Source organism: Ambystoma mexicanum, chromosome 3q (assembly GCF_040938575.1).
Source record: "Ambystoma mexicanum isolate Mex_15411 chromosome 3q, UKY_AmexF1_1, whole genome shotgun sequence".
Taxonomy (NCBI): domain Eukaryota; kingdom Metazoa; phylum Chordata; class Amphibia; order Caudata; family Ambystomatidae; genus Ambystoma; species Ambystoma mexicanum.
In genome coordinates this window covers 1,125,949,928-1,127,103,360 of record NC_090926.1, presented here as the reverse complement: position 1 = coordinate 1,127,103,360, position 1,153,433 = coordinate 1,125,949,928, and the positions used below count along the sequence as shown (strand labels likewise).

The 1,153,433-nt window shown below is 47.5% G+C and overlaps 2 protein-coding genes across 2 annotated transcripts; both read left to right on the top strand.

The window, feature by feature from the left end:
- The first annotated feature begins 288,857 nt into the window (after positions 1-288,857).
- Positions 288,858-380,780, top strand: PGLYRP2 (peptidoglycan recognition protein 2). Its single transcript, XM_069603918.1, has 5 exons — positions 288,858-289,142; positions 297,074-298,045; positions 301,146-301,356; positions 306,388-306,682; positions 380,500-380,780. The coding sequence occupies exons 1-5, from the start codon at positions 289,064-289,066 to the stop codon at positions 380,506-380,508; spliced, it is 1,566 nt and encodes a 521-aa protein (XP_069460019.1). The 5' UTR covers positions 288,858-289,063; the 3' UTR covers positions 380,509-380,780.
- A 103,055-nt stretch (positions 380,781-483,835) lies between these two features.
- RASAL3 (RAS protein activator like 3) lies at positions 483,836-1,040,632 on the top strand. The gene is made up of 18 exons (XM_069603917.1): positions 483,836-484,403; positions 658,065-658,183; positions 690,239-690,320; positions 727,947-728,044; positions 797,158-797,240; positions 825,791-825,929; positions 826,279-826,377; positions 830,431-830,988; positions 850,315-850,459; positions 851,705-851,849; positions 863,405-863,641; positions 884,972-885,173; positions 886,226-886,329; positions 929,690-930,017; positions 937,938-938,063; positions 988,839-989,032; positions 1,017,186-1,017,270; positions 1,039,795-1,040,632. The coding sequence occupies exons 1-18, from the start codon at positions 483,932-483,934 to the stop codon at positions 1,039,942-1,039,944; spliced, it is 3,366 nt and encodes a 1,121-aa protein (XP_069460018.1). The 5' UTR covers positions 483,836-483,931; the 3' UTR covers positions 1,039,945-1,040,632.
- The last annotated feature ends 112,801 nt before the right edge of the window (positions 1,040,633-1,153,433 follow it).

Sequence of the window (1,153,433 nt, the reverse complement as noted above, 5' to 3'; positions counted from 1 at the left end):
ATATATATATATATATATATATATATATATATATATATATATATATATATATATACATATATATATATATATATATATATATATATATATATATATATATATATATATATATATATATATATATATGTATGTTCATGTTGGCACCTGCCACAATCGATTCACTATTTAGCTAGCCTTTAAGCATACTAAATCTGCTTGCATTTCTTTGCATGTGTATACGTGGGAAATAGCTTGATCTCTTCATTATGTCTGCAGCATAAGTTTCCTCATCTATATGCCAAGATGTCATTTATCTCGATCGTTTCTTGATACCTTATAGAATTGTCTACATCTCTGAATCTCTTCTCTTACGTCAGCCTTTCTCTGCAAGACGTTGATGGTGATGTTGTTTAGCACTGAAATTGACAACAGTGCCTTTAATGACATATTAATTATGATCTTTCTACTTCTGTGAAGAAAGGATGTATCTACCTAATACTATCCAATAGACCAAAGGGTTACCTTGATTCATACAGGTCCTTTTGTCATATCTCTAACGTCTGTTTTGCACTGTACTGTTGATATACACTTTATAACTTTGCACTTTAGGCAATACTTTACCTTTAGTAGGCGATAGTCTACTATGAGGTCATTTTTAGCATTTTAGAATTTGCACTTTGGGGTATTGTGGTTTTATAATGTATTCAGTGTTTTATGACTGTACACACTTATGAAATACACTTTGTATGTTTTAGGATTATGTGTTTACATGCTGTTTTTATATGTGATGATTGAATTTTATTTGTTTAAATAAAATTGCATGTATTAATATCTTCCATTGAAAGGTACGTTATTTACTCAGTACCTATTTGGTACATGGGCTGAGTAGTCCTGTCAACAGGTGGAGGTTTAGAAGGGACATATGGGTTATTTAGTTTTTTGATTGTCCATCATGTGTTTTAGGGCTGAACCCCTGTGTCCTTAAATTGCCCTTGTCTCTTTTTGTATTATTGGGTGATGGTGATGATGTCACCATTCTTCTTCATCATTCCGGAACTTCATTCAGACAACCATCATATTGTCTTGTATGCAGGTATGGTTTCTTCAATGGGAACCTTGCCTCCCAGATTCTCCTTGATATCGGTATTTTCACTAGTACTGCACGTGTTTCACACTCCAGCATCCAACATACAGGTGCTGTGGGCGAGATGGTTGAGGTGGGGGTACTTAGCTCCTTCTCTACAAAGGCTTGACCCAGAGTATGGGTGCTCACCTTGAATGGTGTCTCCTCCTCCCCCGCCTCTACTTCCTGCTCCTCCTGCCTCTGCAGCTCAATGCGGACCAGGAGCAGCTGCATGCCCATGTGCACAGGAGCCAGTGGCAACATGATGGTATTGGAAAGTTTGTTTGGGGAAGGTGTGGGCCTAATGGAACCCTTCTTGCGTGGATTGGGTGCACCTGTGGCTCACTTTACAACACCTGTATGCATTTACCTCCACCTTCTAGGTGGAGGTAAATGCACTGTGATTAGGCTGTATTACTACCCAATTTCAATGGTATTACCACCATTTTCCAACTTGTAATACCATTATGTGATTTCAGTGGTAATAATGCCAACATTACATCTATTGGCATTAATTCTGCCAACTGCCAACGGTAGTACTGTTGGTGGGTACCGCCGGCGGTAATACCGTTGCCTCCTAATTTGGCAGGGCCTGATCACGAGTTGGGTGCTAGCCCTTAAATGCTGCGCTAACAGTGTTACTGACGCTTTTAAGGGTGGCCTATTACTAGTCTGGTGTGCAGAGAAAATACCAATTTTCAGCGCAATTACCGCCGGCAGTTTTATCATGCAGTAATTGCACCGAAAATTCCCCATTGGGTCCAATGGACCCAATGGAGAATGGGGACTTACAGTTAGCGCCCAAACCGTGATCCGGTGGTAATACAACCAGACAGGTGGGCGCTAATGCAAATAAAGTTGGGCGGTATCCCAGCAGGGATACCGCCCAACTCGTGATCAGGACCGCAGAACGGTAAAGTTGGCGGTAATACTGTTACCAGCACTTTCAGCTTATACTTCCAGAGTCCTAATGAGTGCCAAAGAATCATTCATGACCCATTCAGCACTGGCATTGGGCCCAACTGGCTCACAGTGAAAGTAAACCGGTAATTCGAGTTTGGCTGCAAATCAGTAAATAGCTAAGACCTTTTGGAATCATCATAATAATTGTTGCACAATATGGAACGCAGACAATACCACGGAAATGATGGCTGCCTGAGAACTGAGACTGCTCCTAAAGAGTACTGTAGCTCTCTCCGAAGAGCTCCAGCTAAGTGGATTCGATCTTTCTCATAGGATCACAATTTATTGGTGAAGGTAACTGAATTTTCATCATTCGCAATAGTGCCGAACTCATAAGGGCCGATATAGATCCCCCTTTTCCTTGATGTGCCTATAGGAAAACTGCATAGTCGCACCTGACAGGAGCGAGAGACACTGTGCACGAGGGTACACTACTGGAGATTTAATAGATTAGGAACTGATTGCTTAAGGCAATGAACCTCCACATGAATGATACGGTACACCACAGGGAATGTAGACATATAAGCTGCATTTGACTCTTGTCAAACACCTTTCCTTCATTGATAATTGTTTTTTCACGGGCCCTCACTCAATCATCTCCTGATGGTGCTTAAGTTAAGCAAGGTGGGAGGCAACGTAGGAAGCAAGCTGCTTTAGCCTGACAGACAGGAAATACAATTGAAACCCCTAACAAACAGCACCTTGTGATGGAATTTCCAAAGAGCCCTGGTCCAGCAGGCCGCTCAATCAAACACCCCAGTGCTCCTAGTTTCCAGGACTGGATCGACATTGTGCGGTGCCCAGAGGGCCTTTCCCTCCCAACCGAGAGGTCCTCTAGTAGCTTCTCCAATCCTGTTGGCTTACACTCTGATGTGTGAAAACGGCTTCAATAGGCAGCAGGAGGCAGGCTCGCTTAGAGGAAACATCTCCCTCCACGCCTTCTCTCCTCATCTCTGCACCAGTGGAGAGATGTTCTGGTTCCGCTCACACCTCTCTCGGCATACTGGTCCCTGGGTGTATGGCCTTGGCAGACGGCTAGATATTTTCCAAAGGGAGGCCAAAAACAGCAAAGGGCCATGAGAAGAGGTCTCTGGAACCACTCTGGAAACAATAATTTTATTGTGTAAGGCTCATTGCTTAGAGCTCTAGGAGGCAGTTTCTAAGCTATTCATGCCACTTGATAGTGCGCTCAACCTTGCTTGATGGTGCTCACTGCCTAGGGATAGCCAACAGGCTCCCCTCAGAGCATCCCAGTAATGGGCACATGTTGCATTGTGGTGGGGAAGTAGTGATTGGATATGGAACAGCCTCCACAACTCGCTTGTCTCCCACTGCCTGGTAAAGCATCACTCTTAACACTAGATGCCCACCCCCACAGAGCTCCCCAGTGATGTCAGTGTTTTTTGTTTGATAAGAAACACCTTTGTTGCCGGAGGATAGCTCAGGGGTAACGTGCTCGCCTTGAAAGCAAAACGACACAGAGCAACACAGGTTCAATCCCCGGGTGCGGGATTAGAAACCTCTGGCTATTAAGTGCGTTATAAATAACCAATCATACAATAACCAATCATACCTGCCACAAATCACTGAGGGGGTTCCTGCATCCAAGCATCTGCCATATTCCACTTTGCAAAGTCTGTTAGGCTCAAGCCCACATCCCAGAGACAGAATGCTAATGACAGAAGGGCTTGGAAGATGTAGCATACAGTGCATCTTGAGGGATGGCGGCAGGGGTGGAAGCGGATAAATACAGTGGCAGCTGCGAGTTACTTTAACAAAATAAAGGCATCCAGATATACCAAAGTGGCTGATGTTGGCAAACCCTGGGCTCCGGTGCTCGCAAGCGTAGGATCCCGTTTCTAGGATCAATGACACAACCACAGATAACCGTGATTTGTCAAAGTTGGTCATGGCGGCCCATGGCCTATCCATGAGGTATGTTAAGGTTTTCCTCAGAGGAGGCCTGTGATCTTGCTTGTGTATTGTATTCTGATAGGGCCCCCTTTCCCTTTGCTCATACTCTGTAAATTAAGTGCTGTCTGAGCATGCTCGAGTGTGGAGAGACTATTGTTTCATGGGGCTCAAGAAATAAAGCATGAGGCATTAAGTACATGGTTAATTTATTTAAAATTACTTTGTACATAAAATACTTCTAAATGCTTTGGCTTGCTCTTGATCTGAAAACTTTCACTGACACGCTAGAGGCTGCCCTATACAAACTCTACCCTTGTTGATGATTACTATAATCAACGGCCCTTCTGTGTGACCACATATGGTTATCATGTGGTAACACAATAGTTAGGTATATAAACAGGTTCATGGTACCTGGTGACTGCCTGTGCTTTAAAAAAAATATATCTAAGGACCCATACAGACGTTTGAAAATGATTCCAGATCCGAGGTGGTTTATGTTTGTAGTGTTGGCTACTTTTTGTGGACAGTCATGTTAGATGAATGCTTCAAGCCAGGGGTGCCTGGGGTTGCAAGTGAACATTAGATTAACAGCCAGTCTGCCTTACTGCTGGAAACCTACCACAGGTAAAGGATCTTTTCTGTAACCTCAGCGGTTAAAGATTTCTATTGTTGTGTTCTTTTTCAAAACAGGGGTTCTTTGCTGTGCTTGTTGTGGGAGCATCATTTAGCACTTGTATGGCTTTCACTCTATACTATGTATATAGCTGAAACAGGAAATATCAAAGCAGCCAGTTTATTACAGGCAGACTAGTACACCAATTTCAGTTAGGGATGAAATGGTCAGGCTCAAGCATATGAAAGGATCATAACTGTTTAGATGAGGGAATAACAAATAAGCAACAGTATTGACTGCCAAGTTGTGATTAATGGGCTGGCTTGGGCCTTCCACTGTCACCTTTGTACGCTGTATGTGGATGAAAGCCAACAGGATGAGAACGTTGCCCCTTAGCAAAATGCATGGTACTTTCCCCCTGCCATTTGGCACTCGTTTGGGAATTATTATTTCTTCTGCTTGTTTTGATAACTTCATCCATGGATCCACTCGATACCAATGAGTCGGTATGATGGACAAGACGGCTTGCTATTGTTGTTGGCCACCACAAGATGACGTATGTGTGTTTGTTTCAGAACTGGTACAAGTATTTCCGGACGTCTTTCCAGTAAAACAGTGGTCCATTGTCAGTTTTAAGCAGTGTAGGAATTTCCGTGGATCACCAGTGCCATAAACACTCATTACTCAGACTCCACTTCTTCTATTTCTACATATTGGGCATAATCATCTACCAATAGCAGGAGGTGGGCACCGTCCTGGGAGGGAGCAGAAGACTGTGCTGACCTTCTCTCAAAGGCGTTTCCCTCTATATTGATTGGAGATAAGGGGAAATGATCCATGACACCAGTTGCGGGACTGTCAGCTAGTCGTGTCCTCTTAACCACACCTTTTCCTGTTTCAGTTTGGTCTTAGCCACACCTTGGTGTCCCTCAAGGAAACAGAGTGACTGTGGTGGTGAGTTTAGGCGAGGATTACGATCACCAGGCCTTGCAGCAGTAGGCCCTCGACATCTCTTCAGGAATAGTGGTCATGGCAGCAATGGCTACCTTGATTTGCTATTTCCAATGGTGTTGCTGATGTGGTAAGGGCTTGGTTGTTCTGAATAGAGTTTGGCTTTGATGGTCTGGATGCCCTCCTCACATTCTCTTCGTTTGGCTACCTCGTCCAGCTTCAACGCTCTTCACGGGTCAATCTCTGTTGCAATAGGGAAAGTTCTTTATTGTCTTCAGCTGCTTGTGCTTCTTGGACGTGGCCAACCTTTAAAGATGGAACAAGATGTCTGCTAGGGTATCAACACGTGAGTGGCATGCCAGTTGAAATCTGGAGCCTTCAAACAGTAATATACATTTCTTGTTTTTTTGCAGTTTGACAGGAGGTTGTGCATTCTAATATTGGAATGTGCGGCTTATGATTCATGGTTTTGAAGGGTTAACTGTAGGTGTATAGGTGGTAGTGTTTAATTTCCCCCAGATCATTTTTTTCACTCGTCTTCTGATCTAGAAATACAGAAATGCTGTTCTGGGGGCCGGAGTGCCCGACTAGGGGATATGAGTGTACTGTTCTGGCCATGCTAGTAACTTTAATTTAGGATCACCTCTAGACAGCACTGGCCGGCATGAACGACAATCTTAGTGTCTTTGTGGACTTTGTGGTTTAGTCATGAGGGGATCCATGGTCATTTGGAATGGTGAGGTCTCAAAGTGGGTCTTTTAGTGTGTGCTGCATGGGGATGAACAGCCCACATAGACTTGCAAGGCTGTGATGCTGTGCACTTCCCGAACCGATTTCCATGATATATTTGACCTCCTTGGGATCTGTCGTAATAACTTCTCAGCTAAATACGTTGTCGAAATTATCTGATCAATTCTTGGGGCATTCACACTTCTCTTTCTGCTGGATTAGTCCTATTCCAACATTCACTGGCGCACGGCTCATAGCGTTGCCAGATGGCCTTCTGTTCTGCACGAATGCTCCAGAATGTTGTTACTATGCTGTGACTCCCCAGATGGAGGGAAGCACCTGTGTTCTAGAACCTATGCTGTGACTCCCCAGATGAAGGGAAGCACCTGTGTTCTAGAACCTATGCTGTGACTCCCCAGATGAAGGGAAGCACCTGTGTTCTAGAACCTATTCAATGACTCCCTAGAAGAAGGGAAGCACCTGACTCCCCAGATGGAGGGAAGCACCTGTGTTCTAGAACCTATGCTGTGACTCCCAGATGGAGGAAGGCACATGCGTTCTAGAACCTATCTGCGGAGGATGAAAGGACAAAGTTGAACTGATAACTTTGGAGGCATACCATACATGTGTGGAAAATGATCTAATTGAACAGGACTCTTTCTCTCCGTTTTAGCTGGTCAGGACCAGTTTTTAGAAGCCTGGAGCTCCCGTCATGTCATCGACAGTAACCAGGGTCTTTTCTCTCTCTCTGGATGACTTGGTTTAGAAGGTGCATGTCTAAACAAATGCAGAACTGGCCTGGTTGCTTCGCATCCTTTATGAGTACCATTGAGAACGTTTCATGTTGGGTCTTTTCCCCTTGATATAGGCCTTTAGCACTGCTAGTTCCTCCTCCACATTTTAATGTATGTGCAAGAGCCCGCTCTAAGGCTTGGTCAGTGTTGTTGATGATGCGCTTGACTGCACTTTTGTGCATGCAGCCGATGCTTGACCGTGGCCTGGAACAGCAGATCTTTTAAAGCAGCTGCATGGATACTAAACACGAACCTAAGGAGGTCCAGTGGTTCAGCTGGTTTTGGCCAGAATCATTCTTTTATGTGTTGTGTTTTCCTTATATGGGATAGTGGTAATGAAGATGCCTCATAGAGGAATTAAAAAAGTGCTGGGAAATGCAAAGATTGACAGTTTTGTGGCTGAAAAAGGGGTGCAGGTTACTATTCTAGGATCTTCCATTTGGGGAGCATGTTTACAGACGCACCTGTGTTGATAAGTGCTTGCATCCATATGCCATCAATCAAAATTCTTCATCTCTGTGAAAAATTCAGGGGTGTGTTGGAGGACTCTTTGGCAACCTAAAGATAGAAATCGTCTTTGTCAGTAGTGGGCACACCGGTACAGTCATTGCAGAATCGGCCTTTCTAGGTCCAACGTATGCAATGCCAGTTCTTTTGGTATTGTCTCTTGTTCGGCATATTTTGGCATAATGGATGAGCTTACTTCAACTTCTACAGGTATGACCTTGTGTGTGACACACCTGTAGCAGATGGAAATGGTGAACCTATTTGGTGCATGACAGAACGGGTTCTGCAGGAGGCACACTTATTGCTCATTTTGCTGCATTTGTCAACATAGAGACTTTGAGGCATTGCTTGTTGAAAGTGTGGGCATCTTCATGGGAAGACCATTTTAGGGCCAGTTTCATGGCTGTGGCGTGTCTGCCAACTGGTAGGTTTGTGCCATGTTATGTATTTTCAGAGAAGGCAGTCTGTGTTGTCATACAATGCTTTTCCTGAGAAATGTCAATCTGTGCACAAGAATTACCTGGGTGTTTGGCAGCTCACATGATCTTGCAAGGTGATCCTCTGCATTTATCTATTGATTTTGGCATTTGTAGAGAGCTACGAACCCAAAGGCAGCTGTGCGCTGATTAAATTCAGGTCATGGTAACACACCATACGGTAAAGTAAAATTACTCATATATCTGGGTGCTAATTAGAGACCAAATATATGGTGCTATCGCTTACAAACATGCAAGTTTGGCTTAAGGTAGAGCATATTGACATCCAGTGCTTTACAGATCTTGCGTGACTAACCATGTTTTGAGGCTTTTGCGGAAGGACCAGAAGGATGACTCTGATCCTAGTGGTGGCGGGAGTGTGCATTCAAATTGCATAAAAATTGTCCATCAGCGAACCCAGGGCCTGCTTAGCCTTACACCCGAAGAAAAGCTCAATGTAGGGGTTTATCATTGTGCAGTGAGGACTGTGGGCCTTTGTAGTAAGAGAATGGATTGTTTCACCCCAGGGTGAGGCTCGCTTATGGTGCGGATGTCTTTGGAGGCAATCCTGCCACATGGCCCAGCACAGCCTACCAATGTTGCTCCATCCTGCTTCTTGTTTGAGCTGTGAAGATGTGTCATTTTGTGCAATTTCTCAACAGGTAGGATGACAGCTAACAAGATGGGCCCTGGATCACCTTTGGCCATTCTTTCCTAGCCTTTAGGTGCTGAATGCAAGAAGTGCAGACAGTCTTTGCCTTCTTTCACCAGTAGTTTTCCATCATAAGCGCTGCAAGAAAACTTGGGAGATAGTCTTCTCTTCTTTATTTCTCATGTATTTATGTATTTATTAAATGTGCAGCCCACTTGGCAGGGCTTTCCATCTTGCTACCAGTTGTATCTCCATGTTGCAAATCAAAGGTGCTCATTTTGCGGGTGTAAATGTTAAAGTGTATTATATTCTTTGTTTGGTGAGAAGAAGGCTGCAAAAAGTAAGGTAATGATAGAAGACTTTATTAGTTGTCAAGGGGTGGCAGAGAGAACGCCCTCGACCACCATCAAATGCTTGTCATCTTTCCACGCAAGAGGAATACAGCCAAACACCACCAAGTACATCACATCATCTTTGAGTCCTATGGGGGGACCCCTCATAAATGGTCTGTGGTGGGACCTGCATGGTAAAACAGATACCTCATGGCCAGCTCCCTCTGCCATCCCAGGGCTACATGCAATAGGGGTACTGCTTTGTTGAACACGATTGACTCCCTCAACCTGACACCACAGGCACCCTGAACCCATTGCAAAACGGTGGGAGCTACAATAGCAGACAATGGGCCATGAAGGTCATGCAGTGGGGACGGACTGGAAAGGGGCAAGGTACCATATGTCTGATATTACACCTGTCACCATTTTCCGAAAGAATACAATTGCCTCTATGTTACTTTACTCTCATTGAGCTGGAATAGCACACTTTGCCCTTGGGGACCCTTTCTGGTATGCCTATACCAACCCACTCTCCCATATTCACACTTGAATGCTTGGCTCCCCGTTTGTGATGCTTGTACTCCTTCCTGGTAGCCTTCCTGGTAGCTAGTTTATCCAGTAACCTCTTCTAAAGCACCCTCACCATGTCTGTGACACACCTGAAAGCACATGTCAGTGGAAAGTAAACAGCCTTGAATCAGTTCAAATGGTGTCACTGCAGTGTATTGTAATAGGACAAAATAAAATGTAGACACTTCTTCAACTGCTGACCGTTCTGCATGCACATCTACAGTGGCCCCTTGAGATCCTTATTAAACTGCTGTACCAGCAGGTTTGACTGGGGATGGTATAGTGAGGTGCACGCATGTTTAAAAGTGATTCAATTATGGAATGCGCTCTACTCTTGTGAGGAGAACTGAACCCCATTGTCTGAGACAATAACCTCTGATATTTCCTCACTGACCAATCCCTTTTACAGGACAGACCATCTTCATCTCCATCATCCATCATGGGTTGGCCAAGCGGCCACCTAGAATTAAAATGTAACATACACACAAGATATCTAGAGTCTTCAGGAAATGGACCTAAAAATGGTATCACTACCCTCTGACATGGTCTAGAAGGCAACTGAACTGGAATGAGTGGGCACGATAGAGGAGTGGCAGCCGTGCTGCTGTATTGACAGGATCCACATGGTCAGGGCTTTCTTTACACCTCATTGTCCATACCCGACCACCAAATGTCTTCCCTCAACTTCCTCTATGTGATGACCCAAGCCAGGATCACAAGCCTGGTCCTGAATTTAGAGACCACTTTCTCCTCCTGCATATGCAGTCCCTCTGCTCATTTAGTTCTGATGAGACCTTGCTAAATGTTTTAAAGTAAAGCCCCCGCCCCCCTTGTGATTTCGCTCTGGTTGTCTGCTTTCAAGACTAAAATGCTTTTTATTACTCATCCACCTTGTGGGCCAATTGACTAGCAGAAATGTCAGTATTTCAACATGCCAAACATTTCAGGGGAAATCCTGCACCAATTTCCACCCATGCCGCATCACACTTTGACTCTGTGGCATCTTCTCTTCCACAGACAGACTAGATTTGCAATCAGGCTCCACAATGTCCTTCCATAGGTTGAGTTCCATTCTGCATCTATACTGCTGTAGATTAGTCACTATCCTAAGTAACCTACAAGGAAGTTCTTCTGACCCCCTCCCGGGGACAATATATGCACAAGAGATTTATTATCAGTCCTCCTTATCAGTGTCACTTACTTCACAGTTACCATGTGGGGAACACTTTTTAAAGAACTTTAATGTCAAACTTTCAAGGGTATAGCAAAACACAAGTGATGATAGTTGGAAAGTTTAGAATTAATCGTAACCTCTAGCATTGCTCTGGGCAGCCCTCCAGACCATCGTTCTTCACCTGCCAAGCCATTACCGACTCTCACCTTTCTGCTACCACTACTATCTCTCAATGCTGCTGCTGTCTTCTCTGGCGACTACCACTCACTAACACTTTTTACCATCCGTTACCACTAACTACCACTGCCTGCTCCCACTCTACTACTCCCACAACTACTACCGCTTCCTCTACCACCCTGCTACTCATACTCTATCTCTACTCCTCGAACTCTCCACTCTCACACGCAAATACTCCACAGACTTCCTCTCTCCAATAGCCTCCATATTCAAGTTGCTCTCTCCTCCTTTGTTCTCTCGGACGTCCTTCATCAACTCCTGTCCTCACCCAACTATTCCACACCAAACCTTTCACACACGCTCACTTAAATACTCCACCCCCTTCCAGGATTGGCCACTTGCCTTATCTGGTAGCTTCCCTTCTGGAGTGGTGTGGTGTAGTGTGGTCGGGAGGGGTTTCCGGAAACTTCATATGGGCTAGTAAGCCCTTCCCCCCTTCTTTCTGTATTCCTCGCCTGGAGCTAACAGTGGCTCCAAGGAGTCCAGTATTTATTCAGCCTCCATGGGGGCCTTTGTCTTTTAAAGGTTTCCCTGGAGGCTTAGACGGGTTTGCGACGCCTTTGTGTAGGCATTGGTTTAGTAAATGTAATCCCTGGGGGGCTAATGGTGATTCCCTTTCCATGTGCCCCAACTGGTTTTCTCCCTCTGCGTCAGCTGATGTTGTGGCGCTTAAAGCATCCCACGGCATAGCATAGACCACTGATGCGTTGCTCCGGTGTCCTTCTGCTGGACCTGCGTTGGCTCTTCAATTATAGTGTTCTTCTGTGGTGGGGTGCCATCACTTTACCAGGTCAAGAGGGTCTGGGAGGGGGTCCAGGCTGACACCAACAGGACAGTAGTCTCTAGGCCCTGAAGACACGGGACCCATGTCTGGTCATACCCGTCCCACTGGTGGTGACTAAGCCAAAGAGTTGATGGCGGTAAGGTTTAGAATCAATCTTAACCTCTGGCATTGCTCTGGGCAACCCTCCAGACAATCATATTTTCTCCACCTATCGACCCAAGCTACTACTCACTGATGATGCCCAATGAGGCTGAAACATGTCTTTGGATGCTTTTGATCTTGTGCAGAAGGGATGTGACCAAGCAATTCAGGCTGGACTGCCCCATTCAGGGTGGGACCAAGCCTGATTTCCATATGGTCTTTCCCCTTTTGTAATGGCTTGGCAGGCAAAGAACGATTGTTTGGAGGGTTGGCCAGAGCAATGCCAGAGGTTAAAATGTATTCTAAACCTTCCAGCCATCACCTCTTTTGTTTTGCTGTAGTCACCCCGAGTGGGACGAGTATGCCGAGACGCGGTTCCCGAACCTGCTGGGCCTAGAGACCCAAGCTACTCCTCACTGATGACGCCCAACAAGGCCAAAACATGTCTAGAGATGCTTGTGGCATCGTGCAGAAGGGATCTGACCTTGAAATCCAAGCTGGACTGCCCCTTTTGGGGTCAGACCAAGCCTGATTTGCATAAAGACTTTCCCTTTTGTAACGGCATAGCAGGCTGAAAAAGGATAGTCTGGGAGGTTCCCCAGAGCTGTGGCCGTGGTTGTAATTAATTCAAAACATTCCAGCCATCAACTTTTTGTTTCGCTTAATTTTTTTCTTTCTACCCAGCTTCCAAGATAAGCGCTGTGCTGCCTGTGGCCCCACTTGGCTAATTTAACTGGAAAAGCCTCTCTTGTAGCCCACAGCCCCCTCGTGTGCCAGCATCCCGGGAATCAATTCCCTTCCTGTTTTTCCCCAACCTCCCGCCTCTCTGCCCGCCCATCAGCTGTTATTGGCTGCCCAGCCGTGCAGCACAGAGCCCAGCGACCCGCTTTCCGCTGCGTGCAGACCATTTCTACCCAGCTTCCAAGGTAAGCGTGGTGCTGCCCGTGGCCTCACTTGGCTAATTTAACTGGAAAAAGCCTCTCTTGTAGCCCCCAGGCGCCTCGTGTGCCCGCATCCCGGGAATCAATTCCCTTCCTGTTTTCCCCAACCTCCCGCCTCCCTGCCCGCCCATCAGCTGTGATTGGCTGCCCAGCCGTGCAGCAGGGAGCCCAGCGACCCGCTTTCCACCGCGTGCAGGCCATTTCTACCCAGCTTCCAAGGTAAGCGCTGCGCTGCCCGTGGCCCCACTTGGCTAATTTAACTGGAAAAGCCTCTCTTGTAGCCCCCAAACCCTTCGTGTGCCTGCATCCCGCGAATCAATTCCCTTCCTGTGTTTCCCCAACATCCCGCCTCCCTGCCCGCCCATTTGCCTCCCATTGGCAGACTCACCAGGTCATAACTGACCCCCCAGTGCAGTCCTCTGCCCGGCAGCCCCTGCGGCTAAGGGCCTCAAGGCAAAGGGCGGCTCCTACAGAGGCGACTACAGGAAGTGTCAGCAGGTGTTCGCAGGGGAAGCCAGTGGCCAGCAGTCAACCAGCAACTACTAGGACCAGCACGGTAGGAGTGGCCCGGGTGGGGTGTAGAGAAATCACTCTAACCCGGAAGCCTAACCACTTAGCAAACCTATCTAAAACACTAAGATTATGTCCCACAGCCTGTCCTTAGTATTGTACAATTCTCCCAGCTTTGTTTAGGATTATATTCAATTGATCTGTTAGGCGTAGGCCGTTCTCCCACTATACAGGACCCTCAAATCTAGCTGTGCTTAGAATTCTGTTCAACTGCTCTGTTAGGCGTAGGCCTTTCTCCCACTATACAGGACTCTCAAATCTAGCTGTGCTTACCTCTGTGCCCACTGTTCGACTGATCCTCAAATCTAGCTGTGTTTAGGATTGTGTGCAACTGCTCTCTTAGGCGTAGGCCTTTCTCCCGCTATACAGGACCCTCAAATCTAGCTGTGCTTTGGATTGTGTACAACTTCTCTGTTGGGCGTGGGCCTTTCTCCCACTGTACAGGACCCTCAAATCTAGCTGTGCTTAGGATTGTGTTCAAGTGTTGTGTTAGGTGTAGGCCTCTCTCCCACTATACAGGATCCTCAAATCTAGCTGTGTTTCGAATCATTTTCAATTGATCTGTTGGGCGTAGGCCTTTCTCCCACTGTACAGGACTCTCAAAACTAGCCGTGCTTAGCTCTGTGCCCACTGTTCGACTGACCCTCAAATCTAGCTGTGTTTAGGATTGTGTACAACTGCTCTGTTGGCCATGGGCCTTTCTCCCACTATTCAGGACCTTCAAATCTAGCTGTGCTTAGGATTATGTTCAACTGCTCTGTTGGGCGTAGGCCTTTCTCCCACTGTACAGGACTCTCAAAACTAGCCGTGCTTAGCTCTGTGCCCACTGTTCGACTGACCCTCAAATCTAGCTGTGTGTAGGATTGTATAAAACTGCTCTGTTAGGCGTAGGCCTTTCTCCCACTATACAGGACCCTCAAATCTAGCTGTGCTTAGGATTGTGTTCAACTGCTCTGTTAGGCGTAGGCCTTTCTCCCACTCTACAGGACTCTCAAATCTAGCTGTGCTTAGCTCTGTGCCCACTGTTCGACTGACCCTCAAATCTAGCTGTGTTTAGGATTGTGTACAACTGCTCTGTTAGGCGTAGGCCTTTCTCCCACTATACAGGACCCTCAAATCTAGCTGTGCTGAGGCCACCAGGGTGCGCAGGCGTGATGGCCGCCTGATCGTTCGGCTCCCCTGAAGCCCCGAGAGATTTGTGCAGTAAACTGGGATAAAAGGAACGTTATCCTCCTATAAAGGCTGAATCCAGGTGGGGGAACTTCTGGGGACTCCGGAGATACCTTCCCGAGTCGTGGGGGTGCCCGGGTTCCCGAGATATTTGACTTGGAGGACCCGCGCTTCCCCTCCCCCCTCCGGGCCCGTGCCACGCACGAGGTGAAGCTGCGCGGCTGGGCTCCTCCTCTCCGCGGATGAGCGTCTTGCCGGGATCAATCTGAGGAATCGACACCCTGCACCTCTGAAGGCAGCACTGGAAGCCCGTGGGAGTCCCTCTGAAACCGGGGCCCTTGCCCGTGGGGGCCTCCTCAGACGAACCCACCCTCTGCTCCCGCTGCGGCGGCTCTGGACGTTAATACGCTTTGGGCCTCCGCGGCCGGACCCCGGCCTGCCGCACACGCATCTGTGTATCTCGACCCGGGCCGTCGCTGGAGCGCGCGGGCTCCTTCCTCTCTTCACCCCCCAGGCGTTGGGGAACATCTTCGTAACAATAACCATAAGGACTCCCCCAGCTACTGCTGCAACACAACTCTTAGAGGCCTACACCGAACAGGCCCGGGCCGACGCGGGAGCGCGCCTGGGCCCATCTGCGACCTTTGAAAGCACCCACCGGCCCCACGTCGGAGAAACCGTGTGTAGTGGCCGCCGGGGGGTTGGGGCACGACCCGTCCGTCTTAACCACCACACCTCATCTGAGTTGGCGCGGATCGAGGGGACCGTCTCACCGAGCCCCAGGGGGAGATCTCGAGGAACTCCGAAGACCTAGAGGGGGAGACACCCCATGAGTTGGAAAGGAACCCAGGCAAGATACCAATTCATCCCCCGAAAACAAGAGATGGAGACCAACCCGCCGCCCACGCCGACCCCCGACATGAACACCATGCAGAGCAATATCCAGACAATCCTAGACGAAATCAGGGGGATGAGAACGGACATGGGTGCCAAGCTGGCCGACCTCACCGCCAAGGTCTCCACGTTGGAGGATAGAATGGAGGGGGTGGAGAACAACCAGGCATCCACCGTTTTCCTGGAGGCTCAGATGGAGGCGAGGTTCAAGGAGATGTAGCAGCGTGAGGGAGAGCTCCGCTTCAAAGTGGACGATATGGAAAATCGTGAACGGAGATGCAACCTGCGATTCTTCGGCCTGTCGGAGGTGGAGGGGGAGACCCAGACCGGCCTGGAGGGCAAAGTGCAGGAGATCATTAGGATTGTCCTGGGAACCGACTCCGGAGAAACCATCCTGATCGACAGGGTTCATCGAGCTGGCGGAGGCGGTAGGGGCCCACGCTCCATGCTTGCGAAGTCCCACTATTACAGGGACAAACAAAAATACTTGAAAGAGCTAGAACCCTAAGAGAGATACAATTCGACAACTCCAGGGTAGCAATATACCAGGACCTGTCCGCCCTCACGCTACAAATGAGGAACAAATGTGGCCCGATCACCAGGTGGCTCCAGGAGAAGGGGGTCCGGTACCGCTGGGGACACCCATTCTACCAATCCTTTGAGTGGCAAGGGGAAAACTTTCAGTTTGTTACAGAAGAAGACATCCAAAGAGGCATCGACGAACTGATCAGGGTCCCTCCGGGGCCCTCGGGGGAGAGCGGTGGACCCGACAGAGACCCGAGTTGGGCCCCACGGGCCCTGACCACAGCCAGGGGAAATACAAAGTGAAGGGCACCTGGAAATTCAGGAAAACCAGACACCCCTCGGAGGGACGTGGAGGACCCGCATGATTACGGGATAGAAGAAATGGAACGCAGCGCTGATCGGTTGTGGTTCACTCGCTCGCTCGCCCCGGTAAATTGAGCAGAAGCATTTGTCCACTTCTGCAGATGCCAAAGCACGCGCGGTGGATCCGAGTGACTGAGAGGGAAGGGGAGAAAGTTAAGAAATGTGGTGTTGTTATGTTGTTGTGTTGTATTGCATCTGACCGCAGGGTCCTCACGGGCCCCCTCATGTTTGGGGGCGATTTATGTTACGTTGTGATGTTGCCACGGTTGGCGAGGCTTAGGCCAAAATTGAGGGCTGAAGGTTTCGGGTCCCACCTGTTTGAAACACGGAGTGGGGTTGTTCTCGGTCGTCGGAGGGTGGCCAGCTGCATCCCCCTGAGGCCTTCAAAGATCCCTACAACTCACATTGGAAGCTAGTTCACGGTTGGACCCAGTTCCTATGAGACACGTGGCAGGAGTAGAGGGGACTGGGGTAGGGGAGGTCTTGTTGAGGGACTGGACCACGACTAAAGCTGTTGAATGTTCCTAAGGGTAAAAGTTGGAGGGTACGCTCCACACTATTTATCTCTCGGGGCCCAGGCAGCGGCCCTGGTGGTTCGTTGACTAAACCCGATGTCTGTCGGGCGATGGAGACGGACGCCTACCAAAATGGGTAAGGGAAATGGGGAACCGGGGGGGGAGGGGAGGGGGTTCAGGGAAAGAAATAGGGAACGCCACGCCATGGTTCTGGGGTTCAAGCCAACAGATGATAACAGGGGCACTCACTGAGGTTTCACAGGGCAAGGATAGCGACGACCATGGTTGAAGGTTGGATCGGTACGCTCAACGTTAAGGGTCTCAACTCGCAGAACAAGCGGTCTCTCACGAGTAACTTATTCCGCAAACAGAAATTACTGGCCCTCTTCCTACAAAAAAACCCACTATAGAAGGGGGGCCGAGTCAACGATTAAGGGAAAGGAGCTAGGCAGAAACCTCTTGGCCTCGCACAAATCCTCTAAGAAGGAGGGAGTGGGTATCCTCTTGGGTAAATCGCTGCACCTCACCGATGTAGAGACAAAAGAGGGGCTTTGGAGGCAGATTTCTGGCGATCAAGGGGTTAGCCCAGGGTGCACGAATCACACTAGCCACAATATACGCACCCAACGCCGGCCAAGTCAAGTTTATTCGCAGGGTCTTTGGGGTCATGGACGGGTGGGCCGAGGGAGCCACAATCCTGGGCGGAGACTTCAATCTCATTACAGACCCCCATCTGGACTGGTGGTCAGCCAAAGGGACGGGACCAAGAGCCCCCACAAAAGACAATCTCGCCTTGAGGGACCTCCTACAAGAATACTACTGGGTTGATGTATGGCGCAACTGCTGGCAGACCCCTGGGGGTTACACGTTCTTCTCCCCTCCCCACCAAACTTACACTAGAATTGACTTACTGCTGGTCTTGGAGGAGAGGTTGGGGACCCTACGGTTGAGTCTGTGACCTGGTCAGATCATGAGCTCCTCGTTATGGAATGGCGGTTGCAAGCCACCGTGAAATCACGTAGGTGGCGCTGTAACGATACCCTCATGAGGGACCAGGTGTTTAGGGAATTCCTTAGGAACGAAATGAAGGCCTTCTTCGTATCGAACGACACAGGGGAGGTCCCAATGGTCTCAGTCTGGGAGGCAGTGAAGGCCACCTTCAGGGGTCTCCTCATTGCAGAGGGTGCAAGCAAGAAGCGAGAGAGGGCCCTGATAGAATCCAGACTCCGGGAAGACCTGCGGGCCATGAGGGCACAGCTCACCAAGGGAAATATAGACCGCAAAAACCTCCTGAATGAAATGAGAGAGAAGAGACAGGCTCTGCATACAATCCTGATTGGAGAGGTAGTTAAAAAAATGAGATACACGAAGCAGAGATACTACGAGAGGGGCGAAAGGGTTGGGAGTCTTCTGGCACACAGGCTGAGGGGAAATAGGGCGGACAGACACATAGAAAAGGTCAAGGACGGGGCGGGTAACACCCAGATAAAAACTGAACATATAGCAGAATCATTTGCGGCCTTTTATAGCGCACTCTATATCAAACAAGAGGGTGAATCACTGGATGAAATTCGAAAATATCTTGATGACCACCCCTACCCAAGCTCACAGACCTAGAGAGAGAGAGACACTGGACAAGGAGATAACGGAGGAGGAGGTGGAGGAGGCCATCAAAAAGCTTAAAATAGGCAAGACCCCGGGGGAAGACGGGTACACAGCGGATTTCCATAAACAATTCCAGTCCGAACTAACCCAACCGCTGACCAAATTATTTAACCACATCAAGACCTTAAAAACCATTCCACCGACATTCCTGCAGGCTATAATCACAGTTAACCCTAAGCCGGGCAGAGATCCAGCGGAGTGTGGCTCATATAGGCCCATCTCTCTCCTGAACACAGACGCCAAGATCTTCACCAGGATCCTGGCGACACGTCTAGATCGGTGTCTCCCCCGGCTGATCCACCCCGATCAGGTAGGTTTCGTAGTAAATAGACAAGGAGCGGATAATATGCGCAAAACCCTGCACATATTGAGCTCAAACGGAGTGAAATCCGATGGTGCCCTTCTCCTGTCTCTAGACGCGGAGAAGGCGTTCGACAGGGTGAGCTGGGCCTTCATGGAGGGGGTTCTATCGTCCTTGGGGATGGGACCGAGGTGGCGGGGATGGATGACGGCCCTCTACTCCCGCCCTTCTGCTAAAGTGGTGGTCATTGGAAGAGAGTCAGAGTCCTTTCCTTTAGAGAGAGGCACAAGACAAGAATGCCAATTGTCCCCCCTCATATACTCCCTGGTGATGGAACCTTGGGCTATAGCAATCAGGACTAACGATCAGATCCAGGGTGTTAAGATGGGGGGAACTGATTACAAAATAACCCTGTTTGCCGACGATGTCCTCATGTACCTCTCTAAACCATCCCAATCTGTCCCAGAGGTGTTGACTAGTCTGGAGCGATATGGTTCCCTGGCAGGCTACAGGGTCAATGTAGATAAATCCCGCCCCTATGGAGGTCGATCAAACACGACCTGGGACGTTGGTCGAAATCCGGCCTCTCATGGATGGCTCGCCTCAACTCCATCAAAATGGTAATCCTCCCCAAATTCTTGTACCTGTTTCAAATGCTGCCAACCCAGATACCAAACCCATTCCTCCTGGAGATTAAACGGGCCCTTCTCCGTTATCTATGGGCCGGTAAATCCCATAGAATTGCCTACGACACTCTCACAAGACCCAAAGATGAGGGTGGAGTGGGTTTTCCCGATCTTGACACCTACTATAAGGCGTCACAATTGCGCGTCCTTGTTGACCACTTGATGACTGGCCCAAAGAAACAATGGGTAACGTTAGACAACACACTCTTCTCGCCGGTCACATTGGACGAATGGCTATGGGTCCCCAAGACATCTATTCCAAGAAGGGTTCTGAAACACCCAGTGTTGGGAGTGCTGTGGTCTATTTGGAAGGAAGGGGGTTACCTGAGATGGCTCACAACGTGGCCCTCACCTTTGAGCTGCATCTGGGCCCCACCACTTTGGGAAGGGATCAACGAACCACTAGCAATGGTGTGAGATAGGTCTTTGTAGGGCCGGACAGCTCTGGGTGGATGGGGTGTTTATTTCTCTAGGTGACTTGAAGGACGCCCTAGGCCTCCCTGAACTCTCCCCCTTTCGATATCTACAGCTCAAGGGTGCCCTTACCGAGAGCAGATGGGGAGACACACTTAGGCGGGACCTAACCTATTTTGAGAAATTCCTCATAACGCACAAAGGTACCAAGGGGGTGATATCGCGGCTTTATAGCTTCTTGCTGTTCTCTACCCCACGGGACCCCCCATCTTCCCAAGTACAATGGGGGAAGGACCTGGGCACCCCTATAACGGAAAAGAGATGGACCACGATCTGTAGGCAGGCACACCGCTCCACAACTGCACCCCAATACCGCCACCAGGACCTGATGTTGATACACAGATGGCACTACCCCCCACAAAGGAGAGACAGAATGAGAAAAGGCTATGACCCCCATTGCTGGAAATGCCATGTTGAAAAGGGAGACTATGTCCATATGTGGTGGAAGTGCCAGGTGGCACAAACCTATTGGAGTGAGGTCCTGTCATGGATAAGGGGAGTGGACGGATTGGTGAGATTCTGTCCCCCTGGCTGGTGTTGTTCGGTATTGAGGTTGAGGGGGGCCCCAAGGTGAAACACGACCACATGTGCAGGTCATGCTAGTCGCGGCTAGATGCTGCTGGGCCCAGAAATGGAAATCACCCCGACCTCCGGGGGAGGGGGAGTGGGTAGCGAAAACATGAGCAATCTACGATATGGAGTATTTGACCCACCTGATCGATGAATCCAAATCTAACATCGAGGCCCTATGGCTGCCATTTTTTGACAAATACGGGAAAACAGCCTGAGGCACGAGTAACCATCTCAGATGGTTCTCTTGATGGGAACAACACGATTGGGGCAACCCCTTTGGAGTGGGAGGAAATCGATTGTTACAAGACATGTGACTCTTATATGTTGGACCTTATTTTTTTAGCACCGTTTCTCTCTCGGAAGCAACCCTATGCTCGCATTGTATCCTCAGATGATGTGCTGGACCCTGTTGTTGTTACCTACCATTAAACCATGGTGTGGGATAGGGGGGGGCGGTTGTGGGAGGTGGAGGGGGGAGGGGAAAGTTGTGACCTCGCCTTGATATATATGGATGTTTGCATTATTTTTTGAATTATGTCATAACTGTAAAATTCCAATAAAACCAAATTTTCAACAAAAAAAATCTAGCTGTGCTTAGGATTGTGTACAACTTCTCTGTTGGGCGTGGGCCTTTCTCCCACTGTACAGGACCCTCAAATCTAGCTGTGCTTAGGATTGTGTTCAAGTATTGTGTTAGGCGTAGGCCTTTCTCCCACTATATAGGATCCTCAAATCTAGCTGTGTTTAGGATCGTTTTCAATTGATCTGTTGGGCGTAGGCCATTCTCCCACTATACAGGACTCTCAAAACTAACCGTGCTTAGCTCTGTGCCCACTGTTCGACTGACCCTCAAATCTAGCTGTGTTTAGGATTGTGTACAACTGCTCTGTTGAGCATGGGCCTTTCTCCCACTGTGCAGGACTCTCATATCATGCTGTGTTTAGGATTGATCTGTTGGGCATAGGCCGTTCTCCCACTGTGCGGGCCTTTGAATTTAGCTGTGCTTAGGATCGTGTTCAACTGCTCTGTTAGGCGTAGGCCTTTCTCCCACTATACAGGACTCGCAAATCTAGCTGTGCTTAGCTCTGTGCCCACTGTTCGACTGACCCTCAAATTTAGCTGTGTTTAGGATTGTGTACAACTGCTCTGTTAGGCGTAGGCCTTTCTCCCACTATACAGGACCCTCAAATGTAGCTGTGCTTAGGATTGTGTACAACTTCTCTGTTGGGCGTGGGCCTTTCTCCCACTGTACAGGACCCTCAAATCTAGCTGTGCTTAGGATTCTGTTCAAGTATTGTGTTAGGCATAGGCCTTTCTCCCACTATACAGGATCCTCAAATCTAGCTGTGTTTAGGATCGTTTGCAATTGATCTGTTGTGCATAGGCCTTTCTCCCACTATACAGGACTCTCAAAACTAGCCGTGCTTAGCTCTGTGCCCACTGTTCGACTGACCCTCAAATCTAGCTGTGTTTAGGATTGTGTATAACTGCTCTGTTGACCATGGGCCTTTCTCCCACTGTGCAGGACTCTCAGATCTAGCTGTGTTTAGGATTGTGTTCAATTGATCTGTTGGGCATAGGCCTTTCTCCCACTGTGCGGGCCCTCGAATCTAGCTGTGCTTAGGATTGTGTTCAACTGCTCTGTTAGGCCTAGGCCTTTCTCCCACTGTACAGGACCCTCAAATCTAGCTGTGTTTACGATTGTGTTCAACTGCTCCCCTAGGCGTGGACCTCTACACCACTGTGCGGGACTCTCGGGTCCAGCTGGATTCAGGACTGTAACCAATCTTTCTGCTGGGCGTGGGCCCGCTCCCACTGTGTGGCACTCTCTTACCCAGCTGTGCGCAATCACTACCTGAAGCCAGGCCTTTTCCACTATGATGATACTCAGACCTGAATAATCAGCCCCAGACCTAGACCCTCTCTAGCTACCCAGGGGTCACGAATCCAGCTACTTGAACGAGCACACTAGATCACCAGAACTGGGCTGCAACTGCCCATACCCAATTTAGGCACTAAACACCACCCCTCCTGATCACCTGCACCAGTGAAACTAGCCCCAACTTCTTGCCACTAACCATAGACCTATCACCGCTCACCCAACTGAGTCCAAATCCACCTCACAGCCGAGCGCCCACCCAAAACCCCCTGACAGGCCACCCATTGGATACACACCTGACCCACCGACAGAAAGACAGGATGAACCAGAGAACATTCTAGATTACCAAGACCAAAGAAACATAAATATTGCACCTGCACAATACATCAGAGAGGACCACCAACCCTATCACCTCTGCACTGTGAACCAAGATGCCGGGTCCCAGAAGAGGAAGACGAGAAAGAGAGCAATAACTTGCAACAATGGCAGCCACAGACATACAAAACCAACAGTACACAGCAGAAGCAGCCTCTACTCCAGGAAACACCCCGCCTAACACGGTCATCGATAGAACAAACCCAGTAAGAGACAAATCCTTGTATCTTACACCTTACCTCACAACAACCAGAGCGCCGACACCCCAGCACTGAATCCTCCGAAACAACCGGAAAAAATAAGTGATCACCCAGTAAGAGAGTGGGATGGCTCCAACCCCCTTACCCCATCCATCACAAAAACAGAGGGGCAACATTGATACCCACAACATACCAGACAAGATGACAAAGCCCTCATAACCAACAACCCTACCATTAACCTAACTGAGCAATTTAATGAAGAGGAAACTACCGCTGATCTTCACTCAATCGGCATCATTGGAGAAACACCACAACTAAAAAGTCATGATATCAGCCTAATGGACCGCTTCAATGAAGAAGCATCCTTCGCTGTTCTTCATCCAATCAACACCAATATAGAAACACCAGAACAGAACAACAACAAACCTGAACCAGGAACAACCAATATACAAAACCATACAAAGAAAATCCACTGTAATTTAATAAACGCAAGGTCAATGTCCAAACACTCAACCGAAATATACGACCTCCTATCAGACGGGGGTATCAACATCCTTTTTGTTACGGAAACATAGCTAGACGACAACTACAAGATCACCCTCAACAGCTGCCTGCCTGAAAACCTCAAATGCATCCAAGCAAACAGGAAAACTAAAAGAGGAGGGGGACTGGAAATCATCCACAAGGAACACCTCGCCATCAAACAGGTAGAGCCACTAAACATAGACAAATGCGAATCCTTAATACTACACCTATCAGTAAACCCCAAAACAAACCTGAAATTCATATTGCTATACAGACCACCAACCTACGATGCTTACTTCGTGGACGCCTTCACGGAAGCAATCACCACCCTAGCCATCAATCACAATCATCTGATCATCCTCGGAGACTTCAACATCTGGTTCGACGAAGAAACGACAACTACACAAAAATCTCTAACTGCCCAATTAGCAGCAATGAATCTGCAACAACTAGTCAAAGGAGCAACACACTCGGCAGGACACACACTTGATGCAATCTTTGCAAATATAGACCTCATTACCATGGCACCTCCTATTCAAATACTCTGGAGCGACCACCTCATCAATCCATTCGTAATCACAATGACCGCCCCAATAAATAAGCAACAAGACAAATCGCTGACCACCATGAAAAGAAACTGGAGAACCATCAAAAACTTCAACCTAACCGAACTGCTGGAGCTCAACAAACCACATGCAACAACTATGGAAGAAGTGGACCTGGACAAAAAAGTAGCTCTACTCCACACCGGGATCGTAACTACCCTAGACGCCATCGCCAAAGAAAAGCCCTTAACTCCCTCGTGGAAAAAAACTATGGCAAAATGGTTCACCCCACGACTCAGCGCAAGGAAAAGAGAAAACAGAAAACTGGAATCAGTATGGAGGATCAACAATAACAATGCAAACAAACTGAAATTTCAATAACAAATCCGCTCATACAAAAAGGAAATACAAAAAGCGAAGCAGAAACACTACGATAACCGAATCTCCAAAGCACCAAACACCCAAAAGGAACTCTTCAAAATCAAAAATGAAATAAAAAACCCACCAGGATGCAACAACACACCAACTCCATCGATGAAACTATGCAATGACCTAGGAGACCACTTCAAAAATAAAATCCTCGCCATCCAACAAACCATACAAAGCAGACCACAAGATCACACTACAGCCCCCAACTATCCTCAGGAGGAACATCCAAACAAATTACGAAGCTTCCCCGAAATATCAGTGGAGACATATGTCAAACTGGTAAATCAAAGCAACAAATCAGGCTCTCCAGAAGACCCCTAGCCCCGGACATATACAAATCTATTCTCATACAAGGAACTCCCATGGAATACCATAGGAATCGCCTCAACCTTTCGATCACTACTGGTAAAGTACCACAGGCCTTCAAATCGGCCTACCTCAGGCCGCTACTCAAAGACACAGCAGGAAACGTAGAGGACTTATCCAACTACAGACCCATCTCCAATATCCCGTACATAGCCAAACTGCTAGAAACACACGTCTACAAAACAACTCAAGGATTCATAGAGGAGCACTGCCTATTAGACAAGGCACAAGTTGGCTTCAGACCAATGAGAGGAACGGAATCAGCCCTCCTCTCAATATGGGATGACCTAAAAGCAAACGCAGACTCAGACAACAGCACTGCCTTGATACTTCTAGACCTATCCGCAGCATTCGACACAGTCAACCACGACATCTTGATAACGAGATTAGAAGGACTGGGAATAAAAGACACCGCCCTACTATGGATCAAATCCTTCCTAACAAACAGAACGGAAACTGTATGGATGAAACCTTTCAAGGCCAACCCAAGAGACTCAAGATGCAGAGTACCACAAGGATCATCTTTCTCCCCACTCCTATTCAACATTTACCTACACCTATTAAACAAAATAATCAAAAGGCACGGCCTCACCTGCTACAACTAAGGCAAGGACACACAGATAATCTTCAAAATACAAGACACCCGAGAAGAAAACACTACATTAGAGAACTGCCTTTGGGATATATCCAACTGGATGAACCTGAACCACCTCAAAATTAACCCAGGCAAAACAGAGATAATGATCATCACAAAAACCGGAGGAGACATCGACTACATCCTCTGGCTCACTGAACTCGGTACGACCCCCAGCGCCATTGTGGATTGTAAAAAACCAGGGGTCCTGATGGACGACAATCTCTCTCTAGAGCCACAAGTAAACGCCCTACTCAAAAAATGCTTCTTTCTGCTGAGAGCGGCAAAAAGAATCCTACCGTTCCAGTCATTCGCCAACAAAACACTTACCATCATCACCCTAGTCATGTCTAGAGTAGATTATGCCAACAGCCTATACCTGGGCAAGCCTGAGACACTCCTGAAAAAACTACACTGCATACAAAATGCAGCAGCAGACTACTTCTAAATCTACCCCGAAGACAGCACATCACACCCGCGCTAAAAATACTACACAGGCTACCAATAACACAACAAATAAAATTCAAATCAATGTGTATCACGCACAGAGCAATAAACAACCAAAGGGCAGAATTCCTAAGAGGCAAGTTACATCTACACCTCCCAACAAGAACGCTGAGATCAAGCATCAATATCCGTCTGGAACCGAAACCCTACAACAGAAGAAAACACGGAGGATCCTCTTTCTCTCACCAGGCACCAACAACCTGGAATGACCTACCAAAGAATATACGGAACATTAGAAACCACCTAGTATTCAGGAAATTTCTCAAATCCTGGCTCTTCACGGCATAACTAGAAGTCCACCAACAAGAATGCCCAATCAGCCAAAACAACAATGAAGAAAGATGAATGAACAACCAAACAAAACAGAATCCAAGGACACAGTCACCACACCACATTATAAGACACAATGAGAGGCCGACACAAGAAGAGGACACGAAATACTGAACACAGGCAGACACAAGATGAGGACGCCAAATACTGAACGTGCAGATAAACCAATACAGAAGCACTGAGACAAGTCTTCCACTAAAACCCGGCCCACACTGTTAGGGAGAATTCTCTGTGTAGGCTGAATTTCCTAACCTAGTGTGTCCCCCAGCAGCTTTGCTGGATTTCTGGAGTTCGTTTTTTTCTCCTGCCAAGAGTGAGACTCTTTTCCTCCCACTCTTGGACATGATTTATGGTGTTCCTTTGAATGTTAATTTGTTTCATGGGCTATGGCGTCTTTTACTCCATAGGGTCTCATATGTTTGTTTTATGTGTGTTACACAGCACCCTCCGTGCAGTAACACAGGGGTGTCATAGTGACCCCCCACCATAGACTCCATACCCTGGGACTGACTACTGTCTCCCAGGGCATGTCAAGTCACCATTGGCTTTACTAGTCCCAAATTACTAACAGAACCAGTACAAACCATCATATTGTGGATGTACTGGTAGGGGCAATTTGATTGCCCCTGGGTCTGTTATTTGAGGGGGCACTGTCCCGTCCCCCCTCGTCGAGTTTTGGCTGGTGCCAATGGATACTACTTTTTATATTCAACCGCAAATATATCTCTATGGGATTTTCCCATTGTTCGAGGCTAATACTTTTTAACATAGCCTCTAACATACCGCCAGTTTATTTAATTAATATTAATTCACCGGTTGGTATTTTCTGCCAGAACTCGGTTTTAAAATGGCGTTTGTGTTCGCCTCTGTAACTCCAAACCAAAGGTCGAGCCCTTTGTTCCACTTTTTGGCGGGCTTCTCCACAGAAGCCTCCAAAAGTGGTGCCACTCTGTCTGGGTACCACAGGGGGTGCGGGAGGGGGTTTAGGCACCCTGGACTGAGTTACCTTGGTAACTCAAGTCGCACTCTGGTGTGATTGGCCAAAGTGGTGAGCCGGCCGGCTCACCACTTAGCATGTTTGATTGACAGTTAGGCTGAGTGAATGGGGGTGTGCTGCAGAAAAGCAGGGCTTTTGGGACTGGAACTTCAGAAGTCGCCACAGGACCTGAAAATCCGACGAGGGAGAAGCTGAGCCGACCTGCTACAACAACACCACCGGTGGAGCCCTGCTGAGCCGACTCACCACTTCCCAACGACAGAGAAGATCTCCCGCCTGGAGAGTCTTCTTCCCCTGACTGGTGGGCACAACCAGTTTACCTTGTTTTTCTCGCATGCCAGGACGTCTTGTGGTTGAATTGCCCGTGCCAAGCACCCCGGCAACCGGATAGCCATTTACCACTGGACCGCGAATAAAAGGACCGCTCCTTTTAATTGAGAACTCCACGGCTGGTTTCTTCGTTGGCAGTGCAACGGACTCCTGCTTTCCTCCCCGACGAGATCCTCTCTTCCCCCGGACGAAGCACCGACTTGCACCCGCTGCCAGGAACAACTGCCCCCGCTGGAGCGTTCTCACCATTTTAAGGTACCGTGTCCGCCAGGCCTCCCTTTCTAAAGATTGCTACAAGGTAACAGTAATCCCTTAACCTTCTGGACTGGGCTGGCCGCCTTGACCATCTAACTGGTCCCTTTCTTTTTGGTCCAACTCTTTCTGAACTTATTGCGAGACTTTTGGGCACTTTGAACCGTGTGACCTTGGACACATTTCGATCGGAGCCTGTTAAAGTGGGTCCGGCCTTGTTAACTTTGACTTTACGGGTTTAACCTGCCTTCTTCTCCTACTGTGTTCTTCCGAAAGTGTTGGGATCTGTTTCTATCTTTGCTCTGCCTTTCTCTCCCTTTTAAACCGATTGATTAGAGTGCCATCTTCGTTAAGCGCTCACCGCTGTCTGAAAATAAGTGTTGCTTTACTTAAGACTTGTCTAACTAATCGTTGAAGGGAGTGTATATCTTTTAGTGACCATGTTTTTGAACTGCTTGATATTAGTGCCAGTGTGTTTAACTAGATGTGTTTTTAAATAAATAATTATATCTCTTTTACACCAAGCTCTGGTCAGTGTTTGCTTGTTCTACTGTGTTCTTTTGACCTATTGTGAATACTCTGTATACTGCCTAACTCTTCTTGAGAGAAGTCTGACTGCTCAGCCACAGCTACCAGGTAAATCTGGGTGGTACAAACTGCTAACAATTGGGTTTACTGCCAACCACCTGTAGTCTTAAATCTTTTGCAGTGGTCCCAGAGGGAACTGCACAGGTTTCTGCCTAACTCGCACCACACCCGAAGTTCCAGGACACATAACCATAACCCCCAACTCTTGAAGCTGTTGCCACACCATGCAGGATTCCCAAAATTCAGGTATGTAGCCATACTGTGAAGATCGGATGCAAAGCCTATAACCTACTAACCAAAAAAGCTAAAACTTTCTGCATACGTAGACCACTCAAAATCTCACACAACCACCTCTCGCACCGCAAGCCGCATGCACTTCACCACACTGCAACAACACATAAACCACCCCCACAGCACACAAGGCCAACTTCGATCCGATACTTGCACCAAAGCTCATTGCATGGTGTATACCGAGATGAAGCTGCCCACAGAAAACCAACTCTCTCACTATCCTACTCCCTCTACACCACATTAACCTACCCCGCCATTGTTTTTCCTTTCCAGACCCTCCAGAGCGCCTGTGGACCAACTCCGGTGGTGACGGTGCGCGGTACAAATACCTTTAACATTTAACATTTAATTCTCCACGAGTGGAACGGTTGTGCCCATCGTGGGTCCTGAGCCTGCTGGGCCTGTAGACTGGAGCTACTTCTCACTGAGGATGCCCATCAATGCTGAAAGATGTCTGGGGATGCTGGTGGTCTTGTGCAGAAGAGATGTGGCCTTGCAGTTCGGGCCGCACTGCCCCTTTTGGTGTGGGAACAAACATGATATTCATGTAGTCTTTCCCCTTTTGTAATGGCTTGGCAGTGTGAAAAACGATGGTCCTGAGGGTTGCCCAGAACTGTGCCCGTGGTTATGATTAATTCAAAACCTTCCAGGCATCACCTTTTTGTTTTGCCCGAGCCCTCTGCCATTCCCTGGACCTGCTCTGGCCATGGTGGCTGTACCCCCTCGAGTGAAAGTGCTCTTTTGCACATGGTTCCTGAGGCCTCACCATCCGCCACAACCCTGCACTAACCTGAAGAGGCCAGTCGAGTGATGTGTGCTTAAGAGGGCTTGGGATAGAGAATGCAGGTGGGCCACTATGCCACTGCTGCCCCGCAATGGGGGTAACTGACTCCATCCTAGATCAGAGCCAGTAAAAACAGATGGGTAAAGTGAGTGTGGCTCTCTCTCTTGTACCTATGTGTCATAAGGAAACAAGATCAAAGGGAGACAGAAAGGGGAAGTGTGCCATGAGATCACAACGGGTTTAGGGACTAAGGTAACCAGAATTCTTATCCTTGACACTACAACCAGAAGCGATTTGGAGGATAGTGAGCCGGTTCGCTCTGAGAACAAACCACAAAACAAGCAAGAACCTAGCAAACCCATCCATGTTTAGTTTCTGAATCTTGGCTTGCAGTCTGCACAAGCATGTTAAGGCTGGACTACAACCTGAATTGGGGGAAGTATCAGGATAGAGCACAGAACCAGTGGCGGAGCCAGGAGGGCGAATGAGGGTATCACCCTTCTGGTGCCCCTTTGGTGCCCGGTGTGCCCCCCCTGCCTCCCACTGGGTCGCGGGCCACCCGGGGCTGGCTGCCATAAGTTATTTATCAATGTACAGGACGTGCGACCCATGCGGGCTGGCCGCACACTGCCGCATGTGCAGCAGCAACTGCTGGTTGTGGCCGGCAGTTCTGCTAGCTAACTTCAGCCAGAAATCTGAGTGGGTGTCTGAAAAGCAAACAATTGTGTTGTTACAAAAATGTAACATGCCAGCCTTGAGTGTCATTGTGTATAAGACAACGAGTTCAGATAGATCTCAGACTGGCCCAGTGCTTGCATGCCATGCCTGCCAGAGGCGAGCGAGCCTGCCGGCAGGGCAGCATCCAGCCTGCCAAGTCCCAGGCCCAGCCTGGAAATTCTTCTTCTGTTCCCTCTTCCTTTCCGTTTGCAAAACGGTCGGAAATTGGATCGGATTCGGATGTAGACAAGTGAAATGTCACATGCATGCGCTACCAAGGCCAAGCAATGATGTTCAAATTGAATTAGAGGTGTGGGCGAGTGGAGATGGCTGAGCCGGTGCACCAACTGTCAGTGCGACAGTGCCACATTGCCTGCAGGCTGCAGCCAGCCCCCTCATTGGCACATTGCTTGTGCTCTGCAAATGCAATGGATTGGATTTTGCTAGCAAGCATTGCCTGCAGGCTCTCGCCTCTCTCCCTGCTGGCGTGCTTTAGTCTTGTGCAAAAATCGCACTATGGTGCGATAATAATCATAAACACTCACTCACTCAACATTTGATATAAATGTAGCAATCCAGCCAGCCAGCCCAGAGAAACAACAAGTGCCTTCCTGGGACCCCAGACCACCACAACGACATCACGTGCAAGTACAGTAGCACGTACTGAGTGAGAGAGTGACTGAGGCTTGTCTTGCAGCTTGAGCCCCATCCTAGCCTGCCCCTGGCAGCACCAGCAGCCACGCCACTGCTCACAGCCTTGCTCCGCTGTAGCCTTGAGCACCTTCTGCCCACTGCTGCTGCACTGAGCACTCTCCGCAGCCTACCTGCGGCCTGCCACAAGAGTGCTGCTGGCTACCCCAGGCCGCCTGGACGGTTGACACCCGGGCCCTCTGCCAGCGTGCCTACATCTGATAACAGAGATACCAGAAGTAACTGGTATCATAGGTAATGTATGGAAATAATGTGTTAATTTGTGCGTTGTGCGCACTGCACAGTTTGGAACTTTGGGTGTGAGTAGTGGTGGCCAGTGGTCACGGCCACCCTTGACGACAGCGGCTCGGCTGGCCTGGCCTGGCTAGAACAGAGCAATGAATGAATGCTCCTTTAGATGTCTGCAATTTATTTTCATACAGCAATTGGATAATCTTGCATAAACTCCACTTTGTGTTTGTAGTGTTTCGTTGCTTTTAACTCTTTGTGAGACCAGCCGTTCTGCAAGACACATTGCCGCAGTCCAAGCCAAGTGTCCTCCTAACTCTCACTACACAAGGGCTAACCTGCTTCACTGCTACAACTACCTACCCTCCCCCGACTCTTGGTTGGTCCTGTGGCTGTGGTAGAAAGGAAACAAATGAAGTAGTTACTTTCTTTGGTCACAATACCGACATAAAAACTAAAACACTGAAGGCACTCTGACTTTCCCTTCATCCCCAAACTGCCAATTCCTTTGGCAGTGTGTTGCCTGTTTGAACAGCGGTTCAGGGAAACAAGAAGCGTTCTTTTCCTGCCCAACACACACTAAATAAGCATGCTTTTATGCACAGATTATATAATAATATTACCTTCAGTTCAGCTGTAGACAAGCAGTATCCTCGCTAAAGCTGCACCTGCCCACAAAAGCATTGGGGGAGGGAAGAGACCACTATTGGTCCGAAAGTCCACTTGTGTGCATGCTTAGTTGCTTTCTGCATACTTAAAAGTAGGCTATGAAGCCAGGCACACATTGCTGAAAGCATACCTGAAGGAAAAGTTGGCGCTCAAGTGTGAGATTTCTATTTCCACCTGTCTATTTTCAAGTGTATGCGTGCTGCTCAGTCAATTGGTGAGTTCTTGCCTGTGTGTCAGTGACCTTAATTCCTTTGAAAACTTGTTATAGTGCTAGCAGCAGCCTAGCACCATCTATTACCTTTTCGGTGACTGCAAATGGCAAAAGAATGACGGCACATGTCACACTGTGAGGCCTGCCGGTGCTGCTGCATGCCGCTGGCGACCCGCACCCACGGTTGCTCGTGTGGCAGATAGTTAGAGCCTGCTTGCATGGCTGGCGGTCGGTCCGTCAGCAAGGGTCTCTCACCACACCGGTCCCGGTGGCAGTATGAGTGTGTGGCACGACTGCAGCACGTCACATGCCTGGCCAGGCCAGGCCTGCCCATGCATGCATAGACCAGCTGTTCTGTGGCATGCAATGTACATGCCATGCATGCCGTGTCACCAAGTTGTACCAGACCAGTACCACCACTACCTCCCAGTACCGAACTGAATATGTTTGCGAGGCAGCTAGTGAGTGGGTGGCGGGTAATAGGCATATGATGGTGCAGTGAGGTCACCGTGCCATTAATGCCGTGCAGCCGTGCCCCATATGACAGGTCATGTGGGGCAGGTGCACTGGTGTCTTGTCACACTCTGGTTTTATGCCTTCTCTCTGTTGGTGGATGGCTATATTGTCTTGACGTTCAAGTGGAACTTGTAGTAACCGGGGGAGCACACTGACTGCATACAGTGTTTGAATTGAGTGTTTCACGCTTACTGTACAGATTGATGCACATCACTTGCTCATGGTTGGTATGGCGATGTATTTGCAATGTATTGCAAATGGCAATTCATCCCTTTTGTAAAAGACTGTTGGAGTAGTACCAGTTCCCGTTAGGGAGAGGTTTATTTGATGAGATGTGATGCAAATTGTATAGTCTAAAGAATTTGTATTCAGAAATACTGGTCAAAACTACTAGCCACATGGTGAAGTAATTTGTCAAACTGGCCCACACACAAGTGCCCCACTTTCACCACAAAAACTGTCCCACACTGGCAGCCTTATACTGCGATCCAGCCCATTTACCTGGAAGGTCTTGAGGGAAGTGTGAAATACTTGAGGGTATCGCACCTAGCAAACCTCAAGAGTCCTGTATTCAAGTGGCCAAGAAAGGGATGACATTCTCTTATTCCGACCCAAAAGGCTGTCGAGCGGGAAAAGATCACATGTGTAGGGGAGCCCGGGGTTATGCTCAGGAGAATGCCCAAAGGAAGACGCAGTATCTTGCCGGGGAAGGTGAGGAGGGAGAGATATCCGAGGCTTTCATGGGCTGTATTGCATCTGCTTCTCCTCCTCCCCTTAGAACTCTCCTGCCCCGATCCAGCATCCCCTTTGTACGTAATCAATCCTCTAAGGTTCCAAACCCGGCCATACCCAAAAAGAATAACTCCCCACCCTTCTTCTTCCTGTCCCTCTGATTATCATTTCCCACATTCCCAACCTGCTTTGACAACTCACTACCATTCCCACAATCCCCTCTGTTCTGTTCTACATCCTGGTCATTCTCATCTATTCTGCAAACCTCCCCATCATGTTCCGTAGGATACTCTGACACTGCAACCTCTTCCCTTTCCAATGTAAAGACTATAATTTCTGATACCCACACTTGTTCCCGATATAGTCAACCACAGACATGCAATAAACCTGTTTACCTGACATGTCCCGCCGCAAGGGTGAGGCAAAGTCAGACAATTAACTTGAATCACGCACACCTGATGACCTTTCCTTTCCCCCACAGGGATAAAAGGTGGAGTGAGAGAGCACACTATGAGCATGGCAGACAGCACGATGAGATGGCTCCCCAAGGGTGGCGAGGAGAGAAGTGACCTATCCCTTTTCCTCCCAGATCAGCAGAACCTGGGGTGGAGGAGTACCTAAGACCGCGGATAATAGCACAAGTGCCTTACAACAGATGTCAACAGTACACAAAGCATGTCGACGCTGATAAGCGGGAGCAAGGGAAACTCCTGCTACCGTGGTACCGGCCTTGACTTCAATAAAGCAGAAAGCCAAGTGGTTCATCACAGCCGGGGGGGGGGACCGATAAAAGCCAGGCTGTGTTGAATGAGGAACGCAAAGTGGCAAGTTTCAACTGCACTGAACTATGAAAGAACTGTAAAACTGCTGAGGGGAGACCAGCTGCAGAGGGAACCGGCACCACGTGGGTGTCGCTCCAACTCTGGTCGATCCCCGTTTGAAGAAAACTACAGAAACCAGAAGGCCATAGGAGAGCCACCAGAAGTGGTCAACATGCTCATACTGGAGGTCTAGTAAAATCCTTGTACAATCAAAAGACTTTGATCCATAAACTTGAGAAAAAGGAAGTGAATCCCACATGGTGAAAGTAAAAGGGGAAGTGAATCCCGTAAACATTACAAGTGAAAGTGAATGTGAAGTTGGCAAGAGTAAACCCAGAAGAGGGGTGCTAATAACAAGGGAAAAGTCTAAAGTCCAGGGAAACAGTGGGCCTCATTTCGAGGTGGGCGGTAAGGGATTACTGGCACCGGTAAGGGCACTACGAGTTCCCTTTGCGGGTCTTTCCTTAACGCCTGGTTTTTTCAGGCGTTAAGGATGGGACCTGCAATTTGCGGTACCGTTATTAGCGCCTTTCCCATTCCCATTGAGCCCTACAGGGGCTCAATGGGAATGGGGAATGGCCCTGGTGAATGGGGAATTACCGGTCCTGCCAACCTTGGAATGGACCGGTAATTGCTCCATTCACCAGGGCGGAGTCGGAACGAGTTTGGGGGCAGCCATGGCGCTAATAGTGTTGAGAGAAGTGTTTAGTCCAGATAGCTTCTGAGACTGAGTTGATCATTTGGCTGTTGGGGTGTTTGTTTGATTTGTTGATGAGTGACCATAATTCCCGGGATTTTTTGTTGGTTAGTGCCTTAAGCATGTCTTCTGCGTCGGTCTGGTAAAGGGCGAGTCTAGTGTTTCTGAGCCACTGTTTGTATTTTCTCATCTCTGAGTGGAGAGATTCCCACAGCGTTGGTGTGTTCTGGGTAACTGCTTTAGTTTCCTTAGAAGTCTTCCTTTAGTTACCAATTTCATGTTGTACGTGTGATTGTGATTAGAAGTAGGATTGTGGGGATTTCTCCTAGGCTTTTTGAAGGCGAGGAGCAGGGGAATATAGCTAGCCCTGAAAGTTGCATCTTGAGCTTCAGTGTCAGACGTTAAGCTTTTGTATCTGTCTAACAGCTTTCGGATGTCTGTGATGGTCATACGCAGAAGGGTTTGTTGGGAGTTGGTCTCAATGGATGCTTTGTAGGTTTGATGAAATCGGGAGCTAGTGCTGCAGGTAACTATCTTTTTTGCTTTGCATGTTGGCCATTTGCCGCAAAAAAGAAGAGGTTTGGTCTGGTCCTAGCTGTGGTTTTTCCAATTTTAAAAAAGGAACTGAAAAAAATGATAATGCATGAACTTTCCAAGATACACTGTGAAGCTGAAAAACAGCCACACATAACCTGTCATGATCTTTGTCAGATAGATCCCCCTACTCCTCACCTGAACTGCCAGAACTGATAGTGGGAGTCTTCTTCCTGCGGAAATCAGTCTTCTTGTGCAGGTATGGTCTACCACCGGAGGCCGCCACTGTGCTTACTTAATGGACAAGTAGCACAGTGGACCAGCCCCTGGGGTAGCCTAGTAGGGGAAAAAGCCGGAATGGCACAAAAAACCCCTTGGATGGACTGAATGGATTCTTGTTGTTTCCCAGGTTACTTTGTAGGCAGCTTGGTCCTCCACAGGCAATCACGAATGTAGGTTGGATCAGTAAAAGGAGGCAGATGGAATCTTTCCCCAGGTTAGTATGTACGTAGCTTGAAAGTCCACAGGTAACCTCGAAAGCACGCTGGGTAACAAGGGAAGGCAGTCCCAAGGAATGCAGGGCAGGTAAGTCAATACAAGAAATGAGGGGGAAAGGAGTAAAGAAAGCGAAAGGAATGAGAGGGAGAAGGAAAGCAGACTGTGTGCTTCCAAAGACAGGAACCACGGGAGCGGAGCGCCGAGGCAGGAAGACGGCGAAAAGACAGGGGATGCGGGTAAGAGGCAGCAGGGTTAACGAGCCGCAGAAAGCAGCTGAGCAGGGGGAAGGCAAAAGAAGGAGGGACGGAGTGCCGCTGGGACGCGGAAAGAAAGCAAGGGCTGGGCTCAACAGAGCCAAGGAGAAAAAACAGCGTAGTAACGCAAAGGCAAGCAATGCTACCAGGTTGAAACGCGCCGACCGCCGGGGTGAGCAACGTTAAATGCAGCCCGGCGGCGGCCATGTTGAAAATACACTAGACCACGGCAAGAGAGCCGAGGAATAGCGTAGTGGCACAGTTCAATGGTGCCTCGCGCTCCACCGGTCCCACAGTCTCCAGGACTGTGAGCGCATGACATAACCACATTTAGAATTAGCCAAGATAGAACTATTGTTTCTGAGATAATAAAAGCTGAAAGGGAACAGATAGAGAAAAACTGTGGTATTCTAAGGCGACTGCTTGATACTATATTGTATCTCGCCAAGCAAGGGCTGCCTCTCTGTGGACACAGAGAACATGCAGGATTGGGAAGTACGCCCAATAAAGGACATTTTCTGGAGTTACTAAAGATGATGTCCAAGTATGACAATGTTTTAGCACAGCATATTGCTCATGCTAAGCAGAATGAAACCTACTTGAGGCAGGACATCGAGAATGATTTCATTAGTGCACTAGTGAAAGAGACAATGCACCCTATCCTTGAAGAAGGTACAATGGCCAAATTATATAGTGCCATTGTTGACTCTATAATAGATATCAGCAGAGATGATCAATTTTCTTTATCTCTTAGATATGTTACATCATCTGGTCATGCAGCGGAACATTTAGTAACATTTGCTGAACTCCATGGAACAGGATCGGCAGACTTTACTAAACTATTGACATCGACTTGAGAGTCCCTGAAACTTGATATTTCCTTAATCCGTGGACAGGGGTATGATGGTGCAAGCACTATGTCCGGATGTATTGCTGGACTGCAAGCACTTGTGAAAGAAGTTGGGCCCAGAGCTATATATGTTCACAGTTGTGCGCAATTTAAACCTTGTGCTGATTGATGCTGCACAGTCATGTGTAAAAGAAAAATAAAAATTGGTACACTTGAGGCACTGTATACTTTCCTTACTGGCAGCCTATTTCGCTTGAAAGTTCTGCAGGAAGAGCAACCGGAGCATGACCTACAGGAAACAGTCTTGACATTTAAAAAAGCTATCTTGACATTAGATGGGCTAGTTGTGAAAGGGCAGTAGATTCTGTGAAACAGAACATAGTACCAATTAGCACAGCATTGCACCAAATATCCACAGGATGCATCCCAAATGTAAACGGAAAAGCACTTTGGGATGCAGAGGGGCTCTGGAACACAATTGAAACTTTAGAGTTTAAATTCCTAATATGTCTCTGGTACAAAGTACGGAAACTGTGCATACACTGTCTAGTAACTGCAGAACACGTGGTTGTGACATGCTGTAAGGAACTAGAGAAGCTTCGGTCAGATGATATATTTGATCGGTTTGAAACAGATGCTAGAAACATGGCTGAAGAGTGTGGGACATCAACACACTTTCAAGAAAAAAGGAAGAGGGCAAAGACAAGCTTTCATGATGAAGCAACTGATGATAATCCTTTGGAGAATGGGAGTAAGGCATTCAAAGTAGAAACCTTCTATGTTCTTGTTGATTCATTCGTTGCTCAGATGACAATGAGGTTTCAAGATTTTAGAAATACTGTGCATAAATTCTCAGCACCGGATTCTAAACATTTTACAAGCTCAGATAATTCTGACACATTGAAAGAGTTAGCTAAATTGTAAGCGGGTGATGTCTCATTGCCAGATGTTGTGGAAAAGTATTCTTCTTTTTGTGCACTGTATGGGGAAATATTCTCTGACAACAAGCAGTTAATAAGAAACAATGTGTGCTGCCTTTCTTGATAGCCAATGATATGCAGGGTGTTTAACCAAACCTTTCTAATTTGCACATACTTTTTCTCACTTTGCCTGTAAGTAGTGCCACCCCATTACAAAGTTTTAGCAGGCTGAAGTTGATCAAAAGTTACTTACGGTCAACAATGGGTGATGAGAGACTTTCAAATGTAGCATTCTGTGAGAGACAGGCATGGTATCAAGAGAGACACATACTCAAATGTATTCCTTTAAAAATCTATATGTACTAAGGTTCCTGGGTTGCTGTAATGCCTTACTGGCCCTAACTCTAAAGGGGTGGTTCTTAACTGATGTTTCTAAAGGCTGTCATTGTCTAACATTCCACAATAAAAGTCTGTCTGTCTAAACATATGCTTGACCTCACTCGTTGAGAAAAATGTGATAGGAAGACTTTTGAAAAGGAAAAATAGTGGTTCAACAAAAATGGGAAACCAAAGTTGGTTACAGGTGGTTTTCTCACCAGGTACAGTTTGGTCAATGTCACAAAGATGGGTTCAAACAATAGGGCTTTTCGTAAAACCTTCTCTACTGTGCCCTTACAGTGGTTTCAAATACCTTCCGTGCCTTTGAGTTCCTTGGGGAACCCTTCCATAAGCTTCAACATACTCAAGTTTCAAACGCCACAAAAGAAATGTAACAGTTCCTCTTGAAGTCCCTCAGGGGTCCCTTCCCCACGCATCATTTCTTTCAACAGTAAAAAGAAAACCAATAAGTCTCCAACTTGGTTGGGTCTCTTAAGGTTCCCTTCCCAAGTGCAGGCCCCTTCCAGCTTTCAAAACACAAAGTATATTTTATCAGGATGCACTTTACTTTCCCCAATAGTCTTCTCAGGGATCCCTTACCCAAGCTCAGGCCTCTTCCAGCTTTCAACACAAAACAAACAATCCTATCATGGGGTAGAATCAGAGGCTTTTGAAAAGCTAGGCTCTGCTTTTCCTCAGCACGACCTCTCTAATACTTTGCCCCCTCTTTGTTTCTTACTCTTGCTTTCCTTTGCACTTTTTATCTTCAGGTGCTTCCTGCACCATTTTCATATATTCCTTTCCCTTTGTCATGCACACTTGTACTGTCCTTTATTCCTTCTCTCCATTGTGCCTCTTGCAAGCTTCTTTCACTTACTGTGCACCCCTGCAATGGTCTCCTTCTTTCTGGGTTGCTCGCACCCTTTTTACACTGTCATTTCCTATCGTGCCTCTTGCACACTTCTTTCACACTGTCCACCTATTTTAGGTCACACAACCAAGTGTCCTGGGCTTAGCTTTGCCCCTTTATGACAATTCAATCTTCATCAGATTAATCCTTGTTCATTAAAACACCTTAGTGCTTCACTTTTTCTCTCTTCCTTTAATTTAAAGTTCACCTCTTTAACATTTTTCACAGACTTCCGGCCTTCTTTTCACTCGTATATGAAAGGCTGTCTGGGTCCTGGGACCATGCTATGTGCAACTTTCTCTTACTAAATACTCTCCCTCTAGACCTCTGCGGTCCTCTGGCACTAACTCTCTGCAGCTTGCACCCCTCCTATGGAACAGCCTCCCCCTTACTCTCCGTCTTGAGCAGGACTTCCTCAAACTGCGGAATCTCCTCAAGACTTTCCTCTTCACCTCCTCCTTTCCTTCCTCCCTCCACTGATAATCTCACAGTCGCTGTGATTGGTGGCCAGGGCCCTTACATATCCTTAGGGGACTTGGCTTCCCGTATCCAATCGCCCCAGCCTCTGCCTACCTCGCAGCACTTGCCTTGACACCCACCAGCCTCAATCCTGTAGGCTTGCACTTTCTACCCATTGTGGCTCCAGGCCGCAAAGCACTTACCATACTATGCACTTCATCTGCTGCTCATCCACGAGCACGGACATTCCAACACTTATGGCAGCTTGCGCCGTCGTCTCCCTCACCAAGAGCAGAATAATGGCAGAATGACCTGTAAATTGCGCTGTAATTTGGATCCGCATTTTGTCCTACAGGACACACAGCTCTTTTCCACGCTGCACAGCAGTAATCGCGTTAAGCTAAAAACGCCACACGGCTGTTACCCAGACAACACTCCAAGCATACTTCACATGTTGTTTCGACGAGCAGTCAAAGACTCAGATTCTGCATTACTTAATATTACTGAAGGTAGTCTTTTTCATATTCAGTGTTTCTGTCATGTAATGGACAGCCCTACACCTATACTCAATGACACTTACCAGGATGTGCTTCTTGTGCCACAGGACACAGTGAGCAACTACACATTCTGCTTAACCACCCGATGACTCTATTATATTCTCACACTCATCAGCAAGCTGTTCTTTAACTTGACCGATCAAGAGTGCACTGGTGAGTTTATTTTTGCACATAAAGGAAAAAATAAAAATGGGAGATGAAAAATACCCAAAATGCAATATTTACATGTTTTATGAAAAATGTTTTGTAATGAATATATGTTTTATGTTTTTATGTCTTTTAAGTAATTGGAATAAATTTTAGAATGACTGAAATGTTCAATTGATTAAATAGAGTATGTATGTTTGTAAAGGTTCATGTATGAACCACATATGAATAAACACATTTAAAAAAAATGCAATTACCCATGCCACAGTCAACACATTTACTTGATGGCCTTGTCATGGGACCCAGCGCTAATCCATAGCGACTGATCCCGGGCCTGGCCATCCAACATTTAGTTAACCACTTTTACATGTGATTTTTATTTCCCTTCCAGGAAACCCTGTACTGGCTATTGAACATTTCTACTGGATGATTAATGTTCATTGAAAACTTTCCACCCTGGAATAGATGCCGAACACAAAGGTGAGCCTACTATTAGTTATATGCTACACTAGTTAATTGTACATTACATACTTAAACATTCCTTACTTAATCTTTATTTATTTATCTTGCAGAGATGTCTCTACTTCTCATACCTGATGAAGGACCTGTTTGTCGAAATGCGTAGTATATAAACGAAGAGCCGTACTGAACCACACAGACCCATTTCAGTACTTTATGCTCTGTGAAGGAGACAGTGGTATTATGTAGTTACTTATCGATTAATAGATTACCACATGTATAAAGGACTCTTTTGATTTGTAATTGCCATATGATTTATGTACTGATAGACATTTGCCTATGTTGTACTCATTTTTTTGTTGAGATTACCAAATGTATCATTCATTTAGTTATGATTGATCTACATCTTTTGATAACAATGTTTTATTAAATTCATGTACTTGAGTGAAACACATAATTTTCTTTAAATTCAGGTGCATTGTCAGCCTATAGTGTGCCCTGTTGTCACCTGAGTTCTCCATTGACAGACACCTCACCTTCTAGGATCACAAAGCAAGGAAGACACAGCTTGGAACCAAATGTTCCTCCTGTGCAAATTTAAGCCCTTCTTCCCAGCAAACAGATCTACTGTCCAAACCTTGGTCCTCTCCCACGTGGCTGGTGGCCTTTCTGGATGGCCTTTCCGGTGACCACCCTGGCACCCCTACCATGTGTCCTACATGGAGCAGCATGACTTATCAAAGGACTCAAGAAATGTGACCACATCACCCCGACCCTCTAAGAACCTCTGTGTCCCGCTGCAGGCACTTATCACCTCCAAATCCCGTTGCATCACCTACAAGGCCACTGCCCAAAACACCCAAGCTACTTTGCTGAGAATCTCAGCATCTCCAGAGGTAATCCACCAGAGGTAAAGAAACATGTGCAGACTTGATCTCTGCTGGTGTAAGATGGAATATAACAGAAGACAGGCCTTCTCTGTCTATTCCCCCAAGATCTGGAACATCCTCCTTGCCTACTTGAGATTTGCCCTGTCGCTTCTAAATGTCATAAAGGAGATCAAGACCCTCCTCTTCAAGGAATCCCTTCTTCCTAAAATCTAGGTGCATATACCCTCCACTCCCCACCTAGCCTGCGACTGGGCTTCAGCTTCTCACAGTTTCCTTCCTTGGTTGCTTGCAGATCCATTGATGCCAAATAGTCTGCCCTCCCCATCCCCTGTTAGCTTCCTGCTTTCTTGTATCACTGCTTTCCTCTCTGTGTACTTCCCCTTACTACTTGTAAAGTGCTCTGTGTACTTCCCAAAGTTAAGTCTGCACTCAATAAATAAATACATAATAATCTTAATTAATATTAATTATTATTATTATAATAATTTCAGTCTGGAATGCACCCAATGAGGTGGAATTACTGTTGGTAATCATTGTGGGTAGCCTGTAAGGCAACATGCAGTTATTAGGACTTTTAGGTAGGTGTAGTCTGTGTCTACAATACGGGAGCCTAGGAAGGTGACTTTTGGCGAGAAAGTCATAATATCTGAGCCAAGAAGCAACACCAGGAGGATACAAAAACCAAGGTGCTAACCAAAAAGAAAGCTAAGTTAATGGGCTTGAGTGCTATAAACATGATGTTGCTGTGAATGATTTGAAAATAGTCAGGAGTGGGCTATAGAACTGTAACTGGGGATTTGTGTAGAATAGGGAATTGTACTTTTTGGATTAGGTTCTTAGACACTCTTAAACTTGGCATGACATATTTTGGTTGGCTCTCCATCTTGGCACCGTTAGAGTTCCTTCCCTCTTGAGTTTAGTTGAAACCCCTATCCCACAGGTGTTCACAGAACCCTTATTGGGATCATATTAAAGAAAGTGAAATACATTGTCTGTGTGTTGTGTGTTCTATAGATCCCTCTCAGTGCACAGTGATTTTCTTTTTATTTATTTTTTTTATTATTTTTACTGGCATAAAATGCTTTTAAAAAAGGAGAGCAAATATTACACTACAGTTTATTCACTCTTCTCTCCTTAACTGGCCAGGTAGCTCTCGTCTGTTGACACCTTAACATCATGAGTTTGTAAGTCGCATTCGATCCTTCGCTAGTTGAGAGCCTCTTTAATGCGATCTCACAGTTTTGCCCTTGTTTTAGGTGTTATATCAGTAGTTTTTTCAACAGGCTCAGAAAGCGAATTAACGCGTAATTCAGATGTTTCTCCCGACTGTCGAACAGAGCTTGCCACCAGTCGTCCGCACTTGGCGTTTGAAATTTCGTTAATTGAGGCCCTAATGTCAGTGTTCTCTCCCGATGTAGGCTTTTGCAATGGAGTGTTAGATGTTTTAAAGTTTCTTCCTTCTGATTGCAAAATCTACAGGCTGCATTGAGTTCTTCTGTTTTGTGTTGCTCTCTAGACCACTCTCTTGTTTTAAATGCTTTTAGTCTGAAGTGTAGAAACAAGGCTCTGCTGCCGTTGTCTGGGAACAGATTGATATAAGGTTGTAGGGTGTTTAGATTTCTTGCTTCACACGGCACCTCCTTCATTAAGTTGTTAGCTGATCTTAAGTTCCCAGTCACGATCCAGTCCAATCGCCAGACCTTAATTTTTGCAGCATCCGGATTGTCGTGTAGGGTTTTTAGATCGATGTCATAAAAAGCCAAAATTTCCTCGCAGCGTTTATACCACATTGATAACAGACAGTTGGGATTTCCTTTGCTAGGATTTTGTAGTATTTCAAATTGCATGGCCACTTTCTTCATGGTCATCTTTCTGAAGAGGCTCAGCAGGTTCCAACTAACTCGTGCATTAGTTGATGTTAAGTTTAGCTCGTATCTGATACATGCAGTTGATGTACCCTTTGGTAGTTGCAGAACTCTTACCCAGAAGATGTTTTCTAGGGTAGACCAGACATCCGCAGAGCATCCGAGGGCATTTTCAGCACCAAAGATCAGGGCCGGCACTACCTTTTGGCAGTAAAAGTTCCTTACCGGTTTTATTGAAAATTTTCCGTATTTCTTGTGTAATACGCTAGCTTGGCATGCAAATTGCCGGCATTTGGATTTGGCTACCTGTTCCCATTGACTGTCGTTCAGGCTTGAATTAATTTGCATGCCTAAGTATCTTGTGTTTGTTGTGTTGTTTAGCCACTCTTTTCCCAAGTGCCATTTAGGTTTTTTGTGCTTTGTTGTTTTCAAGTTTTGCAGTGTTAGCACCTCACACTTTTTTTTGTTGATTTGTAAGCCATTAGCTCTCACATATAGGTCTACTGCATCGATCTTTCGCTGTAGGCCTATAGGTGTTACATCTAGCAATATTAAGTCATCGGCATATAGCATCCAGCTTAATGGGGCTCCGTGTATTTTTGGAGAGAAGGAGCGTGCGCTGTCAATTGCTCCTCCAATGTCCGATAAAAATAAATTGAATATTATAGCAGCCAGTGGGCAACCCTGTTTAACCCCGCAAAAGGTGTTTATCGCTTTGGACAGGGTGCCTTTTTGGTCCAGGCGGATTTTGATGCTTGTGCCAGTGTGTAGCTCTTTGATGGCCGCTATCAGATCTTCCGGACATTCCCACGTCTTCATTTTCTCCCATAGTAGCTCTCTATCTATGCTGTCGAAGGCATGTGAGAAGTCTATCAGTGCGAAGTACACCTGGGTTTTTGTTCTTATGGCTTCCATTTTAAGGAGGTTGATTAAGAGAAGATTCAAGGAGCAGCCTACACCCTTGACAAAGCCAGTCTGACGTGGGTCCAGATGTTTTGAATCAGCTGCCCATTTCACAAGTTGTTGTTGTAAGAGAGTCGCGTACACTTTGCCTAACACATCTAGCAGCGCAATGGGTCGGTAGTTTGTTGGATCAGATCGATTCCCTTTCTTGAAAATAGGAATGATTATTGCGCATTTCCATGAATCCGGACTTTTGCAATTAGCTAATATTCTTTTGAACATCATGTGGCATAGCTCTGCCCACAGCTCTGGACTTTCTTTGATTGTGTGGTTTGTTAGACCGTCCGGGCCTGGTGCTCTAGAGGAGCTAGCTCTTTTTATTATCTCCTCAATGTCGTTTTTATCAAATTCTAACTTCCATTTTTCTAAGGTAGATGATGGTGTCTCTGCTACGGTTGTTCTTTTGCTGTATAGCTTCGAGAAATGTTGTATCCACTCAGCTTCAGAAATTGCGTTTGTCAGTAATGCCATTTGCGGGGCTCCTTCGTTGTTGATTATCTTCCAGAAAGCAGAGGAGTTTTTGTTTTGCAGTTTTTCCATTATTAGTTCTGAATCGTTCTGCATCATATCTGCTTTGTGTGATCGTAACCAGTTTTTGTACTTTTGTTTGCAATTTCTTTTTGCAGTTAAGTAACTATTGGAGTCAGTTTTCGGTAGATGTCTTATTTGCGCTCTTAATTCTCTCTTTCTTTTTCTCAGCACTAGATCAAATTTATGTCTTGCAGCAAAGCCACGAGCTTTGGATCCTTGATGTTTTTCTTTGTAGTCGTCTAAGAGATGGATGTATTCAGTCTCATTTTGCTCATCTACATATGTGGTTAGTATGTTTTTAACCTCTGTTTTCTTTAATTTCAATCTCACCCTGTTGGATTCAATCATTACCGGGAATTTCCATGTTGTGGGTTTGACTCCATTAGCTGTGATGCATGACAGAATGACTAAATCATGATCACTATTGGCCATAGGGTGCACCGTGAGTGATATTGCATGTTGATGTATTTTCTCACTGACATAAAAGTAGTCAAGCGTCGATCGTTGGGTGCCTCTAGACCAGGTTGGTTGAGCTGGGATATCACCTGCTGTGTTTCCGTTCATCAGCATGAGGTTTCTTAGCTCCATCTCTGTCGCTCATTGACTGGCGAGATGTTTTTTGTTGAGATTTTTTGGATTCGATTCATTGTTTGCTGTTAGGCAGTTCATATTCAAGTCTCCACAGATCACAGTATCAGCACCAACGTCTGCTTCGAACCAATCATCTATGACAGTTGTAACTTGATCTATATATCCATTGCCACTTATAATCTTGTGGTTCCAGTATAGATTCAGGATGTGGATTTTCTTGTTTCCTACGTTGCTTTGAGCAATTGTCGTTGCCTGAATGTATGGAGTCACGTTTTCAGTATTGAGGATTTGATATCCAGAGCTTTTGTTGATCATGGTAATAAGGCCTGCCATGGGCCTACCCATCAGTTGTTTGATGGCTGGATTAAAAGCGATCTCGTATTCTCCGGAGATGGGGCAGTTATCCAGCCACGTTTCTTGAAGGCACACGACATCCAACCCTGGGAAGCAGCTCTCTTGGTATAAATGCGCAAATCCTCTGGTGTTCCAAGAGCCAAACTTGACTGTCGGGGGCGAGTTTTCTAGTTGGCGTTAGCTTTGAGTTGTTTTGTTCAGGGCTTTTGCGAGCCACCCCCAGTTATCCGATGATTCGTTTTCGTTGTTTTCCAGTTCCACTGTGCAGTTTTTCTTGTTGAAAGCTTGGGTGCCAGCGACTGTGATTTGGATTTGTTCCACCGAGTCGTTTTGGACGTGTTCCACTTTTCTCAGGCCACAGTCACTGTTGATGCACTGATTTCTATTGTGTTGGCCAACCTCTTGCGTTTTCTCAGGGCTCTTCGCTTCGTTACTTTTCTTCCAGAAGGATGAGACTAGCTGTAGTTCTGTAATTTTATTGGAGTGGCTTTTGTGGTTATCTTCGTTGGTTAGTTCCAGAATGTCGAATCCGAGCGACATCAGCTCTGGCGTTGCATCCAAGATACTGTTGGTTATCATTTTTGATTTCAGATGTAGTAGAACAAGGTCGTTTTGGCCTTCCTGTGGGAATTCCACTGTTTTGATGTCATACGATTGTATCGTTCTCAGACGCGGGACGCAGTGGAGTAGTCGTAGAACATTATTACGGTTCATGATCACGTCGTCTTGGCTTTCTAATCTTTCAATCTTTATTTTATGAGTGGATATGGCAGTTTTATTGCCTAGCTGTTCATTTTGGTGAGGGGCACTTCCTTTATATTCGCCAGGCGCTTGTTTTATTGCGTGAGCTTTGATCGACGAAGGTCGTTTCCCATAGCACTTGTTTGGTGCAAACTTTGGAAGATCAGCATAAGGCTCTCGATTTTCGTTCCTGCATTCTGGTTCGGGCAGGCTTTTGAGAATTTTTGTCTTTTGACAGTCTCTATCCTCGTTTTTCTTGAGCAGCCTTTCCCGTCTTTCTGTCAGAGTGAGGAAGATAGAACTAGTCTCCACCGGTGGGGCTTTTTCGATTTGCAATCTTGGGGATCATTGTACAAGTTCTTTGTAGCATTGAAACATGTGAGGACAACAATGTAGATGTTGATTTTTGTTCTGTATTCCTATTTGCTGTGTCTCGTGAAGGGTCATTAGGACTTGAAGGTGACCCAATTGAAGTCTTAGGGTCGATTGGCTCCAATTCGTCAGTGTCCTCGTAAGTTGACATATTTATCAGCTCGTTCATTTGTTCAGCTTCCTTATCAGGTTCCTCGCTTTTTTGATTTGAGAGCTCGCCTATTACCTCCTTTTCTGTGCTCTTTTTGTTCAGTGTTGGATCCACGGATTTTATGTTCTGATTTACAGTTACATTTACTGTTTTTATGTTACGTAAGAACTTTCTGGAGTTGTTTCCACGTCGAGAGTTCTTAGTGCGTTGATTTTTTGTTTTTTTAATTTGAGGTTCCTTTCTAGTTTGGTTTAGATGTGTCCCCGTGATCTGATTAGTGTTTTGCTTGAAGATCGCAAAGATGCCATTATTTCTTTCGGTTTCTTTCGGTTTCAGTGTCAAGATGCCCAGAGGCGCAGTCTTGTAGTCTGGCGCATTTCTCGATGTCAGTTGAGGTAGTTGGTGTTTGTGGATCGAGGGAGGCTGGATTCAGTGTCGATCTTGTTTTATCTAAGATTGTTTGAAAGCAAGGCTTGTTAAGTTGATCCTGTGGGTGCATGTTAGATGGAATAACTTTTATTGCGTTATCATGTACTTCGGGATTTCTTGTCTCCTCCGATCTTGTGTCATCATATAAACTTTTCTGCTGTGTGGCGTCATCTTTGGTTAGATCTATAGGTGGAGGCAGGGGGCTAGTCACCCCTTGGCTTTCGATTGTTGTGCTCTCGAATTGTTGCAATGGAGAAACTCGTTTATTCAAATTGGGCTCCCGGTTGGTGCTCGCCTGGGGACTTGTTTTGTTGTTCATACAAGTCAACTCTTGAGAATCCGGACGGATACTAATGCGTTCATCATTGGTAGACTGCGTTGGAATTTTCCTTGTTTTTAAGAGGTTGAGTGCTTCTTTAGCGATTTCTGCCAGTAACTTGTTTTTCCGATCCGTTAGATTTCCTTTGGTCCAGGAGAGTATTCAAGTGAGCCTCAATTCTTTTGTTGGATTCTCGTTGCACTTGATTTGTTGATGTAATTTCCATGTCCAGACCTACCAGTTTTGAATTAATCATTGCAACTAGTGTGGACAGGTCTCTGAGGTTCCCATCTACTTGCTCATATAGTTTTAAAAACGGAGCTATAGATATTGCAAGAGAGGACATTACAAGCGGTTGAATCTCTTTCATTATGCAACCGACTATTTCAGAAGAGAACTCCTCATACTTATTTTGTGGGAGTTGGTGCGTTCGAGGTTTGGGGCAGCTTGGTTTGTTGTACTGTGACTCTGAGTAAGAAGAGTCAGACGATGATGACGAAAGGGGGGCGGGCGATTGTGTCGTCTCAGGGAGGCCTCCGTGCATAGATGGGGGTGTTGATGGTCTCATTAAAGTTTGTGAAGGGATCTTTGTGCCTTTTCTCTGTGAACACGGTAGGGTAGGAGATAGGCTGTGGTCGATGCGCCTGCGTTTCCCATGGGCGTTTTTCCATTGTGATAGGGACGGAGCTCCCAAGGTCTCCTTCATTACATCTACAATATCTTCAATGGCCTCGGTGACACTGGGCTCTTTGATCGAACTGACCAGTCTGTCTTTTGCTGTGGCGCCTCGTGCTTTATTTATTAGTGTGATGTCGTTTAGTATCTTGTTAACGACCTCCAATGAGTTTCTCCTGTTGGATCCCGTAGCGATTGGCTCATTGATGCTAAGGGTCTCAGTTGTGTCGTGATGTGCTTGGTGGAAGACCTCATCGTCATTTGAAGCACCGACCCAATCGTCCATATGTCCCGTTTTTTGCTTTAAATGCAGATGGTCTTCTCCATTTGCTGGTAAGCTCTTCGGGGAGGTTGTGGAGGAGTCGTGTCTATTTATGTATGGGCTTTCCTTCGTCGCTTCCATCTCAGTGTCCTGTGGTAGGATGCTACATTCGTCGTGGATCGAGACCTGGCTCCTATCGCTTTGTAGAGGTAATTTACGAGGAGAACCATTCGTGCCTGACTCAGCGTCACAGATATCATTGCTCAGGGGCACGCTTGAGGGATCACTTTCTGGGACTCCTTTTGTGTTAGTGAGAGCGAGACCTATCGCAGCTGGGCAACTTGCTATCCGGTTTTGACCCGCGTTCTGCAGACTTATAGTATGTCGCGGGTTATTGGTCATATCATCAGGAATTTTCAGTAGTTCTTCTCTTGTTTGTATCTGATCTAAGTCTTGGTCTAGACCTTGTCTATTTTCGGGGTCAGATGCTGATGATAAACGGTTTGTCTCCCCCGTGCAGTCACCGTCACAGTCTGACTTGCATTCGGGTTTGCGATAGAGCTTGGTCGACTGCCGCCATAGGGGTTTACATGAGGTAGCCAGCGAGTTCCATCTTCGTAACTGTGATCTTGTGTGTGGGTGTGTCAAGCTTTCCGCGTGTATGCGGCCAGCAGACAGCGTTTTAGTCGGTACTGATAGGTCCGCATTAAGTTTTCCAATATGCCCTTGTGTATCAGCCATTCTCTTTTTGGTGTGAGTGCTCGAGACTCTACAGATGTGTGGTTAGCTCAGCTCAGTTTTAAATTGTTCTCTGAACTGTGGGGGATTAGGGATCGAAAGGATCAGGCCCCCCGCAGACTCCCGGCACCACCCCACCCAGGTGGTAAACTATTTGGATCTGGCGTTGTACGCTTATTGATTGGCGTTCAGAGATAGATAGAATTGAATATCTACTAAGGGTGCGGGATTAGCTCACCTTGTTTGTCCGGTGCAGTGAGTTCAGCCGGTCTCCGATCTCAGCTCTGGGTAAGATTACCCAGGTGTTGTTTATCCGTCAATCTGCTAACATTATCTTGTGCGCCTCCAGCGCCGAACAGCCGCACAACAGCCAGCGCCCTTTACCCCGCCGGGCTTATCGCCGCTCGCCTGGATTGGGCTGTGTTTTATGGCGAGAAAAAGGTCACGTGACAGCCACCGTGCTCCGCCTCCTCCTGGAAGCGAGCGTGTGACGTAGCGCGAGTTGTTGTTGACTCCCAGCGCAGGACAGCAGGACACAGCAGCAGGCAGCAGCAGGCAAGAAAAGCGTTCGTTTTTTCCTTCAGAGGTTGCAAAACACGCGCCGCTCGCCTGGATTGGGCTGTGTTTTATGGCGAGAAAAAGGTCACGTGACTGTTCACGTGACAGCCACGGTGCTCCGCCTCCTCCTGGAAGCGAGCGTGTGACTTAGCGCGAGTTGTTGTTGACTCCCAGCGCAGGACAGCAGGACACAGCAGCAGGCAGCAGAAGGCAAGAAAAGCGTTCGTTTTTTCCTTCAGAGGTTGCAAAACACGCGCCGCTCGCCTGGATTGGGCTGTGTTTTATGGCGAGAAAAAGGTCACGTGACTGTTCACGTGACAGCCACGGTGCTCCGCCTCCTCCTGGAAGCGAGCGTGTGACTTAGCGCGAGTTGTTGTTGACTCCCAGCGCAGGACACAGCAGCAGGCAGCAGCAGGCAAGAAAAGCGTTCGTTTTTTCCTTCAGAGGTTGCAAAACACGCACAGTGATTTTAGATTGGCAGCAAACCGACTCAAGCTTCTTAGTTCTCTTTGAGGCTTAGCACTTGCTGGGCAGTTTCAGAGTGATGACTCCCATCTGGCACGTAACATGTGGTCAGCGTGTCACACTGTGCTTTGCATACTTTTCTCAGCAGGTCAGCATACCATTTGCTGTTCTCCCAATTCTCTTTGAGGCTTAGTGTTCATTGTGGAGAGACCAATATCATAACTCCGATCTGGCTGTCATATGTGGTCAGCATACCCCTCTCTTTTGCATACTTCTCTGAGCTTGGCAGCTTACCACTCGCTATTCTCCAGATTCTCTTTGAGGACTAGCGATTGTTGGGGAGTAACAGAACCACGATTCCTATTTGGCTGGTCCCTGGTTCTCAGCATCACCTGTCGGTATGTATGTGGTCCATGGCTGGTAAGTTCTTCTCTGCTGGAGTCCTCATGTCATGTAGGGCTCTTAGGCTAATTTACAGGCTCTCCCTCCTCTGCTTTTCTGCAATCTTCTCGGTGCAAGATAGCGGCTTCTTATTTGGAATGTTTCTTGATCACAGCGTATAGAAATTCAATAAGATGGTATACTAACTACCAGGCCTTTGCCTTTGGCACCACCAGGCTTTCTCAGCATGTCGTCTGGCTTCCTATTGCCTCACAGCTCTCATCTTTTAGGCGGACCACCTTTAAATCTCTGTGGAACCACATCACGAATCACATGATTGGGAAGAAGTATTTAAAAGACTACACTGGTGGCCGTTGTGTCCGTATTGATAAAATCCCATATATACTCTCTCCTAACAATACGCATTGTAAGGAACACATGGTGACAACAGTAAAGACAGACACAAGTGTCACAGTTCAAGAGTGTTTATTAAACTGTAAGTGCAGGGTTGAAAAATACCTAATCTAAATCTAAGATGGGAGCAAGCGTCGACCATCAAAGGAAAAATAAGGCAGTCCTTGTGGCGGGCTTGTCTAAGTAAAAAGCCTATACTAAGAAAAGCCTATTGCCAATTCCTTACAACTAATTACAGAAAGAGTGTGGGAAAGGGTATTCAAAATAAGGAAGAAAGTGTTCACAAAGAATAAGTCAGGATATGATTGCATCGAGGTCTCCCTTCCCCACATTTTAGCACGGCACAAGGTGGGACTTTGGAGCACAGCACACGCTCGAGCCTTCTCAGCACAAGCTAACAGTTCCGTATCAACTATCAGGTTCTTCGATGGTTAAGTCTCTTTATGATGAAAAGTCTCTTGCCTTCGAAGCCTGATGCTCTCAACAAACAAACACAAAGTTTTGTTTTACGAACACTTTGGGTGATGGCTACACCCCTGGGCCCTCCTCTTCTGGGTGCTGATCCCTCAGACGTATTGAACAAATTGCCAATACAGTTCCTTTCTCAGTGAACTTTGTGTGATAATCTTCCACCCCTGGATCTCCCTCGGGTGGGCTCAGCCCCCAGAAGACAAGGGGTACACTTCTCTTCCCCTTGTCTTGCAATGGTCACGGTTTCACAAATCCTAATGTCTTTTTAAACAGGTTTTCGGACTTTGCCCCTGGTGGTCGGCTACCCTCTGCCGGGTTCACTCTCGTCGACTTTTGATTGTCGGTTTCCCTCTACCGGGTTCACACTCGTCGACTTTTATAACACACTGTTCATGTACACCCCTTTGTCGGGTTAACTTTCACAATTCTTTTTGGGTTGTTGGCTTCCCTCTGCCGGGCTCACTCTTGCCAGCCTTTACCAACCATTCCTCATGGGACTTATGGGACTTTTAGACTCTGCCCCTTTCATTTAACATCCCTTGTTCATCACTCTTGCTAATCTTCACGAAACACAGTTCATGTGCTAATTTTCACCATGCTGGATTCACCTCCCTTAGCTTTCACAGTTGTCGGTCAGTCAAAGGCATTCGACGGTACAGAGAATTTTCCGAGAACCCTGTATGACCACTTTGACTGTTCTTCGCCTCTTCCCCAAGGCCTTCTTGTTACGGTAGTCTTTACTATTGGGTAATCGCCCAGAGTTTCCTCATTAGCACCCCCGTGGTGCCGGACTCCTCTGTATCTGGTTTTACCCCTCTTTCTTTAATCGCATCTTTTTTGCTTTTCAAAGTTCAATTTAGCCTTTGGCTGCTTTTCATTCAACACAGTTCAGTTTCTTATCGACACTCCCCTCTACTCACCTGCTGTGATGAACTGCTTGGCTTTCTGATGTCTTGGAGTCATTGTTTGTACCACAGAGACCAGCGTCTCTCCCCGGCTTGGTAATCAGCGGAGGAGGGTCTCGCGTACCAGGCAAATCTGTTGCAATACACGTTGGCTACTGTTCGCTGACTTATCGTTCCCTCTGTGGAGGTTCCACAGGCCTTGGTCGAAAAGGACAAGGTCGACTCTCTCCTTGTCTCCCTTCTGGTCCGTGCCGTCTTTCTCCTCCTCTTAAACTGCCGTGTTGAGTTGGCTCTTACGTCGTGCCGTCTGCCTTGCTCCTCCTGTGCTCTTGTGCTCCACCTTTTTTCCCCTTGGGGAAGAGAAAGGGCCATCAGGTGTGTGTGATTCTGGTCAATTGCCTGATATTGGGACACGCCAGGTAAACGGCTCTGGTGTTAGTCCATTGTCTTTTGTGTTGTGCAAAAGTGTTTGTGTGGAAAAAGGGGGGAGTTAGAGTGCCAGAGTTTTTACGGGATATAGAGAGGAAGAGGAAAAGGTGTTATATGGGAATATAACTCTCACACTAGAGGGGTTTGTGGTGATGTCGGAAGTATGGTTTTAGTAGGGTTTGTGAAATGAGTAAGAGGGTTTTTGGGAACTAGTCGTTGGTCAAATTCAACGGGTCATTCAGAAAATGACAATCAGAGGGATGGGATGGATAGGGTTTATGAAGCAAACAGGGATGTGAACTGAAAAGAGGGGATTGTGGAAACTGTAGTGTTTTGTCAAAGTAGATTGGGTGTTCGGGAAAGAATAATCATAGGGATGTGAAGAAGAATGGTTGGGATTATCTGGCGGGGACTAGGAAAATAGGGAGTCTGGGAGAGATCGTTTCTGGGAACAACAGTGTTTGGGACTCTAAAGCATTGGTTATGTACAGAGGTGTGATGGGACTTGGTCAAGAGAGATTCAATTGGAGGAAGGGATGCAGATGTAGTACAGCCTACAAAGGCCTCATGGATCTTGTCCTCCTCTCCTTCTTCCCCGGTATAATATTGCATCTAACCTTGGATATTCCCCCAATCATAAGCCTGGGCTCCCCTACGCAGGTGATCCTCCCTCGCTTGTCCACCCCCAGGACTAGGATCTGAGAGTGCCAGCCCGTCCCTGGCCACCTGAATAAGGGATTCCTGAGGTCTACTTGGGAGAATACCCTCAGGTTTCTCACAGCATAAACTTGAGAAATAGAGTCTAATGAAGTATTGTAATGGATCTAGTAGTTTACATAGATTAAGATTCGGAATGTGCAAACTACTTATGGCTGCCAATTATAGCTGATCTAGTTGCCAGGGGAAACGCCAACCCAGATTGTCAAAACCACTGGATGTTTTCACTGAACCCTGGCATAATATTTCCACTTATTTTATTGTGGAATTGCCCTTGTCAGAGGTGTGGCTCAATTATGGTTACTGCAGATACATTTGCGGGCACATTCTAAACCATTGTAAGAGTTTGCCTATGGCAACTGAGATATTTTCAATGGGTTTGTCTGCCTGCTTTGTTTGCTGAATAACATTGAAATGTTTGGGGGAGTAGTTTACAAAGCTCTAAGTGTAAGTAGATGAGAGGAGTTCTAGTTTGGCAGAGATGCGGTAGATACAAACGGGAGAAAAGGGTTATATGAGCTAAGCCCAAACTTGTACCACAACGTGGCTCAGAGATGTTTCAGTCATAAAGGTAAACAGAGAAAGGTATATAGGATACCTCCTTCATCTTTGGTAGCATGGGCCAAGCGCCGGGTTCAATCTCCATAGATGTCGAGCAGCTGCAGAAACTTCCAAATAACACAGTACTGCAACTATCAAAATAAAAGTAATGACCAATCAAGGATCTATAAAAATATAGTCTGTATTAAAAAACACAACACATATTTTAAATACCAAATAACCACCCAGGTAGGGGAAAGCATCCAGGCAATACAGGCTGTATACCTATACTGATGTGAGGAGTACATTCCCTGGGATTTCTACTGCAAGGAGGAAAAAAAAGGCAAAACTTTTAAAAATGGGAAGTCACAAAGATAGTCTTTTAATGTCTTTGGATACAGTAGCCGAAACAGAAATCTAACCAGCGTCAGAGTCCAATGTACTGCTTTGGAGTCAGGGTGTCTAGAATCCTGGGAATGACACCTAGGCCAGATGTTCTGTGCCAGAGTGGTTTGTAGAAACCTAAGTGCTTTTTTCAGGTTTGAGCTGTGGTTCAAAGGTTGGGAAATCTGAATGCTCAGGCTAGATGTCTCGAAGTTGGCATGAAGATGTTCAATCACAGCATGGTTAGCTTCAAACCAGGTAACCTAACTTGCTTTCTCAGGCAGCTTCAAATGTGCTGCAGCAGTTCAAACTCAAAGCAGCAATGTGCATTAAGAAGTCTTTTGGTTCAAACCAGGCTTGAAGTTATTTTCTTTGTTTGACGAGCATCAGTGCGAGAAGTATAACCTTTGGGCTTTAAAGTTCTCTGGGCCCTATGTGGAGAAAAACAGTGAGCTGAAGCTCTCTTCTGCAACTTCATCTCAGGATCAAATGTTCCAGCACACACTCTCCCTCTGGGTCCCTATGTATCCTAGGCTGTTGGTCCTCTGCTGCATGTAAACTCCACATTTCTTCCATCAAATGTCAGTTAAGCACCCCAAGAATGTTAGGGGAAGGGTCTCTTTCCCTCCTTCCATTAAGTGCATTTAGCCCGATGGAGGAGACTTTGAACTGTCAACATCTCCATGAAATAACAAACAGAATGGGGGTGGGCCTCGGGCTTCATTTGTAGCTGAATACTAGAAAGCCAGGGATTGATTTTATATTAGCAGGAAGCTTGGAAGCTAGCAAGACATTTCCTAAGAGGAGTGGCCACTCAATTTAGCACCAATCCCCAAAGTGAATCAATTACAGATGACCTTAAGAACAACAATGAGTCGAGTGATGGTTCAAGGGTTTTTATTTTACAGTGATCAATTTGAGCAGTGATAATTACAATGCCTGAAAATCATGACGCACTAATGCCCGTCCCTCTCTCGTTGTCACGCCGTCCCAGTTGTGAGCGCAGGGTTTGCTCACCTCCCACGGCTCTGCTTACCGCCCCGTTAACAGGCATGACCCCGCAGTGTCTGTCCCAGCCGCACATCAGGTGGGGGGGGGGCATTGTCCTCGGCCACAGAGACCAAGGTCCTTGCGGCATTCGCCACGGTCTCGCAGGCAATTGCAGGAGCAACCTGTATAAAAAAAAACAGGACGCTATGCGCGCCGCTTCTCAGCTGTGTCAGTGGGCCAGTTAGTGCAGTGTTCTGTTTTTGCTCATTCTTGTTTGCTCTTTGGATTTCCTGGTGTTTATTGACCCCGTGGCCCCGTTTTGCTGGACTGTTTTTTGGATCACCCTTGGATTGTTTGTCTCTGGAATTCTTTCGGTGCTCAACCCCGGACTGTTTACAGACTGCTCCTGGATTGCCTTTTTGTACCATATGTTTCTTGGTATTTTTCTGCGCTACTCCTTGCTACAGGAACACCTTGTCTTGGATCATCACGCCCAGACCTCTGTTGGGGCTGCCTTGCACTGAACCCTTCCTGGGTTTTCACAGGTCTCTGGAACTCTATTACTTCCCGCAGCGCTGAGGGTGGAGAAGCACCTGCGGTCCTTCTGGAGATTGGTATCCTTCTCCGCTTCCACACTTATCCCAGGTCTACTCTGGGTAGGTCAGAGCTTGATTGTCCGCTTGTGTTCCATTCCCTTCTGTATTGTTCCTTACCTGTTCTGTTTTCCTTTTCAGCCACCTGGAGTCCCAGCGCTGCCGTGCCAGTTTCCTGCAGCCTCAATGACCGGCCAGTGAGTGATTTCTCTCTCTCTGGCTGGTGCTTGTGGACAGAGGTTTTTCTATCCACACGACATCCACGATTCTTGACACTCGTCTCCCATGGGCTTGCAACCTCCTTGGCCTAAGTTTCTTTATCAACAATGGAGGCAGCTAGATATCAGTAACCCCTGCTGTCTATGGTGCTTATTATGATGAGGTCCTGACGGCCCCAGACCTATCTCTTCACTCCCTCCGTAATTTTTCTTGTGGATCCTAGTCTGACTTCCCACAAATGGATGATCTTCACAACCTCTCAAGTCCCACTCGGTCTTGCATTTCTAACGGTTGTGTATTCCAGACCGGCTCTCCTTTCCTTCCTTCTACTCCCTCTCCTCCTCCTCTCAATTTCTACTCTCTCTTTTTTCTGTACCTCTGATTTGATCACATACCTGTCCTATTCTTCTCGCCTACTCTCCCTCTTCTCTTTACTATGATCCACTCCTCTCTACTATTCTCTACTGCTCCTTCTTTTGCACTCAACCTCCTTTCACTCTCCCATTCATCCTTCTCACTCTCTCTCACTTACTCCCCTGTTCTTGTACTAAGCCTCAGTCACACACCTAACTAACCATACAAGCACTATCATGCGCAAGTACCACTTACTTTCACCAACCAATAGCTCACCTTTAACACTGTTAGTCACTTCCACGCTCTGCTCCAACATCCTTAAACTGCATGATCTCTTGCTCCACCCTCCCCATCCTTTGGCCTCACCAAAACAAAGTCCTTTTTGCCCCATCCTGTTTTCCCACCAAAGGCCGCCGCCATCTCTTGCTGGCGGTTCAGAATAGGCATGATGGCCTGCTGTGTTCGCCTTCTGCAACAGGAAAGCTTCTCCATTTTCCCAAACTTCGGGTTGTTTCGCTGTGTCTGGATCTTGGTTCTCCTTTTCGCCAGTTGCCGCTCTGAATACTGTATCTCTTAGTCCAGGAAGAAAAAGAGAGACCACAGGCCAGCAGAATGCAAGGCAGACGACATGGGGTGATCTTCCCACTTGCAACCAGGCATATGTGAAGGGCATTGAAAGACAGAGGAGCTGAACACTGACCAATGGCAGGCAAAGTATCCATAAGCAGTGATGAATAGAGACACACACCTACAATGGACACTTCTGAGATGTAGAGCTACCTGAATACTAGAGGGTGAGGTGTGACCTAGAGACCACTCAGTGCTTTCAGAAAAATCTGTGAAATATGGGTGGGAGGTTTGAGCGAGAGCTGAGAAGCAGTGAGAATAAGGTTAGGGCAGCCATAAGTGTGGACTTTGTACTGGATCCAGGAGTGGCTTCTAACTGGTGCAAAGGCCATGAGTCAGGAGTGTGCATCTCGGACCGAATACATAAGAGGAAGACAGCTAATAATATGATAGGAGAGTGGAAACGACAAGATAGAGGCCAAACTCTGGGGCTCGCAACATCAGGAGACGCTCTCAAGCAAGAATTTAGTGGCTCACTCTGAGTAGATTGACCAGACAACCATTTCACGGTAGGAATTTAAATAGCGGTTCCCAGATACATTTGATAAAAAGACTTAAGAGAACCATTGCATGCTAGGATTGAAGTCCTAGTTCCCACTTAAAGAGAATCATTGCTTAGTTTGCTTTGAAGTAAAGGTTCCTACCTATCTCTGATCATCTAGAGACTGAGAGAAATGTGGATATCGACCATGACAAAATTGAGAGTTTCCGCCCACCTGCCAAACTTCCTCTTAGTCAAATATTTGCATGCTTCCTTTGATCCAACAGCCTCATTTTAATGAACCACCACACAAAGATTCTGCCACAGGTTCAGTATCCCAAACGTCATCTGCCCTGGTGGGCTTACGTTTTAGTCCAATATGACTTCACTATTGCATACATTCCTAGGCCCAAATATGTCAAGACAGAGCCTTGTCAAACCAACATATTGAGTTACATCATGTGAATTTTCTGCATTCAACCCCAGACTCCACAGCAAGTTGTTGTTCGGTCCTTTTCTTGGGTTCATGAAAGCAAATGGCATTCAGTTCTTTTCTGCCTAATAATAGGATTATGAAGAAGGATGGTCTCTTATTTTTTAGGCATGCATTGTTTGTGCCCAGTTCGGAGCTTCAAGAGGAAGTGTTGTCAATGTCCCATGAAACAGTTGCTGCTTCTTCTTTTTGCTAACCCTCTGCATTCACTGATGTCCACCCGTGTGGGTATACTTGCTCACTTGGTGTTCCCACCAATTGTTAGCAGATTTGATAAAACCTTTGGAAGTGACTCCAGATTCTTAGCCCATTTTCACCTGTTTTATTGTGGAGATACTGTTGCCGAAGGGTGGCAGAGAGTTCCCTTTTACTGTGAAGGTTTTTTTCATATAGGAAAGCGTATAGACTGTTGCTGAGCTGTCACAGATTGTTTGATGTCCCAAGTCAGCTTCTAAAGAAACCTAAAACATGGATGTTTATTTGTGCCTGGAGAGTTTTTCTGGAAAAAGATTTCATGCCTCTGCCAAATGCACATCATTCTGGGTTTAATACAGAGGTGGTGCAGATGTGGCAGAGAAGGGACAACCAAATATTCACATCAGAATCCAACACTTCCTCTTACTATTCAGGTATTTAAAATGTCTTGACTCTCAAAACCAGGGACCCATCTAAAATCTTAGGCTCACAGGGTAATCTAAAACAAGAAGAGACTTGTGGGGCAGGTGGCATTTGAATAAGAAGGTATTTGATACAAATATAGGTTTTAGCTAACAGAACCATTTTCTGTTCCGATTTTGTATTTTCCTCCATTTCTTTCAACAAACTAGCAGATCTGAATTTCTAAAAATATATACAAGAAGGTGACAGAAGTATGGTTTGTCTTTTGCATGATTTGTATGTTAAGTAATATCACTGTCCCTCTTAGTGTGGGGGCCGGGTCAGGGTGATCTGTCATTTTTAGGTTTATGTATTTTTGAAGGTTTTGACAGGGTTCATGAGTTTTTGTATATTTTTTTTTCTAGTACACAAGTGACTTACGTATAATCGAAATTGACTCAATCATTTTGGTCATTGTGGCTCTGGCAAAGATGGAACAGGCGGAGCATCAGTACTGACCAGAACTCTAGTTTCCATTGAAATACCGGTTGGCTTGTCTACAAGACCATCATCTGCCTTAATTTAACAGTTGTGTTGATTGTTTGCAATTCAATTCTGATTATGTTACTAATTAAGACTACCAACTGCCTGAACTATAATGCTGAGTTAAAAAATGTTCATGTATGACTTTTGGATAAATAAACATTTGTTGTTCTCGATTTTCACAACATTTTGTCATCTCCATTCATTTGTATAGATTCAATATTAGTACTTTAGTTGAAAAGAATTCGTTGCTTTGGATACTCATATTTGACTATTGCTTTCACCATTGTTGGATGTCAAGTAAAAAACATGAAAATATGGTGAAACCTTGCCCGAAAATGGCAGCACACGTCTTGTCCCCAAATCTGATTAAATGGAGTTGGTCTTTTTCTAGCATTGGCAGCTTATGTTCATCTTGAGCTTTCCACAGGTGTTAAATGCCTGTATTTGTCCAACATGCATGTGTACAGCATCTTGAGTCATTGGTATAACATTTACTGAAATAGTTTCATGAGGTTAGTGTGGATGGTGCGTCTGCAAGGAGTGTCAAAACTCCAAAACATGTACTTGGACTATAATTATAAGCATACTCCTACGTCCCGTCCCCTTTCCTCCATACTTGTGGGACATCTCTCCGTCCTGTGGGACGGGACCGGAGCACTTTGTAAAAAGCATCCAAATTTTTCCAAAAATGTGTCCTTCCTCTCTTTCCTGCACGGGGCCCGGCGCGTGGCCGTAACCCCGCCCACCTTGGCTCCGCCCCGTGCATCGCCCCTCAGTCCTTTTCTCCACTCGATCGGGGCCGGACGCACTTGCATCCTTGGAAGATTTTTTTCCCTGTTTTCCTCTCTGGCTCTCGCTAGCGTTCGTCTTCTAGTCTGTCTATGTCTTTTAAATTAGTCTTTCCAGACTGCTCTTCGTGTCATCGTCGCTTCGCGAGGGCGGATCCCCATCCTCTTTGTTTAGAGTGTTTGGGTCTGGAACACTGCTGGGACTCCTGTTTTTACTGTGACTCCCTTTCGGTTCGGGCTCTTCAACGTCAGTTGGAACGGTGGGAGGAGGTGTTCCGACGCGCTCCTCCATCTCATTTTCAGGCGTTCATCGACGAGAAGAAGAAACGCCCGGTAAGTTCTTTAGTTTTCAGAGCACCCCGGCCGGGGGATACCTTCCCGGGTTCCTCTCGAGCCGGGAGGGGCGTTGATCGCTCTGTCACCAGGGTTCGCCCTGAGGTGCCTGTCGGGTCTAATAATTCTACCGGAGTTTTCTCCGAGGGTCTCCATAAGGGGCCTGTGTACACCGGAGTAACTTCCGAGGCCCCTCCTGTGGGGGCTGTGTGGAGACCCAATACTGCTGAGTCACAGGGTACCGGAGCTTGCTCTGAGGCCTCTCTTTCGGCTTCCCTTAAAAACAAAACCGGGGTGCGCCCCGAGGCCTTGGCTGGGCTTGTGTTTACCGAATGGATGTTCGAGGCCCGTGCCGATAAGGCTATTACCGGGCCTAGGCCCGAGGTCCCTCGTACAGAGGCTAAGGCTACCAGCAGTTCTGAGGGGCCAGGCAGGGCCCTGTCGGTGAAAGCGGTTTCTCACCATTCCCGCTCTTGTGGTGATACCAGATCTGTTGAGGGGGCAAAGAAGCAAGGTTCTTCTTTTACCGGCAGTGCCGAGGTCCTTCCTTCGAAGGCTCAGTTGGCGGTTGGTATGTCGCAGAAACATTCCAGGCCTCATAGTACCGGCTCTGCCGAGGTTCCTTATGTTAAGGCTAAAATTAAGACCCCTGATCCATCGACAGGGACCCCTGCCTCACCTCCTCACGTGCCGCAGTTCCCCTCAGATGAAGACAAAATGGCGGCCATTCCCGCCACGACCACAGCGGCCATTTTAGGTACTACCCCTACAACTACGCCATCGGCCCCTGGTGTAGGGTTCGGTCCCTTGGGTGAACATAAGGTCACTTGTGCGTATCCTTACCGGCCCGTTTATGATTGGAACGCCCGGATGCCTCTTCCGCACAATGTTTCGTTGCCTGCAGAGGCAGCCCCTTTTATTTATGTGGATACTTCGGCGGAGGGCCCGGCGTGGCACCCTTCTCCGTTACGTCCCTGTATTTGTCCACCTCATGAGAGGCCTCCTCAGGTTCCGAAGCAATCTCCTGAGGACGCTTTTTTCTGTAAATTTCAAGCGCTTATGCGCACCGACCCCATGAGGGAGTATTTCAAAGGGCTTTTTAAGGAAATGTGTCCACCAGCGCCTCCGGCTCCACCCGTTCCTCTGGTGGTTCTGCCGATGCCTCCTTTGCCCGTGGTGCCTGCCCCAGCTCTTCCGCCTTTGCCACCGGTGTCCCCAGTGGACAAGGCAGTGCCTGACATGGTTCAGCAGGATCCTGACCTGTCAGATGACCCTCAAGGCAAGCAGGACAACGAGGACGTTCCCCGCTCTCTTAGAGCTTTTCATGACCGGGTACTGGACATGATGAATTTCTTAGATGTCCCCACGTGATTTCTGGGGTGTTCACCCTGTCTCCTTTGGAGCGTACCGGCCTTTTCCTGCAGAAGGATGTTTTGGCTGAGGTCCGAAGAGTCTGGGAGAAGCCACACTCAGGACTTTTCATCAATAAAAAGATTGACGCGAGGTACAGGCTGCACTCTTCAGAGGAAGTGGCCTTGTCGTCTAGTCCGCCTCCCTTCTCCACAGTGGTGGCTGCGGCCACGTTGCAGTCCAGACCTGCAGCATCCTCTTCCGCGACGCTACTCAGGTCTTGGGAAAGGAGGACAAGCTCCTGGACTCCCTAGGGAGGAAAATATTTGCCAATTCGGCCTTGCAGCTCAGGTAGGCCAATGCCGAATTGATTTTGGCGGGAGCTAACATGCGGATGTGGAAAGGTCTGTCGGAGTTTGAAGAGCACATTCCGGTCGAGAAGTTGGAAGATTTCAGAGGTGGCTTTTCCGATGCCAGGGTCTTGGCCCAGGATCTCCTGGAGGCTGCGGCTCATCACGTAGACACCTCGGCTCGGGGCATGATGCTCGGGGTTGATACCTCGAGGCAAGCGTGGTTGCATGCCACTAAGTTTTCGAAGGAAGTGCAAGACAAGGTTTTGGACCTTCCATTCGATGGTAAGGAGCTTTTTCATTCTTCTACTGATGTAGAGCTCACCAAAACCAAGGATAGCACTCAGACGGCTAAATCATTGTCTGTTCTGGTTAAAGCTCCTTTCAAACCTCAAAGACCGTTATCGCAGAGTCGACCTTCTTCTGGTTTCAGGGGCTTCCTCGACCGCAAATCGTGCAGAGTGGACACTCCTGCGGTAAATAACCGCCGTAGACAACAGCGTACGCAGTATTTCTACCGCTCCTCAGCCTCCTCATCAGGTTCAGGTGGCACCGCCACTGATAAACCTGCCAAATGAGGTTTTTCCATGCTCGCACGAGACCCCAGTGGGAGGACGCATCGCGTCTCATTGGGAGGCGTGGCAGACCATCACAGAAGACAGATGGGTCTTGTCAGTCGCTGGAGCGGGCTTCCGCTTACCTTTACCCCCTACCCCACCCCTGAACCCTCCTTTTCAGCTGTCAGGATCACCCTCCCTCAAGGCCGAGGTTCAGAAACTTCTGCTCCTCAGAGCTGTGGAACCCGTTCCCCTTGGGGAGCGAGGGGAGGGCTTCTACTCCCGGCTGTTTACGGTGCCCAAACCCAACCAGGCTGGCCTACGCACCATCCTAGTCCTTTCCCAGTTCAATCTTTCCTTACCCCAAGAGAAATTCAAGATGATCACGCCCGGCCAGATTCGCTCCTCATTGCAGGCGGGCGATTGGCTCAGCGTGGTGGACCTTCAGGATGCGTACATGCATATCCTGGTTTGGGCTCCACACAGGAGGTACCTCCGTTTCTCTTTGGGAGAGGAGCACTTCCATTTTCGGTTGCTTCCTTTTGGCCTCAGCTCGGCGCCGCGTGTCTTCACGAAGATGATGTCGGTGATTGCGGCCTATCTTCGTCTTCAGGGTATCCATGTGTATCCTTATTTGGACAATTGGCTTCTACGCAGCCCTTGTCCGCTGGCGGCAGCGGGCAACCTCCAGTCTCTCCTTTAGCTCCTGTTCCATCTTGGGCTGTCGGTGAACTGGCGGAAATCCTCCATGACGGTCTCTCAGGACCTGATTTTTCTGGGTTTTCGTTGGAACACGATCGACTGCAGAGTATACCTGACCGGTGACAGAATGGCGGATCTGTTGGCCACGTGTCAGATGTTTGCGCAGTTGGAGAGTATGTCGGCCTGGTGGTTCCAGAGGCTTCTGGGCCTCATGGCCTCGTGTGTGCTGGCTCTTCCTCGTGCTCGTCTCAAAATGAGATGGACCCAGATGGCCCTTCGGAATTCATGGCGTCAGGCAGTGGACCCAGACTCCATGCGAATAATGATTCCAGATTCCATGAGAGTAGACCTGGACTGGTGGTCATCTCTCAGCAATCTGTCTGGGGGCGCGGTTTTCAGGACCCGGTCCCTATGGTGACGATCACGACGGACTCCTCCCTCCTAGGGTGGGGTGCGACGTTAGATCTCCTTCAGGTCTCGGACCTCTGGTCGCCTCAGGACAAACTCCTGCACTTAAACCATTTGGAGCTTCTGGCGATTTTCTTGGCGCTCAAGTCGTTCAGACCGGTCATTGTCAAAAAAGTGGTCCGCATAAGAAGAACGGACAATGTGGTGTCAATGTATTACATCAACAAGCAGGGGGGAACAAAGTCTCCCCCCCTCGTGGACCTGTCCATCCAGATTTGGGAGTGGGCCGTGCTTCATGGTGTCTGGCTGCTTGCAGTGCACATCCCGGGACAGCTGAATGTCACAGCAGATGCCCTCAGCCGGCAGACAGTGGTCAGCTACGAGTGGGAGTTGAAGGCGGAGGTCCTCTCAGGGATTTTCTCGCGCTGGGGCACACCGCAGGTGGACCTCTTCGCGACGGTGGTGAACAAGAAGCTTCCTCTGTATGCCTCCAGAGGGGGGCTGGGAGCCTCCTCTCTGGGGGATGCTCTAGAGATTCCATGGCACAACATGAGAGCTTACGCCTTCCCGCCTCTGCCTCTAGTTCACCGGGCAATTTGGAAGTTGAAGAACTCGGTGAACTGTTCTCTTCTACTGATAGCCCCGTGGTGGCCGGCCAGGTTTTGGTTCTCAGAACTCCAACACCTGTCGGTTTATCCGCCGATCAGGTTACCGGTAACTCCCGATATTCTCCACCAGGGGGAGCAGCATCTGTGGCACCCCTGCCCACAATCGCTCAGCTTGGCGGCTTGGTGCCTGAGTTCAGGTCTTTAGAGCATCTGAATTTGTCTGCGGATAACATGCGTATTATCCAGGCAGCCAGAAAACCTTCGACCAGATCTCAGTACAAGAGTAAATGGCTCAGGTTCTGTCATTGGTGTCCAGAGAAGAAATTGGATCCAAGGAGGGCCACGGTTGACACAGTGTTGTCCTTCGTGTCCTCCCTAGCAGAGTCAGTGGTTCATGTTCTGTCATGCAGGACTTACCTGTCAGCGGTCTCTGCTTATCACTCTACGGATCAGTGTTCGTACTCTCTGGCTAACCCAGTGGTAAAGAGGCATTTCGCTGGTTTAACACGCCTTTACCCTCCAGTTCGTAATCCGCACCCGCCATGGGACCTGAATGTTGTCCTGACGGCGCTGTGCCATAAACCCTTTGAGCCGATGGCTACTGTGGACCTCAAGTACTTGTCTTGGAAAGTGTCCTTTTTGGTCGCCGTCACATCGGCAAGGAGAGTGAGTGAGCTCCAGGCATTGTCGGTGGAGCATCCTTTCTTGGTTTTTCACAAGGACAAGGTAGTCCTTCGAACTAATCAGGCTTTTCTGCCGAAGGTGGTGACCGAATTCCATTTGAATCAATCGATTTCCCTACCAGTCTTTTTTCCGAACCCCGCCTCTGAGGTGGAGAGGGTTCTACACTGTCTTGATGTCCGAAGAGCTCTTAAGTTCTACCTGGATAGAACTTCCGAGCTTAGAAGTTCTTCTCAACTTTTTGTGACTTTCGGCAACCCTCAAGGCAAACAGCCGTCTAAGGCAACTATTTCTAGGTGGATTGCTGCCTGTATCACAGAGTCTTTCACTGTCCAAAAGCTGAAACCTCCTAAAGGTATTCATGCACACCTGGTGCGGGGCAAGGCAGCTGCGGTTGCTTTTCAGAAGTATGTTCCCTGGGAATCCATCGCTAGGGCAGCTACTTGGGCCTCTCCATCTGCTTTCTGTAAGCATTACTGCCTCGATATGAGTTCTAGAGCTGATGCTCAGTTTGGTCAGGCTGTGCTGAAGAACCTTTTTCAGTAAGGGGTATTTCCATCCACCCGTAGTTCCTGTAAGGAGTGCTTGGGAATCTCCCACAAGTATGGAGGAAAGGGGACGGGACGTAGGAGTATTACCAAGTTACTCACCGTAGTGACCACCTTACTCCTAGTCAATTATACAACAAAGAGTATGTATTGTAATTCAGTAACCATACTTGTCTATTATATTAAGGATGAAAGCTGATGTAAAAGAAAGTACAATCTACAATAATTTAATAATTGCTCTTCAAAATGTCAACTTTGGCCCATGATCATTTATATCTTTTTTGTGACAGATTCAGTATGTCATATTCAGTTCTTATTGATTGTAATGAAAGAATTTGTGCATTGTATATGTGTTTATTGTTTGTCACACAGAGATCTCAGCGTGGGGAGCCTAACTCCCTGATAAATCTTGATGACTGCAGAAGTAATATATAACCTATCAGTTTTTTGTAATAAGGTCACTATCATTGCTTATAATAATACTGCAATAAAATGGAGCATCTTAAAAAACACATCTACCACTACCATAGTAAATGTATTGTTCTCTGAATTTGGAAAATCATAATGGAATGCCAGGTATCCTCTATGAAGTAGGAAATGGCAACAGCACATCACACATCTTGGGAGTTAGCTTGCAACCCACCCCCTGCAACATTTTACATAGTTAATTAGTAATTCCCTTATTCATTGATGGTCACCAGAACCACCAATTATTCTGGCTCAACCTCTTCTGCCAGCCAAGGTGCACACGTCTGCAGCACTGTGGCCAAAGCATCTTTGGGCTAAGGGTATCCAAAAGATGCCCTTTCCCGACCACATCATGCTTGAGGCCAAATCTAAGCATTTGAGCCTTTCCACAATGCACATGTACCGCTGTTTAATTTCCCTGTGTCTACACATCCGCCACGCCAACAGCTCCCCAATCCCTTACTGGCTCTATGGGTAGAGGCTCTGGGGTAGAATTGGCACCAGTTTCTGGATCTGAATGAGGGTCTGCTTTGGGATGTTTGCGTTGATGTCTAAACGTGATGGCACAATAAACAGGGTAATTCATAGATTTCAGCACAGAGGCAGCGCACGCGAGCAGTGCAGAGAGGTAGCGTACGCCAGCGTGCGCCAGCCATGTGCGCTAAACAGCATTCTGGCGCACCGCGTATTCATGGAACATCAAAGTCATTTTGAGCGCTGGCACAGAGAACATCCCGCAGCGCCAGTTACGCCCCCAAGAACACCCCTTGCGCAAGGATAAGGCATTGAAAGCCCCAATTCAGCGCAAAAGGCCATGCTAACCCTCCACCAGTTCACAGGGCCGGGACAGTGCATTTAGGGGGTGCGCGGGAAGTTTCACACGCGATAGGGCTTGAGCGAGCGGGGTACGTGTATTCTGAGGGGTGCGCGGGGAGTATCACATGCGATAGGGCTTGTGCGAGCAGTGTACATGTATTCTGAGGGGTGCGCGGGGAGTATCACAAACGATAGGGCTTGTGCGAGTGGGGTACGTGTATTCTGAGGGGTGCTCGGGGAGTAGCACACGCGATAGGGCTTGTGCGAGCAGGGTACGTGTATTCTGAGGGGTTCCCGGGGAGTATCACACGCGATTTCGCTGGGCGAGCGGGGTACGTGTATTCTGAAGTGTGCGCGTGCAGTTTTACAAAATTTAGCTGGGCGAGCGGGGTACATGTATTCTGAGGAGTGCGCGTGCAGTTTCACACGCGATTTAGCTGGGCGAGCGGAGTACATGTATTCGGAGGGGTGCGCGGGGAGAATCACATGCGATAGGCCTTGGGCGAGCGGGGTACTTGTATCTTGGGGGTGTGCAGGAAGTATCACATGCGAATTGGCAGTGTGGGACCTCCCAGGTGTGCCCTCTCCCCCCTCCCCAGGTCCTGCAGGCTTCCCACACCACAGGGAACTACCCTGCACCCCCGACTCATGTCCCTCTACACCCCCACCCACCTGGCAGTGAGGGGCACCTGCCAGCAGGCCCCGACTCATGTCCCCCTAAACCCCCACCCACCCGGCAGTGAGGGGCATCTTCCAGCAGGCCCCGACTCATGTCCCCCTGCACCCCCACCCACCTGGCAGTGAGGGACACCTGCTAGCAGGCCCCGACTCATGTCCCCCTGCACCACCAACCACCTGGCAGTGAGGGGCACCTGCCAGCAGGCCCCGACTCATGTCCCCCTGCACCCTCACCCACCCGGCAGTGACAGGCACCTGCCAGCAGGCCCCGACTCATGTCCCTCTGCACCCCCACCCACCTGGCCGTGAGGGGCACCTGCCAGCAGGCCCCGACTCATGTCCCCCTGCCCCCCCACGCACCCAGCAGTGAGGGGCACCTGCCAGCAGGCCCCGACTCATGTCCCCCTGCACCCCCACCAACCCAGCAGTGACAGGCACCTGCCAGCAGGCCCCGACTCATGTCCCTCTGCACCCCCACCCACCTGGCAGTGAGGGGCACCTGCCAGCAGGCCCCGACTCATGTCCCCCTGCCAACCCAGCAGTGACAGGCACCTGCCAGCAGGCCCCGACTCATGTCCCCCTGCCCCCCCACGCACCCAGCAGTGAGGGGAACCTGCCAGCAGGCCCCGACTCATGTCCCCCTGCACCCCCACCAACCCAGCAGTGACAGGCACCTGCCAGCAGGCCCCGACTCATGTCCCTCTGCACCCCCACCCACCTGGCAGTGAGGGGCACCTGCCAGCAGGCCCCGACTCATGTCCCCCTGCACCCTCACCAACCCAGCAGTGACAGGCACCTGCCAGCAGGCCCCGACTCATGTCCCTCTGCACCCCCACCTACCCGGCAGTGAGGGGTACCTGCCAGCAGGCCCCGACTCATGTCCCCCTGCATCCCCACCCACCCGGCAGTGAGGGGCACCTGCCAGCAGGCCCTGACTCATGTCCCCCTGCACCCCCACCCACCCGGCAGTGACAGGCACCTGCCAGCAGGCCCTGACTCATGTCCCCCTGCACCCCCACCCACCTGGCAGTGAGGGGCACCTGCCAGCAGGCCCCGACTCATGTCTCCCTGCACCCCCACCCACCTGGCGGTGAGGGGCACCTGCCAGCAGGCCCCGACTCATGTCCCCCTGCACCCTCACCCACCTGGCAGTGAGGGGCACCTGCCAGCAGGCCCCAACTCATGTCCCCCCCAACACGTCATCATGATCCACAATTATGGCCCTCATGACCACCAAAATCCCAACCCACGCCACCTCTGCCCAAATAACCAACCAAGTATTACATCCACCCCACATTGAAATGCCCATTACATGAAACAACCGAAATGGCATGTATTGTCATGCCTGCGCCATGGGCGCATCCATTTGCGCTCAATATGGACTATTTGTTTATCATTTATTTACAACAGACTCTTGGATCCATCTATATTTACTTTGGGGACTTTATTTCCCATTTGCGAGACTTTGGTGCTTTATTATTTTTTCCAACAAACTACGCATACCATAATGCACTTGGCTACAAGCATCGATTCCTGGCTGTTCCTATTGGTCATCAAAGGAACTACACCCCCCAGAAGCCCTAGGGATTTGCTCTGCTTCCACCAGCCCAGGAACAGAAAGGGTGGTGGCCGATTGCCTGCAGGTGTGCTTTGCCAAGTGCAACCAATTAGCCTGCCTCTGTGCTGGGCTAGGCAGTATATAAGGCTGCTGCCTGCAGTGGCTCAGCCTCTTGCATTGAGAGTCCTTCCTCTACCTTTCGCGTCTTCCTACGGATCTTGTATGCTGTTTACCTTCACTCCTGCTTGGACCCTGCCTTGTTGCTTGCTCCACCCTGCTGCCTCCAGCCATAGCCTTCCAGGCTCCCTGCCTCACAGCCCTGCTCCTCTGGGCTCTCCACACTGCAGCTGATCACGCTCTGCTGCCTTCCAGCCTCCGCCCTTGCCCTGCCGGGCTCTCCACATTGCAGCCGATCACGCTCTGCTGCCTTCCAGCCTCCGCCCTTGCCCTGCCGGGCTCTCCACATTGCAGCCGATCACGCTCTGCTGCCTTCCAGCCTCCGCCCTTGCCCTGCCGGGCTCTCCACATTGCAGCCAATCACGTCTGCTGCCTTCCAGCCTCCGCTCTTGCCCTGCGGGCTCTCTACATTGCAGCTGATCACGCTCTGCTGCTTTCCAGCCTCAGCTCTTGTCCTCTGGGCTCCCTTCTCTGCAGCCTGCCTCACTCCGGCTGCCTTCAGCCCTTGTCCTCTGGGCTCCCTGCTCTGCAGCCTGCCTCACTCCGGCTGCCTTAGCCCTTGTCCTCTGGGCTCCCTGCTCTGCAGCCTACCTCACTCCGGCTACCTACAGCCCTTGTCCTCTGGGCCTTCCTACTTTGCAGCTTATCAAGCTCCGCTGCCTACTACCTACCTTTTCCGCTGGGTTCTCGGCCTAGCAGCCCTCTACAGTCCTCTGCTACCTTCTACGTTCAGCGGCCCTGCCCCTCAGGGTTCACTCCTTACTGCCCGGCCCTTCTGGGATCCTTGCCGTGCAGTCTACTTTACTCTGCTGCCCTAAGCCCTTTTCCTCTGGGCTCTCTACCTTACAGTCCTACTCCTGTGGGCTTACTCATTGCTTTCCTGCTCCTCTGAGCTCTCAACCTTGTTCCCTACTGTCCTCTGCTATCCTATCCTGTTACACGACTTTCCCTTCATTTCCTTCTGCTAGTTTGCTATCACCTCCTTTCCTGGATTTGTCTGTAGTATCTTCTCTTGTACTGTCAACCTCTGCCCCTTCCCTTGTCTCGTTTCTACATTACAGACACCCATAGCTGCTGTTCCAAGTCATGAGCAAACAGCGTGGGCCTCTGTTATAGCAAACTGTGCAGAAGGCTAGAGTATTTCCAAGGTTCGTGGAATACTCTTTTCCTATATCTGCATACACCCCAAGAGAGTATTCATTCTGTATCTTTTCCCTTGCTACTCTTGCCTACTCTTCGTTCTCTTTCCTTTCCGCTGTGTGTGTTCTTATCTGTCCACTTTATTTGGCACAACCACCCAAACCCTTTCTGGGTGTCCTGTGCCACGCTTAATAGAGTGCCATCCCTGACATGTATGTACATCAACACATGTCCGTCACACACAGACAATGGGTGCCAGTGAATGAGAAAACCCACATTGTGACATGCATGAAACCAATGAGAGAATACCTCACATTGAAGTATGAAACAAAAATGTATTCAACACAAAATGAAGTGAATGAAATGAAATCACACAATAATGGAAATAATAAATAAAATTCAGCATGTTCCAAAATGAAAAAAATATGAAATCAGCAAATCCATTGCTCCATGGTGAAAAATGAAATAAAAATGACAAGAAATCCACTGTTCAACTATATACAAATAACAAATCCAGGGTCCATGAGCCCAACCATTGAAATGAAACCTACAAAAAATACTACCTAATGAAAAACTATCTACAAAAAGGTGGTGCATAGTCCAAGCGCCCCAAATGAAAGGAAAACATAAATGAAACCTAACACTAACTAACTATATACAATGGCGGCGGGCAAGTCCTACGGCTCACTTGCCGATTTCCCTGGCCAGGGCATCATCGAACTCCTGTTCTATGTCCTGGAGGCGGGCCTGTTTCATGGCCCCGAGGTTTCGCAGGGATGACACCATGTCCAACTCCAACTCCCTCTGAATCGCCTCGAGGCACTCGGCCTGCCTCAGCGCCCTGCACATGGAGTTCTCCGCCCTGACCAAAGTGAGCCGTGCCTCTTCCGCCCGCCGCCGCTCCGCATCTATGTGCTGGCCCAACCGCTGGCACACAGAAGACACTCCCAATCCAGGGTCCTCCTGCCCTCCGGCCGATGCCTGCCCCTCTGATGTTGATGGCCCCGAGCCATCATCGCTCCCACCTTGAGCCTGCTGCTGCTATGCCTGTGCCCTGGCTCTTGAGGCCTGCACGTCCTCCTCCTGCTGGGGTGCAGTTGTTGGTGTGGCCACCCCTGCTGGACCTCTGACTCCCGACTGTGGCAGGGATGTGTCCTCCACCAGCCTGGCCGCTGGGTCAGAGGCAGCTCCACAGGGTACCCAGTTGATACATGGGCCGGAAGATGGCACAGAGTACGACTGGCGCATAGGGGATTCAGGTGAGGAGGGGGTCGGAAGAAGGTCCAGCAGACGGAGGAATCCAGTCCTGGTGACCCGTCCCAGTAGGTCGACGCGGTCAAAGAGGCATCCAAGATGACGTGCAGTGTCTTCATGAAAACACTGCAGGTCACCTCGCATGCCCCGTTGACGCAACGCCATCCCAGCCAGGACAGGCTCAACCCGGTCCCGGATTGCCACGTCCGCAGGGAGAGGAAGGCCAGTTGTTGTGTGCTCATCCCCTCCCTGAAAACGGGTCTGGACATCCCTGCTGGTGCGGAATGATGCAGTCACAGGATCGGGGACAGGATTACACACAGGCACCTCCACGGCGGCCTGTGCTGCCTCCTGTCCCTGCCCCTGGACTGCACCACTAGCGCCAGTGGAATCCCCCCCTCCAGACCCTGTGTGTGTCCCTTCCACGGCCTCCTCCTCAACCAAACCCCCCACCAACCGGGATGACTCTTCCATCTTCCTCCATCGGCCCCTTCTGCTGCCGAGGAGTCCACCTCCAACCTCCGCCTCTTAGACCTACCCTCGGCAGCTGCGGCCACGGATGCGGCACCAGACTCTTCACTCCCCGATGAGATGACAACCTGGGAGGGGAGCTGGGCCTTGCGTTTCCGGCTGGCGGTGCGATCCCTGCCGCTTTGCTCCACAGCACCGTCTCCACCCTCTTCATCAGTTGACGCTGCAGACAAGGAGAGATAGAACACAGGCATCAGGGCACTGTACAATGGTCTGATACACACATTACAGTTGTACATGAGTGGCAGTGTCAAACTTCAAACATGGCATCACACTCCCCAACACACATGTCATTTCAACTCACACACATGAACACATCAACAGGAATGTTGCACCAGGCAGCACCATCCATACACAAACAACAGCATGAGCTGCCGAAGATGAGCCTGACGTCACATGCAACACGGGGAGTGCAGAACACATGCACACACCCCACCAGACATACATGCATCTGTACATCTCCACCACCTGTCGCTGTGATAACATCCCCATCCATGTCACATCTGAAAATCAGCCTCCTACATGTCAGTGTCACATGCATCCATGGTGTATCACAGTTGCACACTTGTCAAATACACACACATGCAAATTTACATAGTGCAGATACATGCAGGTGGAAGCAGCATCCATGTGTGACACCACAACCATGCCACAGTACATACACAGGATTTAAAAAATGTGTGCACCCACACCTGCATTTGCCAAGCATTCTTACCAAGACATACACCATAGATGTGTCTCACACATGAGAGGACTCACATGCGGCAGACTCATTTCCCTGTACATACACATGCATACATGGCCCTACACAGACATATGTACAACCTGCACACTCCTGCCACACCTCAACATGCACAGCGTCCAATCAGTACACATGTACACTTACCGCTCGACTCCAGACGGGTCTGCCTCTCAAGGACCTGGAGGTGGAGCGCTGGGCGTATACGGTCCAGGACCCTCATTTGGTTGTTGGTTAGGCAGACCCGGCAACCCTTGGCATCCGCTGCCTTCAAGAGGCACCGGGCCTTGTTGAGGGTCCTGGACCTGAAGTCCTTCCAGCGCTTCCGGACATTTTGAATGTCGTGGACTGCCACCCCCTCCTCGTATCCTCTTCCGTCCTTCATTGTTGGCGCGCAAACTTGCAAAGAGGGCATCATACTGCCCCAGGACCTGGTCCACCAGGATACCAACTTCACTGGCACTGAAGCTGGTAGCCCTCTGCCTCTCTGGCTGGGGGTTGCCAGTGGTGCCAGATGGTGTTGTGTCTGACATGGCAACTCCAGAGGCAGGTGTGGGTGGGCAACTGGGTCCTGGGGCTGGGCTGTGGAGCGATGGTATTCCAGTCGGGAGTCTTCAGTTCCAGCAGGGGTGGTCACAGCAACTGCACCCCTGCAGATGGCTGACGTGTAAGAGCGTGGTCTTCCGTGTGTTGTTGCGTGGCCAGCTTGATACGGAGTGATTTGGCACGTGAAAAAACTGCACGTCAGTGTGTAATTCGAGGAAAGGCCCTTATTGCGTAAGCGTGTCTGTGACATGACACGCAAGGGCGTTTCCCTCAACACAGGTGCATGCTGATTGTACACGTGCAAAAACTGCATGTCCGGGTGTGACTGCGTGCAATTGGAGGAAAGGGCCTTAGCGCGTAGGCGCGTAAGTGACGTTGCACATGTGGGCTGGCTTAAAAGGTACGCCATTTTCTTGTACGTACTTTTTGTGGAGAGCGAGCGGGTGATTCTTGTACTTCTTGTCAGTTCACACACGATAACTTCACAACGGTTCCAGTTCATACTCCCTGTTTACTCAGACAGCGTTCAATTCTTCTTTTGGTGGGGTGTTGCCAACGTGCACACGCACGTCTTTTTCATGTTCTTTTTCCAGGCAGTCGGTGAGTCGCGCACGTATTTTCCAACTGTGGTTGCCCCCGTGTGTCGCGTACCCGTTCAGAGGTCATTGTAGGCTGCGTGTACCACGCGTACGCTTATTTTTGTGTTTCTGGGTGCCACAGCGTAGTGCGGTTTAAGTTTTCCATGCACGTGCTCTACCAGGGGTTGCGTGCACGTTAAATATTGTTTTCTGGGTGCCTCTGCGTTGCGTGACCCGTCATCTTCCCCCAGGGGACACAGACAGCATTGCTAGAGCACTAGGGTACGAATTCCATCTAGTACCCTACCCCTTTCACCCCAATTGCCCAGGACAATTGTTTACTACAACTCCCATATGCACAACATCAGTGCCATGGTTGGGCGGAGACCAAACAGTAAGGGAGGCAAAGGTGGATGAGCTCAAAGCAGTGAGTGCGGTAGGGGATGTGGCCAGGATGTGCAGGGTGGCCCAAGAGGCCAGTGTGTGGAGGACCAATCAGGGACACCTATGCCCCGATCACCCGCCAAATGGTTGGGGAAAATGTAGCTGACACCATCCCAGCTCAGCCCTTGTTAAACCGGCCCATATTGTCAACAGAACCGGCACAGGGTGACTCCCAGGCTAACTTCCGTGTCACCAAGTCTAAGCCACGTGTGGCGGTGAAAGTTACTGTCACCAGGCCACGTGGATCTGGGGCAGCAATGTCATCTGCTGCCCCAAGTAGCCAGGGTGAGGAGGCTGCAGGGTCAGCTGCAGCTCAATCCACCCCAGCTCCGAGTCTCTCAGCCGGGACAGTGTCGGTCCAAGTCCATCACATCGAGGTTGGTCCTGCCAACATCACCCTGCAGCCAATGCCTGCAGTGAGACCTTTGGTCATTGTGCCTTTGGAAACTTCCAGTGCCCAGTCCACCTGCGCTTCTGCTCCTACCAACCAGAGCGGCGTGAGCCACTCAGGGTCCGCACCACCTCTCAAGAAGAAGAAGGGTGTTCTTGCGGTACAGACTGGGACCCCAGCCACGGCTACCCACTCTAGCACGTCAAGGAAGCCTAGTTTCAGTGATGCAGAACTAGATGCACTTGTGGGCTACGTGTCGGCCCATGGCCGCGAAATGGTAGTGACTGCAGGGTGCAAGACTATGCCTGCTCAACGTAGAGCCCACTGGCAGACCATCGCGGACCACATTAGTGCCCTTGGATTTGTGAGGCGCACAGCTGATGATTGATCTAAGCGGTGGAATGACCTGAAACGCAGAGCAAAGAACAAGCTGGCTTCCAATCATGCCTCTACTCTGGTGACTGGCGGTGGGTCTCCACCAGAGGACGACCAACTCACTGAACATGAGTCTGTCGCTGGAGCCTTCATCACAGAGGATCAGATCAGAGGCGTGGGGGACCTACCAGATCTTGAAGCATTGTCCGGTGAGTGCCCATGCATGTTTGTGCAATCCGTGTGTATGTTGTTTGGGTGATGTGTTCTGATTGAGTGCCAGGTGAGGCTGTGTAGTCATGACTGATATGGGTCACCCATGTGGTCCCTCCAAACCATTCCCCGGCCTTGGGTTTGGGTATGATAGTATCCCTTCTGACCACAGTTGCCAATTTGCACCTGATTACTGCAGTTGATGGAAGTCCCTGCGCGTGTTTTCCTCGGGATGTGCGCCAAACCCATGCGTGGCGAACACGGGCGCACACGTCATAGCAACATCCCGAACGCTGTGTGCGACGCGCACAGGGAAAGTGCACAACGTCCGCGCACACACCAAAAAGGGGGCGGAACACGCTGAATGATGAACAATGCGTTAAAAGGAAGGCGTAACTGGGGAAGTACTGCAGGGAAATACACGGAACGCCCACAGGCATGCGAACAACCCGTATTCATGGATTCAAATACGGGAAACCCGTGCACGGCAAAAGACACGCATAGGCGTCAACACGTCCGCCACACAAAGGCAGGCGGAAGCGTCCCCGCGCACAGTATAAAAGTGCGCGCAAACAACAAACACATATATACAGCTACGATGAATGCCCCATTTGTCGCAGCACTGATTGTGGGACACCGTAGGAGGAGGAGAATAGCCAGGGCCCGCATTTTTTTTCCCCGGACCAGACTTTTTGGGATGCCTGACGACCACGTCTATGGCAGGTATAGGTTTCCACCTCATATCATCCTAGACCTCGTCAGGGAGTGGGAAGATGACATTACATCCCCCCCCCCCTGTGCTCCCAAGCATTGAGCCCCTTGGAGAAGATGCTCAATGTCCTGCATTTTTTGGCCACTGGGTCATTTCAGCGGACAACTGCCATAGTGGGGGGGTCTCAAAGGCCATGCAGTCACGTTGCCTACACCAGGTGTTGGCAATCATCACTGCACGCCCCTCAGTCCGCAGGCACATATACATGCCCAGAACACCCGCAGAAAGGCAGGCCGTGGTCCAGGACTTTTACAGGGTGGCACACTTCCCCAAAGTGCACAGTGCCATAGATTGCACCCATGTGGCCCTACGTCCACCTAGGGCCACTGAGCACATCTATCGAAACCGCAAGCACTGGCGTTCCATCAACGTGCAGGTTGTATGTGATGCTAAAGGAATCATCACCTCTGTCTATGCAAACTACCCTGGCTCCACCCATGACAGTTTCATATACAGAATGTCCGCCCCGAGCCGGGCCCTAGAAGCTGGGCAGCATGGTGACACATGGCTCCTAGGTGAGTACAAATGCCTGTGCACATGCATGCATGTCACACACAGACAAATACCCAAACCCTAATAATCACAACTATTATCACCTCCCCAGGGGACAGTGCCTACCCTCTGAGTAACCACATGATGCCGCCAATCCGGAGCCCCACAACACCACCCCAGGTAAGATACAATGATGCCTATATTGCAACCAGGGACATAGTGGAGCGCACATTCGCAGTGCTCCAAGTCACGCTTCCGCTCCCTTGACCGCTCTGGTGGCCAGCTACTATATGCACCCCCAGTAGTGTGCAGGATCATTGTGGCAGCATGTGTCCTGCACAATGTTGCAACACGGCGGGAGGTACCGGTGGACATGGTGGTGCCCCCACATCCCCAACCACAGGCAAACAGGCAAAGTCACTGCCCATGGGAGGGGACAGGTCTTGTGGCTAGGCAGCCCGGACCCAGCTTGTGGCCACATTCTTCACCTAAACTCCCACCCCTGCGGAGTGCAAACAGGCCTGGCACATACCAGGTGACAATCGATGATGACAAAGAGACAGTTAACTGTCACACCCTTACCACCCTGAGAATGTTGCCACGGAAGTGCTACATTGTGTGCATCCCTAGCTACTTAAACATAACCAATCCTGTGTGACCAAAAGGAACACATGCAAGGTGTGTATCACACACCCCTACAAAACAGGCCATCACAATCCCTGGTATGTCACCCAAACCCTCCCAAACCACATCACCCTTGTCTGCCACGACTTGCCATGACTTGGCATGCAATAGCAAAAGGCCAACACATGACCAATAAGATACGAAGTGACATGTCATAAATGAAAACTGGCACGATACAATGATGCCTGACATGGAATCAGATGAAATGACTGACCAACAACCTCCCACACATACACAGTCAGACACAAATGCTTTCCACCAGTCGTAGCATGAACACAACACTGAATGCCCGTTCACATGCACATTGGGCATGGCAAAATCCAGACTCCCAAACCAGTGTTCTGTGTGTGTCTCCTGCAACACACTGTTCAGCACACAGCACTTTGAGCAGCCATTGCGTTGCAGATACACCCTGAGCATCACATGAAAATGACTAACCAAATGACGCATGTACAGGATACCCAAATGGTAATAGATCATGTGCTGCAGGGACACAGCGGGCCTGAGAATGCAATCTGTGTGCACCTGTGACCATGGAAGGGTGGTTGTACGTGTGGTGGATCATTGTGCAACTGTGTTTGTCATTAGGGACATGCACTCAATATATGCATGTGAAATCAAGTGACCCTCAGTGTCCTGTACACATCACATGAGAACATTGCCCATGTGAACACCCCAGCATGTCAAACCACACCAATCCCCTGACACCTGAAAAGTAAACACAACACAGGAACAGGCATTGACCAGCACAACACATCATGTACATAGTACCCCACAATTACAATGTCAGAGTGCCCAAAACACTGTAGCCCAAGCCAACTGTCCAACAACAAAAGGCCCTCCCTCATATACACATCACCATGACCTTCTGAACAACTGTCTCTGGGGTATGTAGCCTTCTTCCTTCACATCTACCTGTCTACAGGATCACCCTACCCCTTGGTCTGCATGTTCCAGCTTGCGTGTAAATAGGGTCCAGCCCCCTCAGAGGCCACCTTGACTGGTAAAAAAACCAAATCGCAGAGAACTCCAAGGAGCCAAACCCACAAACCTGGGAAAAGGCCTGTAGGCACCAAAAAACCCTGGAAGAGTCTCCAGTAGATGACTTGAAGTAGCAGGAAATTTCAAAGCACATGTACAAGCACAATGATAGAACAACCAAGGTAGCACAGTTGAACAATGGTCCAACAGGATGGGTACCATTTACGGTACATAACATACAATGAGGATGCAACAACTGATGGGTATTGTCACAGCTCCGGTGTCCAGGCGCAGGAGTGGCACAAACCAACCACCCCCTCCGTGGTCTGGGCGCCTGCAAGGTCAAACTTACACAGGCCTCTAAGACCCCGGCGGGGAAGGAGGATCAGGGATATGTGGTTTGGACAGGCATTGGTATTCAGGATAACCGGAAAGAGGGGCAGGAGAGGGGGGGTGGATTTGCAAGTGAAAGTAGGCAAAATACAACTATTCACAAAAACACATACTCAATTTGAGAAAACATGTTCATCATGCACATTGTACCAAATGAGTCAAATGCAAGCTAAAGAGAGACTTACCTCTGGGGTAAGTGCTGGCCTCCTGCCTTCGCACTCTCAGGTCAGGTAACAGGAGCAGTTCAATGCTGCAAGGAGAGCGTGAGTTACTAATCTGAATGTCTGTTTACAACACACACACATAAAACCATCCATGCCCCAAAGTAAGTGACTCCTCCACAAACAAACACCCCTGCCTGCTGCTTTGTACCCATACGTTAGCTTGGCCCACTGATGGTTCATACACTGTCAATGCAGTAAGGCAGGCACATGTGGCCGCACGGGAAATGGAAGAACAATGCGTCAAGAATCACACATGATATGATATGATATGATATGGTATTTGTAACGCGCCTATACACAAGTGTTTCAAGGCGCGACGAGGCAGGGAGGGAGGGAAACAAGGGGAAGAACAGACAAACGATCCTACTAGGCCAGGTGTCATTCAGATCGCGCAAGTGCAGAGGTAAGGGGAAAAGGAGAAAGTGCAGGGGGAGGAGGTGGGGGGGAAGTGCAGTACAAGGTAAGTAGCGTAATAAAATAATAAATAAAAAGGGCCAGCTGGTGGCAAGTGCAAGGTAAGTGCAGAGCAAGTGCTGAGAAGTGCTGGGAAGGGGGGCTGTAGGGATACAGTGACAGTCCCACAGTGCAGGGGGAGCCAGGGAGGCAGTGCAAGTGGAGAGTGGCTGGGCCCTGGACCGAGGTCGCTGAGAGTGGCCCAGATGCAGGTTTAGTGCAGAACTCAGTGGGGAGTAAGCAGGTTTAGCAGGGGAGAGGGAGAGAGAAGGCAGAAGCGAAGAGGAAGGTTTTGAGGTACTTCCGGAACCGGAGATGGTTCTCCTCAAGTTTCAGGGAGGCAGGAAGGCTGTTCCAGAGGGAGGCCCCTGCTGCGGAGAGAGATCTACCCCCAGCTCGTTGCTTCGAGAAGCGGCTGACCATGAGGGAGTTGGAGACGGATGAGCGAAGGGCTCGTGAAGGAAGATATTTAGGAAGAGAGAGTTGAAGGTATTTAGGCCCCAGGCCCCAGAAGGCCTTGTGGACAATGCAGAGGGTTTTGAACTTAATCCTCGCAGCCACTGGGAGCCAGTGAAGAGATTTCAGTCCTGGAGAGATACGGTCCCTGGGCTTGAGGCCAAGGACAAGTCTCGCAGTTCTGTTCTGGATAAGTTGCAGAGGGCGGAGAGTGGAGGCAGGCAGATTAAGATAGAGGCTGTTACAGTAGTCCAGCCTTGAGAGAACCAGGGCTCGGGAGACAGTGAGCTTCTGGGGGAAGGAGAGGAAGGGAAGAATACCTCTGAGGAGGTGCAGCTGGTAGTGTGACTTCTTAGAGACGTCAGATATATGAGGAGAGAAGGAGAGTGTGGAGTCGAAGATGACCCCGAGGTTTTTAGCCTTGCAGGTAGGGGCGGGAAGGGGGCCAAGGGAGGCCGGCCAGAGAGCTGCAGGGAAGGAGGGAGTGGGTGTGCCGATGAGTAGAATCTCAGTCTTACTGGCGTTAAGGCAGAGGTCATTGGCAGCACACCATTCCTGGATAGCAGACAGACAGTCGGAGATGAGGGAAGGAGAGGAGGAGGCCGAGGGTAGCCTGAAAATGAGCTGGGTATCGTCCGCATAGCACTGGAAGTGGGGGCAGAGAGCGGCGATGCGGTGGGCAAGGAGTGCCAGATACTGGTTGAAAAGCCAGGGAGAGAGGTTGGATCCCTGGGGGACACCACAGGTGGAGAAAAAGATGTCAGAGAGGAAGGAGCCCATTTGGACCTGGGAGGGTCGACCGGAAAGGAAAGAGGTCAGCCAAGCCAGAGCCTGACCAGTGATACCCAGGTTATCACGGAGACGGTTGAGCAGGATGGCATGGTTGACAGTGTCAAAGGCAGAGGAGAGATCGAGCAGAATGAGAACACAGGGAGTGTTGGAATCGAGGTTAAGGAGCAGGTCCTCACGGATGTTCAGGAGAGCAGTTTCCGTGCTTCTGGCCGCTCTGAAGCCGGATTGATGGTCATGAAGATTACCAACAGATTCAGCATGGAGGTTAAGCTGGGAGATGGCCAGTTTCTCCAGGAGTTTGCCCAGGAAGGGAGTAATGGAGATTGGGCGATAGTTGGCCGGGCAGGAGGGGTCGGAAGAGGGTTTCTTGAGGAGGGGGTGCACAAGGGAGTGCTTGAGGGGGGATGGGAAGACTCCAGAGGCGAATGAGTGGTTGCAAAAGTCAGCCAGGGCAGGAGCCAGGGAGTCGATGTGGTCCTTGATGGTTTTGGAGGAACAGGGGTGAACCTGTTTAGACGAGGCTTTCATAGATCGGACTTGTCTGGAAACCTCATCAGCAGAAAAAGGTGGAAAAGCAGAGAAGGAGGGCGGAGGGGCGGCTGCAAGAGAGCAAGAGGAAGAGCCGGGAAGAGAGGGAGGGAGGAGAGCGGAGGAGAGCGAGGACAGGATGTCCTGAGTTTTTGAGATGAAGTGCGAGGCCAGTGCAGTGCAGAGGGCCTGGGAAGGGACAGGAGAGGTAGAGACTGCAGCAGGGTTGGCCAGCTCCTTGCAGATTTTAAAGAGTTCGGCCGAGTTATTAGATGCCTCAGAGATGCGGGCTTGGATAAGGGCTCTCTTCTTGGTGAGAACGGAGAGCCGGTATTGCCTTTGGAGCAGGCGGCAGGCCAGTTTGTCAGAGGATGAACATGAAGCACGCCATTTCCTCTCTGCCACCCTGCACTTGCGTTTTAGGGTGACGAGATCCGAGTCATACCAGGAGTTACATTTGGCTTTGGGCTTCAGGCGGATTCTCATGACGGGGGCAAGGATATCGAGAGTATCAGATATAGAGGAATAGAGCATGGAGAGGGCTGTGTCAGGGTGGGAGTCAGCCGGGGGGGGGGGAGGGGGCGAGAAGGTAGCAGCGAAAGCCTCAACTGACACGCGCTTCATGGGCCGGATGACCGAGAAGGTGGGTGGCAGTGAAGAGGGTGGCTTTGCCTGTGGGGTAGGGAGGGAGAGGTGGGAGGATAGGAGAAAGTGATCACTCCAGGAGAGAGGAGTGGAGAGAGGGAGGGAGAGGGGAAGGTCAGAAGAGATCAGAGCATCAAGAGTGTGCCCTGCAGAGTGAGTAGGCCCAGACGGGAGAATAGAGAGTGAGAGAGAGTTGCAGAGTTCGCGAAAGAGACCAGTGGGGGGACAGGAGGCATCGAGGTGGATGTTGAAGTCACCGAGAAAGAGGAGTTGGGTGGTTGAGGACAGGAGTGAGGAGGAGAGGTCAGCCCACTCAGAGAGGAAGGAGGAAATTTGACCAGGTGGCCGATAGATAGTAGCCACGGTAAGGGAATGGCTAGGAGAGAGAGAGAGTCGGCAGACAAGACATTCAAAAGAGGAGTAGGTCTGCGTAGGAGTGACAGTGGCAGGAATCCACTCAGGGAAGATAAGGGCAACACCACCCCCTGAACGGTTGGGCCTGGGCACGGAGAGGATCTTGTAGCCGTCAGGTAGGAGTGTGTCGAAGCTGGGGGCAGAGCTGGCAGTGAACCAAGTCTCAGTGAGACCGAGGACGTCGAGGTCCAGTTCCTCAAGAAGGCGACAGATATCAGAGGAGTGCTTGATGGCAGAGCGAGAATTTAGAGTGGCAATGTGGAGAAGGTTGCCACCCTTGAAAAACTTCCGGGGAGGGGTACAGATCAGAGGTACGCCCTGCGGAGGTGTTAGAGAAGGAGTTGAAGAGGGAGCAAGAGAAGGGGCAGGGAGGGAGGGGAGAGGCAAGGTAGCCGAGGACAGAGGAGGGGGGACAGCGGGAGCGGAGAGGAAGTTGATGAGGCATGGGAAGCGTCTATCAAAGAGGTGAAGGTTGGCTTGAGGGCCTTGGACCAAGACGGTCCCGTTAGCATAGACATTAATGATGGCTTTAGAGGAGTGGAAAGGGGCCAAGAGGACATCCCAACGGGTGCCACCATTAATGGGAGAGGTGGAGAAAGGAGAGAGCACAGCGACCATGTGAGGGGTCCATAGGTCAGGTGAAGGCACGAAAAAGAGAATGTCAGTGAGAGTTTCCTTGGAGCAGGCGCTCGTGTAGGTGTCAGCGATAGGGAGGCCTGGGTTGGAGACCAGGATGTCCTTTTTAAACTTTTTCCTACCGGATTTAGTGAGGAGAGCAGGATAGTCAATGGAGAAGCAGTTAGAGTAGATAGGCGAGATAGAGAGCACCATGGAGTAGGAGGGGAAGCGGACGCCACGAGTATGCAGACAGGAAGTGAGTGGAGGGCACTAGTTTACCACAATGCAGAGCAAACAGTAATGCGTAGTAGGTCAGGGCCACCTAAGTTTGAGAATCCTGCGAGGGGGGAAAAAGCACCCTAGTTTATCAAAATAATGGAATAGGGGGGGCGAGGCATCATGCGGATGAGGTGAGCAAGGTGAGGAGGGGTGGGCCGGAGAGCGGAGGAGCTGGCGCCTGGCGTCCCCTGCGGACACCTGCAGACACACAGGGAGCCGCACTGTAGTAGTCGCCCTTGGCCTGGGGCCCTTAGCCGCGGGGGCTGCCGGGCAGAGGGCTGCCCAGGAGGGGGGAGGTTATAGGCAGAGGGAGAGGAAGGGGGGGGGGTGTGGGCGGGCAGGGAGGTGGGGAGGGAGGGGAAGACCAGGAAGTGGGAGGGGGGAGCAGGAGCAGGCCAAACACCGCGCTGGGAGCGCGTGCAAACAATTCACTTTCTTTTTCCTGCACAAAGAACACAAAACTCACGGAGGCCCAGGCAGGGCTTTCCAGGCCTGCTGATCCCCTCAGGCCACCGGCGACCGCTCTCCACGCTCAGCTGGAGAAAAGAAAGATACAATGATACAATGGTCCCTGGGTGAGCTGCTAGACACGCATAGCAAGGTGCAACTTCAGTACAAGTTGGGATCTGGCAGCCGCAGATTTCAATAGGTAGTGCACGTGGCAATTTGCACATGCAAATGACATGCACTGGCCACGAGTCTGTGCCTTTCTGGGTGTCCTTGTGCGCTGTATCAGTTTCTGGCTAGGAACGCTACTACCCTAATAACTCTACTTCAATGGAGCAGGGGGTACTTGAGGATATGTTTGATGGCCCCTGCGTGTGCACCTGACAACTTGTAAAGCTACTTGGCATTTGGCCCTCAACGCATGTCAGCTGTACTGTGTGCTTCTCCAACAATGCCTGGCAAAGCTCCCCAGCAGTGGTGCTACTTAGCATGCATGTGCAAGTGGCCTGGTGGAAGGTTGGCTGCGGTGTGTGGGCCCTTGTGCTGCTCACCTTGCCTGGAGCTCCTAGAAACACGTCTGCTTCTGTCGGACGTCAGAGCACAGGCCCTGTGCTTCTGCTTGCGCACACATCCACACGTCTGCACCACCGATCGTGGCCAGTTTTCTGGATTACTCGTCCCTGTGTCTGCTGGCAAAGGTAGTCAGGAGGCTCATCTTCCTGTAGAAAGGGCATAAAATAAATTATTAAGGCTGGAAAGTTCCCTGTGTGTGTGTCTTCATGCTGGTTGTCACTGGTCCAGGTCACAGACCTACATCCAAACTCCTCCCACCATCAGTGTCACTTTGACAGGCCAAGGGTGCAGGCTACTGTCTACAGCATGAAGTGCATCAAGCACATATACAGGCAAGAAAATCACATACATCACTATCCACATCAATTAATGGAGACATCAATCACATACTCACCCAAATTGATCACAGACATGGAGTGGATAAAATGCAACCAATCCCCACTAGGGGTGTTAACACAAGTAGTACAACAGCAGACAGCCCACAGTTATGAAGAAAGTCCAAAGCCCTTGTGTAATATTTTGTTACACCGAACCATCCTAGCGAGCCCATGGATAAGGGAAGCAGGAGTGGCCTATGTGAGTCAGGACCCCAAGCTACAAACACATACACGAGACAAGCTTGAAGGGCCCAGCTTGAACAGACAGTGGATGCTTTCAAAAGCCACAAAGCACCACGCCGTCACATGAATGCACAATAGACAAACAATATTAAACTATATTAACTAATTAAAATAACAATGAACAACCTACATAACCTAATTAAAATAACTATCAAATAGTCAATATAAACTAACTAAAATAAAAGCAAAAATCAAAAAACAGACCCTGGACCCAGCCATTCCTACTAATTATAGGCCTATCACCACCGTTCCCTTCCTGCTAAAAATCCTGGATAGAGTTGCCTACCTGCAAATCCAGAATTATCTAGAATCCAACCAATTACTAGGACTGCGTCAATCTGGCTTTCGACCTCAGCATGGAACAGAAACTGCCCTTGTTGATCTCAAAAGTCAGATCAACGACATTAAAGACAATGGTAAGGCTGCTATCCTACTCCTCCTAGACCTCTCAGCAGCTTTCGACTTGGTCGACCATAAAATACTCTGTAACCACCTCTCCTCTGCTGCTCATTTCTCCCCTTCTGCTGTCACATGGATACAGTCCTTCCTGGCCAACAGAACCATGAGGGTCTTTTCCCCTGTGGCAGCAGCAGACCCCGTCCCCATTACTTGTGGTGTCCCACAAGGCTCATGCGTTTCCCCCACTCTTTATAATATTTTTACAAAGCCTCTCTTTGATAAATTGGATCGCCTGGGTGTCACCTATACAAACTATGCGGATGACACCCAGATACTCCTCACCATATCTGGCAATTACAATACTGATGTCACCAGGATCAATTAAATTTTCTCTGTCATTCAGGCATGGATGGCCACACATGGCCTCTGCTTGAACGACGAGAAGACCGAACTGCTCTTTGTTGGTTCACCTAACAACCTAAAAAAACTGAGCCCCAACTATTCTAAAATCATCATCGATGACAAAACCATCCCTGTCGCCAAAACGTGAAAACTCCTGGTTTCTATCTTGATGCCAATATCAATCTCACCAAGCAAGTCAACTCTACCACTTCCTCCACCGCCTACACAGGTAAACTAATTCGGGCCTGTAGACCTTTTCTCTCTACTAATAGCTGCCTTACTCTAGCGAGAGCCCTTATACAGTCCAAGTTAGATTACTGCAACAGCCTCTACCTAGGCGCCAACCAAGCTATAATTAGTAAACTCCAAGTCATTCAAAATAACGTGTTACGAGCAGCACTAAATATTCCTGGGCGAGAGCATATCTCCAACTCTAGAATCACATGCAAATGGCTCACCATCCAACAAAAAATTGACCTCAAAACTCTCTGCCTCACATACAAAGCTCTCAACCACTTAGCCCCCCCCTATCTTACCAATAAATTCACCTGGAAGCAGTCCAACAGAATTACTAGATCTTCCAACACCCTAGGTCTCATGGTGCCCAGATTTAACTCTAAAAGAGCCGGAGGCTCTAGCTTCACTGTCCTCGCATCCCAACGTTGGAACTCCCTGCCACTAAACATTAAGTCAGCCAGTTCCTTCCAGTCCTTCAGGAAACTTGCCATTGGGTGGCTATTGGCACAAAGTCAATTAGTATGCTAGACACAGTTACTATCTGTATATATTGTACATGTACCAGTTATGTCTTAATTGGCCATGGCCTGTACTCTCTGTATATAACTTTTTGCTAAAAACATCACTGTTAATTACCATGTATTGTGCTTTGTAACATGTACCAGCGCCAATTTACTCCCGGGTCCGGAGCGCTTTATAAATAAATAAACAAACAAACAAACAAACACCACGACCTGTGTGGGAGATATGTCGTCGTCCGAGTCTGCCTCATCCTGAAAAGGAGGACATGGGCCAGGAGCCTGACCATGCCTAGGCGCAGCTTGCCCCTCGCCGGCAGCAAGTCTGCCGGACGGGTGAGCCTGGTTCTGTGCGGCAATGACACGCAGGTCTGCATGCAGAACCTCCCGTGATACACGTGCTTCCTCTTGCAAGGTAACACGTGTAACACAGAGTTCTTCCTGCATGGTCTGGCTGGACAGCTGATGCATCTCCCGGCAAGCACGTAGCTCAGCCAAGATGGTATGCTGAAGCTGCTCAAACCTCTCCTCTGACCGCACCCTCTAGGACATCAAGAGGACACCCAGAGTGGATCTGAGGGAAGCATACTCACCCTCCATGGCCTTCATGTGTGCCTCTGCGTGAGCAGCAATTGCTTGACGCAGAGACAACATTTCACCCTGGCGTGCCCTGTCTGAGGCCGCCATGCCCAGCCTGAGCAAGCGGGCCGTGGACTGCGCCGCCTGCCGCTGGAGAAGCACCTGCCTAGCAGGGGGGAGCACGGATTGGGCCACACGTTCCATGTTCACAGTGATGTTATCAAGTGGTGCCCCCTGCCGTTCTGAATTGGCAATCATGTCTTGCTCCCACTCAGTATACATCGGTGGCGCGCGGCCACCTCATTGCTGGGCTTGACACCTGCGGGACCCGTATACCGGCCGTCCTCGTTGGGTTGGCACCGCCTGCGGCTGCACGACTACATGCCCCCGTCTACGTGATGCCCCAGGCACATCAGCGACTGGTGTGGAGGGTGACCCTGTGTCCCGATCCACCACAGGCGGAGGTCGCACCACTGTCTGGCCCCTCAGTGCAGGTGTCGCAGACAGAGGAGTGTCCACATCAGAATCACTCACCCCTGACGTATGGACCTGATGCACATCCAAGTCGACATGGCTGTCAGAGTGGTCATCTGGGCTGGACTCATTGCCAGCCAAAGACAAGATGGTCTGTAGCACATGTGGGTTCTCGTGGTCTACCACCCCACGACCCCCACTTGTGCCGGGTTGTGGTTGTGATAACAACCCTGTACCTGGTTTGACAACACCATCCTCTGGCTCCATTGCGTCATCATCTGAAAAGTGGAGAGAAAAAAACATTAGTACACAATTTAGAAGCACAAAACACACACACACATTGACATCACACAGACAGCCAACACATGAAGCAGACATGTCACACACAAAAGAGAACCTGCCATGCATGCCTGTTCAATTTGACATTGCATCAATGAGTAGGCATGTAGAACGGTGTTACACGCTCAGAAATGGGTTGATGCAGTGCAGAACCTGTACGTTACTCACTATCTACATGAACAAGTACTTCATGATGTGTATCAAAAAACGTGAAGGCAGTGAAAGGGCAAGTTCAGGCATCACATGCAATGTGCATGCAATGGGTTGCATGTCTACAAGCAAACCCCCTCCCCTGAGTGAAAATGCAGGGATGCCTTGCATGGTAGCAAAAGGGTGACCAGAGACCTGTGTATTGGCAGACAGTGTTGACTAGCATCAATGGCATCATCTGAGCCAACTGACAACACAGCAGATGATGATGGGAGAGTAAGCAGGACACATGACGAACCCTTAGTAGTACACCCATGTGTGCAAAAGCAACTACACCAGTTGAACAGAGTCAGTGGGCCTGAAACTGGGGGAGGACTGTGCCCCACACAGACTGTGACACCCTAAACATGTGTGTGATGCAGGACTGGGCCAGAGTGGGCATGGGATGGCTGAAGATATGTCATGAAATGTTGCTCATCCAAGACACGTACTACAATCATCATTCAGTCAAGGACACATAGGTGCATGCATGGAATGCACATGGAGCATGAATGGGCACTCATGTCCCTGCGGCGCATCTGCCATCTGCACAGTCCAAGTGAGACACCCTGCATGAAGGGCAGAGGATGTACCCCACTGCATGTGTCTGGCAGGTTGGCAGGTGGAAGTTAGCATGTACACAGGAGGCTTGAACAGGCCAATGCAGTACGCCAAAATGATGCACACCAGTGCAATGGTGTAATTGGGGTACAGGGGGGTGGAGGGCCAAGGGGGCATGCCTACGTGGAGTACCCGCATGCAGGCAGGGGACACATGCACGTCAGTCATGCAATGACATAGTCCCAATGCTGAGGGGAAAGACACCCCTGGCTACATGCAGAAGGGCCAGTGAGCTGGAACATGGACCGGAGGGGCATCTGGGTGACTAGCATGTGAGTAGGGTGCAAGTGTGGTGATGAGGACAGTCCCCGTCTGCTGTACATGTCCACCATCCTGCACAGCAAGCACGCACCAGTGAAGCATTGCATGACTAGCACATGAGAACCATGTACACATAGCATGTAGTGGCAGTCAAGCACAACACATCACTCAGGCAAACCACACATGGGCTGGACGTACACGCAACAACACTCACTGGACGGGGCATCAAAGTCCTGCATCTCTCCCACTCCTTCGACTGATTCTGCTGGTATGAACTCTGCAACGAGTGACTCGTGCGGATTGAGGTCATCCTCCTCAGGTGGTGGCCCACCGCCAGTCACCAGAGTCATGCTGTAATTAGAGGCACGCTTGGCCTTAGCGCTGCGTTTGAGGTCATCCCAACGCTTCTTGCACTCGGCACCTGTGCACACCTCATGGCCGAATGCACTCACATTATCCGCGATATGCTTCCAGTGGGTATTCCGATGAGCAGCCGTAGTTTGACAATTCGGCCCCACTAGCATGTCACGTCTGTGGCCCCGCACGTAGTCCACAAGGGAGTCCAGTTCCTGCGCACAGAAAGGCTTCTTCCTTGACGTGCAGGAGGCCGTGGCTGTGTCTGGGGTCCCAGCCTGTGCTTCAGATGCAACCTTCCTGCTCTTGCATAGTGGTGCGGACCCTGGCTGATGAATGCCACCCTGATCAGTATGGCCAGTGGCACCGGTGGATTGAACCAAGGGAGTGGCAGGGGGAAGGATGACCGAAGTCTGACTTGCGTCAGTGGCTGCTGGGTGCCCTGGAATGGACCCTGCGCAGCAACATCCGCTGTGCCAGGGTCATTGACCGCGACTGTCCTGGTTGGTAGACTCCCAACCGGGGTGTTGTTGGCTACATCTCCCCCTGCATTTGCCAACACCCGGCTGGTCGGGGCAGCAGATGACATTACTGCCCCAGGGACACGTGTCTTGGTCAGGGCAGCCCTGCGTGCACCTACGGTGTTCCTCCTGACCTGCTGGAAATCTTTCATGGACTCTTCAAGTGCCAACGCAGTCTGCGCTGGCAGACCCTGAGCCTGGGAGGTGGTGTCCACAGCTGCACCTGCAGCTACCACTATGGATGAAACGGACTGCTGAGTCACACGGGCGCCAGTGCCAGATGTAAAAACTGCATCTCCTGGAACAGCAGGGGGTGGTGACATGACTGCACCAACATGTGGCACAACATCATCCTGATCTGGCGCACCCCTGCCTCTTCCCACTCTGCAGCCACCCTGGACACCCTGGAGTCCCCCTACTCCCCGGTCACCCCGGCCACGTCCCTGACCACACCCGCCATGAGGAGTACGCCCAGCTGAGGCGCCCCTCACCTTTGGTGGCCTCCCAACCATGGCACAGATGGAGTAGTGCCGGCACAGATGGAGAAGGGCCAATGGGAGGTGTACACGACAATTGTCCTGGGCAATTGGGGTGAAGAGGGTGGGATACAAGATGTTATAAGCAACCCTGCACCTGCAAGGCTGTATGTGACCCCGGTGATGAAGTGACGGGTCACGCAAGGCTCAGGCACCCCAAAACTGCAGTAAAACCGTGCATGCACCCCGGTAGCCCACGTGTGTGGAATTAACCTCCCGCAGTACGCGGTGGCACCCAGGGACACCAAAAACACGTATGCGTGGGACACGCAGGCTACTATGACCTCAAAATCGGGTACGCGATACACAGGGGCACCCGCAGTGGGAAGAATAGCGTGCGCGACTCACCGTCAGACTAGCGTGATAATGAAAAACACACGTAGCCAATACCCCCACCAAAAGAAGAGATACGTCCTTGATCCGCAGTGAAGTAGTGATGGTGCGCGAAACAACACGCAGTAGCAACACACATGTCGGTCTCCATGAAAGGCACGTACCAGGACCTCCAGGGACCTGCTCAACTTTAACCCGTGCTCAGGGAAATGCCCGCGAGCGTCACGTCACTTAAGCGCGTAGGCCCTTCTCTCGGATTACACACATTAACACGCGGACGTGCTGTTTTTTCACATGCTGAATCACTATGCACCCGTCACGAGGGAAACACATGCACGCGTAACATCACAGACGGGCATACGCGCTAAGGGCCTTTCCTCGAATTACACGCTGACGTACAATTCTTTCACGTGCCAAATCACACCGTATCAAACTGGCTACGTGACAACACACGGAAGACCACGCTCCTGCCCCCCAGATCCCCAAGCACCCTCCCACCTGCCATCTGCTTCTGCCTGCCTGCCTGCAAAATACCTGCCCTGCTCTTTGGTGCCTGCACGTCAGCCATCTGCAGGGTTCCAGTTGCTGTGACCACCCCTGCTGGAACAGAAGACTCCCGACTGGGATACCATCGCTCCACAGCCCAGCCCCAGGACCCAGTTGCCCACCCACACCTGCCTCGGGGGTTGCCATGTCGGACACAACACCATCTGGCACCAGTGTCAACCCCCCAGCAGGGAGGCAGAGGGCTACCAACTTCAGTGCCAATGAAGTTGGTATCCTGGTGTTGCAAGTCCTGGGGCAGTATGATGCCCTCTTTGGAAGTTTGCGCGCTGACTATGAAGGACGGAAGAGGATCTGGATGGACATCGTGGCTGCCATCAACGTGGAGGAGGTGGCAGCCCACAACATCAAACACGTCTGGAAGCGCTGGGAGGACTTCGGGTCCAGGACCCTCAACAAGGCCCGGTGCCTCTTGAAGGCAACGGATGCTGAGGGGTGCTGGGTCCGCCTAAACAACAACCAAATGAGGGTCCTGGAACGTATACGCCCAGGGCTCCACGTCCAGGTCCTTGAGAGGCAAACCCGTCTGGAGTCGAGCGGTAAGTGTACATGCGTACTGATTGGACGCTGTGCATGTTGAGGTGTGGCAGGAATGTGCAGGTTGCACATTTGTCTTTGTAGGGCCATGTATGGATGTGTATGTACAGGGACGTGAGCTTGCCACATGTGAGTCCTCTCATGTGTGAGACACATCAATGGTGTATGTGTTGGTAAGCATGCTGGCCAAATGCAGAGGTGGGTGCACACATTTTAGAATTTCTGTGTATGTACTGTGGCATGGTTGTGGTGTCACACATGGATGCTGGTTCCACCTGCATGCATCTGCACTATGTACATGTGCATGTGTGTGTATTTGACAAGTGTGCAACTGTGATACTACATGGATGCATGTGGCACTGACATGTAGGAGGCTCTGATTGCCAGATGTGACATGGATGGGGATGTTATCACTGCGACAGGTGGTGGAGACGTACAGATGCATGTATGTCTGGTGGCGTGTGTGCATGTGTTCTACACTCCCCGTGTTGCATTTGATGTCAGGCTCACCTTCGGCTACTCATGCTATTGTTAGTGTATGGATGGTGCTGCCTGGTGCAACATTCCTGTTGATTTTCTCATTTGTGTGAGTTCAAATGACATGTGTGTTGGGGAGTGTGATGCCATGTCTAAAGTTTGAGACTGCCACTCATGTGCAACTGTCATGTGTGTATCAAACCATTGTACATTGCCCTGATGCCTGTGTTCTGTCTCTCCCTGTCTGCAGCATCAACTGATGAAGAGGGCGGAGACAGTCTATGGAGCACAGCGGCAGGGATCCCACCATCAGCCGGAGTCGCAAGGCCCAGCTCCCCTCCCAGGTTGACATCTCTTCGGGGAGTGAGGAGTCTGGTGCCACGTCTGTGGCCGCAGCTGCCGGGGGTAGGTCCAAGAAGCTGAGGTCGGAGGTGGTCTCCTCGGCAGCAGAAGGGTCAGCTGAGACCCCACAGTGGCCTATGGAGGAAGATGACACGGAGTCATCCAGGTTGGTGGGGGGTTTGGTTGAGGAAGAGGTCGTGGAAGTCACACGCACGGGGCCTGGAGGGGAGATTCCACTGGTTCCAGTGGTGCAGTCCAGGGGCAGGGACAGGAGGCAGCACAGGCCGCCGTGGAGGTGCCTGTGTGTAATCCTGTCCCCGATCCTGTGACTGCATCATCCGGCGTCAGCAGGGATGCCTTCGTCCAGACCCATTTTCAGGGAGGGGATAGCCGCACAACAACTGGCCTTCCTCTCCCAGCAGATGTGGCAATCCGGGACCGTGTTCAGCCTGTCCTGGCTGGGGTGGCGTTTTGGGTTCGTGACATTTGGGGTGAGGTGCAGGGTTCTCGTGAGGACAATGCACATCATTTTGAATGCCTCGAAGACCGTGTCGACCGGCTAGGAGGGATCACCGGTGCTGGGTTCCTCCGTGTGCTGGAGCTTCTTCCGACCCCCCTCCTCAACTGAACCCCCTATGCGCCAGTCGTCCTCTGTGGAATCTTCCTGCCCAGGTGCCACCCAGGCACCCTGTGGAGCTGGCCCTGACCCTGCGGCCAGGCTGGTGGAGGACACATCCCTGCCACAGTCGGGAGTCGGAGGTCCAGCAGGGGGGGCCACACCAACAACTGCACCCCAGCAGGCGGAGGACGTGCAGGAATCAAGAGCCAGGGCACAGGCACAGCAGCAGCAGGCTCAAGGTGGGAGCAATGATGGCTCAGGGCCATCAACATCAGAGGGGCAGGCATCGGCCAGAGGGCAGGAGGACCCTGGATTGGGAGTGTCTTCCGTGTGGCAGTGGTTGGGCCCGCACATAGATGCAGAGCGGCGGCGGGCGGAAGAGGCATGGCTCACTATGCTCAGGGCGGAGAACTCCATGTGCAGGGCGCTGAGGCGGGCCGAGTGCCTCGAGGCAATTTACAGGGAGTTGGAGTTGGACATGGCATTATCGCTGCGAAACCTCGGGGCCATGGAACAGGGCCGCCTCCAGGACATAGAACAGGAGTTCGATGATGCCCTGGCCCGGGAAATCGGAAAGTGAGCCGTAGGACTTGCCCACCGCCATTGTATATAGTTAGTTAGTGTTAGGTTTCATTTATGTCTTTGTTTCATTTGGGGCGCTTAGTCTATGCCCCACCGTTTTGTAAAAAGTTCTTTATTAGGTAGTTTTTTTTGTGGGTTTGATTTCAATGGTTGGGCTCATGGACCCTGGATTTGTTATTTGTATATAGTTGAACAGTGGATTCATCGTCATTTTCATTTTTTGTTCACCATAGAGCAATGGATTTTACTTATTTCTTTCCCTTTTGATTTGCTTTGTTGGACGGAGACTTTGGACACATTTTCATTTGGATTTTTTTGGATTCTGATTTCATATTTTTTCTCATTTTGGAACATGCAGCATTTTATTTCTTATTGCCATTATTGTGTGTTTTCATTTGATTCACGGCATTTTGTGTTGAATACATTTTTGTTTCATACTTCAATGTGTGGTATTCTCTCATTGGTTTCATGCATGTCACGATGTGGGTTTTCACATTCACTGACACCCAATGTGTGTGTGTGACGGACATGTGTTGATGTACATACATGCCATTTGGGTTGTTTCATGTAATGGCCATTTCAATGTGGGGTGTATGTAATACTTGGCAGGGGTGGCGTGCGGTGGGATTTGGGTGGCCATGAGGGCCATGATTGTGGATCATGATGATGTGTTGGGGGGGACATGAGTCGGGGCCTGCAGGCAGGTGCCCATCACTGCTGGGTGGGTGGGGGTGCAGGGGGACATGAGTCGGGGCCTGCTGGCAGGTGCCCATCACTGCTGGGTGGGTGGGGGTTACATGAGTCGCGGCCTGCTGGCAGGTGCCCGTCACTGCTGGGTGGGTGGGGAGGACATGAGTCGGGGCCTGCTGACAGGTGCCCGTCCCTGCTGGGTGGGTGGGGGGACATGAGTCACGGCCTGCTGGCAGGTGCCCGTCACTGCTGGGTGGGTGGAGGTGCAGGGGGACATGAGTCGGGGCCTGCTGGCAGGTGCCCATCACTGCTGGGTGGGTGAGTGGGTGGGGGAACATGAGTCGGGGCCTGCTGGCAGGTGCCCGTCACTGCTGGGTGGGTGAGTGGGTGGGGGAGACATGAGTCGGGGCGAGCTGGCAGGTGCCTGTCACTGCTGGGTGGGTGGGGGTGTAGGGGGACATGTGTCGGTGCTCACTTGTGCATGGTGACATCTGGCTGGGGGGCATGGCCAGGGTGGATGGGCTGCCTGCGGGACATGGCCAGGGGTGCAGGGTAGTCCCCTGTGGTTTCGGCTGCCTGCAAGCCCTGGGGAGAGGAGAGAGGGCTCACCTGGGAGGTCACACACTGCCAATTCGCATTGGGGCACCCCAGGAATACACGTACCCCGCTCGCCCAGGGAAATCGCGTGTGGAACTCCACGCACACCCCTCACTATACACGTACCCCGCTGCCCAAGGCCTATAGCGTGTATGAATTCCCGCGCTCCTCCAGGACACATGTACCCTGCTCGCACAGAGCCTATTGTGTGTGAAACTCCCTGCGTACCCCACAAATACACATACCCTGCTTGCACAGGGCCTATCGCGTATGAAACTCCCCGCATACCCCCCAAATACACGTACCCTGCTCGCGCTAGGCTTATCGCGTGTGAAACTCCCCGCATACACCCCAAATACACGTATCCTGCTCGCACAGGGCCTATCGCGTGTGAGACGCCCCGCGTACCCCCCAAATACACGTACCCTGCTTGCACAGGTCCTATTGCATGTGAAACTCCCTGCGTACCCCACAAATACACGTACCCTGCACGCCCAGTTCCTATGGCGTGTGAAACTCCCCGCGTACCCCCCAAATACACGTACCCTGCTCGCACAGGGCCTATCGCGTGTGAAACTCCCCACGTACCCCCCAAATACACGTACCCTGCTCCCGCTAGGCCTATCGCGTGTGAAACTCCCCGCGTACTCCCCAAATACATGTACCCTGCTCGCGCTAGGCCTATCGCGTGTGAAACTCCCTGTGTACACCCCAAATACACGTACCCTGCTCGCCCAGGGCCTATCGCATGTGAAACTCCCCACGTACCCCCCAAATACACGTACCCTGCTTGCTCTAGGCCTATCGTGTGTAAAACTCCCAGCGTACCCCCCAAATACACGTACCCTGCTCGCACAATGTCTATCACGTGTGACACTTCCCGCGCACCCCCGAAATTCGCCCAGTCTGTCCATCCACCCTACCCATGCCCCACCTGCCCATGCCCCACAGGCAGCCCATCCACCCTCCCCATGCCCCGCAGGCACCACATCCACCCTCCCCATGCCCCACAGGCAGCCCACACCACAGGGGGGACTTTTTCCATGCAAATTACCTGGCGTGAGCGGGGTACGTATATTCCGAGGGATGCGTGTGGAGTTTTACACGCTGTTGGCCTTGCGCGAGCGGGGGACGTGTATTCTGAGGGGTGCGCGTGGAGTTTTACACGCTATTGGCATAGCGCAAGCGGGGTACGTGTATTCTGGGGTGTGCGCGGGGAGTTTTGCACGCGTTTTCGTGGTTGGGGGGGCTGTATGCTGGTCCACTGGCCTTTGCGCCTTGTACTGAATTTGTGCGATTTCTTTGGCGCAAGGGGCAGGGTTGGTGGCGTAACTGGTGCTGCTGCAGGGTCGCTGCGCCACTCTGCACCACGGCTGGTTATGGATGTGTGATTCCATGAATTCGCTGTGCGCCTAAATGGATTTTGGCGCAGGCGGCTGGCGCAGAATGCTGCACGTGCACGCTGTGCGCCAGCCCCGTGCGCCACTTGTGCGCCGAATTCTATGAATTACCCCCTTAGTGTTGAGTTTGTGTGTTTTGACGATCTCTTCCCTCGCAAATATTAGAGTAATTTATGTGCCCCAGTGGCATATCAACCCTGAATATTTGTCATGTAGTAAGTCAGAAGGCTCACTGTATTCCATTAGTTGAGTGGTAACACATTTCGCCAGGATTTTGGCTATGTATTTATATTTGAGATTGGGCAGTAGTTGTTGGGGTGCTGACCATCTCGGATGGGTTTTGTGGTTTCCATGAGGGATTGAGCCTGTCACAAATGAAGCATTTCAGACATGGAACATGGTGGTGGATAGTAAATTGATAGTGTTCTTCACAATGGATGAAGGACAAGAGGGAGAAGTGCTGCCCTGATGCCTTCATGCCTTTCACTAGCTTGGCAATGCAGCAGGGGAGGTGGGTTTAAATGATAGCAGCGAAGGAGTATTCTTAGTGCCTATACTAGGTGCAGTAAGAAGGTATTTATTTTCTGTGCTGACAGTGGATTGGATTTTGTGGATAATGTCAAAAAACTCTAAGGACAATAGGTCTGCTAGCTCCTACAAGGGAGAGGGACCAGCTGTTATTTGTGAGAGTGCATTCAGTTATTAAATGCTCCTGCAGAGCGGTTTGTAGCTAACTCTTCCTTTACCTTTCAATCAATATCCTCTACCCTGGATAAGAAAGGCTAATTTATCATCAGAGTTGAGAGAGTATTAGGAATGGTATTCCTATTATATGTTTATTTCCCTGCTTTATCCCACTCCCTGAATGCTTGCTGTGTCTCTGTAGGTGTGAGGTCATGATTGGAATGCCTGGAGGGTGACTGACTGGAATGCTGTGTGTATAGGATTCGACCCAGGGCAGTTGGTAATGATGTAGCCTGGGTGGTGGGAGCCAGTGGGCTTCCCTAGCACTATACTTCCTAATCTCCTTGTGATGTAACCTGATTAAAGTAACCTGAAAATCCCAGCTGGTTACCTGAGTATTCTTTATAATGACCCTGACTACTGGTCTTAATAATTGGCTATGAGGATGGTCTTGGTGAAGACCTTGGAGAACCCTGGAGAAGACAGGTACCTGTGTGAATGAAAGCCAGGGAGAGGAGAAAGGAGACTGCTGTGGGGATGGGGTGGAGGCAGGGGGGTTGCAGAGCAGGAAGCAGAGAGACCAAATGAAAGGAGAGTGAGCCCACTGTCCCCCATGATGAGTCCCACCACCCAGGGGGAAATAATAGACTGTTTGGAAGGCACGCAGGTAAAGTAAGAGTGCCAAAGACTGATGTAGCAGAACCAGTGACTGTTGTGGTTGGTCCTGGGGAAGCAGACATACCAACGACTGTTTGTCTTTCAGCACCTCAACAGAACCCCCAGTAGACTTGATACCATGAGTGACTGAGCTGTTGGGTTCAGGGTAGAAGTGGTGACGTCAGCGGGTGCGCTGATGGAGCTGTGACAGCACCAGAACCTTGGATGCATCACTGTTCAGGGCTCTGGAGATCGTTGGTACGAGGCAGAGCATCAAGGATAAGTTTGAGTAAAGCACCTTTCACTGTGCTCTAACATGACTAGGAAGCAAGTCTGATCGCAGACATTGAAGAGGTTATGAGGGACATATCCCGTTGTGCCTGTGAGACGCTTCGAGTGTTACGTGAGACGAAACTACAGACTATTTAGCATTGAGGCGTTTTGTGTGTTACGGGACACGGCGCATTGATCTGTTTGGAGAAAGGACTGCCTCATGAAAGAACGACTGCCGCAGGTTTGAGAAAAGGAATTTCAATAAAAAATAAAAAAAGGAGAGTAAATGCTGGCTGGAGGTTCTGCGTGTACTGCCAAAGGACATATAAAGAACAACCTTCTTAGTAGTGCAGTGTTATTGTCTGCAGGTATCTCAGATACCAGGAAGTTTGGCCTATGGTGACGTGAGGCTGTGTCTATATGTAATTGGAGAATTTGGTTTAAGTGATGTTGGATCAATGTTACAGATGTAACTATTTTGAGGAATTTCAGGAGCAACTAGTATGTGCAACAAGGTGATGTCAGTGGTGTGTTTGCGTGTGACACCACGTTGGTGTGTTAACAACAGTTTATTGGCAAGCACAGTGTGTGAAATGTTAACCACGATTACATCTTTACTAGAATTACTCTTTTGAGGTTTTTTCAGGATAGCAGCTTGCACCCTTGCAAAATGGACTTTCAGCAGTATAATTATTGTTGGGTGAGGGTGTGTCCATTTTGAGGGGATGCTGTCTATGTGCTGGTTTAACATCCTTGGAGGATTTGCTGGATGATAGGTTGCATCTCGGAAATATACAACATGGACTTTTAGATGATGACAAGGGCCCTCATTACGACCCTGGCGGAAATCGAAAAACGATGGCGGAAATGCAATACCGCCATCGAATAGCGCTCGGTGCGACTATGACCCGTCACCGCAAAGTACGATGCCATTAGCGACACCGTAGTGAACGCCAACGCTAACTGCACCAAGCACGCGCGCGCGCGCCATGCCAAACCGCAAACACCACCATGGTGCAACGGTACGCCAATTCCGACCCTAGCGGACATGTACCTAACGCCATCAGGCATGGCGGAATGGACCATACCGCCATGGCGAGAAGTACGGCATCGCGAATCAACCGTAAACGGCCCCACTGAGTGCCTGTACACCGCTCCCTGCCCACAAAGTACAACTCCCCGTAGGTGCAATGAAGCCACAATGCAACCATTGAAATGTACAAGTCACCCATGCATGCCAACGAACAAAAGAAACACAACAGGGGCCAATGGGAGCTGCAGGGCACAGATGGCACGAATACACAAGCCATCCCAATGGACATGACCACAGTCCCCCACCAAGAAACGCACGCAAACACAGGCACCTGTGACCAGCAATATACCGAAAAACACATCATCCAACCAGTCCACCTGGCTGACCGGCATCTGTTACACAAAACCCAATCCCCCGCCCCTGAGCATGACAACATTCAAACTGGCATATTGGCAGCCCCCATCCCTGACCTCACTGGGCTTCGTAGGCAAACGCGCACAGCACAGTACCACGCAACTAAACCCCGAAGCTGGAACCCAATGCAGATCTCCTCACAATACATCGCCCCCCAAATAGGCATATGCCACATCACTTGCAAAGAAAAACGCTACACGGGCCAAATCAGAATAGACATTTATGCACATCAAAATCACCAAGCACATACAGCCATCAGGCCACGAAATCCAAAACACCAACCGCCATTGTGGGCTGCTTCCGCAAGAAACGACCAGCCACTACCTGTGTGTCGCCCTGTTCCCCCATGGTACACAGAGCCACATTCACGTACGAAAAGGCAACATGGAAGCGCACACAACCGCAGGGCCGTCCCAATGGGGAGGCACTAGTCCAGCTGAAAGGCCGAAATGTTGCTCCGAGCCACCAGTACTGCGTAAGGGCATGTGGGCCATTGGCGATCGTCCCATAAGATCGTAATGCTGCTCCACTGATTAACACGAAGCAGCAGGTGTCGGGAGTAAAATCCATCTGCAGGAGTGGCATACAGATGGCAGTGGCAAAAGGGGAGGAGATACCTGTCAACAAAAAGAAAAGAAAAAGAACAGAATGGCCATCAGAACTACATAACAACAACTCACTTCAATGATCACACGAAATCCACAGCCATATGCATGCTAGCCCACTCCAAAGGAACATCACCACCCCAAAACCACCTGCGACTCACAACCATCTATATCGAGGTGCAAACACCATCACAAACGAGTGTCTGAGGGCGCCTCGAGACAGGGAGGGCTCAACAAGGCCAGATGGACGATGGTCCCACTATGGCAGCCCTGCATCACATAGCGTAGGGGAGGCGGATAGGTCCCAAGAAGCCATGTACATGGCAAACTCTGTACCAAATCACCTGCCCATGCATCCATCCATCATTCCCTCATCCCGGGATCAAAATGCCTGAATAATTACTCACATGACATTAGAAACATCCATTGAGTCTGTGCGTTATGCAGCCTGCTAAATCCACAGTGCCCCAGCCCGTAATTCCAGTGTTGTGAAGTAACATGTATTTGGGAACGGACGGCCTCATCGCCCACGTAGCTATTGCGCATCCCAAACTATTCATATCAATCATTGCTCCCTCGCCATGGGCCCTGTCTCAAGGACATAGAACAATAGAACGTTACATTTGCAGTCAGACCTGTGGGCATCTCCTCGCCGCTAGCTGGAAACCGAAAGCGCCGCCCTTCGAATTCCTCATTTGCAACATCACGTCGAAAAGGCATCTGTGGCCGTTTGAAATCACTAATTATCCCATCGAGTGCGGCTGTGTGTGAAAATGGCAACTGCCTTCACCCACGAATGGGACGCCCCGCCCGTCGTTGCAACTCGGTACAGTGATGCATGAGGGCCCACCGTTAACCGAGTACTACGTCCCACTGACCCCTCACAAGTCTGTTCGCGACTGCACAGATAGTACGTGAAACAATGGGACCACAGCAGAATGAACATATCAACCAATCTTACACGGCCATCGGGTACAAATACATGATTGCAATAGCAAGATGCCATTCCCCGAATTGCAGCGTTGTGCGCGGGACGTGCTCGGCCAAAGGGGAGAGCAGTTTGCACAGGTGGAATTAATCACCACAGGTGGAGGCCATACAGCCTGAAAACACATAAATTGCACAGCCAGTCCCCTCCCACAACCACACCGAAATGCTACCGGCAGGACTCGCGATGTTGGCCCTGGGGGACCTGATAGCACTGCAAGTGCTCCGACTCCAAGAAGTAGACGAACACCAACTACAACCAGCCGCACGGAGGAGACGCAGGAGGAGGAGGAGGCCAAGGCAGGGCCAGCAAGGCCCACCAGCACAGCCACTACCACCACGCAGGCAGCCCGCAATCCCACGCCTCCGAGCACATCCGTTCAACCTCACTGATGAGCAGATCCACACCCTCTACCGTCTGGACCGGGACACCATAGCCGCCATTGTGGACATGACACACGCTGACCTTGTCAGCATGATAGATAGCCCAACCGCCATCCCACCCCTACTGAAGGTGGTGTCTGTACTCCACTTCCTGGCCACAGGCACCTACCAGCACACAGTCGGACAGTTGCATGGCATTTCTCAGCCACTGTTCTCACGGACACTATTGCTAGTGCTCGATGCCCTCCTGAAGCACGCAGACGACTACATCTCTCTACCACGCTCGGAGCTGGAAATAACCAACACAAAAGTGGGATTCCATGCACTTGCCGGCATACCGGGTTGCATTGGTGCCATCGACTGCACCCATGTTGAATTGGTCGTCCCACATGCCATGGAGGCCCAGTACCGCAACCGAAAACAATTTCATTCCCTGAATGTACAGATGGTGTGTGACTCCAACAGGATCATTACACATTGTTGTGCCCGATTCCCTGGATCAACCCATGATTCTATGGTCTTGAGGAACTCGACAATACCACGCTACATGGAACGACACGCAGGGAACAGATCCTGGCTACTCGGTGAGTCTCATTACATGCATGATGATGTGGGGTATGTGATTTGTCAATGACCTGCCAGGAAGGGGGGGGGGGTGTGCGTACGTATCAATGGCATTCCACATCATACGTTTCTCGTCCACATACAGGTGATGCTGGATATCCACTGAAGAGATGGCTCCTCACACCAGTCCGGAACCCACGGGACCAGCATGAGGAGGACTACAACCATGCCCACTCACGTACCCGTGTAGTCATTGAACAGGCATTCGGCCTACTGAAGGGTCGTTTCCGCTGCCTCAGCAGGTCTGGCGGGGCACTCCTGTACCGCCATGAGAAGGTTGCAAAGATGGTGATGGCATGTGTCATGCTCCACAACATGTGCGTACGTAGAAATGTGCCCATGCCCCCTGACGCAGAACTGCAAGCACCTGAAGATGGTCATGATGAGGGTGGGGATGTGGCAGCACCTCATGGAGTCTGCGAGGCACCGGAGGGCCGTGACATTCGTCAGCATCTCATTGATGTATGCTTCTAGCACTCACGCCTGGTGGCTGATGCATGGACACGGGACTCGTGGCACTGCGTGTGTCTGGGACATGCACAATATGGACTGTACGCCTATGATGGCCTAGTACACAAAGATCAATGTCCACACTTCTCATTGGTTGATCGTGCACTTTTTATGGCATATGTGATATCATGTTGAACACCCTATCGACCCGCCACCCAAGTGAGCCCAACACACCCCCTCCACCCTCCTATCTCCCCCCCGAACACCAGTGTCCAAAGATGCTCATTGTCAGTGGGCTGTCGCTATTGCATGCCCCCTCTGCGGGTATCAGGGGCACCCCTGCCTGTGGAGCGCAGGTTCCTTCCAGATCTACGTTGGGGGCTGCCCTGGACGGAACTTGCAACGGATGATGTGTCTGCCTGCTCACGTCCATGCATGTCCCTAAGGGTTTGCGAGAGCTCAGTGAGCACACGGCGCACTGCGGCAAGTTCGGCACATACGTCTTTGGACGTCGCATGCAGTTCCCCCCTCAGGCTCTCGGTGCTACTCTCCATTTGGACTCTCAGGCTCTCGGTGCTACTCTCCATTTGGACTCTCAGGCTCTCGGTGCTACTCTCAATTTGTGCCCTTAGCGTCTCTGTACCTCTCTCCATTTCTGCCCTAAGTGTCTCTGTTGATGTTTCTATGTCTGCCTTGGTGCCCCCACATTCATCGGCATGGCCCTTGAGGAGTGTGGCCATTTGCTGCTGTTGGACGATTAACTTGTCGAGGGACTGTTGCCTCTGCTGGGCCATGGCCATTTGCGGTGGTGTCACAGAGGGGCTGTTGTCCTCATGTTGCCTTGCCACAGGGCTTGTGGGGGATGGCCAGTCGTCGTCTTGTGGGTGCCCCTGCGTGGTATCCTCATGTTGTACGGGAGGGGACAGACAGGGGGATTGGGACAGGTCATGGATGGATCTGACCTCGACATCCCCGTCTTCTGTGTCGGAGCATGCTGCCATCAATGGGGTGTCACCTATGGTGCTGCTGCCACCAGAGGCAGTGCCTTCTGTGGCATCCGTTGGGGGGACCTGTGGTGGTGGTGTTGTGGGCATGCTGGCTGCTGGGGTGCCTGTTGATGTTCCCTCCTCTGTGCTGCCACCTGATTTGTGCTGCTGCCGTGTCTTGATGCGTGCAGCTGAGGTGGAGGGTCTCTGGCCGTTGGTCTTGGCCCTCTTTGCAGGTGTGCTGGTAGGGGTGTCCTGTAGCTCGTCGTTTGGATCGGACCCTGTGGTGGAGTAAAGGAGGGCGAGGGTTATTGATGGGTCAGTGGGAATTGGAATGGCATTGTATCACATGCATTGGGGTGGTGCCTGAGGGTGATTTGGGTCGGGGTCTTGGGGGTGGTTTCATTTGTGTGTGGAGTGAGGGTGCAGTTGTTTGGCAGCCTGCAGTTAGGGTGGGCCTGCTGCACGTGTAGTGCGTGTTTTAGGGGTTTTTAATTAATTATGTATTTATTGTGGGTTTTAACGTGCGCTATCAGGCCGATGTGTGTGGACGTTCTCCTGGACATGTGTTTCTGTTGCACTATGTGGACACATGGTACTTCACATGGATGGACTTTGTGGATTTGGCATTGTTTTATCTGGGCCACCTACCTGAATCTTCGGATGTCTGCACTCCTTTCTCCATCCCTCCGACTCCCTCTATGCTCTCCATTCCGATGGTGGAGGCACAGATTTCTTCCCAGGGGGTCAACTTGATGGGTGATTCAGGACCTCCCCCGGTGGCTGTGGCAATGTTGCGGTTGGCAGAGAGTATGCTGCGGACGCGTATCCGCAGGTCGTCCCATCGCTTGCGGCATTGCTGTGGGGTGCGGGGTGCGGTCCCCACCGCACTTACCCGCTGTGCCACCAGAGCCCATATGGCCTTCTTGTTTGCAAGTGCCGTCCTGGTCATTTGCGTGGAGAAGACGACGGCAGCATTCTCCTGGAGGGTCTCTGTTAGCACGGTGAGTTCCTCACGGGAGAAGTGGACCTGCCGCTTGCGGTCGCACGCTTTCTTCGCTGCTTTTCCCATTATTCTTGGTTTCGCTAGGGTGGTTGGCGGGTTGGGGTGTGTTTCGGGGTAGTGATTTTAGTGGTTGTGTGGTTTTAGTGTATTTATAGGTGTACGCCGGGATGTTTCCCGTTCCGGGCCCATGTTTTAGCTTCCGTTTCCGTATATTTCCGGCCACCGTACTTTCCGGTAGGCGCACACTGCGGTGACCGCTAAGAGGGGTGGCGGTATTGCACCTAGGGCGCCGTACGGCGGCGGTGTGGGCCGTTTCGGGGTCATTTCCGCCATCGCGGACTTTGCACTTCCGCCATGCCGTGGTGCTCGTGCCCGATGGGTCGGAATGGGCCGCACTTTGCTCCTTCGTGCAATGGCGGAAACGCTATTTACGCTGTGGCGCTCCGGTCAGTCGCTTTCCGCCAGGGTCGTAATGAGGGCCAAGATCAGTCAGTGCACTGTTATGAAATGTTTTAGAAGTACTGCAGCTCATTTAGTATGTCATGCTGGGGCATTATGTCTTAGGCTATTGTTGATACATATCATTTTAGTGTGGGTGAGTGTCCCATTGAGTTTGTCTAGAGCTGAGTGGTATGCTCTTGCCATGGTGCTATGTGTGAGAATGGTGCGACCCGTTGTTGTTGGATTTTATTTTATTTTTGAATTTGTAGAGCGCACTACAGCCCTCCAGGGGAACGAGGCAGTACAAGTAAACTTAAGGAGGCTTGCTTGTGGGTTACAAAAAGCGGCCTATGTGTGAAGCTTAAAACATACAGTTACTTACAGGGTTATGTTACGGAGTACAATGTTCTACATTACAGAGTATGTTGAATTCACTGTTATAGCATAAGTAGAGAAATTACACATGAAGATAGACCCTTTAGACAAAGAGCCTTGTTTTTAGGGCCTTGTGGAAGGCTGCATGGGACTCGATAGATCTAATCTGGTCTGGGAGTTTGGTCCAGAGAGTGGCGCCCATAGTTGGGAAGCTAGATCCTCCAGCACGCACTTTGCGTGTATGAGGGACTGTGATGCGGTTGGCATAAGCAGATCTGGCATGTCTGGAGGCTGTTTGTCTGGAGATCCTTTGCATTAGGTATCTGGGGGCGAGGCCATGAATACATTTGTGGGTTAGGGCTAGCATTTTGAAGACAACCCTTTCCTTGATAGGTAGCCCTGTATGGTGGATATATTGTGTTTGACTATAGGTAAGTAGAGTATCCCACTGATGTTGGGTAGCAGTGAGTTGAATGTTTTTGAGGTTCCAGTGTGGGTGAGTGTGACTACCCATTTACGTTGTGAAGCATTGAGCTGCATGATTTTGAAGTTCCAGTATGGGTGAGAGTGACTTCCCATTGAAGTTAATAGTATGGATGAGAAGAGTAACCCATTTATGTTGTTGGGTAGGTTTAACAGGTGTGGGGCAGTGCACTGTCTGCACGCGGTCTGTAGTACTGGTGTGGTTGGGACGCCTTGACATCCAGTTGTCATCCAGTTGTCAGTTGTTTAGTGCTTTACAGTGTCCAGTGGGGTGACCGTAAGGTTTAGCTGGATGGGAGTGTTCCCACTCCCAAGTGAGGTAAGCTTTGAGACCCAGAGGTATGTGGTCTTGATGGAGTAGTTTTATGGGGGGAAGAGTTGGCCCCGCCATCTCCATGTAGGATTTCCTTATTATATATTTTTTCTATTTGTTCCCACAGTGAATGCCAATACATTTTTCAGCAGGTCGCCGATAGCCCCTTCTGGTGTGTAGTAATGTAGGATTTGGTTGAGATCCTAGGTGTTTTATGGCTCAGTTTGTGTGGCCAGCAAACTGGGGTTCATAGGGTTTCTTTTGTTTGGGATTCGACTGTGCTTGTTTGTTACCGAGGTGCATGTGTAGTATGTTTGGGTCTGTGCATGCATGCTGAGTGTGTGTGGGTCTGTGCCCCAGTTGTTCTTGGTTAGATCTGCTAGGATTTGTTGTATCCGGAAGTTAGTTGGATTTCTCGTTTTGGTGCAGTGGGACTACGTGCCAGTCCATTTATGGACTGTTTGTGCTTGGGGGTGGCAGCTCCAAGATCTATCAGTGGCAGTGGTAGATAGAAGGTGGTTAGGTTTGTCGGAAGGTTTTCTGGATGTGTGTTTGGTCGGCCAGAGGGGCAGGCATGTGCTAGAATGTGGCGGGTTTGATGCTCGCCAGTGGTAGCGGTAAGTGGAAGGAGTTTTGTCTTGTTTTGTTGGTTTGGGATGGTAGTTGTGTTGGTGTGGTCCTTCTGCCAGTGGGTTCGTTACGCCTGTTTGTGTAACCTCACTTTTGCATTTGGAATTGGGTTGAGCGCATGTTTGAGGTATGTGTTCGTTGGTGTGGAAGAAATGGAGGTGTGTTGTGTGTCTGGTTAGGTGGAAGGAAGGGAGGCTCTCTGAAACACTTGTGTATGAGCGCGATAGAAATAAAATATCAATATCAATGGTATTCCTATTATATGTTTATTTCCCTGCTTTATCCTGCCCCCTAAATGCTTGCTGTGTCTCTGTAGGTGTGAGGTAATGAATGGAATGCCTGGAGGGTGACTGACTGGAATGCAGAGTGTATGTGATTCCACCCAGGGCAGTTGGTAATGATTTAGCCCGGGTGGTGGGAGCCAGTGGGCTTCCCTAGTAGTATACTTCCTAATCTCCTTGTGAAGTAACCTGATTAAAGTAACCTGAAGATCACAGCTGGCTACCAGAGTATCCTTTATAATGACCCTGACTACTGGTCCTAACAGAGAGTTTCTCCACTAGTGGTCAAGTGTCCTGCATGGGTGTTGAGTTGGTTGTTCAACAATTTAATTGCTTGTTTGGGGGCGGACGGGGATTGGTCTTTTTAAGACTAGTTCTGCTAGAATGCCCAGCATTCTCCTAATTTCGAGGCAATGGTTGTTTTTGACGGCTCCAATTATTCATGATGAACTGGTGGCCAGACCGTAGGACTTGTGTGTAGGATGTCACCCTAAAGAGATAGTTGTATGGGCATCATGATGTCTTGTCTATTTCCATTAATGTGTGTGCCCGAGTTAACCCAGGTTGCCAGGGTGTGGATTTCCATTTTGGATTTCCATTTGCTGGCTAGTTTATCTAGAAGAGAATCAAGACAAAAAAGAATCTCCCAAAATATCAGGATCTTCTCAGACATGGCCAACGTGTTGTTGATAAGGTCAGCCCACAACCGAATAAAGGCAGAGTAAAAGCCAGGTGGGTGGTAAGCCACTCTGCATGAGATGGAGGTATTGTGATCCATTTAGCATATACACGTTAAGTATTCTAGTGTCGTGTTTTTGAGTCAAGACCAGGAACTTGTCTGGGTAGATCAGGAACATGCCACATCCTGGTGTGATCCTGGTCTGATCTATTGTTGGTGAGGATATATGTGTCCGGGGTGTTCACATAATTCTCTTTGAGCCATGTCTCTGTAATGCCCAATATGTCAATCTGCTGGTCCTCGATAGTGACTGGAAGGGTGGCATAATTCTTCAGGACTGATGTTGCGTTTAAAAAACCCACTATGTGGAAGTTGTTGGGCTTGTTCTCTCTTGGGAGGAGAAGGGGAGGGTTTTTGAGTCTGTGGTGTATGAGTCAGATTTATTTTAGCGTACAGATTTTGTAGCATTTTACCCCATAATGTTGGTAAATCCTACTCTCGGAGGCTGGGCTTTTGCCAAGTGGAGGACAAGGAGGAATTAGCTGGGAACTTAATGAGTATAGGCAAGATTATGGAAAGTGGCTGCCGGTTTTTGCGTTTGTCCTGGACAAAATGTTTCCATTGTTGTACTTATTGACAGTGATTTTATGGGGGGGGCATTGCGGTGGTGGTTACCAGACTGAGCCCACCATTATTGGCTATTGGGTCTGTGGCGGGAAATGCAGCACAGATAGTTTTCTTAAAGTGAATTGACAACAGATTTTTTTTTTGAAAGAGCGAGACAGTCGGCATTCATAAAATGATTTCATCTTTTGGATTGTGCATCTTACTCATTGCCATGTTGGAAAAGTGTGCTCCGTCAAATTGGAATAGCTGAGCCCTTTAAATATAATTGAATCTATTGACTGTCCTCTGTATATGTTTAGGAGTATGTTCACCCCTCCCTTCTAGATCATGGGACTAATGGAAGTCATACAAGATGAGGGGATGAGATTATAAAATATCTTGCTCACAGAGAGATAGGATTAACAATGGGAAATAAATATTGTAGCATATTACTGGATACAAGTGGAAGTAGGTAGCTGGTTAGCAGAGCTGAAACCATCTGAATGACTGGTTCCCAAGCAGGCTGGAGACAGACGCACTTTCAGAGAGTGATGATCATCCCACATTGGAGATTGGGCCCCAGACAGCCAGGCACCTTGCTGAGGCAATAATTTCAGAGAAAGGGGGCCGCAGCTGGTTCTCCAAAAATAAGAAGCCACATTTAAAATGTAAGTATAAAAACCCAATATATAACTCCAAATTGTCCAGAGTGTTGTCCATGGTAAAATCCCAGGAATAAAAGGGGCTGGGAGCCAAGCGAATTATGATCTGACATGGACACAGGTGCAGTATTTAAGAAAATGTCCTGTGTCTTCTATTTGAAACTGAATGCAAATGAAATTTCATTTCCAAAAAGCCCAATGCATTTTTGTATTGAGAGGTGCAATTTAAAACGGAAAGCATTTTGTATGAATTGTATGTAGATTATTTTTATCGAATTATACCAAACTAATATAGAATCCTTGTTTCATGCAGGCATAGACTCACACAGGCCCTAGTGTATTCATGAAATACTATTACCTAACCTGATATCCTGCAAATGTGTGGCCAGAGTAGAGCCTAGTCATAAATTAGATGTTTATACAACAGAAGTTAGCACCAAAAATGCATCTTTTTTTTAAACAAGTTTTCTTAATTTTATACACTATAACGTACATACTTAGCAAACATCATCCGATGATACATCACATTATTTGTCTGTTCAACTCTCCCAGCTCCCCCGTACCCCTGCTCCCCAGCCTATTCCACCTGCTACGTCTACCTGTGATCTTTGTTTTTTTTTATTCGATTATTTTTTATTGTGTTATAGCCAAAACAAAACAAAATCTTGACTTTTTACACATCCATTTTTTTAAGAAGCTTAAAAAAAAGAAAAAGCAAAACAAGAAGGAAGAAAAATCTAAAATCTTAACACAATTAAAACAACAGAACTATAAAAAGAGGAAACTAGAAGAAAAATACCACACATGACACCAGGCATGTACATTCCTAAGATAGACCATACATGAGAGATAAACAAGCAAACATCAAGGATAGAAGCATTAACATTCAGCTCCATGAAATCAAAATATCAATGAAAGATAATAAATAAAAAATAATCACTGAGTTACATACATAAAACCAATACATCGATTGAAAAACAAAAGTGGAAACACTTTTCTTTCTTTCCATCCTCTAACAAATTAAATTCCTGTTAGTGAGATATAAGACATTCAGGATCTTTACCACTTCGGTTGTCAAAAACAATTCATTTACTGAGGACATTCTTTCCCAAAACATGAAAGAATCCAGAGACTCAGCATTATGAACAAATCTTTTCAGTCTGAAAAGCCTTAGGTTCCGTGTACCTGGGCAGGTAATTAGTAGGTGTTGGGTGGTATGCTTTAAATTCAGCTCAGACTCCTGACAAATATCACTTTGAAAAGCTCCCTTATCTCTAATATGTAAGACTTCTAAACTAGGTAGAATATTTAATCTAAATCTTAGGAAGTCAGCCCTAGTTCTTGGATCCGGAGACTTCCTTAGATAGGTAGGCAAAAAGGATCTAGGATTATCACATATTGAAAATGATGATAATTTAGCTGCTCTTATCTAGTGAGGTTACCGCCATGGGCTGGGTACTGTCTTGGTTATGGTCTATGACATGGTGCAATCATCTTAGATTACATGTGATATTTCTATGAGGGACATATCCCGACTGATCTGAGTGCACAAGTTTGTGTTTACTGGTTTCAACCTGTTAGCCGTCCGTATTTTCCCATCCTGATTAAGCAGCGAGAGGGGTTTGTAAGAGCCGCATTCAGTACCAGGTTTGTTAGGCTTCAGCAATGGAACTATAATGGACTCTCGTAATGACTGCTGCGAAATGCCTTTATCTAGGATATTCGTTCAGCATTGCCAATAGTGGGGGCGTAATTTCTGCCATGAATTCTTTGTAGAACTCACTTGGGGTGTCCGTCCGCCCCTGGAGCTCTGCCTGACGGTCACCCTTGTATGGTATGTTCCAACTCTTCTTTAGTTATGGGGGCTTCCAGCTAGTCTGCTTCTTCTGCATCTAGCTTTGGAAGGTCTATCTGCTCTAAAGCATTTTCAACCTCTGACTCTTGTGTTTCTGATGTCTCCTCATATAACATCTTATGGAACTCACAGAAATAGTTGTTCATGTCATGTTGCGTCTCGCAAAGCTCCCCATTCTTTGCCATGATTGCTCGAATCATGCTATGCTCCGTCTCGCCCTTGAACAACCAGGCTAGCAAGTGCCCAGGTTTATCTCCCTCAGCATGCTGTTGTTCCAAATATTTCCTATAACTCAGTTTACCTACTCTATCCCAGTGCGCCAAACACTCCTGCTGCAGGGCAACCACCTCTCGGGCGCTCCTGTTAGGGAGGTCGCTCTAACCATTTATGGCTTCCAATTTAGTTTCCGCATTGCGTAAGTTTTTCTCTATTGCTGCCTGAACCCCTTTCGCCTTAGCAATTACCGTCCCTCTGATCACCACCTTGAAAGCCTTCCATAACGTGTCCGCTGACACCACACTTCCCGTATTATGCGTAAAGTAATCTTGCACCCCTATTTTTAAATGTTCCCAGAATGCCTCATCTTTAAGGGACTTGCTCCGAAACTCTGTGTCGGGATACGCACTCTTGGGGGGAAAACCTGCGTCGTGACCACCAGAGGAGCATGATCTGACAACACTTGTGCTTTATATTCCACCCCCATGAATTCACTCAGGAGATCCTTGCCTGTAAAAATATAATCTAATCTAGTGTACAGGTCTTGGGGGGCTGCGTAATGTGAATAACCGCGGGCCTGCGGGTGCAGAGTCGGCCAGATGTTCACGAGCTGAAATGATTGTCACAATGTGCGTAGTGATTTGGCAGACATGGGAAGGGTGCATTAATTTATGATTCGACCTGTCCAGTGTAGTGTTAAGCGTACAAAATAAAGTCCTCGCCCCATATCAGTATACCGTCTATGTGCGGACTTATTAATGGATACAACGTGCAATGGTAATCTAAAGTCTCTTGGTTTGGTGTATATGTGTTGATTATACAGAATTCCCTGTGTTCCACCCGACCTCACAACAAACATCCTGCCCTCTTTATCTTGAAAGGTCTTATGCACCTTTAAAGGTATCGACAGTGCCACCCATATTAATAAACCCCTAGCATAAGCAGAGTATGGCGAGCCCAACCTCGTACCTCTCAATTTCTTGGCCAGTGCAGTCTGTATCTCTTTCGTAAGATGAGTCTCCTGTAGGAGTGCAATGTCAATTTTCTGATGCCTCAAGTAGGTCATGATTCTATTCTGTCTCATATAACTGTTAAGGCCCCTGACATTCCAGGACACAATCTTAAGTTCCCCCATTACACTTGAAAATTCTGATACATTTCGGCAGCCTGCGTTCAAGTCCAAGTTCAGTATATACATTGTGGATTCATAGGCAAACACCCAACTAACTACCCCATCTCCCTTATTCTCCCCCTCCCAACAATTGCCCAGCTCAATACCTTGTGCTCAGGCATCCCCACTTCTCGCCGTCGCCCCAGGGAAATCTCCTGGTGCGTGGGTGCATTAGGCGGATACATAACCGCTAGTATCCAAACAAACAAATCCAACCTTGGGGGTAGGCGCTCCCGCGTGGTGTGCTCTTAAATAAGCACCACATCGTGGGCTCCTGCATTAGTTATCATATCCTCTTGTAGCTTCCATTTGAGAGGGTTTACCCTTTTCATTGTTATATGTTTGCCGACTCCTATCCCCAGCAATTAACCTAGTCTTCTGCATATGCCTACTCGTCTTTACTCAGACCGGCCTCTGTTCCAGTTGGCAAATTCTGCGTGTCCATCCATTTGCGTGCATCTTCCGGGTTCTCAAAGAAGATAGCTCAACCTTAATGTATCACTTTCAGTCTGGAAGGATACAACAAACTTCAGGTTCGACACTCGTAATCTCCTTTTAGCCGTTATATAGTTCATCCATTGCACTTGAAGTGTGTAATCCGGATAAGCTGTTGTGGCTGATGCTCGTTGGATCGTCCCACCTTTGCGGACGTACTCAGGGATCTTCTCCCTATCTCAGTAGTTTTGTATCTGGGCTATTATTGCCCTCGGTGGAGCTGCAGGTGGTGGTTTCCTCGCCCGTGATCGTTGCGAGTGATCGATGCGCTCTTTCAACTATAATCTTTGCATGAGGGCGCCGGGGTCGATTTCCTACTGTAAAAGTGACTCAATGTATTCCGTCGGGTTCCCACTTTCTTCTCCTTCCGGGAGCCCAGTAATTTGTACGTTATTGGGCCAAGCCCTTGTGGGGTACATTGACCCACTCAGCAGAATTCCCATCCATGATCAAGCTGCACTTCAGGAGTTAACAGCAAAATGGCTGTGCTGGCTCCTTGAAGCACCATTTCCCGCAACAAAACTGTCAAATGTGTTTTTACAAATAATAAAAATGCCTGCTTTAAAGGTACAGTGTTGAATGAAGACTTGTGCTTGCCTAGAAATGTAGGGGGGTTTGGGTAGAACTATAACATAATGTTTGATTTCAGTAGCTTGGCTTTCTGATTCAGGAAAACTAAATAAATAAATAACTAAGTAAAGGCATTGGCTGCATTGTGGAACTAGCCAAGCAGGTTTTCTGCTTGGGGGGTTACTGATAACAGGAGTTCCCTAACCCCAAGAGAAGCCACAGCCGATTCTGGGACACCTCTGTGATAATTATGCCCTTGGAAACTTTGAATGGACCAGAAGGCAAAACATCCCATGCCCATCAGACTTGTGTCTGGGCAGAGGCCTCTTACAATAGGGATTCTGGGACACATGCGTGTGAAATAGGAAATCACACGTCCTTGCAACTTTCACTGGGAGCTTCAAAGCCAACTCAAGAGCAGCCTTGTGAGGTAGGCCCTTATTTGGGAGATAATGATGACCATTTGTTTCAAAAGACTATCTTATTAATACACTTTTAAGACTTTTATCTCTGCAACAGGACTTTGCAGGAATGTAAAAAAGTTAACTGTTTAAATGTAATTTTTGTGCCTTTTAAACAAGATGTGGAAGCCTTCGCTGCCATACATGATGCCACTTTGAAATGCAATACTTGCATGCCTTATGATAATCTATACCCATGTATAAAGTTATAGAATTTTAGGTTGGATATTTATCACTGAAAATTATGAAAAATGATTAGCCGGACGAAAACAAAGTCTCACAAACTAGAGAGTTGGACTGTCATGCTCTGCGTGAAATATGTAATCTGCCTAGATAATTTGTAAAAATGCCACAATTGGGTAAATGTGTGATTTATGTGACAAATGATTTTAGCTAAAGTAACTGTGGGATGAACCTTTGCATTGTAAAGCCACATCATAAAGCTGATGTCATGTCCCTAAAAAAATCAAACCAGCAGAGAGCAAGGCGGTAACAATCACCCCTGACCAATCCAGTTGTATAGAGGCGTGCCCAGCTAAGCCTGCTCTACCATATAATCCTATGATGTCACCATGCCTCATAAATAAGGGAGGCTAACATAACACTCTCTTCTGAATTTTCCAGCGCCTTCGTATCACGATATTTCACCTTCACTCTGCAAGATTCCAAACCCCACTGCCAGAAAAGTGATAGTTGATCCAGGCCTTCCTATGCAGGCAGAAACAACCTCCAGCACTAAAACCCCATAACAAAATCCCACTAACTCCAGGGAGAAACGAGAAAGGTGGCTGAGCCGACTTTGGGACTCCCCAGTGCCGCCTTGTTAGGGAAATTTCTGGTGGTTGGCAGAGCTGTACCCGGGGTCTGCGGACCTCCAGCTCTCGGAAGGCCCTAACTCCTTCCGCGTCACAAAGAAGTAGAGGGGCCCCACAAGAGCAATCAGTTACTGTAATTTATTACAGGAAAACAGACAGGGACAGATACGTGGAGCGTAGGTTCCAGGCCACTTCTCATCCTAGATGGGCTCGCAGGCCCATTTTGTACCTGAGTGACGTAACATTGTGCGTCACTTGCGAAAGCTCGTACCCGAACCTAAGTGATGTTGGATCAATGTTACAGATGTAACTATTTTGAGGAATTTCAGTAGTATGTGCAACAAGGTGATGTCAGTGGTGTGTTTGTGTGTGACTCCACGTTGGTGTGTTAACAACAGTTTATTGGTGAGCACTACAAGCGCAGTGTGTGAATGTTAACCGCGATTACTACTAGAATTACTCTTTTGAGGTTTTTTCAGGATAGTAGCTTTCACCCTTGCAAAATGGACTTTCAGCAGTAAAAGTATTGTTGGGCGAGGGTGTGTCCATTTTGAGGGGATGCTGTCTATGTTCTGGTTTAACATCCTTGGAGGATTTGCTGGATGATAGGTTGCATCTCGGAAATATGCAACATGGACTTTTAGATGATGACAAGATCAGTCAGTGCACTGTTATGAAATGTTTTAGAAGTACTGCAGCTCATTTAGTATGTCATGCTGGGGCATTATGTCTTAGGCTATTGTTGATACATATCATTTTAGTGTGGGTGAGTGTCCCATTGAGTTTGTGTAGAGCTGAGTTGTATGCTCTTGCCATGGTGGTATGTGTGAGAATGGTGCGACCCGTTGTTGTTGTATTTTATTTTATTTTTGAATTTGTAGAGCGCACTACAGCCCTCCAGAGGAACGAGGCAGTACAAGTAAACTTAAGGAGGCTTACTTGTGGGTTACAAAAAGCGGCCTATGTGTGAAGCTTAAAACATACAGTTACTTACAGGGTTATGTTACGGAGTACAATGTTCTACATTACAGAGTATGTTGAATTCACTGTTATAGCATAAGTAGAGAAATTACACATGAAGATAGACCCTTTAGACAAAGAGCCTTGTTTTTAGGGCCTTGTGGAAGGCTGCATGGGACTCGATAGATCTAATCTGGTCTGGGAGTTTGGTCCAGAGAGTGGCGGCCATAGTTGGGAAGCTAGATCCTCCAGCACGCACTCTGCGTGTATGAGGGACGGTGATGCGGTTGGCATAAGCAGATCTGGCAGGTCTGGAGGCTGTTTGTCTGGAGATCCTTTGCATTAGGGATCTGGGGGCGAGGCCATGAATACATTTGTGGGTTAGGGCTATCATTTTGAAGACAACCCTTTCCTTGATAGGTAGCCCTGTATGGTGGATATATTGTGTTTGACTATAGGTAAGTAGAGTATCCCATTGATGTTGGGTAGCAGTGAGTTGAATGTTTTTGAGGTTCCAGTATGGGTGAGTGTGACTACCCATTTATGTTGTGAAGCATTGAGCTGCATGTTTTTGAAGTTCCAGTATGGGTGAGAGTGACTTCCCATTGAAGTTACTAGTATAGATAGGAAGAGTAACCCATTTATGTTGTTGGGTAGGTTTAACAGGTGTGGGGCAGTGCACTGTCTGCATGCTGTCTGTAGTACTGGTGTGGTTGGGACGCCTTCACATCCAGTTGTCAGTTGTTTAGTGCTTTACAGTGTCCAGTGGGGTGACCGTTAGGTATAGCTGGATGGGAGTGTTCCCACTCCCAGGTGAGGTAAGCTTTGAGACCCAGCCAGAGGTATGTGGTCTGGATGGAGTAGTTTTATGGGGGGAAGAGTTGGCCCCGCCATCTCCATGTAGGATTTCCTTATTATATATTCTTTCTATTTGTTCCCACAGTGAATGCCAATACATTTTTCAGCAGGTCGCCGATAGCCCCTTCTGGTGTGTAGTAATGTAGGATTCGGTTGAGATCCTAGGTGTTTTATGGCTCAGTTTGTGTGGCCAGCAAACTGGGGTTCATAGGGTTTATTTTGTTTGGGATCCCACTGTGCTTGTTTGTTACCGAGGTGCGTGTGTAGTATGTTTGGGTCTGTGCATGCATGCTGAGTGTGTGTGTGCCCCAGTTGTTCTTGGTTAGATCTGCTAGGATTTGTTGTATCCGGAAGTTAGTTGGATTTCTCGGTTTGGTGCAGTGGGACTACGTGCCAGTCCATTTATGGACTGTTTGTGCTTGGGGGTGGCAGCTCCAAGATCTATCAGTGGCAGTGGTAGAAAGAAGGTGGTTAGGTTTGTCGGAAGGTTTTCTGGATGTGTGTTTGGTCGGCCAAAGGGGCAGGCATGTGCTAGAATGTGACGGGTTTGATGCTCGCCAGTGGTAGTGGTAAGTGAAAGGAGTTTTGTCTTGTTTTGTTGGTTTGAGATGGTAGTTGTGTTGGTGTGGTCCTTCTGCCAGTGGGTTCGTTACGCCTGTTTGTGTAACCTCTCTTTTGCATTTGGAATTGGGTTGAGCGCATGTTTGAGGTATGTGTTCGTTGGTGTGGAAGAAAGGGAGGTGTGTTGTGTGTCTGGTTAGGTGGAAGGAAGGGAGGCTCTCTGAAACACTTGTGTATGAGCGCGATAGAAATAAAATATCAATATCAATATCAATGGTATTCCTATTATATGTTTAGTTCCCTGCTTTATCCTGCTCCCTAAATGCTTGCTGTGTCTCTGTAGGTGTGAGGTAATGAATGGAATGCCTGGAGGGTGACTGACTGGAATGCAGAGTGTATGTGATTCCACCCAGGGCAGTTGGTAATGATTTAGCCCGGGTGGTGGGAGCCAGTGGGCTTCCCTAGTTCTATACTTCCTAATCTCCTTGTAAAGTAACCTGATTAAAGTAACCTGAAGATCACAGCTAGCTACCAGAGTATCCTTTATAATGACCCTGACTACTGGTCCTAACAGAGAGTTTCTCCACTAGTGGTCAAGTGTCCTGCATGGGTGTTGAGTTTGTTGTTCAACAATTTAATTGCTTGTTTGGGGGCGGGCGGGGATTGGTCTTTTTAAGACTAGTTCTGCTAGAATGCCCAGCATTCTCCTAATTTCGAGGTAATGGTTGTTTTTGACGGCTCCAATTATTGACGATGAACTGGTGGCCAGACCGTAGCACTTGTGTGTAGGATGTCACCCTAAAGAGATAGTTGTATGGGCATCATGATGTCTTGTCTATTTCCATTAATGTGTGTGCCCGAGTTAACCCAGGTTGCCAGGGTGTGGATTTCCATTTTGGATTTCCATTTGCTGACTAGTTTATCTAGAAGAGAATCAAGACAAAAAAGAATCTCCCATTATATCAGGATCTTCTCAGACATGGCCAACGTGTTGTTGATAAGGTCAGCCCACAACCGAATAAAGGCTGAGTAAAAGCCAGGTGGGTGGTAAGCCACTCTGCATGAGATGGATGTATTGTGATCCATTTAGCATATACACGTTAAGTATTCTAGTGTGGTGTTTTTGAGTCAAGACCAGGAACTTGTCTGGGTAGATCAGGAACATGCCACATCCTGGTGTGATCCTGGTCTGATCTATTGTTGGTGAGGATATATGTGTCCGGGGTGTTCACATAATTCTCTTTGAGCCATGTCTCTGTAATGCCCAATATGTCAATCTGCTGGTCCTCGATAGTGACTGGAAGGGTGGCATAATTCTTCAGGACTGATGTTGCGTTTAAAAAACCCACTATGTGGAAGTTGTTGGGCTTGTTCTCTCTTTGGAGGAGAAGGGGAGGGTTTGTGTCTGTGGTGTATGAGTCAGATTTATTTTAGCGTACAGATTTTGTAGCATTTTACCCCATTATGTTGGTAGATCCTACTCCCGGAGGCTGGGCTTTTGCCAAGTGGAGGACAAGGAGGAATTAGCTGGCAACTTAATGAGTATAGGCAAGATTATGGAAAGTGGCTGCCGGTTTTGTCCTGGACAAAATGTTTCCATTGTTGTACTTATTGACAGTGATTTTATGGGGGGGGGGCATTGTTTGCAGTGGTGGTTACCAGACTGAACCCACCATTATTGGCTATTGGGTCTGTGGCGGGAAATGCAGCACAGATAGTTTTCTTAAAGTGAATTGACAACAGAATTTTTTTTTTGAAAGAGCGAGACAGTCGGCATTCATAAAATGATTTCTTCTTTTGGATTGTGCATCTTACTAATTGCCATGTTGTAAAAGTGTGCTACGTCAAATTGGAATAGCTGAGCCCTTTAAATATAATTGAATCTAGAGACTGTCCTCTTTATATGTTTAGGAGTACGTTCACCCCTCCCTTCTAGATCATGGAACTAATGGAAGTCATACAAGATGAGGGGATGAGATTATAAAATATCTTGCTCACAGAGAGATAGGATTAACAATGGGAAATAAATATTGTAGCATATTACTGGATACAAGTGGAAGTAGGTAGCTGGTTAGCAGAGCTGAAACCATCTGAATGACTGGTTCCCAAGCAGGCTGGAGACAGACGCACTTTCAGAGAGTGATGATCATCCCACATTGGAGATTGGGCCCCAGACCGCCAGGCACCTTGCTGAGGCAATAATTTCAGAGAAAGGGGGCCGCAGCTGGTTCTCCAAAAATAAGAAGCCACATTTAAAATGTAAGTATAAAAACCCAATATATAACTCCAAATTGTCCAGAGTGTTGTCCATGGTAAAATCCCAGGAATAAAAGGGGCTGGGAGCCAAGCAAATTATGATCTGCCATGGACACAGGTGCAGTATTTAAGAACATGTCCTGTGTCTTCTATTTGAAACTGAATGCAAATGAAATTTCATTTCCAAAAAGCCAAATGCATTTTTGTATGGAGAGGTGCAATTTAAAACGGAGAGCATTTCGTATGAATTGTATGTAGATTATTTTTATCGAATTATACCAAACTAATATAGAATCCTTGTTTCATGCAGGCATAGACTCACACAGTCACTAGTGTATTCATGAAATACTATTACCTAACCTGATATCCTGCAAATGTGTGGCCAGAGGAGAGCCTACTGCAGACGAAAGGGGTGGACTCTGGCTGCCTCTTCCTCTGAGACACTAACAGGTGTCGCATTGGCATACATGAAACCAAGTCTACACTGGTAGGACTTGTATTTTTTATAGTAGAACCCAACAAGACTTTTTCAAAGGTGCTAAAACTTCTTTATTTAACACACAACAAGTTTTCCTTTTTTATAATAGATATACAAACTAAAAGTCCACTTTCACAAGTTGCATTTCCATTATATTGATTCGGCATATAATGTCAACAACACATGATTGTTAGTACAACATAGTTATCAAGTGCAATGTTACTGCGCATGCACTGAAAAAGAGTCGACACTCAAATGTGTTTCCAGCTATGTAACAACACAGGTGTTGATGGTGGGTCGTTCTATAGCTTTCCTCAGGACTGTAACATGAGAAGGAATCGAGTAGTCTTTCGTATGTTGCTCAGAAAAAACTGTGGATAAGGAACAAGAGAAGGAACGTGTGTTGTTTAAAAGGTTCTACTAGATAAGTAACTAAAAAACATGATGCAGTGCTCAGACATACCTGTCTTCAACAGTATTTTGTCTCAGGGCAAAATGACGCGTGGGGAATGGCGGATCCAAGGGAATGGCGGATCCAAGTGTGCCAGACCAAGGAGAGATTGTTCTCTTGAGTTGCAGAAGAGGCTTCCACTACAACATATAGGTCACAGCATGTTTTAAAGAAATGTGTCCTACTTGTGTCATGTATTTGACAACAAAGTGCATGTGAAAAATAAGTGCTGGTGACTTATTATTGACCGGTGTAAAAATCGTGAGACAGTGTGGCTAACTGTGCAAGGACGAGTGTCCTATTCGGTAATCTCTATTCATTATATGAGAAACGAAAAAATGTTTTTATATGGGGCCTGACAGTTAAATGTAAACGTCCCTATGGTGCCAGTACTTGTAATATCCCGAAGGAGAGAGCGGTATGCTTACCTTCTCGTACTGGGAAGAGCTCCCGAAGTGAGCTGTGTATTCCGTTCGTCGCTGGATGTGCTCCGCGCATGCGTTGTGTCGTGCCGGGGATACGAGCGATCAGAAAAAGACGAGAACGAGCGATTTGCGTATGTGCGTGCGACTAGTGGTGGAACTGCCGCGCGTGCGTGAGAGGCGAATGCGAGAGCCTACGTGTGTTTATGGCTTAGTTACTGTTGTTATGTCGCGTCAGAGGAAGGCGTAGTCTGTGTGTGCGGGGAACTAGCCCCGTAATTGTTATGTATGTAGGGAGTCTGTGTAGTCCGGGTACTCATTTTGAAAACAACAAAAACACAACACAGTATACATTATGAGCTTGAATCTCAAAAATAGAACTGAACATGTATATTCGTTCATAGAGACATGTTCATGTTTAGATAAACAGACTTTTGATAGTTTGAAAAACATTTTTGAACATATTTTTAACGCTAAGCCCGAAGTGGTTTTAAATGGTTTTTGAAAAACCAGGCGTGCTTCTCCTTACTGTAACGTCATTGTCCCACTTTCTGCATCTTGATTGGTTAATGGTGGGAGGGGCAAGGTTGGGAAGTACAGTGCTGGAAAATAATTGTATGGAGGTGTACATCGGTTGGTGGAGTATTAGAAGAAGAGGTTCCACTCTATACAGATGTTTAATACATTTTTCACTGTGTCCAATCTGTGGATCCATTTCTGTTCCAATTTCCTCAGGGCTAGGTCTCTGTCACCTCCTCGTTCTTTTTCATCTATGGTTTGGATGACCGCCCACTGGAAGTCTGTATATTTATGTTTGAGTTTGCTGAAGTGGGCAACCAATGGTTTATCTTCAACCGCATTTTTTAGACATGATCTGTGTTCACAGATACGCTGCCTCACCTCTCTTTTACTCTTGCCGATATAAAGTAAGTCACAGGGGCACCGTATGACGTATATACTCCACTTTGTACGGCAGTTGGAGAAGGTTTTATACTTCCATTCTAGGCCATTTAGCGAAATGGTTTTTTAAGAGAGACATGGACACCTTTTTCAAAACCAAAAATCACAAAAGGGATAATCTTACTAAACAGGAAAGACTGGCACTACAACATCTGGAAAACCAAAAAACATTCTGCATCATACCAGCAGACAAAGGAGGGGGTATTGTGCTCTGGGGCAACAACCTCTACGAAAATGAACTACAAAAACACCTTCAAGACAGACGGTCCTAAAAAAAATTGGACCATAATCCAACAACGGATGAAATCAAAAGTCTCATGCTTTTTGCGGAATCTCAGGGTTGGAAAAACGTTTTTCTCACAACAGAACACCCAATTACCCCTTTTACTGTATTCCCAAGATACACAAGAACACCACAGAACCACTGGGGAGACCGATAGTGTCTGGAATAGGTTCACTTTTAGAGCCGTTATCCATATACACAGATATCTTCTTAAGACCTTTTGTCCAAAAAATGAAATCATATACGCAAGATACTACATCCATGATACATCACCTCGCCAGCATCAGAACAGAACAAAATGACATCCTGGTCACCTTTGACGTAGAAGCCCTATACACCAGCATTCCACAGAGCGAATGCCTGGGAATACTCAAGATCTATCTGGACAACAGACGGGACCAATCAAACTATCAAAAGTCTGTTTATCTAAACATGAACATGTCTCTATGAATGTTCAGTTCTATTTTTGAGATTCAAGCTCATAATGTATACTGTGTTGTGTTTTTGTTGTTTTCAAAATGAGTACCCGGACTACACAGACTCCCTACATACATAACAATTACGGGACTAGTTCCCCGCACACACAGACTACGCCTTCCTCTGACGCGACATAACAACAGTAACTAAGCCATAAACACACGTAGGCTCTCGCATTCTCCTCTCACGCACGCGCGGCAGTTCCACCACTAGTCGCACGCACATGCGCAAATCGCTCGCTCTCGTCTTTTTCTGATCGCTCGTATCCCTGGCACGACACAACGCATGCGCGGAGCACGTCCAGCGACGAACGGAATACACAGCTCACTTCGGGAGCTCTTCCCAGTACGAGAAGGTAAGCATACCGCTCTCTCCTTTGGGATATTACAAGTACTGGCACCATAGGGACGTTTACATTTAACTGTCAGGCCCCATATAAAAACATTTTTTCGTTTCTCATATAATGAATAGAGATTACCGAATAGGACAATCGTCCTTGCACAGTTAGCCACACTGTCTCACGATTTTTACACCGGTCAATAATAAGTCACCAGCACTTATTTTTCATGTGCACTTTGTTGTCAAATACATGACACAAGTAGGACACATTTCTTTAAAACATGCTGTGTCCTATATGTTGTAGTGGAAGCCTCTTCTGCAACTCAAGAGAACGATCTCTCCTTGGTCTGGCACACTTGGATCCGCCATTCCCCACTCGTCATTTTGCCCTGAGACAAAATACTGTTGAAGGCAGGTATGTCTGAGCACTGCATCATGTTTTTTAGTTACTTATCTAGTAGAACCTTTTAAACAACACACGTTCCTTCTCTTGTTCCTTATCCACAGTTTTTTCTGAGCAACATACGAAAGACTACTCGATTCCTTCTCATGTTACAGTCCTGTGGAAAGCTATAGAACGACCCACCATCAACACCTGTGTTGTTACATAGCTGGAAACACATTTGAGTGTCGACTCTTTTTCAGTGCATGCGCAGTAACATTGCACTTGATAACTATGTTGTACTAACAATCATGTGTTGTTGACATTATATGCCGATACAATATAATGGAAATGCAATTTGTGAAAGTGGACTTTTAGTTTGTATATCTATTATAAAAAAGGAAAACTTGTTGTGTGTTAAATAAAGAAGTTTTAGCACCTTTGAAAAAGTCTTGTTGGGTTCTACTATAAAAAATACAAGTCCTACCAGTGTAGACTTGGTTTCATGTATGCTAATGCAACACCTGTTAGTGTCTCAGAGGAAGAGGCAGCCAGAGTCCACCCCTTTTGTCTGCAGTGTAAATTTGTCCTCCAGAGTCAAGCCCCTCTATAAAACACAAAGAGGACCCCCCTTTTCCCTTTCCTAAAAACCACCAGAGGAGAGCCTAGTCATAAATTAGATGTTTATACAACAGAAGTTAGCACCAAAAATGCATCCTTTTTTTAAACAAGTTTTCTTAATTTTACACACTATAACGTAAACACTTAGCAAACATCATCCGATGATACATCACATTATTTGTCTGTTCAACTCTCCCAGCTCCCCCTACCCCTGCTCCCCAGCCTATTCCACCTGCTATATCTACCTGTGATCTTTGTTATAGCCAAAACAAAACAAAATCTTGACTTTTTACACATCCATTTTTTTAAGAAGCTTCAAAAAAAAGAAAAAGCAAAACAAGAAGGAAGAAAAATCTAAAATCTTAACAAAATTAAAACAACAGAACTATAAAAAGAGGAAACTAGAAGAAAAATACCACACATGACACCAGGCATATACATTCCTAAGATAGACCATACATGAGAGATAAATAAGCAAACATCAAGGATACAAGTATTAACATTCAGCTCCATGAAATCAAAATATCAATTAAAGATAATAAATAAAAAATAATTGCTGAATTACATACATAAAACCAATACATCGATTGAAAAACAAAAGTGGAAACACTTTTCTTTCTTTTCATCCTCTAACAAATTATATTCCTGTTAGTGAGATTTAAGACATTCAGGATCTTTACCACTTCGGCTGTCAAAAACAATTCATTTCCTGAGGACATTCTTTCCCAAAACATGAAAGAATCCAGAGACTCAGCATTATGAACAAATCTTTTCAGTCTGCTGCAGAGTCTTTTGGTTGCGGTTGTGAGAGGACTCTACAGCGTTTGCTCCTGTACCTGTGAGGAACTGTGACCTGCTTCTAGTCCTCTTTTTGTTTCAACTGGTGCTTCCTTCAAAACACCCAGAAAGCCGTGGAGCGGCCGCGGAGTCTGCTGCAGAGTCTTTTGGTTGCGGTTGTGAGAAGACTCTACAGTGTTTGCTCCTGTACCTGTGAGGAACTGTGACCTGCTTCTAGTCCTCTTTTTGTTTCAACTGGTGCTTCCTTCAAAACACCCAGAAAGCCGCGGAGCGGCCGCAGAGTCTGCTGCAGAGTCTTTTGGTCTTTAGGCTCTGCAGGCTCCGCGGCGCCCGCCAAACCCTGCCTCCGGGCTCGCTGGAAACCCGTGCAGATTGACTGCCTTTTACTGCTGGATGCAACGCCTTGACTGCCTTCCCGGTGAGACACACTCCTCCTCCCCCCATCAGGGGCGATATTCCCCTCCTCATCCCACCCCCCAATTCCTATTCTCCTTTCTACCATTCACTCCTTTCCCCCCTTTCTTCCCTCCTCTCCCGCGCTCCCACGCTTTCCCACCTTCCCATCTGTTTAGTTCAACTCCTTGTTCCCCCTTCCTTCCTTCCACCCTTCCTCTACGCTACTCCACCCGGACCTGGACCCTCTCCTTTCGCCCTTCTTTTTCGGCTTTCAACCCTCCGGAGGTTACTTTCTGCTCCGACTTCAGCAGAGACCGCCCCCTCTACCCTCCCCACTGTTTGTGCTCCCTGCGGGCCCCTTGGATTCCACTCTCCCCCTCTCTGCACTGCTTCACAGACCCACAGACTTCACAGACCCCTGCGGTCTTACCTGCTCGTCTCCAGCGCCCGCGGCTTCGCTGTTCTCCAGCGTACGACTGCCACCTGATCGACTGCAGAGCGGACGGCGGGCCCGCGCTCGTACCGCTCTACCTCAGCAAACTCCACCTGCTTATCTCCTACGCCCACAGCTTCGCTGTTCTCCAGCATCCGACTGCCTCCTGCTCGACTACAGAGCGGTCGGCGGGCCCGCGCTTGCACTGCTTCGGCTCACCGCTCTTTATTGTTGATCCTCGGCGACTACGGCCTCGCCGCCTTGCAACGTTTGTTCGCCACAGTGCTGCCCTGCCTCAACATCTCTGCCTGTCGACCTCTGACGTCCACAGCCTTGCTGTATTCCTGCTGTATTCCCGCGTCTGCCTTCCTGCTGAGCGGGCGCCTGGCGGACGGCAAGCTCGCGCGGCCACTTCACCTCCACAGATTGGGATTCGCCTTTTCACCTAGATTGACATTCAGCGCCTTCTTAAAAACGTTTTAAGAAAAATAACAAAAAAAAATAAATTAAAAAAATTTGGAATAGAAGGAAAGAATCAATGAAAGACGTCCGCCCCTAAAGAACTCACTGGCCCAGTCTCCCATTGTGCCCATAAAACATCGAACTTCCAACATCTGCCTCCCTGTTGACATCTACCCCGAAACAAAAGCCATCTCTAACATCATACTTTCAAATTGAAGAAAGCGTCGGTCAGTGCGAAATACAAACAGGAGACCGAAAGAGTTTACCCCTTGGATCCTGCACCACTGACCATCCCTAATATAAAAGCGAAACCAGTAGAAGATCCTAAAGCTTCATCTTACCGAGCTGAAATAACGAAAACCTACATCTACGCGCCAACACCGGCCAGGAGACCGAAAGGGTTCGTCCCTTGTATCCTGAATACCACAACATCTATACTATACCTTCAATTACTACTACGAAAGGAACACAGCCTTGGTTCATGCCGCTGTCCAGGAGACCGAAAGGGTTCGTCCGTTGGATCCTGAACGCGACACCATCTAAATTCTACCCTCAACTACTGCTGGGAGACCGAAAGGAATCACATCCTTGGATCCCAACACACTCTGATCCTACCATTGCTCAGAGGACTGAAAGGGCTCACCCCCTGAACCTGAATTCTACATCAATAAAACCCTATCTGCAAAAACTTTTGGGAGACCGAAAAGGACTATTTCCTTGGATCCCAATTGAATACATAGTGACCCAACGATGATGACGACAACTCGACTCGACCCACCAAGCAACATCCCATCCAACGTCCAAAAACAAGACAAACAACCAAACTAGCAACAGCTAGCACTACGGAGCAAGATCTATTACAGCTAACAATGGAACAATCTTTTAACAAAGCAACCCTCAAGGAACCCAAAAACCTCTGCTATTAAACCCTCAACCCACACAAGAATCTCAGTTCATCACAGAAATTGATGCAGAAAAAGACAACTTTATCCAGGAAATTCCCCAACCTCCGCCTGAGACACAAATTACTGTAGACACCCAACAACTCAACTCAACAGAGCTGCTACCTCTGGAAATCAAAGCACAAGTTCACAATCCGTGCTCTGAATTTCAACAAGACACTTCACCCGCTGCACCCTCGTGCACTTCGCGACCCCAATCTGAAAGGCCTGAAAACGATCCTTCTGTCAGCCTTAGCAGAAAAGAGCAACCTACAAATCACAATTCCCTTAGTAACAAGACACATGAACATACTCGAAATCTTCCAACCAACATTGAAGAGCATACAAAAACGGCATCTGAACAAATCCAAGCAAGTGCAACAAACAGCCAAAATTCTGAAACTAGTGTCACATCATACGAAATGAGCACCAAACAAAAAGTAAAAGATATCCCCAATCACCCTGTTGGTAAAGACACTGCACAACACCAGTCAACTGAACTTCGAGAAGACACAAATACCCAACACTCAGCACTGATAACATCTCAACAGATGAAGAAAGAAAAAGCAAGACTTGTAAGACTTGCGTGGCTTCATACCCACAACTCTATCAAATCCACACTTTCAGTGGATTCTACAATCCCTAAACCAAGAACCAAAGTGGCAAGATTATCAATGGACATTACAGAAATCGAGTCAATAATGACAACCATAGAAAAAAAAAAAAAATTTTTGGAAATATAACAGAACCAAATCAAATTCAATTAACATCGACACCGTGCATATTGCACGGCACTCAAAAGGCACTCAAAACAAACCGGTGAAAAAGAACTGCAATCTGATCTCGCTGAAGGAAAAACAACTCCTACACGCTTCAACTATGACTCAGATGACTCTTATTACACCCCAGATCCCATAACTAAGAACTCAAAATCAAGCAATCCCCAACAAAAGAATGTCAACGCCACGCAAAATCATGATCCTTCTGAAGAAAACATAAACCTGAGGATTCCTACAACAATGCTAGATCTGCAAAATATGCTCATCGCAACACTCTCCCAAGCGATGATCCCTTTCTTGAAATTACACGAAGATATGAAAGACACTATGAAGGATCAAGCAACTCTCCTAGCTTTAATTAATTCAAAACAGATTCACATGGAACACTTTGTTTCAACAGTTGAAACCCGCCTGTCAGTCGAATCAGACGAAACACATCGATGGCAACAAAGACTGGCTGAAATAGCGAGAGATGACCGGCAAGAAAAAACAAAGCTCACAGCAGAATTACTACAGATGCTTAAAGTACATCACCAGCAACAATTGAACATACCAAATGACCAAGGAACCACGAGCCTCCTTCATCCAAACCCAGCACAATATCCAACGGAAACAAGTGCGTAAGTCAAACAACAGGCACCAAATGAACCAGACAAAACTACCACCACTCAAAAGCCAGAGGCAACCAACTTAAATAAAACAACTAAGAAACCAACAGAAGCCTACCACATCTTCGCAAAGGAAAAAACAATAAATGAGGCAAAACCCACACAGCAGAAAAATACCAAAAAACGACAAACGGGATCGCAAGCATTTCTAAGAACCGTGAATCAGAATACTCAACCTCCACAACCACCAAAGCAAAAAACCACAACCCGTACAATACTACTACCTACCAGTACACAGAGAGATCAAGAGCCCACAATTCAGATACACTCTCAAGTATCGCAACTGATCCCACCGCAATCATCCATTGACGAAGAACTGCTCAACTTATCCACTCATGAAGTCATGAAGAACAAGCATTAGAAAACAACCCATATTCCTTTCAACCAATAAAGCAGGCGGGCTTTATAATAATTGATGAATACTCTTCAGCTTACGAACAACAGCCAAATAAAAATCAAGACAAAAGTAGAGACCTCTCATTAGAAGAAATCTCAGACATTTCGATGGAAAATCGGGCTCGCTTACGAGAACACTGCAAGATTCTACTGAGCATAACCAAATCCTCCCATTATTCGTCAATCCACTACGACAGAATGAAATATGCGAAATCTACATTGAAAATGAAATCAAAAGACTGGAACCAATAATCTTAAATAGAACCAATTTACTTTGTCGCTTTGGCGCAATACCTCACGTGAATAAACTAACAACAAAAGACATCGATCTCATAACCTTCAAAGACGACTCAAATTTAGATAAAATTGTTATAGAGATACCTGAACGTGACAATCAATACCTCATTCTATCAATGCGAGCCCAATTACAAAAACTTGGTTTCACATGTTGGGCTACAACATATACAAGACTACCCAATAAACCGAAGAACTAAGAAACCACAAGGAGCGAGAAAAAGAACTACTACCAAACAAAATCAGATACGGTAGGTCAGTTACCCGAACATAACAGACTTGACAGATGCCTAAGTAACCCGCCACAAACACGTCAATCACGCAGAAATGATCTACTGAGTAGAAGAAACTACGATTCTGACACCTCTTTCACAGACATTGTATCTATGGAAGACTTAATACGAACACGTCAACCTCTCAAGCGATCAGAAGAACCTATGACTCTGAAACTTCGTTCACAGATACTGCATTTACAAACGACTCTACAATGTCCAATTCATAACAACTAATCAAGCTCGGGTTCACATGGTCCCTCTGTTCGTGGAACACTAGAGGGAACCTACACCTTTTTACGAACCCATCTACTGAACTTGATCAATACCAAATCATATGCCTTCAGGAAACCTGGCTCAGTGACCCACCAGCATGCGACGGTTTTATCACATTTCTCAATCCGGCTATTGTGCAAAAACAAGGAAGACCTGCATCTGGACTCCTCACCTTAATCAAGATAAACCCCTACAGCACAGTAATGACCTCTGAAAACATAAATCCTTGGACTCAACTCACTACACTGACCTGTACAAAGATTGATCAAAACGGAGAAAGTAAAAATGACTCAATACTTTTAATCCTAAACCTATACTGGAACCCAGCAGCAATAACAAAGGATGCTTTCCTAGATGGAGTGTCCCTGACAATTGACAAAGCTACAACAAAACATCAAATACTGGAAATAATAATCTGCGGCGACTTGAACATCAAGCTGCACAACAAGAATGGCTGCCTGCTAACCCTCTCAGAACTCTCCCCAAAAGCAAGGAGATGGATTAAAGAAATCACGACACGAAATGTGACTCTCTTGAACCATGCAACTACCTCTACACCCTACACCCCAACATGGACCAGAGGATCATCTCATGCAATTATCGATTATATATTTCTATCGGAGAGCCTACAGCAATCAGTCACAAAAGTACAAACGGTACCCACCGACAAAAGCGATCATAATCAACTCACTGTTCACTCTCAACCTTTCACCCAAATAAGTGAACCAGCAATATCACCGTTGCTTGAGCTAAATGGTACAATATCAAGACTAAGGATTCCAAAACCAACTCTAGCAACTCTGCCAAAAAATTTCAAGATGCCAACTTGACAGATCATGAAAAACTCAACTATGAATGGATATTACTTCCTTTCCGACAAACCATCAAAAACCATCTTCATAAAGACCACCGTCATACATACAATCGAGAAATTGCTGAAAGAAAATAATGTCTAAACCGAACAATACGACAGCTAAAGAAAACCTCATCTGCACAGAATAGGAACCAGATTAAATCCTTGAAACAGAACCATTCCAATTGGATCAAATCCCAAAAAATCGTCATCCAACAAGCAGACGCAGAAAACATACTCAAACTCCATAAGACTCACAATACCAGAGAGCTCTGGAACTTGCTCAATGACAACCATCAAAAACAACACAAACTTACAGCTAACGTACCACAAGAAACTTGGATAACCCATTTTGCGAACATTTATGCATCACGAAGAACAGACCCTCAGAACACAATGTCTGTAATAGAACCAACATGGAAAGTACATGTGGAATTCGAAGACTTCATGCAATTGATCAAAAATTTGAACACCTCCAGAGCACCGGGCCCTGACGGCCTATCCAATGCTGTCATTAAACAAGACCCAACTGCCTGGGCGAACTTCTTGTGCCACATTACAATTTTGATCAACAGACTTCACTGAATACCCAACTCTTGGAGGTCGGCAATAATTGTACCAATTCACAAGCAAGGACCAAGGGAAGATCCTCAAAATTTCCGTCCGATTGCCCTCCTCGATCCGTTAGGGAAACTATTTGCAGCAGTACTCTTAAAACAACTAACCACATGGGCTACAAAAAACAACAAATTCTCAACTAGGCAAACAGGATTCACGGCCAACGTTGGAACAAATCTCAATTTGATATTATTACAACTAATCAAACATGAAGCCATCAATTCTAACACCAAAATATACGCAGCATTCATTGACCTAAAGATGGCCTTTGATGCAATCTCACGTGAAAAACTATGGGCGAAACTTAGAACATGGAAATGCCCGCCGAATATCCTTGAACCGATCATCCTATTGTACTCAGAAACATCCATAAAGGTAATTTTAACGAAACAAGGAGCCACAACTTCTGCTATACCAACAGCAAAGGGACTAAAACAAGGATGCCCTCTGGCAGCAACACTCTACAACCTGTACACTGCTGACATTGAAGAACATCTAACATCCAACAAAACCAACCCTCCAAAAATCAACTTGATACCAGTTCCGGCAATGGCATATGCAGACGATATTGTTCTGCTAGACAAAACACCAACTGGACTACAAGCCTCTCTGACAGTCTTGAGTCAATACATGGAAACTAACGAATTAACAATCAACACTGGGAAAACCAAGACAATTAGGGGCCAATTCATAGAATTCGGCGCACAAGTGGCGCACGCGGCTGGCGCACAGTGTGCGCGTGCGGTAGTCTGCACCAGCCGCGTGCGCCGAAACACATTCAGGCGCACAGCGTATTCATGGATTCCAACATCCACAATCAGCCGTGGCGCAGAGTGGCGCAGCGACCCTGCAGCAGCGTCAGTTACGCCCCCAAGAACGCCCCTCGCGCAGGGAAAAGCCATCAAAATGCCCAATCCAGCGCAAAGGGCGGCAGCAGCAAACGCAGAGCGGGGAGCGTGTATTTCAGGGGTGTGCGGGTGTCCCCACACGCGATAGGCCTGGGTACGTGTATTACAGGGGTGCGCGAGAAAATCTACACGCGATTGGCCTGGGTACGTGGATTTCTGGGGTGCGCGAGAAATTCTACACGCGATTGGCCTGGGTACGTGGATTACAGGGGTGCGCGAGAAATTCTACACGCGATTGGCCTGGGTACGTGTATTACAGGGGTGCGCGAGAAAATTTACACGCGATTGGCCTGGGTACGTGGATTTCAGGGGTGCGCGAGAAAATCTACACGCGATTGGCCTGGGTACGTGTAGTACAGGGGTGCGCGAGAAAATCTACACGCGATTGGCCTGGGTACGTGGATTTCAGGGGTGCGCGAGAAATTCTACACGCGATTGGCCTGGGTACGTGTATTACAGGGGTGCGCGAGAAAATCTACACACGATTGGGCAGGGTACGTGGATTTCAGGGTGCGCGAGAAATTCTACACGCGTTTGGCCTGGGTACGTGGATTTCAGGGGTGCGCGAGAAAATCTACACGCGATTGGGCTGGGTACGTGGATTTCAGGGGTGCGCGAGAAATTCTACACGCGATTGGCCTGGGTACGTGGATTTCAGGGGTGCGCGAGAAAATCTACACGCGATTGGCCTGGGTACGTGGATTTCAGGGGTGCGCGAGAAATTCTACACGCGATTGGCCTGGGTACGTGGATTTCAGGGGTGCGCGAGAAAATCTACACGCGATTGGCCTGGGTACGTGTATTACAGGGGTGCGCGAGAAATCCTACACGCGATTGGGCCTGTGCGAGTGGGGCAGTGTATTACGTGGGTGTGCGGGAAGTTGAAGAGGTGAATTGCCAGTGTGGGTCCTCCCAGGTCTCCCCTCTACCCCCTCCACGACCTCTGCAGGCAGCCCACACCACAGGGGACTACCCTGCACCCCTGGTCATGTCCCGCAGGCAGCCCATCCACCATGGGCATGCCCCCCAGCCAAGCCACATGTCCCCTTGCACCCCCACCCCCCAGTCACCAGGGGCAGCCTCCACAAGGCCCCCACCCATGTCTCACACCACCCCCACCCCCCAGTCACCAGGGGCAGCCTCTTCAAGGCCCCCACCCATGTCTCACACCACCCCCACCCCTCCAGCCACCAGGGGCAGCCTCCACAAGGCCCCCACCCATGTCTCCCACCACCCCCACCACCCAGTCACCAGGGGCAGCCTCCACAAGGCCCCCACCCATGTCTCCCACCACCCCCACCCCTCCAGTCACCAGGGGCAGCCTCCACCAGGCCCCCAACCATGTCTCCCACCACCACCACCCCTCCAGTCACCAGGGGCAGCCTCCACCAGGCCCCCACCCATGTCTCCCACCACCCCCACCCCTCCAGTCACCAGGGGCAGCCTCCACCAGGCCCCCACCCATGTCTCCCACCACCCCCACCCCTCCAGTCACCAGGGGCAGCCTCCACCAGGCCCCCACCCATGTCTCCCACCACCCCCACCCCTCCAGTCACCAGGGGCAGCCTCCACCAGGCCCCCACCCATGTCTCCCACCACCCCCACCCCTCCAGTCACCAGGGGCAGCCTCCACAAGGCCCCGACCCATGTCTCCCACCACCCCCACCCCTCCAGTCACCAGGGGCAGCCTCCACAAGGCCCCCACCCATGTCTCCCACCACCCCCACCACCCAGTCACCAGGGGCAGCCTCCACAAGGCCCCCACCCATGTCTCACACCACCCCCACCCCTCCAGTCACCAGGGGCAGCCTCCACCAGGCCCCCACCCATGTCTCCCACCACCCCCACCCCTCCAGTCACCAGGGACAGCCTCCACCAGGCCCCCACCCATGTCTCCCACCACCCCCACCCCTCCAGTCACCAGGGGCAGCCTCCACCAGGCCCCCACCCATGTCTCCCACCACCACCATCTCTCCAGTCACCAGGGGCAGCCTCCACAAGGCCCCCACCCATGTCTCCCACCACCCCCACCACCCAGTCACCAGGGGCAGCCTCCACAAGGCCCCCACCCATGTCTCCCACCACCCCCACCACCCAGTCACCAGGGGCAGCCTCCACAAGGCCCCCACCCATGTCTCACACCACCCCCACCCCTCCAGTCACCAGGGGCAGCCTCCACCAGGCCCCCACCCATGTCTCCCACCACCCCCACCCCTCCAGTCACCAGGGGCAGCCTCCACAAGGCCCCCACCCATGTCTCCCACCACCCCCACCCCTCCAGTCACCAGGGGCAGCCTCCACAAGGCCCCCACCCATGTCTCCCACCACCCCCACCCCTCCAGTCACCAGGGGCAGCCTCCACCAGGCCCCCACCCATGTCTCCCACCACCCCCACCCCTCCAGTCACCAGGGGCAGCCTCCACCAGGCCCCCACCCATGTCTCCCACCACCCCCACCCCTCCAGTCACCAGGGACAGCCTCCACAAGGCCCCCACCCATGTCTCCCACCACCCCCACCCCTCCAGTCACCAGGGGCAGCCTCCACCAGGCCCCCACCCATGTCTAACACCACCCCCACCCCCCAGCAGGCCCCCACTCATGTTCCCTTGCACCCCCACCCCCCAGCAGGCCCCCACTCATGTCCCCTTGCACCCCACCCCCCAGCACTGTGGGGCACCTGCCAGCAGGCCCCCAACCATGTCCCCTTGCACCCCCACCCCCCAGCACTGTGGGGCACCTGCCAGCAGGCCCACAACCATGTCCCCTTGCACCCCCACCCCCCAGCAGGCCCCCACTCATGTCCCCTTGCACCCCCACCCCCCAGCAGGCCCCCACTCATGTCCCCTTGCACCCCCACCCCCCAGCACTGTGGGGCACCTGCCAGCAGGCCCCCAACCATGTCCCCTTGCACCCCCATCCCCCAGCAGGCCCCCACTCATGTCCCCTTGCACCCCCACCCCCCAGCAGGCCCCCACTCATGTCCCCCTGCACCCCCACCCCCCAGCACTGTGGGGCACCTGCCACCAGGCCCCCAACCATGTCTCCCACCACCCCCACCCCCCAGCAGGCCCCCACTCATGTCCCCTTGCACCCCCACCCCCCTGCAGGCCCCCACTCATGTCCCCCTGCCCCCAGGTCCTGACGAAACGCAATCATGGCAGTAATGGGCAGCATACCCAGCACAAACACCCAGCCAAGGATTGCATCCACCCACATAGTAGATGCAATTACATGATACAACCCCAATGGCAAGTATGTAAATGAACCCATGTCCGTCACACACACATACACAATGGGTGCAAATGAATGTCAAAACCCATATCATGACATGCATGAAACCAATGAGAAAATACCACAAATGTAAGTAATAAATATATGTATTAAAGATGAAAATGAAGTAAAGAAATAAAACACACAACAATGGGGATGACAAAACAAATGGTCCATGTCCGAGAACTAATAGAAAAAATCAAAAAACAAAGGAATCCAAAAACTAATGTAGTCCAAAGCAAAATAATGGGGGGAAAAAATAAGGAAAAACCATTGCCTCATGGTGAACACAAATATAAATCCAACAAATGTTTTCCAAACATCAAACTATGTACAAGAATAACCCAGGGTCCATGAGCCCAACACCATAAATGAAACCTACTACTACTAACTAATAAAAAATATATATACAGAAAAGTGGCCATTGTCCGAGCGGTCCAAAAAAAACTTAAAAAATAAAGGAAACCTAACACTAACTAACTAAAGAACTATATACAATGGCAGCGGGCAAGTCCTGCGGCTCACTCTGTGATGTTGCCGGCCAGGGCATCATCGAACTCCATGTCGATGTCCCGGAGGTGGGACTCTGTCCTGGCCCCGAGGTCTCGCAGGGACAACCCCGTGTCCACCTCAAACTCCCTGCGAGCTTCCTCGAGGCACTCAGCCCGCCTCAACGCCCGACGCATGGAGAACTCCGCCCTGACCATGGTGAGCCGCTCCTCTTCCGCCCGCTGCCGCTCCGCACCTATCCGCTGGACCAACTGCTCCCACACGGAAGACACTGCCATCCCAGGGTTCTCCTGCCCTCCGGCCGATGCCTGCCCCTCTGATCTTGATGGCCCCGAGCCATGATGCCTCCCACGTCGAGCCTGCTGCTGCCTCCGACGCCACTGCCTCTGCCAGCACGACGGCATCCAGGCTGATGGAATCCACCGATGCCGTCGTGCACGTGCCCTGCCAGATGATGCCGGCACATCCTCCATCTGCAGGGGGACAGTTGCTGGTGTGTCCACCCCTGCTGGACCTTCGACTCCCGACTGTGGCAGGGATGGGGTCCACACCGAGCTGGCTGCGTTGGTCGGGGCAGGTCCACAGGGGGCCCTGGTGGCATCTGGCCCGGAAGACGGCATGGAGCACGACTGGCGCATAGCCTCCACAGAGGAGGAGAGGGTCGCCAGAAGGCCACACACATGTAGGAAACCCCCGACCATGGCGGCTCCCAAATGGTTCACGTACGCACGGTGCTCTTCGTGATGATGTGCATGCTCCTCCCGGGAAGCATGCACCTCATCACGAATGCCAGCCGTGCGCAACGCGACACCAATCAGGACCCTCTCCACACGGCCAGGGGTCCCCTCGTCCGCAGGTAGAGGAGTGTCAGATGACATGGACATCTCCCCTACCTGCGGACGGGCCTGGGATGGGGCATCCCTGCTGGTGCATGGTGGTGCAGTCACAGTGTCAGGGACAGTGACATGCACAGGCACCTCCACGGTGACCTGTGCTGCCTCCTGCCCCTGGCCCTGGACTGCACCACTTGCACCAGCGGGGATGCCCCCACCAGGCCCCATGTGTGGCTCAGTAGCGGCCTCCTCCCCCTCTGTGGAAACCACCAACCTGGATGTCTCCACGCCGTCTTCCGCCGGTGCAAGCCCCTGTGGGGGCTCACCCACCCCTTCCGCTGCAGCCGTGGCGGCATCCCCGCCGCTCTGCTCCACAGCGCCTTCTCCGCCCTCTTCTTCACTTGCCACTGTGTAGAGGGAGACATAGAACACAAGCATCAGGGTACTGTACAATGGTCCCCTAGACAGGAAGCAACAGTAGATGCGTGGCACTGTCATACATCACTTCCATCATGTCCCTCCACAACACATGGGTCAGTGCAGGCAAAACACATACAGTAACAGGCATGGCGCATGCCATGGACATTGGCATACATGACCAAGGGACTCATGATTCATGCAATGTTGGTTTTAAACTCACATGCATCATGGGTCTTGCCATCACATGCACACACCTCACTGTAGTACCATCCATCTGGCCTCGTACACCACAGACGCAGTGGATACAAGGATGACTAGGCTGCATCAGTGAATCTGAACATTGTCACAGACATGTGTCATGCATCCATGGCAGTTACAAGTCACAGACACGCAGGTCAGACACACACACATGGACACCATACGTGTACATGGGACCAGCACCCATCCCTCACCCCCACCCATGTCCAGGAACAGACACTGCCATGCTTCCATATGTCCATTCCGCACAGAGCCCCCCATGTTGCAATAGAACACATGCACCAACCATGTGGTTCACACATCACTGTACTCACATGCCTGACCATGATGTCCCTGCACACACACATACGTACATGGCCTATGTCACACATACAGGCAGGTATCAGACAACCAGCACACTGCAACATGCCCTGTCTCACACAGTAATGCTTGGCCACTTACCGGCCAACTCCAGATGGGTCTGCCTCCGAAGGATCTGGGCGTGGAGCGCTGGGTCTACGCGTTCCAGGACCCTCATCTGGATGTCACTCAGGCGTGCCCGGCCCCCCTCCGCGAGGCGCCGGGCCTTATTGAGGGTCCTGGACCTCAAGTCCTCCCAGCGCTTCTTGATGTGCTTGATGTCGCGGGTTGCCACCCCCTCCGCGTTGATGGCAACCACTACATCGTCCCAGATCCTCTCCCGTCCTTCCTTGTTGGCGCGTGGTCTTCCGAAGAGGGCATCATAATGCCCCAGGACATGCTCCACCAGGACACCAACTTCCTTCTCACTGAAGCTGGTGGCCCTCTGCCTCTCTGGCTGGGGGTCGCCACTGGTCTCAGATGGTGCTTGCCCCGACATGGCGACCCCCGAGGCAGGCGTGGGTGGGCAACTGGGTCCTGGGGCTGGGCTGTGGAGCGATGGTATCCCAGTCGGGAGTCTACTGTTCCAGCAGGGGTGGACACAGCAACTGGACCCCTGCAGATGGCTGATGTGCAGGCACCAAATGGCAGGGCACGGTGGCAGCAGGCAGGCAGGCAGGCAGCAGCAGATGGCACGTGGGAGGCTGCTCGGGGCACTGGGGGGCAGTGATTCGGCCTTCTGGGCAGGAGCGTGGTCTTCCGTGTGTATTCGCGTGGCCAGCTTGATACGGAGTGATTTGGCACGTGAAAAATCTGCACGTCAGCGTGTAATTCGAGGAAAGGCCCTTAGCGCGTAAGCGCGTCTGCACGCATACGCATTTTCATTGGACCAAAGGCCCACAGCGCGTGAGCGCGTCTGTGACGTGTCGTGCAAGGGTGTATCCCTCATTGCACGTGATGACAGAACACACGTGGATTTCAACCAATCGCGTGTGAAAGTTCACGGCACCCCGGAACACACGTACCCAGGCCAATCGCGTGTAGATTTTCTCGCGCACCCCTGAAATCCACGTACCCAGGCCAATCGCGTGTAGCATTTCTCGCGCACCCCTGTAATACACGTACCCAGGCCAATCGCGTGTAGATTTTCTCGCGCACCCCTGTAATACACGTACCCAGGCCAATCGCGTGTGGAACTACCCGCGCACCCGGAAACACACGTACCCAGGCTAATTGCATGTGGAAAACTGCACGTCCGCGTGTAATGCGCGTAATCGCGCGTGAAAAACTGCACGTCCGCGTGTAATGCGCGTAATCGCGCGTGAAAAACTGCACGTCCGCATGTGACGTGACGCGCGCGTGCGTTTCCCTCAGCACGGGTTAAAGGTGAGCGGGCCCAGCAGTTCGCTGTACGTGCCTTCCGTGGAGACCGACGTGTGTTGCTGCTTCCAGTTGTTTCGCGCGCCATCTACTTCACAGCTCTCAAGGACGTATCTCTTCTTTTGGTGGGGGTATTGGCTACGCGTGTTTTGCTGCATCGCGCTAGTCAGACGGTGAGTCGCAAACGCTCCTTTTCCCACTGCGGGTGCCCCTGTGTATTGCACCCATTTTCGATGTCATCGTAGCCTGCGTGTCCCACGCGTACGCGTTATTCGTGTTACTGGGTGCCACCGCGTACTGCGGGAGGTTAAATCCACGCACGTAGGCTGCAGGGTTGCGTGCACGGTTTTACTGCAGTTTTGGGGTGCCTGAGCGTTGCGTGACCCGTCACCACATCACCGGGGTCACATACAGCCTTGCAGGTGCAGGGGGGCTGTTAACATCTTGCTTCCCACCCCCTTCACCCCAATTGCCCAGGTCAATTGTGCTGTACACCGCCCATTGGCACCACTCCATCTGTGCCAGCACTATTACATCTGTGCCATGGTTGGGAGGCCACCAAAGGTGAGGGGCGCCTCAGCTGCGTGTACTCCTCGTGGCGGGCGTGGTCGGGGACGTGGCCGTGGTGACCAGGGAGTAGGGGGACTCCAGGGTGTCCAGGGCAGCCACAGAGGGGGAAGAGGCAGGGGTGCGCCACTTGAGCACAATGTTGTGCCATGTGTTGGTGCAGCCATGCCACCACCCCCTGTGGTTCCGGGGGATGCAGCTCCTGCATCTGGCACTGGCACCCTTATGACCCGGCAGTCCGTTCCATCGACAGCCACGGGCCCAAGGGTAGCGGTAGCTGCAGGTGCAGCTGTGGACACCGCCACCCAGGCTCAGGGTCTGCCAGCGCAGGCTGCGTTGGCACTTGAAGAGCCCTTGGTAGATCTCCAACAGGCCAGGGGGGAAACCATAGGGGCACGCCGGGCTGCTCAGACCAAGACACGTGTCCCTGGGGCAGTCATGTCATCTGCTGCCCCGAACAGCCGGGTGTTGGCAAGTGCAGGGGCAGATGCACCCAACAGCAGCCCGGTTGTGAGTCTGCCAACCAGGACAGTTGCGGTCAATGACCCTGCCACAGCTGATGTTGCTGCGCAGGGTCGATTAGTGGGCACCCAGCTGCCACTGACACAAGTCAGGCCTTTGGTCATCCCTCCACCTGCCACTCCCTCGGCTCAATCCACCGAACCCACTGGCCATACTGGTCACGGCGGCATTAGCCAGCCAGGGTCTGCGCCACAGTCCAAGAGGAGGAAGTTTGCACCTGCAGCACAGGCTGGGACCCCACACACAGCCACGACCTCCTGCACGTCGAGGAAGAAGCCTTTCTGTAAGCAGGAACTGGACTTCCTCGTGGACTACGTGCGGGGACACAGCCGTGACATGCTAGTGGGTGCCAATAGTCAGACTACGGCTGCCCAACGTGACACCCACTGGAAGCATGTTGCGGAACATGTCAGTTCATTCGGCCATGAGGTGCGCACGGCGCAGGAGTGCAAAAAGCGCTGGAATGACATCAAGCGCAGCACTAAGGCTAAGCGTGCCTCAAATTACAACTTGACTCTGGTGACTGGCGGTGGGCCTGCACCAGAGGAGGAAGAACTCACTCCGCATGAGGCTCTCGTTGCGGAGTTCATACCACCAGAATTGGTCGAAGGTGTGGGAGAGATGCTGGACTTTGATGCCCAGCCCAGTGAGTGTTGATGCGTACTTGTTGAGGACGTGTGTGTTTCACTTGTGGGATGTGTTGTGCATGATTGCTGCTACATGTGACGTGTACATGGTTCTGATGTGTAAGTAATGCAATGCTACCGTCATGCATGTCTCCTCTGCCTGCATGCGGGACTCCATGTGGGCATGCTCCCTTGCCCCTCCTCCGCCACTCTGCACCCCAGTTCCACCTTTGCACTGGTCTGCTACATTCTTGCCAATGTGTAGTTTCTTGTTCATGTGTCCTGTGTAGATGCTAACTTCCAGCTTAGAAACTGCCAGACATATGCCGTGTGGTACAGCCTTAGTACTCGATGCAGGGTATCCCACTTGTACTGTGCATGGGTCAGATGTCCCGCAGGGACATGAGTGCCCATTCATGCTCCATGTGCATTGCACGCATGCCCCTATGTGTCCTTGACTGGATGATCACTGTAATATGAGTCCTTGGTTACATACATTGCCTGCCATATTATCGGCCTCCCCATGTCAACTGTGGCTCAGTCCTGCGTTGCACACATGTTTAGGCTCTGACAATCTGTGTGGCTCACAGGCCTCAGCTTGTTCAATGGCCAATGACTCTGTCCAACTCTTGTTGTGTCTTCTTCACAGGTGGCTGGCCTCCGGATCTTCCATCATATGTCCTGCCCACTGTCCCAGCATCATTTGCAGTGTTGTAATTTGAATCACATTAAGCTGTTGATGCCAGTCAACACTGCTTGTCAATACACAGGTGTATGGGCAGCCTTTTGATACCATGCTAGGCATCCCTGCTTTGGTACTGGGGTGGAGGGGTGCTTGGCTGCTAGACATGGTACACATAGAATACACAATGCACGTGATGTCTGAATTTGACATTGCACTGCCTTCACATTTCCTGGCACACACCATGGAGTGCTTGTATATGTAGGTAGTGAGTGGCGTACACATTTTCAGCACTGCATAGACCCACTTCCATGCAAACTGCCACCTTTCAACAGGTCTGATCACAGTAGCTATTCAAAGTAGACCCAGCATGCATGCCAGGTCATATGTTGTGTGTCACATGTCTGCCGGATGCCTTTGCTGTCGGTGTGTGTGTGTGTTGTGTGCTTCTGACATGTGTAGTGACCTTTTCCTCTCTATTTTTCAGGTGATGACGCAATGGATGCAGAGGATGGTGTTGTCATGCCAGACACAGGGTTGGTAAGACCACATCAACCCGGCACTAGTGGGGGTCGTGGGGTGGTAGGCCACGAAAACCCCCAAGTGCTGCAGTCCATCCTGTCTCTGGCTGCCTATGAGTCCAGCCTTGATGACGACTCTGACGTCCATGTTGAGTTGGATGAGCATCAAGTCCATGTGTCAGGGGTGAGTGATTCTGATGTGGACACTCCTCTGTCTGCGACACCTGCACTGAGGGATCAGACAGTCTTGGTTCCTCCGCCCGTGGTGGATCGGGACGCAGGGTCACCCTCCACACCAGTCACTGATGTGCCTGGGACATCACGTCGACGGGGGCATGTAGTCGTGCAGCCGCAGGCGGTGCCAACGTCCTTGGGTCCCGCAGGGGTCAAGCCCGGCAACGCGGTCGCCGCGTGCAACCGCTGTATACTGAGTGGGAGCAGGACATGACTGCCAATTCCGAACGGCAGGGGGCAGCAATGGAGAACATCGCTGACAGCATGGAGCGTGTGGCCCGATCTGTGCTCCCCCCTGCTAGGCAGGTGCTTCTCCAGCAGCAGGCGGCACGGTCCACGGCCCGCTCGCTCAGGCTGGGCATGGCGGCCTCAGACAGGGCACGCCAGGCTGAAATGTCGTCTCTGCGTCAAGCAATTGCTGCTCACGCAGAGGCGCACATGGATGCCCTGAGGGAGGAGTATGCCTCCCTCAGATCCACTCTGGGTGTCCTTATGATGTCCCAGAGGCAGCAGGCAGAGGAGAGGTTTGCACAGCTTGAGCGCACCATCTCGGCTGAGCTACAGGCTTGCCGGGAGGTGCAGCGGTTGTCCAGCCAGGCCTTGCAGGAGGAACTCCGTGTTACACGTGCTACCTTGCTAGAGGAAGCACGTGTATCACGTGAGGTTCTGCATGCATACCTATGTAACATCGCCACACAGAACCAGGCTCACCTGTCCGGCAGACTTGCTGCCGACGAGGGGCAAGCTGCGGCTAGGCGTGGCCAGGCTACTGTGCCACGTCCTCCTTTCCCGGATGAGCCAGACTCGGACGACCATCTATCTCCCACATAGGTCGTGCTGTGCAGGCGTTGAGCCCATGGAGGTATTTTTTTTTGGCTCAGCATCATCGCATGTGGATGTTGAGCAGCACCCTGTACCTCCCCCCTCCTGGGTGCTTCCCCTCACCCCCGGGTCATATGTGGCCATTTTTGATTTTTCGTTTAGTTTAGTTAGTTAAGTTTCTGTTTGATAGTTAGTTTAAATAGGTAATGTAGGTTTTCCATAGTTAGTGTAATTAGTTAATAGTTGAGTTAGTTTAAAATTTGTAGTCTATTGTGCTTTCATGTGACAGTGCGGTGCCTTGTGGTTTTTGAAGGCATCCACTGTATGTTCCAGCTGGGCCCTTCATGGTTGTCTTGTGTATGTGTTTGCTGCTTGGGTTCCTTGACTCACATATGCCACTCCTGCCTCCCTTATCCATGGGCTTGCAAGGATGGTTCGGTGTTACAGAATTTTACACAAGGGCTTTGGACTGTCATATCTGTGGCATGTCTGGTGCTTTGTGACTTGTGTTGACACCCCTAGTGGGGATGATTTAGGTGTAATTGTCCACTGTTCAGCTTTTGCTAGATGGGGTGTGTCATGATTAATGTGGACATTGATTGCTATGCATTGTGTATTATGGCTCATTTCTTTCCTGTACACGTGCCTGTTGCAATTCATGCTGTAGATAGTGTTCCACACTTTGGAAGTCAAAGACGGACTGATGGTGTGATTTGTGATGTGACTCTCTGACATGGTCAAGTAATGAGATGCCTGATGAGACACACACAGATCACTTTGATGCATTAATCATTTGTTTCATGCACTTTCTGCAGGGGGATGAGGCACCAGAGCACCTTTGCCAGCAGACATGGCCCATTGGACGACGGAATTCCTGACCCGTTTGTTGGTGCCCACATGCACATGTGTGCACGAGCAGAGCCACAGTGATTGCAGACCCACATCCTAGAACTGCTGACATGTTCCAAGGAACTCCAGGCAAGGTGAGCATCACAGGGGGGCCACGACACAGCAAAGCTTGCACCAGGCGAGTTGCACATGCAGGCTTAGTCACAGCACTGAGGGTGAGCTTAGACGAATATTGGTGTTGAAGCACACAATGCAGCTCAGGTGTGTTTGTGGACTGATGGCTGTTGATAGTAGGGTTGTCTGGGACACATGCAGGGGCAGTGGCACATACCCTGCGGTACACCAAGGTTCATTGAGGCACTTGTATCAACCATGTAGCCTTCCGAGACATGGAAAGGGGCAGCTCACAGGGACATACAGCAAGGGACATACTTGGGTGCAGTGCATGTCTATTCCACGTACTTCATGATAAATGCACTGCCAACTTTGTTTTGGTCATGGTGGTACGCAACTTGCTCTGTAGTCATGGCTTGCCATATGGGTCTGTCTGCTTACCCAGGGAACATTGCATGTTGTGTGAATTGTGACACATTGGTGTTCCATTTGCCACGCACCCACCAGCGCCTGACTTACTGCATTGACTGTGTATGACCCGTCACAGGGGTGATGTTATATATTGGTACGAAGCATCGAGCACTGATTGTCTGTTTGTAGAGTAGTTTGTTGCTATGGGGCATGTTTTGTGTTGTGTTTTCGTGTAATTGGCACATACAGGTTGTTGACTGTGTCTCTCTTTGCAGCATTGGATGCTCCTGTAACCGGCCCTGAGAGTGCGCAGGCAGGAGGCCAGCACTCAAAACCAGAGCTAAGTGTCTTGTTGTTTTCCTTACAAACTGCCCTGCATAGGCTTGCTGGGGAGTGTACTGATGCATGGATGTATGTGTGGTCCTATTTGGTATGTTTTTTTCCCTAATCACCCGTGATCCTATGCAATTATGAAACCTGTACCCTCTACCCGGTGTTCCTGCTTCCCGTGCCTATCCAAGCAACGTTCCCTGACCCTCTTTCCCCACTGGGGTTGCGGATGCCTGTGTAAGCCCCGAACTTGCAGGCGCCAAAACCCTAGAGGGGGTGGTTGGTTCGTACCACTCCTGAGCCTGGACTACAGAAGGCCATGACAATGATGTCCAAGTTTGTTTGGATTGTGTATGTGTTCATGCAGGTTGTACATTTTCGTGCATTCCCTAGTTTCATGTGTCATTCCTCCTCCCCTCACCTGCCACTCATTCCAGTCATCCAGTGTGTCTACACCTGTCCCGACTGCATATCCCTGAACCTCATTCCCCACCATGATCTCAGGGGCCTGTGTGAGTTTGACCTTGCAGGCACCCGGGACATGGTGTGGGTGGTTGTTTCATGAGACTCCCGCGCCTGTACAGGGGACCTGTGACAGTACACATCCATTCATGGTGCATCATCCTATGTCATGTACCACACATGTCTCACATCCTGTCGTGACATTGTTCTGCTGTGCTACCTTGGTTGTTGCATCATTGTGGTAGTACTTGGCGTTTGTGAGGTACTGCTACGTCAAGTCATCTATTGGAGGGTGTTTGGGTTCGTTTTCATGCCTTGGATTTTGTGATTTTGGAAATGAGTGTGGATTCTGAGGGTTCAGGCATCTTTTTACACACAAGGTGGGAGATGGACACGAAGGGTAAAGGTGATCCTGTGGCCAGGTGGAAATGAGGGTTGGAGGCTCCATGACCCAGGTGCAGTTGTTCAGTGGGTCATGGTCATTTGTGCGGGGGGGGGGTTGTTGTTGATAGTTGCATTGCCCTGCAGTGTGATGGGAACTCTGACATTGTAATGTTGTTGTCCTATGTACATGTTGTGTTCTGCTGATCAATGCCTGTTCATGTGTTGTGTTTTCCTTTCAGGTGCGAGGGGATAGTTGTGGTTTGACATGCTGGGGTGTACACATGGTGGATGTTCACATGTGATGTGTAGGGAACACTAATGGTCACTTGAGTGCACATGCATATGTGGAGTGCATGTCCCTGCAGAACCACACACTTGCACTCGGATGCACTCCATGTACTCCCACCCTTGCATATCCACATGTACACTGTTTGCCTTCTGGTGCCCACTGTGTCCCGGCAGCACATGTTCTGTGACCGATTATGGTTCCAGTACATGCCAAATTTGATGTTTGATGTAGTCTGTCACTTAGATGTGATGCTCAGGGTGTGCATCACACGCAATGGCTGTTCACTGTGCTGTGCGCTGAGCAGTGTGATGCAGGAGTGGGACACTGCACACATGAGCTGCAGTGTTGATTTTGCAATGCATAATGTGCATATAGACAGGCATTCATTGTGATGTTACGTCTACGACTGTTGCAATGCATTTGGAAACGACTTATTTTGGGTGGGACATTTTGTTGGTCTGTCATTTCATCTGATTCCGGGTCAGGCATCATTGTCCGATGCCACTGTACATTTAGGACATGGCAATGTGTACCTTATTGTTACTGCGTCAGTGTATGGGTATTGCTTGCCATGTCATGTTGATGTTTGGGAGGGTTTGACTGACATGACAGTGATGGCCATGGCCTGTTTTGCAGGTGTGTGTGATGCACACCTTGCATGTCCAGGTCATCCGCTTCTCCGAGCAACTAGCTGGGGGTAGGTTTCTCTCCGCAGCAGGGCCCTCCCCCTGGAACAGACTTCCTGCCTGACTTGAACTTGAGGGGAACCATCTCCAGTTCTGGAAGCACCTCAAGACCTTCCTCTTTGCTTCTGCTTACTCTCTGCCTCTCCCTTGCAGAATTCTTCACTGGAACTGCACAGGAGCTGCTACTGGGACACTCTCACCAACCTCGGTCCCTGGCCCAGCCACTGTCCACTTGCACTGCCACCCTGGCAACCCCTGCACTGCAGTACTGTCTCTCTATCCCTACAGCCCTCCCTTCCCAGCACTTGTCTGCACTTACCTTTGCAGTTGCCACCAGGCGACCTATGTATTATTCTTTTGGCCTACTTCCCCTGTACTGGACTCCCCCCACCCTTCCCCTTTTCCCTTCCCCCTACCCCTGCACTTGCACAATCTCAATGACACCTGGCCTAGTAGTACCGTTCTCTGTGTTCCCTTATTCCCCCCCCCTGCCTCATTGCGCCTTGGAATACTTGTGTATGGCCCATGTCATGTCACATGTCATATGTGTGCATTTTGGTTGCACAGGATAGCTTGTGTTTAAGTAGCTAGGGATGCAGACGAGGTGGCACTTCCATGGCAACTATCTCAGGGTGGTAGGGTTGTGACAGTTGACTGTCACTTTGTCATCATCGATTGTCACCTGGTATGTGCCAGGCCTGTGTGCACTCCGCAGGGGTGGGAGTTTAGGTGAAAAATGTGGCCACAAGCTGGGTCCGGGCTTCCTCGCCACGTGCCCTGTCCCCTCCCATGGGCAGCGCCTGTGCCTGTGGTTGGGGATGTGGGGGCACCACCATGTCCACCGGGACGCCCTGCCGTGTTGCAACATTGTGCAGGACACATGCTGCCACAATGATCCTGCACACTACTGGTGGTGCATAGAGTAGTTGCCCACCAGAGCGGTCAAGGGAGTGGAAACGTGACTTGAGCACTCCGAATGTGCGCTCCACTATGCCCCTGGTTGCAATATGGGCAGCGTTGTATCTTACCTGGGGTGGTGTGGTGGGGTTCCGGATTGGCGTCATCATGTGGTTGCTCAGAGGGTAGGCACTGTCCCCTGGGGAGGCGATAATAATTGAGATTATTAGGGTTGGGATGTTTGTCTGTGTGTGACTTGCATGCATGTGCAAGGGCATTTGTACTGACCTAGGAGCCATGTGTCGCCATGCTGCCCAGCTTCCAGGGCCCGGCTCAGGGCGGACATTCTGTATATGAAACTGTCATGGGTGGAGCCAGGGTAGTTTGCATAGACAGAGGTGATGATTCCCTTTGCATCGCATACCACCTGTACATTGATGGAATGCCAGTGCTTGCGGTTTCGGTAGATGTGCTCAGTGGCCCTAGGTGGACGTAGGGCCACATGGGTGCAATCTATGGCACCGAGCACTTTGGGGAAGTGTGCCACCCTGAAAAAATCCAGGACAACGGCCTGCCTTTCCGCGGGTGTTCTGGGCATGTATATGTGCCTGCGGACTGAGGGGCGCGCTGTCATGATTGCCAGTACCTGGTGTAGGCAGCGTGACTGCGTGGCCTGTGAGACCCCCCCCACTATGGCAGTGGTCCGCTGAAACGACCCAGTGGCCAAAAAATGCAAGACATTGAGCAGCTTCTCCAAGGGGCTCAATGCTTGGGAGCAAAGGGTGGGGGATGTGAGGTCATCTTCCCACTCCCTGACCAGGTCTAGGATGATATGGGGTGGAAACCTATACCTGCCGTAGACCTGGTCGTCAGGCATCCCAAAAAGGCTTGTCCGTGGTGCAAAAATGCGTGCCCTGGCTATTCTCCTCCTCCTGCGGTGTCCCACGATCAGTGCAGCAACAAATGGGGCATTCATCGTCGCTGTATATACGCGTTTGTTGTTTGCGCGCACTTTTATGCTGTCCGCGCTCCGTGTGGGCGGACTCGTTGACGCCTGTGCACGTCTTTTGCCGTGCACGTGTTTCCCGTATTCGGGTGTCATCGCGTGTGATCGGAGGGGAGCGAGCGTACACGCGATTGGCCTGGGTACGTGTGTTTCCGGGTGCGCGGGTAGTTCCACACGCGATTGGCCTGGGTACGTGTATTACAGGGGTGCACGAGAAAATCTACACGCGATTGGCCTGGGTACGTGTATTACAGGGGTGCGCGAGAAATGCTACACGCAATTGGCCTGGGTACGTGGATTTCAGGGGTGCGCGAGAAAATCTACACGCGATTGGCCTGGGTACGTGTGTTCCGGGGTGCCGTGAACTTTCACACGCGATTGGTTGAAATCTACGTGTGTTCTGTCATCACGTGCAATGAGGGATACACCCTCGCACGACACGTCACAGACGCGCTCACGCGCTGAGGGCCTTTGGTCCAATGAAAATGCGTATGCGTGCAGACGCGCTTACGCGCTAAGGGCCTTTCCTCGAATTACACGCTGACGTGCAGATTTTTCACGTGCCAAATCACTCCGTATCAAGCTGGCCACGCGAATACACACGGAAGACCACGCTCCTGCCCAGAAGGCCGAATCACTGCCGCCCAGTGCCCCGAGCAGCCTCCCACGTGCCATCTGCTCCTGCCTGCCTGCCTGCCTGCCTGCCTGCTGCCACCGTGCCCTGCCATTTGGTGCCTGCACATCAGCCATCTGCAGGGGTCCAGTTGCTGTGTCCACCCCTGCTGGAACAGTAGACTCCCGACTGGGATACCATCGCTCCACAGCCCAGCCCCAGGACCCAGTTGCCCACCCACGCCTGCCTCGGGGGTCGCCATGTCGGGGCAAGCACCATCTGAGACCAGTGGCGACCCCCAGCCAGAGAGGCAGAGGGCCACCAGCTTCAGTGAGAAGGAAGTTGGTGTCCTGGTGGAGCATGTCCTGGGGCATTATGATGCCCTCTTCGGAAGACCACGCGCCAACAAGGAAGGACGGGAGAGGATCTGGGACGATGTAGTGGTTGCCATCAACGCAGAGGGGGTGGCAACCCGCGACATCAAGCACATCAAGAAGCGCTGGGAGGACTTGAGGTCCAGGACCCTCAATAAGGCCCGGCGCCTCGCGGAGGGGGGCCGGGCACGCCTGAGTGACATCCAGATGAGGGTCCTGGAACGCGTAGACCCAGCGCTCCACGCCCAGATCCTTCGGAGGCAGACCCATCTGGAGTTGGCCGGTAAGTGGCCAAGCATTACTGTGTGAGACAGGGCATGTTGCAGTGTGCTGGTTGTCTGATACCTGCCTGTATGTGTGACATAGGCAATGTACGTATGTGTGTGTGCAGGGACATCATGGTCAGGCATGTGAGTACAGTGATGTGTGAACCACATGGTTGGTGCATGTGTTCTATTGCAACATGGGGGGCTCTGTGCGGAATGGACACATGGAAGCATGGCAGTCTCTGTTCCTGGACATGGGTGGGGGTGAGGGATGGGTGCTGGTCCCATGTACACGTATGGTGTCCATGTGTGTGTGTCTGACCTGCGTGTCTGTGACTTGTAACTGCCATGGATGCATGACACATGTCTGTGACAATGTTCAGATTCACTGATGCAGCCTAGTCATCCTTGTATCCACTGCGTCTGTGGTGTACGAGGCCAGATGGATGGTACTACAGTGAGGTGTGTGCATGTGATGGCAAGACCCATGATGCATGTGAGTTTAAAACCAACATTGCATGAATCATGAGTCCCTTGGTCATGTATGCCAATGTCCATGGCATGCGCCATGCCTGTTACTGTATGTGTTTTGCCTGCACTGACCCATGTGTTGTGGAGGGACATGATGGAAGTGATGTATGACAGTGCCACTCATCTACTGTTGCTTCCTATCTAGGGGACCATTGTACAGTACCCTGATGCTTGTGTTCTATGTCTCCCTCTACACAGTGGCAAGTGAAGAAGAGGGCCGAGAAGGCGCTGTGGAGCAGAGCGGCGGGGATGCCGCCACGGCTGCAGCGGAAGGGGTGGGTGAGCCCCCACAGGGGCTTGCACCGGCGGAAGACGGCGTGGAGACATCCAGGTTGGTGGTTTCCACAGAGGGGGAGGAGGCCGCTACTGAGCCACACATGGGGCCTGGTGGGGGCATCCCCGCTGGTGCAAGTGGTGCAGTCCAGGGCCAGGGGCAGGAGGCAGCACAGGTCGCCGTGGAGGTGCCTGTGCATGTCACTGTCCCTAACACTGTGACTGCACCACCATGCACCAGCAGGGATGCCCCATCCCAGGCCCGTCCGCAGGTAGGGGAGATGTCCATGTCATCTGACACTCCTCTACCTGCGGACGAGGGGACCCCTGGCCGTGTGGCGAGGGTCCTGATTGGTGTCGCGTTGCGCACGGCTGGCATTCGTGATGAGGTGCATGCTTCCCGGGAGGAGCATGCACATCATCACGAAGAGCACCGTGCGTACGTGAACCATTTGGGAGCCGCCATGGTCGGGGGTTTCCTACATGTGTGTGGCCTTCTGGCGACTCTCTCCTCCTCTGTGGAGGCTATGCGCCAGTCGTGCTCCATGCCGTCTTCCGGCCCAGATGCCACCAGGGCCCCCTGTGGACCTGGCCCGACCAACGCAGCCAGCTCGGTGGGGACCCCATCCCTGCCACAGTCGGGAGTCGAAGGTCCAGCAGGGGTGGACACACCAGCAACTGTCCCCCTGCACATGGAGGATGTGCCGGCATCATCTGGCAGGGCACGTGCACGACGGCATCGGTGGATTCCATCAGCCTGGATGCCGTCGTGCTGGCAGAGGCAGTGGCGTCGAAGGCAGCAGCAGGCTCGACGTGGGAGGCATCATGGCTCGGGGCCATCAAGATCAGAGGGGCAGGCATCGGCCGGAGGGCAGGAGAACCCTGGGATGGCAGTGTCTTCCGTGTGGGAGCAGTTGGTCCAGCGGATAGGTGCGGAGCGGCAGCGGGCGGAAGAGGAGCGGCTCACCATGGTCAGGGCGGAGTTCTCCATGCGTCGGGCGTTGAGGCGGGCTGAGTGCCTCGAGGAAGCTCGCAGGGAGTTTGAGGTGGACACGGGGTTGTCCCTGCGAGACCTCGGGGCCAGGACAGAGTCCCGCCTCCGGGACATCGACATGGAGTTCGATGATGCCCTGGCCGGCAACATCACAGAGTGAGCCGCAGGACTTGCCCGCTGCCATTGTATATAGTTCTTTAGTTAGTTAGTGTTAGGTTTCCTTTATTTTTTAAGTTTTTTTTGGACCGCTCGGACAATGGCCACTTTTCTGTATATATATTTTTTATTAGTTAGTAGTAGTAGGTTTCATTTATGGTGTTGGGCTCATGGACCCTGGGATATTCTTGTACATAGTTTGATGTTTGGAAAACATTTGTTGGATTTATATTTGTGTTCACCATGAGGCAATGGTTTTTCCTTATTTTTTCCACCCATTATTTTGCTTTGGACTACATTAGTTTTTGGATTCCTTTGTTTTTTGATTTTTTCTATTAGTTCTCGGACATGGACCATTTGTTTTGTCATCCCCATTGTTGTGTGTTTTATTTCTTTACTTCATTTTCATCTTTAATACATATATTTATTACTTACATTTGTGGTATTTTCTCATTGGTTTCATGCATGTCATGATATGGGTTTTGACATTCACTTGCACCCATTGTGTATGTGTGTGTGACGGACATGGGTTCATTTACATACTTGCCATTGGGGTTGTATCATGTAATTGCATCTACTATGTGGGTGGATGCAATCCTTGGCTGGGTGTTTGTGCTGGGTATACTGCCCATTACTGCCATGATTGCGTTTCGTCAGGACCTGAGGGCAGGGGGACATGAGTGGGGGCCTGCAGGGGGGTGGGGGTGCAAGGGGACATGAGTGGGGGCCTGCTGGCAGGTGCCCCACAGTGCTGGGGGGTGGGGGTGCAAGGGGACATGGTTGGGGGCCTGCTGGGGGGTGGGGGTGCAAGGGGACATGGTTGGGGGCCTGCTGGCAGGTGCCCCACAGTGCTGGGGGGTGGGGGTGCAGGGGGACATGAGTGGGGGCCTGCTGGGGGGTGGAGGTGCAAGGGGACATGGTTGGGGGCCTGCTGGCAGGTGCCCCACAGTGCTGGGGGGTGGGGGTGCAGGGGGACATGAGTGGGGGCCTGCTGGGGGGTGGGGGTGCAAGGGGACATGGTTGGGGGCCTGCTGGCAGGTGCCCCACAGTGCTGGGTGGTGGGGGTGCAAGGGGACATGAGTGGGACATGGTTGGGGGCCTGCTGGCAGGTGCCCCACAGTGCCGGGGGGTGGGGGTGCAAGGGGACATGAGTGGGGGCCTGCTGGGGGGTGGGGGTGCAAGGGGACATGAGTGGGACATGGTTGGGGGCCTGCTGGCAGGTGCCCCACAGTGCTGGGGGGTGGGGGTGCAAGGGGACATGAGTGGGGGCCTGCTGGGGGGTGGGGGTGCAAGGGGACATGAGTGGGGGCCTGCTGGGGGGTGGGGGTGGTGGGAGACAAGGTTGGGGGCCTTGTGGAGGCTGCCCCTGGTGACTGGAGGGGTGGGGGTGGTGGGAGACATGGGTGGGGGCCTGGTGGAGGCTGCCCCTGGTGACTGGGGGTGGGGGTGCAAGGGGACATGAGTGGGGGCCTGCTGGGGGGTGGGGGTGGTGGGAGACATGGTTGGGGGCCTGGTGGAGGCTGCCCCTGGTGACTGGAGGGACGGGGTGGTGGGAGACATGGTTGGGGGCCTGGTGGAGGCTGCCCCTGGTGACTGGGTGGTGGGGGTGGTGGGAGACATGGGTGGGGGCCTTGTGGAGGCTGCCCCTGGTGACTGGAGGGGTGGGGGTGGTGGGAGACATGGGTGGGGGCCTGGTGGAGGCTGCCCCTGGTGACTGGAGGGGTGGGGGTGGTGTGAGACATGGGTGGGGGCCTTGTGGAGGCTGCCCCTGGTGACTGGAGGGGTGGGGGTGGTGGGAGACATGGGTGGGGGCCTGGTGGAGGCGGCCCCTGGGGGTGGGGGTGCAAGGGGACATGAGTGGGGGCCTGCTGGGGGGTGGGGGTGGTGGGAGACATGGTTGGGGGCCTGGTGGAGGCTGCCCCTGGTGACTGGGGGGTGGGGGTTGTGTGAGACATGGGTGGGGGCCTTGTGGAGGCTGCCCCTGGTGGCTGTGGGGTGGGGGTGGTGGGAGACATGGGTGGGGGCCTTGTGGAGGCTGCCCCTGGTGACTGGAGTGGTGGGGGTGGTGGGAGACATGGTTGGGGGCCTGCTGGGGGGTGGGGGTGCAAGGGGACATGGTTGGGGGCCTGCTGGGGGGTGGGGGTGCAAGGGGACATGGTTGGGGGCCTGCTGGCAGGTGCCCCACAGTGCTGGGGGGTGGGGTTGCAGGGGGGCATGGGTGGGGGCCTTGTGGAGGCTGCCCCTGGTGACTGGGGGGTGGGGGTGGTGGGAGACATGGGTGGGGGCCTTGTGGAGGCTGCCCCTGGTGACTGGAGGGGTGGGGGTGGTGGGAGACATGGGTGGGGGCCTGGTGGAGGCTGCCCCTGGTGACTGGAGGGGTGGGGGTGGTGGGAGACATGGGTGGGGGCCTGGTGGAGGCTGCCCCCGGTGACTGGAGGGGTGGGGGTGGTGTGAGACATGGGTGGGGGCATTGTGGAGGCTGCCCCTGGTGACTGGGGGGTGGCGGTGGTGGGAGACTTGGGTGGGGGCCTTGTGGAGGCTGCCCCTGGTGATTGGAGGGGTGGGGATGGTGGGAGACATGGGTGGGGGCCTGGTGGAGGCTGCCCCTGGTGACTGGGGGTGGGGGTGCAAGGGGACATGAGTGGGGGCCTGCTGGGGGGTGGGGGTGGTGGGAGACATGGTTGGGGGCCTGGTGGAGGCTGCCCCTGGTGACTGGAGGGGTGGGGATGGTGGGAGACATGGTTGGGGGCCTGGTGGAGGCTGCCCCTGGTGAATGGGTGGTGGGGGTGGTGGGAGACATGGGTGGGGGCCTTGTGGAGGCTGCCCCTGGTGACTGGAGGGGTGGGGGTGGTGGGAGACATGGGTGGGGGCCTGGTGGAGGCTGCCCCTGGTAACTGGAGGGGTGGGGGTGGTGTGAGACATGGGTGGGGGCCTGGTGGAGGCTGCCCCTGGTGACTGGAGGGGTGGGGGTGCAAGGGGACATGAGTGGGGGCCTGCTGGGGGGTGGGGGTGGTGATAGACATGGTTGGGGGCCTGGTGGAGGCTGCCCCTGGTGACTGGGGGGTGGGGGTGGTGTGAGACATGGGTGGGGGCCTTGTGGAGGCTGCCCCTGGTGACTGGGGGGTGGGGGTGGTGGGAGACATGGGTGGGGGCCTTGTGGAGGCTGCCCCTGGTGACTGGAGGGGTGGGGGTGGTGGGAGACATGGTTGGGGGCCTGCTGGGGGGTGGGGGTGCAAGGGGACATGGTTGGGGGCCTGCTGGGGGGTGGGGGTGCAAGGGGACATGGTTGGGGGCCTGCTGGCAGGTGCCCCACAGTGCTGGGGGGTGGGGGTGCAGGGGGACATGGGTGGGGGCCTTGTGGAGGCTGCCCCTGGTGACTGGGGGGGTGGGGGTGGTGGGAGACATGGGTGGGGGCCTTGTGGAGGCTGCCCCTGGTGACTGGAGGGGTGGGGGTGGTGGGAGACATGGGTGGGGGCCTGGTGGAGGCTGCCCCTGGTGACTGGAGGGGTGGGGGTGGTGGGAGACATGGTTGGGGGCCTGGTGGAGGCTGCCCCTGGTGACTGGGTGGTGGGGGTGGTGGGAGACATGGGTGGGGGCCTTGTGGAGGCTGCCCCTGGTGACTGGAGGGGTGGGGGTGGTGGGAGACATGGTTGGGGGCCTGCTGGGGGGTGGGGGTGCAAGGGGACATGGTTGGGGGCCTGCTGGGGGGTGGGGGTGCAAGGGGACATGGTTGGGGGCCTGCTGGGGGGTGGGGGTGCAAGGGGACATGGTTGGGGGCCTGCTGGCAGGTGCCCCACAGTGCTGGGGGGTGGGGGTGCAGGGGGACATGAGTGGGGGCCTGCTGGGGGGTGGGGGTGCAAGGGGACATGGTTGGGGGCCTGCTGGCAGGTGCCCCACAGTGCTGGGGGGTGGGGGTGCAGGGGGACATGAGTGGGGGCCTGCTGGGGGGTGGGGGTGCAAGGGGACATGGTTGGTGGCCTGCTGGCAGGTGCCCCACAGTGCTGGGGGGTGGGGGTGCAAGGGGACATGAGTGGGGCATGGTTGGGGGCCTGCTGGCAGGTGCCCCACAGTGCTGGGGGGTGGGGGTGCAAGGGGACATGAGTGGGGGCCTGCTGGGGGGTGGGGGTGCAAGGGGACATGAGTGGGACATGGTTGGGGGCCTGCTGGCAGGTGCCCCACAGTGCTGGGGGGTGGGGGTGCAAGGGGACATGAGTGGGGGCCTGCTGGGGGGTGGGGGTGCAAGGGGACATGGTTGGGGGCCTGCTGGCAGGTGCCCCACAGTGCTGGGGGGTGGGGGTGCAGGGGGACATGAGTGGGGGCCTGCTGGGGGGTGCAAGGGGACATGAGTGGGACATGGTTGGGGGCCTGCTGGCAGGTGCCCCACAGTGCTGGGGGGTGGGGGTGCAAGGGGACATGAGTGGGGGCCTGCTGGGGGGTGGGGGTGCAAGGGGACATGAGTGGGACATGGTTGGGGGCCTGCTGGCAGGTGCCCCACAGTGCTGGGGGGTGGGGGTGCAAGGGGACATGAGTGGGGGCCTGCTGGGGGGTGGGGGTGCAAGGGGACATGAGTGGGACATGGTTGGGGGCCTGCTGGCAGGTGCCCCACAGTGCTGGGGGGTGGGGGTGCAAGGGGACATGAGTGGGGGCCTGCTGGGGGGTGGGGGTGCAAGGGGACATGAGTGGGGGCCTGCTGGGGGGTGGGGGTGGTGGGAGACATGGTTGGGGGCCTGGTGGAGGCTGCCCCTGGTGACTGGAGGGGTGGGGGTGGTGGGAGACATGGTTGGGGGCCTGGTGGAGGCTGCCCCTGGTGACTGGGTGGTGGGGGTGGTGGGAGACATGGGTGGGGGCCTTGTGGAGGCTGCCCCTGGTGACTGGAGGGGTGGGGGTGGTGGGAGACATGGGTGGGGGCCTGGTGGAGGCTGCCCCTGGTGACTGGAGGGGTGGGGGTGGTGTGAGACATGGGTGGGGGCCTGGTGGAGGCTGCCCCTGGTGACTGGAGGGGTGGGGGTGCAAGGGGACATGAGTGGGGGCCTGCTGGGGGGTGGGGGTGCAAGGGGACATGAGTGGCACATGGTTGGGGGCCTGCTGGCAGGTGCCCCACAGTGCTGGGGGGTGGGGGTGCAAGGGGACATGAGTGGGGGCCTGCTGGGGGGTGGGGGTGCAAGGGGACATGAGTGGGACATGGTTGGGGGCCTGCTGGCAGGTGCCCCACAGTGCTGGGGGGTGGGGGTGCAAGGGGACATGAGTGGGGGCCTGCTGGGGGGTGGGGGTGCAAGGGGACATGAGTGGGGGCCTGCTGGGGGGTGGGGGTGGTGGGAGACATGGTTGGGGGCCTGGTGGAGGCTGCCCCTGGTGACTGGGGGGTGGCGGTGGTGTGAGACATGGGTGGGGGCCTTGTGGAGGCTGCCCCTGGTGACTGGGGGGTGGGGGTGGTGGGAGACATGGGTGGGGGCCTTGTGGAGGCTGCCCCTGGTGACTGGAGGGGTGGGGGTGGTGGGAGACATGGTTGGGGGCCTGCTGGGGGGTGGGGGTGCAAGGGGACATGGTTGGGGGCCTGCTGGCAGGTGCCCCACAGTGCTGGGGGGGGGTGCAGGGGGACATGGGTGGGGGCCTTGTGGAGGCTGCCCCTGGTGACTGGGGGGGTAGGGGTGGTGGGAGACATGGGTGGGGGCCTTGTGGAGGCTGCCCCTGGTGACTGGAGGGGTGGGGGTGGTGGGAGACATGGGTGGGGGCCTGGTGGAGGCTGCCCCTGGTGACTGGAGGGGTGGGGGTGGTGGGAGACATGGTTGGGGGCCTGGTGGAGGCTGCCCCTGGTGACTGGGTGGTGGGGGTGGTGGGAGACATGGGTGGGGGCCTTGTGGAGGCTGCCCCTGGTGACTGGAGGGGTGGGGGTGGTGGGAGACATGGTTGGGGGCCTGCTGGGGGGTGGGGGTGCAAGGGGACATGGTTGGGGGCCTGCTGGGGGGTGGGGGTGCAAGGGGACATGGTTGGGGGCCTGCTGGGGGGTGGGGGTGCAAGGGGACATGGTTGGGGGCCTGCTGGCAGGTGCCCCACAGTGCTGGGGGGTGGGGGTGCAGGGGGACATGAGTGGGGGCCTGCTGGGGGGTGGGGGTGCAAGGGGACATGGTTGGGGGCCTGCTGGCAGGTGCCCCACAGTGCTGGGGGGTGGGGGTGCAGGGGGACATGAGTGGGGGCCTGCTGGGGGGGTGGGGGTGCAAGGGGACATGGTTGGGGGCCTGCTGGCAGGTGCCCCACAGTGCTGGGGGGTGGGGGTGCAAGGGGACATGAGTGGGACATGGTTGGGGGCCTGCTGGCAGGTGCCCCACAGTGCTGGGGGGTGGGGGTGCAAGGGGACATGAGTGGGGGCCTGCTGGGGGGTGGGGGTGCAAGGGGACATGAGTGGGACATGGTTGGGGGCCTGCTGGCAGGTGCCCCACAGTGCTGGGGGGTGGGGGTGCAAGGGGACATGAGTGGGGGCCTGCTGGGGGGTGGGGGTGCAAGGGGACATGGTTGGGGGCCTGCTGGCAGGTGCCCCACAGTGCTGGGGGGTGGGGGTGCAGGGGGACATGAGTGGGGGCCTGCTGGGGGGTGGGGGTGCAAGGGGACATGGTTGGGGGCCTGCTGGCAGGTGCCCCACAGTGCTGGGGGGTGGGGGTGCAAGGGGACATGAGTGGGACATGGTTGGGGGCCTGCTGGCAGGTGCCCCACAGTGCTGGGGGGTGGGGGTGCAAGGGGACATGAGTGGGGGCCTGCTGGGGGGTGGGGGTGCAAGGGGACATGAGTGGGACATGGTTGGGGGCCTGCTGGCAGGTGCCCCACAGTGCTGGGGGGTGGGGGTGCAAGGGGACATGAGTGGGGGCCTGCTGGGGGGTGGGGGTGCAAGGGGACATGAGTGGGGGCCTGCTGGGGGGTGGGGTGGTGGGAGACATGGTTGGGGGCCTGGTGGAGGCTGCCCCTGGTGACTGGAGGGGTGGGGGTGGTGGGAGACATGGGTGGGGGCCTGGTGGAGGCTGCCCCTGGTGACTGGAGGGGTGGGGGTGGTGGGAGACATGGTCGGGGGCCTGCTGGCAGGTGCCCCACAGTGCTGGGGGGTGGGGGTGGAGGGGGACATGAGTGGGGGCCTGCTGGGGGGTGGGGGTGCAAGGGGACATGGTTGGGGGCCTGCTGGCAGGTGCCCCACAGTGCTGGGGGGTGGGGGTGCAGGGGGACATGAGTGGGGGCCTGGTGGAGGCTGCCCCTGGTGACTGGAGGGGTGGGGGTGGTGGGAGACATGGGTGGGGGCCTGGTGGAGGCTGCCCCTGGTGACTGGAGGGGTGGGGGTGGTGGGAGACATGGTCTGGGGCCTGGTGGAGGCTGCCCCTGGTGACTGGGTGGTGGGGGTGGTGGGAGACATGGGTGGGGGCCTTGTGGAGGCTGCCCCTGGTGACTGGAGGGGTGGGGGTGGTGGGAGACATGGGTGGGGGCCTGGTGGAGGCTGCCCCTGGTGACTGGAGGGGTGGGGGTGGTGTGAGACATGGGTGGGGGCCTTGTGGAGGCTGCCCCTGGTGACTGGAGGGGTCGGGGTGGTGGGAGACATGGTTGGGGGCCTGCTGGCAGGTGCCCCACAGTGCTGGGGGGTGGGGGTGCAGGGGGACATGAGTGGGGGCCTGCTGGGGGGTGGGGGTGCAAGGGGACATGGTTGGGGGCCTGCTGGAAGGTGCCCCACAGTGCTGGGGGGTGGGGGTGCAGGGGGACATTAGTGGGGGCCTGGTGGAGGCTGCCCCTGGTGACTGGAGGGGTGGGGGTGGTGGGAGACATGGGTGGGGGCCTGGTGGAGGCTGCCCCTGGTGACTGGGGGGTGGGGGTGCAAGGGGACATGAGTGGGACATGGTTGGGGGCCTGCTGGCAGGTGCCCCACGGTGCTGGGGGGTGGGGGTGCAAGGGGACATGTGGCTTGGCTGGGGGGCATGCCCATGGTGGATGGGCTGCCTGTGGGACATGACCAGGGGTGCAGGGTAGTCCCCTGTGGTGTGGGCTGCCTGCAGAGGTCGTGGAGGGGGTAGAGGGGAGACCTGGGAGGACCCACACTGGCAATTCACCTCTTCAACTTCCCGCACACCCACGTAATACACTGCCCCACTCGCACAGGCCCAATCGTGTGCAGGATTTCTCGCGCACCCCTTTAATACACGTACCCAGGCCAATCGCGTGTAGATTTTCTCGCGCACCCCTGAAATCCACGTACCCAGGCCAATCGCGTGTAGCATTTCTCGCGCACCCCTGAAATCCACGTACCAAGGCCAATCGCGTGTAGATTTTCTCGCGCATCCCTGTAATACACGTACCCAGGCCAATCGCGTGTAGATTTTCTCGCGCACCCCTGAAATCCTCGTACCCAGGCCAATCGCGTGTAGATTTTCTCGCGCACCCCTGAAATCCACGTACCCAGGCCAATCGCGTGTAGATTTTCTCGCGCACCCCTGTAATACACGTACCCAGGCCAATCGTGTGTAGAATTTCTCGCGCACCCCTGAAATCCACGTACCCCGCTCAATCGCGTATTTAACTTCCCGCGCGCCACTTTTTTGATGCGCTGGGACTCTACCGCCTGCCTTCGTGTGGCGGCCGTGTTTCAGCTTGTGCGTGTCTTTGGCTGTGCGTGGCTTTGCCCTATTCGATTCCATGAATACGTGTGGTTCGAGTGCGTGTGGGCGTTCCGTCTGCTTCCCTGCAGTACATCCCCAGTTACGCCCTTATTTTCGCGTGTTGTTCCCCATTCCGCGCGTTACGCCCCATGTCCCGCCCACTTTCTGGTGTGTGCGCTGAGGTTGTGCGCTTTCACTGTGCGCGTCGCGCACGCCTTTCGCGATGTTGCAGTGACGTGTGCGCCATGCACGGGTTTGGCGCACATCCCGAGGAAGACACGCGCAGGGACTTCCATGAATCGCACGCCTCTTTTTTTCCGCTTGCACCTGCTTGCGCCTGCTTGCACGTAGATTTTCAGGGCACGTTTGTTCCATGAATCGGCCCCTTATTCTCACGAAACCATCCACAAAAAAATCATACCAACCGACTTTTACCATTAACGACTCCAAAATTGGAACTGTGACATCCTTTAAATACCTAGGCATTCCAATAAATCAATCGAAATCAGAAGACCAATGGATAGACAAAATTGATCAAACAGCGCAAATCCTATCAAGACAAGGATGTATACTTCATAGAAAATATGGCAAGTTTTCTTTCAATCCCATCATCACCTATTACAGACAGAAGTACATACCGATATTAACATACGGAACAAAATACGAATCAATATTTTGGCGAAAAATCCTTCGGCTTCCACAAACATACCCAATGCCAAGAATACGCTACGAACTGGCAACCCAGTCAATCGACTCCTTTGTACAATGGAAAAGATTAGACATTTACCACAAAATACTTACAGATGAAAAAACACCAGCTATCCAAATTCTACGAGCAAAAGAAAACACCTTTAACACTACAATACTACAAAATGGAAAGCCTCAATGAGAACTGAAATGGAAAACGAAGATATATCAGAAGAATTCCTCACGCTTCGCCCACAACATGCAAAAATAAAACTCTTGCATAACAACTGGATAAAGACGATTAAAAAAAAGAATACCTACAAACAGAATCTTCAGTGCACAAAAGACAATAGAAAAATTCATGAACCACCAGCCTACTTGCAAATCTTCCCAGACCAAACCATTCGTACAATGTTTCTAAAAGTACGTCTGAACATTCTTCCCACAAATTCATACTTATCTATAACAAGACAGATCGATGCTGTAAACAACTACTGCCGGTTCTGCAAAGACAAAGAAATAGCTGAAACTATTTTCCACTTGGTCATGGAATGCAAAGAACTCTCCCCTCAACGTAAACAATTTGGAACGTTCTTTCAACTGTCAGCCAAACAAATGACCACTCAAGAACGGTGGGCCACACTGCTCAGCGGTAATAATAAAAAATACATCTACACAATTGTTCTTTTTCTAAGCTCTATACTCGAACTAAACAAAAAAAAATAAAAAAATAAATACACAACAATAATTGCATTTTAAAGCACTAAGCTTAGATACGAACAAAATCTGGGAAATGATGAAAAAGTTTACAAATAAACTATATCATCAAAAAAAAAGCCTTAGGTTCCGTGTCCCTGGGCAGGTCATTAGTAGGTGTTGGGTGGTATGCTTTAAATTCAGCTCAGACTCCTGACAAATATTACTTGGGAAAGCTCCCTTATCTCTAATATTTAAGATTTCTAAGATAGGTAGAATATTTAATCTAAATCTTAGGAAGTCAGCCCTAGTTCTTCGATCCGGAGACTTCCTTAGATAGGTAGGCAAAAAGGATCTAGGATTATCACATATTGAAAATGATGATAATTTAGCTGCTCTCATCTAGTGAGGTTACCACCATGGGCTGGGTGCTGTCTTGGTTATGGTCTATGACGTGGTGCAATCGTCTTAGATTACATGGGATATTTCTATGAGGGACATATCCCGACTGATCTGAGTGCACAAGTTTGTGTTTACTGGTTTCAACCTGTTAGCCGTCCATATTTTCCCATCCTGATTAAGCAGCGAGAGGGGTTTGTAAGAGCCGCATTCAGTACCAGGTTTGTTAGGCTTCGGCAATGGAACTATAATGGACTCTCGTAATGACTTCTGCAAAATGCCTTTATCTAGGGACTCGTTCAGCATTGCCAATAGGGGGGGCGTAGTTTCTGCCATGAATTCTTTATAGAACTCACTTGGGGTGTCCGTCCGCCCCTGGAGCTCTGCCTGAAGGCAACCCTTGTATGGTGTGTTCCAACTCTTCTTTAGTTATGGGGGCTTCCAGCTTGTCTGCTTCTTCTGCATCTAGCTTTGGAAGGTCTATCTGCTCTAAAGCCTTTTCAATCTCTGACTCTCGGGTTTCTGATGTCTCTTCATATAACGTCTTATGGAACGCACAGAAATAGTTGTTCATGTCATGTTGCCTCTCGCAAAGCTCCCCATTCTTTGCCATGATTGCTCGAATCATGCTATGCTCCGTCTCGCCCTTGTACAACCAGGCTAGCAAGTGCCCAGGTTTATCTCCCTCAGCATGCTGTCGTTCCACATATTTCCTATAACTCAGTTTACCTACTCTATCCCAGTGCACCAAACACTCCTGCTGCAGGGCAACCGCCTCTCGGGCGCTCCAATTAGGGAGGTTGCTCTAACCATTATGGCTTCCAATTTAGTTTCCGCCTTGCGTAAGTTGTTCTCTATTGCTGCCTGAACCCCTTTCGCCTTAGCAATTGCCGTCCCTCTGATCACCACCTTGAAAGCCTTCCATAACGTGCCTGCTGACACCACACTTCCCGTATTATGCGTAAAGTAATCTTGCACCCCTATTTTTAAAGGTTCCCAGAATGCCTCATCTTTAAGGGACTTGCTCCGAAACTCTGTGTCGGGATACGCACTCTTGGGGGGAAAACCTGCGTCGTGACCACCAGAGGAGCATGATCTGACAACACTTGTGCTTTATATTCCACCCCCATGAATTCACTCAGGAGATCCTTGCCTGTAAAAATATAATCTAATCTAGTGTACAGGTCTTGGGGGGCTGCGTAATGTGAATAACCACGGGCCTGCGGGTGCAGAGTCGGCCAGATGTTCACAAGCTGAAATGATTGCAACAATGTGCGTAGGGATTTGGCAGACATGGGAAGGGTGCATTAATTTATGATTCGACCTGTCCAGTGTAGTGTTAAGCGTACAAATTAAAGTCCTCGCCCCATATCAGTGTACCGCCTATGTGCGGACTTATTAATGGATACAACATGCAATGGTAATCTGAAGTCTCTTGGTTTGGTGTATATGTGTTGATTATACAGAATTCCCTGTGTTCCACCCGACCTCACAACAAACATCCTGCCCTCTTTATCTTGAAAGGTCTTATGCACCTTTAAAGGTATCGACAGTGCCACCCATATTAATAAACCCCTAGCATAAGCAGAGTATGGCGAGCCCAAGGTCGTACCTCTCCATTTCTTGGCCAGTGCAGTCTGTATCTCTTTTGTAAGATGAGTCTCCTGTAGGAGTGCAATGTCAGTTTTCTGATGCCTCAAGTAGGTCATGATTCTATTCTGTCTCATATAACTGTTAAGGCCCCTGACATTCCAGGACACAATCTTAAGTTCCCCCATCACACTTGAAAATTCTGATACATTTCGGCAGCCTGCGTTCAAGTCCATGTTCAGTATATACAGTGTGGATTCATAGGCAAACACCCAACTAACTACCCCATCTCCCTTATTCTCCCCCTCCCAACAATTGCCCAGCTCAATACCTTGTGCTCAGGCATCCCCACTTCTCGCTGTCGCTCCAGGGAAATCGCCTGGTGCGTGGGTGCATTAGGCGGATACATAACCGCTAGTATCCAAACAAACAAATCCAACCTTGCGGGTAGGCGCTCCCGTGTCGTGTGCTCTTAAATAAGCACCACATCGTGGGCTCCTGCATTAGTTATCATATCCTCTTGTAGCTTCCATCTGAGAGGGTTTACCCTTTTCATTGTTATATGTTTGCCGACTTCTATCCCCAGCAATGAACCTAATCTTCTGCATATGCCTACTCGTCTTTACTCGGACCGGCCTCTGTTCCAGTTGGCAAATTCTGCGTGTCCATCAATTTGTGTGCATCTTCAGGGTTCTCAAAGAAGATGGCTCGATTTTAATGTATCACTTTCAGTCTGGCAGGATACAACAAACTTCAGGTTCGACACTCGTAATCTCCTTTAAGCCGTTATATAGTTCATCCATTGCACTTGAAGTGTGTAATCCGGATAAACTGTTGTGGCTGATGCTCGTTGGATCGTCCCACCTTTGCGGAAGTACTCAGGGATCTTCTCCCTATCTCAGTAGTTTTGTATCTGGGCTATTATTGCCCTCGGTGGAGCTGCAGGTGGTGGTTTCCTCGCCAGTGATCGATGCGCTCTTTCAACTATAATCTTTGCATGAGGGCGCCGGGGCCGATTTCCTGCTGTAGCAGTGACTCAATGTATTCCGTCGGGTTCCCACCTTCTTCTCCTTCCGGGAGCCCAGTAATTTGTACGTTATTGCGCCAAGCCCTTGTGGGGTACATTGACCCACTCAGCAGAATTCCCATCCCTGATCAAGCTGCACTTCAGGAGTTAACAGCAAAATGGCTGCGCTGGCTCCTTGGAGCACCATTGCCCCGCAACAGAACTGTCAAATGTGTTTTTACAAATAATAAAAATGCCTGCTTTAAAAGTACAGTGTTGAATGAAAACGTGTGCTTGCCTAGAAATGTAGGGGGGTTTGGGTAGAACTATAACATAATGTTTGATTTCAGCAGCTTGGCTTTCTGATTCAGGAAAACTAAATAAATAAATAACTAAGTAAAGGCATTGGCTGCATTGTGGAACTAGCCAAGCAGGTTTTCTGCTTGGGGTTTTACTGACAACAGAAGTTCCCTAACCCCAAGAGAAGCCACAGCCGATTCTGGGACACCTCTGTGATAATTATGCCCTTGGAAACTTTGAATGGACCAGAAGGCAAAACATCCCATGCCCATCAGACTTTTGTCTGGGCAGAGGCCTCTTACAATAGGGATTCTGGGACACATGCGTGTGAAATAGGAAATCACACGTCCTTGCAACTTTCACTGGGAGCTTCAAAGCCAACTCAAGAGTAGCCTTGTAAGGTAGGCCCTTATTTGGAAGATATTGATGACCATTTGTTTCAAAAGACTATCTTATTTATAAACTTTTAAGACTTTTATCTCTGCCACAGGACTTTGCAGGAATGTAATAAAGTTAACTGTTTAAATGTAATTTTTGTGGCTTTTAAACAAGATGTGGAAGCCTTCACTGCCATACATGATGCCACTTTGAAATTCAATACTTGCATGCCTTATGATAATCTATACCCATGTATAAAGTTATAGAATTTTAGGTTGAATATGTATCACTGAAAATGATGAAAAATGATTAGCCGGACGAAAACAAAGTCTCACAAACTAGAGAGTTGGACTGTCATGCTCTGCGTGAAATATGTAATCTGCCTAGATAATTTGTAAAAATGCCACAATTGGGTAAATGTGTGATTTATGTGACGAATGATTTTAGCTAAAGTAACTGTGGGATGAACCTTTGCATTGTAAAGCCACATCATAAAGCTGATGTCATGTCCCTAAAAAAATCAAACCAGCAGACAGCAAGGCGGTAACAATCACCCCTGACCAATCCAGTTGTTTAGAGGCGTGCCCAGCTAAGCATGCTCCACCATATAATCCTATGATGTCACCATGCCTTATAAATAAGGGAGGCTGACAGAACACTCTCTTCTGAATTTTCCAGCGCCTTCGTATCCCGATATTTCACCTCCACTCTGCAAGATTCCAAACCCCACTGCCAGAAAAGGGATAGTTGATCCAGGCTTTCCTATGCAGGCAGAAACAATCTTGAGCACTAAAACCCCATAACAAAATCCCACTAACTCCAGGGAGAAACGAGAAAGGTGGCTGAGCCGACTTTGGGACTCCCCAGTGCCGCCTTGTTAGGGAAATTTCTGGTGGTAGGCAGCGCTTTACCTGGGGTCTGCGGACCTCCAGCTCTCGGAAGGCCCTAACTCCTTCCGTGTCGCAAAGAAGTAGAGGGGACCCACAAGAGCAATCAGTTATTGTCATTTATTACAGGAAAACAGACAGGGACAGATACGTGGAGCGTAGGTTCCAGGCCACTTCTCATCCTAGATGGGCTCGCAGGCCCATTTTGTACCTGAGTGACATAACATTGTGCGTCACTTGCGAAAGCTCGTACCCGAACCTACCGCCACTCCGGGTTGGTTCCCCGAGTGATAGGTTCAGTAGAGGACCATATAGTGAAAGGTGTTATTGGTGGAGTAGAGGTCAGGTGGTACGCTTGGTTCGTCCCTAAAAATTGTTAATAAAAAAATGATACATGATGAGAGTTAGGGATTGGTGGTGAGGTATTGTCGTCAGTGGTTAGCCCCCGGTCCCTGATTGGTCCATCAGCGAGCCCCCAAGCCTGGGACCATCGTTGTTCCCAGCCCATGATGTACCTGGTGCTGGCAACAATGTATGACTATGTGTATGTGGAAGACAATGGACAGATCATACTACTGCCATAAGAGCGCTCCTTTCCCATTGCCGCCTGTGCCTGAGTTGTTACAACTTTGTTGCAAGAAGGGTCCCAGACGCGGGACACCAGTGCTTCTTCAGTCTTTGGGAATTGGCATCGTAACAGGTCGGCCTGGTCACATGTTGAGAGACCGTAGATGAGGCAGAATTACGGGGATTTGATTTGTATTTTGCTTTGGGTAGTCGCAGCAGTGGCAGGTGTCACCTTGGCTTGGAGAGCACGGAATGTGGATTGCAACATCATGACCTTGGCTGCAGTGGCTCCAGCCAGGGGCTGTTCTGCATGCTCAGCACCTTGTAGCTCTGTATGAGCTGCTCTAGGCCTGTCGACTCTGGTCTGTGGCCTACTTCGGCTTGGTTGCATGTTGTGGCATAAGGTCCATAAGGCGAGGGGGCCTGGGGTGTGGTGTGGTTCCGTGTACATTGGCCCATTTGTAGGGTGCTGTCTCCAGGGTTAGTAGCATGAAGCCTCTGCAAGCATATACACGAACTGTCCGGCGTCTTGCGTTTCTGTGAAGTGGTTGCTGGCCTATGAGAAAAATAATAACGATGTATGTCTGTGAGTGTACACGGTCCACTAAGTCATAGCACTGAGCTTGTTCTTCGTGTGTGACTGATCCAAGTGCGTGGCAGCACATATTTCTGTCTGTTGTGGCTATGTCGTCATGTCATCTCTAATGATGGCAATTTAGGTTGTGAGTCGTTTAGTCAAGCTGGTCCATGCGATCGGCCCCAGCTCCGTTTTGATTCCCACCTCGTGCTTTGGGCGGGATGCGGCCTGGTTTCGCAGGTGGAAAGTGGTCATTGTGTACATTGTCATCCGGGGAAGTGGACAGAGGTGTGAACTCATGTGGCTGGGGGTTCTTTGGTCGTGACATCGTCGGCCATAGTTTGTACATGGGTCGGGGGAAGGGACTGTCCCATTTTCTTTCTTCAGTACCCCTCCGGTCGACTTGTTGACCACAAATTTGTCCACTCATTTGTCGTCCTGTAAGTCTGCTTCCACTATCTGATGGTGCAGCCGCTCACGTTCCTTGAGGACGATGTCTGTGCGCAGTTCGTTTTCTGCAGGCATAAGGATATGCATACCGATAATTACTTCTGCTGTTCATTTTGATCTTGCATTCATAACTTTATTCTCATCAGTGATGCCAGTACCAGTATTTTACAACCTGCTAACACCTTGAGGCCATCCGCTAGCCATGATGGCATCCATGACCAGAGGTACCAGAACCAGCTTCCTTCCTTTTTTGTTCCCTTAGCTTCTTCTTCCAACTTCGCATGCATCTTTGCCAATTGTGATACTGCTTCAGATAGTGTGCCATTATCTTCATCATTCGCGGGAATTAATTTGCAGCAGGAACTTCCAATTTTTGCTGAAACTCCTCCTTCCATTGCAGTGAGGAGGTCCAACATGTCTCTGTTCTGTAGGGCCACCATTCGGATTGTTCTCAATTCTTCTTTAATGGCGTTGAATCCGTTCACTGTGGAGTTTATTGTCATCATCAGCTCCCACCTGGTTATCTGCAGCCACTTCGCATTTGCATATGCTTGTACCCCCGGATGTATTATTGATGAAAAGAACATGACTAATCTACTGAACAGTCTGTGAGTGTCATACCTGCCAAACCTGGCCTCTCCCCTACGCCTACTCGCACAGCCCAGTGGACAGCAAGGCCGCTGGCGTCTCTTAGGCAAACTTTCTGGCAAACGATCCCATTAACATTTTCAGGCTTTTCTCTTACGCTTTAAGGGACTGTGTATTCTTCATCCCTATTGCATAGAACGTCCATTCTGCGGATGCGTAATGCCGATCATGATCTGATCTACGGCATATGCGAGTGTCAGCTGATGTAACGTCATCACGCGCTACACGCAAACATCAGCTGACATGTATTTGAATCAGGAGCTTCCGGGGTTCGACGCTTCTGATCGTTATTCATTTTCGCTATGTTCCGGAGCTGCTGTTCTTTAAGAACTCCTTACCGCACTTCCTAGCGGAGCTTTCTGTCAGCTGTTCAGTCTCCGAGCAGTTGTATCCCGACCGCATTACCTTGCGGCACGTATTCAGCAGTGGAGAAAGCCGTTCTCCCAGAGCTGTCTCCTACGTCGCCGGATTGCTGTGTTTCCCGGTGGTGCCTTCTCTTGTCGGCAGCCGCTCTTGTTCCGCTTCCCTCAGCGGAGTATTGGAGACACCCGACCGCATTACCTTGCGGCACCTATTCACCAGCGGAGAAAAGCCGTTCTCCTTGGCTTTCAGAGCTGCCTCCTACATCGCCGCATTGCTGTGTTACCCGGCGGCATCTTCTCCTGCCTGCAACCGCTCCTGTTCCACTTTCCTCAGCGGAGTGTTTGAGCCACAGCCATCCACCGACTTGCACCTGCTCCTGACAACCTGTATCGAAAGAGGAGAGTTGTATACAACGGATTAAGGTGAGAGCAGAGACCTTCTGCATTTATTCTACTCCTTGTCAATTACCCAATCCAGTTCCCATTTCATCTAAAGGACCAGTATCTGCTTTATTCTGAACTCTTTGATCCACATACTTCTCCAGGATACTCTGTTCTGCACCTCAACTCTTTCACTCCAAGGCTACAGGATTCAGTGCACTGGACTTTATGGACGCTACCCTGTGTGCACCATCCCGGATCTAGTGTGGCCTTTGTTCCGTTCGGGTTAGTTTCCTGACTAACTTCCCTTTCTTTTTCATTGGTTCATGTTTATTTTGTGTGGAGTTCCCTGAGTGACTTTCCTATTCCGCAGGTGAGTGTAATTCATTCAGCTTCATATTGACTCCAATCAATTCTGATCAGTTCCTAAAACTCCTTCTTGTGTTTCCTTCAGCAGGTTGGTGGTTTCTTTTCAAATACACGCTCTTTCCACTGATTCCTCTCTTTTGACTGTTACTTACCTAGTCGAAGAGTGACATCAGTTGGAAGGTCTGAATTCAACAGACTACGCGGTACTCCGAGTCATCTTCGGAAGACTCTATGTGTATCCTTTGCATAGACTTCGTGTATCCTTTGAATACTCTGGTATCCTTTATTGGTGTTGGTATTCGTGAAAGCCTGACAGAATCAGAAGCCTCATTATGGAGGGTGCTGACCCTTTAACTGTACTCACTCAGCTAGTGGCTGACCTGAGGCAGGAAATGATAACGGCTCAGGATACACTGCGCCATCGCATGGATGTGCTGCAGGCCGCCATGCACGCAATCCTCCAGGGGGCGATGGGAACAGAACCAACAGCTTCTGGTTTAGGTCTCTTTGGCCCACAAAAGGAAGCTGTACAGATACTCATGCCAACTCAGTTCCCCTTGGCTCCACCTGACAGGTTCATGGGTGATCCCAAGAGCTATCGTACCTTCGTAAACCAATGTCGCCTTCATTTTCTATGTAGACCTAGCTCATTCCCAGACTTGACCACAAAAGCGGCATTTGTATTGTCGCATCTGGGCGTTACAGCTGCAGCATGGGCTAACCCTTTACTTGAATCAAACAGTCCATTATTGTATGATTGTGACGCTCTATTATCTGCAACGAGCAAGGTTTTCGATATGCGATATGCTACCCAGGCCACGGATTTAGAACTGTTGAATTTGCAGCAAGGCAATCAGACGTTGTTGGCATACCTCGCTCACTTTAATCAGCTCACAGCTGAAACCCAATGGCCAGAAGACAAGAAGACAGCAGTCTTTTATAAAGGACTGTCAGAAGAATTAAAAGACGCCTTGTCAACAGTCCCTGTGGTTCCTGCAGGGTTTTCGGACCTTTTAGACCTGATCCTCCAGATAGATGCACGACGATCCGCTAGAAAAGGGGAAAAGAAAACCTTTATGTCAGCACCTGGTGGTTCTGATGCGTCTCAGTCCACCTTCAGTGAACCCGAACCCATGCAGATAGGCGCTGTACGTGTCCGCTTGTTGGTTGCTGAACGCGACAATCACCGAAAAAACAATTTAAGTATGTACTGTGGTTCAGCAGAACATCAGTTGGTTTCGTGCCCCAAGAAACCGGTTAGGAAGGCGGGAAACGCCAAAGCTCGGCAATAACAGGGGTCCCTCTGTCGAGTACCAAAACTGACTCCCCTCAGTACATGGCGTACTCCATAGCGGTAGCAGTATCGTTGGAACTCAACGGGAACATTATCCACTCCAAGGCGATGTTGGATTCAGGCGCATCCAATAGTTACTTCAACATAACCCTTGCTGCCCAATCAGCTATACCTAAGGTTATCAAACCGATTCCAGAAGCAGTTAGTACCATTGATGGTTCGGCCTTGTCTTCTGGGTTGGTAACGGAAGAGACCATACCACTCAAGGTATCTCTACCCGATGGTCATACAGAATTTCTGGTTTTTGACATAATTGCCGCTCCTCAATACCCATTGATTTTGGGTTTATCCTGGCTCAAATTGCATAATCCCGTCATAGACTGGGTCACCGGTCACATCCAATACCCCTCGGATTATTACAATGAGAAATGATTACTAGAATCAAAAGTAGTACACACACCTATACTGGATTTCCTTGACAGGGCTCATAGTATTGCCGCGCTTGGTTTCAATTCTGTCTTGGTGCCTAAGGAGTATGATGCCTAATCCGACGTGTTTGACAAGGGCAAAGATGATTTGTTACCACCACATAGGCCATATGATTGTCTTATTGAGCTAATTGCGGGTGCCAAGATACCAACAGGGCGTGTGTATTCACTCACCCAACGGGAGGATGAAGTCCTGAAAGATTCCATTGACAAAGCCCTCAAGAACGGGTTAATTCGCCCTTCACAATCGCCGGAACCCTCTCCTTTGTTTTTCGTCCCAAAAAAGGAGGGGGACCTACGACCGTGCATTGACTATATGGCTCTCAATGCAAGAACTGTAAAAAACCAGTACCCTCTACCCTTAATCAATGTCCTGCTGGATCAGCTGGGTACTTCTGTCGTTTTCACGAAATTGGACTTGCGGGGAGCGTACAATCTTGTGCGCATTCGACAAGGCGACGAGTGGAAGACCGCTTTTAAAACCCGGTACGGTCTCTTCGAATATCTCATCATGCCATTTGGATTGTGCAACGCCCCCGCAACGTTACAATATTTTATGAACGACATTTTCAGTGACTATATTGATCAATTTATGGTCATCTACCTCGATGACATACTGATTTATTCAACCTCTGTGGAAGACCATATTACACATGTCACCAAAGTCCTCCAAAGGCTAAGAGAAAATCATCTGTTCGTAAAAGCCGAAAAGTGTGTCTTCTACACCCAAGAGGTGGAGTTCTTGGGTTATGACATCACCAGTCAGGGGGTGAGAATGAGCCGTTCCAAAGTCAAAGCCATCCTGGACTGGCCTGTACCTACCTCCGTCAAATCCTTGCAATCTTTTCTGTGTTTTGCGAACTTTTATAGGAGATGTATTCACTCTTTCTCTAAAATAGTAGCACCTCTCACAGCCTTGACAAGTCCTAAGAATCCATATCATTGGACAATAGAGGCTCAAAAGGCCTTTGATATGTTGAAAGAGGTCTTTACCTCAGCCCCGGTCTTACAACATCCAGACCCAAATACGCCCTTTATAGTAGAGGCGGACGCTTCCAATGTGGCTATTTGTTCTGACTTGAGTGTCGTGTAGACCGTTGAAACCTCCGTCCTCAAGTGACGCACAGGGGAACTAAAAGAAACCCGCTGTGCGACCTTTGGGGCCACAGGTGGGAGATGTTACTTCCCGGATCCACGGAACCTCTGGAACACTGATGCTGCTGTCAAAAAGGAACGAGGTTAAGTACCAGGCAATTACAATATATCACGTTACCCAAAGGATCTGAATAGTCTTACCTATCTGGTGTTAGGAAAACCCAGGAAACCTAGGAGGGAGGTTCGAGACTCAGATGAGGCGGTCCCTAGAACAGTAGAACCGCAGAATAGCGTGGATGCAGGATAAGCCACCTGTAGGACTGAAGGCGTGACTTGAATCCCAAGAGGGAAATGGCGTAGGAGTTCAGCAAGGTACCAAGGGATGATCCAAAGGCAAATCAGGGTCGTGTCCAAAATCCAGCAACAGGTAAACAGTTCCAAGCAAAGGTACAAAGGAGTATCCGAAGGAGTCCAAGATAGAGTTCCGAGATCAAGGTAAACAGTAGAGCAAAACGTAACGCCAAACAGGGTCTGAAGACAGCTGAGAAGCAATGAGTGTTCCGTGTCTCAAGCCTTATATACTGTGCGTTTCTGGGCCATGTGACGTTTCTGGGTCATGTGACGTCCACCAAGGTCACGTGAGGAACGCCACTCTGGATCACGTGATCGGCGTGGAGATGTAATGCCGCCCCTTCTGCTGTATGTTCTCCATGGCAACTGCCAGTGCAGGAAGGGTTGCAATCGAGCCTGTACACCATACCTGGTACAGAACTTTCGGTCCTTTGGGTTAACCGAATCACATGAGCCTCGAACCCTGCAGGGAGGTGTTGGGGAAATGTGAGCAGTGTTCTGGTGTGCAGTGGATCGGTGTGCAGAGGATCGCCTAACATAGCCCCCTCCTAACGGCCCACGACCCCGTGGGCAGGACGGGTGATCCCTATGGAAGCGAGCTACCAACCGAGGGGCGTCAAGATCCAAGGCGGAAACCCAAGAACGTTCCTCCGGTCCGTAACCCTTCCAATCCACTAAATACTGGAGCCTACCCCTAAACCAACGGGAACCCAAAATGGCCGACACTTCAAAAACATCAGGAGAGTCCAGGGACACGGGAGCAACAGGGGCTCGGAGGCGGGAAGAATCAGGACAAGGCTTGAGGAGAGAGACATGAAATACAGGATGGATACGCCAAGAACTTGGGAGAACTAGATGAAAAGCCACCGGATTCACAACCTGAGAGATCACATACGGGCCAACGAAACGAGGTAGCAGTTTCCGGCAACCCACTAGGGGAAGGTGACGTGAAGACAACCACACCCTAGAACCCACCACCAGGGGAGGAGCAGCCAGACGCTTGCCGTCAACACTGGCCTTCATAGAAGCCTTTGCTTCAGTGAGATGGACCACAGTACTAGCATGAACAGCAGACAGATCCCTAAGACAAGCCGTGGCTGCAGGATTCGAAGAAACAGAAGCATCAGGGACAGGCAATACCTTGGGGTGTTGACCGTAGAGGGCGTAGAATGGAGAAAAACCTGTAGCAGAATGAGCCGCGTTATTGTATGCGAACTCAGCAAGCCGTAAAACGGTCAACCAGGAGGTCTGTTGTTGCAATATAAGACACCGAAGATACTGCTCCATAGATTGATTCGTCCTTTCGGTCTGCCCATCAGTCTCAGGATGATAGGCCGAAGAATACCTGGTATTGATGCCCAGTAATTTAGTCAATGACCTCCAAAAACGAGAGGTGAACTGTGACCCTCGATCGGATACAATGACCGAAGGGAGTCCAAATAACACGAACACATGCTCCAAAAACAAGTCTGCCAAGACCGGGGCCGAAGGAATACCCTTACAAGGAACAAAACGAACCATTTTTGTGAACGTGTCCACCACCACCCAGATGGTGTCAAAACCTTGTAACTTGGGGAGATCGGTTACGAAATCCATTGTCAGTGTATGCCAAGGTCTTGGAGGTACCGGAAGCAGCAGCCCAACCGGTCGTCCTCTTCGATGTTTAGCCTGAGCACAAACAGCGCATGAATTGACATAGCATTCCACATCGCGCTTCATAGAGGGCCACCAACACCAGCGCTTTAGGAGATCCAAAGTGTGCTCTTGACCGGGATGGGCATTGAAGGGAGCATCATGAGACCACTCAAGGGCCAAATTACGAGTGTCAGGTGTGGGAAGAAACAGACGTTCATGCACAAAAGGCAAACCATCAGAATACACAGGGTCCCAATCTCGCAATTGGTCGAAATGATTGCTAGTCCAAGATCGTACAGAATCTAACAATGTCAAAGAGGGAGTGCAGAGACAAATCACATGACTCTTTCCGAGAACAGTGTCAGGGAAGGTTGGCAACTCGACCCCACCCGGGGAACGTGACAAGGCGTCCGTTTTCCATGTGAGGTCCCAGGACGATGCATAATATGGAAATCAAAAGAGGAAAAGAAAAGATGCCACCGGACCTGTCTGCTATTAATGCACTTCAATGAGGCCAGATCCTGTAGATTTCGATGATCTGAGTATACAGTGATTGGATGCTTAGCCCCCAGAAGATGATGGCGCCAGACACGAAAGGCGTCCATGACAGCCAGGAGTTCCTTCTCCGTTACGGTATAATGTGTCTCAGTATTGGAGAACTTACGGGAATGGTATGCCACCGGGTGCAATTTGCCTGTTGTAGGACATGTCTGCGACAATACCGCACCAAAGGCAAAAGAAGAGGTATCCGCCTCAACTATGAACGGAAGATCGGGATTGGGGTGCTGGAGCACCGGTGCAGTAGTGAAAGCGGTTTTCAAAGCCTCAAAAGATTCCTGATGTTCCCTCTGCCATCGATAGGGTACCTGAGGGCTGGTCAGGGCCGTGAGCGGGGCAACAATTGTGGAAAAGGAGGAAATAAAACGCCTATAAAAGTTGGAGAAGCCCAAAAAGGCCTGCAAGGGTTTGAGTGTTTGAGGAACTGGCCAATCTAGGACTGCTTTAACCTTGGATTCGTTCATAGATAACGCCCCAGGGGTAATGTGGAATCCCAGAAACTCAACAGACGTTTTATGGAACTGACATTTCTCGGGTTTGGCGAATAGGGAATGTTCGCTCAGACGGGATAATACTTCTCGGACATGCTTTACATAGTCATCAAGATTACGTGAAAAGATCAAGATGTCGTCTAAATACACAACCATGTATACATCCAGAATGTCCCTGAATATGTCATTCATAAAACGCTGGAATGTTGCCGGGCATTACATAGGCCGAAGGGCATGACTAGGTATTCATACAAGCCGTAACGGGTACAAAAAGCAGTTTTCCACTCATCGCCTTCGCGAACGCGCACTAGATTGTATGCGCCGCGAAGATCCAGCTTGGTGAAAACAGAAGCATGAGATAAGTGGTCCAGAAGGGGTGTGATTAACGGAATTGGATATCTATCCTTTTTCGTGATAGCATTAAGACGCCGATAATCCACACAAGGACGTAAATCCCCCTCTTTCTTAGGTACAAAAAATATAGGACTTGCAGCTGGTGAAGTAGAGGGGCAGATGTGTCCTAATCGTAGGGCGTTCTGTACATATTGTTTCAATGCTTGTTCTTCCGAGGGAGACAAGGAATAAATCCTGCCCGAAGGAATGGTGGAATCAGGGATTAATTCAATTGGGCAGTCATATGGTCTGTGTGGAGGAAGTACCTCGGAAGAACCACGATCGAAAACTGATTCAAATGCTTTATACTCAGATGGAATCCCTGACACCACCCCCCCAACGGTATGGGAATTCACAACCTCTGATCCATCATCATTCAGCATGAGTTGAGCTAAGGCTCCCAAGGCCCGAGAAGGAGTATCGGTTGCTTGATGGGTTGGGAGACAATAGTTCTGACAAATCTCAGACTCGAAGAGCACCGTGCCTGATTGCCAATTAATCAGAGGATTGTGTTCACGTAACCATGGTATTCCTAATATGATACCGAATTGAGGTGTGGTAATCAAGTCAAAACTTAACGTCTCTGTGTGAATGTCTTGTATGGTCAACAATAGAGGTGCAGTTTGGTGTCTAACAGGATCAGAGACTAGTGCAGTGCCATCTACGGCCTGAACAGGTTCAGGTCGGGTTTTTACCACTAAAGGTAGATTGAGGGAATGGGCTAACGCAATGTCTATGTAGTTCCCAGTAGCACCTGAGTCAATGATGATCGTGACTGCATGAGAAATACCTGTAGAGGGATAAAGAGTGGCCTTTACAAAGATGGGTTGAACACGAGCAGAGGCAAGAGGGGTACCCGGAGATGAAGACTGAACACTCGACCTGATCTCCGGATCTAAGGTTGAGCTGTCCGAAAAACCTGACTCTTCTTGGGACGTCGAGGACATTCCTTCACATAATGTCCCGTGGTGCCACAATAAAAGCATGCATTATCCACCCTTCTACGTTCTCTCTCAGATGTTGTAATAGGGCTACGTAAACCCCCTACTTGCATAGGTTCTTCCGTACTAGAAGCAGGGGTACTGACGACTGTAGGGTGGGAAGAAACCCCCAACTCAGCTCTAAGCTCTGATCGCCGTGCATCTACCTGCAGAGCAAGATCCACTAGTTCCTGATACTGAGTGGGCATGGAAGGTATCACTGCTAAAGCATCTTTCATTACGTTACTCAACCCCATATAAAAGATAACTGCCCGCTTGCTTTCTGGCCATGATGTCTCGGCAACCAATTGATTGAACCGGGTGATGTAATCTATCAAAGTCCCTCTGCCCTGAGTTAGTTCTAACAACTCCAAATCCCTAGACTGTGCCTTGTGTCTAGTATCAAAGACTCGAGACATTTCTAGAACTAACAAATCAAAATTTATTTAGTAATATCCGCACCGCTCCAGCGTTGCCCAGTGCGGCCTTTCCTGCCAGGATCTGCCCCATTAATGCACTCAAAGTGCATCCAGCCACCAATCGAAGCCCCGAGGTCCACACCATTTAAAGATGGCTGTCCGCCGCATCTTTAGCCCTCCATCCGGCCCCGCAACCCTGCAAACATCGTGATTGGCCCCTCTCCTCTATTGGGAGCCAACCACAAGCCAGCAGGTTCCGAACCGGCCCACCTCGAAGGCACTGTGCACTGTGCCTATCTCTAGCCTGTATACGCCACCGAGCATAGGGCTAGATCCCCTGCCCATCTCCTCTGGGGTAAACATACCGCCCCTTACAGCAACCTTTTTTCAACTGTTCCAGCCAGCAACCTGAACTGTTTCAAGCCTTCACTGAACCCTGTTCTCGCAGTACGGTATAACACAGACTACTGCTCACATTGTGTAGTGCCTTATGGTCGCTTAGAGACCACTGTGACCACTTGTGTTGTGCCTTATGGTCGCCTAGAGACTACTGTGACATTGTGTAGTGCCTTAGGGTCGCTTAGAGACTACTGTGACATTGTGTAGTGCCTTATGGTCGCTTAGAGACCACTGTAACATTGTGTAGTGCCTTATGGTCGCTTAGAGACCACTGTAACATTGTGTAGTGCCTTATGGTCGCGTAGAGACCACTGTGACCACTTGTGTTGTGCCTTATGGTCGCTTAGAGACCACTGTAACATTGTGTAGTGCCTTATGGTCGCTTAGAGACTACTGTGACATTGTGTAGTGCCTTATGGTCGCTTAGAGACTACTGTGACATTGTGTAGTGCCTTATGGTCGCTTAGAGACCACTGTAACATTGTGTAGTGCCTTATGGTCGCTTAGAGACCACTGTAACATTGTGTAGTGCCTTATGGTCGCGTAGAGACCACTGTGACCACTTGTGTTGTGCCTTATGGTCGCTTAGAGACCACTGTAACATTGTGTAGTGCCTTATGGTCGCTTAGAGACTACTGTGACATTGTGTAGTGCCTTATGGTCGCTTAGAGACTACTGTGACATTGTGTAGTGCCTTATGGTCGCTTAGAGTACACTGTGTATTAGCACTGGGTATCAGCACTGTGCACTAGCATTTCTCCGATTCTCTGCGTTAGTACCCTCACTGCAGCACCATTGTGTACTAACATTGCGCACTAGCTTCTCTCTGACGATTTTGTGCGTCAGTTCCCTCTAAATTCAGACATGATAACCTGGACCTTCCTCATTATGTTCCCATTCTGCCTGGTCCCCCATGACACCCCTTGTACAGGGCCACACTTTCGCTTACACCCCAACGGCCTCAGCAGACTAGCCTGCCCCAGACATTATCCCATACCCTGCCCCACCCCCTTCCTACCCAACATCAACCCCTTCCAGCCTACCTCCTCCATTGACTCTCATCGCATAGCAGACACCCCCAGGCCCCAAGAAGCATCACAAACTACTCCCATCGGCCAACCCACTATCACGAACCTCACTACCAGCAGATCCTATCCCTGCTCAGGATTATCGAGATTCACCCGACTCAGATCCAGAACACACACACCCGCATCCTTCCCCAATCTAGGCAACAAACAAAACATAACCTTAACCAAATCTGCCCCTCACTGCACACGCCCTACACTTCCGACAGACCAGATATCACACGGCCTGATCGCACCCGCACCCACACCAAAAAATCATGCATCACCACCGAAACCATTAAAGGTGCACTCATCAATGCGAGATCTGTAGTCACCCATGCCTTAGACATTGCCGACATTATTACCGTCAATGATCTCGACTTCATAGCTATTACAGAGACCTGGCTCCACCCAGCATCTGGCCCCTCTCTATCACTTGCCATACCCAATGACTATACCATCTACCGTGCAGACAGACAAACAGCTAAAGGTGGTGGAGTAGCCGTTATTGCAAAAAGTTCCATCAACATTAGACACATACAAAACCAATCACTGACATCAGCGGAATTACTCACCCTCAAACTATCCACAACGCACACAAGCACTATCACCATCCACCTCATTTACAGACCGCCAGGCCCCATACTATCCTTTAATGACGACATAGCCCTTCTACTCTCTAACAATATCAAACCTAACTCTCGACTACTCATCCTAGGAGACTTTAATCTAGGTCTCAATGATGAGAAAGATGACAAAGCTCACACTATCGCCAACACTATTTCAGAATTAGGACTCACCCACCATATCGCACAACCCACACACAACAAAGGCCGCATCCTTGACTGGATAGCTGACCTCAATTGCAACACTACCATCCTCTCCAACACTCCATGCGCCTGGACCGATCACCACCTTATTACCTTCACCATCAACAAAGGCACTCAAACACCAGTGCCCTCCTCCAATGCCCCACCCACACTCACAAGAAACAACAAAAATATCACACTAGAGAAACTCCTCCCGCTACTCCAACCCATCATCGACTTCTCACCCACCATGACCAACCCTACTGAATTAGTAGAGTTATACAACACAACTATCCTTAAGGCCATAAACACCATAGCACCACTCAAGCTTCGGAAAGCCAAACCACGAGCACACCTCAATTCCTGGTTCACCCCCAAACTAAAAACACTCCGCAAATCCAAAAGACAAGCTGAATTAGCATGGAAACAGTCACCATCCACTATTAATAAGACATCCTACGCACTGGCATCGAACATCTATAAATCAGCCATCATCCAGTCTAAAAAAAACATGTACAATGAAAGAATCAGCAACGCCAAATCTAATACCAAAGAGCTCTTCAATATCCTGAGAGAACTCGAATCACCCTCCCCCATTCCAGACACTTGCAACAAAGACATCCACTGGTGCACGAACATCCAGGAAGCACTCCTAGGAAAAATTGCCACGCTACAAGCCAAAATCCTGACAAAGAAAGAAAGCCTCACCCTCTCCGATAACATCACCCCCTCTACACACACCCACACCACCCCCCAAAATGATGACAATAACCTCTTTGAGTTTTCCACCATAACCATTAAAGAGGTTGAAGAAATAATCTACTCTCTTAAACCGTCCAAATGCCAAGGCGACACTTGCCCAGCCCCTATCATTAAAGATGCAGCCAAACAACTTGCTCCCTTCATCACCTCCCTCATCAACGCATCTTTCACCTCCATCATAGTGCCCAACAACCTCAAGGACTCCTGGGTTCTTCCTTTACTTAAGAAGCCCACCCTTGACCCTAATGTCCCCACCAACTACAGACCCATAACGACTGTACCCTTCCTACTAAAAATCCTCGACAGAGCTGCCTATCTCCAGATACAGAACCACCTTGAGAAAAATAACTTACTAGGACTCAGACAATCAGGATTCCGCCCCAAACACGGCACTGAGACCGCCCTGATTGACCTTAAGACACAGATGGACAACATTAAAGACAATGGTAAACTAGCTCTCCTTCTCCTCCTTGACTTATCGGCCGCCTTCGACCTGGTCAACCACGACATCCTCTGCAAACATCTATCCTCAGCAGCCAAATTTTCAGATAACGCCAACGCATGGATCCATTCCTTCCTTAACAACAGATCCATGAGAGTCTTCGCACCCACAGCCTCTGCCATCCCAGCCCCAGTCACTTGCGGTGTCCCCCAGGGCTCCTGCGTCTCCCCCACTCTATACAATGTATTCACGAAACCCCTCTTTGACATACTGGACCGCTTGGGTGTCATCTACACCAACTACGCAGATGACACCCAAATACTGATCCCTTTAACAGGCGACTACTCCACCGACCTCACTGCTCTCAACAACATTTATTCCATTATCCAAGAATGGATGGCCAAGCATGGCCTATGCCTTAATGACGACAAGACCGAGCTTCTTCTCCTAGGTTCCCAACCCAGACTTAATAAACTCGACAAACTCTATCAAGCATTCACTATAGACGGCAATAACATCATCGTCTCTAACAGCGTCAAAACCCTAGGAATCTACCTCGACTCCTCCCTCACACTGACAAGACAGATCAATTCCATCTCATCAGCCACTGCTTACACTTGTAAACTCATCAATGCCAGCAGACCTTACCTCTCACCATCCAACTGCATCACCTTAGCCAGAGCGCTAGTCCTTTCCAAAGTTGACTACTGCAATGCGCTATACTTGGGAACCAGTCAGAAAAACATCAACAAACTACAAGTCATACAAAACAACGCCTTGCGAGCAGCCCTGAACATACCCAAACATGAACACATCTCGGACGCCAGACGCACCTGCCATTGGCTATCCATACCACAAAGAATTGAATATAAAACCATCTCACTCACACACAAATGCCTAGCTAACCAAGCACCCAGATACCTATCCGACAACCTCAAGCACCACACCCCAGCGCGCCCTACCAGATCAGCTCAAACACACTGCTTAAATATCCCAAGATTTAAGCTCCAAAAAGCAGGTGGCTACAGCTTCCCCGTGCTTGCCTCCAAACTTTGGAATTCACTTCCACTCGAGCTGAGATCAGAACCGTCCTTTCACAGATTTAGACACAACACCAAAACTTGGCTTCTATCCAAAGAAACTGCCTAGCCCTACCTCACTAGCATGCACCAAGACTGTAAATGTGTAAATATGTAATCGATTTGTACATTTCTGCTGCATTATTCTTGTTGTATTCATTATTCTTGTTGTATTCATCGTAAGCGCCTGGATGCCCTAGGGCCAGGCGGCGCTATACAAATAATAAACTAAACTAAACTAAACTAAAATCATAAAGAACCGGGCTATTATTCTCCAATAAAGGATTAGCCCAAGTGGCAGCAGTCCCGGCCAAATGGGAAAGGGCAAAGGCGGCTTTAGCAGTGGAATTAGGAAAGGCCAGAGGTCTGCACAAGAAATGTAATTTGCACTGATTGATGAAGGTCCTGAATTTCTTGTGGTCACCTTGATAACGTTCAGGAGCGGCCAGGGGGGAAGGGGTTGGGAGGACCACCGGAGTTGGAGCTGGGGTATTTGCCAAGGGAGGAGGTGTGGTTGAAGTGCTAGCATCTCCGAATTCAGGGTCTGCAGGAAGAGAATGCTGAACACTCTGTATGGAATCTAATCTTTGGTGAATCACCGTATTCGCGGCGGCCATATCTGCCCTTAATAATGTAATCGCCTGGACTAAAGCAGCTATGGGTTCTTCCGTGGATCCCTGCATTGTCTAACACGACTATACGGCTTCTCAGTCTGTTCTAACTTGAGTGTCGTGTAGACCGTTGAAACCTCCGTCCTCAAGTGACGCACAGGGGAACTAAAAGAAACCCGCTGTGCGACCTTTGGGGCCACAGGTGGGAGATGTTACTTCCAGGATCCACGGAACCTCTGGAACATCGATGCTGCTGTCAAAAAGGAAGGAGGTTAAGTACCAGGCAATTACAATATATCACGTTACCCAAAGGATCTGAATAGTCTTACCTATCTGGTATTAGGAAAACCCAGGAAACCTAGGAGGGAGGTCCGAGACTCAGATGAGGCGGTCCCTAGAACAGTAGAACCGCAGAATAGCGTGGATGCAGGATAAGCCACCTGTAGGACTGAAGGCATGACTTGAATCCCAAGAGGGAAATGGCGTAGGAGTTCAGCAAGGTACCAAGGGATGATCCAAAGGCAAATCAGGGTCGTGTCCAAAATCCAGCAACAGGTAAACAGTTCCAAGCAAAGGTACAAAGGAGTATCCGAAGGAGTCCAAGATAGAGTTCCGAGATCAAGGTAAACAGTAGAGCAAAACGTAACGCCAAACAGGGTCTGAAGACAGCTGAGAAGCAATGAGTGTTCCGTGTCTCAAGCCTTATATACTGTGCGTTTCTGGGTCATGTGACGTTTCTGGGTCATGTGACGTCCACCAAGGTCACGTGAGGAATGCCACTCTGGATCACGTGATCGGCGTGGAGATGTAACGCCGCCCCTTCTGCTGTATGTTCTCCATGGCAACTGCCAGTGCAGGAAGGGTTGCAATCGAGCCCGTACACCATACCTGGTACAGAGCTTTCGGTCCTTTGGGTTAACCGAATCACATGAGCCTCGAACCCTGGAGGGAGGTGTTGGGGAAATGTGAGCAGTGTTCTGGTGTGCAGTGGATCGGTGTGCAGAGGATCGCCTAACACTATTGGTGCTATCCTTTCTCAGGAATGTGCATACACTGGGATGGAACATCCTGTGGCATTTTTCTCTCGTAAATTAGTCCCATACAAGAGGAACTACACAGTCACAGAGAAGGAACTGTTGGAGGTTAAAGGCGCGTTCCTGACCTGGCGTCACTATCTCCTTGGAGCAAAGCATACAGTGTGTGTCTATTCAGATCATCGCAACCTTCAGGCCATCAAAACAATTAAATGCATTCTTTGCCCAATTTGATTTCTGTATCACGTATCGCCTGGCCAAAGACCACACCAAAGCAGACGCATTATCCCGTTTCCATATTGGTAACTTCGACGACGACATAAAGAACCCAACTCTATTGGCAGAGAAGTGATCTGTAGCTGCTCTATTCAACCCTCTTTGAAACAAGATATAGCAGATTGGGCTTCTCAGAATCCCCAAGAAGTGGTAAAACTGAATCTGAACATCAACGGTGGACTTCCATACTAGAATGGCCTTTTGTATCTACCTACAGAAAAGACCCGTTCCAAAGCGTTAAAATGGGGTCATGATTCTTTTGTGGCGGCCCATCCTGGTCAAAAGAAAACACTGGAACTGATCCAGAGATGGTGTTGGTGGCCTGGCATGTCAAAAGACATAATAGATTACGTTTCCTCCTGTGCTCTATGTGCTCAATGCAAAGGGTCACCAGGTAAACCTATGGGATTGTTACATCCATTACCAGTACCTCACAAACCCTGGTTCATAGTATCCATGGATTTCATGGTCGAATTACCCCCTGTCCAGGTATACGATACAGTGCGGGTTGTGGTGGATTATTTCACCAAAATGGCACTATCCCTACCTTGTCTGGGTATTCCCACTGCCAGTGTCTTACCTGATCTCTTTCTGAAACATGTATTCCGGTTTTTCGGATTGCCATCTGTGGTGATCACTGACAGGGGGTCGCAGTTTGCATCCCGTTTTTGGAAGGCATTGACATCGGCCCTTCTGATGGACGAGCACCTATCCAGTTCTTATCACCCTCAGACTGATGGGCAAACGGAACGGGTTAATGGTACTATGGAATAGTATCTTCAGTGTTTATTGCTACAATACCAGACCACTTGGCTTGCACTCTTGCCCGCAGCCGAGTTTGCGTATAACAATTCTGTGCATTCCTCTACCAGAGTTTCTCAGTTTTACGCACTATATGGTCAGCATCCACGGTCCATTCCAGTGGACCTGCAGCCTCCCGGTACACCGTCCCTGGAGCAGCCAACAAGCTAAAAGCAATTACTACCTTGCATACCAGAATTAAAAGGAACCTGGAAGAAGCACAAGCTTGCTCGAAAGAGCATGCAGATAGGCACAGACGTGTTGCTCCGCCCTACAAGATCGGTATGTCAGTCTGGTTGTCCACCAAAAACCTGAAGATACCAGGCAAAAGGAAACTGCTACCTCGTTTTGTGGGGCTGTATAAGATCATCAAAGTGCTTAATTCTGTGGCTGTGCGTTTGGAATTACCTTCACATTGGAGAGTACACCCGGTTTTTCATGTTTCATTGGTGAAACCATTCAGGGATGGAACTCGGTTGCCTGTGCGGCCTTTGGCTGTATCTGTAAAGGGCTCTGATGAGTACGAGGTAAAGGCGATATTGGACATGAAAATGCATGATGGGTTCCCTCACTACCTTATCGACTGGAAGGGATACGGCCCCGAAGATCGCTCCTGGGAACCGTTGGCTAACATCTATGCACCCTCGCTGTTGCTCCGGTTTCACGCTTCCAGAGGGGTGGGACGCCCTTTGGGGGATGGCACTGTCATACCTGCCAAACCTGGCCTCTCCCCTATTCCTACTCGCACAGCCCAGAGGACAGCCAGGCCGTTTTTTTACACGCTGGCATCTCTTAGGCAAACTTCCTGGCAAACGATTCCATTAACATTTTCAGGCTTTTCTCTTACGCTTTAAGGGACTGTGCATTCTTCATCCCTATTGCATAGAACATCCATTCTGCCGATGCGTAATGCCGATCATGATCTGATCTACGGCATATGCGAGTGTCAGCTGATGTAATGTCATCACGCGCTACACGCAAACATCAGCTGACATGTATTTAAATCAGGAGCTTCTGGGGTTGGGCGCTTCTGATCTTTGTTCGTTTTCGCTACGTTCCGGAGCTGCTGTTCTTTAAGAACTCCTTACCGCACTTCCTAGTGGCGCTTTCTGTCAGCTGTTCAGTCTCCGAACAGTTGTATCCCGACCGCATTACCTTGCGGCACCTATTCACCATTGGAGAAAGCCGTTCTCCCAGAGCTGTCTCCTATGTCGCCGGATTGCTGTGTTTCCTGGCGGTGCCTTCTCTTGTCGGCAGCTGCTCTTGTTCCGCTTCTCTCAGCGGAGTATTGGAGACACCCGACCGCATTACCTTGCAGCACCTATTCACCAGCGGAGAAAAGCTGTTCTCCTTGGCTTTCAGAGCTGCCTCCTACGTCGCCGCATTGCTGTGTTACCCGGCGGCGTCTTCTCCTGCCTGCAGCCGCTCCTGTTCCGCTTTCATCAGCGGAGTGTTTGAGCCACAGCCATCCAACTACTTGCACCTGCTACTGACCACCTGTATCCAAAGAGGAGAGTTGTATACAACGGATTAAGGTCAGAGCAGGGACCTTCTGCATTTATTCTACTCCTTGTCAATTACCCAATCCAGTTCCCATTTCATCTAAAGGACTCTACCAGTCTCTGCTTTATTCTGAACTCTTTGATCCACATACTTCTCCAGGATACTCTGTTCTGCACCTCCACTCTTTCAGTCCAAGGCTACAGGATTCAGTGCACTGGATTTTATGGACGCTACCCTGTGTGCACCATCCCGGATCTAGTGTGACCCTCGTTCCGTTCGGGTTAGTTTCCTGACTAACTTCCCTTTCCTTTTCGTTGGTTCATGTTTATTTTATGTGGAGTTTCCTGAGTGACTTTCCTATTCCGCAGGTTAGTGTAATTTATTCAGCTTTATATTGACTCCAATCAATTCGGATCAGTTCCTAAAACTCCTTCTTGTGTTTCCTTCAGCAGGCTGGTGGTTCCTTTTCAAATACAAGCCCTTTCCACTGATTCCTCTCTTTTGACTGTTACTTACATAGTCGAAGAGTGACATCAGTTGGAAGGTCTGAATTCAACGGACTCCGCGGTACTCCGAGTCATCTTCAGAAGACTCTATGTGTATCGTTTGCATAGACTTCGTGTATCCTTTGAATACTCTGGTATCCTTTATTGGTGTTTGTATTCTTGAAAGCCTGACAGTGAGGTGTTGGGATGTCGCTGAGGGCTGTTTATGATTTACCCCAGAGGTAATTTCCTGTGAGAGGTTCACTTCGTCTTTTTATTCTTGTTAGTGTCTTGCCTGGTGGGGTGCCCCCTGCAATGTGCTACCAATTTGTTCCAGAGACCTTCTCCTTCTGGTTCCTTCATCCATTTTTGGGACGTCTTCCATTTTGATGGGGTTCTGTGGCACTACTAGGGATGGTACATTGACGTGTACCAAGCTACACACTCCACCCCATGATTGAGGTAGGCTGTGGTATGCGTTTGCCCAGCAGGCCCAATAGTGGCCCATTAGTACTGCTGTTCCAGAGCCCCCCTCAGGAAGCTTTACTATTCTTTTACATCCTTTGTTCACTCCTACAGCAACTTCTCCATCATGCTGGTAACATAGCGTGGGGGATGCAACGGGAATTATTGTTAATGGCTCCTCCTCCTTATCCATCCATGTGAGCAGCCCCGCACTCTTTGCCCACTCCTTGTAGCATTTGTCGTTTTCTTCTTGTACTGTTACTACTGGAGATTTCGCCAATGTCAATATCTTTGTTCCCCCTACTCCGTCCACCCATCCGTTCTTTGTGTACACCTTGCCATAGATCAGTATCTTTACCAATTTTGAACATGTGTTTATACCACATGTTGTTAGAGACGTGTGCGGATTCTGTTAGATATGTGTCGACCCCCTGTACATCAAGGGAAACACTACGTTTTCCTCTTCTTACCTTTTGTCCCGTACTACTCGTACCACCTGACACAGTGCTCCTTGCAGCTGAAGTAAGGGAAATGTTAGTATTGGGTGTTGCGGGTGCATGCAAAGCATAGTAGGCCTGCCAGACAGCGGCAGTTATCAGTCCAGTGGTTAAAAATACCCCCAACACTTTAATTACAATTGTTTGCGACCACTGGCATGTTGATCTTACAGTCGCTGCCGTCCTGCAGCTATTGAGTTGAGATGATATAGGTGCCCGCCTGAAATTTTCTAAAATTTTGAGTTGTTACTGTTAGTATTTGTTACTCAAGCCCTGCGGATCAAATAATCATTCAATGCCCATGCGAAAAGCTCCCCCCACATTCTCCTAACTGCCCTGTCTCTCAGGGCGGCTAAGGCTACATAGAGGTGTGGGTCTGACCGCACAATGAATTGAATAAAAGCGTTGTAATAAACACATGGCCATCTGGGTCTTGAATGAGTTGGCCTTGTCAGCCCGTGTATGAATTGGTGTGACAGCGCTTCTGGATGGTCAATGGGAGGCAACATTTAAGCCTGGGCACCGATCAGTATGTTTTTATCATATATTCATATATACCATTAAAATTCGCAAGACCTGCATGTGCGAGACAAAAGGAGAAGAGAACATGCACCTGTTACACAGTGTGGTACATATCGTCGATACCCCTGTTGATGTTTATTGTTTAGTAACTGCTGTTGTTCATTTATTTTATTACATTCTTTATTACTCTTCAGGGGTAAATTAATTGTTCAACGGGGGCTTCATATATCTATTAATTGTTCAGTAGGGGCATTTTGTGTCTATGATCTCCTAAGCATAGGGTGGGCTGCGGGCTGGAACTCGAGCTGGGACTCATTAGTGTCCTTAGGGGCATTTGATGATTGTGGTGTGTCTTTTCCGTCGGCTGTCGTTGCGGGTGCTGATGCGTTGGCCCTGTTGTTGCTGTGGTGCGACGAGGTCGGTGCTTTGTAGGGCTTGATGTCATGCAGATGACTCCAAACAGCTTTTCCCTCTAGCTTTACTGCCCTTTGTGCCACTCTTTCAACGATATGTGGCCCTGTAAACCGGGGGGAATTCCACTTTCTGTTATAGTTCTTGATCAGTACTCTGTCCCCCTCTTTTACCATCCACTGACCTGTTTGGTCCTCGTCGTAAGCTGTTTCATGGTGATGGTTCTCTGACCTCCCCTGTGTCCGTCGAATCTGTTGAGAGATAAAAGAAGCACTAGTAACCAGAGAAGTAACATAGTCATACCTTTCCTGTCCAAACACATTGTTTGTTCCTTCAGTCATACATGGCTCTTGTGGGTGGCGTTAATGGGAGGTGCATTTGGCGCCCGGTCATCAACTCGTGGGGCGTGAGGTGGTGGTCCAAGCTAGGCTTATTTCGCAGCTCAAACAGGGCCAGGGGAAGGCAGTAGAGCCAACTCTTCTTAGTCGCCTGTTTTCGCAATGGATTCTTTTAATAGGCCATTGATGGAGCTAGTGTCTTAGGCTTTGGAAAGAAAATTCCGGTGGTGCAGAAGCCCGTGACCACTGTGGCTCTTTCCGTGCAAAGGTTAAGCCCTGCCCTGCAGGAGTGAAGGGCGTCGTAATTCATCTGTTTGTTGCCCTTTGGCCGGGAGGCTGGAATACAGCCCACTACCAGCTACTCCCAGCTGACATATTTACCTCCAGGAGTACGGACATTTCCCCCTTGTCACAGCAGAGATAAGGATTGCATGTACTTCTGGTGAGTGGGAAACTGAAGACTACATTCTGCTGCTGGCTGGTAAAACTTTATTTTCTAACAGCCATAGGGGCAATGAAGTACTAGCTGACTCGTGGCGTGTGTCTATTACAAGAGGATTTATAGCCCTGAGGACCTTTTATTCTGTGATTGAAGTCCGACTGTGTTTTCTCTACCAGCGGTCACACATGTTAATGTGCTGGATTTGTTTTGAAGTGTGAAACGGATTGTGTGATCAAAGCCTTGGATCTGACTCACAGGTAATGGCTGAAGTACATTTTCAATTGTAGGTGGTCTGTTGGCAGTGTTTATTTTGCAGTGACTGCAGAGCTTTGCTCTTTGCGTCGCTGAAACAGATTTATTACTTCTTGGTAATGCCGACCATATTATTTTCTTTTCGCATCTATGAGTGGTAACTGCGGAGCCTAGCTCTTTGAGCCACTGATGCTGATTTACTGCTAATTGCTATTATTTGCCAGTCTTCTCTCTTTGCGTCTGTGAGCGGTGACTGTGGAGTTTTTACTCTTTGAGCCGTGGACGCTGACCCTTTACCTTTTGCAACAAGTGTGTGTGCCATCTCTTTAGGTACAGTCTGTCTAAGTAAAGGAGGTGTCCACTATTGTCATACTCATTCTTCTGTTATTATAACAGCGTCTTACTGTGCCAATAACCATGAAGTTGCGCAGCAAACTTAAAGCTGGGAAGAAAAATGGCAAAAACGGTGCTCTAAGAAATACTGGTGATGTAAGCACACAGACTGTTGTACTGAAGGAAAATAAGATAACTGACTTTTTCCAAGGCCAAGCTACAGTGGCAGACATTCACGAGGAACCTCTATCTGTGGTGGGTGCTTTGGCAGAAGCGGTTTCAATACCTGCCGATTTTGCCAATAATAATTCACTGCTAAACCTGTGCTACAGTCTGGAGAGTCAGATTGCAAATATGGAATGCAATAAACCTATGACCAATGCACAGGTGGATGTAGAGGCTGGGTTGAGGGAAAATGATGATCCGGATGCAATTGTTGAAAATGTTCCGCCTCCCATTTTCTTACCTCTGCCATCTCTACCTCCTCCACCCCCCCCTCCTTCCTCCAATCTTGACAGACTCTTTTGTATCCCTCGATTAAGTGGCCTGGCTGACAGGTCTATAGAGCCTAGCACTGGCACTAGAGAACAGTCTGTGTTGTCGGTTGATGGAACCTTGGCAAACTGTAGCTTTAAGCAAAAAAGTTAAGGATATTGAGGCTCACAATATTGCCACTAGCTTTGCGCTTAAAATACTACTGAAATTGTGCCATTATATACTATGTTTAGCTGAAAAGAATACGAATATCCTAAACCATGTGGTGATGGGTAAAGGTGGCGTTGTCAGTTTAGACAACCATCTATCCCCATCAGCCACGAGGATGCCGGATATACAAGGTGTTGCTATCTCAGCTACGGCTAATTTGGAATCAACGTTGGTGGAGATTTTGGTGGGTGATGAGTCCGAGGAAAATGAAAACTGACAATTATCTAAAAGAGAAATTTGCAGGACAAAAAAGGGGAATATGGCTCTTAATAGTAAATCTCTGGCACCTGAGGTGGTTGAGGTAATGCAAGCTCCCCCCCCCCATTCCAAAGCTCCCTAAGCGTAATCCGACCAAAAGGGCGAGAAAGAGGTTGGCCAGGAAAGCTAAATAACTGGCACTTAAATCTGGGAACCTCACATCCTGGCTGGTTGGAGCAACAAACCCTAATGATAAGAAACCGGAGAAGGGTAGTTCGGAATCTAGCTCAAGCAATTTAGAATCCGAAGAGATGGACTCCACCAATGATATTAGCATAGTCTCCTCTGAAGCTTCTAATCCTGAATTTTTGGATGTTAGAAGCAGCCCTCCTGTCCATCCTCTAATGACTAAAAAGTTAGGAGGAGACAAATCCAATGGAAAAAATGTGAAACTGCCCAAAAAATCGTTTACCATCTCTGCTGGATAGAAAAGATTAAAGAAGCCCATAAACAGAAGTCTACTACTTGAGATTCTTTACTCCCAACTTTCGCTGAGATTGATGAAAAGTAGTGACTTCAAGTTTGTGGAGCCTCTTTCAATGACCTTGACTAAAGTGCACTGTTACTCTGAGGCAGTAGTTTCCCTTACTAGGATTGCGAAATCTGACCTGAAAAAATATGGCTATGAAATAGATGCTGCCCCTGCCTCTAAGAAGCAGACTAAATTCCAAGAACCTCATAATGTGAAATCAGGGAAGGCCCCCAAGGGGAAAAAAGATGTTAATATGGATGTAGTTACTAAATCATATTGGGAATGGCTGTGCTCCTTTCTGCCAACCATGAATAACCAAGGATGAACTAAATTAGCTATATCTTCTTGGAATACTCGTGGCCATAGCCATCTTCTTAGTTGTTACGAGTCGCGCAGCACCGCCCACCTCCCAGCGCCGCGCAACACCGCCCACCTCCCAGAGACACCTTACCTGCGGCAGTGGCCTTTACCGGGCGCTCCCCTTCAGAGGCCATGGTGCCGGGCTCCCCGTAAGAGGGAGGCGGCGCACGACAGCATGGAGACTGTGGCCGCGATGGCGCTGGGGTGGATTGAGCCTCACCACCCCGGCGTCCTGGTTACGTAGGCAACGCCCACGTGTTGCCGTAGGAGCGGCCCGCTCAACCAATCATGTTGCCACTTCCCGGTTGCGAGGGTCACGTGAAACGCGAAGCCACTCTCGTGACCCAGTGAAGAAGCGATCACGTGACCCAAACACCGGTTTAAAAGAACACTGAAGCTGATTTTCCGCGCTTCTCAGCTGTTCTCAGCAATTCGAGTGGCGTTGTGTTTTCCTGGATCTTGACCCTCCGGCTTTTGAACCCTGGCTTCTGATATTTCTGGACTGTTTTGCCTGCTCCTTGGATTTGGTTGCCTGAACTATTGTCTAGCGGATTTTGGGACTCTCTGGCTTGCATCATTGGACCTGCATCTTACGGATTACGGACTTGGCTTTTTGAACTTTCAAGTGTTACCTTCCTCGGATCTTGGACCCTTTGGCTTTGGACATTTCTTGGAACTGCTTCTGGAACTCCCTGGCGCAAGGTTGTTTGGTTTGGACTTCGGCTCAGCACCACGTCCAGCCCCTACGTGAGGGGGTCCTGAACCCCAACTTCCCCGGCTGTCTTCCCGTCCTGGTTGTCCTCCCTGTTAGGTAGGTCCCACTCCATTATCTTGAGTATTGATCATTCCCAAGTTACTGCCTTGTACTCACACTCACCTGCTTTTCCTTTGCAGCACCTGGTACCCGTGTTCCCGACCCTTTTTCACCTGAGGCCTCAATAACTGGTGAGGGAGTATATTATTCTCTCCTTCACTGGTGCTTGGGGACGGAGGTACCCATAGGCATCGCAGAGGTTCGTTGTGACATTAGTAGTAATGGATTTTACCACCTATTGAGGGACTCTGAAATAATTTTTCTACAAGAGACATGGCTTTTATTTCAACCAGTCTTTGATGGTTACACCACATATTTTAGGAAGGCCAGAAGGGGCTCTTCGGGCCGACCTTTTGGCGATTTGGCAATATTGTTGTGCAATAGTATACCCTCATTGGAACTCAGCTATGTGGATAGCTGCCCCTATACATTAATGGTTGAGATGCAAATAGAGGGGGGTCAAAAATAACCCTGTGAAATACATATGATCCCCCTGGGGATAGTCATACATTGGATATACAACTCAACATTTTTCAGTGTCTTGCCGAAAATCAGGATGAGGATGATGCTGAGATTAATGTTATATTAGGTGGAGACCTGAATGCCAACAATGTATATGATTGCTCTAATATGGAAGAACATGAGAAAGGCAAAGATTCCAATCTTAAATCTGATAGGTGGAGGATCTTTATTGCTGATGTCGATTTGTATCTGGCAAATGGCGCTAATAGAGGAAAGCTTGGACTAGAAACAACATGGTCTAATGGGCATCAAAACTCTACCATTAATTGTATTCTCCTTAATGCCTCACTTTTTGAACATGTGTCACAATTTATAGTTCAACCGACCTCTTTTAGTGATCATGCTATACTATCTTGGATGTTGAAGGTAAAGTCCTCAGGGATAAATCTGGCAGACAAGGTTGGGGAAGTTGAGGTATTGGGCAATGGAAATAGATTGGGTTGGTCTGACCATAACCTTAAAAAAGCTAATAGTTGGTGCCAATGCCTGTTGCTCAAAGATATGACTAAGATGACTGCAGATGAGGCCGTTGATTGGATTGCGACCTGTAAGCATGCTATGATGCCTATGGGAAATTTCCCATTTTGCCCCCTATGACAAGATAATTAATGCAGAAAAGAAAAAGATGCGTAATGCGATCAAAGCTATTGGATATACTAATTCCTAGCTGGCTTGCTACACCCTGGAAAGGTGGAAAATAAGGAACAAATATAGGAACGAGCTATCCAGATATAGAGCCTCTACTGATAACATCTGCTGGCAAGCTATGGTTAAAATTCTCTTGACAGGTGATACGAAAAAACTCTGGGCAAACTTCAGAACACTATCTGGGAAAATTAATCAAGACTTAGCCTGCTGTATAGACAGCAAAACTTGGGTTCAACATCTTGAGGAGAAATTTAAGGGTGAATTTTCTGTGTTGGTTAAAAAACCTATTAAAAACCTTCTGCTGAAACGTGATGATGTTATTGACATAATTAAGAAATTCAAATCATCTCGAGCCCCTGGACCGGATGGTCTATGCAATATCATCATCAAGCAGAATCCTGACAGCTGGGCTGATACCTTGCTTATTATCTTTCGTAAAATACTTGATACTGGTGTTCTACCTAAATCCTGGAACACATCCATTACAATTCCTATCTTTAAGAGTGCAAACTACCGATTACTTGCACTTATGGATGTACCCAGCAAAATATTTTGTACATTAGTTCTTCATGAAATAAATCTATGGATAGCAAATAATAACATCCTTGATAAGGCCCAAACTGGGTTCCGCAAGGGCTATTCTATGATTGATAATATTTTGCTGGTAAATACATTAGTAGAGCAGGCTCATATTAAATCGGAATTACCTCTTTATATTCTGTATGTTGATTTCTCCTCAGCCTTTGATATGGTAATAAGAAGCCGGCTATGGGAGAAACTAGAGGCGATGGGTATGCCGGGCCATCTATTATACATATGCAAACTGATGTATTAAAATAATACCACCAGAGTAAGAGTGAACAATATGGGACTAATGTCTGACTTAATCTCTATTAAGCGGGGTGTTCGACAAGGATGTGCATTGGTGCCAATATTCTTCAATCTATTCATGGCTGATTTCTGCAAGATATGGAAAAAATGAATGCTTTCCCTAGGATTGGAAACACCAAATTGGGCTGGATCTTCCATGCAGACGACATTGTTATCTTTGACAACACTTATGTCGGGATAGTGCTAGGGCTTTCTGCTGTCTGCTGTTATGCGGATAAGAATGGTCTTAAAATGAACATTGGGACTGGGCGAAGTAATAGAACGACTATTTCTTGTAATATTGGGCTCATTAAAAGAGTTAATGCATATAAATATCTGGGCTATGAGGTAGTGTCTGGAAAAAGTGGGATGAATAACAATGTTCAGGAAAACAAGAGGGCTAAGGTTCTTTCTACTCTAGGAGCAGTACTGACATTCTCAAAAAAAACTGCGGGATACAGCCTATGTGGAATCAGTACCATCTATAGACAGAAATTGGTGTCTGCCTTTCTCTATGGTCTTGAGGCTTCATACTGCGATTGGTCTAAGTGGGCGAAAAAATTGAAGGACTGATATGGCGCAAAATTATGGGGCTAAGCAATTACACTCCTATTGAGGCAATTAGGCTAAAGATGGGTCTTACTTCCCTCTCTACCCTGATTAACCTGAATAGAGCAAAGCTCTATATTAAGATTATGTTTTCTTTGCCAGACTCTTTCCTTACGATCCTTCGTTCCCCGTTGGAGACTAGCACCAATGTGGTAATGACTAAATTCAAAACAATGAATGAGAACTTCTTTAGGAAGCTATGTTGGACATCGAGGTGGCAAGGCGGTGAAGGTTCAATTCTTAAATCCTTGAAAAATGCAGCTGAGAAGCAGGACTGGGTAAACAGCCACGAAAAAGTTGCTAGTATGAAATCTTTAAGCTACTTTTCTAGGATGTATTTTAACTATAAGGAGCCACAAGAATATCTAATGCTCCTCCCATCCTTTTTTCATAAAATACTTTTTATTGTTTTATAGGTACAAACAAAACACAACCAAAATACATAATTCACCCTTAGTCATTATGGTTAAACACACATGTATACATTTCTTCCCGGCATCTGGCCTGTCTTTGCGTACATTATGCAGTTATCATGAGTTCGTTTCGATCACTTATCTAAGTTCATTGCTTAGCATTCAGTGTTTTATGGCTTCTTTATCAGCCTTCAGTTGTCCTGCCATCTTTGCCATATCTTGGTCGCTTTTTCTGGGCATCCCCTCGTAGTATACACTCTTATTTCCATTGGCACACATCCATCTACATCCGTTATCCATTTTTCGTACCTGGCCGGAGTGGGTGAGCCCCATAGTTGAGCAATGTTCCTTTTGGCAAGACTTGTGGTTGTTGCGAACATGAGTTTTTCAAATCTTGATAGTTCTATCTCCGCATCTATCCCCAGTATTAGGAGTTTGGGGTCTATTGGAATTTTGCGGCCAAGCACTGTTGATAGTCTATCGCAGCATCGTTGCCAAAAGTCTTGTATCTGCGAACATTCCCATAAAGTGTGAAAGAAGGTTCCTCTCTGGTGATGGCACCTTAGACAGTTGGGGTCCGTCGCCCTCCCCCATTGGTACAGGTCGTCCCTGGGGTAGTATATCCTATGTAGAATTTTTAGCTGAATCAGCCTAATTCTGGTTGAGATTGCTGATTCTCGGGGGTACATAAGAGCCACTGTCCAGTCTTCTGGTTGTATTTGACCTACGTCTCTTTCCCATTTCTCTTTGAGTCTTGTGAGCTCCTTTGTGGCAAACGAATTGATGGCGTTATACATTGTGGATGTTACTTTGTGTTCGATTCGATCCATCACGATGTTTCTCTCAATCGGGGTGCATTCTGGCACATTTGGGATGTCTATTTTGCTCGCCGTGAGAGCATGTCTCATCTGCAGGTAGTGGAAGTGTTCTGTGATGGGGAGATCAAATTCATCTCTCAGGACTTGAAAGGTCTTAATTTCTCCATCCCGTATCATGTGTTCCAGTGTCTCAATCCCCGTCTCCTCCCAGGTTACCCACTTGGGAATTTCTTTAAGTTCTGAAAGATTTTTATTATGCCACAGTGGTTGTTTTAATGTGACTTTCCCTTCCCATCCCAGGTGTTTATGTGTGTCTGTCCATATCTGTGTTCTTTGAGCAGTCATTGTAGGTGTGACTTGTCTTGTTGTCTTTTGATAGAGGCTTTCTAGTGGGGTGATCCCATGGTTTGCCTGGGTGTCTACTCTATTATGTGGTAGCATTGGATCGACATGTAGTATGTCATTCACCACTGACATTTGGGCTGCCCAGTAATACGTTTGCAGGTGTGGGAGACCGATTCCCCCTTCCCATATCGAGCGGTGTAGTGTTTTTAGCGCAATTCGGGGATGCCCTCCTCCCCATAGCAGTGTCCTAAGTGATTCCTCTATTTTGCGAAATTCTATTTTAGGTATGTATAGTGGTGCGTTCTGCAAGACGTATAGGAATCGGGGGAGGGCCAACATCTTGAATAGGACAGCTCTCCCTAGCAGGGTGAGCGGAAGGTTCATCCAGTGTCTTACGTCATTTACGAACCTATCCCTCACTGGATGCAGATTTTTCTCTATGTATTGTGTTAGGTCTGTGGTGATTTGTATCCCTAGGTATTGGAACTGCTCTTTCTCCGTCTTAAATAGGCAAGTATCTAAGGTTGCTGCATCCAGTCCTTTAATCGGAAACAGCAGGGATTTGTCATAGTTTACTTTTAACCCACTGAAGTTTCCATAAGTGTTTAGTATATTCATAACGATGGGACAGGAGGCCACTGGGTCACTTAGGTAGATGAGGAGGTCATCTGCATATAAGGATACCTTGTCCTCCCAGTTTTGTGCCCAGTGGAACCCCTTCCAATTTGGGGAGTCCCTTAGCATTATTGCTAGTGGTTCTATTGCGAGTGCAAATAACATCGCAGAGAGGGGACATCCCTGTCTAGTACCCTTCCCAAGTGCTATGGTGCGTGAGGACCAGCCTTTGACTCTAATTTCTGCCTTCGGCGCATTGTATAAGAGTTTAACCCAGTTTGTGAAGTGCTCTCCAAATCCCATTCTGTCCATAATGAGCTATAGGCCCTGCCAGTGGATCGAATCAAAGGCCTTCTCAAAATCGATAGTGAGCAAGGCAAGTGGGTCCTGTAGGGTGGGGGATTTTTCAATGGCAGCGTGGAGTCTATGAATGTTCATCCGTGTGGATCTTTGTGGCATGAAGCCGCATTGGTCCAGATGGACCAAGGAAGTTATTACTTTCTGTAATCTGTTGGCCAGTATTTTTGCCAGAATTTTAGCTTCAGTGTTAATTAGAGAGATTGGTCGGTACGAGCTGCAAGCATCTGGGGGTTTGCCCTCCTTGTGTATCACTACTATGTTAGCTTTCCTTAGGTCCGGTGGTAGTATGCCTTTCTCTTTCGCCTGTAGGAACATTTTGAGCATGTGTGGTGCCACTTCTGTGCCGATTTTTTTCCATGTTTCCACTGGTAGGCCGTTAGGCCCCGGGGTTTTCCCATTTTGTAGTTGGGAGATGGCAGTCGTTAATTCTTCCTCCGTTATTTCAGCCTCAAGATTCATCTTCTGGGTTTCGTTTAATGCTGGGATGGTCATTGCGGCCAACATGTTGGGGTCTATTGGGTTCGTCGGTGGGGTATATAGCTTTTCATAGTAGGTTGCAAAGGCCTCTGCGATGCCCGCGTCTGTTGAGGCCCATTCAGTGTCCGTGATTCTTATTCGACGTACCTGTGGGTGGCTCTCCTCTCTCTTTTCTAACCATGCTAGCATTTTGCTGGCTTTGTCTCCTGTTTCATATATTTTTGCACGCATAGTTCTGTGTGCTTGTTTCGCGCATGTTAGCGCAACATTGTGTAGCTTCTTTTGTGCCCCTTGTAGGGCTAAGTTGTCTTCCTCCGCACCAGAGCTTATAAAGTTCTCCTCTGCTCGCTTCACCTCCACTTCTGCTTCTGTTACTTCTCGTTGGTGTGCTTTTTTATGTGCTGTAGTCCAGCTCAGAATTTCACCTCTTAGGGTCGCCTTGTATGCTTCCCATACTATTCCAGAATCATCCACGGAATCTTGGTTTAATTCAAAGTACATTTTAGTTGCTTCTTGAATTTTCTCTGTAAGTTCCGGGAATCCTAGATAGAATGCATTCAGTCGCCATTTCGGTGGAGGACGGGGTCTTTCTGTCTCAAGCATTATCGTGAGTGGGGAGTGATCCGATATTCCTCAAGGCTGCAGAGTTGCCTCAGTTACTTTATGCACATTCTCTCCAGGGAGGAGAAAGTAGTCTATCCTGGACATCGATCCGTGTGCACCCGAGTGGAAAGAGAATTGTCTCTCTTCTGGATGAAGGTCCCTCCATGCGTCTTTCAGGCCCAGTGCTGATGCAAAGTTCGCCAGTTTGGTCGGCAGTGTCGGATTTCTCCCCCTTTGATGTGTGCGGTCCTTAACAGTGCTCATCACTTCATTGAAGTCTCCGCCCACCACCAGTATATCCTCTGGATTGTTTGTTATTATGGGCGTGATTTCCTCCATTAGAGGGGCCATTAGTGCTGGGGGTGAGTAGATTGCCATTGTCGCTATGGTTTGGTTCCATAGTGTGCCTTGCACAAACACAAATCTGCCCCCGGGTCTTGAATTATTTTTGTTACATCTATCGGAGTTCTTTTATGTATCAGGATTAACACTCCTCTCGAGCCCATGGAGAAACCCGCGTGGACTGCTGTTTTATATTTCGTTCTCTTGAAGAATTGGCAGTTCGTGCCCGCCAGGTGTGTTTCAGTCAGCATCACTATATCCGGATCGTGTCGGTTTATATATTGTGTTACTAGTCTTCTCTTTATACTGTTTCCCAGACCATTCACATTCCATGTCATGAAGGCGAGTTTTTTCTCCCTATGTGCGTCTGTAGCCATTATTCACTGAGTTTCTTGGTGTATGCAGATGATTGACATTTGTGATCTTCATATATTTCATGTACGGAGTGGCCTTGATAGGCCAGGCGTCATTTGAATACCTGTGTGACTCTCGATTCCCCCTCCCCATACTCCTTCCCCAACTGAAGCATCTGTCGCCCATTAAACAGAACATTTAACTTATCTAACTATTTTTCTAGTGCTTAGGTCTCTGTAGCTCAAGAGTACCTCCGTATGCACTTCCTGCTGTGGGGGTTTGTGCCGTGTTGGTCTTCGGGCCGCCAGCTTTATTGCCAGGTGCTGCTTGTGTTGGGCAGATTACGTTTCATGCTTGTCATGTGTTTTGCCATTTTACATCTTCTGCTGCAGTTATTCATCACCTCTTTGGGGCATCGCTTCCTGTTCTTGGTAGTCCGGTCTATCCGGTGGTTCATTCCGGCGTGGTCTGTTCCTTCTCGTTTCTTGTCTTCTGTGTGGGTTCCATTCCCCCTTCAGATTCTTTTTGGTCCAGGTCCATGCCTCTTTGGGATCAGTAAAATGTATTGTGGTGCCATTATGATATATCTTCAATTGTGCAGGGAACAGGAGGCCATATTTTACATTTAGTGTCTGAAGTCGCCTTTTGAGGGGGTCAAAGGATTGTCTCATCTTTTGCACTTCCCTAGTGAAATCTGGAAAGAAGCCGATCCTGGAGCCATTGTATATTATCTCTCTTTTTGTCCTGGCCATCTGCAGCACTGCGTCTCGATCTCTGTAGTTAAGGATCTTCGCTACAACAGTTCTCGGCTGCTTACCAGGGATCGGGTCGCCTGTTGGGATTCAATGTGCCCTTTCTATTGAGAATAATGTCGAGAGGGTCTTGGGCGCAAACAGATCGACAAGCCATTTTTCTAGGAAGAGTTCCATGCTCTCTCCTTCAGTTTTTTCGGGCAGTCCAAGAATGCGGATGTTATTTCTTCTTGACCTGCCCTCTCCCTCCTCCACCCTGCTCTCCAGTATTTTAATTCGTTCTAGCGCTCTGTTCATTTGTTGGCCCATGCCTCTCAGCTCATCTTCCGCAGCCGATATGCGGGTTTCGGCCTCTCCAGTGCGGGATGATAGTTTCTGAAGGTCATGCCGCAACAGGGAAACTTCTGTTGAAATGCCATCCATTTTAACTTCCATGGATGCCCGTGAATTGGCAATGGCGGTCATCACATCCCTTAGGGAGAGGGTTTCTTCCGGGTTCTGCCTATCTTCCGGGCCATTTGGTTCTGTTGGTAGCGGCAGGGTGGGAGTTGTGAATTGCTCCATAGTGCTCTGGTTGCCCACTTTTTTTGTTGTTAGTTTATCCTTGCCCATTGTGGCAACTGTTTGTCTGTTTATTGTTGCGTGGGATGTAATCTTTAGCGTGCCTTCCCTGTCTCATGAATTTGTGCTTACAGTGCTGATATTCTATGCAGGAGATTGTTGTCTCTGATGGGTGGTGCACTGTGTGACTACCTGTATGCTGTGTATTAAGGCCGCAGCACCAGCGGGTGTCTTCAGTTGTTGTGCTGGTTATGGATTCCCAGCTCCCTTCTTCCCCTGTGTTGTGATCACATGTGTAGCTTGGAACTGTCGTTCAAACTGAGCGTGGGGCCTACTCCCTTCCCGTTAGGCCAGTTTCTGAGTCTATTTAGCTTCCCTCGTCTCGGTCTTTGGATTCCGCCTCTCTCAGGGCGCCGTTTGCATTCAATTAGTATATTGGTTGCCTTCTATTTCAGGATTTCTGCTCCCTTTGCCATTCTGGCAGTCTATTTTGTGTTTAGGTCGCTCTAAATGCAGAATCTCAAATGCAGGGCTATGCCTCCACCGCCCCTCTCCTTACCGGCGTGGCCTACGGGTTTCTTGCGCTGTGTCGCTTTCAGGGCTGTAGCTTCATGGGTTCTCTCCGCTCCTGGTCTCCTGTTCTAGCCGGGTGGGGCCCGTATGTTCAGGACGGCAGACGGTGGGGGCCGGGTTCCAGATCTCTCTCTCGCCCGGTCTGCGATCTGTCCTCAGTGACCAGCTCGGGCACTCCGCTTTCCCCTCACCTCGCCGGTCACCGCCGCTGTCAATTGTTGTGTTACAACGAGCGCTCGATGATAAATGGAGTGCTCGCGAATGTCCGTGATCGACCAGAGCAGATGGCCCGCGTCCGGTGTACCTCCAGGGGTCGCCTTAATTCTTCCGGAGTCTCTCCTCAAATGCGTCGCGAGGAGCCAGACGTGCTCCGGTTCTCTGGTTGGGCACTGGTGCTTGTTCCCGCCTAGCAATGGCAGAGCGCGAGGCAGAGGATCCACCTCCGTCACACGTTGCCCCCTTCTGCAGGAGCAGCGCGAGGCGCAGCGGGAAGGACAGCGCCACACCTTTCACGCCACCGCAGCGTCCGTTTCCCCGCGGCGCCGTCCGTCCCCAGAGGCAGCCTCTCCTTCTCAGGTCCCGGCGGCCATCTTGGATATGCTTCGGCGCCGGTTCCCTTATCTTCTTTAGCGATTTCCTCTGCTACTAACCGCCGATTCACCAGTCGCGCAGGTTATGGCAGTAGCTGTGTTCTTCGATTCAATTCGAGTGTACGCTGGTTTCTTTTCGATTTTCTCCAGGATTTTGCAGGATTCTGCTGGCGGCCCGGGAGCTCGCAGAGATCACGTCTCCATGCTGAGCCCGTTGGCCACGCCCCAACTCCTCCCATCCTTGATAACGCGGAGGCTGTTTATGAACATCCGCTTAAACCGTCTTGATTTCTTAGGAGTTAAAGGGGCATGGAGTGGAATGCCAGCCCAGGAAAGAACTTGCAGACTGTGCTGTAATAAGCTAGAAACAGAGACGGCAAGACATGTGCTTACAAACTGTTCAATGATGAAATCCATCTATGCTCATTACTACCTTAAATTTGTAAAAGATCTGGATGACATAACCCATGAATATTTCTGGTTAAACTGCTTGTCTGGATATAGTCGTAGTAGGATCATCGCTATAACACAAGTATGGAAATGTGTAAATAAGCAACTACGGAAATTTGAAAGCGATGTGAAATTATTGGAGGAATTGAGTAAAAGCCTTTGTTCCTAACCCTGAGTATACCTTATATGCTGTGCAATGAACCTAGGATCCATTTATGTCTGTATTGCTCCTTGGGATATGATTGATAACTAATTAATTTTTTTATTTTTTTATCATTACAAATGGATCGTGTTAGATGAATTGTCATGTACTGGTATTTTTACTAAGGATATGTAAATGTGCTCTATTTTGTAGCCTGATATCCTTTTTTTATATAATTTTATATCATTTTGGTATCGGTTAAATATGTGGAAATAATGTTTCCACTTTTAGAAATTCTTTTCTTCTTTTTTGTTGTATTTCTATCTAAGAATGTGTTAAAGTTTGTTTATTAAACTATATACACAATAAAAAAAATTAAACAATAGGCTGCTGCGGCGTTCACAGACGCCATTGGCTTTCGGGTGATACGCACAGGCAAATTTATGTTTGATCCCAAGTAAAGTGGTGATGTGCTGGAATAGTTCATTCGCGAAATGTAGACCATTGTTTGACCTCAATACTTCGCACACCCCCCACCTCGGGAACACCTTCCTCACTGGAAATGTTGCTGCCTGGAGTGCGTTGGCATGGGAGCACGGGCCAGCATCAATCCACCTTGAGAAGGGGCATACTACCACAATCATGTATCGGTAGCCTTGGCATACATTGATCATATCGACGTAGTTGATGTGCAGGTGTTGGAAGGGTCCTTCAGGCCATGGTATTGTACCTTTGATCACTTGTAATGTGTGACCGGCCGTAAACCGTTGGCAGGTAAGACAATTGCTGATGAAGTTTGCAACGTGCGCATTTAATTCAGGGCAGAACCATGACTCTTTTATTCGTGCTGCAATGACCTCTTTTCCTGTATGGGTGGGGTGGTGCAGTTGTGCCAGGGCGGTTTTTACTAGGGCCATGGGCGAAACTACTTTTCCTGTGTTGTTTTGTCTCCATAGTGCATCTGTTGGGGACATTGTGCATCCTCTTTTTACCCACAATTCTTTTTCTGTCATTGGGGCTGCTGCCTGTAATTCCATGATCTGTGTTTCGGGGAGGTGTGTGTAGTCTTCTTTCATTATCATCTGTCTTGCCTCCCCCTCTCTTTGTTTTTCTTGGAGGTCCCACATCTCGCCAAAATATGCAGCATGCTTTGCATGGGAGTCTGCTGCTTCATTACCTCTAGATATTTGATCTTCACCATTTATATGTGCCTGACATTTCACCAGAGCCAGCTCATGCGGGTATGTTATCACTTCTATTAGTTCACCCAGTAGAAGTGCATGTTGTAGATGTGACGTAGGCACTGTCAGAATATATCATTACTCTTTTGCCATTACTTTCTTCTAGGGCCAATATGAGGGCCACCAGTTATGCTGCTTGTGCTGAACATTGTGGGGGCAATTTGACACTTTTCACTGGCTTGCTTGTCCAATCCTGCCTTAATCGCACTACGGCTGTACCTGTACTTCTTATGCCATCACTTTGATCAATGGTTCTAGACCGTCTTCCTCTACCTTACGAGTGGATGAGTAATATTCAATAGCATATGTGCAATCTTGTGCGTGTTCGCCTTCAGTAACCTCTTCTGCTATGAATTGTGCAGGGTTAACATTTTTGCACCTCACTATTTACAATTCTGGTCTTGATAGTATGATCTCATAACCCATTGCTTTCTGTATAGTGAGTGTGCTTTTTGGTTTGTGCAGAATGTCAAAGAGGGCATGCTCCACATACAGTGTTGTAGAGCATCCAATCGTTATGGATGATGACTTTTCTACTGTGAATGCTGCAGCAGCCAAGTGTTCTTCGCACGGAAAGTGTCCCATCATTACTGGGTCCAGGTGTCCGCTGTAAAATGCAAGAGGTTTGTGTCCCATGCTCGGTTTTTGGTTGAGCGCTGCTTTCATTACTACACCATCGCAATGTGAAAAGATATAGAATTCTCTTTTGTAATTGGGAGTACCCAGGACTGGTGCTGTTGATATGGCCTCCTTTAATTCATTGAATGCACCAGTCATCTCTCTCGTCCACCCCAACTTTCTCCCCCTCTCTGCGCTTCCCTGAGGGCTGTCAGTAGGGGTCCTGTGTAGGTGCTGTACTCAAATACCCATGCTCTGCAGTAATTGCACAGGCCTAGAAATTGCTATAACTCTCGCACTGTTTGTGGTTGTGGTGTATTCATTATTGTCTGAGCTCTTTGTGGTGCAATGTTTCGCCCCTTTTGGGATATGATCTGGCCTATGTATAGAACCTGTTCCTGGCAGTACTGCAACTTTTCTTTGTCAACCTTGTATCCTTTCTCAGCCAGCACTGTGAGCAATCTCACAGAGTCCCTCCTGCACTCCTCTTCGGTGGTGCTGCAGATGAGAATGTCATCTACATATTGCAACACTGTGCTCTCAAGCTCAACGTTCCTCAGGTCCATCTGTATGACCCTGTTAAAAATAGATGGTGACTCACAGTATCCCTGGGGTAACCTTTTGTGTTTCCAATTTGTGTTGCTGTATGTGAAACTTGTCAGGTCTTGTGAGTCTGGGTGCAGTGCTAGTGAAAAGAAGGCATTTTTAAGGTCTATTACAGTGAATCGTGATGGCTCTGCTGGTATCCCGCACAATTTCGTGGCAGGGTTAGCTGCCACCGGGTACTCTGCCTCTACAATGTAGTTAAGAGGTCTCAAATCTTGTATGAAACGCCACAACCCTCCCTTGGCCTTGTGCATAGGGTACACTGTGGTGTTGCAGGGTGATTCTGATGGTACCAATATACCCCTCTCTATTAGTGCGCTTATTGTCTCATACATTTCTTTATTTTTGACAGTGGGTGTTGTCTGACTCTGGGCAGTATTGCTCCCAATTTCAATTTTATCTTCACCCCTCCAATGCTCTTTATGCAACCTACATCATAGGGACTAGTCGTCCATAATGAGGCAGGTACAGTAGCCAAGTCTTCCTCGCAAAAATCAGGTGGTGCTGGGAGGGGTGCCTCTAGTGCCATTGCCATTTTTTGTGCTACCTCCTTGTATGTCACTTTTAACCAGACGTAAACACTCATCTGGAACACCATCTTGCAATCACCTTCTTCATCTGAGAACAGTTTCTCATCTGACACCTGCGTTAACCTACACCTTTCTGCCAGTGCTATTACTGCTCTCCATACCTTTACTTCCTCATCCTGAGCGTGAACAGCAATCCAGTCCTTCCTAGCTACTTTTCCTTCGATGTCCACTGATATTATTGCTCCTTCTCCCTCACCTGCGGGCGTCTCTGGCCCGAAAAGGTAGGCGTCTGGTCTTCTCCATACTTTACCCTCAATGTCTGGTAGCCATTCTATTGCCATGTCTGTCCAGTATTGGAAGATCTCGGCGTCCACTGGTTCTGCCCTCGCAACTGTCTTACCACAATAAGCCTGAAGTATGTGCCTCGCGGTGAGCATGTGTATGCCTGGTGTGGAGGATATTATGCCTTTGTCAGTGAAGGAGATGGTCATGTTCAACCTGCTCATGATATCATGCTCGAGTATATTCAATGGCGCTTGTTTTGAGTATTGTTAGGGAGAATTCTCATTGATGGCTAATTTCCCTCACCTAGTGAGTCCCCCAGCAGCTCTGCTGGACTTCTGGAGTTTATTTTTTTTCCACCTGGTAAGAGTGTGAGCTTTTGCCCCACTCTCACCGTGTTTTGCCATGCATATTTCTCTGTTTTTGTGATTGTGGACTCTGGAGTACACCACTTCAATAGCCCCCTTCTTTTGTGTGTCACACGCACCTTCAGTGCCGTGGCACAGGGTTGTCTTTGAGACTTCCCCCGACTCCATTTCTGAGGCTGACTACAGTCCCCCAGAAAAGGGTAAAGTTACCATTAACTTTACCTAGTCAATCTACCACAGATCCAGTACACCCCATCTCACATGGAGTACTGGAAAGGGTTACTTTGTATCCCTTTTTATCTGTACCTCCTAGAGCATTGTTTCGCTCTTTTAACATTTAGACTTGGCTGGTGGCAGTGGTATCTACCCTAACTTTTCTACTGCGATTATATTACATAAACGTGGTATTGTTTTAGGTTATTATATTAGCCTCGAACATAAACCCGCTTGACCAAATTGTCTTTCTTTTGGCTCCGGTTGGGTTTATTCGCCATTTAATTTTGTTAAAGTCCTTCTTGTGTTTTACTTTGCGCGGCAAACTAAGTTCGCCTTCTTTGTTCACTGTCTTTTGGCGGGCTTCTGCCCAGAAGCCCTCCACCAGGCACCTGGGTGTCTAGGTGGGCTGAATGTGAGGGAGGGGTGTAGTCACCCCCTGCACAGGGTATCCTAGGAAACCCAAGTCGCACTTTGCCATGATTGGCTGAGGTGGTTGTCCCGGCTGGACAACCCCCCTGCTGGGTGATTGACAGCCAGGCTGTGTGAATGGGGGTTTTGCGCATAAAAGGCAGGTCTCTTGGGCTAGAAGTCAGAGTCGCCACTGGAACTACAAGAAACCCGAAGAGAAGCGGAGAGAATGACGACTGCTGCAACTATCCTGTCCCGGTGAAGCCCTGCTGCAGTCCTGAGCTATCTACCCTTCGACGACTAGAGAAGATCCAGTCCGGAGTCTTCTTCCCTTGAGCCTGGTGGGGATAACCAGCTCATCTTCTTCAGCCAGAGGTTGCCTTCATGGTCGAAATCGCTGCACACAGCTGTAGTGGTCCGGATAGCCACCTGAAGAACCTCTCCTGTTTTTAAGGAGCACACCTTTGATTCATTGTAGCTGCTGCCGGCTTAATCCCTGTGTGGTGCAGACCCCCGTCAGACGTCCTCCTTCACCTCGTAGCTCCAGGAAGCGTGGGTCTGCGGGACACCAACAGGAACAACTGCCATGGCACCAGTTGCACCATTGGAATAAGGTACTGTGTTCTGCTTGAGGAAACAGGGTGAACCCCTTTTCTTCCCTCCTTCTTATAACTTTTGCTTCCGAACATTGACAATATCGAAGTACTCTTGGCTACGTTGAATCATGAACTGTCTGACTGTGTGATTTTCGGCAACAGGTCCCCGGTGTCACTTGACCCTGGCTCCGGCTCTCTGACTCTTGAACTCCTGTCTCTAAGTGTTTCTCGATTCTGTCTGCCTAACCAAAATATTGCCTTTGATTTTTGCCTCCATCTCCTTCTGGGTATCTCAGGTGCTAAGTGTGTTTTTGTCCCGGTAGCATTTCATGTCACATATATGCAAAAAGTGATCGCATTTGTATTTGCGGTAACATGTTTTGTTCGTAACACCGGTCCATTCAAACACAGGGTACTTACCTTGCGACTTACTGTACAAAGTGAATTGGTTAGTTGTAGTATACTTTTTGTGTGGTTTTAATTTAATAGAAGTGTTGTGTTTACAACAAATGGTTCAAAAATAAATGTACTTATATTTTTCGACCTGAAACCTTGAGTCAGTGTTTGGTTGAGTCACAGTAATTGTGGTCCCTTTGTGTAATCTCTGCTACTGCTCATATACTGTTGAGATAAGCCTGGCTGCTCCGCCACTGCTACCACTATGACATAGTAGTACAGGCTTGTACCAAAGGTAAAACTTGTATTGCCACCTGTATTCTTAATTGTGTGTAGTGGTCCCTAAGGGCACTGCACAGGATTCTGCCTAACAAGTATAACAAGGGCAGAGATATGTCAGGATCTCTGACAGATAAGGAGATAGTATCAGAAAATTGAACCACCCCTCGAGCCCCAGAAAATCCTTGAGTGTGCAAGGCATCGCCTGACAATTTGAACTTCCTCTCCCTGTTCATCCTTATGTTCCATCTTCGCCCTGACCCTGCGTAGTTCCTTCATTATGGCGTCACTCACCTCGCCCAGGGCCTTCTCGTTCCTATCTTTGGTACTCACTTCCCCAATACCCCTTGCTAGTATGCTTTCTAGTATCCCACCCTCTTCGTACTTACGTGTGCTTTCTGATAGAATCTTTTTCTTCCAGAGTGTCATTTCCTGGTCGGTCTCTTCCCTTTCCTCCTCTCTTCTCCTATTCTCCCGCTGTTCCATACGCCCTACCCTTTCTGCGATACCCCATATGCGTGCCTCGTCCCGTTCCTTTACTTCTTCCCCTTGCTTCTCAAGTTCCATCCTCACTCCTTTTTCCCCCCCCCAGCTGCATCTGTCTCTCCAGTTCCTTTAGCTCAAGTTGCTTAGCGAGTATGCCTTGTGTTCTCTTTATTTCGGTTATCTTTTCCTCCAGTTCTGCTTCTTCCTCTTTTGTGGAGTTCCCTTCTTCCCTGTTACTTACCTCTCCCTCCCTCTGCATTCGTCCTGCTTCCACTCCGTCTATTTCCTTTATCGCCTCCTCTTCTTTCCCTGTGATCGTCCCCTGTAGCTTTAACAGCACCTGTGCTGCTATCCCTTCGTCTTCGTCCTATACCTGCTCATTCAAGCTGTGCTTTCTTTATGGCATCAACAGCCACCTGTATTCCTTCTGTACATACCATGTCTCTCTTTAGTAACGTTTTTTGGTAGGGCTCCTCCGGAGCATACGGTGGTGGGTTGTATTTAGGGTTCGAGTATCCCTCTGCTGCTGTCAGCTCTCGGGGCTTGGCTGCTTCCTTCAATTTTCTTATTGGGTATAACCCTTCAGTCTCTTCCTCACTCCCCTCAGCACTGTCTGCGACACCGCTGGGGGGGGTCTGGGGCAGAGCGCTCCCCTCTCCCTAGTTCTCCTTCTTCCTTTACTTCTTGCATGCTTAGCATCCCTGGGCCATATCCCTGAAACATCCTCCAAAGCTCAAAAATCTCTAAATTGTTTGTCAGTTTCTTCCCCTGTATGTGTTGTGTAAATACGCTAACAATGAATGTTGAGTTTCCTTGCAGAAGCTGCCATTAGGCGGCCAAGCTATCCTTATTTTTTGGTCTGCACCTTTAGTCCATTCTATACTGAACTTTACTAGCTTGTCTCTGTATGGCAGCAGTGTTGTACATATGTATTGGAGTGGTGTTGTTAACATGTGGTACCCATGGTGGGTCCCTATCCCATAGACATCTTTTTTTCGTAAAGATATACCACCATTACCTGGCCCCTAGTTGGGGACTTCCGACTCTCTGCCGTCAACAGGAAGGAAAAATAAAAATGTGCATTGAAATTCTCTTAATCACTTCACCTCTTATTTCTGTGTTTGTCTTGCACCTGGCTGCTGTCTTTCAATGCCCCACAGTGCTTCTAGGGCCCCCTTTGACCTGTGGCGTCCGAAGCCCCCTACGGCCTCATACCCTGCACGGCGTGCTCTTGGCCACCCTGCCTTTTTGGGATTGCCGCTGCTCGGCGTGTCCGTGTTGTTGGTCGAGCCCCTCCTCTCCTCTATTGCCTCACAGCCTGTGCTGCGTATGCTCGTACCGTCCCGCCCACACGGGTGGTGGCGCTGCTCGACACCCCCTCCTCGAGGACGTGCCGGCGTTCTCCGTGCACAGCAGCCTGCTTACCTTTACCCCTCCTTAGCCGCTGGCTGCGGCTCCAATCTTCATTAAAAAAACGCAATGTTCTATGCAAATTCTATAGGTGACGTCACCAGCTAACACAACATACTACGTACACACTGTTGACATGTAATGCGTGCCACTTTTCACATAATAAAACCCGATAATCCCCACAGCTGTCTTCCCACTACGCCTGGAGTGGAGTATCAGTCAATCTATTTCTTAATATAGTTAGTCTGCACTCGCCACGTCGCCTCACGTGTGATACGCTCCCTCACCAGGGGACCTTAACCAGCCGACTATCTTCTGCAATCTGAGAGAGAGACTCTAGCTACCTCCTGCAGGAATACGTCATCTATTCACCGAGCTAAAACACTCAATTAATAGGAATCCTCATCTACTCATAGAACTACAATGCCGACTCATAGGAATACCACACCCCCATACATGTATTTGCCATTTAGACCAATCAGCGCGGCACTCCGTCCAACACGTGGGGACTCGTCGCCCCACCCAATATGCTCATCAACTCAAGAAGGGACTCCCTCTGCTCCGTTCCCTACTACGACTCACATGCCGATCACCACCGATAGACCACATTTTGCGACAACGTAAAACCATCCGCCACCCTATTTACAATTCCTCCCCCCGCCCGCACAACACAATATTGCTTGTTGTGTTGACCATACTCACTTTAGGCTCACGTCTGCCGGTGACGCTCGGCTGCGGGCAAACCTGCCAATTAGCTCGCCACCTCCCCTCGTCTGGACCGCGTCTGGACACTCGCCAACCGTGGCCGGTACATTTTTTAAGTCGGCCCCTGACGGCCAATCTCCGGATTGCGCAGTCCGGTCATCTCGCAGTTCCGCGATAGTCTTGCAGTCCTCCAAGGGGGCAACGGTAGAGGGGGCTGCGTTGCTGGGCCATCTTATCACTGACGATCTCACCGGACCCTCCAATGTGTTAGGGACATATCTGGTGATCGGCAGAGCCGTACCACTCCGGGGTTGTTCCCTGAGTGGTAGGTTCAGTATAGGACCATATAAGTGAAAGGGGTTATTGGTGGAATAGAGGTCAGGTGGTACAATTGGTTTGTCCCTAAAAATTGTTACTACGAAAATGATAAATGGAGAGAGTTAGTGATTGGTTGTGAGGGACCATCGTTGTTCGCAGCCCGCGATGTACCTGGTTCTGGCAACAATGTATGACTATGTGTCTGTGGAAGACAATGGACAGGTCCTGCTACCGCCATAGAGTGCTCCTTTCCCATCACTGCCTGTGCCTGAGTTGTTACGACTTTGTTGCAAGAGGGGTCCCAGACGTGGGCCACCAGTGCTTCTTCAGTCTTTGGGAATAGGCATTGTATCAGGTCGGTCTGGTCACGTGTTGAGAGGCTGTGGCTGAGGCAGACTTACGGGGATTTGATTTGTATTTTGATTCTGGTAGTTGCAGCAGTGGTAGGTGTCACCTTGGCTTGGAGAGCACGGAATGTGGATTTCAACATCGCGACCTTGGCTGCGGTGGCTCCAGCCATGGGCTGTTCTGCATGCTCAACACCTTGTAGCTCTGTATGAGCTGCTCTGGGCCTGTCGACTCTGGTCTGAGGCCTACTTCGGTTTGGTTGCATGTTGTGACATAAGGTTCATAAGACGAGGGGGCCTGGGGTGCTGTGTGGTTCCGTGTACATCGGTCCATTTGTAGGGTTCGGTCTCCAGGGTTAGTAGCATGAAGCCACTGCAAGCATATACACAACCTCTTTCGGCGTCTTGCGTTTCTGCGGCCCGGTTGCTGGCCTATGTGAAAAATAATAACGATGTACGTCTGTGAGTGTACACGGTCCGCTAAGTCATAACACTTAGTGTGTTCTTCGTGTGGGATGGTGTGTGACTGATCCAGGTGTGTGGCAGCACATGTATTTCTGTCTGTTGTGGCTATGTCGTCGTGTCATCTCTAATGATGGAAACTTAGGTTGTGAGTCTTTATTCAAGCTGGTCCATGCGATCGGTCCCAGCTCCGTCTTGATTCCCACCTCGTGATTTGGGTCGGATGCGGCCTGGTTTCGCAGGTGGAGCATGGTCACGGTGTACATTGTCATCTGGGGCAGTGGACAGAGGTGTGAACTTGTGTGGCTGGGGGTTCTTTAGTCGTGACGTCGTCGCCCATAGTTTGTACGTGCGTCAGGGAAGGGACTGTCCTATTTTCCCTCTTCAGCCTGCTTGCCCTGCTTACCCGCTCCATCCAGCTGAGGCGTCGCTGTGCCGTGACCAGACCTTTGCCCAGCTGTTTTTTTCCAGGAGATTCCGCTGTGCAGTGACCAGAGCCTTTGAGCCCAGAACCCAGTTGGCTGTCCCAAAATCCCAAACTTAAGCGCTGATTGTAAGTATTTCCCCATCCCATAGCAACACATAGCATACCCCGTCTTGACCCCTTTGTATTTGCCCTATTCTCTAAGTAATCCTATCCATACCCTGATAACTTGTCTAAACTGTTTAATTATTTGTGCATCTTGTCCTTGATTTCCTAGTGTTAGCGCCATTCTTTCATTCACCCCATCTTGAAACTCCTTAGCAATATTTTGATTAAATAAATTAATGTTTCCATAAAGAAAAGGGGTACACTGTGTGAAGGGTTACAACTACAGCGTAACTATTATATTCACAGGTGGTGTTCTTCTTTTCTAGCCATTAAATCTAGTGTAAGTGAAACTTGTCTTTTTCTTTAAAATCCAGTTCTTCAGCTATAGTCATTCTTTCACATTCATATTGTCCCTGTGATGTGCATCTGTCACCCTGCCTAAAAACCACATTCCGATTTTGGATATTTCACCTGTTTAAAAAAAAAAACGTTTTGACATTTAAAAATGAAAAAAAACGTGTAAATGCAACTTTTCCACGTGTGATTTCCACTGCACTGGGTTTTCACTTTCACATTGCTTTTGAACTTGATGCCTTTTGTGATACTTTGCCTTATGGTTACTAGTGATATAACATCCCTGATACTGTGACAAAACATATGTACATCATTATTTAACCACACATATAATTAATTATTTGTTAAAATCCGAGTGTCATTTTAGGCCATTGCAAAGGGTTTTTGCCTCTTATTTTGTGAGGGTAGGTCGGATTTTGATTCTGTTTGCTGCCTCATATCCCCGACTACGCGCTACTTCTTTCTATCCACTCACAACTCGAGTAATTGTGGATTGAGGGAACATTGCAAGGGGAATCCTTAACTTGGGTGCTATCTATCCTAACTGAAAAAGTGCTCCTATACATTTTGTGCTTTGGATATGTCCTTGTAGGAGGTTACCCAAGTGTATTTCACTCGTTTTCATTGTTATTATCACCCCATTGGTGGTTGCTGCCCATATAAAAATTGGGTGACTTTCTTTTAAATTAAAATAAATAAATATTGTATTCCCACCAACCAGCCTGGTTCATGGTCCATTGTGACCCGGGGTATCTGTAAAAGGGGGTGTGAGATGGGTCGGGTATCGGCTCAATTTGAATTTGTTGAAAATAAACAAAAAGTATTCTAATTGAGCGCTACATCCTAGGCTAAGGGCAAGTGTCCTGATCCAGTGTATGACGCCCAGTTAGAATCCTTCACAAATTGGGGGCTCGTAGTCAGGGATTGGGTTTGTTTATTCACCCGTGATAGCTTAACACAGCAGACTAACCTTCAAGGTAGTGATACTTTGTGTGGTTGCAACACTGTGTTACGCTGTAGAAGCGCCTCCCCAAAACAAAAATCCTAAGTACCAGGCCTGTGTATGAAATTGAAGCTAAATCAACCCCAAATATAGACAAAAAAGCAACAGAATACAGATTACACTTGCATAAATAAAGTAATAAAGAAAGAACACTTTTCAAAATGGCCATAGTAGAGATCAATATAGCTACGGAGCACCTTCTGCACACATTATTTGTCAGGGGGAAATGGCCAGAACAAGATGAAAAAGTCTGGCTAGAAGAAATGGTGCAACAGGTCACCGCCCTGGACATGGACAAGTGACAGGATGGTGGCCTATTACATCAAGCTTTGAGCGAGTTGTACATGACTCTGAAATGAGGAGCAGGTTAAAATTGTCAGAATCATGGCCTACATGTATCTCCATATGGGGGTGATGCGGGAAAAGCATGAAAAGTATACAACTCAAAAAATCAATCTGAACTCTTAACTAAAATCCAGACTCAACTAAAATCAGTGGAACAAAAATTCCAAAAGAGCCAAGATTCTGAGGCAGAATCTGGAAACTATATCAGACAGTTAAGAGAGGACTTGGCGCTACAATAGCAAAATAATACAGATCAAGAGGCCCAATTAGAGTCATTGAAAGAGGAGTGTAGGGAAAAGGTTGACTCGCTGAGTCAACAAATAACATATGACAGGGCCTGCTCAGAACAAATAACTATGCTGCAAGATCAGATAAAAAAATTGGAAGAGGAAAATAATAAATTATGAGAGACCTCCAGTCTCAATCAGAATTTGATGAAGAGCGCCAGAAATGAGGTTCCATAACTGTCACGATTCATGCCCCTGGTCATCATGCCAAACCAGCCTTTCAGTTGGGGCCAGGTTACAGGCTTCCATTGCGGCCTCAAGGGCCACAAAACACCATCAGGGATTCTCTTGGAGATACTGTTATGTGAAGGACAACATTTGGATTGGGACTTCAGTTAACATGGAGGCACTCACATAGCTCAGTTCGAAAGAACTGAGCTATGCGGTCTAGTGTTTCGGGTGTGGCTGGGCCTGGGACTACTTTATCTGGAACTTTACTTGGGCTATATAAGCCACACCCAAACAGCAGCACATGCTTCGCGTTATTCTGCAGTTAGCAGCGTAACGCTCACCGTGTCCAGTTCTGATCTCCAGTGTTTCTTGCATCCTGCCACGTGCTGAATACTGTATCTGGAAGAAGAAGAACACCATTATTCAGAGCTTACCAGTAAGTAGCAGGTTGGCTTTTGTCTTGAATCTTCCATCTTCAAACTACCACCAGCTGCTCACCTGAATACACGCGATCCGGGGATTCTTCATCACAACGCTGCATCCATCTTCGGAACGCTACAGCAACCTGAAAAAGACAAAAAGGACATTATTAGTGGGCGCTCGCTCACGGCCACACAAGGACAATGAAAACCACTTACCAGGTGTAGTCTCTCCTTGATTTTGGAACATCACAGTGGCCCAGAATATCATAACGGCCTGCAAAGGAAGTGGCTCAGGTACAGCTCAGCAAAAAGAAAAGGCAAGAAAGCGCTGCGCACCGCGCATTCACTTACCTTGCTGCAATTCTCATCCTATACAGCATGGCAATGCCAAAACTCACCAACTCATCTGAGGGACAGAAACTAGAGACATTAATAACAGCAAAAAGGCAAAAGAGGAAAAGTGCAATATAAAAGACTGTAAAACAGTAGTACCTACCTCATCAAGCAAATTGGAGTCACAGCAGGCCTGGACCCGAACACGGGGCAATGCACCAGGGAAGCAACTAGGTCGCAGAACGCCCACACCTCCAACGCGCCCCTGCACAGAGACGCAGGATGGAGAGCACACCATACCTAATATTAAGGTGAGGAGAGAGATTAGACTTAAGGGAGGAATTTGAGGCTGAGGGAGGTGGGAACCAATCCAAGAGAGACATTTAAGCCTTATATCCAGCTCTGCTGTATTGAAGGCGCTATCCACGTCCAACACACTATCAAGGGAGAGAGCTCGAGAGTGCTAATCTTCCAGCCAGTGCTGAGTGGCGTCCCCGTGGAAATCAGGTGAGCGTAACAGAACGCAAAGCCTTATATAACTATCCACCTGGACCTCATGGAAACCTCAGAAATGGACCATTTAGCCCAGTTATTGGGGCAGCTATGTGCCGAAGTACATTCAGCCAGGCAGGAAACCAACACCATTAGGAGAGAAATGATAGTTACTAAAGATTGTACTGAGGAATTGAGCAGACAATTACTCCATTCACAGGCAGGACAGCCCCCTTACCTGGAAGCGTTCTGCAAGTGACAACACCAGCCAGTCCGGTAAAAGTAACTCTTCCTGGGACAAGTTTTTAGCTCCACCAGAACGGTTTGCGGGGGATCCAAAGAAGTACGCAACGTTCATGAACCAATGTAGTCTTCATTTCCTTTGTAGACTCGGGGCTTTTCCTAATGACCAGTCACTGGTTGCCTTTGTTTTATGTTTGTTTGTTTGTTTAATATTTATTATGCGCACCAGACCCAAGGGTATCAGGGCGCAAGCAATAAGAAGTCATGAAGCTTGGTAACAGGTTACATTAATTACAATGGTATCAAGAGGAAAGGAAGAAAAGAATCATCTAAGCTAACAGGTATTTTATATAAGTTACATACAGTACATAATGTTAAGGAATAACCAGATAGTTCTATATACAGTCAGATTCCCAGTTATTTACAGGTGATGTCAAGTTCTGTAGGTTCATTTATCATCATTCTCTAGGTGCCATGTAATCAAGTTTTGCCTAAATTTGGCGAAGGTTTGGTCCATTCTGAGTGTGGGAGGTAATGAGTTCCACAGTTGAGCTGCTTTGACTGGGAAGCTGGTGCCCCAATGGTAGATAGTTTAAATCGAGGCACCTGCAGGCAGTTGGAATTGGCTAGTCTCATGGGTCTAGTGGATGTTTTTCTAGAGAACCTTTCTATTACATATCGTGGCACTTTATTGTTTAAGCATTTGTGGATGATGGATGCTGTTTTTAGTTGGATTTTCTCGTGTGTGGATAGCCACTTGTGCTTCTTTCTTGTTTCGGAAATATTTTCTTTCCTAGAGATACTGAGGGCAGCTCTAAGGGCATTGTTTTGGAGTATCTGTAATTTGTTAATAATGTATTTATTGGCTCCGATATATAGGGCGTTACAGTAGTCTAATTTGGATAGGATAAGGGCTCTGGCTAGGATCATGCAACTATTGGAAGAGAGGAATTGTTTGCCTGCTCTAATTAATTAGCATGTGTATGATGTTGAAGAGGCTAGAGTGTTTACCTGTTTAGTGAATGTTAGGGTGGAGTCTAAGTGAAAACCTAGAGTTTTTACTTCATTGGCAACCTTAATAGAATTTCCATGTATGATGAAAGATGAGTAGTCCGTGCTAAGTCTGGAGAAAAGGGATGCTGGTCCTAGGATGAGAACATCAGTTTTAGCATCGTTCAGGCAGAGGCCGTGAGTGGCCATCCATGCCTGAACGATGCTGTAAATTCTATTCACCAGTGCTAAATCCATGCAAATATATTAAGGGTTGGAGAGACACATGAACCCTGGGTTACCCCGCAAGTGATGGGGATAGGGTTTGCAGCTGCAGATGGCGAGAAGACCCTCATAGTTCGGTCGCTCACACTTTGCATTACCTGTGATTTTGTTCCATCAACAACAATCATCGCGGATGCATACCGTAGAAGCATACATAGACAGCGGGGCAGTTGGAAACTACATAGATCAAGATCTGGCAGCTTAGATAGGGCTTCCCCTATGCAAAAAGCCGACTACTGAACTCTTGATGGTACTGAAACAGCTTCTGGTCCAGTATTGATATTGATATTGATATTTTATTTCTATTGTGCTCATACACAAGTGTTTCAGAGCGCGACAAGGCAATGGAGGGGAACAGGGAGAGTGGGAGGGGAAAAATGCATGGAAGGGGGGGAAGTGGAAAGTGCGAAGCAGAGGAGAAACAGATAAATAACAATAAATAAATAATAAAGGCAACAAACAGTTTAATTGCAGCCAGCCATTTGCAAGTGCTAGGTTTAAGGCAGCAGACAGGGTAGGTCTGATAAGTGCAGGAAGAAAAAGGGGGGGCTGTATGGGTACAGATACAGACCCCAGTGCAAGGGGTGGCCCGGAGGCAGTGCGGAAGGGTGTCAGGGTAAGCAGGTACCTGGGCCCAGAGGACAGAGGGTGGCCAGGTGCACGGTGCAAATAGAGGACAGATCAGCAGGGGAGAGGGGGAGCGAAGGCAGATGAAAAGAGGATGGTCTTGAGGTGCTCCAGGAACCGGAGATGGTTCTCCTCAAGTTTTAGAGTGGCAGGGAGGTGGTTCCAGAGTGAGGCCCCAGCTGAAGACAGAGATCTACCCCAAGCTCATTTCTTTGAAAAACGACTGACTCTGAGGGAGTTGGAGTAGAGGATCGAAGAGCTCGAGAGGGGAGGTATTTGCGGATGGATAGTTGAAGGTATTTTGGACCACAAGGCCCCAGAAAGCCTTGTGGACAATGCAGAGGGTTTTGAATTTAATCCTTGCATCCACTGGGAGCCAATGGAGAGATTTCAAAGCTGGAGAGATACGATCCAGGGCTTGAGGCCAAGGACAATCTCGCAGTTCTGTTTTGGATTAGTTGCAGAGGGCAGAGAGTAGAGGTAGGTAAATTTAGAAAGAGGCTGTTACAATAGTCCAAGCTAGAGAGAACCAGAGCTTGGGATACCATGAGCTTCTGGGGGAAGGAGACGAAAGGCAGAGTACCTCTGAGGAGGTGCAGTCGGAAATGTGACTTTTTAGAGACCTCAGAGATGTGGGCGGAGAAGGAAAGGGTAGAGTCAAAGATGACCCTGAGGTTCTTAGCCTCGCAGGTGGGGGTAGGAGGAGGGCCAAGTGAGGCTGGCCAGAGAGTGAGGGGAAAGGATAGTGAAGGTGTGCCGATGAGGAGGATCTCCGTCTTGCTGGCATTCAGACAAAGATCATTGGCGGCACATCAATCTTGAATGGCAGTTAGGCAATCAGAGATGAGAGAGGGAGAGGAGGTGGCAGAGGACAGCCTGAAAATGAGTTGAGTGTCGTCAGCGTAGCACTGGAAATTTGAGCAGAAAGTGGCAATGCAGTGGGCGAGAGTTGCCAGGTATTGGTTGAAAAAAGCCAGGGAGAGAGGTTAGACCCCTGGGGAACACCACAGGTAGAGAGGAAGATAGATGAAAGGAAGGACCCAAGTTGGACCTGGGAGGGTCAATCTGAGAGGAAAGATGTCAGCCAGGCCAGAGCCTGATCAGTGATACCCAGGTTTTCAAGGAGACGGTTGAGCAGAATGGTATGGTTGACCGTGTCGAAAGCAGAAGAGAGATCGAGGAGGATGAGGACAGAGGGAATGTTAGAGTCAAGGTTGGAGAGCAGATCTTCCACGGATGTACAGGAGAGCAGTTTCCATGCTTCTGGAAGCCCTTAAGGGCAGCCCTTAAGCCAGACTGGTGGTCATGGAGACAGCCAACAGAATTGGAATGAAGGTTAAGCTGAGAGATGGCCAACTTTTCCAGGAGTTTGCCAAGAAAGGGAGTCATGGAAATTGGGTGATAGTTAGCTGGACAAGAAGAATCAGCTGTGGGTTTCTTGAGAAGAGAATGCGCAAAGGAGTGCTTCAGAGAGGAGGGGAAGGATCCCAAGGTAAAGGAGTGGTTGCAAAAATCAGCAAGTGCCGGAGCGAGGGTGTCAATGTAACCCAACGTACAGCAATATCAAGGCTCCTCAGTTCCGGTTGATTTTAGGGATGCCATGGTTAGTAGCTCACAATCCTCAAATAGACTGGCGTGCCAAGAAGTTGGCCTTTTCCGACGACTGTGCTCTCACTTGCTACCACAGAGAAAAGCAGAAAACGGATTCACAGACAGCTGTTCGGGGAATAGCAACAGAAGAACTGGGGGTTATAGCTACTCTACCAAGCGAATACCAAGATTTTCAAGACGTTTTTCAAAAAGAACAAACCAATACCACATAGGCCTTATGATTGCCAGATCAATCTCATACCCGGTGCACAAGTCCCTTGTGGTTGAATCTATGCACTCATAGAACCAGAAAACCTCCATTTGAAATCTTATCTAGATCAGTACCTGGCTAATGGGTTTATCCGCCTGTCTAAACCACTGGCAGCCAGTCCCTTATTCTTCGTACCAAAGAAGGAAGGGGACTTGAGAACTTGCATCGACTATCACGCACTGAACCAAATCACCGTAATAAATCACTATCCACTGTCTCTAATTCCGGAACTGCTAGGTCAAGTTAAGGATGCCCAGATGTACACTAAATTGGACCTTAGGGGAGCATACCATCTCGTTCGTGTTAAGGAAGGAGATGAATGGAAAACTGCCTTTCGTACCAAGTATGGCCTGTACGAATATCATGTAATGCCCTTTGGACTTTGCAATGCTCCCGCTTCATTTGAGTATTTTATGAATGATGTCTTACGGGAACTAATCGACGTGTGCGCTTTGGTTTATATTGATGACATTTTAGTATACTCCTCTTCTAAACAAGATCATGTCAAACATGTTCGTTCAGTTCTGGCAAAACTCTGTCAACATCAACTGTATGCTAAACTTGAAAAATGTTAATTTCTTGTTACCGAAGTTGAATTCCTCGGTTTTATCCTTACTCCAAAAGGGATCAGGATGGATATGCACAAAGTAGATGCTATTCTTAATTGGCTGTCGCCAACTTCGTTCAAGGGAGTCCAGAGCATGCAGGGCTTTGCAAACTTTAATCACCGATTCATCCCAGGCTTTTCTCAGATAGTGCACCCGATCACATCATTATTATGAAAAAACAATAAGACATTCCAATGGACAGAATAAGCAGAAAGGGCTTTTCTAGAACTCAAGAAAAGATTTACTTCCGCCCCAATTCTTCAACACCCTTGCCCAGATCTCCCTTATGTGGTGAAAACAGATGCCTCTAGCATGGCAATGGGAGCAAAGAAAACGGACGCCTCTAGCATGGCAATGGGAGCAGTTGTTTCACAAAGGGATCCCGATACCAGCCAGCTTCACCGTGTGGCCTTCTGGTCATGCAAATTCACACCTCCAGAACTCAATTATGCTATCACAGACAAAGAACTTCTAGCTATCAAATCAGCTTTCAAGGCTTGGCAACATTATCTCCTAGGTGCCAGACATACCAACACTGTGATTCTCCAGCATGGGGTCTGGCATGGATTCACATGCTCATGAATATTCCCCGTCGTCAGGCTGGGAATCCTCGGTAAAGAAAAAACCAGTATCAGTTTCGTTTCTGATCTGTCTTTCGTAGTAATAACCAATCACTGGTCTCTGCGTCATACTGACCACAGCCAATGACTGCCCTCTACCTAAGCACCGCCTCTGGCAGCCATCTTCAGATTTTTACCGCACGTTCATGTGTTGGGATCCTCGTGCTATTGCTCTCGAGCGTTAGTGCTATTTTTCGCGCTTTTTTCACAAAAAACTTCGATTCTTTCGGTCAAATGAGCCTCAAGCTCCACCGATCCTACATCCGATCAACGGGGACCCGTGTCGGATTCATCTGTGCCCCTCAAGGGTGAAGATTTCGTCGAGCTACACTTCGGAGGAATCCAGAAGCTTCTCAGGCCGGTCTCGGAGATGGCCCAGGAGAAGGGAAGCTCGACGCCCGGAAAGCTGTTCAGGGTCTGCCCTGGATGCCAGCTGCAGAACGTCTTCAAGGAGGACGAACACTCTTTCTGCCTTTACTGCCTTCATGAGGACAAGACGCACGTGGAGAAGGACTGTGCGTTTTGCGGCAACATGTCGGAACGGACCATGAAGGACCGCCATCAACGTCTCGCCAACTGGCTGGAGGGTAAGAGCCCGTCTGGCGAGAAGAAGAAGAAATCCGAGCGGTCTTCTAAGACCTTTGAGGGCGCCCCGGCGACGGGGGCCCAACATAAGGCCAAGCACCGCGAGTCCGCTGGCACCGGGAGCGCCGAACGGTCGGGCTCTACGGGCGCCAGGCAGGGCGCACCCTCCCCGGCACCATCAACCACGAGCCAACGCTCTGGGTCGGGTAAGAGGAAGGCCGAGCACCCGGCGAAGCTCCTGGAGAGGCCCCGGTCGAGCTCTAAGGCAGAGGAGGAGCGTGGCAGTGCCCCCTCCCTCAAGGATAAGGCGGTGAGCGCACCTAAGGTGGTGAAGGCCTTGATCCATCCGACCAAGCCCTCTATCGAAACGGTCGCGGCGGCCCTGGCTCAGCCTGTGGTGGCTGCACCAGTGGTGGCGACCTCAGGGCCCAGAATCTCCCTGCCTCCTCGGAGGGAGTCTTCCTTTGTGCCCATCGATAGGACCCCCGTGAAACCCTCCCGAGGGGATGATACGGGGACTGACACGGCAGCGACGGGTACGGACGACGAGACATACGACGAGGATTTTCCGTCGTCGCCTCCCACCAGGGCTTCTCCGCCCGACGAGATCGGATCTTTCCACTCCATGATCTCCAGGGCTTCCGAGCTTTTCCAACTCTGCCCTGAGGAGAAGAAAAAGGAAGGCTTCCTTTATCAGCGGCGCGAGGCCAAGAGGAAGACGGTCCTCGCAGTGCCTCTGTTGGACGACATTTGGGATGAGGGCCTTTCCCTCCTCAAGAACCCTTCCACGACGCCAGCTAGAAGAGACCGGTACGAGAAAAAGTACCGGGTCCCGGACACGGCCCCCCTATGCCTCCGGGCGCAGCCTACCCCGGACTCTGTCGTCTCCGCGGCAGCCAGGAAGAAAGCGGGGGGGGGTGCGGCCTCCACATCGACTTCCCCGCCGGACGGCGAGGGAAAGAAATTGGATGCTATGGGACGTAGAGTCATCTCGTCGGCAGCGACGACGATTAAAGCGGCCAACGCCTTGGCTATCGTGGCCCGCTACGACAGGGAGCTCTGGTACAAGATAGCTCCCCTGCTGGATTTTCTGCCGGACGACAAGAGGGCGGAGGCCCTTGAGATCCTGCAGGAAGGTGAGGTGGCCTCGGACCACGCCATCACCGTGGCGACGGACATCGCCGACACCGGGTTCCGCCAGCTGGGCAACGGCGTTTGCCTTCGACGTCGTGGATGGCTCAAAGCTACGGACTTCCGGCAGGACGTCCAGACCAGAGTCCTGGACATGCCCTTCGACGGGAACAACCTGTTTGGGAAGACAGTGGACGATTCCCTTCAGGCCATCAAGGCGGATACTGAGACGGCCCGGGCCCTTGGAGTCCTGCAACGACGGACGCCCTTTCGGAGCGGCGGAGGCAAGGGCGCCTCCAAAGGTTCCGGCGGCGGTTTCGCTTCCTACCGTCAAGCGGCCCGCTCGTCGTCGCAAGAGGCCTACAGAGGACGAGGCAAGTCTAGCGGACCCCGCCGTCGTCGCCAAGGAGGTCAAGGCGGCAAGGCCGCGTCCAAGCAGGATTGAACCGGCCGTGGGGTCGGGCCCCCACCGAAGCACCCCGGTGGGAGGCCGGCTGGCGGGCTTCGTCAGCGTGTGGGAGTCCATCTCCACCGACCGTTGGGTGCTGGACGCCCTGGCCCGGGGCCACGCGCTCGAGTTTCAAAGAATGTGCCCGCGCGTCCCCCCCGTGGCCAGGAAAGAACTTCACGTCCCTCAACTTCTCCTGGAGGTAAAGGCGATGCTCAGAAAGGGCGCCATCGAACTCGTCCCAAAGAGGCTTCGGGGCTCCGGAGTCTACTCGAGATACTTCCTCGTGAAGAAGAAGACGGGAGGATGGCGCCCCATCCTAGACCTGCGACGTCTGAACAAGTTCATCAAGGCGCAGAAGTTCCGGATGGTCACCCTCCAGCACGTCCTGGGTCAGCTGGAGGAAGGAGACTTCCTATCGTCGTTGGATTTGGAGGATGCCTACTTCCACATTCCCATCCTAAAGGGGCACCGCAAATTCCTCAGATTCGTGGTCCAAGGGCGTCATTACCAGTTCAAAGCCCTTCCCTTCGGACTACGGTCGGCACCCAGGGTATTCACCAAGTGCCTCGCACCGGTGGCGGCGCAGCTGCGCCGCGAGGGGATTCACGTCTACCCCTACCTGGACGACTGGCTCATCCGCGCCAAGACGAGGGAGCTCGCCGTGGTCCACACGGCAAGGACCGTCCAACTCCTCACGGACCTGGGATTCTCCGTGAACTACGCCAAATCCCACCTGGTGCCCGCGCAAGTCGCACTGTTTCTGGGAGCCAGGCTCGACACAGTGTCCCTTCTGGCCTCCCCGTCGGAGGAGAGGACCAGGACCATCTTGGGCAAGGTGCAACGGATGTTGGTGGCCGACGCGGCCAAAGTGAGGTCCATCAAGTCCCTCCTCGGGATGATGTCTTCCTGCATCTACCTCATTCCCATGTGCAGGCTCCGGATGCGCCCGTTGCAAGAATTCCTGGATGCGCGCTGGATCCAGACGACGGGCAGCTTCGAGGAAAGGATGAAGCTCGACGAGAGTTTCCGACGAGCGATACGGTGGTGGGGCACCCGCGCGCATCTGACGGCGGGCATGGACTTCCAGACCCCAGCCCACCAGGAGACTGTGACCACGGATGCCTCCCTGGAAGGGTGGGGAGCGCACACCGAAAATCTGCACGCAAGGGGACTCTGGCTCCCGACGGAGAAGTCCCTGCATATCAACGTCCTGGAGCTCCGTGCAGTGTTTTGGGCCCTCAGGTCCTTCCTTCCGTCCCTCAAGGGCAAGGTGGTGAGGATCTTCACCGACAACACCACCACCATGTTTTACATCAGGAAACAGGGCGGAACCAGGTCCCCAGCGCTGTCCAAGGAGGCGCAGGACCTGTGGCATTGGGCCGTTGCCCAAGGGATTTTTCTGGTGCCGTTTCATCTGGCAGGGATAAAAAACACCATCGCCGACTCACTCAGCAGGGAGCTGCGCTCGTGCCACGAGTGGGAACTACGGCAGGATCTGGTGGATCGCCTCTTCCGACGGTGGGGCACACCCCAGATCGACCTGTTCGCGACGGCGACGAACACCAAGTGCCGGAGGTTCGCCAGCAGGTTTCCCCAGACGAGGAGCATGGGCGATGCTTTCTCGTTCCCCTGGGAGGGCCTGTTCCTCTACGCGTTCCCTCCCTTGCCTCTGCTAATCCGGCTCGTCAACCAGCTCAAGAGGTCACGGTGCAGGATGATCCTCGTCGCACCTGCGTGGCCGAGGCAGATATGGTTCCCGGACCTTCTGGACTTGTCAGCGTCCCCGCCGATCAAGCTGCCGGCGGACGCGGATCTACTCTCCAGGGAAGGAGGCGCCATCCTCCACCACGACCCGAAGTCGCTGAACTTGCAGGCCTGGCTCCTGCAGCGCTAGAGTTTGGAGGATACGACATACCGGCCGATTGCAGAGAGGTTCTTGCAAAGGCCAGGGCGTCCTCGACTCTTAAATGCTACGGACACAAATGGAAGAGGTTCTCTGTCTGGTGCCACGCACAGAAGATTAACCCTCTACGGATTACGGCCCCCCAAGTACTGCCGTACCTGCTGACGCTGGCCAAAGCTGGTCTGGCACACGCGTCCATCAAGATTCATCTTGCTGCGATCTCCCGATACACCAGAACCACGGGGCGGACGTCCTTGTGGTCTCATCGTCTGGTGAAAGAGTTCATGAAGGGACTGTTCAGATCGTTCCCGCCGGTGAAGGCTCCGGCCCCGGCGTGGGAGCTCAACGTGGTGCTGACCAAGCTCATGGGACCTCCGTTCGAGCCTCTGCACTCGGCCCCTTTGAAGTTTCTATCGTGGAAAACAGCTTTTCTTGTGGCCATCACCTCCGCACGACGAGTGGGAGCGATCCAGGCCCTTTCTTGCAAGGCCCCGTACTTGACTTTCCACGACACGAGGGTAGTGCTCAGGACGCACCCCTCCTTCATGCCCAAGGTACCGTCGGACTTCCATCTCAACGAACCCTTGGTGTTACCTGTGTTCTTCCCGTCGCCTTCGTCGCCGGCTGAGAGGACTTTGCACTCGCTGGATGTAGCTAGAGCGCTGAAGTTCTACGTGGACCGCACGAAGGGTTTTCGGAAGACGTCACAACTCTTTGTGAACTTTGGACCTGTCAATCAGGGGAAGGCTCTCTCGAAGGCTTCCATCTCCAGATGGCTCTCCGGCTGTATCATGTGCTGTCACCGGTTGGCAAACCGACCGCTGCCTGGCCGTCCGAGAGCCCATTCCACCAGAGCGATCGCAGCTACCACGGCGTTCCTATCTGGTGTGCCCCTGCTGGACATATGCAGGGCTGCTACGTGGAGGTCGACGCACACCTTCACGAAATTCTACTGCGTCGACCGGGATTCCAGGGAGGAGTCCAGGGTCGGCCAAGCAGTGCTGCGCAACCTGTTCGCCTGAGGTGAGCCTGGTGAGGAGGTAAGATGCTTAATGTTGAGTTGATGTGATGCTTAATGTTGAGCCTTTGCCACCTCCCGTGGTTGTGCATGTGTGTACTGCTATGTATTCTTTATTCATGAGCATGTGAATCCATGCCAGACCCCATGCTGGAGAAGGAACAAGTTACTTACCTGTAACTGTTGTTCTCCAGCATGGGTCTGGCATGGATTCACATGCGAACCCTCCCGCCTACCCCTCTGCGGCTCTTCACTTGGTCATACTGCCACTTCACGTGCTTCCAAATCTGAAGATGGCTGCCAGAGGCGGTGCTTAGGTAGAGGGCAGTCATTGGCTGTGGTCAGTATGACGCAGAGACCAGTGATTGGTTATTACTACGAAAGACAGATCAGAAACGAAACTGATACTGGTTTTTTCTTTACCGAGGATTCCCAGCCTGACGACGGGGAATATTCATGAGCATGTGAATCCATGCCAGACCCATGCTGGAGAACAACAGTTACAGGTAAGTAACTTGTTCCTTACAGATCATCGAAAAATCTTCAATACTTAAAAACTTCAAAAGCTCAATCTTCATGTCAGCTGCGATGGGCACTTTTCTTTGCAGAATATGACTACGTGATCACATATCTACCGGGAGTCCGAAACGGAAAAGCTGATGCTTTATCCCGCATGGGTATTGATGAGAAAGTATACACAACCCCAGATCCAGTAGCTATCATTCCGAATGACAAATTATTAGGCCTGACAACAACACTAACCCAAAGTGAGCTCCATAACAAGATCCAGCTCTTAATGAATCCTGAGACCTTACAAAAATGGAGTACTCAAAACGAACATCACATAATTAAGGATCAATGACCATATTTCAAGGATCGTTTATATCTGCCAAGTAAAGAAGTACAAGAGCAAGTCATCTCCGGTTATCATGACTCTTTGATGGAAGGTCCTCCAGGAATTGCCAAAACCTTAGCCAAAGTGAAAAGAAACTATTGGTGGCCAACATGATGCAAATACATTATTCACTTTATCCTTACCTGTGGTGTGTGCGCACAAAATAAATCTCAAAAGCAAAAACCAGCTGGTTTCCTACAACCCTTGGAAATTCCACCCGCACCTTGGCATACACTTTCTCTCGATTTCATTACGGATTTACCTCCCAGTCAAGGATTCAACACCATCCTAGTGGTTGTAGATTTATTTTCTAAGATGGCACACTTCATTCCATTTAAAGGTCTTCCAAATGCATCCAATCTGGCGAAGGTGTTTCTGGAACATATAGTACGAATACACGGTTTTCCTTCTGTCCTGATTTCAGATTGAGGTAGTCAATTTGTATCTAGCTTCTGGAAGAAGTGCTGTTCAATTGCCCAAATCGATATTCGATTATCCACCAGCCATCATCCCCAAACGGATGGCCAAACGGAAAGGACAAACCAGACACTCGAACAATACCTTCGTTGTATGTTCCAGCTACAAACCAGAATCCGGCGGAATCGCATCCTAGGAGAAATCCAGGTAAGAGAAATCTGGGAACAATCTGCCTCAGTGACCATTCTCTTATTTTCAGCACGTATAGGTTTGGAAATAATCAGGATGGTTTACCCCAATCCTTTGATAAATACAGTTTCTCTCTCTAAACTAAATAGGGACTGCCCTGTACTACAAAAGAAGTAGAAACTTCAGCAAAAAAAACAAATCTACGGATGCTCAGGCATTTACCATTCTAATTACAACCTACAAGTCATAAGAAAACATTAACCAGTAAGACACATTTTTGTTATATATTCTCTCTTGTTTCCGTATCCATTCCTTTGGCAAATTATGTTTATGAATGTGAAATTCACTTGTAAAACTTTGGTTCAATCTTGGTTAATCAGATGCAAAATGTTTAAGGCGCCTGGTATGTTCCTAATATTAAGGAACTTCTAGACATTTTTGATCATATTAACTGAACAGTCTATCAATATATCGATTATTTTTGTAAAAAATTGTAAAGAAAATTATTTTTCCCCTTTTCTTTATTCTTGTTCACAAAAGCTATATATGTACATTTACCTCCTGAAGAACCACTGAAAGTAAAGTGGGGAAACACGTGTTGAGGGAAAAAAAAACAAAAATGATTCCTTCTAATTCTGTATAAACAGTACAGACATTTTTCTACAACGAAAGACTAATAAAACATTCAGGTTGCAGCACCTGTCAAACAGTGTTTGAATTCTTTCTTCGTTGTATGTTACACCAAGTTGAAGAAGGTTGGAAGGATTTACTATTGATAGCAGAATATGCCTATACTAATTCCCTGCATACCAGCACGGAACAAACTCCTTTCTATACCCTATATGGTAGGCATCCACACACCTCTGAATTAGATGCTGTCAGGGCTCTGGAGATGCCAGCGGTGAAAACCTTACATGCAACCATTACTCAAGCCTTCAAAGAGGCAACTGGACATTTACTTCAAGCTAAAGAAAGACAAAAGAAATTCTCTGATCAACATCGCAGAAAGGCTTCTGATTACCGAGTTGGAGACGAAGTCTGTTAGAGTCAAAACATGTGCCAATAAAAGGAACCCGGACCTTTCGTCCACGATATCTAGGACCTTTCACCATTGAGTTTATAATAAACCCAATAGCTGTTAAACTAACACTGCCACCAAACATGAAGATCCATCCTGTATTCCATGTATCACTCCTAAAACCTGTGCAACCTGGAACTCGAGTTACAACACCACCAAAACCAGTACAACGCCACCAAAACCAGTACTGGTAGATGGAAAACCGGAGTTTGAAGTTAAAGACATCCTGGATTCAAAATACACTAGATCTAAACTATATTATTTAGTAGATTGGAAAGGATATGGTCCTCAGGACAGAACATGGGAACCAAGTCAGAACATCCACGCACCATGCTTGGTAAAAGGTTTCCATCAAAATCATCCAACTAAACCAGGGCCAGGCAGAACAACTACCGTGAGAGGGGCCTTGGGGGGGGAGTGCTGTCACCCATGCACCTGGTTATCATGGCCAAACCAGCCTTTCGGTTGGGGCCAGGTTACAGGCTTCCATTGTGGCCTCAAGGGCCACAAAACACCATCAGGGACTCTCTTGGAGCCAGGCTCATACTGTTATGTGAAGGACAACATTTAGATTGGGACTTCAGTTAACATGGAGGCCCTCACATAGCTCAGTTCAAAAGAACTGAGCTATGCGGTCTAGTGTTTCGGGCGTGGCTGGGCCTGGGACTACTTTACCTGGAACTTTACTTGGGCTATATAAGCCACACCCAAACAGCAGCACATGCTTCGCGTTATTCTGCAGTTAGCAGCGTAACGCTCACTGTGTCCAGTTCTGATCTCCAGTTTTCTTGCATCCTGCCACGTGCTGAATCCTGTATCTGGAAGAAGAAGACCACCATTATTCAGCGCTTACCTGTAAGTAGCAGGTTGGCTTTTGTCTTGAATCTTCCATCTTCAAACTACCACCAGCTGCTCACCTGAATACACGCGATCCGGGGATTCTTCATCACGACGCCGCATCCATCTTCAGAACGCTACAGCAACCTGAAAAAGACAAAAAGGACATTATTAGTGAGCGCTCGCTCACGGCCACGCAAGGACAACGAAAACCACTTACCAGGTGTAGTCTCTCCTTGATTTCGGAACATCACAGTGGCCCAGAACATCATAACGGCCTGCAAAGTAAGTGGCGCAGGTACAGCTGAGCAAAAAGAAAAGGCAAGAAAGCGCTGCGCACTGTGCATTCACTTACCTTGCTGCAATTCTCATCCTATACAGCACGGCAATGCCAAAACTCACCAACTCATCTGAGGGAAAGAAACTAGAGACATTAATAACAACAAAAAGGCAAAAGAAGAAAAGGGCAAGATAAAAGACTGTAAAACAGTAGTACCTACCTCATCAAGCAAATCGGAGTCACAGCAGGCCTGGACCCGAACACTGGGCAACGCACCATTGAAGCAACTAGGTTGCAGAACGCCCACACCTCCAATGCACCCTAGCACAGAGACGCAGGACGGAGAGCACACCATACCTAATATTAAGGTGAGGAGAGAGATTAGATTTAAGGGAGGAATTCGAGGCTGAGGGAGGTGGGAATCAATCCAAGAGAGACATTTAAGCCTTATATCCAGTTCTCCTGTATTGCAGGCGCTATCCACGTCCAACACACTATCAAGGGAGAGGGTTCGAGAGTGGCGCCCTGGTGGATATCAGGTGAGCGTAACAATAACACAACAAAGAGATGACCTGGCTGAACAAAGGGGTGTCCAGTATCAGGAGAAAGAGGCCCTATACCAGGAAATGAGCAGTTTAAAAACCAATCTGCAGAGAAAGGAGTCAGACCTTCAGGTACTGACTGGCATAAAAGAAGAATGCAATAAATGAATGGGACATAGGAGACAAATGTAACTCGAGTTAGAGCAGGCTATAGAGGCTCTAAATGTGTAGAAAAAGGAGGTTTACCTCCTGCAACAGAAATTGTCTCATTGTTCCCAAACCATATAGGCAGAGCAAAGAGACGATGAGGCCCTCTGTGAGGAGAAAGAGGGGCTCCACCAGCAGGTGGTAGCTCAAGACCGGGTCATAGAGGCCAGTAAAGCCCTGATTGTTGAACAAAAGGCTCAGATCTTTGCCTATTATCAAGACATAGGGACTGAGAAGGAGAAACTAGTGAGGTTGTGTAAGGACTGGAGGGGGTGTCTGTACTCCTGCTCTCTATATGGTAGAGGAGAGGCACAGCAGACCCCAGTCAAGATTCTCTATTGTTGGTAGCAATGGACGAGCAATCAAGGCCTAGCTTCTCAGGAGGTGATGCGGACTGGTTCTTAAGTACAGTGTAGTCCCCAAGCACCCACAAAAGAATGTCCGCACACTGTATTAGATACAACACAGTCTTTATATAATTAAGGTTCAAGGTTATATACACAATCACAATAACTCACTTTGTGCTCAGTTAATCTACAATGGCAAATATATCCAGTCCTAAGTGGTACCACAAATTATTATCAGATTTCATTAAAGTGCATGAACTGTACTCTGGTAAAATGTCACCCAAATCAATTAATAAAGGTGACCAACAATAGACATAGGGGGAAAGCAGTTGGTTAGAACAATTGGCAGGATACTGGCCCCTACCACCAGACACAGTTCTGTGTGGAGATCCCCCCACCTGGGAAACTTGTAAAATGAAGAAATTGTCAAAACTTGTAAAGGGATGAAAGGGTACCGACCCCCTCTCCCGAACCACTGAAGCAGAATAGATTGACCCTCCCACCGTGGTTGGCACGGGCGCCTGATAGTAATTACACAGGTAACCACGTGGCAGCCAATGGGGGGAAGACGGAGTTAGGGAAAGGGGGTGGACAGACAAAGGTAAGGTGGGGTAGAGAAAACATACATATCTATACTTATAGCACAATACATTCCTACTGAAAAGCCTATACTCCTGATCCTAACCTCTGCACTTGATGCTGGCTACTCATTCAGAACATCTGCCTAAACACCTATTACCTGCATCCTCCACTTGCATACCCATGAAGGAAACTTGATTTCACATAACATAAAACATGGATTGGCAGGAGACAAACATTAAGTGTACATGGACTCCACTGCCAGACATGTGGTTAGCAACAAGCTGTATGGCACAAACAAGGGCATGAAGAAACAAGATACATGGCCCCATGGGCTAGCAACAGCAACAAAAGCAACAAACAGCATTTACATGGAGAAGGGCTTCTTTTGTCATCTTAGCTGGGAAGGAACCACTTCTATCAGACATGTAAACTTCTGATGAACTTGACCTAAGTGCCCTGCATTAACACCAGTCATAGTATGCACCTATTCGCAGGATATCAGGTTTTGCAACAGGTATTACTTCATACACCATAACTGAGAGTTCCTAACATAGCTCCTTGCTGTAGGGCACACAATAATCATAATAGGCACTGAACACTTAACTCTGTGCTCTTTTAGTAGTTCGTAGTTCCAACGATTAATGATCAATCATACTCAAATGTAAACAAACATATCTCTGTGAACTCTGCCCCCAATGCCATGAGGAAATGTGAAGGCACTTATCTGTGTGTCCGGGTGGCTCGTGAGCTCACCCGGACTTCATGAGATGACACCGTACTACCGCCGGAGCCCCCTCTGCTCACCGCCGCAGCCCGGCTCTAGAGACAGCTTAGTAGGGAACAATGTGAACCCACCCGGGTCGAAGCTGCTCTCCGCCACAGCCGAGTATGGTGATCAGCATACCATTATTCTCTTTGCGTGCTCGCTCTACTCCTTCACGACCGCTCTGACCGCCCGGCGGTAGCCCCTAATTACTTACAGCTGGCTTGCTGCGCAAAGTCACTACAACTACACACGGTCCCACCTACGCCGTTTCTTGCCCCAAACCCAATTCCTGACAGATATGCTACAAGCCCAGTCCATATATTGTTCAAAGAGTCTTATTTCCTTCTAAAGTGTTTCTACCACCCCAATGTACCTGGAATAGCAGAGTTCCTCGAGGGGGCGTCGATGGATCCTTCTTGAGTGACTCCCTTTAAAGCAGGAGCCACGGATCGTCGATGGGCCTCGAAGAAGGTGAACTTGGCAGCAAGGCAGCAGCTTCGGTCCTGATGGTGCTCGCCAACTATGAGTCGAAGACGTCCTGCAAGGATGAGGCGTGCGGGGCACCTCGATGTCGATAGTTCAGGGCCGCAAAGAGTTTGTGAAGAACTGTGGCCCAGCAAGGGGGTCGAGTCGTCCGGCGACTCTACGGTCTTTGGGTGGTGGGAAAACCACCGGCGGATGCTCCTTGGTGCGTTGACGGCCTGGCCTTCTCCGGCAGGATAAGGCAGTCGGCGATGCGGATGAGTGCGTCTGGGAATAAAATGTCTTAATCAATGGAGCAATGCGGCTCCAGTCGTCGACGGAACAGCGTCCAGCAGTCCCTGCTTCTGGGCAACTAACTTCGATGGGCCTCCAGCGGTTATAGCAAACCTTCAAACCCTGGTCGACGACGGTGGACGGAATGTCTGGTGCTTCTCTTCGTTTCTCATCGCCGGTCCCCATCTCCGGCTGACAGTCTTTCGTAGATTGACTTCCAGGGAGCTTCGGCGAAGGTTAGCAGTACACGATGGTCCCTCGTAGCTCGGGAAGAGGGCGCCTAACCAGGTCCTCTCTGGATCAGTTCTTTAAGACACAGCAGCTTTCAGATCAACGAAGTAGAACAACAGCAGTACTTCTCTTCCAGCAGGGCTTCAAGGTTAAGCTTCAATTTCAATGTCAGTTTCAACTCCAGCTTCTGAACAATTTCTAGCAATGAGAGGCCCCCAGGTATACTGTTGATCTCCCATTCATTCTGCTAGGTCACACTCAGGCAACCAATCACTGAGAGGGCATTCAGGCAGTCAGTCAGCCAATCAGACGCACAGTGTATTCAGGCCATTCTTCTCCATCCAGACACTCACAACACAGAATGTGGATTCAGACAGGTACCACACCATTCAACACTACACACTGCATTCATACCAGTTTCGGGTAGGGCTGTCTCAGTCATTGTGTCAACTACCAGATACTAGACATCCACAACACAGAAGGCGTATTCGTCACACACTCCATTCACCCAGGTCCCACCCACAGGCGTACCCACAACATACGGTCATTGGGAAGACCCCAGCCCGTCTGGTCAATACTTCCCCACACTACCATATATGGAACTTCCACCCAGCAGCGAGTCAGGGGGAAGTGACAGAGTCTGGGCTTCCCGGGACTTCAGTAAATCTAAGGTAACAGGCGATGGAAGGCAAGAAGCCACGGGGGCCATCTTGTTTCCATCAGGAATCTACTAATTCCAATGACAGGGCCTGGGCATCCCAAAATGGAGGACGCTCAGGGCACCTGTCAATTCAGCATGGAGCTGCCACCAGCCCGTACCCTGCTCTGTGGGCCACACACAGGTGCCCAAAAGCATGCACTAGGGGCACAGGGTTGTACCCCACCCATGGGTTCCATAAGGGTATCCCATGGGTCTGTACACCAAACCAAAAGAGAGCTGCACTGCCAGGAGTCCCACATGAACTCCTACCAAGAAAACACGACAGAACACATGATAAAAATCAGTAAATGACAAAGATATGGAGGCCCTGTCCCTCTGATGCATTTCGAGCATCACAGTCGCCCCCTCAGACTGAGGTTAGGGTGCCTAATCTCCCACGAGATAGACACCCTCATCCAGACGGTCAACATACCTTCTGGAAAGGCCATCTGCATTATCGTGACTCTTCCCTGGTCTATGCTCTATGGTGAAGTCTAGCCCTTGCAGGCTAATGGACCACCTGAGCAGTTTCGGGTTCTCCACCTTCATCTGCATAAGCCACTTCAGGGGCTTATGATCTGTTTGGACCTTGAGGTAAGGTCGCGCCCAAAATGCCTAAGGCTCCAAACTATGTTAAAACATTCCTTTTCAACAGTAGCCCACCTAAGTTCTCTACCCTTGAGTTGTCTACTGATGAATATGATCGGATGTTCCCTCCCTGTCATCTTTTACTTTACTTTATTGCATTTATATTGCGCAGCCAATAACCCGGAGGCTTGAGGGCGCGTACAGTACAACCAACATAAATACAAACAAGGTAACATTTAACAAAAAATTATCAACCAGGGTCACTGAAAAACAATCATAAAAGATAAACAGGGATCTGATAACGGCTGTTTAAGGATGGAGAAAAAAAAATCTAAGGGATTACTCCCTAAAGCAGTAAAAACTCAGAGAATCAAGTTGCAATTCGAGTACCCTCTGGGGAGATATTTCCATCTTCTTAGGAAAGCAGGTAAAGTGCTGACCCCACAACCAACCAGAACACAGTCACTATTTGGTTGTGTGCACCAGCCGCTCAAGTCTATCCTACGAAGGATTTTTAAATCAGACAATTTGACCACCCCAGGTCCTGTTCTCTGACGTAGCCATGCAAGAATCTTGTTCCTCAGTGCTTCTCTAGTCTCTTAATCTTCAGTTTTCCAAACATTAGTAATAATTAAATTTCTCTGGTCCATAACAAAATCATGGGTATCAGTGTCATTCATTTTTGGCATCTGTAACTTTTTTAGTTGTAAATTCCGCGAGAGAAACATCTTAGATTTGGCCTTCTCCGCTGTAATATTAGTAACCTCTTTGGGGCCAGATTTAAGGTCAATTACCAGAGGGGGTAAAGGTGCTTCATGTATTATACCTTTAAGATCTGCATTAGGAGTATGAGCCCTCTCATTGCTAGTCAATGTTGGCCCAATAACCACCAAAGGCTCCTCACTGCCAGAGAGGGTTTGTAGAGCTTTGTCTATCATCACCTTTTGAATATTGAATTGACAGGCGTTATGTACCTGTAACTGGTCTGCTGAGTTATAAGGCCCATCTGTCTGTGATGCAACATCCACTCTATGGGGACATGAGTCTGACGCCCAATCATTTAATGAATTCGTAAAAATAAACCAAGGTCAAAGCGGCTATTGCAAATAAGTAACTCTTTAGCAATACTAGCCATAAGAGCGGGCCATTGACAGTTATCAGTAGCCTAACCCACCCTTGTAGAGCAGGGGGTGTTGGAATTGAGAGGGCCAAGTTCCTCCCTGCAAATTTCTCAAACCCATCCAGGAAAGAGGAAACAGCTGGGACGGGACTGGCACTGTGGAGTCAATAATACTAGAACTTTGTATATTATCCAGAACTGCAGGTCCTGTAACACCAGTCTGCCCAATTCCTGAGTTAAACATTTGCAAGGAGAGGCAGGATGCACAACTTTGTCCATGTCCGAGACAAATTGGCTAATTTTCAGGCTGCACTTCAGTCGCAGTCTTCTGCGGGAGCTGAGTGCCAAAATGTAACGCTCACCTGGTATCCACGGGGATGTCACTCACCTCTTACGACCTCAAACCCTTCCCTGGAGTCTACTCGACTGGAGACTGGGTCTGAAACACAGGATTGGTAGAGTTTAACTCCCTATTGTCTCTGTGTGCTTGAACCCCTTCTTCCCCGGGGTCCAACCCTTCCCTTTGATCCACAGCTCACCTTGTTTTCTTGGAAAGTGTGCTCTCCATCCTGCTTTCAGCACAGGGGCGCGTTGATTGATGCGGGCTCGTTGCTGCCTAGTTACTTCACTGGCAAGAGTCCAACAGATAAGTATAATGAGTCTTTTGAACAGTTCTCTAACTTCGTTCCTTTCCTTCCTTAGATGATGGCCGGCGTCCGGGGATGGCGACGTGCTGCTGAGATGAGTAGCGCTGAAGGTGAGTGAGAGTGCGATGCGCGATGCAACCCTTTCGTATTTGTATTCAACTGAGTTCTTTTTCTGTGTCTTTTAGGTGCCGCAACATTTTCGGCGTGGATGCCGGTTATGAAGAAGAAATGCGGTGAGTAAGCGCGGTATGCGGCGCCTCTAGATGTTTCCACGCTAACCTGCAGTGTCTTTTCCCTCTTGCAGATGGATGAGAAGTTCCGGAGACAGAGTTCCCCCAGAGCGAGTGGGATTCAGGTAAGCGTTTGAAGCTCGTACAGTCTTTAAAAATAAGCAAACATTTGCTGAATGCTTACTAATGCCTTTTTTCTGTTCTTTTCCCTTTTCCTTCGGAAGCGGCGTGCCGGGATGGGAATGACCCTGCCGAAGATGCCCGCAGAACAGAAGGAGCGATGAATGATGGGCAGAAGCGCCACAAGGTAAGGCTGTTCCTAATGGTGTTCTTGTTCTTGCAGGAGCTGAGAGCAGAAGAAAGATGCAGGCCTACTGGAGACCGATCCGAACACAGTGAGTGTCACGCTGCAGGTGCAGAAAACACAAAGCATGTTTCTCAGCCTGGGCATGGCTTAAATAGTCTCTGGGTATCCCAGGTGTCTCTGGGCTGAACCACACCCAAAAGACTAGACTGCACATGCAGTTCTGGGAACCGAAATATGTGGGGGCATCCACCTTGTCCCCATGAATGCACTACAAGTCCAATCCCCAATGTTATCCTATGGGAGTGAGTGAGTCTGGTGCCACAAGCACCAAGTCTGACTCCAAGTGGGTCTTTGGAGGGATGGAGAGGCCCTTGAGGGCCATGTAGGTGATCGTGGCCTGGCTCCAGTCTGACATCTTGGAGGGCTGGGGACATGAGGGGCAGGAATCATGGCACAAAACCTCAGAGACATGATCTCTGTTAGTCAGGGCAGAGGATGCCACTAAGCCCTCTAAGCCCACATCCGCCAGTCCTGCAAGCAACTTGACACCGACCTTCTTCTTAGTGGCCATATTATCAGCCAGGGAGACTCAAGACTGGGAAATAAACAATATACGCCAATAAGCTGCATCTCCCCTGCTAGGATGGGCTATCAGCTATCGGCTGCCGGTACCTGCAATCAGGAGAAGCGCTTAACACATCAAAGCACGCCGCGTTGTGCTATTCTTTATAGCGGACAGCCAAATAAACCAGCCGGGGTACCTTACGATCGCCCAAGCCAGCTATAAAGTAGCGAGAGTGCCCAAAAATGCAGTGGGGTCCGGCACAGGAGCTCCACACGATCAGTGCTTCCCTACTCGTAACCCAGGAAGCCGATGGACCGTTATCGCTGCCTACGCCAGAACGCCTGCACATGCAGGAACGATTAGAGGAAGGAACCTACGTGAGCGTCAAGCCGCATGGCAACCTAGAGTTACCGCCACCTCCGATGCTCCATCGTCTAACTCCTGGCTGTATGTCGTATTCCTGGCGGGCTTGTCTAACTGGGACAAGACAGCTCCAATTCCGGTGTCACAGGCATCCGTCTGGACGATAAAGGGTCAGCTGTAGTCAGGCGCACACAACACAGGTGCCTTACACAGACTTTCTTTCAAGCCATCGAAGGCCCGCTGACAGTCTTCAGTCCAATTAACCTTCCTAGGTTGTTTGGGTGAAGTCAGAGCTGTCAGAGGTGCAGCTATGGTTCCATAGGCCGCCAGGAAATTGCGATAATACCCATTGAGGCCCAAAAAGGCTCTCACCTGGGTTTGAGTAGTGGGAGTCTCCCAGTCATGTACATCCTGTACTTTACTGCTGAAAGGTTGGCTTTGACCCCCTCCTACCTCATGACCAAGATACGTGGCCTTCCCCTGAGCTATCTGGCACTTGATGGCCTTGATAGTGAGGTTAGCCCTTTTCAAGGCCTGTAACACCTTATCCAGATGTGTCAAATGCACTACCCAGGTGGAACTGTAGAAGGCAATGTCGTCTAGGTAGGCCACACAGAAGACCGTCAGCCCACTGAGTGCATGATTGACCAATCTCTGGAAGGTGGCAGGGGCATTCTTCACCCCAAAAGGCATGATCCTAAACTGGTAGAGTCGCTCCGGTGTTGAGAATGCTGTCTTTTACCTGGCATGGTCTGTCAGAGCTATTTACCAATAGCCTGGGGTAAGGTCAAAGGTGCTCACAAATTTGGCAGCACCTATGGTGGCCAGGAGCTCATGAGCCCTGGGCAATGGGTGCGTGTCAGTTTTGGTGACGGTGTTGACTCCTTGGTAGTCCCCACAGAACCTCCAATCCTTGGTACCTGCCTAGGAACAAGGGCCACTGGACTGGACTGGACCAGGGACTGGTTGAGGGTTCAATAACACCCAGATCCAACATCTTGGCGACCTCGACCTGGATGTGGTTCTTAACGGTAGCACCTGCTTTTGACAGGCACACTGTCACCAGTGTCAATTTAGTGCTTACACCATGGTGTAAGGCCTGGTGTCAGTGAGAACAGAGAGGCATACTGCTGGAGCAAAGCCCTGCAGGCCCTCTGCTGCTCTGTTGTCAGATCTGGAGAGAGATGTACTTCCTCCACTGAGCCATCCTGAGGGTTGCTATGCAGCAAATCAGGAAGGACCTCACTCTCATCCTCTTCTTGCTCTGAAGATAGCAAGAGACATGAGACCTCCGCTCGGCTATGGAAAAGCTTGAGCCTGTTGATGTGGAACACTTGAAGGGGTACCCCAGAGACTCCCATGTCAACCAGATAATTGACTTTGCCCATCTTGGAGATTATCCTGAAGGATCCAGTCCATTTGTCTGCCAAAGCTTGAGGCTTGGCTCCATCACAAGGATCTCCGGGCCTGGAGTCCAATTCACTTGCGAGTCTTTAAGGTCATGCCAGTACTTATTCAATTCATGGCTGGCCTTGAGATTCGCTGTCGCCTGACCCATCATCTGTGTCATCCTCCGTCTGAGGCCTAACACATAGTCCCCACCTTGCTTGGCAGGACCTGGAGGGGTGGCTTCCAAGCCTTCTCTGATCAAGGCTATAGGCCCCCTCACGGGATTTCCAAAGAATAACTCAAAGGGGCTGAAACCAATACCCTCTTGAGGTACCTCTCTGTAAGCGAACAGCAGGCATGGCAGGAGGAGATCCCATTTCCTCCTTAGGTGCTCTTCCAAAGCTCCTGGCATGCCCTTGAGAGTTTTATTAAATCTCTCAACCAGACCATTGGTCTGGTAATGGTAAGAGGTGGAGAAATTGTAGTTTACCCCGCACTCTTTCCACATGCTTTTCATGTAACTAGACATGAAGTTGGATCTTCTGTCAGAGACAACCTCCTTAGGCAATCCAACACAGGTGAAAAGGCCCATGAGAGCCCTGGCAACCACCTTGGCAGTAACAGTCCCAAGGGGTATAGCCTCAGGGTACCTGGTGGCATGATCAACCAAGACCAGGATGAACCGATGTCCACCTGAAGTGGGAGGGTCAAAGGGACCGACAATGTCGATGCCCACCCTCTCAAACGGTGTGCCAACCACTGGCAACGGCTGCAGTGGGGCAATGACACTGCCTCCAGTCTTGCCAGACAACTGAGAAGTTGGGCAGGTCCTGCAGTGGGTCTCCACTTCTACTCCATCTGGGGCTAGTAGAAATGGCCAGAGAGCCTCTGCTTAGTCTTCTTAGTACCAAGATGACCAGCTAAGGGCACCTCATGCCCCAACTGCATCAGGAAGGGCCCGTAAACCTGGGGTACCATCAACCTCCTGAGGGCACAGGTCCAGGCTTAGTGGGCTCACTAACAAGGAGCTCACCCTCCCAATAGATCCCGAATGTCCTAGGCACTTCTCCTTGTGCCTGGGACAGAGCCTGTTTTCTCAGACCCTTGAGAGAGTGGCACTCTCTTTGTCCCTTACAGAAGTCCGCCCGGGAGGGTCCCCCTTCAGCCAACAGGCATTGAAGGTCGGGGTGGTCCTCCGGGTTGAGCACCTCTCCCGCAGGAGGCTCTTCTGCCTCTTCTCCCTCAGTTTGGGTTTTCCACTGGACCCAGCCCGTCCGGAGCATGGATCCCAATGGGTGCTGTAGGAACAGCAGGAAGAGAAGGAGCCCCCTTCACAGAGGTGCTTCTTGTTCTTCCGTCTTCTTGCCTTAGGCCTCGCCTTTGGCTCGGGTACCTGACTCACAGCCAGACCCTGTGTCACCTGTGACCTAGTGACTGCCGCAGCTGTCATGGGGAGACCATCAGAGATCAACCCCAACTCTACAAGATCATTTCCTAACAGAATGTTAGCAGGGACATTGTCCTGAACCAGGACAGGAAGCTTTGCTGTCTTGTCTCCAATCATGAGTGTGACTAAGGCTACAGATGATAATTTGGGAGGCACACCAGCTAACCTGGTGGTTCTCAGAGGAGCACCTATATAGTCCTCTGGCTTGAGCAGGGTCCTGTCCACTACTGTCATGCTTGCCCCAGGGTCTCTGAAACAAGTAGAAGGCTGGCAATTCAAGAGGACACTTCTCTAGGTTTTCTGTGGGATTGTCGCCAGTACTTCTGCGTACTGGTCCCAGGCCCCAAGGGACACTTGGGAAATCTCTATGGGAGCACCAAATGTGATCCCTGTAGAGGAGGGGAGGACAGTGGCCTCCACCTCAGACATGGGGTAAGGGTAGCTCAGGCTGACAGCCTGGACTCCAAGTGCCTTACATTTACACTCAGGGTCACCCTTCTTGTGATCCAGAGCCCCACATTACCATCAGTGCCAGGAGTGTGAGGTACGGTACTGGAACCACTATGAGCCTGCTTTGCAGCAGGTGGACCGCTACTCTTATTCCCACCCACAGAGGACTTATCCCCACTAGATATTTGGGTCTTAGGAGAGGAAGGTTTTGGTTTACCCAACTGTGATTGTTTTTGGGACTCCTCAGCTTTCTGAGAGGTCCCCTTTTCTTTGTCCTTGTCCTTCCCACTGGAGTTCTTAGCGGACACCCGGTGGGAGACCCACTTGTCAGCCAGCCTGGCTGCTTAAAGGGATCCAAAATGTTCTGGTCAGCAACATACTGACGCAGCTCTGGTGAACAGGCTTCAGAAAAATGCTCAGAAAACAACAGGTGGGACAATTCAAATGTTTTCCCCTTGTATCCATCAATCCATCCCATCACGCTCATATGTGCAGCACTCAACCAGTCAACCCAAGACACATTCTCTCTTTTCTTAAAATCCCTGAGCCTTTTAAGGTATTGGTTATGTGTCTTGCCAAACTTGGCAATCAAAGCAGACTTCATGCACTCATACTGACCCCTTTCTTCCACACTCAGTTTCAGAATACAGTCATACCCAGTCTGTGGCACTCTGCTTAACAAACACTTAGCCCAATCTCTCTTATCAACATCATGAATTACACAAGCCATTTCAAACGCTTCAATCCATTGAAGGATATCAGAACCCTCCACATACACACCAACCAAATCTTTCATAAACTTGGTGGCTGGGGACCTGACACTCTCAGCTGGTTTCGCTGAAGTCTCCACTATAGCTCTCTCCAGCTGAATTTACTGGTGCTCATTGTCCCTATCCTTGAGTAGCACTTGCTGTGCCAACTTCTCTTTCTTTGACTCAGCTTCTGTTTCCAACGTTTCGTATTGAAAGGCTAACTGTTCCCGTTGTAGCTCCAATTTTAAAAGTTGAATCTTCAGGGCCTCCCACTGAAGAGCAGTGCTGGGGTTCAGAATAGAGGCAGCAGGAATGGTGGCATTCCCAGAATCAGATTCAGCAACAACCCCAGGGGTAGAGTACTCATTGGTTACATCCTCCCCTTCAAGAGTTTCACAATCAGTTTGATAGTCCACCAGAGTAGCTATCAGCTCAGCACTAGACTTATCCTCAAAATCTAATTCCCTGGCTTCGCAAGCATTCTGGAGAGCCTCTAAGCTCATCCGAGTCAATTTACCATTCGCAATAGATTCCATTGTTTGTAAAGCAGTTATCTTATACACAACTAAACTTCAATTTAACAAAGTGCAGATATTTTGTAAGTGGCACGGTTATACACTGATTCTTAAAACCATAAGCATCCCACCGCTACCACCTGTGTAAAGACTGGAGTGGGGTGTCTGTACTCCTGCTCTGTATATGGTAGCGGAGAGGCACAGCGGACCGCAGCCAAGATTATCTATTGTTGGTAGCAATGGACGAGCAATCAAGGCCTAGCTTCTCAGGAGGTGATGCGGGCTGGTTCTTAAGTACAGTGTAGTCCCCAAGCACCCACAAAGGAATATCCACACACTGTATTAGTTACAACACAGTCTTTATATAATTAAGGTTCAAGCTTATATACACAATCACAATAACTCACTTTGTGCTCAGTTAATCTACAATGGCAAATTTATCCAGTCCTAAGTGGTACCACAATTATTATCAGATTTCATTAAAGTGCATCAACTGTACTCTAGTCAAATGTCACCCAAATCAATTAATAAAGGTAACCAACAATAGACATAGGAGGAAAGCAGTTGGCTAGTACAATTGGCAGAATACTGGCCCCTACCACTAGACACAATTCTGTGTGGAGATCCCCCCACCTGGGCAACCTGTAAAATAAAGATATGCTACAAGCCCGGGTCATATATTGTTCAATGAGTCTTATTTCCTTTGAAAGTGTTTCTACCACCGCAATGTATCTGGAATAGCAGAGTTCCTCGAGGAGGAGTCAATGGATCCTTCTTGAGTGACTCCCTTTAAAACAGGAACCACGGATCATCGATGGACCGCAAAGAGTTTGTGAAGAACTGTGGCCCAGCAAGGGCGTTGAGTCGTCTGGCGTCTCTACAGTCTTTGGGTGGCGGGAAACCCACCGGCGGATGCTCCTCAGTGCGTTGACGGCCTGGCCTTCTTCCGGCGGGATAAGGCAGTCAGCGAAGTGGACGAGCGCGCCCGGGAATCAAATGTCTTAATCAATGGAGCTTTGCGGATCCAGTTATCGACGGCAGGGCGTCCATCAGTCCCTGCTTCTGGGCAACTAACTTCGACGGGCCTCCAGCAGTTATAGCAAACCTGCGAACCCTGGTCGACGACGGTGAATGGAATGTCCAGTGTTTCTCTTCGTTTCTCGTCAGCGGTCCCCGTCTCCAGCTGACAGTCTTTCGTAGGCTGACTTCCAGGTTGCTTTGGCGAAGGCTAGCAGTGCACGGTGGTCCCTCGTAGCTGGGGAAGAGGGTGCCTAACCAGGTCCTCTCTGGATCAGTTCTTGAAGACACAGCAGCTTTCAGATCAACGAAGTAGAGCAACAGCAGTACTTCTATTCCAACATTGCTTCAAGGTTAAGCTTCAGTTTCAATGTCAGTTTCAACTCCAGCTTCGGAATGATTTCTAGCAGTGAGAGGCCACCAGATATACTGTTTCCATACCATTCATTCTGCTGGGTCACACTCAGGCAGCCCATCACTCAGAAGGGCATTCAGGCAGTCAGTCAGCCAATCAGGCACACAGTGCATTCAGGCCATTCTTCTCCATCCAGACACACACAACACAGAATGTGGATTCAGACAGGTACCACACCATTCAACGCTACACACTGCATTCATACCAGTTACGGGCAGGCTGTCTCAGTCATTGTGCCAACCACCAGATACTAGACATCCACAGCACAGAATGCGTATTCGTCACACACTCAATTCATCCAGGTTCCACTCAAAGGTGTACGCACAACATACGGTCGTTGGGAAGGCTCCAGCCAGTCTGGTCAATACTTCCCCACACTACCATATATGGAACTTCCACCCAACAGCCAGTCAGGGGGAAGGGGCAGAGTCAGGGTTTCCCGGGACTTCGGCAAAACCAAGGTAATAGGCGATGGAAGGCAAGAGGCCACGGGGGCCATCTAGTTTCCATCAGGAATCTACTGATTCCAATGACAGGGCCTGGGCATCTCAAAATGGAGGACGCTCAGGGCACCTGTCAATTCAGCACAGAGCTGCCACCAGCCCGTACCCTGCTCTGTGGGCCATACACAGGTGCACAAAAATATACACTAGGGGCACAGGGTTGTAACCCCACCCATGGGTGCCATAAGGGTATCCCATGGGTCTGTACACCAAACCAAAAGAGAGAGCTGCACCGCCAGGAGTCCCACATGAACTCCTGTGCGGAAAACACGACAGAACACACGATAAAAAGCAGTAAAGGACAAGGATACGGAGGCCCTGTCTCTCCGATGCATTTCCAGCATCACATGTTGGAGAAAGAGTATACTAGATCCAACCCAAATCGGAGGGACCTCGAACAGGTAGCGAGGGACAGGGCAATCCCTGATCATACTATGATGGCCTCTGTACTAGGTGACTCAAACCCATTTAATACTTTGTGCACTGCTGACTTCATGGCTACTGGTTCACATGAGCCAGAAACCATGAGACCATCAGAATTAAGTAGGACTAGCATGATGGAGCTGACAGGTCAGCGCCCCCCAAAAATTGATAGACCGGTCTCCCTTTATAGATGCAAAAATATGATGGGTGATGTCTCTGACCAGGAAACCTCTTATGAGTAGAAAGTCAGGGAATTAGATCTGCAGAATCAGTACCTCTAAAGGGACCAATTGGTTCGATTTGCACAAGAACAACAAGAGGCCCCAAAAGAGCATCCTGAAGACCTCCACCCAATCAGGGCAGTAGGGGATACTCTGCCAACCATGGAAGCAGAGAGGAGTCAGAAGACTATTCTCCTGTGCGCCACAGGGCAGAAGAAACTAGGCCCCACCATTCTGCAAGCCCCTCTCAAGCTCACAGAATCAGGGAGCGCCTAGATGATCTTGAGGGGGCCTCAAACAGTATCGCCTCTGAGTCTGAGGGCAAATGGACTCAGGTGGCGAGGCCAAAGAAGGCAGATAAACTAAAAAGAGTTCTGGTGAAAGGCCCCACTAGGCAGATCAAGGCCATCAGGAATTTAATGGCACTGTACCATACAAACGCAAAATATTCTGTCTGGGAGCCTGTTACGCTCACCTGGTATCCACAGGGACGCCACCCAGCCGGGTTACTCGCTGGTATGCTTCTCAGCTTTGCCCCGATGTGGTCTGCAGGGAAGGTTCTGCCTTGTGGTAAATTAGATGTGCTCTCCGTCCTGCCTTCTTTGCAGGGGCGTGTTGTCTTTCTTGGGCGAGTGCGGTCCAGTTATTTCACTGACGCCGGCCCGTTTGATATTGTTCAGGTAGGTCTTATTGCTGTTCTTTAGTTTTGTTGCTATCCTGCATGCCTTTCTTTGTTTAAAATGTCTCTTTTTTCTCCCTTAGGTATGCAGAGCTTCAGCGCGGCAAAATGGCTTGGTTGAGCCCCGTTGGTAAATGATGGAGCATTAAAAGCGCTATGATGCGGTAAGTAATCGCTATGCACAGCGCTGCGAAGTCTTGCCTTTGCTAACCTGTGTTTTCCTTCCTTGTAGGTCACGGTGTTCTTCAGCGAGAGTGGAATGTCCGGAGTGGTGCCAGCGAGAGGCGACCAGCCAGGTAAGCCTTTTGAGCAGTTCGTAATTTGTAAATGTCTCTACTGCTTTCTTTAATGTTGCCTCTATCTTCCTGTTTCAGGTCGTTCTGTCTGGGAGGCGTGCAGATTCGAGGAAGCTGTTCTCAGTAGCTGCGAGTGTTTAAAGATGAAGACTGCAGGTAAGATGCTGCTGCTAATGATGTTCCTTTTGACTCCTTGCAGGTTCTGTTTATCCGAGGTTCGAGGGAATAGCTGGGCACGGTGAGCATCACGTTGCAAGCTGCGGTTTAAATAGCCCCAACAAAATAGTCCAGGTAAAGTAGTCCCTAGGCTACCACACCCAAAACACTAGACCGCATAGCTTGGTTCTTAAGAACCAAGCTATGTGGATGCCTCCATGTTGGCTGACAATACAATAAAGTAGTTCCCAAGCACATTGTTTTTCATGGTGTATAAGCCTGGTGCCATAGGCGCCAGGACTGGCCCCATGAGGGCTTTTGAAGAGGATGCCAGGCTCTAGAGGCCCGAGTCCTGACTCCACCTAGCCAATGGGTTTGCCAGAGGGGGATTTGGGTGAGGGTCGTGACAGCACTCCCCCCTAAGGCCCCTCCCATGGTGTTCCACTGTCTGACCCGATGGAATTTCCTGATTAGACGTGGTGCATGGATATTCTCACTGGGCTCCCAGGATCTATCTTGTGGTCCAAATCCTTTCCAATCGACGAGATGATATAGCTTGGTCCTAGAGTATTTAGAGTCCAAGATATCTTTGACTTCGAATTCTGGTTCTCCGTCAACAAGTATGGGCTTAGGTGGTGTCCCAATCCGTGTGTCGGGTTGCATTGGTTTCTGGAGGGACACATGGAATATCGGGTGGATGTGTAGATTAGGTGGTAAATCCAGTTTCACGGCTGCTGGGTTGATAATTCCCTTGATGGGTACAAATTTAGCGGCTAACCAAACTTTGTCTCCTACTTGATAATCAGGGGCCTTTTTCCGGTGTTGGTTGGCGAATCTCTTTTGTTTTTCTTTGGCATGAATAAGGTGTTCCTATGCCCTTTTGAAAGCCTGAGTAATGGTTGTGTGTAGAGTCTTTACCGCTGGCATTTCCAAGCTGGCTGGAAGGTCTAGTTCAGAGGTACGTGGATGTCTGTCATAAAGGGTATAGAAGGGCATTTGTCCCGTGCTTGAATGCAAAGAATTGTTATATGCATATTCGGCTATCCATAGTAGGTCTTTCCAATTCCTTTGTTCGTTGTGCAGCATGCACCGTAAATATTGCTCGAGTGTCTGATTGGTTCTCTCGGTTTGGCCGTCCATTTGGGGATGGTGACTGGTAGATAGCCGAACGTCGATCTGCGCCATTGCACAACATTCTTTCCAGATGTTTGACACAAACTGGCTGCCTCGATCAGAGACCAGAACCGAAGGGAAGCCATGTAGCTTAACCACGCCCTCCAGGAACACTTTTGCTAAAGTGGTTGAGTCTGGGAGGCCTTTGAGAGGAATAAAATGTGCCATCTTCAAGAATAAGTTCCACAACTACAAGGATGGTGTTGAACCCTTGGCTTTGAGGTTGATCATTGATGAAGTCAAGGTAAAGAGTGTGCCATGGAACTGGAGGAATGTCCAATGGTTGTCGGAGACCAGATGGTTTTTGTTTCTGTGATTTATTTTGTGCGCAGACACCGCAGGACTGAATATACTGAATGATGTCCTTACACCAGGTAGGCCACCAAAAGTTCTCTTTCACCTTAGCTAGGGTTTTGGTGATCCCAGGATGCCCTTCGATCAATGAATCGTGATAGTTTGAAATAATATGCTGTTGTAATTCCTTCTTGGGTACATATAGGCGATCCCTAAAAAAGGGTAAATGGTCCTTGATGGTATATTGTTCTCCTTGAGTTTGCCATGCGAGGTAGGCATCAGGATTCATTGCTCATTGGATTTCTTTTCGTAGTTCTGCTTGTGTTAAGGCTATCGTGATACCCAAGAGTTTGTCTTCAGATATAATAGGTTCTGGGTCTGGAGTTGTATATACTATTTCATCTATGCCCATGCGAGATAAGGCATCCGCCTTTCCGTTTCCGACTCCTGGTCGAAATGTGATTACATAATCATATTCGGCGAAGAAAAGGGCCCACCGTAATTGGCACGAGGACTGGGCCTTGGCTGTTTTGAGATATTGCAGGTTTTGGTGGTCAGTGATGACTGTAATGGTGTGTCTGGCCCCCAGAAGGTAGTGCCTCCAGGCTTTAATGGTGGATTTGATAGCCAGGAGTTCCTTGCCCGTGATGGCATAATTAATCTCTGGAGGTGATAACTTTTTCGACCAGAAGGCCACAGGATGTAGCTGGCCGGTTTCCGGGTCTCTCTGTGAAAGGACAGCCCCCATTGCGAGATTGGATGCATCAGTTTCAACTACATAAGGGAGGTCTGGACGAGGATGTTGCAGGATTGGAGCGGAGGTAAACCTTTGTTTAAGTTCCTGGAAGGCTTCTTCTGCTTCTTCGGTCCAAGCAAACTTTTTATAGTTTTTTCGTAATAGTACTGTGTTTGGGTGCACAACCTGAGAGAAGTCTGGGATGAACCGGCGGTAGAAGTTTGCAAAGCCCAGCATGCTCTGTACCCCTTTTAGAGACGTCAGTGAAGGCCATTTCAGAATGGCATCTACCTTGTGCACGTCCATTCTGATGCCTCCTGGTGTAAGGATAAAACCAAGAAATTCTACTTCGGTGACGTGAAAAAAGCATTTTTCAAGCTTTGCAAACAAGCGATGTTGACGGAGCTTGGTGAGGACTGAACGAACGTGCCTGACATGATCTTGTTCCTAGGCTGAGTATACTAAGATGTCGTCTATGTACACTACGGCGCACACATCAATTAACTCGCTTAAGACGTCATTCATGAAATACTGGAATGCCGCAGGAGCGTTGGCAGGGCATTACTTGATATTCAAACAAGCCGTACTTAGTACGGAAGGCGGTTTTCCATTCATCTCTTTTTCTGACTCGGCCCAGGTGGTACGCTCCTCGAAGTTCCAATTTGGTATAAATCTGGGCATCTTTAACTTGATCTAGCATCTCAGGGATAAGTGGCAAGGGGTAGCAGTTCTTCACAGTGATCTGGTTCAATGCGCAGTAGTCAATACAGGTTCTCAAGTCTCCTTCCTTTTTCGGTACGAAGAACAAAGGACTGGCTGCGGGGGACTTCGAAGGACGGATAAATCCGTTTGCAAGGTACTGGTCTAAATAGTATTTCAAATGAAGGTTTTCTGGTTCTGTGAGAGCGTAGATCCTGCCGCAAGGGATTTGTGCACCAGGAACAAGGTCGATCTGACAGTCATAGGGCCTGTGCAGCGGCAATGTATTGGCTTGGTCCTTTCGGAAAACATCCTGGAAATCATGGTATTCACTTGGCAAGGTATTAGTTGCTCCCAGGGTTGATACTGTCGCTCCGGGTCGTCATGGGGATACAGACGTCGGGTTTCTCCTCTTGGTAATAGCAGGCAGGGGAGCAGTCACAGAGGAAGGTTAATTTTCGTGCCCGTTAGTCTATCAAAGGATTGTGAGCAACCAACCATGGCATCCCTAGTATTAGCCTGAACTGAGGTGCCTTGATGAGATCGAATGAAATAGACTCCCAATGTCTGTCCTGGCACAGCAAGGTTACCCTGGCTGTGCACTCAGTTACTGGTCCGGAAGCGATTTCTGTCCCATCCACGGTGGTTACCTTGTCCAAAGTTGGCTTGGAACACAAAGGAAGCCCCATCTCTGCTGCCAGTTCTTGATCAATATAATTTCCAACAGCTCCGCTATCGATGTATGCTTCAACGGCATGCATTCTTGACGACTGTTGGTGGTTAATTAAGATCACTGGTATTGCAAGGTGCAAGGTCAGCAACTCTTTCTTCTCACTCGACAAACTGACCTCTACGTTTTCCGATTCCTTAGCTTCATCCTTCTCTATGGCCCGACTGTTCTTCTTGGGGGTTTTACTGGACAGTCCTTCAGGAAATGTTCTGGTTTCCCACAATACAAACAAAGCTGTTGTTTTCTTCTTTCGTCCTGCTATTGTTTTGTTAATGGAGGACGTATCCCTCCAATCTGCATGGGTTCTACAGCATTTTCAGGTACACGGGGTGTGTTTTCCCTTGGTCGAACATACATGGTCCGAGGGTCCAACTTAGACCAGTCTGCCTTTCGGTCCTGCAACCGGTGGTCTAGCTGCACGACCAGATTTATGAATTTCGCACAGTCTCTGGGTGGATCAACCACCTGGGCTAAGACGTCCTTTAATTCGCCTCGTAAGCCTCGATGGAATAACGTGGTTCTTTTGTTTTCTGGCCACCGAGCTTCGGCAACCAGTCTGTTGAAGGTGGCAATGTACGTTAACAAGTCCTGATTCCCCTGTCGGAGGGACAATAGTTCATTGTCTACTGCTTGTTCCTGGGTATGGCTAGCAAAACATTTTTCCATTTCTCTCTGGAAAGTCATGTAATAGAGGATCGTCATGGGTTACCAACGGAACCGACCAATCTGCTGCACTACCACTCAGGTATGATAAGACGAAAGCTACCCGAGCTTGGTCGTTTGGAAATGCTCCAGGCCTACATAGAAAATAAATGCGGCATTGATTGATGAATGCCGCATACTTCCGTGGGTCGCCTGAGAACCTTTCTGGTGGTGTCATGGGCACTGTTCCAGGTAACGTGATCTGTACAGGAGTGGGTGGTATGGCAGGGTTTTGCATTGTTGTATTGCTTCCAGGTAGAGGTGTCTGTCCTGCCTGTGATTGCAAATATTGCCTGCTAATCTCTTCAGTGCATTCTTTGGTCACTATTAGGTCTCTCTGCAGGGCATTAGTCTCTTGTCGGGCAGAATGAACCTCAGCACGAAGCTCTCCTAGTAATTGGGCCAATTGGTCCATTTCTGATGTCATATCAAAAAAAGGGCTCTTGGTGGATACAACCCTATTCTGCCCAGGAAGGCTTCAGTTGCTAGAACAAAAATGAATGGGTTGGAAAAACAATCTTACTAGGAAAAACCTCCTCCCTTCTGTTTCATCCCAAAGCTTACAGCACGTACATGTGTAAAAAATCACATGGGAAATTTCGAAAAGTTTTATATTTAGATATAGTTTTAAGTTTCTATGTTACACATTTCCTATATTATACATTTTGAACAAAATGTGAAAGAACACACACATGAGCAAACACAAATTGCATTGTCAGAACAAAGCAGAAACAAGATACTGTTCTTGCATACTGGTATGGTTGAACAAAAGTAATGCAATCACTACTGTCACTGTTATAAGCAGATGACAGGCGTCATACACAAAGTGAACAAATAGACAAAACAAGTCAGTAGTGCATATCTACAAGGGAACAAACAGTTAACATTGGTAATGTTGTGAATTGGTGAAAAGCGTCTACACCAGGTGTTTCAGCCCTATAATCAAGCTTAATGAGCCATTTCTTCCTAGGGCCTTCATCAGGACGAAGGGAAGATGGTGTGTTCAGGATGTTCAAGGGGTGATGAAACGGGAATGAAGGACATTGATAAGGGGAGGTTCAATATAAATTAGTTAACGTGAGTGAGATAAATCACTAAGTGTATATCGAAGAATTGAATCGACATAGCTTACCTGTGGGGACGCGAGTCAAACCACAGGTGGAGGTGAGTTACCTACAGGGGAAATGAACAATGCCATGTGACTGAAACTGGTATTAGAGGCTCAAGGTTAAAAAAAGATAGAAAAGATTTATGGGTCTACATAACTATTCTGAGAATCTTACCTATACAGGGTAGCCAGGTATCCAAAATCAATGTAATAGGACAACTGAATCTTCACATTTGAGTGCTGTAGTTAAAAACAAAAGACATAAGGCTCTAATCACTTTCAGGATGTGGATGTTGCATGTGATGTGCACTTAGGTTTACAGAAAGCCGCTTACCTAGTAGGGCGAAGTCTCTAAATGGCTTCAAAGTGCACCCAAAAATGTGTCCATCTGACTGTAATCAGGGAAAGGATCTAAAATGTGAACATAAAAGAATTGTCACATCTCTCGCCATACCGTGCGAGGAATGGTATGAACTAATGTGGGAGGTGAAAGAGTACGAGGTTACCTGTGTCTGCGAGCGCTGATAGCTGCTGTAACACAGTCCACTGTAGAGCGAGCGCGCCAAGGACGCATAGAATGTTAGGCTCTGCCTGCGGCGGAGGTCTCACAGGTATAACCTCTGTCGCGTCTATCCGATTCTGAAAGAGACGCGCATACGGCGAAGACGCCGTTGCTAGGAGCCGCGTACTGATATAGCGGACGTCATTTTGAATTGGGGAAACACAATTAACTGTGAGGGAACCCGAATGTACATGATACCCACAGTCTTGGCACGTGTTATTAACGGGGCTGTTGAAGTGTAATGTCCCCAGAAAATAGATAATTGAAAAACAATATGTTGGTGCGCCGTTGCCATGGCAACCGAATCGTATTGTGGAGAAATTTTATAACTGTACGGCCAGTGAGCCGGCAGGTTCTTAGTGTGTTAGAACCAACCTCTGGCTAAAGTGACCACTTCTGGCTGGATAGGTATAGATAGAGGACGAGGGGTGGCCAGATAGGCATGAAGCTCAAACTGGAGACGGATATCTTAATAGGACGCAAAGAGAGCGAGCGTCCAGATACATATGTCTCGGATGGTTCCCTAATATAGCATGCCAGGATCGTCATAGGGCATGTATAACATGTGAAAGAAAGCATGACACCGGGTCATATAACCTGCTAGTGTGTGTGCAGTACCATGGTAAGTTAGTATCATGAAAAAGACATGTTGATTTATCAAAGCATGATGATACATAACAAGCACATTTGTAATAGCCGCCTAAAAAACGTGAGTGAAAGGAAAAGAACAACAATTATGATCAAACAGTTTTGCTTGTTACTTCGTTGTCAATGGAGGTGTCTGAATGAATGTGGTAAGATATATCAGTCCATTCTACGGAAATGTTTAGACCTGTTTTAACTGTATCAAGTCTATGACCCAACGTTGTTCCAATTGGGTGAGGGCTCTGTTGAGATCTCCTCCTCTCACAGTTGGTTCAAGTTTTTGGATAATGTACCATCTCAGGTCCACGTCCTTATGTTTGCAGAGGTAAAAGTAGCCTACAAGCGGTTTATCCGGGACTTTGTTCCGGATACAGGAATGATGTTCAGAGATACGCATTTTTATGGGGCGCATAGTCTTGCCCACATATAGAAGGCCACACGGACACTCGATGATGTAAATGACTCCTTTTGAGTTACAATTCGTGTGTGTTTTCAGTGTCCATTTCACATTCTTATGCTCGAAGACTTTTTTCTGTAGAGTCAAAGGGCATGCCACACAGTGGCCACATTTGTAGTGTCCCATTATAGCCGGTAAATTCCACAGTGTGTTTTCAGTTGGTCGTGTTGGTTCGACAAAAGTGTGGACAAGGGTGTCCCTCAAATTCTTATTCTTTTTGTATGCAAAATAGGGGACTTTGTTGAACGTACCTTCTTGTTTGACTAGATGCCAGTTTTTCTTGACTGCTTTTTGGATAATGTCACTCAACGGGCTGAATGTGGTAACACAAATCAGTCTGTCTAGTTCTTTTTTAGGTTTGGTCTCGAGGCAGACTTCCCTGGGGGTGTATGTGGCTCTCTTTTTGGCATCCCTGATGGCTTTACGGGGGTACCCTCTTTCAGTCAGTCTTTCATGTAAATCTTCTGCATGTTTTCTGAACTTATCAACCTCAGTACAGTTCCTTCGAATTCTCAAAAATTGTCCATAGGGCAAGTTGTATTTGAGGCCATGTGGGTGGTAGCTGTGAAAGTGGAGTAAACTATTCCGATCTGTCGGCTTGCGGAAAAGTTCCGTTTTATGTTGGTCTCCAGTTCGGTAAATGTGTAAATCTAAAAAATCGATCTGGCGCCCTTTCTCAGGTCTTGTAGCATTGGTTAAAAACAACCTGGAATGGAAGATTCTTTCCTCCAAAAACACGAATATGTTTGTACAAGCCACAACGATCCAAAAGAGTCAGTCCATAAGCACACATGATCAAGTGTTATTGATAATTAACTTGTATTGGAACCCGGCAATGATTTCACAAAGTGCTTTCATTGCGGCGGTTATGGCCGCAGTTGACGAGTGTCTATTGTCCTTTAGTAACCTGACAATTTTGATATGTGGAGACTTCAATTACGCTTGGCTTAACAAGAAATTGATAAAGAGTAAAACATCTGATTGTAATTCAGGAACTATATCAATAGACTGTGGTACCCGATGGACAAACGATATTTCCCGGAGTGGTTGCTCAATGTTGAATGGATGCACAGGAGGCGACATCCCTCCAGGGTTTACCTGGAAACGGGGAACGAGTAAGAAGACACTTGATTATATCTGGGCGTCCAGAAACTTTCTAGATCTCATCATAAGTCTAAAAATACTAGAAACTGACAATAGTGATCATGATGCACTGGTGTTGTCTTGGTTAAAGGAACCAAAAAATCAAAATCTTAAGTATAGTGCCAACATCACAGTAAATAATCGAACTAATCGACTACGAATGAATGCTCCTCAGTTGGCCCAGATGACACCGACTTTTCTACAGTCAAATTCGTCCCTCTCAAGGATAAACTATCCAATTTTGCTGCATCAATATAAGGTGATGACTAAAATCCACAATGGTAATGTGACAGAATTGAACCACCCTTGTAGTGCGGCAATAGGGAGAGCAAAGAAAGAACTACGAGAGGATCTACGTAACCTGAAGCAATCCAGCCCCAGTAACATCCTGGACTTACTTAAATCTCGGCGTCAGCAATACCGTAATTGGATAAAATCTTTCAAAACGATCAGAATTCAATACCAAGCGGAACAAATGTTAAAGCTAATCTTACAAAAAGATAGTAGACACATCTGGGAGATTATCAATACTGGTGGCGTAAAACATTCATACGCAATGTCAAATGGTGTGAACGGAGATACATGGGTGGAACACTTCTCTAGGGTATTTGACGACCACAATTGCATTGAGGTTCCAAATTTGATCTTGAATACATCGAGGTGGAACGTGGCCGACTCTGAAGAGGATATTGAATGGGCAATCCAAAGACTAAAGTCATCACGAGCAGTTGGTCCTGATGGCGTCTCTAATGTGATACTAAAAACCCACAGTGCCTTGTGGGCAAATTTCATGGCCATCCTCTTTGAACGTATTGCTGACGAGAAAGTGCTGCCTGAGTCTTGGCTGAAAGCGGTTGTGGTGCCCATTTTTAAAAAGGGCAATCGGGACGATCCTAACAACTATCGCCCGATTGCCCTTTTGAACACAATCGGTAATGTTTTTTCATCTTTCCTTCAGAAACGGCTTGCGACATGGGCCAATGATGTGGGATCGGTTGACGTACGTCAAACAGGATTTATGAGAGGAGTGAGTGTAGAGCTCAATTTGGTCCTCTTGAACAGTCTGAAGCTTGACTCCTTGATGCGAAAAAGAAGCTTGTTCTTCGCCTTCATAGATCTGAGTCAGGCGTTTGACAGCATAAACCGTAATCTACTATGGAGGAAATTATACGACTGGAAATGCCCTAGTGAGTTGTTGTCTCCACTGATTGCGCTCCACACAAAGACCTCAATTAGAGTACGGCTAAATGAGCAAGGTGACTTATCTGATGAAATCTTTACTAAAAGAGGAGTGAAACAAGGCTGTCCTCTGGCGGCACAACTATTCAAGTTATTCATCTCTAACCTGTCGTTGTCCTTAAATGGTCAAAGGGTGTTTCCACCGTTAGTAAATGGGCATCAATTAAGTTGGGCCATTTACGCAGATGACATTGTGCTAATAGACTCTACCCCAATTGGACTGCAGCGTTTGCTTAATGCATTTCAAGAATATTGTATACATAATGATTTACGGATCAACACAAAAAAGTCAAAGATCATTGTGATGGGTAATTGCAGCTCAAAGAAATCTAATAATTTCTCTTGGAGAATAGCAGATGAACTTCTTGAGGTGTCAAATAACATTCGGTATCTAGGGGTACTGTTCAACACTTCGATACGGGAATGGGATTGGACCCAAGATCTGCTGGCCCGTATGCAGATGTTTGCGTTGCAGGGAGTAAAATTGCACGTAGAGTTTGGGAAATGTACCCTTGGGCCAGTGTTATCATTTTACCTTCAAAAAGTGGTGCCAGCAATAACATTCGGTAGTGAATCCTGTTGGAACATCTCCCATGAATTGTGGGATAGGTTAGAAGGTAAATTCTGGCGCAAGGTTTTAATATTACCAAAAAACGTGTCAATTTCTGAAATACGGTATGAGCTAGGTATTGAATCACTTTATGGGGTTGTTCAGTTGAAATCTGTTTCCATTCTAAGAAAAATTCGGTTGAATCCAGTTGCTAAACCTTATGACATCTTACATACAGTTTCAACGCACCCCTCGGCTTGTCTGTTGAATGAGTGGAAGGCAAGACTGATGTATGCTTTGGATAAAGCAGATGTCTCCATAGAATCAGTGCTGTTAAGACCGCAAGAAGCAAAAAGGAAACTGCGGTTGGGAAACTGGATAGCAAATGAAGAAAGGCGGATGAAGCTCGCAACATCACTCGATTTGGGTAGTGTCTTGAACCAACTTGATGTGCTCCCGAAAGATCTGAAGCAATTTCCATCTAGGTATCATCGAGATATGTTCCTTCGGTTACGTCTTAATCTCTATTACACCAAAGATATCCAAATGTTGAAACGAGACCCGAGTGTACATGACTCATGGTGCCGGTTTTGCAAACAGGAAGTAGAATCTGTGAGACATTTAATCACCGAATGCGTGTCAATCACAAGTCAGCGCTCCTTGCATTTAGTTCAATTTGCACCTCTATCTGGTAACATGGATGCATGGTGGAGCTATTTGATTGGAGGAGGTAATACTCAGCTAATATGCGCCACAATAAACTTTCTGGATGCCCTGATGTTAAATAATAAGGAGCAGTAAAGTTTCAATTTTAGGGAAGTAAAAGGACAATCAAAATAGGTGTAAAGTCTTGAAAGAATTAATTAGAAGATATTGTTTTGTTTTATGGGTGGATGAACTGTAACTTAAAAGTTTTTCTTTTTGTATTAAAACTAATGTTACAATAAAAACAATTTTAAAAAAAGCTCAACTGTGGAGGAACATATAGCGGAAATCTGTTATGTTCTCACCCAGTTGAGGGTTGCCGGAGCAAATTTGTCCTTCCAAAAGGCACAGTGGTGCAGGACCCATGTCAACTTCTTGGGGCATGAGATAACTCCTAAGGGTCTCTGTCCCCAGGAAAGGAAAGTTGAAGCACTCCTAAAACTAAAAGACCCTACAACTCTGCGTGAGCTAAGAAGCCTCCTTGCACTGACTAATTACAGTAGAAAGTTCATTAAAGATTACTTAGTCGTCACAAGACCCTTGATCCATCTGTTGAAGGGGGGGTCAAGTGGGAGTGGAGTCCAGAACACGCAGAGGCAGTAAAGCAACTCAAAAGAAGCCTTTCACAAGCACTTTGTCTAGCTTACCCTGTCAAAAACAAGGAGTTCTTCTTGGAGACAGGGTTCTCAAATACATGCTTAACAGCAGTATTATATCAAAATCACGACAAGGTCAATAAATTCATCTCCTATGCAAGCAAGACTTTACCCATGGTGGAGGAAAAATTCAACAATTGTGGGAAGGCACTCCTGTCAACGGTGTGGGCATTGAAAAATTACTGCCCGTTCATCCAGTGGGAACACATCATAGTGGAGACTCCACACCAGCCTCTGCAATACTTCCAAAGTGACAGAATCCGGGCCGGAAATGTGAGTTATTCCAGAATTACTTCCTGGATCCTGTCAATGCAAGGCTTTCCTGTGGAGGTCAGATATGGCCAAAACTAGAAGAGTCCCCTCGCGCAAGGCCTGGCTGACTTGCATGATTGTGCCAGAGAAAACTTTCTCGAGGACGAAAGTTTTAAAACCCAGGACAACATGGAGGCGAACCTGAATTCTCCGTACAAAGTCTATGAAGAAGACAAGTGCGAGGGAATGCCCACAGTTTATTTGGACGGGTGCTCCTACCATGTTGACAACAACGGGGAAAAGGAACTGGTGGCCGGCTTTGGGAATGCCTGGGTGAATGATGCCCCGGAACCCTCAGCTGGGTCCAAAATCGCCCCCCCCCCAGTAGTCAGGTGACTGAGTTGATGGCAGTACATCAGGCTCTCCTCACTGCCGTCCAACACCGACTCCAGAAACTGGTCACTATCACCGACTTAGATTATGTCCGGAATGGGTTCGTGGAGCACCTGGTTAATTGGAAAACCAGAGGCATGCTATGTGCTAATAACAAACCACTTACACATGGCAAGCTAATCCAAAATATTGATGATCTGGTCACCTGTAGTGGGATGACCATCTATTGGAAGAAGATCAAGGGTCATTCCAGGATAGAAGGGCCAGACAAAACTGAAAACAACCTAGCTGATCAGCTGGCCAAAACCAGAGCCATCCAGGGGGATCTCTTTGAGACTGAGTCCCTGTTGGGGGAAATCCAAGTCACTGATATCACTTGGTCCCAGACAAATGCTCACAATGAACTTGCAACTGCCCAGTAGAGTAAGGAGACCCCAGATGCTGATTTAATCACGGCACAAAAAGCGGATCTGGTTATTAAATGTTATCAACACATTGAGGACCCTGAGAACTTTCCCCTGGCGGATACCGATTACATTGGGAAAGAGGCCCTCAGAGTGTTGATGAAGTGTCCAGAAATGTTCCGAATCCAATACGGTTTGTTGGTAAGGAGATCCATCACTGGCTGTGACCAGTGGGTGGTACCTACCTCATTCCGAAGCCTGATGCTTAGTCATGCCCATGATGCGGCCACAGCCGGCCACCGGGGGTTTCACACTAATTTAGAAATCGTGCGGGAGGTTGCATACTGCCCACACATTGGGTAGGACCTCAACCAATATTTGAAGGGGTGTCTTGTGCGTGCACAATTTCAGCCAACTTCACTCACACACCGAGCTCCCCTCTAGAAGAGGGGGATGACACCGCCTTGGTCCGATTTACATGTAGATTTCATCGGGCCTGTGATTCGCTCCTCTAGGGGGAACAAGTACATGTTAACAGTAACATGCTTGTTTACCAAATGGGTGGAATGTCTCCCGGCCCCAAATCGCAAGGCAGAAACAGCAGCTGCCTTGATGAGCAACCCCATCTTCTCACGTTTTGGCCTACCCCAAAGGATTGAGTCAGACCGAGGTAGTCACTTCACCAGCGAAGTGGTGACAAAGATGTGGGCGATACTTGAGGTAAAAAGGAAACTTCACATTGCATACCGCCTGTCCTCTAGTGGGGAAGTTGAGAGGTACAATAAAACCATTGTGAGCATTCTAAAAAAGTTTGTGGCAAACTCTGGGCCAAGTTAGGACATCAGATTACTGCTTGTCCTGATGGCCATCAGATCTACACTTTCTTCTGCGACCAAGATGTCTTCATTTGAGCTAATGACTGCATGAAGATGGTGCTACCTCATCTTTTGCTCTATAGAACACAAGAGCAGACACTGATAAACGCCTCCACAACTCATGAGTATGTTGAGAATCTAAGAAAACACCTTCAACATGCTTTTGCGTACGCTCAGTGGAATTTGGAAAAATCTGCAGAGGTGATGAAGACTCAATATGACTTAAAAACAACCAAAAAGGAATACCAAGTAGGAGACAGGGTCTACTTGTACAATTTCCAAAAGAACCAGACGAAGGAGCAGAACTTTTTACCGAGATGGCGCGGTCCTTTTGAAATTGTAGATAAAATTTCCCCTGTCGCCTATGGAATCCGCATCCCCAAAGGAGAGCTGACAGAAGAGAAATGGGTCCATATTAATAAGCTAAAGAGTTGTCACCCTAGCACACATTGCAGCTAATCGAGGAGCCCAGATTAAATCAAATAGAGGAAACATATGGGGAATGAGGACCAGAAAAAGAAGAGCCAGAAGGGAACAGGTAGGGTTAGAGGTATCATTATTTAACAGGGAGTATTTTCTTCATTGTCAGGATGAAAGGGATTCCAAAAAAAAAGATTCTAGTCAAATCAATAATTATCTGTGTCTTGTGAGTGATCACTTGTCTTTATTATCAAAGCACTGTAATAATTGAATGCATGTGTGTCCCACTGCTGTCAACTTTCATGGAAGGTAGTCAGTGGGAAAATGTAGTAACTGGTTCTTATTTATTCAATAGATTTGTACTGGCTGTGCCTTTATAGACCAAGGAGAAACTCCCCGGGCCTGGAAATGAGAGATCGAAGAAAATCTGGGGGTGTCACTGCACACCACAAAGATAGACCTAAGGGAAAGCTGTGGGTGTCACTCCACACTCCCTTGAAAGACAACGGGAGGATCGTGGTGCACCGCTCCCTGATGGAAGGACTCCACCTAATGAACCCCGCTTTGGCCTACTAATGAACCCTGCTTTACCCTACTCTCCCTCAACAAAACGTTTCAGAAGAGTTTAGGGGGAATTTTTGGCGTACATTTACCCACTCAGCAGAATTCCCATCCATGATCAAGCTGCACTTCAGCAGTTAACAGCAAAATGGCTACGCTGGCTCCTTGGAGCACCATTGCCCTGCATCAAAACTCCATTTTGCAGCTACAAAATGATGACTGCACCATCTTGCCAAACAACTATTGGGAAAGTTGGAACAGAGAGCACACAGAGAAAGGCCGCGAGTATGTGTTCTTGTGTGCACCAAAAGAAGTGAATTCAAAAGCAGCGCTGCTCTGCTGCTTGCAAAAAGTTCCCATTGAAAAGGGAATATTTTACATTGAAGAGGATGCTGCCCTGAGGCTATTTTCATCTGTTCAACACCATATTGCTTTTATCAATGAGGCCCTGCCATGCCCATCCATATCCAGATTGTGCCAGCAAAAGAAAGCATTATCCTTGAATGACAGGCTGTGTCAGGCCTGATCTGGGAGTCACCAGAAACTTTACTTTCAGCTGCACAGAAAAGCGCTTGACTTTTTGCTACAAAGTGTCAAAAATAAACCCTGCAAAAGAAATCATAGCTCTGTGCATATGTCAATTTCAAGGGACCTTGTGCCTTATAAAGACTGTGGTGTAAGAGAAACTGACTGGGGCTATAAACAGTGTTTGGAATCCAGATGGGAGAGAAAAAACGAATTTGAAAGGGACATCCAGCAGCATTCATCACGTGCCAAATGTGCTTTTACAAATAAGAAAAATGCCTGTTTTAAAAGTACAATGTTGAATAAAAAACTTGTCCTTGCCTGGAAATGTAAGGGGGTTTGGGTAGAACTATAACATAATGTTTGATTTCAGCAGCCTGGCTTTCTGATTCAGGAAAACTAAATAAATAAATAAGTAAAGGCATTGGCTGCATTGTGGAACTAGCCAAGCAGGTTTTCTGCTTGGGGGTGGGGATTGCTGACAACAGGAGTTGCCTACCCCAAAGAGAAGCCACAGCAGATTCTGCGACACCTCTGTGATAATTATGGCCTTGGAAACTTTGAATGGACCATGAGGCAAAACATCCCATGCCCATCAGACTTTTGTCTGGGCAAGGCCTCTTACAATAGAGATTCTGGGACACATGCGTGTGCAATACGAAATCACATGTCCTCGCAACTTTCACTGGGAGCTTCAAAGCCAACTCAAGAGCAGCCTTGTAAGGTAGGCCCTTATTTGCGAGACAATGATTACCATTTGTTTCAAATGACTATTTTAATAATACACTTTTAAGACTTTTATCTCTGTAACAGGGCTGGAATGTAAAAAAGTTAACAGTTTAAATGTAATTTTTGTGGCTTTTAAACAAGATCTGGAAGCCTTCACTGCCATATTGGGAACAGAAACGGCAGAGAAGGGAATATTCTGAGTAATGTGTACATGATGCCACTTTGAAATTCAATACTTACATGCCTTATGATAATCTACACCCATTTATAAAGTTATAGAATTTTAGCTTGAATATTTATCACTGAAAATGACGACAAATTATTAGAAAGACGAAACAAAGTCTCATAAACTAGAGAGTTGGACTGTCATGATCTGTGTGAAATATGTAATCTGCCTAGATAATTTGTAAAAAAATTCCACAATTTCGCAAATGTGTGATTTATGTGAAGTATGATTTTAGCTAAAGTTTGCATTGTAAAGCCACATCATAAAGCTGATGTCATGTCCCTAAGAAAATCCAACCAGGTGACAGCAAGGCCGTAACAATCACCCCTGACCAATCCAGTTGTTTAGAGGCCTGCCCAGCTAAGTCAGCCCCACCATATAATCCTATGATGTCACCATGCCTTATAAATAAGGAAAGCTGATAGAACGCTAGGACACTCTCTTCTGAATTGTCCAGCGCCTGCGTATCCAGATATTCCAACGTCACTCTGCAAGATTCCAGACCCTAATGCCAGAAAAGGGATAGTGGATCCAGGCTTTCCTATCCAGGCAGAGCCACTCTTCAGAACTAAAACCCCATAACAAAATCCCTCTAACTTCAGGCAGAAAGGGGAAAGGTGGCTGAGCCCTCTTTGGGATTCTCCAGTGCCACCTGCTTGCCCTGCTTACTCGCTCCATCCAGCTGAGGCATCGCTGTGCCGTGACCAGACCTTTGCTCATCTGTCTTTTGCCAGGAGAGTCTGCCGTACAGTGACCAGAGCCTTTGAGCCCAGAACCCGGTTGGCTGTCCCAAATCCCAAACTTAAGCACTGATTGTGAGTATTTCCCCATCCCATAGCAACACATAGCATACCCCATCTTGACCCCTTTGTCTTTGCCCTATTTTCTTAGTAATGCTATCCATACCCTGATAACTTGTCTAAACTGTTCTAATTCTCTGTGCATCTTGTCCTTGATTTCCTAGTGTTAGCGCCATTCTTTCATTCACCCCATCTTGTAACTCCTTAGCAGTATTTTTATTAAATAAATGTATTTTTCCATAAAGAAAAGGGGTACACTGCGTGAAGGGTTACAACTGCAGTGTAATTTAGATATTCACGGGTGGCGTTCCTCTTTTCTAGCCATTAAATCTAGTGTAAGTGAAACTTGTCTTTTTCTTTAAAACCAATTTTCTCTTCTTAATTGCTTAATTTTACCAAAATTGAACCTCCTTTCACCTTGTAAATCTCATCTAGTTCTTCAGCTATAGTCACTCTTTCACATTCATATTGTCCCTGTGATATGCATCTATCACCCTGCCTAAAAACCGCATTCTGATTTTGTATATTTCACCTATTGGTAAAAAAATAAACGTTTTGACATTTAAAACTGAAAAAAAAGTGTAAATGCAACTTTCCATGTGTGATTTCGACTGCACTGGGTTCTCAATTTCGCATTGCTTTTGAACGGTATGCCTTTTGTGATACCTTGCCTTATGGTTGCTAGTAATATAACATCCCTGATACTGCGACAAAACATATGTACATCATTATATAATCACACATATAATTAATTATTTGTAAGAATACGAGCGTCATTTTAGGCCTGCTTCTTTCTATCCACTTATAACTCGAGTAATTGTGGGTTGAGGGAACATTGCAAGGGGATACCTTAACTTGGGTGCTATCTATCCTAATTGAAAAAGTGCTCCTATTAAATTGTGCTTTGGATATGTTCTTGTAGAAGGTTACCCAAGTGTTTTTCAGTAGTTTTCATTGTTATTAGCAACCCATTGATGGTTGCTGCCCATATAAAAATTGTGTGACTTTCTTTGAAATTAACATAAATAAATATTGTTTTCCGAGGGTGGCACTGTGCAGCACCCCAAGATGGCTGCCTAGCTTTTTAGCTCTGTGCGGCCCAGGCATAGATCCGACTACATCTGCGGTCTCCTACGCTATCTAGCATCACTGCTTGGCTGAGCTACTGCCTACACTGTGGGGCGTGTGTTGTGCAAGTTTGGGCCCGATACGACTTTCAAGGGCCTAGATGTGACATCCTTGGCGACTGCTGACCGTGTGCGCACCGGGGCCTGGCGCTCGCCTGACGTCTGACTTCCCTCGCTGGCTCCCTCCCCAGAGGCGATGCCACAACAACTGCAGAGGTGGCCCCGGGTCCCCTCCCTCAGTGGTATCGGCGAGGCGAGGGCGGTGGGCCCCGAGTGTGCTGTGGAGACCCGACATTGTCTACTGCGGGGGCCCGCGTGGAGTGAGCGGCGCGGCTGGGGCCGGCGCTGGAGCACGGCCCGCCTCCCCCTGTACTTGGAGGCCGTGCCCTTTGCTGCGACTGACACCATACTAGCGGCTAGGGACTGGCTGCCGCCCAGTTGGGAGGACTCTAGGGCTCGCACACGGTCCAGGTGAGGAGCGGAGGGAGGTGCGTACAGTGTTTCCCCCGCTGTGGCCCAACATGGCGGACCAGACGCAAGAAATCTAAGCGCGCGAAGGGACATCATGCCGTAGCCATCACGGCCTCGCCGCTTAGCGGTATTCCTCAATCCCCAGCCGTCACTTCATACTGCAGCCTCGCCGTAACTTACTGCCTCCGCTACGGCCTGCGCACCCTGCTGACGCAGAGACACTAGCAGGAGGCCTCCAGCCCCGCTGAGGCCAATACCCTCAACAACACCATCTTCTCCGCCGGTGAGCCTGCACCATACCCTAGCTTCTTTCTGCCGCAATGCCTAGGAGATCCAAGGGTGCTGCCCAAGGGGGTACCATGGACAAGTTTACTAAATCGGTTCCGCGGACTGAGCCGGGCCACACGTCATCTTCACAGTAGGAATCCGACCCGGACACTCGCCATGGGGTTGTAGCACCAGATCTCACCACGCTGATGGAATCTATGGCCAAAAATTTCGCCTCCTTTCATGAAAAGCTAGACGACATTAACGCAAATGTTGCCTCACTAAAAACTCAGGTGGACAAGGCGGGTTCTAGGATCACTGAGGCCGAAAATAGAATCTCCGCCAATGAGGACGGAATACACACGCTCCAAGACACTGTGGCCTCCCTGTCACGTGACATGAAGAGTGTTAAGGCGAAATGTGATGACTTGGAGTCTCGCTCCCGCAGAAACAACCTGCGCATTATCGGAGTTCCCGAGAATGCCCTCAAGGGGTGGATGGAAGATGCAGTGGAAAAACTACTGAAAGACCTGCTGGATAATCCGGACCTCTCACTATATTTTACAGTAGAGCGAGCTCAACGGGCCTTATCACCACGCCCTACGCCGGGCGACAGCCCCAGGCCCATCATTGCTAAGATACTCAATTACCGCGACAGAGACCTCATTCTTCGCCTGTCGCACGAGAAGGGAGACCTACGGTTTTAGGCCCACACTATTAGAATCTTCCCAGACTTCTCAGTGGCGGTACAGCAGGAGAGGCGTCAATTCCTTGGCGTTAAGAAACTGCTCAGGGAGTGCATCATCCCATATGCCATTGTGTTCCCGGCGGGACCCAAAATCACCCACAATGGCAAACCGTATTTCTTCACTGTCCCAGACGAAGCGGTGAAATTTATCGAGTTGCAAATACCACTTCACGGCCCAAGAGACGACTGCGCCAACGACAGCTAATCAGGAGCAGTGTGGCTCATGGAGACTTATCACACCCACTGATCCTTGTCTTATGATGTGTTGATGGCAACCTGACTTTGTCTACTCAGTAAACATGGCTCCCTATCACATGCATTTGGGTCGCAGGCTGGCTCCTGGATGGTGTACACTGGCCATTCTCCCCTCTTGATTCCAGGAGCTAGCCTTGTGTCCTACCCTCTCCTGCGGATTTGCCCAGCTCGAGAGTGCTCTCTAGCTCTAGGGGCTGATTGCAAAATCCGTCTACCGCAGTAACATATCCGGGACAGCACTGCTGCCCTACATCATGCTTAAAATGCCGGCCGCACGGCATCAGTGCTCCCCGCTACAGTTGCAATGTTTAATTTCATTTGGTTATTGCTAATGTTTGGCTCCTGTTGGGCTGGGATGAGGGCATATCCACGTTGGATCCGGCCCTCCGACCTTCACCTCCTGGTGCAAGTCGGTTCAACTGTTGGCACCTTTGTTTTGGGGGTTGGGGGTGCACTGCATATTGGGGTTGGGCAGTGAGGGTGTGTCACGGCTCGCTCCCTTCGCTCCCGTTCCCGCCACTTGGGGGCATGTTTTGGGGTTTATTCCCTACTGAACATTTCCTCCGAACCTTATGTTACAGTGTTGTGATGAATTGGGAGCGCTAAAACCTTATTTTCCAAGTTACTTTCCTTCCGGATCCATTCCAGGTTTTTGGCAGCCAGCATGCTACTTTAATCAAATGACTATGCTTCCCAGAATGCCTGGCTCACTGCTTCACCTCCTCCCTTGCAGGACAAGGTTGGGTGGAGGATAGGCAACACCTGTGGCTGCAGGTGCAGCAGGCGGCACACCTGAGGGGTGTGCTCGTTAAGCAGCTTTAAAAGCCTCAGTTTGCTTCAGTCCAGCGCTGGTCATTGTTGCAGTGTTCCTGTTGTTGATTGGTCCCTTGTTCCTTGTTCCTAGCTTTCTTGCCTAGTTCCTAGTTCCTGTTTCTTGTTCCTCTGCCCTGGATTTCGGATTCATGTGCTTAATTGATTTCTGCTTTCTGGATTTCCCTTTCTGTCTTCCTCTGTCTGCAGGCAGCCTTTCTCTGTGCTTTAGCCTTTGATGCAGCCCAGTGTGCCTGTGTTCTCTGTTTCTTTGATGCTGTCCTTTGCTACTAAAAAACTTGATGCTTTAGTCTTTCCCTTTATAGATTTAGCTTCCTGCCTTTTCTCCTTGGATGGGTGGGAAAGGTTTCCTTTTGTGATATCATTTTCCCTGCTCCTGATCCTTACTTCCTATTGGGATCCATTCCATGTTTTCCATTGCACTTCTGCATTTATTTCCCATTTGATTATTAGGTGTGGGGTGCTGTTGTAACTAGTCCCTGTGTGAATGCCTTTTGTTTTCCTCTCTATTCTACAATCACAATTCCTACTTGCCCCTTGACTTGGGTCTTATTAATTTCGTTATCCTCCACCCATTGCTGTTATAGCCTTCTGGGTCCCTGTTTGATCTACTGGGTTTGTGAATTTACTGACATTCAAGTGGTCTTTCCGGTCCTCGTGAGTACTGTTTCTAAAGTTCCTTATTCAGTATTATCCAGAGTGTCAGCTCACAGATCCTGTCCTTGCTTGCCCTCTACGTGGGCTTAGCGCTGTCAGTATCTGTAATAGCATAGTGGGTAAGGAGTTTGCCGACTTTCCTTTCAGTCATAAGGAGGTTCTAAGTGCTTACCCCACATCCCTTTTCAAATATTGGTATTATTGTTTCACTCTATTTGCACTCCTGGGTTTTAGTATACACGAGTCTTGGGTATTGTATGCACGTTGTTAGATTCAAAGTTGTTCACTGTGCGATTCCGTGCACCTTTCCCTTGCCATATTCATTGCCTTCTTCCTTTCTTAACAGGGTGGGGGGTGGCACTGTTGGGGTTGGATTAAAGGAAAATGGCATGGCAGGGAGGTACATGACTCCAGCGCAGTGTACCTGTAAAGCATGTGAATGCAAGCTATGAAATGGTAAAGAATACTACTGCAAGGATGTCCCATAATGCGACACTATGTCACTTAATTTCATGACATGGAATATTCGTGGACTGAGTAACTTTACCAAAGCCCGCAGGAGAACTGCCTAGGCCCAGAGACATGGAATTAAGATACTCTTCCTCCAAGAAACTCATGCCCTGGGGCGCCTAGAGACATACCTCGCCCCGACCTGGGGCAAAAATAGATACTATACGAAATATTCGACCCAGTCCAGGGGGGTACTCACTCTAATACACAAATCAGTCCAGTTCTCATTGCGCACCAGTCACATTGACCCCGAGGGCAGATATGTAATCCTTCACTGCTCACTTGCTAATATGGAATGCCTCCTAGTGAACACATATGCCCCTAATTTCGACGCTCCCGATTTCTTTGACGCAATCATCACCACGCTCTTGAAGTATATTGGTGTTCCCATCATATGGGAGAGGGACATGAACTTAATTCTGGAAAATGAGCTGGACAGATCCGGGACTGCCCGTAGAGCCACATCACGTGCGGCCCATAGATTACATGCACACATGAACACACTTGGCCTTAAAGACGTATGGCGAGTTCTCAACCAGCAGGCGCGAGAGTATACCTTTTACTCATCGGTACATGATAGCCTATCCAGGATAGACCTGTTTCTCATGTCAGACGGCATAGTGGGCAGGGCCACAGAGACTCAGATATTACCGCGCACACTTTCAGATCACTCACCAGTAACACTGCGCATTACCCTAGGACAGGACCAGCCCCCCCCGCTCCTCCTGGAGATTCAAATCAGAGGCCCTCCAAGATATAGTTTTTAAAGCTGATATTTTGGCTGACATTAACACCTTCTTCAACTGCAACAACAGACAAGATACATCTGACGGGGTATGCTGGGAGGCATTCAAGGTCTTCATCAGGGGGATGTACATCTCTAGAGAAGCTGGGGTCCTCAAAGTCATTAGAAATAGCTTGCAGAGATCGGAAGTGAAGCTAAAAGAACTTGAGAGGGAGTATACCTCCGTCCCTTCCCCGACCATGCTGGCACAGATTAGAGCGGAACTGGAAACATTTGAGACCCATGCCCGGAGGGAGATACAACACCACGCCCGTCCCGTAGCAGCCAGGAAATACGGGGAGGGGGACAGACCGGGGAGGACACTATCCAGACTAGTCCGTGCAGAGGGTGGCAGGACACGCATTGACTGCGTCAAGGATGCAGGGGGCGCCCTCTGCTGGTCCGACCAAGGCATCCTCGAGACATTCACCGTGTTCTACACAACCCTATACGGCCCCCAGCAAGAGCACAGCCCACAAGACACAGACGTTCTACTAGACCGAATTCCCATGACCCTCCTCTCCCGCGTGACCTGCGACCAGCTTGATGCTCCATTCACCCTCGATGAAATAACCACAGCCAGCGCCGTAGCGGTCAACCTCAATGCCCAGAAGGCATTTGACATGGTGTTGGGCAATATATGTGGGCTGTACTTCACAAAATGGGAATCGGCCCACGCATGATCTCACATATCAAGTTGCTCTACACAAATCCCGTGGCCAGTGTCCTTGTCAATTCCAGGGTCTCCGCCCCCTTCGCCCTCCATAGGGGCACGCGCCAAGGCTGTCCGTTCTCCCCAATACTTTTCGCACTTGCTATTGAACTCATGGCGGACAGTGTCAGAGACAAACACATACGTAAAGGTATACGTCTGCGTGACAACCCAGAGATCATCCCACTTTACGCAGATGATGTACTCCTCTATATCAGAGACCCGGCTGTCCACTTGGACCCGATTATACGGGACATAACAAAAATCGGCACATTTTCGGGCTTCACCATAAATTATACCAAATCTGAAATCTTCCTGCTCACGCCGACCACTTCTCAACCAGCATGTGAATTCCCCCTCTGCTGGTCACCAAAGGGCATCAGATATCTCGGAGTCCAGGTATCCCTCACTAAATCTTCACTATTGGCCGACAACTACGTGGCTGCGGCGTAGCTTTCAGAGACCCCAATGGCGAAATGGCACAACCTCCCGCTCTCCTTATCGGGCAGACTGTCCCTAATCAAAATGATAATTGTCCCAAGGCTGCTCTACGTTTTTGTTAATGTGCCGGTCTGGCCCGGGAAACGATACTTCAAGGACCTACACACTACATGAGTCCAATTTTTGTGGCACTCAGGCGCGGTTCTTAAGAAGTGGCAGCATATGACTCTTCCATACGAGAATGGGGGCGCTCCATTAGAATACTTTTTGTTTATTTTCAACAAAATCAAATTGAGCCGATAACCGACCCGTCTCACACCCCCTTTTACAGATACCCCGGGTCACAATGGACAATGAACCAGGCCGGTTGGTGGGAATACAATATATATATATTTTTTAAACTTTTCTTTATTGACATGATGAGAGAACAGACAATCAACACAGTGCACGAGATATACACAGATGCAGTTACATGGATGGTTATTTGGTGCATTGGGAATACAAATGGAGGTAGACTTTCAGTTTTTACAGTTCAGTGAGTCACAGCAATGGTCTTGTTTACTTCCTCAGGAGGGGGGGGATGACAGTAGTTCTAGGTCCTCCTTGATGTTCAGATAGCTACAAAATTCAGTCCATACATTCTTGGGGCGAGAGGGCAGCGGGAGGGTATTGATGTAATCCTCCTCACACGTTTGAGTCCAGGTAAGGGCCCTCAGCCACATCTCGAATTAAGGGGGGGAGCGGCGCTTCCAACATTGTAATATGCATTTTTTGGCCACCATGGTGGCAACATTCAAAAACCTGGACACTTTTCTTAATTTGGGCTCGTCCCCAGACTTCGCTAAATACTGGACCGCTGCGCATGCCCAACACGCTACACACTGGTACACATTCACCGATCCTCCCCCACAGGTGAAACTCGAAAAACTAGCAAGTGAAGGGATTAACACCCTCTCTCTCATACTCCATCATACATTTCCCCAGCTGACCCCGTAGCGGCAAAAACCATGGCTTGGAAACGAATACTACATACACAACCTGGCCACCAACCGTACTACAAATGGCTGCCCATCTGCAGTTCCCAGGCCTCAGCCCCACACACGACAAACTCCTAATGAAACACTGGTATGACTTGGGATACCGAGCCCTGACCGATTTATACCCTGAAGGGAAGTTTATCACACCGCAGACATATCGTCCCGGTCACTCTGGCTCTGCGCTGGAACTATTACAATACTTCAGGTTGAGAGCAGTAGTCCGTGCCTGGTGGCCCTCATACCCCGACGAACCCCCAGATTCACCTGAGATCCACTATATAACCAACTCGGCCGGGGCCAGAGGGATAATATCCTCGCTGTACAAAATGCTGATGGCCAACCCTAAAGATGTGCCACAGACGGCACGCGACATGTGGAGCGGTGAGCTAGGCCTGCCCATCACTGATGCAATGTGGAGGAAAATGTGCATACACACTCGCACTACCTCCTTAAACGCCAGATATAGATGTATACAATACAAGCTCCTGAATCGATTATATTACACACCACACAGATTGGACAGATTCTCACACAACCAGGCTCACACGTGTCCCAGATGCAAATCTACAGATGCAGATCACATACATATGTTTTGGGCTTGCGACACACTAGGCCCGTACTGGAAAGCCATAATAGACGCTCTCTCTGAAATAACAGCGCCCCACAACCCTCCTGAGCCATTAGCTGTACTGTTCGGCCTGTGGGACGAGCCCAAATTAAGAAAAGTGTCCAGGTTTTTGAATGTTGCCACCATGGTGGCCAAAAAATGCATATTACAATGTTGGAAGTGCCGCTCCCCCCCTTAATTCGAGATGTGGCAGAGGGCCCTCACCTGGACTCAAACGTGTGAGGAGGATTACATCAATACCCTCCCGCTGCCCTCTCGCCCCAAGAATGTATGGACTGAATTTTGTAGCTATCTGAACATCAAGGAGGACCTAGAACTACTGTCACCCCCCCCCCCTCCTGAGGAAGTAAACAAGACCATTGCTGTGACTCACTGAACTGTAAAAACTGAAAGTCTACCTCCATTTGTATTCCCAATGCACCAAATAACCATCCATGTAACAGCATCTGTGCATATCTCGTGCACTGTGTTGATTGTCTGTTCTCTCATCATGTCAATAAAGAAAAGTTTAAAAAATATATATATATTGTATTCCCACCAACCGGCCTGGTTCATTGTCCATTGTGACCCGGGGTATCTGTAAAAGGGGGTGTGAGACGGGTCGGTTATCGGCTCAATTTGATTTTGTTGAAAATAAACAAAAAGTATTCTAATGGAGCGCTACATCCTAGGCTAAAGGCAAGAGTCCTGATCCAGTGTGTGACGCCCGGTTAGAATCCTTCACACTCTGCCTTCTGCATCTTCAGCTCTGTCTTCCAGATTACGCACTTGTTGCAGTACCCCGACTTCTTCACAAGTGTCTTTGAGGTCACTTGTATTTTCTGCGACTGTCTTTTCCAGTGTACCTGTGCATCCAGCAAGCGCCCTCACATCTTGTCTCAACAGGTTCACGTCTATACTGATGGCATCAATTTTAGCCTCGAGAGATTCCTTCAAGGATGCTATGGCATCTAGGATCTGTTGATCCCCTCTGACGAGTGTCAGCTCTGCTTGGGGTGACTGTCACACTCACCTGGTATCCACGGGGACGCCACCCAGCCCTGGTTGGATGATTTGCACTCTCGAACCCTCTCCCGGTCCCTTGGTAAGGCCACTGGTTAAAGATGGGTCTGCAATATAGCAGAGCTGGATTCAATACCAGATTGTCTTTATGTTTTCCCACCTCCCTTGCCCTCAACTCCTTCCTCCCCCTTGGGCCTTCTCCTCACCTTAATATTGTAAATGGTGGATTCTACGTTCTGCTCCTCTTGGTAGGGGGGCGTAGATGTGGGGGGCGAGCAGCGACCAAGTTACTTCACTGGTGCAAGCCCCCCTGTGGGAACCCAGGCCTGCTGCGACTACGTAGGTTTGCTGCTTTACAGTCTTTATATGCAGTTCTTATGTTCCTCTTAGTTCGGATAATAATGTCTTGCGTCTTTCCTTTTAGGTATGGAAAGGTATTTTGGTGTTGTCCTGCAGTTTGAAGATGAGCATGGGCCGGTAGGCAAAAACATGGTGTGCGCGATGCTGTCTGGTGAGTAATGCGCGATGCGCGGCGCTGTTTCGCCTTTTATATTGCTAACCTGTGTCTTTTCTCTCCTTGCAGGTTGCGATGTTGCTGCTGAGCGCCGTAATGTTCCAGCAATGATACTGACCAGGAGATGACTACCCAGGTAAGAATTGTGTGGCTTTCTTCATTCGGGAGGAAATGTGAGTAAACGCTTACTAATGCCGTCTTTCTTTCTCCTCTTTCCAGGTTATGGTATTCCAGGATGCATTCAGTGCCGGATGATGGAGTTTGTACCTTCAGGTGAGTGGAACTGAAGTCAGCGATGGATTGAAGACAGGATACTGTTCCAGGTAAGTTTCGTAGTGTTCATTCTCTCTCTGCAGGTCCTTGGTTTCAGATAAGCTGACATCAAAGAACTGGACACGGTGAGTGTTACGCTGCCCACAGCAGAATAACGCAAAGCATGTTCTGCTGTTTGGTGTGGTTTAAATAGTCTCAGGTAAAGTAGTCCAGGTAAAATAGTCCCAGGCCTGTCACACCCAAAGTAATCCAGGTAAAGTAGTCCCAGGCCTGCCACACCCCAAAAGACTAGACCACACAGCTCAGTTCCTTGTAACTGAGCTATGTGTGTGCCTCCATGTTGGCTGAACCCCCCCAAGTTAAATAGTCCCAAGTAAATAGTCCCATTCTAATGTTGGTCTTCATGATGGTTATGAGCCTGGCACCAAAGGCGCCAGGACTGATTCCAAAAGAGTCTTGGATGAGGTATTAAGGCTTTTGACGTGGCCCTAACTGGAAGGCTGACTTGCCAGTGAGGGCAAGGGTCATGACAGCACTCCCCCCAAGGCCCCTCTCACGGTGGCACTTCTGCCTGGTCCTGGTTTGGCTGGGTAATTCTGACGGAACTTTTTAATTAAGCTAGGTGCATGGATGTATTCACTAGGTTCCCATGATCTGTATTGAGGGCCGTATCCCTTCCAATCAACTAAGTAGTATAGTTTGGATCTGGTGTATTTTGAGTCTAGGATATCCTTTACTTCAAACTCTGGTTCTCCGTCAACTAATACTGGTTTTGGTGGTGTTGTAACCCGAGTACCGGGTTGTACCGGTTTCAGGAGTGATACGTGAAACACATGATGAATCTGCATAGTGGGTGGTAGGGCTAATTTAACTGCCACTGGATTTATTATGGATTCAATAGAATAAGGTATCAGATATCGGGGACGAAAGGTCTGAGTCCCTTTTATGGGCACATATTTTGATGCTAACCAGACCTTGTCTCCAATTTGATAGTCGGGGGCTTTACTATGATGTTGGTCAGCGAATTTCTTTTGTCTGTTCTTGGCTTGGAGTAAATGTTCTGCTGCTTCTTTGAAGGCCTGGGAAATAGTAGTATGTAGGGTTTTAACCATTGGCATTTCCAAAGGGGTTGGGAGATCCAATTCTGAAGTACGCGGATGTCTACCATATATAGTGTAAAAAGGGGTCTGTCCAGTGCTGGTGTGTAATGAATTATTATAGGCATATTCAGCTATCCATAACAAGTCCTTCCAATTTCTTTCCACTTGATGTAACATGCAAAGTATTGCTCGAGGGTTTGGTTTGTTCTTTCTGTTTGGCCATCTGTTTGAGGATGGTGACTTGTGGATAGTCGAATATCAATTTGGGCCATTGAACAGCATTTCCTCCCGAAGTTGGATACGAACTGACTACCCCGATCTGAGATCAAGACCGAAGGAAAGCCATGTAGCCGTATGATTTCCTCCAGGAATACTTTTGCTAAATTGGATGCATTTGGAAGACCCTTAAAAGGAATAAAGTGTGCCATTTTAGAGAACAAGTCTACAACTACTAAGATGGTGTTGAATCCTTGACTGGGAGGTAGATCTGTAATGAAATCAAGGGACAGTGTGTGCCATGGTGCGGGAGGAATTTCCAATGGTTGGAGAAGACCAGCTGGTTTCTGCTTTTGGGACTTGTTTTGTGCACACACACTGCAAGATTGGATACATTGTATGATGTCTTTATGCCATGTGGGCCACCAATAGTTTCATTTTACTTTAGCTAGAGTTTTGGCAATTCTAGGATGACCTTCAATCAGGGAGTCGTGATCACCCGAAATAACCTGCTCTTGTAAATCTTTACTTGGCAAGTATAGACGGTTCCTAAAATATGGTAACTGGTCTTTAATGGTGTAATGTTCTCCTTGAGTGCACCACTCTTGTGAGATGGGATCCATTAAGAGTTGGATCTTGATTTGGAGTTCACCCTGTGTCAATGTATTCGTAAGACCCAGGAGTTTGTCTTCTGGAATGATGGCTACTGGATCGGGAGTTATGTATACCTTTTCATCAACACCCATGCGGGACAAAGCGTCAGCCTTTCTGTTTCGGACTCCTGGCTGGTAGGTGATCACATAGTCATATTCAGCGAAGAAAAGAGCCCACCGCAGTTGACGGGATGATGGAGCCTTTGATTTTTTTTAGGTATTGCAGGTTTCGATGATCAGTTATGACCATGACAGTATGTCTAGCACCAAGGAGATAGTGTCGCCATGCCTTGAAAGCTGATTTTATAGCCAAGAGTTTTTGTCTGTGATAGCATAGTTGAGTTCGGGAGGTGAGAATTTTTGTGACCAGAAGGCCACAGGGTGTAACTGGCCAGTTCCTGGGTCCATTTGTGAGAGAACAGCTCCCATAGCTATGCTAGTGGCATATGTTTCATCCATATAAGGGAGGTCTGGGTGAGGATGCCGTAGAACTGGAGCAGAAGTGAATTTTTTCTTAAGTTCTTGAAAGGCCTTTTCTGCTTCTTCGGTCCAATGGAACTTTTTATTGTTTTTTCTCAATAATGATGTAATTGGATGCACTATTTGGGAAAAATCTGGGATTAATCGGCGGTAAAAGTTTGCAAAGCCCAACATACTCTGGATTCCATTAAAGGAAGATGGTGACGGCCAGTTAAGAATGGCATCTACCTTGTGCCTTTCCATTCTGATACCTTTTGGTGTGAGGTAAAACTGAGGAACTCCACTTCAGTGACATGAAAAGAGCATTTTTCGAGTTTAGCATACAGTTTATGTTGGCGGAGTTTAGTAAGGACGGAGCGGACATGCCTGACATGGTCTGCTTTTGTAGCAGAATACACTAAGATGTCATCAATGTAAACCAGGGCGCAAACATCGATTAACTCCTGCAAAACATCATTCATTAAGTACTGGAATGCAGCAGGAGCGTTGCAAAGTCCAAAAGGCATTGCCTGGTATTCATACAAGCCGTACTTGGTACGAAAGGTGGTTTTCCATTTGTCTCCTTTCTTCACTTGAACAAGATGTTACGCCCACCTAAGGTCTAGTTTGGTATTGATTTGGGCGTATTTGACTTGATCCAATAATTCGGGAATAAGGGGCAGTGGATAACGTTTTTTTACTGTGATCTGGTTTAATATGCGATAGTCGATGCAAGTCCTCAAATCTCCTTCCTTCTTTGGGATGAAGAATAAGGGACTGGCTGCCAGTGAGTTAGATGGCCGGATAAATACATTTGCCAGGTACTGATCAAGATAAGATTTCAAATGGCGGTTTTCTGGTTCAGTAAGTGCATAGATTCGACCACAAGGAATTTGCGCTCCAGGTATGAGGTTGTAGGGCCTGTGCGGTGGTAGAGTATTGGCTTGTTCTTTCTGTAACACGTCTTGAAAATCTTGGTATTCATTTGGTAGAGTACTAGTCACACCTAGTACAATCGCCGCCGTACTGGGAGTAGCAGATGTACTTAAGTCTGTTTTCTCCATTTCTTGGTAATATCAGGTGCAAGCACAATCATCGGAAAAGGCCAAATTCTTGGCACGCCAATCTATTAGAGGGTTGTGAGCTACCAACCATGGCATCCCTAAGATTAGTCGAAACTGAGGAGCTTTGAGGAGATCGAATGCAATAGATTCTCGGTGTCCATCCTGGCACAGTAGGGTTAGTGCTGCTGTACATTGGGTTGCTGGTCCGGAAGCTATTTCGTCCCATCAACAGTAGTAACTTTTTCATTAGTCGATTTAGAACATAAGGGAAGCCCCATCTATGCTGCCAGATCTTGGTCTACATAATTCCCAACTGCTCTGCTGTCTATGTATGCTTCGACAGCATGCACCCGAGATGGTTGTTGGTGATTGACCAGAATTATTGGTAATGCAATGCGTGAGGTCTGTGGCTCATCCTTCTCGCTCGACAAGCGGACCTCTACACTTGCTGGGCTTGGTAGTTTTCCGACTCCTTGTTATTATCTTCCTTCTCTGTGACTCCAACAGTTCTCCTTGGTGGTTTCACTGGACATTCTTTGAGGAAGTGGCCTGATTTTCCGCAATATAAGCATAATTGCTGTTGCCTTCTCTTGTCTCTTTCAGTTTTAGTGAAAGGGGGCCGTACACCTCTGATTTGTATGGGTTCTACCGCGTTTTCCAATATACGTGGAACATTATCCTTTGACCGGACATACACAGCTCGAGTGTCTAACCTTATCCGGTCTGCTTTTCGTTCTTGTAATCTGTGATCTAATTGCACCACAAGGTTGATGAATTCTCCACAGTCTTTAGGTGGGTTAACCACTTGAGCAAGGACATCCTTTAGTTCCGCTCGTAGACCCCGATAAAATAGTGTGGTCCTTTTTTCCTCAGGCCCACCAGCTTCAACGACTAGTCTGTTAAATGTTGCTATATATGTAAGCAAGTCTTGACTTCCTTGACGGAGTGACAAAAGTTTGTTGTCTGATGCTTGGCCTTGGGTATGACGAGCAAAGAGTTTTTCCATTTCCATCTGGAAACCACCAAAGTCATGTAACAACGTGTTATCCTGACTTACTAATGGTACCGACCAATCCGCAGCACTGCCACCCAGATATGACAAGACAAAAGCAACCCACGCTTGGTCGTTAGGAAAAGCCCCAGGTCTGCAAAGGAAATGAAAACGACACTGGATCATGACCGTTGCGTACTTCTTGGGGTCCCCTGTAAATCGTTCAGGTGGAGCTAAAGGAACTGCCCCAGGAAGGGTTATTTGTACTGGATTGGTGGAAAAGTTGGTACAGGTGCTGGCGGAATGTTACCAGGCAATGGGGTCTGTCCTGCCTGTGATTGGAGCAATTGTCTACTTATTTCGTCGGTACGATCCTTAGTAACAATCAAATCTCTCCTAAGAGCGTTGGTATCTTGCCTGGCTGAATGTACTTCAGCGCGTAATTGTCCCAACAACTGAACTAACTGGTCAGTCTCTGAAGTCTCCATGACACCCAGGTGGATAATATTATTGAGGCTTTGTGTTCTGTTACGCTCACCTGGTATCCACGGGGATGCCACCCAGCCCTGGTTGGATGATTTGCACTCTCAAACCCTCTCCTGGTCCCTTGGTAAGGCTTCCGGTTAAAGATGGGTCTGCAATATAGGAGAGCTGGATTCAATACCAGATTGTCTTTATGTTTTCCAACCTCCCTTGGCCTCAACTCCTTCCTCCCCCTTGGGCCTTCTCCTCACCTTAATATTGTAAAAGGTGGATTCTTCGTCCTGCTCCTCGTGGCAAGGGCGCATAGATGTGGGGGGCGAGCAGTGACCAAGTTACTTCACTGGTGCAGGCCCCCCTTTGGAAATCCAGGCCTGCTGCGGCTCCGTAGGTTTGCTGCTTTACAGTCTTTATATGCAGTTCTTATGTTCCTATTAGTTCGAATAATAATGTCTTGCTTCTTTCCTTTTAGGTATGGAAAGGTATTTTGGTGTTGTCATGCAGTTTGAAGATGAGCATGGGCCGGTAGGCGAAAGCGCGGTGTGCGCGATGCTGTCCAGTGAGTAATGCGCAATGCGCTGCGCTGTTTCGCCTTTTATATTGCTAACCTGTGTCTTTTCTCTCCTTGCAGGTTGCGATGTTCCTCGCTGAGCGCCGTAATGTTCCAGCAATGATACTGACCAGGAGATGACCACCCAGGTAAGAATTGTGCGGCTTTCTTCATTCGGGGGGAAACGTGAGTAAACACTTACTAATTCCGTCTTTCTTTCTCCTCTTTCCAGGTTATGGTATTTCAGGATGCATGCAGTGCCGGATGATGGAGTTCATACCTTCAGGTGAGTGGAACTGAAGTCAGCGATGGATTGAAGACAGGATACTGCTCAATGTAAGTTTCGTAGTGTTCTTTCTCTCTCTGCAGGTCCTTGGTTTCAGGTAAGCTGGCATCAAAGAACTGGACACGGTGGGCGTTACGCTGCCCACAGCAGAATAACGCAAAGCATGTTCTGCTGTTTGGGTGTGGTTTAAATAGTCTCAGGTAAAGTAGTCCAGCTAAAAATATCCCAGGCCTGCCACACCCAAAGTAGTCCAGGTAAAGTAGTCCCAGGCCTGCCACACCCAAAAGACTAGACCGCATAGCTCAGTTCCTTGTAACTGAGCTATGTGTGTGCCTCCATGTTGGCTGAACCCCCCCCCAAGTTAAATAGTCCCAAGTAAATAGTCCCATTCTAATGTTGGTCTTCATGATGGTTAAGAGAGTCTTGGATGAGGTTTTAAGGCCTTTGACCTGGTCCTAACTGGAAGGCTGACTTGCCAGTGAGGGCCAGGGGCAAGGGTCATGACAGTGACCTTGCACCAGCGGTTTCGGCCGTCGTAGTGGGCTTGGTATAAGTATCCAGCGTTGGTTGCTTAGCCTTGCTTTTCTGTGGTTTGGAAGCCAAGGCCACACTTCTACGTCAAGGTCCAGTGCTTCACAATGCCCACTGACCAGTCCTCCGCTACGACCAGACAGCACTCCAGTAAATGAGCCCTCATTCCCCCTGGTGTTGTGCCTCTTTGGTTGCTTACTCCTTTATACTAGTCATAGGGCAGCGTCCAGGTCTCACGACCCTGCGTGCCAAGTCGGCTTTCGTGCTTGAGCATTGCTTCAGGTATGCCTCCTGCTCTTGCCCCCAGTGAGGACGTATGACTGCTTGGGGCACCTCGTTGCTCTTTGATGACCCTGTATGGGTCGTAAGGCGTTGACTTCTGGGGTGCGAGTTTGTACCAGGATCAGCACCCGTCCGCCAGCCTGTGCCTAAGTCCACCGGGGAAAACCTGCGGTGTTCACCCACCAATGCGTAGCCCCAGTTATGTCGGGTGACGCTCAACTATTACTCACGTTGGTCAGCTCATCCAGTCCCCACCAGGCTTGTGATCCTAGCAGCCTTATTTCAGTGCAATCAAACCTGCAGGCAGTACTTGAATTATGATCCTCCGCTCCAGCTCCAAGAGGCGCCCTTATATCCCACCACCCCCTAGAGGCCCTACTCACGATATTATTATCTCTATTTCCTTTTATTTATTCCGTTTTTTTAAAACTTCTTTTTTATTGTTTTAATTGCATGAAAACAGACAAAACTCGCAGAACTTAACCCCCTCCCCCCACCCCTTCCTCCCCCAACTTTTGTCATAGCACCAGCTGCCCCCCCTGGCCACCCTTTTCCCTTCCGGAGAGTCAGCCATGAAGGTCCAACAGTTTGAGTCTCTGTGGTCGCCATTGCTCCCTGAAATCCCCTTTTAAGTAGGCCAAGGTCTCTCCCCATTCCGATGAAAAGCTCCCCAGATTGTTGTTGACCGCATAAGTAGCCCATTCCATCAATACTATCTCCCACATTTTCCTCAGCCAGTCTTGCTCCGTTGGAATCATGGGCCTCTTCCACCTCTGGGCAATGAGGGCCATCGCGGCTAATGTGAAGATGAATTTTGCCTTGATTTGCCCTTGTCTCCCTCCTCCCATCCTCCGCCTCTTGCCGCCTTCCCATTACGATCTCCCAGGGGTCTTGACTTGCACCCTCCCCAAACGCCTGGTCTTGTGCCCGTGAGATGTCCCTCTAGAAGGGTCTGATGTTGGGGCATTCCCATCAGATGTGTGCCTCTGTACCCTCCTCGCCACAGCCCCTCCAGCATACCCCAGGAGTTGCTGGATATATCGCATGCAGGCGGGCCGGAGTGTAGTTTCAACGATATACGTACTTGTACCAGGCCTCCTGTAGTTGAACAGCCCTTGCCACCTTCGGGATCAACCTCCACAGCCACTCCCACTCCCTTTCTATTCTAGCCCCCAAGATCCGCTCCCATCAGCCCATATACGCCCAATTCGTTTTCGGGCCTGCGCTCTCCAAGAACCTATATAGATCCGAATCAGCCCTCTGCACCCTTCATGCGTCAGGAGATACCGTTCAAACTGCGTCATATCGCGAGTGGCTGCCCTTCGTACATCCGTGGACATCACCCAATGTCTGATCTGAAAATATCTGTGCCGTTCCCCTTCGCCCACCCCAAACTCCTGCTTGCACTCTTCAAACGTTTTCACATTCTGACCACAAAACATATCTTTGATAGTCCTACAACCGTCTCTCTCCCACTTCAGGAATGCCCCCTTTTCCATCCCCGGGGTGAAGTCCCCATTGTTGAAAATGGGGGTGAATGGTGATGGGAAAGTCGTGATCCCCAGCTTCTCCATGGTCCCATCCCAGATTTCAATCAACCCCTTTGTAATGGCGCTCACATACAGGTGAGGCGGCCGCAACATAAGCGGGAGCCACAGCACCTCCCCTAGGTGATGCCGAGCCACCGACTCTATCCATTTTAACCCACTGTTTGTCATATTCCTCCGAGAACCATTCCCTGATTACCATGAGCTGCACGGCTACATAATACCGGCGAAAGTTTGGTAGGGCCAAGCCCCCTTCTCCCTGAGATGCTGACATTAGCTATCTGGCCAAGCGCGGCCTCTTGTCTTCCCAAATGAAGTCCTTGACTGCCCTATCTAGTTCCTTGAAGAAGCTCGATGGGATGGGCAATGGGACAGCCTGAAATAGGTAAAGCAACCGTGGGAGAACCACCATTTTGAGTGCCGATCCTCTTCCCAGCCAGGATATCCTTAGAGTGCTCCACTTCCTGAGGTCTTTTTTAATGGCCCTCAGCACGGGGGCATAATTTGCCCCGTACCAACCTGCCAGATGGGGTTGACCCTGATCCCTAGATATCGTATCTCGCCCGGACTCCACTTAAATGGGGAAACTGCCTTTAAAACCCTTGTCTCACTATGCCTCAGCGACAGGTTCATTATTTCCGACTTTTGCAAGTTCACTCGCAAGCCTGAAATTTCCCCGAAGTTGGACAATAGCTCCATGCTTGTCTTTATTGACCCCACTGGGTTCGTCAAAGTAAGCAGCATGTCATCGGCGAACGCCGCCACCTTATGCTGATATCCACCAAATGGAATGCCCTGAATCGTATCACCAAGAGTAAAGGCTCCAGGTATATAGCGTACAACAACAGGGAGAGGGGGCACCCCTGCTTCGTTCCACATCTTAATTTAATTGGTAGTGACATTGCACCATTCAATAGGATGCACGAGGTGGGGTCTCTATAGTTTGCCTGTACCATGCTGATAAACTCTGCGCCCAAGCCCATTCTTTCCATAACTAGAAACAGAAACAACCACTCCACCCGATCAAACGCCTTCTCGGCGTCCAAGGCTAGGAGAATCGCCAGAGTAGGCATCATCTGCGTTTTCTCAACCAAATAGGCCACCTGCCTGATGTTATCGGTCGTCTGTCTTCCTAGAATGAACCTGTCTGATCTTGATGGATCAGTGTAGGGAGGTGCCCCTTATTACAGGGAAGTGATGTTATAACAGCTCTCACCTCGTCTTCCGTGATAGCCCATCCCAGTTCCTCCCCGGTTTCCCTGGCGAGTCGGGGGAGGGGCAAGACTCCCAAGAAGTCCCTCTGAGGCTGGGGCGTTGGATCTTGTGATGTATACAGGGTTTCGTAAAATCTGGCTAAATGCTCCTTTATCTCATCAGTTCGGGTGAGCGTCTCCCCTCTTTCATCCTTCATGGCCGTGATCACATTCTGTTCCCTGTTACTCCTTAGTAAGCACACTAAAAGTGAGTCTGCTTTATTGGCCTTTGCATAAAAGTTTTGCCTGACCTTTAGCATTGCCCCTTCTGCCTTTTTGGTCCTTAAAATCCCCAGTTGACCCTCCGCTAACATATATTCCCTATAAACTTTCCTTGTGGGGGCCTCCCTCAGCCTCACCCTTACGGCCTCCACCTCTCCTTCCAACTGGGTTTCCAGCAGCCTCATATGTTTATTCCTCTCCGCCTTCAGAGCAATGAGTTCCCCCCTCAGAGTGGCCTTGAACGCATCCCACCTTGTGCTAAGGCTCGTTTCTGTGCCATTATTCCTTTCAAAAAATGTCTTAATGTTGCTCCCTATCTCCTCCCGGATCACCTGATCCCTCATGAGTTCCTCTGGGAAATTCCAATTCCAGACCCCTGGCCTTCGCCTCCCCAGCTGCATCTTCATCTGCACTACCCTGTGATCAGCAATCCCCATGGGGCCGGCCTCGACCCGCTCCACCCTGCCCACCAGGCTCGCAGAGACCAAGATGTAATCAATTCTTGATTGGGTTCTATGGACATCGGAAAGAAACGTGTATCCCTTTTGCTCCCCCGCAATGCTCTCCACACATCCCTTAATCCTGCCACCTCAACCCGCTCCTTAAGCTGTGGGAAGGCCACAGCCCCCCCTCTGCCCGCATGCTGTGTCTGATCTAGCCGCTTATCCCAGGCCAAGTTAAGATCCCCCATCAAGATGATTTGCCCCCTCGCAAAACCCTCCAAAGCACCCAGGGTCTCACTCACGAACCTACCCTGTCCCACATTTGGAGCATATACCGAGGCTATAGTATAAGGTGTACCCATGTGGCCCCCCCTCACCATGAGCCACGCTCCACACCGCCAGCCGGACCGCAGTGGGAACTGCAACTGCATATACTCCTTGGCAAAGCTTTGCCCCGCCTCCTGGGCCTCACCACGCTGGAGCCCTTCTGCCGTTTATTTCGTTCTGTCCCCCGGCAGAACTGATTGCTGCATGTCAGACCCAAGTGGAAACCGCCAATAATTATAAGAACGCGCTTTGCCGCTAATGCGTCCTGATCACGCCGGACCACAGTGTCAGCTGCATGGTATACAAAGGGCATGCTTCTCTGAGTTATCCTGTTGCATTCGCCGTTTTGTCACGGCTCCAAGACCGATTGTTATTACGGATTCTGTCTTTCCATAGATGTCACTCAATTGTTTGTTTGTTTATTAATTTGTAGGGCGCACCGAACCCACAGGTAACACGGCGCAACGAGTACAAGGATACTTAAAGCTTGGGTTACATAGTATGATAGGTTACATAGAGCAAGGAGGGCAGCAGAAATTATTCCAGAGGAATACATCAAAATTATACAGTAGGTGACATGTATCAAGGTGAGAGAAAAGCAGGTAGAGGTACAGTGAATTATTCAGGAGGAATACATTAGAATAATACAGTAGGTGGCGCCTATCAGGTGAGTAAAGGAATAAAGATTTTCCATAATAACTTACTAGAACGTCTTGATTCTATTAAAGACACGGAGGCAAGCATTATGCTTCTCTTTCTTTATTTTAACACGTAAAGAAAAGCTCAGCAGCAAGATATTTTTGGTGCACCTGAGTGCAATAGATAATATGCATAGGAAAAAGGTGCACGAAAAAATATATAACAAATATATAACAAAATATGTACAATAAAGGTAGTAACACAATATAGTATGTCCATATGTCCCTGAGAAAAATAACAAACTCCATTTCCCAGAAGACTCCCTGAAAGTTCATCCAGAGGCCGCCAACATGTGACCTGAGTCTCCAATGGGTATCTGGATCCCCTCATAAACAGTCTTGAACATGATGTAACTTCCTCTTTCTTTGCTGCTCACAGCAAGAGATAAGTACATCATGTTCTAAGACTGTATTCATAGTCTATTTTTGTGTATTTTTATTTACTCTCTTCATTCCTTGTAGATTAACAGCCGCGCGCTTTCTAATGTGTCAATTGCTTTGTTGATTATATTTGTCTGAGGAACGCATTACGCGTCCTCTCGGCTTCCGTGGCCTCTCTCTCTCCGAAGCCAGCTGCTTCCTACTGGCGTCGGAGTATAGTGCGCACTAACGTTGTTCTTTTTGCTTCGTTTGTCAAAGCGTAGGCGTTCAATGCGAGGCCCCGCTTCTGTGAACCCTCGTGTGTGTCACCCGCTTGCTTCCGTGGTCCAGAACGAGTCTCTGGAGCTCCGGGGAAGCAGCACGGACTCCCGTGTGACCACGGCACAGCCCGCGGTCTCCAGAGGGAGCCCTTGCATTCCAGGTCCTTTTCTGAGAATTCTGGTGCTCGCGAGCGCATTTCCGTTACGTTTTCATAACGGAATTTTGCGATTGTGAGTATCAGAAGCTGAAATAACACTGCATTTCATTTTGGAAAATATATTTTTTTTTAAAGAAAAAACAAAAGAAAAAAAGAAAAAGAAGACAGATGATTGCGCCAAGGGTTATATTGAAGGTCTTCATATCTGCACAGTGGGCTTGAGAGAAGGCGTTCTGTGCTCACAGGAAAAATATATATATATAATACAACATATGTAAAAAAAAAAAAAAAAAGCAGAGGTAGGAAAGGTAAAATATATTTGTAAAAATGCCAGCCCAGTACTCCCTTCATGAAGGCCAGGATTGGTCTGAATATGAGGAGGATACTTATTGAATAGATGAAGTGGCAATGGCAAACAGCCTGTAAAAGGTGCTGGGTTCTTCAGTGGAAACCAGCATCAAAAGAGCTGTATTGGAAATGCTCCTGCCTATTCAGCAGCGCCTGGACGACATGGAGGAGCACCTACAAGAGAACTCCCTACCAAGAAAAAAAGACACAAAAGAGAAAGCACCTTTCAGATGGGGGATGTATCCTGGCTTGCTTGAGTAAAAACTCTCCGACCCCCCCCCGCGCCAGCCAGAACCAGCCACTGCTGCCCTATCAGACGTCTTCTCCAGGCTGAAAAAGTCCTTTTTGGATAGGAAGGTAACCCCCTCTGCTGATGGACCCTTTTACCCGAGGAAGAAAACAGGCGTACTAGACCCTCAAGCCTGGAGGGATACCAACAGGCCACTGACCAAGAGGGATATAATTTTGGATTTTGGCAATCTCCAACCTCTTCAGATGAGGATGCGCAAACAATAGGGTCACGACCCTCAACTTCAGGGATTGCGGCAGCCCCCATCCCCTAGAAACCACCCAAGGAACATTCTCCTTTTAAGGGGATGTTTACTCCGGAAGACTTAGTAAATCCCAGATCTACTGACTGGGAACCATCTCCGAGAACAACAGAGTACATCAAGGCCAGGCTATGCAAGCCCCTGGACAAGGAGGTTAGAGCGAGACTCAGGGCAGAATGCCCACGTCCAGAAATGTTCTCTTCCTAAATTTTCTCCAGTGTTGGACGAGGAAGAGGTCGCTCCTCCGGCTGATACTTTTTTGATCGAAGACCTCAACAGTGCAGACCTCATGCCATGATATGGCATTTATAATGGCATTTATAACGCGCCTATACACATAAGTGTTTCAAGTGTGCTAACAATTCCTGGGATATTGATGAGATATTGATATTGATGGTGAAGCAGTGATTAAAGGTGGCAGAGCTGCTTATGGCCATTCAGAGGGGGTGGTTAGACCAAGTGGGGCCAGATAAATTGTCCCATTTTTTCTAAATGCACATGAAGGCAAAGCGGTATGGGTAAGATTACAAGGTGCATCTGGCATGGAAGCTTAAGCATCTTAAATAGAATCACTTTTAAATAGGGTTTGAGAGTATATGGAAGGCGAGCCTTAGGGGTTAGGGTTATTAATATTGCACATGAGAAATTGAGAATATATTAAATGCATGCCCTACACGCTATGATCATATGTGTTAAACATGCAAACATATGCAATGCAGCCCTTAGGGGCAAGGACTCTATTACTCATATTTTGCACTGAAATATATATTTTTTTTTAATTATGTTTTTTGTTATTTATTGATGCAGGGAGGAACACTAATAATACAGGGATTCGTAAACAGCAAGCAGCTAAAATGTGATGGCCGGTTGGGGGTAGGGATCAGGAGCAAGCACACTACATTAACACTGTTGACAATGTAGTGCTCAGGGAGCCAGTCATGTGGCCAGTGAAAGGCAGAAGGACCTATTGGCCTGTTCAGTGGGCAGCAGGCAGTATGGTCCTAGGCTCTACTCGTTTTTTTAAAGACAAAATTACATTTTATCAGACCACAATACAACATCATCCCATTTCATTTCAGCATAAACATGTATAAAAAAACATCGTGATTCAAGACAATTGGCAAACATGCCATTACCATTCAACAAGTTTTCTGTTTCCATCCACAACTTGGTGATGGCAATGATTAGGGAGGGACATTCGGTTCCCAGCTAAACAGTGGGCCCAAAAGCTCTCTTTTAATAGAATCCAACTGTGTACAAATATCACGAAGAACCCGGATGTCTTCCAAACTTTTGCAAATGGTCAAAACATGTGGCTCTTCTTCAGGCATGTATTTTAATGTACAGACCATGCAATATCTATATTTATTCTCAATACCATACCAACAGCCCCACCCCGCACGAGTGGGTAACACATTCATCCTCAGTAAACGAAAAATACACCAGCATCTAGGCAAAAAAAATTAACCCAGACCTCTCTGGGGTTCAAGGTAAGTAAAATCAAACCTAGGATAGTCACATAGGGATTTGAAGCATGTTACGTATTTGTGTTTTTTACACCAATCCCATGTCTTCACTTTATCTGCGAGTTGTTGCTTTAATATGACAACGCTTTTGTTCCATTCAGGAACCTATCCAAATTCAGCAAAGAAATGTTCTTTATGGCTCTTAGGATTTCCTGGTCCTGAGCAGACAGCGCCCTTAGGCTGGAGGTCCTTTGGTTCGGACACGTGGGGTGGTAGTTTTGAAGGATTGCATGGCAGGAACATTTGCCGCCATCATAAATTATCCACATTTTTTGCTACAGCAGTAACAAATGAAACAATCCCTATGGGGCACACTATACAATGAACTGGTTATGGCAACACTGATAAACTCTGTGATACTCATTTTATCAAATTTAGGATAAAAGGCTGACTGGAGCTCTTGCTGAACCCCCCTCTCCTACCCCCTTTCCTCTCCTCCTCCCTTATCCTCTCCCAACCCCCTCCTTCCATCCTCCTCCTACCTTCCCTCCCTCTTCTTCCTAGCCCTCCCCCTCCTCTGACCTCCCCCCTCTTAATAATTGCTCTACATTCTGTTTTTGGTGACTGTTTCATGTTTGTAATTGCTTCCGTTGTTACAATTTTTGTTATGTTAAATGTACCCTGTTGTTGTAACTGTACAGCGCTTTGGTATAAAGCGCTATATAAGATTAATAAATACAAATACAAAAACTGCCTTTTAAGGTAGCCTGGGCGCTGGAGGACTAGCTTATTCTGATGGTATCTGCCCGCTCAGTATAAATGCCCTGCCCACAGCCTACATGCCAACCCTCCCGATTTAGGCGGGAGACTCCCAATTTTTCGTGAAAAAATATTGCTATTTGTCATGTTCTCCCGCCTAAAATACTTATAGCCCCAATGCATCACTATGGGAAAATGTGCGACTCCCGATTTCTCTGATGAAATCTCCCGCCCAGGTGAGTGGGAATGTTGGCATGTCTGCCACAGGCCTGGAGGGCTAGCTTATTCTGATGTCATCTGCCTGCTCAGGGGTGGTGGTCCCATATTACACATTTTCAGCAAGCCCAACCCTTTTCCTATGAGAACATGTGGAAAAGAGACCAAGGGCGCAGAGGCCTACTGGGAAATCCTGTAGGCCTGTACCCCCTTGCCGCTCAGTCTATATGCCCTGCCCACAGGCACTGAAGTCTAGCTTATTCTGATGCCATCTGCCCGCTCAGTCTACGTGCCCTGCCCACAGGCGCTGGAGGGCTAGCTTATTCAGATAGCATCTGCCCGCTCAGTCTACGTGCCCTGCCCAGCGGCGCTGTAGGGATTATCCCTAGGCCAAGGTCTCCAGTGTCCGTGTCTTTCTGGTAGCTCCCAGGCCTACGCCTTGCGGTAGAACCTGTACCTGAACACGGGCAGTGAGTCATCACTGCCTCCCCCACGCCTCCTGGAAAGACACCGCTCGCTTCCTCGGCTGGCAGGCAGGCAGGCAAGGAAGGGGTGCGATAAAAGCAGCCTCCACGCCTGTATTGATTTGTGCGTCTTTTATCTCCGACCTTGAGCGGGTGGAGGCAGCTGCTATATACCTGGGCACTCCCCGGAGGCCCTCTGTCAGAGGAGAACGTTCCCCTTGCGCGATGGCGTCCGTGGTGGCCGCTGCCGCCCTGCTGTGCAGCCTGCTCTGCTGCCCGGGCCTGCGGGCGGAAGCCAGCGACGGTAGGAACCAGTGAGCCTGGGCCAGGGCGGTGTTGGGGGGCTCGGAATTCCCCTCTAGGAGATGGTGGGATGGAGCTATCGAACGAAGTCTCCGTAGTTTCTAAATGCCAATTTAACTATAAATGTGTTGGGGCTTAATGTAAATGCGTAATGTCTGGACGTTTCTATTGAATTAGGCCACCATACCTTTCCCTTCTGACTCAGAGAAGAAAGCATCATAAGTTTTCTTAAATGGTCATATAAGGTCTCATCTCCCCTACTGGCTACCTTTCTTTCTTTTATTTATTTAATGTTTTCATTTGTACAGTGCCTAAAACCCTGAGGCGCCAGGGCGTGATGCGAACACGTTACACGATACATAAGCTTCATTAGCGCTGTGCGTCCTCCTGCCCTAGACATATAGACACAGCAACGGAAGCCAAGAACCTGTCCATTGATAATCTTCAGCTATTAATCCACTTGCAGGCTCCAATGGTGTACCTTGGATTTTACCTGGGAGTGAGGCGGGGCTGAAGGTAGGCGCACATTTCATAAGGAAGCATCAGTCTCATAAGTAACCGCTGTCTGGTGCTCTCGGTATTCTCAGGGACTTACTTGAGAATGCCTTCCAGTCCTGTTTTTTTACCCATTGGATTCTGGGACTGGCATTTTTTCATTCCCTTTTGAAAATTAGGAAAACTACAAGCCGTATAGTTCCAATCAAAAGTAAGGCTTAATGGTTTCTTCACGAATGAGAGCTCTGAAAGTTGTGCCACTTTAAATGTGCATTTGGTGGCCAATGACAGATGTATGCAGAACGTGTTCAATAATCACAGACATTTGTAACCCTGCTTTCAGTTCTTTGGTGTGTGGTAGCGAATATGCTTAGAGATTAATGAGCTTCAAAGTGGCTTATGGTATTTAACCCTAATGAGAAAACACGAGAAATCACCCATTGTAATTTGTATTAAAAAAATATTCTGTATTATTTATTTTTTATTTTGTTGAGCATTTATAATTTATCACCACACATCTGCCTAACAAAAGAAATAATTTTGCACTAAATTAAGTCTTCCCATTCAGGAATTTGAAATTACTGCGTCATTAGATGTTTGCTACAGGGATACAAAAGTGCATCAAATGAAACGGCTTGTGTAAAAAAGAAATCCCCTTGTTTAAACTATCCCTTGCAAATGAAAGCTTAAAACACACCTGATCAACGCATGTTTGTTGTTAACATGTGCCAGCGGGTTAGGCAAGGCCTCCACATAACATCTGGTAAAGAGATGGTGGCACTAAATCATACAGATAGAATAATATTAAGGGAGACATTCTGTAAATGGGGGGCAAATGCTAGAGGCGGAAGGCGGATGCTTTGAAAACTGATCCGGCCAAAGTTAATGGCCGATTCATCAGTTAGTCACCATATGATATGATATGGCATTTGTAACGCGCCTATACATGAGTATTTCAAGGCGCGACGAGGCAAGGAAGGAGGAACGGAGGGAGGACAGACAACGATCTTTTAGGCCAAGTGACATTGAGATTGCGCAAGTGCAGGGGACGAGGGAGGGGAAAAGTGCCAGGGGAAAGGGGAGGGGCAGTGCTGTACATGGGATCAAAACAATAACAGGAAGTGCGGCCAGCAGGTGCAAGGGTAAGTACAGACAGCAGGTGTCCAAAAGTGCAGGTAGGGGGACTGCAGGGTTACATATACAGACCCAAGAGCAAGGGTTGCCGGGAGGCAGTGCAGGTGTGCAACTGGGCAAGGGTTGCCGGGAGGCAGTGCAGGTGTGCAACTGGGCAGGCAGGGATCTGGGCCCAAAATCAGAAGGTAGCCAGGTGACCAGTGCAGTATCAGAGTGGAAATCGGCAGGAGAGAGGAAGAGAGAAGGCAGAAGCAAAGAGGAAGGTCTTGAGGTGCTTCCGGAACCATAGATGGAGCTCCTCGAGTTTCAGAGAGACAGGGAGGCTGTTCCAGAGGGAGACCCCAGATGAAGAAAGAGATCTACCGTTTACTTTTACCGGAGTCAGAGGTCTTACGTAACGCATGCTGGGTGTGAGTAGCTTGTCTAGTCCAGCTGATACTTGTGGTCTGTATATGCACTAGGTGGCGCCAAAATGAAAGCGCAGCGTTTTCATGTTTCCCGTGGCAGAGCAGGACATTTCTGCATGGCCGGTTCGGGATGATTTGGCGCGGCCGGTTCGGCGCAGGAGCCAGTTCGGCGCGGCCGGTTCGGCCAAGGAGCCGGTTTGGTGCGGCAGCCCGCGCCGAACTGGCCACACATAAATGCCCTGCGAGTTCCTCAAGCAGGCATCACAGCCACGCAGACTACACAGCCGGGCCCGCGAAGATGGGGGCTGTGCTGCTCGGAGCAGTCTGCTCCAAGCAGCACAGCCCCCACCCCCGTGAGCCCGGCAGATCTAATCTGCCCTTTGCGCCGCACCCAGTGCACATCGCCTGCTGTTTGGGGAAACGTTCAGTGCACGAGTTTCAACTTCATCCCACACTATTTTAAAATGAAACCGCTCTAGAACAGTTTCATTTTAAAATAGTGTGGGATGAGGTTGAAACTCGCACTTTCAGTGCACTGCACTGAACGTTTCCCTAAACAGCAGGCGATGTGCAGTGGTGTGCAGCGCGGCAAAACATCCCAGCGCCAAAACATCCCGTCGCCGAACCGGCGGTGCCGAAACGGGGTGTACCGTCCCGTGGCCATGCCCGAGACAGTGGTCCTGTGTTGTTGGTTGGAATTCTGGGAATGGTACTTTTTCTAACACTTGAAGGTGGGAATAACTACAAGCCTGAGAACTCTAGGGGGGAAAAACAAGAGGACTGGACAGCCTTCTCACATATGCTCACAGGAATCTTGAGAGCCCTGCAGTACCAGAATGGGAGTCTAAAACCAGGACTTGATGTGCTCCTCCGACGTCACATGGGATGGCTTGCAGTGACTGCCTTAAAGTTCCTCATCATGGTTTGGACTCTCTTAAAGCATGAGGGGGTGAGTTTTGGAAATAGTGACCAGTCCATATTAAGGGGTTGGTGCACTCACATCAGCACACACACACACCCTCTCTGCCCGCTTTTCTGTAGTGTACCAGAGGCAGAGAGGCTCTTCACCAGCTCGGGTTGTGTGTGTAAGGCAGTTCAGGTGCTTCGTTTCTATTGTACATCCGCCCTTAAGGTTACCAGAAGACTCCATGTCACTGGGGACACCTTATTACAGTCAAGGGCTTTGCTTTTACCTGTAGTCCAATGTATTTGACGTGACCCAAAACTACAACAGCCATAGCATAGTAGTCGATGAGAAATGTACTCCCAAGACGTGGGCATGGTATCACATGGGAGCAATCAAGAAACCTTTTTAGCCACCATTGTATACATTGTATCTTGAGCTATAAGCTAGGACTGCTGGGGTTTGTAGTCCAAAACATCGGGAGAGCCAAAGATTGCATAGCCCTGCTATAACAGCAGTACCGATGTAAAGGTTGTACAGGTCAGAGTAGGTGTACATGAACAATATCAGGCCGCCTTATGCTGCCGAGGAGCACCATGACAGCAGAACCTCTGAATATCGAGGCCAGGACCTGTTAGTAGTCCAAGGATGCAAACACATTTATATTATTTCATTTTATATGAGGCTTTTGTATAGTACTTAAAGACACCACCAGAGCGCTATGGATACACCAGGAACGATAAGAAGGAAAGAGGAGGGGTCGGAGGAGTGAGTAAAGAGAACAAAGTCTATTTTTATTTTTGGGATTTGTAGAGCGCACTACAGCCCACAGGCATCGAGGCGCTATTACAGGAGCGTAGGTAGGCTTAATTCAGGGTTACAAGGAATACGGCCCAACAACAAATATACTTGGTACAGGTTACTTGGTTACATATACACAGATACATACAGGTAGTTAGGAGGATAACAGCAGCACGTTTGATCCAGAGAAAATGAAGCAGAGGGGAGGGTACAGGTGCAGTGTCATACAAAGAGTCTAGTTTTGATGGCTATACAGAAAGCTGCATGAGAGTCAATTAGCCTGATATGAGAAGGGAGGGAGTTCCAGTAGGTGGCGCCATGGCTGGGAAACTGGTACCGCCCGCACAAACTCTGCGGGTCTTGGGTACGGTGATCCTGTTGGAATATGCCGTTTGTGTTGGCCTAGCTGGGGTGGGTTTGGGGATCCTTTGGACCGGGTAGGGGGTTGCCAAGTCATGGACACACTTATGTGTCAGGGCGAGGGTTTTTAAAACAATCCCTTCCTTAACGGTAAGCCAGTGGACCTGCCTCCTAACCTCAGAGATGTGGTGCCTTCGTGAGATGCCTGTGGCAGCCATAAGGGCATTAATTTCTACTAGCTGTAGTTTAGTAATATTCTTGCAGGAGGTCCCCACAAAGAGGACATTACAGTAGTCCAGTCTTGACCCAATTATTGCCCTAGCAATGGTGAGGCAGTTTTGTTGGGATAAGAAAGGTCTGGCTGCATTAAGCAATTTGGAATGGTAAGCTGAGGAGGAGGCAATAGCATTGACCTGCCTATTCATCGGCTCGTTAGATTACACGTATACGCCCAAGGTCTTAACAGACTGCGAGACAGCGATGGGAATGTAATCAATGGTGAAGGAGCTATATTGCTTATCCAATTTACTCAAGGTGTCCGGGGATCCAATTAACAGAAGTTTGGTTTTGTCGCTGTTGAGGCATAACCAGTTATCTGCCATCCAGGATTGGATCGTTGAGTAAATGGAGTTGAGGGTGTTCAGGTCAGACAAATAATCACCCGAGAGAGGGATGAGCGCCTGGGTGTCATCAGCATAGTTTGTGTATGAGATATGTTTTCTTGTGTTTTTTAAATAGTGGAGTGGTGCGTATTTTATAGGGTATAACCCCAGAAATCACGGAGCTACCTTTTGGGACGCTTTTCGTGAGACCTTATTTTCTCTAAAAAGCATATTTATCCCCATGATAGAATACTGAGTAGTCTTCCCAAATGTTTTTACATACCATCAGCCAAAACGTGTATACCCAAAGCCAGGTCTTTGCTCCAGCATCTCTCGCCAAAGCTTCTGTCAGTGAAACCGAAAAAACACCTAAAAAGTATCTGCTTTTATTAATACTTCGGGGCCCCCCCTTTATTGCTTTCTTTATTTTGTTAAATACAGTTTTAGAGGAAAGTCATACATCCCAGCACACTCTCTCGAAATTCAAACAAAACACCACCCTCATTTTAATTAGAAATAACGTAATGTAGGGAAGTACTTCATTTGTACTTTGTAATTGTATTCTGATGAGGTCATCTGTTTCTCACTGTTGGAGGATGACTACAGAACTCTGTAGGGCCAAGAGAACGACGTTTGCAGGCAGTACAGAGATGGCCCCACAGAGTTCCTGTATACCTTGCCTGATTGGTTAAGGGACACAGGTTAGAGTAAAAATACCTCAGGCCAGTCAAGGGGAAATGTGCGTCATGGTTCGATAGAGCAAGGCTCAAACCTAAGTCCCAGAGTCATCCCTATATTACCAGGTAGAACATCCATAATAACCATTTTACAGCTTTGGTAAGTGATTTTGCCCATTAATCGGCAAATGACGGGAAGCCCTTGCTCGGAGAAGTGGTGGACGCTCAACACATTCTTGGTGCTCAAACTCTGGCATGGACCTAAAGCCAAACAGAAATGGTATGGCAGGCATCAAAATCACACACGATGAATGCTCACGCTTCATGCAGCGCCACTGGCAGGGAGGAGAGAAGCTATCTGGGAAACCGCTAGAGCTCCATATCTGCAAGCCGCCATGGTAATACTGCTCCATTCCAACATGGCATACAGGGTATTTGTGATCCTGAGCCATGGAGGCCCTCAGGGGCGCTGCTAGGGGGGGGGGGCTGAGGCGGCTGTTGCCCCTGACCTTTTGGTTGTAGCCCCGGATAGAATCTCAGGAGCTACAGCCAAAAGACTAGCTAGCCCCCAGTCCCAACGGTTCCGACATCAGCTTAGCCCCGGGTCTTTTCCAGACCTAGCAACTCCCCTGGAGGCCCTTATGATTCCAATCACTCTACCAGCACATGTATCAAAAAAGGCACACACTTCCTTACCTTGTGGGTGATAGCTGGGCATCATGTGAGTGTGGCTACAGTGAGGAGAGTTGGAGAGGTGGGAACAGGGAGGGAGATCTGGTGTTGGCCAAGCCAAGGTGGCCAGGTAGTGGGAGAAAGACAAGGAGGAAGAGAGCTACGAGGGCAGAACCTGTGTCGGCCAATCCAAGACAGTAAAGTCGAATTATGGAATGAGAAAGAGGGTTTGCTGAGACAGTTTAGCCGGGGCTTGGGAGAAGCCATGTTGAGGTGGCAGTCTATACTGAGTGGACTGCTGAGCACCTATGCCTAGGGACTAACAAGAGCCACAAATTAATATCCTTGCGCAGTGAGAGTGAAGCCAGCTGGGCACTATAGGAGCTGGCAGGCCACCAGTCCAAACAAAGAAGCCTTTCCAACCTTTGAGAGGCCAGGTTAGAAGGAGGGGCGGGGGAATCCTAGCCAGCAGTAACAGTTAAGGGGGGAAATACCAGGCCACTTTATTCACAGAGAAACCCCCCGGGCACACAGTCTAGCTTTTCAGAGGTCACCACTTCATCCTACAATCCAGGACCAAGACACAGATCAAGACAACCAGAGCCATGACAAATGCCATTAACCGTAACGAAGCTGAAGGCCTTAAGAGAGAAGTGGGCTTTGGCAAAAAGCCCCAGTGATTTTGAGGAACTTGAAGGACAATGCCCTGGGCGGAGACCTTGAAACTCAGTTGGGGATTGTACTTGGGTCCTTTAGATTAGGCACTTTCAATGAAGTTACATTAATCCTCCTTTCCTCCACTGGTTTGTTTTGAGATTCCTCCTTTAAATTTCCATACCTGCCCAGAGGCCATACTACAACCTTACCCAAGAACTTGACAGCCGATAGCCAGAGCTGAGAGAAGAATTGACCTGGAAGGCACACTCCTACTTCTCCCGGGAAATACCATAGTGTGTCCATAGTGTGTCCAGTTGTGAGTTCTGTACGGTGAAGAGGTTTGGGAGCAAATAAAGGACGGGCTGAGTGGCACTATACTTTTTGTGTTGATCATCATTTTCCCCTTCCCCTCTCTACTCCAGAATATAAGTTATTTAGATCACATTTATACTTGTCCAAGTGCCCTATTCCTCAGGATTGATGACAGGGCCTTAACATAGGAATTCCCAACCTTTGAAGTCTTTGCCCACTTGTAGGTAGAAACCGTGACTCTTTTTTTCCCCACTGATAAACTAATCATATTATTGGAGCCAGACGACAAACCGAATGGCCCCTTGGCGCGCATAACAATTGTTCACAATGCCTGATTCAATAGCAGTCATGCTGTGCCATCAAATTCAACCCGTTCCTCAGTGGTGACACTTTTATCTCATAGACCATTATATTTGCAAATGTATTCATGTTTGTCAGTTAAACTTGAGTATCTATAATCTTTATTCATTTTCTGTATGTCTATGATTAATTAAATGCATTCAAACTTTTTAACAAAACATAAAATATACCTCTGTATTGGATTTTTTAATAACACTTGGAGAGTGTGTCTGCCTTGACCCTGCTGGCCTTTCTGAGGGTGCAGCCCATTGGGAAATGGACCAGTTTCTCCAGAGACTGGTCAGTGGCATCATTGTGGCTCTCCTAATTGGCCACTGATATCTGTCGTTCACCCATGTCTGTCTGCCTCCCCTCTGCCTTGGCACTGCAATACTCAGAAATCAAATCCCCGCCAGCTCAATCAAAGGCTTTTTATTCCACCTTAAATCCTCAGCAATATATAGCTATCTGTAACCATCTGCTCTGAACGACCGTTTCGCCAACACTGATGTGGTTGCTTCCTCGATGTGTTACTTTCCTACTAAATATATGTTGCTGTTCTCTTCTTCTAGCGTCACACGCATTCTCAATGAAAAATGTCATCCAAGTGATAGAAGATCTCGAGGTGAAGCACCCAGGTGCTTCCGCCCGCCAGTTGATTGATCAACTTCGGAAAAAAGCCAGCGAAAGCAGTCAAGAACCTGGAAATCGCCAGTCCATAAAGGAAGCTGATGTACAATTGATCAGCTATATTATGACATACGATTTCAAAGCTCAAATCGAGTATGGCGTGGTCTTGGCGCCTGATGGTACAACGGTAGCTTTCGCACCACTTTTGGCAGGAATTGAGACTGGTCTGAAGAAGAGAGAAGAAATGACTGTTTCTTCTCAGAACAAAGGTCCTGTCCCAGGGGGGCAGGGAGCAGAGAAGATCCACCACCCAGAGCAACTCTTGTCCTCTCCCAAGGAAGTAGAAGTTGCAGTAGGAACCGAAGAAGTCCTATCGATGAAATCTCCAACATCCTTATCCAAAAGGAGTCAAGAGTTGTTGGTCAACGCAGACCCTCTTGATGCTTCCATGCTAACTCATGTCCTGGCAATTGCCTACCTGCAGTTCCATCTTCATGAGAGTAATGCCCCAATAGGACCAGACGGGTGCTGGGACAGTGTATCACAGCCACAGATATTTACCCTGGCTGGGCCACCTTCAGGACTCACCAACTCCTTCCTCAATGGCGCTCTCGATGGATTCATTCTGGGGAATGACATAGTCCAGGATAAGGCTTCAGCAGTCAAGCTTAGCCTCTTGCTGAAGAAGTATTACATCAGTCCGGGAGCAGCTGCAGAGTCGGCAATCGAGAGCAGCTTCCGACGCCAACGTTTTTTGGCCACCTCTGACATTGGAAGATTAGAAGAGCAGGTGAAAAATGTGCTGCTCATGTACAAGGAGGCAGAGGGACAGATTTTGGGACGGGGTCCAGAAGACAGCCACTTGATACTTTCTATCGCCCGGAAAGCAGCAGAGACCTTTCATCAATACTTAGGTATGTGGTATGATCCCTTATGCTTCCCAGCCGTCCTTAAGCAATTTTAGTATTTATTGCAACATTTAATTTCTTCCATTGCTGGTGTTTGTGCACTTTACAAAACAATGATAGATAGAGCATGAACAGTTATGACTCCGACACACTGGACCTAAGGGTATAAGTCATCTAACAAGATAGGTATTGAGAAACTGGTATTGAGTAAACATTTAGATGCATCCTTACCTCAAGGACTCATGTGTATCACCGCCAGCTGTTCTTTACCTACTAGTCGCGCTAAGCCTCGGTTCAGACAAATTCTGCAGCACTGCCAAGTCTCTTCTAATGGGGAGTCTTTATGGTGTTTTAATTTGCATAACGTGACTCCCATTTCATAAAGGAATGGAAGCAAACGTTTGCTTGTGACCAGCTGGTACTAAGTATCAGGCAGATATTTAGGTTGGAGGGTCCATTTTGATTTTGCCGTACACCAAGAGAGAAATGTGCCATGTATTGGTCAGCACCTCCCATAAACCGATGACTACATAAGTTGCAGCAAGCAGCCAGCAGTCGCCAGACCTTCATTTATAATAATTCCCCCTTTGAGAACAGGTACAAAGCACAGTGCATGTCAGGGTCCCATCGTGACGATGAAAGTGCCACAAATCTGAAAATACATTGACAAGTGATGAGGCAGGTGTTCTTCTTAACCATCAGATAGTTCCTTCTTACGTTTCTTGAGCCGACAGGAAATGCATGACAGCAAGGGAGGGTCATCACTGGTAGGGAACTTTATTGTTGGCTGGGGAGGGCTACACTTGATTTCTGGGTGGGATGTAGAGAAGTAAAGCTGAGGTATTCATAGGAACATGGTGGTATTTCCCTGGACAAGGACATCCACCTGTTAGCAGGAGGCACAGAAATCTGTGACCAGGGCTGCTTCAAGGCAGGGACTTCAGGGGGGACATCAGGCTCTGTTAGGCTGCTGTTCACCTTTACACATGTGGCCATGGTGAGCAGGACGACATGTATCAATGAAGTCAGGGAACAACCGGGGACATGATAAGAGAATACTGCTGTGCTCGTCTAGCTGCGCTTTCTGCCTCCATCCCAAAATAACTTTTGTCTACCGCATTAACCCTGTATGGAGTGCCCCTTAAAGGGTAGATAAGGAGTCTGAGGATGTTGCGAACAGCACCCAAGTAGGTACAAATGTGTCATGAGGTCATGTCAAGGTTACACATGTTTATATAGCTCACAACTGTTACTGGTTGACTTTACAGCCCTGCAGCCTTGATTAAAAGACTCCGTGGAGCTCAGGTGTCCAACATGCCAGAATCTGGTGTCTAGAAAGATGGTGACTTGGATACGTTTGATTTTGAAGGAAGGATAGCTCAGGGGCAACACATTTGTCTTGGAAGCAAGGAAACGCAGCACAACACAGGTTTCGAATTCCGATCCCATGCTCATGAACAACTCGCTGGTATTAAGCGTGTTCTAAATTAACAACAAAATAAATATGTGGTGACTAGGAGGTGAAAGGGGTCTGTGGGATACTCCAACCCCATGCTAAGCTTATCACTGCTACTAGATCATGTTAAATTAGTCATCTGGTTGTTGTGTATTGCTTGCTTTGACAAGTGCAGTGAGGGCCACAACTCTCATACGTGTTTAGGTCTGGGGCAACACACCCCTATGCCCATCACAGTTATCTCCAGTTTGCAGGCTTCTTGCCCAGGTTCCTTGGGCACTTTAACATTCTCAGCCCGGCTGCTTCTGTTCTCAGAGCGCACAGGCTAGAAAAAGCAGGCATTGCAAGGTTTACTGGGCGCAGAACCTGCTGATAACGATCTTGAGTGGGCAGAGAATAAGAGCAATGATACACGTGGATATATAAGAAAGTAATGGATTGCCTCTTGCAGGGCGTGCCATAATAATATATGTTGGGACGGTCTTGTGTAGATGGCTTTCAAGCTATTGCACTTCTGCCATTAAAGTGCATGTCTACATAGACCGTATTGTGGTATTGGTCCAATAGGTTGTTTGACACTTTAGAGATGCCACTGTGTGCCTGATTGTTCAGTGAATGGAGGCATGAGAAATCTACACTCGCATCAGGCAGAGAGGCAGTTGACGCTGCTCACAGGTTAGGCATGTAGACTTTGGCCAGTGCGCTGTACCTACTGCAGTTGCAGGCTGCATTGGCAGAGGGATTAAAGGACAGGCAATTATACATGAGATTAGCTGTATTGGTGATGTTGGTATTTGAGCAGCGTAGTGTCATGTCCATAGGAAATCTGCCGGACCGTTTCCCTAGAAAGATGCAAGAACTAAACCATCTTGATCCAGCACGTGTGCACTGGACAATGTGCTAAAGCCGATGCCAGAACTAGACCTTCGTGGTCTAGCACATGTGCACTGGACCATGTCCCGAGGAAGATGCCAGAAGTAGGCCTTCTTGATCCAGCACATGTGCACTAGACCATGTCCCAAGGAAGATGCCAGAAGTAGACCTTCAGAGTCTAGCACATGTGCACTAGACCATGTCCCAAGGAAGATGCCAGAAGTAGACCTTCAGAGTCTAGCACATGTGCACTAGACCATGTCCCAAGGAAGATGCCAGAACTAGATCTTCAGGGTCTAGCTCATAGGAACTAGCCCATCCAGTACTAGACCTTCTTGGTCTAGCACATGTGCACTTGAAGGTCATTGGTAATCCACTATTTCTGAGGCTGGTTTCCTTGCCTGCACTTGTAAGACTCCTCTCTATTCATCAAGGCTTGATCATAGATGGAACATTAACCTTAGAAGTTAAATGATGTAAGAAGATAGGGCGAGGATAGTGTAAAACTGAGCAAGGCATGGATCCATAGCGAGTGGTCAGTATACTGTGGCATTGTAGAGTCTTTAATTTTTTCATCGCAATGGTTTAATCATGGATGCACCTCTGATTTATGAAGAGAAGGATCTACTGAGAGAAGTGGAGACATTGTACACAATGCAGATATTCCACAGAAACTACTTAAGTTACATCGGATAAGTAGATCTCACGAAATGACCTTTGCCATCCTATTGCGAACTGTGCTGTGTCTTAACAGATATATCATTGTTGCTTTTTTAGCCTGCCCCGCCATCATACCCCGATGTATGTGGGAGGCGAAGCCATACAGAGGGACTCCTACTCTCCTCAACACGCCGCTGGCCTATGTATATATACATCACACCTACGAGCCCGGCCAGCCATGCAGAACCTTTGGTGAATGTGCAGCAGACATGCGCAGCATGCAGAGATTCCATCAAGAAGATCGTGGCTGGGACGATATTGGCTACAAGTGAGAGCGGTATTTGACACCTGTGGGCTAAAGGGTTGCATTGGTGGGTTGGTGATGTGAGAGAATATGGGAAGATATTTGTCTCCGGCAAAGAGGTGGGAGGAGGCAGTAGGACGATAGGGTGGGAGAAAGATGCAGGAAGGTAGAAGAGACAGGGGAAGAAAGACAGGAGAGAGGTGGGAAGGCCAGGAAATAAAATCAAAAAGAGGCTAGAAGCAGAAGAGAGACAAGGAAAGGGGACAGAGGGCCAGCAATAGAGTGAAGAGCGAGTGGAAAACGAGCCAAGGAAGAGGAAGGAGAGAGAGGGAAAAGATAGGCAAGAGAGTGGGGGTCTCGAAGCAGGAAATATGGAAAAAAGAAAAGCAAGGTAGGAGTGAAGGGAACAGAGAGCAAAGAGGCACAAGAAAAGAGGCATGTAAGTTGAAGACATTAGTTGTGGGAGGGGGAGGATGTATGGGAGAAAGAGGGAAACTGGAGAGAAAGGGGGAGTAAGACACGAGATATCAAGTGTCAGGATCCTACCAACCTGCCACCCAACAAAGCTACATACGCGCAATGAGAGACTCTTTTTGTGGCATAATTCTGTAGTTAAAACCTGCAAACTGCCTTTGCATTCATTTACTTGGTTTACCGCTGCAGTTTGAGACCAATCTAATTTTATGTTCCATTTCCGGGTTTTGGGTTAAATCAGCAGATGCATTCTGGTACATGTATGCTGTCCAAGAGGCAGAGGACTGGAGGAAGCATACTAAGTACATTGGTTTGCAGCAAGCAACTAAGAGCTGGAGTGGCCCTGATTGCGTTCACCTGTTCCAAGCTACTGCAGGCTAGGCTGCTAATTACGATCCACTGCTACAGGCTACTGAGGCCAGAGCTGGGCTTAATTGAACACAGCTGCCTGCGCCTGCTATCGACTCCACCTTGTTGGCTGGGAGGGCCTTTACAAGCTCACTTTGAACAGAAGCAGTTATTCAGTCAACTGCTTCCACGGGGGGTTTGTGCTTTTGAACTTTTCCTGAATAGCCTGATTTTGGCTTTTGAATCCTGTTGCTTGTTGCTGCTTTGTAGCACCTTTGCAGTCTACTTTTGCAGTATGCCTGTTTTTGAACCTTTTTAATGATTTCCAGCTTTTGACGTCTGAAATCTTGCCCTGTTTTGCTGTTAAAGACATTCAGTTCTTTGCTGATATCTGTTCTGACTTTTTGTCAAACCTGTTTTCTGTAAGCATTTCTGCTTCACAGACGTGTCCTTTGTCTGCCTAGCTTTTCTCTCTTTTTCTCTCTGCAATCCCAGTCTCTTGATGTTTTCCTGTTTGTTTCTTGCCTGCGATATGACCAGACTTCAGACCACAGTTCTAGTGCCTATTCTTAAGTACTCTGAGTTTCCTGAACCCCTCGTAGTCGCTATGTTGGAAGCGACCTATCTTATCTGAGTCCTTTGCCTTGTGTATTCTGATATTCCAGTGTCTGCTTTGTACTTTGTTTCTCTATCCTGTTCTGTGGCTGATTACTTCTTTCAACACTGCTTTCTGCCTGTATTACATCTTGGTCCACTGCTCTGCCTCTGCTCTGTATCCTTTTACAGTGTGACCCATGGGTTGGTCTCTGTTCAGATCAGATAAGGGAAATGCTTCTGTTGCCTTCGTCTAGTCCATTGGAGTCTTACCTGCCTCAGTATATGGTCTCGGGCAGTTTTACCCTTACACTGAGTTCAACAGTCTCTTCGGCACGCCAAACTCATGACGCTGCTGTATGACAAGTGTTAAGAGTAATCTGCTAGTACCGATCCCAAGGGCTTTCCCTAATCCATGGAGACCCCTTATCATATTTTAGTACACCCTTTAATATTATCAGTCCGTGTTGCCCAGTATATTTGCTTGTCTTTGCTTTCTCTCTGTCTCTTTACTTACAGCCAGCTACTGCCCATGCAGTCCCTGTGAATACCTGTCTCAATTCAGATCAGCTTGGTATGTACCCTGCTTCTGTTATATGTTAGCATTGCCTTGGGAATCTACCCTAATCTACAAGGCATACAGTGAGATATAGCGTTTTGCCCTGTGCCTTCCGGTCAGACTCCTGACAGCAAGAACGATGCAGGTGATGAGGAAATGGAGGCAGGAGTGGAAGGCAGGTTGGTGATGTGGTGTCTTGTCAATGGGAGTGGGACACTTTCTTTACCTGCACTAGAGTCCATGGACACTTTGCTATGCCACTGAGGTGGACTTTAACACTACCTGTTTGCTGCAGAATGGGATCAAATCTTCATCACCAAAGTTTCTTTCATAAGAATCTGCCAGATGCAAACCATGAGATCTTGTGTAAATTACGTGCTATTGGATGCCTGAGAAGGGTAGAGGAATATCCATGTTTTAACCCCCATTAAACATGTTTCAATAATTTCATAGATGAAAGGTTAACTGTCTCAGATTCAGGACATTTGTTGGCAGGTTACTGTGTTTACACATCACCTTTTCCATGTTTTTTATCCCCATTAAGTCCAATGCTCTCCCCTTTCTATAATATATTACTCAATACTCTGAATGCAGCATTAGGTGCTGGGAAGAGACTAAGGGTCCTATGCCACATGGAATTACAAGGCCCTTGGATGTACTACAAGGCCCTTGGATGTACTTGGCAGAGATGTTCTCCGAGGAGGAAGTTCAGTAACTATCTCAGAGCACAACATTATGGCGAAGAATTGCCCAGAAACATCTGCAGGCCTTTCATGAGTATAAAGTCCAGGGCTAAAGTCAATACATGTCAGGGATCGAAATATAGGTTTGATGAGCGGGAGCGTAAGGCAGCTCCAGGCTGTTCGGCAACATCCAGTATGCAGGAGCTCCTCTGGGAAAGGACAAGTTAGTGCATAGCATGCTACACATTTGAGGTGCAACTATAACATCTGCCCATAAGACCGATTGGGCTTTAAATGTCTTGTAGATGTGTCCTCAAGCCCCTTCAAAGTGTCAGAGAAAAGGGAGAGTTTTGGAAAATAACACCTTGTTTATTTGTTATTCGAATACCTCACTATACCTCACTGAAGCTATTCATGATTGACCATGTTGAGTAAACCGTAGCATTCCCTATGTGAGCATGTGCAAACATGTATGAAACATCGTCATATGTGCTGTATTTTGCATGTAAGGCATGTAAGGCATGCGCACTATTGCACTTTGTATAATTATATGTATTGTGAGTCATTTTATTAGATGAGTTGGGTAAAGACAAGATGTTTAAATCTCAGAAAAAGAATCCCTTTTGAATTTGTATAGGTTGGAGCCCCATGTGCAGTGATTGAGTATTCGTCTGCTGTTCATTGAAATAACTGAAGAAATGTGGTCGTTTGTGGCGTTTGTTGTATTATGATATATGTAATCCTTGTTCTGCCACAAGCTCCCCGAAAACTAAAACAAAAACATAAGGGGATAGACCTGTTGTTGTAATTAATGCCCCTTCATACATGTTCCCAAACACACAGAGCTTATATCTCATGGTATGTTCATATTACACAAGTTGGCCTTGGGAGTCAAACGTAGATTCTGGTTTCTATTCATATCAGGCCAACCAGGAACTTCTAAGCTGCCAGGAGATAAATAGTTATCAGCTCCCCTCAATTGCGATCCCTGAATGTATACCCCAATTCAGGAGGTAGCGAAACACAGCATTCCTGGAACACACAGTGGAAAAAGCCAGGCATTGCAGCGACACTGCAAGGGGGTAGTCTGTCAGGCAAGCAGGCCAACAGTCAAGGCTAGACCAGTTCTGGGTGCAGTTAGAGTCACAGGGTAATGGGATACAAGGCGGGTTGCAGAGAGAACTCCGGGTTGCAAAATGTGGAGAAATAGAATTACGTTGACTTGCCAGGTCTGCTGAGTAGTGGAGAAGCATGAGCGCAAAACCCCATGTTAACATTACCAGAGAAATAATTCTAATCAGCACCATCCCGCCCATCAGCACCCTTCTCGCCTGCCACTGTGCAGCCCGAGTCAGTCCCTGCATACTTGCTTCTTTGTCATCCCAGTCAGTCCCTGTGCACTTGCTACTCCCCACTCTGTGCCACGTCCGGCATATCTCCTACAATGCAGTCATATTGTCCATGCAATCCTGCTCACTTGCTTCTGTGAAGTCCCAGTCTCTCCATTCTACGCTTCTGTCCCAGTCAGTCTCTTCATACCTGCTACTCTGCATTCCCAGCCTGTTCTTGCTTATTTACTATACTGCACTCATAGACAGCCCCTGCATACCTACTACTCTGTCCACCCATTCAGACCCCATGAGCCTGCTGCTCTCCAGTGTCCGTCCACCTCTGCATAGTTTCCAATTAGTTATTTCTCTATTGTCTAGTTCAATGTATGCTATCTACCAGGCTGCGGTTACTTTCCCTCCCTGCTAGCCAGCTGTTCTTGCTTCTCAGCAGTCCTGGTCAGTGCCTGAAAATCTGCTACTCTGTAGTGCCACTGAGTCCTTCCTTACCTGCCACCCCTTAATAACGGTCAGTTCCCACTTACCAGCTGTACTGGCTGCTCACTATTCCCATTCAGTCCCTGCTACCCGGCTTACAAGTTATTCTGCAATCCGAGTGAGTATCTGCAAACATGCATACACCATCTCAACTCCCCTGCAACCCTTGTTAGTCTCATCAGCACTGCTTACACTTAAGCTATCTGTAAGTCTACTTAGGTCAGGTGCATTTATACTAATCTGCAATGCTACTCCGTTCCAGTGTACCCATCTGCAATCAGTCAGCTCTGCATCTACCACTCTGCAGTCCTAGTTAGTTTCTGCATATACTGCTCACATGCAACCTTTGCCATCTTGTTAAGGGAAGATTATTCTGCAGAGAGCGATCGATGGTTGAATGGACATGGAGCACAGACTTCCCTTTTACACAACAAATGATATCTCTATACCCTTCCTTAGTGGAGTGGTGTATGTGTATAATTGTTAAACCTTTTGTTTCTTGCACCAGTATGGATGCACCAATAACGAAAAAGACTTTTGAATATCCATACGGCAATATTTCTCTCTGCAGCTTTGTTGCAGGAGCCGATGGGTACCTGTATGAGGGCCGTGGCTGGACATGGCAGGGAGCCCATACTAAGGGCTACAACTCCAAGGGCTACGGCGTCAGTTTCATCGGGGACTACACCTCACAGCTTCCACCGGATCATGCCTTAACACTAGTGAAGGACAACTTCCTACAGTGCGCAGTGAGTGGCGGATATCTGATCCCGGGATACACCATCCATGGACACCGCCAGATGGGGCAGACAACGTGCCCAGGGGATGCTCTCTTCAGCAAGATCCAAACCTGGAGTGGTTTCAAGGTCAGTCCACCTGCTTACGGTTGAATAATATCTTGTTGACTATTCTTTTTTTATAGTGAATTTGATGAATAGCTGTAGAACCTTCTATGATTCTGACACAGCTTTTTGCAGTTTCTTGTAGCCATTGTCTTTCAAAGGCTGGGCCAGCCTAGAGTAGATGGACAGCCCTTAACTCCAGCAAGGAACTTCACAGGATCATTGTAGAATTCAAGGCCCCTCTCTGCTTCCCCCTCCCCCACTCCCAGGCACTCTTTAATGCCCTGTCAGATCACTGCTACATCGCTATAGAAAGAAACCACACCATTGCCACCAAATTAACACCTATCGCCCCTCTCTTGTCTCCTCCTTCTCCTGACTCTTTGCCCCTCCCCCCGCAGATCCCTTCTTCTCCTTCTTAGCCATCTCCCATACAGAATTCCTGAAGCTACTTCCCATTAGCTGCCCTTCTTGATCTCCTGAAGACCCTTGTCTCCCCCCGCCCCACCCTCCTAAAGAACATACTCTCCTCAGGCAGAGTTTCAAGTTCGATAATTAACCATTCACTGACATCAGGCATATTCCCTGCTGCTTTGTACACCTCTGACATCAAATCCTTACTCAAAATGCCCTCCCATGACCGCCTCCTTCCATTCAACTACTGGCCAATCTCAAACAGTTTCATGGCCAAACTCTTGGACCACACGTCATTCGCCCAGTACTGCCTCTTCACAGAATCCAATTGCCTACTCGACCCTGGCCAATCCAGATTCAGGCCCCTCAGAGGAACTGAAACACCCCTCCTCTCTATCTGGGATGACATGAAAAGAATGGCAGGCTCAGGAGGATGTGCTGGACTAATCTTCCTTGACCTTTCAACAACCTTTAACACTATCAGCCACAACATCCTCATGGACAGACACTACTCTCTAGGCATCAGGGACAATGCTTGAAGATGGATCTCCTCTTTCCTTGCAAAGCGTTCAAAACTCACCCTCCTTCCACCCTTCTCTTGTCCCCAGCCCTGTCTCCAATGTGGTCCTACAGGTGGCTTCTCCCCACCTCCTCTTCAACCTCTACTCAAGCTCCCTCCCCGAGCTCATCCACTCACATGACCTAACCTGCTACAACTATGCCGATGACACACAAATATATATATTTTTTAAGATACCCAAAAACCCAGCCTCGCCCTATCCTGACCGTGCTTCCTACCTTACAGAAATTACCCCATCAGATGACTGCTAACCACCTCCTCCTTCATCCTGGTAAAACTGAAATCCTGATCTGTGGTAAGACCTCACTCTTCGCTCAACCCACCCCCTGGCCATGCTCCCTAGACTGCCTGCCCCGCAGCATCCAGCTAAGTAAAGAAACTGGGATGCACCTTGGATCTAACTCTCTCTCACCACATGAAAGCCATATCTAGATCATGTCACGTTCACCTCTGCATCTTCAGACAAATCATTGTCCCCTATCTCTCCTACTGTAAGGAAGGCATGGTATTAAAGCAAGACAGACACAAGTGATGACAGTTCAAGGGTGTTTATTAAACTGCAAAAATGGGTGAGATAAACACCTACTGTAAACCTAAATCTGAGGTGGTCCAGGATGTTATGGATGTTATGGCCGGGGTCTCCCTTCCCCACGTTTGAAGCACGGGACAAGGCGGGACTCTTGAGCATATCAGATTTCTGGGCTTCTCTAGCCAGAGTTTACAGTTCATTTTCAAATATCAGGGCCTTCTGTGCCCAAGTCTCCATTCTCTTGCTTCAGAGGGCCTGATATATCACAAACAACAAACAAAAGTTCCTTCTATTAATCTTCACGTCGGGTGATTACTCTTCACCTGAGGATCCCCCTTACAATGTTAGCCTCCCTCAATTGGGCTCAGACCAACCACTCACTGTGGACATCCCTCAGTCGGGTTCACGTTTGTCACCACAATGCAGTTCAATTAGCTTTTCAATCACATCATCATCATCTTGTAATATTCAGGAATCTTAATGTCTTTTTAAACAATCCTCTCGGTTACCTTCTCCACTTTACTAAGGTCCCCCTCGTTCGAGCTCAGACCTTCCTACACCTGCCTCCAAAAGCACTCGCCAATTCACACAGACCTCTGAAGGGTGGTTACGTCTTACTGGGTCACTGTGTTTCTATGGCAAGTGCAGGTTTCACGCTATCACAATTATCACAGCGTTCCCCTCAGTAACACAGTTCACTTCACTTTCACAACATGTCAAAAACTTACAACTATATAAGGGGTTTAGTTTGACCCTTGTAAGACCACTTTGATATCTCACGCCGGCCTCCCCTGGGGCCTCTTGGTTTCTGTAGTTTTTCTCAATTCAATATCCTCCTTGTTCAGGAGTGGGGCATTCGTTAAAGTCTTTCGAATGAGGGCTCACGTGGCACCACTCTAATCCTAATACCTTTGTTGTTCACAAAAGACCTTTGCCGATTATCTTCTTTTCTTTACGCAAATGTTGCCACTGCAACTTTGAGCTTAACACAGTCCGTCCAATATCAGTTTCTTCCGACTCACCGGCTGTGCTGAACTCGTTGGCTTTTCTTCCACTGGTGTCAAGGACGGTACCACAGCGGCAAGCTCTTTTCCCCACCCTGGCTATCAGTGCGGGAGGGCCATGTGTACCTTTGACATCTGTCACAACAATCGCCAGCTGCAATTCCCGTTCTTACTGTTCTTTTATTGAAGGCTTTGTGGCTCTGGGTTGAAAAGGGAAAGGGCAGCTCCCTCCTTGTCGTCCTTTCGGTTTCCACTGCCGTTTGAATTGCCGTCCCGGGACAGTTGCTTCCTCATGCATTCGGCCCTGCTCAAAGTGTGCCCTCATGCTCCACCTTTTATCCCTGTGGGGAAGGGAAAGGGCCGTCGGTGTGTGTAGTTATCGGCAATTGACTGACTCTGCCTGACCCTTGTATTGGGACATGTCAGGTAAACGGCTCTGGTGTTAGTCTGTTGTCTTTCACGGTGTGAGAAAGTGTTTGTGTAGAAAAGGAGCTGGGGTAGAATTTCTAAATATCCTCCCGGGTAGGATGGGGAAAAGGTGTCACAGGGAAGGGGATACCGCGTCTCACTCTTTGGCGTTCCACTTCCACTCCCTGAAGAACCCCACCCAGGTGATCCTTCCGCACTGGTCCACCCCCAGGAACTGAATCCAATAGCGATAGCCGTGTCCTCACCACCTGGATGACCGATCCCCGGGGACTAGCACGTGAGACAACTTCAGGTTTCTCACACTACCCTCCCAAAGACACAGCAGTTTTGGCTATCATTCTCTCCCACCTAGACTACGCCAATTCCCTCTATCTGGGCACCCCTGCCTATCAGCTCTGAAAGCTCCAATGAATACAAAACTCTTCAGCTAGACTTCTCCCCACCCTCTCCCTCAGAGAGCACATTACTCCAGCCCTCTGGGTGCTCCAATGGCTTCCTATCGGCCATCGGGCCACTTTCAAGGCCATGTGCATTACCCACTGTGTCCTCCACAAGACAGGCCCTGAATTCCTCCAACACAAATGTACACGCTACCAATCCAACTGAAACCTTATATCTGGCTCTGCACTCTTCCATTTGATCCCGACTTTCAATTCCATTAGAATAGCAGACTCTCCTTTCTCCATCCAAGCTCTCACACTCTAGAATCCCTTCCACTCAGCATCAGCTGTGTAGAGGACCACCTCTCCTTGAGGAAGGCCCTCGAAACCAGTCTCTTCCCTCCTGCAACCTGACAAACCCATCCCCACTTCTCGTCTGACTGAGGCTGTGACATTATTTGCCTCCACAGGATATCTCTGGAGCAAGTTAGTGTCTAACTCAGAGCAGAACCAATGAACAGATTCACTGCCCACACCGCAAGCAAAGAACCAACTAGGGTCTCAAGGATATATATTGCATACCACTTCATTGGACTCTAGCCGCAGGCACGGCCACCCACCTGCACACATTTGCCTCCGTACACCAGTCAAAAACACAACGCACAGCATCTCTCCCATCATAATACAGCGATGTCCCATGACAAAAATTCAGTGTAGCTGGACACAAAATGAGTCTCATGCACTCTCCTGACCACCTCACAGCACCCATCCACATGCCTGATCATCATGGGTATCTAACTGGGGCCCGGCCATCCCACCCAACTTCCTTTTGGCCAAATGCACACACGCATTATAACTTTTCTGGAATTTTTCCCAAACCTTGAACTTTGGTCCCCGAGAGGTGTTCAACCTCACCCTCAAGCTCTTTGAGGCCATACCAATGAGGAAAAGGCACCCTACTCTATAAATGACAAACTACTACTACTACAATCACTTCAGTGGTAGTTAATGTTGGCTGGTAGGGGGCCCGCCAGCACAAGGTAACCTGCAAGACCATTATTAAGGGCAGCCATGCCGTGAACAGTATGGTCCACCACTCGGGTGATCATCACCATTATCACCTAAGCACAATGTCCGGGATGCTAATGGTCCTTTTTTGTAGTGCAAAATGTTTTGCGCATGGTACGCAAACATTTTACCCTACCTCCAGAAAATACTGCAAAGGGAAATTAACTCGACACAGAGGCCCTTTTCTCGTTTCATGCAGGCTGATAAGGCAATCCAAAGGCTCAAATGGGAGTGGAGGGTTGGCTTAAAGAAGGATGGAGATGTGTAGACATTTTCTAATTTGAATTATTTTTAGAAATATTGGGGGTGAGTTGTTGTGGGGATGGCAATCGCTTTCAACTAGCCCACATCCTGCGGGTGTGACCTAACATTGAAAGGTGATTCACCGTGCAAAGGCTGCCCTTAAAACGGCAATGCAGGACCCCTTCCTCACTGATGTAAATCCACTCTTAAAGTATTATCTGAAGGCCTCACTTTGGCTGATTGTTTCTAAAATAAACATTACAAATGCTCCTACTATGAGCCTACATCGGCAGGGCACACACAGCAAAAGGACAAGGACATTAAAGCAGTGCAGATTTAAGTGGAAAGTATTGTAAGTATTGTGAAATTGGCATCATGGAAGGAGACACGGACAACAGATTCAATGTATAACGAAAGCCTTTTTTAACGAAAATGTCAGGATGGACTAAGGCCTAACTTGCCCTATGCTAAGGTGGGATTTCCCTACCTAGAGAAACTAAGGAACGGCTTCCAGCTCAGGCTTACTCTTCAGCTTCTTTTCCCCAAATGTCAACACGTTCATTACAATGTTCCATTTACCTTCTTTCGGACTTGAAGCAATGAAGTTCCACACTTTATACAGGTCTGGATGCCTGTTAAGATTGATGTCCAGGCATGAGTAAGTTCATAAGTCTTTAATAAGTAGAAGATACAAGGACAGCAGGCACCCCCTTTAGAGGCAGGCTCCAACTGACCACACTGGAATGTAACGTAGAATCAAAACACTCTAAACAGAATTGCATGACATCACAATATCTCTACTCTGCTAACTCTTAGTCTAATGCATGTATGACTGATTAATGAAGTATACAAGAAAATACACCAGAACACATCTCTTCCCTTTAATTTGTGGCAGATTTAACCCAGGTAATAATCATTCAACCTGACAGGTTTGCTCCTGACCCTGTTTGCATTGAAGCTGCTGTTGTGACCGAAAGCTGTACTCACCTTCGGTTCAAACATATGTTCATCCTCTGCATGCTCAACAAGAACCTGCTCTTCTCTCGCTCCATCACCGACATCATTGTCAAACTTATTGCACTTAACCAGTTTGGCCATTGACCAACATTCTCCACCCTCCATGATGACAACATTTCCCCTGATCACAGCAATTTTCTTAGGTCCAATGAATTTACTCGCAATACATTTGGAAGAAAACCTGGGATTCTTAACATAAACCCAATCCCCCACTGACCATGGCGTCACCTTGACACCCCTTTTTGTATCAAATTTCTCTTTGTACTCATCTTGAGCCTCTCTAATGAGATCCATGAGCCTTTCCCTGTTAACATGTACACTCCTCGCTAAATCCAACCAGCCCAGACATAACTTTGTCCCGGGTTGTCTACCCTTGGGAAACGTGAAAGGTGAAATGCCGGTAACAGTGTGTGGGGTCACGCAATAGTTCCAGACCATCTCCCTGAGAACTGTCTGCCACCTTAGACCTGAAGCCATGGCTAACTGTAATCCTCCCTTTAGGAATCTGTTGGCTCTCTCAACAAGACCATTCGCTCTAGGCTGGTAAAGTGCTGTCCTGTAGTGTTTGATACCAAACCTATTAAGAAACTCCACCATCCTGTCCGAACAGAATTGTACCCCATTATCTGAAACGAGCTCTGAAGGGAATCCCTCCCTGTAAAACACCTCCTCAAAAAAATGTATCAATTGTGAAGTGGTTGCTTCTCTAATGGCTTTCCACTCAACCCATTTTGAGTGATAATCCACCAGGACGATCAAGTATTTAAAATCCTCTCCCAGTTCCTGTATGGGCCCTATTAAATCCACTGCTAATTTCCTCCATGGCTCTCTTGGGACACTGACAGGACTTAAGGGAGCCTCCTTAACAATCTTGCTCTTGTCGCTTCTCTCATATTCTTTACAACTCCTCACACACCTCTCTACCTGACTGTCAATTCCTGGCCACCAAAATGATTGTCTGATATGCCTTTTGGTACCCCCCATACCTAGATGACCTTGGTGGGCTATGTCCACTAATTTGGGCCTGATATCACAGGGAGGTACTATCTTCATTCCTTTTCTGAGCTGAGATCCATCCTCTGATATGCTCAACTCCTCTTTAATGCAATAAAAAACATCAAATTTCTTCTCAATGAGGTCTTTCCTAGGCCAACCTGTTTTGGTCCACAATTTGACTTGCCCCAGGGCCTCATCCTTAACATCAGCAGATTGCCATTCCTCCTTGCTTATGGCATTGTGTACAAGTTCGCATACTTGGGGTTAGAAATAACCACTCAGGAGCCTTGTTAGGTTTAGGTATTTTTAGTAAGTTCGTAGGAACACAGGTAAGTACATTAGGAATAATACAGGATAGGTTCATAGGATAGAAGCATCCACCGGTCCCCCCTGTGCCTAGTTCATTTTCCAACTGACACAGAAGGAACCTTGGCACTCACACCAAAACATTCAAGATGGAATTCTTTAATACAAACATTCCATACACAGGCTCACACATACTTAGGAACAGCTAATGAACTAGGATGGATGGGACATAACACATCTCCCCCCTTACATAAACATGCAATCAAATGAAGAAACAGAAGGAACAATCATTACTAACATATATATCAAAGAAAAACTTTCCTTCTAGATACCCATCCAGCAAACTGCTCCTAGCATAAAGCTATCCCCTACTAAATCTTTACAGTGGCTACAAATAGCTAACCCACTTCCAAAACAATCACCAGAACCATAACAGGCCTTTTATGGAACTCGCTACAAGGGAACCAGCCCCACAATCTCATGCACAACCATTTCCATTAACATCACAACAATAACCCTGCATCATCATTCACCAACAACAAATTGTGCTAACACAATCTACAGTGTTAAATCCCACTATCTGCCTAAAGCGTACTCATCTCCACTCCACTGTGGGTGTCCTCAAAACACCCTCTAAAGAAACCAAATGCTCGCAACTGAGCACAATACCATTTCCTCCACTCCACCACTCCAGGCACCATGCCTGAGCTACTGAATGCTCACCATTGAGCATCCCATGCTCACCATAGAGCAACCAAAACACGCACTACTATTTCCACCACTCCAGGCACCATGCGTGAGCAAATAAATGCTCACAATTGAGCATCCCATGCTCACCATAGAGCAACCAAAACTCACACTGCTCCACCACTCCAGGCGCATGCCTGAGCTAATAAATGCTCACCATTGAACATCCCATGCTCACCATAGAGCAACCAATAACCTCTACTCCACCACTCCAGGCACCATGCCTGAGCTAATAAAAGCTCACCATTGAACATCCCATGCTGACCATAGAGCAACCAATAAAAAAGTGGCAAGGAGGTTGCCCACCAGGAAGAAAGGAGGTTGCCCACCAGGAAGAAGCAAGAACCACAGAGGCATCCACTGCCCCCCCAGCCGCAAGGTAAGCATACCCTTGCCCAGTGTGACTGTGAGAGTAAGGACACCTGGAGGTGTTTTGGGGTAGCGCTGTACATCTGGTTCTGCTTTCGCCTCAGACAGCCCATGTAAAGTATGGGAGCAGGGGCCGTGTTGCTCCTACACATCGTTGGGCTAAAGAGCAGCAACTTAAATTTGGCGGAAGCTAGGGGGCCGGGGGAAACAAACTGTGGAAGTGGCTCCTGATAGAGAGTGCAATAAAGGGGCTACTATCAGTGTTATTAAATGCATTGAGAGGAGCGGCTGCAGCGTTTACAGGCAGAAGCAATACTGATGACAGTACCTGTGTGCAGTCTTAGCATGGCATGGACCCCATCGATCTAATTGCAGGACTTTGGTGACATTTCAGCTATGGATGCACCTGTGACGGTTGGCTGAGGGAGCTCCATACAGCTCAGCTCTCCGGACAATAATGGTGACGTCACTACCTGGCACTGGGTGTTGGCGATAGCTGCTGTGGCGGAGAATCCTGTGTGAACGTTCTGGTTGCGTTACTTGATATGTACTGCAATGGATGTGCCGAGTAAGGGACCTTTCAAAACGTGCTTCTACGTGCTTGAAGCATCTTCTGGGTCAGCTGGCTTTGCGCAAACCAGTTCAGCGAGGAGTTCAACTGAAGGTGTATTGGATTTGTTTTCAACGACAGTCTTCAATGATGGGTGGCGGCTTTGTAATGCACATCAATCTCACCATCGGATGCAACAATGGGTAAAAGGAGTCCGAAGAGTTTCGCATCTGTTGTTCTGTTGTAAATTACGTCCACTACGCAGCATAACTTTGGATTTAGTTACATCTGCTGGGGCTCGACAATTGGACTGTGTCGTGGCAAAGAGGAGTGTGAGCGCTTTCTTCACAAGGAGTTTCTACGACAGGTTTAGTAGCAGTGAAATGAAGCAGTCACACCTTTTGAGAAAATATACAATGTGATCCCAAGTTCTGCAAGAACATTTTTGATTTTGATGTAGTACAATGGTTGAAACGTATTGCGACAAAGTTTTCAGTAATGTTCCTGAGAAATGCGCTAATTGTCACATTCTATAGTGCATAATATCCTCGTCGCCAATGTTAAGATTGATGTCCAGGCATGAGTAAGTTCATAAGTCTTTAATAAGTAGAAGATACAAGGACAGCAGGCACCCCCTTTAGAGGCAGGCTCCAACTGACCACACTGGAATGTAACGTAGAATCAAAACACTCTAAATAGAATTGCATGACATCACAATATCTCTACTCTGCTAACTCTTAGTCTAATGCATGTATGACCGATTAATGAAGTATACAAGAAAATACACCAGAACAATGCCCTTCCCCTAGTTCAATACAGTTTCAGGGCAGCAGGTCTCAGGGTTTCCATCCCAAGATCAATATCAAAAGATGACCTAAAAATAAGTATCTTGGAGCTTTGATTTTGTATTACAACAATTCTTTACAACTCAGGGTTCCCTTCCCCAAGTCTGGTATACACCAATGGTTGTTTTCCTTCTTCCACAACAGCAAACTTCCTTGTTAGCATAGCAGGGTTCTTTGGTCTAGGCGCAGTTTTAGACCACAAGGTCCACCCATTACAGGTCACACAATCACGAACCTTGGATTCACTTTCCACAGTTCTTTATTCAACAGACAGTAGTTTTCTGGTCTTGGCAAAGATTTAGACCACATGGTCCACCCATTACAGGTCGCACAACTAGGAACTTCCAGGTCTCCTTGAGTAGTTCAACATTCAATCAAACAAGTAGTTTCTCCAATGGAGCTCCACAACTTTAATGTATAAGTGGTTTCTCAATCTTGACAGAGCCTTTCATTCAACTTAGTTTCTTAATTGCTTTCAGTACATAGTTCAGTATTTAGCAAGTGTGTTCTTCTCTTTCATTCAGTATCCAATATATGTAGGTTCTGCTTATTTCACTCAGCCGAGTACTCAATAAATGCAGTTTAACTTATTTCATTCAGTTCAATAAGTGCAGCTTTGTATGTTTCATTCAATTCGATAATCAATAAATGTAACTCTGCTTCTCTCATTCAATTCTGTATTCAGTAAAGGCAACTTTGCATGTTTCGTTTGATTCAGTATTGATTAAAGGCAACTTTACTTGTTGCCGTGGACCGCTATTCCATTTACAGTCTCTTGAGCGCCCAGGTTATTGCAGTGTCCTCGACACTTAACCGGACCTGGCAGCTATGCTCCTGTTAACAGCTTCTCCCTGATCAGGAAAGCCTGTTGGCCGGGTGCTTCGCTCAGCTCTCTCCGGGTCCCATGCGCAGCTCTGCTTCTGCTTCTCGGCAGCACCTGCTGTCCTCCTTCCCTTCTGTAGGACCTCCGCCCTGCACAATTACACCAGCAGGACTCTCAGGGTTTGGGTTGGCTTTTCTGTGTCTCTGCTTTGCTTGCTCCCGCACGGCTCCTTCTGCTTACACTTTCTATTTCCCTGCTTCTCTGTTGGGATTCAGCCTTCCAGCTTTTATACACCTGTGGTCCCTCAATGGGCTGCAGATGTATACCAATAACCACTACTGCCCGGCCATGTTCACATGGACATGCCTTACGTTAATGCTTCTTCCTTCTCTCATTACCAGATTGGGGAAAGTATGTACTATTACTAACTCTTAGTTGTTTCTTCCTCGTCTCAGTACTGTTAGGTACCCCGAGAGGGGAATAAAGGGGACCTACCATATAATGGCCTAAAAAAGTTGAAAACGGGACAGGCTGATTATCATCAAGACAAAGGGGATACTGTGTTTTGGCTCAAGGTACCTCATTCCCAGTCTATTTCTGTCTCTGTCTATCATGTCAAGGATGATAGTATCTCCTGCTGTTCTTGGTGCACAATATAACATAACCACTTCAGGTATATGGTTCCTTCCCGAAAGGAGAATGTGCAATACTGTGTCCTATCTAAGGGTATTCCACCTCCAATCCCCAAGAACCCTCTATCCAGGTGATCCTCCCTCGCTTGTCCGCCCCCAGCGTTAGGATCCAAAAGCGATGGCCTTTCCCTGGCCTCCTGCAGAGAGGATCCAGGGGGAGTAGTCGTGAGAATATCCTCAGGTTTCTCACATACCATTCCCCAATACGGGTTGGACCGTTCCGGAAACCGGGAGAGAAATTCTTTATTATATTGTTCTTGACATCTCTGGGTTTCCACTGTGGAGCAATTTAGAGTATGGTCCAAGACATCCCGCATACCCCTTAAGTTGGTTTTCTTCGGTTGAGGTATGAGGTATGAGGATTTCTTCACCACTAACATTCGCCTTAATTCTGGGGAATTGTAATTTCCTGGAAGAAAAATGTTTCAGCTCCAACAGTATTAGATCTTGAGAGATATCCTGGAAACCCATTGATCAAACTGGGGTAACTCTGTTCCTAAACCAATGGAGTTGATAAGTTAGGAATTCCGGCCACGACCAGCTGTTTCACTTTACCTAAAATAGAAATGGGTATTTCAACTTTTGAGTAGGTTACAACAAGCCCATGAACACAGCCTACTCTCTCACCTTTTTTTTCTCCATTTCTGGGGAAGTAATTCTGCTTGTAATGCATATTTCTTACTCCCACTATCTAGTTGAGCACAACAGGTTTTCCCTTCCAATATTGCAGGGATTTGATATTAGGTTTTATTTCCTGTACATAAGAATATCTCTGGTTTCTTTTCTCCCTTCTGTTTATAATGTCCTTCTTTTGGGGTGGTTTTCAAGATACCAGGTCAACTGTGTAATTCCTCGTCTAACGGTACAATGTTCTTATCTCTTTGAATTTGTATATTTCTTTATTTATATATATATAGTTAGATTGGTTAGATTCATTCCCTGGTAGTGAGTGGGAAAGGTCCCTTTCATTCAATGGACAATGTCTTACCACGTGAACTCGGACCTGGAGGGGCAGAGGTTCAGAAGGCCAGCCTAGTTTCTTGGAACAGGGTAACCTCTGGACAAGTCAGGCCAATCAGGGTAGCGATGGCGGCGGTCAAGACTAAGTCTCAAGAGGGGTGAGAGTGACTGAAAGACCTCAATGAGCACACAAAGTAAGGACACTTACAAATTACTCCAGACAGATGTTATATTAAAAATATAGACACATTTATTACAAGGCCTTTGTAACATCGACCATAGCAAAGAATAACTATAATACTAAAGTAAACTAACACATCACAATCAATACAATATATATACAAGACCGAGGGGTCTAAGGAGTTATGAGCACGTAATATGTAGACCATCTAGATGGGGAGGAAAAAAGGCAGTGCAAGTAATCATTAGTCCCAGTTCGACATCAGAAATACACCTAACTAGGAGGGAGTCCGAGCCCTACGAAGATAGGTGCCTTATGCTCAAAAGTACCTGCACGCGCTTGTGCCAATGGACAAAATAGGGTCTCTTCAAGGATCTCAGGCAGTTCAGGAAGGTGAATGAAGCGATGAAGAACAAGACCCAACTACTCATGCAAGGCTTCCACTTGTGGGCAGAGGCAGGGTGAGAGTAAGGGATAGAGTCGCTATTTCGCAACAGCGGTAGAAAAGAAACGGGCTCCTGCGCGAGGGGCCACCGGTTGGGGTATGGACTACTCACCGCTCCCCGACGCAGGCAGACTCCAGTTCAGTTCACGTTGCTGGCAGGTTCAGCTGTGATGATCAGGACGTCTCGACACTGTGTAGATTCTGTGTAGCAGGATGCATGGTCGAGGGTGTCCCAAATGCAGCGGACGTGCACAGGTTGTTACCGCAGCAGGGCAACACGGCAACCGCGTTTTCTCTGGTCCGGGCGCACTCGTCTCACTTCAGACCTGGGAATGCCAAGTGTTTGAATTTCGGTGTGAGGGTGCCGTGGATGCAGAGCAAGCAGTAGACCAAGTTTCGAGGGCTTCCCCGAAACGGCGGCGGTGACAGAGCAAAGCGTCCTGCGTAAACTGGTCAGCCCACTGGTTGGCCCAGGGACACTTCCGAAGAGGCTTACTTGCAGGGTTTGATGAAGGTGCCGGGAATAGTTGATCCAACTATTCCAATGGGTCGAAGCGCCTTCGCAGACCTTCTAGGACGATCAGATGCAGAGGGGTCACGCAGGACGACAGCGGCTCAGGGTGCCAAACCTTCAGCGGGTCACCAGCGGTTCATCGACTCAGCTTATCGTTGCAGGATACTTGGCTCCTTATCCCTTGTTCAGTGTGAACTCAGGAGATCGAGATGGTAGTGGTGGTTTCAGCCTCCTCTTATCCAAAGTTCCCTTTGTACCAAATCACGGACCACGGTGGTCCCAGGCATTCAGGGCACTCCAGACTCTCTGGCACCCAGGATGTGTATTGGGAACAGACATCCCAGCCCACATCCTGGAGGCACACACAAGGCATGCGGAAGCCTGCGAAAGCGTTGGGTTTCGCGGGAAAGTGCATGACCAAATAAGGACGGACCCGGGTCGGCTCGACCTGGGGAAGGTGAAGGGGCAAGACGGTCAGAGGACAGGACAAAGAACCTCGTGGCATGGCCATTTTGGAGCCAGGCCACTCATTTGTGCCAAATGCGGTAAGCGTGGATAACATGGCGAAAAAGGCTTCAAAACACAAGAGAAACGATAGCTTCCACCAGTCCTGTCCGTGACACACTTGCACAGTTCATAATAAGTCTAGTGAGAGTTTCTAGGGACTTTCGAATGACTAGAGACCCAAGAGCGCGGTAAAGTAAGTTACAGTGCACTCTTGTTTCATGTTGCACAAAAGCTGCAACATGAGGAAAGGACTAAGGGAAACAAAGTCTCCCAGTACTGACTGTCTTAAGGGCATGTCAGTTTCCCCATAAGAATTGAGTGAAAGCCCAGAGGAGTGCGGCGGAAGGCTACACTTCTCTGGCAAAGTCTAGATCAGGGTGTAAAACAGCAGCAAAAAGTTTGGGGGTTGACACATGGAGGGAAAATTACATACAATAATGAAATCTTTCCTAACACCTAAGGGTATTCCACCTCCAATCCCCAAGAACCCTCTATCTAGGGGGATCCTCCCTCGCTTGTCCGCCCCCAGGGTTAGGATCCAAAAGCGATGGCCTTTTCCTGGCCTCCTGCAGAGAGGATCCAGGGGGAGTAGTTGTGAGAATATCCTCAGGTTTCTCACATACCATTTCCCAATGCGGTTTGGACCATTCCGGAAACCGGGAGAGAAATTCTTTATTATATTGTTGTTGACATCTCCGGGTTTCCACTGTGGAGCAATTTAGAGTACGGTCCAAGACATTCCGCATACCCCTTAAGTTGGTTTTCTTCGGTTGAGGCATGAGGTATGAGGACTTCTTCACCACTAACATTCGCCTTAATTCTGGGGAATTTTAATTTCCCGGAGGAAAAATGTTTCAGCTCCAACAGTATTAGATCTTTAAAGATATCCTGGAAACACATTGATCAAACTGGGGTAACTCTGTTCCTAAGACAAATGGAGTTGTTAAGTTAGGAATTCCGGCCACTACCAGCTGTTTCACTTTACCTAAAATAGAAATGGGTATTTCAACTTTTGAGTAGGTTACAACAAGCCCATGAATACTGCCTACTCTCTCTTCACCTTTTTTTCTCCATTTCTGGGGAAGTAATTCTGCTTGTAATGCATATTTCTTACTCCCACTATCTAGTTGAGCACAACAGGTTTTCCTTTCCAGGATTGCAGGGATTTGATATTAGGTTTTATTTCCTGTACATAAGAATATCTCTGGTTTCTTTTCTCCCTTCTGTTTATTATGTCCTTCTTTTGGGGTGGTTTTGAAGATACCAGGTCAACTGTGTAATTCCTCGTCTAACGGTACAATGTTCTTATCTCTTTGAATTTGTATATTTCTTTATTTATATATATAGTTAGATTGGTTAGATTAATTCCCTGGTAGTGAGTGGGAAAGGTCCCTTTCATTCAATGGACAATGTCTTACCACGTGTCCATACCCCTTACAAGAATAACATTGTTTGTAAGGTTCACAAAGGGGGTTAATTATTAAAGGATATCCTCTTCCTTTTTCTTGTTCCCTAGAGAGTTATCTTCCTGTTCCATTGATGTTGTGATTAAGGGAAGATGGATAGATAGTTCTTTCGGATTAGATGTCAATTTGTTAGAACTGCTTGAAATATTTCTACCCTTCTCCTCCTGAGAGGTTTCTCTCACAAGAGAACGCGCCTTGAAACACTTGTGTATAGGCGCCTTACAAATGCCATATCATATCATATCAAGTCCCATGGGTAGCAGGTTCCCCCAAGTTTTCGTACCTTAGACCGTCTACCGAGTTGGCTCTGTTCTATTTCCATTGGGTCATCTGAAAAAATTAACTTCAACTCACCTCAGCAGGAGAGGACAAGAGAGATCTGTAATTCTTTCTCTTCAAGAGGTATGACAAATACACATATACCTGGTGGAAAACTGATTTGTAATCCAAAAGAACATTCTGGCAACATCAGCATGTGCAGTACATTATAATAGTAAGCATAGTAATAGTAAGCATCGTCACTGGTGACGTCATTACATACAGTGGAAACTTGCGCTGCTGGTTGGCGAGATCCTACACATAGGGTATGCCAGGCCATTGGTCTCAGCCTCGTCCGTCCATCTTCATCCACGTGGGTGATGTTGCAGTTGTTACTGTTCAGCCGATGATCATGTAACAATTGTAATAGTAACTAAGAAAACACATCTATCTCTATGTAATAGGGGCACCTGGCACAAAGCAGACAGAGGCTCTGGGGGTGGGGAGGTGGCGAGGTCACACTAACTCACACACACTTCACTCGCTCACATACATGCCGGCATTCCTCCGAGGTCTCCCACCCTCATTGTGACGGCAGAAGGGTCTTGCTTTCTGATCTTTTGACCGATCAGGGATCCAGCAGGTTTTATGGTAAGAGGTTATCTTGTACACTGGAATTCAGGGGTCTTGAAAGCAAAGCAGTTGGGGGCAATCATTTAAGATTAAGGATGTTGGGGGTTGGAGGCCTGTACCCTCCTTCACATGGGATTGCACTGTTCACAGTGTGAAAAACCAGCCTAGTCCCCAGGGAATCCTGTACTCAGGTGGCCAGGAAAAGGCCATCGCTTTTGCATCCTGACCCTGGGGGTGGACAAGCAAGGGAGGATCACCAGGGTAAGGGGTCCTCAGGTAGTGGGGGAGAAACACCTGATGGCGAGACGTGGTATCCCCCTATTTCCACAATCCATCTAACCCCTATCCCTGCTTATTTTATGGGAAACTACAGCTCCCATAATTCATCCCAACGTTACATTGCCAACAGTACTGAGCCGAGGAAGATGAGGAACAAGGTCAGGCAGATTACCACCACTGACTTACAATGGCTCTGTCCCTGTAATGAGGCTGGGCAGAGTCAGGCACGTAATCCTAACTATATACACCTGCCACTTGTTAACACTCCTATTCAGATGAATAAAAGGTGGCGCGCACAGGCATACTGTGAGCGAGGTTGGATACCAGAAGGAAAAAGCTCTCTTGGGCTGATGCAAACAAGGCAATGGAAGTCGGAAGGCCAAGGGGCTGATCTGCAGTTACGAAGCTTGAGAGAGAGCCAGGCGAGAATCCCACACTTTTGGGAAGCCATAAGCGTTCCAAGACTGAAACCGAGTGAGCAGAAGAAAGAAACCTTCAAGGTACTTGAAAGCAGCCCGCCACCCTCCTAGGTGAACGACGGAGTTGGGGAGGAGCAGAGAAGGAGTTGAAAACGGTCTTCACTTCTGCATGAAGAGCGTTAATGAAAGAATGCTGATTAACACAACTGGTGAGTTATCTAAAGCAACACAAGTTCAGTTTGTGTTTAAAGTAAAAGTAACTCAAAAGGTGAAGGTTGCGCGTATGCCGATAAAACGCTTAATGGAAAGGACAATTGCTGAATTATAAAAGGAATGGATACTGCGAGGCGAAATCGCACATTCAAAAGTCTCTGTGAAATGTTCTGAGTTAATTGGGAATCAAAGGCAAGAAAGCAATCATAATCCCAAAAGAAAGTTGAATGAGTGAAAAGCAAAGTATGTGAACTTTGAAAGAGGCCAAGAAGGCAAACTAAAGAGAATAAGAAACTACAAGTACCAAGCGGCATTGCTGTTGTAAGAGGAGGAAGATTGTGGATTGTAGAATTACTGAAAGAGAGGTCAAAGTGGTCATGCAGAGGTCTATTTAAAATCCTTGCAGTTTGAAAAGTCTTCGACAGTGAAAAGACACTTGAGACAAAACGTGGGGAAGGGAAACCCCCCATGAAGAGAAAGAAAGGCTCGAGCCCGGCAGAGAGAAGCCTGTGCAGAACTGTGTGATAAATTCAAAGGTGAAAGACAGGCTCGACTCCAACAGAAGGAAGACTTTACAGTAAAGGTCAAAAGTGGAACTGTATATTTATGACAAGGCATACGAAGCCTAGGGAAGTGATTGAACCATCAGAAACTTGAAGCCCAAACCTGAATTGCGCCAGTAAGCAAGACTGAAAGAACTGTGCCATCTACCGATACTTTTTAGGAAACTATCTAGACTCTGTGGTGATGAACGTGGGTAAGGGAGTTGTTATGTAAAGCCATTCTGACATTTCCTTTGAGGCAATGTTTTCTTTTTGCATTCCCCTAACACATTTGTCATTTTGAGAAGAGGGCAAGGTTAGGTTTTCTTAGAATAGGCTTTTTTATTTTGACTTATACTGACTGGGACTGGTTGTCATTTATTTAATAGTTGAGATTACTCCCATTCTAGAGATATGACCAGTTAGGAAATCTACCAACCCAACCAAATGACCAAATAAAGGTTTTCGAAACTTGTATCCATTGTGTCTGTGTCTACTACTGATAATAATAATAATAATAATAATTTTGCATTTATATAGCGCTACAAACCCTCAGGTATCTGAGCGCTGCTTATTATTACCCATGGTGTGTGGTGCTCATTTATTGACCTCGGAAGGATGAAAGGCTGAGTTTGGCCCTGCTGGGATTTGAACCTGCGTCAGCAGGCTCTGTACAGATGTCAAAGCAAGCAGTGTACTCACTGTGCTATTGGACCGGCATGATACCATGCCTTCCTTACACAGGCCCCCAGCCCTCCTCCAGTTTTCTTGCAGGGCACATTCTTCCCAGGGTGCAAAGGTTGGCAACATTTTAGGACAGTTAAGGGTTTTATGGATCTGTTTAGCCCTGGGCTTGCTCATCAGTGATTGAGATACAACATATTCCGGGGCTCGTGTTCGCTGGTCTCGGCCTGGGGTGCTCTCTGCCGCGCCACGTTTAAGCTGTGTGCTACACTATGGCTGCTAATATCTAAGATGGCGGCTCTTCCCCCATACATACTACACCTACAGAATGCACAATATTGTAATTGTGTGAACGCCAATAAGGGCACCCCTCTCCCCTATGGTCTCTTACATTACTGATAATGGCCTTTGCCTTATTTTCTAGTGCCTGGGGGTGTGGGAAGAATATGTCCCCTTCCCAACAAAAGCTCTAAAACACGTCTTCAAAATCAGCCACATTTTGCATGCAACAGCGACGACCCCTTTCACAATAAAATACAGCAATATACAACTCTTCGAAAAAAAACTCAGCTTGGCCTCAGACTTTCCATACCTCTGTAAGATCTTTCTTTACAAGTGCAGTACTAATAGACCCCCAAAGCCATATAGACCAGCATCATCAATTTCAAACCTACTGGTCAGTGTTTCCTCGCCCTGCAGCACAGAAAGTAACATTCCAGCAGGTTGCTGACACCTTCCACATCACAGGCAGAGGAGGTCCATGCCTGCTAGTCTTTCTAGTTTTAGATGCCATCGACCACTGGGCCTTCTTCAGAGCCTCTAGTTATACAATGGTTGGGCTTTTGATTATGCAACCCTAAAATGGTTCACTTTTTTTCTGACAAACTGCTGACAATTGTTTCCAATTGCAACCTTCACATTTTCTACACGTTCTCAAGTCCACCTTCTCACCAATTCCTACCCTACAAATAGTGCCAGGAGTCTCGAATCTCTAACCTGGGAAACATCATCCACGAATATTTCATCAATAGCCAAATTTATCTAAGCATGTTGTTGGTGAATGATAATCAACAGTTACAAGCATTAAAGCTGGATCTCTTGCATCTATGTCAAAAATATGTAATGTTTCCAAACCCAGTAAGTAGATGAAACATCTCCAGAAATGAGAAGCCTGAACCACTCTCGGTGGAGTAAAAGATTTCACATTCATTCAATTTTTATATTTAAATCCTGATGCTATTCGAATAAGTATACATGATTCATGCTTTCAAACACTTTATTATTAGTGTCATTGCTGTGAAAAATTAAATGAGCATCAAGCCCAATAGTGATTCAAGCATACACCCATTTGATCAAACACAGTTGTTAAATGCAAAGATTTATAGCCATTCATATATCCCTAAAATGCTCCTTGGTTTTATGCAAAGCATCAGGAATCCTCATTGTTGCTATTTGTCCCTGTCCCCTTTCTCATAGGGGTATTTCGAAAGAGTACAATAGGAGTATACCAGACTGTCCAACTTGGAATGATAACCATCTATCAGAAAATTGTTAAGTGTATCCCCTCACCCTGCATCCCCCCACCCTCTTTAGACATATTTGTTTTTTTTCCTTTTCGCTCCGCTTTCAGCAGTAGCTGTGGTGGTTATGGCAAAACAGACATGACAACGCGACTCTCTCCCACAGAGAACAGGAGAGAGACATAGACATAGAGAGGGATAGTGAGAGAGGATAGAGATGGCACAAGAGTGCAGAGGGTGAGAGAGAGAGAGAGAGAGAGCGAGCACACTAGATCTGCGCATGATAAACCATGAACATCTAGTGGAGTAAGTACTCCTTACTCCTCTGTACTCCCTAAAGCCTGATAACCAATCCTTGCTCTAGATTATGGTGTTGGATGGATTCTCTCAGACCCTCCTCGGTCAAGCTGTGTCCCACGGCTACTACATTCACTTCCAGGTCACCATCAAAGACCACGTCAGCAAAAAGTATCAGAAAATAGCTTATAACCTGCTTAGATTATTTTGTAAGATACAGCAATACATAAGAACAGATCAGCATCCACACATGCCCTTATTCTCTAGCATGTATCCATAGGCAGCACTCATCTTCTCACAGGGCTCTATGATCTCACTGTAGCCTCCTAAATATGGTCTTCTACACAGCAATGTGCCTGATTAAAGGAACCATATGTTTTCATTTGTCAAACTACACAGACTCCCCCTGCTAGCACACATGCAATTTAAGGTCTGTTGTATGATCCTTTGGGCTATTGCACAAAGAAACGAAACTATTAAAAAACGGACAGTTGCTCAATGCTGACCCATCATGAGCAAACCATGACAAGAGTTGAGATCCACACATGTAATGAACCAGGGGGTGTGGACGAGTGGAGGACTGATATAGTTGCACTCCTCCGCGCCTCCAAGGACCTGGTCCAGTTTGGCGCCCATACCCCATCGTGTAGCTCCCCCCACCAGTTTAAGACTCTCAGCTCAGCAGTGGGAAGAAATGCTTGATGGTCTGTGTAACCCATTTTTGTGACGTTGAGCTCTCCTGCCGAAGTTAGCAACAGCAGAGTTGGGAAGCTCCAAGGAGAAAAGGACAGATGGTGCTTGCCAGCAGAGTCCTATCGGAGTGCCTGCCTGACTCCCACAGCGACCGTTATCCACTGACCCATGGCCTGCCGTTTCACCTCAGTGATCGACCCGGAGGCTGGGGCTGGGCCGTGGAGGGACCCTGATCCCTTGCCTCTAAATCCGAATCAGGAGTAGCACAGCTGCTCAGAGAGAATAGGGCTGCCTCTGCTCACCCCTGACCCCCTCACCATGGGGGAGAATGGACACACGCAGTTGTAGGGCCTGTAGGTGTAAGGATAGCAGTGGCGGGCCTGTGGAGCACTGTGAGGCCCAGGGGTGCTGACTAAGCGCAAGGTGCGAGAAGCCATCAGGGACAGAACAGAGAGTGAGGGAGAAACGGACCCCCACACAGTGGGTTCACCCTGAATTATGGGGAGCGGATCCTTCCACAAAGAAAACAGCAAAGAAAGGACCTGCAAAAATCAGTGAGGCCTCTCCCCTAGGACCACAGTGTGTCAAGAGGGCGCACACTCTGTCCCAATGGTGGAACATACACCCAAGGGAAAGCCATATTGGCAGGATACATCAAATCATGACTCCATACGCAAAAGGCCCCGGAAGAGAAGCAGATCCAGATTACAGCCTAGGTCCATGAACAACTGCCAACAGAGGAGGCAGGGGATGGCCTAGCCACTATGCAGGAGCTATACCGTCTCTTAGTAGAAGTGAAGGCCAATTACACAAGCAGGGGAGTAAACCCTCTCAATTTAAGAAAAGAAACTGCATGCAAAGAGCAGAGCACAGATTAAATGACCTGGAAGATGTATGGGGGAACAGAACCATGAGCACTCCCCCCTTGAAGCCAGTGTCTCTGGACTGGAAACCGTACTACAACTGTCTGTAGATAGGCAAGATGATGCCGAAAACAGGTCACAAAGGAATAACATCCGCCTTTGTGGGATCCCAACAGCGATCTCGGACGCTGACTTAGAGGTTTATGTTAAGGACCTGTTTTCTACACTGCTAGGAGATGAGAGACCTCCACTTGGACAGAACCCACAGAACCTATAACACATTTCAGCAGAGGAAGAACCTGATGCCTGATGTCATGACACGTGTATTTCTTTTGCACAGAGGAGAGACTGATGGTTACCTCACAGAGGAGTCTCCATATACTATTCAGGGAATGCTCAGATCTCCCTATCCTAGTGGTCTTCAAACTTTTAGGCCTGGGCCCACCGAGCAAAATGTGGGCAGACCGCCCCTCCCCCCAAAATACCAAATGGACAGTAAGTCCAAATGGCTATGAACGATTGAGCGCCACCACCGCAGCTACTCCCAGTATAGTCCCTGGGCTCCCCCACCTACTCCCATCACAGTCCTTGGACTCCCTCATCTGACTATTAGCCCAGTCCCTGTGCTCTCTCCACCCCTCCTTGCTCTGAGCACAGCCCCTGTGCCAGTGGTGGCTGGTGAATTTTTTTAAGTGTAGGGGCATAAATATTTCCACCAGATATGCCAGAGTGACCGAGCGCACACCTTGAAGAAAAAAAGGGTAAAAAGCCAAACAGTTTGTAATTGGCGCTGGAGGCCCATGCGGCAGGCATGATATTTTTTTACTGGACATCTATAACAGATTACCAGTAAAAAGATACCATCCCTGTCCCCTGGGCCCCACAGTGCCTAACACAATCAACATGATTATGTGTGTATGCAAGGTGCTGAGAGCCAAGGAGGTAAGCATGGTATTTTTGACTGCACATCTATGATAGATATCCAGTAAAAAAAATACCATCCCTGTACCCTGGGCTCTACAGCGCCTCAGAAGGAGAACTGATTTTGGCAGGTGGGTTGGGGTATTGTGCAACAAAGGAATTTTTAAAATGCCTTTGTTGTACAACCCTCCTACCCCCCCTGTACCTTCCACTCTCCAAAATCAGCTCACTGGACCAAAACAAACACATGCGCGCACACACACATTCACACAGCACTATCATTCACACAAGCACCTATCACCATACACTCACTCAAAAAAAAAAAAGAATATATGCATTTTAATAAAAAATTAAATAAACATAGACATTCGTTCTGCAGGGGACTGCATGTGGGTGCTGAAACACCCCGCTCCAGGCTTCTCTGTCCGTATCTGCGAGGAGGGCGCAGGAGCTCCCTCTAGCACATACAGACATGCAGTGCCCCAGCCAGCATTTCTAATGAGCTTTGCAAGGCTGGCAAAGCAAAACACCCCCAGCATTGCATAGCTCAGTGAGCATGTGCAGCTGGAGAACTGACCTGAACTGTCAAATGGAAACAGTGTTTCCCTTTGACAGTTCAGCCAGCCCAGGAGCACTCCCACATCTGGAAAAAAGCAGCTGAGGGAGTACTCAGTGTTTCACTGGGCTGGCTCTTCGGCTCCTCCATAATGGGTGATGGGGCCACTGGGCGGACGCCCCCTCGCCCTTTATGGATGAGTCTCCTGGCTTGGACTGGCCTATAGGGAAAAAGGGCAATGCCCGTACCAAAAATACAAAATGCTAGTGTGGGCCAGTCAAAATGGGCCACTTTTTTAACCAATGTGGGCCAGTTTGATGAGGTACTTTACTATGCAGCTAGTAGTTTTGACAATTGTTGCTGAATAAATATTCTTTATCACAATTTGAAAACACCCCCTTGGGTACTATTCAAACTAAAGGAATGAATATCCATTTGCAACTGCGGGCCACTTTTTCATTGGTGCTTGATATAGTTTTATGCTCCAGTCCGACCTTGTGAATCGCTCCTGCCCATTTCCTCTAATCGAAAAAGAAAGAAAAAAAATCCTTTTTTTGTACATTTCTTGCTGGGCTCTCGCACCCCTCCGATGATGCAGCTGCATCCCCTTGGGGGGCGCCCCACAGTTTGAAGACCTCTGTCCTATATTAAGATCTCTCAACAATGACCCCCTTCGGAAAAGGAAAGACCTACAGTGAGTGACGGAATGGCTCTGAGGCAAAGGAACAAAGTCCCGCTGGGGTTTCCCGTGCAAAATCATCTTTGAAAAGGATGGCTCCACTAAATCAATCACATCACTGGAGGAGGCCCAAGAGCTGTGGGGAATTGCACCATCTGGAAATGTGGGTGAAGAAGACTGATGTTTGCAGAAGCCGGAATCTCGTCTAGGGGCAAGAAAGAGGCGCCTGGCCCAACGGGGACGTGCGCAGCCTCACCGGATCCCCAATGAGCAGACGCTTGGTGTATCACTTAGCGGTTCTGACCGAACAAAGAGGCGATGAAGAATACGAACTGGGTTTTAATACGAAAGGGGTTTTTACCATGAGGGAACGCTCTCGCATGACTCGGCTTCCTAAGGAAGAAACATGTTCAAGGAGGTTGTTTGGCTGGTAAAAGGGACCCGGGTTTGCTCTGGGGGGTGCCGACTATGTTGATGTCAATCTTTCTGTTTTCAAATGGCCCCACAGGTCATTAAGTGATGTTGCAGGGTATGGGGTGCTGTGGGGACCGAGGCCCTCGAAAATAAGCCTGTTTCAAAACACAAGACTTTTTATGCTAGAGGTTTACTATGGTGAAATCATGTTTATAGTTAATACTGCTTATGTTTATTGCTTTCAATTGTTTTGACCGGGATGCATATCAATTCCATGATACAGAATGGGGAGGTTGACTCAGCTGAAAGTAAACAGCCATATTGATAGTTCGATGCTAGTTATATCCCTAAATGGACAGGGCCTAAACTCCCGTTTAAAGAGGAGGTCAATAGGGGGGAGACTTGGGGAACGTAACCCAGCCATGATATTACTCCAAGAAACGTATTTGAGAGGAATAGATGAATAGCATTTTGCACCCAGAAATTATGTGGTCTGGGGGGGAAGAAAAGAGAGGTAGTAGTGTTAATCAGCCAAAGGCTAAACTTCACAATAATCAAATAAGACCTTGAGGGCCAATATATCATGGCAAAAGGAAGATGGGAGGTCACATTAACGACACTAATCAAACTATACGCTCCTAATGGGGCACAAGATATATTTTTTTAAGCCTCGCTCCCAATAGGGGAATTCACAGAGGGTGTCATTATAATTGGATGGGATTTCAATGGTGTATTGGACCCACACTAGACAAAACTTTGTTACCACATGCGGGGACAGATGCAATGTCATGGAGTTGGCCCAATTGTAAGAGTGTTCTCTCTGATTGAGTTATGGAGTTTCTTCCATCTGGCAGAATGGGATTATTCTCACTATTCCTTTGCACACGAAATCTTTAGAAGAAAAGACATACTTGTAGCTTCTTCACAGCGTATTCCATTTATTGACAGTGTGGAGCTAGGGGAAGCTTCTTATTGGACCATGCCCAAGTGGAGCTGGTCATAGTTTGTGCCGCAATGACATCCCCTGTGGCTCGGTCCTGCCGGCCGAATGACCTCTCCTTAGCGATCAACAAGTGCACACTCATATAGAATAAATGCTACAGCACTACTTTGTGGCAAAGATGGAGGTCAGCCTAAACATGGTGTGACATGGTAAGAAAACAGTGGTCAGGGGAGGAATCATAAAACTCATAGCAGCCTATGTTAGAGCCCAGTAATCACAATGGACTCTCCTAGAATGTCAGTTAAAAGAACAAGAAAGGACCCACAAACGGACACCGGTCAGCCTAGACCTGAAGGTACCCAACAACAATTGGAATGCTTATATGCTACTATATCAGCACAAGACATGTTGCAACTTAAACAGTCATACCAAAAAGCAGGATATAAAAGAAAATGATTTCTCAATGCAAAGTTGAAGAGATTGAAAATGCAAAATTGGATAGCCTGTATTAAGGACAACCTGGGGAAGGATCGATACGTAAAGGGCGAAATTAAAAATCATGGAAGGGTATTTCAAGGCACGCCGGAAGACGAAAAGACTCAACTTAGATACCTTCAAGACCTGCGGCTGCCGCAGATTACGGGCCAAGAGAGACTATGGTTGGGATCCCTAATAACGACCCAGAAAGTTGAACAGGTGATTAACAGCTTACCTGTAATCAAAACCCTAGGCCCAAACAGGTTCACGAACAGAAACTATAAAGTTTTCCAACAACACCTAGTTCCCCTGATGAGTAAACTATTTAACTTATTTCTGGATCCTGGTACGACAACTGCCACAATGTTAGACTCTCTCACAACAGTGATAGCAAAACCCAACAAGAATCCTAATGACAAATGCACACACTTCAAGATATGCCTCCTAAATGGAGACCCCAAGATATATCAGAAAATCGTAGCAAACTGATTGGTACAATTCCTGCCGAGAATCGTGAACCCAGACCAAACGGTTTATATTGAATATAGGAACACAAGATAATATTCGACGAGTAGTGAACATCATCGATTGGGGAAGTAAACCGGGCCAAAGATTCTGCATAACTGCCCTGGACGCGCACAAGGCGTTTAACACTATCGAATGGAATTTCTTGACACTCACCCTAAAAGCCTTTGGGTCCGGCCCGAACTTTACTAAATGGATTCTGACTAATCACCAGACGTCCTTGACCAAACTTGGAGCCAATGGTAGAATCTCTGACGCTATACCCATTAGAAGAGATTCAAGACAAGGATACCCATTGTCCCCTTTAAAAGTTGCACTAGGGTAGGACCTCTTGCGATTGCCATTAGAAACAATGAAGCAATTGAAGGGGTGTACAATGGTGATACATACCATAAATTACTTAAAATATGCAAAAAAACAAGGTTTTTTGTTGTTGCATGATTTAAGTAGCTTTGGATCTCACCCTAAGTTACTAGGGGAATCCAGACGTGGACCCCTTGCTCTCTATTCTTAGAGAGGCACAGCTCCACCATACTGATGAGGTCCAACCAGACCAAAACACTCGTCTGGGTTTACTGTTGGTACTCTTGTTCACAGGAGAATTGCCTAGCATTTCGGTGCTGGACTGCCACAGGGCAGGAAAAAGACTGATCATTTTTGGATATTTCTCCTCTGTGAAAGATAGTGAGCTAAAGAATCTGGGTAAGGCGCTCATAACCGGGATGAATGTCTGGCAGAGGGACTCCCAGGACCCCCTTTGTTTGTTGCATCTTGGTGCATATACATTCTGACACCAAGCTTAGGGTCAGGCTTGACACACAGGGTTCTGTCTCCAAGGCAATCCCGACTGCTAGGGGTCTTAGCCAGGGGTGCCCATTGCCCCCCCACCTTTTTAATTTGTATGTGTTGGACTTTGCTGAATTTTGTGGACCCTGTTTCTTTTGTACCACCGAAGATAGGTAATGATCTGGCTCAGTTATGCTGATGATGTACTTCTCATGGATCGAGTTCGAGTGGAGCCTCAACTCCTTTTAACATGTTTTTATGATTACACTTGTCAGAATAAGCTAAAAGCAAATCCTACTAAGACTAGCGTGTTTGTGTTTTAATGGCGTTGTGCAGAGATACCCTGGATGCACTGGGTCTCTTGGTGGAAAAAAATGTATCAATTGTTCAGTCTATTAAGTACCTGCTTTTTTTCTAGCGAGAGTGTTCTATCGTGCTATAGAACATGATAAACTAATGGGCAAGGGGTGACAATTTGGGTTACAGGTGCCTATCATAGCTTTTAAATATTGCCGTTTTACGCTGATCCCACTAATTACTTAGTATAATCTTACTGCTTCCTGATCTCCTTTACGGCATTGAAAGAAGCTCATTTTCAGAAGAGTTCCATTTTGGAATATTCTAGGGGATAGTATGACGTAAAGTTTTGAATCTGCCTTATTGTGTTCCCATAGTGTTTATAAAATATGAGTTGGGATTAATGTCTATGTACTGCATAGCAATGTGAAAAGCTATCTCTCTGTGTAGGAAATACATTATCAGAGCTTCTAAATCTTTGTATCAATTACTTGCTACTCAGATGGAGTATCCTAACTCGGGTTGTCTGACTAATTTTAAAGGTAAATGCTTGGAGGCACATGTAAAATGGAATATTAGCCTAGAACATCTTATTGCAATTTCCAAATCCAGATGATGTAAAAAAGCAAATGTATGATGCAGACTGGGTTAAAACAAACATGTGACGAAAGAAATTTCTACAAAGTGCTTCGTGATTTGAGCCTTGAGAATAAACAGAGGGGATACTTCCCCCAGTACATTACTGAATGCCCTGATGCACATGTAATGAGGACCCTTTTAAGATTAAGACTAAACATGATCCACATACAAGAAATATTGATTAGGAGTCTGTGTTTGGATAATATTTGTAGGTTTTTTCACCATGCAGTTGCGTCTTTAAAGCATATTTGTATTCATTGCCCTTTCCACCTGGCAAAACGAGAATTGTTTTTAACTCAATTTGTGCATGATGTGGCCTATTTAAATGACATTTCTTTTTGGTATCTGATTTTAGGCGCTTATTCTACATCTTTAGTAATTGCTATTGTTTCTTTTTTAACTTCCCTGAAATTGACTGATGAATATTGAAACATATAAATCAATTATGTCCAATATATATAACTGTTTAAAAATTACGGAATTTATGATGAATTCGATGGTGTCATCACTCCTTTTTCAGTGGTGACCTCTTCCCCATGTGGCCAGGGGACGGCAGCCGTTACCTGATCCTGTCTCTGGAGGCGGCTATATGAGGGAGGATCACATGGGGGAGGCAACTCTCAAGATAGAGACATAGGGGGTCATCCCGACCCTGGCGGTAAGGGGTTAACGGCACCGGTAAAGTAGCCAGAGCCGTCAACCCCTTGACGCCTCATTACGAGTACTGCTCGTGGGACCCGCTAAGGACGCCTGGTTTTACCAGGCGTCCTTAGCGGGTCCCGCGAGAAACCAGGCGTCCTTAGCGGGACCCGCGCGCATGCTACCCATTCCCATTGAGCCCTATGGGGGCTTGAATGGGAATGGGGATGTTCAGGTCTGGGTTCCTTGAATGAGGAATTACCGGGCCCTTCAAAGTCGGAATGGCCCGTTAATTCCTCATTCAAGGAACCCGGACCCGGTACCCGGTAAGGGGGTTGCCATACCACTAATAGCGGCATAGTTACCTCCTACCTCATAATGACCCCCATAGTATCACACTTTTCATTTTAGGGATACCCCCTCCATTCCCATGCCTAATGGCATATTGCCATAACTCCCTTCATCCACCCACGTGCGCTACTAAAAATACCTTCCCATGCTCTGCCTATAAGTCACCAAGAACTGACTTCTCTTTCTGTCAAGGTAAAAGTATTGTGATGACACAGCTGAGTGGAGTAGTGAAGATCGATAAAGACCAGAGCACAAGCTGCGCTCTAGTGCTTGCGAGCGCATAACTGGTGCCGGGACATTTAAAACAATGAAGCAGCTGACAGGAAGGAGATGCAGGCTGGAAGAATCCCATGCTCCCGGTACTGACCGAGGGACCACTGTGCTGCGGGAAAGAAGGTGGGGCCAACTGGCTCATAGAGAAGGAAAAGGAAATAAGACTGCAGGAGCCAGTCCGATGCATGGACGCCATGAGAGGAAGAGAAGGGAAGACTTCCTGGCGTTCGTGGGTTCCCGGAGAGCAGCATCCATGCCGCTTGACTACAGAGAAGTGGATAGCGGGCAAATGGGAGACACGATGAACCCGGAAGCCACAAAGCGAGGTTGGCGAACCCGGGAGAAGGAACAGGACGCCAAAGAGCCTCTGAATGCTTACAGCAGGAGAACTAAAGCACGCCATAGAGAAACAGTGAGTCCATAAGAGGGAAGCTGGGTCACCGGGGTGCTTCGGCAACCCTATCGAAGGCAAATGAGAATATATGAAGCATATGAGACAACTTCTTAGACTCGATATTTCCAAAAGAGAAATAACAGAATTAATATATTGGGCCTCATTATAAGTGAGCCAGTCCTGAAATAAGGGTATGATGATATGTCATTTATAACGTGCCTGTACACAAGTGTTTCTAGGAGCGACAAGACAAAGGAGGGAAGACAGAGTGGGGACAAGACAAACCATTTTACTAGGCCTTGTGACATTCAGATCGTGCAAGTGCGACAACGCAAAGTGCATGGGGAAGGGAGAGGGGGAAGTGCTAGGGAGAGGGTGGGGGAAGTGCAATCAGGGCAGCATTGCACCTTTTCCAGACCAGCTCACTTCAAGTCTGCCGGTAGGGGAGCTGAACAACCGGCATGTCTTACCTGCTGGTTGTTCAGGCACCAACCGGCAGGTTTTTCGCTGAAGTACCCTCATCGTTGCTACTGGTGAGGGTGCCTCAGGGTTTCCATTCCCATGGAGTCAGATGGGACTGGGACTCCATGGGAATGGGAACTTACTGTACCGCCACCACCTGCGTTATTCCGGTAGTACCGAGATGTCAGGCAGCGCTAACAGTATTACAAGGTTGAGGGTAACCACATAATGAGGGCCATTGTTAAGTTTGCAAGTGTGTCAAGGGAGGCATATGAGAAAGCCCGGGCAGGAGAGTATACCAAGAAGATTTAAGTTTTCAAGTGTGTCAAGTGAAGCATATTAGAACACCCTGGCAGGAGAGTATAGTGTGCTGACATTATTTTAAAGAGGAGAAGAAACCTGGCAAGGGAATACAGCAGGTATCCCACAAAATTGAGACGAACAGCCATGTTGTTTAATATACAAACTATTTTCCTAAATAGAAAAGTCTAAGGAAAGCTGCTGTGCTTAGGAGCTTGGACAGCTATAAGAGGAAAACCTGGTGTAAGGAATAATCCGCTGGAACTGTGAAATCCATCCAATTGGGAACTTTTTGTGTTAGAATTACCTCCTTTCCTTTTGAACTTGAATATTTTCGTACACTCTTTAAGGGCGAGACATTGCCCTTTTCACCTTAGAGATTATTTTTAAAATGTGAGGACCAGAAAAGAACTTTGGACACAGGACATTCTTGCTTTAGACATTTTGACATTGGACAGACCCTTTGTTTTGGTTTACGTAGGGACAGAAGGAATTTTCCGAACCCCTTTCTGTTTGAAATTAAAGTCTATTGCTAAAACTATGACCTCTCTGTGTCTGTGTCACATTCCTGGCACCTCACAAATTGTATTGGTGATTGCACGAAGTTTTAATAGTGTTTTGTGTCTGTTCTTTCTATAAGATTTTAATAAACCTGTACATATATATATATATATATATATATATATATATATATATATATATCCCTCTTCAAAGCACCGATGACATCAGGCAGGGTGAGTAGCACTCTTCACATCACAAGATTTGCGGAGTCCGGACACCAACGTTCGAGAATAGTAATCTTTATTAATGCCTTACAAAGTGGCACAAAAATTAAAAAGCCATCAAAATTTGGCTCTCCCAAAGTGTCCGTGCGCGTTGGGAATGTTAACGCGTTTCGCGGCTTGCCTCGCCGCTTGAGCCCAATGTAAAATAGAAACACTGTGTCTGCAAAGGCAAGAAGACAAATTACTTTTAAAGTGGTTTTTGAGCCCGCATTCTGAACCCAGCATTTATATTTCCGTTATTTATTGTTTTGAATGGCTAACATTTAAATTGTTATACAGGAATATATATTCAAAGTTTGTTTTACGTTAGTATTTTGGGCTTTCCAAAACACATGCCGTTAATTCTTTATTTCTCACAATTAAAGCCTAGCTTGTGCAGCAGGTGGACACTTCTCTTTCTCAAGTGTACATGGTGTTTGGATGCCTGAGGTAAGATGACAAAGTGTGTGAAAAACATATGGCATTATTTGCTCGGGATCCCTGCCCAGAGTCTAGCGATAAGCCGAAGTTCATGTGTTTCTCCATTGCTTTTCCGTATTCTTCCATAAATGTAATACCATGGAAGGCCACTACCTTTCAGTTCAAAGACAGGTGCCTTCTCCCCGCCCTTAGACTTGGAATACCCACTGCAATTCCAGTGATTTTAGGGACAACATATTTTCTCACACATTCCCATTAACCAATTGCTCTAAAATCATCTGAGAATAAAGAGGTCACCCACAATGTCCAAATGGAGCTTGGATAGAGAAAGGCCAGCAGTGAAGGCCTCAGAGCAACAGTGGTTTCAGCACATGCCGTGTTTCTTCATTCAGTTACATTAAGTATTAGTTTGAAATGCCTTATGCATGTGTGGACATCAAAAAACAATAGCCACAACTCGGCTCAAACCAACAGTGGGTGACCGATGCAGAGAACTTCTTTGCAGCTGCAGAGAAATGTTACAGAGAAACTGGCAGAGTAGCCCCATCCCAAAATGGCATTCCCACATACAGATCCAGTGACTTTGTATAGGGGTTCAGACAATGAATATCATACATTAATGGGAAACATTCCGTTAGTTCCACTTGAACATCACGCGTCCTAATGGATTATCCTTTATCTTTGAGCACTACATCAGAGGACCCACAACTCCCCCTTACACATCTCCCTTTCCTAACCACATGACATATTCTTCTTCCTCCAGTTGGATCACGTTAACTACCCAGTAAGCACCAAACCACGTGACATTGCTGCCATGCTTAGAGCGAGACTGAGACTCGTTCTGATGCTTGATGTTCCGATTTCCCTTTATGGGTCATAGCCTCTTTCTGAACATGGTCTCTCTTAGTGGCAGAGGCTCATGGTCTGTGCTTTTTCTGTGCCAACCAATCATAGCTTAGGGTTTTGCAGCTCCGCCGCCTTATGTAGCAATAGTCGTGGATGAAATGAAGTCTGTGTATTATTTTATTTTAAAAAAACTGTGCAATTCCAGATGATCATAATCTAAAAACTTTATTCATCCTAGTATTATTAAAAGAATATGCACATATTAGGAAAAATATATATCCTATTCACAGAAATGTTGTTATAATAACACCATATGTGCTGTAAAAAACAAACACAGAAACTTAATTTCCAACCTTTCACTCTCACTTTTGCATCCCATTCATGCAAAGCAATTATATTACACAGTCGGTTTTGTTTCTCCCAAAAAATCTTTATTTAGCGTACTGTGGGTACAGAAAGGAATATACATGATGGGCACAGTTCAGACCATTCCCTGGCGACGGAGGACTACATGGTGCAAACATAGAGCAATACAACACAAGCCCCAACTTCCAGAAAACTCCCCGCCCCCCGCAAAGAGTGTCAAACCGTACATCACTGCAAAGGTCATGTAGTACTACAATAACGGAAAGTGCCGCAACAGAGGAGGCTTGGTAACAATCGCGGGATCATTCTCTGCAAAATCAATAAATGGGCTCCACACAGAAATATATTTGGCATACCACCCTTTACACAATGCTGTACTTTTGTCAGCACCCAGAATGTCCCATATCCTTACCCACCACATCTGGACCACCGAGCCATCAACAGACTTCCAGTTTCGGGCAATGGTCAGTTTCGCTGCCAAGAGTAAATACGCAATTGGCGTGGCCATTGGGCCAGTAAAAGGGAACAGTCCAAAACCTGTGTCACCCAGGACTACCACCCCTGGATCCATGTGGGGTGACAGCCCTGTAGCACACATCCCCACAATGTGAAAAAGAGAACCCACAGCATCGCAACCCTGCCAACATGTCACAGAATAATCTCCAACGAGGTGGTGCAACCTTTCCGGAGTGAGATACTATCTGTAAAATAATTTGTATGAACATTCCCTGTCCGTGACACATCTGCAAGACTTAGGCATCCTACTCCATATACTCAGCCACGCCTCATCCTCAACGTGCCCACTGAAGTCAGCTTTTGATTTAGCCATTTACGGTAGGCGCACAACAGGGTCCCCTTTGTCCAATAGCTTGTATAGCTTTGAGATCCGACCCTGTGACAAACCCTCCTATAGTGTTAGCTCAAGGGCAGACAGTGGCCTAATAGCCCCCTGTTTTGTGAGTCGGTGAGAAGCCCAATGCTGCATCTGCGCATAGCAGGACCGTTCAGTTTACGGCAGTGTAAAGGTACGTTTACATTCATCGAATGTTATTGGGCGGTTAGCTTTATAAAGCTGATGCAATTTCGACAATCCACCTGCTATCCACTTCCCAAAGTTCACCCGATCGCAGCCAGCCTGGAATCCCGGATTGTCCCATACAGGTGTAAAGGGGCCCTATCCCCATAGACACACTCCACCTGCGAAGAGCCCTCCCCATTAAATAAAGTGTGTATTTAGTTGTTGTTAGCAGAGTGAAACCCCACTCCTGCACCAGATATTTCTTATCCATGTAAGGCAGCTGAGTCAGGCTGAACGCCGACTGTTCTTGCTCAATTAATTTCCACTTTGGTTGTAAATTGGCCTCATCCCAGGTAAAGACATGAGACAGCTGCTCGGCTAGGTTATAGCAGAAGACATCAGGAACCCCCAAGCTGCCCACCACCATTGGCCTCGACAGCACCTTCCTAGATATCATGGCATGCTTGTTCCCCCAGATAATTTGAAAATGTTCCGCTGAAGTGTGCAAAGATCCGAGTCAGGGATCCTCACCGGCAATGCCGAACACAGGTAAAGCAGGCACAGGATCAGGTTCATTTTGAGCGCCGCAATATGACCAAACCAAGATACCTCCTGGCGTCGCCACCTAATTAAGTCTTCGGCCAGTTCCTGAAATAGCAGTGGTTAGTTAGCCCGAAAAAGACCTCCAAAGTCCTTCTAGGGATGCACACCCCTAGATAGGGGATAGTCTCCTGGGTCCATTGTATTGGAGCAAGAGCACCAATCATGCTCCTTAAATTGGATCTCAGATAAACATCCAGCCCGTGCGACGTATCATAGTTTACCCTGAACCTAGAGACCTGGCCAAAAAACACCCAATTCCTGCAGCACATCCGCTAGAAAAGAATGGGAATTACTCAGGGTAAGCAAAACATCCTCTGCGTAAAGGGACACCTTATAGTCCGTCTCCCCAACCCGAATACTCTCTATTGCCCCATTGGCTCTAATTCGGCCTGCAAAAGGCTCCAAACAAGGCGAAAATCAATGGCGATAGAGGGCAGCCCAGCCTCGTACCCTTGGTAATTGGCAGCCTGGATGGCAGCGCCCCATTAACCCTAAGGCATGTAGATCAGTGTTGATAGATTGGCATTACCCAACTGGTAAACCTTGGGCCTAACCCAAACTGCTCTAAAAAAAACAGGCAATACCCCCAGTCCACCCTATGCAAAGCCTTATGGACGTCCAGCGCATTAATTCCTAAATCTAGCTCTGAACACCTCCACACTCCCAATAGACTCAGGACTCGCCCCACATTATAAATCCTGTCTAATCACTGTCTATGAGTCCCGGAAGGAGCCCAACATATGACGGGCCAACATTTTGGAAAAAAGCTTTGAGTGCATGTTATTGAGTGTAATTGGACGATACAAGTCATAACGCAGGGAATCCTTTCCTGGCTTGGGAATCAGTACAGTTGCAGAAACCCCCATTGAGGGGGCAACCTTTCCAGAGGACATAAAGGAATTAAAGAGATCTACCGGGTGGGTCCAGGAGGTCACAACATTTCTTATAAAAGGAAGCTGTAAATCCATCGGGACCCGGAGCCTTGTTCTTCAGGGTCTTCATTGCCCATTCCACTTCCCTTTGTAAAATCGGCAGCTCCAGAGATTCCCTATCCTCACAAGATAGACTGGGCATGTGCACATCTCCCAAATACGGTGTCTGGGCAGTGGTCGAAGTGTACGAAAAGAAGTAGTGGAACTATGTTCCCTGCCGGCCTGCACCCACTCCCACAAACTCCATCACCACGCCCCCTCCCACACAAAATACACACTCCAAACACTTGCACCTGCTGTTTAAGGGAACGTTCAATCAGTGCAGGGCACTGAAAGTGCAAGTTTCAACTTCTTCCTACACTTCTATTTTAAAACGAAACCATTCTGGAACACTTTCTTTTTACAATAATAGTATAGGAGCTATAAAAGGTCATCCCGTCTGCTCCCGCTCACTTCGACCACTGGGTCTGGGCCTCTGCCAGGGCAAGCTCACCACTGAATACTGATTTTAAAATGAGCCAATTTATCTGCCTCAACCCGCTGCACTAACGCCTTGCTCATCCTGTACTAATACTGAGTTCTGGTTTTGGAGTTTACGCTGCTTGGCTACCAGAAAGTGATTGGCTTCATTTCCATTTGCGTAATGATACTGATGATACTGCTTCAGTTTCAGCATTGACTGAGCCGTCATGTCAGCCAGGTGCGCCTCCATTTTCTTACGTGCCATCCTGAGTTCATGCAAGGCCCTACGAGAGCCCAACATCTTGTGCTCCATTTCAGCCCCAGCAACCTCCCCTTCCAACCCCACTCTAACCAGCTGCCATTCTCTAGTGTAAGCCGCAGATTTGCTGATGAGCTCCCCCCTTTCTACGGCTTTCATAGCGTCCCACACAATGTCCCGTGAGGGGCCAGAGTTACTGTTTTACCTAAAGTAATTGGAAATTACCTCCCCCCAACTCTCGAGACACCGCAGGGTCTCTAAGCATCAGGTCATATAACTTCCATAGGCGTCTGGGCCTCTCGGGCCTATCCACCCTTGCCAAGAACACTGTCACAGGGGCGTGGTCAGACAGGGTGCGTGTACTTATTTCCACCCCTTGGACACACAGGTACAATGCACTAGGAATAAATATGAGATCTAGCCTCAATGAACATGTCAGAGCAATCCCTGTCATCCACATGAGCCAGTCTCCATGCGTCAACTAACCCCAACTCCCGAAGGAATAGCGCAAAAGCAGTAGAATGTTTTAAAATCTAACTTAGTATTAGGGAGAGTCTTGTCCACCAAGGGGGTTGGGCACCAGGTTGAAATCCCCGCCTAATATGACCTGTCCCTCAGTGAAAGGGAGCACCTTGAGTAGAAAGCTTTCCAAAAATACATCTTGGGCAACATTAGGGACATACAGGGACCCCAGCGTAAACATCCGCTCCCACAACATGCCTTTAACGCAGACATAGCACCCCTACGTATCCCGAAGGACCTTAATTTACGAGATCCAGATCTGTTCGCCCACCAAAATGGCCACCCCTCCCTGCTTTTTCTCATCCCCAGAGGCAAAAAACTGGCTTGGGAAAGACCTGTTTTCATAGGCTTCTCATCCTGCTTGGGTCTCCTATAAGAACACAATGGAGAGAGACATATCCCTTAGCTTGCCTAAGACAGACTTCCTTTTATTTGGGGAATTCAAACCATGTACATTCTATGTGCCCATCGGCATTAGGTCCTCCCCCTCAGCATCAACTGCTCCATTAGGCAACATTATCCCACAAATTAGGTTGCCCTCCCCCTCACCATAATCTGAACTGCCCACACACTAGTTTCACAGATTGAATGTCCGACCCACCGCCAACATTTATGAATCAACCACCCCCTCTTACCCCAACCACAAACCATGCTCAAACATGAGCAACTTCCAGACATTTGCAAACTCCGCCGGGTACCCAACTTGGAGGGCGGAAAACAGACGTAAACCCGGAGACTCTCCCTGCCAGCTCAAACCCTGCAATTAACTACAGACCAACTCTACGGAACATTGCAGCCCAAACCCCAAAACCACCCCATCAGGTGTAGGTTTATAGGAGATATCACCACAGATATCACTACAGTAGACAAACGCCCTCTCAAAACCCCTGGTTATTCAAACCTTTCTGACTGGCCACTTCACCCGCCTCCCCCTGCCCACCTTAAACCATCTCTGCGATGGTGTCGGTCAACACCCTGACTCAAACCCTGTTCACCCTCTGGGTCACCCCCATCCGCACCCTCTGGATTCAGCAAGTTCTCCACCGCCTTTAGTGTTCAGACCACCCGGCGCCTCCCTTGATGAGTGAAATAGAGTGCAGTAAGAAAGCTTAATCTATAAGGCACTTCCCTTGTATGTAGCCCTTCGGTCAGCGGGCGCAGTGTCTTCCGCTTTGCAAAGATCGTCAATGCCAAATCTTGATACAGTGAGAGTGGCATGTTGCGAAATGTGATGGACAGCAGGGGTCTAGCTGCATCCATTATACGTTCTTAGGTTTAAAGAAGTGAACCCAGTACAGCACGTCGGCAGGCCTGTCCTAGGTAAAGGCAGCAAGAGACCTGGCCCGGTGAGTTCTATCAAGTTCAATATCCTAGTCCACTGTCAGTTCAAGAATGGAGCGAACGCGATCAGCCACAAAATTGGATAGGTCGATTTTTCCCGTCTTCCTGCTTGTCTTCCAAGGCCTCGCAACGGGATTCCAAGGCCTCAAGTCGGTAGGAGCACTAACCCACATCATAGGAATGCTCACAAACGGTATCCTCCACCTCAGACACCCTGTGCTCGGCATCTGAATCTCTTATCTACTGCCAGTATCTTGTGGGAAAGTTCCTCCATGCTTTTGTGGATTTTCTTGCGAATTTCGGCCAACTGATCTTGCAGGTCAGATTGAGTAGACCTCTGTGTAAGCATAGCTGGGAGGGGGTCGACCCCATGTACCTGGGCCATCACAACCTTGATACGCTTGCTCCTATACGTGGACTGCAGCATCCTGGAGATATCCCCCTGCTTCCCCATCTTGGGCGTTTTAGCAATGTCAAAACTAGGAGGCAGCAGCCGGTCAAATCCAACTGCATTGTACTGCTCACACCACCAGAAGATCAAAGATATGCTTCAACATCCACGCCCAGCAAAGCCATTGCTATGTCAGATTATCCGAGTCTAAGGGATGTGAACATGAGCGTGGCTCGTCCAACCAGGCAGTCAGATCCGGGTACCGGTACACCCAAGCCAAGAACTCACTCGCGAACGCAGAGACGACCAGAGGGGCACCTAGGCCAAGAATACTGGTAGCAGTGGCACCCCCTCGGCCCGAACCTCACTAGCTAAGGGATATGTGGCAATGCGCTTTAGGAGGTTGCAGACAGGATATGGGAACCTCATCAAACAGGGAGACCAGCAAACCTGGAGCTGACCTGTGGGATGTTTTTATCCATGCATCCAAGCCCTACATCAAAACTGTGCAGTACTGACATGGAAAACATCATGATGGCCAGAGCTTCCCAGAAAATGCACAGGGAAATGCATGAAGAATAGACTGCCACTCATTTTTGCCGATGTTATGGGCACAGAAGGGCACTGCCTAAAACCACCATTGGACTACCCACACAGTAGTCTGAAACCATTGGGAATGGCAATGCTGATTGCCAAAAGCAACCTAGAATTGTGGGGAATTCATTTTTCTTAAATCCCAAAAAGGGGTGCAGTACCAGTACTCACCACTATCAGAAAGCCGGCGTTTTAAAACCACCAGATTTTGTTTAAAACTGAATAAATGAACCCAAGGCAAGCCAAAGAAAGACTTACTGAGAGGTGGATACAATCTAAAGTTATATTCTGAAGTGACTTGAAGGTTTATAACAAGACTGGCTGAGTTGTGGATTTCAGCAGTTTAAGTAAATTTGGACTGAAAGACACTAAAAACCTAAATTTTTAAAAGAAATGAGTGACCTACTTTTGAGTGTCACATAGGTTGCAATTGTTTAAATGTCATAGTCTTAAACTTAGAATCAGCACCCTAGCTGCATATGTAAAAAAATTGTCTTGACTTAAGCTGGGGAGCAAAGGTGACATTAGCTGGGGCCTGGCTTAAGGAACTGAATTCTGCCCACCAGCTACCCCCGACAGGAGTTGAGACTTGCACAACAGCTGTGTTCCCAGGCCTATCTGCCTTTTGCTGCTCCCACCAAAAGGGATATGACACTTCCCTGATTGAATTACCTGGGCTCTGCAGGAAATTGAACAAAGCCCTGTCCTGACTCAGGCAAATGTTTTATTATGGGGACCGTAAAAAGTGGCTTCCTCCTGGAAGCAAAGGGGAGGAGCACTGCCTGTGAGAGCAAGCTGGCTTGGCAGAACTGGAAAAACCAGAAATTCAACCTTGTGCTGGGGGGAAACCACACCCCTGTAGCCAGAATATGGTTTTAGAAAAAGATGAATAACTCATAGTACGGACTTGTCATCATTATTTAAATGATACCATAATTCTTGTGATTTTTCTGCCCACATTTTAAGAGGTTTTTAGAACCGTGGCATGATCTGGGGGCAAGCTAGCAGTTAAGAGGGTATTACTTAAAATGTATGCATGTTAAAAATCTGACACTTCATCAATTAATGTCCATACTCCTTGCGCACATGTGTGTAAATTTGGGTTAATGTCCGATATTGTGAAACCAGTTAAAAAGTGCAAATGCCGCCATTTCTGAATGCAAGCTCCCAGGAAGAGCAGATTTGGACAGGGTATACCTCCTGTGATATGTGATGGGTGCATGTAATTTTAAACAAATGTGTACCTGTGCAAATATGTCTTTTGGGTCAAAATATATATTGTGTGTAATTTGACAGGGGTGGGTTCTCTGTATCATAAACAGACCTCATCATGATGACACTTCATTTCATTCCCCCAATCAAGTGGAAGAGGATGAAGTGGCCAATGACAAGTGGAGAGGGGTAGAGCCTAGTGATGCTGCACACACACCCATTTTCAAAACACATAAAAGCAGACAGTCAGGACAGATAGGGACCTTCAATTCCATTTGCTGCAACGCACTCTGCCGGACCATACCACATCCAGAGATCCAGACTTCAAATCCATCAATCTCCAGAATCCAGAGAGAGAGCAGAGCTGACCCAGACCACTGTTAGCAGAACCAGAGAGCTGACCCAGATCACTGTGAAGTGCAGAGACCAGACCAGAGTCCAGTCTAAAACCTGACCAGATCCGTGGCGAGGCCCATTTAATTCAAGAATATAGTGTGAGTACCTAGCAAGACTGTGCAGAACCAATCTCTTAGTTAAAATAATATAATTCAATCTATTTTAATCTAAGTAGAACTGCCTCCTAACTGTCACCTGTCATTTGTAAAGCTGTCACCTGTCATTTTCTAGTTGCTAGCTGTCACTTGTCACTTTGAATTTTAACATTCCAAATCCGAAAAACTACCTTTATTTAATCGTTCATATCTCCGTAACCGTTCGTCCTAGAGACTTGGTTTAACTTACCTCTGAAAGCTGGGAATCGTGACTTTTCTACGAACCTAGAACCGCATTCCTATACCCTATAGTTTTGCCGCAATCGCGAAAAACGCACTCGCGAATTTACCGCGATTTGCACATTTCTCAACGTGTGAAAACAGCAGTTTTCTTGCTTTCAGTTGCCAAAAATTCGTTTAACCTGCTAGTTACTCCTAGATCCTTGCTAAAGTGAGCCTGGACTAATATTAACTTGATACCACTCACCCTGAACCTCTAGAGGGAATTAAACGCATTTTAGCGTATTTTTCACTTCATTGCCAGCACATATAAAAGCATTTTGGGCCTGTGTTGTAAACTTCTGTAGTCTAAGCTGCTGGGGTGAACTGAATTACATTTGATTGCATTTCTGAGAACTGTGTGCTTTCCTTCCATTTCCTTGCATTGCATAAAGGGGGGAGGGGATTGCCAGAGAAAAGTGATTACATTGTTTTGTTGAACGCATATTGAGTATTTTCTGTACTGCATTTTCATTCCACCTTGCATCCATTTGAAACCATAAAGTATTGTTGCTATCTTATCCATCCTATAACCACTCATCATTGATTATAAAGAAGTGTGCTAGTGCCAGACTATCCATTATTGATTACTGCTCAGATTCAGTGTGATATTCAATTATTAAATTATTATAAAGTGTGATATATATATATATATTGTTTAAATTATCAAATAAACCTTTTAACTTGCAAAACAGAACTACTTCTTGGCTCAGTGGGGTCAGGGGGATTCCCAGGGAGGGGTGTTATATAGGGGTAGTCATCCAGAACGCATGAACTGGACATAAGGATATATCAATAAGGGTTTCCATTCAGTATCCCAGACTAGGCATTGACTTAGCTGTAGTGTTGAATTGAATCCTCTTACAAATTGGGGGCTCGTGCCGGACGTTTGGATTAGATTTATCACTTGTGCAGATTAATACAGCGTGCCAGCTGACCAGATACATATATCCGGTCGGATCACACGCTGTGTTACGCTGTAAAGCACTCCTCAAAGGAACGCTCTAAGGAAAAGGTCTGTTTTGCAAAAAAAAATAAAATAAATAAAATACAAACTTCTGTAAGTCAGGACAGAGACCAATCTCTAGAATGACGACCTTAGTAGACATGAAAATAGCCAGAGAGCACTTCTTACATAAGTTATTTGTGAGAGGTGAGTGGACTCACCAGGACCGCATGGTCTGGTTGCAGGCCATCACGCAACAGGTCACAGAAACAGGGTCAGATATATGGAGAGATCAGGGTCCCTTACATGTGGCCCTGAGTGAACTATACATGGCTCCTAAAGCTAAGGATGAACAAGACAAGATGGTTAGGATAGCGGCATACCTGTACCTATATATGGGAGACATGCAGGATAAATGTACTGAAAGCCAAGATCTGGCGAATAAGCGACAGATGGCGTTAGAGAAGTTCCAATCTGACCTGGTCTCTTCTGAGCAGAGGCTGCAGGGGAGCCAGGAGTCAGAAAATGAGAGTAGACAGCACATCATTAAAATAAAGAGGGATATGGACATCCTGCAACAGGAAAAGGCTGACCAGGGTACCAGATTTCTGGCCTTGCAGAAGGAGTACCAAGAAGGTTTGGACTCCCTACTGCAGAGCCAGAAAAAGCTGGAGCAACAGTTAGACTTCAATAGGGCATGTGCTGAGCAGGTAGTCACCCTGGAAAGCCACCTAGATAGGGAGAAGGCAGAGAACAATAAAGTGGTTCTGAAAGACCTGGATACCCAGGCAGAGTTTGATCAGGAGCGCCAGAAAGCTGGTGCCTTCCAAAGGCAAAGGGACGACCTGGTGGCACAGATGCAGGCTCTTAGTCAGGAAAGGGATACCTTAGGCCAGGAAGTCTGCCACTTAAAAAGGAAAAGGGAAGAAAATCACCTGGCCCTCCAGGGACTGGGTGACCTCCAAAAAGAACACCAGAACGTGTTAGAGCACACCAGGAAGGTGGAGGAGGCTCTGGCAAGACAGGAGCAGGCCAATAGGGACACAGCTCAGGAGGTAACCCTCCTGCAGCAAAGACTGGCCCAGTGCTCCAGGACCAATCAGGAAACGCAGAGAGTGAATGAGGCTCTCTGCCAGCACAATGATAGACTCCAACAACAGGTAGCGATGCAGGAGAGACTGATAGAGTCTAGTAAGGCCTTAACTGAGGAACTGAAGGCGCAGGCTCTTGCATTGCAACAGGGAGCAGGGGCGGATAGAGATGAGGTTCGCTGGGAAAGAGAAACTCCTGAGCATAACCCCAGGAGCCCTAGTACCAGAGGCCTTTATTTCTCTCAGTCCCTGGACTCTGCCGCCCCATGTCCCCTGGCGCACATGAGCACAGGGCCACAGGGATGGCAGATTACTATCCAGCCAGAAGCATGGGGCTCATAGGCCAGTACCACCCAGGAATGGAGGGGCGGGCATCCGGGTATGGGCACCCAAGCACAGTGCAATTTGATGGGGAACCCCAGGAGAGTAGGCCCATTAAGGGCATCCTGAAAACCTCTGCCCAGTTAGGTCAGTGGGGGGGGTACCCATCAAATCCTGGCAGCAAGGAGGGATCTGAAGACTCCTCTGAGCGGTACAGGACACAGGAGACCAGGTCCCCACATTCTGCCAGCCATTCCCAGGCTCGCAGAATCCGGGAAAACCTGGAAGAACAGACGGGAACCTCTGGGAGCAGTGCCTCTGAGTCAGAAGATGAATGGACCAGGGTTACCCGGACCAAAAGGGCCAATAAGACAAAAAGGGCCTTGCTTAAGGACCCCTTAAAGCAGATTAAGGCAATCTGGAGCGTCATCACGCCGTATCATAAGAATGCCAAGTATTCTGTTTGGGAGCACTTAGAGTTGTTTGAGCAAATGATGGAGACTTTCCATTTGAAGGACAGCCAAAGCTGTATCCAATATGTAAAGTGGACATTCTCCCCAGAGTACTCCAGTTTCTTTGCAGGGCTGGAGGACCAAAATCATTCCAGGTGGTCCACCTATAGGGCGGCCATATTAAAACATTTTTCTGTTCACAGAAATCCCCAAGAGGCTCGCAAGGCAGTCTACAATTTGCTGTGTGGGGAGGATCAGGCCCCACAAGAGTTTGTGCAAGAACTGAAACGTGCCTTTGCGCAGACCACCAGAAGGGTGCGCACAGACAGCAGAGAATTCGTCAATACATTTTTCCATGCCTTGCCCAAATATATAATGACCCAGCTCGTGAGAGATTTTCATGAGAAAAGATCTTTAGACTGGGTCATTGAACAGGCTACCCGGATCTATGAGGTGCAGAAGCCCATAGAAAATAAAAGCAATACCCAGAAAAATCCCAAAACCAACAGCACCCCTGCTGCTGCCAAGGAGGCAGAGGTAAAGGTCACCCCCGTTTTGGATTTGGAGATAGGGGGGCCTAAAAACCTACCTGCACCTAATAATGCTAGGCCCAGAAGGTCCTCGGGCCAGTCACAGACAGGGAGCCAGGGAGGCAGCCCCACAAATGGGGTCCCTCGCTCTCCTGATTATGTAAGCCCCCGTTACAAGGGAAATAGACCCATCCTGGGTTATGTGTGGACTCCTCCAGCCCAAGGGGGGGGGATCCAGCCAAGCACCTAACCCAGGGAACTTCCCTCCCAACTTCCCACAGGAGGGCAGAAATTCTCCAAATCCTGGGCAGAACTTTTTCCCCAGGTATCCACCCAATTTCCAGCCCCAAAATCCTCCACCCTTCTTTCCCCAATTCCCTGAGCCCAGACAACCGAATCCGGGAGAGGGGAGGCCAAGGGTGGAGGGGTATCCAAATCTTCCCAACCAGGGGTACTACCAAAGAAGGGATAGCTACCCTTCCCGGGATCAGCCCAGGGGAGAAAACAGGGCCCCGTATCAGCCTGAGCGGGTTTCCCAGTTAGAGCGCCAGGTTCAAAACATGGCGCGGGATCTGGGTCACATACTGAGGGCTCAGCAGAACCCTCAGATCGGCATGCCGGCACAGAACGCACCCAACTCTGGACCTGGTGCCCCAGAACAATGACGGGGGCAGCACCCCGATAACTCACCGGTTCCCAGGGAGGAGGCACAAAGGGAAGGGGGATGTAAAGCCTTGGAGGAAGCTTCCTTCCTCACTTGTAAACAGCCCCTGGAAACCCAGGAACCGGAAACAAAATCTCTTGCCCCTGAAAGTCTGCCTCCTAAGGAACAGAGGGGGGGTAGGTGAAACAAAAGACCCAAACAGACACAGTTTGAGGAGGAGGCACAGATCTTCCAATTTGAGGGAGAGGGATCCTCAGAGGATCCTGGGAAAAGGATCTTCTCCTTCAGAGAGGGGGGAACTCCTCCCAAAGAAAAATGGGTCCCTAGGGATGCAAATCCAGAATAGGGAGATGTGGAGACTGAGCTACCGCCGCCCACCATCTCATCCCAGAACCAACAGCAAGAAAATCCCCTGGTTCAAACCCATCCTGGTGACTGCCTCCAAAAAGGGGGGGGCGGCCCGGAACCGGAGCCAGGGGAACAGGGGAACCCACAATGGCTCTGATCTCCAGTTGCCAAATTTTTCTTTCAGATTCCCAAGGCTCTCCACAGAATTCTGCCCAAATCTCTTCGCTAGCGATGTCCAAAACTAGAAAGTTAGCCCACCAGTTGTCCAAAAATGTGCATTATCTGTGCCCCCTTGAGGAGAAGGAGGGAAGATACTATGCCCCGGTACAAGTACAGGGGCAGGGTACAATTTTGGCACTGGTGGACACGGGATCTCAAGCTACCCTTCTGTCCAGAAGGGCCTTTGATGAACTGAATGCAGGAAGGGGAGAGAATTACCAAATTCCTCTCACCTCTCTTCCTGGACAACTGCAGAACTTTGACGGGAAGGAAATTCCCGTTGAGGGGACTGCAGACTTGGACATTAAGATCGGGCGACACCAGGTGAAACACCCGGTCATAGTAGTGACTCCAGAGGGCACCCCTTGTTTACTGGGGAATGACCTCCTGAGAAGGTTGTTACCTCTAATAGATTGCGTAAACAAGGTCCTCTGGACCCAGACTAGCCGACCAATAAAATTAAAACAGAGTGTCAACCATGTTAGTTTAAACGGCACCTGCCACATGGTTGAACAAAAATCTGACCAAGTAGAATTTCACTTCCAGAATAGCCAAATTCCAGACGTGACAGTAATAGCAGCAGGACAACAGACTGGTGATGGGGGGTCCTCTCTATTTCTGAAAATCAACCTTCCTTCCAGTTTAAGGTGGTATTCCACACTGGAAGGAAACACCCTGAAATTCTTTACTAATCCACAATCAGAAACTCCCACTCCTATAGTCCAGAAAGATGTGAAATCAGCTCAGAGCCTGGCTGATATTCAGCAAATTGGAGAGCAGTTGTTCATCCCTGTTCAGTTAAATGATGGGAAGGACTCTGTTCTCGCTCGAGTGTGCGTGAACAACGGTAAGAGCTTCATCAGCGAAGCCATGTTCCGCCAACTCCCAAAAGATCCAGCCATTCCCACATTCAAACTGATAGACAAATGGGAAATGGACCTGGAAGCGCCTAATTCCAAACATCTCCTGCCAAGCAGGTGTATGCTCAAAATCTCCATTGGCAACAAGAGCATAGTCCATAATTGTTGGGTCGTGCGAGACGTCACTGCCGCCTTTTACTTAGGCAGTGACATTCTCAATCGCTTTGCCATTAGTTTGGACCTAATAAACTTCAAAGCTTGGTCCTGATTAGCGGATAATCCCATGGGCTTTGATGATCCAGAAAAAGCATTTAGGTCAGCTCAATTGCTACCTTATGCAGTTGAAATTCAGATCAAAGAGGAAGTCACCATCCCAGAAAGGACCCGACAATTCTCCCTGGAAGTGAAAGCTAAAAGAGGACAATATCTGCAAAACCCTGATGCTTACATACATCTAAACGCTTCTCTCCAACAGCAAGGGTTGGGGGTAAACCCAACTCCATTAGTCAACATAGAACATGACACCATTCTAATAGAGGTGGATAACAGCGACTTAAAGAGTATTACTCTAGCCGCAGGCACCATTATTGGAATGGCGGTTGATGACCGACATTTTTCCATAGATTTAGGTAATGAACTGTTAGGGCCAATCCCCAAGGACTGCTTTGACAGTGACAGTGATGACAATACAACACCAGACAGGATTTTTACCCGGCATGGGGGGAACTTCCTGGTGTACACTTCCTGCCCCTATGGTAAGGAAGATGTGACTTGTGACTTCAGGAGGGATGAGGTGATTTTCCAGGTCCATGAGGGCTGCCTTTCCCACCTGAAGCCTCCAGCCAAATCAGCACTCTGACCAGGGACTTCTCCACCCAGTTGGAGGAGGCCGCTGAGATAGCCAAACCAGAAGTCTTTCCAGGCTTCAGGCAGATGGTGGAAGAGAGAGTCAACCTAGCTGATGCCTGTGTGACTCTGGAACAAAAGCAAAAGTTGAAACAAGTTTTCTTGGATTTCCAAGATCTCTTTGCGGTAGACTCATATGACTGTGGTCGCACTGACATCCACACAACAACAATCCCCAAGGACCCTGGCATGACTCCAGTGTTTGTGAAGCAATATCGCTTGCCTCTCGCATCAATGGAGTCCCTTACTGAAATAATTAAGAACCTTGAGTCCCGGGGAATAATCCGTCCAGTCCACAGCACCTTCAATAATCCGGTGCTGGGAATATTGAAGCCAAACGGCCAGTGGAGACTCTGCGCCGACCTCAGGGAGCTCAACAAACGGGTCCATACTTCGCGATGGCCTCTGCCCTACATTGACCAAGGGCTGGCCCAGATCTAGGGGTCACAGGTATTCACTGCAATAGACCTGACCAATGGATACTGGACCGTGCCGGTCAGTAGGGAGGACCAATACTAGCTGGCTTTTACCTTTGGGGGCCAGCAGTATACATGGACCCGGACTCCCTTCGGATACCTTAACTCCGGTAATGAGTTCAATATTTTCCTACATAAGGCCATGCCCGACCTGGGTGCGAGGGGTAACCTGGCTTATGTAGATGATATCCTCATCAAAAGTTCATCTGTGGAGGAACACATAGCGGAGATCCGTTATGTTCTGACGCAGTTGAGGGCCGCCGGAGCAAAACTTTCCTTTCAGAAAGCACAGTGGTGTAGAACCCGTGTTAATTTCTTGGGGCATGAGATTACTCCTCAGGGTCTCTGTCCCCAGGAAAAGAAAGTGGAAGCACTTCAGAAACTGAAAGACCCCACAACTCTGCGGGAACTAAGGAGCCTCCTTGGACTGACTAATTACAGCCGAAAGTTCATTGAGGGCTACGCAGAGATCACCAGACCCCTGATTCATCTCCTGAAGGGGGGGGTCAAGTGGGAATGGGGTCCAGAACAAGCCGAGGCAGTAAGACAACTCAAAAGAAGCCTCTCACAAGCGCCCTGCCTAGCTTACCCTGTCAGAAACAAGGAGTTCTTCCTGGAGACGGGGTTCTCTAATACGTGCTTGACGGCAGTATTATACCAAAAGCATGACAAGGTCAATAAAGTAATCTCCTATGCGAGCAAAACTTTATCCTCTGTGGAGGAAAAATTCAACGATTGTGAGAAGGCACTCCTGGCAACGGTGTGGGCATTGAAGAATTACCGCCCGTTTATCCAGGGGGAACACATCATAGTGGAGACTCCACACCAGCCTCTGCAATATCTCCAAAGTGACAGATTCCGAGCCGGGAATGTGAGTAATTCCCGAATTACTTCCTGGATTCTGTCAATGCAAGGCTTTCCTGTGGAGGTCAGATACGGCCAAAACAAGAAGAGTCCCCTCGCGCAAGGTCTGGCTGACTTGCATGATTGTGCCAGAGAAAACTGTCTCGAGGACGAAAGTCTAAAAATCAAAGACAACATGGAGGCATACCGTAATTCCCCACACAAAGTCTTTGAAGAGGACAAGTGTGAGGGAATGCCCACTGTGTATGTGGATGGATGCTCTTACCATGTTGACAACGACGGGGAGAAAGAACTGGTGGCCGGCGTAGGGAATGCATGGGTGAATGAGTCCCCAGAACCCTCCGCTGGATACAAAATTGGTCCCCGAAGTAGTCAGGTGGCAGAATTGATGGCTGTGCATCAGGCCATCCTCACTGCTGTCCAGCATGAACTCCGCGAACTGGTCATAATCACAGATTCGGATTATGTACGGAATGGGTTCGTGGAGCACCTGGTTAATTGGAAAACCAGAGGCATGTTATGTGCTAACAACAAACCCTTGAAACATGGGAAGTTGATCCAAAACATTGATGATCTGGTCACCTCGAATGAGATGACCATCTATTGGAAAAAGATCAAGGGTCATTCCAAAGTAGAGGGACCAGACAAAACTGGAAATGACTTAGCTGATCAGCTGGCCAAAACCGGGGCCATCCAAGGGGATCTAATTGAGATTGAGTCCCTGTTGGGGGAAATCCAGGTCACTGCTATCACTAGGTCCCAGACAAATGCTCACAACGACCTTTCAATTGCACAATGGAGTAAGGAGACCCCTGATGCTGATTTGATTACCGCTCAGAAGGGGGATCCAATTATTGGCAAGTTTTACCAACACCTTGAGGACCCTGAGAACTTTCCCCTGACGGATAACGATTATATTGGGAAAGAGGACCTAAGGGTGTTGATGAAATGTCCAAAGATGTTCCGGATCCAAGACGGTTTGCTGGTAAGGAAATCCAAAGCTGGCCACGATCAGTGGGTGGTTCCTACCTCATTCCGAAGCCTGATGTTAAGTCACGCCCATGATGCGGCCACCGCCGGTCATAGGGGGTTTCACACAACACTGGAAATCTTAAGAGAGGTTGCATACTGGCCACACATGGGGCAGGACCTCGACCAATACTTGAAGGGGTGTCTTGTGTGTGCACAATTTCAGCCATCATCCCTCACGCACCGTGCGCCTCTCCAAAAGAGGGGGATGACACTGCCATGGTCAGATTTACAAATCGACTTTGTAGGCCCCGTGATTCGCTCTGCTAGGGGGAATAAGTACATGTTGACTGTGACATGCTTGTTTACCAAGTGGGTGGAATGTCTCCCAGCCCCAAATTGCAAGGCAGAAACCGCAGCTGCCCTGATGATTAACCACATCTTTTCCCGTTTCGGTCTACCTCAAAGGATTGAGTCAGACAGGGGTAGCCACTTCACCAGTGAAGTAATAACAAAGATGTGGGAGATACTGGGGGTCAAAAGGAAGTTACATATTGCTTACAGGCCAGCTTCTTCTGGGGCAGTAGAGAGATATAACCGAACCATTGTGGGCATATTAAAGAAGTTTGTGGCAGATTCTGGGCCAAGTTGGGATATCTGATTACCTCTGGTCCTAATGGCCATCAGATCTACCCCTTCATCTGCAACCAAAATGTCACCATTTGAGTTGATGACTGGACGCAAGATGGTGCTTCCTCAGCATTTGCTCTACAGGACCCAAGAGCAGACACTGATAAATGCCTCCACAACTCATGAGTATGTGGAGAATTTAAGGAAACACCTTCAACATGCTTTTGCCTATGCTCAGCGGAATCTAGAAAGATCAGCTGATAGCATGAAGACCCACTATGACCTGAAGACTTCCAGGAAGGAATATCAGGTGGGGGACCGGGTCTATCTATACAATTTCCAAAGGAACCAGGCCAAACAGCGAAAATGTTTGCCTACATGGAAAGGACCCTTTGAGATTATAGACAAAATCTCTCCTGTGGCCTACAAGATCCGCATCCCCAAAGGCGGTTTGGCAGAGGGGGAAGACAAGTGGGTGCACATTAACCAGTTGAAGTGTTGCCATCCCAGGCACACTCTGCAACAACTGGAGGAATCCTCCTGAATCCTAGAGGGTACTGTCTCAGATTAATTCAGTTCTAACTTAAAATATCCTACATATCGCCTATCAAATTCTGAGTTTCTCAATGTGGGTGTTTTTGTTTTTGAATGCAAAAAGAAATGTGCATGTTCATCTGTTTTGACTATAAATTTATATGCCACCCCATTATATCAATGGTGGGGGAAAAATGTCTATGAATAGGTATTGCCGCTCTTCCTTTGTCGTCCTAGGAGAAAGAAAACCTGGAGACGGGCCAAGGAGGACGATCCGGAGACCGGGAGCAGAGACGCGGGGGGCCCAGTGTACCGCCCAATATTCCCATCAGGACCGGCGAGGAGAACCGATCGATCAGTACCGGATGGAGGAAAAGATGCTGAACTGTGCCGTCTATTGGAAGAAGATGAGGAAACATCCCAGGTCTTGCGAGTCCCATCAGTGAAACAGAATGGCCATCGCAAGAGGGGGGCTTGTGGGATGTTTTTATCCATGCATCCAAGCCCTACCTCAAAACTGTGCAGTACTGACATGGAAAACATCATGATGGCCAGAGCTTCCCAGAAAATGCACAGGGAAATGCATGAAGAATAGGCTGCCACTCATTTTTGCCAATGTTATGGGCACAGAAGGGCACTGCCTAAAACCACCATTGGACTACCCACACAGTAGTCTGAAACCATTGGGAATGGCAATGCTGATTGCCAAAAGCAACCTAGAATTGTGGGGAATTCATTTTCTTAAATCCCAAAAAGGAGTGCAGTACCAGTACTCACCACTATCAGAAAGCCGGCGTTTTAAAACCACCAGATTTTGTTTAAAACTGAATAAATGAACCCAAGGCAAGCCAAAGAAAGACTTACTGAGAGGTGGATACAATCTAAAGTTATATTCTGAAGTGACTTGAAGGTTTATAACAAGACTGGCTGAGTTGTGGATTTCAGCAGTTTAAGTAAATTTGGACTGAAAGACACTAAAAACCTAAATGTTTAAAAGAAATGAGTGACCTTCTTTTGATTGTCACATAGGTTGCAATTGTTTAAATGTCATAGTCTTAAACTTAGAATCAGCATCCTAGCTGCATATGTAAAAAAATTGTATTGACTTAAACTGGGGAGCAAAGGTGACATTAGCTGGGGCCTGGCTTAAGGAACTGAATTCTGCCCACCAGCTACCCCCGACAGGAGTTAAGACTTGCACAACAGCTGTGTTCCCAGGCCTATCTGCCTTTTGCTGCTCCCACCAAAAGGGATATGACACTTCCCTGATTGAATTACCTGGGCTCTGCAGGAAATTGAACAAAGCCCTGTCCTGACTCAGGCAAATGTTTTATTATGGGGACCGTAAAAAGTGGCTTCCTCCTGGAAGCAAAGGGGAGGAGCACTGCCTGTGAGAGCAAGCTGGCTTGGCAGAACTGGAAAAACCAGAAATTCAACCTTGTGCTGGGGGGAAACCACACCCCTGTAGCCAGAATATGGTTTTAGAAAAAGATGAATAACTCATAGTACGGACTTGTCATAATTATTTAAATGATACCATAATTCTTGTGATTTTTCTGCCCACATTTTAAGAGGTTTTTAGAACCGGTGGCATGATCTGGGGGCAAGCTAGCAGTTAAGAGGGTATTACTTAAAATGTATGCATGTTAAAAATCTGACACTTCATCAATTAATGTCCATACTCCTTGCGCACATGTGTGTAAATTTGGGTTAATGTCCGATATTGCGAAACCAGTTAAAAAGTGCAAATGTCGCCATTTCTGAATGCAAGCTCCCAGGAAGAGCAGATTTGGACAGGGTATACCTCCTGTGATATGTGATGGGTGCATGTAATTTTAAACAAATGTGTACCTGTGCAAATATGTCTTTTGGGTCAAAATATAGATTGTGTGTAATTTGACAGGGGTGGGTTCTCTGTATCATAAACAGACCTCATCATGATGACACTTCATTTCATTCCCCCAATCAAGTGGAAGAGGATGAAGTGGCCAATGACAAGTGGAGAGGGGTAGAGCCTAGTGATGCTGCACACACACCCATTTTCAAAACACATAAAAGCAGACAGTCAGGACAGATAGGGACCTTCAATTCCATTTGCTGCAACGCACTCTGCCGGACCATACCACATCCAGAGATCCAGACTTCAAATCCATCAATCTCCAGAATCCAGAGAGAGAGCAGAGCTGACCCAGACCACTGTTAGCAGAACCAGAGAGCTGACCCAGATCACTGTGAAGTGCAGAGACCAGACCAGAGTCCAGTCTAAAACCTGACCAGATCCGTGGCGAGGCCCATTTAATTCAAGAATATAGTGTGAGTACCTATCAAGACTGTGCAGAACCAATCTCTTAGTTAAAATAATATAATTCAATCTATTTTAATCTAAGTAGAACTGCCTCCTAACTGTCACCTGTCATTTGTAAAGCTGTCACCTGTCATTTTCTAGTTGCTAGCTGTCACTTGTCACTTTGAATTTTAACATTCCAAATCCGAAAACTACCTTTATTTAATCGCTCATATCTCCGTAACCGTTTGTCCTAGAGACTTGGTTTAACTTTCCTCTGAAAGCTGGGAATCGTGGCTTTTCTACGAACCTAGAACCGCATCCCTACCCCCTTTACCGCGAATTTACAGCGATTTGCAAATTTCTCAATGTGTGAAAACAGCAGTTTTCTTGCTTTCAGTTGCCAAAAATTCGTTTAACCTGCTAGTTACTCCTAGATCCTTGCTAAAGTGAGCCTGGACTAATATTAACTTGATACCACTCACCCTGAACCTCTAGAGGGAATTAAAAGCATTTTAGCGTATTTTTCACTTCATTGCCAGCACATATAAAAGCATTTTGGGCCTGTGTTGTAAACTTCTGTAGTCTAAGCTGCTGGGGTGAACTGAATTACATTTGATTGCATTTCTGAGAACTGTGTGCTTTCCTTCCATTTCCTTGCATTGCATAAAGGGGGGAGGGGATTGCCAGAGAAAAGTGATTACATTGTTTTGTTGAACGCATATTGAGTATTTTCTGTACTGCATTTTCATTCCACCTTGCATCCATTTGAAACCATAAAGTATTGTTGCTATCTTATCCATCCTATCACCACTCATCATTGATTATAAAGAAGTGTGCTAGTGCCAGACTATCCATTATTGATTACTGCTCAGATTCAGTGTGATATTAAATTATTAAATTATTATAAAATGTGATATATATATCTATTGTTTAAATTATCAAATAAACCTTTTAACTTGCAAAACAGAACTACTTCTTGGCTCAGTGGGGTCAGGGGGATTCCCAGGGAGGGGTGTTATATAGGGGTAGTCATCCAGACCGCATGAACTGGACATAAGGATATATCAATAAGGGTTTCCATTCAATATCCCAGACTAGGCATTGACTTAGCTGTAGTGTTGAATTGAATCCTCTTACAGACCCCTTTGTCGAAACATCATGAGCACAACATGGGTATAGCAAGCGATGTTCCAAGAGGACCAGTCAAGCAGCAGGGACAGCAAGCCGTAAGACAATGGGGGTCATTCTGACCCTGGCAGTAGGGGATTAACGGGGCCGGTAGAGCGGCCAGTCCCGTTAACCCCCTACCGCCGCATTACGTCCTTAGCAGGTCCCGCGAGCAGACCAGCATGCTAACAACGGGCCCGTCATTAACGGGCCCGTTGTTAGCATGCTCCCCATTCCCATTGAGACCTATGGGGGCTCGAATGGGAATGGGGATGCGTTCCTGGAATGGGGAAATACCGGGCCCTCCAAGGTCAGAATGGCCCGGTATTTCTCCGTTCCAGGAACCCGGACCCGGTACACGGAATGGGGGTAGCCATGCCGTAAATAGCGGCCTGGCTACCTCCAGGGTCGTAATGACCCCCACTATCTCACCCATCAAACTGGGCATGAGGAACCCAATGTAGCAATCTGCTGATCTGTACCACGCCAAATATTCTGGGCCCCATGCAGTCTAGGAGCAAAGTGTTGGTAGAGACTCATAGCATGATGCAGAGGGAGCAGTGAATCTAGAAATTATACTGCAGCAGTGGGTGCCTTTCCATACCTCCAGGAGCCCCTACCTTGCAGAGCCTTAATAGTAATTTCTCCATGTATGCTCTCCCTCGGTCTTCCATTGGCTGCTGCAGGAGATGGTGCACAACTGGAGTACAGCACTCAGGAGCCGGCGTGACGACGAGCGGCTGGTGCGTTCGCAGTGCCCGCCAGGCCACCACAGTAACATGGGTGCATCCAGCCAGAGACGTGTTTATGGGAGGGTAAAAGGGGCACTTGCCCAGGGCCACCACCTTGGAGTGGGCCCCACAGGGCTGCCTAATCAGATGAAGTAAGATTTGATTGTTCACCAGTCTTAAATAGCACACGTCAGCCTTGATCAATTCATCATGTTTTGTTTTCTGTGTTCACTGCGGTGTACATAGTTTGTGTGTTCCTTATGGCACAACTCTGTAGCATTCTTTCCTTCCTGTGGGAATTATGTTGATCATATGCAACAGGCAACGGTGAAATGCATATTGATAAATTGAGTGCCACAATGGTTCAGAAGTTAGCTCAGTGTGTGAAGCACCCATTGCAGAGATATGTGTTCATACGCAAAATTAGAACATCACATTGCAGCAAGGCTGGCTGAGCCTTTCCTATGTCTGATAAACCTGCCTGCATATGTACTTGGTTTTGCAGAACAACATCTGCTATTATCAGCAATGTACCTGTACCAGATAGGGGTCTCTATAAAAACTAACATATCATCCGTATTGTGAAGGTCTAGAAATTGGTTTGTTCAGATGGGGTGTTGTAAAACCTAGGGCAATCGCCTCCAAGGATGGCATAAACTGTTAGTCCTAGAGGTGAATAAGTATCCAAATTAAGGACTATGGAACAAAAGCGTTCATGGTTGTATCCTGGATTTGCCAACAGACGATACATTGATCCTGGTCAAAGCATCTAATATATCTTACATTACTGTGTTGTCTTCTGTGAAGTTTGCGTTTTTGCATGCTACTGGTATCGTTTAGCCCATTACTTGATATTTCTTCTTATGTAGGCCATTTGGATGGAAGGGTTGGTAGGCAGAAGAGAGCGGACCAGATGTTGCAGGCCTTAGGCAAGCATATTTTAAGGTCTGCTTGTTTGACACAAAAAACCGTTTGCTTTTTAATAAAAGTCACAGGTTTTTATGCACGTTCATAAATGAAAATGTCACAAGCCATTGTTTTGGAAGTATTTAAAGCTTTAAAATACAAATGACAAACCGAGATTAAATTTGTTAAATCGCTTCGATTGTTATGCTGGTAACTATATACTTCCCTTGATGATGGAGAGACTGAAGCTAGAATCATTCCCATTTTGCATAACACCCATCTATAATATTTTGTTAACAAGTGGTCATGTTTTGTAATATGATTGTGTACTTTCCAAGTCTGTTTTTATACAATTAGATTGTTTTAGTGGAAGGTAAGAACCGGAAAAGAAAGTGTTCAAATGCAGAAATTGCAGAGTTGTCACAAATCCCAGCTTCACCCCTTAACCAATGTGTAATCCTGGGCATCTCGTTTAATCTTGTATTGCCTAACCTCTAAATATTGCCAGTCCCTAAACCTTTCAAAATTGTCAGCCCTTCAGAGTGATTTCCTTCTCATTGTATGATCTTCATAAAAGTCTTATTCATGGTTTCACTGGCTAAAGCATTGCTTCACTTTAATAGTGACCATATTTATATCGCACACCACAGGCATTTGTTCCTTTGATATCTAATGGCAACACTATTTGAAAACCATATCCCACTTCTAATCTCATTCTCTCTGGATAAAGACGCCTTCCTGGTAGCTTCTAATCTGCATCCACTATGCATGCTATGGTATGTGTAGCTTTCTCCTTCCTTCCAATTGGTCTGCTCTATCCATGCATGTGCACTTTTGCATTCTGTGAGGCAGCTAATGTGATTCTCTGTCTATTATGGGTTACATGTACCTTTTACATACGGTACTGCATTAATACTACAGGCTGCATACCTTCCTGGATGCTATTGATAAAAAGTATACTGTATGTACTAGAACAGTAACCTTTTCCTAGACGGCTAATGTTTGTCTTCAAATGCTAATTGTTTATCATTCTGATTAGAGCAAGAATGAAGAGGGTAAGGAGACATAAAGGGAGTAAACGTGCTTATTATGCTACGAGACAGCACATCAACCTATAGGTTGTGAGCGTGACGGGTGGGAGGCACAACAAGAATTCTTGATTCCTTTGGTTTGGTGGAGAGGGGCCCCAAAGATGTCTGTGCCCAGGGCTCCAAAATTGCTTAAGATGGCCCTGCATCCAGCGCAGTACATGAGGGGAATAAAGGCTTGTTATCCTGTGCCCCATGACCTCCAGTAATATCGCCGCCGGTTGAGTGCCCCGGGGTCCACAGTCTGCTACTAACTCACTGCTCTTGCTTCAGATCATGGCCGCAACGGCCCGGGCGCACAACAAACGAACGTGCTGGTCGCCACGCTCACTCCCACAGCATGGACAGCCCTGCAGAGCAGCAATGGTGTTTCTGAGCATTACTTACCGTGCAGCAGGGCAAACCGAAGGAGGCTCCGACACGGATCACCAGTCAGAGCTGTAAGCAGGCACGCCACATCCTTCACATCTTCACTCTAGGCCACCAGCACCCCATCGGGGGCATTCCTCAGGACACCGGCACCCGCAGGCCTCCAGATTTCACCCAACAACAGCCACAGGACACTGAGTATTTACCTGAATTACTAAATTGAACAAGAGATTTACTTATGTAATTCATATATACAATCAGCCCGTTTATTAGCCAGCTTCAGTTGTCTGGAGTTGTACGGCTGCAAGATTTAAGTGTGCAAAGGATTGGTTTTAATGATTTAGGTTAGGGAATTCCCCATCATATGGTACCCATGTCCTCCTATGGAGTAAACAGGAAAGGTCTTGCATTCATATAATCTCACCTCTTCGTCGCAAGCAAACTATCTGGCACATGTTATTGATTTTCCCTACAAGAGGGCAAACCTGAAAGTTTTTACACCAGTCAGCGCTTTAGTACACCCCTTGCACGCCTGAAGTTAGTTAAATATGCTTGGCTGCAAGTTATAAGCGGGCAGGTGATTTATGTTTCTAGTTAAATTCATGAATACTCTCATAACCATGTCATCTTATCCTGTATCCTTATCTTGCGCAAGGGCTCAGAGAAATCGACTTACTTGGGACTTTTCCAATTCGATCCCTTTTGTTGCACTTTATGCTATTATGACCTCTTGAAATAATTTTCTGCACTCTTCTCCTGTCCTTCGTTGACGGCAGGCTCTCAGTTCTAAAACAAATTAGAACACACATGCTCCCATGCAAGCTCTTTTTATCAGAGCGGCAGGCTACATGTTGCAAGTCATTTCTGCACCCACTTACTTGAAATGGGCCTTCTGTAAGGCCCTTCTCGCCTTCTATCCTCTTTTAAGAGGAGCGCTCAACTCTCAATGCTCCCCTATGGGTCTTCTGGTTACACACCAAATTCTGTGTAGAAAACGGAGAGGTAGGTACTTACATCTAACATACATATGCCTTTAAGTTTAACATACTGTACTGGACTAAATAGGTTCCCATATTTAACCTGCACACAATTTTACAACTTGTGTGCGAAGCTGCATTGATTTCCACTGTTAATTTCCCTCGACTAGCGTTTAGAAACACTTCATCAGTGTCTGAGCTAATGTCCTGGTCCTTAATAACTGATGTGCCTAGTGCAGTGAGAAATAATGGAGTATTTAGGGGATACTTCCTATTGAAACAACTGATGCAGCCATAGATGCCTCGTTGATGGGTTTCTCACACTTTACTGTATAAAAAGTGTGCCGTCCTGTGCCTCTTCTTCGTGGACATCACACAGTTATGTTGACATCACATGTGCTTGTGGACACGAATAACTTTGCCATACATTTTTGTCTCGTCTTTCCACTCTAAACAAAAAGATCCTGACAACTAAATGTTCTTACTTACCTTGCATCTGTGGCCGCGTCGCTCATGCAGTGTCTACTCACCTTCTGCTGAGCTCAGGTTGCCGTCAGTTTTGCCAGGTCGGAAGGAAGAAATAAGCTGAATGCACTTCCAAAACAAGCCCAAAACAAGCTGAGTCCCATCCAAATACGCTGAAAAAACAAGCGTGCACCTAAAAAGTTGTGGAAAGGTCTCAAAACTAAGAAACATAACACAACAAGAAAAACATACATAAACAGAACACTGACATAGTGTGTTAGAACAATATTTTATTGCATGGTGACTAGAAGTTCCAGATTGAAAAATAATACGCACCTGAAATATATTTTCTTTTTACACTACTGTGCACTACTGTATTTTATTCACTTTGCTATTGGTTAATAAACGTTGTGTAGCAACATAATTTGGCAAAGGATGGGTATCATAAACAAATAATAAAAATGTTGTATATAGATTCCAATAATCCTCTAACCCAGTCTTGCAAAAAAAGTTTTAAAAAATAAATAGAGGATTTTAGTGGATAATGCGTCAGCACTAGGGTTATCATCAGGATAATATTGCTATAGAGTTTGTTATGTTCTGGCTCCGCACGGAGGCAGAACGTTGAAGGCCTCTGAGGTAGGCCGCAGTGGGACAGCTCCGGCCGGAGCGAAATGAAAAACACCACACGTTGTTAGAGTCTGTGCCCGGAACTGCCTCCCTTGCGCGGGGGGGTGGGCTTTTATTCAGACGCCCTGCGTCACCACGTTGCGGGGCGCTGGGCGGATATAACATTCCTCCTTTATTATAAATAAACTTAACAACTAAACACACCCACATGAATATGCCCATGTTTATGAACACAACAATACAGGCACTTTTCACTTTCAAGGTTCTCGTGGTGCAAACTACCACACATAGTCCTTGCGCCTAGCTGGCGGCTGGGTGGCGGTTCTTAGTCCATACCTCCCACCCCAGGAGCTGTGTGCCGCCGTCTCATCTGATCTCTCACCTTCCACCTGCGGCTCAACCAGATCTGTTCACTCCACTGCTCCCACGTTCTGTCACCTGCGTTGTCCTCGCCCTGAAGATTGGCAGGTTCGTCTTCAATCAGCAGGGAGTCCTCATCTTCTTGGGCACAGTCCCCATCAGTCCAAAGGTTGCGCGGCACTGCCTTGAACCACGACGCATTGCGCGTCACCTGACGGTGCCCACTTTGCACGGTTATCACGGTCCCTTGTGTCTCGCGGACGGTCCATGGAAGAGTCTCATAGCGGGAGTCCATCTTGGACTTTGTCGGGTTCCGTAATATGACCACCTGGTCGCCCACCTCGTGGTTGGAGGTTTTCGACCTCCTCTTGGCACTCATGTGGGCATTGGCATCTGTTCTTCTTCTTTCGGTGCGCTCATTGTCGAGCTTGTCCGGTCTTCTGCTGGGGTGATATGGAATGGACGACTTTATGACGGTGCCGAACATGAGATCAACTGGGGGGACACCCGTTGTGCAGTTCGGGGTGACCCTGTAGTTTCTCAGGAAACAATAGAGGTCGACATTCCACGGACTGGCATTTGCTTTTGATAACCTCAGCACTTTGTTGATTGTTCTCATGAACCGTTCCACATCTCCATTCGCCTGGGGCCACCTTGGCATGATGTGGTGATACTGGATGTTCAGATCTTTCAGGTAGTGTTTGAACTCCTCCCCTTGGAAGGGTGCGTCGTTGTCACTTTTGATCGTGGTGGGTAGTCCATGTGTCACGAACATCTTCTCGATGGCCGGGATGACCACTTCCGCCACCGTGGTTTCAACCACCTCGACTTCAGGGTATCAGGAGTGATCATCGGTGGCCATCAGGAGTTACAGCCCCTCTCGTAGTTTGCAGAAGTCAATGCTTATTGCGTCCCACCTGCCAGAGCCTCATTCCGCCGACTGGATAGGTTCTGGATCAGGTGGAGCTCCGGTTATCAGGCACGGTAGACAGGTATTGACTAGTTTCTCCACTTTTTCATCTATCTGTGGAAACCACACTCGGTGTCGAATTCGGGCCTTCGTTCGAGCCATCCCTTGGTGGCCCTCATGGGCGAGGGCCACTATTCAGTCGTGCAGGCCTGGCGGGATGCCGATGCAATTTCCGCAGAGCAGCAGGCCTTGATGTGTTATCGACAGATCCTGGCGGACGGTGAACATCCCTGTGAGGATCGCTTTTGCTTCTTCCGTCCTGTTGTGAGTGTTTTTCATGAAGGACCTCCAGTCCCCTGAACTGATGGCATCCTTTACCAAATCGCAACAGGGGTCATTGCATGTTTCTTCTGCGATGTCATCAATGCTGACAGCATTTTCGTATCCACGGAAAGCGACTCTTTGATATTTTCAAAAAGCTTCCTGGCATGATTTCCCCCATTCCCACTTCGCGTTAAGCTTGGTAAGTTCTCAAAGGGGTTCCGACAGAGTGGCCAGGTTCCGGATGAATCTCCCACAGTACGTGGCCATTCCCAGGAAACTGCGGACGTCGGTGGGTGTCATGGGCGGGCTCGCGGCCTGTATGTCAGCAACCTTCTGGGAGTCTGGTGAGATTCCAGTGCTGCTAAACTTGTAGCTAAAAAACGATAATTCTGTCTTGAAAAACTCACATTTTTCCTTGTGGATGGTTAGGCCCGCATCTTCTAATTGGCCCAGAAGCATCTGTAGTCTTCTCGAGTGTTCAACTTTGTCCTGGGCATGGATCAGGATGTTGTCACTCACATTTAGGACACCTGGTATGCCCCGGATGGCTTCTTGAATGGTCTGTTGGAAGACTTCGGCCGCCGAAGATATCCCAAAGCTTAGCCGCTTGTATCTTCGCAGACCCAAATGTGTAGAAAATGTGGTTATGTACCGAGAGTCCCTGTGTAGCTTCAGCTGGTGGTATCCTGCTTTCAAGTCAACCTTCGAGAAGACTCTCGATCCCGTGAGGTCAGCCACAATTTCGTCGAGGGTTGGCGTGATGTGGCGCTCCCTCTTGATGGCGGTGTTCGGGAGGCGCATGTCTATGCAAATGCAGACCTTTCCCGGCTGTTTAGGTTTCTTTGTGACCACCATTGGGGACACCCATGGTGTCGGCCCCGTCACCTCTTCTATAATGCCAACTTCTTCCAACGCTTTAAGTTCTATCTCCACCTGTTCGCGCATGTGGAATGGGGTCCTCCGGTGTCTGACGGCCTTTGGCTGGACCGACTTATCAATATGGAGCTTGATCGTCTTTCCTTTCAGGCACCCAATCCCGTTTTGCAGGTTGGGATACTGTGCAAGGATGTTCTCGACCTCTTGGGCTTCCTTGACTTGACTGATGAACTGTACCAGCCCTAGATCCTCAGCCGCATCGCCACTCAGAAGGCATTCAATCCCTGCATTCACTACGTACATTGTGGATGGTATCCTGTTTTCACCATGGCTGACGGTGGTGTGGAATCTGCCAACCACCGGTAACGGCTTTCTGCAGCCATATGCAAACAGGAGAGTGTCTGTGTTCTTGAGGGCTGATCGTGGTCGCAGTGTTTGGAAGGTGCTTGTGGGCATGACGTTCACCGAGGCTCCCGTGTCTATGGTCATCCATACCTGCTGGTTTTGGAGGGTGACCTGGCATTTGCGGCTCCGGAGCCCTTTCTTCTGCGAAGCGTGCCCACGATCCAGGGCTGACACCAGGTAGACTTTCCTCCCTTTGGTCCGCTGCTCTCTACCGGGGTCCTGTTGAGTCCCTGTGATGTCATCCCCTTCTTCCTTGGTCGACGAGTTGGTCGTTTCAACTCACCTCGTGATTGCCTGCTTCTTTTTCTTTGTTCCACTCTTGTCCTGGGGGTTCTGCGGAGGCGGTAGTGGAGTGCTCGATGATCGGCACACCTTGGCATAGTGGTCCTTCCTGCCACATGCCCCACACGTTGTGCCTTGCGCCGGGCAATTTCGCCGTCCATGATGCGATTCACCACACCATCCACACTCCGTGGGTCCCGGGTCTGTGGGTGCCATCTGGCCGGTGAGTAGTTGCCGCCAGATTCATCTCTAGTGGACTGTCTATTGGTGACATGGGCCACCATGGATGACACGAGGGCAGGTTGTAGTTTTTGCAGAGTCATGCCCATGTTGGCGGCCCTTGCATGTGCCAGCTCCCTTTGACGACCCAGCTCCAGAATGCGTGTTAGGGAGATGCCCCTCTCACCCAGCACCATCCTTCTTAGTTTCTCCGATTGGATGCCGTTAATGAGTTGTCTCCGGATTTCTTTCTCGACATCCGTGAACTCACACGACATCGCCAGCTTCCTGAGCCGGGTGTGGTAGGCATCCAAGGTCTCCCGTTCTGCCTGAAACGTGGTGCAGAATATGAAACTTTCATAATCGGGGTTGAGTTGCGGGAGAAAATGAGCCGTCAAAGCGTCTTTCGAAAGTTGGTAAATGTCCTGGCCATCCGCAATGGTTAGCGAGTTGAAGATTCGTAGCACCTCGTCCTCCACATTCAATAATAGGTGCGATCTCATTTTCCTGGAGGAAGTTACGTCTTTGCACTCCATTGCCATCTCGAATTTTTGGAGCCAGAGCTGCCACCGGGGGCTAACCGAAGACGGATCCATGAATGGGTTAAATGGTTGAATCATAGTGGAGGAGCTGCTTTATAGGCGAGCTGGCGGTGACGACACCGACAGATTCGCCGCGAGTCTAAAGGGCGTGCCGGGCCCGGGGGTGGACGTGCCAGCCGCCATGGTGGGGTGTCGTCATCACTTGATGGTCCCTTTTGAGGCCGACCTGTGAAGTGTTGGCGGATGGGGCCGCTGCCTCTCTCCAGGTGCCTGCTGCCGTGTTCGCACGTGCGCACTGCATGTGCGGTGGGCTCACACGTCAAAGAGCGGTGCCAGTGGCCCCTGGATGCCGGTCGGTCGTGCGTTGCAAGAGGAATGAGATGGCAGGGCACCGAGCATGTGTGCTGGGTCCCGTTTCCTTTGTCGCCAGTGTTATGTTCTGGCTCCGCGTGGAGGCAGAACGTTGAAGGCCTCTGAGGTAGGCCGCAGTGGCGCAGCTCCGGCCGGAGCAAAATGAAACACGCCACACGTTGTTAGAGTCTGTGCCCGGAACTGCCTCCCTTGCGCGGGGTCGGGGCTTTTATTCAGACGCCCTGCGTCACCGCGTTGCGGGGCGCCGGGCGGATATAACAGAGTGACACTTGCTAAACTAAAACAGTCCCCTTTGCATGTCAGTGTGTCTGTCTGCATGACAAAACTTTTAAAGTGCGCTTTCTTTTTGCATATGTTTAGGCATTTGGCATTGATGGGCCACCTGGTGGGCAAGTAACGATCCCATCAGTGCCAAACATTTAAGCATATGCAAAATACAGGGCGCACCCGGGAGCAAGACAAAGGAGCAATTGCCATCAAGTGCTGCGAGCAGCCCAGTGCAGGACACACTGTGCGATGTGTAATGGGCTTAACTGCAATATAAACAAGCCCAATTACACGCGCACAGACGGTCCAACAAGTGGACAAAATCCGCGACAAGTGACCTCCAAATATTATAAGCGTCTTTGGGCAAAAACAACCCGGAAGTCGCTTATAATAAGCGGACCTGGCAACACTGGTTGCCGACGGGTGCATAGCAACGGTTCATGGAACGCGTTCCCTTCCCAAGAGTAACGCCACACACTAGACAGCTGTGATCAAAACTCTGCTGTATCCCAGTACCAGCTCCATTTTGAAAATGCGGCAGGATGTCTAGTTCTCTCCTCTAGACTCTGCCGGATGCGCAATCCAATTTAACTGCCCTTTTTTCCTCATAAGTGTTTATGTACAAATGTTAATTTACGTCTCTGTATGCGAATTCTTCCCCCTATCCTCCATGTGTAGAGTTTTGTCTTTACATGGATGGGTTCTGTCTGATTCGTGATTGTGTCCCTTCTGACCCCTCTTTTTTGACATCGTCTGTGTTTCTATTAGGGAGACAGCTCTCTCCTCCATCAAAGCTCCACGCCTCTTCCCGTCTGGTCTAGGTCCTTCAGATCACCCTGCTACAAGTGTGTGCCTTATTGTGTGCACTCAATGCACACAATAAGGCCCTTTTTTACAGTATCACATTTTTGTATCAATCTCTTGGCTCCATTCTATGGAGCTTTTCATCTCGGTTTCCTGTAGAATTCAAATTTACTTGCCACACAATAAACCATAGCATGTCTTCTAGCGTATGCTTTTTTTTTTTAAACAAAATGTTCAACTAATGGTTTGTCTTGCACCTTATTTCTGATACACGATTTGTGCTCACAAATCCTCTGTCGTGTTTTCCCTCGGTAAAATAGATTGCCCAGTCATTTAATTCCAAAAATTGCACTTAGTCTTGCAATTACTGAAATGTTTAAATTGCCATACTATCCCATTGATCTAGGGTTACCAGACGTCCCAGTTTCCGGTTTTGCCTGGACTGTCCTGGTTTTTTGTGCTCTGTCCCCCTTTCTCAATATTACGTTTCCATTGGAAACTGCAGTGGTCCCCGTTTTTGGTAGTCGCTCTTTATAGCTGACAGGCATGAATGCACAAGAAATGCTGCATTTTACAACTTAAGATAGTGTTAGTTTGTGATAAATGAATTACAATATGTGTTTATTTCAACAGTAACACTTAAACCCCCTGCTCCTCCAAACGCTACTGAAGTGTAGTGCCTTGACAGCCACTTTCAAGAGTTAGTCTTACTTTTATGTTAGTTGCCATGTCCCGGTTTTTTACTTTTTAAATCTGGTCACCCTACATTGATCTCAATCTCCTTCGTATTCTTTGTGAGATTGCATACTGGGCACGTGCCACAATTGAAGTGTCCAACTACTGGGGCAAACCCCAGGGTGTTTGTTCCCCTTGGTTCTGGCTCTGTCTATCATGTTTTGCTCTTAGAAGTTGTTTTAACATTTTTCAAAAGCAAACATTGTTTTTTTAAGTTTGAAGTCTGCTGTCTGCAGAACGTGCCAATTTTTTCGCACTTCTTTTCTGACGAAGTTACTCAACGGACTGAAAGTCGTGACACACACTATTTTATCCCGTTTGGTCCTTTATTTTAATTCCAGGCAATCTCTCCTGTTTATGTTTAGTGCTCTCTTCCGACACTGTTTTAAGATTTTGTTCGGGTAACTTTGTGCAAGTAAATTGGACTCGGAGGATAACTCAGGGGAATGTGCTCGCCTTGGAAGCAAGACAACACGGAGCAACACAGGTTCGATCCCCGGTCCGCGCTTAGAAACCTCTGGCATTATCAATAACTTATCATATCATAGTCATTTCGCAGTTTACAGTTTATTCTAAAACGGAGGAATTGTCGAAAAGGAAAATTTTCTTTGAGGGTCTGCAGGTGGAAAGTTTCAAAATGTAAAGCACTGTTCCTATTTTTCGGCTTTATGTACAGAGTAGTGAATAGTTTACCTTGTTGCAAAAGAAATTGCTGTTTTGTGAATTATTTTTACACATTGTCTTCTGTTTATAGTGTATTTTTTAGTACTGTGAATGATATGATTGGTTATTTATAACGTGCTTAACCAGAGATTTCTAAGCGTGGAACCGAGGATCGAACCTGTGTTGTTCCATGTCCTCTTGCTTCGAAGGCAAGCACGTTGCCCCTGAGCTATCCTCCTGAGGCTAATATGTACGAGATTAATATGGTTTCACGCATGATTTTGACAAAATAATTTTTAAAAAGTATTGTAATATATTAAAATATTGTATGAATCCAAAAGGCTCAATGAGGCTCCTACAGTGATGTGATGGTTTGAGAATGGTGATGAGTGAATGAAAGGCACATTTACGAAGAAACAAGTGTCTCTTTAAGGTGCTGTGTTATGTATGTTAAATATCTGGTTAAAAAAGAGGCATAGATCCGTACACCCTCTTTATTGAGATACTTCTAGTACAGGCCATTGCATGTCTACAGCTGTAGAATTATGCTCCATGGAATGTAATACAATTGGTGATGTGTTAACCTCATTTTAGATCTTTGCTCTTTGATCCGCTTGTTTACTCTTTTGGTAGTCATGCCAATTAAAGGTTTCTTACTTGGGCAGTACAGTTAAAACCTTTGGGGCTTTGCAGTTAGTTGATATCTGCATGGGGTATCGTTTTATTGCATTTTCTAAATATCCGCATTTTTGGGTCAAAGGCCAGGCTATACATTTGCCACATGGGATGGTGTGCACTAGTAGTTTCTGGTAGTCTCTACCAGGTTGCAATCCTGGATGTCCCTGGAGTTGATCACTGAACTGAACTAACCAACAGATCTTTTAGAGTTTCACCTTTTTCCTTAGATCAAACAATGGCAATTATTTAACATGTCATGGCAGTGAATCAAATGACAATGTTGTAGGCTACTCCTCCTCGGTTCTGTACTATATTTGGTAAATGTTGTCACGCATATAGTTCTAGTCAAATAACTTTGTAATGGTTTAGGCTGTAGACCGTGTTTTCTATCATAGTGTTTGCTCTGTGCTCTGCATGCTGGGAAAAATCCTTGTTCCATGCAGAGGGGGGCACCAGGAATATAAAATGGCAGAAAATGCCATCCAAGAAGGAATTTGGACGAATGACCAGCCCGGAACCAGACTGCACACACCTGCATACAATGGGCCTGAGACCAACCCTGGAGGTGGCGCTGGGGAGTATAAAACGTACACAGAGAAACCTGGCAGCATGGGAGTTTGGTGCAAGAAGAGAGAAGGATAAGGATCTCATTGGAGTAAAAGAAGAGAACGTTTTGGAGGTGGCTGGAGGAGAGGACAGTAGTTGACAGAGAGAGGAAAGGAGGAGGAAAGCTGTGGTAAAGGAAATGTTGTTACTGGGAGTCTTGAGAAGATGGGGGATGGAGGAAAACAGTAGGCAGTTTGAGAGTAGAAAGGAGGGGGAATGAGCATCTACGGAATGTGGATGAGAGTGATACCCCAAACGTGGGAATGAGGTTAATCCCTAAGAATGGGGAGTGAGATGTCCCAAGCAATGGAAAGTGACATACCCCATGGGTTGGGGAGAGAGCTCTTACTCAAGGATTGGGGAAAGAGACAGCCCAGTGGTTGGCGTGACGGCTCCCCTGTTGGGTTTAAAGAGAGATATTTTGTCAGCGATGGGCATTTCCTTATCTGGATGCGGTTAACTCAGGTAAGGCCTGCCCTCCCAGAAGACACTCTGACCAGTGTGAACGTGAAGCACTCCTGGCAGAGTTTCCTCCACAGAGGTAGAACAAAACTCCCAAGGAAGCTGATTGGACGAAAGAAAAAAGGTGGCAGGAATCTCCCCAGCAGTAGGAGGAATAGAATGGAATGCTTAAGAAGTGAATGCACAGGGAGTATCCACTTAGCAAAATGCAGTCTGGCCAGGAGGAAAACCAAGACACAGGTCAGGTTCCTATGGATAAGGATCTGAGAATGGAGAAATGGAACCAGAGAAGAGGTGGACTTAGGGGCAGGCGAGAAAAAGAAGGAAGGCAATGGGGACCAGGAAAAAGCATCCGCTCTACGGGCGTACAGCTTTGAGACATGATGCTCGGATCCACTGATGAATACTTCCAAGTTCTGAATAAGCAATAAAATTGCATCCCTATGACCTTTGACATAGGTGTACATGTCAGCCATCTTAGGATGAGACGTGTATGTTTCCAACATTGCTAGAGCCTCCATGACCGAGGCACACACCTAACAGACCTATTACCTGACATGGAAAGTGGCAAGCGGGTACAGCACACAAGACAAGTGTCTGTCTGGCTGGAAGAAGTGGTTTTTGAAAAGTACATTAATAAAATAAAAGATAAATGTGGTTTGGGGGTGAGAGTGGTGTAAGGAATACAAGTGCTATGGTGCTGTGAAATAATTCAGGAGGCTTCCATCCAGCAGAAGGGTCAGTGTTCTTCCAGACCTTCCAAGCTCTTTTCCCAAGTAGGTAAAAAGGGATCTTAAATCCTTTGGGTCATAGTCTCTCTGACATAGTCCAAAAATGAAGGTTTGCAGTGTCCAAATCAGATTGTGAACAAGAAATGAAAGGAAACTCGTACTTATTAAATTCTTGGTTTGGGCTCTCAATCGCTCTAGCCCATTGTCCATTAAACACCCCAGTCTTTGGGTTGCTGGTTTACAGGATTCTCAAATAGTCTTCTATTGGATCTGCGGGACAGTCCATCCACAGGTAGGCCAGCCCAGGTGCTACCCATTCTCTAGGGTTCTTCTGTTGATTGATTCAATGTGGGTCTTTCCCAGCAGGTTGAGGTAACACTGGATTTTCCTATAGATGGTGTTGCTCTCCCAGGGTTTGCGTAATAGGATCCAGGATCAGCTCTCACCTGACTAACTCCCTGTACTAGGATCCTTGTCCCAAGGACACTGCTCTCCTGATGGTCCTCGTCATATGTTTTATGCCTCTCAGTGAAGTTGCGCTGTCTCATACTTCTTCTCACCACTGAAGTCTGCCCTGGACTGAGCTGGTCCTCCAATACCGCCCTACTCGCTTTCTCTCTGGGGGTCAACGTGCTTGCCAGTTCCCCGAGTGCCGGGTCAATCCTGACCATGGCACCTTTCATGCATTCTGAGGGTATGCTGTAATAGGCAAATGGCCCTCTTAACCCCAACCCTCCTGGATCTGCAGGTTAATCTGTTCCTTGGACGCTCGGTCTAGAGGTCTAGCATGGAGAACAATTGTGTCTATTAGATTGTTCTAGCACAATTTCGATGACCTGCCCTTGCTCTTTTGGAGTTCCCACCCCATATCCAGTGCCAGTGTACTTTCCCGCCACCTGCTGGTCTGAGGCATTCAGCATTCCTGTGATTCCACACCGCTGGTGTGTAGCCTTCAAGCCACATTCTGTGCATGTTTAAGAGGGCCTTGGGTAGTGTATTTCACCAGGATCAAACATTGACTGGAACTCAACGTCTATGATCTGTGATCCCCTTGGTAGGGCCAATGGTAATAGCTCTAAAGAGTGTGCCATCTTTTGTGTCCAATCTCCCAGCGGGTTTCCTAGTAAGAATCCATTGTGTGCAGTGGCCACAGGGGAGTGGCCTTTCATGGGGATACCTCAGTGACTCCCGTCCTTTTTTCTACCTACCAGAGACGGGGTACCCTTTCATGGGGTACACCCAGACCTGTTTCCGGGGCCGGGGAGCAGAACTAATGAGCTCATGGGGGAGGGGGGGTGCAGATGGGTCCCACCCAGACAGTTGCCTCTGAGCTCGCTGCAGAGACAAATTTCTGCAGGCGCAGGTTATCTCTTTGGTATTAGCATACTTGATCGAAAAACATTTCACCTTTTCGATTTGAAATCATTTTTGTTGATAGTTTTTTTGGGTCAAATTAAATATATGGGGAGGGGTAAGGCAATAGGGTAAGGTGAGGGGAGAGTTTGCAGATTTTTTACCAAAAAAACAACCGAAAAAATTAGGTCAAATTGGAAAAGGTCAAATATTTTCGACCAAGAAGACCTAAACCGTGTCACCAGAGCTGTACAGAATGTGCATTCCTTTGTAGCAAAGGAGGGGGGGCTGTGTGCGGCTTCCATGCTAAGCTCGCGTGAGGCCACAGTGTAGCCTCCCAACCTCCTGTGGCTCTCAAGAGACCAACACCCACTCCCAGCGGCCCATCAGATGCTGCCGGCCCCTGAACGACTACTTATTACTTACTTTCTTTCTTCAACCAGAGCATTTAAAGTGGGGGCGGTTTACAAGTGATAGCTGTTTTAAGAGACCATTGTTTTGGATGAGATGTTTGTAACGTTTCTGTGTTAAAAAATGCAAATAGGCATTTTCATTCTGAAAGCACACACAAAGCACCAGTTAGCTGCCTAAATCTACGCTCTCCTCCAGGTTAATGACAATATATCACACAACACAGTTTTAAATTTGCTACATTGTTTTCAGATGTTCATATTTAATGCACCAAAAAGGGTTAGTATTGGTAGAATGTGATATTTTCATCACATCATATATGAACCCTGCATTTGTCAAACACTAACACAAACAGGTAACCTTTTCTCACATTGCATGTCATGAAAATACAAAGGCAATTTTTTGCCTTTTGCTGAATTGCATTCTGGCATTTGTAGTCTCCCAGGCAAAATGAGGGGATAATGCCACAACTGGTCACTTTTTGCTTAACGCATTTCCGTCATGATTGTTCTATTTGAGTGAGTACCTTACTATGGTATGTGCACTTTTTAAGTCATTGCCATAAAGCAGAGTATTGTTGAAAGCCAGGTATGGGGTTGAGGAAGGGAAATGATGAGAGGGCAAGTGAGTCCTGAATATTTGCCCAGGATGTGGCAAAAGAGGTTGCAATCCCAGAGACTGGTGCAGTTGTTTTTCCCTGATGGTGGCCATGTGCTGTTTTTCAAGGCACAAGTAAAGGATACATGTGCGTGGACAGTGAAACATTTTCCAGGTGGCGGACACAACCACCCTTGGGTGTTTTTGAAGTCAGCAAGCTTCCTCAAGCACTTGGCTACCAGAATGTCACCCAGGTTGTCATGTTTCCAGTGCACACACATACAATCATCATATTGGGATTTTGTTTTACGGGAAATATTTCACTACATATGGCTGGGTTCAAAAGGGTTTAAAAGGTTTTTTATAATTTGTTATCATATTTATTGGAAGATGTCCTCTCTCAGGTAATTTTTTCGTTGTTGATTGATTTTTTTGAAAGGCCAATGCTCTTCTGTCTAGTGCACATCACTGTATTTGTCTACTACCTTACGCATGGCAACATGTTTCTAATTTAACTTCACATGATACCTTTGCGTACTAAATACTCATTCTGCAATATCACTGATGTTACTATTTATGCAAATCAGGGGGCCCACACATCTTTTGCCGCCCACGGCACTGCAGACCCAATGGCCAGCACTAACTTTGACCCAAACCTAGAATAGCAGACCTCTCTGCTTAGTGGGGCTTACCGTGCATTACTGCGGCTCAGAGCACTGTCTCTCCTGAGGCACTGAGCATATGAATGAGGACTGGACATGCGCTGGAGGTGCAGGCCACCGGGTGACGTCAGTACCCCTGTCAGCGGCTCTTAGCTGAAAAATGTCCATCCCGGCAGAGAATCCTTGAGTTTGCCACGGGTGCGCAGCTGAATTTTCAGGCCTGGGATAGCAAAAGAACACTAACACTGTCCTGTCTTGAGACATGTTGCACTCTGAAAGTTAATTTGCACAATGGAGGGCAGGGAGAAACGGGGCAATTAAAAAGCACCATCAGGCTATGACTACGATCAGCCACTCGGTTCTTTCTCCCAAGCACAACAAACGGTTCAACGCGCTAGGTCAGGTTAGCAAATCCGCCTTCTCTTGCTACACCAGCGCAAATAGAGTAATACAAAAACAATCCAAACAAAGCACATTAAAGTGGAGTATAATATATTTGTATTCCTTAGATTTATGGGAAATGTTGTTTTTGAATAACACATATTCACCGCTATTGAAAGGGAATACTGCTGTCTTGATATACTCTTGCTGTAGTGTGCTTGAACAAATGATAGGAAGAAATACAAGAACTGTGAACGCGAGCAAGTGATATCAAATTTAAGTCAATAATGGAAGGATGGTGCGATCTGGTGGGGAAAACCATACAAGACATTTATTTTGACTTTCGTAAAGAATATGGGGTGAGGAGGATTGTAAGTGGAAATTGATGTTTTAAAAAATGAATCAAAAGCATTTTTAAGAGCCTGAGCACCCTTGAGAATGCTTATCCAGATTAACTCCCAGAATAGCTCCGACTCCGCTCAAGAGGAATCCTGCTTCCCACACCACTATAACCATCCCCAGGAAGTTCCTAGAAGGACTCAGGAGCTCCCAGGAGGGGCCACAGTTCAAAGCCCATCCTCGTTTAAAAGTGCCCATAGTGCTTACCAGCTTTCCTGACTATAGAACCTATTAATGTGTGGCCGTTAAGGGCCTAAGACGCAAGTAAGGAGCAATTTTGCTCTCCTTTTCCATTGTGCATGGTATCACCACACCGAAGCTCACAAGTACACCTTGGTGTAGATACTGACCTCCCCTGAGCCAAAGACATACACACATTATTAATACATTTCGCACAGAAGGGTGTCTGGCAGTGCATGTATGTATTCCTGTACTTTGATAGGCTTCTCCCAGGTAAGGCATAGATAAACTCTAGCATGACATGACACAGAGCAAACCCATAATGATATCCTTTTTGCCATCAAGGTGCTGAGCTTTTTCAATGTTGCCATGCTAGTTTTACCACTCCATTTGAGAAGAAGCAGAGGAAACTGACCCAACCAGGGTGAACAAGAGTACCCCTGAGGCCCACCTAAACCTAAAAGGTGGGAGAGCTGACCTGCCTGAGAAGCCTGGGAAGAGGCTAAGGCACCCTTTCCATAACACCCTGGTGAGAGTGCTGGACAGAAGCAAGGCCCCTGAAAACAGGGGGTTGGGGGGGGGCAAAAGCCAAGTCCCCTGAAAAGGAGAAGGGCAAATCCTTCGATAAAATCCTGGAGACCAAGGCAGAAGCATGTCCCCGGAAGAGAAGCAGGGCAAAAGCAAAGTCACCTGCAGAGGAGAGGGTAAAAGCAAAGAGAAAAAGAAAAGGGCAACCAAGTAAGAGGTGAGAATACCCCAAAGAGGGAGTAAGAGAGAGAAATTCAGAATCCTAGCTGGAGGTTGGGGCAACATACTACGCAACAAAGAGAGAGTGAGAGATTGTTTGAGGGATGAATCAATCAAGGGATTAAGATTAAGAACCGAAGCACAGGACCTATCTGATCCGTCGCCTAAGAGGCCCTGCATCGGGAAGGCAACTACAGGTCCCAGTTTGGTTTTTCACAGAAGCAGTCTTGTTGCTTGTCTACCTGAGGAGGCCAGAGAGAAGGCCTCCCTGAATTGATGGACTTTTTTTTATTTTAGGGAACAACTTGAAGTTATTCTCATTTCACCATTTGATTGAACTATTTTAGCAATTCACAGATTTTTTTAAAAATATTTGCTTCAGGAAACCTTTATATTAAGTTGTGGTTTAGTTGTGATAGGCACATTTAGTTTAGGGTTTTTGTACGTGGGCACCGTTTTGACGCCATAGGTGAAGTGTACCTTACATTTGCGCTATTGACACCGGGACAGACTTCTAAATCGTTTGGTTTGGAACGCTTTGCTTTATTGCTCCAACCCTGTTTTGTCTTACACTTGTTTAACAAAGAGTTTTCTTGAAAAAGACTCACAGTCTGAGACCACTCTGTTTGCCATGTCGTCGAAGATAGCTCTGTTGTACACTATACCAATTTGTCTTTCAGGTACATAGTAAACGCAACTGCAATTCAAATAAATTTAACTCAGTCTGAGTTTAAGCTGCAACACATTTAGAGATGTGCTTTGGGTATTTCTCTGCTAATGTTTGCTTTTGTTTCTGCCATAGGAGGTTTGAGGAATGCAGAGAAATGGCTATAAGATTCAAAGCAATCTCATGGACCATGACGCACTTCCAGAAATATCCAGAAACGGAAATTGACAGAAGTAAAAATCAATAGAAAATGAAATTTCGAATCTTTGATTATTGGTTCATTTTTGATTTTGATAACTTTTCAAGAAATCGTTTTCTGCTTCCAAGTATGGCATTTATTACTCTGTAGGCTGTGATCATTAATTCTTTAACAAATAATAAAATAATGCTGATTGTTTATTGGCTTTGAAACTTTATGCCTGTCCAATACTTGATCTCTATTGATTGATTCTATCACGCAGTCATGGTGGAAACTGTCAATGTCCATATGTCTCTTTCCTCTGTCCGAATTGATAGCACAGACGATGAAGAAAGCTGGTGCGTTTTCATGCCTATTACACCTTGGCCTCTCCCCCTGCAGGAAGCAGGAGGTAGGTGTAAGAAATCTGAGCAGAGTCCAGTGTTGCCTTCATGTACAGCTATGTCTGCATGTGCAGTCATTGGCATGTAGAACACGAGTTAGTTGAGCAGATCTTCAGAGAGCAGTATATGTAGGGATATGTGTGATCGCAAAGTGCCCTCTATCTGAGAATGCTCCTGAACTTCCTTCATGAGGGTTTTGAACCACTCCTGCATTGCTATAGAGGCTGTCGTGACTTTCCAATATTGGTTCAAACGTGAGCCACACTGCCATGGATCATTTCAATCATTATCAAACATTGGGGATTCAGACTGGACCAGCTATGGACTAATGATGGACTCCTGGGTGCCCAACTCTGTGCATTCGCTGCGTTCCCCCCACTGGATATTCATTCTCTTTAGCTCTGACCTTTCTGCTGGACACGCTTTTGGCCATGATTCTTACCCGCATGAAGTAAGTCTCCTGTGCTATTTCACAGGCAATTCCTAGTCGTCGAACCATGTAATGGCTTACCTTAACCTTGCTAGTAAGACTAGAGTCAAGCGGATGGGGGGGTCAGAGATGTGAATTAATTTTCCACACCAATAAGAATGGAGTGAAGGGATTTGAATCCCATCCGGGCCAAATCCTTCTTTCATACTTCAAATATGTAATAAAATGAGTACCATTGAGTAAGGTAATGACATCTGCTCCTTGCGAGTGCTATGTAAATGATCAATATTTATATTGGTTTCATATTAACATATTACTAAATAAAAGAAGATTAACACTATAACGCTAACATATTGAACTAAAAATGTTAAGTGCACAAATGCCAACCTTAAATGAACTACATTACACACAAAATACAAATATTGATGTATTGTCCATTGTAAAAATAGAGCCCTGCATTTGTTCGGTTCGTAGTTACATACTAGAGGACCTGAAGACCCCCCATGGCCAGAGTCTGCACGGTATGGAAGAAGGCTCTAGCTCCCTCCAAGCAGTTGCAAATAAATAGCTGCCAACTGATTCAAAGTCGTGCTTAACAAAGGGAAGGAATGCCTACATGCACCTCCTGCCCTGATTGCAACTTAAACGAATTGTCCCCCTGTTCCTACTCACTCTGGGAGAATGCAAAGTTACCATTTCTCCTCGATGAAAGCATTCTAATACAAATTAAAAGCTTCCCTTGCTTACCCTTTTAGCCCACATGACCACAGACACGTGGCCCAATAAAATGTCAGTCCAGCTTACACTTCAAGGTGAAATCCTTTTCCCAGAGCACCACTTAAGGGGACGAGCACACGCCCTTTAAAACTAAGCCAGCCCAATCAATGGGAGTCATTCCCTGAGGACTAGCAGGAGAAGCAGGTCATCCCTTGGGAAACCACGTTCCTGGAGACCTCGAGTGCAGAGTACTGACAGAAGGAAATGTTGGTGAGTTTGGAGGCTGGAGAAGTGTGGCATTTTGGGGAGGGCGATATGGTATTTGTAGAGTGAGGGGTGTTACCCTGGTGAGTCTTTTTTGGCTTGACGGAGAGAGATCCTGTAGTGGAAGGAAGCAAATCAGATATTTAGCTGATTATGATTAGTCTGGAGGAAAAAAGAGGAGACTCAAGACAAGGAAGGAGAGGATTGTTTTGGAGGAGGAGACTGAGATCTGCGAGAGAGTTGTGTTGAGAAGATTGGACACCCCCATAGGGGGGAGAGTTGTTGGCAGTTGGAGGAAAGAGATATCATCAGCTAGACACCAGGTATTGTTTGGCTAGAATGGGGGATAGAGCTACATAGTCCTGAGAAGTCAAGAGGAGGAGCCACCAGCCACTTGGAGAAACCCGGGAGGTTATGCAGGGCCACATTGGTCCAGTGAAGATTGTAGAGGAACTTGATGGTGCCACTACATTGATATTGATATTGATATTTTATTTCTATCGCGCTCATACACAAGTGTTTCAGAGAGCGACAAGGCAAGGGAAGGGGAACAGGGGAGAACAAAAACAACGATCTTACTAGGCCCAGTGACATTGAGAACGTGCAAGTGCAGGGTAGAGGGGGAGGGGGAGAAGTGCATGGAAGGGGGAACAAAAGGAGAGTGCGGAGCGAGGAGGAAAAAACTAAAATAATAATAAATTAATAAATAAAAAAGGCAACAAACAATGGGAGTGCAGCCAGCAAGTGGCAAGTGCTGGGTTTAAGGCAGCAGGCCGGGTAGGTCTTAAAGTGCAGGAAGAAAAGCGGAGGTCTGTATGGGTAGAGATACAGACCCCAGTGCAAGAAGTGGCCCGGAGGCAGTGCGTGAGGGTGGCAAGATGAGCAGGTACCTGGGCCCGGAGGACAGGCGGTGGCCAGGTGCATGGTGCCGAGGGAGAGTAGAATGAGCAGGGGAGAGGAGGGGAGAAGCCAGAAGTAAAGAGAAAGGTCTTGAGGTGCTTCCGGAACCGGAGATGGTTCTCCTCAAGTTTTAGAGTGCCAGGGAGGCTGTTCCAGAGGGAGGCCGAAGACAGAGATCTACCCCCAGCTCATTTCTTTGAGAAACGACTGACCCTGAGGGAGTTAGAGGTAGAGGAGTGGAGTGCTGGAGATGGGAGGTATTTGCAGAGGGATAGCTGAAGGTATGTTGGACCCAGGCCCCAGAAAGCCTTGTGGACAATGCAGAGGGTTTTGAATTTAATCCTTGGAGGAGAAGGGAGGTTATGATGGGTGTACACCGGTGGAGAAGGACCTCAGAGAAACCATTGAGAGGAAAGGTGGGTGAAAGGCCGCAGTAGGGCCATGCTTCTCTGCCAAACCCTCCCGGGTGCAGCCGACCATCTTGGAGTTATCAACCTTGGGCTCAATCTGGTAGAAATCCCCTGCATCTCTGCAAATAGAGGGTCCTGAGTAAACCTCCATACGGGGCACCGGACAAGAGACCCCTACAAACACCTAGCTTCCTGTGAGCCATGGGTCAGAGTCTGAAGAACCTCTGCTGCTCAAGAAGCATAGGACAAGAAGACCACTTTCTGACAGAGGCTATAAGGAGCAGCGACACCCCCCTTGAAGAGGGGAGACTTCTTTTTTGCACCTTTGGGTTTTGTTGAGACTTTGGAAACTTTGCACCAATTGCCTTGAGTTCGATTCCTTTGATCTTTGGGACTCTGAACACCCTATGGTTGGCGAACCCCTTTTAAGCAAGAAGGGGAGTCCCTATTTCTGTTGACCCTTTCTTGATAACGAAATGGCCTTCCCTTAACATTAGACCCTGGTGCTTTGAGATATCATTCTGGCACCTTATTGTTGAGAATTAGCATAATCCTGACAACTATTTTATTGATTATTGCAGGGATGCTGATCCTTTAGGCTTTACTTTGTGGCGTGTAGTTAATAAAAACCCTTGAACTGTACTTTTGTGTCTCTTCTCAGTTCTGAATCACGGACAATGGCTTGTAACAGCATATAAATAAAAACAAATGTAAATTACTGACCTCCTGCTATCTCCACAAACGGGACGGAACATGTAATGGTAAAGGGGGTGGGCAGTCTATTTCCCCAGTGCATCGTTTTGATTTTTCTCTTTATTTGTGCACTCTCTATGTTGAACTCAGTATTTTCTCTGGTCATTCGTTCTATCTCTTCTGGATCAGGGATTATGGGTTAAGAATGGGTGCTCACCAGCACGTCTTGTTAAAAAGCCGAGGGCTGCGGCTTTCAGATTAAATACCAGTGATCACTATTTCTGTGTGGTTGTGCAGATATCACTCTGCCAACACTGGGGAATCATTGACACCGGTGGCGGCTCCTTTCTACAATTGTCAGACCACCGCAAAGGGCCTTAAACAAGCATCGTCCCGCCTGTACCCTAGGCAGGCTAAGTGTCAGGGAGTCACGTGCCATGTCATAGTTGGATCCTGGGACGAGAAACGTATTGGTAAGGATGGGCTGCTTAGACCGGAAAGGTCAGGGCATCCCAACAGAACATGAGTTTCTCAGTAAGTCACTAGGCGGGAATACAAGATCTTCTGATGAAATGCCTGTGGACAGCGACCTTGCTGACGGTGCTGAAGAAGTGACCAGTTGTGGTGTGGCAGATATGTGAAGAGCACTGTAAGGAGGAGACTCATTAAGTAGGAAGCACATGAACGAATAGGAGGTGAAGACCAGCGGGGCAGAAGCAAATGAAATCCAGAAGTCAGGAAAAAGAGCAAGGAGGAAATGGCAAAATTTAACTATTTGGCAACAGTAAAAACAAGGCAAGGCTGAACGCTCTGTGGGCAATCTCTGCGTTGCATGCCCTCCCTTTTAAATTGTTTGAAAGAGCATCAAGCCGTAAGAACCAGAAAAGCTGGCACCAACATCTTGGGTGAGAATAACAATTGGGGTCTAGAGACGGCAGACATCTTGATGATCAGTGTGCTGCTCCATATTACAGAGACCCAGCTGCAGACTGCAGAGGTGGCCCCTATCTTCTCAAAAGTGTTGTGATCCCCACCACCAACCTAACTCCAGCACTGGTGCCAGAGACACTATTTAGGCCCCTGGAACACTAAGGTGGCACAGTGCGTGGGCACCCAGCGGCAAAAACACTGCGCATTGTCAACTCAAAGCTGGCGTGGACCATGACCAGTGTATCACCTGTCTGTCTTTTTGGGAAGAAGGCTATGTGTTAAAATGGCCATAGTGTTCCACAGTTGGTGGGGGGGGGGTGGGGTGCATTTGTTAGATTGCATTTGTTAATGTGGGGATCTCCTCTCTTTGAACACTTGCATTCCTGCACGGTGCCACCTGTACAGGCTGTTTTCCGTTCTGAGATATTCACAAGAGAATGTACATGAACCTTGTAGAACCTGAACCTCTCATTGCCTGGTTCTAGCTCGGGTGCATGGGGCTGGCAGTTGAGGCAAGTGGTGGGATCCCGCCTGACGGACACTCCCTACCAAGATGTTCTAGATCATTACAATGCCTGCATTTGCATTTCACCATCGCTTTGGTTATGGAATGTTCTAGAATGAAGGGAGAACTTCAGTGTGAAACTGGAAAAACAGTTAGGCAAGATGGCCAATTGGTGGGCCCACAGCTACTACTGGTTTTAATAAACTACTGCTTTTTCCACCTGCGTCTTTGGCTTACATGATGACCTTAGTTTTCAACTGCAAGCAAATATTTTCCACCTTCCCGCTACATTGTCACTACACTTCCTGGCAGTCTTGTATGTCACGCATACCTTGTCCCACCTATTTCCTTTCCCGGGATCTTTCCATATTTGCTTCTCCGTGAGTCTCCTGGTTGCCTCTGTGGCTGTGTCCTGGGATTCAGTGTGGACTGTTTGTTGCCCTGTTTTGCATATTCTTCAGCACACTCTTTGCTGCCTTGAGACACTGAGCTGCTCCCCATCTCTTTCCTGATCTGCTTGCGGCCTCTATGTGGTCCTCCGGCTCCTGCTGCCCCTGTGATACCAGACCCTTTTCCTCCTCCGTGACTGCCTCCACGGCTGTCTGGCTTGGTTTCCTTATGATGGCCACAGCCTCCTTATAAGCCACGCTGTCCTTTTCCATCAGCCGTACTCGCTGCACATCAGGTGGTGGCTACTTCCAGCCCCTTATTGTACTGTTAAGGATCATACACTGTATTTAGCAAGGTACAGGCACAATCCTTTGCACTTCTTCAAGACTACTATTGCCCTATAGACTTTATTTCGGGGGACAAGGTCTCCAGTGTGTGCATATACACTGTACCCCAAACAACAACTGTAATACTCTGCAGCTTCCACTATGCCAGGAACCAGGAACGCCAAATAGTAGTGGTGGCTTGACACGTTGTGATGCAATTTAGGCTTTCTGACAATATATCCCTCAAGTGTACATAAGGACAGTTTGAGGTCAGTACTGCCCGAAATAAGGTACACCATGGTACTCCAACAGCTGGCTGCAAGAAAATTAATCAGGCATTAACATGAGGCTAAATGCAATGGAACTCCAAAGCAAGATACTGAACTGATACTCACAAACAAGAAAATCAGACTGGGACCGAATGTTCCAAGTTAGATCAATGAGTACCCTGAAAGCAAAAAGGAACTATTACCAAGAGTGCAGGAATAACAAGGAAGAAGTAACTAATGGTCTTTTGCTTACCAAATGAGTGTCTTGGATAGTCGCTGCAGAAATGTGGAAAATGAGTTGGCAGTCCCGGAAAACAATGTCTTTGGTTTTCCTATACCCGCCGGCACGAGGACGCCTAAAAGTTAATTGATCCTGGCGCCGTTGCGCTGCTGTTCTTGAAATCCTGCGCAGATGCGCCATTGTCCTTGGTCCTTGCGCCGATGCGCGGTATTCCTGAATGTCCAAAAAAGTCTTTTGACAGTTCCAGAAAGAAGGTTTGACACAGGTAAGACTTGTGGGATGAAGAGGTTGTACTCGGTGACGTTCTGATTTTGGTAAGAGCAGGTAAGACTTGGATTTATTAGACGAATGCAGTCCGTGGCCATTCCAGGTCAGGTCTGAGCAGGTAAGACTGGAGGATTTAGATGAGTGCAGTCCGTGGCCGTTCCGGGTCTGGTATGAGCAGGTGTAACACTCACCTGATTCCCACGGAGGCGCTGACCCCAACTGGACTGCTACAGTTGCTTCTATGACTATGATGAGGCGTAGAACTCGGAAGACGCTCTGGGCAGGACCTCCGAATATTGACTGTCTGGCTTGTAAGGTGAGTTTTCTGCAGGTGGAAGAAAAAGGGGTAATTACAAGCTGGTTGGATAAGTTCTCCCACCAATCTTCTGCTTTTCCCACTTCTTGGTTCTCGACTGGTCTCCACGAACTCTCACCTTTGGTTTAGTAAAGCCGAGCTCTCCATCCTGCTTCTAGTGCAGGGGCGCGTGGAATCTAGTTACGTCACTGGATGATTTCAGTGTTTAGGCTCAGTGTCCTTTTGTGGCTGGTAATAGTCCTTCAGGTGCCGAGGAGCTGTTGGCGACACCACCACTGCTGTGCAAGAAGAGGCTCGTGAGTATAGAAGATCTGAGGCCGCTTCTGAAGTAGCACCCTTGTATAATGTCCCTTTCTGTCTTTCAGGTGCCGAGATGCTGTGGGCGATGCCGCCGCTGTTGCACGTGCGGTGGCACGTAAGTATAACTGAATTGTGGCCGTTTCCAAATGGGCACCTCTGATAATGTCTTTTCCTTCCTTTCAGGTGCCGAAATGCTGAGGGCGATGCTGCCGCTGCTGCGCGTGAAGAAGCGCGTAAGTATAACTGAGTTGCGAAACCTTCGGCTCGGACACCACTAACAATGTCTTTTGTCTTCCAGGTGCTGGGATGCTGCCGAAGCGAAGGCCGCGGTGAACTCCGGTGTGATCACGGATGGATAAGGTAAGCGAGCGCAGCTGCGAGCGTGTTGCCCGTTTTCTAACCTTATGTCTTTATTTGCAGGTTGTCGGAGACTGGACTCTTGTGGCTGAATTCTGGTGAGTAGATGTTCCTGTGCCTTTTCTTCATCCACAGGTTGCTGCTCGAGAAGCTGAGGGTGTGTCTGGACCTGGAATGCAGGAGCCGACTCGGTGAGCGTCCTGCTGCTCTTGCAGAATAACGCGAAGCACGTGAATTCTATCGGGCGTGGTTTAAATAGTGGAGAAGTGCTTTGGTGCGTATTCTTCCTCCAGCCCCACCCAGGTAAGAAAAGAGTTCCTGTAACAGAGGATTGGTCCCTCCCAGCCAGTGGCTGGGACTTCACCCAGCTTGGATTGTTCTAGGTGAGTATGCAGCATGGTCTGCCACAGGTAAGTCCACCCAATCACTACTGCACACTTTAAGAATATGAGCCCGGCGCCCATGGCGCCGGGACTGTGGTTCCTTATGAGCCTGGCGCCAAAGGCGCCAGGACATGGTCCAAAGGGCCCCTGTAGGGGTCTGCTGGAACCGGGGGTGTGGATGATGAGCCTGCTTCCGGGGACGCTGGGCCAGTCTTGGCTCCTCGGGAGTAGCGCTCATGACAGCACCCCCCCTCAAGGCCCCTCCCAAACTTGTCCTCCCCGGGGGTTTTGGTTTATCGGGAAAGGTTCAGTGGAATTTCCTGCCTAGACGAGGAGCATGGACGTAGTCATAGGGTTCCCAGGATCTTTCCTGGGGTCCGTAGCCTTTCCAGTCGATTAGGTAGAATAGTTTTGATGATCTTGGAGTCCAAAATGTTTTTAACTTCAAATTCGGGCTCTCCATTCACCTGAATGGGTTCTGGAGGTCTGGTCAGTCTGGTTCCAGGTTGCATGGGTTTCAAAAGAGATACGTGAAACACAGGATGTATTCTCATATGGGTTGGCAAATCTAATTTAACGGCCACTGGATTAATTATGGCCGTAATTGAATATGGTCCCAGGTATTTGGGGTTGAAGGTGCAAAGGTCCTTTTAGCGATAAATGTTTGGTGGACAACCAGACTTGATCCCCAACCTGGTATTGAGGGGCATCGCTTCGGTGTTGGTCTGCTCCTTTTTTGTACCTTTCTTTAGCTTGTTGTAGATGTGCAGTCGCTTCCTTGAAAGCTTGGGTAATAACAGAGTGCAACTGATCTACGGCGGGTGTTCCAAGATCTTGAGGTGGGCCGAGGTTGGAGGTTCGAGGATGAATTCCATACAAGATGTAGAAGGGACTCTTCCCGGTTCCCGAATGAACTGAATTGTTGTATGCATATTCAGCTATCCAAAGGATGTCCTTCCAGTTGCTTTCAGACTGTTGTAGCATGCATCGTAAATATTGTTTGAGAGTCTGGTTTGTTCTCTCAGTTTGCCCGTCGGTCTGGGGGTGATGGCTGGTTGAAAGTCTTACATCGATTTGAGCTGACCGACACCAACTACGCCAAAAGTGAGAAATAAACTGGCTTCTTCTATCAGAGATTAGTACCGACGGGAAGCCGTGTAACCGGACAATGTTTTCAAGGAATTCTCTGGCTAGTACTGAAGCTGAAGGTAAGCCTTTTAGCGGAATGAAGTGGGCCATTTTAGAAAACAAATCCACAATAACGAGAATAGTGTTGTACCCGGAACAAGAGGGTAAGTCTGTGATGAAGTCATGGAAAGGGTACGCCAGGGACACGCTGGAATGTCTAATGGTTGCAGAAGACCAGCCGGCCTTTTCTTTTGACCCTTGTTTTGAGCGCACACACCACAGGACATCACAAATTCTTTTATGTCTTTTCTCCATGAAGGCCACCAGAAGTGTCTCTTCACTTTTTCTGTGGTTTTGCCGATGCCAGGGTGACCCTCCGTTAATGAATCATGATAACAGGAGATTACCTGTTTTTGTAAATCGGCGTGTGGTAGGAATAATCGTCCTTGGAAATAAGGCAAGTCATTGTTTACGGTGAAGTTCTCTCCTCTTTGTAACCAGCTCTGTAAGTCTGATGGGGTCACAAGTTGTTTAGTTTTTGCCTCAATATCCTCGATGGATTGCGAAGAAATCAGACCCAAGATCCTTTGTTCAGGAATTATTGGTACGGGTTCGGGATTGACAACGTTATCTCCCATTCCAATTCGGGAAAGAGCATCCGCTTTGCCGTTCTTGCTGCCCGGGCGGTAAGTGATCACAAAGTCAAATTCAGCAAAGAATAGAGCCCAGCGAAGCTGTCTGGAGGATTGAGCTTTGGCGGTTTTCAGATACTGTAGATTTTCGATGATCGGTGATCACCGTAACTGTGTGTTTGGCCCCGAGGAGATAATGCTGCCAGGCCTTAAAGGCGGATTTAATAGCTAAAAGCTCTTTGTCCGTGATGGTGTAATTAATCTCAGGCGCCGAGAACTTTCGAGACCAAAACGCCACAGGATGCAGTTGGTTAGTCTCTGGATCCCTTTGTGATAGAACTGCTCCCATTGCTAAGCTGGAGGCGTCGGTTTCAACGATGTAAGGGAGATCCGGGCGTGGGTGTTTCAGTATTGGCGCCGAGGTGAACTTGGCCTTTAGCTCTCGGAAGGCTTGTTCAGCTTCTGCAGACCATTCAAAGCGCTTATTTTTTCTTAAGAGGGATGTGATGGGTTGTACCACTCGTGAAAACTCTGGAATAAATCTGCGGTAAAAATTGGCAAAGCCTAGCATGCTTTGAACGCCTTTCACGGAAGTAGGAGATGGCCATTTGAGGATTGCGTCAACTTTTCTCGAGTCCAAGTGGACTCCTTTGGGTGTCAGAATAAATCCCAGAAATTCGACCTCGGTGACATGAAAGGCACATTTCTCGAGCTTGGCAAAGAGTTTATGTTGGCGAAGTTTTTCAAGGACCGCCCTAACATGATTTCGATGATCAGCTTCCGAAGATGAGTACACAAGAATGTCGTCTATGTAGACGACAACACAGACATCAATGAGCTCTCTGAGGACGTCATTCATGAAATATTGGAAGGCGGCCGGCGCATTGCATAGTCCGAAGGGCATCACTTGGTATTCAAATAGCCCATACTTAGTGCAAAATGCCGTCTTCCATTCATCACCTTCCTTGATCTGTACCAAATGATAAGCTCCCCGGAGATCAAGCTTGGTATAAATACAGGCGTTTTTCACCTGGTCGAGGAGTTCCGGGATCAGAGGTAATGGGTATCTGTTTTTTACTGTTATCTGATTCAGAACACAGTAATCAATACAGGTTCTGAGGTCACCTTCTTTTTTTGGTACGAAGAACAGAGCCGAGGATGCAGGAGACTTTGACGGACGGATAAAGCCATTGGCTAGATACTGGTCTAAATACTGTCGCAGATGAAGGTTCTCAGGCTCGGTGAGGGCGTAAATCCTACTGCAAGGGGGAGTTGCACCGGGTAGCAGATCTATCTGACAATCGTATGATCTGTGAGGTGGCAAGGTGTTAGCCTGTTCCTTTTGAAAAACATCTTGGAACTCTCGATACTCTTGAGGTAATTGTGGACCGTCAGTCGTTGCTGACGCTAGGCCAATGCTGGGTCGTGGATAGCAGGTTGGTGCACACTCAGAGAACATTATCGTCTTTGCTCGCCAATCAATCTGAGGGTTGTGTTTCTCCAACCAAGGGATTCCTAGGATTACTTGGAATTGAGGAGCCTTGATCACGTCGAACACAATTACCTCCCGATGCCCGTCTTGGCCTATTAATGTCACTTCAGCAGTGGTATGGGTTACCGGTCCGGAGGCGATTTCGGTCCCATCCACCGTGGTAATGACGTCTTTAACCGCCTTTGGACAAAGAGGTAGGTTCATCCTGGAAGCCAATTTGCGGTCCACGTAATTTCCTATTGCTCCACTATCAATGTATGCCTTAATAGCATGCAAACGTTCTGGTTGCTTTGGGTTTATGAGGACCATAGGCATTATGAAGTGCGAGGTCAAAGAACTGGTTTTTAAGCTTGGCAAGCGGACCTCTAGTCGTTTCCCGGCTCAGGCTTTTCAGAGTTCTTGTCAGAAGCTCCTACTGTCTTCTTAGGTGGTTTTACCGGGCAATCTCGACGAAAATGTCCAGAGTTTCCACAATAGAGGCACAATTGCATTTGTCGTCTTCTGTCACGCTCTTTCTGGGTTAAGGGACCCTTTACGGCCCCAATCTGCATAGGTCCAACGGTGTCGACCCCTTTGGCGTTGCTTTGTGTTTTCGTGAATACTCGGGTTTCAAACATGGATCGGTCCGCCTTTCTGTTTTGGAGCCTATGATCCAATTGGACCACCAAATCAATATATTCCGAACAGTCCTGAGGAGGATTCACGACCTGGGCAAGGACGTCTTTAAGTTCACCACGCAGACCTCTGTGAAATAGCGTGATCCTTTTATCCTCGGGCCATCTAGTTTCCACGATTAACCTATTAAAAGATGCAATGTAGGCTAAGAGGTCCTGGTTGCCCTGTCGCAGGGAGAGGAGTTCGTTGTCCAGGGCCTGCCCTTGGGAATGTCTTGCAAAAAGTCTCTCCATACTCACCTGGAAGGCTGAGAAGTTCCGAAGAATTGGGTCATCCTGTGTAACCAGAGGGATCGACCAATCAGCGGCGCTGCCGCTAAGATACGAAAGTACAAAGGCTACCTTGGTCTGGTCAGTTGGAAAGGCTGCGGGTCTACAAAGAAAGTGCAGTCGGCATTGATTTATAAACACTGCAAATCTTTTAGGGTCACCAGAAAAGCGTTCAGGTGGTGCCAATGGCACATTTCCAGGTAGGTTGATTTGAACGGGATTGGTTGAAGTAACTGGGGTATAATTCCCCCCTGAGTTAGATAGAGGAGTTTGCCCCGCTTGACTCTGTAATAACTGTCTGGCGAGATCGTCAGTTCGTTCTTTTGACATTATCAATTCCCTCTTAAGGGCGTTCGTTTCCTGGCGAGCAGCATGGACTTCAGCTCTTAATTCCCCCAACAACTGGGCCAATTGGTCTGTGTCGGAAGTTTCCATAGCACCTGGGTAGGAGATTATGGGTAGGCTTCGCGTTCTGTAACGCTCACCTGATTCCCACGGAGGCGCTGACCCCAACTGGACTGCTACAGTTGCTTCTATGACTATGATGAGGCGTAGAACTCGGAAGACGCTCTGGGCAGGACCTCCGAATATTGACTGTCTGGCTTGTAAGGTGAGTTTTCTGCAGGTGGAAGAAAAAGGGGTAATTACAAGCTGGTTGGATAAGTTCTCCCACCAATCTTCTGCTTTTCCCACTTCTTGGTTCTCGACTGGTCTCCACGAACTCTCACCTTTGGTTTAGTAAAGCCGAGCTCTCCATCCTGCTTCTGGTGCAGGGGCGCGTGGAATCCAGTTACGTCACTGGATGATTTCAGTGTTTAGGCTCAGTGTCCTTTTGTGGCTGGTAATAGTCCTTCAGGTGCCGAGGAGCTGTTGGCGACACCACCACTGCTGTGCAAGAAGAGGCTCGTGAGTATAGAAGATCTGAGGCCGCTTCTGAAGGAGCACCCTTTTATAATGTCCCTTTCTGTCTTTCAGGTGCCGAGATGCTGTGGGCGATGCCGCCGCTGTTGCACGTGCGGTGGCACGTAAGTATAACTGAATTGTGGCCGTTTCCAAATGGGCGCCTCTGATAATGGGCCTCATTACGACCCAGGCGGTAAGTTACCGCCTGGGTCGTGACTTTACCACCATGGCGTAAACTACGTTTACGCCATGGTGGTTGGCGGACTTACCGCCCCATTCCGAGGTTGGCGGGGGCGGTAAGTCCCCAATCCCCATTTACCCTTCCCCATTCCCATTTTTGCCCCATAGGGCATAATGGGAGTGGGGAAGGCGTTAATTACGCCACCGTAAATTACGGTGGCATAATTAACTCCATGGTCCCTTAGCGCCATGGATTTTAACACCTGCTAAAAGCAGGTGTTAAAAGCGCCATGGCGCTAAGGGACCTCGTAATTGGCGGTAAGGGGTCGGCGCAGCTAACGCTGGCATAAACCCCTTACCGCCAGGGTCGTAATGAGGCCCAATGTCTTTTCCTTCCTTTCAGGTGCTGAAATGCTGAGGGCGATGCTGCCGCTGCTGCGCGTGAAGAAGCGCGTAAGTATAACTGAGTTGCGAACCCTTCGGCTCGGACACCACTAACAATGTTTTTTGTCTTCCAGGTGCTGGGATGCTGCCGAAGCGAAGGCCGTGGTGAACTCCGGTGTGATCACGGATGGATAAGGTAAGCGAGCGCAGCTGCGAGCGTGTTGCCCGTTTTCTAACCTTATGTCTTTATTTGCAGGTTGTCGGAGACTGGACTCTTGTGGCTGAATTCTGGTGAGTAGATGTTCCTGTGCCTTTTCTTCATCCACAGGTTGCTGCTCGAGAAGCTGAGGGTGTGTCTGGACCTGGAATGCAGGAGCCGACTCGGTGGGCGTCCTGCTGCTGTTTCAGAATAACGCGAAGCACGTGAATTCTATCGGGCGTGGTTTAAATAGTGGAGAAGTGCATTGGTGCGTATTCTTCCTCCAGCCTCACCCAGGTAAGAAAAGAGTTCCAGTGTCAGAGGATTAGCATCAGCCCCACCCAGGTAAGAAAAGAGTTCCTGTAACAGAGGATTGGTCCCTCCCAGCCAGTGGCTGGGACTTCACCCAGCTTGGATTGTTCTAGGTGAGTATGCAGCATGGTCTGCCACAGGTAAGTCCACCCAATCACTACTGCACAATTTAAGAATATGAGCCCGGCGCCCATGGCGCCGGGACTGTGGTTCCTTATGAGCCTGGCGCCCGCGGCGCCAGGACATGGTCCAAAGGGCCCCTGTAGGGGTCTGCTGGAACCGGGGGTGTGGATGATGAGCCTGCTTCCGGGGACGCTGGGCCAGTCTTGGCTCCTCAGGAGTAGCGCTCATGACAGCAGGTAAGACTTGAGGATTTCGACGAGTGCAGTCCGTGGCTGTTCCGGGTCTGGTATAAGCAGGTAAGACTTGAGGATTTCGACGAGTGCAGTCCGTGGCCTTCTGGGTCTGGTATGAGTAGATAAGACTTGAGGATTTTGACGAGTGCAGTCCGTGGCCGTTCCGGGTCTGGTATGAGCAGCTAAGGCTTGAAGATTTAGACGAGTGCTGTCCGTGGCCGTTCCGGGTCTGGTAAGAGCAGGTAAGACTTGAGGATTCAGACAAGTGCAGTCCGTTTCCTTTCCGGGTCGAGTATAAGCAGGTAAGACTTGGTAGCAATGACAAGGAGGGAGTAATACAGGTAACAAGAAGGGCAGGGGATACAAGAAGCCAAGAAAGCAAGATACGAGGTAAGGAGCTTTGGATTTAGACAAATTCAGAAGCACTGCAGTGCGCAGAGGCGCAGCTTAAATACAAGTCACCTGACCTTGCGCAGGGGACGGCGCCGTAGCCCTGAGCGTCTACGCGTATACCATGGCAGCCAGCATTTCCACGGTAACCCATAGCGTTCTGCAAAAGGATTGTGCAAGAAACAAGGGAAAACGGTTCTGAGTCACCGCAGACCCTCTCACTTTGGACCCTAAAATGTTATTTTCCCATGGGTTTACTAGACAGTTTGTTATTACGTGAACTCCTCCTCTGATTACCCGACGGGACATACAATGGAACCCTGACACACTAGATGTTGGCCTATGCACAGCATGTGAATCTAAGCAGATACAAGCCTCAGAAATACGATTACCGTGAGTAATGTATCCCATTTATTACTTCAACAAATGACAGTCAGGAAAGGTATCATCTGCCCTTGTTTCCATCCTTCTAGCTCATGTCTGTGATGCCCACCTATACACAAAACTGAATTTCCTTGTGTCCAGTAGGGCCTCTAGGAATACCACGATATCGGTAATGCCTCAGCAACCTTCCAACACTTTCTCAATGATGTCTTTCAGGGTGCCTTAGACTTGTATGCAGTAATGTATCGGGACGATATCCTCATATACTCACCTTCTGTGTCACCAAACATGTTACATGGGTACTTCAGAAACTGCGCCTGTACTTCGTACTTGAAACATGTGCTTTCCATGTGACATTGGTGGAGGTTTGGCTCTTTATCTTGGCTCCAGAAGAGTTCCAGAGGGACCCTTCTTTACCTTGGCTCCAGAAGAGGTCTAGAGGGACCCCAGTAAGGAACGCCCTGTTTCATGAAGGCCTGTAGCTGGCTCTCTGATGCTGCTGCAAGGGCTCCATTCTTTTGCTGATTTTCAAAGGTGTTTTGTTCAAGGGTTCTTTAGAGTTGTTCAGAAGTCATGCAGAGCACCGTTGACTGTGTTGATCCTGCAGGATTCTGATCATGCATGGATGTTAGAAGCCACCGCTATTGCTCTGTCTGCTGTACTGTCTCAGCGCTGTACGCCATCTAAGCAGTCACATCTGGTCGCATATACTACCCGGAAGCTAACATTCACCAAACAGAATGATGCCATCTCATCTCTCAAGGAAGGCATCATCTGAAAGAGGTTACAAATCAAGTAGCATTGTACTCTGGTCAGAAGAACCTCTTACCAGTGCGCTGAGCATGTTTCATCAATCCTAAGCAAGTGTGTTGCCACCTATCTCCTAGTCTGTGCACACCAAGGCAGATGCCGCCTCACATCTTCATGGCTCCAATAAGAACAAAGTTCTCAAGGATCCTGCTATTGTGGGTTCAGAACATAGCATGCGTTTCTGTGCCACACACGCCACCTTCATACAGTGCATCGGAAAGCAGACCCTCCATCAAGCATCAGAAACTGTGTGGCAAAATCAAGTGTACAGAGACAGATTACCCTGTGGTGTGTCACCCCTCCTGGTAGCATGGTATCTCCCAGGGCTCGTGCTGTCCGTGACCACGTGACCAAACAAAAGGATTCCCGCTCGTCAGTCTTGGAAGTAACTGACTCTAGTGTGGTGTGTCCTTTATTACCAGCGCCATGCTGGTGCTGCATATGTGGCTGCATGTCCCTCCACCTAGACAGTGCCCCTGCTGGGCAATGATGTACATGACGGTCTGTCCCTAAGTCTGCAGAACCCCTACTGGGCAACTCTACTTATGTGATGCTGCAGAGCCCCTGCTGGGCAACCCTGCAGAGAGGTGCCAGTGCCCCTGCTGGGCAACTCCGGTGCCATCTTCTGGTGTTGGCCTGGGTGCCCCAGGCCATGGAGGAGCCTGTGTGCTCATGGGCTGACCGGGTGCCCCCGGTCCGGAGATGTCCGCTGGGGTACCCCAGCGTTGGTGCCATGTCGGGTGATCACGACATAGGCAGGGTGACCCCTGCCTCGAATCCTGCTGCGGGACCACAGTCTTTGTGTCTACTGGGTGCCCACCAGCCTTGGTCCGACTGACATTACATACCTTATTACTACAGTGACTTGCACCTGCTTGAAGAGAGCTTTGGTACTAAAACATGGCCTTTCATGTTCTCAAAGTAGTGGGTCATCCTTACAATTAGAAAACCACCCCCCTGTTACCAAAGTAGTGTTTGTGGCCATGCACGCAGAATTATGTCATCAGATATATCCAGACATGTGTTGTCTGTACACAAGTCACCTACTAGCAAAATCATTGGTCTTTTGCATCCTTTTGCCCATCCCACCAGGCCCTGGTACACAGTCAGAATTTTATAATGGAGATTTCAAAAGGTCATGATTGAGCCACAATTTTGATGGTCGTGGTTTTGGTTCAATGAACTGGAACATTTTGTTCCCTGCACAGTTTCTTTTCCTTAACTCTTTCACTGCCAGAAATTGAAGTGCTTTCCTATGAAAATGTACATATTAACGTCCTAACGCAGTCAAAGGGTTAATGCTACATCATGTTTTCCGGCTCCAAGAGCTGTCTTTGGTTCTGCTAACTAATAGAAGCAACTAATTTACCTCCCATTTCTGGGTGACCTTCACATCCCTTTTGAGAATCTATTTATAGCTGCCCTTTGTATAACATCCACAAACAGATGGGCAGACTAAGGGGTTATATCAAACCGTTGGACTGTACCTTACACCGCTACTTCTTGAAACATTTAGGGCCTCATTACAAGAATGGAGGTAATGAAAAAAGGAAGGCAGAATGGTAATAGCGGCATCGTTAACAGGTCTGGGGCATTCCGACCCGACAACCCGCCAATACTGGCACCGCCCGTACTGTGCCCCCTCATACTGGCATGGGCGCGTACACGCGCCACTTCGGGGAGTAAATACCGGCATGCCGGTAATAGGAGGACATCACAACCCACGCGGGCATGCAAATACCGGCATCCCAAGGCCGGTAATCAGGGCCTGCACGATGGCGGCCATACAGGCATTGCGGACCACCCGTAAATAGCAATCAGCAATCAAGCCAACTGCCACAGGTGCACACAATCACCACAGGTGGATTCAATGGAGTCGGGCCCAGTATAAAAGGAGTACACCCACACACCACACCCCTTCCTACACCAAAATGCTACCACTAGCTGTTGCAATCATGGCGCTGGGGGACATGCCTATACTGCTACAACTACAGCTACAACAGCAACTACAACAACAACTACAGCAGCAACAACAGGCAGCACAGAGGAGACACAGGAGGAGAAGGATGGTGAGACAGTCCCAGCAATTACCACCAGTGCAGCCAGTAGTACCTCGCAGGCAGCCACCAATCCCTCACATCAGACCCAGCCCATTCAATCTAACCCCTGACCAGATCCACACCCTGTACCAGTTGGACTGGGACACCATCACCACCATAGTGGACATGATAGGCAACGACATTGCCAGCCTCATAGAAATACGCACTTCCACCCCCCCGCTACTTAAGGTGGTGTCTGTGCTCCACTTCCTGGCCACAGGCACCTACCAGCACACAGTGGGCCAGCTGCATAGCATTTCACAACCACTATTTTCACGCATGCTGACCCAAGTGCTGGATGCCCTCCTGAAGCACGCTATAACCCACATATCCCTACCACGGACTGCCCAGGAGATAGCCGACACCAAAGTAGGCTTCCATGCACTGGCAGGCATGCCCAATTGTGTTGGTGCCCTGGACTGCACCCATGTAGAATATGTAGTCCCCCATGCCGTAGAGGCGGTGTACCGCAATCACAAGCAATACCGCTCCATCAATGTGCAGATGGTATGTGACTCCAGCAAGATCATAACACATTGCTGCGCCCTCGATTTCCCGTATCAACACATGATGCCATGGTGCTGTGTAACTCCACGCTACCCTGTCACATGGTGCGACATGCTGGACCACGTGCCTGGCTGCTTGGTGAGTTGCCTGACTGGCCCATGGCAGTGCATCGGGGTAGTGATGTGTTTGGATGCATACTCCACCTGGGTGGGAATGGGGGGTTGATGCATACTCCACCTGGGTGGGAATGGGGGGGGGATGCATACTCCACCTGGGTGGGAATGGAGGGGGATGCATACTCCACCTGGGTGGGAATGGGTGGGATGCATACTCCACCTGGGTGGGAATGGACGGTGAGTGGAGAATGCACACAGAGCTAATGACTCCTGACCTGAACCCCCCAAACCCAACATGACACATCATTGGCACACATCTGACCATTAATGTATATAAATGACCATATGTAAGACGCACAACCTGGCCACCATGTGTATGTCAAGCAATGCATGACTAAACAGAATCGCAACTGTGCCAATGTGGCTAGTGTGACCATGCACAGTGTAGTGTACACAGCAAAAATGGGAGGTGAAACACTGTCGTACAACCACAGTACATCCACCTCAGCATGCATTATTTCACCCTGCATCATCTATTCAACGCCATCCAGACTACCACACCTCATAGCAGTATAGAATGCATCTAGATAATATTTGTGCATACGTACAGGGACAAGTGCATGTCCACACCAAATGGCTGCGGGAATGACTGTGAATCCTGAAGGTGGCAGCTCAGAGTGATACACACCTATTTGTATTTGCCTGCAGGTGATGGAGGATATCCCTTGAAGCCGTGACTACTTACCCCTCTGCGGAACCCGCGGAACAGCCATGAAGAGGAGTACAATCGGGTTCACACCCGTACCCGTGTTGTGATTGAGCAGACCTTTGGCCTGTTGAAGGCGCAGTTCCGCTGCCTAACCAGGTCTGGTGGAGCACTCCTTTATAGGCCTGAGAAGGTGACAAAGATCACCATGGCCTGTGTCATGCTGCACAACATGTGTGTCCGGAGAAATGTACCACTGCCACCTGACATTGACATGAATGCACTGGGTGAGGATGATGAGGATGGAGACGGAGGTGAAGCAGCACCCCTGCCAGTACGTGATGCACAGGATGGCCATGCAGTACGCCAATCACTGATTCACGAATACTTCGGAACCACAGGGACTTTGATAGATATGAGTCAGTGACACACTGGGTTCATGTGGACATGCACACAGGGAATGTTGGGAGTTGGGCACTGAACACTGCCATACATTAAATGGATATACACAAAATGAACAATGACAAGGCATTGAATGTTTTTTCACACAACGGGTGTATTGATTCAAACTGCAAAAATGTGACAACCCCCCCAAACCCCCAGTGAACACCCAAACCCCCCCCAGTAAACTCCCAAAAACCCCCAGTGAACCCCCAAACCCCCCCAGTAAACTCCCAAAACTCCCCATTGAACTCCCAACCCCCCCAGTGAACTCCCAAAACCACCCTGTGAACTCCCAAACCCCCCCAGTGAACTCCCCCTAATGCTGCCATTCACCCCCAACACCATCTGAGCCACTCCCATAGTTCTCCCACACTATTTGCGGGACTTCTTGCTGTTCGGGGCAGCATTTCAGTGTGCCTCACACTCCTTCTTGTAGGACGCACAGGGCTGGGGGGGTCCAGAGTGGGGACAGAGGAAGCAGGTGTGGTGGCTGGTGAGGAGTCGGTGGGGATTTCCACGCCTGCTGCAAGTCGTGGCTGCTGCATGTGCAGCAGGATGGATGTCAGGACCTGTGTGATGGCCCCCAGAAAGTCTCTCATCAGCACTGCCGAGGCATTGACTGCAGCTGTGTTGGCCGTTATGGCGGCTGTGGTCCCCGCTATGGCTGTGGCTATCTCCCGCCTGATGTCCTCGCCCTCCGCAATGTATTGGCGCAGCAGGTCCAACATCGACACCTGTCTGGCCTCCACCCTCGACAGCCGTACCTCAAGGCTGTTGGTGGGTGCAGCAGTGGTCGAGGGTGCTGTCACGAGGCCTGCATTATCAGTGATGTCCTCGTGGATGGGCTCAGGTCGGAATCGTGCAGGCAGGGATCGGCACTGCTGTAAGTGGGTGAGGGCAGAGTTTGGGGCGGGGGGGTGGAAACGGGGCTTGGGGAGTGTGGACATCCCACATGCGTGACTCCTTCCTGGTCCACATACTCCTCCACGTCACCTTCGGTGGTGGCCAGTGGTTCTAGGGCCTCGCCTTCCACTGGTGTAGGTGTGGGCAGCTGGGTGTCCACAGTGTCAGGCGCACTGGGTGTAGGTGTGGCCAGCTGGGTGTCCACAGTGTCAGGCGTACTGGGTGTAGGTGTGGGCTGCGAGGCTGCCCCGGAGGTGGTGGTGTCAGTTGCCGTTTTCTGTGGCCGGGATGTGGATGCCCTTGGCGTGGTATCCTGGCTGGCATCTTCTCCATCGGTGCCTGGGGGGGGTAGAAGAGATGCAGGGCATCAGTGATGGTGTTACATGCCAGATGCATTCTATGGTGCTGTGGAGTATCTCATTAATCGTGCATTCATGTCTTACAGGTGTGTTACACAGGGTAGTATGAGGGGGCCTTTTGGCATTTGCTGCATGTCAGGTGGCATGACGTTGTATTGGGGTTTGTCTGATGTATTACATGGGCAAGGTCCGTGTGTTTTGGCTGTGTGTTGGTAATGGGATTGGGACTCAGCATGCATTTCAGTGTGGCAGGGTTTGGCCCTCCATCTGGACAAGAATATGTTCATGTGTGTGTTGGGACATGCATTGCCTTGCCTAGACTCTCTTCCACATCACTTGTGCGACGTCATGGTTTCCCCTACATGGATCTGCAGGGTCACTCACCTCCATCTGCTGATGTTGCCGCACCCATCTCCATCTCCCCAAATCCCTCGATGGACTCCAGATTGATGAAGGTGCTTGCCGTCTCCTCCCAGGTGGTGAGTTTGGCAGGAGAGTGGGGACTCCCGCCTGTAGCCATGGCCTCCCTCCTGTTGCTTGCAAAGATATTGCAGACCCTGAGGCGGAGGTCATCCCACATCTTCTTGCAATCCATAACTGTCCGTGGGGTGGTTCCAACAGCGGAGACCTTGCGGGCTACCTCCTGCCAGATCTCCTTCTTGCGCTGCTGCACCTCACGCTTCAGGTTCTGGTCTTTTATCACATCAGCATGTGTGGCAAGGGTGTCTGCAAGCATGTCCAATTCTGCTTCAGAAAAGCGTTTATTCCACAGGCGGGGGGTAGTCTTCCGGGTTGCCTTCGACATGGTGTATGTATTGCCACTGGTCTCTCCTGTAAACAACTGGTGGGTTGGGAGGATTGCAATGGATTGTGTTTTTAAAGATGGCCGCCGGCGCATTTCCCGTTCTGACGCAATGATGTTACTTCCGGGTCCGGTATTACGAGCCCGGTATTAGCATGTTGTTATTACCGGGTCCGTATTAGGCGGACGTGGTTTCGGCGGGTCCCGTGATGGCGCTATTGGGGTGTTTGAGGGCCTTTAGCAGCATGCCAGTATGGCCATTACCGGCATTGGGGATCACGCGTGCTCGCGCACCCGTAATCACCCGCTATTATGGCGTCATACGAGCATTGACCTGCTCTTACCTCCATGCCGGTAATGACCCCGTTTTTACCGCGCTACTCGTAATGAGGCCCTTAGAAACTTAATTCATTTGGTTGCCCACTGCAGAATTTGCGTACAACACGTCCCATGCATCTAGGGTTAAATCACAGGCTGCATCCCTATAGGTGTAGGCTACCTATACAAATATCTGCCTTCTTCGGTTTTATCCTAGCTAAGCATGGCCAGACCAGCCAGATGCATGAAAGAGATTAGCTAGCAAAACCTCAACTTCATACAATACTTAGTCGATAAATAACTATCTCCTGGCCCGGCCTGTGTCACAAGCAACCTGTTCTGGCTATTAACCCATTACCTGCTCACTCTAGGAACATAAATTGCTTCCTCATTTTATAGGGCCATACACGATAATGAGTAGTCGATCCAGTTGTGTCCCCCTTGTGATTCGCCCCTAAAAGGCTCATGCACCCGGTGTTCTCTGATTCCTTGCTGCAGCCCTACATAAATGCACACATGCTCCCGCTCACCCTCCACCAATAGATGTGCAAGGCCCGCTAGAATACTAAGTTGTAAGGAACATAGTCCCATAGGTGTACCACAAAAATCTGCAATACCTAGTCAGTTGGAAGGGATCACTTGTAGGGACCTTCATCTGACATTTATGGCATGGCGTGGCATGGCGTGGTGTGGCGTGATTTCATCTCCAGTTACCTCATCATCACCCTCGCCTATTAGTTACAGGCTGCACAGACTTTTAGTAGACACAAACCCTTGTACACGAGAGTTGCAGTTGAGGCAGGCTTTCATATGGGGAATGTCTTTCAACTAACTGCATTAGTGGACCCACAGCTCTAGGCAGTCCTCCATGCTGTGCAGAGGCCTTACCGCTTATTTCCCTGCTAGTATCCTTCAATCTTCGCTCCTCGAATCTCCTGCTTTGGCCCATGGCTTTGTCTTGGAATCCCATGGCGAGGGATTGGTGCACTGTTTTGGTTCCTCCTGTCAGTGCTCACTGCCCTGCATTTGTGCACCAATCAACTTGTCCGCCTGAACAGTATGCTTGCCCTGCTTATTGTTTTCTCTTCTTGGAAACCTGCCTGCATATCCAGACTGCCTCTGTCTTGTGCTCTGGCTCCGTTTGTTCCTGTGATATCTGGAAGTTTTGGTTCCTTGTGCTGGCTACAGCCTCCTTACAATATACCCAACTGACACCCTGTCGCAATTTGCACCAGTGTTGTTCTTTCTGCCATCTCCCCTACCCATGATAAGCTCTCCACTCAATCTGGCCTGCTCGGGTGTAGATCTCCTCCCATCTCTTCTCCCCCTAATGCCGGATGTTTGTGTGATCCTGTTCTGTTGCTTGGACTTATCCTGTTGACCTTCTTGAAACTCTCCCCAAATCACGTTAGACTATTCCTCTGGAGAAACTGGACTGCTCAGCCCTTACTGCGCCTGCGTGCTGTAGTGATCTAGCTGCCAGGACAACCTGGACCTGTTCAGACCTGATTGTGTCTGCGTGCTGTAGTGATCTAGTTGCCAGGACAACCTGGACCTGCTCAGACCTTAATGCGTCTGCGTGCTGTAGTGATCTAGTTGCCAGGACAACCTGGACTTGCTCAGATGTTTCATGCGTGCTGTAGTGATCTAGCTGCCAGGATAACCTCGACCTGCTCAGACCATACTGCCCCTACGTGCTGTAGTGATCTAGTTGCCAGAACAACCTGGACCTGCTCAGACCTTACTGCGTCTGCGTGCTGTAGTGATCTAGCTGCCAGGACAACCTGGACCTGCTCAGAACTTTCATGCGTGCTGTAGTGATCTAGCTGCCAGGACAACCTGGACCTGCTCAGACCTTATTGCATCTGCGTGCTGTAGTGATCTAGTTGCCAGGACAACCTGGACCTGCTCAGACCTTACTGCGTCTGCGTGCTATAGTGATCTAGTTGCCAGGACAACCTGGACCTGCTGTGACCCTACTGTGTCTGCGTGCTGTAGTGATCTAGTTGCCAGGACAACCTGGACCTGCTCAGACCTTACTGCGTCTGCGTGCTGTAGTGATCTAGTTGCCAGGACAACCTGGACCTGCTCAGACCTTACTGCGTCTGCGTGCTGTAGTGATCTAGTTGCCAGGACAACCTGTACCTGCTGTGACCCTACTGCGTCTGCGTGCTGTAGTGATCTAGTTGCCAGGGCAACCTGGACCTGCTCAGACCTTACTGCGCCTGTGTGCTATAGTGATCTAGCTGCTGGACTCCGCTGTTCTGCTCCCACTCTTGTGACTGTGGCTTTAGGTTTTCCATCTCATTTGACTTTCTACATGTATTCAAATTTTTGGCTGCACGTTATTGTTCTGCTTTTTGTTTTGCTTGGCATTTCCATGCTATGATATGATAGTTTTGAAGCGCAAACCAATAGCCCACACTGCCCCCATGGCACTAGCTGGGGCTGAGCAAAGGTTAATTTGTTTCATGGAGTCATTTTTAATGTCTTAAGGGACGTATTTACAAGGCTAACTCAGCCTCTCATCCTTCCGAGGTCTTGAATCCCGGCAAGGCTAACTCAGCCTCGCATCCTTCCGAGGTCTTGAATCCCGGCAAGGCTAACTCAGCCTCTCATCCTTCCGAGGTCTTGAATCCCGGCAAGGCTAACTCAGCCTCTCATCCTTCCGAGGTCGATAAATGAGTACCAATTGCGGTTGGGATGATAAATGTATGTAAATATGTTCTATGTACAGCGCGTTGGCGAAAGCGCTATATAAATAACAAATCATTATATATAGTGCCTCTGTCTTCAGGTAACGGGTCCCGGGTCTGCCTTCTTCAACTATAAATGTGCAAACCGCCGCACCTCTCACCCATTCTTTTATTTTACCACAGCAGCGATTTTTAGAGAACAGGAATGGTGGTAGACTTTGATTTTTTTAAAATTAGTAATTTGGTTTTTTACTGACCTTTTACTTGCTTAAGTTTTTCTCACATTTTAAAGAGTCAGTCAGTTTTCATGCAGAAGTTCTTTAAAGTAGTTAACTCTAACCAAAATCGGACAATCCTAAAAATATATGATTTTTGTTCGCCCACTAGCAGCAGCGTCCAGCGTTCCTCTGGATTCAGAGTTGCTTCTCTTTGTGGGGAATCCTCACGGTGTTTCCGTCTGATTTGGGTTAGCGCAACACAGTCCATCAAGACATGGCAGATCGTTTCTTGTTGATTGCTGTCCAGACAGAACCGACAGAACATTGGGTTCCCGTTCAATTGTTTCCTTTGGGCGAGTACTTCTCTGGTTGTAAACAGATTCAGCCTCAGCCTGAGAAACACATCTCTGACTTTTGGACACGGAAATCTGTGAAGATATGAAGACAGTTGATTTATTGCTCTTACATTAGCAGAGCAGCTCATTGAAAGTTTGTATTTTGCTTTGGCCTGCTGTGTCTCTATCCAATGGTTCCGTGTTATTGTTTTTCTCACCGCTGCTGAATTAGTTATTAAAGTTTCTTCAGTGGCATCCAGAGCTTCCAACCACATGGCCATCCAGAGCTTCCAACCACATGGTCATCCAGAGCTTCCAACCACATGGCGCATTCAAAGCTTCCAACCACATAGTGCATCCAGAGCTTCCAACCACAGAGCCATTTAGAGCTTCCAACCACAAGGTGCATCCAGAGCTTCCAACCACATGGCCATCCAGAGCTTCCAACCACATGGCGCATCCAGAGCTTCCAACCACATGGCCATCCAGAGCTTCCAACCACATGGCACATCCAGAGCTTCCAACCACATGGCGCATCCAAAGCTTCCAACCACATAGCCATCTAGAGCTTCCAACCACATGGCCATCCAAAGCTTTCAACCACAAGGTGCATCCAGAGCTTCCAACCACATGGCCATCCAGAGCTTCCAACCACATGGCGCATCCAGAGCTTCCAACCACATGGCCATCCAGAGCTTTCAACCACAAGGTGCATCCAGAGCTTCCAACCACATGGCCATCCAGAGCTTCCAACCACATGGCGCATCCAGAGCTTCCAACCACATGGCCATCCAGAGCTTCCAACCACATGGCGCATCCAGAGCTTCCAACCACATGGCGCATCCAGAGCTTCCAACCACATGGCGCATCCAGAACTTCCAACCACATGGCCATCCAGAGCTTCCAACCACATGGCCATCCAGAGCGAGCTTCCAACCACATGGTGCATCCAGAGCTTCCAACCACATGGCCATCCAGAGCTTCCAACCACATGGTGCATCCAGAGCTTCCAACCACATGGCTATCCAGAGCTTCCAAACACATGGCCATCCAGAGCTTCCAACCACATTGCCATACAGAGCCTCCAACCACATGGCCATCCAGAGCTTCCAACCACATTGCCATCCAGAGCTTCCAACCACATGGCACATCCAGAGCTTCCAACCACATGGAACCTCTGATTTCCCAGAGGTAAAGTAGGTTATTTTGTTGTGTACTCTCAGTTGTCCTGAGGATATTTAATGGTTGAACATCATCTCTGGTGAGTAGTTTTCGATACAGATCAATTGGTTTCCATAGGATTATTGAGTGCATTGATGTAATTGCAATTTCTAAACGTATCCTGGGTACTGGAAGCATTGTGGGTAGGCAGAGCACTTTCCTCTAGAATATCCCTTCTAGGTAGTTCAAGGCAGCTTCTGCACCAAATGCAAGGATCGGGATTACTTATTACCAATAGAAGAGTATTAATGGTCGGAAGGAACATTTCTCAAATTTTCTGTGCAGCATCAGAGCTTGGCGTGCTAGCGACCGAGCCTTTGTGCATAAGGCTTCCCTTCATTCATGTTCATCTATCAATGAGTTGATCCAAACTACTAAGTATTTTATTGTCAGCCTGGTGGATCCTAGCCATAAAGTATATTTTCCATAAATGGTGTCGGTTGGAGAAAGCTAATATTTGGGTCTTCACAGAATTGATAGATAAGCCATTTTCTTGGAAGTATGCCGTGAGGGCGTTTTACCTCTGTTGTAGGCCAATCAGCGTTTATTCCGGGAAGACAAGTTCATCTGCATAGACCATCCAGGTGGATATGTTCTTAGTTCAATATTTAATTCCAAAATATATATATTAAAGAGGGTAGCCGCAAGTTGGCATCCCTGCTTTAAGCGATTCCACGTTACAATTTTATTAGATAAGGCTCCTCGGTTTGATAGTCGAACTTGGATAGACGTGTCTGTATATAGTGCTTGAATAGCAGCTATAAGGTCTGGGGGGCAGTTCCATTTCCACAGTTCCCTTCAGAGTTTTCACCGGTCAACGCTATCGAAAGCTTGTTTAATGTCTATAAATACTGCATAGACCTTTCTGTTTGCTTTTAGAGCTTCCAGCTTTACTAAGGTGAGGAGCATTATGTTGATGTTTGTGCCTGCTCCTTTAACGAAGCCGGTCTGCCTGTCCTTTTTCCCCACAGAGATAGCTGACGAAGGAGTTGTGCAGCAAAGATTTCCCCTAAAGGGTCTAGTAATGCAATAGGGCGGTAGTTGGCCGGCAAGGGTCTTTCACCCTGTTTGAATATCGGGATCAGCACAGCATTTTTCCATGATAGTGGCATCCGATTTGTTTCCATTATTGTCGCAAATAGCGAGGCACCGAAGTCCGCCCAAGCTTCCGGATGTAGTTGCTGGATACTGTTGGAGAGGCCGTCGGGACCAGGCGCCCGAGACGTATTAAGATGTTTTATCAGTATCAGAATATCGTCTCTGTCCCAGGTGATGTTCCATTTGCTGCTCATTTTTTCTTGTTGCCGCTCTTCTTCATTGAGTTTCTTGGCATAAAGTGTAGAGATATGAGCAATCCATAAAGGTTCTGGGACTACCGCTGTTAAGGCTAGGGATATTCTTTGATTATCATTCAGCAAAGGCCAAAGTTCACGGGTGTTATTATTGCCCAACGTTTTGAGCATCATCTCAGCATCGAGTTGTAATCGATGTGCCTTAGACATCAACAACCAATTTTTGTATCTCTGTTTTCTTTTCCGAATAAGGTTACTACGTTCCTTTGCATCACTTGCCTTCAATTTTCTCATATCTGATCTATATTTTTTCTTTTGTTCGACCAGTTCAGCGTTATACATGTAGAATCCTTTATAAGCCATTCTGGAATGTTTTGATGTGTTCGTTTTATACGGTATCAGCATCCATTCATATTCCAAACCCTCTGCTCCTCTGTTTTGCTGATTTAAGAATGTTTCCGTCATGATTGGTACATCGGAGGCTAGTATTCGAAGTCTGTTCTACCCATTATTGAGCTGCGGAGTAGGCAGGTTGTGGAGGGTCAAACCTGTAGGGTTGTGTTTCCAGGCTAAAGCCAATAGGCGATGGTCACTTTTCGTAGTTAGCACAACTTTCAAGGACTGGAGCTTGCAAATCATTTTCATTGGGGCAAAGATATAATCCAGGTATGTCAAAGAACTCCCCATCTGCCAGGTCGGGATAGGGGGGGTATGTTGCAGTAATTGTCCATTGAGCAGAAAAATTGACCGTGCTTCAAGCTCCTTGACCCATATATGTGCCTTCTTGGACAGTCTTTGGTTGGGTATCAGAGCTCCAGTGTTGTCAAAGAGATGTTATTAAAGAACTTGGTCCAGTCCAATGGAGCTCCCGATGAACCAGACTTAGGGTCTCTTTACGGGTTTGGCGGAATTTCTGTGTAAAATACCACCAAACTCATTTACCGTTACTGCCACTCGCTCTGCTGGACTCCATGAAGGATTTTAACTCCACTCTGCTGGCAACCAGTGGAACTGAGCCAATCCTGGTGATATACAAGAACTTTTTGGGATCTTTTTAAAAATCCTGGGTTCTGTACCCTCTGCAACTTATTCAAATGTGGAGAGACCTGAGTAGACTGAATTTCAGAATTCTAATATGTTAGATACAAAGGGGATTTAAAGATAGAAAATGCAACATCATGCACAGTAGCCAAAACTACTGCTCAAAGCATTTATGTGTGGTGTTTGAAAAATCTGAGATGACATCAAGTTATTAGTTGGGCTTCAAACTGAAGATATTAGAATTTTAAAAGGACCGTGAATGAGTGGCCGCATGGAATAGTCCCCGATAGTCTTGGGATTGCAGCAGATCAGGATTTCTGTTTCTGAGGCATCAATTGTGAAGCGGTGCAGCAATAAAGTGGCAGTTATGGGATCGCTGCCCATTTTACTGCACTGTCAAATCAAAGTTTCAGTACTGAAAAGTATGCCTGTCGCCTGGTTTTGTGTGGAGGAAATGTTATTGTCTTCAGGGTTTTTTGAAGACTTCCCTTTTTGCCCTAATCTATCAATTGTATGCCTTAAGACTAGTAAATATTTTGAGAACCAAGTTTCTTTCTTTTTTTTATTTTTGAGAGTATTTGTTTAAATGGTTCTGCATTGTGGAATATATTAGCTAATGCAGAGCTTAGTTGATTGCAGTCCAGACAGAACCGACAGAACATTGGGTTCCCGTTCAATTGTTTCCTTTGGGCGAGTACTTCTCTGGTTGGAAACAGATTCACTCTCAGCCTGAAAAACACATCTCTGTCTTTTGGACATGGAAATCTGTGAAGATATGAAGACAGTTGATTTATTGCTCTTACATCAGCAGAGCAGTTAATTGAAAGTTTGTATTTTGCTTTGGCCTGCTGTGTCTCTATCCAATGGTTCCGTGTTATTATTTTTCTCACCGCTGCTGAGTGAGTTAATATGGTTTCTTCAGTGGAATCCAGAGCTTCCAACCACATGGCCATCCAGAGCTTCCAACCACATAGTCATCCAGAGCTTCCAACCACATAGTGCATCCAGAGCTTCCAACCACATAGCCATCTAGAGCTTCCAACCACATGGCCACCCAGAGCTTCCAACCACATGACCATCCAGAGCTTCCAACCACATGACCATCCAGAGCTTCCAACCACATGCCCATCCAGAGCTTCCAACCACATGGCGCATCCAAAGCTTCCAACCACATAGTGCATCGAGAGCTTCCAACCACATGGCCACCCAGAGCTTCCATCCACATGACCATCCAGAGCTTCCAACCACATGGCCATCCAGCGCTTCCAACCACATGGCGCATCCAAAGCTTACAACCACATAGTGCATCGAGAGCTTCCAACTACATGGTGCATCCAGAGCTTCCAACCACATGGTGCATCCAGAGCTTCCAACCACATAGCCATCCAGAGCTTCCAACCACATGGCTCATCTGATTTCCCAGAGGTTCAGTAGGTAGTTTTGTCATTTACTCTCAGTTGTCCTGAGGATATTTAATGGTTGAACATCATCTCCGGTAAGACGTTTTCATTAGAGATCAATTGATTTCCATAGAATTATTGAGTGCACCGATTGAATTGCAATTTCTAAACGTATCCTGGGTACTGCAAACGTTTTGGGTAGGCAGAGCAGTTTCCTCTATAATATCCCTTCTAGGTAGTCCCAAGTCTTCCATGATAAATTCAGGGCAGCTTCCGCACCAAAAAGCAATGACCGGGATTACTTTTTGCCGATAGATGAGTATTACTGCTCGTAAGGAGAATTTCCCACATTTTCTGTGCAGCATCAGCACTTGGCGTGCTGGCGACCGAGCCTTTGTGCATAAGGATTCCCTCCATTCATGTTCATCTATCAATGAGTTGATCCAAACTCCTAAGTATTTTAGTGTTTTTACTTGTGCCAACTTGGTGGATCCCAGCCATAAGATTCATTTTCCATTCTTTTGATGGTGTCAGTTGGAGAAAGCTAACATTTGGGTCTTTGCAGAATTGATAGATAGGCCATTTTCTTGGAAGTATGCTGTGAGGGTGTTTAAACTCAGTTGTAGGCCAATCAGCGTTTCTTTCAGGAAGACAAGGTCATCTGCATAGACCATCCAGGTGGATATGTTCTTATGTCTCTTAGTACAAAATTTTATTCCGAGACATATAGATTAAAGAGGGTAGCTGCAAGTTGCCATCCCTGCTTTAAGCTATTCCACGTTACAATTTTATTAGATAAGGCTCCTTGGTTAGATAGTTGAACTTGGATAGACGTGTCTGTATATAGTGCTTGATTAGCAGCTATAAGGTCTGGGGGGCGGTTGCATTTCCATATTTCTCCCAGAGTTTTCACCGGTCAGCGCTATCAAAAGCTTGTTTAATGTTTATAAATACTGCATAGATCTTTCTGTTTGCTATTTAGATAATATCATTATCAAGAAACTGTTAATATGCTCCTTGTTTACCAGCTCAGGTGTTATATGTTCCTATTTACGATTGGTTGTTGGTTAAAGATATTGGTATTAGATTGGCAGGAGATATGTCTAGGTACTGCATAGTGATCAGTCCAGCTCAGAAGTTGAGGACTTCTTGTTGCAATAGAGTTTATCTAGCGTATGGTGATATTAATCTGATTTAGGTTTCATGAGTTCTTGGTGTCCAGTAACTATTTTACTTTCAATTGTTCGAGTCCTCGAGACACATTCTGTAGTCTCTGATAACACATGATTGGGCGATGCCTAAGAAAATTGGAACAAAAGTATCAGCTGTAATAATTTTTAGATGGGCAGTAAATAATATTAGCACATGCAGATCGTTATTGACCTTTCAGCCAATCAGAATGTGTATAATGCAGTCAATAACTTCTGGTATTGACTGCCTTTTTAACATTCTGTCTTCAGAAGTAGACAGGGAAACAACAATGCAATTTCCAGGTAAGATTCTCTTTCAACAAGACACTTCCTCTCTGGCAGTAGTTTTTTTGTTTTGTTTGCTGCGACATGTCATTTAAAACACAAAGGGGAAAGATAAAACATTGGAAAATGCTTTCGCTTTCTTATAAGGAAACTGTTTAATTTTAAAGGACACCTAATGCATGCTCATGTTAAACGTGTTCCAAGTTGCAATTAAAATGCTTAACTTATGAAATACACTACAAAAATCAAACCACATTCAATTTACTAGCTCAGTTTGTCTGTCTACTGTATTCACTCCCCTTAAGTGCCAAGGCCGAAGTATCTCGTCCTTGGGATTACCTCCCTGTTGCCAAGGACAAGATACCTCGACCTTGCCACTTAAGGGGTTAATGACACAGAAAATGTTAGAAGGCATTGAATGGTGAAATACCAAAATCATCAAAAAAGGCCTCGGCACTGGGAGGGGAGGGGGGAATTTTGTTACTTCACCACAAACACTCTGAAACATGTATTGCTTCTACCACCATGCGCTAATAGCCTTATAGACCATGGGAAGAGTCGTTCTAGCATGGTAAAATGACCCATCCTCAACGTATTACAGAGAAGGGTGACAGGTCATTATCCCATGATAATGGCCCCTCTCTCAGTCTATAAGATAGATCATAAATCTTCATTCTGTGTTTTGGGGCAGAGCTATATTAATGAAGATGCCAAAACCACCAGTGTAAGGGCCACGGCAGTGGGTTGTACCGGTCAATAACACAGAGTCTCCACAAGATAACAGGACTGAGGTAAGGGTGGGACTTTAATGAGTGATGTCAGCGGCAATGCTGCATGGTATTTATGTATTTAATTAAAAGGACACACCTGAATGTAGTCATGTGCGAAAAGAAAGGCAGTCCTATTTAAGATACCCTGTTCCTTTTTCACCTGTGCATTTGTATCACGCACCATGATCAACAATTTTGAGTGTAATTATTTAGCAATGTAGGAGCGACAGGTGGGAGTGGCATGGAACAACATCGCAGACGGAAGGAGGCAGGTAATTCACATCGTAGAGTAAAAGGAGCGCTGAAGCATCATGCCAGAGAGGGGGCAGCTGCAAGGTGAGTTCAACAATATGGCCCAGGGAAAGCCATGGCAGTTGGACTGCATAGAACGTGGAGTTCTTCCGTAACACACTCCCTGAGATATCACTGCTTGATCCTGCTATTCCTAACTTACTGCTGCTCTGATTACTCACTGGTAATTTTCATTACTCCTAGTCCTACTCTTCCTTGCCCCAGAAATCAGAAGTTGTGTTAAAAAAGGCAGAGTTGTGATCACTTTTTCTCTAATCCTTTATCATGGTCTTTGGTTTTAGAATTTTATAAGGTGTATATTGAAGCAAAGTGTTCAATATTGCACTCAAGTCTTATCATGCATAGAGACATTGCCTACTGTTGGCACAATTCTTGAAATTGTCACCAGTAACACCCTGTTGGGACTGTGCGGGCCACGGAAATAAGGACGCACACCAAGAGAGAACAGGATACGTCTTTCTTTAATCATCACAAACTGGAAAGTGAAAGTGAATTCCCTTTTCCGTTCCTCCTCCCCGCTCCCGCATAATTACCAACGTGACCCTGTCTCTATTTTAAGGAGACAGGGCATGCTAACAACACCCCCGGATAAATGTCCTTGCTCCCCTCTAACATTCTTCGACCAGGCGAAGCGACTTCCTGAAGTTCCGTTGCGGCCGGGTAATGATGCCACCGCTCGAGGCCAACCCAGGACTGCCTGATGGCTCAGACGTGTGCTGACGAGACGTTCCTGGAGGGATCCACAGATCATCCATTGCTTCACGTGGCTCCGGGTCAGGATCAGGAGGCGGGGGCCGTTCATCTTCTCTCTTAACAACATGCTTGAACAATGAACTGTTCCTTGTCATTTCCTTTTCGGAATTCACAGCTGTCACCATAGTCCCCTTTACAGCAGTGACCTGAAAAGAGTTCAGATAAACCGGGAGTCCGTCTTTCTGGACATAGCTTGCTGCATCAACACTTCATCCCCCACATGGAACTCCTTTGGCCTGGCTCCTCTCCTTTCGTCGGTTTCCACCCGAGCTTGTTCCTTCTGATCAGCATCTCTCCTGATGACTTCGGGGTCTGCTTCCGGCTGCCCGATGGGGTGCCTCACAATACGGGTGCGAACTTGATACTTCCCCATTGTGATGCTGGAAATGCATCGGAGGGACAGGGCCTCCGTAACTTTGTCCTTTACTGCCTTTTTATCGTGGGTTCTGTCGTATTTTCCGCGCAGGAGTTCATGTGGGACTCCTGGCGGTGCAGCTCTCTCTCTTTTGGTTTGGTGAACTGATCCATGGGATACCCTTACGGCACCCATTGGTAGGCGTATAACCCTGTGCCCCTAGTGTATGTTTTTGGGCAACTGTGTGTGACCCACAGAGCAGGGTACGGGCTGGTGGCAGCTCCGTGCTGAAATGACTGGTGCCTGAGCGTCCTCCATTTTGGGATGCCCAGGCCCTGTCATTGGAATCAGTAGATTCCTGATGGAGACAAAATGGCCCCCATGGCCTCTTGCCTTCCATCACCTGTTACCTTGATCTTCCCGAAGTCCCGGGAAGCCCTGCCTCTGTCCCTTCCCCCTGACGGGCTGTTGGGTGGAAGTTCTGTATATGGTAGTGTGGGGAAGTGCCGACCAGACTGGCTGGAGCCTTCTCAATGACCGTATGTTGTGGGTACGCCAGTGGGTGGGACCTGGGTGAATGGAGTGACACAATGGTTGACAGCCCTGCCCGAAACCGGCATGAATGCAGCTTGGAGTGTTGAATGGCTCGGTACTTGTACCAATACACATAATTTGTTGTGAGTGTCTGGAGAGAAGTGAATGGCCTGAATACCTTGTGTGCCTGATTGGCTGCCTGCCTGCATGAATGCCCTTAGTCATGATTGGATGCTTGAGTGTGACCCAGCGGAATGAATGGGAGATCAACAGTATATCTGGGGGCCTCTCACTGCTAGGAATCGTGTTCAGAAGCTGACGTCCACTACGACGAGTAACTGGAGTAACTGAAGCTTAATCCTGAAGCCCTGCTGGACCAGAAGAATTGCTGTTGCTCTCCTTTGCAATCTGAAAGCTGCTGTGCTTCAAGAACTGACCCAGAGTGGACCTGGTAAGGCGCCCTCTTCCCGAGCTATGAGGGACCATCGTGCACAGCTGATCTTTGCCTAAGCTCCCTGGTAGACAGACCTTCGAGAGGGGACTGCTGCGGAACTCCAAGGAGAAGTGTCCGGACTGTTGTCCGCCACTGTCGACGACCGCCATCGCCGACTGGAGCCGCCGTGCTCCCGTTGCCTAAGAACTTCATTGATCCAAGGACGCTCTCGTCTGCATCGTCGCCGCCATATCCTGCTGGAGAAGATCTGACCGTCGACGCGCCGAGCAGCATCCACCGGTGTGTTTCCCGCCACCCAATGACCACAGAGACGCCGACGAATCAACGCCCTTGCTGGGCCACAGTTCTTCAACTCTTTGCGGTCCAGAACTATCGACACCGAGGTGCCCCGCATGCCTCTTCCTGGCAGGACGTTTACGTTTCCCCGTCAACGAGCACCACTAGGAACGACGCAGGCACTTCACCGTCGTAGCTTGACCTGTTCTCCGTTGGACGTTCGACGACCCGTGACTCCTGCCTGAAAGGGAGGACACTCAAGAAGGGTTGTCGATTTCCCTGATGAGGAACGCTACAACGCCAGGTACTTTGGGGTTGCAGAACTATTGGAAAGTCTAAGTGTGAACAATATATGGGCTGGGCTTGTATCTTTCTTCTACAGGTTGCCCAGGTGGGGGAATCTCCACACAGAACTGTGTCTAGGTAGTGGGACCAGTATTATGCCTATTGCTCAACCATCTTGCTTTCCTTCCTCTCTCTACTGCTGGTTTCCTCTTTATTTTGATCTGTGTGTCATTCTGACCGTATGCACTTTAAGGAGATCTAATAACGTTAGTGGTACCACTTTAAAATTGTACATATTTACCATTGTTGATTTTCGGAGTACAATGTGAGTTATCGTGATTGTGTATATGACCTTAAATATTAATTATATAAAGACTGTGTTTTAACCGATACAGTGTGTGGACATTCCTTCGTGGGTGCTGGGGGACTACGCTGTACTTAAGAACCAGCTTGCATCACCTGCTGAGAAGCTAGGCCCTGATTGCTCGACCACGTACCAATACTAAAGAATCTTGGCAGGGGTCGCTGTGCCTCCCCTCTACCATATAGAGAGCGGAAGTGCAGACCCCCCTCCGGTCATTACACCCATCAACTCCGCAGGGGTTTTATTGGTGGCCTCATGGGGTGTATTGCGGTAGTCCCGCAGCTGTCGACATAGCGCTTGGTGGGTGTGAGCGCCCTCACTTGTCGATACTGAGTGTCAGCCCTGCTCCTTGGACAGCGGCACAAGTCGCAAGCAGGGCAGTGTCATTCTCCTCCCGAAACCTCACTAAGACGAGGATATCGTCACTGTAGTTAAGGGCCCCCAGCACCGGCCTGATCACCTGTCTGATGGCTGCCTGGAAGATCTCGGCCACCGATGAAATGCCGAAGTTAAGGCATTTGTAGCGGGAGAGGCCATCATGGGTTGCAAAAGCGGTGATGCCCCTTGATTCTGGATGAAGCTCCATCTGATGGTATCCCTGGTTAAGATCAAGCTTGGAAAAGTGAACGGTCTTGTTCAACTGAACGATCATGTCCTCTATGCGTGGTCCTGGGTGCCGTTCCTTCTGGATGGCAGTGTTGGCCATACTCATGTCCACACAGAGTCTCAGGCATCCCCCTTTCCTTCCTATCACCAGCGGCGAGACCAATGGGGTCGGGCCCATAGCTGGTTCGATGATGCCGTCATCCAGTAGCTGGTTGAGTTCGCTCGACGCAGCAGCTTGCAGGTGAAAACCCCCTCTCCTTGGGTGTTGGGGGACAGTCTGATCAATGTGTCAATATGTAGTCTCAAGGGGGGACCCTTCATCTTGCCTAGCCCTTTACATAGGAGCAGGAACTTTTCCAGGATAATGTATTTCGTGATGGGGCATCTGGGTGGTTGACCATCCCCTATGGTGCAGACCTAGTCCTTTGCGCCCCCAGCAGGAGCAGTCAACCGGATGGTGTTGCCTTCATGGACATGAATGTCAATGAGGGCCAGGCAAGATGCCGTGCGGTAGCTAAGAATGCATCTCCCTTTGGTCAGGCTCCGGATCACATGGATGATCGTGGTGGTGGACAGTCCTCTGTGGAAGAGCCAGCGCCTGAAATATCGAATGTAGGGGAGGTCGGCTCCCCACTGGAAAATGTTTGACCTGGCTTGGGCCAACTCCGGCCTGTCAGGCATTTGGAGAAATGTTCTCTCCCCCATGATGTTCACGGTGGCTCCTAAGTCGACCAGGAAGCAGAAATGCCACCCGCATATCTCCACCGGTATCCTCTGTGCTTCTCTTGCTTCTCTCACATTCATGATAAGGTTTAAATATTTGTCTTCGACGTACTGGTCGTACTGGTCATTCGCGTACTCCGGTCCTTTGGGTGCTGCCAGGTATTGATATTGGCATGGTTGTGGTGGTCCGTCGTATTCATCCCTGACCCTTGGGTTCTGTTCATAGGTATCGACTTCTTGAGCGTCGTCTTCAAGGTAGTGGTCCTCTACCACCCTCACAAATCATCTCTGCCCTTGCTGGTACAGGCGTATCTGGTATGCCGGGTTCTGCGGGGTCCGATTGTACACTCTGTACTGTGGAGAGGGTGTCATGCACGGGGTGGGAAAGGACCTGCCTTCCCTGCAGACTGATTGAAAGTAGCCTTTTCTGCCACAGTTTTCACACCTATGGGTGAGTGCGGGGGATGTCCCTGAGTGGGGAAACGCCATCCCACAGCGGTAACATTGCCTCTGCATTCTGGGGCCCATCTTATCACCAGGTCTTGGGTTGCTTGGCTGGACCACTGCAATAAGCTCACTCTTATCTTGCTTGGACGTGGTGCTTCGGGATATCTGGGTAGCCTCTACGTCCACTCTCTCGAAGATTCTGGCCATTTCGCTGACTTCATCAATTGAGAGTGGTTTCTTGAGCAGTTGTTTCTTGAGCGTTTCAGATAGGCACCCCTCAATTACCGTCAGGCAAATGGCTTCATCCAGCAAAAAGGCGTGGAACTGGCATTGCACCCCTTTAATCCTCAGCCGAGTGATGAACTCCTCAACTGTCTCTTCACCTCTCTAGGTACACTGATTGAACATGTCCCTCTCGTAGTCTCTATTGGGCTCAATCACAAGTCTTCTGTTGAGGGCCGTGATCAGTGCCGCGAAGTCGGGCTGCTCAGCGGTGGGGATTGTCTTTATGAGTGTCTTGACTTCACTGCGGCTATGTTGAGGAACATGCTGCGTAACTTCAGGGAGTTTTCTTCACCCGCCGCCGTGATAAAGTTATTGAAGTCTTCCAGCCATTCCACCCACCTCGGGACTTTGTCCTGCGTGGTCATGGAGAACTGAGGTGGCATGCGCCACGCAGTAGCTTTCGAGCTCATAGGTGGGCCCTGCGTGTCCTGCGGTTGCAGGGCAGGACCTGGTGGTGAGCTCATGGTGGCAGGCGGAAGACTCGGGTTCTTGCGCCACTAAAAACAACAAGTGAATGGCAGCAGTAGCAGCACCGCCCTCTAGTGGTGGCCAGTGGGTGGCTGGCACGCAAGAGCAAATGTTCAAAAGTACATGTAGAGATGGTAGCTCCCCCAGGAGTGCATAGCTCTCAACTCACACGCTTTTGGCGGGTGTCACCCGCCTTGTTAACAGCTGTCTCACCCGCCAAGCCTCATGCACGCCCATTCGTTTCAATGGACCTCTCACCCGCCAAAAATAAAATCGGGTGTTTTCACCCGCCTTTGCGACATAAATGGTTGAGAGCTATGGGAGTGTGCGTGCGTCGTCATGCGCCTACACACTCTGGATCTGATGGTGTATGCCCAGGGAGGTCAGAAGGTGGAGCCAGTCCTAGCCACAAGGCACTTGGAGGAGGAGGCTGGCCCAGACCGCCTCAGAAGGACAGGCAGCGGAAGCGCAGCATGTGTCCATGGAGCCTCGTGATGACTCCCAGGCTTTGTGGGACACGGAGGGTGAAAAGGACCACCCACCTGTGGTTGCATGTGCTCCAGGACGTGTGAATGTCCCAGCTTCTGGAGGATTGGCACGCGGCGATGGAGATGGCGCTTTGATCCTTCTGTGTCACTCTCACAGGAAAACATATGCCACTTGCACTGTGAGGAAGGGGGCCCGGGATCGAGTCACCCCATGTCGTAAAGGTTGTAGGAGCGACTCATTGGCGGCCGCTGAAACAAGCACCAGCGGGATCGCTTGCGCCCGGGGAGGAGGACCTTGGCATGCGACGGAGTCTGCCTCATCGCCAGTTGTTGGGGCTGTGCGGCCCACGGAAATAAGGCCACCAAGGAAGAACAGGATACATCTTTCTTTAATCATAACAAACTGGAAAGTGAATTCCCTTTTCCGTTCCTCCTCCCCTCTCCCTCATCATTACCCACGTGACCCTGTCTCTGTTTTAAGGAGACAGGGCATGCTAACACACCCGTAAAAGGTCAGTAGCTAACCATTTTACTGTAACATTCAGTCACCACACAGGCAAAAAGCAAACAAAAATCTATGACCGTGTATATAGAAAGGTACTTCTAAATATTTGTCCACCAGGTGGCAGTACTTCCCAACATATCACTAAAGGAATACCATCTGCCGGATTAGGACATTAAGGTGTCAGCCCTTTAGCGCCGCGATTTCGGCGCGTTTTTTTCTAAGAAAGTGCATGCTCAGAGCATAATGCGGAATTTTCAACTAAAGATGAGTCCAAGTACAGTTTCATTTTCTGAGCGCACTATGCCGAGGATGACACTTTATTTGATACAGTGTGCGGCGTGCACTGTACTCCTTAAATATATTGGCATCATGACCACTGATCGGACCCGGTGCCATGCTGGTCGGCCCCAACTGGTAATCGTCATTACTCCGAATCCTACTCTTCCTCGTCTCTGTACCACCCTGTCTCTCTCTCTCTCTCTCTCTCTCTCTCTCACACCCTCTCCCACTAACTCCTGTTCCGGGAATCCCATGTAATCCACGGCCTCGCCCAGAGCTGGTGCCACCACTTCTTTATCCAGATGCTTCCCTTTATGATCTTTCTCCTCCGGGTCAGAATCTGAAGAGGATGAGAACGATGAGGATGTAGAAGAGGTAGAAGAAAGGGAGTCCTTCCTCTTCCTTTTACCTTCATGCAAGGCTTTCTTGAAAATCTTAACTATCCTTAACTGCGAAAACTCATTAGGGGATTATCTCTTTTTAACATGCCTTCTCCTGTCAGGAGAAATTGAGGTGGAAGAGGAAGAAGCTTCCATATGTCTGCGTTTCTCCTGCCGCTTGCTACTAATCCTGATAGAGTAACAGGATACAAAAGCTTGTTCATGTATCAGCACAGACTCCGCACTGGGACTGCAAGAAGTTACCAGCCCCGGCGTTTGTCATTTAGGGACACCAGGGGGCGCGCATCTTCACACATGTATACAGCCCTCCCTCAGCAACACATCCAATCACACGCCGGCACCACAGCTCCGGCGTGGTATCCAGGCAACCAGCCGGCGTGCTCTAACCAGGCGCCACAGCGTATTTTCAAATGCAAGATGGCCGCCTCTGTAGCCATTTCTTCTTACCTGAAATGCCCAGATGCACCGATTCCGTGCCCAGGGCCAGAAAAAAAGAGGCCACTCTATGCCACAGCCTGTACCCCGTAATAGCATTCTCAGCCCTGTCGCCCTCAGCTCAGCAGGGATCCATCAGTCATCTCCACTGTAAAGAGTCGCGCCCGGCAGGGAGCAGGGACTGTAGACTTTGCCGCTCCTCTCAACCAGTGCCCCTCTCCCAGCAGGGGCCCCGGGAGCCACTCGACCCCAAATCCAGCCTGCCAACCCTGCAATCGATATTCCTTAGCGGAGCCAGGAACTTTGTCCCTCTTATGCCAGAGAAAGGATTGAGCAAGGTATACAGCAAAGCCACTACCCAATGTTTTAAAAATGAAGGCATGCCAGGGTAGGGGCGGGCTATATTCCCAGATATAGATGAGGGGTCTGAAGCAAGCAAAAATATAAGGGTTCCTGTCGTTGAGGTGCACTGCACGAGGAAGAGGGATGTGGAGTTAATGTGGCAAGCGGCGCCAAAACGGCTGGCGCCAAAAGGCGCGCCAAAGAGGGTGCACTGACCCCACCTCTTCTGCGCAGGATCAGAGACAAAATAAGAACATCAACATTTTTATTTGAATACTAGAGAGATATAAAGCGCAACAAAAATATGAAAAGTTTGCAATATAGGTCAATCTAATTTAGTCTCACGAAAATTCTGTGAAGAAACCAGTTTTCTTTTGGAAATTTGGACTAAGTGTGTCCCCTTCTGAAAGAATTATACAAGGTGACAAAATGCAAACAGTTTTTTACTTGCGTGATTCTAAGCAATGCACAGGTGCCATAAATAACAGGGGTGGCCTGGCCATGTGCCCAGCAAATGAGAGCCACCCCCTTAACATACATTAGTGTCAGGATTGCAATCCCCACACTAATGTATGATAGGCTCACAGCAGCCACGTGAGTGCTGGAGCATATTTCATAGTGGAGGGCCTTTAATGGGCTGGTCACTGTACAAATAAGACATTTCTCTCCCTTTTTGAGGGATAGAAATGCAAGTGGGCCACACCAGTTCATACTGCTGCTGTTCCACCTAAACTAAAAAATGCGCAAAAGTGTCAAAAATAAACCTCTTAATCAGTGCACATCTCCTTGCACTTGCTCCAAAGGGTCTATGTGTGAGATGTGTGTGTGCTATGCCTTTTAAAGTGTTTTTGAGTTGGGGTGTGCGTTAGAAGTATACTCCCTTGAATCGCTTGCTTTTCGCGATTCCGCACCAGGAGGGAAAGGGGCATCTCTAAATGCACATGAGGAAGCACTTTGCAAATGGAGCTCAACCTTTGTGGGCCCAAGTGAAGAGAAAGCACAAGTTAATCCCATCATTTGCATCAGGCAATGATTTAAGAATCAGGCCAACTGCATATTTTATTTAATTGGGTGCAAGCAACCAAGCACCAACAATGGAGCAAAAATGAAATCATTGGTGCTTGTCATAGTTATAGAACAGTAATAACCTTTGCTGTACCATAATAAAAATCATGTAACAGCCAGAACCCTGACACAGCCGTAGCTTTGCCCAAACAAGAGCCCTGTCATGACAAGAGCCCTGCCTTTATCATAGTCCTTTAATAACCAGAGTCCTGACATAATCATAGCCCTGCAGTAACAGGAGGCCTGCCCTGACAAGAGCCCTATCATGACCAGAGACCTGCCATGGCAAGAGACCGGCCTTAATCATAGTCCTTTAACCAGAGCCCTGACATAATAATAGCCCTGTAATAACAGGAGGCCTGCCCTAACAAGAGCCCTGTCATGACCAGAGACCAAGGTTGATGTGTGGTGGATGTCTAGGTCTGGAGATTTGATCTGTGGCCCAGTACAGTACTAAAAAAACTTTAAGAACATTGCAGATGAAAACATGTATAACAACTTCAGATCCATTTGGACTCGAGCCTTTTTTTTAAAACAATTTTTATTATCATTTATTACAACCAAACAAATGCAACAAACTTACAACACACATTGTAGCATTTCAAGATTTACATTGCGCTTCCAGGTATACTCCCCCCCTTACCTCCCCATTCGAGCCTGATCCATGTGTCGCTCTGCACCTGTTCCTACTAAGGGATTCCTCTCTTTGTCTCCTCCACTGAGTCCTGATTGGTTGACCAGTCTTGGGCGGGTCCATACAGCGTGGCCACTAAATGCTTCCAGGCTGTCAGGGTTTCTGCCTCTTCCTCCCCTCCTCCATTCCCGGTTTCGTGCCATACTGCTGTTTCAGCTTCAGTCCATTTTTGTAGATGACTCCACCAAGTTTCTATTCTGGGTCTGTTACATGCTTTCCATCCCATTGCTATCCTGCGCTTGGCAAGTATATATGCCAAGTCCTTTAGTTTACTTACATGTTTTAGTTGGCGTGGTCTAGGGAATTCTCCTATCATGCATGCCCACGTTGACATTTAGTTTGATCCCCTTCTCATCTAGCCGGTGGGCTATTTCCTCCCAAAATGTCCCAATTTCAGGGCATGCCCAAAACATATGTGTCATCCCCGCACTGTCTTCTCTGCATTTCGGGCATGTTTGCCGTTCAGCATTCTTGAATTTGGCTACTCTTTGGGGAGTCATATATGCTCTATGGGTTATATATAGCTGTATTTGCTGCAACCTAGTATTCCTAGATACTTTTTTATGGTACCCTTTGTTATGACCTGTCATTGGTCATAGGGTTCACTCATCAAGGACACTCAGGATACTCAGGCCAGGTACTCTTGGTGGTTACTTTATTAGCTTCTTAGTTACAGGATCAGATGTCATCAAGTCATTGAGATATCAAGAGGATCAGGGATAAGAGCCAACTGGCTCCCACCACCCACCGCTCACATATTCTAACTGCCTCGGTTAGAACCAGTTCAACTCCAAACATTCTAACCTCACACTCAACACTCACAGACTACATTCTGATGATGACATTAATCCTGGCACAGCACACATGCAAGCATAAGAGCCAACCCTAACACCCTTGTGCACACTCCCACATCCCATCGTTCATTGGTTCCCCCACCTCTTCTTCCCAATCCTGTCTCAATTGTGTCACTTCCTTCCCCACTTTGGTCATCAGAAGTTCATATAGCCTAGATATTTCGTGCCCTCCTTCTGCGATATCATATATCGTGTCTATGGTGGCATCCGGTTGCTCTTCTAATGTTATCTCTGACCATGTTTCTTTAATCGCCGTACCACTCTGTTATATGTTATATACTGCCCCTCGTGCAACCCTGTTTCTTCGACCAGCCCTACAAATGTCTTAATCTCCCCTTCTTGCCACATATCTCCCATTGTTACAATTCCCACCGAATCCCAGTGCCTCCTAATTGTCGTAATTAATTGCTCATCCTTTCCGGCTAGTGCAATCAGCGGTATTTGGGGTGAACACAGTGTCGGGTTTTCCATGACCTGGCAAGCTTTCCGCCATATCTCCCATCCTAATATCAGCATCTTTAAACGCTCTTTTATCTCTGCTTTGGACAACCATATTATTTCTTTTAGGAAGTACGGGGCACATTCTAATCGCAGCAATCTCGATTCTGAGGTGTGGTCTTCCGACAAGAAAACACTGAGAGGTTTGACGGAAAAGTTATGCATCACAAGCAGACCCTCACATTAAGGGTGGAACCCTTGGCATATAACAAAAAGGCTTGTGACTCTCAAAAGTACCGCTCTCTTAAATTGAAAGGAAAAAAGCTATCTCATGTCAACAAAAGCTACCGCGTTCATCAATATTGCACAACCACAAGATTGAACATTATAAAACAATTACATATTTTATTTGAAAATTTCATATACATATTTAATATATCTCCAATACAAAAGATCATTTCAAAATGTTAGTTAAGAAATTCTAATTAAGAAATGTTCTCATTGAGTTAATCACGAGAGTACAAAAGAGAGAAAAAAGAACAAGAGCATAAACAAAAAAGAAATACTCCATATCACTGATGCAACGTAATTCCATAATGGCTATCCGTAAATGGGAGCCGAGATGACAAAGTGGCTTATACATAGTGATAATATGTGATCACAGTTCACTTATTCATTTACCCACTCCTCACCATTCATACCGTGCAATCTCATACAGAACTTATGACTCATTCATACAGATACACACCAAAAAAAACTTTTAAACAATGATAAAAACAGGCCCAACATGTTTCTTTCCTTATACAGGTTATTCTAGGAAATTCATCAGGGGCAGACTAAAAATCAGAATCATTGCATACTGACAGTGATTGGTTTTAAGTGAACTCGAAAATTCTCCTCAAAGTCCAAATACTTTGATAACTGGCAAACCCAATCTTTGCATTCACGGAATTGCTCGTCGATAGTTTCACGAGATAGTTTTCACCTATAAGAGAGCGGTACATAAAAACAGTATGTCAATTAACTGTTAACAAAGGTATACCTTATGGTTATACCAGTACCTGAGAAACATAGTCGTTACCATACTCAGTGTACGAGAGCTCATGACTAGCTCAATAAAGGTTTCAACCACGACACATAGCCAAAGACACCCCCCTCCACCACCATTGAGAAGTACTATATATATATCTCACCCTCTATGTCATGAGAGTTTCCATTGAGTCAGTGATTTTGAGTTTCTGTCCTGTTGAGAACTCAACCCCATGTGTGACAATACACAATCAAACTGGTACACCAGAGACTGAGAAACTACGAAACTGAGAAACTCGATGAAAAGAAAAAAAGACACAATTGCTCAAGAACTCAGAGCGTCTGGAGAGAAAGACACAAGGCGTCTGGAGATAACAGAACATACAGGAAGTACTAACAGGGGGGCTATTTTAGCTCGCTGCCCTTCAACACGGGCATTAATCACCCATCTCGCATGTTTCATCATGAAGCCCTGGTTAACTTACCCATGGATGGGGCACGTTATCCTAAGCAAATTAACACTGTCTTTGTTGATAGTCACAACCTTCCTTATATGTGTCAAACTTGCTGGACGACAACAAGATTATAGATCTGGAAAGGATGATATAGCCAACAATTAGCAACCATTCTGTTACATTGTAGTTCCCCCACCAGATACATTCTTGCCTTTAGCGTCTTCTAATTGCTCTTAAAAGGGTTGGCTTACCCTGTAGAAGGTGAATAATTCATCCTACAGCGGAAGCTGAACCATTATCTTCCACTATTGCTGTTTGGTAGCCGGAACTCGCACAGCCGAATTGACCCGAGGTTTAGAATGCGACTTGTTTGGGGTCAAACTTATCCCCATTACGTTGGAGCATCGGAGAGCGTCAACACTGTTGACAACAACACCAAAAAACAACAGTATCAGCAAGTTGCAGTTGGTATCAGTAAGGTCTGGCTTCTTATTCCCCACCTGAGTAGCCCTCAGTCGGTTATCGCTAGCCGACTTCTTACTTACCTCTATATGGGTCTAACACCGCATCCTCGATATTCCGAGCTCCGTTCGATTCGCCTCCTCGTCTGGCTTGTGACTTGTCGACCCATCACAGCGTATGATCGTTCGCTGCGTTGGTCCGTCTCAACATCCTTCCTGGTGACTGCCGTTGTCCCCCGTGTTCGTATCTCTCGGTTCAGAGGATCCAACCGTCTTTAAATTCATTACAAGCGCCTCATGATTAGCCAATCAGAGAGTGCCCATCGCGGCATGTGACCTTAACCATGTCACGTGACCCGACTGTATAACGCGGAAATGTTATTCAGTCCGATCCGATCTCTACTCTATGGTCGCCGATCTATCGCCGCCCACAGAGAAACAGCACGTCAGATGCGAACCATCCCATGACAACCAAAACAGGAGGAAAAGCCCAGAGCAGACTACTGTAGTGATACACAAAATTGCAAATTTGCCAATCAGGGCTTTAGATGACAGCATTAGCCGCTGAAAGTCAATAGTTTATTCAAAGTATGTGCCAAAAATGCTGACAGTAGTCTGTTGTAGCACTTCCATTACGCAGTAGTGAGCTACAAGGAATATGCAGGCCTAGTAGGGGTGGTAGGTCACATTATGCATTGTAGATAGACAGGCAGGGCGAAGGCCCCAGCTCTGTAGCTAATAGACATTATTGGAGTGTTTGGAACATTATGGCACCTATATAGCGCTTAGATAGCCAATCTTAAGCGCTATGAACACTAAGCTATGAGTGCATGCCTTTTAGAGCTTGCTCACATGGGGTTAATTCATCTCGGCTTCTCTTAGAATATTCTGCCTTTCTAACGGTAGCCCTGCATGGCTTCGTAAACAAATCCTCTTTCTCTGAGAAGGCACTGATAAGACATTCCTGAGCTTTCGCGCAGATGGGCTCCAAGTAGGGAGGGGCACAGAAAAGGAGCACAGTGGAAATTCACAGAGTTGGGTTTTTCCATGAGCAAGCCTATATTTTGCACAGGGAAAGTTCTGGAACTGTGCGTCATGGACTGACAGCACGAGATTATAGAAATGCATGCCCACATGACTCAGGTGGGAGATCGATATGTGGACTTGGTTCGAGCAAGATCAAGTGTCCGGAATCTGTTGCTCTGTCGGCACCCTGTAGCGCTGTGCTCTGAGCGGGGCTTGTTACAGCTAGCTTATGAGGGCCAGGGTCTCCCAGTGCTGATTGAAGGGGCGTAAGACTGTGTTTCTCTATGTTTCTCTATGTTTCTCTAAGTTCTATGTTTTTCTATATTTTGCATTTCTCTAAGTTTTGTGCTTTGTAATCTTCTCTAACTTGAATCCCAAAATGTTGCTGAAATTCACTGTTTAGAATAAATACTAAAACTTTTTGAAGGTGTCATTTATCACTAGCATGAGTTCACTGCTCGGCACAATAGAACCTGTATTTTGGGCTGAATTTGGTAATTTTTGCTCTAAGGGCTGGTCCCGAGGAAGATTTTCCCAATATCAAGACAACTACAAGTCTCCATCACCATCCATGCTATAGAGGGGAAGATGAAAAGCCGCGTTAACAGGTGAACAAGTCGATGTAATATAAGAGCTGCCGTGCATGTTCTGCTCACAGAGTGACGGACAAGGTTTATAATATTTATTAAACCATCTCTCAGACCGTACTGAAATTCTACAGTACCCAGTCGAAATTTTCGTTTAGACCATTGAGCATACTTTTAGTGAAACAATAAATTTGCGTTCTTTTTTTGACAACGCTAGTCTATCCCGGTTGATGTCATTACTCGGTTTCTGATTGTAAACAATCGACCAGGAGAGATCCTGTATTTGGTGAGTGCATTCTACCCAGTGTCCTACCAACGGGGCATTCTTAGTCCGATTCTTTAAACAGCTACGGTGTTCACCTATCCGCAATTTCACCTTTCTCTCTGTCTTGCCTATGTATAGCTTGTTGCATGGACACCCAACTAGATAGATTACCCAACTTGTGATGCAATTGGTCAACGTTTTTTGTAACCAAGGGGTTTTCAACCCAATATCAATCGATGTGGTTTTCTTAGTAAATGCACAGCAGGTACATGTTCCACATGGGAAATAACCCGTTACTGCTTGTAAACCCCAAAGTTGTGTTAGGGTAGGTGAGGTGGTTGGTCTAGATGTTATATCATTCTGAGTTATCTGCTCCTTAATGTTCTGGCTCCGTTTAAAGGCAATGATCAGTCTTGAAATGGGATCACTACCCTTCTCCAGTATGTCCCAATGTTTACAAATCAAACGTTTAATAGCATGTGACATGTGACTGAAGATGTTAACAAATACCAGGCGCTCATTCTTGTCCTTTCGCCCCTCTGTTCCTTGTATTGAAGGAGTGAGTCCCGATTGTTATTGTCAGCCCTTTTAGAAGCGGCATCGACAATATATTGTCGGTACCCTCGTTTAATTAAGTGCTCCTGCATGTTATTCGCTTCTTCTTTATAATCTCTTCTCCTTGAACTGTTTCTCTTAAGTCTCAAGAATTGTCCCAATGGGAGATTATCCCGTACTTCCGACAGCCATTTAGCCACATATTGCAGTTGACTTCCTAGGTAATAGATCTCGTAGTTCGGCAGTTTTATACCCCCTTTATCATGTGTATTCTGCAACACCCAAAGGGCAATTCTGTTCCTCGTCCCATGCCATAGGAACCCCCTGCATATGCTCTGTAACTTCAAGAAGAATCGCCTCAGTATCAGGCATGGTATGTTTCCAAAAAGGTGTAATAGTCTGGCAATACCACCATCTTCAGCAGCGTTCCTCTTCCCATCATTGCCAGGGGAGGTTTGGCCCAGAACCTCATGCTATTTTCGATTTTCTGTACCGCTTTTTCGGTGTTGTTTTGATGTTCCACCTCTACCGTATGGTAAATGTCTATCTTCAGGGATCTAAACGTTTGCGGCTTCCATGGTATTTGTAAGACGGGTAATTTATCGCTTGGGGTCCCTACATACCTCCCTAGTGGGAATATGCATGATTTCCTGGGGTTCACTGCTATACCCGATAGCGATGCGAATCGCTACATCACTTCCAAAATATATTGGAGGTTTTCTTCAGGGTATCGTAAGTATAGCAGCATGTCATCTGCGTATAGCGAGATTAGGTGCGGCTCCCCTTCTATTTCAATCCCTATTAACTCGTACTGCTGCCTCAGGTATATTGCCAGGGGTTCCAGTGCACAAATATATAGCATCAGAGACCATGGGCATCCCTGTCTAGTGCCCCTGCTCAGTTGCCATCTGTCAGATATTATTTCTCCAGTTTTGACTGTGGCTAGCGGTGCGCTATACAGTAATTTGACCCATTTGAGGTTCCCTGGACCTATCCAATAGTGAGTCAAAGCCGCGATCAGCCATGGCCATTTGACAGAGTCAAAGGCTTTTATCACATCAAGTGATACAATCGCCATCTCTTCCGAGTTCTCTTTTGTGTGTTCTATAACCCGGTGAAGTCTTCTGAGGTTGTCGGATATGTTCCTACGCGGAACATACCGTGTTTGATCAGGGTGTAATAATTTGTTAATTATCCTTTTCATTCTATTTGCTAATACCGCTGTGAGTATTTTGCTATCTTGGTTTAGCATCGATAGTGGTCTGAACGGGTTTTGGAAGAGGAATGATTATTGCTTCTCTTAGAGACTCCGGCAACCTCCCTATTTCGCATGCCTCATTTAGCATTTCAATTAGCGAGGGTAATACCTCGTTCTTGTACATCTTATAAAATTAGCTAGGGTGCCCATCTGCACCTGGGGTCTTACTAATGGGCAGTTGTACCACCACCTCTTCCAGCTCTTCTAGTGTAATCGGGGCATCCAGGTCCTCACGGCCAGCTGCGCCAATCCGTGGCAATCCTATGTCCTCCAGCGTGTCCATTATTTCCCCGTTATGGCTACCTTTTTCATCCCCATATAATTTCCTATAGTATTCCAGGAACTCCCGATTGATGCCCTCTTTGGTGTCTATTAGTTGTCCTTCTTCCCCTATTATTGCTCTTGTCGTGGGTCTGGGGGTCTCTCTTTTATACAGCCACGCTAACATCCTTCCAGGCTTGTCTCCCCCCCGCATGCTGCCTCTCTATATATTTTTTGTAGTTCAGGTTACATAACCTCTCCCAGTATTCTGCAAATTCCTGTTGCAGTCGGCCTATGATTTCAGCCTCCTCCTTTGTGCTTTGTGCTACTTAGGCTATCTCTAGTTTGGTTTCGGCCTTCTGCAATTCCTATAATACACCCCCCTGCAGCCCATTAGATTTGGCTATCGCTACCCCTCTCTCCACCACCTTAAAGGCTTCCCATAACGTACCAGCTGACTCCACGCTCCCAGTATTAATCTCAAAGTACTGTAAAATGTCTTCTCTTAAGTCCTCTCTGAACATTACGTCTTTGAGTGTTTCAGCTCTTAGTCGCCAGGTTGGTATCTTGGCCCTTGGAGGACGATATTGCCATATTAAAACCAATGGCGAGTGGTCCGATAGGACCCTCGCCTTGTATTCCGTCTGTAGTACGTCTGCTGCCACTTCCTGCGTGGCGAACATGTAGTCTAGCGTCGTGTGCATGTTATGTGGAGCGAAGTAATGTGAGTATTGTCTATCTCGTGGATGACGCACCCTCCATATATCCTCGAGCTGTAATTTCGTAAGCAGGGTCTGCAGGGCCTTAGCTGCCGGAGCAGGCCTATCTTGTTTGTTATCCGACCTATCCAGCTTCGGGTTTAATGTGCAGTTGAACTCTCCTCCCCAGATCACTGCCTCCCCCATGTGCGGACACAATTTGCTGTATAGGGTCTTAAAATATGTAACAGTGTCCTGGTTTGGGGCGTATGTATTAATTATACATATTTCTTTGTTTTCAACCAAGCCCCGTATAACCACTAACCTCCCATCCGCTTCAATCATGGATTGTAGCAGTTGAAATGGGACATGCAGTGCTACCCACGTAATCACTCACCTGGCGTAGGCCGAATATGCTGCTCCAATAACAGAACCTCCCCACTTTTTCTGAATCATCTCCAATGTATCTTTTGTGAGGTGGGTCTCTTGCAGTAGGGCTACATCTATTTTTTGCCTTCTTAGGTACATCATGATCTTATTCCTTTTTAGATAGCTATTAAGCCCCCTGACATTCCAATAAATTACCTTAAAGTCCACCATATTCTAGCCTATCCCCGCCTCCTTTTGTGCTTCCCCAACTCCTGACCAGTATGCCAGAGCTATCCCATGCACGCTTGTACCCCAACAAAAACTACCCTCAACTATTAACACTTCAACTTTCCAAACCTCCCCCCTATCCTTCCCTCCCCCCTCCCTTCCCTGCCCCAACTCAATTCCCAACTCCCTCCCTCCCCTCCCTTATCCCAACTGTTGTCCAGCTCCATCCCTGGATCTCAGGCACCCCCGCATCTTGCCCGTTGTTGGCCTTCACCTGTACTCAGGGCACAGCAGGGAGATAACACCTACTGGCGCCTCAACTACTTTACTAATAGGGGTTGGACTTCTTAGTTTCGTGTCTCCTTTTTTGGCTGTTATTCGCAGCACATTTATGGCTCATATTTACAATATGCAATTCTATATTCCAGTGCAACAGGCTTGCCCGCTGCATTTATCCCTTAATTAATTAGCATCTGCACTTCCTTAGTGTGCTCAGCACCCCTTTTGCTTATGTCTGCTGTGGAATCTAACCCCACCCCCGCAATGTCAACCATAGCGTTGCATCACTTATCCTGTCCTTCTCGATCTTGGTCGTCGCCAGACCCTGGGCATCCATGGGTATCCAGCCAGCCTGTCGCCTCTTCAGGGGTTTCAAAGAAGTGTGCTTTCCCTTTGTGTATGACCTTTAGCTTTGCCGGGTACAACAGCATGTATTTGAGTCCAGCTGTCCGCAACCTCCTTTTCACCGCTACATAGCTTTTACCGTTGTCTCTGTACCAGCATGGTGTTATCCGGATACGCCGTGACTGTCGCCGACGCTCGCGTTATTGTTCCTCCTTTCCGAAAAAATTCCAAAATCTTTTCCCTGTCTCTGTAGTTCAGTATCTTTGCTATTATAGCTCAGGGTGGGGCTCCCGGTTGGGGCCTTCTCAGCAGGGCCCTATGCGCTCGCTCTATCGCAAACCCCTGGGAGAGCTTGCCTGCTCCTATTTCCTGAATGAGCATGTTCTCCACGTAGTCTGTGGGGTCCTGGCCCTCTTCTCCCTCCGGTAGGCCCACCACTCGTATGTTATTCCGTCTTGCTCTCCCTTCGGCCTCCTCAGCTCTGTTTTCCAGGTTCGACATTTGTTGCTTCAATATGTGGACCTCTTTGGCGTTGGTAGTGCTAACATCAGTGTTCTTTTTCAGAGCACTCTCTAGGCCACTCGTTCCGTCCGCCAACGCTCGTACGTCTTGTCTAAGATGGTTGACCTCTATCCCTACGGCATCTATCTTGGTTTCCAAAGCTGCTTTGAGGTCTGCCATTGCAGTTCCCCACGGGGATTTCAGTTCCGTGATGGCTGCCAGGATCTGGTGGTCGTCCCTCTGCGTGGTCATCTCTTCCGCTGTGTTGGCCTTGGCTTGTGCAGGCGTGGTCGGTGCTTGCTGTGTTGTGGTAAAGATGTCCATCGTTGGCTGCTTGTCTTTACCTTTACCACCCTTGAGGGCCATTGCGTCAGCGCTCCGGGTCCTGCCCGTATATTACATTGGCTGCAGATGTAGCCGTAGTATATTGGTATTCATGCCGGCCCTCCGCCTAAGCTTCTCAGGTGCAGGGCTCCTTGTGGCCCTGTCTGCAGTGTTAGCTTAGTCTTTGGTGTGCAGGACTTCTATGCCCAGTCTGCTGTTCTGATCCCACAGCTTCTCAACTCCGGGGCAATTAGGTGTTCCACAGGGCGTTCAGTGTTACCCGGGACTTGTTAATTCCGATTTGGCATCGTCGCCTTTGGACCTCACCTCTTTGTATCTCGTGCGCATCTCCCACGCTCAGTCGGCATGCTCACTGGTGCTCTAAGCGTGTCCGGACCCCACCAGGGGCTGATGCATTGGTTTGGAGGAGGTCGTGCCCAGCACCATTTCAGCTGACCTGAAGGTGTTAGCAGGGTCTTTTGCTTCCCATCAGGGGTGTCCCCCCTCCCTTCCATTCACCTCTCCCGTAGCCCCCAGCTTCGTTCTGTTTCGGGGGTGCACCGCCTTTGCAGCCGGGCACCCTGTCCGCGTGCCTTCAGCTGCTGTCCGTTCCACTGTTTCTGTGAGGCCTTTGCTGTTCAGCAATTTTGTTCCTAGTCTTGCCAGCCTTCTCAAGGCGCTATACCTTGTGCATAGCTGCACTGTGGTGTGCACGTATGTCCGTGCCTGCTGTATGATGCCCCTGGATGTGTCACCAGTTCCTTGGGCAAATGCAATTTTCGTATGCCCATGCCAGGTGCCCCGCACCCTGTTTCCATATCCTGCAGTCCTCAGACAGGGTATGCTGCTATATTCACGCAATGCCCGCTATCTGCGAGGGTGGGGTTGCTCTTGTGTTACATGACACTTTCCCTATGTGGCCTCATGTTCCTTTAATATGCGCTTCTATATTGCTGTCCGGTGCATCCTCTGCTTGCAGCGCGTGTGGCCGCTGAATTCAGCCCGTTTCCTGGGGACCTGGCGACCTTGCTTGGGGGCCTCGGGCTTCACAGCACATCCGTGCTTTCACTTCCGCGAGGTTCCGTCCCCCGTATTCCTCTGCCTGCAGGGTCTCTCCTAGCTTCTCCTGTGTCCCAGGTGCTCCCGCAGAGGCAGCGTCGCTCTGCCGTTCACTTTGTGTCCCTTCTGTATATGCCGGCTGTCGTTCGTCTTTTGTGCCCATGCACTTGCCCCTGTCGCAGCTATCCCTGCAACAGTCTCTGTTCACGCATCCAAGCTCCTTTGTTTGTGTTCCGCCGCCATCTTACTCCCCGGCCAGGGTCATCTGTTTGAGGCTACAAAGTTGCTAGATTCTTGTCTATTTCACACAATCCTGCTGCGGCCGTGCATTCTCTTCGCATACGCTTCCGTGTCTCCATTTAGTGTGCAAGGCCGTTCAGTCCTTTCGTTTGTAGCGCCGCGTTACAGCTCTTCTGGTTGCTGTATTCAGCCCTATTTCTGGGGGTTTATCGTCCGTGCCTTGGGGGGTCCCAAGCTTCCCTGCGCGATTATACTCACGTCCACATTGTGTTCCCCACTCTGTTTGCCGCCGCCTGCGGGGTCATTCTTGCTTTTGCCGTGACCCAGATATTACATCGTGGGCAGCGACACGGTTGCTCAATTCGTTTTACTGGTTACCAGCTGTGACTCGCTCTTGGAAGTACGCTCCTGTACCCCCACTATAGCGATCTCCAGGCTAAGCTCGGTCAGTATTCACAGAAGTTCCTTTGATTCGGATCCTTAGTTCGGGTCTAGCCGCCATCTTTTCATCAGCCTCTCTTCAGCCGGCGGAGGCTGCAAAGTGTCATAACTCATATAATTTCCACCGGATCTGCACGCTTCGTGCGACTTTCCATGCTATAATAGACGGTTTATAGGTATGTGCTCATCCAGATCAGTTGTCGGATCCAGGAGCTCACGAAGAGAGCAGCCTATTCCATGGCTGCCAAGCCACTCCCCCCTTGGACTCTTGAGCCTTAACCCATAAACCAATACATGAGGTTTTTTGTGGAAAGAATTGGAAATCATCTCAGTTATTGCATTGATAGAGATGACAATGCCAAAGACCAGACTATCTCTTTGAATTGTGAGAAGAGGACAAAGGCAGGAATCTTTTTCAACAACTGGAATCTGCCTATTATAACCATTTAAGGTGTTCACAAGACTCAGGGACTTTCAACCTACGAGTCGTTGAGGGTACCCTTTTTTTGCGTTTTCAAAGAAGAAAGTATTTTAACAAAACAGACTTCATACACAAGACAATACATGCCCCTGAAGAATACACTTCATTTGTGTGTTTAAGGACAGAAACTTGTACAAGTCGGGATACTATGAAATATTACTAACAAAAGTCATCCGGAACTACTTGTGGCAAATAGGATCATAGTGTGAACAAGACACATGGTGGACCTTAATCATACTATTAAATTAAGACCCACTTATGTCGGTTTACTTGTTTTGATATGTTTTTTTAGGCTTTGTAAAGAATTTTGTCTTAAATTTGTTTTATGTGATATGATCATTTTTATTTATTGTTTCTTACCAATACATTTTGGCTTGTTTATGTGAAATAATAAAATGTGTTTTTGAATACAAGAAGATATTATGTTATTTTGGAACTATATGATGGGATACACCTGTATATAGGCACTTTTATGATACTCTTTTTATAGAATAGACATAACCAGAGGCCTTCCATGACAAGAGACCGGCCTTAATCATAGTCCTTTAATAACCAGAGTCCTGGCAAAATAATAGCCCTGCAATAGCAGGAGGCATGCCCCAAGACGTGCACTGCCATAATCAGAGACCTGTAATAACCAAAGCCCTGCAATAACCAGAGGCCTGCCCTAACAAGAGCCCTGTCATGACCAGAGGCCGGCCATGACAAAAGACTGGCCTTAATCATAGTCCTTTAACAACCATAGCCCTGGCAAAATAACAGCCCTGCATTAGCAGGAGGCCTGCCCCAGGAAGTGCACTGCCATAATGGGAGACCTGCAATAACCAAAGCCCTGCAATAACCAGAGGCCTGCCTTAACAAGAGCCCTGTCATGACCAGAGGCCTGCCATGGCAAGAGACCGGCCTTAATCATATTCCTGAACTAGCCAGAACTGTGCCATAATCATAGCCCTGCAATAACAGGTGACCTGCCCTAACAAGTGACCTGCCGTGACCAGAGCTTGGCAGAAACCAGAGGCCTGCACTAACAAGTGCCTGCCATGCCATGACCAGAAACCTGCCATAATAATAGCCCTGCAACCAACTAAGCCCTTCCACAGAAATAGCCCTGCCAGCACCACAGCCCTCTTTCAGAAGGAAACATATGGCAGTGGGTATGGCTAGGGAAATGTACACAAGATCACACAGTGAGTAAATATGCACTCAAGAACCAAGAAACATGCACTCCACACCCAGGATGTGCAAGTAAAACTTGATATAAATATATCAATATGGATGTGGAGTAAGCACTTAGAAGCTCCTTATGATTACGAGCAAAGTCAGCAAGCACCTCACCACAATTATTGTTATAGGTACTGTTAGCACTACACCCACAGACAGGACAAGCAATGACAGGGTCTGTGAGCTAACACCTTGATGGTATTTAAGGTATTTTAAAGGATGACAAACATTGCCTGGAATGCTGGCAACGTCAACATAACCTGTTGATCAAACAGGAACCCCGAAAGGCTATGACAGCAAAGGGAGAACTTCATATATTAGACGCTTGAGAAGGGATAGGTGTTTGCTGAATAAGGGAAAATGGAGGCAAATATTGAGGAGCAGGACTAAACAGCACATCACACCTAACAGTCAATAGGGCACCACAGTAGCCGTGCAGGAGAACACCAGCAACAGACCCCAAAATTGTCGAGGAATAAGAGCAAGCAATACACATTTAATCATCCAAACCCTCCCTTCATCCAGATAAGGAGAGAAAAGGACACAAAACTAGTAAGCCTCTCAATAATGGTTGTCTATATGATTAATATTATCGTGCAGAGCAAACAAGCAAGCACGGTCAAAGAACTATAGAACAGGGACACCGGGCGGGGGAGCCGGGGAGACTTAAAGCTGAAGCCACTGCAATCATAAATACAATTTCCGTGGTTTTCTAACCACGGCAATCATAAATACAACAGCGTTGTAGTTATAATTTCCGCGCCTTTTCTTGTAGGCAAGTCCAGGCAATTATGAATACTTTACCAGCATCCGGCAGAGTATTCATAATTGCTGCAACTTTCTTTTCTAGTTTCCTGAGCACGGAAAACTAGGAAAGAAAGTTGCAGCAATTATGAAAACTCTGCCGGCACATTTTCTGTGCTTTCCTGGGATTGGGGAGCACAGAAAACGTAAAATGAAAGTGAAGGCAGCCTCCTCGCCATGTTAAACTCTGCTCTCAGTAAGCAAAAGCTCCCAATAGGGGGCTTTTGCTCCTTGATTATTGCTGGCAGAGCAAAGCTTAACATGAACAGAGGAGGCTGCTTCAAATCACAAAATGAATGCCCCCATGTAAACACTTTGAGCCTCATTTGCTCAAAATTGTACATAGGAACTTTCTTTAAAAATATTTTATATATATATATTTTTGATTATGGCCCATCTTTTGAGCCAATCAAATTTTAGAGTGTACTATCCCTTTAAGTGCCCAGTGGAAAATGAATATGGACACCAGATCAATTCCTTACACTCGGTGTAACTTGTGCCTGTTCAGCGAGTCAATGCTTCTGAAAAGAACATTGTTAAATAATCAAAGCGCAGTGAAAAATGCAGAACCTGCAATAAGAGATGACAAAGTCTCATTTTATTGTGTCTTGGCAAATGTGAAGGGGAATTCGGGGAATCCGGGTGCTGTGCTGAACGAGCTATTGTCAGAGGCTAATTTGGGTCAATGTCTGAGTACGCCTGTGAGGAGGTCCGGGATGAGGGACCAGTGTCCCAAGAGTCGGCCTGACAGGTCAACGTAGTGGGGACTGGAGTCAGGGAGCACAGCGTTCAGAAGGCTACAAGGTCAAACTGTGTGAGTGTGGGCAGGGAAAGGGGTGTATCAGTACGACCAGGGAGTGAGAGGGGATGAGTAAAAACAGGCAGGGAAACAGGTGCAAGGCTCTACTACTGAGGAGTGGGCTTCTTTTTTTTTGAGTGTTGACATATGTGCAGCAATGGCGATATGGAAGGAGAGTGAGGAGGTGCGAGAGACCAGAGCGACACCGCAAAAGAGGCGTTTGTCTGGGCTTATTGAAACATGGAGACGACAGCGGCTCAGCCCAGCAAGCAGGACGGAGCTGGGAGCCTTCATGAGAAGGCACATTGAGAAGCCAGGCAAGCCTTTATGCGGCGGGGCTCACCAGCAATGCTTAACGCTGCCAGCAAGGGAGCCTGACTCATGGGAGCCTTCATCTACATGCCGTAGTGTTGCGCTAAGCAGGAGGCAGTTAAGGAGATTGGAGCCATTAAAAACAGCAGACCTCACCATCCATGCGCAACGCCGCTGACGAGGGATTGATTTGAACTACTGAAGTGTGGTGTGAACAGTTCAGTACTTCTGTAAGCACTTCAGGGGCAAGCTGTGAAAGGTGAAAGGAGTGTGTCTAATACGGAACGCTGCCACTGTGGGATTTGGTTGAAAGGGGAACCCAGAGAATCTCCCTGCCAAGGGGGTGAGTGACTGGAAGAGGGGGGAAGAGAAGTGGACAAGAGAAACCGCCAAAGAGGGTGTTGTGGGGTAACAACTTACGGGAGCAAGACCCTTTCACAAGTATTGCGGAAACCTTGGTGTATGTGATAATTAAAAGCTAATGGAAACATACTATAATATACTATTTGTGACAATGCCGAAAGCTGTTGATGTAACAAACTGTCATGGTGAGAAGGTTTTTTTCCCCCTCTTTTTGAGGACTCACATGCTGGCCGGGTCATGGCAGTTAGCGGCCACATCACTGAACTAGAACCAGAAACAAGGTGGGGAGTATGGGATGCTAACTGTGAGAAACCTTAAGGAGTCTCACCCACTAGTCCCCGGGGATCTTTCATCCAGGTGGCCAGGACACAGCCATCATGATCAGTGCGGGAGGATCACCTGCGTGAAGGGGCTTCAGGGAGTGGGAGTGGGACACCGGATGGTGAGACGCGGTATCCCTTTCCCTGTAACACCTTTACACCATCCTATCCAATAGGATACTTAGGATCTCCACCCCCCCCCCTTTTCCAACACAAACACTTTATCACGGACAGCTCACTATGAGAGAAAATGGACTAAAACCCGAGCCATATACCTGACATGTCCCAATATAGAGGTCAGGCAGTGTCAGGCAATTACTGACCATTACCTGACTTCCATTACATTTCCCCACATGGATAAAAGGTGGAGCACAAGAGCACACTCTGAGCAAGGCAAAGCACACGAGGAAGCAGCAGTTCCAAGATGGCAGTTTAATACAAGGCGAAAGACGGTAAAACAGAAGGGGATTGCAAAGGGGGACATGCCCTTGACCTTTTCAACAAGGAACCGTTACTTTCCTGAACCTTCGAGAATAGAAAACATAAGACCAAGAAACAAGGCTGAACAATCCTCATTGTGTGTCGGAGTTACCCAGGGCTCTCCCGTGCCAATAGTCAAGGCGGGGAGAATCGCTTGCCGCTGTGGTACTGTCCTTTGCTCCTACAACAAAGCAGCGCCAGTGAAGTCAGCACAGCCGGTGAGTTGGGGAGACTGATACAAGGCTGGTCTGCGTTGAAGCCAAGGTTACAAGCGGCAACATTGCATAGTGAACTCTGAAGCGAACATTGTATGAAGCGTATGTGATAATCAACGTGAGTAAAATTGAACAACAGATGAGTGATTGAACTTTGAAGCCAAAATATGATACCTTAGACAAATTGGTCCGGCACCATGTGCGTGCTCATTCCAAAGTCTATGTAAGGTATCCAACTGAAAGGTGGTAAAAGGGAAAGTGTGATGAAAATTGTGAAACGAAGCGGTCCAGCAAAGGGTCAAGCAAACTCCTGTGCACAATCGAAAGTCTTCAATCTTAATAGCATAAAGAAAGTTAAATTGAAATTTGTCCAAGCCCGACAGAGGGAGATCAGCAAAGAACTTTTTGTTGAAAGCTAATTAGTGTCAAAGTTAACTTGAAATTGGTCTGAGCCCGGCGGAGGGAGACTAATTGAACATTTTGTTAAAAGGATCTGAGCCTGGCTGAGTTGATCCGGGGTGAACAGTGAATCACCCGAGAAAGACTATCCTACAAGAAATTGGATGCATAAATATCCATGAGCATTGTGCTGAAAGGATCTGAGCCAGCCTGAGGGGGATCCGAGGTGAATAGTAAATCGCCTGAGAAATTGAGTACTTGTGAAATCCTACGAGGAAAATAACGTATTGTTTGTTCGTTGCATCAGGCCCTCTGAAAGAAGAGACTTTGAAAGGCAAAGAGACTTGGTCATGGAAGGCCCTGATGCTAATGATTGAACTGTAGCCCTGTGTTAGAGAAGCCAGAGACTGTGCTAAGCTCAGGTGTATCACCATGTCCCATGCTGAAAACCTGGGGAAGGGAGGCCAATGGCCTGAACATCCTGACATATCATTTTGAGAACACTTCTTTCTTTTTCTTAACACTGTTTCCCACACTATGTGTATTTAGAGGTAAGGATTGGCAATAGGCTTATTAGTATAAGCCCTTTTATTTTGACAAGACACCACTAGGACTGCGTTATTATTATTATTTGATGGTCGTAGCTTGCTCCCATCTGTAGATTTAGCATTAGATAGGGGTTTTGCAAACCCTTTCTAAAGTTCAATAAACACACTTGAACTGTGGTCACTTGTGTTTGTCTTGCTGTTGATACCATGCCTTCCTTACATAACCTACGAGAGAGACTGGAACAAAGCACAGTTAGTTTGTCATGTACCGCCATGAAAAACAGTTTGGACAAATTGCTGGAGCCTTTGGAGCCTTTTGTGGCCATCGATGTGGGGAGAGTGAAATTAGAACTCAGCCCTCAGAGCTCCAGACCGAAAGTCTCGAGACAAGCAACACAGATGACCAGGAGGAGTCGACTTTCCACTCGAAACCCTCAGAGACTGTCAGCCTTGCAAACAAGGCAGTACCCCCAGGTGGGAAAGTAAATTGTTCAATTTTAGGATCATCAAACGAAGGGACTACATTTCTGATCTGAGGCAACTAGAGGACAAAGATAAAATCAGGGCTTATGGGGACGTTTTGCTTACAGCCAACTGAAAACTGCAACCAAAATCATGGATGAGCATTATAACAGATTCTGTTGACAAGTGCTTCCTCAAAAAACGCTTCTCTCATAAAGGAGTGAGATTGGAGAATAGCCAGGAAAGACTTCTGATTCATTAAATCAATATTGTTTGATCCTAGGATGGGCTGGTGAAATAGCAGACTTGGAGCGGCTTGAATCAACTCAGCGGTTAGAGATGGCAATTGTGGCAGAGTCAAGTTTGACTTAAAAGGATACGGAAAGTATATTATCTACACCTTTGCCTGTAGACCTTCATTTTGGAAATCTAATAATTGTGGAAGATGGTCAGAGAGCAGGGCCCTCAAATGTACATCTGGGAAAAGGCAGTTGTGCATTGGCCTACTCTCTATAGAAGGAGATCGCAAAGAGCACCACAGCAATGGAGGTTGATTCAAATTCTTTGCAAGTCTTTAGTACTAACATGCCCTTAAGTCAGAAGGGAGCGCTAGGTATGTTACCCATGACAGCCCTTGAACGCCTTTAAGCTCAGTCTGACGTGTGAACAATGATTCATTCTACCAGTGCAGTACCATAAGGTCAGAGTGGCCTTTACGCACGTCTGAACACATCAAACCCATTTTTTAAATATGTTTTATTGGTTAAACAGTTAAACCTTTAACATTTCCAATTTTTCCACTCTTTAGGTATATGACCTTATTGTTATTGTTATGTAATGTTTTTTTTTCTTTTTTTCCCCTCCTTCTTTCCGACCATTTAAATGGGAGTTTACTATAGTCCAGTTATCTCCCTTCTTTCTCATGATCCTTCCATCTCCAACCCCAGTTTCAAAGATTCAACAAATTTTAAAGCGTCAATTGTTCGCCCCACCTTTTCCACTGTCAATAATCTCTCCCAATATTTTTCCTCCCTCTCTGGGGAGATTTCGGCCATGTAACTTCCCATTTCCGTCAGGCGTTTCAGTTCCAGTGCCGGGTAGTTTAACATAACATGTCTGATGGTCTCCAATGAGTTATTTTCACAGAATCTGCAGTGCGAATTAGACTTTTCTATTAACTTTCTCCTCCATTCTACTTCTCTAGAGGCCCAGATATTCAGTCTACATCGTAACAACAGGTCTCTGTAATGATTTGATGGAAACCTCTTCAGATAAGGGGGGAGGGTATTCAATGTTTTCCGCTCCCATATGATATTATGGCACAGATTTTTCGCCAATTTCTTCTCTTTTGTTTCTTCCCAATCCTTTTCCTGGAGGGTTCTTTTTGCCTTATCGGGGTTATATTTCAAGGTGTCCTCCGAGATGCTGAGATGTTCCAAGAGACTTTTACATTTGTTCTTCCAGCATAGGAGAATCTTGTCTCTAATTATCGGGCCTTTCTGTGCTAGAATTTCAAAGGGTTGTGGTGGGTTGTCGAGGATAAAGTTTTGGTAGAGAGATAGAGTTTTCAACCAGACTATTGAGGCCAGGGATTCCTTATTAGCTCCACTGGCAGCGAGTTTGGTAGCTTCAAGATTTTTCACCAGAAGTATGCTTTGCATGAACTCAAGATTTCCCAACGCAGGGCTAGCAATGCCTCTGCTCCATAGGTAATTACGGCTATCACCTTTTGTTTGTAAAAGGTTACAATAGGCGTCAAAGAAAACTTTCCATATCTACGATTTATGACTAGGCCCTGGTTTGTCAAAGTCATTAGTTTTTCCCGGATTAGTGCATGATGGCCCTCTTCATTACAGTTTTTGTTTATCCTCACACCTAGATATAATGTTGTATCTACCTCCTCCAAGTTTTCATTATCTAGTGACCAGACAAATGGCCTCATCACGAGTCTGGCGGTAAACCTTAAATGCGGTGGTAGCGCTATTACCGCCACATTTAAGGGTCTGCCAGATCATGGCTTTGGCGGATTTCCCCCCAGCTCAGAGCTGGGGGGAAATCTGCAGCAAAATTGCCGATTTTCGGTGCGATTACCGCCGGCGGGAAATCCGCCGGCGGTAATAGCGCAACTTTTCCCCATTGGGCCCAATGGGGAATGAGGAATTCCCGAATGGGCCCAATGGGGAATGGGCAATAACCTTCCGCCAAACCCGTGATCCAGCACTAATAGCGCTGGGGTTTGGCGGTAGGGCTATTAGCGCCGGCGCTAATAGCGCCATCGTTACCGCTCAACTCGTGATGAGGCCCAAAATGTTTCTTAACACTTTTTTTCCCACAACTGGATTTCATTGTTTGGTAGCTTCAAGATTTTTCACCAGAAGTATGCTTTGCATGAACTCAAGATTTCCCAACGCAGGGCTAGCAATGCCTCTGCTCCATAGGTAATTACGGCTACCACCTTTTGTTTGTAAAAGGTTACAATAGGCGTCAAAGAAAACTTTCCATATCTTAGATTTATGACTAGGCCCTGGTTTGTCAAAGTCATTAGTTTTTCCCGGATTAGTGCATGATGGCCCTCTTCATTACAGTTTTTGTTTATCCTCACACCTAGATATAATGTTGTATCTACCTCCTTCAAGTTTTCATTATCTAGTGACCAGACAAATGCCCTCATCACGAGTCTGGCGGTAACCCTTAAATGCGGCGGTAGCGCTATTACCGCCACATTTAAGGGTCTGCCAGATCATGGCTTTGGCGGATTTCCCCCCAGCTCAGAGCTGGGGGGAAATCTGCAGCAAAATTGCCGATTTTCGGCGCGATTACCGCCGGCAGGAAATCCGCCGGCGGTAATAGCGCAAATTTTCCCCATTGGGCCCAATGGGGAATGAGGAATTCCCGAATGGGCCCAATGGGGAATGGGCAATAACCTTCCGCCAAACCCGTGATCCAGCACTAATAGCGCCGGGGGTTTGGCGGTAGGGCTATTAGCGCCGGCGCTAATAGCGCCATCGTTACCGCTCAACTCGTGATGAGGCCCAAAATGTTTCTTAACACTTTTTTTCCCACAACTGGATTTCATTGTTAATACCATGGATTTATTTATGTTTATTTTCATATCATTTTCAGTTAGAAACTCTTTGAAAGCCGCTATCCGTCGCTGAAGACCAATGGGCATTAGATTGAGAAATACCACATCATCGGCGTACAGCACCCAATGCACTTCAATCCCATCGTTCTTAGGGGCAAAAACACGGACCCTTCCTTGTGAGATCTTCATGTCGGCCATATATATGACAAAGAGGAAGGGTGCTAGGGCACATCCCTGCTTTATCCCTCAAGATGTTTTGATCTTTTTTGTAATCCCTCCATTTGCTGTTGTTTGGACCTGGATGGTAGTATTGGTATACAGGGCTCGGATGGCTTCTAATAGATCGATTGGGCATCCCAAGCTTTTCAACTTTAGCCACAGGCGATCACGGTTTATCCTGTTGAACGCCTGTTCGAGATCGATAAAGGCTAAATAGATGGCTTTTTTTCCTTCTAGTGCCTTTGCTTTCATAAGATTCAGTAGGAACAAGTTTAACGATGTTCCTACTCTACTGATGAAAGCTGTTTGCCTCTCATCCAGGATGTCAACCTGTTTTGCCCATTTTTTCAGGTCTCTTAGCAGAATGGATGCAAATAGGTTGCCAATTGAGTCCAGCAAAGTTATTGGCCTATAATTTCTGGGGTTTCCTCTGTCCCCTTTTTTTATAAATTGGCACGATGAATGCCTCTCTCCAAGAAGCAGGGATTTTTCTGGATAGTCTTATTTGTTGAAACAGTATGAAAATTAGGTTTGTCAATTCTTCATTGCTATCCTTGAGCATCTTGTTTGAGATGCCATCGGGGCCTGCTGCCCTAGAGGAACTTTGTTTTTTTATCATCCCTAAGATGTCATTGCAGTCAAATTCAATTGACCAGGGGCTTTCGTCATGATCGTTCTCTATATCCATTTTCTAATTCTTTTCTTCATATAGTGTGGTGTAATGGTTAATTCAATTTTCCTCTGAGACTTGGTTAACACCTATTGCAGATTGGCAAAGGTTGCTGTTGTTCATTATATCCCACGTACATCTTGCATTGTTCGTTGACACTGCGGCTAGCATTTTTTCCGCATCTCCCTGTCCTCTCTGATGTCTTGTGGAGCGTAGCCAATTTTTGTATATTTGCCGACACTTCCTCAGTTGTTCCTCTTTCTCTACAGAGATTTTCCTTTTAATGCGTGCCAGTTCTGCTCTATATTGTTTGCTTTTAGTAGAGTTCATCATAAGCATGTTTCCTTTTGATTATTTTAGCTCTGTTAGGATCATACTTGTCCTCAAAAGCTTCCAACAGCCATCTGTATTCCACCACATCTTTACCAATTCCTATAGCATTATTATATTTCTCCACCAACTTTGGTATTGAGTGTTTTTTTATCCGTAATCGATTTCTTCCCCAGGACACTTCCGTTTCCTCCACCCCCTTTCTCATTGGTGGTTTTCTTGTTTTCCAAGAGAGTTCTATTTCCAATAGGCTGTGGTCACTGTTTGCTTGTTTCTTTATTATAAAGGAGTTTACCCATTCCAGGGTATTACTTCCTACAAGTTGTTCTACCACTTTTTGTCTTCCATCTTTGTTCAGTAGTTTGATGTTTACGTCACCACTGAGTAAGATAGGTTGGTCTTTGTCCTCCATCATTGCCTTGTCGATGACTTCCATTATATCTTTTAGGTAGCTTTCAGGCATGGTTTCGCTCCAATAAGTGTTAATCAATAGCATCTTGGTTGGACCATCTTTAACCTCCGATTGAAATGCTATGTAAGAATTTGCACAAAAGGATTTGGTATGTTGTGCTCCAAAACTTGTAAGTGACTGTCTAATCTTTTTAGGATCATCAGGCCCGCAAATGGTCTCCCCTTTGGCCCCTTTCTAGCTGGATTTATGTAAACTTCATATCCCTCACATAGTTGGGTTTTCCGTAGCCAAGATTCCTGTGTACATATGATGTCATATTTGCCCAAGAAATTGCTTCCACCGGTAAACAGATGTTGGTGTTTAAAGCCTCTGGTGTTCCATGAGGCACAGTGGACATTTCTCTGGGGCTCCTCATTAATCTATTGTTTTTCCTTAGTGATTAGGGCATTGGCCATCCATGTCCAATCGTCTGTCTTCTTTTTACCTTCATTAAAGTTGTTTTTTCTTTTACTCATATTACCTGAGTTGTCCACTGTGAACCTCAATGTTCTGACCCGAGCAGCATTTTTTTCTGTTGTAGATATTTTTCCCCCTGGATTCTTGGTAGTGCTTTTGTGTTCACTCTTTGGTCCTTTCTAGTTTCAAACATTAGAACAGATCCAGATTTTCTCTCTTTTCGTTGTCTTTTATCACTTTGTATGTTTCCTTCTCGTCATTTTTTTCTTTTTCTTCCATGTTAATTTCTTTTATATGGACTTGCTTAGCTTTCTCTTCGAAGGCTTCCAATCGGAAATCCCTTTTTTTAGAATGTCGCTGGCCTCTACCAATTTCTGCTTGATCCAATTTGAGTTTAGATGTAATATCACCTGATCCATACGGTTTTCTGTTACAAACTCAACAAATTTTATGTCCTCCGTGGAGACATTGCGTAAAGTTGAAATTTGATTGAAGAGTCACATACCCTTCTAGGGCCTTTTGATGTTATTTCCAGCTTTAGGTACCACCCTTTAGTTACTCTATCTTTCCTTGGACTTCGAGCAGGAGGTTCTTTTCTCTGATCCTTTTCAATTTTTTTCCCCCATTTATTTGAGTTTTTGATTTTTGGGTAGGCTTTCCCAGCTGAATTTGTGCTTTCTTTTCTTCATTCGCATGCCGCTTCCTTTTTTGTTCCAATGTTTTCACCTCTTTGTTCTTCGTGGATGTGTCTATTCTTTAATGAATCAGTCTGTGTGTCCTCAATCATTTCCAGCCTTGTCAATTTGTCTCTTTGCTTTCTCAGCATCGCTGGATCTTTGGCTTGCACTCCCTGGAGGTCATGTTCCCAATTTTCTATAGCCTGCCAATCAGAAACTGATACTTTCCCATTCTTCATCCTCCCTATTTTTACCCATTATTTCGATGAGATCACTTAGATCGGCAGTTAGCTCCGTATCTGACCAATTCTCATTTTATACTTGCAAGGACTTTGTGATATCATTTGCCATGGGATCAGGTGGAGGGGCTAGCTGTCTAAGTGTCATTTCCCTTCTGGGCTTCTTGGCACATTGTAGGCTTTCCCTTTTCAGTGGCGTTCTTATATTTCTCAGGAAAGCCCTGGAACCCTTTAATTTCCGTTTTAGGGTCTCATTCTTTGATTTCTTTTCTTTTTCCAGGTTTTTTGTCCTCGGATTTCCTTCCTGGGAGTCCTGGGCATTTGAAGTAGCGCCTGCAACAATTGCAAAGTTTGACAAATTTGGTTTGATTAAGGGATCTCCTCTTTTCTCTGCATGCTTTCCTGGGGAAATCAAGACTACTTCTTCAGGATTTCGGCCTGTTTATTTGGGTTTGGCACCTTCTCCCTGGTTTAATTACATTGGCCCCTTTCCAGCCTTTATGTTTTCTGCCAACGTGTCCGGTGAATTTTCCTTTTTATGCAAGCTTCTCATCCATTTGCAATCCTCTAAGACTGCCTCCATCAATAGTGATGTGTCGTTTGTATCTTTTCTAGCTAAATCACTAAGGCGGTTTTGCCAAATTTGAGTTTGCTCTGCTTCCTTATCCATTCTTATGTCTAGTCTCTTCAGGGAGGTTTCCATTTCCATATTTGCCTCTTTGATTTGTATGTTAGTACAAACCACTTTCTGTAGAGAGTCTTTTATCACTTCATATAGGTTTAGGAATGGAGTAATTGTGATGTTTAAGGATGCCATGGTCACATTTTGGATTTGCGCCGTGTCCTTTAGCCTTTCGGTTTTACAAGCATCACTAATTAGCTGTGTGACTTGCTCTTTAGTCATACCTTCTCGGATCGGCCTTTCATCCACAGCAGACGGGATTTGCGTCGTTTTAGTAGTCATTTGTTTCTGATAGGGCTTGGTCGATCTATGGTCGTGATCTTTTTCTCCCAGCATCGCCCCACTCGTCCTTATTCTCCTACATATCTCGGTCAGGAGTGATTTTTGGATATTCCCTCTCTTTATCACCGTCGATTTATTCAACCGAGATCCTCTCCTCACTTTGCTTATTTTCCAATAGCAGAGTAGATTTAAACCCCTGGTATGGGTTTTCTCCCATCTAAGGCATGAAGATGTCCTTTCGTATGGATTCAGCACGTGCGGCTTCCATTTGTTCGGATTTTTTAGCTTCAGGGTTTACGGGTTCTTGACATGCTTCCTCCAATTGGTCCAAGTCTACAAATTCCCAGGGGCCTACATTTTTCCATATGCCCTCTGGAGAATCACTTAGGGTTGGGATTTGTTCAGCAAGTTCCTTTGCACATTCGCGTCCATCTATAATTGTGTTAATCTCTCTCCCCGGCGATCTTTCAATTGCATTTCCCGTTAAGGTGCCACTATTATCTTTAATAGTCGGGGCAATCCCCTCCTGTTCCGTGGTGGCATGGCCTAACTCAATCTCAATTTTTGATTTATGCCACACCCCCTGATCGCATAACCCCCCCTTCCGGGGTTTGTGCTGCTCCGCCAAGGCAATGTTCAGAGAATTTTCTTTCACCCACTTTGGGTTTTTGGGCTCTCCGTCGGGGCATCATTTACCGGAATGTCCTGGGCACTGACAGGGGTTTCAAATAATTCCTCACTGTTTTATAACATGCGATCTCCAAGCTCTTGAAAAGGGTCAGGGCTTTCCACCAAGCCATTTTCCCCTGTAAAACAATTTTGGTGATCTCCAGGTGACCCATGCATCATAGGTCCCGCCATACTTGGGAATGAGTCCCGATTCTCTTAATAAATTATTCTTGCCTCCTGGAATGGGGCGATTTGGGGATCATGGGGGCTGCCCACCTCATTTGGTTTAGGAGCTGTAGCTGAAACCATTTCTGATTCCAAGGGCAGGGCTGAATCATTTTCGGCGGTCAATACGGCCCCCACAGAAAGACTCTTTTGCATCTTTGTGTTAAACGGTAGACATGATTGTTTTAACACGTTTTTATAATGCCCCTTTGGTTGTTTGTTCAGAGTTTCCCTCCACTTCTGGGAGGGAGTTAAATTTTTGTCTTACCTGAAGTCTAGTTCTTAATCCTGAAGTCGGCATTTCGTCCACTGCAGACTTCATTTTCGTAGTGCAGCTCCTCATGGTAATCACCACGACGTAGGAAGACCAAGACAGGGATTGATAGAAAGAACTTTTCCGCCAGGGCCGCAGAAAGCAGCCAAACAGCACAACAGCAGTTTTTTCTGACGCCCTTCGCTCGTACAGGCTTAGCGCCGTAGGGGTGTCTGGGGAGGTCTTTGAAGGCACACTTCCTGCTTGGGCGTGACCCGGAGCAAGGGGGCAGGGCTTACAAGCGCAACGGTGCTTCGCCTCTCCACACAGTTCATTTCCGGTAATCCAACAGTAAATAGACCAGTGCGCAGCCACAGCACAACAGCAGTTTTTTCTGACGCCCTTCGCTCGCACGGGCTTACATTGAATTGAATGAATCAACTTTAGCAGGGTTCAATGTGGCTGTATTGTGGCTGTATGAAAAAACAGCATTGGAGAATTTAAGAAGAGCAGCAAGCTCTCCAGAGAGTTCCTCTACTACTGATTCACCAGTTCGATGGCATCTGAGAACAGAAGGAAGAAAAACAACATGATCCATCGCTGCAGAATTAGCGAACAAGCTGAGGGAGATTTATTCATTTATTTATTTATTGGGTATTTGTAATGCGCCTATACACAAGGTGTTTCAAGGTGCAACAAGACAAGGAGGGTAACAGAGATGAAGAAAAAAGAAAAGCAGTCCTACTAGGCATTATGACATTTGGATCATGCAAGTGCAGTAACAAGAAGTGCAGGGGATGAGGGAAGTGCCGGTCAGGGCGGAAAGGCCTGTGGGTTAAGCGAGTACAAAGGGAGGCCAGGGGAATGCAGAGAGTGCAGGGGAAGAAGGTCCACGTGCTAAGTGCGACGGAGGGGGTGCAGGCTCAGCCAGGTTAGCGCAGGGGGAGGGAGCCTGGGAGGGCAAGTGTGGGTTGGGTAGGGGGGATCAGGTGAGACCAAGTGCAGGGCTAGAGTGGTCGAGGAGGGCCTGGTGCCCTGTAAGAATCTGAAGGAACCAGGCAGCCAGTAAAAGAGGCAGAGGAGGAAATTGGCAGGAGAGGGGGAGAGGGAAGGAGGAAGATAAAAGGAGGGTCTTGAGAAGCTTCTGGAACTTAAGGAAATCCTGCACAAGTCTGAGAGAGGCAGGGAGGCCATTTCAGAGGAGGGCACCTGTGGAGGAGACAGATCTACACCCCACTCTCTTCTTGGAAAAGCATCTGATATGTAGAGAGTTGGAGCTAGAAGACCAAAGGGCTCTAGCAGGGCGGTATTTAGGGAGAGAGAGTTGGATATAGCAGGGTCCCAGGCCCCAGAAAGCCTTGTGGACGATTCATAGGGTCTTGAACTTGATCCTTCCAGCAACCGGGAGCCAGTGGAGAGATTTTGGGGCTGGAGAGATGAGATCCCTGGGCTTGAGGCCAAGGATAAATCTTTCAGTCTGATTCTGGATTAGTTGAAGTGGGAGAAGGGAGGAGTTAGGCAGATTGAGGAAGAGGCTGTTGCAGAAGTCCAGTCTGGAGAGGACCAGAGCTCTGGAGACATTGAGTTTCCGGGGGAAGCTGAGGAAAGGGAGTATCTCTCTGAGGAGGTACAGCTGAAAGTGGACCTACTTGGCAAGGTCTGGGATGTGAGGAGAGGAGGAGAGAGAGGAGTTGAAGATGACACCAAGGTTTTTTGCCTCCCAGGAGGGTGAGGGGAGGGGGTCTATGGAGGGTGGCCAGAGTGTAGGAGTGAAGGAGGGAGCTGCAGTCCCAATGAGAAGGATCTCAGTCTTACTGACATTAAGGCAGAGATCTTTAGCAGTGCGACATGCATGTACAGCAGACAGGCAGTCAGACTCGAGAGAGGAAGAGGAGAAGGCAGAGGAGGGAAGTTTAATGGATAGCTGCGTGTCATCCGCATAACACTGGATTTTTGGACAGAATGCAGAGATCAAATGGGCTAGGGGGCAAGGTAGATGTTGAAAAGCCAAGGCAAGAGGATAGAGTCCTGAGGGACACCACATGTGGAGAGTGAGATGAAGGAGAGAAAAGGGCCCAGTTGAACCTGGGAAGGTCGGTCAGAGAGGAAGGAGGTTAACCAGTCCAAAGCCAGGTCTGTGATGCCTTTGGCATCACAGAGCCGATTTATAAGGGTGGTATGATTGACTGTATCAAAGGCAGAGGAAAGGTCAAGAAGAATGAGAACAGAGGCAGGGTTGGAATCAAGTTTAGAGAGCAAGTCTTTGTGGTTGTTTAGGAGTACAGTTTGCGTGCCTCTGGCAGCTCTGGTGCCAGACTGGTGGTCGTGGAGACAACCAACAGATTCAGTGGGGTGGATAAGCTGGGAGATGGCCAGCTTCTCCAAGAGCTTTCCCAGGAAGGGGGTACTGGAGATTGGGCAGTAGTTAGCTGGTCAGGAGGGGTCAGCAGAAGGCTTTTTGAGGAGAGAGTGCACAAGGGAGTGCTTGAGAAGTAATCTGAAGGATCCAGTGGCAAAGGAGTGATTGCAGATTTCAGAAATCAGCCAAGGCTGGAGCAATGGAGACAATGCTGTTCTTGATAGTTCTGGAGGAGCAGGGGAGCACCTGTTTGGATGAGACTTTCATAGAGCAGACTTGTCTGGAGACCTCAACAGGTGATATGGGAGAGAAAGAGGAGAGTAGGAGGGAAGGTGTGAGGGGGGCTAAGGGAGGTCTGAGAGAGGGTGAGTGAGAAGGAAGTGGTGTAGCAGAGAGTGAGGACAGGATGTCTTGAGTTTTAGTAATGAAGTGAGAGGCGAGTGCAGTGCAGAGGGCCAGGGAAGGCAGAGGAGAAATGGAGACTGCAGTAAGATTGGCAAGTTCCTTGTAGATTTTGAAAAGATCCGCCGTGTTGTACCTGATGTTGCTCTTGGAGGCAGGCTTCATGCTGATACTCATGACAAGGGCAAGGATGTCCGGAGTGTTGGAGATGGAGAGTTGAAGGTTAGTATGGGCTGTGTCAGAGTGAGAGTCAGTGGCAGGAGTTGGAGGGGGAATGAAGGTGGTGGCAAAAGCAGCAACTGACACTCACTTCATAGGTCGACTGACGGAGAAGGAGACTGGCAATATGGGAGGGGGCTTAGCCGGGGGACCCATGAGGTCCATGTGAGAGGACAGCAGAGCAGGATTAGACCAGGAGAGAGGAGTAGTGAGAGGGTTGGAGATGGGAATGTCTGCTGATATGAGAGCATCCAAGGTCCGTCTGGGAGCGTCGCGCCGGTGCGAAGAATGCAGAGGGAAAGAGAGTCACAGAGGTTGTGGAAGAGTCCAGAGGCTGCATCAGGGGAGTCACGGTGGATATGGAAGTCTCCGAGGAGGGGAAACGCCAGGAGAGAAGAGGTGAGGTCAGACCACTCTGAGAGGAAGAGGAACACCGGGCCAGGGGGCCTGTAGATGGTGGCCAGAGTCAGCAAGAGGATAGGTGTTACACCAAACCTGTAGACAAGGTATTCAAAGGAGGAGTAGGACTGAGTGGGAATGATAGTAGCATGGGCCCATGCAGGGAAGATCAAGCCCACTCCGTCCCCGGACCGGTTAGGCCTGGGCTTAGAGAGGATCTTGTAGCCCTCCGGCATGAGAGTGTCAAAACTCATGACAGAGCTAGCCGTGAACCACATCTGGGTGAGAGCGAGGACCTCTATGTCAAGGTCTTCAAGGAGGTGGCAGATGTCAGACGAGTGTTTGACAGCAGAGCGAGAGTTGAGGGTAGCTAAGTGGAGCTGGTTGCCACTTTTGAAGGTCTTCTGAGGAGAGGTAGAACAATGTGGTACACCCCTCAGTGGTGGCAGAGGGGCAAGAGGATGGCAGAAGGAGGAGTGGCATGAGAAGGGAGGAAGTTGATGAGAGACGGAAGATGTCTATCAATAAGGAGGCGGTGGGCTGAGAGCCCTGGACCATGACAGTGCCATTCAGGTAGACATTAATAATGGCCCTAGAGGAAAGGAAGTGTGCCAAGAGTGCTTCCCAATGGGTGCCACCATTAATGGGAGAGGAAGAGAAAGGGCAGAGCACTGAGGCCATATGGGGAATACAAAGGTCCAGAGAGAGAATGACAAAGAGGATGTCAGTGACAGTCTGCCTGGAAGAAGCGTTGACATAGATGTCAGCGATGGGCAGGCCTAGATTGGAGAGATCCTTCTTGAACTTTTCCTTCCAGACTTCGAAAGAGAGGTAGGATAGCTGATAGAGTAGCAGTTAGAGAAGATAGGGGAGATTGAAAGCACTATGGAGGGAGAGCATGGAGAGAAGGAGGGGGAGAGAGAGGGAAAGACTGAGAAACTGCAGTGCATTATGCCCAACTTCAACACACAGCAATGCAACAATCTAGAATCAAGTGAAGAGGATAAAGGGAAACAGCTTAGGTTTCAGCATACAGCAGAAAAGCAAGACACCTAGAAACAAGTCTTCTGGATAGAGGGGAAACAATCCTAGATAGAGGGATAAAGGGGAAAACCTAATTTTCAAACACAAGAGCAAATGCAAAATACACAGATTTGACTTTTCTAGATAGAGGAGTAAAGCTTAATTTTCAAACACAAAAGCAAATATAAAACACACAGGTTCATTTTTTCTAGATCGAGAGGGAAAAGCCCCAAATGGCTAACTGCAACAATTCACCTAATGCCAGATATGGATAACATACAACTGCGACGTGCAGCAGACTCCAAATGTAGCTAATGGGAGTAATAAGAGAGGAGGGACAGTTAAATAGGGAGCAGTAACGGCTGTTCCCCCTCCCCGCACCTTTCTTACCTTGTCAGTCGCTGTTGGTTGACGGCTGAGCTGCATGCTCCCATGGCGAACACAGGCAGACACAGTCTGGAGCTGGTACTGTGGGAGCTGCCCTTTGCCTTGGGGCCCTTTGCATGCAGGGGGCTGCACGGGCATTGGGCTAGTGGGGGGAGATGGTAGTCGGGGCATCGATATTGGTATTATGTCCACTTTAAATATTTGACTGGCCCCATTTCTAAAATTATATGAGGTGCTAAATGAGAACTTAAAGAACCATTCAACTATGGTAGCTATGATTGACTTCAAATTGATTTTCATTGAAGGATTTGTTACTGCAGCCCAGGGAAACTTAGAGAAGAATTCAGAACAGATGCTCCAAAGTGTACTGGAACAATTCATTCAAGAACGTAACTGCAGAAAAGATCAAAAGCTATGAATAGAAGAAGTTAAGAACAGCAAACCACCAGTAGCTACGCTGTTAACTAATAAGGAGATATCAACTCATGGTCATGATGTCGAGGACAGAACCTAGCAATGGAATAAAGGTGAATCTAATTCTTTAGTTATCTGGGAAACGGGCTTGGAGGAAACTACAGGACAATTGGCGATGATGACCACCGATGTTCTTAATGAACTTCTCTTCTGTGAGTCATCATCTACTGAAATTGAACAAGAGACTGTTATAGCTCCCCTGAATATAGAAACACAGACTGCAGCATCCTGTGTGTAAACTACAGCTGAAGTTGAAGAAATAATTAACATTGCTTCACCGAACATCGAATCTATTGCTTAAGACTATCCTAATTCGACAAGGAGAAAGATGAAAACAGTCGACAAAGAAATAAAAAAATGTGAGTAATGGGAAAAAAACGAGATTGAATGATTCTAGGAAATTGTTACGAAATGTAAATGTTACAATAACTCTGGAAAAAATTCAACCCAGAAAAAAGAAAATTATAGAACAGCATCACAACAATGCCTGTAAGAGTTGGCCGGCTTTGGAAGATCTTTCTGACCATAGCCCCAGTGACGATACCTTTGGGGCTGAGTCATCAATGGCTTCTATAAGGTTTCTGATTAACCTGTCAACCCATTCAATTGATGAACAACTGCCGGTTGCTTCGATCAATGCAGTGCCACAATTGGCATTAAACGCCTTGAAAGATTGATGTTATTTGGAGGTGCTACCTGATGAATCTAACCCAAAATCTCTAATGTTGGAACAGAATTGTCTTGTGGTAACAAGACTCTTGCATGTTGAAATTGAGGGGAAAGATGTGGACTGTAATAGTACCTCATCCTTCTGGTAGCTAATGTTGCCGTGGCGCGAAATGAAACAGCTGTAATGAGATTGTCATACCTTGAAAAGGGAGGGAAAGATGTTTATTCCGATAGAACCTCGCCCTTTTTAACTTTGGAGCAAAAGCACAAGGCAGTAGTAAAAGCTGCTATTGCACCTTGCAAAAACAAATCTACAGGGGGTATTTTAGAAACATTGACTGGAGCTCCACCGTGGACAATCTAATACATCTAATAATACAATACAAATGTTCATTGTGTGAGCCTTGAAAGACTATTTAGTTTGGGAGATGGTTTAATATTGAACAGTTATAACATGCTGAGGCTTTTACGATGTATACCTAAGTTGATGTCAATCAAAACGAGGGATATTGACCTTGCTGAGTTCCCAAATGACAGCTAGCTAGATAGGGTCTTGTTATATTTATCTTCTAGTTTGGTGAAAGCAATGTTAGAGGAAGCTGAGGACTTGCTTCCTCTGGGGTTTGATTTAAGAGATATACCCCTGACATCAAATAAAACCCAGGATTTTCAGGGGCCCTGTGATGGAAACCGAAACATGTGTGATAGGCCACTACGGCACTTGCCAAAAGGAGAATTGCTTTCAAAGGCTTATATGAGCGATGTAGGGGAATGTCAAAATAGAAAACAAGAAGTCATAGGCAAGCAAAGAATGCCTTACACAATAACTGTGGGGGTACAGGAAGGTGCTCAGAGGAAAGTGGTGTATGAGGAAGTAGAACGGCAACCACTAGAGGGAGAAGACTCTTGGTCTTGTTTATCTGAAGCAGGCACAGGCTTTGAATAAAATGGGAAATGAACAGCAGGTCTCAGCAGAGCTGGGGAGGGATAGGCTGGCATCTTGGAACCAAAGAGGGTTCAAGCACCTCTTTGCGAAAGGTGAGTTACACTTTGAGTCCTTTTTGATTTTGTGACTTTAAGATACTTAGATACGTGAGGTGCCGGCCCTCGATGGCTATTAAATTACTTTGAATCTTGCCATCAAGGGCTTGATGGGCCTTAATGTGGAATGGCCGACCCTCCTCAGGCCTCCTTAAATAGTGGGTTTAACATCGAGGTAGTTTTGGTAAAACATTCTAACCCCTATACACAAATACTGGTAATTCGAGGGAAACCTTTAACACAAAATGTGTGCGCTTGGTATGCAACATGTAATGTATATTGGAATCCCAAAGACAGTGAGGACTTAGAGTTCATAGAAACTTTCAATGATACCTTAAATTAATGTTGTGAATCCCTGCAGAATCCTAAACTAATTTGTGGGGATTTTAACATGCATGACTTGGGTTGTGTGAATAGGGGCAAGGAGGAGAAGGGTGTTAAACTGAATCTAACAGAAAGAAGGAGGCTCTTGTTGGGGGAAGAGGTAATGAATAGGACCATTCATATGTTAAATGGACTAGTCGAGGGGGATATTTCGGGGTACTCAATTTGGAAATGTGGCACTAAGAGCCCAGCAATTGATTATATTTTTGTAAGTGGGAATTTTTAACCAGCCGTAACAAGATCAGAAGCTATGCCTACGAACGTAAGTGGTCATCACATATTGCAAATGACTTGGTCTATGAATATAATGCCTGTTAAAAGTACCTATGCGTCAAAGCTTGAGGTTACTCAAGGTCGTAATCACTTGAGAATGACTGCACAAGACATAAAGGAACTGCATCATATGTTATAAGTGGAATGGAACAAGAAAATATCAATAACCCTTCCACCATTGATTATCCACGATTTTTAATGGACTTTTTATGCTCCATGGGCTCAAAAAGGAGGAGGGAATTTTCTCCCAAACATATTTATAATTCAGGTGTTGTACAAGAATAAAGGGCACTCAAAGCAGATTTAAAACAAATAAGACTATGGCCGGGTCCTAATACTTTGGTTCTTTTGCTAAAACAGCATCAAAAGTATAGGAGCTGGGTTAGAGCGGATAAGTAGAAAATAGAACAGGAAGACGCTGAGAGCATGTTGATAAACATTTGCACCAAGAAGTGAAATATGACAATTGCTCAACTATGTGGGTACGCCAAACCAAGCTCTGCAATTGAATGCGGTCTCAGAAACAGCATGGATAAAGCATTATTCTAGTTTTTTTGACATTCCTGACAAAGCCAACGAGCTCTATGGTGACTTAGGGGTGGCTGATTGGAATTGTTCATTCGACTGAGAAGATCTGTTTATTTTCATAAAAATGACTAGGAATTCCATGGCCCCAGACGGATTAACTAATTTAATGCATACAAAAGAGGCAAACGTCTGGGCGGATTTTTTGATGGCATTGTTCGCTGAGATCATCAGGCTGAGGACTATCCCTGCCTTGTGGTTCCAATTTTCAAGAAGGGGATTAGGGGGGATCTGAAGAATTACTGCCCAATCGCCTTTCTTGACTAGTTAGTAAACTATTTGCTTCTTTGCTCCTGGCGAGGTTATCTCATTGGGTAGCTAGCACTGGGCAGTTTGACCTTTACCAATCAGGCTTTGCTAAGAAGGTAGGAACTAGTCAGAATGTCTTCTTGTTAAATATTCTGAAGATGCGTTCCATCATGGGTAATGAGAAAATATACTTGGTGTTTGTTGATCTCGAACAGGCTTTTGATTCTGCGGATAGATAGCTCCTGTGGACCAAATTGGCTAAGTGGGGGTGTCCAGCAGGATTAATGCAGGTGATTAGGGCTCTGTATTCAAATACTTCTTTAAAGGTAAGGTTGGATGGCATGGGGCATCTTTCAAGATCGATAGTAACTAGACAAGGTTTAAAACAACAAGGATGTCCTTTGGCCCCAGCCCTTTTTAATTTGTTTATATCTGACCTAGCTGATACCCTGGGTGAGTTCAGAACATTTCCACCAAGATTAAATGGGCTTTTGCTCTACGTGGACCATTTGTTTTTTATCGATCAAACGCCAATAGGTCTCCAGCGACAAATAGAAGCTCTGCAGCTATATGTGGACAAAAATAAGTTAAGGATAAGGATTAATGTGTCAAAGACAAACATTTTGATAGTACAATCAGCAGTGGGGAGGAGAGGAAAAACAAGGACTTGGAGTCTAAAAAAGGAACAAATTGCTAATGTAAAATCCTTCACTGATGGTAAACATCAAAGCCAATGATGGGCCCAGGATAGCATAACTTAAAGCAAAACATTTAGCTGCTCAGGGCTCTATTCTACTTAAGAGGTTTGGTTGATGTCATTAGTACCTGTAATAACTTTCTATAAGATAAAAGTGTCTGCTATATTGACTTATGGTGCAGAAGTGTTTTTTTCAACTGCACACTCACTGTGGGCGGTACTTGAGGGTTTATTTTGGAGAAGGGTTTTGTGCCTTCCGCAAGGGGCTCCAATGCAAGTTGTAAGATATGAGCTGGGTCTTACATCGCTATATGCAATGGTGGTATGCATATACCCAAAATGTATACTCAAATCGCCCGAGGGAAGCTTTGAACTGCTGAAGGAGGCCTTGCTACTCACTGTGAGACAATTTTAGAGTAGTGGAGATCAGCATGTTCTTCGATTTTAATTGAGTTGGATATATTGGAGGAAATGCTACTCTCCACCCCAACTGCAGTAAGAACCAAATTATGGAGAAAGGACTGGGTGGATACAATGGATCAGAGATCACACGATAAGCTTTATCGAAACTTTAATGTGGAATGTCGATCCTACAAAACCCCTCCAAGATATTTGAGATTGTTCCTTAGCAGTTTTTAAAGAGTGCAATTCTTACGGTTTCGTATGAATTTATATTCAACAAAGGAGATTTTAATTGCAAGGAGACAATAGAAGGGGATGTATCCATACTACAGGTTTTGTAGCAAGGAGAGGTCTAGGGAAACATTGTACCACTTAGTATTATTCTGCCAGGGGTTGTCGGGGAAAAAAGAACCTTGTATTTGGGAGAGATTTTTGAAATATCAAAGATGTCTAGTGTAGGCTTATTGGTGGACCAGGATCATTTGTGACGAGAGCGTGACAACAATCAAAGCTTTGGTTAAATATTTAGAGGACATTTTGGCAGGAATTACAGTGGAGGGGGAGTGTCCTGGTGACCACAGTTAGTTATGGTATATGTCAAGAATGAGGTTACTAATTTCCAGAATGTTTTGATATTGAGATTTTTAAAATGGCTTTTAATTGTAATTGTAATTGTGGCTGGATGTTTTATGTGTATAAAGGGTGAAAGGTTTATATTTAAGCCACACACCTGTGAATAAATACAAACAATAAAAAAAGAATAGCCACAACTAAAACTATTGTTTATACTGAACATACAATGTTTTTGTGCATACACATTTTTCTATATATAGGAGTACATTTGCTATATACTGTGTCACATCTTGAAGTCTTGGACTAGTTGATGAGCTCTCTTTGTAATGAATTAGAAAAAGTTGTTTTAGTCTATATCGTTGTAAAAAAAAGTGCAGTAAGAATTACCTTTTACACTGATGTTTAAAGAATTGCAAAGTTGGGGAGTGGGAAATTCCCCTTCAAACTTCCAAACTCCCTTCTGAGATGATAGCTCAGTAACTTTGCATGCTCATGTTTACCTCGTTAGTCAGTTGCAGACATGGAAAATAATGTGCGCACGAAAGCCTACAACATCCGTACTTACAGAAAAAAAATAGAGGAAACATTGGCAGAGACATGCCATGCCATGTAATGTGACAATATTAGAGCTCATAGTGATCTGCTATGCCTGTGATAATTGGCTCATTCATGTTTTTTCCTCCAAGCATTTAAGCTTTGTTACGTTGCCTACTGAGGTTTCCTCTGTGATTACACATTCATACCTTAGTGTTGTTTATTCCCGTTCTTACTCAAAGAGATTCTACTACTGGAATCTGAGGTGAACCACGAGAAGGATTTGGATAACGAGAAGTAATTTTCAATGAGTTTTATTTATTTATTTCAATGAGAACAAAACACCTAACTAGCCCCATCGCTATGCAGTGATGTAATTTCACCGAAATGCCAGGTGTGGCAGAAATGACATCACACAACCCTTGACCTCTGATTTTATTTTTTATTTTTATATTTCTTTATTGGCATTTGCGATAAATACAACCAAGAGGGAAAATTGTGTGAGTGAGCCAAAAAGGTTATAAACAACAAACAACTTGACCTCTGATGATATCACATGAAGTGATGTGATTTGACCCCATCCTGTAGTGACATCACGGAAAGCGATGGAACACGACCTTTCAACCGTTGACAAAACAGGAAGTGGCATCACAAGGCATTGTTCCTAAGTAAACTACTATAAATATGGTTACAATATCACTATAATGTGATACACATTTCATACAAGAATGGAACACCATATGTATAGTTAATAACAGTGTGCATATGCCCATATTAATAAATTAATGTGAATGCAAGCGAACTTCCAATGCCAAATGATAATTATGTGTTATTATATAGCACTCACGCTTAAACACTTTATAAAGAACAAATATACATACATACATATTCATCAAGATGGATGAAAAGCTGAGTTGGCCTTGCCAGGTTTCGGAACTGCAACCTGCAAATCACACACACATCGCAGCAGCGAATGCTCAACCCACTGAGCTATCTTACCAGCTATAGCTATCTTACTGGCTATAGTAAAATGAGCAATTTCATGTCTGAATGTTCTAAAAGTCAGAAAGCAAATTACACTCTGTAGTGGATACCATTAAACTGGTAACTGAGATTTAACAGCAAGCCAGTTCATCTGTCGGTCTGGTGGAAAGTTTACCACATGTCAAACCTACATGGATCTACTTCGCAGGCTTCAGAGGTTGGTAAAATACATACCATTGGGAGGGTTCACTACTGGGTATTCAAGAATTTACAGTAGTGCTGGGAAAGCAGAGCTTTCACACCGCATCTCGTACTCTACCCACTCGTTGCCTCATACATGCAAACACCCTGAACAGCAAGGGCCACTTTATATGCTATGGTCAAATATTTCTACACTGTACACAAGCTTTTCGGCACAAGGATTTTGTCAAGTGGCCGAGGACACTGAGATGAAATGCCTTGTGCTGATTGTAACTGAGACATCGGCATAAAAAAACATGCTATAACTTCAACTTGGTAAAAGCAAAATACATAGGGCCTCATCACGAGTTGGGCGCTAACTGTATTACTGCCGGGGCTATTAGCCATACCGCCAAACCCCCGGTGCTATTAGCGCCGGATCACAGGTTTGGCGGAACGGTAAGTTCCCATTCCCCATTGGGCCCATTTGGGAATTTCCCATTGGGTCCAATCGGGAATGTTCGGCGCTATTACCGCCGGCGGTAATAACGCCGGAAATCGGCAAAATCGTGGCGGATTTCCACCCCAGCTCAGAGCTGGGGGAAATCCGCCAAGCCTGTGATTTGGCGGACCCTTGAATGCGGCGGTAATAGCATTACCGCCAAATGGAAGGATTACCGCCAAACTCGTGATGAAATGGATGCTTATTCCACACTAAATGATTTTTGGAAGTTTTTGTCTGCATTGTGAATTGGAGGTGTTTAAGAACAGACTAAATCAGTGACTCACCCACTAAAGTGTGCCTGAAATGAGTACCTTTAATGAGTCTAGCATTCATTGTATAGAATTCCAAAAAGACAAATTATTGATTATTCCTATTCTTTCTTATTTAGGGTCACGGCTCCAAGTGGTACATTTGTGGAACGCCTGTTTTTTAAGAGGCCTGATCAAGAAAGCCACCAACTCCAGAAACAAAGAGCCAAATGGTGCTGGCCACAGCCCAGGAGCTTCCATTAAAAAAAATAAAAAGAATTAAAAAATGTTTTTTTTAGGGGTAGCAAGGGAGACCTCAGTGGTTGCAGCTGCGACCCCTGGAGACCGCTAAATGATGTCCCTGTCGCTCTGAGGGAAGTTTCCTACCTAGAAAAACAAAAGCTACGGGTGCACTTTAAAGTCCAAAATAAAGTTCTTCGGTCTGAATCCTATCAAACTAACTGGCCCCAACACATTAGAAACACATCCAACATCCAGCCTCAGTTGGGCATCTGGCTGCCCAATTTATATTTGGGTTGTACTTGACTGTCAAAGTTCCTTTTTCCATAGTAGGATATTCTTCCCCGTCTTTGTATCAAGTTATGGGTTTCACATTCTCCTTTTATCAACGATAGCTGTCCCTTGTTATGAACCAGGATTTCTTGTAAACAAACCTTTGAGGTGTTGGGTTTGTCCAGAAGTCTGGTGATTATTTTCTTTCACCCAAGTTGTTTCAAATAGCGTAGTTGTCCACCCGGTCCTGTCAGAGTTCTGTACCTTTTGTTGTTTTCTCAGCCTTATTTCAAAGTATTCATAGCTCTTTCTCAAGCCCCCTATCATTGGATATTTGCACACTCAGGCTTCTCAGGCTCCCGTAGCCTTGATAGCTCCCCCAGCCGTCTTTCACAATATGTATACCTTACTCAATCCCTCTTTCATAGTTTTGAACACTTGGATTTCTAAGGTTTCCATAACCTTGATACCTTTCCCAGCCGTTATTCCCAATATTAATACTTTTATCTCCCATCCATAGGAGTTTTGCACATTCTGGTTTCTCAGGTTCCTGTAACATTGTTAGCTTTTCCAGCCATTATTCACAATATTCATACTTTTCTCAGTCCCCCATTCATAGGAGTTTTGCACGCTCAGGTTTCTCAGGTTCCCATAACCGTGATAGCTTTCCCAGTTGTTATTTACAATGTTCATATCTTTATCGATCCTTCTTCCATAGGGTATTTGTACACTCGGGTTTCTCAGGCTCCCTTAACCTCATCAGCTTGTCTCTGTAGCCACTGTCCGACATGTGCAGAGCTTGTGGACTCGGGATCCCTCATACCTTCTGGTCTTGCAGTCTGCTACCCGCCTTCCAGACCAACAGAGCTCATTCGTGGTCGTACCACCATATGAGACGGGGACACTCTCAATGTGGTCCCACTTGCCCAGACTCCTAGGGTCGGTCTTGCGTAGCGAGCTCACCTCCCTAGCCTCAGAGGGGGTGGCTCCTGTGATGAATCCTGTGTAGTCATCACTGATCCCCAGGCAGTGATCTTCTCTATTGGTGCATGGGGTCGCAGCCGCTACCTGATCCTGATCCTTGGAGTAGTATTATGAGGGAGGATAACATGGGAGGAGATGGCTGTCGGGGAGATGTGGTGACCTCATCATGAGATCCGCAGTATTCTTCTCTTTTAAATGAAGAAGAGCCTATAATTCCTAAATTCCTGATGCCATGTTGTCACTATACAAATCCCTCCAGTTACAAAACCCTAAAATACCTTCCTACCAGACATTCTAGACAGAATACCATTCACACCTCATATGTTCATAACACCCACATAACATTCCCTATCGCTGATGTTTTTGTACTAACCAAAAATCCCAAACATTGTCGTGCTGATTTTCCATCCCTTTCTCTGTTCTGATGTTAAGTGATAGATATATTTCTGAGGGTTCGTGGTTTGTAGAAGTGGGCTTCCCTGTCTCCAACAAAGTCTCTGAAGGGGGACCATATGGATAGGTATCTCTGATATGTTTCTGTTCTTATGGCAGTTACCTTCTCCATTGCCATTACTCCCCATAGTTTCATCCACCACCATAGTGTCGTCGATCCTTCTAGTGTTTTCCACCTTTGCGCTAATGTTATTCGTGCTGTTGATAGTAAGTGTGTTATTAGCGTGGATATATGCCCCGATGCTGCATATATTCCCTTTGCCTCCACTCCCAGCAGGACCACCTTAGGTGATAGTGGTAATTCTCTGCCAGTAATGTCTTTGATGTGTCCCAGTATCTTCTTCCAGTAGGTAATTGCTTTGGGGCATGTCCACCACATGTGGAATAGATCTCCTCTCCCTCCACATTGTCTCCAACAGTTTGGGGGATATTCTGGATTTATTTTGTGTAGTCTGTGGGGGGACATGTACCATCTGTAGCATAATTTATATGCAGCTTCTTTAATTGCTGTACATTTGGATGATCTGTGAGCTCTTGTCCATATTTGGTCCCACTCTCTTTCCGTTATTGGTTCTCCTACATCTTTTTCCCAATTCTCTTTATATTTTAGGTTGTCCGTTGGTTGTGCTCCATCGAGCAGTCTGTAGATTCTAGATATCCCTTTCTTTGGTTCATCTTCTTGCATTGCTAGTTCCAAGCCTGTTAGGGTTCTCGTTCCCGCTCTTTTCACTGAGGGATGGGAGATCTAGTGTCGTACTTGTGTGTACCAGAACCTTTCATTTTCCCCTAGATCGAATTTCTTTTTGCATTCTAGGAATGGGATTGGGTCGGTGTTTTGGTACATTTCCTGCAGTGTCAAGTTGTCCGCGTCTTTCCAGCCTTTCCAGAAACTCTTCTTCAGGCCTGGGGTGAAGTCGATGTTATGTGCTATTGGAGATAGTGGACCCAGTCCTCGTTTGATCTTTTTCATTTGCATGGCTTTGTCCCAGCTACTCAGGGCTGTTTTAGTAGCTCCTAGTTATTTTCCTTCTGCTTCGCGGGCCTTGAGGCTTAGTGCTAGGAGCGCTTTTATCGGGATCTGTGTGGGTGCTTGTTCTATGGCTCTCCAGCCTTTGATGTCTTCTGGATTAGCCCACTGGAGAATGGGGGCCAAGTGCGCTGCCATGATGTATCTGCCTAGGTCTGGGACTCCCAGGCCTCCCAGGAGCGGGGGACGGGTCAGTGTGCGTCTCTGTATTCTGGGTCTCTTTTTCGCCCATATGAATTTAAATACTGGGTTTTGAAGTTCTTTTATTATCTGTGATGGGATCGTCGTGGGTATTGAACTCGTCACGTATAGAAGGCGGGGGAGAAGGGTCATCTTTACCGCTGCTATTCTGGCGAACCACGATAATTCCTGCTTACCCCATCTCAGCAGGTCCGCTTTTAGTTGTTTCCAGAGAGAGGGGGTGTTTGATTTATATAAGTCCTGAACTCCCAAGTATTCTAGCGTGTTTCCTCCCATCTCAGGGGGAATCTTTGCTTCATGCAGTTTATTGTAGTTGCGTCTTCAGTTATGTTTAGTGCGTTTGATTTATTGTAATTGATTGAAAATCCAGATATGGTGGCCAAATCTTCCAGTATCTCCCCGGCTTTCGGTAGTGTATTTGTAGTATCTCCCATATAGAGCATCACCTCATCAGCATACAGTGCTATTTTCTGCGGGGTCTCCTTGATTTGCACTCCTTTTATGTCGGGGTTTCCTCTGTATCTTGCTGCTAGCGGTTCCATAGCCATTGCAAATATTAGTGGAGATAGGGGGCAGCCCTGGCGCGTACCCCTCCGTATCTCCACTTGTTTTGAGTCGCAGGTATTTATCCGAAATGATGTAGATGGGCTTTGAAAATTTGCCAAGATCATCCTGCTGAATAGTGTTCCGCATCCGAATTTCTCCAGGACCATCTGTAGGTATTCCCAGTCTAAGCTGTCGAAAGCCTGTGAGGCGTCCAGGGCAGCTATTGCAAATTTCTGGTTTGTCCGTCTCCCCCATTCGATCACATCTATGGCTCTTCTGATGTTATCTTGGGTGTGTCATCCCCTGACAAAACCCGCTTGGTCCTCGTGGATGATATCTGGGAGGATCTGCGATAGCCTATTCGCTAATATCTTTGTGTATAGTTTTGTATCCGTGTTTAGGAGTGCTATCGGGCCTTAACTTGACCATTCGGTGGGATCTTTGTTTGGTTTAAGCGCAAGGATCGTGGAGGATCTTGCCATATTTGAGGAGATCGATCCGGTGTCTTTAATTGTGTGGAAGAGTCGGGTAAGGGGTCTCAGTAGTTGCGTTCGGAATATTTTGTAGTAGGCATTTCCGAAGCCGTCTGGATCCGGGGTCTTGTTCCTTGGTAGTGAAGAGATAGCCTCATTGATTTATTGAGCTGTGAATGGCCTCCCCAGGATTTCTGCGTCCTTGTCCGAGATTTGGGGTAGGTTAGTAGCCTGTAGGTATGATTTTTGGTCTGTCGCGTTTAGGTTTGTTCTCTTTAGTAGTTCTTCATGGAATCGGACCATTATTTCTCTTTTCTCTTCCTCTTTTGTGATCTTATCTCCTTTTTCATTTCTTAAGGCAACTATATAGTTACGCGATTTCTGTTTGTTTAATTTGGCCGCTAGAAATGTATTTGCCTTGCCGCTGTGGACGTAGTAGGATTGTTTTGTGTTCAGTAACGTCTGTGCCACGCATCCGCAGTGTGACTTTCTAGTTGGGCACGAACCTTCTTTAGCTCTCGCCAGGATTTCTGCGTTTGTCGGGCCTTGTGATTTTTCTCTGCATCTTTTAGGGCTAGTTCCATCCTCCGGGTTAGTATCGCTCGTTCCCTACAGTATACTGCTGCTTGGGCCATGAATTCTCCCCGGATTACGGCCTTCCCCACATCCCAGACTGTTGTCCAGTCAATCTCTTTGAAATAGTTGTTTATGGTTTCCTCCATGTGTGCTCTAAGCGCTAGGTCGCACAGGATCTGTTCATTGAGTCTCCACGGTGGGCGTTGCTTATTTTCCCCTCCGTCTATTTCCAGGCTAACTAGTACTGGGGCGTGGTCTGTAATATATTGTGTTCCAATTTCCACCTTAGTCACTTGGGGGATTAGAGTTGCCGACACCAGGATCATGTTTATTCTGGAGTATCCTCTGTGCACCCCAGAATAATGAGTGTATTCTCTCGTGTCTCCTTGGAAGAAGCGCCAGGTCTCGATTACTTCTAGCTCTCTGAGGAACTTTCCCAACGCCTGTCTGTTTCTCTGGTCGGCTGCCGTAGGGGGCAGGGTTTTGTCGAGGTTAGGGTCCATTATGCAGTTGAAGTCTCCTCCTATGATTGTTTGGCCTTCACACCAGCTCCCTATTTTCAGTAGGAGATCAGTGATGTATCGGTCTTGTTTGTCGTTAGGAGCGTATATCGTCAGGATTGTGTAGGTCTTCCCTTTTATAGTTGCTTTGATTCCCAGGTATCTCCCTTCATTATCACTAATCATCTGTTGTTTTCGGAAGTTCAGTCCCTTAGCCAGCAGTATTGCGACCCCTTTTGTTTTCGAGCCGCTGGAGGCGAAGTATTGTTGTGGGAATGCCTTGTTACGCATTCTTTTTTCATCCGTTTTCAAGAGGTGGGTTTCTTGAAGGAGCGCTACCTTTGCAGGCATCTTCTCGAGCCTGTTGAGAATCGCACATCGTTTCCCAGGGGAGTGCAGCCCTTGTACATTTAGCAATACAATCAGTGTATCTGCCATTTTTGTATGTAATATGTTTGTTGCTTCTGTCTTTTGGTGTGTTTTGTTTCGGGTTAGTTAGAGGTGGCCCACCTGCTGTGGTCAGGTGTTTCCTCGGTTTCTCTTCCAGTTGCTTCTTTATTTAGTGTCTTCTTCAGGGTGTTTCGTTCGTGATATTTGAAGGGACCTGCCAGTTTCTTTTCTCTGTTAGGTCTTTTTTTCCTCTCGGAGGACCATTCCCATTGATTATTTTGGTTGCTGGGTGCGCTATTGTGTGGGCTAGTTTCGGTTTGGCTTTGTTCTTACTCAATTTGTAGTAATGAAAGGCCTTCTTCGCATGTACTGATCCTTCTTTGTTTCTCTTTCCAGGGTAGGCTAGTCCAAAGGGGAATGTCTATCTGTATGCGATTGATTTGGCTTGTAGTGCTTTTGTGATCGGTTGCATAAGCTTCCTTTTATGTAGGGTGATCAACGCTAGATCCTGGTACAGTCGGATTCGCCCTCCATTGATTGTTAGTTCTTTTTGGGTACGTGCGGCTCTCAAGATGTCTTCTTTCAGACTATAGGAGATCATGGCAATAAGAACATCTCTAGGTCTCACTCCTGGCTCATTCCTTTTGGGGCCCACTCGGTGGATTCTGTCAAATTCAAATCTCTCTGGGGGGCGGGGGGCGTCGTTCAGGATGCTGCTGAAGCAGTGTTGCATGGTGTCCCGTAGATCTTTATCCTGGATCGTCTCTGGGAGGCCCTTGACCCGGATGTTGGATCTTTATGAGCGATTTTCCAAGTCTTCGGTTTGGATCTCTAGGTTATTTGTAGCTCTGGTGCCCTGGTCTAGTAGGCTATTGTATTGCTTTGCTTCCTCTGCCATATGTGAGAGTCCATTTTCGAGTGTGTCCACTCTGCCTCAAAGTTCGTCTATTTCTTGTCGTACCTCTTTCAGGGATGTCTTCAGCTCTTCTTTCATTGTTTCTAGTTGGGGCTGGAGTGTTTGTTATCCTGGATTCCATGCCCCTAAGGCAGTCAAGTAGTTCTTCCTTATTTATAGCCATATCGGAATTGTTAGGCGTTGTTGGTTCTCCCTGGTCCGGAGGTTCTTGGGGGGCACTTTGTTGTGTTGTGCTCCAGCAGCTTTCCAGCAGACGACTTTGTTTTTTCGCCGGTGTCTTGGTTCTTGTGTGGGGGGTTTACCCTTTAATCCCGGGCATAAGGTTCTCTCTCCGTTGAGACTCTGTGTGGGCCTCTTGACACTTGTTTTCGTGGGTCTCTGCTAGGGATAGCTCCATCTGATTAGGTTTTCCTACCGGTATTCCGTGTGGTTGGGTGTCCCCAAACACCAAGCTGGGGCTGATCAGCGGGGTGCAAAGGGCACCAATCACAAAGTGTGGGGTACCCCCAGATAGTCACGTTTTTAATGGCAGGGGAGAGGGGGCGGGGCCCTGGGCGCGCTCCTGCATTGGCCCGAGATGGTGGCAGGGCCCAGTTGGGGGGGTCCGTACCCTCCCGGGTGTTGTTGGTCTCAAGAAGGGGGCACTCTCCCAGCCTGCACCCCCGCTCCTCACCTCTCCCCGGTGTTGGTGCTGGTCGGGAGCGCCTCTGCCACTGCAGCTGGGAGTTTTAAGGCCTGCTGGGTGTAATTCCCTTGCACTGCGTGGACTGCACTGGTGGCCTCAAGAGTCCAATATACTGCTGGGGCAGCAGCCACCCCTCTCCTCACCTTTCTCCTTGGGGTTCTGTGTGTAGGGGGTGTCTGGGCGCGCTCCAGCGTCGGCCCAGATGGTGATGAGCCCCCTTATCAGCCCCCTTATGAGCGTCACAGGACAGGAGCGAGTCTGTGATATGTCACCAGGTGGATGGGGCCGGGGGGACTCCGGTGCGGGGCTCTCTGGCTTCACTGCGGTGTAGATGGGTGTGCCTAGTCCGGGGCAGTGCACCCATACGAAGGCTGGCGGTTTATCAGATGCCAGCGCCCTGCGCAGACTGCCGCACTTGGTGGCTGTGGGTTGGACTGTGGCACTGTTTTGTGCAGCGGTGCGTGGTTCGGGGGGCTTTTATCCCTGGTGCAGGGGCTAGGGAACTGTCAGTGTTGCCATTCCTTTGCTTGTCTGGGTGGGCCGGGGCGTTCTTGTTGGGTTAGCGTTTCGCTAATGTCAGGGTTATGCAATTGTTGTGGGGGCGCGGTGGGGCTGGGTGTGCCACTTACTTGTGAGCCCAGGCCACCGCTGCTGTGTACTTGAGTCCGTGGATGTTGGCAGGACTCTTTGTTGTGCCCTTAGCCCTGTCCAGCTCTGGGGGCACACATCGTGCGCTCACTATGTGGCAACTTGGTAAACAGTAGTAGTGCAGGCCCCGGGGGCACTCTCCTGGGGATGTTATGTCAGCTGGGGGGAGAGGCAGGGATCCATGTAGGCAGGCAACAGTGGGCATGCAGCGCTGATCAGGCAGCCCCCCAGCTTCTCATCTGAAGTCTCGCCGGCCCGGGTTCAGATGGTGCGTGAGAAGGAGCAGCTCGCTGCGCCGCAGGGACCCGCCACAGGAGGAAGTCTCCGGATCTCCCGCAGTGCGTGATCAAGCAAGGCCGTGGGCCGCGCACGGCTCGTTGCCTCCGGTGTCAGCCCCGGGCCGTGTAGAGCAGATGGGCTGCAGATGACAGGCCCTCCGAGTGGGGGGGGCCAGCCCGCGCCAGTCGGCACCAGTCTGGGTCCCAGTCGCAGTCGGAGGCGGAGGGTAGACACCACGGGGGGGAGCCCTTGCCTGGCCCAAGTTGTGGCCCCTGCCAGGAGCTGCCTTTTGGGGGTGTCCAGCACGTTAGGGGGCTTTGGCTGCTCAGGCCTGTGGTTCTCTGCCAGGCTACCCTCCTCTGGGTACAGTCTATGCCTGCGGGATGAGGGTCACTGGTCCCTCCGGCGTAGGCCCGGGAGACGGATTCGGTTCAGCGATGCCTTGTCCCCCCTCCCTCCTCCTTACTTGTCAGCCAGAGCGTGGGCCCGACCGCGGCGCTCCTCTCCTCGCAGCTCCAGAGGGCCGTGCGTTCGCCGGCAGTGGCGGCTATCAGACCTGTGGCCCCGGTCCACCTATCTCCTCCGGCCGCGGCCCCCCGCTCCAGCTGGTGCGCAGCGGCGTCGGCCACCTGCGGGCAGGCGGGGGGTTGAGGGGCCAAAGGGGGACTCCGGGTTCGCGGCCGCGAGCAGCGGATTCCGCCCAGGTGCGCTCCTCCAGGAGCAAGTCAGCCGCAGGGCAATGTTCGCCGCTTCGGGGGTCCCCAGCCAGCCAAGGCCAGAAGCTGTATCAGGGCGGGTTGCCGCAAGGTGCTTTAGACCAAAAGGTATGTTGGTGGGGGCCGTGGGAAGTCCCGCCGTTCTCCCTGTCCTCGGGTTGTGTTGCTGAGGCTCAGTTTGTGCGCCTCTCCTTCCCCACGGCTTTGCCACCCGCGTCGGCCCGGGGATCGACTTTTGGTTCGCTTGGGGGCTTCTTTGGGCTGCTTATGTCTCTGTTAGATCTCCCGCTCGGACGGAGCTCGGAGGAGTGCATCTACCTCAGATGGTGGCTATCTTGGAATCCATTAGCCAGTTTTAACAGCTCAGTTGGCTTCAGTCTAGCGCTGGCCATTGTTGCAGTGTTCCTGTTTGTGTACGGTCCCTTGTTCCTGGTTATTTTTATTTATTTATTTATTTTTTTGATTTGTTTTATACAGGGAGGCCCTGATAAATTTATCGAAATCTTCTGTTCTTCATTGCTTATGTTACCTTGTTCATAGTTCAGTTGACTACAGTTGCCTTATCAATGATGAGTTTGTCCTTTAAGTTTCAGGTAAGAGACCTACTTCCTTCAAGGCTCGAGCAAAGGCTCAAACAAAGACTCCGTCGGTTGAACCTCAGTTGGAATCCCTTATTTTGGACGGCTTAACGTTGTTTAATTCTTTGAAAGTTGCCTCGATCAGGTTTACTGTAGCCATTGACCATCTGGTGGATTCACCTGATATTAGTCTGTTCCATCGATCATTTTCTTGGAACATCCATGGGTTCTCCGTCAATGGTATTAGATAGATTGTTCTGTTGTGCTTCTTCTTTTCGCAGTCTAAGATTAAGTGCCTTAAAGTTTCTTTCGTTGCCAGCTTTTTGCATAGTCGACAGTCCGTCACGTTGAAGGGGGATCTGATAGTAAGTATTTCCTGCGTTGGTAATAAGTTAAGTCTGGCTTTCATCAGCAAGTTTCTTTTTCTTTTATCTGGGAATTTGGTGCAGTACTTGATTGGTGCTTTAACTTTGTTAAAGGTTGGAGGAAGATGGGTAAGGAGTTTGTTATTAGCTGCCAGATCGAGGGTTCGTATCCAGTCAGTCCTTATTATTTTTTCCTTGATTCTGTCGGGATTTTCTTTGAGCTCTTTGACAGAGCATGCAATTCCCTGCAACTTCACTCTCCTTTCCCAGCGCTGCGCACTTAGTGTTGCTCATTTCATCATTGATAATGGAAAAGGCAGGCAAGGGATTGTCCAGGATGGTTCATGGATGCCTGTTCCACCATGGATTCTAAAGATATTAGGCCCAGCTCCCTTCGGATTGCTGCCATTGAAGTCGACTTGGGAAGTCCCAAGACTGCTTTCCAAATTAAGCCTTCAAGTTTGGTCCAAATGTTAGGGGGAATTACGAGCGAGACTTCCATCCTGTAGATCAGCGCAGGGATGATTTTTCCCTTGTAAAAGTTTAAGGCAGGTGTTAGGGAAAATTTGCCAAATTATTTGTCAACCGATCGTAATTGCGCCGTTAGTCGTTTAGCTTTGTCCCATAATGTCCTTTGCATCGCCAATGATGTCTTTGAGCTGTCTAGGTCGACTCCCAAGTATCTTATCGATTTAACTGTGTTGATTTTTTCTTTTTCCAAGAACCAGACTGGTTGTTTCGATCTTTTGTTTGCTGATTTTTCAATTGTCAGAATTTTAGTTTTGTTTTTATTGATAATCAGGTGATTTTGGGCATGTATTTGGGCAAGTTATTTAGTTTCTGCTGAAGACCGATTATTGTATGGTCGATTAAGATAATATCATCGGCATAAAGGAGCCTTGGTATAGTAGTTTTGCCTAATTTTGGAGGAAAGCATCTTGTTTCGTTTTCAGCATGTTGGAAATCACTTAGGAACGAGATGAAGAGAGATGGTGCTAGGGGGCAGCCTTGCTTGACTCCTCTTGTGATTCCAATCTCTTCTGATAGTGTTCCTTCTTGGCTGAGTTTCACTCTTACAAAATTATCTGAGTGCAGGGCTTTAATTGGGTCTAGAACTGAGTGGGGACAGTTCAAGTCTCAAGTTTTGTCCAGAGAGAGTTGCGGTCAATTTTATCAAAAGCCTTTGATAAATCGATGAAGGCTAGGTGGATCATTGGAGCGCCTTCCTTTACCTTCGCCGAAAAGAAGTTTATAATCATGATGTTTACTGAGGTCGATCCTTTCTTTTGAAATCCCGTTTGGAGATTGTCCCGGTGTTGGCTGCTCTTTTCCCACAGTCGAAAATCATCCAGTAGAAGGGAAGTGTAGATTTTGCCAATGACGTCTAAAAGGGCGATGGGCCTATAGTTGGCCGGGTCTTCGCTGCTTCCCTTTTTATAGACGGGGACAATTACAGCTTTCAGCCATGATTCCGGGATTTCTTTTTTTTTTCACACTCTTCAAAGATTTTGCTTATCACCTCCGACCATTGGTTAGGAAATTGCTTTAGCATCACGTTGGTTAGTCCGTCGGGACAAGGAGCTCTGGAAGATTTGAGCTTCATGATTTTAGCTTCTATGTTCTCTCTGTTTGTGAGGTTAACCCATGTGAGATTCTTATTAGTTGTTTCGAGGGTAGGTGAATCCTTAACCTCCTCAAATTCTGACGTTATGTAGGATATCCATTTGTTTTCTTCTACCGCGTTGCACAGAGACTTCTGCTGGGTCTTGGTTGACTTGTTAAGAAGCGACCAGAATTCGTTAGATTTTTTGGACGTCAGGCTTTTCATCATAGACTCTGCGTCAAGTTGGTATTGTAGAGTCTTGTGTTGTTTTTGCCAAATGAGATATCGTTTGTTCTCCTTACGCCACAGCTCCCAATCAGATGGGTCATTGGATTTTTTTTGCTCTTCTTTTCAGACAGCGGCTCAATTTTCTTTGATTGACCACTTCTTTGTTGAAAGTATGTGGAGGCTGAGCTGATATGTGTGATTTCCTCCACGGTTTTTTGTAGAGCAATAGGAGTGGTGTGTAATCCGGTCTTTCTTTTATGTTCTCCGAGTTGTTGGACCCGACTTTCTTGTCCCATGCGCGACTCAGTTTTAGAATATCATTTTCCGTTATTCTTAGTCGCAAGTCCTGACTGCTGAGTTTGGTTTCTAGAGGATACGTAGGCTTTGCTTTTCTCTGTCCCTTCCATGAGCACGAAACGAGATTATGGTCGCTGTTGGTTGTTCTTTCAACTCCGAAACTCATAACGTGATCTATCAGGCCCGACGAGATGCAAATATGGTCAATTGTGGCACTCGACTCTCCCCTCTCCCAGGTTGGGATATTACTTTGGTTCGGGAAGAGGGTATCGATGATTTGAATGTCCCTTTCAGTGATTAGTTCTTGCCATGCGTTCCCTCGTTTCCTAGTGGGATCTAATGTGGTGGATTTGGCTAAGTGGGAGTCGGTCCAGGAGGCGTTGAGGTCGCCACAAATAATATTCCGATGTCTTTAAAGGTCTCATATAGGTGATCAATCGTGGAGCCCATTTTCGCACAAAACGATTCCGCTGACATTCTCTGTGGGTTCCAGTAGCAGTTGATAATAGCCAGTTTTTTATGGTCACCTCCGTCGAGATTACCAACCTGACTGTGCCACGATGTAACGCACACCAACATTTCGTATGCTTCCTTCCATTTCTTTGGTTCGTCTAAACCCACGCCTATTTTAAAGGCAGTCAAAAGGCCCGCTGACGGTCTTCCCAGTGCACCTTTTATCGCTGGGGAGACTTGGACGGTGAAGCCGTCAAGCGTAGGTTTGGCCGTTAACCATGTCTCTTGCAGCCACAGTATATCAAAGCTGCCCAGGTTCACGTCACTCAGCTGGGTTAGATGAGCATGACCTCGGGTGTTCCATGATCCCAGGCAGAAGTTCTCTTTGTTGGGCCGTTCCTCTTTACTCTTAGGAATGGTGCTGTTCGAGAGGGTTGGCCCTGGTCGTTGCTATTTATTACTGTTTGTAGACCACGTTGAACGGAGCCAATTCCAGGGACCTTGTGGCTTGCGCACTACAGGATGTGATTCCATGCGTTTTATCCCGTCAAGGTTTCTAGAAGAGTCCTCTCGTCTGTAAGGGTGGAATTAATCCTTTCTCAGGCTTAGGTCGCGTGTTTCTCCCGAACGACTAGAGTTCGTTTTTCTACGTTTTTGCAGGTATCTGTTGGTTTACGTTCTTGTTTCTGTCCTGGTTCTTTATTTCTGTTATTTTGAAACCCATTTCCCTCAGTTCTTGACAAGCATTTTGATAATTTTTTTTCTTGCTCTCTGATTCAATATGGATGTAGGCTTTGGGTCTTCCGTTACTGTGGTAGGGCTCTACTAATTTGATGTTTTTAGTTTTTAAGTGGTTTAGCGTTTTGGATCTTTTCATAATCTGCAGAATCTTTGGCCTATTGAGAGGGTCTTGGTCCTTCATGGGCTCTAGCTGTTCTATTTGGAATATCTCTGACCGACTATGTCTTCGCTGGCCCTTGACCCCCCTAATTCTCTTTTGTTGCTTTCCTGCCTCTCGTGTCTTCTTGTTTTGTTAGAGAGACTTGTGTGTTTGTTATGATCACTCGTGACAGTAGAATTTTGCCTTTCTATTGGCGCGGTTTTGGGTCTTGTTTTTTCCTCTAAACTTGAAGGTTTGACGTTTTCGCACGTGACTGTAGAGATTTGCCTTTCTATTGTTGCACTTTTGGGGATTGTTTTTTCCTTTGATCTTAAATCGGGTGATGCTTTCTCCTCTTTATTTCCTCGGGGTATTAGTTCCGTTAATACGAACCCCAACTGTTTAATTTCCTTGAAGGCTTGGCTGTCGATGTTGCTAAGTGCTTCCTCTTTCACGTGTAAATATGCTTTGGCTAGGTTTCTGGAGTGGTCGGGTTAAACTCTCTCAAGATCGTCAGATCTGATGTTCCTTAAGGCTCTTGTTTTTTCCATGAGATGAATTACTGTTGAGCGGAGGTGGTTTTTTCCTTCTTCTTGTTGCTCCAATTTGAAAGTCTGTGTCGCTCTCTTTTCGTTTGAGTGCTGGAAGTCTTTCCTGCTTCTCCATTTCCTCTTTGATTTTTCGTGGTCCTTTTGCGGGATGTGCCTTCGTTCCTTCGGAGTCGTGATAGTGAGCTGATCTTGACTTTTTTTGGCTGTTTGTTTCCAAGCGATGAGGCTCTGGTGTTTTTGTTATAGGGTCCCCTCTCTTTGGGCTTGTTTTGCTTGGGGTCATAGAGGTGCTATCCTCGTCTGTGCATGTTGAGGCGTTTATATGTTGGGATGTGTCCATTAGGACATTGTCAAGCAAGAAATCTTCTGTGGTTCGAGGTGAGTTGATGATGATTATTTCTTCTGTTTGTGTATCCATCTTCTGCGTGGTCGGCGATTTATTTGTAGGAACGAAGTGTGCCGATTCGTTCCTTACTTTGTCGGGAGCTAACCTTCCGCTTTGTGGCGCTTTGGTTTGAGTTTGATCCACCTTCGGGTTTGCGCGATGGTTTGAAATTCGATTTGTCGGCTGTTCCTGGGCCGGCTGCGGCCTTGTTGGCCCATCCCGGAACGTCTGTAGGGTTACTGAGAGCCCTTCCATTGTGGCGATCTTTTTTTCCAGTTCTTCTATTCTTGCGTTGCTTAGTTGGTTTTGTCCAGTTTTCTGTGCTTCCATCCTGTTGAGGTGTTGAGGTAGCTCTCTACATGTGAAATTTTTGTAATCATGTTGGAAAGTACTGCCGTATTGTCTTGTAGGTCTTCTTTTATTGCCTCGTAGAGTTTGCAGAAAGGTGCTAATACGACTGACATAGCTGTCATGTTTGTAATCATGTCCGGTTTTTCGTTTGTTGAGGCTTTCTGTAGTCCTACTGCCATGTCACTCAGACAGCGTTTTTTTTGTGGAAGCAGGGGTTCTTGATTTAATATTTCCGGCAAGGCGTTCTGGTCGAGCTTGTCTAAATTTTGGCTTTTGGATCTTCCTTGTTTAGTTGATTCTGGGCTCCGATGGTTACCTTCCCCTTCCCTTGACGTTTTAGACGGGGTTTTTAATGAGCCTGTAGCCAAGTGTGGTTTTGTCCATGCGTATCTCTGCTCGTTTGTTCAAATTGAACCTTTAAGGGTTTGGTCATTTTTTGGGCGTGCTGCTCGTCGTTGCTTGGGTTTTTGGAGGTGACTTTTCGTGCGATGACTGGTCTATCGTTAGTGGTCTTGCTGGTTCTGTACTGTCCTTATCTTCTTCCAGCGTTTTCTTTAAGATCTCACTGTTTTTAGGTAGGTCACTTTTTTGCGTCCAAATAGAGTCTGTGATTTTCTGCTTGCTGCTCGTCGATTGCTTGTGCACTATTTCAAGCATTTCCGCGTCGGAGACTTCTAATTCGGAGGTTAACTTTCTTTTGAATTGTTTGGTAAAGAAGGCCTTTAGGGGTTATGAGAGTGAGGGATTTGGTAGAGTTTCCTTTTGCTTTCTTCTCCTTTTTATGACTTTAACGAGTTCAAATTCTCTCACGTTGGATTCAGGTTCCTCTTCCCTGTTTTCTAACCCTTTTTTGACTCCTTGTTGTTTTTTTTGAATTTTCGGTTTGTTCTTTTTTTTATTTTTATGGGTTTGCTTTTCTTTTTCCCAACTTTTTTGGGCGATAGGGTCTGATCTTCCTCGAGATTGGTTGCTTGATTTCCTGATGTTTACAGATTCACAATCGGAAATTTCTTCAATCTCTAGATCTGAAATCTCACAGTTATTCGGTATTCTAGCTGTCAGCTCCTTCGGCTTCTTCTTTAAGTTTGTCTGCATAGAGGATGGAGACTTCTCGTGCATTGGAAGTGGCACCAAGTCTCCCTTAACTATTTCGTAAAGGTGAAGTTGTGGTTTTGTGGTTTGGCCCGTTCGGGGCAAGTCTATACTGTTCAGTTTCAATACTGGGTTAGCTGTGAGATCCGTTGGTTTGCCAGGTGGAGTGGCCTCCCTGGGTCTCGATGGTGTTAGCCTTGTGCTTGTTTCCTCTCCGCTCTTTCCCTTAGATTTTTCCGGGTGGGAGGGTTGCAATGGCTGGTCTGACTTCTTCCATCGGTGCGATTGATATTCCCGCTCCACCTGCCGTGTTCGAATTTACCTCGGGCAGGGGCTGTCCTCCGACCGCTCCAGCGCCAGTGCCACTCGCCCGAGGGGCGGCAGGAACACAGCTTGCGGCAGCAGGGAGTGAGTGGGCCGACTCTTCCATCGCGTCACCGGTCCTCGCCGGTCCGCGGTCCAGCCCACCCGTGGCGGGTTCCCACGGATGTTCGCCCGCTGGGTCCACTTCTCTAGGATCGTCAGCTCCCTCAGCTGCTGTGGCGGGCCCAGGAACTCCCTCGCTGGACGCAGTGGGATTACTTGTGGTAAGTCTTGCTTCTCGTTTGGAGGTCTCCGCGTATTTAAGGGCTTGGTGCTCCCTTATAGTTGGCTTTTCCCGTGCTGCTCGATCGGCCGTTTGTGCAGGCTAGGAGGCTCTGCACACTTTTCCATAGAGACAATAGATAGTTTGCTAGGATGTGTTCGATTCGTGTACTCCGTGCTTGGCGTCCTAGCGGATTTCGTTCTAGGACGCACTTCAGGCTCCATTAGTGTCCTGCTCCGCGTCTGCAGCCGACTGCGGCAGACTGCTCTCACACTCGGCTCCCAGACTCCGCTCCCCGCTCCGCGGTTAGTTTGGGAAGTTAAAGGGTGCTTCTGCAAAAAGGACGTTGAGAGGCTGCAAAGACTGCGGCAGACTGCTCTCACACTCGGCTCCCAGACTCCGCTCCCCGCTCCGCAGTTAGTTTGGGAAGATAAAGGCTGCTTCCGCAAAAGGACGTTGAGAGGCTGCAAAGACTGCAGCAGACTGCTCTCACACTCGGCTCCTAGACTCCGCCCCCCTCTCCGCGGTTAGTTTGGGAAGATAAAGGCTGCTTCTGCAAAAGGACGTTGAGAGGCTAGTTCCTGGTTCTTATTCTTAGTTTCCCATTCATAGTTCTTTGTGTCTTGTACTTGGATCCCAGGATTTCCAATTTAATGTGCTTATTAGTATTTTGTGCTTCCTGGATTCCCTTTCTGGCTTCCTTTGTTTTGCAGTCAGCACTGTGTAGTACTTTCCTTTCCTGTGCATCCCAGTTTGTCTGTGTTATATATTTCTTTGACCTTACAGTATGCATGATCCTTTAGACCCCTCTCATGGATAGACTTACTATTTTATGTACCATTCTTTTTGTTTCCCTGGTTGGGGAGAGCGGAGGATTTCGGCTAGCATTTCTGTTTGCCCCGTTCCTGTTCATTGACTTCCTATTGGAGTCTGCTCCTATTTTTCCCCTGCACATTTCTCTTTGTTCCGTATCGATCGTTAGATGTGGTGTGCTGTTTTTGTCCTGCTCTGGTGTGAATGCCTATCTTTCTCTTTCTATCTTGTAAACACTATTCCCACTTGTCCCCAGGGACATCAATTGGGGGTGGGTCGCATGGGGTCACAATTGTAACCCCTGGCAACTCCTGTATGACCCCTGGCTCTGCCTCTGCGACCCCAGGGGCCTGCAGAGGCAGAGAGAAACCGAAAGTAAAGAGGGCTCTCAGACGAGAGCCCACTTTACATTAATTTCTTTTTGAAGTCAGTCTGAAAGAAAAATAAATCATTTCAGTTTCAAATAATTTCTTTTTGAAGTTAGACTGACTTCAAAAAGAACCCTCTAACCTACCCCTCACAGAACATGGAAGGCTCTGTCTCCCCTGCCCTGCGCATGACAGGAACCAAAGCTGGTGCCTTACATGCGTGGAGCATGGGAGAGAAGCCTGTCTGCAAAGGAGTTCCTCTGAGCTGCAATGGCTTTGGAAAAAGGTAAGCAAATGTTTTTTTTGTAAATGTGCGTGCGTGCTTGGAATGGTGTGTGTGTGTGTATGTGCATGTATATTATGTAAAGTGTGTGAGTGCATGATGTATGGGTGGCTGGCTGTCTGAGTGAATGGTGGATGGGTGCAGTGTAAATGAGCAGTCTAGCCATTTCTTCCTGCGGCTTGACATTTTGTACTGCCCATCCTTGATAAAGCAACCATGATAAGAGTAATTAGCTGGCAAGATGGGCATTTGGGTGCAGCCAGTCCTTACTGTGGCACTGTATACTTTTCTAGGCAGCTATGATAAAGTAAGTATGGTAACCCTAATCAATCAACCGAACCAACCAGGACACCCTATGCACACCTCCTCCTCCTACCCAAAATCAGACAGGCTGTAGCCGGAGGTTCAAGCTTCCCATACATTGCAGTCAAACAGTGGAATCCCCTCCCCCCTACTCTGAGAGAGGAACAATCATACTGGGTATTCCGTAGAGCCCTAAAAACCAGCTTGTTTGACTAGACTGTTGTGTGTCTTTTCCCTGAATCTGTACTTAATGCATAATACACCCCCTGACTATATGTATCTGGTATCTGTACAGCGCCTCGATGCCCCAGGGTTGTTTGCGAGCTTTATAAGTGAAATAAATAAATAAATATGTGGTTTGGTGCTGCCAGTCTAGGTATCTCTTACTGTGGCATGGCATTTTCTACTGTGCATCATCAAGGCCACAGCAAACATGATAAGTGTTATTACGTGCCTGGCCTACATTGTGCAGCCTGTTTTGAAATGCTTTCGTATGGTGGCATTGCATTTTTAATAGCAAAGCAGTTAGATAGCTCAGTGGGTTGAGTGTGCACTGCTGCGATCTGTGACAGATTTGCAGGTTTAAATCCTAGCAAGACCAACTTAGCCATTTATTCTTCCGAGTTGATAAATGGGTAGGCAGCAACTGGCAATCTAGGGGATCTACTTTTCATATAATGACAATACCCGACATGCAGTTATAATTGGCATAATATGGATATATCTGGCCATACAATTATGAAGTTGCATATCTATGGCAGTGCCTCTGCCAATTTTCTTTTGTATTTATAGTTTATTAAAAACATGAACACATTTTTAATCATTTACTTCACAATTCTTAGCTCATTACAGATAGCAATAAATTACTTCAGCCACAACATTCTAAAACAAACATTACAGACATGAATTAATTCACCACATTACAATATAATATCATATACTATATACCTATCATGTCCTCCCTTTATTTCTAACCCCTAGATTATATCTTCCATCTATCTGACAAATTACTCCTTTCCCTACTTCATTTTGGAGGACTGATAGAGAAACATATTTTCCCTTGCCTTTTTGAGTATCACTATATAAAATGTGCTAAAGCAATGGTCATTGAGGTTGAGTATCCATACAAGAGCCCAGCCCTTTTGACTTCACTGTTTTAATCCTCTAAACTCGTTATGAACTTTCCCAACCAGATTTTCCTTAGTCCAAGTGTTGCTTTACAGCCAATCAGCCAATGTTTTAGCGTGTCTGCCTCTCTCGGCTTTTTACAGAACTGCAAATGTCTTTCTTGCCAAGGGATCCCCCTAATGGCACCACACCTTTGTAGGGAGCCTAGTAAATTAAGACGAAAGTGCACATAAATGGAACGATACTTCTGCCCTGGGAATCTCATCACAGAGGACTGTATCTCCTTATATGTCCTCAGGTGTGTAGTTAGCTCCCTTTGTAGTGTATACAATGACATTCTCTTTATATCTTCCCCATTTTACAATTTTCATTTTGTTGTGCATCTTCACTGGGTTTTCCATCAATGTAAGCTAGTCTGAGTCCATTTCAGCAAGAATCCAGTCACAGCACTTCCCAAAATTGCTCAATGCTTTGTCATAATGATTGCTTAAAGATATATTCAAATCTTCCCTTGTTAAAATGTGGTTGGTATCTAAAATATTCTTGTCTGCTTCAGTACGTATTTGGTATTTTAAAATGTTTACATTGATGTACTTTTATTACTCCCATTAGCCACTTTCGCTACTGTCACCAGGATTAAAGAAGAATTGATGTCATCCGGGTCAAAGGCCAAGTGACATTACTTCCTGTGATGTCACTTCCGTTATCCCAGGCATGTTGGTTAAGCGATGTCCCTGCTTGTCCTTTGTGAGGAGTCTTATGTATGAAGTCATCCTCCCTTTGTTGTTATAGCATTTCAGGGTACACGTTTGTTCAGAAGGGGTTGTGAGCTTTACAGGCCTCCCAGGTGGTGTTTCTCAAGACCTTGCTGACTTTGCCTGAAATCATGAAGAGTTTCTGAGTGCTTTGCCCGCATCCCTTTTGGTATATTTCTATTAGGTTCTACTTGCACATCCTGGGTGTGTATCTTGGTGCTTAGGTTCATGCTGTTTTCTATGTATTTTCTCACTGTGTGATTTTGTGCACGTTTGCCTGGTCATATCAATGCCCTTTGTCTCCTTATGACATATAGCTTCATTTTGTAGCCTTATTGTTGGCCCTTGTTCTTCAACTCTGGCTCCAGCGCCCGACGTAAGGTGCCAAAGCAGCTGGAGCCTGCTTTGCAGCAGAGAACAGCCAGCATTTGTGCATGCTTAAGCTGCAAGTCTTACACCTCAGCAGTGCTTCATTTGTGGAGTGAGCCTGCCAGGGCTCAGCCCAGGTACTTATTTTTAAGCCCAGCTTGATTATGCTGTGGTATTTTGGAAACTTTATTATTTTAACTGTCAGCCAGTCATAGTAACATAACAATCAACAAGAGTGTTCACTAGCCAGGGGTTTCTGTGTCCTGCGATGGCTCATTTTATTCACAAACCTGATGACCCAGGTTGGCTGGGTAGGGCTACGTATCAATTTTCTTGAAAAACAATGAGATTGAAGGTGACAATGCTAGACACTGATACTGGCCATCTCAACACACTGCTCCACTCAGCCTGCATGACATTACTGGAAATGCTCTAGTGTAATAACCAGCAGGGTGGGTTGACAGCCACAGGACAGCAACCAGCCAACACAGGGGCAAGATCAGTGAAAAGACCCATAGCGATCAGGAGCGCCAGTCATATCTATGCAAGACGATCTTGCTGCAGTGTTTGACAAGCAACTCAGTTCAGTAATGATTTTGCCTACTTTCGTCCATTCATTTAACATAGGAGGAAAGTATTATTGCTCTTTTTTCCTGTGGTTCGATGGTGAACAGGCTCCACCTGGTACGATAGGATTACAGAAAAAAAGCTGATTATGTGTTTTAAAGAAACACTCGGGCCTGATTCACGGAATTCTTTTTAAATCGTGCAATTCCATTGAAAAATGATCTGTGAATCAGGCCCAACATGTATTTTATTTCAAGACGCAACTAATATGTTAGGCTGATTTACACTCAACAAACTAGTGGGAGTTGGAGCTTTAACCACACATATGTTGACACCGTATGGATCAGCCATGTGACACTGTATGGAGCAACAGTGGATGGTGTCAACAGTAGAGAGAGCTGCCCCACCCCCATGCAAGAAAATATTTGGGTCCAGCACTTATTTTCTTACAAATTAAGCACTGCACCTTGGGAACCCAGAAAAAGTATAAAAACGCAGATGAAAAGGAAGCTGCACTCAGGAAGTGAGAGAAACACCCCCTGCTTCCTCCTTTAAAAAAAATAGGTAGAACGGCATGAGCAAAGCAAACCCACAAAAACTGACGGCAGAGTGGTTTCCTTTCGAGCAACAGCGAGTCACTTGTTGGGGCATCTTATTCCCAATCGCCTTTCAAGGATGGCAGAGGAGATCCAAGTAGAGGAAGTGGCTCTTCAGGCTGTATCTAGTCCAGAGAACAGGTCCCTCTTGAAGGCCTACAAGTGGCAGACATCACCTGAACGCGGCGAGGCACTGGGGAGCAGCCCGGGGGCCTCACCCACGCCGAGCAGCAAGTGGCGTAAGCTCCAGAGTTGGAAGCGTTCACGCAGCCATCCCGAGGCCGACGCCAAGGGGGAGGCCGAGGCTAACGTGCCCACAGCTGACGGCAATGCTGTTTCCGAGACAGCACCCGCCACCGCCGAAGCCAAGAGGTCTGTCTTCCAAAGGGCCTTCTCGGCCCCCGCCGCCAAGTATGAAAAGGAGCCGTGCCAGAGCCAGGAAGCCGCGGCCGGAAGCAACAGGTTAAGGAACTACTTCCGGTCGGTGTCCAAGCGACTCACAAGGAAGAACGTGGGCAAAATGGGGCCCGAGCAGGAGGGGGTCGCTGAAGGTACAGTGCCATAGCAGACACACGTGGGGGGTGAAGGGGGCACGCGGACTGCTTTTATTTATCAACGTATTTACTGATTGATGATTTGAATGGCGCCAGCTGTGAGCGCAACCACATCGGGTTGCCTCCAAAGCAAAGAAGAGGGGCACAGAACCTCTGATGTTCCTCTGGCTTTGAAAAACATAAAATGCTGCAATAAGTGCAGCACAAGCGTAAACACAAGAAGTGTGTTGTGTATCTCTGGGTGTTGGTGACATCACTTACATGGAATGCAGTGATGTCAGTGAGTGTAGAGTGCTTGTGTGTGTTTCGTTCTGAATGGGGGTTCCAACAATTACAGTTGGATAGTGTAAGCTGGCACAGAGCGACGTGCAGGTGTTTTCCTGGCATATACTTACCAATAAACTTACTATCAACGTACCTGCTGGTCCGGGTCCTGGTTTATGGTACCACCCTATTCCACTGGCGACGAGGATGGGATCCTGTTGAGGGGGGGACAGGAGTTGAAGTCCAGGAACATCGCCCTGCATGTACCTGCATCCCATGGATGATGCCAGTCATGTCTTCTCTTGGTTTCCTAAGAGGGAATGGTGTCTCAGAAGGCCGGGAGGTGCTGAGCTCAAGAGTCCAGTGAGTGTGCTTAGGAGCAGAGCTGAATTGCACATGGGTCTTTGTGCTGAGGAAGAGGGTACCGTGTAGAAGGGGCCTTCTGTGGGCCCTGTCGTACTCAGGGTGTGAGTTCAACGTGCCCCCAAGGAAGAGGGGGTGCACGGCACACGGTTCGGTGTGCAGAGTCGGAGCATGTTGGGCTGAGGCGCTGCGGTTGTGAGGAGGTTAGTGTTTTAGCTGTGCGAGCCTTATGAGGCCGGGTTGTGCCTGGAGGTGGCCCAGGTTAAGAGGCGCTGCACCGTTAGGTCCCTGGTGCAGTATGGTGCGGCAATGTCTGTGTTGCCGTGGATGTGCCATTGTTGGGTGGCAGCGGTGGCAGAGATCGCCTGAGATGAGGACACTCGGCTTTGTGGACTCTGGGGTGTTTGCCGTGTGGTATGGGAAACGGCAATGTGACTCCTTCGGTGTCCAAGACAGAATGATGATGTCGGTCCGTCATCGTTGGGCGTTCCAGCGTGGGCAGCTGCAACGCAGAAGAGAGTTAGAATACGCTGCGTGTACGGTGTCCTCTCATGGAATATCCGTTGGAGTATTGAGAACAGTGTTAATGCGCACCATCGGAGTTGCGGACGGATTGTGTCCGAAAATGTCACTGAGAATAAGTGTGGATTTTCGTCGCTTTATGTCTTGTGCACAAGCGATGCATAAAGGACGGTGCGGTCTGTTGGATTGGCAGGCTTACTTGTGTGGGTGGATGCTTCTTGGCACTGTGGAATAAGGTTTGGAACCGTGGTGATGTTGTAGTTCGTGTGCTGTCAGCGGCGCAATTGGAGGAGAACTGTTTGTATCCTTGCGACGTATGAGTGTTTAGTTGTCTACGGCCTGTGTGTGTGGTGTCTTGTCTTTGTGTTGTAGGTCTGCTAGGAATGGGACTATGATCTGTGTGTTGGGGGCCGGTGTGAGTGTGTGTGTGTGTAGTGTTGTGGCCCTGGTGTTATTGGAATTAAAGTTGTGCTTATGGTGTAATGTGATTTTCTTTCAGGGGGTTCTGTAATGTTTCCTGGAAGTGTTACCTGGATTGTGGGTGGTTGGACTCACGGGTTGCGGGTCTACCTTCATCATTGTACTTTTGGACACTTAGAATGCGTACTGTTTATTCTAACATGATTTTCTTTTGCAGCTTGGGGATTAATGGTCAGTTGACCTGAACTCGCGGGTGGGCGGACTTGTGGGTGATGTGCATTTCTGTTTTGTTGCACAGCTATTTAGACTCTGACGTTCCCACTGGATAATAGCAACTTTCGTCGTCCAGTGAACAAAATGACTTTGGCATTTTGTCGTTCTGTTCTCCGTCGTCTATGTGATGGCAGCGGAGTGTGGGCGTGGAGAGTGAAAATTTTTCCTTGGGCGGTTATTTTGGGGCAATGTGGTCCCATTATTGGTGACTTGCCCAAATGAATTTGGTGTGGCGTAATGGGAGTCCTGTACTTTTGGCGCCTAGTGGATTTGTTATGGTAGCCTATTGTGTAGCCTAGTTTAAACTAGGGGTCCCGGAGGTGAGGACTGCGGTGCCGTAAGTGGCTGGGACTTGGGGCCCCATGAGTGAGTGATGATATTGCTGCATTGCAGCCTGGCAAGGACTAGGAGTCACGTGTGGTGTGGTGGTGTATTTTCAGTAGTAGTTGTGGTACACATCTGTGGATCTACTATGGTGATGCAGTCTGACTGGGGCTAGGGGCCCTGGGGTGTTGTGGTGGAGTACTGCAGTGTTCCTGTGGTGTGGTTCCAGCAGGGACTTGGGGTCCCGGAATATGTGGGGATGTACTGCGGTGGTGCAGTTGGCTTGGACTAGGGGTCCTGGGTGTGCGGTTGGTGTACTGCTGTAGGCAGTTGGCAGGGACCTGGGTTCTCGTGGTGGTTTGAGGAGTATGTTGGCGCTGTTGAGGGTGACCAAGGTTTCTGATGGTGTTTGTGTGTGTGAGTGTGCTCTGGATGAGTGCTGTAGTGGACTGATGTTTAGTGGTGATGTGTTTGTTATCGCTCTCTGTTGAGCTGGGATGGTGCCCTAAGGGGCAGACTAGGGTGGAAGGTTGTTGGTGCACGGAAGGTTTGGGGTGTTAGCATAGTGAACTTTTGGGGAATGCTGGAGCGTGACAGGCTTTAGGTTTCAAGGGGCAGCTTGAGACAGGTGGAGTTCTTAGTTCATTATTTTGTTCCTCGAATGTTTTCCAGTCCAGGTTTTAGGGGAGGTGTTAGCCCTTATCCTACTTCGGTGGGTTCTCATCTGTTGTGTTTTGTGCGGGCGGAGTGGAGTTGAATGCATTATGTATTCTTCGGTGGTGTTGGTGAATGTATTCTGATTGGTTGGTGTGCAGTAGGTAGTTGGATGGATTTTCTGGCACTTTAAGGTGCAGTTTATTTTTTCAGTTTTGTTTGTGAGCACGGTTAGGGTGCAGATTCTAGGGGTGCCACGTTAGGTTTATGGTGCGCCATGGTTTCGGTATTATTCGAGGCTCAGTTTCCTTTAGTGTTGTTGTTTTAGGTTGGATGGCATCCGCTCATTAATGGTATGGTGTATTTTGGGGTTGTGAGCGAGCTCCAGGTGGACAGTGCCTTCTAGGTATATTAGTGATGTCCATTTGGGGTCTGGTGTGTTGGTGCATTTACGTGCTGGCCACATGTATATGTGGGGGTATTGTTACGGTTGGAGATATTAGAGTTGTGAGATCCTTCTTGTTGCAGAAATGTAAGGAGGGAGAAGTGTTGTAGTGTATCTCTGGGTGCTGGTGGCATCACTTACATGGAATGCTGTGATGTCAGTGAGTGTAGAGTGCTTGTGTGTGTTATGTTCTGAACGGGGGTTCCAACAGTTACAATTGGATATTGTAAGCTGGCACAGAGGGACGTGCCGGTATCTTCCTGGCATATACTTACCAATAAACTTACTATCAACTTACCTGCTGGTCTGGGTCCTGGTTTATGGTACCACCGTATTTCAAAGTGCAAAACCAGCCAGTTACAGTACTTGGGGGGGGGGGGAATTGCAGGACCAATGCCAGAATTGGCAGAGGGTGATGATGGGGGACAGAGGGATGGTCGGCTTGGGGGATAGGTAATAACTCTTACAGACTGGGGAAATAAAGTATGGGCTGGTGTGGAGAATGAGGTGCAAAAGAGAGCATGACCTGCTGGAGAGAGAGAGACACAGATAGAAAGAGGAGAGACACACAGATAGAAAGAGGAGCAAAAGTGAGCATGACCTCCTGAATAGATATCGAAGGGGGGGGGAGAAAAGAGAGTAAGAGATAGAGAGTGACAGAGAGAGTACGAGAGAGGCAGTCATAAAGAGTATCAAAAGTGAGCATAACCTGCTTAATAGAGAGAGAAAGAGTGTGAGCGAAAAGAGAGTGAGAGAGAGTGACAGATATACAGAGCTAGAGAGAGAGAGATATATAAAGAGGATCAAAAGTAAGCACAACCTGCTGAATAGAGAGAGGGAGAAAGAAAGAGAAAAGAGAATACGAGAGAGTAAGAGATATACAGAGCGCAAGAGAGTAAGTGAGAGAGAGGCAGATAGAAAGAGGTGCAAACGTATGCATGGACTGTTGATCAGAGAGAGAGAAAGGGAGAGCGAGAGAGAAAGGGAGGGAAAGGACAGGGAGTAAGAGTGAGAGTGACATGGATAGAGCAAGAGAGTAACAGAGAGAGAGAGGCAGCTAGACAGAGGCGCAAAACAGCATAACGTGCTGAATAGAGAGACAAAGGGAGAGACAAAGAGCGAGCGAAAAGAGTGAGAGTGACAGATATATAGAGTGAGATAGAGGACGAGAGAGAGAGGCAGATAGAAAGACCAGCAAACGTGTGAGCGACTGCTGAACAGAGTGAGAAAGGGAGAGCGAGAGAGAGAGGAAAGAGAGTACGAGAGAGAGAGAGATAGAGAGAGGCAGATAGAAAGAGGAGCAAAAGAGAGCATGACCTGCTGAATAGAGAGGAGGGAGAAAGAGAGAAGGAAAGAGAGAGAGGGGAAAGTGAGTTAGAGAGCGGCATATAGAAAGAGAGAGAGAGATTGAGGAAAGAGTGAGAGGGCGAGCGAAGTAGATAGAAAGAGGAGAGCATGACCTGCTAGAGAGACAAAGAGACAGAGAGAGAGCGTGATAGATATGCTACAATGGATACAAAAGGCCGATCCGGCGGAGAAGAGAGAGGCTTAAAAGGAACACAGTATCCTGAGGAGAAGGAGTAAAGGGGGTTAAAGAAGGGTAGATAATGCTGATGGAAAATGGAGTAAAGGAGGGCAGTCCCACATGTAAAGGAGGCAGCAGGGTACTAAAGGAGTGCAAGCCAAAACTGCTAAGGAGAAAGCGGTTAAATAGAGCACAGGCCAAAGGTCTGGGGTGGGGTGCAGAGACAAGGGGCTACTGTGGAAAGAGCGAGATGTAGCAGAGACTGCAGAGGAGAGAAGGGTAAAAGGGGGGGAAGTATTTGTGAAAGTAGGAGTGGATAGGGCAAGTGCTTGAAATGGAAATTATTACTGTGGGATCCCTCCAGCTGTGGGGGCGGGGTTGGGTCGAGAGGGGGTTGTAAGTTAAGGTGAGGGAGAACTCCGGAGGAGTTCTCTGTAAGCAAATTAGAAAAGGTGCACATCTTTACAAAGCTACTCGTGAATATTTTCTGCAGAGAATAATCCTGACAGGAATATTCACAAGAGTTGTAACCTGAAATCGCTGTAACATAGTGTGATACTGTAGCTAGTGAGAAAGTCACTCGACGTGGGTTTTGGAGACCCGAGTTCGAATCCCTGTCTCAGAGGAAATAAAATCAGATACAAGTAGCTTTCCAGGAGGCGGGACGTTTTTCATGGGATCCGGGAGAATCCAGCCAGCGCTGACAGTGAGGGTTAAAGAGAGGCTGCTAAGAAATAGTGTACAGCTAAAAAGTAGATCTCTTTCTTCTTCGAGGGTCTCCCCTGTGGAAAAGCCTCCCTGCCTCCCTGAAACTTGAGAAGAACCATCTCCGGTTCCGGAAGCACCTCAAAACCTACCTCTTTACTTCTGCTTTCTCTCCTCCTCTCCCCTGCTGAAGTCCTGGCTGTTACTGTACTGGTTACCTGGCCACTATCTGATCTCGGGCACAGGTTCCTTCCCTCGCCAGTTACACACCTGCACTGCCTCCCTGGCAACCCCCGCTCTTGGGGACGGTTTATGTACCCCTACAGTCCCCCACCAGCACTTCACACCTGATGTCTGCATGTACCCTTGCACTTGCCACCAGCAGGCCCTGCTTCTCTTATTGTTTTTATTTATTCTAATACCACATGTACTACACTGTCCCCTGCCCCCTCCCACTCGCACTTGCGCACTCTGAATGACACTTTGCCTAGTAGGATCGCTGTCTCTGTCTTCCCTCTGTTCCCCCTCCCTTGCGTGTCGCGCCTTGAAACACTTGTGTATAGACGCGTTATAAATGCCACATCATATCATATCATACAGAGAGGGGTGTAGGGAGGCACTGCATACATCTTGCTGAAGAAAGGGAATGATAGGAGAGCCTTGACTGGAGAGGGAGGACTCAAGAAAGCAGGCAGAGCAGAGAAGAGAAGGGGGACTCATTTGGCAATGGGTCCCTGGAGAGAGAGAGGCTTGTCAGAGGAAGGTTAGGAGTTTACGAGGGAGTATGTTAAGCAAATAATCACCTGCTAATAACGGAGAGAACAGAGAGGGGAAAAGAACAGCAGGGGTGCTGAGAAGAGAGAGGTCGGTAAAGAGAGAGGAGTTGCTAAGAAGGGGAGGGCTATTGAGCAGAGAAGGGCTAATGGAACTGGGGGTCTGCAGCATAGGGAGGAAGAAAGGACAGCAGGGGAGGCTGAGAAGAGAAGAAATGAAAAGAAAGATAAACGACTGCCTTCCGCTTGGCCACAATCGTAGCCTGACTGATGAGGATGTCCTGCAAGAGGCGAGAGTTAAAAACCTGAGTGGTGTAGTTTTACTGGGCCTCGTCTTGATCACTTCAACAGTGCGGAAGCCCCAGGAAATCTTGTCAGCCAACCGTGATGCCGATAGAAACTTGGGAAACACTTCTTTTGACATGAGTGAAGTCCCACAAATGAGCCCAATCTTTTTATCAAATGATGTGACAGAGAGGGGTCCAGTTGAAGTGTCAGCGACGAACGCTCACCAGGCTGCGGTCTCCTCCTTTCTACCTCTGGATCCCACTTATCCTCCCCAATGAGTGCTTGTGGTGCTCAACTTTGTACTAACCTCTATAGTAAAGTTCTTCAAACTATTTGAAGGAAGAAGTTCATGTGCAATCGGGTACACTATTGGAAATTACGAAAGAAGTGGTGGGTTGTGAATCCACCATTGTTGGGCTTACGTCTGCTGTGAATACTTTTTTTAGAGAAACTTGCTGTCCTTAAAATGGATGTCATTGTACAATCCTTAACTCTTAACACCCTCCAGGAAGAGGTGGCCTCTCTGAATCATCAGATTCTAGGAATTAACGTTAAAATTGATAGTTTGATTGATATGGTGACATCCTTGACGTCTGAGGAGTTGTCTGCCCCTCAGGCAGTACTATCGGGTGTCCTGGACGATTCTCCCCTTTCTCTTTCAACAATGGAGGAGTTTATTAGGCTCGCTCAAATTCCACCTGAAATAGATCTTCCTGGAGCCGGAGTGAAATTGGTGACTGTTCCCCATGAGAAGCAGGTCTCAATTAAATGTCCAACAGTTTCTCCATGAACCCTTTCTGATGGTATCTTAAGAAACAAAGCCATCCATAAAAACACTAACTAGAAAGGCTCTCAGTTACCCATGCAAAAACCCCTAAAAAACAAAAACTAAAAAGATCTAGGAGAGCTGGTCATCGGCAATTCTTCAACACTATGGACAAGGTTGATGAATCCCCAGATGTCACAGAGGCCCCTGGCCAATTACCATCATTGAAGGAAGCGAAACGAAAGGGGAAGTCAAAACTAAGGAAGGTGGTGGAGTCACTAACATAGCCCATGAAAAAACTAGTGTAAGATTAACTGACTCTGCGTCTCAAATGGATGGTGTTTCTTTATCAGTTTCGGCCCTTGTAGACCCGACTCCCGAAATTCAGAAAAAAGTCATCAAACTGGCACCAATTTTTTGCAATTGGAAAAACATAAACCCTAGGCTTCCTACTCCTGGCCCAGTACCTTCAATGACTTCTACGTCGTCAGTATTAGCAACTCCTGATCTGGGAGTGCCAGGAAATACTGGAGAGGTGAACGCTGCCGCCAGCTCCACACTCCCCCTAGGCGATTTCATCTGTGGTGGGGTTGGGCCAAGAACTATAGAGAAGGAATGTGCCCTTCTCCTGTTTAGAATTCCAAAAATATGGCTTGAATGTAAAACACTAAAATCGGATGTGACGATGTTAAACAGAAGTTCTATTTTGACTATCACAAAAACAATTCCATCCTTGTGGCTTTTTTCAATGTACGATCTGGAATACTTCTGTTTCCCTTACGAATCTAGAACAGACCTCGTGGTACTGGGTGTGAAATTCCGCCTGGGGGTTGAAGCAATATGAGCAGTGGCGGATGACCTGGAGAAACAGGGCCTTGTGATTTCGAACTCTCTCCCTGTAAACAAAAGGAGTAGTGAACAAAGTCCAACGCAGGAACAAAGGGCGGGGGGGTGGTTGACATCGATGTTTGGTCGAGCGGGTGTAAGAAGGACAACATCCTTGCTCTTCTACCAAACTTTCTGTCTGAGCTCTTACAGCGATTCGGATTGTCAGAAGAGCGGCTTTAGTAAATAATCAGGTTAAACTGTTGAGTTGGAACATGCAGGGTTCCAGTAGTTTTAAGAATGGCACCATTCAACAACAGATCTTTGGAGGATTTGATTTGCGGCTATTCCAAGAGCCATGGCTACTAAGCTCTCTCGCCCTAGATGGTTTCACTAATGTGGAACAGCATGCCACGCATTTGAACGGGGCTCGTCTGTCTTGTGGTCTATTAACAGCAGCCAGGAATTCTATTTTTGTGAGCGTGGTGAAAATTCCAGTTGAAAATCAGGGAATTTGTGCTGCTCGATTACAGATAAGGGTCAAGAGGCTATTGCGATGTTTAGTCTTGATTAACGTGTACTGGAACCCTGCAATTTCACACTTATCAGTATTTTTTGAAGATCTATCTTCGCTCCTCTTTACAGTAATGAAAGACAGTAAGAACACAGAAATAATATTGGGTAGAGATTTTAATTTTTGCTGTATATCAGCTTCGGATAATAACAATGTAAACAGGATCTCGTTGATGAATGGTGAGAAATAATTGGAATTTTTGACTGAATGGAGTTTACATATGGAAAACGGATCTATCAGGGGAGCGGGTGCAGTGATTTCAACGTGGACCAATGGTCACTACAGCTCAATGATCGATTTCAGGGGCTTTATTAGCATGCTGTGACAGATTTGAAATCATTGAGACGGATAGAAGCAATCACAGCATTTAGACAGTTAGTTTGGATCTTGGAACATGCTGTTCGCAGGAGAAATATACAATCCCCTTGGAAGTGTATCAGTGAGGAAATAGGGCTGTGAAGTTTCAAAGAGATGGTGAATCTTTAAATGTAAAACTTGAGTGCTACTTGGAGCAAGTGGATGAAACAGATCTATTTTGGGCTTGTTACCCTTTTAATTATACTGATCTTATTTGGGGTTTGGAAACCCCGAATCTGATGAGCTCAAAGGGCGAGGCCTGCCACCAACACAAATATGACGAATCTACTCGAGAGAAGAAAAAGGATCTGAGAAGAGCTATTAGAGCCCTTAAGAACGAGTGTGGAGGGGCACAGGTAATAGCTTCCAATCGTAAATCTCTGTTAAATGGCTATAAGAACTGGTCCAAAGCCCAATGGGACTTGAGATCACAACGGGACGGGGACATTATGTCAAGGGCCCTATCTAAGAGTAAATCTAGAAACTTTTGGAAAATTTTTAACCAACGCAAGATATTGCAATTGGTCGCTCAAGGATAACGCTGTTATGGAGGAGACATGGTGCTCCCACTTCCTGAAGTTTTATGGTCTGCTGTCCTCTGAGTGTATCGTTTGTTCTCTCCAGGCCCGGTGGTCCCTGACTATTTCGAGGGAGCGTATCGAGGACTTGATAGGAAGGGTATTATCCTCCAGAGCACCAGGGCCAAATGGCCTCTCCAACTCAATTTTGAAATCGAACGTGCCAGCTTGGTCAAGGATCCTATGCAATCTGTTTGAGAACATCTTGCAGTTTGAGGAAACTCCCCCCTCATGTAGTTCTGCCATTTTTGTTCCAATCTACAAGGGGGTCGATCGGGCGGTAGCAGTCAACTGTCGCTCGATCGGTCTTCTTGATGCAGATAGCGAGATCTTTGAGCTGGAAGTTTGGAGTTTGGAGGAGGGTAGCGGAATCCTGCAGAAACACCAGACTGGGTTTAGGAGAGGCCTCCCCATCTCATTTAACTGGGTGATAATGCTTCTAAAAGGTAAATCATGGTCAAAGGGAGGTTGCAAAGGGAGGTTGTTTATGGAGTATGGATCGATCTGTCTTTGGCCTTCGACACGATTAACAGAAATAGGCTGTGGCTTGAATTACATCAATGGGGCCTCCCTCCAGGCCTATTGGCCATCATGAAGCATCTGCACACAGACACCAAGATTCAGGTCAGACTTGATGGTAACGGTATCCTCTCTGGCTCCTGGCTCAATCTTAACAGGCAGATGAGTTAGGCAAGGATGCATCTCGGCTCCCTGCCTATTTAACTTCTACCTCGCAGACCTGAACAAGGCATTAACTCTTTGTGCGCTTGCAGCTCCAAAGATAGGGAGTCAACCTCTGAGTTGGCTAGCATATGCGGATGATGTGGTCCTTGTGGACTACACCTCAATAGGCCAGCAACGCCTTATAAGGGGGTTTGGGAAATATGCAGCGATTAATGATTTAATAATCAACCCTGCAAAAACAAATATTGTGGGTTTCTCTAATCCTGGAAGGTGTATCCTACATTTTAAATGGCTTCTAAATGGTTTCCAAATACCAGCGAAGGTATTTGGGCCTGATCCTGGATGCCAATCCATCAGTTTTGAAAGAGACAGCACACTTGGAATGTGTAATAGATCAGCTAGCTTGTCAGATGAGAAAGGTTTTAACAAAGTATTGTAAATTTTCCTTGGTGCCCTCGATTCATTTTTACAAAGCGAAGGAGATTCCTAAAGTTCTTTACGGTCTGGATTAAAACTTTCAGGCCGGGGAAGTTAACTGGGTGAGACTAGAGGGGAGAATCTGGAAGAAGGTTTTAAATATTCCACAGTACCTTGCTGTCTCTAGCATAGGATATGACCTGAGTCTGTCTTCTTTGGAGGCATTGTTGGAATAGAAAATAGTTTCTCTATATCGATCCATCTTGGCTCCGAAGGTGGCCTTTCTGCATGAAGATGTGGCTAACCACATTAACCAGGGCAAGTTGCCTCAACTGATGAGATTGAAGGAGTTAGCCATGAACAGCTTGGTAAGTTTGCATAGAGTGCCAAAAGAGTTGGTGGCGAATCGGGAGGGCATTAAAAAAGCAATTCTGGACCAGGATTGTATTCAAACAATCGACTGTGTTCGAAATAAGAAGCTTGCTAAACCATTTTTCTTTCTCGATAAACCGAGGGTTCACATGTAGCATGTGCGTCCTTACATCTGTTCCCTGCACTGAATTCCTGTTTAATAAAAGCCTTGGCAAATGCAACATTTTGGGCTCTTACATAGGCACCAATTAGGCATTTGGCAGGCACTGCCATTATATTCTTAGCTACTAAGACACTTTGCGAGCTGTTGCCCTCTGATGGCCAGACTATAACATTATTTCAGTGCCACAAAAGTGTGGATACACAAACGTCAGTACTGCTGACTTTGCCAATGCTTGTTATCATAGCATGCAGACACAACACCATGCCATTTTGCAGATGCCCAATTCAGTCTTGTTTTGTTTTACATTCTAGATTTGTTTTTCCAATTATAATTCCAGGGCTACAAGTCCCAGAATCCATAGAAAAAAGCAGGAATGTCTAAGCATTGAACGTATAGCTTGTAGGCATGTATTATTTAGCACATGTTTGGGAATGCAAAACACATAAGTGCTTGCAATCAGGTCTGGGTGCCTCATCGAGTAAAACAGTCTCCCCCAATACAAGCTATTATTGTTTAAAATATAGGTCAGGATGTTTTTAATTGTGACAGTGAAGATGCGTCTTGAAATGCTTCAGAAAAACCTATGCTGTCATTGCATAAATAACAACGAGCTATTAGCTATTAGTGAGAATTTCAAAGATGATTTATAATCTTGGTGATGTAAAGTAGCTGATTAATCCCGATGTGCAAATATCACACTGTATTATCAACCAGCCCATAATTTCGAACACACACACACAGCTCCTACCTCTGCCTGCTCCTACTCCTGACTGCTCCTGCCCCTGGCTGCTCCTGCGCATGGCTGCTTCTACATCTGGCTGCTCCCACCCCTGGCTGCTCATACCCCTGGCTGCTCCTACCCCTGCCTGCTCCTGTCACAGGCTTCTCCTGTCGATGGCTGCTCCTAGCCCTGGCTGCTCCTGCTCCCTTGTGCTGTTCCTGCACCTGGTCGCTCCTGCCCTGGTCTGCTCCTACCCGTAGCTACTCCTGGCGCGGCTGCTCCTGCACCTGACTGCACCTATCCCTGGCTGCTCCTACCCATAGCTGCTCCTGCTCCCTTGTGCTGCTCCCGCCCCTGGCTGCTCCTGCCTGCTCCTACCCCTGGCTGCTCCTACCCCTAGCTGCTCCTACCCCGGCTGCTCTTGCTCCCTTGTGCTGCTCCTGCCTCAGGTTGCTCCTACCCATGGCTGCTCCTGCTCCCTTGTGCTGCTGAGACCGACACCTCATTTCGGATCCCTGTTTTGCTCTTCTCAATGGCACTGCTTTTGTGACCTCAGTCTGATCCAGGAGATGCAGGAACAGAGCCAGGGGTCCCAGGGAGGAAACCAGGCACCCCGCAAATGATGTCCATGCCCCCCTCCCCACCAATTTATCCATACCAGTCAAGTTCAGGACTTCTGCGCACTAGGAGGCCAACTCAAAAACGTCTTTGTCCACTTGTGAGTGTCAAGTGTGATTGCAAGGGGACAAACACGCGGCATTCCGGAATTGCCACGATTCACAAAAGTGAGTCTGCAAGCTCACATGCACATGCACTAGATGTGTGTCAGCCAGAGAAGTGGCGGGCAGGGCTTGTGCCGCAGGAGTCGGGCGCTGAATATAGAACAGTGCCTCCCTGATTCACAAAGGTATGCACGCTTGGATGTGGAAGTGCCTGTGTAATTGCCCTCTGTGCTCATTGTCCCCTGTTGCATGCAGACATGCAGGAAAGGGCTATGCTGACCGGATTTCTCACATTCCCCGGCCGCCTTGAACCGCTCATGCAGAGGATGTGTGCTCCTATGGATAGTTTGCATTCCTAGCTCTTCCTTATAAGGCACTACAATCACTGTAGAGATGCACTATGGGACATACATGTAATTGTGAGTGCTGAGACAGAAATGTTGTCAGCTTTTGTTAGTCAACATGAGATAACTGCTTTCTTGGGGAAGATTGTTCCTGCTTGTCTGTCGTCCTGCCTAATGACCGTAGCTTGAATCAGGGCCCCTTAAGTTGGAAGGCTGCCACTGAGCAGAGACCTTTGTTGATTTTACCTGTAGAACCTCTTTTGCAAATGATCAAAATAATATTAGCACACTGTGGGTGGGAGGCGGCCAATCAGTAGGCTAGAAACGCAGGTTGATACCCCCGGTATAGCCCGCGTTCTAAGCTGCCTGATCGCCGACTCCCCAGCCCGCCATCTTCCGCCCCATTGCCGCTGCAGTTATTTTGACACTCACTCCCAATCCTCACTTACCTGTTTGCTTCTCTCCTTGCTCCGTTTGGCCACCGTGGAATGGGAAGAGGGGCTCCATACGGAGCCCCGCCTGCCTCAAACATGGCGGCCATCTTTGGACAGTATTTTCATTCAATGAACGAGACGCGCATGGCGTCCTGTTCTTTGAATGAAAATACTTTTTTTAAAATTCTGCACGTTACCGCTTTGGTAACTCGGCGTTCTAATAGTGTTAGTAACCCGTTCCACGAGCTATACCTGGGGGTAATGTCCCGGTGCCCTCGTTAAACGCCCTTGCTTCGCTTGTGCCTTTAACTCGGGCTGCAGGTTAACCCCCAATATTTTTATTTTAAACTTTGTTTATTAGTATTTTAAAAGTTACAGTGTAAATGTTACAGTGAATTACGATAGTAAGGGAGTAATACAAGTATGTGCACCTCCCCTACCCTCTACAACCTCTTCACCCTACCTCTATTAAAGGACCTAGAAGAATTTGGCATAACCCTCACCAATTATGCCGATGACACACAAATTCTTCTCCCACTATTAAAACCTTACAGCATACAGACACTGCAATGATCCATCTGGGAGGGTGGAATTGGGTTGCCACGCCTTCAATCATACTACTGGGCAAGTCAGAGGGTGGTGGTCAATGACACCCTACACGGAGATAGGGACCTGCCTCATATCCGAGCAGAGATAAATGTGCTACAAGACATGTCCCCAGTCATGAATCTCTATCAGACCCTGGGAACCCCCCACCCCCACAAACGATAACAGTCCACACTACACTAATATGGCGAGAAGCGCAAAAATACATTGGCTGGGACAAAAAGGTGACCCCCGGTACAAACATTATGGAGGAATAGTAGCTACCTGAATTAAATAAGTTACAGATATGGCCGGGATGTATTTCGGCAGAAATAGTAACGGTTGGGAACATAATTACAGAAGGCAAGTTGATTTCTTTTGAAGAACTAACCAATAGTTTTGGTCTCCCTGCTGCAGCACACTACCATTACATTCAGCTCTCCCACGCAATACATGCACATCTCCCCTCACTCTCCGATATGCCTGAATGTACACCACCGGAGTGGAATGTCATTTCTGAATGCATACCTACTAAGGTCACATCCACAATGTACAAGGTCATAACCTCCTTCGCAACTCCTGAACTCTCTAATCTTAAATTGAAATGGGAATTAGATGTTGGACCAATACAGTCAGAAGCCTGGGTGGCGGCACTGATGTATCCGCGGGTGTCATGATGCCTACCGCCAAGGAGCCAGGTGCCTAATCTAAACCTAAATCTTAGATGGGAGCAAGCAACGACCATCAAATAATACTTTTACAGTACAAGTGGAGTCTAGTCAAATAAAAAGGTCCTAGGCCCTCATTACGACCCAGGCGGTAAGTGATCGAAATTACCGCCATGGCGTAATGAGCGTTAATGCCATGGTCCGATGGCGATAAGAGCGCCATATTACGACCCATCGCGCACGAGCATTACTCCATGGCGGTAACGTAAACTACGCCATGCCGTAAACAGCCCTTACCGCCCTCGTTAACAGCGCAGGGTGACCTACCGCCACCCATCATTGCGCCGACCGTAGTCAGCGGTCACCGTAATTAGCGGTGACCGCAATTAGGCGGAACCGGAAATAGCGTAATCGCGGCGGAACGGGAAACAGCACAGCGGCCATCTTAAAAAACACAATCCATTGCCATCCTACCCAACCACACCACAACCAACCCTCAAACCCTGACATTCCCATAACGCACCCATTTCCTCAGCCAACCATGCCGAAAGTTGTCAAGAAGGCATGTGACAGGCAGCGGCAGGAGCGCTTCAGTCGTGAGGAACTGCAAATGCTTGCAGACACGCTCCAGGAGAAGGCCGATGTTGTCTTCTCCACTGAGATGACCCGGACAGCCATAGGCCGCAAAAAGGAGGTGTGGGAACTTGTGGCACAATGTGTCAGTGCTGTTGGAACCACCCCACGCACCTCCAAACAGTGCCGCAAGAGATGGGACGACCTGCGGATCAGGGTCCGAGGCATTATGTCTGCCAACCGTAACCTGGCCCTGGGAACTGGCGGGGGAGCAGACTCCCCACTGAAGATGCAGCCATGGGAGGAGACATGTGCCTCTCTGATTGGCATTGAGTGCATCGAAGGTGTCGGCGAGATGGAGAGAGGGGCCCCGACATCTGGAGACACAGGTAGGTGCCTCATATCCAGCCTTGCAATACACCCTGATACACTTGCACGTGACAATCACAATGTGGCAGACGCAACTCATCAGCAGATGAGCCACACCCTGCGCACATGCAGCATGTACACTGTACAGTAGGAAGACACACACCTGCATGCAAAACCGAACCTAAAGGGAGGCAACCTGTATGTCACGGGCTACTAACTCCACCATCTATCCATTACACTCTTCACAATGCCTGCTCAATGTCCGCTGAACCATCAATAACAGTCACCCTCCTCTGCTCCACCACAGGCTCGCAATCGGACACTGGCAGGGACGACAGCACCAGCACCCCAGCCAAGAAGGCCAGGAAAGTGGGAGAAGGGAACCATGCATCCACCTCTGCTGGACCCAGGCAGAAACCACGCCAGGCTGAAGAGGCCAGGGCAGCAAAGTCCCCCGAGGAAGGGGTTGTGACAGCGCCTGCAGCCAAACAACACCCACTGTTGCCCACTGAGGGCAATGTGTCAGCAGGGAGCAGTACTGTTGGGGAGACTGCAGCCATCGCTGCCTGCTCCGACAGTGATGTGGAGGATGACACTGGACTTGACCACAACACGCAACTGCACTCACCACACCTATCCCCAATCAGCCATCATGGAGATGACACCCAGGGCCCATCGCCAGCTAATTCATGGCCAGCAATTCCAAGCCCAGTGGGAGTTGTGTAAGATGGGAGTAGTCCCATTGGCACCCTCCATTGGGCCAGAATTCCAGCTGTCGCTGGAGCAGATTGCCAACAGGCAGGAAGCACTGGGCACACTCCTCACGCAGCATGTTGCAGAATGTGGAAGTGCCAGTGCAGCCATGGAGAGGAGTGCTGATGGCATCAGGGCTGCCATCCAAACTGCCAGCAGGGACATATGCACCAAACTTGCTGCAGTGCGGCAGATGATGAGCCAGCTCATCCAGACAATTCTGGACACATGCCGTACTGAGCAGCCCGGTACATCCTCAGCTTCAAGTTCAGCACAAGCCTCTCCCGTCCGCAGGTCATCCAGGACCCTGAGGAGCACAGGCAGGGGGGCCCCAGGTTCCGGGAGAGGGGGCAGTCAATAGTGTGCTAAACTATACACACTTCACCACGGGCACTGTCACATGTTTGCAGGGTGTTCAGGGGGGAGGGGGAGGGGGAATTGGGTGTGTTGGAGTGTTCAGGGGGGAGGGGGAGGGGGGAATTGGGTGTGTTGGAGTGTTCAGGGGGAGGGGGAGGGGGCAATTGGGTGTGTTGGAGTGTTCAAGGGGGAGGGGGAGGGGGGAATTGGGTGTGTTGGAGTGTTCAGGGGGCGGGGGAGGGGGGAATTGGGTGTGTTGGAGTGTTCAGGGGGGAGCGGGAGGGGGGAATTGGGTGTGTTGGAGTGTTCAGGGGGGAGGGGGAGGGGGGAATTGGGTGTGTTGGAGTGTTCAGGGGGGAGGGGGAGGGGTTCTGTTATACCTATTCAGAAGAACAATACACTTTTTCTTTTCTCACAAACGAAATGTGTGGACATTGCTCATTGCGTATGTGTGCTTTATTGTTTTACAGTCCACAGTGTTGACATACCAGACACACACAGTGCCCCAAGTGCCATCCATATGTTACACACTCGCTGTGTGTGCTAGAAGTATCGGTCAATGACATTCTGACGCATTATATGCCCCTCCTGTGCATCGCTGCCTCCCGGAGGTGCTGCCCCATCCCCATCATCCCCATCATCAGGTGGTTGTGGTTCTGCGTCAGGGGGCAGAGGCACGTTTCGTCTGATGCACATATTGTGTAGCATGACACATGCCATGACGATCTTTGCAACCTTCTCATGGCGGTACAGGAGTGCCCCGCCAGACCTGCTGAGGCAGCGGAAACGTGCCTTCAGTAGGCCAAAAGCATGCTCTATCACCACACGGGTACATGCATGGGCATGGTTGTAGTCCTCCTCATGCTGGTTCGATGGGTTCCGCACTGGTGTGAGGAGCCACCTATTCAGGGGATAGCCCGCATCACCTGTAAAATGTGAGAAAAGAATGTGTCAGGAACGAGATTGATATGTGAACATGACGCACAACCATGCCTTGATTCTGACTGTTACTGTGCACCAATTGGAGTTGTGGTTATGGATTTACACTGTGCAACCAGTATGTGTTCATGGCTCTCATGTACTGTTTTGCATGCAAAAACACAATGCAGGGGGGACGATTGCCTTGTGAGTGGCCATCCACTGTGTCCGTTCAGGCCGTCATTCATGTGACCTTGCACGTGTCCTGTGAGCTTGAAGCTCACATGATAGCAACATTGATGTCTGGCTCATTATGACCCCAGTGAGCATTACTGGTGTCAATTGGGACAGTTTGTGGGTCTTGTAGTGGTGCATTGATGTTCCTGTCTGTCATGTGCCTCCTTTGTGCGCAGTTGTGGGGGACAGGCCTTTCAGTAGTTGGTGCATGGTGACGTGCATGTTGGTGGTTTTCTTTAGGGTCAATGCGGTCACAATTTGCACAATGCACTTGCAGATGGTTGTGTCGTTTTTGGGATGCACTTTCATTCACATGTTGGGATGATTAGGTCAGGCATGATGTGTACACTACTCTGTTGACGTCAGTGCTGCCACAGGGAATGATCTGGCTACTGCTAGTTGCACCCATGTGACGTATGCATCACCCCCCTGTATCTGCCAGATGAAATATGCATTGGTACGTCATTCAACACCCACTTTGCATTTCCATGCTCATGACATTAGACTCACCGAGTAGGTAGGATCTTGGGCCTGCATGTCGCTCCATGTAGCGTGGTATTGTGGAGTTCCGAAGGACCATAGAATCATGGGTTGATCCGGGGAATCTGGCACAACAATGTGTGATGATCCTGTTGGAGTCACAGACCATTTGCACGTTGATTGAGTGGAAATGTTTACGGTTGCGGTACGGTACCTCCATGGCATGTGGGACCACCAATTCAACATGGGTGCAGTCAATGGCACCAATGCAACCAGGTATGCCGGCCAGTGCATGGAAACCCACTTTGGTGTTGGCAATCTCCTGGGCAGACCGTGGTAATGAGATGTGGTCATCTGTGTGCTTGAGGAGGGCATCGAGCACTTGCATCAGTGTACGCGAGAATAATGGTTGTGATATGCCATGCAAGTGCCCCACTGTGTGCTGGTAGGTGCCTGTGGCCAGGAAGTGGAGCACGGACACTACCTTCAGTAGGGGGGGGGTGGCAGTGGGTGTTTCAATCATGCTGACGATGTTGTGTATCATGTCCACAATGGTGGTGATGGTGTCCCGGTCCAGTCGGTACAGGGTGTGGATCTGCTCAGCGGTGAGGTTGAATGGGCTGGCTCTGATGCGTGGGATTGGGGGCTGCCTGCGTGGTGGCACTGGCTGTGCTGGTGGGGCTTGCTGGGCCTGCCTTGCCCTCCTTCTCCTCCTGCGTCTCCTCTGTGCAGCCTGTTGTTGTTGTTGTTGTTGTTGTTGTAGTTGCTGTTGTAGCACTCGCATTGCTATCAGGTCCTCCAGCCCCAACATTGCTAGTCCTATTGGTATCATTGTGGAGTGTGACTGGGTGTGGGAAGGGGTGGGGTGTGCTCTTTTTGTACTTCCTGAGTCTGTATTGCCTTCACCTGTGCTGTTTCTGTGCACCTGTGGCAGCTGCATTCACTTTACATGGCCCTTTACGGTTGGTTCGCGATGGTGTAATTAGCACCATGGCGGTAAGGTACTTAACGGGCTGGGTGATGGCGTTAGGGGCATGTCCGCTTGGGTCGGCATTCGCGTACCTTTCCGCCATGGCGCTAAGTACGGTGTTGATGTTCGCGTGCGCGCGCCCTTGGCGCAGTCAGCGGCAGCGTTAGCTACGATGCCGCTAATGTCATCGTAGTTTACGGTCACGGGTCGTAATCGGCCCTAGCGGAAGACGATGGCGGTAATCGTTTACCGCCATCGTTTTTCGCTTTGCGCCTGGGTCGTAATGAGGCCCCTATACTAAAAAACATATAACCAATCCTTACCACTATGCTATAAAATAGTGTGCGATAATGTTCACAAGAAAAGAAAGAACTGTTCACAAAATGATTAGTCAAGATGTTATGGCCGGGGTCCCCCATCCCCACGTTTTTAGCACGGTACTCTTGAGTACAGCACACTGCTGGGCTTCTCCGGCACGAGGTTACAGTTTTCTCAATATCAGGACCTTCTGTGTCCAAGTGTCTTTCAGATACAATATCTTGGCATATACTCAAAATGTGTTCCTCATCCTTACTCAGCTGCTCATCATCCACACTTTAAGCCACATTGATTAATCTTGACAAACAATCAGCTGATTTGTTTTTTACTCCTTGCACGAATTCAACATCAAAATTGTATTCTTGTAGACTCACTTCCCATTTCCTAATTCTGGATGACGTCTTGTCGAGTCCCTTAGTAGTGAGAATTTCCTTAAGGGGTTTGTGGTCAGACCTAACCACAAACTTAGTTACCCATATAAATGATCTAAATTTTTCAACAGCCCATCTTACAGCTAACAACTCCTTTTCAATTGTGGAATAATTTGTCTCAGCTTGTGTTAGCACTCTGGACGCAAACGCAATGGGAAACTCACTTCTACCATCTATTTGCGACAAAACAGCACCAAGACCGTGATTACTGGCATCAGTTGTAATAATACTAGTATTTTTGGGATTGAAAGTTTTAAGAGTGGGTGCAGCATTCAAATCTAACTTGATATTGTTGAACTAATTTTCACATAACTCATTCCAATCAAATCTTACTTTTTTTTTTACTAACTTCCTCATTTGAAATGTCTTGCTGGCACAAGCTTATATCGTCTTGATATTTCATGGCCCCCCTCTGCTATGTCGTATATTGTGTCTATGGCGGTATCAGGTTCACTGGATAGTTTTTCTTCTGACCACGTCTCTTTGTTCCGCTGCACCACCCTATGTATGATATGTAATATACTGTCCTGCATGTACCCTTGTTTCTTCCACCAACCCCTCGAAATCCCTTATATTCCCTTCTTGCCATATGTCTCAAAAAGGCGCTACCCCCACAGGCTCCCAATGCCTCCTGATCATTCATCTTAGTTGTATTTATTTTCCCGGCAAAGCTACCAATGGCACCTGCAGGGAGCATGGGTAAGGGTCCTCCATCATTTTACAAGCTCTACGCCATATCTCCCACCCAAGTACCATCATCCTCGGGCGCCCCTCCATGTCTACTTTAGGTAACCACATCATCTCTTTAAGGAAGAATGGGGCACAATCTTGTTGGAACAACCTGGTCTCCGAGGTCGGCTCCTCATAAAGCCATTTAGCTACGTACTGGAGTTGGCTTGCTATATAATAGATCTCATAATTTTGAAGTTTTATGCCTCCCTTCTCGTGTGAGTTTTGCAGTTTCCAAAGGGCCATCCTGTTCCTTGTCCCCTGCCAGAGGAATTCCCTGCATATACTGCTCAACTTAGCAAAGAATCGCTTGGATATCAAGTGTGGGATATTCACAAAGTAATGTAACAGTCTTGGCAGGACTACCATTTTGAGCATTGCCCCTCTTCGCATCATCACCAAGGGGAGTTTCACCCAAAATCTCATACTATTTTCTATGTGCCGTATAGCCTTCTCAGTATTGTGCCGGTGCTCTGCTTCTACTGTATGATATATGTCTATCCCCAGGTATCGAAACGTGTTGCCCTCCCATGGTATCTGGAGGATCGGTAATTGCTCCAGTGGGATCCCTTTATACCTCCCCAATGGAAACTCGCAAGACTTTTTGGGATTCACTGCTATACCTGAGAGCCCTGCAACTCGATCCAGCACTTCCAGGACATACTGTAGGTTTTCTTCTGGATAGCGCAGGTACAACAACATGTCATCAGCATATAAAGAAATTAAATGCTATTCCCCTTTAATGATAATGCCTATTGTGTCATATTGCTGCCTCAAATATATCGCTAGAGGCTCCAAGGCCAGGATATACAACATGGGGGACCACGGGCATCCCTGTCTGGTGCCTCTACCAAGCTGCTACCTCTCTGATATAACTGACCCTGTCTTAACTCTGACCAGCGGTTCGCTATATAGCAATTTGGCCCATCTCAGATACCCCGGCCCTATTCCATAGTTTGTTAATGCAGCAATCAACCATGGCCATTTGACCGAGTCAAAGGCCTTGATTGCATCCAGCGACACAACTGTCCTTTCATTTGTCTCTTCATTAGCATACTCAATGACTCGATGGAGTCGCCTAAGATTGTTGGATATGTTCCTATTAGGGATGTATCAATTTAGTAATGACTCTCTTCATTCTGTTTGCCAAGACCGCCGTCAATATTTTGCTGTTCTGGTTCAGCATCGACAGGGGTCTATAGGATCCGCACTCACCGGCAGGCTTATGGGTTTGGGGAGCGGTATGATTATCGCTTCTCTCAAGGATTCTGGTAGCTTCCCGACTTCATACGCTTCGTTGAGCATTTCCAAGAGTGGTAGGAGTACCTCATTTTTATACATCTTATAAAATTCACTGGGGAGTCCGTCCGCCCCTGGGGTTTTACAAGTGGGTAGCTGCCTCACCACTTCTTCCAGTTCCTCTAGGGTGATTGGTGCGTCTAGCTCCTCTCGTTCTTCAGCACTAATCTGCGGCAATCCTATATCCTCTAAAAGTTTGCTTATTGCATTATTGTCACATTCCTCCAAGTCCCCATATAGGGCATGGTAATATTTTGCAAATTCTTGATTCACTTCCTCCTGAGTATCTGCTATACTTCCATTTTCTTTCGCTATCGTTCTGATTACTGGTCTGGGAGTCTCGCTTTTGTATAACCATGCCAGAACTCTCCCTGGTTTATCTCCCCCTGCATGCTGTCTCTCTATGTATTTTTTATAGTTTAGATTGCACAGCCTTTCCCAATATCCCGCGCATTTGTGTTGTAACCTAAGTATCGCTTCATTATCATCTTTGGTGATATCTCCCCCTTTCACTGCCTTTTCCAGCTACCTTTCCGCTTCTTGTAGGTCCGCTACGATCCCTCCTTGTAGCCCTTTGGACTTGGCTATTGCTCTCCCCCTCACTACTACTTTAAATGCTTCTCAGAGAACACCCGCCGACTCCACACTACCTGTATTGGTCTCAAAGTAGCTTACTATTTCCTCTCTCATGTCTTCTTTGAAGATGTTGTCCTTGAGCGATTCCGCTCTGAGACACCATGCCGGTATTTTCGCTCTCGGGGTTCGATACTGCCACGTCAATATAAGCGGTGAATGGTCCGATAGGACCCTCACCTTGTATTCTATCTGTGTTATTTCTGTCGTTAGCGCATGCGTGACAAACACATAGTCTAATCTAGTGTGTAGATTCTGGGGGACTGAATAATGGGAATATTGTCGATCTTGCGGATAGTGTAATCTCCATGCGTCCTCCAACCCGAAGTTTGTTATCAAGGACTGCAGTACCCTGGCTGCTGGGGTCGGTCTATCTATTTTAGAGTCTGATCCATCTATTTTCGGGTCTATTACACAATTAAAATCTCCCCCCCCCAAATCACTGCCCCTCCTAGGCCTGCGCTGAGTTTACTGTATAGGGTTCTGAAGTATGCTGCCATATCCTGATTCGGGGCATAGGTGTTTATCACACATATCACCTTGTTTTCCACCAATCCCTTTAATATTACCATCCTTCCATCTGCCTCCACTGTGGATTGCAATATCTGAAACGGTACATGCGGTGCCACCCAGGTGATTACCCCTCTAGCATACGCTGAATATGTTGCCCCCACTACAGTCCCTCTCCACTTCTTCCGTACCACCTCCAATTTCTTTGCGTCAGGTGAGTCTCTTGCAACATGGCTATGTCTATTTTCTGCCATCGCAAATACATAATAATCTTATTTCTTTTTAAATAACTATTGAGCCCTCTCACGTTCCAGGTTACTACTTTGAGGTCTCCCATAGCATATCTGGGTCTCTCCCCTCCCCAAGTTCCCACCAGTTCCATCAGGTCTCAAATCCTTCCTTTTTTATTTAGGCTTGTTCCCCAATACAGACGTCTCCCAACTACTTCCAAACTTCCCCTAACTACAAACGCATCAAACACCCAAACCTCCCGCCCTCCCACATCCCTGCCCTGCCCCAACAATACCCTACCCAACTGTTGCCCAGCTCCATCCCTGGATCTCAGGCACCCCCGCATCTAGCCCTTTCTGGCAATAGCCTGTACTCGCGGCTCCGCAGGGTGAACCGCCCTAATGGCTTTTCTACTACTACTTCCGGGGGATAAGTTGTCTACATCCTGCTGCTCCTTCTTGCTTCAGATTCGCTGCGCTTAGTGTTACCTAGTTTACTTATACATTATATATACTATATTCCAGTCCAACAAATTCTACAGGTCCAAGCGCCCCATGTTATAATTCCTCACCTGTCCTCTGCATAACAGTCTATTCCAGATCTCCCCCTGCCACCTTTCTCTTTTTCTTGGTCCGAGCAACCCTGCATGTCCAACCACGCCGTCGCATCCTCTGGGGTGTAAAAAGAAAACGCCCTACTTTTATGCAGGACTTTCAGCTTTGCAGGATACAATAGCATATACTTGATCCCAGCTGTGCGTAGCTTCCTCTTGACGGCCACACATAGCTGTAACGCTGTCTTTGCACCAGCATGTTATAATCTGGGTACGCTGTGATAGTAGCAGCTGCTCTTCTAATCGTTCCACCTTTACGAAAGTACTCCAGGATCCTCTCTTGGTCTTTGTAATTCAAGATCTTTGCTATTATTGCTTGCGGGGGGGGCCCAAGTCGCGGTTTCCTCTTCAAGGCCCTGTGCGCTCGCTCAACTGTAAATCCTTGTGAAAGCTGTTTGGCCCCTTTCTCTTGCAGTATCATGTTTTCCACATAGTCCGTTGGGTCCTGGCCTTCTTCCCCTTCCAGCAGGCCGACCACGCGTATATTGTTCCGTCTCGCTCTCCCCTCAGCCTCATCTGCTCGGCTCTCAAGATTAGCCACTTGTTGCTTCAGTATATGTACCTCCTTTGCATTGCTTGCACCGGTTTCTGTGTTTGTTTTCACTGCACTCTCTAGACCACTCGTTCTTTCAGCTGGCGATCGAACATCTTGTCGCAGCAGGGTGACTTTTATTCCTACAGCATCTATTTTAGTTTCTAGGGCCGTTCTTAAGTCCGCTATTGCTGTTCCCCATGAGGCTCTCAGCTCCGTGATGGCTGCAAGGACCAAGCAGTCCTCTTTTACTGGGGTACCCTCCTCGGACGCTGCTCCCGCGCCTTGTGCCGGAGCGGTAGGGGTCTGCTGCGTCTTGGCAAAGGCGTCCATTGTGGGTTGCTTGCTCTTTGCCTTGGCCCCTCTTGCCAACATTGCGCAACTCTGTCTGTATACCACGTTCCAGCTGCTCTGTAGCACACCAGTTCTATTTCCAAGGTCTCCCTTGGTGTCAAAGGGGTGGTTGATGCTTAAAGGCGTTGTCTGTGTGGGGTGCAGAGAACGTTAGTCTATACTGTGCCGTGCACCGGATGGGTTGTGTCCCCCCACGTTTTCAGCCGTTGTGATATCTTCTAGTATGCCCTCTCTGGCTCCTAGCAGGGCCCCTTGATGCCTATGTATTCCATGATGCGTGGGCCTCGTTGGCACGCTCCTCCGGTACCTCTTACCTCGTGATCTGGGCACCCCAGGGTGTGTAGACTGTGCAGGCCCCTAGCTTCCACTATCTTGCGTGATGGTTATGGCTTATTCTTATGCCGTCTGTGTGTTGCACCATGTAGTTTAAACATGATGCTCCTGCGTCCCAGGGCTGTCTACTTGTGAGACTTGCAAGTATCTGTCGTGCGTAAATAGTATAGTTCGCCCCCCACGTTTTCGTGCGTGGGGTTATCTCCATCTTGTCTTGTGATGAGGCTGTTGTTGGCAACTGCTCCCCAGCTTATGGTTCCTTTCCACCCCCTGCACGCAGTACATTTGTGCTGTCCCACGGGGGTCACAGAGTGTCCGATTCCTTCCGATCAGCCTGTTGTTCACCTGAACATGGAGCGTTCACACACTCGCTCGAATTTCGGGCTTGTTGCATGAACCTGACCGTTCCCAGCCGCGGCTGTCCCGCGCGCTGGTCCTCGGTTTCTACGTGCTCCTGCGCTCCTCACGGCGAGGGAGAGAGTCCTCTGGTCTTCCGTACAGCCGATTGCCCCGGCAGGGCGCCTGATCTGTGCGCCACCGGGCACTCCGCTTCTCCAGAAACCTGCTGCTGCTAGTTCCTGGTCGCTCACATCCACTGCAGGGCCGCGCGCTCCTCCTTTCACATCGGGGCACTGCGATCAGCTGTCCTCGAGCCGCCACCGGGCTCGAAGTCAATTGCCGTTCGGGCAGTGGCACCCACTCGCCCCTTGTTATCGATGCTGCCTAGGAGTCCTTTGTTCTATCTCGCCGCCATTTTGTTGTCCATTGTACCGTGCCGGCTCTGGATACAAAGTCACGCCGCTCCTGCTACTTTGTTTCTTGCAGTCCGCCGATCCGCTCACTCTGTGCCTGGACTGCTCACACGCCTGTCAATGTGTTTTAAAGTTGGAATATGCCACTGAAACTCGTGCATTGCTCCGGGTCAATTTGTCGGATCATGGAGCTCTCAGGTAGTGCAGCCTATTCCATGGCTGCTTAGCCACGCCCCCCATGTGTCAACTTTATATATTTTTTAAAAGACGGAAATGCAATTCAATTCGTAAAATGTAAGTTATTACAGTATTGATACTGTAAAACACTACATCATCTCCATGCTTTACAGTAAAGTTTAGGTCTGTGCATCTAAATTTCATAGTGTCAACTATATTTAATTTTGTTGGGGAAGATGCATCATATTGACGAGTGAACTCTTTTGAAAATGAACATGAGCACATGATCAAATTCTTTTGATGTCAAACCCAGTTCTGTAACCTGCAGGTTGCATACATCTTGCAACTAGTGCTCAACCCATGAACAAACTCATAGTCATTGACATTCAATATTATCACCCTGTTGCTTTATACCAGGTACCCTGAAAGTGAGATGACCACCAACAACAATAATCCACCTAGTTTGGCCAGTTCTCTGCCTGCTATGCAATCTTCTCTGTTTAGTCTTTCCTCTTACATAATCGATACACAAAGCAAACTATAGAGATGCTTATGCAATGTAGTGATCAATAGTTCCATCCAGTCTGTACATCTACAGATCTACTGCAATACCAAACACTGCAGTTAGCCTCCAGAGCTTGCTTTACTTTGTGATTATGATTGTATTATATATTACAACGTGCAGGGGACAGCTGGCCAAACTGTTTTCAGAACCTTTTTTTATCTATTTATTTGTGTCCATTCATGCAGTTAACCTTTTACATTTTACAGATACTCATCTGTGGCTCGCAAAGTCAAGTGGATTTTATGAAGGGCGAGTAGCATTTACAAGAGATGTTTGAAACTTTTATTTAACATTTACTTTGCAGTAAATGTCAAATAAAAGTTCACTCTGCATGGCTGGCCTCGTGGTGGCAGCAGTGTGCAAAACGTAAAGTGGGTATGTAGTGACATGCACCATTTTACAGAAACCGCATTTTGTATTTGTCCTCCGTTGCTATGCGTCGAGTGCATTTCTCTTAGCTTGAATAGGTAAACTAAGGTACCCAACCTGCATGTCTAGCTGAAGTTTAAAGAATTCGCAAGGCCTTAAACCTCTCATAAATATCTTATTTCAGCGGTACGCAAAACTGCTGCATTGTTGCTCATTTCATGTCTTGGGTACAAATGACCTCTGATGACATTAACATTATTAGTACTAAATTGCTAATCAAATGGGTCTGTTTGCTAATCAAAAAACATTTAATTAGCAAACTCTGCTAATCAATTTTTGAAATCGAATTTATGCCTTGCCAGAGATACTAAGAAAACGCTACCCATAATGCTTAAACCCAGCAGTGAGGAATAATCTGTATAAGTAACTAATCCTGTATCTGTAATTGTGTGCCCGGCGCAACAATTATGCTTAAATATCCCCAATAAATACACAGCATTACACTAAGACTTCTGGTCCATTGCAGGTGCCCAACTAACCGCATTTAAGCAGCATGGAATAAAGGGAAAAAAATGACCGGCTGCAAGAATAACATATGCCCAGGTTTGAGAGGTTAACCTTGAAATACACCCTAATGCAATCATTGCTCAAAGACGTTTATCAATCACAGACTGATTTTAACCTGTTTTGAAACTGGTATTGTTATGTATAAAGATGGCAGGCTTTTAGAACTCACATTGTTTTAGGCAATGCGAGATGAGATTACATAATTTGCCAACAATCACAGACTTTGGTTAAACAGCTTGCTACAAGCCCCTTGTTTTATGGCTGGTCCCTTTGTGACTGTTCTTGTACATCACAGGACCCCAGCTAACTGCATTTAAGCAGCACAGAAAAAAGGGAAAAAAAGGACCAGCTGCAAGAATAGCATATGCCGGGGGGCGTGGCCGGGAGCCGACCTTGTGGCATGGCTCCTTAAGTGCTCCTGGACGGCCCCGTCATTGGAGTGAATTCCCCACAGACTGAGACTCTCGCCGTACTGGTCCTCGACCCTACAGCATTATGAAACCCTGCTGTATCACTCGAGGGGGGTCGGCAGAGTTTTTAGGCAGCTTCTAAGCCTTGTGAGCCGAGTTTGTTCCCGCCGGACCCACGCTGGAATTTCCAAGATGGCGAGCGGGCGCCCGTAACATCCGAAGCCCCGGTGGGGGAGGGGCGCTCCTCCACTCTCGCCTCGGCTCCCCGCGCGGCCCGCGGGCCCGGGAGAACACTGACATCTGCGGGGTGCCAGGAGATGCCCTGCAAAGCCCTCCAGCCAGAGTCCTCACCGTAGCCCAGAAGCGCACTGACCTGCGGGCTCCCGTGGCATCCGGAGCCCCGGTGGGAGAGGAGCGCTCCTCTGCTCTCGTTTTCGGCACCCCGTGCAGCCCGTAGACCCGGGAGAGCGTGCACATCGGATGCACCCGCGGGGCTTTGGAGAACCTCTGCAGGATCCCCCGGCCAAAGTCTCTACCACAGCCCGGACGTGTCGCCTACTTGTGGGCCCCCGTGGCATTCGGGGACCCGGTGGGGGAGGGGCGCTCCTTCACTTTCATCTCAGGCGCCCCGCGTGACCCGCACGCCTGAGAATACGCCGACATCTGTCCCCCACGCAGGGCGCCAGGAGAGTCTCTACCACAGCCTACGGACTCCAGGGGACAGCCAACTGGACCCGGGGCGCAGCGCTGCAGCGGCCCAGAGCCCTTGCGGTGAGTGTGCGCCTCCAACCACTGCACACAATCGAGCGAGGGCCGGGCTTGTCTTGGGGGAGCGCCCGCTCCGGATCGGCGTAGCCCCCGCTGCGGGGGACGCCCGCCCGCGATTGGCCACCACCTCGCAAGCAACAACCAGCCTTAAATGCAGCATCTCTCTATACGCTTAGCCTCTGCCCTGGCGGACTGGGGTCGGGGGCTCGCCTACATGAGATTTGCCAGGCATTGAGGTGGCAATGCTGCTCCTACCTCCCTGCTGGACTCTAATAACTCTGCTGGTGCCTTCTGCCCATCGCCCCTGTGGACCCCGGGGACGGTGCAGGAGCTGGGGCCCACCTGGAGGATCCATAAGCCTAAACCTAATCCAGGGGGAGTAGTAGCACCTACTGTAGCACCCTCGCCTGCGAGCCCACAGCCTAACATCATCAGCCCCCTGAAGCCAGGGGCAGTGGCTCCTGCGCACCCTGCCCTGTTCTGAAGATTCATAGGGAAGCGCCTGGCACAGCCTTCTCCAGCACCTCCGGCAGGCAATTTAAAACTCGCCTGGACCATACCCACTCCTCGCTTTGCAGCTCTGCTCCGGACCTGCTGATCTCCTTTGCTCACATCTCCAGCCAGACATTCGGGGGGTCTCGACCCCATCTATCCTGCTAGTCACTTCTCCTCCTCATCTGCGAAGCCTGACCTCCCGGGCCCTCCCATCAGCGCTGCAAAGACCAGCGGGCCGCTGAGCAGCCTATAAAACCATTCTGTGCTCATCCTCATCGCCCGCACCGGCTGAGCTGACCTTCTATGAGGTGGGGCTCGCTATTCCTTCCTGGCACAAGTTCTGCTCAGCGGTGCCAAGCCTGGCATCTCTGCGTACACTGTAAGTCAACACTGTGGCAGTCGCGCTTCATCCGTCCCCACCACACGGCGGAACCATGTCGAAGAGTGGAAAAGCGGCGAAGCAAGCAGATATTGCAGCAATGATGTCCAACTCGGGCCAAAATAAGGTGAGCAAAGCCGCCCCTACCACCACAACGACTCCAAGCGTCCTCCCTTTACCGGAGCATCCGCAGGTCGAGCACTTCGCCACCAAATCAGACTTAAAAAACCTTCTAGTAGCCCTCACTAAGGAGATCCAAAAAGGCACAGAGGAGGTCACCAAAAAAATCGCATCTCTAGACAAAAGAGTGGAGGAAGTGGAAAAGCGCACCGAGGAGGTGGAGAATGGCCTATGTGACAACACCTTTGAACTGGAGTGCGGCTTAAATAGAACAGCAACCCTGGAAGCCAGATGCGACGCACTCGAGTATAAGCAGGAGGACATTGAGAATCGCTCCCGGCGCATTAATATTCGCATCCGCGGAATTCCCGCTTCAATCACCAATGCAGATCTCGAGAGTTTCGTTAGCGACCTACTCAGGTTCATTATAACTCTCCCCGACAGCGCCCCGCTGGAAATCAACAGAGTCCATCGTACAACGCCCAGGCAAGCCTCTTCCTCTCCGCCAGATGTTCTCGCCCGGATTCACTTTTTCAAGGTTAAAGAGGAAATAATGAGAGAGGCCGGGTCCTTGAAACAAATCACTTTCAGAGGTGCAAATATCGCATTGTTCCAAGACCTTGCAAGCATAACCCTCCAGAAAAGGAAAGCCCTTCGGAACCTCATGGAATGGCTTCAAGAAAGGAAAATACAATACAGATGGGGTCACCCCACATCTTTGTGCTTTGAGTGGGAGGGCGTGCGCAAGCAAATCCGAAGCCCCAAGGAGGCAGACCCATTTTTGGGAATAAGATCAGCAAATGAGGATTCTGACCATGCCACCTGCTCTCAATCCCAACCCAAGTCGCCTACATCCAATCGCTGGTCCCGTGCCATTGGGCGGCGTAGACCACGGGGCCCCCAGAGGCAACGCAATCCGGACTGATCAGTCGCCTCACACATCTCCCTCTGGCCGGCTTGCTAGACCAATTGTCTCTCTCTACTCGGCGACCCCTTGCGCCTTCAGACGCCCTTCAGCTCTCCATCTTCCCCTCATATTACTCGGTAGGCGCTATGTCAACGCCTAGCACCCCGGGGGACACCAATAGACTCGCACTCTGACACACAACCCCAGGCCCTTATTTCCTACACGGCCCTCAGGCTTATCACCCCACGTCCTGGGTGGTTTTTCTGCTCATTTAGCGGGATGCAACTCTCGACGACGGGGTCCACCAGTAACCCCACGAATGAGCTTTATGGTCTCATTCTCAAAGTTTTGGGGGGCAGTTTTAAGCCATAGGAACCGTTCACCTCCCCTAAAACCACAGTTAACGGCTTTAGTTTTATTTGTAGACATCAGTAATTATAGCACTCCTTCACGCTCCCTTAGGAAGACCCCAAAGCCTGGCAGCCAACGCATAGCTCACCCACACAACACTTGCTTCGTACTCAGAACTGATAGGCCCGAACAACGCTAGGGAGGTTTGCATCCTGACCTGGAATGTCCAAGCCCTTAACTCCCCCAGGAAGCGCAAATCGGTGGAGCACAGGCTGGCGGCTTTAAACGGGGATATGGTAATTCTCCAGGACACTCATCTCTTGCCAGCCGACGAACACCGAATCAAATTCAAGCGCTTTAAACAGGGCTTCTTTGCCTCTAGTGGTGAGAAAAAACGGGGGGATGGGGGGTGGCGATCTTATTAAGCGACAAATTCCCTCTATCCAACCCCACTGTCAAAAAGGACCCATCGGGTAGATACCTTTTCATCCGAGGCCTCATTGCAGAACCGCCAATCACAATTGCGGGGGTCTATGCCCCGAATGCAAATCAGGACAAATTCATAGATGAGCTACTCCCACTGATTTTAACTTACCACAGGGTATCTCCTAGTCGGGGGGGGACTTCAACTTAGTCCCGGACCCCACAAAGGACAAGTCCCTTCCCCCATGCCCCCTGACTTTTCCCGGGCCCTTGCATTTGCCAGATTTCTTAAAGAGTCGGGCACGGTCGACATATGGAGGGTAGCCAGTCCTGACACTCATGATTACACGTTCTTCTCAAACACAGACAGAGGTCACTCCCGAATTGATGTACTACTTGCCACCAGCACCATATTCACCTGCTTTAGCAATATAGAAATCCACACAAGAATGGTGTCTGACCATGCGCCCGCATCGGCAGATCTCTCTATCTTGGGAGGCCCGGACCCCCCTCCTAGGTTCTGGAAACTGAACAACACCTTACTGTTAGATCAGGTGATCAGGGGCGAGGCAGAAGAAGCACTGATTAACTATTTAGAGGAAAATCAGAACCCCGAAACCCCAATTGGGCTGTTATAGGAGGCCATGAAACCAGTCATAAGGGGAGTATTAATTAGTGCAGTATCCGAGCAATTCCGAGTCTCCAAAATCTTCACTGAAGCTCTAGAGTCCAAACTATCCTCCCTAGAAAATGACCTTAAGACCCAATACTTTAGAAAGGCTGACAGGGAGCTAAAACAGGCAAAAAGGGCTCTGGAGATGCACTGGGCCGACCGCACGGCAAAGGCTCTAGCATATACAAAACAATTCTACTATCACAAAAGTAACAAGGCGAACCGGTTGCTAGCGTACAAATTGCGGAAAACCCACACCAGAAACAACTTTGTTAGCATTAAAGGGTCAGATGGATTAAGCAAATTTACCACCTCAGACATAATCGAAACCCTATTGGACCACCATAAAGCGGTCATGCAAGGACCACCAACATCTCAGGAGGATAGAGCCCAACAGCAGCGCTATCTGGAATCTTTTCATACCCCCACGACTTCTTCCCCCATAGTATCCCTGGAAGCCCCAATATCCTCAGAGGAAATTCTAGAAGCCATCAAATCACTTAAAAACACCGCCCCAGGCCCGGATGGGCTTAAGCCTAAGTTCTATAAATCATTCGCTCACATCCTGACCCCACAATTAGCAGTATTATTCAACTCATTTCTATCTACAAAAAAGGTAACACATTCCATGGCAGAATCAACTACCATCTTACTGCAGAAGCCGGGAAAGGACCCTGAGCAAGCGGCCTCATATAGGCCAATTGCCCTAATGAACATTAACGGGAAAATCTATTCCAAGGTTCTTGCAGCTAGATTAGCTAGATTTCTCCCTGAACTAATTCACAAAGATCAAACAGGCTTTATCACTGGCAGAGGGACTCATGATAACATCAGGCGCACACTCAACATAATTGAGTTCGCAAACAGAATGAAAACCCTGCACCTAGTAATTTCCCTCGACACACATAAGGCGTTTGATCTAGTTTGATCTAGTCAACTGGGAACACTCTTTCCCATATCGGCCTCGGTCACAACTTTATAACCTGGTTAATGGCATGCTACACACATCCATCAACGCAACTCCGGGTCAATGGGAGGAATTCAACAAGCATTGTTATATCTAGAGGGACCCGCCAGGGGTGCCCGCTATCTCCCTTGGTGTTTGCCTTATCGATGGAGCCATTTGCCGCGATACTCCGCCTCAATCCTAATATTAAAGGGATCAGGGTAGGCGGGACTGAACATAAAGTGGCGCTTTACGCCACCAATGTACTTCTCACCATTATGGATCCAACCAGCTCGCTGCAACCTCTACTTGAAGAACTAGAAGCATTTGGGGCCTGTTCTGGGTTCAGGGTGAACTATGATAAGTCCTCCGTCCTCCCGATTAACCTCCCAAGGCGCCAGAGAAATACTCTATTGGGCTCACACCTCGTTGGAGTATCTGGGCGTCCACATCTCCAAATCCAGCTCGTTAATCTACAAACACAACTTCCCTCAGTTATTTAAAACGCTACACTCAGACCTGAAATGGTGGGACAAACAGGAGATCTCGTGGCTGGGTCGGGCTGCCGCGGTAAAAATGAACCTGCTCCCCAGAGTGCTATATCACTGCCACGCGCTCCCAACTCATATCCCGGAAGCGGACCTTGTAGCTTTGCAGCGCGATATTATGAAATTCATTTGGGGAGGCAAAAGACCCCGCATCGCCAGGAAAATCATGACCCGCAGCCGACAACTTGGAGATCTGGGGGTTCCAGACATCGCTAGATATCGGCGCGCAGATCAACTCGCGCACGCCTTCCCTTGGACTCGCTCGGAGGATCACCCAGCCTGGCTGCAACTGGAAGAAGCATGGTGCACGTCCCCCTTATCAGACCTACCCCACATCCAGTCCCAGAATACTCCGCCCGCAATGTCTCAGCTTCCAGCAACCGGCAATACAGTGGACAATTGGAAAGTTGCAAATAGAAAGTGGGGAATCAAAAGCACGCTGGGCCCGCTGACCCCAATCTGGGGCAATCCGGGCTACTCCCCCGGCCTTTGCCACCGAAGCTTCATTAAATGGTCAGAGGGCGGCCTCCACAGGATCTCAGACTTTTTAAATGAAGGCCAGCTGCTCTCCTTTGAGGACTGTAAGGCGAAGTTTAACATCACTGAGGAGGAACGATTCCGGTATACTCAGATCCGGCACTGGATCTCGCAACGCTCCGTCAGAGAACGAGGCTCCAGGGACTTAACACCCCTCGAACTATCGCTAACGGCATCCCCTCCAAGAGGTAAGATCTCCACCCTCTATAAACTCTTAGAAAAAACCAACCCTGAATCAAAGGAAAGGTAAATGCTGAACTGGGAGCGCGATTTGGGGTGCCCCATGGACCCTGAGGCCTGGGACAAAATTTGGTCAAGACTTCACAGGAGCACCAGGTGTTACTAATAGGGAAGGAGGATATAAAGTATGCTTTAGGTACTACATTACGCCGTCCCAACTGTATAAAGCGGGTGTGAGGCCCTCACCGAACTGCTGGAGGGGGTGCACGCAAGAGGGGTCGCTTTTCCATCTCTTATGGGACTGCCCTAAAGCAGCGCACTATTGGAAGGGGGTTCTGACGCATATCCGAGCAATAACAGGCATCAACATCCCGTTGAAAGGAGCCCCTAGGGGACCCTGACGTCTATGGAAACAAGGCGAATCACCACACACGATAGAGACGCCAAAGTGTATGTATTCCCAAAGGTAGGGTTTATTGCAAAGCAAAGTCTCAGTTGGCCAACTCGGTCTCGACGCCCCGCGACGTGTATCTCTAGATCTCGTGGGACGCAAGAGAGTGAATTACGTACATCAGTTACATATATACAAAATGCATATCAAACAATCAGCTATGTCATGGTTAACACCCCTCTTCATTGGGTTTCTTTGAACTTGGTGTGACGATGGACATCTCCGGCCACTATGACACCATGACACCTTCAAACATCTATTCTAGTAACAATTTGCAATTTGTGAGTGCGTAGGCATCTTTTGGTTATTGAAGAGAACATGGCGCTTCTGTTCTTGGAAGCGAGCTACATGCAGAGGGGGTTACATTCCGGACCTTGCTATCTGTCAGGTGCTATTCGCGTCCTGGGAGCCGACATGCTCTTAGGGGCTCAGCAAAGGGGGCTGTTAGAAAAGCATAATTCAAGCCTTTAGCGGTATTATTCTAACATATTCTACCATATAACGAGACTGGCTGGCAGCTGTAAACTGATTAAATGCCCCGCGGCTCTGCTTCAAGGCTACATTAAGGAGGGAGCCGGGCATTCTTCCTGGCGCTGCCTATGTTTGTGTTTCAGCGAAACTCTTGTTATCGTCTTGGCCCTGTGGCCTTGTCCTTTTCATATACAGACAGCATTGTTCCTCAGTCAAGCAGTGTAAGCGAAAAAATATACTGCGAAGCAATAGGAACAGAAAGCAATGAGCAATGGTTAGAAAACAAAATGGCGATTCTTGTTACATCAAAATGGCTGTTCATTAGAACACTCGAAAACCTATATTCTGTCGTATCGTGCATGAGACGGCTGGCCCACGGCCACCAAAATACGTTTGTGGTCTCAAATTAGATTTCTAGACGGACAAACCCTCCTTTGGCCGTATGCCAAACGTCTCATCTAGTTATTGAAACCTCCTCTAGTGATGGTTAATCTGAAGTACTTATGTCTGAATCTCACATGCTATCGTGGACATCATTGCCTTCAGTAATATCTATTGCCATCAACTCTTTCATTACTCTCATCTCATTTGGGTCTGGGCAAGTTCGATCATGAGGTTGTTTTTTCTTTGTTATCATTTGCATGCATCCTTCCGTACATCCCTGTGTTACCTCTGTACAAACTATGGGTAAACAATGTATACAACAACAACACGTTAGGAATATTCCGAACACCACTACTAGTATCGAGATCAGCTTCCATCCCCAAGATCGTAGTATTCCCCAAAACCAAGATCCTATGTCCCAGCCCCCGTCTCCCGTGGGGAGTTCAGAGCTTAGAACGTGCATTTTCTTTATTGCTTCAAAGATCGTGGGGGAATAGTCATCGACATAAATGCAACATGCTGATCCCACTATTTTGCAAAATCCTCCACGATCAACCAGGATTACATCGAGAGCCATTCTATTTTGCAGCGTCATTAACCTGACTCCTCTTTCTTCCAATGTCATGTTGAATAATATATCTGTTGTTGTGTTTATTGTATTCTTTAGGATTCTGGACAACTGCCTTATATTATAGGAGTTCACTATCTGTCCTAAGAATGGAACAAATGATTTTGCTACATCAGTTGCTATTAAAACACCTTCGTCAGTCTTTTTGACTCTAGTTCTGGATAATTTGGCTATGGCTGCTGTTTCCAAGAGGAATACTCTGTGGGAACGATAGCCCAAGATAACATGTACCTTCCCAGTTTCTGGGCAACCAAGGGTATGCTTTCTCTCCACATATAAAATAAACTGGATCACCTACGTATACTGGTTCTATTTCCCATTTTAGTACCACCGTATTCATACAACCAGTATATGTTCCGACTGAAAAAGATCCTTTCTTTTTCAGGCAAAACGGGACAGTTCTTGGGCTATAATTCACCGTGGAAGATGGGGGAATCGCATCTTTGTTCCCTTCTGTTCTTACACGAAACGTCATTACAGATGTTTTTTCTGGCGGGAACAATCTATCTCGTCTATTTTGTCGTGTTATTTTACGTGTGCTTTTCCTTGTGGGCTCTGGGGCTATTACTTGTGCTTTATGGAAAATGGAACAACCCACAGGCTTCATTATTATCTCCTCAAACTCATTCATGTTGGTTCTGTCCAATTGACCCGTACTACTCTCATTCCATTTCCCATAGAACATTGCACCTAAAGATGCACTACATGCAGAACTTAATGGTAACGGCTGCACAAACCACCCTATTCCTTTCCCAGCATGCTGTGGTAAATGGGCACATACCCAGCAGTTTGTTTTCTTCAGGATTGCATGTGTCATGTTCATGATTAATAATAATGTATTATTCCCAAAACCTTCCCTGTGTTTTTCTTCCATTGGGGGTAGGGTATAAGTGATCACCTGAACCGGGCTTTCAGTAGAGGATATATTAATTATTGGTAAAAACATTTCTAATGGGTGTATTGTTTCTACCCACCATAATATTAGGGCTGTTGATATTGATGCTACCACGCTCATAAAGCACATCATTATCGTTAGTGTCAGCATACAATTTGTTTAACCATGTGTTTTTCTTAAAGTTATAGTCTTTATAACTGACTCATTTTCAGCAGTGCTGGTGCAGGAGCAGGCTGGAACCGGTCCCGGCATGTTTCTCGTCGTCCTTCTTCTTCCTTATCACAGTTGTGGATATCTCTCTTTGTCGCGTTTGCTCTGATGTCTATAAGTTCAATGAAATTCTCCCAGTTCAGTTTTGCCTGTCCTTTTTTGTTTCAGCCTGGCTTCGATTATTCGTTTTTAGGCGAGATCACTTGTCCCTTCTTACACTGCTCAGAGGACCTTTGATCAGTTTTTGTCTCAGTATCATGCGCGCCGAGCTTGTCCGCTCTGGTTCCGGACGCATGTACTATTAATCAATTATCTCACTTGCCATAGTACCATGTGCGCCCAGCTTGTCCGCTCTGGTTCCGGACACATGTACTTTTATGATTGCAGAGTGGAGCCGCGAGTCTTGAATTGTCCGACTCGCACAATTCTCACGCTTCTCTCCTCTACACCCCTGGTTCCTGCTCCGTCCATGAGCTGAACCAGAGGTTGACATAAACACCAAAAGAAAAAGAATGCAGATCTCCTTGTCTTCCGAGGCTGCAGGTTGTATCGCCTTGCTCCTGGTATCGTATGATCCGTGAACAGTGCTGGTGCACTTTCAGATTCAGGCTTGAAGTCAGCCTGCAGCGTTTCTGCAGGTGCTGGTGTGCGCCGCGCCAATGGTGCAGATTCGGTGTTTGGCGTGCTGACAAGTGCTGCTGGGCGCCAAAGGGGTACACGATTTGTTTCTGCTGGTATTTGCAAGGCAGATTTCAAGTCGGTCAGCAGTGATGTCGATTCTGCTGGGCAACGTTGGGGCACTCTTTGCCCTTCCCCCTCTTTGGCAATCATCTCAGACTTTGTTTCGAGTTTCACTTCCCGTTTTGGCAGATCAGGTGGCTGCTTACTGGCAACAGTTTCTTTTGTCTCTGCGACCGCTGTCTCTTTCCAGTCATTGGTGTCAGGCAAGACTTTCAGTGCAGTTGGAATCTTCTTGGCATGGGTGGCATGGATCCACGACTTCCTTCCATCCACCCTAATTGCCGTTTGCGTCGCCAAAAGTACTTGATAGGGCCCGCACCACCTGGGTGCTAATGATGATTTTCTTTCGAAGTTGTTTAGCAGCACCCAGTCACCTGGCTCCAGCGCATTCCCCGGACTGGTATACCGCACGCTTAATGCCTCCTGCACCTGCTGATGAATCAAACGCAATTTCTGCATTAAAAGGCCACAATAAGTACTAAGCACAGGATGTTCTATCTCACTGAGTCGTTTTGGCTGAGGTGCGCACCAAACATTTGCCGGCCTCCCCATTACGATCTCGTATGGGGAGAGCCCAGTTTTAGCCTGTACAGACGTAAGCATGCATAATAGTGCTATTGGTAATGCATCCACCCAACTCAACTTGCTTCCCGCACAAATCTTGCTAATCTTTGATTTAAGTATCCCGTTGTGCCTCTCCACAAGAACGGCAGAACTCGGATGCCTTGAACTATGGAATCTCTTATCAATCTGGAGACCTGCACATATCTGTAACACCACTGCACCCACAAAATGTGGTCCATTATCAGACCATAGGACACAGGGCAAGCCAAATCTGGAAAAATACTCCTTCAGAATTACTTTTGCCGTACTCATTGCTGTGCAGTCCTTCAAAGGATATGCCTCCACCCATTTACTGAATGCACAGATTACCACCAAGACGTATTTTAAGTTTTGGCACCTTTCCATCTCTATGAAATCAAAATGAACTACCTCAAACGGCATGGAGGGCGGGCCAAAACTGCCTGTTGGCGTCACTGTTCCCTTTCCTACATTGTGTTGTAAACACCTGATACAGTTCTGCACCAACCTCTCTGCATTTATTTTTTATGTTTGCATTCTGCCATACTGTAGAAAGGTGCTGTATCATTTTCTTGGCACAGATGCGCATAGGACTGTTGGCCATTGTGACCATTGCAGTCACATATGAATTTGGCAACATCCAGTTTCTAGTTTCCTTGTCCACCCAACAACCCTCCAAATCCAACTCAGCAGATCCCTCTGCCCATCCCTGTATTTCTTTGGCCGTAGCCTCGGCCTGCATTTCTTTGACAGTCGCAACTCCATCTTCTATCATACAGGGTACTTCCTCTGTCTGAACCGTCATCATCTTAGTATTTAAATCAGTGGCAGTTTGTTTCGCAATCCTGTCTGCAAACGCGTTTCCCTCTCCTATTTTGCATGTTAACTTTTTATGTGCCTTGCATTTCACTATTGCTAGGCGCTTTGGAAACGTGAGTGCAGACAGCAATCGTACAATCAAAGGGCTATGTTGAATTCTGGCACCATGTGATGTCAGAAACCCTCTCTCAGCCCAGAGTCGTCCAAAATTATGAACCACTCCAAACGTGTACTGACTGTCAGTATATATATTCACGTTCAAATTTTCAGAAATCTCGCAGGCTCTGGTTACTGCTATCATTTCTGCAGCTCGTGCTGAATTATAGGGGATTCTTTTACTTTCTACAACACTCTCTAGGGTAGTGATAGCGTATGCGGCAGTTGTCGTGCCATCTGGTAATTTAAAACATGAGCCGTCACACAATAACTCTCCATCCGGCTCTTTCTGTGGAATATCACTTAAATCAACTCTCTCCTTGGTTTCTTCCTCAGTGACTATTAAGCAAACGTGAGGGGGGTGATTCATTCTTTCCAATTTCTGTTATGGTTAATGGCATTAATTCTGCAGGATTCAAAGCGCTACACCTCATAATTTGGATATGGGACGCAAACAGGATAATCTCATATCTTGTCAATCTAGCAGAGGTGAGGTGTTGCGTCTGTGTTCTATTTAATAGAACGTCTATGGCATGTGGCACCATCAGAATTAAAGTGTGCCCCAATACCATCCTTTTCGTTTGTTTCACTGAAGCAGCAGCCGCCGCGACAGATCGCAAACATCGTGGTAGTGCGCGCGCTACAGGGTCCAGCGCAGATGAAAAATAGCCGCACAGCCTATTTCTTCCACCTTGTTCTTGTGTCAAAACCGCCAATGCACATCCTTCACTTTCACACACAAATAGTCTGAAAATGTTCTTATAGTTCGGCGTACCCAAAACTGGAGCTGAGCATAACGCAGTTTTCAATCCACCAAATGCTCTCTGACATTCCTCATCCATGCCTATTATGGCTCCGACTTCTTTTTGTGTCTTTGGAATAGGCATACAAGAAATACTTTCTATGCGTTCTGGTGTTAGTCTTCTCCCTCCTTTCGAAAGTAGGTAGCCCAAATAAACTACCTCCTTTCGATTATACTGAAATTTGTTCAAACTAGCTTTATGGCCATGTGCCGCTAGGTGTGACAGTAGTAATACAGTGCCTTCTTTACAAATCTCCTCTGTGTCTGTCATGATCTCTGCTTCCAAAAGGTCAGGGTTTTCCCAACTCCCTTGGAAGCAGATTCATAACCCAGGTTCCGAGTGCCAACCAGTCCCAATTGGGACCTTTTGGACCCAGTCCTGGCGCCAGTGGCACCAGGCTCATAAATATGCCCAGTCCCAGCGCTGGAAGCGCCGGGCTCATAAAGCTTGGGTGGACTTACCTGCAGCAGACCATGCTGCTTACTTGCCTGCCAGTTGAGCCTCTGATCCTCTTCTGTTTGGAACTACTTTTCCTGTTGGGTGGGGCAGGAGCAACTCCCTAGGTTCAGAACACTGGAACTCTTCTGGAAAGCAGGAACTCTTTTCTTTTTTTTTTAATAATTCTGTTTATTACGTTTTAGTAACACAACAACAAAACAGGCATGAGTCAAAGGCATACAACAGAACATGATAGTAAGGCAGTTTTCAAAGAGGCAGAGGGAACCCGGTGGGGCCGAGGGCCATCAGGCATTCGTTGGGTATGGCAGGTAACCAATGTTAACAATAGTACATTTCTATTCCTCTCGGTACATTTCAGTTAGCGTCCAGCCATTTGCCCCATATTTTCTGGAATTTGCGGGGGCACCCCCGTGCGTTGTAAATCCGGCGCTCCAGGGCCGCACATCTGTCCAACTCATTGCACCATCGGTTCACAGATAGGGGTTCGGCGGAGCCCCAGCTAGCCGCGATCAATCTTTTGACTGTCCCAAGTGCCAGTGCCAGAAATATTCTATCATGTTTTGAGAGATCCACTTCACCTCGGATTCCCAACAGCATCATTTTGGGGTCCCTGGGGATTGGTGTCGCCAGGGTGGCAGAAATCGTGTTGGTACAGCTCTCCCAGAAGACCTGTAAGACTCGGCATTCCCATAACATATGGTAAAAGGTGGCCGGTTCTGTTTTGCACCTGAGGCATGTCCCATCTACCAGTCCACCCCATCTGACCATGGCAGTGCGTGAATAGTATGTGCGGTGGAGGATCCTCAGTTGTATAAGCCTGAGTTTAGAATCAATACCTATTTCTCTAGGGGACATTAATGCCTCTACCCAGTCCTCTGGTTCCATGTGACCTATATCCCTTTCCCATTTTTCTTTGAGCCCATCTAGCTGCGTCGCCCCGAAGGAGTTAAGGGCTTGATAGATCGTGGAGGTGACCTTAGAGGTAATGCGTTGCGGAAGGATGGTGGTCTCAATGGGAGTACAGGGGGGTATGGTCGTCGTGTCAGGGAATTGGGTGCGGATGGCGTGGGTCATTTGCACATGTCGAAACCGGTCCATAGGTGCGAGGTCGAAACGCTCTTGCATGGCCTCAAAGTCAAGGAGATGGCCTTCTTGTATCACATGTGCTAGTGTGTGTATCCCTTTCGCGCACCAGTGACCCAAGGGGCCCATCTTCACTATTTCTGGGAGGAGTGCGTTGTGCCATAGGGGTTGAGATAGCGTTGGTTTACCTTTCCAGCCTATCAGTTTGTGCGCATCCCGCCAGGCCCAGCAAATGTGACGTGTCATTTTGGGTAAGGACGGGGGTTGGTCGTGGGTGGCGTACAGGGTCTGTAGTGGGGTTAGTGGGGTCATGCTCTCCATTTCAAGGCGGATGTGGGGGAGTGTGGGGTCAGCATGTATCCAGTCGTTTACCACCCCAATCTGGGCTGCAAGGTAATAGGTGCGAATGCATGGTAGACCGATGCCTCCCTCCCACACTGATCGCTGCAGCGTCTCCAGGGCGATCCTGGATTGTTTCCCTCCCCACAGCAGTGTGCGGAGGCGTCTGTCAATGAGTGCGAAGGTGTCACAGGGGATTATATGGGGGGCGTTTTGAAGTACATATAGTAGTCTGGGGAGGGTCAGCATTTTGAATAGCGCCGCTCTGCCCAATAGTGATAGTGGGAGTGATTGCCAGTGGGAGGTGTCCCTAATGAATCGGTCAATTATTGGAGTGCCCCCAGCTCCTTGCTGCGTAGAAACATACGGTGCATGTGGGCGGGCAGTGAACCGCCGAGGCATTTCCATGTTTCTGTAGGGAACCCGTTGGGACCCGGGGTCTTCCCAGGTTGGAGCTGTGCGAGCGCCTCTTGTACCTCAGTTACAGTGATTTCGGCGTTCAGGAGGTCTGTTTGGCGCTGAGAGAGCTTCGGGATCTCGAACCGGTCAAGGTAGCATGTGGGTTCGGGAGGCAAGTGCTCGGTTGGTGGAGTGTAGAGTTTCTCATAGTAGGCGGCGAATGCTGCAACAATGTCCGAGTCGTCTGTGAGGAGCGTTCCGTCTGGAGATTCAATTGCCCGCACATGTCCCTTGGTCTGCTCGCGCCGTTCCAACCAGGCCAGTGTCTTATTCGCCTTGTCACCTCGTTCGTAGATTTGACTCCGGACTAACTGATGGGCTGTCCGTGCATTGTCTAGAGCCAGGTTGCTAAGGACCACTTGTGCGGTGATCAAATCCTCCTTAGCTTCTTGGGTGGGGTGATCCAGGGTTTGTTGTTCGCACTCCAGGGCGCGCGCCTCTGCCTCTTTGATCTTTCGGATTCGTCTTCGTTGGTAGGCTGAAACTTCCGAGATAACTTCTCCGCGGAGGACAGTCTTATATGCCTCCCAGAGCGAGATCGGGCAATCCACTGATCCTTCGTTGATTTCGAAGTATTCTGTTGTCTTCTTCTCCAGTTCCTCCGCTATTTCGGGGAGACGTAGGTGGTATGTGTTCAGGCGCCAATTACGATCCAGACCACGGCAAGAGTTCTTCATAGACAGTAGGAGCGGAGAGTGGTCAGAAATACCTCTTGCGAGGAAGTCAGCGTCAAGGAGCCTGTGACTTACATTGCGGGGGATGAAGGCATAGTCGATTCGGGAGAATGACTTGTGGACACCTGAGAAGAAGGAGAACCCAGCCTCGTTGTTGTGGAGCGCGCGCCATGCATCTGTCATACCCAGAGCTTCGGCGAACATGGCGAGTGGTGTGGGGGCAAGACAGGAACCTGGCCTCCTGTGAGATCTGTCGATTGTAGTGTTCATCACTTCATTAAAGTCCCCACCAATCACCCATACATCGGCCACATCCTCAAGCAACCGGCTCTGTAGCTCGGAGAGTAGCTCTTTCGTCTGTGAGGGGGGGGCGTAGACTGCAGCGAGGCCCCATTTCTCGCCCCAGATGTCGGCCAGTATCATAGCATATCGGCCCCGGGGGTCGATCTTGACCGTCCTGACCTGCAGGGGGACTCGCTTGTGAACCAGGATCATCGTGCCCCTAGCTCCTGTTGTGAATCCAGCCTGGTAGGTGTGAGAGTAGTTGGTTTTTTTGAAGAAGTTTGTGCTCGTGCCTAGCAAGTGTGTTTCATTTAGTAGGGCAATATCAGGTGAGTAACGGTTAAGGTACTGGAGCACCAGTCTTCGCTTTATGCTGGAGCCGAGGCCGTTAACGTTCCAGGAGAGCACGGCCGCCTTGTTGGAGTTCATTCTCTCTGCGTGGGGCGCTTATCTGGATATCTTGATGGATCAATGGTAGTCTTGTACGCTCGAGATTTGTGCGATGCTATACTTTCGGGGGGGATGCCCGAAGGTCTTCTCGTGTTGGTATATCTCCTGCCTGGATGATGATCGTGTCTGTGGTCTTGCCCATAGCCAATATCTGGCTCCCTTGCCAGTGCTTCTATGTGTCGTATCTTCTTGTTTCTTGTTTCGTTTTCTTTACGAACTTTGAACTCCCCCCCACCCTGTACTTCCCCTCCAACTGGGAGCACCTGTCGCCCAAACATTAAACCTATAACTTTATAAACTTCTTCGGGATAACCCGGGTGTGGTAACGCACGCTCAGCCTTAGGGGGCGGCGGCCGCTAAGTGAGCATTTCCACTCTACCAATCTGTAGTTTGGGCCCTACAGTACCGGGTATTCATCCTTTTCCCGCCGGGGTCCTTGACGCGTCGTCGTCTGCCTCAGACGGGGAACGAGGGGGCGAGGGTCTCCCAGGTCGGGGTCGCTGCGTGGGTGCGGGGGATGAAGGCATAGTCGATTCGGGAGAATGACTTGTGGACACCTGAGAAGAAGGAGAACCCAGCCTCGTTGTTGTGGAGCGCGCGCCATGCATCTGTCATACCCAGAGCTTCGGCGAACATGGCGAGTGGTGTGGGGGCAAGACAGGAACCTGGCCTCCTGTGAGATCTGTCGATTGTAGTGTTCATCACTTCATTAAAGTCCCCACCAATCACCCATACATCGGCCACATCCTCAAGCAACCGGCTCTGTAGCTCGGAGAGTAGCTCTTTCGTCTGTGAGGGGGGGGCGTAGACTGCAGCGAGGCCCCATTTCTCGCCCCAGATGTCGGCCAGTATCATAACATATCGGCCCCGGGGGTCGATCTTGACCGTCCTGACCTGCAGGGGGACTCGCTTGTGAACCAGGATCATCGTGCCCCTAGCTCCTGTTGTGAATCCAGCCTGGTAGGTGTGAGAGTAGTTGGTTTTTTTGAAGAAGTTTGTGCTCGTGCCTAGCAAGTGTGTTTCATTTAGTAGGGCAATATCAGGTGAGTAACGGTTAAGGTACTGGAGCACCAGTCTTCGCTTTATGCTGGAGCCGAGGCCGTTAACGTTCCAGGAGAGCACGGCCGCCTTGTTGGAGTTCATTCTCTCTGCGTGGGGCGCGTATCTGGATATCTTGATGGATCAATGGTAGTCTTGTACGCTCGAGATTTGTGCGATGCTATACTTTCGGGGGGGATGCCCGAAGGTCTTCTCGTGTTGGTATATCTCCTGCCTGGATGATGATCGTGTCTGTGGTCTTGCCCATAGCCAATATCTGGCTCCCTTGCCAGTGCTTCTATGTGTCGTATCTTCTTGTTTCTTGTTTCGTTTTCTTTACGAACTTTGAACTCCCCCCCACCCTGTACTTCCCCTCCAACTGGGAGCACCTGTCGCCCAAACATTAAACCTATAACTTTATAAACTTCTTCGGGATAACCCGGGTGTGGTAACGCACGCTCAGCCTTAGGGGGCGGCGGCCGCTAAGTGAGCATTTCCACTCTACCAATCTGTAGTTTGGGCCCTACAGTACCGGGTATTCATCCTTTTCCCGCCGGGGTCCTTGACGCGTTGTCGTCTGCCTCAGACGGGGAACGAGGGGGCGAGGGTCTCCCAGGTCGGGGTCGCTGCGTGGGTGGGCCCGATGGCCCACGTCTCCCGTTGGGTTCCGTGAGGACGTGAGTTTCAAGCCAGTCCCATGCATCTTTGGGGTTGTAAAACAAGTGTGTAGCGCCCTCATACTGGACTTTTAGCAATGCCGGGAAGAAGAGGGCATATTTGATGGATAGTGACTGGAGCTTCCTCTTAACGGAGTCAAAAGATTGGCGGGCTTTTTGGACTTCTTTCGTGTAGTCGGGGTAGCAGGAACTCTTTTCTGACCTAGGCGTGGCTGTGGAAGGAGACACCTAAGCACTACAGGAGGCTATTTAAACCACACCCGATGGATGAATCTTGCTTTGCGTTATTCTGCATCCTCTGCAGCAGAACGCTCATCGTGTCTTCTGCATCTGATCCTGGGCCTAAGGAAAAAGGCTTACCATCCTGAATCCAGTCTTCAGCAACACCTATAAAGACAAGAAAGAACAGGTTAGCATTACGGTCTTCAGTGACAGCTCTTCACTTACCTGGGCCATCGGCTGTCACCAACGCCTCGCGCTGCATTCTGAAAGACAAAGGCTTACCTACTCTTCGTGCGCTCCGGAGGTCTTCACACTGCATTCCGGCATCTGAAAGACAAAAGCTTACCAACTCTTCGCACGCTCCGGAGGCCTTCGGCGCTGCATCCCGCATCTGAAAGACAAAACAAGGTGCGTTTAAAGACATTGGGGAACTTTAATACTCACGTGCCATTACTCCTTTCCACATCTAACCCAGTGGGTATTCCGGCACCCTGCAGCCGCTCCGAACTTGTACCTGCAAAATAAAAAGACAGTTAGAGCGCATCGCCGGAACCCTGCAAAACAAGAGACATCATTACTAAAGACTTTAAAGACATTAGAATTACTCGAAACTTACCGTTCGTGCAGTAAACGACGGACAGCAGTCCTCTGAAGTCAAGAGGCCTGCTCCCCTTATCCAGTGAAGAAACTGGTTACAGCACCCTGCCCCGAGGCAGATGGAGAGCACGGCGTTCACTTACCTAAGGTGAGAGCGTTAACCTTCGGGGTTCTACAGGAGAAGAGAAAGGGAAGAAGAGAGAGACATTCAATAACCCAGTTCATTAATCCCATATTTTCTATCTGCAGACATCTTACCCTTCGAGTCAAACATACAGTGCACAGAGGTCCAGCCCAGTCAAGACCGGCGCCTCTACGGGAATCAGGTGAGCGTTACAGAGTCTGCAGCTAGTAATAAATCGTTTATGTATTGTAAAAGTACACAACCCACGGGTAATTCCAGCATGTCTAGCTGCTCTTTTAATGCTCTACTGTAAATACGTGGACTTTCCGTGTAACCTTGTGGAATCCGTGTAAATGTAAATGATCGTCCTCCTAATGTGAACGCGAACAAGTATCTACTGTCCTTGTCGACTGGAATACTAAAGAATGCGTTATTCAAATCTATTACACTAAAATATTCTGCTGAAACAGGTATCATTGTCAATATTGTAGTGACGTCTGGCACTAAAGGAAATTGCGGATGTGCTACCTTGTTTAATGCGCGTAGATCAAATATGAAACGGTATGGTGCCTCATTACCTCCTTTTTTATAAACCGGAAGGATCGGGCTGTTACATGTACTGCCTGTGATTTCCTCTATTACCCCTAATTTCATCAAATCGGTAACAATACTCTTCAATCCTTTCTCACCTTCAACCGAAATTTTGTATTGGGGTATTTGCGGTAGGGTAACACCTTCTTTTAAAATAATCTTTACTGGCTCTATCTTTAAAGATCCCACATCATTGTCATGCATTGCCCATATACAGGTTGGTACTTTACTTAGTTCCCCTGGTAATGCTTCGGACATGAATTCTGACACAGGGGCATTGTGTGGCCATATCGTTAGAAACACTCCGTCTGCCGTGCAATGTATAACAGAAACTAGTTTTTTCAACAAATTCAATCCCAACAAATTTTCTCCACAATTTTCTGTTAGAAGGAAAGGACAATGTTCAGTGAATGGTCCTATGATAACTGGGACTGGTTTGGACACTGGGTTTATGACTGGTGTACCTGCGAACCCTACGGAAATATTCTTTTGCCCTGACAGTGGTATATTCGGAACCAAGTGATGGTCTATTGAACACTTCTGGGCTCCTGTATCTACAAGAAAGCAGTGTTCCTCATTCCCAACTCTCATTTCTACGTAGGGTCCTCTCTGATTCACGGGAATAGACACTGGTTCCGACCCCTGTCCTGGGCTGTCCTATTGGGGAAATAACACATCGTCCGATGTGTAATCATTACTATTACTGTAATACGTGTTTGGCTGTGTATCAAAAACATTTCCACTCTTCCCTCTATTTCCCCCATTCTGATTTCCATATTGTTGATTTTGCTGTCCCTGACTCTGGTTTGGGGCATTTTGGTTTTGGCCTTGGTTTTGATTACCTCCATTATTATGATGCTGCTGCATACTATTCCTATTTGGTCCATTCGCTCCTGGGTGTCCTCTATGCTGTCACCTTTGACCAGACCCATTTCTGTTCTGTAAATGCGGGCATTGCGCTCGCCAATGTGCTTCCTCTTTACAATATGCACACTGATTTCAGCCCCACTGTTCCCCCATACATATTCAAACTACTCCTCGCTTGTGCGTTCCCTCGCCCTCTATTATGTCCTACTACTTGCTGCATTAATACCCGTGTCTTGATTAGACATTCCTTTAAGTCTGCCCCCACCTGTTTTAGCAACGATAATTTGTTCACCATCTCCTTCTGCCCCGGCGATGGTAACTGCTGCCGTTTATTATGCGACCCCTTTTTCTTCTTCTCCCGACTTCCCTACTCCTGTATCCCGGTGCAGTAAACACTTTGATAGGTGCAGTAAATGTTTCGACATAATCATTATCTAATTAATCTCTAAACTCAAAAAGTCTATATACATGTTCTCTTACTTCTTCATCCCTCTCCCTACAGCGTACTAATGCATTCAGATCTAACAATCGCTGCGGTGGTAATTTCCCAATTAGCTGTTTCCATCTCTCCACCAAATATTCACCCATGCATTCCAACACTACCTGTCTTTCGTTGCTTCTACGAAAGTCATATATCTAAGCCAATGTTGCCGTCCCATCATTCCCGTCTATATACATCTCTGCCTGTTGCTGCAATTCCACCTTCCTCTCCTTGCTGATTGCGCTGCGGGTTACCCTTGTGCACTGCCGTTGGTCAGTCCCGCCTCTTGCCCCCGCGGTTTTAACTTCAACCCCGGGAGGAACGGACGGTACCGAGTCAGGGTGCCCCGAACACCTCTTGATCCCGGCTCGATCGTCCCGTCCTCGCCGTTCTCTGCCTTTCTCAATTACAACGTTACGCGAAGGAACAAGTGAGGGAGGGTCCCTATTTGGGCACCATCTTGAAAGGGGCCCCTAGGGGACTCTGACATCTATGGAAACAAGGCGAGTCACCACACATGATAGAGATGCCAGACACGAGGTTGTATTCCCAAAGCTAGGGTTTATTGCAAAGGAAAAGTCTCAGTTGGCCAACTCGGTCTCAACGCCCGGCGACTTGTATCTCTAGACCTCATGGGACGCAAGAGAGTGAATTACGTACATCAGTTACATATATACAAAATGCATATCAAACAATCAGCTATGTCATGGTTAACACCCCTCTTCATTGGGTTTCTTTGAACTTGGTGTGACGATGGACATCTCCGGCCACTATGACACCATGACACCTTAAAACATCTATTCTAGTAACAATTTGCAATTTGTGAGTGCGTAGGCATCTTTTGGTTATTGAAGAGAACATGGCGCTTCTGTTCTTGGAAGCGAGCTACATGCAGAGGGGGTTACACTCCGGACCGGGTTACATTCCGGACCTTGCTATCTATCAGGTGCTATTTGCGTCCTGGGAGCTGACATGCTCTTAGCGGGCTCAGCAAAGGGGGCTGTTAGAAAAGCATAATTCAAGCCTTTAGCAGTATTATTCTAACATATTCTACCATATAACAAGACTGGCTGGCAGCTGTAAAATGATTAAATGCCCTGCGGCTCTGCTTCAAGGCTATATTAAGGAGGGAGCCGGGCATTCTTCCTGGCGCTGCCTACGTTTGTGTTTCAGCAAAACTCTTGTTATCCTCTTGGTCCTGTGGCCTTGTCCTTTTCATATACAGACAGCATTGTTCCTCAGTCAAGCAGTGTAAGCGAAAAAATATACTGCGAAGCAATAGGAACAGAAAGCAATGAGCAATGGTTAGAAAACAAAATGGCGATTCTTGTTACATCAAAATGGCTGTTCATTAGAACACTCGAAAACCTATATTCTGTCGTATCGTGCATGAGACGGCTGGCCCACGGCCACCAAAATACGTTTGTGGTCTCAAATTAGATTTCTAGACCGACAAACCCTCCTTTGGCCGTATGCCAAACGTCTCATCTAGTTATTGAAACCTCCTCTAGTGATGGTTAATCTGAAGTACTTATGTCTGAATCTCGCATGCTATCGTGGTCATCATTGCCTTCAGTAATATCTATTGCCATCAACTCTTTCATTACTCTCATCTCATTTGGGTCTGGGCAAGTTCGATCATGAGGTTGTTTTTTCTTTGTTATCATTTGCATGCATCCTTCCGTACATCCCTCTGTTACCTCTGTACAAACTATGGGTAAACAATGTATACAACAACAACACGTTAGGAATATTCCGAACACCACTACTAGTATCGAGATCAGCTTCCATCCCCAAGATCGTAGTATTCCCCAAAACCAAGATCCTATGTCCCAGCCCCCGTCTCCCGTGGGGAGTTCAGAGCTTAGAACGTGCATTTTCTTTATTGCTTCAAAGATCGTGGGGGAATAGTCATCGACATAAATGCAACATGCTGATCCCACTATTTTGCAAAATCCTCCACGATCAACCAGGATTACATCGAGAGCCATTCTATTTTGCAGCGTCATTAACCTGATTCCTCTTTCTTCCAATGTCATGTTGAATAATATATCTGTTGTTGTGTTTATTGTATTCTTTAGGATTCTGGACAACTGCCTTATATTATAGGAGTTCACTATCTGTCCTAAGAATGGAACGAATGATTTTGCTACATCAGTTGCTATTAAAACACCCTCGTCAGTCTTTTTGACTCTAGTTCTGGATAATTTGGCTATGGCTGCTGTTTCCAAGAGGAATACTCCTGGGAACGATAGCCCAAGATAACATGTACCTTCCCAGTTTCTGGGCAACCAAGGGTATGCTTTCTCTTCACATATAAAATAAACTGGATCACCTACGTATACTGGTTCTATTTCCCATTTTAGTACCACCGTATTCATACAACCAGTATATGTTCCGACTGAAAAAGATCCTTTCTTTTTCAGGCAAAACGGGACAGTTCTTGGGCTATAATTCACCGTGGAAGATGGGGGAATCGCATCTTTGTTCCCTTCTGTTCTTACACGAAACGTCATTACAGATGTTTTTTCTGGCGGGAACAATCTATCTCGTCTATTTTGTCGTGTTATTTTACGTGTGCTTTTCCTTGTGGGCTCTGGGGCTATTACTTGTGCTTTATGGAAAATGGAACAACCCACAGGCTTCATTATTATCTCCTCAAACTCATTCATGTTGGTTCTGTCCAATTGACCCGTACTACTCTCATTCCATTTCCCATAGAACATTGCACCTAAAGATGCACTACATGCAGAACTTAATGGTAACGGCTGCACATACCACCCTATTCCTTTCCCAGCATGCTGTGGTAAATGGGCACATACCCAGCAGTTTGTTTTCTTCAGGATTGCATGTGTCATGTTCATGATTAATAATAATGTATTATTCCCAAAACCGTCCCTGTGTTTTTCTTCCATTGGGGGTAGGGTATAAGTGATCACCTGAACCGGGCTTTCAGTAGTGGATATATTAATTATTGGTAAAAACATTTCTAATGGGTGTATTGTTTCTACCCACCATAATATTAGGGCTGTTGATATTGATGCTACCACGCTCATAAAGCACATCATTATCGTTAGTGTCAGCATACAATTTGTTTAACCATGTGTTTTTCTTAAAGTTATAGTCTTTATAACTGACTCATTTTCAGCAGTGCTGGTGCAGGAGGAGGCTGGAACCGGTCCCGGCATGTTTCTCGTCGTCCTTCTTCTTCCTTATCACAGTTGTGGATATCTCTCTTTGTCGCGTTTGCTCTGATGTCTATAAGTTCAATGAAATTCTCCCAGTTCAGTTTTGCCTGTCCTTTTTTGTTTCAGCCTGGCTTTGATTATTCGTTTTTAGGCGAGATCACTTGTCCCTTCTTACACTGCTCAGAGGACCTTTGATCAGTTTTTGTCTCAGTATCATGCGCGCCCAGCTTGTCCGCTCTGGTTCCGGACGCATGTACTATTAATCAATTATCTCACTTGCCATAGTACCATGTGCGCCCAGCTTGTCCGCTCTGGTTCCGGACACATGTACTTTTATGATTGCAGAGTGGAGCCGCGAGTCTTGAATTGTCCGACTCGCACAATTCTCACGCTTCTCTCCTCTACACCCCTGGTTCCTGCTCCGTCCATGAGCTGAACCAGAGGTTGACATAAACACCAAAAGAAAAAGAATCCAGATCTCCTTGTCTTCCGAGGCTGCAGGTTGTATCGCCTTGCTCCTGGTATCGTATGATCCGTGAACAGTGCTGGTGCACTTTCAGATTCAGGCTTGAAGTCAGCCTGCAGCGTTTCTGCAGGTGCTGGTGTGCGCCGCGCCAATGGTGCAGATTCGGTGGTTGGCGTGCTGACAAGTGCTGCTGGGCGCCAAAGGGGTACACGATTTGTTTCTGCTGGTATTTGCAAGGCAGATTTCAAGTCGGTCAGCAGTGATGTCGATTCTGCTGGGCAACGTTGGGGCACTCTTTGCCCTTCCCCCTCTTTGGCAATCATCTCAGACTTTGTTTCGAGTTTCACTTCCCGTTTTGGCAGATCAGGTGGCTGCTTACTGGCAACAGTTTCTTTTGTCTCTGCGACCGCTGTCTCTTTCCAGTCATTGGTGTCAGGCAAGACTTTCAGTGCAGTTGGAATCTTCTTGGCATGGGTGGCATGGATCCACGACTTCCTTCCATCCACCCTAATTGCCGTTTACGTCGCCAAAAGTACTTGATAGGGCCCGCGCCACCTGGGTGCTAATGATGATTTTCTTTCGAAGTTGTTTAGCAGCACCCAGTCACCTGGCTCCAGCGCATTCCCCGGCCTGGTATACCGCACGCTTAATGCCTCCTGCACCTGCTGATGAATCAAACGCAATTTCTGCATTAAAAGGCCACAATAAGTACTAAGCACAGGATGTTCTATCTCACTGAGTCGTTTTGGCTGAGGTGCGCACCAAACATTTGCCGGCCTCCCCATTACGATCTCGTATGGGGAGAGCCCAGTTTTAGCCTGTACAGACGTAAGCATGCATAATAGTGCTATTGGTAATGCATCCACCCAACTCAACTTGCTTCCCGCACAAATCTTGCTAATCTTTGATTTAAGTATCCCGTTGTGCCTCTCCACAAGAACGGCAGAACTCGGATGCCTTGAACTATGGAATCTCTTATCAATCTGGAGACCTGCACATATCTGTAACACCACTGCACCCACAAAATGTGGTCCATTATCAGACCATAGGACATGGGGCAAGCCAAATCTGGAAAAATACTCCTTCAGAATTACTTTTGCCTTACTCATTGCTGTGCAGTCCTTCAAAGGATATGCCTCCACCCATTTACTGAATGCACAGATTACCACCAAGACGTATTTTAAGTTTTGGCACCTTTCCATCTCTATGAAATCAAAATGAACTACCTCAAACGGCATGGAGGGCGGGCCAAAACTGCCTGTTGGCGTCACTGTTCCCTTTCCTACATTGTGTTGTAAACACGTGATACAGTTCTGCACCAACCTCTCTGCATTTATTTTTTATGTTTGCATTCTGCCATACTGTAGAAAGGTGCTGTATCATTTTCTTGGCACAGATGCGCATAGGACTGTGGGCCATTGTGACCATTGCAGTCACATATGAATTTGGCAACATCCAGTTTCTAGTTTCCTTGTCCACCCAACAACCCTCCAAATCCAACTCAGCAGATCCCTCTGCCCATCCCTGTATTTCATTGGCCGTAGCCTCGGCCTGCATTTCTTTGACAGTCGCAACTCCATCTTCTATCATACAGGGTACTTCCTCTGTCTGAACCGTCATCATCTTAGTATTTAAATCAGTGGCAGTTTGTTTCGCAATCCTGTCTGCAAACGCGTTTCCCTCTCCTATTTTGCATGTTACCTTTTTATGTGCCTTGCATTTCACTATTGCTAGGCGCTTTGGAAACGTGAGTGCAGACAGCAATCGTACAATCAAAGGGCCATGTTGAATTCTGGCACCATGTGATGTCAGAAACCCTCTCTCAGCCCAGAGTCGTCCAAAATTATGAACCACTCCAAACGTGTACTGACTGTCAGTATATATATTCACGTTCAAATTTTCAGAAATCTCGCAGGCTCTGGTTACTGCTATCATTTCTGCAGCTCGTGCTGAATTATAGGGGATTCTTTTACTTTCTACAACACTCTCTAGGGTAGTGATAGCGTATGCGGCAGTTGTCGTGCCCTCTGGTAATTTAAAACATGAGCCGTCACACAATAACTCTCCATCCGGCTCTTTCTGTGGAATATCACTTAAATCAACTCTCTCCTTGGTTTCTTCCTCAGTGACTATTAAGCAAACGTGAGGGGGGTGATTCATTCTTTCCAATTTCTGTTATGGTTAATGGCATTCATTCTGCAGGATTCAAAGCGCTACACCTCATAATTTGGATATGGGGCGCAAACAGGATAATCTCATATCTTGTCAATCTAGCAGAGGTGAGGTGTTGCGTCTGTGTTCTATTTAATAGAACGTCTATGGCATGTGGCACCATCAGAATTAAAGTGTGCCCCAATACCATCCTTTTCGTTTGTTTCACTGAAGCAGCAGCCGCCGCGACAGATCGCAAACATCGTGGTAGTGCGCGCGCTACAGGGTCCAGCGCAGATGAAAAATAGCCGCACAGCCTATTTCTTCCACCTTGTTCTTGTGTCAAAACCGCCAATGCACATCCTTCACTTTCACACACAAATAGTCTGAAAATGTTCTTATAGTTCGGCGTACCCAAAACTGGAGCTGAGCATAACGCAGTTTTCAATCCACCAAATGCTCTCTGACATTCCTCATCCATGCCTATTATGGCTCCGACTTCTTTTTGTGTCTTTGGAATAGGCATACAAGAAATACTTTCTATGCGTTCTGGTGTTAGTCTTCTCCCTCCTTTCGAAAGTAGGTAGCCCAAATAAACTACCTCCTTTCGATTATACTGAAATTTGTTCAAACTAGCTTTATGGCCATGTGCTGCTAGGTGTGACAGTAGTAATACAGTGCCTTCTTTACAAATCTCCTCTGTGTCTGTCATGATCTCTGCTTCCAAAAGGTCAGGGTTTTCCCAACTCCCTTGGAAGCAGATTCATAACCCAGGTTCCGAGTGCCAACCAGTCTCAATTGGGACCTTTTGGACCCAGTCCTGGCGCCAGTGGCACCAGGCTCATAAATATGCCCAGTCCCAGCGCTGGAAGCGCCGGGCTCATAATGCTTGGGTGGACTTACCTGCAGCAGACCATGCTGCTTACTTGCCTGCCAGTTGAGCCTCTGATCCTCTTCTGTTTGGAACTACTTTTCCTGTTGGGTGGGGCAGGAGCCACTCCCTAGGTTCAGAACACTGGAACTCTTCTGGAAAGCAGGAACTCTTTTCTGACCTAGGCGTGGCTGTGGAAGGAGAAACCTAAGCACTACAGGAGGCTATTTAAACCACACCCGATGGATGAATCTTGCTTTGCGTTATTCTGCATCCTCTGCAGCAGAACGCTCATCGTGTCTTCTGCATCTGATCCTGGGCCTAAGGAAAAAGGCTTACCATCCTGAATCCAGTCTTCAGCAACACCTATAAAGACAAGAAAGAACAGGTTAGCATTACGGTCTTCAGTGACAGCTCTTCACTTACCTGGGCCATCGGCTGTCACCAACGCCTCGCGCTGCATTCTGAAAGACAAAGGCTTACCTACTCTTCGTGCGCTCCGGAGGTCTTCACACTGCATTCCGGCATCTGAAAGACAAAAGCTTACCAACTCTTTGCACGCTCCGGAGGCCTTCGGCGCTGCATCCCGCATCTGAAAGACAAAACAAGGTGCGTTTAAAGACATTGGGGAACTTTAATACTCACGTGCCATTACTCCTTTCCACATCTAACCCAGTGGGTATTCCGGCACCCTGCAGCCGCTCCGAACTTGTACCTGCAAAATAAAAAGACAGTTAGAGCGCATCGTGAAGCGCTTACTTACGTGCTTCCAGGCGCTTCTATTCATCACACGGGCTCCATCTTCAACTCACTTCAGCCCGTCATCCACCATCGCCAGAACCCTGCAAAACAAGAGACATCATTACTAAAGACTTTAAAGACATTAGAATTACTCGAAACCTACCGTTCGTGCAGTAAACGACGGACAGCAGTCCTCTGAAGTCAAGAGGCCTGCTCCCCTTGTCCAGTGAAGAAACTGGTTACAGCACCCTGCCCCGAGGCAGATGGAGAGCACGGTGTTCACTTACCAAAGGTGAGAGCGTTAACCTTCGGGGTTCTACAGGAGAAGAGAAAGGGAAGAAGAGAGAGACATTCAATAACCCAGTTCATTAATCCCATATTTTCTATCTGCAGACATTTTACCCTTTGAGTCAAACATACAGTGCACAGAGGTCCAGCCCAGTCAAGACCGGCGCCTCTACGGGAATCAGGTGAGCGTTACAGAACGCAAAGCCCACCACAAAACTCCCGTCCAGGCGCTATGGAAACCTCGTATACCGACCAACTTGCCCAGTTACTTGGGGAACTAAGGGCAGAAGTGCATGCAGCCCGTCAGGAAACGAACACTCTAAGAAGGGAACTGATTATTTCCAAGGAGCGAACAGATGATCTCGCCAGACAATTGCTACAGTCACAAACCGGACAGACCCCGTTACCCGCATCTGGGGGAAATCTTCCTTCTACATCCTCTATGAATCCAGTGCAGATCAACCTACCTGAGAATGTACCTCTGGCTCCGCCCGAACGATTTTCTGGTGACCCAAAGAGGTTTGCAGTATTTATCAATCAGTGCCGGTTGCATTTCTTATGCCGGCCAGCAGCCTTTCCAACTGATCAAGCTAAAGTAGCTTTCGTGCTTTCGTACCTTAGTGGCAATGCGGCAGACTGGTCGATCCCTCTAGTAAATCAAGATAATCCGGTCCTCCATGATTTTCAAGCTTTTCAGCTCAGTATGGAAAAACTGTTCGCAAGACATTCACAGGGGCAGGCCTTGGACAATGAGCTTCTTTCGTTGCGACAAGGTAATCAAGACCTTTTGGTTTATATTGCGTCTTTCAACAGACTGATAGTGGAAACTCAATGGCCTGAGGACAAAAGGATTACGCTGTTTTATAGAGGTCTACGTGGAGAGCTCAAAGATGTGTTAGCCCAAGTAGTGAATCCCCCACAAGATTGTTCGGACTATATAGACTTAGTCGTTCAAATAGATCACAGACTGCAGAACAGGAAGGCCGATCGTTCCAAGTTTGATGCTCGAGTATTTTCCAAACCGCCAACTCCTTCCAAAGGAGTAGACTCCGGGGAACCCATGCAAATAGGGGGTCTGAAAGGTCCGCTAACACAAAAGGAGCGGGAAAGGAGAAAACAGTTGCAATTATGCCTCTATTGCGTAAACTCAGGGCACTTTCTTCGAGACTGTCCGGTGAAACCTGCTAAGAAGAAAGTAGGAGCTGCAGTTACCAAAGTTACAAACTCTGAGCAGGGAAACGACCTCGCCCGACAAGAATAGAGGTCCTCTTGCCGAGCGTGAAAACCAGTTCCGTGACCTCGCATTTCGTGATACCTATGGTCCTCATTAGCCCTGATAATCCGGATCGATTACATGCAATTGAAGCTTACGTCGACAGCGGTGCCATCAGCAATTATGTGGATCATGAAATGGTTTTGAGGATGAATCTAACTCTTTGTCCCAAGGCTGTAAAGGACGTCATTACTACGGTGGATGGTACGGAGATAGCCTCCGGGCCAGTAACGCATACCACTCAAGAAGTGACGCTAATAAGTCAAGATGGACACCATGAAAAGATCGTGTTCGATGTGATCAAGGCCCCTCAGTTTCAGATTATTCTAGGAATACCTTGGTTAGAGAAACACAATCCTCTGATCGATTGGCGAGCAAGAACGGTCCAGTTTCCAGAATGTGTCTCTACTTGTCACCCTCAACCTGGTGTTGCACTGGCAGCAATTTCTTCAGAGACTCCCCAGTTACCTCCCGAATACCTAGAATACCAAGATGTTTTCCGGAAGGATCAGGCTAACTCTCTACCTCCTCATAGGTCTTATGACTGCCAGATAGACCTGATACCTGGATCTACTCCTCCTTGTAGTAGAATTTATGCCCTCACCGAGCCTGAGAACCTTCACCTTCGACAATACCTGGATCAATACCTGGCAAATGGGTTTATTCGTCCTTCCAAGTCCCCTGCTTCTTCAGCTTTGTTCTTCGTTCCAAAAAAGGAAGGAGACCTTAGAACTTGTATAGCTCCCTGAACCAGATCACCGTTAAGAATAGATATCCGTTACCTTTGATCCCTGAACTCCTGGACCAAGTCAGAAAAGCATGCATATATACAAAGCTGGATCTTAGAGGAGCTTACCACTTGGTACGAGTAAAAGAGGGCGATGAATGGAAGACGGCCTTCCGCACCAAGTATGGGCTATTTGAATATCAGGTCATGCCCTTCGGACTTTGCAATACCCCGGCCGCCTTTCAATATTTTATGAACGATGTCCTCAGAGAGCTCATAGATGTGTGTGTTGTTGTTTACATTGACGACATCCTCGTTTATTCTTCATCGGAATCTGAACATCAGAAACACGTGAAAATGGTCCTCGAAAGATTGCGTCAACACAAACTTTTCGCTAAGTTGGAAAAATGTGTTTTCAACGTGACTGAAGTTGAATTCTTGGGATTCATATTATCACCTGGCGGAGTGCGTATGGATTCAAAGAAGGTCGATGCAGTTCTCAAATGGCCATCACCATCCTCCGTAAAAGGTGTGCAAAGCATGTTAGGCTTCGCTAACTTTTACCGCAGCTTTATCCCCGAATTCTCTCGAATAGTCCAGCCCATCACTGCCTTGTTAAAGAAAAACAAACGTTTTGAATGGTCTACCGAGGCGGAACAAGCTTTCCAGGATTTAAAGACTAAATTTATCTCTGCACCAATCTTAAAACACCCTCGCCCCGAACTCCCCTACATCGTGGAAACTGATGCTTCAAGCCTTAACATGGGGGCAGTTCTATCACAAAAGGACCCGGTAACCAATCAGTTGCATCCCGTGGCATTTTGGTCCCGCAAATTCTCGCCTCCTGAAATCAATTACACGATTACTGACAAGGAACTTCTGGCTATCAAGTCTGCCTTTAAGGCTTGGCAGCATTATCTGCTGGGGGCCCGACACACCGTTACTGTGATTACGGATCACCGAAACCTGCAATATTTGAAAACCGCAAAAGCCCAATCCTCTAGACAACTCCGTTGGGCATTATTCTTTGCCGAGTTTGACTTCATAATTACCTATCGACCTGGTACAAAAAACGGTAAAGCTGATGCCCTTTCTCGGATGGGAGTGGAAGAACACTTGATCAACCCTAAACCTGTAGCAATCATTCCCGAACAAAGAATTCTGGGTGTAATCGCCACACAATCCATAGAGGAAGTTAAGGATAAAGCCAGGCAACTTGTAACTCCAGCAGACATACAGAATTGGCATCTGCAAGGAAAGGACTTTGCAGTAAAGGACAACTTATTGTAATTCCAAGAACGATTATACCTACCCAGCACAGATTTACAGAAAGAAGTAATCTCTTGTTATCACAATTCTTTAATGGAAGGACATCCCGGTATAGCCAAGACCTCAGAAAAGATCAAGCGCTACTTCTGGTGGCCGTCTTGGAAAAAAGATATCAGAGACTTTATAATGTCCTGCGGAGTATGCGCCCAAAACAAGAGTCAAAAGGAAAGACCAGCAGGCCTCTTACGCCCTATTGACATCCCACCTCGCCCTTGGCATACGCTTTCTATGGACTTCATCACCGATCTACCTCCATGCTCCGGATACAATACGATTCTAGTAATCGTGGACTTATTCTCCAAGATGGCGCATTTCATTCCGCTCAAAGGCTTGCCAACAGCAGCAACTCTGGCCCGAGAATTTCTCGAAAACATCGTCCGACTGCACGGTTTTCCTTCGGTTCTAATTTCGGATCGAGGTAGTCAATTTATTTCTCATTTTTGGCGAAGTTGCTGTCGGTCGGCTCAAATTGATGTGAGACTATCGACCAGTCACCACCCTCAGACCGACGGACAAACCGAGAGGACCAATCAAACTCTGGAACAGTATTTACGCTGCATGCTGCAACAAACTGAAAAAACTTGGAAAGACATCCTTTGGATAGCCGAATATGCCTACAATAACTCTGTCCATTCGGGAACTGGGAAAACCCAGTTTTTTCTTTTGTACGGCAGTCACCCTCGAACCTTGGAGTTGGATCCCCTCCAAGATCTTGAAACACCAGCAGTAGACTACCTGCATTCTACAATCACCCAAGCCTTTAAGGAAGCTGTTTCTCACCTTCAAAGGGCTAAAGAACAATACAAGAAAGGAGCAGATCAACATCGGAAGGAAGCCCCTCAATATCGAGTAGGGGATCAAGTCTGGTTATCCACCAAATTTCTACCTCTAAAAGGGCCACGCACATTCAACCCAAGATACCTTGGTCCCTATTCCATCACTACCATAGTAAACCCAGTAGCGGTCAAGTTGGACTTGCCCCCGCACATGAAGATACATCCGGTCTTCCACGTCTCTCTATTAAAACCCGTGCAACCTCAAACCCGACTAACTAAATCTCCAAAACCTATCCTAGTTGATGGGGAACTCGAGTTTGAAGTCAAAAGCATTCTGGACTCCAAGATCTCCAAATCTAAACTATTTTACCTAATTGACTGGAAAGGCTACGGCCCCCAAGAGAGATCCTGGGAACCTGCTGAATATGTCCACGCTCCTCGCCTAATCAAAAGATTTCACAGAACATTTCCTGACAAGCCAAAACCCCCGGAGAAGCCCGGTTTGGGAGGGGCCTTGAGGGGGGGTACTGTCATGATCTCTGCTTCCAAAAGGTCAGGGTTTTCCCAACTCCCTTGGAAGCAGATTCATAACCCAGGTTCCGAGTGCCAACCAGTCCCAATTGGGACCTTTTGGACCCAGTCCTGGCGCCAGTGGCACCAGGCTCATAAATATGCCCACTCCCAGCGCTGGAAGCGCCGGGCTCATAATGCTTGGGTGGACTTACCTGCAGCAGACCATGCTGCTTACTTGCCTGCCAGTTGAGCCTCTGATCCTCTTCTGTTTGGAACTACTTTTCCTGTTGGGTGGGGCAGGAGCCACTCCCTAGGTTCAGAACACTGGAACTCTTCTGGAAAGCAGGAACTCTTTTCTGACCTAGGCGTGGCTGTGGAAGGAGACACCTAAGCACTACAGGAGGCTATTTAAACCACACCCGATGGATGAATCTTGCTTTGCGTTATTCTGCATCCTCAGCAGCAGAACGCTCATCGTGTCTTCTGCATCTGATCCTGGGCCTAAGGAAAAAGGCTTACCATCCTGAATCCAGTCTTCAGCAACACCTATAAAGACAAGAAAGAACAGGTTAGCATTACGGTCTTCAGTGACAGCTCTTCACTTACCTGGGCCATCGGCTGTCACCAACGCCTCGCGCTGCATTCTGAAAGACAAAGGCTTACCTACTCTTCGTGCGCTCCGGAGGTCTTCACACTGCATTCCGGCATCTGAAAGACAAAAGCTTACCAACTCTTCGCACGCTCCGGAGGCCTTCGGCGCTGCATCCCGCATCTGAAAGACAAAACAAGGTGCGTTTAAAGACATTGGGGAACTTTAATACTCACGTGCCATTACTCCTTTCCACATCTAACCCAGTGGGTATTCCGGCACCCTGCAGCCGCTCCGAACTTGTACCTGCAAAATAAAAAGACAGTTAGAGCGCATCGTGAAGCGCTTACTTACGTGCTTCCAGGCGCTTCTATTCATCACACGGGCTCCATCTTCAACTCACTTCAGCCCGTCATCCACCATCGCCGGAACCCTGCAAAACAAGAGACATCATTACTAAAGACTTTAAAGACATTAGAATTACTCGAAACTTACCGTTCGTGCAGTAAACGACGGACAGCAGTCCTCTGAAGTCAAGAGGCCTGCTCCCCTTATCCAGTGAAGAGTGAAGAAACTGGTTACAGCACCCTGCCCCGAGGCAGATGGAGAGCACGGCGTTCACTTACCTAAGGTGAGAGCGTTAACCTTCGGGGTTCTACAGGAGAAGAGAAAGGGAAGAAGAGAGAGACATTCAATAACCCAGTTCATTAATCCCATATTTTCTATCTGCAGACATCTTACTCTTCGAGTCAAACATACAGTGCACAGAGGTCCAGCCCAGTCAAGACCGGCGCCTCTACGGGAATCAGGTGAGCGTTACAGAGTCTGCAGCTAGTAATAAATCGTCTATGTATTGTAAAAGTACACAACCCACGGGTAATTCCAGCATGTCGAGCTGCTCTTTTAATGCTCTACTGTAAATACGTGGACTTTCCGTGTAACCTTGTGGAATCCGTGTAAATGTAAATGATCGTCCTCCTAATGTGAACGCGAACAAGTATCTACTGTCCTTGTCGACTGGAATACTAAAGAATGCGTTATTCAAATCTATTACACTAAAATATTCTGCTGAAACAGGTATCATTGTCAATATTGTAGTGACGTCTGGCACTAAAGGAAATTGCGGATGTGCTACCTTGTTTAATGCGCGTAGATCAAATATGAAACGGTATGGTGCCTCATTACCTCCTTTTTTATAAACCGGAAGGATCGGGCTGTTACATGTACTGCCTGTGATTTCCTCTATTACCCCTAATTTCATCAAATCGGTAACAATACTCTTCAATCCTTTCTCACCTTCAACCGAAATTTTGTATTGGGGTATTTGCGGTAGGGTAACACCTTCTTTTAAAATAATCTTTACTGGCTCTATCTTTAAAGATCCCACATCATTGTCATGCATTGCCCATATACAGGTTGGTACTTTACTTAGTTCCCCTGGTAATGCTTCGACATGAATTCTGACACAGGGGCATTGTGTGGCCATATCGTTAGAAACACTCCGTCTGCCGTGCAATGTATAACAGAAACTAGTTTTTTCAACAAATTCAATCCCAACAAATTTTCTCCACAATTTTCTGTTAGAAGGAAAGGACAATGTTCAGTGAATGGTCCTATGATAACTGGGACTGGTTTGGACACTGGGTTTATGACTGGTGTACCTGCGAACCCTACGGAAATATTCTTTTGCCCTGACAGTGGTATATTCGGAACCAAGTGATGGTCTATTGAACAATTCTGGGCTCCTGTATCTACAAGAAAGCAGTGTTCCTCATTCCCAACTCTCATTTCTACGTAGGGTCCTCTCTGATTCACAGGAATAGACACTGGTTCCGACCCCTGTCCTGGGCTGTCCTATTGGGGAAATAACACATCGTCCGATGTGTAATCATTACTATTACTGTAATACGTGTTTGGCTGTGTATCAAAAACATTTCCACTCTTCCCTCTATTTCCCCCATTCTGATTTCCATATTGTTGATTTTGCTGTCCCTGACTCTGGTTTGGGGCATTTTGGTTTTGGCCTTGGTTTTGATTACCTCCATTATTATGATGCTGCTGCATACTATTCCTATTTGGTCCATTCGCTCCTGGGTGTCCTCTATGCTGTCACCTTTGACCAGACCCATTTCTGTTCTGTAAATGCGGGCATTGCGCTCGCCAATGTGCTTCCTCTTTACAATATGCACACTGATTTCAGCCCCACTGTTCCCCCATACATATTCAAACTACTCCTCGCTTGTGCGTTCCCTCGCCCTCTATTATGTCCTACTACTTGCTGCATTAATACCCATGTCTTGATTAGACATTCCTTTAAGTCTGCCCCGACCTGTTTTAGCAACGATAATTTGTTCACCATCTCCTTCTGCCCCGGCGATGGTAACTGCTGCCGTTTATTATGCGACCCCTTTTTCTTCTTCTCCCGACTTCCCTACTCCTGTACCCCGGTGCAGTAAACACTTTGATAGGTGCAGTAAATGTTTCGACATAATCATTATCTAATTAATCTCTAAACTCAAAAAGTCTATATACATGTTCTCTTACTTCTTCATCCCTCTCCCTACAGCGTGCTAATGCATTCAGATCTAACAATCGCTGCGGTGGTAATTTCCCAATTAGCTGTTTCCATCTCTCCACCAAATATTCACCCATGCATTCCAACACTACCTGTCTTTCGTTGCTTCTACGAAAGTCATATATCTAAGCCAATGTTGCCGTCCCATCATTCCCGTCTATATACATCTCTGCCTGTTGCTGCAATTCCACCTTCCTCTCCTTGCTGATTGCGCTGCGGGTTACCCTTGTGCACTGCCGTTGGTCAGTCCCGCCTCTTGCCCCCGCGGTTTTAACTTCAACCCCGGGAGGAACGGACGGTACCGAGTCAGGGTGCCCCGAACACCTCTTGATCCCGGCTCGATCGTCCCGTCCTCGCCGTTCTCTGCCTTTCTCAATTACAACGTTACGCGAAGGAACAAGTGAGGGAGGGTCCCTATTCGGGCACCATCTTGAAAGGGGCCCCTAGGGGACTCTGACATCTATGGAAACAAGGCGAGTCACCACACACGATAGAGATGCCAGACACGAGGTTGTATTCCCAAAGCTAGGGTTTATTGCAAAGGAAAAGTCTCAGTTGGCCAACTCGGTCTCAACGCCCGGCGACGTGTATCTCTAGACCTCATGGGACGCAAGAGAGTGAATTACGTACATCAGTTACATATATACAAAATGCATATCAAACAATCAGCTATGTCATGGTTAACACCCCTCTTCATTGGGTTTCTTTGAACTTGGTGTGACGATGGACATCTCCGGCCACTATGACACCATGACACCTTAAAACATCTATTCTAGTAACAATTTGCAATTTGTGAGTGCGTAGGCATCTTTTGGTTATTGAAGAGACCATGGCGCTTCTGTTCTTGGAAGCGAGCTACATGCAGAGGGGGTTACATTCCGGACCGGGTTACATTCCGGACCTTGCTATCTATCAGGTGCTATTCGCGTCCTGGGAGCTGACATGCTCTTAGCGGGCTCAGCAAAGGGGGCCGTTAGAAAAGCATAATTCAAGCATTTAGCAGTATTATTCTAACATATTCTACCATATAACGAGACTGGCTGGCAGCTGTAAAATGATTAAATGCCCTGCGGCTCTGCTTCAAGGCTATATTAAGGAGGGAGCCGGGCATTCTTCCTGGCGCTGCCTACGTTTGTGTTTCAGCAAAACTCTTGTTATCCTCTTGGTCCTGTGGCCTTGTCCTTTTCATATACAGACAGCATTGTTCCTCAGTCAAGCAGTGTAAGCGAAAAAATATACTGCGAAGCAATAGGAACAGAAAGCAATGAGCAATGGTTAGAAAACAAAATGGCGATTCTTGTTACATCAAAATGGCTGTTCATTAGAACACTCGAAAGCCTATATTCTGTTGTATCGTGCATGAGACGGTTGGCCCACGGCCACCAAAATACATTTGCGGTCTCAAATTAGATTTCTAGACTGACACCGTGGGACCCTAGAATCATTTTACTGGAAGACTCGGGGGAAGGGGACCTGCCAATGTCAGGAAACGTAGCCCACCTATGTACTCATCTACTATTGGCGGCCAAGATCACCCTCACCCGTCTTTGGAAGCACCACGAGGGCCCCTCCATCCCACTCTGGTGGGCTAAGTGCTGGGACATTGTTGTTGCGGAAAGAGTCACTGCATCCTTAATCCCTTCCTGAACATCTGGGCCCCATTTATGGACTATGCGGACCGTTACCTTGCCCTCACACTAAAGCCGCCCAGTGTCCGCTGGCTGAACTGAACTTCGCTCGGCTATAGCCCGGCCCAATATAGAAACATCCTCCTCCATTATCGCTTCCCTATCAGAATATTGCTACGAATGAGTTGCATACTAAACTTCACCTTCTAATATCCATTCTTCCACTATAATGAACTGTGTCATCACAATCTTGTGCTACTTCCATTGTCTAATGTTTGATTTGTCTCCTTCCTTTGTTGTTTTGTTACTGTTATTGATCAATATCTGAATAAAATGTATATCTTGAAAAAAAAAAGAATTGCATATGCCCAGGTTTGGGAGGTTAACCTCGAAATCGACCCTAATGCAACCGACTCTCAAAGACATGTATCAATCACAGACTGATTGTTTTGAACCTGGTATTTTCTTGTATTAAAGATGGCATGCTTTGAGAACGCACTGTTGTGTTAGGCAATGCGCAGTGAGATTAAATTATTTGCCAAAGATCACACACTTTCTTTAAGCAGTGTGCTGCAAGCCCCTTCCTTTATGACTGGTCTCTTGGTGAGTGCTGTTATACATTGCAGGAGCCCAACGAGCCCCATTTAAGCAGTAAAGGAAAAGGGACCAAAATGATGGGATGCAATAATAACATATGTCCAGGTACTTTTGCCCAAAAGCGAAAATCAAAAGCTAGCACCCATGAATATCCGCACAGTAAGTTAACATATATTTGAAAGTTAAATATACAAAGTAGTTGACTTTCCCCTTAGAATAAAGTGTGCCAGACAAAATAGTATTGGACTTTAACAAAAAGCAATGAACACCAGAAAAATTACCTGAGAGAGAAAATATTCCAATAAATATGCTGGCAAAGTATAAACGGTGCTCACCTTTTAAACCCAGCAATCTGTAGTGAAATATTCCCTGGAAAACAAAATCCCAATACGAGACGAGTGCTTGTGGTCTTGTGAGTACGTGTCTGCACTGGGATCATGACAACCTGGGTAAAATCCCGGTAGTCAAATACTTCAGCAAGCTTGCCAACCTCAAAAAAACAAGGGGTTGCGTCCACCCTCTGAAAAAAAGTTACACAGTCCCCCCACATGTATCCTTTACTTGTTCCCTGAAAAGAAGCCACAATCGGGACAAATAACTGCACCAGTCTCCAGGATTCAACCTCTCTTGCCACATGCTGGGGAAATATTCATAACTCGCCTTCTCATCATTTCCCCATCTCACCCCCATGACTGGCTTTCAACAATACTCTGCTTTATAAAGATAACTTGAAAAGTGCACATACCATAGTAAGGTACTCACTCAAATACATAAATCCTTATAGAACTATATTAGGCAAAAAGTGTACAATTGTGGCATTAACCCTCCTACCCCACAATTTTCACTGGGAGACTACAAATACCAGAAGGTTTGTTTTATTTTAATTTTATTTATTTTATTTGTATTGGTTTTCCTAAACCTTTACAAAATATGTTACAGATAAAAACAATTCTTATTTAAAACAATTCCATAAAACATAGCAGTAAAAGGTTAAGTACATCAATGAATTATTGTGTTATATACAAAATACATAGTCCAACTTATTGTTATTGTTGTTCATAAAATCTAACACAATATAAAATACACTCCTAGAATAATGAGCAATGTTTATATATTTTTTTAAAAATCCCAACAATGCTAGATTCAAGGAAACAGATTTGTTGTGCATAATATTCTGCCACAAAAGATTCAAAAACATCTAGTTAACATTGCTCACAAATTTACTACAATATTATATCCTCTGCAATCTCAATGCATTGCAATGAATAATCAAATGAGGGAGAGTTTATTTTTCTTGTGAACAATTACGAAATCGACAATTTGGTGAAACTTCCAGCATACCACCTCTAATAAATCAAATCTCATTAGCAGGTCTCATAATTAACCTGAAGCCCATACAATTATTTTTCATCTTTCTGCTTGGAAATCGCTTCAGATGAGATTCTATCACACCTTATACTTTATGGTTGGAAATAATCTGTGCGTACAGACGAGAAATTGAGATTGTGTCATTCGTGTGAGCCCAATCATATCTTTGTGCTATCTTCCTAACCTTTAAGGTTCCATGTAATAATGTCATTGGATGGAGGATATAATATCGCCACAACCTTTTCCCGGCGATATTATTTACGGCGACCATATTATATGGGGATAATATTACCTGATACCACCTTTAAAGGATTATACAATAGTATTTCTAATGTAGTACCCAATTTGTCTAGTAAACCTAAGCATTCAGCGTGAAGATCATAAACAAATCCCTCCTGTAGGACCCCTTCCCTTACTCCTTTATTTAGTACATGACATATGCTTTCCTGAGGGCAATGTAAGGAAGGCATGGTATCAAAGTTAGACACACTCAAGTGATCACAGTTCAAGGGTGTTTATTGAACTTTATCAGGGGTGAGATAAACACCTATCTAAACCAAAATCTAAGATGGGAACTAGCTACAACCATCAAATAATAATAATAATACAATCCCAGTGGAGTTTATTCAAGTGAATAGGGCCTATACTAAAAAAAACGATTGCCAATTGTTACTGCTGCGCTACAACTAGTGTGGGACAATTTTCACAAAAAGAAAGAAGTGTTCACAAAATGATAAGTCAGGATGTTTAGGTCGCTGGCCTCCCTTCCCCATGTTTTTAGCACGGGACAAGGCGGGTCACTCGAGCACAGCACACTCTTGGGCTTCTTCGGCACAAGGTCACAGTTCCTTTTACCAACATCAGGGCCTTCTGTGCCCAAGTCTCTTTTATTCCAAGTGTCTTGTCTCAGAGGGCCTGATGTACCACAAACATCGAAAAAAGTTCCTTTCCAAATATTCAAGTCAGACGATTCTCTCTTCAGCCTGGATCACCCTCAGCCGAGCTCAGATCCTATTTTCACAATTAGCTTCTCTCAGTTGGGTTCAGACCAACTTCATTCACAGGCATCCCTCAGTCGGGTTCACATTTGCCACAGCAATATCTTCTCCGGTGTGTTACTCTTCACCCAGGACTGCCCTCTTTTGGGCTCAGACCCCTTTTCTACAATCAGTCCCTCTCAGCTGAGCTCAGACCAATTTTTGTTTACAGACAATCGAAGACTTTCAAATGTGCACAGGATTCAACTTAACCCGCTGCAGGACCACTTTAATTTCACAATTCAGTAATTTTTACACGCTCAGGCGGTAACAAACAGAGACCTCCAAGTGAGCACCCACATGGCGCCGGACCACTCTGTATCTGGTACCTATTTCGGCTTCATAAAGTTCAATCATGTACAAGTTCTTGTTCTTCATCCAATGTTGCCGCTTGCCACCTTGAGCATGATACAGTCTGGTCTGCTATCAGTTTCTCCAACTAACCGGCTGTGCTGACCTTGCTGGCGTTTCTCTGCTGTCGGAGCCAAGGACAGTACCACAGTGGCAACCGCTTCTCCCTACCTTGGCTATCATTGCGGGAGGGCCCAGAGTACCTTTGGCACACACTAAACCATTCGGCAGCTGCAACTCCCAGTCTTATGTTTCTTTTCCTTGAGGCTTCTTGAAAGTCACTGTCCTGGCAATGGAAATTCCCTTCTGTTGTCCTCTCTGGTCTCGCCGCCTTTCTCCTCGGCTTAAACTGCCATCTCGCAATTGCTGCTTCATCGTGCGTATTGCCTTGCTCAGAATGTGCTTTCGTGCTCCACCTTTTATCCATGTGGGGAAGTGTGATGGAAGTGTGTGTAATTATCAGTAATTGCCTGACTCTGCCTGACCCTTGCGTTGGGACATGTCAGGTACACGGCTCTTGTGTTAGTATGTTGTTGCTCACGATGAACTATCAGTGAGAAAGTGTTTGTGTCGGGAAAGGGGGGGTTAAGTTTCTAGGTATCCTACCTGGTAGGATCGGGAAAAGGTTTTATAAGGAAGGGGATGCCGCCTCTCACCCTTCAGTGTCCCACTTCCACTCCCTGAAGATCCCCCATCCAGGTGATCCTCTCGCACTGGTCCACCCCCAGGAACTGGATCCAATAGCAATGGACTTGTCCTGGCCACCTGGATGACAGATCCCCAGGGACTAGCGGGTGAGACACCTGAGGTTTCTCACATACCCTTACTCCATGCGATGTAGCCGCATCTGTTTCATAGGGGAACTAGGATAGGAAATCTGCATTCCCTTGGTCTTTACCTTTTCGGTATTCCACAGTGAAACAGTAGAGCTGCAGGTCTAAGAGCCATCACATGACACGAGGGTTGGAGTCTTTTAGTTGGCTAATCCAAACTAGTCGAGAATGGTCCGTGATGAGTGCGAACTTTCTTCCCAAGAGGTAGTATCTAAGGTGTATAATGGCCCACTTGATGGCAAGGGCCTCTAATTCCAGCAAAGAGTAATTGTTTTCAATTCTTAAACAAGATGGGATGTTCTAATCCGTTGGAGACCTGTGATATGACTGCTCCTAACCCTGTAAGGGAGACATCTGTTTGCAAAACAAACACTTTTGAGAAACCTACTACCTTTAGGATTGGGTTCTGGCACAGGGTTTGTTTTAAGTTGTTGTAACATATATCATCCTCGTCAGTCCAATGAAGTTCCCGGGGTTCGGCGTTCTTAAGTTTGTCTATCAGCCTAGATATTCTCTCCGAAAGGTTTGCGATAAACCTACGGTAATACCCAATTAACCCTAGAAAGGCTCTGAGATCTCTCTTTGTTTTAGGTGTAAGGGTATCTCTTTCTCTTTCTCATGTTGAGGTTGTACATTACCATTACCTGCAGAGAAGCAGAGGTATTTCACGGCTGACTGGGCCAGTCTGCATTTGGATCGATTAGCAGTTAGACCGGCCTCTCTGAGGGCTCTTATAATAGTAAAAAGATGGAAAAGGTGGTCCTCCCAGGTTACTATAAATGACAATATTGTCTATATAAACTCCACAGAAATTTGAGTACGGCTGTAATATTTTGTCCATGAGTCATTGAAAAGTGGCTGTTGCACTGCGTAACCCAAAAGGGAGGACTTTGAACTGAAATAGTCCTAGGGGCGTTGCGAAAGCTGTCTTTTCCTTATCATGCCCATATACTGGGACCTGCCAGTACCATTTGGTTAAGTCTAGGGTGGATAGAAAAGTGGCGTTTCCAAGTTGATGAATTAGGTCATCGATGCATGGCATGGGATAGGCATTTAAGTCGGAAACGGCATTAACTTGATGGATCAATGTAAAAACTCCAGAAATTGTAAGGTTTGGTGACCAATATGATAGGGGAGGACAATTGGCTCGAAGAAGGCTCGATAATATTTGCTCTTAACATCTTATTTTTTACAGGCTTCCAGGAGTCTATAAGGTTTTAGATGACCCTTTTTTCAAATAGGTGTTCTAATATTGTGATAGGTGCCTTTTACTCTTCCTGGTTTTTCTGAGAATACATCGGTAAACAATGTGACTACATCTTTTAGATCTTCTTGTTGTTGATTAGATTGCTCTGGAGGAATGAATTCAAAGTTGTCTATTTCTTCTGGTACCAAACAGGATAGTATCATAGCATGGGTGGCTGACGGATTCTCCTTCCACTCTTTTAAGAGATTTACATCATATAGATGGACCTTCTGTTTCCTGTCCATTTGGGCTACCTTATAAGTACAGGTGTACAGATACAATTCCAATACTTCATATGGCCCGTGCCACTTAGAGACAACCTTGTTTTTTCTGAGGTGAGTAAGAGGACTAGTATTTCTGTCCTATGGAAAACGATGTTAAACTCACTTTTTTGTTGTAAGTGGATTTTTGTTGGATCTGGGCTTTTTCCATATGGGTACAGACTAGATCTCGACCACTGAACAGGTTATCATGTCTGTTCTTGCGAGAGAGGGGCGCCCGCTACCTTTGTAAAACTAGATCTCGAACAAGTCTCATATGCTCCCGTAATCTGGTAGCGGTTTGCAACAGGGGAATGGGTGCCTCTTCTCGTTCTTACCAGGTCTCCTGGAGCATGTCCAGGACATCTCTAGGTTCTCTGCCATAAAGTAGTTCAAAAGGGGAGAATCCGCTAGAGGCCTGCGAGGTTTTCCTTACTGCAAATAGCAAATAGTGCTCAAGGGATCATTCGGTCCCAGTCCTTCCCGTCTCTATCTACCAACTTTCTGAGGATCAATGTAAGTGTTTTATTGAATCTTTCTACCGAACCATCTGTTTGGAGATGGTATACAGAAGTTCGTAAAGGTGGTAATATGGAGTAGCTCTTTGACTTCAGCCATGAGCTTGCTCATAAAATTTGAACCTTGATCTGTCAGTATTTCCGTTGGAAAGCCAACCCTAGAAATATACGGTTGGCGGTGTTTGAGAATTTTCTGGGTGGTATTATTCCACATAGGGAATGCCTTTGGGTACTTGGCTGTGTAGTCAACAATCACGAGGACATATTTGTTGCCTAGTCTAGATGTTTCTAGAGGCCCAATGGTGTCCATCCCGATTCTTGAAAAAGGGACTTGTATGATTGGTAAAGGATTCAGAAGGGCAGGTAATGGGATGTGAGTGCAGGTTTTTTGACATATTTCAAACGTCTGAATAACAGTCTTTATATCAGCGTGGATAGCTGACCAGTAAAACGTCCTGCTGATATGTGCCGGGGTTTTGGATTGTCCCAAGTGTCCCCCGGTTAGATGGGAATGCTCAGTCTCTAGTACAACCTTCTGGTGGGTTTTGAGGATTACTAATTGTGTTTTTTCTAAGCCTTCTGTAGATGTTTCTTTTCTATATAGCAAACCCTGTTTTAAGAATAAAAAATGGCTCCCCTTCTGTATACCTTATCCTTCTGGAATAGCTTGTAAAAATGCTTCAGCGAGGGCTGGGTCATTGCGCAGGGTGAAGGCTAGGTCTGGATAGATGGTACGCTCGTCTCCCTTTCTCTCTTCAATGTATGAAGGTTTATCAGCTTTGCCAACGCCTAATGTACCTCTTTCTGTTCTTTTGTCTGGTACACTTCCTTTAAACTGAGGAAATAAAGCTTTTTCCAGAATGCCTTGAGCAGTTTGGTCCCCACGAATGCAGACGACAATTAGGCGACAACACAGTATATGCCAAGATTGACCACGATCCAACTAATGACATCAGGAGGGATTTGGAAGATGTATTACAGAAAGCAGAGCAAATGGGATTCATCTCACATAAGACCAACACATTCTTACAGACCAAACAACCTCAAATTCCACATTTTTACCTACTTCCCAAAATCCACAAAAGCTTGATAGACCCACCACGACAACCAACAGCAAAAGGGGGAGTTCTACAGCCATTAGGAACATACATTAATTACTTTTTACAACCACGGATACATAAAATAAGCACCTATGTTAAAGCCAACACTCACTTTCTCAACATTTTGGATAAGATCAGTCTGATGAGCAATGATATCCAGTTCACCATAGATATAAGTTGTCTTTACACCAGCATACCATACGACGTAGGACAAGAAGCCGCCGTATGGCCCCTACTTCAGGAAGGAGAAAACGGAGCAGCAAAAGAGTTTATTACTGGCATTTATCTCTGTCAAATCTTATTTCAAATATGAAAAATAATTCTACCTACACACATCAGGCATGGCTATGAGAGCTACCATGGCACCAGCCTATGCCAACTGTTTCATGTACCCATATCCTAGATAACCTACAATGGAAGGACAGCATCAAGACATGGGTGAGATACATTGATGACATCTTTAGCATGTGACATGGGAATAAGGAAACGCTGATGCAATTTCTGACATACATCAATACCATAGATCGGAGAATTCAATTCACAGCAGAGGTAGGTGATTCAGGAATCCACTACCTTGACGTCAATGTCAAAGTTACCAATTTACAGATTACAACATCCTTATTTACTGAGTCAACAGACAAAACAATTTGCTGCACAGAATGAGTTTTCACCCACAAAATACTTTGAGAAACTTGCCATATAGACAAATGCTGAGATTAAAAAGAATAATTAGCGACCCAGATGAGTGTAAAATTGAACTGGCTAAAATGCATAAAAAAACTTCAAGACAGAGGATATCCAAATGAAGATTTGCAAAGAGCGACCAACAAAGTGATCATTAGATCATGGGAGAGTCTCCTACAAACCAAAACTAAGCCAGAAGCACCCACAGTGGTGCATGTTTCAAAATGTTCTGCCTAAAGCACTCAAATTAAAAGATGCATTACCAAGCACTGGAGAATATTAACAAGCGACAGCAGAACTAAGGAACTTTTTTCAGCACAACCAGTTTTCGCATATCAAAGAAGCAGCAACCTGAGGGACTTGTGGGTGAACACAAGGGAAGAAATAAGAACCATCAAAAGGAACGGTAGACAAGGAACCCTGCAGAAATTACAACAATATAATTAAAGATGCCATTGTCTCGCACCTATGTACAGGAGACAGAAATCAGACTCAGACACTTTTCAACATGCAACACTGAAAACACTGTGTACTGCATAAGATGCCCGTGTAGCATATCCTATGTTGGGAAAACAGGAAGGAAAATCCAGATACATATGAATAAGCATAAGTCATGCGTTAGAAACAAAAACGTGATCTCATCAGTAGCAAGACACTTTACGGAAAAGAACCACAGCGTGGCACAACTCCAATTTCAAGTGTTAGAAGTAATTGAGAAACAGGATCATAATCAAGATAGGTAGAAGAAGAGAGAGCAACGAGAGGCATACTGGATCGACCGTTTCTACACACTTGTACCAAACGCTATGAACGAGGAGTGGGACCTTACCTGTTTTCTGTAAACATGAGCTACCAGCAGACTTCAACTATGATGTGATTATAAAGTTTCTTCTGACTACTCAGTCATGAGGATACTTATGCACCCTGACATAGATGAGACGACCAGATGATTTGTATGTAAGAATATGTTAATTGCCAATTGTCAATTATCCTTCACGAGGACGCACTGTCAATGATCAAAATTATGATTAACACAAAACATAGTCCCAAACAGTAGAGGCCAGTACATCACAACAAGTGATCAATAAAGACAGCTACAGCACCACGTAGATGGGGTTTTAGATACAACTGAAGCCAATTTGAACGTCACTTCCGGCTTATTAGCAAATAACATGTATGTGAGAAGGACCCAGTAACAGACGGTCGCACGAGACATGACCCCCATACAATTGTGAGCATAAGCGAAGATCAGACCTAACATGAATTTTTGATTTTACAAAAAAGTTGAGTTATTTGGCAGGATCAACATGTCCTCTTTAAATATAGAATAGACACTAAAACCACATTGTTCTGGATATTTTCATCCACATGAGGTTAGGAAATGTAAATCATTGCGCTGTACCTCACACATGACATTTCTCAAAACACAGATTGCGTTATACCGCATAGTTACAATTTTGATAGGTAAACGGACCACTGACTGAAGATGGCCACCCATGTCCCATCTGGACGGCCAACTTGTCCGGCAGTCCGCATCACGATCACCATGGTAACATGGGCAGACAAATCGAGTAGGCACAACAGTCATGCTTTACTGCTGCCGCGCAAACTCTAAACTCTGACATACACGAGGGGTACATTTCATTTACAGCGCCGGCTAATAATTATAAGAGCGAGATGTTTTGAAGAACTGCATTTAACTGATACACACGCCCTTTCTTAGACAGGGCGCACAATCGCATCAGGCATTAAGAGCAATGTTCGTACAATAGCAGGTCAGTCTTTTATTACCAGCCTCCGACGCAGAATCACTATGACTAACTCATAGAGCCACTTACAAAGACTGCCGTTTTCCCCAAACCCACCCCATGGCCGTCCTCCCTAGGCCCTTCGTCCGCTATATCCAACTCAGTAAAGAACTTCAGATGTACCATGAATGCAGACCTGACACTTTCACACAACATCAATGTGGTTTCTAAATTGTGCTATTTACTCCTTTGCATCCTCCGACTCATCTTCTCCTACTCCATCACAGATTCACAGCAATCACAACACTGTCCTCTCTCACCGAGACTATGCTAACTTCTTATACGTGGGTGCTCCTGCATCTCAACTCTGAAAACTGCAAAGAGTCTAAAGAAACGCAGCTAGGCACATCACACCTGCCCTTTGTGTACTCCACTGGTTCCCTGTCGGGTGACGGTCCACCTTCACAGCCATGTACATCACCCACCATGGTCTAAACAAGACAGGCCCAGAATACCTACAGCACAAGCTCACACCTTACATACCCCACAGAAACCTGTGATCAGGCACTGCACTCCTCCTTGTCACCCCTCTGTTCAAATAATCCAGAGTAGGGGGATACTCCTTATCCCTCCAAGCACCCACTATCTGGAACACAATCCCCCTTAGCATCTGCCGCTTACAGGGTCACCATGCCTTTAGGGAGGGCCAAGGCCCTCAAGAAGTGGCTATTCTCCCTGCGTCCTGACAAACCCTTCCCGCCTATCGGTTATTGCACTCCCTGCCAGATAGGTGGGGGCATTCATGAGTCCCTTCAGAATGCACTGAACAAAGCAGATAAAGGACTCCAGCAGACCACTGGACAAGATTCGCACCAAGTCATTGAAACAAGAAACCACCCAGGACTCACGGGTACATATCACACTCCATGTTGATGGAAAATGCACGGAAGACCATCCACCCGCACGCATCTGCATACGCCACTTGGTGACGCATTGCACAACACCTCTGCCACTAGAATGCGGCTATGTCCCACGATAAAAATTTGGTCCAGCTGACACATAATCAGTCTCCTTGACTCGCATACTCTCCTGACAGCCTTCATAGCACCCATCCTCAAGCCAGCGCTACATGGGTTGCTAGCAGGGACGTAGCCACCCCTACGTATCTTCGTACTGGCTAAAATACACATGTGCATTGTAATTTCCTCTGACCAGTCTATCATACCTTGGACTTCGGTCCTCCAAAGGGCGTTCACCCACAGCGCTTTGAGGCCATACCAATGGGAAAAGGCACTATACAAATGCCATATTACATTACTATTAAGTGCATATTACATGCTATTAAGACCCTGCCTCTGACCCTAATCTGTGAGGCATGTGTCCTTCCCCTGAACTGCTAGATTTGTCCTGATGCAACACTCCCTACTCTCTGTGGATTATTGAGCATTCTTCATTAGTGCCTAAACTTAGTAGATCCCTATTCATCTTTCACAGAACCTATCACACATTCTCCCCAACAATTCCTATTCCTTACTTTATCCCTCCTGCCAGATGTTGTGTTATCCTTGTACGTAGCTGGCTCGCCTTGAGTTTGGAGCGTACCTAAGTCATACTTTGGCTTTTTTATGTTATTACAGAATACACACACACACACACAGTCTTCATTGATCTCACATATATCTATCTACCTGTAATTCTTGGTTTTTTTTCTCGCTTATTCGATTGTCTACCCGTAGAACATAAATATCACTCATGCCACATAATGGACTGTCACATTCATTACTACATCCGCGTCTGGCTACCAGTATAAAATCATATTGATCTATCACATGATTCTTGCCCCCCCTCCCAGCCGCAAGAGCTCAGCTATTTCCCCAGAGTCTATGTTAGGTTTAATTAGTCCTCTCTTCACATTACACCCAGACGTGGACTCATTACTGGCCCAACACACACTTTATAGGACCCCCCTCCACTGAGCAGTCTGTGTTCCAACTGTGACCAAGTAGCTCCTTATACATGTCCTTCTCCCTGCTGGTGTCCACTCTGTGACCTGAGAGGCTGTCATGGGGAGACATAGGGCAGTGGATATAGCCAAAGGAAATGTGCACAAGATCGCACAGTGAGTAATACGTATCAAACAACATGCTCCAGGAACCAAGTAACATGCACACTAATTCCAGGATGTGCAAGTCGAAGAGGATACAAATATATGAAAAGGGATGTGCCGGAAGCACTTAGTATGATTACAAAGAAAGTCAGAAAGCTCCCCACCCACAATTGCTGTTACAGGTGCTGCCAGCGCTAAGCATACATACATGAGAAGAAATTACAAGATATGTGAGCTAACACCCTTGATGGTATTGTTTAAGGTGACATAAAGACAATACTCACAAGGACAACAAACAGTACTTGAAATGTCAGCAACGCCCACAAACCCTGCTGATCAAACAGAGACCCAGATAGCCTACTACAGAGAATGAAGGATTAAATTAATACATAAGAACCTTGAAAACGGAAAAGTAGGAATACAGGATATTGAGGAAAACACAGACATTCACACAGCAGCTGGGCACAAAAGCACACACCACCACAACACACAACAGTCCACATGAATTTTTGTTGAAAACCAAACTAAAAGGCAACCTTTTCGCCTCTGAGTTACCCTTTTAACCTACCTCTCATCTGCCTGTTAACTAACATTTTTCCCTTGCCTCTAACCTGCCTCTGTCCCTCACTTCCTCTGCCTCCACTCTAGCACTTCACCCATCAGCTGCACTTAAACATGTCCAATGTTTGTTATCCTTAATCTGTGTATGTCCACTTATGTATTGTCCCCGGTGACTGTCCCATTTACTCCCCTCCACAACCTGGTCAGAATCTCCCTCGCACTCACCCCATTGTAAGAAGTTCACAGCTTGTTGTCAAAGCTGATTTCTTATCTATTGTACGTTCTTTTGTGATCAAATGAGCCTTGATCCTCCTGTATATACATAAATAAACCTAACAATCAATAGGGAACAAAGGGAGAAGTGCAAGGGAAAATCAGGAACAGACTCCAAGAGAAAGTAAAGGAACAAGAGCAGGGACACATTAAAATTCTCTGGGTGCAAATCCTCACCCTTCTGCACACAGCGAAGGGAAGGAAAAGGGTACTCAATGAGGGGTGTTTAACGGATCAAGGTTACACCACACAACAGGGTGAAGTTAAAGGAACTAGGAGCACAGAGAAACTGGGATGCAGAGGAAAAGGAAAACACTGGAAAGTGCAAATTGCAAAAACGAGAAAGCCAGAAAGGGAATCCAGGAATAAGAACATACTAACAAACACTAAATCCGAAACCCAGGAACAAGCAATAAGAAATTAACTAGACACTAAGCATTAGAACCAGAAACAAGGGACAGGTCACAAACAGGAACACTGAGGCTTTTTAGACTGGCTAATGATCAAATGCCTCAGGTGTGCTGTTTGCTAGAACCTGCCAGCAAGAGGTGCTACTCATCCTCCACCCAACATGGTCCTGCAAAGGTGGAGATGAAGCAGTGGCCCAGGCATTCTGGGAAGTATTCGTCTTTTGATTAAAGCAGCATACCGGCTGGCAGAAACCTGGAACGGATACGGAAGTGAAATGGAAGATATGCATTTAGAGCTCCCAAAACACCACAGCACATTCTTGTAATGTTCAGAAGGCAAGTCCAATAGGGAATAAACACCAAACCAGGCTGCCATTTGCAACGGGAGCACATTGGGTCAGTGACACATGCAGGTGCACTTACTGCAGCTCACTGGCTGCTAGGCAACCAACTTTAGATCTGTGCAGCAGGCCTGCATGTATGTTATTCCTACCGCAGCCAGGCACCTGTGCTAGGATTCCTGATCCAGCTGCCCCTGACCAGAAGAAGACTTATCACCACATGGAAGTGTTATTTTTTAAAGTTTGCATGTGCATGCATATGCTTACAATCTTATTCAATGTGGGTGTTTATGTGTGCACGTGTGTGTCTGTGTGTACTAAATTGAAAAATCTTGCACATATTGTGGGCATAGGAAGTTTAATAATGCTGTAACATGGCCACGTGTACTGTTGGTGACCTGGCATCTATTGGATTTTTTAATGTGTTACACTGATGAACCGATTGTATGGCTTTTTATTTCATTTTTCTCAGAAATTGTGCTGTAAAATGTATGATTTCAACCCATTAGTTAAATTTATTCTCTGGAGAAACTGCCCCACCCCCCGTAACACTGCCACGGACTCCCTCGCTATGCCCTGTTGTTCAGGCTAATGCAGGGGAAATATTAATGCCCCTCCACTGAAAATGTTCGTGTGCATGCCCTGACCTAGAGTCATTTAGAATGCGGTAACCCACTCTGGAGCCCCCATTCCTCCGTGCACTAAATGCTGCTCCTGCCACTGTGTGGACAGGACACAACAGTGTTGATAGAATGAGCAGCTGAAGGACCCCCATCACCAAACTGTGGAAACAGGGCCGGCGAGCCTTCACACATCCTGTAGTGTAATAGGGTAGTGTATACACCATCACTCTCAAACCATTCCACACCGTGTCATGCAACCTCAAGCGACTTGGCCACGGCACAGTAAATACATGGGGTCACGTGACGTGGGCTTCACCCTGCTACCATCACATACACACTCATTCACTCCTCTGCACATTTACATTGATGTGCCCATCCTAGCACCCATTTATAAATCCCAACATGTTCAATCACGTATATGTCCATAGATCCTCAAACTAATATATACCCTTAAACTTCCATTCATTCAACTTCAACATCTTTCATTTGACCCATTAGCACCATCCCCTGGCACATACACGTAGACATTGTTTTATCCCCATCATTTATTCACACGTCTTATATAAGAGTGTCTTTAAAAAAAAATAATAATAATCTTATATAGTGCAGCCCTGGCCAAGAGGCTGCGGTGCACTGTACGACCACACAACAATTTTCAATATGAAACAAATGATCATTTTAAGAGAATAAACAGATGGGGTTTATGACTGACTTGAAAATAAAAACAAAAAACGACAGATGGAAAGAGTTCAAGATAAGCAAGTCGCAACAAGTACAAGCAGGTTAGTGAGCGAATGAATAAAGGGAGGCAGTGCATTCCTCCCACAGGAGCAGCTCAAGAAATGTCAGGGCTGATGAGCATGCGTACATACAGCAGAGACTCACAAGACACAGGGGGCAGCACTCCCAGTGGCCAGAGAGCCCCAAGAAATGCTCCCTTGGCATCAAGATAGCTGGATTGATCCAACACTGCTGCCTTTAAAGGGATGCAGCAGATCTAGGGTGAAACGGGGACACAAGGAAGCAGAGTCAGGTGTTAGAACCTTTGTACCCCAGAGACCAAACGTGCAAGGCAGGCTTCAGGGGGACCAAGATAAAAGGGGAGGTCCATGAAGATGGCACTTGCGCTAACAAAAAGGTGTAGATACTAAAGGGAAGATTGGGGGAAAGCTTGCAGGGGTTCTCCCCCTTCAAAGGTTTTCAGTAAAATGTCCTATCAAAAAATATGTGGCTTAAAGTTTAGATTTGAATCAAGAGTGAATACAAAGACTTTACAGAGGTCATAGCCAGTGATACCCAGTGATAGTAGTGATACCCAGTCACAGTGGTGGTGCTAGCTACTCTTGAAACAGTTTAAGGGAGAAAGAGCCAGAATAAACCAGAAGAAATTACATTTGAGTAGGGGTCACTTTCAAAAACAGCAACAACACCACGTCCTTAATGGCAGAGAGACAGCGTCAGCCGAAGACATTGCACTGAGATAGATTTGAGTGTCATCTGCATACTAGTCGCCTGAGGCCCATCCCAGGCACTAGATTCACAGTGGATCCATGCCGATGTTAAACAACATGGAAGATAGGGCCAAACCCTAAGACACAGCATATCATCCGGATAGGGGGGCCAGATCTTGCCAGTCCAACCTGAATACATGTTGAACGACTTTTCAACAAGAAGGACATGCAGGGAAGATCGGACCACACACCCCAATGTGGGATTGTGAGATGTTCACCTCGCTACAACGATAGCCCACAAAAGGGAATGAATTCAAAAGTGCCGTGAGAGCTGAACTGCTTCACACTTATTAGGAATTTTCCTAAAAAAAGCAAGGAAGTGAAGGACGTTAAGCAGCATTATGAAGGGGATCAGGGTCAGGCTTTGGCTACTTACGGCAGTATCTAACCAGCTTTAAGTGACTTAGGAATGATTCCTTCTCTAAGAGAGGCGCTGACTAAAGGAAGCCCAAGAGGAAACCAAATGAGGAATAGATTTGATCAGATAAACATGAAGAGGAGCTTGGGAATGTGAAGTTGATTTCATAGAAGAGAGCAGAGTGATACAGTTGGAATCAGAAAGAGGAGAACCGCTATCACAGTCAGGAACCGAACGAGGAATAACTGGTGTAGTTGAGATTGTGATGTTTGGAATCTTTGAGGCAATATCATCTTGAATGTTATGAATCTTATTGGTAAAATAGGATTTTTAAAAAGTGATCATGCTGTGATGCTGCAAATGCATTGGAGGGACAGGGCCTCCATATCCTTCTGCTATACTCCCTTTTGTGTGTTCTGTGTTGTTTTCTGCACAGCAGTCCAGTTGGGACTCCTGGCAGTGCAGCTCTTCCTCTTTTTGGTCATGGTGAACAGAGACCCTTGGGATACCCTTGTGGCACCCAATGGTAGGGGTACAACCCTGTACCCCTAGTGTATGTTTTTGGGCACCTGTGTGTGGCCCACAGAGCAGGGTATGGGGTGGTGGTAACTCCATGCTGAATTTGACAGGTGCTCTGAGTATCCTCCATTTTGGGATACCCAGGCCCTGCCATAGGAATCAGTGGATTCCTGATAGGAGACAAGATGCCCCCTGTGGCCTCTTGGTTTCTATTGCCCGTTACCTGTTTCTCCCAAAGTCCTGGGAAGCCTTGACTCTGTCCCTTCCCCTGGCTGGCTGTTGGGTGGAAGAACCATGTATGGTATTGTGGTGAAGTCCAGGCCAGACTGGCTGGAGCCTTCCCAGTGACTGTACGTTGTGGATACACCCTTGGGGTGGGACCTGGGTGCATGGAGTGTGTGACCAATATGCATTCCATGTTATAGGTGTCTGGTTTCTGTGTGAATGAGACAGACCTGCCTGAAACTGGCATGAATGCAGTGTGGTGTGCTGAAAGGCTCTGTACTTGCCCCAATCCACATTCCTTGTTATGGGTGTTTTGGCTGAAGTGAATAGCCTGAATGTGTGTAAGTCTGATTGGCTGCCTGCCTGCATGAATGCCCTTCAGTCTGATTGGTTGACTGAGCTTGGCTCAGCAGAGTGAATGAGGGTCAGATATGTATATTTGGGGACCTTTCACTTCCCAATTTGTTCAGAAGCTGAAGTTGAAACTTGAAGCAGCTTCCCCTTAAAGCCCAGCTAGAAGAAGAAGAATTGCTGCTGCTTTCCTTCGACGAAATCTGACAGCTGTCAAGTCTGTCGAGGACTGATCCGAGAGAGGACCGGACTAGGAGACCTCTTCCCGAGCTACGAGGGAACATCGTGCAGAAGCTGATCTTCATCAAGGCACCCTGGAAGTCAGTCCCAAAAGGCTGTCGACCGGAGATGGGGTCCACCGAGAAATCTTGAAGTAAAGCACCAGGATATCGAGGCCATCGAAATCCATCGCCGTTGACCAGGGTTCGGAGGATTTCGGGAACAGAAGCGGGGACGAAGACGCTTGACGCTGTGCTGCTCGATGACCAGAGTTGCACCGCTCGACCTTGCCTAAGAACATTAAAGAAAGGGCTCCCTTGCCATCACTGTCGACCGCTTTGCCCCGCCGGAGAAAGTTAAGGTTGTCGAGGACTGAGGAAAGTCCGCCGGTTGGTTTCCCACCACCCGAAGTCCACAAAGTCGTGACCATTGAAGGTCCAAAATCCAGCCATGGTCGATGTCCTGATCGTCAACTTTGACGCCAACACATGATGCCCTCTGCCGGGCCTACGTTCTTCACGTAGTCTTCTTTGCGGCATTGAACTCTTTGCATCAAGGTGGACCGCAGGCATCATCTTTGCAGGACATCCACGAACGATCGTCGTCGAGCACCACGAAGGTCGGAGCTGAAGTCTCGACGCAAGTGTTCAAATTATTTTGAGGAATCACGACGCCCTGTCCTGTGGCACCTGCTTTAAAGGGAGTCCATTCTCGAGGGATCAGTCAACGAACCGTCCAAGAAATTCTTCGAACTCAGGTACATTGGGGTAGTTGAACATTTTAACCAGGAATCAAGACTATTCAAACATTAATGGACTGGGCTTGTTAATACTCTTTATTACAGATTGCCCAGGTGGAGGGATCCTCACACAGAACTGCATCTAGGTAGATGGGGTTAGCATTCTGCCATTGTTTAACCCAATTTGTCTTCCTTCCCATGCTCAATGCTGATAAACATTGCTGTGTGATTTGTTTGGCGTTATAACTGTCAGCAGTTGATGCATTTTAATGGAGTCAATAGCCAAGTGTGGCACCACATAGACATTGTATATATTTGCTATATTAGAATTTCCAGAGTACAAAGTGTGTTATTAATTGATGTATATATCTTGAACCTTACTTATATATAAAGAACTGTGTTAGCACATAACATCGTGTGTGGACATTTCTTTGTGGGGGCAGTGGGGTGGGGGGACTACACTGTACTAAAGAACCAGTCCGCATCACCTCCTGAGAGCTTAAATCTTAGTTCCTCGTCCATTGCTACACACAATAGAGAACCTTGGCTGGGGTGCTCTGTGCTTCTACTCTGCCATATAGAAGGCAGGAGTACATATAGCCCTCCTCCAGTCTTTACACATGCTCATTGGAAAACAAAGAAGTCTGAGAAGGGGTAGGATTCACACATTGTTTTATAAGCTTAAATAATCCACTCCGATGGTTAAACGCATTAATAAATGAGTGAAGCAATGTATAGATTTTGTCTCAATTATGTGTGATTTATAGGATAAATGGGAGTGTGAAGCTGTTGTGAAAGAGCAGGGTTTGATGATTTGTGCCACTATTTCTCCCGGTGTGTAATGGGTAATTTTTCAGAACTAGTTTGATTTGTACGCCATGAACAAGAGTGTTCTGATTTAGCGTTTATGAAACTTTCAGATAAAATCAGATTGACATCAATTTAATCAGCGAAGGAAGATTCTGAGCAAATTGATGTAACTGTTTCTAACGAACAAGCAAGTGTGAATTTGTAAATGAACAAACAGATAAAGGTTGAATGGGCAGCAATGTCAGTGGAGACCGTTGAAAGAAGGAAAAAGAGAATGGTCAGATCATGAGACCAGTCAACAGGAGAGTCACAAGAAAGTTTTTAATTATCAGAGATCATGAAGTGCAAAACATTGCCATTCGAGCGTGTGTCACATTTGGCACAACCGGTGGAGGTTGACAGCAGCTAAAGTATGAACAATAAAAGAAGGTATTTAAGCTATCAATAGCTGCATTTCTTTGTAGATTAAAGGCACCAAGAAAGTTCCTACCTGAATGGGTAATATTCTGATTAGCCTCAAAGTCACAAAGAGCATCAACAGTTGTTTTGGAAAGACAGATAAAGGAATATAAAAGGAATGTTTGCGTAACGTCAAAAATAAAGAAGGAATTTCCAGGGGAGAAGGATAGCAAAGTATTGACAAAGGAAATTTGGAATTGTTTACTAAAATGTACAGCTAAGCCACAACCAGACCGCGTAAGGCGATCGGAGCGCAGAACGGACTTGCTGCAAAGAATGAGCAAGTCTAGGCTAGGATTCAACGTAGTTTTCGGTAGTACATAAAATGTCAAGTTTATGGTTTAAAATAGGATTGCGTATTGCTGAAGCATTGGCAAGAGCAGAGCGAATATTAATTAACATGCACTCTGGTTTGAGAGAAGCAGGAACGACTAAATTAGCAAAATGTAGCTTAGAGCAGATGCTTGTGCATACAAATTCTCTAGAAACGCCTGGATGTTTACATGGAAGACAGTGAGCGATCTGTACCAGTAGCTGCACAAATGAAAACCATACTGTAAAGATGATGAGCTGTAGCAAATCAAAGTCAGGTCAGCATAAAATAACAAGTTACTGACGCGCCATGATGGAAAAAAGGATCCACAAATAAAATAAGGCCATTGAGACACGCAGCCCGATGAAGAACAGTGAAGAAGCCAAGGAAATGTCTGAGTTGGAAGCAAGCTAGGCGAGCAGGTGACAAATCAGACGGCCTTAATTACTCCAAATTGGGCACAATAACGTGTTCACATATCATTTTTGATCTCGTCTGTTTTTTCCTAACCCTAAATTGCGCCCAGGTCTTTTGCCAGTTCTCACCATTTCTTCTGTGTTATTTACGATAACACAATGTGTGGTTGAAGCAGGTTAATGCAGCTGGCCTATCACACAGAATGATTCACCTCGCTTCCGGGCCATGGCGGCAAGTGGAGGATGTGGTCTCATTCGTCTGCTGCATTCTTTTTCAGTGGTTACAGTTCCTGTCTACTCCACCTGTGATTTTGGGCCTGTTCACTGATGTGCTAGTCAGTCTTGTTTTGAGCGGTGAGCACCTGGCTCTGCTGCAAATGAGTAATATTCCTCTGGGTCTGTTCTGGCTCTTTGTTGCCATCTTTAACAGCACTCAAATTGGTGGAGTCTGTAAAAGTACATAATTAAAATGTCTCCTGAGGTTCAACAAGTGCTTCCAGGTAGCAAGATAAAAAAACAAGTTGAATAAGCTTTCGAAATAAGCTCAAAACAAGTGGAATACCCACATATTTGATCATTACCTTGAAAAAGTAAACAGTAAACACAGGCGAAATTGCCTTACACCTTGCTTGAACACTCTCTTTTGTAAAAGAAAATATAATACATGTCGCCTGCCAATAACACTTTGCAGATGACATTGACCATACCTCTCAACTCATATGCTTTTGGCCGGCCCGGTAAGCAGATCTTTAACCCGCCCAGCTCCCTAGCTGCCCATACAAGTCAATGGGCATTTACGCACCAAACCAAAATCTTGTGTTTTCACCCACCATGGGGCCACACAACGTTGAGAGCTATGAATTTACAATGGATTCCTATAAATAGGAATTCTGGTAAAACCATGCGGATTCCATAGGAATCCATTGCTTTAAAACGAGCATGAAAATTAATGCTTGCGTTAAACCATGTGGTATCTTCATGTATCTTCTTTGCCTTCAAATGGAAAGAAAACCTCCCAGAGTGGTAAAGTAAGTTGTAAGCGTATAATAAATCAGTAGTTTGACTGGTCCAATCAAATAGGTTGCAAGCAGTAATTTACAGCCGCATAGGCTTTTTAGGAATCCCAACTTTAGCAGCTTATTATTGAAGAAAATACCCATTTTTAAAACTTTTTTTGAAGTGTTGATCTTTACCCGTTCACAGCCTCATTCTAACAAATGAGCTGTTTGGCCGGAAAATAGCCCAACTGTATCCATTAGGCTGGCTATTTCCAGGCAATTCTAAAGGAAATGCACATGTTATGTTCTTGTGCTTTATATCATGTACCGCTGCCATTTTCATTGTCTCCAGGCGCTCTGGCAGATCTCGAAAGGAAGGATGGCTCGAAAAACTTAGTAGGGTAGAGAGGGAAAGTGCCAGAGAGCTTTGATGTGCTGTTGGCAGCTTCAGTTCGGAAAAAAACAGTCACTGGGTGCTGGGGTTGTTTATAGTTGTTTATAGTTGGTAAGGGTTAGGTGGTGTTTGTTGTATGAGTGTGTGGCATGATTTGTATGTAGTTGGTTTAGTTTTTCTGTAGTGTGTTGTGTTTAGTTGAGTGTTGCTGTGTGTACGTGACATGGCATAACATAAAACACCCACCCACAGATTAAGTGCATGTGTGCAGAATTTACTCCAGAGGAATGCACGAGTATTAGTAGTGTATTAACTGGAAGAAAGACCACGGTTGTACCATATGACACAGAGCATGCACAAATTCAATCACAAAGGTAGAAAATGGCACTAGGGGAATCTGAGAAGACCTCTCACCGGTCCACACTGACAATGCTAGAGACCACATGCTTTCCTGCGAACTTGTGCTCCACAAATGCCCACACCAGTGTATGATCCTGCCCCTCAACTCTAAAGCCGTTATAGAAAACAGCAGAGATTTTGCCAACCGTTTCTTCTAGGACCACTGCTCCAGAACGCTGCCCTCGACTGCCCCCTAATCTGCTACTTCTGTAGTACTCCTGCTCTGCTGCTGTCTGCTGGACTCTCTTGCTAGCAAGGCCCGCATCGGTTTTCTATGAGTAATCTAGCAATATAATGTTTCACAGTAATCTGAAAAAGCGAATTCTTGTCTGAAGAGTTGATAGTCCTAGTGGGTGGAACAGCAGTGTAAGGCGGAAGTACACCTTTTTGGGCGTCAGGAGTCCAAGTCTTCATAGCAAGTCAGTACAAAACTGCGGGAGACGACTCAAATGCAGGTGAATGTGGTAGCAGCCTAGACAAACTAAAATAGCTGTGAAACTCCTGAAAAAGACATGCCCACAGCAAACATCTGTGTGACCTTCTCAGTAGGAAGCCGCACCTCCTGGAGCGGAGACCATGGGAGGAAAGATCCATGACCATTCTCGCCCAGGCTGCCCCGAAGCAGTCAGTGACCTGCAAACAGGAGGACAAGGTGTGTGTTCATAGATGTGACTAAATGGATGTATGTTGAATATCCAAGCACCTGAAAAGTCACAGGGCCTTCCTGTGCCTCTTTCCTGGAGGCATGCATGTACAGCTGCAGAGGGCACCCTCAAGGAGGGTTACAGTGGGGTAGATGATCCAGCCTTTCTGCTAACACCTGGCTCTCATGTCTGCAGTAACCACCACCCACCCTCCTCAGAGACTCCAGCTCCAACCTTGACTTTCGACCCACAGGTCTTGCAAAGACTGAGTGATGCTGTCCATGAAGGGCAAGGCCTTGCCACCACTACATACCAGCCAATAAAAGCCAATCTTGACACCTCCAAAACACCGGAGAGACGTGGGAAAGAGCATGCCACTAAACCCTCCCTCTGCCCCCACCTTCCATTGGTGCAGCACGTGCTAGAAGCTGAAAGGTTGGCCAGGAACAGCTGTTCCTAAATGTGACGGGCCTCTTGGGTCCATGACCCAGGTTTCCTGGCATATGTAGCAGAACCTGCAGTCAGGAAATAGTGTTTGGAGGCTGTATTGGAGAGTGCCCGCAAGGGGCAAATAGAGGCAGCAAAGGCAATGAAGGAGGTGTTTGCCTGCCAAGGCTGTGGCAGCTGTTGTCTATCACCAGACATGGAGTGACTCGTGGCCTTACGCGCAACTATGCTTCCAGCTTCATGCTTCCGGATCTAGAGCACAGGGCCAGATATGTCCTGAAGCCTCTTACCCCCACCTCTGCAGGCAGTTGGTCAGTGTCAAATGAAACATGCACTGTCACATGACGCCATGACCGGCCGTTGGCGTGACAAGAGCAGTTACTCTCCCTACACTCTGCTTATGACAAAAGGGATGGTATGGCCAACCCATCAGCCCCTTACACCTCTCCTCTCAGTCCTCCATACTGTGTCTCCAGACAGGACCAGGAGGGGCTCAGCACACAACACTTAAACTCACACCACGACCAAAGTGCACAGAATCGCTGGATTGTTGGGTCTAGAGAGAAGCTAAAATATTCTGGAAATTGACAGTCGGGAAATTCTAGGATGCGGGGAGGGGTAGATTATGTTGGGGAATAAATTGAGAGAAACAGTAGGGCTACGGAGGAAATGAAAATGTGAAGGACAAATATGTTTTTTTGTTCAAAATATGTTAATGAAAAAATAGTGTGAAATAGTGTGACAATGTATCATCATATTGATATCTACATCTTCACAAATTCTTACTGGAATGTTTGACTCCTGGCCATCTATCTCCATCACCAGCACTCGCCTTCTCCTGGTGAGCCATACTGCAATTAATTACATTATGCAGCACAATTCTACAAGCTGGCATATTTTGCCAAGTTGTATTGTATTGTAAGACACCACAGCCGGTCCTTTCGTAGGGGGTAAAATCTTACTGCTCAGGTCTAAGCTGCAAAGGGTCCTGTGAGTATCTAGAGCCCCTGTAAAAGGGAAAGAGGATAGAACAATCCGGGCCTCTTTGGATATGTTTGTACACCTGATGTTTCTAATGTATTAGTGCTCCTCTGCCAGGCATTCATACACATTAGAACCCCGGGAGTGGTACTAGCTACTCAACTGCCTAGGAATGTAGACTTTATTAATCAGTAAAAGCCCACGCTCCTAGCCACTTGTAGACGCCTCTCCTGCTGGTCTACATTTTCTCTTGCTAATGTTTCTGCTTGATGCCCACATACCTCCAAACCCTTTGTCCCTTTGAATCCCTCCACCCGTAGCCACCATAGGGTACTATTCTTTGCAGCTACCATAACCCCAACCGTGCCACTTATTTGTTTCTACTCGGTACCTGATGCCTGACTACCTGGTTACACAGGAGAACGACCAAGGAAATGGAAAAGGAACACTGAGTTCCCGTTGTCATCTTCATGGCAGACATCTTTGTATATGGTTTATTTCTTGCAAGTCAAATGCCCCACACTGTCCTCACACACTTTATTTTGACGATCAAACAAGGCCCATGGTAACCCTGTCTTCAGCGGTGTACCGAGGGGGGGAGTGGCTCTTTTAAGAGTTAGACCGGGACATTTGGGCAGCGGGACATCTCTCCCGCTCGGCTCCTCATTGACAATTAAAGTGCCAAATGGGAAAGGTGTCCCGCTGGCAGACAATCAGGGCCCCAAGCAGGAGCACAGTGTTCCTGCTCAGTACCCTCATTGTCTTGGCAACAGGACACCCTTCCGGTTTGGCACCCTCATTGTCAATGAGAGTGCCAAACGGGAGAGATGTCCCTCTGCCAGGAAAATGAGGGTGCTGTCCGAGTAGGAGCATGCGACAAACAGATGGCCATGCCCCAACCTGCTCTGGGCCACTGCAGCAGCTGCAGCCTGGAGCGGTACAGGACACCAGACAGTGGTGTGTGCTCTGCCTTCAGCTCAGTTCAGGGTGCATTCACTAGTCCGACTTCAAAAAGGAGTTGGGTCATTTCTTTCTGGATTCGACGTGCATCAGACTCCAGAAAGAAATGATCATACTTTTTTCTGAAGTCGGACTCGTGAATGCACTCGGGGACTTAAGAAAGTAAGTATGATGACTTTTTTTCTGAGCATCAATGATAAACCGTTGATTTATCATAAATGCCCATAAAAATGTCATACCATAGTAAGAACAGGTTAGACTGTCAGCCCTCCCATGCCAGTCTAGCCAAGTAGTAACGCAAAGAATACTTGATTTAAAACCAATTATTATTTGTGTTATTACTTGGCTAGACTGAAATTTGGGGGCAGCCCAATCTTGGGAGTCTGAACCCTCTTTTGTCCGCCCTCCCCAGATTCTGCTGGCATAGACAAACACGTATGACCATAACTGCTTCTCCTGCTTGGTTTATCAAGAGATTGTCTATAACAAATTCAGATCAAATGGCCGGAGTAGACGAGGACACAAGTTCTCAAAATCAATTGCTAACTGGGAATCCTTTGAATCAGCAAACGAGGAAGCTGATAACCACACAATGTATACACCGCATTCGCTAAACTAGTTTACAGGCTATACTACAATACGAAGAACCATAATCCAAATGAAAAATTAAAGGAGATCTAGGAATTCAAAAATATATATAACAGAACTGACGTTATGGAAATGGAAACAGAAATAAAAATACATCACCAGAAATTATTTTGATAAAAAAATACATTCTACACTGCAGCTACACGAAAAACACATGTCATATTATTGTAAATTAAAACAAGGACTGAAGAAGGTTACATATTGTGCCTTATAACAGTAGAACAATTATGTGAAACATGTGTTGACCACTTTTATTAAAAAATATTGTTCTTAGATTTCTAAGGGTTGTAATGACCACTATACTAAAAATGATTTTTCTTTGATATACAAGGGTTGTAACCAAAGGATATAATGTATCCTTTGCAAGCAGAGGTATACATGTCGAGTTGACAGCTACAAGCCAGGCACAAAAAGTTCCTCTCCCCCTCAATTCTCCATGTACACACAGCACACCAGTTCTTACTCACCAAGAGTCAATTATCAAAAGCCAATGGCTACTGGTGAGTGCAAGTTTTGAGAACCATTTAAAAGTATATACAAATGAATATTTGTATATTATTAAGAATTATTACATTGTTGGTGTTTTGACACGTTATGTTTACTCAGTATATTATTGATTTTTGCACACAACCAAGTGAACAAGTGTATTTATTATACAGTTTGTGTATTCCTTTCAGGTAGGGATTAGTCATGTTGTATGGTTATGTAGTAGGATTACGTACCTGGACTCTAACACTCAGTTTGTTCTAATCCTCCTTGATCTTTCTTCTGCCTTTGACAGTCAACCACTCCATCCTCATAAACAGTCTCCACGGTACTCTAGGAATCACGGACAGGGCACTGGCATGGCTTACCTCCTTCCTTTCAGACATGCCTTCCCAAATGCAAATGGGTCCTTGTCTCTCCTCCACCTCTCTCTCTACCTGTGGCGTGCCTCAGCGCTCTATCCTATCGCCATGGCTCTTCAACATCTACCTGGCCCCTCTGGCCTACCTGATCTCCCCTTTCTCACCTTATTTCCAGTGTTATGCAGATGGCACACTGTTCTCTTTCAAGCAGCCATCCTCTACCTCATCCTCCTCCTCCCTCATACCTGACTGCCTGACTGCTATTCAGGCATGGTGCTCTGCCAATGATCTCTGTCATAATCCAGTAAGACAGAGATCCTTCTCATTGGATCACATACTCCTTGTGTCCCCTCACTTATCAGCGAGGCAAAAAACCTTGGTATCATCTTTGACTCTTCTCTTTCTTTCTCTCCACACATCAAGGACTTTGTCAAGAAGTCCAATTTACAGGTCCACCTGCTCAGGGGCATTCTACCATTGCTTACCATCCCCCAGAAGCTCAACGTCTCCAGAGCCCTGGTTCTCTTTAGGCTAGACTACTGCAACAGCCTCTTCCTTAACCTGCCTCTTTCCTCCCTTTGCCCCATTCAACTAATCCAGAATAGGACTACAAGACTTATCCTTGGCCTCACGCCCAGGGACTGCATCTCTCCAGCTCTGAAATCCCTCTACTAGCTCCCGGTGACCGCAAGGATCAAATTCAAGACCCTTTTCATCATCCAGAAGGCTGTCTGTAGCCTGGGACTTCTTTACGTCCAGCTTTCCCTCTCCCTAAATGCCTCCCGGTCAGAGTCCTTCGGTCCTCTGGCTCCAACTTTCTGCAGGTCAAATGTTTCTCCATGCAGATAGTGGGTGGTAGATTCCTTTCCTCGGCTGGCTCCCCCCTCTGGAACAGCCTCCCCCCCTCAGACATGATCTAGATATTTTTAAGTTCCGTAAACCTCTCAAGACTTTCCTTTTCTCCTCTTCCTTCCCGCTCCCAATCCCATGCTAACGCTCCCTTTGCTGCTGTGACTGGGATCTGGTCTCTTCAGAGTCATACAGGGGCAAGACCACCCCCTAAAAGTCCTAAATATCCTGGTAGTAGAGTAGGTCTTTACGCCAAGCTGCATAAGAAGGTGGGGGGCCCCGGCCCCATGCCATGGCAACCCTCCTACGAGCCAGTGTCAGCAGAACGCCAGTCAACCTCCTTGATGGAGTGGAAATCAGCCTTGTCATACCTAGCAGCGCTGCTGTGTGCCTTGGGTGTAGTGCTTCCCCTACAATCGCCGTCCTTGTGTCCAGCACACGGTTCCAGAAAGGGGCTATTTCAGGACACTCCCAGGACAGATGGACAAAGTTCGCAGATAAGATTCCGCACCTCCTGCACTCCGCCTGCGTGTCTGGGCGATGTTTGTTGACTTTTTCAGTTGTGTAGTAGGTTTGGTGGAGAAAGTTGAAGTGGATAAGTTTAAGACGTGAATTAAGTGCGATTTTCTGAGTCTGATTCAGGATGTAGCCCCAATCCTCATCTGAAATTGCTGTCTTTAGTGCTCTTTCCCATCTGGTCTTTGCACCTGTGTTGACGGGGGCCGTGTTAGAGATTAATGCTTTGTATATTTGCGACACCAACCTGCCGTCACCCCGTGCCTGAATAACGTCGTGCAGCAGTTGCCAGGTAGGTGGTTGACCCGGGAAGTCTGGCAAAAGGGACTGTAGGGTGTAACGAGTCCGGAAGTAGAGGAACACGTCCAGAACAGTGTTGCCCCTTTCATTTTTGTTTGATCTGGGGTTAGGAAGCCTTCCTCTGTAAAAAGGTCCCCTAGAGTTTGTATACAAAGCTTATCGACCCATTGGTGGAAGACTTTCTCTGAAGTTAGGGGGATTCCAGGAATAAACTTGACTGGCAAGAGAGTACCTTGTTTGCACCCCGAGCTTATGGGCTAAAGTCTTCCAGACCTTGTACGTCGTGAGCATCACATTCATCGTGGGGCAGGGCACGGGGATCTGGCCAAAGACCACTGCAATCAGAAAGTTGGGCGTTGCCAGGGCTCGTTCCACTTGTACATGGGGGCGGATTGTTTGCGTCGCATACCAATGGCTGAGATATTGAGCCTGAGCTGCCCAGAAGTATTTCTCCAAGTCAGGGAGGGATAGCCCCCCTTTGGACACGGGAAGCGTCAATATAGAATGCGCCACTCTGGCTGGTTTGCCCGCCCAAAGCAACTCAAGGACCAAGCTTTTCAGCCTTTTCAGGAAGGATTGCGGTAGTAGCAGAGGAATATTGTTGAAGAGGTACAGTAATTTAGGCAGGACCACCATCTTGACTAAGGAGGCCCTACCCCAGAGCGTTAGTGGAAGCGTCTTCCAGCGTGAAACCTTGTCTTGTAGGGACTTGACCACTTCCTCGTAATTATCTCGAAACACCTCCTGCTGGACCAGCGATAGCTGTATCCCCAGGTACCGAACCCTGGCGGTTTTCCATATGAGTTTGAATTCGTCTGCAAACTGCTTTGTGGCTCGAGTCAGTGGAAAGACGACGGATTTAGAATTATTGATTTTCAATCCAGAAGCCGTTCCGAATTTGATGACTTCCCTCATTACCGGGTTCAGGTTAACTTCAGGGTTGCGTATGAACAGAGCCACGTCGTCGGCGTATAGCGAGACGATGAGCCAGTATGGGCCGATGATGAGTCCCCTCTGTTGTCGGAGTTCCCGAAGATTGGAGGCTAATGGCTCCATCACCAGGGCGAAGATTAAAGCTGAAAGCGGGCAGCCTTGTCTCGTGCCTCGCTGCAGGTTTATTGAGGCTGATTTTGCGGTGCCTACAATGAATGATACTAGCTTGTGGCTTGGTGTACAGGAGGGAGACCAGCTTGATGAACCGAGCACCCAGTCCCATCCTGGTGAGAACCATGAACATGAACGGCCACTCCACAGAGTCAAACGCTTTTTCAGCGTCTAGGAGGACTGCGATTGCCTGATTTGTGGGGTCTAGTGCCTCGATGATTCCGAACATTCTCTGTATACCCAAGGTCGTATTGCGACCTGGTATAAAACCGGCTCGGTCCGCTAGTACAAGAGCAGGCATCAAGGGCATCAACCTTTTGGCTAGAACCTTGGCGAGTATTTTATTGTCTAGGTTGAGCAGGGAGATAGGGCGGTACGAAGCACATTCTTCTGGTGGTTTGCCTGGTTTGTGCAAAAGGATGACATTGGCTTCAAAGGAGGAATGAGGGAGAGACCCTACTTCTAACGCTTCTTCGTACACAGCCGCCAGGAGAGGAGCCAGGGTGTCAGCAAAGGCTTTATAGAATTCTCCCGTTAGGCCGTCAGGGCCTGGCGCCTTGGAAGAGGGTAGGGTCTTTATGGCAGCTCTAATCTCTTCCTGTGAGATCATCTCATTCAGAGGTTCACGCAGATGTTGTTCGACCCAGTAGAGCTCTGTGTCTTCTAGATATTCCAGTGGGACGTTTGAATCTTTTGGGAGTTTAGCACTGTTAAGATCTTGGTAGAATAGGCTGAATTCATCTGCAATCTTTTCGTCGGTGTGGACCACCTCGCCTTGCTTGGTTCGAATCCTCTCGATTTGGGACTGTTTGTTGTCGGCTCTGATTAGGTGCGCCAAAAGGGCCCCTGGTTTTTGGCCCTCGCTGTATTGACGGACTTGGCTGGTGCGGCTTAAGAATTTGACCTCCCGCTCAGCCGCGGCGTTGAATTTTTGCAGTTCCATTTTCAGAGCTGCAGCTGACTGTCGTGATTGCTAACGGCTAGGTCTCTCTCCCGTGACCCCTCCTCACCTGAGGTTCCTGAAGATGTGCTCAGTGTCCGTGAGGTCCCTCTACTTCCTCTAGTAGTAGCCTTCTGGGTCTTCTTTCTTTGGCCCTTTACCTTCTTATCGTGGAGGTAGGGACGGGGTCCACTGGAGGCCACCTTGGCAACTGAGGAACTCCCCGCCAAGAGTGACCCCCAGTAAGTCCATCCTAAAATCCAGGGAAAAAGCTTCTGCGGCACCAAAAAACCCTGAAGCACACAGGCTGTACGTGGAGCTTGATCGGACTGGCGGTAGAGATTCTGCAGGCAGTAGAATTTATCCAATTTAAGGGGGAAGTTCCTTGGAAAGTAATTGTAGATAGGGAAAGGCAGAAAGAAGAGGAAGACAGAACAGAGCGAAGGTATAGGGATGAACGCCTAGAGGGGCTATAGTACGTGCAGAGGCACAGGAAAGGAAAGAAATCCTACGGCCCGAACAGAGATGACACTGGAAGCCGGAGGCGAGCAGAAGGAGAGCTCTCAACCGAAGCCGGATGAGAGAGAGCGGGAGCGAGGAGAGAAGGCAAGAGAAGAAACCGGGCGGAGAGGTACAGAGCGAGGAGGGTCGGAAGCCGAAGAAAACTCCCGCAAGCAGGGCAAGGAGCAAGAGCGAACAGCTGGCAACGCGAACGAGAGTTCCGAAGCCAAAATAGGAAGTGGGAGCGAACCAACGCACTGAACGTAGGTTTCAGTGCGTTGTTATAGAAACGCCGCCTGAAGCGGCCATCTTGGAAGAAGACTAGACCGTACGTAACAGTTCTAGCCATAGATCGATCACCTAAGTCGGGAAAGGGACCATCTATGCCAGACCTTCCATGGCCGGAACATAACACTGACTCTGGGTCGGCTGTGTTCGTGATCTGGGTCTCAAGAAGCTTTAATTTGTCTTCGCTGGTTTTAAGCTCGCTCCAAATGAGCTTGAGGATACCATTTTCTTTAGCGTGGCAAACTCCTCTAATGAAACATTTCAAAGACTCACAGATTGTGCCCGCTGAGGGGACCGAGCCCAAGTTGGCCTCAAGGAACACATCTATCTCCTCCCTTAGTTCAGCGGCGAAGACTTTATCGTGTAGCGCGCCCATTTTGAAGCGTCAGCGCTGTAATGGCGGTGTGGGGTTGGATGGCTTAAGATTAAGAAAAAGTGCCGAGTGGTCTGAGAGCGTTCTCGGATGAATACAGCACCGGCCACACGACAGGGGGCCATTTGTTGAGATGAAGAAATAGTCGATCCGGGAACTTGTGTTGTGGACTTCAGAATGAAAGGTGAAATCTCGCATCTCCCCATTAGATACTCTCCAAACGTCTTGAAGATCAAACGCTTTGCAAATTTCCTTTATTTGAAGACTAGCCTTAGAGGGCGGCTGCCGTGTGGCCTTTAATTTGTCTCTTATAGGGTCCAGAATCGTGTTCAAGTCCCGCCCCAAATAATTGTTGCAGGGTCGTGGGTGGAGAGCTGAGACAACACCCAACCGAAATTGTCAGGGCCATCTACATTCGGCGCATATGAATTAATGAAAGTCATTTTCTGACCTGCGATGAGGCCGCACACCAAGATCGTCCTCCCTTCGGTGTCTTTTGCCGTATGCAGTAGACGGAAGCTGAGCCTCCTGTGTATGAGAATAGCGACTCCTCTCGAGTATGTAGAGTAGGAAGAGAAGTATCTGTGGCATCCCCAGCTCTTAGCCCACTGGTGGTCATTCCCTGGGGTGAGGTGAGTCTCTTGAATCAAGGCCACGTCCACTTCATGGCGTCTGAGGTAATGCAAAATTTTTCTGGTTTTCGCTGGGATATTGCCGCCTCTTATATTCCACGTTAAGACATTGAATGGAGCGAGTTAGCTTTTATATAGGACCACTTTACTATTCCAGTGGACAGCGATGGACTGGTTGTATTTGGGCTAGTTCCAGGGTCAGTGCACAGAGGAGGGGAGCTTGGCTGGGGCGGTGGCGCCGACAGTGGGCAGGACGCAGACGGGGAACAGGAAGGGCGGGGACTAGCGGTGCTGAACATTCCCAATGAACACTGAGGGCTTGGTCTACGGGCTAACCCCAACAGGCCCAAGACGTTACTCTCCATAGGGTGGGCAACCCCCAACTGTCCCACCGAGAGGTCCCTCAATAACCAACGGACAACCCAAATGATTCTTGAAGTTACCATCCCGAGGAATGAACTTCCACCTCGGCAGGAAAAACTCAACTTAGGAAGGGAAAAAAAAGGGAAAGAAACAACTTAACAGAAGCTGTGCTAGGGGCGCACAAGGCCTCCCAAGTGTCCCAGCCCCGTCTTTCTCTAGGTCTGTACGTTCCAGCATACTCTGTGCAGCAAGATAGATTCAGAGCCGCTGCCCTGAATTACCATTTATGGATGAGCCCTGGGGTTTCTATCCCTCTGAGGTCTGGGACGAGCCTGGTTCTGATCTGGGCATCCCAATCGGTCTAGGAATAGATGTGCTTCATCCGGGGTTTGAAAGAACTGGACCTTTGTGCTGAACTCTAAGGCGCGCTGGATAAAGCATTGAGTACGTCAGTTGACTGTTACGGAGTCTCTGCTTGACGCTGGCAAATGTTTTCCGTTGTGTCTGCACCGAGGGGGAAAAGTCGGGAAAAAAGTGTATTTTGTCCCCTTCGTGACTTAGATCGCCTTTTTCTCTGGCAAGCCGAAGTATGGATTCCCGATCTCTGTAATTCAATAGCCTCGCTATTATAGGCCTGGGCTGGGAGCCCGGTGCTGGTCTCGACGCGGGAACTCTGTGAGTCCTCTCAATTATGAAAAGGTGGGACAGGGCATCGCGTCCGAATAGGTTGATGCAAAGGGACTCAACGAAGTTTTCCATTTTCTCCTGTAATTCTCACTCCCACTATCCGTAGGTTATTCCTTCTTGAGCGCCCTTCTAAATCCTCACATTTGGCAATGGTTGTTTTAATTTGAGATTCCAGTTGAGAGACTTTGTTGGTTAGAATTGTTGAACTGTCATCAAGATTGGACACTCTCTGCTCCATATCGTTCATTCGTTCCGCCTGAGAGTCCATACGATGTTGCAGGAGGTCGACTTTAGACGCCAGACCATCCATTTTGTTGCTCAGATTACCAATGCCAGCCTTCAAGTCAAGGAGGATTTCTTTGATTTCGGAGGGGTTGCCAATAGAATCATCTTGTTGAGACACTGAAGCTAGGTCTTCTTTGGAGAGGGGTGCCCTGGGGGTTGAGCCGCTTTCAAAGTTTAATTTCCTCTGAGACTTGTCAGCCTTCCCCATCGTGCCAGCGGGAATGGGAGTGTCTGTTGTCGGCCGCTTGTGACTATAACTAGGGCACCTCGAAGGCCTTTCACTGGACTGGACTGAACGCTGCTTAATGTGGAAGGCGGTCTTCAAGGGGAGAGGCTTCACAAACCAAAATTTGTGGATAGTGGGGGTGGATTCTGTGGTCTTCAATGGAGGTGAGGTACTCCTTCCGGCGTCGTTGCCTCTCCTGAACCCCAGTGAGGTGGTTCCCAGTGTGCACTGTGGCGTGTTTGGCGCAAGGCCCAAGTCACAGATAGAGCCGGGTCAAATTGGACTTCCTCGGGGCTTCAGCGCCGTCTTTGTGAAGGAGGGCTTCCCCCGTCACTCAACCCACTTTTAAACCTGGCTTGCTTGTGGGAGGCCGGAGGGGGGGTGGCCGTATGCGGGGAGAGATGTAGACTTCCTCCCCAACTCCTTACCTCCGCGCTCGGCCTTTCCTTCTTCGAGGCCTGAGTCACCCAGGGTGCTTATGAGACTTGGCGGGGGCTTCCAGCTGGGCTGACGGTGACTACTGCGGGCTCAGAAGTGTGTGGGTGAAACCGGGAGGAGGTGGCCTTGGTGCCGTCGATGGAGTCATCCATCTGTCCGCCGGACCGTATAGGCTCTCCACTTGAAAGTTGGCACTGAGCAGGGGAGGGAGATGTGGATTGCCCCCCACCGCCGCTGTGCTTCCCGCTCAACGGCCCGCAGCCCTGGAGCTGGATGCCGGAGCTGGCGCAATGGAAGCGGGCGGAGGCGAAGTGAGGGAGCAGCTGATCCTTCCTCGGAGCGCCATCTCCTCGGGTCCGGCGACGGCTGCCTGGGTAACTCGTGGCCACGATCTCCGCTCGAGCGCTGGCAACTGATGGGGGAGGGGGCCCAAACCCTCGGCGAGACGCTGTCTGCCTGCGGTCGCTGCCGGTGCTGATTTGTCGTCGGCCCCCGAGGAGCCCCCGTCGCAGCTCTTCCTCGGGGGGGAGGATCAGATTACCTCCGGGGAGGGGGCTGGGCTCAGGGTGGCTGTCGTCCCGCAAGCCAGCTACGCGGGGCACGGAGGCAGAGCCGCGTGGACCGGGACTTGGCTTAAGGGCACCGATTCGGCTCCAAATTTCACAGATATGTCGTTGGGGGCCCCAGAAAGACAAGGAGCTGCGGGCTGGCACACAGATTCACCGGGAACTAGAGGATTCCACAGGATTAATACGGGGCGAAGCGGGGGCCTTAGACCAAGTCGGCCATCTTGGATGGCTCTCTAGCGCCCTCTCCCAGGTGGTTTTTTTAATTTTAATTTTTATACTTTGTTGTTCCCCGCTTACCAACATGGTAAGGGGGGACAACCCCTCAGCCCCCGACTCCCGTTACTGCCCCCAAGGAGAGCAGGGATACTCCTCCAATACCCACTCTGCTTGGTGGCAGTAATGCAAGTCAGTATTTTGTGCGCCTCCAAAGTCGCAGTGACTGCAGGGGTGCACAAATGAGGGCGACATTATGGAGTGTTTCCCTTGTGTATAGGCGCCATACAAATACCCAATAAATAAAAAATAAAAGAAAGGACAAATTGATACTATAGATAGTACCTGGGTCTATAATTACTTAAATAAAGACACACCAGAGTGTACCTGAGTGGTGAAAGATAGTTTACCTTTGAAAATCACAATTAAAAAAAATGTCAAATGCCACATGACCATCATCGAGCACAGATGGAGGTGGGAGAATGCGTTGCTCAAGTGGATTTTGAACTCCAGGTTTCATTGGGGATGAAAGAAACATTGGATAAGCCTTTCAAGAGACAGGTAAGGAAGGTTGAAGGACAACAAGCATTAACAGTGTGCTCAAGCAATATAGTTCCAAAAAACAGGGGGTGAGGGGTAGGACACCGGCAAATAATGTGCAGAAAGAAAATGAGAAGAAACCAAATCTTGTCATCCGCATAATAGCCGAGATGGTTTTACAAAAAAAGACCATGTATAAGCTTCTAGGTGCATTTTGAGGCAAAAGTTAGGAATCTCATATTTTAACATGATTAGGGTATGTTAAATTCGATTAACCTGGTTCCCAACCCGAATTTTGAGCGTAAACAAAATGGCCAACAAATTGCCATGTTGGTCAATGTCATTCAGCATGTATATATCATACAAATATCAGCTATTATACATTTACCATACAACTTTCACCCAAGAATGAATGTACATGGTTTAGATCCTATATCCATATAGTCTGTTTAATGGATAGGGTTATACTGAGACAGACATTCATTCCGATAGACTTATTAATAATGGACACCAAAAAATGGGAACTGGCGTTAGTAAGATAAAGTTGAACAATAATAATGAATCACAAACAGTCATAAATGTTATATGACACAAAATGTCAACCTGTTTTGCCAAACTACATAACATTCATACAAGTGGTCTAATTCTGATCATGGCTCTTTTGCTGACAGGCACAAATTGATATGCACATTAGTTCCGATTGCAACATTTGTAGCATCGACTCGCGCACTACTTCTGGCATGCACATGAAATCATCTCGAGGCAACCTTCTGGGATTGCTCTCAGTGACATCAGAATAGACTCTAGTCCTAAATCACAATGTTTACATCCCATTTCCACAGGCGCAGGAAGGTTAGGTATGGCACAATGTGCTTGATCGTGTACTCTCATCAAATGGGAATGAAGAGCATCACTTATCAGTGACATTTCTTATGCTTTACTAGTCTTGGGGAACAACATATGTCATGCTGAGTCAACAGTGTCTGTTCTGTGCACATTATATATTCTGCAAATGAAAATATCTGCAGATTTCATAGTCTCCTCTGTGAGTTCACCAATGCCCAAATTCTTCAGTTCATGGTGCTCTTTGAAAACCTTCCATGATGAGCGTTTGGTGTGATTGGCAAAAGAGGAGGGGGTATCACACCCACTTAAAGCGTGAAATGGTAGCAATGTAGTGGACAAACCTCTTGGTAGACTGTCAAAAACAGCATCAATTGGTATAAAACGCCATTTCTTTGATGTACCCGACATCATCCAAAGATGTTTGCATTATGTACGGTCGAAGTGAGAAACCAAACCCAGGAGATTATCAGTGTCCTGGGAGAACACACCCACTGTCCTAAACTGACTCTGCACAGCTAGCAATACCAGCCTTGTGTCAGCTTCTTCGTGTGTTGATTTCAGCGCATTTAAATAAATTGTCAAGCAGCCATTTGGGTTGCATGGAAAGTATTTTTCCCGTCAAGTGTCTCATCCAATTCTCAATAGCATATATAAACTATCTGGAATGTATGCTATTGCCTGATCTTCACCTACAGAATAACCTTGGTGGCCTGGGGTTGCCATCATATCGCCACACATATTCAATGCTACATGTAGGTATCATACCAAAATACTGAATGGAAACATTTTGAATGCGAACATCTGGAAACCTTTACTCTGCATTTCGCCGCAGTTATATTTGGATATAAAGGTATTAAGGTATTAATTAAGGTAAGGGGAGTATGGGGGAAGGTTTGAGGGCGAGGCGAGGCGAGGGAGTTGCGGGTGGGGGGTTCCCCCTGCATATACTTACAGTGAAAGTAAAAAAGAATTTCAAAATGTTCGTACTCAAATGTTTTTCCGCAGTCTACACATAGATCCCTACATGTGTTAATGATAGAAAAACATTGTCTTGAGCAGTGGCGTAGTCAGGATTCTCTAACCAGCGGAGCCTGAAGCTAATGTAGTTGGACCCACCGCTGTGACATTAAAATCTGTAAATGCGCACACATTTAGGTGGACCTTACCAGCTTAGGCGCTACTCTAAGCCGCTGGTCTTGAGGCTCATACTTAGGCAGTGTTGGCATTTCGGCAGTGCCCTTGGTGGTGTCTTTTATTTGCAGGACTACAGTTAGCTGATATTTTTGGGGAATCAGCATAATCCGATCAAGAGCTTGGAAGAATACATTTAATTTGTTTTATTTTTTAAATAAGGTAAAAAGGTTACTCTAGATGTGACTGCAACTTTTCCTTGAATGTTGTGCTTCTAATGTATTAGGATTGTTGCATAGTGGTAGATGATCCTGCAGCCAGCTACTTATACCTTCCACAGACATCTGCAAGAAGTATGTGACCTTCATCAGTTGCTTGATGTACCTTCTTACATAGCCATATCATAGTAACGTCTGTATTGGATGATTCTGGCTTTGGTTTTTGGATCAATGTGATTATTGCGACCCTCACAATTGCGACGGACGAAAATGGCGCCTTTTTTGTTTAAACCCCTTTACACCACATATATATGCCGGGGAGAACCCCGGCAGCCTTCCCATAATAATATTATATTCTATACCCCCCCCACATGTATATATGTAGTGTAAGGGGGTTCTAAAGCAAAAAAGTTGGCATTTTCAGCCGTCGTAATTGTGAGGGCGACATTTCCTGTTTTTTAGGTCGGTCTGGTAAATGTGTTCTTAGACAGTTGAGGTGATATTTGACTTCAGCCACCGTGAGGTCTATCACTCCAGCCAAGTGAATGCCAACTTTGTAGTCAAGATGATAAGCCAGAAGAATACGGTCACTCATTTCTCTTGTCATTACTGAGCTCAGATGTTTCTTCTTATCAGTGAATTTGGCAGAAAATGCATGCTTCCCAGTTGAAAGGTTGTACCCCTTTTCGCAATGAAAGCCTGTCACCAGCTGTAACACGAATGCTGGGCAACCTGCTTCCTCCTAATACTGTGCCTGAGTTATCTGTAAGTGTTCGATTTTAAGCTTGTCCGTGAAGCAGGCATAACACAACGTGTGCCACACAAGTGATAAAGGTGCAGCAGATTCTAACACATTTTCAAGACGATCAATGAAATCTATATTGTTCGAGTCCCTTAGCTTCCGTCTGATACATGCAGCAGCCTTTACCGTACCAAGTCCATGATCGCTTGCTGCACTAATGGGAACTTTGGCTTCATGGGTTTGGCAGAATATGCACAAGCTTTAATCCACAGGCGAACCCCTCTTCAAGGAAACCACTGGATCCATCGTCACCTGTTAAGAAGAAACAATATAATATAAAAAGTTTAATACAACTATTCAGAAGAAACATAAGAAACATAAAACAGCCACAATTACAGTACAATAATATATTACAAAAAGTTGAATCCAACTTAACTGTGGACTGCACTATAATGCAGATGACATACATGAATATTAGCTTATAATATATTACCATAATAATGTATTGTGGCATTTATTTTGTTTATGCTAATTAAAGGTCAAACAATGTCGGGTCAGAATTCTGATTGGGAACCGGGTTAATCGAATTCTGCAAACCCTAATTATGTTAAAACAAGAGGTTGCCAACTTTTACCTCAAAATGCACCCAACATTCGAATATATTAGAAATCAGTCCATTTACAATACCTGTGTGCTCCACTTATACCTATTATGCATTATGCTCAGTCTGTTTACAAGCGTGCACATTTTCAGCAACTCGGTACAAGAGCGATCAGGTGAAACACCATATTTCTCTATATTAGAAGAGTAATGGAGACATTTGTTATTTTGGGCAGGGTATCTTTATAGAAATAAAACCTTAACGATGGGCCCTGGCTGATAGCAATGAATTTTGTTTGAACAGGACGTTCATTGCGGAGTTCTGTTCATTCAAACAAAATACTTACCTAAGATTGCTGACATGTGATGGAAGGCGGGGCTTGATGCAGAGCCCCTTTTCCATTTCTATGGCGCCCAGGACGCAGAGCGGTATCAGTGGTGCCACTACCAAAGGAAGAAGGTAAGTGGGGTAGGGTTGTGAGGCGGGAAGGGAGCAGATGAGGTGTACGCGAGAGTTGGCGGGGCTGGCTCCTTGTGTGATATGACAATTCAAACTGATTATAGAAATTTGTCGCAATAGTTGTCAAGCATGTTGGAGCACAAGATGGTGCCTTTAGATAATAAGGTTCCTGCTTCTGATTATTTTATTTGAGGATTAGAAGCATTGTGTTTGTCATTTTGGAACTGTAACGAAATAGCGCTCACATCTGTATCAGAAACATCAGTCTCAAGAATAAAAGGCCTACAGGTCTCTGGATTGTTCAGGTTTGAAAAGCTTGTTTTATCCCGATGCACCTCATTAGCCAGGCTCACCTTGTTTTAAAAACATAAAAGCTACTCCAGAGGCCTATTGTGATTAGTCCTTTATAAACTGTGCACTCCAAAAAAGGACTTGGTTTCCTTATCAGAGCTGGGAGAATGCCAATACAAAAAAATGGGCACCTTTTAGAATCCATGTTGGACAGAAGTGTCAAATTGACTAAGCGCCTGCACACGCCCTCATCCACCTTTCACATAGGTACCATGCACCACACCATCCCTCCAGAAGTCACCTCTCCAATGATGGAGCCAACAATGAGAGTTCAGACCCCAAATGGCAGGTATCTGCAACCTTTTCTGCTCTGTCTCTCTAGATGTTATGGACTACAAATCCTATCAGCCCTAGCCAGCATAGTCAATGGTGAGTGATCATGGGAGTTGCAGTCCAAAAAATCTGGAGAGCCACAGATTACAGATCCCTGCCCTTGGGGTAGACGGTTAGGATCTCACCAGTTGGATTGGTTCTGGTGACTAGTAGTGTGACAGGAGAGAGTGTAAGGGGATTTTAGTTATTAGGCACTTTAGGTGGTGGAGGCAGTCACAGTGTAGGTTAATGAAGTTTGTGTGGAATTTGCAATTAAATTGAGACCCCTGTTGCCCTACGATTCCAGGGGTAATAGAGAGCTGGTGTGCCTAGTGTGCCTGACATGCTTCTACATAGACAAAAGTGACGGCTCTTGGATGGAGAATGAACCAAGTTCCAGTGGCCAACAGGACTTTATTCACCTTTAGAAGATGTTTTTTTAAAAGTATTAGTTAGCTATTGCGGTCTGAGGGAGAGGGTGGCATGGGGGTGTGATACTAAGACACATTTCATTATCAAGGTAGAAAAAGAAATGAAAACTTCTTTTGAAAAAAACCCTACTAATATTATTTGACTCCATAAATCTGACATTCTCACGTACCTTAAATGTGGTCTTTACGCACATACAATTTGCATCCGAAATGTAACTTGCATCCATTGCACGCACATTCCAATACAGCACTCATCAGTGATGACAGGCCGAGTGTGGGGTTGCAACGCTCACTCACACTCACGCACATACACAATAGCATTTGAGATGCAGCCTGCGATTAATCCTAGTGTACCTTTTTTCATAGGCTTTATGCAAATGCAATTTTGAGGTGGGTTTGGCTGGCATGTCCTTTACAGCAGAGCCTAAACCCTAAACTGTCTCAACCCTAGATTTGAGGTGTAAACACTTATTGATGTGCCAACTTTCTAGGGGTTCAGGCATGGTGCATGTAGCACCTTCAATTTGCTTCAGTTCTCGGGTACTATTTATTTAGTACCCAGTTTGCCCCCTTAGAGGTAAGGCTCTGCAAGTGCTCTTCTGTGAACGCTCTTCTAATGCTGACCACACTCTGGGTATTATCAGGGATCTTTGACCTCGGGTAGTGATCATGGCTGTGCCAAACACATTTTCCCAAAGACCACTTGATGGCACTGGGCATTCCTAATGTGGTGTTAGAGTTCGCCATGCCCAGGGCCCGCTGCACCGGAACGTACATCATAGAACCATGCGGTTGCTTGGGTCGGTGTGCCATTGTGGCTTGAGGGGAGGCTGGGCCTGAGGGTAAGGTAAATGTTGTGGGCGTTTTTGACACAGGGTAAAAGTGGTAGGTGCCCGAATGGGACCTAACAGGAAACAAGTTTGACCCACAAGTGCTAAACAATTTTCTACTTAAACATACATTTTCCAGCTTTTCATATATGCCCCTTGTAGCCGATCCTAAAACATAAACAATATCAGCCCTTAGTCACTTTCCATCCAACTACTAGTAGGCTTCAGTAAAAAAAAACACTTTGGGATTTGCCCACATTCTATGGTTCACAATGGTACTGAGGTCACTGTGTGGGGGCATGGTATTACAAATAGACACTAACACAAGAGCTGCAAGTTTCAAAACCTTTATTGATGGTTTACTAGGGGTTGGGAAACTCCTTTCGTGCCCATAGCTAAGATGGTAGTATTCTCGACCATCAAACATAAAAGAAAATACTGGCCTAGTCAGTCTTTAGTCAAAATAAAATAAATGGCGTATTCTAATAGACCTGATGCCTGCCCTCTTTCTAAGACAATAAATGTGTAAAGGGACAAAGTAATGCAAAAAAGGAAAAATCAGTGTTCAAAGAAATGTCAGTATGCCGGAGTAAACTCCCTTCCCCACGTTTTGTAGCACAGGGTAAGGTGGTACACTTGGACCTTGCGACAAACTCTAGCTTTTAACACAAGGATGCATTTTTTCCGTGGACCAGTGCCCTCTTAGCCTTCCACGAAAAGTCACTAGTTTATCCGCTGGACCTCTGGGCTTTTTCTCACTCCAGCCCAAGTTACCTTTTAGCTTTCAATACAGTTCAACTAAAGTTTGTTTCCTTCTGGTTACCACAATTCAGTACAGGTTTCCCTCAGCCAGGCTCAAACCTTTTAATCACAATTTATAGGGGGTCCCTCCCCAAGCTTCAATCATACTTTCATAGGCTTCCCTCCATTGGGCTGAAGCCTCATTTCACTTTCCTTCCGCTGTCGAACACTTTCAAAACTGCAAGGCTTTTGCTCTTACCTCGGCATAACCACTTTGACCTTCTTTCCTCAAACGTCACGTTTTCTATCCTACACCAAGGCCTCTTGGTAAATGTAGTTTCGAACACATTACTTAATCTAAAAATTCAAATATATCTCTCACATCCTGGTTTCCCTCTGCCGGGATCAAACCCAACAACAATTCAAATCATGAATCTCAGTTTCTTTCTCTTCCCACCGCTTCTACGGCATCAGCCATTTCACAGAGACTTTCGATTGGGCACTCTGTTGCTTTGTATCTTTAATTTACAGTTCTTTACAATGCTTTGCTTTCTCTCGCGTCTTATCAGCACATGCGCAACCTTCACTGGTCAGATACTGTTGCCGTCAAGTTTAATTTAACACAGACCGGATTTTCATTGTTTTCATCAACTCACTGGCTGTGTTAATTCATTTTCTTGTTTCGCGGCTGTTAGGAGGTGTTTAGACGTACCATCATTGTCATCTGCTGCTATGTAACCTAGTTACCAAGGAACCATTGCTGTTATGATTAAGCAAGAGTTCCAGATTCGAGCAGCAGAGAGGATTGAGAGCAGGAGGAGAGACAGAGATCCTGGCTCACAGCTGGGGGCCTTTCTCTTGGATGTACTACTAAATAAATCCTCACTAAAGACAAAAGACTGCTGTGAAGTGTAGTCATTTACTTATTAACATTGGCGACGAGGATTGGGCCAAGGAGAAAAGGCCCCCAGCAGCGGCAATAATTGATTATAGGTTGGATGCACTTGGACGGAGTGTCATATTAGATGTGGAATTGCAGGCGAGAAACACGGTCAGTGTCTCGGAGCGGAGTGAACCACTAAGGTGCCTCCTGGAGAGGAGCACGAAGTCTGAGGAGGTTGATTTGTGGATTGTGATTTGTAACTACGAGAGGCAGCGCTGACAGGACCAGCAGAGGTCCCACCTGAGGTCAGTCACTTATGTACTGTTGACATTGCCTTGATTACTCACGGCCCCGCCGTTGCACACAACCGCCGCGGCTTGCAGTTGTGTACCTTTGAATGGAACCCGGCTGTCGGGTGAATGAATGGTCGACCACGAGAGCGAGGAACTCCCGCATTGGATCTCTTAATGTTGCAGCCTTGCGTCACGTCAGCACGCAATTAGACTAAAGGACCTGGAAACGTGGCGGCCATCTTTACTATACCACCTCAGGCCAAATACATGAAGTCAAAGCGGATCAGGAATATATCTCAATTGATGATGCTGGTAGGGAAGTTATTTTCTCTGTGAATGCCATTGATGGTAAGGTCAAGAAAAAGAAACCATATGCAACGGTGCTAGTTGGGGGTGTGCCAGTATCAATGCTCATGGACAGTGGAGCAGATTATACTTTGATAAGTGTGCATGTGTGGAGGGAGAAATTTGGATGTTGTACATTGTGGGAGAATGTGGTGAGAGCAAATGCTTATGGAGATGTGCCTATAGAAATTTTAGGGTGCTTTGAAGCCGAGCTCCAATTCAAAGACAGGAAGGCGATAGGGACTGTCCATGTGGCCAACAGAGGTGGAGAGCTGTTGTCCTGGAACGATCAGGCAGAGCTCAAGATAAGACTTGAAGCAAGTCACCCAGAACAGATGTTGACTGTTGAAGGTGAAAAATCTGTCTCGAGTACTGTCATGGAGGGGGCCAGAGGGCAAACTAGTGTCACCAAGTTAGGGTGCTTGAAAGGATTTGTGCATAAAATTTGTTTGAAGAGAGATGCCATTCCCAAAGTTGCCAAATTACGTACCATTCCTTTGGCTCTTAGAAAAGATGTAGAAAGTGAATTGAAGAAAATGGAAGGTGAAGGAGTGATAGAGAGAATTGATTCCTCAGAGTGGGTTAGTCCCATTGTAATAGTGAAAAAGGGCAATGGATCTCTGCGGATATGCATTGACCTTAGACACCTCAATAAAAATGTGGTGGCTGATAAATTCCCTTTACCCAGAATAGATGATCTATTGGCTGGTGTGTCCGGTTCCAAAGTGTTTTCTCTTATTGACCTAAAATCTGCATATCATCAAGTGGAACTACACCCTGACTCTAGAGATCTTACAGCTTTCATTACTCCTATTGGTCTCTTCAGATGTATACGCATGCCATTTGGATTGATTTCAGCAGCGAGTGTGTTTCAGAACGTGATGTACAGACTATTGGGAGGTGAGAGAGGTGTCATGTGCTACCAGGATGATGTGCTAGTGTGTGGGAAAGATGAAGTAGAGCATGATAAAAGGTTAGAGAGAGTGTTGAACATATTCAAAGAGGCTGGTCTTACAGTATCTTTAGAGAAATGTATATTTAAAACTGACAAAGTTGAATATCTGGGTCATGAAATCACGGGAGCAGGTATCAAACCCAAAGAAAAGGCCATAGAAGCCATTTGTAAGATGGAAGCACCAAAATCTAAAGCAGACGTACTGTCTTTTCTTGGTCTGGTTGAATTTTATGGCAAGTTCGTTAGAGGTTTGTCAAATTTGTCAAGGAATATGAGGATGTTGACTCGGAAAGGTGTTACTTTTAAGTGGAATGATTCATGTGAGGAGGAGTTTTGCAAGATTAAGGATGCCATTGCCAATGCACCCATTTTGAAAACGTTTGAGGAAGGTAGACATTCATTACTATTTGTGGATGCCAGTGACTATGGTATTGGGGCAGTTTTAATGCAGGAAGATCAGGAAGGCTTACACACCATTGCATTTGCCTCTAGATCTCTCAAAGGACCTGAGAACAGATATTCAGTTGTAGAAAAGGAAGCATTGGCTTGTGTCTGGGGAGTGGAAAAATTCAAAAGATATCTGTGGGGCAGAGAATTCACAGTGTGCACCGACCATAAGCCCCTAATAGGAATATTTACCAAAGGTGGTCTGGAGGGTGTCTCCAGACGCATCACGAAGTGGGTGACTTCCTTACAAGGACTGTAATACGACATGCTTCACATTAGTGGTGGAACCAATGTAGTTGCTGATGCCCTATCCAGATCAGTTTTGAGAGAATTTGTGTCTGAGGAATTTTCTCCGACTCATGAGAAGGGTGTTGAAATATTTCAAGTTCATGAGTCAGTAAAGAAAGAGGAGTGGGACAAGGCATTTTCTGAGGATGAATAGTACCAGAGAGTGTTGACATTAGTGACGCAGAACAGAATAAGAAATTATCTTGGTGATTTAGGTGGGTTTGCCAAAGTCAAAGAAGAACTCTGGATTGATAAAGGATATTTACATAGGGGACATCAGATGGTTGTACCTATCAAAATGAGAAAGGTAATAATTGATCTAGCTCATGCTGGGCATTTGGGACTGCCCAGAACCAAAGGTCTAGTTAGAGCAGAATTTTCGTGGCTCAGTCTAGACAAAGACACAGAAGAAGTAGTCAACAATTGTAGTGATTGTATTGAAGGAAATAAAGGTCTCAGGATTCAGAAAGTACCCATGACCGTTAGGAAACCCTCCACGGTTCCCTGGGATGAGGTTGCCTTGGATTTATTAGGCCCCTTCAATATCAGAGGTGGGAGAGACACCTATGTGTTGGTTGTCATAGACTTATTATCCAAGTGGCCTGAAATATTTACACTAAGAGATATATCCAGTAGTAGCATCATTAAATGGTTGGAGCAATTGTTTTGGAGAGAAGGATTCCCCAGGAGGTGTTTATCAGATAATGGCACCCAATTGGTTTCCAGGGAATTTAGAGTGTTTTTGAGTAACCATGGCATAGAACAAGTAACCACCTCATTATATCATCCCCAGACCAATGGGTGTGTAGAACGCTTCAACCGCACACTCATGGATGCCATTAGAATTGCGGTAGCCACACGAGGTGATTGGGTCAGGACCATAATGGAGAGAACATTCCAGTATAGACTAGCTCCGCACAGTGTTACGGGTGTGTCTCCTTTTGAAATACTAAGAGGGAGGAAGCCTAACTCGCACATGTGTCCAGGCTGGATGGGAAAGTCAAAATTCGTAGGAGTAGATTTGGAGGCAGTGAGGGAGAAGATATTCGAATCAGGTGTAAAATCCAAGGAGCAATATGACAGGAAAAATGCTTGTAGAGAGTTCAGTCTTGAGGAAGGTGACTGGATTAAGATCAAACTGCCTACCAAGGTGCGCAAAGGTGCATCCATATTTTCCCAGCCCAAACAGGTTGTCAAGGACTTAGGATCATCTGCTCTTGTTAAAGGAGGTGGGGTCTGGAACAAGGAGAGGATAGCAATTTGCAAAAAGGTTCACAAAACCTAGTAACTTTACACCACTGCATTTAACCTATTATCTCTCATAGCTTTGTATCATTTACTATGTAAACAACAAACAAACAAAATAAGTTCTTCAATGCAAATGTTTGTTTACATGAAGCCAGCACTCATTTTTTGGTAAAAGGAAGGGAGGTGTTAGGAGGTGTTTAGACTTACCATCATTGTCATCTGCTGCTATGTAACCTAGTTACCAAGGAACCATGCTGTTATGATTAAGCAAGAGTTCCAGATTCGAGCAGCAGAGAGGATTGAGAGCAGGAGGAGAGACAGAGATCCTGGCTCACAGCTGGGGGCCTTTCTCCTTTGGATGTACTACTAAATAAATCCTCACTAAAGACAAAAGACTGCTGTGAAGTGTAGTCATTTACTTATTAACAGCGGCTTTGATCCTGAAGTGAAGGCTGATACCACAACTGCTGCTGCACCTCCCCAACTCTGCCGTTCACCCGGGAGGGTGGCTAGTATCTTTAAAACACAAAAGAGGTTTGTCTCTTGTCTCTAGCCCTCATTCAACTCTGAATAATTTCTTACTTCCCTTCTTTAACATCACATTTCATTCACTTTACTTCTCATGCGTCTCCCTCGGTCGGGCTCGGACCCCTCCTTTACTTCTCACACAGGTCTCCCTCATCCAGGCTCTGACCCTCCTTTACTTCTCACACGGATATCCCCCAGCCGGGCTTGATGCCTCTCGCTTTGCACAAAAGGTTCAACCATAATAAATGTCTCTGGACTTCCAAGTCCCATAATGCAATTTTCTTATTTGGCTCCCACTTCGCTAGTTCCTCTAAAACAGCATTCTGGTGGTTCTAGGAGCTGCAGGTTTTAAATAGGATGTTTCCTGAGGTCAGGCACTTTAAAGGCCTGGGCTTCAGTATCTGACCCTGGGAAGGAGCTCTAGCCTAAGCACTGCCAGGTAATCCCAGCTGTCCCTGGTTTGGCTCCCTGTAGAAAGAGCTTGCTCGCCACACTGCAGCCTTCTTTGTACTCACAGGCTCAGTATTTTGGGAGTCCTTCTTCCTCCAGGCCTTCCAGGGTTCCTCCAGCTGCAGTTCCTTCCTCATGACCTCAGTGCTTCCTCCAGCATTACCCAGCTCACTCAAAATGTGCCTGTGTGCTCTACCTTTTATACTGGCTGGTATAATTAACAGGAGTCAGGTGTGAGTGGTTGTCCAGCCCTGCCTGACTCTGCCTGACCTGGTTAACGGGACAAGATGGAGACTGGCCATATAAATACATGGTACATTGGTTCCTATGGGTAATCTTCATAGCTCCAGTTTGCCTCTTCCGCGTCCCAGTGGTTTTGGGAAAAACAGTGGGGAGGAATTATGGGAGTTGTAGTGTTTCTGAGTGGTGATAGGAAAGTTATAAAACATGCTGTTAGGAAAAGAGGAACACTCTTGGTGCTGTAAAACATGGGAGCATATATGTGTTCTCCTTTTTCTGGTTCTCCTACGCCTCCCTTTTGTGTTGGTACCTGTTGGAATTGGGGAAGGGACAACGGTATAGGATTCAAAATGGTGTTTAGTAGAAGAGGGAATATCGGGTAGGGAGATGTTAAGGAAAGGGTGACACCATGTCTCACCTTAGGACTCCTCCTCCTCCTCTAGACCAGGCCCCGGGTCCAGATCCAACAGCAATAACCCCCTCCCTATCCACGCCTGAAGAGGATACCAAGGGGGTTGATAGGGAAAAGCCCTTGGGTTTTTCACATCACATAAATTGAAATGTCATTCAAGTACACAAATAGAAATTGCTTTAAAAAGCAAAAATAAAATACATCTCTGAAACCTTACTACAGCATTGCAATACAAAATCATTGGGGCCAATTACACGTTTTCCGGTATTCCGGCTGTAAATCTGCTGGAATACCAGTAAATGGAATTACTGATACTGCCATTTGGTCAGGCGGTATTACCTCAGGTGGTAATACTGCTTGATTACAAGTGGCGGGTTGCCAGTGTAAGGCCCTCATTATAAGTTTGCTGGTCCGGAAATAAGGTGCCGGTAACATTATTACTGACTCCTTTTCCAGACTGGCAAACTATTGCTGGTCCGGAAATAAGGTGCCGGTAACATTATTACTGACTCCTTTTCCAGACTGGCAAACTACAAGTCTGCTGGTAGGGGCAGTGAACTACCAGCAGGTCTGATTATATAGTTCAGTTGAGGATAGTGCTTATGGAATATGTATGTGTTTACAGTTGGTACGGTCACTTAGTTGTATAAAGTAGTAAAGCTGGAATCTCTGGTTTGTTTTCTGTGAAAAGGCTTAATAGCATACAATTTTACACATACATTTACTTTTTATGACCCTCATAAACAGTACATTCTATGTACTATGTTTGGTACAACATTAGTACGTGCTACACTGTTGTTGTATTGACTTCAATAATCATTGGGTCGTTGGTAAAAAAAAGCATAGAGGATAAAGAAAAACGACTACAATTATGTTAGTGTAAGTGTGATAGTATGCTTGTTTGAAGTGTGTTGTTATTAAGGGAATGTTTAAAGTGTTAGATACCTGTTGCCGTATTCTAACTACATTACACTTTAGAAATGTTTTGTAGTAACAAGAATTGTGATGGCGTATTTCAAGTGTATTGCAATCAAAGGGTATTTTTTAAGTAGTTAGATACCTGTTGGTATATTCTAACTATCTTGACTTTTAAAAGTAGTATTTTAGTTTTATGGTTGTATTTAGATACCTGTTGGCGTATTCTAACTGTTTATTGTGATACAGCTTAGTGCGTAAATTTGTGTTGAAGGAATATTAAGTAGGCATTTGTTGTGGTACCATTGTGGTATATTATACCTACTGTTCTGAAGGTTTTCTTGCCAATAGATACTTGGCCGTGTGTAAAGCTAGTAAGCATACAGTCATTTTTGGTACCATCTGCATTGCACCTAAGAAGCATTAGTATGACATATTGGCTGAATTTCATAAATGGCACAATATACAATGATTTACATTCTGCAGAAGCTGGTGAAATGGAATGGATTCACAATTTGGTATAAATACATATGCAAATCGTTCATTAGGGATGTGCTCTTGGGAAACATGTATGAAATCTGTAAGATTCCATTTACAGGGATGTTTTTGGTTTCCAGTACTTGTAGTAAGTACATTAGGAATTCTTGAGGATCTTGTTGTGTGCTTATAGTAAGTTTTACCATTCCTGCACAGTATTACAATTCTTGCCTTATACCTGAGACACTGTGTGCTGTCAGGATTATTTGTGGCATTTCTGTGAAGGACAACTGGTCTGAGCCGTTTAAGTAAATGTTGTGAACAATTGGTGGCAATTGGAAGAGAAGATTGATTGTACATTTGTATAGCAATTTACTCCAGTTGTGTTACTGAATTTAAATGGACCAGAGAGTTGTGAGAAGAGACATTTGTCTTTTTCTTTTCTGATGGACGTTCAGTTGAGTTTGTAGTAGACAGTTTTGTGGTTGTATTATTTGATGGAGATGGAGTTGGTTGTTGTTTCTTTAGAAGTATTGTTGGAAAATCTGTTGCAGATTCTGTTTGCATTCGTGTTCTTTTTAAAGGTTTTCTTTCTTGAGGTACAGAGTACATATCTAGATGGGGGGTGTACAGTGCACGTAGCCTGTTGTATTCTAGGGAGTAAGGAATGTCAGTGTTGACTTTGTTGGCATCAAAGTTAACTAGGAATAGACCATTGAGTGTATGTAGATGTGAACGCGCTACATAACACATACCTTCCTTAAAGACTGTGCTGCCAATGTCAATCAATGTGTGGTCGTTAGACCTTGCGACTTGTGAATAGTGAGAGCATATGCAGAGATAGAAAAAATTGTTCTCTGCGTACTACAAATGTGCGGGCAATTTCTTTAACTTCTGCAAATTTGTCAAAGTGGATGTTGACAAACTGAATGTTGTCATGTTGATATATTTGGAAGCCAACAACTGTACCGATTGCTCCATTAACTAAACCTTGTTCTACATCAAGGATATGTTTTAGAATGACTCTGCTGTTGAGGCACAAAGTTAATATTTTCTCCAATCCAGCTGTGTTGGATTGGTGTTCTTCTAAGCTACTTAGTCATGCTTTTGCTTGTTGGCATATAGGGAGTGTCATTCTTTGCACTTCTAGTTTGCCTTTGGAGCTGATATGCAGTATGGGTTGCATTTAATTTGTTAACATTGGGCCTCATTCAGAGTTTGGAGGCAGCTCCAAACCCGGGTCTGGGTCCGGTCTGGTAGAATGGGGACTTATTGGGTCATTCTGACCTTGGAGGACCCGGTAAGTCCCCATTCTGTAGACCATTCCCCATTCCCATTTGAGCCCCCATGCCACAAATAGCACCAAAGAGCAGAGGAACAGTCTGAAAACAGTCTATGAAATTGACAGCCTAGAAGCAGATCTGCGCTTCGAAATCGGTAACCTTTTGGGGAAGCGCTACGAATTCTCAGAAAACAAAAAGCTGCCCCCATCCAGGTCCCTGAACTTTATGAATTCATCTTTTATAGCACGCTTGGAACCCGTAATGCTCTGCATTGTCTTGCTTCCAAGACAGGCGCAATGCCCCTGAGACATCCTCCCGGCCCATTACATGAACTGGGATGATTTTCTACTCACCCTCTCACAGTTCAATTATGTAGGTACAAACCCCACACAGCTTGGAATCCAAAGGTCCGCAGACACCAAACCTCTAAGCCCATTGGAGTCCCCAAAACGTGTAAGTGCCCTTTTCCCGTGTGCATTTGAGTGTTCCATTAACATGTGCATGTGTGCCCTTTTGCCGTTTGCGAGTGCCCTATTCCCATAAACATGTGAGTGCCCTTTTCCCGTGTGCAAGTGAGTGAAAGTGAGTGAACCCTTTCCCATGTTCATGCGAGTGCACTCGTCCCATGTGAGTGCCCTTCTCCCATGTGGTTTAAGGCACTATGGGGCTGTCAGAACTTCTGGGGGTCGGAGGGCAGCGCTTGCTGCAACCCCTACCACTACAGCAGGCTGTGCGGCCCAGGTGAGCGGGTTGTGTGATTGGGGGTGTGGGGGCTGGTGGAAAATGCTATTTGTATTTGTGTGTGGGGCAGTTCGGTTCTGCAGCAGTTGCTAGACCGCAGGCTTCTCTGTTAAAGGTTGGCAGAGGCTCTTGTTTAAAGTGGTTTAAGGGGGATCTGGGATTCTGGGTGCTGATAAGATCCTGTTTGTAACTTCAAAGGACTCGGGCCTGGTTATCTTGGCACCAACTGCTATTTCGGGGCGATTTGGCGACTTTTGACCCCCTAGATTTAAGTGTTTTTTTACGTTTCTTGCATACAAGCGGTTCCCATACTTTATACCTGCAGTGTTTACGTCTTTAAATAAGGGGGCCAACCCCCTTCATATTTTTATTTTACCCATACCCTTTATCCCATTTTTCTATACACCTGTTTTGCCTGTTGCCTGAAAAATTAGCAAAACCAATGTAGACGTAAAAAGCCCAATGGGTCACAATGTCATGAACACACATGAAGTTTGCATCACGCTATAAACCTAGGAGTTCAGCCTACTGGGCAGTGGCTCTGCAGTCATAAACAGGACACCCCCTCTGTATATCCGCTCAGGTTCCCAGCAATAGGTGGGTGGGGCGGTTTGGGGCGTGATTTCCGCCAATCTGCTCTGTTATTAAAGCACTTCTTTAAGTGCTTTCTCTCGGCTCCTTCCTACTGAGAAAAACCGTGAGGAAAAGCAGTGACATTTTTCACAGCCTGACATGTTAATCATGGGGGAAATCATTTTTCCACACTAAATCACCCCTGTGTGTAAATGTTTTGTTTGTCTGCTGAGGTGTGAATGATGCATTGGGCCCTCTTCCGCACTTCATTTGTCTCTGTGGTTGACATTGTTGCTTTGACACTTTGCACGGGTCCGTATAAACGCTGTCAGCTAACCATCTAGCAACAGGCAGCTTATCCTGGGAAAGTGTAATCAGCGTCATCAGCTGTTCTATTGTCTGCTGCCTACAGATCAAAAATGCTCCCTCACACTTGTAACTCTCCCTTGATCCCACCCCTACTAAGTTAATGCATATCCTTATTTTGTAGAAGTGAGAATAGGTGCAACTAGAAGACATTTACAATATGTGCAAACATGTCAGATATTCTACAACTACTTTACATATTAATGTTTTTTTAAAGAAAAAAACTGTTTTCCGCGATTTTTTGAAAGAGGCAAACGGGAAAACACAAATAAACACAGATTATGACATTTTTGGAAAACACTGGAAAAACACCCCCGGGAGTAAAAAAAAAATAAACTCCTAAAACAGGAAACCCTAAAAATAGGTTGACCTTTTACTGGTGTTAACTATAGGAGTTCTTCAAAAAACAATAACATGTTTTCCTTCAAACAGTTCTTCATGGGATGTTTTTGGACTTCTTGCATTCTGAGGTGAACTAAAGTCACCATGAGGTTGGAACCCATGCTTACCTCATCTATTAGGAGCACTTTAATTTGTTTCACAAATCTGTGTACTTCAGTAGCAGCCTCTGCTGATAATTTGTAGTATTCTAACTTATTTTGGTGGTCTACTGGAAGGAGTAGAAGTCTGTGTTACACCTTCTATGTTGTATGCAGCTAAACCTGTGGGGGCTGTTACAACAGCCAAAAGGTTGTTGTTTGTAAAGGTTTGTAGAAATGTGGCGATTATTATTATTAACAATGTTTTACCAAATCCATCTTCACCACTTACATAGAGGAGCAGAGGTTTATAATATTTACAGCTACACGTTTTAGTTTCATGTATAAACCAGGTTCAATTTCTTTAGTGACTTCTAGATAAATGGTGAGTTGTTTATCATTTAGCTGTGATTTGAGCACTGACAAGTCTTCTTCAGATTGTTTATATTGATACATGGTATTTCCTACCTCACTCATGGCTATTTCTGCTTCATTTAGTGGCTCCTGGCTTCCTGTAAGGGAAGGTTGACTGCCCTCAGGAGTGTCTTTATCTAGTTGAACTTCAATTTCTTCCTCTTGTTGGCGTTCATTGTCCAACAGGTGTTTGTATTGTTTGAAATTGGCATTTGTTGTACTGCTTTCATTTGCTTTGAATGTGGTTTCAGATGAGTCATTAAGCCTCATTACAAGTGTTGAAACAGCGCCCTGATGCCCTTGGGTTCTTTACAAATGCAAATAAATAAAATACATAAATACAACTTTTTAAACCTTGTAGAAAAGAAGAAGAATTATTTGGTGACTATGGGCCTCATTACACGTCCCGGTGTATCGAGAAATGAGGCGCTGGAATATGCTAGTCCCCATTCCCATGGAGTCCTCTAAGACTCCATGGGAATGGGGACACAGAAGCAACAGCACCGTTAGCAATGGTGCCAATGCTTCCGTGGCGGGTCTGCCTACCGGGGTCGTTGTGCTGGGAAGGTCAGATCTGCCGGGCACAACAGCCCAGGAAGGCAGAGTTGTAGTGTTGTGCTCTGGAAAGCTTGCCGGTACGGTGTTACCGGCACCCTTAATTCCGGCTCGGAGGAGCGCGAGAAACTTAGAAAGAAAACCGCAGCATTTTTAATATATTTGGGCTCCAAGCTGAAGCTACCGCAAACATAAATACAACGTTTTAAAAGCTGCAGTTTTCTAAGCTTTCCTGCCTGCAGTCTCTGGTCTCCGGCCTCCGGCACCAATGAAGCAAAAGCCACCCAGTGGTAGCTTTTGTTTATTACAGCTGGCGGGCTTTTGCTTCATTAGTGCCGCAAGGGCAAGCACAGGAGGCATCCATTTCATTTGCCGCCTAGTGCTTCCCATTTTTAAGTTTGAACTTCATTTGCTCAATACTTTACAAAGGGACTTTTAAAAAAATATTTTTTAGATATATTTTTGATTGTTGGTCATCTTTTTAGTCAATAATATTTCTGAGCGCACTATTCCTTTAATGTGTGTGCAACTCCCTTACATAGAGTTGCTAGTTCACTTTTGAACAGGAGGTGAAAAATGTATTATGCATTTCGTCTGAATCTGGGGTCTTCAGAAAACATTTGTAAAGAGCGATATTCTGATGCACTAATTTGTGTGGACCTTTCATCATATCTTCCTCCTTTTCCTGTAGGAAAGAATAGAGGAAAAGAACGTGCTTCTACCTTTTTTCCCATATGCTCATTGGGGACCCTTTGGCTTGACGCATTTGATATGTTTCTAATGCATCTTCAATGGTGTCTTTGGAGTGTAGTGGGTGAATTGTATACTGGTCTAAAATGTTAGCTGCAGTAACAGGATCTATACGTTCAAATGGGCCAGTTGCTGGTGAATCTTGAATTATTTGGGTGGTTTCTGTTAAGTTTTCCTCTATGTTTACATCTTTGTAGTATTCATTGTTTTCTTTTTGATATTGTAGGGTTTGTCTAACTTCGTTTAAGTCGACTAGTTGTTGTCAATTATTTTTGTCTTATGTTGGTACAGCATTAACTGGTACAATCAAATCAAAGTTTCTACATTTTCTTTGAAATCTAATGGAAAATATACTACTTTGCCACGGATGACCTTTAGTAACTCGGATGGAGGTAGTTTGGCTGATTTCGGGTGAAGGCATATTATAGCTCGAAATAGATAGGTGTGCTGTTTGGATTATAATGTTCTCATACAAGTTAAGTTGTTGGAGAGCTTTTGGAAGAGAGAATATTAGTGATAGCACGTGATTGCATTTGGTTATTGTCAAGATTTATGTTGCAGTACGTGCACACTATTGAGGGGACAGTCATTTTGTGTTTAGTTTCTGCTGTTAGATATAAAGCTATTTGGAACCATTACGATTCCTCATTGTTCTCTATTTTGTAGGCTATTCTCAGATTTAGGGGGTTCTTTGTTAAGGTTAATACCAGGATCCTCCCTCTCTTCCTTCTCACCTGATTCTTGTTCCTCAGATGAGCTCTCAGTAGATATCGTCCTTCTGTTTCTCCAAGCTTCTTCTTCTCTCTCTTTGTAGGTTTTGGGACGAACTCGTCTGGAGGCCACCTTGCCAGTTCGCAGATTTGCTCGGCAGTGGGACCCTCAGGGAGTCCGCCCCCAATCCCAGGGAAAAAGGCGTATGCCGGAAAAAACCCTGGCGTGATGGTAAACGGCTGCGGGATGGAATGCAGGAGAGCGTAGAACGTGATTCCCAATAGACTCGTCCAAGAACCAAACAAAGCGAAGCGAAGCAAAATCCAGGCACAACAAGGCGGAAGGTGAGTGAATGCAGCTGAGTGGAAGCAGGATTCGTACACGAAGGGAAGCAAGAAACGAGAGCTGGACCAGAGAAGAGAAGCATAGAGCGGGGACGGAAGGCAAACAAGGTAAGCAAGCAAGGTAAGGCGGAGGAATGAGGGAGACAGAGCCCCAGCGGGGGAAACAGCTGGAGGGCAGAGAAATACTCACACGGAGCGCGAAGGAAGGTACTTCAGCGTGTTAACCCGAAGCGGAGACTGAGGGTTGCAACGCATCGGCGTAGCTGTTCGGTGCGTAGCTAACGTTGAACCTCAGGGGGCGTGGCACGGCAGTCCGGACACTAGACCGTAGTGTATGGTTCCGTTCCGTTAGTGTTTCCTCCATCGATTCCACAGTTTCCAGGACGGACGCGTCGTGACAGTATAACCTCTTCTCCTCTGGACTCCTCCGGGTTTCCCCGGATGGTTTCTATGGAAGAGACGTAGTAGTCGGGGTGCACTGAGGTTTCTTGCAGGTTCCCAGGACCTTTCGGTCCAAGGGTATCCCTTCCAAAGTATGAGGTACTGGAGAACCACGTGTCTGTAACGAGAGTCCAAGATTTGGGAAACTTCATATTCAGGGTTTTCTTCTAAGTTTGGGATGCATTTCTTGATCGGTCTTAGATAAGGATCTTTTTTGTAAGCCTTGAGAAGGGACACGTGAAACACTGGATGGATCCTTCGTAAGAAAGGGGGTAGCTTAAGTCGAAAAGCTACTGGATTGATCTGCTGTTCAATGATGTATGGGCCAATATACCTTGGAGTGAATTTTCCTGGACGTATACGCCTTGGTAAGTATTTTGTGGATAACCAAACCTTATCTCCAGGCTTCCAGATCGGATTTGCTCGTCGCTTTCTGTCGGCCCATTTCTTATAGGATTGACGGCTAGCTGTTAATGTTTCCTGAGCTCTCGAGTGGGTTTGTTTGAGAGTATTTAACAATTGGTCTACAGTAGGTATGTTAGTGGTTGGAATCACTGACTGTGGGATATGTCGAGGTTCGTATCCATAAGTACATTTGAAAGGGCTCATACCAATCGCTGAATGTGCTGTATTATTATAGGAGAACTCGGCTATGGATAGAAGTTGGCTCCAGTTATCCTGTGTCTGGTTGCAGTAACATCTGAGGTATTGTTCCAGGGTAGCGTTTAGTCGTTCGGTTTGTCCGTTGCTCTCGGGATGGAATCCGGAAGACAATGCCCTTTGGATCTGTAATTGTTTACACAATGAGGACCAAAATCTCGAGGTAAACTGAGTCCCTCGATCCGAGACTATTGTATGTGGTAGACCATGTAGTTTGACTACGTCTTTCAGAAATACTTCTGCAGTCTTAGTAGCAGATGGAGTACCCTGGAGGGAGGAAAAATGAGCAAGTTTACTAAATGAGTCTACTACAACCATGATGGCTGTGAATCCTTCTGAAGGAGGTAAGTCCACGATAAAATCCATGGATATATGCTGCCAGGGACCCGCAGGTAATGTATTCTGTTGGAGAAGGCCCAGTGGTTTGGCCGTGCTGTATTTACCTTGAGCACACGTGGGACAAGAAGATACGTAGGCATAGACATCCTTGACCATTGTCGGCCACCAGAAGTTTCTCTTTAGTAGGTGTAATGTGGCTGCTCGGCCCTTATGTCCTGCCGTGGGTAGATCGTGACACCAGGCTAGTGCTTGAGACTGTAGACCGATATTGGGTAAGAACAGCTGGTCGTCTTTAAACAAGTATTCACCCTTCTTGGTTAAGGATGGAAAACGTGTGAATATGGATCTTGTTTGGGCCTCAAACACTTGTTGTAAAAAGGTGTTGACTGTTCCTATGAATTTCTTCCCTTGAAGTAACTGTTCGTGATCGGAGTATGAACCCGATTCTTCCCCAAAACTTCGGGAGAGGGCATCCGCTAGGTGATTCTCCTTTCCTGGTAAGTAGGTTAGTTCGAAATCATATTGAGCGAAGAAGTATGCCCACCTGGCATGGCGGGAATTCCGACATTCCATACTCTTGAGTACACTAAGATTTCGGTGATCAGTTCGTACTTGGAACGGGAAGTTCGCTCCTTGTAAAAGGTGTCTCCATTCTTCACATGCCTGTCTGATGGCCAACAGTTCCTTTTCTACTACAGAGTAATTCTTTTCACTCGGGGAGAGTGTCCTAGAATAATAAGCAACAGGATGCTCCAGTTTATCTTCCTTCTTTTGGAGGAGAGCAGCTCCAATCGCTCCTTGTGAGGCATCTGTCTCTACAATAAAAGGTAAGGTTTGATCAGGTTGCCTGAGGATGGGTGCGGAAATGAAAGCCTCCTTGAGATGTTTGAAAGCCATTTCAGCCTCTGTGTTCCAGGAAAATCGTGTGCCTTTCTTTAGTAAGGCTGTGATGGGTAGGACAATGTTGGAAAAACCCAGGATAAATTTACGGTAAAAATTTGTCAGTCCTAGGAACCTCTGTATATCTTTTACAGAGTTTGGAGTGGGCCAGTATTGGATGGCTGAGGTCTTGTTGGGATCCATTTCTACCCTTCCTTCTGACAGGATAAATCCCAGATAAGGGACTGTAACAGCCTCAAACAAACATTTTTCTGGTTTGACTAGCAGATGATGAATACTGAGCCTTCGAAGTACCTCTGATACCTGCTGACGATGTTGTGTAAGGTTTGATGAAAATACCAATATGTCATCCAGATAGACCACTACTGAATTGAACAATAGATCACAGAAAACCTTATCCATAAATCTCTGGAATTGAGCTGGAGCATTCACCAACCCAAAAGGCATCACTTTGTACTCGTAATGACCCAAGGGAGTCCGGAAAGCGGTCTTCCATTCGTCTCCTTTTCGTACCCTCAAGAGATGATATCCTCCTCTTAGGTCCAACTTGGTAAACCACTTGGCTCCTTGCACTGCTTCCATTACATCTTTGATCAAGGGCATGGGGTACCGATCCCGAATGGTCAAGCTATTAAGACCCCTATAGTCAATACAAGGTCGGAGCTCCTTGGTGCCTTTCTTGGGGATAAAAAATAAAGATGCTCCGGCTGACGAGGTGGATTCTTGTATGAGACCATTTTGAATATTGGTGTCCAAATAATCTCTTAGAGCTTCCCTTTCAGGCAGAGACAATGGAAACATACGTCCGAAAGGAACTACAGCATCCGGTACCAGATCGATCTTACAATCCTCATTGCGACTTGGTGGTAAAGGTCTGGGTTGAACGTCTGCAAACACATCAGCATACTCTAGATAGTGTCTTGGAATGGTGTTGATACTTCTTACAGAGAGAGTAGACACTTGAGGACATAATTGTTCCTTATTGGATAGGCAGGATCGAAGACATTGTTCAGAGCGGAATTCCACTATATTGGCTGTCCAGTCAATGCCAGGATTATGCCTTCTTAACCATGGGATGCCTAGGATTATAGGAAAGTGCGCTGCTTTTATGAGATCGAACACCATCTTTTCCTGATGAAATTTCATCTTTACTCCCAGTTCTTGAGTCTCCTGCCTGATAAGGCCCGAGGACAAAGGGGTACCATCCACCCCTTCTACAGGGATGGGGATAGGTTTCGTTCTTCTGGGGATAGCATGATCTAGAGCCCATTGATCGTCCATGAAGTTCCCGGCCGCTCCACAATCCAACATGGCCAGACATTCTACAGAGTGTCCTCCTTTCCAATCTAGAACCACAGGTAAAACCATCAACTGATGTGAGGCATTTGGTACTTGGGGTGTACTAGTAATACAGGGATCTGCTGTTTGAACCCCTTCCTTGTCCCTGTTCAGGGTCGGGGTCTTTCGTTTCCCGATCTCCTGGGAGGTACATGCGGACAATCTCGCAGTAGGTGTTTCTCAGAACCACAATACATACATAAGTTCAAGTCTTTACGTCTTTTTTTTTCTATTACAGTTAGAGGCCCTCGTGCAGTTCCGACCTGCATGGGTTCTTCTGTTTGTCACGCGGTCCTTTCAGGTACTGTAGGAACAAAGGAGAAGGAAGAGGAGGGTGTTATTCCAGACTTGTATCTTCGTCTCTCCGTGCGTCTTTCGGCCATCCGGAACTCTATCTGAAGAGCCAGAGTAACCAGTTCCTGGAAGGTCTCTGGTCTAGCGACCCTCGAGAGTTCATCTTTAAGTTCATCTAGTAAACCCCGTCTGAAGAGGGTCTGTTTGGCAGAATCTGGCCATCCTGTTTCCGCTGCGATTCTTTGAAAGGTTGACAAGTACGTCTGTACGTCTTGAGACCCCTGTTTTATATCCACTAGGTTCTCATATGAAGAGAATAGTACTTCAGGTCTTTCGAATCTTGTGTGGAACTGTTGAACAAAGGCTCCATAATCAGCTAGAATTGGGTCGGCGTTAGTCACCAACGGAGTAGCCCAAGCAAGGGCATTGCCTCCTAGATTGGAGATAAGAAAACCGACCTTGGCTCTGTCAGATACAAACATCCGAGGACGAAAGGTAAAGTAAACTCGACAGGCATCAAGAAATTCTTTCATTCCTTTGGGATTTCCTTCGTACTTGCCACAGGGCAAGGGCATAGGAGGAAGGTCATCTCGTACCTCCTCCCTTTGTGTAACTTGTAGGCATAGAGCAGCATTATCCGCTTTTAATGCATTATTATCGACCCTTACTGCCTGCAGTTCGGCTGTAATCCCCTGAATAGCATTGACTAATTCCTGATATTGCTCCAAACTGGCCATCCATGGGCGTTGCAATCTCTCAGATTTAGGGGGTTCTTTGTTAAGGTTAATACCAGGATCCTCCCTCTCTTCCTTCTCACCTGATTCTTGTTCCTCAGATGAGCTCTCAGTAGATATCGTCCTTCTGTTTCTCCAAGCTCCCTCTTCTCTCTCTTTGTAGGTTTTGGGACGAACTCATCTGGAGGCCACCTTGCCAGTTCGCAGATTTGCTCGGCAGTGGGACCCTCAGGGAGTCCGCCCCCAATCCCAGGGAAAAAGGCGTATGCCGGAAAAAACCCTGGCGTGATGGTAAACGGCTGCGGGATGGAATGCAGGAGAGCGTAGAACGTGATTCCCAATAGACTCGTCCAAGAACCAAACAAAGCGAAGCGAAGCAAAATCCAGGCACAACAAGGCGGAAGGTGAGTGAATGCAGCTGAGTGGAAGCAGGATTCGTACACGAAGGGAAGCAAGAAACGAGAGCTGGACCAGAGAAGAGAAGCATAGAGCGGGGACGGAAGGCAAACAAGGTAAGCAAGCAAGGTAAGGCGGAGGAATGAGGGAGACAGAGCCCCAGCGGGGGAAACAGCTGGAGGGCAGAGAAATACTCACACGGAGCGCGAAGGAAGGTACTTCAGCGTGTTAACCCGAAGCGGAGACTGAGGGTTGCAACGCATCGGCGTAGCTGTTCGGTGCGTAGATAACGTTGAACCTCAGGGGGCGTGGCACGGCAGTCCGGCCACTAGACCATAGTGTATGGTTCCGTTCCGTTAGTGTTTCCTCCATCGATTCCACAGTTTCCAGGACGGACGCGTCGTGACAGCTATATCTAATATTATTGTGCTCTTTTTATAAAAAGGTCTGCAAAAACAGACACATACTTGGTCTGCATTTTCAGCAGATGTGTTTTGAAATGTACCTATTGCTTTTTTGTATGTGTTTCTTAGAAGGTTGGTGTTTGTGAGGTTTTCAGTAATGTTTTCTGAAATTACTGAATTTCCTAAGTCAACTTCAGTTCCAAAGTATTTACTTTGGATGTGCTCTATTTTTTGAAGCAGTTATTTGGCTGTTCCATGTAGGAGAATGTTATTTAAATGTTGTAGTTCTAGAGCAGAACTTTTTGCATGGTATAGTCTATGCACAAGATTCCATATAGCGGAATGGTGTGCTGCTAACATTTTGATATGGTGGAAGGTGCTTTTGCAACCAGTTCCTAAAATGCAGGCTAATGAATGTCCTGGAAGTGCAGTGTGTCACCGCACTGGACAAGAGTCCATGGTTTTTAAAGTTTTAATTTTACTTTTGTCTGTTAATTTTACATAGTGATTGAGAAATTGTCATAAAGATTTAAAGGATTTTTGGCGTACGTTAAAAAATTGAGCTGTGTGTCCATTTGTACACTAGACGGTTTGTTTGGGTGAAAGGAGTATTTGGTTTAAAGTTTGTTGGGGACGTTTTTTTTACAAGACTTTCTTTCGCCATAATGGTGTCTCCTACCGTTTCATGCCCTCGACCATAACTGCCTATGGCAATTTTTTTTGTTCTTGTTTTTAAGCCTCGATTCTGCTGCTTGTGTGAATCCATTCACCTTCACAGAAGTTTTTAAAGTTATCTATGTTGACATTGTGAACATTTAGAAGTACTTTCTGTAATGTATTGATTAATTTGGTTAGTGATTTCATTCGGTTTAAAATTAATATAACCAATATTCTCTTTAGTAAAAATGCGCTGTGCGGGTATTGCAATGATGGTGTTCCGATGGGAATCGAAAGAGTGTGAATGGTGCAGTATAAGGAGTTAGAGTGAAAGAATTGTTGGTTCGAAAAGAGTAGTCTGGGGTGATATATAATTTACCTGTACTGTTGCAATTATATACATATACATGGTACATTAATGTACTTACTTTGTAGCATATGAAAGACATTGCAATTATATACATATACATGGTACATTAATGTACTTACTTTGTAGCATGTGAAAGATATTCTTTTTTCGGTACTTGTCATTGGCAATGTGCTTCATTCCTGTAATTGTAAAAGAAATTTAGTGGGGATATGTGGTAATGGTGAAATGCTTTTAGTAGCAAGGTTGTTATTTATGAAGGTAGGAGGAGTTGTTGGAAGAAAGTTAATGAAATTGCTTGACGTTTAAAAATGTTTGTTTTTAGAAGCATTTTCATGAAAGATAAGAAATGCATATATGCATTTATAGAAGCTACGTGTGTAATTTTTTGTAAGAGGAGAAAAGTTGATGAAAAAGATTTGTAGAACACTTTTAAATGTCACTTGGTGTGTTGAGGTTTAATATGCTAGGAGTATAGGCATACTTGCCAACATGATGCATTCTAATCTGTAGGTGTGTATGTAGTCCCAGATTGCAGTGAAAATGCATGTTGGGATGTATGCATGTACTGCCAATATATTAAACTTGCACACACTAACTGCCACTTTAAAAATGGTGTACAAATCTATTGTATTTGCTTTTCCTTTCTTTTATTAAAAAGTGACACAGTGCTGCTGTAAATGCAAATATGCATTTTTTTACTTTCATGCAATTGCTCTTAAAAAGAAACATTTTTAAACTTAGAGCATTGTAATAATTATTTGCTTTACGTGAGATTTCGCTGAATGCTGCAATGCATGGCATTTGCTATAGGTTAAAAAAGAAAATATGCTTATTGAGAAGTTTATTACATGGTGAGTAGCAGGAACCCTCTCTCTCTCTCTTTCTCTCTCTCCGTCTCTCTCTCTCTCTCTCTCTATATATATATATATTTACTTCTTACTGCATTAACGGTCACCGCTAATAACGGCCACCGCTAATAGCGGAACCGGAAGTAACGTCATTGCGCCGGAACGGGAAAGGTCATGGCGGCCATCTTTAAAAACACAATCCATTGCCATCCTCACTACCCAGGATCTGGAGCCTCATTCCGACAGAAGAAAAATATCTACTCTACCAGCATCATGCCAAAGGATGTAAAGAAAGGGGCATTGCTGCAGCGTAACGAGCGGTTCTCGGAGGACGAGCTCACAATGCTAGCAGACACGTTGGCTGAAAATGCTGAGGTGGTCTTCGCAAATGACCTCAAGAGAGCAGCCCAGCTCAAGAAAAAAGATCTGGGAAATAGTAGCCCATAAAGTGAGCGCAGTTGGGAACACCCCCGCACAGTGAAGGACGTGCGTAAATGTTGGGACGACCTGCGCCTCAGAGTGTGTAACATCATGTCGGCCATCCGGAGCCAGGGCCTGGCTACTGGCGGTGGCCCTAGCTCTCCAATTAAACTCAGCCGCTGGGAGGAAACCTGTGCCAGCACTATCGGCATAGAGCCGATTGAAGGTGTGGGCGTGATGGAACATGGCGCCACGTCATCGACAGATGGAGATGAGTGTCCTAGATGAGTGTCCTAAGAAAACACTGTAATGCAAAGTATGATGATAGTCCACCAATGTGACCATGCCATGAGGCAATGCATGGCCCATTACAGACACATGGACACTTCCCTGCATAGATGCCGTCCTCAGCACTGACACATCCACATGCATGCAGCATGCCAATGCCATACCTGAGAAACATCCCACAAACATGGAAACAACATTTGTCACTCTGCACGCAGTCCACAACAAAAAAGCATGTCACACAGCATACACCACCTCAAACATGCGTTAACCTGACGTATGCCTGCAAGCTCCCCCCCTATAGCAAGCAACCTGAATGTCAAGAATCCAATACCTAATCCTCTCTTATGTCTCGGTCCCCCATAGGCTCCGATCCTGACAGCGAGGCCCGGAACTCAGCGGCGCAGGCAACAACTTCTAGAAAGAAGGCCATGGGCAGGGAAGCAGGCAACAGGCCTTCTACATCAAAAGGCCCAAGCAAACCTCAACTGTCACAGAAAGGGAAGGCACCACAGGATGCTACGTCACTGGGGCGGCTAAGGGCCACTGCCACAGCGACTGTGCCCACTGCACAGGAGCCAGTGGCCGATGGTGTCCTTTCAGCTACCAACAGCTTGTCGGGGAGGCGGCAGCCACGGCACCCCACGGCACCCCAGAGTGATGAGGATATACAGAGCCAAGGCCAGGTGTGTGTCCTTGTGGAGGATGAGTCATCAGACTTACCTGGCACACCCAGCCCCCCACCATCACCCCAGATCACCCCATTCAGCACCACCAATGACAGCACACAGGAGCAGTCTGGAGGGGAGCCAGGGAAAGGGAGCTGAAGCCCCACAGTGGAGCCACATCCCAAATATTGGATGCCTTGGAGGCAGAGCGTCCTGCCCCAAGACTGGAGCAAGCGGGCACAGCCTCCTCTTCGAGCTCCACTCAGACCAGCCCCCTTCACCGGTCTATGCGCACCTTGCGGCGCTCAGACATGCTGCCACCAGATGCTGGAAGTGGAGAAAAAGTAGCAGGGGCAGCCTGAATATGGAAATTGATGCTGCAACCTGCAGCATTCGATAGAACACCATGTGTGGTGGAGTTCTGGGGGAGAGGGTGTGTAGGGGAATTGTGGGGGAAGGGGGCCTGTGGGAGAGTTGTGGGGGGAGGGGAAAGGGGGAGCGGGCGTGTGGGGGGACTGGGAGGGGGGCAGGGTGTGAGAGGGAGTTGTGGGGGGAGTGGGGAGAGGGTGCGTGGGGGAGGAGGAGTGTTAGAGGTGGAGGGTATGAGCACTTTTTACTTTTTACAGTTTAATACACCCATTGTGTACCTGAAAAAATACTTGAGTGGGCATTCCTTATTGTGTATGTGTCATTTATTGGTTTACAGTGCATAGTGCCCATGTACTCCCACACCCAGTGCCGTCAGTCCCACTTTAATGGCACCCTCTGCACCCATGTGTCTCAGAAATATTGGCCAATCACAGACTGGCGCAAAGCACGGACCTCCTGTGCATCGCCACCGCGATGATTTGCGCCCACATCTTCTTCATCTTCTTCATCATCACCTGGTGGTTGCTGTTCAATGTCAGGGGGCAGGGGCATGTTACGTCGGATACACATGTTGTGCAGCATGACACATGCCATGATGATATTGGCCACCTTCTCATGCCTGTAGAGGAGTGCCCCACCCCACCGGCTGAGACAGCGAAAACGTGCCTTCAACAGACCAAACGTCTGCTCGATGACCACATGGGTACGGGTATGGGCACGATTGTAGTCCTCTTCTTGCCCGTTCTGTGGGTTCCGGACAGGGGTGAGGAGCCACGTCTTCAAGGGATAGCCACTATCACCTGCATGGGTGCAAAATAAGGTATGTGTCAGTCAATTCATGATGAACAGCTGTACTTATCACACATGCCTGCAAATTATTTGTGGTTCACATGCACATGTCCCTGGTTGTATGCACACATTTTCCCTTTCCACAATGAGTGATGTGCCATGGGTCCTTATTCCGAGTCTGGAGGTAAGTAACGGTCCTTACCTGCATGGCGTAAATAGCGTGTCCGGGCAGTCATCAGTCCGCTAATAGAGGACTATAACGACTTTGCGGGCACAACCTTTACGCCATGCCGGTAAGGTCATTACCGCCATGCCATTAAAGGCACCTTAAATGCCCTTAGCGGCATCAAGCATAGCGCAGATAGCACTACCGACAAGGTCCAATGCAGCATTAGCGGTGACCGTTATTAGCGATGACCGCTGATAACGGTCACTGCTAATAAGCGGAACCGGAAGTAGCGTCATCGGACAGGAACGGGAAGGAGCACGGTGGCCATCTTTAAAAACACAATCCATTGCCTCCTCACCACACAGGACCCGTTGGACTCTGCTGTTGTCGTGAAAACATCCTCCTATTACACCACTATGCCCAAGGCCTGTGCGATGGAGGTGAGTGTCCTAAGAAAACATTGTAACGCCAAGTCTGATGAAAGTCAACCAATATGTCAGTCCAAATAGTTAAGCCATGGTCCAATACACGCACACTCCCAGCAAAGTAGGCGGACGCATCACAGACACATGCAGATGCCTGCTGCAAGGCAGTGCCGTACCTGACACATACCACACAAAGATGTAAATGCCATGAGTCACACAGTGTGCAGACCTAATATACTATGCATGTCAGATAGCATTGCTCTTTGCCAACACGAGTGACGCTGGAGTATGCCTGCATAACCCACCCATGTATCAAACAACGTGCCCATCCAAACACAAATGCGTATTACCCCCAATTGTGTGGATGATCAATTGTCCAAATGTATGTATGATGTCTATCAAAACATCACTAATGCCGTCCCTCTCTTCCACCCCCACAGGCTCTGACCATGACAGCAATGGGCAGGATGCAACCCCTGCACAGATCACACCCCGGAAGAGGTCCCGGGATGACACCAATCGTCCTTCGACCTCGAGGGGACAACCCAGGGGCCACCGTGCACCAACAGGCAAGACACCCCAGGTAGCCATCACACCGGTGCCGCCAAGCCCGTAGAGGGTGGAGCACCACCACCACCCATTGGCCATCCTGAGGAATCAGGCGAGGCACCACATTCAGAGGGGTCCAGTTTGGCTGGGGAGGTGGCAGCCACAGCACCTCTGGCTGTGGAGGACCCCCAGGACGACATGGGTGCCTGTTGAGGACGATGTATCGGAAGAGGTCCCTATGAACAGTCCACCGGCATCCCCCCAAATATCGTCCCTCGAAAGTGACCACGCCACCACGCCAGAGCAGTCTGGTCAGGAGCAGATGGAAGGGAACATCAGTCCCATTTTGCCAAGTGTGGAGGCTGAGCAGGCTGAGCAGGATAGCCAGGGAGCATCAACCTCCGCAGGACCGCAGCGGTCAGAACAGCTAACTGCCCTTGTGTGGCAGTTTGTCGAGGAGAACAGACTGGCCAGACAGGAGTGGCATGAGAACTTCGCCTCTCTAGGCAGGTCCATCACGGAGAGCACCACCTCCATGGCCAAATCCATTGCAGATCTTTGCGAGGAGGTCTCGGCCCTCCGCCAGGTCTTAAGCCGCATAGCGGATGCCATGGAGGTAGGGCATCCGGCTACCCCGTCCCAGCAGGCGGCCACACCGTCATCATCCAGTTCGACCCAAAAGAGCACGCTCCGCAAGTCGGCACGTACCCTGCACCGGCAAGACATGCTGCCACCTGGACCAGGGAGTGCCAATTGATAATCAGGGCAGCCTCATGTAGGCATTGGTGACTCGATGGGACATGTGTGGGGGAGTTGCAGGGGGAGGAGGAGGTGAGTGAGGGTGTGTGGGGGAGTTGTGGAGTGAGGTGGAGGGGGGTGAGGGTGTGTGGGGGAGTTGTGGTGGGAGGGGGAGGGGTGCGAGGGTGGTGGAGGGTTTTTGCACTTTCGTTATCATTGTTATATTTAATACACCCGTTGTGTGAAAATCAAGACCTGAGAGGACATACATCGTTGCGCATGTGTCATTTATTCATATACAGTGCATAGTGTACATGTACCCCCACTCCCAGTGTCCTCTGTCCAATTATCAGGTCACCCTCTGCTGCCATGTGTGTCAGAAATATTGTGCTGTCACTGACTGGCGCAAAGCATGTCCCTCCTGTGCATCGGCACCAAGATGATGTCCAGCCACATCGTCTTCATCCCCTTCATCATTATCAGGTGGTAGCAGTTCAATGTCAGGGGGCAGGGCCACGTTCCGGCGGATACACATATTGTGCAGCATGAAACATGTCATGATGATCTTGGCCACCTTCTCATGCATGTAGAGGAGTGCCCCACCCGACCGGCTGAGGCAGCGAAATCGTGTCTTCAACAGGCCAAAGGTCTGCTCAATGACCACATGGGTACGGGTATGGGAACGATTGTAGTCCTCCTCATGCCGGTTCTGTGGGTTTCGGACAGGGGTGAGGAGCCATGGCTTTAAGGGATAGCCACTATCACCTGCATGAGAGGCAATAAAAGGTAAATGTTAGGCGATTCATGATGGACAGCTGTACTGGTCACACATGCCTGCAGAGTATCGTTGGCCACATGCACATGTCCCTGGATGTATTTACGCCATCTTCAGTCCCTTAATGTGTCCTGTGCCATGGAATAATGGTGTGGGTTGCATCTTAAAGATGATACATGGTATGCACTTCTTGTTGCACATGCATCGTGTATGAATACATCTCTGTTCATGTCTAATTTGTGATGTGTTGTGTTCTGTGAGATTTACTTAGAGGGAGCTTTGGCATTAGTCTGTGCAATATTGGCCAATCCGCGCTGTTCATACCCATTGTGAAATGCAGCACTCCTGTGGGTGTGACGGCCCTGTGACAGACTGTGGATTCCCTAGTTGGTTCAGTTCGATGCACTCCAAGGGATGCTTGTCCTGTGTGGTGATTTGCTGAAGACAGCAAAATAGTGAATGTGAACTACATGGTGCTGGATGGCGTTACAGAGGGTGAGGGCTGCAGATCAGTGGTGCACGTGTTGTGGGGTGTGGGGTGGTTTCCTGTTAGTCATGTAGTGATAGGTGTCGACCTTACTTCATTCCTATGGGATTTGGGTGTCATGTACCGTTTTTGTGATGGTTTGGGGCACAGTGTTCGGTGATGTGCACATTGTGCAGTCACATCAACATTGGCAGCATGGTGGTGTGTGCATCACTCCCCCCATTTCAATGTCATGTGCCAGTCCTGCAACTTACCAAGCAGCCAGGCACGTTGTCCAGCATGTCGCTCCATGAAGCGTGGTAGCGTGGAGTTCCGCAGGCCCATAGAGTCATGAGTTGATCCGGGATATCGGGCACAACAATGTGTGATGATCTTGCTGGTGTCGCATACCATCTGCACATTGATATGTCCTCAGCACTGACACATCCACATGCATGCAGCATGCCAATGCCATACCTGAGAAACATCCCACAAACATGGAAACAACATTTGTCACTCTGCACGCAGTCCACAACAAAAAAGCATGTCACACAGCATACACCACCTCAAACATGCGTTAACCTGACGTATGCCTGCAAGCTCCCCCCCTATAGCAAGCAACCTGAATGTCAAGAATCCAATACCTAATCCTCTCTTATGTCTCGGTCCCCCATAGGCACCGATTCTGACAGCGAGGCCCGGAACTCAGCGGCGCAGGCAACAACTTCTAGAAAGAAGGCCATGGGCAGGGAAGAAGGCAACAGGCCTTCTACATCAAAAGGCCCAAGCAAACCTCAACTGTCACAGAAAGGGAAGGCACCACAGGATGCTACGTCACTGGGGCGGCTAAGGGCCACTGCCACAGCGACTGTGCCCACTGCACAGGAGCCAGTGGCCGATGGTGTCCTTTCAGCTACCAACAGCTTGTCGGGGAGGCGGCAGCCACGGCACCCCACGGCACCCCAGAGTGATGAGGATGTACAGAGCCAAGGCCAGGTGTGTGTCCTTGTGGAGGATGAGTCATCAGACTTACCTGGCACACCCAGCCCCCCACCATCACCCCAGATCACCCCATTCAGCACCACCAATGACAGCACACAGGAGCAGTCTGGAGGGGAGCCAGGGAAAGGGAGCTGAAGCCCCACAGTGGAGCCACATCCCAAATATTGGATGCCTTGGAGGCAGAGCGTCCTGCCCCAAGACTGGAGCAAGCGGGCACAGCCTCCTCTTCGAGCTCCACTCAGACCAGCCCCCTTCACCGGTCTATGCGCACCTTGCGGCGCTCAGACATGCTGCCACCAGATGCTGGAAGTGGAGAAAAAGTAGCAGGGGCAGCCTGAATATGGAAATTGATGCTGCAACCTGCAGCATTCGATAGAACACCATGTGTGGGGGAGTTCTGGGGGAGAGGGTGTGTAGGGGAATTGTGGGGGAAGGGGGCCTGTGGGAGAGTTGTGGGGGAGGGGAAAGGGGGAGCGGGCGTGTGGGGGGACTGGGAGGGGGGCAGGGTGTGAGAGGGAGTTGTGGGGGGAGTGGGGAGAGGGTGCGTGGGGGGAGGAGGAGTGTTAGAGGTGGAGGGTATGAGCACTTTTTACTTTTTACAGTTTAATACACCCATTGTGTACCTGAAAAAATACTTGAGTGGGCATTCCTTATTGTGTATGTGTCATTTATTGGTTTACAGTGCATAGTGCCCATGTACTCCCACACCCAGTGCCGTCAGTCCCACTTTAATGGCACCCTCTGCACCCATGTGTCTCAGAAATATTGGCCAATCACAGACTGGCGCAAAGCACGGACCTCCTGTGCATCGCCACCGCGATGATTTGCGCCCACATCTTCTTCATCTTCTTCATCATCACCTGGTGGTTGCTGTTCAATGTCAGGGGGCAGGGGCATGTTACGTCGGATACACATGTTGTGCAGCATGACACATGCCATGATGATATTGGCCACCTTCTCATGCCTGTAGAGGAGTGCCCCACCCCACCGGCTGAGACAGCGAAAACGTGCCTTCAACAGACCAAACGTCTGCTCGATGACCACATGGGTACGGGTATGGGCACGATTGTAGTCCTCTTCTTGCCCGTTCTGTGGGTTCCGGACAGGGGTGAGGAGCCACGTCTTCAAGGGATAGCCACTATCACCTGCATGGGTGCAAAATAAGGTATGTGTCAGTCAATTCATGATGAACAGCTGTACCTATCACACATGCCTGCAAATTATTTGTGGTTCACATGCACATGTCCCTGGTTGTATGCACACATTTTCCCTTTCCACAATGAGTGCTGTGCCATGGGTCCTTATTCCGAGTCTGGAGGTAAGTAACGGTCCTTACCTGCATGGCGTAAATAGCGTGTCCGGGCAGTCATCAGTCCGCTAATAGAGGACTATAACGACTTTGCGGGCACAACCTTTACGCCATGCCGGTAAGGTCATTACCGCCATGCCATTAAAGGCACCTTAAATGCCCTTAGCGGCATCAAGCATAGCGCAGATAGCACTACCGACAAGGTCCAATGCAGCATTAGCGGTGACCGTTATTAGCGATGACCGCTGATAACGGTCACCGCTAATAAGCGGAACCGGAAGTAGCGTCATCGGACAGGAACGGGAAGGAGCACGGTGGCCATCTTTAAAAACACAATCCATTGCCATCCTCACCACACAGGACCCGTTGGACTCTGCTGTTGTCGTGAAAACATCCTCCTATTACACCACTATGCCCAAGGCCTGTGCGATGGAGGTGAGTGTCCTAAGAAAACATTGTAACGCCAAGTCTGATGAAAGTCAACCAATATGTCAGTCCAAATAGTTAAGCCATGGTCCAATACATGCACACTCCCAGCAAAGTAGGCGGACGCATCACAGACACATGCAGATGCCTGCTGCAAGGCAGTGCCGTACCTGACACATACCACACAAAGATGTAAATGCCATGAGTCACACAGTGTGCAGGCCTAATATACTATGCATGTCAGATAGAATTGCTCTTTGCCAACACGAGTGACGCTGAAGTATGCCTGCATAACCCACCCATGTATCAAACAACGTGCCCATCCAAACACAAATGCGTATTACCCCCAATTGTGTGGATGATCAATTGTCCAAATGTATGTATGATGTCTATCAAAACATCACTAATGCCGTCCCTCTCTTCCACCCCCACAGGCTCTGACCATGACAGCGATGGGCAGGATGCAACCCCTGCACAGATCACACCCCGGAAGAGGTCCCGGGATGACACCAATCGTCCTTCGACCTCGAGGGGACAACCCAGGGGCCACCGTGCACCAACAGGCAAGACACCCCAGGTAGCCATCACACCGGTGCCGCCAAGCCCGTAGAGGGTGGAGCACCACCACCACCCATTGGCCATCCTGAGGAATCAGGCGAGGCACCACATTCAGAGGGGTCCAGTTTGGCTGGGGAGGTGGCAGCCACAGCACCTCTGGCTGTGGAGGACCCCCAGGACGACATGGGTGCCTGTTGAGGACGATGTATCGGAAGAGGTCCCTATGAACAGTCCACCGGCATCCCCCCAAATATCGTCCCTCGAAAGTGACCACGCCACCACGCCAGAGCAGTCTGGTCAGGAGCAGATGGAAGGGAACATCAGTCCCATTTTGCCAAGTGTGGAGGCTGAGCAGGCTGAGCAGGATAGCCAGGGAGCATCAACCTCCGCAGGACCGCAGCGGTCAGAACAGCTAACTGCCCTTGTGTGGCAGTTTGTCGAGGAGAACAGACTGGCCAGACAGGAGTGGCATGAGAACTTCGCCTCTCTAGGCAGGTCCATCACGGAGAGCACCACCTCCATGGCCAAATCCATTGCAGATCTTTGCAAGGAGGTCTCGGCCCTCCGCCAGGTCTTAAGCCGCATAGCGGATGCCATGGAGGTAGGGCATCCGGCTACCCCGTCCCAGCAGGCGGCCACACCGTCATCATCCAGTTCGACCCAAAAGAGCACGCTCCGCAAGTCGGCACGTACCCTGCACCGGCAAGACATGCTGCCACCTGGACCAGGGAGTGCCAATTGATAATCAGGGCAGCCTCATGTAGGCATTGGTGACTCGATGGGACATGTGTGGGGGAGTTGCAGGGGGAGGAGGAGGTGGGTGAGGGTGTGTGGGGGAGTTGTGGAGTGAGGTGGAGGGGGGTGAGGGTGTGTGGGGGAGTTGTGGTGGGAGGGGGAGGGGTGCGAGGGTGGTGGAGGGTTTTTGCACTTTCGTTATCATTGTTATATTTAATAAACCCGTTGTGTGAAAATCAAGACCTGAGAGGACATACATCGTTGCGCATGTGTCATTTATTCATATACAGTGCATAGTGTACATGTACCCCCACTCCCAGTGTCCTCTGTCCAATTATCAGGTCACCCTCTGCTGCCATGTGTGTCAGAAATATTGTGCTGTCACTGACTGGCGCAAAGCATGTCCCTCCTGTGCATCGGCACCAAGATGATGTCCAGCCACATCGTCTTCATCCCCTTCATCATTATCAGGTGGTAGCAGTTCAATGTCAGGGGGCAGGGCCACGTTCCGGCGGATACACATATTGTGCAGCATGAAACATGTCATGATGATCTTGGCCACCTTCTCATGCATGTAGAGGAGTGCCCCACCCAACCGGCTGAGGCAGCGAAATCGTGTCTTCAACAGGCCAAAGGTCTGCTCAATGACCACATGGGTACGGGTATGGGAACGATTGTAGTCCTCCTCATGCCGGTTCTGTGGGTTTCGGACAGGGGTGAGGAGCCATGGCTTTAAGGGATAGCCACTATCACCTGCATGAGAGGCAATAAAAGGTAAATGTTAGGCGATTCATGATGGACAGCTGTACTGGTCACACATGCCTGCAGATTATCGTTGGCCACATGCACATGTCCCTGGATGTATTTACGCCATCTTCAGTCCCTCAATGTGTCCTGTGCCATGGAATAATGGTGTGGGTTGCATCTTAAAGATGATACATGGTATGCACTTCTTGTTGCACATGCATCGTGTATGAATACATCTCTGTTCATGTCTAATTTGTGATGTGTTGTGTTCTGTGAGATTTACTTAGAGGGAGCTTTGGCATTAGTCTGTGCAATATTGGCCAATCAGCGCTGTTCATACCCATTGTGAAATGCAGCACTCCTGTGGGTGTGACGGCCCTGTGACAGACTGTGGATTCCCTAGTTGGTTCAGTTCGATGCACTCCAAGGGATGCTTGTCCTGTGTGGTGATTTGCTGAAGACAGCAAAATAGTGAATGTGCACTACATGGTGCTGGATGGCGTTACAGAGGGTGAGGGCTGCAGATCAGTGGTGCACGTGTTGTGGGGTGTGTGGTGGTTTCCTGTTAGTTATGTAGTGATAGGTGTCGACCTTACTTCATTCCTATGGGATTTGGGTGTCATGTACCGTTTTTGTGATGGTTTGGGGCACAGTGTTCGGTGATGTGCACATTGTGCAGTCACATCAACATTGGCAGCATGGTGGTGTGTGCATCACTCCCCCCATTTCAATGTCATGTGCCAGTCCTGCAACTTACCAAGCAGCCAGGCACGTTGTCCAGCATGTCGCTCCATGAAGCGTGGTAGCGTGGAGTTCCGCAGGCCCATAGAGTCATGAGTTGATCCGGGATATCGGGCACAACAATGTGTGATGATCTTGCTGGTGTCGCATACCATCTGCACATTGATGGAGTGGTGTTGCTTGCGATTGCGGTACACCACCTCCATGGCATGCGGGACCACCAACTCCACGTGGGGGCAGTCGAGGGCACCTACACAATTTGCATGCCTGCCAGTGCATGGAAGCCAACTTTTGTATCAAACATCTGATTCAGAACCCGAGAAAATAAGGGTTGTAATATGCCATGCATGTGCCCCACTGTGTGCTGGTAGGGGCCTATGGTCAGGAAGTGGAGATCAGACACTACCGTCAGTAGAGGGGGGATGGCGGTGCGTATTTCAATCAGGCTGACAATGTCGTTGTGTATCATTATGTCCACACTGGTGGTGATGGTGTCCCGGTCCATACAGGGTGTGGATCTGCTCAGGGGTTAGGTTGAATGGACTGGCTCTGATGCGAGGGATTGGGGGCTGCCTGCGTGGTACCACTGGCTGCACTGGTGGGGCATGCTGGGCCTGTCTCACCCTCCTTCTCCTCCTGCGTCACCTCTGTGGTGCCTGTTGTTGTTGCTGGTGTAGCAATGCAAGCATGTTCTCCAGCCCCAGTATTGCTACTACAAGTGGAATCATTTTGGTGTGGAAAGGGGTGTGGTGTGTGGGTGTGCTCCTTTTGTGCTGGGCCAGACTCCATTGCCTCCACCTTTGCTGATTGTGTGCACCTGTGGCAGTTGGGAACACTGCACATTGCTGTTAGCAGGTGGTTTGCGATGCCGGTATTGCCAGCATCCCAGTATCCCTTATTACCGCCTTCATGATGCCGGTATTTGCATGTCCGCCTGACTTGTGATGTCCTCCTATTAGCAGCATTCCGTTATTGCCGGAACGAAGTGCCGCGTGCCGGTACGGGGGAGCACGGTATCACCGGGTTCTTGAGTCGGAATAGCCCGGAGCGTTTTTCCATTACCTCCAAGCTCGTAATGAGGCCCTTAGTCTTTTTGCAGAAATCATTCTTCCTTTATTACATTCATGCTCAGAGCAGTTGTAAAGTTTAAAAACCAACAAGATTTGGTACTCCGATCGTGACAACAAATATGAAGGCGTTTACGCGTTTCGCGCATTCCTCATCGCTTGATCACAACACTCGCCTCAACCCACAGTGCACATTAAAATAGCCGGTGTATTCAACTAAACATAAAGGAATGGCTAGCTGTTCTTCCTATCAGATGTCTATATTAGTGTCAGACATTTTGTAACAGTTTCATGCTTCAAAGTAATATTCAGTTTCTTAAGTACTCCGTTTTTTTGAATTCCCTATGCCATCCAATTTTCTCTATATATTTGTGAAAGAGTTGAAGTAAATATAAGCATAGCTGAACTATGTCTTATTAGATGCAGATCTTGTTGAATCTGGAAATAGAAATATTACACAGTTTTAGAGTCTTTTTTGATGCAGATGCCTTTGATTAACAGGAGATATGTACTCTGAGAGTTCAAGTGTACATCTGAAGTGTTGAACTAAGATTACAGGGTTAGGTGTGGAGTTTTTGGATGTGATTGGTGGATGGATGTGTGATTCTTTGCAACAAGGAGCTAATGAGGGAGTGTTGAGAACATGAAAGTGGAAAAGGTAGAAGGGCTGCCCTGTGTTGCATGGTCTGTGAACACAGCGGTAGTCCGCAGGTTGCACGTGCCATATCCGGGTATTTTGAGGATGCCTGGCATAGAAAGGGGACTGTGGGGATTAGCCAATGATGTTGCCTGGGTGTGGGGTGCAGGAAGAGACGGTAGAAAGATTTGTGTTTGTTGTGTGTAGTGAAGCTGGCTATGGCTATGGATTTGAGGAAGCAGTGTGTGTGGATTTTGGGTGATTCTTCATTTCAGTCACTGAAGGTGTATGCTGAAAATCATGGTATATTTGAAAGTATTGGATTGGCCGAAGTGGAAGTTTTGTGGCATGCAGTTTGTGGCTTAAACTGGGCAAGCTTGTTCTCATTCTGTCAGAATATGGCTCACTTTAAATGTCCAGACATTGTAATTGTGCATTGTGGAGGGGACAGTTTGGGGTATGTGACTTCAATGTATTTGCAGGTTGCCCTGAAGGATTTCTTGAAAAGCCTAATGGAACTGTTTCCTGCTGCAAATATGTTATTTCTGAAATGAATCAGAGGCAAACATGGAGCTATCCAAACATTTTCAATCCAGAAATGGAAGAATCGTGGCAGCTTGTCAATAAAGCTGTATCTGCTTTTGCATATAATCTAGGAATGTCATCTTTTGAGAATGACAATAAAAAGGTCTGATGGTGTGATTTCTTTCTTGAAGATGGAGTTCATTTTCCAGATGTTGGAAATGCAATTTTTCTTTACAATGTTATGAATGCATTGAAAGAGTTCCTGTAAGAAAATTGTAAGGGAAGATGTTGCGTTTATAGTACTACTGTACATAAAAGCACAACAAAGGAAGAAAAGGTGTTTGTCACCCCCCTCCTACCCAAAAAAACCCAAAGGTTCTTTTCAGAGCTACCACTAAACAATAAATAACTGAAATTGAGTTTAAATTCCCTCCTTCACCCCCACCTTTTTGAATGGCCGCGATGTCCGGGGACGCCGCAGTAGTCCACGGAAGGCATGTGCACATCCTGGTCTTCTAAGGATGCTTGGCATGGAAAGGGGACTTTAGGGATTAACCGATCAGGTATACTGGGTGTGGTGTACAGAAAGAGAGGGTAGCAGGTTTGTTTGCAGGAGTTTTAAGAGCACTGTAAATGGCTATGGGTATGTCTTTGAGGGGGCTGAGTGTATGGATTTTGGGGGACTCTTGGATCAATTGGCTGAAGGTCTATGTTGAACACTGTTGATTGGATGAAAATCTTGGATTCCATTAATATGAAGTGTCATGTAATGGAGTGCGAGAGTTGAAATTTGCAGATTTTCTCCCGTTTAGTGAGAATGTGGTCCACTTAAAACATCCAGAAATCATTGTTATTCATTGTGGAGGAAACAGTTTGGGGTACATTACTGGAATTTCTTTGCAGTTGGTAATGAAGGAGACATTCGGAAAGTTGATGGAAATGTTCCCAAATTCCAAAATATTTTTTTCTCGAAATGCTCAGAGACAAATGTGGATGCGTTAGAATTAATTTTGTCCACAAATGGAAAAATCAAGGCGTAACGTGTATAAAGCTGTGTGTGCTTTTTTGCAAGATGTTGGCAGGACATCTTTTCATAATGAGAACATTAAATTTGATATTGTCAAAGTTTTTCGGATAAATGGAGTACATCTAACTGATGTGGGCAATCAGATTTTTCCGGTAAACCATTCAAAATGCATTGAAGCAGATTTTGTGAACACATAATAATTACGTTGCGTAGAATCTTTGTTAGTTTAGTGTATTAAACAAAATAATCAAACAAATATTTAAAAGTAAAAAGAAAGGTTCTTTTAAGAGCCAACATTTTTGCGTAAAAAAAATAAATTCAAATGACTTCCATTTCCCCACTCCTTGGCCTGAATTGTGTAGATGTCCCCGGACTACCGCATTGTCCGCGTACTATGCAGGCTTCAAAGGGGCTTGTGATTTTTTTGATCAATTCTATTTATAACTGGAAAAGGTGGCTCCTAATGGAACAGTTTTTTTGGTTTTGTATTTGTTTTGCCTTTTTTGTGTTTTTTTCCAGGAGAGGCAGGGTAAGGCAGGGAGGGAGGGAAGGGGCACCAACCACAGAGACGAAGGGGTAGGCAGACAGAGGAAGATGTTGGGTAGGCCTTAATCAAAGTAGGCAGCAGTGTTTCTCTTGCTTCTTGACCGTGGCCTCGAAAACTGCTGCCCCCTAAAGATCAGTGCTTCACAGTTCAAACTTAACACTGTGACACTCGAAAGGTAAGGGTCAACAGCGTTCTGTATGGCCTGCGAGCCTCCCGCTGGGATCCTCTGCCCCAAAGGAGTAGTATCCTTTGGGGTAACAGGAACAGTTGAAGAAAATCAGGCACCTTGGTGGTTGGACTTGGTGTGGCGCCGCATGGAGGTGGTGCCGTAGGAATACAATCCCAGTTTTCCATGACTGAGTACAACTTTGCACTCAATGCATCGAACCTTGGCTGCACAAGCCTTTGGCACATTTCCAATAGTGGTGAAAAACCACCACACCAAGGACTCACTCTGGGTGCTGGAGATAGGGACTTCCTCCACCTCATCTTCATCTTCTCTTGATCCTCATCACCCGTATCACTGCACCTGTTCCCATATCCAGGCCCTCGAGGTTGTTGAGGTGGTGGTGGTGGTGGTGGGGGTGGCTGGGAAGGAGCAGTGGCTATAACAGATGCCATGATGTTCTCCAAAAGGTTTGAAACAGATCTGCAAAGCAGCAAAGCAGGTGCTCTCTCCTGGATAGCCAGATTGAGAATGAGGAAAAGTAAATGGTCGGTCCCTTCAGAGTAACTGTTCGTGGTCAGTCGTGCTGCCAAGGAGTATATAAGTCTATGAGGCTTATAGGTATTTAATACCTGGAAAAGAAATTTGCAGCTGGACTAATGACAACGACGTGATGACAAGAAATTGTGTACCGTCCAAAAAGAAGTGGTGTGGGCCACCCTACAGTGCCTAACAGGACTAATGTATTTTCCTGTTCTTGTCCTGATGAAGGTTGCATGATCGAATGGACATCACTGTTACCGTCCAATATTTCGTGAATAAAATTGTTGGGAGTGACCTGTTTTAGAGTGTTATTGATGTATGGAATGAAGAAAGTGTGTGAAGTTTGAATGAGAGTGAATGTAAGGTGGGGAGATATATATGAGCCCAAGATTTGTAGAAAATAATGTATGTAATTTCTTGTTGTTTTTAAACATTTAATATTTATTCATAATAAAATGAAATTTGTTTTGAAGAAGCTTTTATATATGTGAAACGATAAACAAGTGTGATCCGTTATCCGCCATCCTTTGGTCCATATTGTTGTTCTTGGGTATGTAGCCATACATGTCCATGAATGCTACACCAATATATGCCATTATTACCATATAAGGACTACCAGCCAGTAAAAATTGCTATGCCACAGAAATAAAGTATACCCAGATGGCTGCATTAATCTGCTCCCCGTGGGGAGCCCTAGAGCCCCAAATGGGAAAGCAGATTTAGGCAGAAACACTACGCAGTTGTTTTCCGCAATGCTAAATGCTGCAGTGTTTCTGCCTAAATCTGCTTTTCCATTTGGGGCTCTAGGGCTCCCCGGGGGGAGCCCTAAAGCTCCAAATGGGAAAGCAGATTTAGGCAGAAACACAATGCGGTTTTCTTGGAAAAGAGGAGCCTGAGAAACGTAGAAAGAAAAACCGCAGCGTTTTCAAACACAATAACGTTGTATTTATATTTGCGGTCGCTTCAAAAGCGACCGCAAACATAAATACAATGTTTTTAAAGCTGCGGTTTTATTTCTAATTTTTCCGGGCTCCTCCAGCCCGGAAAACTTAGAAAAAAAAACGCAGCTAGTGCTTATTTTTAAAAATAAATAAATAGCACTTACCGAGATGCAGCTGCAGCTTTTCTGCCTGTAGTCTCAGGTCCGCGTCCTCCGAGTCCCGGCACCAATTAAGGAAAAGACACCCAGTGGTAGCTTTTGTTTACTACAGCTGGCTGGCTTTTCCTTCATTAGTGCCGCAAGAGCCAGCACAGGCGGGCTGCCATTTCACAAAATGGATGCGCCCATGTGCTTGCTTTTTCAATTTTTGAGCTTGAATTGCTCCAAATTTTACATAGGGACTTCAAAAAAAAATGCCAATCGTTTTTTTTTTATGTTGCCTATCTATTTTTGAAATAAAATGTTTTGGGCGAACCATTCCTTTAATGATGATGCCGACTCCCATGCACTAAGTGAAATATACAAAATGATTCAAGCCTGGATGGCACAACATGAACTTTGCTTAAATGATGAGAAAACTGAGCTACTCCTTATTGGAACACAATCTTGCCTTAACAAACCCAATGACTCCTACAAAACCTTTATTATCGACGGGAACATCATCACCGTTGCTAAAGAGGTAAAAAACCTGGGAGTATACCCAAACTTCACATTATCACTAAATAGTGTAAGGAAGTGTACTGCTTTCATGACTTCTTTTTACTGTGCACTGCTTTTAAGACTCTTGTTGAACTAAAGCTGTTGATTGAGTGATTGATTGATTGATTGATTGATTGAAAGGCATGGTATCAACAGTAAGACAGACATGAGTGACCACAGTTCAAGGGTATTTATTGAACTTCAAAAAGGATTTGAAAAACGCTTATCTAATACCAAGTCTACAGATGGGAGCAAGCTACGACCATCAAATAATAATAACGCAGTCCTAGTGGTGTCTTGTCAAAATAAAAGGGCCTATAGTAATAAAACTATTGCCAATCCTTACCTCTAAATACAAATAGTGTGGGAACCAATGTTATGCAAAAAGAAAGACATGTTCAAGAAATGATAAGTCAGGATGTTCAGGCCATTGGCCTCTCTGCCCCACGTTTTCAGCATGGGACAAGGCGATACACTCAGGCTTAGCACAGTCTCTGGCTTTTCTAGCACGAGGGTGTAGTTCAAACAATAGCATCAGGGCCTTCTTTGCCGAAGTCTCTTTGCCTTTCAAAGTTTCTTCTTTCAGAGGGCCTGATGCGACAAACAAACAATAAGTTCCCTGCCTCTTTGGTTTTCATACATACTCAATTTCTCAGGTGATTCACTATCCACCTCGGAATCCCCCTCAGCTGGTCTTAGATCTGTTTCAACACAGTGTTCGATCAGTCTCCCTCTGCCGGGTTCGGACCAATTTTATTCATTTTAGCACAAACTTGCATTATCCAAAAAGCTTTGAATTGATCTCCCTCTGTTGGGCTGGGACCAACTTTGATTCACTTTAACACAAACTGAATTTATCCCAAAAGCTTTTAATTGATCTCCCTCCTTCGGGCAGGGACCAACTTTCTTTACTTTGTCATTCCAATCAGGCTCCCTCCGCCCGGCTCGGACTGACTGTATCTCTTTTGTTATCAACTTGCTTGGCGGCCTCAAAATCGAAGACTTTCAAATTGTGCACAGGATTTTGCTTGACCCATCGCAGGACCACTTCGATGTACTGTTCTTTTGCCAATCTTTCACCTTTCTTAACTCTGAGTTTGATACCCTACAAAGACTTTTGAATGAGCACCCACGCGGTGCCAGGCCACTCTGTCAAGGGCACCATCTCTCCTTCAAAGTTCAATGACTCATCTGTTTTACTCGCGTTGGTTATCACATGCGTTTCATACACTGTTCGCTTCAGTGTTCACCATACAATGTTGCTGCTTGCAACCTTGGCTTCAACACAGACCGGTCTGGTATCTGTCACCCCGACTCGCCGGCTTTGTTGATCTCACTGGTGCTGTTTTGTTGTAGGAGCCAAGGACAGTTGCATGGCGGTAAGCAATTCTCCCCGCCTTGACTATCGATGCAGGAGAACCCCGGGTACCTCCGACACACTATACAGGATTCTCCAGTTTGCTATTCTGGTCTTACGCTTTCTGTTATTGAACATTCATGAAAGTAACGGTTCCTCGTCAAAAAAGGAACTGGGATGAAAGGGAGGACTTTACGTAGGATTTTAAGCTTAAAGTGGCCAGATTTACAGACTGAGGCAACCTGATCGCACATAGAAGAGGAGATGTGTGCACTTAGATTTTTGACAGAAGAGGCAGGCGGGGGGAATGGTCCCAGAGAGGTTGGCCAGAAGTCTGCCATACAGAAAGACAGAGGGCTGGAGGTGCCAACAACAAGAACCTATGTTTTATCGCCATTTAATTTCAGCCAGTTCGTGACCATCCAGAAACCCAAGTCTATAAGGCAGCCCCTAAGCTGCGCAGCAGTATCAGGCTGAGTAAGATCAAGGTCGGCCCATGATTTTCGTATCATCGGCATAGGGATAGTACCAGAAGCCATGGGACTGGATAAGGAGCAGAAGTGGTCTGATACAAATGTTGAATAAAGTAGGGGAAAGAGCCGAACCCAGCAAACACCACAGGATACAGAAACAGACTTGGATCAGAAAGGAGAGAGAAAAACATACTGATAGTGGTCCGCCAAGAAGGTAGAGAAGCAAGTCAGAACCTGGCCCGACAGGTCCGCAGCCGATAGCTGAGAGATCAGGGTAGGATGGTCACCAGTATTGAAGGCAGGTGATAGATCTAACAAAATCAGTTCCCCAACACCACCCTGATCAACCAGGCAGACAAGATCATCAATCACAGAAGTGAGAACTCACTCGGTAACTCTCCCGGGGTGGAACCCAGACTGAAAAGAGTCAAAGAAACCAGAAGTTTCAAGAAAAGAAGAAAGTACAGGGAAGACCAAAGACTCAAGCAGCTTCATGAGAAAAGGAAGGAGTGAGATGGGACGAAAATTTGAGAGCACATAGGGATCAAGAGAAGGCTTCTTAAACAAGGGAATAACTAGTGCATGCTTCAGAGCACTAGGGATATATGCAGAGAGAAAAGAAGTATTGACTGCCGATGTAATCAGGGGGACGATATCTCCTGAGATCTATTTAAGAAGAGCAAGGGGGATAGGATCAAGAGGCGAAGCAGATTTAAGATTGTGAAATGCAGTAAGAACATCCTGATCAGAAAAAGTGGGGAAAGTAGACCAAGTAGAATTAGATATAACAGCAGAAACAGAAACAGAGGGAGTAGCAGACTGCCCCAAAGTGGTGCTTATGTTCTGACAAATGGTATCAGTCTTGTTAAGAAAGGAATAGGAGAGAGAGTCATAGAGATCCGGAGAGGGTGCAACCTGTGATCCTACCTTAGCAGGGGAGGAGAGAGAGTAAACCAAATCAAACAATGCTTTAAGCTGATTGATGGCTACCTCCATCCTCAAACTGAAAAAGGATTGTTTAGCCGATATAATACACTTGATGCCAAGTAAAACATGCCATGCCACAATAAGAAAGTATTGAACTGTGTGATCTCCAGCCCTTTACGGTGAGTAGCAATACCCTTGAGATGGATGGGGATGCAGAGTTTATTCATACATCAATAATCGAAACGACTCAGGTAGTTGGCAAAAGGATAACTGTTTTAATATCAATTATCTAGAACAGGGAGTACAACAGACATCAATCGATGTTGCAAAGTAAATCTCTCTCAGTGCATTAAAAAATAAAAGTAATCTTCTATAGCAAAAGATTGTCATAGGTGATGTTTGACCAACGTATTACTAACGTCATCCTACGTGGCAGACTACAAAAACCTATTGAGAAAAGTGTTTGGGTCTAAGTAACTATCTAAATATACACTCTATACTAGTATGGGACAATGAGTGAAAGTGAGGGTTTCTTAACATCAGGTGGGGCAACTAAGCCCTCCCTTCAAACTGGCCACTATGAACGTCACTAAATACATGACGTCCCATTGGCTACACAAACTATAGGACCCTTAATTACGTGGTCCCCTACAATTGGTTGGCACTCTAGCCTTCGTCAGTACTTTTCCACCTACGTCTAGCAGCACGCATATTGGACTTCCAGGTGCTGGTGAGCCCGTCTAAAACAGGCAGTGGATGAAACTTTACTGAGATACAGTAACAAGGGGAATAGGGTCTTGGAACTAGAAGGTCGAATATAGTTTGTGGCTGAACATGGAGGAGAGGCTACACAGGGTTGTCACACAAGAGAAACAATAAAGAGGACTGTGAGAGTGATGCATATGAGGACAGTACTTGTCAGGGGAGTAAACCAAGTCTGTATGTGAAAACAAGAAACTATAAAGAGAACTGTAAGAATAATACAGAGAAACTGTCATGCCGCGCGGCACTTGGCGCCTGTGGAACCGCTGGCGGCGCGGACATTATTCTGCCGTGCACGCTGGTAGCCTGTCACGCCCACCTGCAGCTCCGCCCATGCGTATGCGCGCTTACGCGGCCCGGAGTATAAATACAGCTCCTTCCCGGTTGTGTACGCGTTGCAACGCTTCTGGTTTCCTCCGTTAGTGCTGTCTGCCTTTTTGCCTACTCTTCCCTCGCTCGCACTCGCTGCTGTAGTACCCGATCTCTATCAGGTCCTTGTCCTCTTCCCCTTGTCTTTGCCTGCTGCCCCTTTTTTCCTTCTACTATTTTCCCTTCCTCTCTCCTCGCCACCCTCCTTCTCCCGTCCCTTCTCTGCTTCCGTCCTTCCTCCTTATTTTTCCCCTTCCTGTTTTTTTTTCCTCCTGCCTCCTGTGTACCAGACCTAGGCCTGTTTTCTTGGATTGCTGATTCTTCTGATTCGGATACCTTCCTCTGTGATCTCCCGTGTACCAGATCCCGGCCTGTTTAAGGACTGCCTATTCATTTGTGCTTCACCTATGGACTTGGTTCTCCTTGTGAGATTCCGTACTACTTACTGTCTACCTTCCTCGGAAGCCTCATCCTTTCTACCACGGAGTTCAGCTTCAGCCGACTGCATTCTCCCAGCATTCCAGCTCATTCCGTAGGATAGTCACGCAGGTCGCTTAGGGGTTTTTTGTGCCTTTTGGTTTTTTCCCCTTCCCGGCGTTACCGGGAGGAGGCACCTGAAACCCTTTTTGGGTGACACGGTGACTTCCTTCCGTGGGCGCCCCTACCTACATAAACAAAAAGGAGCGACCAAGAAGTAAAGGAAAGAAGGGTACAGGAAGAAGAGACGAAGGTGAGGAGTTAGGGGAGGGTGGTGAATCGGATTCTACGTTCTCTGGCGAGGATATCACCGATCCAGGTGACAGTTTGCAACGCCCAATTGAAGTTGAAATGGCTACGCCACAGCAAGTACAGGAACTTGTAGCAGCAGTCCAGAGCTTAAATGTGGAAATGCAGAATCTCAAGGCTGCCAATGCCACCCTACAGCAACGGATAACGGAGAGAGAACGACCTTCCACCGATCTTCCACCGCTCTCCCTTGTGTCTGGCAAGTTTGATGGCACTCCAAAAAAGGTAAAAGAGTTTTTGGATGCGTGCCATTTACACTTCTCATTCCGCCCTCAGACCTTTTCCTCGGACCATGCCAAGGTGGGGTTTATGATAACACACATGTCAGGTAATGCCCTGGCATGGGCCACTCCGTTGGTGAACCTGCCGGATCCAGTCTTACAGGATTATGATGCTTTCAAGGGTTTGATGCAACAAACCTTTCTACGTACCGAAAGCACCTACTTGGCTTCAGAAGATCTGCTGGACATCCGTCAAGGGAATTCGGATCTGCTAACCTACATTACAACATTCAAACAGATGGCAGCTGAAGCTGGGTGGCAGGAGCAGGCTCAATATGCAATCTTTCAGCGGGGTCTGAGAGAAGACTTAAAGGATGAGCTAGCCAGGATAGAAAGACCTGTATCCTTTGCGGAACTCCTTACGGCAACCCTCAGGCTAGATTTCCGCCTGACCGAACGACGGATGGAAAGAAGAAAGACCAAGACAAATGCTCCCCCTCTCCTGGAAACACACCCGGCTCCTTCTGTACCCTTCTCACGCTCCTCCAAAGAGGAGCCCATGCAAATTGGGACAGCGCGTGCTCCGCTCACCCCTGAGGAACGCAAACGGCGCAGGGACGGCTGCCTGTGCATGTATTGCGGAGCTTCTACTCATATGTTACGAGACTGTCCGGAGGTTCCACCCAGAAGGCCGGGAAACGCTCGCCCTCGGTAAGTGTTGGGACTCACTACCGAGGGGCTGGTCCAAGTCCTTACGCTTCTCTATCTGTGTCATCTCCCGAAATCCCTGAAGACTCTCGTCTTATGGTGCTCACTGTTACCCTCAAACTAGAATCTATAGAAGTGACCACTTTAGCTCTACTGGATTGTGGTGCTGACGGCAACTTCATTGACACTCACTGGGCCAAACAAAAAGGTCTTAAAAGAATTGCCAAACAGGAAGACCAGAAGGTTGAAGGAGTGGATGGTGAGCCCTTGAGCTCAGGCATGATCACCCACACCACCGAGGAACTCACCTTGTCGATACAACAGCACACAGAAAGAATTATATTTGACATCGTCAGAGCCGCGCACTTCCCCATCATTCTGGGTATCTGCTGGCTATGCAAGCACAACCCCAGCATTGACTGGTCTAAAAATCTATTGAATTTTCAATCTTCATTCTGTAGAGCTGAGTGTTTACCCGAGCCAAGATTCGAAACTGTCAAGACATCTAATAGTTGTGAGACCAAGTCTGTCCATTGCTTGCCCCATTACCTAAGGGCGTTCACAGAGGTGGTGAGAGACAAGATACCTATTGAACTACCCCCACACCGGCCTGAGGACTGTTGCATCGAACTAACTCCGGGAGCTTTAGTACCATTCGGCAGAATGTTTCCTCTGTCACTGGAGGAAAAGCAATTTCTCAGAGGTTATCTGGACGGTAACATGGCTAATGGATTGATCCGACCTTCAAAGTCTCCTGCTGGAGCTTCCTTGTTTTTCGTTTCCAAAAAAGATTCGAAGGACCTAAGACCTTGCATTGATTATCGAGGCTTAAATAAGGTCACTGTTAAGGATCGTTATCCGATGCCTTTGATAACTGAGATCTTACAAGCCGTCCACGGTGCAACAACGTTTACTAAGCTTGATTTAAGGAACGCCTACCACCTTCTCCGAGTACAGAAAGGAGATGAATGGAAGACTGCCTTCCGGACTCCGTTCGGGCTCTTTGAATATCAGGTCATGCCATTTGGGTTGGTTAATACCCCTTCTATTTTTCAACGGTTTATGGACAGACTGTTCTCCGATTTGTTGTGCCAAACAACTCTAGTGTATATTGACGATATTCTAGTATTTTCCAACAATGCCAAAGAACACGAGGAACATGTCAAGGAAGTTTTCTGTAGGCTTAAGAATAATCACTTATCAGTCAAACTTGCTAAATGTGTGTTCTCCGCTTCATCCATACCTTATCTGGGTTATGTCTTGTCCAATCAGGGTATCTCAATGGACCCCCACAAGGTGTCATCCATCCTAGAATGGCCTTCACCGTCTTCAGTGAAAGAAATTCAAAGATTCCTGGGTCTGGCGAACTTCTATCGTAGGTTCATTCCCAATTTCTCCCAGAAGATCCTGCCCATCACTACTCTCCTCAAGAAATCTTCTGAGCCGTTCAGTTGGTTGGATGAGGCCGAGGATAGCTTTGGGGATCTTAAGAATGCCTTTTGTGCTGCACCCATACTTCTACAGCCTGACCAGGAGCTGCCCTTCATCCTGGAGACCGACGCCTCTGCTGCTGCCATAGGAGCTGTCCTTCTCCAAGAGGTTCGGGGAGTAGAGCACCCTGTCGCCTACTTCTCGAAGACACTTAACGCCAGTCAAAGAAACTACTCGGTCATTGAACGAGAATTACTAGCAATGAAATCGGCTTGTGTGGAATGGCGGCATCTCCTTCAGGGAGGCAGGTATCCATTTACAATCCGGACTGATCACAAGAACCTGCAAGTCCTGAGGCAAATGGAGTGCTACAACACCCGACAGGCCCGATGGGCTCACTTCTTCGCCCAATTCGATTTTCACATCACTTATATCCCAGGAAAGATGAATGTGTTGGCCGACTCCCTTTCACGGCGTTGTGATTACCTACCCGATTCCGAGTCTCCTCGTGAACACATGTTTCCCCGACCCAGAAGTATCGGAATGGTTTCGACGTTCCTCAGTCAGGTAAAAGATGAATCGGGAGGGCGCTTTGAAGTAGAGAGACATCCCAAAGGCTTGGCGTACGAAATTAGAGATGGTCTTTATCTGGTCAAGGGTAGACTCTAGCTACCCACGCCTGCCTTTCGCAAGATGGCCTTGAACTGGTGTCATGACACAAAACTTGCTGGTCATCGGGGTACAGGCACCCTGGAATTCCTTCGTTGTCACTTCTACTGGCCTAGAATGAGGGAGGACGTGGATCGTTATGTTCAATCCTGTATCATCTGCCTCTGAAGTAAATCCCCTCGTCAACGACCTATTGGATTACTCAAACCATGTGCTGTGCCTGACGGCCCATGGAGCTCAATCTCTACTGATTTCATTGTGGATCTCCCCATCTCACAAGGGTGCACATGTATAATGGTGGTGGTTGATTCATTTACTAAAATGGCTCACTTTTCCCCTTTGCCCGGAGTTCCCACTGCAGTCAACATGGCCGAAGCATTTCTCCAAGACATCTTTAGACTGCCCGGTACGCCCTCTAAGATCATCTCTGACAGGGGAAGTCAGTACACCTCTCATTTTTGGAAGGCTCTCTGTGAGCGGCTGGGGATTGAAAGAGCTCTTACGTCGGGGTTTCACCCCCAGTCTAATGGACAAACTGAATGGCTAAATGGAACTCTAGAACAATACTTAAGGTGTTTTACTAATTCCCAACAAGACAACTGGCACTCGTTATTGGCTGTGGCCGAATTCTCCTACAACAATTCCGTGCACTCAGCTCTAGGGGTTAGTCCATTTTTCTGTAATTATGGCTACCATCCCCGGTCTATTCTTCCTGTCTCCTGTCTTTCTACTAATATACCATCTGTAGATTCCTCACTCACCCGCCTTAGAGAGATACACAAGAAGGCTAGGGAAAGCCTTCAGGCAGCGCAGGAACGCTATTGGCATGGCACAGCATGTGATAGATTTAAAAATGCTGAAGGCCGTCCAATGAGCTTTGAGCTACTCTCGCAGTTCCTGTGGTTGGGGTGGTGCTAGCAACCATAGATCTGCCTATGAGTTGTGGTCTATGTGTGTAGTTGTAAGGTGCTAGTAGAGAGAAAGGCAATTATTGAAGGAAAAGTGAAAGGGAGGTGGTCTCTGACTCCTTAGGAGTCCTATTATTTGAATATAAGGTCTAGACTGAAGCAATAGAGTTCAGGTTATCTTGTTAGCCATCGAGATTAGCTGTTACCTTTATGGGTTCCATTTTATTGTTATTGTTATTGTTATTGTTATTTTGCATTTATATAGCGCCTTATATACCATTGGTATGGTCTGAAGGCGCTGGTAGGTTGAACGCCCTTGGGAACCGAAGTTCATATCAGTAGAGAGAGTAGAGAGAGTCAAAAGGTGCGTGTGAGCACCAGGTATGTGTACAGCTCGTGCAGTATCAGTGTAATAGCTGCTTTCTAGCGGTAGGTGTGGTGGTTGAGAGGTCAGGAGTATGTGTTTGTTCTGGCAGGATTAATCCAGATCGGATGTGGCTGCGTTAGGCCTGAGGAGAACGCCTTGCTGGGGGGCGTGTAGCCAGCAGTGATTATTTAGAATGATGTGGAGTGAGCAGCGAATGTTGATATGAGAACAGTTATACCGAATGGTGTCATAGTATCTCTGTGTTCTAGTTGAGTGGTGATGTAAGGAGAGAGTAAGCGTGTTGGTGAGATATGATGGGTTTCATGCACTTTCAGAGACTTCTAATTCACAGGGAGGCTATTGAGGACACTTCTAAAATCAACTTTTACGGAGAGGCTATTGGGCACATTTCTAAATTTGACTTTTCACAGAGAGGCTATTGAGCACAATTCTGAATGCAACATTTCACAGCTATTGGGTGCACTTCTGAATTCAACTTTCTGAATGGAACATTTCACAGCTATTAGGTGCACTTCTGAATTCAACTTTCTAAATGTACTTCTAAATTCAACTTTTCACAAAGAAGCTATTGGCTACACTTCTAAATGCAACTTTCTAAATGTACTTCTAAATTCTACTTTTCACAGAGAGGCTATTGGGTACACTTCTGAATTCCACTTTTCACAGAGAGGCTATTGGGCACACTTCTGAATTCAACTTTTCCCGGAGAGGCTATTGGGTACACTTCTATATTCTACTTTCCACAGAGAGGCTATTGGGCACACTTCTAAATTCAACTTTTCACAGAGAGGCTATTGAGCACAATTCTAAATGCAACATTTCACAGCTATTGGGTGCACTTTTGAATTCAACTTTCTAAATGTATTTCTAAATTCTACTTTTCACAGAGAGGCTATTGGGCACACTTCTATATTCTACTTTTCACAGAGAGGCTATTGGGCACATTTCTAAATTCAACTTTCCATAGAGAAGCTATTGGGTACATTTCTAAATGCAACTTTCTAAATGTACTTCTAAATTCCACTTTTCACAGAGAGGCTATTGGGCACACTTCTGAATTCCACTTTTCACAGAGAGGCTATTGGGCACACTTCTATATTCTACTTTTCACAGAGAGGCTATTGGGCACACTTCTAAATTCAACTTTCCATAGAGAAGCTATTGGGTACACTTCTAAATGCAACTTTCTAAATGTACTTCTAATTCACTTCTATGAAGATTGTACAGCGGTGTGAGTTTCTTACATCTGTTGGGGATGGCTAACCCTACTGGGTTCTGATTTTCAATGTGTACTTGATTTAAGTGTTTGCAGGTATCTGCCAGAATCACTGCGGCCGTTTCGCATTTGGTGAATGGCTGTTTCACTCCACTTTTGTATGACCTTTTTTAGGGGGAGTGCGGGGTAAGGGTATATTTGAAATGGATTCTTAGGGTAGTGGGTGGATTGGTAGCGGTGGGGGACCTATTAAGGGGGTATAGGGACTTGTTGCCCCCATTAAGAAATACAGAAAGAAATGCAGTGAAATGCTCCCTGTCTGAGTTCTCCCGAATCCATTGTGCAGAGGCATATTTCACAAGTCAGTGAGGCTATTTCATCCTGGTTTGAAAGGTTGGTGCTCTGGTCGGTTTTTGTGTTCAGATTTGTGATAGCTGTTAAGTGGTCCATCCTTTGGTAGATGCAGGACTATGCATGTTATTCTGAGTGGGGTGAAGATGAAAGTTCTACTTGGTCTGGTCGTTAGAGGGTGTCGATTGTCTGTTGTAGCCTTGTGAATAGCCAGGTTTGGAGAGATTTTCGGAAGGTTAAGTGATAGTCCTGTATGCAGTGTCACCTGGGAATTGGAGTTATAGTTTGGTTGAGATGAAAGAGTCAGAGGACCTTCAAGGTACTCACTTTATAAACTTTGAAGGATGAAGGACCAAGTCCTCCCTGCCAGAATTCAAAATTGTTGCGGTTGGACAGAACTTTCCAAGGCAAGCACTTAACTAGTAAGAAATCATACAGATAGACATCCTTAGTTTGCCAAAACTCTGCCCACACTATTCCTGCATGGCAATACCTATTCTGGCACCCGACAGACAATGAAATGTCAGCTTTCAAACTTTGGTCTTAATTTTATTTATTTATTTATTTATTTATTTATTGTGATTTTAGTACATAAACTGAACTGTTCACACATTAAAACATCAAATCACGATATTACCAGTTAATACAGAAGTAATTTTTCTTTTTAAAATAAAAAAATGTAAACCATCCAAAAAAATTTTAAAAAACTGTGTTTAAAATTCTGGTCCATAAATCCTTCTCCAATTAACTAAAAAACAAATCTGTTTTTCCGTCCACAAAGGACGCAAGTCAGGGCAGTACACACAAAGATGGCTTAGGGTCTCATCCTCTTGAGCACATTATCAACATAGTCTCATTCCCTTTTGCACCTTCCTCCTTATCCCCAGTACATCCATGGTAGGGAGCAAATGTAGCTTCAGGCTCACCATTTTGAACCTAAAGTCTCTGGATGGATGCTTCTTCAAATAAGGGGCCAAAACATTATAATGTTTTATTGACTAAGCAAAGTGGTCATTAAAGCATCTATATTCCAACAAATCAGCCCTCAGCTGTATCCAAGCATATCTCTACAGCTTTTGTTTCAGTTTATTTGGGTTCAGGGAAAGTTCCTGTGTTGAGGATTTCATTTTCAAGAGAACCTGCGTGCATCACTGCACCCAGCTCACAAGAACCCTACAGTTGCCCTTTACACACATCACATTAAGGTACACAAAGAAGGAAGCAATAGGTAGAGAGACTATATTAGCATATATTTGCATTTTTCCCCAATCAGTTAATGTCGGGCTTGAAAGTTGTTGCAATTCATTAAAAATCCCAACCAAGTGAAACGAAGTTAGGCGACGCAAGACTTTTCTCCACAACGTTGCCTCCAACTTTGCCCAGAGAGCAACGTCTTCCATGGTCTGTGCCACAAAAATCAGTTTTGGGACAATTATTTGTCTGAATAACTTTTATCACAGGCAATGCCGAAACCCTACCGAACGTAAAGCCAAATTGAATTAGCTGACTAGTGGCTGCCGAAAATTTTGACTTTAGATCTCCATTTGGGCCCCCTTCCCATTGCAAATAAAAGAACCCAGGTACTTGTTTACGACCTCTAAGACTTGTCCATTCAAGGACCATACAAATGTTTTCCATTTGGTCCTTTCTCTATTCAGCACCAAGATTCTAGATTTGATGCTGTTTAATGAAAGGTCCACATTACCTAGAAATTAATTAACAGGCTCTAGGGCTCTATATCTATCTATCTTCTTTCTTTTATAGCGCCACAAACTCATAGGCCTCAGGGCGCTTGCAAAGAAACATAGAACACAAGGAAAGGATATACCAAACCAGACCAAAACTAAGAAGATAGTATTAAGATATTGGAATGTAAAGATGTTTAAAATGTTTTCAAATCATTTAACCAAGTTCACCATCAAAAAGAAACGTTTTCAGATGTTTCTTGAAAAGGATAGTAGAGTCAGTATCAGCAAGATGTTTTGGGAGAGCATTCAGACAAACAATCAGGGATACTGATTGGTATTCCAATATTCAACCATAAGTGTTAGTTAAAGCCATAGGTTGTCACACATATAAACACTTGGGAGAGCATTCTACAGGACAGGAGCCCAGGAGTTGAAACTAGCTCCCCCAATTTTCATCAGGACGATGCGTGTTTGACTCAAACGAATAAAGTAATTAGAACGTAAGCCACTCCTAATGGGATTCTTTGTTATTCTAGTTTTCAAACAGAGCGGTGCTTCATCATGGAGGCATTTAAAAACTGTGACTAAGCCTTTAAACCTCTGCGAGCTTCAGTAACATATGCTTTACGCTTCAGGCCACAGACGGCGCGCATGGAGCTGTTCTGGATAACCTGAAGTTATTTTACATTGGTCTGTGAGGTTCCTATCAGTAAACTGTTACAAAAATCCAATTTTGAATTAAAAGTAGCAGCTGCGATCATCGCTCGATTAGCGTCAGATAGAAAATGACGAATATGCCATAATAGTTGAGTGTAATAATAACATGTGGATTTAAGATGGCTAACCTGTCACCTCTTTCAAGTTCTTCCCAGATTCTATTGCAGAAACCTCCTCCTCACCTGAAGAACTGCAGCTGCTGGTGGGTTCCTTTCGTCTTCCTCATCGGTGATAGCCCTTCTTTTATGGAAATAGGGCCTGCCTCAGAGAGAAGCCACTATGCCTGAGATAAGAACTGAGAGGCAAGTGGCTTCCTGACCGGAGCAGCCATAAACAGGGAAAAAGCCAAACTTGGCATTAAAAAACCCTGACAGTAGAGTGGTACGCTTCTGCGCTCCTCAGGGGTGTAGGCTGGTGCAGGTAAGTTGTGTAGATTCAATCTTCCAACGGGGGATCCAGCAGCAAGTGCACCGATGGAAGAGGAAGCACAATGGGTGAACAGAGGACTTTAGTAATTCCAGGTAAGCAGGGTAAACCACTGAAAGGCTGAGAGGATTGAGAGCCAAGAGTAATGCAAATAAATCCAGGGGGTGAGCCAACGTAGAGGGAGCCTCCGAAAGAGAGAGAGCAGGACAGAGCCAGGAGGGAGAACGAGGGAGGCTGTGCGACGGTAGGCATTCTAGAGAGAACGGACCGAAGCAAAGGACTGTTCTGCAGAAGAGGTCAGCTGACAGGCGGAAAATTGGGAGAAGCCAGACAGCGGGCAGATAGAGACAAGAATGGCATTCAGAAAGACAAACGGAAAGCAAGAAACACTTGCGAAGCGCAGACCCAAACAGGCTAACTGGGTTTCAAAGCGAAGGGCTGCCGGAAGAGGAGGACTAAATAGTTCTGGGAGCCGTGAAAGAGAAAGAAAAGACTAGACCGCTACGATCCGTGCTAACGGAACATAGCGGCCCATTAATGGCTGAATAAACCCCACCTCTTCCACAAGCCCCAGAATGGGCAGGTGACATAACCTGACGGTTAAAAAATAATTGGGGTTCAAAAAAGACTCCCAATGTCTTCACTGTTTTGGAAACAGGAATCACATGTTGGGCAATGGTGAAGTTATCATAATTAGATTGAAGCTTTTCCAGCTTGTGCTGAGTGCCCAAGATGAAAAGCTCAGTCTTTGAGGTGTTCAGAGCTAGTGAATTAATTGCCATACAATTTTGTATCAACATGAAAATGTTAATATGCACAGAATTGTTGGTGTACGCCTGACAACCTCAGAACGAACTGTGTATCATCGGCATAATTCACAAAATATACCCCCATAGTGGACAGGAGGTCACAGAGAGGTCTTGAATAGACATAACAAAGCAGGGGCGACAGACACGGCCCCTGGTGTACACCACAGGCTTCAGTAGTCCTGTTAGAGTGTGCAGTGTCCTTTACAACATTCATGCTTCTTGGGCCAAGAAACGATTTGAACCATGCTGTTGCAGAGGGAGTACATCTCCCTACAGTAGAAAATCTATCTGCCAAAAGACAATGATCCACAAGATCAAAAGCGGCGGATAGATCTAATAACAGGAGCAACGCTGCATTGCCCTCTTTAATAATGCTCGTAATATGCGACTTCAGATCTAGCAGAGCTGTCTTAATCCCGCGATTGGGACGAAAACCAGACTGCTGAACTGCCAGAATGTCCTGGCTTTCAACAAACGTTTGATACTGCATATATGCTATTTTGTATATAATCTTGAGGATAAAGGGAACGTCAGTAATGGGGCGATAATTTCCAACCTCTTCCGGATCAAGATTGTCCTTCTTCAACAGGGGGGGTAACCCACGCCTCCTTAATGTTTTTAGGTACCAAAGCTTCTTGAAAGGAGCGATTTATAAACCTTGTGACCTAAGGAACTAATGTTGAAATAAAATCTTTGAACAAAGTAGCAGGAAAAATATCACCTCTACAGGAGGTGGGTTTGAGTTTATGGACTACTTCCAGAACATCCTCATCTGATACTGTTTTTTAAAAAAGGTACTGGCTCAGGAACAGGTCCGTTAACCACATTAGAGATGAAATCTATGGTAACAGATAGTAATTTTACTTGATCTCGTATATTGTCCTGATGTTTGCGTGTTTTCTCTGTAAAACCATCATGGACACGTTGGCACCAGTTATTATCTACAGATGCTGTGGAAGTTTTAGTCCTTCCTTTTAAATCCTGTAAAATTGAAAAAAGCACCTTGTGCCTTGATTTTGCTGCTAAAATTGTTTTATTTAAATTGGATTCTTTAGCCTTAAAAATCACAGATTTAAATATTTTACCAGTCTGTTTATAGGCACTAAGATTGGAGTTAGTAGGATGTGTAAGCCAGGTGCGTTTCAGGCTGTCTGAAACCAAAACTAAAATCTTCAAGAGAGGTATTTTCCTAACGGAGAAACCATGCATGAAAGGCTTCATGAGTTACATTCCGAAGATTCTGAAATAAACGGGATGCCTTATTATGAATTTCAAAAAATACCAGGTAATCATCAGACCAAATACATTTCTCAACCATAATATGAGAAATAGTTTGATTTTTTTGATATAACTCAATTCAAAGTGTTTCCCCCTATAAGGGTAAGCACATTAACATGTTGAACACACTCTAAAGTGTGAAAAATTTCTAGAAGTGATGATGCCCCCAAATCTGAAGAATCATTTGCCAAAAGATTAAAATCGCCCAGAATCGTAATTGCAGAGTGCTGTTTACAGGCATTGCCCAAAAATGCCAATAATTGTTCCTCAAACAAGGGAGTCTGAATAGGTGGTCTGTATATCAATAAAATACTTAGAGTTGTCACAGGGTAAATGCTAAGTTGCAAGAAAAGGGCCTCACAATGATCCAATAACGGGGTATCAGATATATGAAATTGAAGGAAGGATTTAAAAATAAATGCAACACCACCTCCCCTCTTATCCATGTGATTAAGGTGTAAGCATGAATAACCGGGTAGCATCTGCAGGCCTATTGGGGCCATATCGCAAATGACCATGTCATATGTTTAATTTAAATATTGCAGTTTTTTCTCCCCCTATTTTGGCAGGTTTGTCCTCACTGAGTTCCAACAAGCAGCCTTATCCTTGATATAAAAATTAAATAGGAACAGTGCAAGGACACACCCCTGGAACAGCCCTCGATTCGTCTCTATCCAATCTGTAAATGAACCATGGGCATCCAATCTGACTCTAATTCTAGTCCCAGAATAGAGAGCCTCCAAAGTCCCAATTAAGGGCAAGGGGCATACATTGTCATTCAAGCTCTTCCCAAGAGATGCTCTATTTACATGAGCAAAGGCTTTGCTTACATTGAGGAAGGCCAGAAAAAACGGTCTTCCCTGATCTTTCGCTTGCCCAGACAGGAGCGAAAATACAAAGCAGTTTAAAGCTGTACCCACTCCCTTCTTGAAGCCTGTCTGCCATGGGTTCAAACACATAACACCCCCAAGCCCAGGTTTGGAACTCTTTCAAAATCATCTTGGCAAAAATCTTGTTTGAGGCATCCAATAACGAAATTGGCCTGTAATGCAGAGGAGATAATCTATCTCACCCTTAAAAATCAGAACAATCAATGCTGCACTCCAGGTCCCTGGAAGCTCTCTTTTTACCAAGATGTTCCCAAACAAATGGGACAGTATTTGGGACCATAACAGAACGCTAGATTTGAAAGTTAGACAGACCGTCATGGCACAGAGCATTTGACTTTTTACTCGACTTTATTAAGAGAGCAATGTCATCCATGTCCCAACGGAATGCCCCCAAACAACTGACATGCAAAAAGTAACTACAGCCATTTAACCCTGTCTTTACATCTGTGAAGTGCTTCACCTAGACTTCTTCGGATATTGCCAGAGTCTGCAAGAACTTATCAATCCATCTTGGTTTTATTAGCTTCCAAAACGTAACAGTGTTGTTTCCCAACATGCAACCCACATTTATTTAGACATCATTGATACCCATAACAAATCTCTGACCCTTCGACCAATTTTTTTAGTTTTGGTTCACTTTACGAATTTCAGAAAATTCTCCTGGTGTCTTCCCCCTCTGTATCAACTTGATTTCAGAGCGCATCTGCCTTTTGCGCACTTGGGCCAATGGGTCAAACCCATGATTAGACCCCACCAACCTTGACCTTTTTTCCAGTTGTTTCTCAGTCAATAAGCCCCCCAAAACCAATATAACACAAGGAGCAAAGCCACTCAGAGATCACAAAGGTTTCACCTTAGACCTAAGAAGATCCCGAATCTGGTCATCAAAGGCCAGGTCTATTCTCTGAGACCATTTTACCGCATGATTTCTTGGGTTAATTTCAACATTCATAATCATGTCATTCGCAGATTTCATCCAGGGCAATGACAGCTCACAGCACACCATAGAATGGTCACTCAACTCCATTTGCTTTATATTCCAACTTTCCACCCCTGTGAAATAAATCAGCCGACAGAAAGAAGTAATCTAAGGTAGAGCTCCAGGGATCATTGTGTCAAGTGAAGCTCGGAGGCACGTCACCAGCAAAGTTTCTATTCAATGATGACAAATCCCACTCCTCAAGCTCCTGTTGAACTATTTCACTCATATCACGTGCTGCCCTTGATGTGTTCTTCCTATTTCGATCTTGACACCAGGAATCTTCCAGGCATTCAGCATTAAAGTCCCCTAGAACAATGACTGACGCACCTTCCTCAGGGATTTGCCCCAGGATTAAGAAAGAGCATGTGAGCATCTTAGAGGCCTCTGAATTAAGATATATGTTAACCAGCAAACACTTGCTAGTTACCCCTGCACATTGGACTGTCCGTTCCACCAGGTAAGCAAGCATATCCTTTCTGCCTGAATCTATTTTATGCACAGCGAGGCCCTGATTACGCCTGATGGCTATTACAATGCCACCAAACAGACAACCCCTTAAGCCTCGTTGTGCTTCAATGAATACTACGTCAAACCCAGCTATGATCAGCGCGTCCAATAACAGAGTTCCCTGGAGGCAGATGATGTAATATGAGGCAAATAGATCTTGATTGCTCACTATGCTTGCAAAACCTCTGGAATTCCAGGATACAAATACCAAATCCGAATTTCAAGCTTTCTGTCTAACTCTATTTCCCCCCTCAGAACTATTGTCTACCCAGGGGCCCCACCCATGAATAACATTTCTTTGTGGTCTCTGCACAGGATGCCACAAAGGCTCTTCCAAGTCCACTTGCATGACATTTTGTTCTTCCACTTCCTTATGACTAAACCCATTGTTTGAATCAGAAAGTCTGGCAATAGCTCAGATCCCCACGTCTGTCACTTCCAAACCCAGGGAGAGGAAACATTCCTTTTCTGTCAAAATTGCATTCTTGATCATTTGTGAACACAGATGTATTTATACAATATCAAGCCAGTCCTCATGTACAAATTCTACAATACTAATGTCACAAGTGGTTACCAACCTAAGACTGGGGATTTCAAAGAATAGCAACAGTACATAATGTCTGTTTGGAGGGATTCTATTTGAACTTTCAAAGAGCCGACTCAAGTAAAGAGAATTCTTCCAGCTTCTCATTAGCACTTGTTCCAGCTGATACCCTGGCCTCTCTGTCCGCCCGACTACCCCATCTACCAAATTTGCAGAAGGGCCCGTTCATTGTGGGAGTTTCTGACTTTTGGGCAAGCCTGACCTCTTCTCTTCAATGGTCTGGCACAGTGGAACAGAAACTTTACATAAAGCTCCCGGAAGGTCCACAACTAGGGGGTCTACTTCAGTAGCAACCACCAGTCTTGAAATTATTTGAAAGAGTTTCTGCTTAACCAGCCGAGGTTGCAAGGCCCCTTCATTAGAATTCAACCCCACTAAAGTTGTTTGCTTATTTCCGAGCAATGGTTTCAAAATTGAGTCCCTCATAACACAGAATTTCCCTGCACCCAACCCCACTACAGGGACAAAGTGAGATGTTACTTAGATCAAAGGAGGGGCTCTCTTCAAGTTGTTTAACATCTTGAGGAGCACTCCCTTCCATCCCCTGCCCCAAGCCTTGGGTGGGACGACTACCAGACCCCATGGAGCCCTTTGCCTTCCTACTCTTAAAGAAATCCTTTTTCTGCTCTTGATCCGCTCTTGTGAGGGCCATACATTTATCTACTGCCGTTCTTAATTTAGATAACAATTTCTGTGATCACCTGTTATTCTGTTTAGGAGGGAGCTTACAGTTGTTAGAGGAAAAGGGAACCTCTTTTGTAACCGAGGCCTGGGCTTCTTCCACAATCTGCCGAGGTGAGTCTGCCCTTTCCACATGAACCACAGGCACCAACTCGGTCCCCTCACTGCTCACCTGCTGACTATGAGTCCTAGTTGAGGCAATAATATGCCCCTCCAGGAAAATAACTTTCCCTGAAAGTTCCTCGAGGGTCTGTCTAACCTCCTGCAATTCAAAATTGAGGGGGCCATACCCCCTGTCCATAGAATCTAGAAGCTGTGCCAAGATTGGAAAGGACATTTCATCAACCACTGTTGTTGTATCCCCCCTACTCCTGGCTAGGCCCTCCTCCTGAGCCGTTAGGAACCCCAGGGAAGACTGGGTATTGTCTACCTCTTGAGATACCACCCTCCCTGAATACTCTGGGGTACCCCTAACGCCCACACATACATCTAATAGGGAAAGGCGACCAAGAGGCATCCGATCTACTTGGATTCATATAATCTGGTTGAAATAGCATGATTTCAGTCAAGCCCTGCGCACAAGCTGGGGACTCGGGAGGAGCCCACTGGTTTGTCATAAAATCCAAAGAAAGTCTAACACGCTTCCCCAACTCGTACGAAATGACAAGTGCCAATATAGACACATCAGAAACCAAGTCCATCCTTTGGCCCACCTCCCCAGACATAATGTTGTTTATGTTTTCCTCAATTCTGGATAAGGCTTGGTTAAGGTTTCCCGTTGTTCCCATGAGCGAATTGCCAGGGTCATGGGGTATAACGTCTGCTTGTACCTCCCCTAAGGCCACAGGACCAGAACTGGCCAAAGACCCGGTTACCGCTCCATCAACAAGGGCTGGTGGAAAAGTTGCAAAACCCACACTTGGATTAAAAGAAGAAGTAGTTGGTCGGGAGTCAATGTCCCCCTCTTCAGGTCTCACAGGGACCGTGTCCATATTAGGTACCAAAGGTGGAGGCTCAGTCGTGGAGCTCATCTTTCTCAAAATAGCCACTGGCCCACAACTTGGACAGTTCTGTTGATAAAACTATGATTATACTCAGTTTCGGGCTTAGCAGGTTTTGGACAGAGCTGGTTTCTGAGAGATCTCCTTGCGGCAAGCTAAGAATTAGGCGTTAGCCACAGATCAAGGGGCTGAATACCACGCAGTCTCTGCGATACCAGTAGTCCAAGCAAATAATGTTTCTGGGGTACAATACCAGACTATGAATCCACCCCGAAGAGTATGCTCAAAAGTCAAAGTCAAAGGAGGAGTTTTCCCGACGGGCCAAACAACAGGTCCGTATGGCAAGCCAAGATCTGACAAGTTCACATGAATTAGTAAAAATGGCAAAGCAGGTGGGCTGACCCCTGGCAACCTGCCCTCTCTGCCCTTTTTTGCTGAGAGCCGCAAGCCTTTACACAGCGCCACTCCTCGTTTGCCTCTCCCAGCCACAGCAGTGCAGTAAAGGGTTCATAGGCTTTAAGACCCACAGTCACCCTAAGCCACATACTAGGTTTTGTTAAAGCAAAAAAAAGCCAATAGCGGTTTCTCCAGCATTCTGTAGTTGGTGGAAACAAGGTTTGCAAGGCAAAATAAACTACCTTTCGAATACTGAAGTGTACTCACAGTCTTCCAAGAACCAAATCCGCCGGTTTGTTGCTGCCCCAAAGGCACCTCCTACGCCTCCAGCGATCACAGGAACCACTTCACGTGCGCGCTGCCCTCCGTGCTGTGCTGAAGTTAATATAGTGATACCAGTTAGGTCCAGGGACAAGCTCCACCGCCAGCAGTAAAAGTTGAAAACAGATTATACTACAGCAACCACTTCTGCCCATTTCATGTCTACTCCGCGCTGCGCTCCACACCAGACTGAAGTTAATATAGTGATACCAGTAAGCTACAGGTGGAAGCTCCTCCTCAGCAGCAAAAGGTGAAAAAAAGACTACACCACAGCAACTACTTCTGCCCACTTCACATCCATGCAGCGCTCTGCGCCAGACTGAAGTTAATATAGAGATGCCAGTTAGGTCCAGGTGCAAGCTCCTCCTACCGGCAGCAAAAGGTAAAAAAAGACTACACCACAGCAACCACTTCTGCCCACTTCTCATCCGCGCTGTGCTCCACGCCGGACTGGAGTTAATATAGTGATACCAGTTAGGTCCAGGTGCAAGCTCTTGCTCCAGCAGCAAAAGGTGAAAAATGACTACACCACAGCAACCACTTCTGCCCACTTCACGTCCGCGGTGTGCTCCGCGCCGGACTGAAGTTAATGTAGTGATACCAGTTAGGTACAGTTGCAGGCTCCTCCCCCAGTAAAAGGTGAAAAAAAAGACTACACCACAGCAACCACTTCTGCCTACTTCTAATCCCCGCTGTGCTCCGCGCCGGACTGAAGTTAATATAGTGATACCAGTTAGGTCCAGGTGCAAGCTCCTGCTCCAGAAACCACTTCTGCCCACTTCACGTATGCACCAAGACTTTGGTCTTAATTAACTCACGGGGAATACTGCTCTCCTGGGCTCTGGGCCCCAAATGGAATCATAATCGGAGGTTCACCTTAAAATTAAAAATTACTCTAGCGTAATTCAAGCAACAGACTTTTAGGAGTCTATTGTGATGAATCAACAATGATTCCCCCAGAAAACCTGGCCTGAGACCCTATTCATGTGGCCAGGGAAAGGCAGATGCTTTCTGATCCCGACACTGGGGGTGGTGTTCTGTGGGAGGATTATATGGGAGGGAAACAGCTCAGGAAGACTGGGAAGACCCCTTGTTTAATTTATCCCAAAATCCCACACTTCTAATGGCTTATTGTAAATTAGAAGAAAGAAGAAAACCTAATTTTGTTGTTGGGGCCTTCAATTCCATGATTCCCTAGGTACTGGGATGAGAAGGAGGACTCAATAGCAATGCTGCAGGAGTGGTCAGTAATGCAAATGACCCCCTCTGGTGCATGCCTTTAGTAGCAGCAGGAGCAGCAGCAGTAGCAGCAGCAGAACGAGAAAGCAGCAGCAGGCACGTTGTTGGCAGTACACACAGAATTTGGAGGCAAGAGAGAGTGCCGCGACCACTGTAGGGCAGATTCCAGCTGAGGGTCCTTTTCCTCCTAAATTTGAAGTGCAGGTGGCATAGCGGAACGTGTGGAGAAGGAAGTGCAGGTGGCATAGCGGAACGTGTGGAGAAGGAAGGCTTTCCCCCATGTGAACCGAACTTCAGAGACTGTGCAGCAGGAAGCATGCAGGAGACCGTTGCTGGGGGCTGGTATGCACCAAAGGGTCTCAGGAGCAAGCAAAGCTCTATGTTAAAGTAGTGGGCAACTTCAGCAAGAAAGTGTGTACGCTCAAGAAAAGCCAGAGCAGTGGAAGTTCTGCGGCTCACAAAGGGATCAAAGGCAAAGGAAGAAGCCAGTGAGTGTTGCAGAGCGCTCTAATCCCTTTTGTGTATTAAAGGCAGGCAACTGTAGCAAGAAGGAGTCACTTGCATGTAAGTGAAGTTGCTTTAAACCCGACCGTTCGATTGTCGAGCAATGAAGGCAACAAAAGTAACACTCGCGTATGAGTGAAACTAGTTTGCTAATATTATTTGAATATCAAACTAAAGAACACAGCTTAAATACCAATCGCGTATGTCTAAAAGTGATTCTAAAGTGAAAGCTAACTGAAGACTTCTTCATAAAGCAGCAGAAAACATTGTAGCATTTAAGCCAAGTGATCAGACTTTAAGATTGTGAGTTTGATGCTGGAAATGCATAGGAGGGACAGGGCCTCCATGTCCTTGTCTTGTAGTCCTTTTATCATGTGTGTTCTGTGTTATTTTCTGCACATGAGTCCATTTGGGACTCCTGGCAGTGCAGCTCTTCCTCTTTTTTTCATTTGGTGTACAGACCCTTGGGATACCCTTATGGCACCCATGGTTGGGGGTACAACCCTGTGCCCCTAGTGTATGTTTTTGGGCACCAATGTGTGGCCCACAGAGCCGGGTATGGGCTGGTGGCAGCTCCATGCTGAATTTGACAGGTGCTCTGAGTATCCTCCATTTTGGGATACCCAGGCCCTGCAATTGGAATCAGTTCATTCCTGATAGGAGACAAGATGGCCCTTGCTTGTTTTCCCAAAGTCCTGGGAAGCCTTGACTATGTCCCTCCCCCTGACAGGCTGTTAGGTGGAAGTTCCATATATGGTATTGTGGGGAAGTCCAGGCGAGACAGGCTGGAGCCTTCCCAGTGACCGTATGTTGTGGGTACGCCCTTAGGGTGGACCTGGGTGAATGGAGTGTGTGACCAATATGCACTACATTTTATGGGTGTCTAGTTTCTGGAATGTGACACAAAGACTGAGACAGCCCTGCCCGAAACTGTTATGAATGCAATGTGGAGTGTTGAATGGCTGGGTACTTGTCCCAATATACATTCCTTGTTGTGAGTGTCTGGAGGAAAGAGAATGGCCTGAATGCACTGTGAGCCAGATTGGCGGCCTGAATGCATGAATGCCCTTCTGGATCATTGGTTGCCTGAGTGTGACCCAGTAGAGTGAATGAGAGACCAAACAACATATCTGGGGACTTCTCACTGATGAAAATCGTTCAGAAGCTGAAGTCGAAACTTGATGCTTACTCTCGAAGCTGAGCCGGAAGAAGAAGGTGAACCATCATGCACCAGCTAACCTTCCCCAAAGCGCCCTGGAAGTCAGTCCTCGAAAGGCCGCCGACCGGAGACGGGGTCCGCCACAGAATCACAAACTGAAGCACCCGGACATTGAAGTCCAACACCATCGACCGATATTCGGAGGTAACGATGTAACCTCATCGACCGGAGCCGCACTGCTCCATTGCCTAAGACATTTGATCCAAGGACTCCCTTGCTCATCACCGTCAACTGCTTTTGTCCTGCTGAAGAAAGTCAAGGTCGCCGACGACCGAGGAGAATCTGCCAGTGTGTTTCCCGCCACACAAAGATCTCAGGGACGCTGACGAAGATCAGACAGCCAGCTGTGGTCGAGTCCCGATCGCCGACGACAGATGCCGCCGACCCGATGCCCTTGATGGGCCAAAGTTCTTCATAGACTCTTTGCAGCAACTAACTATCGTTGTCGAGCTTTACTGCATGCCTCTTCCTCACAGGACGTTCATGAGCTTTCGTCAAGGAGCAGCGCGAGTATCGGAGCGGCTTTCCACGACAATAGCATTCACCCTTTTCTTCATTAAGGAATCTCAACGAGTCATGGCTCATGCCTTAAGGGGAGTTCACTCAAGAAGGGCCTGTTGACGACTCATCCAAGAACTCTACGAAACCAGGTACATTGGGGTCGTAGAACCTTTAGAAGGAATTGAGACTATATTAAGCATAACTGGACTGCGCTTGTCAATAGGCTTTATTTACAGGTTGCCCAGGTGGGGGTATCCTCACACTGAACGGTCTCTAGGTAACGGGAGTCCGTATTCTGCCATTGCTTGATTTAACTTGTTTTCATTCTGTGGTCTATCGTTGATTCATCTTACAATCTGATTCGTATGTTATTTGGGGCTGTGCCGTGGACGCATTTCAAAGGAATAGAAATTGTTAAGAGTGGTACGACATAGACCGGTAAATATTTGCCATTATAGTATTACCAGAGTACAAAGTGTGTTATTGTGATTGTGTACATGACGTGAGCCTTATTTATATAAAGACTGTGTTTTCACTAACATAGTGTGTGGACATTCCTTTGTGGGTGCTTGGGGACTACACTGTACTTAAGAACCAGCCTGCATTACCTCCTGAGAGCCAAGCCTTGATTGCTCGTCTATTGCTACCAACAATAGAGAATCTTGGCTAGGGTGATCTGTGCCTCGACTCCACCATATAGGGAGCAGAAGTACATATAATCCCCTCCAGTCTTTACAATACAACCATTGCCCAAAGCCAAGAATTATACAAACATTGCCCAAGCCAAAAGAGACTAACAACAAGGCATACAATTAAATAAAATGAAAAGTTGGTATATAAACTCAAACTGCCAAAAGGAGGAAAGTCAAAAGTGGTTGGTTATTGGTGTTGCAGGAAGACAAGAGTGGGAAAGAGGCTGCCCTTCTGGAAGGTGAATGTTCAGAAGAAGAAGTGCATTTCTTGCATGAAAGTGTTGAAGAGCACTAATGTGAATCTTGTACTTTCTGAAAAGTTGTTGAAGTCATAAAATTGCAAACTGCTGAAGCTGTTGTGAACCTTCAGTAGATCTAGAACTTCAGAAGCACTATTGTTTGTGGAAAGCTGCTGGGCAGGCGAGTAAACCTGGATGGGTGAATTCTTATTGAAATAGGCCTGGCATGGGAGTAAACCAGGTGGAAGTGGAAGTGCTGTGAAGTTATCCTAACAAAGATGCAAACTGTGGTTTATGGTTCTGCAAGGAGAGCCGAGAAAAGCGGATATCAAGGAGCTGTGTTTCTTTGAATCTTATAAGTTGTGGCAAACCATCCTGACCGATAATATCATTGATGCTATTTGAGGAACTAAAATATCTATTCAAGGAAGAAGAAGAATATTTCCTTTGTTGAACTTTGGAATATTGGAACTTTCTTTTGACAAGTTGAAGGTGCAAAGAACTAAGAACTGTGCTGGAACTTTGTTGCAAACCCGGATTTCATTGTTGCTTTTTGTTGAACAGTGGAACTGAATCCAATTAAAACCTGGGAAAGAGGAATTCACCCAGGTTATAAAGAGAGACTGAATACATTACAAATGCAATTATTGTTGTTGTGAATTGCCATATATATTCCTGTGTATTTTATGTGTAAGTGTGAGGGCCATATATCCTTTGTTTGAGTGTTTCCTTTAGTTTATTTTAGGCAGGGAAACCCTAGGGCTAGTGGGGCGGTTATTGAAACCTATGATTTAATAAAAGGGCATTTATTGAAAAATCTTCAAAAATTTGTCTGCCTCACACTATGTAGTAGATGAAGGTGGTTAGCTGCAAGGAAAGATTTAATTACCAAACATTTAATTTACAATACAGGCGAGTGAGGTCAGTGGGGAAAGAGGGAGCGAGAGGGAGAGAAGGGGAAGGTGTAGGTTTAGGCATAGGTGTAGTTTTTAATTTCTTTATCGATTAGCTATTATAGATGCTTTCATTTCTGCTGCCCATGCAATCATACTGCCTGTACTGCACTTACCCTCATCTTTTTCTATTTGAGGTGGGTGGATACTTACAATAATCCTGCATATGGAGCTGTAAACTTTAGCTTTGGTTAACCAGATCCTCCCATTCCTGGACTATTCCTAATGGTTTTTTGCACACTTTTTGTATGCACATTAATTGCAATAACATTTGTAGTTCTGTCCCTCCGGCGGCGTGAGAGACATCAGCTATAGTGACAGGATAACTATTTGCCACTTAGGCACCTATTTCTAGCAACTTATCCCAACAATCTGGAGCAGTTGTGGGCATCCTGGAGCCCTCCGAATGTTTTGGCCTATGCCTACGACTTCCATTATCACACACAGTTTGCCATACTGGGTAGGGTTGATTGGAGTTATAGGCCAAAACATCTGGAGTGTTGCAACTTGCCCACTATTGGTCTGGAAGAATAGCTTATTTACACTATGTTTTAATAATATGTAGAAGCAAAGGTCTTGAGATGTGCCATGTAATGGCTAAGATGTTCAAGTTCTTGTTTTCAGCGCACTTCAGTCGATAAGCTTCTACATTCATTGTAATTTTAGCTCCAGACTATAAAGCCAGGTTTAGAAGAACTAGAATGCAATGTGTTGATAAGAACTGGTGTAACATATCACACCGGCAGAAAACCGTATCATTGCAGGGTCATGTTTGTCCCTTGCCTGTATTCCATTGGAAGATGAGCAACAGAGGTCCGTCATTTTAACACTATCTAGGGGTACACATAATATATTTCTTTTTCATCATGTGCAGGGAAAGACTTGTCCTTCAATTCACAAAAGGTAAACAATGCAAGTAGGAAAAATGGCTTCCTAACCTCATCACTTGACGTGCATAAAAACAGGCACTTTTTCATAGCACCACCTTGTTTTGCCATTACTGGTGAGCTCATAATGATGGGCCTAGTGTAGCCTGATAGTGGGGTAGTGGCTGCATGCAATAAATCATACAATTATTTCTTCTCCTTTCAGCACTGTCTCCAGCGATCATCTCCATGCCTCTCACACCGTCTCCAGAGGTCCACGTCTGGGACATTTCTAACTTCACCCTCCTGGATGGGCAGTTAATGATGACAAACTGGGATGAAGAGGTAAGACTGGCAACAGCAGGGAGCGCTGGAGAGTGCAGTGCGCTCCTAGTCCTACTACCACCACCATGGCCCTTCATCCATCTGATCATGACAGTCTTTTGTGTTTTATAGTTTATTAAAGGTCTAACACAATAACATTTGTAATTAATTTACAAGACGTATATCACATGATCATATTACACATATAAAATTTCAAACACAATACAATTCATCTTATATAACATTAAAACAGTTTTCAATGTTGAATATCATTTCTTACAATAATATTTCCTAATTCCCATTTTGTAAAATGTATTACCATTCTTTATACAGTCTCCACGGATTTATCGTAAATGATTTCCCCCAACATATTATAGATGCTGTGGTGCTGTGGTAGGAAGAAGCAGTCCGACACTTTGAGGACATTCTGTACTCTATTAAAATGAAAGAATATGGCCTTTCCCTCCCCATGACTAAACTGAATACCCTATCTATCTAAAGAAGTTGATAGTCAAATATCAGAAAGTCCAAAGTAATATGTTCTACGTCCAAACAAACACTATCTGAACCTACCACTAAATATAACTAAGGTAAATAGGCCAAGAGAATGTCTCCTCTTGCCTTAGTCTACTCTCGATCTGGATAGTCTTTTTATATACAGGTTTCCTTTTGGATTATAGACTTCCTAGCGTAATCTCCTTTGATGGTCTTTCTTATCAACTCTTGTAGTTCCTTAAGATAATTCTTGGATCTTGTGCTTTCTGTGGTACCCTCTTTGTCGTACTTTTTCTTGCTATAGTTCCTCACATTCCTGTTACCAAATATATGATAATTTCAGTCTATTTCCTTAGTCTTTTCCTTGTATTGCCTCGCAGGTGTTCTTGTCTATTGAAAGTCTTGCTGAGGCTCACTGTTCTTTTATCCTGTTCAATTGCAAGCCTTATCTCCTCTTTCTCGTTATGTGTTTCAGGTTACAGTTTCTCCCAGCTTCAACTTTCAGTGTATAGGGTTCTTTCCCTACCGGGCAGGGAACTGCTTTTTGCTCTCTTCACTGTTTTTCGGTTTCCTGTTCTCGGTTTCTCATCGGACATCTGCAGATGCTGGTCGCTCGGATGTACTTACCATCGCAATAGTATCAGCGCTGTTCTTCGGGCATCCTGCCCAACATGAAAGTGCCTCACCCACTAGTCCCCGGGGATCTGTCATCCAGGTGGCCAGGACACAGCCATCGCTTTTGGATCCAGTTCCTGGGGGTGGACCAGTGCAGGAGGATCACCTGGGTGAGGGGTCTTTAGAGTGGGAGTGGGACACCGGATGGTGAGACGCGGTATACCCCTCCCTGTAACATCCTTAACCCATCCTACCAGGTAAGATATTTAGGAACTCTATCCCCCCTCCTTTTATAACAGGAACACTTTCACAAAGGGCAGCCCGCTATGAGAGAAAATAGACTAACACCCGAGCCGTATAACTGACGTATCCCAATACAATGGTCAGGCATGATCAGACAATTACTGACCATCACACACATCTGACTTCCATTACACTCTCCCACATGGATAAAAGGCGAAGCACGAGAGCACACTCTGAGCAAGGCAAAGCACACAAGGAAACAGCAGTTTCGAGACGAAAGCTGAATGAGAGAAGAAAGACGACAAAACAGAAGTTGATTGCAAGGAACCGTTACTTTCCGGAAACCTCGAGAATAGAAACTAGGCTAAAGAATCCTGCATTGTGTGTCAGAGATATCCGGGGCCCTCCCACGCCAATGATCAAGGCTGGAAGAAGCATGATCTGCTGTGGTACTGTAAGGAAGGCATGGTATCAACAGTAAGAGAGACCCAAGTCACCACAGTTCAAGGGTGTTTATTGAATTTCAACAAGGGGGTGATAAACACCTATCTAATACTAAATATACAGATGGGAGCAAGCTACGACCATCAAATAATAATAATGCAGTCCTAGCGGAGTCTCGTCAAAATAAAAGGGTCTAAACTGAAAATAAAACGATTGCCAATCCTTTTCTATAAATATAAATAGTGTGGGGTAGTGTTTATGAAAAAGAAAGAAGTGTTCACCAAAATGATATGTCAGGATGTTCAGACAGTTGGCCTCTCTACATTTTCAGCACAGGACGAGGTGGTTCACTCGAGTATAACACACTCTCTGGCCTCTTCTGCACAAGGATATAGTTCAATTACCAACATCAGGGCCTTCTGTGCCCAAGTCTCTTTACTTCTCAAAGTCTCTTGCTTCAGAGGGCCTGATATGCCAAAACAAACAAAAAGTTCCTTTCCTCTTCCAAGTACGCAGTTCAGGTAATTCACTCTTCATCCTGGATCCCCCTCAGCTGGCTGGCTCAGAGACTTTTATTGTCATGATGCCCGCTCCCGGGGAGCCGGTTGAAGCCCTGCGTCCCCGAAAGCGGACATCCAGTCCCCAAGGAAGGACCCAGCAACCCCATATAGGGGCCCTTTGGACAGTGTCCTGGCGCCTATGGCGCCAGGCTCATAAAAGACATCAGTCCTGGCGCCATAGGCGCCAGGCTCAATATGGGAGTGCTTGGGTGCACTTACCTGATGCAGACCATGCTGCAGGATCCCGGCCTCCTTGAGGCCTGAAAGGAACTACTTTACCTGTGGGACTAATTTACCATCCGGGCGTGGTCGGGGAAGGATACATACCTGATTGGAGGTAGGATACATACCTGGAACTTCTTCCAAGGCTATTTAAACCCCACCCGAACAGCCACACGTGCGTCGCGTTGTTCTGCATCTAGCAGCTGGACGCTCACCGTGTCTACTCCTGTATCCTGACTTCTGCCACGCCTGCCAGCATCCTGGATCACCTGCAAAGGAAGAGAAGAAGAGAACAGAAGAAGGAAAAGTCCTTACCTGCTAAATCCGCATCCCGGATACATCTCTCAGACAATCCTGAAAAGGAAGACTTTTATTTAAAAGCTCATCGCGTCGATCGCTGCAGCGCCGCATTTCACTCACCTTTACTGGGCGCCTCCATGTTCAGCAGCGATCATCCGGATTCGCAGTCACACGCCAGCGCCTAGGGAGAAAAAGACAAGAACAAAAGGTGAGAGAGAGAAGGGAATAAAGAAAGCTAAATCTCCATGTTAAGACTTACCTGTTGATTCATTCCCTCTTCATTTCGGGTCCGCGCCGCCTCCTGGCATTTCCGGACCCCAGCCCCTAAGGGGAAAAAGAGACATCAGCGTTAATGAGCGAACGAAAAGACATTATCAAAAAACGCTCATTAAAGACTTACCTGATTTCTACAAGGATTTCACCTCTCATCTCGGGTCGGTGCCTGTTCCCCGGCATTCCGTACCCCGGCCCCTATGGGGAAAAAGACACTAGCATTAGTACATTAATGCATGGACACAAGGGGAACCTCTTATCAAAAAACTTACCTGGAAGCCAAGCAAGTTTGGTTCTCACCAATCCGAAAATCCAGTGATGTAACTGGATACCAACGCGCGCCTGCATCAGAAGCAGGATGGAGAGCTCGTCCTTCCAGACCCTAAGGTGAGACGCTACGGGAAATCACAGAAAGGTTTCGAGGAGGGTGAGAGGGGAAAGTGGGAGGCCGATTGCATTACCCCGCAGACAGTTAATCCCCTATTTTCGCCTACAGAAGGATACTTCTGCGAACCAGACAAGCCAGATTTGGGGGCCCGGTCCAGTCCGTCTTCCGAATCCTGCGCATCACCTTAGAAGAGGTCACAGCAGCGCGAACCAGGCCAGCGCCTCCGTGGGAGTCAGGTGAGCGTTACAGAACGCAAAGCCTTCCTACAAATTCCCACCCAGGCGCTATGGAAAGTTCTGAGACTGATCAGTTGGCCCAATTACTGGGGGAATTACGGGCCGAAGTACATGCCGCACGTCAATAGACTAATGCCCTCAGGAGGGAATTAATAATATCAAAGGAAAGAACTGATGACCTGGCCAGACAGCTTTTGCAAGGTCAAGCTGGGCAAACTCCTCTACCCGGTTCCGGAGGGAACCCCGCTCCTGTGGTTTCCAGTAACCCTGTGCAGATTAATCTACCTGGAAACATGCCACTGGCCCCACCCGAACGCTTTGCTGGGGACCCCAAACGATTCGCCGTATTCATGAATCAGTGTCGTTTGCACTTCCTATGCAGACCTGGGGCCTTCCCTAATGATCAGACCAAGGTAGCCTTTGTATTGTCATATCTCAGCGGCTGCGCTGCCGATTGGTCAGTTCCACTGGTTACTCAAGATGACCCGATTCTCCGTGATTTTCAAGGGTTTCAAGCAAGCATGGAAAGGTTATTTGCTCGACACTCTCAGGGGCAGGCTCTTGATGACGAACTTCTATCCCTGCGACAGGGCAATCAGGACCTCCTATCCTATATTGCAACCTTTAATAGACTAATTGTGGAAACGGGATGGCCAGAGGATAAAAGAGTCACGTTGTTTTATCGAGGTCTATGCGGAGAACTTAAAGATGTCTTGGCCCAAGTTGTAAATCCGCCCCAAGAATGCACCGAGTATATAGACTTAGTGGTCCAATTGGATCACAGACTTCAAAACAGAAAAGCAGATCGGTCCAGGTTTGAGACCCGGGTGTTGGTCAAGACCCATGCTAACCCCAAGGGAGTTGATGTCTCTGAGCCTATGCAAATTGGAGGGGTTAAAGGACCTTTAACTCAAAAGGAACGTGAAAGGAGGCGGCAGTTAAAATTATGTCTTTATTGTGGGAATTCTGGACACTTTCTACGAGATTGCCCGGCAAAACCGCCCCGAAAGGCGGCAGGAGCCGCTGATAAAAACCATGAAGACTCTGTTTCGGGAAACGACTCCGTCCGACAAGCGTAGGGGTCCGCTTGCCAAGCTTGAAAACAAACTCTCAGACCTCGCATTTCATTGTGCCAATGGTTCTCGTAGATCCAGAACAGCCTAAGCGGTTGCATGCAATAAAGGCATACATCGATAGTGGGGCTATTGGAAACTATGTGGATCGTGAATTGGTCTCTAGGATTAACCTCCCTCTCCGTCCTAAAACCAGCAAAGATGTCATCACCACAGTCGATGGAACTGAAATTGCCTCTGGACCGGTAACACATTCCACTACTGAGGTGACTCTTATTGGTCCCGACGGCCATCGGGAGGGTGTTGTGTTTGATGTAATCAAGGCTCCACAGTTTCAGGTTATTCTTGGAATCCCTTGGTTAGAGACACATAATCCTCGAATTGATTGGCGAGCTAAGAGAATAACCTTCCCGGATTGTACACAAACCTGCTACCTAGAAAACCTGAAGATTAATCTAGCATCTGTAACCTCTGCCTCCATGCAACTACCTCCGGAATACCAAGACTTTCAGGACGGCTTCCAAAAGGAACAGGCCAACACGTTACCTCCTCACAGATCGTACGATTGCCAAATCGATCTGGTGCCCGGTGCACAACCCCCTTGTAGCAGGATTTATGCCCTTACCGAACCTGAGAACCTGGATTTGAGACAATATTTGGATCAATACCTAGCTAATGGTTTATTCGCCCGTCAAAGTCCCCGGCATCCTCGGCTTTGTTCTTCGTGCCCAAAAAAGAAGGCGACCTTAGAACTTGTATCGATTACCGCGCATTGAACCAGATAACGGTTAAAAACCATTATTCTCTGCCTCTGATCCCTGAACTCCTTGACCAGGTGAAGGACGCTTGCATGTACACCAAGTTAGATCTCCGGGGGGCTTATCATCTGATACGAGTTAAAGAATGCGACGAATGGAAAATTGCCTTCCGTACTAAATATGGATTATTCGAGTACCAGGTGATGCCTTTCGGATTGGGTAACGCGCCGGCTGCCTTCCAATACTTCATGAATGATGTCCTTCGGGAACTCATCCATGTTTGTGTAGTCGTATATATCGATGACATTCTGGTGTACTCCTCTTCGGAATCTGATCACAGAAAACACGTCAGGGCAGTACTTGAAAAACTGCGCCAACACAAACTTATTTGCTAAATTGGAGAAATGTGTTTTCCATACCACCGAAGTCGAGTTTCTAGGTTTCATCCTGACACCCAAAGGAGTCAGAATGGACTCAAGAAAAGTGGATGCCATCCTCAAATGGCCATCACCTGGCTCTGTAAAAGGGGTTCAAAGCATGCTCGGCTTTGCCAATTTCTATCGCAGGTTTATCCCAGAATTTTCAAGCGTGGTACAACCCATTACTGCACTCTTGAGGAAAAATAAACGCTTTGAATGGTCTGAAGAAGCCGAGCAGGCCTTTCAGGATTTAAAAGCTAAGTTTACCTCCGCACCTATATTGAAACACCCGCGTCCAGATCTCCCTTATGTCGTCGAGACTGACGCATCCAGCCTAGCCATGGGAGCTGTCCTGTCCCAAAGAGATCCCGAAACCAACCAACTGCATCCCGTAGCATTTTGGTCCAGAAAATTCTCGGCACCCGAGGTTAATTATGCAATCACTGACAAAGAACTGTTAGCCATTAAGTCCGCTTTTAAAGCCTGGCAGCATTATCTGCTTGGCGCTCGACATACCATCACAGTGATCACTGATCACCGGAATTTACAGTATTTGAAAACCGCCAAGGCTCAGTCATCACGGCAGCTCCGATGGGCTTTGTTTTTCGCTGAATTTGATTTCGTGATTACCTATCGACCTGGCTGCAACAATGGCAAAGCAGACTCCTTATCCCGAATTGGAATGGGAGAATCTGATACAAACTCAGAACCAGTACCAATAATTCCCGAACAGAGGATTCTAGGCATGACTTTGTTACAGACGCTTGAAGACATTCAAGCCAGAGTGAAACAACTCCTGGACCCTACAACCTTACAGATTTGGATACAAAAGGGATCAGACTTTACCATAGATAATGGTTTACCTTATTTCCAAGGACGCTTATTCCTGCCATATAAGGAATTACACAAACTAGTTATTTCCGGTTATCATGATACATTAATAGAGGGACACCCCGGTATTGCCAAGACAGAGGAAAAAGTGAAACGACAATTTTGGCGGCCCTCTTGGCGAAAAGATGTAAAATCTTTTGTGATGTCCTGTGGTGTTTGCGCCCAAAATAAAAGTCAAAAGAAAAGACCAGCCGGTCTCCTTCAACCTCTAGACATACCGCCAGCACCCTGGCACACCCTATCAATGGATTTTATTACGGACCTGCCTCCTTGTTCAGGGTACAATACTATTCTGGTAATTGTGGATTTGTTTTCCAAAATGGCCCACTTTATTCCGTTGAAAGGTTTACCTTCAGCTTCTGTCCTAGCCAAAGAATTCCTCGAAAATATTATTCGGCTACATGGATTCCCATCTATACTAATCTTTGACCGGGGAAGCCAATTCATTTCCCACTTCTGGCGCAAATGTTGTCAAATGGCGCAGATCGACGTAAGATCATCGACCAGTCACCACCCTCAGACCGATGGTCAGACCGAGAGGACAAATCAGACCCTTGAGCAGTACTTACGGTGTATGTTACAGCAATCTGAAAGCAACTGGAAAGACATTCTTTGGATAGCCGAATACGCATATAATAATTCGGCACTCTGGAACTGGCCACAGTCCTTTTTATACTTTGTTTGGGCATCACCCTCGAACCTCAAACCTTGACTCACCTCAGAACCTCGGAATGCCTGCAGTAGAACATCTGCATTCTACAATTACCCAAGCCTTCAAAGAGGCAACTACGCATTTACAACAAGCCAAGAGAAAATACAAGGAGAATGCTGATCTACATCGGAGTGAAGCACCTCTGTATCAGATTGGGGATCAAGTGTGGTTAGCTACCAGACATTTACCACTCAAAGGGCCTCAAACTTCTAACCCAAAATATCTGGGACCTTATTCTATTACGGCAATAATTAACCCAGTGGCTGTTAAACTTGATTTACCAGCTAGTATGCGAATTCACCCTGTTTTTCATATGTCACTTCTGAAACCAGTGGTACCCGGAACCCGACTACTCAAACCTCCAGAACCTATTCTAATTGATGGGCAGCCCGAATTCGAAGTGAAGAACATTTTAGACTCAAAAATGTTTAGGTCAAAACTGTTCTACCTAATTGATTGGAAGGGGTACGGACCTCAGGAGATATCGTGGGAACCCAGCGACCATGTGCATGCACCTCGATTAGTCAGGAAATTCCACGACTCTTCCCAGACAAACCAAAACCCCTGGAGGGAACAACCTTGGGAGGGGCCTTGGGGGGGAGTGCTGTCATGATGCCCGCTCCCGGGGAGCCGGTTCAAGCCCTGCGTCCCCGAAAGCGGACATCCAGTCCCTAAGGAAGGACCCAGCAACCCCATATAGGGGCCCTTTGGACAGAGTCCTGGCGCCTATGGCGCCAGGCTCATAAAAGACACCAGTCCTGGCGCCATAGGCGCCAGGCTCATTATGGGAGTGTTTGGGTGCACTTACCTGATGCAGACCATGCTGCAGGATCCCGGCCTCCTTGAGGCCTGAAAGGAACTACTTTACCTGTGGGACTAATTTACCATCCGGGTGTGGTCGGGGAAGGATACATACCTGATTGGAGGAAGGATACATACCTGGAACTTCTTCCAAGGCTATTTAAACCCCACCCGAACAGCCACACATGCTTCGCGTTGTTCTGCACCTAGCAGCTGGATGCTCACCGTGTCTACTCCTGTATCCTGACTTCTGCCACGCCTGCCAACATCCTGGATCACCTGCAAAGGAAGAGAAGAAGAGAACAGAAGAAGGAAAAGTCCTTACCTGCTAAATCCGCCTCCCGGAGACATCTCGCAGACAATCCTGAAAAGGAAGACTTTTATTTAAAAGCTCATCGCGTCGATCGCTGCAGCGCCGCATTTCACTCACCTTTACAGGGCGCCTCCATGTTCAGCAGCGATCATCCGGATTCGCAGTCACGCCCCAGTGCCTAGGGAGAAAAAGACAAGAACAAAAGGTGAGAGAGAGAAGGGAATAAGGAAAGCTAAATCTCCATGTTAAGACTTACCTGTTGATTCATTCCCTCTTCATTTCGGGTCCGCGCCGCATCCTGGCATTTCCGGACCCCGGCCCCTAAGGGGAAAAAGAGACATCAGCGTTAATGAGCGAACGAAAAGACATTACCAAAAAACGCTCATTAAAGACTTACCTGATTTCTACAAGGATTTCACCTCTCATCTCGGGTCGGTGCCTGTTCCCCGGCATTCCGTACCCCAGCCCCTATGGGGAAAAAGACACTAGCATTAGTACATTAATGCATGGACACAAGGGGAACCTCTTATCAAAAAACTTACCTGGAAGCCAAGCAAGTTTGGTTCTCACCAATCCGAAAATCCAGTGAAGTAACTGGATACCAACGCGCCCCTGCATCAGAAGCAGGATGGAGAGCTCATCCTTCCAGACCCTAAGGTGAGACGCTACGGGGAATCACAGAAAGGTTTTGAGGAGGATGAGAGGGGAAAGTGGGAGTCCGATTGCATTACCCCGCAGACAGTTAATCCCCTATTTTCGCCTACAGAAGGATACTTCTGCGAACCAGACAAGCCAGATTTGGGGGCCCGGTCCAGTCCGTCTTCCGAATCCTGCGCATCACCTTAGAAGAGGTCACAGCAGCGCAAACCAGGCCAGCGCCTCCGTGGGAGTCAGGTGAGCGTTACATTTATACAACAATCGTTACTTTGGATACCCCTCTTCTGGGCTCAGTTCCCCTTTTTAATGTTCAGAGAATATTCTTTCTCGATGACTCACGGTTCACATCGGATCCCCTTCAGCGGGCTCAGATCCTTCCTCTTACACAATTAGTCTCCCTCAGCCGGGCTTTAACTATCGAAGATGTTCAAATGTGCACAAGGTTTAGCTTGACCCATTGCAGGACCACTTCGATTTCACCATTCCTTTCCTCATGTGCCACCTCTCAGTTGGATACCTAACAAAGACCTTCGAATGAGCACCCACGTGGCGTCGGACCACTCTGTATATGGTATCTATATTGGCTTCAAAAGTTCAGTAACTCCTTTTCTGTTCAATTATATTCACGTCACTTGTCTCATACGCTTCACACAACTTCTTCTCCTCAGATTTCTACATACAATGTTGCCGCTTGCAACCTTGGTTCTAACACAGACCGGTCTGCTATCAATCTCCCCGACTCACCGGCTGTGCTGACTTTAGTGGCGCTGCTTTGTTGTAGGAACCACGGACAGTACCACAGTGGCAAACATTCCCCCCACCTTGGCTATCGACATGGGAGAGCAGGGCATTCTTAAGCATTTTTGGGGACCTGGGCACACACATCTTTGGGGCCCCCCTCCGCCAAACCAAAAGAATTAAGTGATCAAGAATATCTACCACGCCTCCCCCTGCCACGATCACAACCCATAGGTTGATATGCTGCATCACAGCGTTAAAAATAAGCATCTTTACTCCCTTTAAGTCCCCTTACCCTCTTCATTCATTCAAGTACCATTTGAAGGCCAGCATTATCAATCTACGCAGAGGTTACTTCTGTTCTAGCATAGATACAGGAGACTTTTTATCAGTAGCTTCCAGGAAGGTATGCAGCCCATAGTATTAACGCAGGACTGTATGTAAAAGATACATGTAACCCAGAATAGACAGAGAACTCACATATGCTGCCTCACAGAATGCAAACGTGCTCAAGCATGGATAGAGGAGACCAATTGGGAGGAAGGAGAAACCTACACATACCATAGCATGTATAGTGGATGCAGATTAGAACCTACCAGGAATGTGTCTGTATCCCGACAGACTGAGATTAGAAGTGGGATATGGTTTTCAAATAGTGTTGCCATTATAGATCAAAGGAGCAAGTGCCTGTGGTGTGCAATATATCAATGCTCACTCTTATAGTGCAAGCAACACTATAGCCAGTGAAACCATGAGTGAGGCTGTTTTGAAGATCATACCATGAGAAGGAAATCACTCTGAAGTGCTGACAATTTTGAAAGGTTTAGCGACTGGCAATTTCGAGAGGCTAGGCAATACAAGATTAAATTAGATGCCCAGCCTTACACACACTGGTTAAGGGGTGACTCAGGGATTTGTGCCAACTCTGCAATTTCGGCATTTGAACACTTTCATTACTAGTTCTTACTATGAACTAGAATAATCTAATTTTATAAAACTGACTTGGAAAGTACATCAATTACACATTACCAAACATGACCATTTTTAAAAATAAAATAATATAGAAGGGGAATAACACAGAATGATTCTAGCTTAATTCTCTCCATCATCAAGAGAAGTATATAAGTATCCACCATATCAATCAGTGTGATTGAACATGTTTAATCTGGGTTTGTCTTTTGTATTTTAAAGCACTGCATTGATATAGATATTTTATTTGTATCGCGCAAGTATACAAGTGTTTCAGAGCGCTACGAAGAAAGGGAGGGGAACAAGGGAGAACAAAAGAAGTTCTTACTAGGCCCAGTGACATTGAGAATGCACATGTGCATGGGAGAAGGAAAAGGGAAAGTGCATGGGAGGTTGGGGAAGTGGAAAGTGCTGAGCAACGGAATACAAATAAATAAATAATAAAAGCAACAAACAGTGGTAGTGCAGACAGCAAGCAGCAAGTGCTGGGTTTAAGGCAACAGACAGGGTGTGTCTGATAAGTGCAGAAAAAGAAAGGGGGGGCTGTAGGGTTACAGATACAGACCCCAGTGCAAGGGATTGCTAGGAGGCAGTGCGGGTGGGTGGCAGGGTGAGCATGTAACTGGGCCCGAAAGTCAGAGGGTAACCAGGTGCACAATGCTGAGAGAGAACACATCAGCAGGGTAGAGGAGGAGCGAAGGCAGACGCAAAGAGAAAGGTCTTGAGGTACTCCCAGAGCCGGAGATGGTTCTCCTCAAGTTTCAGAGTTGCAGGGAGGCTGTTCCAGAGGGATGCCCCAGTCATAGACAGAGATCTACCGCCAGCTTGTTTCTTAGAATAATGACTGTCCCTGAGGGAGTTAGAGGTAGAGGAGCGAAGAGCTCGAGAGCGGAGGTATTACGGAGGGACAGCTGAAGGTATTTTGGATAATGCAAAGGGTCTTCTATGTAATCCTTCCAGCCACTGGGAGCCAGTGGAGAGATTTTAGGGCTGGAGAGATATGATCCCAAGGCTTGAGGCCAAGGACAAGTCTTGCAGTCCTGTTCTGGATAAGTTGCAAAGGGCGAAGAGTAGAGGCAGGTAGATTTAAAAAGGGGCTGTTGCAATATTCCAACCTAGAGAGAACCATGGCTCGAGAGATAGTGAGCTTCTGGGGGAGGGAGAGGAAAGCAGAATACCTCTGAGGAGGTGCAGTAGGAGGTTTGACTTTTTAGAGACATCATAGATGTGGGAATAGAAGGAAAGCGTGGAGTCAAAGATGACCCAGAAGTTCTTAGCCTCGCAGGTCGGGGTAGGAGGAGGGCCAAGGGAGGTCGTCCAGAGAGTGACAGGAAAGGAGGGTGAAGGTGTGCCGATGAGGAGGATCTCCGTCTTGCTGGCATTCAGGCATAGATAGTTGGTGGCCTACCAATCCTGAATGGCAGATAGACAATCAGAGATGAGAGAAGGAGAAGCGGTGGCCGAGGGAAGCCTGAAAATGAGTTGTGTCATTTGTATTTGTATTTTATTGAATTTATATAGCCCTTTACTCCAAAGTGCTTTACATGATAACAAGTAAATAATACAGCAAGCATGAGATGACAATTGAACCACAACCTGAAAACAGTATAAAGAACAACTTACAAAATTGCAGGGATGAGGAGGGTGAAGGGGTTGGAGAGGTGTGCAAGGGAGTAGTAGATGTTAGATGAGGTAAGGCCGGGAAATTGGAGGGAATGCAGGAATGTGAAGGAAGAAGAGAGGAAAAGGAGAGGCTAGATGCGAGCAGGGGGATGGGAGGAAGGAGATAGTTTAGATGGAAAGGGTAGGGAAGAGCAGTAGTAAGAAGTGAGAGTAGTGGGGAAGGGAGGAGGAAAGGAACGTGGGGTGTAAGGGAGGAGAGTGGAAGAGAGAGGATTTTAGGGAAGAGCGAAAGGAAGGGCAATTGGAGCAGGAAATGGCAATGGGGTCGCCGAGAATTGCCAGGGTGAGAGGTTAGACCCCTGGGGAACACCGCAAGTAGAAAGGGAGACCGATGAAAGGAAGAACCCAAGCTATCCAAGACACTGGCTTGTGAAATTGTCATTTCTAAACGTGCAGAAAAACCTTTGACTTTTACAAAAATGCAAAGCGTTTTTTCATGTCAAATGAACAGACTTTAAAATATGCTTGCCCGAGTCCTGCACCATCTGGTCCACTCCCTTCTGTCTACCACCCCTTCCACTGAAATGACCTACATAAGAATAATGATCAAGTAATGGGCTAAACAATGCCACCAGCATGCGAGAAGGCAGACTTCACAGAAGACAGTAAAGTAATGTACAAGATATTAGATGATTTGACCAGGATCACTTTATTTTCTGCTGGCAAAGCCAGGATACAAGTGCTTTGGTTCCAGATTTGGATACTTATTCATCTTTTGGACTAACAGTTTATGCTCATCGTTGGAGGTGATTACCCAGGTTTAACAACACCCCGTCTGAAAATACCAATTTCTAGACCTTCACGATAAGGATGACATTTCTTTTTATTGTAACCCCTTTCTGGTGCAGGTACATTGCTTAAATAGCACCTGTTGTGCTGCAAGACCAAGTACATATGAAGGCAGGTTTATAAACCTCAGACATAGGAAGGCTCAGCCAGCCTTACAGGAATATGCTATTTTAATCTTGCATATGAACACAAATCTCTGAAATTAGTGCTTAACACACTGAGCTAACTTCTGAACCATTGTGGCACTCAATTTACCAATATGCATTTCAGATTTGGCTATTGCACATGATTAACATAATTCTCACAAGAAGGAAAGAGTGCGAAAGGAGTTGTGCTGCAAGGAACACACAAACTATAAATACCGCAGTGAACACAGTAAGCATCACATGATGAATTGATCGAGGCAGAATGTACTTGCCAAAACAGGCAGGCAATAGGTTTAGAGCCTTAGCACCATGCCATAAAAAATCATGATGTGTGCTGTTTAAGTCTGGTGAACAAAGGAGTCTTACTTCTTTAGATCAGGCAGCCTTGTGGGGCCCCCTCCAAGGTGGGCGCCCTGGGAAAGTGCCCCTTTTGCCCTCCCATAAAAACGTCTCTGTGGGAGAGCACCGGGTACCTCCGACACACAATGCAGATTTTTTTAATTTCCAAGTCTTATGTTTCATATTCTCGAAGGCTTGTGAAAGTAACGGTTTTCCTCTGAAGGGGTAAAAGGCACTCCCCTCCTTGCAACCCTCTCTAGTCTTGCTGTCTTTCTCCTCATATTAAACTGCAAGTTTGGAACTGCTGCTTCCTTGTGTGCTTTGTCTTGCTCAGAGTGTGCTTTCGTGCTCCGCCTTTTATCCGTGTGCGGAAGTGTGATGGAAGTCAGGTGTGTGTAATGATCAGTAATTGCCTGATTCTGCCTGACCATTTTGTTGGGACATGTCAGGTATACGGCTCCGGTGGTAGTCTGTTTTCTCTCACAGTGAGCTCTCCGTGAGAAAGTGTTTGTGTCAGGAAAGGGGGCAGGGTGTTTGTGTTCCTATGTAGCCTACCTGTAGGATGGGGACAAGGTGTTACAGGGAAGGGGATACTGGAACTCACCATTCGGTGTCCCACTACCTGAAGACCCATCATCCAGGTGATCCACCCACACTGGTCCATCCCCAGGAACGGGATCCAAAAGCGATGGCCGTGTCCTGGCCACCTGGATGACAGATCCCCGGGGACTAGCGGGTGAGACACCTTCAGGTTTATCACAGACCCTAAGCATCAGGGCCTCGAGAAGGCACTACTTCCTGCATGTTAGAATGACTGCCTATCTCCTACCTGCATTAACCTGGGGTGAAAAACATTTGTAGAAAGCGTGCCTGTGGAACATTCATCCAGAAAGCAAAGAGGGGCACAAGGGCATTGACATCTACAACAGGCGAGCTTGTAAATCAGGTAGAAATTCCTGAGCAGAACCATAAGGCCGGAGATAAAAAGGTTAAGAGGAGTGTAGGAAGAAGGGAGACATCAAGGACAAGGAACTTTAATAGGCCCAAGACGGGGTCTAGAAGAAAAATAGAGACTCTAACCCTAGAACTGGCAGAAAAACACAGAGTAAGCAAGGTGAACCTGGATGAGATTTTTCTCGATTAGTGGACTTACCTGGAACAAGACTGACCTCTGAACAGAAAGATTACTAGTCAACCCTCTCACTGTCCCTGCATGAAGTTCTGGCAGAAACATACAGGGTGCTTGTAGGTTACAAACGGGCACTTGCTTTACCATTTCACCACTGAAGAAAATACATATTGTGTTGTCCCTTTAAGAAAGTCTGGCCAGACCCCACCAGGAAGAAATGTGCCATGAAGAATCTACTGCAAACCGCTGCTGTCAGAGTAGTTCAGTTTGAAAATTCCACAGTGAAGAAACACATGGGTTATGGCATGCGCCCTAATTCAGTGCGCAACAAGGTTCCAACAAAATAGGATGTCACTGCAACATTGTTGGGGTAAAGAGTGCCCAAAGGTCAAAGCCATTGGGGTGAAGATACAGATTTTCAAAGAGGGAGAAAGGCTCTCCTCCTACCTACTTTAAGGAAACATTTCATATGACCTGTTGGAAAATGCATGCCTGCTACTTGACACTTGTACCCAGATCGCTGCCTGCAGAAGTGGCACACCCTGCAAGTGTCCCCGTGATGAACTGAGTACTGCCCTGCAGGAGCACAGGGATGAGTAGTTGCTAAGGTGACTACTCAGCTCCACAATACTAATAAATCAGAAGTGATACCAATTATAAAGGTGAAACAGACAGAGCCTGACAGATATTACACCATCCCCTCTTTTGTTAACATAGGTCAAGGGCAGGCCATACTCTTCGGAGCGGGTGTGAGCTGGTACAGAATCAACACAAACAACAATAGTGCGGGATACCAAAATAAATCAATGTCCAACCAAGGTTCTATACCCATAGGATCCTTAATTAAACTAACAAAACAAATAATAAACTACTGGACCATCCCTGTAAGGGAAACTCAGAGAAAGCATACTTTAAAATATAACACAGCGCAATGGGTTTGTATACAGTGGGTCTATGCTCAGGCATATGCACGTGCGAAGAATTCAACAGTAAAATGTAAACATTTATGAAAATGTCTCTAAAAAGATAAGGAAGGAGGGGGCTTAAAAAACACTAGGGTCCTATAAGGTGGACCAGGATGCCAGTGCCTCTTCAAATACCTTTAGTTTCTTGTCTTTTGGGTTCAACAGCATTGAGTCAGGCTTCTAGGTGCTTTATTGCAATTGAGCCAGGATCAAGACGGTCCAGTTGTGCTTTCCCAATGGCGAGATGACATTGAGATGGTTCGAGGTGTGGGTTCTGAGGGGAGCGAGTTGGCATTAGAGATGGGGGAGTGGATATCTTCCAGCAAGTCGAGTGGGAGGTCGAGTCGATCAAGATGATGCTTCCGTTAGAGAACCTGGCGTGCCAATGACAACACAGCAGGACTCAAGGCAGTAAACAGGCTTTGTGCTACTTTCTGGGTTTCGTAGTGACTGGGAGACCCAGTCCAGGCTCTCGGGGGCAAGGTGAGCCTTTCCCAGCCAGGAAGGTTTGTAGAGAGCACTTGCAGGGATCTATCACTTTCAGTGGCAAGGTTTTGGTTACCAGTGTTCTCACGCACACATAAAACCTTGGTCCACACAACAGGTTCAACCTAATCAGGCTTCTGGGATCATTGGGGACAAAAGCTTTCCTCTTGTTTAGACATCTTCAACTCTCTTGCAGAAGACTTTGAAGTGGACTGTACACCCAACCGGGATCCAGGTTAAAATTTGTTCCAAACAAGAATTCACATATTTTAGGGTTTTTCCTCCTTATATAAGCAAAATGCTAGAGTGAATTGGTCCACAGCAAGGCTGTTGTCATACCCAAAGTGCCTTGTCTGCAGGACGTGGGGAAGGGAGAGGAAATTAGAAGGGGAGAGAAAAGGTTTGGGGAGCCCTAGCATCTCCAAGATGGTGAGACCCCACTATGATTTGAACCTCTCCTCTGGGCTACTCTAACTATGACACCTCCCTTTATTTGCAACCTTCAAAAGGTCTCCAGTAATCAGCACCCAGGTGTGATGTGGGTGTTGTAATGACAGGACTGTCTCTTAAGCACCGGTTTCCAGGAGACCTCTGTAAGGAACTCATGGTGGCAACAGTAAAGACAGACACAAGTGATAACAGTTCAAGGGTGTTTATTAAACTGTATGAATGGGTGAGAATAATATTCACCAGAAAAGAAAGAAGTGTTCACAAAATGATAAATCAGGATGGTATGGCTGGTGTCTCCCTTCCCCACGTTTTAAGCATGGGATAAGGCAGGACTTCGGAGCACAGCACACTCCTAAGCCTCTCCAGCATGAGGTTCACTATTGCATTCAACGATATCAGGACCTTTAAAGGCCAAGTCTCTTGTGCCAAAGTCTCTTGCCTTAGAAGGCCTGCTGGACCAAAAAAACAAACAAACAAAAGTTCCTTTGGTGATCTTGCACAGTGGGCGATTGCTCTTCGCCCCTTGGATCTCCCTCTGCTGGGCTTGGATCCTTCTTGCAACTTGTGCCTCCCTCCGTCCGGTTCACTGCAGCCATTCACTTTTAACACAATTTTCTCAGATGTTTTATCACATTCGGGATTTACTTTCTTAGCTTTTCTCCTTGGCTTTGCTCCGTCGGGTTCACTTAGCCATCGTTAACACAGTTCATAATTTTCTAAACACAGTTCATGTTTTACTTCATATTTTCAGAAAGCGTGGTTTCAATTTCCCTAGCTTTCACTTGGCCACCCTCCATCGGGTTCACATTTGCCTTAATTAGCAACCTTCTTCTGGAATGCAGGGTTTCCCTTCGCCTAGTTTTTCTCTGGCGTCACTCCGTCTGGTTCCCACTCGCCTTAGGCTCGAGTTCAGTAATTTCTCAGATTTCCCTTCCGCTAGCTTTTCTCTCGTCGATGGGTCAGAGACTTTCGATTATACAAAGGATTTTTATGTGACCGTTGGAGGACCACTCTGACCCTCACGCTGCTCTCTCATGGGGCCTTCACCACAAAACAAAGGGGCCAGCCAGAGTCCTTCGAATGAGCATTCTTGCAGTGCCTGACTACTCTGCAGCCGACGCTTCTTTCGCTTTTCTCAAAAGTTCAAAACACAAGTTCTTTGTTCACATATAATGTCACTTGCAACCTTGGGCTCAACACGGTTCGGTTTGCTATCAGCTTCCTCCAACTCAGTGGCTGTGTTAAACCTGATGATCTGTTTCGTCTCTAGAATCAAGGACAGTACCATGGTAGCCAGCGTGCCTTCCCGCCTGTGTTATCCGTGCAGGAGGCCCACGTGCACCATTGACACCTGGCACAAAACACGCACGCTGTACTCTGCGGTATTGTAATTCCTTTAACGGAGGCTTTGTGGTCTTGAGTTGAAAAGGGCATGGGCAACTCCCTCCTCGTAGTCCTTTCAGGTCTTGCCGCTTTTCTTCTCCTCTTGAACTGCCAGTCTGGAATAGCTGTACCCTCGTGCGTTCGGGCTTGCTTGTCATCTACTCTCATGCTCTGATTGTATCCCTGTGGGGAAGAGAAAGGGCCTCCGGATGTGTGTAATTATTGTTAATTGCCTGACTGTGCCTGATCCTTGTGTCGGGACATGTCTAGTGAATGGTTTTGGCTTTAATCCGTTGTCTGTCACAGTGTGAGAAAGTGTTTGTGTCAAAAGAGAGGGTGGTAGAGTTTCCAAGCATCCTACGGGGTAGGATGGGAGAAGGTGTTCTATGGAATTATAGCCCTCGTACTAGGCAAGTTGGTAATCTCAGAAGGGTGAGATTGGTAGGGTTTGTGAGACAAACGGGAATGACCGGGTTTATTATAATGAAATGAACAGGGAGGATTGTGGGAACGGTAGTGTTTCGTCAGAGTAGACTGGGAGTTCGGGAAAGAATAATCAGAGGGACCTGGATAAGAATGATTGGAAGTATTCGGGTAGGAAACAGGAAAATAGGGATTCTGGGAGTTGTGGTTTTTTGAGTGCAACAGTATTTGGGCTCCTCGGGGACGTACCAGATATGGAGAGGTGGTTGGATTTGGATAGGGGCGATTCTTTGGGTGGAAGGGAGGTAGATGTGGAACAACCTACAAAAGCCTCAGGGACTTCATCCTCCTCGCTTTCGTCCCTGGTATCGTAACGCGTCTCACCTGGGGTATTCCTTCGCCATAACCGTGGACTCCCGTACCCAGTTGATCTTCCCTCGCTCGTCCGCCACTAGGGTTGGGATCTGAGAGCGCCAGCCCTTCCATGGCCACCTGAATAAGGGATTCCGAGGTCTACTTGGGAGAATACAATCAGGTTTCTTACACCACCCAGGAAAGTTCTTATTCATTGGAGGAAGTTGAAGAGCCTCCTCAGGGGGTCCAAAAAGAGGCTTCCCGCACTGGGTCCTGCATGGTTGTTGTGTATATATCCAGGCCAACAGCTAATACACACCCTGATCTTTCATTATTGAGTTACAGCTCGCCAAGCTGCCAATAGTATGACGTTGAATGCTTGTTGCTGTATAATTGTGTAACCTCACTACACACCATGTCATAACTAGGCGTGGCTTAAAAATAGATTTGTATAACTACCACCAGGCTTCCTAATTATAATATTTTGAACCAGAGGTGCAGACAGTTAAAAAGACACCTTAGCCTGTTGGAACTTTGAGTTCCATCAGCTGAGTTCAGGGATGCATATGTGATGTTTGCACCTGTCCTGCTGCCACTGCTGGGCAGCTGCTGGGGACGTTAGGAGATGGTCCATGCTAGGTACATGTGCGCATTATGCTTTTGACATCGAACATTATGAAAGTGGGGTCTGATTAGCAGATCATACTTTCATAAACAGATGTACATGCAAAATGTCATTAAAAAAACCATAGGCTAACTCAGTCTCAAAAGATGTCATTCTGTCACAGACCCTTGCAACCTTCCCGGCTGAGAAGAAAAGAAGACTGGCACACCTTTCATCAGAGACCCAGTACAGTGTCTCACAGCACACCAAGACCTGATATTGGAAAAGGCATGCCTGTGACTTGAACACTGGCACCCATGATTCGCCTACAAAAATAGCAAACCTGCAAGTGTTCCTGCCAATCTTCCTAGCTGGGAAGGGCAGAAGAAGGGCTTAGCATTTACATCACCGATCCTAGAATAATCAGCATCCAAAGATAAAGGAAAGCTGCATCTGACGATCCTTGGATGTTTGCACCGCTACAAGCCGTTTTGTGTGTCAAGCAACTGCTAGGGCTCCAGGAATCTGCTAGGGCTCCAGGAATCTGCTTTTGGAACTCTCCTTTTGAATAGCTTTGAGAATCTTCCAGCCATCAAATTTACATCACCTGCCTGTTCCCCAACTGCTTCAATCTTCAAGCTGATAGCTGCCACAGAACCACATCTGATCGTTGGACCCAGTGAAGCCAGCTTGCGGCTGAAGATGAATTACTGCTGAAGTTAAATCACGGCGTCAAGACGCAGTCGAACCCTCAAACTGCAATCATCTGCAAATCGGTGCATGTCCCCAGATTTCTTCAAGCCTGGAGCCGATTGTTTCTTGTTGTTGAAGTGCATTGGGTCTGCCTCCCATTGAACCAGCTCAACCTTTTAAACACATACTCGACCTTTCGAAAGCACCCCATATCCAGGCTCAAAAGAAGTAGAATAATAGTGTGCCATTAGGGTTCTGTCCCCGGACCTGGTTTTAAGGCCCCTAGTGTCAATTAAATCCCCACTCTATACCTCTTCAAAAGGCATATAGCGAAACTTAAACATTGCTACAAAGAGAATTGCCTCTACACCCAGGGTATATCGATCAACCAAATGTCTGCATATTCTGTGTATTTAATTACAAGGGTGTGTTACAGTTTATTTTAGTTTATCTGCCTTTTAGTTTGATTGAAGTTCATATTTTTAGACCCTCAATTGGACATTTCTCTCATTTGTGTTCCACAGTACTATTGTTGTTTTGGAATTATCCTTGCTGACTCACAACCACTCACAACCACTTGTTGAATATAACCTGCCCCCAGTTCATGCTACCTTAAAGAAGGTAATGAAGCCTTCTTGTTAGTCCGAAAAACAAAATTCCCTTTGTCTAGCCCCACATGGGCGACCACTTGCTAGTCTCCAAATCTACCTCGGGGGGTGTGGATCACTATGGCCCCCCCCTGCTCTTGAATCTCAGGGCGATTATGCACTGTGTTACTCCCAAGTTACTATGCTATGGACACACAAACATAAGACACAAAGAAAACACATGAATCGATTCAACAATACTATAATTCAAATCTCAAATTTGCACCCTTTTTGCTCTGGGTGCAAATCTACCATGCAGTGCAATACATGTAAGCCTTACAGGCTTCTAATGCAAGCCATCTAATAGCAATTTATCCAATCCTGTTGGATCTAACAGGCTAATAGCAAAATACATATGGCAAGTGTCAGCATTCAGCATTCCTCTCCAATCCACACCACACTTCACACTTTCTCTCTAAGACAATCCCTGTCTGATTTCCCTTTCTATCAAACCCAAAGCTCTGTGTGAGTGTCTGTCCTAATTCCTCATTGGCACGTGTATTATTCAGATCAAGTAGGCCTCATATCAGCAATACTCTCTTTTTTAAAATTTTTTACTTAAATTTTATTGGTTTAGATTCAAACCTTTAAAATATTACACAAAGCAAAACAATCCACCCAAACACAAAACCTAAAACACCTCTTCCCTCCCGTCCTCCACTGTCATAATAATCCAGCCTATTCAACATAAATGAGTCATCATGGATTTGTTTGGGGATTAATCGCTCTGCTGCTGGACGCCCATGTTTAACCTCTCTTCAATTGAGGCCAGAAAGGTTGTTAACAGCATCGTTAATTTCATGTCAGTGCCATTCCACATTCTCATCCACCATTCTTCCGCACACACAGTCTGATGATCATCGTTGCAACGGCCCAGGTGAATTGATCTTTCATATTTTAGCTCTGGGCAAAACAACACAAGATGTTTAAGTGATTCAACTTCTTTATCACAGAACCGGCACGAGAGATTCAATCCTGTATTGCAAGCCCAACGGCTGTACCGCTCTTTGGTTTTAAAGGCGTTTAAGCGGAACAGCATGAAGAGTCTACGGGCTTACGGACTTGGAAATAAGTGCAGATATTTTTGTAACACGTTAAAGCCTCTTGCTTCTGCAGGTGAGTTTGTCATAGCTCTAGCAGTGACACGCTCACTACACGTGACCTCCCAATCGGCTCGCCAGATCTTCACTTTTGCTGCCGTGGGATTTGAATGAAGGGTATCCAGACTAATGTTGTATGCAAGTAGAAGATCTTCACAACATTTTACCCATAACGAGACAATGGGCCTCATTCCGAGTACGGCGCTAACCAATGGCGCTATTAATGCCTTGGTTGACGCCGTACCCGGACCGGCAGCGCCTTGGTGGATGGCGGAATTACCGCCCCATTCCAAGGTTGGCGGGGCGGTAATTCCCCATTCACCAAGGCTCTTCCCCATTCCCAAATGAGCCCCCATAGGGCTCAATGGGAATGGGGAAGATGCAAATAACGGTGACCGTTCATTACGGTCACCGTTATTGGCTTGGAGGCCCCTTTGCGCCCTCGACTTTAACACCTGCTCAAAGCAGGCGTTAAGGGCGAGGGCGCAAAGGGAACTCGGAGTATGGCGGTAAGGGATCACCGCCAACGGTCTCGTTACCGGTGGCCGCTATCCCTTACCGCCATAGTCGGAATGAGGCCCAATATCAGGTCCGCTCGAAGGCGCGTTGTGAAGTATTGAGAATTGCAGGATTCCTTCCTGAGCTCTGGATTTCCGAAATAAGGCCAATTGGTTCCAGCTAATCCTAGCATGAAAAGAAATGAGCGCAAGTTCATACCTTATACAGGCTGTCGGAATTCCAATTGGTAAGCTTAAGGCTTTGGACCAAATCATGTGCTCTAGTGATGGCCAATGATTTGACGAGCATCCGAAAGCATTCTCTGCTCCGTATGTCAGGATCAGCGGCACTTTTTGTTCATAGAAATTTCTCAAGGGTCGCATAGAGAATCTTCCAAACTTTCTGTGTAGCAGTAGGCCCTTACATGCTAGCTGGCCACATTTCCTCTTTGATTTGCATATCCAAGGGTCATCACAAATGCTCGAATTTAATGTCATGCCCAAATACTTTATGCTTTTTGATATACATAGTCGGTCTTGCCCAAGTTTCCACACAAATTTTGACTCCGTTGACCTCTGTTTTGCACTTAAGTTATGGAATACCAGTATTTCGCTCTTTACTGCGTTGATTTTCAAATTGTTTGTGTTCACATATTTTTGGACTGCCACAAGTTTACTTTGTAAACCGATCGGAGTTAAATCCAGGATAACTAGGTCGTCAGCATACAGCATACAACTTATCTGGGATGAGTGGATTTTAGGTGGAAAAGCCCTCACTGCAGTTATTGCATCACCAATGTCTGAAATGAAGAGACTAAAAAATGCAGCTGCCAACGGGCAACCTTGTTTGACCCCCTTATACGTCTTGATCTGTGCAGATAAAGGACCTGACTGATCAAGACGGATTGCGATGGATGTATCCGTGTGGAGTTCTTTAATAGCCTCTAGTAAACCGGCAGGGCAGCCCCATGACCCTAGCTTTTGCCAGAGTAACTCTCGGTCGATCATATAGAAAGCACAAGAAAAATCCACAAAGGCAAAGTAAACTTTGGAGTTTGTACGCAGTGCTTCCATTTTCAATAAGTTTAGGACAAACAAGTTCAGAGAGCAACCAACATTTTTCACAAAACCTGCCTGTCTTCCATCAACTCTGTGGCTGATTGGGCCCAGTTAATATTTTTTTTTGGAGCAAAGAGGCTTAAATCTTGCCTAAAACATCCAGCAATGCCACTGGGCGATAATTTTTAGGTGACATCCTGTTGCCTTTCTTGAAAATTGGGACAATTATTCCCGTTTTCCATGAGGTTGGCGACTGTCGGTGCATATTTATTCTTGCAAATAAATCAAAGCACAAATCAGCCCAGAGTTCAGGAAATTGTTTGATCATAAAGTTCGACAACCCGTCCGGACCAGGAGCCCTAGAGTTTTTGGCTTTCATGATAACCTCTCGAATATCTTCTCTCAGGAATTGTAAATCCCATAGTGTAGGATCATGCACTGTTGGTCGATTTGACTCAGAATTTTTATTATATAGTGTTGTGAAGTGCTTCACCCACTCGAGCTCTGGTACCAAGCACACTTGCAAAGCTTCCTGCGGCGTTTCCATGCGATTGATGATTCGCCAAAACTCCCCACTGTTCTTGGTTATTAGGGTCTTCAACATGGCCTCAGCATCTTGCTGATGTAGTAAGAATTTGTGGCTTTTTAGCAAGTTTTTGTAGGTTTGTTTTTGTAACTCTATTTTTTTACGCTATTTCACTCATTAACCCTTGCTTGTTTCTCCGAAGTTCGGCACGCATAAATCTTTTGCGCTGCATCACCATTAAGTCGAAACAATGCTTCTTGTGAAACGACCAATGCTTTAGTCCGATGTTTTTTGCTTTGTATTGGGACAGTAAAGAGGCATATTCGACCTCCTCTGGATTGGTCTTGAATTGGTTGCATAGGTTCGACACCTCGAGTTCATCCAGGCTCACTCTTAAACGGTTTGATTCAACCCGGACCTTTGTCCCCCATTGCTGAGTTTGCTCAACTGCCGAGTCTTGAAATTTTAACTCCAACATATCGTGATCACTGTTTTCCATTGCACAAACTTTCAGAGAATTTACCCTGACATGCATAGCGTCCGATATGAAGAAATTATCAATAGTTGACGATTGGCCTTCCCGGTGCCATGTGGACTTTGCCGGGATATCCCCTTGCGTACAACCATTTAGCATTGTTAAACCAATTGCATTCAGTTCTTCCGACCAATCTTTCGCCAGTTGTGATTTAACAGGATTCTGTGGCTTGAAGAAATCAATATTTAGATCACCACTTGCTATCATTCCAACCCCTCTGTTAGATTCAAGCAGGTTATCAATGATTGTTGTTACTTGATCAATGAACGGGTGGGAACCTGTCCATCGATGATTCCAATACAGGTTTATTACCTGAATCACGTCCAGCTTCTTTACCAAGAGATTGATTTTCCCTATCTCGGAGACTTAAATGTATGGCGTGTGGTTCTTAGAGTTTAACAACCGGTAGCCTGAAGACCGCTTAATCATGGTTAGAAGGCCAGCTGTAGGCTGCCCCTTTTCTGCCTTGATAGCTGGATTCAGTGCACATTCAAACTCTGAGATAACTGGTATTTCTGACATCCATGTTTCTTGAAGACAAACTAGTTGCAGATCGTGAAGCCAGTCATTATTCAGCAGATGCATAAAGCCACGCGTGTTCCATGAGGCGAAGTAGCAGGGCTGTGCTACCTTGGCCTTTGGGCGTTAGCTTAGGGTTTTGACGTTCAGAGCCATAGCCAGCCAATTCCAGTCTTGGATGTTTTCTTTACCCAATGGACTACTTAGTAAGTTAGCGGCACTCTTATTGATTGATCTGTCACTATTTATAGTAATTTGAATTTCCTCGATTGGATTGGTTCTGGGCACCACTTTCTTCTCGACTAACATCACTCTTTGTAATGCTAATTCAACAGGGCCTGTTTTGGGAACCATCTCCCTCCTGCAAGACTGTCCTTTCCGGATCTGTTCCATCGGTGCAGTTTTTTGTGAACTCTCGCTGGAACTTAAGTTGGCCTCTTGGGTGGCCGAGGCAGCGCCTGTTAGAGCGACCAACTCCTTTTTTTTGCACCGCGCATAATCCATTATTTTGAAGGTATCAAACCCCAAGGACAAAAGACCTCCCCCTGCTCCTAATATTGCATTTGCAATTATACTGGAGTCAACATGCAATATCACCTTGTCATTGCATGTTTCATCAGGAAATTCCACGATTTTTAAATCTTTAGAACCCAATGATCGTAGGCGAGGTACATGATGGAGCAGTCTTAATACATTTGCTCGGTTCAAGATAAGTTTGTCACCAACCTCTCCAACATCAATTTGATCGTCAAAGTAGAATCCGAGGGGCGAGCTGTTACGTGCCCTTTACTGCTCTTCTGTCTGTTGTCTAGCACTCCCGGCTGATGGTACTGGGCTTTCCGTGAGTTAGCTACAGCAGCGGTCGTCGATATGACAATAGGCTCATAGCGTTCTCCTGCGAAATTTAAGCCGAACGTAGGAAGCTGACTCATGCTCCCGTGCTCAGGGTGCTTCGTTTCTAAAACTAGTCTTAGACGCTCCCTTTTTTCTTGTAAGGTAGAAAACACAGGGCTCACCAATGTCGATTTTCTGCTAACGGCCGCTACTGCAATCGGAATTATAGAGCAGATCCTGCCCCCTTTCACGGAGGCTATGTTATTTGATTTGGCTAAAGGCTCCTGCAGCCCAGCCATTTTAGGGTTCAATTGGCCTGCTTCAACATTCTTAGGAGAACTGATTTCCCTCTGTCTGGTGGATAAAGTAACGGCTTTTATGGTGATCGAAGCATCATGAGGTTGTTTCACTGGTGCACCTTCTTCCTCGACAGAATCCTCATAGACTGATAATTCCAACAGCTCATCTTGATCAGCCTTTGCTGCTTCACTCAGTAGACCACCAGCTACATTCAAATTAATTGCCGTAGATTCTGCTGGTACGTTTTTGCTCTCCTTAGTTGTTTCTCCTAATTTCCGTTGTGTGGTGATCGCTTTGTCCACAAATTGTAGCATGTTAATATTGCGAAGAATTTTCCGGGCACCTCTTTGGTGGATATTTTTACGTCCTGGCATGTTTTTTTGCTTTTTGATTTGCAGTGGATTACAATTTTAATTTCCACAGTTTTTTGTTGTTCAACATCCGGACCTCCAAAGATGGGAAACAGACTTGCTTGCTTTACGATGTCCCCAGCTACCACTTTAGGTCCGGAGGTTTGGTCTACAGCTGGTATTTGAGGAGTTGAATCAGACGCACTTTGACTATCTAACAGGGCCAGATTGGCTGAACTTCTGGCTTGTAAAAATGCCGTATGAAAAGAGGTGTCCAGTGTATTGTCCTGGCCCCCCCCTTCACAACATGAGACACTAGTGTTTGTAACACTCTCGACATCAATTGCCACCTGGAGAGTAAGACCCTTAGTTTCTGAGTTGGAGGGGCCGCCGCATCTTGCCATTGGGCTTTTAGGGACCCTGACGGTTTGGGCAGTATTGGTCTCAAGGTGACAAGGCTGCCTATGTGAGGATACGATCTCTGCTGCCGTTACACTATTAAGCGAATGAGGCAATATGGTCGGATGCTCTTTCATTGACATATGAGGCACAGTGCAAGCTCCAAGTGGCTCCCCGCCTCTTGATTCTGTGTGGGATTTACGAAACAGAGACAGAGCTTCTTTTGCTACCTCTGCGAACTGCTTTTTGTCGATCATATCGTTGCATTTGCCATCATTAACTGATGCAAGTCCTGCCAATAAATTCTGATTTACCTCTTCTTATTTGGTTCTTGTTCGTCTATTTTCCAGTCCACCGCTACGGGACACATTTTTCTCTACCCAGACCTGTTTCTCCCTCCTCTTCTGACTTTTACTTTTTCTTGACTTACTCGGCGGGTTTTCAACCTCACAATTGTAGAAAGGAGCCTCCATTAACCACTGACCCTCCAGCTTTTGTATCAGACCAGGAAGATCAGGCACATCCGAGCCAATTAGCAAAGGTTCAGGTAGCGTAGGCATAATTGCTGCCTTCACAGTCATTCTTTCACCTGCTAATCTTATCCGAATATCTTTGATTGGATAGCTCTTTACATCACCATGCACATCTGACGGCCATTCTTTCCTCCATTTTCCCCAGACCACCTACCAGCTCGGGTTTCACCGCCGTCTGCAAGGTTCCCGAATCCAGCATGGCTCTAGTGGCTCGACCCTCTACCTCTGCCTCACAAACATAGGGATACGTGTTTCTCTGACTTGGACAAGGACCACTTATATTAATCTCTTTAGCTGGCTCGAGAACTCCCACCTCCATAGGTTCTGCTTTGGTCTTCCTTGGACACATCCTTGCCAGGTGGCCCCATTCGCTGCACTCAAAGCACTGCAGCCCTCTTGCCGCAAGGCTGGGTGGTCTAGCCAGCTGTGTTACCCCAGTACTCTCAATTGCTGGTCTGAATCTTCCTCCTTCCCCTTCCGGCCATCGGGATATAGCTAGGGGACGCTCGCGGCCACCTGATTCCCTCTGGTCTTGGTAGTAGACGGATATACCAACACCTTTGCTTGACCAGCCTTCTGGTAGGCCGAGGCTATATTGACTGCATCAATCAAAGAGGGTCTGTGGTGTTGTCTGACCCTCCTTTGCATTGGTGACGGTAAAACCTCTACAAACCACTCCAATATGACTTTCTCGGCCACCTCCTGTGTAGTGTAGAGACTTGTCTGAATCCATTTTTCCCCTAACTCTTTTACTCGGTAAAAAAGCTGGCGAGGAGTCTCTTTGGGCATAAGTCTAGTGTCTCTGAACTTGATCTGGTACGCCTCTTCGTCGTGGCCTAGGCGCTCCAGTACCACCCGCTTCATGTCGGTTTAAGCAGTGTCTCCTGCTGGGTTCGCTGCTTGATACGCGCTCTGCATCTCCCTGGTCATCAATGGTGCGATTTAATGGCACCACCTCTCGGGGGCTACTGCGCATTCCTGGTGACCCTTTCAAAATTGACAAAGAAGTGGGCGGGGTCTTCACCGGCGGAGAACTTTTGTAGTACTGAGGTTGGTACGGGGGTGTGGTTCCTCATGTTCGTGGCTTCCAACAACTGGGCCTGTTGGACCTGCAAAACCTGTTGGAAAGCCTGTCTATCGGCTTGCGCCTGCTGGCTTTGTAGTTGCAGGGCCTGCTGTAGTAATTGTTGACCCTCACTCAGAGGAGTCTTTATCAGCTCCTCCATCGTGGATCAGTCAAATCCCACCTCTGTCACCAAATGTAACGAGCCAGGCGGGAAATGACCACTCTGGACACATGTTATTGGGAACTGAGGTTAACTTTATTCTCCTTAAAGATCAGGAACTGACAGTTAGTGCATAAACGGGTCGTGCATTAGACCATTTCCACCAAGCAGCCTCTCAAGTCTCTTTCTGAATGTCCTTTGCTCTGTGGAACACTTTAAACTTTATTTCAAGGCGAGTTTCCGGAGAAGAGATTTTTCCCTTCCCCGATCTTAATTCCCTTTCCAGAGTGAAACATAAACATAAGTCTTAAGCAGAGCCAGGCTGAAGGTGGCCGTCTTCTCCTGTCATCTAGCTCTATATTTCTTTGCTTTTCTTTAGCCCCTTTTAAAAGAAGGTTGTTCGTCTGTTCGTGACCCATAGGCTCCCCTGGGTCCTGTCTTACATGTAGCAGTTCAATCCTAAATGTTTTGTAAGGCCAGTATTGTTCACGCCTTCTGGCTGTGTGAGTGAGTAATTAACGTTTCTCACCTTCGATTCCTCGTTCGCCTCCGTATCTCCAAGGATTTCCGCTTCGGCCTTGAACACGCTCCGAACCTCTCATCCTTGTCTGTTCCAGGCAACTGACAGCTCGTATGTCAGGTCGGCCCGCGGCTCTCCCTTGCCTTCGGGAGCCGCGATGAATCAGCTGTTCTCGGAGCCTCTGTCGATCGCCGGGCAGGCTCCTCCCCCACGACGGTGGAGGCCGGTGCAGCGAGCGAGTTCTTTGCGGCTCATCTGCCAGGGCAACACGTTGCGATCAGCTGTGCTCACCTCGCCACTCGTAATTCCAGCTGCCTCACAGTTCGTAGTAGCGGCGCACGCGCTCACAGGTCAGAACCCTCATCCGTTATGTTCCGAATGTTTCTCAACTTGGGAAAGTCTTTCAGGCTTCTTATGTCGACTAACCTGGGTAAATCTTTAACATCAGGGCTCAACAGGAGCACAATCACTCATAGCAGACAAACATCCTCTGCTAATAAGCCCACTCGTATACGGGCTCGCCTTCATGGGAGATTCCTTCCTCTTCCTCCTCCAACGGCTGCTCACACGACCCCACACATAAGGGAAAACAAGAGAGAGAGAACATTCTATTACTAGAGAGAAGTACCTCATAAGGAATTCTTTCACTTCTCATTGGACCGTGAGCATGTCTTTTCTTCATAAACCCTCCCCTCTAGAGGCATGATGACATCATAATACCATTCAGTCTTCATGGCTGAGTGAACATTTGTCTAATTGGCTCTGGCTTATGCTCTGATCTGGCTCTTCTTTCCCCACTTCATCACACTCACCATGACCCTCCCTACTCGCTGACGATCCTGCTTCTCATCCAAGCATCCTCTCTGTTGAGATCCACATGATTCCCATCCCTAAGAAGTTTCTGTTGGCGGTTATGGCCCACAAGTAGGCTACCCCTCTATATTATTGAGGTGTGAACCTACTTGTGGGACTGATTGCCTTAGCATCGTTCCCTCTAGTGAATCCTTCATAACACTGCCCGTGCTCTTCTGGCGTGAGTTACACTGAGAATGTCCCCTTTCTTAAAAAGCTTGTGAAAGACCTTCATTAACGCTGAAGCTTTTTTATTGCTCCTGGGAATAGAGGTTACTATGGCAGCTGTGCAGGAGGTGGATTCATAAATGAAATCAAATATCCTTGGTGAACAACTTCATGGTACCCATTGGTCACAAATTGAATTTGCCCATACAGCCCGGAATGTCTGATCTCCCTTCAGTTTCTCTCAATCTGGTTGAGTGTAGAGGGCCAACTTGTTAATCATGCTGACTGTTGTTTAATGGGCGTCGGAGTTCGCCACCCCTGTATAGTGGCTTCCGCTCATTAACCAATTGGTATGGCGCTCTGAAAAGAGGAATCCTTCTGCAGTCCCTGTTGCAGGACATTTCCCGGGGAGGATTGGGAGAGCGAGGTTTGACCGGAAGAGTTAATTCGTCACCTGAGGCCTGTTTTAACAGCTCTCCTGCCTTTTTTCCCTAACAGTTTCTGGACCAAAACCAGAAGGCAGAGCACGGGAAAATGGTTGCAAAATAGTGCCCCTGACAAACAGAATTAGATGCTCACCCTGACGTGGGCAAACAACAACAAAGAAATATTGGCTACCTTTTTGCCAACAGTTTCTAGACCTGAAGCCATTTGCATTCCCTGACAATTGACCAGGATGTGTGCAGTCCGTCTTTCTCCCTAACTTCTAATCTATGGCTGTTTGCTACCCCAATACATCTGTTTGGCTGTGCAGTCGTCACCCACTAACCTTGCTCTTCCCATTACCCTACCTCTGATCTGGAACTGTGTCTTTCTTGAGCCCTGCCCTGGAACTGTGCATTATTTGACACGTGACCTGGATCTGCAGACACGACAAGACAATGAAATGCACTCAATGACCTTTCACCTTGAGCTTTGAAAACCTGAAACAGTCTTTGAAACTGCACATTGGTACATTATGTGATCTCTGGGGTGAACCTCTTGATCCTTGGCCTGTATTTGTGCACTGCTGAACTACTAGCCAAGATCCCTGTGGTCTCCAAGAACTGATCTGGAACTGCATGCACCCTTTCTGACTTGGAACTGTGTACTTTCTGGATGGCTATCGGTATCCGCACTCAATAACTACTCACCTAGTGCAGTGCACTCCCAGACACCGTACCTGAATCAACACACTCCATTTCCACTACAGTATAGCTCAGCATTACCTGAACCCTGACCTAAACATGTGAACTCCCTGTCACATGTCCTGTAGCTGTGCGTGCAGAATCCCTCTAGGTCAGACTCAAGACCTACTGCTTTGATCAACCAAACACAGCACATAGTTTCAATACTATTGTTAAATAGATGTTATGTATGCTATAAAGAAACAGTGAATTATGGATTAGATTTCCATAGCGAAAAGCAATCATTTGGTATTCATATTGTTCAACCTTCTTACCTTTTTCTTTCCTTTCAAGAATGCATTCAGGACCCGGAGCAGAACTGGAAGCTGCCTGTCAGGATCCAGCCTGCAGCAAGCATGCAGCCCAGAAGCAGGAGGTGAGTTCCAGACTTATGCAGCTCCTGTGGGGCTAGCACTTCTGCATGAGGTGCAGGGAGATGTGTGCTTGCTCTTGTCCATTAGGCAAGCTGTTCTCAGGGTGCAATTTCCAGGTGTATCCCTCCCTGGTTTGCTGCTAGCAAGAGACTGGAGTGCCTGAGCTTGCAGAACCTGATTGTCCTAGTGACAACTGAAACCATTTTTTTTTTACCTTAGAGCCCCGTATCTGTGCATCTAAAATATCGATAGCAACGTCCGATGTAATGGTCTATTTTTCTTTGAGAAAGACTAATGGGGAGAGGCACCAATCAATGACAAACTGCTCCAAATTGTTCAGGTAGAGAAAGCGAGGAACAGGGAGTTGAATGGATTTCCCCAGATTCCTATAATCTTGCTCATGTGGGTAATCAAGAACTTGCACCCACGGTTCCTGGACAGACAAACTGAGTTCAAAGGTTTACATTTGAGTAATTTATCTGCAAATCTTCAGGCTTTCCTTGACTGTGTATACTAAAAATATGTGGAACCAAAATGTTCAAACCCCAAGACTTTTGCGTTGAACCATTCCTATGTAGAGGGAGCAAATTCAGCTTCTCAGTTGTAAAACATATTGCAGGGTTAATGCAACTACTGCAGGGATCAGTGCATAGCTAAAGGTCACGGAACCCTGGGCTGAGACATCCTTCGGGCCTTCCCGGTGGGTTATATGAAACATTGTAATATGTTCACTCAATCCAGCGCATGCAAGTTCTTCAAAACCTGGCTAGCGTGCAACATAAGTGCCTGAATTCTGCGCCAATTGCATTGGTAACCGGTGCAAAGTCGGATTTAGTTTAAAGCCTTATGCACAGTGCATTGCATGTTTTATGGCTCTTCAATCCAAATTTCGCTCTTACATTCCCTCTCGAACCCTCCGTTCTACTGATGCCAGTCTTCTGCAGGTTCCTCGCTTCCATCCTGCTAGGCTGGGTGGTTGCGCTTTTTCGGTGGAGTGGAAGTTTTACGAAAGGTGTAACAGGAGTGGTAGTGGAGAAGAGGCAGGACAATGGAAGGGGAATAGTGTGTGTGGGAAAGCAGGAGAGAGTCGGAAAGAGGAATAGGAGAGGGGTTTGGGGAAGCTAGGCAGAGAGAGGGGAAATGGGTTTTAGGGGGATAAAAAGTGAGATGAATGAGAAAGGGAGTAAGAGCGGTAGGATGGGGAATGGGGGAGTCAGTGGAGAGGGAGTTGAGAGAGAAGAGATGGGGCAGGTGGACATGTGGGCATTGGGAAGAGGGGGGAGGGAGGGGATTTAATCTAGAGCAATGAGGAGAGGGGAAAAGAGGAACCAGTAGGAAAGAAGGGAAGAGGCGAGGGTAAGAATGTGAGAGGGTGAAGAGAATGTGAAAGGGAGATGGTTAGGCCAGAGGATGAGATGGGACACGGGAAGAGGGCATGAGGATCAAGGAGAGTTGGATGGTGGTTACCAGTTGTGCGGGGAGGGGCACAAGGGTGAAGTGGATCAAGGAGTCCATGGGAGAGGGAAAGGAGGGAAGGCAGAGAAAATGTTGGGATAAGGAACATGGAAGGTAGTGCAAAGGTGAGGGAGAAGTAGTGGATGATTAGGAAGTGGATTGTGAGAAAAGATGGGGCTAATGGGAAAGGGTGGGGGAGAAGGGAGAGGGCTGAAAAGGGGAAGAGGTCGAGTGTAGGGCAGGAGAGAGAGGGTATGAGTGGGCCAGGGGGAGGAGAGGGCGGCAAGAAAGCAGAGAAAGGAGGGGGGGGTACAGGGGATGAAGAGGGGAGGTCACTGGGTGAGAGACAATTGGGGGAATCGGCCATAGTGGGAAGGTGAGGAGAGAGAAGGACAGACAATAAAAGGAAAGTTAGAGAGGTGGGGGTTAAGGGGACATAGTGGCGGAGAAGGAGAGATGGGGATGGAGCAGAGGGATGAGGGGGCATGGGAGAGAGTATGAGGCACAGGTAGAATTGAATAGTGATGAAGGGCCAGGGGATTGGGTAAGGGGAAAGAGGGGATGGGGAAGGAGAAGGTATGGAGTGAATCAGAGATGGGTTGAGAGAGGAGGGCACAATGGGTTGATGTGGAGGGGTAAGAGGTGGGAAGGGGGAATGGAGTCGGGGATAGAAGTGAGTGGTCAAATGTGGAGTGGAGGGTGTCAGAAGGAATGGGGACACAGCGATGAGAGAGAATCATATCGAGAAGTGGTAAACAGAGTTGTGAGTAAAAGGGGAAACAGAAATAATAATAATAAAGCGCTGAGACAGGAAGGAAAAGGAATGCACAGAGGTGTAGGCGGAGCATAGGGGAGTGTATAGGCAAAAAGGAGAAGAGGCAAGTGAAATACTGTCATTGGAAGGGCAGGCAATAGTGGAGAGTGCGAATAAAGCGGGAGGAGCAAGAAGGTACAGGGGTGAAGAGGGAGTGGATGCAGAGGGGTTAAAGAGAAGGGGAGTAGGGAAGGGAGAGAATGTGAGTGGTAAAGGAAAGAGGGGAAGGGGCAGGCAAGGAGAGCAGGAAGAGATGTAGGGGACGGGTTGAGGGGTCATTGGGTGGTGGTTAATGATGGTGTTGTTGGTGAGGGAGAGTCATGGGGGTTGCTGGGTGGGTGCTGATGGCCGAGAAGGGGCAGAGTAAGGGAGAGATTGAATTATATAGGGCAGGGGTACGGTGGAAAGGAGCATTGCATTATGGTTAACTGCGGTAATGTGTAGCAGGGTAAGGGATATTTGAGAAAGGCTGTGGATCAGCATAGGGGTGAGAAAGAATTGCAGTGGAGGTTTAGGTAGGAGGCGGTTAGTGGGCAGAGAAGTCTGAAGCATGGTCATTGAGGATTGAAATAGGCATGAAGGGGGGTTGGAGTAGCAGTGAAATGGGATTGGAGTAAAGCTGTGAAAGAAAAAATAATGGAGAGGTTTAAGAATGTCTGAAGTGTGAGAGTGTCATTGTGGGAAGCAGGATTTCCGGGTAAGGGTCAAAGGGGATTTTCAATTTGGAATACCAGTTGGTAATTAGTTCGGTTCAGTGCAGTTCATTTCTGTTTGTTGGTTTATTTACTCACCTCCTTTCCCTTACCCCACACTCTTTGCCCCCTTCAGGTCTTTTGCCTTGGTCACCTCTGAATCTTATGACCATCTACTTCCCCTTGCATCAGCCTTCATCCTCCCTTACCAAGGTTCTGGTCTCCAATGCTGCAGCTCCTTAGTGTAGTGACCAGCCTTTTATACCAGAAACGTGTCACAATGGGGAATGTCATCATGACATCTCACCAGTGTGAGTGATACCACGTGTCTACTGATTGAAGGGGTGTGAAATGCAAACCCAGAAGAGGACCTGCCTCTTATAAATCAATAGAACAATACTTTGGCCTCCATCAAACGTACATAGAAGGATGTTTGCTTATTGAGATCCTTCCTGTCTTATCACTGCTGGCTTTCCCTCTGTAGATGAGGCTGCCTCCCTTGTGCATACTCTACGTCCTCATGCTTCCGAGCCTGTGACATTACAGAGTTGCAACAATTACATCATCAGTGTTCCACTGCCAGAGTTCCTGTTTGCCCGATACTGTTGAATATTAAGGGAGCCATTAATAAATGCACACTCTTCCCAGACTTTATTGGAAAGAAGCTCCTGTATTTTCTGCACCCATCTCTAATCACACTGGCCACCACATTTACCTATACCAAATGTGTTATAACATTATGTTACACACTATTCCTAAAGCACTTATTTAGCTGATCTGTCACAAGCACAGTAGAAAAACAAAGGAATGACAAATTATCAGCATAGGTAATGCAATTTAGTGGGAAGAAAAATCCTCTTCTGTTTTCATCTATGGTCAAAAATTGGAGTATTCAGATAAGGAATCACAATAGATGCGGGACAAGCGTATCCCTCATTAATAGCTGAATGACACAGAAAGGCTACCACATTATCAGTGTTAATTGACACATTTGTCAGTTTGCTGGTTATTCCCTGGATGCAAGGAACTAGTCAATCCATCTGCAGTCTCCACTTCGCCTCGGCCCTCTGTGCTGCAGTGGCCTCGCATTTCACTTGTATAATCTCAGACATTGTGACCTTTCTCTCTTCTTCCATTCCTCATCCTGTACCCCTGCCTCCCTTGGCCCCTCTTCCGCCCCTACCCACAATCTCCTCCTTCTCACCTATCACAACGAATGAGATCTTGAGTAGTCCGCTCTATGAAGGTCTCATCCAAACACATTTCACCCTGTTCTTCCAGGATCATTAAGGACACAATCCCCTCCCTCGCTCTGGCTCCTGCTGACTTTGCAACCACTCTTTTGCATCTGGCTCTTTCCCCTCTTCTCTCAAGCACTTCCTTGTGCACCCCCTCCTAAAAGAGCCTTCAGCCGACCCCTCGTGTCCGGCCAACTACCGACCTATCTCTACCAAACCCTTCCTTGGGAAACTCCTTGAGAAGTTGGTCTTCCCACAACTGACCCAACACACTGAGCTAGTTGGTTGTTTACATGACCATCATTCTGGATTCAGAGCATCCAGAGGTACGGAAACTGCTCCCCTGAACACCTTTGAAGAACTGGTTGCAAATCTTAACTCTAACTCTCTTGCTGTTCTCATTCTCCGGGACCTCTCTTCTGCCTTTGACACGGTCAACCATTCTATCCTCATAAAGAGACTCCAAGATACTCTTGGTATCTCAGACTGGGAACTGGACTGATTGATCTCCTTCCTCACTGACCGCCCCTCCCAGGTTCTACTGGGCTCCTTCTCCTCCCCTTCCACTCTCTCTACATGTGGTGTTCCCCAGGGCTCTATCCTCTTGCCCTGGCTCTTCAATATTTACCTGGCACCTATTGCTCACCTGATTTCTGCCTTCTCTCCTCATTTCCAGTATTACGCAGATGACACACAGAACTCCTTCAAGCTCCCTTCCTCCTTCTCTATCATCCGAGACAGCCCGCCTGCTATCCAGTCCTGGTGCACCTCCAATGATCTCTGTCTTAATGCCAGTAATTCCTATCATGACTCCTATTTGTCTCCCTCCTGCATTCTATGGGCTCTCCTTCCACTACAGCCAGAAACATTGGGGTCCTCGTCAATCCCCCTCTCTCTCTCCTTCACTCCCCACATCCTGGACCTTGCCAAAAAGGCCAACTTTCAACTTAATCTCCTTAGAGGCACTCTCCCTTTCCTCACCTTCTCCCAGAAGCTCAAAGTCACTAGAGCTCTGGTCCTCTCCAGGTTGGATTGCTGCAACAGCCTTTTCCTCAACCTGCCTCTTTCTTCCCTCCACCCTCTTCAACTGATCTAGAATAGGGCTGCAAGACTTATTCTTGGCCTCAAGCCCAGGGACTATATCTCTCCAGCCCTAAATTCTCTCCACTGGCTCCTGGTTGCCGCAAGGATCAAATTCAAGACCCTTTGCGCCATCCATAAGGCTGTCTGGGGCCTGGGACCATGCTACCTGCAACTCTCACTCACTAAATAATCTCCCTCCAGATCCCTTCGATCTTCTGGCTCCAATTCTCTGCTGGTCAAAACGCTTCTCCAAGCAGAGAGCAGGGAGCAGGTCTCTCTCTTTGGCTGGCTCCCTCCTCTGGAACAGTCTCCCTCTCCTTCTCGAGCCGGATCATCCCAAGTTCCCCAAACAAATCTTCTATTCCTTCTTCCCTCCCTCATTCCCTCCCGTGCTAACCTTCTCCTCAGCCGCAGAGACTGGCGGCCTGGTCCCTCAAGAGTCCAATAGGGTCCTGGCCATTTGCCCAATTGCCACCAGCTTCCACCACCACTCCCCAACCCCACCCCTACACCACCCTACACATACTAGGTGGGTGGTTGTCTCAGCCCTGCACTTACATGATGGGTGTCAGACCTCCCTTTTGGCTTGGTATGCCAATGCACATACCTGTTGCCTGCCCAGCAGGCACCCTGGCACCCCCTCCCTCTGGGGCCCTTAGCACTTACTCCCTCGCCCCACTCCCTTTTTTCTATGCACGTGCACGTTATGAGTGTCACAAGACCTAGTAGGACAGTTGTCTGTTTTCTTATTTATTAATTGTCACTTTCATTGTTTATTTGCTCCCTTGTTCCCTTCCCTTTTGCCTTGTGGCGCTTCCAACCACAGTCTTGATGTATAAGCACCATACAAATGACCAATAAATAAATACATGGAATCATACGTCTATAAAAACAATGCTATTGCCTGGCAGTTCTTTATGGACTGGAAGCAATCACTATTAATACATTGAAATGGCTTGGTGTTTTGGAGGGAACATTTTGGCATAAAATACTTGCACTCCCAGCATGTGTTCCCATTGAAATACTCTGTCTTAAATCTTAGTACGGTTGCATCAAGGTATGGTGTTCCAGTCGATAGGATCTATTGCCGGTTGTGTAAACTGAAACATATCCTCGAAACTCCAGAGCATGTTTTTTACCGAATGCTCACAAATGGGCGAGATTTATATGTTGAATTTTGGTGGCTTTGTGCACTCATATGATTCAATAAGAAGTGACGATTTTTGGTCTTACTCTGTAAACTCTAAATGTGAGCACTTTAAAGGGTATGGAATTATTTTAGTAAGAAATTAGGTGTAATTACTTTTATTCCATGAATTTCATTTTCTATAAATATATTTTAGTGAATATGTTTGTCTTTTCTCTTTTTAATGTCTTTAAATTTTAGACTAATTATTATCCTGGTGAGTGCTTGAATACAAACCCTATTCGGTTTCAGGTATCTCACTACACATGAATGCTGCATGGCTTATCCATTTCACCCACTTACTCACTAATACTCACCCACAGGTACATATAATTTAAGCATTATTCACTTTTTTTTTTCTTTTAAAAAAAAAAGATTTTATTGAATTTTACAAACAATCAAACAATATAAACCAAACAAACAGTGCATGTTCCAACAGTTTCATTACACTTTTCTTAATTCCTAACCACTACTCCCTCTAACCCACCCCCCTTGCGAGTCTATTGCATTAAACCTTCAGTTTCCGCATCCTGTGGTTCGGTCTCCTCCTCTACAGGCTCAGCCGGGTCAGCAAATGACCCAAACAGTTCGGCTATCAGTGATTTCCAGGCCATCAGGGACTCATTCTCCTCCTCCCCACCAGTGCTAGACGCTTCTTGCCATGCCATGGTTTCGGTTTCTGCCCATTTTTGCAAGTCTTTCCTCCACATCTCTATCTTCGGCACATGGCATGACTTCCATCCCATGGCAATCCTTCTTTTTGCGAGCACATAAGCCAGGTCCCTCATCTTACTGAGCTTTTGTGGTCTGGGGAAACCCCCAGCAGACAGGCCCACACCGTATCCACTACTATCTTGACCCCTCTGTCTTCTAGTTTCTCTTTCACTCCCCTCCAGAATCTCTCTATGATCGGGCATGACCAGAACATATGCACCATGCCCGCGTTCTCCTCATCACACTTGGGGCATGCTTGCCGTCCTGCATTTTCAAACCTTGATATCCTCCAAGGCGTCATATAGGCCCTGTGTGTTATGTACAGCTGTATCTGTTTCAGCCTCGCGTTTCTGGACACCTTCTTATGATACCCCTGCACCCGTTCCCACATCCCATCTCCCTTTCGGGCCCCGACCTCCATTTCCCAGTCTAGTCTCAACTGCGTGATCTCCTTCTCTACTTTAGACATCAACATCTCATACAGTCTGGAAATCTCGTGACCCCCCTCAGCTATGTCATATATCACGTCTATGGTGGCGTCTAATTCTTCCTCCAACACAATTTCAGGCCATGTTCTCTTAATCCTCTGTACCACTCTTGTGATACGTGATGTACTGACCTTCGTGCAACCCAGCTTCTTCCCGCAGCCCCTCAAAAGTAATATTTGAGCCCTCCTGCCAAATATCACCCATCGTTGCCACCCCAGCCAGTTCCCAGTGGGTCCGGAGTATCATTCGCAGCTGAGCGTCTGTCCCGTCAATACAACCAATGGTATCTGCGGTGAGCATGGGGACGGGTCCTCCATCATTTGACATGCCCTGCGCCACACCTTCCACCCCAGTAGCATCATTTTAGGGCGCCCCACCATTTCCGCCCTGGGTACCCACATCATTTCTTTCAAATAAAAAGGTGCACAATCACGCTCAAACAGCCTAAGTTCAGAGGTCTCTTCATCAGAGAGCCATTTGGCAACATACTGCAACTGGCTTGCCACATAGTACGCCTCATAGATGGGCAGCTTTATTCCTCCTTTGTCATGGAAGTTCTGAAGCTTCCATAACGCCACTCTGTTTCGCGTGCCATGCCACAAAAAGTCCCTACACATGCTATTTAGTTTGGTGAAGAACACCTTAGGATTCAGGTACGGTATATTCTCGAAGTAATGTAGGAGCCTCGGCAGGACCACCATCTTTAGCATTGCTCCCCGCCCCATCATCGCCAAAGGCAGCTTTGCCCAAAACTGCATGCACTTCTCAATTTTCTTGATGGCTACTTCTGTATTACACCTATGCTCTTCCTCGACGGTGTGATATATGTCTATCCCCAGGTACCGAAAAGTACTAACCGCCCACGGTACCTGCAATACCGGTAACCTCTCCGCTGGAATCCCTATGTACCCCCCCAATGGAAACACGCTAGACTTCTGGGGGTTCACCGCTATGCCGGACAGCACAGCGTATCTCCCGAGCACTTCCAAAATGTACTGGAGGTTTTCCTCTGGGAATCGCACGTACAGCAGCATGTCATCTGCATAGAGGGAGATCAAATGCCGCTCCCCTTTCACCTCAATGCCTATGGTGTCATATTGCTGCTTCAGATAAATTGCCAGAGGTTCCAGGGCCAGTATGTAGAGCATAGGAGACCACGGGCATCCCTGTCTAGTACCCCTGCTGAGCTGCCACCTCTCTGATATCACAGATCCTGTCTTAACTCTAGCCAGCGGTTCGCTATACAAAATTTTCGCCCACCTTACATATCCAGGCCCTAACCCGTAGTGCTTCAGGGCCGCCAGCAGCCATGGCCACTTGACGGAGTCGAAGGCCTTGATCGCATCCAAGGACACGATTGCCATTTCCCCATCATTTTCTCTGCCAAACTCAATGATTCTCTGGAGTTGCCTATGATTATTGTTAATGTTTCTATGGGGGACATAGCCCGTTTGATCCGGATGTATTAATTTGCTAATGACCCTCTTCAGTCTATTCGCTAAGACAGCAGTTAATATCTTGCCGTCTTGATTCAGCATTGACACAGGTCTAAAGGAACCACAGCTGCGCCCAGGTTTCTTAGGTTTACGGAGAGGTACAATGACAGCTTCTCTCAGTGACTGCGGTAAGCGTCCCATCTCGAACGCTTCGTTTGTCATCTCTAGCAGCGGGGGGAGGACCTCTTCTATATATACTTTGTAAAATTCGCTTGAGAGCCCATCTGTCCCTGGGGTTTTACTAGTAGGCAGCTGCCTCACCACCTCCCCCAATTCTTCCAGGGTAATCGGGGTGTCCAATTCCTCTCTCTCCTCCTCGCTTATCTTGGGCAGCTCCATATCCTCAAGCGTTTCTTCCATCATTGCACAGCTACTTTCCCCATCTTCTCCGTATAATACTTTATAATAATCCACAAATGCTTGATTAACTCCCTCCTGGGTGTCTTCTACGCTACCGTCTTCTCTCTCTATAGTTCTGATTGTGGCTCTGGGGGTCTCACTCTTATATAACCACGCCAAAAGTCTCCCCGGTTTATCACCTCCCGCATGCTGTCTCTCTATGTATTTTTTATAATTAAGGTTACTCAACCTCTCCCAACATTCCGCACATTTTTGCTGTAGCCTAAGTATCAATTCTAGCTTCTCCGCTGTATCGTCTCCGGCCTTTAAGGTCTCTTCTAATTTTACTTCCGTCTCCCGCAGTTCAGCCGAAACCCCACCTTGTAGGCGCTTGGATTTCGCTATGGCCGCACCCCTCATGACAACTTTGAAGGCCTCCCATAGTGTTCCTGCAGAGTCCACTCCTCCCTCCCTCAAATCCTCTCTAAAGAAGGGGTCCCGCAACGCCTCTACTCGTAGGCGCCATGTCGGGATCCTCACTCTCGAGGGGCAGTATTGCCACGCAAGAATCAGGGGCGAGTGGTCCGAGAGGACCCTGGCCCTATACTCTATGTGTGCAATCTCTGCTATCATTTCAGGTGATGCGAAGACATAATCCAGCCTCGTTGATAACTGCTGTGGGGCAGAATAATGTGAATATTGCCTTTCCTGAGGTGCCACACTCTCCATGCATCTTCCAACCCAAAGTCATCAAGCAATGTCTGTAGCGCCCTGGCTGCAGGGGCCGGTCTATCCAATTTCCCATCAGATCTGTCCATCCTCGGGTTCAATACGCAGTTGAAGTCCCCTACCCAGATCACCGTGCTTCCTACACATGCGCTCAGGTTCGCACTCAGTGTCCTAATGTACGCCGCTGTGTTCTGGTTCGGGGCATGCGTGTTAACAATACTTATCTCCCTGTTCTCCACCAGTCCCCTCAGCATAACCATCCTCCCGTCTGTCTCAGCCACCACTTGCAATCGCTGAAACGGGACATGTGGCGCCACCCATATAAGTACTCCTCTTGCGTAGGCCGAGAACGATGAGCCAACCAACACCCCCTTCCACTTTCCCGAAATCATGTCCATCCTCTCACGTGTAAGGTGGGTTTCCTGCAGCAATGCAATATCTATTTTCTGCCTACGCAGATACAACATAACCTTGTTCCTTTTTAAGTAGCTATTAAGCCCCCGCACATTCCATGTGAGTATTTTAAGGTCCCCCATGGCCTGTTGTAGTCCCATTCCCTCTCCTCGAGGTGCAGTTTGACTTTGAGTTCCAATCCAATCTGTATAGGATCGCATCCCATTCTAAATTCCCTTTAACCAAAAACACACCAAACTTCTCGCTCCCCCTCCCTCCCACCTCCCGTCCGTTCCCCAACATCACACCCCCCAACTGTTGCCCAGCTCCATCCCTGGATCTCAGGCTCCCCCGCATCTAGCTCTTTCTGCAGATTCAGCCATGTCGTTGCTTCTTCCGGAGTGTCAAAAAATGCATTTTGCTCTTATGCACCACCTTCAATTTCACAGGGTACAGAATAACAAGTTACTTCTTACCTTGTAACGTTCTTTCGATGGGATGTTCCTCCGACATACTCCTTATCTTAGATGAACAAGTTACTTCTTACCTTGTAACGCTCTTTCGATGGGATGTTCCTCCGACGTATTCCTTATCTTAGATATCTCTTTCCAGCTTTGCTGGCCTCGGAAGGAAAGAGATATCTAAGATAAGGAATACGGCGGAAGACACAATCCCTTCGAAGCATGCATTTTATCCCAGCCGCCCGCAGCCTCCTTTTGATGGTTACATAGCTGTACCGCTGCCTTTGGACCAGCATAGTATAATCTGGGTACGCCGTGATGGTGCTCGAGGCCTTTTCGATTGTTCCACCTTTTCGGAAGTACTCCAGTATTCTCCGTATAATACTTTATAATAATCCACAAATGCTTGATTAACTTCCTCCTGGGTGTCTTCTACGCTACCGTCTTCTCTCTCTATAGTTCTGATTGTGGCTCTGGGGGTCTCACTCTTATATAACCACGCCAAAAGTCTCCCCGGTTTATCACCTCCCGCATGCTGTCTCTCTATGTATTTTTTATAATTAAGGTTACTCAACCTCTCCCAACATTCTGCACATTTTTGCTGTAGCCTAAGTATCAATTCTAGCTTCTCCGCTGTATCGTCTCCGGCCTTTAAGGTCTCTTCTAATTTTACTTCCGTCTCCCGCAGTTCAGCCGAAACCCCACCTTGTAGGCGCTTGGATTTCGCTATGGCCGCACCCCTCATGACAACTTTGAAGGCCTCCCATAGTGTTCCTGCAGAGTCCACTCCTCCCTCCCTCAAATCCTCTCTAAAGAAGGGGTCCCGCAACGCCTCTGCTCGTAGGCGCCATGTCGGGATCCTCACTCTCGGGGGGCAGTATTGCCACGCAAGAATCAGGGGCGAGTGGTCCCAGAGGACCCTGGCCCTATACTCTATGTGTGCAATCTCTGCTATCATTTCAGGTGATGCAAAGACATAATCCAGCCTCGTTGATAACTGCTGTGGGGCAGAATAATGTGAATATTGCCTTTCCTGAGGTGCCACACTCTCCATGCATCTTCCAACCCAAAGTCATCAAGCAATGTCTGTAGCGCCCTGGCTGCAGGGGCCGGTCTATCCAATTTCCCATCCGATCTGTCCACCCTCGGGTTCAATACGCAGTTGAAGTCCCCTACCCAGATCACCGCGCTTCCTACACATGCGCTCAGGTTCGCACTCAGTGTCCTAATGTACGCCGCTGTGTTCTGGTTCGGGGCATGCGTGTTAACAATACTTATCTCCCTGTTCTCCACCAGTCCCCTCAGCATAACCATCCTCCCGTCTGTCTCAGCCACCACTTGAAATCGCTGAAACGGGACATGTGGCGCCACCCATATAAGTACTCCTCTTGCGTAGGCCGAGAACGATGAGCCAACCAACACCCCCTTCCACTTTCCCGAAATCATGTCCATCCTCTCACGTGTAAGGTGGGTTTCCTGCAGCAATGCAATATCTATTTTCTGCCTACGCAGATACAACATAACCTTGTTCCTTTTTAAGTAGCTATTAAGCCCCCGCACATTCCATGTGAGTATTTTAAGGTCCCCCATGGCCTGTTGTAGTCCCATTCCCTCTCCTCGAGGTGCAGTGTGACTTTGAGTTCCAATCCAATCTGTATAGGATCGCATCCCATTCTAAATTCCCTTTAACCAAAAACACACCAAACTTCTCGCTCCCCCTCCCTCCCACCTCCCGTCCGTTCCCCAACATCACACCCCCCAACTGTTGCCCAGCTCCATCCCTGGATCTCAGGCTCCCCCGCATCTAGCTCTTTCTGCAGATTCAGCCATGTCGTTGCTTCTTCCGGAGTGTCAAAAAATGCATTTTGCTCTTATGCACCACCTTCAATTTCACAGGGTACAGAATAACAAGTGACTTCTTACCTTGTAACGTTCTTTCGATGGGATGTTCCTCCGACATATTCCTTATCTTAGATGAACAAGTTACTTCTTACCTTGTAACGTTCTTTCGATGGGATGTTCCTCCGACGTATTCCTTATCTTAGATATCTCTTTCCAGCTTTGCTGGCCTCGGAAGGAAAGAGATATCTAAGATAAGGAATACGGCGGAAGACACAATCCATTCGAAGCATGCATTTTATCCCAGCCGCCCGCAGCCTCCTTTTGATGGTTACATAGCTGTACCGCTGCCTTTGGACCAGCATAGTATAATCTGGGTACGCCGTGATGGTGCTCGAGGCCTTTTCGATTGTTCCACCTTTTCGGAAGTACTCCAGTATTTTCTCGCGGTCTTTGTAGTTCAATATTTTGCCGATTACCGCTCATGGAGGGGCCCCTGGTCTCGGCTTCCTCATGAGGGCTCTGTGTGCGCGCTCCAGTACAAATCCCTGCGAGAGTGTGCCGGCCCCAGTTGCTTGTAGGAGTAAGTTCTCGATGTAATCAGTCAGGTCCTGGCCCTCTTCACCCTCCTGCAAACCCACCACGCGGATATTGTTTCTCCTCGCTCTCCCTTTCGCTTCTTCTGCTCGAGACTCCAAGTTGGCCACCTGTTGCTTAAGGACATGTAACTCCTTTGCATTGTTGGTGCTGGTGTCCGTGTTAGTTTTCACCGCACCTTCCAGGCTGCTTGTACGTTCCGCCAGCCCCCTGACATCTTGTCTCAGCAGGGAGACTTCAATGCCCACTGCTTCAATTTTAGCCTCCAGGGAAGTGCGCAGGTCCAACATCGCAACCCCCAAGAGTCTTTCAGCTCCGTAATGGCCTCTAAAATCTGGTGATTATCAGCCGCTGTGGTGCACTCAGCTTGTGCCATCGGGCCTTTGGGTGCGATGGCCGCAGGAGACTGTTGTGTTTTGGCAAAAATATCCATTGTGGGTTGTTTGTTCTTATTCTTGCCCACGGCCCCTCGCGCCAACATTTTACGGCCTTCGTTGGGCCTCTCTATCGCGATTCAGCGTCCGCGTGTCTCCACAACTGCTCTTATTGGCTGTTGTGGTGATCTTCAAGCAGTCGCGACATCTGCCTCCTCTCACCGCTACTAGTTGCTCATCAAAGCCGAGCAAGCGCTTCTCGTGCCTGTCGTGGTGCGGCCTGTCTTTTCACACCTCCGCTGCCCTCGGGCTCCTGCCGTCGGGGTCAGCACCCAAGCCTTTACGACCCAAGGCCCACTGCCACAGGGGTTTCGCTCCGTCTCCACTTCGCCATCGTCTTTCTTTCCCTGTGGCCGCCGCCTCTTTTTGTCCTCTTCGGGTGCTCTAGTTTCGTTTCCTTTGTTGTCGGCCATCTTGTGTGACAATGGACCGAACAGCCGCCGTCGTTCGCCGAGCAATTCCTCCAGAATCCCGCTTATGATTCTCTCGGTCTTTATACAGTGAGCAGAACACACGTTCCCGTGCATGTGTGATCAACCAGTGGCGCACTTTTAAAGGTAGTTTTCACGGATCATCTGTCGGATCCTCCGGAGCTGCACGGGAAGCACGTCCTACTCCATGGCTGCCCAAGCCACGCCCCCTTAAGCATTATTCACTTGGCGTTATTTTAGACGCTGCAATTGACAATTGCTACGATGTTACTGATATTGACACATTATTTTGGTCTCTCTTCTCCCTCTCCTCCTTATTCCCTACTGTCTTTTATTTGTTATTTATCTTCCTATCATTTGCATTTTGAAACTACTGCTTTCTTTTATATTAGATTATTTGATGCAATGATTTGCCTATCACAATGTTTGGACTTCTTTGATATTTGTCTGATTGCAGCGCGCCAATATAAGACACGCAGATGATTGTTTTTGCACTAGAGAGTTTGGATTGCTAATTCTGTCTGTGTGAAAAGTTCTTATAAGTGTCCAGTTTGGAAAAGAACAGAGTTTAGGTCAAAACACGTGTTAGACTAAGGGGCACATCTACAATAAAAGCACGTTTTGGATTCACACTGTCTCAAACTATACCTTTTTTGGCCTGGCGCTCCAACCGGGCAACGTATCACACTTTTGCACGTTTAAGGGTTGGGTATACCCTTAATGCAAAAGGTTATACTATTATAACGGGCAGAACTACCCCACTCCTCCTACCTATTTATTATCGTGATTGTTTTATGATGAATTTTAATCGTTTTTATATGGTGTATGTAAGTAATATTGATGTTAAGATATGAGATGTTTTGTGCAAAGTTCTTTTGAACTGAAATAAATAAATAAATAAATAGACAAATTCTCGACTAGATCTTGACTGCAGGTCCTCGTCAAAGCCCTACGGGACAGTGGCAAACAGGTTCAGCATCTTGATCCTATTTCTAATCACCTGAATAACTGCAAATGTGGCCAGTTTTCGTTTTGGAGTTTTGAAAACTCACTTATTTAGTTTATCTGTACACAACTAAGTAGTATGTGCACTAGATAACCTTGCATAGCTATTGGATTGACAAGCCAGGTTTCCTGGAGAATTATAATATCAGTATAGCAGAATAGTTGGTCTTTAATTTTTATTTTTGTAAAAGTGTTCGGACCCCGCGTTTTTCCAACTTATAAGGCGAAATTCATTCTGCCTAAAGAGATTGTGCCCCCAGCCTCAGTTACTGCCGTCTTGGGTCAAAATGTCTCGAAGGAGCATAAGCGAATTGTTTTGGGTGCTGAGGAAGAAACAATTAGACCTTGTCTCCCCAGTTCACTTGTCGCACTCAGAATAGCATTTTGAGCTTTCTTGATGTTAAACCGACTTCCACCATATATAGATTATGGATGGCAGGAAATCGCACAAATTCAAAATAGGTAGAGATTTGACACCCTTTTGAAGTGTGACGAATCACACTTCTGCTGAGAGATTTGTGCTGTGTATTCGTTGCTACTAATTTGAGCCAAACTCTCAGGACCGTAAAGGAAGATGCTCCTTCATCGTTGCACTTCAGGGGGGCGGTGTGCTTCCCCGAGTCATATTGAGCCAGGCTAGCCTTTTGTTCATATGCCGTGATCAGTGTCGACTTTCCTGCTCTATTAAAGTTCTCGGGGAGGACAGAATGCTTACCTTGCCCAGTCCTGACTTCCTCCACAATGGGAATTTTTGCTTGCTTCATACTAAGATGTTTTAAAAATATTGGAGCTATTGTCATATTTGAGGTTTCTACTGGGATAGTAGGCGTCCTTGACGTAACTGAAGAACAAGTTTTCTTCAAAAATATTGGAGCCAATGGCAACCTTGTAGCCGAAGGGGCTGACTGGGCCACAGATCCCGCTTTTTTTGCTGAACCCCTGTTTATTATGTTAGGCTCCTCAGGTTTTCTTTGTTCGCGGGCAGGTCTGAGCCCTCAAGATGGTACTCTTGTGGGTCCATATGAAGCCCCACACTCACACTTAGGATCTCAATCGTTTGTCTCCCAAAATAGCGTTCTTCACTGTCTTTTGCTTTTTTCCTGCTTTCCCCTGCGAACTTTCTAATGGGGAGGCTTCTCTTAAGTCCCTCCTGAACATGCCTGTTGAGCTAACCTTGTCTTTTCCTGCTGAGTCGACCTCTCTGGGTGGTTTCGAGATGGACTTGAAGAAAGAGTTTGTCTCTGAACTGGGTCGCACCTATTGACAATTTGACCCCCTGCTTTGTGACTTTGGTGCTCTCCGTCGGGTGGACCCCCTCTACACGACCACCATGACTAGGGGTACCGGCAGTGGGGAAAAAAACGGGAGCCAAGGACAAATTTGCAAAAGTTGCCCCAGGTGAAGCTCCTGGCCCCTCTACCAGCCCACTCACAGAACAGATCCAACCCGTCATGGCATCACCCTTGGACCTCAGGCACATGATGGAAGCCATGGCTAAGGGATTTGCAGCTGTCCACGAAAAGCTGGAAGACATTACAGCTAATGTGGCACCATGGGGTCACAGCTAAGGATCTGGGCGTATTACCGGGCAGAGACAAGGATCGAGGTGACTGAGGACACTGTGCTGGGGCTTCAAAATACAGTTACATCCCTAGCAAAGGAGATGAAAATAGTAAGTAACAAGTGCGATGATCCTGAATCGAGAACCAGGAGGAACAACATTCGCATTGTGGGGGTCTCAGAGGACGCTGTGTCAGGGGGCATGGAACAAGCAGTGGAAAATCTCCTCAGGGATCTACTAGACGCACCTGTCCTCTCCCCCTTCTTCGCAGTGGAACGTGCCCACCGGCTCTCGCCCCCAGACCTAAACCAGGAGACTTCCCTCGCCCCATCATTGTGAAAAACCTCAGCTTTCGTACAGAGACCACGTATTGAAACTTGCCTGGGAAAAGAAAGAACTCCGACTGGGCTCACAAACAATCTTCATCTTTCCAGATTTTTTGCTTCCAGTCCAAAATGAGAGATGCCAATTTGTGGGTGTCAAAACATTGCTACGGTTTGGGGGTGGGCAGTGAGGGTGGAGGTTGAGATATGCACTGGTAACGGGTCTCTATGAAGGTTCGAGCGCCTGTTGCGCTCTTGGAGTGATCATGAGGGATAATTTTGAAAACGAATTGGAGTACAGGGTTGAGAAGTTCTAGTATACTGGAAGGTGAGAGGGCACCCAGTAAAAATGTTTGCTCTCAGTAGTGGGTCTTAAAGTGATGAGCTGGAATGTAAAGGGGTCGAGAATTTTACAAAACCACGTAAGATCATGGCTTATGTTAATAGGCACAGAATAAATGTCCTTTTGCTGCAGGAGACACATGCAAAAGAGGGGATGCACACGGGCATTGCACCAGCGTGGGGGGGGGAGAACAGATTTTTGATTTCGTGCTCAACCCAATCTAAGAGGGTCATGACGCTAATTCACAAATCTGTGAAATTTATCCCAAAAAAGAATTATGTATATCCTGGAGAGTGCTATGTCGTCCTCCATTGCTCTATTGATGGTATCGCAATCCTGCTGGTCAACACCTATGGCCCCAACATAGATTCCTAATCCTCGATTAAACTATGGGCAGATCCACTATGGCCCCCAGGATGAGGTCTTGCGCGGCGCAGCAGCTTTTGGCCCATATGAAAGACCTGGAATTGGGTGATGCTTGGCGCCTTTTATATCCACAAGAGAGACAATACACATTTTACTCATCTGTTCATGACAGATCCTCACGTATTGACACATTTCTGATATCCAACTCGTTGATGGGTAGGGTTGGGGAAAGTACAATTCTTCCTCGTACTCTCGTACTCTCTGAACACTCCCCAGTAGTACTTACTCTGAACACGGACAGACCACCCGGGTTGGGAATTGCTTGGCGGTTCAAATCTGAGGCACTCTGAGACATTGTATTTAAAGCAGGGATTTGAGCAGACATCGAGACATACTTTGCGTGCAATGCAGCTGGGGCAACCTCTGCAGGTGTAAGATGGGAGGCCTTTAAGGTTTATATCCGTGGAATGTCAATCTTTAGAGGAGCTGGGGTCTTGAAAACCATCAGAAACGACCTCCAGCCTCACAGACCAAACTAAAAACCTGGTTGCTGGAATACTCTGAGAGGTGCGTTACTTCTCCCGTCCGCAAGCAGCCAGGAAATATGGGGAGGAGGAAAGGCCGGGTAGGACACTGGCTGAGACAGGCTACATCCGAAGGTGGCCGTAACCAGGTGGACTATATTATAGATATACTAGGAAAACCCCACTGGTCGGACCAGGAGATCCTCAAAGTATTCTCCGATTTCTATAAATCCCTTACACATCTGACCAACAACACGGCACACAGAGTATAAAATCCCTGCTTGAAGGGTTGCCCCTGACACGATTGAACGCTCAAGCCAGGGAGGCCGTGGAGGCTCCCCTGCCCATGGAAGAGATCCTCATGGTGGTTTCCAACCTTCACAGGGGCAAGGCCCCAGATCCGAATGGACTCACGTCTGCATTTTAGCAAGAACACGCGTCAATGCTTGCTGCTCTGCTTCTCGAGGTATGTGTGCAAGTGCTCCATAACTCCATCCTGCGCCCTTCCCTACGTGAGGCCACCATAACTGTCCTGCTCAAGTCTGACAGAGTAACGAATGTGGTTCCTACAGGCCTTACTCCCTCTTGAATGTGGACACCAAAATCTATGCCAAAGCTCTTGCAAATAGGCTTCTCCCACTGGTACCTCACTTTGTCCACAATGACCAGGGGGGCTTTGTCCCAGGCAGGTCAACTTCTTCGAACATTAGACGCCTATTTAATGTAATGGTCAGAATATACCTGTTAGCTGAAGCGGTGGCTGTGACACTCGACGCACAGAAAGCATTTGACATGGTCTTGTGGGAGTACAAATGGGTGGTGCTTGCGGAGATGTGTATCGGCCCAGAAAGGCTATCCTACATCAAATTGCTATTCACAAATCCCACTGCTAGAGTCTTGGTTAATTCCTCTAAATCTGAACTCTTTGAGCTTGGCAGGGGTACTCGCCAGGGATGCCCACTCTCCCCGATCCGTTTTGCCTTGGTCATTGAACCAATGGCGGATAGGATTTGCGTTTGCCATGGACACAGGGAAATCCGCCTCAATGGGCCGTCTGAAATATTCTCACTTTATGCTGACGACATCCTATCATATGTAAGGGATCTGCAAACAAATCTAGATGTTATACTTCGGGACATTATCCAGCTGGGGCAATTCTCCGGGTTCACGATGAACCACTCCAAATCAGAAAAGTTCCCACTAACTAGCAGCACTAAACAACCATCTCTGAGGTAGTGGATGTCTCCCTTGAACGCTCCCCGGTGAGGGCCTTATTTGGCATGTGAGATAACCTTCCGAATAAAGGTCTTTGCTCATTGTAAATAAAGTTTGCATGATGGCCAAGAAATGTATACTGTTGAAGTGGAAGCAAGTTTCCCGACCCTTTCCCAAAACCTGGTTGATAGCACTACCCTGGGCCAAGAGCTGTGAAGAACTGTACTTGGACTCACTATCTCCTACTGGTCCCGCCCCAGCAATGTCTGGACTGAATTCCGATCCTACCTGGCAGCCCTCTCCCCTGACCAGTGACCCTATGAAAATCGCGAAAGTGATCCCACTAATTGTCTCACCCCAAGGATCAATGACATCTATGTGCCTCGATTACTCCCAGATATGTCATTGTTATGATGCACTGTAACTGTCTATTTGTCGAACATGATTGACTACTGTAACCACTGTACACTCTGATAAAAAGAAGTTTAAAAAAATAAAGAAAAAAATGAATTCTGTACCATTATCGAACGGGTAAACGTATCCACTTTCTTCAGACCAACACCTGCTCCAATCCGAATTCCCCATTCCATGTTTGATCATTACCTTCATGTTTGGATCTGGGTGAGCGCTTTCCACCTCTGTGCTCCCGCTATTTTAAAAAATATTTTTTGCTGTTGTGGCGAAACTTGGCTTTTCTCTGCTTCACAGCTTGTTTTATATTAACTGTTTTCTCTTCCTTCCTCCTTCCCTCCCGCCTCCCTCCCTGCCCCTGAACCCTTTCTTTCTATCTCCAACACTCTGGACATACTTACCCCTGTCATGAGAATCTGTCTGAAGCCTACCTCCAAGTGCAACTCTTGGTACGACACTGCCTTGCCGTCCAGAAATGCAAGTACAGGGTGGCTGAGCGGAAGTGGAGGGTTTCGAGCGCCTCCTCTGGCAGACTGGCCTGCTGCATGCTCCAAAGGCAATACAGACTCTCTGTCCTATCCACGAAGAGGGTCAATTTCCAAGCCTATGTCTCTGCGGCCTCTAACAACACAGCCAAACTCTTTAAAATCTGCAAGGAGCTGGCCAATCCTATTGCAGTCTCCACCTCTCCTGTTCCCTTCCCAGGTTATCTGCATTGCTCTGGCCTCTCATTTGAGCACTAAAACTCAGGACATCCTGTTCTCACTTTCCTCTTCTGCTCCCTCGACCTCTCTCAGGGCCCTTTTGGCCAACTCTCTTTCTCCTCTTCCTTTTTCCTCCTTGGTTCTGACAACACCTGACGATGTCTCTAGACATGTCCGATCTATGAAAGTGTAGTCCAAACAGGTGCTCCCCTGCTCTTCCAGAACCATCAAGGACCACATTGCCACCTTCGCTCCAGCCTTGGCCGATTTCTCAATCACTCTTTCACCACTGGATCTTCCCCTCTTTCCTCAAGCACTCCCTTGTGCACCCACTCCTAAAAAAGCCTTCTGCCGATCCTACATGTCCGGCAAACTATCACCCGATTTCTATCACCTTTTCTGGGCAAACTCCTGGAAAAGCTGGCCATCTCCCAGCTTTCCCTCCACACTGAATCTGTTGGCTGCCTCCATGACCATCAGTCTGGCTTCAGGCACGGAAACTGCTCTCCTGAACACCCCCAAAAATCTGCTCTCTAACCTCGACTCCAGCTCTCCCTCTGTCCTCATCTACCTTGACCTTTCCTCTGCTTTCAACGCAGTCAATCGCGCCACCCTGATCAACAGACTCTGTGTGAACCTGGGAATCACGTATCAGGCCCTGGCGTGGCTGACCTACTTCCTTCTGAACTGTTCCTCCCAGGTCACACTTGGGTCCTCTCTCTCTCCACATGTGGTGTCCCCCAGGGCTCTATCCTCTCACCCAGGCTCTTCAATGTTTATCTGGCCCCTTTAGCCCACCTGATCTCCACCTCCTTTTCTAAAATTTCAGTATTATGCGGCTGACACTCAGCTCTCTTTCAGGCTTCCTTCAGCCTCCTCTCCTCCCTCGCTCATTCCTGACTGCCTATCCCCGATTCAGGACTGGTGCACCTCTAACGATCTTTACCTTAATGCCAGTAAGACAGAGATCCTTCTCTTCGGACCCCTGCTCCCACTTTCCCTCTTTCACTCTGGCTGGCCTCTTAGGGCCCTCTACCCTCGCTTTCCTGTGAGGCTAAAAACCTTGGCATCATCTTCGACTCCACCCTCTTCTTCTCTCCTCACATCACTGACCTTGCTAAAAAGGCTCACTTCCAGCTGCACCTCCTCAGTGGTATTCTGCCTTTCCTCACTTTCCCCCAGAAGCTCTCTGTCCCCAGAGCCCTGGTTCTCTCCAGGCTCGACTACTACAACAGCCTCTTTCTCAATCTGCCTACCTCTACTCTTCGCCCGCTTCAATTAATCCAGAACAGGACTGCAAGACTTATCCTTGGCTTCAAGCCCAGGGATCGTATCTCTTCTCTCTCCAAAGGCTTGAGAAGGGGAGGGTTCATTATGGAAAAGGGGGATACCCTGTCTCACCTAAGGGTACCTCACCCGTCCTCCCTCACATATCCACCCCCATACCCACCCCCACATAACCGACACATTTCTTGTTTTTTTTAATTTGCGCTGCAACCATAATGTGCTTTTAACAACGTTTTTACTCTGAAGTTGAAAGGTTTTTTTTAGAGTGACTTAACCATAATTTTCTATTCTATTCAAGTCTAAAATTTCTAGAAGTTTCTTTGGATGAAAGGATAGGAAATACTGGATGATTTGGAATATCCTTTTTAAATACCTGTTTTTCTATATGACTATATGTATTGTTGATTATGGAGTGTTTATGAATTGTAATATGATATAGCGTTCCTTTAAAAAGTGTTTTTCTCTGAATTTTAAAGGTTTTTATATTAGAATAACATAACCATAACGTCCCTTTTACACATTTTTTTCAATTAATTTCCCAAGAAATTGTGAATGCAGATGTTTCATGATGTTACAGCACTGTATGTGAGTTATTAATAACTCCACTCTTAGGGCGTTCTAAGCATCTCAGAGTAGACATTGGACATTGATGTAGGCCATGTCCAGTGCACACTTTAACCCCATAGCTGGTACCTCATGGCCTGTGGCCATATTGTCCGGGGCACAAACCTATTAGTGGAACATGTACCGTGGTCACTGAGGAATGTTCTTACGCGAGGAGGGCCAACATTTGTACAGCCAGTGGGGCCTGGTTTCTTACAATGGCATGGCATATTTACAGGCAAAGCAAACATGATGAGTACATGGGGAGGGCCCACATTAGTGCAGCCAATTTTCTCATTTTTTGTACAGTTGCAGGGCCTTTTTACAGGCATTATTGGCAAAGCCATCATGATGACTGTTCTTATATGGGGGGGAATTAAGTGGGACAACAGCAAGCTAAAGATCAGTCAAATCCTATTGATGAACCTTCTTGGATAGGTTATTATCAGTTACAATTTAGTCAGGCAACAAAAACAGAATTACATTTCAACATTGCAGCCCTATCCAACTGGACCGCCAAGTTCACTAAGCAAGATATCGTGAGTAACTAGAGAAGATGAAAAATTCACGCACAATGGGCTTGGATAATTTATCAAACGTGGACCCAGCTGTATGGGCAGAGTTGCTTTACCCGTTGTATTTTCATATCTACACAGAGGAGAAGATTCCAGACTCCTGAGGGGAGAATCACCTGGTTCTAATTTACAAAAAAGGTGTGCAAGCAAACCTAGCAAATTATAGGCCAATTGCATTAATGCATTCTACCAGCAAAATCTTTGTGTCCTTATTACAGGACAACTTAGCCATTTGGGTTACTACTACTTATAATGATAAACTATCCATGTAACAGACAGGCTTCCGCAAAGGAGTAGGGACTACTGTGAACGGGTTAGTGTTAAAATGAGGGAGTGGTGGCCAGGAGCGCCGGCGATGCGGCTGCTCCCTTGATGGCCTCCGTTCAGTGCCCGCAGCATCTGATGAATAAAGTTCAAGCCGTTTCTCATGTCGGACGAGGTGGCAGCTGCTGCCGGGGGATAGGGAGCAGCTGCAAATCGCATTTGGAGCTGCTAACGTGCTCTGAAACCCCAGATTGGAGCCAACGTATGCTGCAACCCCGCCTGCTGCTCTCGATTCAAAATGGTGGGCGGACCGAAGAGAGGCGACCCTCGCGCCTCGCTGGAGGCCCACACATAATCTGAGGGATGGCATCCTCCGGGGGTGAGTGCAGAGCTTGTTTCCAGTCCTTGGCACCCAGCGGGCCCATCGACAGAGGGTTCCCGCCTCACCGAGCCGGTGCCTTCACAGCCGGCGGAGAGGAGGCGAGGCGCCTGGCTTCGGCGACGTCGCTGTGGCGAAAGAGGACTCGCCTGCGAACGTCACCGGCCCCAGCACCAGCCTTGAGACCACCCTCTGACACTGGAGCATGAAGAGCTACACGGATCTTCTCTGCATCTATTGCTGGCCACAGTGCCGGCCTTCATCTGCATTTGCCTCCGCCTTCCTGCTGTGGCCACTCAACGGCCCGCAATCTCTGCTGCCTCTTCCCCACCAATGAGCCCCCCGGCGGCTGCAGATTAACTTGGCCTCTGCTTCTCAGCCAAGGTCCCGCTGAGCCCAAGTAGCAGCGTGCCTGCTCCGGACTGCAACGCGCCCCTGCCTCTCCGCCCCCTGAAGGTGGGCTCATCCAGAGGCTGTGTGGGGCCTGGATTGGCAGGCATATTCTCCAGCAGCACCACAGCTTCTAGGGGGTTCCTTCCCCCCCACACATTAACTGCCCCCTTCGCCAGGCCTCATTCCCCCATCATACGTTACAATTGTCTGACCGACTGCTTCCTGGGGTGCCCCTGCCCACTCCCTTCCATTGCCTGGAGGTGTGGCCCTGCGGCTGCAGATTGGAAGGGGCCTGACCTGACTCTCTACTCGCAAGCAGCATCAAGTGACCCCCTTCTGGGGGGCCTTCAGACAGCGGGAGTCCTACTAGCACTATGGCAGATTTTGGGGGGCTGCGAGCCCCCACCCATCAGACACAGCGGCCTACCCCCGCCAGGTCCCAGCTCCCCCGGCTGCGATTAGCCGCAACCCCTTGGCCGCCTGCTTCCTGGGGCGTCCACTCTCCAGTTCACCACTTGAGGCCACAGGCCCTGCTAGCGCTTGCCAGGGATAATCTTGCTCGCTCATAACTAACCTGCTAACGCTGCGAAGCGGCCTTGCCAGTGGGGTTGTCCCCCAACAGCCAAGCCTATCAGAAGCCCGAAACCAGGTGCCAGACCTCAAAGCCTTCCATTATAAGCAACAGGACGCACCTGGACCGGCCCCTAGCGCCCCAAGGGCCCTGACTTTGGACTCTCTGTCATCTCCTGCCCTATCCCACGAGGACACAGCTGGGAAGCCATTGAACCGCCCAACCGCTAGACTCACCCCTGGCTCTGTGGTCTGAACTCTAACCTCTCACACCTGCCGGATAGCCTTGTTACTCTGTGTTAGCCGGAAACTGCGGATCCTCCCCTGCTGGCTCCAACAGTAGCCATCCCTGCGACTCCTTCATTTCTGCTGCCCTGCACCCACATTGGCATTAGGATGTCCGGAGTCAAGGTTTGGAGCGATGGCTGAGCTCCTCAAACCCCCCCAAGAGCTCCGACATCCCTACTCTGTTGCTTTCGGCGCATAAAGGGAAGAAATCCAACCCCCCGAAACTCACGCCTCAGAAGATCCCGGAGGACAGAAGGGTGCTGGCGACTAAAGAGGACCTCCAGTCCATCATGTTAGACATTAAGGCAGAATTTAGATCATGTATGTCGGAGCTCACCACTAAGCTGGAGCAAACGGACCAGAGGGTCACAGAAGCTGAACAAAGGGTGGGAGAGGTCGAGGATCAGACTCAAGGTCACGCTGCTACTCTTGTTGAAATGCAACGCTCGATCCAATCCCTATGTGACAGGAGCGAGGTTCTCGAATATAAGCAAGAGGACCTAGAAAATAGGGCACTCCACAACAACTTGCGAATCCGTGTGGTCCCCTCATCAGTATCGGATAAAGACTTAGCTGAATATGTGGGTGACTTCTTCCAGTCATTGCTTCCACACGTGGACAAAGCCCAACTCATTCTGGACCGCACCCACAGGCTGCGCCCAAGGCAGGGCTGGACTCGGATTCCCTCCCTGATGTAATAACGAAGGTTCACTTATACACCACCAAAGAAGCCATCTCAGCGATAGGGTGCTCTCGAGATGAGTTAATATTCCAAGGCGCCCGCTACCGATCTATCAAGATCTCCCCCTCCTAACGCTGCAGAAGAGAAGGGCTCTCCGGCCTCTAACGCTTTTGCTCCAAGACCACCAAGTCCGTTACCGCTGGCTGTTCCCAACCGCGCTACAGTTTTCTTACCAGGGGACCCTATGCAGGATTATCCATATTGAAGACGTGGCAACGATCTTACGCCCAGCCTCCCCGGAGCCACGAAGGTACCCGCTCCTGACTGCTCCCCAGACCCAGACGAGCCGAGCAGGTCTCCCCCTAAACCAAGACAACCAGCCTGGTCAAAAGTACAGAGGCGCCGGAACGTGAAACGGCCCACCACACCTCGTCCCCTGCGAAGGTCGGGAATGGAACACAATGCAACAAAACCTGTGATGCAGGCCCTGCGCGGCCCATGCCCCCTCAAGGGTGTATGTCACTGATTCCCCCTTGGAGGCGAACGCGAACTTTGTTTACTGTCGTAGCCCTGTTGGCTATACAGACAGTTTTGTCCCTGTTGGCCATGGGAGATGCGGAATTAGAAGAATCTGCTTCCCAAATCTTTGCAATTTCGGCCTCCCATTGGAGGTGGTTAAAACCCCAGCAACATGATGACTACGTCCTGACTATTCCTCCAGGTCATGCCTGACCCTCATCCTGCCCCGAAGATCCACAGAAGCCCAGGACTTGCCCCCACGGCACCGAAAGTTGAAATTCCTTACGCTGAATGTCAGGGGCCTGAACTCTCCTCCCAAAAGAAAATCTACACTACTTCGCCTGCAAAACAAGGAATCCTCTGTGGTCTTCCTACAAGAGACTCACCTAATTCCAGAGGACCTCTCCCGTCTCCACAGTGGGTTCTTCCCACTGCAATTTCTTGCCTCCAATGGTACCAAGAAAGGGGGCACAGTGATTCTGTTTGCAAAAGGCCTGAGGCCCCAGGTGTTGGACACTCTGCGCTGCACTGAGGGCCGCTTTGTGGCAATCAAGTGTTTGCTCTACAGACAACTTTATTCCCTTGTCTCGGTCTACGCCCCAAACGACAAACAAGAGGGGTTCTATGGTGACTTGGAGGCATTCCTCCTTCCGTTCATCGAGGGTCAAACTATCATTGGAGGCGACTTCTATGGGGTCCCTGGACCCGCTTAAAGACAAATCGCATCCCCAGGCCCACAGGGACTCCAAACTGGCGGCAGGTCTCCTCCACCTGTTCAGAGCCCTTGACGTGTGGACGCATGGAGAGTGCTTTGCTTTATCCCAACGAAAGAGACTATACTTTCTATTCATTCGTCCACAGAACACAGTCCCGGATCCACCTTCTGCTGGCCTCCCCCCAGGTCTTGGCCGAAACAGACGACGTCACCATTGGCCCCAGGATCCTCTCTGACCACGCCCCAGTTGTCCTGACTCTCCGGCCCACGATCCCAACCCTCCGCCCCGACATTGATGGAACTTATTTGACCCGATCCTAAACGACATGTCAATAAGGGACTCTATAGCGAGGACAATGAAAGACTTTTTCATGGAAAATCGGAACGAAGACACATCCCCAGCTAACACCTGGGATGCGATGAAGGCAGTGGTCCGGGGGGCTTTAATCGCCAAGGATACAGCCTTCCATAAACACCGGCGGCAGACTCGCATACCCTTGGAAAACGAGGTCCACGAAGCGGAGGCTGTCTGCAAACGGAAAAACTGGACCCCGAGATCTCACCGGGCCTTGCAGGCTGCACAAAAGAGGTTGTAGGTGCCATATGCCGAGGACACTGCCCAGCTGCTGGCCAAAACCAGTCAAGGATATTATGCTAAGAGAAATAAGGCGAATAAGCTCTTGGTTGACAAACTCGCCAAGACAAAAAAGCGGAACACTATTCAAGGCCTGTGCGACCCCCAAGGCAGAGTTCAATTTACAGACTGGGATAAGCTACAACTTGCGGTCACCCACCTTTCTGACACCATGTTAGCATCTCCGAGAACCCTCAACGAACAACAGGACTACCTTCAAGGCGCTGCTCTTCCTCACCTCAAAGACATGGCTAGAGAGAGCCTTGAGGCCCCTATCACAGACGAGGGGGTCGATGCAGCGATCAAAAGTCTCTACCCCAGAGCCCCAGGCCCAGACGGATACACAACCTGTAAACCTTTCACCCTCAACTGGTAGCGCCCCTGACTATCCTATTTAATTCCCTTGCTACCTCAAGAACGATCACCCCTTCTATGCAAGAATCAATCACGATCTTCAGCCTTAAGCCAGGGAAAGACCCCGGAGATAATAATTCATGTAGACTTATCTCCCTACTAAACCTCGACGCCAGTATATACTCGAAAATCTTGGCGAATCGTTTGGCAGGTGTCCTTCATGATATCATAGACCCAGATCAGACGGGGTTTATAATGCACAGGTCGACTGGGGATAGCATTTGCAGAGCCCTGAACCTGATAGACGTGGCGAACCAAGATTCGTGGAAACTCGCCTTACTCGCCTTAGACGCGACCAAGGCATTTGGCAAAGTGGACTGGGCGTTCCTGCGGCTCACTCTTGAGTCCTTTCACTTTGGCCCCACCTACCAAAAGCTTGTCCTAGCTAACTATCAATCTCCGAAGACTCTCCTCAGAGTCAAAGGCCTCCTATCCGACCCGATTCCCTTGACCTGTGGAACGAGACAGGGATGCCTGCTCTCTCCCCTACTCTTCGCCCTAGCGATGGAACCCCTGGCCCAGCGAATCCGCCTAAACGCACATATCAAGGGCCTCCAGGTGGGCCCCTGCCAACAAAAGATTGCACTATACGCAGATGACGTACTGTTGTTCTTAACAGATATCTCTGCCTCATTAGAGCCGACTTGGGAGAGTATCAGGTTTTACCATCAACTTCGGCAAATCAATAGCACTGGGCGTTGGTTTGGAACGGGGGGACCGGGAATCCTCAAGATCCCTGTGTCCGATCCAATTGAGTGAAAAGGCTATCCCATATCTGGGGGTCCAGATTCCTGCTTGCCCAACCGATGTCTACCTGGAGAATTTCCCTTCACTCTCCAAAGAGCTGGAGAAGGACCTCGACTGGTGGCTCCCGCAGGAGATCTCGCTTCTGGGCCGGATAGCCGCTTGTAAAATGAATCTCCTTCCACGGTTCCTCTATGCCTGTACGTAATGCCCATTAGAATCCTGCGGCCCCTGCTCCAAAGCTTACAAAGAAAGATTTTTCACTTCATCTGGAGGGGTAGGAAATCGAGAATCCCCCAGAAAACCATGATGAGCAGTTCCGGCTTGGAGGCCTGGGGGTCCCCGACCTCCAGAAATACCAGGTGGCGACACAACTGGCCCACACCCATGCTTGGGCCTTTGCCTTGGGCTTTCCGAAATGCGTAGAGATAGAGCAGTCCCGCCTGCCTCTTCCCCTCCGCTTCCTCCCTCACATCCCCCTCCCGCTGCGCCGATCCTGACCGGGCATCCTGTCCTCCACTAAGCAAACTGTGAAAGTGTGGGGCTGGGCTCTGAAACATAAAGGCGTCCCAAGAGGCTTGGGCCCCTCTTCCCCAGTTTTCCATAACCCAGCTTTCTCGCCAGGATCCTGCCCCTTACGCTTTAGGAGCTAGGTTCTGGGTGCCCTTGAATCCCAAGCCCACTCTTCGAAGGAGGTCATCCACGGTCTTTTGAACAATGCAAGACAGCCTTCCATTTGGCAGAAATAGATAGATTCACCTACTCGCAGTTTCGACATTGGTGCTCCCATCCGCTGACCCGTTCGGCGGCACTTCACGCCCCAGCCCTCTCAAACTCACCATCAAGGACCTGCCATCCCGAGGGAGAATCTCAGGTCTTTACAAGTTATTGCAAGGAGGCTGCCTCACTTCTAAGGCCTCCTACAGGCCACAATGGGAAGCAGGCACGCCACTGAAGACCAAACCAGGGTGGACATCTGGTCCCGGGTTCATGCTTCCTCCTTCTGCATCACCAACCGAGAATGTGCTCACAAGCTACTCCTACGTTGGTACTACCCCCTACTTCGCCTGGGTCCGGTCCTGAAGTCTTCGGTCCGCAGAGGCTGCTGAACCCCACAGTCTCCCAAGAAGGTATGAGCAACAACTGGTGAAACTAACAGCTGAAGTTCCAACCCTCTCAAGGGAAAGGGGAAGTGGAGAAAATAAAAAAATGGCATAGATCTCTTTCTTCATACAGGCATCAATCTGTAGAGAAAGAAATAATAACAATTATTACACTACTCACTTGTCTCTTCTTGCTTTCCCTCTAACCCCTTAAGAGATTCCTCTTACCTGTGCGTCCTCTGCTACTTGCTTAGAGGACCAGCAATTTGCTGTACTTGAACTCTTCAGATTCTCAAAATATTTAGCTTCCAAATGGATTGTCTCTTTCTTGCACAGAAAGTCTTTTTAGAGTCTTTATCGAATAATTGCAAAAGTTGGCTTGCTTCCTTTGAGTGATCTGTTAGTTCAAAGTTATTCATCTGGTTGTTGCATTCCAAAATGTCACAAACTTGCTAACTCACTCATCTATGGGCCTCATTACGAGTTGGGCGGTAACGCCGGCGCTATTAGCGCCGGCGTTAATAGCCCTACCGCCAAACCCCCGGCGCTAATAGCGCAGGATCACGGGTTTGGTGGAACGGGTATTGCTTGATTGATTTCCTGCCGGCGGTAATAGTGCCAAATTCCGGTGGATTTCCCCCAGCTCAGAGCGGCCCCCACCTTACCTCCTTCGCCCGCCCGCAGGCGGCCGTCGCCGGTGCGCACCAGCTGGAGCGGGGGCCGCTGCCGGTGGGGGCGGTGGACCGGGGCCACAAAGACGGATGGCTGCCGCTGCCGGCGAACGCACGGCCCCCTGAGGCTGCGAGAGGAGGGTGCCACGGCCGGGCCCACGCTCCGGTTGACAAGTAAGGAGGAGGGAGGGCGGGACAAGGCATCCTGAACTGAATCCGTCCCCCGGGCATACGCCGGAGGGACCAGTGACCCTCATCCCCCAGACATAGCTTGTGCCCGGAGGAAGGTAGCCTTGCAGAAAACCACAGGCCTGAGCAGCCAAAGCCCCTCAACGTGCTGGACACCCCCAAAAGCCTGCTCCTGGCGGGGGCCACAACTTGGGCCGGGCAAGAGCTCCCACCCCGCTCTCATAGCAAGCAGATGACTGCAGGCCCAACCCAGAGGTGGGGGTGGGGGCCCGGCCGCAGCGCTATCCCATAAAGGCGCCAAAAACAGCGCGCGGCTGGACCAGGACCGGCACAATGAAAATAAGGGGTCGGCTGACCTCACAGCATCCCCCCGGCCCAGGACACCTAAGACATCGGGCCCACATCTACACAACCAGCAAGGGACGATTAACCCCTGGGGGGTTCCACATCCCTGAACAAGCAAACCGGGGCTCCATCCCCAAGCCAAAACCGACGCAAAAGGCATGGGAATGTCCTGGGTGGAACCCACCCACTGCTTTTAAAGGACCCATAAATGCAGTGGGGGCCGAGTACCCCCCCTGGAAAACAATCCGGAGGGGGGCCCTACAAGGGGATTTGACCAACATCCAAAGGTGGGGGTGCGGGTCAGTGGCAGGTAACCTCAGGACACGATTAAAGAGGCTCTGGGGCATTCGGGCAGCCTCACGCAGGGAGTCACCCGCAACATTGATACGACAGGGGGAGCCTGACGACCATGACGCTTAGGCTCAAATAAGACAGCACTAACGGCAAGGCGACAAGGGCTCAAGGAAGAAATCACCCAAGCCTGACAGAAGGCAAAGCAAACTCAGAAGCAGCAAGAGGAAGACTCCTGGAGCTGGCACTGACGCCCCTCACCAAAAGCATCCCTCGCAGAGCACAGGTGAAAGGAACCTAGCCCGCAACAGGCGCCAGGGCAACCATAAAACAGGACCCCCCCCCACGACACCTGTGCCGGGACAGCTACGCCGCCAAAATCCGCAACCTCAACAGAACCATCAGGATCCCCCCCCCCCACAGGAGAGAAACAGATGCCAAGAACCAAGTCCAAAGACGTCCCTTATAGAACCCGAAATACACAACTGGAACATTGCTGGAGACAGTATCGGACTAAAGATCCCCAGAGCGAGACAACAACAGGGGAGCGCGGCCCTCAGCAGCTTGCAAACACTCCTACAGAGATAGCGCTGAACAAGGAGGACCTCAAGGAAGGCCTCCAGGGAATGGAGAACGGGATGATGGAGGCCCTCCAGGGTCAATTAAAGACAATAAGGGAGGAACTTCGCTGCTCAATACAGGAAGTAAAAAAAGACATTACAGATCTGGTAGGGAGAGTTGACACAGCAGAAGCAGGACTCTTGGAAATCGCTGAAGACTCAAAACAGTCCATCGCGCTTCTGGAACAGATTGCTAGGGCCACACACAATCTAGAACTCCAAGCAGAGGACCTGGAAAACAGATCCCGGAGATCTAACATACGAGTTAAGGGCCTGCCCGAATCAATTGGCGACAAAGATCTGAGAGAGACAATGCAGCTATGCTTCAGTAGCCTCCTAACAAACGCCCAACCGAAGGACATACAGGTCGATTGAGTGCACAGAGTGGGCCCCCCCCCAAAAAAAAAAAAAACGGGGACCAGGCCTAGGTATGTCCTAATGGCAATGACCTACTACACGGTGAAGGAGGAAATCCTCCGAGCAGTGAGAAACGCACAACCAGTCACCATCAATGGGGCCCCAGTTTAGCTATACCAAGACTTAGCCCTATCGACCTTACATAAAAGAAGGCTAATGGCCCCGGTCACAAAGGCGCTAAGGTCCAGGGGAATCATCTACAGGTGGACATACCCCTTTGGCCTGCTGTTGCCCTGGGAGGGCAAAAAACAGCAAATCACCACTTGCGAGGAAGGAGTTACGCTCCTGCGACTGGAGGAAGAGGAACAGCCCCCGGACTCAATCCCTGCCTGCAGCCTCAGAAGCGGAAACCCCAGACAATGGGAGTGGTCCTCGACCCCCACCAAGAAGCGAGGCGCGGAGGGGAAAGGGAGAAGCCAGCCGTCGAAATAACCCTGGTCACCAGGAAGGATTAAGCCATACAGCACTGGAAAACCAGAGCATGCCCCTGGGGCAATTGAAGGGCAATAGTGACAACTATCTCAGAAGGCAACATTACCCTCGGACGGAGGGAGGAGAGAAACCATTTTGGAATCAATGCAGGACAGTCACAGGTCCTGGCGGAGCACAAGAGGGAGGAGAGATGATACCCAACGCCCCGAAAAGGATGCAGAGAAAGTTTCATGGAACTTTGTTCTGAAGGGTACTACAGGGATGGGGGGCGGGATCCGGGGGGGATCGGTAAGTTGCAAAGTTATTCAAGTTTGGGGAACGGCATGGACCAGTATAGACCAGAGGAAAGGGAGGACCGAGGTGGGAAATCAAACCGGAAGTCAAAGGATCGCGGACATAAACCAGATGGCTGAATTTAATATAGTTTTGCTCAACATGCAAGGCCTAAACTCGCCAGTCAAACGTCGTTCCATTCTGACGAGGCTCATAGGCATGCAGGCTTCAATAGCCTTCCTGCAGGAAATGCACCTCTTTCCTGAAGATGAAGGAAGACTAAAACATAGGGCGTTCCACCGCCAGTATTTTTCCACCGGGGGGAGGAAGTATAAGGGGGTTGCCATACTAATTGGGGCCGAACTGATCTTTAGAAAACAGGCGATATACAGGGACCCGGAAGGGAGATACTTAATCCTAAAAGGGACGATACAAGAATAATTATACACACTAGTTGCAATTTACGCCCCGAATGAGCGGCAAGACCTATTCCTGAGAGAAATACTGGAAACCCTGGGGGGCTGGTGTGAGGGTCAGACAATAATAGGTGCCGATTTTAACGGTGTCATGGACCCCGCTTTGGACAAAACCCTTCCACCCACGGCAGCAGACTCAAGAAATAGGCAGACGCTGGGCAAACTCTTTAGGGACCTGGGAGTGACAGAGACATGGAGGTTCTTCCACGGCCAACAGAAAGAGTTCACCCGTTACTCAGCGGTCCACAGGGGTACTCAAGAATCGACATGGTGCTAGTGTCCTCAACCCTGATCCCGTACATTAGCAAAGTGGAAATAGAAGCCCAATACGTGTCAGACCATGCCTCAGTCTTGGTACAAATGGAAATGGCCCGGTCCATATATAAGAACCGTAGGCCATGGAGACTGAACAAAATGATCTTGAAGGACCTGGCCCTTAGAGCGCACATGGAAGAGACGATCCAGAACGACTTCCAGGAGAATGATAATGGAGAGACAAACTGGGGGGTAATTAGGGACGCCGGTAAGGCAGTGATCCGGGGCAAATTTATCTCACAAACATCAGCATACATGAGGGAAAGGGAACTCATTAAAAAGAATCTGGAAACAGCACTAAAGACAGCAAAAATCCAACACAAGGCCAGGCAATCCCAAAAAACACTCAGGAAGGCAAGAGCTCAACTAGAGGCACATGTAGCAAAACGCACAGCGCAAGCACTAATTAACACCAAACAGACATATTACTCCAGGGTCAAACAAAACTCCCGCAATCACATAGTACAATTAATGAACCAAAAAGGGCAGCTGTGCTCTACAGAGAAGGGTAAACTTGAGATAATGGAAAAATTCCACCAAGGACTGTTAGAAAGGGAACACCTAGACCATTGGGCAGAGAGAGAGTACATCTCTAGAATCTCCCTCCCTCAGATTACACAGGAGGATAACGATGCCCTGCAAGCCCCCATATCATCACAAGAAATTAGCGATGCCATCACAGCACTGCCCCGCAACAAAGCCCCGGGCCCGGATGGCCTTGGGAGTGGATACTACAAAACATTCCGCGCCCAACTACTGGGCCCCTTAACGCATTTGTTTAACCACATAGGAAATTGCGGAACAGTCACGCCCGGCATGGGAGACTCCATCGCTATCTTAATACCTAAACCGGGTACAGACCCCACAGATTGCGCTAGTTACCGGCTGATCACCCTACTTAACACCGACGCTAAGCTACATGCAAAGGTTCTAGCAACCAGACTTGCTGAGGTCCTGCCCAAAATAATTCACCCTGACCAAGCTGGGTTTATAAAAGGGAGACACACGCAGGACAACATTAGGCGGGCAGTGGATGTATTGGACCTGGGAAGTAGGAAAGAGCAAAGGTTTTCCATAGCTGCCCTAGACGCCAGGAGAGCATTTGACAGCCTAGGTTGGAAATATCTGGAACTGGTGCTGCAGAAGTTTGGATGCGACCCCAGCTTCAGAAGAATGGTCCTGACAAATTTTCGCCTCCCAAGCGCAACATTCACGGTTAATGGGAACCCCACGGCCAAAATCAAAATAAACAGAGGGACAAGACAGGGCTGCCCACTCTCGCCCCTAATCTTTGCCATGGCGATGGAACCCATAGCTGAAATAATCAGACAAGTTCCTGACATACAAGGGGTTAACTGCGGGGGGAGCATACATAAAATAGCACTGTATGCAGACGATATAATGCTGTTCCTTGGGGACCCTAAGAACACACTACCAAGAGCACTAGATGCCCTACAAGAATTTGCCACAATATCGGGCTTCAGCATAAACTTCACCAAATCTAAGGCTCTGAACATTACGGAGAGGGAGGAGGTGGCCGAGGACCTGGGGTCCAGATACCCACTAACATGGGAAAAGGAATCAATAGAATACCTGGAGATCCAGTTAACAAAGAGCCATAAAAACCTCTATGGAACAAATATAATCCCAGTATTAAAACAACTGAGGGAGGATGTAAACAGGTGGGACGCGTAGGAGCTATCCGGGTTCGCACGTATAGCGGCACTCAAAATGACCCTGTTACCAAGTCTACTATATACAGTAAGCTTGCTTCCAATAGAAGTCTCCCCCAAAATAAGCAAAGCACTACAGGGCGACCTGACCTCCTTCATATGGCACAAGGGGAAAGCCAGAATACAACGAAGTACCCTAACAAAGCCACCACACCTGGGAGGCCTGGGGTCCCGGTCATAGAAAGATGCGCCCTAGCGGCACAAATAGCACCAATATTGGCCTGGAAGAGAGAGGACAGATCAAAGGGATGGGTGGGAATTGAACAGGGAGTGACCACGATCCCATTGGGTGTCCTACATGGTCTGCGAAAGGGCGACAGGGAGACAGAGGGGCGCCTGCTGGAAGCAACCAAGATTTCTCTGAAAGGCTGGGACCGAGCATTGAAAAGACAGAGCATCGCCTACACCCCAATGGCGCATAACCAAAGCTTCACACCAGGCAAACGGCTCAGGTTCTGGAAGAACTGGGGACAGGAACAATCGCTGTATTTGAAGGACTTCTTCCGGGAGGGAAGCCCATTGCAGTTCGAAGAGTGCAAACAGAAATTTGGAGTAGGAGAAACAGACAGATACACCTACATCCAGATCCGGCACTGGACAACGAATAGGGAAATCAAGAAAGCAGCTATAAGGGAACCGGTGGGCCTGGAACTAACGCTACATGAAGGGGACGAAGCGGGAGCTGTCTCCAAGCTATACAAGCTGCTGGACAAAGCTCAAATGGGTGACACCTTCCGATAAATGGACAATTGGGCAAAAGACATAGGTGAACCCATTACCGAGGAGGAATGGTCCCAAATATGGACAAGAGCACGAAAAGCCTCCACATGCACAGCTGTTAGAGAAACCGCACATAAGATCTGCTTTAGGTGGTACTTGACCCCCCCACAGACTGCACCAAATGAACCCCAACTACCCTCCTACATGCTGGAGAAACTGTGGAGGCAATGGAGACCTATACCATATGTGGTGGTCCTGCCCGAAGGCGGCAATGTACTTGAAGGAAATCCTGGACCACATAAAGGAGATCACAGGGAATCAGCTGCCAGCAGCACATAAAGCTAAACTTCTGGGCACAAGGGTGGAAGACATATATGCGGCAACAGGAAACAATGAAACACTTATCACCCACCTGTTAATGGCAGCAAAGATGACACTCGCACAAGCATGGAAAAACCCTGAAGGCTCAATAACAGCATGTTGGTGGGTAAAAACCTGGAACGTAATGGCCATGGAGAAGGTAGGGGCCCTGAGAGACGGCAAGTACCTGAAATTTCGAGCTATTTGGGACCCCTTCTTCAATCATATCAGAGACAGAGAAGCATACTTCTTCAGGCCAAACCTGCTAAGAGCAATCCACAATTGAACACGGACAAACCTAACACAGGAGCCACAAGGCTACGCAGAGGTCCCTCACTCAGCGCACAACAAGCTTAATTGACGGCAGAAGAACTGATCCATGCCAACGGGGAACCGGGAGGGAGGAGGGGGAAAGGTGAGGGGTTGTTGAACAAGTTGCAGTTAAAATTAAGATATCACTTGAAGCTATAACAAAATGGTAATGCCAAAGACTGATAGATAGCCTCAAAAAATGACTTGCACTAAGATACATCACGGGCCTACATAACATCTGTATGTGATATTGTTTTTGAATAAATAAAGTTGGTTAAAAAAAAGAAATCATTACCAAAGGCTAGTGGAAATCATCCAGTACAAATGATCACCTTGCTTAATGGCCAGTAACTCTTCCTATTCTACCTGTCTGCAGCTAGTAAGAGCCGAGCTTTCAGTGTTTAATGCAAGTCACTCACTTAGAGGTGTCAAAATTAAATCTATTCACTGTTCTATTCCACAGACACATCTTCAACGGCGAAAACATTGAATGGTCCGAGGTCCCCTGGAAAGCTCGTGGATCAGGAAACTATTTCTGCAAATCAGTCAAAAAACGTGAAGGTAAGAGACTATGCTATTGAGTACATATCTGTCTTCTAAGGGTTAAAAGTATGGTTTTAGCATAGAGGCACCATGGGTCTTGGGGCCAATGCTTCAATTACATGTAAATCTGATTGGTAAACATATTAGTGACCATACTTTGGCCATGTTCATCACTAATCCTACCACTATATTTTATGATCTTATTGTAGGGTATAGTAAGAGGTGATTGTGAATAAATAGAACAATGTGGTTGGTGGGGAGGAAATAGGAATCTTTGAACTTTGATGCATCAACCATGCATCAACAATGATAAACTCTAACATTTTGTTCAGTTACATTTTTGGGTCTGGAGTGAGGCAATTTTAAGAACATGTAAAGTCAGACAATGTTTTACAAATATTCAACCATGTTCAGTTCTCGGCTAATGAGAAATTTGGTTTGCGACAATAGACTGAAGTTCTGATTTCAAAATTGTTGCATGTTGCGGTAGGTTGTCTTTCCCTAGCTTCAATCTTTTATTTATCTTGGATATGTGCATGGTTTGCATATCACAATAAGCCTGTAGGGTGTCTAAAAAGATGGCGGATAGCAATATCTGCCAATGTAGCAGTATTCTCTCTCGATGGGTAGTCTTTTCTGCTGCTTCTGAAGTGCAGGAAGGTGTTGGGAGACAAGGTGTTAGAGTGACATTCAATGTACTGCTAATTTTCATTGCTAATGGTGGAAACTTGAGTGCAGGGAAGACGAACGGGGTGCACATTGGAGGAAAGTATAGCATGCACAATATAGTCTTATAGACCAAGGGAGGGGTCATTATCGTGGCATAATGACTCATCACCAAGTAGTTGGGGAAGTGTCATTATCCCAAGCAATAATCACCCTTCCCGAGGTCAATAGGAATACATGTTTTGGAGTTTGTGGTGAAGTAAAAATGTTACTTTAATAGTGACGAAAGTAAATAGAAAAATTTAGTTCGTAAATTAAATGTTTTATTTTATTTTATAGCATTTAATAAGGTTTTCGCATAAGTTAAGCATTTAAATTGCAAACCTGGTTATACTGAACCAGGTTTAACATGAGCATGTCATGTAAAAGTAAAAGATTTTCTCTATAAGTGACAGCATTTTCCCATGTTTTAGTTTTCTCTTTGTTGTGTTAAATAGGGTATTGCAGCGTAAAAAGCTCCCCCCAGAATGGAAGTGTCTTGTTTGTTTGCCTGTTAACTTTTGAATATGCAAATTGACAAGGGGGGTCCTGGGAGTCTCTCTGCCAGACATTAGTCCTGGTTACGAGAGACTTACCCAGAGTCTTTAGCTCACTATCTTTCACAGAGAAGAAATATCCCAAACATATCAGTCTTTGTCCTGCCCTGGGGCAGTCCAGCACCGAAATGCTAGGCAATTCTCCTCTGAACAAGAGTACCAACAGCATCCCCAGACACGTGTTTCGGTCTGGTTGGACCTCATCAGTAGGGAGGAGCTGTGCCTCTCTAAGAATAGTGAGCAAGGGGTCCACGTCTGGATTCCCCTAGTAACTTAGGGTGAGACCCAAAGTTACTTGAATATGCAAATTGACAAGGGGGGTCCTGGGAGTCTCTCTGCCAGACATTAGTCCTGGTTACAAGAGACTTACCCAGAGTCTTTAGCTCACTATCTTTCACAGAGAAGAAATATCCCAAACATATCAGTCTTTGTCCTGCCCTGGGGCAGTCCAGCACCGAAATGCTAGGCAATTCTCCTCTGAACAAGAGTACCAACAGCATCCCCAGACACGTGTTTCGGTCTGGTTGGACCTCATCAGTAGGGAGGAGCTGTGCCTCTCTAAGAATAGTGAGCAAGGGGTCCACGTCTGGATTCCCCTAGTAACTTAGGGTGAGACCCAAAGTTACTTGAATATGCAAATTGACAAGGGGGGTCCTGGGAGTCTCTCTGCCAGACATTAGTCCTGGTTACGAGAGACTTACCCAGAGTCTTTAGCTCACTATCTTTCACAGAGAAGAAATATCCCAAACATATCAGTCTTTGTCCTGCCCTGGGGCAGTCCAGCACCGAAATGCTAGGCAATTCTCCTCTGAACAAGAGTACCAACAGCATCCCCAGACACGTGTTTCGGTCTGGTTGGAATCAGTAGGGAGGAGCTGTGCCTCTCTAAGAATAGTGAGCAAGGGGTCCACGTCTGGATTCCCCTAGTAACTTAGGGTGAGAAAGATAGTGAGCTAAAGACTCTGGGTAAGTCTCTCGTAACCAGGACTAATGTCTGGCAGAGGGACTCCCAGGACCCCCCTTGTTAATTTGCATATTTAAGTAACTTTGGGTCTCACCCTAAGTTACTAGGGGAATCCAGACGTGGACCCCTTGCTCACTTTTCTTAGAGAGGCACAGATCCACCCTACTGATGAGGTCCAACCAGACCGAAACACGTGTCTGGGGTTTCTGTTGGTACTCTTGTTCAGAGGAGAATTGCCTAGCATTTCGCTGCTGGACTGCCCCAGGGCAGGACAAAGACTGATATGTTTGGGATATTTCTTCTCTGTGAAAGATAGTGAGCTAAAGACTCTGGGTAAGTCTCTCGTAACCAGGACTAATGTCTGGCAGAGGGACTCCCAGGACCCCCCTTGTTAATTTGCATATTTAAGTAACTTTGGGTCTCACCCTAAGTTACTAGGGGAATCCAGACGTGGACCCCTTGCTCACTTTTCTTAGAGAGGCACAGATCCACCCTACTGATGAGGTCCAACCAGACCGAAACACGTGTCTGGGGTTTCTGTTGGTACTCTTGTTCAGAGGAGAATTGCCTAGCATTTCGGTGCTGGACTGCCCCAGGGCAGGACAAAGACTGATATGTTTGGGATATTTCTTCTCTGTGAAAGATAGTGAGCTAAAGACTCTGGGTAAGTCTCTCGTAACCAGGACTAATGTCTGGCAGAGGGACTCCCAGGACCCCCCTTGTTAATTTGCATATTTAAGTAACTTTGGGTCTCACCCTAAGTTACTAGGGGAATCCAGACGTGGACCCCTTGCTCACTTTTCTTAGAGAGGCACAGATCCACCCTACTGATGAGGTCCAACCAGACCGAAACACGTGTCTGGGGTTTCTGTTGGTACTCTTGTTCAGAGGAGAATTGCCTAGCATTTCGGTGCTGGACTGCCCCAGGGCAGGACAAAGACTGATATGTTTGGGATATTTCTTCTCTGTGAAAGATAGTGAGCTAAAGACTCTGGGTAAGTCTCTCGTAACCAGGACTAATGTCTGGCAGAGGGACTCCCAGGACCCCCCTTGTTAATTTGTTAACTTTTGAAGACAGAGGGCCTCATTACGCGGTAGGAGGCAGCCATGGCGCTATTAGCGCCATGGCTACCCCCTTATCGCATTCCGGGTCCGTGTTCCCGGAATAGGGACTTACCGGGTCATTCCGACCTTGGAGGACCCGGTAAGTCCCCATTCCGGGAACAATTCCCCATTCCCATTCGAGCCCCCATAGGACTCAATGGTAAAACCAGGCGTTGAGAAAGGGACCCGCTAAGGGACCTCGGAATAGAGTGGTAAGGGATTGTCGGCACCGGTGCCCTTACCGGTGCCGGTAATCCCTTACCACCTACCGCGTAATGAGGCCCAGAATGTTCAGAATGCAATCAACATCATTAGTTATTGACTGCACTCGAAACATTTTGATTGGCTGAGGGTAGGTCAATAACAATCTCCTTAACGATATTCCTTAACAAGAGGATCAGGTTAGTGAGAGTTTGGACACATTCAGCCAAATCCATTTGTTTCATGTCTGCATGAAAATGTCATGCAAGCATGGAACAAAACACACAGATGAGATGGAGGAGGAACACACAGTAGAGATCTTAGGTCCACTTCCTGCCCCTCCTCCGCCTTATCACTGCTTGAAAATAGATTGGAGCTTTAAATGAAGGTGTAAACGTAATACACTTTGCTTTTATACATCCATTTAACACACTCCCCATTATAAAATCAGGGTGATTGTGGGTAATATTAAGTGCTTCTCAACCCTTGGATTGCTAGGTTCCAATGAACATCAGATAAACTAATGACCGGAATACTGGCTAGGCCTAGTTTTAATTACTGGGCTCTCTCTGCATGTGTCTGATACTTCCTCTACACAGTGACTGATGGGAGAGGCAGGTATTCCCAACCTAAAAATATAAAATACTAAGAGGTTACAGTTTAGATAATGTCACTGAGAACATTTGATATTTATGTGGGGAAAAACAAACATTTGGCACACAAGGGAACTTAAGCACAAGCATATAGAGATGTACATAAGACCAAAGCTTTTCAGTTTAATAGGGGTGTGCAGAATAGGGTTCAGACAGCCTGGTTCTAGAGTCAGCAACTTGGCACTGCACATCATCTCTTTTCTTTTTATGTGTTATAGCACTTTATACTGTTGTCCAGTATATGTCTGAACATTCATACATTTGTCAGAAAAGAGTGTTTCCCCAGATCACAACATTTTGCATACGTAGGAAAATGAGGATTAGAATCAGTAGGATTATTTCACCCAAATCATAAAGGAGCAGTGAAGAATCCTTAATTAACCCTCAATAACCTCACAGGAAGTGACATTAAATTACCTTGTACACTGATGGAGGAGCAATGTATGCTTTAAAAAAACATGGCTAGAGCACTTTAGACTAGGGCATGTGCACAGATGGCTATAAGAAACACAAAACACTGAGGTAGGGTTCAAGTGTTTTTAGTCTCAGAATTTGTGGATGATTGCTGGATAGTGGTATTAGCTTGCGGGTAGGATGACTAAAGCCAGCTGATCCATCTGTTTCCCTGCGGCTCTCTCCAACCTGGCCCCAACGTACCTGACACCCAAGGTCAACTTTAGCACTAGGGATCGCTCTACTATCAAAACTAGCCTCTCTACCGTGGGATCGCCTAAAGGGTGAAAAATGTTATACCTTACACCCTCTGGGACTTCCAGTAGATACCTTACTGTAGTTCTTCCCAATGGATGGACTTTCCAGATGGATAGTGCCTGCATTTTTTCAGACACTGGTGCCAAAGAGTCTGAATTATTCCCAAGATTATCATTCTTTGGCCAACTTGTAATTCTTCTGCCCCAGTAACATATTTATAGGGTCCTGCACCCGATATGACAGCTGTCTCAAGGTTTCTCCTGTTGTAATCAAATGTGTCAGAACCTCAAGCGATAATGTTCCTGGTGGTACACCATTCGCTTCAGGATTCCACCTTTAACGTCACTATACAGATTAGTTCCATCTGGGTTTAGAGCTTAGAAAGCTTATTGTGCTTCTCCCGTGAGTAGGTGAGCTAAATAATGTGTCCAACGATCTTGGGCCCAACCCACGGTCTCAGCCACTCTTTCAAAATTCACAAAGATGGCTGCCCGGTCTTCCCTGCTGCTCCTTTGTGTAGTATAGTAGGGGGCTTCCCTGGTTGTTCTTGCCTTCCTGTGATTGCCACATGAAGAGTGTCTTGATGTTCTTTACTTATCGTTAGTTGTCGTTCGGCTAAGGTTTTCAACAAATCTTCCATGGTGGTGGGTTTAGATTTGCTGGACCTTGGATCGCAACTGACGATTCTATGTCCCCCTTTTCTTTGCTACTGGAGTCAGAGTCTCTTCGCTCTTTCAATGCCAACGTGCTGGCATCAGTCGTCAGGCCAATGCTCTCTGCTTAGGCTTTTCTCCATTGATTTATTTTTGTCCAGGCCTTGAGAAACTTCTTTCCGCGATTGTCTTTTAGTCCATGGGGCAAGACTCCTGATTTCGCCAGATCTTCTAGTCCAATCAGGGTATGGTCTGACCCAGATGACTCCCAAGAGTCATCTGATACTTGCACTGGGGAATTCAGGGTAAGAAACGTCTAGCTCTATTCCTAGTGCCCATATCCCTTAATGCAATAGCTCAGTTGTGGTAGTTACCCAGGAATCTCCTGCTTCTGATGTGTCTTCCGTCTCTCTGTAATGGGCGGCCTCGTAATCAGAGCCGAAACAATCCCATTTCTGATACCACTTGTCACAGATGGCTTTAAACAACTCTCAACTCCAAAATAGAGTTCAAGGGTTTTAATCCTCAGATTATGTTTGTGGTTCCCGAACGGTGATATTAGCTGTTCGGTAGTATGACTATAGCTTTGTTTTAGCTTGTCCCACAGTCTCCCTGGAGTTCCCTCGACCATAGCCTAGGCTTCCCTGACACCTGAGGTGAACCTGAGCACTAGAGATTGGTAACCCCTACTATCTAGACAAGCCTGTCTAACGTGGGAGGGCCTAAAGGCTGAAACCTTTTCTACCTGACTCACTCCAGGACTTCCTAAGGGATACCCTACTCTAGTTCTTCACAAATGATGGACTTCCCTGTTGGATAGTGTCAGAGCGTACTGCTGTTAGCAACCCATTCACTGTGGTGTAGCTGGGCATTGCCATGGCGCTTGGGAGAACAAGGATGTGTCCCAGCAACCCAAGCGCCAGTGGTGTCAGCATGTCTCGTGACGCAGGACTAATCTCATCATGGGACGCAATGAGGACGCGCTGAACCCAGAATGAAAACATCTTCTTTCAACCAGCCCATCGCTCGTCAACTGCCCCAGTACCCTGTGCGCAGCGCCACTGTTTTCTATGTCCTTAAACCGCCGCATTTGGATCTCCTGCCTATGAGTTCTTCTGGCTTTTTTTCTTGAATGCTGCATTTGGATTTAACTTTCTGGGTTGGCCTTACTCCTTTGGAATGTGCTTTTCGATATGGATTTTGGAACACTGTTGTGTGGATTTTCTGATTTTGCCTGGACTTTGCCTCCTGGAGGATTGATTCTGCTGGATTAGCCCCTTGGGTGTGATTTTCTTTTTTTTTCTTCCTTCCTCTTTAGCATATGCCCCTGTGCCGTCCAGGTTAGGCACCTGCAGACTTGTATTTGTTTCTTTTTTGTAAAATGTTTCACATCTGATAAAAACAGACAGGTACCAGGTGGATATCTGGTCTATGGTATATGCTGGTATATGCGATTAAAATAGGTGTTCCTCCCATCCACTTCTTCTTTAAGTTAGAACAATGGAACACTGGGATAACGGGACGGGTGAGAGAGAGAGCGGCTTGTACCACACATACGTAATGCAGTCTTTTTCAATTGCAGCCTGTGAGAAGCCATGTTTGCGCATAACCACCCTTTTGCCGGACTCCTCCCCCCAGCAGTAGTTTTGTTTCTGTTAGTGGGGGTACGGTCTGGATGAAAGTGTACTATTCCTCTGAGCGCCAACACACCGTGACAGATAGTGTCTGTATTTCCTCAAACAGTCCCCTGTTCTCTCTTTCACACTCACTCCCTGTTCATTCCTCTCTCTAATATTCCTCCCTTCCTGTTCTCCCCACCTTCTCCTCTTCCTACTTCCTCTAGTCTTCCCCTCCTGTTATCCCTCCTCAACTTCTACATAGTTTCTAATCCCATGGTCTTCCCCTCCTCTTCTCTCCCTTCCTCTACTCAGCTGCTACTCTCTCTCCCTCTGTCTTTCTCTCTCCATATCTCTTTCCTACCACCTGTTGCCTCCTCTGTTCTGTTACACCATTTTCCCACATGCCTTTAGCACCTACTCCCTGCTACTACCCCCTCTTACACTCAATTCTTCCCTTCTCCACTCTGTACCATTTACTTCTTCACTCTATCTCCCTTTCCTGCTGCTCCTACACTCTCTCCCTCCCCTCACTCCTCTACTACATTCTCTCTTTCTCCACTAACATTCACTCCCACATGCACTCTCACAATCAAATTCTTTCTACTAGGTATTGCTCACTCTCACGCTCAATAACTCACCTGCACTTCTATCCATATGTGACTCAGAGTTCTCAATGCGCCGCTCCACCATCCATCCTTCCTCTGGTCTCTCAGTCCACCGGCACGCCTCCTGACCTCACCCGAAGACCCCACACTGGTTTTAACTCTTCCTCCTCAATTGGCTATGCGCTCAATCTGACTCTAGGGCCCTGTCTTTTCCCCCAGGAGTGGGTCGCTCCATTGCAAAGGCACAGGTGGTGGTCCCTGCTTGAGTCCATTTTTAAATGTGCTTAATATTTCTTAATATTATAGCTCATAACCCAAATAAAATTTAATTGTTGCAATATAATTGCTACTTTTAACATTCTCAGTGTATCTTTTCAGGTGATTTTGGCTATTGTTTATAAGCCAGAGTCATGCTGCATGTATCTTAGTTCCTATCATATCTTAATCCTTATTCATTATTGTTTCTTTCCTAATATGGCTTTACATTTTGCTGGTGTGCTGGCATTTCACCTACAGGTGTTCTACATTAAAGTGGAATAATTAATATACACAATGTATGCTTCTTCAGGGCCTGTGATTCAAAGAAACAAGAAATGTGAAATAAAAAAAGTTTACGACTGACAGCCAATAGCTAAATTCCAAATTTCAAGATGTTGCAAATGATCATACCTTTAAAATGTGTTGACAACTTTCAAGCTTGCTTAGCATTTCTTAAATACTATAGGTCATGTGGAATCCAATTGCTAAAGTATAAAGGTTAACTGGAAGACAGAGAGGACACCATAATTCTCAATTAATAATCTTACTTAAACATTAAGATTAGTACACTCTCAATATGGTAATGATTGATATCTGATACTTGCTGAGCGATGCACATTGTCTAGCTGCTTTTATCGCAGTTCATTTAATCTTAGTCCTTATTCACTATTATTTTTTGCCTTTATATCATCAAAGTACTTTATTTCTGCTAAGTGCCATAAAAGCAAAGAAAAAGAAAACAAATAGCAATTTATCAGTGCACAGTATTTGACATGTTTGTGATAAGAAAGAGAAATTGCATCAAAATCGCTGTTAAGTGAAACAAAAAAACGTAATCAAAGGATAAAGAATAAAATATATTAGAAATGTATTTCTTTCCACTTTGGCCTGCAAATAATTCAGTATAAAGCATCAAAAGGATATCCGAGATACATGAGTGTGGGGGACCTGGTCTCACGAGAGGTCCAGGCGTCAGGTCTTGCAAAATCAAAAAATACATGCGGGCGTAACACGCCCGCCCATTCAACACCATTCTGCGCACAGACTGTGCGAGAAGCACACGCCCCCCAGCCTGGAAGGACGATATATATATATGAAAACAGATGTAGCCAAAATAAGTGCTCTGTCTGACCTGTAGCTGGTGCTAGGGGAAAAGAAACCTTGGCTAGATTTCTAAATGTGCAAAAAAAACACATGCCATCAACGGGTTGTAACACTACAAAAATCCCGCTAAACTGCATGTAAACAAGAAACCTCCTTGCACAAAAGACCTAGCCACTAATTGTAAAAACAGTTCTTTATTATTTCATATACATGCAACACACAACAAAAATAAAGTAGGGTAAGCATAAATCACGTGCCTCCCCATATGGCATACAAGTTGGAAAAACCCTCATCATGTGATCGCTGTGCATCTGACGTGGGGGAGGAGTTTGCCGCTCATTCCACCTTCTTTAAAACTTGTTGGTGTCTGTACAAATGTGGAATTTACTAGCCTCAGGAAGCTTGTTAGGACAAGCGGAACGCGTGGCGTCTTCCACCCGATGGGGTGAGTGTTTTTCCAACTTGTATGCCATATGGGGAGGCACGTGATTTATGCTTACCCTACTTTTATTTTTGTTGTGTGTTGCACGTATATGAATTAATAAAGAACTGTTTTTACCATTAGTGGTTAGGTCTTGTGTGCAAGGGGGTTTCTTGTTTACATGCAGTCCAGGCCTAATTCCAGAGGTGAATAAAGAAACTAACTTCACCCAGGCATAGCGTGATTATTCTGGCCACAACATAAGTGGCGACTAGGAGAGAAATGCAAACGTGCCGTGAACAGGATGCAAGGTGCTACGCCACCCTCAGCCTTCTTACAATCCCCAGGAAGGCCTGCAATACCAGCCTCATTAGAATCCCCAGATAGGCCTGCAATGTCATGGCCTAATGGGAACCTTTGTTAGTGACGTATTTGGAAGCAGTGGGAGGGGCCAGTTACACTGTGGTAACGAAAAGAGCCATGCTGTTAAACGCACTTGGCATCCAAGGTCAGAGAATTTTTTGCAGTTTTGATGCCTGAAGTTGTGGAAGATGACGCAGATGATGTGTACAAAGAGGCGGTGAGGAGGATTGTTAAGAAGTTTTCTAGAAAGAGAACATAGTACTACATAGGATCAGATTTTACAGCAGGAAGCAAGAATCCGCACAGCAGGTGGATGACTATGTGACAAAGATGAGGGAATTGGCTCTGTTGTGCGCTTTTGGTTATACCAGTGAAGACAGAATTTGTGACATATTAACGGTACATACAAACAACAGGAAGGTTCAGGATACATGTATACTCGAGAAGGAGCTGCAACTGGACAAAGCTATTCAAATTGCAAGAGCAGTGAAAGAAAGCTCACGCAGACGCAAGGAATTGGTGGGAGGTTTGGCAGCCCTGGATGTGCATGCCGTGCAGTTCAAGGGGAGAAGAGACAAATGGTAGTCGGATACCAGGGAGGAAAAAGGGGGTGAACGTGAACCTCTGAAATTTCACAGGTGCACCAGCACCCGACATCTTGCGAATGACAGAGTGTCCAGCCAGGAATAACAAATGGTCATACTGCAGAAGATTTGACCACACAGCAATAGCCTGCAAATGGCAAGGTAAGAACTGTCAAGATCTTCAGATGAGGTATCGCGATGACTATGTATACCTCCGTCCCCAAGTTCTGTCCAGAGAGAGAAGTCAATAACAATCCCTGGCCAGTTATTGAGGCCACAGGTGCAGAAAGCAGGAACTCAGGTAGCTCAGGTAACTAGGCAGCTGCAAAGGAACAGGCAATCAAGTATGAATACTGCACAACTATGACTGTAACCACTTTCTAATACAAGGAATGAAATGACACCTACCAGAGTAGCTTGTAAAGCTGTAGTAAGGAAAGCAAACCTCGTGCTGTCCCTCCCTATGGTGGAAACAGGGAGCCCAACAGCAGCAAGATGAAGAGATATTACCCAGTACCTGTGGTAGCCTGTGATGTTGATTACACCTTGAGTAAAAGGGAAGAGATGTTAACTTCCCACGTGAAGAATACAGAATTCCAAAATCCAATGGTTAATCCAAAGAATTCTGTGAGGCAAAGCACTGGTCCATAAACCAGGTAAGCAAGAGTTCCAGTGCGCCAAATCCAGGAGGGAAATCCAAAGCAATCCCAAAGTCCGTCAGCAAGGTCCAAATTTCCAGAAAAACACACCAAAGTTTGTAACGCCACTCGATGCCGAAAGCAACAGCTGAGAAACATGGCCCTGCGGTACTGGCAGCTCTTTATACTGGCTACTTCCTTGATTGATCACGTGATCGGTCACGTGATCGCATCTGCAACTTCGCGGGTCCAGGCGAGCGACGTTGCGTCCAACCACGTGACCGGGAAGTCCCAACCAGTGAGCGCAGCAGTCTGATTCGGCCGCGAATATTGGAAGCTGGCATACCCCAGCGCCAGCGGGACCATAGTCGCCAAGAACTAGGGCGCCGCCATCCTCTTCCCCCCACGACATCCCGCTGCTGTTGGGAGGGGAGACAGGTGTTGGGAGGGAATGAGGAACTTGGCGGGGCGTGCGTGGGAGCGGGGAAGGAACCTGATGGGAGACTGTGTGTGCCTCGGAACGGGGAAGGGTAGGCGTGACAAGAACATTGCTGCATGCAACTGTAATAAGCGAAGACACAAAGGGCGGAGAGTCGGTGGACAAAGACAGCAGAACTACCATAACAATGGTAAACTGCAGGACGTCCAGAACATAGAAACCACACTGCGTAATCAAATTTGGCGGCAATGAGACGAGAGTGATAGCTGACTCAGTGTGAGACCTTACGATTATACCGATTCGCACGTACAAAGATATGGTCAGCCAGGACAAGATAGATGTGAAGAGGATGAAGCACAAACCCAAGGTCTTTGGGGGTGCCACCTATGCTTGTTGCAGTACATCAATGGTACGATTGAATTCAAAGGCAGATTGACGGAGACCTGAGTCCATTTATCAGAAGAGGGCCCGGCTGTGTTAGGATGGGTTGACCAAGCCAAGCTAAACATCAGATTAGATAAAAGCACGGCGGACCAGGTATTGTCGGTGAACACTGGAAGAGCGTCGGTCTCTAGGGAAGAATTTCCCTGATTATTCTCAGAGGATCCGGGGAGAGTAAGGAACGATGTGCACAAGATTGTGTAGAAGCAAAATGCAGTCGCAGTAAAGCACAAGCTGAGACCTGTGCCAGAAACGGCGAGGGGTGCAATGCAGGCACAACTGGAGAAAATGCTAATGCAAGGCAGAATAGAGACTGTGGAATCGTCCGAGTGACTGATACCAGTGGTTCTGATGAAATAAACAGCACTCAGGCTACATAAGGGTTTGCATCGATTTGCAGAGTCTGAATTTGGCAGTGATCACCGACAGCTACCCCCTCCCCTATAAATGGAGATCCTCGAGAGGAAGGAGGCTTAAGTGTTTTCGGAGCTGGATGAGGGACTCATATGATAAGATCCGCCTGCATAAAAATGTGAGGTCTTTGATGGCGTTCATAACCCAGTTTGGCAGATACCAATTTACCTGCATTCCTTTTGGCCTGTCTTCAGTTGCATCAACATTGCAGCGGATTATTCACTCTCTGCTGCACAATTTAGGTAATGTTAACCTATTTCCAAGACGACATCTTAATCTATGCAGTGGATGTGAAAAGCCATAACATTGTACTGTGGAAAGTTCTTGCCAAACTACAAGAAGCGGGAGTGAGATTGCGCTTTGACAAGTGCGTAATCAAAGCCAAAGAAGTGGAGTACTTAGACTATAAGATATCAAGAGATGGAAACAGCCCAAAAAGGAACCCGTTACATGTCATGCTAAAAGCCCCAGCGCCTGTCAACAAGCAAGAATTGAGGTCGTTTTTGGGCCTTGCAGAGTACTATGCTAAATATTTTATGAAGTTTTCAGAGACTATTGCACCAATGAGGGAACTGTTAAAGAATCGTGCTGAGTACAGCTGGCACCATGAGCAAACAAAAGATTTCGACAAAGTCAAAGAGTGCATCATAAATCGGTGGTCAAAGACTGTCAATACAACTGATGACTGTGCTTATGGAATAGGGGCGACCCTAACTCAGAAGAAGAGAGATGGTAAGCACGTAGTTAAGTTTACATCCAAAGCGTTGTAACAGGTCTAAACATAACTATTCAACGGTGGAAAAGGAAATGTTAGCCTGTGCCTGGGCAGTCGAATATTTCAGCACTCATGTGTGAGGCACAAACCTTCAGTTAGTAACTGACCACAAACCATTAATTCCCATGTTGAGCCCTGGAGGGGCAAAAACGTCCACACCTCGTCTAGACTGCATAGCTGCTAAACTGCAGGAGTACACTTATGAAATTGTTCATATTGCAGGATAGAAAAATGCCCAAGCAGACTGTATGTCCCAGCTACCCGAAACGAGAGACGCAGCAACCAGCTTCCTCAGGATGAGTGCATAGTTGACATCCGTAGGAGATCTCAGAAGTCCAGAGTTTCTAGAAAAAACAAAGGTCACTGGAAAGAAGAATCCACGAGCGACTTAACAATAGCGAAACGTACAGAATGGGCCAGGAAAGGATGGCCCGAGGAAAGAACCATTCCTGAAGGTCTGAGGCCATTATGGAAAATGGGCAATGAAATATTCAGAAGGGTTGTTAATGAGAGGGGATCAAGTAATTCCCCCTGTAGGGATGAGGAAAATATTATGTTCAGAGCATATGCGGCGTACCTGGGAAGCAACCTAACGAGACATGTGAGAGAAACCTACTGGTGGCTCAACATGGACCAAGAGATACGAGTCATGTTAGAAAGGTGTCACGAGTGCTTAAATAGCGATAGGAGGTTGAAGGTCAAAGAAGCACCACTGATTTGGACTGAGGTACCAGAAGGAGTATGGCACAAGCTGGGGCTTGACTTCATCTGTCCCCTTGAAGTGATATCGCCAGAACATAGATACGGGGTAGTCATGATAGACTTTCTGTTCAAGTGGGTAGAAGCTGAATTTGTACCCGACATCACAACATTCACCATTGGTGGCGTGCTCACAACAATATTCCAGAGGGAGGGTTTGCCCAACGAAATTGTCACTGACAACAGTGTTCAACTAGTCTCCAGAGAAATGGAAAAATTCATGCAGGATAACAACATTATTCAGGTAAAGGCATCACTATATCAACCACAGAAAACTGGTCTCGTCGAGAGAACCTATAGGTACATCGCAGGGGTGCTACAACTAGCCAGAGCGTCTGGTATGGGCCCGTACAGAACAGTCAAGGAAGCCATAGTGGTTCCTCGTCTGACGCCACAACGGAACCACCAGCGTATCTTCTTTTCTCATGCTGAGGGGTAGAAGAGCAGCGTCCACATTAGTACCTCCTTGATTGTAGAGAGTGATGGAGAATGATGCAGTGAACATGGAAGAGGTGGTCTGGAGGATAAAGAAAAGCAAAGTGCAAATGAAGGAATGGAGTGATGGGAGAAGGAGGTGTGCTTCAGTCAAAGTAAAGTTACCTGAAAAGGGTCCAAGTACAGCAGGCCCATCAGAGTAATTCAAAGAGGCACTACCCATGTATGCACCCAAGATGGAAGAAAATGGAACATGGAGAGGGTTGACCTCTTCGAGAAGAGATCCAAGGAGCTCAATGAGTCGGAATGTCGAAAACAGGTGGCCAGGGAAAGAGGAAGACTGAGTGAACAAAAAGGCCTAGATAGGTCGAGAGTGGATGGACTAGAACAAGAGAAGCAGAAAGTGACAGATAGTCTGAGAGATCACAGAGACACGCAAAATACTGAAAGTGAGATGCAGGCGGAGCAGGGAGATGAAATGGAGATGATGCCCCAGGAGGAGGCGAGAAAAGAGAACCGGCCTCAACAGGAGAAGAAGAGACCGTTAAGATTTGTGGACTTCGTTATGGGGTAGAACCATGCTGCTCAACAAAAGGAGGTATGTGGGACCTGGTCTTTCGATGGGCCGAGGCATCAGCTCTCGCAAGATCAAAAGGGACATGCACGCACAGTCACCAGTACCGAGCCTTTCTGAGCGGGGGCTGTGCGAGAAGCACATGCACCACAGCGCTCCTCCTGCTAGGACTACATCTATATGAACACTGATCCTGTAAATATTGTATATATTCATGTTTATGAGAATTGATCCTCCTACATAGAGGAGCGCTGACACAGTGAAGCAACTGTGCTCAGCACCAGGCCTTATTGGAGAGGTGAATAGACACTAACCTAACCAAGGGGCATAACGTGATTATTCTGGCCACAATAATGAGATTAAAGTGCCAGTGCATTACATATAAAAAAAATTACTTTACAAAATAACCCCCACAGATAGAATCAAATACAGTGTTAGTACAGTTCCATGATCTACCCCAAACCTTGGCAAATAAGGTTCCTTTCTTATATCGGTGGAATATTATTATCCCCATAGCATACCTCGCCACTCACGTGCTTTTGGCGGTTGTCTCTCGCCAGAGAATGTGTTTACACACCCGCCAAGCTCTTTATCTGTCCATTCTCTTCAATGGAGTCTCACCCGCCTAAAACGGAATTGTGTGTTTTCACCCGCCTTTCTGACTCGAGAGGTTGAGACCCATGAAATAGCAACAAGTTTGAACATTTCCTCCAACCAAGTGCATTATAAATTGAAAAAAAAACAAAAAGAAAAAACATCATCACATCGTATACCTCGCATATAAAACTCAGTACAAAAGTGCGTAAAATACAAGGCTTAAAATACACAGCCACCATATTGTTGGACACGAAAGTACATATGCAGTACTTTGACAATAATAAAAAAAACTCGTAATTAAAAGATAAATTCATTACCAGATGCTCAAACGTTTATCAGTATTCTTAATAAGACTGAAAGTGTTGCTGATGTGCTGTCTTTTCGCCTGGAACAAAACTGTGACCTCCCTGGTTAAATTAAAAATGTCCCCCCTTGTAACGTGTAATGTGTCCGTGTCACCTTTTATCAACAGTGTACCTCTTGTTTTGTAATGAATACGCGGCACGTTTGACACGTGTTCCTTGCATTCGCATGCAAACAATGTGCCATTGTTTTTTCATTATATACCCAGAACTGTGAACATCAAAAGGGGACTATGTAATGTCCAACCTTTCGCCATGATTTAATAGAATGACAATGCGTTTAATTATGCAAGAAATTGATAACTACACAGCGCCCTATTTAAGGATGCTGTGCAACCTGATCTGAGTATACGGGATAGGGCTAATGGCTTATGTTACTGAAATAATTCCAGATTATATGCTGCTTGTATGAATATTAATATGTACACTATATACTTATCGTGCGACATAAATTACAGTGCACCCAGCCCCGTCACTGGAAACATTTACGAGTGCATTCTTGTCATCGCTTGTGTGACAATTTTAATTTTTGGCAAAAACCCAGTACAAGCAAAAGACAAGCATAATTAGTAATGTTCCATTTAGCACTCGCAATCAAGTACTCCAGTACCTAATGCAGAGGCTTCTTTTCCTATGTATGCCTTGCCTTGATATGGTCTAAAGGCTATTTATTGCTGCTGCTTTTCAGAATAGTAAGGTTACTGGTATGTTTCTTCAATTGTATCTAGATTCCAAATCGAGTTCCCATTACTATATAGGGTATGCAACTCAGTGTACTTCAAACCACCACACACCTGTACACTGGCGGTCTGTTAGCATACCTTCCTTCTTGTTCGGTCATAGATGCCTGATGCCACTTGTAGGCGAGATTCCTGGTGCCATTTGGAATTGCCTCAATAGTACCAAGTAAAGAATATGCATTGTAACTATCCAGCGTTTTCACTGGCCACCTTTGAATATTACAGGGGAGAAAGCTTTAGTGGAGGGCAAAAGCCTCATCCCCCAGTGTTAGGAAATACAGGATGAAAGGGGGTAGTGTGTGTTGCAGCGTGGGGGTGTGTTAACTAAATTCAAATCTGATTCAAGCTAGAGGTAGTGTAGAGGTAGGAGACTGAGGGGGAGTGATAATGGCTCTGGGAGGCGGAGCCCTAGTCTTGCACACAGAGTCAGTAATGGAGTGTGAGCAACCTGCGAGCAGGAAGCCACTCGCCCCTTTTATTAAGACAACACACGTGATCACAGCCGTCTTAGTTAGCGACATGCTGTGATCACTGAGACAGCAACACGTGACTGCACTGTAACATGCGTTAGTCACAACATCCCATGCCAAGGGTAGGAACACAAACATTAACATAAACTTTTGTAACGTCCACACAATCCAAATACAGAGCTCATTTGCGCCTCTAGCCCTGGCCCCTTGCACTTCTGCGCTGGCAGGCACAGGCCTTTTTTGCCCTCCTCTTCTGTCTTTTCCGCTCTGCCGCCCATAGGTTGCTTGCTGGTGGTCTCGGCTCCTGCTCAGACAGGAAGAACATGTCTTCGATATCAGTCATACTCAACTAGAGCTACCACTCAGTCTTCGTTTCTGTGTTCTCCGGGCCTCCTCCTCCAGCCAGTTGGCGTCTTCCGCAATGGGTGCCATGTTGGCTGCTACTTCGGCCTACCTATTTCTCCATAGCTCAGGCTTGCTGGCCTCGGTAAATGATGCCCAGGAGGCCTTGCAGAAGTTGGAATAATGTCCTGCATTGTTGCACCGTCCACACTTTCGTCCACCGCTGGACACAGCCCTACATGTGCCAGCCCCCCTCCACAGAACTCACACTAGGGCGCCTCATCCTTGTTCTTCCTTTGTGTGGGTCCACTTAAGGGTCCCTGTCCCTGTCACCAGAGCAGTCCTCTTGCTCTGTCTCCTGACGGCGTGTACCTTCTCCACTTGCACCCCTTTCATTGCCACCTCCATCTGGGTCGACGGCACCTCAGACAGTTCTTGGGCTCTTGCGAGTTCGACGATTTGCACCAGCGGGATTCCTGGATCCTTCAGGATCTGGGTGCGCAGCGTGTTCGGCCAACATTTTTGGATTACCTTTACTTTACTTTACATTATTTATAATGCGCACTATGGACCCTGAGGCATAAAGGCACAGACAATTAAACAGAACAAACATAAAACATAATGATGCAGAAATGGCAAACGAGTCATTGGCAAAAGTTTAGGGATGTCCAGGCCTGAATTAAGAGAATAACAGGGTTTTCAATCTTTCTTAAATATTAGCAGAGAGCTTTGGCTTCTTAATGTAGCCGTAAGATGATTCCAGAGCTTAGGAACCACCAAAAAGAATGCTCCATTCTCAGCTTTCTTGGTTCTACTCCGAGGAATGAACAAATAGTTCTGACCACAAGACCTCAGGTCCCTACCGTTAACTTTATTAATGATATGCGCCTGCAAGGAGGGTGGCATAAAGCCAAGCCTGAACTTAAAGGTTATGACTAATAGCCTAAACTTGACCCGTGCCTCTATCGGGAGCCAATGAAGGGAGCGCCTAGCCTCAGAAAAATGATTTCGGCTGGACAGGCCTATCACGACTCTGACTGCCCAATTTGGAACTATCTGGAGTCTGTAAACATTCCGTTTACAAAGACCGACCAGGAGGCTACTACATTAATGGATCTTAGCCCCTATTATGGCTCTGGCAATCATTTCCGCACTTGCCTGGGTAATAAGGGGTTTGAGATGCAAGAGCAATTTAATGTAGTAAACCGAGGCTGATACCACACTGGTTACATGGGATCTCATGGAGAGAGACTGGTCGAGGACCACACCCAAGATATTTATTTTAACAAGCGGGGTGATATTATCATCTCCGAACCTAAAAGAACTGTAAGCCGGTTCCAACTTCAATAGAGATGCTGAGTTGCCCAATATCATCAGTTCTGTCTTTCCTTTGTTTAAAGCAAGGTTGTAATCAAGCATCCACTTCTCTATGAGATTGAAAACTCTATTTAGTTCCTGTTCATCCTGCGAGTGACATGCCGAAAGAGGGACGACACTGTTGGGGCGTGGGTAGGCCTGGGTGCGCGTGGCGCACTTCAATAACGCAAGGAAACGGAGCGAGTTGATTCACGTCTGCTTTATTGTAACTCCACATGAACTCTGCCTTGCCCCACCTCCCTCCACCCGTCACTTTCTGTTCCCCTTGTCTCACTTCCCCTCGCCACAACTACCCGCTGTCCGTAACTAAGGAAACGTCAACATGACATCTCCCCCCTTTTTAAACAGTCACCAGGTCCTTCACAACAGGTGAACATCTGATGTGGGTCGCTAAACCATTTCCTCAATCCAGCGGCGTGGCTTGTTCCGGGCCCGTTGAGGAGGTCCTCTTGCAAGTTCTGGAGGGCTTGCACTGACCTCACACTCGAGGGGACCTTCCGGGTCCGACTCGTCCGTCTCTCCCTGGTCTCCCTGATATGGATCATCTGAGGCATAGTCAATAGGGATAGCCACGCGCCCGCTCAGTCGGTGCGTTCCCAGAATGGGAATTGCTTTGAAATGCGACGAGTTCCGAGTGACGGGGACTCCCGTGTCTTGCGCCGTGATCATGGATCCCTTCTTCTGCGTGACCAGTAGAGGTTCCTCCTGGAAGATCGAGGTGTGCTTGTGAGTCTGGGATTGCTTTACAGCAACATCTCCCACCTCGATCTGGGGCACCCTCGCCCCTTGATGTTGATCTGCATACTCCTTCATGCGTTCTTTGGCGGTTTCATCTCATTCCCTCAGGTCCTTGTCAAGGTCCACGGGCTGACCACCTTGTTGGGCCTGCGGGATTCTCGTTTGTATGTCTCTTCCAAACATCACTTTGGCAGGGGTTCTCCTGGTGGTACTGTGGGGAGTGCCCCTGTAGTCTCTGATCAGCTGGTTTAGTACCTGCTTGTAGGGCTGTCCCGTGAGCTTGGCTATTTGGAGTGCCCTCTTCAGTTTGGCCATGAATCACTCTATCATTCCATTTGCCTGCGGCTACAGCTGGGTTATTTTCTGGTGGTGGAATCCGAGGTAGTTTGCGAACTGTGTGAATTGATGCCTGTTGAATAGGGGCCCATTGTCTGTCTTGAGGACTCTTGGGATGCCTTAGGTAGAGAATATGCGGTCAAGTGCTGTTATGACATGATGAGCGGCTGTCTAGGATATGAGTTATGCTTCCGAGTATCGGGAGTATTCTTCCATCACCGCCAGCACGTACTTCCCTCCTTCGATGGGCCGAAAGAAGTCGCCGGCTACCGCATCCCATATTCCTTGTGGAAGCTCCGTCATTTTTAAGGGTTCCAAATGTCGGTTGCGCGTGATGAGGCTGCACATAGGGAATAACTTCAAGGCTTCCTCCACCAGGGAGACCATGCTGGGTAACCAGACCTTCTGGCGAAGCATGCGCTTGGTCGACACCATCCCTCTGTGGTTCTCATGGGCGAGCTCGATGACTTTTGCTCGTAAGGATGGCGGAATCACCAGCTTACAGTCTTTTAGGAGCAGGTGCTCGTCGGATAGCGCCAGTTCGTCCTTCACTTGCACTAGTCGTTCTACCTCGGTGTGCACCTGATCCCCTGCTGCTCTCCCCCTCTCTCTGGCTCTCCTCCACATGCCTGATTCAAGACCCTCACAGATGATTTGGCAGGCAAGATCATTTTCTGTCTCGAGCTATTGTCTCAATGTCTATCCCCTCTGGGGTAGTTTGATGTATGAGGTACCAAAGGTATCTGTCCGCTACAGAGGTTCTGGTGTATACCCATCCCTGGGCCTTCTAGGCAAGAAGTCCGCTGGACTCTCTCCTTTCCCTGGCCGATGCATGATCTCGAAGGCATAATCCTGCAGCCGTAGCCCCCACCGGACAATCCGAGGTGGCATCTTCGCCTGGGGAATCCCATACAGGAATAGTAATGCCTGATGATCCCTGATGACTCGAAATGGTTTGCCATATAGGAAAAGGTGGAATTGTTTGCATGCCCATACCACAGCAAGGCCTTCCTTCTCTGCCTGGGAATATGCCTGTTTAGTGGCAGAGAAGCTCCGGCTGGCGTATGCGACGACATGCGTTCGCAAAGGGTCTTTCTTCCACTTGAGCCATAATCGCTCCCAGTCCTACGGCGCTGGTGTCTACTGTCAGTTCAGTTTGGCGACTGGCGTCATAATATGACATATTCTCGGCCTTAGCGACCCTTTCCCTGATGATCTCGAAAGCCTTCTGGCACTCATCAGTCCAGTGGAAGATGGCGTCGTGTCTGGTTAGGAGTCTTAGTGGCTCGCTTACTGTGGCAAAGTCCTTGATGTAGCGCATACAGTAGCTGGCGAGCCCTAGGAATGACCGCAGCTCTGAGACGTTGGCTGGGGGTGCGGTGTCGTTCAGCGCAGGCACTTTGCCAGGATCTGGTGTCATGCCCGACTCCGAAAAGGTATGTCCAAAAAATCTTATCGTGTTCTTCCGGAACTCGCACTTGTCCTGATTTAGCATGAGATTTGCCACCTCCAGTGCTTTACACACTTTCCTTAGTGCCTCATCATGCTTGTTGACATCCGCGCTGAAGACCAGGATGTCGTCATTATAATTGAGGCAGTTCGGTATGTGCTTGATAACATTGTGCCCTTCGGCTCGAAATATCTCCTCTGCCGAGGACACACCGAAACTTAGCCTCTTATAGCGAAAGAGGCCCAGATGCGTGACGAAGGTGGTGATGTTCCTGCTTTCGGGGCTCAATACTAGTTGATGATCGCCTTTCTCTAGGTCTAGTTTGGAGAACACTTTGGCCCCGTTCAAGAGATGAATCATGTCTGTAATGTGTGGGGCCAAGTGCCTTTCTCGCTGTATGGCTTGGTTGGGGCGCCTCATGTCCACGCACAGTCAAATTGCTTCTGATCCTTTCTTGGGAACCGGCACTATTGGGGACACTCAGATGGTGGGGCCGGTGGCTGGCTCAATGATATCTTGCTCGAGCATTTTATGTAGCTCGTCCTCCACCTTCTTTTGGATGTTGACGGGGATCCCCCTGTAGTGTTGGGCTACGTATGGATTCAACTAGGTGCAGTTTTATGGGTCTATTCTTTAGTTTCCCGATGCCCCTAAGTATGCGCGGATAGAGGTTGTATATCATTTCAACCGGATCAATGTATTTGTGCACCATGATGTTGTACAAAATGTGGATGAGTCCTATGTCGGCCGCTGCCTTGAAGCTCAAAACGCATCCATTGTCTGTTTCTGTTGCCAGGACGTGAATGGGTATCTTTCTCTCATGTCCCTTGTATTGGCAGGTGCCCTCCAACTGTCCTAGGCATGTGAGGGGTGTCCTTGCCGCCATAGGCGTATATGTCCACCGTTGCGGGGTACAGTTCTGGCTGTGTGGGCAGTTCCTTAAAGACGGTTTCGCTGACGACATTGACCGTGGTAGGACTATGCACTCTGGCGGTGGGATTTCTGAAGGCATATACGTATGCCTTCTGCTTTTGGTTGCTTCCCGACGAGCTGGGGTCGGAGTCAGATAGTGATTGTTCCACTAGATAGTGCATATGGCGCCTTAATCTTCACTCTCGTCTCGTGAGCATTACCTATCTCTGTCTGTCCCTCCACTGTCCTCTTTGCCTGTCCTCCCCCGAGTCCCTTTCTCTTGGGTCTAGGGGTGTCTGGTTTGCTGGCCCTTGCTGGGCCGGGGAGGCTCCCTGAGGAGGGGTTGGCTTTTGTTTTGGGTCGAGGTGGCATCTCTCTGGTCCGCTCCCTACCTTTGTCTCGGAAGAGTCTGCAGACTGCTTCTTCCCCACACGTGGCACAGCGCTGACCAATTGCTGAGCAAACCCCTTCGTGGGGGTATTCAAACCCGCATTTGTAGCAAAAGAGCTCCTCCGACCTTCTCTCCAGCTGTAGCCTGCGAATGCTTTCTCCGGGTGCAGGATTATTGAAGCTCTCTACCTGGGAGTTGGTGGCCCTCTCGGCCCGGGCTAGCGCAAGTATCTCATCTAGAGTTTGTTGCTTCTCTAGCAGCTTCCTCCTGAAGGTCTGAGACTCACATCCTGCTACGATTTGAGATCTGAGCGCCTCAGTGTTGGAGTAGTTGGCGAAGTCGCAGTGTTTCATTTTCGTGCGGAGACGCATGACATAGGCATCCATAGTCTCACCTTTGATTTGCTTGGTGCTGTGGAAGAGATGCCTCTCATAATCCACGTTGGTATGGGGGGTGAAATATGCAGCTAAAGCATCTTTCAGGTCCTGGATGGAGTCAATGGAGTTAGGGGGCATCTCATCGATGATGTTGCATGTGGCAGAGCCCACTGCCAACTTCAGAAGACATATTTGGCGAGCATCCTCTATGGGCCCTATAGCCCCCACGTATAGGTCAAAGTCTCAGATCCACTTAGTCCACCTGGGACCCACCTTGCTAGTGTCCATAATGTCAAATGCCCCTGGTATCTGGGCCGCCAGCGTGTCTGGAAGCCTGTAGGGGACCTGATCCACTGGCTGGTGGCCCTGCCGAAGTTGTCCTTGGCCCTGTGCCTGCACCCCTTAATCCTTATCCTGGCCAGACATCTTGTCTTCCCTGGTCTGCTTCTGGGCACCCTAGTATAGATGATGAGCGTGGTATGATCCGCTCTTTGTTTCACCACTCTGAGAAATGGCCGCCTTTCCTTGGCCTGAGTACCATCAGCATCAGGGCTTCTTGTTCATGGGCGCGTCCCCCAAGGGATGTTGTGTTTCTCTGGGTGCACCTCTGCCTCTCAGAGGACAGGGATGGCCGCCTCTGGTAGGCATGAGCACCATCGGTTGATTAACCAGTGTCCATAGAGCCTCCTGCCCTGGGGCGCCTCCCTGGTGATGGGCCCTTTCCCTCCTCACCTCACGTGTTGCTGGCTCCTCCCTTTGATGATAGGGGCACCGGCTGCCTCGCCGGATTTGTTCGGCGCTCCAAAACACAGCCGCGGCCGGGGAATGGAATGCCTGCACAGCGTTATTCACCGCCGCAGCCCAGATCACCTCCCCGCCCACGTGGGGACAGGCTCCGCGTTTCCGCTCGGCGCTTCTGCACCACACGCGAGCAGACACCTCGCTGATTCACTGCCTCCTTCAACGTTCTCTGCACCTCGCGGAAGGCCGCCCGCCTCGTCGCCAGTGTGGAGTGTGGGTAGGCCTTGGGTGCGCAGGGACACTTCAATAACGTAAGGACACGGAGCGAGTTGATTCACGTCTGCTTTATTGTAACTCCACACAAACTCTGCCTTGCCCCGCCTCCCTCCACCCGTCACTTCCCGTTCCCCTTATCTCACTTCCCCTCGCCCCAACTACCCGTCACCCGTAACTAAGGAAACGTCAACATGACAGACACATTGAGTGTCGTTTGCATAGTTCGAAAACATGACCCCTTCTAGCTCTAACACAAAGAAGAAAGGAGCCATGAAGATATTGGAAAGGCACGGGCCCCTGGCCCTTCAACTCTCCCTCTTCATCAACAAATGCACATGGCGCTGTTAGCTGGCGCAGCTGGGTGTAGAATGTGTCAATTGACTCAGTGGGCCCTTGCGCAGCCTGTCAGAACTGGAACCGTTCGCAGTCGATATGGACCATTGGGGCAAAGTAGTTGGACAGTGTCTTCCCCGCAGCCTGGTACGACCCATCACCTGACGGCAGCACCCTGTACAATTTATGAACCTCACTCCCTGCGTACAACAAAAGGAGTGTTTTCCTTTTGACATCATTAGTTATTTTGGCCACTTCAAAAAACATGTCCAGCCTCTCCAGCCCATGTGTCCAACTTGGGTCTAGGGTCGCCAGGTTTGCCTTCATATCGAACTCTCGCACCGGGTAACTGTGGAATGCCATGCCTGCTGGCAACACTGTGCCCCATTGGGCTTGGTGTCTGGAAGTTGAAGCGTCCCAGTGTTATAGGCCCAGCCCCTTGGGCATCGGCCCCTCTGCCACTGCTGTCAAACATGGAACCACGCATCATGATGTGCCCTTGCTGGTCCTTCTACTTGCTGCAGTGACAAAGTTCCTGTGATGGCCTGGCCGCACAAGCTCCCAGCTTGGGGGCTGTGGCAGAACTGGCCAATGTGTTTTGGCGCAGCCTCTCCCCCCTATTAAGAGGGGCGCTGTGCCAAACCAGTAGAGGACCAGTGGAGTTGACCCGTTGAAGGTAAGTCTGAGTGTCACCAATACAGTCCTCCTCAGGCCGCACCCTGGTCTGTGCAGCAGTCCCCCCACTGCGCTCCTGAGGACTTTCTTCAGCTGGACTCTTTACCCTGCAGCCACCTCGCTGCTGCAGGCAGTCCTCCGTAATGTAGCCCGAGCACTGGGCGCTCCGAACCCTGCTTCAGGCATGATTTGCGGCCCGGGCCATGCTTCACATAGCTTGCCACCCACACCTTCTTCGCTCCCTCCACCTGCGCTACACCCTTGAGGGGATCGTCCAGCAGGAGCATGGGCAAACACCAGACGGGCCGTGGGAGTTCTGTTGGCTCTTCCTTCTTTCTTCCACCGCCCCGTGCTTCGCAAATGAGATGGTTTCTGAGGTACAGCTGGGTGCGGCCGTTCTGACCTGCCGGCAAAATGTGTGTGTCCACTTTTCTTTTCTTTTTTCCTTTTTATATAATACCTGGCCCCCTGCGCGCGCTCACTGGGGCATCGGTCAGGTATCGCTATGTTAATGTTAATGTTATGTTAATGTTAAAGGATATTTGTACCAAGCACTATCACCACCGGAGTGGTCCCCTGGCGCTCTGGCGACTCTGAAAAGGGAAGGGGGGTGAGTTAGTGGAAGTAAGCAGGAAAATTACAAGAGAGCAGTGATATGCCGTTGGCAGCCTCAACCAGGTTAACACTGTTTGCTGGGCTTGTGGTGTTTTCCGGTCTGCAGACGTTGGGCCTCATTACACGAATTGCGGTAAGATACTGCCCTTACCGGCATGGCGCTATTAACGTGTCCGCCTTGGCAAGAGGACGCTAATTGCGTGCCATTACGAGTACGCAGACACAAGCATAGCGCCATGCCGGTAATGACCCTACCGCCATGCCGCTAAAGTCCCCGTAAAGACCCTTAGCGGCACCAATGAAAGCGCTGATAGCACTTCCGACCTCCAGCAACACGAAATAGCGGTGACCGCTATTAGCGGTCACCGTAAAATTGCGTAAAAACAGAAATAGCGTCATCGCACAGGAACGGGAAAGAGCACGGCGGCCATCTTTAAAAACACAATCCATTGCCATCCTCTGCCCCCAGGACCTGCATTTACACCAGTGCCATACCAAACCATCCAGGATCCCCTGACAATGCCCAAGGCAATTAAAAAAGGAGGGGATCGACAGCGGAAGGAGAAATTCACTAATGAGGAGCTCATCATGCTCACGGAGACGCTTGCTGCAAACGCAAATGTTGTCTTCGCGATTGACATGCGGCGTGAGACGCTGATAAAAAAAAGGCCATCTGGGCAGAGGTGGCCCAGAAAGTCAGTGCGGTGGGCACCACCACCCGCACTGTGAAAGACTGCAGGAAGCGGTGAGACGATCTCCGCCTCCGTGTCTGCAGCATACTGGCTGCCAATCGTAACCTGGCCATGGCCACAGGAGGTGGTGGAGATTCACCTATCAAACTTAGGGAGTGGGAGGAGACCTGCGCGAGCACTATTGGTGTTGAATCCATAGAGGGAGTCGGCGACATGGAGCGTGGTGCGCCCACAACATCAGATGGAGGTGAGTGTCCACATAAAACAATGCACTGTGAAAGGTGAGGTACCCCCAAATCTGAGCCCTGAATCAGCTCATGGATGCGGCCACAAACATACATGCACACAACCCTGCCCATGTGAGTGACACTCCCCAACACACACACATGCACGCATCACCACAGACACGTGCCACCCAGACCCATACATGAATGACCCACCCGAGCGTCCCATGACCTGAATGCCATGGCTCCCTCTGCCAAGAAACAAGCCAGAGCAAAGGAGCCAGGGAACACCGCCAGCACATCAAGGGGCACAGGGAGAGTGCGCTCGTACAGAGGGGCAAACACAGCAAGCCACCCACGTCACCAAGACGTGAAGCTACGGCAGTAACAATCGCTGCACCCACTGCAGTGATCCCCCCAACACAGGAACCACCCACGGAGGGCACACTGTCTGCTGCCAACAGTTCAGTTGGCAAGGCAGCAGCCACCACACCACTGTCCGATGTGGAGAACACCTGTGACTTGGGCATGCAAGAGCACACCCCCAGCCCCCCCAATCCAGAGAAGCAAGCCCACGGCCTCCATCACTATCCAGCAGCCATGCCCAGTCTGGCGATGAAACCATGGCAGGGTGCTGGAGCCCACAGGTGCCCTCACCTGATGGCCTACCCAAAGATCAAGGTGCGGCACCCACCCCACGAGCAGGACACAGTGGCCATGACCTGGCCACCATCAGACAGCGGTAGGAGGAGATCACAGCGCTGGTTGGCCAGCATGTTGATGAGGCAGCCCGTCTGAGGGAGGAGTACAGGGAGAATGCAAGGGAGACGAGACAGGGCATGGAAGCCTGCGCCAACAGGCTCTGTGAGGAGATGGCACAACTGAGGCAGGTCCTCACCCGCATAGCGGACGCTATGGACAGACAGTACCCCCCCCCCCACCACAAGAACAACCGGGCACATCCTCCTCTGCCAGCTCAAGGCATAAGAGCCCCCTGCGCCGCTCCTTGCGCACCATGAGGCACACACCCTCCCAAACCCCTAATGGTGGTGGTGGGGATGGGAAGTAGGGCCAGCCCGATGTAGCTGGCACATGTACAGCAAGACAGCAACATTGTACCAGCCACACATGGGGGTGTAGTGGGGGGAGGGGGAAAAGGGTGTTTTGAGAGTGTTGTGGGGGGAGGGGGGAAAGGGTGTTTTGGGAGTGTTGTGGGGGGAGGGGGAAGGGTGTTTTGGGAGTGTTGTGGGGGAGGGGGAAAGGGTGTTGTTTTGGGAGTATTGTGGGGGGGAGGGTGTTTTGGGAGTGTTGTGGGGGGAGGGGGAAAGGGTGGTTGCATAGTTGGGGCCGTGCACTTCTTCTTCTCAAAACATATTAAACACACTGGTGACAAGTTAAAACGCAGGCTTGGACTTCATCATTGTGTATGTGAGCTTTATTGGAGGACAGGGCCCATTGTGCGCTTCACCACAAAACACAGTGCACAAATACCCACACCTATCCTACAGAGTTGAACCATGTGATTCAAAATATTTGGTTGATCAGATGCTGACGCACATCGCGTCCCTCCTGGGCATCGCCTCTTGCATGACCTGCAGCCCCGTCTCCTCCCTCCTCATCATCCTCATCAGGTGGTAGCATTTCAACGTCAGGGGGCATTGGCACATTCCGTCTGATACACATATTGTGCAGCATGACACATGCCATGGTGATCTTGGCCACCTTCTCATGGCCGTACAGGAGAGCTCCACCCGACCTGCTGAGGCACCGAACCGTGTCTTCAAAAGGCCAATCGTCTGCTCAATTACGACGCGGGTACGGGTATGTGCACTATTGTATTCCTCTTCGTGCCTGTTCTGTGGGTTCCGTACAGGGGTAAGGAGCCACCTCTTCAGGGGATAGCAGGCATCACCTGCATGGGTGGAACAATAGGGACTTGTTACTGTTCACATCAAGTGCAACATGTACATATCACACAAATCAACTTTGCATTGTGATTGACATCCACGGATCCCAGCATGTATGGAGACGATCTGTGTAACTGCACTGTGTGAGGGTGAGCTAGTCCCTGCAAGTGGACATGCACCATGCATGCCTCTGGCAGTTATTGCCATGTCCTGGGTGAGGACAGGTCTTAGGTGTTCCTGGGCCCGGGCAAATTTGGTACCACACTGCTATTGTACTGCCATTCTGAAATTGATGTCGCCATTCTGTGAAGCCTCACTTCAGTAGTGGTCTACGGGTGTGGTTCAGTACAATGACTACAGGTGATCCCTTTGCATGCACTAAAGGGCGCATAGCTGTAGTGATGTTGGTCAGAGCACATTGTCATTTGGCATATTGGTGGCATGTTGCTGATTTGTGTCATATGGTTTATGGTAAGATGTGCAATGTGCATGTGGATAGATGATTCATGTTTGCCATCTCGGATTGTTTTCAATGTTGTGCAGCTTCAAAATTGCATGTGGTTTTTTTTCCGGTCCATTGTGTCCTGCCTTGGTGGACATTGGCGTACATCTGTATGTCCATTTGTTCTACGGACGACAGTCCACACCCAGTTGGAGTATGCATCTCTCCCCAGCCCCAATCACACCCAGTTGGTGTATGCATCTCCCCCCCCCAATCACACCCAGTTGGAGTATGCATCTCTTCCCCCCCCAATCACACCCAGTTGGAGTATGCATCTCCCCCCCCCCCAATCACACCCAGTTGGAGTATGCATCTCTTCCTCCCCCAATCACACCCAGTGGGAGTATGCATCTCTTCCCCACCCCAATCACACCCCACATCACACTGCCTTGTGCTTGCCCTGCTACTCACCAAGTAGCCACAAACGTCATCCGGCATGTCGCTCCATGTAGTGTGGTATTGTTGAGTTCCGCAGGACCATTGAATCATGGGTTGATCCGGGGTATCGGGCACAACAATGTGTGATTATCTTGTTTGAGTCACATACCATTTGGACATTGATGGAGTGGAATTGCTTTCTGTTTCGGTAGACTGCTTCATTGTGATGTGGCACCACCAATTCCACAGTCGATGGCCCCGATGCAGCTAGGGATGCCTGCCAGTGAATAGAAGCCAACTTTGGTGTGGGAGATCTCCTAGACAGTCCGTGGCAGGGATATGTGTTCACTTGTGTGCTTCAGGAGGGCATCGAGCACCTGGTTGTGAGATGCCATGCATCTGCCCTACTGTATGCTGGTAGGTGCCTGTGGCCAGGAAGTGGAGCACAGTTACCACCTTCAGTAGAGGGGGGATGGCAATACGGATGTCTATGAGGCTCACAATGTCTTCATGTATCATGTCCACAATGCTGGTGATGGTATCCCGGTCCAGACGGTACAGGGTGTGTATCTGCTTAGGGGTTAGGTTGAATGGAGTGGCTCGAATCCTGGGGATTGGTGGCTGCCTCTGTGGTATTATTAGGTGCCCTGGTGGGGCTTGCTGGGCCTGTCTCGCCCTCCTCCTCCTCCTGCGTCTCCTCTGTGCTGCCTGTTGTTATTGGTGCTGCAATGCAATCATGTTCTCCAGGCCATGTAATGCTGCTAGTATTGGAACCATTTTGGTGTGAGAAGGGGTGTGAGAAGGGGTGTGGTGTGCTCCTTTTGTGCTGCCCCAGGCTCCATTGCCTCCACCTGTGCAGATTGTGTCCACCTGTGGCAGATGGGAACACTGCTCATTTCTCTTAACGGGTGGTTCGCGATGCCGGTATTTGCGCCATGCCGGTATGGGCTTTTTGGGGCTATTCCATGCCGTTATTGGCATGTCCGCATGGCTTGTGATGGTGTGCTATTACCGCCATGCCGCTATTTATGGGTTGAAGGGTCGCTTGCCCGCGGACTAGCCGCTATTAGTGGCACCGGGTCGTAATTTGCATGGGTATTTAACGATACCGGTATTCCCTTACCGGTATCGTTAATCCCTTACCACAATCCGTGTAATGAGGCCCGTTGTGTGCTGTTGTGCAAGTCTATGTGTGGTTTGTGTTGTTGTTGCGGTGTAGTGAAGTTTGTGCGGTTTGTTATGGTATAGGTTTGTGGTTGTGTTTGGTTAGAGTTTGAGAGGTGTAGGCAGTGTGGGGAAATTGTTAGTGGATTGGTTATTGGCATCGCTGGCTAGAAGCGATGTGCTGAATTTCCATATTCTTTCTAGGTGTGGCACGCAAACATCACTGCAGGTCTATCTAGCTCTGGCACCAGCCAATATTCACAATCCCTTCCACAAATGACGCCCGCCAATATTCACAACTGTGTCCAAATTGGCCCCTGCCTACCTTTTGACACCTGTCTATATGTGCGGCTAGTTGATGTTTGCGATTCCATCCAAATCTGGCCTTGATAGCATTCCCAATGCAGCCCAGACGTGGCATCGCTCAACAACCGCTACTCTATCCAGATGTGGCAATGGTCGGCATTCACAATCCTACCCAGTTGCTCACACAGGCTACCGCTCACAATCCCATCCAAGCGTGGCACATGCCAACACTCGTAACTACGTCCAGGCGCGGCATCTGCCATCATTCACAACTCTTTCCGGGCTTGGCACATGCCAACGTCCGCAGCTCCATAAAACATATGGCAACTGCTAACATTCACAATTCCATCTAAGTATGGTACTTGGTAGCGTTCATGGAGTGGGTGAGATTGTAGGATGGAGTTGGGCAGGGATGCTAATTCTGTCCTCATGGGGTTGTCGCTTGTGTCCTATTCAACCTAGCGTTGTCTCTCTTGTTACTGTAGGAGTTTCCCTCAGTTGGTTCTGGGTGTTGTCTCTGTCATCCTGATTTCTGTCAACCTGTTTTTTGTGTTTCCTGTTTCATTGTTTAGTTGTTTCAATTTGATTCTGCGGTGTTGAAGAGCCAGGTTTTTAGTAGCTTTCTGAATTGTAAGTGGTCTTTGGTTTTTCTTATTTCTTTCGGAATGCTGTTCCAGGTTTTTGCAGCCAGGTGCAAGAAGGGGGAGCCCCCTAGGTTTTTCTTGACATATGGTTTTGGTTCCAGGCGGATTTCATTGCTTGATCTGAGGAGTCTTGTTGGCTTGTAGTTTGTTATTTTCTTTTGTAGGAATTCAGCTCCTTGTCCACTGATTGCTCTCTGTGTTATGCACATTGTTTTGAAGGTGATGCGATGTTTGTCTGGGAGCCCATGTAGTTCTTTTAGCACTGCAGTGATGTGGTCTCTTCTGGAAAGTTTGAGGAGGAGTCTGGCTGCTGCATTTTGGATGCGTTGTAGTTTCTTCAGGAGGTATTCTGGTAGTTTCTTCAGGAGGTATTCTGTCACCCCGAGGTAGAGGCTGTTTGCGTAGTCGATTCTTGACATGATGAGGTCGACGATTGTGAGTGTTTTGTGGGTGAAAGAGAGGAAAGGTAATATTCTTCTTGTGTGAAAAAGGAAGAAGCATTTCTTGATTATTGTGTTTATTTGTGGTTCTAAGGTTTGGGTGTTGTCCATCAGGACTCCCAGAATTTTTGCTATCTTAGATGGTGTGGCCGCGGTTCCCATTTTCGTCGGCCAGGGAATGTAGGTGTTGTTCTCTTGGTTTTTGGATATAATCATGACTCTTGTCTTTCCAGGGTTGATTTTCAAGTTGTTGGAATTCATGCAGTTAAAGACTTCTTTTAGACACTCATTTAGGGTTGAGTGATTGGCTTGAGTGTCTTCGGTTTTGTAGATGAATTGAGTGTCGTCTGCTTAGTTGTAGCATGTGATTTCGTATTTTTTGAAGATTCCGATGACTGGAGTCTGGTAGATGTTGAAGTATAGTGGTGATAGTGATGATCCCTGTGGTACTCTACAGTCAATAACTTGTGGAATAGATTTGAGGGGTCTTATCCATATGGTGTCTGTTCTGTCTGCTAGGAATGATTGAATCCAGAGTAGTGCCATGTCCGTTATACCTGTATCTTCCAATTTTTTGGTTAGGGTGTCATGGCTTACTGTGTCGAAAGCTGCGGAGAAGTCGAACAGAATCAGAGCTGAGGTTGTGTTGGAGTCTGCGTTTGTTTTTAGGTCATCCCAGATGGATAGTAGTGCCGATTCTGTTCCTCTTGCGGGTCTGAAACCGACTTGGGCTTGGTCTAGCAAGTGGTGTTTTTCTACATGCTCTTGGGTTAATTTGTATATGTATGTTTCTCGGAGTTTTGCCGGGTAGGGAATGTTTGAAATCGGTCTGTAATTGGAGAGGTCTTCCACGTTGCCACTTGTGTTTTTTTAAAAGTGGTTTGATATATGCTGATTTGAAGGATCGTGGTACAGTTCCTGTTGTGAGGGAAAGATTTAGGAGGTTTCTTAAGTATTCTTATGGCGTTCCTTATGCGAGGATTGATTTGTGGATGTCAGGAGGGCAGGGGTCCATGGGTGATCCCGCTTTCTTGCTGTGTTTTTCCAGCTTGGTGAATGCCTCTGCTGATATTTCAGGGAAGTTTTGGAGTTTGTGCTGTGGCTCTTCGTTAGGTATGGTTGGTTTAGTGTTGTGGTTGGTTGGTCTGTTTTGTATGATTTGTCCGATGTTGTTGATCTTGTTCTTGAAATGGTCTGCCAAGTCGTTGCAAAGTTTCTTCGAGGGGGTTGGAGTGTTGTCGCAACCAGGTGGGTTTCTCATTTCTTTTATGATGGTCAACATTTCTTTTTGTGTGTTGGTGGCATTGGTGATTCTGTCATCATAATGCCTTCTCTTCGCCTTTTGAATTTCCTTCTTGTATGCGCAGATTTGTTTCTGGAACAGAGCTTTCTTGTCTTGGTTGTCTTGGTTGTACTCTTTCCTGCATTCCAGTTCCATCTTCTTCTTATTCTTTTTCATGGTGCTTAGTAGTGGTTTTTCCGGGGCTATGTTTTTAATTGTATCAGCAATCCATTTGTGGAGTATCTCCGCTGTCCCGTCTAGGTCTGCCAGCTCTAGTTCTGTAGTTGAAGGTTTGGTCATCTCCAGTTGTTCCATGAGGTTGCTTGCTTTGACGGTTTTCCAGGTTCTTTTTGTGATGGTTGTGACGTTGGGGGACTGGATGCAGACTTGAGTTGGTAGTGTGATCACAAATGGGATAATGAGATAGTCGCTCCACAGTATTTGTATCGGTGGTGCCGTGGTGATGAGTTCTTTCTTGGTGAAGGGTGTGTTCTGCCGAGTGTGTTTCCCCTTTGAACTACTGTTGTAGTTTCACGGTTGTTAGCTGCCCAATTAGTGAGTTTTGGGAGTTGGTGTGTTTTTCTTCGAACCAAATGTTGAAGTCCCCGAGGATTATTAGATGTTCATGCTCGATGGCTATGTTGGTGATGGCTTCTATAAAGTTGTCGACAAAGGTTGCATCATATGTGGGTGGTCTGTAAACCAGAATTAACGTGATGTTTGTTTTTGGATTCGCTGATAGGTGTTTGAGCATGGTTTCGCAGTTGATGATGTTAAGAGGTTTGTCTGTTTTTATTTTCAGGTATCCTTTGAATGTTATTGCAAGGCCTCCTCCTTTTTTATTTTTCCTGTTTACTTGAAGGCTTTTGAAGTTGGTGGGGAGGCAGCTTTAGATTGTGATTTTGTAGTTGTCATCCAGCCATGTTTCTTTGATGAATAGTATGTCAATGCCGTTGTTGCAGAGAAGGTTAAAGATTTCTGTCTTGTGTTTATTAGGTTGCAGTGGATTTTAAAGGTGTAGTTTGGTTTGGGTTTTAGTGTCAGTGCTGCCTTCTGACTGGTGTTGCAATTTCCTTCCAGGTTGAGGCGGGGAGTCACCAGTTCGAAGAGGAACACCACCCTCCTGCTTCACTTCCTCTGGGTAGCGCCACAACGTGCTGGGGAGGCCGGCCACGTGTTAGGATAACTCTTACGCCGGCAACCACTCAGTCAGGGGCCAAGCATGATGCAGACCGGGGAAGCTGGTTCACGCACAAGTTACCCAAGTCGCCTTGTCGCCAGTTGTTAAGGGCTCCAGAGAGGCCGGGCCCTATTCTTGCACATAGACATTAATCACACGCAGAGTCAGCAATGGAGTGTGAGCAACTGGCAAACGGGAAGCCACTCGCCCCTTTTATTAAGACATCATATGATCACAGCTGTCTTAGTTTGCGGCGTGCTGTGATCACTGAGACAGCACCACGTGACTGCTCTGTAGCATGCGTTTGTCACAACAGGAAGCTTGATACAGGGTATTGTTCCAGGTTCTTTTTGTGATGGTTGTGACGTTGGGGGACTGGATGCAGACTTGAGTTGGTAGTGTGATTACAAATGGGATAATGAGATAGTCGCTCCACAGTATTTGTATCGGTGGTGCCGTGGTGATGAGTTCTTTCTTGGTGAAGGGTGTGTTCTGCCGAGTGTGTTTCCCCTTTGAACTACTGTTGTAGTTTCATGGTTGTTAGCTGCCCAATTAGTGAGTTTTGGGAGTTGGTGTGTTTTTCTTCGAACCAAATGTTGAAGTCCCCGAGGATTATTAGATGTTCATGCGCGATGGCTATGTTGGTGATGGCTTCTATAAAGTTGTCGACAAAGGTTGCATCATATGTGGGTGGTCTGTAGAATTAACGTGATGTTTGTTTTTGGATTCGCTGATAGGTGTTTGAGCATGGTTTCGCAGTTGATGATGTTAAGAGGTTTGTCTGTTTTTATTTTCAGGTATCCTTTGAATGTTATTGCAAGGCCTCCTCCTTTTTTATTTTTCCTGTTTACTTGAAGGCTTTTGAAGTTGGTGGGGAGGCAGCTTTAGATTGTGATTTTGTAGTTGTCATCCAGCCATGTTTCTTTGATGAATAGTATGTCAATGCCGTTGTTGCAGAGAAGGTTAAAGATTTCTGTCTTGTGTTTATTAGGTTGCAGTGGATTTTAAAGGTGTAGTTTGGTTTGGGTTTTAGTGTCAGTGCTGCCTTCTGACTGGTGTTGCAATTTCCTTCCAGGTTGAGGCGGGGAGTCACCAGTTCGAAGAGGAACACCACCCTCCTGCTTCACTTCCTCTGGGTAGCGCCACAACATGCTGGGGAGGCCGGCCACGTGTTAGGATAACTCTTACGCCGGCAACCACTCAGTCAGGGGCCAAGCATGATGCAGACCGGGGAAGCTGGTTCACGCACAAGTTACCCAAGTCGCCTTGTCGCCAGTTGTTAAGGGCTCCAGAGAGGCCGGGCCCTATTCTTGCACATAGACATTAATCACACGCAGAGTCAGCAATGGAGTGTGAGCAACTGGCAAACGGGAAGCCACTCGCCCCTTTTATTAAGACATCATATGATCACAGCTGTCTTAGTTTGCGGCGTGCTGTGATCACTGAGACAGCACCACGTGACTGCTCTGTAGCATGCGTTAGTCACAACAGGAAGCTTGATACAGGGTATTGTTCTGTAGCAATCCGAAATACTTAGTAATACTTTATGAGGTGAGTGGTTGCATGATGGGCTTGAGATGTGTTCAAGCAATCGTATGTAGTGTGGAAGCCTGATGATATTTTCGAAAACATTTGTGCCTTTGTCTTGAATACGGGGAGTGGCATATTAGATAATTGAACATTAAAATGCGCCACTGAAAAGCAGCCAAAATGTGGGTTTAGGATGATTTAGAGGGAGAAAATTAAAATGTATTCATGTATTTATTTTACTTATTGTGGTTATTTCTACCACACGCATTCACCAACAGGCTGGCCCAAGTGCATCATACCGGACTTTCGTATTTAAACAAGAAGCCCAAACTCAGAGGATTTGATAGCATTATAATCATAGACAAGACATCCCAAGGTCGTCATGTATAAGGAACCAAATCGATGGCATTCAGTAAGGACATGCTTAACAGTCTCTCGATTAGTTGGGATCTTGCATATTCTGCAAAATCTGGCTTCCTGCATTAGCTTCCATTTGGCTCCACATACAGCACGAACAGGGAGCTGGCTGGGACGCATTTTTAAACAGAAGCTACGCACAGCCGGATCTGGGCAGGGTAACAGTTTCGTTTCTGATCTGTCTTTCTTAGTAGTAACCAATCACTGGTCTCTGGGTCATACTGCCCCCAGCCAATGACTGCCCTCTCCCTAAGTGCTGTCTCTGGCAGCCATCTTCAGATTTTTACCGCACGCTCAAGTGTTGGGAGTCCTTGTGTTTAGCTCTCGAGCTTTTGCTGCGTTTTCGCGCTTTTTCAAAGAGATTTTCTCATTTTTCGGTCAAATAGAGCCTCAAGCTCCACCGTTTCTACATCCGATCAACGGGGACCCGTTTCATATTTTTTCTAGGCCCCTCAAGGGTGAAGTTTTCGTCGAGTTACACTTCTTGGAAGAGTCCAGAAGTTTCTGTGGCCTACCCCAGAGATGGCCCAGGAGAAAGGAAGCTCGACGCCCGGAAAGCTGTTCAGGGTTTGCCCTGGATGCCAGCTGCAGAATGTGTTCAAAGAGGACGAGCATTCGAAGTGCCTCTACTGCCTTCATGAGGACAAAACGCACGTGGAGAAGGACTGTGCGTTTTGCGGGAACATGTCAGAAAGGACCATCAAGGATCGACATCTTCGTCTCTCCAACTGGCTGGAAGGAAAGAGCCCGTCAGGTGAGAAGAAGAAGAAGAAGTCTGAGTGGTCTTCTAAGTCCTGTGAGGGCGCCCCGGCGACGGGGGCCCAACAGAAGGCAAAGCACTGCGAGTCCGCGGGCACCGGGTGCTCCGATCGGTCGGCTCCTCGGCTGCGAGGCAGGGCGCATCCTCCCCAGCACCATCAACCATGAGCCAACGCTCTGGCTCAGGGAAGAAGAAAGCCGAGAACCCGGCGAAGCTTCTGGAGAGGCCCCGGTCGGTCTCGAAGGATCCAGCCGAGGGGGACCGAGGCGGTGACTCTCCCCCCAAGTGAAGGCCACAGGCCCACAGAAGGTGGTGAAGGCCTTCATTCACCCGGCTAAGGCCTCTATCGAGGAAGTCGATGCGGCCCTGGCACAGCCTGGGGAGGCTACGCCAGTGGAGGCGACCTCGGGGCCCAGAGTTTCTCTGCCACCGCAGAGGGAAGCATCTTTCAGGCCCATCGAGAAGACCCCCGTGAAGACCCCGGCAGAAAAAGAGGAGGGCAGCCGGTGGCCATTGTGACACAGCCTCCGAGGAGGAACTGGTTGCAGTCTTGGAGGGCCTCGACGAGGGCGCGAAGAGGCCCGGTCCCACGGGAGGGATCCCGGCGAAGGGGGCGACGAGAGCGATGGCGACGCCGGCGAGGTTCCTAGTCAACCGTCGCACCTGTCGCTTCCGGAGCCGCAGGACAACTCGGCTGCCATTTTGTTGGCAATACAATCCTTATGTTCGGAGATAAGGACGAGATTGCCCCTACCACCGACGGAGGAGCCGGAACCAGGCCCGATGGAGGAGCCAGAGGCAGGCCCGTCAGGGAAGTCCCCCAAACAAGAGAAGACGGACCCATCCAGCCCCGCCTTTTCAGCCCTCGCGGCCTGCTCAACCTTTGCCCACGTCCCCCGTATCTGGGGATGACACGGGAACGGACACGGCCACGACGGGTATGAATGACGACGGCGGTGACGACGGGATGGAGCTTCCATCGCCTCCAGCCCAGGCCTCCCCGCCCGACGAGATTGGGTCTTTCCACGCTATGATTGCCAGGGCATCTGAGCTTTTTCAGCTCTGCCCCGAAGAGAAGAAGAAGGAACGTGTCCTGTACCAATGGCGCGAGGCCAAGAGGAAGACAGTCCTCGCCGTGCCTCTGTTGGATGACATCTGGGACGAAGGTCTCACCCTTCTCAAGAACCCGTCTACGACGCCTGCCAAGAGGGATCGGTACGAGAAGAAGTACCGGGTCCCCAACGCGGCCCCTTTGTGCCTTAGGGCGTACCCAACCCCTGACTCGGTCGTCTCAGCGGCGGCCAAGAAGAAAGTGGGGGGGGGCATCGGCCTCAATGTCACCTTCCCCGCCGGACGGCGAAGGAAAGAAGCTGGATGCAATGGGACGACGAGTTATCTCGTCGGCGGCAACAACGATTAAGGCGGCCAATGCCCTCGCGATCGTGGCCTGCTACGACAGGGAGTTATGGTACAAGATCTCCCCCTTGTTGGACTTCCTACCGGACGACAAGAGGACTGAGGCCCTGGAGATCTTGCAGGAAGGTGAGGTGGCATCGGACCATGCCATAATGGTGGCAACGGACATTACCGACACCGGTTTCCGCCAGTTAGGCAACAGCGTTTGCCTCAGACTACGAGGGTGGCTCAAGGTGACAGTTTTCCGCCAGGATGTACAAGCCAAGGTTTTGGACATGCCATTCGACAGGAACAAACTGTTTGGGAAAACAGTGGATGAGTCCCTCCAAGCCATCTAGGCGGACACGGAGACAGCTAGGAGTTCTCCAGCAACGAAGGGTGCCTCCAAGGGATTTGGCGGTGGCTCCTCTACATACCGCCAAGCGGCCCGCTCCTCGTCGCAGGAAGCCTATAGAGGACAAGGCAAGTCTGGTGGATCCCGCCGTCGTCGCCAGGGAGGCTAAGGCGGCAAGGCGTCCTCCAAGCAAGACTGAACCGACCGTGGCGTCAGGCCCCCACCGAAGCACCCCGGTGGGAGGCCAGCTGGCAAAGTTTGTCAGCGTGTGGGAGTCCATCTCCACCGACTGTTGGGTGCTGGACGCCCTGGCCCAGGGGCACGCCCTCGAATTTCTAAAAAAGTGCCCCTGCATTCCTCCCGTGGCCGGAAGGAAGACCACGTCCCTCAACTACTGTTGGACGTAAGGGCGATTCTCAAGAAAGGTGCCATCGAGCTCGTCCTAAAGAGGCTCCGGGGCTCTGGAGTATACTCAAGGTACTTCCTCGTGAAAAAGAAGACAGGAGGGTGGCGACCTATCCTGGACCTGCGACGACTGAACAAGTACATCAAGGCACAGAAGTTCCGGATGGTCACCCTTCAGCATGTACTGGGACAGTTAGAGGAGGGCGATTTCCTGTCGTCGTTGGATTTGGAGGATGCATACTTTCACATTCCCATTCTAAAAGGACATCGGAAGTTCCTCAGGTTCGTGGTCCAAGGGCGGCACTACCAGTTCAAGGCCCTCCTGTTCGGATTGAAGTCGGCACCCAGGGTTTTCACCAAGTGCCTCGCTCCAGTGGCGGCGTGGCTGCGCCTGTAGGGGATCCACATCTACCCCTACCTGGACGATTGGCTCATCCGCGCAAGGACAAGGGAGCTCGCCATAGAGCACACAGCGAAGACCGTCCAGCTGCTCACGGACCTGGGGTTCTCCATCAACTTCCCCAAGTCCCACCTGGTCCCCTCTCAAGTCGCACTGTTTCTGGGAGCCAAGCTTGACACAGTGGCGCGTCTGGCCTTGCCGTCAGAGGAAAGGACAAAGGCCATCCTAGGCAAGGTACAGCGTCTGCTGGCCAAGGACGTGGCCAGGGTGAGGTCCATCAAGTCCCTCCTCGGGATGATGTTCTCTTGCATTTATCTCGTGCGCCTGTGCAGGCTGCGGATGCGCCCTCTACAGGAGTTCCTTGATGCCCGCTGGATTCATGCGACGGGCAGCTTCGAGGACAGGATCCCTCTCAACGAGACCTTCCGACGAGCGATCCGGTGGTGGGGCTCCCGCGCTCCTCTAGTGGCAGGGACAGACTTTCAGACCCCGGCCCACCAGGCGACGGTGACAATGGATGCCTCCGTGGAGGGGTGGGTAGCGCACACTGGAGATCTTCATGCGAGGGGCGTTTGGCTCCCGGAAGAGAAGCCGCTCCACATCAACATCCGGGCAGTGTTCTGGGCCCTCAGTTCTTTTCTCCGGTCCCTCAAGGGCAAGGTGGTGAGGATCTTCACCGACAACACCACCACGATGTTCTACATCCGGAAGCTGGGCAGAACCAGATCCCCAGCCCTATCCAAGGAATCCCAGGATCTGAGGCATTGGGCTGTTGCCCAAGGGATGTTTCTGGTTCTGTTTCATCTGGCAGAGATAAAAAACACCATCGCCGACTCACTCAGCAGAGAGCTGCGCTCGTGCCACGAGTGGGAACTACGCCAGGAACAAGTGGACCGACTTTTTCAGCGATAGGGCAAACCCCAGATCGACCTGTTTGCGACAGCGACGAACTCCAAGTGCCAGAGGTTCGCCAGCAGGTTTCCCCAACCGAGGAGCATGGGCGATGCTTTTTCGTTCCCCTGGGACGGCCTGTTCCTATATGCGTTCCCTCCGTTGCCGTTGCTGCTCCGACTCATCAACCAGCTCAAGAGGTCCCGGTGCAGGATGATCCTCGTCGCACCGGCGTGGCTGAGGCAGATCTGGTTCCCGGACCTTCTTGGCTTGTCGGCGTCCCTACCGGTCAAGCTGCTGACGGACACAGATCTTCTTTCCAGAGAAGGAGGCGCCATCCTTCATCATGACCCGGAGTCACTGAACTTGCAGGCCTGCCTCCTGCAGCACTAGAGTTTGGAGGGTACAATATCCCGGCTGACTGCAGAGAGGTTCTTGCAAAGGCCAGGGCATCCTCAACTCTCAAGTGCTACGGACATAAGTGGAAGAGGTTCTCTGTCTGGTGCCGTGCACAGACGATTAACCCTCTGCGGATTACGGCCCTTCAAATACTGCCGTACCTACTGTCGCCAAGGCTGGACTAGCTCACGCTTTACTTACCAGAATATTACCGGTTGCCACGAGGAACTCTTCATTAGGGTCAAGCTGCAACCTGCAAGGAATCGGAGAAGAGTGAAAGTCAGGCATTTGAACTCTTAGGAACTTTATACTTACGGCGTCTTGCCGGGAATCTCGGAGTCAATATTGTTCTGGAACTCACCAATTCCTTCGAGCAAGTGAGGCAACTGGTTATCAACGCGCCCCTGTGCTCAATGCAGGATGGAGAGCTCATCTTTACAAACCATCAGGTGAGACTATAAGAGGGGACATCAAAGGCGATCTGTGGGGAGAACAGCGGGGGTGGGGGAATTTACGCTCAACTCCACGGGTGGTTAATTCCCTTTCTCCATTTGCAGAGGAATATTCCTACGGGCCAAGCAAATGAAGCTAGGTGGGCCAGTCCAGTCCGTCATCTCGGCCCTACGCGTCACATTGGTGGAGACCGCAGCTGTCCAGTTCCGATCGACGCCTCTGTGGGAGCCAGGTGAGCGTAACAGAACGCGAAGCCTACCCACAAATTCCCACCCGGGCGTTATGGATACCTCAGAGACTGACCAATTGGCCCAATTACTAGGGGAACTGAAGGCTGAAGTGCTTTCCGCCCGTCAAGAAACCAATGCTCTTAGGAGAGAATTGATTTTGTCAAAGGAGAGAACTGATGACCTTGCTAGGCAACTATTGCAAAGCCAGGCTGGACAAGCACCCCTACCTGGTTCCGGGGGAAATCCAGCTCCTGTGTTATTGAGTAACCCTGTGCAAATAAACCTACCAGGAAATATTCCATTAGCTCCACCCGAACGCTTTACCGGAGATCCCAAAAGGTTCGCCGTGTTTATGAACCAATGCCGCTTGCACTTTTTATGCAGACCTGGAGTCTTCCCAAATGATCAAGCCAAGGTAGCCTTTGTATTGTCATATCTCGGCGGCAGTGCAGCTGATTGGTCAATTCCACTAGTTACTCAGGATGACCCAATTCTTCGGGATTTTCAGGGCTTTCAAACGAGCATGGAAAGACTATTTTCCCGGCACTCCCAAGGACAGGCCCTGGATAACAAACTTTTGTCCCTACGACAGGGTAACCAGGACCTTCTATCCTACATCACAACCTTTAATAGGTTGATAGTGGAAACTGGATGGCCTGAGGTAAAACGAATCACGTTATTTCATCGAGGGCTTCGAGGAGAACTCAAGGATGTCTTGGCTTAAGTCGTGAACCCACCTCAAGACTGCACTGAATAAATAGACTTAGTGGTCCAGTTAGATCACAGACTTCAAAACAGAAAGGCTGATCGAGCCAAGTTTGAGAATCGGGTGTTGGTCAAAACCCACGCTAACCCCAAAGGAGCAGATACTTCAGAACCCATGCAAATTGGAGGGGTTAAAGGATCCTTAACCCAGAAGGAAAGAGAAAGGAGACGGCAAATGCAATTGTGTCTATATTGTGGAACTTCTGGGCATTTTCTACTGGATTGTCCTGTAGAACCACCCAAGAAGGTGGTAGGAGCTGCTGATAAAAGCCATATGGAGTCAGACTCGGAAAACGACCACGCCCGACAAGCATAGAGGTTCCGCTTGCCGAGCTTGAAGAAGGATACTCAGACCTCGCATTTCATCATACCAATGGTCCTCGTAGATCCAGGGCAGCCATCGCGTATGCACGCAGTAAGGGCATACATTGATAGCGGGGCCATAGGAAACTATGTGGACTATGAATTGGCTTCCAGGATGAATCTACCTCTCTGCCGAAAAACTACCTCAGATGTCATCACCACAGTCGATGGAACTGAAATTGCCTCTGGGCCTGTAACTCATTCCACAGCAGAGATGACACTATTGGGTCAGGATGGGCATCGAGAGACTATTGTGTTTGATCTAATCAAAGCCCCACAGTTCCAAATAATGCTGGGGATACCTTGGTTGGAAACACATAATCCTTGTATTGATTGGCGAGAGAAGAGAATAACCTTCCCGGATTGTGCACAAACCTGTTACCCAAAGAAAAGTCAGAACGCAGGCCTGGCCACAGTAACCACAGCAGTCATGCAACTACCTCCAGAATACCAAGAATTCAAGAACAGAACACCAAGAACAGGCTAACACCTTACCTCCTCACAGATCGTACGGTTGTCAAATCAATCTCATACCCGGTGCACAACCCCCTTGTAGCAGGATCTATGCCCTTACGGAACCTGAGAACCTTCACCTATGACAATACTTAGACCAGTACCTTACCAATGGCTTTATTCGCCCATCCAAGTCCCCTGCATCTTCAGCTTTGTTCTTCATGCCCAAAAAGGAAGGTGACCTCAGAACGTGCATAGACTACCGCGCATTGAACCAGATAACTGTTAAGAACCGATACCCATTGCCTCTGATCCCTGAACTACTAGACCAAGTGAAGGACGCTTGTATATACACTAAATTAGATCTCCGGGGGGGCATACCATCTGGTACGTGTAAAAGAAGGCGACGAATGGAAGGCTGCTTTCCACACTAAGTATGGGTTATTCGAATACCAGGTGATGCCTTTCGGGTTGTGCAATGCACCAGCAGCCTTCCAATACTTCATGAACGATGTCCTACGTGAACTCAATGACGTTTGTGTTGTCGTATATATCGATGATATTCTAGTATACTCTTCTTCAGAATCTGACCATGTGGAGCACGTCCGAGCAGTCCTTGAGAAATTGCGCCAGCACAAACTATATGCAAAACGGGAAAAATGCGTTTTTCATGCCACAGAAGTGGAATTCCTTGGGTTTGTCCTGACCCCAAAGGGTGTCCGAATGGACTCACGAAAGGTGGACGCAATCCTTAAGTGGCCATCACCAAGTTAAGTTAAAGGAGTACAAAGCATGCTCGGCTTTGCCAATTTCTACCACAGATTCATCCCGGATTTTTCACATGTTGTACATCCCATCACAGCACTCTTGGGAAAAAATAAACGCTTTATGTGGACTGAAGAAGCTGAAAATGCCTTCCAAGAGCTGAAAGCGAAATTCACGTCTGCACCTGTATTAAAGCACCCGTGCCCTGAACTTCCATACATATTTAATAATTTTTATTAAATCCAACCAAACAATACAAACCAAACAAACAAAACATAAGTCGTCAAAAACAACATACACTTAACATCAATATACTGCTTCCCCCGCCCCTCCCCCCGGTCCGAGCCTAACCATCTTCATTTTCCATTACTGCATCCTGGGGGAGATGCTCCCTCCCCGTGGAGTCATCTGGGTCCGGAATTGGCCCGAACAGTTCCGCTATCAGTGACTTCCAGGCCATCAGGGACTCCGTTCCCTCCAATCCCCCGACATTACTAGCCTCCTGCCACACCATAGTTTCTGCCTCCGCCCATTTCTGCAAGTCCTTCCACCACACCTCCACCCGTGGTCTATGACATGTCTTCCATCCCATGGCTATTCTTCTTTTTGCCAGCACATATGCTAAGTCTTTCAGTTTGCTCACATGTTTTAGTTTATCAGACCTCGGGAACACCCCTAACAAACAAGCCCACACCATGTCCACTACCATCTTGACCCCCTTCCCTGCCAGTTTACTTTCCACTTCACACCAAAATCGTGCAATGACCGGGCACGACCAGAACATGTGTACCATGCCCGCATTCTCCTCGTCGCACTTGGGGCATGCCTGTCGACCTGTATTCGCAAACCTCGATATCCTCTGGGGTGTCATATATGCCCTATGCGTGACATACAGTTGTATCTGTTTTAATCTAGCATTTCTGGACACCTTCTTATGATACCCCTGCACCCGTTCCCACATCCTATCTTCCATCGGAGTCCCCACTTCAGTTTCCCAATCCAATCTCAGTTGGGTGATCTCTTTCCCCACTTTGAGCATCAACATCTCGTATAATCTAGATATCTCATGTCCCCCTTCCACTATGTCATAGATCATATCCACTGTGGCATCCGGCTCACCCTCTAGCACGGTTTCAGGCCATATTTCCTTTACTCTCTGTACCAGTCTATAGTATGTAATATACTGACCCGGATGCAACCCAGACACATCTCGCAACTCCTCAAAGGCAACAATTGAGCCCTCCTGCCAAATGTCTCCCATGGTCGCAAGCCCCACCGGCTCCCAGTGGTTCCTGATTATCTTCCTTAGCTGTACATCCGCCCCCGTCAATGCAACCAGTGGTATCTGCAGGGAGCATGGAGTTGCATTGTCTAACATCTTACACGCTCTACGCCACACTTGCCATCCCAGCAACATCATCGCTGGACGCCCTTTCAGTTCAGCTCTGGGTACCCACATCATTTCCTTCAAATAAAAAGGTGTGCAATCCCGCCCAAACAGCCTGTGTTCAGAGGTTTCTTCATCAGAAAGCCATTTAGCGACGTACTGCAGTTGGCTTGCCACATAATACACCTCATAGTTGGGTAATTTTATCCCTCCTCTTTCGTGGAAGTTCTGTAGCTTCCACAATGCCACTCTGTTTAGTGTGCCATGCCACAAAAAATCCCTACACATACTGTTCAGTCTGGTGAAGAACTTCTTAGGTATCAGATATGGAATTTTCGCAAAATAGTGCAGGAGTCTAGGCAGGACCACCATCTTGAGCATCGCTGCCCTCCCCATCATAGCTAAGGGCAACCTCGCCCAAAACCGCATGCAGTTCTCAATTTTCCCCAGCGGCATCTCAGTGTTGTGCCTATGCGCTTCTTCCACAGTGTGGTAGATATCTAACCCTAAGTATCGGAACGTATCAACTGCCCATGGCACCGGCAATACAGGTAACCTCTCCGCCGGGATCCCCATATACCTTCCCAACGGGAACATGCTTGACTTCTGGGGGTTCACTGCTATACCGGAAAGACCTGCATATCTATCCATTACCTCCAGGATATATTGAAGATTCTCTTCCGGGTACCTCAGGTACAGCAACATGTCACCTGCATATAGAGAGATCAAATGTTTTTCCCCTTTTACCTCAATGCCTATTGTATCGTACTGTTGTCTCAGGTATATCGCTAGAGGTTCCAGGGTGAGTATATAGAGCATTGGGGACCAGGGACAACCCTGTCTGGTGCCCCGACCTAGCTGCCACCTTTCCGATACCACCGATCCTGTCTTGACCCTGGCCAGCGGCTCCTTATACAAAATCTGCGTCCATCGTACATATCTTGGCCCCAGCCCATACCCTTCTAGGGTCACCAACAACCATGGCCACTTAACCGAATCGAAGGCCTTTATTGCGTCCAGGGACACTATCGCCATTTCCCCGGTGTGTTTGCTGCTGCCTTCAATGATTCGCTGGAGTCGCCTGTGATTATTCAAAATATTCTTGTGTGGGACGTATCCCGTCTGATCAGGGTGTATTAATCTACCAATCACCCTCTGCAACCTATTTGCCAATACAGCCGTCAATATTTTACCGTCTTGATTAAGCATTGACAAGGGGCGATACGAGCTACAGCTGTGCCCAGGCTTATTGGGCTTGGGCAGCGGTATTATGACCGCTTCCCTCAATGACTCTGGCAGACATCCTGTCTCAAATGCTTCATTCAACATTGCCAGCAGCGGAGGGAGAATCTCTTCCGCATATATTTTATAAAATTCACTGGGGAGTCCATCCGTCCCCGGCGTCTTACTGGTGGGTAACTGCCTCACTACCTCCCCCAGTTCCTCCAGGGTGATTGGTGCGTCCAACTCTTCTCTTTCCTCCTCACTTATCTTGGGCAGCCCGATATCCTTCACTGTTTCCACTATTGTATCTCGGCAGTTTTCCCCCTGGTCTGCATATAATATCTTATAATAGTCCACAAATTCTTGGTTAACTCCCTCTTGAGTATCTGCTACGCTACCGTCCTCCCTTGTAATAGTTCTAATCATAACTCTGGGGTTCTCACTCTTATATAGCCATGCTAAAAGTCGACCTGGTTTATCCCCCCCCGCGTGCTGCCTCTCTACATATTTCCGATAATTCAGGTTACACAGTCTGTTCCAGTGCTCCGCACATTTCTGCTGCAGCATAATCACTAACTCTAATTTCTCTTTAGTATCGTCCTCACCTCTCAAGGCCTCCTCTAGTCTCTCTTCTGTCTCCCGTAGGTCAGCCAAAATGCCACCTTGCAACCCTTTAGATTTAGCGATAGCTGCCCCTCTTATCACAACTTTAAAGGCCTCCCAAAGTGTACCCGCCGAGTCTACGCTACCTGTATTCTCCTCAAAAAAATTCCCAATCTCCTCCCTCATGTCTTCTCTAAAGATGGGGTATTTCAGTGCCTCAGCTCGCAGGCGCCACGTCGGAATCCTTGCTCTCAAGGGGCTAAATCGCCAAGCGAGAATCAGGGGCGAGTGGTCCGAAAGGACCCGTGCTTTATATTCTATTTGTACCAACTCTGCTGTCACTTCAGACGTAGTAAAGAAATAATCCAGCTTAGTGTGCAGCTGCTGCGGGGCAGAATAATGAGAGTACTGCCTCTCTAGGGGGTGACACGCTCTCCATGCATCCACTAGCCCAAAATCATTCAACAATACTTGCAGCGCTTTGGCCGCAGGAGCTGGTCTATCCATCTTCCCGTCTGACCTATCTACCCTTGGGTCCAACACGCAGTTGAAATCCCCCCCCCAAATCACGGCACTCCCCACGCACTTGCTCACGTTAGTACACAACGTCCTAATGTACGCTGCCGTATTCTGGTTCTGGGCATATGTATTTATTATGCTTATTTCCCTATTTTCCACTAGCCCTCTCAGAATGACCATTCTCCCATCCGCCTCTGCCACCTCTTGTAACCGCTGGAAAGGGACATGCGGAGCCACCCAAATGATCACGCCCCTGGCATAAGCAGAATAAGATGAGCCCACCACCACTCCCTTCCACTTCCCGGCGATCATATCCGTCTTCTCGCGTGTCAGGTGAGTCTCTTGTAGCAATGCAATGTATATTTTATGCCTGCGCAGGTAAAGCATAACCTTATTCCTTTTCAAATAACTGTTTAGCCCCCTCACATTCCATGATATTATTCTAAGGTCCCCCATAATTTCCTCCAAGTGCCTTCCGCCTCCCACAGGCGCAATACGATTCCGAGGTCTCTACACGTCTTACATAGGCTCTTTCCCAAATACCAACTCCCTTTAACCCAAAAAACACCCAACTCCCCGCTCCTCCCGAAACTATATACACGTCAAACTTCACACCTCCTTCCCCTCCCCCCACCCACCCCATCCCCAACAACTCCCACCTCAACTGTTGCCCAGCTCCATCCCTGGATCTCAGGCACCCCCACATCTAGCCCTGTCTGATACACACAGAGCTCAGTAGGGTGAAGCTCCCTAATGGCCACTTAACTATTAATACTAAATGGGGGTGTAAGGACTATCCCTGCCAGGCCCCTTTATTAAAGCTACAGTCACAGTGCGCATCATACAATATCTATTCTACTCTTATCCCGTCTACTAACGGGCCACATCAATGACTATAATCAAGTCCCATAGTCCGGAGCCGCACCAACTGCCAGTGCTCTCGTAACACTTTACTTATCTCATCCGCCTCCTTCGTCCGCCTGGATGTCGGGCTCCTGGGGGCATCCCTGCATATCAAGCCATCCCATGGCATCCTCCGGGGTGTCAAAAAACAAAGTTCTGTTTTTATGAAAGACCTTTAATTTCGCAGGATAAAGTAACATGTATTTCTGGCCCGTGTCCCTCAATCTCCTTTTAACAGCCCTGAAGGTCATTCGACTCCGCTGCACCATCAGGGTGTAGTCTGGGTAGGCTGTTATGTTTGCCTCCCCCCGCTTAATTGTTCCACCTTTACGGAAGTATTCCAAAATCCTTTCCCGGTCTCGATAGTTGAGGATCTTGGCGATAACTGGCCTAGGCGGATTGCCCGGCGGCGGCCTCCTCGTCAGGGCCCTATGTGCCCGCTCCACAGCAAATTCCTGAGACAAAACTCCTCCGGTTATCTCCTGCAACAACATGCCTTCGACAAACTCCGTGGGGTTATGGCCCTCCATTCCCTCCGGTATACCCACAATGCGGATGTTATTCCTTTGGGCGCGTCTTTCCGCTTCCTCTGCCCTACTCTCCAAGTTGCCCACTCTCTGCACCAGGGCGTGCAGTGCCGACTTGTGTGAGGCGCAGTCCGCTGTGTTCAGACTCCCTTCTTTCTCCAGGCTCTCTGTACGCTCCGACAGGGCCCTCATGTCCTGTCGGAGTAGGTTCACTTCCTCCTTCACTTCACCAACCTTAAGGTCCAGCGCTGATTTTAATTCAGCCACAACTATTTCGATCTTGGCCTCCCAGTCCGCTTTCAAGTCTGCTTTCAAGTCCGCGATTGCAGCCTGGACCTCATGATTAGTACCCGCAGCGGCCATCTTGCCTGCGGGGGGCTTGTCCTTGCTACTGGCACCTTCCGGGCCGGGCGGCGTTCTGGTGAATTCGTCCAGCGTGGGCTGCTTCACTTTCTGCCTTGGAGGCTTAGTAGACATGACTTAGCAGCCACAAGTTGTGGGTCAGCCCAACCCTTATGCTCCACAGTTAGGGGGGAAGGGCACGCCCTCCGTTCCAATGCCCTAGGCCTTACCCAAGCATGGGAGCCTCAGGATCTCAAAGGCTCTGCCAGCCGTCTATTGCCGCAATGGGTTGTGCCCTCCCACGTAATAACAGCCCGCCTCAGGCCATCCGCCTCTTATCGGGGGGTCAGCGCCAATGTCCGCTGCAGCTGTTTGGGGCGCTGATGCTGCGCCGCCTGCTTGGCCAAAACGGCCACGTCGCAGAGACTCGTGACCTCAAATGCAACGACAGTTCACAGTCTGGACACCTGCTCTCTCCTGGCAATCGTCCAAAGCCCCTCAATGCTACTGCTTCGCATATTAATTCCCACCACAGCAAGTGATCCTACAGTGGGCGTCTTCTACTGGTTTGTTTTCATTATGGGTCGCAGACCAGGGGGGTATTGTCCCAAGCACCACCATACCCTCGAGTGAAGTCCTGTACCTTGCAGTTTGTTGGGGGGTTCACATCGGTCTTATTCTGCCCCAGCGTTGCCTTTATTATTTCTCAATTTTGCCAACTACTTGCCACGTGAATGTATATGCTGTGCACCCTTATGCTGTATTATGATTGCTGAGGGTGTTTTGCACGGCTCTTCCAGACAGCAGGCTTCTATTATGTGTTTCAGATCAAAGCACATTAATAACAACGTGCTTCACGCACCTTCCTCATCTGGGCTCGCAGCCTGGATCATTTCGCCTAGATCTTGCTGCTGGTCCTGCTTATGCCTGCCCCATGCAGCAGTGCTCTCACATGGACGTAGTCCGGTTTCCAATTACTGAGGGCTCCTGGTCGTCTCGCCACCGCAGCCTCCCTCTCCACGTTGTATGTGTGCCAGCAGCCTGCACTTCATGTGTTGCTGCATGCGGCTTCAGATTCCGATGTGTTCCTCAAGGGCTCTTCTGCCCACTCGGAGCACTGTTAGAGATGCGGTCTGTGCCGCATACAGCAACTGCGTCTATGGCAGCCCTCCGAGTCACTCCTCGGGGTTCCCCGGCTGTTCCGAAATGTCCGGGCCTTGTGATCCGCGTTGTTTACATAACCGCGGCTTCTTAGTGTGAACACTGGCCACTCCTAAGCTGTCGGCAGTGCATATTTAGATTATTATCCCAGGGCCCGTCAGCTGCTCCTTCTTCAACGGCGGGGCGCCCAGTGGTTTCAAGGGTCTCCGAAGGTTCCTTTGTTCCCAGCCGCCGCCATCTTTATATTCGTTCCTCTCTCCAAGTCCGAGATACAAAGTAGCACAGCTATCTCTACAATGCTCCTAGCGTTCCATCAGCAGGCTCCTTCGCTCTCCAGCATATTCATGTGCTTTTAGTGTGCTTTTGGGACTGGAATCAGCCATAAAAAGACACGCGCTGCACGGATCAGGGTTACGGATCTCGGAGCTCACAGGAACTGCAGCCTACTCCATGGCTGCCTAGCCACGCCCCCCCCTGAACTTCCATACATAGTGGAAACCGATGCATCCAGTCTAGCCATGGGAGCTGTCCTGTCTCAAAAGGACCCTGAAACTGGCCAGCTTCATCCAGTAGCATTTTGGTCCAGAAAGTTCTCGGCACCCGAGTTAAACTATGCGGTTACCGACAAGGAGTTATTAGCCATTAAATCCGCCTTCAAGGCTTGGCGGCACTATCTTCTCGGTGCCAGGCATACCATTACTGTGATTACCGATCACCGGAATTTACAGTATTTAAAGACAGCCAAGGCCCAAACATCACGTCAACTCCGATGGGCATTGTTCTTTGCCGAGTTTGATTTAGTAATAACCTACCGACCAGGTTGTAAGAATGGTAAAGCAGACGCCATATCCCGAATAGGGATGGGAGAGACAGAAGTGAACCCAGAACTAGTACCTATAATTTCCGAACAAAGAATTCTTGGCATGACTACTCTACAGACACTAGAGGACATTCAGGTAAAGATCCAGCAACTCTTTGATCCTGCAGCCCTGCAGGACTGGGTAAAAAAAGGCCCGGACTACTCTGTCACCAATCATCTGCCTTATTACCAAGGGCGGCTATTTGTGCCACACAAGGAACTACAAGAGCTAGTCATTTCCCGTTATCATGATACCCTAATGGAGGGGCACCCAGGTATTGCAAAAACTGATGCTAAAATTAAAAGACAATTCTGGTGGCCCACCTGGCGAAAATATATTAAATCACTTGTGATGTCTTGTGGCATTTGCGCCCAAAGCAAAAGTCAAAAGAAAAAACCAGCTGGACTCTTACAACCTTTAGACATTCCGCCTACACCTTGGCACACCATATCGTTAGACTTTATTACTGATCTACCCCATGCAATGGATTTAACACCATTTTAGTTATTGTGGATCTTTTTTCCAAGATGGCCCACTTTATTCTTTTAAAGGGATTACCTTCAGCTTCAATCCTGGCCAAGGAGTTCCTCAAAAACATTTTTCGCATTCACGGATTTCCATCCATATTGGTCTCTGACCGGGGCAGTCAATTCATTTCACATTTTTGGAAAAAATGCTGTCAATTGGCGCAAATCGATGTGAGGTTATCGACCAGTCACCACCCCCAGACCGATGGTCAAACGGAGAGGACCAACCAGACTCTCGAACAATACCTGCGTTGTATGTTACATCAGACTGAGAGTATTTGGAAAGACATTCTTTGGATCGCCGAATATGCATACAATAATTCAGTACACTCTGGAACTCGACAAAGCCCCTTATATGGGCACCATCCTCGAACCTCAGACCTTGACTCACCACAACACTTAGAAATGCCCGCAGTGGACCATCTGCACGCTACGATTACACAAGCCTTTAAGGAAGCAACTACACATTTAAAACAGGCGAAAGAAAAATACAAGAAAGATGCTGATCGGCATAGAAGTGATACTCCACAATACCAGATAGGGGACCAAGTATGGTTAGCCACAAAACATATACCTCTAAAGGGAACACGGACCTTTAACCCCAGATATTTGGGACCTTACTCTATGAAGGCCATTATCAATCCGGTCAAGTTGGATTTACCTGCTAATATGCAAATTACCCCGTCTTTCATTTGTCACTTTTGAAGCCAGTGCAACCGGGGACAAGACTAACCAAGCCATCAGACCCTATCCTTGTAGACGGAGAACCCGAATTTGAAGTTAAAAACATCCTGTACTCCAAGCTGATAGTGTCAAAACTCTTTTATTTAATCGACTGGAAAGGTTACAGACCACAGGAAAGGTCATGGGAACCTAGTGACCATGTTCATGCACCCCGATTGATGAAAAAATTCCACCGAAATTTCCCAGACAAACCGAAACCACAGGGAAGAACGACTTTAGGAGGGGCCTTGGGTGGGAGTGCTGTCACGATGCCTACCCCCGGGGACCCAGACCACGTCCAGCAACCCCGGAAGCAGGCATCAAGTTATCCTAAGCAAGCCCAACAACCCCGGCTCAGGGCTTTTTGGGTCCAGTCCTGGCGCCTATGGCGCCCGGTTCATAGATTAAAACTTACCTGATGTAGACCATGTTGCAAACTTACCTGATGCAGACCATGTTGCAAACTTACCTGATGCAGACCATGCTGCAAGAGCTCCAAGCCAAAAGAGGCTTGGAAGGGACTACTTTACTTGGGGACTATTTTTTACTCGGGCGGGGCTGGGGAGGAATACTTACCTGGGGCTACTTTGGAGACTATTTAAACCACGGCCGAAGAGCAGCACACGCTTCTCGTTATTCTACATCCGGCAGCGTAACGCTCACCGTGCCTGCAAGTCTGCATCCAGCCTTCTGCCATGCCTGCCTCGAGTTTGGAGCTCCTAGAAAAAGGGAGAAAGAATGAGAAAAGGTTAGAACAAGAGCAGTACCTTTAATCCTTACCTGAATTCCCGATCCATCGCACCTTCGAGCTGGAAGAAAGAAGTTATTTTATGCGCGTCGCCTCGCCTGCTGCAGCGCCGCACTGAACTCACCGTCCTTCGCAGCATCTTCACATTTTACTGCATCCTCCTGCGTGTTCCTGCCGCACTCCGGCACCTAAGGAGAAGACAAGAACAGCAAGGTGAGCTAAGGGAATACACAGAGGAATATTAGTTACCCCCCCATAGACTTACCTGATTTTACCACCGGGGGTACTATTCCTCTTCACAGGTTGGCGCAGTTTCCACTGCATCTTCGCCGAACCCCGGCCCCTAAGGGGAAACAAAAGGACAGCAAGGTGAAACAAAGGGACTAACAAGGGGAACCCTCCTCACCACAATAGACTTACCTGATTTTACCGCCTGAGGTATTATTCCCCAAGACTTCATACTTTCTCTCAACGCCTGAATAAGGGAGAAAGCAACAGGTTACATATTGACTTTATTTTATCGAACTGTGTTGGAAAATACAAATCCTTACCAGAATACTACCGGTTGCCACGAGGAACTCTTCATTAGGGTCAAGCTGCAACCTGCAAGGAATCGGACAAGAGTGAAAGTCAGGCATTTGAACTCTTACGAACTTTATACTTACGGCGTCTTGCCGGGAATCTCGGAGTCAATATTGTTCTGGAACTCACCAATTCCTTCGAGCCAGTGAAGCAACTGGTTATCAACGCGCCCCTGCGCTCAATGCAGGATGGAGAGCTCATCTTTTCAAACCATCAGGTGAGACTATAAGAGGGGACATCAAAGGCGATCTGTGAGGAGAACAGCGGAGGTGGGGGAATTTACACTCAACTCTTTGTTTTGAAGTAATTAGTTATCTAGCCAACCCCGGCAGCAATCTCAACCAGAGGATTGCCCTGCTGTTCTGTGGCTGATTTTCCAGTAGTCTTCCCTGGCGTCGGCGCATGATAGTTACAATTCACAGCTTTTGTACCCATTCGTTTTTCCGTAGGGCTTATGCTTACGGAGATTATACGTCCTTTGTTTATATGGTGCTTTGCCTGCCATGATAGAAAAGTATTCAAACAATTATATAATAGGTACCGACCATATAGTATCCATTGTCTCACCTTCTCTGCTTTTCACAGCAACCCAGTTCAAATGGAGACACAGAGAGCACAGAAAACACACTCCATCACACTCTGCGATGCTCTGCGTCCGGCTATGGATTTTAAGAAGTGAGTCACAGCACAGCAAGGTTGTAGAGAGAGTAGACGGACTCCCCTGCAGCCACGGACACACCAAAAACACACTCCGCCACACTTCCTAGCACTCCCCTCCTGTTACTCCTAGCACTTACCCTCCTGCCCCATCCCTCTCTTCTCTGCACTTGCATGCTCTGAATGCTCACGTGGCCTAGTAGGACCGCCTCTCTCTTTCATTGTTATATTTGCTTTTCATTCCCATGTTCCCACCCTGTTGCCCTGTGGGCGCATTGAAGCACAATTTACTTGATGTATAAGTGCCTTACAAATGCACAATAAATAAATAAATTTGTGAAAGCAGTTGCGTGATTGAGTGAGACAGGGCCTTTGGCTAATTCCAAAAGTGCAGGGCACAAGTGGATAAAATGCTTTCATTATAATGAAATAAAAGCCTACAGTTGATACATTCAGCAAATTCTAATACAACTGGGTTGATAAATTATGGTGGGTGCATTCTGCATGCATCCAACTATCATTAGGTGGCAACATTCACGACCCCACTTAACCATAAAGACAGCATTCTGCCAGCACTTGCATTACATGTAGTGGCACACATTCTACAATCGTCTAGAAACCGTGAATTGGTCGCCTTCATGGACTCGACTAAATGCAGCCCCCTGGTCAACCTGCATAACATTTCCCAGTGCTATACAAAGGCAATCAACAGAGACTCCAACTAAGTGGAAAATTGTTCAAAGGCACAGTGAAGCTCGTACACCAATCCATGAAAGAATACTCACACACGGTGCATGACAGGTTCTCGAGGAACTCAGCCCCCCATCCTCCAGGTGAGCACATCAGTGTTTGCTTCCTTCATGAACCCTTCAAGGTGTGGGCGAAATCTAATGCACCAGTGACAAAGCCACAGTTTCAGACTTTGTGCATTCTCACAGGACTTTGGTATTTCAAGTGATAACGGGCCAAACGTTCACCTCTGGTAAAAGCAAACTGACATGAATTGCTGGCCCATTGTCCAGATCACTGGGAAGAGAGAGGAGACTAGAAAATGGTTTACTTACCATCTACTTCTGGTGAACAGCTTCAAGCTGTATTGAAGAAGACCTACAATGCTATAGAGACCTGCAAGAGAGGCACACACTCACTGTGTGGTAGGTATCAGTACAGGTAAACACACTAATGGCCTATAAACCAGAGCTTGCTCGTGTGCAAAGCACAGCAGGCAGTCTGTCTGGGATGTGTGTCAAATGAGAAGTCACTTGAGCACCAGCTGGTGATTGCGTCATTCTCAGTAAAGTGTGAGGGATTTCCTCATAGTGGCATGGCAAAGGATGGCGTGAAACAGGACAACTGTGCAGTGATCCATCCACAGAGGGAAGAGATGCCTGAAGCACATGTATCAGTAGGAGGGTGGTGTAGTGGGTTATAAGGAGAGCAAAGTGTCCACTGAAGATGAAACCGAGTTGGACCGAGGCCTTGGTCAAAGACATGGTTATGGATAGGATTAGAGATGAGTTGCAGCAGGGAGAATGGAGTATTCTGAGCTAAGCCAGTGAAGTTACAAACAGGGGAGGAAGAGACCATTATAAGCCAGGTGAACATTGCTACAGGTACACACACCAGCGATTAATGTGAGCAAGATAGGAGAGGCGCGCGCACACAAGCCTCACCAAGCGTTGTACCACTGCTCAGGGTGGGGGAGGGCACAAGGAATCAAAGCAACAAGGAGTAACATGTGCCAAAACCTACCGTAGGCTGCAACCTCCAAGCTAGCAGTGACCACAACCGCGGCCCAGCAGACAGTTCTAGTTTTGCATCTATACTGAATTCTCACCATTGCTTTTGGGGTGGACTGTTGAACCCCTTGTTGAACCTCTTGCACTTCACCAGTAGCAGTGCAGGAGGGTAAAGCCAATGTGGAGAGAAGCATAGAGCACGGAAGATCAGCATTATAATTCAATAGTAACAAGGTTCTCACTGGTCAATTAGAACCACAACAAGGTTGGACCATTCTGTGATCCCATCCATTACCCATGTTTCTGAGATTTCGGGGTCTCCCAACTACAGCAAAATATTACCAATGTATAGCAAGATATTCTCTTCCAGCCCTAACGCCACTGGAACCTTTTTAAAATCTGATTCCTCCTTACCTACTCCATGAGCTGCTCCATTGATTTTCCAAGGAGTGAAGATTGGGGGCAAGCCTGTCTGGTTTCTTTAGTTAACTCACATTTTCTGGGAAGAATTGAATTGACTTTTACCCTTGACATTGGCTCTAGATATAATAACCTCCACTCTCAAGGAGTACTGAATCAAAACCAATTTCATCAAATAGCATAAACATGTAACTCCATTCGATGAAGTCAAAGGCCTTGTGAGAATTCAGGGAAGGGACACTGAGGGGACAGTTTCACCTACCTTTTTAGATGCAGTGTCACATGTAGCCATCTAAGAATTGCTTTTCTTGATCGCCCCGGGAGGAAGGCACTCAGATCTTTGTGTATTAGATCCTAATTGATCCCCAACAAATAATTGGCAAGGACCCATTGTAACATCTAAGTCTCCCTCTTTATAAGAGCGATGGGTTGAGAGGATTCAGGGAGGTCTAACTGTTTACCATTCTTTGGGATTACCATTACAGGGGGCTATGCAGAGGTCAGGTGGAAGCAAGCCCCCTTTACCTACTCCTCAAGAACCTTTCCCACACTGGTTTTATCAGATAATTTATTTTGTTTCTTCCATCGTTCTCACAGAAAACCATTCAGACTGGTCAATGGCTAACTCGATTTCTCCTTCAGTCAGCTATGTATCAAGGTGATTCCTTTGTGCCTCTAACAAACCGTTAATTGGCCACAATACCCTCCTCTGAACTCTCCCTTTATGGACCTTATCACGGGTTGGGCGGTATCCCGGCTGTAACACCGTCCAACTGTAATAGCGTTAGTGCCCTCCGGTATTACCGCTGGTTGACCGGTTTGGCGGTAACTGTAAATCCCCATTACCCATTGGGTCCATTGGACCCAATGGGGAATCTTTGGAGCTAATACTGCATGGTAATACTGCCGGTGGTAATACAGGGCACTAAATGGGATTTTCACCTCCAGAAAAAAGCTGGAGGTAAAACAGACCATTTAGCACCCAATTCTGATAGGCCAGTCAGTCAGTCAACAAGTTTATTCGGATTGAAGAAAAATCCATCAAACACAAAGCAAAAACATCACACAAAAAGCATTTACAATCAATAAACCATATACTCAAATAGTACAACAGAGAGACTCTTAGGGAACGGGAAAGGTGAAACAAAGGCCCCCATCACCCTCTGGATGACTCCCCTTGCCTGGGCTTGGTCCCCAAAAATCCTGTCCGGTCACGGCCCAGGGGAGTGAGGTTTGCCCCAGACAGGGGGTAGGACCTCCTGACTGGCCTCATGGGCGATATCAAGCCTAAATAAGGGTGTGGACTGATTAAAATTCCGCTCCCTGGTGTCCCTCTCGACCCCTCCCATTGACCCAAGACCCTGCTCGCCTGTCTCCAGTCCCAAAAGGCCAATTCCACTATGTCCTTCGGGCTCTTGCCCACACTGGCCAATCTCCGACAGCCTACCAAGGATTCCCTAGACACAAAGGAACATCCTCTCACGGAGCGTAACCAGTGTACACTTTTGTTCACAAGAGATTCCTTGGACTCCAACGTGTTCTTTTCCATTTTTGGTACACCATGAAGATACACTGTAGCTCGACCATTCTGGTCATGAACAGGAAGCTGAGATGGGCCGACTCTGTGCCGTGGACCAAAAACAATCTTGCCCTCCTGATTAGGGCTTTTTAGGGCTACTAGGCTTGGGGTGAATTCCACCAACCCACCAAGCTCATTGTGCTCGGTGCCGCCTGCCCTGGGATATTTTCCAATGACTGAATGTGCAGACTCAGACACCAGGCTGGGGCAAGAAGGTGTTGGAGCTACAGTCTCGGGACACAGGGGGGCTTGGTCCTTGGGGTGTACCGGAGGGGAGTCAGAGAAACCCTTACAGACAATCGGAATGGTAATGGGCTCCCCCTCCCTTTGCTCCCTCCCCTTAATGGCTATTAGCGATTTAAGCAGATTTCTAATGGCAGCCAACTCAGCCAATACTTGGTTACATTTACACCCCCCCAGTGACAAAACCTCCTCGGTTGGGGGGTTAATAACCGGCCCTACAGCCGGGGAGGTTTCACATTTCCGTTGCAAGGACACCCTAGGTGGAGATAGGTAGAGAGAGGGGCTAGCCAACGGGCACAATGTGGGCATAGATATATTCCCGAAACTTCTGTTAACCAGGGAGAGATTGCGTACAGGGTCGTCGTTGATAAATGAACTGCCCCCCGCAATTGGGCTAGCCAGAGCGGAGCTAGAAAATGACTTTCCCGGGCTGGCACAAATGATAGAGCATGGTGACAAAGTGGAGGCCACGATGTTGCAAGCAGGAATGGGATTTACTGAGGGATGGCAGCTGGCTGCTACTCCGATTCCTGCAATGTCTCCCTCCTTAGACTCCGGCATCTCTGATCCGGGGCCAAGATTACCGGAGACAGATGGCACCTTGGGGAGACTGAGGCTCACGGTGGTGGCAATGGGAGAGAGCACATCTGCAGTCGATGGACGGGTCAACAGGCCTGGATGATTTCCTCCGTTGGGGCCTATGATAGCCTGATCCTCCTGGGGCTTAGAGGTACAGTCTCCTCCTACGCGGGGTACCGACATGCTGCCATAGTTAGTAGGTATTGGACCTTCCCTGGTCCTTTGTCCGGCGGCTATACTGTCCCCCTGTGACAGTTGACAGCCCCCATCTTCCAGCACTAGTGGGGGTTCAGGGGAGCATGGGAGGGGCTCAACCCCATGAATTAGGACAGAGTTTTGCACATCCGGGATTGGCGCTTTAGCTGGCACTTCCTTTTGACTCTGGGAGCCAAACCTCTTCACAGCCAGAACTTTTCGCTTGGGTTTGGGGCCATTCGCTTGGCGGGCGAGAAGAACCTCTGAGCAAAATGAAGGGAGGGGGAAGGGCGAGAGAGCTGGTGATGGAGGGAGGGGTTTCCTTGGTGGGCCCTGAACTTTCAAATTTCTTAGGGACTTGAGGAGTGACATTGCAAGTTCAGTAGGTCCACCCCAGTAGTTCTGCCCTCTGCCCTTTTATCCAAGACACACAGGCAAACAGGTAAACAGCTCCTCGTACAGTCCCTCGCCTGCACTTACTTCACCCTCTTCTCCCAGGTGGATCCAGGCCGAGCCTCCCTTTTCACCGCCAAAACACTGTGTCCTTTTACCGCCTCAGGGACAGAGTCCAGAGGGTGCACCTCCCCGGGTCCGCAAACACCCTCCGCGGGACGCCAACACCCGCGCCCTTGTCCCCCGCGGGCTTCACCCTGGCGGGCCGAGAGGCGTCGGGAAAGTAGTGGAGGGGGCGTGGCTTGTAAGTATGGAGGCCCTCCTGGGCCAAAGCACCCTCCGCGGGACGCCAACACCCGCGCCCTTGTCCCCCGCGGGCTTCACCCTGGCGGGCCGAGAGGCGTCGGGAAAGTAGTGGAGGGGGCGTGGCTTGTAAGTATGGAGGCCCTCCTGGGCCAAAACACCCTCCGCGGGACGCCAACACCCGCGCCCTTGTCCCCCACGGGCTTCACCCTGGCGGGCCGAGAGGCGTCGGGAAAGTAGTGGAGGGGGCGTGGCTTGTAAGTATGGAGGCCCTCCTGGGCCAAAACACCCTCCGCGGGACGCCAACACCCGCGCCCTTGTCCCCCGCGGGCTTCACCCTGGCGGGCCGAGAGGCGTCGGGAAAGTAGTGGAGGGGGCGTGGCTTGTAAGTATGGAGGCCCTCCTGGGCCAAAACACCCTCCGCGGGACGCCAACACCCGCGCCCTTGTCCCCCGCGGGCTTCACCCTGGCGGGCCGAGAGGCGTCGGGAAAGTAGTGGAGGGGGCGTGGCTTGTAAGTATGGAGGCCCTCCTGGGCCAAAACACCCTCCGCGGGACGCCAACACCCGCGCCCTTGTCCCCCGCGGGCTTCACCCTGGCGGGCCGAGAGGCGTCGGGAAAGTAGTGGAGGGGGCGTGGCTTGTAAGTATGGAGGCCCTCCTGGGCCAAAACACCCTCCGCGGGACGCCAACACCTGCGCCCTTGTCCCCCGCGGGCTTCACCCTGGCGGGCCGAGAGGCGTCGGGAAAGTAGTGGAGGGGGCGTGGCTTGTAAGTATGGAGGCCCTCCTGGGCCAAAACACCCTCCGCGGGACGCCAACACCCGCGCCCTTGTCCCCCGCGGGCTTGTCCCTGGCGGGCCGAGAGGCGTCGGGAAAGTAGTGGAGGGGGCGTGGCTTGTAAGTATGGAGGCCCTCCTGGGCCAAAACACCCTCCGCGGGACGCCAACACCCGCGCCCTTGTCCCCCGCCCTAAAATGTGGCGGTAATACTGTGACTGCCCCATTGAAGGGCTACAGCCCAAATCGTGATGAGGCCCTATCACTTTTAAAATTCTTAGTGTTATCTGACAAAAAACTGTCATATATGCCTTGCTTTTAATCTAAACTTACCATTCCCATCTAGTTCTCCCCCCACAGTTCTTGTCTGGTCGTCCCTGACTTCAGTATCATTAAGCAGGTGTGTTTACATAGCATCTCCATTTCTTTCACACATATATCCACCATTACATTTTGTAACTCTCTCAAAACCTCCTGGGTTGCCGCAGATGTCATCACGGACTCCAGGGCATGGGTCCGCCCAAGAAGATAATAGAAGGCCCCAATGATTATCACAGGCGTGCACGAAGATAAGACAAGCCCTCACGCATGGGGCGGCTGAAGGGCATCAAGTGTGCAGTGGGACCGTAGTGGTGAATAGGTGGCCACCTAGGGACAGTGTTCAATGAGCGAACTCACGTGGGTGAGTTCGGGTGGCCTGACCTGGTGGACGGGCCACCTAGAAGAACAGCAGAGCAGCATGGCAGGAAAAAATCCCCATATTCCATCAGGGAGCAGACCCCCTAAGCACCAAGAACAGCACACCAGACCAGAGGTACTGAGAAGGGATGGCTGACTGCAGCAGTCATCCCTATGTTTTATATGTTGTTTGTTTATGTAAATGTGCATTTATGTGTATGTGTATAGGTTATAGGTATAGTTGTTTATAATTATTCATATATATTGCATGCCAATAGTTAAGTGTGGTATTAGGTTGGGTAGGGTGTTAAGTAGGGGAATGTATATAGTGTTAAGTAGATAAGTTGGGAATAAGGAAAAAAGCTGCTGTGTGTACCCTGGCATGAGGCTGGTAAGAGAAGCGGCAACATGCAAGAATCTGCCTAGGGTGTGGGGCCATCTACTGCCCGCCCCCCTACAGTCGGTATTACCAGGTAGAGATTAGGGGTCTGTTCTGTCATATCCATCCTGTGGGGTTCTGTCTGACCCCTCTAAGGGAGGGTGTGCTGATGGAGCAATTCCCTCAGAAAGAACTCACACCAGGGGAAAATTAAGTGTTTTATGAGTAGGAGGAAATGTGTTATGTTTCATGCATTTTATAAAAAAAGAGGGGTCCCATTTGGCATCCCTAAAAAAATCCAACTTTGTGACCGTGTCTCATGAAGAAATAAGGTAAGGGGTCAGGCCGAGCCCATCTCCTGTTTAACAACTTCTGTATTTGCAGGTTGCAGAGTGCCCTTTCCTGTCCATCTAGTCTGGGGGCCTCATTACGACTTTGGAGGTAGCCCCCATTCCAAATGCCATTTCCCATTCCCATTGGAGCCCCCATAGGGCTCAATGGGAATGGGGAAGGTGCTAATTACGGGCCTGCTAATGGCAGGCACATCACACATCACCTCTGCCACTAGAATGCAGCTAAGTCCCATGAATGAGCTGGGCAAATAGTCAGTCTCCTTGACTTGCATACTTTCCAAACAGCTGTCTCAGCACCCATCCACTAGCCAGATCTCCAGGGGTCGATAACAGGGACTTAGCCGCTCCGTACTGACTGCACACGTATTGTCAAATCATCATCAATTCTCATACCTCAGACTTTGGTCCTCCTAGGGTGTTCACCCACAGCGCCTTGAGGCCATACCAATGGCACTAGGCAAATGCCATATAACATAACAACACCCATTCTGCTGAATTTTTCTTTGAGGTGAGCCGGAATTACTGCATCACCTTGGGCATATCTGCAATTAAGGGTTCTTCCACATTGCTTGTTGAGATTCCCTGGGGATGGGTGACACCCACAGCTAGTCTGGCAGTTGGTTTAGGCAAGAAAGGGGAGGCGGGATAGATCGAAGTGTCCCCAGTAACCTACTTCTTAAACATGCTTCTCAAGGGGCCTCTGCCATCAGCAAACTGCCAATGCACTCTGATCTTAATGCAAAGTACCTCAGCCCACAGCTGCCACTTCTCCACATCTTACAGGGTGAATGGTTTCCTCTCTGACTGGCTCACTGGACAGCATTGGAGCAGAAAGGGGGGCATAATCCTAACACCCTGCCAACAAACAGATTTTACAGTGGGGCCCTTCAGCAGACCATCGTCCCCAGGGAAATTCACGATTCCCTTTTAAAGTGCGGACAGAGTGGAGCTAGGCTTCCTATATCCTCAATGCCTCCATGGTTCCCCCCATTGCACAGTTCCATCCAGGCATCAGCCTGCCCTCTGCCAGTCACGTGCTGCATCCCAAAATGGAAGTTTAGTGTTACAGCCGAATAATTTACATATACACTAAGGAAATGAGCCAAGCTCACTAAAGCTGTTTTGGTCACCATTGGCTGCTGGCCTCTTTTTCCTTCTCTTCCATTCCCTCTCAGCCATATGATTAATCGGTAGGCAGCACCCTACTTGAGTATATGAACTTTGAAGAAGGCCAAGAGGGCTAAGTAAAGAGAATAAGAAACTATAAGTACCAAGAGGCATTGGTGTTACGAGATGTGGAAGATTGTTGAATTGTTTAAAGAGAGGTCGAAGTGGTCATGCAGAGGTCTATGTAAAGTCCTTGCAGTTATGAAAGTTTTCGACAGCAAAAAGATATAAAGACAAAACATGGGCAATGGAACCGTCATGAAGAGAAAAAGACAGGCTCGAACCCGGCAGAGGGAAGTCTGCTGAACTGTGATAAAGTGAAAAGGTGAATGTGAAAAGTGTGAAGGAACGTGGGGAAGGGAACCCACACAAAGAGAAAGACAGCCTTGAGTCCGGTGGAGGGAAGCCTGTGCTGAACGGTGATAAAGTGAAAAGGTGAATGTGAAAAGAGAGTCAGGCTTGAGCCTGGCTGAGGGAAGCCTGTGTTGTATTGTGGCAAAGTAAAAGTCAAGAGTAGAACTGTGTATTTATGACAAGGCAGATGAAGCCTAATGAACTGATTGAACTGCCAAAAGCTTGAAGCCCAAGCCTGAACTTTTGAATTGTACCAGTAAGCTAAAGTGTGCAAGAGTGATAGAACTGTGTCACTGTGTCATCCACCTATCCTTTTTAAGAACCTCTCAAGACCTGTGTTGTTGAACGTGGGGAAGGGAGTTGTTACCTGAGCCATTCTGACATTTCTTTTAAGACACTATTTTTTCCTTTTCTATTGCCTTAACACATTTGTCATTTGAGAAGGAGGGCAAAGTTTTTTTTTAGTATAGGCTTTTTATTTTGACTAAACTGACTGGAACTTGTTTGTTATTTGTTTCATGGTCGAGACTAGCCCCATTCTAAAGTTAGGGCAAGTTAGGAATTCTACCAAGCCAAACCAAAATATCAAAATAAGGGTTTTCGAAACTTGCATCTATTGTGTCTGTGTCTATTATTGATACCATGACTTCCTTAGATATGGTGTCTGAGTGGGGTGCAACTCAATTGAAACAAATTGGGGGACCCTAAAATTTCAAAAACCAAGTGGCCAAGCCTCAAACCCCACTATAGCTACAAAAGGCTCTATTGGATTCAACATCTACAGTAGTAGGGAAGCATTGATTCCTCCAGGGAAAAGGAGTATGATTCCAACTGACTAAGTTCTAATACCTCCCCCTGGATGATACATCAGATTAGCCCCCAAATCGGGTTTTGCTTTGAAATTCAGACTATATGTACTTGCAGGGGTTATTGATCCAGATTTCAAAGGAGATGTGAAAGTACTTTTATTAAATCATGGGGAAACACCATTTGACATTCATCCTGGGGATAAAATAGCACAAGGGATTCTCAGGGCCTTACTTCCCCACTTAAAAGAAGAGACAGAATAGTAGGTGACAGAGAGAGGAGATCTAGGTTTTGGAGAGGCTGATGAAAGACCTAACATCAGTACTAGCTATGATGAGGAATCAACTGGCTTTCTTACAAGTAATCCTAGAGTCTGAAGGCAATGATAAAGGAGATCCCACCTTCTTTTTTAAAAAAGGGACTGTTAACTTGAAGGGAAACTTCAGGGGAAGGTATATGTAAAACTCAGTTGGTAATACCCAAAACCCACTGAAAAATAGTTCTGGATATTTCCCACTCACATTTCACAGGGGGATATCTAGGACAAATTAAAACCCAAGCCATATCAGTGAAAAGTTTTATTGGCCAGGAATATATGCCGACATTAAAAACGTTGTGTAGACATGTGAGATATGTCAAAAGAGCAGCACAAATATTTCTCCACCTGCTCCTTTGAACCCACTACCTATATAGAGGTCCCATTCTCCCAACTCTAAATTTGGCAATAAATGTGTCTTAGTGATTGTTGACTATGCTACCAGGTATCCTGAGGCCTTCCCCATGAGAAATAGTACGACCCAGCAAATATTAAAACATCTGCCATCATTCTTTTCCCGGGTCGGGTTCCCAAAAGAAATTCTAACAGATCAAGGAACAAAGAACAAGGAACAAATGTATTATAAACTCATGGGAGAAGTTAAAGAATTACTTCCTTTCACTATGTTAAGAACCTCAGTTTATCATCCTCAAACAGATGAATTGGTAGAACGATTTAAACTAAGAAAACTAGTTGATGAAGGCAGGAAAGATTGGGATTGCATGATTCCATGGCCCTTATTTGCTGTGAGAAAAACTCCTCAAGCATCTACCTGATTGTCACCCTTTCAGCTATTATATGGAAGAGAGCCAAAAGGAAGGAGGCCCCAATACCACTGACTCAAACCGCAAATCAGTTACGAGAACATTGGAACCTAGTCAGATCTTTAGTCCATACCCACATAGAGAAAGCTCAATTCCAACAGAAGTTTTCATATGAAAACAAATTAAATTCAAGATGGTTTTCAGTGGGTCAAAATGTTCTGGTTCTCTTGCCAACTTCGGAGAGCAAAGTGGCATGGGCCTTCGGAGGTATTGGAACAGATTGGACAATGAATATCATCATTCACTCATTATTACTTTAACCCACAGGTGACTAATTGAATCACAGATATCACCTACCTGATGAAGGGCAGTTTTGCCCCTAACCCGTAGTAAATAGGAAGAGACACGCATGAGCTTTACCACCTTGTCTCAGCCCACCACTCTTCCTTACTGAGATATCGGCTCCCATGAACTTTTCAATTATATATCGTATCATGTAATCCCATGTATGTGTACACTAAATGTACGTATCAAAATACCAGCACGAGTATGTGTCCCCTTTTGTTAACATTCAAGTGCTTCTTGGAATGAAATTCTAACTAAATTTCTGTTTTCTTTATTATTATTGAATTGTTCACATTCTTTGTATTAACGTTTATCCCTGAGTAAACAATTGGACATCATTTAACTTTGTGGACAGTGATGTAATCTATACAGGCAATTTTATTGTGAAAGTGTACCCTGGTCTTGTCCCCCGTAGTATTCGGAGGAACCCCTTTTGCGTTACTTGTTGGAGATATGGTCTCATGAGAGAGTGCAATGTTTGGGGAAAGTCTTTTGGTTTGATCTTGCACAAGTTATCTTACAACATTATTACAGCTAAAAGATTTCATTCATACAGTGAGCCTTTAGAAAGATGTTCATACAGCACTCAACAAAACTATTTGGGAGGGCTGTGGGGATGGCGGTAAAACTGGCTGCATACAGATCACCTGGGTTCCGGTGACTACTTCTATATTACTTAACCTTTCCGGTTAATCATGCCCTAAGTGCGGACGAGTGTGACCTACAAAAAATGTTTACTTTAACAGAGTACCTGCATTATATGGCACACATATTTAAGAAACAGCTGACAAATCATGTGAGGGGGAGATTAGTATTAGAAGAGGAGTGGAAGATATTGGCAAATGCAGAGGAACGGCTTAGACTGGCAAATATATTTAAAGGGGGTGTGCAGGTTTAGAAAAAAAGGAAAAACTGTTGAGGTGCAATCCTCGTATCAAGGAAAAGACTATGAAGGGGTTTGTTTGTTTGTTTGTTTGTTTGTTTATTTATATAGCGCTCCGGACCTGGGAGTAAATGGGCGCTGGTACAGGTTACAAAGCACAATACATGGTAATTGACATATTATATACATTATATACAGATGTTTAATGGAATCAGTGTCCAAGGCAAGGGGAAGCGAATATGGCATTTTTGACTGCAGTCTAGTAGTCAGAGGAGGCCAATAATGGACAGCATGCGCTAATATCCATAAGAATCGCTTTAGAGACATACCTACAGTAAATACTATCTGCTATGGTCTTGGAAGCTCAAGTTAATACTTTGTGGGGGAGGAAGAGAAGCTCGGGGGCAACGCGTTTGTCTTGGAAGCAAGACAACGCAGCGCAACACAGGTTCGAATTCCGATCCATGCTTAGAAACCACTGGTTGGTAGTAAGTGTGTTATTAATCAAGGGCATTGGGACTTTTAACTGCCCTGCAAAGTGCCTGGAGACTGCCCTGGGTGGTAGCGGTGAGAGGTATAAAATAACATAACAAAGGCTGCATGTGGAGGCTATGAAGGTATCAGCACCTGGGCAAGAAGACCCTGTTGCTAAAACAGCAGAAATATTGAGGGTACATGCACAGATCTCTAGGCATTTGGCACACGGAGCTTCAAGAGCTTCAACAAAAGAAAGCAAAGCCCTACAGAGATAGCCACCATGGTAAAGGAAAAATGGAGCTCCATCTGAAGATACGAAGACCCCTTTGATTACTGTGGTGGTGGAGCAATGCCAGCAGGGAAGCTGAAAAGGGCGCAACAGCTAGAGGGGCCATGCGGGAAGTGGTAGCTGCATGGGCTGCGGGACAAGAGGTAGGGGGGAGAGAGACCAAGGGAGGTGAATGAAGCCAATCAGATGGCTCAGAGTGCAGGCTAATACCGTCAGTTAATTCCTGCATTCTGAGACATCTAATTGTCTCAACGGCATCTATCATGTGCTCATAATATATAGTGGAGCAATCTGATTCCTCTTGGCAAAAATGACTAAAGCACGACTTTTGAGGTGAAAATGCTTGGTTTGAATATTTGGTCCCTCTGTCAGTATTTAAATCATTGATTACCAAAGAGCAAAAAGAGGAAGCTCTGTGGGGATAGGCACTATAATGACACTTCTAGTTTGATATAACATATGAACATATCTCAATGGGGAAACAGTATGACACGCTATCTAATTGAAATTCAATTTTTTTAAAAACAGCTGCAATTTCCTGCTATTGTGCCCGGGGCACACTGCATTCCTGCAAGAATCAGCATTATGGTATGATATTGCGAATGCCCTTGTGCGCACAAGGAATGGGATCTGCCATGCATATTGTTTTCTCGTGTGAGAATCTAAAAAGTCTTAGAAGACTACTAATGAGACTTCCAATCAGACTTTTGTTTCCAGTCCGATTAGAACTGCAGGAGAACCATGGGTTTTTCTTTGGATGGTTTGTCTAATAGGGTCGTCTTCTGCTTAGTACAAGTATTTGACATATTCTAAAACATAGCGAAATTGAAAAACAGGTGAGCAAGCCAAGGAGGCAGCTATTGTAACCAAGAAAGTGCTTGGAGGTGTATAGAATAGGCTGCAACTGGGACGGGAATATCACACTGTATGTCTGGGTTGCACATTTCATATTTGTATATTCTTTAAATTAAAGGAAATGCGTTCAGTTTAATTGTCTAATCTTGCTATATTGTTAGTTCTTGCTGTTTTATGATGACACATGCTTTTCAGGTAACCATTCATGTATATCCTTTTTCTTTTAGTTTACTTTGAAACTGTGATAATGTCACAAAGTATTCGGTCTTTGTAACATTTAAGGTAAATTGACATTTTACCAAAATAAAGTGAAAGTGCAGTAAAGTCAAGTGATTTGCTTAACTGGAGTAGCCTAAAATAATTGGACAGACAATTCCAAGTACCCTCAAAATATACTTCTTACTGCTTCAAATGACTGCTGCGATACTTATTTAGCTAACAACTCAATTCTCGCCCCAATTTCAGGCGTTAATATGGAAAAGGAAAAAGAAATACAAACCTCATCCCAAGTTGAATTTGTCGGCGTCATCCATAACCGAAGGCGAAAGGTGGATCAGGTTCTGATGTCTCACCCTTTCCGATTGCGATTTTTCTTGCATCCCTTTCTATAATTTTCTGCTTACATGCACCATTTTCTCTCTAAAAATGTATATCTTTATGCCTTTATTTGTTCTCATTTTTACAGCACAGAAAGCACCGACTAGACTATATGGGGCAAATAAGCATACACATTTGTGAACATTTGTCAAGCAGTATAAGGACCAGTACTTGTTGCAATAAACATTCATTAGCTAGCATGGTTTAGCTCCATGTTCCAATAAACATTTGACTATCAAGAACTAAATACAATGCTTTGCCGCACTTTCCAGTCAGCAGAAATTGGCGACCAAACAACTGCATCAATGATTTCATATTGTTTTATAATAGGAAGAGCTTCATTGAAGGTTATAGTTGAATTTCCAATCAACAGAGATTGATGACCCTGTGGCAGCTGTGCAGATTTCAGATGGTTTGGCAGTAGATAGAAAGGGCCATTACTGAGAACTTCAGAGAAGGTTCTGCAGTGATCTTCAGTCAGCAGAGACTGGTGGCCATGCAGCTGCAGTGATCCCTGGGAATGTCCGTAAGGTTTCCGAAGTGATTCTCCATCTGCCGAGATTGATGATATACCCATGCAGATGTGATATGGCTTTCCAATAAGAACATCATCAGATCTCTCATAACACCAGAGAAAGTTCAGGGGTGATTTTTAATCAGCAGATATTGCGGTCCATGGGCTGCATCATATCACATTCCAGATGAGGAGAGAGCTATGACATTGATCGCGACATTGAGAAATGCAATGAGGTGAATGGCCATTCCATATGCGGGCATTGAACATCAGGCTGGTATTTGGTTGTCTTTTAAATATATCATAAGTATCTATGGCGTTGAAGGGATCTTGCATCATTGGAATGTTTTTAAAAAAAAAATGTATTACCATTAAGAGGTGCTTATGTGGAGGTGATTGTATGTTACTGTTAATGTTAAAGGATATTTGTACCGCGCACTATCACCATCGGAGTGGTCCCTTTGCGCTCTGACGGCTCTGAAAAAGGGAGGGGGTGAGTTAGTGGCAATGAGCTGGAAAAGTGCAAGATAGCAGCCCGGTGGGTCCGTTGGCTGAGCTTGGGGTGTATTACGGTTGGAAGTCGTCGTGTGCTGTTGTGCAGGTCTATGTGTGGTTTGTTTTGTTGTTGCAGTGTAGTGAAGTTTGTGCGGTTTGCTGCGTTTAAGGCTTGTGGTTGTGTTTGGTTAGAGTTTGAGAGGTGTATGCAGAGGGATGAAATTGTTAGTGGATTGGTTAGTTGGCATTGCTGTCCTTGCAATTGTGTCTAGGTGTGATGCCGGCTATCATTCACTATTCCATCGGAGTGTGGTGCTTGCTAATTTTCAATTTTCTGTCTAGGTGTGAGGCAGGCAAGTGATCACGATTCCATTCTAGTGTTGCACTCGTCATCATTCACAGTTTCATTTAAGGGTTCTAACATTCATATTTCTGTCTAGATGCAACGCAGGCTAAGGGTAAGAATTCCATTTAGGTGTGGCGCGCGCTAACATTCATAATCCTGCCTAGATCTGAGGCAAGCTAGGGTTAAGAATTCCATACAGGTGTGCCGCGCGCGCGAACATTCATAATCCTGTCTAGATGTGACTCAGGCTAAGGTTAAGAATTCCACCTAAGTGTAGCGCATGCTTAACATTCATAATCCTGTCTAGATGTGACACAGGCTAAGATTAAGAATTCCACATGGGTGTGGCGCATGTTAACATTCATGATCCTGCCTAGATGTGGCGCAAGCTAATGTTAAGAATTCCACCTGCACTTTTAAATGGATTCTGCTTTCCAGCAGAAGCCTGTGGGGGCTTTCCCATACACTGCAGCATGTAGACACAGGTCGTTGAGGGAATAGAATTAAGCCTGAATGTCTATTAAGAACTCTCTTTTAGACATACGTTGTGATTAATTTCTTGTATTCTTAACGATATGTGATATATCATACTAAAAGCTTACTCCCATTACTATGCTCTTGCCCATCATGCCTCCCCGCTTTACTGCCCCATTACTCCCCTGTCACCCCCCCACTTGCTTACCATTTAAACAATCATCTTGCCCTCTAAACGACACCCTGACCTCATTTACACTAGCCTTCTTCTACCAGGTTCTACCCCACCTATGTCATCACTCTCTGTCCCCTACTCACCTCACATTGTGTCCCTTTAATGCCTAATCCCTTTTCAATAAAACATTTTCCTTATAGACTGCCATTACCACCAACTCTCCGTGATGGACGTCACTGGAAACTTGACTCCTCCTCCCCAATGCTACTGCTACTATGGATGCCCTGTAGGCTGACACTGACTAACAAAAACCGGCGGATGTGCTGACCTAATGATAAGCAGGGATATACCATTATCCCTTCCTCTTCCCTGTGACTTTCCTTCCTCCTTCGATCCTTCAACATTTCTCTTTCCAACTTCTCACTCTGAGTCCCCTTATTGTCCTCCTGATCTACAACCCACCCAACATCCTTAATATCTTTTCCTCTGCTTGAGATTTTCTGACTGATTTCACTACCATCATAAAGGGCAACATCAACCTCTCCAATATGGCCAACTACAACTTGGCTCCACTTTGTCTGAGCGCTCTCTGGTCAACCAACTTAACCTTCCTATTCAGACCCAAGCAAACCTCTTAGATTTCATCATCTTTTCCTCCACTCTTAACTCTTCTGTTCTATCTCTCCCTCTGGTCACTCGCATATCCACTTTACCATTTCTATGTTCCTCCTCTCTCATCTCCCCCTCATCTATCCCCAAAAGTAATGTAAAACTGACTCCACCATTCCTCTACCAAGTCAAGTCCTCTCTTTAGGCTCCCCACTTGCCCACTCTCTTAGCCTCACCTTTATCATTTTCAACAAATCACTGCTGTTTCCTGGACTGTCAGCATCCTGCTCACTTATTTACACATTCCTGCCCACATGCTCACCCGTGCAACTCTCCAGCCAGCCAACATCTGTGAATGACTATGTTCCTTCACCTCTGTCGCTAGCAGAAACATCACTCCCCTACTCTTCTTACTGCTCACAAAGGCTCTCTAAGGGCCATTCCACCGCTAGTTTCTCCCCTTTGTGCATTGACCGAATATCTTCTCTCTGATCACATCCTCGCTAACTACCTAAGAACTTCCAGGCCATGGTTTGCCCACCTACAAATTGCTCGCTATTCCCCAGTCGTTCGTTGAACGACATTTCCTCTTACTTCTCCTCCAAAATCACTAAAATATATCAGAGCAGCCTTGGCTAATGTGGATCATCCCTCCAACGCTCTTGTATGTGGGTAATAGGCCGCTCCAGTGTCCTCAACCTCCATGAATCCCTTAACTGCCTTCCCTAGAACACTCCCCAACATTCTCTCCGAGTTGCAACTCCAGGGGAACCCACCATGAAGTAAGGACGCTTTAACCATTCATTCAACTGCCGCACTTGATATAACAGGCAACAACTGCGCTTCTGAAACATTTTAGATCTCTGGTTTCAAAGGGGCGATGAGTCCAGTAGAGACGACCAGGAAGGACAAGGAGAAACTTATTTTGCGTTTAATAGCAGGGATATAAAGCTGTAACATACCGTAGACGCGAAGAAATGGTGAGCGATAACGCATCAGGATCTTCTCCGCTATGAAGTGGGGAGCTTGACCATGTATAGATCTGTGTACAACGCACAAAGTCTTATACAGAACTTGCTGGGTAACAGGGATCCAATACAAAGTGTGACGAGCCTGGATGAGGCATTGCAAGGCTGGTTTAGTGGCATCTTTGCAGCCATTGGCTGCACCATTTGAAGCCGGTTGACTGCATATTTACGGATACCCACATATGCTGTTTTGGCATAAATCTGTCTAGATATGAGCAAAGGTAGCATGGCCAAGATCCGTTGAGGCCTGTCCAGATACTTGGATATATAGCTAGGGGCTCTCAGTAAGAAACAAAGGATTTTACCACTTTGTTGAAATATGGTTGAGCAGGCAAGCTTCTTGTCCAGTACAATGCCAGGTGCTTAACTTCATCCCTTGCTCTGGGAAGCCTGCAAGTGCCCCTAGGCAAGCAGGCCAAATGTCGGAGGTAATGGGAGGTTCATAGCGGCCAAAGATTATAACCTCCGTCACCTATTATTAGATGTCTCCAAACTCCCTTCCCCTCCAGTTTTATGGGCTCTCTCCCTAACTTTGCATCTAGAGTAAAAAGCTTGGGCTGTATTTGGCAAGCAAAGCTTGTGATGGAAAACAGGGAAGTGCCAAAGCGCAGTCTGTTTTTTTACTCTATGCGCCTCTTGCGTCTCGCTCTCCATTTTATGCCACTTACTGATCATGATATGGTAGTGGGGGCCTTAGTCAACTCCCACCTCGACTGTGCTAATATTCTGTTTGCAGGAAGTCTGGAAACACACTTGATAAGGCTCCAAGGAGAGCACAGAATGCCACAGTTTGGCTAATTTTCAAAGTCTCTAAACCACCACCCATCTCTGCCCTTCGAAGATCTCTAAACTGGTGAAGGAAATAATTCACTTTAAAATGTTATGCCTGGATTTCAGATGCCTTCACAATCATGCACCCTCATAGCTTACAGACAAAGCGAGTTGGTACCAACCAAGTCGACATCTTTGTTCATCAGAGAAGCTAGTGGTACCACCATCTCGCTGTTCTTCCAGAGGAGATCAGCGGTTCTCGGTCTATGGTCCGAGACTGTGGAACTCCCTGCCTTGGCAACTACGTTACATTACAGAATTAAAGTCTTCGGAAATCTCTCCAAACATTCCTGTTTAAATAAACGTAGTTCTTTCTGGAAGTGTAAAGTTAGAGCCTTTCTGCGAAATCATACCTTGGAGATTAAATGATTTTTGGTATCATCTGCGCCCAGATAGAGTTTAGTCTACCGGCTTCTCATATAGCGCATTATAAAAACTTCAACATGTATTTGGAATGAACATCATGCGATTTTCCATCATATGGTAAATTCACTTTTTTTTATCACTGCAGGGCCAGTTATTGGTTCCATTTAGCTTAGAAGGAATATGTGAGTCATCTGCTCGATTATAAAATCTCAGGCCATATGGATGAATGATGTGGTCCAAAGGTTGGAGATAAACTTTACACACCAGGGGACTACACAAAACAAACGCAAAGTAGGAATTCAAGCCCATCCCTTTATAAACTGACAACCCGGAAGTGCTTGAAAAAGCACTACTGTTTCTTCTTTGTACATGATTAGTTTTTAATTTAACCATTACCGTATTCTGTGTGGCAACACTATTCCTATCAACCCAACTGTGGTTAAAAGAAGCCACGTACATTGCTGCATTCTCCACATAATGAGCAAGCTTAACCTCCAACCAAACCACAAGCCTCAAGGACTCTGCAGAAAGAATGGCTGTGGTGCAACTGCCACCATCCTGATCGTGACAGAACTCTGCACTATTTCCACCATTCAAATTCAGTGTGTCTCCCAAACATTCATATGGCCAGGCATACATAACACTATGTCAAAAGTTAGCTATAAACCATATTCACCAAACAGTCCTCTCTCGTGGGACATGTCTTAGGCACACCTTTGATCCCGCTCACTAGCCATAACCTCAATCGCTCTTCCACCTAAGGCAATGGCAACTGTGTCAAGGTTGTGTGTTCCCAGCTTGCCAGAGTCCTATTAGGAATGAGGTGAAACATGACTAGACCTTGCTTTATAAACCCTTGCTGGTTCCCAAGATGTTTGTAAGACTACAATGTTCATTGAATTAAATTCCACAGAGAGATCCAACAAGATAAGCAGGCAAGCCTCCTTCTGGTATATAGAGAGCATCATCAAGCACGATTAGGATGATGTCTGAGTTCTGTGAATGGGTTGGACTTGGACTCGGACTCCAGCCTGATTAGATGCCAGGACATTTCTCTGAAACAGGGTACATACCAAGCTGATCTGAGTTGAGACAGGTATTCACAGGAACTGCAGGGGCAGGAGCTGGCGGTAAGTAAAGAGACAGAGAGAAAGCAAAGACAAGCAAATATATTGGGCAACACGGATTGATCAGAAAAAAGGGTGTACTGGAACAATATATGGGGTCTCCAGGGATAAGGGATCGGTACCAGTAGATTACTCTTAACAACGGTCATACAGCAGTGTCATGAGTTAGGCGCGCTGAAGAGACTGGTGTACTCAGTGCAAGGGTAAAACTGGAGACCATATACTGAGGCAGGTAAGACTTCAATGGACTAGACGAAGGCAACAGAAGTCTTTCCCTTATCTGACCTGAACAGAGACCAATCCAGAGGTCACACTGTAAACGGATTCAAAGCAAAGGCACAACAGTGGATCAAGATGTAATACAGGTAAAAAGAAGCGTTGAAAGAAATACGCAGGTACAGGACATGATAGAGAATCAAAGTACAAAGCAGAGATTGGGATATCAGAATACACAAGGCAAAGGACTCAGGCAAGATAGGTCGCTGCCAACACAGCGAATACAAGAGATTCAGGAAACTCATAATACTTAAGAACAGGCACTAGAACTATGGACTGAATTCGGGTAATATCGCAGGCAAGGAAGAAACAGGAAAACTGCAAAAGGCTGGTACTGCAGAGAGAAAAGCTAGGCAGAAATAGGACACGTCTGTAAAGAGGAAATGCTTACAGAAAAGGGAGAAAAGATATCAGTAAAGAACTGAATGTCACTAAAAGCAAAAACGGACAAGCTTTCACAAATCTAAAGGTGGAAATCAAGGAAAGGTTCAAGCAAAAATTGAGGATTTTCAGCAAAGGGCAAAATCTGTTCACAGGAGCACAAGCATAGACTCCTGTTGAAAGCTGTTAACTGACAACTGCTTCTGATCAAAGTGAGCTTATTAAGGCCCTCCCAGCTAACAAACCAATAGGGTTGAAATGATTGCAGTCTCAGGCAGCTGTGTTCAATTAAGCACAGCCCTGGCTTCAGTAGCCTGCAGCAGTGGTTTCTAATTAAGGGTTCTCCCGCTCTCTGCAGCCTAGCCTGCAATAGCCTGGAACAGGTGAATGCAATCAGTCCCTCTACAGCTTAGTAGCTTGCTGCAAACAAATGTACTTAGTATGCCTCCTCCAGCCCTATGCCTCTGGATCAGCATACATGTACCAGCATGAATCTTCTGGTTTAACCATAAATCCGGAATGGAGCCTGAAATTAGATAGGTCCAAAACTGCAGCATTAAAACAAGTAAATGAATACAGAGGCAGTTTGCTGGTTTTAACTTCGCAAGTATACCATAAACAAAGTCTCTGAATGTACGCATGTAGCGATTCTGGGTGGCAGGTGGGTAGGATCGTGACAGAATATTAATGAATAAGTGATAATTGCTTGGCTGCTGTAAAACATGATGTGAAAGTTGTGACCTTTCATGTCTTTATGGCATCTAGGAAAATGCAAAGAGTCAGCTATTATTGATCATCTGTCTGGAGCAGAGAACCTTGAAGGTAGACTTCACTGTGGGCAATGGCAAAGCATAATTGGTTTATCGCATAGCGGTAATGAATATGGAAACATCATCCCCATCATGTGTTGAAAGTGATAGGCAGCTGACATGGAAAGCATCACATGTTAGGTCACCCTTTAGCCTGGCTACACGCAACCCATTGTTATACCATGTATTGTTTTCAGTCTGGTTGTTCTGTATTGAGTACCTGTACTATCACTTGTCACTATAGGTGGTGGTCACAAATCGATTTTAAAGCACTACTTTGTTCTAGCTTTGTATATTTTAATTCAGTTGCCAACTCAGTCCCATTAAGGACTTGTGAATACTAAGAACTTTCTAACTTTATTGTACTGAACATTTTTACAAACAAAAAGCATAAAAAGATGACAAATGCATGACAATGAAATGCATCTGCAGTAAATTAAAGCAAAAATGGTTTTTTCTACATCTATTTTTGTCTGAATTGCTTAACTTCATGAGTACGATTACATCTAGAGTTATTGTGCATGTATGTGACATAATAGAAAAAATCTAGGCCTACCATAACTAATTAGTAGACCCCAGAATCTTAGACGTCAGAGCAGATCCCCTCTGCACCAAATGGAAAGCATTTAGAGCACCACACATGCCCACACAAGTGACCTCTGTGGACTACCATGTTCTTCCTTCAAATCGGCCACTAGGATAATAGTGAGACAAATCAAACGTCGCCAGTCAGATAGCACAGTGAGATGAGCGCTCATTTTGTACATCTGTGAGTACCACGTTTTGGGTAATGATATCAACTGCTAATGCAGAGCTTTGATGCCCTCGGGAGAGCTAACGCTATATAAAAACTGGTATTATTATTTAACATAGATGATATATACGTACGCCATCAGAACATGATATTTAGCTGAGCTCATGACCTAGCGCAATATGCCAGCCGAACATCTTTTTTTTTAAATTATTTGCATTTGGTTTTTACAAACCTTTACAGACATATGTATCAGAATCAAGCTGTTATACAAAGTTTTAACAGAACAGTAAAATTCCATTTCATTAAAATAGTTTTATACGCTCACAAGTCTATTAATTAAAATCAATTTCACATCATCTGTGTGAAGTCAAGTGTAAATGACTTTCTGATTTTTTTGTGCAAAAATACAAATGTGGAAATTTCATCAGAGAATTCCAAATCTATGTGCAAAAACACAAATGTGCAAACTTCATCAGTAACATCCAATTAAGATGTTAAAACGAATATTATTGGCTCAGAATAGATAATTTGACACTTGATTAAAGAATAGATAATTTTACACTTGATTAAAATTTGGTGAGAATAAAAATCAATTTAAGTAAACCAGTTAATAATGTACTAAGATAGATCTTCTTTTCTCGCTATTTCATCATCAATAAACTTCAAAAGGCGAGTTAATGCTAGAATTAGTGATGTATTCTGTTTGCACATCATTCTTATCCATAAAAGATTAATTGCATATTCTGATTCGCTACTAATGAACTTTCTTAATGCAAGTAATCTAGCGGCTCTAAAATGGGGACATATTAAAACAAGATGTTTTAGTGTTTCCTTTGACTCGTTACAATTTGCAAATCTGCACTGCGGCAACCATTTTGGTGGATCTACGGAAGCCCAATGTATTGTTCTTTCATTTGTATGTAGTTGATTTAATTAAAAACGCAACTACAGAGTATGAGCCTTCCTGCCCGGAAAAGATCTTAAGTAAGAACAACTTAGGTTTCTTTTTCTAAAAAACTTAACATACTCCTCATACAAAGTGTATTTGTTTAAATCATCTATGATAGAAATCCAGTCATGATCATATATTTTTTTCACAAACCTAGGATGGGTAATCAGATCTTGATTCACAACATCTAGATTAGCTAATAAAGACTGTATTTTCCTGCAAAATGACACAAAAGGGTGCGAACAGTTGTCATGCATCTTCTCGGATAAGTTGATATAGAGCGAGTTTGAAGGAGGTTCAATGATTTTGGAATATTTGATTATCATTCTCCACTCCTATCTGGAAGCTAATGAGCTGAGTCCCAATTCATGATGCACCAAAGAATTTGGTATTGAGGCTGCAAGATGGATAGTTTTCTTCCACAGGCTCTACCTTCAGAATGTAAAAGTCTATCACTGGTAACATAGAAAATTGTCATGATCTCTGCTTCCAAAAGATCAGGACTTGCCCGATTCCCTTGGAAGCAGACCCATAACCCTGGTTCCGAGTGCCAGCCAGTCCCAATTGGGACCTTTTGGACCCTGTCCTGGCGCCAGTGGCACCAGGCTCATAAAGATGCCCAGTCCCAGCGCTGGAAGCGCCGGGCTCATAATGCTTGGGTGGACTTACCTGCAGCAGACCATGCTGCTTACTTACCTGCCAGTTGAACCCCTGATCCTCTTCTGTTTGGGACTACTTTTCCTGTTGGGTGGGGCAGGAGCCACTCCCTAGGTTCAGAACACTGGAACTCTTCTGGAAAGCAGGAACTCCTTTCTTACCTAGGCGTGGCTGTGGAAGGAGACACCGAAGCACTACAAGAGGCTATTTAAACCACACCCGATGGATGAATCTTGCTTTGCGTTATTCTGCATTCTCTGCAGCAGAACGCTCATCGTGTCTTCTGCTTCTGATCCTGGGCCTAAGGGAACAAAGGCTTACCATCCTGGAATCCAGTCTTCAGCAGCACCTGTAAATACAAAGAAAGAACAGGTTAGCACTACGGTCTTCAGTGGCAGCGCATCTCTTCCCTGGTCCATCGGCTGTCACCAACGCCTCGCGCTGCATTCCGGCATCTGAAAGACAAAGGCTTACCTACTCTTCGCATGCTCCGGAGGTCTTCGCACTGCATTCCGGCATCTGAAAGACAAAAGCTTACCAGCTCTTCGCACGCTCCGGAGGCCTTCGGCGCTGCATCCCGCATCTGACAGACAAAAGAAGGTGCGTTTAAAGACATTGGGCAACTTTATTACTCACGTGCCATTACTCCTTCCCACGCCGAATCCAGTGGGTATTCCAGCACCCTTCAGCTTCTCTAAAGCTCCGAACTTGTACCTGCAAGATAAAAGGGACAGTCAGTGCGCATCGTGAAGCAGGCTACAAGCGCTTACTTACGTGCTTCCAGGCGCTTCTATTCCTCACGCGGGTTCGATCCTCAACTCTCATCAGCCCGCCATCCGCCATCGCCGGAACCCTGCAAAACAAGAGATATCATTACAAAAGACTTTTAAGACATTTGAAGTGCCCAGAACTTACCGTTCGTGCAATTAACGACGGACAGCAGTCCTCTGAGGTCAAGAGGCCTGCACCCTTATCCAGTGAAGAAACTGGTTACGGCACCCTGCCCCGAGGCAGATGGAGAGCTCGGCGTTCACTTACCTAACGTGAGGGCGTTAACCTTTGGGGTTCTACAGGAGAAGAGAAAGGGAAGAGGAGAGAGGCACCCAATAACCCCAGTCCATTAATCCCATATTTTCTATCTGCAGACATCTTACTCTTTGAGTCAGACATACAGTGCACAGAGGTCCAGCCCAAAGAGCCAACCATGTGTTACACATCACCTTTGAAGATACGGCATTCACCCAGTCAAGACCGGCGCCTCTGCGGGAAACAGGTGAGCGTTACAAAAATGTACAGTATTTACTGTAAATCACTCTCATTTGTGATATTAAGGACCCTAACTTCTCATTTAGAGTATTCTTCCACATTGCCTGAGAGGAGGTGTTGCTTAGAGTGTATCCAAGATATGTCATGTGCGAGGATTGTTCAATATTTACACCTTCAATCGACCATTTATACAACCTTATTTTCTTGTCACCAGTAAAAATCATAATCTTTGATTTGTTCGGATTCGGATGTAAGTTATGTTTCTGTGCAAACGATGAAAGAATTTGCAATTTATTTTGTAATCCGAATGGCGTAGTGTCAAAGAATATAAGGTCATCCGAACATCATTCATAGATAGTAAAAGGGCATGTGCTAGCCACCCTGTATGATATGATATGATATTTAATTTATATCACGCCTATACACAAGTGTTTCAGAGAGCGACGAGGCAAGGGATGGGTACAAGGGAGGACAAAAACAACGATCTTACTAGGCCCAGTGACATTGAGAACACGCAAGTGCAGGAGAGAGGGAAGGGGGAAAGTGTAAAGGGGAGGGGAGGAGTGGAAAGTGTTGAACATGTGATCAAAACTACAACAGCTAGTGGGGCCAGCAGGTGGCAAGTGCAAGAATTAAGCGCAGACAACGGGTGTCTGATAAGTGCAGGTAAGGGGACTGTAGGATTGCAGATGCGGACACAAGTGTAAGGGTTGACAGGTACAGTGCGGGTATGCCTTTGGGTGGGCAGGGAACTGGGCCAGAATTCCGAGGGGCCTGTACGCTCTTTGGGGGCAGTGGAGTAAAGTTAGGCCAGCAGAGACAGAGCAGTAGACCTTAATGGGTTGGGCATGGGTTGCGTTCAGGGCTTACGGGAGCAAGAAGAATTACTTTGTACACTGTGTTTTCTTGTGCATGGTTGCTACATGACTTGGCTCACAAAGACACTGCGGAAAGCTCAAAGTCTGACCACTGCCAAGCCATATGCCTGCTTTTTGTCCTTAAACACTTTTCACAGAAGCACAAGCCTAGGGTTTTGGTAAAAAAAATAATTATTTCTTTACCAATGGCATAAATGAGCAAGAAAATCAAAGTTGTTTTGCTCGGTTGCGTGCAAACTTGTCAAATTCTGACATACAATACCTCCCAAATATTGTTGGGGCATTGGGAAGGAAGTAGAAGTGCTTTGCCTCCTGTGTTTCCTTGAGAATGGCTTCAATATGCACAGGCTCGCCATACAGTGAGTGCATTTCAGACATATCCTGGGCGCAGCAAACACCTTTCTCCAGCTATCTCAGCTGTTGGCGCTGCGCCCCATAGAATACAGTTGAGTCCCACAATGAATTCAGTGCAGTTGTACACATAACTCCTCCACTTTTTCCTTCTATTTTTCCTTCTTATGCCTTCCTTAGCATCTTATCTATCCCTCGCGCTCATCCCAACTATCTACCCGACATTGCCACAGCTGAATGTTGTATCAGTAGCATCCTTTGCCTCTCTGACCGACAAAAGCGCTTCAACCCCATAAACTATGGCACGAGGCGCTATACAAATGCAAGATAACATAACATATATGTGTAGCCCCTGTTTCGCGGCCCTGGTCCGTGCAAGGGCGTGCATCTCTCACCACAAACCAGGGACAGTCCCCATGGAAATCACCAACCCCACCCTATAGCCCGCTGGGTATGGGAGGGGCGCTGCACCTGCTAAATAAAATCACTGTTGAAAGGAGATGGGCCACACCCTGAGTTATTTGATCACAGACACCAGAGTGAATTTTATAAGGATCTTAATGGGACCCCTCTTTATTTAATAAAAACACTAATTCCTTTTCCCTTTACCCTAGGAGTCCCCTGGCGTGAGCTCCAACTAACTGGGGGACCCATTACATCTGTTCACCCTGCCTTGGAACAGTGTCATGGACCCTTATGTTGAGTCTGCCGCAACAGCCCCCCTTCGCTTGCCTGGCCTCAGGCACCACCCACATGGGGTGTGAGGCCAGAGGATGGCCTCTGTGGGTGATCCTATCCTGCTGGGCGGCCTCAGGCAGGCTGCCAACCTATCCCACTAACTCACCACAGAGTACCTCCTCTGTATTCCCTATTAAAAATAAGGGCCATCTTTACATTCTACCTCTACTTAACTTGTTAATCTACTTAACATACCCATACTACGTCCGCCCTTCTTAACATACATAAGGATACTTAAATAAACATACACATATAACTATACATCGATATATACAGACTTACGCTATATATACACCATAAAATGCTATGTCAAAATGGGGTGACTGCTGCAGTCAGTCATCCCTTCACAGTACCTTGCAGTCTGTCCCTGGGATGCTGTCTCTGGGCAGGCTGGTGCAGGGTTGGTGCAGGGCTGTAGGCAGAGCTGCTCCGGTTGCGTCTGGCGGGCAGTTCCCCAGATAAGATGTGTGGGGCTGACCTCTCTTCAGTCTTCAGAGTGGCCCCCTCCACTACATGGGAGCACCCCACACTTCTTGAACATCATGCACTTGTTATTTTATCCTGGGCGGCCCCCTGCGCAAATGGGAGTCTGCCCACGCTTCACTGCTGCACCTGTGGCATCTATATTATTCTGAATGGGCCCACCCGACATCACCTCCGCACTTGCGCACCATGTTGTTTTCGGTGGCGTCCCCATTGCCTTGGTGACCCTGGCATGCTCCCTGCCACTCCCACTGCGTTGATCTTTAGGCCCCTCTGAAATGTGTCGCGAGACACAGCGGGTGGCCCGTTCCCCTTCACCCGGGCCGCTCCACCTGGGGGGGGACCAGGGCTTTCTTCCCCTGGGCAGCTCATTGGAGCAGCCTGGGACTTCCTCCAACTCTTCATCCGGTTTGGCCTTGGAAGCCAACACAGGACTTGGGTGGAGCGGGATTGTCGCCTCCTTGCTTGACATCCTGGGGTGCATCTGGCATATGCAGCCCAGGAGGACTTCACTGAAAGGTCCGCCTCTCTGGCCACGAGGCAGGCCTTTGGGGGCATAGCCGGGTGGGCCGGTATGGGCTGCCCCCACACGGGCCCTGGGCTGTTCTTTGTGGGCCCAGGCCCCCTGACATGCTGCCTGGGCCACGAATGTCTCTGGGTCTGTCCGATCTGGCCCCCGGTCGGGCTGATAGGCACCACGGCCCGAGTGGGGTGGGGGCCGAGCTGCCCCTGGCATAGTGGTTCAGCCCCCCTGGATTAGTCTCTGTGGGGAGCTCCCCATGCGCAGCTCAACGCCATTCAATGTATATAGGCCCTGCTCGAGGCAGCATCCACACACAGGTAAGCCTCTTTTCTCCTTTCCTCTTCTTTCTCTCCCTTCAACTGTCTTAACTGTCTTTTCTCTTTTTTGAATCCTCAGGAATCTTCTTCGCTCCCCTACCCAGCCCATTCTTGGGCAGAGGAGTTCTTTTCTATTGTTCCTTTTGTTTTTCTTTTCTACTGACAATCCATCCAGCCTCATGGTGGTTTGGATGGTTTCTCCCAAACACAGACACGCACACACAGGACATAACATTTAAATAAAACACACACTACACTACACTTCTAAAAAACCTTTATTGCCGTAGTGTCTGTGTCCTTCTTTCTAGGTATTCCCTTAGATGACAACCATGTAGCCGCACTAGCCGGGCCCTGTGGGGCCACGTGCTACATTTGTTACTTGCTCTATGGGGGCGTCACTGGCATATTGATCCTAAAGAGACTTCACTCCTTCCATTCCACTTTCATCTGGCACAAATCACCTAATGGTTGCCAGAGAAATTCCCCCAGTTGGTGCCATGTGTCATTATTATTAAAGGTGAGTACCCCTTACCCCCAAAGGCGTATAATATGGGAAGCTTCAATGGCTTCAGGCAGTGGGTTCCATTTTGGCCTGTATCCTGTGCAGGAATGCACATCTTTCATATCCCATGACCTCACTTTTGCAGTCTAATCAAATAGTGATCCAATAGAAAACTGGTCCCAGAAGCCCCAGAAGCCAGTGAGGTACCCAGCAGCTGAGTAGCAAAATGCTTTCGAAAATGTGTTGTGACTTAAATGTATTGATATAAAAAATACACAGGCCCTCATTATGAGGTTGACGGTAGGCCACCGGTAGTACCTACCGCATCCTCGGCTTACTGTTTCCACCGTCCAATATCTCGGTAGTACCGTGATATTACGGACGGCGGTGGAGCGGTAAGTTCCCATTCCCAGTAGTTTAGGCCTCTACCGGCATATAAATGCCTGAATCACCGGCACCCATAGGACTCCATGGGAATCGGAACACTGTAGCACCGGCACTCTTGTTAATGGTGCCGGTGCTTTAGTGATTCATCTGCCGGTAGGGGCCTGAAGCGGTAGGGAATGCCAGTAGGGACTGTGAACTACCAGCAGGTCCGGCCTGCCGGTAGTACACAGTCCCTACCAGCAGACTCAGAGTTAGCCCGTCGGGAAGATGTGCCGGTAAGGTTGTTACTGGCACCTTATTTCCAGACTGGCTCACCTATAATTAGGGCCACAGTGTAAAAAAGGCCCTATGGGGAATCACAAATCAAATGAAGGTAAAGTCAACGTTAATTTGTTCAGGTCACAAGAAAAGAAAGGCATTTCTCTCAACTATTCCAAAGTGCTCTTTTGTTTGTCAGTTTACGTTTAGTCTTAGTTGTCCACTGCTGTAACTAGCAATAAAGTCATGGGTTCTCTTCCCATCTCTATTTACACTTTCTCTCCTCTGGACATTGCTGTGGCTAGTGATTAACTATGTGACACAGTTCATCATGCTCTGTATCCATGAATTTCCATCTTGGAATGACTAATGCAGTCTGCCGTTTTCTACTGAAAAAGAGGACAGTGCGCCCCTCTGCAAGACAGAACAGGGCATGATAACCTTTTCTGTGGGAATGTACCCACTCAAGAGTCCCAGCCACATGTTTTAGTTCACTGTACCTTTCACAAAGGAGGAATATCCATTTGCATATCAGTCTTTGTACCGCCCACTTGCGCAGTCCAGCACCGAAATGCTATGGCAATCCTCCTTTGAACACTGATGCTTTCATTCTCCTTGTACAGCATTGGGGAGTGAAAGGACTCCAATTTCCAGAAGTAGGTGCACTTGGGTTCTCATGAGCCGTCACAATGCTGCATGTTTTGCCTGGGCAAGTGTTACAAACACTCATCTGTGGTTTGCGTTGTCTCTCTCAGCAGCTCTTGCACCAAATTGGAAATGGACAGTGCCCACCTTCCCAAAGACAGCTCTCTTTGGATCCCTTGTGTGCTCTCAGCACTCCACACATTGCCTTCTCACATTCAGGACTATCTCCCAAGCATAAACTTTTCTCTGGCTTCCTGCCATGCTTACAGCGCTACTTGTTGATTTCTCTCTCTCTGCGCTTCTCTTTCGAGTATCTGGATGGATTAGATCAACCAGCATACAAGGCGCTTCACTTTGTGTTGCTTTCTGTCTCTCAGCAATGCCTATGCTTCTCTCTCAGCACCTCTTGCTCTTGATTGAGGAGTGCATGGTCACAGAGCGTACAGTTGCAAAAAACAAGGGGGGTCCTGGGAGTCCCTGTGCCGGACATTAGTCCTGGTTACGAGAGACTTACCCAGAGTCATTAGCTTACTATCTTTCACAGACCGTACAATTCACTTACAGGCTCATTGTAAGTTTGCCAGTCTGGAAATAAGATGGTGTCGGTAATAACGTATACCGGCACCTTTCCCAATCGGCAAACTACAAGTCTGCCGGTAGGGACTCTGATCTACCAGCAGGCCTAACCTGCCAGTAGTTTATTCCCCTACCGGCAGATAAATGCCTGAATCACTGGTACTGTTACTAACAGTGCCAGTGATTCGGGTAACCCCATCGGAGCACTCTGCCCGTAATATCCCTGTAGCACCGGGATATCGGGTGGTGGGAACTGTACCGTAGTTGCCCAGTATACTGCCCTAACTGCAACTCCCAGCATACAGTTTAATTAGCAGCAACAATCCACACCACAACCTCCCGTTGCAGATACATACTGGGCATGCCCCTCTAGCAAGCATTCCCACCACAATCACCCATTTAGTCACAAGGAAATAATTCACAGGACTCAAATGCCAATGGGTAAACGTGGGCAACACCTGTTTTTTTGGGCATGAGTTACATTTTAGATGATCAGTAATAGATGATACAGCTCAGGCTTTTCTATGCTGAGCTGCTGTCCTAAACTGTCCTCCAAGGGAGGAATAAATAAGTGTTCCTCCCCAGTTTCATGCCTGCTAATACTCCCTAATCGTCACTCTCTATGCCACTCAAGAACTGCAACATCTTTCACTTCACCTTTGTTTTGTTTAACGTCTCACTGGTAGACACACAGGATCGTTCTCTAGATACACAGGGCTCTGTAACCCCTGCCCCTATTTTAGGGACTGGAAGGGGTTCCAGCACCCTACCAACCCGGACCCGTCAACAGCCCCTGGTCTCCTAGTCATCTTGTACTCCTGAGTACCGTGACTAAGCTAGTGACTGTTCAGCTCCCTTGTGGTTTCTGACAGTACTTTCTTGTTAGATGTACCATGTAATTCCACTGCAACGATCTAGCCAAAGCACAGCGTCAGTACAGATGAGAATAAAAATAAATCAGCATGAACAATTGAACGAGAGGTGGGAGGGAGGTAACCGAAAACACTGAATCGACCTGAAGCCCCATTGACTGAACTCCCACTCGCCCTCCAGCTCCTTCCCTCACCTTCCAGAACCATCTGCCCTGTCTACAGCCCCTTTGATGGCTCCAGCCCCACCCTACCAGTTCTCTACTCTTGGTTGGACCAGGTGCTGCTGCCTTATCTCCCATCCCATGGAAAATGGCACTTTCACCAACATTCTTTTACTTTCGGTCTCTCAGCACTGCCAGCTCATCTCTCTCTCCCAGCATCACTTGTACTCCGCTGGAGAGTGTCTGGACTGCAGCTCACAATGTGGAGTTCACTCTTTGCGTGTTCCATCTGCTTGAGGAAGCTTTCATCAGCTTCTACCCGGGCTCCTACCCCTGGGTCTTGCCACTTTCCTATGCACACAAAGTAAGCTTGACGGTAAAGCTCTGGAGAGGAAGCAGTCCTTTCTAAGCCTTAAATTCAAGCATCAGCGATATGGTGGTGTTTCATGTAGCCCTCAGTTTGACCTATGTCAATGTTTCCTCTCGAGAGCAGCTACTTTCTTCTACTTGCTGACAGATTTTATCCATCAGTGTAGTAAAGAGGCACAACACCAAGAAAGCTTGAACAAGAGCTTTATACGAGGCCCCCAGAGGCAAGGACCGCCAGAGCTGGAATGGCTGTGCACGTTCCCAGGGGAGAACGTGGAAATGCGCGGGCGTTCCAATGGAGCCATGTACATTCTGCAAGTGTAAGACATCATAACATCTCCTTACCTATAGAAAAGAAAGGGACGGAAGGAGGGGGGGAGAAAGGGAACACGAGAAGAGGAAAGAGAGAGCTAATGGGTAAATATATAGAACATTTGTGTGGCAGCTGCAGGTTAATAGTAGATGTAGTCGCTGTTGAAATTTCGGATAGTCTTCCGATTTCTTTTCAACAACCTCCCGACTGAGGCTTCATCGTGTTCGAAATGGAGCTCATCATCTTCCATGCGCCTGTGGTATGACGTATCATCCGAAATGGGGTCTTTTCTTGATAGCGTGCCACAGTTAATGTCTTTGGATGTGCTGGGTCTGCAGATATCATTGGTTATTTTCACAAAATCATCTCCAGACCATCTCTTTCCATCGTCCAATATGATGGATTTTCCTTGACAACGTGTGACTCTTTGTGGAGACCTGAAGCTGGATTCGCCCTTGAGTGTTTTTTTTTGGTTCTTTGACACAAACCCAGTCTCCTTCTTGAATGGACATTTCTTTAACTCCATTCCTTGAATCATAATATGTTTTGTATTTTTCTTGCTTATCTTTCACCGTCTTTCGAATTTGGTCCATGTCTATTCTTGCCTCACCGGTATCCATGAAGATCCATTCTGGCCTCAGTTGGTTGGTTGCGACTCTGCCCCGCATCATGGTAAAGGGCTCCACGTTGGTGGTGGTGTGTGGAGTTGTTCTGTATGCATATAAGACTTTCTTGAGGGTTTCCCTCCATGGAAGGGCGTTCGCTGTGGCTAGTTGGACCACACTCTTCACAAGTCTATTGATCCTCTCCACCAGTCCATTGGAGATTGGGTGGTACAGGGACGTTGTGACGTGGTTGATGGATCTGTTTCTGAGGAACTCTTGAAATTCTGATGATGTAAACTGGGACCCGTTGTCCGAGACCAAATCCTTGAGGTCACCCTCTCTGTTGAAGATCTCGGTTAGGAAATCTGTGAATTATTTTATGGTTACACTCGTTTCCACTACCCCCCATTCAGTCCATTTGGAGGTATAATCTATTATCACAATCATGAATATTCTCACTGCCTCTAGGTTTTCAAAAGGGCCCATGATGTCTATTGCAAGTTTTGATCACACGTTTCTTGGGGGCTCTATAGGTTGAAGGGGAGTCTTCCTTAACACCTTTGATTTGTCACTGGTGGCGCAGGCAGAGCAATTTTTGACTACTTCTTCTGCTTCTTTCCACATGTTGGGCCACCAATAGTTGTTCCTCACCCTATTTTTTGTCAAGCTCCTCCCCAGGTGCCCATCGTGTGCCAAATCAAGTAGTCTCTTCCTAAGTGCCACAGCTGGTATTACTCTGTTGCCTCTATAGATGTGTTTTTCGTCCATGGATATTTCTTCCTTGAAAGGTACGAAGTCCACCAAGCTTTGCCCAACTCTTACCCACTCATTGGCTACGGCTCTCCTGATTTCTTGTTGTTCTAAGTCACTGTTGGTGATGTTTTTCCATTCATCTGTTGGAATGGCGGGGTTGATGACGGCTATGATGTCCTCATCAGAAATTTCACTCTCAATGTCTTGGGTGTCCTGGCTGGCCGGCAACCTAGAGGCAATCAGCTACTTGGTTTTGTGGACCAGGGGTGTAACATACTTGAAGATTGCATTGCATGATATCAAAGAACCAACGTCTAATCCTTGGTGATATAAGGTGAGGATTTTTGTATTGAAGAACATTTGTGGTCTGTCTTGAGTAGAATGGGCAGACCCCAGATTAGGTTCCTGAAGTGATGTAGAATCCAATTGAAAGCTAGAGCCTCCCTCCCGAATAGTTCAACTCAGCACCTCTTAGTACCCTTGATGCAAAGGCGATGGTTAAATTTTTTCCATTCTGTTGTTGTTCCAGGACCCCACCAAGCCCGATTTTACTGGCATCTACCGATACAATTGTCTTGGCTTTATAGTCAAACATTCTTAGGGCTGGAGCTTGATTGATGTCGGATTTGAGTTCTACAAATTCGTTCCTACACTCTGTGGACCAGTTGAACTTGGTTGTCTTCTTCATGAGGTTCCTCATGTTTTTTGTTTTGTTGGCATAATTACTCACAAATTTGGAGTAATGCTCCATCAAGCCGAGGAAACTTCTCAACTGATCTTTATTTTCGGGTTCGGCAAGGTTCAATATGGTGTCCATGAGTTTTTTCTTGGGACTGATCCCTCTGGCATCAATGGAATGGCGGAAGTTGGAAACTTGATTACACTTTATGTTGGACTTGTGTGGCTTGAGCCTCATTACTCCATCCTCTCGGGTTTAGTGTGTAGTCATGGGTTGGGTTTCTTCATGGCCTGTGTGGACTTGTCACAGTAAGGCTGGTTTCACAGGGTCTTCGCTGTGATGGGGGTTCTTCTCTGCCTCCTTTTCTATGGTAAGCTGAGCAGCGGACGGGGTCCGCTGATCAAGAATACTAGCAGCAGATATACTGGTTAGCTATTCTTATTGTTCTGGTGACGACACTTTCCAAGTCGTCACTGTCCCAAATCAGAATGCTATATAACGAACTACCCATCAATTTTCCACACTTCACAGCTATACTTGGAAAAAACGATGCTGAATCAGTGTCCCATAAAAGGGGGTACGCTTCATATCATGAAAATGAATGCGCTCCTTTTTATAGGGCTCCAATCTCTTTCTGCCACTTCCGGCACACATACACAAACAGGAATTCCTGACATTGCATGCCAGTCTCTTAAAGTTCACCTGGAAAGATTGCGCCTGCCTTTCACCCTCCCTCGCAAATAACTAAACCAGTAAGGATGGTTGGCCTGCCAAATATATGACTTTATCACCAAGATGCACATACTGAATTCATTGTGAACACAGGTCTCATGTCATCAGTGGTGGGGCTTGGGTCACGTAGTTGCAAAATACCAACGTGGGAAGGATTGTGGCTCCCAAATTACACTTTCCCAAATGGGTTTAGAGGAGTCCACCCACCCAGTCATTGGGTCCGCTATTAACAACTTTACCACCTGCAACAACCACTCCTCTTGAATGATTACCCAGAATGTACAGCTGGAGCTAGCGGGAATCCTTGAGAAAGATGCCATTTTTAGCAGAAAGGAGATCCATATATGGCCTCTGCATTCGACTCGTTATTTCAACATCATTCCAAAATTGGGATTGTCTTCTCTCTGTTCCTCTAAATAATGCAATATATCTTTACCGATATGATATGTTTGTCTGCATTGGCGTATTTGATTTGAAAAGTTTTTATGTAGTTGCATCAAATTTTCTTATGAATGTGGAAATAGTCCTTAGTATGGTTTTTGCTTTGTATTTCCTATCATTTTGTTTTATTCACATTTCACTTTCTAAATGACTATATGTTTACTATAGTTTGAATTGTTATGTATTAATGCAAAATGCTAATAAACATATATTTAACGAAGGGATAAAGAACTACAAAGGTTATGAAAATCACTTTGAATCTACTGAAAAGGATGCGTAGCAGCATCTCCAGAAAACAGACTCCCTATTCAGAAAATGCTTAATCCTGTGATAGTGCTTGAGATCAGATCTCAGCCATTCAATAGTCTTCTTTAATGGTAAGAAGGCTGTACATTCAGAAACTGAGTATACTATCTTCTGTACTCAATGGGTGTAAAGTGTGCATCCTCTGCATGTGAAAAGCATAAAGGAATGGCACCTGTACTGGCTCAGGTGTGGCATCCAATGCCAGGAAGGCTCTACCATATAGATGAAGGCTCTACCATAGTTGCCCTCGTTACACCCAGTCTACACTCAAGATTCAGGAAGGGTCTCCCCCCCGCATAAACACACATACACTGTCCCATTCGCAGACCTTATGAAGCCTGCTCCTACATCCAACGCCGATACAATCACTGCCTCACCACCTCCACACAATAGCCATATCTCTCCACTAGCACCCAAACCCCAACAAGACTATCTTCCACACCAGCAGCCTAACCACAGGCATGCTGCAGAACTAGCTGCCCCTCCTAAATTGCACCCTCATCAACACTCGCTCCTTACCCGCACATGCTTTGGATATCAATGACCTTATCTCTGAAAATAACCTTGATGCCTTAGCCATATCAGAGACCTGGCCTCATGAGGCCTGTGGCTCTGCACTGTCCCTAGCCATACCACAGGGTTATACCATATTTTCTGGAGTGACAGAGCCTCTGCCAGAGGAGGCGGCGTTGCCTTAATAGCCAGAGAATCCCTCCCTTTCTGAATCTGCAAGTCCACCCTCGAGGGTCCCTCTGACATCCTCTCGCTACTGGTCCACACCCACCTGCACTATCACCATCCACCTCCTCTACCGCCCTCCAGGCCCCCCCTAAAACTTCGAGCAAAACCTACTTCACCTTCTACAGGACAACCTGAAAGCCTCCTCTAGAATTATCCTATTAGTAGACCACAACCTAGGCCTCCACGATCCTAATGACCCACAGGCTTCTTCACTATCCGATGCCCTCAACACCCTTGGATTCTCTCAACGCGTCACCTCTCCCACACATTCTAAAGGACGCACACTAGATTGGATCACTGGCCACAACTGCAGGATCACTACCAGTGCCATCACGCCCTGTCCCTGGTCTCACCATAATGTCATTTACTTCTCTATCCCACAGACCCCCCAAAGTCAACTAATCCTCCACCCCCTACATCCCGGCAGTTACACATAGCTCATGCAAACTCACCAGAGCCCACATTCTTCCCCTGCTCGATACCCTAGAACTCCAACACATATTTGCATCCTGACATACCAGTGGCTACATATTCATCAATCCTCACTAAAGCAGTGAATACCTTAGCCCCTCTAGCCCCACACAAACCCAAGTTAGTCAGACATGCTAACTGCTGGTTCACATCGGACCTCATGGAACTCTGTACAACAAAACTCCATGCCCAGCTCCCCTGGCTAAATGAACCCCCAACTCTCTGAAAAAGGAGTTCAACACAACTTCCAAACAATATAAGGCAGCCATTATTACAGCCAAATCCAACTCCTTTAACTCAAGAATTAGCACCGCCTCTTCCAACACCAAAGAAATCTTTACCATATATAGGAAATTAGAATCCCCCGCAACCACATCTTCTGCCATCACCAAAGATGCTTTATTGTGCTCTGATATCCAGCCGGCTCTACTAGGAAAATCGACACCCTTAATCAAAAAATTCTGTCACAGCAAGCCTCATTCAAGAATGACCCAACAGCCACCAACCTCAATTTAATCACTCCCCACCCGGCAGCCGCCACCAAACCATTCACTTTCAGAGGTCTTGACAAAAGTGAAGTCTTAAAACTAATCCAAAGCTTGAAACCCTCCAAATGCAAAGGCGATATCTGCCCAGCTCCCCTTGTCAAAGACTATGTTGACATGCTCGAACCAATCATCACTGCTTTCATCAATGCCTCTTTTGCCAACACTACCGTACCATCCAGCCTCAAAGAAGCCTTGGTCCTCCCCCTATTGAGAAAAAAGCTCACTTGACCCATCCACAACAGCTAACTACAGGCCGATTTCAACAGTCCCCTTCCTGCTCAAAATTCTTGACCGTGCAGCCTACCTACAGGTTCAACAATTCTTGGAAGACAATAAAATTGTAGGGATGCACCAAACCAGATTCCGCCCAGGCCATGGTACGGAATCTGCTCTCATAGACCTCAAGAACCAGCTTGACGAGATCATGGACATAGAGAACTGCGCCCTGCTCCTCCTCCTAGATCTATCTGCAGCCTTCGACCTGGTGAACCATAAAATCCTATGTCAACACCTCACCACTCATGCCTACTTCTCCCAACAGGTGCTGCCTGGATTGCATCATTTCTGGAAGGCAGAGGCCTGAGAGTTTTCTCAGACACGGCCAGTGCCCTACACTCGCCCATCACCTGCGGTGTCCTCCATGGGTCATGCATTGCCCCACCCTCTACAACATCTTCACCAGGCCACTTTTCAACATCCTAAACTCCCTCAGTATAGCCTACACCAACTATACCGATGATACTCAAATTCTGATCCCACTCTCAGAAGACTCCCACACTCTCAATAACATCTACTCCACCATTCAAGCATGGATGGGAGCCAATCACCTTTGCCTAAACAGCGACAAAATAGAAATTTTATTCGCCTGCGCCCCAATGCCTGCAAGTCACTCAACACTCAATACACCTCTTTCAAGAACAACCAATGTGTGATCCCAATGTCAACAATAGTCAAGACACTCAGTCACCTCTAACCTTGACGCCTGACTCTCCCTGTCCAGACAAGTTAGTGCCATTGCCTCCTCGACAGCCTACGCAACCCAAGTTCTCAATGCAGCCAGACCCTTCCTCACAAAATACAATTGTCTCACCATTGCCAGAGCCAATATTGATTCTAAGTTAGACTATTGTAATGTCCTATTCACAGGCACTCCACAGGCAATATCAAAAAATTGCAATCATACAAAATAACACCCTAAGAGCAGCCCTGAATATCCCAAAATGGGAACACATCACCATTACCAGAAAGGAAGCTCACTGGCTGCCCATCCAGGAACGGATCCATTTTAAAACATTGTCAATTGTACAAAGTGCATCTCCAACACAGCACCCCCTTGCCTCACACAAAGGATCACAAAATCCCACTCCATGAGAACCACTAGGACCCCCTACTCGGACAGATTCCTCGTACCTAAAGTGAGGAGATGTAAAGCTGGAAGCTCTAGCTTCCCTAACTATGCTGCCAAACTTTGGAATGGCCTCCCCCTTCCCTGAGAGCTGTGAAATCCTACTGGGCTTTATGCAAAGCCCTCAAAACCCAGCTCTTCTCCTAACTCCCCCAACCCCATCACCACCACCATCTAGTCAGCTATTCTCTTGAATATAAACCGTTCACAAATGACTACTTTATGAATTCTCTATGTCTCCTTGTAACCAATGTAAAATGTCATTGTACCACCTGATTTATCCTTGTTTGTACCTGACTTGTGCCTGCAACAACGCCTCAATGCCTCCAGGCTGTTTGTGTGCGTTATTAATGAAATAAATAAATAAATATATCCTAATGGATTCAGCAAAGGCTGGAGTGAGTGCAAAAAACGGGATTGCTTTTAATGTCTGGTGAATGAGCCCCTTTGCCCTAATCTCCCTCAGCTTGTATGACAGACTTCTCTCCTGTCACTCCTTCTGATGTTTCCCTTCTCCTGTCCAAATCTCATTCTACTGCTGCCCCTTCTGATCCACTCCCTACCCCCCTTATTCCTATAAAATCTACCCTCTTCTCATTCCTTACCTAACCTCCTTCTTCAATATCTGTTTCTCCTCTGCTACCTCCCCTTCAAACATGCTACTATTATCTCTATTCTGAAGAAACCTTCTACTAATCCCCATCTTGCATCCAACTTCCATCCAATCTCTCTTCTTCCATTCCTTTCTAAAATACTTGAATGCTTAGTCTACTCTCAGATCTCTACTTTTGTTGCCAACCTTTCTCTCCTCCCCCCTTTCAATCTGGCTTTCACCCTAAACACTCCTCTGAAACCGCTCTCACTCATGTCCTCAACTCCCTCCTCACTGCTCGCTACTCTAAGCAATCCTCAGTCCTCATCCTCCTTGACCTCTCTGCTGCCTTTGACACTGTTGATCACCCCTTACTTCTCAACACTCTTTCCTCTTGGTTTCAAAGGCTTTGTGCTCAACTGGCTCTCCTCCTACCTTTCCCACCGCTCTTTTACCATCTCCTGGGGCGGTCGTACCTCCTCTACTCTTCCCTTGGACTACAGTGTACCCCAAGGCTCTGTCCTTGGCCCTTTTCTATTCTCTCTTTACCCCTCCCTTCTTGCCCCTATCATCTCTTCTCACCACTTTTACGCTGATGACACCCAGCTTTTTCTCGAATTTTCTTCCTTCACTCCTGACCTCCATCTTAATCTCTCTTCTTGTCTTACTGCCATTAAAAACTACTGGATGTCTTCCCACTTTCTCTCTCTCAACACAGACAAGACTGAAGTCTTATTCTTCCCTTCCCACACTCTTCTCCCTCCTCCTCCCCCTCCTTTTATTCATTTTCCCCCCTCTAATCTTCCTCTCTCTGCCCACGCTCGTAATCTAGGCATTTACTTTGACTCCTTCCTCTCCTTCACCCACCATATTTCTCTTATTTCTCACGCATGTCGCTACCACCTTTTCAATATTCGTAAAGTCCGCTCCTCTCTCACCTTCCATGCCACTAAACTTTTAATCTCCTCCTTTATCTTCTCTCGTCTTTTCTACTGCTCTTCCCTCCTCTTTTGACTCCCTGCTTCCTATCTTCCCCCCTCAAATCCCTCTACCACTCTGCCATTCATATCCTCTGTCTTCACTCTCCTCACGATCCATCTCCTCCTTGCTTTCTCATCTTGGCTGGCTTTCCTTTCACTCCTAATTTAAATTCCACTTCCTCTGTCTTATCTTTAAATCTCTTCACAATCTTGCTCCTCCATAGTGCTCTTCGCTAATTTATTCTACACTCGCTCTCTCCCTTCTGCCGATCTATTTCTTCTCTCTGTTCCCCCTCCCCTTTTGCTTCCTCTCGTTTCCGTTCCTTTCAGCTCCTTGATGCCCTACACTGGAACTCCCTACCTCTCTCTATCCGTTCCATCCCCACCTATTCCTCCTTTCATGTCTCCTTGAAATCTCTTCTTCTCCACTCCCCACCCGACACTCCAATCCCCGCCTTCACCTTCATCTTTCCCCTTCCTACCTTCTCTTCCTGCTCCGTTCCTCTCAAGTCCCCTCTCCTCCTCTCTCATCCCCAGCCTTTTACTCTTCCTGTTTCCCACTTCCTTCCCCCTCTCCACCCCCTCCTCTCTCGTTTATCTTCATAAGCAAATTGTTCTACTTACTGTTTTTACTGGTTTTATTCATATTTTGTAATTGCTTCTACTGTTTTATTGTATCCTTGTTGCTGTTATAATGTAAAGCGCTTAGGCGTTAAACGCTAAATAAAGCCAATAAACATAAACATACTGAGTTGCACTGGAGGGAGATACATGATGCAATAAAAACCCTTCTGCGTTTAGATTGACCTCAGGTTAGAGAGCTGGTCGACCGTGCTGGTGAAATGTTTCATTAAGTTGTTCTTACATGATGTCTTACATGTCATTGACAATGGCCCGCATTACGAGTCTGCCAGTAACCCGCTGCTACTACCGGTGGGTTACCGGCAGACTCGCCTTACTGTTTCCACCACCTGATATCCCTGTAATACGGGATATCACGGGCTGCAGAGGAACAATAAGTTGCCATTCCTGTGGAGTCCCATAGGACTCAACGGGAATGGGAATCCTGAAGCACCGGCACTGTTAGTTTGCCGGTCAGAATTTTATTTTTTGCAGACTGGCAAACTTCTAATGAGGGCCATTAACTCACCAAAACATTATACTCTACTTAGATTGCTACGGTGGTTGCTTCCAAAGGACTTGCCCATGATCAGACCTCAAAATGGTTCCATACATATTTCTTACAGAAATCATTCCTTATAGTCCTAGATATCAACCATAACGGATATTAACCAGCCTTCTAGTTTTCTGGCACGTGACTTATATAACTGTTTAATTGATAAGAATGAAGAAGCAGAGAGGAACTGGTTTGGCCCTCCTTACAAGGTTGCCAGTACCGGCAGGCTACCAGCAACCTCGGCTTACTATTTCCGCCGCCTGATATCCCGGTAATACTGGAGCACCAGTGCCATTCGTAACAGTGCGGTTGCTTCAGTGAATTTTCTGCCAGTAGGTGCCGGAACTACCAGCAGGTCAGGCCTGCTGGTAGCTCACTGCCCTACAAGCAGACTCACAGTATGCCTGTCCAGAAAAGGGGCTGGTAGCCCTTCTTACCAGCACTTTTCCCCAGAAGGGCATGGCCATAATGATTGGAGTAATTAAAAGGGTAAATGAAATACGGCCTCCAACATACCATGCTTTTAGTATTACGTTCCTGTTGGATGAAACATCACCAATTCCCTCTAGGCCAGTCCGTCACATGTAGCATGCAGGTTCACGATGTGGTTCACTGACTCACCTGTGATCCCCTCTGTTTAGATCCCAGAACGCGCACGGCTCACGCGACTCACTCTCCATCCCCCTGAATGCCGTAGAGCTATTGGATCTCAGCGCTGAGAAGGAAGTTGTTATCCGGCCCCTGCACAGCAGCCTCCTGGGAGAAAAGTTCTGTTTCGAGGTAGGCCGCGCACCACACATTACAGTAGTCTAGGTTCACAACAAAGCAACCCAAAAAAGAGACATAATTTAATAAAGGGTGCTTGAATTGACATCTTAATGTCCATGCATTTGGGACAACGGCCAGATGAGCACATTTTGACTGCAGTTTTTTAAGGAATTCCATACCCTTACCCTGGGTCTCATTCACACATCATACTTGGTACTGCATCACTGTAACAATGCAGAGAGGTTACACCATCAGCGTTAATCCTTGGTTTCCGACTTGGTCAAATTGAGAGCCTGGGAAAATAACTTTATCTCTTAAATTATATGCACATTTCTGCCTGCTCTTTCCTCCCTTGGTGCAGATTATTACTCCCGAAGGCAGTCGTTGCTTTGGGTGCACATCAGTAGAGGAGCGAGACCGGTGGATCGAAAACCTCCGTAGAACCGTCCAGCCCAACAAGGTGAGATGATCTAGAACACTGCACTTACAGATGCATATGTATGGTGCAGGGCACCAAGCTTTTCTGGGTGCTGCCCTGTGGGAGCTCTTCGTTCTAGACAACTATCTATCAGCATCAACATGCACTTTTGTCTCGGCTAGCTCGGTGCCATGAGTAAGCCAAACAGTCTGCTTGCTGACCAGCCTGCTTGCATACATGACTGCCTGCTTTCTTGCCTGCATGTCTGCCTATCTGTCCCTCTGCCTTTCAGCTGTCCAACCTGCCTTAATTCTGAAGTGTCTGCCTGCTTACCTGCCTGCCGAATGCAAGAGAACTCATCCAGCTTAAGAGTAAACCCATTCCCAAGAGCCTAAGATCGCCTACCAAGGGAGAGGGACTGTTGAACATATGGCAGAGGTAAGGACAATGTATTCATCAGTTTCTTCTAGGATTGTATCTGGTGAGCACCATGCTTTTCTGGGTGTCTAGAGCACGTTTCAAAGTTGATAAAAACCCAAGGTTGACTTTGAACTCATCAGTTTCTTCTAGGATTGTATCTGGTGAGCACCATGCTTTTCTGGGTGTCTAGAGCACGTTTCAAAGTTGATAAAAACCCAAGGTTGACTTTGATCTGGTGCAGGGGCTTTTCAGAATAAAAAGGGAAACAGGGGTGTTGCATCAGTGTTCAGTGGTACTCACTAAACCGGTCCAATTCAACTTGCCTCAAATAAGTGCCTCACAATAGTAAGGTGAGGGGACGATCTGCTTTGATCTTTGGGGTGTTGGTAAGATAGTTTTGCAGTGGACCTTATTTAGTCGTATCGCTCACAAGCTCTCTGAAGTCACACATCAATCTTCTCTCTTTCCTACATTTGATGTTAAATGCACTATTAATACCTAGTGATGGTGAACAAATCGTGCATCGCCTAGTCAACACACATCACATATTATGGTATTTTTTATTATGGCATTTATTGAGTGTGGCCTTAGCTTCCAGAAGCAACGGAGCACCTTACAGAGCTATACAACCAAACAGATACACAATGGAGCGCTTTACAGAGGTATAGAACAGTACATATGCATAACGGAGTGCTTTTCAGAGGTAACAACAGAACAGATATACAGCAGGGGTAAGGATACAGAGGGGCACAGAGGAGGCATACAGCTATACAGGGTGGCGGGGAGGAGAGGGATGCACGGCCTCTAGCGAGTCAGGTGGCGACGTGATGGCCTGTGTGTTCAGGAGAGAATCCTTGAAGATGTGGGTCTTGACTTCTGAATTGTAGGAGCATGGGGGTCTGAGGCTGATGGGGAGGAGGTTCCATAGTGTTGGGGCGTAGGCAGAGAAGACTTGTTTTCTGGTCCTTTCCTTTTTTCAGTGGTGGATTTCAAGTATGCACATGTCCTGGCTTCTGTTGGTGCGCAGTCCGCCGGAGATGCTGAGTTTCTCCATGAAGTAGCAATGTGACTTGAGGGCGACTGCATTATAGACGATGCAGCAAGACTTATCAGGATCCAGAGTCAATTTCTATCCTATCTTTAGGGCCCATGGGAAGGTGCCTTAAGTTAGGAAGCTGTTGATGATATCCAGGTACAGAAGAAGCGATTCTACGGGGAGGGTCTTGAGGATGGTTGCTGGGAGGATGTCGTCTGTATACGATGTGGCTTTGAAGGCGGCCAGGGTTTTTCCCAGATCCTCTGTTACATATGTTATTATAAGAATAACTTCTACTACACAGTGGTTCCTCAATCACTTTATCAGCCTTTCAACTCTCACTCTGAAAACACTTGTTTACGAGTGCGATATAAATAAAATATCATTTCATTTCCCTGCAGTGGATGTGATGGTGTGACATGGATGTGATGGTGTGACAACATCTGCTTCTAAACATGGTGTGATCAACGTCAGATATGGGGCATTCACAGAGCTCTCCATCACCGGTCACCCTGGACTGGCAATTCAGAATTAGAAGAGAAGCGTACATAATAACTAGTCGATATGTTTTTTTTCTATTAGCTGATTGCAATTTATGGCACACACTGATCGCTCCACTCAACCCTAGTTCTCCCATTCGGGAGCTCCCCACTCTCTTAATCTCCCTTTCATCCCTCTCTGGTACTACCTCTGCCTCATTACTTGTAACCCCCGGGGTGTGTTCCCTATGTACAGTACACTGTTTCTGCCCCTGCCCCCATAGATTTGCGCTTTATATAGCCCATGCATACCTGTACACTACCTCCGGGCTAGCTAGGAAGGTCACATGAGGTGTGTATGCACAGTAAGTATTTGAGTTGATACAATCTCCAACTTTCCATTCATCTATGATCTACCCCCATGCCCAGGCAGGTCCCTCTGGTAGCTGCCTTCCATCAGTAGCATCTGTTTGCTGGCCTGGCTACAGGAAGAGTAACTGCCTTGAAAGCCTTAAAGAGGAGCCTGTGCATTTCCAATCAAGATGCCCCAAATTGGGAACGATTTGCCAGGCAGGGAATGGTATGTTTACAGGAAGGTAATCCAAAGGTATTGATTCACTGAACATTGAAACACATCCCAATTATGTGTGCAGTTGTGGTTGTTATGTTTGTTCTGTTAGTTTGCACACATACAAATGTTACATGAAAAGAAACAATGATCCAAGTAAAACAATGTGAATGAACCCTTCAATCCCACTCAGGTTTGTATGATGTTTGTGGAGCGCTGACCACTTTCTGCAGCTGCCTTCATCTGTCTGTGATTTCTGTAAATGCTCTGATTTTGTGATTTCTTGGTGTACTGAAGCCATGGTGCTGCTGTCTACCTCTGTCTGTGGCCTGTATATGTCTTCTAATATTGAAATGTTTTGGAATTCTGCAGCCATGGTGCTGTGCCCTTCTTCTGTCTGTGGCCTGCATAGTTATTCTAATATTTAGATTTGTTGGCTTGCAGAAGCAGTGATGTTTCTGCTTTCTTCTGTATATGCCCTGTAAAGGTGTTCTAATGTTGAGATTTGTTGGAGTGTTGAAGCCATGGTGCTGCGGCCTTCCTCTGTCTGTGGCCAGTATATGTCTTCTAATGTTGAGATGTGTTGGAGTGTTGAAGCCATGGTGCTGCGGCCTTCCTCTGTCTGTGGCCAGTATATGTCTTCTAATGTTGAGATTTTTTGGAGTGCTGAAACCATGGTGCTGCTGCCTTCCTCTGTCTGTGGCTTGTAAATGTCTTCTAATGGTGGAATGCTTTGGCGCACTGCAGCCATGGTGCTGTGCCCTTCTTCTGTCAGTGGCCTGCATAGTTCCTCTAATATTAAGATTTGTTGGCTTGCAGAAGGAGTGATGTTTCTGCTTTCTTCTGTATATGCCCTGTAAAGGTGTTCTAACGTTTGGATTGTTTGGAGTGCTGGATCCATGGTGCTGCTACCTCCCTCTGTCAGTGGCCTGTATAGGTCTTCTAGTGTTGAGATGTGTTGGCGTGCTGATGCTGTGTTGCTGCTGAGTTCTTCTGTCTAGGTATTCCAGTGTTGAGATTTGTTGGCGTGCTGAAGCCCCGATGCTGCTGTCTTCCTCTGCCTGTGGGCTGCATAGTTGTTCTATCAGGATTCCAATACAGTCCTGAGGCTCTGCTGCCTCTTAATTGTTACATATTGAGCTTCCCTCCCTGTTTCTGCGATGTCTAAGTCCAGTATTGCTTTAAACTGTCTGCTCTCTTGCTCTCCTTGTATACATGCGTCCCTCGCCCTGCTGTATGAGCTGTTCTACTGTAACCTGTTGATGTTGGTGCCTTGATCTATATCTCCCTAGCTTCGTCAACCTCTGTGTCTTTTAAATATGATGTACTGTTGTTGGTTCTGATACTGTCACCGTGTTCTAAACTGATGTCTTGTGCTTGCTGTACTCTTCAAATCAAATCTTTGGTGCAGTAAAAATATGTTGTTATGAACATCAGATGCTCTTCTATCCTTAGCCCATGGAATTGATAGCCCTAGGGTCAAGAATAATTAGTCAAAATGACAAAAAAATAAGTTCCCTTAAAAAGTTGAGGCCATATATCTCATTATTTAATTCCTAACAAGACCTGTCTCAATTTCTGCCATTTGCTAGGACAACTGTGAACGAGTTGAAAACACCCTCAGCTTGTGGATCTACGAAGTCAAGGACTTCTTGCCAAAAAAGAAATATTTCTGCGAGCTGCACCTCAACAGGGCCCTCTATGCCCGCACCACCAGCAAACTCAACCAGGGAACCATGTTCTGGGGCGAGCACTTTGAATTTTACAACCTGCCCCCGGTGAGCGAGGTCACCATCCATATCCTGCGGGAGGACGAGAAGAAAAAGAAGGAGCCCAAGGAGTTGACTCCAGTTAGCAGTGTCACCATCCCACTGTCAGATTTGGTCTCCCGTCAGCACGTGGAGAAATGGTACCCGCTCTGCAACGTGGCACTTAGCAAGGAGAAACCTGCGGTGCCCTCCATACGAGTCAAAGGCAGGTACCAGAACATTAGAGTTCTCCCTATTATGCAGTACAAGGAGTTTGCAGAGTACATTGCCTTCAACTACATGGAGCTGTGCACCGAGCTGGAACCGGCCATCTCGGTGAAGGACAAGGAGGAACTGGCATGCTGCCTGGTCCATGTCTTACAAAGCACTGGAAAAGCCAAGGTAAGACTGCATCTTCATTTCTTCCCACAAGCCTGTGGAAACAGTCAATATGAAATCCCCCATTACATCCATGTCTCTCTTACTCATCACTGTCCTTACAAAGTGGGGTGTATCTTCCCTCGCAGATTGGGAGTCTATCCAGGGATCTCCAACTCCAGGCTTCGAGGCCTGAAATCCTGACAGCTTTTCAGGATATCCCTCATTAAGATACATGAGGAAAAATGTACATACATTAAGAATCATTAAATTCAAATTTATCTCATGATTATTAATGAGGGGTTTCCTGAAAACCTGCCATGGATCTGGCCCTCGAGGCCTGTTCAACCCTCTCCATTGCTAGCCTCACTCACTACTCCAAAAAGGCGATGGGCTGTACGGCACTCTATGGACAGTCCTCTGCGCTCTTAAACGACTACAATGGTGATTAGGCACAGTATGAAAAGCCTATTAACATAACATAACCAAGATCACGCTAGTTTCCTTCCTTGTCGTCTGCTGGAAACAGGTTTGTATCTTATTTCAGGAGGCAACTCCTGTCAGGGTTGAATCCTCCCACTTCCTAGGATGATTTGAGGCATTCTGAAAGTTAGAATATTTCCTCCTCGGCCCTTGCTGGTCAGGCGTCCCAGGTAGAGTGAGGGCACTCATTGGATGTTTCCTCCCTGCGCTCCTGCAGGACGAGAAGCCCAGTTTGAGTGGGGATGTGTGTTTCTCTTCAGTCGTGGATGGTGCTGGAGACATGCAAGAGATACTGGCTCGATTTCCTGTTTCCCTAGGTGCCGGCATACAGGCCAGACGATATTTTTCAGAGACATTCATGTGTGCGGTGTGAGGTGATTAAGGCGCTCTAAATCAGATGAGAGTTCTGCTTTCCTTTTAATGTTCTTACTAAACAAGTGTATTCTGGGAGATGCAGTCTGGGTTGGGGAGTATGTTTTGTTTTAGGGACGAAATGTATGAAGGGACTGAAAAGCTGTAAATGACTCATACGTGTTATTTATAGTCCTGGTTTTTATTTACTAAGCTATTGCATTCTGAAAGATACACTTTTGTCTCTGTCAATTGACACAATGACCTTGGTTGGTGTAGTTCCATCTACAATGAACTCTGGGAACAAAATAATACAGTTTTTATCTGTGTTCTTCCAACTGCTGCTCTCCATGAAGGTGCAACCTCATCTACAACGCAGAATATCTGACTAACCTGAGCCACAATGTCCTGGGACAGGAATGAAACAACATAAGTAGCCAGTCACCTCAACCCACCCAAGCCTCAAAGTGTTTTTCTGTGATCTTTGGAAGTAGTTTAGATATATATCTTTGCACAAACATTTCTTAAGGCGAACAGTTCGTATTGCCTTCCTAAACACCTGCAGACTTTTCACTCATGGCATTAACAACAGATCATAATGATTAGCATCTTAGCATGAACATAGGTCACCAGATTACACGGAGGTCAGTATGTTAAGTGCTTCAAAGAACCCAGCAACACTTACATGTCTGTGATCGTAGAATCAGGGGCAATTTTTCTAAAGCATTGTAGCACTATGGGAAGAACGCCCTCCTAAGGGCAGCCCCTGTTCATTCATTGAATACTCTTTAACATGTCTTCATCATGGAGCCTGGCTCTCCTCCACTCTTGTTCAGAAAGAGCACTATGTGTGCATTCTCCCATCTGGAACGTGCCATCTTTGCCATCTGCCACTGGTAAACGGAACAAAGAATCTGCTTGGCTGTTCTGCCATCATGGAATAGACAGAGTTTGGAACAAGTACTCTTGAAGCCATTCTGGAGGTAGGCACTTTCATCCCAGCTGGACTAGGTAGATGCAGCATGAAAAATCTGCTTCCCCAAACATACATTCTACTGTATTCTGACATACACACACACAGGCAAGAAACTCTATTTCTATAATAGATTTGTTTTCTTCTTATAAGAGTAAGGTTTTTGAAGTGTAGTTGGCTACTCTATCTTTGTTCTATGTTGTTACATCACCAGTTATTTTTAGAATTAGTATTTTGGCCAAAATTATTTTCGAAAAAACTCTTCTGTATAATAATTGTTTTTTTCATTGAAAAGGTTTTGACACAAAAAAACAAAAACTATACTGCCCATGTAACAACATTGTACCCTCTCCTTGCTCAATATCTCTGGTTAAGGGTGGCAACCAATCCATACACACTCACATCTGGCGTTATGTACCTGGCCCATGTGGGGTCAAATGATCTCATGCATGGTGTATTGGTGACACACTTTTTAACATCTCTGAATTCTTCGTCCTACTCTTTTGATCAAATTGTCGCGGGATTTCTTAAGTAGCTGTTGCATGTTGTTAGTGCAATCAGCAAATGCCAGAACAGACTAAACATAGTAGCCTGCTAGAGCTAAGGAAGGCCACAACTTCCTTGCTCCATGGTTTCTGGGCTTCATTGATCGCTTCCAGTATGTTGATCTTTGGGTGCTTGATTCTGTCAGTAATGGTGTGCCCTTATTGTCCCTGATGCCGGATGCATTTTTCTTTCTTCACTTTTACTCCAGTTTCTTGAAATTGGGGAACAAATTCATGTAATGCCACATTATACTCTTCTCTGATTCTGCCACAGATGAGTAGATCATCTTGGAAGACATGTTCTGTGCCCCGTAGTGTTCTGTCCATAAGCCTCTAAAATACCAAAATTGTATAAGATAACCCGATGTCATGATCTCTGCTTCCGAAAGGTCAGGGTTTTCCCAACTCCCTTGGAAGCAGATCCATAACCCAGGTTCCGAGTGCCAACCAGTCCCAATTGGGACCTTTTGGACCCAGTCCTGGCGCCAGTGGCACCAGGCTCATAAATATGCCCAGTCCCAGCGCTGGAAGCGCCGGGCTCATAATGCTTGGGTGGACTTACCTGCAGCAGACCATGCTGCTTACTTGGCTGCCAGTTGAGTCTCTGATCCTCTTCTGTTTGTAACTACTTTTCCTGTTGGGTGGCGCAGGAGCCACTCCCTAGATTCAGAACACTGGAACTATTCTGGAAAGCAGGAACTCTTTTCTTAGGCGTGGCTGTGGAAGGAGACACCTAAGCACTACAGGAGGCTATTTAAACCACACCCGACGGATGAATCTTGCCTTGCGTTATTCTGCATCCTCAGCAGCAGAACGCTCATCGTGTCTTCTGCATCTGATCCTGGGCCTAAGGAAAAAGGCTTACCATTCTGAATCCAGTCTTCAGCAACACCTATAAAGACAAGAAAGAACAGGTTAGCATTACGGTCTTCAGTGACAGCTCTTCACTTACCTGGTCCATCGGCTGTCACCAACGCCTCGCGCTGCATTCCGGCATCTGAAAGACAAAGGCTTACCTACTCTTCGTGCGCTCCGGAGGTCTTCACACTGCATTCCGGCATCTGAAAGACAAAAGCTTACCTACTCTTCGCATGCTCCGGAGGCCTTCGGCGCTGCATCCCGCATCTGAAAGACAAAACAAGGTGCGTTTAAAGACATTGGGGAACTTTAATACTCACGTGCCATTACTCCTTTCCACATCTAACCCAGTGGGTATTCCGGCACCCTGCAGCCGCCCCGAACTTGTACCTGCAAAATAAAAAGACAGTTAGAGCGCATCGTGAAGCAGGCAACAAGCGCTTACTTACGTGCTTCCAGGCGCTTCTATTCATCACACGGGCTCCATCTTCAACTCACTTCAGCCCGCCATCCGCCATCGCCGGAACCCTGCAAAACAAGAGACATCATTACTAAAGACTTTAAAGACATTAGAATTACTCGAAACTTACCGTTCGTGCAGTAAACGACGGACAGCAGTCCTCTGAAGTCAAGAGGCCTGCTCCCCTTATCCAGTGAAGAAACTGGTTACAGCACCCTGCCTCGAGGCAGATGGAGAGCACGGCGTTCACTTACCTAAGGTGAGAGCGTTAACCTTTGGGGTTCTACAGGAGAAGAGAAAGGGAAGAAGAGAGAGACATTCAATAACCCAGTTCATTAATCCCACATTTTCTATCTGCAGACATCTTACCCTTCGAGCCAGACATACAGTGCACAGAGGTCCAGCCCAAAGAGCCAACCGTGTGTTACACATCACCTTTGAAGATACGGTATACGCCCAGTCAAGACCGGCGCCTCTACGGGAATCAGGTGAGCGTTACAGAACGCAAAGCCTACCACAAAACTCCCGTCCAGGCGCTATGGAAACCTCGGATACCGACCAGCTAGCCCAGTTACTTGGGGAACTAAGGGCAGAAGTGCATGCAGCCCGTCAGGAAACGAACGCTCTAAGAAGGGAACTGATTATTTCCAAGGAGCGAACAGATGATCTCGCTAGACAATTGCTACAGTCACAAGCCGGACAGACCCCGTTACCTGCATCTGGGGGAAATCTACCTTCTACATCCTCTATGAATCCAGTGCAGATCAACCTACCTGGGAATGTACCTCTGGCTCCGCCCGAACGATTTTCTGGTGACCCAAAGAGGTTTGCAGTATTTATCAATCAGTGCCGGTTGCATTTCTTATGCCGGCCAGCAGCCTTTCCAACTGATCAAGCTAAAGTAGCTTTCGTGCTTTCGTACCTTAGTGGCAATGCGGCAGACTGGTCGATCCCTCTAGTAAATCAAGATGATCCGGTCCTCCATGATTTTCAAGCTTTTCAGCTCAGTATGGAAAAACTGTTCGCAAGACATTCACAGGGGCAGGCCTTGGACAATGAGCTTCTTTCGTTGCGACAAGGTAATCAAGACCTTTTGGCTTATATTGCGTCTTTCAACAGACTGATAGTGGAAACTCACTGGCCTGAGGACAAAAGGATTACGCTGTTTTATAGAGGTCTACGCGGAGAGCTCAAAGATGTGTTAGCCCAAGTAATGAATCCCCCACAAGATTGTTCGGACTATATAGACTTAGTCTTTCAAATAGATCACAGACTGCAGAACAGGAAGGTCGATCGTTCCAAGTTTGATGCTCGAGTATTTTCCAAACCGCCAACTCCTTCCAAAGGAGTAGAGTCCGGGGAACCCATGCAAAAAGGGGGTCTGAAAGGTCCTCTAACACAAAAGGAGCGGGAAAGGAGAAAACAGTTGCAATTATGCCTCTATTGCGGAAACTCAGGGCACTTTCTTCGAGACTGTCCGGTGAAACCTGCCAAGAAGGCAGTAGGAGCTGCAGTTACCAAAGTTACAAACTCTGAGCAGGGAAACAACCTCGCCCGACAAGAATAGAGGTCCTCTTGCCGAGCGTGAAAACCAGTTCCGTGACCTCGCATTTCGTGATACCTATGGTCCTCATTAGCCCTGATAATCCGGATCGATTACATGCAATTGAAGCTTACGTCGACAGCGGTGCCATCGGCAATTATGTGGATCATGAAATGGTTTTGAGGATGAATCTAACTCTTTGTCCCAAGGCTGTAAAGGACGTCATTACTACGGTGGATGGTACGGAGATAGCCTCCGGGCCAGTAACGCATACCACTCAAGAAGTGACGCTAGTAAGTCAAGATGGACACCATGAGAAGATCGTGTTCGATGTGATCAAGGCCCCTCAGTTTCAGATTATTCTAGGAATACCTTGGTTAGAGAAACACAATCCTCTGATCGATTGGCGAGCAAGAACGGTCCAGTTTCCAGAATGTGTCTCTACTTGTCACCCTCCACCTGGTGTTGCACTGGCAGCAATTTCTTCAGAGACTCCCCAGTTACCTCCCGAATACCTAGAATACCAAGATGTTTTCCGGAAGGATCAGGCTAACTCTCTACCTCCTCATAGGTCTTATGACTGCCAGATCGACCTGATACCTGGATCTACTCCTCCTTGTAGTAGAATTTATGCCCTCACCAAGCCTGAGAACCTTCACCTTCGACAATACCTGGATCAATACCTGGCAAATGGGTTTATTCGTCCTTCCAAGTCCCCTGCTTCTTCAGCTTTGTTCTTCGTTCCAAAAAAGGAAGGAGACCTTAGAACTTGTATAGATTATCGCTCCCTGAACCAGATCACCGTTAAGAATAGATATCCGTTACCTTTGATCCCTGAACTCCTGGACCAAGTCAGAAAAGCATGCATATATACAAAGCTGGATCTTAGAGGAGCTTACCACTTGGTACGAGTAAAAGAGGGCGATGAATGGAAGACGGCCTTCCGCACCAAGTATGGGCTATTTGAATATCAGGTCATGCCCTTCGGACTTTGTAATGCCCCGGCCGCCTTTCAATATTTTATGAACGATGTCCTCAGAGAGCTCATAGATGTGTGTGTTGTTGTTTACATTGACGACATCCTCGTTTATTCTTCATCGGAATCTGAACATCGGAAACACGTGAAAATGGTCCTCGAAAGATTGCGTCAACACAAACTTTTCGCTAAGTTGGAAAAATGTGTTTTCGACGTGACTGAAGTTGAATTCTTGGGATTCATATTATCACCTGGCGGAGTGCGTATGGATTCAAAGAAGGTCGATGCAGTTCTCAAATGGCCATCACCATCCTCCGTAAAAGGTGTGCAAAGCATGTTAGGCTTCGCTAACTTTTACCGCAGGTTTATCCCCGAATTCTCTCGAATAGTCCAGCCCATCACTGCCTTGTTAAAGAAAAACAAACGTTTTGAATGGTCTACCGAGGCGGAACAAGCTTTCCAGGATTTGAAGACTAAATTTATCTCTGCACCAATCTTAAAACACCCTCGCCCCGAACTCCCCTACATCGTGGAAACTGATGCTTCAAGCCTTGCCATGGGGGCAGTTCTATCACAAAAGGACCCGGTAACCAATCAGTTGCATCCCGTGGCATTTTGGTCCCGCAAATTCTCGCCTCCTGAAATCAATTACACGATTACTGACAAGGAACTTCTGGCTATCAAGTCTGCCTTTAAGGCTTGGCGGCATTATCTGCTGGTGGCCCGACACACCGTTACTGTGATTACGGATCACCGAAACCTGCAATATTTGAAAACCGCAAAAGCCCAATCCTCTAGACAACTCCGTTGGGCATTATTCTTTGCCGAGTTTGACTTCATAATTACCTATCGACCTGGTACAAAAAACGGTAAAGCTGATGCCCTTTCTCGGATGGGAGTGGAAGAACACTTGATCAACCCTAAACCTGTACCAATCATTCCCGAACAAAGAATTCTGGGTGTAATCGCCACAGAATCCATAGAGGAAGTTAAGGATAAAGCCAGGCAACTTGTAACTCCAGCAGACAAACAGAATTGGCATCTTCAGGGAAAGGACTTTGCAGTAAAGGACAACTTATTGTATTTCCAAGAACGATTATACCTACCCAGCACAGATTTACAGAAAAAAGTAATCTCTTGTTATCACGATTCTTTAATGGAAGGACATCCCGGTATAGCCAAGACCTCAGAAAAGATCAAGCGCTACTTCTGGTGGCCGTCTTGGAAAAAAGATATCAGAGACTTTATAATGTCCTGTGGAGTATGCGCCCAAAACAAGAGTCAAAAGGAAAGACCAGCAGGCCTCTTACGCCCTATTGACATCCCACCTCGCCCTTGGCATACGCTTTCTATGGACTTCATCACCGATCTACCTCCATGCTCCGGATACAATACGATTTTAGTAATCGTGGACTTATCCTCCAAGATGGCGCATTTCATTCCGCTCAAAGGCTTGCCAACCGCAGCAACTCTGGCCCGAGAATTTCTGGAAAACATCGTCTGACTGCACGGTTTTCCTTCAGTTCTAATTTCGGATCGAGGTAGTCAATTTATTTCTCATTTTTTGCGAAGTTGCTGTCGGTCGGCTCAAATTGATGTGAGACTATCGACCAGTCACCACCCTCAGACCGACGGACAAACCGAGAGGACCAATCAAACTCTGGAACAGTATTTACGCTGCATGCTGCAACAAACTGAAAAAACTTGGAAAGACATCCTTTGGATAGCCGAATATGCCTACAATAACTCTGTCCATTCGGGAACTGGGAAAACCCCGTTTTTTCTTTTGTACGGCAGTCACCCTCGAACCTCCGAGTTGGATCCCCTCCAAGATCTTGAAACACCAGCAGTAGACTACCTGCATTCTACAATCACCCAAGCCTTTAAGGAAGCTGTTTCTCACCTTCAAAGGGCTAAAGAACAATACAAGAAAGGAGCAGATCAACATCGGAAGGAAGCCCCTCAATATCAAGTAGGGGATCAAGTCTGGTTATCCACCAAATATCTACCTCTAAAAGGGCCACGCACATTCAACCCAAGATACCTTGGTCCATATTCCATCACTACCATAGTAAACCCAGTAGCGGTCAAGTTGGACTTGCCCCCGCACATGAAGATACATCCGGTCTTCCACGTCTCTCTATTAAAACCCGTGCAACCTCAAACCCGACTAACCAAATCTCCAAAACCTATCCTAGTTGATGGAGAACTCGAGTTTGAAGTCAAAAGCATTCTGGACTCCAAGATCTCCAAATCTAAACTATTCTACCTAATTGACTGGAAAGGCTACGGCCCCCAAGAGAGATCCTGGGAACCTGCTGAATATGTCCACGCTCCTCGCCTAATCAAAAGATTTCACTGAACATTTCCTGACAAGCCAAAACCCCCGGAGAAGCCCGGTTTGGGAGGGGCCTTGAGGGGGGGTACTGTCATGATCTCTGCTTCCAAAAGGTCAGGGTTTTCCCAACTCCCTTGGAAGCAGATCCATAACCCAGGTTTCGAGTGCCAACCAGTCCCAATTGGGACCTTTTGGACCCAGTCCTGGCGCCAGTGGCACCAGGCTCATAAATATGCCCAGTCCCAGCGCTGGAAGCGCCGGGCTCATAATGCTTGGGTGGACTTACCTGCAGCAGACCATGCTGCTTACTTGCCTGCCAGTTGAGTCTCTGATCCTCTTCTGTTTGGAACTACTTTTCCTGTTGGGTGGGGCAGGAGCCACTCCCTAGATTCAGAACACTGGAACTCTTCTGGAAAGCAGGAACTCTTTTCTTAGGCGTGGCTGTGGAAGGAGACACCTAAGCACTACAGGAGGCTATTTAAACCACACCCGATGGATGAATCTTGCTTTGCGTTATTCTGCATCCTCAGCAGCAGAACGCTCATCGTGTCTTCTGCATCTGATCCTGGGCCTAAGGAAAAAGGCTTACCATTCTGAATCCAGTCTTCAGCAACACCTATAAAGACAAGAAAGAACAGGTTAGCATTACGGTCTTCAGTGACAGCTCTTCACTTACCTGGTCCATCGGCTGTCACCAACGCCTCGCGCTGCATTCCGGCATCTGAAAGACAAAGGTTTACCTACTCTTCGTGCGCTCCGGAGGTCTTCACACTGCATTCCGGAATCTGAAAGACAAAAGCTTACCAACTCTTCGCACGCTCCGGAGGCCTTCGGCGCTGCATCCCGCATCTGAAAGACAAAACAATGTGCGTTTAAAGACATTGGGGATCTTTAATACTCACGTGCCATTACTCCTTTCCACATCATACCCAGTGGGTATTCCGGCACCCTGCAGCCGCCCCGAACTTGTACCTGCAAAATAAAAAGACAGTTAGAGCGCATCGTGAAGCAGGCAACAAGCGCTTACTTACGTGCTTCCAGGCGCTTCTATTCATCACACGGGCTCCATCTTCAACTCACTTCAGCCCGCCATCCGCCATCGCCGGAACCCTGCAAAACAAGAGACATCATTACTAAAGACTTTAAAGACATTAGAATTACTCGAAACTTACCGTTAGTGCAGAAAACGACAGACAGCAGTCCTCTGAAGTCAAGAGGCCTGCTCCCCTTATCCAGTGAAGAAACTGGTTACAGCACCCTGCCTCGAGGCAGATGGAGAGCACGGCGTTCACTTACCTAAGGTGAGAGCGTTAACCTTTGGGGTTCTACAGGAGAAGAGAAAGGGAAGAAGAGAGAGACATTCAATAACCCAATTCATTAATCCCACATTTTCTATCTGCAGACATCTTACCCTTCGAGCCAGACATACAGTGCACAGAGGTCCAGCCCAAAGAGCCAGCCGTGTGTTACACATCACCTTTGAAGATACGGGATACGCCCAGTCAAGACCGGCGCCTCTACGGGAATCAGGTGAGCGTTACACCCGAATGGCATGTAAGTGTATTGGAAAGTGCCATAAGGAGTGAAGGGTCTGGACTGCTTGTGTAACTCACATTGATATGACGCATCTTGCATGTCAAGCTTCGAGAGCAGCGGAGCGTCCTGTAGCGTGAGAATGAGTTCTGTGATGTTGAGAAGCGGGTAATTATTCCTTATGATACTTTTATTCAGACTGCATTGATCAATGCATATCCTCAGCGCGTTGCTTCACACCTTTTTAATCAGTACGACTGGGCTGAGCTTTTCTGAGTCATCAGTGGACTCATTGACTACTTCGCTCTGAAGGTTATGGAGGAGCTGTTGTAATGATTGTCTTGCAGTAGCTGGTATGGGCGGCACCTTGTGTTTGATCGGCATGGTGCCAGGCTTCATTTTTGTAACGTGTTCATAGCCTTTTATGCATCCAGTCACTTTCCCCCCTAAATATAGGGAAATATCCCCAATAATAAAAATAGGGAGTAAAAATACTCCTAACAAAAAATAAGAAAAAGACACGTAGAACCTTGTGCCCCTTCTTTCACCCACACAGCTCCATGAATAGGTTTGGACCAGTAGTGCACGTAGTACCACAGGAAGAAACTACTATTATTGGCTGATTGGAAGAAGTAAACATGTGTATGAATAACTAGGTGCAAATAAATAATGATTACAAAAACAAACATTACCGTTTTCCAGTTAAAACATTTTAACTTGCTTATAAAATATTCCCATTGGGAATTGGACTTACATTTTTACTCCCTAAAAAATAATTTTACTCCCAACTTTAAAAAATAGGGAGTGGAATAATCCCACTTCCAAATGTTAGCTAGAGCGCTGATACTTCTGATATATGTCTTCTTGTGCCTGTATTTTACCTTGCACTGTAAGGATTTGTATTTCTTCGGGTGCATGGAGATTGATGTTTAGTTTAGCTTGATCTTTGCATCTAAGACAGCAAGTCTTTGTGAAGTGAAATACACTTTTGTTTCCCCTCATCCTCATCATCCCCTCCAACTGGCACTTCTTGTATCCTAGGGCTTCATTACATGTTTGCCGGTCTGGAATAACTGCCAGAATAAATACCAGTAATTCCAGCACCATCATTTATTCCGGTCCGGCAAAACAAAAGTCTGCCGGTTGGGGCCACGGATCTCCCGGCAGGCCTGACCTGCCAGTAGATCAGGATGCCTGAATCATTCGCACTGATACTCCTGGTGCCGATAATTCAAGAAATCACATCCCATGCATATCCTCAGGGCGTTGCTTCACACCTTTTTAATCAGTACGACTGGGCTGAACTTTTCTGATACTCCTGGTACCGATAATTCAAGAAATCACATCCCATGACTCCATGGGAATGGGAATTTACAGTAATACCTGGATATCGAGCAGTGGAGATGGTAAACCAGCGTTGCCAGTAGCCCCTTGGAATTACCGGCAGGATACCGGCAACCCTGCAATGAGGGCTCAGGAGTTCTATGTGGAAACATCCACAGGCTGTGGGCTTCTCTTTGGTATTTGGGCCAAATATGTGTTTCTACTTCATTATTTGTTTGTAGGTGTTTGTGGATATAAGGGTCAGCCAGCAGATTCCTTTCCACGCCATCTACTCTGACATCACAGTGGGGCTTAGCGCATCTTATGTTGGCGGACGGTACCATGGGTACTGTTAACTCTTTGTCTTCTGAAGGAGTGTCTTCTGTTTCGAAGTGTGGAAGGACTAAACGTGTGATTCTTCTGGCTCTCTGCCTGCAGACTCTGCTAAAGTGGTGTATTCAGAGCACGATTTATCTCTTGCTGGACACCTGAAGTCGTTCCCTATGTGAAACCACACCTGAGACAACCAATGACAATGTACATTGTCTGTCTCCCTATACAGTTTTCTTTCTTTATATTTGTCTTTGTAGTGTATTTCGTGTCTGCCCTTTGTTGTAGGGGAATCCCTGGCCCCCACGGTGCTGTTCCGTGAGCCCCGGGCCTTCCTCCCCTCCAAGTACTCATGCAGAGACATGCGTCAGGTTCGGGCTCCCCGGTTGTAATGCCGCGGCCTGGAATGCCCCTTTTATTTATAGGACACACGGCGGCGTGCAACGTCACGCCGACGCGTGCTATTCCCTTACAGGGGCAGCACCACACTCTTCCTTTTTCATGAGGACAATAAACGATATCAAACACACTGCATAACTACAATGAACATCTACAACACACTAACACCCTTAACCCAAACAACTAACTCCCCAATGAGCACCTTTATTCACAGCCACCCCCCTTCCCAGCTTAGCAGGTACCTCCATGTCGGGCTCCATTATGAGTCCAATACAAAGTTACTGAAATGAGCAGGTTTCCCTCGCCCTGTCCTCAGGGGGTACCTCCTGCTCGCCTCGGGGTTGGGATTTACGCTGTCAGCTGGCATCCTCACATGGAATCGATGGAGGGGCTCTGCACCCCCGCCCTCGTCAGGTATGTCCGCACAGTCCTGGTCCACGGGCGCCTCGGCCCTGGGCTCGCCCAGCTTCTTGAAGAAGCTAACGCTCCGGGTGACCGAGGCTCGGCCGTCTGACGAAGTCACCATGGACCCCTTGACTGCTATCACGTCCAGTGGCTCCGGCTCATAAGTTAGTGACAGTTTCCCACGGGGGTGCCTGTTTCTTATCAGCACTTCATCCCTGGACACGAGTTGTTGTTGGCGTAGACCTCTCCTATCATTCTCTTGCTCAGTCCGTAGTTGCTGCTCCAGCTCCACTTGTTGAGTGTCGATGACCGCCGGCTCTTTCTCCCCGACTTCCGGCAGCAGACCTCTCGGGCACCACTTGAAAAGGGCTTCGGCCGGGGCCACTCCCACTGAGGTGTGCGGTGTTGTTCGATACACCCACAGGAATTGGTAGAGGGCCCTCTCCAAACACTGTCCTTGAACTTGCGCAATCCGAAAGACCTTATTTAACGTGCGCATCATCCTTTCAGCCTCTCCATTGGCCCTCGGCCACAGGGGTGTGACCTTCCTATGGTGTACCCCGTAGCCTTCCATCAAGGCCGCAAACCGTTCTCCTTGAAATGGAGCCCCATTGTCCGAGCAGACTACTGTGGGGTTACCATGAGCCGCGAATACCTTTTCCACCGCCACCACCACGTACTCGAAGGCCATCGACTGGATGAACTCCACCTCCGGGTATCTGGAGTACTCATCCACCACCACCAGGAAGTGTGTCCTCTTCGACGTGGACCCAAAGTCAGCATGGACCACCTCCCAGGGCCGCGTGCCGCGTGGCATGGCTTCGATGGCAGGCTCCCTCTGGGCTGACGATGCTGCCTGAAACCACACACATGATGCGACATAGTCGTCCACCCGTTTTTCTAGTTCGGGGAACCAGACCTTAAGGCGTAATCGGGCTTTGGTCTTTGTGGCCCCTTGATGGCCTTGGTGTGCCTGGCCTATCATCTCCTGTACTTTTAACTGCGGGACCACAATCCTATCACCTCTCAGCAACAGGCCCTTCTCCGAAAATGACAGCTCTCCTCCCGCACTCTCCACAGCTGCTCGAGCACAATCTTTGCTTCCTGTGTGCGTCCAGCTAGCGACTCCAGGACACTCTTCCACGACCCATGCTGCAGGGCCACGCTGAGTGTGCAGAAGCACTCGTCGTTGGCATCCGCCACTTCCAGTTCTTCAAGCGGTAAGGCATTCGGGGGTGGCCGCTTCAACCACCAGTTGTATATGGTTGCTGGCCTCTTCCACGCAGCCGTCCGCTTCTCCGTCCTGGTGACTCCCCAATGGCGAGAGAGGTAGTCGGCTGCATTGTTGGCACCAGGCCGATACACCAACGAGACCCCGTATTCCAGCAGGGCCAGCATCCATCTCTCAATCCTCGCTGGTGGTTTTGAGGATGAGCCTGCCAGGATCGGCAGTAGGGGCTTGTGTTCGGTCACCACGGTCACCGGCCTTCCCAGGATGTATAGCCAGAAGTGCCTGCACCCCCAGCGCTTCTCGCTCTATCTGTGAATACTACTGCTCCATGTCGGACAGGGCCTTGCTGGCATAGGCCACAGGGCGGACATAGGAGTCTTGCCCCACCTGCGTTACAACTGCTTCGAGACCAAACGGGCTGGCATCCACCACAATCTCCGACTGCGGGGCCGGGTCGAAGAAGGCCATCGTGTCTTCTTCAGTGAGGGTGCTTTTAATGTCCTCGAACGCCGCCTGTTCCAACGGTCCCCACTGCCACGCCGTCTCTTTCTTAGTGAGTGCCCGTAGCGGCTCCGACCTGGATGCCAGGTTTTTGATAAACCGGCCACAGTAGGTGACCATCCCCAGGAAGCTTCTCACCTCAGACACATTTTCCAGTGGTTTCGCTTCCTTGATGGCCTTTACCTTCCTGGGGTCTGGAGACACTCCTACCTCCTTGAACATGAATCCAAAGAACTCTATGTTCTTCCTCGGGAACGTACATTTTTCATGGTGGAGAGTTAGGCCCAGTGACTGAAGCCTCTCGAATGTCTTTGCCAGTCTCTGCAGATGGTCCACCTCTGACTTGGCGAACACCAGGATGTCGTCACTGATGTTGAGAACACCCTCCAGGTCTGCCAGTGCCCCCCTGATAATGTTTTGAAATACCTCAGCCGCGGAGGAGACCCTGAAGCTGAGTCGCTTGTACCGGTATAGACCCCGGTGGGTCGTGAAAGTTGTGATGTGTTTGACTCTGGATGAAGGAGGACTTGGTGGTATCCCGCCCTTAGATCGAGCTTCAAAAAGAAGCGAGCTCCCTGCAGCTCTGCGATGATGTCGTCAATAGTAGGTGTGAGATGGCGTTCCCTCCTGATGGCCTTGTTGGGAAGCCTCATGTCTACACAGATTCTTACAGAGTCAGGTTGCTTAGGTTTCCTGGCAACTACAATTGGAGACACCCAGGGCGCCAGACCTTCCATCTCCTCTATGATGTCAAGGTTCACCAGGTTGTCCAGTTCATTGTCCACCAATTCCCTCAGATAGAATGGCACCCTGCGGTGTTTGAGGGCAATTGCCTGCACTGACTCATCGATGTGAAATCGCACTGGATCCCCCGCTATGCGGCCAATCCCTTGGAAGAGGCCTGCATACTTTTCCAGCAGCATTTGTATATCTTCCACATACACGGAGTATGCGAAGCTCACAAGTCCGAGAGCTTCGGCCGCCGCACAGCTCTGTAGGGTGTTGGTACTGACTGGTGTGACATAAAAGCCTGCTTTATTTTAATCTTGGAGCTTCCATGCCCTACCCGAGCCATAAATGCACCATCCAGGGGAATGGGATGTGCTCCCCCAAATGTGAAAATGCGAGCCTTCGGGGTTGATAGTTTGGGGGGGCAGGGCATGGCATCATAATGCTGACGGGCCATAATGTTGACTGAGGCCCCCGTGTGCACCAGCACCGATACTGGAGAGCCATTGACTGCCACAATGCACCTTGGCTGTCTTCGGCCCTTGGACTGGAGGGCATCAATGCTTGACACAAAGAAGATGTTCTCCCCTTCTTCCTCCTCCACATCGGGTTGGGCACCTTCCTCCCCTTATTCTACTTGGGCAACATTTGGAGGGCGAGACTGTCTGAAAAACCCAGATCCCACTGGGCCTCTCGGAACCAGGGAGGCCCTGCACACCCTTGCGAAGTGGTCCATCAGGCCACACCGTCCACATGGCCTCCCTGCAGCTGGGCATTCACTCGGGTGGGGCAGGTCGTACCCGCACTTCAGGCATGCTTCACCTGGCTTCCCGCCCCTTTCGCGGAAATTGCCAGCTGGTCTCCGGGCAACCCTGCCACCACGACTCACCACGACTCACAGCCCAAACTTCTTCCGACTTGGCTGCGTGGGACCCATCCTCCATCCTAGAAGCACGTACCTCAGAAATCTCCTGGCAGCGGCACAGCTCCAGGTGCCAGGTAGGGTGATCCCAGGTTCTCTTAGCACCTGTCTCCTCAACTTGCCCGATGAGCACCCTTGGATGAGCTGATTTCTGATCATGTTATCGGCGTTATCCCATGCGCAAGCCACAGAGAGTCTCCTGAGATGACCGTGGAAGGTGTCGAGGGTCTCGTCTTCTTTCTGTTTGCTGGAGAGCATCACAAACCTCTCGTAGTCCGCATTAGCCAGTGGAAGGAAATAGTTGTGCAGGGCTGTCTTTGCTGCAGCATATGAGTTGTCAGTGGTCTGAACAGAGTCAAAAATGTTTGTGTGCCAGCGGCATACAGTAACGTGGCCAGCTTGCTGTCATCGCTGGTTTCCATTGTTGCCCGAAAGTACATGTCAAGGCGATCAATCCATCGCCCCCACCTAGGCCGCAGGCTCGATGGGGGGACAGACATGTCAAACTTGGGTATGGGTGGGAATGCCACCGGGGCCCTCATCTGGGCCATTGCTGGAGGTGGGGGTGAGAGTGGTCATTGCTGTTGTGGGACAGACTGCGCCCTGTCCTGATTTGCTGGGGCACTCATGGGTCAGAGCGCACAGGCACCCCTTCGTCTTGCACAGGGGCAGTAACTCACCCAGCTTAAATCTTCTTCAGCCAGCCAGCTTGATGTTCCACCTTCCACATCAGGATCACAGGCCTCCAGGCCTCCTTGATCTTCAAAACTCCCCACCAGTCCTTCGCCAGTGTACACAAACACCCACCAACTCACAGCAGTAGTAGTGGTCCAGTGGCCAGTCACCAAGATTGTCCAGCATCGAGGAGTGTCCAAAAATTGAGCCAGTAAGGCCTAGGGTAAGAGTTCCAGAATAGCAAGACTCCCCCCCAGTCCCTCCACTTCACTCGGTGAAATACACCTAAAAATTAAAAAAATCTGCAATTTTCAGGCATGTCCATGTAGGGATAGCGGTCCGCTATCCATGCGTCCAGAAATTGTGCCTGGATGGCAATCACAGGCCCCATCGGAGCTCTGTGAAGTATCTGTGTTGAGGAGTCAAAATGGGCGCCGCCGCATGGGCTTCCCCTCCCCCAAGCGTAGAACCGGAGATCCGTCCCTCGTTCGGTGAAAGAATGTGTTTACAATATCACCGCCGGGTCCAGGCATGTCTCTGGCCTCGTCGCCACTGTTGTGGGGGAATCCCTGGCCCCCACCGTGCTGTTACGTGAGCCCCCGGCCTCCCTCCGCTCCAAGCACTCACACGGAGACATGCGTCAGGCTCGGGCTCCTCGGTCGCAATGCCGCGGCCGGGAGAACCCCTTTTATTTATAGGGCAACGTCACGCCGCCGCATGCTATTCCCTTAAAGGGGCAGCACCACACCCTTGACTTGCATTGAGTTCCTCTCTGCCTTGGACTTGTTTACAATGGTTCTTTTCTTATGTGTGGTCCATTCAGTTTCTTCGTCCAGCCCAACTTCTTTTTCAAGGATGTATTTATCTTGCGGCTTCTTGTTTTGAATGTGGATTGTCATACTATGTATTCTTCACATTATAGTTTGGCGTGGCTTCGTTGGGCTCTGGTGTAGCAATGAATGCAGTCTAGCACTATGTTCCCATTATCCTCGACTCTGACTATCAATGTATGCTTGGTCCTGCGTATGTGTTGTCATTATCAACATCAGGCTCGCCGAGTGGAATGAGATGGTTTCATGCCTGTGAATTAATATCATTTGGCCGTCGACTCCCAAATCTGTGCTCGTCATACCCCCCATGGCCTCCAGGTAGGTATAAACAGTAGCCTCCGCTGTGTTCAATAAATCAGGGGTTTCCCGAGTAAAGATAAAAATAAAGGCAGGGTGATATCGTGCCTTGCATGATGGGATCCTGGTCTTCGTCACCAGACGTGGTATTTTCAGAAGCACTGAGAACGGGCAGGGGTTGAAGTGCGTTTATTTTTTTTATCAGAATGCAGGTAATTATTACCATCTGCGTAACACTTATTTCACCTTTCATATTGAAGATCATCGCCACAGATGTGGAGGAGCGCTCATTTGCTTGCCTCCTTGGAATGCCTGGCCACACTCCGCACTTCTGAACACTTCCTGTTTCTAATCTTGCGCCAGTGTTTTGTCACTTCCAGTGCAGGGAATGGGCCGGCACACTCACTTCTGAGGTCTGACCAAGACCAGAACATCACAGCCAGTGAAGGGGAACTGCTATACAGAGACTCTGTCCCGTTGTCATCAGACTGAAAAACAGCATCATCCATTAACATAAAACGCTTCACCATGGCAGTAGAATCTGATTTGAACAAATGACCTCCAGTGGGCCTAGAAATAGCCGACAATTTCAATCGCAAAGTACCCTAGGCGCAGGTAGCGGCCGGAACGCCCATGACACGCCCCCACGCAAAGTAGAACCACCATCATATACCAACCTTTGCGCAGTCTGCATCCCCACCATCATGCACCCAGAGCCGCCCCCCCCTTCGATCAAGTCAGCACCCCGGTGACAGTGCGGACGGTCCCCTGTAACTCCCAACTGCACCCTGATAAAATGCGTTAGGTGTCACGTAACTCAAGTCGGGCCCTGGGAAATATTCATGCGAACCCCCGTAAATGATGGCTGCACACCGCCAATCTGCATACAAGTACCCCTAACTTCAATTGGCATCTCGAATGCGTGCTGGCATCCCTAAATGCCTGCCTGTACCTTACCCTTGCGCATTGTTTCTAATGCAATTGGGACTTTACAGGTCTTTTCATTTGGTGGTAGGATCGCAAGCATTGCGTGCTTCCTCACCCGACGTGCTTTTGTGCGGTGAGATCCTTGAATGCGCTCATGTTTGAGCATTGCTTTGTGTGGGATTCCTTTGCATAGCCTCCACATACCCACGTAAGTCCTTTAAATTCCTCATTCTGCGTAGGCAATGGGGAGTATGCATGTTCCGCCCCCTGTTTATTTCCTTGTGCAGGTCCATCCCACACTTTGCATGGAGTCTCGCACGGAGTACCCGACTGCATGAAAAGACGTGACAGGGCTGCGCAAGGTCCCCGAAATGCATGCATAGTCTGTTCCATGAATCGACAAAGGGAGTTTTGTGCACTGATTAGTGCGCAAAGTCACTTTTCTCCACGCAAAACATTCTTTTGATGTGACAGGACATAAAGTCACTTCCACTGGCTGTAGTTTAGCATCATTTGATTTCACATTATTGATGTTGCTAAAAACAATGCAACAAACAGGCATTTTCAATCCTGGTCCTCAGTGAATCATGGTCCTGAATGATTGCAAATATCTTGCCTGACAGTAGCCTAACCAACCATTGTGGTGAATAGCATGCTGCAACAGCCTTTCTCTACAAATAACTAACCACATAATTTCCTGTGTTGTTTTTGGCTGTTCTAGTCATTCCTGATTGACCTGGGCATAGCAGAAGTGGATCGATTTGACGAGAAGGAGTCGCTCATCTTCAGAGAAAACACACTCGCCACAAAGGCCATTGATGAGTACATGAAGCTTGTTGGACAGAAGTACCTGATGGATACGCTAGGTGCAGGCACCACTGGATACATCTAGCCTACACACTAGGGCATCCCACCATCGGCAAAGTTTCATCCAGATGCAAAATTGTTCAGATCTACACATAAAAGCAGCGTCAGGGAATAGTGCAATAGTTATTGTTGTGTGAAGGAGAAGAGGCAGGTGTGGATATATGTGTGTTAGGCAAACAGGGCAGGAGAAAAGGACGTTCTAGCTTGTAGCCGGTTCCATTGCAGGGCAGCCAGTGGAGTCGAGTAATAGTATGGAGTATCTGGTGGATCTTCAGCGTTGACACTGATCTTGGCTGCTGAAATGGATGGCAATCGGAGGTAAAGGAAAGAGGGCTTGGATGAGCAGAGAGGCAAATGATTCGGAAACCCTTGAGTTCGAGCTCAGTGCATTGATATGTGAGCCAGCCCTTTCAATGCAATACTCTGTTTAGGTAAACTCAGGGCATTGTCCCTCTTGGGACACTGTCCAGCGAGCTTTCTATAGCCCGACAGGGCTCTAACATATGTTAAAGATATGGTATCAGTGGGCTGAGGAAGAGAAAGGAGAATTGCAAAGATGTACGTATGTGTGAGGTGATAGCAGGCATATTAAAGGTATTTTTGCCTACTAAGCAGAGTGCAAGTCCTTCCAAGACTGAACACTGGGAAGAGGATGGTATCTTAAAACAAAGAAAGTGATCTATTTATTTATTCAAAAAGAACATTTGTAAAGCACAATTATCTCCACCAAGGTAGTCTTGTAGCTTTGAGAACCAGATACCAGAAGGTGGGAAGGGGAAACAGAAAACGGGCAAATGGGCGTGGAGGGGATTAAGACAGGTGTTAATAGTTTTGTGGAGTCACAAGTGCTCCACCTTGATTGAGGGGACTGAAAAGGTGCAAACACCAGCCTGTGCTAGCGCTGGTGAAAGATGTCGAGAAAGCTGGTTGTTGACAAAAGGAGAGGCCTTGTCTGAGCATTGTATCAATGGATGTGGAGTGGGCAATTAGAGATAAAGCAGTGGAAGTGCCGCAGATGCCAGGCAGAAGACAAATGGTTTGTGTCAGGAGAGTTTAATCTGTGGGCTGTAATGCCTGGGCACTTGGCAGAGTCTCCAAGACTTTGGAAAGGAGGCAATGGTGGTGGAATATGTTGAATCAGGTCAAATAATTGTGGGTAAGCCGAGGGGAGAGGGGTTTAATGGTCATTGTTTAACGACAGCGAGATCCTAATCTTCACTTTGTGTATGATCATTGGTCTTCAGGAGAGTTCATTGTCCAGCTGTATGCCACGGAAGACAGCTGCGAGGTGGACCCAAGCAAGTGCCTAAGCAACGACCTATCCGACAACCAGAACAACCTGCGGCAGAGCTGCGAAGAGGTCTTAAAGAAGATCACAGACTCCTTCAAGTAAGGAGGCGGCCAGAATTGTCCACATTGTACATGAAGGGTGGGTTCCTAATGGCCTCTATCAGGGCAGAATTATGGGATGCATACAGATGTTATCATTGCGAAGATCAGGCCCAGCAGTGACCCCAAAGCCCACCCAAACAGTGAGAATCATTATCAGAAAGGCAAGAGGAATAATATCCTTGAGTAACAGTCGCATGCTGCATTAAATGCACAGGGTATCGGAGAGCCCTTTGATGCACTTAATGAATAATGAATGAGGTGCAGTAGTTTGCTGCAAAATAAATGACAGGTGAGTGTCAGTGCTAAAGCATAGCTAATGCTTGTCTGCCCATCCTCAATGTCTTGTAGGCAAACTGCTGGTCTATAATGTAGACTTGGGTCTCATTACGAGTTTGCCGGTAGTCCGCCTTTATTACTGGCGGGTTACCAGCAAACTCTCCTTACAGTTACCGGCACCCGATATATCCTATGTTACCGGGATATTATGGGTGCCGGCAGTGGCAGTTCACATTCCATGGACTACTCCATGGAATGGTTTTGCGGCAATCGCCGCCACCGGTAGTATTTGCTGCAATTCTTTGCTGGTAGGGACCTGAACTCGGAGTGTGCTGGTCCGGAAAAAATGCCAGATCTGGTATTAGCTGCCTTTTTACCAGACCGGCACACTCGTAATGAGGCTCTTACACTCGCTATTATATATATAATTTGTTGCCAAGCACTTATAAGCACAACCTACATCAGCTAACTGAATCTCTAGCGCCATCCAGCCATATTTTGTAGCCGAAATGTTGTTTATTTCGAACATATGTTAATAAATTCCATTATCTTTACTTCTATAAATCGAAACCGATGGTTCTCTGAAGTGGAAACTACACATCACTTATTAGCACAATGTAATAGTATGTGTAAAATGTAATAGTATGTCTATAATATATTGTAAACCATATACATTGAAATAAAAAAAGAACAAGAATGTCCTTCCTGTTTTTCCTGACACACCCTCATTACTCACTCACTCTTCACGACCATCAATCTGAATTCCGAGCATTCAGAGGCACGGAAACTGCTCTTCTGAACACCCGTGGAGAACTGCTCGCATCTCTGGACCCCAACTCCCCATCTGTCCTCATGCTACTCAATCTCTCCTCTGCCTTTGACACAGTCAACCATGAGATCCTCCTGCAAAGGCTCCACGATACCCTTGGTATCTCAGAACAGGCACTGACTTGACAGACCTCCTTCCCAACTGACCGCTCTTCCGAAGTCATCCTGTGCTCCTTCTCCTCTCTTACCTTCTTCTCCACCTGTGGTGTTCCCCAGGGTTCTATCCTCTCCCCTTGGCTTTATAACATCTACCTTGCTCAGCTGGCACTCATCATCTCCTCCTTCTCCCCCAACTTCCAGTGTTATGCAGACGACACTGCACTCTTTTTCAAACGTCCTGCTGACTGTCTTGCTCCTTCTGTCACCCCTGAGTGCCTATCTGCCATCCAGGCTGATGCACCTCCAACAATCTCTGCCTCAATGCCAGCAAAACAGAGATCCTTCTCATTGCGATCCCTGCTCCCGCCTTCTTCCCTTCACTCTGGCCTCTCCATGGGCCCTCTACCTGCCCCTTCTTCTGAAGCCTGAAACCTTGGAGTCATCTTCAACCCCTCTCTCTCCTTCCTCCATCACACTTAGGACATTGCCAAGAAGTCCCACTTTCAGCTTTTCTTTCTCAAAGGAATTGTCCCTTTTCTCACTTTCCCCCAGAAGCGCAATGTTACCCGAGCCCTGGTTCTCTATAGGCCTGACTATTGAAATGGCCTCCTTCTGAATCTACTTTCTTCCACTTTGTGACCCCTCCAGCTAATCCAGAATAGGGCAGCAAGTCTTATCCTTGGGCTTAAGCCCAGGGGCAGCATCTCTCCTGCCCTAAAAAGTCTCCACTGGCTCCTGGTTGCTGCTCGAATTAAATTTTAATCTCTCTGCATCATCCACAAGGCTGTCTGGCGCCAGGGACCACACTATCCGCAACTGTCTCTACTAAATACTCTCCCTCTAGACCTCTATGTTCCTCTAGCACCAACTCTCTGTGTCTAAAGCGCTTTGCTAAACAGAGGGCCGAAGGTCGATCACTTTCCTCAGTTGGCTCCTTCCTATGGAACAGCCTCCCCTTCCCTCTGCATCTTAAGCAGGACTTTCTTAAATTCCGGAAGCTCCTCAAGACTTTCCTCTTTACCTCCTCCTTCACTTCTTCTCTACTCTGCTAATCTCACAATTGCTGTGATTGGTGTACAGGGCCCTTATGCATCCTTGGCGCCCTTGACCTCCCACATCTAATCCCTCTAGCTTCTGTCTGCCTCAGCACTTGCCTTAGCACAGCCCTTCGCCCTGGAGGCTTGCACTTCTACACCTCCTGGGTAGCACTTACCATACCTTGCACTTTATCTGTGTCTCAGCCATGAGCACGTAGACCCCAGCACCTACCCCCACTGCCGTCTTCCTTTCTGCACTTGAACGTTCTGAAAACTCACAAGGCATAGTAGATTTGCCTGTTTTTTCCCTTCAATGTATTATATTTCTGTGTAGTGTATTGTATTCTCTCTCCCTGTTGCCCTGTGGGAGCTTTGAAACAATATTTACTTCCTGTATAAGCGCCTAACCAGCCAGCAATAAATAAATACATAAATAAATACTCTCTTTATTCACCTCCTGGCAGCTCCTTAAAGCCAGTGGCTTGCTTTCCCTTCCCCCTTCACATCTTTTGGGGTTTGGGTTATTCTCACCTCTCTTCCCTGTGTCTCGTGTCCTTTCAACTCTCCCACTCCAGGTCTTTCTGATCCCACTTCACCCCTTCATTCTTTTCCCAGTATTCTGCTTTCCATCCATCTGTGGTGTTTTTCTTTGGCGTTTCTTGCACAACAATGGGATTTTCAATGTTCCTGTAATAAAGGTTTACCCCAACCTACGGTTACATCCGGACCCAACCTACCTGCAGGAACTCTGGCCAGGGATTGGGGCTTAAGTTGTTTTGCTGTGTTTTGACACGGTTGCAGGATAAAACAGGCATGACTATAGCCATCATAAAAATCCTAACTTAGTTGTTCCCCCTCCTACGGTACTAAGGAGCTTACTACGTTCAGCATTGTCCTTTTAGGAACTTGGGATCAAAGTATTCTTTCTCTTACCTTTCCCCTCTCTACTGGAAACTCAGTCAGTGGAAAGATGCTGACTTCTTTACAGGGGCCAGAGGTCCTATAGGGAAGACCACGGAAACAGGTTCTAGGACTCAGGCTGATTATTGACTGGGGAGCCTCAGAGTCGGCCCTTCTACCTTCTCTAGGCCCAACATTAAGTACTTTGTGATGGTACCCAGCCCTGAGGTCACCCCCGACCCATCACCTAGCCTCTACCATAGAACTTTGTCATGTTGCACAGTAACTCTCTGATAGAGGCATGGTTATTCACATAGTAACTGCTTAGTGCATCGTTACAGGCAAAATAATTAATAGTATGGCAAAAAGAATTGATGAGGTTTTTACTTTTGGTAAAATACCTGTGAAGGTCACAGTTATTCATAGAATTACTGGTGTGGGTCCAAATATTGAAATAACGCCATTGTTACTGGCACAATTACCAACTGCAATATGTTTTAGAGGGGAACAACTCTCTGGTGAACACAACTGTAGGGTTTAGTATGTCGATTACATTTATGCTGGATAAAATATTTGTTAAAAGTTTAATGTTATTATCATTACTGGAGAACCAGCCACACAAGTTGAACATAAGACACTCTATTACATTTATTTGTCATAATGAATTTCTCGGCAAAGCAACAAAATACAAATTACTTTCTGATCGAAGCTCCTTGGTCAAAGATTGATTGCGTTCCAAATTCCAGATTGACGAATGTCTGCAGGCCCTGGGATCCTTTTTCATTTTCAAATAACCAAGAGAGGTTCCACTTCTGCATGCCCATTGTCCTCAAAACTCCTACCACCGATCATCTACAGTCTTGTAAATATATCCCAGGATAGGGGCTTGGCTTGGAGCCGGAGCGCGAGACATGACTTCCTGATAGCTCCCGGCTCTAGCCCGACAAGCGGACGGATGGCAGCGTTGTAAACATGCAGTTTGCCCTGAAACTACTCGCGAGGACAGGGGACAGCTTGGAAACTGGCGGACCTGAGCAGGATCCCTCCTGCTCGACCCGTTCCCGAGCCCCGGGCTGCCGAAGCACACTGCCGTCTCCCCCACACGACAATCAAGACAGCGGATGGGACTTGGCCATTCGGTGTCCCGGACGAATGAGGGACTACTGATGCGCTCCCAGCGCTGATTGCTGACCTGCAGGTGGTCAGCTAACCCCACTACCATGCACTGCCTCACACCCACAACAGCGACCCTCACGGGGCCCTGCAGGAGGTACGTTCTGCTTCGTGCTGAAAGCAGATGGTGGTGAACGATGCCCCAACTATGCCATGGTCCCCCCTAGCCACTCTCCCATTGAAGTGATCGAGGCAAGGGAAGAGAGGGTGGGGAGACCAACCGGCAGCGGCGGGCCATGGCACAGAGGCAACCGGCTAGAAAATCTACCAGTACTGCAGCTAGAGCCCTGAAAGCTATCCCAATGCCTGTCCCTGACAATCTCACACTGAAGTGAGCACCGAACCTTGGCAGCAAAACCGCCCAGCAGACCCTGAAGGTGCCACCTGCCACACCCCGTGGCCCAGCTATGCAATAACATTCAAGGGTACAACCACCATAACCCCCGGTGAGTGAGCGGAGGCAGTCCGTGCGACATAGGAGACCCTCAAGAGGGACTGCGCGGACCTCCTATCGGGATGAGCAGCGATCCCCCATGGCTTCCGGGAATGACGGGGAGGCTATGTATGGGAGACCAGCCCCATATGAATCTATAAATCCTCTGCAGAGTCCACCCATGCAAGGAAGTAGCTGAGAGCAGCGGAATCGCAGGGGGCAAAGCCATTCTGAGGTGAGCACGACCGGATCTACTGGCATAAGGTCACAACACTAGGTAAACACAACCGCAGGTGTCCTGAAGCGTGCAGAGGGGAGACTCTTAAAGAACGCTAGGAGGGATGGCTAAAATCCCTAAAACAACAAAACAAGTGGACATTTCCACCTTGCTTACAGCGAGTGCCGTGGAGAAGTAAAAAAGCTGGGAACTGGCTGAGGCACTGATCCAGACAGGGGGCACTGAGACTGTTAATCCCCATCTTGCACAAGCGGTAACCAAGACAGAGCGACAATATCTCCTGGCTGCCATGACCAAGGAATAACAAAAAGGCTGATGAAGAAAGTTACGGGCCTTGACAAACGCATGGATGCGGTCAAAAGCAGAACAGCCGAGATCGAGACTACGCTGTCCCAACAGTCTTACGAGACTGGCGAGGGAGCAGATAGGATTGCCGCATTAGAGGCTAGATGTGACAGAAACCTGCTCACGCTGTAGTAATATCCACCTGCGTAGAATACCAAATACCATCAATGGTGCAGAATTAGGGGAATTCACCCAAGTCCCCTTTGATTTATTTTTCCTCTTCCTGACAGTGCCCCACTGAAGTTGGACCAAGTTCACTGCACTAGATCAAGGCAAATGCTAACTACCCCACCGAATGCCCTAGCGAGAGTACACTTCTATAGAGGCAAAGAGGAGATCATGCAAGAAGCCAGGAACTCCGCTCACATCCAATTCCGAGACGCCTCAATCTCGCTGTACCAGGACTTGGCCGCAACCACACTGATGAAAAGGAAGTCTCTAAAACCACTAACAGAATGGCGGTGGGAAAAGAAGTTCTTATACCTCTGGGGATTCCCCACTGGACTGCTGTTCAACCTTGACGGCAAGCAATGGAAAAATACACACCATGAAGGAGGCGGAAAAACGCCTAAATCTGGCTAGTGGCGACTACAGTAGGGAGAGCGTTGCCGCGCTCAGTGAGGCCCCCCTGAAGGGCACCGGGAACGCATGGATCCGGGTTAACAGGAGGCGAAGGATCAAAGGCCCAACCAACAAAAGCAAAGAAAAGTGATAAAGACTAAGACGGTAGAGCTTACCTGAAAGCAGGAATAGCTGATTCCACGTGCTCAAGACTCGGGGTCCCGAGACATGTTTCTGGTGTTCCTATCTGAACGGTAGTGGCGAGCCCCGAAAGGAACAGACATATCGCTCCTTAGATGGGAACACAACTGCTGGGGGGGCATGAGCTGGTATGGACATTACCTGAAGAGCACATGAATCTGGGGCTTGGTGAACTGAATAAAAGTCTGGACGTATCGGCTGTGTTTACATATATCATCAAAAGGTATATTAATGTCCCTGTTAAGGTTGGTTGTTGGGTACTGAGCCGGTTGCCCCCAGGGTTGTGGGCTAGGCTCATTTATTCTTCATTTATTGTCTGGGTGGGTTAAAGGGGGCATCAGGGTGGGAATGTGTTGGGAGACAGGATAAGGGGAGTGTATCGCAGCAGGGAATTATCCAGACAGCACTGCATGGTCGGACGAAATGTGACGTGTTCTTTCTTGATTCCACACGTTCTCTCTTGAATCTCTTAGGCAGGGGACCGGGACTGGAGATGACAAGCTTGACACTGTTGGATGTCCATGGCAGCCGATTCTACTAAAGAACTTTGCATAGTGACCTGGAATGCGCAGGGCCTTAACTTCCCAGGGAAACATAAGTCGGTGGAGCCAGGCTGTCCGAGCTCTCAGCTGATGTAGTCTGCTTGCAGGAAACACACCTCCTATCGGCTGATGAGAAGCGTATATACACTTTAGGTGATTCACTTAGTGCTACTTCACCACTTCGGGGGGGGAAAGGAGGGGCTTGGTTTTACTCTTTAGCCTGGAGGTACTATTGACAAAGGTTACTATGAAGGGTGACTCGATTGGGAGATATGTATTAGTGAAGGGGTATCTACTTGAGCAAGCCCTGACCTTTGCCTTCATCTATTTCCCAAACAGTTCGCAGGACTGGATCTTTCACACCGTTTTCCCAGACATTATAGCATTCGCAGAAGGCCAGTTCCTAATAGGAAGAGACTTCAACTTGGTCCCTAACCCAGACAATGACAAAACACTGCCAGCCTCGAGGGAGGATTAATCATGAGCAATAGGATTTGCCAAATGTCTGAGGGAGATGGCACTGGTGGACATATGGCACCTCTTCAATGAAGATGTTCATGACTTCACATTTTACTCCCACATCCACAAGGGCCACTCTAGGATAGATCTGATTCTCATGTCCAGTGAGCTGTTCCCATGTCTAGAGGGAGTTCAAACTCAACCGAGGGTCATATCTGACTGTGCTCCGGTGTTGGCCCGGGTTCGAATGTGCAGCCTCCCAAAGCGGCTGCAAAGGCCCTGGAAGTTGCAAGACTCATTACTTCAGGAGGGAATATCTAAGGCCCATGTTTGCTATTTCAGGGAAAACTCCTCTGTGGGGTGATCTGATGCAGTGGTCTGGGATGCCATGGAATCAGTGGTGCAGGGGGTGCTGATCACGTGTCCTGCTGCACAAAGGAGAACTGGGCAGTAACAACAGGCCAGGATGGAGGAGAATGTGGCAGAACTGAAAGGGGTACACAAAGCGAACCAGACCATGAAAACAGGGAGAGAGCTCAAAAAAGCAAAATCTGCCATAGAAATGCACCTGGCAGACAAATCCACTCGAGCACTCACGTACATTAAAGAAAATGTATTACATGAACAGTAATAAAGCGATCCAGCTCTTGGTCTATAAACTCAAAAGAGATTCACACTCAAAACAACATCCACACCCTAAGTGGTCCAGACGTATCCTTATTGAGCTCAGAGGGGGATAAAATGTGGGCAATGATGGATCACTACAGGAGGGTAACGTCTGGGGCTTCAATTGAGGATGCGCTGCAAACCAATTATTTGGCCACTATCCCAGGTGGGAGCGAGCCAGATCAGCTGTTTCTCTCAAGCTCCCCTAAACAATAGAGGAGATGACAGAAGCAATCAAAGCCCTGAAAAAAAAGTCCCATGCCCTTATGAATTCACTGCGCAATTCTACAAGGTGTATGCCCATATCTTAGCCCCTCAGCTCGTTATACACTTTAACTCTTTTCTTGCCACAGGGGGCATCACCTCATCCATGGAGTAATCCCTAAGGGTGCTCATTTTAAAACCAGGAAAGGACCCAGGGGACTGCACCTCCTATCGGCCCATGACACTAATGAACAATGACACAAAAATCTTCTCTAAGATCCTGGCAACTAGGCTTGCTGGGTCCTCCCTGACCTGATACACCCGGACCAAGCAGGGTTTATTCCGGGTCGCACCACTCAGGATAACATTAGACGCACCCTAGACTTAATTGAAAGCGCTTCCAGGGCGGGACTGGAACTGACCGTGGTCTCTCTCGACGCTTGACCTACTAGACTGGGGGTACATAGGCACGATGCCAACCCACTTCGGGTTTGAGCCAAAGTTCTTCTCCATGGAACAGTTCACAGGCAGAATCCACAACAATCCACAAATCCAGGGGCTGCGGGCAGGCGCGGAATGCTACAAGGTCTCCCTGTATGCCGATGACGTCCTCCTCTCCCTAACTCAGATTGTTGGCTCCTTGGAGGCTCTTCGGCAGGAGGTCTCAGCGTTCGGGAGGCATCTGACTTTAAGTTTAACTATGTGAAATGAAGGGCTTTTGGAGTAAATGTCTCTTGCATGCACAGAGATGCACTGACAGACGCGGGTCCCATCCCATGAGCCAGAGCCCACATTACTTTTCTAAGGGTTTGAATCCCGAATAAAATCGAGAGTGTGTACCGAGACAACTTCTCGCAGCTATTCAAAGACTTATTGAATAACCAGAACCGCTGGCACAAACAAGAGGTATCATGGCTTGGGAGAATTACCGCCCTCAAAATGAACTTGGTCCTGAGGCTGATCTACCACTTTATGGCTCTACCAGCGACCATCTCCGAAGGAGAGCACCAACAATTACAAAGAGGCATGATGAGATACATATGGGGCAGAAAAAAAACAAATAGCCTGGAGAGTCATGCGCGAGAGTGCCTCTGGAGGTGGCCTTGGTGTTCCGGACGCATCTCGGCACTGTCTAGCGGCGCAACTCTCACACTCCTTCGATTGGCGGGCTACCGTTAACCAGCCCCAATGGAAGCAAATTGAAGAATCATGGAGCCCTCCCTCAGTCTTACCGCACCTCATGACATCCCACGTTGCCCTAGGCACTGGCCCGCTAGCATCCACCAAAAACACGGTTCAGTGCTGGAAAAACGCGGCGTGCCAGTGGGGCAGTAGAGGGACAATGGGGCCCCTCACCCCAGTGTGGGACAACCCGGACTACAAGCCCAGGATTAAATCAGCAGGGTTCCATAAATGGCGGGAAGGGGGTTTAATGCAAATCACTGATTTCTTTAATTAATGACGGGATGCCACTATTCTTTGAAGAATGTAAAGCAAAATTCCAACTCCTGGAAGCAGAAAGTTCTCTTACGCCCAGCTCCGACTCTGGATGTCGCAGCACACAACAACTATGGGGGGGGCAGGGATCTTAATGCGCTGGAACACACCCTAACATCAGCAGCCCCAAGGGGGAAAATCTTGCTACTCTACAAGCTCCTAGAGAAAGGCGACCCCACGAAGAAGGAGAATGACATGCTCAAATGGAAAAGGGACTTAGGGAGGGACCTGGATATGGAGGACTAGAGGCACATCTGGACCCGCATGCACAGGGGCTCCAAATGTGTTACGAATAAAGAGGGATTGGTGAAGGTATGTTACCAGTGGTATGTCACCTCAAAAATGTTTAATAAGAGGTACTTGGTGCTGTCATCACAGTGCTGGATGGGATCTGGAGCCACGGGCTTGCTGTTCGACCTCTTGTGGACCTGCCCAAAGTCTACCCAATTATCGATGCAGGTTCTTTGATTGATTACCATGTTGACGATCCCCTGGGACCGGGGGATTGTGTTACTGGGGGACACTAACGATGGGACATTCTCACTGACCGGGCACTTGGCAGACCTAATCTCCCACCTCCTAACAGTGGCCAGGATTAACATTGCCCGGCTGTGGAAGCAAACTGAAGGCCCAGTGGTCACTATGTGGTGGGTGAAATGTTGGGATACAGCTTTAGCAATGAAAATAACTGCCTCCCTCCTGGGAAAAATGGGGAAAGTTTACAATATCTGGTCCTCTTTCTTTGATTACGCAGAACAATTCCCAGGGGCGGCCCACCAACCGCCTGTATCTAGGTGGTGCACAAAGCATTGACCTCCCCCGGTCCCCTGGTATAAGTGACTGGACTCCATACAGCAGCGCACAATGCCAAACAGAGAAGACCATACTCGCCGACCTGCCTCCGTTGCTACCCAACCATTAAGCTTAACCCTGTGGTAAAAATCAAGAATTTCACCCTGCTATTACGGCCTCCCAATGCTGCTACCTCCCTAATGTATTGTTTTGTTCTGATTTACCTCCTCCTGTTATTGTTCAATTCATGTTATAAAAGTGTGAATAAAAAATTATATGGAAATAAATATATATATATATATATATCTCAGGATACAGTGTTGTCTAACTTTCCCATTTTATTGGCCTCTGCTACATTTTTAGACCTGTCCCTTTTCCTGCTACGCACCAGGGTTCACCCTGTCTCTCTTTGATTGGATTCCACTACTTCACCCTGTCTCTCTGTGATTGGCTTCAAACACTTCCGCTCAATCCTGTGGCTCTTTCTTCCCTCCCTATCATGTGGGCCTCTCTAGCGATAACATAGTAGGCATGCCACTGTACAATGCTTCTATCTGAGTCTCCTTGTGGGAATTATTTTTGAAGCTGCCTTTGGCAAAAAAACTGGACAACAAAAAAGGGGACCTTCTTGACAGAACTTGAACAGACCATTCTGTGAACTGCTGCTCCCACTGTCACCCTGCTGATGTGTTGAGTTTTGCTGGCACTATGTGTTTCCATGTAACACTATTCATCAACACAAAACTGGTCCTGTGTCCCACCTACCCAAAGACTGACTATCTTCATAGTCTTTCAGACATCTTAGGTGGAACCCCAGTTTATTGCTCACCTTGTGGGAACCTCAACATTTTCTGTACATCAGATGCCTCATGCCTTTTACACCGTGACAGGCTTTCGTTCTCTTTGTTTTACTCAGCCCTCTGATGCACCCAAGAAGGTACCTTCCGAGATCCCCCATCCCAAGAAACCATCACAAACCAGAATGAAGAACTATCCTGGTGGTCTGGTCTTTGGCTAAATTAGTTTGGTTTCCTCACACATGAAGCTGTGTAAAGCGAAAAGGGGTGGGCCTCATTTTTAAACAACATTTCGAGGTATAGGAAATGCACAAATTGATGAAAGCAAAATTAACTCAGCTGGTGCAGTGGTAGGAACTACTGTGCATGCATGAATTATATAGGGACCTTTAAGACAATTAGCAATTGAAGCCCCATTAGGGAAAATGTGGCTTGATTGCATTGTTCATCTCAAAATATGACTAATAAAACATCTTGCCTACTTTTTTAATTCTCCCACTATAGCTCATTTCCCGCTGAATTGAATGAAATCTTTGCCTTGTGGCAGGAAGAATGTCGCTACCGTGAGAAGTTGGAGATCGGGCAAAGATTGGTCTGCGCCTCGCTGTTCTTGCGCTTCCTGTGCCCTGCCATCATGTCACCTAGCCTGTTCCATCTTACCCAGGAATATCCTGACTGCAACACCTCGCGCACCTTGACGCTGGTGGCCAAAGTTATTCAGAACCTGGCCAACTTCACCACGTACGTAAACTGGGTCCAAAGAGCAGCTAAACAACATGTATAGCGGTCCATATTCCCTGTAATGGCAACCAAAGTTTTAGTAAGCCCAATCTTTGAAATACAAACAAGTGTTTTTATTTTCAGGTTAATCCCATAGTGTCATACTGCCTATCACCATTGCACAGGGGTAGAACCTTGGGATCATCCTATAATGTCCACAGTTTCAGAACTGCGTGCCAATATAATGCAAAGATTCAAGGTTGGGTCATATTCAAAAGGGGATCTAACCAGCTCAAAACAGAAAGCTGAGTTAGCACTGTATACATTATTTGTGATGCCAAACCTAGAGAATTGTGTCCAGTTCCAGGGGCCACATCTCCAAAGCATAAAGATTCATTAGACACAGTCCAAGGTTGAGCTACCACAGTGGTGCAAAATCCTTAAACGAAATGTTAATTCGTGGACTAGTTCACCTCTCACCACAGGTTTGGACTGAGTCTGGTCCAAATTTGAATAGTTAACTAATGTGTAAAATGTAAGGAGGGGAAGAAGAATAGATCAGGGGCAACGCGTTTGTCTTGGAAGCAAGACAACGCTGCACAACACAGGTTTGAATCCCAATTCCGTGCTTAGAAACCACTCGCTGGTATTAAGCGTGTTATAAATGAACAATAAAATAAATAAACATTTGTAAAATGCTTAACTGGCACTGGTATGCCCTTGACGTTACATAATTAAGCAGTCATTGGATAACAGCGATAATTGCATTTGCAAATAGGATTAGACGAGCAGGATTGGGATGGCCTATATGTTCATGTCTTTGCTGTGATTGGCAGTCATAAGGAAGAAAGTCCCAGTCAGTTATAATGCTACCGTGCATTATGTCTGCATGCTAAGTCAGTTGATATTGCATCTGGTTTTTGAACAATCATTAATTTCAGTGAATATATACATTGCACATTGCCATACATAACCAACATCAGATAATGTTACCTAGCATAGTATAAATAATAATTGCCTTAGTACTGTGTGCTTGCTAGTGGTATAGTAATCACTATTCCATGTGTTGTTTGATGATCCGATGCTTTAATGTACAAAAGAACTCTTCCCAATGAAATTAAAGGAATCAGAAATGAACATGGCCCAAGCATTACGGACATAACGTCCATCAACAGGCAAAGTCTGTAAAAAACATAAAACACAAAAGATATACTAGTAAATGCGCTAGGAATTCAGATATAACGTTACTAGAAATACAGCTACAATAGATATGTATTGACTAGCAATCGTACTTGCCACCAGTAGAAGAACACACGTAAGCATCTCTGATAACAAAAATATAAGGGCCAAAGAAATTATGTTTAGTCCGTGTATGTATTGTGTTTGCATGTACCTATATTGTGCCATTTGGTATTATACTGTTGTGCTCCCAATAAACATAAACTAACATAAGTAAGTTGCTGAAACGTATTAGGTGGTGCTCACACTCTCTTTGTTTACATAACATCAAATAACCATAGCAAAACATAATGTGATATGACATGAGGTGGCAGCGTAAGATAGCATAACAAAACATGTCATAATGAAAGAATATAGCTTAGGTTTCCATAGAATAGCAAACTTGCATTGTGATTTTGCCATAACCTGACTCACATTGAGCCCATTGTAATTTTGCCATATGTCTTTGCAACGACTGTGATTCTCATTTAGCCCATTGTGATTTTGCCATATGTCTTTGCAACGACTGTGATTCTCATTTAGCCCATTGTGATTTTGCCATATGTCTTTGCAACGACTGTGATTCTCATTTAGCCCAGTGGGATTTTGCCATATGTCTTTGCAACGACTCTGATTCTCATTTAGCCCATTGTGATTTTGCCATATGTAATCTGTAACACACTGTGACTCACATTCAGCCCACTGTGATTTTGCCTTATGTTTCTGCAAGACCCTGTGATTCACATTTAGCCCAGTGTGACATTGAGTAACCTACACTCTAATGCCTAGTCCAGTGGGATTTTCAGCAGCCTTGAGTGCTTAACCTCGGGAAGGCCAACGTGACACTTTATGCATCTATTATCTATGACCTGCATTGATTCACATTGATGCCTCTAACAATGCATGCCACTTCCACCACCCTTATTGCTATACTTCAGATCAGCCTAAATACCATTCTCCTTTCAGGCACTGTAGCCAACCAATCTAAGTCCTAGCTCTCACTAGCCAAGACACCAACCCTTACACACAGAATTCCAGTCACAATGCCTACCCTTGCAAAGAATGTAAACTGGATTAAGCCTACCCTGTTTCTGCTACCCTTTTTCCCAGACCAGATCAAGCCTACCCTACCACCACTAGAACCATTGACCGTCAGAGCCACACTCCTCCTCCAGACTACATCACCTCTAACTACCTTAATAACCCTCATGCTAACCCACCAGGCACTACTACTAGCAGACTGAACTATACCCTAACGTCTCAGGAAGTCTCCCCCAGACCGGTACCAAACTGCCCCTGCCCCACAGCAAGCAGGAACATTAGACTTGGCACTAGACTAGGCAAATTGTATACTATACCACCTGGCCTAACCCACACCGATAGCCTACCACAGGGGACAAAAGCCAGACCGACAGTCTCTACCCTTGTCATCATTGACCAAAATAACAATCCTGCATCTATCAGTGGCACACTGATCAATGCCAGATCCTTGTTTGCACATGCTGCTGACATTGTTGACCTAATCATTGATAAAGAAAAATGGACTTCATAGCAATAACGCAAACCTGCCTGCATGCTGCGGCAGGCCGCTTTCTCCTTATTGCTACTCTGGGCAACTACACAGTCCTCAGATCCAACAGAGAATCATCTAAAGGCGGCGGAATTGCCTTTATCGCCAAATCAAATCTGGGACTCAGAGCAATCCCACACTCTCCGATCAACTCATGTGAACTGATAACAATCAAACTTCCTCTCACTATTTCATGCACTATAACAATGCACCTGATCGACAGACCCCCTGGACCCATAGTCTCCTTTGAGGAAGATATCATCACTCTACTCTCCATCAATACTAAACCCTCCTCACAAATCCTTATATTAGGTGATTTCAACCTAGGTTTCAATGACTCCAATGACCGACTTGCCATGACTCTGGCAAACTCCTTCACTGAGCTAGGCCTCACACAAAGAGTTCTTCTCCCCACACATGACAAAGGAGGAACCCTAGACTGGGTTGCTGACCTTAATTGCGTAACTTCCATTACCTCCATTGAACCATACCCTTGGACTAACCACTCCCTACTCACCTTTACTATTCTAGACTGTACACCTCAGAACAAACAAAACCTTATTGCTCCGCCCAACCAGACCCGAAATAAAAGAAATAGTACAGTGGACAATCTCAAAACTCTTTTCCAACCCTTGCTCAATCACTTAGCTGCCTCCTCCGATCCGGCACAACTAGTGGATCTCTACAATAATACTATCACATCAGCTCTAGAAAAATGTGCACCTCTTAAATTGCGCAAAGGCAAACCTAAAGCACACTTAAACTGTTGATTTACAGCCAAATTCACATCCCTATGTATGGAGAAAATAAAATTGGAAACAACTTGGAAAAACAATCACACCCTAGCAAACAAAGATAAACTTCTCAAATTCACTGCCAACTACAAAACAGAAATTCTCTCAGCTAAACCAGACACCTACAACAACAGGATTGATAAAGCCAGTTCATGTACCAGAGAACTCTTTAGCATATTAAGAGAACTGAAATCTCCCATCCCTCCAATAGGCAACTGTATCAAAGACAAAACTTGGTGCACCAAGATACAAGATGCATTAGCTAGCAAGATCGCTCTTCTCCAGAATAAAATAACCGCCCAAAAAAAACAACCCCCCAACCCAAGAAACTCAAGAAAACAACTTGAAATCTTGTCCCAACCGTCCTGAACCACCCTAATGATTTAAATGTACCCAAGTATCCACCCCAGAAATGGAAACCATCATAGCTTCACTTAAAACCTCTAATTGCCAAGGAGATGCCTGTCCTGCATCAACTATTGAAGAAGTTGCCAGCGAACTAGCCCCCTTTATCGCCACGCTCATCAATTCATCCTACCGCACATTCACAGTCCCCACCAATCTAAAAAACTCATGGGTACTCCCACTTCTAAAGAAACCTTCTCTAGACCCGAGTATCCCCACCAACTTTAGACCCATAACAACAGTCCCCTTTCTATTAAAGATCATTGATAAAGCAGCATATATACAAATACAATCCTACTTAGGAACCAATAATCTACTAGGACTCCAACAATCTGGCTTCAGACCCCAACATGGCACCGAAACAGTCCTGATTGACCTGAAGATCCAGATTGATGACCTGAAAGACAAAGGAAAACCTGCCCTCTTGCTTCTGCTGGATCTGTCAGCCGCGTTTGACCTGGTCGATCATAAGGTGCTCTGCAAACACCTATCATCAGTGGCCCATTTCTCGGAAGAAGCAACGGCATGGATCCAATCTTTCCTAAGCAACAGATCAATGAAAGTTTTTTTCATCATCGGCAGCAGCTGATCCTATCCCCATAACTTGTGGAGTCCCACAAGGATCATGCGTTTCGCCCACCATGTACAATGTGTTCACCAAACCACTGTTTGATAACCTAGACTATCTAGGTGTCACCTACACTAACTATGTAGATGACACCCAGATCCTCATACCTCTGACAGCAACTACAGGAAGGATCTAGCTCTGGTCAACAAAATCTATCTCATCATTCAGGCTTGGATGACCCCACACGATCTGTGTCTGAATGATGAGACGACTGAGCTGCTACTCCTAGCCACCCACTCCAACCAGAAGAAAATGGGCAATCAATATCTCTCTTTCAACATTGATGGCAATGATATCAAGGTTGCTAAAGAGGTAAAAACCCTGGGTTTCTATTTAGACTCCTCCCTAAGTCTGCATAAACAAGTTAGTGCCACAGTTTCGGTGACAGTTTACACATGTAAGCTGACCCACGCCTGTAAACCGTTTCTCTCCACAGCAAGCTGCATTACACTGGCTAGAGCTCTAATTCTTTCTAAAATTGACTATTGCAATGCCCTGTACATAGGAGCCAACAAATACATCATCAACAAACTCCAGAATCTTCAGAACAACGCACTTAGAACAGCCCTAGGCATCTCTAGAAGACAACACATTTCAATGTTTAGACGTGACAATAATTGGTTATCCATCAAAGACAGAATTCAACTCAAAACAGCCTCCTTGACTCACAAATGCCTTAATAACGCAGCTCCCAAGTACCTCACCGAAAAATTTATCAAGAACCACCCATGTCGACCCACTAAAACCACTAATTCAGGTTGCCTTAGAGTCCCCAGGATCAAACCGAAGAAAGCAGATGGCAGCAGCTTTCCTGTCATGACTGCCCAACTTTGGAACTCCCTATCCACCACCCTAAGAACTGACTAATCCTTCTACACATTTAGGAAGAACATCAAACTTTGGCTCACCTCCAAAGACCGCCCACCTTGTTAGTTGTCCACAACCAGAAAAAAAAGCTTTAGCGCCATCTCTGTAGCCCTGTATATTACTGTATATTACTGTATTTTAACTGTCAACAATAGCTCTTGATTGCTCTTGCCATGTACTTTATTGCACTGTATTATAACCTGTAAACCTTTGTATTATACTGTACTATATCATAACCTGTAATCCTCTTGTATTGCAACTAAGAAACTGCATAGTCTTGTAATGCGCCCAGATACCTACGGGTGAGGAGCGCTTTATAAATAAATAAACAAACAACCAATACGCAGGATAGTAAGGCCTACAAACATTGGTTAAAGCCATTACCAAAAAAAAATAATAACATCTAAGCATGGAATATTACATCATAGCCTAGCATAACAGCATTGGCCATACACATAGGTGGTCATTTTACAAGGCATAAAAGCAAGGCCTTAGCCATATATGCCTTACCTTTACACGCCAAATAAATACATAATTATAAAGAGCCATAGATGGAGTTTGTGAAGCACCAAAGCATAAGGACAATGAAAAGGGAGAGTTGAAGGCGATAGAAAAAAAGTATGATCGATGAGAGAGAAGAATAGAACCAGGAAAAAGCAGAACCCGATATAACAAGAGAAGCTACAGACACGCAAAGGAGATGCAGGAGGCTGAATCTTTGTGTGCAGAGACAGGGCTAGTCATTCAGTTATCTGCATAAGCAGCACTTTTTACCGTTCTCTACACTTTATGACACTCGCTGGGCTGCAGTTACTCTCCCTTCTCTTAGAGAGGGCATCAGGAAGATCCTGGGTCCTTCAGAGGTGCGGATTCAACTTACCAGAGAGGCCAGTCGGATGGGGGATGCTAGATGATAGTACTTTTCAAATGCATGTTATAATGTTGTTTTGGCAGGTTTTGTGGTGAACAGCACAAACTGGTGTTACAAAGTGACTCAGGGCCTATGAACTTAAGATGTAGCCAGAAAGATCCACAGACCTATAGCAGCATATTGGCCACGTCTGTCAACAAGCACTTCACTCCTAGAAACACTTGTGTACAGACACGTTATAAATGCCACATCATATCATATCACCCAGGCCTACGCTGGAGGGAAGTGATTGGGATTACTAGCAGAGCTAAGGCATTTGCTAGTCCACAAGTGACAGTGTTTCTTTTCTGCCACTTAGTCGATGAAGTTTGCAGAGTGTCAGTCTTGCAGACTTCCCCTGAATGGAGAAGCCGAAAGGAGAAAACAAGATTACTGTGGCATGTTGTGCAACTTCTGGTGGTAATGCACCTTTTCAGATGTACAGGGGGTAAACTAATTTGAAAAAGCCTGACAAGAGTGGAAGAAGGAAAGGAGCCTGACCTATCCCAAGAGGGTGGGTGGGCTGAATTAAGGGACGAGTCAGATACATAAAGAAGAAGCCTCACAACCATATACTGAGAGCCGTCAACAGTTTTAGAAAGAAGGAGGTTTGAAGAGTCGCTGTGGAGGACTGAATCTGAGTGGTGCTGAGTGCCTAAGAAGCATTTGAACCTCAGATGCGCTGAGAATCGGGGAGCACTTCAACCTGGGAATTGCTGAGAACTTGAATATATTTGAAACTCTGAGAAGCTTAAGATCTGAAAAGCACTTGAAGCTTCAAGTTTACGTTTATTTTTGCTTGATCAAAGTTTAAAAAAACATACAATCAATGTCTATGATCCACAAACAAATTCTGATAAAACATCCAGATAAGCAATAGAGTGCTGTTTGTGATCTCTTTGTAAAATGTACGAGGAGCAATTACCTCAAATGCAAAACATATATTGCAACCCTTATTTAATAGCAAGTTCAATATTCAGGGTCTAAAATCATGAACCATCATTGATCAAACAAATCTTAGCTGATATTCAAATATCAGGTATAAAGTACATTGTGCTTGAAAACAAGGCACACCTATTTGCTGTAGTAACCTTCCAAAGGTACACATAGCCCTTATTAACCACCTTATTAATAATGGCACACATCTGTTGGCCCCTCAGATTTGATATGCGTCTTAATTGATCTATCAAAGGTGTTTCATTGTACAATGAACTTTAGTCCCTAAAAAACACAGGCAGATGCAACCCTGTCGATACACTATATATTCCAATACATCAAGATGATATGAGAAAGGAAGTCTCTCATCTTTCTAGTTTAACAAGCTTCTAACAAGCTTCTAAAATATAGAATGTAGTCTTCCACTCACCTAGCTTAACGAAACACTATTGAACCCTTCAACAAATGTCATCAAATGTATGCACGCCATATTGGTAAAATTCTGTCAGAAGAAACTAATTCCTGCAGGCACTAAACGACATTGCTGCCCCTCAAGGAATGGCCTATTCAACCTAAGTATGCCTTTCGTTTCACCACCTTTTACACACAAGTATTATATGACATGGGTGCGTGGCTAACTGGCCATGTTGGAGGCTGGGCTGCTCTGGACCTCCCGAAGATCCGATAATTATCCTGAGAAAACCTGCTGTCTAAGCTGCAGAATATTCACTCTGAAAACAGGCACGCGCATAGGAATGCAAGCGGCGTGTATCGTGCTAAACAGTAGTTGAATCCGAACCATGCTGGGGAAGTTATCCTGAACGAAAGAAAAGTAACGCTCGGGAGAACCCCAGCCAAAATGGCCGCTTCATCACACAAAGGATCCGGGGTCTCGAGTCCTGCATGAATAATCGGAAGATTTGACATTGGAAAGGGCCTGTCAGCAAGACCAGACGCGCACGGAAGGAAAGGCACGTTGGATGCTAATGTGTGCCGACTCCGATTAACACGGTGAGAAGACCTGTGCGCCTGTACAGAGACGCGACCAACAGCGCAGAACAAAGGGGCAAGTAATCGACATAGAAACACTGGACGGTGGAGCAGTATCATCGAAAATCAAATTGCAGCACGCACTGGGCCTGGTTCTGACGGTGTTCTGGCGGTGGTCTGGCCTGAGCTGACAGGACATGTTGCGTAGGGTTCAATAGCTGCAGAACGTGCGGAAGGCGAGGAGCTGAGTGTTTCCGCTGTGATCTGCCCACACTGGGGAGCCTCATATCCTAAGACGCCTGCCACAGTATTGCAAGCTTTGGGCCTGAACGAAACAAATTGAAGTGAAAGGTGGTTCCCTCTAGGGTCCGTCCTCAGCACACCCACAATGCGGGGAGAAACGGGTATGGGGCGTAAGTTGCATTGTTCAGTACTAATATGCTAACATCCAGTTCTCAGTGTGGTATGCCTGTACAACGAAGGCCGCTACATTGTTACAAGCTTGGAGCCGGAAAGAAAAAGGTGAGCGAAAGGCTGGTTCCCTCTAGGTTCTGCCTTTGGCACACCCACAGGGCTAAAACAAGCGGCTACGGGATGCAAGTTCCATTACTCCGTATCAACAGGCTAACATCCAGTTCCAAGTGTGGTCCGCCCACAGAGACAGAGACTTGTGTATAAGGGAAGATTGCTGAACAATGCACAGCAGTAATGAAGGACTTGATTTTGAAACCTGGTTGCCGGTTTCCACTGACGTCCGGCCGAACTAAAGAACACCTAGGGCACAAGCAGTGGACGGAGCCGCTCGCAGGGCGGAGATCAGTAAAAGCAGCGCAGATGATGGATGCACCGGTTAAGGCCCCCGGAGCGCCCACGGACTGGCCGCGAATATTGACAAAGTTACAGAGCCAAACAGCTAAAGGTCCACACGTGATGGAACACGGGTAGCGCGACCCGCCTGCAAGTTATGCACCATAAGAAGCGCACTGCCACACAGACGGGAGGGAGAAACACTGTAGCACAATAAGACATTTCTACCCGGGCAGCGCTGAAAAAGACACATGCAAAAGCACAAATTAGCGGCGCAGGTACTCAGAAGAGTGACAGAGGCTGCCCACATTGCAAGCTACAAATAAGACACACTGAACCGGGCAGTACTACACAGTGCAAGATCAAGGGGGACCATCACCTGGGGGGGGGCAGAAGTGCAGGGGCATCCGGATATGACACGGACGGCGCTTTATACAGAGGGGCAGGCATGGACTGGGCAAAAGAGACACTGTGGGATAGATAGAGGGGACCAAAGCCGGCACACACTCATAGGGAAGCCAAACAGATTAACGCCCTCGGGGGAAAATTGCATGGGCAACTACCGACATCGGTGAAGAGAGTGTGAGTGAGTGTGTGTAATAAAATGCACCGCCCAATTGGGACCCAGGAGAACAATAGCTACCTAAGGAACCTACACCCTGAGGAAAGCGCTTGGCCCCCCGACAACACGACACAGTGAGTAGCCCCCAAACTGAGCCTAGCGCCGGACAGGAGCGAGTAAGCGCAATCCGGATACCCAGGCCCCACTTACCTGGAAATGCAAAGGAGGGATATACCGGAATGGCATCCAAGCAGACCAAGACGAAGGGGAAACAGTCTATGATGGAGGACTTCACAAAAACACTCCAACTAACGGAGGGGGCCAGGAATAAAGAAAGAAATGCTCAGATGGACGCATCGCTAGCACGGGGTGACCGGCAGATCCTAGAGGCCATTGCAGACTAGAAGGTGGCGTGGGAAACTAAACTGGAGGCTGCTACACTCAAAGAGACGCTGGAATTCAAAATCGATGCAGTACAAGTGGACTTTAACCTCCTGAGACAGGACGCAAGGACTATAGCAGAACGCATAAGCGAACTGGAGAAAGAAGGGAAGACAAACACAGCTGCCTGCACGTCGCACACCTCGGAGACCCACACATTGTGATAACAAGTGAGAAATCTGGAAAACAGGGCCGAGCAAGCCGAAGGACGTGCACGAAGAAACACTATACGAATTGTGGGACTTCCAGAAGGAGAAGAAGGATCTTGCTGCTGTTTGTAGAATTGTTGTATAGCTCCTCACTGGCCAGAGTCAAGACGGGCGATTATTTCAGACAAATGGCAGCTTGGCAGGGTCACCAGACAGGGATGCCCTTGGTTCCCGATGCTGTACATCCTCGCATTAGAACCCCTGGTGATATACCTCAACAGCAATACAAAACTGTGGGAATGTATACTAAGGGGGGTCCGTGCCTTATTTCACTGTATGCTGACGACATACTGCTATACCTGAGATACCCAGAGGAAAACTTGCAATATGTCTTGGAAGTGTTGGAGCGATTTCCGTCGCACTCTGGGATAGCAGTAAACCCCATGTAGTCGAGCTTGTTCCCCCTGGGTAGATATAAGGGAATCCCACAGGAGAACCTACCAGTGTTGCAGATACCCTGGAAGACTAGTACCTTCAGGTACTTGGGTGTAGATATTTATCACAAGGTGGAAGATGAACACACACAACACAGAGAGGGCAGTGGTTAATTTGGACAAGAGCATGAGATTCTGGGCGAAGCTCCCCCTGGCCATGGTAGGGAGGGTGGCACTGTTGAAGATGGTAGAATTACCCAGGCTGCTACACTTTTTTGTGAACATCCCCTATATGATACCCAAGCAATTCTTTGGGGAATTACAGAGCTTATGCAGAGGTTTCATATGGCATAACACTAGGAACAGGATAGCCTTATGGAAACTGAAGAATATATACGATAGAGGGGGTACAAAATTGCCGAACTTTGAGCTCTTCTACCTGGATAGCCAATTACAGTATGTGGCTAAATGACTGACAGACGATCCCACAGCTGAGTCTAGACTGCTACGGTCTGAATGTGCCCTGTTTTTGCTGAAACTGGGATGGTGGGTATGGCGCTAGGCTTCTCGGGCCATGGATAACCCGACTCCATGTTCCCCGGAGATGCAGCTAGTGGCACTATTGGGGGTGGATGAACAACTAAGAAAGACGATCTGCACACACTGGGAACCGGTGGGCATCGCTACACTGGGAGACCTGTGGCAAGAGGGGAAGGCCATAGAACTCGAGGCGCTGATAGATGAAACCAAACTGCACCCGGGGCAACACATTACCTACACCAGAGTGGTACGACGGGTGAGGCAATTATGGCTTGGAACAACGCTCGAAGAGCAACCCGACAAAGCCATAGAAACAATCTATGATATCTCGGAGGGGGGACACAAAGTCTCCCGAATTTATGAACTTTTAATGTCCAGGGTGGGCAATTGAGACAGGACTGGGAGGAAGAAGTGGGAGCACCCATGCATGATGGACTGTGGGAAAGGGCCCAGGGATATCACAAAAAAGTGTCCAGGAATGCGAGGTTGCAGATGATCCAATTATATGTAACTCACAGGGCATATATGACCCCCCAGAGGATTGCCAGATTTAAGAGCGCAGGAATATAAACATGCCCTATATGTGGGGAGGAGAATGCCAGGATGGTACACATGTTCTGGGCATGCCCGGAGATAGGAAAATTATGCGGAGAAATCGCCCATCGATTGTCCGAGAAAGGAATAAAGTTGGATGTGGAATCAGTGTGGGCATGTATGGTCGGGAGCTTCAAAAGACCTCACAACCTGAAACATGTAAGTAAATTTAAGGACCTGGTTTACATACTAGCCAAGCGTAGAATAGCCTTGGGCTGGAAGACAAGCCAAAGGCCCAAGATAGAGGTGTGGTGGCAGGATCTCCAAAAATGGGCAGAGGTGGAAACAGCAGTATGGTATGAAGCGATTAGTAGGGGGGAGAGGAAGAAATGGAAATTCTGATGGCCTAGAGACACCTAGTAGCCTCACTGTATGGGTTTACCCGAGGCGGGCCAAATGAACAAGACTCCTCTGGGGATACAGAGGAAGAGGAACCTCTAAAAGATACTAAAGTGGAGGGCGCGGGAGAGCGAAGCTCGAGTTAAGGGGGCAGGGTATAGGGAAAACAGTGGCCACTTTATGGTAGGATGTTTGATGCTTGGTAATTAAGACATACACTGTTGGAGAGGTCTTTTTATTTCTTTTTGACTGTTGTTATCATTGAAAATAATAAAAACTGTTTAAGAAAAAAAGTATGATATTACATACAAACTCTGCACCATACCATAAATGTAGGAACCTAGGGATGTTTGTCTTGGATCCCAGTTATGTAAAAATTGTGCTTCACTAACCCGTTACTGAGGCCATTGTTTAAATAACATTGTGGTTTGTCATTCAATATTAGCTTCCTTAGGTCAGTTATCATAGTTAAGTTACCTGTGTGCGTTCGAGTGGTTTTACTACCTGTATCTTTTTATTGAGCTTTTTAAGCGATATATTGCTGCTGCATAAGCCATAGTGGAGAAATTCTCAAGAAGAGAATCTATGTCTGCATGTTATATTATGTGTGCTTGTATTGCGCTAGTAGCCCGCAGGCATCGTGGCGCTTGTAACATATAACAATACTAGACATACATTATAAAACGCTTTAAGCCTCCAGGCGGACTCTATATTTCCTGAATTGGTACGATCACTTGAAAAGGAATGTCTTCAGGCATTTCCTAAACGTTAGATAATTCTCTTCCAAATGCATAGTGGACTGTAGTTTATTCCACTGTTGAGCGGCACACACTGAGGAGGATCTACCCATTCCTGCCTTAAGATTATATATTGGCACATTGAGCAGTCCTTTGTCCGCTGAGCGTAGCTGTCTCAAGGGAGTGTATCTTACAAATTGTTTTTTGAAATAGCGGGGGGCGTCTCCATGGAGGCACCTGGGTGTAATGGTCATTGACTTAAAGTTCACTCTGTCTTCAACTCTTAGCTAGTGCAGGGATTTCCTTGCCGTTGTTATGTGTTCCCTGGTTTTTACTCTCTTTACTATGCGTACTGCGTCGTTTTCCTGAAGAAACCGCTGACGTCATCCAACAAGTCGCAGAGGCTTCTCATGTAAATATTAAAAAGCAACGGAGATAAACTTGCTCCCTGAGGTACACCGAAGATAATTGATATGCCCTCAGAGAACGTTTCCCTCCAGTGCACTCTCGCCTGGTGCTCCATTAGAAAGGAGGTGAGCCAGTCAGGGCAACCGGGGAGCACCCAGCTATTTTCCTTAACGCTTTTAATAGGAGCTGATGATCTACCAGATCAAAGGCTGTGCTAAGATCAAGTAGCATCAGCATCCCTGTTTTGCCTCTATCAACTAACTGAAGCATATGGCTTTGCAGGTCCAACATGGCTGTTTCCGTACTATGGACAGCCCTGAAGCCTGATTGTTGTTGATGAAGAGATTCCTGGTCTTCTCTGTGTTTCTGTAGTTGATTAGTCGCTATCTTGTCTAATATCTTGAGGATGAAATTGGAATTAGTAATCGGATGAAGATTACCCGGGTCTTTAAGGTCGAGACCTGCCTTTGTGACGAGTGGCGTAATGGTAACTTTCTTAATCTCCTTGGGCACTGAGCCTTCTTTAAAGTAGGCATTCATTATTTTATCAAAAACTGGAGCAAAGATTTCTTTGTTTTGTAGTATAATTTTAGATGGCAGAATGTTTTCAGTGCACAAGGTTGGTTTCACATGATTCAATACCCCCAGCAATTCTTTTTCAGAAACTAGTGTGAAATTAAAAGTGTCTATGACTCTCGGATTAGGACAGACTTTCTCTGGAATGGACTTTCCTGAGATTTCTCTGGCCTTAATAATATGGTTTCTTGCCTTTTGTGTTTTTGCTGCGAAGGCATTTTGAACTATATCGCAGTCTTCCTTTGATGGGGAAAATGGTGGTGTGAGGATCTTGGGTTTTTTGATACTATTAATTATCTCAAATATTTTACTAGTGGTGTTTGTTGCTGCTGCTATTTCCTTGTTATAGTAATTAGACTTTGCTTCTCTTATGCTTTCCCTGTAGTTTTTGTTTGCTTGCTTCCAATTTTCCTTATTTTCCTTATTTTCCTTAGAGTGGTTTTTGTGCCATTTTCTTTCCAAAGCACTTTTTTTCTATTTTTTGTTTAATTAACTCTTCACTAAACCACTTACTATTTTTTCTGGCCATTTGTATTTTCAATGGAGCTTCTTGTTCCACCAGGGTTTGTATCTGTAAAAGATATTTCTTTAACATCACTTCACAGCTATCTTGATCTTGGAAGGATTTCAAGATTCTGGCTATACAGGATTTTAGTTGTTCTACCCCTATATTTTTAAAGTTTATGCTCTGTACTTTAATATGGAGGTTGTGCTGCTGTTTGTATTTTCAAGAGTTATCTCGAAAGAAAGTGAAGCATCTGCTCTACAAGCCTTTACCTTTCTCACATATTACGCAGAGTGCTGAGGCTCACTATCAATCATCTCTTTGTGAACTCAATAGAGCATCAAACGAATAAGTGTAGGCATCACTCATGCCCCGCCAAATACGGGATGCCTTAATTTTCCCTATTGAAGCAAATACAATTGCATACAAATCACCTGGCAACACCAAAAATTGGTCATCGTAAAAATGTTCCTCTCGTATACCCTTATAAATGGCTTAACCACTAAGGACCTGGTGACATGCCCAAATTGGGCATGGCCATTCATCATTGATCTCTATCGCCTCTGCCATTTTGATAATGGTGCTTCCATGCAATTTTCCAATTCAACAACAGGGCTAAATATGGAAAATCATCAGCCGTGTTAATCTTTAAGCTATCAATAAACCCTGCCTACATTTAAATTTTAGTGAGAATATCATGACCTTTGTCTTAACGTTGATTTCTCAGATTTCGAGTACTCATTTCATTGATGGAATGCTCTTTGGAGACCAGTGGGAGTAGTGTCAAACTGCATAATATCGTTGGCAGAAGACTAAATCCCTAGATGTTCGCCACCCAATTTCGGGTGAAAAACAATACCATTTTTAAAAAAGGCCATTGAGAGATTTCATAGGAAGGATGCATGCAGACAACTTTGCTTCAAACACACCTCTATACTGGGCCACAAGGCTAGTTCAGGGGCAATGCGTTTATCTTGGTTGCAAGACAACGCAGAGCAACGCAGGTTCCAATCCTGGTCCTGCGCTTAGAGAATGGTCTCCGGTTTCAAGTACGTTATAAAAGATTAATTAATACATAGATTTTGTGTACATTCCCTAGAGAAATCCTCAACATAGGCAGGGAATGCCACATCTTAATGCCTTAGCTCAGAGTGTGCCAAGGGTAACACAATCAAATGCACTAAAACCGTCTACAAACCCTACATAAAGGTGACATTTGCATATTGTTGTGCTATGTTGTGCTATGCGAGGCAGGATGAGATGAATTAGGTATATCTGAACCCTTCTTGAAACCGGTTTGTGAGTGGAGTCACAATATGGTTTAATTCTGCCCAAAGAGATGATATTCCCACCTATTTCCATTAGGCAAATTAGTCTATAACAACCTCAATTCAATCTTTCACCTTTTTAAAAAATCGGATCAAAGTGCTCAAAGTACAGCCCTCTCGTAATATCCCTGTATGAATGAGCACTTGAAAATCTGGCATGCGGCTCAATGACTACTCAGCCATTTCAGCTTTAACTATAGCCACCGACTTACCATCAGGAGGAGGCGTCCATGAACCTTTGAGGGTTCTTATCGCTTCAAGTGTTTGATCACTTCAGATTACTCTCCAGTGCCGATCATAAGGAGGTACAGCTCTGTTATTCTGCTACCTCTCTCCCAGGACTTGCAAAGATTCTAGAAATGAACACAATCCATCTAAAAGATGAGAGCACATGAACCTGAGAGTGGCTGAGAACCTCATAGAACATGAACCTTAGAGGGACTGAGAACCTCATAGAAGATGAACCTCAGAAGGGCTGAGAACCTCATAGAACATGAACCTGAAAGGGGCTGAGAACCTCATAGCACATGAACCTGAGATGGGCTGAGAACCTCATAGAAGATCAACCTCGAGGGGCTGAGAACCTCATAGAACATGAACCTCAGAGGAACTGAGAACCTCATAGAACATGAACCTGAGAGGGGCTGAGAACCTCATAGAAGATGAACCTCAGAAGGGCTGAGACCCTCATAGAACAACATGATCCTCAGAGGGTCTGAGAACCTCATAACACATGAACCTGAGAGGGCTGAGAACCTCCTAGCTCATGAACGTGAGAGGGCTGAGAACCTCATAGAACTTGAACCTGAGAGGGGCTGTGAACCTCATAGAACATGAACCTGAGAGGGGCTGGGAACCTCATAGAACATGAACCTGAGAGGGGCTGAGAACCTCATAGAACATGAACCTCAGAGGGGCTGAGAACCTCATAGAACATAAAGGTGATAGGGGCTGTGAACCTCATAGAACATAAACCTGATAGGGGCTGAGAACCTCATAGAAGATGAAAGTGAGAGGCCCTGAGAACCTCATAGAACATGAACCTCAGAAGGGGTGAGAACCTCATCGAACATGAACCTGAGAGGAGCTGAGAGCCTCATAGAAGATGAACCTCAGAAGGCCTGAGAACCTCATAGAACATGAACCTGAGAGGGGCTGAGAACCTCATAGAAGATGAACCTGAGAGGGGCTGAGAACCTCATAGAAGATCAACCTCAGAAGGGCTGAGAACCTCTTAGAACATGAACTTGAAAGGGGCTGAGAACCTCATAGCACATGAACCTGAGAGGGGCTGAGAACCTCATAGAAGATCAACCTTGAGGGGCTGAGAACCTCATAGAACATGAACCTCAGAGGAACTGAGAACCTCATAGAACATGAACCTGAGAGGGGCTGAGAACCTCATAGAAGATGAAGCTCAGAAGGGCTGAGACCCTCATAGAACATGATCCTCAGAGGGGCTGAGAACCTCATAACACATGAACCTGAGAGGGCTGAGAACCTCCTAGCTCATGAACCTGAGAGGGCTGAGAACCTCATAGAACATGAACCTGAGAGGGGCTGTGAATCTCATAGAACATGAACCTGAGAGGGGCTGGGAACCTCATAGAATATGAACCTCAGAGGGGCTGAGAACCTCATAGAACATGAACCTGAAAGGGGCTGAGAACCTCATAGCACATGAACCTGAGATGGGCTGAGAACCTCATAGAAGATCAACCTCGAGGGGCTGAGAACCTCATAGAACATGAACCTCAGAGGAACTGAGAACCTCATAGAACATGAACCTGAGAGGGGCTGAGAACCTCATAGAAGATGAACCTCAGAAGGGCTGAGACCCTCATAGAACAACATGATCCTCAGAGGGTCTGAGAACCTCATAACACATGAACCTGAGAGGGCTGAGAACCTCCTAGCTCATGAACGTGAGAGGGCTGAGAACCTCATAGAACTTGAACCTGAGAGGGGCTGTGAACCTCATAGAACATGAACCTGAGAGGGGCTGGGAACCTCATAGAACATGAACCTGAGAGGGGCTGAGAACCTCATAGAACATGAACCTCAGAGGGGCTGAGAACCTCATAGAACATAAAGGTGATAGGGGCTGTGAACCTCATAGAACATAAACCTGATAGGGGCTGAGAACCTCATAGAAGATGAAAGTGAGAGGCCCTGAGAACCTCATAGAACATGAACCTCAGAAGGGGTGAGAACCTCATCGAACATGAACCTGAGAGGAGCTGAGAGCCTCATAGAAGATGAACCTCAGAAGGCCTGAGAACCTCATAGAACATGAACCTGAGAGGGGCTGAGAACCTCATAGAAGATGAACCTGAGAGGGGCTGAGAACCTCATAGAAGATCAACCTCAGAAGGGCTGAGAACCTCATAGAACATGAACTTGAAAGGGGCTGAGAACCTCATAGCACATGAACCTGAGAGGGGCTGAGAACCTCATAGAAGATCAACCTTGAGGGGCTGAGAACCTCATAGAACATGAACCTCAGAGGAACTGAGAACCTCATAGAACATGAACCTGAGAGGGGCTGAGAACCTCATAGAAGATGAAGCTCAGAAGGGCTGAGACCCTCATAGAACATGATCCTCAGAGGGGCTGAGAACCTCATAACACATGAACCTGAGAGGGCTGAGAACCTCCTAGCTCATGAACCTGAGAGGGCTGAGAACCTCATAGAACATGAACCTGAGAGGGGCTGTGAACCTCATAGAACATGAACCTGAGAGGGGCTGGGAACCTCATAGAATATGAACCTCAGAGGGGCTGAGAACCTCATAGAACATGAACCTCAGAGGGGCCGAGAGCCTCATAGAACATAAAGCTGATAGGGGCTGAGAACCTCATAGAACATAAACCTGATAGGGGCTGAGAACCTCATAGAAGATGAAACTGGGAGGCCCTGAGAACCTCATAGAACATGAACCTCAGAAGGGGTGAGAACCTCATCGAACATGAACCTGAGAGGAGCTGAGAGCCTCATAGAAGATGAACCTCAGAAGGCCTGAGAACCTCATAGAACATGAACCTGAGAGTGGCTGAGAACCTCATAGAATATGGACCTGATAGGGTCTGAGAACCTCATAGAACATGAACCTGAGAGGGGCTGAGAACCTCATAGAAGATGAACCTGAGAGGGGCTGAGAACCTCATAGAAGATCAACCTCAGAAGGGCTGAGAACCTCATAGAACATGAACTTGAAAGGGGCTGAGAACCTCATAGCACATGAACCTGAGAGGGGCTGAGAACCTCATAGAAGATCAACCTTGAGGGGCTGAGAACCTCATAGAACATGAACCTCAGAGGAACTGAGAACCTCATAGAACATGAACCTGAGAGGGGCTGAGAACCTCATAGAAGATGAAGCTCAGAAGGGCTGAGACCCTCATAGAACATGATCCTCAGAGGGGCTGAGAACCTCATAACACATGAACCTGAGAGGGCTGAGAACCTCCTAGCTCATGAACCTGAGAGGGCTGAGAACCTCATAGAACATGAACCTGAGAGGGGCTGTGAACCTCATAGAACATGAACCTGAGAGGGGCTGGGAACCTCATAGAATATGAACCTCAGAGGGGCTGAGAACTTCATAGAACATGAACCTCAGAGGGGCCGAGAACCTCATAGAACATAAAGCTGATAGGGGCTGAGAACCTCATAGAACATAAACCTGATAGGGGCTGAGAACCTCATAGAAGATGAAACTGGGAGGCCCCGAGAACCTCATAGAACATGAACCTCAGAAGGGGTGAGAACCTCATCGAACATGAACCTGAGAGGAGCTGAGAGCCTCATAGAAGATGAACCTCAGAAGGCCTGAGAACCTCATAGAACATGAACCTGAGAGTGGCTGAGAACCTCATAGAATATGGACCTGATAGGGTCTGAGAACCTCATAGAAGATGAACCTGAGAGGGGCTGAGAACCTCATAGAAGATCAACCTCAGAAGGGCTGAGCACCACATAGAACATGAACCTGAGAGGGGCTGAGAACCTCATAGAACATGAACCAGAGAGGTGAGAAGTACCAGAAAAGCACTAAAACCTAAAGAGTGCTCAGAAGCTGAAAACCACCTGAATCCTGTTAGCTGGTGAGAATCCAAAAGAACTTGAACCCTGACCGTTGGTAAAAGCCAAGAAGTGTGAATGAAAATTGTGAAGGAAAACCCCCAGTTTGGGCTTTATTAGCTGCAGTGGCAATATGGAAGGTTGGAGCGAGTCTTGATCCGGCAGCAAAGCTGCAGAAGATAGAGGAGTGAACCCTGGGTGACCAAATGGCTGAACAATGTAAGGCTTTGCGCAAAGAGCAACGGATTAGACAACAAAGCAGAGAAACGTTCAACCTCTTGGAAAAACTGTGTACCTGCAAAGGTCGCGGATATGCAGAGAATCATGAGTACACAGGTAAACCAACATGTTAAAAACATGTCTCATGACTTAAATGTTTATTTACCTGTTTAGTTATTCAGATGACAGCACTCTGCCATGTTGAAGAAGCATTTGTAACCTGGTGGGGTGGAATGCAAGAACTACGGCATTTCAGGGGCAGAGGGCTAGTTGCAGCATGACAACCTTGTCCAAATGAAGGACTGAAACAACACAGAAGCATTCCAAGATCCCTCCCCACCTCGCCACTCTCCTCCTAACCCATCAAATAACAAGCTCAGTTACCCACCATGCACCATCTCCAATTGAAGGCTGCTTCCTGTCTGGGCTAGTCTGGTGGGAGCTGCAGACAGCTGAGGGGTGGAAACAGGGTGCACGCATCTGCTCCTGCTCTCATTAGGTGAGTTGGCAACATGAGGAATCTATTGTCATAGGCCTCACATTAATGTGATAAAGCGCCTGGGTTCCTCTACCAGATCTTAGAACAGGCCCAAGTAAGTTTCGATTTCTCCAGGCCACTTCCCCAGAGGCCCAATGCACTAAAGGGAGCGTGAAGTTGTGTGCTACACAATGCATCTGGTTTCCGGTTTAGCGGCATGGAGACCCTTGGAAGGGGCCCCTCGTAGAGGTAAGTGGTGGTGGCGTGGAGAGGGTGGTGGTGGTGTTGTGCAGCAGCAGAGGGGTCTGATGGCGGGACTCCCAAAACAGACTGGGGGGAGGAGGGTCGGTAGGGGCACCCTTCACCGTTGCCACCCGCAGCATCAGCCGTGTATTTGCAGGGTTACGACCCTGAAGCGAATTTAAGACCTAGAACCAAGGTGCTCTGTTTGTAGGTTTGCATTTATACATGAACCTAACATCATGCAACTATAACATGGCATGGCAGAACGCAACATACCATAAGAAAGCACAATAGAGTGATCTAAAATGACATTACAATATAGCATGACATAATACATTTGCATATCAAAATAAAACACCATAGCATATCACTATATACACACATAACAACATCGCATAGCTTATCATAGAACCAAATGTTACCCGTAAAATGGTGTTAAGAAGAGACCATATCTCCTCACTGCCCAAACTGATCACTAAGCAACTAGAATTGAAGCCAGGCAATAGTTCGTGAAAAGCGGAAGGGCAGATACTGGAACAGCCCCAAGAAGGCTTCCTATCTAATCCCTTTTCCCTTCTCCGCCTGGCAGGTTTGGTGACAAGGAAGCATACATGGGCTTCATGAATGAATTCCTGGAGCACAACTGGGAGAGCATGAAGACCTTCCTGCAGAACGTCTCCAGCCTGGAGAGCGAAACCCAGATGTCCACCTATGACGGATATATTGATCTGGCTTCGGAGCTTTCCGTCCTTCACTCTCTCCTGTGTGGGATCTCTGTCACTGTAGACCAGGTAACTGACCACAGAAAGCCTGCGGCTGCTCTTGTAGCTGCCACGGAGCACAGTGCATGTTGTGTCTCCCATTGGACCGACAATAGGGTCCTAGGTGCACTTATCGAAATAATACATTTTACACGTTGCTGATGGCAGCCTTGGCATTCGGAGTGGTGTACAATCTGAGGGCTGTGCACACCTGTGCGTTGTACCAGTTCGTTTAGCCCAAAACTTGGCAGGACTCTAAGAACATTCCATGGCTTATAATTAAGCTTTATAGACTAAATCTGAATGCCGGACAGCAAGGGCATTTAACGATTTATAGTATATATGTGTGTGTATATATATTTATATACATGACGTATGCATAACTCCTGGTACGGGCCAAGGACGAGGTCTATAAAGCTTTTATTACCTGTGCTGCCCTTCAAAATATGTGGTGTATATACAAGTATATAGAAGTTATAAGTACAAAATCCGTCTGGGTGGTTGCAGAGAAAAGGCAGTGGGTACTCTCCTTGCTGGTGATAGCTTTTGGATGTAGCATTATAGCCTGCAGATTGTCCAATGAAGAGGCTTTCTCAGCATTCTATGGGTTATAAGTAAGCCTTATAAACCTGATAGATCCTTATATGCCTTATAGAACTTGCCTGTGCCAGTCATCATGGGCCGTGAAAATCGAGTTAAAGTCTTGAGCTCAGCAAGGACATTTAATGAGCTGCACAGGCCCATAACTCATAGTACAGCCCAAGGGCATGGTTTATAAGAGTATTAGCGCCCCCCTCATTTAAATTAACAAAGACATAAAAACGAATCACTCCACATTTTCAAATACATCTTTAGAGAAAAAAAACAAGATCTGATTAAACATTGTCAGGTTTTGAACAGCAAGTGGTGATATCACTTTTTTTAGCCCTTAATGTTACACATTTTATTGATCTTAGAAGGGAGTCATCCCTGGCGGGATTTGTACTTGTGGATTGTGGGCTGGTACCATAAATGAATAAGCATTGGATTCCGATACTAATGTTTCGTACCTTCATGCCAATTATACCGTTCTTTCTTAACAGCCTACAAAGGAGCGACTGGAGCCCCTTCCGACCATTCTTCGGGCTATTGAGGAGGGGACCCCGGTACCATCCGGCATCTTGAACAATCCCAGTGCAATAGCCAGGTAAATTGCTCTACTTTGCTATTCCTTACAATAACAATCCTTAAAGTCTAATTTTGGCACATAGTTGATTTGCCTTTTCAAAGCAAAATATTGGCCCTCTGGATCACTTACAGTTAACGCATATCAGTGAGGGGTGCAACTGGAAATTGCACTTCTCTTTCTCAGTAAAAACCGAAAGCATCAGTTGGATGAAAAAGCAACAGGTATGAAAATCCCTTAGCACTCTGCATATGAGCTATAACTGCTATTATACTGCATCACAAGGTCACATTGCATAACCCGTCCTTAGAACTTTGAGGGTCTCTGGGTTCTGGGATGTCCAACCACCATGTGATGTGCTACCTGGGGGACGAAAAGGTGAGTTTGTTGATAATCTAGAATGCTAGATCTCTTATAAAAAAAGGTTAATTGGGTGTCAGCCCTACTTTAGAACCAGGGCGATAGGATAAGGGGGGTAGTGGGGTGTCCCCTTATTTATCACCGAGGCCAGAGCGTCTCTCACCCAGCTCCCAAATCGGACACTCTGCCAAATGATGCTGAACCCTCTTAGCACCTCAAGGACAGGTCCCGCTTTCTGAGTCAACCCTGAGCTAACTCTAAGGTTCAGGTGCTCCACTAGTACTTATACAGACATCTCACCAAAGAGGAAAGAAATTAATGTGAGCCCAGTGCTCATTCACTGCAGGTGTGCCCCAATGCAGATTTCCACACAGACAGGAAAGATAATCTTGAAGACACTGCCAGGAGCAGAGCTCAGCCACCATTAATTCGCTCTCACTCTCATATTCTCATGCACAACGCTTATCAGCGAGACCCCGGGAGAGCCTGAGGCTATCCAAGATTACCAGCAAGGCTATTACTTCCAATGGCAGCTCAACAATTAATGCCTTCAATCACCGACATGAGTTCCTAATTCCACATTATTAACGGGACAGGGAATCCCAAATTAGGAGCGTTACTTAGGGATGCAGGGAAAACCTGTTGAGAGGAAATCAGGATGGAGGAATAACCAATCAGGAAAGCACGTTCACAAAAGAACTGGGAACAAGCTGCTAGGGAATAGGTTTTAACCTATAGTCAGATTATTGAACCATGCATTAAAAGGGCATCAAGCCTTGCAGTTAATATCTCACATCAGGGTCCCATTGAGGACCTGGAAAGAGCAGAGGGGGAGAGGCATGGAGAGATCCAGAGCCTGAGGATGAACAGCGGAAGAAACATGGGAGAGAAGGTTAAGAACAGCTGAAGACTATATCTGGAAGACATCGGCTGAGAGCAGACCCTGAAATAGAGAAATCAGCGAAAATGTTGAGGGATATTACTCACACCCTGGTAGTAACTGGAAACAGAAAGAGAAAACCCAGCCAAAAGCCTGCTGATGCCCATACGTCAAACCCAGGCAGAGAAAAGAGACAAATGAGAAAACTGGAAAATTGTAGAACCTGCTGAGGGTTCTATCTCAACACTCTACAAGATTAGGGGAAAGCCCTTGAAAGTGAGAAAAGAAAAATACAGCTTCTCCAGCATGGGGTCTGGCATGGATTCACATGCTCATGAATATTCCCCGTCGTCAGGCTGGGAATCCTCGGTAAAGAAAAAACCAGTATCAGTTTCGTTTCTGATCTGTCTTTCGTAGTAATAACCAATCACTGGTCTCTGCGTCATACTGACCACAGCCAATGACTGCCCTCTACCTAAGCACCGCCTCTGGCAGCCATCTTCAGATTTTTACCGCACGTTCATGTGTTGGGATCCTCGTGCTATTGCTCTCGAGCGTTAGTGCTATTTTTCGCGCTTTTTCCCAAAAAACTTCTATTCTTTCGGTCAAAAGAGCCTCAAGCTCCACCGATCCTACATCCGATCAACGGGGACCCGTGTCGGATTCGTCTGCGCCCCTCAAGGGTGAAGATTCGTCGAGCTACACTTCGGAGGACTCCAGAAGCTTCTCAGGCCCGGTCTCGGAGATGGCCCAGGAGAAGGGAAGCTCGACGCCCGGAAAGCTGTTCAGGGTCTGCCCTGGATGCCAGCTGCAGAACGTCTTTAAGGAGGACGAACACTCTTTCTGCCTTTACTGCCTTCATGAGGACAAGACGCACGTGGAGAAGGACTGTGCGTTTTGCGGCAACATGTCGGAACGGACCATGAAGGACCGCCATCAACGTCTCGCCAACTGGCTGGAGGGTAAGAGCCCGTCTGGCGAGAAGAAGAAGAAATCCGAGCGGTCTTCTAAGACCTTTGAGGGCGCCCCGGCGACGGGGGCCCAACATAAGGCTAAGCACCGCGAGTCCGCTGGCACCGGGAGCGCCGAAAGGTCGGGCTCTACGGGCGCCAGGCAGGGCGCACCCTCCCCGGCACCATCAACCACGAGCCAACGCTCTGGGTCGGGTAAGAGGAAGGCCGAGCACCCGGCGAAGCTCCTGGAGAGGCCCCGGTCGAGCTCTAAGGCAGAGGAGGAGCGTGGCAGTGCCCCCTCCCTCAAGGATAAGGCGGTGAGCGCACCTAGTGTGGCGAAGGCCTTGATCCATCCGACCAAGCCCTCTATCGAAACGGTCGCGGCGGCCCTGGCTCAGCCTGTGGAGGCTGCACCAGTGGTGGCGACCTCGGGGCCCAGAATCTCCCTGCCTCCTCGGAGGGAGTCTTCTTTTGTGCCCATCGATAGGACCCCCGTGAAACCCTCCGTGGGGAAGAAGAAGGGGGGGCAGGGCGTCGTCGTAGATTCGGCCTCAACCTCAGAAGAGGAGCTGATCGAGGTCTTAAGCCACGGCCTAGGCGTGGAAGAAGGCCAGCCCGTCGGAATGGACCCCGACGCAGGTGACGACGACGACATCGTCGAGGATACCGACGGGGCCCCTGCTCGCCCGTCGGATTCCCCTCTGCCAGCGCCGCAAGACAACTCGGCGGCCATTTTGTTGGCCATACAGTCCTTATGCTCCGAGATAAGGACGAGGCTACCGTTACCGACGGAGGAACCTCTCCCGTCGGGGGATCCAGAACCGGGACCTTCTGGTGTTCCCCCTACCAAGAAAAGAAGGATCCATCCACCACCTCCTTTTCAACCGTCGCGCCCCGTCCAGCCCTCCTCCCCGTCCACCAGAGGGGATGATACGGGGACTGACACGGCAGCGACGGGTACGGACGACAAGGCATACGACGAGGATATTCCGTCGTCGCCTCCTGCCAGGGCTTCTCCGCCCGACGAGATCGGATCTTTCCACTCCATGATCTCCAGGGCTTCCGAGCTTTTCCAACTCTGCCCTGAGGAGAAGAAAAAGGAAGGCTTCCTTTATCAGCGGCGCGAGGCCAAGAGGAAGACGGTCCTCGCAGTGCCTCTGTTGGACGACATTTGGGATGAGGGCCTTTCCCTCCTCAAGAACCCTTCCACGACGCCAGCTAGAAGAGACCGGTACGAGAAAAAGTACCGGGTCCCGGACACGGCCCCACTGTGCCTCCGGGCGCAGCCTACCCCGGATTCCGTCGTCTCCGCGGCAGCCAGGAAGAAAGCGGGGGGGGGGTGCGGCCTCCACATCGACTTCCCCGCCGGACGGCGAGGGAAAGAGATTGGATGCTATGGGACGTAGAGTCGATTAAAGCGGCCAACGCCTTGGCTATCGTGGCTCGCTACGACAGGGAGCTCTGGTACAAGATAGCTCCCCTGCTGGATTTTCTGCCGGACGACAAGAGGGCGGAGGCCCTGGAGATCCTGCAGGAAGGTGAGGTGGCCTCGGACCACGCCATCACCGTGGCGACGGACATCGCCGACACTGGGTTCCGCCAACTGGGCAACGGCGTTTGCCTTCGACATCGTGGATGGCTCAAAGCTACGGACTTCCGGCAGGACGTCCAGACCAGAGTCCTGGACATGCCCTTCGACGGGAACAACCTGTTTGGGAAGACAGTGGACGATTCCCTTCAGGCCATCAAGGCGGATACTGAGACGGCCCGGGCCCTTGGAGTTCTGCAGCAGCGACGGACGCCCTTTCGGAGCAGCGGAGGCAAGGGCGCCTCCAAAGGTTCCGGCGGCGGTTTCGCTTCCTACCGTCAAGCGGCCCGCTCGTCGTCGCAAGAGGCCTACAGAGGACGAGGCAAGTCTAGCGGACCCCGCCGTCGTCGCCAAGGAGGTCAAGGCGGCAAGGCCGCGTCCAAGCAGGATTGAACCGGCCGTGGGGTCGGGCCCCCACCGAAGCACCCCGGTGGGAGGCCGGCTGGCGGGCTTCGTCAGCGTGTGGGAGTCCATCTCCACCGACCGTTGGGTGCTGGACGCCCTGGCCCGGGGCCACGCGCTCGAGTTTCAAAGAAGGTGCCCGCGCGTCCCCCCCGTGGCCAGGAAAGAACTTCACGTCCCTCAACTTCTCCGGGAGGTAAAGGCGATGCTCAGGAAGGGCGCCATCGAACTCGTCCCAAAGAGGCTTCGGGGCTCCGGAGTTTACTCGAGATACTTCCTCGTGAAGAAGAAGACGGGAGGATGGCGCCCCATCCTAGACCTGCGACGTCTGAACAAGTTCATCAAGGCGCAGAAGTTCCGGATGGTCACCCTCCAGCACGTCCTGGGTCAGCTGGAGGAAGGAGACTTCCTATCGTCGTTGGATTTGGAGGATGCCTACTTCCACATTCCCATCCTAAAGGGGCACCGAAAATTCCTCAGGTTCGTGGTCCAAGGGCGTCATTACCAGTTCAAAGCCCTTCCCTTCGGACTACGGTCGGCACCCAGGGTATTCACCAAGTGCTCCGCACCGGTGGCGGCGCAGCTGCGCCGCGAGGGGATTCACGTCTACCCCTACCTGGACGACTGGCTCATCCGCGCCAAGACGAGGGAGCTCGCCGTGGTCCACACGGCAAGGACCGTCCAACTCCTCACGGACCTGGGATTCTCCGTGAACTACGCCAAATCCCACCTGGTGCCCGCGCAAGTCGCACTGTTTCTGGGAGCGAGGCTCGACACAGTGTCCCTTCTGGCCTCCCCGTCGGAGGAGAGGACCAGGACCATCTTGGGCAAGGTGCAACGGATGTTGGTGGCCGACGCGGCCAAAGTGAGGTCCATCAAGTCCCTCCTCGGGATGATGTCTTCCTGCATCTACCTCATTCCCATGTGCAGGCTCCGGATGCGCCCGCTGCAAGAATTCCTGGATGCGCGCTGGATCCAGACGACGGGCAGCTTCGAGGAAAGGATCAAGCTCGACGAGAGCTTCCGACGAGCGATACGGTGGTGGGGCACCCGCGCGCATCTGACGGCGGGCATGGACTTCCAGACCCCAGCCCACCAGGAGACTGTGACCACGGATGCCTCCCTGGAAGGGTGGGGAGCGCACACCGAAAATCTGCACGCAAGGGGACTCTGGCTCCCGACGGAGAAGTCCCTGCATATCAACGTCCTGGAGCTCCGTGCAGTGTTTTGGGCCCTCAGGTCCTTCCTTCCGTCCCTCAAGGGCAAGGTGGTGAGGATCTTCACCGACAACACCACCACCATGTTTTACATCAGGAAACAGGGCGGAACCAGGTCCCCAGCGCTGTCCAAGGAGGCGCAGGACCTGTGGCATTGGGCCGTCGCCCAAGGGATTTTTCTGGTGCCGTTTCATCTGGCAGGGATAAAAAACACAATCGCCGACTCACTCAGCAGGGAGCTGCGCTCGTGCCACGAGTGGGAACTACGGCAGGATCTGGTGGATCGCCTCTTCCGACGGTGGGGCACACCCCAGATCGACCTGTTCGCGACGGCGACGAACACCAAGTGCCGGAGGTTCGCCCGCAGGTTTCCCCAGGCGTGGAGCATGGGCGATGCTTTCTCGTTCCCCTGGGAGGGCCTGTTCCTCTACGCGTTCCCTCCCTTGCCTCTGCTAATCCGGCTCGTCAACCAGCTCAAGAGGTCACGGTGCAGGATGATCCTCGTCGCACCTGCGTGGCCGAGGCAGATATGGTTCCCGGACTTGCTGGACTTGTCAGCGTCCCCGCCGATTAAGCTGCCGGCGGACGAGGATCTACTCTCCAGGGAAGGAGGCGCCATCCTCCACCACGACCCGAAGTCGCTGAACTTGCAGGCCTGGCTCCTGCAGCGCTAGAGTTTGGAGGATACGACATACCGGCCGATTGCAGAGAGGTTCTTGCAAAGGCCAGGGCGTCCTCGACTCTTAAATGCTACGGACACAAATGGAAGAGGTTCTCTGTCTGGTGCCACGCACAGAAGATTAACCCTCTACGGATTACGGCCCCCCAAGTACTGCCGTACCTGCTGACGCTGGCCAAAGCTGGTCTGGCACACGCGTCCATCAAGATTCATCTTGCTGCGATCTCCCGATACACCAGAACCACGGGGCGGACGTCCTTGTGGTCTCATCGTCTGGTGAAAGAGTTCATGAAGGGACTGTTCAGATCGTTCCCGCCGGTGAAGGCTCCGGCCCCGGCGTGGGAGCTCAACGTGGTGCTGACCAAGCTCATGGGACCTCCGTTCGAGCCTCTGCACTCGGCCCCGTTGAAGTTTCTATCGTGGAAAACAGCTTTTCTTGTGGCCATCACCTCCGCACGACGAGTGGGAGAGATCCAGGCCCTTTCCTGCAAGGCCCCGTACTTGACTTTCCACGACACAAGGGTAGTGCTCAGGACGCACCCCTCCTTCATGCCCAAGGTACCGTCGGACTTCCATCTCAACGAACCCTTGGTGTTACCTGTGTTCTTCCCATCGCCTTCGTCGCCGGCTGAGAGGACTTTGCACTCGCTGGATGTAGCTAGAGCGCTGAAGTTCTACGTGGACCGCACGAAGGGTTTTCGGAAGACGTCACAACTCTTTGTGAACTTTGGACCTGTCAATCAGGGGAAGGCTCTCTCGAAGGCTTCCATCTCCAGATGGCTCTCCGGCTGTATCATGTGCTGTCACCGGTTGGCAAACCGACTGCTGCCTGGCCGTCCGAGAGCCCATTCCACCAGAGCGATCGCAGCTACCACGGCGTTCCTATCTGGTGTGCCCCTGCTGGACATATGCAGGGCTGCTACGTGGAGGTCGACGCACACCTTCACGAAATTCTACTGCGTCGACCGGGATTCCAGGGAGGAGTCCAGGGTCGGCCAAGCAGTGCTGCGCAACCTGTTCGCCTGAGGTGAGCCTGGTGAGGAGGTAAGATGCTTAATGTTGAGTTGATGTGATGCTTAATGTTGAGCCTTTGCCACCTCCCGTGGTTGTGCATGTGTGTACTGCTATGTATTCTTTATTCATGAGCATGTGAATCCATGCCAGACCCCATGCTGGAGAAGGAACAAGTTACTTACCTGTAACTGTTGTTCTCCAGCATGGGTCTGGCATGGATTCACATGCGAACCCTCCCGCCTACCCCTCTGCGGCTCTTCACTTGGTCATACTGCCACTTCACGTGCTTCCAAATCTGAAGATGGCTGCCAGAGGCGGTGCTTAGGTAGAGGGCAGTCATTGGCTGTGGTCAGTATGACGCAGAGACCAGTGATTGGTTATTACTACGAAAGACAGATCAGAAACGAAACTGATACTGGTTTTTTCTTTACCGAGGATTCCCAGCCTGACGACGGGGAATATTCATGAGCATGTGAATCCATGCCAGACCCATGCTGGAGAACAACAGTTACAGGTAAGTAACTTGTTCCTTGGTGCTATACAATCAACCCTGGCAGAGACCAGACCAAAAGAAGGAGAGACTGCCACAAGCCTGCTGAGGACCAGATGAGAAGAACCAGAGAATAGAGAAGGACGTACACCAATAAATAGCATGTAAAGGGCTATTTAACAATTGCCGGCGCACCCGTGGAGTCCCGCAGAGTCCCGCTTTGCCTGAGCCGGAGCCACTGGACCGTTGAACGTTTGGAACTGAATCCATTTAAGCGCTTTTGAAGTGAAACTACGATCCCCACAAGGCTCTGCTACGCCTGTGTGGGCGTGTTATTTAAATGCGAGCCTGCGCGCACCGCGCACGCCCGTGGAGTCCCGCAGAGTCCCCCTGTGCCTGAGCCAGAGCCACTGGACCGTTGAACGTTTGGAACTGAATCCATTTAAGCGCTTTTTGAAGTGAAACTACGATCCCCACAAGGTGGTGCACTTAACAGTGAACATTAATAGACTATATCAGACCATATCAGTCTGCTTATTTATATATATTGTATGTGTTTTTCAGGCTCTGCTATGCCTGTGTGGGCGTGTTATTTAAACGTGAGCCCGCGTGCAGCGCACACCCATGGAGTCTGGCAGAGTCCCACTTTGCCACTTCGCTGCAGTGTTGCGGGTTGCGGGAAAGACTCCTGTTGCGTTTAAAGGTAATCTAGCCTGGTGTTGATATAAGTAATATAAGTGACTCAAAAGTGAAATGTTAAGTTCTCCAGCATGGGGTCTGGCATGGATTCACATGGTCATGAATATTCCCCGTCGTCAGGCTGGGAATCCTGGGTAAAGAAAAATCAGTATCAGTTTCGTTTCTGATCTGTCTTTCTCAGTAGTAACCAATCATTGGTCTCTGGGTCATACTGCCCCCAGCCAATGACTGCCCTCTCCCTAAGCCCTGCCTCTGTCAGCCATCTTCAGATTTTTACCGCATGCTCAAGTGTTGGGAGTCCTCGTGCTTAGCTCTCAAGCTTTTGCTGCGTTTTCGCGCTTTTTCAAAGATAATTTCTAATTTTTCGGTCAAATAGAGCCTCAAGCTCCACCGTCTCTACATCCAATTAACGGGATCCGTGTCGGATTTTTCTACGCCCCTCAAAGGTGAAGATTTTGTCGAGTTACGCTTCTTGGAGGATTCCAGAAGTTTCTGCGGCCTACCCGAACATGGCCCAGGAGAAAGGAAGCTCGATGCCCGGAAAGCTGTTCAGGGTCTGCCCTGGATGCCAGCTACAGGATGTGTTCAAGGAGGACGAGCATTCGAAATGTCTCTACTGCCTTCATGAGGACAAAACGCACGTGGAGAAGGACTGTGCGTTTTGCAGGAACATGTCGGAACAGACCATCAGGGACGACACCTTCGTCTCTCCAACTGGCTGGAAGGAAGGAGTCCGTCAGGTGAAAAGAAGAACAAGTCAGAGCAGTCTTCTAAGTCCTGTGAGGGCGCCCCGGCAACGGGGGCCCAACAGAAGGCGAAACACTGCGAGTCCGCGGGCACCAGGAGTGCCGAACGGTCGGGCTCTTCGGCTGCCAGGCAGGGCGTGCCTTCCCCGGCACCATAAACCACGAGCCAACGCTCTGGTTCGGGGAAGAGGAAATCCGAGAACCCGGGTAAGCCTCTGGAGAGGCCCCAGTCAACTCGAAGGATTCGGCCGAGGGGGAGCGAGGCGGTGACCCTCCCCCCAAGGTGAAGGCCTCAAACGCGCCTAAGGCGGTAAAGGCATTGATTCACCCGGCCAAGGCCTCTATCGAGGGAATCGTGGCGGCCCTGGTGCAGCCTGTGGAGGCTACACCAGTGGAGGCGACCTCAGGGCTCAGAGTCTCCCTACCTCCGCGGAAGGAAGCCTAGACCTATCAATAAAGACCCCCGTGAAGACCACAACGGAAAAAGAGGGGGGGGCAGTGGTCATTGTGGACACGGACACAACATCCGAGGAGGAGTTGGCAGAAGTTCTAGAGGGCCTCGACGAGGGCGTCGAGGAGGCCCGTCCCCACGGGAGGGATTCCGACGAGGGTGATGATGAAAGTGACGGCGGCACTGGCGAGGGTCCTAGTCAGCCGTCGCTACCGTCGCCTCCGGAGCCGCAGGTTAACTCGGCGGCCATTTTGTTGGCGATACAATCCTTATGTTCAGAGATAAGGACGAGATTGCCCTTGCCACCGACGGAGGACCCGGTACCAGGTCCGGCGGAGGAACCAGAGCCGGACCCAGCGGGAAGCCCCGCGAACAAGAGAAGACGGATCCACCCAGCCCCGCCTTCTCAGCCCTCACGGCCTGCTCGGCCTTTACCCATGTGCCCAGTCCCTGGGGATGACACAGGAACAGACACGGCCACGACGGGTACTGACGACGACGGCAGTGACGACGGGACAGAGCTCCCATCACCAGCCCGGGCCTCCCCGTCCGATGAGATTGAATCTTTCCACGCAATGATCACAGGGCATCCAAGCTTTTTCAGCTCTGACCCGAGGAGAAGAAGAAGGAAGGTTTCCTTTACCAACTGCGCAAGGCCAGGAGAAAGTCAGTCCTCGCCGTGCCTCTGCTGGATGACATCTGGGACGAGGGTCTCTCCCTTCTCAAGAACCCTGCTACAACGCCTGCCAAGAAGTATCGGTACAAGAAGAAGTACCGGGTCCCCGACGCGGCCCCTCTGTGCCTTAGGGCACAACCTACCCCGGACTCAGTCGTCTCAGCGGCAGTCAAGAAGAAAGCGGCGGGGGCGACGGTCTCAACGTCAACTTCCCCGCCGGACGGTGAAGGGAAGAAGCTGGACGCAATGGGACGGCGAGTTATCTCGTCGGTGGCAACGACGATTAAGGCGGCCAACGCCCTCGCGATCGTGGCCCGCTACGACAGGGAGTTATAGTGGAAGATCGCCCCCCTGTTGGACTTCCCTCCGGATGACAAGAGGGCCGAGGCCCTGGAGATCTTGCAAGAAGGCAAAGTGGCGTCAGACCACGCCATTACGGTAGCAACTGACATTGCCGACACCGGTTTCCACCAGCTAGGCAACAGCGTTTGCCTTAGACGACGAGGTTGGCTGAAGGCGACGGATTTCCGCCAGGATGTGCAAGCCAAGGTGCTGGACATGCCCAGCGATTAGAACAACCTTTTTGGGAAAACGGTGGAGGAGTCCCTCCAAGCCATCAAGATGGATACAGAGACTGCTAGGGCCCTAGGCGTCCTCCGGCAACGGAGGCCTTCCTTTCGAAGCGCCAGAGGCAAGCAGAGTGCCTCCAAGGGATTCTGCGGTGGCTCCTCTACGTACCGCCAAGCGGCCCGCTCCTCGTCGCACAAAGCCTATAGAGGACGAGGCGTCCACCAAGCAAGATTGAACCGACAGCGGGGCCGGGCCCCCACCGAGGCCGGCTGGCGAAGTTCGTCAGCGTGTGGGAGTTCATCTCCACCGACCGTTGGGTGCTGGACGCCCTGGGCCAGGGGCACGCCCTCAAATGTCTAAAATAGTGCCCCCGCATTCCACCCGTGGTCAGGAAGGAAAATCACATCCCTCAACTACTCTTGGAGGTGAGGGCGTTTCTCAGAAAAAGTGCCATCGAGCTCGTCCCGAAGAGGCTCCGCCCAGCTGCGGTGTCGAGCGGGAGAAAAAAAAAAAAAAAAAGGGAAACCGAAGCTCAGCAGACGTGTTGAGCAGCCAGCGGAAGGAGGGGGGTGCCCGCCTACATTCCCCTGTGTGCATTGCTGAGGAGGAGGAGGAGATGTTGTGCGGCAGCTGTTGTGCGGCTCCTCTGAACGTGTTTGTGTCTCGTGATGATGTCACCTAAGTAGAGTAAGTCGGATTGCTCCACGAGTGACTACCGTAGTGTGCATAACAGGTGGTTAAGCAAATTAAATGAGACTGTGTTCCTTAAATACCGTATATCTTCTAGTAATTGGGAAATCAATATTGAAGCTTAAAATACATGCAGTTTCGATTTAAAAGCAATGACACACAGCATCCTAGCGTAACAGATAAGTAAAAGGCAGAAACCTGGGGACACAGCCACTTTAAACCGTACCAGCTGTACATTTCGTCATTCAGGCAGTCATGGCAGGTCTGCCAGGCATATCAGGTCCTCCCATTTTTATGCCGACTCCAGGAATGGCAAAGATTGCTTGGCAGCAATGGCGTAAGGTTTCATGCACTATATGAGGGCGGCTGGTGGTATGTCATATTCTGGTGAGATGAAGCTGGCCTTGTTGTTGCATTTTTTGGGCTTTGAAGGCCAGAGAATTTTTGACACTTTACCACAACCAGAAGGAGACGGTAGTGGGGATAATTTGAATGAATTTGAAAGTGCATTGTTGAAACTTGACAAGCATTTTAATCCAAAAAGGAGCACAATCTTGGAGCGTTACAATTTTCGTATGCGAGTTCAAGCACAGGGGGAGTCTGTTGAAGATTACGTCACTGCTTTGCGGCATCTGGCCTTAACATGTAAATTTCAAGATAGCTTTGATGAACATATTCGAGATCAATTCATGACACATTGTCGATCTAACAAAATACGGGAAGAGTTATGGCTAAAAGATGAACCAAGTTTAGATGAAGTGTTAGACTTGGCTAAGAGAGTAGAGCATTCTTTAGCATGTGTAGCTAAGTTATCTAAAAATGAAGGAGAAGATACTAAGGAAGCAAAACCAGAAGTAATGAACATAGCGGAAGGAAAGAACAAAAGAAGAGGAAGAAATAGACAGTCAAGCAGGAACATCCAGGAGGAAAGAAGGAGTCAGAATATTTGTCAGAAAGATGAGAAAAGAGAGGAGAGGAAAGATGATAGACTATGTTATCGTTGCGCTAGTGCAACCCATTTTGCATCCTCCGTAGTCTGCCCAGGTCGAAGAAACGTTTGCACTAAGTGCAGGAGGAGAGGACATTTTATGTCATGTTGCAAGAATTTTCAATTTGGGCATGATAACCAAAGAAAAGTATTTTATGTGAATGAAGAGGAGGATAGGAAATCGTCAGATGACGATGTTGTTGTTGTGCCTTCTCAGAATGTTATTGTCAATACAATTAATGTTGTTGGTAAGGGTGATGAAGAGGATGACTGTGAGCGTCCATATGCTAAGGTGAATGTTAATGGTTTCAAGTTGTCATTAATGGCCGACTCCGGGTCAAAAATAACACTTATTTCTAGAAGTGTATTTGAAGCAGAGATGAGAGGGAATGTATCGGCACTGTCGATACCGGACATAAGTCCAGGAAGTTACAATCAAGATCGAATTGAGTTGTTAGGGTACGTGTGGAGTAAGTTTGAATTTAAAGGTCGATGTTGTGATGGAAAGGTGTATATCACTAAGAAAGGACAATCTCTACTAGGATGGAGAGAACAAAATAATTTGGGAATAAGACTTGATCCCAACCATCCAGACCAAGTCCTACAAGTTTCCGAAGAACCCGTGAGTCATGGGAAATATATGTCAGAGTATAAGAAAGTGTTTGATGAGTCTTTGGGAAGAATAAAAGGGTTTCAACATCAGATAATTTTGAAGAAGGATAGCGTACCTGTAGTGGCCAAACTCAGACCTGTGCCGTTTGCTTTACGAGGCAGTGTAAAAAGGGAATTACAAAAGTTGTTGGCGTCAGGTGTAATTGAGAGAGCTGGGGGAGTAGAGTGGGTTTCCCCAGTTGTAATAGTGAAGAAGAGTTCAGGGGATTTGAGACTGTGCGTTGATATGCGTGAGCTAAACAAATGTGTGTTGGTGGACAGGCATCCCCTGCCCAACATGGGAGAGTGGGCGGGGGAAAATATTTTTCTAAACTGGATATGGCATCAGCATATCATCAAGTGGAGTTGGAGGAGGCCTGTAGGAAAGTCACTGCATTTATTACACATGAAGGTGTGTTCCAATTTAGAAGGATGCCATTTGGATTGGCATCCGCCTCTTCAGTTTTCCAAAAGATCATGGATCGTCTGTTGAGAGGGATGAAGGGTGTTTTTTGTTTTCAGGATGATGTGTTGGTGAGTGGAGCGACTTTTGAAGAGCATGACAAAAATTTGTGCAAGGTGTTGAAGATGTTTGAGGAGAGGGGTATCACGGTGAAAGGGGAGAAATGTAAGTTTGCCGTGACGAAAGTGGAATATCTGGGTCATGAAGTGTCGGAAAATGGGATAAGACCCAAAGAAGATATGGTGAATTCTATAAGAAACATAGAAACGCCTAGAAATAAAAGTGAGCTTCGGTCATTTCTAGGAATGACAGAATTTTACCAGAAATTTGTTACAAACTATGCCGAAAAGGTTCAGGAATTAAGGAAAATTTTGAGAAAGGGTGCTGACTTCGTGTGGAATAATCGATGTGAGGAAGAGTTCAATAGCATCAAAGAAGATATAGATATGGCTCGTCCGTTAGGATGTTTTGACACTAGGAAGTCTACCATTATTACTGTTGACGCCAGTGAGGGTGGTTTGGGAGCTGTATTGTCTCAGAAACAAGTTGATGGTTCTGAAAACATTATAGCTCATGCGTCAAGAGGTCTCAGAGGAGCAGAGATGAGATATTCGGTCATTGAGAAAGAGGCTTTAGCTTGTTTCTGGGCTATTGAACGTTTCAAGAGTTTTGTGTGGGGAGTGGAATTTACAATTCGCACTGATCAAAAGCCTTTAAAAGCAATATTTGAGAATAAGGGCCTTGACAAAGTTTCGCGCCGGGTGGCAGGTTGGGTCACCAGGATGCAGACGCACTGTTTTAAAATAGAAGTCATCCCGGGAAAGGGAAATATTTTAGCGGACAGCCTGTCCAGGATTTCAGTTGCAAACTCTGAGAATGTGAAGAATGAGGATTTAGAATTAGTATTTGTTAATACTGATGGCATAGTCTCCAAACCAGAGTGGTTGAAGGGTATGAAAGAAGACCATATGATCAACAGAGTAATTCCATATGTTGTGTCTGGATCATGGCCAAATAAGCAGTCATTGGAGGAAGATACAAAACCATATTGGGAAGTGAAGGATGAGTTATCTGTAAATGAGGATATTTTGTTCAGGTGGGGTAGGGCTGTTGTCCCCATTGGATTGAGGAAGAAGGTTATAGAATTAGCACACAGCGGTCACATTGGAGTTACCAAGACAAAGGGTGTTTTGAGAGAAGACTATTGGTGGCCAGGATTTGACAAAGAAATAGAGGCAGTTCTGGCGAATTGTCAGTTTTGTATCAGGAGTGGTAAGGGCATTGTGGCCAGGAAACAGCCATTGGTGGATGTTGGTCTACCATCCAGGATATGGAGCGACATTGCCATGGACATTCTGGGTCCTGTAGAATTAGGCTATGGTCGCGGAAAATATGTTGTATTGGTTGTGGATTTATTTTCCAGGTGGACAGACTTCAAAATTGTTAGAGACATCACGGGAGAGAGCATGATAAGGGTTTTACAAGAAATTTTTGCTAATGAAGGCTTACCAGAAACTGTTTTGACAGACAATGGTCCCCAATTTATAGGAGAAGGTTTCACCAACTATCTGAGGAGATGTGGAGTGGGACACAAGAGAACTTCATTATATCATCCTGAATCAAATGGTGTTGTTGAGAGGATGAATAGATTTGTAATGGAGAGTGTGAGGATGGGAGAAGAGTGTGGTTTGGACAAATTAGCCATGATACAAAACAGGATGTGGGCTCTTAGAATGGCGCCACATGCTGTTACTGGATTATGCCCGTTTGAGCTTATGAGGGGCAGGAAGCCATTTTCTATAACGTGCCCACCTTGGCTTGGTAGGAGTAGGGAGTCTGACCTGGTGGTAGATCAGGTGAGGAAGTCTCTGGTAAAAAAAAAAATCAGAATGGGTCATGCGTGAAAATATGAGAAGAGGAAAGAAAGAATTGCGTGTGGAATGTGGAGATTGGGTCAGGATAAGGAAAGGGTTTCTCAAAAAGAAAGGGGATTCCCTTTATTCGGACCCGGTCAGAGTGGTGGCAGTCATGAAGGGTGCAGTACGTGTGACCGGTGGGCAGGTGTGGAACAAGAGTAGAATAGCTACTGTGAAGAGGGGTCATGTGTGAAAGGGGAGAATGATTTTGAATAACAGACACTTGGGAAAAGAAAAACTTAATGTAATTGAGTGAGTTAAGGAATTCGAAAAAAAAAAAAAAATGAAATGAAGGGAGATGTGTTGTGATGATGTTTCTCTTTGGGAGCAGAGAGAGCTAGTGTTGATGACATAGGCAGAGCAGGGTGCCTCTATGATGTCATTGGAATGTTCATTGGCATGTGATTGTTGACGTTCTAAAGTTGTCAGTTGATGGAGATTTTGATGGGGAAGGATCTCATATGTTCGGGGGTCTTTCTTGCTTTCATTTATCTTAAATAAATGCGAAACCAACTTACCAGCGTCTGTGTCCTACTTCACAACAAGTTCATCTCCACCGACCGTTGGGTGCTGGACGCCCTGGGCCAGGGGCACGCCCTCAAATGTCTAAAATAGTGTCCCCGCATTCCACCCGTGGTCAGGAAGGAAAATCACATCCCTCAACTACTCTTGGAGGTGAGGGCGTTGCTCAGAAAAAGTGCCATCGAGCTCGTCCCGAAGAGGCTCTGGGGCTCCGGAGTATACTCAAGGTACTCCCTAGTAAAAAAGAAGACAGGAGGATGGCGCACCATCCTGGTGCTGCAACTGCTGAACAAATACATCAAGGCGCAGAAATTCCGGATGGTCACCCTCCAGCACGTGCTGGGACAGCTGGAGGAGGGCGATCTCCTGTCATCATTGGATTTGGAGGATGCGTACTTCCACATCCCCATTCTGAAAGGTCACCGAAAGTTCCTCAGGTTCGTGGTCCAAGGACGGCACTACCAGTTCAAGGCCCTCCCGTTCGGATTGAAGTCGGCACCCAGGGTTCACCAAGTGCCTCGCACCGGTGGCGGCGCGGCTGCGCCTGCAGGGGTTCCACGTCTACCCCTACCTGGACGACTGGCTCATCCGAGCATGGACAAGGGAGCTCGCCGTGGATCACACAGCAAACACCGTCCAACAGCTCTTGGATCTGGGATTCTCCATCAACTTTCCCAAATCCCACCTGGTCCCGTCGGAAGTCGCACTGTTTCTGGGAGCAAAGCTCGACACAGTGGCGCGCCTGGCCTCACCGTCGGAAGAAAGAGCGAAGGCCATCCTGGGTAAGGTGCAGCGCCTGCTGGCCACGGACGTGGCCAGGGTGAGGTCCATCAAGACCCTCCTCGGGATGACGTCCTCCTGCATATATCTCGTGCGCCTGTGCAGGCTTCGGATGCGCCCTCGACTCCCACTGGATCCAAGCGACGGGCAGCTTCAAGGACAGCATCCCGCTCAACGAGACCTTCCGACGAGCAATCTGGTGGTGGGGCATCCGCGCTCATCTGACAGCGGGCACAGACTTTCAGATCCCATCCCACCAGATAACGGTGACGACGGATGCCTCCCTGGAAGGGTGGGGAGCGCACACCGGAGAACTTCACGCAAGAGGCCTCTGGCTCCTGGAGGAGAAGACGCTCCACATCAACATCCTGGAGCTCCGTGCAGTGTTCTGGGCCCTCAGGTCCTTTCTCCTGTCCCTCAAGGGCAAGGTGGTGAGAATCTTCACCAACACCACCACAATGTTCTACATCCGGAAGCAGGGAGGAACCAGATCCCCAGCCCTCTCCAAGGAAGCCCAGGATCTGTGGCATTGGGCCGTCGCCCAAGGGATGTTTCTGATGCCCTTTCATCTGGCAGGGATAAAAAACACCACCGCCGACTCACTCAGCAGGGAGCTGCGCTCGTGCCACGAGTGGGAACTACGTCAGGATCAAGTGGATCGACTCTTCCGACGATGGGGAAAACCCCAGATCGACCTGTTTGCGACAGTGACAAACTCCAAGTGCCAGAGGTTCGCCAGCAGGTTCCCCCAGCCGAGGAGCATGGGTGATGCTTTCTCGTTCCCCTGGGAAGGCCTGTTCCTTTATGCGTTCCCTCCGTTGCCGTTACTGCTCCGACTCGTCAACCAGCTCAAGAGGTCCCGGTGCAGGATGATCCTGGTCGCACCTTTGTGGCCGAGGCAGATCTGGTTCCCAGACCGCCTGGACTTGTCAGCGTCCCCACCAGTCAAGCTGCCGGCGGACGCGGATCTTCTCTCCAGAGAAGGAGGCGCCATACTTCATCATGACCCGGAGTCGCTGAACTTGCAGTCCTGGCTCCTGCAGCGCTAGAGTTTGGAGGGTACGAAATCCCGGCTGACTGCAGAGAGGTCCTTGCAAAAGCCAGGGCGTCCTCAACTCTCAAGTGCTACGGACATAAGTGGAAGAGGTTCTCTGTCTGGTGCCGTGCACAGAAGATTAACCCTCTACGGATTACGGCCCCTCAAGTGCTGCCGTACCTACTGTCGCTGGCCAAGGCTGGACTGGCTCACGCCTCCATCATGATAGATCTGGCTGCGATCTCCCGATACACCAGAACCACAGGACGGGCGTCCTTGTGGTCCCATCGCCTGGTGAAGGAATTTATGAAGGGACTGTTCCGATCGTTCCCGCCGGTGAAGGCTCCTGCCCCGGCGTGGGAACTCAATGTGGTGCTGACCAGGCTCTTGGGGGCGCCATTCGAGCCCCTGCATTAGGCGCCGCTGAAATCCTGTCGTGGAAGACTGCGTTTCTTGTGGGCATCACCTCCGCACGGCGAGTGGGAGAGATCCAGGCCCTATCCTGCAAGCCTCCATACTTGACTTTTCACGACACAAGGGTGGTGCTGATGACGCACCCCTCGTTTATGCCCAAGGTGCCATTGGACTTCCACCTCAACGAGCCCTTGGTGCTACCTGTTTTCTTCCCGTCGCCTTCGTCTCCGGCCAAGAGGACTTTGCACTCTTGGATGTGGCTAGAGCGCTGAAGTTCTACGTGGACAGAAAGAAGAGTTTTCGGAAGACATCACAGCTGTTTGCGAACTATGGACCTGTGAACCAAGGGAAGGCTCTCTCGAAGGCTTCCATTTCCAGATGGCTCTCCGGCTGCATCATGCATTGTCATCGGTTGGCAAACCGACCGTTGCCCCTGCCGTCTGAGAGCCCATTCGACCAGAGCGATCGCTGCTACCACGGCGTTCTTGTCTGGTGTGCCCCTGCTGGACATCTGCAGTGCTGCTACGTGGAGGTCGACACACACCTTCATGAGATTCTACTGCGTCGACCGGGATTCCAGGGAGGAGTCCAGAGTCGGCCAGGCAGTACTGCGCAACCTGTTCGCTTAAGGTGGGCCTGGTGGGGAGGTAAGAGATGCTTAATGTTGAGTTTTATGTAATGCTTAATGTTGAGCCTTGCCACCTACCGTGGTTGTGCATGTGTACTGCTATGTATTCTTATACTCATGAGCATGTGAATCCATGCCAGACCCCATGCTGGAGAAGGAACAAGTTACTTACCTGTAACTGTTGTTCTCCAGCATGGGTCTGGCATGGATTCACATGCGAACCCTCCCTCCTGCCCCTCTACGACTCTTCACTTGGTCATACTGCCACTTTGCGTGCTACCAAATCTGAAGATGGCTGCCAGAGGCGGGTCTTAGGGAGAGGGCACTCATTGGCTGAGGGCAGTATGACCCAGAGACCAGTGATTGGTTACTACTGAGAAAGCCAGATCAGAAACGAAACTGATACTGATTTTTCTTTACCGAGGATTCCGAGCCTGACAACGGGGAATATTCATGAGCATGTGAATCCATGCCAGATCCATGCTGGAGAACAACAGTTACAGGTAAGTAACTTGTTCCTTCTGTACTGGACTATTGTGTATTTTCCTTTTATGCTTAATTGTGCATCGTGTCATATTGTAATAATTTTACTTTAAAGATCTATTTTACCATTTTCTACATTCAAAGGTTTTGTATACTTTAAAAACAGGAATGCCGTGTATGCAGGATAGAGCTCCCTGTGATAGCAATATTTGCAGAACGCCGAGTAGCGCGGTGTTAGAACAATTGCCACACACACCCGCAACTGAATCTGTTCCTAAACCCAATGAAAAGCCTAAAAGCCTTACTCAAACCTCGAAAAAATCCATTACTTTGACGCCAATCAACAAAACCCCTGTTCACAATCGTGACATTCGCAACTTTTATGAAAACATTTCTAATGCGTCTGTTTCAAGTGCTGTTACGAGTACAACATCCAATCCTAATGAAATTACCTTACCGCATTTGATCAATGTTGTGTTGCAGAAACCTTTAATACCTCTAACTCCATCAAGTAATCTTAATGTGTTCGATCTATGTTTGAAGTAATAGCCAATGCCGAATGCACTATAGAAAGAGATGTCCCAGGTGTGAATGGTTCTGTGGCGTGTGTTGTCCCTAAAGAAGTAGTGGAAGTAGTGGAAGTTATCTCAAATGAGGTGCTTATGCCAGTTAGTCCTGTTCATATAAATAGCAGAGATCTAGAAAGTTCTAGAGTGTCGGTTCTGACGGATTATAATCAACCAGGTTCCATGGACTCAACAAGACAGGTTGAGGATGTATCTTTTATACAACCCACGCCACGACGCTGTCTATCCTCAAGGAAACTGGAGATAACTTTGGGGGCTATACATACTACTATAACCAGTCTATTTAAGTTATTCGACTCCCTAGATCATAAGATCACTATTCAAGCAACTAAGTTAGATCAGAGTGGGGATTGGATGAGAAATAGCTCGCATAATTTTGAAAGTGCTTCTACATTGGAAAACTTAGGTCAAAGAATATCATCTTTAGAGACTCATTGTTTTTCTCGCCAAGTTGCTGAAGAATCTGCTGGTGCAAGCGTTGTGCAGTCCATGCCATGGCTGAGTCGGTTTTACCAGCATTTTCCAAAATTATTCGTCCTATAGAGTACGTGGAAGACGTGGTAGAAAAGAAAAATGATTCTTGGGTTAGTGTAGACTCACCCGAGAGGAGTGCCTCCCAAATTCCTGTTAATGCCAATTCACGTGAAGTCTCCAACCAGCAAATACAAAAGAGAGACCCTAAAACAATGATCAGTAAAAAAAAGCAAATTTGTGGCAAACAAGTTAGCGCTAGGAAATAAAAATATTCTATCCAAGCTTAAAAAACAACAAACACCAAACGCTTCTGCAGCGGTATCAACAATTTCTGATTCTGCCACAGCAGTCCCAATAAGGGTACCTCGAGAAAACGTAAATAATGAATTGATCTCTCCCTCGTTGGGGCCAGCTGTAAGTGAAGATACGTCGGGCAGATCCGCTCCTTCCCCGCTCCTTCCTAGTGAGGCGCAGAATTTACCTTCAGGTTATGAACCATATAAGGAGCTTGTAGATTTGTTGTCCCATAACTTAGATGTGACTCTCTCAAGTCAACAAACCAAGTCTGCCGAAAATTTGACGCATACACATACTAGAGTGATGATAATGGGCATTGATAAGCCGTCCGCCTCCACTGCTGCCACGTTACCAGGTTTTGAAGATTGATTATCTACTCACAAGGCAGCGGTTGATACCTACCTTTTGAGAAGGCTAACGGAGGTGCTGCCTGAGGTCATTCCTTCTACTTCACAGTCCCTCCGTTTACATAAAGCTCCTCTCAGAAGCAACCATTTAGATTTCACATCTAAAGATTTGGCTACGACTTGTTCGAAATCCAAAATAGCGTTGTTAAATGGTGGCTGTATTCGAGACATAGCTGCACAAAACAGAGTCTTGACACTCGTAAGATAAACGCCAAAGCTCATACGAATTATGGAAGAGACTCTGTTACACAGAGATTTAAAATTGTTCCATACCCTGATTTTGAAATGTCGAGATGGGGCATTTCCAAAATATGACCTATGTCGTGCAAGTGTGTTAAACATCTTTGGTGATTTTGAGGGTTTGGAAGCTGTATCCTCTAGTGACATAGATCAAATGGAATTTCTCTGCGACAGAAATCTATCTATTGTTCGGTTCTGGATTAAATCGGGGATAGTTCGTAACACTTTATGGAATGCCAGAATGGATTTATTTAATTTGGGCTTTCTATTGGCCCAGGACCCAGCCCGTCAGGCCCCTCAGGAGTCGGACAACATAGAGCCAATTGTGGGTCCTGTAGTAGAACCAGTTTGTGCATGCCACTTTTGTGTTAAAGATAATGTTTCAAGTTTATTGACTACGTCTAACACTCACTCATAACCACGAACAAGTGCTAAAAATGCTGAAATTTCGTTGGCTAGCTGGTATACGCGAGGTTCCTCTCATCTTCAATGGGCACTAAATGATCAGCTGAATAAGTATGACATTGTAGCCCTACAAGAAACGTGTTTGTTGCAATCTCCTGCAGGGGTTTTAAAATCTTAGCGTGGCAGGCTCCTAACAAGTTTATGCAGTTAGTTAAGGTCACCTTTGGTCTAGAAACATATGCTTTGATTAACCTCTATCGAAATCTAGTTGGTATTATTGATAACACCTTTTATGCCACTCTTTCGCTTCTTTTTGAAACTATTGCTTCTCATGACAACATTTCTGGTATTTTGGTAATGGGTGATTTGAATCTCAAATGTTTTCAGACAATCAAAACGGGTATGAATACTGATGGTTTGAGATGGAAGTCATTTATCAAAGATCTTAACTTAAAAATTTCAAATGGCGCAATCCTTGGCGACATTCCTCCAATGAATACCTGGGAGAGAGGGAAATCGAAATTTACTATTGATTATATTTTTATGAGTAATAAGTATCTTCATGAATACCAGTAAATTTGTTGTTGTTAAGCAGACACAAAGTGATCATCATTTGCTCTCTCTGTTTTGGACTATTACAGTGCAAAGTTGTACTGCTTCTATGCAATGGTCCAAACAAGCTCTTACTATTAATAATGGTAAGAACTGATTTAAATGGTCTACTAATGAACTCTTAGCCTTGAACGGTGCCATCCTGAACAGTCACAGGTTGAATGATGTTGAATCATATGTTGATGTGTTAAATATTTTTAGGAATATCTGTCCTGTGCATAATAAGTCTTCTAAGAATCACACTCATGGATTTCAATGAGTGGACGGTGAAAGTTGGGCAACGTGATCCAGCTCAGACTGGATTTGTAGCAGGTTTAGGAACCGCTGTAAACTTGATTACTTTAAATACCATCAGGTCCCAAGCTCAAATCAAGAAACAACCAATCTATTTTGCATTTGTGGATCTCCATTCCGCTTTTGATTCAGTGTCAAGACCAAAACTAATGGACAAATTGGTCAAAGCGGATTGCCCCTCAACTCTAACTGACATTATTTTTGCTCTTCACTCTCATACAAAGGTATTTATAAGATTGAACATTGAGGGTATCTTGTCAAAACCGGTTGTAGCGAATAGAGGATTGAAACAGGGATGTATACTAGCTTCAGCACTTTTTAATTATTTCATTAATGATGTTCGCAGGATTTTCACTAATGTAGTGACTGATGCTCCTAAATTGAACGGTGTGAAAATTAACGCCCTTTGGTATGCAGACGACCTTGTTTTAATTTCTAAAACTCTGAGTGGCTTAGGTAATCTTCTGTCCGCACTCTGCTGTTATTTCAGAGATAATGAACTGGTGGTAAACAGCAACAAAACGCAAATTGTCATGCATGTACCTAAGGGTTTTCATAGGCATAAGTTGGATTGGAAAATAGAAAATACCATCTTACAAGTAGTCCCAAATTATGTTTATTTAGGCCTCATTTCTTTTGATGGTTGTCCTTCACTCCATTCGCAATTGTGCAAAACAGAACAGAAGCTAACCACTGCTATATATCAAACAAGATTAATTGTCTCCAAATATGGCAAATTTTCTATAAATTCTGCTATTATATATTGGAGTCAGAATGTAGTAGCCACTGTACTTTATGGCTTGGAAACATACAATACAATCCCACCAAAATTCTTGAACTCATTGGAAGCTAGGTTTTGGCGTGCCACTTTACACCTTCCACAATGCATCCCTGGAGTACTGATCCACTATGAACTAGGTTTAATTTCATTAACGGCCTTGTACAATTGGCGTCTATGTGCCCTGTTTCGTAAATGTCTCTTGTCTTCATGGAATAATACCACACTAGCCACTATTTCTAGCTACTTACTTAAATCATCTGAAGTGTTTCCGAAACAATGGTCTACAAAATATTCTTACTATCATGTTGAATGCTGATATTTCTCTTGACACTCTCGTATCTAATCCTGAGCGAGCTAAAAAGAAACTTTATTTAATGAAATGGATTGATACAAGGACCAAATGCCTTCAATATAAAGATTTTGACACCTCAGTATTTGGTCGAAAACGTTACAGAGATACAGCTTCCTACTTATGCTTGGCACCTTCCGCAGCCACAAGAAATGCTATACTACGTTTAAGGTTTAATATTTGGCCTACTCGTGAGGTTAAAGCTAGAAGAAAGCAGATTTCTTCAGACGATAATTGGTGCAGTTTTTGTAAAAATGTTGCAATTGTTGAAACATTACAGCATATAATCATTGATTGTCAAGAACTCATAAATTTGAGGTGAACTCACTTTGTTAAGCATCTTGCATATTTTGCACAAATTTACCCTAGAACTAGATTGGTTGCTTTAGCAGCTACTGAATGCATGAGCATCAGATTTGCAACTATTAATTTCCTAATGGCATTGAAAATAGAATGAATGGTATTCAACTTGCCTTTGATTGTATTCTTAAAATTGTTTTGAACATGAATATGACTTTTAAGGGTTTTATGTATTTTCTACTGTCAATTTTTATATGATAATTTTAATGGTTGTATCATGTGGTTGTATTCGAAATTGTAATTGTAAATTGTGTCTTGCTTTTTATTGTAAAACGCCTTCTTCGAAGGGATTGTGTCCTCCGACGTATTCCTCATCTTAGATAGATATCTCCTTCCAGCTCTGCTGGCCTCGGAAAATTTTTTCTCTAGAGGGCGCAGCGCGTCGACGTCCTCCGAGTCGATGTCCCTCGACAGCCGCCGTATCGACGTCGACGTCATCCTGCCTATAAAGGCAGCGCGCAGCGTCCGTTGCTCAGTTCCGTTTTTCCGCGCTTACTCAGTGCCTCAGAATACCGTTGCTCAGTTCTTAGTCAGATTAATCCTATTTACCTCGAGTCATTCGATCCGTACTCGATGGCTTCCTCGTCGGAACCGACAACTCCTCGATCCGGCTTCAAGAAATGTCGAGATTGTGGGAAAAAGATGTCGTTGACTGACCCTCACAGAGTTTGTCTGTGGTGTTTGGGACCTGAACACCATTGTTCGGAATGCGAAGACTGTATGTCCATGACAGCTAAGGCCCTGAAGGAGCATAGGGGGAAGCTGGAGAAAGGTAAGACTTTTAAAGCTTCTTCTTCGTCAACGAAGTGGAGACATTCGTCTCCTCGTCACCATTCGCGCTCCAGGTCTCGGAGTGGGTCTCATCACTCCTCGAGATCGAAGCACTCGAAGAGGAGACGTCGAAGATCCCCTTCTCTGTCTTCCTCTTCCTCTGTTTCGCCAAAAATAATCCCTTGCCCCACGAAACATAGTTCCTGGGCTGAATGGGAGGAATTCCGCAAAAATATGATGAGCGTCTTTGAGAAAGCAGCCTCGACCCCCTCGAAGACTGCCGAGAGCGATGCTCTGGTCGAAAGAACCGAAGGTCAAAAACGCAGCGAGTCGCAGTACCCGGCGAAGGAAACCTCTCAAGCGCGTCTCGAACCCTCGAGTAGGACTATGACCTCCAAACCTTCCTCGAAGGTTCCGTCGACGCCGTCGACGAGGGTTCCGTCGAGGTCGATGTCTTCGACGCCGTTGTCGAAGGGACCTTCGACACACGGGTCTGTCGACTCGACGCCAGCTTCGACACCGGCGTCGACGCCAAGAAAAGTCACGGTTACGACACACCCAGTGACTATCCCCAGGTCCTCGACGCCAATGGCTTCGAGATTATCGAGTAGAATTCCAATTCTGTCGAGGTCTTTGAGGCCTCCGCCTTTGTTTTCGACGCCACGCTCAAAGCCTTCGACGTCGGCGTCGACGACATCGACGTTTTCGAGGCCGATAATGACAAGTTCGGCACCCTCTGCCTTGGAAATGGGATTTACTCCCTTTATGAGTTCAGAACAATTGAGAACTATGTCCTCAATTTTGGAAGAGGGTGAATTGTCTGAACAGGAAGACACATTTGTGTTGCGGGGCCTGTAACCCCAATTAGAGAGGAATTTTCCTCTGAAGAGCGCAGGTTAAAGGATCTTCATGATTCCTTACATGAGGCAAGTGGGTTAGACACTTCCCCTGAGGTGGAGTTTGCTAAGCCAGACCCGGGGGAGCATGCTGAAACCCCCTATAGAGCCTTAATGGCCAGGATCACAGAGTTCATGGGTTGGTCTGCACCTTCACAATCTTTCCAACAAGATGACCTCACGGATAATCTTGACAAAGGCCCACAGGAGGATCCTGTGGTGCCTTTTCATAAAGCTCTTCAGAGAAAGATCATGACAAACTGGGAAACCCCAGATGTAGTACCAGCAGTAAATAAAAAAACTGTCTACAAAGTACAGGGTATCTTCTACAGACCCAGAGTTTTTGTCTAAACACCCATCCCCAGAAAGTCTGGTGGTACAGGCAGCATCCTCTACCGATGTATGTCAAGACGGCTTATCCTACCGTCCCACAGGACAGGGACGATAAAAAATATGATGCTATGGCAAAGAAAGTCTTTTCCGCATGTAGCATGGCGTTAAAATCTGTTAATGCTACTTGCACCCTTGCTAGGTTCAGCCATACACTTTGGGAGTGTGCTTCTACAGCGGCTGACTGCATCCCGGAGGGAGAAGAAAGGGATGCGTTCCTGAATATTATACAGGACGGTAAAGACGCTATGTGCGAATCCCTCCAGACGGGCATTGATTCGGCTGACAGTATCAGCATAGCAATGGCAGCAAGTACATCAACCAGGAGATTCGCTTGGTTGAGAAAGTCTGGTTTTGCCCCAGATGTGCAAGCCAGGCTCTTGAACATTCCATTCGATGGCTCTTCTTTGTTCGGGAAAAAGGCAGATGACAGTTTAGAGAAACTGCAAACTTCAAAATCAGCAGCAAAATCCCTAGGAGCTGCAATCCGTCAGAGTCCTTTTCGTCCCACAGGAACCTCTGCGAGGGGCAAGTCCTTTCGCTTCTACTCCGCATTCGGAAGAGGTAGAGGACGACCGGCTCAAAGGGGACAAAGAAGAACTACCCGAGGTGGACGGGGTAGATATTCAAAAGCCGCAGCAACAGCAGGTACCTCTTTACCATCGGCATCTGCATCAGCCGCCCCAAAACCACTCTGACGACTTCCCTCACAGGAAACCTGTAGGAGGCAGGTTGACTCAACATCTGGCGCAATGGCAGGCTATCACGTCAGATGCTTGGGCATTGGAAACAGTTGCCCAAGGTTACTGTCTGCTTTTCCTACGTATACCTCAGAGTCATCCACCAGGGATCAGCTCTCAGAAAGCTCCAGATCTGCTCCTCTTGCAGAAAATTTGGGACCTGCTAGAGAAAGGTGCCATAGAACCGGTACCTGTAGCGGAGAGGAACAAGGGCTGGTTCTCCCCTTACTTTCTCATTCCAAAGAAAGATGGAGGACTGAGACCCATCTTGGACTTGCGAGAATTGAACAAATTCCTCAGAAAAGACAAATTCAAGATGGTCACTCTTTCTCAGATCCTCCAGGCCCTTCAGTTCCAGGACTGGTTGGTATCTCTGGACCTTCAGGACGCTTATTTCCATGTGCCTATCCATCTCAAACACAGGAAATACCTGAGGTTCGCAATTGGCAACTCTCACTATCAATTTCGAGTGCTGCCATTTGGGCTGACCTCCGCCCCGAGGGTCTTCACCAAGTTAATGTCGGTAGTGGCTGCAAGTCTAAGGAGGGAAGGGATTCACGTCTACCCCTACCTGGACGATTGGTTGATCAGGGCTGTTTCTCCGGAACAAGCTCAGATCCAGCTAAATCATGTGTGCCACTTCCTTCACAGACTGGGCTTCTCCCTCAATTTAAAGAAGTCACAAATGATACCATCGCAGAGACTCCAGTTCATAGGAGCGATCCTGGACACTTCCCTGGGAAAAGCCTCGCCACTAGAGGTGAGGGCTCAAGATATTCTACAGATGGTTACCAAGTTCCAACATGCCCAACGTCTCCCAGCCTTCGACTTTTTGAGGTTGCTAGGCCTCATGGCATCCTGCATTTTCCTAGTGCGAGAGGCTCGCCTGAGAATGAGATCCCTCCAGTGGGCACTGAGGACTCAGTGGTCACAATTCTCAGGGAGAATGACAGATCTTCTTCAAGTTCCCGGCAGGGTGGCTCGAGACCTTCAGTGGTGGGCCTGTCAGGAGAACATTCTGAAAGGAGAACAGTTTTGGCAACCCTGGCCGGAGATAACAGTAGTCACGGATGCCTCAGTCACGGGGTGGGGAGCCCACGCCAACGACTTGACCATCAGCGGTCGTTGGTCTCCATCGGAGTCCAGACTACATATCAACCTGTTACAGCTGAGAGCCATCAGACTTGCGCTGAAGGCGTTCCTGTCAGCTGTACAAGGGAAGAACGTCCTGATAATGACGGACAACACGGTGGCCAAGCATTACCTCAACAAAAGAGGAGGCGTAGGATCACTACCCCTGTGCAGAGAGGCGATGCAGCTCTGGTTTTGGGCAATACAAGAAGGAATCTCTCTATCGGCAGTTCACCTAGCCGGAGAGAAGAACTTGACAGCGGACGCTCTGAGCAGGCAGAACACAGTCTCCCACGAGTGGGAGCTAGCTCAGGAAGTCCTTCAAGAGATCTTCGCCCTTTGGGGAATCCCTCAGGTAGATCTGTTCGCCACCAGCCTAAAAAGGAAATGCGACCTGTTCTGCTCAAGGGAATTTCCCCCGAGAGGAGCTCTGGGAGACGCGTTCATAGTGGACTGGGAGTTTCCGCTTCTGTACGCGTTCCCACCGGTCCCTGTCATTCCTCAAATGATCAGGAGGTTGAGAAGATTCCGGAGAACCATGATCCTAATTGCCCCGGATTGGGCCAGGAGAACGTGGTACCCGGACCTTCTAGACTTGTCCATCTGCCCTCCAATTCGACTTCCACTCAGAGAGAACCTACTCTCACAGAAGGGAGGTCAGGTTCTCCATCCAGACATCAAAACCCTCAACCTTCACGCTTGGCTTCTGAAAGGCTGAGGTACAAGGATTGGGACCTCCCTGATGATGTTATGGAGGTGTTGCTTTCGGCAAGGAGGCCAGCAACAAAGTCTTTATACCGCTGCCGTTGGAACAGATTTTGCAGCTGGTGTAGAGAGCAGAATATCGACCCTTTTTCATGTGGTACACCAATGGTTTTGTCCTTCCTACTACATTTGGCAAATTCAGGCCTTCAAGTTGGCACCATTAAGGGCTATCTCGCAGCGCTATCCATCTTTAAGCGTACTGCGGAAGAACCATCCTATTTCAAATTACCCTTGGTAATACAGTTTCTAAAGGGGTTAACCAATGTTTATCCCCCAAGACCATTCCAAATTCCCCTATGGGATTAAAACTTAGTACTAACTTTCGTGATGGGTACACCTTTCGAACCTCTCCATTCTTGTTTGTTAAGATTCCTTACCCTTAAAACTGTTTTATTAATAGCACTTACATCTGCAAGAAGGGTGAGCGAATTACAAGCTCTTTCTTGTAAACCCCCTCACACAATATTTCACAAAGACAAAGTTGTCCTGCAAGTGAAGCCTAATTTCCTCCCAAAGGTGGTTTCTGAATTCCATATCACTCAGAATATTACCCTACCATCTTTCTATCCTCCTCCTCACCCGGGGAAAGAGGAAGAGAGGTTACACAGGCTAGACCCTAGGAGGGCTTTAAGTTTTTACATCAGTAGACTAGCCAGGATAAGACAGGCAGACCAGCTGTTTGTAGGTTACGCAGGTCACAAGCTGGGGTTACCAATAACTAAGCAGACCATTTCCAGATGGATCATTCTAGCCATTCTGGAATGTTATAAACTGGCAGGGAAAGAGCCCCCTCAAAACCTTAGGGCTCATTCGACCAGAGGTATTGCAGCTTCATCGGCCCTCAAAAGAGGCGTGCCGGTTAAAGACATATGGGCGGCCGCTACATGGTCGTCTCTCCATACCTTTACATGTTTTTACAATTTGGATTCCTCCTCCAGTCAAGAGACTAGGTTTGGAAGGGCTGTACTGCATTCTATTCATCAATAGAAGACAGCGTGAAGTCAGTACTCCCTCCTCCGATAATAGAATACTGCTATGGGAGCCTATCTAAGATGAGGAATACGTCAGAGGACACAATCCCTTCGAAGAACAAGTTACTTCTTACCTTGTAACGTTCTTTCGACGGGATGTTCCTCCGACGTATTCCTCATCGACCCTCCCATCCATCCCCGCAGTTCTACTTCCCTTGTTGTTGCAGCTTACGCTCCTTCAGGGTGATTAGTTAGTCCAGAAAGTATTATTGTGGGCTACAAAACGGAACTGAGCAACGGACGCTGCACACGGCCTTTATAGGCAGGATGACGTCGACGTCGATACAGCGGCTGTCGAGGGACATCGACTCAGAGGACGTCGACGCGCAGCGCCCTCTAGAGAAAAAATTTTCCGAGGCCAGCAGAGCTGGAAGGAGATATCTATCTAAGATGAGGAATACGTCGGAGGAACATCCCGTCGAAAGAACATTACAAGGTAAGAAGTAACTTGTTCTTCTCTTGGAATATATTGATATTAGAAATTATAAGATTGTATTAATTGAAAAAGTAGATTTATTTCGACTATATTCAATAAATAATAAAAAATAACAGTTGCCGGAAAGAGACCAGATTCAGAGAAAGTAAACACAGGCGACATTGGCCCAGGAGGGTGACCTGTGGCTGGTGGGTTACAATAGCACAACCTATTAAAAAAGACCTAAGCAAGGAGGGAAGAAGTATGTGCTGCTAGGAGTGTGAAAGAGTTATCATTAGTATCGGTCCAGGAGAGTGGCCCACGGATGCAGGGTATCATCATCAATACCTGGCACATACACTAAAGCAAAGAGCGAGAAGTACTTGCCGGTAAGCAATGTCAAGATGTGTGCTGGTTTCTATATCCCCGGGGCTGTGAAGTCAGGAGCATGCTGAACACTATATCCATGGGATTGTGAGCTTGAGCCAAGCAGCCTACGCAGTGCTGTATTCCAGAGACTGTTGAGAATTCGGGAACAATAGGGAAGGCCTGCATTGCTGTAACTCCCATTTAAGTTATTTCAGTCTTGACAGTCCCCTTTCGTATTACACTCTGCTTATAGCTCTATTATCCCATTATCCCTAACAACGGGTTACACAATTGCACAATGTTGCTTTATCTCATTGTTGTCTATACTATGAAGGCATCATGAAGCAAGACACAGACAACAGATTCAAAGTTCAAAACAAACTGTTTTATTAAAGTAAATGTCAGGAATGCTAGAAGGCCTAACTTGCCCAATGCTGCAGTGAGATGTCCATACCTGAACGAAACTAATGTAAGTCTGAATCCAAAGGTTCAACTTAGGAATCTGTTTGTGTCCAAAATGTACCCTTGCCCTCACAACTAAAGTTAAAAATTAAACAATGTGAAGGGATGTCAATAATCAAAAAAATAGTGATCAACATAAAGTTCAGAGCTTCTTTCAGCTCTTAACTTCTGTTTCAGCTTTTTTTCCCCAAGTTCGAAACAGTTCCCCAAAAGTCTTTAGATTACCTTTCTCCAGTTCAAGGCAATACAGTTCCACACAATCCTCGGGGTTCCCTTCCCCAAGTTCCAGGCAACAAAGTTCAGAAGAAACAGGTCTTGAGGCTTTGTTCTCAAGACAATATTAGTAGTCCCTCAAGTCTCATGGTCCCTTCCCCAAGACATTAACTCTGCCACTTGTTCCTTGGCTTGTTTTGCAATGTTCTTGGTTTTCACAGTTTAGGACTCACTGGTCTAGGCGCAGTTGTCAGACCGCACGCTACACCATCACAGGTCGCGCAACCAGGTACCATAGGCTCTTCATCCCAAACAGGTTCTTCTGTGCTTACCCCTGTGTAGAGTTATATTCACTTAGTCTCTCTGTATTGGTGTTTTCTGGTGTTAGGTGCAGTTTTACAGTCTTCTGACTTCTCCTGGTTAGCCTATTGGCTGTGCCACAATATGTGCCACACCTCTTGCCAGTCTTTGGCCTTGCCGCACTATATTTGTTCATACCATTCACTTTACGGTGGTCTTATACATGGTCTCACCGCTTGTGGTGTTCTTTCACACTTGTGCTCCTTTCCTTAGGTTGTCTTCAAATTGGCACTTCCCCTTTGGCTGTTGTTTTCTATTTGCTTGTCCCATAAAGTTTAAGTCAATTCAGGGTGCAATATGCTTAATTTCAGTTTTTTGCTGAGTTTGATTTTCAATGTGCATAGTTTGGCTTGATTTCAAGTTTTCTTATAGTTTGGTTTTCAATATGCCTGATTTAATTAGTTTTCAGGTTTTCTTATACTTCGGTATTCAATATTCATGATTTAAGTAAGTTTCAGGTTTTCTTATAGTTCGATTTTCAATATGCCTGATTTAATTAGTTTTCAGGTTTTCTTATACTTCGGTATTCAATATGCCTGATTTAATTAGTTTTCAGGTTTTCTTATACTTCGGTATTCAATGTGCACGATTTAAGTAAATTTCATGTTTTCATACCATTCAGCATTTTGCTGTCTTACGTGCAGCCCGATAGGAGCGCCCCAGCTGTTCATTGGCTCTCCCTGTCACTCACCAGTCCCGGCATTCCTCTTCTGCGGCTCCCGCTGCTTCTTCTCTGCTTCCCAGGTGGCAGTCCTGCCTCTTCGAGCCCCACTCGCACGCGAGGTGCTAACGAGCACACGCCGGCAATTCCACTGCCTCTTGGCAGACGACATCCTTTCTGCTTGCTCGCAACTCCAGCTGCTTGTTTCCCCAATGCGTAGCCTCCCACACCTGGGATGTCGGCCGGCGTCCTGAATCTGCTCCTTAGGTCCCACCACTGATGCCTCCTCATGATATGGGCCTCCCTGTTGCTCTCAATACTGCTTTCTGTCTCTCCATTTATACACCTACAACCGCTTAACAGGATGCAGGTGTGCACTCTCAATTGGGTTTGCCTGACCAGGGTCAGAATGGGACAAGAAAGAGGCCCTCGCCTCAAAAAAAGTGGGCCTCAAACCATCATCCGTGAATTACGTCAATTCACAACTTTCAGAAAATGCTACTTATGGAGGGTTAATGGTGTTTGTTGCATGTAAAGTTTTGTGTAAACGCTTGATCTAGATCCCACAGCAATTTTCCATTGGACCCTCTATTGTGATTGACATGTTAGATGTAAATTGGGACCACCTGCAATGTTTCATTTTAAGGGAAGCAAAAGAAGCCCAATGTTCCTTTCACACAGGCCTTTTGACCACCACAAGAATGTGATTCCCCGTTTATTTAGTGCTCTGCGGTACCTTAGTCCATGATATGTGCGCTATTTAAGTGTGCTTTGCTCACTCACTCCAGCGTTAAACGATTTCAAAACTTGGAACTGTGGGAGAAGGACCTTTTAATGCAGTCATTTTGTACATGAGCCATGTTCTGTGGGAAAGAGCGGGGAGCTTCTTGGATAGTAGGGCCATTGGTGTTTACGGGGGGCATGAACTATGGCAAAGTCCTGTTTTATTGGGGCACTCTGGGTCTCGCAATATGTGACTGGTCAAAGAAAGAAGTACGCCTTAACCTACCAACTCCTTGATCTGCCACGCCCCCCACTGGCAACATCACTATCGCCTAGAGGCATCCCACTGCCTCTTCAGTAGCTTCTAATCTTTGTAAATAACAGATATTACCATTACCCAACTAAAGGTTGCCCCTGGTAGTGTAGATCAGTGGCAACACGCTCGTGTTGGAAGCAAGACGACACAGAGCAATACAGGTCTGAATTCCGGGTCCGCGCTTGAAACCTCTTTGGTATTAAGTTTGTTATAAATAACCAATTAATAATGATAAAGGATGTTATCAACTTCATAAGCATGACAATCAGAGACAGCCCTGCTGGAATTTCCACATTTTAAGGCGAATTGCACAAAGATCTCTGGAGAGCTGCATCTTTTTGCACCTGGGTCCCTGGGATGAACCCACTTATATGACAGAGATAAATATTTTCTCTTCTGCCACCACTACACTGCAAGGTAACTGCTCAGTATAAAAAATGTAAAGCCCATTACAGCCAGTAACGCGGACATTCCATTTCCCACTTTTTTCACACAATATCCTTACTTCATTCGCACTCTTTCCTTAAAATGATGCTGAAAAGCGCTTTAAAATCATGCATGGTCAGTAAATCGCAGTATTTTTAGTGAATGTCCTTTTTCCTGCATCTACATTATTAAAATACAAGGCTATGAGCATCACAGTGAAAATACTGGAATGAATGAATATTTTACAAACTACATGCAATAACTTGAGGTCTCTGTAAACTGTCTTATGGGTTGTAGTATGTTCAAGGCAGGCATCCCTAGAAAACCCTGTGTAGCAAAGGCACTGTCTTGTAGTCATTGTTTGACACCTGTATCGTGTTGTTATTCAGAATGTGCATCATATATGCATATTAATCAACATTAACTTTTCATAGGTGATGAAACTTGCCAGAGAAAAGGGCCACTCCCATGCCATTTGTGGGGCCTGCTTAAGACCAGAGGCGTAGACAGGGTATGGTCTGAGCAGACAAGGCCAGGCCCACTCATAATCTGTGAATGCCCACTCAGCAGCTCTGGTATTTGCAGTGTTAATGTCAATGTGGTGGGCCCAACTACATGAGCTTCAGGCCCCACTTGCAAGACGATCCTGGCTGCGCCTCTACTTAAGAAGACTCCAATAAAACTGCACTCACTGCAAATGCATCGCTTAGCTAGTATGAAAAAGGATATGCAGCCCAGTGCAAAGCCTGCTGGAGGTTCTGCCAGGACCCTTTCTACCACGCAAAGGACCCTAATGACACCAATCATAGTGGCACCAACTGAACAAAACAGCCCAAAAGTTGCTGTCTACAACATGTGTTCCTGGGCAGGTGTCAACGTATAGAACAACCTACTTTACCTTTTGTTGGTTTTCATTAAAGATTTCTCACACGGCTGAACGCACTCACAGCAACGCAAACAGACCTCTTTCCTGACATTATTTCCTATCCTAAAGCACTGTGTTGTGTTTTGTGTTCCCTGCTTTGGTCCTGCATGAATGCCATTGCGACCCGCTACACACTGCTGCCCCATGCACCTGGCCTCCAGGCCAAGTACAGGCAGCACAACTCTGCCCCTGTTGTAACTTGCATTGTGTGCCGTGCCGTGTGCTTCAAATTGCGCAACTTTTACAAATATGCGTCTGTGTTAGGGTAACTAGATTTTGAAATAAAAGCCTGGACAAAACAAAAATATACAAGTAGGACTAGCATCTCCCACCAATTCAAACTCCCCCCAGCTGTCATCTCCAGCACTTCTACTATATGCAAACTGCAGGGTGGAAAAATGACACGTCCCTAGAGCGCCTTGAGGAGCTGTAGCTTTGATTGTTGCTTAAGGCTACCAGTGTCCATGGTTGTGAACAAAAAGGTTGTAGGTTTGAGACTGCCATGGGGTGTCAGAGAGCTGACGAAGGTGTTAATGGGAAGCTGAGGAACTGTTCAACGGTTTATGTAAAAATGTCAGCTTGAATTGTTGCATATCTGCAGTGGTCACCTGCACAGCCTGTCCCAAAGCCGGGAGCCGGGACGTGGTTTTTAAATGAAAAAAACACTTTGGATGGGGGTGGGAGGGGGTGGCGGTTTAAGGGAGGAAGACAGAGGGCCTAATTCTAGGAAGGTCCCTGCAAAGCCGGGATTTCTGGTCATCCCAGTCTGTGTCTAACTTCAAGCAAAGTGGAAAACTGTAATTTGCAGAGGGACGGCACCAGGGCCTGTCGACTTTTCTTTTTTTTAAATGAAAGGGCCTCAACTTGTACCCATTTCAAACAGTATTAGGCTTAAGGCTGGCTAGGGTCAAGGCTGCCTGGCGGTGCATCCACTAAATGAATGCACTTATGCTGTGCACTTTAAGTATATAGAATGTAAAAGAGCTTTGGGACACAGTGTATGTTTCTGGTGCGCCAAGTAGAACTTTCAATTGGTGAAATGGTTCACTTCGATGCACATTCTCAGACAGCCAGACCACGTATATTTTTCACTTTCATTACAAAAAGATTTCCTGCTGTGATCATGCTTGCAGCAAATTGTGACATAAAACTGGATTGAGTACAGGTTCCAAACGGCAAGAAGGTGTCACTCTCTTCCTGCTGAAATGCTGGGTCATGCTCCCCATCAGAGAACATGGCCCCTTTTTATCGGTCCAGAATCTGTGGGATTCTGCCATCTTTCTGTGCCCAGCAACTGAGGAGCTCTAGTGGCAACTGCCTTCTTGCTAGAAGTGGTAGGACAGACTTTACTTTACTTTATTATATTTGTAAAGCGCACAATGGACCCGCAGGTGTGATGGCGCATACAAGACAAAACAACAAAAAACATAAACAGCAAGTGACATTCATCCGGCAATTGAACAAAACAATGATTGGGGGTAAAAATATCGAGAAGAGGGTACCTAGCGTATTTAAGTGATTAAATTACAGTGAGATGCACCTTTGGGCATATAATTACAGTTTCTAAGAAAAGCGGGTAAAGTACTAGCCCCACACCCCACTAGATACAGTCAGTTTCGGGAATCGATCACCAGTCATTCAGATCTATCCTGCGAATGATTATCAGGTCAGTCCATCTGACCACCCCTTGTCCTGTCCTTTGCCGCATCCAGGCAAGTACCTTGTTGCGCAAGGATTAATTCGACTCTTTGGTTCCAGTTCTAGGAATGTTGGTTATGATGAGGTTTCTCTGATCCATAATAAAGTCAGATGTGTGTTTATCTTTTATTGATGGCATTTGTGACTTTTTTACCTGAACGTTCCGTGACAGAGCCCTCTTTAGTTTGGAATTCATTGTTGGGATCTGTTTGGGCTCTTTAAGAGACCAATTAGTCTCAGATGGCAATAGCACTGGGGGAATTTCCTGTATTCCCATTATTTTTGAGGTGCAGGCTTTCTTATTATGAGTCATACAGGACTCAGAAGGTATCAACGTTTCCACCCTACACAGATGAATTTGAGTGGTTTGGTCTACCAAGTCCCTTTGAATGAGGGCTTGACAGGCCACATCAACTCCAACGGACTGTAAAGGTGTGCATGACCTAATGAGCTCAATTGTCTGCGAGGCAGTGTCCACTTTAGTAGGCCGTGGGCTCACAGCAAGATCGTTCAAGGCATTGGCCAAAATGCCAAGATCAAATGGGTCCTTACATAAAAGAAGTTCCTTTGCAATGTTGGCCATAAGCTCAGGCCAAAAGGGTGGTCCAACAGCATCAGCCTGCACTAGATTAGGCGAGACCCTTCCTAGGCAAGCAGGGATTTTCGGAGAGATGGACATTTCATGCCTTACCACGGGTAAGACATCTGCAGTTGGATCTAGCATCATGCATTCCGTGGTGCTAGTTAAGAGTACTTGGGCTGGTTGGGCTGCTGGACTGCACTTTGTCGGTAAGGGCACCCTGTCCTGGGTTGGACATCCTGCTTCTTGAAGGGAGGGCATAACAGGGTCTTCAGAGCAGGACATTTTTAACACAGGAAAGTTAGACTGATTATTATATTAAGCACTCTCAGTCTCCTACGCTCACTGAGCGCTAAAACCTCTGATACCCGGTCTCTGTTTATGCCTGGTGGTGAGGCCATGGAGACCACTGGGACTCCCAAGTCCAACGTTGTAATGTGGTTAACTCGCCTCTTCTTAAATGACATCCTGGTGTTCATTTAGCCGCAAAAAGCGCACTTGATTCTCATCATCTTAAGTTCTGACTGTAATAATACACATATAGACAGTCCTAAAGCAACCCTCCTTTGTGGAGGTATTATGTATTATGGAAGTATTATGAATTGTAGAGGTATCATGGTCCCAAAGGAAAATCCACTTAGGGTTCTTACCACAGCAGGACACCGTCCAGTGCGGGCCACATCAGGACGCCACGAGCACCCCAAGAAGTAATGTCCTACTCCGCCGCGCTCCTTCCTGACGGGTGCCTAGCTGGGCACCCGTCAGGACTGCTTGGGCAATGAATATACTGATGACTGATCGTGCGATTTATGGAAGGGTAACTTGTCTGCCTTTTTGGAGAAAGTTGATTTATATATCTATCTTCCAGTGCACGCGGTGCCAGATAACTGGGCAAATTATGGGGTTTGCAATAAAGGTAAAGTTGGCACTAAATATGTAACTGATGCAGGGGGCCGTTTCAGCACAGTTGCGCCAGCTGCCCATGCCGTGTGATTGCGACCTTCACTGACCAATGCCATCCATACCACAGAAAACATCAGACTGGCCCGCATAGTTAAACCCAAAGCATGCAGCACCATCCCACTCATCACCAGGGCACCGACCCCCTTCATTTTATGATTTTATTTCACTTACTTTGCTTTGTGTGAGCACGCCGGCCCATGTGTAATGTCTTCTGTTGACTGCTGCTGCCCAGTGTCCACCTCAGCCGGACTGCCTCAGCCTGCAGCCAGGGCTGGGCTGGGCCAGGCACCAGGCTGCTGGCTGCAGTGGTTGCACATGCTTTGCTTTGGCAGAGAGCAGAGGCCTGCAAGCTGCTGCTGCTCCATTGGCAAATTCAACGCTTCCCTTCCTTCCCAAATGTGCTGGATGTGTCGTGAGTGACTGCACCGAGGCAGCAGCACAGCACACCATACGCATGATGCGGGCCGGCCCACTCACGTACATGATTGACTGGCGGCTGGCGCCCACAACAGGAGACGACAAGCTTTCACATCACTCCATCCCAGGCACCCAGAACAATTTGTTACAATTTGCTGCTGTGTAATCATGTAATGTATGTTGTGTTCAAAGTGCGACTGCCTCCTGGCACCACACTGGCAGATGGCAGGGTACACTGCCCAGCACCGCACGGCCGCCTCACTATTGTGTGTGTGTATTCATCAAAGCAAAGTTAACACTTAGTAACTGTGTGCTGCGAGCAGAGCAACTCTGCAAGAAGTAATGTTAAGTTACCTAAAGTAACTTTATTACAAAAATAATGTTATTTTGCAAAGCCGGCCTCAGGGTGGCTTGTAAAACCGGTCGCAGGCCATCCCAAGGCCGAATGCCCGATAGGGCAGTCCAACCCAGTGCCTGACCATAATTAGAGGGACATTCCTGACCCTCATAGTACTCTGCAGGCATCTTCCTCGTCTCAGTACTATAGTGGTGAAATGGGTGTTTGGTGTTCACTACTCTTAGTCGCCTTTTCCTCATCCCAGTACTGTCAGTGATGTAATGTGGGAAAAGTAGGGTAGCTGGCTTACAGTAGCCTACAAAGGCCGGGGGAGGGTTAGGCTGGTCTTCAATAGGAAAAGGCAGATACCATGTCTCTCCTGTTGGTACCCTGCTCCAAATCCTCAAGGACACCCCCACCCCCACCCAGGTGATCCTCCCTCACTTCTGCACCCCCGGGGTCGGGATACAAGAGTAATGGCCATTCTCTCACTAACTGAATAGAGCACCCAAGCAGAGTAGATGTGAGAAACCTCAGGGCGTCCTCAGAATACCCAGATACTTGCCAATAGAGTAGAGGACATGAAGGAGACCAGTATCCCTAATGGATTAGATACTGTGACACTTAACAGTTTACCCCACCTTAATACATTTGCTTGGATTTTTCTTAAAGAATACCCAGTTCTGTTATGAAACAACCTATGTATCACCTTAATAATTTATCCCGATCCCATTCTGGCCAATTAATAAAGAAATTCAAAACATACTTCTGTGCCAAGAGTTTATTGGATCCATCAGAAATGTTGTATCCCCTTTAAGTCTCCGACAACACCGTACTATTATACATTGTTACATATAGGATGCTTACCTTGATGTTTTAGATTATGCTCTCCCTCCCCTTATTTCAATGTCCTTAATGCAAATGTGTGCTGTGTATTCTTTGGACGAAATACATCAAAGACATGTTGCTTTTTGTATCTCATTTCTAAAGTGGTTCAAATCATTTAACGATTTAATGTACCTTTTGGCTCCATTTTGACATTTTCTCAAGATCAAAGGATAACTTCTAACTAATGCAACATATTTCTGAGTCATACCTATTATTATTAAGAAGGGAACTGGCTTGCCCCCGTTGAACCTGATTTAAGAAGGAGAATGACAAATTATATAGGAGGATGGGAAACCCTGCTTATAACTGGTGTTAATTGTACCCTCTGCCAAACCAACAACCGGTATTTCTCTGGAGAAAATCTCTCTTTAAAAAATAAAGTAAATAGTCATGCATAAGCACTTATGTGGATTCACAATCCTTTATTTCTACAAGGATATATTCCGTTTGCCTAAGTTATTTGAAAAATAAGGGAAACTTTGGCAATCAGGGATCCAGCTAGTCTTCATTTATAAACAATTCAAACTCAGCAAGAAAGACATGCACACAGCATGTTAAAGTCTGTAAAGGAGTCAGATGAGAAACATCCATGTCCCCAGTCCGGAAACAGGAGCCTTAGCCGGGTCTCTGAATATTGGGAAATGTAGTGTCTGTCTGTGTGGCCTGCAGCATAGGAGCACCTGGGATTTTGAAGGCTCAATTTCTGTCTGAATAGCTGCTCTATAGTTCCCATCATATGACATTGACTCCTCCCCATGGACTATCTAATGGAATTAGATGCAGGACCTCTGCTCTGTTCAACTGCCTTTGAATAGAAATTCTGCTAAGTTCTCTAGTACCAGCCTCCCAAAACCAGATGACTTTTGCTGGTAATAGCGACGGATGTCGACAAAGACTGGACCTTTAAATCATTCTTGTATGTCTTGCAAATAGATATTTAGGTGGTTCGAGGATATGTCCCGCATCGTAGGAGCCTAGATCTATAATAACCAAAAACGCTTCGATGATCTGGTGAAATAAACATTCACAAGCCTATCATTATTTGCCGGGGAACCTCCTTCTGGTGTTGACATTGGTAGTGTCCTTGCTGCATTTTCTTCAGGTGTTCATGGTGAAATATTTCCCTAGTTCAGAGGCGAGTCCCATCCACAGACACATCAGTTGGTTTTCCTGTCCAAGATATTGGATTCCAGAGAGTGCATTAATATTAGCTCGATCTTTGTAGATCGTATTTTATATTCAGAATGTCAGACAAGGGTCCTTTAAATGTTCTGTTGCAATAGAGTTGCCTGGATCGCAATTAAAAGGTTATTAGTCAAAAAATGTAAATGTTCACAGTCACGCTTTCCTACACAATGTCAGTTTTTTAGCAGATGTCCAAAGTAATGGTGACTTTTGTCTCGCCTTCTGCTTGGCATCTTTTACGTCGGTGCAGGAAAATAAAGGAGGGCTCAGCAATCAGCTCCCCACTCACAGACACAGCTCCATGCTATCAAGGCCCCCACTCTGGGTGGCAGCCATAGACAGCCCGGATACCGACAGGATCTCCATTTCTCAAAACACGCCAAGCTCATACTCATCTCCATGATCACAGCCCACAAGAGACCCACAAACTGGCAATTTGATTCTCATATTCCGCAGTGCCTCTTGATTTATACATCATATCCAAAATGTATCCATTCTATTCTTTGCACAACTGGAGTTCCGAAATGGATCTCTAGCTACCTCAACCCCCAACCCCACATACCCGGCCCTCGGTTCACTCTCTGTGGTACCCAGCCGGTACAGCCGTTCACCTGCCTTCAACCCACCAACACTCTCCCCCTCTTCCATTTCTGCAGCACACTCCCAGAATACCCAACATATTCTCTCTGCCCTTCCTACACCCCCTCTCTCTCCAAAAGGCAGATTGACCCCCCTACCTGGCCATCCCTCTCCTCTCTCCGTTTCCGTTTGCTTCTTTGGTTGCGCAATGGGCATTTAGCACACATTACATGCAAAACTTTCATTGCACAATCAAGAAAGTGCACCGTTCTACACCTCTATCACAGATCTGATTAGGTTCGACAACCTTGATGCCATTTTTATTTGGGCTATTAGGTGCGACACCTATAAGCCAAAACTATTTCAGTAAGACAAAGGGTCTGTGTCAAAAAATCTCTGACTCTATCATTGATCTATGGGCAAGGGGCTGTAAGCGTTACTATGTTCTGGCATTAACTGCATGCCATTGGAAATTCAATTTACCAAAAACAAAAAAAACAAGTGTTTCAAAGTAATAATTTAAACTGAGTTCACGAAAATGAGCAGAAACTGAAACACTAATCCACGCATGCTACCAATGCCAGAACATACAAATCAACCTTTTATATTGCTGAGTCGAATGAAATGGGTACTTTTAATTATGGTAATAATAACACCTGTTATTTCAGTGCTTTGAAGAAGGGCTCTCGCATGCATCAAACTATAAAAACACTAATTATTATTATAATGCCAGAACTTACACAAGCTTTGCAATAAATGACATGGCACAATGTAATGGAAGTGTTCTATGTTTAATAGACCTGAGCCAATGGACAGCTTTGAACTTGGGCCAAGGGGTCGTTCCAACCTGGTTATGGCCTAAGGAGGGGGGTATTATTGTTGTTAGAGTATTCATGGTATGAATGTTCTGCGTAAAACAAAGGAAGACAAAGGAGAAACATTGCAATGTTGGGACAGGAGAATTATACCAGCAATTAGCACCCTGGAAGGGAAAGCCAGCCAATCTGGTAGCTATATACGTGGGCTTGAACCGTTAGTGTAAGCCTGCGTTCCAAGCCACCTGACGGCCGGCACCCCCATCGCCATCTTCCACCCACACTTTGTTCCTGATTTTTTAAAAATGGATCTACCTCCCCACCCCCCATACTTACCTTATTTCGGCTGAGGCAGCCCTCGCCGCTGCAGCCACACCTTGCTCTCAGCTTCCCACAGCTGCCATGGAAAGGGAAGAGGGGCTCTGTACGGAGTCCTTCTTCCCTTTCCATGGCGGCCATGTTAAGGATTTTTTTTTTCTTCCTACAACCTGATGCGTGCAGCGTCCAGTTGTAGGAAGGAAAATCCTTTTTTAGCACCCTGGGTTGCTGCTTTGGTAACCGGGGGTGCTAGTGGCCTTATGTACCCGTTCCATGGACAACACCAGGGGGTAACAGCTCTGGACCCTGGGGGTAACGACCCTGGGCCCACGGGCCATTACTCCCCTCGGTGTTGCCGTTGGAACGGGTACATAATGCCACATTATTGCACTCTACCACTTTATTGGAACTGTCAAAATTCCAATGTTCCAATCAAGTAATAGTACCCACGGCGAAGCAGGTAAGTGAGAGTGGTCATTTGGGGAGACACTCTAAGGAAGGGGGCAGGCGAGTGGGAGGTGGTGGAGAAGTTCTCCAGGGCTCCCGGGCGTAGTGATTTGGAATGGGCTTGGCCAATGGACGCAGGGAGGTATTGACCTCAGGGTGGAATGCAGGCTTATACCATGAGATTCAGGCTGTGTTCCTCGGCTCCTGATGGGCTTGCACCGTCTTCCCGGTGCTAACCACCTTAAATGAAAAGAACATGTTGTACCATGGACAAGTGTGTGATTACTTTGTTTTGATACCGCCTGTCAGCAGCACAGGGCACACAAGAGACGGTAAGAGAAAATATGTAATTGCCACCAGGAGGCCCAGTGATGTACATGGTACTTAGAATATGTTACTAAACTGTAGTGACTGATCGCAGGTACCACTCATTAAAGACCAACACTGTCTTTCCGCAGCACAGAGAAAGAGAAGCCAGGGTTCCTAGCTCCCAGGGACCTCCCCAAACATAGCCCACTCGTGACCAAGAGCCTGTCCATGATGAGCATCCAGAGGAACAAGGGCAGAGAAGAGGACAGGGTCTTCCATGGACTGCTACCCTCACACAGCTTCGCACAGAGCAGAAGGCATGTGCAGAGGACACAGAGTGTGCCGGCTAGTAACCGGGCCCACAGGGTGCAGAAGCACCGCAGCACCGAACATCTGCCACAGACCCTCCAGGAGGAAGGGCCTCAAAAGAAACCACGCCTCCGGGTAGCACCCCGAGGTGGTGGCATGGTGCCTCAGGTAAGCATTAACAGAACAATGCTCACAAAGCTGAGGAATGACACATCAGTTGTTGTGTTCGGAAAGGCCTCAAGCGTGTTTTCATGTTTGTTAACAACTCTGTACCCTTTTACGTCACTGCAGTGTTCCCAAATCTAACCTTGAAGTCTGGTTGAGCATCGTAGATCTCGGCATAAGAGACTTGAGGGAATTCATATTAGACCCCTTACTCCCACTCTAGAGCAGGGTTCTGCAACCTGTGGATTTCCAGGATGTTGGGCTTTGAGTCCTATGATCCCTTACCATTGACTATGCAGGCTATGGTTGGTGTTATTTGTAGTCCAAAACATCTAGCGAGCCAAAGGTTACCAATCCAGGCTCTAGAGAGTTTTGCATCTCTGGTTTGACTTTTACCTGTGGGCGGGATCAGGTAGATATGCAAATGGGTATTCTCCTCTGGAGTGGCACAAGGAGCTTAAACGTTATCAGGCTCCTCCTGAGTGGATCACAGCATGTAGAACAAACTGTTTTAGCTTGTATTCATTCTCATGTATTTCAGAAAGGAAATTGAAACTTTGCAGAACATATTAACCAATGCTAAACGCCCATTCACCTCCTCACTCACCCCTTTAGCTGCTCTACACTATGCATTACCCAAATGTAGTGTCCAGCGCTCTACAGCAAGGTTCAAGCTATAGAAAACCTTCAAATACATACATACTATCCATCCCTGGAAGTCACCTCCAGTTCAGAGGCCCTGAGCAGTGCATTGAGTCAGTGGTCGAAGTGTACCAAAAGACCAAAAGAAGTAGTGGAACTATGTTCCCTGCTGGCCTGCTCCTGCTCCCCACAAACTACACCTCCATTCCCCCTCCCACGCGCAATTCAAACCCCCAAACCAACACACCTGCTATTTAAGGGAATGTTCAGTTCAGCCCACCGAAGTGCAAATATCAACTTCTTCCTACACTTTTATTTTAAAAGTAAACCATTCTGTAACTGTCTCTTTTTAAAATAAAAGTATAGGAACAGAAAAACTAAAACAAAAAAAATGCACTGCTCCCAGCTGCTCCCTCCCACTTCCACTGCATTAATTGTATGCAAATTAGCTGAAAAGCAGCTGTCATGCTGATTCTCATTCAAGGCTCCTTGTTATCAAATCAGAGTCTGTTGAAGAGAAAGTAACTGATGCAGCAGTGTGAGCTGTAGTGTAGGTTATATAGAGAAGCATGAGAGAGGAGGAGTTGCTCAACTAACATGAACGAGATGCATGTTTGATGCCGGTCAAGAAGTTCATGTTAGGTGGTTGGCAGAAATTTGTGATAAGGAGTTTAAAACCATTTTGTGAAGTGATCTTGGAATTGCCATATTGGTCTCCATGCATGTTGGGGAACGAGGGGCGCTCATTTGTACCATTATTCAGCCTGAGTGCAGTTTAGGGATTTTGGTGTTAAAAAGCCAGGCCTTTAGCTAACCTCAAGATCAATGCAACAAAAGAGCGGGCCAGAAGAAAAAGGAAGGATGAAATGTGAGCTGAGGTAAAGGTTGAATAGGAGTTATTCCGGTAAGTAGGACGAAGCAAGAAATAGTAGTATAGAAAAAAGGAAGTTAAGATAATGCAGAGTCCCTGAGAGTCCCAGTCTTCTAGTCTCCCGGGCTCAAGGGATCCGGGTAGAAGTCACCCGTGCTGTGGGGAGTTGCCAGTAAACACAGACTTTGAAGCAGTGGCAAAAAGGAACTCGACGAGGAGCGAAAGGATGGCGACGAGATACGATAACGGCGTGGGATGGCCTAATTCAAGACTGAAGTTAAAGGCAAAGGAACACTGTCAACAAGTCGGTGTTCTGTGCAAATCAGGAAGTGGTGATCTAGTCGACACAGAAATGTGCAAGAAACTACTTAGCTCGCTCTAGAAACACCTGTGAAAGTGAACGAGAAGCAGCCGAAGCCGCCGATGATAGGACAGAACTAGAAGCTGGAGAAGGCACAGCCATCGCGGTAGAAGCGGTAGAAGCTGCTAGAGTCAAAATTGTGAGTATGCCGGGGAAAAAGCAGTATTGGGGGTGAATGACTTAAATAACGTGACTGAAAAAGGAAAAGTGATCCCATGCACAAATAATGAAAACATTGAGAAGCAACATGAAACATATAACAGTAAAGAAAAGTGTAACAGTTTTGACATGGCCAGTCCAAGACAGTGTAATGACAAAGGAGACGGCGAACATGAAATTAGAAAATCGGATCCCTCGTTTGACCTTGATCTGGAGCCAAACAATGTGGGAGAAAATATGTTGGAGATAACGAATAAGGAGCAAACCTCATTCACAGCCGACATATATGACATAACAGATGCAGAGCTTCTCGGGGTGAGCCTCGAGTCTGGTACATCGAAAAAAAAGTCCCCATATTCACTGATAAAAGGATAGAAGACGAACAGGAGTCCCCGGCGGGTGGTGTAAACGCAAGAAGAATGTTGAACTTCAGCCCTCAGAAGCAGTCGGAAAGTGATATAACATGGAAAACAAAAAGCAATAATACCGGAAAGAGCGAATGGGGACCAGTGGACGTAATGGAGGTGGTGAAGCAAAGGACCAAAGAAGTGCACTAAGAGCGACTCTGACTTGGAAAAAAGTGAACGGAGAGCAGATTAGTTCGATGGGGCTCTTCTGCTCCTCCCCCGCAGCTGACACGGCGCCCACAACAGGAGAAATCCAAAAAGGCACGCTCAAATTCGATCAGTAGGCCAGTGCCATGAGGATTTGAAAGAATTAGAACTAAGAAACAAATTCATCCAACAAATAGAAAGGAAAAGATGGACGAATGAAACCCCAAGTGCAAACCAGGAACGACCTATAAAACAGACCCCAAAACAGAGGTCATTAACAAAAAAGGTTGAAGAATTGCACAAGACAGCAAGAGGTGATTTTATGACTCATGAACAAAGGACGGAAAAATGAGAGTCACATGGAATACATGGAAATCAAACAGAAAGACAGAAATCTGAACAAAGAGGAGTACAACTGGCTAATCCAACTAGAAAAAAAGCTGAAAGTGACAATTTATCGATGGCAGTAGGAGTACAGATCCACAACAATGTAATGGTGGCCACAACAATCTCAATGGCACCATTTACAAAATTATATGAAAGCATTATTGAGAGCATGAAAGACAACTCGACTCTACTTGCAACGATTCATTCAAAGCTAATCTACGTAGAGTCTTTCACGCAACAATTACAAGACAGACTGAACCAGGAAGTTGAAAATTCAAACACCTGGCAAAGAAGGTTAGGAGACCTAGCCGGAAGTAGACACAACGACAACACAGTGATGATGGAGGCTCTCTTGGACTCACTGAAATGGTTTAGAATGCAAACAGAAAGAAATGAAAAAGAGCAAAGATTAACATTGAATAAATCTAGAAGAGATGTGAAGAAAGACAAGCCCCCGAAAGAGGCCACGGAAAAAAGAAGTAATGAAACTATAATGACACTCGAAATTCAACGGAAAGAATTACAACAACAACCAAATAATCAATTCCCATTAACCATACAGGTACAAGACTTAAGAGAACCAACTCGCAGGAATCCATCGGATGGTGAGTTTCCAATATTTCAGAAAACACAACGTGGTCTGATACAAGAAGAAATAAAGGAACGAAAACAAGGAGGGAGACCTACACCCTCAGAAAAAACTAGTGTAACAACTGCTGGAAAAAAGGTACAAAAAGAAAAAAAAGATAAGTACATGAAAGGCTTCTCAAAATCAAAAGTCACAGAATCACGAGCGTTGTTGAGAAATATCTCAACTCCACCAAGGGTATTTAAATCAGTAAAAGGCAGAGATGAGTCAGTGGAGCAGCAAACTAAGAACATTGATGAACAAATAAATCTAATAGATTTATCAGAACACCTGGATTCCTCAGTGGGAAGTAAATCACAGGGCTCGATTGAGGATGAAGAGAGAAATTTGATTGATGACGCCTCCTATTATATAGAAGAAACTAAAAAAGTGAATGAGGTAATGGAATTACGGGTAATACTTAATGGTAGTCTGCGGAAAGGTCAACTTGAGGAAAAAAACAGAAGAAAACCCTATGAGATGAGAGAAGTAAAAGAGTCGAGAAGAGTGACGTTTGAGAAAGAATCTTCGCTCTCTCCCTTCTTAACCCTAGCTGACAAAATGGAAAAAAGTGGCCGCCACAAAAGTATTAACAATGAAAGAAGGATACCATCAGTATGTTCCCCTGAGAGAACAAAATAAATGTTATGGAATCCAAAAAAACCTAGAACAACTCCTAATCACACAAGAAGGGACAACAAAAAATGATTGTGTGATACTACAACCCAAACTGGTGCTTGAAAGCATCTTTAAAGGTGAAAAAGAGATTCATCTATATATAAATAGGCTACTGCACTCTGTGGAGGGGCTGAGGGGAGTTGGTTCAGATGACATCAAAATAGTCGAATATGTCAGTAAAGACTGGGTTGATCAGGTCATCCTGCATTTAAGAACAGAAAGATTTGCGGACAAAATAGAACACAAAAAGAAAGATTTGCTGAAGAAAGGTTACGATATTAGATCCTACGAGGACACACAGGAAACAGTTGAGAAGAGACATAAAAGGGTGGAAAAACAAAGTGGATACAGTATCCGAAAAGAAACTTGATAATAGTATAAGAACACTAAAGCAGCGCTACAAGAACTGGCTAAAGTGTTTTAAAATGAAAAGAGACCAAGAGCAAGGTGAAGTCATGCTAAAGGCACTGAAAGACAAAACTACAAAAGAATCCTGGAGTTTAATAAATGGAATAACTTTGCACCAACAGAGTAGAATGTGTAATGTAATATCCGCGGAGAAGTGGATTGAACACTTTACGCACCTGTATAAAACCACTGAAAAGGCTGAAACAGAACATGAAGATAAAAGAAAAAAAGTAAGGTGGAATCATGATTTGACAAAATAAGTAATTCAATGTAGAATTAGTAAACTAAAATCATCAGCAGCAGCGGGTCTAGATGGCATATCGGCCATAATGTTGAAAGATAATCCAGCAGCATTGGTGGTTTTCCTGGAAAAGGTGTACGATCAAGTGGTAAAGGAAAAAAAACTCCCCAAATCATGGACCTCTGGAATAATAGTTCCTATCTATAAAAAAGGTCCCCAAGAGCAACCAGCGAATTACAGACCAATTTCCCTACTTGACGTCCTGGGGAAACTAATGGCAGCAAGTCTCCAAGAAAGTCTATCGACTTAGATTACAGACCCTTGACAAACAGGATTTACCAAGTCCACCGGAACCAAGTTGAATATATGCTCCCTATCACTACTGAAAATGGAAGCAATTAAAGGGAACACAAATCTATACCTCGCCTTCATTGATTTAAAATAAGCTTTTGACAGTGTGAACAGAAATAAACTCTGGATAAAATTACAACAATGGAACTGTCCGAATGACTTGCTGGCAATGATAAAGGCTTTTCACGAGGATACAACAACAAGAGTCAGATTAAACAAAGAAGGCAAACTATTGAAAGAAATAAGAATCAAGAAAGGAGTAAAACAAGGCTGCTCTTTGGCAGCAACCCTTTTTAAACTATATCTCGCAGACATTTCAGAGAAAACAAGGGATGACAAACTAACTCCACTACTTTTAAACAACGAAAAGATCTCAACGATAATCTATGCTGATGACTTGGCAATCCTCGATCAAACAGAAAAGATAGGTCAACAAAGACGACTGAAAAGAATACAAAGTTACATGGAAGAAAATGACCTGATGATAAACAGCAGTAAAACAAAATATTGGCATTCAGGAGTAAAAGGACGAAATCTCATTGGGAATTGGTAGGCGACCAACTGAAAACCTCAGAATCAATAAGATACTTGGGAATACCGTTCAACACAAATGAAAGGAAAAAGATCTGGCAAATAGAGTTGGAGAACAAAGTTACTGCTTAGGCTGCGCAAGGTGAAATAGTGCATGCACGGTACAGCACATTTTCGATTGTTCCATTAAGACAGTTCTACCTACAAAAAGAAGTTCCTTGCCTCACGTATGGTGGCTAAGGGATTATTAATCTAAACTGGAGAATCTGGCCCAGGATAGAGGGCAAGTTTTGGAAGAAAGTTCTGAAACTACTGCAGAGCCTCCCAATAGCAGTGGTAAGGGCAGAATTGGCACTGCAATCACTAAATTTGGTTATCTCGTGGAAATCCCTAAACTTACTACGAAAGATTATGGAAGAAAAACTAGGATATTCATATGCCTTCTTAAAGGTAAGCAGAAGTGGAAAAGGGTCTTGCCTGATAAAAGAGTGGACAAAACATGCATTCATTGAACACCTTGAGTGGCTAAACTCATCAATAGACTGTCTAATAGCAGATCCAGATAAGGTAGAAGAGAAATTAAAAAGATTAGACTGGATAACAACTCAAGAGGTAAAACAAACATATAAAAGTCTGATAGGAGGTGCAAATGACCAACGGAAACTAAATGAAATTCCAATATATCTCCAGCAATTTCCTAGTAAATTCCACAAAGACATACTACTCCGAATTAGACTAAATGTATACCAAACAAACGGATACATGTGGAGAACAGGTCACAGGGGGACCAATTAAGGAAAATGCTGATTGTGTGGTAAAGAGGAGCAAATCGAGTCAGTAAAACCTATACTACTGTATTGTGAAGACTTGACAGAGCTAAGATCCTGGTTTCTGGGGAATTATGTCTGCAAAAGCATAACGGAAACAGCAGAAATCTGGTGGAAAAAGTTTTTGTTGGGACAAAAAGCTGGCCTAACGTGTGCCAGCATCTGTTTCTTAAATGAAGTGATGGACAAAATTGTGGACGAGGAAATGGTCCGGCTTCAACATTAAGAGGACAATATTTATAGTGGGGAGGAAAGAACTGGGAAGTGGAAACAATGGTTTTATTGGGATTGATGTAAATTTGTGTTAAAAGTTTGAACTAACTAAAAGACACAATAAAAAAAAAATGCTACTGGGAAGCATCAGGAAGAGCATGTGAGGGTTATCTGCACCCATAATGGTTGTGAGAGTTCACAGCAGAATGGTTGTATTACATGATCACTCATAATAGAGTTTAGGAAGTGAGGTCTTGTATCAAAAGAATACAGCAAAAGGCTTTGAAAATGCTGTCTATTGTGGCTATTTGCAAAGAGAACGATAAAAGTAGGCTTTCTCGGATGGTGGGGATTCTGAAGAATTCTTTGATGTGAAGCGAAAAAGATGTGTAGGTCGGATACATGAGCAGCCTTGAAGTGATTCAGACTTTTTCAGAGGCAGGAAGTGATGAAAAATTCAGTGGGTAGGTAAAGGAGGATGTAATAGGTTGTCATCATTGCTCGAGTCAATGGAACGAAAGAGCCACGAGTGAGGAGGGGTTACCGTGAATTCAGAGATTATATAGGGCCTCATTACGAGATTTTGAGGTGCAGTAAAAAGAGTCTGTAAATCCCTTGATTTATTTTGTTGGGTGGTAACGGCTTTAAAGCCTCTTTTATCCCACCACCAAATTCAGAGTTTGGATAATAGCAGTGGGGGGTACCTCCAGCACATAGCTGAATGTACCGACTTCAATTTACTTCGAAAAACAGCTGCAGTAATTCTTCCGAAATCCCGACGGAGGGTGACTAACACCGGCGTTACCCCACTCGGAATCTGGTGATAACAATACACGTGTTTGGTTGTAATTACTCAGGTATCACCACCAAACACGTGATGAAGCCCCATAAATTGTTTTAAAATCTTGTAAATGTTCATGAAACATTTACTCTTTGTGCTACGGAAATAATTATGTCAGCACAGAAAACACACCTCACTGCTATATTTTATAGTACGTAATGGGTAAATAATTTGGTAACCTGTACAGTAAACTGAAGTAGAATAAAATGCTAAATGTATGTACATTTGCAGGGCCGACCAAGGATTCATCAGTCAGCCTCTCTGCCACGGAGAAAGTCCACCGTCCCCTGGTTACGATCGTCGGAGGAAGCTTGCCAAGATAACAGGGAGTTGGATTTCAGCTGGCCTTCTGAGAAGGTAAGCGCTACACAGTTTATGTTCCTTAGAGAAGAAAGAAGTAGCAGGCTGTGCACCTATGAATGGCGATAGCTCTGAGATACACTGCTTTATGGGCACTTCTGAATCATTACAAACCTTTAGTGCACATAAAATTATGATTAGAAAAACATTACAATCACAAACCAAGAAGGCCTGATTCACAAAGATTTGCAATGGAGCAGTTCAAGAAATGTCCGGACTACCTCAGATTCCGTCTACCTCACACCTGGTTCACAAAGCCTTAAACTAGATCACATCTGGAGCTGCCTGGAGCTTCAGCGAGATGCCCTTATACAAGCAAACCTTTGTGAATCACATTTGCACATGAGCTTCTCAAAGATGGTCCAGGCCTCTCCATATTTACTCCAGTTTTAGGCTTTGTGAATAAGGTGTGAGGAAGCAGGAGCGGATTTGCGATGCTGAATGCATCTCCTAATTTGTTTGCAAATCCTTGCAAATCGGGCCCTAATACTATGATTTCAATAACCTGTAGCACACGAAGAAATACAATTGGATACAAATAATGGTAACAATAGGTAAGATGAAAGAGAAGAGGTGCAACAGCAATTTGGCCCATGATTTTAACAGAGAGGGATTGATACATATATTTACAGATTATATGCACTTCCACCCACAGCTGCAAAAGATCTTCATGCTTATAATATGAAGGTCATTTCAAATATGGTAATGGATGGGCAAGAGGGAGATTCGGGGTGCGATGAAGAAAGGGAAAACATGATTAACCTTGTAAAGCCAACAAGGCACATAAAGATCCATTTGATTTTAAATGTGGCTGATTTTCTATCCTACCAGTATTTAGATTTTATAATAAAAAGTTGGTTCCTCGGTTAATCTTTGGGGCAGAAACACAAGATAATGAGGTTGAATGGTCCAAATTGGAAGCCCTGATCTGGCAAAAAGTGCTTTTCTGGCCAATGTCGGCTCCAATTGCTGGAATTAGACATGGGATGGGTATGATAGCTCTTCAACCACATGTTGATTGGAAGGTCCTACAAATTAATGGTCACATTTGGACTCATCCACAGGCTTCATTATTCATTAAATTACAGTCTCAACTGATGAATAAAACAAGTAACATCTTGACAACATGGAAAGACAAATGTGAGGAGCTTTTAAGTAGAATACATTCTTCTGCAGATGAATTGTGTTCTGCCCCAAGGAAAACAAAACAAAAGTTGTTTAGAAATAACTGGATTTTGAATAGGGAACTTTTAATTAATTCTGGTAGTGTTAGTAATAATGTATCTTTTTGTAATAACAATTTATAATGTATTAGCACCTTATCTGAATAATTATCTCTAGACAGAATTTAGGAACTCTGTTATGAGAATAGAATTAAACTTATACCCAGCAGGTGATGTTTTAGGAGCCAGAGCAAACATTATAAAATCTTGGAGATTGTGTAGGTGTTGTAATATGGAGGTTGAAACACTGAAACATCTCTGTATAGAATGCTCTGGCTTAACAGAACTTTGAATAGAAAAATGTGGAAGATTCATGCATGAAATTGATTATCTGCTCTTTGGTTTTGGATACATATTTTGAATACTAATGAGATCTCGTTAATAATTGCTGTATTAGATTTTCTTAATGTGATTTTAGGAGGATTTTATTGTAAAATGATGTATATTTTTTTAATTGTTTGTTTTATCTGTGAAATGATTTAATTTATACTTAATCACACAATAAATAAAGATAATGGGCCTCATCACGAGTTTGGCGGTAGCCCTTAAATGCGGCAGTAGTGCTGTTACCGCCGCATTTAAGGGTCCGCCAAATCACAGCTTTGTCTGATTTCCCCCCCCGCTCTGAGCTGGGGGTAAATCCGCAGAGAATTTGCTGAGTTTACCGCCGACAAGAAATCCGCCGGCGGTAAAAGCCCAAAATTTCCCCATTGAGCCCAATGGGGAATGGGGAATTCCCGAATGGGCTCAATGGGGAATGGGCCATACCCGTTCCGCCAAACCCGTGATCCGGCTCTAATAGCGCCGGTGGGTTTGGCGGTAGGGCTAATAACGCCAGCGCTTTTAGCATCGGTGTTATCGCCCAACTCGTGATGAGGCCCAATGTATTACCGAAATTGAAAGTGCTATCAAGTGGAGTAACCTTGGATATTGGTATAAAGAAATGGCGTGGGGCTAAAATGAATGTGTGTCGATCAACAAAGACACATGACACCAAAGCTATCTTTACTACAGCTTTTATTGCTATTGTCAGGAAAGCTTGAATTAAACACTCCATGAGACCTGAGAGTGTATGATAAATAAATAGTGGGGTCCCTTCTCTCAAAATTACTTTTGTCTCAGCCACAGGGTTATAGCGCACAGCACTCCTTTTGCCTTACTCAGGGTGAGGGATGTAGCCCCATCACCCTACTTGCCTCACTCAGTCTTAGGATGTGTAGTGCCCAGATCGTTCTCTGCATCCCAGTGTGTGGCACCCGGCGTGCATCTCACACTCATCTATGTTATAGCACCAAGCTCGCTCTACAGCTTCTGCTGTCTCACAATGTCTTCGGGATACAGTGCCCAGCTTGCTCTGACTCCTCAGTTTCATTGTGTCTCTAGGGATATAGGTCCCATTTTGTTCTGCCTCTAAGGGTGTAGCTCCTAGCGTTATTTGCTGCACTGACACAAGGCCTCCTAGCTTGCGCTACATTTTTCACACTGTGCCCTAAGGTGAACCACTGAGCTCATTGTGCCAGAAACCTGCAGTGTGCCTTCAGGGATACAGGGTTTTAGGACTCCTACCTTCTGCTCCCACATCTTCCAACCTTCCTCTACTTTGCAGTCTAACCACTCCTACTGCCTCTGTAGTGTGCAGACTTTAATAGGGGTTGATTGATTGCATTACCTACAGATAATGCCTCCACACTGCCCCTGAGGCTTCAATAGCGCCCCCTCCACTGACATTTTAATTTTCAGGCAGCAGTCCTGGCCATTCTCCAGAGTCCATTCAGCTCCACGTTGCAGCATGCACATGTCACTACCGGAGCTGCTCCCAACCTTGTTTGGGTTCCTGGGGAGAACCTTGTTCCAGAGGTTTGTTTGTGGACCACACCATACCATTTCCATGTCTTTGCATGCATACACGGTCAAGGATAGCCTTCAAGCAGCTCTATGAATCAATTGTAGTCACCTTGTCAATGTCAGATTAATGAAGTAGGATCATTTGCTGAGTTTTACTTCTGGCAGTTAAGCTGAGTGCATAGTCCTACAATTCTGATCTACTCCACCCTTACTTGCCACTTCAACTACCTCTCTGCTGCTCCTACTACCTCTCTTCTACTACTATTATGTGTCCTCTCTCTCTTTACTCTTACTACCACACCTTCCTACTGCTACTACCACTACATCTTACTATTGTGACTACCTCCCCCTCCCACTACTACTCCCATTACCACTTCCTCCTACCACAACTACTACTAACTCCTCTTACTCCTATTCTACTCCTTCTACATTCACTCCCATCCCAAAATACTCCACAGATTCCCCCCCAGTAATCTCAACACTCCTTCCACACTCTCCTCCTCTGGTCTCTCAGACATCCTCCTTCATCTCCTGTCCTCACCCAATGGCACCCCAACCTAAACTGTTTCCCACTCACCTCTTGTTCAGGATTTATCCAGGGAAGCGAGCCCCTACGTCGCTCTGGTCGCTGTGCAGGTCAGGAATTGCAACAGCTTTTTCTGTCTCATCGGCCACGGCGGAAGGTAAGAAGAGGTTGGGAGAGGGTCCTCCCGCAGACACTCTGACACCCGCTGGGGCGTCAGGGATTGTGCTCCCTTCCTACCTTGATAGGGCCTGTTTCTCAGCTTTGTTATACACCTCCACCCTTTCTTCTACAATATCTTCTGGGGGTCCTTTCCCTGAGTTCTGAGTTCTGGTTGGCTCTGGATATCAGGATTTAAGGTCTACATTAGCTTTATTAACAACTGCTCTATGTTCTACTCGGAATTAGTACGATTGTAGGGCTAGAAACCATCTTAGAATGCAAGCATTAGTGCCCTTGTTTTGGGACAGCCAAAGATTTCCTTGTCTCCTCGCACCTTGAAACACTTGTGTATAGACACGTTACAAATACCATATCATATATCATCAGCAGGGAAGAAAAAAAAGAAAGTGGAAACGAAAAGGAAGGTCCTGAGTTGCTTCCAGGACTGGAGGTAGTTCTGCTCAAGTTTGAGAGAGGCAGGGAGTCTGTTCCAAAGGGAGGCCCCAACCAAGGAGATAGATCTGCCCCCAACTCTCTGCTTGGAGAAGCGTCTGACCTTCAGAGGGTTGGAGGTGGATGAGCGGAGAGCTTGGGAAAGAAGCTGTTTTGGAAGAGAAAGTTGGAGGTAGAGTGATCCCAGGTCCCTGAAAGCCTTGTGGATGATGCAGAGGGTCTTGAAGTTGATCCTTGCAGCCACGGGGAGCCAGTGAAGAGATTTGAGAGATACAATCCCTGGGCTTGAGGCCAAGGACAAGTCTTGCGGTCCTGTAATGGATAAGTTGTAAAGGTTGAACAGTAGAGGCAGGAAGATTTAGAAAGAGGCTGTTCCAATATTCCAACCTAGAGAGGACCAGAGCTCTAGAAACAGTGAGCTTCTGGGGGAAAGTGAGAAAAGGAAGAATACCTCTGAGGAGGAGCAGCTGACTTCTTAGAGACATCAGAGATGTGCGGAGAGAAGGAAAGGGTGAAGTCAAAGATGACACCAAGGTTCTTAGCCTCACGGGAAGGAGGCCCAGAGTCTGCGGCCAGAGAGAGTAAAAGAGGGAGCGGGTGTCCCAATGAGGAGGATCTCAGTCTTACTGGCATTAAGGCAGAGATCATTGGCAGCACATCATTCCTGAATTGCGGCCAGACAGTCTGGTATGAGAGAAGAAGCGGCGGTGGCTGAGGGGAGGCTGAAAGAGAGCTGAGGGCCATCCACATAACATTGAAAATTGGAGCAGAAAATAGCGACGCGGTGGGCAAGAGGTGCCAGGTAGTGGTTGAAGAGCCAGAGAGAGAGGAAAGACCCCTGGGAACACTACAAATAGAGAGAGGGATAGAAGAGAGGAAAGATCCCAGTTGGCTCTGAGAGGGTCGGTCATTGAGAAAGGAGATCAACCAGGCCAGGGCCTGATCAGTATTACCAAGGTTGTTGCAGAGACAATTGAGCAGGAGGGCACAGTTGACGGTGTCAAAGCAGAGGATAGATTGAGGAGAATGAGGACAGAAGGGAGATTAGAGTCAAGATTGGAGAGCAAGTCTTCACGGGTGTTCAGGAGAGCAGCTTCTGTGCTTCGGGTAGCTCTGAATCTAGACTGGCAGTCATGGAGGCAACCAACAGATTCAATATGGGAGATGGCCAGCTTTTCCAAGAGTTTGCCCAGGAAAGGAGTGATGGAAATTTGGCGATAGTTAGCCAGAACGGAAGCATCGGCTGAGGGCTTCTTTAGAACGGGGTGAACAAGAGAGTGCTTAAGGGAGAGAGGAAAGTTCCAGTGGCAAAGGAGTGATTGCAGAAATCGGCCATGGCTGGAGCAAGGGTGTCGATGTGGTCCTTGATTGTTCTGGATGAGCATGAGAGAACCTGCTTTGACGAGACTTTCATAGACCAATCTTGGCTAGAAACATCATCAGGGGTGAACAGGAGAAAGGAGGAGGAGAGACAGCCTCAGACAAGCCAGGAGTCGTAGAGGAGGAGGAAGAGGAGGTAGAGGAAGAGAGGGTGGACAGGATGTCCTGAGTTTTCATAATGATAGGAGAGGCCAAGTCCGTGCAGAGGGCCTGGGAGGGAAGAGGAGAGGTAGGACTGCAGTAGGATTGGCTAACTCCTTGCAGATTCTGAAAAGTTCGGCCGAGTTGTTAGATGCTGCAGAGATGCAGGCTTGGATGTAGGCTCTCTTCTTAAAGAGGACAGAATCTGTACTGCCTTTGGAACAGGCGGCAGGCTAATTCCTCGCCACTGCCATACACTTGCGTTTAAGGGCGGCGTTGTTGGAATCGTACCAAGAGTTGCACTTGGATTTGGGCTTCAAGCGGATCCTCATGACAGGGCAAGGACATCCAGAATGTTAGAGATAGAGAGATGAAAGTTAGAGAGTGCTGTGTCAGGGTGTGAGTCAGCCAAAAATGCAGGAGGAGGAAAGAAAGTAGCAGCAAAAGCCTCAACTGACACAAGCTTCCTGATCTCGGATGACCGAGAAAGTAAGTGGCAGTGCTGGAGTCGGCTTGACCTGCGGGAAGAGAAAGAGAGTTCGGAAGAACGGAGAAAGTGATCACTCCAAGAGAGAAGTGGTGAGAGTGTTAGAGAAGGGGAGGTCTGAGGCAATCAGAACATCCAGGGTGTGCCATGCAGAGTGAGTCGGGCCAAACGGAAGAATAGATAGAGGGAGAGAATCGCAGAGGTTGCGAAAGAGTCCTGAAGAAGGGCTGGTAGCATCCAGTTGGATATTCAAGTCTCAGAGGAGGAGAAGTTGAGAGGTAGAGGCAAGGAGCGAGGAGGAGCGGTAAGCCCACTCATAGAAGAAGAGGGCGACCAGGCCGTGCGGCCTGTAGATAGTGGCAACAGTGAGAGAGAGGCCAGAGAGATAGAGAGCCTGCAGAACCATGACGGTTTGACCTGGGTTCAGAGAGGATCTTGTAGCCATCGGGAAGGAGAGTGTCAAAAGTCATGACCGAGCTGGCCGTGAACCAAGTCTCCGTGAGACAAAGTACATCCAAATCAAGCTCTTCCAGGAGCAGATGTCAGAGGCATGTTTGACAGTTGAACAAGAGTTGAGAGTAGCAATGTGGAGCAGGTTGCGCCTTTTGAAAGACTTCCGGGAAGGGCTCTACAGGCCAGAGGTACATCCCGCGGAAGTGTTGGAGGTGGCCAAGGATGGGCAGAGGAGGAAGGAAGAGAAGGCAGGGTAGCCAGAGAGGGAGAAGAGAGCGCCCGAGGGGTGGCAGAGGAGGGAGGCAACCGGGTGGCCAGAGAAGCAGCAGGGGGTGCCAAAGAAGTGGCAGAGGAAGGAGGCGGCAGAGGAGCCAGAGACGGGTAAGAAGGGATAGCAGGCGAGGAAAGGAAGTTGATAAGGCGCGGGAAGCATCTATCAAAGAGGAGGAAATTGGCCTGAGGGCCCTGGACCAAGACGGTGCCATTTAAGTAGACATTAATGCTCTTAGAGGAGTGGGAGGGGGCCAGGAGGGCCTCCCACCGGGTGCCACCATTAATGTGAGAGAAGGAAAAAGGAGAGCGAACAGAGACCATATAGGGGGGTCCATATGCCTGGAGAGGGAACGACAAAGAGTATGTCGGTAAGGGTCTGTCTGGAGGAAGCACTGGTATGGGTATCAGCAATAGGGATGCCTGGGTTGGAAACCAGGATGTACCTTATGAGCTTCTTTCTGCCAGACTTAGCGAGTGGGATAGGATAGTCGATAGAAAAGCAGCTAGAAAAGATAGGTGAGACAGAGAGAGTCATGGGGTGCGCGGGGAGGAAAGGGGGGTAGGGATAGTGGCGCGCAGGCATGAGGGGAGGAAGGGGAGGACGTGCAAGGGGACAGATAGGAGGGAGGCACAGGGTGGACACAATTTGGGGCACAACAAAGAACAAGAACAATTGACCTACAAATCAGATGTAGTACAGAACCAAGGCAAAACACAAAGCTCAACAGGGTACCTGGAAGTAAGAAAGCAGGTGCAATACAGGACCAAAAGCAAAACACAGAGGTCAGCAGGGAACCTGGAAGTGAAGAATGCAGACAATTACACCTTTTCCTAGTTTATCCATAAGAGGTGCTTCCTTGTCTGAGAAATTGGCAATACAACATTGGTAGTATCCTATGAGTCCCAGAAAGACTCACTCATCCCGCTTGATGACGGGTCAGATGGCAGATCTGATGGCTTACACTTTGGCTTTCTGGGGAAGGAACTGTCCATTCCTTACTTTGAGCCCCAAATATTTAAAGGAAGGGCGAGACATATGACACTTGAAGGGATTAGCTGTAAAGTGGGCCTTGCACAGCTGGAATCGTTACCTCCTCATTGGTATATATATCACAGCCAGCTGCCTGTCCTGTAACCTATGTAGGGGAACAGGCAGTATTTAGTAAGTCGTACTAATCTCAGGTTCCTTGATGTTGGGTCTGACCCCTGTATTGAGGACATGGTAAATCCCACTTTCGACACCACATATGATGGGTCCACTGCACATATTCACTCTGATGCCATCTGTCCGTCTAATGGTGTTTATTCAGGATCTTACAGAATTACAGGGCCTGCGCAGCACTTGTGCTTTTAAAGTTTAAAGTTCTACCAGTATCAGAATGAAAAGTGATCAAAGGCTAAAGGCCAGAAATGGTTGATCATCTCATACCTGACATGGGTTGTCATGAGATCTCTGTAAACGGCAGAGTCTAAATGAACCATTCTGATAAAAATATATTCTTTTCTATAACCATTGACAACTGCATGTAGCTGGTTGAAGTGATTTTAAGGTACAGTCCCATAAACTATTAAACTGTCATCATGGCATGGGCTAAACAGCTTAAGTACATTTTAAGTAAAAGGGTTTACTTACAGTAGTTATACAGTATAACTGCATGTGTTGGATGTGCTAGCCGTTTGCTAGATAAACTGGGGGTTCTGTGGGGTTTTGGCATTTGAATGGTCAAGTGTTCATTTTACATCTGATTACCAAGACGTTCCACAATCACAACTGTGTATTTTCCGCTAATAACTCAGTGCTTAAAACAAAGACAGACACATTAAGTGGCCGGCTACTAACCCATCTACTGCTGTGAATGTAGCATCTTCCTCCTTTCCTGAGCTCTGAAGCAGCCCAGCGGACTGGACACCTTCTTCTGCTCCTTTGCTTTCCAATGACACCCCCATGGCCAGGCTACAATTTATGCTACACAGCAACTTTGGAGGCAAGAAATAGGCTTGGCAGTTATGGCCTGAATAATTGATGGTGCTATCTAAGAAGAGTGCTATGGTCACAGGTCCTGCATAATCCATACATCCGCCACTAGCGTCAGATGGTAACACAGTAGTTTGACATGGCTTGTGCCCTAAATGTGAGAGTAAAGGTGGAAATAGCTGGGTTAGGGCCAATACGCTGTCACCCTTGTTTTTCACCAAAATCAGTTGATTGTGGTGGCGAACAAGTCCCACCACCTGGGCAACCATCTCTGCTCTGCTTGCTGTCTGTGTATGTGCCTGTTAGGTCTGGGCAGCACACTATATTCCAGATGTGACGATAGAATAATAAGATTTTGTCTCAGACAAGAACAGAAAGTATGGGGATACATTTCAACCTTCTTTTAATTTTAGAATTGTTTGACGTTTAAGCATGCAATGTTAATAGGATTGTTTTAACAATGGTTTCATGTTTTTGTGCTTGATCTCACCCTGTTGTTCTTTGTGTACCATGTGTGTAACAAATGCTTGGTTTGCATGTACCTCTTCTCTTTTTAATAAGTATCAGTGTATTCTCAATACGTTATAGATCATATTACTTTGCCATATATTGTGATGAATTATAATTGACTTTTGTCTCCCTTATCAATATTACTGGGGTTCAACGATACATGTCTGTTTAACTGATCTGAGTTTTTATTTTCAGGGACAATTGTTTTTTCAAACATTTACTCTCAATAGATTGTTTTTACATTTCTGCACACTGTTCTTGGTATGATTTATCTTGAGAACAATTTCCTTTAATACATAAGAATTCACCACGATGGATATTAGCAATATTGCTTGCAGGATGGGATGAAATAGCATGAAGGATGACGTTTACTACAGTTACTTTCCTATAAATCATTGTTCCCAATTTACTTTAATGTACAAAGATCAGTATATCAAGAAAATCAATTTATGAATAATTATAATTTAGTGCTAATTTTAAACCAAATGGTTTGTCATTAAAAAACAAATAATTCCTTTATTTCGACTGTAGAGTCATCAGGTACACAAATAACGTAATCCATATAAACCCATATCTCCATCAAAGTTTCAAAGGAAACATATAATAATAAAAACCCTGGCGAGCCTTAGCCACATAAAATAATACAATAAAAGGATGTTTACTAGGATTGGTAGAAGCTGAAATTAATAAAAGCTCAAATTAGTTAAAAAAAGATTAAAATCTGAGATGCTGCTAAAAATCGTCTACTTAACCAAGCCTGATGTATGTATTTGGATACAAAATAAACCACATCCATTAGTAGAGCTGTTGTAAAACAGGATGGCCTCAGGCAAGGTCCGGATATTGTACAATGAAAACATAGGTTTAACAACGCTTTGCAAACAAACATGAAGTGCATAATGTCTTCTCTCATGGCAACACAGAGTATGTAATTTTCGCCCGTCGAGTTGTTCCACTGGCTGGTATGCACCCGGAGCTTCACGTATCCATTTCTAAACTCGATGTAAAGTGGTTGTACAAAGCTCAGATTAATTATGTCACGGTAGAGCTCATATCCAAACATCTACTTGGAGAGTGGCTAATCCATACCATGGGACAAGCCGACACAATCTTTCCATATTTCTGGACATTAGGTCTGCCCATGCCTTTTTTTACCCTGGTTGAAGTGGCTTTAGAAATCAAATTCAAAGCTGCTAAACAATTCATTACATGGACAACCCAAAGAATATTCCGCCCCCTTCCATATTCATTAAATGAATCAGGGCTTCTCGATATTTTCCAAGAGCCAGGTAACCCCATATTCTGATGCAATAAAACAAAATTCTTATTTATTTTTGTGCATTTGTAAGATGCTTGTACATCAATAAAGTGTTTTTTCAAAGCGCTCACACAGCAAGGGGAGGGAACATGGGACCAGAGGCAATAGAATGCAATGATGAACCGGATAGAAGTGGTCCTACTAGGCCTTGTGAGCATTCGGATCATGCAAGTGCAAAGAGAGAAAGGACAAGGGAAGGGGGTAAGTGGGAATTCCACTGTGGGGGAAGTGCTAGGGAGTAAGTTGCTGGAAACCGGTAAGTGCCTGGCAAAGGTCACATAGTAAAGAGTAGTCACCTGCCAATAAAGTAAGTGCAGACCTGTGAGGGAACAGAGGCCAGTGGGTACCAAGGACAAGTGCTGGCAGCAGGAAGAGGCTGAAGCGGATTGGGAGGAAAGACCAGGACCCAGAAGGATAAATAAGGGTTCAGGCAGCCAATCTCAGCGACAGAGGGGTTTAGCACGGGATGGGACAGGCAGAGGGAATGAGGATGTGACGAGGAAAGTCTTGAGGCACTACCGGAATTTGAGGAGATCCGGCTCAAAACAGAGAGGGGGGGCTGTTCCAAAGGAGGGAGCCAGCCGAGGAAAGAGATCAGCCTCCAGCTTGCTGCTTAGAGCGGATATCCGTGGTATTATCGAGAAAAAAAATGAATTCAGCAATTACCTAATTTTTTTAATTGAAAAACGGAAATTACTTTTTGCTTTTTTAACTGGTTTTGTTTTATAATGCAGGGTGAGTCCATCTACACTGCCCTTCCCCCGGTCCCTCTTTCATCCCTCCTACCCTAACATATACCCTTCCCCACCTCCCACCTATTATTTAACATACAATACCTTCTACATTAGGTAATTTCTCATTTGTTTTTATTGTATTGGGTTAGTTGTACGTATTCGGTTTAGAGAAGCCCTTGACACACAGAGAGTTGGAGCTGGCAGAGCATAGGGATCTTGTTGGAGAGTATTTGGTGAGAGAAAGTTGTAGATGGCATGGCCCATGGCCCCAGACAGCCTTATGGATGATACAGAGGGATTTGAATTTGATCCTTGCAGCAACCGGGAGCCAGTAGAGAGATTCTAGGGCTGAATAGATACGGTCCCTGGGCTTGAGACCAAGGATAAGTCACGCAGCCCTATTCTGAATAAGCTGGAGGGGGCGTAGACAGGAAGAGGGTAGATTAAGAAAGAGGTTGTTGCAGTAGTCCAGCCTAGAGAGTATCAAGGCTCTAGAGACATTGAGCTCCTGGGGAAAGGTGAGGAAAGGAAGGATGCCTCTGAGGAAGTGGAGTTGGAAAGGGGCCTTCTTGGCAAGGTTCAGTATGTAAGGGATTTAAGCGAGAGAAGGGTCGAAGATGACTCCAAGGTTTCTGGCTTCAGATGAAGAAGAGGGGGGGAGCCCATAGAGTGTGGCCAGAGCGAAGGAAGGAAAGTGATAGCAGGAGTCCCGATTATAGAGATCATTAGAGGCACACCAGGACTGGATAGCAGATAGGCAATCAGGAATGGTAGAGGAAGTAGAGAGGGGATCAGAGTGAAGTTTGAAGAAGAGTTGGGTGTCATCTGCATAAGACTGGAAGTGTGAGGAGAAAGTGGAAATAAGTTAGGCAAGTGGAGCAAGATAGACTTTAAAGAACCTGGGTGAGAGGTTGGAGCCCGGTGGGACGCCACAGGTTGAGATAGAGATGGGAGAGGTGAAAGAGCGCAATATAACTTGGGAGGGATGGTCAGTGAAGAAGATGGTCAGCCAGTCCAGTGCCCGCTCCGAGATACCAAATATTTAATGAGATTGGAGTGGTTGACCGTATCAAATGCAGAGGAGAGTAGAATAAGAACAGCGGGAGAGTTAGAGTCCAGCGATGCAAGCAGTTCTTCACAGGTGTTCAAGAGAGCAGTTTCCATGCCTCTGGATGCTTGGAATCCAGATTAATGGTGGTACAGGCAGTAAGCTGGTTCAGTTTTGGGATGACCAGTTTCTCCAGGAGTTTCCCAAGGAAGGGAGTGATAGTGATGGGGCAAAAGGCCTTTTTAGGAGGGGGCCCACAAGAGAGTGCTTCAGGGAAGAAGGTAAAGACCCGATAGCAAGAGTGTGATTGCAGAAATCAGCAAGTGCAGGGGCAAGGGAGCCTATGTTGTCCTTAATAGTAATGAAAGAACAGGGGTTGAGGTCTGTTCGGAGGAGACCTTCATAGAGCAAACAACCCTAGTGACCTCATCCGATGTGATAGGAGAGAAGGAGGAGAGGATGGCTGAGTGAGGATGGGAGGCCAGAGGTGGCAGGGAGATTGGAGGGGGAGGGGGAAAGGAGGGAGGAGATGTTGCAGTGAAGTGGGTGGCCAGTGCAGTGCAGAGGACCTGAGAGGGTAGAGGCATGGTGGAGACTGCAGAAGGATTGGCTAGTTCCTTACAGATTTTAAAGAGTTCAGCCGTGTTGTTGGATGCACCAGAGACGCAAGCCTAGATGTAGGCCCTCTTCTTGGATCGAATGGAGAGATGATATTGCCTTTGGAGAAGGCGACAAGCCAGTTTGTCAGAGGATGAGCTTGAGGTCTGCCACTTCTGTTCCGCCACTGTGCACTTGTGCTTCAGAGCTTCTAGATCAGAGTCGTACCAAGTGTTACGCTTAGTGGCATGTTTCCTCATGACTAGGGCAAGGATGTAGCGAGTGTTAATGATGGCGAGATGGAGGTTGCTGAGAGCAGCGCCAGAGGTCGAGTCTGTAGTGGAAGGAGAGAGGGGATGAAGGTAGATGTCAAGGCAGCAGCTGACACTTGTTTCTTCTGGCGGATGTCTGAGAATGAGGTTGGCAGAGCTGGAGAGGTGAGGTCAGGGGGCAGGGAGAGCCCAGTTGAGAGGAGAGGAGCATGTGGTCTGACCAGGAGAGCAGGGTGCCGAGAGGGGGGTGGGCGGAAGGTCAGTGTGGATGAAGGCATCAAGAGTGTGTCCAGCTGAGTGGGTAGGACTAGAGGGGAGAATGGAGAGGGAGAGCGAGGTGCAAAGGTCACAGAAGGGAGTGGTCATTGTGATTGAGGAGTCAAGTTGGATATTGAAGTTACCTAGGAGAAGGAGTTTAGATGTAGATGTCAGGAGAGAGGAGGAGAAATCAGCCCATTCTCAGGGGAACATTGTGATAGAGCCAGTTGGTTGATAGATAGTGGCAATGGTCAAGGAGCAGGTAGGAGAGATGACTTGATTGCAGACCAGGCTCTCAAAGGAGGAGTATGTCTGTGTGTTTATAAGGGAAAAGGGACCCACTCAGGTAGGACCAGGGCAACCCCACCACCATCCCGGTTATGGCACGGCTTTGAGATGATCAGGGAGAAGGAAGTCAAAAGCAGTGACGGAGCTGGCCTTGAACCATGTCTCGGTAAGAGCAAGGATGTCGAGGTCAAGGTCTTCGAGGAGGAGGCAAACGTCAGGAGAGTGTTTGATTGCCACCATTTAGCATGGCTAGGTAAAGCAGGTCTCGGTCTTTAATGTTTTCCGATGAAGGCTATAGGGGCATGGTACCCCAGTCGGAGGAGGAGGGACAGAGAGAGAGGAAGAAGGAGTAGCAGGCACAGGAAGGAAGTTGATGAGAGATGGCAAGCGTCAGTCAAAGAGGAGGATGTTGGGTTAAGGGCTCTGAGTCATGATAGTGCCGTTGCAATAGACATTAATGATAGTTCTGGATGATGAGAAGCCGGCCAAGAGGACTTCCCATCTAGTGCCACCATTAATGGGTGAGGATAAGACAGGAGAGAGAGTAAAGATAAGATGAGGAGTCCAGAGATCCCGAGACGGGAGATAAAAGAGGATATCAGTGACAATCTGTCTGGAATTTGCACTGACGTAGGTGTCTGCAATGGGTAGACGAGGGGTAGTGGTCAATAAGCCTTTTTTAAACTATGAAAGCATCCTCGTCAATTGCGCAAATATCGCATTCCATGCATACAACAGGGTTAGGATCACTTGGGGAAAGTAGTAGTATGCCTTTTAAAAATAGATTTTCAGTTATAGACAGAGTTTGAGCGATTTTGCTTGGGCTTTGTATACCTGCAAGACTGGACGTACTGCTCAACCGTCAAGACTAAAAAATAACTCTTTCAAAAATCCACAATTTTTCCCATGAGCAAGATTGGACTTGACTAACTGGGAAGCACACCCGACATTACTGGTAAATCGAATGCCAAAGTAGTCATACCATGAAACCTGCTCCAAATGTGAACCTCCCACTTCAATTCGCAGGTGTTTGCAATTGAATTCTTCAGGCAGAAAATCAAGTTTTTTGTTTTGCCAACATTGAGTTCTAGGCCCAAATCAACACATTTCTTTGGAAAGCATATCAAAGAGGCTCTCGTGCCAGATGGCCTGGTGGGCGAAATAACAGCATCAGCCGCAAACAGAAGAGCTGGGAACTTGTTGTTCCCCAGCCACGGAAAGTCACAGTTATGATGTCAGTCAATGATAGTATTGATGTAAATACAGAATAATAACAGGGCTAAAACGCATTCCTGGCAGACACCTCTTTCCACCGGAACGGGTGTGGTTACATCTCCCGCTAAACTACATCTTACTGTGGCTGAGTTGCTGTATTGGCGCTAGCAGTGTCTCTGGGATGTTCTTAGACAATAATAAATCCCATAACAACCTCCTCAGGACACTGTCAGCGCAGTTCTTAAGTCAACAAAAACTGCACACAGTTTGGTCTTGGTCAATGCTAGATGTTTCTGGGTTATCAAGTACAACCGAAACCCCTGGTCCACAGTACTCAAGCCTGATCGGAAGCCTGCCTCTAGATGGCTAAGGAGGCCTTCCCCAGTTACCCATTTCTGGAGGTTTTTTAAGAGGGCCTTCGCAAACAGCTTCCCTGAGATGTCCAAAAGGGAGATCAGACTGTAATTCATAGGATTCTCCCTACCGCCCTTTTTATAGATTGGGACGATCTCAGCGGTCCTCCAATAGACCAGTATTTTTCTCATAGCAAACATTGCATTAAAGACTCTCATTAGGACCGGGGCCCATATTCTTAGCTGTTCCTAAAACCAGACTGCCGAGATTTTATTAGAAAACAAATAATGTTCAACAATGTTAAAACTTTATTATCACACTTACAGTTTAGGAAGAGGTCACCAATATACCTTAGCCATAAGATAACATTGTTTCTACATTTTTATCCGCATGTCATATTTGAGTTTGTTTTCAAAAGCTCCTATATACGTTTACATATGGCAGAGCACATTTCTGGCGCATTGCAGTTCCTTTCAATTGATGGGAAAACATGTCATCAAACACAAAATAATGATGTCAAAAATAAAGTCAATCATATCCATAAGCATGCTCGTATGTTGCTTTAGACTTGATCAAGTAAAGGTTTATCGGCTCCAAACGACCTTTGTGTTTAATAAAAGTATACAAAGATGTCATGTCTAAAGATGCCAAAATAAACTCATCCTCCCAAGGAAATCGCTGTGATTCTCTTAAGATCCTCTCGTGTATGGTTATGTAGGATGAGAGCTGCATAACATATGGTTTCGAAAAATGATATATGAAGCTTTACAGTTCTGTGAAAGAGCCTAGAGAGCTTACAGTTCGTCACCCGGTCTATCTCTCTCCATCACTCACTTTCTCCCTTACTCTGTATCTTGCTTCACTACTTGGCTCTGTCTGTCTTCTCCCTCTTTCCCTCTCTTCTCTCTTTCTCTCACACTCTCACTTTAGGTGTCTCACTTTCTTCCTCAGCCTCTCCCTCTATCTAATCTTCTCCCTTTGTATTGCTCTATATCTCCTTATGTGCCTCTTTCACTTTGTCCCCTCTCCCTCACTCTCTAGTGCTCTCTTGTCCTCTATTAGTCTCTTAATTAAACATTGCCTGGGTTCGCACAGGGGAAACAGGCAATTTGTTTTAATCTGAGCACAACCATTTCCGAGAAGGAATGACATTTTGAGGGACTAAATGTTGTATATTCTCGGTAAAAGAAGCTATTAAAAAGGACATTATTTAAATGTACTGACTTTTTAAAGGTTTTTCTATGTTTGATTCTAATGATCGCTTATAGTGTACATTGCACTCATGATAAGAACCGTATGCTTGTCCAAATTAGCAAAGCACCTCATCAAAGATAACCATACACATTATTAGTGAATATACTCTTTCTCATTACCCCTATGAGATAGGAGATGTGGACAAACAGCACCAATGAGAGTTCCTCGCTGCTTTGCATGCCTCAAACAACATTTTGTGAACATAAGAAGGACCACAGATCTTTATATTTGACAAATATGTCTGTCATGAAAGGATTGTAGGTTTGAAATAACATTACATAATGCCTGCTTGGTGCTCATTTAATTTGTAGCAACACTCACCATAGCATTAAAGCAATTTTAACCTTGAACCATATATACCCATTCAGACGCTCTTATGTTTTGGATTTGAGGATAACATGATTCACACATCTATCACTCCACTGGGATCCAACAGCTATCCTCAGAGGGAAAGCTGGATCCAGGGACATTGGAAGCAAGGGGTGTGAGGAGGACATAACCACCTTCCAATCTACATTGGAGGGATGCAGTTCCATTATCCCATACACCCACATTTTCGAGTTCAAATGGCCCCCACATTGGGAAGGGCCCTCCCCCAGTTTCCTGATGCAAAGAGGTCAGCACACATTATTTTACATAAATAGCACATGATATTGTTGAATATGTTGCCTTACTGCCTGGCTGTTGTTGACAATTAGGTTTTGATCTGATAAATGTATTCTATAATGTGTTCTGCGTTCACTGTTTTACATAGTTTGTGAGTTCCCTCACAGCTAGCACAGTTTAAAATGCATTAATAATACATTGAAATATAAATTGATATATTTGTGTGCCAAGACAGTTAAGAAGATAGCTCAGTGTGTTAAGTACTGGTCGCAGAGATCTGTATTCACATGCCTAAAGATCACAGTATCAAATTTCCACACTCTGAGGTAGATAAACATGGATGGTGGGTTGGCGATGTTAGTTCCTATTCGTGGAGGTCCTAAGAGCTCTGTGGGGGATTTAGAGCAATAACCACTCACACTCAATTTCCTGGAGGCAATGTGGAGGGAAAAGCTCCAGCACTTGGCTGGAGGTCTTTCCTCCATGCCTCTTAAACCTCATAATATGGGGCTGCAGTTAATGTATCAGTTAATGTATCAGCAATTTAATTACTGCCATTTTTTTTTACCATACCACCATTTTTGTAATGACCAGAAAGTGTTATGTGTAAAATTAGCATAATGTTAGTATGGTGCTATTCTAGAGCTCATCACTCGAACCCAGGGCCGGAAGAAATGGGGGGCCATTCACAATAAGAACCATAATGCAGTAGTTAGGAGAGGTGATTTAGCAGCAACATTCAAGGCAGTGAAGTCTTGAAAGCTAAATGTAAGGTTGGACAATACATCCACTAGACCCTTATTCCCAGTGCAACTCTGGCCCTTGATCTGGCCCCTCTCCCCCAACTTAGTAGCACCTTCGTGATCCCGGTCTAGACCAGATGTACATCTCTAAAGGGGTAGTGACAAACCCCAGCATTCCCTCTGGTATTACGGTGAAGGGCCCCCATCTAATGTACCTACTCCTTCAGCTGTTATGGCACCTCTGCCTTTTGAACAATATTTTAACCAAAGAACTTCACTGGAACCCCTCGATCACGTGGCGCAGAAGGAAGTTCCTCGCCCTGCAGCCCACTAAGCAAGGCACCATCTATCCACAGTCCAGAAGAAACATCTGGAAATAGAACAACCTACAGCCTTTAGGGGAAATAAAAATCAACCTACAATAAGGGTGGCAACTGGCATCAGGATATTATGCCCTTATCAGCATTAACCAGATGTCGAGATGTGTGCAATTGCACATGCCCTATTTGTGGTGAACGTTCACGCCATGTGGAGTGGTTGAAGCTGGAAATCTCAGCTTTATTCACTTTGTTGTATAATGCTATGGGCAGCGCGGGTGCTTTTGAATCCCAGTGAGGGTGTCCATTAAGCGCTTGGCCACCACGGCAAGTAAAGTATCTAATTACTTTCCTACTTTGGATCCAGCCACTGACATAGCTGTTTCTCTCAAGAAGTTACAATCAAACCAACTAGTCCTGCCGAAAATGACCATTTCAGGCAGCTCTGTCTGAATCTGCTATGAGATTACCTGTTGTTAGACCAAGGAGCCACCTTCATGAGGGGAACAAAAGAGTATTTTGACTATATTGGGCCTCCTCACGAGTTGGGTTGTTATACCGCCCCGCTATAATAGTGTTAGCGCCCACCGGTCCAGCAGTATTACTGCCAGATCATGGGTTGGACGTTAACTGTAAATCCCCATTCCCCATTGGGTCCGGACCCAATGGGGTATCTTTGGCACTAATACCATGCGCTAATAGAGCCGGCGGTAATACAGGGGGCTAAATGGGATTTTCACCTCCAGAAAAAAGCTGCCAGTAAACCAGCCTATTTAGCGCCCAACTCGTGATGGGGCCACCCTTAAATGGTAATAGCATTAACGCCGCATTTAAGGGCTACAGCCCAACTCGTGATGAAGCCCGGTGACTTTTCTGTCCAGATGTCTTCTTTCATTCTACACAGCTCCTTCCAGAGGTGGTTTGGCGAGAGAGATGCATCCTATGCAGAACATTTTGGCCCAAGCCAATTAACCATCAGAGACGAGACTAATTCAAGCCATACCCAATTACCCAAGATTTCGAGGAGCCAACCGACTTTGGGACAGATGGTCTGATGCCCATGCCCCCAGCTTGGAACGCCTTCTACCAGCCATATAGGCTGTAACTTTAACAATGTCTGGGATAATTAATTATCTAGCAATTATTTGCTGGAACATATCATGTCTAGGCACAAAAATCAATGACCATGATTGGAAAATGTACATTGATCGTTTTGACGTTTTTTGCTTACAGGAAACTTGGGCGATAGCTACTCTTTCTGGACCTAGTTTCTAGTGTTTTGGCAGTCCGTTGATAAAAGGGGGTAATGGCCTGCTGAGTGAGGGGCTTCTTCTTTGTATTTGTGTCTTCTTAGACTTTGAAATTGTTGAAGTATCGACCATGCATTCAGACTTGATGTGGTTGTGTTTTTCTATAGAAGGAATATTGAAATGGGTGCGGTTCAATATCCATTTAAGACCCTTGCAAGGGAAAAGTGATCTTAAACCACTGATGAATTAGAACATTTTGATTTTTAAATTTAGAGATTTAAAACTGCCTTTTGAAGAAGCGACTTACATGATATCTGTGATTTCAATGCACAATATGAACCGTTACGTTCATCCAGGGATATTTATGATGAGTAAGGTGTTGCTTGGTACATTCCAGATCAAGGTGGACGCATAGGGAAACCTTTAGCGCCGCTCTGAAAATTGGTTAACTGGGCATTAGGGAAGCCAATGGTCTTGCCCCTAATGATTGCCCTGCAAAACCCACCTTCAGAAAGATGCAGGCAGCATTGCATATTTATGTTATTCTGATTAATGTAGTTAGAAGATGGATCATTATGCTAACATGGATAGTAAAGTTGAGAGCAACCATGATCCTGGCATTCTATATTTGAAAACTTGAACCTCCATTCTCTTGAAATCTTGTAGTGTACTTTGTGATCTGAGAGTAACTAGCAAGAAACGCAGACTAAAGTGGAGCAGTGAAAAGTTGCAAAGTGGGTTACCTGAATTATACAATAACATCTAATCTGCTCTCCACCTGGCTAAGGGTAACGACAGGGTCAACTTCAAGCAGGTCTACTGATTGTTGTGCTGGACTATCTGCCAACTAGTCGCAACCAGTTGGTCTAATTCTTGCCTAGACAGCCCACATCTGACACTTAGTTTGACACAGACTGCAGATGCTAAAAAGCATTACATTTCGAATTACATGCTCAAAATAAAAGTAATCATGAGATTATCTCTGAAATAAGAAGTTAATATAAATCCCTAATTAAATCCCACCAAAACAGTTAGCCAAGAAACCCTCTGGGCCTCGTTAATGCATGCTACGGGCGCTAAGGATGTCAGCAACAATTCTGGCACAAAGTTCACAGGCAGATCTAGCCTGGCAGCAGCGGAATTAGATCACCCCATCACTGGCCCATCTTGTCAAACCCACGTTGAGTCTCTCTAGGCAAGTGGACATGTGCCTTCAGCCATTGTGGATGTGGTGCATTCAGCAAACCAGCAATGGGATCATGCTCGGAGGCGGAAGTTCACAGAAAGGAGGAAAAACCCCAGCTGCAGACAGAATGCCTCCGTAACAACCTTTCTTTTTGAGCCTTTTTTTTTGGGCACAAGCAGAAGGAACTCCCGACAAGTTGGCTAGCAGTTGAAATAGTGTCCATCTTTAACAAAAAAGTCTATAAGGCTTGTATGGGAAATTATAGGGCCATATCCTTCGTTGACTGCCTAGCTAAAGTCTTTGGGAAATTACTTGGACCGGATAGAGGAACATTGCATAAATTCCACTCTACAGAGAGGGTTTAAGGAAAAATAGGAGTAACATCGATCAATATTTTTTACTTGCTGCCATTCTGCTTGAAGTAGTAACCCAAGGCAATGCTAATGTATTTATGTATTTATCGATTTTAAAACTGGTTTTGACCGAGTTCATAGACGTACATTATGGCAAGTTCTTTCAGATAAGAGCATATTGGAGGCTTTGTGGGTCATGACTCGATTAAGTTATACTAATAATACTGCCTGTGTTCTGGAATGCCCTGAGTTTGCCAGGGATGTGTCATACCAAAATTGGGATTCTTTTAAACGCAGGTGACGCAGTATTTATTTCTATATCAGTGGTGGAGGCCAGTTGGTGGGAAGGCATCAAGTAACAACTGGAACTTTTCCATCGATTCAACTCCAACTCCCTGTGACCCTAGAGAACAGCGTCCCAATGAAGCAGGTTAGCCATTGCGATTGCTAGGTGGTAGGTTGGCATATGATGGTGCGTGGAATCAGCAATGAAAACGAAACTTCACCATATTCAAACAGCACGCTTTTTGTAAAGGTTTTGGAGGTAAAGCAATGGTGCCAACTATAAAGAACTATAAGGGGCAAGCATGCACAGGGATTCTATATGCGGCCATGTTACGCATCCCGCTTGGCTGTGAAGGAGAGGGATTTCTTTAAGAAATTACTCTTGCTCCACAAAAGTGCCCCCACAGTCCCCTTGTATTGAAATCTGGGCTGGTGCCCGTTACAATATGCAGTAATGCTATGACCAGTCGTATTTTGGCTTTGTCTTAATAATTTGGAAGCATTAAGATTTTTAAAAGGTTCTTTGCTCCTTTGCAAGGTTCTTTGCACCTTTGCAAGGTATGCCAGCTGTCGTTGTTGGAACTGGATAATCCATATAAAAAAGCAGCTCAGCAATTTTGGTTGAAGACATCACTGAGACCCTTCTTGGCCAGAATGCAGTATTTAGTGTTACCCAGCCAAATCTAAATATGAAGAATGGGCAATGGCTGATTTCATCATGGCCAAGGCTGGTGGGTTGTCACCCTGAACTATTTGGTCATCCCGTCAAGCTGGGAGTTTGAATCATGCTTTCTCCTGGCTGACTGATCCACGTAAGAGAATTCTCTTTCTTAATTTTAGGTTAAACATCCTTCCGATCGCAACATACCTTACAAGGCGGCTTACTAGCTCCTCAAATAAATGTCCCTATTGCAAAGTATTTGGCTAAACTGGGAGGCATATTTGCTGACCTGTCCATTTTACAGCAAAGCCAGGAAAAGGTTAATTTTATATTACTAGTACAGACGGGATTGCACATGCCTCTGAAAGGCAGATGTTTTTTTAAATCAGGGTCTTTAACTTTCCGACCATAGCAGTTCCTAATTACCTTGTCTCTGCAAGGCACATTAGAATAACGTTCCTTAAACTGTTAAATTGATGGTTTTTCATTGCATGTAAATTTATAATGGAGTATCTTTGTTTGTCGGTGAGACACATGTTTTCTGTGATATCTATTGTATGTTTTTTATTACACAATCGTAGTATTTGTTGTATTTTTTACTATTTTCTATCAGTGAAATGTGCCTTATAGGAAAGTGTTGTTTCTGCATAAAGATATTGATTGATTGTAGCTTGATAAAGACTGCCTGCCATTGAGGAGTCAGACAGCCTGTCCTCCATTGCCGCCTGGCATCAGGATGGCGCAACAAGTCCCCTCTTTTCCCCATCTCAATGTGAGTTGACTCATGGTACACCTCAGCAGCAGAGCTCAAGCACTTGTCTTTCTCGGACTTTAAATAACATGTAGTGTTATCGGGTTGTTCACAGAGCCCGTGGCCATAGGCTCGCAAAGGCACAATCAGTGCTTCCAGCATCTCTTCTTTCAATCTGCTAGGGAGACTTCAGAGGTCTCTGGGCCTTCCAGGTGAAATAACATATGAGGCTACTTATGGGATGGAAGCCCTGCGGGTTCCTCTTTGTACCACCTCCAGGGCCAACATAACACAGCAGATAAAAGTCCTCAGCCGCGTGGTCTCCTAAGCCCTATCCCGTAGCACCTTAACAAGGACTTCCACGTATTTCACACCAAAGCCATTTGTTTCTTCCCTCCATCAATGCAGTGCTACTAGACCATGGCCTTCTTCTAATCCCAGTCTATATTTGGATAGTTGCATTTTCCTGATACCTTCTAATACATACCCTCTATCTATACTATGGTATATGTACCTTCCATGTTGCTTCCCATCCGTCTCCTTTATTCAGGCTTGATTACTTAGCTATTCTCTGAGGCTGCTAGTCTGAGTTATAGCAGGTGTAAGGAATCAGGAGTAAGACTCGGACACAGGGGTTATTCTGGTGGTTAATATAGACTTTTATTAAAGAAAAAAGGAGGGTTGGAGAAAGACCTATCTCACCCTATCACTACGAGGGGGTTTCCCTGCCTCGACAAAACTAAAGGATGTCAGTATCGGAATGTACAAAAATAAAGAGTAAAGAGTTCTGCGTCCTGTGTCCAAAATCCTAACCTGACCCTTACGTGCTGAACTCAAAATAAAGTACAAAGGGATATAGTCTTTCAACTGGCCACCTGTAGCTTTTCCCAAAGTTCCAACACACTTTATAGTTTACAAACACAATAGTTCAAGGGATATGGTTCCTCCCTTGATTTCTTTTCCACACTTTCCTATTTCCTGGTCCAGGGTGTATGATTCCTTTTTCCCCTGTATTTCCCACATTCAAAGTTATTCACACTCACAGTCTATTATATATTTGGATGCGGGTCCCAGACTCACAATCAATTTACCTGGTGTATTTCTCTTGCCAGGGCATTCTTTTTTTCTTCACTTTGATTTTCCAAAATACTCACATTTCCAACCCAGGGGGTATGTTCCCTTCCCGTGGATTTCACACACTCATAGGGGTTCTTTCTCTCGTTGATTTTCACAATTCCACAATCATAGTTCTTTTTTCCAGAATGAATTTCCAGTCCAGCTGGTATGGCACCCTCCAACGGAGTTCCCACAGTCAAGGGGTTCTCTTCCTCTCCTTGGCTTTCACAATGTATGCAACTTTCCAGTACAGGAGGTATGGCTCCCTTCCTCTAGATTGCACACACCTAAGAGGTTGTCTTTCTGCTTCTTGACTCTCACAGTTTATTCACAATTGGGTGCGGGTCCCAGATTTGTATTTGTATTTGTTTATTTATAAAGCGCCTTACGCCAAAGCGCTGTACATGGAACAACAATACATAAAACATGAACGATATAACAGTGAAGCAATTACAATATGAATCGATCAAGCAATAAAACAGTGTGAAGAGCAATTAACTGAGTGGGATTGGGAGGACGGGGAGAGGGACAGGGTAGGGGGGAGTGGAAGAAGAGGGAAGGAGGAGGAAGGGGGAGAGTGGAGGAGGGAAGGTAGGAGAAGGGTGGGGGGAAAGTTGGGGATAAGAGTGGGAAAGGGGGGAGGTGGAAGGGGGAGGGATTTCAAGGCAGGGAATGGAGAAGGAGAGATTTAAGGGAAGTGCGGAATGAGGTGAAGGTGGGGGAAGAACGGATATCAAGAGGAAGGGAGTTCCAATGTAGGGGTGCTAAGAGTTGAAAGGAGTGAAAACGGGAGGAGGCACAGGGGTGTGAGGGTGAAGTGAGGAGGAAATGGTCAGCGGAACAAAGGGAACGGGAGGGGGAGTGGAAGGAGAGAAGGGAGGAGAGATAAGGGGGGCAAGACCATAGAGAGGTTTGAAGACAAGGCATAGGAATTGGAATTTAAGTTGGGAGGGAAAGGGAAGCCAGCCAAGGTAGGAGAGAGAGGTAGAGATGGAGTCACGGGGGGTGAGGAGACAGAGGGTGCGAACAGCAGAGTTGTAGATGGATTTAAGAGGGGCAAGGTGAGAAGTAGGAAGTCCAAAGAGTACGGAAGAGCAGTAGAAAAGGCGGGAGAAGATAAGGGAGGAGATTAATAGTTAAGTGGCGTGGAAAGTGAGAGAGGGACGGATTTTGTGAATGTTGAAGAGGTGGAAGCGACAGGTGCGAGAAGTGAGGGAGATGTGCTGGGAGAAGGAGAGGGAGGAGTCGAAGAGGACGCCTAAGTTACGAGCTTGAAGAGAGATAGGAAGGTTGGAGGGAGGGAAGTGAATGAAAGGAGGAGGAGAGGGAGGGGGACGAGAGTTAGAGGGAAAGAATAGCACTTCTGTCAGATGCGCAACGGGATGCCTGGTATACTCTCCTGCCAGGGCTTTCACAATGTTCATTTTATGATTGGGTGCGGGTCTCAAACTTGCAACAGGTTGCCTGGTACACTCTCCTGCCAGGGCTTTCTCCACATGTAACAGTCTGTGGTTCTTCAATACCCTTCATTTGTTTCACTCTGTAATGCACTCAGTGTCCCAGCTCCCTTGCTCAGGTTCACCCTGTGAATATTGTTGTCTCTCCTCGGCATGCAGTATACGCTGTGAAGCGCCCTGGTATCCCATTTCCCCTCTATGGGCTCACCGGTCTCATCTCCACAGCTTCTCCTTCTGCAGGCCTGTGTGCAGCGTACCTTCGACCTCTGAGCTTCTTGTGACGGCGCCGGTGGGTGCTCTGCTGTTCACCACTACAACTGGCTTCTTCCTCACTTCCCGACCCGCGTCGTGGTGTGGTGGTTCTCACTCTTCCCCACAGTGCGGGGGTTTTTAATGTCCCGGCACCTATTGGATCCATCAAACCACTAGAGCGTGCCCCTAGTTCTGTAGTTTCAGTGCTCCGCATTGCTCTCGTGCTCTTCCTCGTCTTAGTCGTTTCGCAAAAAAGTATAGGAAAGAGCCCTACTGTCAGTGCAAAGTGGATGAATTCAAAGACGAGATGATTGGCCCCTACTCTGTAAGGGACTGGGGTATATAGAACTAAAGGCAAGGGGGTTGTCCCAACAGGAAAAAACATACAGTTTAACCGTGGATTAAGTCACTGTTAAGTGTCTCAAGGGGGCTTTATACACTGTGTTTATTATTTACACATTATGTAGCAACCTCATGTTTATTCTCTATTTGGATAGAGCAAGGAATACACTGCGCTGGATCCTACCACTTGTGTGGATTTCACATTTATTGATTGCAATATAAAATATGTACAAATGTGTGACAAAAACTTTAAGCACATAACAAGAAAGAAATAAGTCAAAAGTACAAAATCGAAAGAGAAGATGCCTGTGCCATAAAGATCCAACACAACATGTACTAGCATTCTGAAAGAATATTAGAACAATAGTGCATGTAAATTGTCTTCACTTCCTATGAGCTGGACATTTTTTACCATAACCTTGTCTCAAAAACAACATAAGACACATGTTTCAATCAGTGTAGCTTAAGACAACAGAAATAAGCTCTGTGAACTGAGAGACCTGAGGTGCCTCATACCCTACAGACAATAACTGCACTGGAAGGAACAAAAGTGGTGGCACCTAGGATGGGGAAAACACAGTAGTTAGAGCTGTATGAATGAGAATGGGAAAGAATAATGACTGTAAAAGCTGATGCACGGGGACTCTTACCTCTGCAACCAAGGGGCGATTTTACCAGTGGGTGCCTAACAGGGGTGCACAGATTGATATACCTATTTGGGGGCAAGCATCAACAGAGAACGATTTAATGACGCCCTCAGGGTCCGAGATAGCAATATCTTTATGGCAATGCGAATGAGTGAAGACTGCAGGGAAAGATGACCACACCACCGGAGTAGTCATCTGAGATGTCCACAGAACTCTATAATGAAAGCTGGGGCGAGTGAGAGCTCAGGCTTGACGGTCTATGTACCTAATCATGCTACGCAGAATACTCACAGGCGTAGGGGGCTCGAGTCGAGAGAGCTGGACTTGAAGAAGTAATCATTATTTCTGACCCTGCAGACCGTGGCTGCCACACTTACATTTCCATCCCCAAATGAGCGCACTGATTTCATTTGCGCTTATTTTGGAGAATCTGTCCACACGTTCATGATGCCTTATGTTATGAAACACTGAGAGGAAAATCTGTTTAATTGGAGCGCTGAGAAGCACCTGCCTTCAGGACTATAACCTAGTGATATGAGACACAAGATAGTTGCCTTAGTAGGGCCAAGGGATTCCAAGAGAAGGCCATTACTGATAGTTTTAGGGTCAGAAATAGGGATAGTTTTTTAGTTAGTGTAGTTATAGTTCAAGATTGATTTTTTTTCTTGGTAATGTGTATATTTGGGGTAGAGCAACCAAATAGGGCCGCGGGGGTTCTAATCTCTGGTGATCCCATTAAGCCTCTCAATGGGATTCTCATAAATGTTCTGGAGGTGAAAATATATTTTCTTCTGGATTTAGAAAGGTCACTGCAACTCAGGAGTCAGATCAAGCTGAGATCTGGAAGTTCTTAATAGGTCATTTCCTTCACGCAATCCTCAAAGGAAAAACCATTCATTCCATATCGAGGTTGGGGTTGGTGGCAAGTAATCGGCTCCTGGAGGGTGGGTATTAGAGCTGCATTTTGTTCTCTCTTCTGCAGATCTCAGAGTGTGCCGAAGAGAGAATCTGTTGTTTACTATTTAATCCAAATTCCCTTTCCTAACCAAGCTGAGAAGTCTGCAACCCTAAATAGGATATAAGGTAATATTCTGTAATATGTGACCAGTGTAAGGGTACTGTAGAATGAGGAAGGGAACTAACTCCTAGCAGATTAGCACTTTCAAGAAAACTTCTCTACAAGCTAGGGTGTGTGAAGTGAAAAAACTCCAATTCCTATATCTAAATGAGGAAGCACTAGAATAACCCAGGGAAGGTATGCTGTACAACACGAAATGAATGGGGGACAATTTAGAAATGCTTTACATTCAAGGACTTGAATAACAATTTTCCCCCTTTTAAGGATTCCTTGCTAAAAGCACACGAGTGGCCACATGATCTTGTGACATGACACCTCACGATCTCCAGCAAAGAAGAGGCCAACCTGGGCCATTCTACCTGCCCTCCTCTTCACTCTCAGCAGTTTTATTTTCTGGTCTCAGCCTGCCTACTGTCACTGAAACTTTGTGCATCTTTTCTATTTTTTGACTGGCTTTTTTACATTCTATTATCGGTATCTCAGTTCTCACAGCTCTGTTTCTTTAATTCTTTGCCATGTCTGTGTAAGGGGGTCTCTAATTACGCTCACACCAGAATAAATACACTCCTCCAGGGAAATAAGGCCAAAAGTCTATATTGTAAGTATAACAAGTTTCATCTTACAAAAATGAGGATGGTAGCAAAGGACTCTGCTGCCTGAACAGTCTTCTCCTGTCCCTCTTCCATTCGTCCCTGCCAAAGTGGCTCCAGGCAGGTGTTTATATAGTCTCGGCTTGCTGTAGTGGCGTTCTGGATATGGGCCATAGCTTCATCCCAAACCATCCTTCTTCCATACAAGGGATGCTCCAAAGACTTTATTTTCTTCATTGTCAGCGGTTTTATCAGAACATGCTGCTCTACATTTTGCTACCTTATACACACACACACTGTAGCCCTGCAGACTTTTAGAAACCTTGAGGCCTAGCCCAAGGGAAAAACTAAACATTTTTATAACACATTTTCATTCATTCTGTCCATATTTCACTCCTCCTGCTAATGTTATCTGGGCCCTGTAGTCTCATTCACACCTTATTTTCATAATCTGTCCCCTTCTGCATTTTGTCGTACAGAACATGTAAATCCCTATTCTTAGCCTGCATGGACCCTTGACAGACAGTAAACAGCTGGTGAGTCACTTCGTGTGATGCCAGTGCTTGGCTCTAGGGATGAATCACCCCAGAAGTGCTTGTTGTCCATTTTTAGCACAGGCGACATTCTTCCTGGGAGAGAGGGGGAGTTTTTGACTCATACCGCACTAAGATTTTACAGTCCATAGGATCTGACATTACAAATCTGTCTAACTAATAGGTACTTGTGCTTTATATTTAAACACTAACTGCTTTTTTCAGTGCCTGCCATGTCCTTCTTCAGTGCCTGCCGATGTCTATGTATGTGATTATCTCTGCATGAGAGAGCCTTCCCTGTGCCCCTCATCCCCCCTAGTGCAATATAGCGCAAAAAGAGATCTTGCCTAACTCTAAAGCGCTTGGGGGTGCAGAAGGACCCTGGTTTCTTCCCAACATTCCCCCCTTTCGTTACTTGTACAATAACAAACTCATCCCCACCCGACATATCTACAACCCCAAAAATATCAGTTTGAGTTTCTCTGTTTATTGTATGGCAAGGTGTTTTAGATCCCCCAATTTATACCATCATCTTTGCACTACTAGGAACTACATTGACACAACATCGGAGACCAAATTGCCACGTGCCGAAGAGGACCAAGAACAATATGATAATAGGCACCAGTATATTTACTGCTGCCCCCAGCCATGACGGAACCCAATCAAAGGCAAGCGCTAGCCAATCATGTTCTGACCTCCACCTTCTTTCTTCATTTGAACACCTAGATTGAGCACCGCCTCGATGACATGGGATAGTGACCCATTCTCAGCATCATCCGGAGGGACCAAAAGTGCAGCAGCTGCTTCCCAACTTTTTACACACTCCTCCTTCTATTGCTGTTAGCAAATCCAGCATGTAGTGGTTTTGCATCATCATGAGTCTCAATGCACAGAGCTCTACTTTGATGGCGTTGAACCCATTCTCTGTGTTATTGGCCAACTGAACTAGCTCCCATCGGACTATATGCACCCACTTGGCGTTAACAGCTGCTCAGCAGGTATTCCTCTGAGCAGTGCGAAAGAGACCTTTGATTCGTTTGGGTCTCTGGCATCAATTTCATCCCAAAGACCCTGCTCACAGTGCCACTATGTTTTGCTTTTCAGTCTTGAACCCTTTATCTTTTTTCCAAAGAAACGATCAATGTGAGAGCGTTCTGTGAGGAAGTGCCAATAACTGTGCAATCCCTATGACAGAAACTCTACAATACTTTTATGCGCACTCGCCAGACAACTAGTAACAACTGGCGAACCGTACCTCAAATAGAACCCCAGCGTCCGAAAACTGCGCAACACACCTTCAAGAGAAAAATACACTAACGGTGCGCGCGCCTACAACTAACACAACAATACTTGCGGTGAGTGACTGCTTACAGGAATGATCTCGGGCACCCAATACCGCTGACAGGAAAGGACGAGTGAAAATGTTCGTGTGAAAGCTACGGTTTACAACTGAGGGAATAACTAGAACTACAGAAGGGGGAACTGTGAAGTAACACAAGAAATAAGGGTTCTGAAGAATGTTGCTGAAGATTCTGTTGACAGGAGCCGTCGCCGCGATAAGCGTACACTGCGAAATGCAGACGACGTGAAGCGCAGAGTTGGAAAGGGGAGGGGCTTAAATATGCTGTGAGTGTGAACCACTAGGCCTTCACTGCCACTTCCCATAAACCCACTAGGAGCCATGTAGGGTGATGAGGAAGTGTCTCATTCTGCACAGCTTGGGCATGATTCTTTCTTACCCACTACCCAAGCACGGTAAACAACGGCCCAAGAATGTTTAAGGGCCAATCTAGGGGCATGACCCATGCTCATGACACAAATGCAGCATTCCAACCGCCATGTGATCTTGTCACATGACATCTCACAGTCCCCACATGGGCCAAAGTACCTGCCCTTCTGGTTTGAGGCATACATGTGCCTCCTACGTGACTCTGTGAGTGGACTGACCTGACCCTCCTTTCCCGGCATTGACATACTGCGGCGGGCCCCCGAGTGTCCCCTCCCACCTGCAGCATCCCATTCATGTTATGTTGTCAGATGACACCTCACAGTCTTCAGCAAAGAAGAGCCCCACCTAGGCCATTCCACCTGTTCTCCTGGACTGAGGTATACTTGTGCCTCATGCAGTAACTATGTAGGCAGGGCCCCGCTGTCCTGATCCTCCTTTTCTGTTGTTGACACCCCTGCATGTGTCCCAAACTGACCCTCCAACCTTCAGCATTCAAGTGGCCACATGATCTTGTGACATGACACCTCACGATCTTCAGCAAAGAAGAGGCCAACCTGGGCCATTCTACCTGCCCTCCTCTTCACTCTCAGCAGTTTTATTTTCTGGTCTCAGCCTGCCTACTGTCACTGAAACTTTGTGCATCTTTTCTATTTTTTGACTGGCTTTTTTACATTCTATTATCGGTATCTCAGTTCTCACAGCTCTGTTTCTTTCATTCTTTGCCATGTCTGTGTAAGGGGGTCCCTAATTACGCTCACACCAGAATAAATACACTCCTCCAGGGAAATAAGGCCAAAAGTCTATATTGTAAGTATAACAAGTTTCATCTTACAAAAATGAGGATGGTAGCAAAGGACTCTGCTGCCTGAACAGTCTTCTCCTGTCCCTCTTCCATTCGTCCCTGCCAAAGTGGCCCCAGGCAGGTGTTTATATAGTCTTGGCTTGCTGTAGTGGCGTTCTGGATATGGGCCATAGCTTCATCCCAAACCGTCCTTCTTCCATACAAGGGATGCTCCAAAGACTTTATTTTCTTCATTGTCAGCGGTTTTATCAGAACATGCTGCTCTACATTTTGCTACCTTATACACACACACACTGTAGGCCTGCAGACTTTTAGAAACCTTGAGGCCTAGCCCAAGGGAAAAACTAAACATTTTTATAACACATTTTCATTAATTCTGTCCATATTTCACTCCTCCTGCTAATGTTATCTGGGCCCTGTAGTCTCATTCACACCTTACTTTCATAATCTGTCCCCTTCTGCATTTTGTCGTACAGAACATGTAAATCCCTATTCTTAGCCTGCATGGACCCTTGACAGACAGTAAACAGCTGGTGAGTCACTTCGTGTGATGCCAGTGCTTGGCTCTAGGGATGAATCACCCCAGAAGTGCTTGTTGTCCATTTTTAGCACAGGCGACATTCTTCCTGGGAGAGAGGGGGAGTTTTTGACTCATACCGCACTAAGATTTTACAGTGCATAGGATCTGACATTACAAATCTGTCTAACTAATAATTACTTGTGCTTTATATTTAAACACTAACTGCCTTTTTCAGTGCCTGTCCATGTCCTTCTTCAGTGCCTGCCGATGTCTGTGTATGTGATTATCTCTGCATGAGAGAGCCTTCCCTGTGCCCCTCATCCCCCCTAGTGCAATATAGCGCAAAAAGAGATCTTGCCTAACTCTAAAGCGCTTGGGGGTGCAGAAGGACCCTGGTTTCTTCCCAACATTCCCCCCTTTCGTTACTTGTACAGTAACAAACTCATCCCCACCCGACATATCTACAACCCCAAAAATATCAGTTTGAGTTTCTCTGTTTATTGTATGGCAAGGTGTTTTAGATCCCCCAATTTATACCATCATCTTTGCACTACTAGGAACTACATTGACACAACATCGGAGACCAAATTGCCACGTGCAGAAGAGGACCAAGAACAATACGATAATAGGCACCAGTATATTTACTGCTGCCCCCAGCCATGACGGAACCCAATCAAAGGCAAGCGATAGCCAATCATGTTCTGACCTCCACCTTCTTTCTTCATTTGAACACCTAGATTGAGCACCGCCTCGATGACATGGGATAGTGACCCATTCTCAGCATCATCCAGGGGGGACCAAAAGTGCAGCAGCTGCTTCCCAACTTTTTACACACTCCTCCTTCTATGGCTGTTAGCAAATCCAGCATGTAGTGGTTTTGCATCATCATGAGTCTCAATGCACGGAGCTCTACTTTGATGGCGTTGAACCCATTCTCTGTGTTATTGGCCAACTGAACTAGCTCCCATCGGACTATATGCACCCACATGGCGTTAACAGCTGCTTGTACCCCAGAAGCCAAAAAAGATGAAAAGAAAGTCTCTGCTGAGCTAAAACGTTGATACTCATCAGGTATTCCTCTGAGCAGTGCGAAAGAGACCTTTCATTCGTTTGGGTCTCTGGCATCAATTTCATCCCAAAGACCCTGCTCACAGTGCCACTATGTTTTGCTTTTCAGACATGTGTAATGACCTCAGCACTTACCCCATTACATGGACTCAGGAAGGCAATAATGCACATTTAGACCTTCAGTTGGAAATATAATTGGCTCGTTAAGGCCCTTTATTTCACAATGTATAAGTACACGGATAACTATGGGTTAAATGCTATTGGTTATACATAAACACACAAACAAGGACAGCCACAAAGGATATACATCACAGTTAGTGCAGTTACAGGAGAAAACCTCATCTCAGCCACAACAACACTACCCAGTTCAGCGGCAGGTAGGCAGATAGATCACAGGTTTTAACGGGGTCTGGAGCAGGGCAACCACCCTCTCAGTGAGACTTCATCACCCAGGGTTCCAATCCTCTGTCTCCTCTCGGGATACCTCTATTATTAAGGGGGACAAATTCCCACCCCTCATAAGTTCCTAACTGTCCCCGGCTGAAGGACAGACAGCAAGCATGGGAGGTAAGAGCAGAAAAATGCAGACAGTAGTGGAAAAACCCAGCTCGTCTCCAGCGCGCTTGTTCCCAGCACCCCTTATCAATGCACCTGCACGTCTCTGACTCTCCTCTCGGCTCATCCTTGAGTGAACAATGCGAAAACTGTCCTCCATAGTAAGCTCATCTGCTTCACACTAAAATATCGCAACCGTTGCAGAAATGATGTCTGCCTCCTAACTGAGCTCACAGAAACATAGACTTTCATTGTGGTTTGGAAGTGATGGCATCCATCAGTCGGGTTCACTCTTGCCAATCATACAGTCCTTCTCTTGAACTGACCATGCCGGATTAATTTCCCTTAGCTTTCCAATTACGTGCAATTTCCCTTAGCTTTCCAATTACGTGCAGGTCAAAGACTTTCGACTGTACAGGGAGTTTTGCAAGACCCCCGTATGACCACTTTGACCTTTTCCTTGCGGCTCTCCTAGGGCCTTCGGGTAACAGTAGTTTCACAAAACATGGGATCAACCACAGTCTCTTGAGTACGCTCCCATGTGGTGCCGGACCCCTCTGCAGCTGGTTTTCCCTTAATGTTAATAGTTTTTTAATCTTCCATTATTTTGCCATGTAACAGGTTTCCTTCATCACAGTTCGGTTTATTATCGGTTCTCCCCTCGACTCACCAGCTGTGATGAACCGCTTGGCTTTTCTTGTATCTGGTGTCAAGACTGGTACCACGGTAGCAGGTGTCTCCCTCTGTCCGTTGACATCTGCTGCAACCGACTCTGGCTATTCTTTGCGATCTTATTTTCCTTCCACGGAGGCTTCGCCGGTCTGGGCCAGAAAGGGCAAGGTCGCTTCTCTCCTTCTTACCCCCTTGATTTTCCCCACCTTTCTCCTCCTCTTGAACTGCTGGGCTTGGACAGCTGTGTCATTGTGCGGTCTGCTTTGCTCATATTGTGCTCTCGTGCTCCACCTTCTTTTATCCCTGTGGGGAAGGGAAAGGGCCGTCATGTGTGTGTGATTCTGGTCAATTGCCTGACTCTGCCTGACCCTTGTGTTGGGACATGTCAGGCTCTGGTGTAAGTTCGTCGTCTTTCGTGTCGGAAAACAGGGTGGTAGAGTGTTTGGGTATCCTATATGGTAGGCTATGGAAAAGGCGTTAGAAGAAGGGTAATACCGCGTCTCACCTGTCAGTGTCCCGCTTCCACTCCCGAGGACCCCCGATCCAGGTGATCCTCCCTCACTGGTCTACCCCCCAGAAACTGGATCCAATAGCGATGGCGGTGTCCTGGCCATCTGGGTGACAGGTCCTGAGGACTAGTCAGGGAGATACCCTCAAGTTTCTCACATACCCTTCATCTATACAAGGCGGATATGCCTGTTCTTTGTCCAGGTCCTGTGTTGTTAATACCTGGACGAGAACAGGGACTAGAGATGTCCATGAATTTTCGCATATTCAACTGATTGGTTTTGGTCGTTGTAGATAGAGGTGAAGTAGCTTTACTGGTCTCTCTACAATAACCTATGAATTGTGATTTAAAGTCTAAGTTGGGTTTTATGGGTTCAGAATTTTCCCAATCCCATATTGGAGAGTTTTGGGAGTAATAGTTTGCCTACCAAGAACTCTGGGGTAGAAAATCGCCATAAGGATGTGGAGTTTCCTGTAAAAGAGTAGAGAATGTTGGGAAGTCCCTGCCTAGTATAGCTTCTTCGAGGCGCTCTGGAATGATGGCTGGTGGCACCTCACATGATTTACCCTGGATTTCAATGTGTCCAGGTATTTTAGGGTACACTTCTTTGTCTCCATGTACACATTTAACCCTGACTAGGGCTGCGTTATATAGGTCTTCTCTTGAAACCAAATTGTCTTGTATAGCCATTTGTTTACTCCCTGAGTCAATTAAGACCCATACTTGTCTCCCGTTTATCCAAGCCTTTTCATAGGTAAAATCAGTAGGAGATGCTAAAGGTCTCTAGCTCTTCCTCAGGTTCTTTGCACTCTTCGCCCTTTAAACTCCCTATTTCCATAGGTTCATCCTTTATATTTTTGGACAGTGTCTAGCTAAGTGGCCGGTTTCTCGACAGGAAAAACAGACTGGAGGAGGTGGATTGCCTCCTTTTACATCCTCTCTTCTACCTTCATCTCTGGGTTTCGAGTCAATCTTTCTGATCTCCACTCTCTCTCATGTCAAGCCTTCTTTACTTCGGTACAACCCCCCTGATTTATCTATCCCCTGGGTTGGAGGTCAGAGGAAAGTTTATGATCCTTCCCTTCCTCCCAACAATGCACAGAGTGGAAATGGTTAGCTGCATCTGAATGGTTTGGTGCAGTTTCTATAGCTATGGCTAGGGTAGGTGGATTTAATTGCAGCATGGCCTTCTGCAGAAAAGGGTGTAAGGAGTTAGTGAATTCTTCCAGGGTGATCATTTCTGTCAGTTCTTCTAAGGACTTGTCACTAATCCAGAGGGCCACTGTGTTTTTTACACCTTCACCCATTTCTAAGGGGGTTTCTCCCTGGTTCTATCGGATGGCCCTCAATTTGTCCTTATAAAAATTGCAGGTCTGCCCCACTATTTTAAACAACCCTTCTTTGATTGATCGAAAGGTGGCTCCCTGGACAAGATTAAGTAGCTGATACAAGGTTTGTAATTCGCCTTTCAGTAGAGGGGCTAATAGCATATTTTAAGGTTCTATTCCCATCCTAGTTGTACAGCTAGGTATTCGAAATTTAGAAAAATAATTCCTAAGTCTTTAAGATAGGGTTGAAGCACTCCCTTTGGTAGCAAGGGTCTTGCTTGCAGTTCAAATAGCTTAGCTACATTTTCTTGAAGTCTAGTCTCGGCCTTCATCTGATGTGCTGCTAACTGGGTGATGACATTGGCCAAGTCGGCTATTTCTTCCAGTGGTCTAAGGGTCCCTTCTGTAGATCGTTCTAAGCAACTTTCAATTCTGTCGGATAAGGTCTCGAAATCGTCTGACTTTCATGATTCTGAGTCTGTCAAAGTAATGGACTGTGGTAGATTGATCCCTAAACCTGATGGTCCCGCAATAGATAATGACTGGGTACCAAAAAGAAAAGTGTTTGGAAGAAGGGGGATTCAGGGCACTAGGTCTGATGAAGGAAAAAACAGGTAGAGATTCTAGAATTATCCAGTCCCACGGTTGTATGTGGTAATGAGAGAGGAAGGGTAGCTAGCAACACTTGGGTCTTAAAGAACAGATCCTGTTGACCAGATGGGACACCTAATTGAGAGAACAGCACCTCTTTCAGCGTGGATATGCAGCCAGAATCAAGGAGATCAACTATCTTATTTTCCCCTTCTGGAGGTACCACAATTATTAGCATGGGTTTCCATTTTTATCAGTTAAATCACATCCCACCTCTGACACCATATGTAAGGAACTCATGGTGACAACAGTAAAGACAGACACAAGTGATCACAGTTCAAGGGTGCTTATTAAACTGTATGTGCAGGTTGGAAAAACACCTAATCTAAACCTAAATCTAAGATGGGAGCAAGCTACGACCATTAAATAATAATAAGGCAGTCCTAGTGGCATCTTGTCAAATAAAAAGGGCCTACACAAAATAAAAATTGCCAATCCTTACACCTAAATATGCAAAGAATGTGGGACAAGGTTTGCAAGAAAGAAAGAAGTGTTTGCAAGTGATAAGTCACTATGGGGTAGCCAGGGGTCTCCCTTCCCCATGTTTTGAGCGCATTACAAGGCAGGACTCCTGAGTACAGCACATGCTCGGGCTTTCCCAGCACGAGACGACAGTTCCGTTTTCAGCTATCAGGACCTTCTGTGGTTAAGTCTCTTTTTCTACAAAAGTCTCTTGCCTCTGCGGACCTGATGTGCTCAAAATAACAAACAAAAAGCTCCTTTCCGTAGGCAAGTTGGGTGATGACTTTTCAGCCCTGCATCCCCCTTTCGGGACCAGATCCACAAAAGTTCTTAGCGAAATCAGGACCTTCGGTGGTTACGTTTTCTTGCTTCCGAGGACCTGACAGGTTCAAAATAATAAACAAAAGTTGAACAAAAGTTCCTTTCTGGTTGCACTTTAGGTGATGTTTCCTCACCCCTGGGTGCCCCTCTTACAGGCTCAGACCCCTCTCGAATATCAGCCTCCATCGGGTTAACTCTGGCTTGTATTCAAAAGATTCCTTTGTCGCATTCACATGTTGCTGTGATGATGGGTCTTCACCCCGGGATCCCACTCTTCCAGGCTCAGTCCCTTTCTCGAATGTTGTCCTCCCTCTGTTGGGTTCACTATGGCCTTTTTCGATGGGTGTTGGCTTCTCACCCTTAGATCCCCCTCTTCTGGTCTCAGACCCTTTCTTGAATGTTTGCCTCCCTCCATCGGGTTCACTAAAGCTTTTGTCACATCACGTTCACTTATGGTATTCGCAAATCATAATGTCTTTTTAAACAGTTCCTTTGTCGAGTTCACTCCTGTTAACACACTGTTCCTTGGGACTTCAGACTTCGCCCTGTTCTATCGGCATCCCTCCGACGGGTTCACTGGTGCCAATCATACAGTCCTTCTCTTAAACTCACCATGCAGAATTCATGTCCCTTAGCTTTCCAACTAGGTGCAGGTCAAAGACTTTCGATTGTACAGGGGGTTTTGCAAGACCCCCGTATGACCACTTTGAACCTTTCCTTGCGGCTCTCCTAGGGCCTTTGGGTATCAGTAGTTTCACAAAATGTGGCATCAACCAGAGTCTCTCGAGTGCTCACCCACGTGGTGCCGGACCCCTCTGCAGCTGGTTTTCCCTTAATGTTAATAGTTCTTTGAACTTCCCTTATTTTGCCATGTAACAAGTTTCATTCATTACAGTTTAGTTTCTTATAGGTTCTCCTCTCGACTCACTGGCTGTGATGAACCACTTGGCTTTTCTTGTATCTGGAGTCAAGGCCAGTACTACGGTAGCAGGCGTTTCCCTCTGTCCTGCTTATCAGCGTAGGCATGCTCTGTTTACCATTGACATCTGCTACAACCCACTCTGGCTATTGTTCACGGTCTTACGATTCCTTCCACAGAGGCTTTGTGGGTCTAGGTCAAAAAAGGCAAAGTCGCTTCTCTCCTTGTTACCCTCTGAATTTATGCTGAATTTATGCTGCCTTTCTCCTCCTCTTGAACTGCCGTTCTTGTATAGCTATGTCGTTGTGTTGTCTGCCTTGCTTGTATTGTGCTCTATTGCTCCACCTTTTATCCCTGTGGGGAAGGGAAAGGGCCGTCAGGTGTGTGTGATTATAGTCAGTTGCCTGACTTTGCCTGACCCTTGTGTTGGGACATGTCAGGTGAATGGATCTAGTTTTAGCTTGTCGTCTTTCGTGTTGGAAAAGCGGGTGGGGAGTAGAGTGTTTGAGAATCCTATGTGGTAGGCTGGGGAAAAGATGTCAGAAGAAGGGGGATACTGCATCTCACCCGTTAGCGTCCTGCTTCTATTCCCCGCGGACACGCCATCCAGGTGACCCTCCCTCACTGGTCCACCCCCAGGAACTGGATCCAATAGCGATGGCCGTGTCCTGGCCACCTGGATGACAGATCCCTGTGGGCTGGTCAGGAAGACACCTTCAGGTTTCTCACACCACCCGATGGCCAGATTGTGTGCTTGGGTTTTAGGGCTCATTTGGGTGTTGTGTATGTGAATGTGAGAAGGCTAGTGGATTATTTTATAGTCCCCTGTCCGGTGAAAATGTTATTCCTTCCCAGACATGCTTGATGAGGGATTATCTCCAATGCAACAGGGGCGATGCTAAATCCATTGAACCATATGACAATGCTACAAACCTTTTGTCAACTTCCTAGTTTGACTCTAGCCCTAGAGGAACCTGGACTTCACTCCTGTCTGATAGGGAGTAGTTTTGCAAATTGTGAAAGCAGTGATCTTAAGAGTCCGGAACAGCTATGTGAGAGAGGGGTACAACTTACTTCTGAGGAGTGCAAAATTAAATTTATTTTTCCTTTATAAAGGTATATACCTTAATGCGCCAAACCATACGTTTATCTTCAGTATAGCAATAGAGTAAATTCAGTAACTTGGACAGTTTATCATTTCATCAGTTTTTTATTTAATTCTCATATCTCATTTCTCATATTTCCATCTTTTTCATCTTTCACATTTCCATCTCTCTACACGTGTTTCTACACAGTTTTATTGCAGATCATCAGGAGTGAACCCCTATTGTTATGTCTCATTCTTCAGATTTCAATTTTTTCATTTATCTTCTTTTTGTGTTTAACCATTAATCTTTTGGTTCATTTGTAGTTTCCACTGTATTTCCAGTGGACACAAATGAATTGTTTCTTCTATCGGGATCCGCTTGTCCCTGTCAGTACGATGCAGCTTTATTTGTGGTAAGAAGATAAATGACAAAGGTAAAATCTCTAGAATGAGACATAACAATAGGGGTTATAGATTCTCTCCTGCTATAAAGGAAAAATAAACATTGGAGGTGTTGGACAGTCATAATACCAGGTATATCCTTTGCTGACAATAAATACTGTAAAAAATCTATAAAATCTATAAGCAGATTCACCATTTGGAGTGCTGATTGTTGACTTCACGAAAAAGTACAAAATCAAATGTAGCCTCATGAATTCAGCGATGCACAATTTTGGCACTCAATCTCACACAATGGGATCAAATTGGGAGGGTCACCCAAATTAGCTAGCCTTGGAAGGTGGCTAGTACTAGGGGTTATGAGGAAGAGAATCTCACACTTGTATTAACTCTTAGATAAGGATACAGTAGCACAATGTATGATGTACATAAAGAAGTGGGAGTAGGGAATGGGGATTGAGATAGTCGAAGACTTCTGGCAGCACATATGTGTGCTGAAGTCATTGTTCTGCCTTTGTGCTAGGTGCGGAGGAGGACTCTGTGAACCAGTTAAGATAGCCTACCACCACCCTTGGGCCAGTGATGTAACCCACCTGGATGAAGTGAAGGGCAGCATTTACAGGGACCTCCTCCCATGTCCATGAGAGCCCTTTATGCTCCACCCTACTAACCCACTTATTCTATATTCATGAAGATTGTACATAAGGTCCCGGCTGCTACATGTAAAAGAGAGATGGTATTGCTGACAGTGGGAAGCTAGTACCAAGCTAGTGGATGTGTGGCCTGGAGAAGGCATACACGGGATCCCCATACAATCTTCACTGGATCCTCACATTTAGGCAGGGGACAGTCGCAGGAGCTCTCAAAACCTTCCCCCTTACCGCCTACATGAGGGATTTAGTCAAACACCTCTTTTGAACACAACTTCCTACAGCCCTAAAATGCAAGGTCAAGATAGTCCAGCAGATGAGTCAGAGCCAAAACTCAGCACAAAAATGAACACATTGCTCTTAATGATGCACTGACAAGCGGTTAGATACATGTATCTCTTAGGTACCATTGCCAAATGAACTGCATGAACGAATGGGTCAGACAAGCACGGTGCACAGGATTCCCACAGATAGCAAGTCGTATGCTACCAACACACAGAAATTAAAGAAATGTATGCACTCCTCTGCACGAGGGCCAAAACAGACGGCCATCGTTCCCCCGGCAAAGGTTGCACTGCTTACTATGTTGTGAGCTTTACATGAAGAATACTTGCTAATAAAAAGAAACAACTCTCCAGGCTCACCCCAAGGTGATTGCTGAATCACATACTCGGAACACAGAGGTACACAATTCAAGGGACACAATTGAATTCTAGCAAAGCTGCCAGGGGAAGAGAGGGATATCAAATACAAACTCAGAGCCATTCTAAATAAAGTACAAATTGGTGGCAGACATTGATATAACATCAGGAGCATACCCCTACAGCCCACCCTACGTAAATGTTTCATCACAAGCCCCAGGAACATGGCTCACTCACATGCCAACACAAACCATATGACAGAGGTGCAAATCATGTCCTTAAATCCTACATCAGGGGGCGAGAGATCGAACTATAAAAGCCAGCTTGATCAGTCTGATGGGGTGGGGTGTTCAAGAAGGAATGGGAAGCCAGAGTTTGTTGGAGGTGAAGAGCTAGACCCTGTTAAAGAGAGTGGAGGTGGAAGGAGACTGTTGAAGGCTGGAGAGAGGAAGATTTGTTGGAGGAGGGGGAGAGGCAGCACCATTTGTAAGAGTTGTTGAAGAGGGGGAGGAGAGTCAAATACATAGAGTAATTGTGGGGAGTGGAGAGTTAACATCTGTTGAGAAGAGCATTGGAGCAAGTGAGGGAGACAGCAGGTCAGATCCTGATGAAGACATGTGGAGTTTTCCAGCTGACAATATGAGAACATATCACCAACTCACTGGAAAAGGAGGGAGGGGGACAGGGAGGGCCCTCGACCAGAGAGACCAGGGAGGTTATGGTGAAACGGGTAAGTCCAGAGGAGCCCCCAGAGGTGAAACGAGTTAGGAGACAGTGTGGCGACCCTGGGGACCAGTGAGATTGTCACAGGGCTACAGAGCAGAGAAGTGATCCCCAGGTTAAAACCTTGGGTTAGGGAGGTGGACGGGGATCTGCGAGCAGAGAACTGTAGGGACGATCCTACAACATCTCCCACTGCCAGAAGAGAACCCCACAGAACCCACAAATAGAGGCAAGGAGCAGGGTACTTCAATAGACTTTGAACTAGGACTATAGAGCCCGACATAGGACAAACTATGAAATAATTCAAGTTGGGCTCTTATTTGGGGATTTCACTCAGGCGTCAGGTGAAGAACCTTCTTTTGATTTGTTTGCTTTCCCCTTATGAGGTGATTCCCTGGCCAGGTGTAAAGCTGAGAAAACCTGAGCAAACTTTAGACCCCATCAAAATAAATACTATGTTTCACTATCCCTTCCCCATCCTGATTTACTTGACGCCCTACACCCTTAGCCTACCCATTGAGTTTAATAAAAGCACTTTAGGTTTTACACCGGCCAAAACGTGTCTTGTCGTGTGTCTCCACTCGGTGCACTCCATGAAAATATGGATTTAAAAGGCTCAAAGAAGGTAGAGGGTTTGCAGTGCTTTCCTGGTATTGGCTGAAGTGACACACGGAGAAAGAAAGCAATAGGGAAGAACCAAATATTGAATTGTTTTGTTCTGAGAAGCTCAAAGGCTCTATCTGGTCCAATCACTGTGACTTGCCTAAAAGCGATGATTGGCCCAAGTAACAGCAGGAAGGGGCGTGTAGCAGCGTAAGAAGGGCATCTATCAAGAGTGAAGTGCTTAGCTAACTGGCGGGAGAGAGGCTGGAAGATAGTCGAAAGGCAGATCATTGATTCATTAATATTTTATAACGCGTTTGATACCGCTGACCAGTCTCTAAGCATGGGATTTGAACCTGGTTTGCTCTGTGTTGTCTTGCTTCCAAGACAAACGCATTGCCCCTGAGCACTGCTCCCAGCCCAATACCAGGTGAACCTGCACCCTCAGATGAAGATAAGGATTCCATGTAGTGTCAGATATACAAGTAGACAGGTGGCGATGGGGCAGGGGTGATCCATTCCAATTGCTGTCCTGTGATAAGGGGTCATGGATGGTTGTCAGGGTTAGTGAGCAGTTTTCTTTCGTTTATTTATCTGTGATTTGTAGAGCTCCAACTGCTGACATAACTGTTTCATAGCTGATTGTGGGTGACCTCTGTTTATCCTGGTGTGGATCATTGAATTGGAAGGAAAAGGAACCAGCTATGGTTCTTTTTTGTTGACCACTACAATCGTCCATGAATTCCAATGCATATTAGGAAACTGATGTGATAGAAATGGCTGGCGGATGAAGTCATTTGACATGTATCTGGATGGGCCCTCATCTGTGGTGGATTTTCTGATGCTTTTCCATTTGTCCATGGCTGAGATTAAGAAAGTGGGTAAAGCTGTAATCTGCTCTTTGGGGTTGGAGTTTCAGGTAGATGAGTGGGCATATGGAAGAGATCCAAGGAGGTGCCAATTAACAGACAACATGCTGGATAAACTATCCTATCAGTCTATCATATTTGCATCAAAGGTATAGAGAATTGGTCATTGATTTGTATACACAATCTTGCAAACCCCCACTTACCCAACTGAGAGAAATCCACATGATCACTTCTTCACATTGCCCTGGATTCACTCTTCATTCACTTTGGTCAGAAGGTCATGTGCTGATTCAGCCTACAAAAAGGCATTTGACTCCCTGTAGTATGGCATTTAAGGCATATTCTCAGAATTTTTCATCCTGAACACTACTGTAATATAATTTTTTGGAGCACTCTGCAACATGACATAACATTCATCAGCCATCACTCTTTCCACCCAGGATTCCCATCGAGCTCTACCATCTATTGAACATTCACAGGGGGTGGGGGTGAGAGGGACCCAAAGGCTAGGCAAGTGCTGATGGGAGCCCAGGGGGGTAAGTGCTAGGGGATGTCGGGGCTGGACCACCGTCTAAGTGGGATGCCCAGCCTACCAGGCTAGTCAGGGAAGGGGGACCGGAAGGGCAGTGCTGATATGGGGGAGTGCTGGTATAGACTGGTCAAGGATGGCCTGGTAAGTTGTTAGACTTATAGGCCAGTAGCAGCAGATGGGGACATTAACAAGGGAGGTCAAAAGGGAAGGAAGAAGAGAAAAGCAGAGTTTTTTAGAAGTTCCAAAACTTAAGAAGGTTCAGCTCAAGTCCGAGAGGGGCAGGGTGGCCATTCCAGAGGGAGCCACCTGCTGAAGAGAGAGATCTGCCCCCCCCCCACTTTTTGCTTCGAGAAACGTGTAATCTGCAGAGAGTTTGAGCTAGAGGACCGAAGGGATCTAGCGGGGAGGTATTTAGGGAGAGAGAGTTGGATATCGTGTTGTCCCAGGCCCCAGAAAGCCCTGTGGATGTTGCACAGGGTCTTGAATTTGATCCTCGCAAACCACTGGGAGCCAGTGGAGAGATTGAAGGGCTGGAGAGATGCAGTCATTTTGAGAGGAGTCGAAGATGACACCAAGTTTTTTGGCCTCACAGGATGGTAAGAGGAGAGGGCCCAAGGATGGCGGCCAGAGAGTGGGAGGGAAACATGGAGCCGGGGTCAAAATGAGAATGATCTCAGTCTAACTGGCATTAAGACTGAGATTGTAATTCGTGCACCATGCCTGAATAGCAGACAATGAGAGAGGAAGAAGAGGAGGTAGTGGACGGAAGCTTGAAGGAGAGCTGTGTGTTGTCAGCATAACACTGGGTTTGACGAGAGAAGGAGGAGATCAAGTGGGCCAGAGGGGCAAGGGAGATGTTGAAGAGCCACAGCAGTAGGCTAAAGCCCTGAGGGACGCTGTAGGTAGATAGTGAGGTGGAGGAGACGAAAGGGCCCAGTTGCACCTGGGAAGCTCGATTAGATAGGAAGGAAGTCAGCCAATCCAGTGCCAGGTCAATGATGCCAAGGGTATCATGGAGCTGTTTTATGAGGATCGAATGATTAACTGGTTAGAAGGCAGAGGAAAGATCGAGGAGAATAAGAACGGAAGGAGAGTTGGAGTCAGGATTTGAGAGCAGGTCTTCACGGGTGTTCAGGAGAGAAGTTTCCGTGCCTCTGGATGCTTTGAAGCCAGACTGGTGGTCATGGAGGCAGTCAACAGATTCAGCGTGGTGGATCAGTTGAGATATTTTTGTATTTGTATTTTGTATTTTATTGTGGATGTATATAGGGCTGAACGTAAGATTATAAAAACAGTACAATAAAAATGGGAAATGCAAGTAACACGGGGCAATCAGCCTGATCAATCAGAATGGAGAAAATAGAATTTCAGTGATGCACGAAATAAGGAATATAAAGAAATGGAACAAAGAGAAAGTGGGAGGGCATTCCAGTGCAAGGGAGCCAATAAAGAAAAGGAATGAAAATTTGACTGAGCAGAAGGAGGACGAGAAACAACAAGAAGAAATTGAGAACAAGAGCGGAGAGAACGAGAAGGGGTATAGAATGAAACAAGGGAGGAAAGATAGACATGCACAAGGGCGTAGAGAGATTTAAAGACAAGACACAGAAAGTTACATTTTTGTTGGGACTGAAATGGGAGCCAGCTAATAGTAAGAAGAGACGAGGCAATAGAGTCACGCAGGGCAAGAAGATAGAGAAGACGAATAGTTGCATTGAAAACAGATTTCAGAGGGGCAAGGTGAGTAAGAGGGAGGCCAAAGAGAGAAACAGAACAATAGAGGAGTTGCAAAAAAATTTGTGAAGAAATCAGAAGTTTAGTGGCATCAAACGTCAAGAAGGGACGAGCTTTACGAATGTTATATAAGTGAAAGCGACAGGCCCGTAAGGATACAGAGATGTGATACTTTAAAGATAGATAAGAATCTAGATAGAGTTCCAGGTTGCGAGACGTGGGAGAAATAGGAAGCTGAGAGGGAGGAAACAAAATAAAAGGAGGAAGAGGAGACAGGATTGTATTAGCTGGAAAGAAAAGTACATCCGTTTTCGCAGCATTGAGTACAAGAAAATTTTCCGACATCCAAGAGTTGATGGCAGATAGGAATGTTGAAAGTTTGTGATGGACTTCAGAAGTGAAGGATGAGAAAGACATGAAGAGCTGAGTGTCGTCTTCGTAAAAGTGGTGAAATAGACCAAAAGATGAGATCATTTCAGCCAGGGGAGAGGTATAGAGGGAGAAGAGAAAAGGAACAAGAACCAAACCTTGAAGGACACTAAACAAGTGGGAGTGTATCAAATGATGACCCTGTCAGGAGACTGAGGATGTCCGTTGACACAGGTATGACCTGTACCACGAAAGAACCGGCCAAGAGGAAGAGGAAAACCAACGGGGAACAGTCTTTCAGTTCCAAAAAGTGAAAAATAAGACCATTTTCACCCTGCTAGGGCAATTGAAACCCACTAATGATTCCGTCTGTAGAATGCCAGCATATGCGGCCAAACGGTTAGCGAAGGAACTAACACCATTCATTGGGACTTTTGTAAATAAGTCACTTCAAGATTCACAGGTACCAACAGCTTTTAAAAAAGCACTAATTAAACCCTTATTAAAGAAAACAACCTTAGACCCAGAAGTAATGAATAATTACAGACCAGTGGCTAACTTAATGTGGCCAACAAAAATTCTGGAAAAAGTGGTGTGCACTGAGCTCCACGCCTTTGTGGATGATGAGAATCTATTGGACGACCTTCAATCAGGTTTTCGCTCAAACCACGGTACGAAGCCAGCCTTTCTAGCCGTGCATGATGATTTAATGGAGGCAGCTGATAGGGGGGGTTCCACAGTATTATTAATGTTGGATCTCTCCGCAGCCTTCGATAAGGTGAATCACCAGGTGATGGCAGAACGGATTAAGAAGGTGGGGAGAGCTTCTGTACAAGATGTGAAGAGGTTCGAGTCATTTCTTAAAGACAGAACCTAAAGAGTCATACTTGATGGTTTCATTTCACAAATAGTGGAACTGGACTGCGGGGTTCCACAGGGTTCCTCTCTATCTCCACTTATTTTTAATCTCTATTTTCGTCCAGTTTTCAGGATATTTAGGAAATATGGCTTGTTATTTCATTCATATGCGGATGATACGCAACTGTATATTGAGCTACAAAATAGTGAAGAGGATTTTGAGAGAAACAATCAATGCATGAAGGAACTCAACAATTGGATGAACAATAACTATTTACAACTAAACGCAGCAAAAACAGAAATTATATTATTTAGTCCAAAGAATAAAAAAACATCTGAAATCCAAAGTCTCCCCCCCCCTTTGATCCTAGGAGAATAATTGCAATATGCAAAAAAAGTTAAAAAAACCTAGGTTATTGGTGGCAAGAGAATTTGAATAGCGACGCTCAAGTAGGGGCCAAAGTGAAAACAGTTCACTTTGCACTCCGATCATTACGGAAAATCCTCCCCTACATTCCGATGGAAGACAGGACAGTCGTAGAGGAGGCAATGACTAACCCGCACCTCGATTATTGCAATAGTCTGTTAGCAGGGATTCCTCAGAAGCAAATAATGAGACTTCAGACAGCACAAAATGCAGCAGTGCGAGCAATTGGAAACTTAAAGAAAAGAGACCATGTGTCATCAATGTGGAGATCACTCCACTGGTTGATGGTGGAAGATAGGATTACATTTAAGATGGCATGCCTAGTGTTTAAATGCATTAAAGGACTTGCCCCCGCATATCTAGCCGATAAAATTGTATTTTATCAGCCAAAAAGGAGTTTACGTTCAGAGGATAAACTCTTAATCTGCATCCCATGAACAAAATGTATGTCAAGAGGAGATAGAAGGTTTGGTGCTTATGGTCCTAAAGTTTGGTATCAACTTCCACTCGAAATCAGAAAGTGTGAAAGTTTGGACCTCTTCAGAAAGAGACTGAAAACTTTTTTATTTAGGTAAATGTAAATAGTTAAACCAAGACAGACCTTTGGATACTCCTTTTTCTTCTTTTATGAAACCCTGGAGTTTTATAGTTACCATCTGCGCCCGAATATGGTTGATTCCGTCTGGTGCGTGTAATAAGTTACTCAAAATCAAAATCAAATCAAAAGAGAACCCAAAGGAGGAAAGAGAAGTCAGTAATAGAGGGTGATCAGCAGTGTCGAAAGCTGCAGACATGTCAAGAAGGATAAGAAGAGATGAATATCCAGAATAGCATGTAGAAAATAAAGATTTTAGAACAGAAAAAAGAGCGGTTGCAGTGGACTGGCAAGGCTGAAATCCTGACTGAAAGATAAGGAGAATAGAATTAGCAGAAACAAAGGTAGAGACTTCATAATAAACAAGGCATTCAAGTAGATTAGAGAGATATGGGAGAAGAGAGATGAGGCAAAAACTTGCGCAAGCGAGGAATCCGCAGTGGGTTTCTTTAGAATAGGAATAATAGAGACATGCTTAAAGGCAAAGGTGAAAACAGAGGTTGAGAGACAGATATTGAAAAAGGAAGTGATATAGGAAGGTGTCCGGTCAATTGGTCGACAACAAACTGGTCGACTGCAATTTGGTCGACACCATTTGGTCGAATGCCAAATGGTCGAATTTTTTTTTTTTTATTTATATATGTGTTTTGTGGGTTTTCTTGTGGGAAAAAAAAAAAAAAAGAAAAAAAGGGGTTGGGGGGGGGGGGAACCCCCCCCAAAAAAACCAAAAAAGGGGTACAAAAATGTTTTTAAAAAAATTCGACCATTTGGCATTCGACCAAATGGTGTCGACCAGTTGTCCCGTCGACCAAATGTTTTCGACCAATTGACCCGCAACCATATAGGAAACTAGAGAAGGATAGATTTGGGGAATAGGTGATGCGGGAATAGGGTCAAGCAAGGAAGCAGTACGGTGCGCCTCAGACAACATAATAAGTGTCTTCATTGGAGATAGGGGAGAAGCAAGAAATTGTAATACTCTGAGACGAAGTAGAAGAAGTAATGGTAGGTGGAAAGCTTGAGGACTCTTTTAGGGGAAAAATAGAGAAAAGTCAGAGGCAGATAAAGCAGAATTGGCAGAGTGATCAGGAGTAGAAGGAGAGAAAATATGTGAGAGGGCCTGAAATAGACATTTAAGATAAGTTGACTGAGCGTATAGAAGGTCAGAGGAGTAGGAACGTTTGGCTGAAAGAAGACAGTCATCATACAGAGCATGAAAAGAGGAATAAGAAATGCAGTCTCCCTCAGACCTGGACTTAAGCCAGCTCTTTCTAGGCGATGAAGAGCATTTTGCATGGCGCAGAGGTGGAAGGAGAGCCAGGGTTGAGGGGTTTATGAGAAAGTTGGAAAGCTGAGATTGGATAGAGAGCATCTAAGGAGGAAGAGAGAGAGGAAGAAAGAGTAGAAACAGCTTAGTCAGTAGATGAAGTAGCACAAGAAGAATAGATGGCCAACTTCTCCAAGAGTTTTCCCAGGAAGGGGGTAGTGAAGATAAGGCTGTAGTTAGCCGGGCAGGAAGGGTCGACAGATGGCTTTTTAGGAGACAGTGCACAAGGGAGTGCTTGAGGGGTAGTGGGAAGGAGCCAGAGGCAAAGAAGTGCTTACAGAAGTCAGCCAAGGGAGCCAGAGGGAAAATATTGTCCTTGATAGTTCTAGAGGAGCAGGGGAGCATCTGTTTGGAGGAGACTTTCATATAGCAGGCAACCTTAGAGACCTCATCCGGTGCTATCGGGCAAGAAAGAGGAGAGTGTGGGAGGGGGGGACAAAGGGGGGCAAGGGAGGACTGAGAGCAGGTGTGGGAGTAGAGAGGCAGTAGAGGAGAGTGAGGACAGGATGTCCTGGGTTTTGGTTGTGAAATGGGAGGTCAGTGCATACCAGAGGCCCTGGGATAGAAGAGGAGAAGTGGAGATTGCAGTAGGATTGGCGAGCTCCTTACAGATTTTGAACAATTCAGCTATATTGTTGGTGGCCCCAGAGATGTGTGCTTGGATATGAGCTCTCTTCTTGGAGCAGATAGAGAGATGGTATTGCCTTTGCAACAGGTGACAGGCCAGTTTGTTAGTGGATGTGCTCGAAGTCTGTCAATTCCGTTCAGCAACTCTGCACTTTTCATTTCAGTGAGGCTAGGTTGATATCATACCAGCTTTTGCACTCGGAGGCAGGCTTCATGCAGATCCTCATGAGGCATACATTGTGTTCTACCCCTCTGTTACAAACCTCCCCTTTAATATAATCTTCGCTGCCACAAATCTGCCTTTTTCTGCAAGGATAGCACCAGGATAACTCTTTAAGATGGAAACTGCACTTTATAAATCACTAACCACACCAAACCATACCATACCAAGGCTACAAGTCATGGTGACTTCTTCTGAAGAAAACTGTCCAGCAAAATAAGATGGAAATATGCTGAGATCGAGCTATGTTCAAGCTGAGTCATTAGAATACAGCAATACTTTGTCAAATAGAACTCCATAAATGTTGTAGACTGCTCCATAAATATTTGTTTGCTCTTTTCTATTTTCACAGTACTCTCAAACTGATTACCACTTCACTGCCCTAATGATGTACATGTACATCATAATTCCCATAGGTACCCCTGGCAGTGGAAGACTTAAACAGCACATTGTGTGGGTCATGGGAAAATCTATCTGATTTGTAGTGATGCAAGAGTAATATGTAGCCTGATATGGCACCCAATCCTCCTCAGCTCTACTGGACTGGTTCTACGGCATTTCCCACTGTGTGGCTATAAGCAAGTCACCCACTGCAGATAGCCCGCCTGTATACGTATGTAAAGGTATTTGTGCTGTGTCATTTCAGACTGAGAAGCAGATCAAGCAGCTGAAGGATGAGCTGCATGTGACCAAAGAAAAACAAAAGAGCTTGGAGGTCTGTGTGGAAGCACTGATGGAGCAAATACAGACCCTGCACCACCACCAGGCCGAACTCCTAGATTGTGAGCAGAGAAAAAGGGAACGACTCAAGGAAACCCATGTGGGGCATAAACACAACAGGTATGATTGGACACAAAGAACGAAGAGGGCTTTAATTGAACAGTGGTAATACAGAAATACCATACTTTAATTGACTCACTTAACAATATTACCTTGGGATTACTGCTATAAAAGCGTGCTAACTTGACAACCTTTTTTTATAGTCTTTCTATTGCTTTAAGCACTTTTAGAATACCTTTATAAACCTATCTTTGTGGGTTTTCACTTTCTATATTCTGGTTCCATTACTTTTGAATCTGTATATGGAACCACTAGGAGATACAGTTTCCCACTACGGCATCACATCCATGAGTATGCCAACGATAGCCAATAGGGAGTTGTTTTTCAGCCACAGAAGAATGGACGGACACAGTACCCCTGGCATTCGATCATTCTTAAAGAGAATGTCTTCTGTTCATCCGAGTTAAACTTACCAATCAAATTCTATCTTTGTTGTATTCTATTGCAATTGGAATTACTGTCCCGAAAAATACTCTTGCATCAAAATCATCTTAAATACAAATGTTATGTTATGTTATGTTCGTACATTTGTAAAGCGCACTTGGTACCCAAAGGCTTACAGGCGCTGACTCACACATATAGAACAGAGAAACATAGAAGAACACCTAGAGAGAGCAAGTGCCAAAGGAAGCAGAGGAGGAATCAAATTAAATTAAGAGCATCGTCTTCAGTTTTTTCTTGAAATCTGCTGTCGAGGATATGATTCTCGGTGCTGGTTTAAGTGAATTCCAGGCTAGTGGGGCCACTATACCAAAGGCTCTGTTTTGTGCTTTATTGGTATTGCAGGGAATGGTGTTAAGAAGGTTGGTGATGTCTGATCTCAAGGACCGTGTACTGTGTTTTACTACTATGGCTTCCATCAAGTAAGCTGGCTTTTGGCCCTTCAGGCATTTATGGGTTATGAGCATGATATGATGATATGATATTGCATTTATAATGCGCCTATACACAAGTGTTTCAAGGTGCGACGAGGCAAGGGACGGGAACAGAGGGAAGACGAGATAACGATCCTACTAGGCCAGGTATCATTCAGATAGCGCAAGTGCATGGGAAGGGGGAAAGGGTAAGTGCGGGGGGCTGGGGCAGGGGACAGTGCATTAAATGGGATAAATAGAATAAATAACAAGAATAAATAACTAAGAATAATAACAAGAATAAATAACAATAAGTGAAAGTGCGGCTAGCTGCCGGCAAGTGCAAGGGAAAGTGCAGACATCAGGAGTCAGGTGCTTGTAGGGGGACTGTAGGGATAGAGAAAACAGTCCCCAAGTGCAGGGTTTGCCAGGAAGGCAGTGCACGTGTGCGACTGAGGGACCTGGGCCTGAGATCAGAGGGTGGCCAGGTAACCAGTGCAGTTTCAGTTTCAGCAGGAGAATCAGCAGGGGAGAGGAGGAGAGAAAGCAAAAACAAAGAGAAAGGTTTTGAGGTGCTTCCGGAAACGGAGAGGATTCTCCTCAAGTTTCAGGGAGGCAGGGAGGCTGTTCCAGAGGGAGGTCCCAGCCGAAGAAAGAGATCTACCACCAACTTGTTGCTTGGAGAAGCAACTGACACTGAGGGAGTTGGAGACGGATGAGCGGAAAACTCGAGAAGGAAGATATTTTGGAAGAGAGAGTTGAAGGTATTGAGGCCCCAGAAGGCCTTGTCGACAAGGCAGAGGGTTTTGAACTTAATCCTCACAGCCACTGGGAGCCAGTGCAGGGATTTCAGTCCTGGAGAGATACAATCCCTGGGTTTGAGGCCAAGGACAAGTCTCGCAGTCCTGTTCTGGATGAGTTGCAGAGGGCGGAGAGTAGAAGCAGGCAGATTTAGAAAGAGGCTGTTGCAGTAGTCCATCCTAGACAGAACCAGAGCTCTAGAGACAGTGAGCTTCTAGGGGAAGGAGAGGAACGGATGAATACCTCTGAAGAGGTGCAGCTGGTAGTGTGACTTCTTAGAGACGTCAGAGATGTGAGGAGAGAAGGAGAATGTGGAGTCAAAGATGACCCCAAGGTTTCTAGCCTCACAGGTGGGATCAGGAAGGGGGCCAAGAGAGGCCGGCCAGAGAGTGACAGGAAAGGAGGGAGTGGGTGTGCCGATGAGGAGAATCTCAGTCATACTGGCATTAAGGCAGAGATCACTGGCGACACCCCACCCCTGGATGGCGGACAGACAGTCAGAGATGAGAGAAGGAGAAGAGTTGGCTGAAGGTAGCCAGAAAACGAGCTGAGTGTCATCCACATAGCACTGGAAGTTGGAGCAGAGCGTGGCAATGCAGTGGGCAAGCAGTGCCAGGTATTGGTTGAACAGCCAGGGAGAGAGGTTAGACCCCCGGGGAACACCACAGGTAGAGATAGAGGAGCGGAAAGACCCAAGTTGAACCTGAGAGGGTCGATCAGAGAGAAAAGAGGGCAGCCACGCCAGGGCGTGACCAGTGATACCCAGGTTATCACGGAGACGGTTGAGCAGTATGGCATGGTTAACCATGTCAAAGGCAGAAGAGAGATCAAGTAAGATGAGGACACAGGGGGTGTTGGAATCAAGGTTGGAGAGCAGGTCCCCACGGTTGTTCAGGAGAGCAGTTTCTGTGCTTCTGTCAGCTCTGAAGCCAGACTGATGATCATGAGACAACCAACAGATTCAGTATGTAGATTGAGCTGGGAAATGGCCAGTTTCTCCAGGCGTTTGACCCGGAAAGGAGTGATGGAGATTGGGCGATAGTTAGCCAGGCAGGACGGGTCAGCCGAGGGTTTCTTAAGAAGAGGGTGCACAAGGGAATGCTTCAGGGGGGATGGGAAGAAACCAGTGGTGAAGGAGTGGTTGTAGAAGTCAGCCAGAGCGGGAGCCAGGGAGTCAATGTGGTCCTTGATGGTTTTGGAGGAACAGGAATGAATCTGTTTTGACAAGACTTTCATAGATCGGACTAAAAACCTCATCTGGGGAGAAGAGGGGAAAGGCAGGGAGTAGAGGGAGGAAGGGTAGAGGAGGAGATAGAGGAAAGGATGTGCTGAGTTTTAGAGATGAAATGAGAAGCCAGTGCCGTGCAGAGGGCCAGGGAAGGGACAGGAGAGTGTCATGATGCCTGCCCCTCATGTCCCCAGCCCTCCAAGATGTCAGGCTGGAGCCAGGCCACGATCACCTACATGGCCCTCAAGGGCCTCTCCATCCCTCCAAGACCCACTTGGAGTCAGACTTGGCGCTTGTGGCACCAGACTCACTTACTCCCATAGGATAACATTGGGGAGTGGACTTGTAGTGCATTGATGGGGACAAGATGGATGCCCCCACATATTTCGGTTCCCAGAACTGCATGTGCAGTCTAGTCTTTTGGGTGTGGATCAGCCCAGAGACACCTGGGATACCCAGAGACTATTTAAGCCACGCCCAGGCTGAGAAACATGCTTTGTGTTTTCTGCACCTGCAGTGTGACACTCACCGTGTTCAGATCGGTCTCCAGTAGGCCTGCATCTTTCTTCTGCGCTCAGCTCCTGCAAGAACAAGAACACCATTAGGAACAGCCTTACCTTGCGGCGCTTCTGCCCATCATTCATCGCTCCTTCTGTTCTGCGGGCATCTTCGGCGGTGTCATTCCTATCCCGGCATGCCGCTTCCTAGGGAAAAGAACAGAAAAAAGGCATTAGTAAGCATTCAACAAATCTTCGCTTATTTTTAAAGACTGTACGAGCTTCAAACGATTACCTGAATCCCAGCCGCTCTGGGGGAACTCTGTCTCCGGAACTTCTCATCCATCTGCAAGAGGGAAAAGACACTCCAGGTTAGCGTGGAAACATCTAAAGGCGCTGCATACTGCGCTTACTCACTGCATTTCTTCTTCATAACCGGCATCCACGCTGAAAACGTCGCAGCACCTAAAAGACACAGAAAAAGAACTCAGTTCAATACAAATACGAAAGGGTTGCATTGCGCATTGCGCTCTCACTAAGCTTCAGCGCTACTCATCTCAGCAGCACGTCGCCATCCCCAGACGGCGGCCATCTAAGGAAGGAAAGGAACGAAGTTAGAGAACTGTTCAAAAGACTCATTATACTTACCTGTCGGACTCTTGCCAGTGAAGTAACTAGGCAGCAACAAGCCTGCATCAATCAACGTGCCCCTGCGCTGAAAGCAGGATGGAGAGCACACTTTCCAAGAAAACAAGGTGAGCTGTGGATCAAAGGGAAGGGTTGGACCCCAGGGAAGAAGGGGTTCAAGCACACAGAGACAATAGGGAGTTAAACTCTACCAATCCTGTGTTTCAGGCCCAGTCTCCAGTCGAGTAGACTCCAGGGAAGGGTTCGAGGTTGTAAGAGGTCAGAACAGGCTGAGTGACGTCCCTGTGGATACCAGGTGAGCGTTACAGAGAGGTAGAGACTGCAGCAGGATTGGCCAATTCCTTGCAGATTTTAAAGAGTTCAGCTGAGTTGTTAGATGCCGCAGAGACGAGGGCTTGGATGAGAGCTCTCTTCTTGGAGAGTATAGAGGGCCGGTAATGCCTTTGGAGCAGGCGGCAGGTTAGTTTGTCAGAGGATGTACCAGAAGCACGCCATTTCCGCTCAGCCACCCTGCACTTGCGTTTGAGGGTGACAAGGTCAGAGTCGTACCAGGAGTTGCACTTGGCTTTGGGCTTCAGGCGGATCCTCATGACAGGGGCAAGAACATCAAAAGTACCAGAAATAGCAGAGTGGAGCATGGAAAGGGCTGTGTTAGGGTGTGAGTCAACCAAACGGGGAAGTGGAGGTGAGAAAGTGGCAGCGAAAGCCTCAACTGACACACGCTTCATAGGTCGGATACCCGAGAAGGTGGGTGGCAGTGCTGAAGTTGGCTTGGCCTGAGGGGTAACGAGGGAGAGTGAGCTGGGAAGAAAGGAGAAAGTGATCACTTCAGCAGAGAGGAGTGGTGAGAGGGATGAAAAGGGGACGGTCTGAGGAGATCACAACATCCAGAGTGTGCCCTGCCCAGTGAGTCGGGCCATAGGGGAGAATAGAGAGTAAGAGAGAGTCACAGAGGTTGCGAAAGAGTCCAGAGGAGGGACAGGAAGCATCCAGATGGATGTTGAAATCTCCAAGGAGGGGGAGTTGAGTGGTCGAGACCAGGAGGGAAGAGGAGAGGTCTGCCCACTCAGAGAGGAAGGAGGAGATCTGACCAGGTGGCCGATAGATATTAGCCACAGTAAGGGAATGGCTAGGAGAGAGAGAGAGCCTGCAGACGAGGCATTCGAAAGAGGAGTAGGCCTGCATAGGAATGACAGAAGCAGGAATCCACTCGGGGAAGATCAGGGCTACACCCCCTCCGGAACGGTTGGACCTGGGCGCGGAGTGGATCTTGAAGCCGTCAGGGAGAAGAGTGTCAAATCTTGTGACAGAGCTGGCCATGAACCATATCTCCGTAAAACCGAGGACATCGAGGTCAAGTTCCTCCAGAAGACCTCCAGAAGACGGCAGATGTCAGAGGAGTGTTTGACAGCTGAGCAAGAGTTTAGAGTGGCAATATGAAGAAGGCTGCAATCCTTGAAAGACTTCCGGGGTGGGGTACAAATCAGAGGTACGCCGGGCAGAGGTGTATAAGAAGCCAGAGGGGGGGGGGGCAGAAGAGGAAGGAGGAGAGGGGAAGGTAGCCAAGGAGGAGGCAGCAGGGGGGAGGCGAGGAGGCCATGCACAGAGGAGAGGGGACAGCAGGAGAAGAGAAGAAATTGATGAGGCGCGGGAAGCGTCTTTCGAAGAGGAGAAGGTTGGCCTGAGGGCCTTGAACCAAGACGGTACCATTCACATAAACATTAATGATGACCTTAGAGGAGTGGAAGGAGGCCATGAGGGCCTCTCACCGGGTGCCACTATTAATGGCAGAGGAAGAGGAGGGAGAGAGCACAGAGACCATGTGTAGTGTCCATAGGTCTGGTGAGGGAACAACAAAGAGGATGTCGGTGAAAGTTTGCCTGGAGGAGGCGCTGGTATAGGTGTCAGCGATAGGGAGGCCTGGGTTGGAGACCAGGATGTCCTACTTAAACTTCTTCGTACCAGATTTAGTGAGGAGAGCGGGATAGTCGATAGAGAAGCAGTTAGAGAAGATAGGAGAGACAGACAGCACCATAGAGTAGTTAGGGAGAGGAAGGAAGGGAAAGGGGATGGGAGAACACTAAAGAAGGGAACAGGTTAGGGTGCAAGCAGACGAGATAGAGGGAGATGAGACAAGTTGACAATTGGACAAGACGATTGACACTAGATTTTGTAATACTTTCACAATGCAATTTTTTAGAGCAGGAGAAAAACAAACCTAAGTAGCCTAACGTATACCCTGGCCTGCATAGGGAGCCAGTGAAGATTTCTTCTTGCTTCTGATACATGGTCTCTCCTGTGGAGGCCCTTAACAATGCTCACAGCCCCATTTTGTATGACCTGGAGGCGTTGGAGTTAGGTTTGAGAGATGCAAACTACAGCAATAATCCAGTTTGGATCCTATTTTCGTCCTGGCTAATGTCTCGGAGTTCTTTTCGGATATGAGGGGGCGCATGTGTCGAAATAGTTTAATATAGTAGGAAGAGGAGATCAGGCTAGTCACATGGGCCTTCATATCCATGTTTTTGTCCAGAAGAATACCCAGGATCTTCACCTTGCTCTTGACTTCAATATTGCAGCTGTCTATAATGAGGTTGTTGTATATCGGGCCTAGTTTTTCTAATTTGCCGTCTAAGCCAACAAGCAGGAGTTCTGTTTTTGAACTATTGATGGCAAGGCCATTTGCCACCATCTAGTTTTGTATCCTGAGGTACACTTTATTAATATAGATTTCATCCTCGCTATGCGTGCCTGTGATGGGAATAACACATGGAAGAAAGGGATCATAGAAATGTTATAGAAACACAGGGAGACATAAGCTCCCTGCAGCACCCCATACAGAAGAGTAGTTGGTTTAGCTTCTGTGAGGTTGTTAGCAACTCTCACTTGTCTACCCTTCAAAAAGGAAGATATCCATTGGATCACCTCGATGGAAAAGTTGACATTCTCCCTTAACCTGGCGGACAGGATGGCATGGTCCACCAGGTCAAAGGATGCAGAGAGATCTAAGATCATTACAAGAGAGATTTGGCCTTTATCCATACCTTGATGCAGAAGGGATTTTAAGGCTAGTAGGGCGCTCTCTGTTCCGTGATTTTGTCGGAATCCAGATTGATCATTGTGGAGAATTTGGTTCTTCTCAGGGTGAGATTTGATTATATGCGACTCTAGCCACATTTCTTAGCAGAAAAGCGGTATTTGTGATAGGTCTATGGTTAGATGGTGTCAGTGGGCAAAGATTTGGTTTCTTCAATAGGGCAGTATTAGTGGTGTTTATTATGTCGTCTGGAACCCGATTTTGTTCAAAGGAAGCATTAACAAATTTATTGAGTGCCGGAAACAAGAAGGGAGAGCACTCCTTAAATATGATAGCGGAACGGGGGTCCCCCATATAGCTTGTGCTTTTAAGTTGAGCAATGGTTTTGGCTAGCTCTTCTTCTGTGATGTACGAGAAGTTAAATATTTTTTGCTCCTTATTCTTATTGGCAGAGGGATATACATTATCATCCAGCTCTTGTTTGGTTAGAGTACGTTTTTTCCCCTCTGTTACCTCTCTCTCTATTTTGTCTAATTTGTTAAGCATAGCTTGCTGAATTTCTGTGCAACAAGTCTCATTTTTGAAAATGGGGTCTTGCATGGGGCCCTGAATAAGCACTTGCTTCTTTAGAATGTTAAATAGTTCCTTGCTATCGGATTCGGCATTAACTATTCTGGCATTCAATGGGCCTCATTATGACCCAGGCGGTAGAGGGTTAATGGCGCCGGTAGAGCTGCCGGCGCCGTTAACCCTCTACCGCCTCATTACGAGGTCTGCTCGCGGGTCCCACAAAGGACGTCTGGTAAAACCAGGCATCCTTAGCGGGACCCGCTAGCAGACCAGGATGCTAACAACAGGCCCGTCATTAATGGGCCCGTTGTTAGCATCCTCCCTATTCCCATTGAGCCCTATGGGGGCTCAAATGGGAATGGGGATGTACCGGGTCCGGATCCCGGGAAAGGAAATACCGGGCCCTCCAAGCTCGGAATGGCCCTGTAATTCCCTATTCCTGGAACCCAGACCCGGTACCCGGTATGGGGGTAGCCATGCCGCTAAAAGCGGCATGGCTTCCACCATACTCGTAATGAGGCCCAATGACTCCTTTTTAGCTGAGATCACTGCTTGTTTATAGTTAGCCGCAGCAATTTTATAAGCTGTCAAGCTAGATGGCTCTCTAAGTTGGCGCCAGGCATAAAATAGTTTGATTTATTTTTATTTAAGTTCCTTAAGCTCACTATTGAACCAGGCATTTCTCTGATGTTTAGATTCAGTTTTTATCTTAACTGGGGCATACGTCTCAGTGGCAGCGCAAAGAGAGCTCACCGGGGTAGATGAGATGTCTTCTAGGTTACCTATATTACTGATTTTATTGGTCAGGGTAGTGGCCCAGGTGCTAAGAGTCTCTTTATTCAAGTTCTTGTGATTTCTGATAGCTAATGACACCAGGGGCTGATTTACTCTTTTGCTAAAGTACTCCATTTGTGTTTGGAAGGATATGCAGTCATGGTCCGACCATGGACATGGCTTAACATCGGAAATGGCCCAAAATATCGGCCTCACAATTGGAACGGCAGAAATGCCTGACTTTTTTTTATTAAACACCCCCTTTACACCACATAAATATGTGGGGGGGTATGGGATATTATAGTAATATGGGGGGCTGCAGGGGGTCTATATATATGGTGTAAAGGGGGTTTAATTAAAAAATAAAATTTAAAAGAAGTCAGCATTTTCAGCCGTCACAATTATGAGTGATTGCAGAGATCACATAGATCCCATAACATCTATATCTATTAGGTTCAAATTGAACGTAGAGACCCATTTAAGGGTATGTCCTTTAGTATGGTTGGGATCTCTCATAAAGTGGGAGAAGCCCAATGAATCAAGCACGCTCTCCATAGCTTTAGCAGTGGCATCCGTTTTACAACCTAGCCAGAGATTAAAGTCCCCTAGGAGAAGTCGTTTCGTATTGGGTTTCAAAAACGATAGGAGTAGATTGCTCATTAGAACTGGGAAGGTGGGGTCTGACATGGGGGCCCTGTAAAGTAAAAGGATATTGATTGTGGTTTCAGTGATAATGGCCACTTTGACCATTAGAAGTTCTGTTCCTGGAATATTATCAATCTTACTTTCCAATGTTTTAAGCTCAGATTTAATAAGGACTACTCCTCCCCCTCTACTTTCAGCTCTGTCCTGCCTAATCATGTGATATCCTAAAAATGTAACTATGATACATTTATCAAAGAAAGTTCAGCTAGTTTACAATCAATTAACCTTTAGTGGCATTTCATTCATCTGCTGATTGTAGAAGCTTGAAAGGTTTGAGTTAATCTCACATGTTACACCAGCTTCCTTTAGAAGCTTAAATTCTTTTCAAGGTTGGATTTATAATATTTAAAGCACTATGTCTTGGCCATCCTTCTTTCTTACATTGCTTCAAAACCTGATGCTTCTGTAATAAACAGTTATTATAATCAAAATAAGCTTGTTTTGGACATACCCAAACGGGAAAAAACTGACGCAGAATCAAGCCTTTAGTGGCACAACTCAAATGTATTTATAGTAGTCTTCCTATTATGTTACGAACTGTGTGTGTGTGTGTGTGTGTGTGTGTGTGTTCATTTTCTTCCTATGTTTTGTTAATTGTTTCAGTGCTGTTCATATATTTAAATGTATTGTGTAATTGACTGAGAATTGGATTGAGGTATTGAACTGATTTTTTTTAAGAGCTGTACAGCGGTCCACTGGTCATTTTCCGATAAGGATCACGCTTTAAAACTGCTCCTAATAAAATATCACAGAAATACTACACAGCTTTAACACATCAATTCAGTTTTTAGTGTTTAGGCTCCAAATCATTACCTCAGGAATACAGCATCATAGTGGGCTAATTGAGCTGCATTACTGTAGGTCTTCCGCCCTATGGTGATATGATATGATATGATTTGGTATTCATAACGCGCCTATACACAAGTGTTTCTAGGCACGACAAGACAAGGAGGGGGAAACAAGGGAGGACAAAATAACCATCTTACTACGCCTTGTGTCATTCAGACCATGCAAGTGCGGGAAAGAGAGTAGGGGAGAAGTGCCGGGGGGAGGGGAAGTGCAGTTAACTCACAAGTGCAGCCAGTGGGTGGCTCAGAGGTGCAGAGAGAAGGGACTGTAGGGTTGCAGATACAGACCCTTAAGTGCTGGGGAGCCGGAGGCTGTGCAAGTACAACTGGACATGCAGGAGCCTGGGCCCGAGTTCAGAGGGTGGCCAGTGCGCAGAGCAGTCAGGTGCATCAGCAGAGGAGAGGAAGAGAGAAAGCGGAAGCGAAAAGGAAGGTCTTGAGTTGCTTCCGGAACTAAAGGTGGTTCTGCTCAAGTTTGAGAGAGGCAGGGAGGCTGATCCAGAGGGAGGCCCCAGCCGAGGAGATAGAGCTGCCCCCAACTCTCTGCTTGGAGAAGCGTCTGAGAGTTGGAGTTGGAGGTGGATGAACGGAGAGCTCAAAAAGGAAGATGTTTTGGAAGAGAAAGTTGGAGGTAGAGCGGCCCCAGCCCCCAGAAAGCCTTGTGGACAATGCAGAGGGTCTTGAAGTTGATCCTTGCAGCCATGGGGAGCCAGTGAAGGGATTTTAGAGCTGGAGAGATACGATCCCTGGGCTTGAGGTCAAGGACCAGTCTCGCAGTCCTGTTCTAGATAAGTTGTATAGGTTGAAGAGTAGAGGCAGGAAGATTTAGAAAGAGGCTGTTGCAATAGTCCAGCCTATAGAGGACCAGAGCTCTGGAGACAGTGAGCTTCTGGGGGAAAGTGAGAAAAGGAAGACTACCTCTGAGGAGGTGCAGCTGATAGTTTGACTTCTTAGAGATGTCAGAGATGTGAGGAGAGAAGGAGATGGTGCAGTCGAAGATGACACCAAGGTTCTTAGCAGGAAGGAGCAGGAAGAGGGCCCAGAGTGGGCAGCCAGAGAGAGAGAGGAAAGGAGAGAGCGGGTGTCCCAATGAGAAGGGTCTAGGTCTTACTGTCATTAAGGCAGAGATCATTGGCGGCACACCATTCCTGAATTGCAGCCAAACATTCGGAGAAGAAGCAGAGGTGGCTGAGGGGAGCATGAAAGAGAGCTGAGTGTTATCGGCATAACATTGAAAATTGGAGCAGAATGTAGTAATGCAGTGGGCTAGTGGTGCCAGGTAGTGGGTCAAGAGCCAGGGAGAGAGGTTAGACCCTTGGGGAACACCACAAGTAGAGAGAGAGAGATAGTAGGGAGGAAAGACCCCAGTTGGACCTGAGAGGGTCGGTCGGTGAGAAAGGAGGTCAACCAGGCCAGGGCCTGACCAGTAATACCAAGGTTGTCCCGAAGTCGATTGAGCAGGATGGCAAGGTTGCCCATGTCAAAAGCAGAGGATAGATCAAGGAGAATGAGGACAGAAGGGAGATTAAAGTCAGGATTGGAGAGAAAGTCTTCAAGGGTGTCCGGGAGAGTAGTTTCTGTGCTTCTGGCAGCTCTAAAACCAGGCTGGTGGTCATGGTGGCAACCAACAGATTCAGTATGTAGATTAAGCTGGGAGATGGCCAGCTTTTCCAAGAAAGGAGTGATGGAGATCGTGCGATATTTAGCCGGAAAAGGAAGAATCGTTCTAAGGCTTCTTTAGAAGGGGGTGCACAAGAGAGTGCTTAAGGGCGAGGGGAAAGTTCCAGTGGCAAATAAGTGATTGCAGAAATCGGCCAAGGCTGGAGCAAGGGTTTTGATGCGGTCCTTGATAGTCACGATGAGCAGGGGAGAACCTGGTTTGATGAGACTTTGATAGATCGGACTTGTCTAAAAACATTGTCAGGGGTGAAAAGGAGAAAGGAGGAGGAGAGACAGCCCAGACAGGCCAGAAGTGGTAGAGGAGGAGGAAGAGGGGGTAGAGGAAGAGAGGGTGGACAGGATGTGCTGGTTTTAGTAGTGAAATGAGAGGCCAAGGCCGTGCAGAGGGCCTGGAAGGGAACAGGAGAGGTAGAGCCTGCAGCACGATTGGCCGGCTCCTTGCAGATTTTGAAAAGTTTGACCGAGTTGTTAGATGCCGCAGAGATGCGAGCTTGGATGTAGGCTGTTCAGACACCTAAATATTTCCACAGGAATACTGCACTATGATGTGCAAAGTCTGCATCATTATCACATTGAAACGACACTCTAATACTATAGTACTTGTGGAGGATCAGAAGAAGGATATGGACGCTGTGTAGACATTAGCTGTTTTGACTGTATATTTGATTTTACTTAAAATACGGCCTATAACTATGGGGTCTGTGAGAAACCTGAAGGTGTCTCCCTGACTAGTCTCCGGGGTTCTGTCATCCAGGTAGCCAGGACACGGCCATCGCTATTGGATCCAGTTTCTGGGGGTGGTAAAGTGAGGGAGGATCACCTGGATCGGGGGTCCTCTGGGAGTGGAAGTGGGACACCGACAGGTGAGACGTGCTATCCCCCTTCTTATGACAACTTTTCCCCAACCTTCCACGTAGGATACACAAACACTTTACCCCTCCCCCTTTCCCGACACGAACACTTCCGCATAATACAAAGGACGACGGACTAACAATTGAGCCATTTTCCGGACATGTCCCAACACCAGGGTCATGCAAAATCAGGCACTTGACCAGAACCGCACACACATAACGTCCCTTTCCCTTCCCCACAGGGATAGAAGGTGGAGCACAAGACGAGCAAGGCAGACTGCACGTGCAGGGAGCTAATTCAGCACAGCAGTTCAAGAGGATCAAAAAGACGTGCATACCAAAAGGGTGACAAGGAGAGAAGCGACCTTGCCCATTCCGACCAAGGTCTGTGAAACCTCTGCAGAAGGAATCGTAAGACCGCAAACAATAGCCAGCGTGTGCTGCAGCAGACAAGACCCTCCTCCGCTGATAACCAAGCTGGGGAGAGAGGCTTGTCTCTGTGTATCAACCTTGACTCTGAGGCGAAAGAAAGCCAAGCAGTTCATTACAACCAGTGAGGCGAGGGGACACTTGATAAGAAACTGAACTGGGTTGAACGAAAAGTAGCAAACGGCTAATTGAACTTTGAAAGCATAAAGAGCAATTGTTGTAAAAGGGGGCAAACCAGCAACAGAGGAGTCCGGCACCACGCGGGGGCTCACTTACAAAGCACTGGAGGATTACCCAAGTATTGAAACTTCTAAAACCAGAAGGCAGTGGAAAAGGCGAGACAAGGGGAAAACTTGGTCATGCATGGGTCTTGTAAAATCCTCTGTACAGTCAAATGTCTTTGGGCCTCATTATGACTCTGGCGGTAGGGGGTTAACGGGGCTGGTAGCCCCTACCACCTCATTACGAGGTCTACTCGCGGGACCCGCAAAGGACGCCTGGTAAAACCCGCATGCAGACCAGGATGCTAACAACGGGCCCGTCATTAATGGGCCCGTTGTTAGCATCATCCCCATTCCCATTGAGCCCTATGGGGCTGAAATGGGAATGGGGATGTACCGCGTCCGGGTTCCTTGAATGGGGAAATAATGGCCCCCCCAAGGTCGGAATGGCCTGGTATTTCCCTATTCAGGGAGCCCGGACCCGGTACCCGGAATGGGGGTAGCCATGCCACAAAAAGCAGGATGGTTACCTCCAGGGTCGTGATGAGAGATTTGACCGACAGATGATTGTGAAGCTAAGGGAAGTGAATGTTGCATCGTAAGAGTTGAATGAGAAAAGATACGATTGACAGATTGGCAAACGTGAACCCGAACGAGGGATGCCGACAACGAGGGGACAAAGTCTAAAGTCTCCAAATGCAGTGTGTCGACAAGAGTGAACCCTGTCGAGGGGTGCAGACAAAGGGGGGCGAAGTCTAAATCCCAAAATACAGTCTGTTGACAAGAGTGAACTCGGCAGAGGGATGTCCACAGTGAACTGTACAAAAAAGACATTTTACGAAAGTCACCAGATAAGTTGGATTGAAAGCCATAGTGAACCCAATGAAGGGAGGCGAACAGTCGAGTCAGATCTGAACCCGAAAGAGGGGGATCCAAGGGTGAAAATCGAACACCCACTGACCCATGAGTGCAACAATTCAAAATATAATAGGGAAAGCCTTTTGAATGCATGACATGCCAGAGGGAACCAGATAAAGAGAAGTGATATTCGAAAAGGGTCAGGCCCGGATGAGGGGGATCCCGGGGGGGAAAACAATCATCCTAATACAGAGAATAACTTTTTGTTGAATTTTTGTTTAGATTATTTGGACCTGACATACCATGGAAAGTAGGAGAACATAACTTTCAGAGGTTCTAGTATCATTAAAGATCTTTCCAACGATCTGCACCCAGAAGAAGGGGATCCAGAGGTTAAAGACATCACCCGATTTATGTGTGAAAAGGAACTCTTTGATCATTATTAGAATAGATCAGACCCACGGAGGCAAGAGAATTTTTAATAGAAAAGAGACTTAACCACTGAATGCCCTGATTACTGAAAGCGGAACTGTTAGCTCATGCTGGTAAATCTTGAGCGTGTGTTGTGGTCCAAAGTCCCACCTTGTCCTGTGCTGAATACGTGGGGAAGGGAGACCTCAAGTACTGCATCCTGACTTATCATTTGTGAACACTTCCTTCTTTCTTAAAGAACATTATACCACACTTCTTTTTGTATTTAGCGTAAGGATTGGCAATAGGTTTTTCTTAGTATAGGCCTTTTCATTTGACACAACGCCACTAGGACTGCCTTACTAGTATTTGATGGTCGAAGCTTGCTCCCATTTTAGATTTAGGTTTTTTAGATTAGATGTTTTTCCAACCAACCTCTACAGTTTAATAAACTCCCTTGAACTGTGATCACTTGTGTCTGTCTTTACTGTTGCCGCCATGAGTTCCTTACAGGTGTTCCCTGCCTATGTTCTAACTAAGGTGCTCGTCAGTCAATGTGAATGTCCAAAAACAACTCTGTCCGCTGTCCAAATCTAACCTATCTGACGGTACCACTAGTATAACGCACTAAGGCCAGGATAATGCCTCCCTTCTCCTGGTTACTGTGTTTCGTCACAGGGAATCTCTTGACTTTTATGTCCACTCATTAAGCTATATGCTGATAATCTTTTGTTATCTGCTTGATCGAGTTCTGTAGCTCTTCTAAGGGACTGATAGTTTCTCTTGTCTCTTCTTCAGGGATTATTTTAGGTTTGTTGAGGTTCCTTCTTTCTCTCCTGCAGGGTTTCAGACCCTCTGTTATTTTGCTATCCTCTAGAATCTCATGGTTGTTTAACTTCCAATTACACTTCACCCATTCCTAGAGTGCTATGAATCTTTTCTTCCTGTGCTCCCAGGTTTGTATTCCCAAAGTCTTTCTCTCTCTTATTTTCAGGGTATGGGTTGACCTTTCCTTTTTCCTGAGGTGACAACCTTTCACCTTTATTTCTCTCATATTCTGGGCTTTGCTTATTTCTTTTGTTCTTATTAATACAGTTCTGGTTCAACAGATTGCCTCCAATCCTTTTCTCATTAATATTCAGACAAATTTTGTTGAACTTATAATGAATCTCTGCAGACTTTCCGATATTCCCGTATTACCTTCTGTTTTCTGGGGTAATTTCGTCGGTACCTGCAGGACTCTTGACTCTCTCTTGATGTCCTTGTAGCTCGGCAGCTTACTTCGAGCAGTATCTCTTTGCAGGACAGCGTCCTGTTGTTCCACAGTTGATGTCACTGAGGCGTGGCCCGAGTCGGTAGTAGCTTACTCCCGCGGGTGGTATCAGCGTTTGGCATGCGCAGGTTGACCACCACGTTTGCTCCGTGGTCATGCCACACCGACCTCCCTATTCAGCAGGTTGAACCTTGACCTGGTTTCATATTCCTGCCTCCCAGCATTTCTCGCTCCTCGTCGGAGCTGATCTGGTTCACACGGGTTCTGCGTTTGGCAACAGCCCTGTCTTCCCCTGTTCTGATTCACACAGGTGATCTACCTTGCTTCTGTCGGCCTTCTGCTCTCACTTGATTGGTTGGCCTGTCTCGTTGGTTCTTTCGATCCTTCATCCCTTTTCAACCTCCTCGGCACAGTCCATTGGAGACACTCATTTACGGGGACATCCTCAACTTCTTGTTGTTGACCATATAGATTCATATTATCTTCATGAGACTGATAACCTTCTGAGTTATTATACAAGTCCACATAGGCCATCACTTGTAGCCCATCAGGGTGTTCCTCACAGGAACGGGAGTCCTTGTCCCAAAAGGGGGAGTCGTTCCCTGTGAGGTCCCACTTGCCTCAAACCCTAGAGAGGGTGTTACAGAACGGGCTCACCTCCCTAGCCTCACAAGGGGTGGAGGGCCTCCCCATTGGGGAGAAGGGATACATTCCCTCAATTCGTCACATACCCCACCCCTTAGTTTTGTGGCTTCCCCTCCTTTTTTCAAAAGTAGTTCTTTTCTTCTGTCGCTTGAGGGTGCATTTCTGTTTTCTCTGGTTTTGGAGATCTATACTTTCTCCAGTTCCATATGGGTGCATCTGACAATTCAATGGAGTGTTCCCCCGAGCAGAAAGGAGAGTATGGAGCACTTTGGTTTGAACCTTTGGATGGTACTACCAACTCACAGAAAGTGGGAAAATCTGTGCCTATAATTACTTCTTCTGGTAGACCAGGAACTACTGCTGTTTTCATCATCGTGGACTTATTTCTAACTCTCGGGGACAAGGGCACTTTAGAGTAGGTCTCCACATCTCCATGTACACAGGTAAATTTTACTAGTTGGCTTTCCTGTATGTCTTTGGGATAAAGAAGATTGGCTCTGGCTATCTTTTTTGGCGGCTTCCGGAGTCAATAGGCGCATTAGCCCACATTCCATTTACCTGTACTTTTTCATATGTCTGGAAAATTTGGGCCCCACAATAGTATATTTCGGAGTTATCTTGTTCTACTTCTGTTTTTTCTGTTTTCTCATTCTCTTTTTCCCATGGCTTGGCTGTTAACCATCCTATTTCCATAGGCTCTTCCGTGCGGGTCTTGGGACAAAACCTAGCTATATGTCCCTTTTCTCCACATGAGAAACATATAGATGGCCCGGGAGGAAGGTCTTTATTTTTCCTACTTCTTCTCAGGATGGTATGGGAGACTTAGTGAGCAAAATTATAGGAGCTATATTATGAGCTTCCTCCTTATTTAAGTTGTCCTAGAGGGTGGGCTTTTCCCAACTCTTAATCACTTCTCTGGGGTTATACATTGTGGGTTTATCTTTATCTCTTTCTTTACCTCTATTGGTTTCCCTAGTTGTTTCAGATAGTGATCATCCTCTTAGTGTGCTTGGCCCACTTGAATGGCTGTTTCCAGAGAGGGTTTATGTTGTTGTTGAACACACTTTTGTAAGGATGGTGGAAGGGCATTGATAAATTACTCTAAGGCTATGGTTTCTAGGTCTTTGGGTAGATTATTTTTCCCTAATCACTAGATTAGGGTATTCTGTACCCACCCTGCTACTTCTATGGTACTTTTATTGGGCAGTATATGTATTTCCCTGAATTGTAAACAATAAGCAATATAATTTCTCCATCTGTCCCACCCACTTTAATCATGCCCATTTAATTTGGGGAATTGGAGTAGTCCCTAATGTCTTAGCATTTTGATACAAGATCTGTAAGTCTCCTCTGAATAAAGGGGCTAAATAACAAGGTTTTTAAACTCTCATCCCAATTAAGTTGGTTAGCAAGTCTTTCAAAATGTATGAAGAATGCACCCAAATCCGCTCCTGCATGATTTGGTTGTAATATACCATAGGGAACCATACAGGGTAGAGCACTAGTCCTCACTTGCTCTAGTCCCTTGGGGAGTCGCTGGTCGACCTGATTCTGATTCAGTGCCACCAGGCACTCTAAGAGGTTCTCCAGGGTACTCATGGTGGTATTGAGTTCTGCAGAAGATACACAGGTTTCAGACTTTTCGGTTCCTGCGTTTTCCCACTCATCTGTGGTTTCACCTACTCCGGGTTGCCTCTTTATTCCTTCCTCCTGGTCTGAATCGTCAGGTAAAGCCACGTTCAGGAAAGTAGGAGGTGTCTGTTTTTCTGGGGTAGATTTTTTCTTTTTTTCTAAGGAGGGTTTCATACCTTACTATAGGGGGAGATTATCAATGGGTGTAACCATATATATGAGGTTTTGTGAGTCGTCTCTATTTCCGGACTTTAGTATCCCACGGCTGACACCATATGTAGAGGATCAGAAAATGGCACGGACACTGTGTAGACATTTTGACTGTATATTTTATTTAACATAAAATAAGGCCTATGTCTCCCTATAACTATGGGGTGTTCCCTACCCCTATGTGCTAACTAAGCTGCTTGTCAGTCAATGGGAATATCTAACAACAACTCTGTGAGTTGTCCAAATCTAACCTATCTGACCCTACCACTAGTATAACAAACTAAGATCAGGAGAATGACTCCTTTCTCCTGGTCGCTGTGTCTCATCACACAATACTTTTAACTATTATGGTCCACTCATAATAGAGTCATCACTGATCCCCAGCCTAGAGTCTCCTCCCATGTGGCCAGGGGAAGGCAGACGATACCTGATCTTGACCCTGGTCGTGATATCATGAGAGAGGATCGCATGGAGGGGATGGCTATCAGGGAGAAGTTGTGACTCCCTAAGGAGAGACATGGTGTTCCTCTTTCTGTGAGGATGAAGATCCTATAATCCCCAAATACCTGATGGCATACTGTCACTGCATAAATCCCTCCCAGGTTAAAACCCATAGAACAGTATATGAGAAACCACCTAAACAGAATAGGTTTTCCACCTTAAGAATCTATGGGCCACATGCGATGTCCCCTGATTTTAATGGATTCGTCTTGAGTAAATGCCCTAACCCCAAAATCACTACACGTACCATTCACATAACGTCTCCTTGTTCTAATAACCTTCAGTTCAAAAAACTATTGAAACAAAATAGCCTTCGAAACTCTAAAAACATAGTGAGCTTCAAGACCCATGATGCTTATGATACTGGGATGATGAAGAAGAGTAAAGAGCAAATTATGATTAATAGTGCTGCTGAGAAGACTGTGTGTTCTAGTTGTTTCAATTCGAATCAGTGAGGCAGAACATATACATTTGGTAATCAACCGCAGGTGAAGGAAGACAGAGAAACCACAGAAGCCAAGGAAGAGAGGAAAGGCAGATAAGCAGGTGAAGCAGAAGCAGAAGTGGAAGCGACAGCCGAAACCGACGCTGGAGGAGAAGTCGTGGGGTGCTGCAAAGTATGCGAAGTGGGAAGTGGAACCGTGGAGCATGGCAGCAGGGCAAGAAGCTCAACTGAAGTGGAGAGGAGCTTTCGAGCCGCAGAGAACAGCACTGCGGTGCCGGAGTACCAGGAGATCCAACAGAGCCTGGTGAGATCCCGGGAAGTACTGTGCAGGTAACGGCAGCCACAGGAGAGCTGTCAATGGTGTTGTCAGATCTCAGAGGGTCTGACAGTTTACTGAAGTCCTACACGCATCGATACTGCACTGCAGTACAGAGAAACAACTCACAGACGCCGAACGAAACTGGTGAGTTGGCCTAAGGAAAGAGGTAACTCTGGGGCGCTTCGAAAAGAACAGTTACAATCAAAAGACAGTTTTGAATACCGACTAAGTAGAAATGATGGGCAAAAAGGTTGCAGTTCTCCTTACATGCAATATCAGTTTGGGGAAACCTGTAACACGTATTTCCACCAGCCAAGAGAATATAAAGAAGAGATAAAGGGCCAAAGAGGGTACAATCCCCCTGCCCTCATGCAATATCAGTTTGGGGAAATCTGGAACCTGCATTGACACCAGCCAAGAGACTATAAAAACAGGCAAACATTGTACAATTCTCCTCATATGAGATATTGGTGTGGAGAAAGTTGAAACAAGCATTGCCACCGGTTTTGGTCTATATGACCTAAAACATTTGACCTAATTTATTTGACTTATTTTTTGGTCTAAAATGTGGGGGTAGACCTCACCCCCAAAACGCTCCCCCACTTCCACTCAACCTAATATATACCCTTATCCACCTTTATATATATATATTTAATTACATTTGACTGAAAAAAGGTCAAAATAATTTGATGCAATGTTTTAGGTCAAATGTTTTTATGTCAATTATGCTAATACCTTGCCACAAGCAGAAGAAAACATTGACAGTTGTATGAAGTTGCAATCCTTCCTGGCAGGCAAGAAGGCCAGGAAAGGAATAGTTACTTTAAAGAAGGAAACTTGGTTGTGGTAAAGAGTGTTGTGGAAAGAAAATATTTACTTATCATCCTGACAAACTATTGTATAACAAGAGACCTTAACTGTGCTATCCTGACAAAAGTATTCTACGGAATAGATTGGTTGTTGCATCCTTCTAAATAATCATTTTACATCTTCGGAAGAGTACTTTGCAGAAGAAACATTTGTTTTGGTTTTGAACTTGTGGTTTTGTGAAAGAGACATTTTCTTTATCATTTTGAAAGACAATTTGGATGAAGAAGACAATTTTCATTGAACTGAATAGAACACTGTTGAAACAAAACTCTTTCGAAAGTCTTCCTGAATTGATTCAAGGGAAGGGAATCAAACCCTGGTCACAAGGATTGCATTGTGGGAATTATAAGTTTGAACCTTTGCACATTTTGGTTGAACAGAAAACAGAAACATTTGCCTTTTGCACTTTGGTTGTATATGATAGTGTGAGGGTCAGCTACATTTGGACACAATGTCACTTTTCTTTAGTTATAGTTTGCTAGGTAGGAACATTTGAGTTAGGATAGGGAGAGATAGGTGTTTATCGAATCCCCATTTAACTTAAAAAAAAAATACGACAAACATCGAGAAAACAACACCTTGGTGTCTGTATCTCATTTCTGACCCTTTACAATGTTCTCTCTTTTGTTTGGGATAAGGGTTGACCTTTCACTTTTCCCAAGGTTACAAGCTTTCAACTTTATTTCTCTCACACTCTGTGCTTTTCTTATTTCTCTTTATCCTATCACTATAGTTCTTGTTCAACAGATTGCCTACAAAGCTTTTCTCATTAATATTGGGACGAGTTTCATTTAACTTATAATGAATCTCTACAGACTTTTGATATTCCCATTCCCCGTATTACCTTCTGTCTTCAGGGAAAATGTCGTCGGTACCTGCAGTACTCTGGACACTCTCGTGGTGTCTTTGTAACTCTGTTACTTCCAGCGGTATCTCTTTCATCCACCTCCTGTTCTCTCTCAGCTGATGTCACTGAGGCTGTGACTCGAGTCGGGAGTTGCTTATTCCCACAGGTGGTATCAGCGTTTTTGCGTGGGCAGGTTGCCCACAACGTCTGCTCCGTAGTCACGCCACCACCATCCTCTCTATTCCAGCAGGTCGAACCTTCCTCCGGTATTGTACGCCAGCCTCAAAGCATTTCTCAATCCACATCGGAGCTGGTCTGGCTTAGAAGGTCTCTATGTTTGGCAACAGCCCCGCCTTCCTCTGTTCTGCTATGCACAGGAGATCTCCCTTGCTTCCGTCCGCCTTCTGCTCTCACTCGGCTTACTGTCCTGTCTCATTGGTTCTTGGATATCTCATCCCTTTTCAGCCTCCTCTGCGCAGTCCAATGGAGACTCTAAGGGACATCCTCAACTTCTTGTTGTTGACTATATAGATTCACGTTATCTTCATGAGAATGATAGCCTTCCGAGTTATTATGCAAGCCCATATTGGCCATCACTTGGGGCCCATCAGGGAGTTCCTCATGGGAACAGGAGTCCTTGTCCCCAAAGGGGAGTCTCTCCTGGCAAGGTCCCACTTGCCTCAATCCCTAGGGAAGGTGTTGCGGAACAGGCTCATCTCTCTAGCCTAAGGGGGCAAGTGGGGCTCCCCCTTGGAGAGAAGGTAAGAATTCATGCAATTCGTCACATACTATACGAATATCACACTAGGCAGTGCTAACTGAACAGTGTGTTGCCACAGAAGTAATGCACTAAAATGTGCCAATTCCATAACCTTACCGCAGGAATGTTACACTAAAGTGTACTAGCTGAAGACCATTAACACAAGAATAATTCACTACAGTGTGGAAACGCCATTCTATTGTCATATGACTACTGTGCTGAATGGGGCCACCTCTAAAGCATAACAAAACTAATACATTATTCTAGTGTACAGACTTCCCTGCATTATTACAATAATACAGCACTATAATGTGGTAACTGCGCCACATTACCATAAGACTCCTACACTGTACATTCACCCGAGCATTTACATAGCAATATGACACTATGATTTGCAAAGTCCACAGCATTATCACATGGCATCTATGCTATAGTATACTAGCTTAAAAACAAACCCACAGGAATACTGTACTATAGTGTGACACTTATACATCACTAACACAGGAAAACTGCTCTATACTGTGCGTGCTGAACACCAGTATCGGCAAAGGAATACAGCACTATAGTGTACATAACCATGTGAATATTGCAATAGAGTGTGCTAACTAAACAGCATTGCCACAGGATTGCTGAACTATGATGTGCTACTCAAACAAAATCAGTGCAGGATAAATGCAATATAGTGAACAAACTCTACACCATTACCACTTGATCAGCAATAATGCGCTGGTGGGTACATGTCACAGATGGACTCAAGAGCACACTACCTCCTAGACAAATCAAGGTTTTTTAATAGATTTGCAGAAGAGGGGCTCTCTACGGTCCTCCCATCTCTATCTAGCATAGGAGAGGGCAGTCCTTCCCTAGACCGATTATCCCTCAACCGTAAGCTGTTTACTTGAGTTCAGTAACCCCTACTAACTAAAAACTGCTTATCTCAAGGTAATGGCCTAAAGTGAAACACCTCATCCGTCTTACTCCCCTAGGGAACAACTAGGGGTCCCTACTTCAAGATGCCACAAGGTGATATATCTCAGGCTTTGTGTATGTTCATTCCGGACACTCAAAACCCACTTCGTCTGCTCTTTTCAAACTATGATATTCCTTTCCCTATGTCTCTCTGTCACCCCATCCTATCTCCTCATACTCTCTGCTCTCCTGTCTACCCACCACATCTCCTCGTTCTTCCCCCAACGGAACTTTCTTCACTCTCTACCTCCACCCTCCAATATTACTCCCTGCTACTCTCTATCTCTCTCGCTCTCTCTTGCCTTTCCTCTCTCCTACTACTACTCTTCCGTCTCCTCACTGCTACTACTCTCTCCTCTCCTAACTGATACTATTCCACCTACACCTTCTTCCTCATTGTCACTCCTTTCACTTCTTCAGTCACCTACTCACTCCCTACACTCACTTACCAACTCCACTCACACACACACTCAAACCAAAGTGCAGGTAAAGTTCACTCTGCAGCCTGGCTCTGTGTTTCTGAGGGCATTGAGAGTGCAGGTTGGCTGTGTGGGCTTTTCTGCTATTAAGCGACGGTTTACTCTCCCTTCTCCTACAGAGTGTGTTTGTTTGATTTTCCACCACCTGGCCTGCTGGATCTTGTAGTTTCCAAGGAGAAACAGAAAAGAACCGGCCAGCATTGTGTGGGACTGATATAGGGCGATTGACAGTGGTACTCTGCACAGCCATGCTGGCACGATAAGAAGGGACATGGTGCTCATTCCAAGTTTAGCGGTGCATTGAAAGAGTGGTGGTAATTCCATTACCTCCACTTTTCTGATGGTAACGGAATTACCTCAATTTGTCCCACATGCCAAATTACACATTTTGGTGGAATTACCATAGACTGAATTGCCGAGTAGTAATTCCTCTGGCAAATCCTCCAGTTTTCCCGAAATATCTGTGAAATCACCACTCAGTAATTCTGCCGGTGGTAATTCCACCAGAAATACCCAAATGGGGACTAACACCACCCTACCACCACTTGTAATCCTGTGGTAAACCCACGGGACCAAGTGGTGGTAACGGTATCTGATTTTGGCTGTAATTCAGCATAATTACCACAGAATTACTGCCAAACTCGAATGAGCACAGGGACTGGTGCCCTCCTAACTACCACCTTCCCCCTCTTGGGTAGGACTGGCTCTGATTCCACCCTAGTAGGCCGCCTACTCCAGGCTGAGATGGATTCCTATCTGCTCTTGACAGGGTCAGGTTGCTGACCCTGTCACAGCACACTACACACTGCTCTATGGCGAGTTAACAACTGAAAATATTACAATAAGTACACTGTACCGTACTGTGCTAGCTGAACAACATCACCACCGGACTATAGTGAGCTAACCCCTCAGCATTACCACAAAACTCAATATAGTGTATGTTGCCCAACAGTGTTCACACTGAACAGCATTACTGCAGTAATGCTGCACAATTTATTAGTTATTTGCTTACCTGCTTATGTATCTGTTGGTTTTGTATAGTGAGTACCAGACTTTAGCGGGCTTTAGCGTGCTGAAGAAAAGTAGAAACAGTAGGAATGCATGAAGAATCGAATGGATACATATTTACAAAGAGATCATTTATACAAATAAATAAGCCCTGGAAGTACAACAGGTAAAATAAGTAGAATGCAAAAACGACCATATAAAGTGCACAGCATTAGATTTATTCAGGACAAGATATTTGCAAACAAAAGCCCTCAATAGATTCAAAAGTGGGAGGTGACCACAGCTACAGGGGAAATAATGGAGGAGGTGAGAATTCAGAGATGTTGGAGGTTAGAGAAGTAATAGGCAGCATCAGCAAAAGAGCGGCCTAAAGTACGGCAATAAGCAATTTGCAGTAGATGGAGGCTGAAGCGAAAGGAGGTACCATGGTGTCTCAGTAGTGGTACATCATTGAACAGTGGTGTGTTTGGAAAAAGGAACGGCAGTGTAGGCTCAATTGTGACCTGTCGAATGAGATTCATTATTAAAAATGGTGTTGATGGCCCAGGAGTCAGCAACACTAGTATGTCCTAGAAGGCAGCTGGGGCCTTTTGGTGGGAGCCCTTTGTAAATGGTGTCTCATGACAAAAGACCTTGAAGGTACAGATGCGATGTGGACATAACATTTAATACCTGCAGTAAATCGGGCAGGTATTCATGAAAACTTTCATTAGGGGGATTCTGGATTCAGGGATTCAGATCAGTAGGGATTCTTCTCAGTCCTGAATTAGTGATACCAGGCCCTGAATGACTGCACTGATGTGGATTAACTGTAGTTTTGATGTGTTTGAGAAAGTATAGTTGGTACTACACTCCCTTCATTACATTTGTGAAGTGTAGATCAAGGTCAAGGATGAAATCAAGGGATTTTGCATTCTCCTCTAGACTTGGGTTCATCCCTTCTTCTGCAGTGCTAAGAAACACCTCTGGTTAGGGAGAGCTGAAAGCAAATTTGTTAATAGTAGGAGTTTATTCAATGAGAGTTTTAAACAAAGGTTTGACATCCAGGACTGCATGGTATCAGTGCGTTTATCTATGTGGGTGATATCTTGTTCTGATTTGAATTTAAGGGCCTCATTATAAGGAGGGCGGTAAGGGGTTAACGGCGCCGGTAAATGTGCCGGAGCCAGTAACCCCTTACCGCCCCATTACGAGGTCTGCTCGCGGGACCCGCTCAGTACGCCTGGTTTTACCAGACATCCTTAGCGGGTCCCGCGAGCGGCCCAGCATGCTAACAACGGGCCCGTCATTAACGGGCCCGTTGTTAGCATGCTCCTCATTCCCATTGAGCCCTATGAGGACTCAAATGGGAATGAGGATGGACCGGGTTCGGGTTCCCTGAATGGGGAACTACCGGGCCCTCCAAGGTCGGAATGGCCCGTTATTTCCCCATTCAGGGAACACAGACTCAGGTTTGGGGGTAACCATGCCCTTATTAAGGTCATGGATACCTCCAAACTCGTAATGAGGCCCACAGTCATTCATGGTCTACTACATCGATGGGAGGCGACACTCCTACTTCCAGTTACTTCCTGTCATCCGCAAATAGGTGCTAAGAGACATGTCCAATTTTCTCAATGTTTCCTACAAAGAATGCATCATATAAGGTTTTTTCATTGGTTTGGGAGATCACATAAAGGGTCGCTACTTTTACTGCATATTTTACTACCTTAACGAATCTCTTGGGACAAATGTTTGCTGTGTGGATTTGTTCCATGAGATAATTATTTAATATTATTTAAGAAACCCAAAGTAGAGGCCAAAGTAAAGATCTGGCACCAGCATTTAGTAGGCTTGCAGGGATTTTCTTTCTTTGTTGATTGTCCCCGAGTGGCAGGGTGCTGACAGATTGGATGTTCCCTGCATTGAAGTTCAGTCATAATTTCCATTCTGATGTGGTGAGGAAGTAGAGGTGTTCCAAAGTATACAGTGAGGTTTCAGGTTTCTAAACCTTAATTATTTTTACTTGGGAGGTCCATTCATTGCAGTCCTTGTGATGTTGGTAGGTAACAGTATTTGGTGGCGGACTGATCATCGTTGTTAATAGAAATATCACATTGAAGCTGAGTTCCTTCGGAGATTGTGCAGTAAAGTGTCACTTTGTGGGTAATGTTGACGCCGTCTTGGAATTGATAAGATTAGTTGTCAGAGCTATTAAAACTGCACCACTAAAGTAACTAATCAGGTTTTGGGAGCTGCTGTGCAGGGATGAGGGCCCACAACCTAAAGCCTTTCAGTAACTGTTAAGAAAAGTGTATCCCTGAATACAAGAGGTGTCCCACAATGAAGCTATAACACGTATGTAATAATCAAAATTGTATTTTTAATATCATACAAAAACATGATGTTTTGAAATGTGTGAGTTAGTTACGTGTTGTGCGTAGTCTAAATAAGCAAATCTTCCAAAAAGAGCAAATTATTTTACAAAACCATTTGTCAAATGCATAGAACATTTCCCTTGTACATATATAGTCTTGCAAAGAAAAAAGGGAAAATCATAAAGCTATGCCAACTGCATGGCCATCAGTTTCGCGCCCTGGCTTTATCAAGGTAGTTCTAATAATCCTTTTTAGACTTATATAGGTCAATACTGCCATCCTTGTATCCTTCATAGGTATTGTTAGCAAATATGGATTCTTGTTCTGTTCTTAGTCAAAATTAGTAGGTGGCCACAACGCCTTCTTGAAAGTGATTAGATGTGGACCTGGGAGAGACCACGATGCCTTCTTGGGTGTGAGTAGAAGTAGACCTTTATAGCATTTGGTGGTGTAGCCAATCTAGTAGTGAAGTATTCTGCTGTTGGGCAAATGCTCTTTATACATGTATCTCCTTTTTTCTTTCTAATCTTGTATACAGCCGGTTCAGTTCCTGAGTAACTTGAGTCAATTTGCTGTCTTGGAATTGTGTTTGTCTTTGTTCATATGTCAGCTATTGCCTTGTTGGGTTAATTTATTATAAATAAAGATGTCGTGAATTTGCTGCTAGCTGATACAAGCTCTCCCCAGCGTTAGTTAAAGTCTCCCAAGAAGATGTTATCCTTTAGGAATATTCATGTATTCACATGTATTCACTCCATTCATGGGAAGGAATGGAGTCGATAAATTGACCAACCAACATATTGTTTACGAAATGATATATGACATTACAGGACAACAAGATTAATGGAAAGGGGAAGGCTTTCATGATAACACATTCTATCAAAGGGTGCTCTAGATATTGGATATTGTTTGCAAGCAATGAAGGTGGGATTTTCTCCATGACTCTAACAAATCTTTTCTATCGCAATACCCATTGGGTTTCTTTACATTTTTGGACTGTTTCCATAAGGATATCCCATGTGTCTTTGAAGTTGTAAGGAGGTATTGTGAATGGTAAATGAACTTTGAAAAAGTATTGTCATCCTTCGTAACATACATTCTCCTTCAAAAGGGAGAGTGAGGGCCTCTCCAACTTTGGATTTAGTGATTCAACTTTTTGCCAGTCACATCTATGATGGTATTGGAAAAGATAGATTTTTATGTTTAGGTTTTTTATGTTATGTTTCTTTTTCTGTTTGAGGTTTTCCCTGTAATGACTGACTCTCCTTCAGGCATGTTGACTATTTAAGGGTAGCAGCTTCTTCAGAAATATGTAGACGTCCTTATAAGGCAGTGAAAGGTGCATGTGGTCATGGATGGGTAAATGATTATTTAAAACATCTAGGGCCATAACCTATTCACATATATATGTTCTCTTCTCTGTTAGACGTGCTTCAGCTGAAGAGGAAAGGAAGAGAGTGCATCCAGGAGTAGCAGTGCCCTGCGATACAGAGCAAAGGATCATGGGCCTGGTAAGTGATGGTGAAAAATGCATGTGAGGGTTAATGAGGACATCATGATGAACACATGCAATATTTCAAATAAACAGAATATTATGCCTCAAAGCACTTTAGAGCATGACACACCAAGAATATTTCATACAAACGCTTCCAAAAACATTTATAGGGCGTCAGGGCACCTTTAATAATAAATGTACATGCAGAAAGACTTTGTAAAGAAGTCCACAGCACTTTTCATAAAGGAAGTTCAGGATGACCTGCATCACCTACAAAATAGTCACTACCAAAACACAACTGTACTTGGCAAAGAAACTCACCATCTCCGGAGGCCATCGAACCACCAGGTTCTATGACATGACAACAAAGAAATGTAATAGGGGAAAACAAGAAAGAGCAATTTTCCTGATGCCCATCCTGTCTTTGGAACAAGTTTTCTAATGCGAATAAACTGGTGCCTCCATCCTGCACTTCAGAAATGACCTGAAGACCCTACTCTTCAAAGAACACACCACCAATCACAGTTATGAAATGTTAAGGGAGCTTGTAAAGCGCACGGTCACCCATGGGTATCATGGCGCTGGAAAAGCAGAGAGGCAGACTGACCGATCCGTTCTAGAACAAGCAGGTCTTCAAAGACTTTCTTAACTGAAGAGGGTTAGACAGGTTTTTTAGTGGCCGTGGCAGATCATTCCACAGTAGAGCCTCTGCCACGAGAAAGCCAGGCCTCCAATACGTATGCGACGAAGGGACGGTACACAGAGCAGGCCGGTAGGCACGGATCGTAGCACCCGGTTAGGGCGATAGACACATTTGTAAATATCCAGCTCCTAGACCATGAAGGGCACGATGAACTAAACAGAGTGCCTTGAACTTAATGGGCTGGGCTACAGGTAGCCCGTGTAGGGCACACAAGACTGGAGTGATATGTGCCCCATAGGGGGATCCCGTAGCCACTCGGGCGGCCACATTTTGTAAGCACTGCAGCCGCTGGACAAGGCCCGTAGACTGAGTCAGATACAGCGCATTACAATCATCTCGGTACTCAGAACCAAGGCGGCCACCACCGGCAGCCTAAGATTCAAAGGTAAGAAGGCGAGCACCTTTCACAGAATTTTCAAACAGAAGTGACCAGCTTTACACACGGCAGATACCTGCGAGTCCATAGAAAGAGCAGATGAAACAACAACTCCCAGATTCTTACCCATGGTAACAGGGACAGGAAGCTGGCCCAAGAAAGACGGCTAGAAAGAGGAGACCCAAAGTGAGGGATCAGGAGGAGCACCCACCACCATCACCTCCATCTTGTCTCCATTAAGCTTCAGCCAGTTGTGGTTCATCCAATCCCCCACAGCAGACAGGCACTGGCGCAGGCACAACTCCATCTCAGCCTGCTCAAGATCTAACTGAATCAGGATCTGAGTGTCATCGGCATATGAGTACCACCTGATGCCGAAGGAGCGGATGAGACACACAAGTGGCCGAATGTAGATATTGAAAAGAACGGGGGACAAGGCGGAGCCCTGAGGGACCCCACAAGACAGAGGACAGGGACGTGAAAGGAAGGGAGAATGTGAGAGCATTTGGGCTCTGTCCTACAAAAACGAGGAGAACAAGGCCAACACCGACCTGTGCTCGGTAGGTCAGCAGGGTAGGGCGGTCCACAGTGTCAAAAGCTGCTGCCAGATTGAGAGGAATCAGGGCACCCACCCCCCCCCCAGCATCGACCAACCTAGCCATATCATCCTGCACTGACAACAGGACACTCTCTGTACCCCGGCCAGGCCAGAGTATCCCAACTGGACGGGGTCAAAGATACCAGAAGACTTCACAAAAGATGACAGAAGTGGAGATATCAGAGCCTCCAGAGGTTTCATAGTAAAGGGCAAGGGTGAGATTGGGTGAAAGTTCGAAGGGAGTGAGGGATCCAAAGAAGGCTTCTTAAAAAGTAGTATCACAGTAGCTACTTTCAGTTCCCGCGGGATGCGGCCCGACTGGCAGGACGCATTAATAGCCAAGGAAGTCTCGCTCTGAAGATCGGTGGATATATCCTTCATCACTGCCAGCGGCACCGGGTCAGACAGGGCAGCTGACTTAAGTTGGTTGATGGATGCATAGATCACTGACTCAGTGAACACAGGAAAGAAAGACCATACCAAGGGGTCCCCACACTCGTTGCGGCTGGTTCCTCCCTATCTAGGGCGGAGGCCAGCGCCGCCAGTGAGATATTTGCCCGAATGGCAGCAATCTTTGAAAGAAAAAAACGGGGACAGTGAGTCACAGAGTTCCTGAGATGGACTCACGGCGGTGGTGTAATTAGCCGCCGAAGTCAGAGATTTAAGCACTGAGAAGAGTGCTCTAGGCTTACAAAGGGCTAACTCAATTTTTCGGTGCAATAAAAGCCTTCTTTGCGGCCGATATGGCCGTGAAGAAGCCTGCAGCACATAATTTATATTGAGATCTAAGGCTAGGGTTGTAGGACCGATGCCAATTGCGCTCAGCCTGGGCTTGCTCGATACAAGTTAGTTTAAGCTGCTTAGAGAACCAGGGTTCGGAGGGGAGCCTCCGCGGTTGAGTTTGTCTTAGGGGTTCCACCTCATCTGCTGCCTATCAGAGTGAGAGAGACAGAACAGAGAGGTCGACCCCCGAGACAATATTACATTTTGCCCTAATTGAAGAAACAAGGGCCTTAATATCGGCCGAAAGTCAGCTTCGCCGCCTTACTCTGGGGGGAGAAATGTTAAGCTGCGTGGGTACCGGATTCAAAATGAATCTCTGATAAATCTACATAATCCTACTTCTCCCCCTCAGAAGCTTCCCTACTTCCTTCTTCCCCCAACCCATCCAAGCTCTTCTGATACCCCCACGCCCTATTTGCAACCCCTGGCTGCATTTCTTTGTACAGGGCTCGGTTGCTTCCCAGATAGTGTCACACTTTACAAATTCCTAACACTCAGGCATACAACAGTATCTATTACCAATTAGTTTACCTTCATGGTGACACCAGTGGTTCTACTGCTAAGCTCTATCCTGTTACTTAGCAACACAGATGCACCTATAACCTTCAAAAGTGTGTTTAATCAAAAGCAAAATATTGCCAGTAACACCTATGGGTGTATTAGACATGCAATTATTTCATTCCAGGGTTGCCCCACACTTAAGGGGATGATCCCTCCTACCAAGTGAGGATACAATATATATAATCAACCAAAGGCCGGAATAAACATACTATAAATGACACAAAATAGTGTACCCTAAAATAACAAGTACCTTTACGCAACCACTTAACAAATATGGGCTGCGTAGCGTGTAATCAATAGCAAACAAGATGTTTCCTAAAATTTAATTTTTTTATTCATTTCTTTATTCAAGCACAAGTAACAAAAAACATTAAAAAACACATATACACAACATAGCAGTATACAATAACAAAATTATTCCACCTCACAGAATCAAGTTCACAAATGCTTGATGCTGCAACAAAGTAGCAACTTAATTTCTCTTATTCCCCACTGTGTCAACAAAGCCCAACTTATATAAGTTTCTGTCCTTAATGTTGCAAGTAACTGGACATTCAAAAGGGGCAGAAATGTGTCTTGTGCTTCAGGTAGATCCTTTTCATTCTTCTACACACCAGATTCCTAAATCTAAGGGTACATACAAAGACAAACACATTACTAAATGGGCATTTTGGGTCTAATTATTCAATCTAGCCAAACCCTAATCACTGATAGGGTGGAATGGTATACAATTAATAATATACCTGAACCAAGAGTCTGTAGAGATAAATGTCTTCAAAACTTCCTAGAAATTCCAATTCTTGCTCTTCACTTTTCTAGTAGATTAGAGGGTTCACTCTATAAGACCGGTACCTAAACCCAATTACAAAAAGCTAACCTTAATAAAGACAATGGTATATAATTCCTACTTCCTCTACAAGTTAGCCCAACCAATGGGGACCGTAAAACACACACTTTAACCTCACCCATAAACGTGTCTCTTCTCGTGGAGAAAAGTAACCTGGGGGTCTTCAAGTGAAAGCTGCTATCCCTCAGTTCCAGACGTTTGATTTCTAAAAGAGGGGGGTGACAACGAGGCATTTGACGAGTTCAAAGTCTATGTAAGGTAATGCACCTACATACTCTGAAACCCAAAACCCCTTACCTTGCTCGTGCTGGCTGCTTTCTTTCAATCAGAAAAAACAGCGCCACTCAGGGACAATCTGTCTCCAGTGTCTTCCCCTCCATCAAGATAGTTCCAGGCAAACAACATCACGACCCCAGCCTGAAGGTGAAATCAAAACAGACCCAAAAGGCAATGTTAGCCATCACATGGCATTGATCGCAAGGATATCACTAACTCAAAAATAGCAAAGCTAGTTCCAGACTAGCTCTAGCCTCTCTCTTACCTTTCATAATTGGACGCTGGAATCTAGTGAAGTGTCTCCACTGATCCGCTCGGATGTAACTCTATGCGACCAGCAGCCGCGGTCAACAAAAACGAGCGGATTGCGTCACGTCATCACGCAACGAACTGACGTCATTGCGCTATACGTTGTGTGATGATGTCGCGCATCATTATAAACCTTGTTGCCTGGACGACCTAAAAACGTTATTGCTGCAAGAGGTTCAATAAACAGAGCCTACCTAAAGGCTTCGTTGGACGCTGATTAATCTGACCCTGGCCATTAAACACCTTCTCGACTACATTGGGGGCATTACCACCGTCTGGCGTACATTCAAAACAGGAGAGTAGTGGACATCAACCTCCAATATGTCTAGATGGTTACAAGCGATTAGCCCGAATGACCCCATTTTCCTCATATTTCAAACAAAGAAATGCCACACCACTGCACCTAGCAAAAATCAACCACAGATTGATACATGAAAAAACAAAATACCTGAGTTCAGAATGTAAATAAATGCTGTGCAGTTACGATATATTGCCCATTAGCTCTCTTCACTGGCAACACAATGATGACTACTGAATTAGATTATCATGACAAGAAATGCAAAACTCCATTCACCAAAGAGCACAGGGCTATCATTGAGATTCTGCTAGTGAAACATTATGATGAGATGGGTCATTCTTTTATGGAATTTGAATGGTGTATCCTAAAGAAGGTGAAAGGGAGATCACAGGAAGAAATCAATAGAAAACAAATTAATTTGGAGCAAAAACTTATCTTCTTAACAAACAGCCATGTGGGAGGGTTGAATGAAAACATCAAGTGGCATAATATTAAATAAGTCCTTCAAATTCCAGGGAGGGTTACTTATTCGGACAAAAGCAAGGGGCATTCTAGAAAAGAATGTTGTAGCTGTAAAACGAGCCCTGTGCTTAGCCCGTTGTCTCATTATGTGTTTTTTCCTTGAAGATGTAAGCTTCTGCTTTGTTCTTCTTTGAAAAAAGGCCATGACAAGCTTACACTGCTCACCCCAAAAAAAAAACCTGTCTTCGATACTACACAGTTTACTATTTCCACTTTGAAACATGGTAGCCCTTACTCATATCCCTGTGGAAGGGGCCAGAGAGTGGCTGGTGTGTGTGTGTAAAGTTTACTTTAATTACTTCCTCCTGCATATGGCTCTCTCTTGTTACCACTGGACAAGACGTTTGACTTGGAAACATGGAGTTGGCCACAAGCCAACTCGTCAGGTGGAATGGTCTCTCAAATTCAGCAGTGGAGGGGTAGGTGAAGCAATCCCCTCTCTCCTCGAAACACAAAGTCCAGCCTCCATGAAAGTGCCATGGTGACATTGGTTAATATTAGATATTCTGAAACTAGAGAGACCAGCCTTGTTTTTTTTTCATGTGTTTTAAATATGTCCACCTATAGTGGTGACCAGCTTTTAATGATGAGCTGTCAAAAGGTTGTGTTGCCTCAATCAAAAATGTGCCCGCCTTCCTGAGTTCAGAGGAATCCATAGAAATAATTATCTCCTGTTAAGGAGACTAGAAGATAGACCTTGAAGGAGATGGAAGTCTACCTTTGCAAGGGGCCAGACCAGCATGATAGGGCAGGAATTAATTCATCTTGGGCAGGGGAGTTGCTAGGTCTGGAAAAGACCCGGGGCTAAGCTGATGTCGGAACTGTTGGGACTGGGGGCTAGCTAGTCTTTTGGCTGTAGCTCCTGAGATTCTATCCGGGGCTACAACCAAAAGATCAGGGGCTATAGCCCCCTTAGCCCCCCCCTAGCAACGCCCCTGATCTTGGGTAATAGAGGCCAAGCTTTGAGAATATAAAGTTAAAAAGTCCTTTTCCAAAGACTGGAATGAGGGAAGGCGGCCAAGAAGCCATCATGCCCTGTGTACTCATCTTACTTGATCTCTCTTCTGCCTTTGAAACGGTCAACCATGCCATCCTGCTGAACAGTCTCCATGATAACCTGGGTATCACCGATCAGGCCCTGGCTTGGCAGACCTCTTTCCTCTCTAATTGACCCACCCAAGTCCAACTTGGGTCCTTCCTCTCCTCTATCTCTATCTCTACCTCTACCTGTGGTGTTCCCCAGGGGTCTAACCTCTCTCCCTGGCTGTTCAACCAATACCTGGCACTTTTTCCAACCGCATTGCCGCTCTCTGCCCCAACTTTCAGTGCTATGTGGATGACACTCAGCTCATTTTCAGGCTCCCTTCCGCAACGTCTCAGTCATCTATGACTCCACTCTCTCCTTCTCTCCTCACACTTATGACATCTCTAAGAAGTCACACTACCAGCTTCACCTCCTCAGAGGTATTCTTCCGTTTCTCTCCTTCCCCAGAAGCTCACTGTCTCCAAAGCTCTGGTTCTTTCTAGGCTGGACTGCTGCAACAGCCTCTTTCTAAATCTGCCTGCTTCTACTCTCCATCCTCTGCAACTCATTCAGAACAGGACTGCAAGACTTGTCCTTGGCCTCAAGCCCAGGGATTGTATCTCTCCAGGACTGAAATCTCTGCACTGGCTCTGAGTGGCTGCGAGGATTAAGTTCAAAACTCTCTGCATTGTCCACAAGGCCTTCTGGGGCCTGGGGCCTCAATACCTCCATCTCTCTCTTCCTAAATGTCTTCCTTCTCAAGCTCTTCGCTCATCTGCCTCCAACTCCCTCAGGGTTAGTCGCTTCTCCAAGCAACAAGATGGTGGTAGAACTTTTTCTACGGCTAGGGCCTCCCTCTGGAACAGCCTCCCTGCCTCCCTGAAACTTGAGGAGAACCATCTCTGGTTTCCGGAAGCACCTCAAGACCTTCCTCTTTGCCTCTGCTTTCTCTCCACCTCTCCCCTGCTGAAGGCCTGACTGAAATTGCACTGGTCACCTGGATACCCTCTGATCTCAGGCCCAGGTCCCCTCCCCCACCAGCTGCACTCCTGCACTGCCTCCAGGCAACCCCTGCACTTGGGGGCTGTTTCTGTATCCCTACAGTCCACACCAGCTCTTGACACTTGATGTCTACACTTGCCCCTAGCTGGCCACACTTTTACCTATTGTTTTTATTTATTTTATTTATTCTTTACCTTTGATCCTATGTATTGCACTCCCCCATTGCCCCCCGCACTTATCCTTTCCCCCCTTCCCCTGCACTTGTGCGATCTCACTGTCACCTGGCCTAGTAAGATAGTTGTCTTTGTCTTCCCTCTGTTCCCCCTCCCTCGTCGCGCCTAGAAACACTTGTGTATAGGCGCATTATAAATGCCATATCATATCATGCTAGGTTTGTTGATGAAACACCACACTCCTGATGAAAAGGGCCCACTCAGTAAAGAAGATAGCATGTCCTGGGTGGGATGCAGCATTGTGCTGATGGAAGAAGAGTAAGGTAACCATGGAAAGTAGGACCTTTGTGAAATCCATTGGTGTGGCATTCAAGCAGAATAGCAAAGCCCCTTACTGGTGCTAGTAAACAATGCCAATTTGAAACCAGGGAACTGTAAGCTAGAACACCTGGATTAATATATACACAAATACAACATGAAGGTCCACTGAGCACAGCCAAATCTTTACAGCTCTGCTAAAAGGTCTTGGCCCTATATACTATAGTGCAGAAAAAACAGGCAAATATGCAATAGAGGTCTGTGCAGTTGCAGGATCATTTACAAACAGCTTAGCGCCAGAATCAAATGTTTTACCCGTGTTCTGTTGGGGTGTAGCAAACCCTGGCTTAAAATCCTTGCCAAGGCATGTGAAAGCTGCAGAGTTTACCCAGGTGGCATTGAAAGAAAGAGGTAGGCATGTTATAAGCCTGAAAGGGTGGAGTGAAGAATGTGTGGGGGTACACGCATGTGGCAAGGAGTGGAGGAATGACAGGAGGAGATGAAATAGAGAAGCAGTGGAGAAGCAAAGAAAGGAGGTATAGGAGAGATCCCCATATGTACATGACGGTTGAGACTCATTAATGAGGCAGACGAGGACGGGGTACTGGAGACTGTAGCCTGGAAGCAGGAGTAGGCTGCCCAACTTGAGCTTCAAACCAAGATAGCCGCCGTTGCAGCTAAGGGAAAAGCCACGGAACAATGGAGAAGTACTTGAGCCCCATGTGCACTTTCCGGGCCATCCACATTGTGATACTTTCCCACAAGGATTTTCCTGCTAAAGTTGAGGTGGCCATAACTCCTCAGCGGTCCCCCTCTGTCAGGTGCTGGCAGCCGTGTGGTGCGTGGGCTGTGAGGAACGCTCTGTCCTCGCTCAACGCACCGCTGTGCCAGTGTTTGCAGACGAGGGAGCCCCACCTCGACACACCACGGTGAGAGGAGGGGAGAAATTGAATAACTGTATACATGCCCGCAAAGACGCCAGCCTGCCTTCCTCCCCGGTAAGATGTCAGCTGGGGATTGGGAGCTGAAGAGCACATAATATTGACACTGTTGCTGTGCAGCGTAACCGCTGAGTTGAGATACCACCTCCCCCTCTGGCACCCGGTCCAAACAGAGAGGGGGTTTTCTGGAGCCTGATGCCTTCCTAAGCCACATCATTGTTACCAGCCCTAGAAACGTGTGCTTGCAAGGAGGTTTGCATGCTTGAACTCCTTAACCAAAGTGCATCATTGCTGCTGGCTAATTGCAGAGGCCTTGCACTGTAAAACCCAGTTAGAACCTAGCATATCTCCACGAGGGCAATGGTGACTGCCTGACCACCTCTAAGCTCTGACATCCCTCCTATTAATACGGCATGCTGAGTATTGTCCCCGGGAGCACTATATCCTAATACACAAGGTCTGTACTTTGAGTCCACACAAAGCAACCAACAGGCACTGTGCCAGGAGGAGTTGCCCACTCATCCCCTTTGGAACTTTTCGATTGGGTGCATAGCTACCAACTGGGGCTGCCTGCTTCTGCACCCTGATGCCCCGCTGGCTGCTCCAACACAACTGGTGGCAGACTCATGCGCTCCACAACCTACAGCGCCTGCAATCCTTGTACCCTGAAGCATATGTACAAACGCCACCATGCACAGTGCTACGTGTAGATACCCACTCAACCCACACTACTTCACGTAATTTCTGAATGCGTATTGGGACACACACCTTTCCTTGACTTGATTGCTGTCCGGCACAATGTCTCCCACCAAGAGCAAAGGCAAATCACCCATCATGGACTCGCTCGCCAGTCAAAGCAAACAACGAGAGCCCCCACAAAATACGATTGTTATACAAGCGGAAATGGACATTTCAGGAAAAGCCCAACAGGAAGACCAGGTCCTGGCTGCAATAGCCGCTTTGAGATCATCATTGGAGACAAGGATAGATGAGGTCAAAGTTGATGTCCAACTGCTTCGGCAAGACATTGGACAGCTAGCTGAGAGGGTCACACTGATTGAACTGACTCTGAAAGAAACAGCTGACATCACCAATGATTTGGCGACATGGTTCAAAGAACTGGAGAGGAGAAATATGAATAGAAATACTGGAACTACACGCTGAAGACGCATAGGGCAAGGGTCGCAGAACCAATATACGGGTACTGGGCCTACCTGAGAGTGTGGAGGGTTCAGATCCGACCTTATACATTGAGAACTTGCTACTGCAGGAGATCGAGCCTGGCAATCTGTCACAGGGCTTTGCAGCGGAGCAAGCCCACTGATCACTTCAGAAGTGACCTCCAACGGGCTCCCATCCTAGACTGGTCATCGCGAAGATCCTGAATTTCCGCAACAGGGATGTGCTACTGAAGTACTCTAAGGAACTCATTTGTGCCGGTCATGACAAGATGTAGGCTCTTGAACCTCAAATATATGCTCTTGTACCCTGCTCGGCTAAAGATTATCCATAATGGCAGAGTACGCTCCCTCGATACTCCCGCAGCAGCAGCCATGTGGTTGGAGCATAACAACCTGGCCAGCGGAGATGAGGCCAATGCCTGACTTACTGAGCACTACTGCCCAACCTGATCTCACACTTGCCGCACGCCTGACCTTCTGGCTCCCCCCACAATCCTGTGAGGAAATTTGACTTGAGTTTGCGGACTGCAGGGAGATTTAAGAATAGCACCTGCACATACTGCTACACCTGCTAAAGTTGTGCCTTTGGAATGTATAAATGTGTGCCCTGGGCCACACTACTCGCACTGGCCGATAACCACCTGAATAATTCTGTTGTTCAGTGGGGGCAACGTTCAGTTGCCCACCGCTGAACTTATCTGCCTGCCCTAACTTTACAATGGATGCCAGCCTATTGCTGACCCCTGCTACCCTATACACAATAGCCTGTTCAGGCCCTGGTAGTACAGGAACGCCTGAGCGTCATATGACTGCTGGGTGATGTTACACAGTTTGATTTGTATTATTGTTTGTTTTGTTTTCTCCACGCTTTCTGGCTTGCATGAAGTCAACTGTGGCGAGCAACTGAACGGGAACGGGGTGATTGGGAAGCATTTGCTGCCATATATACTGGACGGATAACGTGGATGCTGGCGGGTTGGATGGGGTTTCTGCTTACCTTGCAGGGTTGGGACGAGACTGCTTGTCCGTTGCACGGTCTATCTGGCAAATATCATGACGATGGCACCCATTAAAATACTGACTTGGAATGTGCGCGGGCTGGGCACCTTCCTCCATAGGAACTGGGTGAAGTACTACCTGAAACGGAAAAAGATACCCATAGCCTTAATTCAAGAGACTCACCTACTGGACATAGGATTGGAAAGCGCCATGGCACTCGGGTTGGATGGGTTATGGTGCTACATATTCTAAATATTCAAGGGGAGTGCTTACATGGATCGACGATTCACTAAACTACACTACCAGATAAAAGTCAGATAGTCTATCTCCACTACTGTTAGCTTGGCTTTATGACATTCGTAGATCTTCTGTGTTTCCGCACACTGATGCCCGCAGGCTTTCGGCGTGTTACAAGCATGAATAAACAAACAAACATAAAAACTGCCATTCCACTTTTTAGAAGTGGATAAGGACAAGGAAGAGCGGTACTTGATCCTTAGAGATTACCTTGATAACATAGAAGTATATATAGTCAATTCATATTTGCCGAATCATAGCATTCCATGTTCACATACTGTGTGCCCGGATATCACTTCAACGCAACAGTTTTTTTTCTCTAGGGTGACTTTAACTGCGTCAGGGACACTGCACTTTATAGATCCCTTTCCCCACGGGGTGGCCCATCGTCAGCAACAGTAGCTCTGAATACCGCACTAACTAACTTGGATTTAGTGGATGTCTGGAGGGAACTACACCCAGAGGTTAAGGGCTATTCCTATTACTCCTCCCCCCACGATCTGCACACTAGAATCGACTATGTAGTTGTGGGGCCACGACAGATGACAGACGTCTGTAATGCTGAGTATTTGGGACGTTCTATATGTGACCACTCCCCTCTGGTGATCACATGGAATATTCGGAACCCTAGCCCCCCAATTCCGATGTGGCACATGCCTTCTGGACCCCTGACCGATGAAATCTTTAAAAACAAATGATAAACCGCTCTATCTGAATTTTTAGAACATAATGTAGGTAGTGTGGTATGGGACACTATATGGGAAACCATGAAGGTGGTGACTAGAGGAGAAATTATAGCTAGCGCTGGGGGAATCCGCTGGGCGCTGCGGGAGGAGTTAGAAGTCATGGAGAAACAGATCCGTAGGCTGGAGGCTCAGCACTCGGGCCTGCGGTCTGATGAAGAAACATTAGCCAAGGCCAGGGCCAGTTGCCTTGAGGCGTGGGAAAGGTTATCTAAGTTTGACTACATCACGCAAACCACTAGGGCACACGCGGAAGGGGACAGGCCCGAGAGGCTGCTGTCATGGCTTTGTAAATGAGAGCACCCTAGACCACTCACTACTTTGCTACATGATGAATGTGGGGCCCCATGGAGCTCCCAGAGTGCGATGAATGATATCTTTGCCACGTACTACTCTCAACTATATAGTCACGATTAACAGATACCCCCCGGGGAAGTGGAAGTGGTTCTCTCCCTTATCGCACTCCCGAAGCTTACAGACACACCACAAGCTTTACTAGATCAACCCATCACTGTTGAGGTCAGCAAAGCCATTTCTTCGCTTACTACAAGTAAACCGCCTGGTGATGGTAGTGATGGGCATCCCCCAGAATTCTATAAAGCATACAGCTCTACGTTAGCTCTGGTACTAATTAAGGTTTATGAAGAAGCATACTCTAAAGGCATGCTCCCGGCCAGCATGAGAGAAACCTTGGTAATCCTCATACCTAAACCCGGGAAACCAGTGGACAGATGTGACTCATATCACCCATTCGCCATGCTAAACTATGACATGAAAATACTGACCACAGTGCTGGCGAGCGGCTCTGTTAGGTAATTGCAGATCTGATACACATTGACCAAACCGGGTTTGTCCCTGGTCATAGCATATCATCGAACAGAACAACTCTGGTACAAGGCACTGTGTGGTGGCATCACTTGACGCAATTAAGGCTTTTGACTCTCTTTACTGGGAATGGTTGTTTGGAGAGAGTTGTGTTTGCTGAGTTGGACTGTTGTATTCCTCGCCTGTAGCCAAGGTCAAATCTGGCAGACATTTATCAGAAATGTGGCACATTCAGCGGGTGACGCGCAAGGCTGCCCGCTGTCACCTATGCTGTATATATTGGCTCTGGAACCCCTAGTGGCCTACTTGCGTCAGAAGTTATTTGGGGCGGGTAGCATGGTGGGTGGGACCAGACATCTTCTGTCACTATATGCTGATGATGTATTGCTCTATCTGTGCAAACCTCAACACAACTTACCAATGGATCTGACGTACTGGACAATTTTGCAACAGAATGAAGTCCTGCCTCTTTCCTTTGGCTGGCTTTTGTGGGGTGAGTGAAACCGCTCTGCCGGAACTGTGACTTCTGTGTGAAATGCACTCCTTCAGACACTTGGGAGTTCAGATCAGGCATACACCAGAGGACACACACACATCTTTTTGATCCTATCTGCCGCTTTCAGTTATAGGTAGAATAGCAATTATAAAAATGATAGTCCTTTCTAGATTTCTGTATTATTTCACTAATGTACACTACTATATCAAGGCCCCTTTCTTTTGCCTATTAGACACGCAGTTTAGGGGATTCTTGTGGGGCCTTGCCCGACACAAAGTTGCTCTCGCAGTATTGTGTTTGCCTTAGAAAGAAGGTGGTGTGCAATCAAACTTGGAGTTTGATTACCTGGTGGCACAACTCAGCTTTGTGGCAAAATGGTTGTCTGATGATATCATTTCTGAGTAGCTGTTAATGCAGCGGCTGGTGGCTCCTCCCCGCCTCAACGATGTGGCTTGAACCCCTTGCCATTACTTGTAGATGTGGGTAGGAAGATATGGTCCAGAACGATGAGGCTGCTCCAAATCTCGTGCCCTTACTCGCCCAATGTCCCAATAGCAGCTGGCGTTTGTAGGAATAGAGAGGACCTCCTGGGCCTAAGGCACTGGGAAGAATGGGGTATCTCAACCTGGGGAGACATGTTTGAAGGCAACAAATTCAGGGACCCCAAGAACTTAGCCCAACACACTGGTCTTCCCAAAGGGCAATTATTACTGTACATGAAGGTGGTAGCTGTGGCCAGATATACATGGTATGGGTGGCCACTTGAACCTAAAGAAACTGAGCTACAAGCCTTGATGTATATCCTGGAGGATGGCTGGAGGCCTGTGTCTAGATTATACGGTTACCTGTTGAACAGGGCTAACCCTTGGGGACCTAAATTGAAAGCACACTGGGATTCAGACCTGGGAACTGTTATTAAAGAGCGGGAGGGGGAATTGATACTCAGTTTTCCCAGGGAGGTATCTCGAAATGTTTGATTCAAATTAATTAAATAAACATGCTCCACAGTGCATATATGACACCCACTAGAGTGGCTAAATTCAACAAAGGTGAGCACCCGACGTGTCCTTGGTGTCATCAGGATGATGCAGACCTAATACACATGTTCTAGAACTGCATGAAGGCGCAAGGATTTTGGGTTTGCATTGAACAGGCTTGCAAAAGGGCAGGTGTTACCAGATACAATTGCAGACCAATGGAGTGCTCTTCGGCGTATACCCTAGGAATAGCAAGTACAAACACATTACTAAATACATTAATCTGATCTGCATTCTTGCCACGCCCTGATTTGCCATGTCCTGGAAGTCAGCTGGGGGCCCGTAATATCAACAATGGTAGTGCGAACTTGAAATTTGGAGTGAAGCTGAAACCAAAGTCTGGGCTAGGTCACTACACCAGCTAGATAATACCCCCGGAGACTCATACGAATCCTGGAAAACGCTTGTTTATGACATGTTCCACCCATCCGACGAGAAGCCCCCATGAACACTTTGCCCCCACTAACTGTGGTTTCCTATGTGCACATAATTTTTTTTCGGTTCTCACACACCCCTGAATCTGAGTCTACCTGTGTCCTATTGCCACATTGTCACCCATGAAATACTCAATTCGATATACCTCTGCCACCATACTTACTGAATCATTGGCTCAACGCCAGAGCCTAGTTAAAATGCCTGGAGAATCTTATTTTTGTTTGCTTTGTTTGGTTTATTGTTTAACTATGTTTATTTTGATGCATACGGTCATGTTCTTAACCACTAATTGGGCAACCATCATTTGCTTAATTAAATGCTATAACCATCTCTTTTCCTTCTGTGCTTGTTAAATCTCAATAAACAAATTTGAAAACAAAATAATGGGGAAGTGGGTTGTGGTGATAAGGTTAAAGGTTGTTTCTTCCTGATGGGCAGCCACTACCATCCTGAGGGGTTCGGTACATTCCACCACTGGACCAGAGGACAAAGGACGATCGTCAACTCCTTCGACTAATACTGAGATGTATTTGCTTGCTTTGGTAATTTGTTGATCCTTAGCACAGTCAGTGTCCATAAAAATACCAGTAGCCCAGGAGTCAATCAAGGCAGATACTTTCCAGGATTTCTCAGAGATCGATATTTCCACAAGAAGAAATAAAAGAAAAGTGTCTTCAGCCATGTTATTGTCATAGAGAAAACCAGGTCTCAACAAGTTTCCCGTTCCGATGACCCAATTGAGAACGGGAGCTGGCATTTCCTGTGTACCTTGGTGATGCGATATGGCATCTCTTACCAGATGTGTATTGGAAGTACAATACATACAGAGGTCCAGCCTGCATTTATGAGCCCTTTTTTTCTGCACACAGATGTCAGATGATGTCCTGGATCTGTATGGGCTCACCCGTGGTGTTCGTGTTCTCAGTGTCCATACTACCCTCTGTGTGAGAGCATTAGCTGGACCCACACAAGTTCTGTTTAATCTTTTCTCAGTTCTCCATTCCTGAAGGTGGTAGTCCAACTGTAGGATCAGCGTGATTAAGTCTGCAAAAGACTCACAGTGAGGGATTTGTTCCAATTCATCCTTAAGCTCCTCCGAGAAACTGCTTCTGAACAAAGTGAATTGTGCCTCCTCAGGCCAGGCTGTTTCAGCAGCTTGTTGTTTAAGCCTATTGATATATGCTAAGAAATCGGAGGAACCTTATTGGTAATCTAACAGGGTCTCTTGAGCTGTTTTCGACAGTGCTGGTCATCCGAACCTGTGTTTAAAGGCAGTAAGAACACCGCCATACTGATCTAACAGAGCACTCCTACTTCGGTGTATTTCAGGCCAAGGCACTGCCAGAAAGATTGAAAACAAGGTACCCCACCTTCGTTCTGTCAGTTGAGAATGCCATGGGTCGAAACGTAAACTGTATAACACAGGAATTCAGGAATGATTTCAACTTTCGAAGTGACCCATAAAAGGGCCCTATCCCCAGAGGCGGAAAGGCCGTTTCTGCATGCATTGCATCTCCTGTGGTCACATACTGTCTGAGGATGGTGTTTTCAGCCTTTAGATCATGGGCCTCAGTCGTTTTGAGCCAGGAACCGGCACAGACACAAGGTTTAGTCAAGGAGGGATGAGGGACAAGGAAACTGATGGAAGGGAACAAGAACAGGGGAGCGAAGAAGGTGGAAAACAAGGAGAAAGGAAAAGATAGAGCCAAGCGACGGAGATAACATTCTAGAAAGGTATTGGTTGGAACGTCTCTGCATGACGGCCTAGGGAAAGATGGCAGCAATCTTGGTGTGGGACGGAAATCGATAACCAATGGTGGCCAACTTAGAATGGCAAAGAGAGAGACTCAAATGCCTAGAGAAAATGATGTATTGTGTGCAACAAAGCCAGGGCGTCTTGCCGTGACTTATAACTGTGAAAACCTGGTGGTATTCTCCCAAGCCAGCCTTGATAATCCCTTATTCCGGTGGCCTGGGAAGGGCAGAGGCTCCCCCGATGCCAGGGGCGGACGGAAGAGAGAGGATTACCTGGAGGTTGTGCTCGGGGAAAGGCCCCAGGTGAGGCGTGGTATTATACAGAGGAAGAGGGACAAGACGACGAGACCCCTGCAGCCTTTGTAGGCTATACGACACCTACCTCCCTTCTTCTTAGTGAATCTCTCGGGCCCAGATCCAATGACCCATCCATATATAGCCAACCAACTAGGAGGCCAAACCTTGTTACCCTCGAAAAACCCAACTCCGAGAATCCTCTTTTTTCTTTTGTCCACCCTAATAATCCCAGTAATTTCCATTTGTTTAGCAAACTATACCAAACACACTTTATCAACAGACCTAGGACGAAGAACACTTTCGCATATCACGAAGGATGATGGACTAACCCCTTAGCCATGTACCTGACATGTCCCAACACAATGGTCAGGCAAAGTCAGACAATTGACCAAAACTGCACACACCTGACTTTCCCTTCCCCACAGGGATAAATGGTGGAGCACAAGACGAGCAAAGTAGACCGCACGTCGAGAGAGCTAACTCAGTACTGCACTTCAAAAGGAGGAGAAAAACGTTGCAAACCGAGAGGATGACAAGGGGAGAAGCAACCTTGCCCTTTCCGACCAAGGTCTGTGAAACCTCAGCAGAAGGAAACGTAAGACTGTGAACAATAGCCAACGTGTGTTACAGCAGATGTCAACGGTACAAGGGACCGCTGATAACCAAGCCAGGGAGAGACGTTTGTCTCTGTGGTACCAACCTTGACTCCAGAGAGAAGAAAAGCCAACCGGTTCATCACAGCTGGTGAGTCGAGGGGAGAGCCGATAAGAAACCGAACTGTGTTGAACAAAAGTAGCAAACGGCTAATTGAATTGTGAAAGAGTATAAATAACTTTTTATACTAAAAGGGGGAAAACCAGAAACAGAGGAGTCTGGCACCACGTGGGTGCTCACTCAGGAAACTCTGGGCGATTACCCGCTTGTTGAAACTGCTGTTACCAGAATGCCTTGGGAAAGGCGGTCAAAGTGGTCATACAGGGGTACAGTAAAATCCTCTGTACAGTCGAAAGTCTTTGACCGACAAAAGATTGTGAAGCTAAGGGAACTGAATCCCGCATCATGAGAACTGATTGACAAAGTTGGCAAGAGTAAACCAGAAGGAGGGATGCCGATTAACAGAGCGGAAGTCTAAAGTACAGATATGCAGTGTGTTGACAAGAGTGAACCCGGCAGAGAGATGTCCACAGTGAACTGTTTAAAAGCACTTTAAGATTCATGAATATCACAGATGAAAATTCAATTGAAAGCCATAGTGCACTCGACGGAGGGAGATGAATAGTCAAGTAGGATATGAGCCCAAAAGAGGGAGAACCAAGGGTGATAAGCCAACACCCACCCACCTGTGGATGAAACCAAAAAAAGTACAACAGGGAAAGTCTTTGAATGCATGCCATGCCAGAGTGAACTCGACGGAGAGAAGCTAATATTCGAGAGGGGTCTGAGTCCGGAAGAGGAGGACCAAGGGGTGAAGAGCTATCACCCAAATTCAACCAGAGAAGAATGTTAGAACTTTGTGTTGAACTTTTGGTTTGTACTTCGAAACTGTCAGGCCCATCAGAAGAAAGAAATCTTAACTACCAAAGGTCCTGATATCATTAAGAACTTTTTGTGGATCTGGGCCCGGAAGAGGGGGCCACAGGGGTGAAAAGGCATCACCCAAAGCACAAACAGAAAGGAACTTTTGTTTATTTTAAAACCCATCAGGTCCTCGGAGAAAAGAGATTTTTTGTAGAAAAGAGACTTAAGCACCGAAGGCCCTGATTGCTGAGAGCGGAACTATTGGCTCGTTCTGGGAAAACTGAAATGTGTGCTGTGCTCCCGAATCCTACCGTCCCGTGCTGAAAACATGGGGAACGGGGACCCCGACTACCGCATCCTGATTCATTCTTTCTTAAGAACATTATGTCACACTTCCTTTTTTATTTAGCGTAAGGATTGGCAATCTTTTTTTTTGTATATGCCCTTTTATTTTGAAAAGGCGCCACTCGAACTGCCTTATTATTGTTTGATTCTCGAAGCTTGCTCCCATCTTCGATTTAGGGTTTGAATATGGTTTTTCCAACCTACTTATACAGTTTAATAAACACCCTAGAACTGTGATCCCTTGTGTCTGTCTTTACTGTTGCCACCATGAGTTCCTCATAAAATAATAATAATAATGTAGCATTTATATAGCACTACGAAGCCTTAGGTATCTGAGTGCTGCTTATTATTACCCACGGTGTGTGGTGCTTATTTATCGATCTCGGAAGGATGAAATGCTGAGTTTGGCCCTGCCGGGATTCGAACCTGCGTCAGCAGGCTCTGCACAGATGTCAAAACAAGCGCTCTACTCGCTGTGCTATCGGACCATCAGGACACATAACAAATACTCACAATTTAAAACAAGGGCAGCAGATCCTAGACATGCTCCTACAGACCGATGGTGCTTCATGATACCTCCTCAAAGCCAAATCGCAGACTAATTTCCAAGCAATTGTGGGAGTTGCACTAAGAGGAAAACATCTTGTTAAGCAGTTAAGCAGGATCTTGGTACAATTGAGCAAGCCCTGAATTTAGATCGATTTGTGGCCAACTTCCTAGTAACTAAGAGAGTCTCCGAATTATTGACCCTAATAAATCACTACATGGCTTTTGAGTCCATCAACTGTGCCATCTTATGATATATTCTTGCTCATTTGGGCATTCCATCTAACCTGTTGAGGTTCTAATTGTGCTACATGTTGGAACAAATACTATGGTCGGATACAGCACAAATGGGGGCTTTATTGGCTCCTCACACCCTATTTTTCAACTTGTACACCAATTATTCATCCAGTACTCTTGAATCAGTCATTGCTCATGTTTCAGTACTGCTGATAGGGCCGTTGTCGCTGTACTACTGGTTCGGAACACTAGATCATTGCAGTATATTTTAAGCTTTTATGCCAGTGTCATGAAGTCCCTAAATATAATCCTCAATGCTTAAAAACATGTGATTCTTATGTTAGGCCTCTGTGAGAAACCAGAAGGTGTCTCACCCGCTAGTCCACGGTGGTCTCTCTCTCAGGTGGCCTGGGCACGGCCATCGCCTTTGGACCCAGACTCTGAGGGTGGACCAGTGCGGGAGGATCACCTGGGTGAGGGGTCTTCGGGAAGTGGGAGTGTGACACCTGATGGCGAGATGCAGTATCCCTCTCCCTGTAGCACCTTTACCCCATCCGACCCAATAGGATATTTAGAAACTCTACCCTCCCCTCCTTTCCCTTCACAAACACTTTCACACAGTCAGCCTGCTCTGGGCGAAAACAGACTCCCAACCGAGCATTGTATCTGACATGTCCCACTACTATGGTCAGGCAATAACTGGTAATCACTCACACTTGACTTCCATTAAACTTTCCCACACGGAGATACACACGGCAGCTCTGACAACCAAACCACGTTGGATAACAAGGAATCCACCCTGAAGAGAAGCAAGCCAGCATGACCTGCCAAGCGACAGCTGGACGCATATCTATCCAACCCAGTCTAATAAATGACCCCATTCAATGAGACCTATACAAGAAAGTTGTCCTTGTTATAGTCTACTATAGAAAAATAAGAACACGTTATATTGAGGGTTAGAAGACTAAAAAGCTTTACCAAAAAGAACTATCATCTGTCCTGACGAAGGCCTTTAAAAGACATCGGGAAAACCCATTTAAGGATGGGGTTGATCCCATAACAATAGGCCAAAACACGTTGACACATCATACTGAAAAAGAACTCATTTGGAATTTGAAAAAACCTTTCAAGGAAAAATCCTGGATGAAACAAGTGAAGAATTTGTGACCATACGGCATAATAAGGAAGCCACTCTGTGTGTTGTGTTTTTTTCTGCATATTAACCCTTGAAAAATGTCTTTTTGCACTATGATCATTATGTTGTTTCTTATGTTTTTAATATGAAATGCTACAAAGAGGAAACTGTTGTTGAAAAATAAATTAACCAAACGTTTCCTATATATAACGACAAAAATCTTAAGTCTGGTAATGTCATAATGACACAAGCCTCCTATGTGTCATAGTGTGGGGCCTGAATTCTGACAAAAACAGGAGACAGGGGTTGTCCGTATTTTATATTTGCTTCATTCTGCTTCTGCCCTATTACAATATGGACCCCCCATCCCCAGTAACCAAAAAATATCAACCTCCTTCCTTGTGGATGGCAGCATTCTCCCGGCATAAGATTCACCAACATCTTTAACGCCACAAAGGTTATGAACGAAGCGCAGTAACAGGTCTGTCTATTGGAGGCCTTTTGCATTTTGCCAACAATTATCCCATTCAAACCATTCAGACAATTTAAAAAGTTGATCAAAGGCCCTATCCATAGCCTCTTACAGGTTTGCCATCTGGGGCTGGGAACACCCCAACCAAATTAATCTTGGAGAACATTTATCAAACATTTCATAAATCAATCTTATTCCACCCTGCCACAGACAGCTGAGAATTAAACATATAGAATAACTTATTAAATCTAGGGCCCATTTATGAAAGTGGCAGTCCAGAAAAAAAAAGGGTGCCGGTAAGCTCCCCGGGACCCTTGGTTCCCGACCGCCACAATATGAGTTTGTCTGCCGGGGCCGCTGCGCCCAACATGTCTGACCCTGCCGGGCGCAGTGGCCCCGGTAGGCATACTTATCACGGAAGCATCGGCACTGTTAGTAACGGTGCTGATGCTTCCGTGAACCAATTACCATGGAGCCCTTTGGGACTCCATGAGAATGAGGACTAACATTGTCTGCCACCCAGCTTCCCGGTCTGCCGGGACTTGTAAAATGTTACGAGTCCGGCAGCAAACCGCCGGTAACACCGGCAGGATTACTGCCGGTCTAGTAATAAGGCCCTCTATCTCCTCTTTTTGTGGCTATCCGTTTGGTCTAATCCAAAGCAATTTTTATCCTAAGCTATAATTGAGGATGTAATCAGATGTGACAACTCTAGCTCTAGCCCATTGTTATCTTTGGTCTACTGAGAATTGCTTCATGTCAATTTGTTCCATCTTTGCAACACCCCTTGACTCTAGTCAAATGTTTTAATCCCCATATTATTGAATTTCCTACTTTAATCTTACACAAATTCACCTGAACCTGTCAAACTATTGAAATCAGCGAACATTTTTAATGAGTAATTATGGGGGAATAAAGCATCTCAAGCTCATTTGCCCTAGTAGATGTATAGACACTGCTAAATGGTGAAAAAAGCACGCTTTAGTTTTAATGTCCTACCAATCAGTAATGATTTCCCCTCGATGAGGTCCACATAACATTAAATCACCTATTCTTTTATTTTTCTGTAAGCACTATGAAACGATTAGAACAAATACCCCCATACCCTTATTAAAGTCCTGTCAATGTATTATTTGTGAGACTACGTTTTTGTTCTTGTTCAAGCTCATAGGCATCTTTTTTTGATGGATTGTAAATTGTGTTACTCAGGTGCAGCTGATTATTTTGCTTTAGTTAAATATCCCCTGCAGGGGGTGTCCTTCTATGTCCTAGGCAGCTCCAGAGTTTTTTAATATATTGCTTTTCCTTGTTTTGATATGTCCTCCAGTCTTTTGAAGTTTTCATCTTTGTTGTTGTACATACAATATGCACTGTTGATGTGTTGATATTTTATGGATAAATATTATGCAGGAAACATTTTATAATGAAAAAGAAGTCAAGCAGAGGTTAAATCTCGTTGTCAGTGTACATGATGTCATACCTGTTTTCTAGGAGGATCGCCTTTCAAACTTGGAGAGAGAACATACACTGATTTTGGCCCGAGTGAATCAACTTGATGAAAACCCAACGGTCCTTCTCTCAAACCGAACTCTTGCGCTCACTGAGAACATAAATGGTTCCTCCTCCCCTTTAATAAAGTGAAACCATCAAACTCCTCCAGAATGGATCATTCTGCACACAGACATGGGTTTCACTCTGTGTCTGAAGGATAACAGATGCTCTGTTGAGAGTTTGTGAAAAGTTCCTTACAAAGAATCGGAGAAATCAAGCATGTTGTATGTTCTGTGTGACAGTCTCCCTGCTTGACTCTGCAATGGGATTTATCCAATAGGAGTGTGTCTTGGGTAGAAGGGTGCTCCACCTTCACATAAAACTAAACAGTGTTTTTTTCTATGTCTTGAGTCGACCAGCTGGAATGTGTGTATTGCTTTTGATCAGCGTGCCCGGGTAACGCCGATACTACACCACGTTTTCTGCATTGTGGTCATTGTGGCCAGAGCTTGAGGCTCATAAACCTCAGAGCTGTTCCTCCACATCAGTACAGGGGCAATGCTGATTCTGCTGTACTCATTGTGTCAGAACTGTATTGTTTCATCTGATCATGCCCTATGGAGACAAACATTATTAGGATAATTTTACAATGCTAGGACACCTCAGCTGAGACTTAGTAGCCTTAGATTAAATGTATCCTGGGACAAGACTGTTTCTGTTTCTCTTATTTTCGGATTTTGTATTTTATTCTATTGACAATGTTTTTTATAAATGGATGCAACTACAAGCGTTTATTTTGTTATTAAATCCTACATCTCACCCCTCCATCTCTGCATTATAACAGTTTGGCAGTATCTTTCTTTGTCAGACATAACATTGAAATGCTCAAAAGTCTGTAGATGTAGCTATAGCCAATATGTTTAAAACACAGAGCACTACTTCTAGAAATGAGTTACAGATTGGTGTGCTTGGGATTAGTTACAGGTTTTTTATGATGTTAGAAATTAGGCGTACACATGACTTTCAGTTTTAGTGTTTATTTGTTTCATCAGCATGGTTGTCAATCTGTGTTTTGGGAGTGCCCCAATACGATCAGTTAGTCCCTCAAGGGTTCGTACTCCGGTCACTTGTCTATTGTTCTTTCAATGGCATAATGTCAAGGCATCTGTCCTTTGCTTGACTTCTCTCTGGGTTGATGTCCGGACGACGCCTCCTGCTTTGTCCTCTACCTGGGTGAGTGTCCAGGAATCTCCCCCTCCCTGATCTCTGTGTATTACTGTCCAGTCCACCCTTCTTGACTTGCGGTCACCATGGATTGCTGTCCACACCACCCATCCTGGTTCATCCTCTTCCTGGGTTTAGTGTACTAGCCTGACCTATTGGGTCTCTTCCACCTGCATTGCAACCTTCTCCTCGTCTTACTTTGCCTTTTCCTTGGTGAAAGCTTCTGCCCTCTCTCTTGTCTTCGTAGTGTTCTTGTTATGTTTGTAAATAAAAGGATACTCTGAAAAGGCTGCAGTTACGTGTGAAGATACTTATCAGCTGACAATGTCAATCAGGTCACATCAGGTACAACAAGGAGATGGGGAAGTACAGAGGGGAGCCCACTGGCTCCCACCACCCAGGCTGCATCTTCCAAATGCCCTGGGTAGAATCACATTCACACTCAATATTCCAGTCACTCTCCCAGCATTCCATTCATGACATCATACCTTGCATTCACACCCCATGCATTTAGGAAACAGGGACCAAGCAGGAAAGTCAGTCACAACATACCTCCTTCCGTTACACCACGGACAAGCACACTTCGCAACCAGACAGCACTGCACACACACCATGCACCTGCCCATCTGACACAAGCGCATCTGCTTGACCGGCAAGGAGATGGCTGACCAACCAGGCATAACTAACACACAGGTAGCAGCACCACACCAACATTGCAACAAATCACAACCATCACAACAATCACACAGACATCTTCCACCCACCACTGCCACTGGCGGGTCACCAGCCTGCCACACTGGAGCACTACCTGCCCCACATTGGGCCAACAAACTTAACATCCGAACCATCATGAAGAAACACTGTCACCTCACATCCACCACTGCCACTGGCAAGCCTCAGGGCTGCCACCGCCAAGCAAAAACTGCCCCTATATGGGCTGGCACGTGGCGCGCTACACCACTACAATATACAAGACTACCGATCATGACAGACCATTCCAACCAGAGGTCTCATGAGCCGGATCCATACTCAACCACAACACCCTGGACAACATTCTCACCTGACACCCACTCATCACAGACCCATGCCGGCAACCGACCTGCAGCCGTGAAAATCAACAGGGTCAATAAATTCCCACTCAAACCAAAACCCCAAAGTGTTGGCCAGACACCATGAGCCTCCACGCCAAGCTCCAACTGAGGCGGCTGCCCCTGGCGAACACCGGCACAAAGAGATGCTGAAAGTTGCCCAGCCCTCTAGAATAATCTGAAAATTAATCCAGGATGATTCCGGTGAACCAAAAAACAGAAATTGAATGAAACTATAATAATCCTAGGTGGGGCACTGACAAACAACCATTGATGCCTATTGTCACATCCCCACAGATCAGCACAAACCCCACCTAAGGATAAGATCAGCTACAGAGAAGGCCTCTATCCAATGGCTAACTCTGCCACAGGCAGCTGGCACTAGAACAGGAGCCATTCTCGACCAGCAAACCACCGAAAGTGGCCTTTTGCCACTGATCACTAAACTGCACATAAAAACACACATCAGTTCAAGCATATGCCAGACTTCAGAATTAAGAACGACAGCCACGGCGATCCCATCTCACCATTATACATAACAGTAATAAATGTGCTGTACTAAAAGTCCATGTGGTTATTATCTCCACCTAAAATTGCTGCAAACCCTCCAGAATAAAATGTTATCTCTAGCATGTACTAACTCTATTACGCACTCATGCTGTTGTAAAAGTCTAGTCTAAGAGTCCATGTTGCGGGGTGCGCAACCTAATCATGCTGCAAAGCCTCAAACAAATTATCTCTAGCATGTACTAAAACAAAAGCACACACATGCTGTTGTAAAAGTCTACTCTAAAACCCTGTGTTGCTGGTCGGAACCCTTCAACAGCTGCAAATCCTTCAAACGTTTGACACGTACACACTCTGGCAATACATGTCTTCTAATGCGCATTGCATCCAAAATTACTTAAAACTTTAGGGTTGTATTTACAGAATGCAGCTTCAACCTGAAATTCCTCAAAAATGTTATACTAACATTGCCGACATGAATCATCAACACCTCAACTAATTATCACTAATCAATCATCCAAACCAGAACACAACACCTCCTACTTTAAGCTTAAAGCATTTCCCTTTACGGCTTCTGCAAAAGCTCATGCTGCCCTAAAGTAGGTTAAATCTGAAAACCCTCGAAGAAACGTTAATCTGTCAACAAGATCTTCAATATTACAATGAAAAAATAACACAGTCATTACATGACTATGTTGTTAGCAAACGCATTTGCTTTTTTTTTACATTCTTAAGCGTCACATGTCAAAAAACTAAACAGGCGGCTGTTAGACTATAAATCTCCTGACAAACTCTACTGTGTCAACCTCTACTGGTAACCTCTGAGAAGTACAGTAATAAAACAGGGAGCGTAGCTACACTTTCTTAAACAGTGAAGACCTCTGAAAAGCACATGTTATACTTTTACTAACAGCTAGGGTAGCTGTACTTTCTTAAACAGTGAAGACCTCTGAAAAGCACATGTTATACTTTTACTAACAGCTAGGGTAGCTGTACTTTCTTAAACAGTGAAGACCTCTGAAAAGCACAGGTTATACTTTTACTAACAGCTAGGGTAGCTGTACTTTCTTAAACAGTGAAGACCTCTGAAAAGCACATGTTATACTTTTACTAACAGCTAGGGTAGCTGTACTTTCTTAAACAGTGAAGACCTCTGAAAAGCACATGTTATACTTTTACTAACAGCTAGGGTAGCTGTACTTTCTTAAACAGTGAAGACCTCTGAAAAGCACATGTTATACTTTTACTAACAGCTAGGGTAGCTGTACTTTCTTAAACAGTGAAGACCTCTGAAAAGCACATGTTATACTTTTACTAACAGCTAGGGTAGCTGTACTTTCTTAAACAGTGAAGACCTCTGAAAAGCACACGTTATACTTTTACTAACAGCTAGGGTAGCTGTACTTTCTTAAACAGTGAAGACCTCTGAAAAGCACACGTTATACTTTTACTAACAGCATGCATAGCTGAACATTCTTCGACGCTGCAACGGAAAGAAAACGGAAAATACTATCTGCTCCGTTGTACAGCAATCAGACCATCTCCTTTCTTGAGAGGACTTGTATGCAGCTTTAGCGTCCCAGAATTGAACTTCAACAAGTTGCTGCCGACGATTTCAGCTCTCTCAGTTTCTTGGTATTGAACACCCCTCAGACCATGTTGCTTCTGTGAACATGGATGGGGCATTGGATTACAGCAATCAACCTTCCTTGCCACTGAGGGCACGTCCTTCTAACAGCTTTGATGACAGTACTTGCAATGCTGTCAGCATTCCACAGTGACGTTGGGGGCCTCACCATCACCCACAGCAGCCACGCTGACGTCACCAGTCTGGGCGTGGCCGGGAACTCAATGGAGCTCCTCTCCAACGGCCGCCGGAATCACGGGCACAAGGGGGACGGTTGGTAATACTGCAAAGGCCATCTGCTGGCTCCCATTAAACACTCCAGGACCACCGGTAAACCACCGAACTATGTGCAGATTCATTCTTGTATTGTTTTCTGGAAAAAAATCTATATCGTTCCAAAACTATATTTGTCTTGTTCCCAAAATGTTTGCCAAGTTTCGACAACGCAGTCTCATATTTCCTGGAACTACTCGCGGTATCTCCAGATCCTTCTTCTGAATCATTAGCATCTGGTAAAGTTCTGAATATTCTCAATGCCTCTGCACCCACACAATTGAGCAGGGTGGCCTCCTTGAGGTCATCATTGTACTTTGCTCCACCAATGGCTCTTAAGTAGACTTGAAAATTGTCCAACCACTGTTCCCATGAGCAGACAGGACTGCCAGGTTGTGCCAAAAATGTCACCGGTGCCACAATGTTTTGCATGATGGGCGTGTGATACAAAAGCAAATCTTCTCAGGCTGGATGAAAACCAGTTCTATGACTTTGCAAATATAAGATAGTTGTCTAGAGAAAACAATGTTTACCATATCATTGCATTGCTTCTGTTCCACCGAGAAAGATCTGCTCTCCTGTGAGAGTTCTTAATTTCCTATGCCTTATTGTTGGTAATATGTTTTCATACATTAAATTCCCTTTGGCACACAGCAATTTTTGAACCCCTGCCACAATCCAGCGCTCAGATATCTCAATTGGATTGTGCTGTATCTAGGCTAAACTTCACGCGCCAAGTTAATTCAGCCCGTTGCAGACGCTGCGAGTGTTTGTTTGAGCGTGTATTGATACGCTTTGTTTGCTAGTGTATAACATTCATCTTTCAATTGCCACGATCCATTGTATCCGGCAACACGTCTTCGAATAGCGTTGCCATGGTAACTTGTCAACAAAGATGGCTGCATGCAAAGCACGTCGTTAGGTGCTTTTCTCAACTTGTTTCTTCACTGCTATGGTGCATGCGTCATCAACGTGCCCCTGTACACTGTTTCATTTGCTGTTACTGCAGCTCGCGCAGCGTTTGAATCACGCAGTTCACAAAACTTCATACACGGTGAGCCTTGTTATTCGATTCATTTCACTCTCCGATCAGCCTGATAAATGTCTATACAAGTACCTCTCAGCTGGGTGGGTCCTGGCCGTCTTTATCTTCTTCCACTTCCTTACATCAATCAGTCAAAGTATACCTGGGGAACTTCCTATTCACGAACCGACGGCTCCTCGTCGCCACTTTTTATGTTAAAAGCATGAATTGTCCAAACGCTATATTCAGTTACTTGGAGTTGTTTATTTAAAGAGGAAGTTCCCCTACGACTGCCGATACAACAGCAGTCTTCTTCCCGTGTGATTCTCTTGCGTGTTCCAGAATCACACGGGAGGAGGACTCCAAATAGAACGCTGAACATTTAATATTCCAACATAACAATCTCTAATATAATAATCTATATTGTAACATCTACATTATAACAGCGCTCTGGGGCAGCGACAGTCACTCCTGATGGTAATTACTCCCTCTGGGAGGGATGCCAGGTGCAGTGGCAGCCCACTAGCCATATTCCTCGAGGCACTCATTCTGTGCCTAGTTCCCTTTTTTGGGAGCTGGGGGACCCTAAACGCTCTGTCGGTGGGCCCCTTCTCTCATCCCTTTTGTGTGTCCAATGCCTGGGTGCCAAACTTTGGCTGGTCAGCAATATCTCTGGGTGGCAGTGGGCCCCCTCTCTCTTCCCTGTTGAGATGTGACTTTCCGTGCTGCACGCCACCGCAGCAGTTTCCTTTCTCCTTTCTGGCACACACTCACAGGTACCTGTCTTTTCTGGGTTCTCCTGGATCCTCAGCAAAGACCAACTCATCGCCAGTTGTTATGTTTGTAAATAAAAGGATACTCTGAAAAGGCTGCAGGTACGTGTCAAGATACTTTAATCAGCTTACAATGTCAATCAGTTACATCAAGGAGATGGGCAAGTACAGAGGGGAGACCACTCCCCCCACCCAGGCTACATCTTCCAACTGCCCTCGGTGGAATCACATTCACACACAACATTCCAGTCACTCTCCTAGTATTCCATTCATGACATCATACCTTTTTTTTTTTTACTTTTGTTTATTGGCAGAAAGTTAAGACAGGTATAGCACATCATAAGCAGAGGTATACAGAAATCCCAGTATCACAATCAGGCATTACATCATGCATCATAGATGGCAGTTCTGAGTGGTGGGGGGAGGATTGACCACACAAAGTGTCGCAAGGTGCACAATACTCAAGGTGGTGTGGCAGGCAGACCTGCCGGGAGGTGGAGCTCCACTCAACCACGTCTCTACTGTTCAGATAGCTGCAGAATTCAGTCCACACATTCTTTGGACGAGATGTAGTGGGCAGGGATCCAATATACTCTTCCTTGCACACTTGTATCCAAGTAAGGGCACTCAGCCACATCTCAAGGGTGGGGGGAGCAGCATTTCCAACCCTGTAATATACATTTCTTAGCAACAGTAGGACTCACATTTAAGAATTTTGACATTTTCTTTGCATTTTCTCCGGACCATATTCCGAACACTAGGGCTAACGGGTCAAGGTCCACTGGGGACCCAATTATTTCTGAGAGTGCATTCGTGACTTCACGCCAGAACGCACTCAGCGTCGGACAAGACCAAAACATGTGCATGTGATCTGCCTCTTCAGAATTACATTTCGGGCATGTGTGGGTCGGGGTGTGTGTAAATTTCGCTATTCTGTGCGGTGTATAATAAAGCCTATTAAAGAGTTTGTATTGTATACAACAGAATATTGTGTTAAGGGACATTTTACGCGTATGTGCACACATTTTGCTCCACAGCCCTTCATCGACTTCCATTTCTAGCTCTCCCGCCCAAGCATCCCGTGGTTTGAGGGACGTATTCTTAAGTTTTTCCAGTTGCATTTTATACAAAGAGGATATTATGCCCCTGCCCCCTGCAGAGTTTGCTATATATTGGAGTTCGGGTGAGTCCGGGGGCTCGTCTGGGTAGGAGGGCCACAGTGCATGGACCGCCGCTCTCAGTCTGTAGTATTGGAGTAGCTCGAGCCCTGAGTTGGTATGTCCGGGCCGCCACGTTAGGGGGGTGATGAATTTACCGTTGGGGTATAGATCAGTTAATGCTCGGTATCACAACACCTCCCAATGTCGCATGAAATATTGGTCCTGCGTGGGGAAAAGTCAAGGAAATTGTTGTAAGGGAAGCCATTTGTAGTATGGGTGAGGTTCATGTTTCAAGTTCAGAATCTGATTCCATGCTCTGATCGTGGTGGCCACAGGGTCTGCTGGAGCGTCTGTCTGATATGTGTGGTGCAATAGCGTGGTCATTATGTTGGTCCCATCACCTGCCAGTTTTTCTAATTTAACATGTGTGGGCGGTCTAAATATGCGTACCAGTGCGTGGCGTGTTGGGCCTGTGCCGCAATCCAGTACAGGGTTAGGTCTGCAGCTGTGAAGCCCCCTTTTTCATAGGATGGGGTCATGTGTTGCCTCTTCTTGCGGACAGCCCCGGAATGCCAGAGGAATTGGGCACACCCCGAATGGAGCCTCTTTAAGTACTGCTTCCCGGGCCACACCGGAACGTTGGTGAAAATATAGAGAAGCTTGGGGACCGCAATCAGAGACTGCGCCATTTCAACATCTTGGATTCAACGAGTAGTGCTGTCCTCTCGTAGTTATCTGCCAGAAGGGAGGCTTTGGTGAGTGACACTTGCACTCCAAGGTACTTGATACCCCCCGGGGAACATCGTAGGGGAAATTCGCAGGACGGTTGCTGGGTCGCCGCAGTGAGGGGGAATATTTCAGATTTCGAATAGTTGATGGTAAAGCCTGAGTACGTGCCTATTTTTGTTATGTCCCGGATGATCGGGTCCAGGTACGTGGAGTGGTTTCTAATATATAGTAGTACATCATCGGCATACAATGAAATGATCTCCGGTGTGTCCTGTAAGCGAATGCCTTTGCTGGTATGTTTGTCCCTGACGTGATCTGCCATGGGTTCAATGGCGAGCGCAAAGAGAATGGGGGAAAATGGGCATCCCTGGCGGGTACCCCTATGCAGCGCAAAGGGAGAGGAGATGCTGGAGTTGACCAGCCCCCTGGCCATTGGGCCTGTATATAGCAGTTTTATATAGGAGATCATGCTTGGCCCTATTCCCATTTTCTCCAGTACGGCCCATGAGTATCGCCATGAGACCATATTGAATGCCTTCTGGGCGTCCAGCGTGACCGCCACTGCGTCCGCCATTGGGTCAATTTTGGACATTACATTGAATAATCAATGGATATTGAGGGCCGTAGAGCGGCCAGGAACAAATCCGCTTTGGTCTGCATGGACCAGGTGGGGCATGAGTGGAAGGAACCTATTTGCGATAATTTTAGCAAAGATGTTCATGCCCATGTTGATAAGTGATAATGGCCTATAGGAACCACAGTCATCGGGGGGTTTCCCTGGTTTGGGGAGCATGGTGATTAGGGCTTCCCTTAGGGAGGGTAGCTAATTGGTGTGCCTCGGTCCAGACTCCGTATAATATGGGAGCTAGAATGGCTACGTGTTCCCTGTAGAACTCAGACTTGAGCCTATCAGCTCCCGGGGCCTTATTCTTCGGAAGGTCAGAGATTACCTGAGCTATCTTGTCCAGGGTGAACGGGGCTTCAAGTTGTTCCCTGGTTGTTTGGGAGATGAGGGTCATAGGGATGCGTTCAAATAGGTCATCTATGTCATGGACATTATGTTCTGGCTGGGGGCCGTAAAGATTGGAATAGAAGTTAGCAAAGGTGTCAATGATGGCCGAATCTGACCAGTGTCGTAGGCCCTGTTTGTCTAAGATGCTATCTATTCGGGACCTACCGCTCTCCGCTCGCACCAGTTTGGCTAGGGTCCAACCGGGTCTGTCGCCCTCACCATACCTTTGGGCAGCCACTGTCAGGTTTCTTTTCCTTTATCTCTTTATTATTATTATCCCTTTTAGATTGGCCTTTTGTGGGTGGGAAGTTTTCTATTGTAGTTGGTTTGGCCTTAACTTCTTAATACAGAATCCTGATTCTGACCCAAGGCAAGATGGAGTTTCTTAGTGACTGCTCTGATTGGCTAGAGAACCCTGCAGAACAACAATGAACATTCTAAACTGTCACTCTTTGCCTTTCATCATCTAACACCCAGCTGAGAGGACGTGTGTAGTGGCTGCTCCTGCTTTAGTCTTGGGCCTGGTGGATTTTATCCTTCAGGCGCTAGCAGTTGAACGGCTACTCTCTAGAGGGTGTCAGGAGAAGATCTTTGTTTGCCAGGAAAGTGATCTGAAGACAGGAAACCCTGAAGATATTTAGAAATAATTTTGGAGATAAGTGACTATCTTTTGAGATTTTAATTCTACTGCTTTGCATTCATCTTGAAGTCGTTTGAGAGAGAATTTGTAAAATGTTTTCTTGGAGCCTTTAACTTTGAATTGTTTAAGTGCGTGAACTTTGGTGTTCGTTTGAAAGTAAGCGCAAGGTTTAACGTGTGTTATGCGCTTGAGCTTTCTATCGCGAGAATTCCTCGCCGTGAGTACTTGTCTGCGCGAGAACTCTACTGCTCGTGTGTTACTAGCGCGTGTGTTTCTTAGCGCAAGAATTCGTCTGTGCGTGAACATAAAAAGCACGAGTGTTATGCGCGTGAGATTCCTATCGCGAGAATTCCTCGGTGCGAGAACTTGTCCGCGTGAGAACTCTACTGCGCGTGTGTTTACCAGCGCGTGTGTTTCCTAGCGTGAGAATTCTTCTGCACGTGAACTCTGCCGTGCGTGAATTTTCAAGCACGTGTGTTTCTGCGCGTGTACTCTGCTGTGCGTGTGTTTTCAAGCGCGTGTGTTTTAGCGCGTGAACTCTGCAGTGCGTGGACTCTTCAGCGCATGGGATTTTAGCGCGTGTTCTTCTGCGCGGGTGCCCTTCAACACGTGGACTTTTCAGCACGTGTGATTTTAGCGCGGGTATTCTTCAGCGCGGGTGCGCCTCAACACGTGGACTTTTCAGTGCATGTGATTTTAGCGCGGGTATTCTTCAGCGCGGGTGCGCTTCAACACGTGGACTTTTCAGCACGTGTGATTTTAGCGCGGGTATTCTTCAGCGCGGGTGCGCCTCAACACGTGGACTCTTAGGCACGTGTGATTTTAGCGCGTTTGTTCATTAGCATGTGTGCAACTTTGCGCGCGTTTCTTCAAGAATCTACGTACTCAACTGTATTGTAAATAGTTTGGAACTTAAGAAAAAAGAATAAAACAAAGACATTTACTAAAGACAATCTTACTGGAACAATTTGTCAACTTTGAAAAGGCAAAGGCAAGGTTAAATAAGAAGTTGCTGTAAATTTCAAGAGACTCAAGTAAGAAAGATTTTCAGCTACTTCTGCAAACTTCTCTAAGAAATTTTAGGAGAAGAATCAGGTATGATTCTTAACTTATTAGTTATGGATTTAAAGTCAATTCTAATCCTTGACGTTAAGTAAGTAATGAGAGGATTTGCATCTGTTTTCTTGTATTCTCTGCAGGTTCAGTTTCGGTTAGTCTTGATGCAGAAAGGTAAGGAGGTGACCGGTTACCACAAATACAACGGACCCCTCCAGTTACAAAAGGGCTTAGAAGCTAAATTATGCCAGTTCCTTTGGCGCCACCAGAACGTTATCAAGGGGACTCCAAGAGGTTTAGGGTGTTTTTGACGCAATGTGAGTTACATTTTATGAGTAGACCAGAGATCTTTCCCACGGATGCATCCAAGGTAACTTTCATGTTGTCTTATCTTTCTGGGGAGGCATCTGCTTGGTTTGGTTGTCGGTGAATCAAAAGAGTGCGGTTCTAGGAAATTACACCAATTTTTTAGAGATTTTCAGAAAAATGTTTGATAGAAGGCAGTTATCTCTGGAAGTGGATGGTGAACTTTTAGAAATAAAACAAGGTAATAGAGATTTGGTTGCTTATATGGCCCGAGGATAAACAGGCCTTGTTGTTTTATCCGGGCCTTAGAGATGAGTTAAAGGATGCCTTGTCAGGAGTGGTTGAGCGCCCCTCTACTTGTGAAGCTCTGATTGATTTGGTTATCCAATTAGACTTTCGTTTGAGTGAAAGGAAGGCAGAGAGGCGACATAGTCAGAGTGATTTTAAGTCTCTAGTTAAAGTGGACAGATCTAAAGTAGAGGTTAGAACAAAAGGGAATAATCCACCTTCCATGGTCAGAGGTCCTTTAACTATAGAAGAAAGGGCTAGGAAGAGAGATAACCATCTGTGTTTATATTGTGGAAGAGGTAGACACTTTTTAGGGAATTGTCCTTACACTCCAAGAAAGACTACTACTTCAACGGCCAAGGTACAACAGATCGCCAACACTGTGCAGACAGCTGTTCCTCATATCATGGTAAATGTATCCTTGTTCCTTGAGATGAAGTGTAAGGGAAGTGGTCCCGTTATGGTTGACTCAGGTGCCACTGGGAATTTCATGGATTGGGGTCTGGCAAAATCTTTGGGAATTCCCATTCTTCAGAAAGAGGTTGTACAGCAAGTTAGGGCTGTAGACGGAACGTCTCTATCTTCAGGCCCAATTACCCACAAGACTGGTTCCTTGATTTTGGAGTTAACAGGAGGTCACAGGGAGAGGATTTCGTTTGAGTTAATTGTTGCTCCTTTGTTAAAGATTATTTTGGGAATGCCTTGGCTTACTCTTCATAATCCTTTGATAGATTGGAGTGCCAGGACAGTTAACATGCAGTCAGATTTCTGTCAAGAGAATTGCTTTTCAGGAAGTCTCTTTGAGGAAGATGTCAAACAGAGTAATTCTGTGTCTAGTTTTCTGGCTGAGTTTGGAATTGGATGTCATGATGTGGGAGTGGTAGTGGGTCAACTTCCCCAGTGTTACCAAGATTTCTGGGATGTATTTGATGAGAAGGTGGCGGGAGAATTACCACCTCATAGGCCCTTTGATTGTAAAATGGAGCTAGAGCCAGGAGCAATTTTGCCTAGTAGCAGAGTATATGCTCTTACTGAGAAAGAGAATGATTATTTAAAAGAATATTTAACAGAAGACTTGGCCAAAGGTTTTATTCGCCACTCCAAGTCTCCGGTGGCCTCTCCTTTATTTTTTGTACCAAAACCGGATGGAACACTCCGAACTTGTATAGATTATCGAGCAGTGAACAGAGTCACTGTTAAGAACCAGTATCCTCTTCCTCTCATCTCAGAAATGCTTAATCAAATACAAGGGGCCACTATTTTTTCTAAATTAGATTTGAGAGGAGCTTACCATCTAGTGCGTGTGCAGGAAGGGAACGAATGGAAGACAGCTTTTAAGACCAGGTTTGGGCTGTATGAATACCAAGTTATGCCATTCGGTTTGTGCAATGCTCCAGCGGCTTTCCAATTTTTTATTGACGAAGTTTTTAGGGAATTCCTGGATATTTTTGTTGTCGTGTACATTGATGACATTTTGATTTTCTCTTCTGACTTGGATCATCATCAGAAACATGTTTGCTTAGTTTTACAAAAGTTGCGAGAAAATCATTTGTTCACCAAACTGGAAACAAGTCAATTCCATACAGATTCAGTGGAGTTTTTAGGTTTTATAGTTTCACCAAAGGGTTTAGAAATGAATCCTAAAAAAGTTCAAGCAGTTCTAGAATGGCCTACTCCAACTAAGGTTAAGGAAATACAAAGTTTTTTAGGGTTTGCAAATTTTTATAGGAGATTTATCGAAGGATTTTCTCGGCTAGTTGCTCCTATAACGAGACTGTTGAAAAAAGGAGTGAAATTTAACTGGGACCTTGAAGCAGAGAAAGCTTTTCAAGAGTTAAAGAAAAGGTTTACTTCTAGTCCGATTCTAATACATCCAGATCTTTCTAAACCTTTTTTTGTGGAGGCAGACGCTTCAAATTTAGCATTGGGGGCGGTACTGTCACAAAGACATGAAACTACTGGTCAGTTACATCCAGTTGCATTCTTTTCAAGGACGTTTTCTGCAGCGGAAGTTAACTATACAATTTCAGATCGTGAGCTGCTAGCAATCAAGTCCGCTTTTGAAGAATGGAGGCATTTTCTTAAGGGAGCAAGACACACGGTAACAGTACTTACTGATCATCGAAACTTATTGTTTTTAAAATCTGCAAGAACTTTGTCTCCACGACAGCTTTGTTGGTCCTTATTTTTTGCAGACTAAGATTTTGTCGTGACCTTTAAACCCAGAAGTTTGAACAAAAAAGCTGATGCCTTATCCCGCCAATTTCCTGGAAGTGAGGTGAGAGAGGTTCTGGAGCCAGAACCTCTTATTGCTCCAGAATGTTTTTTGTTAGCTGGAGTCATTAAAGGCATGGACGTCTTGAACGAAGTTCGCCAGAATATGTCCTTGCAGAAGATGGAGGAGTGGGTGAGACTAGATCCAGCCAGTAGTTTAAAAGACGGTCTACCATTTTTTGACAACAAGCTTTATTTACCTACTGAAGAGTTAAGAGAAAAGGTTTTGAGAAACTGTCATGAATCCGTCTTGTCAGGACATCCTGGTTTCAGGAAAACTCTGGAGTTAGTTCGAAGGAACTTTTGGTGGGAAAAAATTTGCCAAGACACATTGAACTTTGTTAAGACATGTGTAGTCTGTGCACAGGCAAAAAGTCAAGTTGGGAAGCCGCATGGTTTATTGGAGCCGTTACCTGTTCCTCCTCGTCCTTGGCACACTATTTCTATAGATTTCATTGTTGATCTTCCTCTGGATAAAGGTTGTACTACCATTCTAGTTGTGGTGGATCTTCTTACTAAAGAAGCGCATTTTTTACCGATGGAGGGAGAGGTTACTGCGGAAAAACTGGCTCATAGTTTCTTACAAGGTGTTGTTAGACTGCATGGGCTCCTGAGTCAAGTTATCTCTAATAGGGGATCTCAATTTATCTAAAGATTTTGGAGCGCCTTCTGTAATAAACTTGGGGTGGAAGTTAGTATAACTTCTGGGTATCATCCTGAGACTAATGGACACAGGACCTCTCAGCCTTACAGCCATGGGGCGCGCCAAATATCGCACCTCGCTCAGGGCGTGGGACTCAAAAAGTTCCAGTTCCATTCTGATTTGTGCAAGGGTTGCCGGGGCTGGGGTGGAGGCATGTTCCTGAATTTTAAGCTTTATTTCGGAGCTATTTAGGGCCTGCCTAATGGCGTTGAGGACCCCCACCTCCCTAGAGATGCACATCCCTCTGATATAAACTTTAAACGCCTCCCAACGGGTCCCCTCGGATGTGTCTTGCGTGTTGTTGCTCTCAAAAAAGGTGTTTATGTCCGATAAAATATCTGCTTTAAATACAATGTCGGATAGAGCTTCGGATTTAAAGCGCCAGGCGGGACGGGCAGCTACAGAATTACCCAATTGAAACTGCAGTAGAACAGGGGAATGGTCTGATAGTGTGCTTGCAAGTATCCTGATGTCTGTCACCCTGCCCACCATATAACCTGACAGTAGGAACAAGTCTATTCTGGAGGAGCTGTTGTGTACTGTGGAATAGAAAGTGTAGCCTCTTTCATGGGGATGGAGCGTTCTCCACACATCGTGTAGATGGAGGGAGTTCATTTGTGCAAGGAGATGTTTGACGGCTCGGGTCGTGGCCCTTCGGGTCGTGGTTGTTCTGTCTAGGACATTGTCGAGTATGAGATTCATGTCTCCCGCCCATATGATGGGAACTTCCACATATCTTGTAAGGATGGCGATCACAGCGTCTATGAATTCAGGGGCGTCAGTGTTGGGCCCATATGTATTCACAAGCAGGCTTTCCTCATTTGCCAGAGTGCAGTGGAGAATTATGTATCTGCCCTCTGTGTCGATGTGGGACGTATGGAGCTTGAATTTTACTGATTTGTGGATGAGAGTCATGACTCCTCTGGACTGAGTGGAGAATTGGGTATAGAATCTATTGGAGCCCCAGGACGGCGCAAGGTTGGACGATAGGAGCTTCAGAGCATGTGTCTCCTGCAGTAGGAGCACCTTGATCGCATGTCTCTGTGCATATGCAGTGACCCTGCAGGATTTTGTAAAGTTTGTCAATCCACGAACATTCCATGTCATCATTTTAATAGCCATGCTAACCTTTTATGGAACATCCCAACTGGTGAATCTGTCTCTGCTCACACTCTTGTATGTAGCGGTGGCGCGGGTACGCCTTCTTTCAAAATCCGTCATACTTTTCCTGCCGATTTTTTGATAACATTCCCCCATTTCACCACCCCCTGCCCTCACCGCACAGAACAAACTAGCAGTGCAAAGGTACCCACCCTCAGAGTGGCCAACTGCGTGCCCAACCCAACTCGGCAACGCCTGACCGATAGCCCAACTGGGGCTCCAACATAAACACTTCGCCTTAGACGGCATTGCAGCTGCAGTGGGGGATACCGCTGCTGTTGACCCACATCAGTAAACACATTATGATGACGCATCATTAAACTTTAAACGGCTTATAGAACTTAAGGTTACGCAGAGGCAAATTTGTTCTTAGACAGTGGGAACTGAGCTAAATATTAGCATAGTACAGTATACAACGGTAAGGCTAAGGTATCACGATACGGGCCCAGTGTGTGCCATTTTGGTTGAACAGTTTAGGGACGTACCCCTATCCAAAGGAAAATGTTTTGAACATAAATGTTGGGGCTGCATTGGCCCAGGTAGCATAGAGGAGTGGGGACAGTTCACCCCCGATGTGGGCTGTCACAAGATAGGGCATCACTGCTGAGGCCTTAGGTAGGGCCTTGGGACCCTGGCCTTAATCATCATTCATTGATTCGTCTGCGGGGTACACTAGTGGAATATGTGCCTCAATGAATTTGATCGCCTGGTCTGGGACCGTAAAGAAGTACAACTTGTTGAGATGAGTGAATTTTAGGCGAGCCGGGAAGAGCATTGCATACTCAATCTTCCTTTCTCGCAGCAATCTTTTAACACCTCCAAATTTGCGCCGCTCCATCTGCACCCCTACAGAAAAGTCAGGGAAAATCCTAATGATTTGGGAGTCCAATCTTAGTTCCCCTTTCTCTCTGGCTAGGCGGAGGATATGATCTCTGTCCTTGTAGCTTAACAGTTTAGCGATTATTGGTCTTGGGAAGTCACCTGATTTAGGCCGAGGTACCAGAGAGCGATGCGCTCTTTCCACAGTGAAGAACGGCGACAGCTCAGGGTTGTCGAGAAGGTCTTTGAGGAGTTGTTCAACCGCGAGTTCCATACAACCCTTTAGAGCAGATTCAGGAACCCCCACTATGCGGATGTTGTTTCTTCGCGACCTCGATTCGAGGTCGTCACACTTAGCTTTGATCTGTTTCACGTCACGGACGAGCTCCGTGACCGTGCCTTGCAAGGTGTGAACAGTGTACTCGTTTGTACCTAACCTTTGCTCTGCCTCCGTAATTCTGGCACCATGTTGGTCCAATTTGGCTTTAAGGGTGGCTACATTTGCGTTAATATCGTCCAATTTCTCATGGAAGGCTGCAAAGTTTTTGGCCATGGACTCCATCATTGTGGTCAGAGCTGCCTGGGGGGGTTCCAGCAGGGCATCGCCGTCCTCGTGCACCGTGGAAGAGGACGATTGGTCCGCCCTTGGCACCGCCTTAGTGAACTTGTCCATGGCTTCCATCTTGCTAGATCCCCGCGATCTGTTGATCATTGCTATGGTAAGGAGCAGCTTCTAGTTAGACACGTGCGGTGGTGACCGTGAGCCGGATTCTTGTATTGCGGGTGAACTGGCTAGCGGTTCTGGGATGCAGATAATCCGTGCCTGGTGTATAAGTGAGTGCCCCAGCAAGTTGGGAATGGCCAGCTCGGGGTCGGGCAATGGTGGTGCACCGTCACGTAAGAATGGCCCAGGGGTCTGTATACTGGCGGGCACAGTTGGTCCGTGACAGCAGTAGGCACAATGGGTAAAGAGAGATGGGGAGTCAGCCAGTTTCCTATATGGCCAGTGTCCTTCTGAGTTGCATGACAGTGCTCCAGATGGATGCCGTTGACAAGGTGAGCATAAGGAGGTTCGTCAGAGCGAAAATACTTTATTGTTCCAGACTGCAGCGCTAGTGGATCGGCGTGCCTCCACTCCTCGCAGTGCACCCTGCAGTCACAGTTCCCCCATGGCAGCTCCCCAGCAAGCAGAGAGGAGAGGATATCTGGTGCAGGGGGCAGCCACGTGAAGTAGGGCGTGGATATAATACCGGGTGGACCTGCCGTCCGCAATGATTGCAGCACCTTCCTTGGCTTTTGTTTGGGCTCCTACCCTGCAAAGCACAGGAGCGGCCAGCGATGCGTGGGGAGGAGAACCAGGGAGCTGCTTTTAAGTGGCGTCGCCTGCCGTTATTAACAGCGCCAGGGTCGGGGCGCAGCGTTTGTCTGCGTGTGCCTCCTGGGCCAGGGCCAGCTGCCACGGAGCATCGCCGCACCGGCGGAAGAAGGCAGGCGATGTCGGGTGAGGGTCGAGTCGCAGCAAGCGTCCCCAGCGGGAACGAAACCCAGGTGTCGCAGGGCCGAGGGGGGAGGGCGGCCGCCGCCACCCAGCAGATGCGGCGAGCTCCAGTTAGGCAGCAATGGGGGGGGGGCGGCTGCACTTCAGCGCACCCCCGAAGGGGCACCTACCTTTGCCGCCCGCCGTCGGCAGCACCGCAGCGGCGGAGCAGAGGACGCCCGGGCGTCGCAGCTGGGCAGCTGTGCAATCTCTTGTCTCCCCGCAGCAGCGCCGCACCAGTAGTCTGTCAGGGGCCGCCAGGAGGCAACGGCCTGGCGTAGCACCGGCACTCCACCAGCTGGCAACACCGCTTCTCAGGTCCCCGGAAGCAGGTCCAGTGGGTATGACGACCGGCTGTCGCGGTCAGCTGTCGCAACCGGCTGTATCTCAGCCGCAGCTGCACCACAGGTGATGGTCTTTGCACGGTGTGTGCCCCGTCAACAGGGGACCAGTATGGCTAGGGTTTCAGAGGCCGAAATGGCTGGATTCCGCCGTTGTTGTCGGATGGTAATCCGTAGGTCTCGGAGCTCAAGAGCTAAGCGGCCATCTTGCTGGCTGCTCAACAGCGCCCCCCATGACATCATACCTTGCATTCACACCCCATGCATTCAGGAAACAGGGACCAGTGAGAAAAGTCATCTTCTCCTCTGTTCTGACCTTCTGTATTCTCTGGGTGCCTTCTCCATTCGACCTCTCCTGCTTTAGTTTCTCACTTCACATTTCGTCACTTTTGCCTTTCACTCTTTATCTTCTTCTGTCTCCCTTCTCGGTTTCACTAGTTTGTTTATCCCCTATTTCCTTCATGTGTTCTTGCTTCCTCACATGCTCCGCTCCATGTAATAACCTTGACTCATTCTCTCCCTTCTTTTCTGCCACCTTCTTGGTTTTTCTTTGCAATACTTTGCACTCTGCCCCTTTTTCCTTTGCATCCATTCACTGTTCCTTTCCTCACCCACCTCTGTCAATTTGGCCTCTGCCTGCTTTAGTTCATCTGTGTTTTCCTCCTTCACAATGAAGTCATTTATGTTTATCTTTTCCTCTTCTGCCACCTCTCTTTCTACTTTCTCCTATGCAGTTTCACACCACCCTCTTCTCTCCCCAGTCCCATTCTATACTTCTTTACACTGGGGTCTCCTCCTTCAAGTTGGACCCTGCCTCCTTCAGCTCCTCTGTGCTTATCTCCTTCACCTTCAAGTCCTCTATGTTTGTCTTTTCCTCTTCTGCCTTCAATCTTTCCACTTTCTCCTCATCAGTTTCTCATCACCCTCTTCTCTCCTCAGGCCCATGTTATACTCATTTCCAGTGTGTCATCCTCCCTCCATTCACTTCTTTCTTCTTCTCTCCAGTATCTCGCTTCAATTCGTTTAACCTCTTATGTCACCCCTTGTTTACTGCTGGGGTGCCTTAGATGGGTCTCCATTCCCTCTTACTATTGTTCCCTCTTTTGGGAACTTCTCTTTCTTCCCTTTGCCTCGTTTGGATCCTTGCCAAATGTAACTCCAAGCCATGTGCTCCATGTGTGTATTACTGTTATTTCCTGCATATGCAGAAGTGGAAATCAAAGAAAGAAACAGTGCCAGAAACATTTACAAATCACCTAAAATTAGACTATCAAGGTGTGACAAAAAGACAACTGCTCTGAGGAGCACAGGGATGAGCGCTCTATCTTCACCTGTAGGGCAGAGAAAGTAAGAATAGACTGCCTTCCCAACAAAGGTCTAGCGAATCACTCTTCTCATTGTAAGACTCCAAAGATTAATCAATTAATAGACGTGTTTCCCTCACTTATAAAGGCAAAATGTTCCAGGGAATTGGTCTGAAGCAAATTTAATGCCAGAGGTTTTATCCAGGCTACTGTAACATGTGTATTTGGCCTCCTGACATGATTGTATTGTATTGTATTCGTTATTTATATAGCGCTCTTTCCCCATTTGTATGGCTTCAATGATCTTTGTGGTTGGTACACCCACAGTGACCGCAGTCAATGTGTAGGAGGTTCTAAGAGTTTAGATTAAGAGATGCTTGTGTGTATTTTCTCCGGATTAGGATTTCGGTGGCTGGCTAGGCTTCAGTGAGCAGCCCAGAGGTCAGGCACGTCGGTGGGTGCTGTTGGTGGTTTAGGATAGAGTGCTATTGCTGAAGATTCGATGTGTGCACAGCTATACTGAATTATACTTTCGTGGGTAGTCGCTGTATGCTAGTGGCAGAGATGTTGAGGTACGTCAGGGGTTGCAGTGTGGACGGCTATGTCCGCTGCTAGACCGGAATGGCATAGCCATAGCTGCATTCTATGGTGCATGGATGATTTGCCGTGCCTGTGGCTTGTGTCCACAGATGTGCTGTAAGGTATACGTACCATATGCTTTGATGTAGTTCAGCTGCAGCATTCTTTTTCTTTGTCCAATATGGACGGCATGGTCTTGTTATTCGTGGTCTCTCTGGAGCAAATGTCTGAGCAGCGGGTGAGTTCTGCAGGGCGTGGGGGATGAGGAGGATGATGGGGGAGAGGGAGGACAACTGTGAGGGCAAACGTTTGTTGTGAAGTGCCGAAGAAAGGTGCTTTAGAATTTGGATTTTGGGATGGGGGACATTGAATGGTTGAGTGCAGTGGCACCTGGATTTGGGAACAGCTGGGTGGTGGGAGAGACACCTTACTGGGGTACAGCAGTAGACACTAAATACACTGGCACCAAGATTTGTAGGCAGTGAAGTTCAGTGGTACATGGGTTTGGGACACCTGTATAATGGGAGAGAACGTCTAATTGGTCTTTTAGCAATCAAATACAGTAGCACCTAGGTTTGGAACGCATGAATAATGGGAGAAAACACCTAATGGGTTTTTCAGACAGTCAAATACAGTAGCACCTAGGTTTGGGAAACCTGGATAATGGGAGAAGACAGGGCGAGTCCTGCAGGGCGTGGGGGATGAGTTGGATGATATGGAGAGAGGGAGGACAACTATGAGGGCAAACGTTTGTTGTGGAGTGCCTCTGCGAAAGCAAAGGGGGAGGGGTTGCGCCTAAGGTGCTTTAGAATCCGGATTTTGGGTTGGGGGGACAATGAATGGTTGAATGCAGTGGCACCTGGATTTGGGAACAGCTGGGTGGTGGGGGAGACAACTTACTGGGGTACAGCAGTAGGCACTAAATACACTGGCACCAAGATTTGTAGGCAGTGAAGTTCAGTGGTACATGGGTTTGGGACACCTGTATAATGGGAGAGAAGACCTAATGGGTCTTTTAGCAATCAAATACAGTAGCACCTAGGTTTGGAACGCATGAATAATGGGAGAAAACACCTAATGGGTTTTTCAGACAGTCAAATACAGTAGCACCTAGGTTTGGGGCACCTGGATAATGGGAGAAACGCCTAATGGGCCTTTCAGCAGTCAAATACAGTAGTAACTAGGTTTGGGACACCTGGATAATGGGAGAAACGCCTAACGGGTCTTTCAGCAGTCAAATACAGTAGCACCTGGGTTTGGGACACCTGGATAATGGGAGAAAACGCCTAATGGGTCTTTTCAACAGTCAAATACACTAGCACCTAGGTTAGCGACACCTGGATAATGTGAGAAACGCCTAACGGGTCTTTCAGCAGTCAAATACACTAGCACCTAGTTTAGGGACATCTGGATAATGTGAGAAACGCCTAACAGGTCTTTCAGCGGTCAAATACACTAGCACCTAGGTTAGGAACACCTGGATAATGTGAGAAACGCCTAACAGGTCTTTCAGCGGTCAAATACAGTAGCACCTGGGTTTGGGACACCTGGATAATGTGAGAAACGCCTAACGGGTCTTTCAGCAGTCAAATACAGTAGCACCTGGGTTTGGGACACCTGAATAATGTGAAGAACGCCTAACGGGTCTTTCAGCAGTCAAATACACTAGCACCTGGGTTAGGGAGACCTGGATAATGTGAGAAACGCTTAACGGGTCATTCAGCGGTCAAATACACTAGCACCTAGGTTAGGGACACCTGGATAATGGGAGATATGCCTATCGGTATTTCAACAGTCAAATACAGAAGAACCTAGGTTAGAGACACCTGGATAATGTGAGAAACGCCTAACGGGTCTTTCAGCGGTCAAATACACTAGCACCTAGGTTAGGGACACCTGGATAATGTGAGAAACGCCTAACGGTCTTTCAGCGGTCAAATACACTAGCACCTAGGTTAGGAACACCTGGATAATGTGAGAAACGCCTAACAGGTCTTTCAGCAGTCAAATACACTAGCACCTAGGTTAGGGACACCTGGATAATGTGAGAAACGCCTAACGGGTCTTTCAGCAGTCAAATACAGTAGCACCTGGGTTTGGGACACCTGGATATTGTGAGAAACGCCTAACGGGTCTTTCAGCAGTCAAATACACTAGCACCTAGGTTAGGGACACCTGGATAATGTGAGAAACGCCTAACGGGTCTTTCAGCAGTCAAATACACTAGCACCTAGGTTAGGGACACCTGGATAATGGGAGAAAACACCTAATGGGTCTTTTCAACAGTCAAATACACTAGCACCTAGGATAGGGACACCTGGATAATGGGAGATATGCCTATCAGGTCTTTCAACAGTCAAAAACAGAAGAACCTAGGTTAGGGACACCTGGATAATGTGAGAAACGCCTAACTGGTCTTTCAGCAGTCAAATACATTAGCACCTAGGTTAGGAACACCTGGATAATGTGAGAAACGCCTAACGGGTCTTTCAGCAGTCAAATACACTAGCACCTAGGTTAGGGACACCTGGATAATGTGAGAAACGCCTAACGGGTCTTTCAGCAGTCAAATACAGTAGCACCTGGGTTAGGGACACCTGGATAATGTGAGAAACGCCTAACGGGTCTTTCAGCAGTCAAATACACTAGCACCTAGGTTAGGGACACCTGGATAATGTGAGAAACGCCTAACGGGTCTTTCAGCAGTCAAATACACTAGGACCTAGGTTAGGGACACCTGGATAATGGGAGAAAACGCCTAACGGGTCTTTTCAAAAGTGAAATACAGTAGCACCTAGGTTAGGGACACCTGGATAATGTGAGAAACGCCTAACGAGTCTTTCAGCAGTCAAATACACTAGCACCTGGGTTAGGGACACCTGGATAATGTGAGAAACGCCTAACGGGTCTTTCAGCAGTCAAATACACTAGCACCTAGTTTAGGGACATCTGGATAATGTGAGAAACGCCTAACAGGTCTTTCAGCGGTCAAATACACTAGTACCTAGGTTAGGAACACCTGGATAATGTGAGAAACGCCTAACAGGTCTTTCAGCGGTCAAATACAGTAGCACCTGGGTTTGGGACACCTGGATAATGTGAGAAATGCCTAACGGGTCTTTCAGCAGTCAAATACAGTAGCACCTGGGTTTGGGACACCTGAATAATGTGAAGAACGCCTAACGGGTCTTTCAGCAGTCAAATACACTAGCACCTGGGTTAGGGAGACCTGGATAATGTGAGAAACGCTTAACGGGTCATTCAGCGGTCAAATACACTAGCACCTAGGTTAGGGACACCTGGATAATGCTAGATATGCCTATCAGGTATTTCAACAGTCAAATACAGAAGAACCTAGGTTAGAGACACCTGGATAATGTGAGAAACGCCTAACGGGTCTTTCAGCGGTCAAATACACTAGCACCTAGGTTAGGGACACCTGGATAATGTGAGAAACGCCTAACGGTCTTTCAGCGGTCAAATACACTAGCACCTAGGTTAGGAACACCTGGATAATGTGAGAAACGCCTAACAGGTCTTTCAGCAGTCAAATACACTAGCACCTAGGTTAGGGACACCTGGATAATGTGAGAAACGCCTAACGGGTCTTTCAGCAGTCAAATACAGTAGCACCTGGGTTTGGGACACCTGGATAATGTGAGAAACGCCTAACGGGTCTTTCAGCAGTCAAATACACTAGCACCTAGGTTAGGGACACCTGGATAATGTGAGAAACGCCTAACGGGTCTTTCAGCAGTCAAATACACTAGCACCTAGGTTAGGGACACCTGGATAATGGGAGAAAACACCTAATGGGTCTTTTCAACAGTCAAATACACTAGCACCTAGGATAGGGACACCTGGATAATGGGAGATATGCCTATCAGGTCTTTCAACAGTCAAAAACAGAAGAACCTAGGTTAGGGACACCTGGATAATGTGAGAAACGCCTAACTGGTCTTTCAGCAGTCAAATACATTAGCACCTAGGTTAGGAACACCTGGATAATGTGAGAAACGCCTAACGGGTCTTTCAGCAGTCAAATACACTAGCACCTGGGTTAGGGACACCTGGATAATGTGAGAAACGCCTAACGGGTCTTTCAGCAGTCAAATACACTAGCACCTAGGTTAGGGACACCTGGATAATGTGAGAAACGCCTAACGGGTCTTTCAGCAGTCAAATACACTAGCACCTAGGTTAGGGACACCTGGATAATGGGAGAAAACGCCTAACGGGTCTTTTCAAAAGTGAAATACAGTAGCACCTAGGTTAGGGACACCTGAATAATGTGAGAAACGCCTAACAAGTCTTTCAGCAGTCAAATACACTAGCACCTGGGTTAGGGACACCTGGATAATGTGAGAAACGCCTAATGGGTCTTTCAGCAGTCAAATACACTAGCACCTAGGTTAGGGACACCTGGATAATGTGAGAAACGCCTAACGGGTCTTTCAGCGGTCAAATACACTAGCACCTGGGTTAGGGACACCTGGATAATGTGAGAAACGCCTAACGGGTCATTCAGCGGTCAAATACACTAGCACCTAGGTTAGGGACACCTGGATAATGGGAGATATGCCTATCAGATATTTCAACAGTCAAATACAGAAGAACCTAGGTTAGGGACACCTGGATAATGTGAAAAACGCCTAACGGGTCTTTCAGCGGTCAAATACATTAGCACCTAGGTTAGGGACACCTGGATAATGTGAGAAACGCCTAACGGTCTTTCAGCGGTCAAATACACTAGCACCTAGGTTAGGAACACCTGGATAATGTGAGAAACGCCTAACAGGTCTTTCAGCAGTCAAATACACTAGCACCTAGGTTAGGGACACCTGGATAATGTAAGAAACGCCTAACGGGTCTTTCAGCAGTCAAATACAGTAGCACCTGGGTTTGGGACACCTGGATAATGTGAGAAACGCCTAACGGGTCTTTCAGCAGTCAAATACACTAGCACCTACGTTAGGGACACCTGGATAATGTGAGAAATGCCTAACGGGTCTTTCAGCAGTCAAATACACTAGCACCTAGGTTGGGGACACCTGGATAATGGGAGAAAACGCCTAATGGGTCTTTTCAACAGTCAAATACACTAGCACCTAGGATAGGGACACCTGGATAATGGGAGATATGCCTATCAGGTCTTTCAACAGTCAAAAACAGAAGAACCTAGGTTAGGGACACCTGGATAATGTGAGAAACGCCTAACGGGTCTTTCAGCAGTCAAATACATTAGCAACTAGCTTATGAACACCTGTATAATGTGAGAAACGCCTAACAGGTCTTTCAGCAGTCAAATACAGTAGCACCTGGGTTAGGGACACCTGGATAATGTGAGAAACGCCTAACGGGTCTTTCAGCAGTCAAATACACTAGCACCTAGGTTAGGGACACCTGGATAATGTGAGAAACGCCTAACGGGTCTTTCAGCGATCAAATACACTAGCACCTAGGTTAGGGACACCTGGATAATGTGAGAAACGCCTAACGGGTCTTTCAGCGGTCAAATACACTAGCACCTGGGTTAGGGACACCTGGATAATGGGAGAAAACGCCTAATGGGTCTTTCAGCAGTCAAATACACTAGCACCTAGGTTAGGGACACCTGGATAATGTGAGAAACGCCTAACGAGTCTTTCAGCAGTCAAATACACTAGCACCTGGGTTAGGGACACCTGGATAATGTGAGAAACGCCTAATTGGTCTTTTCAACAGTGAAATACAGTACTGAATAATCAAGGGAGTGCAAATGCATTTAGTGCTTACGCAGCCAGCATTTACACATGCGTGATTTCACAAGCTCCAGTGCAAATGGCATTTGACATCTGCACTAGTGCTAAGGCAGTTACACATGGGCGACATGCCTTTACATTTGCACTGATCTTTGAGCACACTGGTCTTCACATTTGTTTGCAAACATGGTAACATTCAAAGCATAGTAACATAACATGAGGTAAGGGTTCCAGTCTGTCACTATATGCAGACGAACAGACTCCAGGCTCTTCTCTGCCTACCCATCATATTTGGCGACAAGTCCACCTCCGCCTTTCACATAGACTAGTGAACACATCATGCAGAGGGAGCATGGGCTATACTATAATGCACCACCCAGTCTCACCTAAATTTAAAGTCTGGCATGACTCGACATGGAGCAAACTCTTAATACTAACCTTTATGACTTCAAACTGCCATGTCTTTTTGGTTTTACTGGACCAGTTTGACCACTCCATTCCCTTACCTTCAGTTACCAACAACATTCACCTTTATACACAGTCTATTCTTAACAATGCTATGCTTGGCTCAGGCTATGAAGTGACAGGATTAACAATCTACTGTTTGAACTCGAGTCTAAAGTATAGAGACGCCCAGGCAAATACGCCAGCAAACCTCCAGCATGGCCAAGCACACCCGCGAGCCCATCATGCATTCATCATGACATTGGGCCTCATTACGACGGTTGTGGTAAGGCCACAACGGCGCCAGTAGCACTACCGGCGTCGTTGTTGCCATGCCGCAACATTACGAGTTTGCTTGCGGGTGCCGCTATGGATGCCTAGTCTGTCCAGGCGTGCACAGCGGCACCCGCGAGCAGTCCAGGGTGGTAGAAATGGTACCGTTATGAACGGTACCGCTGCTACCATCCTCCCCATTCCCATTGAGCCCTATGGGGGCTCAAAAGGGAATGGGGATGTACCGGGTCCGGGTCCCGTGAAAGGGAATTACCGGGCCCTCCAAGGTCAGAATGGCCCGGTAATTCCCCTTTTGCGGGACCTGAGCTGGACCCGAGTTTGGGGGTAGCCATGCCCTATTAAGGACATGGCTACCTCCAACCTCGTAATGAGGCCCATTGTGTACTAACGTACACATCTTCAAATCTGCCTTGGAGAAACAACCCAATTATCACAAACTTTTAAGACATTTCCACCTCCTTCCGTGTGCAGGACTGGCACGCACACACTCTTGCCCTGCTGAATCTCGACACCCCTGCATTTGGGGCATCTACTTCACACTGTCCCATCCTCGTATCCTCCCCTTGCATTAAGGTTGGGATACACAGTGCAAGACTTCACTGACAGGCTTAGGGATTCTGAGACTACTGGTCCTTTCAGAAGATTGGGTCTGATTCCCGCCAACGCTCATTATTTGATAGATATTAGAGGGCTATCACAGGATTTCTGCTCCGGCTTTTTTTCGATTCTTGACCTTGAAGAGATTTGTGGATGCCCAATGTGTAAAAGATCAAGGTATTCCCTTACTGCCGAAGGCCATGGCGGTATCAATGCGTGCTATAGATGAGATCACTGTAACTTTGTGAAGGATGTGGTCTAAAACCCTGTCGAACTCCCCATCGTTTGTGATTGGGTAACAAGTAAAAAAGATCCGGTGGAGGAAACATTGGGCCTCACTATAAGTACAGTGGAGCCGGTGCGGGTAAAATTGGATGTAATTCCATGAAGTTACTGCTGCATTACTGCACCGTCGCACAAGTTTGGCGGTATTGTTGTAGAAATACCTCCAACAAAAAACTGGAGGTAAAACTTTCAATTTCAGCCAAAAATCCACATGCAGTCCTATGGCCTGCAAAAATGGAGAATTACACCACCCTACCACCACTTGTAAGACTCTGGTAGGCCCATGGGACCAAGCGACGGAAACAGTAAATTACTGCCAAACTCGTAAGAGCCATAATCCTAATATTGATTTGAACAGTAAAGTTATTACCTTTTCAGACTTTAGTGCACACAATTTCTACATTTCACTCATAAGAATTGGTGTCACAATATGCACTGAATTACCATACATTTATCTAAGTGGAAATGCAATTTTCACCCATGAACATGTACACTATGTACACCGCGGAGGTATAACTTCCAGGTTACACTGAGTGTCACTAATGTACACATTTTATAATAATAGTTAAGGAATGAAAAGCACATTTAAAGAATGCATTTAAAAATGTGTGCTGCTCTATGGGTTCTGGTTTCCCATGGAGAAGGCACAGATCCCTGCTATGGATGTAAAACCTTCCATCAAACATAAAGTTCATCACTGTAATGGTTATGTTATGTCATGTTAACTGATACTAGGGCCATCACCACCCCAGGGGTCTTAAGGCACCTGACCTTGTCCAAGAGGTAGCGTATTGTGACACCGCATTGGGGGTCTCCGGACCTTGGTCTGTGGTTAAGAAGGAAGAGGGACAGGGGAGGAGATAAGGAAGGGGTTAGATAAAAGACAGAACAAGTTGAGTGGGTATGATAGTAAGGGAGTATAGGGGCTCATGACAAGAATGGTGGTGCAAGGAGAAAATAGCAGTGATGGAATTACTGCCACTTGTCCAGCACTGCCTTACTAAGAGTATGGGCCTGGAGTGGGGAATGTATCCCCAGCATCATGCTGGAGGTAAATCTTCCCACTTTCCTTGGAAAATGGGCAAAATCTTGGGAATTACTGCAGCAGTAATTCCACCAGTGGTAATTCTGCCAAAAATGCCCCATAGAGTCCAATGGACTCCCCAAAAATGGGGATTGACTCTGCCACCCCCATTGCAATTGCGCCAGACCAAATGGTGGTAATAGTCATTCTGTTGGGCGGTATTCCAATGGAATACCGCCCAAATCGTAATGAGGCCCATATGTTTGCAGTAGTGGGGATGCGCGTTTCTTGAATGTGATTAATCGGCCTGAGATCAGCGTGAGAGAAGCAGAGCTGTAATATCTAGACCTGTCAATGCATGGTACTAGATGTAGATGGTGTGTGCTTGTGTGATGGGATTGAGATGTGCTCAAGGGAGCCCTTGAAGTTTGGAAGGCTTTTACCAGCTTAGTTTGTAAGAAACAATCCCTGTATCCAGAGAGAGAGAGCTGGGGTTGCCAAGCCAGCTGAACAGATGTGTGACCGCAAAGAGATGGATGTGTACCAAGGTGCGCATAGGAAGAAATGGGGTAAGAGGCTGAGAAGGGGAACTGGAGAAATGATGGATTTGAGTTCGGTGAAATTAGGTTCAACAAGCAAGGACCTGCCTGTAATCGATTGTGACTTTAAGGTGCATAAAATATATAAGAATGTCCTCATTAAGCAGGATTGCAATGAGGTAGGAAAGTATGTCTGGAGCCAACAGATTGACACAGAGATCTAATCGTCAGTCCTGCTCGTCAGTTAAGTGGTACAGTGTAATATAACACGTGCTCAATATTTCACATACGGATACTATGAGGTAGATACGACCTGTGATCTGAATTACAGAAGGAATATCCCATACGTTGGTAGGAACGCTGGGGAGAATAACTAGTACACAGAACGCGTGTTCCTACCAGTGGTCATTCAGCATCAATTTAGCAATTTCTTCATATGCAGCTAATTCAATACATAATGGCACATATGCAGCTAATTCAATACATAATGGCATCTCATTCTTAAAATATTGTGAGCATTGTGCGTGAATGAATGAGGCACTAGGAGTAGACTAAATCGGAGAAAGTATACTGTTTATGGTACAACTGAGTCCCATGCCTGGAGCCCTAAAATAATAGCACATCATTTGGATGAAGATTTTTCAAGGGATAAGCAGGATAGTGATATGAGTTATAATATCCAGAATTTAAGACGTTGTTAAGTTATTACACCCATTTATTAACTAGAAAATTTGAGTGAGGCAAACAAACGTCATCATGCTGCAAAATCAAAACGTCTATTTGGATTGCAGGCGTTAATTGGGAAGGAACAAGACAGATACATTATTGTGTTCAATTGTTAAGGTATTGCACACCCTAGTCAGACACGAGGGAAGTGTTATACGAAAGGAAAGATGGGGTAATGATTGAGAGAGTAGCTCCATAACAAGGACAGACCCGGAGGTAGCATGAATTCTAATTATTATTAAGCGTGGATTATTCGTTAGTTATGTCCCTAATCTGGAGGGTGGGTAAGAGTAAGTCCCCAATACACCATGGTCCACTCCCGGAGACACATGTATTGTGCTCTATTCATCATCCCTAGACCCCATTGTAATACTTCACAATCTAAAAGAGGCTAGGTCACTGTGTGCAGGCTCCACTCCTTTTAGTCTCCCCCGGTGCAGTGCTTTGATAGACCCAGTCCTTTCTATGCTCTCCTAGTCAATATTGTGTAGCAAAATATAGAAATAGGTGTGCTTTGAGTTTGCTTCCTCTGTGCTGGAGACTGACGTAAGGTTGTGAATTACTGTGATACATTCACTACAAGGAAGAATGATGCAATAACTTGGCCTCACACTACTTTCACAATCCCGATGGTGACTGGTGTGTTTGGCCCCATGGTCTTATGAGCCAGCCGGATCAGTGCTGGGGGCACACAGCAGATGACTGTGGTGCCGTGGTCACAAGCACTTGCTGGGCTGTTCAATGGTCACACAGAGGTATTACACATGGTGCCATGATCACACTTGTTACCCAAATAATGAGCCGGACACAGATACTGCATACATGGCGTCTGCCACCATACTGACTGCACGTGTCGGCATGAGGTCCTTTTATTGACTCGCCATCTTAAAGGAGACATCACCTCCCTCCTCCTTTTCCATAACAATAAATTAAACAACAACATATGGATTAAGCATGGTAATCAACATTACAGCAGTGGGTGCTGCAGTGGGTGCTTTTAAGTCCTGGCACCCATCTCGCTAAGTACCTGGGATAATAATCATGCACTTGAACTGGTGGTCATCTATGCCTGGGTCAAACACATCGCTCAGTTCATCCTGTGGAGTCTTGACTCATGCTCCGGGTAGGACCCCAATCCCAGAATGTTCGCTCTGCCCAACATCTATGACCAGCTGGCTTGCAACCCAAGAGGGGCTCTCCACCAAGGCAGCACGTCAACCTGATGCTGTCACTACATACTCTCCTGCATTGATGGCTCGGGGTGGGCCCGGTTCGAGGGTTAGGGTCCCTTTCTCAATTGGACCTCTCCATACCTCTTTTCCTCCACCTCTGATGATGCTCATTAGTGGTCTGGACAGGGCGACCAGTTCTCAGCTGGATGTATCACCATGGGTGGTCGCTCCTAGAGAGCTGCAATTGTCTGACACATTCCCTGGTGTTCTTCCCTTCTTCACTCTCAAAGTCTTTGTGATGTTCTCAGAGGCATCTGTGTCTATCAGGACTAGAGTGCTTTTGTTGTCGATGCATGCGTCACATTTAGGATGGTGTTTGAACTCCTGCTCATCCTCCTGTGGTGCGTCCATGGCAGATACTCTCACGTCTATGAGATTGTGGAATTGCCCTAGCTCCAGGATTCTGGACAGCACTATGCCTGGCTCCGTAAGGATCTGTCTCCTTATTTTGGCAGAGCTGTATGCAAAGATTATCTGATGCGTTATTTCTTCCTCTAGATTTCCTAATGCACAGGACAATGCAATGTGTCTCAGTCTCCTGTGAAAGGCATCCAGACTCTCTCCCTCCTTCTGTCTCCCTGACCTCAGCTGGAAGCGCACGTAGTCGAGATTAACCCTAAGACTGAAATGGTCACTGAGCACCTCAACAGCAACAGTATAGGAGTTGTTTCTGGTCTGAAGTTAAACAGCTTGTGGACCCCAGGGCAAGCAGAGTACAGCATGGTAGGGCGTTTAGCACGTTGATTGATATCAACATCCTCAAAGTACCTTTTGAGTTTGTCAACCCATGAGGTCCACCGAGACCCAAGACTGGATGGTGCCCCTGATACGTCGAACTCAACTAATGGGGCTTGTGATCCCTGTTGGCAGGGTATTCTCCCTACCTCAGGGACATCGTCTTCTGCGTCCCCCATAGCGATGGGCAGGTGATATAATTTCCCTTATGTTGTCTTGGTGCACTGACAGCTCAAATCACCCGGGCACGCAGCTGTCCCCGTCCTCCCGCTGGACCGAACTTCTAGGCACTGGGCATGGTAGATCCCTCTACTCCTCCTCTGTAGTTGGAAACTGGGGTCTCCAGCCAGCGTCTGTCCCCCAGCCAGTGCTGCAGTGGAGGACGAACAAGCACTCACAAGGAGCTGTAAGCCTCCACCCTTGCACACTAGCCATGCGCTGACACTGCTGAATCTTCCGCCACCTTGCCAATGCTGCAGAGGGGGGCGCACAAACACACAGAGCTGCATCCCTCCATCCGTGTAGGCCTGCAATGATGTTCTTTCTTTCTTTTCCTCTATGTGCACTACACTGGTGGGTATATGTCACTCCCCGTCTGTGCAGATGTCCTCTTTTGTAGTGGATGCAAACGAGCACTCTCATTCACTTTTCCATCTACTAAGTGCAAACATGCACCATTTTCTCCTTATTCTTTTTGTTGTCTCTCTGATCCTATTAAGGAGCGCACTTTAAGTCACCCTTTTTTTCCCTAGCTCCGAGCACGGAGCGCACTGGAAACACTTCTACTTTTTTCCCAAAACTCTGATCACAGAGCGCTCACATTTCAACCCTTCTTTTTCTTTCGTTTTCTAGCTCTGATCCCAGAGCATGCTGAAGTCACTTTTTTCAGCTCGATCTGAAGCGCACAGAAAACACCTTTGTTTTGTTTAGCTCCATATACAGATCACACACAGAATTCACCTTTTTATTTTCTACCTCCGATAACGGAGTGCATCAAAATCCACTGCCCTCGCAGCACGAGATCATCCCTGGAAAAGCGATCACCGTCACGAGCATGGTGGGGCTGTCACAGCCCAGAGTCAGAGCAGCAGAACACTTGCAGTGTGAAGGAAAACTGAGTCAGCCATGACTCGGGCAGCTGCCGGGTACTGCAGACTTAACGGGCAACTGCTCACAGCACCACAGTTGCTCGCTAGCCCTCGTTGCCATTGTTTTGACTGGCCCCGTGGGTCAAGCTGTATCATCGCTGGGGGCACACAACAAATGACTGTGTTGCTGTGATTACACAATTGAAACAGTTGCCAGGGTTGTTCCGTGGTCACACAAAATTATTACACAGGGTACCCTGATCACATGGGGTACCCAAATAATGAACCACAACACCCTGATCGCATGTCTCTGTGATACCCTGGGCATTACTGATCAGGCCCTGGCGTGGCTAACCTCCTTTCTCTCTGACCGTCCATCCCAGGTGGAACTGGGGTCTTTCCTGCCCCCTATCACTCTCTCTACTTGCGGTGTCCCCCAGGGATCTAACTTATCTCCCTGGTTTTTCAATGGCCCCCCTTGCCCATGTGATAGCCACCTTCAAATCCAACTTTCAGTGTTACACGGGTGACACGTGGCTGTTCATCAGGCTACCCTCGAGCTCTTCCACTTCCTCACTCATACTTGACTGTCCGCAATTCAGTCATGGTGTGCTGCAAACGACCTCTGCCTCAATGCCAGTAAGACAGAGATTGTCCTCATCGGGACCCCTGCTCCCGCCTTCCCTCTTTCTCTCTGGCCGGCCTCCCTTGGTCCTGTGCCTCCACCTACCAATGAGGCAACAAATCGGGGAGACATCTTCGACTCCACTCTCTTCTTCTCGTCTCACATCACAGACATCACTAAAAAGTTCCACTACCAACTGCGCCTTCTCAGAGGTATTCTACCTTTTCTCACCTTACCCCAGAGGCTCACTATCTCCATAGCCCTGGTGCTCTCTGGCTGGACTACTGCAACAGCCTCTTTTTCAACCTGCCCTCTTCTACCCTCCGTCCTCTTCAACTTATCCAGAACAGAACCGCAAGACTTATCCTTGGCCTCATGCCCAGGGACGGCATCTCTACGATGCTGAAATACCTTCACTGGCTCCCCGTGGCTGCAAGGGTTAAATTCAAGACCCTTGGCATTGTCGACAAGGCTTTCTGGGGCTTAGGCCCACTCTATCTGCAAAACTTTCTTCCTAAATACTCGGCTTCCCGAGCACTCTGCTCGTCTTCCTCCAACTCTCTGCGGGTGAGCCATTTCTCCAAGCAGAGACTTTGGTGGAGATCGTTATCCTCGGCAGGTGCCTCCCTCTGGAACAGCCTCCCTGCCTCTCTCCGTCTTGAGCCAGATCTCCTTAAATTCTAGAAACTCCTCAAGACTTTCATCTTCGTCTCCTCTTTCCCTCTTCCCCTCCCCTGCTAACCACCTATTTTTGCTCTCTCGCTCTCTCTCTCCTCTACTTCTGCTCAGTTTCGCTGACTGGCTACCTGGTGTAACTTCAGAGCCTCACAGGTCCCAAGCTTTCCTCCCCAGTCTCCTGCACTTGCCCCCGGGCCTTGCACTTGCTGCAGCACTACTGCACTTCGGTTATGACCCATGAGCGTGGTATCCCTCTGCACTTAACTCATGTTCTGACGCGACTGGGTGCACTTGTCCCTATTGCCCCCCCCACGCGCTTCCTTTTCTGTTCACCTGCATAATCTGAATGTACCATGCCTAGTAAGATTGTTTGTCTTGTCTTCCCTATATCTTCCCCTCCCGTGCATGGTTTCACTTTGAAAGACTTGTGTATAAGCGTATAATAAATAAACAATCAATCAACTAATAAATGACTTTGTTTAGGATGTTTTCGAGTGCCGTAAAGGATTGTAAAGAATTTGCTAAACGAAAAAATTATAAAACAAAGGAAATGTTGAAATGCGTTTGGGAAAGCATTTAGTTTCATTTTGTGTAAGAAAGTTAAAACGAATGCCGTTGTATACATGTCCATTACGTTAGCAAATTAAAGTAAAGGACTAAGTACAATTCACATGGGAAAATGTACTTACTGTTTTCAAAAGCACTTCTATTTGATTATTTCATTTCACTTACACGTATAAGGTTACGTTTCGCACTTTTTGCTTTCCTTTATTTTGGTCATGTTTTCTTTCATTTTAATTTTTCATCTCTTATTTCTTGAGTAGAAGTACTGTTATTAAACCTGTGAAAACGTTGTTGTGCAAGGAAAATTATTTTTAATTATTTTTTAATTTTAAAATTCATAGCCAGACGTTAGAAACACTGTGTTAATTATATCACCAAATTAAACGTTTTCTGACAAATATGGCAAACAGGCGTGAATTTTATAAAGGTAAACAAAAGCAAAAGTATATGGAAATTTGGTACTGCAGTTTTCTTTAGGAGGAAATAAGCACAGTTCAGTTATTGAACAATAATAAATGTGTTGAAAACAATGCTTGAAATATAATCAGAAAGAGTTAATGTAGAGTATGTCTCTGCAATCTCCTTTAGGCGTTTCAAATTCTGAATGTTTTTTTTGGTGCAAATTTTGTCCAGACAAAAATTGAATTATAGTTTTCTCCTGCAAACATGTTCTGTTTGTAATACATTTAAACATATCTAGTTGAATGGCTTGGAGTGACCCTTAGCGACACTGAGGCTGTTGTGCCAGCCTTCGAATTTGTTGTCTTTGGTGATCCACTCAAAATAGACTCATAACAATTCCATTGAATGCTAGGCTGTTTGCGCCCAAATCTAGCTTACAAACCGATCCACGTTTCCTCGAAGTAATTTAAAAAATTTAATAGTTCAGTTTCATTTCTATGATAATAGCTTTCTTGGATAGTAGACATGTAGCCGGTAACAACATCATCTTTTGGAAGAAGTGTGAGTGCACAAAGCTCGCAAACATGATATCCTCCAGAGGGCCTGGCAATAATGAAAATAGCGAAAATAATGAAAATAGCAACCTTAAATTTCAGTAACGGAATATTTGGTTCACACATTTAATTGCTGACAATTCGAAATAAAGACAGCATATTTTAGGGTCGTTGACATTTTTCTGTAATGCATTATCAGTCATTCTCGGTATGCTTTTTGGTGGGGTTTTTTTACATCAAAATGTAAACAAATGCAAAAAGGTCTTTGTTACCTCACCGTAAATTGTATATAATTGTGAGAAAGGTTTCAGACAAGTTTTAAATGTACCATCAATTAACCAGTGCTGACTATTATTTAATCTATCAAAATGTTGTTTTGTGGCAAATATAAGAACTCTATTGTTATTGTCCATGCTACCATAAAGTAAGAATTTGTCTCCTTGCAGTGTAATCTGAAAGTTTTCTGGAATTTTTAGATTGTTCATATTTTTTGGTATTTTTGGTAAATCTGACTCCAGTTTTCTAAGGTATATTACTTGTCTTTTCAGTAGATTTAAAGAAGGCATTTGCCTCGCAATATGTGGTGGTAATTCCCCTACAATTTCTCGTACAACTTTGCTACTTAAACTAGCCTGCGAAATTGCTTTTGGTTTTAGCAAGTTAATTTTTTCTTTGGCCTCAATGATGCTAGTTATAGGATTGTGATGATGGCGCTTTGCAAATGGAGGTGCACACTCTTCTCCTGTAGTCGCTTTTTACATAGTGTGTACATTGCGGCTATCTTAGCGGTAAGTAATATCCGGCTGTAAACGATCAATCTATGCTCATGATACTACGAGACATCAAATGACTGCTAAACTACTTTTGTGGATCATAAATACAGCACTTCCAATTTCGGCGTCTTCACGCCATTTCTTACGAGATGACATTACCCAGAAGATTGCGTCATGGAGCTAGTGGAGAAAACTGTTGACTTACATCCTGGACATAACCTATTATTTATGGCAAAGACAGAAGAAAAAGAACCAGAAGACTTGCCATCACGGATTTTCTTGGTTTGAAAGTCCAAAAGGGGCAGAAGTTATGAAATTGGCCTGAATGGTACAGAAATGGAACCTAGCGACTTTGCCATAGTACCACCTATTGCACAAGTTTGTAGTACCTTGTCAGTGGAAGGGGAAAAAAGAGTATTCCCACCAAATGTTAAATCCATCACTTTATCCTGGATATCCACATAGAGTGATTAGATTTTTGGATAAGCATACTTTCTCATGCAAAATGAAGAATGTATGGCTCTGTAAGTAGTATCAGTAATGTCCTTATTAACGTGCAGCTGTTGCAAAGCCACTACCTTGCCTTACGACATCCCAATAAGAAATTCCTCCTGAGCATCAGCAGGAAGTAAGTCAACACACGTTTTCAGAGCTTCCCAGCGTTGTAAGTTGTACCAAGCCAGAACATAGGCTGAATACATCAGTCTGGGGGATGGAGTGGCTTTATGGTAACCCTTGTTGCTCTGAGATTCCCACAACTTAGAATCCTTATCCAGGACAGTTGCAGGATTCTGAATCAGGCTTTGCCCTTAGTAAGAAATGCAGAAACAGCCACTTACTGAGCAGCCAATATTCCCATAACAACGAAAGGTTCACCATTTGAGTTTTGTGTTTGGGATCTAAGGATTTGGGAGCTATAGGTTTTGAATGAGATTTTAACCAATTGTGCATTGCATGTTCCATAAGCCCAAGGTTGCTGATCTGAAAAGGGGGAAGAGAGCCCTGCAAAAAAGCCTGAAGGAGCAGGCTTCTCAGGAGGCAGTAATTGATATATGATATGACATTTATAACGCTCCTGTACACATGTTTCTAGGCGCAGAATTCTAAAGTCTGCATCACCTTAAACATTACCATTTGGAACTGCTTTACGGAATATATAGGGGTGTAGTCCTCCTCATCCGAAGAAGGAATTTCATCAACTCTATTCACTTTTGGAGAAGGAGGTTTGAGTAGTAGTTTGGTCAGTACCGGAGGAGTAGTGGGAACCAATGGTTCTGATGGCAGTTGCTTATCGGAAAGCTTGCTGGTCAAAACATCAAAAACTCATCAAACAAAACAAACGACATAACTGCAGAAGTTATTGACGCAATGAAATCTGTAGAAGCCGCAGTGTGGCCCGGAACAGACTCTTCTTCAAAGAAGCCACGTATCACTCAACTGAGCCAGACAAATATCTTGCTTTTGAGGGCACTCCACCATTAGTTGCTTCACTATTTTCTTTATTATGCCTTCTATACGAGAGTCAACCCCCTATATTCCATCCGGTTTATTTGTATCCCTAGTTTGTTCATGTGTTTTCGAAACTGTGGATCCAGTCTTACTCTCGGGCATAACAGGTCTTGCTGAAAGAACAGCAAGACCAGTTTTGCTCCTCAAATATTTAGACGACTTTTCTGCTTCAAAAACTGATTTACGGTACGGACTGCGATCACGACCCACTGCTGTGGAGTCGATATCACACAGATTCACAAATGTCATGGGGGTGACTACTGTAACATCATTCACTTTACTGGAGGCTATTCCTTACGGTATGGAGGCCACTGTTACCTTTTCAGAGATATTACTATTTCATACCTCTACCCCCTTTTTCAGGAAGGCACCCGGTATGGTAGGTACACCAGCTGGTTTACCCATTAACTCATTTCCTATTTTTCTTGGAAAGAATACAAATAAGTCCCCCTGTTGTGCCCTTTTGATTTTTATTGTTGATTTTGTTTTTCAGGGTTTCTGAAATAGTATTGTCTGCCAAAATGCCTCCTTCGCAACAACAGATAACCTCCCCCTCACCCGATATATCCACACGATCGGGGCTGGACGCACTTGCATCCTCTGAGGTTTTTCTTCTGTTTTTCCCTCTCTGGCTCTCGCTAGCGTTCGTTTACTACTCTGTCTATGTCTTTTAAACTAGATTTTCCAGACTGTTCATCGTGTCACCGTCGCTTCGCGAGGGCGGTTCCCCATCCTCTTTGTTTAGAGTGTTTGGGTCCGGAACACCGTTGGGACTCCTGTTTTTACTGTGACTCCCTTTCGGTCCGGGCTCTTCAACATCGGTTGGAGCGGTGGGAGGAGGTGTTCGGTCGGACTCCTCCTTCGCATTTTCATGCGTTCATCGACGAGAAGAAAAAATGCCCGGTAAGTTCTTTGATTTTCAGAGCACCCCGGCTGGGGGATACCTTCCCAGGTTCCTCTCGAGCCGGGAGGGGCGTTGATCGCTCTGTTACCGGGGTTCGCCCTGAGGTGCCTGTCGGGCCTAATAATTCTACCAGTTTTCTCTGAGTGTCTCTGAGTGTCTTCGTAAGGGGCCTGTGTTCACCGGAGTACACTCCAATGCCCCTCCTGTGGGGCTGTGTGTAGACCCAGTTATACTGAGTCGTGGGGTACCGGAGCTTGCTCTGAGGTCGTTCTTTCGGCTTCCCTCAAAAACAAAACCGGGGTACGCCCCGAGGTCTTGGCTGGGCTTGAGGTTACCGAACGCATGTTCGAGGCCCGTGCCGATAAGGCTTCTACCGGGCCTAGGTCCGAGGTTCCTCGTACAGAGGCTAAGGCTACCAACAGTTCTGAGGGGCGGGACAAGGCCCTGTCGGTGACAGCGCACCGTTCCTGCTCTTATGGCGACACCAGATCTGTTGAGGGGGCAAAGAAGAAGGTTTCTTCTTTTACCGGCAGTGCCGAGGCTCTTCCTTCAAAGGCTCAGTTGGCGGTTGGTATGTTGCAGAAACATTCCAGGCCTCATAGTACCAGCTCTGCCAAGGTTCCTTACGTTAAGGCTAAAATTAAGACACCTGATCCATCGACGGGGACCCCTGCCTCACTTTCTCACGTGCCGCAGTTCCCCTCAGATGAGGACAAAATGGCGCCCGTTCCTGCCACGACCACGGCGGCCATTTTAGGTACTATCCCTACAACTACGCCATCGGCCCCTGGTGTAGGGTTCGGTCCTTGGGGTGAACCTAAGGTCCCTTGTGCGCATCCTTACTGGCCAGTTTTTGATTGGAACGCCCGGATGCCTCTTCCGCACAATGTTTCGTTGCCCGCGGGGGCGGCTCCCTTGATTTATGTGGATACGTCGACGGAGGGGCCGGTGTGGCACCCGTCCCCGTTGCGTCCCTGGTTTTGTCCACCTCATGAGAGGCCTCCTCAGGTTCCGAAACAATCTCCTGAGGACGCCTTTTTCGGTAAGTTTCAAGCGCTTATGCGCACCGACCCCATGAGGGAATATTTCAAGGGGCTTTTCAAGGAGATGTGTCCACCCGCCCCTTCGGCTACAACCGTCCCGTCGGTGGTTCCGCCGGCGCCTCCCTTCCCCGTGGTGCCTCCCCCTGCGCTTCTGCCTGTGCCGCCATTGTCCCCAGTGGACAAGGCAGTGCCTGACTCGGTTCAGCAGGAGCCGGACCTGTCAGATGACCCTCATGGCGATCAGGACAACGAGGACCTGCCCCGCTCTACCAGAGCTTTCCATGACCGGGTACGGGACATGATGAGCTTCTTGGATGTTCCAGTGCCCGAGGCACCTGCTCCGCAGGAGGGTGTGCTTTCTGGGGCGTTCACCTTGTCTCCTTTGGAGCGTACCGGCCTGTTCTTGCAGAAGGACGTTCTGGCCGAGGTCCGAAGAGTTTGGGAAAAGCCACACTCAGGACTTTTTGTCAATAAAAAGATTGACGCGAGGTACAGGCTACATTCCTCGGAAGAAGTGGCCTTGTCGTCTTGTCTGCCTCCCGCCTCCACAGTGGTGGCTGCGGCCACGTTGCAATCCAGACCTGCAGCTTCCTCCTCCGCGACGGCGACTCAGGTCTTGGGGAAGGAGGACAAACTCCTGGACTCCCTAGGGAGGAACATCTTTGCCAATTCGGTTTTGCAGCTCAGGCAGGCCAATGCAGAATTGATTTTGCCAGGAGCTAACATGCGGATGTGGAGAGGTCTGTCGGAGTTTGAGGAGCATATCCCGGTCGAGAAGCTGGAGGATTTCAGAGGAGGCCTTTCCGATGCCAGGGTCTTGGCCCAGGATCTCCTGGAGGCTGCGGCTCATCACATAGACACCTCGGCTCAGGGTCTGATGTGAGGGGTTGATACCTCGCGGCAAGCATGGCTGCATGCCACTAAGTTCTCAAAGGAGGTGCAAGACAAGGTCCTGGACCTTCCATTTGATGGTAAGGAGCTTTTTCACTCTTCTACTGATGTAGAGCTCAACAAAACCAAAGACAGCACTCAGACGGCTAAATCTTTGTCTGTTCTGGTTAAACCTCCCTTCAAGACTCAAAGGCCGTTGTCGCAGGGTCGACCTTCCTCTGGTTTTAGGGGCTTCCTCGACCGCAAAAATCGCAGAGTGGATACTCATGCGGGGAATAACCGCCCTAGACAACAGCGTACACGGTATTTCTCCCGCTCCTCAGCCTCCTCATCAGGTTCAGGTGGCACCGCCACCGATAAACCTGCCAAATGAGGGTTTTCCGTGCTCGCACGAGACCCCGGTGGGAGGGCGCATTGCGTCTCATTGGGAGGCGTGGCAGACCATCACAGAAGACAGATGGGTCTTGTCAGTCACTCGAGCGGGTGTCATGATGCCTACCCCCGGAGCACCAGGCCAGGCCCAGCACCCCCGGGAGCAGGCATCACGTCCCCGGGTAAAAGCCCAGCGGCCCTTTATAGGGGCTCTTTGGACTCTGTCCTGGCGCCGTTGGCGCCAGGCTCATGTTGGACATCAGTCCTGGCGCCATAGGCGCCAGGCTCATAAGGGGAAGTGTTTGGTGCACTTACCTGAAGCAGACCATGCTGCACACTCACCTGATGCAGACCATGCTGCATGAAGAACCAAGCCAAATGAGGCTTAGGAGGGACTATTTTTCTGAAGGAACTATTTTGTTACTTGGGTGGGGCTGTGGAAGAATACTCACCTGGAACTTCTTCCAAGGCTATTTAAGCCACGCCCGGACAGCCACACGTGCTTCGCGTTGTTCTGCATCCCAGCAGCTGAACGCTCACCGTGTCAGCTCCTGCACCTGGACTCCAGCCACGCCCGCCTCGAACCTGGAACACCTGTAAGGAAGAGAAGAGAAAGGTGAAAACCAGGAACTTATTCAACCTTCTTACCTGCATCTGGAATCTTCACGCCAGCATTCCTGAAGGAAGACTTCCATTTAAAAGCACAGCGTTGCTCGCTGCAGTGCCGGGCTTCACTCACCTGTTCCCGAGACGCCGCCCGGCTCCATCGCGGCTCTCAGCACCAGTCGCCACATCTCTGCACCTAGGGGAGAGAAGAAGAGAGAAAAGGTGAGCAAGGGAACACAAGAGGAAAGCCGAATTTTCAGCCATATTACTTACCGGCTTTTCTTGGTGAACCAATCCACATCTCGGGTCGGCGCCGCATCTTTGGCAGGTACCGCACCCCGGCCCCTATGGGGAAAGGACAAAAGACATTACTGGGGAATTATAAAGACATTTAGAGGGGTCGCCCTCATCACTAACTCACCTGATTTTACCACCGGCAATTTAACCCCTCAGTGCATCGCCTTGGTTCTGCACCTGAAATAAAGGACAGATCACAGGTTAGGAAAAACAACATAAAAGGAGGCTCACACTTGAACTTTTGCATCTTCATACTTACGGTGTATCGCTCAGAAAAGTCAAGTGGATTTGCCAGCGCCATTCTGAAAACCAGTGAAGTAACTGGACTAACGCGCGCCCCTGCACCAGAAGCAGGATGGAGAGTTCATCCTTCCAAACCAGGTGAGCTTAAACGGGGGGGTTTTGGAGGAAGTCTGAGAAGAACGAAGAGGGAAAGGGGGGAGCAAGCACACTATTCAGCAGACAGTTAATCCCCTTTCTCATCTGCAGAAGGATATTCCTACGGGCCAGACAAGCAAGATTTGGGGGTCCTGTTCAATCGGTGGTCCGAATTCTGCGCATCACGCTTAAAGATGCCACAGCAACCCAGACCAGACCAGCGCCTCCGTGGGAGCCAGGTGGGCGTTACAGCGGGCTTCTGCCTACCTTTACCCCCTACCACACCCCTCAACCCTCCTTTTCAGCTGTCGGGCTCACCCTCCCTCAAGGCCGAGGTTCAGAAACTTCTGCTCCTCAGAGCTGTGGAACCCGTTCCCCTTGGGCAGCGAGGGGAGGGCTTCTACTCCCGGCTGTTTACGGAGCCCAAACCCAACCAGGCTGGCCTGCGCACCATCCTAGACCTTTCCCAGTTCAATCTTTCCCTACCCCAAGAGAAATTCAAGATGATCACGCCCGGCCAAATTCGCTCCTCTTTGCAGGCGGGCGATTGGCTCAGCGTGGTGGATCTTCAGGATGCGTACATGCATATCCTGATTTGGAACCCACACAGGAGATATCTCCGTTTCTCTCAGGGAGAGGAGCACTTCCAGTTTCGGGTGCTTCCTTTTGGCCTCAGTTCGGCGCCGCGTGTCTTCACGAATATGATGTTGGTGATCGCGGCCCATCTTCGTCTCCAGGGTATCCATGTGTATCCCTATTTGGACAACTGGCTCCTACGCAGCCCTTGCCCGTTGGCAGCAGCGGGCAACCTCCAGTCTCTCCTTCAGCTCCTGTTCCATCTTGGGCTGTCGGTGAACTGGCGGAAATCCTCCATGACGGTCTCACAGGACCTGACTTTCCTGGGCGATAGACTGCCGTGTGTATCTGACCGGGGACAGAATGGTGGATCTGTTGGCCACGTGTCAGATGTTTACGCAGTCGGAGAGCATGTCGGCCTGGTGGTTCCAGAGGCTTCTGGGCCTCATGGCCTCGTGTGTGCTGGCTCTTCCTCTTGCTCTTCTCAAAATGAGGCAGACCCAGATGGCTCTTCGGAGTTCCTGGAGTCAGGCTGTGGACCCGGATTCCAAACGGATAATGATTCCGGATTCCATGAGAGTGGACCTGGACTGGTGGTCTTCTCTCAGCAACCTGTCAGTGGGTGTCGGGTTCCAGGACCCAAGCCCCATGGCGACGATCACGACAGACTCCTCCCTTTTCGGGTGGGGTGCGACGTTAGATCTTCTTCAGGTCTCGGACCTCTGGTCACCTCAGGACAAGCTCCTGCACATAAATCAATTGGAGCTTCTGGCGATTTTTCTGGCGCTCAAGGCGTTCAGACCTCTCATTGTCAACAAGGTGGTCCGCATAAGAACGGACAATGTGGTGTCAATGTACTACATAAACAAGCAGGGGGGAACGAAGTCTCCCCCTCTCGTGGATCTGGCCATTCAGATTTGGGATTGGGCCGTGCTTCATGGGGTCTGGCTGATTGCAGTGCACATCCCGGGCCGGCTGAATGTCACCGCGAATGCCCTCAACCAGCGGACAGTTGTCAGCTACGAGTGGGAGTTGAAGGCGGAGATCCTATCATGGATTTTCTCGCGTTGGGGCACACCGGAGGTGGACCTCTTCGCCACGGCGATGAACAAGAAGCTTCCTCAGTACGCCTCCAGATGGGGGCTGGGAGCCTCCTCTCTGGGGGACGCACTCGAGATCCCATGGCACAACATGAGAGCTTACGCCTTCCCGCCTCTTCCTCTGGTTCATCGAGCAATTTGGAAGTTGAAATATTCTGTCAACTGTTCTCTTCTATTGATAGCTCCATGGTGGCCGGCCAGGTTTTGGTTCTCAGAACTTCAACACCTGTCGGCGTGTCCGCCGATCAGGTTAACAGTAACTCCCGATCTTCTTCACCAAGGGGAACAGCAGATGTGGCACCCCTCCCCACAATCGCTCAACTTGGCGGCATGGTGCCTGAGTTCACGGCGCTAGAGCCTTTGGGTTTGTCTGCGGATAACATGCGCATTATCCAGGCAGCCAGGAAACCCTCGACCAGATCCCAATACAAGAGTAAAGAGCTCAGGTTCTGTCATTGGTATTTGAAGAAAGAATTGGACCCGAGGGTGGCGACGATAGACACGGTGCTGTCCTTTGTCTCCTCTCTAGCAGAGTCAGGGGTTCATGTCTTGTCCTGCAGGACTTATCTCTTGGCGATTTCCGCCTACCTCTCTACAGACCGGTGTTCTTATTCGTTAACTAACCCGGTGGTGAAGAGACATTTTGCTGGTTTCACACGCATCTACCCTCCGGTTCGTACTCTGTACCCGCCCTGGGACTTAAACGTAGTCCTGACGGCGCTGTGCCATAAACCTTTCGAGCCAATGGCTACGGTTGACCTCAAGTACGTGTCCTGGAAAGTGTCCTTTCTGGTCGCCGTTACGTCAGCGAGGAGAGTGAGTGAGCTCCAGGCATTGTTGGTGGAGCATCCTTTCTTGGTTTTTCACAAGGACAAGGTAGTCCTTCGGACGAACCCAGCTTTCCTACCAAAGGTAGTGACCGAATTTCATCTGAATCAGTCGATTTCCCTTCCGGTCTTTTTTCCGAACCCTGCCTCGGAGGTGGAAAGGATTCTACACTGCCTGGATGTCCGAAGAGCTCTTAAGTTCTACCTGGACAGGACTGCCGAGCTTCGGAACTCTTCCCAACTGTTTGTGACCTTCGGTAAACCCCAGGGCAGGCCGGTGTCTAAGGCATCCATTTCCAGATGGATTGCTGCCTGTATCACGGAATCTTTCACTGTCCAAAAGCTGAAACCACCTAAGGGTATTCATGCGCATCAGGTGCGAGGCAAGGCAGCTGCGGTTGCTTTTCAGAAGTATGTTCCCTGGGAGTCCATCGCTAGAGCGGCTACCTGGGCCTCCCCATCTGCTTTCTGTAAGCATTACTGCCTCAATATGAGCTCTAGGGCCGACGCTCAGTTCAGCCAGGCTGTGCTGAAGAACCTGTTTCAGTAAGGGGTATTTCCATCCACCCATAGTTCCTGTAAGGAGTGCTTGGGAATCTCCCATAAGTATGGAGGAAAGGGTACGGGACGTAGGAGTTTTACCAGGTTACTCAGCGTAGTGACCACCTTACTCCTAGTCCATAGTCCCCTTTCCTCCATACGCCCGCCGTCCCCTCTAATAAGGTTCCTCTGTTATTGCTAATGGGTCTTAGACCCTGCGATAGAAAAGGACTGATGGGCGATGCGTGAGGCGGAGCCAAGGTGGGCGGGGTTACGGCTGCGTCCCGGGCCACGCGCAGAAAAGAGAGGAGGGACACATTTTTGAAAAAAATGTGGATGCTTTTTACAAAGTGCTCCGGTCCCGTCCCACAGGACGGAGAGATGTCCCCATAAGTATGGAGGAAAGGGGACTGTGGACTAGGAGTAAGGTGGTCACTACAGTGAGTAACCTGGTAATTTTCAATGCCCTTCACTACACCAGGGTTTAAGATGTGCTTATGAGCCCAGGTGATCCCGCCATGGCTGTGATGGCTGTATGCTTTTGTTGGTTCCAGGTGCTCAATCGGGTCTCAGCTGAGGAGCCCTAGGCCGGGTTTAGACCAGGATCCATCCGCTCTCCTCCCCTCCTCCCTGCAATGCACTTCAATATCTGGGGGTTCTGCTGTAGTTTTCACCCTTTTCTGGAGTGCTGTGCGGTGTTCCCCTCTGGTACCCTGGGTCAGGGTCAAAGAGTGAACCATCCAACTCACTGTGTTCTTCTTTTGTGCCTCCGTCCTTGCCCCTTGCCACTACACCTCCAGGCTGGGCTATCTGCTGCTCTGCAGTTGCCTCTGCTTGTGGGGATGTCAGGTTGGGCGTTCGCACACGCCTTCCTCCGCGTCTCTTCACCTTGGTCCGGCTCAGCTGTCCTCTGGAGCATAACCTGTGGCCAGGGCAGTGCCTCGCTCCCACACCAGCAGACCTCCTCCTGAAGTCAGGACGTGTTGTCCACTTCCCTGCCGCTCTGCACCTTGAAGCCATGATCTAGCCTTGCCTGACACCTCGAATGCTTCCAAACTTCTCCTGCCTCCTCGTTCCTCACCTAGGGTTCTGCACTGCTTTTATCTCTGTTCTGCCCTTTTTGCCTGCATCTGGGGGTGGTCGAACGGCTTTGTTTGCTGCAGGCTCGGTAGCAGCCGTGGACATGTCTATCTAGTGTCGGCTGCCATCTTGGAATCCCTTGGAATTTCTTATTTAAGGATCTACCACCCCAATGTACCTGAGAGGCCGCAAAGGAACAGGATCCAAGATGAATATGGGACCCCTGGACGACTCCTGAGGCTAGAAGATGCTCTTCCTCGTAACAGTGCCTTTGGTGCCTTGGCAGGCGAAGTGGCAGAGTTTCTCGGTTTCACTCGACGATTCCCTTTGAGGATGCCCCCCGCACCCCCCCCTTGGAATAAGGAGCCATTGGGATGCTGAGTCCAAGAAGAAAAATGGAACCAAAGTCTTTCTGAAGTGCAGCAGTTTGGCTCTTCGCGGTGCTCTCTGTTGGTCGATTATTTCTCCGACTGTAGAAGTCCTGGGAAGATTAAACTTGCTGTGGGCTCCTTAAAGACTTGACAGATGAGAGTAAGACTCCTGTGACCCTTGGATGACTTCTGGTGGCGACGAGTGTATAGGTCACTTTTGATGTCGGGTTTTGGAATCTCGCAGTTTTCCGACTTTCGGATGGCTTCTGGCGACCTGGACTCGATCTCTGGAGTGGACCACGGACCCTCACCAAGTCTGTATCCTCAGGACATCTGTGTTGGATTCTAGTGGCATGAAATCCACCGGCAAAACTTCCTCTGCACTCAACGACCCTGGACCTTCTCCGGCAGTAAAAAGTGGTCAGTGATGATGGCAAGGATATCCCTTGAAGTATTCTTTGGCAGTTTGGAGCTTTTGCAGCACTGGGTGTGCCAGAGTACCCCCTCTTCTGCACGGTAGACAGCAACGGGCTTCCAGCAGTCATGATCGTTCCTCCGGCCCCTGGGTGACACCAGTAGACTTCTTCAACTCAAGATGTCTAGGCACTCCTCTTCAGGACTCACGAAGACCCCTTGTCCCGATGGCAGGCTCACAGGACTGTCTTACAGGGCACTTCGGATGAAGAGTAGCAGGTTGCACGATGGTCCCTCGTAGCTCAGGGAAGAGGTCTCCTTTGCAGGTCCTCTCTGGATCAGTCCTTGAAAGAACATGGCAGCTTTTGGATTACGCAAATAAAATGCAGCAGCAGACTTCTTTTCCAGCTGGGTTTCAAGGAACAGCTTCTTATCGATTCAGCTTCGACTTCAGCTTCTGAACAAGTTGGTGAGTGAGTTGTCCCATGTTATATACATTTGGTCTCCGTTCACTCAGGCTGAGCCAGGCTCAGACAACCAATCACGCAGGCGGTCATTCATGCTGGCAGGTAGCCAATCAGGCTCACATGCATTCAGGTCATTTCACTCCACACATAACAAATAATGTGGATTTGGGTAAGTACCCAGCCTTTCAGCACACTTCACTGCATACATGTCAGTTTCAGTGGAGGCTGTCTCAGGCATTGTGTCCCACACAGAAAGCAGAAACATTCATACAACCATATCAAATCATCTTATAAACTATAAACAGCAAATTCACTAAATCCATTAAAACCTTTCCATTTAAAATATTGTAATTTGCTAATGCAATGTAACATTTCACAATGAGTATTTACTAAAAATAATTGTTCTGATAAAACACAGTTGTAAGAAACCTGAAGAACCTATGTCTATGCACAAAGAATTTTATCCAATTTAGATGCATTTGAAAGTCAAATCCTCCAACTATAAAAAAAATATATACAACCCTGAATCATTGTCTAATCACTGCTGATGCATACATAAATATTGTTATAGAAAATATTTCCTGCCTATTTTACTATTTATTCACGTGTTATAATCATTTAGTTCAAGAGATTCTAGGAATTGAACTGTAACTATTCTAACCGATGCTCTATTTGTACAGAATATGTTCTTGCATGCTTCACTGATCGACATCATTTTATAATAATCAAACAACCGTTTAAAATAGTCATAACGTCTTTGTGCAAGATATGCACATTCAACCAGCAGATGCTGCAATGTTTTCTTATGAGTTTCTTTTTTACAAAATCGCCATATGTTTTCACCCTTATTGATGATACAGCGTCTGGCCAGGATGTCCCTCCTAGGCCATAGTTTGAGTCTAAACCTCAAGTATTGATTTCTGAATTGGGGAGGGACACTTATTTAAGCATTCTACAATATGGCAGTACTTTTTGTGATGAAATAGAGTTGAATTAAAGTCTACATAGATGTTACCTTTGTTTTGAGTAAGTATCCAATCATGTTGACACAGCTTGATTTGTGCAAGTATGGGATTTTGTAACAGGGGCTCAATCGAAATATCAGCATCATCTAGGATGTTTGAACAAAGAGCATAGCTTCCATGAATAGATTACAAAGCGGCACAGTGCAACCAGTTCAAAAGGAATCATAGAAATTGGTGAACATTGGGGCAGATTGAGGACCTTCCTCTGGAATTTGCCCTCCATTCTGTCCCAAAATAATTGGTCTCAAATTTGTCTGGTTTCGGCACCATATGTTACGATGGGCACTGCTTTTTGGTTTTAGCACAACGTCACAGAGCTACATGTGAATTTCCCAAATTAGTGATACTGGACAATGGTGTTTTTTTTAGCTTTTTTCTCAATAATAGCCTATCTATGGAATCAAGCAGTTCGAAAATCAATGAGGGCTAGATATAATGGTTGCCTCAGAGAAATACAGTGGGCCTTTATTGCATTTATAGTGGTTATGTTTATTGCTGTACCTAAGCCAGCCACGAATACTGTTTGAAATGAGTCACGAGTATTTTTAAGTAGGGTCCATTCGTTCAGATCTCTGAGAATAATTTGTGCGAAAATCTTGCCAGGAGCGTCAAGAAGGGCGATCGGTCTGTAGTTGTAGGGATCTATTTTTTTTTGTTATACTCAAATACAAATGTCGACTTTTCACTAAAACAAGAAAAATATCACACATATAGAAATGAACACAATATGCCAAAGCATACCTGATATACACACATGTATAGATAAAATAAAACAGAATAAGACAAAAAGTAAAAGTATTCACTATCTCTTCCGAAGTGAGGATTAATAAGAGCAAAAAGAAAAAGGAAATTGCCATCTTCATGCTCTCATGATTAACATACCAATTGAAAAACATACAAAATACACTGTAAGTAATTTTCAACATTGTCACATGTCACAGAAGGCAATCCTTGATCACTCCAGTGTACTTTAGTTCTTACAGTTATCTTGTCAGATTTAGGTCTTTCAACAATCTTACTACTTCAAACTTTATAAAAACTTAATTCCCCAAGGCTAATCTTTTCCAAAAACAGTCTGTTTCTAAAAACCAAATATTATGTACAAATCTTTGTAGGCTTGTTACCCTCAAATCCATTGCCCCTGGACATACCATTAACAGATGTTTTAATGACTGTTTTTCAGTCCTAGCGCATTTTTGGCAGATATCAGAAGAAGCCCCTGCACCATTTCTTATATGTTGTATTTCTAGTGTAGGCAGCAGGTTTAATCAAAATCTCAAGAAGTCTGCTCTACTAACCGGGTCTGGGAACTTCCTTAAGTACATAGGTAGAAAAGCCCTTGGTTTAACAGCCGGAGTCATAGAAGCAGAGATTTATGCTGATCCCATCTCTATAGTCCTGATCCAATCCACCCTTTTCATGGACTCTTTAACCTTCAAAGGATTTTGGATCAATATTTCTACTATACTATCCGACTGCAGTAAGATGCTAATACATTTTTCTCTCAAATTAGTCAGGAATGTGTTAGAGGACCCATGTAGTAAAACTGCCACATCTTCGTATAAGGAAGACAATGGGGGATCTAGAATCGATCTATACACCGAGATCCATTTCCACTCCAGCCATGCTCTTAATGAAGTGAGCCCCAATTCGTAGCGTAGACAGGCACTGGGGGCACAATTTGGGAGATCCAAAACTCTTCTCCATATTTTCCCTTCAATTCTGTCCCAGTCGACTACAAATGATTGGGGATTAGTCTCCATTCCAAACAGTAAAGTTGGAATTATTTTGCCAATGTAGAACCAATGTAGAACCTAATGACTGGGACAATGGAGAATAGAAATTTAAGGGTCCGTCGGATCACAAGTACAAATACCTCTGGCGCCATTACAGCCGGCGCAAGTACATCCGGCTGTAAAAGCGTCGGCTGTAAAAGCGCCCGTATTCATTCGCGCTAAAACATAGCAATCACGAGTCTGGCGTAGGCGCTATTAGCGCCAGAAAAGCGGTGGATAATCCGCCGAAAATACCCCCAGCAAAATGCTGGAGGTAGAAAAACACAGGGCACAGCAATAAGGGCCCAGGTGAAACCAATGCAAATCAGAGGCGTACAAAGGACCCACCCATGCACAACACACCCTCCCCAACACCATTACACCAGCAGGAGCAGGGAGGAGACAGCAATAAGGGCCCAGGTGAAAAGAATGCAAATCAGAGGCCTACAAAGGACCCACCCATGCACAACACACCCTCCCCAACACCATAACACCAGCAGGAGCAGGGAGGAGACAGCAATAAGGGCCCAGGTGAAACCAATGCAAATGAGAGGCCTACAAAGGACCCACCCATGCACAACACACACTTCCAAACACCAAACACCATGCTGTCATTTGGAGCCAGGAGCCTTGATGTGGATATTTACCTGCTGCGCCTGGAGCTACAGAGGCCAGCCAACCAGGCCAGGGTCCTGGGAGCGCAGGGGGTGGTGGGGATGAGGGGAAGGAGGAGGAGAGCAGCACCAGCAAGGTGGCCAGCCATCCCCAGGACCAGGCCAAAACCCTGTGCCCTTACTGATGGCCAGTTGGTGACAGAATATAGGCTGGACAGGGCAACCATCACCCAGTTGCTGGAAACAATCCAGGCTGACCTCGGCAGCCGAATAGCCATCAGCACATCAGTACCCCCGCTTGTGACGCTTCCTCGGGACTGGGAGCTACCAACACACCCTTGCCATGATGCACGTCATGGCCCAGTCCACCTTCAGTGCCATGCTGGGACAGGTGCTGGATGCACTGTTGATCCATGTGAATGAGCACATTGCAATGCCAGCCACACAGGCACAGGTGAACCAGCTGAAGGGTCAATTCCATGCCATTGCCCAAGTTCCGAATGTAATAGCAGCCCTGGACTACACACATGTAGCACTCATACCACCCCAGGCTACAGAAACCGGATAACTTACCATTCCCTGAATGTGCAGATGACATGTAGCCCTGACCTCACCTTCAGCCACTGCTGTGCCCGCTACCCAGGATCCACCCACGACTCCATGGTCCTGCGCAACAGTACCCTGCCAGCGTACATGGAAAGGCACTGAGGCCAAAACACATGGATGCTGGGTGAGTACAAATGTAGTCCGTAATGCATGTTGAATCACAACTGATGGGGCTGGTCACGCACAGTCAAATCCCTGCATGGCAATAGGCAGCACCATCACTGCAGCATTTCCATGCATGTACCTTGCACGAGAACCCTTGGACATGTCCAACACAGCAGAACACACCCAGTCAGGATGTAAAAGACATGTGGCAGCACAGTCACATATGGAAAGCCTACAACCACAAAGCCTGTGTGTTGCACTATAGCTTCCCACCCTGACACAGTACAGACATCACACCCTGGCCACCCGACAGTCATGCCAATGTTACACAAAAGTCGGCACATCCACAAAAGAACTACACTTCCCTGAAACACTGACCCCTGATTGGCCAATCACATGCCTGGAGAACAGTACATAATAGTGGCAACCAGCAAATGCAACAGCAGCCAAAGGGAATGCCAATGACACATGGGCTAACCACTTGTCGCATGCACAAGCAGATGGAAGGGTCCCCTCCTCCAGTGACAAGGAACAGAGTACTGTTACATTTAGAAACGGGGGTGTAGCAAGTTGTGAGTACTCCATTGATTCAATGCTGCTCCTAGCACAGCACACTCCACAATGTAAGTAACCAAATGATAAGTAGGCCACATGTCATACATAAGTGTGATGCACATAACAACTCACAAAAACATAGATACACAGCTGTATGACAACCTCACACCATGCATGTCCTGGAGGTCAAAGGTTGGATGCCAACATTGCAATGAGATAGCATGACCTTCTCAACACAAACTTTATCCTGCTGAAAGTGTCACTGATTACTGAGCCTTGTGCACCCACTGAACCTACCTTGTCCCCATACCTGCTTTTTCTCCCCTGCAAGTGATTCTGGATATCCCCAGTACACATGGCTCATGACCCCTGTGTGTCATCCACACACTGCAGCTGAGCGGGCATACAACATTTCCCATGGACGGACACGCATCTGCGTGGAGAGGGCATTTGGACTGCTGAAGGCACGCTTCCGGTGCCTAGACCATATGGGAGGGGCATTGATGTATGCACCTGAAAAAGTTGGAAAAATTGTACTGACATGTGCCATGCTGTACAACATTTGCTTTCACAGAAATGTGCCACTGCCCCCCCTATGCTCATGTGGAGCCACCTGAGGAAGGGAGTGAAGGTGATGATATGCCAGAAGGTGTTGCACGTGCACCCAGGAATGGGATGAGGGAGGGTAGGTTGGCCAGACAGGGCTTGATTGATAATTTCTTTTGATACCGGTGACGGCTACATTTTGCATATGTCACTTAAACATTAAAGAGCACTTAATAACAATCACAACTGTCCATGCTTTGTATGAATTTTAAACGCGATTTATTGAACAATTGTCTATTCCCCTCCCACCAGTGAACACCCGGCACACAATCCCCCCTCCCCCAGTGAACACCCAGCACACAATCCCCTCTCCCCCCAGTGAACACTCAGCACACAATTCCCCCTCCCCCAGTCAACTCTCAACAACAGTGCAGGTAGGTGCATGTTCTCAGGGCACCCACAACAATGCCCTGTGCAACTATGATGGTCGCGGGCGCTTTCCATGTCCTGGCCCCTCTGGCGTGAGGGATCTCAGGTGGCGCAATGAACGGCACCTAGGAGAAGGCTCAAGGGATCCCTCCGTGGGTGTAGTGGAGGTTGATGAGGCTGACCCGGTTGCCTGCAGATGCTGACGGAGAAGGTTGTTCGCTTCCCTTGTCTGCTCAGCGAGTGCAGATACTGCCTCGCACAACTCTCGTACCCTTTGGCCAAAACCTGTCAGGGCTGAGGTGCATTGCTCCACCACTCTGCGTGTGCGCGCGTTGTCTCGGGCAATGTACTTGCAGCCATGCCGTATGGATGCGCTGATAGCCTTGATGTGCCAGCTGTGCACTTTGGCCATGGATTCCACTTTTGCCTGTTTTGCCTCAATTATGTCCAGACGTCCCATCACAGCTCCTCCCATGACGAAAGGTACCCCTGGTGCGGCAGGTACCGGCCTGCCACTTGTGCTGTTAGGGGGGGGCTGCATGGGCACATGTTGTCGGCTTGGATGGGGCTGCCGGGCTCTGAGTGCCCATCTTCAGGGCTGCCATATGTTGGTGTGTCTACATCTGGCTCTGGTGTGCGGACCCGACGCACATGCACATGCACATGTGGGGTTTGTTTTCCGTGTGTGACTGGCCCTGGGGTCCCCTGTGGTGTGCCCATCCCTTTGGCGTCGCTGCTTCCGGGGGAGTGAAAATATCCTGCCTGATGCGCAGCTGGAGGTGTCACTCCCACATCGGGCTCTGACCCACAGGTAACTCCCTCTGCATCGGAAGTCTGCATGGTGGCTTGGAGTGAGCTAGGCGCTGACATGCTGTGGCCATGTGGGTGCTGCAGCGGTCTGGTTGGGCTGTGTTGTGGTGATGTGGGATGGGTCCGGCATCGGTTTCCTTCCGCGGGCCCCCTTGTGGAGTGGTGGTGCTGGTCTAGATACGCTGCCTCGGGCGCTGTGATGGAGTGGCCACCTCACCGTCATCGTCATCCCGTGAAGTTCGCTGTGTGCCTGTGGGGTACATAGTATGTGGATTGAGTTCAAGGCAACCTACATGAGTATCAAGCAGTTCATGCCATCAAGTGGGATTGTAGGCAGTATCAATTATGCATGACACTTGCATTTTGTTCATTCTCCATGTAGTGATTGGTGGAATGTGTGAGTGTGGAGGAACACTGCATGGAAATGTTTGTGTGCCATCATCACATGCGGGATTGGGATGCACCATGCTCAAGGTCCTGGGGGTGTATTCATGCACACTCACACTCTACGTAGCTGTCCCATGGCTATGGATGTCTGTCCCCTGCCCCTTGTATTGATGCACTGCACGTGCAGGGTAGTCTAGGCGGCACTACGGTTCAATGGTTCAAGGGCTCAGTTATGGGTGTCTGCAGTGCCTTACACACATTTCATCACATTCATTCACTCAGGGTCTGCATGTGTGGTCCTTTGAGATACATGCATTCGGGATGGGACTCACCTGCAGTCGAGTCAATACCAGTGCCTGCCTCCGCTCTACCAATTCCCTCTATGGTGCCCATGTCTAGTAGGGCATTCATCTTCTCCTCCCAGGGTGTGAGTTCGGGTGGTGGTGGCCCTCCTCCAGTGCCCCTGCTTGTACTCCTGTGCTGTGAGAGTATGCCGCGGACTCTCACACGCAAGTCATTGAGGCACTTGTGACAGTCCTCGCCATCCCGGGGCACGCGCCCCACTGCAGACACCCTTTGGCTGGTGTTCCGCCAGATCTGTGCATGGCGCTGCCCACTTGTCTTGCACTGCTGCAGTTCATCATGGTGGATCTCTGCCTCCTCCACCAGTACGGCCAGCTCCTGGTCATTAAATTTTGGCTTCCTGACCCTGTCCAGTGCTGACTTGCCCCTAGTGCGCTCATGTGACATAATTCACTCTTCCCATGGGTGGATGGCTTGCAGGGGATGTGACATCTGACGGTTTGTGATTTCCAAGATGGCCACCGCTTTATTTCCCATTCCGGCGGTGACACGTTTCCCGCGCACTATTAGCGCCGTATGGCGGTCGCGCACGGTGCGCTGGATTTACGGGTTCTTGGGCCTTTTTCCCGTCGAGCGTTATTTGCGCTACCGCCATGTCCCTGGCTCGTGCACGCAAACTCGTGATCTGGTGGACTATCCTCCGGGCGGCTTGGCGTTAGCGCTAATTACGCTCGACGGGAAAACCGCTGCATTACCACCCAACTCATGATGAGGCCCAGTATGTCATCTTTAGAAAATTGAAGATGAAAACGCTTGGTTGTAGGAAAGTGACAGACATTTGCTATGGCTTAAGGTTGGGCAAATACATTGGAAAAATGCATCACCCATTGTTGCTCAGAGGCACCATTAATTTGGATAGCTAACTGAGGGTCTGTGGTTGCCCGATTTATTAGGGCCCAAGTTTGAACAGAGTTCTTATTCTGCATCGTTGATTTTAGCATAGATTCACCATCATTTTGAAATAGAATAGCTTTGCGCGCACGCGCCCAATTTTTATATCTAGTCTTCGTTGATTTGAGGGCAGCTCATCTAAGATCCGTTGGTAGTGACATGGCAATTTTCTTTTCGAGCCAATACAATGCTTTTCTTTCCTTAACTACAGGATCAAATATGTGCATAGTTATGGATTTCCTTTTACCATTTTTGTTAGGACAGTTTCGAAATAGTTGTAATAAGTCAATATATTCAAAAACTTTGTTCACATAATGATTTGGGGATTTATTACAAGCTTTTCCAGTTTAATAATGTTTACTAATTTTAAATAAGAACATAATGATGAACAACAAATCGGTGAACCGTGAATCATTACGTTTTTCTAAGGACCTTTCCGACCAACGAAATCTGTTGTGGTTATTATTTATAGTTAGAATACCATAAAATGTATTGTGGATTCGATTTTCCGATTTTACATCCATCTTCCATTTCAAAGTTAGTATGTCATGATCACTTGCACTTGATTGAATTACTTGGAATTGACTAACATGGGAGAATAGTGTTGAATCGATATAGATATAATCAATGATTGCACTAAGCAATCTTTTCTTCCTTGTTTTTTGTGGAGGAATATCACCATCTAGAGCACCATTTGCCATGATCATATTTCTTGTAACACGCTTATTCCATTGCATTAGCCTTGTGTCAATCTGGGCCGCTGGTTTGTCTAGGCAATGTAAATTTAGGTCTCCAACCAAGATGGTATCATACATGCCCTGTTCCCTGTGTTTTCCGCTCTCCTAGTTACTTTTATTGTACTGGGCTGCGTCACCCGGTCGGTATTTCTCTCTCTTCAATCTTCGGTCAGGACAGCTTTACAGTATGTACGTTCTGTTTCGTTGGACACACCTCCATGTCGATTTGTGTTATCAGCTAAAATAGGGTTGCTTATCTCTGCCCTCTCATGCCTCCACTTCTCTTTTCTTCTCAACGGTTTCTCCTGCCGGAAGACAGACCTTCCTATGTCCATCTTCAGTGTGCTTTGGCTTAAGCACCTTCATGTTGGGGATTCTCCTTCCCCTTCTTCGATGTCCCTCCTGTGACTTACAAGCATGGGACAGACTTCCTCCAATTGATCTCCCACTATGCGCACCTCAGGCACCTCCTCTCACATTTTGCCAGCAGCCAGGCAAAGCAGCTTTCTTCCTGAGTCAACAGCCTCCCTTCACCAGCTGGTTTGTAATTCCTGGGTCTCATTCTGACGTTCTCTTGTTCCTCCCATTTTTATTACGCAATGCTGGGGCAGCCCCAGTTTCTAGGAATAGTCCTTTCTTTGTGTTGGAGCTATACCCTTCATAACTATGCTTCCAGATGCCCCAGGGCCAGGTGCACAATACAAATAAACTAAATACAAATACAAATACAAACTCTGTGTGGTTTCTTCGTCTCAGTGATTAACAGACAGGTACTCTTTATCACTCCTATAGTCTTACTTTTCACATTACCAGGCAGCTACTTATATTCTGTAGTAACATTACAATAGAATATCTAAGAGGAGTCTAGTTGTCTGTCAACTGATAAGAGTTGTACTGGGCTTTTGAAGATAGTGAAAAGGGAGTTCCTTATCAGAATGGGAGTCCTTGTCTCCAAGGGGCTCGGGGTCTCTCCTTGTGAGGTCCTGCCTACTGCCACCCCTAGGGGGAATGTTGCATAGCGGGCTCATCTGCCTAGCCTCACAGAGAAAGGCTCCCCCCTTGGGAGAAGTCACTGAATCCCATGATTCATCACATTATGTTATTTGAAAAATGTATGTGATGGTGGATTGATGAATTTAAATGTGTATAAAGGTTTATTGTAAACCATATATACTTAATAATGAAACAAATATAAGTCACATCAAGATATACACATAGGACCCTAGAAGTATTTGTCCTAATGTTATCAAGACTTGCTCATGCATTTACATACGCCTTCGAGAGTACATACTGGACCATCTAAAAAGTGTACAAAACTCAGTAGGAATGCTCCTGCTGAGACTGGAGATGGAAACACTTCACACTACTGCTGTAGACACTTTATTTGTTCCAAGTCAAACGAAGAATCTAGTTCAAGCCACTCTGCATCTTCCGATCATTCCACTGCAGAGGCCTGTAAACGATTGCGAGACATTCACCCCATAGAAGCCTGTTAAGATTGATTTTTTTCAAGCAATGCGGCTCTAGTAACATTCCTTCATCACAACATTAAAAACCAAGGAGGATCCTTCTCTGTCTTGGCAACTAACCTATGGATTGCCAAGCCCAAGAGACTCTATAACTTGGAAATGACTATAAACGGGCCTGTTCACCAAGCCACAGTAAAGGAAATAAGGCTGATATGCGTAGTGTGTAGGCTGGACCAAATTGTGTCATTACCTCCACGTCCCTCGTCCCAGTACTTACCTTTGAGTACAATCCGTGCTCAATGGTAAGTGACTGGGACAAGGAAGAGTAGGGCTAGGAATAGTGAGGATTACCAGTAAGCAATCCGAGCATTCTCCTCTCATTCACGTGACTTCCACAGGGGACATGGGACTCAAAGACTAGGACCTGTGTGCACAATAGTACTGATTCACTTGTTCCTGAGGCTCTCCCACACTCCCAGACAGTGAACTCCGGCACCATCATTTGAGCATAGCTCAGACTGGGTCAAGGACAGCCAGACCTCTGAACGCATGCTCCAAGGGGTGTCTCATTTGGGTCCAAGCGCCCTTCATGACAGACGCAGAAATTGAAAGTCCAGTCCAAGTGCAATAGTGTTGTTTTGCATCCTCTGGTGGCCGGAGCCAATAAGGTCGGTGTTGTAAAAGCGCCCTCCACGAACTCACACCGGACAAATGACAACTGGAGCATGTCACAACTGTCACCCACATTATCACCACAGGAATAAATCAAGGATCGGCCAGATCAATACCCTCAATGCAGGATCAATTTCCCAAATAACCTTCTCATATGTTCTACTTATCATCTCCTATTTTCATAAGGAATTATAAATTCGGGGATGCGCTGTGTCATATATTTTTGTTGAGCCTTTATATACATGAGCATATTTAAAGATGGTTTAACATGAAATGTTTCGAATAAAATACCAATGTTTAACTAGTAATGTTCCCTTGTTTTTTCCACGCATACCCAAATCCATATGTTGTAAATGGATCCAGTAGTAACTGTAACTGATGAACTGGAATGTGAAGGAGGTTAAAATGAAAGAGTGTTGTGTTTAAGACTAGGGGCCTGATTGAGAACACGTTTTCCAATGGGATTGCGCCCTTGTAAAACACATTTGTAAATCAGGCCCTACGTGTTTTGCCAGTGGAGGTGTTCTGGGTATGGTATGAACCTCTGGCTGGCCATTGGCCAGCACGAACATAGGTCAGATCTCTATCCAGCCGAGTTGCACTTGCACGGCAGCCGAAGAAACTGATTAAGGTTTGTGGGGATCTGGGAAATTGGTGAACTGTTGCACCGCGCATGCGCACGTGGCCTGAGCCCTTGGAGCAGGGTTGATACTAGTTCTCATCTGAGAAACGGACCATCGGTTGCTAGGGCCATTTCTCAGATGGGAAATAGCTGCTTCAGTGTGAGTAGGCTAGTTCCCATTAGAGAAATGGCCCTTTTTTGCCCCTAGTGGCCAAGTCATGCATAATAATGGGAACTAGCCCACTCAAACTGAGAAGGCTAGTGCCCATTAGAGAAATTGGCCTTTTTGCCCCTAGTGGGAAAGTCCTGTATAATAATGGGAATTAGCCTACTAACACTGAGAAGGCTAGTTCCCATTAGAGAAATTGCTCTTTTTGCCCCCTAGTGTCCAAGTCCTGCATAATAAGGGGAACTAGCCTACTCACACCGAGAAGGCTAGTTCTCCTTAGAGAAATGGCCCTTTTTGCTCCCCTAGTGGCCAAGTCCTGCATAATAATGGGAACTAGCCCACTCACACTGAAGCAGCTATTTCCCATTAGAGAAACGGCCCTCTGACCTGGAGAGGCAGAAAGGTCCTCTCATCTAATGGGAGCTAGCCCACTCACACTGAAGCAGCTATTTCCCATTAGAGAAATGACCCTCTGACCTGCAGAGGCAGAAATGTCCTCTCGTCTAATGGGAACTAGCCCATTCACACTAAAGCAGCTATTTCTCTTAGAGAAAAGCCCCTTTGACCTGGAGAGGCAGAAAGGTCCTCTCGTCTAATGGGAACTAACCCGCTCACACTGAAGCAGCTATTTCCCATTAGAGAAACGGCCCTCCAACCTGCAGAGGCAGAAAGGTCTTCTCGTCTAATGGGAACTAGCCCATTCACACTGAGAAGGCTAGCTCCCATTAGAGAAATGGCCCACCGACCTGCAGAGGCAGAAAGGTCCTCTCGTCTAATGGGAGCTAACCCACTCACACTGAAGCAGCTATTTCCCATTTGAGAAACGGCCCTCCAACCTGCAGAGGCAGAAAGGTCTTCTCGTCTAATGGGAACTAGCCCATTCACACTGAGAAGGCTAGCTCCCATTAGAGAAATGGCCCACCGACCTGCAGAGGCAGAAAGGTCCTCTCGTCTAATGGGAACTAGCCCATTCACACTGAAGCAGCTATTTCCTATTAGAGAAACGGCCTGACCCCAACCTACCATCTACCTTTGGTGGTATCCAAAATTTAAAGAAATTGAGGGGAGGGGGCATGGGATTTTCAACCAGTTTGGGGGGGGTTCGGGGGAGGCGGTCGACCAAAATCCATAAACCTATAATTACACTGTTAAATGACGTTATGGTCATTAATAGTCTTAATAAAAATCTGCCCCTAGGAAGGGGCAAATGTGTTTTTACTGCGGTGTGAGGGTCACTAGACCACCAGGGATGTCTTGAAAGGGGGGGCAGTGATCGGAGCGTGATAGTTTTTATTTATTTATTTTTTAAACAGTTTTTATTATTTTGAACAAACAACACACCAAACATTACAACCAATTAGGACGTTCAGAGTCAATATCCAAACATCACATTATACAATGTCATCCTTTGTCCTCCCCCCTCACTCCCCACAAACTCGAGTCGTTACATCCGTGCCATCTGCATGAGCATTCTCAGGTATCTCAGTGCTTGTCAATTCGTCTGAGTCTTCCGTTGCATGAGTGACCTGGTGAGGATTTGCCATCAAGGTCACCAATTGCCTCCAAGCTATCAAGGGGCCCACTTCGTCTTCGCCCCCCCTAGTGACAGCCTCATACTATACCGCTGTTTCTGCCTCCGCCCATTTCAAGAGGTCTGCCCACCATATCTCCATCTTGGGCCTATGGGCCGCGTTCCAGCACATCGCTATTCTGCGCTTGGCCAATATGTAGGCCAGGTCCTTCATCTTGCGGATGTGCTTTGAATTACGTGGCCTGGGAAAACTCCCCAGCATGCATGCCCAAGCAGACCTCACGTCAAGCACCACTCCCCCACTGGCCAATCTCAACTTAATTTCTTCCCAGAATCTCTGCGCCTTGAGGCAAGCCCAGAACATATGCAGCAGCCCTACCTCCTCCTCCCCGCACCCAGGGCATTTCTGTATCGCCGAGCCTCCAAACCTGGCTATTCTTCCAGGGGTCAAATAAGCTCTGTGGGTAACATACAACTGGATCTGCTGGAGTCTCGCATTCTGGGACACCTTTTTGTGGTATCTCTGAGCTCTATCCCACTGTCCCTCTGTCATGGGTTCTCCTACTTCCTCCTCCCAGTCATGCCTCAGTTGGAGCAGCTCCTTCCCCGCCTTCGCACTCAAGAGCTCATATATCCTAGATATTTCATGCCGACCCTCCGAGACGTCATACATCATTTCCAGGGTGGCATCAGGTTCTTCTGCTAGCACTGTCTCAGGCCCCCTCTCCCTCACCCGTTTCATAAGCCTGGTATAAGTAATGTACTGGCCTCTATACACCCCCGTCTCCTCCTGTAACCTCTGAAATTCCAGTGCCTCCCCCTCCTGCCATATATCTCCGAGGGTAGCTAGGCCCACCGGTTCCCAGTATCTACAGACCCCTTTGAACAGCTGGGAGTCTTCCCCGCATAGCACCACCAGCGGGACCTGCTGAGAAAGTGGATCTGGATCGCCCACAGTTCTCAATGCTCTGCGCCAAACTTCCCAGCCCAGCTCCAATAATCTCCCCATCCCCGCTATTTTAGTTTTATGCAACCACACGGTCTCTTTTACGAAGTATGGAGCTGCATCACCTTGCAAAAGCCTAGCTTCTGCCGAGTCCTCTGCAGACAACCACCTAGCCACATACAACAGCTGTCTCGCCAGGTAATACAATTCAAAATTCGGCAGGTTTATGCCCCCCTTATCGCATGTGTCCTGTAGTTTCCACAGGGCAACCCGATTCCTAGAGGTGCCCCATATGAAGCCTCTGCACATGCCATGAAGTCTCACAAAAAAGCGTCTGGGGAACAGGTACGGGACATTCACAAAAAAATGCAAGAGTCTGGGCAAAACCACCATTTTGAGCAGCGCTGCTCATCCCATCATAGCCAAGGGTAATCTAGACCAGAACGCCATGCTATTTTTAATTCCCACAATTGCCTTCTCTGTTTTATGTTTGTGCTCTGTCTCCATCTTATGGTAAATGTTTATGCCCAGATATCCGAACGTCATGGTCTGTCAGGTTATCTGCAGGACGGGTAGCCTCTCTAGTGAGGTATTCCTATACCCTCCCAAGGGGAACAGACTAGACTTTCCGGGGTTCACCAATATGCCCGAGAGGGTGGCATAACTATCCATCACCTCCAGCACATATTGCAGATTCTCCTCTGGGTAGCGCAAGTAGAGGAGCATATCATCTGCATACAGTGATATCAGGTGTGTGCCTCCTGTTGTGCGAATCCCCACCTCCCCAAATTGTTGCCTCAGGCAGATTGCCTGTGGCTCCAATGCCAGAATATACAACATGGGCGACCAGGGGCATCCCTGTCTGGTCCCCCTCCTGAGTTGCCATTTATCTGACATTATAGTCCCTGTTTTAACTCTCGCAATCGGGGAGCTGTATAACATCTGGACCCTCCTGATGTATCCTGGTCCGATCCCGTAACCTTTCAGGGACGCCGTCAGGCATGGCCACCGCACTGACTCAAATACTTTAACCGCGTCCAGCGACACGATTGCCAACTCGCCCGAGTCTTCCTCAGCTTGATCAATGATATGGTGCAGTGTCCTATGATTGTCTGTGATATTTCTACCGGGAACATAGCCCGTTTGGTCCGGGTGTATCAACTTGCCAATCATCCTCTTAAGTCTGTTGGCCAGCACTGCCGTGAGTATTTTACTATCCTGATTAAGCATAGACAAGGGCCTATAAGACCCACACTCCACGTCCGGCTTGCCCGGTTTCAGGAGCGGGATGATCACTACCTCACGGAGAGACGCCGGCAGTTCTCCCTTCTCGTAAGCTTCATTAAACATGGCCAGCAGTGGCTGGAGTAGCTCCTGCTTGTATGTTTTATAAAACTCGCTAGGTAGCCCATCCGACCCAGGCGCTTTACTTGTGGGCAGGTGTTGGATCACTGCCTCAAGTTCCTCTGAGGTGATGGGGGCCTCTAAATCTGCGCGCTCTAGGTCATCCAGGGTGGGCAGCCCTATGTCATCTATTGTTCCCAGTATTTCTTGACTCATATCTTCCCCTGCGTCCTCGTATAATTGTTTGTAATACTTGAGGAACTCCTCGTTTACCCCTTCCTGGCTGTTACAGATACGACCTTCAGCATCCCTGACCTCTCTGATCACCTTGCGGGGTGTCTCATTTTTGTATAACCAGGCCAGTAATCTGCCCGGTTTATCCCCTCCTGCATGCTGCCTTTCTGTATATCTGTAATTAAGCTTGCATAATCTGTCCCAGAGTTCACTACAGGCCATCTGCAAGTCTCTTATCTTAGCGCTGTCCTCCCGGGTAGTCCCCACACTTCGTAACAGGCCCTCTAACTCTCTTTCTGTTTCCTGCAGTTCCCGTTCAATACCCCTTAGGAGCCCCTTGGATTTAGATATAGCCACCCCACGCACCACCACCTTAAATGCCTCCCATACTGTTCCCACAGAGCGTACACTGCCCGTGTTAAGTTCAAAATATTCCTTAATGGCCTCCCTCAAGTCCTCTCGGAATCCCCCATCCTGTAGGGCCTCAGCTCTGAGCCTCCACATTGGGATGCGCGCTCTGGGGGGTTGATGTCGCCACTCTATGACCAAAGGTGAATGATCAGAAAGTACCCGGGCCTTGTATTCCACGCCCACCATTTCTCCCACTATCTCAGCGGCAGCAAACACATAGTCCAGCCTCGTATGCAGGTCATGTGGCGCTGCGTAATGCGAGTATCGCTTTTCCATTGGGTGCAGCCGCATCCACACATCCTCTAGGCCAAGGTCTATCAACAGCGTTCTCAGTGCCCTAGCTGCTGGCGCAGGCTTTTCTAACTTGTCATCTGACCTGTCTATGCTGGGGTTCAGGGTGCAATTGAAGTCCCCTCCCCACACCATTGCGCCACCCACCAGAGGGCTACTTTTACTATACAGGGATCTAAAATATGCCGCTGTATCATGGTTGGGGGCATCCAAATGTATAATGTTCACTTCTCTGTTCTCCAGGAGCCCCACCACCACTACCATTCTGCCTTCTGGGTCTGTCGTTGACCTGAGCAACTGAAATGGCACATGCGGCGCCACCCATGTAATCACCCCTCTTGCATATGCCGAGTATGTGGCCCCTATGCCGTTGCCCTTCCATTTTCTCCTAACTACCTCTAACTTCTCCTTGGTGAGGTGGGTCTCCTGTAGCAGAGCTATGTCAATCCGCATCCTCTTTAGATACATCATCACCTTATTACGTTTTAAGTAACTATTGAGGCCCTGCACATTCCAGGTCACGACTGAGATTACCCGATGCCATTGACTTGGTATCCTTCCCTTCCCCACTCCCTCTGATATCTTCCTAGATGGCCTGTTTGCCGACTCTTAACCCTCCCAACCTCGACAACACCCCTCCACCCCCTTTTCCTAACCCTGCCCCACTGCACACAACCCTCCCCCTCAGCCCTCCCTACCCAACCCCAACAAATGCCCAGCTCCATCCCTTGATCTCAGGCCCACCCGCGTCTGGACCTGTCTCGTGAACCGAGGACTAGGACCCCGCGGGGTGTCACCGAACTAACAGTGACCTAACTAAGCACAATGCTATGGGGTTCAAGGGATGTCTCCCAGGAGCTCCTACTTGTTTTGCTTTTAGCGGTTCCTGTAAGCATGTATTTTCTGCCACACATTCCCCACAGGCTTTATTCAGTACTATACTCTAGTCCCAAGGTCTTGTGCTGTGTCACCCAAGATGACCCAGCTGCGTGTTACTGATCTTCTGCAGCATCTGTCTTGATCCCCGGTTCCTGGGGGCGACCCTGCATAACCAGCCAGTCCATAGCATCCTCCGGCGTCTCAAAAAACAGGGTTTTGTTCTTGTGGAACACTTTCAGTTTGGCCGGATAAAGCAACATATATCTGTGGCCAGCCTCTCTCAACCTCCTTTTCACCGACCCGAAGTTCATCCTGCTGCGTTGTACGGGCAAAGTGTAGTTTGGGTACGCTGTGATTTTCGCCGGCCCCCTTTCGATTGTGCCTCCCTTACGGAAGAATAGTTTAAGATAGTTTAAGATCTTTGCAATCAGCGGCCGCGGGGGATGCCCCAGGGGTGGTCTCCTTGTCAAAGCCCTGTGCACCCTTTCACCTGCGAACCCCTGGGTCAGTGCTCCGCCAGTTATTTCCTGCAGGAGCATGGATTCCACATATTCCGTTGGGTTAGGCCCTTCCATTCCTTCTGGCAATCCTACAATACGAATGTTATTGCGTCTGGCGCGCCCTTCTGCGTCCTCTGCCCTGTTCTCCAGGTTACCCACGCGCTGCACCAGGGCATGACGTTCTGATACGTGAGCGGCGCATACTGTCGTATTTGGAGCCATCTCCTTTTCCAGGTTTCCGGTGCGCTCCGCGAGTGTCCTCACGTCCTGTCTCAGCAGGTTAACTTCTTCCTGGACCGCTCCGATCTTGAGGTCCAGTCCTACTTTTAGGTCATTCATTGCCAGGCCCAGTTTAGTCTCCCAGGCAACCTTCAGGTCCGCAATCGCTGCCAGCACCTCCTGGATCGTTCCCGGTGTCTCCGCTGCCACCGTGGTAGTGTTGTCTCTGCTTTTGCCCCTTCTGCTCCTGGAGGTGTCTTGGCGTAGGTCTCCAGCGTGGGCTGCTTGGTCCTGGGTCTTAGAATTTTGTTAGACATTGTGCTGTGCCGTAGAGACGCGAGCCGGCGGCGCCACCCCAATTGCAAACTCTAACGTGGTATCAGACCACTCTCAGTATTCAGGGGCCGCTTTAGTCGTATTCGGGTGTATCCCTGTTACTCGCCGCCCTACTGGAATGGGCTGTGTCCTCACCCGTACCTGCACCCCCACAGTATTATTCAGCCAGCCCTTGCTGCATCTCCTTCAGTGGACGGAGGTTAGGTGCACTCACTGACCCTGCGCTCCCCCACTCCGGCTCTCCGCTGCCCACAGGGCCCACCAGCTCGCAGTCTTATTTTAGGTGCATTTTCTTGGCTCTTTGGCATTTGTGGATGGGTCAAGCAGCAGGTCAGCCCCCTTGGGTCTTCGGGCCGCCCTGCTCAGGTCTCCCTCCACCAGCGTATGCTGTGTCTGCTGGGGCCGTTGCCCACAATCCTGACCTGGGTGCGCGTGCCTGCGCGCTTTTGGGCTCTTACTTATGGGCTAGCTGGGCGTCTTCCTCAGAGTGCCCCCAAAGTACAAGAGGTCCAAGGTAGCCCACCTCACCAGGCCCCTTCTTGCCCACACTGTCCAATTTTCTGTGGCACTGCAGCTACTGCCAAAAGTTTGCAACGTGAATGTGCTTAGAGTAATCCAGGATGTTACTGGCAGTCAGCCCACTCTTGTTGTTTCCTCATATGCCAGTTTCACTTTACATGTAGTAGGTGACTCGATGCACAGTTGCAGAGCTCCGCTATGCAGGAATATTCATGTTGCACTCTCCATCGTGCACCGTCTGCCCTTTCCCTTTAAATTTCCATTTTATCAGTTTTTTCACCGGCTTTAATATATGATTGTATCACCGTCGTGAGCCCTCCGCGGCCACCAGGGAGGGCTCCATCTCCGCCTCAATGCTGCTCCGGGTCCGCCGAGCGCACAGCACTCTCGGGTGTCCCCTCACTGCCCGGACCTCCCGGGCCCGACCGCCGGTCTCTGGGCACACAGTCTCCTTGCACTGGTTCCCCGCGCTCGATGGCCACTGCGCGACCGGGGAGGCCCCGCTCAAATCCCGTTCCGCGACCTGCGGTCCAGGACACCGAGGATCGCACTTCTTCCCCGCACACGCTGCGGGATCCGACGCCTGCTTCTGGGTCCCGTCGGGCCCCGCTCCAGTCGGGCTCGGCAATCCGCTTCTCGGCTGGGCCACCCACAGCCCGCACTGCCGCAGCAAAGCCTGCCGCAGCCGCGGCGACCAATGTTCCAGCGACACACGGTCAGCTGCCGGCCCTTTGTTCCCTGGCCGCCATCTTGTCCGTCACACAGACGCGGGCACCCGTCTTTTCTTTAGTGGCCACAGCATCTAGTATCATCCACCACACGGGTCCTCAGGGCACACAAGTTATGCCCACAGCATTCATGCACCCATGGGAGTGCCTTTCGCCTGCATAAGTCACCAGGATCCGCTCGTTTAATCATGGATCGCTGTCGGATCTCCAGGAGCTCCCCAAAAGAGCGTCCTCTTACGCGCCCATTAGCCACGCCCCCCGGAGCGTGATAGTTATGATTTGTTTTTGCTGGGCTGAACATAGGTAATGAATGTTCTTTGTTTTGTTTACAGGTTTCTTTACGCAAGGAGCTGCAAAGTTATGCAAGTCGTTTTTTTATTCTACGGGATTGGACAGTCTGGGGAGGTATTTTGGTGGGCTGAGACACAAATGCAGGGTCAGGCCACAAATTGCCCCCCATGCCAGCATAACATTGGTATTTCCCTGGGAGCAGCTGTCTCCCATGTGGGTGGACTGTCTGCAAGCCCATGCTGCACCTCTGGCTGTGCTGCATTACAGATTTTGCCTACAGGAGGAATGGAGACCCTGCTGGGGCCCCCCGAACTGCAGCTGAATTGGGGACATCGACCCACATGGGAGACAGCCACCCAAGGCCAGGGACATCACCCCCACTGTCCTGGAGCTCTGGCTGGCCTGCGTTGCAGCTTCTTCCTCCTGGAAAGGACGAGGTCCCTGCCAGGGCTCTCTGGGACAGCCGCTGTGCTGGAGGACGTTAGACCCACATGGGAAACGGATGCCCAAGGCCAGGGATAACACCCCCAACCATGCTGGAGCGCTGGTTGGGTTGCGTTACAGCTTCCCCCTCTGGAAAGGACACAGACCTTGCCAAAGCTCCCTGGAACTGCTGCTGGGTTCGCCGCCCAAGGCCAGGGACAGCACCCCTCACCATCCTGGAGTTCTGGGCTGGCCTGCAATTATACAATTACGCTCCGTGAAGGGGACCCTGCCGGGGCTCCCTGGGAGTGCCGCTGCGCTTGGGGAATGGTGGACCCACATGGTAGAGTTGTCCAAGGTCAGGGACATCACCCACGACCATCATGGAGCTCTGGCTAGGCAGCATTACAGAATTTCCCTCAGGGAACAGATGGGGACCCTGCTGGTGCTCCTTGGGACTGCCGTTGGACTTGGGGACGGTCTACACTTTCTTTTTGACACAGGTAGTTACACCCACACATGAGGTACTGTTTCTATCCGGACACCTTTGGGAAGTTAGGACATGTGTTTTTGGAGGTATGTTTCCGTAGTTTCTCTGTTGGAAATGTTTGAAAATTCCCATGGGAGTCTGCTCTCCTGAAACACTTGGGTCATCAGTGGTTTAGCCTTTCCCCTTTGCACCCAGTTAGGTGCACCCACACATGAGGTACAATGTTCGTTGGGACACCTGTGGGAACACAGGAAGGTACATGTGTTGTTGAAAGTGCGTTTTGGTGGATTGGAGGTGGGAAATGCCTGAAAGTTGAGTTGTTTCCCTAGATTTTGGACTTTGCCAGGGCTTGTGGGTAAATACATTCTGGGGCAATTCGCACAGGTCAGACCTCGGTGGATTCCCATGAGTGCCTTCATTTCGGAAATGCATTGGGTTCCACATTTTCCTTGGTGGCTGTGACGCCCCAGGCACAAATCTGGAGGTTGTCCACAAGAGCTAATTCCCACAAAATCTGCTCTGCCTAAACACTTGGGGTTACCAGTGGTTTAGCCTTTTCCCTTTGCGCCCAGGTAGGTGCATCCCCACATGTGAGGTACCGCTTTCGTTAGGTCACGTGTGGCAATGTGGGAAGGTAGGACATTTGTTGTTTTCTCTTGGTTTTCATACATTTGCTACTGCACTTTGTTGACAAAACTTTCATTTCCCAAATGTGAACTACATGTAGTTTGTTGCTGATTTAGGCACTGTATGCTTTTGTAACCTGCACAAGTCACCTACCCTTCAAAAGGTCTGCCTGTGCTCTTTCAAAAATGGTATGCTTGCCATTCCTCACATTTATTTTCCTTATTTACACATGCTAAGTATGTCCGTTTAGGCTGTCAGCATAAAAATCCTGTGTACCATGGCTCAGTTTTTGGCTTATATTATTGCTTGTTTTGTGAAACAATACAAAACATGTGCGATTTCCTAACTGTTAAAATCAGGGGCTGTAGCAGGGCATTGCTTTTCTCAATATTCACAGAAGCCATTACCTTACAGGTCCAACCATGTCCAGCACATTCCTTTTTTATCTGTCCTTTTCCCCCCAAACTATGGGCATTTTCCCTACATAGACGTTATTACCTGACCTGCGCAAATCACCCTATCCTAAATATTGAATTTTGTCTACTTTTCAGAAATGAAATGTATGCCTTTGTCTCCTCTTCCATTCTGTCCACGCATGGACTATTGGGAAAAAAGGGTAAAAAAAAGGGTAAAAAAAAACAAAAATCGCAGAGTTCTCACAAAATTGATGGTAACCTTATAAAAATGTTAAGGGGTTAAAAACGAATAACATAGCTTAAAGAAATAAAAAGATAATGGAAGTGTTTTTATTATGACAAGTGCTTACACTGTAAAGCAACAAATAATACATATACATGTGTACACCAAAGATAGAATTGGTGGAGCCATATGGAGTGAACCTGCTTTACCTGGGGGGATTGGAAGAAAAAGAAGCCGAATAGTGAAACATTTGTGGAAAAACAGTTCTCATAACTGCACATGAAAAGCTGCAAGAATTTGATAACAGAAAAAGTAAACTTTATTATTGCAAAGGTTCACAATCTTTTGTCACAATATTTCCTGTAAGGGCTCAACAGATATCACAACTTCACACCTTCAGCAGGGGCATGCTGATACACAGTGCCAGAGGTTTGTGACGCAATTATTGATCTATACATTATTTGCCTTTCATAATGATGCTGTAGTGTGAACAAGTACGGGTAAACTATAAACAACTAAAGATTTTAGAAAGAACATTTCCAAGTAAAAAATTTCACTCGAAATATGGGTTTATAGGACAGTGAGTTAAAATAACATGAAAAGCAACTCACGCTGCCTAAAATTTAAAATGTGATTAGAGTGGAAGGAACTCAGAAACACTTGACACTTTTCTGAAGCGCATCCCTGGCGAGCTCCGTATGATGTGACCACCATTTGCTGCTAAATATGCGTTTTTAATGCCCAATATCCTTGTGCGTCGCCAAAATCAACGCTGGGAACACCTGAAGGACCCACCTGAGGGAGCTTTGCGGCTCGGAGAGCCCTGCAGGGACCGGGACGCCGGCCGGCATATGCCGCGGAGCCGAGCTAAAATGGCGGCCACCATCTGAAGACTTGTGCTGCACAGAAGCCACCAACACGGAGCCATAGACTGCGCCGAAACAGACCACGGACACCGGGGCACAGACCAGCGACCCCTGCGCGTGGCCAGCGGCTTGCGCAAAGTGGGCACCGCCGCGTTCGGCGTGTGAGAGCGGCCCTCCGAGGGGCGCGGACACAGACCTTGGCACCTTGTGAACAGAGCTTCCCCTGCGGAGCTAGACAGAGCGCGCACTGGCACTCAGGCCGTGCCGGGAGGGGCCAGCTGCTCTGGAGGCCTGGAGGCCTGCACCCAGGCGAAGCACGGAGAGGCACGTACGGCGCTTCTGCGGAGGCACCCTGGGCCTGCAGACAACACTGCCTCGTCTAGACTGCACGAGAAGTGCACAATGGTTTGGACTCAGCCATCCAAGCAGGATGATAGTGAACTGCGCGTGAGACGGCGCCTGAACTGGATTGAGTGGAGCCAGCCACGACAAGGGAACAGTGGGAAACGAGGCCGCTGCCGCGGGGGGCTGGGAGCCTGCCCAAGGAGCCAGGATTGGAGAGGCGTGTAAGTGGGGAAGCTGGTGCTGCGGAAGACAAGGCCTAGAGCCCGCAGTCGGGGCAGCCCCTCTGGGCGGTCTCAAGAGGTGAGGAGTTGGAAAGAGTGAACCCACCTGGCCACCTATATTGTGGCTCCTGTCGCGCTGCCTGCGGCGCCCAGATCGAACCCCAGGTGGGGGAAATACAACATAAGTTAGCAGTTGGGTGGACTCCCTGCTCTGGCTGCCGGATACGCTGCGCGCCCTGCACCCAGCTGGGAGCGGGTTTCGACCCGCACGCCACAAGGCAACCGCCAGCCTGTGCCCTGGCCGCTCCACTGGGCGCTGCAGACAGTAACATCTGGACCATTAGGGGTTGACAACGCCCGAGCCATAGATCCGCGCCCCCACCCCACACGCCCTGGAGAGCACATACACAAACGGTGCAGAGGACACTGTGGGCCTGCGACGCGGTGCCACCACTCCACAACAGGTTGGCACTCACAGCGAACACTGACTAACAACAGACTAATCTAAGCCCCCGTCAGCTCTGGAGAAATGACCAGGAAGGGAGCTAAAGCCAAACAGCGCCAAACCACACTGGAAACCTACGCCGCCAGAGGGTCCACAGGACCCGACAGTGCAAATAAAAGTGCGACGTGGGTGCTCCCGGATCCCGCCGAAGTGGCGGCTGAACCAGCCAATTCCCAGATCCTGGAAGCCATCATGACGCTCCAAACAAAAATGGAAAATAAAATTGATACAGTGGCCATAGACTTGGGCCTCCTGCGGCAGGATGTCCGCTCCATAGCCGGCAGGTACCATAGAGGTACTAGAAACCCAGGTCCGTGAAAATACTGAGGTAAAACTACTGCTCCTAAAGGATGTTGACGCACTACAACAAAGGGTGAAAAATCTGGAAGACAGGGCTGAGGAAGCCGAAAGCCGCTAGAATAACATCAGGATCTTAGGGCTGCAGGAAGGCATCGAAGGATTGGACCCCACAAATTTGTAGAGAACCTCTTGATCCAGGGGATTGGAGCAGAGAGGCTCTCGCAGGGCTTCACTATCGAAAGGGCTCACCGATCACTCACCAAGCGACCGGCCCCCGGGGCTCCGCCCAGACCAGTGATAGGCAAAGTGCTAAATTACAAGGACAGAGAGACTATTTTGGCTTTCTCTAGGTCGGGCGGCCAAATCCAAAGAGATTCAGCAAAGATAGCTATCTATCCCGACTATACTTTCCAGGCACAAATGAAAAGAGTGCAAATAATTTACTCCAAAGCCAGACTGAAAAAAGCTGGGTTGCGCTACATTCTCCTATAGCCTGCAAGACTAAAAGTAATACATAACAATAGAGCATATCTATTTGACACCCCATTGGAGGTTCGAGACTGGATGAATAGGGAGCAGATCCCAGACACTGAAGACAAAGGTCATAGTTCGCGCCGAACCGTGCCATGAGTGAGCACACACCGGACTAGCAACCTACAAATGCACAGAAGCAAATAAGCAACTGTATTGAAGCGCAGCAGGAACGATTCTATATGAGAGCAACACCAGAAATGGAATGTCTGTCCTTCAACCCCCACGATAGTTTCCTTTTCTCGGGTGTATTATACCCGCCCGTAGAGCACCAGGAGACCAAAGAGCGGTCGAATGGAGCGGAAACGGGGTAGTCATAACGGGGGAAACCTCGCTGGATTGTTTTCCAGTTTGGGGAGGGAACATGGACGTTGGAATTAAAGTTAAGGTTAAAGTTGGGGAAGTTTTTTCAGGGGAACGAACAAGACCACTCAGGATGCCAAACAGCACCAAAATCAACAGAAAGAACAACAGTGATGCCACTACCGAGTTCATCTGGACACCCATAACACATGGGAGACAAGATTAGAATCATGTCATGGAACGTTAGGGGAATGAACAACTTTGTAAAACAACGCCGAGTCCACGCCTTAATTAAAAGAAGCAAGGTCGGATTTGCCCTACTGCAAGAGACACACTTAGATGTGCGCAAGCTAGAAGCACTAGCCAAATCCTGGAGAGGGACCCTGGTAGGCTCTACTTACTCCACTTATGCTAGAGGAGTCCTGATCTGGATTGCACCCTCCGTCCCCTTTAAGCTAATCAGCACAAAAACCGACGAGGAAGGCAGAATGGTCCTGGTTCATGGTTCCATTGAAGGTAGGGAGCCATGCCTAATCAACACTTATGCACCCAACCACAACGCCACAACCTTCTTTCGCTCACTAAGCAAGCGACTCAGCCCTTTATAGGGAGTGCACCCTTATTTGGGGGGGAGACCACAATTGCACCCTTGATCCCCGAATGGATAGAGCGGACGACAAACACACACGCCCATACCCATCCGCAAAAATACTACTAACCCTGATGCAACAACTGGGTCTAGCAGACCTTTGGCATAAACAGAATCGCATAAAAGCATGAGTACTCATTCTATTCCCCTCCCCACTCTGTCTACACTAGGTTAGATTACCTATTAGTCAATGACGAACGGCTAGCGCTCTTTGAAGACGCTCATTACCTATCCAGGGTTCTATCTGACTATTCCCCACTAGTGACCAACTGGGTGGTGATCCCGCCCAGACCTCCCCGTGGCCACGTGGAGGTTAAGAAGTGAAGCATTGCTAGACCCAACCTTTTGCGAACAAGTCACGAGCAGCACAATTGACTTCTGGCAGGTAAATAAAAATAGCGTGCAGCATATAGGCACGGTCTGGGAGGCCTACAAAGTTGTCATGAGGGGCTAAATGCTAGCAAACAGACGGGCCCAGAGATCCATTTTAGCTAGCTGAATTAGAAAAAAGAAACACCCGGGAGCCAGACCACATGCACAAGATGGTGGAGCTCAAGCAGACCTGTCTAACGTGCTGGGACACGCTGGGAAAGCTCAGCTACACGAAATACATTGAGAGAACCCATGCCCTCTGAGACAAACGTGGGAAGTTATTAGCATGGCTATACAAGCAGGAAACCCCCAGAACGCCCATCTGCCAAGTCTGCGGGCCCGACGGCGCCACAGCACACACACAGCTGGGCATAAACGCGGTGTTTGCCGGATTTTATCAAGAATTGTATGCCAGTACCCCCATCCCCCTCAGCCGTCGAAATAGACGACGTACTAGACATTATTAAACTACCCAGCTTAGACGTACATTTGGCCGAGGCCTTAGACAAACTAATTACCCGGAAGAGATAATAGCCACCATCAGGTCCATACCCTCCGGGAAAGCCCCAGGTACAGACGGGCTCCAGGGAGATTTCTATAAAGCATATGAGGACATACTGGCACCCCTCTTACCCAAAGTGTTTAATGAGGCATACAACGTGGGCGTCCTCCCAGACACAATGAAGGAAGCCATCATCATTCCCCTATTAAAACCAGGCAAGGACGAAAAAGAGTGCGGCTCATACAGGCCCCTCTCCATGTTGAACTCAGATAACAAAATCCTAACGGCACTACTTGCTAGAAGGCTGCATAGGGTAATCCCCCTCCTGATCCACCAGGATCAAACGGGCTATGTGCCCGGGCGATCCATCACCGAAAACCTACGTAGATGACATCACGTTATCTATAGCACTAAGGACAGACCCGGGAAATCTTTAGATGCCACTAAGGCTTTCGACTCGGTTAGATGGGAATGGTTATACGCAGCCATGGCAAAAATGGGGATAGGCCCAGCCTTCCTAAAGTGGACCAAACTAATATACACAGACCCTACGGCCAGAGTGCGCACTAATAACACATTCTCCAGAAAATGGCACCTCCACAGGGGTACGCGGCAGGGCTGTCCACTCTCCCCCATGCTCTATATCTTAGCAGTTGAACCCGTAGCGGCATACCAGCGCCAGGAATACGGCGATGGAGGTATAGTGATTGATGGGGTAACAAACCTGGTGTCAATGTATGCTGACGATACACTCCTATATCTAAACAACCCAGAACACATCCTACCATACATCCTAGAAACACTAGAGGGTTTCTCTAGATTCACAGGGCCCTGGGCATAGACCCCTCTAACGCTCTCCCCCCATTGGACTTTCAGTGGACAGCCACATCCTTCAAATACTTGGGCATCACTATTCACCGGGACACCAACATGGAATACACATTAAACACTGTTAGAGCCGAGGAAAACTTAGAAAAATCAATGGCCTTCTGGGGGAAGTTGCCTCTTTCAGTGGCGGGTAGAGCCGGACTCCCAAAAGTGGTAGCACTCCCCCGCCTACTACACCACTTTACCAATGTCCCATTCTACATCTTTTTCGCGGAAGTAAATAAACTCTGCAGAAGATTTCTTCGGCAAGGAGGCAGGAATAGAGTCTCACTAGAAGTGCTACAAAGACCTTATGACAGGTGTGGACTACAAATCCCCAACTTTGAACTGTACTACTTGGCAGCCCAATTAAAGCACGTCATACAATGGATGGCTGACGAAACCATGCTCGACACCAGACTTCTGCAACCAGCTGTCCCCCAGTTGCTGCTCAGAGACTTATTTTGGGTCCCAGTGGAAGCGACCCGTACCTGCCCCTACCTGGTGAAACTGGGAATACAAATTTGAAACTGGCCTGTAGGGCAGCCAAGATGGAGGTCCCGTATTCTCTGCAGATTCCCATAGCGGCCATCATGGCAGGTGGACCCTGGGGACAAAACGAAGTAAGGCTAAGATGGGAGCCCTATGGGGTGGCCACCCTAGGTGACCTTGTGGATGACCAGGGGATCTTTACATTTGATGAGTTGCGAGCAACCTCTGTGCTACCGCTGGGACAATTCCTGCTCCACAAAGTAGTGGTGCGTAAACTCTTGGACCGGTGGCCAGATGAGGCGAACTTAGAGACTGGACGCAAGACCATTGAGAACATGCTGGCTGCAGCCGAGGGAGGGCACGAAACCTCAAGGCTATACGACACTACTGAACAGCACGACCAACGCAAGCCTCAAGAGCAAAGCTAAGTGGGAACGCGAAATGGGACTGGAGTTCGATGAAAAAGAATGGGAACGCATCACCCATTACCATAAAAAGGTTTCCAGGAACGCCAGACTGCAGCTCATCCAATTTTACATACTCAATTGGGCGTATCTTACGCCAGGGAGTGATCTCCAAATTTAACGGGGCAAGCACCATCGAATGCCCGAAGTGCCGCGAACCCCGCGCGGTTATGACGCACATGTTTTGGGGATGCCACGTAATACAATCTTTTTGGGCGCAGATAGCTGCTAAAGTGGCGGAAGCAGATATAGTTCTAGAGGTGCAAACACCTGCAGCATGCATCCTGGGTAACTACAAAAGAGGCAAAAAGAATAGACCCCTTAACAAATTTAAAGATCTAATGTATATCCTGGCGAAGAGACGCATAGCCTTGGGGTGGAAGAGCGCCAGAGGTCCCAGCATCGAACTGTGGTGGGAAGACCTTCGCAAATGGACCACAGCAGAAACCGGAGCATGGGAAAAGGCGCTGCGCGAGCAGAAACTGGATACCAGCGAAGACCTACATCAATGGGTGGCGATTACGACGCCACTATTAAACCCCAGGCAGAAAGAGGATACTTCAAGCGATAAGAATAGCTCTTGATTGCAGTTTGGCGTGAACTACAATGTAGAACAGACAGTGGTCTTGGGAAGGAGGGGTGGGTGGGATGGGCGAGGGGTTATATATGTTATTACAGAATGCAAATCATTGTTGTTTTACTGTGTTCTATGGTATTAAAAAATAATAAATACATTAAATAAAAAAGGCCAAACAAGAAAGGAGTAAACAAAGAACCTTACTATGGGGGTTTCAGTTGAAGATAGCCTCTTTGACATGCAGGACTTATCTGAGATTCCGCAGACAGAAACGCTAATATATTTACCCCTAAAGAGGGCCAAAAAGAGGGGGTCCAAAAGGCAGTAGAGGAAGGAGGGCCCACCGCAAACACCACAATTTTTTCCCAATTCAAATTGAACCAGCTATTACACATTCATGCACCCACAGCTTCAAAGCAGGCCCTAAATCTGGTCGCTGTCTCGACAAGAGAGAGATCAAAACGGACCAGGATCTGCATCATCTGTTAAGGATGACATTGGAAGCCATGAGAGCAGATAAGCTTGATAAGAGGTTGCATGTGCATGTTAAACAAAACCTGGAAGATGGAGGAAACCTGAGGGACTCCACATGTAAAGGCAGACGGCACAGAGTGAAAAGGGGGAGGGAAATTGACTGTTCGGTCAGAGAAAGGTAGAAAACCAGGAAAGAACGGCACTAGAAAAGCAGACCCGGACGAGCTAGGCCGCATGGCCAATGGTATCAAAGGCGTCAGATAAAGCAAGTAACAATAAAGCACCGATGCCACCAGAGTTGTGCAGCCAAACCACACCGTCAACGTTAGAGACCAGCACCCCCTCTGTGCCACGTCCTGGACGAAAATCAGATTGGGAAGTATGTAAGAAGAAAGATTACTCAGGAAAGGGCAGACAAAGGCTTCAAAAAGCTTCATAAGAAGATTCCAAGATAGCCACTGTGACCACTCCACCGTGAGGAGTGCGCTCCTCCCCGGCAACCCGAAAAAGGAGCTATAAGCAGCGTTAAAAACAAGACCCCAGGGCAGCAAAAGCAAAGGGGTCAACCCGCGAATCGAGAAGTCCCCAAGAAAACTCCAACAGGAGCGTTTGAAGGCAGAGAGGGGCAGAGTGAGCGGACCCAAGACCGCCAGCAGCGATGCCTGTGTGGGGACTGGCAGCCAAGCCGGAGGAGATCAGAGAGAACCCCCGCAGGTGGTGCAGAAGATGCAGGGTGCCCATTCAGCCACAGCAACATAGGCGAGACTGGGGAGTGTGAGCGGACCACTGCGGAACCCCAGCGGCTGACCTGGGGGAGACAAGGCTGCCGGACCAGTGCGCCCGCTGGGAAGCACTGGCGCAAGCACCGCAATCCACCAGAGCCGGCATGGCCGAGATACCCAGCTACAAAAGTAAAGAGAGGGAGCGGGTCATATTCCCCTGAAATCCTGCGCCCGCCTCGGCCCCATACAGCAAGCCGGCTCCACGCGGTGCAGGGCTGCAAGCCGGCTCCACGCGGTGCAGGGACTCCACGAACCACGCGGCACTGGGCCCCCAAGAGCTGTGATGCGCCCCAACTGGCAGAGGGTAAGCAGGCATAATTAAGGGAGTTGAAACGGACATGGGGGTTTATGAAAGCATCTTACCCAATGCACCATAACCTTCACTTGGAAGGAGATCCCCTACGGCAGGAGACCTGCAGCATACCCGGACCCAGGCAAAGGCACAAACCCATACCATTCATAAACAACAGAGGCAAACTGCAGTAATAGAAGGGCGACAGCACTAAGTCTCCTGCAGCATCATCCAGCTAACGGCCAGGGAAGGAACCTGGGAGGGGAGAGGGGTCAGTGGCATGTGCTCCCAACCCCCAGCATTTGACTCTGCAGGAGAGCGTGGCTCCGCTGCACCACCCACCCTTGTGAAAACTAACCATGCCATGTAAGATTAACCGAGAAGGAACCTCCAGGGGGGGCAAGAGCGAACGTAGAGGCTCAGGAGCGGTGGGAGCACGGGGGCACCCCATTAAGACATTCAAGAAGCTCCTGGGCTCCGGGCCAATGTGACATTGCGAACTTGACCGCTTTCACCTTTGAACTTACTATCCCCACGGCCCCCAGGGGAAACCAACTGCGGATCTAAAGGGGAGCTAGACCCCCGCTGCGCACAGGAGGGAGAGAGGAGTATTCCCTTCATACAGAACAACTGGCCAATATCCCGGGGTCAAGAGGAACCTCAGAGGCATGGGGAGAAGCCACCTACAGTAAGGTGCAGGCAGGCACTCGCCATCACCAGGCAGTGTCGCGCAACAAGCCCAAGGAGGCCAAAAAGGGCCACCCAGGGGCCAAGATCTCAAGATAACAGGAAGGGACCCTCCAAAAGCTATGGAGAATTGAGGCGGAACCCCTGGAGGAAGAGGATCCAGCGGTGACAGAAAGGCATGGGTCGGAGGAACCCCCAATGCTGCCACAGGGGCAAGAGGTCACGAGCACGGTGCTGCAACAGTGCTTTAAGGCATTCAGTGACCAAATGACAGCTACCCTTTTCACACAATTAAGCCTAATATGCACAGAACTTGCACAATCCCTGCAGGAAATCAAAGGCAACAGTTGAATTGATACAAATGAAAACGCCATTCAAGAACTCACTGAAGACACCCGGAAGATAGATGTATTAGCGAAGCAGCAGTCGGTAGCAACACACAACCTGGAGCTCCAAGCCAAGGACTCGTAGAACTGCTCGAGAAGGTCCAAATTCAGGGTGAAGGGGCTGCCAGAAAGTGTGAGCGATGCCGACCTCAGGGAAACAGCACGTGTTCATAGATTTGCTGGACAGAGGCTGGGGGAGAAATTCTCATAGATAGAAATCACTGCGTGGGTCCGCAGCGAGAAGAACCCGGGCCAGGCCAAGAGAAGTGGTGATGGCTTTACAGTGATACAACCAAAACAAATAGATCCTCCAAGCGGCAAGGAAAGGTGAAAGGCACCAACATAGAACTTTTCCAGGACCTGGCCAAATCCACACTAATAAAGAGGTGACCAAAGCCCAGATAAGATCCAGGTGGACATTCCCCTTTGGAATGGTCTTCAAATGGGAAGGGTGCCAACACCGCATCACCACGTTGGATGGTGATCCTGAATATTGAAGAAGAAGGGGAGGACATAATAGGAGGCCAGAACATGAAGGCCCCCAAGAGAAGCCATGGGAGTGGAGAAGAGTACAGAGGTCAACAAGACCCAAACAATTGCGGGGTCAGAGGGGCAGCAACCGAAGCCCCAGGCTGAATAGGCTGTCCACTTAACAGCAACGGCGGGGATCACGAGACAAGGGTTAAAACCCGGTGGGGTTACAAGGGGAATGCCAGCGTAACGGTCCGCTTAGGGAGACGGGGGGGGATGTTGACGGATCTTGGAAACAGGGGAGAGCAGAGGAATAGCTCTCCCTGCACAGTTATTCTCTGGGGTGGAAACGAGATCCGGCAACCTAGGATGACGTTTCGACCTGGGGAAGTTGAGCCAAGTCCAGCTGGAGGGGGCAAGAGGGAAGGTGGGGGACGGGGGGGGAAATCAAGGTGGATCGCTACAACATGGTTACTCTCTGGGCATAGCGGTGTATGGTTAGCAGAAAAGGGATCCAAATACTAACACTAAATGTTAGAGACTAAACACACCGGCTAAGAGACGGAAAGTGGAGAACCTCCTCCAGGATACCAAACCCGACATTGTGACGCTCCAGGAGACAGATATCCTTAAGCAAGACAGACAGAATGAAGTTGAGATGGTACCCCAGGTTCTGCAGGCCAATGACAAGAGCAAAGCTCAAGAGGTCCTCATAGCGTTTAGACACCTACCTGACGTCGAAATAACAGGCACAAAAGCCGACAAGGAAGGTAGATTCCTCTTCGTCCAGCTACAATGGGAGAGGGACCTATCACAATCGCGACAGTGTACGCCCCCAACTCAGGAAAGGACAGATACTTGCAGGGGGTTTTGGCAAAGCTAGACCAGTGAACAACGGGCCAGCTAATACTGACAGGAGATTTTAACTTGGCGTGGTGCCCATCCACAGACAGAAGCGCAGACAGGACGCCCACATCGAAAGGGCCATCTAGTAAACTACAGGCTAGCATAAACAGAATGGCATTAGTGGATACATGGCATGAACTAAAAGGGGACTCCAAGGGGTATACTTACTAATCACATGTGCACCGATCATTTTCAAGAATTGATTACATATGGGTTTTGGTGACACTGATTGGCCAAATACGGATCATAGAAAGGGAACCCATAGCCCTGTCTGACCACGCTCCCCTGCAGCTAGAAATCCAATGGGAAGGGGGGCGTCTGGAAGTGGCGGTTCCCCTGCCATCTGCTGAGAGACACAGTAATTTGCGACAAGATACGCGAGTCCATCTGCGACTTCTTTGGGGAAAATAAGACCCCGAAGATGCAGGAACATGTAGTATGGGACGCCTTTAAGGCAACCATGCGGGAGGGGGGTGCTCATAGCAAAGCAGGCACCTCGAGCCAAACAGGAGAAGGCCCTCCAGGTGGACCTATAACAGCGCTTAAAAGGGGTAATGGAGAGAATGGAGACCGACAGGGGGAGAGGGGGTAATGATCAGGAGGGAGTATATGCATATCATATCTCCAGCATGGGCCTAGCATGGATTCACATGCGAACCCTCCCGCCTACCCCTCTGCGGCTCTTCACTTGGTCATACTGCCACTTTAAGTGCTACCAAGTCTGGGGATGGCTGCCGGAGGTGGGGTTTGGGGAGGGGGCAGTCATTGGCTGTGGGCAGTGTGGCCCAGAGGTCAGTGATTGGTTGCTGCTGGGGGGGGGGGGGACAGATCAGGAACGAAACTGATGCTGATTTTCTTCTGTGCCGAGGATTCCCGGCCTGGCGACGGGGAGTGTTCATGGGCATGTGAATCCATGCCGGACCCACGCTGGAGAACAACAGTTACAGTTAAGTAACTTGTTCCTTCTCCCCTGCCTGTTCCGGGTTTGCCACGTCCCGCCTTCCGTCCCGCCCACCTGACCTGATTGGGCTGTTTCAATCTCATAACACCCCACCCCTGGACAGCCCTCTGCCCGGCAGCCCCCTCAGCTAAGGGCCCCGAGGCAAAGGGTGGCTCCTACAGTGGTGGCTCCAAGGCGTGTCTGCAGGTGTCTGCAGGGGAAGTCAGTGAAGTCAACAGACACCAACAAAAACTGAGTGTGGCATGGGTGGGAAGTAGAGCAATTACTCTACTCCAGAAAACCCCTGCCACTCTATCTTACCTCCCAATAACATAGACTGCCATAGTATTAGCATGTCCACACTTGGATAGAATTGTGAATATTAGCATGCCCACACTCAAGATAGAATTGTGAATATTAGCCTGCGTCGCATCAAGATAGGACTTTGAATGTTAGCATGCCCGCACCTAGGCGAAACCTGAAGACTAGCATATGCCACACTTAGAATTGTGAACATTAGCCTGGGTCGCATCTAAACAGGATTTTGATTGAAGGATAGCATGCCCGCGCCTAGATGAAACTTGAATGTTAGCATGTGCCACACTTAGAATTGTGAACACTAGCCTGCGCCGCATCTAGATAAGAAGTGAATGTTGGCATGCCCACACCTAGATAGAATTCTGAACATTGGCCTGCGCTGCATCTAGATAGGATTGTGAAGGTCAACAAGTGCCCCACTTAGACAAAACTGTGAATGTTAGCATGCTAAAGGTCAGGTAACCCACTAACCAATATAACTCAAACTCTGCATACTTATCTCACTCAAAAAACTCCCACAACCAACTCTCGCACAACAAGCTGCACGCACTTCACAACACTGCAACAACACAAGCCGGAGCAACAGCACACGCGGACTGACACCGATCCAATACCCGCACCAAAGCTCAGCACCCGGTGTATACCGAGCTGAAGCTGCCTACAGAACACCACTCATCTCACTACCCTACTCCCTCTTCACCTTACTAACCCATCCCACCTTATCGTTTACAGATCTGCCAGAGCGCCTGGGGACCAAATCCTTTGGTGACGGTGCACAGTACAAATACCTTTAACATTAACATATCAAAGGGCAATTCAATATTCTGCTAGCTAAACAAGCAGTAAAATTGCTCCTATTCTTGAGGCAGAAGTATTACCTCCAGGCAAACAAGACAGGCCGGCTCTTAGACAGGTAGGTTAAGCAGAAGGAGGCGGCAGGTACAATACGCCACATTCAGATGGTGGAGGGACAGGAAACCACACGTACAGAAGAGATCCTGCAGGCATTCACAGAGTTCTATACGAGCCTCTACGCTATGGAGGCATCGGACAGTGACTTCCAAAAGGCCTTCTTAAAATCTTGCTGGCTAAAAAGGCTAGAACAGAGCCAGCGTGACGCTTTAGAAGGGACGATTACCGAAGACGAGGTGCGCGTGGCGATCCAATCGCTACAACCAAATAAAGCCCCCAGGCCCAGACAGTTAGCCTGCCACATTGTATAACGCTTTCCAGACCACATTAGTCTCTTTAATGACATCCCTGTTCAACTCCTTCTCCGATACGGACCGCATTTCCCAGTCCATGGAGGAGGTCAAGGTAATCCTCTTCCCAAAGCCAAACAAGAAACAAACCCTCTGTAGCGCCTACCGCCCTAATAAACCTTGATGCCAAAATCTTTACAAAACTTCTTACATCTAGAATGGATTATGTAATCCCCGACCTGATCCACCCCGATCAAGCAGGCTTTGTCAATGGGAGACAAACATTTGACAACATTAGGTGAATATCCCACCTGATAGAGAAGTCAAACAGGGTGGCCCTGAGGGCGGGGGTGTTAGCGCTAGATGCCGAGAAGGCATTCGACTGAGTAGAATGGTCATTCTTGTTTGCTACCATGGAGGTTATGGGGTTTGGCCCGGGCTTTCTCCATCTGGGTATAGCCAACTATGGAGCACCACTTATCAGGATAGCTATCAATGGGCATGTCTCCCAGGTGATAAGGGTCACTAGGGGTACAAAGCAGGGCTGCCCCGTGTCACCAGTCCTGTACGCGATCTTTCTCAAACCCTTCCTAGCTAGAATTAGACAGGAGAGGGGAATAAAAGGGATTACATTTGGTGGGGAAGACCATAAGGCAATGGCTTTTGCTGACAACCTCCTGGTCATGCTAACAGACATTGACACTTCTTTCCCGAGGTTTACCAGCACTCCTAGGGGAATTTGGCAGAGTGGCAGGCCTGAAGGCCAACAACCAAAAATCAGAACCAACGGTGCTACAAGAAGGCACGCCATCAGAAACATCAGATACAGAGCAATATGCACAAGCAGAGGGATCCCTTTGATTTCTGTGGTGAAAATAACCAGTACCCTAGACGGTATGTACCAAGAAAACTATCCCCACCTGTTGGAAACTATCAAGACCTGGCTGGGAAAGAGGAGGTTCCTTAATATATCATGGATGGGCCACATCAATGTCATTCAAATGATAATTCTCCCCAGAGCGTTATATTACTTTCAGGCTCTCCCCCTGGTGGTCCCCCAAAAATTCTTCAAAACCCTGAATAAACTAGTAGGTAACTACATCTGGCAAGGGAAAAGATTGAGGGTGGTGTGGAGGGTCATGATCACTCCCACAGGAGCTTGGGGAGTTCTGAACTTTCAAATGTACTACTGAGCAGCTCAATTGAGGGGCATCCGAGACTGGTTCAATGGGAATCCCGACAGCATCTGGCGAAGGATGGATAGGGCAGTGGTGGGAAGATCCCTGGATGAGGTCCCGTGGTGGCCAAGAGCAGACAGGACCCCCAACATGTACAGAAGCCGAATTACAGCTCTGGTGGGGGATACATGGGATGCTATGGTTAAAAAAGCAAAGATCATGTCCTACCCATCTCCTTTCACTCCCCTATTCCGCAACTCACAGTTTACCTCAGGGCTAGAGAAAGTAGAATATGCCAGGTGGGAAGTGGCAGGCAGCATTCGAGCAAGGGACATGATGGAGGGACAGGAGGTTAAGTAATTTCAAACAAACCATGGCTTTGAGGGAGGAGGATAGGTACCGCTATGCTCAATGCGGCACTGGCTCTTTGCTTGAGATATGAAACAATCCACAACGATTCAGTCCGCTAAAAAGGTACTTGCTGAAAGATTCCGGTGATAAGACAAATGATTAGCAAAATGTACAAATTATTAACCATGCCAAAGGCACAGGTCCAGTGGCCCTGTATGTAACAATGGCCAGACACGCTGCCCCTCCTGATCTCCGAAGAACAGTGTTGGGAAGTGTGGCAGCGAATCCCCAAATTGATAAGAGGGGTGCAGATCAGGGAAATGTGGAACAGGATACCGGTGCAGTGGCACCTAACACTGGAGAAGCTACATAAAATATACCCCTCTGTATCACTGATGCGTTGGCCGGGCTGCAAAGTAGTAGGCATGTGGCTAAATGTCTGGTGGCCTGCCCCATCCTAAAACCGTTCTGGGAAGTGGGCACCAAAGAAATGAAAGCCATCTTTGGTCCCCAAATACAGAGAAAAAGGAGAGGCTATGCTGGGCCTGAGTGACGTGCTGGACACACTCCGGACTAAACCACAGAAGAAAGCATATATGGTCCTAATCATGGCAGCCCTCTTCCTAATTGCCCAAATGTGGAAATAAACCACGATCCCCAGCGAACAGGAATGGATACCAAATATTTGGCATTACACTTCACTGGAATTCATACACTATCCATGGGGATTACGCTACATTCAAGAATGAGTGGGACGCCTTCCTGAACTTCCTGCACAAAGACTACAGAGAACAATGATGTCCTCAGAGACTAAGACTAGTGGATATACTATAGACTACGACCCGTTATACCATGTACATTCACCTCAGATGATATGCAGCGCAGTGATCTGGGGGGGCAGCAAGCGGGGGTCGTCAGACAGGGAAGGGGATTGTTAATGTTCAAAACTTTAAAATGCCAATACAAATAACGGCCGGCGCCCCGTCTAGCTTCCCCACTTGGGAGTCGGATGAGACCATCAGGGTTTTAAAACAAAACAAAAAAAATCCAGGCGGTTAGCAGCAAAGCAGCAGGGCTTCCCACGGCAGAGGCAGGCCGCCGTCCCACCGAGCCCGATCCTGCTCATCCTTCCCCAACCCCTTCGCCGCTCCCCTTTCGGGGGTCGGACAGAGAGGAGGACCAGAGACAGCACAGGCGGGGGTGGGAGGCCGGCGGGGTGGGTGGGATTGCTAGAGTATTCATAACCCAGCCCCCCGGTCGCACGGGCCGAGCTCTAGGTACCTGGGCAAGAGGGAAGGTGTCCCGCTGCACCGGCGGGCCTGGCCATTGCTCGCCCACGAATGTGGGCTGCGGGAACCTCTACGCCCGCCTGCGCCATGGCTAAGGGCTCGTCCGGCGTGCCATGCCCCTGTCCGCCTGGGGAGGCGTCCCTCGAGAACGGCCAGGCTTCCCTCGGCTCCCGGCTGCTCCCACTTGGGACTTCCCTGCCGACTGGGGTGCGCTCACCAATGCCCGTCTGCTGGCGGGTCAGGCTGGAGGAGCGTCCCACACCCGGCGGCTCAGGGGCCGCTCGGTTTGGAGTCGCTCAGGGCTCCCTCTCTCTGGTGGAGGAGACGTCCCCAGTAGGTTAACATAACCCGTACGACTTTTACTTCCTCTAGTCTTCTCACCGATCCGCCAGCGGCATTGCCGGCGGGGCCGATCCAAGTTCCTCACTAAACATCCAATCAGTAGTAGCGATGGGCGGTGTGTACAAAGGGTAGAGACTTAATCAACGCAAGCTTATGACCCGCACTTAATGGGAATTCCTCGTTCATGGGAAATAATTAGTTAGCAAGGAAGAGTCTCGTTCGTTATAGGAATTAACCAGACAAATTGCTCCACCACTCTAAGAACAGCCATGCACTACCACCCACAGAATCGAGAAAGAGCTATCAATCTGTCAATAGTTTCTGTGTCCGGCCCGGATGAGGGTTCCAGTGTTGAGTCAAATTAAGCTACAGGCGCCACTGCTGGTGGTGCCCTTCCATCAATTCCTTTAAATTTCAGCTTTGCAACCATACTCCCACCCGGAACCCAAAGACTTTGTTTCCCGGAAGCAGCTCGGTGGGTCATGGGAATAACGCTGCCAGATCGCTCATCATTATCGTTTATGGTCGGGACTATGACAGTATCAGATCATCTTCGAACCTTAGACGTTCGTTCTTGATTAACGAAAACATTATTGGCTAATGCTTTCACTTTGGTTCGTCTTGCGCCGGTCCAAGAATTTCACCTCTAGCGGCACAATATGAATGCCCCCGGCTGTCCCTCTTAATCATGACCCCAGTTTTCAAAAAACAAAATAGAACAGTGTCCTATTCCATTATTCCTAGCTGAAGTATTTAGGCGACCGGCCTGCTTTGAACACTCGTAAATCTTCCCCAGGACCCCACCCCAGCCACCCTGGAGCTTTAGCAGGGCCCCTTTAGAGCTTTTCCCTCTGGGGAGCGATAGGAACCCAACCAGGGCTCCCCGCGACCACCACTGAGCTCGGGGGCGTTCGAAACCAGTCACAAGACAGGCGTCCATGGCCAGCAGCCCAGACCATCTCCCTGGAGTTCTGTCCGGGCCCCCCACAGAGCTTCTCTAACCACATTAGAGCTTTTCCCTCCAGGACTAACCCACAAACACTGGAACTCAGGGCTGGCCACTGCAAACGCATTTACCCCCACATGGAGGAAAGGGACCCGCTCAGGGCGCCCCTTGACACACGTACCTCGTCTTGGACCTGAGCACATGTGGTTGATACTTGCCCGACGACCGGGAGCAATCCACGAACGCCATGGAACTCAAGGCTGGGCGCTATAAGCGGTTATAGCCCTGTGGAGGTTAAGGGGCCCACTCAGGATGCCCCTTGACACACACACTCCGTTTGGGACCTGATCACACGCTAGTGACACTTGCCCGAGGACCGGGAGCAACCCACGAATACCATTGAACAGAGGCCGTTAATTGCGCCGCGGCCGCCCTGGAGGCTAAAGGGTGACACTTTCACGTTGACTATTAAGCCACGCAGTGGGGGTTTATGGAACCTGGCCGGAGACAAATGCAGGAACCAGCCGCAACTCGGCCGATCTGGTCCACTGGCCACAACTCGGGCCATCTGGGCCTTTTCCCCGGGCCAGATGGAATGGAGGCCGCGCCTGCCCCCACCGTCAAGGGGCACAGGCTTAAGGTACCATTCCCTGCACTCTGGGGTGGGTGCTTAAGCTGCCACCTCTCTTCCCTGCCTGGGGCTTAAGGCACCAACTCCATGCACCCGGGCCGGGGAGACACTTCCATGCCGACTATTAAGCTTATGGAACCCGACCGGAGACAAATGCAGGAGTCAGCCACAACTCGGGCCATCTGGTCTGCCAGCCACAACTCGGGCCATCTGGGCCTACTCCCGGGCCAGTTGGCCCGGTGGCCGGCCGTGCCTGCCTCGACCCCACCGTCCAGAGGCACAGGCTTAAAGTACCACCCCCGCACCCTGGGGTGGCTTGCAGCCTCTCTTCCCCCGCCCTGTCCAGTGGCTTAAGGCACCACCTCGAAGGCCCGGGACCATGACCATCTGGTCTGCCCGGTTAATCGGGAACGGTGAGATGAGCGGTCCCTGCCCAGCCCGCACACCCCTGTGGGTGTGCACCTAGGGTGAGTGGGATTTTCCTGTGCGCCCCAGGGGCACCAGGAGGAAGGATACAGAACCTTAGCCAAGCTTTTGTTTCAAGGCGCTGCTGCCAAGACGATGACTTTCAATAGATCGCAGTGAGGTAGCTGCTCTGGTACTTACGAAACCCTGAACCAGAATCAGGTTGTCTATGAATGATTTAGCACCAGGTTCCCCACGAACATGCAGTGCACTATGGTCGAGAGAGGTGGCCCCCTTCTGTCCACACTTGAGTCCCGAGGCGAGCGGCTCTACACACCGGTCCCGAGGCCAGCTATCCTAGGCCAACCAATGGTCGACAGCACTGCGGTATCACGGTCTAGGGGCGGGGGGGGGGGTATTCTGGCTTAGAGGCGTTAATCCCACAGATAGTAACTTCGCCGCATTGGCTCCTCAGCCAAGCATGTACACCAAATGTCTGAACCTGCGGTCCCTCTCATACTGAGCAGGATTACTATTGCAACAACACATAATCACTAGAGTAAAACTAACCTGTCTCACGACGGTCTAAAACCACCTCCCGTTCCTTATTAGTGGGTGAACAATCCAAACCTTGGTGAATTCTGTTTCACAAAGATAGGAAGTCGACAACAAAAGGATCAAAAAGCGACGTCGCTATGAACACTTGGACGCAACAAGCCAGTTATCCCTGTGGTAACTTTTCTGACACCTCCTGCTTGAAACCCAAAATGTCAGCAGGATCGTTTCACGGTCTGTATTCACACTGAAAATCAAGAACAAGCTAGCTTTTGCCTTTCTGCTCTGCGGGAGGTTTCTGTCCTCCCTGAGCTCGCCTTAGGACACCTGCGTTATCGTTTGACAGGTGTACCACCCCAATCAAACTCCCCACCTGCCACTGTCCCCGGAGCGGGTTGTGCCCAGCAGGCGCTTGGAGCCAGAAGGGAGAGCCCCACGGGGCTCGCCCCCGACCTCACTGGGTAAGTGGAAAAACAATAAGAGTAGTGGTATTTCATTGGCAGCCCGAGGGCCGCCCACTTAACCTACACCTCTCATGTCTTTTCACAGTGCCAGACTAGAGTCAAACTCAACTGGGTTTCCTTTCCCTGCCGATTCTGCCAAGTCTGTTCCTTTGGCTGTGGTTTTGCTAGATAGTAGGTAGGGACAGTGGGAATCTCATTCATGCACATCACTAATTAGATGACAAGGCATTTGGGTGCCTTAAGAGTCATAGTTACTCCCGCCATTTACCCACGCTTCATTGAATTTCTTCACTTTGACATTCAGAGCACTGGGCAGAAATCACATTGCGTCAAAACCCACCGCAGGCCTTCGCAATGCTTTGTTTTTATTAAACAGTTGGATTCTCCTGGTACGCACCAGTTCTAAGTCAGCTGCTAGGTGTCGGCCAAGGCAGAATGCCAGCCCGAACCCCAGGAGGGGGAATGAGAGAAGCACCCACTGCAGCTGGGGTGATCCACAGGAAGGGCCCAGCTCGCATCCAGAGTCAGTGCCGCCCCTGTAGGGAAGACGCGTCGCACAGCAATGGCGCGCACCCAACATGACCGACCCAGCCCTTAGTGCCAATCCTTATCCCGAAATTACGGATCTGACTTTTCGACTCCCCTTACCTACATTGCTCCAACATGCCAGAGGCTGTTCGCCTTGCAGACCTGCAGCGTATATGCGAGAGCTCATCAGATGCCGCCGGAACCGCAAAGCATTCCAAGGCTTGGGCCCCTTTCTTGGGGCAAACCCATTCTAGGGCGCCCGTCTACGCCACTCCGGGTTCTGGGATAGGAACCAGAATCCCCTTCGATCGGCTGAGGGCAACGGAGGCCATTGCCCGTCCCTTCTGAACAGTTTTCGCCCATCTCTTCAGACCGATTGACCCCTGTTCAACTGCTGTTCACATGCAACCCTTCTCAACTTCAGCCTTCAAAGTTCTCGTTTGAATATTTGCTACTTCTACCAAGATCTGCACCTGCCGGTCCACCCGGGCCTTCGCCCTGGGCTTCTGTGCACACAGCAGCGGCCCTCCTACTCGTCGCGACTTAGCCCTTGCAGCTCTCAGCGCCAGCCTGGTATGGGCGCGACGCTCCAGTGCCATCCATTTTCAGGGCTGGTTGATATGGCAGACGAGTTGTTACACACTCTTGGCGGATTCCGACTTCCATGGCCACCATCATGATGTCTATATCAACCAACACCATTTCTGGGGTCTGATGAGCGTCGCCATCAGGCGCGCTAACCCGGCGTTCGGTTAATCCTGCAGTGCCAGTTCTGCTTACCAAAAGTTGCCGACTGGGCACTTGCATTCAATGCCCGGCGCCACGCCAGCGAGCCGGGCTTCTTACCCATTTAAAGTTCGGGACTAGGTTGAGATCACTGTAACGCTCACCTGATTCCCGTAGAGGCGCCAGTCTTGACTGGGCGTATACCGTATCTTCAAAGGCGATGTGTAACATACGGCTGGCTCTTTGGGCTGGACCTCTGTGCACTGTATGTCTGACTTGAAGGGTAAGATGTCTGCAGATAGAAAATATGGGATTAAGGAACTGGGTTATTGAATGTCTCTCTCTTCTTCCCTTTCTCTTCTCCTGTAGAACCCCAAAGGTTAACGCTCTCACCTTAGGTAAGTGAACGCCGTGCTCTCCATCTGCCTCGGGGCAGGGTGCTGTAACCAGTTTCTTCACTGGATAAGGGGAGCAGGCCTCTTGACTTCAGTTTACTGCACGAACGGTAAGTTTCGAGTAATTCTAATGTCTTTAAAGTCTTTAGTAATGATGTTTCTTGTTTTGCAGGGTTCCGGCGATGGCGGATGACGGGCTGAAGTGAGTTGAAGATGGAGCCCGTGTGATGAATAGAAGCGCCTGGAAGCACGTAATTAAGCGCTTGTTGCCTGCTTCACGATGCGCTCTAACTGTCTTTTTATTTTGCAGGTACAAGTTCGGAGCGGCTGCAGGGTGCCGGAATACCCACTGGGTTAGATGTGGAAAGGAGTAATGGCACGTGAGTATTAAAGTTCCCCAATGTCTTTAAACGCACCTTGTTTTGTCTTTCAGATGCGGGATGCAGCGCCGAAGGCCTCCGGAGCGTGCGAAGAGTTGGTAAGCTTTTGTCTTTCAGATGCCGGAATGCAGTGTGAAGACCTCCGGAGCGCACGAAGAGTAGGTAAGCCTTTGTCTTTCAGATGCCGGAATGCAGCGCGAGGCGTTGGTGACAGCCGATGGACCAGGTAAGTGAAGAGCTGTCACTGAAGACCGTAATGCTAACCTGTTCTTTCTTGTCTTTATAGGTGTTGCTGAAGACTGGATTCAGGATGGTAAGCCTTTTTCCTTAGGCCCAGGATCAGATGCAGAAGACACGATGAGCGTTCTGCTGCAGAGGATGCAGAATAACGCAAAGCAAGATTCATCCATCGGGTGTGGTTTAAATAGCCTCCTGTAGTGCTTAGGTGTCTCCTTCCACAGCCATGCCTAGGTAAGAAAAGAGTTCCTGCTTTCCAGAAGAGTTCCAGTGTTCTGAATCTAGGGAGTGGCTCCTGCCCCACCCAACAGGAAAAGTAGTTCCAAACAGAAGAGGATCAGAGGCTCAACTGGCAGGCAAGTAAGCAGCATGGTCTGCTGCAGGTAAGTCCACCCAAGCTTGATGAGCCCGGCGCTTCCAGCGCTGGGACTGGGCATATTTATGAGCCTGGTGCCACTGGTGCCAGGACTGGGTCCAAAAGGTCCCAATTGGGACTGGTTGGCACTCGGAACCTGGGTTATGGATCTGCTTCCAAGGGAGTTGGGAAAACCCTGACCTTTTGGAAGCAGAGATCATGACAGTACCCCCCCTCAAGGCCCCTCCCAAACCGGGCTCCTCCGGGGGTTTTGGCTTGTCAGGAAATGTTCGGTGAAATCTTTTGATTAGGCGAGGAGCCTGGACATATTCAGCAGGTTCCCAGGATCTCTCTTGGGGGCCGTAGCCTTTCCAGTCAATTAGGTAAAATAGTTTAGATTTGGAGATCTTGGAGTCCAGAATGCTTTTGACTTCAAACTCGAGTTCTCAATCAACTAGGATAGGTTTTGGAGATTTAGTTAGTCGGGTTTGAGGTTGCACGGGTTTTAATAGAGAGACGTGGAAGACCGGATGTATCTTCATGTGCGGGGGCAAGTCCAACTTGACCGCTACTGGGTTTACTATGGTAGTGATGGAATAGGGACCAAGGTATCTTGGTTTGAATGTGCGTGGCCCTTTTAGAGGTAGATATTTGGTGGATAACCAGACTTGATCCCCTACTTGATATTGAGGGGCTTCCTTCCGATGTTGATCTGCTCCTTTCTTGTATTGTTCTTTAGCCCTTTGAAGGTGAGAAACAGCTTCCTTAAAGGCTTGGGTGATTGTAGAATGCAGGTAGTCTACTGCTGGTGTTTCAAGATCTTGGAGGGGATCCAACTCCGAGGTTCGAGGGTGACTGCCGTACAAAAGAAAAAACGGGGTTTTCCCAGTTCCCGAATGGACAGAGTTATTGTAGGCATATTCGGCTATCCAAAGGATGTCTTTCCAAGTTTTTTCAGTTTGTTGCAGCATGCAGCGTAAATACTGTTCCAGAGTTTGATTGGTCCTCTCGGTTTGTCCGTCGGTCTGAGGGTGGTGACTGGTCGATAGTCTCACATCAATTTGAGCCGACACACAGCAACTTCGCCAAAAATGAGAAATAAATTGACTACCTCGATCCGAAATTAGAACCGAAGGAAAACCATGCAGTCGGACGATGTTTTCGAGAAATTCTCGGGCCAGAGTTGCTGCTGTTGGCAAGCCTTTGAGCGGAATGAAATGCGCCATCTTGGAGAATAAGTCCACGATTACTAGAATCGTATTGTATCCGGAGCATGGAGGTAGATCGGTGATGAAGTCCATAGAAAGCGTATGCCAAGGGCGAGGTGGGATGTCAATAGGGCGTAAGAGGCCTGCTGGTCTTTCCTTTTGACTCTTGTTTTGGGCGCATACTCCACAGGACATTATAAAGTCTCTGATATCTTTTTTCCAAGACGGCCACCAGAAGTAGCGCTTGATCTTTTCTGAGGTCTTGGCCATACCGGGATGTCCTTCCATTAAAGAATCGTGATAACAAGAGATTACTTTTTTCTGTAAATCTGTGCTGGGTAGGTATAATCGTTCTTGGAAATACAATAAGTTGTCCTTTACTGCAAAGTCCTTTCCCTGCAGATGCCAATTCTGTATGTCTGCTGGAGTTACAAGTTGCCTGGCTTTATCCTTAACTTCCTCTATGGATTCTGTGGCGATTACACCCAGAATTCTTTGTTCGGGAATGATTGGTACAGGTTTAGGGTTGATCAAGTGTTCTTCCACTCCCATCCGAGAAAGGGCATCAGCTTTACCATTCTTTGTACCAGGTCGATAGGTAATTATGAAGTCAAACTCGGCAAAGAATAATGCCCAACAGAGTTGTCTAGAGGATTGGGCTTTTGCGGTTTTTAAATATTGCAGGTTTCGGTGATCCGTAATCACAGTAACGGTGTGTCGGGCCCCCAGCAGATAATGCCGCCAAGCCTTAAAGGCAGACTTGATAGCCAGAAGTTCCTTGTCAGTAATCGTGTAATTGATTTCAGGAGGCGAGAATTTGCGGGACCAAAATGCCACGGGATGCAACTGATTGGTTACCGGGTCCTTTTGTGATAGAACTGCCCCCATGGCAAGGCTTGAAGCATCAGTTTCCACGATGTAGGGGAGTTCGGGGAGAGGGTGTTTTAAGATTGGTGCAGAGATAAATTTAGTCTTCAAATCCTGGAAAGCTTGTTCCGCCTCGGTAGACCATTCAAAACGTTTGTTTTTCTTTAACAAGGCAGTGATGGGCTGGACTATTCGAGAGAATTCGGGGATAAACCTGCGGTAAAAGTTAGCGAAGCCTAACATGCTTTGCACACCTTTTACGGAGGATGGTGATGGCCATTTGAGAACTGCATCGACCTTCTTTGAATCCATACGCACTCCGCCAGGTGATAATATGAATCCCAAGAATTCAACTTCAGTCACGTTGAAAACACATTTTTCCAACTTAGCGAAAAGTTTGTGTTGACGCAATCTTTCGAGGACCATTTTCACGTGTTTCCGATGTTCAGATTCCGATGAAGAATAAACGAGGATGTCGTCAATGTAAACAACAACACACACATCTATGAGCTCTCTGAGGACATCGTTCATAAAATATTGAAAGGCGGCCGGGGCATTGCAAAGTCCGAAGGGCATGACCTGATATTCAAATAGCCCATACTTGGTGCGGAAGGCCGTCTTCCATTCATCGCCCTCTTTTACTCGTACCAAGTGGTAAGCTCCTCTAAGATCCAGCTTTGTATATATGCATGCTTTTCTGACTTGGTCCAGGAGTTCAGGGATCAAAGGTAACGGATATCTATTCTTAACGGTGATCTGGTTCAGGGAGCGATAATCTATACAAGTTCTAAGGTCTCCTTCCTTTTTTGGAACGAAGAACAAAGCTGAAGAAGCAGGGGACTTGGAAGGAAGAATAAACCCATTTGCCAGGTATTGATCCAGGTATTGTCGAAGGTGAAGGTTCTCAGGCTCGGTGAGGGCATAAATTCTACTACAAGGAGGAGTAGATCCAGGTATCAGGTCTATCTGGCAGTCATAAGACCTATGAGGAGGTAGAGAGTTAGCCTGATCCTTCCGGAAAACATCTTGGTATTCTAGGTATTCGGGAGGTAACTGGGGAGTCTCTGAAGAAATTGCTGCCAGTGCAACACCAGGTGGAGGGTGACAAGTAGAGACACATTCTGGAAACTGGACCGTTCTTGCTCGCCAATCGATCAGAGGATTGTGTTTCTCTAACCAAGGTATTCCTAGAATAATCTGAAACTGAGGGGCCTTGATCACATCGAACACGATCTTCTCATGGTGTCCATCTTAACTTACTAGCGTCACCTCTTGAGTGGTATGCGTTACTGCGCCGGAGGCTATCTCCGTACCATCCACCGTAGTAATGACGTCCTTTACAGCCTTGGGACAAAGAGTTAGATTCATCCTCAAAACCATTTCATGATCCACATAATTGCCGATGGCACCGCTGTCGACGTAAGCTTCAATTGCATGTAATCGATCCGGATTATCAGGGCTAATGAGGACCGTAGGTATCACGAAATGCGAGGTCACGGAACTGGTTTTCACGCTCGGCAAGAGGACCTCTATTCTTGTCGGGCGAGGTCGTTTCCCTGCTCAGAGTTTGTAACTTTGGTAACTGCAGCTCCTACTGCCTTCTTGGCAGGTTTCACCGGACAGTCTCGAAGAAAGTGCCCTGAGTTTCCGCAATAGAGGCATAATTGCAACTGTTTTCTCCTTTCCCGCTCCTTTTGTGTTAGAGGACCTTTCAGACCCCCTATTTGCATGGGTTCCCCGGAGTCTACTCCTTTGGAAGGAGTTGGCGGTTTGGAAAATACTCGAGCATCAAACTTGGAACGATCGGCCTTCCTGTTCTGCAGTCTGTGATCTATTTGAACGACTAAGTCTATATAGTCCGAACAATCTTGTGGGGGATTCACTACTTGGGCTAACACATCTTTGAGCTCTCCACGTAGACCTCTATAAAACAGCGTAATCCTTTTGTCCTCAGGCCATTGAGTTTCCACTATCAGTCTGTTGAAAAATGCAATATAAGCCAAAAGGTCTTGATTACCTTGTCGCAACGAAAGAAGCTCATTGTCCAAGGCCTGCCCCTGTGAATGTCTTGCGAACAGTTTTTCCATACTGAGCTGAAAAGCTTGAAAATCCTGGAGGACCGGATCATCTTGATTTACTAGAGGGATCGACCAGTCTGCCGCATTGCCACTAAGGTACGAAAGCACGAAAGCTACTTTAGCTTGATCAGTTGGAAAGGCTGCTGGCCAGCATAAGAAATGCAACCGGCACTGATTGATAAATACTGCAAACCTCTTTGAGTCACCAGAAAATCGTTCGGGCGGAGCCAGAGGTACATTCCCAGGTAGGTTGATCTGCACTGGATTCATAGAGGATGTAGAAGGAAGATTTCCCCCAGATGCGGGTAACGGGGTCTGTCCGGCTTGTGACTGTAGCAATTGTCTAGCGAGATCATCTGTTCGCTCCTTGGAAATAATCAGTTCCCTTCTTAGAGCGTTCGTTTCCTGACGGGCTGCATGCACTTCTGCCCTTAGTTCCCCAAGTAACTGGGCTAGCTGGTCGGTATCCAAGGTTTCCATAGCGCCTGGACGGGAGTTTTGTGGTAGGCTTTGCGTCCTGTAACGCTCACCTGATTCCCGTAGAGGCGCCGGTCTTGACTGGGCGTATACCGTATCTTCAAAGGTGATGTGTAACACACGGCTGGCTCTTTGGGCTGGACCTCTGTGCACTGTATGTCTGACTTGAAGGGTAAGATGTCTGCAGATAGAAAATATGGGACTAAGGAACTGGGTTATTGAATGTCTCTCTCTTCTTCCCTTTCTCTTCTCCTGTAGAACCCCAAAGGTTAACGCTCTCACCTTAGGTAAGTGAACGCCGTGCTCTCCATCTGCCTCGGGGCAGGGTGCTGTAACCAGTTTCTTCACTGGATAAGGGGAGCAGGCCTCTTGACTTCAGAGGACTGCTGTCCGTCGTTTACTGCACGAACGGTAAGTTTCGAGTAATTCTAATGTCTTTAAAGTCTTTAGTAATGATGTTTCTTGTTTTGCAGGGTTCCGGCGATGGCGGATGACGGGCTGAAGTGAGTTGAAGATGGAGCCCGTGTGATGAATAGAAGCGCCTGGAAGCACGTAAGTAAGCACTTGTTGCCTGCTTCACGATGCGCTCTAACTGTCTTTTTATTTTGCAGGTACAAGTTCGGAGCGGCTGCAGGGTGCCGGAATACCCACTGGGTTAGATGTGGAAAGGAGTAATGGCACGTGAGTATCAAAGTTCCCCAATGTCTTTAAACGCACCTTGTTTTGTCTTTCAGATGCGGGATGCAGCGCCGAAGGCCTCCGGAGCGTGCAAAGAGTTGGTAAGCTTTTGTCTTTCAGATGCCGGAATGCAGTGTGAAGACCTCCGGAGCACACGAAGAGTAGGTAAGCCTTTGTCTTTCAGATGCCGGAATGCAGCGCGAGGCGTTGGTGACAGCCGATGGACCAGGTAAGTGAAGAGCTGTCACTGAAGACCGTAATGCTAACCTGTTCTTTCTTGTCTTTATAGGTGTTGCTGAAGACTGGATTCAGGATGGTAAGCCTTTTTCCTTAGGCCCAGGATCAGATGCAGAAGACACGATGAGCGTTCTGCTGCAGAGGATGCAGAATAACGCAAAGCAAGATTCATCCATCGGGTGTGGTTTAAATAGCCTCCTGTAGTGCTTAGGTGTCTCCTTCCCCAGCCACGCCTAGGTAAGAAAAGAGTTCCTGCTTTCCAGAAGAGTTCCAGTGTTCTGAATCTAGGGAGTTGCTCCTGCTCCACCCAACAGGAAAAGTAGTTCCAAACAGAAGAGGATCAGAGGCTCAACTGGCAGGCAAGTAAGCAGCATGGTCTGCTGCAGGTAAGTCCACCCAAGCATGATGAGCCTGGCGCTTCCAGCGCTGGGACTGGGCATATTTATGAGCCTGGTGCCACTGGTGCCAGGACTGGGTCCAAAAGGTCCCAATTGGGACTGGTTGGCACTCGGAACCTGGGTTATGGATCTGCTTCCAAGGGAGTTGGGAAAACCCTGACCTTTTGGAAGCAGAGATCATGACAATCACTTTGGCCCCAAGACCACTATCATTCGCTTTGCTAGATAAAACTGGGGTTTCCATGCACCAGCTATCCTGGGGGAAACTTCGGAGAACCAGCTACTAGATGGTTCGATTAGTCTTTTGCCCCTATAACCAGGTCGGACGACCGATTTACACATCAGGACCACTACGGACCTCCACCAGGCCGAGTTCACCATCTTTCAGGTCCTATCACACACGCTCATGCGCCATCACCCTGGAGCGGGCTAGACCAGTCGGTGGTGCGCCCACCGTGATGGTATCCCACCGCAATCGGCAAGCGCCGGCCCTCACCAGCATTACATCACAGGGTTTAATTTGCCCACCCTGACTTGTGCACATGTTATATTACTTGGTCCGTGTTTCAAGACAGGTCGGGTGGTTAACCGACATCACCTCAGACCTATGGCGCCCTTCATGGGCCTCCCCACCCGGTGGCACGAAATGGTCAGGGTGCACTGTGGGTAGTCCACCACAGTCGCATCGGGATCCCTGTCTCCCGTCGCCACCTTGGAGATCCCCAAGAGGGGCTAGGACAGTTGACAGAGAAGGGGTGGTGGCGGTTAATCTCCCTCGGCCCCGCGGACACAGCAACACTGCCGTCAGGGGGCTGCAACACTCTCTGCTGGAGCAGAGAGACACCTGCCCCCTGGGACCTTCCCAACCGGTCGTGGTGCACCGCTACAGAGGAAATGCGCCCTGCTGGGGCTGGGTGTGGGTGTGCCTGGACCGCAGGGCCTCCACCATTCCAGTCGACCGACCTGCCTGCCGTATTGAATCCTGCGGGTGGACTGCACGGACCCCACCAGGTTACCTCTCAACAGTTTCACACCCTCTTGAACTCTCTCTTCAAAATTCTTTTCAACTTTGCCTTACGGTATTTGTTGGCCATCAGTCTCGCGCCGGTATTTAGCCTTAGACTGAGTTTACCACACGCATTGGGCTGCATTCCCAAGCAACCTGACTCCAAGAAGACCTGATCCCGGTGTGCAAGAGGCCGCTACCTGCCTAACACCGTCTGTGGGGTGAGACTCGATCAGAAGGACTTGAGCCCCCTGAGCGATGCCGGGGAGTCGGTCTTTTGTACACCACAGTTCCTACGCCTGCCGCTGAATGGGGATTCGGCGCTGGGCTCTTCCCTCTTCACTGGCCGTTACTGAGGGAATCCTGGTTAGTTTATTTTCCTCTGCTTAGTAATATGCTTAAATTCAGCAGGTCACCACGTCTGATCTGAGGCCATAGTTGGGGGAGCACAAAGCTCGGGGCAGCTGGTTTAGGGCCCGTACAGGGGTTGCCCCAAGTGTGCGCTGTCCCAATCTGCAACCGAAGCCCACATGGTCACAAGGTCCGCGCTCCATGGCCATCCTGCGCCGGCAGCCGTGGGACACCACAGATAGCCACACAGCATGGCCAAGTGCCCCGGAGTAGGGCGAAGGTGCGGCAGGCTTTTTTAAGGCCCACTGCCACCGCATCCGGGGCTTGCCGGCCACCAGGCCCTGCCGAAACCAGCATAAGATGGGGAAACAGGGAGGCCGGGACACGCCAGTAATGAGCTTGCGTGCCAGGTCCAGGAATCCAGCGATGGTGCTGATCGGGATCTGACCATAGGGAGACGAAGGGAACGGGGTCCCTGCGACAGCCCCAGCCACGCCCCTGGGAGGGAACCCCGGGGCGATTGATATACAAGCGACCCTCAGACAGGCGTAGCCCCGGGAGGAACTTGGGGCAGCATGGTGTTGATCAATATGTCCTGCAATTTACACTAACTCTCGGAGCTAACTGCGTTCTTCATCGGCGCATCAGCCGAGTGATCCACCGCCAATTTTTTTGTTCCAGATGTCGGCCTGACCCTGCCGGTGCAGGAGAGACCGGGGGGAGACAGAGCAACCAGTGGCGAGACAGCCAGCACCCTGTCTAGCTCGACCGAGACCATTGTGTTTTAAAAAATAATAATAATTAAACAAAATCCAGGCGCTCAGCCTGGGAAGCCTGACCGCTGCCTGCAGCAGCACGGCGCTTCCCAGTGGGATTGAGGCAGGCTGCTCCGCCACCTGCCCACCAGGGCCGATCAACTCATCCTTCCCTGACCCCTTCCGCTTCCCTTTTGGGGGGGGGGGGGCTGGGAGACGGATGGTGAGGCGGGCCAGAGACAGCACGGACAGGGGGTCGGGTGGGACCGCTAGAGTCTTCAAACCCCAGCCTGGCCGCATAGGGCCCAGCTCCTGGTACCTGGGCAAGAGTGAAGGTCACCCGCTGCGCCAGCAGGCCTGGCCATCGCTCGCCCACAGAGGAGGGCGGCTGTAACCTTGGCACCTGCCTGTTGGGTAAGCCTGCTGCACCATGGCTCATGGCTCATGCCCAGCATGCCGGGCCCCCGTCTGCATGGGGAGGTGCAGCTCGAGAGCAGTCAGGTGTCCCTCTGCTCCTGGCTGCCCCCACTCAGGGCTTCCCTGATGACTGGGGTGTGCCCACCAATGCCCACCCACTGGCAGGTCAAAGAGCGAAGTGTGCGCCCCCGGGCCAACGCGGAGGTAGGCTCAGTGAAAGGGGGCTGCGCCAGGCTCCCTTTCTGGTGCATGGTTGGAGACATCCCCAGCAGGTTAACCCAACCCTGCCAGGCGTCCCCGCCCATCTGCTGGGTCCCGGACCCCCCTCCGGTGGAAGGGAATCCCTGCTCCCTGGCGCCTGGTTGGCCACGCGCACCGGACCACTCTGCGAAAGGTGCCCCGGGCTGTGGGTGTGCGCGTCTAGGATGTAACCGAGGTCAGGCCTGCAGCTTTCCCTCCCTCTGCTCCGCTGACGATTCTTCATGCCCCCACTCACAAGCAGATACACTAGCCCCAATTCACACTCAAATGCCCCATTTCGGATGGATGGTGTCATCCCACGTATAACTCATCTTAGATATATCCGTAACTTCAGCTTGCTTCTTCGGAAAAAATGTTTTCTTCTCTCCACCAGAGGGCGCTCCTCAAGGCCGCGGCATCGATGTCCCTTGGCAGCATCCGTCGAGCACAGACGTCATCCACTGTATAAGAGACTTGAGCACGCCCGTTGGCTTCAGTTCCATTTTTCTGTTAGCTTCGCTTCAGATTGTTACAAACGGCACTTCAGTCTTTCGTGAAAGAAACACAATGTTGTCTTCATCGAACCCTTCCACACCGAAGACGGGATATAAAAAATGTCTAAAATGTGGAAAGAAAATATCTTTGACTGATCCACACAAGAATTGTCTCTGGTGCCTCGGTTCTGACCTCCGAATTGAAGACTGTGGTTAGTGCTAGTCGATGAATCATAAGGCCATAAAAGAACGCAGAGGTAAACTGGCGATGGGGGAGGGTTCATCAAAGTCTACTTCGAAGGGGAAAGACTCGGCCGAGTCTTTGAAAAACATCATAAAAAATATAGATCGAGGAGTAGATCCGGCAAGTCTTCTTCGTCATCCAAAAAGACAAAGAAAAGACGACATCGATCTCCCTCTTCTTCCTCGACGTCTTCTGAGGAGGTGATAGCATGTCCTTCGAAGCATGACTCCCCGAGTAAATTGGAAGCTTTTCGAGTTTCCATGTTAAAGATTTTTGAGAACGCTGCTCAGACCCCCTCAAAAAATTCTAAAGAAGACCATGACCCTACTCACGAAAAACGTGACAGAGGAAGGAACAAAACAAAAAAGACCGACTAAAAGTTGTCGTGGGTGTCATCCAGGGACTCTTCCCGATCACCTCATGGAAAATACCTTCCGGTGCATAAATCGGGGGTACAGGGAAACAAAATGGTGTCAAAACATCATACGCCATCGAAGGCTCTCGAGTACTAGGTGTCGACGACTCATTCGAAAGAGGTTATGTCGAGTGCACGATCGACAACTTTGAAGACTCCTTCGACAGTGTCGAAGGTTTCCACAATTTCCTCGACGAGTGCCTCGAGGTCATCGAAGGTTCCCTCGACAACATCAAAGGTTGCTGTAACGGCATCAACGCTTTCGTCGACGCCCAAGACTTTAACAAGGGAAAAACCTACATTACCCGAAAAAGGTTTTTCAACCTGAGAGTAGACATGATTTATTTAGGACCAGGTCATCTATCTACAAGGGAGAGTCTATCAGCAGGTGAAGAAATCACCTCTGCTGGTGTTACATTTGGCACAAGACCTGTTCCAGAGGAACTAAATTGATCCTCAATCAAAAATTCAGGATTTACAAGAATGCCTGCAAACAGCAAGTGGTCTGCACAGCTCTCCAGAGTACGAATTTGATAAACCAGACCCATCAGAGCATGCTGATGCGGGCTCCAGAAAACTTATGAATAGAGTTACTGAATTTATGGAATGGGGTAGAAATTCACCAGTCTATCAGGATGATGATATGACTGATATTGTATCAGGAACACCTCAGCAAGACCGCATTCTTCCATTTCACATTGCCTTGCAAAGAAGGGTTAATTCTGCATGGGTACACCCTGAAGCCATCCCGGCAGTTAATAAAAAGTTTGTATCTAAATATAGACCCTGCAATTCTGATCCAGAATACCTGAGCAAGCACCCATCTCCAGAAAGTCTGGTAGTACAAGCAGCCACCTCCACAAGAAATGCTGCATACCCCACAATCCCTCCAGATAGGGACGATAATAAGGTGGATGCACGGTCTAGGAAGATTTTTACATCAGGGAGTATGGCTTTGAAGTCTACTAATGTAACCTGTACCCTGGCAAGGTTCACATATACCCCGTGGGACTGCATGTCAGCGGCAGCTGAACACATCCCAGAAGGTGAAGAACGTGATGGCTTTCTAGCCATAATAAGGGATGGAAAGGAGGCTTTGGGAGAATGCCTTCAATCAGGTTTGGACACAGCTGACAGTATCAGTAGGTCCATGGCAACTAGAACGGTGCTACGTAGATTTGCGTGGCTACGAAAATCTGGTTTTGCGCCGGATGTGCAATCCAGGCTTCTTAATATGCCTTTTGACGGCTCAAGGTTGTTTGGCAGCAAGGCAGATGAAAGTTTGGAGAAGCTGCAGACCTCCAAAGCGGCGGCTAAATCTCTCAGTGCCGCTATAAAACAACCTCAACAACGCCCCTATAGGTTCATCTTCCCGGAGGGGTCGTCCTTTTCGTTATTATTCCTCAAATGGAAGAGGACAGGCCAGTCAGAGAGGTCAAGGAAAGTTTCCTCGGGGGCGAGGAAAAGGTGCTAGACCTGCCCCAGCAACGGCATCTGTCCCTTCAGCCGCTGCTGCAGCTGCCGCAAAACCACTCTGAGGTTTTGACCTACAAGACCCCTGTTGGAGGCAGGATCTCACAGCATCTAGAAGAATGGCAGAGCATTACTTCAGATGCTTGGGCACTGGAAACAGTATCCCAAGTTTACTGCCTTCCTTTTCTAAAGAAACCTCAGAATCACCCTCCGGGATACAACTCTGTCAAACATCCGGATCCACTCCTGTTGCCGGAAGTCTTAACCCTGCTACATAAAGGTGCAATAGAACATGTACCTGTAGCGGAGAGGAACAAGGGCTGGTATTCCCCAAATTTCCTCATCCCAAAGAAAGACGGAGGACTGAGACCCATCTTGGACTTGAGAAACTTGAACAAGTTTCTAAGGAAGGACAAGTTCAAGATGGTCACACTTTCTCAGATCCTTCAGGCTCTCCAACTCCAGGATTGGTTGTGATCATTGGACCTTCAGTATGCTTACTTTCAAGTGCCAATCCATCTCAAGCACAGAAAGCACCTGAGGTTTGCGATTGGCAATTCTCACTATCAATTTTGAGTTCTGCCATTCGGGTTAACCTCCGCCCCAAGAGTTTTCACCAAGTTAATGGCGGCAGTTGCAGCAAGTCTCAGGAGAGGGGGGGATTCATGTCTACCCCTATCTGGACAATTGGATGATCAGGGCACGCTTTCCAGAACAAGTCCGGGATCATCTGTCCAGGACTTGTCACTTCCTTCACAGACTGGGGTTTTCTCTGAATTTAAAAAAGTCAAACATGATACCAAGACCAGTTTATCGGAGCAGTTCTGGATACTTGCTCGGGCAAAGCCTCGCCTCCTGAAGAGAGAACTCACCACATTCTGCAGATGGTAACAAAATTCCAAAATGCCTAGTATCTTCCGGCCTTCGATTTTATCAGGTTGCTCGGCCCGATGGCATCCTGCATTTTTCTAGTGCCAGAAGCCAGATTGAGAATGAGATCCCTTCAATGGGCTCTCAAGACTCAATGGTCCCAATTCTCAGGGGAAATGTCTGATCTGTTGCAGGTTACAGCCAAAGTAGCACAGGATCTACAATGGTGGTCTTGCAGACAACATATCCTCAGAGGAGAATTTTTTTGGCATCCTTGGCCAGAGATAACAGTAGTAATGGACACCTCACTCACGGGGTGGGGAGCCCATACCAACGATCTGACAATCAGCGGTCGCTGGTCTCCATGGGAGTCCAAACTACACATCAACCTTTTGGAGTTGATGGCAATCAGACTAGCGCTGAAGGCCTTCCTGCCCTCTGTACGAGGAAAGAATGTCCTGATAATGACGGACAACACAGTGGCCATGTACTACCTCAACAAGAGAAGAGGAGTGGGGTCTCTACCACTTTGCAGAGAGGCGATGCAACTCTGGCTCTGGGCAATACAAGAAGGGATCTCTCTATCGCCAATTCATCTAGCCGGAGAGCAAAACACAGCACCGGACGCTCTGAGCAGGCAGAGCACAGTCTCCTACGAGTGGGAGATAGCTCAGGAAGTCATTCAAGAGATCTTCGCCCTTTGGGGAAACCCCTCATGTGGATCTGTTCGCGACCGGTACCAACCGGAAGTGCGAACTGTACTGCTCAAGTGAATTTCACCCGAGAGGAGTTCTAGGGTACACGTTTGTGGTGGACTGGGAGTTTACACTACTGTATGCATTCCCTCCAGTCCCTGTGATCCCTCAAGTAATCAGGAGGTTGAGAAAGTTGAGAAAGTTCAGGAAGACCATGATCCCAATTGCATCGGATTGGGCCAGGAGAACATGGTACCCGAACCTTCTGGATATGTCCATCTGCCCTCCAGTACATCTTCCGAGAAGAGAGGATCTTCTCTCGCGAGAGGAAGGTCATGTTCTCCATCCGGAGGTCAACACACTCAACCTTCACGCATGGCTTCTGAGACGTTGAGATATAAGGATTGGGATCTTCCGGATGACGTGATGGAGATTTTGCTTTCGGCCAGAGGGCCAGCAACCAAATCTCTGTATCGGTGTTGTTGGAGCAAGTTCAGTAACTGGTGCAGAGAAAAGAATGTGGACCCATTTCAATGTAATATCCCCACAATTTTATCTTTTCTATTACATTTAGCAAATCTGGGGCTCTAGGTTGGTACGATAAAGGGATACTTAGAAGCACTAAACATTTTTAAGCGCTCTTCAGAGGAAGAATCTTACTTCAAGATACCTTTAATAATTCAATTATTAAAAGGTTTAAATAATGTATTTCCACCAATGCCCTTTCAAGTTCCAGTGTGGGATTTGAACTTAGTTCTGAAATTCCTCACATGCATTCCATTTGAGCCTTTACACTGTTGTCCGCCAAGGCTCCTTACTTGAGTTAAACCATATTTTTTGCCAAAAATTGTTGCGGATTTTCATCTGTCACAGAAAATAACTTTGCCTACTTTTTACCCTTCTCCTCATGCAAGCAAAGAAGAGGAGCGACTACATAGACTAGATCCCAGAATAGCTGTTAGTTTCTATATTTCAAGATTGGCAAAAATACGTCAGTGTGATCAACTTTTTGTGGGGTACACTGGCTGCAAATTGGGACTTGCTGTAACTAAACAAACATTATCTAGATGGATCATTTTGGCTATAACAGAATGCTATGGCTGGGAAAGAAACACCAGATGGACTGAGAGCTCATTCAACCAGGGGCAACACAACTTCAACAGCACTAAAAAGGGGTGTCCCTGTACAAGATATTTGTGCAGCAGCAACATGGTCATCCATGCATACCTTTATAAAACATTATGCCCTGGACTCGACTTCTTCTCAAGGAAGTCTGTTTGCTAAATCTGTACTCCATCCTGTACACGATGGGAAAATTCTGTACTACCACCTCCGAGACAAAACTGCTTTGGGAGTCTATCTAAGATGAGGAATATGTGGGAGGACACAATCCATTAGAAGAACAAGTTACTTACCAACTGTAAAGTTCTTTCGATTGGATGTTCCTCCCACGTATTCCTCATCGACCCTCTCAACCAACCCCACAGTACAGTTTACGTGAATTACACTCTAAATTCTTTTAAGGCTTGGGTCAAGAGGCACACCATTTATTACAATCCATGGGCTACAATAGACGAAAAAACACAACTGAAGCCAACGGGCGCGCTCGAGGCTCTTATACAGTGGATGAAGTCGGTGCTCGACGGATGCCGCCGAAGGACATTGACGCCGCGGCCTCGAGAGGAGCGCCCTCTGGTGGAGAGAAGAGAAAAAAAATTCTGAAGCAGCAAGCTGAATGTAAGGATAGATCTAATATGAGGAATACGTGGGAGGAACATCCAATCGAAAGAACGTTACAGTTGGTAAGTTACTTGTTCTTCTCCTTCCAAACACACGTTCCAGATTCAAATGCCACCTCCCTCCTGGCCCACATGCCACCATTCCTCCATCCAAACCCACATAAAGACACCAACATCCGTCCCTCCATACCTACACCAAGATGCTGCACCCCTCAGACCCACACCCATATGCTTCACCTCTACCTCCAGACTCACATTCAGATGGCGCCATCCGCCCTCTCGCTATACCCACACCCGAATACCCCATCCCTTTGACACACATGCTCCCACCCCTCCAATAAACCAACATCCTTCTCGCCAGACATACATACCCCATCCCTCCATTCACACCCAGATGCCCCCTTCCTTCCCACCAGAGTGCTCCAGCCCTGATCCACATGCTCCATCATTCCCTGACACGCCCCATCATATGCCCTGTCCCTCCAATCTAGACTCCACCAAGATGCCCAATCCCTTCAAGACCCATACCATGTTGCCCCATCCTCCCTCCACACAGAAAGATGCTCCTATCCCTCCGATCAATGAGCCCCCGTGCCTCCCTCCAGACCCACACCAATGTGCCCCATCCCTCCCTCCAGACCCACACCAATGTGTCCTATACCTCCCTTCATACCCACATCAATGTCCCCATCCCTCCCCCAGACCCACAACCATGTGCCCCATCCCTTCCCCTCAGACTCACCAATATGTCCCATCCCTCACCCAGACCTACACCAATATGCCCCATCCTTCCCTCTCAGACCCACTCCAATATGCCCCATCCCTCCCTCTCAGAACCACACCAAGATGCCACCATGCCTCTAGACCCACACCAAGATGCAAACATGCCTCTAGACCCACACCACAATGTTCCATCCCTCCATTCCAGAGCCCACCAAGATGCTACCCACCCTCCATGCTAGACGCCACCAGGATGCCACCAACCCCCCCGCCCCCGAGACCCATACCGTGATGCCCCATCCTTCCTCCACACAGGAAGAAGCCCCCACCTTGCCCTCCAGACACAAAGCAAGATATCCATCTCCACACACAAAAGATACCACCCTTCAGACAGAGACAAATTTGCCCCATCTCTCCCACCAAATGTGCCCCATCCGTCCCAGACCCAGACCAAGGTGCTGCCATCCCACCGTCCCAACCAACACCTAGATGACCCATGGCAATCTCCAGAACAAATGCCCCATACCTATTCCAAACCAACACTAATGTGCCCTCATCCATTGCAGACCCTCGCCCCAAGATGCCACCATCAGTCCCTCCACACAGCAAGATAACCCCTATCCTGCCCTCCAGACCCACACCTAGACGATCCATCCCTCCAGACTCACACCACGCTGCTATAGCTTATCCCAGACACACACCAATGTGCCCTGCCCCCACATCAAACCCACACCAACGTGCCCACATTCCCACCCTCCAGATACACACAGATGGCCCCATCCCCCACACCAGGATGCCCCATCCCATCCTTCAGACCAACAGATGCCCCCTACCTGCTCAGACCGACACCAATAGGCCACCATCACTTCAGGCACAGCAAGATGCCCTCATCCTGCCCTCCAGACCCACACCTAGATGAAACATCCCTCCTCCCAGACCCACAATGTGCTCCCATCCCTCCCCCAGACACAGACCAATGTCCCCCATCCCCACACCAATGTCCCCATCCAACCCAAACCAGGATGCTCAACCCCTCCCTGCAGACCCACACCAATAGGCTCCATCCCTCCCAAGACCCACACCAATGTGCCTCCATCCAATCCCTTCCGAGCCACACCAGGATGCAACATCCCACCCTCCAGATGCACACAGATGTCCCCATCCCACCCACACCAGGATGCTCCAATCCACTCCCAGACTAACAGATGCCACATACCTGTTCCAGACCGACACCAATGTGCCACCATCCATGCAGACCACACCATCCCGCCATCCACACAGCAAGATGCCATTGCGCCATACAGATCCACACCTAGATTAACCATCCCTCCCCCACACACAGACCAGTGTCCCCCATCCCTCCCATCAAACCCACACCAATGTGTGCCATCCCCTTCCTCTGGACCCACATCAATGTGCCCCATCCCCCTCAGACCCACACCACTATGTCCCTATCCCTCCCTCCAGACCCACACCAAATTGCCCCCTTCCTCCAGACCCACGCTAATGTGCCCCATCCCACCAGACCCACACCACCAAGATGGCCAATGCCTCCTTCCAGACCAATACCATAATGCCACATCATCCCTCCACATAGCAAGATGCCCCTTCCCCTTGTAACAGATGCCCATGTGCCGCTCCCGAATCACACAGAGATAGCCCCAGCCGACCCCCTCTAAAACCACCCATTCTAATATGCCACCATCCCCCACCAATGTACCCCACCCCCTCCTTCCAGACCCACACCAATTTGCCGCCATCCCTCCCCAGACCAATGTCCCCGTCCCTCCCATCAAACCTACACCAATGTGCCCCGCCCCCACATCAAAACCACACCAATGTGCCCCCATCCCTCTCCCAGACACACCAAGATGCGCCGTCCCACCCTCCCAACCTACACCTAGATGTCCCAAGCCACCCTCCAGACCCACTGTGCCCATCCCTCCCCCCAGACCCACACCAATGTGCCCCATGCCTCCCATCAAACCCACACCAATGTGCACCTACCTCCTCCCTCCAGAGCCACACTGATGCCCCATCCCACCCTCCCAACCTACACCTAGATGACCCATGCCACCCACTAGATCCACTGTGCCCATCTCTCCATCCAGACCCACACCCATGTCCCCCCAGACCCACACCAATGTACCCCAACCATCCTCCCAGACCCACACCAATGTACCCCAACCCTCCCCCAAACCCACAACACTGGCCCCACCCGTCCCCCAAGAACCACACCACTATGTTCCTATTCCTCCTGCCCGACCCACACCAGCATGCACCTATCCAACCGTTCAGACCCCACCAAGGTGCCCCATCCCTCCCTCTAGACCAATACCATAATGCCCTCTCCTCCCTCCGCATAGCAAGATGCCCTTTCCCTTTGCAAAAGATGCCTATGTGCTGCTCCCGAATCACACGCAGATAACCCCAGTCGACCCCCTCAAAAACCACCCATCCTAATATACCCCCATTCCCCCACCAATGTGCCCCAAAACTGAAGCATGACACTGGGCCTAATTACAAGTATGGCGGTAAGGTAACAATGGTGCCGAAAGCGCTAATGGCACCGTTGCTACCGTACCACCATACTACGAGCTGTGCTCGCAGGTGCCCGTCAGCCCGCCAGGTCTGACCTGGCGGGCAGAGCGGCACCCGCGAGCACAGCATGCCTCTAGCACCAGCACTGTTATGAATGGTGCCGGTGCTACTGGCAACCCCATTCCCATTGAGCCCTATAGGGCTCAATGGGAATAATTTTTTCTGGTGCCCTTGAATGGGCAATAACCGGCTCCGCCGGGGTTGTAATACCCTGGTAATTGCCCATACAAGGGCACCAGAAAAAAACGACAGGCAGAGCTACCGCCAGGGTCGTAATGAGGCCCACTGTCTCAGGCACCAATGAAAAAGTGGCCCGCAGTTGTAAATGGATATTCATTCACAGACTGTTTGAATAGTACCCAAGGGGGTGCTTTGTGTTAAAATGTAAGTACATTGTGATATTTACTGAATATTTATTCAGCAACAATGGTCAATATTACTAACTGCATAGTGAAGTAACTCATCAAACTGGCCCACATTGGCCAAAAAGGTGGGCTATTTTCACTGGTCCACACTAGTATTTTGTATTTTTGGTACAGGCATTGCCCTATAGGCCAGTCCGAGCCTGGCGGCTCATCCATAATGGCGAGGGGGCACCCACCCAGTGGCCCCCTCACCCAAGATTGCGGTCCAAGATATTTACCCATTTGTTTTTAAAGAATGCTCTACAATGCAACATTTTAACCAATATGTTATAAAAAAAAAAATCCCAGACCCCTGTTGATTGGTTCGGAATCCCTCACTGCACTCGATCGCTATGGCATTTTTGGGGGAAATAGTTATGCCCCTCAGCCTAAAAAATTCACCAGCCGCCACTGGCTCTCAGACTGTGTTGGGAACCGGATGGGGGAGCACAGGGACTGTGGTGGGAGCAGGAAGGGCAGGAATCATGGGATAGTGGTGGGGAGAGTCCAGGGTGTGTGATGGTGTGGGGAGAGCCCAGGGACCGGGTAGGAGTGGGATGAGGGAACCCAACCACTGTGATGGGAGCAGGTGGGGGAGCCCAGGGACTATACTGTGAGTAGGGTGCAGTGACGGTGCGCAATACATACTGTCCATGTGACATTTCTTTGGGGGCCTGGCCTGCCCAAATTCTGCTCAGGGGGGGCCAGGCCAAAAAATGTTGAAGACCTCACTGGCCTAGTGGATTTACAATGTGAGCCAACTTCTTTGATTGGCATGCTCGTCAGAGTCTCATATACAAAACAATCCAGTGTGCTTGTGTATGGACATCACACATTTTGCAGGTATCTCTATAAAAAAAATAACATCAACACAGAGGGCCGGGGCAGTGGGTCCCGAACAATGTATTGTTTGCTCAGGGGGGCCTTGGCATAAAAAGTTTGAAGACCACTGCCCAATCCATTGCAGACCCCACCAAGATGCCCCCATCCCTCCATCCACACAGCAAGATGCCCCATCCCACCCTCTCGACCCACACCTAGATGAACCATCCCTCCCCCAGACACACTAATGTATCCTATCCCTCCTCGAGACACACCAATGTGCCCCCACCCCCTCTATCCAGAGCCACACCAAGATGCCCCGTCCCACCCTCCTAACCCACACCTAGATGACCCATGTCACCCTCCAGACCCACTGTGCCCCAACTCTAACTCCAGAAACACACACATGTGCCCCATCCCTCCCCCAGACCCACACCAATGTGCTCCATCCCTCCCATCAAACCCACACCAATATGCCTACATCCCTTCCATCCAGAGCCACACCAAGATGCCCCATGCCACACCTAGATGACCCATGCCACCCTCCATACCCACTGTGCCCCATCTCTCCCTCTGGAAACACACCCATGTGCCCCATCCCTCCTGCCAGACCAACACCAATGTGCCCCATCCCTCCCATCAAACCCACACCAATGTGCCACCACCACCTCCCTCCAAAGCCACACCAGGATGCCCCATCCCACACCTAGATAACCCATGCCACCCTCCAGATCCACTGTGCCCCATCTCTCCCACCACACCCACGTCTGCCATCACTACCCCAGACCCACACCAATGTACCCCAACCCACATCACTGTCCCTATCCCTCCCTCCAGACCCACACCAATGTGCCCTCTTCCTCCAGACCCATGCCAATTTGCCCCATCCCGCCAGACCCACACCAGCGTGACCCTATCCAACCAGTCACACCCCAAGGTGCCCCATCCCTCCCTCTAGACCAATACCATAACGCCTCATCCTCCCTCCACATAGCAAGATGTCCCTTCCCTTTGCAAAAGATACCCATACCGCTCCAGAATCACACGCAGATAGCCCCAGCTGACCCCCTCTAAAACCACCCGTCCGAATATGCCCCTATCCCCACACCAATGTGCCGCATTCCCTCCTTCCAGACCCACACCAATATGCTGCCATCCCTCCCCAGACCAATGTCCCCGTCCCTCCCATCAAACCCACACCAATGTGCCCCTATCCATTGCAGACCCCACCAAGATCCCACCATCCCTCCATCCACACAGCAAGAGGCCCCCATCCCACCCTCCCGACCCACACCTAGATGAACCATCATTCCCCCAGACACACCAATCTGCCCTCATCCCTCCCCCAGGCACACAAATGTGCCCCCACCCCCTCCATCAAGAGCCACACCAAGATGCCCCGTCTCACCCTCCCAAACCACACCTAGATGTCCCATGCCACCCTCCAGACCCACTGTGCCAAATCTTTCCCTCCGGAAACACACCCATGTGCCCCATCCCTCCCCCAGACCCACACCAATGTGGCCCATCCCTCCCATCAAACCCACACCAATGTGCCCCCACCACCTGCCTCCAGAGCCACACCATTATACCCCATCCCACCCCACACCTAGGTGACCCATGCCACTCTCCAGACCCTCTGTGCCCCATCTCTCCCTCCAGACCCACACCCATATCCCCATCACTCCCCCAGACCCACACCAATGTACCCCAATCCTCCCCCAAACCCACACCACTGTCCCTATCCCCCAGACCCACCACTATGTTCCCATCCCTCCCTCCAGACCCACACCAATGTGCTCCATCCCGCCAGACCCACACCAGCGTGCCCCTATCCAACTATTCGGACCCCACCAAGATGCCCCATCCCTCCATCTAGACCAATCCCATAATGCCCCATCTCCCCTCCACATAGCAAGATGCCCCTTCCCC

Excerpts from the sequence above, each read along its gene's own strand:
- PGLYRP2 (XM_069603918.1), top strand. The coding sequence starts at position 289,064 with ATGGCGTCCGTGGTGGCCGCTGCCGCCCTGCTGTGCAGCCTGCTCTGC. Across the intron at positions 298,046-301,145 it reads GACCTTTCATCAATACTTAG|CCTGCCCCGCCATCATACCC; the intron begins GTATGTGGTATG and ends TTGCTTTTTTAG. Across the intron at positions 301,357-306,387 it reads TGGGACGATATTGGCTACAA|CTTTGTTGCAGGAGCCGATG; the intron begins GTGAGAGCGGTA and ends TTCTCTCTGCAG.
- RASAL3 (XM_069603917.1), top strand. The coding sequence starts at position 483,932 with ATGGCAGAGGAGATCCAAGTAGAGGAAGTGGCTCTTCAGGCTGTATCT. Across the intron at positions 690,321-727,946 it reads ATGCAGCCCAGAAGCAGGAG|ACACATCTTCAACGGCGAAA; the intron begins GTGAGTTCCAGA and ends TCTATTCCACAG. Across the intron at positions 886,330-929,689 it reads AATCCCAGTGCAATAGCCAG|CACAGAGAAAGAGAAGCCAG; the intron begins GTAAATTGCTCT and ends GTCTTTCCGCAG.